Source organism: Cryphonectria parasitica, assembly GCF_011745365.1.
Source record: "Cryphonectria parasitica EP155 unplaced genomic scaffold M406scaffold_8, whole genome shotgun sequence".
In the NCBI taxonomy this organism is placed as follows: Eukaryota; Fungi; Ascomycota; class Sordariomycetes; order Diaporthales; family Cryphonectriaceae; genus Cryphonectria; species Cryphonectria parasitica.
In genome coordinates this window covers 1,488,466-2,558,246 of record NW_024468916.1, presented here as the reverse complement: position 1 = coordinate 2,558,246, position 1,069,781 = coordinate 1,488,466, and the positions used below count along the sequence as shown (strand labels likewise).

At 52.9% G+C, this 1,069,781-nt stretch overlaps 299 protein-coding genes and 2 non-coding genes across 301 annotated transcripts; 146 read left to right on the top strand and 155 right to left on the bottom strand.

Moving 5' to 3' along the window:
* Positions 1-570: 570 nt before the first annotated feature.
* M406DRAFT_265585 (uncharacterized protein) lies at positions 571-1,364 on the top strand (the record flags this gene model as incomplete). The annotated part of the gene is made up of 2 exons (XM_040917746.1): positions 571-634; positions 790-1,364. Coding segments are annotated over 2 exons (639 nt in total), but the record flags the coding sequence as incomplete, so codon positions are not given.
* A 1,113-nt stretch (positions 1,365-2,477) lies between these two features.
* Positions 2,478-3,414, top strand: M406DRAFT_342552 (S-adenosyl-L-methionine-dependent methyltransferase; the record flags this gene model as incomplete). Its single annotated transcript, XM_040921784.1, has 3 exons — positions 2,478-2,546; positions 2,665-3,315; positions 3,382-3,414. 3 exons carry the CDS (start codon positions 2,478-2,480, stop codon positions 3,412-3,414), a joined length of 753 nt encoding a protein of 250 aa, XP_040772833.1.
* Positions 3,415-4,587: 1,173 nt separating this feature from the next.
* On the bottom strand, positions 4,588-4,966 carry M406DRAFT_342551 (uncharacterized protein; the record flags this gene model as incomplete). Its single annotated transcript, XM_040921783.1, has 2 exons — positions 4,588-4,799; positions 4,879-4,966. 2 exons carry the CDS (start codon positions 4,964-4,966, stop codon positions 4,588-4,590), a joined length of 300 nt encoding a protein of 99 aa, XP_040772832.1.
* A 1,828-nt stretch (positions 4,967-6,794) lies between these two features.
* Positions 6,795-8,403, bottom strand: M406DRAFT_342550 (uncharacterized protein; the record flags this gene model as incomplete). Its single annotated transcript, XM_040921782.1, has 7 exons — positions 6,795-6,887; positions 6,995-7,068; positions 7,133-7,355; positions 7,385-7,621; positions 7,680-7,984; positions 8,102-8,177; positions 8,365-8,403. The coding sequence occupies 7 exons, from the start codon at positions 8,401-8,403 to the stop codon at positions 6,795-6,797; spliced, it is 1,047 nt and encodes a 348-aa protein (XP_040772831.1).
* A 2,797-nt stretch (positions 8,404-11,200) lies between these two features.
* M406DRAFT_267068 (nucleotide-sugar transporter) lies at positions 11,201-13,275 on the top strand (the record flags this gene model as incomplete). The annotated part of the gene is made up of 5 exons (XM_040917853.1): positions 11,201-11,260; positions 11,348-11,377; positions 11,455-11,763; positions 11,844-12,566; positions 13,006-13,275. The coding sequence occupies 5 exons, from the start codon at positions 11,201-11,203 to the stop codon at positions 13,273-13,275; spliced, it is 1,392 nt and encodes a 463-aa protein (XP_040772830.1).
* A 987-nt stretch (positions 13,276-14,262) lies between these two features.
* Positions 14,263-15,348, top strand: M406DRAFT_333899 (uncharacterized protein; the record flags this gene model as incomplete). The annotated part of the gene is made up of 3 exons (XM_040920883.1): positions 14,263-14,718; positions 14,776-15,253; positions 15,296-15,348. 3 exons carry the CDS (start codon positions 14,263-14,265, stop codon positions 15,346-15,348), a joined length of 987 nt encoding a protein of 328 aa, XP_040772829.1.
* Positions 15,349-15,530: 182 nt separating this feature from the next.
* Positions 15,531-18,097, top strand: M406DRAFT_235727 (P-loop containing nucleoside triphosphate hydrolase protein; the record flags this gene model as incomplete). The annotated part of the gene is made up of 2 exons (XM_040916025.1): positions 15,531-17,171; positions 17,222-18,097. Coding segments are annotated over 2 exons (2,517 nt in total), but the record flags the coding sequence as incomplete, so codon positions are not given.
* Positions 18,098-19,745: 1,648 nt separating this feature from the next.
* Positions 19,746-23,228, top strand: M406DRAFT_108931 (family 71 glycosyltransferase; the record flags this gene model as incomplete). The annotated part of the gene is made up of 5 exons (XM_040915324.1): positions 19,746-20,672; positions 20,770-21,155; positions 21,387-21,923; positions 22,206-22,214; positions 22,247-23,228. The coding sequence occupies exons 1-5, from the start codon at positions 19,806-19,808 to the stop codon at positions 23,226-23,228; spliced, it is 2,781 nt and encodes a 926-aa protein (XP_040773040.1). The 5' UTR covers positions 19,746-19,805.
* A 426-nt stretch (positions 23,229-23,654) lies between these two features.
* M406DRAFT_342548 (uncharacterized protein) lies at positions 23,655-24,902 on the bottom strand (the record flags this gene model as incomplete). The annotated part of the gene is made up of 2 exons (XM_040921781.1): positions 23,655-24,765; positions 24,805-24,902. The coding sequence occupies 2 exons, from the start codon at positions 24,900-24,902 to the stop codon at positions 23,655-23,657; spliced, it is 1,209 nt and encodes a 402-aa protein (XP_040772827.1).
* Positions 24,903-25,623: 721 nt separating this feature from the next.
* M406DRAFT_353289 (uncharacterized protein) lies at positions 25,624-27,909 on the bottom strand (the record flags this gene model as incomplete). Its single annotated transcript, XM_040922755.1, has 2 exons — positions 25,624-27,526; positions 27,875-27,909. 2 exons carry the CDS (start codon positions 27,907-27,909, stop codon positions 26,095-26,097), a joined length of 1,467 nt encoding a protein of 488 aa, XP_040772826.1. The 3' UTR covers positions 25,624-26,094.
* A 1,714-nt stretch (positions 27,910-29,623) lies between these two features.
* Positions 29,624-32,185, bottom strand: M406DRAFT_265972 (uncharacterized protein; the record flags this gene model as incomplete). Its single annotated transcript, XM_040917774.1, has 1 exon — positions 29,624-32,185. One exon carries the CDS (start codon positions 32,183-32,185, stop codon positions 29,624-29,626), a length of 2,562 nt encoding a protein of 853 aa, XP_040772825.1.
* Positions 32,186-32,607: 422 nt separating this feature from the next.
* On the bottom strand, positions 32,608-34,419 carry M406DRAFT_266126 (MFS general substrate transporter; the record flags this gene model as incomplete). Its single annotated transcript, XM_040917788.1, has 4 exons — positions 32,608-32,821; positions 32,911-33,042; positions 33,172-34,176; positions 34,289-34,419. The coding sequence occupies 4 exons, from the start codon at positions 34,417-34,419 to the stop codon at positions 32,608-32,610; spliced, it is 1,482 nt and encodes a 493-aa protein (XP_040772824.1).
* A 580-nt stretch (positions 34,420-34,999) lies between these two features.
* On the bottom strand, positions 35,000-36,694 carry M406DRAFT_265773 (uncharacterized protein; the record flags this gene model as incomplete). The annotated part of the gene is made up of 1 exon (XM_040917760.1): positions 35,000-36,694. One exon carries the CDS (start codon positions 36,692-36,694, stop codon positions 35,000-35,002), a length of 1,695 nt encoding a protein of 564 aa, XP_040772823.1.
* Positions 36,695-37,166: 472 nt separating this feature from the next.
* M406DRAFT_266439 (inosine monophosphate dehydrogenase) lies at positions 37,167-38,249 on the top strand (the record flags this gene model as incomplete). The annotated part of the gene is made up of 1 exon (XM_040917802.1): positions 37,167-38,249. The coding sequence occupies one exon, from the start codon at positions 37,167-37,169 to the stop codon at positions 38,247-38,249; it is 1,083 nt and encodes a 360-aa protein (XP_040772822.1).
* Positions 38,250-39,557: 1,308 nt separating this feature from the next.
* Positions 39,558-41,063, top strand: M406DRAFT_14988 (uncharacterized protein; the record flags this gene model as incomplete). Its single annotated transcript, XM_040915395.1, has 2 exons — positions 39,558-39,875; positions 39,924-41,063. Coding segments are annotated over 2 exons (1,458 nt in total), but the record flags the coding sequence as incomplete, so codon positions are not given.
* A 118-nt stretch (positions 41,064-41,181) lies between these two features.
* On the bottom strand, positions 41,182-44,212 carry M406DRAFT_358115 (uncharacterized protein). The gene is made up of 5 exons (XM_040923800.1): positions 43,371-44,212; positions 42,734-43,048; positions 42,589-42,668; positions 42,380-42,535; positions 41,182-42,300 (listed from the first exon to the last, which is right to left on the bottom strand). The coding sequence occupies exons 2-5, from the start codon at positions 42,982-42,984 to the stop codon at positions 42,017-42,019; spliced, it is 771 nt and encodes a 256-aa protein (XP_040772820.1). The 5' UTR covers positions 42,985-43,048; positions 43,371-44,212; the 3' UTR covers positions 41,182-42,016.
* A 4,120-nt stretch (positions 44,213-48,332) lies between these two features.
* M406DRAFT_99933 (uncharacterized protein) lies at positions 48,333-50,590 on the bottom strand (the record flags this gene model as incomplete). The annotated part of the gene is made up of 4 exons (XM_040926480.1): positions 48,333-48,608; positions 48,699-50,221; positions 50,336-50,414; positions 50,484-50,590. 4 exons carry the CDS (start codon positions 50,588-50,590, stop codon positions 48,509-48,511), a joined length of 1,809 nt encoding a protein of 602 aa, XP_040772819.1. The 3' UTR covers positions 48,333-48,508.
* Positions 50,591-53,574: 2,984 nt separating this feature from the next.
* Positions 53,575-53,664, top strand: M406DRAFT_t108. Its single transcript has one exon. It is a non-coding gene; the product is annotated as a tRNA-Pro (tRNA).
* Positions 53,665-53,749: 85 nt separating this feature from the next.
* On the bottom strand, positions 53,750-54,770 carry M406DRAFT_342540 (uncharacterized protein; the record flags this gene model as incomplete). The annotated part of the gene is made up of 3 exons (XM_040921780.1): positions 53,750-53,794; positions 54,075-54,284; positions 54,384-54,770. 3 exons carry the CDS (start codon positions 54,768-54,770, stop codon positions 53,750-53,752), a joined length of 642 nt encoding a protein of 213 aa, XP_040772818.1.
* Positions 54,771-55,200: 430 nt separating this feature from the next.
* Positions 55,201-55,996, bottom strand: M406DRAFT_358114 (uncharacterized protein). Its single transcript, XM_040923799.1, has 2 exons — positions 55,741-55,996; positions 55,201-55,671 (listed from the first exon to the last, which is right to left on the bottom strand). Exon 2 carries the CDS (start codon positions 55,598-55,600, stop codon positions 55,319-55,321), a length of 282 nt encoding a protein of 93 aa, XP_040772817.1. The 5' UTR covers positions 55,601-55,671; positions 55,741-55,996; the 3' UTR covers positions 55,201-55,318.
* A 335-nt stretch (positions 55,997-56,331) lies between these two features.
* Positions 56,332-56,997, bottom strand: M406DRAFT_358113 (uncharacterized protein; the record flags this gene model as incomplete). Its single annotated transcript, XM_040923798.1, has 1 exon — positions 56,332-56,997. A coding segment is annotated over one exon (409 nt), but the record flags the coding sequence as incomplete, so codon positions are not given.
* A 1,049-nt stretch (positions 56,998-58,046) lies between these two features.
* M406DRAFT_265907 (uncharacterized protein) lies at positions 58,047-62,312 on the top strand (the record flags this gene model as incomplete). The annotated part of the gene is made up of 8 exons (XM_040917770.1): positions 58,047-58,410; positions 58,498-58,797; positions 58,856-59,573; positions 59,859-60,006; positions 60,096-60,810; positions 60,864-61,105; positions 61,191-61,583; positions 61,671-62,312. 8 exons carry the CDS (start codon positions 58,047-58,049, stop codon positions 62,310-62,312), a joined length of 3,522 nt encoding a protein of 1,173 aa, XP_040772815.1.
* A 2,475-nt stretch (positions 62,313-64,787) lies between these two features.
* gux1 (family 7 glycoside hydrolase) lies at positions 64,788-66,268 on the top strand (the record flags this gene model as incomplete). The annotated part of the gene is made up of 2 exons (XM_040924403.1): positions 64,788-65,957; positions 66,083-66,268. The coding sequence occupies 2 exons, from the start codon at positions 64,788-64,790 to the stop codon at positions 66,266-66,268; spliced, it is 1,356 nt and encodes a 451-aa protein (XP_040772814.1).
* Positions 66,269-73,349: 7,081 nt separating this feature from the next.
* On the top strand, positions 73,350-75,054 carry M406DRAFT_333883 (basic-leucine zipper transcription factor DNA binding nucleus regulation of transcription, DNA-dependent; the record flags this gene model as incomplete). The annotated part of the gene is made up of 4 exons (XM_040920882.1): positions 73,350-73,584; positions 73,660-74,021; positions 74,080-74,538; positions 74,656-75,054. 4 exons carry the CDS (start codon positions 73,350-73,352, stop codon positions 75,052-75,054), a joined length of 1,455 nt encoding a protein of 484 aa, XP_040772813.1.
* Positions 75,055-76,444: 1,390 nt separating this feature from the next.
* M406DRAFT_266495 (general substrate transporter) lies at positions 76,445-78,307 on the top strand (the record flags this gene model as incomplete). Its single annotated transcript, XM_040917808.1, has 4 exons — positions 76,445-76,553; positions 76,625-77,120; positions 77,216-77,637; positions 77,754-78,307. The coding sequence occupies 4 exons, from the start codon at positions 76,445-76,447 to the stop codon at positions 78,305-78,307; spliced, it is 1,581 nt and encodes a 526-aa protein (XP_040772812.1).
* A 3,216-nt stretch (positions 78,308-81,523) lies between these two features.
* M406DRAFT_353282 (uncharacterized protein) lies at positions 81,524-83,725 on the top strand (the record flags this gene model as incomplete). The annotated part of the gene is made up of 3 exons (XM_040922754.1): positions 81,524-81,689; positions 81,746-82,021; positions 82,140-83,725. 3 exons carry the CDS (start codon positions 81,524-81,526, stop codon positions 83,606-83,608), a joined length of 1,911 nt encoding a protein of 636 aa, XP_040772811.1. The 3' UTR covers positions 83,609-83,725.
* Positions 83,726-85,346: 1,621 nt separating this feature from the next.
* On the bottom strand, positions 85,347-85,997 carry M406DRAFT_267088 (uncharacterized protein; the record flags this gene model as incomplete). The annotated part of the gene is made up of 1 exon (XM_040917855.1): positions 85,347-85,997. A coding segment is annotated over one exon (651 nt), but the record flags the coding sequence as incomplete, so codon positions are not given.
* Positions 85,998-90,349: 4,352 nt separating this feature from the next.
* M406DRAFT_358111 (acid protease) lies at positions 90,350-91,539 on the top strand. Its single transcript, XM_040923797.1, has 2 exons — positions 90,350-90,475; positions 90,544-91,539. Exons 1-2 carry the CDS (start codon positions 90,365-90,367, stop codon positions 91,339-91,341), a joined length of 909 nt encoding a protein of 302 aa, XP_040772809.1. The 5' UTR covers positions 90,350-90,364; the 3' UTR covers positions 91,342-91,539.
* Positions 91,540-93,868: 2,329 nt separating this feature from the next.
* M406DRAFT_358110 (uncharacterized protein) lies at positions 93,869-95,030 on the top strand. Its single transcript, XM_040923796.1, has 2 exons — positions 93,869-94,467; positions 94,581-95,030. The coding sequence occupies exons 1-2, from the start codon at positions 94,029-94,031 to the stop codon at positions 94,742-94,744; spliced, it is 603 nt and encodes a 200-aa protein (XP_040772808.1). The 5' UTR covers positions 93,869-94,028; the 3' UTR covers positions 94,745-95,030.
* A 4,986-nt stretch (positions 95,031-100,016) lies between these two features.
* On the top strand, positions 100,017-101,404 carry M406DRAFT_358108 (xanthine phosphoribosyltransferase 1). Its single transcript, XM_040923795.1, has 3 exons — positions 100,017-100,191; positions 100,310-100,729; positions 100,813-101,404. Exons 1-3 carry the CDS (start codon positions 100,159-100,161, stop codon positions 100,990-100,992), a joined length of 633 nt encoding a protein of 210 aa, XP_040772807.1. The 5' UTR covers positions 100,017-100,158; the 3' UTR covers positions 100,993-101,404.
* Positions 101,405-103,217: 1,813 nt separating this feature from the next.
* On the top strand, positions 103,218-104,278 carry M406DRAFT_50419 (uncharacterized protein; the record flags this gene model as incomplete). Its single annotated transcript, XM_040924414.1, has 2 exons — positions 103,218-103,584; positions 103,680-104,278. Coding segments are annotated over 2 exons (966 nt in total), but the record flags the coding sequence as incomplete, so codon positions are not given.
* A 1,051-nt stretch (positions 104,279-105,329) lies between these two features.
* M406DRAFT_265944 (NAD(P)-binding protein) lies at positions 105,330-106,452 on the top strand (the record flags this gene model as incomplete). Its single annotated transcript, XM_040917772.1, has 2 exons — positions 105,330-105,643; positions 105,753-106,452. 2 exons carry the CDS (start codon positions 105,330-105,332, stop codon positions 106,450-106,452), a joined length of 1,014 nt encoding a protein of 337 aa, XP_040772805.1.
* Positions 106,453-106,596: 144 nt separating this feature from the next.
* Positions 106,597-107,210, bottom strand: M406DRAFT_324243 (uncharacterized protein). Its single transcript, XM_040919843.1, has one exon. The coding sequence runs from the start codon at positions 107,150-107,152 to the stop codon at positions 106,736-106,738; it is 417 nt and encodes a 138-aa protein (XP_040772804.1). The 5' UTR covers positions 107,153-107,210; the 3' UTR covers positions 106,597-106,735.
* A 489-nt stretch (positions 107,211-107,699) lies between these two features.
* M406DRAFT_358105 (uncharacterized protein) lies at positions 107,700-108,181 on the bottom strand. The gene has a single exon (XM_040923794.1). The coding sequence runs from the start codon at positions 108,147-108,149 to the stop codon at positions 107,745-107,747; it is 405 nt and encodes a 134-aa protein (XP_040772803.1). The 5' UTR covers positions 108,150-108,181; the 3' UTR covers positions 107,700-107,744.
* Positions 108,182-109,544: 1,363 nt separating this feature from the next.
* M406DRAFT_333871 (uncharacterized protein) lies at positions 109,545-111,895 on the top strand (the record flags this gene model as incomplete). The annotated part of the gene is made up of 2 exons (XM_040920881.1): positions 109,545-111,630; positions 111,762-111,895. 2 exons carry the CDS (start codon positions 109,545-109,547, stop codon positions 111,893-111,895), a joined length of 2,220 nt encoding a protein of 739 aa, XP_040772802.1.
* Positions 111,896-112,180: 285 nt separating this feature from the next.
* M406DRAFT_324241 (dolichol-phosphate mannosyltransferase subunit 3) lies at positions 112,181-113,118 on the bottom strand. The gene is made up of 3 exons (XM_040919842.1): positions 112,906-113,118; positions 112,731-112,799; positions 112,181-112,620 (listed from the first exon to the last, which is right to left on the bottom strand). The coding sequence occupies exons 1-3, from the start codon at positions 112,951-112,953 to the stop codon at positions 112,459-112,461; spliced, it is 279 nt and encodes a 92-aa protein (XP_040772801.1). The 5' UTR covers positions 112,954-113,118; the 3' UTR covers positions 112,181-112,458.
* Positions 113,119-113,428: 310 nt separating this feature from the next.
* M406DRAFT_342526 (putative MFS multidrug transporter) lies at positions 113,429-115,390 on the bottom strand (the record flags this gene model as incomplete). Its single annotated transcript, XM_040921778.1, has 3 exons — positions 113,429-113,463; positions 113,772-114,288; positions 114,356-115,390. 3 exons carry the CDS (start codon positions 115,388-115,390, stop codon positions 113,429-113,431), a joined length of 1,587 nt encoding a protein of 528 aa, XP_040772800.1.
* Positions 115,391-118,431: 3,041 nt separating this feature from the next.
* On the top strand, positions 118,432-119,006 carry M406DRAFT_333869 (uncharacterized protein; the record flags this gene model as incomplete). Its single annotated transcript, XM_040920880.1, has 2 exons — positions 118,432-118,714; positions 118,798-119,006. 2 exons carry the CDS (start codon positions 118,432-118,434, stop codon positions 119,004-119,006), a joined length of 492 nt encoding a protein of 163 aa, XP_040772799.1.
* Positions 119,007-121,572: 2,566 nt separating this feature from the next.
* Positions 121,573-122,876, bottom strand: M406DRAFT_324239 (homoserine acetyltransferase). Its single transcript, XM_040919841.1, has 3 exons — positions 122,083-122,876; positions 121,777-122,008; positions 121,573-121,715 (listed from the first exon to the last, which is right to left on the bottom strand). The coding sequence occupies exons 1-3, from the start codon at positions 122,831-122,833 to the stop codon at positions 121,628-121,630; spliced, it is 1,071 nt and encodes a 356-aa protein (XP_040772798.1). The 5' UTR covers positions 122,834-122,876; the 3' UTR covers positions 121,573-121,627.
* A 1,363-nt stretch (positions 122,877-124,239) lies between these two features.
* Positions 124,240-125,147, top strand: M406DRAFT_265357 (uncharacterized protein; the record flags this gene model as incomplete). The annotated part of the gene is made up of 3 exons (XM_040917725.1): positions 124,240-124,463; positions 124,558-124,765; positions 124,854-125,147. 3 exons carry the CDS (start codon positions 124,240-124,242, stop codon positions 125,145-125,147), a joined length of 726 nt encoding a protein of 241 aa, XP_040772797.1.
* Positions 125,148-131,386: 6,239 nt separating this feature from the next.
* Positions 131,387-135,378, top strand: M406DRAFT_99922 (family 35 glycoside hydrolase; the record flags this gene model as incomplete). Its single annotated transcript, XM_040926479.1, has 10 exons — positions 131,387-131,440; positions 131,564-131,631; positions 131,704-131,758; positions 131,838-131,860; positions 131,938-131,982; positions 132,063-132,206; positions 132,338-132,880; positions 132,975-133,855; positions 133,936-134,232; positions 134,317-135,378. The coding sequence occupies 10 exons, from the start codon at positions 131,387-131,389 to the stop codon at positions 135,306-135,308; spliced, it is 3,102 nt and encodes a 1,033-aa protein (XP_040772796.1). The 3' UTR covers positions 135,309-135,378.
* Positions 135,379-136,448: 1,070 nt separating this feature from the next.
* On the top strand, positions 136,449-137,994 carry M406DRAFT_228295 (uncharacterized protein; the record flags this gene model as incomplete). The annotated part of the gene is made up of 2 exons (XM_040915789.1): positions 136,449-136,778; positions 136,846-137,994. Coding segments are annotated over 2 exons (1,479 nt in total), but the record flags the coding sequence as incomplete, so codon positions are not given.
* Positions 137,995-139,123: 1,129 nt separating this feature from the next.
* M406DRAFT_353273 (alpha/beta-hydrolase) lies at positions 139,124-140,501 on the top strand (the record flags this gene model as incomplete). Its single annotated transcript, XM_040922753.1, has 1 exon — positions 139,124-140,501. The coding sequence occupies one exon, from the start codon at positions 139,124-139,126 to the stop codon at positions 140,357-140,359; it is 1,236 nt and encodes a 411-aa protein (XP_040772794.1). The 3' UTR covers positions 140,360-140,501.
* Positions 140,502-141,356: 855 nt separating this feature from the next.
* On the top strand, positions 141,357-142,107 carry M406DRAFT_74743 (uncharacterized protein; the record flags this gene model as incomplete). Its single annotated transcript, XM_040925766.1, has 2 exons — positions 141,357-141,736; positions 141,834-142,107. 2 exons carry the CDS (start codon positions 141,357-141,359, stop codon positions 142,105-142,107), a joined length of 654 nt encoding a protein of 217 aa, XP_040772793.1.
* A 717-nt stretch (positions 142,108-142,824) lies between these two features.
* On the top strand, positions 142,825-144,195 carry M406DRAFT_295520 (FAD/NAD(P)-binding domain-containing protein; the record flags this gene model as incomplete). Its single annotated transcript, XM_040919199.1, has 1 exon — positions 142,825-144,195. One exon carries the CDS (start codon positions 142,825-142,827, stop codon positions 144,136-144,138), a length of 1,314 nt encoding a protein of 437 aa, XP_040772792.1. The 3' UTR covers positions 144,139-144,195.
* Positions 144,196-144,487: 292 nt separating this feature from the next.
* On the bottom strand, positions 144,488-145,186 carry M406DRAFT_333859 (uncharacterized protein; the record flags this gene model as incomplete). Its single annotated transcript, XM_040920879.1, has 3 exons — positions 144,488-144,617; positions 144,764-144,886; positions 144,975-145,186. 3 exons carry the CDS (start codon positions 145,184-145,186, stop codon positions 144,488-144,490), a joined length of 465 nt encoding a protein of 154 aa, XP_040772791.1.
* A 2,211-nt stretch (positions 145,187-147,397) lies between these two features.
* On the top strand, positions 147,398-148,343 carry M406DRAFT_333858 (uncharacterized protein; the record flags this gene model as incomplete). Its single annotated transcript, XM_040920878.1, has 2 exons — positions 147,398-148,230; positions 148,307-148,343. 2 exons carry the CDS (start codon positions 147,398-147,400, stop codon positions 148,341-148,343), a joined length of 870 nt encoding a protein of 289 aa, XP_040772790.1.
* Positions 148,344-149,535: 1,192 nt separating this feature from the next.
* On the top strand, positions 149,536-150,228 carry M406DRAFT_104323 (uncharacterized protein). Its single transcript, XM_040915095.1, has one exon. It carries the CDS (start codon positions 149,568-149,570, stop codon positions 150,108-150,110), a length of 543 nt encoding a protein of 180 aa, XP_040772789.1. The 5' UTR covers positions 149,536-149,567; the 3' UTR covers positions 150,111-150,228.
* Positions 150,229-151,048: 820 nt separating this feature from the next.
* On the top strand, positions 151,049-152,417 carry M406DRAFT_295517 (mitochondrial carrier; the record flags this gene model as incomplete). Its single annotated transcript, XM_040919198.1, has 2 exons — positions 151,049-151,491; positions 151,566-152,417. Exons 1-2 carry the CDS (start codon positions 151,396-151,398, stop codon positions 152,415-152,417), a joined length of 948 nt encoding a protein of 315 aa, XP_040772788.1. The 5' UTR covers positions 151,049-151,395.
* A 940-nt stretch (positions 152,418-153,357) lies between these two features.
* Positions 153,358-154,633, top strand: M406DRAFT_353270 (uncharacterized protein; the record flags this gene model as incomplete). The annotated part of the gene is made up of 3 exons (XM_040922752.1): positions 153,358-153,583; positions 153,693-153,892; positions 153,982-154,633. 3 exons carry the CDS (start codon positions 153,358-153,360, stop codon positions 154,570-154,572), a joined length of 1,017 nt encoding a protein of 338 aa, XP_040772787.1. The 3' UTR covers positions 154,573-154,633.
* Positions 154,634-155,415: 782 nt separating this feature from the next.
* On the top strand, positions 155,416-156,623 carry M406DRAFT_74737 (family 1 polysaccharide lyase; the record flags this gene model as incomplete). Its single annotated transcript, XM_040925765.1, has 2 exons — positions 155,416-156,181; positions 156,301-156,623. 2 exons carry the CDS (start codon positions 155,416-155,418, stop codon positions 156,621-156,623), a joined length of 1,089 nt encoding a protein of 362 aa, XP_040772786.1.
* Positions 156,624-157,431: 808 nt separating this feature from the next.
* On the bottom strand, positions 157,432-159,073 carry M406DRAFT_281903 (uncharacterized protein). Its single transcript, XM_040918461.1, has 4 exons — positions 158,540-159,073; positions 157,980-158,446; positions 157,689-157,829; positions 157,432-157,615 (listed from the first exon to the last, which is right to left on the bottom strand). Exons 1-4 carry the CDS (start codon positions 159,030-159,032, stop codon positions 157,526-157,528), a joined length of 1,191 nt encoding a protein of 396 aa, XP_040772785.1. The 5' UTR covers positions 159,033-159,073; the 3' UTR covers positions 157,432-157,525.
* Positions 159,074-159,548: 475 nt separating this feature from the next.
* M406DRAFT_74735 (family 92 glycoside hydrolase) lies at positions 159,549-162,204 on the bottom strand (the record flags this gene model as incomplete). The annotated part of the gene is made up of 7 exons (XM_040925764.1): positions 159,549-160,573; positions 160,629-160,781; positions 160,844-160,956; positions 161,050-161,891; positions 161,947-161,957; positions 162,026-162,130; positions 162,195-162,204. 7 exons carry the CDS (start codon positions 162,202-162,204, stop codon positions 159,549-159,551), a joined length of 2,259 nt encoding a protein of 752 aa, XP_040772784.1.
* Positions 162,205-163,427: 1,223 nt separating this feature from the next.
* On the bottom strand, positions 163,428-164,540 carry M406DRAFT_74734 (uncharacterized protein; the record flags this gene model as incomplete). The annotated part of the gene is made up of 1 exon (XM_040925763.1): positions 163,428-164,540. The coding sequence occupies one exon, from the start codon at positions 164,538-164,540 to the stop codon at positions 163,428-163,430; it is 1,113 nt and encodes a 370-aa protein (XP_040772783.1).
* A 605-nt stretch (positions 164,541-165,145) lies between these two features.
* On the bottom strand, positions 165,146-167,797 carry M406DRAFT_348012 (uncharacterized protein; the record flags this gene model as incomplete). Its single annotated transcript, XM_040922354.1, has 4 exons — positions 165,146-165,708; positions 165,789-166,638; positions 166,721-167,546; positions 167,630-167,797. The coding sequence occupies 4 exons, from the start codon at positions 167,795-167,797 to the stop codon at positions 165,537-165,539; spliced, it is 2,016 nt and encodes a 671-aa protein (XP_040772782.1). The 3' UTR covers positions 165,146-165,536.
* Positions 167,798-169,711: 1,914 nt separating this feature from the next.
* M406DRAFT_95072 (uncharacterized protein) lies at positions 169,712-170,711 on the bottom strand (the record flags this gene model as incomplete). The annotated part of the gene is made up of 2 exons (XM_040926291.1): positions 169,712-170,419; positions 170,484-170,711. The coding sequence occupies 2 exons, from the start codon at positions 170,709-170,711 to the stop codon at positions 169,970-169,972; spliced, it is 678 nt and encodes a 225-aa protein (XP_040772781.1). The 3' UTR covers positions 169,712-169,969.
* A 3,347-nt stretch (positions 170,712-174,058) lies between these two features.
* Positions 174,059-174,525, bottom strand: M406DRAFT_235225 (uncharacterized protein; the record flags this gene model as incomplete). Its single annotated transcript, XM_040916014.1, has 2 exons — positions 174,059-174,195; positions 174,468-174,525. Coding segments are annotated over 2 exons (195 nt in total), but the record flags the coding sequence as incomplete, so codon positions are not given.
* A 6,043-nt stretch (positions 174,526-180,568) lies between these two features.
* M406DRAFT_265520 (inosine monophosphate dehydrogenase) lies at positions 180,569-182,083 on the top strand (the record flags this gene model as incomplete). Its single annotated transcript, XM_040917741.1, has 6 exons — positions 180,569-180,611; positions 180,706-180,731; positions 180,923-181,302; positions 181,370-181,514; positions 181,598-181,858; positions 181,943-182,083. The coding sequence occupies 6 exons, from the start codon at positions 180,569-180,571 to the stop codon at positions 182,081-182,083; spliced, it is 996 nt and encodes a 331-aa protein (XP_040772779.1).
* Positions 182,084-182,252: 169 nt separating this feature from the next.
* M406DRAFT_295504 (uncharacterized protein) lies at positions 182,253-184,239 on the bottom strand (the record flags this gene model as incomplete). Its single annotated transcript, XM_040919197.1, is given in 2 exon segments — positions 182,253-183,677; positions 183,694-184,239. The coding sequence occupies 2 exon segments, from the start codon at positions 184,237-184,239 to the stop codon at positions 182,274-182,276; spliced, it is 1,950 nt and encodes a 649-aa protein (XP_040772778.1). The 3' UTR covers positions 182,253-182,273.
* Positions 184,240-184,717: 478 nt separating this feature from the next.
* On the top strand, positions 184,718-186,849 carry M406DRAFT_295501 (cytochrome P450; the record flags this gene model as incomplete). Its single annotated transcript, XM_040919196.1, has 3 exons — positions 184,718-185,055; positions 185,131-186,254; positions 186,310-186,849. 3 exons carry the CDS (start codon positions 184,718-184,720, stop codon positions 186,468-186,470), a joined length of 1,623 nt encoding a protein of 540 aa, XP_040772777.1. The 3' UTR covers positions 186,471-186,849.
* Positions 186,850-188,799: 1,950 nt separating this feature from the next.
* On the top strand, positions 188,800-190,680 carry M406DRAFT_238285 (uncharacterized protein; the record flags this gene model as incomplete). Its single annotated transcript, XM_040916073.1, has 3 exons — positions 188,800-189,159; positions 189,445-189,872; positions 189,966-190,680. Coding segments are annotated over 3 exons (1,503 nt in total), but the record flags the coding sequence as incomplete, so codon positions are not given.
* Positions 190,681-192,251: 1,571 nt separating this feature from the next.
* Positions 192,252-194,606, bottom strand: M406DRAFT_226732 (polyadenylate binding protein; the record flags this gene model as incomplete). Its single annotated transcript, XM_040915746.1, has 3 exons — positions 192,252-192,333; positions 192,392-192,656; positions 192,752-194,606. Coding segments are annotated over 3 exons (2,202 nt in total), but the record flags the coding sequence as incomplete, so codon positions are not given.
* A 1,997-nt stretch (positions 194,607-196,603) lies between these two features.
* Positions 196,604-200,241, top strand: M406DRAFT_295495 (uncharacterized protein; the record flags this gene model as incomplete). Its single annotated transcript, XM_040919195.1, has 3 exons — positions 196,604-197,137; positions 197,732-197,814; positions 197,874-200,241. The coding sequence occupies 3 exons, from the start codon at positions 196,607-196,609 to the stop codon at positions 200,239-200,241; spliced, it is 2,982 nt and encodes a 993-aa protein (XP_040772774.1).
* A 788-nt stretch (positions 200,242-201,029) lies between these two features.
* On the top strand, positions 201,030-201,635 carry M406DRAFT_353263 (uncharacterized protein; the record flags this gene model as incomplete). The annotated part of the gene is made up of 2 exons (XM_040922751.1): positions 201,030-201,213; positions 201,333-201,635. 2 exons carry the CDS (start codon positions 201,030-201,032, stop codon positions 201,485-201,487), a joined length of 339 nt encoding a protein of 112 aa, XP_040772773.1. The 3' UTR covers positions 201,488-201,635.
* Positions 201,636-201,740: 105 nt separating this feature from the next.
* On the bottom strand, positions 201,741-203,796 carry M406DRAFT_49852 (uncharacterized protein; the record flags this gene model as incomplete). Its single annotated transcript, XM_040924401.1, has 5 exons — positions 201,741-202,169; positions 202,260-202,382; positions 202,506-202,838; positions 202,923-203,348; positions 203,464-203,796. The coding sequence occupies 5 exons, from the start codon at positions 203,794-203,796 to the stop codon at positions 201,741-201,743; spliced, it is 1,644 nt and encodes a 547-aa protein (XP_040772772.1).
* A 2,107-nt stretch (positions 203,797-205,903) lies between these two features.
* Positions 205,904-207,228, bottom strand: M406DRAFT_64905 (uncharacterized protein; the record flags this gene model as incomplete). Its single annotated transcript, XM_040924904.1, has 2 exons — positions 205,904-207,149; positions 207,194-207,228. The coding sequence occupies 2 exons, from the start codon at positions 207,226-207,228 to the stop codon at positions 205,904-205,906; spliced, it is 1,281 nt and encodes a 426-aa protein (XP_040772771.1).
* A 710-nt stretch (positions 207,229-207,938) lies between these two features.
* M406DRAFT_64904 (family 28 glycoside hydrolase) lies at positions 207,939-209,191 on the bottom strand (the record flags this gene model as incomplete). The annotated part of the gene is made up of 3 exons (XM_040924903.1): positions 207,939-208,249; positions 208,355-208,556; positions 208,655-209,191. 3 exons carry the CDS (start codon positions 209,189-209,191, stop codon positions 207,939-207,941), a joined length of 1,050 nt encoding a protein of 349 aa, XP_040772770.1.
* Positions 209,192-215,084: 5,893 nt separating this feature from the next.
* Positions 215,085-217,434, bottom strand: M406DRAFT_358100 (uncharacterized protein). The gene is made up of 5 exons (XM_040923793.1): positions 217,301-217,434; positions 217,078-217,181; positions 216,016-216,977; positions 215,767-215,950; positions 215,085-215,378 (listed from the first exon to the last, which is right to left on the bottom strand). The coding sequence occupies exons 1-4, from the start codon at positions 217,335-217,337 to the stop codon at positions 215,887-215,889; spliced, it is 1,167 nt and encodes a 388-aa protein (XP_040772769.1). The 5' UTR covers positions 217,338-217,434; the 3' UTR covers positions 215,085-215,378; positions 215,767-215,886.
* A 913-nt stretch (positions 217,435-218,347) lies between these two features.
* M406DRAFT_358098 (uncharacterized protein) lies at positions 218,348-219,429 on the top strand. The gene is made up of 2 exons (XM_040923792.1): positions 218,348-218,677; positions 218,778-219,429. The coding sequence occupies exons 1-2, from the start codon at positions 218,543-218,545 to the stop codon at positions 218,934-218,936; spliced, it is 294 nt and encodes a 97-aa protein (XP_040772768.1). The 5' UTR covers positions 218,348-218,542; the 3' UTR covers positions 218,937-219,429.
* A 1,491-nt stretch (positions 219,430-220,920) lies between these two features.
* On the bottom strand, positions 220,921-221,257 carry M406DRAFT_244152 (Arf GTPase activating protein; the record flags this gene model as incomplete). Its single annotated transcript, XM_040916249.1, has 2 exons — positions 220,921-221,132; positions 221,194-221,257. Coding segments are annotated over 2 exons (276 nt in total), but the record flags the coding sequence as incomplete, so codon positions are not given.
* A 595-nt stretch (positions 221,258-221,852) lies between these two features.
* M406DRAFT_295482 (SelR-domain-containing protein) lies at positions 221,853-222,693 on the top strand (the record flags this gene model as incomplete). Its single annotated transcript, XM_040919194.1, has 2 exons — positions 221,853-222,227; positions 222,299-222,693. The coding sequence occupies exons 1-2, from the start codon at positions 221,987-221,989 to the stop codon at positions 222,691-222,693; spliced, it is 636 nt and encodes a 211-aa protein (XP_040772766.1). The 5' UTR covers positions 221,853-221,986.
* Positions 222,694-225,442: 2,749 nt separating this feature from the next.
* Positions 225,443-226,399, bottom strand: M406DRAFT_353258 (uncharacterized protein; the record flags this gene model as incomplete). Its single annotated transcript, XM_040922750.1, has 2 exons — positions 225,730-226,399; positions 225,443-225,679 (listed from the first exon to the last, which is right to left on the bottom strand). Exons 1-2 carry the CDS (start codon positions 225,892-225,894, stop codon positions 225,443-225,445), a joined length of 402 nt encoding a protein of 133 aa, XP_040772765.1. The 5' UTR covers positions 225,895-226,399.
* Positions 226,400-226,621: 222 nt separating this feature from the next.
* On the top strand, positions 226,622-230,227 carry M406DRAFT_95050 (uncharacterized protein). The gene is made up of 4 exons (XM_040926290.1): positions 226,622-227,516; positions 227,589-227,820; positions 227,975-229,431; positions 229,525-230,227. Exons 1-4 carry the CDS (start codon positions 226,824-226,826, stop codon positions 229,876-229,878), a joined length of 2,736 nt encoding a protein of 911 aa, XP_040772764.1. The 5' UTR covers positions 226,622-226,823; the 3' UTR covers positions 229,879-230,227.
* A 499-nt stretch (positions 230,228-230,726) lies between these two features.
* Positions 230,727-233,900, bottom strand: M406DRAFT_95048 (family 55 glycoside hydrolase). The gene is made up of 5 exons (XM_040926289.1): positions 233,561-233,900; positions 233,409-233,482; positions 231,808-233,297; positions 231,345-231,724; positions 230,727-231,217 (listed from the first exon to the last, which is right to left on the bottom strand). Exons 1-5 carry the CDS (start codon positions 233,715-233,717, stop codon positions 231,018-231,020), a joined length of 2,301 nt encoding a protein of 766 aa, XP_040772763.1. The 5' UTR covers positions 233,718-233,900; the 3' UTR covers positions 230,727-231,017.
* An 8,516-nt stretch (positions 233,901-242,416) lies between these two features.
* Positions 242,417-246,348, top strand: M406DRAFT_281862 (uncharacterized protein). The gene is made up of 6 exons (XM_040918460.1): positions 242,417-242,651; positions 242,722-242,817; positions 243,132-243,535; positions 243,611-244,346; positions 244,400-245,355; positions 245,453-246,348. The coding sequence occupies exons 1-6, from the start codon at positions 242,533-242,535 to the stop codon at positions 245,872-245,874; spliced, it is 2,733 nt and encodes a 910-aa protein (XP_040772762.1). The 5' UTR covers positions 242,417-242,532; the 3' UTR covers positions 245,875-246,348.
* A 6,071-nt stretch (positions 246,349-252,419) lies between these two features.
* M406DRAFT_50052 (uncharacterized protein) lies at positions 252,420-254,042 on the top strand (the record flags this gene model as incomplete). The annotated part of the gene is made up of 4 exons (XM_040924405.1): positions 252,420-252,506; positions 252,639-253,095; positions 253,155-253,239; positions 253,298-254,042. Coding segments are annotated over 4 exons (1,374 nt in total), but the record flags the coding sequence as incomplete, so codon positions are not given.
* A 205-nt stretch (positions 254,043-254,247) lies between these two features.
* Positions 254,248-254,608, top strand: M406DRAFT_358094 (uncharacterized protein). The gene has a single exon (XM_040923791.1). The coding sequence runs from the start codon at positions 254,283-254,285 to the stop codon at positions 254,586-254,588; it is 306 nt and encodes a 101-aa protein (XP_040772760.1). The 5' UTR covers positions 254,248-254,282; the 3' UTR covers positions 254,589-254,608.
* A 6,607-nt stretch (positions 254,609-261,215) lies between these two features.
* Positions 261,216-262,429, top strand: M406DRAFT_265624 (uncharacterized protein; the record flags this gene model as incomplete). The annotated part of the gene is made up of 2 exons (XM_040917750.1): positions 261,216-261,874; positions 261,955-262,429. 2 exons carry the CDS (start codon positions 261,216-261,218, stop codon positions 262,427-262,429), a joined length of 1,134 nt encoding a protein of 377 aa, XP_040772759.1.
* A 123-nt stretch (positions 262,430-262,552) lies between these two features.
* On the bottom strand, positions 262,553-263,138 carry M406DRAFT_358093 (uncharacterized protein). Its single transcript, XM_040923790.1, has 3 exons — positions 262,976-263,138; positions 262,842-262,900; positions 262,553-262,759 (listed from the first exon to the last, which is right to left on the bottom strand). The coding sequence occupies exons 1-3, from the start codon at positions 263,031-263,033 to the stop codon at positions 262,625-262,627; spliced, it is 252 nt and encodes an 83-aa protein (XP_040772758.1). The 5' UTR covers positions 263,034-263,138; the 3' UTR covers positions 262,553-262,624.
* A 2,024-nt stretch (positions 263,139-265,162) lies between these two features.
* Positions 265,163-265,474, top strand: M406DRAFT_234530 (uncharacterized protein; the record flags this gene model as incomplete). Its single annotated transcript, XM_040915985.1, has 1 exon — positions 265,163-265,474. A coding segment is annotated over one exon (312 nt), but the record flags the coding sequence as incomplete, so codon positions are not given.
* Positions 265,475-266,821: 1,347 nt separating this feature from the next.
* M406DRAFT_243612 (PR-1-like protein) lies at positions 266,822-267,505 on the bottom strand (the record flags this gene model as incomplete). The annotated part of the gene is made up of 2 exons (XM_040916225.1): positions 266,822-267,033; positions 267,223-267,505. Coding segments are annotated over 2 exons (495 nt in total), but the record flags the coding sequence as incomplete, so codon positions are not given.
* Positions 267,506-268,495: 990 nt separating this feature from the next.
* M406DRAFT_265368 (subtilisin-like protein) lies at positions 268,496-271,701 on the bottom strand (the record flags this gene model as incomplete). The annotated part of the gene is made up of 6 exons (XM_040917729.1): positions 268,496-269,567; positions 269,643-269,963; positions 270,012-270,436; positions 270,601-271,034; positions 271,211-271,538; positions 271,603-271,701. 6 exons carry the CDS (start codon positions 271,699-271,701, stop codon positions 268,496-268,498), a joined length of 2,679 nt encoding a protein of 892 aa, XP_040772755.1.
* Positions 271,702-276,721: 5,020 nt separating this feature from the next.
* Positions 276,722-277,124, top strand: M406DRAFT_234136 (uncharacterized protein; the record flags this gene model as incomplete). The annotated part of the gene is made up of 2 exons (XM_040915969.1): positions 276,722-276,757; positions 276,822-277,124. Coding segments are annotated over 2 exons (339 nt in total), but the record flags the coding sequence as incomplete, so codon positions are not given.
* Positions 277,125-277,816: 692 nt separating this feature from the next.
* On the bottom strand, positions 277,817-278,753 carry M406DRAFT_281853 (uncharacterized protein; the record flags this gene model as incomplete). The annotated part of the gene is made up of 3 exons (XM_040918459.1): positions 277,817-278,090; positions 278,248-278,390; positions 278,506-278,753. The coding sequence occupies 3 exons, from the start codon at positions 278,751-278,753 to the stop codon at positions 277,849-277,851; spliced, it is 633 nt and encodes a 210-aa protein (XP_040772753.1). The 3' UTR covers positions 277,817-277,848.
* Positions 278,754-279,489: 736 nt separating this feature from the next.
* M406DRAFT_266440 (GroES-like protein) lies at positions 279,490-281,187 on the bottom strand (the record flags this gene model as incomplete). The annotated part of the gene is made up of 8 exons (XM_040917803.1): positions 279,490-279,778; positions 279,877-280,099; positions 280,209-280,297; positions 280,370-280,461; positions 280,523-280,581; positions 280,668-280,788; positions 280,866-280,950; positions 281,063-281,187. The coding sequence occupies 8 exons, from the start codon at positions 281,185-281,187 to the stop codon at positions 279,490-279,492; spliced, it is 1,083 nt and encodes a 360-aa protein (XP_040772752.1).
* Positions 281,188-281,874: 687 nt separating this feature from the next.
* Positions 281,875-283,435, bottom strand: M406DRAFT_342490 (nucleoside hydrolase; the record flags this gene model as incomplete). The annotated part of the gene is made up of 7 exons (XM_040921777.1): positions 281,875-282,065; positions 282,133-282,202; positions 282,271-282,383; positions 282,452-282,515; positions 282,617-282,958; positions 283,061-283,318; positions 283,376-283,435. 7 exons carry the CDS (start codon positions 283,433-283,435, stop codon positions 281,875-281,877), a joined length of 1,098 nt encoding a protein of 365 aa, XP_040772751.1.
* Positions 283,436-287,674: 4,239 nt separating this feature from the next.
* M406DRAFT_324229 (uncharacterized protein) lies at positions 287,675-288,784 on the bottom strand. The gene has a single exon (XM_040919840.1). The coding sequence runs from the start codon at positions 288,763-288,765 to the stop codon at positions 288,184-288,186; it is 582 nt and encodes a 193-aa protein (XP_040772750.1). The 5' UTR covers positions 288,766-288,784; the 3' UTR covers positions 287,675-288,183.
* Positions 288,785-288,867: 83 nt separating this feature from the next.
* On the bottom strand, positions 288,868-290,710 carry M406DRAFT_281850 (uncharacterized protein; the record flags this gene model as incomplete). The annotated part of the gene is made up of 2 exons (XM_040918458.1): positions 290,252-290,710; positions 288,868-289,839 (listed from the first exon to the last, which is right to left on the bottom strand). A coding segment is annotated over exon 2 (759 nt), but the record flags the coding sequence as incomplete, so codon positions are not given.
* A 10,087-nt stretch (positions 290,711-300,797) lies between these two features.
* Positions 300,798-301,966, bottom strand: M406DRAFT_358091 (uncharacterized protein). The gene is made up of 3 exons (XM_040923789.1): positions 301,875-301,966; positions 301,300-301,800; positions 300,798-301,238 (listed from the first exon to the last, which is right to left on the bottom strand). The coding sequence occupies exons 2-3, from the start codon at positions 301,697-301,699 to the stop codon at positions 300,964-300,966; spliced, it is 675 nt and encodes a 224-aa protein (XP_040772748.1). The 5' UTR covers positions 301,700-301,800; positions 301,875-301,966; the 3' UTR covers positions 300,798-300,963.
* Positions 301,967-303,447: 1,481 nt separating this feature from the next.
* Positions 303,448-304,561, top strand: M406DRAFT_49758 (uncharacterized protein; the record flags this gene model as incomplete). Its single annotated transcript, XM_040924400.1, has 3 exons — positions 303,448-303,484; positions 303,545-304,220; positions 304,318-304,561. 3 exons carry the CDS (start codon positions 303,448-303,450, stop codon positions 304,559-304,561), a joined length of 957 nt encoding a protein of 318 aa, XP_040772747.1.
* A 2,150-nt stretch (positions 304,562-306,711) lies between these two features.
* On the bottom strand, positions 306,712-310,992 carry M406DRAFT_50127 (uncharacterized protein; the record flags this gene model as incomplete). The annotated part of the gene is made up of 6 exons (XM_040924407.1): positions 306,712-306,904; positions 307,034-307,153; positions 307,217-309,147; positions 309,229-309,453; positions 309,550-310,566; positions 310,792-310,992. The coding sequence occupies 6 exons, from the start codon at positions 310,990-310,992 to the stop codon at positions 306,712-306,714; spliced, it is 3,687 nt and encodes a 1,228-aa protein (XP_040772746.1).
* A 2,077-nt stretch (positions 310,993-313,069) lies between these two features.
* Positions 313,070-313,360, bottom strand: M406DRAFT_234271 (uncharacterized protein; the record flags this gene model as incomplete). The annotated part of the gene is made up of 1 exon (XM_040915977.1): positions 313,070-313,360. A coding segment is annotated over one exon (291 nt), but the record flags the coding sequence as incomplete, so codon positions are not given.
* A 2,940-nt stretch (positions 313,361-316,300) lies between these two features.
* Positions 316,301-321,603, bottom strand: M406DRAFT_266412 (uncharacterized protein; the record flags this gene model as incomplete). The annotated part of the gene is made up of 3 exons (XM_040917799.1): positions 316,301-316,497; positions 316,556-316,705; positions 316,770-321,603. The coding sequence occupies 3 exons, from the start codon at positions 321,601-321,603 to the stop codon at positions 316,301-316,303; spliced, it is 5,181 nt and encodes a 1,726-aa protein (XP_040772744.1).
* Positions 321,604-325,029: 3,426 nt separating this feature from the next.
* On the top strand, positions 325,030-326,642 carry E1B (mitochondrial precursor/oxidoreductse activity protein). The gene is made up of 2 exons (XM_040926054.1): positions 325,030-325,734; positions 325,836-326,642. The coding sequence occupies exons 1-2, from the start codon at positions 325,132-325,134 to the stop codon at positions 326,607-326,609; spliced, it is 1,377 nt and encodes a 458-aa protein (XP_040772743.1). The 5' UTR covers positions 325,030-325,131; the 3' UTR covers positions 326,610-326,642.
* Positions 326,643-327,787: 1,145 nt separating this feature from the next.
* Positions 327,788-328,955, top strand: M406DRAFT_295449 (ubiquinone/menaquinone; the record flags this gene model as incomplete). The annotated part of the gene is made up of 2 exons (XM_040919193.1): positions 327,788-328,071; positions 328,192-328,955. 2 exons carry the CDS (start codon positions 327,788-327,790, stop codon positions 328,862-328,864), a joined length of 957 nt encoding a protein of 318 aa, XP_040772742.1. The 3' UTR covers positions 328,865-328,955.
* Positions 328,956-333,483: 4,528 nt separating this feature from the next.
* M406DRAFT_281836 (uncharacterized protein) lies at positions 333,484-336,915 on the bottom strand. The gene is made up of 4 exons (XM_040918457.1): positions 336,804-336,915; positions 335,003-336,535; positions 334,055-334,900; positions 333,484-333,934 (listed from the first exon to the last, which is right to left on the bottom strand). The coding sequence occupies exons 1-4, from the start codon at positions 336,807-336,809 to the stop codon at positions 333,722-333,724; spliced, it is 2,598 nt and encodes an 865-aa protein (XP_040772741.1). The 5' UTR covers positions 336,810-336,915; the 3' UTR covers positions 333,484-333,721.
* Positions 336,916-340,265: 3,350 nt separating this feature from the next.
* Positions 340,266-342,320, top strand: M406DRAFT_265366 (family 78 glycoside hydrolase; the record flags this gene model as incomplete). Its single annotated transcript, XM_040917728.1, has 1 exon — positions 340,266-342,320. One exon carries the CDS (start codon positions 340,266-340,268, stop codon positions 342,318-342,320), a length of 2,055 nt encoding a protein of 684 aa, XP_040772740.1.
* Positions 342,321-342,340: 20 nt separating this feature from the next.
* On the bottom strand, positions 342,341-345,057 carry M406DRAFT_347989 (amidase signature enzyme). Its single transcript, XM_040922352.1, has 4 exons — positions 344,785-345,057; positions 344,376-344,638; positions 343,244-344,258; positions 342,341-343,041 (listed from the first exon to the last, which is right to left on the bottom strand). The coding sequence occupies exons 1-4, from the start codon at positions 344,835-344,837 to the stop codon at positions 342,534-342,536; spliced, it is 1,839 nt and encodes a 612-aa protein (XP_040772739.1). The 5' UTR covers positions 344,838-345,057; the 3' UTR covers positions 342,341-342,533.
* A 1,506-nt stretch (positions 345,058-346,563) lies between these two features.
* On the top strand, positions 346,564-348,489 carry M406DRAFT_266480 (uncharacterized protein; the record flags this gene model as incomplete). Its single annotated transcript, XM_040917807.1, has 2 exons — positions 346,564-346,679; positions 346,791-348,489. 2 exons carry the CDS (start codon positions 346,564-346,566, stop codon positions 348,487-348,489), a joined length of 1,815 nt encoding a protein of 604 aa, XP_040772738.1.
* Positions 348,490-348,636: 147 nt separating this feature from the next.
* M406DRAFT_333810 (NAD(P)-binding protein) lies at positions 348,637-349,631 on the bottom strand (the record flags this gene model as incomplete). Its single annotated transcript, XM_040920876.1, has 2 exons — positions 348,637-349,232; positions 349,307-349,631. The coding sequence occupies 2 exons, from the start codon at positions 349,629-349,631 to the stop codon at positions 348,637-348,639; spliced, it is 921 nt and encodes a 306-aa protein (XP_040772737.1).
* Positions 349,632-351,468: 1,837 nt separating this feature from the next.
* On the top strand, positions 351,469-352,943 carry M406DRAFT_265985 (uncharacterized protein; the record flags this gene model as incomplete). Its single annotated transcript, XM_040917775.1, has 3 exons — positions 351,469-352,046; positions 352,202-352,448; positions 352,521-352,943. Coding segments are annotated over 3 exons (1,248 nt in total), but the record flags the coding sequence as incomplete, so codon positions are not given.
* A 1,383-nt stretch (positions 352,944-354,326) lies between these two features.
* Positions 354,327-358,941, top strand: M406DRAFT_295440 (uncharacterized protein; the record flags this gene model as incomplete). Its single annotated transcript, XM_040919192.1, has 2 exons — positions 354,327-354,593; positions 354,690-358,941. The coding sequence occupies 2 exons, from the start codon at positions 354,327-354,329 to the stop codon at positions 358,257-358,259; spliced, it is 3,837 nt and encodes a 1,278-aa protein (XP_040772735.1). The 3' UTR covers positions 358,260-358,941.
* A 637-nt stretch (positions 358,942-359,578) lies between these two features.
* Positions 359,579-361,317, top strand: M406DRAFT_49715 (uncharacterized protein; the record flags this gene model as incomplete). Its single annotated transcript, XM_040924399.1, has 3 exons — positions 359,579-360,227; positions 360,373-360,457; positions 360,549-361,317. The coding sequence occupies 3 exons, from the start codon at positions 359,579-359,581 to the stop codon at positions 361,315-361,317; spliced, it is 1,503 nt and encodes a 500-aa protein (XP_040772734.1).
* Positions 361,318-363,403: 2,086 nt separating this feature from the next.
* M406DRAFT_50315 (uncharacterized protein) lies at positions 363,404-365,350 on the top strand (the record flags this gene model as incomplete). The annotated part of the gene is made up of 4 exons (XM_040924413.1): positions 363,404-363,715; positions 363,811-364,173; positions 364,270-365,127; positions 365,225-365,350. 4 exons carry the CDS (start codon positions 363,404-363,406, stop codon positions 365,348-365,350), a joined length of 1,659 nt encoding a protein of 552 aa, XP_040772733.1.
* Positions 365,351-365,599: 249 nt separating this feature from the next.
* Positions 365,600-366,878, bottom strand: M406DRAFT_324226 (uncharacterized protein). The gene has a single exon (XM_040919839.1). It carries the CDS (start codon positions 366,831-366,833, stop codon positions 365,955-365,957), a length of 879 nt encoding a protein of 292 aa, XP_040772732.1. The 5' UTR covers positions 366,834-366,878; the 3' UTR covers positions 365,600-365,954.
* A 7,292-nt stretch (positions 366,879-374,170) lies between these two features.
* Positions 374,171-375,403, bottom strand: M406DRAFT_333804 (uncharacterized protein; the record flags this gene model as incomplete). Its single annotated transcript, XM_040920875.1, has 1 exon — positions 374,171-375,403. One exon carries the CDS (start codon positions 375,401-375,403, stop codon positions 374,171-374,173), a length of 1,233 nt encoding a protein of 410 aa, XP_040772731.1.
* A 12,380-nt stretch (positions 375,404-387,783) lies between these two features.
* On the bottom strand, positions 387,784-388,227 carry M406DRAFT_19732 (uncharacterized protein; the record flags this gene model as incomplete). The annotated part of the gene is made up of 1 exon (XM_040915443.1): positions 387,784-388,227. A coding segment is annotated over one exon (444 nt), but the record flags the coding sequence as incomplete, so codon positions are not given.
* A 2,921-nt stretch (positions 388,228-391,148) lies between these two features.
* Positions 391,149-392,285, bottom strand: M406DRAFT_333802 (uncharacterized protein; the record flags this gene model as incomplete). The annotated part of the gene is made up of 1 exon (XM_040920874.1): positions 391,149-392,285. One exon carries the CDS (start codon positions 392,283-392,285, stop codon positions 391,149-391,151), a length of 1,137 nt encoding a protein of 378 aa, XP_040772729.1.
* A 2,593-nt stretch (positions 392,286-394,878) lies between these two features.
* M406DRAFT_324225 (uncharacterized protein) lies at positions 394,879-398,369 on the top strand. The gene is made up of 6 exons (XM_040919838.1): positions 394,879-395,001; positions 395,066-395,151; positions 395,245-395,606; positions 395,747-396,517; positions 396,605-397,106; positions 397,330-398,369. The coding sequence occupies exons 1-5, from the start codon at positions 394,995-394,997 to the stop codon at positions 396,630-396,632; spliced, it is 1,254 nt and encodes a 417-aa protein (XP_040772728.1). The 5' UTR covers positions 394,879-394,994; the 3' UTR covers positions 396,633-397,106; positions 397,330-398,369.
* A 1,378-nt stretch (positions 398,370-399,747) lies between these two features.
* On the bottom strand, positions 399,748-400,684 carry M406DRAFT_281821 (uncharacterized protein; the record flags this gene model as incomplete). The annotated part of the gene is made up of 2 exons (XM_040918456.1): positions 400,202-400,684; positions 399,748-400,142 (listed from the first exon to the last, which is right to left on the bottom strand). Coding segments are annotated over exons 1-2 (630 nt in total), but the record flags the coding sequence as incomplete, so codon positions are not given.
* A 330-nt stretch (positions 400,685-401,014) lies between these two features.
* M406DRAFT_358087 (Methylthioadenosine phosphorylase) lies at positions 401,015-402,515 on the top strand. The gene is made up of 3 exons (XM_040923788.1): positions 401,015-401,125; positions 401,213-401,704; positions 401,827-402,515. The coding sequence occupies exons 1-3, from the start codon at positions 401,095-401,097 to the stop codon at positions 402,240-402,242; spliced, it is 939 nt and encodes a 312-aa protein (XP_040772726.1). The 5' UTR covers positions 401,015-401,094; the 3' UTR covers positions 402,243-402,515.
* Positions 402,516-402,533: 18 nt separating this feature from the next.
* Positions 402,534-407,324, bottom strand: M406DRAFT_281813 (uncharacterized protein; the record flags this gene model as incomplete). Its single annotated transcript, XM_040918455.1, has 2 exons — positions 402,534-407,218; positions 407,286-407,324. The coding sequence occupies 2 exons, from the start codon at positions 407,322-407,324 to the stop codon at positions 402,746-402,748; spliced, it is 4,512 nt and encodes a 1,503-aa protein (XP_040772725.1). The 3' UTR covers positions 402,534-402,745.
* A 797-nt stretch (positions 407,325-408,121) lies between these two features.
* On the top strand, positions 408,122-410,053 carry M406DRAFT_265867 (WD40 repeat-like protein; the record flags this gene model as incomplete). Its single annotated transcript, XM_040917767.1, has 1 exon — positions 408,122-410,053. One exon carries the CDS (start codon positions 408,122-408,124, stop codon positions 410,051-410,053), a length of 1,932 nt encoding a protein of 643 aa, XP_040772724.1.
* Positions 410,054-410,189: 136 nt separating this feature from the next.
* On the bottom strand, positions 410,190-410,612 carry M406DRAFT_243757 (uncharacterized protein; the record flags this gene model as incomplete). Its single annotated transcript, XM_040916229.1, has 2 exons — positions 410,190-410,437; positions 410,516-410,612. Coding segments are annotated over 2 exons (345 nt in total), but the record flags the coding sequence as incomplete, so codon positions are not given.
* Positions 410,613-417,543: 6,931 nt separating this feature from the next.
* M406DRAFT_20589 (uncharacterized protein) lies at positions 417,544-417,902 on the bottom strand (the record flags this gene model as incomplete). The annotated part of the gene is made up of 2 exons (XM_040915464.1): positions 417,544-417,581; positions 417,785-417,902. Coding segments are annotated over 2 exons (156 nt in total), but the record flags the coding sequence as incomplete, so codon positions are not given.
* A 556-nt stretch (positions 417,903-418,458) lies between these two features.
* Positions 418,459-419,574, bottom strand: M406DRAFT_74679 (uncharacterized protein; the record flags this gene model as incomplete). The annotated part of the gene is made up of 2 exons (XM_040925762.1): positions 418,459-418,920; positions 419,152-419,574. The coding sequence occupies 2 exons, from the start codon at positions 419,572-419,574 to the stop codon at positions 418,459-418,461; spliced, it is 885 nt and encodes a 294-aa protein (XP_040772721.1).
* A 1,395-nt stretch (positions 419,575-420,969) lies between these two features.
* On the top strand, positions 420,970-422,691 carry M406DRAFT_358085 (Aldo/keto reductase). The gene is made up of 3 exons (XM_040923787.1): positions 420,970-421,608; positions 421,706-422,117; positions 422,219-422,691. Exons 1-3 carry the CDS (start codon positions 421,183-421,185, stop codon positions 422,413-422,415), a joined length of 1,035 nt encoding a protein of 344 aa, XP_040772720.1. The 5' UTR covers positions 420,970-421,182; the 3' UTR covers positions 422,416-422,691.
* Positions 422,692-424,984: 2,293 nt separating this feature from the next.
* Positions 424,985-426,565, top strand: M406DRAFT_74677 (family 69 glycosyltransferase; the record flags this gene model as incomplete). The annotated part of the gene is made up of 1 exon (XM_040925761.1): positions 424,985-426,565. The coding sequence occupies one exon, from the start codon at positions 424,985-424,987 to the stop codon at positions 426,563-426,565; it is 1,581 nt and encodes a 526-aa protein (XP_040773031.1).
* Positions 426,566-428,800: 2,235 nt separating this feature from the next.
* M406DRAFT_358084 (uncharacterized protein) lies at positions 428,801-430,066 on the top strand. Its single transcript, XM_040923786.1, has 4 exons — positions 428,801-428,932; positions 429,141-429,348; positions 429,580-429,630; positions 429,691-430,066. The coding sequence occupies exons 2-4, from the start codon at positions 429,163-429,165 to the stop codon at positions 429,727-429,729; spliced, it is 276 nt and encodes a 91-aa protein (XP_040772719.1). The 5' UTR covers positions 428,801-428,932; positions 429,141-429,162; the 3' UTR covers positions 429,730-430,066.
* A 531-nt stretch (positions 430,067-430,597) lies between these two features.
* On the top strand, positions 430,598-434,058 carry M406DRAFT_266119 (protein hir-1; the record flags this gene model as incomplete). The annotated part of the gene is made up of 5 exons (XM_040917787.1): positions 430,598-430,634; positions 430,701-430,775; positions 430,849-431,067; positions 431,154-433,859; positions 433,934-434,058. The coding sequence occupies 5 exons, from the start codon at positions 430,598-430,600 to the stop codon at positions 434,056-434,058; spliced, it is 3,162 nt and encodes a 1,053-aa protein (XP_040772718.1).
* A 1,064-nt stretch (positions 434,059-435,122) lies between these two features.
* On the top strand, positions 435,123-436,744 carry M406DRAFT_265422 (FAD-binding domain-containing protein; the record flags this gene model as incomplete). Its single annotated transcript, XM_040917734.1, has 2 exons — positions 435,123-435,918; positions 436,074-436,744. The coding sequence occupies 2 exons, from the start codon at positions 435,123-435,125 to the stop codon at positions 436,742-436,744; spliced, it is 1,467 nt and encodes a 488-aa protein (XP_040772717.1).
* Positions 436,745-437,919: 1,175 nt separating this feature from the next.
* M406DRAFT_358083 (ankyrin) lies at positions 437,920-438,521 on the bottom strand. Its single transcript, XM_040923785.1, has one exon. It carries the CDS (start codon positions 438,507-438,509, stop codon positions 438,081-438,083), a length of 429 nt encoding a protein of 142 aa, XP_040772716.1. The 5' UTR covers positions 438,510-438,521; the 3' UTR covers positions 437,920-438,080.
* A 2,449-nt stretch (positions 438,522-440,970) lies between these two features.
* On the top strand, positions 440,971-441,926 carry M406DRAFT_74673 (uncharacterized protein; the record flags this gene model as incomplete). The annotated part of the gene is made up of 2 exons (XM_040925760.1): positions 440,971-441,075; positions 441,351-441,926. The coding sequence occupies 2 exons, from the start codon at positions 440,971-440,973 to the stop codon at positions 441,924-441,926; spliced, it is 681 nt and encodes a 226-aa protein (XP_040772715.1).
* A 1,789-nt stretch (positions 441,927-443,715) lies between these two features.
* Positions 443,716-445,738, top strand: M406DRAFT_108884 (uncharacterized protein; the record flags this gene model as incomplete). Its single annotated transcript, XM_040915323.1, has 5 exons — positions 443,716-443,784; positions 443,885-443,919; positions 443,972-444,090; positions 444,157-444,438; positions 444,656-445,738. The coding sequence occupies 5 exons, from the start codon at positions 443,716-443,718 to the stop codon at positions 445,330-445,332; spliced, it is 1,182 nt and encodes a 393-aa protein (XP_040772714.1). The 3' UTR covers positions 445,333-445,738.
* A 2,332-nt stretch (positions 445,739-448,070) lies between these two features.
* Positions 448,071-449,379, bottom strand: M406DRAFT_95002 (family 61 glycoside hydrolase; the record flags this gene model as incomplete). Its single annotated transcript, XM_040926288.1, has 2 exons — positions 448,071-449,145; positions 449,216-449,379. 2 exons carry the CDS (start codon positions 449,377-449,379, stop codon positions 448,230-448,232), a joined length of 1,080 nt encoding a protein of 359 aa, XP_040772713.1. The 3' UTR covers positions 448,071-448,229.
* Positions 449,380-452,923: 3,544 nt separating this feature from the next.
* M406DRAFT_342461 (family 43 glycoside hydrolase) lies at positions 452,924-454,166 on the bottom strand (the record flags this gene model as incomplete). The annotated part of the gene is made up of 5 exons (XM_040921776.1): positions 452,924-453,436; positions 453,512-453,543; positions 453,604-453,760; positions 453,830-454,073; positions 454,132-454,166. The coding sequence occupies 5 exons, from the start codon at positions 454,164-454,166 to the stop codon at positions 452,924-452,926; spliced, it is 981 nt and encodes a 326-aa protein (XP_040772712.1).
* Positions 454,167-454,768: 602 nt separating this feature from the next.
* Positions 454,769-457,168, bottom strand: M406DRAFT_49934 (uncharacterized protein; the record flags this gene model as incomplete). Its single annotated transcript, XM_040924402.1, has 8 exons — positions 454,769-454,937; positions 455,103-455,358; positions 455,421-455,779; positions 455,808-456,163; positions 456,224-456,528; positions 456,592-456,697; positions 456,754-456,887; positions 457,123-457,168. The coding sequence occupies 8 exons, from the start codon at positions 457,166-457,168 to the stop codon at positions 454,769-454,771; spliced, it is 1,731 nt and encodes a 576-aa protein (XP_040772711.1).
* Positions 457,169-458,630: 1,462 nt separating this feature from the next.
* M406DRAFT_358082 (S-adenosyl-L-methionine-dependent methyltransferase) lies at positions 458,631-459,675 on the top strand (the record flags this gene model as incomplete). The annotated part of the gene is made up of 4 exons (XM_040923784.1): positions 458,631-458,768; positions 458,838-458,908; positions 459,047-459,069; positions 459,136-459,675. Coding segments are annotated over exons 1-4 (705 nt in total), but the record flags the coding sequence as incomplete, so codon positions are not given.
* Positions 459,676-462,660: 2,985 nt separating this feature from the next.
* M406DRAFT_74669 (uncharacterized protein) lies at positions 462,661-464,507 on the top strand (the record flags this gene model as incomplete). The annotated part of the gene is made up of 3 exons (XM_040925759.1): positions 462,661-463,088; positions 463,164-464,438; positions 464,505-464,507. Coding segments are annotated over 3 exons (1,706 nt in total), but the record flags the coding sequence as incomplete, so codon positions are not given.
* A 2,279-nt stretch (positions 464,508-466,786) lies between these two features.
* On the bottom strand, positions 466,787-467,570 carry M406DRAFT_333782 (uncharacterized protein; the record flags this gene model as incomplete). The annotated part of the gene is made up of 2 exons (XM_040920873.1): positions 466,787-467,393; positions 467,464-467,570. The coding sequence occupies 2 exons, from the start codon at positions 467,568-467,570 to the stop codon at positions 466,787-466,789; spliced, it is 714 nt and encodes a 237-aa protein (XP_040772708.1).
* Positions 467,571-469,508: 1,938 nt separating this feature from the next.
* On the bottom strand, positions 469,509-470,379 carry M406DRAFT_295411 (uncharacterized protein; the record flags this gene model as incomplete). Its single annotated transcript, XM_040919191.1, has 2 exons — positions 469,509-469,935; positions 470,008-470,379. 2 exons carry the CDS (start codon positions 470,377-470,379, stop codon positions 469,579-469,581), a joined length of 729 nt encoding a protein of 242 aa, XP_040772707.1. The 3' UTR covers positions 469,509-469,578.
* A 1,730-nt stretch (positions 470,380-472,109) lies between these two features.
* On the top strand, positions 472,110-472,649 carry M406DRAFT_265997 (uncharacterized protein; the record flags this gene model as incomplete). Its single annotated transcript, XM_040917777.1, has 1 exon — positions 472,110-472,649. A coding segment is annotated over one exon (540 nt), but the record flags the coding sequence as incomplete, so codon positions are not given.
* Positions 472,650-473,115: 466 nt separating this feature from the next.
* Positions 473,116-473,777, top strand: M406DRAFT_295410 (acyl-CoA N-acyltransferase; the record flags this gene model as incomplete). Its single annotated transcript, XM_040919190.1, has 1 exon — positions 473,116-473,777. Exon 1 carries the CDS (start codon positions 473,172-473,174, stop codon positions 473,775-473,777), a length of 606 nt encoding a protein of 201 aa, XP_040772705.1. The 5' UTR covers positions 473,116-473,171.
* Positions 473,778-474,139: 362 nt separating this feature from the next.
* Positions 474,140-475,036, bottom strand: M406DRAFT_266288 (uncharacterized protein; the record flags this gene model as incomplete). The annotated part of the gene is made up of 3 exons (XM_040917792.1): positions 474,140-474,433; positions 474,495-474,637; positions 474,712-475,036. The coding sequence occupies 3 exons, from the start codon at positions 475,034-475,036 to the stop codon at positions 474,140-474,142; spliced, it is 762 nt and encodes a 253-aa protein (XP_040772704.1).
* Positions 475,037-476,597: 1,561 nt separating this feature from the next.
* On the top strand, positions 476,598-477,065 carry M406DRAFT_266067 (uncharacterized protein; the record flags this gene model as incomplete). Its single annotated transcript, XM_040917783.1, has 1 exon — positions 476,598-477,065. A coding segment is annotated over one exon (468 nt), but the record flags the coding sequence as incomplete, so codon positions are not given.
* A 1,105-nt stretch (positions 477,066-478,170) lies between these two features.
* M406DRAFT_342457 (uncharacterized protein) lies at positions 478,171-478,743 on the top strand (the record flags this gene model as incomplete). Its single annotated transcript, XM_040921775.1, has 3 exons — positions 478,171-478,219; positions 478,280-478,353; positions 478,393-478,743. The coding sequence occupies 3 exons, from the start codon at positions 478,171-478,173 to the stop codon at positions 478,741-478,743; spliced, it is 474 nt and encodes a 157-aa protein (XP_040772702.1).
* A 900-nt stretch (positions 478,744-479,643) lies between these two features.
* M406DRAFT_64863 (uncharacterized protein) lies at positions 479,644-480,707 on the bottom strand (the record flags this gene model as incomplete). Its single annotated transcript, XM_040924902.1, has 4 exons — positions 479,644-479,721; positions 479,786-479,997; positions 480,092-480,392; positions 480,459-480,707. The coding sequence occupies 4 exons, from the start codon at positions 480,705-480,707 to the stop codon at positions 479,644-479,646; spliced, it is 840 nt and encodes a 279-aa protein (XP_040772701.1).
* A 2,664-nt stretch (positions 480,708-483,371) lies between these two features.
* M406DRAFT_295403 (uncharacterized protein) lies at positions 483,372-484,258 on the top strand (the record flags this gene model as incomplete). Its single annotated transcript, XM_040919189.1, has 1 exon — positions 483,372-484,258. The coding sequence occupies exon 1, from the start codon at positions 483,503-483,505 to the stop codon at positions 484,256-484,258; it is 756 nt and encodes a 251-aa protein (XP_040772700.1). The 5' UTR covers positions 483,372-483,502.
* A 327-nt stretch (positions 484,259-484,585) lies between these two features.
* On the bottom strand, positions 484,586-487,494 carry M406DRAFT_64862 (glycoside hydrolase family 74 /Carbohydrate-binding module family 1; the record flags this gene model as incomplete). Its single annotated transcript, XM_040924901.1, has 5 exons — positions 484,586-485,643; positions 485,726-486,781; positions 486,930-487,036; positions 487,108-487,191; positions 487,256-487,494. 5 exons carry the CDS (start codon positions 487,492-487,494, stop codon positions 484,586-484,588), a joined length of 2,544 nt encoding a protein of 847 aa, XP_040772699.1.
* Positions 487,495-489,693: 2,199 nt separating this feature from the next.
* M406DRAFT_108881 (family 2 glycoside hydrolase) lies at positions 489,694-493,373 on the top strand (the record flags this gene model as incomplete). The annotated part of the gene is made up of 2 exons (XM_040915322.1): positions 489,694-491,683; positions 491,766-493,373. 2 exons carry the CDS (start codon positions 489,694-489,696, stop codon positions 493,082-493,084), a joined length of 3,309 nt encoding a protein of 1,102 aa, XP_040772698.1. The 3' UTR covers positions 493,085-493,373.
* A 2,267-nt stretch (positions 493,374-495,640) lies between these two features.
* M406DRAFT_342452 (uncharacterized protein) lies at positions 495,641-497,754 on the bottom strand (the record flags this gene model as incomplete). The annotated part of the gene is made up of 4 exons (XM_040921774.1): positions 495,641-495,850; positions 496,025-497,087; positions 497,146-497,320; positions 497,517-497,754. The coding sequence occupies 4 exons, from the start codon at positions 497,752-497,754 to the stop codon at positions 495,641-495,643; spliced, it is 1,686 nt and encodes a 561-aa protein (XP_040772697.1).
* Positions 497,755-498,360: 606 nt separating this feature from the next.
* Positions 498,361-498,684, top strand: M406DRAFT_333770 (uncharacterized protein; the record flags this gene model as incomplete). Its single annotated transcript, XM_040920872.1, has 1 exon — positions 498,361-498,684. One exon carries the CDS (start codon positions 498,361-498,363, stop codon positions 498,682-498,684), a length of 324 nt encoding a protein of 107 aa, XP_040772696.1.
* A 5,530-nt stretch (positions 498,685-504,214) lies between these two features.
* Positions 504,215-505,203, top strand: M406DRAFT_266743 (uncharacterized protein; the record flags this gene model as incomplete). Its single annotated transcript, XM_040917821.1, has 4 exons — positions 504,215-504,427; positions 504,525-504,586; positions 504,671-505,034; positions 505,123-505,203. 4 exons carry the CDS (start codon positions 504,215-504,217, stop codon positions 505,201-505,203), a joined length of 720 nt encoding a protein of 239 aa, XP_040772695.1.
* Positions 505,204-506,048: 845 nt separating this feature from the next.
* Positions 506,049-508,034, bottom strand: M406DRAFT_74656 (uncharacterized protein; the record flags this gene model as incomplete). Its single annotated transcript, XM_040925758.1, has 1 exon — positions 506,049-508,034. One exon carries the CDS (start codon positions 508,032-508,034, stop codon positions 506,049-506,051), a length of 1,986 nt encoding a protein of 661 aa, XP_040772694.1.
* A 623-nt stretch (positions 508,035-508,657) lies between these two features.
* Positions 508,658-509,344, bottom strand: M406DRAFT_358081 (uncharacterized protein). Its single transcript, XM_040923783.1, has one exon. It carries the CDS (start codon positions 508,948-508,950, stop codon positions 508,726-508,728), a length of 225 nt encoding a protein of 74 aa, XP_040772693.1. The 5' UTR covers positions 508,951-509,344; the 3' UTR covers positions 508,658-508,725.
* A 683-nt stretch (positions 509,345-510,027) lies between these two features.
* M406DRAFT_281782 (uncharacterized protein) lies at positions 510,028-511,344 on the bottom strand (the record flags this gene model as incomplete). The annotated part of the gene is made up of 3 exons (XM_040918453.1): positions 510,028-510,704; positions 510,764-511,187; positions 511,285-511,344. Coding segments are annotated over 3 exons (1,161 nt in total), but the record flags the coding sequence as incomplete, so codon positions are not given.
* A 3,576-nt stretch (positions 511,345-514,920) lies between these two features.
* On the bottom strand, positions 514,921-515,718 carry M406DRAFT_64857 (uncharacterized protein; the record flags this gene model as incomplete). The annotated part of the gene is made up of 1 exon (XM_040924900.1): positions 514,921-515,718. The coding sequence occupies one exon, from the start codon at positions 515,716-515,718 to the stop codon at positions 514,921-514,923; it is 798 nt and encodes a 265-aa protein (XP_040772691.1).
* A 3,212-nt stretch (positions 515,719-518,930) lies between these two features.
* Positions 518,931-519,944, top strand: M406DRAFT_74653 (uncharacterized protein; the record flags this gene model as incomplete). Its single annotated transcript, XM_040925757.1, has 2 exons — positions 518,931-519,305; positions 519,393-519,944. The coding sequence occupies 2 exons, from the start codon at positions 518,931-518,933 to the stop codon at positions 519,942-519,944; spliced, it is 927 nt and encodes a 308-aa protein (XP_040772690.1).
* A 94-nt stretch (positions 519,945-520,038) lies between these two features.
* Positions 520,039-521,356, bottom strand: M406DRAFT_333765 (Clavaminate synthase-like protein; the record flags this gene model as incomplete). Its single annotated transcript, XM_040920871.1, has 3 exons — positions 520,039-520,674; positions 520,797-521,108; positions 521,192-521,356. The coding sequence occupies 3 exons, from the start codon at positions 521,354-521,356 to the stop codon at positions 520,039-520,041; spliced, it is 1,113 nt and encodes a 370-aa protein (XP_040772689.1).
* Positions 521,357-524,094: 2,738 nt separating this feature from the next.
* Positions 524,095-525,038, top strand: M406DRAFT_266248 (Nucleotidylyl transferase; the record flags this gene model as incomplete). Its single annotated transcript, XM_040917790.1, has 3 exons — positions 524,095-524,258; positions 524,330-524,843; positions 524,919-525,038. The coding sequence occupies 3 exons, from the start codon at positions 524,095-524,097 to the stop codon at positions 525,036-525,038; spliced, it is 798 nt and encodes a 265-aa protein (XP_040772688.1).
* Positions 525,039-526,217: 1,179 nt separating this feature from the next.
* M406DRAFT_333763 (uncharacterized protein) lies at positions 526,218-529,077 on the bottom strand (the record flags this gene model as incomplete). The annotated part of the gene is made up of 3 exons (XM_040920870.1): positions 526,218-526,313; positions 526,355-527,505; positions 527,919-529,077. 3 exons carry the CDS (start codon positions 529,075-529,077, stop codon positions 526,218-526,220), a joined length of 2,406 nt encoding a protein of 801 aa, XP_040772687.1.
* A 1,806-nt stretch (positions 529,078-530,883) lies between these two features.
* Positions 530,884-531,235, top strand: M406DRAFT_50909 (uncharacterized protein; the record flags this gene model as incomplete). Its single annotated transcript, XM_040924425.1, has 2 exons — positions 530,884-530,944; positions 531,036-531,235. 2 exons carry the CDS (start codon positions 530,884-530,886, stop codon positions 531,233-531,235), a joined length of 261 nt encoding a protein of 86 aa, XP_040772686.1.
* A 3,117-nt stretch (positions 531,236-534,352) lies between these two features.
* On the top strand, positions 534,353-535,880 carry M406DRAFT_238994 (RCC1/BLIP-II; the record flags this gene model as incomplete). The annotated part of the gene is made up of 2 exons (XM_040916081.1): positions 534,353-534,934; positions 535,041-535,880. Coding segments are annotated over 2 exons (1,422 nt in total), but the record flags the coding sequence as incomplete, so codon positions are not given.
* A 454-nt stretch (positions 535,881-536,334) lies between these two features.
* M406DRAFT_333761 (Yip1-domain-containing protein) lies at positions 536,335-537,411 on the bottom strand (the record flags this gene model as incomplete). Its single annotated transcript, XM_040920869.1, has 2 exons — positions 536,335-536,964; positions 537,067-537,411. The coding sequence occupies 2 exons, from the start codon at positions 537,409-537,411 to the stop codon at positions 536,335-536,337; spliced, it is 975 nt and encodes a 324-aa protein (XP_040772684.1).
* A 673-nt stretch (positions 537,412-538,084) lies between these two features.
* On the top strand, positions 538,085-538,666 carry M406DRAFT_74647 (uncharacterized protein; the record flags this gene model as incomplete). The annotated part of the gene is made up of 2 exons (XM_040925756.1): positions 538,085-538,087; positions 538,244-538,666. The coding sequence occupies 2 exons, from the start codon at positions 538,085-538,087 to the stop codon at positions 538,664-538,666; spliced, it is 426 nt and encodes a 141-aa protein (XP_040772683.1).
* Positions 538,667-539,974: 1,308 nt separating this feature from the next.
* On the bottom strand, positions 539,975-541,790 carry M406DRAFT_333759 (uncharacterized protein; the record flags this gene model as incomplete). Its single annotated transcript, XM_040920868.1, has 4 exons — positions 539,975-540,765; positions 540,872-541,055; positions 541,205-541,504; positions 541,767-541,790. The coding sequence occupies 4 exons, from the start codon at positions 541,788-541,790 to the stop codon at positions 539,975-539,977; spliced, it is 1,299 nt and encodes a 432-aa protein (XP_040772682.1).
* Positions 541,791-548,293: 6,503 nt separating this feature from the next.
* Positions 548,294-549,483, top strand: M406DRAFT_221189 (uncharacterized protein; the record flags this gene model as incomplete). The annotated part of the gene is made up of 4 exons (XM_040915586.1): positions 548,294-548,545; positions 548,661-548,988; positions 549,134-549,253; positions 549,356-549,483. Coding segments are annotated over 4 exons (828 nt in total), but the record flags the coding sequence as incomplete, so codon positions are not given.
* A 1,122-nt stretch (positions 549,484-550,605) lies between these two features.
* M406DRAFT_49661 (uncharacterized protein) lies at positions 550,606-552,394 on the bottom strand (the record flags this gene model as incomplete). The annotated part of the gene is made up of 2 exons (XM_040924397.1): positions 550,606-550,880; positions 550,993-552,394. 2 exons carry the CDS (start codon positions 552,392-552,394, stop codon positions 550,606-550,608), a joined length of 1,677 nt encoding a protein of 558 aa, XP_040772680.1.
* A 1,213-nt stretch (positions 552,395-553,607) lies between these two features.
* Positions 553,608-558,772, bottom strand: M406DRAFT_347973 (ABC transporter CDR4; the record flags this gene model as incomplete). The annotated part of the gene is made up of 3 exons (XM_040922351.1): positions 553,608-556,837; positions 556,928-558,493; positions 558,554-558,772. 3 exons carry the CDS (start codon positions 558,770-558,772, stop codon positions 554,042-554,044), a joined length of 4,581 nt encoding a protein of 1,526 aa, XP_040772679.1. The 3' UTR covers positions 553,608-554,041.
* Positions 558,773-564,069: 5,297 nt separating this feature from the next.
* Positions 564,070-565,982, bottom strand: M406DRAFT_74642 (uncharacterized protein; the record flags this gene model as incomplete). The annotated part of the gene is made up of 2 exons (XM_040925755.1): positions 564,070-565,358; positions 565,415-565,982. The coding sequence occupies 2 exons, from the start codon at positions 565,980-565,982 to the stop codon at positions 564,070-564,072; spliced, it is 1,857 nt and encodes a 618-aa protein (XP_040772678.1).
* A 1,128-nt stretch (positions 565,983-567,110) lies between these two features.
* Positions 567,111-568,486, bottom strand: M406DRAFT_74641 (uncharacterized protein; the record flags this gene model as incomplete). The annotated part of the gene is made up of 4 exons (XM_040925754.1): positions 567,111-567,530; positions 567,623-568,034; positions 568,221-568,391; positions 568,470-568,486. 4 exons carry the CDS (start codon positions 568,484-568,486, stop codon positions 567,111-567,113), a joined length of 1,020 nt encoding a protein of 339 aa, XP_040772677.1.
* Positions 568,487-569,660: 1,174 nt separating this feature from the next.
* Positions 569,661-572,308, bottom strand: M406DRAFT_64851 (family 78 glycoside hydrolase; the record flags this gene model as incomplete). Its single annotated transcript, XM_040924899.1, has 6 exons — positions 569,661-569,884; positions 570,044-570,878; positions 570,969-571,216; positions 571,288-571,459; positions 571,543-571,671; positions 571,760-572,308. 6 exons carry the CDS (start codon positions 572,306-572,308, stop codon positions 569,661-569,663), a joined length of 2,157 nt encoding a protein of 718 aa, XP_040772676.1.
* A 3,648-nt stretch (positions 572,309-575,956) lies between these two features.
* On the top strand, positions 575,957-578,051 carry M406DRAFT_74639 (uncharacterized protein; the record flags this gene model as incomplete). The annotated part of the gene is made up of 3 exons (XM_040925753.1): positions 575,957-576,196; positions 576,367-577,876; positions 577,948-578,051. The coding sequence occupies 3 exons, from the start codon at positions 575,957-575,959 to the stop codon at positions 578,049-578,051; spliced, it is 1,854 nt and encodes a 617-aa protein (XP_040772675.1).
* On the bottom strand, positions 578,020-579,335 carry M406DRAFT_281772 (uncharacterized protein; the record flags this gene model as incomplete). Its single annotated transcript, XM_040918452.1, has 3 exons — positions 578,020-578,507; positions 578,574-579,208; positions 579,287-579,335. 3 exons carry the CDS (start codon positions 579,333-579,335, stop codon positions 578,271-578,273), a joined length of 921 nt encoding a protein of 306 aa, XP_040772674.1. The 3' UTR covers positions 578,020-578,270.
* Positions 579,336-579,590: 255 nt separating this feature from the next.
* Positions 579,591-580,754, bottom strand: M406DRAFT_358079 (UBC-like protein). Its single transcript, XM_040923782.1, has 4 exons — positions 580,548-580,754; positions 580,391-580,470; positions 580,044-580,285; positions 579,591-579,959 (listed from the first exon to the last, which is right to left on the bottom strand). The coding sequence occupies exons 1-4, from the start codon at positions 580,624-580,626 to the stop codon at positions 579,899-579,901; spliced, it is 462 nt and encodes a 153-aa protein (XP_040772673.1). The 5' UTR covers positions 580,627-580,754; the 3' UTR covers positions 579,591-579,898.
* Positions 580,755-581,194: 440 nt separating this feature from the next.
* Positions 581,195-587,025, top strand: M406DRAFT_295379 (uncharacterized protein; the record flags this gene model as incomplete). The annotated part of the gene is made up of 5 exons (XM_040919188.1): positions 581,195-581,272; positions 581,335-581,398; positions 581,607-584,542; positions 584,652-586,352; positions 586,464-587,025. 5 exons carry the CDS (start codon positions 581,195-581,197, stop codon positions 586,872-586,874), a joined length of 5,190 nt encoding a protein of 1,729 aa, XP_040772672.1. The 3' UTR covers positions 586,875-587,025.
* M406DRAFT_324214 (uncharacterized protein) lies at positions 587,023-587,686 on the bottom strand. The gene has a single exon (XM_040919837.1). The coding sequence runs from the start codon at positions 587,593-587,595 to the stop codon at positions 587,323-587,325; it is 273 nt and encodes a 90-aa protein (XP_040772671.1). The 5' UTR covers positions 587,596-587,686; the 3' UTR covers positions 587,023-587,322.
* Positions 587,687-588,435: 749 nt separating this feature from the next.
* M406DRAFT_84854 (uncharacterized protein) lies at positions 588,436-589,546 on the top strand (the record flags this gene model as incomplete). The annotated part of the gene is made up of 2 exons (XM_040926053.1): positions 588,436-588,803; positions 588,889-589,546. Coding segments are annotated over exons 1-2 (942 nt in total), but the record flags the coding sequence as incomplete, so codon positions are not given.
* An 835-nt stretch (positions 589,547-590,381) lies between these two features.
* Positions 590,382-592,453, bottom strand: M406DRAFT_342436 (MFS general substrate transporter; the record flags this gene model as incomplete). Its single annotated transcript, XM_040921773.1, has 4 exons — positions 590,382-590,579; positions 590,634-591,771; positions 591,862-592,163; positions 592,268-592,453. The coding sequence occupies 4 exons, from the start codon at positions 592,451-592,453 to the stop codon at positions 590,382-590,384; spliced, it is 1,824 nt and encodes a 607-aa protein (XP_040772669.1).
* Positions 592,454-599,141: 6,688 nt separating this feature from the next.
* Positions 599,142-605,120, top strand: M406DRAFT_333746 (uncharacterized protein; the record flags this gene model as incomplete). Its single annotated transcript, XM_040920867.1, has 3 exons — positions 599,142-599,572; positions 599,652-604,995; positions 605,058-605,120. The coding sequence occupies 3 exons, from the start codon at positions 599,142-599,144 to the stop codon at positions 605,118-605,120; spliced, it is 5,838 nt and encodes a 1,945-aa protein (XP_040772668.1).
* A 967-nt stretch (positions 605,121-606,087) lies between these two features.
* M406DRAFT_74632 (uncharacterized protein) lies at positions 606,088-607,229 on the top strand (the record flags this gene model as incomplete). Its single annotated transcript, XM_040925752.1, has 4 exons — positions 606,088-606,129; positions 606,317-606,363; positions 606,438-606,452; positions 606,596-607,229. The coding sequence occupies 4 exons, from the start codon at positions 606,088-606,090 to the stop codon at positions 607,227-607,229; spliced, it is 738 nt and encodes a 245-aa protein (XP_040772667.1).
* A 2,520-nt stretch (positions 607,230-609,749) lies between these two features.
* M406DRAFT_265809 (FAD dependent oxidoreductase) lies at positions 609,750-611,045 on the top strand (the record flags this gene model as incomplete). Its single annotated transcript, XM_040917765.1, has 1 exon — positions 609,750-611,045. The coding sequence occupies one exon, from the start codon at positions 609,750-609,752 to the stop codon at positions 611,043-611,045; it is 1,296 nt and encodes a 431-aa protein (XP_040772666.1).
* A 2,200-nt stretch (positions 611,046-613,245) lies between these two features.
* Positions 613,246-615,649, top strand: M406DRAFT_347967 (tannase). Its single transcript, XM_040922350.1, has 2 exons — positions 613,246-614,254; positions 614,376-615,649. The coding sequence occupies exons 1-2, from the start codon at positions 613,598-613,600 to the stop codon at positions 615,435-615,437; spliced, it is 1,719 nt and encodes a 572-aa protein (XP_040772665.1). The 5' UTR covers positions 613,246-613,597; the 3' UTR covers positions 615,438-615,649.
* An 8-nt stretch (positions 615,650-615,657) lies between these two features.
* M406DRAFT_74629 (uncharacterized protein) lies at positions 615,658-618,240 on the bottom strand (the record flags this gene model as incomplete). The annotated part of the gene is made up of 2 exons (XM_040925751.1): positions 615,658-618,109; positions 618,179-618,240. The coding sequence occupies 2 exons, from the start codon at positions 618,238-618,240 to the stop codon at positions 615,658-615,660; spliced, it is 2,514 nt and encodes an 837-aa protein (XP_040772664.1).
* Positions 618,241-619,042: 802 nt separating this feature from the next.
* On the bottom strand, positions 619,043-624,035 carry M406DRAFT_266421 (P-loop containing nucleoside triphosphate hydrolase protein; the record flags this gene model as incomplete). Its single annotated transcript, XM_040917800.1, has 7 exons — positions 619,043-619,781; positions 619,888-620,334; positions 620,395-622,084; positions 622,248-622,621; positions 622,732-622,826; positions 622,883-623,737; positions 623,826-624,035. 7 exons carry the CDS (start codon positions 624,033-624,035, stop codon positions 619,043-619,045), a joined length of 4,410 nt encoding a protein of 1,469 aa, XP_040772663.1.
* Positions 624,036-624,901: 866 nt separating this feature from the next.
* Positions 624,902-627,115, bottom strand: M406DRAFT_347965 (general substrate transporter; the record flags this gene model as incomplete). Its single annotated transcript, XM_040922349.1, has 9 exons — positions 624,902-625,219; positions 625,321-625,537; positions 625,614-625,710; positions 625,767-625,908; positions 625,967-625,983; positions 626,046-626,691; positions 626,781-626,883; positions 626,956-626,984; positions 627,049-627,115. 9 exons carry the CDS (start codon positions 627,113-627,115, stop codon positions 624,945-624,947), a joined length of 1,593 nt encoding a protein of 530 aa, XP_040772662.1. The 3' UTR covers positions 624,902-624,944.
* A 2,628-nt stretch (positions 627,116-629,743) lies between these two features.
* Positions 629,744-629,929, bottom strand: M406DRAFT_265518 (uncharacterized protein; the record flags this gene model as incomplete). The annotated part of the gene is made up of 1 exon (XM_040917740.1): positions 629,744-629,929. The coding sequence occupies one exon, from the start codon at positions 629,927-629,929 to the stop codon at positions 629,744-629,746; it is 186 nt and encodes a 61-aa protein (XP_040772661.1).
* Positions 629,930-635,214: 5,285 nt separating this feature from the next.
* Positions 635,215-635,475, bottom strand: M406DRAFT_64842 (uncharacterized protein; the record flags this gene model as incomplete). Its single annotated transcript, XM_040924898.1, has 2 exons — positions 635,215-635,391; positions 635,437-635,475. The coding sequence occupies 2 exons, from the start codon at positions 635,473-635,475 to the stop codon at positions 635,215-635,217; spliced, it is 216 nt and encodes a 71-aa protein (XP_040772660.1).
* Positions 635,476-647,086: 11,611 nt separating this feature from the next.
* On the bottom strand, positions 647,087-648,066 carry M406DRAFT_94970 (uncharacterized protein; the record flags this gene model as incomplete). Its single annotated transcript, XM_040926287.1, has 3 exons — positions 647,087-647,351; positions 647,449-647,663; positions 647,742-648,066. The coding sequence occupies 3 exons, from the start codon at positions 648,064-648,066 to the stop codon at positions 647,178-647,180; spliced, it is 714 nt and encodes a 237-aa protein (XP_040772659.1). The 3' UTR covers positions 647,087-647,177.
* Positions 648,067-650,372: 2,306 nt separating this feature from the next.
* M406DRAFT_224007 (Thioesterase/thiol ester dehydrase-isomerase) lies at positions 650,373-650,879 on the bottom strand (the record flags this gene model as incomplete). The annotated part of the gene is made up of 4 exons (XM_040915668.1): positions 650,373-650,455; positions 650,514-650,579; positions 650,644-650,758; positions 650,814-650,879. Coding segments are annotated over 4 exons (330 nt in total), but the record flags the coding sequence as incomplete, so codon positions are not given.
* A 911-nt stretch (positions 650,880-651,790) lies between these two features.
* Positions 651,791-653,739, top strand: M406DRAFT_295363 (transcription factor Tfb2; the record flags this gene model as incomplete). Its single annotated transcript, XM_040919187.1, has 1 exon — positions 651,791-653,739. One exon carries the CDS (start codon positions 651,791-651,793, stop codon positions 653,300-653,302), a length of 1,512 nt encoding a protein of 503 aa, XP_040772657.1. The 3' UTR covers positions 653,303-653,739.
* Positions 653,740-653,805: 66 nt separating this feature from the next.
* M406DRAFT_74624 (uncharacterized protein) lies at positions 653,806-654,861 on the bottom strand (the record flags this gene model as incomplete). Its single annotated transcript, XM_040925750.1, has 1 exon — positions 653,806-654,861. One exon carries the CDS (start codon positions 654,859-654,861, stop codon positions 653,806-653,808), a length of 1,056 nt encoding a protein of 351 aa, XP_040772656.1.
* Positions 654,862-655,902: 1,041 nt separating this feature from the next.
* M406DRAFT_266796 (uncharacterized protein) lies at positions 655,903-657,033 on the bottom strand (the record flags this gene model as incomplete). The annotated part of the gene is made up of 1 exon (XM_040917826.1): positions 655,903-657,033. One exon carries the CDS (start codon positions 657,031-657,033, stop codon positions 655,903-655,905), a length of 1,131 nt encoding a protein of 376 aa, XP_040772655.1.
* Positions 657,034-658,028: 995 nt separating this feature from the next.
* Positions 658,029-660,305, bottom strand: M406DRAFT_265726 (class II aaRS and biotin synthetase; the record flags this gene model as incomplete). The annotated part of the gene is made up of 3 exons (XM_040917757.1): positions 658,029-659,463; positions 659,550-660,195; positions 660,269-660,305. 3 exons carry the CDS (start codon positions 660,303-660,305, stop codon positions 658,029-658,031), a joined length of 2,118 nt encoding a protein of 705 aa, XP_040772654.1.
* A 152-nt stretch (positions 660,306-660,457) lies between these two features.
* M406DRAFT_265699 (uncharacterized protein) lies at positions 660,458-661,149 on the top strand (the record flags this gene model as incomplete). The annotated part of the gene is made up of 4 exons (XM_040917755.1): positions 660,458-660,540; positions 660,777-660,808; positions 660,905-660,969; positions 661,060-661,149. The coding sequence occupies 4 exons, from the start codon at positions 660,458-660,460 to the stop codon at positions 661,147-661,149; spliced, it is 270 nt and encodes an 89-aa protein (XP_040772653.1).
* Positions 661,150-661,924: 775 nt separating this feature from the next.
* Positions 661,925-662,607, top strand: M406DRAFT_27554 (uncharacterized protein; the record flags this gene model as incomplete). Its single annotated transcript, XM_040918254.1, has 2 exons — positions 661,925-662,223; positions 662,349-662,607. Coding segments are annotated over 2 exons (558 nt in total), but the record flags the coding sequence as incomplete, so codon positions are not given.
* Positions 662,608-662,979: 372 nt separating this feature from the next.
* Positions 662,980-664,454, bottom strand: M406DRAFT_295360 (uncharacterized protein; the record flags this gene model as incomplete). Its single annotated transcript, XM_040919186.1, has 3 exons — positions 662,980-664,026; positions 664,110-664,259; positions 664,426-664,454. The coding sequence occupies 3 exons, from the start codon at positions 664,452-664,454 to the stop codon at positions 663,120-663,122; spliced, it is 1,086 nt and encodes a 361-aa protein (XP_040772651.1). The 3' UTR covers positions 662,980-663,119.
* Positions 664,455-670,778: 6,324 nt separating this feature from the next.
* M406DRAFT_50469 (uncharacterized protein) lies at positions 670,779-672,571 on the top strand (the record flags this gene model as incomplete). The annotated part of the gene is made up of 5 exons (XM_040924415.1): positions 670,779-670,931; positions 671,013-671,071; positions 671,173-671,608; positions 671,683-672,247; positions 672,324-672,571. 5 exons carry the CDS (start codon positions 670,779-670,781, stop codon positions 672,569-672,571), a joined length of 1,461 nt encoding a protein of 486 aa, XP_040772650.1.
* Positions 672,572-673,042: 471 nt separating this feature from the next.
* On the top strand, positions 673,043-674,110 carry M406DRAFT_333731 (uncharacterized protein; the record flags this gene model as incomplete). The annotated part of the gene is made up of 2 exons (XM_040920866.1): positions 673,043-673,370; positions 673,437-674,110. The coding sequence occupies 2 exons, from the start codon at positions 673,043-673,045 to the stop codon at positions 674,108-674,110; spliced, it is 1,002 nt and encodes a 333-aa protein (XP_040772649.1).
* Positions 674,111-676,052: 1,942 nt separating this feature from the next.
* M406DRAFT_267037 (HET-domain-containing protein) lies at positions 676,053-677,563 on the top strand (the record flags this gene model as incomplete). Its single annotated transcript, XM_040917852.1, has 2 exons — positions 676,053-676,433; positions 676,577-677,563. Coding segments are annotated over 2 exons (1,368 nt in total), but the record flags the coding sequence as incomplete, so codon positions are not given.
* Positions 677,564-679,819: 2,256 nt separating this feature from the next.
* On the bottom strand, positions 679,820-680,362 carry M406DRAFT_74618 (uncharacterized protein; the record flags this gene model as incomplete). Its single annotated transcript, XM_040925749.1, has 1 exon — positions 679,820-680,362. One exon carries the CDS (start codon positions 680,360-680,362, stop codon positions 679,820-679,822), a length of 543 nt encoding a protein of 180 aa, XP_040772647.1.
* Positions 680,363-681,918: 1,556 nt separating this feature from the next.
* M406DRAFT_324210 (uncharacterized protein) lies at positions 681,919-682,654 on the bottom strand. Its single transcript, XM_040919836.1, has 2 exons — positions 682,481-682,654; positions 681,919-682,399 (listed from the first exon to the last, which is right to left on the bottom strand). Exon 2 carries the CDS (start codon positions 682,280-682,282, stop codon positions 681,983-681,985), a length of 300 nt encoding a protein of 99 aa, XP_040772646.1. The 5' UTR covers positions 682,283-682,399; positions 682,481-682,654; the 3' UTR covers positions 681,919-681,982.
* Positions 682,655-684,480: 1,826 nt separating this feature from the next.
* M406DRAFT_358073 (uncharacterized protein) lies at positions 684,481-685,719 on the bottom strand. Its single transcript, XM_040923781.1, has 4 exons — positions 685,441-685,719; positions 685,121-685,373; positions 684,802-685,055; positions 684,481-684,744 (listed from the first exon to the last, which is right to left on the bottom strand). Exons 1-4 carry the CDS (start codon positions 685,625-685,627, stop codon positions 684,512-684,514), a joined length of 927 nt encoding a protein of 308 aa, XP_040772645.1. The 5' UTR covers positions 685,628-685,719; the 3' UTR covers positions 684,481-684,511.
* An 810-nt stretch (positions 685,720-686,529) lies between these two features.
* M406DRAFT_50824 (uncharacterized protein) lies at positions 686,530-687,162 on the bottom strand (the record flags this gene model as incomplete). Its single annotated transcript, XM_040924423.1, has 2 exons — positions 686,530-686,800; positions 686,861-687,162. The coding sequence occupies 2 exons, from the start codon at positions 687,160-687,162 to the stop codon at positions 686,530-686,532; spliced, it is 573 nt and encodes a 190-aa protein (XP_040772644.1).
* Positions 687,163-688,160: 998 nt separating this feature from the next.
* On the top strand, positions 688,161-689,524 carry M406DRAFT_358068 (uncharacterized protein). Its single transcript, XM_040923780.1, has 3 exons — positions 688,161-688,699; positions 688,765-689,012; positions 689,071-689,524. The coding sequence occupies exons 1-3, from the start codon at positions 688,320-688,322 to the stop codon at positions 689,286-689,288; spliced, it is 846 nt and encodes a 281-aa protein (XP_040772643.1). The 5' UTR covers positions 688,161-688,319; the 3' UTR covers positions 689,289-689,524.
* Positions 689,525-691,268: 1,744 nt separating this feature from the next.
* Positions 691,269-691,728, top strand: M406DRAFT_266478 (uncharacterized protein; the record flags this gene model as incomplete). The annotated part of the gene is made up of 2 exons (XM_040917806.1): positions 691,269-691,509; positions 691,571-691,728. Coding segments are annotated over 2 exons (399 nt in total), but the record flags the coding sequence as incomplete, so codon positions are not given.
* A 330-nt stretch (positions 691,729-692,058) lies between these two features.
* M406DRAFT_266790 (uncharacterized protein) lies at positions 692,059-693,081 on the bottom strand (the record flags this gene model as incomplete). The annotated part of the gene is made up of 1 exon (XM_040917825.1): positions 692,059-693,081. A coding segment is annotated over one exon (1,023 nt), but the record flags the coding sequence as incomplete, so codon positions are not given.
* Positions 693,082-696,350: 3,269 nt separating this feature from the next.
* On the bottom strand, positions 696,351-697,299 carry M406DRAFT_347958 (ribosomal protein L36e; the record flags this gene model as incomplete). The annotated part of the gene is made up of 4 exons (XM_040922348.1): positions 696,351-696,737; positions 696,804-696,986; positions 697,103-697,120; positions 697,258-697,299. 4 exons carry the CDS (start codon positions 697,297-697,299, stop codon positions 696,660-696,662), a joined length of 321 nt encoding a protein of 106 aa, XP_040772640.1. The 3' UTR covers positions 696,351-696,659.
* A 1,774-nt stretch (positions 697,300-699,073) lies between these two features.
* M406DRAFT_99877 (uncharacterized protein) lies at positions 699,074-700,537 on the top strand (the record flags this gene model as incomplete). Its single annotated transcript, XM_040926478.1, has 4 exons — positions 699,074-699,214; positions 699,266-699,632; positions 699,702-700,007; positions 700,051-700,537. 4 exons carry the CDS (start codon positions 699,074-699,076, stop codon positions 700,065-700,067), a joined length of 831 nt encoding a protein of 276 aa, XP_040772639.1. The 3' UTR covers positions 700,068-700,537.
* A 7,976-nt stretch (positions 700,538-708,513) lies between these two features.
* On the top strand, positions 708,514-712,502 carry M406DRAFT_333721 (uncharacterized protein; the record flags this gene model as incomplete). Its single annotated transcript, XM_040920865.1, has 3 exons — positions 708,514-709,044; positions 709,099-712,373; positions 712,454-712,502. 3 exons carry the CDS (start codon positions 708,514-708,516, stop codon positions 712,500-712,502), a joined length of 3,855 nt encoding a protein of 1,284 aa, XP_040772638.1.
* Positions 712,503-714,263: 1,761 nt separating this feature from the next.
* On the top strand, positions 714,264-716,553 carry M406DRAFT_266755 (Pex24p-domain-containing protein; the record flags this gene model as incomplete). The annotated part of the gene is made up of 4 exons (XM_040917823.1): positions 714,264-714,861; positions 714,904-715,847; positions 715,924-716,351; positions 716,400-716,553. Coding segments are annotated over 4 exons (2,124 nt in total), but the record flags the coding sequence as incomplete, so codon positions are not given.
* A 1,075-nt stretch (positions 716,554-717,628) lies between these two features.
* On the bottom strand, positions 717,629-718,162 carry M406DRAFT_64831 (uncharacterized protein; the record flags this gene model as incomplete). The annotated part of the gene is made up of 1 exon (XM_040924897.1): positions 717,629-718,162. One exon carries the CDS (start codon positions 718,160-718,162, stop codon positions 717,629-717,631), a length of 534 nt encoding a protein of 177 aa, XP_040772636.1.
* Positions 718,163-720,522: 2,360 nt separating this feature from the next.
* On the bottom strand, positions 720,523-721,824 carry M406DRAFT_281738 (uncharacterized protein; the record flags this gene model as incomplete). Its single annotated transcript, XM_040918451.1, has 2 exons — positions 720,931-721,824; positions 720,523-720,840 (listed from the first exon to the last, which is right to left on the bottom strand). Coding segments are annotated over exons 1-2 (1,110 nt in total), but the record flags the coding sequence as incomplete, so codon positions are not given.
* A 469-nt stretch (positions 721,825-722,293) lies between these two features.
* Positions 722,294-723,129, top strand: M406DRAFT_267001 (uncharacterized protein; the record flags this gene model as incomplete). The annotated part of the gene is made up of 3 exons (XM_040917850.1): positions 722,294-722,357; positions 722,462-722,570; positions 722,721-723,129. The coding sequence occupies 3 exons, from the start codon at positions 722,294-722,296 to the stop codon at positions 723,127-723,129; spliced, it is 582 nt and encodes a 193-aa protein (XP_040772634.1).
* A 446-nt stretch (positions 723,130-723,575) lies between these two features.
* On the bottom strand, positions 723,576-724,949 carry M406DRAFT_347954 (3-deoxy-7-phosphoheptulonate synthase; the record flags this gene model as incomplete). The annotated part of the gene is made up of 3 exons (XM_040922347.1): positions 723,576-723,883; positions 723,951-724,730; positions 724,907-724,949. The coding sequence occupies 3 exons, from the start codon at positions 724,947-724,949 to the stop codon at positions 723,576-723,578; spliced, it is 1,131 nt and encodes a 376-aa protein (XP_040772633.1).
* Positions 724,950-728,539: 3,590 nt separating this feature from the next.
* Positions 728,540-730,776, top strand: M406DRAFT_347953 (uncharacterized protein; the record flags this gene model as incomplete). The annotated part of the gene is made up of 2 exons (XM_040922346.1): positions 728,540-728,647; positions 728,728-730,776. The coding sequence occupies 2 exons, from the start codon at positions 728,540-728,542 to the stop codon at positions 729,745-729,747; spliced, it is 1,128 nt and encodes a 375-aa protein (XP_040772632.1). The 3' UTR covers positions 729,748-730,776.
* Positions 730,777-731,500: 724 nt separating this feature from the next.
* Positions 731,501-733,556, bottom strand: M406DRAFT_347951 (carboxypeptidase S; the record flags this gene model as incomplete). The annotated part of the gene is made up of 3 exons (XM_040922345.1): positions 731,501-731,828; positions 731,951-733,406; positions 733,437-733,556. 3 exons carry the CDS (start codon positions 733,554-733,556, stop codon positions 731,644-731,646), a joined length of 1,761 nt encoding a protein of 586 aa, XP_040772631.1. The 3' UTR covers positions 731,501-731,643.
* Positions 733,557-735,581: 2,025 nt separating this feature from the next.
* M406DRAFT_84834 (family 90 glycosyltransferase) lies at positions 735,582-738,309 on the top strand. Its single transcript, XM_040926052.1, has one exon. The coding sequence runs from the start codon at positions 735,939-735,941 to the stop codon at positions 737,901-737,903; it is 1,965 nt and encodes a 654-aa protein (XP_040772630.1). The 5' UTR covers positions 735,582-735,938; the 3' UTR covers positions 737,904-738,309.
* Positions 738,310-738,819: 510 nt separating this feature from the next.
* On the top strand, positions 738,820-739,972 carry M406DRAFT_324199 (ribosomal protein L13e; the record flags this gene model as incomplete). Its single annotated transcript, XM_040919835.1, has 5 exons — positions 738,820-738,855; positions 738,940-738,973; positions 739,094-739,140; positions 739,293-739,451; positions 739,619-739,972. Coding segments are annotated over exons 1-5 (563 nt in total), but the record flags the coding sequence as incomplete, so codon positions are not given.
* A 929-nt stretch (positions 739,973-740,901) lies between these two features.
* M406DRAFT_217123 (ARM repeat-containing protein) lies at positions 740,902-743,668 on the bottom strand (the record flags this gene model as incomplete). Its single annotated transcript, XM_040915496.1, has 7 exons — positions 740,902-741,086; positions 741,204-741,480; positions 741,676-742,664; positions 742,744-742,878; positions 742,954-743,073; positions 743,162-743,293; positions 743,449-743,668. Coding segments are annotated over 7 exons (2,058 nt in total), but the record flags the coding sequence as incomplete, so codon positions are not given.
* A 2,854-nt stretch (positions 743,669-746,522) lies between these two features.
* On the top strand, positions 746,523-747,308 carry M406DRAFT_358059 (uncharacterized protein; the record flags this gene model as incomplete). The annotated part of the gene is made up of 2 exons (XM_040923779.1): positions 746,523-746,974; positions 747,073-747,308. Coding segments are annotated over exons 1-2 (570 nt in total), but the record flags the coding sequence as incomplete, so codon positions are not given.
* Positions 747,309-748,283: 975 nt separating this feature from the next.
* Positions 748,284-749,483, top strand: M406DRAFT_324193 (acyl-CoA N-acyltransferase). Its single transcript, XM_040919834.1, has one exon. It carries the CDS (start codon positions 748,650-748,652, stop codon positions 749,340-749,342), a length of 693 nt encoding a protein of 230 aa, XP_040772626.1. The 5' UTR covers positions 748,284-748,649; the 3' UTR covers positions 749,343-749,483.
* A 1,123-nt stretch (positions 749,484-750,606) lies between these two features.
* M406DRAFT_265274 (allantoate permease) lies at positions 750,607-752,861 on the bottom strand (the record flags this gene model as incomplete). The annotated part of the gene is made up of 8 exons (XM_040917720.1): positions 750,607-750,841; positions 750,947-751,033; positions 751,102-751,235; positions 751,339-751,496; positions 751,561-751,655; positions 751,764-751,999; positions 752,117-752,572; positions 752,646-752,861. 8 exons carry the CDS (start codon positions 752,859-752,861, stop codon positions 750,607-750,609), a joined length of 1,617 nt encoding a protein of 538 aa, XP_040772625.1.
* Positions 752,862-753,858: 997 nt separating this feature from the next.
* Positions 753,859-755,297, top strand: M406DRAFT_333707 (NAD(P)-binding protein; the record flags this gene model as incomplete). The annotated part of the gene is made up of 2 exons (XM_040920864.1): positions 753,859-754,189; positions 754,327-755,297. 2 exons carry the CDS (start codon positions 753,859-753,861, stop codon positions 755,295-755,297), a joined length of 1,302 nt encoding a protein of 433 aa, XP_040772624.1.
* A 1,237-nt stretch (positions 755,298-756,534) lies between these two features.
* On the top strand, positions 756,535-758,576 carry M406DRAFT_265600 (acetyl-CoA synthetase-like protein; the record flags this gene model as incomplete). The annotated part of the gene is made up of 2 exons (XM_040917747.1): positions 756,535-756,718; positions 756,817-758,576. The coding sequence occupies 2 exons, from the start codon at positions 756,535-756,537 to the stop codon at positions 758,574-758,576; spliced, it is 1,944 nt and encodes a 647-aa protein (XP_040772623.1).
* Positions 758,577-759,603: 1,027 nt separating this feature from the next.
* On the bottom strand, positions 759,604-762,335 carry M406DRAFT_342402 (TPR domain protein; the record flags this gene model as incomplete). Its single annotated transcript, XM_040921772.1, has 3 exons — positions 759,604-759,615; positions 760,401-762,088; positions 762,305-762,335. 3 exons carry the CDS (start codon positions 762,333-762,335, stop codon positions 759,604-759,606), a joined length of 1,731 nt encoding a protein of 576 aa, XP_040772622.1.
* A 204-nt stretch (positions 762,336-762,539) lies between these two features.
* M406DRAFT_74593 (uncharacterized protein) lies at positions 762,540-763,445 on the bottom strand (the record flags this gene model as incomplete). Its single annotated transcript, XM_040925748.1, has 2 exons — positions 762,540-763,342; positions 763,409-763,445. 2 exons carry the CDS (start codon positions 763,443-763,445, stop codon positions 762,540-762,542), a joined length of 840 nt encoding a protein of 279 aa, XP_040772621.1.
* A 1,065-nt stretch (positions 763,446-764,510) lies between these two features.
* M406DRAFT_333702 (uncharacterized protein) lies at positions 764,511-767,837 on the top strand (the record flags this gene model as incomplete). The annotated part of the gene is made up of 3 exons (XM_040920863.1): positions 764,511-765,153; positions 765,266-766,491; positions 766,569-767,837. 3 exons carry the CDS (start codon positions 764,511-764,513, stop codon positions 767,835-767,837), a joined length of 3,138 nt encoding a protein of 1,045 aa, XP_040772620.1.
* A 497-nt stretch (positions 767,838-768,334) lies between these two features.
* Positions 768,335-769,774, bottom strand: M406DRAFT_64820 (uncharacterized protein; the record flags this gene model as incomplete). Its single annotated transcript, XM_040924896.1, has 3 exons — positions 768,335-768,907; positions 769,031-769,681; positions 769,730-769,774. The coding sequence occupies 3 exons, from the start codon at positions 769,772-769,774 to the stop codon at positions 768,335-768,337; spliced, it is 1,269 nt and encodes a 422-aa protein (XP_040772619.1).
* A 1,541-nt stretch (positions 769,775-771,315) lies between these two features.
* Positions 771,316-773,792, bottom strand: M406DRAFT_347946 (uncharacterized protein; the record flags this gene model as incomplete). The annotated part of the gene is made up of 3 exons (XM_040922344.1): positions 771,316-773,274; positions 773,333-773,725; positions 773,768-773,792. The coding sequence occupies 3 exons, from the start codon at positions 773,790-773,792 to the stop codon at positions 771,479-771,481; spliced, it is 2,214 nt and encodes a 737-aa protein (XP_040772618.1). The 3' UTR covers positions 771,316-771,478.
* Positions 773,793-774,561: 769 nt separating this feature from the next.
* On the top strand, positions 774,562-775,212 carry M406DRAFT_49654 (uncharacterized protein; the record flags this gene model as incomplete). Its single annotated transcript, XM_040924396.1, has 2 exons — positions 774,562-774,798; positions 774,889-775,212. The coding sequence occupies 2 exons, from the start codon at positions 774,562-774,564 to the stop codon at positions 775,210-775,212; spliced, it is 561 nt and encodes a 186-aa protein (XP_040772617.1).
* Positions 775,213-775,440: 228 nt separating this feature from the next.
* Positions 775,441-776,390, bottom strand: Cryparin. Its single transcript, XM_040915094.1, has 3 exons — positions 776,057-776,390; positions 775,833-775,918; positions 775,443-775,770 (listed from the first exon to the last, which is right to left on the bottom strand). Exons 1-3 carry the CDS (start codon positions 776,283-776,285, stop codon positions 775,729-775,731), a joined length of 357 nt encoding a protein of 118 aa, XP_040773037.1. The 5' UTR covers positions 776,286-776,390; the 3' UTR covers positions 775,443-775,728.
* A 6,959-nt stretch (positions 776,391-783,349) lies between these two features.
* M406DRAFT_281704 (uncharacterized protein) lies at positions 783,350-786,010 on the bottom strand (the record flags this gene model as incomplete). Its single annotated transcript, XM_040918450.1, has 5 exons — positions 783,350-783,808; positions 783,885-784,204; positions 784,298-785,701; positions 785,796-785,815; positions 785,946-786,010. 5 exons carry the CDS (start codon positions 786,005-786,007, stop codon positions 783,458-783,460), a joined length of 2,157 nt encoding a protein of 718 aa, XP_040772616.1. The 3' UTR covers positions 783,350-783,457.
* Positions 786,011-787,452: 1,442 nt separating this feature from the next.
* Positions 787,453-788,443, top strand: M406DRAFT_357810 (uncharacterized protein; the record flags this gene model as incomplete). Its single annotated transcript, XM_040923778.1, has 3 exons — positions 787,453-787,676; positions 787,799-787,935; positions 788,022-788,443. Coding segments are annotated over exons 1-3 (702 nt in total), but the record flags the coding sequence as incomplete, so codon positions are not given.
* Positions 788,444-789,406: 963 nt separating this feature from the next.
* M406DRAFT_323944 (uncharacterized protein) lies at positions 789,407-789,793 on the top strand (the record flags this gene model as incomplete). Its single annotated transcript, XM_040919833.1, has 1 exon — positions 789,407-789,793. A coding segment is annotated over exon 1 (325 nt), but the record flags the coding sequence as incomplete, so codon positions are not given.
* A 444-nt stretch (positions 789,794-790,237) lies between these two features.
* On the top strand, positions 790,238-790,972 carry M406DRAFT_265796 (uncharacterized protein; the record flags this gene model as incomplete). Its single annotated transcript, XM_040917762.1, has 1 exon — positions 790,238-790,972. The coding sequence occupies one exon, from the start codon at positions 790,238-790,240 to the stop codon at positions 790,970-790,972; it is 735 nt and encodes a 244-aa protein (XP_040772613.1).
* Positions 790,973-791,426: 454 nt separating this feature from the next.
* Positions 791,427-792,415, bottom strand: M406DRAFT_357809 (uncharacterized protein). The gene has a single exon (XM_040923777.1). It carries the CDS (start codon positions 792,316-792,318, stop codon positions 791,953-791,955), a length of 366 nt encoding a protein of 121 aa, XP_040772612.1. The 5' UTR covers positions 792,319-792,415; the 3' UTR covers positions 791,427-791,952.
* Positions 792,416-792,690: 275 nt separating this feature from the next.
* On the bottom strand, positions 792,691-793,590 carry M406DRAFT_342393 (uncharacterized protein; the record flags this gene model as incomplete). The annotated part of the gene is made up of 1 exon (XM_040921771.1): positions 792,691-793,590. One exon carries the CDS (start codon positions 793,588-793,590, stop codon positions 792,691-792,693), a length of 900 nt encoding a protein of 299 aa, XP_040772611.1.
* A 523-nt stretch (positions 793,591-794,113) lies between these two features.
* On the bottom strand, positions 794,114-795,101 carry M406DRAFT_333693 (uncharacterized protein; the record flags this gene model as incomplete). The annotated part of the gene is made up of 3 exons (XM_040920862.1): positions 794,114-794,766; positions 794,856-794,874; positions 795,033-795,101. 3 exons carry the CDS (start codon positions 795,099-795,101, stop codon positions 794,114-794,116), a joined length of 741 nt encoding a protein of 246 aa, XP_040772610.1.
* A 1,620-nt stretch (positions 795,102-796,721) lies between these two features.
* On the top strand, positions 796,722-797,906 carry M406DRAFT_353195 (uncharacterized protein; the record flags this gene model as incomplete). The annotated part of the gene is made up of 3 exons (XM_040922749.1): positions 796,722-797,107; positions 797,191-797,726; positions 797,869-797,906. Exons 1-3 carry the CDS (start codon positions 797,031-797,033, stop codon positions 797,904-797,906), a joined length of 651 nt encoding a protein of 216 aa, XP_040772609.1. The 5' UTR covers positions 796,722-797,030.
* A 643-nt stretch (positions 797,907-798,549) lies between these two features.
* On the top strand, positions 798,550-799,855 carry M406DRAFT_266659 (putative alcohol dehydrogenase; the record flags this gene model as incomplete). Its single annotated transcript, XM_040917816.1, has 3 exons — positions 798,550-798,756; positions 798,864-798,905; positions 798,974-799,855. 3 exons carry the CDS (start codon positions 798,550-798,552, stop codon positions 799,853-799,855), a joined length of 1,131 nt encoding a protein of 376 aa, XP_040772608.1.
* A 261-nt stretch (positions 799,856-800,116) lies between these two features.
* Positions 800,117-801,757, bottom strand: M406DRAFT_64813 (uncharacterized protein; the record flags this gene model as incomplete). The annotated part of the gene is made up of 4 exons (XM_040924895.1): positions 800,117-800,166; positions 800,203-800,487; positions 800,587-801,667; positions 801,746-801,757. The coding sequence occupies 4 exons, from the start codon at positions 801,755-801,757 to the stop codon at positions 800,117-800,119; spliced, it is 1,428 nt and encodes a 475-aa protein (XP_040772607.1).
* Positions 801,758-803,646: 1,889 nt separating this feature from the next.
* Positions 803,647-805,047, top strand: M406DRAFT_347941 (uncharacterized protein; the record flags this gene model as incomplete). The annotated part of the gene is made up of 1 exon (XM_040922343.1): positions 803,647-805,047. Exon 1 carries the CDS (start codon positions 803,947-803,949, stop codon positions 805,045-805,047), a length of 1,101 nt encoding a protein of 366 aa, XP_040772606.1. The 5' UTR covers positions 803,647-803,946.
* Positions 805,048-810,630: 5,583 nt separating this feature from the next.
* Positions 810,631-812,643, top strand: M406DRAFT_237553 (uncharacterized protein; the record flags this gene model as incomplete). Its single annotated transcript, XM_040916062.1, has 5 exons — positions 810,631-810,780; positions 810,835-811,055; positions 811,156-811,615; positions 811,702-811,838; positions 811,923-812,643. Coding segments are annotated over 5 exons (1,689 nt in total), but the record flags the coding sequence as incomplete, so codon positions are not given.
* A 2,898-nt stretch (positions 812,644-815,541) lies between these two features.
* Positions 815,542-816,959, top strand: M406DRAFT_353192 (uncharacterized protein; the record flags this gene model as incomplete). Its single annotated transcript, XM_040922748.1, has 3 exons — positions 815,542-815,708; positions 815,837-816,132; positions 816,197-816,959. The coding sequence occupies 3 exons, from the start codon at positions 815,542-815,544 to the stop codon at positions 816,751-816,753; spliced, it is 1,020 nt and encodes a 339-aa protein (XP_040772604.1). The 3' UTR covers positions 816,754-816,959.
* M406DRAFT_353191 (uncharacterized protein) lies at positions 816,910-818,840 on the bottom strand (the record flags this gene model as incomplete). The annotated part of the gene is made up of 4 exons (XM_040922747.1): positions 816,910-818,256; positions 818,323-818,509; positions 818,590-818,709; positions 818,808-818,840. 4 exons carry the CDS (start codon positions 818,838-818,840, stop codon positions 817,010-817,012), a joined length of 1,587 nt encoding a protein of 528 aa, XP_040772603.1. The 3' UTR covers positions 816,910-817,009.
* Positions 818,841-819,301: 461 nt separating this feature from the next.
* Positions 819,302-820,751, top strand: M406DRAFT_357805 (UBC-like protein). The gene is made up of 2 exons (XM_040923776.1): positions 819,302-819,750; positions 819,830-820,751. The coding sequence occupies exons 1-2, from the start codon at positions 819,644-819,646 to the stop codon at positions 820,518-820,520; spliced, it is 798 nt and encodes a 265-aa protein (XP_040772602.1). The 5' UTR covers positions 819,302-819,643; the 3' UTR covers positions 820,521-820,751.
* A 1,596-nt stretch (positions 820,752-822,347) lies between these two features.
* M406DRAFT_50918 (uncharacterized protein) lies at positions 822,348-824,772 on the top strand (the record flags this gene model as incomplete). The annotated part of the gene is made up of 8 exons (XM_040924426.1): positions 822,348-822,509; positions 822,609-822,630; positions 822,714-822,770; positions 822,894-823,375; positions 823,467-823,629; positions 823,776-824,037; positions 824,110-824,172; positions 824,244-824,772. 8 exons carry the CDS (start codon positions 822,348-822,350, stop codon positions 824,770-824,772), a joined length of 1,740 nt encoding a protein of 579 aa, XP_040772601.1.
* A 1,113-nt stretch (positions 824,773-825,885) lies between these two features.
* Positions 825,886-827,241, top strand: M406DRAFT_342384 (serum paraoxonase/arylesterase family protein; the record flags this gene model as incomplete). The annotated part of the gene is made up of 2 exons (XM_040921770.1): positions 825,886-826,158; positions 826,267-827,241. The coding sequence occupies 2 exons, from the start codon at positions 825,886-825,888 to the stop codon at positions 827,239-827,241; spliced, it is 1,248 nt and encodes a 415-aa protein (XP_040772600.1).
* A 416-nt stretch (positions 827,242-827,657) lies between these two features.
* Positions 827,658-828,143, bottom strand: M406DRAFT_223020 (uncharacterized protein; the record flags this gene model as incomplete). Its single annotated transcript, XM_040915637.1, has 1 exon — positions 827,658-828,143. A coding segment is annotated over one exon (486 nt), but the record flags the coding sequence as incomplete, so codon positions are not given.
* A 1,305-nt stretch (positions 828,144-829,448) lies between these two features.
* Positions 829,449-831,267, top strand: M406DRAFT_357804 (S-adenosyl-L-methionine-dependent methyltransferase). The gene is made up of 3 exons (XM_040923775.1): positions 829,449-830,218; positions 830,290-830,386; positions 830,618-831,267. Exons 1-3 carry the CDS (start codon positions 829,826-829,828, stop codon positions 831,070-831,072), a joined length of 945 nt encoding a protein of 314 aa, XP_040772598.1. The 5' UTR covers positions 829,449-829,825; the 3' UTR covers positions 831,073-831,267.
* Positions 831,268-831,285: 18 nt separating this feature from the next.
* On the bottom strand, positions 831,286-832,860 carry M406DRAFT_295293 (uncharacterized protein). The gene is made up of 3 exons (XM_040919185.1): positions 832,751-832,860; positions 832,358-832,667; positions 831,286-832,131 (listed from the first exon to the last, which is right to left on the bottom strand). Exons 1-3 carry the CDS (start codon positions 832,809-832,811, stop codon positions 831,378-831,380), a joined length of 1,125 nt encoding a protein of 374 aa, XP_040772597.1. The 5' UTR covers positions 832,812-832,860; the 3' UTR covers positions 831,286-831,377.
* A 548-nt stretch (positions 832,861-833,408) lies between these two features.
* M406DRAFT_265765 (uncharacterized protein) lies at positions 833,409-834,617 on the bottom strand (the record flags this gene model as incomplete). Its single annotated transcript, XM_040917758.1, has 2 exons — positions 833,409-834,427; positions 834,524-834,617. The coding sequence occupies 2 exons, from the start codon at positions 834,615-834,617 to the stop codon at positions 833,409-833,411; spliced, it is 1,113 nt and encodes a 370-aa protein (XP_040772596.1).
* Positions 834,618-836,268: 1,651 nt separating this feature from the next.
* On the bottom strand, positions 836,269-837,699 carry M406DRAFT_74569 (uncharacterized protein; the record flags this gene model as incomplete). Its single annotated transcript, XM_040925747.1, has 1 exon — positions 836,269-837,699. The coding sequence occupies one exon, from the start codon at positions 837,697-837,699 to the stop codon at positions 836,269-836,271; it is 1,431 nt and encodes a 476-aa protein (XP_040772595.1).
* Positions 837,700-853,347: 15,648 nt separating this feature from the next.
* Positions 853,348-854,776, bottom strand: M406DRAFT_333677 (uncharacterized protein; the record flags this gene model as incomplete). The annotated part of the gene is made up of 5 exons (XM_040920861.1): positions 853,348-853,386; positions 853,477-853,483; positions 853,574-853,597; positions 854,201-854,256; positions 854,342-854,776. The coding sequence occupies 5 exons, from the start codon at positions 854,774-854,776 to the stop codon at positions 853,348-853,350; spliced, it is 561 nt and encodes a 186-aa protein (XP_040772594.1).
* Positions 854,777-858,680: 3,904 nt separating this feature from the next.
* M406DRAFT_342380 (uncharacterized protein) lies at positions 858,681-860,549 on the top strand (the record flags this gene model as incomplete). The annotated part of the gene is made up of 2 exons (XM_040921769.1): positions 858,681-859,477; positions 859,529-860,549. 2 exons carry the CDS (start codon positions 858,681-858,683, stop codon positions 860,547-860,549), a joined length of 1,818 nt encoding a protein of 605 aa, XP_040772593.1.
* Positions 860,550-869,621: 9,072 nt separating this feature from the next.
* On the bottom strand, positions 869,622-872,013 carry M406DRAFT_74566 (uncharacterized protein; the record flags this gene model as incomplete). Its single annotated transcript, XM_040925746.1, has 3 exons — positions 869,622-869,672; positions 869,826-869,866; positions 870,021-872,013. Coding segments are annotated over 3 exons (2,085 nt in total), but the record flags the coding sequence as incomplete, so codon positions are not given.
* A 2,303-nt stretch (positions 872,014-874,316) lies between these two features.
* M406DRAFT_342379 (ankyrin) lies at positions 874,317-877,193 on the bottom strand (the record flags this gene model as incomplete). Its single annotated transcript, XM_040921768.1, has 3 exons — positions 874,317-876,190; positions 876,231-876,324; positions 876,546-877,193. The coding sequence occupies 3 exons, from the start codon at positions 877,191-877,193 to the stop codon at positions 874,317-874,319; spliced, it is 2,616 nt and encodes an 871-aa protein (XP_040772591.1).
* A 7,219-nt stretch (positions 877,194-884,412) lies between these two features.
* M406DRAFT_267020 (NAD(P)-binding protein) lies at positions 884,413-885,147 on the bottom strand (the record flags this gene model as incomplete). The annotated part of the gene is made up of 1 exon (XM_040917851.1): positions 884,413-885,147. The coding sequence occupies one exon, from the start codon at positions 885,145-885,147 to the stop codon at positions 884,413-884,415; it is 735 nt and encodes a 244-aa protein (XP_040772590.1).
* Positions 885,148-885,941: 794 nt separating this feature from the next.
* Positions 885,942-889,259, top strand: M406DRAFT_295286 (uncharacterized protein; the record flags this gene model as incomplete). Its single annotated transcript, XM_040919184.1, has 4 exons — positions 885,942-886,562; positions 886,725-887,099; positions 887,177-887,480; positions 887,657-889,259. The coding sequence occupies 4 exons, from the start codon at positions 885,942-885,944 to the stop codon at positions 888,994-888,996; spliced, it is 2,640 nt and encodes an 879-aa protein (XP_040772589.1). The 3' UTR covers positions 888,997-889,259.
* Positions 889,260-889,490: 231 nt separating this feature from the next.
* On the top strand, positions 889,491-891,719 carry M406DRAFT_50206 (family 43 glycoside hydrolase; the record flags this gene model as incomplete). Its single annotated transcript, XM_040924412.1, has 5 exons — positions 889,491-889,728; positions 889,879-889,939; positions 890,019-890,127; positions 890,200-891,463; positions 891,616-891,719. 5 exons carry the CDS (start codon positions 889,491-889,493, stop codon positions 891,717-891,719), a joined length of 1,776 nt encoding a protein of 591 aa, XP_040773028.1.
* Positions 891,720-892,414: 695 nt separating this feature from the next.
* On the top strand, positions 892,415-893,628 carry M406DRAFT_342375 (uncharacterized protein; the record flags this gene model as incomplete). The annotated part of the gene is made up of 3 exons (XM_040921767.1): positions 892,415-892,540; positions 892,657-893,333; positions 893,604-893,628. The coding sequence occupies 3 exons, from the start codon at positions 892,415-892,417 to the stop codon at positions 893,626-893,628; spliced, it is 828 nt and encodes a 275-aa protein (XP_040772588.1).
* A 380-nt stretch (positions 893,629-894,008) lies between these two features.
* Positions 894,009-894,933, top strand: M406DRAFT_265991 (uncharacterized protein; the record flags this gene model as incomplete). Its single annotated transcript, XM_040917776.1, has 5 exons — positions 894,009-894,190; positions 894,279-894,352; positions 894,422-894,456; positions 894,534-894,657; positions 894,800-894,933. 5 exons carry the CDS (start codon positions 894,009-894,011, stop codon positions 894,931-894,933), a joined length of 549 nt encoding a protein of 182 aa, XP_040772587.1.
* A 1,159-nt stretch (positions 894,934-896,092) lies between these two features.
* On the top strand, positions 896,093-897,961 carry M406DRAFT_49714 (uncharacterized protein; the record flags this gene model as incomplete). The annotated part of the gene is made up of 1 exon (XM_040924398.1): positions 896,093-897,961. The coding sequence occupies one exon, from the start codon at positions 896,093-896,095 to the stop codon at positions 897,959-897,961; it is 1,869 nt and encodes a 622-aa protein (XP_040772586.1).
* Positions 897,962-898,137: 176 nt separating this feature from the next.
* Positions 898,138-899,346, bottom strand: M406DRAFT_295277 (trimeric LpxA-like protein; the record flags this gene model as incomplete). Its single annotated transcript, XM_040919183.1, has 3 exons — positions 898,138-898,778; positions 898,903-899,067; positions 899,095-899,346. The coding sequence occupies 3 exons, from the start codon at positions 899,344-899,346 to the stop codon at positions 898,590-898,592; spliced, it is 606 nt and encodes a 201-aa protein (XP_040772585.1). The 3' UTR covers positions 898,138-898,589.
* Positions 899,347-899,938: 592 nt separating this feature from the next.
* M406DRAFT_357800 (NADH-ubiquinone oxidoreductase) lies at positions 899,939-901,769 on the top strand. The gene is made up of 3 exons (XM_040923774.1): positions 899,939-900,331; positions 900,423-901,410; positions 901,479-901,769. The coding sequence occupies exons 1-3, from the start codon at positions 899,990-899,992 to the stop codon at positions 901,646-901,648; spliced, it is 1,500 nt and encodes a 499-aa protein (XP_040772584.1). The 5' UTR covers positions 899,939-899,989; the 3' UTR covers positions 901,649-901,769.
* Positions 901,770-902,275: 506 nt separating this feature from the next.
* Positions 902,276-903,627, top strand: M406DRAFT_323933 (uncharacterized protein). The gene is made up of 2 exons (XM_040919832.1): positions 902,276-902,297; positions 902,377-903,627. Exon 2 carries the CDS (start codon positions 902,418-902,420, stop codon positions 903,456-903,458), a length of 1,041 nt encoding a protein of 346 aa, XP_040772583.1. The 5' UTR covers positions 902,276-902,297; positions 902,377-902,417; the 3' UTR covers positions 903,459-903,627.
* A 9,601-nt stretch (positions 903,628-913,228) lies between these two features.
* M406DRAFT_t106 lies at positions 913,229-913,346 on the bottom strand. The gene has a single exon. It is a non-coding gene; the product is annotated as a tRNA-His (tRNA).
* A 1,459-nt stretch (positions 913,347-914,805) lies between these two features.
* On the top strand, positions 914,806-915,852 carry M406DRAFT_265303 (carbohydrate esterase family 5 /Carbohydrate-binding module family 1; the record flags this gene model as incomplete). The annotated part of the gene is made up of 3 exons (XM_040917722.1): positions 914,806-915,168; positions 915,252-915,431; positions 915,520-915,852. 3 exons carry the CDS (start codon positions 914,806-914,808, stop codon positions 915,850-915,852), a joined length of 876 nt encoding a protein of 291 aa, XP_040773025.1.
* Positions 915,853-916,000: 148 nt separating this feature from the next.
* On the bottom strand, positions 916,001-916,981 carry M406DRAFT_50624 (uncharacterized protein; the record flags this gene model as incomplete). The annotated part of the gene is made up of 1 exon (XM_040924420.1): positions 916,001-916,981. The coding sequence occupies one exon, from the start codon at positions 916,979-916,981 to the stop codon at positions 916,001-916,003; it is 981 nt and encodes a 326-aa protein (XP_040772582.1).
* Positions 916,982-917,944: 963 nt separating this feature from the next.
* M406DRAFT_342366 (uncharacterized protein) lies at positions 917,945-919,956 on the bottom strand (the record flags this gene model as incomplete). Its single annotated transcript, XM_040921766.1, has 5 exons — positions 917,945-918,114; positions 918,227-918,739; positions 918,817-919,687; positions 919,774-919,843; positions 919,886-919,956. The coding sequence occupies 5 exons, from the start codon at positions 919,954-919,956 to the stop codon at positions 917,945-917,947; spliced, it is 1,695 nt and encodes a 564-aa protein (XP_040772581.1).
* Positions 919,957-922,481: 2,525 nt separating this feature from the next.
* M406DRAFT_74551 (uncharacterized protein) lies at positions 922,482-923,120 on the top strand (the record flags this gene model as incomplete). The annotated part of the gene is made up of 2 exons (XM_040925745.1): positions 922,482-922,698; positions 922,780-923,120. The coding sequence occupies 2 exons, from the start codon at positions 922,482-922,484 to the stop codon at positions 923,118-923,120; spliced, it is 558 nt and encodes a 185-aa protein (XP_040772580.1).
* Positions 923,121-925,311: 2,191 nt separating this feature from the next.
* M406DRAFT_64791 (uncharacterized protein) lies at positions 925,312-927,280 on the top strand (the record flags this gene model as incomplete). Its single annotated transcript, XM_040924894.1, has 5 exons — positions 925,312-925,848; positions 925,994-926,395; positions 926,502-926,810; positions 926,899-927,216; positions 927,251-927,280. 5 exons carry the CDS (start codon positions 925,312-925,314, stop codon positions 927,278-927,280), a joined length of 1,596 nt encoding a protein of 531 aa, XP_040772579.1.
* A 732-nt stretch (positions 927,281-928,012) lies between these two features.
* M406DRAFT_74549 (uncharacterized protein) lies at positions 928,013-928,885 on the top strand (the record flags this gene model as incomplete). Its single annotated transcript, XM_040925744.1, has 1 exon — positions 928,013-928,885. One exon carries the CDS (start codon positions 928,013-928,015, stop codon positions 928,883-928,885), a length of 873 nt encoding a protein of 290 aa, XP_040772578.1.
* Positions 928,886-933,602: 4,717 nt separating this feature from the next.
* M406DRAFT_333657 (uncharacterized protein) lies at positions 933,603-934,399 on the bottom strand (the record flags this gene model as incomplete). Its single annotated transcript, XM_040920860.1, has 3 exons — positions 933,603-933,644; positions 933,817-934,249; positions 934,311-934,399. 3 exons carry the CDS (start codon positions 934,397-934,399, stop codon positions 933,603-933,605), a joined length of 564 nt encoding a protein of 187 aa, XP_040772577.1.
* A 1,830-nt stretch (positions 934,400-936,229) lies between these two features.
* Positions 936,230-937,908, top strand: M406DRAFT_347926 (putative MFS transporter; the record flags this gene model as incomplete). The annotated part of the gene is made up of 3 exons (XM_040922342.1): positions 936,230-936,344; positions 936,381-936,771; positions 936,831-937,908. 3 exons carry the CDS (start codon positions 936,230-936,232, stop codon positions 937,789-937,791), a joined length of 1,467 nt encoding a protein of 488 aa, XP_040772576.1. The 3' UTR covers positions 937,792-937,908.
* A 688-nt stretch (positions 937,909-938,596) lies between these two features.
* On the bottom strand, positions 938,597-940,213 carry M406DRAFT_295266 (Actin/actin-like protein; the record flags this gene model as incomplete). Its single annotated transcript, XM_040919182.1, has 2 exons — positions 938,597-939,683; positions 939,781-940,213. The coding sequence occupies 2 exons, from the start codon at positions 940,211-940,213 to the stop codon at positions 938,779-938,781; spliced, it is 1,338 nt and encodes a 445-aa protein (XP_040772575.1). The 3' UTR covers positions 938,597-938,778.
* A 967-nt stretch (positions 940,214-941,180) lies between these two features.
* On the bottom strand, positions 941,181-941,608 carry M406DRAFT_57649 (uncharacterized protein). The gene is made up of 2 exons (XM_040924591.1): positions 941,417-941,608; positions 941,181-941,332 (listed from the first exon to the last, which is right to left on the bottom strand). Exons 1-2 carry the CDS (start codon positions 941,579-941,581, stop codon positions 941,234-941,236), a joined length of 264 nt encoding a protein of 87 aa, XP_040772574.1. The 5' UTR covers positions 941,582-941,608; the 3' UTR covers positions 941,181-941,233.
* A 101-nt stretch (positions 941,609-941,709) lies between these two features.
* On the bottom strand, positions 941,710-944,288 carry M406DRAFT_99855 (uncharacterized protein; the record flags this gene model as incomplete). The annotated part of the gene is made up of 2 exons (XM_040926477.1): positions 941,764-944,288; positions 941,710-941,729 (listed from the first exon to the last, which is right to left on the bottom strand). The coding sequence occupies exons 1-2, from the start codon at positions 944,060-944,062 to the stop codon at positions 941,710-941,712; spliced, it is 2,319 nt and encodes a 772-aa protein (XP_040772573.1). The 5' UTR covers positions 944,063-944,288.
* A 1,362-nt stretch (positions 944,289-945,650) lies between these two features.
* On the top strand, positions 945,651-947,362 carry M406DRAFT_265221 (uncharacterized protein; the record flags this gene model as incomplete). The annotated part of the gene is made up of 6 exons (XM_040917717.1): positions 945,651-946,000; positions 946,052-946,349; positions 946,461-946,643; positions 946,686-946,990; positions 947,108-947,162; positions 947,222-947,362. The coding sequence occupies 6 exons, from the start codon at positions 945,651-945,653 to the stop codon at positions 947,360-947,362; spliced, it is 1,332 nt and encodes a 443-aa protein (XP_040772572.1).
* Positions 947,363-947,693: 331 nt separating this feature from the next.
* Positions 947,694-952,205, bottom strand: M406DRAFT_295262 (putative ABC multidrug transporter; the record flags this gene model as incomplete). The annotated part of the gene is made up of 2 exons (XM_040919181.1): positions 947,694-951,803; positions 951,903-952,205. 2 exons carry the CDS (start codon positions 952,203-952,205, stop codon positions 947,694-947,696), a joined length of 4,413 nt encoding a protein of 1,470 aa, XP_040772571.1.
* Positions 952,206-953,753: 1,548 nt separating this feature from the next.
* M406DRAFT_342359 (family 94 glycoside hydrolase) lies at positions 953,754-956,183 on the top strand (the record flags this gene model as incomplete). Its single annotated transcript, XM_040921765.1, has 1 exon — positions 953,754-956,183. One exon carries the CDS (start codon positions 953,754-953,756, stop codon positions 956,181-956,183), a length of 2,430 nt encoding a protein of 809 aa, XP_040772570.1.
* Positions 956,184-956,204: 21 nt separating this feature from the next.
* M406DRAFT_94894 (uncharacterized protein) lies at positions 956,205-957,684 on the bottom strand (the record flags this gene model as incomplete). The annotated part of the gene is made up of 4 exons (XM_040926286.1): positions 956,205-956,340; positions 956,408-956,524; positions 956,607-957,458; positions 957,544-957,684. 4 exons carry the CDS (start codon positions 957,682-957,684, stop codon positions 956,311-956,313), a joined length of 1,140 nt encoding a protein of 379 aa, XP_040772569.1. The 3' UTR covers positions 956,205-956,310.
* A 3,362-nt stretch (positions 957,685-961,046) lies between these two features.
* Positions 961,047-962,014, bottom strand: M406DRAFT_50590 (uncharacterized protein; the record flags this gene model as incomplete). Its single annotated transcript, XM_040924418.1, has 3 exons — positions 961,047-961,132; positions 961,190-961,900; positions 961,987-962,014. The coding sequence occupies 3 exons, from the start codon at positions 962,012-962,014 to the stop codon at positions 961,047-961,049; spliced, it is 825 nt and encodes a 274-aa protein (XP_040772568.1).
* Positions 962,015-962,449: 435 nt separating this feature from the next.
* M406DRAFT_281649 (Gpi16 subunit, GPI transamidase component) lies at positions 962,450-964,643 on the top strand. Its single transcript, XM_040918448.1, has 3 exons — positions 962,450-962,879; positions 962,951-963,351; positions 963,417-964,643. The coding sequence occupies exons 1-3, from the start codon at positions 962,521-962,523 to the stop codon at positions 964,448-964,450; spliced, it is 1,794 nt and encodes a 597-aa protein (XP_040772567.1). The 5' UTR covers positions 962,450-962,520; the 3' UTR covers positions 964,451-964,643.
* Positions 964,644-964,844: 201 nt separating this feature from the next.
* On the bottom strand, positions 964,845-966,599 carry M406DRAFT_353173 (uncharacterized protein; the record flags this gene model as incomplete). Its single annotated transcript, XM_040922746.1, has 2 exons — positions 964,961-966,599; positions 964,845-964,866 (listed from the first exon to the last, which is right to left on the bottom strand). Exons 1-2 carry the CDS (start codon positions 966,322-966,324, stop codon positions 964,845-964,847), a joined length of 1,386 nt encoding a protein of 461 aa, XP_040772566.1. The 5' UTR covers positions 966,325-966,599.
* Positions 966,600-967,789: 1,190 nt separating this feature from the next.
* On the top strand, positions 967,790-969,995 carry M406DRAFT_342354 (amine oxidase; the record flags this gene model as incomplete). Its single annotated transcript, XM_040921764.1, has 2 exons — positions 967,790-967,818; positions 968,504-969,995. 2 exons carry the CDS (start codon positions 967,790-967,792, stop codon positions 969,993-969,995), a joined length of 1,521 nt encoding a protein of 506 aa, XP_040772565.1.
* Positions 969,996-971,368: 1,373 nt separating this feature from the next.
* On the top strand, positions 971,369-972,378 carry M406DRAFT_265688 (family 61 glycoside hydrolase; the record flags this gene model as incomplete). The annotated part of the gene is made up of 3 exons (XM_040917754.1): positions 971,369-971,561; positions 971,651-971,820; positions 971,914-972,378. The coding sequence occupies 3 exons, from the start codon at positions 971,369-971,371 to the stop codon at positions 972,376-972,378; spliced, it is 828 nt and encodes a 275-aa protein (XP_040772564.1).
* A 963-nt stretch (positions 972,379-973,341) lies between these two features.
* On the bottom strand, positions 973,342-976,341 carry M406DRAFT_74535 (uncharacterized protein; the record flags this gene model as incomplete). Its single annotated transcript, XM_040925743.1, has 4 exons — positions 973,342-974,378; positions 974,501-974,769; positions 974,849-975,595; positions 975,719-976,341. The coding sequence occupies 4 exons, from the start codon at positions 976,339-976,341 to the stop codon at positions 973,342-973,344; spliced, it is 2,676 nt and encodes an 891-aa protein (XP_040772563.1).
* A 1,471-nt stretch (positions 976,342-977,812) lies between these two features.
* On the bottom strand, positions 977,813-979,159 carry M406DRAFT_266568 (uncharacterized protein; the record flags this gene model as incomplete). The annotated part of the gene is made up of 1 exon (XM_040917811.1): positions 977,813-979,159. One exon carries the CDS (start codon positions 979,157-979,159, stop codon positions 977,813-977,815), a length of 1,347 nt encoding a protein of 448 aa, XP_040772562.1.
* A 2,069-nt stretch (positions 979,160-981,228) lies between these two features.
* Positions 981,229-982,473, bottom strand: M406DRAFT_353172 (uncharacterized protein; the record flags this gene model as incomplete). Its single annotated transcript, XM_040922745.1, has 2 exons — positions 981,229-981,293; positions 981,420-982,473. 2 exons carry the CDS (start codon positions 982,471-982,473, stop codon positions 981,229-981,231), a joined length of 1,119 nt encoding a protein of 372 aa, XP_040772561.1.
* A 1,851-nt stretch (positions 982,474-984,324) lies between these two features.
* Positions 984,325-986,867, top strand: M406DRAFT_50654 (uncharacterized protein; the record flags this gene model as incomplete). The annotated part of the gene is made up of 11 exons (XM_040924421.1): positions 984,325-984,348; positions 984,469-984,541; positions 984,642-984,884; positions 985,018-985,104; positions 985,171-985,197; positions 985,296-985,439; positions 985,551-985,752; positions 985,827-985,881; positions 986,021-986,062; positions 986,126-986,339; positions 986,431-986,867. The coding sequence occupies 11 exons, from the start codon at positions 984,325-984,327 to the stop codon at positions 986,865-986,867; spliced, it is 1,548 nt and encodes a 515-aa protein (XP_040772560.1).
* A 1,127-nt stretch (positions 986,868-987,994) lies between these two features.
* M406DRAFT_295252 (uncharacterized protein) lies at positions 987,995-991,020 on the top strand (the record flags this gene model as incomplete). The annotated part of the gene is made up of 5 exons (XM_040919180.1): positions 987,995-988,080; positions 988,288-988,974; positions 989,041-989,364; positions 989,427-990,135; positions 990,198-991,020. 5 exons carry the CDS (start codon positions 987,995-987,997, stop codon positions 990,483-990,485), a joined length of 2,094 nt encoding a protein of 697 aa, XP_040772559.1. The 3' UTR covers positions 990,486-991,020.
* A 670-nt stretch (positions 991,021-991,690) lies between these two features.
* M406DRAFT_74530 (uncharacterized protein) lies at positions 991,691-992,793 on the bottom strand (the record flags this gene model as incomplete). The annotated part of the gene is made up of 2 exons (XM_040925742.1): positions 991,691-992,377; positions 992,437-992,793. The coding sequence occupies 2 exons, from the start codon at positions 992,791-992,793 to the stop codon at positions 991,691-991,693; spliced, it is 1,044 nt and encodes a 347-aa protein (XP_040772558.1).
* A 372-nt stretch (positions 992,794-993,165) lies between these two features.
* On the bottom strand, positions 993,166-995,058 carry M406DRAFT_108828 (family 72 glycoside hydrolase; the record flags this gene model as incomplete). The annotated part of the gene is made up of 3 exons (XM_040915321.1): positions 993,166-994,591; positions 994,673-994,844; positions 994,922-995,058. The coding sequence occupies 3 exons, from the start codon at positions 995,056-995,058 to the stop codon at positions 993,515-993,517; spliced, it is 1,386 nt and encodes a 461-aa protein (XP_040772557.1). The 3' UTR covers positions 993,166-993,514.
* Positions 995,059-998,596: 3,538 nt separating this feature from the next.
* Positions 998,597-1,000,408, top strand: M406DRAFT_323931 (uncharacterized protein). Its single transcript, XM_040919831.1, has 5 exons — positions 998,597-998,841; positions 998,962-999,057; positions 999,138-999,251; positions 999,393-999,796; positions 999,960-1,000,408. Exons 1-5 carry the CDS (start codon positions 998,737-998,739, stop codon positions 1,000,342-1,000,344), a joined length of 1,104 nt encoding a protein of 367 aa, XP_040772556.1. The 5' UTR covers positions 998,597-998,736; the 3' UTR covers positions 1,000,345-1,000,408.
* Positions 1,000,409-1,006,568: 6,160 nt separating this feature from the next.
* M406DRAFT_225918 (uncharacterized protein) lies at positions 1,006,569-1,010,207 on the top strand (the record flags this gene model as incomplete). Its single annotated transcript, XM_040915734.1, has 2 exons — positions 1,006,569-1,009,905; positions 1,009,972-1,010,207. Coding segments are annotated over 2 exons (3,573 nt in total), but the record flags the coding sequence as incomplete, so codon positions are not given.
* An 875-nt stretch (positions 1,010,208-1,011,082) lies between these two features.
* M406DRAFT_281639 (cytochrome P450) lies at positions 1,011,083-1,013,362 on the bottom strand. The gene is made up of 6 exons (XM_040918447.1): positions 1,013,173-1,013,362; positions 1,012,799-1,013,043; positions 1,012,466-1,012,701; positions 1,012,039-1,012,387; positions 1,011,528-1,011,963; positions 1,011,083-1,011,476 (listed from the first exon to the last, which is right to left on the bottom strand). The coding sequence occupies exons 1-6, from the start codon at positions 1,013,301-1,013,303 to the stop codon at positions 1,011,230-1,011,232; spliced, it is 1,644 nt and encodes a 547-aa protein (XP_040772554.1). The 5' UTR covers positions 1,013,304-1,013,362; the 3' UTR covers positions 1,011,083-1,011,229.
* A 487-nt stretch (positions 1,013,363-1,013,849) lies between these two features.
* M406DRAFT_295243 (uncharacterized protein) lies at positions 1,013,850-1,015,248 on the top strand. Its single transcript, XM_040919179.1, has 3 exons — positions 1,013,850-1,013,959; positions 1,014,070-1,014,332; positions 1,014,435-1,015,248. The coding sequence occupies exons 1-3, from the start codon at positions 1,013,907-1,013,909 to the stop codon at positions 1,015,070-1,015,072; spliced, it is 954 nt and encodes a 317-aa protein (XP_040772553.1). The 5' UTR covers positions 1,013,850-1,013,906; the 3' UTR covers positions 1,015,073-1,015,248.
* Positions 1,015,249-1,015,309: 61 nt separating this feature from the next.
* M406DRAFT_57645 (uncharacterized protein) lies at positions 1,015,310-1,015,686 on the bottom strand. The gene has a single exon (XM_040924590.1). It carries the CDS (start codon positions 1,015,647-1,015,649, stop codon positions 1,015,353-1,015,355), a length of 297 nt encoding a protein of 98 aa, XP_040772552.1. The 5' UTR covers positions 1,015,650-1,015,686; the 3' UTR covers positions 1,015,310-1,015,352.
* A 101-nt stretch (positions 1,015,687-1,015,787) lies between these two features.
* On the bottom strand, positions 1,015,788-1,018,522 carry M406DRAFT_50856 (uncharacterized protein; the record flags this gene model as incomplete). Its single annotated transcript, XM_040924424.1, has 5 exons — positions 1,015,788-1,017,131; positions 1,017,793-1,017,826; positions 1,017,904-1,018,070; positions 1,018,168-1,018,239; positions 1,018,469-1,018,522. 5 exons carry the CDS (start codon positions 1,018,520-1,018,522, stop codon positions 1,015,788-1,015,790), a joined length of 1,671 nt encoding a protein of 556 aa, XP_040772551.1.
* Positions 1,018,523-1,022,092: 3,570 nt separating this feature from the next.
* M406DRAFT_333631 (uncharacterized protein) lies at positions 1,022,093-1,023,668 on the bottom strand (the record flags this gene model as incomplete). The annotated part of the gene is made up of 3 exons (XM_040920859.1): positions 1,022,093-1,022,733; positions 1,022,846-1,023,082; positions 1,023,170-1,023,668. 3 exons carry the CDS (start codon positions 1,023,666-1,023,668, stop codon positions 1,022,093-1,022,095), a joined length of 1,377 nt encoding a protein of 458 aa, XP_040772550.1.
* A 2,508-nt stretch (positions 1,023,669-1,026,176) lies between these two features.
* On the bottom strand, positions 1,026,177-1,029,878 carry M406DRAFT_74522 (uncharacterized protein; the record flags this gene model as incomplete). The annotated part of the gene is made up of 2 exons (XM_040925741.1): positions 1,026,177-1,029,333; positions 1,029,472-1,029,878. 2 exons carry the CDS (start codon positions 1,029,876-1,029,878, stop codon positions 1,026,177-1,026,179), a joined length of 3,564 nt encoding a protein of 1,187 aa, XP_040772549.1.
* A 995-nt stretch (positions 1,029,879-1,030,873) lies between these two features.
* M406DRAFT_99849 (uncharacterized protein) lies at positions 1,030,874-1,035,908 on the bottom strand (the record flags this gene model as incomplete). The annotated part of the gene is made up of 5 exons (XM_040926476.1): positions 1,030,874-1,031,190; positions 1,031,268-1,032,518; positions 1,032,595-1,032,753; positions 1,032,834-1,035,798; positions 1,035,856-1,035,908. The coding sequence occupies 5 exons, from the start codon at positions 1,035,906-1,035,908 to the stop codon at positions 1,031,161-1,031,163; spliced, it is 4,458 nt and encodes a 1,485-aa protein (XP_040772548.1). The 3' UTR covers positions 1,030,874-1,031,160.
* Positions 1,035,909-1,040,445: 4,537 nt separating this feature from the next.
* M406DRAFT_230375 (Clavaminate synthase-like protein) lies at positions 1,040,446-1,041,054 on the bottom strand (the record flags this gene model as incomplete). Its single annotated transcript, XM_040915834.1, has 1 exon — positions 1,040,446-1,041,054. A coding segment is annotated over one exon (609 nt), but the record flags the coding sequence as incomplete, so codon positions are not given.
* An 894-nt stretch (positions 1,041,055-1,041,948) lies between these two features.
* CKB-1 (intrinsic regulator activity, regulation of circadian rhythm) lies at positions 1,041,949-1,043,800 on the top strand. Its single transcript, XM_040926285.1, has 2 exons — positions 1,041,949-1,042,511; positions 1,042,600-1,043,800. Exons 1-2 carry the CDS (start codon positions 1,042,353-1,042,355, stop codon positions 1,043,458-1,043,460), a joined length of 1,020 nt encoding a protein of 339 aa, XP_040772546.1. The 5' UTR covers positions 1,041,949-1,042,352; the 3' UTR covers positions 1,043,461-1,043,800.
* Positions 1,043,801-1,044,397: 597 nt separating this feature from the next.
* M406DRAFT_357790 (uncharacterized protein) lies at positions 1,044,398-1,045,890 on the bottom strand. Its single transcript, XM_040923773.1, has 4 exons — positions 1,045,672-1,045,890; positions 1,045,547-1,045,611; positions 1,045,040-1,045,480; positions 1,044,398-1,044,962 (listed from the first exon to the last, which is right to left on the bottom strand). Exons 1-4 carry the CDS (start codon positions 1,045,749-1,045,751, stop codon positions 1,044,682-1,044,684), a joined length of 867 nt encoding a protein of 288 aa, XP_040772545.1. The 5' UTR covers positions 1,045,752-1,045,890; the 3' UTR covers positions 1,044,398-1,044,681.
* Positions 1,045,891-1,046,442: 552 nt separating this feature from the next.
* On the bottom strand, positions 1,046,443-1,047,100 carry M406DRAFT_323920 (uncharacterized protein). Its single transcript, XM_040919830.1, has 3 exons — positions 1,046,995-1,047,100; positions 1,046,719-1,046,904; positions 1,046,443-1,046,651 (listed from the first exon to the last, which is right to left on the bottom strand). The coding sequence occupies exons 2-3, from the start codon at positions 1,046,851-1,046,853 to the stop codon at positions 1,046,580-1,046,582; spliced, it is 207 nt and encodes a 68-aa protein (XP_040772544.1). The 5' UTR covers positions 1,046,854-1,046,904; positions 1,046,995-1,047,100; the 3' UTR covers positions 1,046,443-1,046,579.
* Positions 1,047,101-1,050,555: 3,455 nt separating this feature from the next.
* Positions 1,050,556-1,051,280, bottom strand: M406DRAFT_323919 (OsmC-like protein; the record flags this gene model as incomplete). Its single annotated transcript, XM_040919829.1, has 2 exons — positions 1,051,170-1,051,280; positions 1,050,556-1,050,962 (listed from the first exon to the last, which is right to left on the bottom strand). A coding segment is annotated over exon 2 (296 nt), but the record flags the coding sequence as incomplete, so codon positions are not given.
* A 2,046-nt stretch (positions 1,051,281-1,053,326) lies between these two features.
* On the bottom strand, positions 1,053,327-1,055,687 carry M406DRAFT_84745 (family 13 glycoside hydrolase). The gene is made up of 3 exons (XM_040926051.1): positions 1,055,174-1,055,687; positions 1,054,235-1,055,062; positions 1,053,327-1,054,123 (listed from the first exon to the last, which is right to left on the bottom strand). Exons 1-3 carry the CDS (start codon positions 1,055,388-1,055,390, stop codon positions 1,053,558-1,053,560), a joined length of 1,611 nt encoding a protein of 536 aa, XP_040772542.1. The 5' UTR covers positions 1,055,391-1,055,687; the 3' UTR covers positions 1,053,327-1,053,557.
* A 3,837-nt stretch (positions 1,055,688-1,059,524) lies between these two features.
* Positions 1,059,525-1,067,566, top strand: M406DRAFT_94862 (family 5 glycosyltransferase). Its single transcript, XM_040926284.1, has 7 exons — positions 1,059,525-1,059,893; positions 1,060,011-1,060,070; positions 1,060,133-1,060,248; positions 1,060,331-1,064,954; positions 1,065,036-1,065,679; positions 1,065,778-1,066,154; positions 1,066,226-1,067,566. Exons 1-7 carry the CDS (start codon positions 1,059,531-1,059,533, stop codon positions 1,067,149-1,067,151), a joined length of 7,110 nt encoding a protein of 2,369 aa, XP_040772541.1. The 5' UTR covers positions 1,059,525-1,059,530; the 3' UTR covers positions 1,067,152-1,067,566.
* The last annotated feature ends 2,215 nt before the right edge of the window (positions 1,067,567-1,069,781 follow it).

Sequence of the window (1,069,781 nt, the reverse complement as noted above, 5' to 3'; positions counted from 1 at the left end):
ACCAGTAGATGCACAGGCCACTTTGTTTGCTTAATGGTAGGCAGCCTTTGGAGTTCAGAAACTTTAGACATGGAGGCACAAAATACCCTAAGCCTGAACTTTTGCTCTAAGAAACCATCCCACATCTACCCCAGTATTGGAACATTTTCTTGTGCAAAACATTCAATCTTTCTCCAACCCCACCATAACCAACACCGCCAACTTCACCATCACAGCCATCACCCTCGTCGTGGCCATCACCATCACTATCGCCATCACTGTCCACCACTGCCATTGTCACCACCACCACTATCATCATCACGACCATTACCATCGTCACCGACACTGCGTCCCCCCTCCCCCTCCCCACTACACGACCATGTCTTCTCCCAACAACAACACAGACGAGACGCGCCAGCAGGCCCAGGGTACCCTCTCAGGTGAGTCATCCAGACTGAATCCACCATCGTATCGAGACTCTTGAACATGCTGTGATTCACAGATGTGTTCTAGGTGCAGCTATTTCCTACTTATATCAACACAGACTGACAACCGTGTTCAGGCAGCGTTCTGGCGGGGGCCCTGCCTGCCTGCCTTTTCTGTGAGACCCAAGCCCCTCCAGATCAGATGGTTGAGCTCCCGTGCGGCCACAGCTGTAAGCATCTTCCAGACCACCCTCCTAGAACATTTCAACAAGCCCCAACCTAGCCACAGTCTTTGCAAGAACAGTCGGCCCCTCCCCACCAAGCCATCCACAAGCAGATACTCCTGGATCACAAACAAACACTGACTCAATAATGGTTCCTGTAGGGTGCCCCAGATGCCTAGAGTACTCGGTTCGAGGGGCCCTGCTCTCTCGAGTCACTTACCCACCAATGTGCTGCGAAGACCTCCCCGGTGGCATCCCCATCTTCCTGGTCCAGGGTCACCTGGACCAGAGCTTACTGGCCCAGTGGGACGAGAAGCACAAGGAGTTCTCGGACCCCGACCCCACATACTGCAGCAACCCGAGATGCACCACGTATATCTCGAGCCTCGAGATCGAGGAGGGCGCCCGGTACGTCAAGTGCCAGAAGTGCGGCGAGCAGACTTGCGTCTGGTGCGGGTCTGTCAAAGATGCCCACGTCAACTCTGGCGAGTGCCCCGAGGGCGGCCTCGGCGAACAGGATCACGAGGTCCTCATCAAGGAGGGCTGGATCCAGTGCCCTCGTCGCAAATGCGGTGTCATTGTGGAGCGTATCGACGGCTGCAACCACATGATATGCGAGTGTGGCGCGGAGTTCTGTTATGCCTGTGGCGGGTTCCTTCAGGGGGATCATACCATCACTGAGAATGGCGCAGTCATGTGCAATTGTTCGGGCGAGGTGAGTACATGGACTCTTTGAGTTTTTTTTTTCTTTCTCTTTGCATTCTGCATCAGTCATTTTGGTGTACTATTTCAATCTAGTATTCAGCCTCAATGCTAAAAGAAACTCTCACAGGGCGACGAGGATGATGAGCTTTCTTTCAGCTCCAGCTCTTCTGAGGCCCAAGATGACGACAATAAAAGAGATGATGACCAGCCTGAGGGCCAGCCTGAGGATCAGTCCCAGGCTATCAAGAACAGAAACACCATCTAAAGCATGCTGCCCTCGAAGATAACTTCAGCCCGAGGGTGTAGAACAGTGATGATTTGTATTCATGCTGCCAGCTGCATCCGTAACGGCCCCTGATTAGGACTCCGGCATACATCTGTCAGTACGTCTTGCCTAGTCTACTATTGCCCATACATCTTCACCTTTATTACTGCTAACCATTGGTATATTCAGGTCCACCTACAACTGATGCTGCTCACAATGGCACCTCGGCAACCATGTTTCTGCCTGCGACAGCCTTGGAATTACCAGGGTGGACAAGAGAAAGGAGGACGAGGAAGAATCAAAGGAGTAGAAAGGGGCTTGAACAAGTAAGGTGTTTCTAGAAATTTTTGTTTTCAATTCGGTTCAGATTTAACAAGTCAACAGGATCAATGCCCTCCAAATTCAATGTGCTTTCCCCCCAGGGAGACCCGAAGAGGCGCTTCCACCCTGGGTCTCTCTTCCGCTTTTTTTTTCTTTCCTTCTTTTTCTTTGTTTCTTCCAAATGAAATCAATGTGCTTCTCTTGCCAAAGTTTGGGTAGGAGGAATGTAGGAATATAATCGACAATACCCATTCTACAGCACATGTTGTGTACACACGATCAACCTCGATGGAAGCCCGGAGGGATGCTTGATAAGCACTAATACTACTTAAATCCGGCCGGACACATTCTTATTCTAATTCGCTAGAAATTAATCCGCCCCGGCATCCGGAGGGACTCAGTGCCTGTCTGGACTGAAATATAAATCATGTCGTGAGTTTCTTCTTGTTTGTTTTCTGTATTCTTCGTGAATTCGTCCAGTGACAAACCTCTGCCTGTGTTCTATTCAAAACATTTTCAACTGCCAGATATTCCCCGACCCACCCAAACAAATCCAAAATGTCTATCGATACGATCAAGTATCCTTCCCTTGGAAAGGTCGATGCTGAGGATGATGATTATGTTGAAGTACGTTGTCTACAATTTCCATCATTGTTTTTATTCCACCCTCGTCGGCCTCGTCGGCCTCGTCGGCCTCGTTGACCCATCCCATTGGCCATCACTGATCATGATCCCGTGTCGATAGTTCGGAGACGGTCGTGAGGCCCGCGTTCTCGAGTTTCTTCAGAACCACCCTTTCGTGTCCGACCTGCGCGGCAACCCGTCCAAGGTCCTCGCCGCCATGGATGAGTTCTCCGCCCAAGAGGACTTCCTCATCAGCGTCGGCTCAGACAAGGAGCGTCTGCTCACCGGCATCCTCGCGGCCGAGGCGCCCAAGGTCCTCGTCGAGCTGGGCGGGTACCTGGGCTACTCGGCCATCCTCTTCGCCGACGCGATGAAGCGCGCCAACCCCCAGGGCTCGCCTCCACCAGTGGTCTGGAGCTTCGAGTTCAGCCAGGAGTTTGCCGACGTCGCCGCCAAGATCATCGAGCTGGCCGGCCTGTCGGAGAGCATCAAGATCGTGGTCGGGCCCGCGGACGAATCCATCCGCCGCCTCAAGGAGGAAGGCAAGCTGGCTACTGCGGGTGTCGACGTCCTCTTCCTGGACCATGTCGAGGACCTGTACGTGCAGGACCTCAAGGTCTGTGAGGAGCTGGGCCTGCTAAAGCCTGGGGCTCTTATCCTCGCCGACAATGTGGTCCGTCCTGGCGCCCCTGAGTACGTCAAGTATGTTCGTGCGCACCAGAACCTCGAGAGCCATGGGGTTAGAGCTTTGATCGTTCCGGGCGAGTTCGAGGTGCGTGTCTCTGGCCCTGCCACTGTAATCTTGCCATGTCGCGCTGACCATGTAACCCTTGAACAGGATGAGATTGAAGTCACCCGCGTCAAGAAATAAGCCTACCGTGTTTTTGCTGTTGTTTGTCAAGGAGACATGAATGACTCAAACGACCTATGTAGATCAATCCTGCAGGATCCATGAAAGAGGCACAAACGTTATGTTCTCGGTCACAACTCTTCCTCCAGGACTGTGCAATGCTGCTTAAACCGGTGTGAGAGAGCCTCAAGGCACCTCGTCCACTGTCATACGTATGGAACACCTAGGCTTCAGCATTACCCTCACAATCAGATACCTTCTCTTCTTTCTCTTCTCTGAGGTGTCTCACTGTGTGTGTCCAGTACAGAATCATTGTGTTGGCCTGTGCACCGGCCCCTGGGACCCCAAGACCTAACATTGTTCCACTTTCCCTTTCCGGCCGCCCAGCCTCGATTTATTGGATAACGATTGTGCCCTGAAAGATGACAGGGTTAGCGCTGTCATGCCAAGCCACCCGTGCACAGCTTTGATTACGCTGCGATCGTTTTTATTTAATTGCCTCTGGAAGTACTCTTTCTTTTTCTGTTTACCATTTTCTTCCTTTCTTGCTTCTTCTTGTTTCTCACTCTTGCCTCTTGCCCTCGTGAATTCCTCGAGACAGTAAATCCTGGAAGTCGTGCGAAGTATTTTTCACCTGGAAAGTGAACGACGCCTCCCAAGGTCTTTGCGGCTTGTACACAGTACAAAGAATTGCTTAGAATGTCTGATCAATACTCAAATCAAGGCCTCCTAACAAGCATTCGGCTCGACAAACTCGTTAAGGAGCGACAACAAATCATTCCGCTGGATATGTGTACCAACTCTGAGAGAGAGGGAAGTCTTTGCGAGCATATTGATTGCCAAGTTATCTGTTTAATTTCCCCCAAAAACCAGAGGCGTTTGGGGGGGGGGGAGGGGGGTTTAACACAACCGCGGCCAAACCTCTCATATTGTGCCCACAGCTAGGGACAAAACGGTATGTTTACGATCGGTCTAATTCTTAAGCATAAGCCTGGATAATCTGGTGCATTCCTCAGATTTTTGAAAGGGACAGGAAAATGGAAGATCTGCCAATTGACAGCGAACTGCGCATCACGAGCTCCATGACAACCTGGCTTTGAATATCATAGCATTTAGGATATGCTGATTAGGTATCAAACTCTCTCAGTAGAATATTTACACATAATCACTCCTCCACAACGGCACAACCAGCCTTTAGTTTGACTTCCACTGTCCCGCATCCCGAGCCGCCTTGCCAACGTCCTGTCCGGTGCCCTCAAGCGACGTGCCTACATTAGCGACGCCGTCGCCGAGCGGCTTGCCCGCCTGACCGGTGACGCCACTGACGGTCTCTCCCAGGCCGCGGGAGGCGCCTCCGACAGCACCGCCGACGGTGTTTGTGACGCCAGAGAGGGTGTCACCTAGAACTGCGGTGCGGAAAATCATTAGCTTCTTCTTTGCATCCTGTGAGTGGTCAATGCAAGGTAGCAAAGGATTTTTGCTTACTGCCTGTGCCGGTCTTGGCGACACCGGTCGCACCGTCAGTGACGGAGTCGGTGTTGTTCTGGTCCTTGTTGTTGAAAAGGTTCGACATTTTGAATGAGGTGAAAGTTTAATTTGTTTGTGTTTCCGGAGAACCTTTGAGTCTGACTTGTAGGAGGAAGAAGGATGATGGTGATGAATGATTCTGATTCTGTAAAGTATCAGAAATGTCGAATTGCTCTGCTGCGTGACGCCGTGATAAATAACCATGTGTTTACCGTGCGTGTATGCACCCAAGCACGACTGTGATGTAATCTTGATGTAAGCCTGCCTTGCTGTGGCTGATGAAGAGGGTGCGCTGTGGCCAAAAGTTGACGTCGTGCGCCGATCAACTGCCTAGATTGTCATGTCGTGACATGCTGCCAAGTTTCGCTGATGTGGCGGTGCAGGGGTCATGATACACCCTCACTATCAGGCCTGCCACACCACAGATTGCAGCATGGAAACGTGTACAATGCTTATGCTTCCCTGTGGCAGTGGTTTCTCTCAGCCGAAGAGTGTCGGACAAATACTGACGTAGCAAAATGGAGTGTGACACTATCGCTCAGCACCCCTGAGCAGATACTCTCCCACGTCTTCATTCTCTAGAGCCATCGAAGCTCGTGATCGGGCGCTCTCTGCTCATTCGACCGATCTTGTAAGAGCGCGAGACCCTGCGTGGATCGACGGATTTCTGTGCAGCACGACCTCTTCATGCATGCAGATGCTGATTACTGTGGGGTGTAGGCAAATCTTGGTGGGTGACAGGCCTGACCAAGTCTTGCCACTGTATGAAGGCATGCTACAAGAATGGCATACAATTTTGAGACTTCTTTAAGTGTGACAGGCACTACGTCGAGATGAATATGAGGTAAAGATTTGTTTATGATTGTATTGACTAGGCCAAAGGAGCCTCAGAGAAGCGTGAATACCTACTGATGCTTCTCCCTATTGATTCAATGTCGTTCCGGTTTTCATGCTATCGCTACCAGCGTCTTGGTTCGGGATTGCCATATTCGCTCGCAGGCTTTCAGGCCTAGCTCACAACGGGTCACTTGATTTCCCCAGCCGACGTACTCTGTGCCTTGCCCTGATATTTCGCCAACTAAGTCACCTAAAGTACGCTGAGCTGGTAATCTGAGCTGGCTTTCACTACTGATTGACCCAACTCATCTGTTTTCTCTTTCTTATCGAATTATTAATCTTTTTTGTCGTCTCGAGGGGCCGGGAAGTGGCTGGTGTTTGAAAATCTGCCATCAAGAGCGTCCATGATCGTTGGGTGGATGAGGACCGACGTTCTAGCGACGAAGATGGTGATGGAAGTTGGGCTCAGTGCACTACCAAGGCAAAGGCTTCAAACTACCCGGCGAAGTTCATCCTCCTAAATGAAGACAAGCAGCCCGTATCAGGTTCAAGTGGAAATGATGATCGCTAAGAGCAGAATACTCTGGACTAAGCTCAGTTCTCCTTCATGCCAAAGTCCGTTACAAGGCATCACGATGGTCTTCCATAACTCTCTACGGTAGGTCAAGAGAATGCTGGCTTTATGCTCGACGAAAAGGTCATCAGAGTACCGCACTGTGCCGGCTGACAAGGCGAAAAAGTATATGCGTCAAAATCTTCAGCTTTGGGCTTCTTGACGAGCTCCGAATTCTAATCATTGCACGGTACGACATTTCGTCTCAAGCTTGAAATGATACAAATCAATGCAATTCAGTCGTCACTTTTTCAGCAGTCTTTTCATCTCAAATCCTTTGACCCCAGGATGCGTGAGAATTCCCTCTCAGACCACGCCCTGACTTGCCCCAGGATTTAATCAGCAGCATACATGAGTGCCTCGCCCCTGGCCATATCAACGTGAAAAGGCTTCTAACGTATCCACAGACCGTTGTCTCTGCTCTCTATGAAAGATCGGACCCAGCCAATTCTACGGCCCTCTTCGCAGCCTCGCCAAACTCAGCTTCAGTATGGAGCCCTAGATGAGCGTCTTCCAACTACAACAAGTAAGTCATCCTGTATACAAGTCGGCAATAATTCAAAACACACACTTACGAGCTTCAAGCCTTGCTCCAAGCTGGTTCCTTGCAGGCGCAAGACCCACGGGCATTCGGAATGACCCGATCTTCTTCGCAGCCCCAATGATTGATTCCGCAATCATATCACAGCGAATGATGCCTGAAAATCGCGAACAAACCAGTCAGTGGTTATCCTGCTGACAGGGATGGATGTAGGTACGCACCTCCGTAGATATTGACCAAGATGCAATTGACTCTGTCATCCTTGCGAATAATCTCGAAGGCTTTCTGCATAGTTTCCGTTGTGGCCTGCCCACCTGCATCTAGGAGATTTGCGCTGGTGCCACCGTGGTGTGCAATCGCGTCGTTGGTGGCCATTGCGAGGCCCGCGCCGTTAACGACATGACCAATTGAGCCATCCATCTGGATATAGACAAGGCCGTGTATCTCGGCTTCTAGCTTTTAGCTGTAGTGACACCGCTCTCGCTGTCTCGATCCCTTATAGCAAAGAGCTCCTGCTGCCGAGGCTTCGCGGCATCACCAAAAGAGAACTTGGCGTCGAGACAAGTAAAACTCTGAGTGTCGGCGTGACGGACTAAGGGATTGATCTTCATCAGTGTGGCATCCTTGGAGATGAAGAGCTTGTGCATCTTGTTGAGCGCCTCTCCAAGGCTGGCCTCGTGTCCAGACGACGTCCACATGGCTTCCGCAATCTGACCCAGAAGTTCGACCGTTATACCTTCGCTAATGTTTGAAGTGGTACTTGTTAACCTCGTCTGGGGTCTGCTTGGCCACGGTCTCGATGTCCATGCCACCACTTTTCGAGATGATGACCGCCGGGCGGAAGTTCTCACGGTCGATAGCAATGGCCAGATACCATTCTTCGTCATACATGAGTACCTCTGCCACGTAGACTTTGTCTACCGACAGGCCGTTGCCGGTGGTCTGCTTGGTCTTGGGGCGATGGCCCAATATCTGCTCGGCTATCTTCTTTCCGGCGCTGGGGCTGTCGACAAGTTGGATGCCTCCTTTCAGACCATTGTCGAACGTCCCCTTACCGCGTCCACTTTCAGGATCTGTGAATTCACTACACACTTCCCTCCTGCAAGGTTGTCAGTCAGGTGAAGGCTCTCCATCCTTACCCCCCCCCCCCCCCAAGGACCCCCTCATCCCTAAGTGATCACGTCACTCACCGAGCTCCTCGACAATGCGAGCAACATCCTCCGGTATTCGTGCGAGCTGGCCTCGTGGGACCGGAACGCCATAATACTGCGGTCGGACTCATGAGTTGAGGTCGCCATAATGTCGAATTATGATCCACTTACATCCTTCAACAAGCTCTGGGACTGGTACTCGTGCAGGCTGAGCCACCTCACTTGCTGTCTTGGATGCTTAATGTCTCAACGTCATGAGCACGTGTTCGTCAAAAGGCCATGTTCGTAATGATGGCCCATACATTTCGGGCAGCTCTCAGGAATATTTGAACCGTAGTCATTGTGAAGGCCGTAGAGGTCAGTTACATTGAAATTAAATCTAAGGAGCCATGAACTACGATCTCTCGAGTCTTCTTATTTCCTTTCTTCTCGCGTCGTCGTAGTTGCTACACGTAATTGCTGCCCGCTGCTAACCTCCCCAGCCTCCTTGAACCTCAAGATTCCTATTCACCGAGGCAAACACTACGTAGGTATTGGGGATCAGCCGCTAGGCCGCGTCCGATCTACGAGCAGCTCTGATTACTCGTGAAGACCGGCTGTGTCATGGAGACCTTGGGCGATGGCCTTTTCGTAGGCCGCGGTGTCTCAGCGGGGTCATGATTACCATTCAGCTTTCGAAAGTCCTGCAGAAAGGATTCGATGTGATAGAATGTATGGGTGGGATGTTGGTTAAGAATCACAGCGTAGTTAACAAGAATACCCCGGTGGTCATGGATATCAACTGCCCATAGTCTGACTTCCAGGCCGGCGGGAGCATGGTGATGAACGTCCCTTAGACTGACGGCGGAGGGCTCCATTATACCGTCAACTCGCTGAACGCGCCGAGCGTCGTGGAGGAACTTCGGCGGATCAGCAAAGGCGGTCGAGGCTTGGATTTTGCTGCGGATCATACGAGGGTTCCTAAGGTTGTTGAGGACATCGTCGAGGCAATGGGGTTTGTAGACACTGCTGTGTTGATGCGCGTGCCGCCTGTGGGCGCGGAGGGTTTTGGCTGCACCGAAGTTTTGTTGTGTTAGCTGTCACTGCTGTGGACACAAAGGAAACTGCGTGGTTGCAGCGTTGCGCAGCAGGACCAGCAAATCCACACGCTCGCTCACGTCTCGACAGTGTGGCGAAAGAGGGCGTGGATAGTGTGTACAAGTCCTTTCCAATCGTCAACAAGACGTTGAAATAAAGTTGTGCGTGTGGCACCTGCGTCCGAACTCGCCCGTCAGTCTATGGTCACCGCGCCGATAGACAACGGCGCACGCTCAGACCCCTCCGCTGCAGCGAACTGATTGTGGATCGCCTCCGCCCGTGGATGGTGAGACGGACCGGGTCATGGATTTCGGACACTGAGAGTTTCACGCCGCGCAAGCCGATAGAGCACATCATGTCCCTCCTCTTTCCTCTCTTGTGTCCCTTGTCTGATTCCAATGGCGTGTTGGAGGCTGCCAAAATTGGGTGGCGCTGTCGCGTCATTGGGCGATCATGGTCTGTTCTGCCGGTACGCGGAGTGTTGGTGGTGCAGCTCTTTGTTTCATCAAAACGGATGACCTGGTTCAGGCTTCGGATGGCCCTGAAAAAGAGGGTGCCATGCTGCAGGTTATGGGAGTGTGCGTTGCTGGTTAGGCAAGATGGCGTGCGTGATCTGGGGGTGTGGTTGCTATAGTGGAGGGTGGGAGCCCGCAGTTGTGGTCAACATTGAACCCAAGGGACTGGCAAGGGTGTGATCCGAGATGCAAGCCACACTCTTTGGACATGTGACAAGGATGGACTGTTCAGTTCTAGTGCTTAGAAAAATGGTCTTGTGGATAGGTCAATAGCTATCATGCTGAGCAGGTGTTTAAAATTGCCATTTGTAAAAATAGGAGGCATTCTGTAGGCACAAACACGAGTTCACAGGTCTGCTTTTGAGGTCAACATTAGAATTAGGATGTAAGACGTCATAGCAATAGTATGCTCTATCTGTGCTCTGGCAAAATCTGCTGCAGTTCTGTTATCAAATACCCCCCCCCCCCGCTGACTGCCTCTTACTCAGCAAATTAATCCCCCATTCACCAGTCCCACTGAATCCTGGGAGTCAGCCAGGAAATAGAAATTCGTTCAGAAATGCAAGACAAGATGTCCGATGGATACAACGGGGGAACTGAACAATTTCCTGGGCACGAGATGGCATACATTTGTAGAAATGACACTAGGACAGCCTGACCCCAGGTTCAAGAGGAGCTAGACACAGCTCTTTGGGTGGGGTACATGCAGAGCATCCGGCTTCATTGGACCTCATCACTGAGGCGAGGTGACCAGCTCTTGGGATCAGGTTGAGTGCAAATACCAGAAACCCCCTCATTCCAGCAATTATCAAGGTTACAAAAGACTGCTTGTTTTTACTGGATTACCATGAGTTTCTCATAGGCCTAGCCTGAATATAAGTACCATATAGCACATGCTCGATGGCTCTTAGCTCATCCACAGGATTAATGACTGAATACTGAACAAAATGCCACGCGTAAAATGTTGAACAAGTCAATTGTCCAGTTACGTAGATTAAAAAACCCCAGGCTGCATCTCTTTCTTCTTCTTTTTGGGGGGGCGGGGGCGGTGGTGGTCGTCCCCGGATCGCGATGGATTTCTTGCTGATGTCCATTCCTGGGTGTGGCGGCTGTGGGTGGCCCCCATAAGCGGATCACTGGCCAGAGGAATCCAGCTGTGAAGCAGGGGTCCAGTCTCGATGCAACCCTGAACCCCTGCTGGACATGCCGCAGTGGAAACATTATGTGAAGGGAACCCCAAACAAGAGACCCTCAAAATTCACTGCTGCACTGCACCTTGATGTCCCTGCACCAGGAACTCGCCTATGACGCAGAACTCCCAGCCCACCTCACTACCAACACAACCCACTACGCTTTCAACGCTGCTGCTGCATCATCAGCTTGCACACACACACGCGCCCAAGGCCATTGGACCTTCCCAACAATCTTGGACAACAAAAACAATACCAGAAATTCTCAAATCACTGCTGGATCCAGAGCGTGTGCCCTCTGGAGAGGAGGAGGAGGCATCATGGCTATGTTTGATGCGCCTGCGTCAAAAGGCGCCATGGGAGGAGGAGGTCCTACACTCTTTGGCCTGCCTATGAAACAGGCGTCGCTCATCACAGTACGCCATTGGATCCCTTTGACTTCTTGTCCTTCCCTTTGTCTTTCGGAGCTCTTGGCTAATAATGTGCCGTGCGCGCGCGAACAGTTGACCTTTCAGAACTCCGCCTTAATACTCGTGCGTTTGAGAACTCGATTCGAGACCCGCGAAGTGCCCCTGCGATTGCTCGGACTGACAATGCTATTGCTGGGTAGATCATGCACTACAGCCGTATTATGCCCCCCACGAGCGACCGAAGATACTTTACAAGCACTGCAGTCCTGCTGAATGAGGTCCTGAAGCTCGCCCTGTCGTCCACGTTTGCGATATACGAGGTTTCGCGGAGTCTCGCGCCCCAGACGCCTGCCACGGTGCTGTTCGAGCAAATATACCGGTCTGTCTTCAGTGGGGATGGGTGGAAGCTGGCGATACCGGCGACGCTGTACACGCTCGAGAACACGCTGCAATACGTCGCGCTGGGCAATCTGGACCCGGTGCACTTTCAAATCCTATACCAGCTCAAGGTTGGTCAACACCTCAGCGCATCCCAGGCCTTTGCGCGCTCCGCTTCGATGAACCTTTTGTCACTGACCCGCAGTCGTAGATTCTCACCACGGCCGTCTTCAGCGTATCCCTCCTCGGTCGGTCCCTGAGCGTCAAGCGCTGGGCTTCTGTAATCCTCCTTACCGTCGGCGTGGCTATTGTCTCTCTACCGTCCGGCTCGGCCAAGGAGTCCGCACTCGTCATCCATGATTTTAGTGATCACTTCTTCCCGCGGTCTATGCATGAGCTCGGCCAGGCTGCCGGTGGGGTGGTGGATGTCGCGCACGAGTTGACGCGCCGGGCCGTCGAGGGCCTCGCCGAAGGGGTTTCGAACGTGGTGAAGCGGTCGGCTACGTATGAGGGAATCGAGGCCGACATGGATCCTGATCCAGAGATGAACTACTCCCTGGGCCTGACAGCGGTGCTCGTCGCGGCAGGCGTGTCCGGGCTGACGGGAGTATACTTCGAGAAGGTTCTCAAGGAGTCTGCGACACCTGTCAGCGTGTGGACGCGCAACATCCAGCTGTCCTTCTACAGCCTGTTCCCGGCTCTGTTCTTTGGCGTAATCATGAAGGACGGCGAGGAAATTGCCCAGTATGGGTTCTTCGAGGGATACAATAGTGTGGTGTGGACGGCTATCGTCTTCCAGGCGATGGGCGGCGTGCTCACTAGTCTCTGCATCAACTATGCGGACAATATCGCCAAAAACTTTGCGACGAGTATCAGCATCATCATCAGCTTCATTTTCAGCCTCTGGTTCTTCGGCTTCGAGGTGTCGACAACAGTACGTTTCTTTCTCCTTTTTCCTTGTGTCTGGATCTCGTCTAGCGGTTGGTGATTTGTCTCCACCCTTGCCCAGCAGCAGGATATACCATGGATGGCCCTGCAGTCCGGCATCAGTACCCAACCCATCTCTTAGGGCTAGTCGCATGTGAGAGCGTGTCCCCTACTGCTAAACATCACTGGCAAGTGCCGGGGGTGGGGGGTTTCTTCTCTCAGTTGGGCATATCGAACAGCGTCTTGTTGCACTGCCAAAGGCTCGGCAATACTGTGTCTATATAGTAGCTCTAGGGCGTACTAGGGCCCTAACTTTGTGATCTCGCCCTTGATGGGTACCGCGACTCAAATACGCGTCGATCGTCACATTATACCTTGGCCTCAAGTCACACCTCGATAGCATCTTGGCAGTACTATCAAGGGGCAGCACTAACGGGATCTTACAGTTCATCATGGGCACCTTGTTGGTGCTGTTCTCTACGTGGCTCTATAGCGGACCCGATCGTAAGCGAGGTCGACCGCCCCCCATCAATATCGTCAATTTTGAGAAGACGGTCATCGCTTCAACGCCTAGGGTACCCTCCCCTGGTGGCTCAGCATTACTCAATCCATTGGATTCTGCAAACTCACTCGGCTTGTCAACATCAAGACCAGCAACCCCGTCGTTTCATCATGCTCGAGTACCGTCTGCTAGAGGGAAGACACGTGATGACTGAGTGACTCAAGACTCAGCGCTAGGAGTATTGACAACGAGAAAACTTGGGAGGGGAGAGCCTAGCCCTATCAGAAGCTCAAATGAGGCTATTTTTAGGGCGAACAGAATATGTATGTGTAATACACCTTTGATAAAAGGTCTGTATTGTACATCAGGACAGCACCATCTGTCTAGAGTGATGAAGGAACAATGAATTATACCCGATAGATGGACAGATTGTGGGACACTGATGTCGAGGATGGGCCCAGGGCAGACGGCTACACCAACACCACAGCATACTGGAAAGACATGCTGGGACACTCGTGATGATTGTTTCACGTGCAGGGTGGGCTCACAGCGTTCAGGTCTACAGCATGTACATGCATACACCTGCATGCATTGATGAGGAGGCAGCACCTGGCATATTGACACACTCGACAGACCAATTCACAAACCGTGTTTCTAGACCTTTTGTCTACAATTAGGATTTCGTTTCTCGAGCTCTTTTTGTCATCGTCCCAAGTGACCACCGGATCCAAAGCAAGCACTGTGCACCTTACTGATTCACTATACGACATAGGTGCAGCAAGCACTAGGATGCTCCAAGGCCGTTCCTTCTGCCAATAGCTCCTGGGACTACCAAAAATTGACAAAAATGCCTTTCTAGGAAAGGACGAAGCTTCTTCGCCCAGTTCTCACATTAAAGATGTGCTCCTGCCCTCTTCCCAAGCACCCAGGTTATAACTTCCTTCTCCCCAACGACCCTCTGAAGCAGAATCTGGTCTACTTGTCTCTATCTTTCCCAGACATCATACAGCCTTCTCTACCCACAGTCTCAAAGAACTGTTTGTTAACGGCTCCTTGGTCATTACTGGCAAAGCCCCCACAGCCTTTTCAACTATCCATATCCACCAGTTCTTTCCTTGGAACTGCCCTTCTTTTCTCCTCCTCATCTTTGTTTCCCCAGGTCGATCATCATCCACCCAATCGTCGCCCTACAGCCTCCAAGATGACCAAGCCAAAAACCTGGAAACAAGATCCTGTATGGGATTCCCTGAGCCACGAGTTGCGCCAGGAGATCCAGAACAGGATCAAAGCAATGGGCTATAAGGGCACCCCAATGCTGTCTTGGACTGAGGATGGCAGTGGTGTCATGCTCTATCTTCCTGAACCTGGGAATGGCATCCACGGCCATGCTCAGCCGGCGGCGAACTGGCCGTGTCTTTTCCTGCCCGAGGCCCACCCCATGCCCCAGGCAACGCCTGTGCCTGACTTTGGTCCTCCACAGGCGTGCCTCCCGAACATGGTTGAGTCTGCCCAAGAGGCTATGTTCGTCCAACCGCACATGCCTATCCAGCCGTATATGCCCATCCAGACGCATATACCTGACCAGGCAGCTAGGTTCGAGGATGTCTTTTGGTCAATTCCAACGCAAGCTCCTGAGCCAGCGGTATTTCCTTTTCATGTAGGTACAATGAGTCCTCAGCAGTGTGCGCTCCACATCTCTGACGCTCCCTCACAGCCTACCTCGCAGCATCTGTCTGCTGGCGGCATGGGAAATGCCAATGATTGGCTGAACGCTCCAATTTTCTCTCCCCCATCGAGCAACGCGTCCGCGTCCGCGTCCGCGTCCGCATCCGCGTCTCCGTACAAAGGCATGTACCCGAACGCCCAGAATCCGGTGGCACAACATCCACGGTTTCAATCAGCAAGGAGACAATTCCCGGCCGCGCAGTTCCCGGCGAGACAACGCCCAATAAGGCAGAACCCGATGGCCCAAGTCCCAAGAGAGCACGGTCCTAGGAAGCGTTCACTGGCTGGCCGAGCCCCTCCCAGCCAGGGCAAACGACTCAAGCCCGCTTCGGCTGTAGAGGTTGCGGGGATCCCCACACCAGAAGATGCCCAGCCGCGCGTCTTGGAACCTGGCTATTTCGATTTCCCATACACGGGTGCTCCGCCTCAGCCTCTAGAGGATCCAGCTGCTTTTGCAGCGGGCCTTCGTGAGTTTCAATGGGATCTGGAGTTTGCCAACCCAGTCTCAGCTGACGTCTTTATGGGAGCTCAGGCGTTGCCTATGCGGATGGCAGAGGACTAGGACCTACTGGATCTCATCACGCCGCTTTCAATGACCCAAATAAAGGAAGAGCCGTCCCCACTCTTCCAGTCCCCCATACCGTACGGGGGTCAAACACAGCAGTAGGAACTGTGACCTCGTCACGGCAGACCTCACCAAGGGCATCAAGATGTGTCGATACCTCTGAGAACCTTGACGCTCCTGGCACCATCCCCACGGCAAATGGGATACCTCTCATCAGTCCGGCACAGGTAATCCCCGACAGGTTTAGAACCGCATTCCCTTATAATATTTTTAATTCTGTACAATCCAAATGTTTTCACGCGATGTATGAAACGGACGACAACGTGGTCGTCTCCGCGCCGACGGGCAGCGGCAAGACGGCGCTCCTCGAGCTGGCCATTTGCAAGCTTGCCAATCAGAGAAGTAATGACCAAGCGAAAATCGTGTATCTTTCGCCTACCAAGGCCCTGTGCAAGGAAAAGGCGGTGCAGTGGCAGCAAAGGTTTGGACCGTTGTCGATGCCGGTGTCAGAACTGACTGGTGACACATCGCGATCAGACATGAGAAGAGTGCGCGAGGCAAGGATCATCGTCACCACGCCAGAGAAATGGGATTCAATCACTCGCAGCTGGACGGACCATCGCAAGCTGCTCGATCTCGTCAAGCTTTTCCTCATCGATGAGGTCCATATTCTCGGAGAATCGCGGGGCGCGACTCTCGAAGCCATTGTATCTCGCATGAAGACGTACGGCGCCAAGATTAGGTTCATCGCACTCAGCGCAACAATACCAAATTCTGAAGATATCGCAACTTGGCTGGGCAGAAACCACGCCCACCCTTCCATGCCGTCTTACCGTGAAGTGTTTGGAGAGGAGTTCCGTCCGGTGAAGTTGGAGAAGAAGGTCCATGGGTTCAACGTGAAAATGTCCGACTACGCCTTCGACAGCTATCTTAATTCCCAGCTTTGGGAGTACATCAAGATGTACTCTCAGAGGAAGCCCATGTTGGTCTTCTGCATGACACGCAAGAGTTGTCACGATGCTGCCAAGCAACTCGCAGAGAAGTGGAGCCAGCAAGCACCAAGTGCACGGCTTTGGCCGGAGCCAAGGAAGGCAATACCTGTCATTGATGCAAGTCTGCAGGAGATGGTTCGGTCCGGAGTTGCGTTTCACCATGCAGGACTAGACGCAGGCGACAAGAAGGCAGTCCACGAGGCGTTCATGGAGGGCAGCATCAGCGTCATCTGTTGCACCTCTACCCTGGCGGTTGGTGTCAACCTCCCATGCCACACAGTCTTACTGAAGGGCACTGTATGCTACCAAGAGGGCCAGCTCCATGAGTACAGTGACCTCGAAATCATGCAGATGTTGGGACGAGCTGGCCGACCTCAGTTCGAAGACACAGCGCTGGCCATCATCCTCACCAGGTCTCGCAACAAGAAGCGGTACGAAAACCTTGGATCGGGGCAACAGATTGTTGAGAGCACCTTCCACAAGAACATGATTGAGCACTTGAACTCGGAGATCAGCCTTGAGACATTCAGGGACATCAATGGGGCCAAGGACTGGCTCAAGGGCACCTTTCTCAGTGTCAGGCTTCTTCGGAACCCTAGTCACTACAGGGACCTGACCGCGGGCTCCCATGCGAGAACAGCCGAGGGTCGACTCCAGCAGATCTGCGAGTCCACAATCTCAAGCCTTTGGGATGCTCAATTGATCACCGGCAGCTCTACGTATTTTTGTCCTACCGAGTACGGCCAGGTCATGTCTAAGTATATGATCAGGTTCAGCACAATGAAGCAGATACTGAACATTCCTCGTGGCGCGAACACACAGACTCTGGTAAGACCTCTCCCTCAAAGCTGTCGACTCTCGCTGATGTCTCACCACAGCTCAACGCACTATGTGATGCCGATGAGTTTCGCGAGATCCGCTGGCAAACAGATGAAAAGAAAACCTTCCGAGAAATCAACAGCGATCCCTTCATCAAGTACCCCGTAGGCAACAATGTGAGCACCCTTGCTCATAAGGTATCTTTGCTCCTGCAAATAGAGGTAGGGCATGTCGAACTCAAAGAGTTCGAGCGACGGCGTCTTCGCGGCGAAGCCAGCCGAGTTCTGGAAGTGATGCACAGGCTGGTACGGGCGGTGGTAGAGTGCAAGCAAGCCGACTCGGACGGCAAGGCTTGTCGGGCTGCCCTCGAGCTGGCCAGGTCGATGACAGCGAAAGCATGGGAAGGCACGGTGCAGCAGCTCTTGCAAGTCCCACAGCTTGGACCAGCCCTGCTGCGCAAGCTTGTATCGAACAACATCAGGACCGTTGCGAGCCTGGCAAACGCAGACACCAGCACCATCGAGAGAATCGCCAGTCGAAACCCGCCCTTCGGGAAAAAGATGGCGGATACTCTGCGCTCCTTTCCAAGGCTAGCGATCAAAGCCAAGATCAAAGACAGCAGCATGGACGCCAAGGGAAGGCCAGTGGTCCATGTTGATGTTATTCTCGCTTTCACGAGTACGAGAGGATACTGGCAGGGAAGAATGCCACTTGTCAATCTTTTGGCCGTGACCTCGGAGGGTATTTTGGCACACTTTTGGCGCGATTCGCTGGGGTCGTTCAGGACGGAGAATGGGAACAGCTGCCAGGTTTGTTTCACCTGGTCACCAACTACTCTTCAGGAGACGCTTTCTTGCCAGTTTGCGTGCGAGGAAATTGTTGGAACCGTCGTCTCCGCAGAAGTCAGTCATGATATACCTGCGGCCAAATTTCCGTTACACCTGAAAACCCCAGTGCATACAGCGGCCGGATTCCGAAGCCTCAAAGCGCAAACTGCAAATCCCGATCAGCTGAGCATCGACGGTGAGATCGACGGTGAGATCGACGATGTTGAGATGCTGAACTGCATCGAGGCATTAACACATGGCAGTGAGATTGGCTGGAACGACAGCGAGTTTGATGCAGACGATGGCCTTTTTATGGTAATTGACCCGGATGGCAACCTTCCGGAGCAGCCATCAGGACTTTTGACGAAGCATCAAGCCGATCGGACAGGTGGAACCGATGTGGTACCACCAAGCGAAAAGCCTGTGAAAGTTCCCAATAAAGGATACGAGTGCCCAAAGACTAGTGAGGCGGGCCGCGGACTCGGGTATCAACTCCCCTCTTGTAAGGACCCCGAGACGTTAGGCCAGCCAACTGGTTTGCAACCTAGGAAACTACCAGATGTGAGTGCCTACACCATCGATGAGGAGGCCATCATCGATCTCACGGAGGCAGATGAGTGGCCTGAGGACCGCGTGCAGGGAGAGGTCAGCCGCTTTTACGAGCGCAAAGTATCAAGATTTGGCGATAAGAAACAGCAAGCGGGGGCGAAAGACATGCACGCTTTTACGATATCTGATGACTTCTCGGATGACGAGTTGATGGGCGTGTATCTCGATCAAGATATTGGCGTCGCAAGAAAGGAAGTGCCGGTCGAAAGAGGAAACAGCCTGGGCACTGAAGACGAGCATGACGATGAAGTTGCAGCCGGAGCGATGGTTCAAGCCCTTCAAGAGAATGGCTGCCGGCGCAAGAATGCTGAAGGTTCCAGAGCTTCGTTTGACATGGAAGGCGACATGAAAGGAGTTGGCTCGTTCACATGGTCGCTACAGCGAGCGGAAGGCCGTGGGACCAACCGGCTTGTCAACCAAGTGCAAGAGAAAGAGGGCGTCGCGAAAGCGCAAGAGGAACTAGCTGGAGAGCCAGATTGGTTGAAGGATTTCGAACCAGGCTTCATCGACGAATTCCGCGACGCTGTTGACTTTGTGTAGTTCACGGGGTTTTTCCATGACTACGCGTCTCTCGCTTGATGAGACCTATGAGAGCCAGGTTCGGGAGGTGGTCTCCGAGTCTTGCATCTTCACGCTCCTTTTTGGGAGGAATCGAAACACGCCGGGCTGATATCATCCCTTGGGGTTGGTGGAAACATGTTTACAGTACGAGTGGCTACAGACCTTTCTTCTCTCTTTTTTTCCTTCTTTCTCTTTCTTCTTCATCTTCTCTTGGGCTCGATTTTACGGCTCTCTACGGGAATCATGTGAGCTACCTCAAAGCACATAATCGTAAATGCAAATCTCTTTCATCTAATCTCCAGGCTCTCAAAACGTGGTCTTTGGTCAGGTGTGGTGTTCTGGAAGGAGAAGGCAGTGGATCACTTGGTCGGACAGTGGTAGAAACGCCAGGGGGAAAGGGTGTCCTAATTTCAGCGCTGCGACATGGTACTCGTAAGGGATTCGTAAGCGAGACCCCCAACCGTCAGAGACACTGGTTCCCCATCCCTTGCAAGGACGGCATGCACATGGGGTCGGCAATTTTGAAAAGATATTTACGTCACTGCGATATGGCACCGCACGCTGACGATCCTGGGGCCTTACCTTTCTTCTTTTCCAGATTCTCTTTCTCGCCCACTTGCCAAAGAGAGTGTGTGTTGTGTCCTAGATGGCCATAACGGACCATCTCAGACTGGGCAGCGCTAGATGGATGACGGGGCCGGCCTTCCTCCGCTCCCGGGCCGGGGCGCGGTGGATCGCCTCGCTTGTGGGCGCCACTACGGTCCTCTCTGTACTCTGGATGCACCAGCACGATGCATACCCGAGCCTCACGGCAGGCTCAGCGACGCTGCACAACCTGCTGCCCCTGGGCGGTCAGCAGCAGCAGCCTGTCGACGTCGTAGCCGCTACGCCCGACATGGCGCCAAGCAAGTCGCCTGCAGCAGCTGGCGGCTTGGCGGCTTCCTCGCTACCGCCGCCTTGGATCGACACCCCACAGCCGTTTGACACGTCCCAGATCGACGAGGAGCTAGTATCTGCGGCGCTGGATCGGCCGGTCGCCCTGGGCCCAGGCCTCGCCGAGGCCATGGAGCGGTTTCTGGACAGGCCCGTGCTGAGCCACGAGCAGGCGGTCGCGCAGAACGAGGCTGCGTGCCCCCGGAAGCAGCTGGACAGGCAGGTGAACGCGGACCAGCTGGGCGGGGAGCAGAAGAAGTGGGCGATGGTCGACGAGGCGCAGATTGTCAGCATGAGGCGGGCTGCGCTCAAGTTCCTGGAGGACAGGGCGGGCGAGGAAAAGGAGGAGGCGCTGATCGGTCCTGGGTTTGGGCCGGACGGCGAGGCGGTCAAGAGGGGCAGCCGGGGCGTGGTCATCGCGGCGGGGAATCACCGCACCGTGGAGAGGGCGATCGTGTGCGTCAAGGAGATCCAGCGGCTGGGGTGGAAGGGCGGCGTGGAGGTCTGGCATTTCGAGGGCGAGCTGGAGGCCCAGAAGGACCGCGAAGCCCTGAGGGCGTTGGGCGTCGAGATCCATATGGTGAGCTACTCCTCGACGACGACGAGCAAAGACGGTAGCTGTATAGCTGTGTACTGACGTGTGTGTGTCTGTGTGTGTGTGTGTGTGTGACGATCAGGTCTCGACCAAGAAGGCACCTGGGAAGTGGAAGAACTTCGAGCTCAAGGCCGAGGCGGTCCTCCGCTCCTCCTTTGACGAGGTGCTCTACCTCGACTCGGACAACTTCCCGCTGTCGGACATCAGCGCGCTCTTTGAGGCGTCTCTGTTCCGGGATCCCAGGGGTGGCCGGGCCGTCTTCTGGCCGGATCTGAACCGCGACCACCCGGACAATGCGATCCACCGGGTGCTGGGCGTCCCGTGCCACGACGCGTGGGAGCTGGACAGCGGCCAGATGCTCATCGCCAAGAGCGGAAACAACGGGCTGAACCTTGCGGCTCTCTATCTGGCGTCGTATATGCAGACGGAGGGCGATTATTGGTTCAGCGGGGGGGACAAGGATACTTTGTGAGTAGACGTCTCTCTCTCTCTCTCTCTCTCTCTCTCTCTCTCTCTCTCTCTCTCTTTCTCTCTCTCTCTCTCTTTCTCTCTCTCTCTCTCTTTCTCTCTCTCTCTCTCTTTCTCTCTCTCTCTCTCTTTCTCTCTCTCTCTCTCTTTCTCTCTCTCTCTCTCTTTCTCTCTCTCACCCACACACATATCTCCATTTCTAACTTCGAGACTAATCATCGTGATTATCAGCCGGTATGCCCATCTGGCCTTGGGTATCCCCTACGTCCCCGCCCCACGCTGGCTCGCCGTACTCGGGAACCGATTCAAGCGGGGCGGCACCACCGACATGTTCTGCGGCGCCGCCATGCTGCAGTACGGGCTCGTCCCGCCGCGGCCTGGGTTCACCGAGGCGTCAGACCCAACCCACCCAGAGCCGCTGTTTGTCCATGCCAACCTCCTCAAGCACCAAAGCGGGGTGCGGCAGGGAAACGTCTTCACCATCATGCGACGGCTGTCTCTTGCGCAGGATGATGTGCGGGTGCAGCTACCGGAGCTGAGCGATGGTTACGACGAGGGAGAGGAAAAGCAAGGGAGCAACGATTTCGAGGGGAGGGAGGGGAGGAAGAACGGAGCTGCGAGGCCACTGGACGGTGTCGCTGGGGGTGCGAAGGATATACCAGGAAGGGGACTGTGTAGTGATATCTGGGCGTTTGGAGAGGCTGCTGATGTTGAGGAGATGGATGCGAAGACGGTGTTTGGGGGCGCGATGGGCTCGTTTGAGGACATGTACTTTCAGGCTGGCGTACGGCCTGGGGCATGGAGATAGATTGGTATTAACAAGAGGAAGCAATGGAATATTAATTTACAGGAAATAAATAATCTGACCAAATCTGGTAGGCGACAGCCTTATTGGTAACTACTGAGGCTCGTCTCTGCTGCGCCGCCTTGGCATAATATAGTGCATTCTGTCTCTCATCACGACAACAAATTCCCAATCGCCAACGGCCCGTACCCATCGCCCTTTCTTCTTCTTTTCTCTCGCTTCCTCTGTTCCTTCTATCCTTTTAGTATACTACTGTATGTACAAGCGTATCCAGGAAAATGCACAGTTCAGACAAGTCCCTCTGCATGCTTCTAGGCGCAGTGATTCTCCCTGCCACCTCAGCATACATCTCCTCCTCCTCCTCCTCCTCCTCCTCCTCCTCCTCCTCCTCCTCCTCCTCCTCCTCTCCCTCCACATTCCCCTACCATTCCTCCTCCACCTCGCCACAAGCGCCATCCTCTACCTCACCGCCCTCACCGCCCTCTCCCGCGCCGCCACAGAGCAAGTGCAGCTGGCGGCCAAGTTCAAACGACACAACAACCCGCCTTTGGCCCGCCGCGACCTTCCCCAGCATCATCGCAACCTTTGTGGCGCGCGCAACGGGCCTCATCGCAGCCACATACACCCTCGCCCTACCTTGCGTCTTCCCCTTCCAGAACCCCGTCGCCAACACCGTGTTTCGCATCCCTACTTTCTTCCTCAGCCTCAAGCTGCTCGACCTCACCCTCGTCGGGGCAGACAGGCCGCCGCAGCTGGTGCGTGCGACTACCGCCGCCACCGCCGCAGGGGGGGGGAAACTCGGCAGTGAAAGTGGGGGTAGCAGCAGTAGCAGTAGTAGCAGTGGCAGTAACAACAACCCCTCCCGCCCCATCTTCACCAAGACCCATCACGCAACATACATACATCTGGCGCCTCCTCACCGAGACAAGATACGCCTCCTTCAGCACAGCAGTCGACGACGAGTCCCGCCGCCGCCGCGCCCTCCTCCTCCCCAGCCCCAGCACCGGCCTGGACACTCGCCCCGCCCCCTGACCCTGCTCCCGCTCGCCTACCTCGTGCCCCTCGCCGAGCTGCACCCCTACTGCCGCACCTGGCTCTTCTGGCAGCCTTTTTGCGTCGCGGGGTCTGCTAGAGTTTTTGGTCCTGTCGCTGGTACCAGGGGGCGCGGCCCTTTTTTGTATCGGCTTGGCTATGTGCCGTCCAGGGCTGTCTTTACGAGGGTTGTTGTTGGTGGTGGTCGTGGTGGAGGGGGAGGAGAAGGTTGGTAGGGCTGCTGGTGTGCTTGGGGCGTTTGGGCTGCGTGGTGTGTGGCATGCGTGGTGCGGCATGAGCCTGATCAGGGAGGAATATGTGTGGGGTGTCACTGTGGGCTTGTGGGGGTTGTTTGTGCTGCAGGGCGTCGGGTGTCTGGTGGAGAAGCACCTGTTGAGGGAGAAGAAGTGGAGGACTGGTTGGAGGCGGAGGATGTTGACTGTGATGCTTTGGCTATGTTCTGTCGAGTCAGCGAGCATGTGGTTGAGATATGCACTTGCCGCGGTCCAAACTATATGGAACACTTGGCTAGAAATTCACAGTCTCGATTTGCCAGTGGAGGAGATCCACTGGCGTGTGTCGGTTTGCTTGATTTCGCTGCTGTGGCCTTCCTCGGACGTTATGGCAGCAACACACACACACACACACAAACACACACTCGCCTACCCAAACCTCGCCTTGGCCAGCTCCTTGAGGCTCTTGAGCTTCTCCGCCTCCCTCTCCCTCCACTCCCGCAGCCTCTCCTCGCGCTCCTCCCTCCGCTCCCTGGCCTCCGCCTCCCTCCTGAGCTCCCTGTCCGTCTTCTTCCTCTGCTGCGCAGCCGCCGCCTTCTTGAAGTCCTCGATGCCGTCCCCGCCGCCCAGCAGGTCCCTGTCCCCAAACTCCTCCATCTCCCCGCCGCCAGCCGCCCCGTCCCGGAATCCCTTCATCTTCTCGTTGAGCAGCGCCTTCTTCTCCAGCCGCCGCTCGCGCGTCCCGGCCTCGGCCCGCGGCAGAATCTCGTCCAGACGCTCCCTCTGCTCCACGCGGTCGGCCTTGCGCGCGAGGCGGAGGTCTGAGAGCCGAGACTGTTGGGCCTCGAGGACCGCCTCGCGCTGTAGGTCGAGGTCCGACACCGAGGGGAGCCCTGGCCCGTGCCGGCGACGACGGTCGGCGGGTGGCGGCGGCGGGCCATAGTCGTCCTCGTCATCCTGCTCCTGGCCACCCTCGTCCTCGAGTTCTTGTTGTTGTTGTTGTTGTTGTTCTTGTCCTGCGGTATCTCGACGGCTATAGTCATCCTCTAGGTCGTTCACTCGTTCCCACGAGGCAGGCTGCTCGCCAGGCGGAGGAGAAGCAGCAAGTTCCTTGGAGATCCGTTGAAACATCTCGGGGTCGTACCACCCTTCAGCCAGCTCCGCACGATTCCACTTGTTCACGAAGCTCTTCCATCGCCCCTTCTGCTCGTGCACGTCCAGTGCGTCGAGGTCCAGGTTCTTCTGGACATCGAGGTAGTATGCGAACAGCGGCCGCAGGACCTCGGTATCGTGCTTGTACGACAGCTGTCTCGCCGCGAAGGGCAGCTCGGCTGGGACTGCCGCCGCCACCGCCGAGGAGGGAGTGGTCTTGTGATGGTGATGATGCCGTCTGTGGTGTCGGGGCCTGTCTTCGTCGTGGTCATCGTCTCGCCTGCGTCGTTTGGGCTCGCGACGGTCGTCCGGCGCCTCGTCTACTTCTCCTGCTCGTCTGCCCCGCTCTGCGCCTCGAGAACGAGAACGGTGTCGGCGTCGATGTTGGCTGTGGTGGTCGGCTTCGTCGTCTTTTCCCTGTGGAGACCTCGATCTCACGTCGTCAAAGTAATCCGACGCAACAGGCCTCCGCCTGCCTGTGTGCCTATTTCCGCCACCATGCTCTTCCTCGTCGTGATGCCGCATCGTGGGCAAAGAACAAGCTCCTCGCCCCTCCGCAGTCGGCTTTTTCCTGACCCTTCTCTCGTCACAGCAGCTACGTCACAGCTCTTCGGATGGAGATGTTGTTGCGTGCGTGTGGGATTTGATTGTGCGCCACGTGGATCTGAACCCCCCAGTCTAGAAGGGGCCTGGGTAGAGAAGAACAAGCGGGGTTCCTGGATCGGACAAATAATTTAGACGTATTTCTCCAGGTGGTGGCGGGAAAGAGGGTTGGTCGCCAAACATCAGTTGTTTGACGAATGTTTTGAAGAATGGCTGGATCCCAGAACTCGGGGCTGCCTGCCCCCTAAGTGGGAGAGGCACTAGAGAAGGGCTGAAGGGGTCAGGGGGGTCAACCACTAACTCTTGGTTGCAGCGGGGGTCCCGGGATTCGGCCAGGGGCGTAGGACGCTAGAAGGGTGCCCACTGTGGCGTTGTCTTCTGCTGCTGCTGGGGAATTGATTTTATCCCTCGTAGGTTCCACTGTAGATCTCCCGCTGAGATAGATCGGATTCTTCCTCTTGCCTTTGCTTTTTTCTTGAGGAAGAAGAAGAAAGAAGAAGGAGAGAAAAAAAAAGTGGAAGATTCATAGAGGATAAAGAAGGAACAGCAGGTTCTCCAGCGTCAGACATATTGTAAAATGATCTAACGGTGTTCCTACAGTACTTGCTCTTCATCGAGGTAAACTTGCGCCTGGTCATGTTTTGCTCCAGAATAATGTATATATATGTACACATGTATATACATAGAAAAATAGACATACATGCTGCAACCCGACAACGCCTCATCCATCCATCCCTTCCTTTCTTCCTGCAGAAAGGACGAAAGAGAAAAAGGAAAGGGAAGGGAAATAACACCAAACAATCTTGTCCTCCCCAGGTTTGTGTCGGTTTTTGTGTCGGTTGTGTTTTGGTGATAAACTTTTGCTTGAAAGCAGGATTTCCGCCCAGGGGTATCATTAACTTTCATGTGTAATCTGTTGCAAGGGAAATAATACAGGTCTCGGAGAAAGACCCCTTTTCTCACTCTCTAAAGAGGAGGTTTCAAGGCATCTACCTTGCCGAGGGGAGGCGAGGCCAAGAGATCACCATGAGGATCCCAGTTCCAAGAACGTCGTGTCTGGCAAACGATCAAGCTCCCAGAAGAGGATGGCGCCGTCGGTTCATCTATCCTCTTGCTATAAGGCCGAATGCCATCCAGGCGATCCGAGTCCTCCAGCACCAGCAACATGTCCGTTCCCGAGCCCAAGCCCAAGCCCCATACCATTCTCGGTGGCGGCATCAACGGTGGTGGGCTTGTGGATCAGACACCCAATACACGCGCAGTCGTCACCACAGGGACAGCCTTCTGGCGCTCCTCCGCAGAACCCGTTGATGTCCATCAGATCGTCAGTGGTCATTGGATCCAGACCCACGCCCATCGTCTGGTCAAACTGCTGCTGTTGGTGTTGGTGTTGGTGGTGGTACTGCTCCCCGTCTTCCATTGGTGGAAATGCAAAGTTGATCATCTCAAAGTCTGCTGGGTTGAGAATGATATCCATATCCGTCGCCTGCTGCGGCGGCGAGTAGGGTTGCGCGTTACTATTGTGGCGGCTCATCATCGCTGACGGGTCGGCAACAAGGCCAGAAGTCATCATGCCGCTGCCGTTGTGGTTGGGCGGCCAGCCTGGAGGGTAAAACTCAGGCCTGCCAAACCCTCCCGCATGATGGCTGACGGCAGGGGTGGTGACGGGCGAGAACGGCGCGCCGCTGGACATCATCTGGCCGAACTCGGTGGCGATGTGGTGCATGGTGGCTGTGTTGTACGGGTGGTCGATACAGAGCACGCAGTTGCAGGTCGGCCCGCACTCGCACACGTGGTCCCCCGCACCCCCAGGTGACAACGGGCTGAACTTCATGACCGGGAAATCCGTCGGGGGCGGTGTCGTTGTCGACGTGTGGAACTGCTGGATCGGTGTGAAGGGCGGTGCTGATACAGACTCGGTTTTGACGTGCCCGTGTGCCCTGTATCCGTTCGTGGTGGCGGTCAATGACGGTGGCGGTGGCGGGGGGTTGGACGCGGCAGTCTCCATCTCTGCTGGTCCAGAACAGCAGGATGACCGTGCTGCTGTTGCCGGTGGGCCCGACACGGGCATCTGGATGGGAGCAGGGAGGGGGGCTTCGGCTGGTCTCGAGGAGCAGCATGATGCCGTCGTGGGCGGCTGTGACGGCGGCAGTCCATACTCGACAGGCTCCGATGTTACCTGCAGCCCGCGCGACACAAGGTCCTGGTAAAAGATGGGCTGTGTCTCATCCTCAGGCGTGGCGGCGCCCGCGCCGTTTCCATTGCTGCAGCAGGGGCACTTCTTGCTGCTGTTGCTGCTGCCACCGCCGTTGCTGCTCGAGCCACCAGAGCCCGAGTGTGCCCCCGACGAGCCGGAACAGGAGCATTTCTGTTTCCTGGGGACGGCCGCCTTCAGCCAGGTCAGCGGGAAGTAGTGGGCGCAGAGGCACAGGTCGCCTGGCCCGTGGATGCAGGCTTTGTTGGGCCGGCCGGCAGGGCGCACTGCCCACAGTGGCCCGCCGATGTGGTTGCATGTCGAGGAGCGATGTCCCTTGATGCACGATCGACTGTGCACGGCGCGTCAGTAAGTCACTCCGTCCGTCCTAAAGATGATGTTAAGTGTGGACGTGAGCATGCCAGGCCCCCCATCCCTTGGCCCGCCATCTTTCCCCCCGTCTGTTCCTGTCCCGCGCGTGCATGGCTGCAGCTAGCCGACCCGTGGTTGTAATCGACGTTCAAAGAGTCTATTGTGCTACAGAAGCGGCTTGGTCGGGTTGCGGCTCCATTGTGCGACAACTTGGTCTCTCTTTCTCTCTCTCTCTCACTCACACACACACACACACACACGCACACTTCCTTCTGGACCAGGAGAGATGGGTAAGATGTGGAAGTGGGTGGGCTTTGGGTTGGCTTACCAGGACATCTTCTGCTTCCCGACCCAGATAGCCATCTTGTCGGTGTGGTAAGCGTCAGGCCGGCTGGGCTCGGCTCAAGCAGAGAGGACAAACAGAATCTCAGAAGAGGGGCTCGTAGATGGTGTGAGCCGAAAGTAAGTGCGTCAAAATGGAAGAGAGAGTGTGTGTTGTGGTCTTCACTCTCGGCTGGTCAACCTGCTGCTTGCTGTTGCTGATGTGGTCTTGGTGAAGAAAGATGTTGGATTCCAGATTTTGGACCCGAGTCTGCATATGAATCGCACGCGCGCGCACACACACATGCGAGTCCGTCGGCCGTGACGTCGAATGAAACGCTGATACGAGCAAAGAGGGAAGATAGAAAGGCGCTGTGGGTTCGTTGTGGGTTCGATGCGGGCGTGCGGTCTGTGCTTTTACTGGCTGGCGCAAAGCAAGGAACTAGTAGTCTTCTCTTTCGCTCTCTTGTCTCTTTCGGCCGGCGCCCTTCTCTTTTTTTTCTTTTTTTTCTTCTGGTTGCCCAAACCTGAAGTGTTTGATGTTTCGCCTTGGGATCCTCTTTTCAGACGTTCAGGGGTTGTCGCCGGGAAACAAGAGACATGGTGTGATGATAACCGAGGAGGTAAAAGGCGCAGGGTAGAGGCCGAATGCCACCAGATTGAAGGAATGAAGGGAGAAGGAAGGGAGGGAGGGGGGAGAGAGTATGTGTCAGCGCGGTGTCGGTGTCTGAGGTGATCGAGGGTCAGAGGTCAAAAGGTTCGATGTGAGAAATCAAGCCCTTGACATTTGTCGCCCAGCATTTGTGTTCGGGCGGTGGTTCAGTGGGGCGTCCCTCAAAACCCCCCCTGATCATAAGCCAAGAAGGCTCTTTGGTACGTACTCTCGGTACTGTAACAAGGGAAAGGGTCCAGAGCCGTCGGCAAAGGCAAGGAGAAGTAAGTGGGGCGGGCCACGGGCGTTCCTTCCGCAAGCATTAGTGCAGCATCTGTACTTCAAGGTACATGCAACGATGTGCCAGCAGCAAATAGTAACTGTAGGAATGGTGCATAGTACAGTACAGTAGTAGGCAGTAGGCCATCGTAGCATGCACACGCACAAACACAAGAACACATGAGCCTTGGTGGCCATGCATCATTTCCCCCACACTTTTACTTTAAAAATGTCTCCGTCTTTTCTTTTTTTTTCTTCTTTTGTCTTGTTTTTGCCCAGGTAGATCCTACTTACAGTGGACTCCAGTCTGGTCTCATTGAGAAAGCCCTACAGCCTGGTGCGACAGGAACACACGAGTTAAGACGAAAGGCAAGAAATTCCCCGAATCAGGATAGCAAAAGGAGACTCCTCCTTCTCTAACTGAACGGGTACCCGGAACACGGCAGCCAATGGGGCTTTTCACATGTTACAGGCTGCAGGCTGCATACTACAGGAGCTGGACCCCTGCCCCCCTCCCTCCTCTTTTCCCTCTGACCATTCTCGTAAGCGGCATCACCACGCAATGGTCAGCTTCCAACCCGCCCGATTCCTCTTTCGAGACCCAATAGCGATCTCGAGTGAAATCAATAGCGCGTCTGCTATTGTGCTGATATTGGGGAAAACAGACTTATGCCACCAAAGGTGAGTAAATGTATGCATTTCTTGACGAGGCACAACTCGTTTCGGTGTGTCTCGGGATGCTCTCGACGCAATGCTTTGGAGCTTTGAGAACTTGAACGCTGTTGCACGCAAACAAGCTTGCATGACACCCCACAATGAAGTTTATTACTTCTCCTCTCCAGAGTCCGAGTCTGCAAACATGTCGGCCGCCGTCATCCTCTTTCGCTTACTTACTGCCGCCGGCTTGGACACGCCGGCTTTGCTATCATCCGCTCCCGTGTCCTTGGGCGCTGCTGGCTCGGCCCCTACGTCTTGGTTACTTGGCCCTCCCATCACAACGTCTCCTTCCCCTTCGATAGCCAGTCCGACAATGTCGATATCCAGAAGAGACTCTCCGTCGATGTGATAGTGCGCGAGTAGCTCATTATCCATGTCCTCGTCGTCCGTGTACTCATCATAGCTCCCATCATCAGACCACCCGGCGCCGTCGTCATCTCCTGCGTCGGGCGAGGCACCAGCCTCGGGCGTAGCAGCAGCTGCAGTTGCGGCAGAAGAAGAAGCAGCAGCCGCCGCCGCCGCCGCCGCCGCCGCCGCCGCCGCCTCCACCGTCTTCCAACGCCCCTTGGCCCTTTCCGCCTCCTCGCCCGAGGCTGTCTTCTCGTCTTTTCGCGCCCCTGGCGGGTTCTCGAAGCTGCGCGCAAACAGCTCCTGCGAGTCGTTCGGGAAAACGCACCACCCGTCCCACAGACTCAACACGAGGCCGATGCTGCGCTTCCACTTTTCTGCCCGCAGCCGGCCCCAGCTCATCCTCTCTGGCAGGAGGCCCAACCCCTCAAACACATGCCGCGCCTTCAGCGCCGCCTCGAGGAGCTGCCTGTACCGCCAGGCGTGCCGCACCCCGCTAGTCGAGGACGAGGACAGAATGTCGCTGATCACATAGAGGCCCACGAGTTTTGCGCCGCTCGTGTCCTGCGTGGCGGCGGCATCACCGTACTGCTGTTGTTGCTGCTGTCTCTTCTTCTCGCCTGGGGCTGGCGAGGCGTCGCGCGAGCCATCGGAGGGATCTGGTGCGTCTCGCTGGTATTCTGGGTTGGCAGAAGAAAATGACAGGGGCTTCTTGATGTTGGAAACGATGAGGTCGACAATCTCATCTGCGCCGCGGTTGGCATGTGTGATGGCAAACGATGTGATCCTGGCGATGTCGCCCTTGCGGATCTTGCTGAGCGTTGTAGGTAGTCGTGCTAGCAGGTGCACCAGCTTGGCCTTCTCGATGGGGTTCAAAAACACCTCTTCTTCAGCCTTGTTGTTGTTTCCGTCCGTAGTGATCTTGGGCTCATCATCGTTCTCGTCATCAAACTCTGAGTCATATTCGGACTCGGACACGAAGCCGTCCACGGCCGTCGTGTACTCGTAGGCCAGCTCCTTCTCTGGGACCTTCCAGGCATGACTCCCCTCGAACAGGGGAAGATACCTGCCCTTGCCCCTCCTCGACTGCGCACCGCCCGTCAGGATCTCCCACAGCCGCCAGCGGTACCAGATGCCACCCTGTGACCGTGCGTCCCAAATCCAGGCCCATCTCTCCTCCCGCTGCACATCCGGCCGCGTCATCAGGAGAGCCTCGAACTCCGGGCCGTGCTCGAGGACCGACTCGACGACCTTGTGTATCATACGCAGCTGCTTGATATCACTCGGCGGCCGGATCGGCACGTGAAGTAGATTCCTGTTGAGCGGCGCACCTGCCGGGCCATACGAGCTCGGCGGTGCGAACCTCCCAGGGCCGCCGTGGTGGTGTCCACCGGGACCTCCACCGCCAGGGCCAGGCGCGGCAACAGGCTTCGCCCCGAAGGGATGTGAACCCATCGTCAACCCAGCCACGCTGGCTTCTGAGGCGGTAGCCATCGCCGCCGAGGACAGATGTCGGTGCAGCGATAGGTAGTGCCCAAAGCCTAGGTAGCGGTTCTGCAGCGCGCTCACGACGGCGTCGATGTCCGAGGCAGCCGTCTCGGGGGAGAGCGTGACGATGGCGGCAATCGACTTGCGGTCTGTGCCCTGCGCTGGCGGTGGCGGGAGGATCTTGACTCCTTCGACCGCCAGGCTGGTAGGCACCAGCGCCTTGATGACCGCGGGGCTGGTCGCAGGCGGCAAGTTGGCCAGCCGCAGCGTGGGCTTCGCAACCGCCTTGTCCTCTGGCCTCGAACCCACGCGGTGCTCGTCGTTGTCATCGTCGTCGTCGTCGCTCGCGTCGAACACCCTTGCGAGGGATTTGCTGCCGCTGCGGTTCCCATCGTCGTAAGACTCGTCGTCGAGCCCAAGCCGCCCTGCACCGCCCGCGGCGGCCGTGAATCCATCGTATGTCCTCTTCTTCCCGAAGCTGGGCGGCGCGGGCCCCAGCGTGCCAGGCCCGCTGCTCTTCATGCCGGCCAGCCCACCTGCCGCCCCTCCAAAGTGTCTTCTGCCACCTCCTCCTGCTGCTCCTCCCCTGCGACCGTCGAGGCCTGGGCCTCCCACTCGTCCACCTCTTCCTCCCCGCTGGCCGTGGCCATGATCGCCGTCACCCGCGTCGAAGCTCTTGACAAAGTCTTCATACACGGCGGCGGTCTCGGCTGCCTCGCGCTGTCGCTTCGCCTCGGCCTCGGCTTTTTGGCGCTCGAAGGCAGACTGCTTGGTCGGCTTCTGGAGCTTGGCCTCGACGTCAGGGAACTCGGCGATCTTCTTGGACGAGGACATGATGGGCGGGTTGTTGGGTTTCTTCCTTTTCTTCTAGTTATTATGTCATGATAGCTTCTGGTGGGAGGAGTGTCGATTGCACCTTGACAGGTGGTCGAGGCGCTGCCATGGAACGGAATGGGTGTCGGATCGTCGATTGTCTGGTTCGTTGATGCTAAGCAATTCAAGGTCAACAGCTATGAGTGATCTACGCTTGGCTCGTTGAAGCTACAGTGGGGGGCCCAAAGCCCAGTACTGCCAGGGTTAGGGCTCTAGGCCCGTTAAATACAGCCTTATTACATGCACCACCCCAGATTCGTCTTTCTCGATACCCTTTTTGATCTATCATTATTTTCTAGATCTCAACTTGAGTTCTATTAAGTCTTGTCTCCAAAGATATCAAGATCTCATTCTTGTTTCTTGTTTCTTGCCTTCAATCCCACCTACATACTCTGCAAAAGACGACTTTTCCCCCGCACCCTCGCTCCATACACTCTGAAAAGATACGGAATAGGAATCATGGCCGCAGCCAGACAACCCAGCAGGGTCCCCGCCCACTGCACGCCCATGCCCTCAAACATCTGCTTCGAGAAGAGCGGGAATGCAGCCGCCACGGTCGAGCGCAGGATGATGTTGGCAGCAACTGTGGAGGCAGCCCTGTATGCCGCGTGAACAGTGCAACAAGTCAGCTCAGGCTTCCTGTCATAAAGAGAGAGACGTATAGAAACATAAAAGAGGCAACTCACAATGGTAGGTACGCATCGATGAGGTAGTTGAAGCACGGGAGGAAAACGCACAGTACCCCGAAGCCGATGAAGACCCCCGCGATGGTCGGCACTGCCCAGTGGATCTTGGCCGTGAACCCAGTCCAGCCAAACCTGGGAGAAAAGCAGACAAGAATGATCAGCCTGGTGAACATAGACGTCGGGAGGGAGGAGAGGGAAAAGAGCATGTAGTTCTTGAGAAGAAGGAGAGGAATATTTGGGCAAAAGGAGATCATCACCTACCAGAAGATGCCGACCGCAAACACGGGCCCTCCAAGGAGAGTTGGCCTGAGCCGCCACTCGGGCACAGGCACGTTCTTATTCTCTGCCAGCTTCCGCCTATACGATCCAAGATGCGACAGGATGTAGCACACGCCCAGAACCACCCCTAGCAAGACGGCGAGAAAAGGCAGTCCGCTGATCCCAGGCTCCATACCATACGTCGACTCAAAGACGACCGGGTACGCCTCCAGAAGACAATACACCAGCCCATAGATAAACGACATGTACAGCGACACAAGCAGCACAATAGGCTCGCTCGCCAGCATCCGCAGCGGCTGCGCCAGGTACGTCTCGGCCAACACCGCCGCGTCCACCTCGACCCTCTCATGCCGCGCATGAATCCCCCAGATGCCCGTCCGCCTGCGCAGCGCCACAGCCTTGCCAGCAAGCAGCACCGGCGCATACGTCTCGCGCAGGAAGAAAACCGACGCCACACCGTCCACCAGGCTCAGGATCCCCGGCACATACAACGTCCACCGCCACAACGCTGCCTGCCCCGAGCCGCCCGCCGCCGCCACAATGAACCCGCCCACCGGCGCCGCGAGGAACGGGCCCCCGAACACGGTCAGCGCGTACAGCTGCACCGCCACGCCGCGGTGCGCGTTGTCGTACAGGTCGGCCAGCACCCCCGGCACCACCGTGAGCTGGCTCGCCCCGCACGCGCCCGCGAAGAAGCGGCACACCAGCAGCGTCTGCATGTTGGTGGCCGAGGCCGCGGCGATGCTGAGGATCCCGCCCAGGACGAGCGCCGCCGCCAGCGGCCACCTGCGGCCGTGGAGCTCGGACCCGGGCGCCCAGAGCAGAGGGCCGGCCGCGAACCCGAGCACGAAGAGGGTTGTGCCCAGCGTGGCTACCTCGGTGGATGTGTCCAGGTCTCTGCTGGCGCTGGGGATGGCGGGCGCGAAGACGGCGCTGCTGAAGGAGACGATGAACGTGCCGGCGCACACGAGGAAAGAGGTAAAGAGCCTGTTTCAAAAAAAAAATAAAAAAAATTTAAAAAAAAATCACACTGTCAGCAGCCAGGTTTTGTTTTTTGGTAGAGAATAAGTCAAGTAAGTTGTTGGTCAGAGAAACATACTTGGTGGAGCGGCTCCAGTTGAAAGGATGGTCGGGGTCATCCTCGCCCTCATATTCGACGGTGTACTCCTCGACATCTGGCAGTGGTGGTGGAAGGGGCTTACCCATTCCCATGGATGTCTTCTCGCACATGGTGTCACGAACAAGAAAAATTATAGCAGATAAAATACGCAGAGGTTCAGGCAGAAAGGCTTGAGTTGAGATGCCCTCCTCGTCAAGCACGTAAATGCACACAAGAAGAACTAACACAACTGCATCTAGAGAGACCTGCAACCTACGACCTTTTTACAATGAGTCACTTCTCATTTTCTCCTGTAGGATCTATTCATCGCATCCCTGATGAAGCTGATCATATCCTTACTAGATTACAAAGTTGACGAATGGACGCGCCCTTCATGTCTTGTCGTAGCCCCAGAGCACATCGGCCAGGCTAAGTTGCTAGTAGTAATAACCCTTGAATATCATTGTTCATATGGAAAGCCGCAATATCCGCAGAAGGCGCATTGGGCGCGGACCCTCGCCAAGGGTTTCGCAGTATTCGCATGAAATACCGTCAAGTTCCAGTAATGCGCAGGAATTTGGCAAGTATAGGTGGGTCCGGATTGAAACTTAAATTGAAGGACGCATTTTTTTTGGGTATATGTGCAAAAGAAAATTCCTGAACCATCCCATAGACCGCTAAAGTGAACCCTTTTGGGTTACTAGAATAGTCTCATACTGACCCACCCATGAAGGCAGGCACATTGCCCATGTCAGCATTCAGGAATTGATCAAAATCAACTCGGGACAGCCCAGGCAAGTCCGAGATCAGCGCCCCCAGCCACGAGAAGTCCTCATCGTTATCATGAGGCTGTGTTGGTGTGGCGAACTGCCGGTCGGGCTGGTGCGTGTTGAGAACCTCGCCCAGGATCGCCAGATCATCCTGTCGCCGCTGCTGGTGCAGGAGAACCAACAGACACGCAGTGCTATATGCGTCTCGCAGTGTCTCCGTGTTGCATGTCGAAGCAATCACGCTCAGGGTCTGCATCGCCTCTGGGAGCATTGCGAGAGACGAGCGCGTGTCGAGCACCAGAAGGACACAGATGATCTGGAAGGGGACATTGGCAACATGGTGCCATGGGGCGCAGTCAACAATCAGGGTCCGCGAGGCTTCGAGGCCCCGCCTCAACAATGCCAGGATCTTCTGTGCCAGGTCAGATGATATGTCAAGATTCTGCGTGTGTATACGCCGAAGGATACAGAGCACAAGGTTGCACTGCGCCAGGACGGACGGTGGCTGGGTATGAGTTCCCTCCAGGACCTTGGAGAGGGTGGACGTGAGATCCGTCTCGTCCTTGATCCTCCCGGGATCCAGGCTCAGCGAGATGGGAATGAGACGTAGAAGCTCAACTGTATAGTCCCCAGGCCGTACCGATGGCAGTGCGGGCAGGTCGCTGTTTTGAAAGGAAACTCGGGAGAGGCCCAGGTCGAAAGAGGTCCACACGTTCATATGATGCGCCATGCCGACGATTCGCCTTGTGAGATCGTCGTCCCACTGCGCGCTCGGGAGGAGGACCGCAGATGGCGACTCTGGGTAGACGCCAGAGGCCTCGACGAGGTGCATCAAGGTACAGCTGGCCATCCAGGTCGCGTGTGGGGAGCTTGTGAGCCGGAGGTAGATGGTCTGGAGCGTCCACCCGGTGATGAGATCTAGGCAGGGCGGGCCAGAGAGCTGATAATTATCAAGACTTGCACGAGCCGAGCGGGCCAGGTGCAGCTCCGTGACGGTGGCATTTCGCTGGGAGAACAGACATCCAAGGGCAGCCACACCGCACAACACACTGTCGTAGATGTCTGGCGGACCTCGTAATGTCCAGCGTGCCGCTAGGCGCTCAAAGAAGTGACGCTGGTCGATGAAACCATAGCACGGATCGACCTTGTCAAAATAGACCTGGGCCAGGACCTTCAGGTGCTCGTACGAGGTGATCTCCACGACAGACAGTGCAGGAGTGCTGTTGAGTGGCTCTGATGACAACTGCCGCGCGCCGACATTCCACCCAAAGAGGTTGAGCTTGGGGGCCTTTGTGGGATCGATCCTGAGGGCGAGCTTTCTGACAAAGGCCGCCCCAGAGTTGGCCTCTAGGCGTCGTACCAGTCCGCCCTGATCAGATCCAGCTGTGCTTGCCTCTGGGAGGTCGGACTGCAGGGGTTTTGGCCTGGGTGCCACTGGACGGTCTGGTGTTGCCCGTGTGGCCGAGGTCGTGCTTGGTCGAGCTCTTCTCGCCTGGACCTCATAGTGACATTCGTACCCCCATTCCGTGCAGGTCGTGCAGGGCTCTCGACCGTCACATTTCCGTTTTCGTTCTCGACAGGGTTGACAGGCCAACCTGGATCGTTTCCTCTTGAGTTGGCTGCTCGTCGCATCCATCTTCATTGGCAGAGACGGCGCGGCGTATGGGGGGTTGTGGACCTTGGGTGATTCCGAGGGTTACTGTGCGGAAGGCATGGAAAGTGCGGATGTCATCGGCTGCTGCGGGATCTCGGCCAAAGTGTCAACTACCAGCACGTGACTTTGACCGCGCAGTATCATCACTCGTTAGTGACCCTTTGCAGCTTTGGCGCAGGCCGCAGCACCCGACGATTGGTAAGGCAGGGGCGGGACAAGACACGACCTCGCAATAGCCTTTCATGAATTTACTAGAGAGTAGAAGGAGAAAGTCTGACGAATACTATAAGTGGTTAAGTAGGGAATCAATGAATACGATACGTACGAGGGCTTCCATCTCTGCCATCACGCAGTAAGCTTTCATCGTCAAGATTCGAGACTTTACTCGGGAGTATCTTGCATCGTCGTCGTCGTCGTCGTCGTCGTCGTCGTCATAGTCATCATCATCTTCATCATGGCTGCGAGGCTATTGTCTCGTTATACATGGGCAAGACGCCCCTTCATCGTCGGCGCCCCGATGAGAGTGATGTCGGGGCCAGCACTGGCCGTGGCTGTGTCTCGCGCAGGCGGTTTGGGATTCATCGGGCCCAGTGTCAAGACACAAGACATGAGGGCAGATCTCGAAGAGGCATCGAAACTGCTAAGGGAAACCTGCTGCTCCTCTTCATCATCCTCCTCCACATCCTCAGCGTTGCCCTCGACAGACTCTCGTCTCCCTATCGGCGTGGGCTTCCAGCTGTGGGCAGATGACATCAATGTAGCTATTGATCACATCGAGAAATTCAGGCCATGTGCTGCCTGGCTGTATGCACCCCAAGAGGGACCAGGAGAGCTGGCAGACTGGTCGCGCAGGATCCGCAGTGCGGCGCCTGGGATCCAGATCTGGGTTCAGATTGGCACGCTGGGAGAGGCAAAGCAGCTGCTGGCCCTTTCGGAGCTGCCAGACGTCGTTGTCGTCCAGGGCGCAGAGGCGGGCGGTCACGGCCGGGCGAGGGATGGGATGGGCCTGGTGACACTGTTCCCTGAAGTGGCGGATGCCATGGCGGGCAGCCACATCCCCCTGCTCGCAGCAGGCGGTATCGCGGATGCGCGCGGTGTTGCGGCGGTGCTGGGCCTGGGAGCAGCTGGCGCGGTGATGGGCACCCGGTTCCTGGCGAGTCACGAGGCGCGCGTCAGCCGGGGGTATCAGGACGAGGTTGTACGAGCCTCTGATGGTGCTCGCTCGACGACACGGACACGGCTCTACAATCACCTGCGGGGTACCTTTGGCTGGCCGCCAGAGTACAGCCCGAGGACCATCATCAACAGGTCATTCGTCGAGCACCAGGATGGCGTCGCATTCGAGGAGCTGAAGAAACGGCATGACGAGGCTCAGAAGATGGGGGACAGCGGCTGGGGGCCGGAAGGAAGGCTTGCTACCTATGCTGGAGCCTCTGTGGGGCTCATCCATGAGGTCAAGGGAGCAGGTGAAATCATCCGAGAGGTGCAACAAGACACCCTGCGGAAGATCCGGCTGCTGAATTCCGAGGGGAAGTAGTCAACCCTTGTTGCTGCTATTCCCTTCTTCGAGAGATCATCGCACAGGTCTGGAAAATGTACTTTATTTCGAGCGCAACTGCCGAGACACAACCAGATGAGATGCTTTACATAGTATACGATGTGCATAGTCCAGAGTATTGCACCAACAGCGGTGGATAGCATCTCACCGTATGTTTAAGGTTCATGGTGGAATGTCGTGTCACCACCGCCTGGGAAAGACAGACGGAACGTTAACATGGCCACCCTGCACAAATAGCGACAACAAAATCTTGTGATCAGAGAACACACATCTTCATAATCCTCGAACCGTCGTTATAGTGCATCACGCCATGTAGAGGTGGGCTGTGGTCTCATCGTGGAACCAAGACGAATCTCGAAAAGGTGATGGGTGATAGTGGGAAGTAGCGAAAATGGAAAAAAGCCGGGGCTGGTGCTCAGTGAGCCAGCCGGGTTTGCGCACTTGCGACGGCTGTGATTTGCTCCGACTCCGGCGATACCTCCACACAAAAGCTCCGGTGCGACTAAAGAAGAGAGTCATTTATTGTATTGTCTCTGACCTTTTTTTTCAGGGAGATATTTTCTTTACATATTACTACAGACAAGTATCTATCATCAGCTGATGCTGTCTCACTTTCTGGTCCTCGCCCTCAACAAAAAAGCATCTCTTTTATAGGTGTGTACTACAGTGCAAGTCTTGGACTGAGACAAGATTAAATTAAGAACTAGACTCTTTATCCACCCCACCCAATATCTTCCTCACACACAATACGCAACGTCACTCACACAGAAAAATCAGAAACTATCGAAACTCGAATGTTTTGAGTGACTCGTCAAGGGTAGAAGAAGCAGAATAAGTCAAAGGAGGCAAAAGACAAGAAGAAGGAGGGGAACAAACCTTGTGATCTCAAGCCGGGAATCGCGAGAGCTCAGATCACAACCAGATCCTGGCTTTGGATGCAAATCAACCCAAACGGCCCATTCTCGTCTCCCTGGCCTGATCCATCTCCAATCCTCTCTTTCCCCTCTATTCCCCATTCCCCAAACCAGGGAGGCAGTGTAGGAGGGTCCAGAAAAGTGAACCCCCCCCCCCCTGACCGCTGCTCTTTCGACAATAAACATGACTCTCCTTACCTCGGACCCCGACCACAATCCTCCTTCCTTTTCTTCGCCCTCGATACCACCACACTCACCCTCCAACGTCAACACCACCACCACCTCCTCCTCCTCCTCCTCCTCCTCCTCCTCTTCCTCTTCCTCCTCTACCTCCAGCTCCGCCTCCTCTTCCCCCACCCATCATCATGAAATCCCATCCTCCCTCCTCATCGTTGGCGCAGGCGTGTTTGGTCTCTCCACTGCCCTCGCCCTGACGAGACGCCCAGAGTTTAAACACACCACCATCACCGTTGTCGATCGCTCGCCCGAGCCAGGCGTCTTTCCCTCACGGGACGCCTCCTCGATCGACACCTCCCGCATCATCCGTGCAGACTACGCCGACCCAGCGTATGCTGCCCTTGCCGCAGAGGCACAGGAGGTATGGCGCCAGCAGGGCCACCCAGACGACCTGGGCGCCCAGGGTCGGTACAGTGAGACGGGTCTGCTGCTCGTTGCCGACGAGTCTCCTTCTGTAGCAGGGGAGACCAAGAACAACAACGACAAGAAGAAGAAGACCAAGAAGGACCACGGCAGTGGCAAGAAGTCTGGCCTGGACTACGTTCTCGACTCGTATGAGAACGTCCTCTCCCTCACCGCCGCTGCAGGCCCTTCTGGCCGCCCTCTGTCTGCCGCCAACAAGATCCAGGAGCTGCCCAACCCCTCCGCCATACGCGACACCTATGGCACGGGCGGCTGCTATGGATCCTACGGCTACATCAACAGGCTCTCCGGCTGGGCCGACGCCGAGGCAAGCATGGACTGGCTCTTCCGCCAAGTCAAGGCCACCGGCCGCGTGACGTTTATCAACGGCACCGTCACCTCCCTGCTGCACTCGCCCACCACAGGTGCCGTCACAGGCGTGGCGCTCAATGTCGACGGCGGGACCACCACCAGCAGCAGCAGCAGCAGCTCCAGCACAAAACTCGAGGCGGACCTGACCGTCCTCGCCACCGGCGCCTGGACCCCGACCCTCGTGAACCTGACAGGCCGCGCCATCGCCACAGGCCAGGCCCTCGCCTACATGGACCTCACAGACGCCGAGCAGGCCCGCCTCGCCCACGTTCCCACCCTGCTGAACCTGTCGACGGGCTACTTCATCATCACCCCCGGCCGCAACATCCTCAAGATCGCTCGGCACGCCTACGGCTATCTCAACCCAACGCCTTGCTCCCCGTCTTCCCCCACCAGCGGCAGCGGCAGCGGCAGCGGCAGCGGTATAGCAGGCACCACCACCATCTCCCTCCCCGTCACCCACCTCACCCAGCCGTCCCTGTCCATCCCCCGCGCCGAGCAGGACGCCATGCGCCGTGCCCTGGCCGAGATGGTTCCCTGGCCCGAGCTGCAGGCCAGGCCGTTCAGGACCACCAGGCTGTGCTGGTACACCGACACCCCCGACGGGGACTTCATCATCGACTACCACCCAGAGCACAAGGGCTTGTTCCTCGCCACCGGCGGCAGCGGGCACGGGTTCAAATTCCTGCCCGTCATTGGTGACAAGATCACGGATTGTATTCTGGACCGGTGCCCAGAGGCCTTCAGGGGAAAGTGGGCACTCAAGAAGGGGTCGTTGGACGGGGCAGCATCTGCTGTTTGGGATGGCGTTTCTACCGAGGACGGGAGCCGGGGCGGTGTGCCAGGTCTGATCTTGAGCGAGGAGATGGGTGACGCGACAACGACGCGCATGTCACGGCTGTGAACGAGGACACACTGTACACGACGGTTTGTACACGAATGTTTGGCATCACCGGCAAGCAAACTCAAACAGATGAGAGAGAAGTGGGTGCAAGTATGCTGGCATGAACTTTGGGACTATCGAAATATGGCTAACAAGATCCCCCAGGGACGCCAGTGTAGGTCAGGTTTACACCCAGAAGAGAGAAAAGAGGAGTGCATCAACATTCGCCGACCAACCCCTAGGGGACCCCAAAGTCCAGAATCAACATGGAGGCACTGAAGCCTTGTTGATATGGATGTCTTCAATCAAGCCATCATCGAATCCTGCATCGCAGCAGTTCAGCCTTTCGCCTCCACGCACCGCAAATCAACACTTTTCCCACCTTCACCCCTACTCTCGCGTTCAAGAGCCAGTCTGTTTGGGTGACCTTTTACCGATGACCAAACATGGAAAGACTGTGGCATGCTCCGTCGACCTCCCTTACCAAACCTCTCAAATCCCGCTCAGCGCAGGGCGACCAATGACGACCTTTTCAGGATCGCCATCCCCGATATTACTTCTTGGTCTGCACGCTCAAATCTTTTGCCCAGGCGCACTCTCCGCATCCAGTCTCGGATACGGTCTATCGTCTTCCGAAGTGTAGTAATAAAAAAGGGTAATTGGGTAGCAGTTTTCTTTTCCCCCCTTCGCAGATAGCCGAGCCGACTTTAACCTCTCCGTGTCGAACGCCGATGCAATGCAGTTGCAGAAAAAGTAGTAAAAAGGAAGAAAGAGAAAAAATACAACAGACAGGCTTGTCGGGGATTGTTGCTGTCGTGGGATAGAGTACGCAGCAACCAGGAGCCGGTCTCGGGTATGCGTCGTGAAATCATGAATGTGCGTAATCTTACAAGTGGCGAGGTTGGTAAGTACGGGCGACGAGGTGGTGTGAGGTCGGTCTACATCTTGCGGAAATCCTGCAAGACGGGGTAGATGAGCTCGAAGGCATGATAAATCTCGTCTCGGACCTTGGCGCCAGTGAGGACTATCTTGCCGCTGACGAAGATCAGGAGAACGATCTTGGGCTTGACCATGCGGTAGATGAGACCGGGGAACAGCTCAGGCTCGTAGGAGCTGAAGTTGTGATGACGCGAGGCCAGACCCTCCAGACGGATGGGGAACTTGATGTCACAAGAGCCCACAATGTTCTGGATCTTGAAGTCGGTGAACTTGGCATTGAAACCTGATAGGGGATTCCCATGTTAGTTATGCCGTCCTTAATATGCACTATCTTTCTTGTCCGTGGAGCAAATGCAACATACCCAGCTTCTGGATGATCCGTGCATACTTGCGGCTGGCAAGCTTGGAGTCATCCTCAGACTTGGCACCAGTCACGACCATCTTGCCAGAGGCGAAGATCAGGGCGGTGGTTTTTGGTTCGCGAATACGCATGATGACGGCAGCGAACCGTTTGGGGTCTGCATCTGTGTGAGCAATCATGTAGAGCAGCCAAGGCTCCAGATATACTCACTGTACTCCGCATTACGCGCATGAAGTGCGATGGTCTTCAGGTCCAGGCGGCAATCCAGGTTCACAGTTGCCACAATGTTCCTTGAATTCTAGCATAAGCACAAGGGTACTTCACAAAGTATCTTCACGGCAAGGGCGAAGCTTACTGGAGAGTTGGAACGAGACCACTGCCGGTCTGCTGTGCGCCAGGGGTAGCAGCCGGGGTCGCAGGGGCGACGCCAGTGCCTGGGGCAGGAGAACCAACAGGAGCACCACCGTTGGGAGTGCCGTTGAGCTTCTGAGCGGCATCGCCAGGAGGGGTCAACTCGTTGTGACCACCGGGGAACGAGAGCGAGCCGGGAGAAATAAAGTTCTTGGCCTGCGTGGCGTTTGACGGGTGCGTTTGGATAGCCTCCATGATTGCGATTTCCTCGAGAGGTCTCGTGACAATCAGGTCTGTGGAAGACGGAAATGGAACAGGTCTGAGGTTTTTTTTGGACGAATGTTAGCACGCTTGTTGACACTGCTTGGCTCATAACAGGTGAGCCGGGTGGAGTCGCGTGTAAGGGCCGGAGGGCGGGGGAGCAGGGATGGCTCGTGATTCACAGGGTCTACGGTGGCAGGTTGGGTGTGCGTGTGTGTGGGGATAAATGGGAGGTTGTAGTGAAATGACTTCAGGTGATGGATGGGCTGGGCATGATGGCGATGCGATGCGACAACTGCTCAGGCTCCCACAGACGTGTAATGCGACGCGACTCGAGCGCGACTCTCCAAGTCATGATGTGGAAGAACGCAGTGACGTACCAATTGTGGGAGATAAACAACTGAATGCCTCCCCTACAGCGACTGTTCACACAAACAACGACACGACAACACAGGATGCACAATGGCAAGCTGGGCTGGTCCGTTGATGTCGAAAGTCGGTATCGATCCTGACTCAAGATAGTCTGTCTGCGAAGACGCAATGCGTTTCTTGCTCGATGGTTCGTCGGCCGAGGAGATGAGGCTCTCTCTTTTCTTCTTGTCAAGTAGACTCGAGGACGGCGACGACGATCGAAGAGATGCGACGCGATGCGAGAGGACGCAGAGAGGTAATGGAGTGTGGTTGATACCGACGCCTCGAACCAAATCGGGTGCCCGCAAATGGAAATGGTCTTCTATTCTTTTTTTGTTCTTCTCGAAATACACGACACTGTGACCCGTGCCAGTGCAGCTTGTTCTTTTTCTCGACTCGGTCTGGGACCTCGGAAGGGTTTTAGAGAGAGGAGAGAGGAGGAATGGAGACGAAGATCTTGTTTTGCTTCCTGGTCGGGTAGGCAGGATGCACAAACAAGGGTCGGACCTGGCCAAGATATCTCGGATCTCCTATGCGATGATGATAAGACACTCCGGCGGGCCAAGGAAGGCACGAGCCGTGACAAAAAAAAATTAGAAAGATGACGAGACGGTAGTCAGGTCAACGAGCGATGCGATGGGGAAGATCGCTGTCGTCAAGAACGATGACGTTGGCCGTCGTCGAGAAGAGCTGGGTAGGTGGATGGGGTGGGTGGTGGATAGGTTAGAAAAGAAAATTGATCCAGGCCAAACTCTCTGTTGCTTATGTAACAGGTGCGTAGGGCCAGTTGGATTTCGGGGACAGACTCCGCGGGAGCGAGCAGGCAGCCAGAGGTTCGAAAATTTTGGGGGTGCGGGCAATTTATAGTCGAGCAGTGTGGCGCCCATGAGTCGGTGCTGACGGGGCTAATTTTCTACCTCGCTAGTGTCCCTCGACAGGGATAAGGCAGGGGGTCAGGCCGTCTGGGACCACCCTTGTCAGTGATGTACCTGTACTTGTGATTCAGTTCCAGGCACTAAACTTGTCTCCTTTGTGACCGAGGAAGGGCTGGCTGCCTTGCAATTTCTTCTCCCCCCAGCTAACAAGTTTCGCTATGGCTAGCATCTCAAAGCGCCCCCGTTCTCCGAACCCCCCTACCACCTCGCCAACCAACTTTGCCTGTAATCCATGCATTTTATCAGCTGCAATTTTCCTGCCTCTCTCGGCGCACACACACCCTATCGCGATTCTGAAACAATGGACACGATTTTTGCCCCCTAATTTTCATGCCTCCTTCAGATGCAGCCCATGCATCCTCCTTCTCCTGATTCACACCAAACCCACATTCTTTCAAACCTGCCTGAGAGAGTCACGATGCACCGACAGACGGGAAGACATGAAGAGGTGGATGGCAGATGCAACACGATAAGGTAAATAACACGTGAGACTGACCAACGGAGCGAGCGAAAGCAACGAGAAGACAGGCCACAGCCAACTGCAGGCCATCACCAAGAGTTCACCGCAATTGTCGGACGGACCAGATGTCTTTGCGTCTCTCACCATTCATTCAAACGTTGCGCCGCGCCTGATCAACGACTCTGCCCAGACCGTCAGACAGCTCTCACTAGAAGCGAACACGGGCCTTGGGTCGCAATAAGAAATTCCCTGTTACCTCTTCCCCGACCGACAGCGTCCTACGACAGACAAACAGACTACGGTTATGATATCCGTCGCAATTGATGATACCAGGCAATACCGATCATGAACTCTGATTATCGAGACATCTCGTGTCGATGCATGACTGCTCTCGGTGCCCTGTGATGGGTAGGGTGGGCAAAGCAGGCTACGTGCAACCAGCAGCAGGCTCTGCCCCTGGACAGTGGCAGCCCAGATTTGCCTCTGGAGGCCCCATCCATTGCCACAAATCGGCCCGTGCCAACTCTGTCGACCGACCGACCGGTGCCGACTCTCCTTACAATAGAAGAAGACAAAATAATCGTGACAAGAGAGAAGCCGGTTGACCACTTTTTACGAACGAGGCTTGCACAACAACACAAAAGGCCGTCTGGTGCTGCTTGGCAGTAAGTAGTACAAGCCCATGGCACGCACACAGTACAATGGGACGACGAAGAACTATGCGACAGGCTGTATAGTAAAGCAGGACCCTAGGCCTGTCAGCAAATACGGCGACATTATCGGCTCTTCCATGGAAATCCTGGTCCACCAGCAACCCTGGAGATAAGCTTCTGCCACCTTTTTGGGCCCACCTCGATCATGATTGGCTGGTCAGAAATGATCACCTCGCCCAGCTTGTGTGGCCGGCCTCCGTTTCTCTCGCGCCCGCGAGGCATCTTCTTTCGTGGTGCCGCGCATCTCAATCTTACTTTGGGACGCCGCCGCTGTTGGGCCGGCTTGGTGGCTTTTGCCCTCATTCAGAGGGATACTGTCGCGCTTCTCACCTTTGCCTATGATCAAACAGCCTCTTCTTCTCGTGTTCAGTTCATGTAAGCTAACACATTGTACGTCTATCTGACGATATGGCATCGCGAATGCTGCGCTGTTAATATAGTCACATGAATCAACACCAGACCACAATGTCGCTCACACTCTCGATCGACGATGACGTCTTTAATAAAGAAGCAATCACGGTGACCGATCCCTCCACGATCTTCGCAACGCGTCGACCACCCCCTTAGAACTCTCCCGACACCGACCTTGATTTTTACCTTTTCTTTTCCTCTTTTCTTTCAGCGCGTTTGTGGGCCGGCGACACCACCTAAAAAAGCAAGGATATGGTGCACAGAGCCCCAAAATCCACAGTATTCCAGCGGCATCCAACGGCCAGACTGAGGTCCTGTGGGGGCAAGGAGCGCAATTGGTGTGGGCGATTGCCCCCCCCCCACCTTGTGGTCTATTGACAGCAGCCAGACGGGCCATGTACCGGTACAAAAGCATCGTCCAGGGTTACGTGGAAATTTTTTGCACTTGTGTGCCGCTGCGACAGTACTGGTTCACTAAAATCCGTAGAGGGTGGACCGTGCCCGCCTCTCATCCCAGCCTCGTCCACCCTCCATTTTCTATGTCCGGCCATGCACCATCGGCTGGCGCAGAGGCGTTCCCTCCCCCCCCCTCCCTGAGTCTAAGAAGAAAAAATATGAGTCATTTCAGGTGGCCTCTCTCTTCCCGCCCGCGACTGTCACGCAATCATTTCACTTTTGTACTGCCGCTGGCCGTTCCCAACCGTTCTGTGCAATGTCTTGGATGCACGCGAAGGGGGGTTTCTTTTTTCTCCATGCGAGCAAACGTGTCCTTTTCTCTCTTTCACCCTCTTCCCACCCGCAACGTGACGTGTTGAGAATCGTATGCGCCCCTCTATCTGACGGCAAAGAGGGCTCCATCGTATTACTGTGGGGTACTAAATCCGGAGACGAAGGCTAGGTCTGGGTGCCCAGGATGACGAGATCGGATTTGAAGGATCGTTATGTGCAGGGAGTCCTTCGGGAGTGTTGCAGCGCAGGACTTTTTCCTTGAGGGGGCCTGGGGGGAGGGGGTGAAAAAGGGCTCCAGTGATGACCGCTTGGGTGTGTGATTTCAAAACTGGCCCAAGGCCGGCGGCGTCTCACCCTCATACCCTGCCCCCTTGCCCTGCAACCCTCCCAACCTCCATACCCTCCCTCTCCTGCAGCCCCCTTAGTCTAACGCAGCTGACTGCAGCTTGCTTTCCTTTCCGTGCTTGCAGCGACCCAATTTTGGGCTTTTCTCCTTTTCCCGTTGCGATGCACACACAATAGGCTTTGTGCTTTCGGTTCGCGACCGTGAAGGGCCAATGACAGTAGAGTCGCAAAAAAGAAACCTGTGACACCCCCGACCCCAGCTGACGGACTGCGCGAGCTGGACTCTGCGCCGCCCAGTCCTGCTCTCCTGATTTTGAGTTTTCCCGATCGTTCGCACACGCTGTTCATCTTCATCGCCTCTTCTCAGAGAAATTGGCCAGCCTGAATACACACACACACACATTGCACACACACAGTCGTCTTTGGGGGTGCAAGGACAGCGTCTCATAGGCAGGAAAGGACGGCAGGGGGCCGCACGCCAACCCCCTATCAGCAACGAGAGCGCAGATGGACCTATCCAATGAGGCACGCTTACGCCAACCTACCTTACAAGGGAGGGCGCGCAAGCGGAACTGAGAAGAAAGGGCGGCAACTAGTGGCGTCATTGACTGCGCACGCACACTGGGAAGTTTTTCCTCCGGCCCAGAACCGTGTCGGTGTCGCGCACCTTTCGTGATTGAACTGACCTCGGCAGGGCCTGCAAATCAACCCCTTTTAGCTACTTTTTTTCTTCTTCTTCTTCCTCTCTCGTCTTGTAGGTCAGGGAACCTCGGGTAGTGGAAATTGACAGCCGACCTAGCAACCAGCATTGCATTGCCGACAGTCCGAATGTTCAGACCAAACCTACCTGCCTGCCTGCCTAATTGTCGAGTCAGTTGATCCGCAACGTCGCAAGAATCCGGGTCCCTTTTTTCTTCTTCTTCCTGCCTCCCTCCTCTGCTTTTTTGGCCTTTACACAAATATCCACACATTGTCGGGCCGGGAGTGGCAGTACAGACCAGACTTGAGAGGATTCACCTTGCAGCTTGCCTTGCCTTGGTTGGTGGTCCCCACGGCCTGTGTGGCTGACACACTACACGTGGAGATCCAACGGGCATCTATGCCTGAAGGGACGACTTCAAACGTCGAAAACGGGACGGTTGAGAGAAGACCGTTGAAACCGTTCACATCTCACGTGTTTTCTTCCCTCTTTAAGCAGGTGATCACGGCGTCATACCGCTATTGAACTTCTTGAAAACAACGGCGCGAGGCGGCGACATGAGGGTCGAGATGAGTCCTTCGCCGCGGCCATCCTGTTTGGACAGTCACTCAGTCACATGCTTGAGAGATTCCTGACATGCAAAGTAATAATATTCTTGATTGATTTCTCCATATACAAAACATGCCCCACGCCACCCCCAGCCAACCATCTCAATACACAATACACCACCAACTACCATGGGACGCCTTCCATTTTATTTGCCCCCCCCCCCCAGTGCATAAGCGCCCCCGATGCCATGGTATTTTTATTCTCTTTATGTCATGTAGTACTTTGGCCCTTCGCCACCTTGGGGAACTTGCCAGTTGATGTCTTGATTAGGTGCTTTGATATCACATGTCTTGCAATGTATACAGCTGTACAGGGCAGTGTTCAGGTCAGCGCCTCGTGTTCCTTTCACATAGGAGAAGGAATGAAGGGGATACCAAAGAAGAAGAACGACTCACTTTTGTGCATTAATCTGGAACCTCACGCCCTCTGGCTTGGATGCATCGTCCACGTACTCATACACACCCGCCGGGCAGAAGCGGTTCTCCAAGCCCTTGAAAGCCGGCCAGGTCTCGGCCGTATGCTTCTCCCAGTCCTTGACCTGGAGGTGCACAGGCTGGTCCTCCTCGTGGTTTGTGCCCGTGCGGCTGACGCTGGTGAGGATGTCAAAGGTCAGCTTGCCGTCGGGCTTGGGGTACTCGATCTTGTTGCTCTGGTCGGCGCGCTTGGTCGCCGCGTGGTCCATCGTCTTGTGCTTGAGCGTCCACGGCACGCGGCCCCGGAGGAAGAAGGCCTCCAGGCCGCTGTACATGATGCCACCGTACAGGCCGAGGGCAGTGTGGAAGGACGGGCGCATATTGCGGACCTCCTTGAGCTCTTTCCAGATCCAAGACTCGCGGAGCGACTTCTCGTAGTCATACAGGAAGACGGACCCGTCGTCCGTGGACGACGATAGCGCGCCCCACGCCGCCTCGGCCGCGAGCATACCGCTCTTCATGGCGTTGTGTGTACCCTTGATCTTGGGCACGTTGACGAACCCAGCCGAGTCGCCGATCAGCGCGCCGCCGGGGAAGGCCACCTTGGGAATGGACTGGAAACCGCCCTCGATGAGCGCCCGTGCCCCGTACGAGATGCACTTGCCGCCCTCGAGCACGTCCGCGTACAGTGGGTGCTTCTTCATCTTCTGGAACTCGCCGTATGGGCTCATCCAGGGGTTCGGGTAGTCCAAGGCGACCACCAACCCCACAGAGACCAGGTTGTCCCCAAAGTGATACATCCAGCCGCCGCCGTATGTATCATAGGGCAGGGGGTACCCCATCGAGTGCGTGATGTCGCCCTTCTTGAACTTCTCGGGCGCCACCTCCCACACCTCTTTGATGCCGAGCCCGTACGTCTGTGGCTGGGCGTCGGACCGCAGGTCAAACTTGCGGATGACCTGTTTGGACAGAGAGCCGTGGCAACCCTCGGCGAAGAGCGTGACACGGGCATGGAACGCCATACCGCGCTCAAAGGTATCCTTGGGCTGCCCGCTGCGCCCTATACCGAGGTCGTTGGTTGCAACGCCCAGCACAGACCCGTCGGACTTGTAGAGAACCTCGCTAGCGCTGAAGCCTGGGTAGACCTCGACGCCGACCTCCTCGGCACGGTCACCCAGCCACTTGGTGAACTGGTTCAGCGAGACGATATAGTTGCCCTTGTTGTGCATCTGCGGCGGCGCGGGGATGGGTACCGCGTATTTCTCGGTCAGGAATCGCATGTGGTCCGACCCGGCAGGGGTGGCGCCGTCGAAGGCGGAGGGGTTGTCGGGGGACAGCCAGTCCGGGAAGAGCTCCTCTACGGCATTCGGCTGTATGACGGCGCCAGAGAGGATGTGGGCACCGATCTCGCCCGGCCTTCTCGAGGAGGAGGACACGGAAGTCGTCGTTGCCAGCTTCTGTGGCGAGCTGCTTGAGGCGAATGGCGGCTGCGAGGCCGGCGGGACCTATAGTAGACGGGCGAGAAGTTCAGAGACGAGTTACACAGACGGGGCGAGGGCGTGTGGAGGAAAACAAAAAGAGACAGAAGATGGAGTTTTGAAGAGCATACCTCCACCAACAATGCAGACGTCGACCTCGTCGCTCTCTCGTTCTATGGTGTTGGGGTCAAACGAGTCATCGGGAGTGGCCATCCGTCTCCTGGCGGTGCAGGCAAAGGACCTTGTCTGCCACGGTATCCTGCCAATTGTTGCTGCTGCTGCACATGACTGTCGTGATATGCTCGTCCTCGGAATGCATGCCGATATTGTTGCGCGCTTGGCAAGCGGTCTTGCCGTCCGGGCAAGGCGCCCAGATAATCTGACAGGCGCAGACATGGCCTCGAGTATTGCGATGGGGTGTTTGGTAAGGTAAGAGGAATGACAGTTATGCGGTAGTTCTCTCTCAGTGCAGTCAGAAAGGCATTGAAAGATCTCAAGAGGGAGGGGTTCAGCCAAAGTCCAGGTGTACGTCAGTGTGCATGAGAAGGCTATGGCATTGTCCTATCAAGTCTGCAGAAGAGGCCGGTTGGGTTGTTTTGTGGTTGAGGACGAGGACGAGGAGAATCCAGCATGACGCATCGAGAATTGCTGCGGACGCGATTACCTAGATAAATCGACAAGCTCAAGAGGTGAACTAACACTGACTGTGCGGCCCAAATCTCGCTGGAGAAAGCTCTCTCGTTAGCCGAGGACCGGCGATGGCCTGGGCGATTCGAATCAGCTGTCTTCTGAGTGGTCAATTCTTCTCCAAGGCGGGAGGAAGTGGGTCAGGCCGGGAAAATAAGAGGGTAGGAGAGAACAAGACCGACGTGACATGTGCTTCCGGGGTTCCGTACCTCCGTCCTCTGATTTTTGCTTGTCATCAGATCGCCCATTTTGAAGGTCATGTCCAACAACCACTCCATAGCGTGCATAGAGGGCTACTGGATGTCGTATCGCAACGTCGAATTCGATCTTTTGGGGGTTTTTTTTGGTGCAAGTTGACATCTTAGCTTACTTGCCCAGCTTGCATCTTTGCTGTAAGACAAATATCTCGACGGACGACCAGGTTGTCTCACTCCCCTGCGCATCATATTTATAACGTAAACATGGCTTGACGGCACGGAAGTAAACACCCATTCTAAGAGTCGCTTTCAACGTGATTATCATTTGATCTTACGATGTCTACCATTTTTTTTTTAACGTGATCAGCATTGTGGATCGAGTCAGGCCATCCAACTTGACTTAGATTCGCTGCTGGTATAGGCCCACCCACGACCTGCACTTAAGTATGGCTGCTGCTTGTGATGTAATGAGCTCAGCCTTTTCCTGAACAGTTGACCAAAGATTATGGAGGTTACCTCAGAGGTTGGAAAGCAGGCAGCCACCAGTGAGATCGCAATGTAACTCTCAAGATCCTGGCAATCATGCAGACAACCGTCGACGTGCATTTTGTCGTGGACTATGCATGGTATCCTTGTAATTCTCAGGAGTCTCAACGGCCAGTGAAATTCCTCGCACTTGCATCCAGTCATGTCAGGTTGAGTGTTCCAGGACTACAGCTTAGATTGCACTATCGTATATAGTGCTCGAGAAGGATCTCAGTGCCTCTCTGAAGACAGTGTAATCCTGAGGAAGTCTCCCATGATCATCCAAACCCGAGACTTTGCCTTCCTTGTGCCCTTGCCCCCTCCCCCCACCCTCTACAGAAGTCAGCAAGGGATCGAAGTCTCAAGGTCTCGGCAGCAACCATTAAGTGAATCTACAGTAGCATTCCAAATATAAAGACTGATGAAATCTGTTAATAAAAAAAAGGGAGGATGAGAAAGACCTCTTATACTATACATGCTTCTTCGTTTGAGCTTTTTCGTCCGCTTCACCAAGTCGGTTGTCTATTTTCTCCAGCCCATCCTCTATAGTGACTTTCGGCTTATAGCCCAACCAGCCTCTTGGTCTTCTCTCCACTCAAAATCCGCTCAAGGACAGTCAGACAAACGGTTTCCTGAGTTATGGTCGGCTGGTCTTCTGCCATGGCGGGGGGAGACGAGTGTCATGACCCTCGAGAGGTTATATGACTTCCTGAATAAGATGTCGTTTGTGTCGTCTTTGCGTGGGGAGGATTGCACCCATGCAGAGCATGGCGTTCTGTCGAAACGAAGGCAAGCAGTTCCTCTGGGAAGCCAGGGGGGAATTCGGATCGGTGCACCAACGCTTACTGCTTGATTACATCTGCGTTGTTTCTCGCTGCTGGATGCGCTTGCTCCCTTGATACAACTTGCAATATACTCTGCTTAACTCAATTGTGCCTCCTACAGGGAAATTCGCAGTGGATGGCGCTGGATCATGTGTCGTCGCCCTGCAGATCAAATACATGCCAACGGCACATTGAAAGCGGAGGGACGGCTCCCAAGGTAATTACTCATTTGGCCTGCTGCTTGACTACGTGATAACCGCCTGACTGTGGTAGCAGTATCTTGCGAAGTCAATCCTGTTCGTCTAAAAGCAGTTCGGAGAAGCCAAGAGTTGTAGTACTGTGCAGTAATCATACTTACACTTCAAGGAGCCAGTTTATGTTAGGGAGGAGAGATTGGAAACTCAGCTGCTGAATATTTACAGAGGGACAAATGTATGAAGACTCAACCAGCGAGCAAGACATTGGTAGCAGTACCCAATGCCGCATGGTGTGTTGATGTGAGAGAGGAAGAGGAAGAAGGCTGAGGCCATTACGAGATTCGCGACTGCCGTTTAAGAAGTCGGACAGCTGCATGCAAGCACGTTCCACGAAGAACCTGCTATCTTAACTGCATGCGATTTCCCTTACAAGCCACAACTACATGCATTTTAAATCGCCAAACTTTTGCTCCCTGGGTAGTCCAGTTAGCATTCTCAAATTTTCCAAGAGGCCATTGCAACCCTTCTTTCCATGTTTTTTATTCTTGATAAAAGCGGAACACTCGAGGAGGCACCTTTTCTTCAATGTCGACCATCCTCCAATGCGAATTCTGCTGAGCCACTAGCATTTTGAGATCCAGAGCTTGCGTAAATCAGTGAATATTAGAATATTGAAAAATATTGAAACTAACTTTTTCATTGAAGAAACGAAATCGTCTGCTCAACTGTTTATCCTTTCCTAAACTAAAGCCTGCCACAAATTTTCCTTTTATCAAGAAAAAAAAAATAGTTATACTATTTGTTGCTTGCTTAAGTGCATTTGAGAGTAAAATTCCAAGTGTTCCTGTCCAGAGATTTATGAGCTTTGTGGGCTGTCGGTTCAAAAATTTTGTGAAATTCTGGGAAATTACTATATGAAATGTTAATATTGTGCTGTTTTCAACTCAGTTGGTCTTGTGGTCTAGTGGTATGATTCTCGCTTAGGGTTCACCCTAACCATCATTTGCGAGAGGCCCCGCGTTCGATCCGCGGCAAGACCCGTTGGAATTCTCTTTCCAGTTCTTTTTGGCTTTTATTCTTTTTTTATTGCAAGATATTTGTCCTACTCGGCCTATCCTCTTTTCCTCACACCATTTCAATATGAAAGCTGTGTGTTGCAAGAACTTGAAGCTGAGAAACAGATTGTTCCAATGTTTTAATCAGAGCCTAGATATAATGATTCAATGTCGTGGTTGGCGTTGTCATAAGTCGATGTACGGATAGGAATGTTTAATAGACCCCCTGGTTGTTATTTCCTTCCAGCATACCGTGGAGACTGAGTGGCAGCCTGCAAGCACAGGATCGTTCAAGCTCAGTCTGTGATAATCTTGGGTGGCTGCCGATTAAATTAACTCCGAGACCACATGAAGGCCACATAGCCAACCACTCCTGCCACCACGACACGGATCACAAAGTCCTCTATCGCCTTGCCGTCGTTGATGTGAGGAAACGGCACGCCCTCCGGCACAGGCAGGCTCAGCGCCCGACACAGCGGGTCCCACCCGTCCTTGACGTCCACAAAGAACAGCTGGCCTGGCGGCACGACCTCCCTCATCCACTCGACGTGCCTGTGGTAGCTCTTCCTCGTCGGCGGCTCCGTCTCGCCGTACAGCGCGAGCCACTGGCACCGCAGCGCGTCAATGTAGCGGACCGTCCACCGCAGCGTCGGCAGCGGCCACAGCACGACGCGCAGGAATCACATGGTCGACGCGCTGCTCACCCCCTCCATCGACTTCTCCCACGCCTCCACGCCGCGCGTGGTGCAGAGCACCCGCGCCTCCGGGTACAGCTCCAACAGCTCCGGCACGAGCCCCGCCGCGGGGCTGTCCGCGACCGCCACGTACCCCTGCCCCACGAGGCTGTCCAGCAGCCGCAGGTTCTCGGCGTGGCGCACCTTGTCGCGAGGGGGCCAGTAGTGCAGGATCTCCAGGGCGGTCTGGATGTCTCGCTCGGGCCCGTTGAAGACCTGCGTGCCGCAGTGGTAGACAGGCCCGTCGAGGAGCACTTCGAGGGCTGCGCTGAGGGAGGCCGTCCCTGTGCGTGGGAGACCGGCGCAGATCACCTGGAGCTTGGCGCCAGGCTTGGGCTGGGAGTATTGCTGGCCCATTTTGGAATTCACTGACGGCAGGTGAGGTTGTTTCGTGAGTACAGGAGTGGTTCCGCAGTAAGACTGAAAGGCAAGAGATGGAGGGGAGAAATACGTGTTAGAGAAAACATATTCCTGGCAGGGTCGTGTTTTGGGGCGTCATAGCGTGCGGCGCAGTATAAGATAATTATGTTGTTGGTTATGTTTCTGGGCGGGAATGTAACATGCTCACAAAGGAAGACCAGTGGACACAAAGCAAAAGTAGTGGGGTGAGACGATAAGTTGGAAGCCAATCCCACTATGTGAACGTACTTTTGATCCAATTCTCGCCGCCCATGAAGCCTCGCAAGACTTTGGATTTGAAATTCCGTGTTGCTGAAAGGCGTGGTGGGTTCAACTCAATCAACATGTCCCTACAGCGATGCCTGTGTGAAGGAGTTCTGTACGGTTTAGGAACCAGTGGAAGATGCTTCATTATGATGACGAGTCTATGGCAAATTGGACATGGCCTGTACAGCCGACTGCACTGCTCGAGATGGGTGGGTTGCCGCCGATGATTCAGCAGGTCGTCAATACCAAGGGTGTTGAGGAAACGTCAAGGTCGCCTGCAGAGGCATCTCACTAATGTTTCGCATGACGTTATCCTCCACCTCGGCCATCTCCTCGCGCACCCTATCCTCGAGGACCTCCTGCATCCCGTCGCAGCGCTCATCCATCTCCTTGCGAAGGGCGTCCAGAATCCGGGATTCGGACCTGTCCAGTAGCTCTACCATTTCCCTCCTGTGAGCACCCAGCCTGTCATCAAAGTGCTGTCTGAGCGCGGAGAAGCTCGCGTCTAGCATATCCTGCATGACCCTGCGGCTGATCGGCTCGTTGGGCCCTGAGCTGCTGCCACTCGTGCGGCGCCGCTTCTTGCTATTACCTGAGGCCATCTCAGCGGGGTTTGCGCAGGAAGGCGAAGACAGTTGAAACCGAACAAGATGTGACTTACCGTATTCATGAGAAGCAGAAGATTGCTCTGGAGGCTCGTTGTATTGAGGCGGCGGCTCGTCTGTCGCGGGTGGACCATCAGCAGCGGAATCAGCGAGGCTGTCTGCCTCGATGATCTGTCCGCCCTGGCCTTGGTACAAGCTTGAGGTACTTGCATGAGCCGCCAGACTGGCCAATCCAGAGTTTGCGACTGCGGCACACAACTCTCGACAACGTGCAGCAGGTAGTCCCCTGTGAGGTATGTCGGCGTAGATGGTAAAGTAGGTCTGCCTTGCAAGAGCTCGGAGACCATCCATCGCGTTCTTGCCCACCTTCTTGCTAGGCTCACACGGCATCTTGGGAAGGACAAGGGCAGGGGGTCTGTCCATTTCGAAACCCAATACTAGTGTGCCCGCACCGAACATCCTCTCTCTTGGGTACCGATTTATTGATAGCTTTCGTATACGCTCTGGATAGATAAAGAGGTAGATGCTTGTTCTACTGTCGCGGCGGCGTTCTCCTCCAGACAGGGGAATTCGAGTGCACAGCTTGAAAAAGGCTTTCTTGGATGTTGGGTGCCAATGGAGGTCGAGGATGAGGTTGGGTAGAGATTGACCATCCCATCTTGCTACGGCAGGGAGTTTGGTCTGGTCAACTGCCTTGGGCCACGAAGGTTCAAGGTCATACCCGCGGTCGCCAGAGGACGTGGAGGAGCTCGGGGACTGCTTGGCTTCTTCAGGGGCAAGCTCAGCCACAGTCTCAGGCTCACCGGGGGTGGCACATCTTGGGGTATTCGGGTTCGTGCTTGAGCCGGTCGATGGACGCGTTGGCGTTCCAGGCAGGGAACCGGCGTCAGACATGGACACGAGTCTATGAGTGGTCAGCAGCGATCAAGGTCACAAGAAAGTCTACGATCAAGACGTTGTCCTCAAATCCCACCCTCCCAGGCTTCTGTTCGAAAATGGGAGCAGCCTTGACTCCAGTCGCCAAAAGACAGGTCGGCCGTGTCGTCGTGTTCCCGCACGCCCAGCCCAGCCACGTCGCTCTAACGATCTCCAGTGTCACTGAACGTCCCAGCACCCAGGGTCTTTCGCCGGCCGTAGACGGCGAGTAGAAGCCTGTAGATTGGAGCTGGTCGTGAAACACCGGTCGTAGAACAACGTAGCCTTGAGCAGGCGATGCGCGGAGACTCGCTTCGGCAAGGAGGCAAGCACCTTTGAACAGACTTCCACAGCAATCTGTCTGTCGACAATTACACGAGGTGATGGTCGTGATAGATTGTATCGTGGTGCAGAAGAAAGAGAGAGAGAGAAATGGCAATGGCCAAGACCCGCGACTATATGTAGTAGCGTGCTGGCTGTGAATGCCGATGCCTGTGAAGGCAGGTAGGTGAAGTGGTTAAGTGATTGTAGGCTTTGCTGGCAGTGAAATTGGGTGGCTGGTCGGCGCAGTAATAAACCCTAACCCTGCATTCTTAGCAAAATCATCTGGCTCTTATCGATACGACCACCCCTAAACACAACCACTGACAGCTAACAACAAAAAACTGATTCTCTTGCATTTCACCTCCCCAACTGAGGTTGCCCAGCACCCGTTTACATCCACGCTCTGAGCTCGCAATATCTTTACGGGCTGACCATGGAGACACAATTTGTTGATCCGCAGAAGGATTTGCTTCGTCATGCCGTGCCAGCGCCACTCGCCCGAGAAGTGCTGTGGCTTGTCCCGCAGGCTGAATCACTGCAAACCTTTGATGCTGGCTGCGCGGTACTATCATGCAAATAAAAATCAACAGGGTGGTGTGCTTCAGCGCGTCTTCGAGTGGAACGGACTGTCGGTCACGAGGGACCGGCGTACCGACATGCAACCCACACGGCACTGCACATGACCCACTCTCTGACCACCACGACCGATGCTGGGGTGTATCTCAGCCGCAACGCTGGAGTCAATGGTCCATGAGAGAGAATGGCAAAGTGGACTTGTATGCCCCTGTTGCAACGGGGCTGAATGGGTCAGCTCGCAGGTCAGCTCGCAGGTCAGCAAGTTGCATTTGACAGACAACCTTGTAACCAAGGGTAAGATTGCAGCTTCGTCGATCCTAGGCATCAACCTCTGGCTGAGTGTATATTTCTCTGTTCTTCTCATTGCTTTGCGTCCATTCCGATGGCTGCCTGTCCTTCTCGTACGAGTGTCGAGTCGACTCTAGACTACGTTCTAATATGATTTTGGGATTTGTATGAGGTTGAACCTTGGAAATGAGCAATTGTTCAAAGGCGTGAGCGAGACCCCAGCGCGCCACCACACTCCAGCGCCGCACCGGGAGACTTGATGGATTCCCTCGACAATTCCCACAGGCTTGCAGACGTTTGTGATAATAGTCTGGAACGCCCTCGGTCTGAGCCTGTCCCGTCTACGCCTGCGCCCGATGAGAAGCCCGGATCTGTCTCCGGCTTGGTCGAAGCCAAGGATCACCAGCTGTCTGCAGCGACAGCTGTCGCAGACAGCAACGATGGCGCGTCAAACCGAACAAGCATATCTCACTGGGCTGCCGAGCCTGGCTTTGCTCATATAGACGGGGAAATAGGAGGCTCGGGCTACAACGAGACGAGAGTCGACATCATCACCGTCCCTTGTCCAGGAGCCGATCCCCTCGTGACATGGACTCGAGACCCTCTTCCAGATGGATACTTCGGTTCCCATTTCGACAATGAGGAGCTGATGTCGCATCCTACCCTCAAAGAGCTCGCCGGTGATGCCATATTGACGCCCGGCATTGGAGGGAACTTTCCCAAAGCGGCTCATCTATGGGTTAAGCAGGGCATCCGTCGGTTTGCCGACACGGCAAGGGTCTTGCTGTACAGACACCGAGAGCTTGTGGAAGGTGTCAGCCTCGACAGTCTCGCACAGGACCTGCTGGAAAATGTTCTCTTAACACGAGACAGCCAGCAGACGTCACGTCCAATATTCTTTATCGCACATAGTGTAGGCGGTCTCGTTGTGAAGAGGGCTCTTCTCATGGCCAGGTTGGACCACAAGTTCCGTACCATTCTGTATAATTGTCACGGCATATCATTCTTTGGTATGTGCCTCAAATTTCTGGTATCTTTCTTTTGGACGGTCAGAACTGACAAGAGCAGCAACTCCGCACCGGGGCTCAAGCTATATGTCGATGCCTCATCTCTCCGAGAGCATCCAGAGTCTTCTTTGCCTTCGCAGGCCTCTGCCCAGGTCCATCGCGCGCGATCTCCGTGTAAACAATAAGGACTTACTGAAGATGCACGAGGGCTTTGCCGACATTGCAAGTGAGATGCGGATCTGGACATTCTACGAGACCATCGACTCTCAGCTTTCCGGTTCCGGCATGGGTATTGCGAACGAGGTTTCCTTCACGGCACCCCTAGTGTCCATCAAGTCTGCCCTAGTTGGCGCGAGGCAGGAGATCATCTACTCTTCCCTTGAGAGCGACCACGCCCACTGCGCTTCCTTCGGCATCTCGAACCCTCGGACGCTGAGGAACTATCTGCTCAACTTGGCTGAAGCAATTGCTAAAGCCGAAACACTATGCCGGACGACGCATACACCGCTCAAGCTGAAGGACGTGGTCAAGGTAGAAGTCGTCGGTTTTTACGAGGATCCGGATGCCGCTACCGAGTCGGATGTCCGACTGTACACCACAAAATATCACCTCTCTGATTTTCTTTCCATAGGCCCAGAAAGATGCCTGGAGGAGCGCCTGCGACGAGTTCGGCGCCCCGGCTCAGGGGGCCACCCCTTCTCATCGGACCATGCTGATACGGATCGACTGGGCCGGGGCGTTGTAAAGAATGTCCAAGAGAAGCGGAGCACGGCATCTCGGTCCTCAGAACATGAACGGCCGCCGTCTCCTGGCATAGTTGTCACTTCAGCATCAGCCAAGCCAGGCATGGATGCCGAAGAATCGTACATGCCACCTGTGAGACAGCCGCACAGCCACACACCGCCAACTTTTTCTCCGCCTGTCTATCAGCGTCCGTCAAGTAGGAGAACAGACGGGACAGCAAGTACAATGTCGGAGCCGACAGGTTCGCAGCACTCGCCCAAACATGGTCCTGCACCTTTGCATCATGTTGCAAATCAAGGACAAATACCTGATATGGATAGGCTGGGGTTGGGCATCGCACCTAGAAGTCGATCTGAAAAGCTCAGCAAGTCATCGATACTACAAGAACTGAGCGCAGGGTTCTCAAGACCGGACCCAAATCGGAGGAAATTCATGTGGATTCATCTGCCGTTTACGAACCCCCTCTGGGTCAAGGCAAGTACCGATTTCTGATCAACCTTGAGGGAAGAGAGAAGTTGGAAGGAAGAAGGAAGAACGTGGCGCTAATTAGCATGTAGGACATCTTCGACAAGCTATCAGAGACACATAAGCAGGATTTCAGCAGACTCTTTGGTAATGAACACTGGGTATCAAGGCATGTTCAAGGCCGACACTCGCAATCACAGCCTTGCTTCATTAAACCCGCTGTCAACTTTATCACCGACGACTCAGCGACCTCACCCCGAGCATCCCATTCGAGTAGCACGCCGCCCAGCACTGGCCCGTCGCCAAAGTATCTCTATGTGTATCTGCCATACCTACATTTCGATACATATAGGCATATGATCAAACGCAGAAGACTGATTGAGAAGAGGCTAGCTCATGGACGTACTAGGCCAGTCCCAGAGGAAATTGCCAACCTTGACTCCCTAGAACTCCGTGTGATATGGGAATTTCTGGGACATGACCCCCCTCTAAACGGCCGCCGGACCCTCGACCAGTTCGGCTACCCTTCACTCAAGGATACACACGCTCGAGACGACGACCAGATGTTGTACAAGCTCACAAAACAGGAAAAGTTTCGTCCTCCGCCTCCAGCCCCACTCGATGATGCTCAATCGATAGGATCTCTGGAGGATAGGTATTCAATCCGAACGAAGCAGCTACATGAGATGATTGAGCGAGACAAGGGCCATGCTATGGATTCCGACTCAGACAGTGAGGCGCTGCTTGGTCTCCGGGATGGCAATCTGCTGATGGTGGATCAACTTTGGCTCTGGGCCATTGATACAAGTGAGTCTGAACAAGTAGGTGTGTCCTTTTGGCATCTGTCTGATAGTGAACAGCCACCCTCACAACATTTTTCCCGAAAAGAGAGTCTCGCCCATCAGAGGGTGCCCTGTTCCAGCAAGCAGACCTCAGGAATAGTATCTACCACGAACTCAACGGCGACCTCACGGGACGTTGCGAGAACTCCCTAGACCTCGCCGCCTTTGTTGTCCTCCACGCGGTAACGGTGCTGCTTGATCGGTCCTCCCACCCCGATCTCGAGGTTTTTCGTATTTTTGAAGAGGCCATAGGCATGCTGGTGAGTCACCCACTCTCTTCGACGTGAACCGAAAATCCATCACCGTCTTGCTGTAGGAAGCTATTGACACAAAAATGGGATCTAGACCGAGCGCATGACGTCCAACCTCAAGAAGTTCCGCATGCAGAGTTTCAAGGAAGCCGACCTCGACTCGGATGAAGAGCCTGAAGACAATACCGCAGCGTCGATCAAAAAGAGGCACAAGCGTGAGATCGAGAGGGCTGAGCGGGAAAACCGAGAGAATACCTCGGCGCTTTTGGAACTGCGTGACATGGAGGACGAACTGAAGACCTTTCATCGGCTGTTCGACACGCAGGTGACCATGATCGAAAAGATGCTTGATATGTATACTGGTGATAGTCTCAAGGATCTGACGCACTACGGTCAAGGATATTTGAGGGAGGCACTTACCAGACTCGCCGAGTACAAGGCTCAGACGACTGAGATGCTGGAGCGGGTCACTGCTACCAGGGGAGACGTAAGTTATATGCAGTCCTCGTGTTGATCAGGTCGTGTTCGAGAGTCCTGCCGCTGCTGACACTTGCGATTTCCCCCCTTCTTTTAGTACGAGAAACTCCTGGAGATGGCCCAGCGCCAAGCGCAGGTCGACGACGTCCGCTGGTCCCGCCTGCAGACCGAGCTGGCCAGCTCACAGAACCTCTCTGTCATGATCTTCACCATCTTCACCGTCATCTTCCTGCCCTTGTCCTTTTTCACGAGCCTCTTCGGCATGAACACCCTCGAGTGGGGTGGTGCCGACGCCCAGTACCCAAGCCTGGGCTACATCGGCGAAATCAGCCTGCCCGTGTCGGTGTTTATGATCCTCGCGACGCTGGTCGCGGCCTTCAGCTCGCACGTCCAGGTGGCCTTCAAGTCCCTGTTTCGCCGGCTGTACAAGGCCTGGGTCTTTGCAACCTACATGCTGAAGGCGCTGGAGCCGGAGGCGAGCCGCAGGGCGCAAGAGATCAGGCGGGCAGAGAGGGAGCGCGAGGAGAGGGAGGAGAAGCAGTGGCGGCGGAAGGAGAGGAGCTATGACTTTTGGGCGACGGTGCGGGCGCAGCGCACCCTTGGTTCGTATGAGATTCCGGATTTGAATCGGAATCTTGTCAGGTCGGGAACGACGGGGTTCAGCAGTTCGGCGAACGGAGTTGGACGGGGCTGGGTGAAGCTGAATCCGTGGGTGAGAAGCACGACAGGAATAGGATGAGTTGTGACGGCGAGAGAGAGAGAGGAAGAGAAGGAGAGACAAGGGGGACTGCAAATGGAGACGCAGTAGAAGGACGACTTGGACTTGTTCAATAGACGGATTGGCCTAGTCATCTACGACATTGCGCGCAGGGAGTCTTGTGCGCGTATTTGCGTTCGGCTGACTACAGACTTGTCTGTTGGCATATCTAATGTACAGAAACCTGGAATCGGATGGTGAACCTGGTTCTATTCTCCATCATACAAGGTACTTCAAGGCAACATGCATCCTACAACCGTAGATTGACCTGGTTGATACTTGTTCGTTTGTCTTTTGCCTCCCTCAACCTACCCCCTTTCGCTGCGTCATACAATGGCGACATCATAATACTATGGTACTCATGCACCTATGTCATGGTTCGAATTCGGAATAATTCAAAAACTTCATGCATCTCCTACGAAGCAAAAAAATACCCAACAGTTTTTCCGTTTCAATTATCCAGTGATTTACCGCCCGCCTAGACGGGCCGCCAGTCTACCAGGTAAATAGAGATTTGCTTATGTTGGTCAACGTACCGAGAACCGACCCCAAGTCCATGATTCATCTATTATCCTTTTTAGTGCTTCAGGGGGACCGCACCCTTTTTTGTCGTTTAGTTTCGGGGGTGGAGCGCATCGTGTGAGACGGACGACACGGCCCCCTGAAATCAGAATGAAAAGGAATAGGGTTCGGATCTTGGCGTGTGTTTGTGACGAAAGGAGAAAAGGCAAAAGGAAAGAAAAACTAGGCGCATAAAAAAACTAACTAAGGATGGATGTTTTATTATCACTTATGCACATCTTGCCTAGCTATGTGCATCTCATCCCACGCAGGCACTCTTTCTGAGACCTCACCACCACCTCCTCCTACTTAGGTGGGTAGGAGTGCATGGAAGCAGCAGCGGAAGAGGCCGAACCTTGTTACTACCTCTGCAGTGGATACAAGTCTACCTGGTTAGGCAACGCCAGGTCTTGTGCATCCCCGCCCTTCCCCCCACGGGGTGGAGTACCGGCGTTTCGAAGGGTGGGTATGACATGCCTGGAGATGAACAGAGGTTCATCCCATGGCGGCAAATGAACAATGAGGGGTTCATGTGTGAAACGCGCTTCCAGAAACATTCTTATTACGTAGCTCAAGCGAAGGGCAATACTCTTTTGGGTTGTACAGGAATCCCAAGGAAGAGTCGTAACTACTCTCACTCCTTGGTGAATGAATCGGGGTCCATCTCTCGAGAAGTAGTTGCTAAAGACTTGTACCATTGGTTCCAACGGAGTAATTAACGTTTAAATCATAGTTACTTAGTACTCAAATAGATGAACCCCAAGAAACCATCTAGCCACAACTAGGTTGCATAGCATACGCTTAAATTGTCGATCAGGTCGGGATCTGGATAGCCGCATCAAGCATCTTGACAAAACAAAACCAAACGAAGATCGACAACTATAATTTTTCTCTATGTGAATCGGCCGGCGGCGCACTCCAAAGGGGGGAAGAAGGGTGTGGTTTGGCTGACCCGTTGATCGTCTGCCTGTCAGCCCCATAGAAACGAAACCACGGACGTTCCGAACAGATAGAATGCAGAACATTCCCACCAATCGCCGACGAGGATTTGTTTGCCAGGAGCAGGGTATATGCCACATGGAGGCGTGCGGCTCAAGAGAGACGTCAAACAACTATGCATATTCCCTTCCTCCTTTCTTCTCCTCCAGCTCCAGCTCCTGCCCCCCCCCCCCTCTCCTTTAGCGACTTATGGCTGGGGAGACAGTCAAGCCATTTCTTCCGGGGGTGGAAACACCGGACAAGGGGATATATTATTTATTATACCCATGCCCAGGGGCAAAACATCGGAATAAACGACTTGGCGACAGAGAGTGAGAGAAGCGAGCCCAGAGCCTCAAAGTACTGTGCCGTCATGTGCCTAAGCGAGCTGGGTCTCTCGGCAGTCCTTGGTATCAAGTTGGGACGACACATGCATGCACATGGCGGCTAGAAACATGTTCCCCCTCGCTAGGTTCGACCCTGGCCCCGACCTGAGCGGACCGGATTGGAGCACTAATCCATCGACAAGCCCCATAATAGCAGATTGCAGTGGGAGCGCAGTCGACGGAAAGAAACAACAGCCGCTCGCGAAAGGAGGGAAACAGGATGTCATTGACCGCTGAAAGGACTCAGGCTGAAGACGAAGAAGATCGCACCTGATGCGGAACAGCCATGGAAGGATCCTTCGGGGTGAAGGGCCGTGAAGACCGTATGAGCGGAAAGGAGAAGGAGGAGATGTCGTGATATAAAAGTATAGTTCTCAGCCCGCTGCTTCATCAAGTGTTGAGAGGCTCATCATCATCATCATCACCATCATCATCATCAGCAACCAGCTAGTCTGTGTTCACCTTCCTTCACATTCCCTTCTTTTCACCCTTCCTTGTTCCAACTACCTACTTTCACTTCTTAACCAACACAATGGCTCAGCGAGCTGCCCTTCTTTCTGCCCTTTTGGCCGCCTCAGTGCGTGCGCAGCAAGCCTGCACTTCCACCACCGAGACCAAGCCGTCTCTCTCTTGGTCGCAGTGCACCTCGTCGGGCTGCACCAACACCAGTGGCTCCGTTGTCATCGATGCCAACTGGCGGTGGACCCACGATGTCTCGGGCTACACCAACTGCTACACCGGCAACACCTGGGACGCCGACCTCTGCCCGGACGACGTGACCTGCGCGGCCAACTGCTGCGTGGACGGCGCCGACTACGAGTCCACGTACGGTGTGACCTCGGCGGACGATGCCCTGACGCTCAACTTTGTCACCCAGAGCACCGACACCAACGTCGGCAGCCGTCTCTTCCTGATGGCGTCGGACACCGAGTACCAGATGTTCGACCTGCTGGGCAAGGAGTTCACCTTTGACGTGGACGTGTCCAACCTGCCGTGCGGCCTCAACGGCGCGCTGTACTTTGTGTCCATGGACGCGGACGGCGGCATGGCGCGCTACTCTGGCAACAAGGCCGGTGCTGCGTACGGCACGGGCTACTGCGACAGCCAGTGCCCGCGTGATATCAAGTTCATCGGCGGCGAGGGCAACGTCGAGGGCTGGACGCCCTCCACCAACGACGCCAACTCGGGCGTCGGCGGCCACGGCTCGTGCTGTGCCGAGATGGACATCTGGGAGGCCAACCTCATCTCGACGGCCGTGACCCCTCACCCTTGCGAGAACAGCACCCAGACCGTGTGCGACGGCGATGACTGCGGTGGCACCTACTCCACCGACCGGTACGCCGGCACCTGCGACCCTGATGGCTGTGACTTCAACCCGTACCGCCAGGGCGTGACCGACTTCTACGGCGCCGGTGCTGCTGGTGTCGACACCTCCAAGGTCTTCACCGTCGTCACCCAGTTCATCGAGGAGAACGGCGCCCTGTCTGAGATCAAGCGCTTCTACGTCCAGGACGGCGTCACCATTGCCAACCCGGACTCCACCATGGCTGGCACCTCGGGCAACTCCATCACTGCCGACTACTGCACTGCCCAGAAGGAGGCCACCAACACCACCGACTACTTCACCCAGCGTGGAGGTCTCGAGGGCATGGGAACTGCGCTGGCCAACGGCATGGTTCTCGTCATGAGCCTGTGGGATGACGTACGTACCAAAAAGAACTTTCTCTGAACTTCACTCCTTTCCCCCAAGTTTTGTAAAAAGAAATCAGTGACCTCATCCATCATCATTATCGTCATCATACTGACTGGAATGTTCCTTGTGATTAGCACTACGCCAACATGCTCTGGCTTGACTCGACCTACCCCGCCGACTCGACCGAGGCTGGTGCCGCACGTGGAACCTGCGCCACCAGCAGCGGTGTCCCCTCCGACATCGAGTCCAACAACGCCACCGCCAGCGTCATCTACAGCAACATCAAGTTTGGTGACATCAACTCTACCTTCACTGCTTAAGTAACATTTTGTGTGTGATTGGTGTTATAGACTTTGAGGGTCTCAAATTCTTGTTTATTTCTGTGGCGTGTGCATTCCAATCGGCGTCCGGTTGAAGGGGCAAAGCAAGGTGGGAAGACGAATAGAGCCGCCCAGGGCAGAAGATGATTGGAGGGGGTTTTTACCTTTTTTTGTGCAAATTTCTTGCTTTGGACATATATATCATATATCTTTCTCATGTATATAGATGAAAGAACAGCTACTTGAGCTGTGGTTGCTTGTAAATGGGAATCAACCTTTTTCGATGAACCAATCTTGGTGGACCAGTCTTGATGGTGATGATGAACTTTGAAGTTGTTTTGCTTGAAAAATCAACAAGACTTGTCTGTTTGTAAACAATAACTTGCCCTTTACTGGCTCTTTCCCACTGCTAAGCCCACTAAGATAGCAACTACACTGCATGCGGCTAGTTAGCCAAGACACCGATGACAAACTGGCAAGGTGAGGACTGCAAGGAGTATAGTCATACACGGCCTAACTTGTTTATTTTTTCAGACTTGGCCTGCATCCGGCACACTTCACCTCCACCACGTTATCCCACCCACTCTCATGCTCCGAACAGGCAGCGGCTTACACATTTATTTCTTCTTCAAGATCGAAAGTCAAGGTCAATTAATTAACATTGAGTATTAAATACCGAGCTGTAAATGCTCTAGTTTAAGATACACAGAGCCCATAACCAAACGCCGTATGCAGCAGCGGAAGGAGAGGGGCCCCGCGTCCAATTAATCGATGCTTCCACAACGCTTTGGCGCCTCGACATCGAACAAAAGTGTGAAGAAAAAGAAAAATGCAACCACTGCCCCCAAGATTAAAAGTCCTTTTTGGAGGAATTACAAGAAATGAAGCTACCTATGGTTGGGTATCCTTCTTGCAAAGCACACAATCACACACATCATGACTGACTGTCTATCGTTTCGCCACACTGCTGGTGGTTGTGAATTTACCCTTCCATCAGGAAATTAGACCAAGAGGAAGGCAAAGACCGACAGGACAATGGCAGAGACCGAGGCAAAGGCCTGGCCAGCACCAGCCGTGACATAGGTCGCCTCAGCAGGGGAGCTTCCTTCGGTTGTAGCTGCTGGGGCGGCGGCGGCGGCGGCGGCAGCACTAGACTCGGCAGGGGCAGCGGCAGTGACGGCAGCAGCAGCCGAGGTCTCAACGGGCGTGTAACCCGCGGGGACAACGGTAGCGACGGGAGTAGGGCTGGTGACGGTGATGGTGGACACGGTGGAGGTAACGGCCGTGGTGAGGATCTGGGTCCAGGTCGACACGGGCGTCGTGTAGGTGACGACGACGCCGTTCTTGGTGCTGACGCTGGTGGTGCACAGCTCAGGTGGGATGGTGACGAGGGTGCTGTAGGTTGAGCACGTGGTCGACTGCTCCAGGTGCGTCTTGCGGACGCCGTTGGTCGGGCAGTACGACACAATCTGGATCAGGTTGAAGATGGTCGCCGTGATGTTGATGTTGGTGGTGATGCCTGGCTTGCCCGGGTGGCGGGAGTGGGAAGAAGTGGGTGTAGGGGTGGGTGTTGGCGAGCTGGTGCTGGTGGACGTGACGGGAGAGCCCAGACAGGTGGCAAAGTTCCGAGAGCCAGGCGTGTAGCCAGGCACATCAATGGTGACCTCAGTAGCCTCGCAGCCCTCGCAGAAGCTGTAGAGGAAGATGGGGGTTGGGTCAGGGACAGCACCAAGGGTGGAGGTCTAGTTTTTTCCCCCCCCCAGGTCAGCCAAGTTGGTCTTCATTCATAAAAGAGGAATAGGAAAGAAGATGACGGTGAGGACGACAGTTGTAGTGTGTCAACTTACAGTCTGCACCAAGAGAGTCTGCTGAGCCGTGGGCTCCCCAACGGCACATGGGTAGCAAGGCGCACCAGGAACCTGCTGGGCGTAGATGGGGCAGATGAAGACGTTCTCAACAAGTGCCTGCCTTGGAGCGACGGGACCGCGCCTGTGTCGTGCCAGGGTGGCGATTTCCACGAGGGAGACAGTTTCGGCGCCAACGATTCCATTCGAAGATGACGAGGTCGGGCTGGGGGAGGACGTGGTCGTCAAGGGGATGCTCGACGACCCTGACGTGATTGGAGGCACTGTATAGGAGCTATTCTGGGCAGCCACGGCATGGCCGAGCGCCAGAAGGGCGAACATGTACTCGAAGTGCATCTCGGATGAGTTGAGGAAGAAGGTCTAGAAAGCCTTTGCGTATAGGAACGAGTGTGTGGTAGAGCGAGAGTTTCAACCCGAGTGGTAAAAAGTCAGAAAGAGGAGAAATGGTGACCTTGCCTGGTGTAGTCTGAACGTGCCAGGGGAGGAAAGTCATGTCGTCTCTTTATAGACAGAGATTGAACAATGTACTTTGCGCAAATAAGCCGCAATCAAGTCCTGGTTGCGGCATCGTCACCCGTTGCCATCTAGTTACTAAGGCCAAGCATTCGGGAGGAATAACAACGAAAGGCCGTCACTGGTATGTGGCATGTAAATGGGATCGCCGGATCAAAGGCTGTCATTGGTTGTATTGTTTTCGTTTTTTGTATGTCTCACCGCGAGGAATGTACAAGCTGCCCTCGAAATCGAGATGATCTGCAACCATCGATGCTCGTATTCTACCAGACGTCACTTTAGCCTTGTCATTTGTTTCCGTTGTTGCTCTGGCGACTTTCACCTCTTACGGTTCTCGAAACATTCAACGCCCAGGCCAAGCACCTGAGCCTCATCTCCAACATTCCCACCGTTTCCGGTGTTTCTAAATTTAAATGTTTTCCGGCTCCGCCGGTGGTGGTTCTCGATCGGGATTCTGCTCTCGTATTGGTTGCATGCGTCTGGGCCCGCTAGAGACTTCTCATGTACGTTTTCATGAATCGCTTGACCATGCTCGCAGCATTGTTTGCATCGAGCTAGACGCCGTCTCCAGAGCAATCCTGGACAAATAGTGCCCCATCACCCGAGTGACATCCCGTCCAGACATTAGTTGAGGGCATTCCTAATGCCAAGCTGAGTGGTAAGTAATTCCCCACATTGTGCTATGGTATGTCATTGATCTACTCTTGCTAATCAATGGCCTTGTATGGTTTGCCACCCGTTTGCGTCTTTTGTCGTGTGCCCAGTCGTTCAAGGCAGGTAAGTAACGCATGATGCCTTGAAATTAAAAGCGAGAAAAGAAGAACAAAGAGACGGGCTGGGTGGACCTGAAGCTAGACATGGCACAGCACTTCTGTACTATAGTATACCATGTAGCTACTGCTGTCCTCCAATGTGAGTGTAGTATCTGTTTTCATTCTGGTTTCCTTTCCCTGCTCGCCTGCCTCCCTCGATTTCTACGAGATATACTGATACCCACATAGAACTCAGATCTATTGAATGTGAACAAGGGAGGATAACCCCCCCCCCCCCCCAACCAAAACTCCTTCTGTTCTTGGCGCCTATCAAGAGCAAAGTCTCGGATATTCTCACAGCACGTGGAAGACACTCTAGGTGGAATATGTCTTCGACGCACATTGATAGACTGTAAATGGTACTTTTTCTTATCAAGCTAGCATGCTACCGACTTCCTGTCGTGAGCCAGTCAAAGTTGGCTAGAAGCCCCTAGTGCCATGGTATTTGGGATCCTCAAGTCCTCTACCATAGGGCACGTCCGCATGCATCATGCCAACGTCTGTGCGCGGTCGGTGAAGAAATTTGTATCATTGATATCACATGATTAAGATAAATCAACAGATATATTTGAATTGCTTCAATTCATATTTAATCAAAAGCTTGAATTAAGCACCAGAGGTAGAACCTCCGAAATCCATTGCCTATAGCGCTGCGTGCGGAGCTCTTGCTGCAGCAGCTCTTTCCACAATTGCCGTCCGGATTAGGAAGGTACGATGCCACAATTTTTTCCTCTTGATCCTCTTCAAGCGCTACCGAGTAGGGGGGGCTACCCTACTGGTACCTCCTCACGTGAGTCTCGACCAATCTCCGTATAGAAAATATTATAGTTTAGTGGAACCTAGTCAAGAACACTCCGTTCCTGCCGTGCCTCCAGCAGAAAGCCGCTTTCTCCCAATTCTTTGGCCATGGACTGTGTTGGTGCCAACAAGCCTGCCTTGGCTGCCCCGTATGGCGCGAGAAACTCGGTCGGACGGATTTGCTCGGTGGATAGGGTAGAATTTACGGAAGAGCAAACCCCGACTTCAAACTATCTAGACACAGCACTCAGTGTTAAAAAAACTGGTCTGTGTGGGGGGCGGGGACAGACGTCTTGAAGCACTAGCACTAGAAACAAGAGCAAGCAGATATACTTTACATTTGTATTGACTAGTACCTGGTTACATTCTGCAAGTCTGCTCGTATTGGTTGAGGAACCCAATATAGAACCCTTTCATGGTCCCAATCAACCAAAACAAGAACCTTGTCAAGCGTGTAGAAACTATCTAGTCAACTTTCCCACAGGACTCTAATGAGTGGATTCACAAACACTTGCCAGCGACAACTTGTCGATGGCTACCTACCTAGTTCATCAAGATTACCCCACTTGCTGGGACTTTTAGGCTCCAGTAGCCGATCTCACCACCTCCGGATCGGGTCTCTCTCTGGGCTTGAAGGAACTTGGATGACTGGATCGATGTTGCAAACTGGTCTAGGAGATTTGAGCCGGGTTCGGATAGCGCCGAATGCCTCCTGATTTTGGATGTGTCGATGACCTGATTGTGCTTCTTTTGATGGTCCTAAGCTAGTGTTTTCAACCGTCTTCCATCTAGCCGGACTACAGATTGCGCGAATTTCGTTCCATGATATATCGCGAGGTCTACTCTTCGCTGCAGAATACCTAAAGGTCATATCTTGCCTCGCTAGAAAGAATATTACAATGTAAAAACTGCCTCAAGGGGAAAGTAAGGTGAAGTATCTCAAATCCATGCAACTGATATGCTCGAGGCTTGACGCTTTTGCCCATGAGCAAAAATTACTGGACATCTTTGATACTAATTAGCTGGTTGCATTCCGATGTAGAATTGTTTGAATAAGAAACAAGAATCTAAAGAGGCAGTTGGGAGAAAGATGCAGCGTCTGCCCTGAATATTCTCTTTCCACAAGATGAGAATAGAGCAGCATGCATTAGATGACTGCTGCATATGGAGACTATCTTATAATCGTTGAGAGCTATAGCAAATATTCAGAGGCTCGAGGATCTCCTTTTCAATATGGAACAGAGTAATGTCCTTTTGTGAAGTATAACGAAGCCGAGCAGATGCACCGTGACGCACTGGAGTATGCGTGAAAATCGCCAACGGACGAAGGAATAGAGGCCTAGCCGCTGGAGTCAACACATTGGACGAGGTGGGAACGATGTTGTGCTGTTTCCCCATAGGTGCTGCACGGTGTTCAAATGCGTCGAGTCTCGAACAGATGACTATGCTAATTACGCTCAATAAAGCTACTTTCAATAGCCGAACCCAAGGCGTCTGTCATATTACTGTCTGAAAAGGCGGATGGAAGCACCGGAACGAGATTTCAACAGAAATGGAAGGAATGGCCACGTTGGCCGTCATCGAAGCCGAAGACAGTCGCCGCCGATAATACGGACGTGAAATAGAAATTACGCTAGGGCAATGTCTTCCTCCACAGCGCCCGATGTCAATGCCTTGCCATACATGATACCATGGACATATGCGTCACCGACAAGTTCGTAAGATGGTGCCTCGCCTGTTGACGAGGGCACCACTTGCAGCAAGATAAATGGCACAGGGTCCCCACGAGGCAAGAACATCTTGTCTCTAACCTTCGTTCTCGAGGACGCAAGACCAAGCAGGCCCTGAGATGTGGTGCAGAAGCGTCTCTCGTATCCTACCGACGATGGGTCCTTTACGCATTCGAAGTACAAAGGCTTTAGCCCCGTTTTTCGACTGTGGAACATTGGTGGTAGATCCACTAGCGACTGATACTGGTCAGCTTGATCCTGCAACTCTGTTCCTTGGTGAAATTGGTGTATCTCGTGGGAAACGACCCATCTTCACCCAAAGGGATAACAAGAATGATACGAATCCTGTACAATCCTGATGATACCGTTCAGATCGATCGCGCGTGGCCTGAATTGTCGCTTCGGACACTTTCACTAATCCGGTTCCTATATTCTTTTCACGGATAAAAGTAAACCCTTCTGCAATGAAGGCAGCACGTAGCCACATCGATCCCTCTTGGAGGGAGCTTGGGTCGATCTGTCATCTGAACGATACTTATTCATGGAAATCATAAATGTGTGCTCTTTGGTTCCTTTCTGCTTCACGGAATAAAGAGGTACCAGCTAAAAGCATATCGATATGTCTCGGCTTGTCGAGGAACATGCTGTGATCTGCGCCCAGGTCTGACGGAAAGGTTCAACAATGGATGTCGTCGCTGATATGACCCGGCGCAACCAGTAAGATATGAATGCATGCTGGCCCCTGAATTGGCTGGTATCGGAAGTCTGGATTGTATGACATCTTCAGGGTTGTAGGAGGAGGTGAGTGGTAGGTTTCGAGATCATGCTGCCTAGATTCCAGCGGGGATGGGCACTGCAGAGCCGCATAGTAGGGAGAGAGAGAGAGAGAGTATGCGACAGCTAAAAGGAGTGACCACTCCCAACTGACTGGAAACGGCTGTGGCCTATATAGCTGCGTAACGGTCGGACTCACACACACACACACACACACACACACACAGAGAGAGAGAGAGAGAGAGAGAGAGAGAGAGAGAGAGAGAGAGAGACGGCACTCGAGTCCAGGTCTTTTACAACTCAATATTTCACTAACCAGCGGCCCGGCGCTTACTGTCGGTGTCTACCTCTCGCTGCAAGCCACCACGCCTGGCTATGATATTGGGTAGACTGATTAGTCAGAACAGGGCTTACATCAGGCTCCTTGATATCTCAGTAACCCCACCTCTCTCTGTGTTGAGTTCTGTTTAGCAGCACTCACTACTAGACATACTTAGATGCTCAAATTTTTCTCAATTATCAACACCTCTCCTGATATTAGCCCTCAAGATAGGATCAGGCTTTATCGTATGATACTTAGACCGATGATATGGCTTCCGACCCTTACCAAGTGCTTCCCGAGGAGCCACCGGCATATGATCCTTATGAATCCCATTCTGATGCTTGGGCTACATCAAGTCACATTGAGATCCCGCCGGCCAGGCAGTACCCAAGCACAAGCTCTGCTTTCAGCGCGTCGGCACATCCGGACGAGGACTGGACCAAAGTGTCAGATCTCGCCGAGCGCCGCCGGATACAGAACAGGATCGCCCAGCGCAACTATCGTAGGTCCATCCCAGATATCTACCCTGCAGGATCTTCCTCGCCTGTTTACTAAGCTGAGATTCTGTGGGTCACAGGAAGAAAGATCAAGGAGCGCATGCAGCTCCTAGAAAGGGAAAGTATCAGAGAGGAAGAAGCAAAAGGCCTCTCACTCGACAAGAAAGAAAACCAAGGTCATAATGCAGAGGATACTACCAAGAACAAGACAGTGGAGAACAGAAGAAATGGTGAAGAGGCGATAGGCCTTTCCCCAGACAAACCGAGGGAATTCGTTGATACTCTGCGGCTAAGAGTGGTTGATTACGCCGGTGTCAACTCTCATATCTTAGACAGATTGCGACTCTCTATTGAAAGCTACATCGGCGACGAGATCGATTGGTGGCCGTTTCCTCCGATCAATCGGCTGAAATCGCCGCAACAGGCGAGACTATGCTGGAAAGTAAGGTTGATGCTACGTAAAGTCTCCGAACTTCCTGGATGTGCCTAACAGCAAATAGTACGGAGGCCAAGACCTGTCGATTGTTGTGGATAAGCATGACGTCCAGGAGTTGGTAATGCGGCTTCAAGACCACAGTCAAGACTCGAGTATTCTTCCGATGGCTCACCCAAGCTCAATTCCTCCAGAAAGCCTAGACAAGGGGTCTCATCAAGCCTCGTATCAGCCATTATGGAAGGTACTACTCAAGAGGATCATGAAAATCTCTCACGTCGATGCCCAGACTACTTCCTCCACGACCAATCCCACTGGTAATCCAAGAATGGAGACGTACTTGTGCGTTGACAAGTGTTGGACTACCGTCAAAAACACGAGAATGAGTACCATCCGTATCATCGAGGACATGAAGAGTGATTACGACTACTTCTGCCACGCACGACAAATCTTGAGTCAAGCCGAAGGGAACTGGCTCCAGCGGAAGCTCTCATGGAGGTCATACACGAGGGTCAACTTACTCGAGGTATATTTCCTCTAGTACTGGACTGGATAGTGGAGCTTACTGTTATAGTTCCACTTTTTATGGGACGACAGTGATGAGATAGCGCTCGAGACTCTGGACTCCTTGACTACTACACAGGACCTGTGCCGGGACTACCAGTTCGTGCGACTCAAACACCTCAGCCTAGACGTACAGATGCGGATATGTGCCGAGATCATACTCAGGGGCATCCACAATCCTGCATGTGGCCACAATACAACGCAGCTACTTGATAGCATACCCAAATTGTTGGCGCCTCCTGGGCTAGAAAGGAAGCAATTCGCGTCTGGTTGGGGCTTCTTCTACGCGGGGCAGAGCCTCTGTATGCAGAAAGTCCTGGGGGCAAGCGGCGTCCTTTTGGCATTTGGCACTGCCTTTGTACCCTACTGGCTTTCGTCGATCGACAAACTCGATCTACAAACTGCTATGGCACCACTTTCATTCCTTACAACACTGATAGGAATTGGTCTGGCCATGTTGGCAATTGCGCATAACTGAGGGCCAGGCTCAGTCGAGGAGCTTGGAAACAGAGCTTCTTTGGATGTGTTCAATAAGAGGGCGAATCAAGTAATTAGTTGTTCCTTTCCTTCAACTCAATGTGTTGTGAGAAGTCACAATCAAGGCATGCTTAAGCTACTGAGTCACTGACCGTTGCCCAGTCCAATCCTGTGAACACTCTGAATCCTTGTAATTATACCGTGTATGGATTTTGTGGGGTGCGTCAATGTTTCTTGACAACCGACCTTAGATGTAACCTGCATACAGAGATGCTCGATACAACCAGCCGCTGCATGCCGCCGTCATAAACAAGAGACTTGCCGCAGCTTTTCAAGTCTGTCAATTATTTACCTGCCCACCATTTGTCTCCAGGATGAGTACTTAAAAGTAGAAGATAGTTTCCCCTTTCTCGTACTTACCATTTGTATACAACTAGCAGATCACTAGCACCTCTCCAGTAAGCGAATATTTATCGTGAGATTCACTGTGCATTTTTCTCTTCTCTAACACCATACGCTTTCGCGCTCCATATTAATATAGGATGGACATCCCACATCGCAACTCTCACTTCACACTTCCTATCCATTCATTAATCCTTAACCCCTCCTCTGTTCATTTCTACCGAAAGAACAAAAACCCCACAAAAAACCACATTCCCAGTATATGGACGGATCAGCAGAGAGCAAGGTCCACTTCTTCCCCAAGATACTGGGGAGCAAGTTGTTTCTCCAACTCAGCACTATGATACAGTCTCACCGGCAGATGATTACCACGATGGGTTGTTCTAGTGGTTGTACTACTGCTCTCCTCCGCGACCTGATGTTTCCGGGTTATCTCCTATGCATCGAGTCTTCCTGTACTCGGGAAGCCGGCTGTCATACTACTGTGTACGCGGTAGGCACTGGCGAGGCTCTTCCGGACAACGTCCCAACAATTACAAGAAGGGAACAAAGACTTTCTAGCAGAACATATGTGAGTAGTGCGTCTGTGTCACCCTTCCTTTCCCCGCAGGTACTCGGTGGGATGGACGACGAAAATGCCCCACAGAAGGTGATCAAGGCGCTCCAACATACAATCTCTCTCATTCCAACTACAGTATGGATCTGACCGTGTGTTCTTGCCTTTTTTTTTTCTCCCCCTCTTTCCTCCTCCGCTTCCTCTGAACGGTCCCACAACGAATGTCGCCTTATACACGTGGGGCATGCGGGCAGGTACTTGAGAAGAGATCCCAACCTCGGGACGAAACCCACCGGAGAGAGATCTCACTGCTCCATCAGCATCATACATCCACTGTATCTGTCAATATTATGAGAGTCATCTCTTTCGTCTGGAATGAGTCGGCGAACATAACGATAATCCACGCTCCGTACAACACCAACTCTTTCTCGCTATGGCTAAGGACCGTTACTTTGGGATGCGGGGCAACCCTCTCGTGATATGGATCACAGTATGCTGCACCTCTGCCATGGCCCTGTTCGGCTACGATCAGGCTGTGTTCAGTATGTATTCAACATTCCTGTTTCCCCTACTTGACATGCCAGTGAACCAGTGGCCTCACATTCTGCCCTAGGTGGTATCATTGTGACCCAGGACTTCCTCGACACCATGGGCAATCCTGATGCCAACCTACAAGGCACCATCACTTCGCTGTACGACGTGGGTTGCTTCTTCGGCGCAGTCTCGGGTTCCGCCTTCGGCACAGTTCTCGGCCGCAAACGATCCGTCATCCTCGGCACCGTGGTCATGATGATAGGCGCCATCCTGCAGATTACGGCATACAGCGTGCCTCACATGATTGTCGGTCGCCTGGTTGCCGGGCTGGGCAATGGCCTCAACACAGCGACGGCACCTGTCTGGCAAAGCGAAACGACCAAGCCCTCGTGGCGAGGAAAGCTTGTCGTCCTGGGCTTGGTGGTCAACGTCGTCGGCTTTTCCCTGGCGAATTGGGTCACCTTTGGCTTCTCGTACCTGAAGGGCAGCATTGCTTGGCGTTTCCCTCTCGCCTTGCAGCTTCTCTTTGGAATTGTCATCCTCTCCACCAGCCCTTGGCTTCCTGAGTCTCCTAGGTGGGTCAGCCTAGGATAAAGGGCTACTTTGTGCCTACGTAGCTCCGTGGCTCTACGTGTCTGACCAGTGAACTAACCTTAAAATACATATACAGATGGCTCATCTCCAGAGACCGCGTCGGGGAGGCCAACACAGTCCTGGCTGACCTCCAAGGAGAGGGGGCGACTGAGTTCACCCCCGTCGTCGTGGCCGAGCGCAACGAGATCTTGCGCGCCTACCGCGCCGAGAAGGAGAACGGCATCACCTGGGGCAAACTCCTCCGCGGGCAGACTGAGGGCAGCGGCGCCGGTATCCTACGACGCTTCATCCTCGGTCTGGGCACCCAGACCATTGTCCAACTTTCCGGCATCAACGCCACCTCGTATTATCTCCCGACCGTGCTGACCCAGTCCGTTGGTCTCAAGGAGAAGCTCGCGCGGCTCCTGACCGCCGTGAACTCGGTGCACTACATCTTCTTCTCGTGGCTCGGCATGATGCTGATTGACAAGTGGGGACGTCGCGGGGCTATGCTTTTCGGTAAGTAAGGCAACATCTTGACATCTCTTTGCCTCCACTACGTCTGTAACGAAGCCTATATGAGAGACGTCGGCAAGGGATCGAATACTCGCAACTGACTGAATCGCCCAATACAGGAACAAGCGGCTGCGCAGTGTGCTATCTCGTACTGATGCTGCTGATCCGGGCTAATCAATATACCGACGACAGCAGCAAGTCATACGACTACGGCGCGGCATCCGTCACGATGATCTTCCTCTTCTATGCCTTCTTCGGCACAGGGTGGCAGGGCACCGCTTGGTTGTACAACACCGAGATCAACTCCCTCGCAATGCGTATGAAGGGCGCGTCGGCCAGTGCGGCGGCGCAGTGGGCCGTGAACTACATGGTCGTCCAGATCACTCCAGTTGGCATCCAGAACCTGGGCTGGAAGTTCTACCTGATCTGGGTCTTCTTTAACACTTTCTCCATTCCCTTCCTCTACCTGTTCTACCCCGAGACGGCCAACAGGCGGCTCGAGGATATCGACATCGTCTTCGAGGAGGGCCTGCGTACCTGGGTGTTCCTCGACAAAGAAGCCACGCAAGTCAGGCGCCCCGACCGTTTCATCGCCCTGGACCAGCAGGAAGTTGCGCATGTTGAGGGGGACATCAAGGCGGGTCAAGATGTCCAGCATGCAGAACTTGCTTAAGCTTGCTATGGGCGGTGGCCTTCAAATTATTTTGATTTATGAGAAATAAAAAGAAAGGAAAAAAGGAAAAATTCAGGCTTGTCACCATGCCTTCATAGTCCACTAAAATAGCAGTGAGGTTTAAGTATGATGTGCTTCTCATGCAAGCATTAGATAGGTTGTGGCAATAGGCATATGCAGTCGTCTAGATCTGTTTGGTTATATGAATGTCTTTTTTCAAACATTTATTGACAGCACAACACAGGAGTTTGCCTACCCAATAGAGCTCTGAACTGGCCTGATGCTATATTTGACTTTTGCACTGTTTTCCCCCTCTCCGACGGCCAAAGGCATAACGTCCAGGGACCGCACTGAAAGTTGTAACGAATTCGTTTACAGTATGGCTCGCTTTGCAATTCCGACTTCTTGACTCGAGTCTGATACTATCCAAGGTGACTTCCATTGCCATTAGCTTTGACGCAGATGTGAAAGCTGCAGCAGACTCACAGCTTTCTCCCAAGGATACGGCCACAACATTATGACCGCTCTATTTATTTCGAAGATGGGTTGCTTCATAGGTTTGAAGAGCATTTGAGGAGACAGGGCTACCGGTTGAAGTATTGATGTGAAATTGCCTAATTACTCCAAAGACGGCTTCTAATTATGTTTCAAGCTTCATTCGCACTCTTCTTGCACCTTCCGGGCCAGACGTTTGTTCCCCTTTTTGTCTTTCTTCCACGTTAAATATAACCCAATAGCAGCGAGAACCAACGCGAAGACGCCGAAAATGGTTCCCAAGATCGTTGCTACGTCCGATGCGTGACTCAATCCGTTAGACATGCCTCCATTTGACGTGGTATTCGACGGGGTACTTGATGGTACTGATACTACGTCGCTCGTTTTCGACGAGATACTTGGTGATGATATCGCCGAGGAGAGAATGAACTGCTCGTATTAAAGTCAGTGAAGTTATTTCTTTTCTTGGACGAGTTTCAATCGCGATATTATAGGAAATGCAGATGTTCACCGAGGAGGTCGATGCTGCAGTAGAGGAAACCAGTATTGACGAGGTGGTTGTAGAAGAAGCCTGGGCACCGTCCACTATGAAGAGAGCATCACTGTTGAACGAATATTCAGAAGTCAAGCTGGAAGAGGCTGATGCGTCGCCCTGCCAGAGACAAAAGTGAAACCCGTTGGTCATGGGCAGGCCATCAAGAGTTTCTGCTGCCCAGACATAACTACCGGGATCAATCACGCCGTCTGCGTAGAAAATGTCAGCCTTTTCAGTGCGCACCAATTCGAAGCCGTCCAAACTTCATACCGAGCAGTATCTGTGACGTCCATCCATCCGCGTCACCATTGGGATCTGCCTGATATGCAGCAAGCGACACTGAGATGGAGCCCCAATCTGTAGTCCATTCAATATTCACTTGACTGCCTGCTGTGACGTTGATTCCGCTTTCAGGCGGGTTCAAGAAGATATTATCGGCTTCTACACCAAGCAGGAAGAGAAAATATATGACGAAATGGGCCATTTCTATAAACATGGTTGATGGCGACGGTACTTGAGGCGTGAAGCATTATGAGGGACCACTGCGTTCAAGAATGCGAAAGAGGAACTGAGGATCAGCTAGCTCGACTGTCTGGACCTCTCGGGTTCCTTTTACATTACTTGTTTCTTTTGTTATTGCATAAAGTCTGCGCGAGGCTGCGCATTTGGGGCGACACTAGCGGAAGGAGGGGTCATTGCTATGAAACGATCTATGGGGGCGAAATCTTGCAAGTCCGCGATGATTGGGTGCTGGTTCGCAATGTCTCCAGGGGCTTAGATGATGGCGGTTGACGTGACACAGCAATTATCTTATCTTCAATTCCTTCAACTGGTTCTTGAAATCATGCTGTGCTGAACCGCAGCGGCGGGACCGGGGCGCAGTCGCACGAGAAAGCTGACATGGGAATTCTAGACAAGGGTCCTGTCGACCCAAAGTGTGCCTGTGTAGAGATGATGATGGGCGAAAAAGGTCAAGAAGGAAGATGAAAGTGAAAACCGTGGTTGAAACCGTGGTTGAGACCGACCTAGAAGCCTCAGATAAGGGATGGAAGCAATGATCTCTGGACAAAATCTGAACTAGTAAACCTGACATCCATCTGGCATTTTGTATAGTACAGTATCGCGAATATATACTGCTTGTGTGGGTAAATGTCAAAATCAATCCCCTAAGGGGTTGTACAGTAACTGTACAACGACGTAGGATTTATCTGCATCTCCTGTGCTGACCTACATTGGCTACCACGACACCAGGATTAATACAAATCCTCATTCTTATAATTATGAAAAACAATTCAATAACACATAGCGGTGCAAACGTTCAATAGCTTCAGGTGTGATAGAAATGCTTTTAGAAGGATTAATTCGCCGATTCCCGAAAAAGTCGCGGGGTTTGAGGTGATAAGGTTGGGAAAGTTGCAGGGAAAAAAGAATGGGGAAAGCCGTTCGAAAACGCCTGAGGAAAACGGCCCCCAACCCCCTAATTTTCCCCCCTCTCCTGCTCTTCTTCCTCGTCTATCGAACTGGCTTGGCATAGCAGCCGGTCAGATGGGCGCTCTCTTCACCCTGCCACCACGCATGGGGAACCAATGCACGAACACACACATCGTGGCGCTGCGGCGGGTCCCACCCCCTCCCCATGGGTCAGCTCGAGGCCCGATGGGGGATAGCAACATGCAGCACGATGCAGCTGCTGCGGCTCCTTGTCCAGAGCCAGGGTTCGCAGCGCGTAGGACGTGCCGATCCTCTTTTTTTCTGATCCTCTCCTCACCGTGACGGCCAGAGCCTCATCTCTTGACTTTTCATACCTCCTCTTTCCGTCCACTGTTCAGGTGTCCTTTATCAAAGGTGTTGCTGCTGTCGCCGCCGCAGCTTCAAGTCTTTACACCATGGCCTAATAATTGACATTGATTTTTCCAAGGCTCGCAGCAAGTCTGATCGACCTACGCAGCAACAACCATGAAGCGTGCATCCGGTTTAAAGCGGCGGGCCACTGGGCTCGGCTCGGGCCTTGGGGTCCAGCAATCGCTCAATGCCTATAACATGGGCGATGTGAACAATCCTACTCCCTTGATTACTTGGAAATCAGGCGATCGTGGTTGGCTCAAGCTTTTCCCGCAAGAGTACTTTCTATTCCCTGAGAGATTCCTTGTGCATGTGTGGAATAGATGAGGAGGCAGGTTGCTGACATGACGTATCGCAGTGGTGACTGGAAGTATTTGACCTATGTCAAGCAGTTGAGCAAGAATTGGCCTCACCTCGAGCTGCTGGCCGATTTCATGATGGTGGGAACGATGCCTATGAGATGGATACCGAATGCGTTGGGCAGCTACCCCGATGATTGGGATGAGAAGCGTAAGTCGGATCATGTCTATCTTATGCACAGTAAGCTCACATAAGTGCCTTCACAGTCGAAGCGAGACAAGATCGTATGGCCCGGACGAATGTCACCATACTGGAGTACGCGGATGATGCACTTGCTCCTGCCCGAGAGGACTGCCGCACGTCCTCTGCCCTTCGCGAGCATATTGCACATCTCGACAAGACAGCAAATACAAACACAAAATTTAGGTTGTTTGTCGTCGAAGACTTGTCCAGCGATGTCATCGAAATACTGGGCGCTCGTTATGATGTGAACCCGCTCTTCTTTAGAGAACATCTGTGTGACAATATCTGGTACAACATCAGTACGTTCATTCCCGCCTATCTGTCCTCGTACAATGACGAAGCTCCCTCGTCGGAGTCCCTCCACGGCTTCGTGCTAAGTTCTGCCGCACGTTAACTTGCTCACATCGAATTCTCAAGGGGACTGGTGGCGTGATCCTCCGAATCTTGATCTCGTTTCCAAAAACCAGAACTGGTTCCAGATGCGGTTCCAGCGAGCGAGATATTTCAAAAGTAAGGAGCACATGAACACGGGAGAACGTCAGGTATCAAATTTCAACGTCCACCGACAGCTGCAGGGCGATCGTAACACCAGTCTGCGCTGGGATACCTACCATGATGACGACGGCACCAAGAGAGCGCCCAAGATCGGACAAATTCGTTCCCGGGCGACGTTCTGGATCAAGAGGCCAGACGCGACGAGAGACTCTTCCAATGACCAAGTCAACGGCAACACCGAACAACAGCAGCAGCAGGGTGAGCAAGGGGACAACCCCAAAAAGCTTGAGCCCACGATCGGAATTCTCCTGCTGGACCCTACCATCAAGGCCGGCCACCCTCTCTGGCGGCAATATCGTAATTGGAACCGGGTGCCCTCCATGGCCGAAGTGCCGCCGCCTGCAGAATCACGCCCGCCACAAGCCCACGAGAGCTCCTTCTTCGAGGACTTCATCTACTGGGCCTCGCGGCCAGATGCCTTCGACCAGGGGCCCTATCATGAACACAGCAGCAGCAACAGCAGCGAGCCCTCGGTAGCCTGCCTACCAACTCAGGCCCTGCTGCATATTATATGCAACGAGTGGCTCACCCTTGTCGACTACATCAAGACGCGGCTGAACCAGATCGACTGGGAGATTGCGGACCCAGATAGCTTCCTGACCAAGGATGAGCAGATCGAGACGGCCCTTCACAAGCTGCACCTCTGGCGTAGGGTGGTGCCCGTGTACCGAGCGATGCTGGCTGAGACTTTTTTACGCGTGTTCAGGGAGGCCAAGCACCCTGACCGCATGCACCCGGGCCGGCATGAAGGCGTGAAGGACTTCCACGCCGATGCCAACCTGCTGAGCACCATCCGCGAGGGAGACGGCCGGCACGCGTCGCTGGACCTGTCCGTGCAGGAGAGGAGGGGCAGCATCATCGTGGGAGGCGGCGGCGGGCAAAGAGCTGACCACCAACGGCCCGGAAGCGCACTCCACGACCTGCTGGGCCGCGAATGCATCAAGGCATACCGGCACGATTACACGCTCGTGCTGAACTACATGGAGGAGTTCCAGGCGCGGATCGACCGGCTGACGGAGGTGGTGACGGCAGTGATTACCATCCAGGACTCGCGGCGGGGCTACAAAGACAACAAGAACCTGCAGTGGCTCACCTGGCTGGCCACATTCTTCATCCCGCTGAGCTTTGTGGCAACCATGCTGTCCATGACGACGGGGCCCCTGACGCAGCTGCACGACGCGGTCGTCATGTGGGCTGAGATTTCGGTCCCGAGCGGGCTGTTGATTATGAGCTTGGTTTTGCTGATGAGCATCGCCAAGGCCAGGCGGGGCATCAGGAAGTTCTTCAAGCAACACCTTCCGTGGTTCGGCAAGCAGAGCAAGGATGATTGAATAATCAGATCAACGGGGAACGTAAATTGTGTGCGTTTCTCCTCTATGGAGGATGGAGAGAGAAGAGAGAAAGTCACGGTCTGGGCAATGAGTTATCTCGCATGTGTGCTTCCGAAGAAAAGGAAGAAAAGAAGGAAGGAAGGAATAGGTCACACAAGCTAGGCCTGGATGAAGCTATCCACACCAGCGGCCTGAGGCAGGCGCCATCCAGGCAGGCATGGGCCAGTGAGTCACTGGTCCCCCGCACACATGACGTTATGACTTTACGACATTCTACGACATGGCATTGCATTGCATTGCAGCAGCATGTTCCTCTCCCCCTCTATACTATACGGGATAGTTTGGATTTATTACGGCAGATTGCATTGCATTGTCTCGTCATACACCATCGAAGCGTTGCGATAATCATTTGCATGTTCTTTTTCTTTTTCAACGGGTCAACGAGATTGTCATCAGAGCTTGGTTCAGTCATCAAGACTCGGCCAGAGATTAGATATGAGAAAGGATGTATTACTTGGTTTGCATCACATCAAGTGAAATCAGGGTTTTTTGGTTGTTTTTTTTGGTTTTTTTATTTATTTAATTTCTTTTGGGAAATGGAGAAAAACAAGAGGGTATCAATTTCCGCCAGTATCTAATCATGGCCATTCCTTATTATTCCTTTACCAGACATCATGCAACGCCGCGCCCCCCCCCCCCCCCGAGTCACACCAGAAAAGATGACATCCGGCCTGCGAATGCTTATCCTATGGAGAGAAAGTATGTACATTTTAAAGAATCAAATGTGGGCCTGGCCTTGGCTAATTAATCACTGCTGGGGAACACAGTACTACCATTATCACCACCGTCACCACCACTACTCTCTGGTCAACACATAATCAACCTTTCCCTTTCGCCTTTAGATGCCCCAGGGCCGTGCACGACGGGCCCTGCGGAGCAGGTTTACACGAATCTCGCGTGCCCAGAGGGTCTCGCTCTCGCCCTGCTCGCAGGTGGTACCGGCGGGAAGGGCCTGCATGGCGGTCCAGGCGCCTGAGGCGCACTGCTGGTAGTCGCTACCAACGCAGTTGAACATGCCCTCGTCGGTGCAGGTGCCAGACTTGGTCGAGGCGCTGCTGCTGCCACCTGAGCTGGTGGAGTTGGAGGAGCCTGAGCCGGTGGCGGTCGCCTTTGCTGAGGAGGACGTGGACGTGGATGTGGTGGAGGTGGCAGAGGTGGCGGAGGTAATGGAGGTTGCGAAAGAAGCAGCAGAGGAAGACGAGGCCGCAGCCGAGGCCGCAGCGGTGGATTCGGTCGTGGTCTCTGTGGAGGAGGCGACGATAGTCGTGGCCACTGCCGAGGCGGAGCTGGTTGTCGATGCCTCCGCTGCTGCTGAGGAACTTGTTGACTTGGAGTGAGCGCCTGGTGTGACGGGGGACACATACACGCTGAGTGTGTCCGAGGAAGAAACAGCAGCACTCGCGCTCGTAGCAGTCACAGAGGCTTCAGTCGTTGTGGCCTGGGACGCCGTGGTAGCGGTGGCGAAGCCACCACCAGAGACACCACCGCTGGTGGCGGTAGCACCGGAGGAGGCAGCACCGGCGCCCGTCTGGCTGGCCGCAGCACCCGTGGTCGTGCCCGACGAGCCGCCCGCCGTGGGAGTGGGCAGGGCGGCGTTGGTCTGTGTCTGGCTCAGGGGCACGCAGTTGGTGCCGGAGGTGACGCTGGCGAAGCTGGGGCTGGCGCCGGTCAGGAGCTTCTCGACGTTGGGGCCTGGGGCAGGGTACACGGGGTCGACATCAGGGCCAATGGTGCATGAGTTGATGGAGTCAAGGTTGGCGACAAAGAGCTCAGGGTAGTCCGTGGCGGCACGACGGCTGACCTCGGAAGATCTCTTCTTGGTGGATGAGCTCGAGGTGACGGTGATTGGGGCGCAGTTCATGTAGTACTCGGGCTGGCCTGCCTCCTTGGAGATCCAGGTCCACGCGAAGCTGTACTTTCCTGCCTCAAGGTCTTCGGGGACGGTCCAGTTGTAGGTAGCCGCGGTGGTGCCGTCAGTGGTGGGACACCCGCTCTCGATGGAAAGGATGACGCGCCAGCTCGTCTGCGCGTCGGGCTGCATGTCGTTGGTCAGGGCCAGCTGGCACGAGCCGCCACCGTGGACGGCCGAGCCCGTGAAGGAGAGAGTCTGCGAGGAACCAGCCGCGTACGTGTTGTCGATCTTGTCCTGCGAGTACCACGTGTCGGGATCGCTGGTGACCTTGCACGGGTAGTTGGACCCAGAGCTGTCCAGAGGGGAGTTGTCGATGCTGGGGTTCGCGTACTTGCCGTACGGAACGGGGTTGGCCATGATCATGTGGCCCTGGACGGCAGTGCCGAAGAGAACGACTGAGAAGAGGATAAGAAACATAGCCGGTATGTTGGAAAGAAAATACATCTTGACTGATGACAACATCTAGTCAAGGAGTTGTGTGTGTGAGAAGAAAAGAAGAAGGAAGGTGAAGGTAGAAGTGCCTGACTTCTCAAGGGTAGGTGGTGTTGCGAAAGGTTGGGAAGAGGAAGAAGAGAAAGAAAGAAAGAGAAAAACGGCGGCCGTGGCAGCTCGTGTCTCTTGTCGTCCTGACAGTCTTCCTTCTCGACCTTTCTGACTGATGTAAGTGAGTGATGATCTGCTGGAGAAGAGATGGAAGCAGATGCAGGGGGCGTAAAAAGGTGGGTTGGAGCGTGGTTAAATATGGGTGGGGGCTCGAGCTCAACAATCAGAGGCCATTGAGAAGCAGCAAAGTGGTTGAACTGGTGACAAAGCAACTGAACCCCATCGAATCCCAAGATCCCGTGTCTGTGTGAGTGATGTGGCGTCATGTCATGAGAACAGAAGCCTTGTCTCCGTTCGCTGCGTGTGTATGTGCTCCGTGAGCTTTCGCATCTGGTGCCCATTGTTCCCACTTGGGCTTGTTGTTTGTAGTCGTGGCTGGCGGTGTAAGTTGATTGGCTGAGACGAGCCGTGGCAGGCGACAGGGATGGCTAGCAGTGGGGGTGGGCTGGGCACTGGCTTGCTGGCAAACTTGCGGTCCTGCCCTGCATCTTCCAGTGGGATGCCCTGGCAGCAGTCCATTGGTCTTTGGCCATTTGATTTCTGTTTCAATCTAGACTAGGGCCCTGGGGTCAGGAACCTTCAAAACACTACGTTCACCACCTCGGAGAACAGAACCCCCGTGCCGTATTTTCCTGTTGGTGACTCGACTCAGCCAAGCCACGCCATAGCCATTTGGGGCCCTGGAATGCACAAGACAAACCCCACCAAGTCCCCCTGGGTAGGGTCAGTCCGTCTGCCCATACACCCACTAACCCGGCAGATTGGGGCCCAAACCCAACCAGCATTTTAGGTTGGGCTTAACAAACGTGTATTAAGGAAACCTTACCAGAGTCTGGACGCTCAGGTTTCTATGGCACTGCATTCTCCCATCAATCAGGAGCATAGCCTGTTCTTTGCTCGTGTCGTACAGATTTCGCTTAGGGCTACGCTCGTAATCCTGGCCGGGTCGGTTCCCCTATCCCATCCGTCCCCTTTCCCCCCGTCGTCTCTCTTCGAAAGGGAAAAGGAGAATGACCGAAAAGGGTGGAGATGTGTTTTTTTTACACAGACAGGAGACGAGAAAATAATTGAAAAGGCGGGAGAGCTTCTCATATTCTGTGCGACATCGCCAACTCCCTGTGTGAAAGATTGTCTGTCGAATCCTCAAGTTGTACCACGCATCTGACGGGTTCAGTGGTCACACAAGCAATCTAACACGCGATATCGTAATGCGGCTCCGAGTCCTAGATTTCAATGCACAATACTGTAGCATGTACTATTGTACGACCAAAAACATTGAGTTCGAATGTTGTGGGTTACATCAAGGTGAAGGGGAAGATATGAGAAAGAAAAGGGGAATGGGTTCCACCTCAATTGACCAACTCCAAGGCTGACTCACAAAGTCCAGTGTCTCAGATGAGCACACTCAAGTCTAGCCCCGCTCACAGCTTACCAGTTCATGAATGAGAATCATCAGTGAGTGAGCCACATATTGAAGTCAAAACCTGATACTTTGCAGACTAAGATCTCTCAGGACTATGATATAGCCAGATTCTCTATGATTGTTATCATGTAGAGCTCCAGGCCTCAGGCGCCAAACTCCACATTGGCTGATGAACATTCAAGTGAGCAGCTACTTCAGTCATCTGCCATACATACAACATGCCATACATTCAACATCAGCATCAACTTACAATGCCGATTGTGAGATAGATGATCCGATCCTCATGACCTTGGATTGTGACATGGTCAATGATGAGATCAGTGCTAGGGAAACAGCCTCGAATCTTTATGCATACTTAAGTAGTATACTTCAGTGGGTCTGCTTGACAAGAGGACCTGTGAAGTGGATTGAATGTGCATGCAATCGAGACATCCTTCACACCATTCTCCTTGATCTCTCTCATTTCTCGTACCATCACATTGATGATGTATCTTTACCGTCCTTCTTTCTCATTTTCGATGATGATCCTCAGCTCTACAGTAAAGTGTGCTCGCTCAGTCTTCGCCATATACATGCCGCGTGAGCCGTATATCAACGAGCTGCCAACGCGCTGTCGACGCGCGCGACTCATGTATGCACACACACTCTCTCTCTTTCTCCTCTCGAAATTCGTTGCCGTGCACCCGCCTCATTACATCATTTCATACGGCTGCCGTAGCCGGCGCAAAGACGTCGGAACACACGGCTCATGCTTTCTCCGTCACAGTAGACTTATGACACAGCTTACACACGTGGACAAATGTCAAGCATCAACGTGGCGAACTGCAACAGGATCATCTAAAAAAACTGCTCAAAATCAATCGGCAGAAATTGACTTGAGCGACGGCAGATTAGTTCTTTGTGTCTACCTTTCACCGTGTCTCTCTCATTTTACTGGCACATCAGCACTCATGGTCAACCAGCCCCGTTGACGCGAGTACTATAATAACAAGCAGAGAGCTGTGAAGGGCAGAGAAAGAAAAAGAGAAAGAAAGCGTCCAGGTCGTCTACCGTGTCGAGAATGAGCTAAATTCATCTTAGGGTGACACGTGGACCCAGAGACACAACCAAACAAGAGACATGTACCGTATCATATGCCTCGAATTTTCTACGCCTGCCAGCGCCTTGACCTCAGGTTTAGTGCCACGTCCTCAGGCGTACCTTATAGAGCCTATAGTAATTTACAGAGCAGGTCTAGGCCAAAGTGCGGCAGTTCGGCAACTAGCGCAAGAGACGAGTGGGTCCGCTTCTTTGTCTCCTTGTTGCCCCTTTGCGTCAGTCTTCTGGCTCCCGAAGGCAAGCCCCAAAAATAGACATGGAACACTCATGCATGTGGGCGCAGTGCCTCTGGGATCATCGGACCTAGCAGCCAAAAACCGCCTGCCGGGTCGGGTTCCCTCCTGCAGCATTGATGCACATGCCCTGGGGAACTCTCTTCCACAAGCCGGCACATCTCCATGAACCAACTCAACCCAGAGAGAAAAGCCTCAGCCATGCCGCGTGATTCCTTAGTTGCTCGAAAGGCGGCGCCTATGCAGGATTTTATCTTCCTGCGCCTCGGTTCTGTCTTTTTCCTCTAAGCCCATGTGGTGGCCAATGCGCTGACGTCGCTGCCGCGCGTCCCATTTGAACGGGAGACACGGAGCACTGCCCATTCATTCTCTCACAGATCCCAGCTCTTACTCAGCCTGCCTCAAACGCGCAGGCAGGCCCTGTTGCGACCTGGGCACCCCCCTTGTTTGCCTTTGACGTCGGGGCCTCAGGGCGCTGTGGGCCTGCTCTGAGGTACATAATTATGAGAGGCGCCACTGAAGAAGTGCAGCATGCGTCTCACGACACTTTCTTGAATTGCCGATTGCCCGTTTTCATTGTGGCCATATACATTTAGGCAGGCGTCTCATCTATACCGCAGCAGCAGGAGGAAGAACATCCATTCTCCTGTATTTTCTGTTCAATTCAAACTTCTCACGTCCATTACCTTCTGTCTTCCTCCGTCTCACGGTAGTAGATATCTTCTTCTAGTTTGAGTTTGGTGTTGTGTGCACTACCGCTCCTGGTATATACGCGACGGGACTATTTTGATTATGAGACTCGAAAAGATTTCGGCGCTCGCAGCCGTGTACGGCCCGACGGCTGTGGCTGCGGCGGGCGGCGTCGTTCCCATGGGCATCAAACACACACGCGGCTCAAATCTCCTCCGCAAGCGAACAGACACATACACAGAGACCATAACAAACAATATCACATATGGTGGTTACTACGCCTCGATATCAGTGGGAACGCCTGCGCAGAGTCAGGATGTGGTTCTCGACACCGGTTCTTCAGACACGTGGTTTCTCAGCTCGGACTCGTCAACGTGCGCCGAGTCGGACAATTCAGGAGGATTTGGTGGTGGGTTCAGACGCAGAGGGAAAAGGCAGAGCTCTTCCACATGTGTGTCAACTTGTGAGTACTTACCATCTCCGTGTCTCTACTCTGCTAGCTGTGGTTCTGGAAGAACAAGAAGAAACACTGCTAACGATGCCACCTTTACGAAACAGTCGACTCTTCAAGCTCAACAACGTTCAAGAACCTGTCAACAGTATTCGAGATCGAGTATGTCGACGGGAGTGCAGTAGAGGGTTATTACTTTACGGATACCATCACAGTGGGCGGTGCCACGATTGACTCGTTAGAAATGGGCCTGGCATACGAATCCAACGATCTCACCTATGGCATCATGGGCGTCGGTTTCGAGGCTGATGAGTCAGCTGCGACTCTGTATCCAAACATTATCGATAAGTTTTACACAGAAGGATTGATAGGGTCGCGGGCGTATAGTTTATATCTGGTAAGTTCTTAGGTACCCAAGGGTCTGTCACATGCAAAAGGCGGCAGCTGACTGATGCATTGTATTAGGACGATCTCGCATCCTCCAGCGGTACTATACTCTTCGGTGGCATTGATACGGACAAGTATACCGGCGATCTCATCGCCGTCCCGATCATCAAGGATGCCGCTGCCGACAACTACACCTCATTCCTCGTCACGCTCTCCTCCGTGACTTCCGTTAAGAGCGACGGCACCGTGTCGTCCAACTTCACAACAGACGCCGAAGCAGTCGTCCTCGACTCGGGCACGACCCTGACCTACCTGCCCGAGGACATGGCCGACTCCATCTTCGACGCCTTCAACGCGACCTACGACGACCAGCAGGGCTACGCCACCATCGACTGCTCCGCCGCCGACGACACCAGCCTCGCCCTCGAGTTCCAGTTCGGCGGCTCCGACGGCCCCTCCATCAAGATCCCCCTCAGCGAACTGGTGCTGTCCGACGGCTCCGGCATGGGCGTCGGCGACGGCGGCTCCGAGGACGCGAGCTCCAGCAGCTGCGCCTTTGGCGTCTCCATGTCCACCGACACCTACCTGCTGGGCGACACGTTCCTGCGCAGCGCCTACGTCGTCTACGACCTCGACGCCAAGCAGGTCGCCCTCGCGCAGTCCAACTTCAACTCCACCTCGACGAGTGTCGTCGCCATGACCAGCGGGAGCAGCATCCCGGAGGTCTCGAGCACCGCCACTGCGGTTATTGCTTCCTCCTCCGACACGAGCGCTGCAGGCGACAAGCACAAGTCGGCCGCCTCAGATATTGCGGTCGCGCCGTTGCTGTCTGTAGGGATCGGAGCCATTGTTGGATCTTTGCTTCTCATATTATAGACTAGAAGAGACAAGGTGGGGGCAGGGGCGTTAAACAAGTTTTCAAAGACATTGGGTGTCTATCATGCAGATTTCAAGATCTAGACATGGCATTATGAAATTCTCCATAGAGAGCAGGTCATCAGTGGCATTGGGCGGATGGGATCATCAAGCATTACCAGCGAATTTTGTTTCTGAATGAATATATCATTACCACACAATGTGAAAACTTTTAGATCTTTTGGTGACAACTCTGTTGTAAATATACTGAATGTAACGGTTGCAGTTATCATTGGCAGTATCTGGCGGACAGACTTACGGAGGTCATCAGGATGCCGAACATCTCACAAGCTCTAGCAGATCATGGACTAATTCATTCTTGAGATGTGACATATCCTGAAGAGTATGTTTCAGAAGCCCAGGACTGGGGGAAAGCACTGTGTGATGCATGGACAGTTACGAGAGGATGAAAAGGTTCTGTCAAGACCTGTACTAATTGTGGCTTCACCAGCACGCTACCAGATGAAGGACTAACCAGCAGGAGACATGGTTTGTAATTGAATAAGAGTGAATATTCTTTTAGAGAAGATATAATCTGTGACTCAACTGATTCTTGTGATCTCGGTAACATAAGTGGTGCTGGAGAACCGAGTCAACCTATGACTTGGAACACTGTACTGTGACTGTCCTACCGCGTTCTGGTGCAAGAAGTCGTGATTCCCTAAACTCTGAATTAGTGATTAATCCAATAAGATATAACATAGATCCAAAAAACCTTCCAAAAGTCAACTATATTTGTCTTAATTCTTGAACTGCACCTCCGCCAGAAGTAAGTAAACCTCCTGGATGATCAACAACAAACCCGTGCCGTGGAATTGGGAACGAACAAAGACAGAAACGACAAAACCCTTTTCACTGAGTCGTACAACACACATCAACGACGGAAGGGAAAATGCCAGGCCATAAATCTCGAAGCCATAAATCTCGCGGTAGCTCCAGCCGCCGCCACCCGGAGGAAGCTGGAGACTCTAGCCGTGGGACCACAGATCGTCCGTCGGAGCCAGTCATACCTTCTCAGCTGCAGCAACCCATGGTCCGAGATCCCATACATGGTAGGTACTCTCGCCTTGTCACGGGCATGGGATTTGGCACGAAGGCGATATACGACTGCCTGGAAAACACCGAGGGCGCGCTCGAGGATGAACCCGACGTGCCCGACATCGTCGACTCTGGTTCCTATCGTGTGATGGACCAGATGATGGCTGCAGCCATCGACGGGCCTCCGATCGACGGTTGGACCGCAGAGCATTGGCGCAACTATATGCTTTCTGGCCAACCACGCATAGATTCTTGGGACAACTTCACCGACACATGGCGACCTCACCACCTCTGCTACTCTTTCTCGCGGGATCGTCGAACCTATGTGGTCAAGAGTGCTAGCGTCCGCAATAATGCAGTACATATCATATACCCTTTCGCCCTGTCGAACCTGATCGGTTTGACGTGCCTCCGCCACAACGTTAGCGGAGAGGGTCTGCGGCATCTCATTTTCCATGATATCTGTAACCAGAACGTATTGAGTGCCATAGATGGAGCATTCAGAGCGGCAGGGATGGACCCTCCCAGGCGCCGCGGCTATTCATCCGGGGGCTCATCGTCGAGTTTGCGGTCGAGCGCGACGCCGAGAGGCGGAAATGAATACCATCATGTACAGCTGATCATCAAGGCGCCGGAGCAGGATCCCACGCACCAGGACGCCTGGAACCAGCTGCATACAGGCAATCTTTTCACCAAGGCAATTAACCATCTTCGCTGCGACGACACCAGGATATGTGAGAGCCTCGGTCCTGTCACGCATTGCTCGATTCTTGTTGTGGCTGCGGCCCATTACACTGAATGTACACTCATCTACCACTTTGGAGAGCCAGGTCGGCCCACCACCACGCATGCTGGGAAGGGAAAGGGGATAGCGCGTGGTTGACGGTCCGTACCGACACGCCATTCCCTCCACTACTAACAGACGGGCTTCAGATGTATTCATTAGCAGGCCTTGAAGGATTTGAAAAGAAATGTGTGGGAACAAGGGCCTAACCCATGGGTAATTGATGAATTAGTCAAAGATAGCTGGACGAAGTGCTTACTTTTGAGTCCACAGCAAATGAACCTCGCCAAGGGGGTACAACAAGTACAACAAGTACAAACTTATACATACATCGTAATTAGTAGTTGTGTTGCGTGTGCGTCTGTTCAAGTAATTACTTAGCCGACCCCATCTGTGTCGTTGTTACTGGCCAGGTAAGAATAGCACCGCCACGGGTTCTGCATGGCCCACCGCCAATTTCCCCTTTGAGCGTGCTTGCGCCATCGCCAGTGGATACGAGGAGATTAGTTCCTTACTATGGGCATGGCGAGTCCGCTATAGGCATGAGTTGAACCCTTTTCCCACTATACCCATGGTATTGTTCAAAAGGAGCGCGCCCGCCGGAGTCAAAAGGGTAGAAACCACTACGATCTTCCTTGCCTCGCTTTTTCCTTTACCGGCGCCCATCACCCACCGAAGTCACTCATTCTGCAACCCAACACCGGGCCTCTCTGCTTTTTATCTGATCTGTCACTCTTTTTTTGGTTGCATATTTTGGTATCTACTAGTTCAAAACTTAATTATCGGTCCCTCTTCCTCTCTCTGTCTCAAAGAAAAATAAGAAACAATGGTCACTATTCGCTCTTCCCTTGTGGCCGCTATGGCCGGTGTCGTGCTTCCCACCCTCGTCCAGGGCATCGCCTTCACCTCGCCAACCTCGTCGGATGTGATCACCAAGGGCACCGAGATCACTGCCACCTGGACCAGCGTGGATACCGACCCCAGCGTGTTCAGCCTGTACATCTGGAACTTTGTGGACTGGCCCCCTTACTACGAGGGACTGGCCTACGGCATCGACACCAGCGCTGGCGAGGTCACCGTCCGGATCCCATGCCACGTCGACAACGGCGAGGGATGGCAGCTGACCGCCATCAACGACACCAATGTCTACGTCCTGTACGCTCAGACTTCCGAGTTCAACATCACTGGTGATTCCTGCACGGACCCAACCACGTCGGCCAGCTGCTACGCTCCGACGTCCACTGTCTATGTCACGCAGACTGCTGGTAAGCCTTACTTTTTTTTTTTTTTTTTTTCGTCACCCCCTTTTCTTTTATTGCTTGATCAAATCATATCTTATAAAGTATGCACGTGAAAGCTAATTTTATTACGTGTCCAGCCGAGGGAGCTGCCGTGACCACTTCGGTCTCCTCCAGCACCGTCACCGCCTCAGTCATCCAGCCTGGTGTTGCGGATGGAACCACGACCAGCTTGCCTGCTGTGACTGAGACCACGGCCAGCGCCACTGCGACCGTCACTGTGAAGGGCGACCTGATCATTTAACTGGTCAGGGAAGAGCAGGGCGAACCTGGGAGTATGCACTATGAATCATATCTTATAGTGCATATTCCGGGGATGTGGACGACCAAGCTCAGCCGCGTACCAGGTTCGCAAAAGTAACCATGGTAGGGGGGAGGGGAGTGCTTAATAATAATTTATTGACCCTTTTCTATGGCAGACCCCTGATACTTCTATGTTGTGCACAAGCGTGAGCCTAATATGGATGTGTAGCAGTAGTAGTAGTAGTAGTAGTAGTAGTCGCAGTAGCAGCAGAGATGGTAGTACTGCCCCCCACGCCCCCATTCGTCTCTAACTTTGGCGCGAGCGTGTACAAGTCTTCCAGCGCCTTGCCTGCTTCCGGGTCACCGCTCTCAGCCCAGCGGGCCAGGTAGTCCCGCAGCGTCCACAGCTTCGTGTCGCCCGTCCGCCCGTACTCGGCGATATCCCTGGCCGCCAGCTCGTGCCTGTGCTTCTTCTCCGCCTCGGCCAGCTCCCTGTCCTTGACCCGCTGCGTCTCTTCGGCCGTCACCCTCCTGGCCGCCGCCGTCAGGTCCAGCCGCTTTCTCCGCACCAGGTAGCCGAGCACCGCACAGTTCTCCATGTCCAGCCTGTGCACCTCGTCCTGCGTGTGGCCCATGACCCTCAGCACGGACTTGTTGGAGCGGTTGTGCAGCACCAGCATCGCGCAGTTCGCGTCGCCGCCGCCACCGCCGCCGCCGCCGCCGGTGCTGCTGCTGCTATTACCGCTCCCCAGGATGTCGTCCAGGACCCTGCGTATGCGCCGGTCGACGTCGACATAGGTCTCGCGCATGACCGTGTCGTCCACCTTGTCCTGCTGCCCGTCGACCTTGAGCCGCACGTCTACGTTCAGCTTCCTCTTGAGGTCCTTGAAGAGCTTGACAATGTTGGGCGTGACGTCCCGCCGGTCCGCCTCGTGGTTGTGGTCAAAGCCCTTCCACTCGCGCAGGCCCTCCTTGACGTGCAGCGTGACGGCCTGGTTGAGGCGGAGCTCGGCGATGGTGTACATGGCCGTCTGCACGCACCGCCTGAGGGGCGATGTGTAGACTGTGACGGGGCGTGGAGCCCCTTCTTGCTGAATGAGGCCACGTAGGAGCTGGCCGGCGTGCTGGGCATCCCTCACACCCTCGGCGGTCAGGCCGGGGTCAAATGTGTTGCGGAGCCGGCCGAGGAAACGCCAGGCGATAGGCTTGGTGTATTCTGACGAGAGGGCATTGTGGTGTGCTTTGCCGTGGCGGATGGTGTAGATAAACTGTTGCGTGCTACCTGCTGTGTAGATGGCGTCGTTGACCCGGGCGAATCCTTGTAGTGGCTTGATATTCTCCTTTGTCCGACGGACCTCGCCGTTGGGGTTCTTGTGGCTCTCCAGGGGAGACGAGATGGTCTTGTTGTATGAATACTCATACTCATAAACCTTGAGAAGAGACATTCTAGACTATTTCTATACGGACGTTTGCTATGGGCCTGAACCTGGAGAGTCTGGGTAGAGTGCGACAGATATAGGATACTCGTCCAGTCTCGACGTGCCCTCACTCGGCCATATAAATACTCTCGAGGACAGCGTCAGAGTCAGGTGGACAGCTCCTGGAACGAGTCAAGACCTTTCTTCTTCCAGTGATGGTTGCTAGTCAAGAGTAAGTAGGTACTTTCGTGAACGGTTCAAAAGATCCACACCGGTCTGGGCTGGTGCGGAGAGTAAATGAAAAAAGAATTCCTATCCCTGCTGATCACAGCAACCAGGTCTTCGCCTGCCTCGCCCAGGGCCCTGTGTGTTGTTCAGATTAATACTCATGGTTGTGTTTGACAAGGGACTTCTCACCCACCTGGGGTAGCTAGGTGGTAAGTTGAGTCTCTTCGGTCCCATAGCCAGGAATTGACCTGCACACAGGACGAAAGAAGGGGGGAGGGGAGGGGGGGGGGGCGGAAACAAAGTTCGGTGAACTGGTGGCGAAGGATGTCATGAGACTGAGAAAGTAGTGCCTCTATTGGCGAGTATGAATGAGTATTATACATACTGGGAGTTCTTTTATGTTCCAATAAAAAACGCAGAAAGGAACAAAAGGAAAAAAGAAGGTGCAAAAATGCAATTGTGATTTTGCGCAGAATCTGGACTCCCGAGAGAATGTTCTCTGCAACTAAACTTTCCACTTTCAATACTTGTGATGCCTTCGAAACAAAAACACTGACTCGTATTGGAGGGGGAGTGGGAATTGAAAGTACCTGCGGGTCCAGTGAGAGTCCAAATAAGTTGAAGGTATATTGGACTTGTTGCTGGGAGATCAACCAAACAACCTTGGAACCACTAGTGTTGCGCCACTGTCCCAGTTTGTATGCAAAACCGGCGCTCAACTCTACGCAAATTCAAAAGTCATAGTCTCGGTAAATACTCGTTATCGCTGCGCAAGCCATCGGTTGTGCAATATATGGCTTTTAATCATTTCACCCACGTTGTTGTTCTACGCACAGCCTTTCTAATGTAGCCGCTTACGCCGGGTCATCCGGTTTATGCAAGTGAGAGCCAATAGTCCAGAAGTGTGGTACTGCAGCACGGTAATCTGGCGATTCCAGCATTGTCAGTAGCCGTAACAAGTTTGGCCTCTATTACACGCATGGTCCCATGATCACCATACTGTCTGTGATTCGACACTGGACCGAGGGACAGCAGCTCCCGTCATCCAGACTGACTACATGTAATGAGCACTTTTGTATTTTTTTTTCTTTCTTCTTCTCCAAAGTCAAGAGAAGCGTCTGAATGGTCCGGTAGATGTGGACTGTTGCAGCCCTATAATCTGTCAGCCAAAGATCAACATGGGTGCCCCGATTGGTGTTGCCCGTTTTCTATCCTACTGATAGTTCTTCCTTTAGTTCGTTTGCTTTACAGACCATAGCATCTGAGTTATGCATGGAGTGGGATGAGATGATGGCTGCACAGTAGCTGCTCGATCTTGATCTGTTACCTTGGGTTCTGCTTCCTGGAAGGAAGTAGTGGCACGAAAGCATCTCTCTTGGGTTCTCAACTCAACATGCAGGGCGCTTCTCCTCGGGCTGTCAAGAGCATTCTGCTGTTTCGCTCCCGTCAGTCATGATTCGTGTGAATTGACGCCTCGAGTTTCTTGTAATCATTCAGGCTTAATAGCGCCAAGTAATCCTCGGTACCTCCGACATGAATACATAGACTTGAGGACCATGTGTGAGGGCAGAAGGACAGATCTTACGTCTGACATTTGTCGTAAATATCCAAGCATCTGCTCCAACTGCGGACTTGCTTCGCATGACTCTTCTCGGGCTCGTTGATGCTTTCACTTGTCCGACCGCCTTGCAATCACGAGGAGTCGTCTAGTCTGGGCGTCGTGACTCGTCCCTCTGCATCACGTTCAGCACCGCACTGCGTCCAATATCTCTCACCGAGTGCCTTACTTGTGGATACCATATCCGTTGTGGCACAGCCATCCTTTCCTTCAGCCATTCTATGAATCATGGTGGCATTCTCCTCTTTCTTGGAGAAGGATCGATCGATCAACAAGCCGCTCCAGCCTCGACTACTCCCAAGAGCAGCAATCCTTCCGCGATTTCAACAGGCTGTTTTGGATAAAGTTAGGAGTTGGGTGGTATGAATCGCAGTACATATCAGAATGTCCCGAATGAAAGCCACACTCTATCATATTTCTCGCTCTCGATTCAGGTCAAATGGTTGGCGCGCCCGGAAATATTCCTCGGATTTGCCCTACCGCCCAAGGCAGTCTATGACGATCATGATGGTTCATTGGCTGCAGTACGAAAATATGGGCTGTGTCTCAGGGCATTTCCGTAATAGGGAATTCCTATGGGGCAGCCTGTCCTGAGGTTGTCCGTACTTTTGGGAGGCGGAAGAACCAACAGCTTGTCGGCATAGCCGACGCGGAGATCTGACGTTCGCATGACCCATGGCCCCGGGTGTACATAGTACTCCTCCGCTTCAAGACGTGCCCTGAGGGTTTTCCGGGCCCTTGCTATCGCTGGATGTTTCCCATCATAGCAGGCGACGTGCTACCTTACCACAGGACGGATACGTCACCCCGCTCCTCTCGGTGTTTCTTGGTGGGCGACCAAACACGAAGGACGAAAGGAGATATGTACAGAGAACGACGAGGAGCAGGGGAGGCCAGCGGCAGCACGAAGCCATACCAAACAAGCCAGGGCCCTTGTATCTGGAGGAGTATTAGCGTGGTTTTGGGTGCATTGCAGCGACCGAGGTCATAAGAGGAGCAGCACATAGAAGGTGAGGTAATGCGTTGCAGAAAGTAACACAACACAGCCCAGGCTAGCAAAACAACCCTGGAACCAACAGGCCTCTGCTCAAGTACACCATTGGATCGTCCGAAGTTCCTCGTTGGCAGCTTGTGCACAATCCGTTGATACAGCTGAAGCGGGTCATGAACAACGTCAAGGGAGAGGAGCCAGGAAAAAATATATAAAAAAAAAAAAATACACAAAACAAAGACGGAGAGTTAACAAGAAGAAAGAGGATATCAAAGGTGGGTGGGCGACACAAAGAGAGAGAGAGAGAGAGAGAGAGAGAGAGACGGAAAGAGAGCTGTTGAGGGACGGGCCGGCTCTTTTGCCCTGATCTACGATCTTCAGTCATGAGACGACGTGTATGAGCGGACAGCAGTGCCGGTCTCGTTCCTGCCATCGATAGGAGGCGGCCGATGGGAATACGGTCCGCGGACGATGGTTGTTGATATACTATAGGGGATGTCGATTTGATGACATGCTAAGATGACAATCCCAAAGTGGATCGCAGCGGCCGTTTCCTAGCCTGGAGGATCTTTGCTCGATGCTATGCTGAAAGTTATGGCGGGACTCTGTGCCCTAACCCAGAGGGGTTTGGGGGGCGACTACAGGGCCTAGCCTGGCCTAGCCCTGGCCTACCAGCTTGGCAAGGTAAGAACCCCTCTCCCTTCCTGCCTGACCTGAGATCTCTTACGGCAGGTTGCATGGGGCGTGCATAATGCATAGCAAGAGTGCACCATAGTAGACTCATGTGGGCAATGCGGGGTGCCGGCTGATAAGATAGGCAGCAGTGGCTCCTAAGTGATCATCAGGCAGGTCCCTCATGGTGGGGTTCGCCGGCATGCGCAGATCTTCCCGCGAATAGCCTCAGAAAAGTTAAAGGAAAAAAAAATTGAGTCACCTAGCCAGATAGATTTTCTCTTTAATTAAGCTCCCCCCCAAATTGACCTAATGCTTTCCCTCAATCTTAGACTAAGCGCTAAAACTTTACAACCCTCAGCAAGTGATTTTGTTTGTTTTTTTGTGCATACTTCCACGCTGCAAGTACCCGAGAAGCATCCCTGACAACGCCAATCTCCTGCAACCACCCACACAGAAGCGAATCGGTACTCTATCAGACTGTCAACATGGCTGAGAAGCTTTACATCACATACAATGATGTACGCAGTCCTTCGTTCAACCTGCCCTTCTCCCTGAGTCCACCCTGCACGAATTGCCTCGAGCCGGCACGGCCCCTTCTTGTTCGCTGACCTTGTTCGTGTTGTGTTTCGTCTTCAGGTCCACAACCTCTGCAAAGAGTCTGCGGAACACATCCTCGCCAACTTCCAGCCTCAGCTGATGATTGCGATTGGCGGCGGCGGCTACGTCCCTGCGCGCATCCTGCGATCCTTCCTCAAGAAAACCGGCAGCCCCAACATCCCCATCCAGGCCATCGGTCTCTCTCTCTACGAGCAGCTGTCCACGGACAATGTGGTCGAGGAGCCTGGCAAGAAGGTCACCCGCACCCAGTGGCTCGACCTCACCAGCCTCGGCGAGATGAAGAACCTGATTGGCAAGAAGATCCTCATCGTTGACGAGGTCGACGACACCCGAACCACCCTCGAGTACGCCGTCAAGGAGCTGGAGAAGGATGTCGAGCTGGCGAGGCAGAAGCTGGGAGTTGATGGCAAGACCGAGTTTAGCATTTTTGTGTTGCACGTGAGTACAAGACCGGAGAAAGGACAGCAGCCATCCGGGCTAAAGAGGTCGGTTTTTGGGTTGCTGACAGGTTGGCGCAACAGAACAAGGAAAAGCAGAAGAAGGGCACGCTCCCTCAGGACATGATGGACAGCGGTCGATATCTGGCTGCGCGTACTGTCGGCGACGAGTGGATCTGCTACCCGTGGGAAGCTGACGACATAGAGGAGCATGATGAGCTCGCGCGACAGGCCAAGACCAAGCAGGCCAACGGCAGGGCATGATCACTGTACAAGGGTCAACTACATCGACATACCTCAGACGGCCATCGACATCACTGCAAAGTGACACCCCAATAAGGGTGTAAATTCCTGGTTTCCCCAGAGCGCGACCGAACCGCGTAGCCAGTCTTGGGTCCCCAACGCCTGTGTTCACTGGCCCGCCTGATCAGTGCTTTTGTTTCGCCAGTGCGGTATGTTTTGATACCACCGAGTAGACTCGAAGACGCAACAAGCCGCCCTAAGGCAGCCATCCTTTGGCAATTGGGTTTCGAAACAAACAAGTAGCGAGGGGAAAAGCGACAATAAAATCTAGAGGCTATCTTCGAAGCCTACCTCTTGGTGAGGTACATATACAGAGGCGGGTGGCAAATTGAAACAAAAGAAGAAATTTATTCCCAGCTTTGTATTCACTTCACTCCAGCACTACGGCTGGTGACGTGCCCAATCTTGTGACTGCTGCATGTGGCCTCGTACCGCTCAGTGGCTGCGAGAATGCGTCGCGCCCCTGCCTTGATTCCATATTGCTATCTAGGGAGAGGTGCACTTTGACCGAACTTTGCTGACCATCCCAATAGCCCGGCTGGCCAGGCTGAAGCAGTGCGTTTCGTCTTCCACAAGCATGATCCAGCCTTCGCAGCTCGAACAACTCGACTGCTTACTCCTCCCTTAAATCATGGTTGGACCTCTACACGAACTTCTTCCTACCATCAATAATCGTCTTCTCACAGCATGGCTGCAAAAGTCGGCGAAAGAGCCGCCACATCCCCTTCTTTCCTTAGGGGAGACGCCTCCCTTCTGATAGCGGAGATAAGGCTGAGACTACATAAGACCGCAGGATGAAAGTCTGATCCACACCAGCACAAGGGGCTTTTCAATCTATGCATAGTTCTGGACTTGGATACTCCGGTTCCGCTCATGGATACCCACGCATGCGGGACAATCAGAAGTCTGGGGTGTTTATCATGACTTGAGCCAGACATAATTGTCGCAGTATGAAAACACCATCATTGAAGACGGCTTTGGTCGTGTACTGGTCAAAGACTGCCTGTACTTGTGAATCCGACCAGATTTCTCAGCTGCCTGTGCAACTCGTACAGGAGAGCCCGTCACTGTGCTCTTGCTTATTTATTCATGAGACATGCTTTCGTTTGCCTTGTTCCACAGGCTGACTGGAATGGTGACAAAATTTTACCTCTGTGCGAGCTCTCTTCAGCATGTTATACATCATCGCTCTCGGCTGTTCACGGCCGCTGAAGCGCGGAAGTGGCTCTCAGTTGCGGCGGGCCGCATTCCGCTCTGGAGCCTCGCCGTTACGGCCCCACAAAGGGATGCCCCTGGCCCACAAGGCATCCACTGAGAATGTCTCTTCTACCGGGCGGCGGGCTCCAGCCTGGAGCACAGCCTGATTTGCAACGATTTAGTGAGCGCACCACGAAGATCTAAAAGGTAGGAAAAGTAACAATGAAAATTTTAAAAACAGCTCACCTAGAGGAAAAAGTCTTTGACCGTTGTTTACCGAAGCTTTCCGCCGGCTTTGGAGATTATAGGGCCCACCAATGACCTCGACTGGGTCCGGAACACCACCGAAGCAGGCTCACAATCGTCGTCCGTATGCGACCGATGTCGAAGATGACATGATTCTGGCTCCTTTTCGGCCGATGGGCGGATCGATATGCAGTGAGAAGTATGCGTAGAATGGTGGACCCTGCGAGGCGCAGGAGAGAAGAAGAGAAGAGAAAAGAATTTATAAATGAAGAAAAGGGTTTGGAGACTATATATGAGCCGTTTTCTTGATTTAGAACACATAAAGGCTTTTTGATAGAAGCTGCAAGCCATTCAATCCACAGAATATATATATCACAGGACAAAATCGAACAATGCTCCTACAAAAGACCGAAATCGATGGGTCAGCAACCCAGGTCAACAGCCACGGCCACCGTCACCGCAAGGGCTCTACCCCACGCGAAGAAGTTGTCCTCTGCTCGGTCTTCCATTTTTCAGAGCCTAAACGAGCCATCCAAAATCTCCAAACCAGATTCCCAAATGTGCGGTTCATATGGCACACGCTTGATGACCGGTCACCCGGTTGCCGTGACAGTGTGATCCCAGAAGGTACTTGTGCACATCCCATCGTACTGCCTCATCACACGAGAATCAGAATCTCTCCTCTCTTGTAATATTGGCTTGTGCTTGATCACAGAAAGCTGATTTGTTCATCATCTGAGTATGCAGCCGAGTACCAGGCCGCAACGATATACCTCACCTTCAACGTGTCCCCGCCGTCCCTCGACCTCCTACCCAACCTTCGCTTCGTCCAGCTGCTCACCTCAGGCCACGACCACCTGCGTGGAACACCAATTCTGTCGGACCCATCGATTCCCGTTGCGACGTGCTCGGGTGTGAGCGCGAGGTCCATCGCGCAGTATGTGGTCTTGCAGGTGTTGTCGTGGGCGCACCAGTACCCGCGGGTGCTGAAGGTTATGGAGGAGAGAAAATGGGCTGGTCCTGAGAGAAACGGGAGAGGATATCCTATGGCGAATGTGCTTGCTGGAAAGAGGGTGGGAATCTGGGGGTACGGCAGCATTGGGAGACAGAGTAAGTCAACCGTCGTATTTGTTTACTTATTCATATCCCTTCGATCACAATTAAAGTGTGTCTTTACTAACTTGAATCTCTTCTCATAAACCCAGCCGCCCGTATACTACACGCCATGGGCATGCATATCATCGCCTGCACATCGAGCGAGAAAAGCACGCCCACATCCAGGCGCCTCAACACACCACCAACCTTGGCCAGAGACCCAGCAATGGGCGACGACGAAGGCAAGCTGCCGATCGAGTGGCACACGGGCGGAACACGAGCAGGCCTACACAGATTCCTAGCCGCAGACCTCGACATCCTCGCCATCTTCACCCCGCTCACCCCGACCACGAGGCACGCTCTCGGCAAGGACGAGTTTGACATCCTCGCCGGCGCGCACTACACACACAGCCACAGCCAAAAGGGGCTTGCGCCGTTCCTGGTGAACGTCTCGCGTGGGCCCATCGCCGTGCAGGAGGACCTCGTGGCTGCGCTCAAGGATGGGCGGCTTGCGGGGGCGGCGCTGGATGTGACGGACCCGGAGCCGCTGCCGGAGGACCATGAGCTTTGGGGCTTGCCGAACGTGAGCATCACGCCGCATATGAGCTGGTGCTTCGAGGAGTACGTGGAAGACTGTATTGAGGGTGTGCTGGCTGAGAACCTGGGGAGGTTGGCGAAGGGGATGAAGCTTGTGAACCAAGTGCAGTGAGACTGAGCTGGAAAGCTGTTATGATGTATGTCAAGGCTTTGGGATGAGAGGGAGCGCTCATAACCTTTGTTTGGGGGTGGGTTGGGTGGTGGGATGACAAGCCTGTAGTAAAGTCATGCACATCACCGCATTCTAATCAGCAATATTGAAGTCGAGTGTCGAACGCATAACTATCCGTTGACATGAATGAGGATATGGCACCATTGAGTAGGGATTAGTTTTTTTTTTTCATATACCATAGACACTAATTCTTCACTCGAGGTGTGTTTGGATTTCGTTCGAGCTGGCGTATAAGTCCACAAGTGAACTGCCCTTGGGCTCGAAGGAGCATGCACACTTGTGACCAGAACGCTAAATGAACAACGAGGGTATCTGGTTTGCAGCAATGTGCCTCCAACACTTGCATTCTTTTCAAGTCTTTGATCTTGAACAATTACGTATGCAATGTGCCGATGTTACCATCTACTTAGTAATTAACTAGTGATCTGAAGACATCACGTTTCTCGCCTTGGAAATACATACATGTCACCACCATGCCCCCAAGAGTTTGAGTAGAAAGAAGACAAAAGGAATGAAGGAACAAGGAGGGGAGATGGGGGCGTGAGAAACCAACCACCACGGCGTCATTTCCAGGCTAATGAGGCATAGTCTGCTTCGTCCTCAGCCCTCGATCCCCACCCAACTTAACCTTTTCTTACCATGTTGCGCACGGCAATAGCGGAACTGGAGCTGGTTGGACGTGATAACGAATGTAGCACGCTGAGGTTTGCCTCCTCCTCGTGATACTATATACGTCAGGACCAAAGGCGGGGTGCCGAAGCGTCCATGAAATGAACCAACCATTGAGAGCACCTGAGGTAGTCTTCGATATGCATGAGGATGAATCCTTTCGCAAATGAGCTGATTTCTCCTCGAGTGTGCAACTCATTTTCTTTGCCAACATTGACTTGATTCTAGACATGCTCAATCTACCCATCACATCTCAGGAACATTCTGCATCAGCTCACGCATAATACATCATCTCACGTCTAATGAAAGATTGAGGGAAAAAATGACAACCACAATTCTCCTCACAGGAGCCAGCGGATTGATCGGGTTCCGGATTCTCCTCCATGCACTCGAGGCCGGCCATAATGTGCGCGTCGCGGTGCGATCTGAAGAGAAAGCCCAGAAAGTTGCGTCCAACCCGGCTATCCTGAAGCTCGGAGCGGCAGCCGGTGAGCGCCTCTCGTCGGTCGTTATCCCAGATTTGACGGTCGATGGGGTCTTTGACTCTGTCCTGCAGGGAGTCACTCATATCATTCACACCGGGTCGCCTGTGGGGCTGCCCGAGTTGGATCCCAGGACTGAGATATACGAACCGACGTAAGCAATGACTGCTTTTCGTTCCCTCCCACTTAGGAACATGTCACAACTTGGCATAACTAGACTGTGATGTTGATTTTTTTTCTTTCTTCTTTGTTTCTTGAGACAGAGTCAAGATGGCGGCGAACCTGCTCAAATCGGCTCTCAAAGCCCCCACCGTGCAGCGCGTCGTCATCACCACCTCAGGACTAGCCAATATCGGCTTCGCAGCAGGCCCTGAGACGGTCTCGGCAGCGACGCGTGTCCCACCCCCGGACCCCATCCCCGAGACCTTCAGCAATGGGGTAGAGGCGTACATCACCGGCAAGCTGGTTGAGGCGCGCGACACGGACACCTTTATCCAAACGCAGAACGCCCACTTCACCGTCTCGCGTATCTTCCCCGGCTTCGTTTTCGGCCGTAACGAGCTGTCGCTGAACACCGCTATGATGCAGACCCAGAACAGCTCCAACAACCTCATGATGATGGGCATGCTGGGAGGAGAGGTGCCGTTCCCTCTCTTCGGCAGATATGCCCATGTCGACGATGTGGCTGAGCTGCATATGCGCGTCGCCTTGGAGGATCGCTGTGCTGGCAAGGATTTCGGGATTGCGTTCGAGGTGGACTACGACACCATCTTCGATCACGTGGAAAAGCGATATCCTGAAGCTGTCAAGGCGGGCGTGTTCAAGAGGGGGACGGTGCCTATACAGCCTGTTGTGTACGACTCGAGTGACGCCGAGGCCCTGCTAGGCAAGGTGAAAAGCTTCGAAGAAGCCGTGCTTGATGTTGCTGGCCAGTATCTGGAACTGCTGAAGGCGGAACAGTAAAGTGCCGAAGTGCACATGGGGCTGTAGCAGAGATGCCCTTTTTAAGCGTATAGACAAGCAACAAAGGACTTTTGTTTGCGTGTTCTCCTACACTCCACCCGAGAAGAACGTCCTGCCAGCACAGAAGTTTTTGTCTATTCCTGACCGATACGATCTCTTGATGGGTTACGGCTGAAATCCCACAAAAAGACGACCACCAGCCTAACCTGCGTCTGCGAACCCTTTCAGCAGGGCCCCAAACCCAACTGCCACAGCGGCCGGACCTGGATCTCCACCCCCTCCCTCAAGTTCGTAGGTCCGCTTTGCTCCAGAGCGCAGTCATGAGCGCAGAGGGCAAGCTGTGGTAATTCACAGCCGCGACAGACAAGGCCGTCGTCACGCCAAACACGGCAGTGCCCACGGCGACACAACGATTTCGATTGCCCTCGTCTGGGCGAACTGCTCTGCTGATGCCCCACGCCGCGACGCCGGCCCCGGCCGAGGAGAGCACGCAGCCCTTGTAGTCATCGGGTATCGCAGCGTATACTTCCATGAGCGCCTTGACGATGTTGATGATCGTGGTGATGTCTGATCCACCGGCGTCGGCAGTGCTGAAGTTCACGTCGTCTCGATGCTGCCATGCTTCCTTTACGCGCAGAGCCAGCCAGAGGGCAGCGGTGGAGAGGAGGACAAAGAGGAGTCTTTGGTAGAGAGGCTTCATAGTGTTTGGAGGATCCAGCCAATGCCGAATTCGGTGTAGAGATTTTTGCGACGAGAGGCTGTGCAATTCGTTGATATTACGGCAAGGAGAACTCAAGAAGTTGTGAGTAATGTGGGTGGGCTTATATGGTGGTGAGTGAGCGGTTCGTAGGCCCACCAGCGGTTTGCTATGCGTTGTCCAACCCTGAGCTTTCCAGGAGGCTTTAGGTGCTGTGGCTGTTGTGGCGCAGTTGTTACTACAGGGCCTTCCCGCATCTCCGCCTTACACGCATGAACCGAGTCTCGACGAGACATGACCAAGCGCCAAACCGCACGGCCGTCTGTCAATGTGCAGCCCACTGAAATATTGCATTTTATAAGTGTTATCACATGTATAATGACAGGTGCGAAGCTGCTCAATGATCATCGTAAAGGCATGGAGAACCTGTTGCGAATCTGACGTCGTCGTCCAAATTCTTTCCTATGTTCTCCATCGCAGACGTGATGTTCACGCGACTTTGATTCATGGAATCTCCGGACAAGGGCGACGCAGAACAAGGGCCTGACCTGCAGCAGAAAGTAAGCCCCAGAGAGGCGGATGGTCATTAAAGATACTAGCCTCCAGTGGTGCCCTCCCGCAAATGTTTCTCCTTCAACTTCTTCTCCTGCTTCATAAATTCCCTAATACCAACTGGAACATTTTTATATAAATCATCGTTCCAGAAGTCCTTGGCAATCCTGCCAGGACCCACTGGAGCCTTTGCGCCCACATCCCAGTTCGTCTCCGATCCGCCGCCGTCATCGTCCATGCTGACCACCGTATGCCCTGCTGTTGTTTCTGCAAGCGATGGCCGCACGCCGACATTCGCCCCCTCTCGCTCCGAGGCCACAGCTGCCGATGCGCCCTCCTCGCTAGAGCTTCCCGCAGCTAATCTGCTCTGTGCCTCGGCGTTGGCGAGCGCCCATTCTTCCATCTCGTCACGGTACCGGTCCCACACGCAGTTGACACACCCGCTCATGCAGCAGTTGTCCGGCTCGTCGGGTTTTGGGGGGACCAGCACACCAGCCACCATGTTGCTCTTGGCCCGGATTTGTGCGAGGCGCTCGGCGCGCTCGGCGGGGCCGGCGAGGCTCGACCCGAAAATTACTTTGGCCTTGTCCTCAGTGCTTGTCGACGTCGGGGGTGGGGTTGGAATGGGTGGAGAAGACGTCGCCGAAGAGGAGGGGTTTGACACCTCGCCGGCCGCGCCTGGTTTTGGGGAGGAAGAGGAGGGTGATGAGGAGGACAGTCTGCTGCTTACCGGAGACTTGGAGGCGGCCTCCTTCGCAGTGGCCTTGGGGCTCGCGGCGGCGGAGGCAGTCGGCGCGGTGGATGCCGTCGCCGTAGAGGCGGGCTCGGGCTCAACCTTTGCCTTGGGCTTGCGGCCGCGCTTTACGGGCTCCTTTTCGGCCTCGGCCTCGGCAGCTTGTTGTTGTTGTTTCTCCTTGACTGAGGAGGCGGGCGCCTCGGGCTTCACCTTGGGGATGGGCTGGCCCGAGTTGAGAATGGCCTCGTAGAAGCGCCCTATAGGCATGGCCTGCTCTTGCGAGGGCTCGATGGGTACTGTCGGGTCTGGGTTCTTGGTCGGGATGGTGGCATAGCTCCGGCGGGCCGCGGCGAGAGAGCGCAGCGGGCGCGGGCTGAGGAGGAGGCTGCGCACCGAGGATGACATGGTCGCTGTACTTGATAAGAAGGGAGAGTGTGTACAGCTAAGAGGAGATTATCGAGGCTATGGCAAACACATTGACTGTGCTCTAGGTTGAAAAGACCGTTGTGAGGCGTCCAAAGAAAGGAAGAGAAAAAAAGGGAAAGAGATCGCTGGCGCAATGGGTTGAGATGGTTGGTTTTGGAGAGGATGATAAGACCCCAAAAAAAAAAAGACGGGGAGAAAAGAGGCGCAAAAAACAGGGATTGACTTCCTCAGTATGTACAAGAACGTCGCTTGCTTGCCTTGTCCCGTGGGTGCGGCACGCTGCGTTCCGGTTTATAGCCGTGGCCATCAGCTACTCGGTCCCTGGACCTACTGGCGTCATTAGCAGTGCTTGGCCCTGATGGTTCAGCAGTAAGTACTTTTGTACTTGCTAGGTTGTTACTTGTAGCTGCTGGAGGGGCAGAAGGGCTTCCCCTAACACTGCTGATGCTGACACCCCTGTTAGTGGAAGGCCCCTCGACACGTCTAGGATCTGGGGTAAACAACCACCATGTCACCCCATCCCATAATCTTTATGTACTAGCAACCAAAGCTTCTCCAAAAACAACATATCCTCGAGGAATCTCAACCAAGTTGGGAACTTCACGCGTCGTAACAGTCCCAACAGCTGATTCCACAGGCACCATGGCTACCATGATATAACACATCCTGTGTAACTCAACAATGGATGCATCAGCGCCAAAGAGGCGCAAAACATCCCCAACAACATCGATACCAGTCGAGTCCACCACCCCTCCAGGTCCTCCACCAGGGCAGCAATCACAACAGCCACAACCCTCTCCTTCGCGCTCTCCTCAGCGTCCCTCGTTCGCCTCGCCTACTAGATCGAGTCTGGCCCGCCACAACCCAGAGATTCTCTCCAGCAGACGAGTAGTCGCGTCGCAAAGACAGGGCGACCTACCCGCGTCGCAGGCAGGCAGCCAGGATGAAGATGCCGACCTGACGACCGCGCTGACCGCGCAGTTCGAACACCACTCCGAAGGCGATGGCGCAGGATCACCCTCACCTGTCGCCGAGGGCTCTGGTTCCCAGAGGCCAGCTGCAGCAAATCAGAGCGCCCCTCCTGGCCCCGGCAACGACGCGCCGCGGTCGCCGTCTAGGCGAGTTGGTGGTATGATCTTTGGCGCGCAACCACCCCGCCGCACACCCACTCGACCACAGCCCCGACCTCTGCCTCCGCCAGGCCCCGAGAATGAGGAAGATATAGCGATTTCCCTCCCACGGCGGAGCTCACGCCGATCCCCCACAAACACGGGCGTCTTACCAGCCGTGGTCCACGAGGAGCCCAAACTGCCGCCAACGCCTGAGCATCCAGATCCCGTGGTAAGCACGCCGCCCTCTGGAATACATCATACGCCCTCCAAGAGGCGTCGAGATGCGAGCGAGAGGGAGGCTGCGCGACAGCAAGGATCGCCCTCGAAACATCCGCTCTCACAAGCGCTCGCTCCAGGACAACAGCCACCACGGAAGGAATCAGAGAGGTTCAAGGCGCGACGGCGCCGGAGCCCAATGAAGACCACTCTCGCCAGTGCGCCGCTGCCCGAGCAGCCTGTGGAGGCTCGAGTTAAACCACAGAGCGAATTTGTCTCTGGGACACATCCGCGCCGAAGTATCCGTCTACGCGGGCCAAACTGGGAGAAAGAGCAAGAGCGGGATGCGCTGCTGCGTGAGGTTGAGCAGCTCAAGGCGGACCTGGCGCTGGCGAGAGAAGAGAATGATAATGCTGCAGAGGGGCTACCTCTGACAGCCGACAAGGACGCTGTAGTTGACCTCTTACGACGCCACGTTCTACCAGCTATCAAAAGGACAGATCCTTATCAGGGCTCAGATTGGCTGGAAGCAGCCATGAACCCCATCACGATGCTCGACTTCAACGGATCGCCGTCCATCTTACTACCGCCAGCAATACTACAGGAGGACGGACGAGGCGAAGACCAGCAGCCACCCGTCAGTCATCACCCGGTACCCATGACCACGTCTGAGGAATTGCCGTACCTACAAGTGTTTACTCCTCTCATGTATTCCTCGACTGTCGCTACCACCACCTCGCCTTCAGCGGAACAGCCTGATCAGCCTACATACCAAAGACACAGCATTACCATTCGCTCCGCCTCACCTACTGGTCTCTTCAGCGCACGCCTCGAGATGACAGTCAACACCCGCACTCTCGCCGTGTCCTCTCTCTCCGTGCCGCGCCTCAATCCCGCAGCTGCCCCCGAGCTCAGACCCTTCATCGACCGCGCCTCATCCTCATCGCCACAGGTGCCATACCACCCTGGTCTCACGCGCAACCCTGGCATCGTATGCTGGGCCATGGCCGAGTGGTACCGCGTCGCCCTGAAGCGCGCCAAGTTCTGGCACGCCCTCGAGAAACAGCTTGGCGACAAGAACGGGATGGCCGAGGCCGTGCTCGCGACGAGAGCGCGGAAGAAGCGAAGGCGGCGGCGCCAGCAGCAGCAGCAGCAGCAGCAGCAGCAGCAGCAGCAGAAGGACGTCATCGATGATGGAGACAGCGGCGTGGGCGACAGCTTTGCGAGCGCCGAGGGCCTGGGTGGGTTGGACTCGATGATGCTGAGCAAGGGTGCGCTTTTGCCGCACATGGGTCGGAGGAGCATGGACTTCGAGGTGCCTTATTTTGCCGGTGGGGATGGAGAGATGTCGGAGCTGAGGGTCAGCTGGGCGATAGAGTTCGACTGGACGGGTGAGGCGAACAGTAAGCTGGATGTGGAGGTTGGTGTCTTGGGTAAATGTAAGCCCGTCTCCCTTACTCACTCGATCCTTTTCTTGTTTTCTCCCCCCCCCCCCCCCCCGTTTCTCTTCCTTTCTTTCTTCGCTTTCTTTCTGTCTGGCAAGGCATTACTGACGCCTATATACGCACAGGGCACGCAATGGACGATCGGAAGAGTATTGTCGGCATACCAAAGTTGTTTGACAAACTTGTGCATGGTGGCGAAGACCCACTGATGGCTGTCAAGACGGTGGTGGCGCTTTTGGCCGGGGAGCCAGAGGCATGAGAAACAGGAAGATGGACGGGCTGACTACTTCTGTGTATCAAGTGTATCAACAAGGCCGTCTAGCTCTCTTAACGCTAGGAGAAAATGTATAAATCCATGATCAAAAAAAAGGGGGAGAGGGGGAAAGGCCGGATCGTAGGAAACAGCCACGCTACGCCAAAGAGTGCTCATGAACTCAGTGTTGGGTTGTATTTGTGATTATTTATTCAGGCGGACATTTCAGCTTTCGCCTCTGCCATCGATCTGCGTATCAAAATCCACCTGTCTTTCTGATGCAAACTTCGTACAGACTTTTTAAGATCCCATGAGCACTGAGAGATGAAAGGCTAGACTGACGAGCGCTTGAAATCCATCTTCTGAAGATGAAGAAAGAGTCCCAACCCAGGCAGATGTGACCGGCTTGACGAAAATGAGGCGCCAAACATTGAGACCAAGGCCCCCATGCTCCAGGACGACCTCGCCCCCCTCCTGGTGGCCGCCCCTTTTTGCTTTATGTTTGTTTTTATAATTGTTTTCAAAATCTTCGAAGCTTTTTCGCTCCGCCTGTGGCCCTTGCATCATAGCTAGTCCACAGTAACGCCCATCTTCCGTAGCTCCACCTTGGCCGTCTCAATCTCTCCCATGAGCTCCTTGTATGCCTCGGGGCAGTCGTTGAAAGTCAGCACGCCCCAGCCGAGGCGGGCGAGAAGGTATGCGCCGAGGGAGACAAGGGCCCAGAACGGGAGCTGTTGGTTTCGTGTCAGCCATACCGGTCGTCAGTATCACCCAGGATGTGTATAGAGGACACGATTGATAGTGAAAGGGGATTACTTGAACAGGGAGAGTGCATGCATACCACAGGGACGATCTCGGTCTGGATCACAGAGGGGAGGGGAATCAGTTGCAGGTAGAGGGAGAGGTAGAGCTGTAGAAATACAATCGTCAGTCAATTAGCAATTCCTCTTGATTCTTCCCCGTGCTTCTGGGGCGCAGAGCTGGGTGGGTGATGGTGGCGTGGACACGAGACGCACCGAGCTCAAGAGGAGCAGGATCGAGACAGTCTGCTGCGCTCGCGTCATGGTTGCGGTAATGTGCTGTGGACGTCTGAAGCTCTGTTCTTTCGATTGGGTACTGAATGGGTAAAAAAGATAGTGATATCTCTGGAGTTAAAAAAGAGATGGAGATAAAGGAGCGACGTGAAGAAGTGGGTGGACCAAAGCGCAGTGGTTGAAGACGAAGAGGAGAAGTAGGGGACGAGTTGCTTCTGAGGACACGCACGATCAGCTGCTTGCTCTGTGCTTAACAGTGGCGTGGAGTCGCACCTGCCAGTAGCTGCACATAGAAGACAGGGGGGTTTCCCTTGTTGTGATGAGGTAAGCAAACAGGGGTAGGCAGGGGTTACATCACCTCAGTCCATGTCCATACCATGAACATACCCTTTTTCGTCAAGCCTTTGGTGATTCACCGATATATTTAAGTATCTTATTTGAGTTCTTATGAGTTTGAGTCCTACTTCCCCTCCAAGACTTGAGATATCTCTATGACACTGTAAATTTACTTGATATTGGAACTTTCCAGAGGCTGTCTTCCTAATTTGACGCAGCTAACAAGTATTGTACTGAATTATGAATTTATGATGTTCTATATGGGTATCTGGTGACTCAAAGTCTCACGTGAGAGTTTTGAGCATCTATATGGGTATCTAGTTGTTCTTTTCCCTTGTCTTCCCTACAAAGGAGAGATGTCCTTTCTGTCATCTTGGACAGACATATCAGACATCAGCAGCTTCAAGGCCCAGCAGGGCCAGCCACCATAGGAGGAGCAGTCACATTCGCTGGCCGACCCTCCTTCTCCAGCTGATTCTCCTCATCGCTGCTTCCAGTTCCGGACCCCGAACCCTCCTCCGCATCGTCCCCAGCATACGCATATCTGCTGCTCGCCCTGATTCTCGCGCCGTACTTCCAGAACAGGAATGGGATGCCGCAGCACGCCAGCGCCATGAAGAACAGGATCATGCTAGCCCACTGGTAGCCACAGGTGGCGTACATCTGCTCGGTGAACAGCACCACGCCCGCGCCCCAAAAGCTGCGGATAAACGTCTTGGCGGCCAGAGCGCTCGCGGCCTGGTGCTGGTAGCTGTCGACTAGGTAGTTGTTGGCGGCGTTGTACAGGAAGATAAAGCCGAAGCCGACGGGGAACCCGCCGATCGCAGGGCCGATCCAGTGCACGTGCGGGTAGGACGTCCAGGAGAAGATGAGCAGGCCGATCGGGATGAACCAGCAGCTGCACATCATGGGGATCAGGCGGTACTCGGCTGGGGGCTTGCCATTGAAGCGGGCCGTGATTTTGAGGTAGTGCTTGTTGACAAAGGGAGCACAGAAGGCGGAGGAGATAACGCCGAGGGCTAGAGGAATCTGAACAAAACATCTCGGTTAGTTATCTGTGCTACATAGAGCAAGAATGGGAAGTGTCAAGACTTACAAACATGAGACCCGTGCTGCCGGCACTCCACCCTTTACCTTCCTGGTAGACAATCGGGAAGGCTACGAAGAACATGTAAAGAAGGCCGTAGAGAACGGACATGTAAAGCGAGATCAAGAAGACGATCAGCTCCTGGAACAGCAGCTGCAGCGGCCTGATCAGGAAGATGGTCAATCTCTCCGTGAACGGGCGGAGGTCAAGGTCCTGCTCGGTCACGTGCTCATCCGACCTGGTCTCCTTTCGAAGCTTCTTAGCCCGCCGCGCGAGGATGGTTGGCGCATACGTCTCCGGCACTGTGAAGGTGATGAGCACCCACACGATGAAGGCAAGGATCAGCTGGATCCAGTACAGCCATCGCCAGCCCGCTGCGTCGCTCAGATATCCGCCGACGAGAGGGCCAATCGCGGGACCAATGAAAGGTGCAGCAGAGAACGCTGCCATGGGAACACCGCGCTCCTCGTTCCGCCACAGGTCGGCCAGGGTGCCGCCCACAAGCGTCATGGGTGCAGAGAAGGCGATTCCGTCGATGGCACGGCAGACAAGCAGGGTGCCGATGTTCTTGGCCAAAGCCTCTGGGATGACGAAAATGACGGCCAGGAGCAAGGTGCTCCCATAGATGACCCTTCGACCGTAGATTTCGGACAGCGGGGCAAATACCACCGGCCCGACGCCGAAGCCCACAACGAATACCGTGATGGTTAAGAGAGCAACCTCCTCGCTGACATTAAAGGTCTCCTCCACGCCCACCAGGTCGGCTGTGATCACGGACGAGGCGAAGGCGACGACAAAACACGTAATGGCGACGACCATCGTGCAGTACCATTTGTAGAGCTTCGACCAGTTCTTGGGGTTTTCGCGGTCGTTGGGCACAAACGTCACGAGCTTGTACTGCTTCTCCTTGCCCTCCGAGTCGGTGACCACAGGGCCCACGATTTCACCTGTTGGATCTTCGGTGGTAAATTCGCTGAAGTTGGCATTTTGAGACAGTGTTCGGTAAGGCAGGGAGTCGGGGTCAAGGTTAGGATCCCGGTGCATTTCTTTCGTTGACTGCCTGGTCAACTGGCGACCGAACGAGCCAGAGCGTGGCCGCTGATAGGCAGAACTGCGTCGGCGATGTGGAGAGACGACAGACTGAAAGACAGGGCTTCGATCTTCGTTGATGTCGACATCACTCTCTGCAATTGCAGACGAGGATGGGCGGGTCTGATCTTCTTGGGTTGGATCCATGACGACTAATTGGAAACTGAAAGTGTGGAAATAGGCATCAATGTGCAATACCGCACTTACATCAAACACGACATATGCAACAGCATATGACGAGGAGCCATCCACATTTATATTCAAATGGCAACAACATTTCCAATTTTTGGTTCTTAGCCACTGCTCGCGCTTTCAACTGAGGCCCCGAACGCGACACGCGAGAGTAGAAACTAAAGCGGTTACTAGTGGGTCTCCGGGATGGATTCGTTTGTCAAAGCCCAAAGGCTCCCCTTTCGCGATCGCGAGTTGATAAGGATGAGGCTGTGGCATACTCAAGACGTTCTGATCGTTGTCGATGAAGAGAATCACTCAAGAGTTACTGCCAGGTGTTTGCTTAGAGGTCGTCAAAAATCAAAGTGAGCCGCGGTGGAAGAACCTTCGACCTGGAAGGTTGACGGGAGGGCTAGTGAGGACCTCGTGAAATGGAATTTTCGGCCGCCCACACTTGCAGGATCGACTTTCTCCTCAAGCCCGGGTTCTCCACCTTCTCGGGACTTGGCGAGGAATACTCTGGCGAGCAGATGCGTATAAGCAGTCGAGGCACGCACGTTGAAGTCGTTATACTATGGTAGTGGTAAAACTTTGAAACAGTGGCGAAAGGTTCGATATGCATAGTATGGATCTTCAGCTCGGGTACCGCTGACAGGGGCATCCCAACTTTGGGTGAACATCTTCCAGCCTTGACATGCGGGTCCAGGCGTCAAAACTTTATTTTTATCGTGAATAGGCCCCTGAAGACGCGGACCGGAGCGGAAACTGCGGGATTTGCGGCCCGAGCGGAGCTGGGACCAGGAGACTAATGATCCAGACTTGATGATGCCAACAAGTCTCGAGATATCTCGATTGGGGGCCAGGAGAGTCTTGTGATGTCAGTGCTTCGATTCTCTGAAGGATTCCACAGACCATTTCATCCAAGTCGTCAACATTGCTGGCACAAGAAATCGGGACGAAAAGCCACAGAGGACAAGATAAAAAAGGAAGAATTAGGGCAGCACCAAGCTCTTTGTCGTCAACCTTGAAGATACATGCTACACCGTCAACGCGGCGTGTATCCGAGTTATGATGGATCCATCCAGGATGATAAGATTGGACCTGGACTTCGACCGAACAAGACCATGTCAACTGTGACACGTAAGCCCAATATTGAAGCCCAAGACGCAGATTTCTTCAAAGGGCAGACTTTCAATGGAGTTCTAATATCCCCGTGTCCACATTGCGACATCGGGCTTTGCAAGTAAACAGGCCTTGAGGAATTGCTCCCCACAGACGTTGGCCATGGCGAGGGTACGGGTCCAGACTGATAGTGTACCAGTTTTGATGGTACGGTTGAAGAGGATCGGCGTGAACAGAATGGATTGCTGCTTAAGCCCCCATTTCCTGTGGACACATGTTCAGCACCTGATGTGACAACAGACGACGTCTCACGTGGCGCTCCCTGTATGCACCCATGCAGGTCCCGGCGCAAGGGGTACTGTACCTATGATTTCTCGTTCATGCCATGGGATGTTGGTCCGACTCGCTGTATGCTTTCTCGCTATATGCTGCCGCGCATTGCGACGTACTGGGCATCTAAGCTTTATTGCCAGCAGTTACACGCCTTTGTGCGGTTGCTGAGGGCAATCAAATCATCACCTGAGAGCAGGCTGTCGCCCCCAAACACCGCGATGAATTAACCGCACTGAGGCTGACTCATCTGAACCAGCCCTTTAGAAAGAACAGTGCCACTGATATGTGTATCACTTGCTGTATAGGATCTAGATTGCTTGCAATGGGAACTTCACAACACTCTGCCTCTGAGGCTGATGTAGTTGACTGACTATTTAAGTACGTTGGGACGATCTCGAAGTAACGCAGTCAGCTGTGCGGCTGGAAAGTCCAGTGTGAATTGTGTGAAGAAATTACGTTTTTAGAGGATCTATGTGACTATGTCTCAGGCACACCGTTTCGTGGTCTCGGATTGTCATCCTGAGCAAGTCGACATCTACCAGGAGGTAATGACCAATGCTCGTTTATGTAAGCAATTAGCGTCAGGGACGGTATGACGTCATGTTCACTCATGTAATCGATTCGGACGCGACCACGCGACTTCATCGTGAAGTTAGTTCTATCTACAGTATAGCAAGTGAGAGTATATACAAGCTTAACTGACATTCTTGCTACACTATATCCTTCTAGGACGTTTCGATTCGTGAGAATCGCTGTGTCGTGTCACTGGAAATGAATCGTTGTCTGCCTCGGGGCGTCAGAGCGTTGCGGCGCAGCTCTTGGCCATAATCCTCCTGAGACCAAAGTGGCTGTCTCGAGAGCCTGCAGCGTGCGCTGCCAAGTTCCGAGCTCAGGTCCAGCAGAGAGTCTTTTTTGCCCATCAGAGTGACAGGTTCGAGGATTCAGGAGGCTCATCCTTAATAAATGCTGACCTGGTGCGAGACGCTGATCAGTAGTGACACCTTGAAGTACGCCTACAGCTGCCATCGTCTCAGGCGTGTGTGCCTTCCGTATTCCTCATCGCCGCGCCACGCCTTCCCTGCGTCTCATAAAAATGGGCCAGCTGAGAGGCGTCTGTCACGGAAGGTTCGACTCGTAGGATGCCTCTGTCTGTCTGCTGTACATGTTGTCACCGCCCCTTTCTTGTCGATGACTGACTTTCTACTCCTTGTGCCTTGACCAGAAAGACGCCATAGGTGAACTGAAACCTCCCAACCAGCTTGTCATACAAACATTACATTATATCTTGCAGACCGGCCCACAGCCAGATTTCAATTAGTTCACCAGATCAAGTATCCAGAGTGACCGAGTCCCTAGTCCCAAAAGTCAAAATGCAGATCTCCAGCATCCTCACAGCCGCAGCCGTCCTCGCTGGCCCAATTGTGGCCCAGTCAGTCAGCATCATAACCACCGCCCCGGCCACTACGACAACCGACCTAACGACCGTTGTGAGCGAGCTTCCGTCCTGTGCTATCGGTTGCCTAGAGGAGTCGGCCAAGATCGTCAACTGCTCCGCTGCGGACCTTACTTGCCTGTGTGGAAAGTCGGTCCAGTTCGCCGCTGCAATCGGGCCTTGCGTCCTGACCAGTGCATGTTCGAGCAGCGACCAGAACAGTAAGTCCCACCACCCTTCCTGATCACCAACTGTGGGTTGTCATTCAGCAAGGCATCTGAAGTGGTCTGACTCACTGCACCAGAGCTCATCTCCATCGCCGAGGGCATATGCAACGACGTTAGCTCGTCCAGCCCGTCCCAAATCGCCGCCGCCTCGAGTTACGTCGCTGGGGTGGCCGCCAGCGAGACCGCAACCACATCCAGCGACAACTTGGCTGCGCCAACAACCCCTCCTGTCGCAGGTCTGGGTCTTATGGGTGCAGCGGTTGCTCTTGCTGCTATGGTTTTGTAAGAATCAACAAACACGATGTGATGAATGTGGATTCTTTACTTGGGGTGTGGCGATGCAAGGCGTCTGGGTAGGCTCATTCTTATTCAGAAACCGGGTACTGTAGTATTGCTCTGGCTTAGCTTGACGGCTTTTGTCCACACCACAATTGCGCTTTGGGGAAATTCAAACGATACGCCTGCAGTATTTCGCTGATGCACATATTTTCTCTGTTGAAGTTCAATGTATTATGACTGTTGCAATCTGCCGGGGTATTGGAAAACACGCGAGGAAAAGACCCTACTGTCAAGCCCAGTGTGCTGCATTCAACACACAGCGAAAGACTCAGTCTCATATTCGCAATTGACATTCTAGAGGCTGTCTCCCTCCGAAAAGGTGCCTGTCGTATCCATGCTCGTTTTCCTTTGGGCTCTGATCACAGCCCAACCCATCCAAGAAGACCAGCTCCCATCGCCATGACGAGCGCAATCTTGCTCCCATCGCCGGCAACCCTACCCATCGCGGCAGCACTGCTCGTTGACGAACTGGAGGCAGAAGATGTGGCCGAGGTCGTAGCTGTCGTCACACCGGACAGGCTGGCCGTCGTACCGCTCGGCTGGATCTCGGTGGTAGTCGAGGCTTCAGAGGACAGGGGCCCGCCCGGGTTGGCGGAGGAGGAAGTCCCGGCGCTCTCCGTGGTTGTGGTCAGGGCCGTGCCAGAAGATGACGCAGCGGTCAGCGTGGTTGTGTCCGAGTTTGTGGAAGAGACGGACACGATGACGGTATCCGTGTCTGATGCTGCGGCCGGCGTCGATGTCTCCGAGCTGGGCTCAGTGAAACCGCTCGAGGTGTCGAGCGACAGGGGCTCCGAGACGACTTTGTCTATGTGGCTGGCCAGAGTGGCGGTGGGCAGGGCCAGGAGGAGACTGAGAGCGAGCTTGTTGTTCATCGTGACGGTCTGTGTGTGTGTGTCTTAGGAGATGATGGAAGAGGAGAGTGTGTATGTTCTTCACAGATGAGAATTGGCAGCTCCTCAATTGGCTCAAGGTGGCCCCAGCTGGGTTTTGTACAACGCTGGTGAGAAGAGGGGAGTATGTGGAAGGAAGTGATATGTCGTTCTCTGATGTTGGAAGGTCTTCTGGTGGGGGGAAGGAAGCGACCCGCCGCCTTTTTAAGAGGAGAAGAGAAAGAGGGTGGTGACAAGCCGTCAGCTCGCCGCCTCGTTACGCAGCTTGGAAGATTTGCCTCGAGCTTCACAGGCCGTGATCCGCTGCAGCGTTACATTGCAGAGAAACGAAACAAAGCCACCTTCCAGAACCTGCCTGGGAGGGTGACAGGGCTGGGAAGGGCCAAAGAAGATCAGATGTGAAGCTGTCCCCGATGTGTACGGAGATCCGCATGGTCAAAAACGTCATATCTACCCCTCTGCTGTTTATGCACTGTGTGCAGACAGAGGTGGAAGGGGGTGGGTGTCAAATGGCATCAGCCGGCAACAGTGCAGGATAGCTGGGTTGCTGCTGTAAAGGCGCTCTTACTGTAAAGTACAGCACAGCGCGAAAGGTGCTGGGAATCTGGGGTAAGGCGCAATGGGAAGTGGGGTGGTGTCACAGCGGGTGGCGGGATGGGCGATCCCCGCTGTGGAGCCCTTTTGCGGCCTTCTACTCTTGGCTCAGCAGGGGGCGCCCGTTTACAAGGTCGCATTCTCCGATGTGCTTATGTGCTATAGTGGCATTTGCCTCGCCAGCAGGCCAGCTATGCTCGCTATCCACAAGAGGGACAGAGGCCCTCCACCGTCGATCCCCGAGACTGTGGAAGCTTACTACTATTGTAGCCTGCTTTGTATGGCATGATTGTCGTTTCAGACTTGCTTAGTTCCAGCCTATCATTGGTGTGCTGCATTTAGCTGGCCCAATGGCGCGATGTGGTCTGCAGCACCCAATGAGATGTAAGTCCATGGACCGCTGAAACTCTCAACTACCTACTAAGTTGGCAACGCTAGGCATCGGCGCCCTCATTCTCTTTCACACCCCCCCCCCCAAGGCCCCCTCCATTAACTTTCAATGTATTTGTCCCATCCCGGATTCCGCAGATAGAATGCATTGCGTAAAACCTGATTTTTCTTTCCGCGAGAGTTGGGACGGACCGAGGCTTCTCCCTTATCAGATTAGGTTCACAGTGCGTGGGTATGTGAGAGTCGGGGATCCCGGTCCTCTTTCTGATGCCATCCGGAGGCGGAGTGAAGGAGGGGCTTGGAGCGGTATATGACGGCAGATCAAGCTTCCCAAATGGAACTGTCAGCTCCTCATTGAATATGTAGGTCGATCAAGACTGAGGCTTGGAGACCCGTCGCCACCGTGTCTGGCGATGCTGGTCAAAGTTTGGCCATGTTTGGAGCATCTCTAGCCCCGTGACGACTCGGACGGCAGATATCAATCCTTGATGTGCTAGGACGTCAAAGGTAGTCGAATCGCTGCCCTGATTAGCTGATATATGTACCACACCCTACAACCACGGAACTGGTCTTGAAGCCTAGTACGTGTAATGCCTTATATGACAGCGACGAGCATAGGACGCCAACTGTTATCACGTTCGTTCCCAATGCTCTGATTGTATTTGGTAGGACCAAACCGTTAAAGCTACCCGTTCTAGGGGAATGTTCCGTCGGCCAAAAATATTCTGAGCTTCTCATCCAGCCAGTCCAGATCCGCCTTGCTCGTTCCAGGTCCTCCAGCCCTAGGCAGGAGAGTGATCAGTACACTTTCCCATTGACGTCGCCCTTGCACAAGAAACTTACCAGTGACCCCATATCGAAGGGAAGGCGATGCATTTGCCAACACCTTCCGACATACACTTGACCTCGGATTCGGAGTCTTCAGGAGGAAAGTACAGGTCTGTCTTGCCTGGCAGGACCAGTGTCTTGGCCTTGATTCCCCTCATCGACGACTCGAAATCTTTGTTGTATGGCTCCTGGTCGGAGCAGTCTCCAGCCTGCCAGGTATGCAGCATCACGAGCATGTTCCTGGGATCTGCAATAAACCTTGTCAGCCATCTCGTCTTCTCACTCACACATGGCATCTGGAAGTGAGATGCAGCACAATACCTTTGGAGCATGCCCAGCCCTCCCAGAATTTGACCATGAAGTCCTCCAGATCTTTATAACCCAAGGTCTCATAGATCTTCTCGCGGTAAAACGCCTGACTAAAACCCCAGCCCGCATACACCCTGCCCAGGGCCTTCAACCCTTTCTCCTCCTCCTCCTCCGTCCAGTCCCTGTACCCGCCGTCGCTCACCTCTCCAGCACAGATCCCACCCGAGGCCGCTCCTTTGCCCGCAAGCAAGGCACTCTTCACCCCCTCCAAGAAGACCTGGTTGTGCAGGCTCGTCCTGGCAGCCCCGCAGAACGGGATGCCCAGGTCCATAAAGGCGGGATACTGCGTCAGCCACTGGTACGTCTGCCCGGCGCCCATGCTCCAGCCCAGCACGGCGCGCGCATGTCCGACACCTAGGGCCTCGGTGACAAGCCTGTGCTGGGCGGCGACGTTGTCCCGGAAGGTGACGTCCGGAAAGGGCCTGTCCGCCGGCAGGTGCGGCATGTTGGTCGGGCTCGAGGACTGCCCGTTGCCGAAGAGGGCGGGGATGATGATGTAGTACTTGTCCGGGCTGAGGGTCTTGTCGGGGCCGATGAGCCACTCGTTGTCGGCGATGAGGCCGGAGTACCATGTCGGGTAAATGATGGCCGGGGAGGAAGGGTCGCCAAAGGTCTTGTAGGCGATGAAGGCCTTGGGCAGGACTTGTCCTGAGACAAGCGGAAAGTCGCCTAGGGCAAAGGTCTTGACTTCTGGGTCACTCATGGCTGCTTATGGTTTGTGTGTTTCGAGTGAGGGTTGTTTTTGGGAATTCTGCCGTGGCAGGGCGTTCTCTTGTCTTCTTGGAGGAGTTGGCGGACAACAAAGTGAGTTTCTTAACTGTAGCGCCGTTTCTTTCCACTTATAACCGGCCCATCGTAGGTGCGGGGGTGATGCGATAAGACACCTGATCTCGTACCAGTCTTGTACTGTCGTGTTCTGGAGATAAGCCCGATATCTGCTGGCCAAATACTCGTTTGATGGTTGCGAGTGTCTTGGCAAACGTTGACGTGGTTGTTTTCTGAAGTGATGATGAGTCGCAAATAGCATGATCTCTCTCGCGGGCCTAGGACAGCGAGAGACCCAAAGCTCTTTCGTCGCTCATTACTTCTGCATGTGTAACTATGGATGAGGTCTTGCTAATGCATTTTATGCTGTTCAGAAGACTTTCGAGTTCTCTATACTTGCTCTCAAGAACTTCGGACAGCAAGATTCGAAAGGCGAGGCCTCGCAATTGGGGCATATGTCGAATGCAACCCCCCCCCCCCTCCCAGTGCACTCAACATGGACCAAACCAATCTCCACACTTCCTTCTTGCCAGAGCTGAAATTCGGCCTCTGGTGGTTTTCTTTCCAAAAGTTTTTGGTTATACTTCCTCTGTCTCTATTTCATCCTTCTCTCTTCCTCTCTTCTGTCCCTCTTTCTCTCTCTCCTTTTGATCCTGTTCAGTCATCGGCATGTGAATGGTGAGAAGTTCTAGGATAGGATTAGTGTGCCTAAGCTTATGCCTGTCATTGACGCTCCAGCTGTGTCTGACGAGCTCATTCATTATCCGAACAGTTTCAGAAGATCCGAGCTTTGTTGCATCTGTGATAGTATGTTCAATTCTCATATTGATTCTGAGAGATGCAGGGAAGCTTTCCAATATTCTCAATCCATAGTCTACTACCCCTTTGCCGCCCAGGGGGATTTTTTTCCCCTTCACAGATCTTTGTGCATGTCGAGAACGTCGTGGACCCGTCATAGCCCACGCACCCAAGTACGCACTGACAATGTAATACTTGTGAGACACTGTAGCCGCCGAAAACCATCAACGCCGTTCCAAGATATTTTTCTGGCGCGGAGTTGCCTAGCCGTTCCGTTTCCGCATTTTTGACCCGGTGGCAGCCTTAAAGGCGTGTATCTAGCTGAGCCGGCCTTTGGGAAATCCGCCAGTCGCGCCGAAATCCGATACTAATCTTACCAGACCAGAACATTAAAAGCCTGGCACACCAACGATCTCGCACAAGGAGAAGCCCTACTCTGATTTTCATCAGTCTTTCGTCACTGCGTCAACAGTCCTCGCCAGTCAACTCTCCAACCCTTCGCAGGTGTCATTCATACCGATATCAGATTGACAAGCTAAACGCAACATGAAGCTGATCGTGGCCGGCGGCACGGGGTTTGTGGCCACAGAGGTCATCAGACAGTCTCTTGAGCTACCAGAGATCACCTCGCTTGTTGTTCTGGCCCGTAAACCCGTACCCGTCCCGGACAGCCCTGGCTCATCCAAAATGAAGACATTAATCATCCGCGACTATGATGACTATCCTGACGATGTCAAAGCCGAGTTCGCAGGGGCAGCTGCCTGTATCTGGTAGGCACCATCTTCACCAGAGGCGCGATCCTCAATCGTACCAAAAATGAGAAGGAAGGATCACAATCTCACGCTGACACAAACAACCTCGCAGGACAGTGGCTATAACGCCAGGCAAGGCCAGGGCCTTCGACCCGGCCGAGGTGAAGCGGGTGTGCCAGACATGCACGCTGGCGGGGATGCAGGCAATGTACGATGCGAAGCCCGCCAAGCCGTTCGTCTTTGTCTATCTCAGTGCGGAGGGATTGCCCGAGGACCCAAAGCAGAAACCTTTGCTCTTTGGTGAACACAGGCTCATGCGCGTGAGTTGTGCCCCCCCCCCCCCTCCTCCTCTTCCTTTCCCGCAACGATGATGGGTGGCTGATTGTTGATGAACAATACATTTCACAGGCCGAGACGGAAAAGATAGTGCGCCAGTTCGCGGCGCAGCGCGACGGGCTCGAGATTCATGTAGCGCGCCTGGGCCTGGTCACGTCCGCGGGGGTGCTCTGGCAGGCGATGCGTGCCACCAACATGATACCGGGAGCCAGGGCCATGGCGCCCAATGTGAGCCGGACAGAGGTGGCGGCGGCGATCCTCGACCAGCTCCTGCGTGGGTTCGAGAGGGAAACGCTGTCGAATGCTGATCTGGCCCGCATCGGACAGGCGGCGATGAAGGCCAAGGGGGATACTGGGCAATACTGAGTTTAGTCAGACAGTCAGTCAGTCGCTCAGTCAGGAGTCATGAAATATGTTGTAAGATACTATGGTAGTAGTCCTGCGGGTACCTGTCATTAATACCACCTAGGTTTTTGAAACACACTACGGCTGCAAAGAGAAATTCGCCGCGAGAGTGACATTGTTGTTGCAATCACCGGCACTAGTTGGTGATAAGAGTTGCCCGGTGAGATATCAGTCCCATGGGTACCATCAACTTTACCTACAGGGAGAGGTTATCTTGCCTAGATGTGGGTAGACTGTGTTTCATGCCTTTGAAACATGTTTGTTTGTGTGGGTGCAAAAAGATGTTTGTTTCATGGAGACTTTTTGAAGAATAGGAAACGCAGGTATTGAATGAAAACTTCCATGACCCCTGCTGAAGCCTCGGGATGCCCCGCAAGCCACCCGGCAAAAAGAAGTGCACTATGATCTTTGGCACATTGCAGCTAAGGGCCTATACGTCCTTACTATGGTACAGGCACCTACTGTACTGCTGGCACATTTCGTACCAGGTAGGACCCTTGGGAGGAAGAACCACTCATTGTGTACAACCTCTGTAATTACGTAGTATTCACTTGGATCAATGTAGTAAGCTCCTACCATGGTATTGTACCTCCTTTGACCTTCTCCTCCTCCTCCTCTCTCCCTCCCACCCCCTTTGTTCATTCCCTGCACCTCCAGCCTCTGCAGCTCAAAAGCCATGCCTATCTGTTTCTGTCTCTTCTGAAATTTGTTTCGGAAATCCTATACCATGGTGGGAGATAGATTGATCGTCTCTGGGCAAGGGGCACACCAGTCCCACAATTCAATTCATCCTTACCTGGTTTCCCACGTGCAGGTGTGCAGTGCAGCAGGCAATCTGCAGGGTCTCCACCCCAACTTTAAATTACAAGGCCCATTTTGGGGGTTGGTGATCTTCACCTGACTTGCATGTCTGGCCCCCCAGCACACCATGGCACAGAAAGCCTGACCCAGCTGTTTACCACCCACATGTTCGTGTCGGAAGCTACAGCCGAGTCCCAGTCCCAGCCCCAGTGCTCTCGAGACCCTCATGCACAGCATATTGGAAGGAGCAGCTAAGAGGCTCTGTGCGTTGGGCAACATTCCCACATGAGGTTTGTTCATCTCCGTGTCACGTCAGCACAAACCCCGACATGCCGGGGCTGTTGCAGGCCCAACACTCTCTAGCAATCTTCCTACTAATAAAACGCGACAAACAGAAGTGCCCAAGGGCCTTTCATGACCTCAACGCGTCAAGCCCTGTACATGCCAATCACCACCCAGCTGCACAACCGAGAGCCCCAGGACCTGTGACAATGGATGAGAACAGGCCACCAGCTGGGAGATCTGGTCTCCCCAGGCCAATGTCACGGCTGCCCACTCCCAGATCCACTGTGATCCGACAAACTCCATCCAAAGACAATCTTGCCAAAGCAGCAACAGCAGCAACAGCAGCAGCAGCAGCAGCAGCAGGAGGAGGAGGAGGAGGAGGAGGAGGAGGAGGAGGAGGAGGAGGAGGAGGAGGAGGAGGAGGAGGAGGAGGAGAGGGAGGAGAAGGAGAGGGAGGAGAAGGAAGCGGAGAGCAAGGCGAGCCCAAGGCCCCACGACTGCTATGCTCAGCTGCGTCAAGAGAACACCTTGCATCAGGATCAGTCTTTGGAAGAGGAGGCAGCATCACAGGCATTGCCCCTCCAACGGCTGAGGCTGCTCCCAAACCTGTCACGACCTCGATTTCAAACTCCACGCGAGCCCTCCCCAGACCCCGACCGGTCTCGAGCCTTCCCACCATACGTTCCCAGCCGAGTCTCCCAAAGTCGTCGTCCACCAACAATACAAACAATGGCCACTCACGGCTGCCACGAGATCCAATGGCAAGCCTGTACGAGGAGGCTCAAGAGCAGCAACCCACTTCAAGGCTTCCCGGCTTGAGGAAGAGGCCGTCCCTGCAATACATGTCCCAAAAATCGCTAACAAGGAACCGGACACCGAGCATGACAAGTATACCGAGTGGTGGTGCGTTTAACGATTCGCAATTTCGAAAGAATCCAGTAGATGAGGAGGGTACACTGGGTGACGAGACGGTGCGGGCCATGGCGTCCAAGTCGCGCCCGTCACTGGCAGAGAGAACAATTGAGACGCTGTCGCACCTGTCTCCCTCTCCAGCACTGAGGAGCAAGGCCTCAGGCTCCAGTTTCTTTGAGCCTGAGCCGTTTGCGTTGACGTCGAGACCGGCTAGCAGACGTGACTCTCGTCCCCCCTCGAGCCGGCGCTCCGAAAGCTCAAATCCTCCCTCACGTCGAATGTCTCCTAGTAGACCTGGATCCAGCTCAGGTCCTGGTCAGGACTTGGGACTGAGCAGCCCGTTGAGATCGCGGCTACCTTCGTTTGACGCTACGCCTTCTCGGGGACGGAACATGGGCACTTTGATGAGGACGCCCTCCAAGGTGGGACTGAATGGGATTGCGCGCAGCCAGATGGCGACGCCCTCAACGGTGCGGATGCCTCGCTCTAGGACGCCGAGCATTGACGCGTTGAACTTGGATCCGACATCACCCACTGGACCCAGGACAGCCGCAGCTCGCCCCCTGCACCCCATGCCATCAGTGAGCAGCCCCTTGAAGAAGCCTGCTGTTCCTGTCGTGAAAAAGATGAACACGCCGGCATTGACCCCCAGGAAGGGCTCGATTACATCCCAGAAGTCTTCAACGACTGCGTCAGGAGAGGAGACCACGTTCTCCGCTGCGTCGACGACATCCAATCAGACAGCTGCTTCCGGTCCAGAGTCGCCGCCACCGCAGTTCAAAAAGTCGTCCGCCGCTCTTCGTGAGCAGATTGCCAGAGCAAAGGCGGCTAAACGTGTGGTTCCAGCAGCAGACGAGGCCCCGCAGCTTGGTGGAACAGCCGAGATGCCAGTGATCCCTACAGATAACACGTTTGACTTTGGGCTGACCGACGACCCTTTTAACCTGAAGCGCGACGCCAGCTCGGCCTCGAAAGTACTCCAAGGCCGTGTAGCCACCGCCAGGACGAGCGGTAGGCTGAACATCGCTGCTCTCGGTCTGAAAGAGATCCCAGTCGAGGTGCTCAACATGTACAGCTTGGAATCCATAGGGAAGAGCGACGGCAGCTGGGCCGAGAGCGTGGATCTTACGAGGTTTGTGGCTGCGGACAATGAGCTCGAGATGATTGATGACAAGCTGTTCCCGGATGTCGACCCGGAAGAGCTTGCCGAGCAGGATGAAGACTTTCAGGGCTGCCTGTTTGGTGGGCTGGAGACGCTGGACCTGCACGGCAACATGCTCATCAGCTTGCCGGCTGGTCTACGGCGCCTCACCTTGCTGACGTCTCTCAACCTCGTATGTTTCCCTTGCACGATGTCTGTATGAGACAATGCTAACATTCGCACAGTCTTCTAATCGGCTCGCCAACAATTGTCTTGAACCCATCTCTCAAGTTACGCCCCTGCGAGATCTGAAACTTGGTGGAAATCTGCTTTGGGGCACATTGGAGTCGTGCTTCGGCCGCCTCAGCAACCTCGAAATCCTTGATCTCCATGGCAACAACCTCCAGGGACTCCCGCCAAGCTTTGCCGAACTTCACCGCCTCCGGATCCTCAACCTGGCCGAAAATAGCTTCGAGTCTCTACCATTTGGGATATTGTCCAAGCTGCCACTGACTGAGCTGATTGTTCGCAAGAACAAGCTCTCAGGCATTCTCATCGAGGATGGCATTGAGAGCCTGCCTACAATGCAGAACCTTGATGTGTCTTCGAACCAGCTCACAGGATTAGTCCGCCCAAATGTCACCTTGGCCATGCCAGCACTCACGCAGCTGTGTGTGTCCATGAACCGTATTCAGGCGTTACCGGACGTCTCATCGTGGTTTGAACTGGCCACGCTTTCTGCGGACGAGAACAGCATCAATGCTTTCCCTGACGGATTCACGAGCCTGGAAAAGCTGAGGAGTGCAGAATTCTCCAGCAATGACATTCGGACCGTTCCAGCAGAGATTGCGCGCATGGACAGCCTGGCCATGCTCCGGCTCAGCGGCAATCCACTCCGAGACAAGAAGTTCGTCTCTGTCTCGACCGAAGAGCTGAAGGAAATGCTGGCGGCGCGCCTGGCACCTCCTTCGGCAATAGTAGAAGGGCTCGGTGGCGAGGATGGACTGATCGCCGAAGCGATTACGAGTGACGAAGTTAGTCATTTGGGAAGTGCGTTTGAGCTGTCGGCAGCGGACCAAGCTCACGGGGAGCACGACGACGACGACGACAGGACCGACACTGATGATTTCGCCACACCACCTACCTCTACGCCAGCCTCGCCTACTACAGCACGTTCTTCAAGCGTCGCACTGTCCTGGGAAGTAAAACCTGGCGGCGTGCTTGATAGGTCTAATTCGCAATCGTCGTCTCTTCATCCTGTGGCCTGTTCCAAGCTTGCAAACAACCACCAGATCCGGCAGGTTCACCTGCAACACAATCTTTTCGCGTCGTTACCAGACTCGTTGAGCTTCTTCGCCGAGACGCTGACGACGCTCTCGCTTGCGCACAATCAGCTTGTTGGCGAGACATACCTGGGCAGCGGCGAAGTGCTGGAGCTGCCTGCGCTCAAGGAGCTCAACCTATCCTCCAACCACATCACGAGCCTTGGGCCACTGATGAGCCATCTCCTCGCTACCAACCTCGAGAAGCTAGATGTCAGCGTCAACCGCATCGCTTCCCTGCCCTCGAGCAGCGACAAGGAGAAAGGCGGGCAACTCCTGCGGGATGCCTACCCTAGACTGACGATCCTCCTTGCCGCAAACAACCATCTCGCCGAGCTAGATCATGAGAGCATTCGTGGCTTCAAGATTGTTGATGTCTCGAATAATGACATTGCGCACTTGAAGCCACACATTGGTCTGCTGGGCGGGCCTGGGGGCCTGGAACGATTCGACGCCACTGGGAACCGATTCAGAGTGCCACGCTTCAACGTGCTAGAGAGGGGCACGGAGGCAACACTCAGGTGGCTTAGAGGGCGGGTCCCGGTAGCAGAGATGGCCGCCTGGAAGGCTGAGAGAGGTGTCGTCGGGGAGGACGATGCTAGTGATGTGGACTAAGGTGTGGGCAGAATCTCGAGCTGCCAGGCATTCACTACATGGCCCGAAAAGAATCGGGAGTCGGTTTCAATCAAAGCGAGCGCGCTCTTGCTAGTGGAAATTATAGTGGTTTGATATTGCTTGCTTTGGTGGGACCAGCATGGCTGGTAATGGGAAAACTCGCTTTTACTCTTCTAATGGTATATAGACGGAGTTTGTGCCAGAACTGTCCCAGGTTTTCTGGCATGGAATTATGATATTTGGTCATGGCTCATGAGGAGGAGAAAGGGGTGCAAGGGTGAAGGACAGGCTGGTGACAAGGCGATCATACTATCAATTAGGATGGGACGGGAAATGGAAGAGGGCATACACTTGGTTGAAGGCTTAGTACAATTGTTGTAAAAACCACCCTTAATAGTGTATACAAATACCTTGTAATCACATACAAACCACCCAGAGTCGTATCACCATCGAACGAAAAGCAGACTTGGGACGAACCCCATCGTGGGAAATCCCGGTGGGTAACAGTTTGTCTCGGCCTCGGCAAGACAAGGGCGAGCGACAGGGCTGTTTCCTCTCTCTTCCTTGCGTCTCTATCCACAAAATCATCCTCGCCCCAGCACAGTAGGCCAAGTCCACCCCAGATTGCCCAGGAACTCGGCACACGTTAGCTGCCTGGGGTCTTCTGCGATGACACCTTACTTATGCTACATCAGGCAAAACCTCCCCCGCAATGACGGCGTGCCTAGCTCACCGCAGGAGTGTTGGCGAAAACGGCGCAATAAAACCTGGGGATCGTTCAAGAAAGAGAAAGCAAAAGAAACCCACCATTGCTGCGGCTAAAAAGAGAGAAAGCAAGCTAAACAGGACAGGGTCGACGGACCATGGAAAAATTCTGGCCGGTGGAAAAATCCCCAAGAGGTCCCCACGCCCCATCTCTTCCCTATGCAGTTTTTTTTTTATGCATGTTCTTTCTTAGCCTTGCTGCTATAGCTTTGCATGCTGTTTTGCTGCAGGCAAGGGACTGGGGGTGGGTTGATGGCATGGATTTGAGAGCGTAATAAGCGGGGATGGGGTTTTTTAGCATGGGGAAAGGGGGAGGATGGAAGAAAGATATATAACATCATGACCACGAGCTCTGTGGGATGAGGGGGGAGGACGTGTTGGATGAGTGCTTTCCTGTCTTGCCTGTCGGAAGAGTGTGTTTTCTCTAGACTCTTGGTTGCCCGTGGCCGACGAACGAGCCCTCGACGACCATGTTACTCTCTAGAACGCTCGGCCTGGCATGGGCTCTGCTCTCGGCGGGGCTCTGCGCGGCGCAGACGACAACGACGACAAATGCGACTGAGTGGCCTCTTCATGATGATGGCCTGACGGATTTAGTTGAATGGTTGGTTGTTTCCTGCGCCGGTGAAAGAAGCTATGGATTCATTTACTAATTGGCTTCTCTGCCTCTGTTTAGGGACCATTACAGTTTCAAGATTAATGGGGAGAGACTGTTTATCTTCTCTGGAGAGGTGCGTGGTTTTTTTTGGTTTTTTTTCGTTTATTTTTGTTGGGTTGAGGACTTGTACACTAATTGTGAATCAATCGCAGTTCCATTACTGGCGTTTCCCAGTGTGAGTTTGAGACGGCGTGGACCTGGCAGGTTGTTTGGGGGGAATGCACTGCTAACGACGACGACATCATATAATAGCCCTGAGCTCTGGCAAGACTTGCTTGAGAAGATCAAAGCGGCAGGGTCAGTATTATGTGCCCTCTTTTCATTTTCATTCTTTCTGGCCCAAGAGCACAAGACTGACGGGGGGTTGTCATCACCAGCTTTAATGCCTTCTCCATCTACTGCCACTGGGGCTATCATGCCGCCTCTGAATCCACCCTCGACTTCACCACCGGCGCGCACAACTTCACTAGCATCCTGACGCTCGCCAAGGATCTTGGCCTGTATGTCCTCGTACGGCCTGGGTAAGTAAAGTCCTCTTTCTTTTAGTGCTTATTATTATTATTATTTGAGGGCTCCCTGGGCAAACAAACCCACCCATCTCGGCCTGTCGTCCGCGTGCTCTGCTCTCAACCCTCCTGACACCCTCTCCCAGACCATATATCAATGCCGAGACCAATGCCGGAGGGTTTCCGCTCTGGGTCACAACAGGCGCCTACGGGACGCTGCGCAACAACGACACACGGTACACGGAAGCCTGGACACCGTACTGGACCGGGATCTCGCAGCTGATTGCACCTCACCTCATCACCAACGGCGGCAATGTGGTCCTGTTCCAGGTGGAGAACGAGCTGGGTGAGCAGTGGACCGACGTGACGACGCGGACGCCCGACGCGCCTGAGGACGACTACATGGACCTGCTCGAGGCCAGCGCCCGCGCCAACGGCATCAACATCCCGCTTACGCACAACGACCCCAACATGAACGCGTACAGCTGGAGCAAGGACTTTAGCAACGTCACGGGCAATGTGGACGTCGTGGGGCTGGACAGCTACCCCAGCTGCTGGTCGTGTGATCTCTCGGTCTGCACTGGTACCAACGGCGAGTATGTGGCGTACAAGGTGGCCGAGTATGATGAGTACTTTGCCAGCTTCTCGCCCACGCAGCCCAACTACATGCCTGAGTTCCAAGGCGGAAGGTAAGTGCACGCTCCTTGATTTTTTTTTTTTAATTTTTTTTTAATATACATATGAATTTCCAAAAGGCCTAGTCTAACGGTGTCCAAAATGAAGCTACCTATCGTTTGGTGGCCCAGAAGGAGGCTGCCCCGGAGACCTGGGCGTTGAGTTCGTAAACATGTTCTACCGGAACCTGATCTACCAGAGAGTCACGGCTGTGTCGCTGTATATGCTCTACGGCGGGACAAACTGGGGCTGGCTGGCAACACCGGTGGTGGGCACCAGCTACGACTATTCGAGCCCCGTGAGCGAGAACCGGGTCATCGGGTCCAAGTACTACGAGACAAAGCTCCTGACCATGTTCACGCGCGTGGCCAAGGAACTGTCCGTGACGGAGCAGGTCTGGAGCGGACCCGGCCTGACAAGCAACCCGGCCATCAACACGTCTGCACTACGCAACGAGGAGACGGGCGCCGGGTTCTACGTCGTCATGCACGGCGACTCGACGTCGAGCTCAGTGGACACATTCACTCTGGCTGTCAACACGTCCCGCGGAGCGCTGACCGTGCCGCAATATGGAGGCAGCATCACCATCAACGGGCACAACGCCAAGGTCCTGCCTACTGACTTCAAGTTTGGCAGCAAGAACCTGCTGTACTCGACCGCCGAGGTCCTGACGTACTCGGTCATCGACGGCAGCGAGGTACTGGCTGTGTGGGTGCCCAGTGGGGAGTCGGGCGAGCTCGTGATTGAGGGCGCCACCTCTGCGCGCCTGGCGGAGTCGTCGTCTTCTGCCTCCAACAGCTCTTCCTCGACGGCCGTCAGCATTGTTCCTGGCAACGCCAGCGTGGCCATCAACTTTTCCAACACCAATGGCATGACGGTTGTGGACCTGGGCGATGGGTCGCGCGTGGTCATCCTCGACCGGGACGCGGCGTACGTGTTCTGGGCGCCGAATCTGAGCAACGACCCGATGTACCCTGAGAACAGCACTGGTGAGTAATGAGAGAACATAAAGAAAGAAAAAGACATACATGGTGAAACAAGAGGCAGCGTTAGCCTGACACAACAGCAGTACTCGTCCAGGGCCCATACCTCGTCCGCTCGGCATCCATCACGTCCAACCAGACGCTGCAGCTCACAGGAGACGTCGACAACTCGACAGAGCCAATCACCATCTTTGCACCGTCCGTGAAAGCAGTGACGTGGAACGGAAAGCCACTCGCCATCGCCAGCAGGGACGGTAACCTGCTGACTGCCACTGTGGACGGCCCTGCGGCCTTCACGCTGCCGGCTCTGACTGGTTGGAAGTGGTATGACAGTCTGCCCGAGATCCAGGCCAACTATACCGTCTCCTCAACCACTTGGATCAGTACGTTCCTCACAACCCACACCCCCTTGTTACTGTTTTTTTTTTCTTCTCTGTTATACTGACCGACTATTCCCTTCGCACCAGCCGCCAACATCACCAACAGCTCCAACCCGGTGCCTCCCGCCTCCAACAACCCAGTCCTCTACGTGGACGAGTACCACATCCACGTAGGCACGCACATCTACCGCGCCACCTTCCCCAGCGCCTCGCAGACAGGCGTCTACCTCAACATCACAGGCGGCACCGCGTTCGGCTTCTCGGCCTGGCTGAACGGCGTGCTAGTCGGCTCGTTCCTCGGCAGCGCAGACCTGGCGACGGGCAACGCGACCTTCTCCTTTGCCAACGCCACGCTCGCGTCTGCAGAGGCAGGCGGGGAGAACGTCCTGGTGGTCGTCATGGACAACTCAGGCCACGACGAGACGACAGGCGCGGTCACGGCGCGGGGCATCTACAACGCGACGCTGCTCGGCGGCGCGGCAGGGCCGTACGCCTTCACGGACTGGAAGATTGCCGGCACGGCGGGCGGAGAGAGCAACCTCGACCCCGTGCGAGGCCCCTACAACGAGGGCGGCCTGTGGGCGGAGCGCGTGGGCACACACCTCCCCGGCTACCCAGAAGACGGCTGGACGGCCAGCAACGCCACGACGCTCGCCGTGCCGGGGGCCGGGGTGCGTGTCTTCCGCACCGTGGCACCTCTTGCCGTGCCCTCTGGCCTGGACGTGTCCATCTCGTTTGTGCTCGCGTCGCCCGGCAACGGGACGACCAGCAGCACCTTTGTGCCGACGAGCCCGGGGGCTACCAACGAGGTGCGCGTGCTGCTCTTTGTCAACGGGTATCAGTATGCGCGCTTCTATCCGTACATTGGCAACCAGATCAACTTCCCTGTGCCCACGGGGGTGCTCAACTATCATGGAGACAATACCATTGCCGTGACGGTGTGGAGCCAGAGCGCCGAGGGGACGGAGGTGGAGGTGGACTGGGCGTTGGAGTATGTGCATACTACGGGCTATGATATGGCGTTTGATGCCGAGTATCTGCGGCCGGGGTGGACGCAAGATCGGCTGGCTTATAATTGAGGAAAGGGGGAAGCAGTAGTATAGGAGAGTAGAGTTAATATTATAAGCTGGGCTTTCAGGCCTGTCTGAGATGATATGTTGACTGTGAGGTGCTGGTACAGAGATTCATTTCGGTCTTTCTTCTCTTCTCCTGATGCAACCTTGCCAATGACAATATAGACAGGCCAGTCGGTCTTTAAAAAAGGGTGAGGATCCTTCTCTCCCAGCTACAGTCAATCACTAGAAGAAGAAAGAAAAAGAAGAAAAAAAGGTACTTATTTTATGTATACTACATACCACTGCTTGTCTCGGATTTCGCCATCGCCCACCAAGTGTACTCTTCATCGTTTCAAAGACCCACGTTGCCCGGGGAGCGGACGCGCGTCTTGTTCGAGGGCTCTTACCACGGTCCATGTGTGTCGAGAACAAGTAATGGTTCAAATGCAAAAAGGAGCAAGATGGCATTCGTAGACATGAAATATAAATGACAGAAGGGAGAGATACATGCTGGGTGATGAAGGAGGAGGAGGAGGAGGAGGAGGAGGAGGAGGATGAAGGGAAGATCATGATTGGAAGGCATAGGTGCCTTCGACCTCGGCGATAAGCTGGGGTTGACTAGCCAAAAATCTACTACTGGTCTAGCCCTTACGGGGTTCACCCTCGACGGTTCGAAGACTCAACCACGATGCTTCTTTCCTTCCTTTACATCGTCGGCTTCTTCTTCCGTTTCCTCTATTCATCTTTCTTAAGGGTCTTGAGACGGGGACGAGGTTTCTCTTATCACCAACGTTGCCCATCTGGAGAGGAACTGTCTTTAATCACCTTCATCTGCTTGCTCTTCTCTATACTTGACTAATATCTCATCAGTCTCAGGGGTCCTTTCAGTCTCCACACTCCTCCTCTCCTGGCGGCTGCATCCAACACTGGGGCCGCCCGCCCAACGAGCGCTCCTTTAGATGTTCTGAAATGTCCTAAGGCAACAGAGATCTACAGTACAGCAGTAGCCTTGCTCGGTTCCACTCGATCTGGGCCCTGGTCCAGGGCAGACGGCTTCAGGTCATGGTGTGCATATGGCCATGCCACCGCCACCAAGTTCTGACGGTCTTCATCCTACTCACGACATGTGCCAATGCCTACAACATTTTACAATCCAAGCATCTCTACGACTGGGGTTTGTACGGGCTGTGGCCGAGGACGTGGTTCACAACCTTTGACCTGGGTGCACCACGCCTCAACTTCCTCAAGTGGAATGACGCCTGTGTCGACGGCTTTTTCCTCTTCGCACTTCGAGGGAGCTATGTGGCCCATTCAGGCCCTGTGATCCTGGACGCGAGGGGCAACCTGATATGGATGACTGCCGAGACGTTTGGAGAGGATGGCCAGGATATTACCGACTTCAAGATCCAGACGTACAAAGAAAACCTGTACATCACCTTTTGGGCTGGTTCTGACGGTGCAGAGCACCAATACGGCATGGGCAGCTACTATATGGTAAATAGCACAACCTCTTTTGCTGGATGGAGAATCCAGAGACAGCTATTGACAACCGTGCCAACAGCTGGACGAGACCTACAAGGTGGTCAAGACTGTCAAGGCCGTCGAGACAAGAGGCCAGGATCTGAAAGGGGATCTCCATGACTTCCTTATCACCAGTCAGGATACCGCACTCCTCACTGTCTACCATCGCCAACCTGCCGACCTTTCTGCCCTAGGGGGCCCTCAGGACGGCTGGATCCTGGACAGCATCTTCCAGGAGGTGGACATGGAGACGGGCGAGCTGCTCTTCGAGTGGCGTGCATCCGAGCACATCCCTGTGGAGGACGGCATGCGGACCTACATGAAATCCTCAGACCATGGTAGAGATCCAGGAGCGGGCTTCGACTATTTCCATATCAATAGCATCGACAAGGACCACCGTGGCAACTACATCATCTCAGGGCGGCATACCCACCAGATCATCTGCATCAACCCGGATGGCGAGACCGTCTGGATCCTGGGCGGCAAGGAGAACATGTTTACTGACCTATCGGGCGGTCGCGCTACGGACTTTTCATGGCAGCATCACGCGAGATGGTACGGGAACGATACACTCACCCTGTTCGACAATGCCAAATCCCCTTACGGCGGGAGGCGATACACTGGCGACCACAGCCGGGGGCTGGTGCTCCAGATCGACGCCGACGCCCTGACCGCCCGGCTGGTGCATGACTATCACGACCCGGCGCACCCCAAGCTGGCCAAGAGCCAGGGTTCGGTGCAGGTCCTCGAGGGCGGCAGCGGCAACGTGCTCGTCGACTACGGCTTCTACCCAACCGTGACCGAGTTCTCAGCAGGTGGCGAGGTTCTCTGCGACGTGCGGCTGGCCCCCTGGCTGATCTGGCACCTCGGCATGGTGACGAGCTACCGGGGCTTCAAGACGACCCAGTGGGTCGGCCGGCCGTGGTACAGCCCCGTCACCTCCCTGTCGCCATCAGAAGGTGTGCTCTATGTCAGCTGGAACGGCGCCACCGAGGTCAGGAGCTGGGTGCTTCAGGGCGCGGACTCCGATGGTGTCCGCGACAATGTCTTTGAGGACCTCGACGTGCAGGCCAAGGACGCCTTCGAGGCCAGCTTCAAGGTCTCGGACAGTCATATACCCCAGTACCTGCGGGTGGCTGCGGTCGACGAGCACGGCACGGTGCTCAAGTACTCGCAGCCCGTCGACCGCTATGTAGGCAACGCCAAGGAGAAGACGTCATCGTCGCCGTCGCTGTCCCTTCTGCGGGGCATTCTTATCACTCTGGGTGTTCTCGTGAGCATCGCAGCCGTCGTGGCTCTGGTTCGCAGCAAGGCTCCGAGCGCACTGCCCACGAGGTTCCCACAAGGTAGTATTAACATGATCAATGTTGTGGCGGAGATACGGAAATCTCTTGCGTGGGCGGGCTTCTCGAGGTTCATAGCGAGGGAACCTGAGTATAGGGAACTGCAATCATTTGAAGATTGATGAGCATTGTCATTTGCATTTGCATCTGGGCGGCGTTTGGGCAGTGTTTAGACTGGCATGGCCTATTTCACCGGTCATCATCACCAAACCATCATCATAGACATGATAAGACGGATCAGTGCACGATATCACCTTCTAGATGGAGACACAGCCCTGGAGAAAACTCTATTCTATGGAACAGTACTTGCTAGGCTGGAAACAGCCATAAGGTTCTTCAGAAAAGATTGGTTCTTTCGGTTAGTAGAGCCAAGACAATCCTGCCCTCTTTCCGTGGCTGCAAAGGTTCAATTAAACGAGGTCATCGGATCACATCCGAACTGCCACCCGCGCGCCCCAAAGTGTTACCAAGGCTCTCTAGAGTTACGGTAACATTGTATGTTGGAACAACAGGGGCGGGGAAGCATGTCACATTGTGCTAGTCCAGTTCAGGAAGATGGACACAAAAGATCAACTGTTACAGAGTGAAAGAGGGCGGTAGAGGCGGATTTCGTGTGGGGTCACACTGCCCTGGTGGCTCACATGAACCGCGAGAGGGGGGAGAGAGACAGTTGAGACAAAGGAGGAGGGGCTGGTATGTGTAATGTCTTCATTTGGATTACTCAGTCCTACTTACTGCTTCCACTCCTATACTCAATGCCCTCTTCGCATTAACGACCTCGTGGTCATACACATCTTGTTCTGTTGTCCATTACAATACACATTTCATTACACAAGTGCCAATCCTCTTCTTTCTATATTCTTTGGCCCTGTGATTATTCCCTTACTTCACTCCAAAACCGCCGTTGGCAGGACAACATTCAAGCCAACCCACCACAGAATCATTATACCCTCATCTTGACACAACAGAAACAACATGGCGCCCGCCCCTTCCATCCTCTCTCACCCTACTCTCGCTTACCAGCCCTTTTCCACAATCTACAAGCTCTACCGCCTCGCCACCATTCTTCTCCGGTTTCCTTTGTGGCTCGTCAAAGCCCTGATCCCCTCGCTCCGGCCCCTCCCAACATGGACCTTCAAACAAACTCTCGCCCGCAACATCGCCTACAACATGGTCCACACAGACGCAACCCTAAGCATCACCAAACCCCTCTCCCTCGCGCCAGGCAAAGAAGGACCCCGCTGGACAACCATCCACCCCCCGTCCGATGAACAGCAGCAGCAGCAGCAGCAGCAGCTCTACACCGGCCCCATGGCCAGCACCACGATCCACCCAGCCGTCATAGGCGGGACCTGGTACAGCACCAAGACGACCGCCGCGGCCCCCACAGGCCCAGACTCGGTCCCAAAAACCTGGACGAAAATCGCCCTCCACTTCCACGGCGGCGCCTTTGTCCTCGGCGACGGCCGCCAGGACGCCACAGGGTTCCTGGGCAACCTCCTCACCCGCCACGCAGGCTTTGACGCCGTGTTCGCGCCGCAGTACCGCCTGGCCGGGTACGGAGGCCGCGATCCGTTCCCTGCGGCGCTGCAGGACTGCCTCACTGCGTATCTGTACCTGGTGCGGACGCTGGGCGTGGCGCCGGCCCGCATCACCGTCTCTGGGGACAGCGCGGGCGGGAACCTGGCTGTGGGCCTGCTGCGGTATCTGGAGAGGTATGGAGAGGGTGGTGGGGCGGGGTCCTTGCTGCCTCTGCCCGGGGCGGTGGTGCTCCTGAGTCCCTGGGTGAACCCTTCTGCTGCGGAGCTCACGGACTATGAGGGCTGGGGGCTCATGCGGACGGATTATCTGCCGCGGGCGTTCCTCGTGTGGGGGTACAGGGCTTACATCCGGCAGGCTGCCTCTGCTGAGGGGATCAGCGAGTGGGTCGACCCTCTGGGCCACCCGTTTGTTACGCAAGTGCCGGTGTTTGTCAGCTGGGCGGGGGGTGAGGTCCTGGGTGTGGACTGCGCGAGGTGGGCGGCCGAGATGAGGGAGAAGAGGGGCGGTGCTGGGGGGGATGGTGGGTGGCGGTTTGAGGTGAATGTGGAGGAAGGGGGCGCGCCGCATGATACGCTGCTGGCGGGGGATGTTCTTGGGTGGGAGAAGAGTGCGGAGGAGGTGGCTCGTAAGATTAGGAGGTTTTGTGGAGGGGAGACGCTCGTAAGATGAAGAGGTGTGTGTGTGGATGAAGGAGGAAGGAGGAAGTAGGAAAGGAGAAGAGGGAATACGCTGTAGATTGATGGTGTCTCATGTCTTTGTAAGTAAGTAATTCTGGGCATGGGCTTTTCAATCTTTCGATAAAAGTTTGTCCTACTCTTTTTTCGGAGCCTTCTTTGTAACATGGTTTTGGACCTTGTGAGTCCCGAGGGCTATAATTCTCCGTCTTGGTGTCATGCCAAATGCCCTTCCTCGGGTTGGTACAGCTGTATTTAGAGGTTCGGGATTTGTTGAGGGATGGATCAACTAGTACTTTCATTAAGTAACTGTCGACCGGCACCATTTTTTTTAAAATATATATGTATAAATATATATATATATATATCAAGCCTTAAGAGACAACCAACCCCCTTTGAGAGCCTTGGAAGATCTGACCAACCACGACAACCTATACCCTGGTGGTTGTATCTATTCAGTTTCAGTACTTGACATCAAGTTTGCCCAGACCGATGTATCTACCTCGCATATGAATTAAACCTAGTTTGTCTGTATCACGATAACTCCCACATGGAACGTCGCAACACATCACAGAAAGACCAGTGCACCCTCAGAAGCCCCAGTACAACCACCGGCTTCGCTGTGCCAGCCCCTCCATAATAAGTGACAGCAGGTCCTCGTATCACATTCATCTGTGACTGCCGTTGGTCTGGTTTCAAGGTCACACTCGCGAGCAAACAGAACTGTATTCAGCCTGCTGTCCTGTCCCAGCTCTTGCATAAGAGCTGCTCTTGTCTCCCACACTTATTCACTTTGTGTGTCTTCTGCCCCCTTCAGATACTTCACGGGTAGGATTTCTCAGCATTAGCCTTTCAAAGAACTGCCATCCCTGATCATCCGTTTCTCATTTACGTAGAAGCTTTTCACCTCCAGGGGAGTTTCGATCCCAATTTTGGTAATCATTACAAGTTCTCATTTCCCCCAACAATCATCTTTACTCCCATCACCGACCATGGACATCTTTATTTCCCTCCTCCTCCTACTCCTCTTGTATTTCAACCTCATCTCCTCTTGCACTGCCACACAAGTCCGCCACGTCAACCAATCCGAGTTTCTCCCCAAGCGCACCTACTCGGAGCACTTCAAGCTCATCGACTCGGTCCGCAACTGCACCGACGCCGTGTGGTCCCTTGAGGCCCTCAACACCACCGCCTCCGTCTCCGTCGGAGACTGCCACAAGGTCCTCCAGAACGTCCGCCACAACCACGGCTACTACGAGGTCTGGGGTTTTGATAATGACGACTTCGCGCCAATCACAGGATTCCAGAGCTGCGTGTTTGCGGTGGCGCAGACGGGGCCGGATGGTTCCGCTGGGCCTCAAGGTTATGCTGTGTATGTGTCTCCGTTTGCAGATGGGAGCCTACAACCACATCACTCTGGGGCTCTCTCTCCTCTCTCTTTACCATATCAACGCTGACTTTTCTTGAAGAGTCGGTAATGATGATGTTGTCTCCGTGGTCGTGGAGGCCATCGGCACTTCCAAAGACAACATCACCGGTGCGGCGGGTTCCTTTACCTGCGGGACCAACCAGGTCGTCTTGTCTGTCATTGTCTATAATGGGCTGAATGGGTATGACGGAACCCCGTCTGCGCCGTCCATTAACCTCTGGGGGGATATCCATTATACCACAAGAGAGACTGCGACGGCCCCGACGGTGACGAGCGTGCCTACTGAGATACCGACATCCACTGCAGGTGGCTAGATTGTGTGGGGGCTACCTACTGGACGTGGGCTCTTGGTGGTGGAGAACAAAGTTGGTCTTCCTGTGAGGGTTGGAGAAGGCTTTGCGTTTTGGAAGGCATGAGTATGGTGTTGTAGCATTGATCATGCTCAAATAGTGATGATGCGTATCATTCAAGAGATGATAGAGTAATGTTTTCTTTCAAACATGGTTATGGTATTCGATTCATTATAATTACCTCACAGTCATGCATCTTATCACCATCTCCTAGTTGACCAAATACTGCTATGTGTACCGCAATCTGCCAAGTATAGAATATAGCCACGAAAGACTTGCCAACTAGGCCGTGTCCTTTCGCTGTCAACTATCTCTTAGGCCCACCGCAACATTAAAGCTCTAGCAGAATACGGCTTCCCTTTTCTGGTGCTATCTGAACCATCTAACCTAATATCTTACTTATGTAGTCTATCATTGTTTGTACAGGCGCTGGCAAGGCTGCCTGACTTTCGGCCCCACCCCCGTCTTACAAGTGCATGTTCACTGGAATTAACACCGTGTCCACCCATTCCTTCATGACCATGTGTTTAAATGAATCAATTGCCACATGTTCAATTCAGTAGGCATAATGAAAAGCTGAGACAATCCAATCACAAAGTATATGCGTGGGTTTCCAATTGGATTCTCTACAACAGTTGCATCTTGAGTACACATCGTTCACCTCCGCCCCAACTATTCACAATGCCACTCAGAATCCTCATCATCGGCGCGGGAGTAGCTGGGCCCGCCCTAGCCACCATGCTCCTCCGCTCTCCCTCCGCCTCCTACAGCATCACGATCATAGAACGCGCTCCCCACCTCCGCACAGGCGGGCAACAGGTTGACCTGCGGGCCCAGGGCATCCCCATCATCAAGCGCATGGGCCTCCTCCCCGCCATCCAGGCCCGGTGCCAGAACGAAAAGGGCCTCGCCTTTGTAGACACACACGGAGTCGTCAAGGCGATGGCGGGCCGCAACGACACCGGCAGCGGGCCGCAGGGGTTCACGAGCGAGTTCGAGATCATGCGCGGGGACCTGGTGCAGGTGCTGGTGGAGGAGAGCCTCGCGGCTGCGAGGAGGCTGCGGGGCGAGGAGGCGGGCGAGGTGCTGCGGTACGAGTTTGGCAAGCATGCGACGCATCTCGTGCACGAGGGGGATGTCGTGCGCGTCACGCTGTCGGACGGCACCGAGGCGGAGTTTGATCTCGTCGTCGGGGCGGACGGGCAGGCATCTCGCACGAGGCGCATGCTGTTCGGCGAGGAGGCTAGCAGGGCCGCGTTTCGTTCGATCGGGGTCTACAGTGCGCTCTTCAATATCCCGCGCGACCCAGCCGAGGAAGATGTCTTTGTGGCCAAAATGTATCTTGCGCCGGGCAAGCGCTGGGTGGCCACACGCACGGGGGCTCTGCGCAGCACACAAGCCTCTCTCTCTACGATGGCGCCCACAGAGAAGCTGGTCAGCGCCATGACGGAGAAGGGCGGCGATGTGGATGCGCAGGCGGCTGCGTGGGAGGAGCACTTTAGGGGTGCGGGCTGGCAGACGGAGAGGGTTCTTGATGGCTTGAAGGCAAGGGGTGACTTTTATGCGTACCATTCTGGGCAGATCAAGCTGGATCGCTGGCACAAGGGACGTGTTGTGTTGGTTGGGGATGCGGGATACTGCCCCAGCCCTAACACGGGCATGGGGACGACGGCGGCGCTGGTCGGGTGCTACGTGCTGGCCGGGGAGCTGGCCAAGCACGACAACAATGTCGATGCTGCACTTCAAGGCTACGAGGACGTTCTGCGGCCGTTTATCAAGGAGGCCCAGACGATAGGGTTTGGGATGCCGGGGCTGTTCTACTGGGAGAGCGCATGGGCTATCTGGCTTGTACATTTGCTGCTGGGGACCTTGGTTGCACTGAGGATTGACAAGCTGTTGTATAGGATCATGCCTGAGGATAATGGAGGCTGGGAGGTGCCGGACTATCCCAAGCTGAATCTTGGGTGTTGTAAAGGAGAAGCACCACTGGGTTGAGCCAAGTCTGAATAACTGAGTAATGTTTGTAGAGTTGAAATTGTACTATCACTACTGAACTCCTCTCTAGAGATAAATCACGCTATCCTCCCAGTGCTCCTCACAAGCAGAGCTGGTATATTATGCAGTACAGGTATATGAATAGGCGCTATGTATGTGGTGTAATAGTCGCACGACGGCCAGAAAGAAAGACCACGCAGACCGCAGTGCGTGACGACGACGCTGGAAGTGCCCATCGGGATTTTTACAAAGGCAATGGATTGGATCCTGCTAATCACAGCGCCGAGCCTATAGCGCACTGCCTCCCTCTATCCACACCTGTGAAAGGAGAGTCACTTCTTCCTCCTCCTCAGCTACAGACGGGCGAAGTGGTAGGAGGGGCAACAGCGTTGTCCGGATTGGTCTGGGAGCAACCATCCACATATCCCAAAAGCAAATCGTCTTCGGCAGCCACGTACGCCGCACCGCAATTCGGGTCGCTAGGAAGAAGATTGTCAGCTAATATGATTCGAGGATCCAGCTGCAGCGGAGACAAGTCTCATCTGGCTCTGGCTGCTGCTCCAAGAACGAAAAGAAAGAAAGAGAAAAAGAAGGAGATACAGAAGAAAAAGAAGGAGAGACTTACGACGCTCCATCCGTAGACAATTCAAAGTAGCTGCAGATATCATGCGTAAAGCAGTCCTGCGTGTATACGTTGCCTATGGCGGTGCCGTCGCAAGCACTGCCGCATCTCCCGTTGCAGGCGTAACTATATCCATCGTCGTCAAGAAGTCAGCCACCATCTTTTTTTCTCTCCCGTTTCTCCCCTCAAGCCCGTGCTGCTCCAAAGAACGTACTCGCCGCCCGAGGCATTCTCGCCGTAGTTGCTGCCAACGACACCTTTAAAGGTACAGGTCTGGCCCTCGGCATTTGTCCAAGTTGCTGTCGCCGTGGCGCCGACGGTGAGGCATGTGACGCTCCGCCTGGAGAGAGGTGAAACTGGGGAATTTGGCATAGCATGGGCGATGCTTCCCAGCGTGAGCAGGCTAATGAGGTATGTCGAAAACATGTTTAAAAGCTGGAGGTAGTAAATTGTCAAATTTCAACCTTGATTTGTAGCTTTGATGGCATCAATCGCTATTATTTCCCAATGCCCATTATAGGGCAGTTACTCCCAAGATCTGCGGGAACCATCCCATCTAAATAGTCTCTCATTATGATGTTCATAAATGTGTATCTCTGTGTCGCGTTTGCTTTCTCCATAATGCCCCATGAGCTGGATACCGGTTTTAGACGGATAGTGGTATCTCTCCAGAAGATGGTGTCGAGAGACTAATCAGTTCTTCTCGGATTATTCCGTGATTGTCAATTTCTCATGTCGTCATCGGAGGCCGGTCTGTTGTGGTAAAGTTGAGCCTTGTTGTGGTTTAGCCTCCGGAGAAATTCACGGAGTTTGGTGGTGGTGAGTGATGCCTTTTTGATTTGAGCATAAATGAGCTGAGATTAAAGGAAGAATGAAAGTTCTGGTGGAGGTCATAGGGCGATGGGTTGCTTTTGGCGCGAATGAACCCTGTGTTGATCGCATGGCTCGGCCACGAATTGCTGCCGACTATCATATTTCCTATCATTGGTTGCGTGGGCATTGATAAATCCTATGTGTATGGGCGCTCGCCCATTCGTGTCCATGCTCGATCTATTGGCCAAGGTTGCATGTTTCCTTGAAAATGTTTCATTATTTTGCCCTGCTACAGAGACTGTAGTCTATGCAAGAGTTCGTCCCGAGATTATTGTTGATGAGAATTGATCAGAACTGGCTAGAGGGACTGATTATTACTCAGCGTTTGAGAATGAACGAATGATGTATATGTATTTCTCTTCTTTTGCACAAAATTGCTTAAGTACTTATCAACTAGGAATTGTTCTGAAAAGCCAACCATTGCTGTTCTACTGTCAACAATGCACGAATAGTAATCGATTGATGTATCTGTACGGTCATGACATTTTCTTATCCTTATCCTTTTTCAATCCTTACACATCGAATAGACTTGACAAATATTCGTGAGGTGATCATCTTTGACGGCTCTCCCACAGGCATCTTTCATCCAGCGCATCTATCTGTCACTGTAGATTCTACTGAAAAAGGAGAAACTGGGGCGATGACTGTGTGAGCGCGCAACAATTTAAAGATGAGATGAGGTCAACGATCCCCATCACGGGACAGTTTGTATGGGCGGGCACACATTTTTCGGCCGATTCACTCAGGTGTTTTCTGCCGCGAATGAACTTGGCACCGGTCAGAGAGGTTCTAGACCAGCTGTAAGGGTATGTGCAGTGGACCACAAGTCGCTAAATGCGGCGGCACAACGGACGATGGCAGAAACACGGGGTAGTTCTTCAGGGATCCTTATAGCACACAATGTTAACATCTCATCACCAGATTGCGGTCTCCCGTTACAAAAGCCCACTGTTTGGCTTTTATGGTTTGATAGTGTGACAACTCATCATTTGAAACCTTGACAGTGCCAGATGGTTCACATGGCCTGATACAACCGCCATAGCTTCAGCATCTGAATCTGTCATGTCCCAAAATACAGTCTCCCCTTATAACAGAGCTCAGACCTCTGGTTCAAGAATTTACAATGCCTACTTTCTCTCCTTCGCTCTCTTTCTTTGCTCTCCATAGTTATCGGGACCAAATAATTGCTGGTACTATTTTCGTCCCAGGTGGCGGCTGCAGGGCCGCTCTGAGAAGCAGAATCTGGATACAATCCTGGCTGCCCAGGGTGATCAGCCTGTAGATCGCCTACCATATCCTGTTTGAATACGAGTAAGCCCACGTCTTTCTTTTCTTCCTTCTCTATTCTCCGCCCTGCACCGTTGCTGGCTTCGGGACTCTAGCGCAAAAATGATGGCAATCACCTATCTCGAGTCTTATGAACGGGGGCCTATAATTATTTATTTGACCCAGATAATTGTTGTCCAACGTCATTGCCACTGACGATGTGTGTGCAGCCGGTTTTCCTTGGTTCTGATCAACCAGAGCCGGCTTCGAGGCTTCGCTCTTATTAAAGCGTGTTCGTTTCTGAGCCTGGCGCTCAGCAGAAGCCGAAGCCCTCAATGCCTCGATAACAGCTTTCTCCAGCTCTTCTCTTCCCCGACCCCCAACCGCTCCTCGAACAGCCGATCGCTTCCATTCTTCGATTCCTTTTCCCTTCATTTTTGTTGACCAAGCCAACACTTCCCCTCTCTCTTCCCGTTCGGCCATGTCCACTCGCTTGTAATGGAAGCACAGAATGGAAAGACGACAGTATGGGTCCCCAAGGAGGCCTTCGAGTCGGTCCGGCGGCTGTGGAAGCCCGAGTTCAACTGGATCCCCGTGCCAGTTGACCGGTCCCTGCCTCCAGACCAGATCGCCTACATCGACACCGCCGGCCCCGTCTCGCCCCTGCCGCCAGCGCCACGCACGCCCAAGACACCTGCGCTGCCCATGCCCAGGACCCCGAGGACGCCTTTGGACCTCCCGCCCCTCGAGACGACTGCACTGAGCTTGCAGCGCCCCACAGCAGCTGGGGCCGTCGGGGGCGGGTATTTCGGGTCCAGTCCTGAGCTCGAAACGGCCATCACGGCCGGGTTCAGCCCTGGGGACAGCAGCAGCGAGAGGCCCGACACACCGTCCACGGCGACAGAGCCAGAGAGCCCTGCGACGCCCAAGGACGACGGCCCTGGTCTACCCAAGCCTGCGATCTGGCGACAGTCTCAGGCCACGGGCAGCGAGTACTCACAAGACAATGAGTACAATGAGAATGAGGCAGCAGCCCTAAACCCAGAGCCCTTTAACGCCCTCCACGGCCTGCCGCCCGACACGCAGTGGAAGATGGTGGACAAGCGTGCTAGGTATGGGCCCAGGGACAACCTGAAGCCGGCCAGCTGGAAGACGTTGGACGGGCCGCGGGATCTGGGCATGCGGGACCACTGGCAGACGTTCCGGCGCGACGAGGCGCACTGGAACGGAAGCGAAAAGGGGTTTGCCGTGAGGCTGGACATGCACCTGAACGTCGAGGTCGAGCTGAAGGGGACTGTGAATGGCGATATTACACTTTCCGCAGAAGCGTTGTATGTGAGTGCCCCGATCTGTTTTTCATTGCGCTGCTTGGAAGAGAGGGAACTAAATCTTGGGCTGCGTACTTAGGCACTATGATTCTGGCGAATGTCCTATCATGATGTAAGATGTACGATGAATGGGGTGATGTGTAATAGTAAGAAGAGAAGCATTCTTGAATGGCGCTGTGGGAGGTTAAACGAAAGGCAAAGCATTTTGACGGTATTACTATTACTGTACAACAGAAAAAAGATTAAATGATACCCCAGTTTATAATAAGGACACAATGTACATTTGCCAAAGACTGGTCTTTAATCAGTGACAAGTTACATTCTGAATTGCATGCCATGATAAGATGGACAAAATGTGCGAGGCCAGGTGAGTCACTGGCCCCACTATCGCCAGCCAACCTCTGTCTATAGCCTCAGATAGCCAGCTGTTTTTTCCTTTCTTTTCCTTCTTTTTCCTTCCCTAAGCACAGTCCAATACAGTTCATTTCCCATACAAAATGCGGCCTGGATTTTGTGATTGTGCAGAGCGATGCCTTGGGCTCTTTGTACAGCAACAGAAGCGGCAACTGTAAACAAATTATTGTCAAGAATTATCTTATCATGATCTCTCGCTTTGTCCAGCCTTGCAGAGATTCCGGTACCACTGTCTTCGGTTCCAGATCCACCCGAGAGGACTTGTTAACTATGCAAAAATCTATGCGCTCAAAATGAAGAGAGTTCCCTGGTTGGTAGACAAGCAAGAGGTTCAAGCTAAGTTCTGGATGACCCATAACAAGAAAAGTTAATGTAAGGGGCCCGCCATTGTCCTCTTTGGAGTTGTAAGTGCTGCGCGTATCCCGCACTACATTGTCCCGGAGTGTCTTGATCTGTAGCTGTTCCCCGAGTTGCTCAACAATTTCACTATCATCTTCGCATGACGATATGCGGCCACCCGGAACAATATGCGCAACAGTGTAGGAGAAAATTTAAAGCTTCTTTGATATAAAATTCGAAGCTGGCTGCCATATCAAGGTAGTACGAGCCTACCAGGATATTCCATACCGACATCAACAAGTGATTCGAAGCCCTTGAATCATGAAAAGTCCTTCCTGGAGTGACCACCTCGCAATGCGATTCTGGGGAGCTCCCATCCGGTCCACGTCCAGCTCGGGAACTCCGCTCGTCGTTTTGGCTTCTGGTCAGCTCCGGTCCTCATAATTCCCCATGACAAGCCAAGGACCAATGCTTCCCTGAGGAACATCCACCCCTCTCCACGGAAGATTGAGATCCCACAGAGGCTCTCTGCCCGGCCCTTTAAAAGGCACGTGGGAGCATTCAAGACACCGCGAAAAGCATCTACGATGTCTCGTTCGAAAGTAAGAGACCTTTGCAAATATTCAATCAATCGATGGTTTAGATCCTGCGGGTACCTGCCCAGTCCACGAAGAGGAAAGACTCTGGACATTTCCACAATCTCGCATCCGGTTATTCTTGAGCGTATGAAGGCTTTTGAGCGGCGCATAGATACTCTCAAGACAGAGCATAGAATTGCATTGAAAGTATACTTGTGTGTCGATCAATACGAGCTTTCGTGTAGAAAGAAGCTCTTCTTGATAAGTCCATACTCGGTTATTCCCTTTCGACCACAAGATTGTATGCTTGACGTACGAAGTAGACACGAGGGCCCTACTTCCGCTTTTCACGTGTGGTTGATCTTTTCGTGGTTTCGTGCCGACTCCAGGCAGTCCGTAGCAAGGATTACCTCCTGCGGGTATAATCGTGACGGCAGACTGCCGGTAGATCGTATCCAGGCTCGGGTTCTGCAACCTCTTTTCGATAGATTTATCCTGGGAAATGCAGTATCGATCGATTCACAAGTACCGATATCCGAGAAGGATGGCTAAAAAAAAAAAAAAAGCATCCTCGATTGTCGCAAGTGAAAACTCGGAGGAGTGTCCCGGGGCGATTGTAGTATCTTCAGTCGGGCTCCCCCAGACATAAGTGAGAGTGACATAGTTCTTTGGATGGACCACATTGTCTCATGAGACGATCCGGCGTGTCGAGCAGTTCATGACCCTGAAGCCCTCGGGAGGTCGTGATTCGTAGTTCCGGCGGAGGGTCCTTGGTTGTTGTTACAATATTCCAACCCACACTTTGAGAAGGGGAATGTCAACTTGAGGATGTATCCAGCAACTGGGGAACGCATGAGTAGCATTGGAGAGCTCTATGAGGATCTCACTGGAGTTCTGGTACTTGAACATGGTATTGTTGTGCGTCCTCCCAAGAATGGTTCACATTGTCGGTGAAACATCAAGTATGTGGATTTTGAGGCCGAGGGACAGTGCCGGGTGCCTAATGAGAGAATGTAGTGAGCCGATTATGTAGTAATTTCAAGCCGCTAGTTCGCTGTACTGAATGGGATATTTATCTGGACTCAACGTCCAGATCAATTTGTCCACCACATGAAGCATTAAGAAACAACTTAAAAACTTATTCGACTCGTCCCATAGAAATGTGCTTCCATCATCGTTGTTCATACGCCGTTATGAACACAATTAATATAATATGTCTCGACTCCTCGCCGGCGAAAGAAAGTGTGGGCCTCGCCTCGCGATGAGGGCCGAACCGCTTGATCCGGACCTTCCGCAGGGAACACGGGCGCAACTGCAGTGCAAGAAGCAGAGAGCCACTGACGTCACTGGAAGCTACGTAGTGCTAGTGGTAGCTGTACATCCTAGTAGCACTGCGTCCTCGTTTCCTACCCAGCAAGAAATCGGGTTGGGCTTGACCTCATCGATTGACAAGCATCTGCGCGAGATATGAGACTTTTCCCTACATAATCACGGCGCTGCTCTACTCTTGGAAATTTCAATTGTCTGGGTGACTGATTCTATTACAATCTGATACAATTTCGCATAGACTTTAATAGACCAAAGTTCTCTCCCCTCCGTCGCGAATTCCGATCATCCCTTTCTTCATAATAATTTTTCCCCCATCTCGCCAGACATAGGACGTTCATAAACGGCCGAGAAAAGAAAGAAGAAAAGTAAACCGAAGGAACCAGGAGCTTACCGATAGATATCCACCTCCTCACTCAGCACCAGCATTTGAGTTTACTCTACATCATCAGCGACAACCCACAATACCCTCCCTACGCTCAGATCCTCGGACCTCTCGACCATTCTTGAAATGTCGAAAGAGAACGGTGACCTGCCCAACTATGGGCCCTCAGACTACATCAAGTTCTTTGGAGCCGGCGCTCTCGCCGCAACACTCACACACGGCGTATGTGTTTTCTCGCTTTCAAGACGTTCCTCATGTTTGCACCACAGAAGGCTGACAAGAGAATCCAACCACAGGCCGCCACACCCATTGACGTCGTCAAGACCAGGATACAGGTCGACGACGCCATGAAGGGCCTCAATATGATCAAAGCAGGCCGCACGATCGTAGCCAAGGAGGGCGCCTCTGCCCTCCTCACGGGATTCGGCCCGACGGCGGTGGGCTACTTGGTGCAGGGCGGCGGCAAGTTCGCTGGCTACGAGTTCTTCAAGAAGCAGTTCATCGGCATGACCGGTTCGGCAGAGGCGGCCACGAATCACCGGACGGCCATCTACCTGGGCGCCAGCGCGACGGCCGAGTTCTTTGCGGACATTGCCCTGTGCCCGCTCGAGGCGACGCGTATCCGCCTCGTATCGCAGCGCGGATACGCGAACGGCCTGGCCACAGGGTTCATGCGTATGGCCCGTGAGGAGGGTTTCCGGGGCTTCTACTCTGGCTTTGTTCCTTTACTTTTCAAGCAGGTGCCCTACGCCGTGGGCCAGTTCTCGGTCCACGAGGCCGCCAACGAGATGATCTACCGCGCCATGGGCCCCGAGAAAAAGGCATCATTGACCAACCTCCAGCAGACCGGCGTCGAGCTCACCTCAGGTCTGGTCGCCGGTGTCGCGGCCGCCGTCTTGTCGCACCCAGCCGACACGCTGCTGTCAGCCATCAACAAGGGCGCAGGGGACAAGAGTCAGAGCACCACAGGGAGGATGTTCTCACTGGCGCGCGAGTTTGGGCCCAAACGGCTGATGTTCACGGGCTTGGGCCCTCGTATCGTCATGACCTGTGGGTTAGTAGCTGGTCAGTTTGTCATCTATGCGCAGTGCAAGACGCTGGTCGGTGCACCGCCTGGTATTGAAATTCACAAGGAGGAGTCGCTTTAATGGAATTGATGTTGTGCTGTCAGAGGCTTTTCTTTCTTTCTTTTCGTCTGCTTCTTTTCCTTCAAAAAGTAACAGGTTCCTCTTTTCGGTGGTGTGGTACCTGGCGTTAATCATAGAGAGATGAAGGGCCAATGCATGACCAGCTTAGAACACTTTATAGATGGAATTCTCACGACTAAGAAGGAGCCTTAATGATTTATGTACTGCGTTTCACATCCAATATTTCAAAACTTCTACCAACAGCCTAATCGGTTATACATGCCGACGCGTAATTTCCGGAGCACCCTGGACGATACAAGATCCTTCTGCCTCCCGCCAAGCGACAGCTGGACCTTCAGCCCTTTAATAAATAGAGTTATCCTTATTATGCCTTGTCCAGGGGAGGTGGGTTCTCTTTTATCCACTATGGGGCCCCGGCTTACGTCTATGATAGGCTGCTGTCAACGTTAAAACAACACAGCCTGACAGGTAATGAGATCCTGTCAGACGGCGGCTGCCTACCCGCGCAGTATCTTTTTCTTGGGGGCTGAAGCACTACGCAGCTTTGCGAGATTGCTGCCTTCTCTCCCTCTCTCTCCTGTCACCTATTTGAGGATTCCGTCGGAAGTATGGCATGGGATGGGGTCCAGGATCAAGAGCCAAGCGGCAAGAGTCCGAGTGAGAGCGCGTGGGAACAACAGTGGCGGATAGTGAGAGAAAAGGACGAGGGACGAGGGACATCTCTCCGATTTTGTAGTACCTCCATCTGAGGAACCAACAACGCTCTTGTCCTCCCTCTTTTTCTCTATGGATGCGCTACTCTTGACCTGTAAACAAGGTTGTCTGTTCAAAGTTCCCTTCTCTCTTTTCGTTGGTGTTCCCCCTCCCATTGTGCGGGGAGCCGCGTAAACCCCCGGTGCAGCAGTTCCACAAGTCGACCTGTCGATCTCGAGACTGAGAAATGATGCCATCCTCCTGGTCCCAATGGCGGGCTCTCATACTAGCAGCAGCATCGCTGTCCCCAAAGCAGAAGAGAACAACGACGTCAGGTCAATACGCAACCTGGATATACCCGGCCGACGACACCGAGACCTTTTACTACAGAGACCAGATCGACGTCACGTACCAATGCAGCTCGTCTGCCTCGTCGTATCTGGTTGTGAACTGCTACCAGGGCATTGGGGATGGTAAGTGAAACGGAATAAATATCTACCGCGATCTGTGTGATGATGGCCTTTTATCCTTCTTCTTTTATTGTTATTGTTCTTCTCAACCTGACACGTATTATGTACGTAGTGCAACAACAGCAAGTCGCACCAGGGGGTGATGCCACGGTGGGCATCACGCTTCAGCTGTCCAACGGAAGCTCGTACTCGGAGAACGAGGACCTGAGCTGCTGGTTTGACCTGCGCAACGTGTCGGGCTACGCGGGTGTGGCGAACGGGTCGAACTCGCCGTCTTGGAATTACATCCACACGGAGCGCAGTGGCGGTCCGGTAAGTGAATGATAGCCGTCTACCTTCTCTCCCTCTTCTGGAACCGAGAGACGCATCACATGCTCATCCATCTCTCGTATAAACAACAGGCCACTCTCGCCCTGCCATCATCCTCCAGCCAATCAGTCGCCGCCACCACGTCCACGACCTCAACAACGAGCCAGACAGCGACAACAGCGACGCCGACGTCGGCGAGGGACCGCACCTCGGCAGCAGCAGCAGACGCAACAAAAGCGACGGCAACAACAACGGCCATCCCGAACAAGAGCTCGGGCAGCCTCTCCGTCGGCGCCGGGGTGGCCATCGGCGTCTCGGTCGGGGTCTTGGCCGTCGCGGTCCCGCTCGTGTCGCTCGTCTTCATTCGCAGGCAGAGGAAACGCAGACAGCAGCTGGACGAGGTGCGCAGGCGGGTGGGCTTTGACGACGGGGCGCCGCCGCGTGAGCAGCACGTGCAGCCGTCGTCTGCTGGGTTCAAGTTTCGAGGGTCGGAACCACCTGGATACTCGTATTTCTCTGGTAAGAACGACCCTTCGAGGGGGGTCAGTGGTGGCTCGTATCCTCTCAGGGAGGTGACGTCTACGCGGGAGGTGTATGAGCTTTATGGGAGCCAGGCTGGGGAGGAGTTGGAGGTGCCTGCGACCAGGAGGGCGGCAGTGCCTCCGGCGGATTTGAGGCCATAGGACGAAGAGGTTGGCTTGGTTATGGCTTCATGTGGTATCACTAACAAAGAATAATTCGCTTCAAGTCAAGAATGATTCCTCCCTGAAAAGGGACCAGTGATTTCTTTAGGTCACTTGCGTCACACTCTCCACAGTTCTGTTAATCCAGTCCTGTACAATCATTTGTACCAGCTGGCTGGTTTGACAACAGGGCTGTCATGGTGCAGACGATGCAGTATAGCGGCACTCATTAGATCACCGCCATGATCTTAGGTTTCACTGTTTATGACCTCCCCCGTTCGGTTCGTCACAAATGACAGAGTTTCGACCCCATGCACAACCCCCCATCACTTCTCTCCGCATGACACAGCAAAATACAACCTATAATCTTGACATACACCCTCCACTAAGTCCGTGCGTGGGGAAATCTGATATTATCCGAACAGGGTGTCTCTAAAAGTCTATCAGCCGGGCTTCGTGGGGCTTGTTGATCGTCAGGGGAGGATTGGAGGAAAAAAAGAGGAACAAATCTAGAGGGCGCGAGGCTTTTAGAGACACTACACTGCAACCCAGGACCCATTTTCGAACAACGGAGACAAGAACGACGACATGCCATTTCGGGCAGCTCCCGCTGTCGACGATGGACACAAAGGGGGGGTTCTTCCATCCACAAACAGAAGAGAATGGATGGGGCTTCCACATGATTACCACATAGATGTAGCAAGCATAAAGTCTAGCAATATGCCATCTCTTGAGTGGGCAACCCTTACTTGATAGCTGTGGTACTCAGTTCATGAGTTCGTTCCAGGCCAGGACTTACACAACAACTACCCGCCCCAGAGCACCCAAGGATTATATACCAAAATGCTGGCCAAAACAGCCCTCACCGCAGCCCTCCTGGCGCTGCTCCCCTCAACAAACGCCCTCGCCTTCCCAGGCGCAGTAGGCTTCGGCTCTTCAGCGACAGGCGGAACAGGCGGCTCGACCTACGTGGTGACGAATCTCGACGACTCCGGCGATGGTTCGTTCCGAGATGCCGTGAGCGAGTCCGGGCGGATCGTGACTTTCGACGTGAGCGGGTACATCGTGCTCGAGTCGGCCGTCTCCCTGGCCAGCGACCTGACCATCAATGGCTCGACAGCGCCGAGCCCCGGCATTGGCATCATGGCCGGCGAGGTCTCGGCCAGCAACGCCGATAATATCATTATCGTCAACATGCGGTTCCGCCAGGGCAGCGATGACCCGGACGACGGGAAGAGCGCCTTTAACATGGGCGATGCCTCTAATATCATTCTTGACCACTGCTCTGTTGCCTATGGCCAGTGGGACTCGGTTGATGCCGTGGGCGCCGTCAACATTACCGTCTCCAACAGCATCATCGCCTTTCCCATCTACCAGCAGTTCGGCGCACACGTCGAGACCGGCCCGGCGACTTTCTTTGGGAACCTCTGGGTCAGCGCTCACAACCGCCAGCCTCTAGCCAAATCTAACACCCAGTATATCAACAATGTAGTGTACAACTATCAGGCCGCCTACACCACTGCCGACACAAGCGGGTCGTTCTATCATGATATCATGTACAACTATTTCATCACGGGTCCCAGCACGACTTCTGCCAGTGATAGATACTGTAAGTAAACGTCTCTTCTTCCTTTATCTCCCTCCTATGTCTTCATGATCAGTGTGCATTGTGAATACGCAGCTCTTTGAAAGAATCTTCAACACGGACTAAAATTCCAACGATCCTAGACCAGATAGAAAGCAACCAATACGCATACGCCATCGGCAACTACGGCGACGCAACCAACGACGGCGTCCTCAACGGCGCCGAGGAGAACCAGATCGGTGATGCCACCGTGCTCAGCTCGCCCTGGGAGTCCACCTCCACATCCATAGTCAAGTGGACTGCCGCCGAAGCCGTGACCAACGTCCTGGCCAGCGCCGGCGCGAGCCCTCGTGACGAGGTCGATGCTTTGGCGGTGTCGCAGGTTGAGTCGTATGGTACGGAGGGAACTATCTATGGGGACCAGTCCGATACGGGGTTGTCTAACGGAGGTTATGGAACGCTGTGATGCGGATATTCGTTCAGTTGGAAGGTGGCAACTCCGAAGCCATGCTCAAAGGTTAGAAAGTTATCCTGGGCGGTTTTTGGCTAGTTGTTTTTGTTGTACATATTTGTTTCTGCTGGCATCTCTTTCCGTCCAAGTTTGTAGAGATGACTCTTGGGCAAATCTAAGTTTGCACATATCGTAAGAAGCATTGTCTGCTGATTCTATGACATATGATCATTACCGTTGAGCCCTTTCTCCATGTAACAGCGGAATGTCAGGTCTAGAGCGTGTTAGGCAGGTTTGTAAACGCTTGGACTAAGAGCAGCAACTCAACGATTCAATATTGTGCACGAACATATTTGGTACTTAAGTACTATACTCAGTCTTGAGACATATCGGCGGGACAGCCAACTATCTGGCTACCATGCGTAGAGAATATGTGTCGACACAAACCTCGTAGAAGATAAGACCGAGGTCACATCATCATGGCATGCAAACAAGCACGAATAAACATTGAATTTATCATGTCTGGACAGGATTCTACCTGACCTGTAATGCTCTCTGGAAGCAAGACTCGCTGGTGAAAGTATCACATACCTCCTGCCTAGTAACTACTTGAGTAATACACAACTCAGCCACATCATGAGAGGTGGGTCATTGCCATATACAAAGAAGGCCAGACGCACAGAACTCTCAGAAGCCATGGCCACGCTGACTCTGAGACCTTCTTATGCTATGGACGATTGGATTTTCTGTGCAGTTGGCTGAGCGTCGTTTCGTGATTCAAACATTGAAATATCCACCATCTGCAATCATACGACTTTGTCATAAGGTCCAATCCACTATGATAAACAACCACTTTAGAAACCGCCAAAATAAAAGGGCTTGTCGCGATGACTGCCTCATTCTTATGAAAGCCATCTTCATTCCTCTCCCTCTTCGTCCTCCTCGTCGGAACTCGAGTCGCTGTCCACATTAGGATCCGGCATCACAATATCATTCAAAAACGTGATCTGTATGATGAGGAATCAGTAATGATGAAAGGAGGATGGGAATAATACACAAAGTCGAAGCTATAATACTCACATATCCAACCATGGCTTGTACTATTGCTGTGATCTGATCCTGAGCGTCCGGCGCTGTAAAAATACTATCAGGAACCTTCTTCCCAATAGTGAAATTGCGCAGCTTTAGTAGCTCGATATCCCGATGACCAGCGTCAAAGCCCTATCGCACGAAACAAGAGTCAGCAACCTTTCTACAAAATGAAATCAAAATCCACCCAAGCGTCCCCAATGTACATCTTCCGCTCTTCAGCAAACTTCTTCCCCCTTCGCCCCCCGGAGGACTTTCTCGACGAAGGACCCAGACACTCACCTTCGGTTTAGTCTTGAGCGCGTTACTCTTATTATACTTGGCAAAAGCCTTCACGCACCCCTCCACATCCCCCTGCCTCGTCCCAGGCAGAAACGTCCGCCTGAACCCCTCCTCCCCCAGCACCCGCCTCCACCGCCGTGGGTGCTCGTCCACGCTCGCCCGCAGCCTGGCGAGGCGTCCCGCATCAGGCATCCAGGTGCCCCCGCCGACAAAACACGCGCCTGGTTCGCAGTGCACGTAGTAACAGGCATAGGGTCCCTTGCGGCCCGTCCGCGAGAACGCGGCGCTGTAGTGTGGCTTGTAGGGCGTCGGGTCCTTGCTGAAGCGGATATCGCGGTAGATGCGGAAGACGACGTCTTTGATGGGCAACTCGGGGATGGTAGGGTCGGCGGTGATGATGCGCTGGGTGAGGGTCTCGACAAAGGTGTTCCAGTCTTTGAGGGACCGGCGGTACTCGTCATCGGTGGCTGTGGTGAAAAGAGAGGCTGGTCAGCTGTGGACAAATCATGGCAGGAGAAATCCACCAGGAAGAGCTTGTATCATGTAGGGAGAGAACCAACACTTGAGCCATGAGCGCTTGTTGTTTGCCTTGAGGTCCTTTAGGAACAGCATCGTGTTCTTGTGCAGCCTGTCGTCCTCGTACGGCACCCCGCCCGTGTCTCTCATTTTCTTGTACGGGATGATGGTGACTCGTGGCTCTGCATCCTCGTCCAGCTCATCCTCATCTTCGTCCTCGTTCTCTAGGCCTTCCTCGGCATATTCATCCCCATCCTCCTCTTCCTCGGACTCGTCCCTCGCCCGTTTGCGGCCGGCTCTCTGCGCAGCTGGCGACTGCTTCTTCGACGGCCTGCCTCTTTTCCTCTTCTGAGACTTATTGCTGGTGATAGTACTATGCTCTTCTACCTCGAAGGCGTCATCAGAGTCCTCGTCCTCTTGCGAGTCGCCCTCAAAGTACTGGCTCTTTTTGCCCGACGAGCTGATACGGCCCGACCGCCTGCGACCGGATGGCTCGGAGAGAGGAGTGTCAGGGGCTTTCCGCTTTGCCGCTGGCATCTTTACGTATTTAAAGGAATAGCAAGTGTATGAGCAGGAACCAGATAAGTTGGGTTGTTGTTCAGGGACAAAGAACACGAGCAAAAAGTCATCGAAATTATGAGGTCATTGCCCCTACAAACATCCAACGCGTCGCGTCTAGGGTGCATTAACTATTTCTCGCGCCATCACGTGCTTACCCCCTGCATGGCTTGGGAAAAGACAAAGACAAAAGGTAGCAACACTCTTATCTAGCTACGTACTTGGCTCAATTATCATGGTCGTAACATGAAAGAATCAAGAAGAAACATGCTTTGATTATAGTCTATGTATCCGTTTATTTTGTAGATACTCGCACTGGTGTCAATGATGAGCAGCGCGATGCTAAGTACCAGTGGGTCTGTTTTCTAATGGTGAAATTGATGCTTTTCTTCATTGCCTAGTAGAGAGAGAAGAAACCCGGGATGACTGAGAATCATCCCAAGGCTTTTCCACAATGCATCCTTCCTCATATTTTCCTCTTTTGTCAGCGCAGCTCTACTCCTTCACGTCCGGCCATGGCCAGCTGGGCGGGTAGTCGTCCTCCTTCGTCCCCCAGCTGCTCTCCCCGACGCCAATCACAAACTCCAACTCACCGCCCTTCATAAAGAAGTCGTGGGTGATCCAGCTCTTAGAGTACGGCCTGCCGTTCAGCTTGGCGCTCTGAATATACTTGGCGTTGTACGTCGGATCAAAGTTCAGCACCCTGATGACGGCCCACTTCCCGTTCCTGGCACGGATCTTGACTTCTCTGAAGAATGGCGGCGTGAGCAGGTAGACATCCTGCCCGGCGACTGGGAAGAAGCCCATCATGGCAAAGCCCGAGAAGGCGCCCATAGCGCAATCGTCGTTGCCGGGAATCCCGCCATAAGTCGTGTTGAACAGAGACGGTATGTAGCGGTGCGCCCAGTACGAGCTCAGCCCGGGACGGCCGGCATAGTGGAACTGGAAGACGGGGAGGAACGACTGCTCATTGCCCATGTAGATGATGCCCGACTCGTGAAAGTACTGCAGCCGCTCGACAAAGGGCTTCTTTCCGCCCATGGCCTGGATGAGCGACGCCATGTCCTGTGGCACGTAGAAGGAGTACAGCCACGGGCTGCCCTCGTATGTGCCCCAGCGTGTATCTAGGTAGCACTTGTGCATCTCGTGCACAGGACTGCAGAGTCGGGTGTCGTGTTGAGTGAATGTCCCGTCGAGCAGGCGAGGCTGCAGGAAGCCCTTGAAGTTGCTCCATTTTACTTCTTGGGTCCCCTGCACATAGCTGTCGCTCTGTTCTGGATTCCAGAGATTCCGCCAGTTCTTGCTACGCTGCATGTACTTTCGGTAATCTGCATCCTTGCCGAGCGCTTTGGCGAGGAGGGCGATCGTGAAGTCCTCGTAGGCGTACTCGACCGTCCGGGAGATGCTGCGCGTGTTGCGTCCTGTGCCGTTGTGGTCTACGTCGTCCCATGGGATGTAGCCGAGCTCGTGGTAGCTGACCAGGTTGCCTCGGCCCTCTACATTCCAGTTTTGGGGCTCAACTACAATACACCGTTAGTTGCTAGATCTTGTTGGCAATGTGGAGTGCCTGCTCACCCTCCGCGTCAGAGATGACTGCTTCGTAAGCGGTCGCCCAGTCGACGCCATCCGTGATGCCCTTTAGATAAGCATCGCCAATCACCACGTCCGCGTTACTTCCGCCTTGTGAGAAGCCTTTGGAGAAACTCATCCGGCAGTCTGGCAGCTTGCCTGCACACACACACCTGAAGTCAGCTCACGTGCCCAAGCCTAACACGAAGTCGTTCACGTACCAAGGTATCGGTAGATATCGATCAATGTGCGCACCATCCTTGTCTGTGCGACCGGGTCGATGATCGACAGCAGAGGATGCTGTGCTCGGAACGAGTCCCAAATGCAGTAGAACCTAAGAAGAATAATTAGATTCAGCAGGACGTTCAATGACGGAAAGAGCCCGCCGGTTGGAGGGGGGGGGGGTGATTAGAGCTCGGCCACATACGAGTCAAAGTACGGCTCCTTCGAGTCCCACAGTTGGTTTTCTCCCGTGTAGTCTTGCGGCGAGAGCATCGTCCTATAGAGTCCCGACCAGAACGTGACCAGGAGCGCCGGATCGATGTCCGTCTCATCGACCTCGATGACCGACAACTTCTTCACCCATGCATCCTCAGCTTTCTTCACCGTCTTCTCGAAGTTGAATTTAGGGATCTCCGCCTCTGCGTTGGCGCACGCCTGCTCTCTGGAGATGAACGACATGCCTACGCGTGCGAGGATTTCACCCTTACGCGGCGCCTCGAATTGGACCCACCCGCCTGCGGCGCCGGTTGGCACGTTAAACTGGCCCGCCGAGTCGCTTTCCAGGTCTTGACGATCAGCGTTGGGCTTGTCTCCCATAAAGGTACCAGACCGGCGGATCTTGGCGCCCTTGAAGTCTGCACAGAAGTAGGCTTCGTAGTTCCCTGTGCCGAAAGAAGGGCGAAAGTCGCCATCGCCCGTAATGCGTCCGGCCTTTGCGTCCACCCGCACGCCTCCGTTGTGGCGACTGTTGTCGAGATCCTGGAGGTCAATGAGGATGAGCGGGCTGTACTCAACCGCGACGCCTTGTCCATTCTCGGAGTCATCCTTGTCGGGAAAGGAGAAGCGGTACAGCGACGCGTGTTCCGAAGCTGTCATCTCTGCTGCGACGGAATTCTTGAGCCGGATGGAGAAGTAGCCCGGCTTAGCCCGCGCCGAATACGGCCAGCGCATCACGGAACGGGTTGTAACGCCATAGCTGCACATGGTGATATCGTCAAGCGGACATCCCGGATGGACGAAGAGAGGAAAGTTTCCCATCGAAGGGCTCTGGATCTATTGTCAGCTGCAATTATCAAGCTGCTTCACGAGCCAAGTAACATACCCCTCCCGTCCCTGTGAACGCAGTTTGTCAGTATATATATTCATATATATTGCGAAATGAGGCATCTAAGAGGCCTTACCTGAATCATGTAGTTGCGAGAATCCCCTGATGAGGCTGGTATCCTGTACAAAGCCAGCGGCATTCTCTCTCCTGTCAACTGAATCGGCAACAGGTTTCGCCATGCCTGAAAACACCATTTAGCTCGAGTACCTCTCCAGCGGTCCATGAATTATTATTTCCAAACTTACCATAGGGCATGGTCGCACCGGGAAAGACATGTCCTGCAGAGAGAGGTCAGCGTCATGACGGAAGCGCACCGACCAAGCGCGACCGTGCTCACCTCCATTCGTCGTGCCTATCAACGGATCAATGTATCTCAACACGCCTGTCGCCGGTGTCGTCCTGGGCTCGGAGAACGGAGAGAACAGCGAGCTAACGACAAGCTCTCGGATGGAACTCACTCCAGGCACTGGTACCAGCAGCACCACGACGACGAAAATGAGCAGATAGAGAACCAGGCGGCTTCTACCTCGGGTCGCCCCGCGCAGGTCCCATTTCCGCCAGAGGGGTTGCTGTCCAGGTCGTCTTGGTCTGAACGAGGCTCTGCTGTCCTTCCTGTACCTCGTCTTCGGCAAGGCGCCGCTGGCCATGATAAGGGGATCTCACCGCGATGATTGAGACACGGGCCTCATCGATGCGGTGGCAGAGGTGGATTGCGGTGGGGGGGGAGGATAGTCTCGTCTGTTCTTCACAGGTGGCCCGTGTGAGTCCAACAGATGTCTAGGTTTAGTATATACGAAGAAAAAATAAATAGGATTGTAAATGAGGTTTTGATTTCGTTGTTGTCAGTGAAACGAACGATTCAGGGTCGCTCAAAAACGGACACGGTGTTGAGGGCTGATGTCGAGCAGCAGGATGCAATGAACAAAGTCTGGGCTCACATCCATGTCCTGTGCCCAAGCCCCTGCCACACCTGCCCACAGCACGTCCATCATCGAGTCTAGGGAATCAGGGTTCTGAACCAAGCCCTGCCCGCAGTGCCAAGCTCAGGCTTGGCAGACGCCTTCTGCAGCCGTCATCCCTGAATGTGAACGCCAAAGTTGAAAACAAGAATCGACATCCTCACCAGTGTCATCACACTTACAAAAGGCTCTTCGGCCCTGTTCAACCGGTCTCTCAGCACCACTACATGTCACATTCAAAAGGCGTGTCTCATGTTGCAAAAAAAAAAAAAAAAAAAAAAAAAAAAAAAAAAAAAAAAAAAAAAAAAAATCTTCATCTTTCATTTACTACGTTCTACTTCACTCTTGAATGTTACCGCCACCTGACAGCATTCTGTACCGGAACTCGGAAGAGACGAGCCAGAAGGGCAAGTTAACAACAATGGGCTCTGTTCTGTAGGCGCGATGTAGAAGTCACTAGATCTGCAACCTCCAACAAGGGGCTGAGGAAGGCCATTTCTATCCATCTCGTGACCATCTTCACAAGCTGAACGCTTTCATACTCAGTGTCTGGGTCTCACTTGACTGCTGCCCAGTGGACAGGGACTTTTGATCAGAGGACATGTCCACCACGCTCGTACTAGAGCCCCCAGGACCAGATGACGAGGCGGTCTCAGAGATGGCATACGGTCCTCCAGAGAAACCAGAGAAGAGGCTCGAGATTGACTCAAGAACAGAATCGCCCTCATCATCAACACCAGAGTCATGATTATTGTCAGAGGTGAGATCCGGTCCTCCAGCGAAGCCAGAGAAGAGCTTGGGGATCGACTCAACTTCAGACTCACTCACATCTGTCTCGTCCGTCTCAACATCAGAGAACGGCCACCGATACTGGGGAGGCTGAGGACACTGCGCAGGCTGTTCAGGGCCCTGGTGCCGTGCAGGACCCCTGTACACAGCAAAGCCGCCAACGCCCTCATAGCTGATCGGCTCGAATCCAGCAGCGCTGATCCTAATTGTAGAATCAGACCGACGGTCCTCAACAGCAAGGCTATCGTCAGGAGGCAGAGGGAGCTCTGGAACTGAGAAGCTGCGCTGCGAACCGACCTTGTGGCTCCAGGACGGAGCAGGAGACCGCGACATGCCCATCGTGAAGTTCTTGTTCACAAGGACCAGCTGCAGGCCCGTTTTCATGCCCGAGGACACGTTTTTGCCGACTAGGTTCTGTGGGGTGAACTTCTTCGTGCTGGGAATGGGCTTAGGGCTCACAGGCTCCAAGTCATCGCCGCACAGGTCGCAAACCGCTGGGGCGAGCTCCTGTTTGGTGGATGGGTCAATAGTAGGATCAGCCATGGCCCTGGTGGTCACATCACGGTCGCGAGAAGCAGGGCCCATGTCGCTCAGCTCGATATCGTCGGCTTTCTGACCATCATCCCTCTTTTTCTCCTTCTCGTTGTTGTTGTTCCTCTTCTTTAACTTGCGCAACCAAGGAGTGCAAGGCCTGACGCACAAGAAGAAAAACAGCGAGCCAATGACGATGCAAAAGAAGATCACAGCGACTATGACTCTGTCGCGGAAAGCCTGCTGCTTCTCGTCAGACTGATCATCACGGCTTTGCACCGTGTGGTAGGTGGTAACATTGACCGGCGCCATGTGCGCAGGGGCCAGCCCTTGCGCAGCGTTACGGGCTTGGTTCGGTTCGCCTGCCCAGGAAGAGAAAAGACAACAAAAAGTGAAACTTGGGTCTCGTGCGTACCGTCTCTTGTCTATGTGTCCCAGGCTAACCTCGACCTGTCGAGGGAGCTCAGTCCAGAATAGATGCAAGAGAAGTTGACGGGGGCTGAGGAGCTGTGTTTGAGATAGGAAAGCAGGAACAGAGAAGGAGATTTTCGAGTGGAATAAATACTCCAGCGAAGATACGTGCAACTTCTTTCCCCGTTTCCTGCTGTGTGATGACAATAGGATTATCGTGTTTGCGGAAGGATTGTGGTCACCAAACGATATTCTTGAATATGTGTACTGGCCTCTAACAGTAGGGAAGGAGAATGGGATGACCACGCTCAGAAGAACAAATGACTATGAGCATTGTTATCGTTTCACAGTAGGAGATGTTGAACCCAAGTGCAATTCCATGTGCTGTTCTGGAACACAGACGTTGTCTGTCTTTGTCCTCAAAACAATGTGTTGTGGCTGCAAATTTGTTGTCACCAAGTCATTTCCAATTGCTCACGACGACATTCAAGGATCATGATGAGAATGGGTTCCAAGATACTAGCCAAAAATTTCTGTCGACGTTAAGTCGCTGGAAACCTATTGCTAGCAGGTCCATACAAAGATGGCCAAAAGCTAAGAATATCATCAAGTCATGGCCGCTGGCAGAGAGAAGAGATGTAGACACCTTCAAAGAAACTCCAAACTATCAAACCCCTGACTGTCTGCCTCCCTCCTCCCACCGAAACCTTCGAATTGCAATGTCTTTCATAACCATTTGTTTTTTCCTTTGCCAAACCTAACCCCCCGCCCCCGGTAAGCCTTTAGCTCTGAGCTTCGCCCCCTTCATAAGGCCCACATCGCTATTCGCATCATTGTATCCCGTCTGAAGACACGCCCGGCAAGACGAAAGGGCCATCAGAAGGGTTAGGTCCGCACCTAGTCGACCTTGGCATTCGCCAGGCTCCTTGCTGTCGGGTTGTTGATGTTGTTGACCTGCGTGAGTGCCATCTTCTTGTACTTGGACTGCTTCCTCAGACGCTTCCTAGCCACCATGACAGGAACAGAGCTCTTGGTCACCAGGTAGTTAGAAAATGAGCCAAGAATGACGCTGCAGTTGTTACGTTCGTTAGCTGAGATGAAATGCTCGCGAGGGAGGCGGGAGGGTAGATGGATGGGGGGTAAACATACCCCTTCAGGGCACTCTGTCCACGGCTGCCCAGGATGACAAGAGTTGGGCTGACGACATCGATAATCTCCAGAATCTGGTGCTTAGGATTCTTGCAATGTAGTACCTCGACAATAACCCGGACTTGAAGCCTAGTCTTCCGGAGGTATTTCTTGACCCTCTCAGTAATATCCTGAACTGCCATGTGGCGCTCAACTTCAGCCTTGGATCGGGCCGGGCTGAGCGAAGACTCCGAGTTGTGGCCAAGCGACGACTTCTGCAGCTCAATGGAGCTACCGCCGGGGGTGACTGGTGCCTTACTGGCCGTGATTGTGTTCAGAGCCGTGCCTTGTTCGCGCATAGCCTTGCGCTCGTCCGGTACCTGGGACCCATCGCGGGGTGCAATTCCGATCTCTTCGTCGACGCAGTAAAGGCAAATCATGGTATCGCCATCTCGCATAACCGTACCGACCGCCCACTCCAGAGCGTGTGTAGACTCGTCGCTGAGATCAGTCGCGACGATATACTTACGAAGGTCGCGACCGTCTGCTTTAGCAGCCTGGCTCACCTGGCCATAGTCTCCCCGGTAGATGATACGAACAGCCCGAGCTGCATTTGGCGTGTTCATGATCGCAGTCTGAGAGAAGGACAGCTTCTGTGCGCGCTTGATATCGACAAGATCCGCCTCATCGTCAGAGTCCATGGGGGTCCTGGCGCCGGAGGGTGGGCCCTCGTCGAAATTTGTGGCGGGATGCACCTTTTTGGACTTTGACTCTTTCGACACCTCACCCGAAGGAGTTGTGACGGTGATCTCAGGGTCGTCAAAAAGCGATCGGTATTGGTACTTGGGAGCCTGCTTGGTGACATTGATGCCTGTGATTGTTATTGTCAGTCAAAAAGGCATTTTCAAAGAATTAACCAAACGAGCCTGAAGATGGGGCAAAGGGCAACTCACGCTCTTCCTCGGCGGCAGCCAGCAAGCTCTTGATCTGCCTCGCCTCGGGGGTCTGGGCAGGCTTGTCGGAGTCTCTAGCTGCCTTGCGCCCGCGCTGGCCCTCCTCCTGAGACGAATAGCCCTGCTCATCGCTGCTATCGTCAAGCATTTCGTCGCCATCAGGACTCAGGAAGTCCTTGACAAGCCTTCCACCGCCAGGTTGGTCGTCCGATCTCTTGCGGCCCACGGAATTGGCGAGGAGCCCACCGGCACGGAGACGGTTAAGATCTGACAGTTTGCGGTACGCATTGTTCATGTCCACCCCCGGGTAGGCCTCCTGGAGCAACGCTCTACCCGCCGGACTCATGGTCCTACCATGGATCAGGGGGTTGCCTGGTGAGGTGGACCGCGCACCAAGACGCGAGTGAGGAGATCTGGATTTGCTTCCTACACGCATCGATGGACCTGCCACGGAGTGACGGCCTCTATCACCGGGAAGTGGAATGGTGGGTACGTCACCTCCGCGTACAATGTGCGACATCGAGGACTGTGATTGGACGTCCTTTTTGTTGCCCTGGTAGACGCGCTTGGGTAACACCTGGCCCTGGCTCGTGACGATATCACCGAACTTGAACTGGGAGGTCGGATCGCGGCTGGCAGTGGATCTAGGGCCGAAGCTGACAGACTGGCCCGAGACATCGGACATGTGTCTGGGATGCGTGGTGTTTGAGGCTTTCGCCAACTGGTTCGACATGAGAACCGGCGACGATGGAGTGCTGAAGACGGCTTTTGTTGCAGAGGCGGAAGGCGGAGGACTGTCCATATCAAGCATGCTCCGGACAGGCGCCTGCGAGAGAGCTCTGGGAGGGCCGCCTGGTGTTGTTCAAATCGGCCCTGTTAGCTACGGAGAATACCCAAGTGTGGAAAGACGGCCTGCTTACCTATATCCAGCATGCTCCTAACTGGAGATCGAGGTGTGTAGGGGGACGAAGACCTAGCGTTGCTGAGGGCACTGTGAGGTCGAGGAGCGGCATTCCGAGCAGCAACTAGCTGCTCTACCTCGAGTCTCTCTTCCTCCAAGGCTGCCTCCATGCTCATGGTCTTCCTAGCCTGATTCTTTGCGCCTAGAGGGGCCCTAGGGCCTCCGTACGGTTGGGCCATAGTGACCTCTGTAGAGAGCGTTCTTCCCTGGGCTATTCACGAGGGCAGAATCGTGTGCGATGGTCGAGGCGGGAGCCGACAAGAGTATTCAAGACGAAATGTGGGCGTGCGACACTGTACTCGAGGATACTCCAGCGCCGTCAAGTAGAGTCCGGTTCAAGAATGTAGACAAGGCCTGTTCCGTTTCTGTCGGTAGGTAGGCGCGTTCGAAAATGTCGGAAATGATATCGGTATCTCTGTTACGAAAGAGCCGTAACTAGCGGGGGATGATTTGTGGTCGAGTAGTGAGTATGTCGTGGTCCAGTCGAGGAGTACAGAGCATCGTGTGTAAACAAGGAGACGAGGCGGTGATCGCAGGGCAGACAACGGTTGATGCTTGCAATACAACCCTCAGGTCATGGTCGCACCTTGCATGATCTGGCAAAAGTGGCCGCCGAGTGATTTGGAGATTGCTCGCAGACAACCACCTTGGTCCTTTCTTGTCGTCTCTTGGTCTGCTCGGGGTCAGGCAGGTAGGTATACGTGGTCGGGGAAAACGAGGTCGTGGCCGCGGTAGGGTGTGCAGGGGCTTGTCTTGGGACCGACTGCTGCTCGGCTCGAGGCAGGCTGAGTGAGGGGGTGAGCGGATGCCCAGCAATGGCCAGGTGAGATATCCTGCCAAGTCTTCGGCACCGCAGGCGACTGATGATGCACTGCAGACTACAGCAGTGTACCGTGGATTGCGTTGGCCAGAGGTGATGAAAAGCGCAGTCGAATCTTAAGAACTTGTTGTTTTTTCTCCTTGATCGAGATAACAGAAAAGATAACGAAGTCGTCTAATTGAGAGCAGTGACTAGGGAGAAAGGAGCAGGGTTGTGTAAGAGTGGTCCAGATTGGATAGTTTGCGTCTGTTATCACGAGCTGAACAAGAAGGATCAAAGTATCATTTGGTTGCCGCTGGGTGATGGATGGTGGTGTTGAGAATTGGGCAGCACCCGACGGACAGGCTCAGCCTCTAGCTGGTCTGTGCTCCGCCAAACGTTATTCCAAGCTGTTCCCTGTTCAGGTTCCCGCCTGCTGGAAAGTGACTCCGCTTGGGCAAGCCGCTTGATCAGATCGCCATGAAATTAAGACTTCAGCCGAGATTGAGGGGGTGTTGAGAAGATGGAAAGGGGGCAAAGAAACTGGGAGAAGTCTTGCCATCTTCTTGGAAAAAAAAGAAGAAAAAAAAAACCCCCTTTTGCCGAGTGTGCCCCTCTCCCGCGGGGTAACAAGCAGATCAATGAGAAAATCCTCGAACGTTGGTGACATCTCATATTCGTCTCACAGTGGCATTCTAGAGTACATACACAGGTGACAACGGCGCTGATCCAACGGAACCCCAGAACCCCACACACGCTGCGAGATGGGGAACGGTGCTACTACCACAACAGGTGCCGCTGCAGGCAATTGCTCAGCTAGCTGATATGGTACGCTGGTAGAACTACCCCGCCATTTCGGAGCGTTCCCGCAATCCACGATCCCTGCCCAGGTCCCAGTAGGGTTTCTATTGGAGGGAGGGTCTAGGCATTTAGGGGGCTTGTGAGCGCCCTGAGAGAGACTATTATGCATTCACCATGTACATAACGGCCCGTCTTAGACGTGCCACGGTCTCCCAAGAGTGCTTCGAGACCTCTCTTGCTGAGACGAAGAAATGCTTGAGGTGGGGTTGCGCTGTATGGAGTACACAGTATGACACAAGGAACTTCTTATCACATACCCCGAGGACCAGTGACTGATTCTCGCAGGGGCGGCTACTCCAGGCGGTATTATGGAACTGGCTAGTGCATCTTCACCGGTGCTGCGCCTCAAAGCCAAGATTGCCTATCAACTATTGCGGACGTGCGCAGATGCACCTGATCATTGTTCTATCGAGGCCTAAATCTCCGCAATCTGCATTAACTGTGTACCGACAACCGTCCGTGGCCGAATATAGGCAAGCAAAATTGTGAGCTAAACCAAGCCCGCGCTACAGGAGATCGTGATGCGCAATCCGCGGCGAGGAGTAGCCCGCACGCGCGGATGTTACTTGCCCGTAACCTTTTCCTTTCCAACATCTCAATGCCGCCCCTCAGCAGCATGGCCACTTCTCTACAGCCTCCTCTTAAGCAAAGCGGGCGAGTTGAGGTTTGCTCTTACGCTCGTGCCAAGCTTGTGCCGCTCATTTCTCTTATCCCAGACACCAGATCGCCCCTCCACCACCGCCACAATCTCCTCTCCGATCTTGTGCGCCAGCATCTTCTTGCCAGACCCCATAGATGGCTTCTTGTTGACCGTGTCCATGATCCACTGCCAGGCCACACGCCTCCGTGCTCTCTTCGTGATGGGCGTGGGAACTTCGAGCGCCTTACCTCCACCAGCCAGACCAGTATACCCGCGAATCCGGATCAGCGGTGCCACAGAGTCGACGGCGAGCATGAGGTAGAGGTTCGGGTTTAGGGGGAGGTGCTCGGGGGGTGGAGAGCCAGGGAGGAGGGGCCGCTGGGGGTTGATCCTCGGAGGGGGCGAGGTTCGGAGGAAGTTGAGGATCATGGCCATGTCCTGCATGCTTTTGTTAGAACTGCACCCCCAGTCACCAGAACACACATTATGTGGCGGAACTAACACTCTGCGCCTTGCTGAGCTTGCCATCGCGCATGAGCAGCCTCGTAATCTGAGAAATACCCTCCTCGTAGCGGTACCGCATGTGATATTCCGCACGAGGGAGCTTGTCCTTGGGCATTGGTGGCTCCTCGAACTTGTAGCCCGTGTATTTCATGCCAAAGGGATCCAGACCATGAGCAGTCATCTGCAGCTGCTCGACGGCGGACTCATTTGCTGTCAGATCGCGCATCTGCACATCCTCCTCCCTGACAGGAGGCCGCTCCCCTGGTCTCATCATCGACGCCGGAATGCCTGGTATTCGTGGGCCATCGGTAGTGGGGTTGTTCGACTGCGAGGGTGGTGTCGATCCCGTGTCGCCGGCGTAATGCCTCGCAAGAGCAGCTATCCTTGTGGGCTGCGTCTGTGCTTGTGGTCTCGTCGTCCTAGAGACAATGGAGCGACATGCGCCCCATATGCTAAGTCTTGGAGGCATTGTGTCGAGGGTTCTGGGGGAACGCGCTGGTAGCAATCACCAGCAACCTCACCAGGTCGCTACGGAGCTTGTTCGAGCGGTTGCGCAGAGACACCATGGGCGGCGCCTGCCAAATTTTTGTGCACGTGATCGAAGGTTTACTTGCAGGGATACGCCTGCTTGGAATCTTTGGGTCTGATCTTCCCTCCCGACCCGAATTGCTTATCCTCTTTTCCGATTCACCTTCACAAAACTCTCGCTGGTTGTAGCTCATTCTCTAAACCTAACCTTAACCATTCAACATGCGCCCAGCTTTTGCCAATTGAGCCAGCCGTCGACGCTGCGTTGAGAAATTGTTTCGTCGGTATCGACAAGCGTCTGCGGGTCCGCCACCGGTGGTCTGCACCATACGATCCCAGACACGGACAGGGGCGTCCGACCTGCAGCAAAGAATTCCCGGTCTCGTTCACCGGTTAACACATCATGGGAAGGCTTTTTGCTACGTCCCTGCGCGGCTCGGGGATTCCACGCACGGAGCCCTATCGACCTCCGCCCCGGGTTGTTGAAGCTTAGAGATTTACGTCACACTTGCTCTCGGACTGGCGGAGTTACTCGGCGGCGAGCAATCCACAGACCGAAAGGTTCTGATCATTTCCCACGGGGATTCTTTCCACAGGATCCCTCACATGGGTGATGCTAGTGTCTGCAAGTGAGCAGGGCTTAAGCAACCGGTGTGACATCACACGAAGTTGAGTTGTCCCCCCTAAGGTCCTAAAGCTCGAATGCATCGCCTTGTGCTCAACAAAACCAGAAAGCGAATTGGCAAGCGCTCCTTGAGTGCTCAAATGCAACATCGAATCATGCTAGACCCGGAATGTATGCCACGCGACCGTCGGCGCGACTCCCAACGGCCCGGAAATTGAATCTTACTCTTCCCCGTCCTTCTTGGATCGCCACCTGCCGCAGTTACAGGATCCCCCCCAGGTCCGGAACATTTCTGAGTTTTTTAACAGTTGGCCAGGTATCTTTCTTTTCATGCCCAACGTGGGTGGATAAGTACACTACAGGGCGAACTCGGGAGACACCTGCCTCACTACGGCCGTTAGCCGAGAGGGAGTGAACAGTTCATGCTTCCGTATGGAGGGTGTTACTGATGCAACGGCACAGTCTGGCGCCTGCCGGCCAACCATGGAACCCATGGGAACCTACAGCCTGAGGCTTTCACTTAGTTTTGAGAGGGCCGTCTGGCCGGTCGTGGTCGAGGCGTGTGCCAGACAGGGGGTCGTCCTGCAAGAGCAAGCTTCTTTGGTGCCCGAATTTTCCGATGCCCCAGCCACTCAGCCCTGACACCAGCATGCTGCAGGTGCATGCTGCATTGACACCTGGCGCGCAGGGCCTACTGTATGGCGGACGTTGCAAGGCATCATGTCGCTAGCCAGGTACGAGCGCAAGCAAGCCTCCCAATTTCCAGGACTCTTGGGCCGCATAGGCGCAAAACATGACGACGAGTGTCAAGCCGCGAGCCCATCTCTAACCCCGGCAGTCCGGGGAAAGGGGGAACAATAGACTGAGGTCAGGCTGAGTGAGATCTCATGTACCTTCGGTGTACTTTTTACCCCATACCCGTGGAGGCGCTGGCTGGTTCCTCGAGCTCAGCTCAACGACGTCGTCATACGACTGATTATTCCCGATCATGAACCGGACACACCACGTACATACATCATCGGGTTCAGGGCAAAGATGACCTGCATGACTCCTTCGAAGAATGACATCAATTGGGTCCCGGATACCAGGCGAGCGAGTGCGAGTGCGCTGGCAAATTCAACTTCCCAGTGTCGCATTCTTTTTCTCTCCCCCCTGTCTGTCGAGGTGGCTATACGCAAATGAGGTCAGGAGATTTTTTGGTCTGCTCAACGTTAGCTCTCTGTGACCAAGGAGAGCGAGAACGAGATGACGGGGCGTCGCACACCCCATCTCAGATCTCACAATGCCTGGTCTTCTTTCAGGCTCGCCTCTTGTTTTGCCCGTGGCCTGGCTCAATTGTCAATTTTTGCTTCCCCTTCTTCCGGGGGCCCCACCGTCGTCGTGAATGTGACAGGTCGTTGGCGCGTTTGCCCTGCTAAGAATGGCCTTGTCAATAACGCTGCGGAAGCCGTGGTCCGGCTACGTCCACATCGACTTGGCCATATCACCGATGGCAGAAAGAAGCAATCAAGCCGCCAGGGGTTTTCATGGTGCCATCCGCCCATCTCCCTTTCAGCCACGCGTCTGACGTTCCTTTTTCCCCGTGGCGAGAGGCATATGCAGCTCACGGGACACGTCACAAACGACCCCGGCACATTGAGGATTGGAGGAAACGATGGTGATTGTTTTTGTGCAGCAGAACGAGAGATTCCCTGCCAAAGAACTAAAATGAGAGAGACAAAGAAATCATGGCAAGCCCAAAAAAATAGTGCGCCGGAACGAAAGATCCTTGATAAAAGATTCCCCCCTGTTATGCCCCCTTCCTTCCATTCCCGTGTGGTGAAGCCCAACCCGTCTGCCCGATGATTTTCTAAAGCCCAACTCCCGCATCTTTTGAGAAAGAAAACCACGAGCAAAAGTCGCACAAACAGTTCAGACAAAAACACAACAGCCGTGTGGCTGGTTGGCTGGGGCACGCCCCTAAGAAATGAAAAGGCGAGATCCAGTAAAACGTATAGACCCCTATCGAGACACAGAGGAAGGAAAAATAAGAAGGGGATAACAAAAAATGGAGAAGAAAGGAAGGAAAAGAGAAAAAGAGAAATGTTGCGAAGCACCACCCTGGCAGCCAAGAAGAAGAAAAGTACTGTGATGGTGGCGCCTCTCAACTTGAACCGTGTGGCTTGTCACATGTTGAGCGTGTGAACACCTAACCCGAATTCCCCCACTCCCCCCCCCCCCTCTAAAGTAGAGACAAGCGAGGCAAGAAAACAAAGCGGTTTGTGCCGAGGCCTAACACCCAACCATACCTCGGCGAGCAGCCAAAATAGGGAAACCCGCTGGGTGATGGAGTACCGGCGACCATGGACCGAACGTATTTACCAGACGTTGCGGCTGCTGGTGGGTGAAGACGAGGACGAGGAAGATGCAGCCGCGTTCGCGGACGCCTGGATGCAATTCAGAGCTACCTCGGCCGCGTCCTCCCTGGCATTGTTCAGGTTCTTGCCGTCATACCAGTAGCGCGCCGAGACTGTCTGGCCGCAGACGGTCACCCGGCTGGACCAGGCTGTACGGCCCCCTGTGTGTAGAGATGTTGCGAGTCAGTCTCTTGTGGCTGCAAGTCTCGAGGAGGTGTAGGGAGAAAGTGAGAAAATTGGGTTTGTAGAAGATAAGGTCTTATTGCCTGCTTTCTCTTGTGGTCTCTGCGCCTCCATCACGGCAACCCCAGGATGAGGGACGCCACAAGTTGTCGTCGGCTGGTGGTGGGTGTAATGTGAAAGTGAGAGAGTGTGTGAGTGCTAAGGGGAAAAGGAATATGGCCTCTTGAACCACTTGATGGTGAGGACTGACCTCGTCTGTCGGAGAAGATGTGGAAGACTGGCACGGCCATGCCGTACTCGCGGCAGGCGCCTAGTGTGGTTCTGTTAGCCTTGAACTTTGTATGCTGGTTGGGATGAAAGTTGTGTGTATATATGTATGGGCAAACCAGGTTGGGGGCCAGGGAAATTCAAAGTCAGTGCTTACCCTCGAGTTTGTTCTGCCAGACACTGCTCTCATGTGTGCCGCTATTGGCTTTGCGAGAGCTGCTGTTGCTGGGGCGAGAGCTGCCGTGTCGTGATGAAGACATGTTGGTGGTGGTGGTGGGTAGTTGGCTTTGTTCTGAGAGGTGATGTATGTAAAAGAGGCGTTGGGTATGAGAACCTGTCTGTATGCACAGCTGGGAGATTGTCTTTGATAAGAGAAGCAGGTCCTGATTAGGTGGCTGCCCCGAACGAGTGCGTGCGTGCGTGCGTGTGTGCGTGCGCGTGTGTGTGTCACAGGATAAAGCTGGAACGAGTGCGAGGTGTGCTTAGACGGAGAAATAAGGAGGATTTTGAATAGGTTCTGTGGTCCCAAAGTCTAGCGAGGGAGAAAGATGATGGGCATTCGACGGCTCGCTCCTCTTTATACTTGAGAGACTGGGCAGCACAACAACACATGAAGAAGAGCCAAATTGGACAGTCAACGGGTGCCTTTGGGTACCGAGAGGATGACAAGCGAGAACAAAACAAAATAATGAAGGAAAAAATGATTGAGGGATGTTTTCTTTTCCCAACCTATAGATTGGAATATCCACCTTTTTGCTTGGGTTTTGTTTGCTCGTTGCAGGCCTCGCGGCAAGGACAGGAGGAGGATTATTGGTAGCCTCGGGAGGGTGCATCCATCGTGGGCTACAGACGGGATGCGGCCTGTATTTGACACGAGAGCCAACCCAACCCCCCAACCTCGCCTACCCACCTCTCCCAGCGGCAAAAGCAATAATGACAGGCTTTCGTTCGCAGGGATGTCTGAGCCATGAGAAGGTTGAAGGGGGGGGGGGGGGGGGAGAGAAATACAGAAGGGGAGGTAGAGGGAAAAGAAACGCTGCTATTGCTTTTGTTTCTCTGACATGTCTCCTACTCCTCATGACTGGCTAAAAGGAGCATGGGGGTGGAGAAAAGGGCAGCAAGTACTAAGCAAGGTACCTCAGCAGCAAACTTGAGCTCCAGGATGCTAGGTTAAAAGGGACTCCCATGCCTTGTATGTGGGACCAGCCGATTCCCCATTAGGAAGAAGATGTAGACGGGAACCGAAGAAGCAGGGAGAGCATCCGGTACAAGCAAGAAAGGGCTTCCAAGGATGGTACCGGGGCTGTACAAGAATTGCAGGTCAGCGTCACCAGGTGCTAGGGCTTAAGAGCGAGGTACCGGGGGGGTAACCAGCTGGAGCAGGCAGGTAGGAAGAAGAAAGTAGAAGAAGAAAAGAGAAGAAAGAGAGAGAGAGGAGGGGGGAAACCCAGTGGCCTCAAGGGCAGAGGTAAGGGATGAGGGAATGTCACATCATCGTTGAGGTAAGGGTTGGGGGGTGTATTGGATGATCGTGGACCCAGCCAGGCTTCGCCCTTCTAGACCCTCCTGGCCTGCGGGAGCGGTGGTGGATGCGCTGCATTCAAAGTTACGTTAGGCTGAGATCTTGTGGTGACACCTCACATGCGTCTGGGCTGGGTACAAAAAAGGACAGCAGCCAAGTAGAAGTCATGGCACACGCTGACCCACGATGTGAGGATGATGTAGGTGGGCGAGCGAAGAAGGGCTGCAAGCGTGGAGGCTTGAGGTGCGGGAGTGGCATATGCAATGCATTCGCCATCCCCCCGGCCGACCTTATTCGCCGTTTGACATGCACGCCCGAGACAGAATCGGGGATCGGGCTGCTGTGAACAGGCTCCACCTCCCTCGTTTGGTCTCGACCCTGGATGCCGATTGCACCTGCTCGTCTCTTTTGCTTCTCCCTCCTCTTCCGGTACATTCCGGTTGGCATGCTACCGGATGGCGTCTCTATGCTTGACCGCTCAGCGAAAACGGTCTGCTGCTGCTGCGTGCGTGGCATGTTTGCTTTTCCCTTGCCGCGACCCTGCAGGCCCAAGTATTGTCCTGTATTATACTTATTTATTTATATGGGTCTTCTCCCGTTCTGACCGGGCAGGGGTCTGCCGCGTCCCAAGTGGAGTGTGCCCCCAGGGTGAGGACCGACCGATCCCACAGCAGACGACGACCAGATCTGAAGGAGCAAAAGACTCCGAGCCGGCTGTCCCAAAGATCTGTATGTGGTCATTAGACTTCTTGATGTTAGGCACAGTCAGCGAATACCACCCATCCCTCTCGAGTACCGTACCCGATCTCTTCCAGTCGCATCTCGACTCTATGGACCTAAGAGCCCCTTTAAGGTCGAGGTGTGCAACTCGCAGCATGTCGAAATCTGAGGCGGTCCAGGGTCGGGAGGACGGCACATTGTGACGGTGTAGCCCCTTCTACCCGTGTAACGGGTGCGGCTGCAGGTGAGGTGGTCAGAACAAAAGCATTGTTCATTGGGCAAAATTAGGGGGGGAAAGCCCATCACTGTGTTGGGCGTGCGTAAGACTTGCTATAATGTCGTGGCACGTCACTGCTGCAGGACACAAGCGGATGCGCTCGCCTGGAAGCCTCGTTTCATCTCGGCCACTGAGGTCCCGGCGCTTCAACGTAAGTGACGTGGAGCCAGACATTTATCGTATTTCACTTTAAGTGCGCTGTGGGTCCCCGTGTAGGAGGCGCTTGTGTGTTTTCTTCGCGCCCAACTTGCTTCTGTCGTCAATTGCTTCTTTCCCGCACCGGTAGGGGGGGGGGGGGCGGGGCGGTGTGGCTCGGGACTGATCCGTCTCGTCCCGCGAGCTCGATCATACGGGAGACAATGGCGCGTGTGAGTACAGCGTCCACCATGCCCGACCTGCCAACCCTTGGTCCCCTGAGGCCGATGTGCAAGCCCAAGTGCTTCATCCGCGATCGAGCCAATCCCAGCGGCGGCACAAATACGTGACAGCTTTGCCAACGCTGATCAATGAACAAATCGCAGGAGATCATTGTCTTGCCCGGACGTCATCTGCTCGCCGGTCCTGCCATAACATTACAGGGATGATTCCACTTCGAAGGGGAGAGGCTGGGGACGCCACCGACAGGAGCTGAGAAGGTCTGTGAAAGAGTTCTCCTTCGCTCACGGTCGCCTCGGGTGGCATCCGGCAGACGAGCCCAACAGCAAGCACCACGTCGCCGTCCTGGACCATCTTTGCACAAGCAGGTCGCGCAGTCGTTGGGAGATGGAACGTTGAGGCTTGCAGCGGCACCGCGTCCGCAGCAAACCGATTGGACACGGCATTTCCTCCCCCTGGTGCCGCGTAATTGTGACAGATTGGGAAAAGAATGGGCTTGTCCGTCGTCCACGGCCTACATGGTGAGACATTCCCTAGCCTTGGAACTTTTGGCTGGAGTTCCCGTTCCTTGGGTCTCACTAGGACAGCTGTGCGTATCATCCCGCGTCGATATATGCCGTGACTGCCTGGGGACGACTTTCCAAGGTTGTAAGTTCTCCTGCTCCATTCGTTCCTATTCATGCATGCTGCCCGCAGTGGCTTGCGATAGTTCAAACAAATCAAGGCGTGAAAGTCGATGAGACGGACTCCCACATTGTATGAAGGCTGTAGCAAGGACTTGGGACAGGAGAAAACGCGACAAGTTTAGCCGTCAGACCCTAGGTGATACGATTCGTGAAAGCAGATCGATCCACGACTGCGACACGACCCCCACCCTACCTCCCTCCTTGGTGGCGTCGACAGACCCAACCACAGTTGGGCCAGAAATGGGCTCCTTGAGATCAGTCAGCTGTAGCTTTGAGTATTGATAAGCGGCAGCAATTCAGGCTCTGCTGAACCTACGGGTAGCGTGGGCATCTGTAAGCAGGCCATTGGATGTGGTGACTTCATCGTTGTCCAAAGACTATACTCTTCGTCCGTAATAGGACACGAGACTTGCCGTCAGACGTCGTTCTTCAGCCAATTCCAATTCACATACTGTTAGTCACCTGCAAAAATGGACTGTCTGATGCTGACAGGAGTTAATATGCAACCTCTCTTGGGGCAGCTGAAGCTATGCTTCGATTTTTGCGGAGCAGGGGAGCAGCAGCAGCGCGGGAATTCTGATCTCACAAAAGCTGCATGCAGTGGGTCCTGAGGGAAATGAAGAAAATGGGGGAAAAGCCCAATTGGTTTGAGTTTCTCTCTTGTCGAGAGATTGCAAATCTTGTTCTGAATAGGAAAAGAGCCAGCAAAGTGGCGTACCTGACACTATGTATGACACTCAGAGCAAAAGTCTACAAGGAAGGATCGAGGGGTTTGTGCCGAGTCATAGCTTAACCCCAATACTGATGGCAGGAGCGGTGAGCATGTGTGAACACCACAAAGTAGGAAGGAGGGACAGAGCGATAATCTCCATCCACAAGCCTCGAGAGAAGGACCCACCCATTGCCTTGAGATGTATGCGTGAATATATACTCAGTGCCACAAGGTTTCAGTTGAGGCACCTTGCCACCAGCTGTACTTGTTGAAGTACTCAAAAATCAGCGGATGGTTGGATTATGGATTTAGTTGACATGACTTCCTTGTCCCTCCTGTTGAGCTTGCAGTCCCAAAGATTCGACTAATTAGGTAGGTGGGTGACAAGAATGATCATTTATGCCGAGTCAAATCTGGCAGATTCCATCAAAACCAAAGAAACTAGTTCTGGGTGTCAAGCAAGTATACTGACTTGGATCATTACCCCAGAAGCCCTCTTCACAACGGCGTGGTGCATATACATATCTATGTACAGACATATGCCTGAAATAAAGTCTCCTCTCACCACCATGCCTCGATTGTTTACATGTTGATCAAGCTGTGTTGAAGAAGACCTGAATCGACATTAGGGAGCTTCTGATGTGATGAGTGTGTACAAGGTGTTCCAAACTCTTCTCCATGAGCAGTGCTAGGAACCTATTCACCAGCGATGAGCTTCATGGTAACATTTGAGTCTTCAGGCTCATCCACCCTCATGAGATTGGCGCTGGGACAGGTGGAACCTCCGGCCTGATCCGAGATCTTACCCACTACACCTGAATACTGCACAGGTGGAGCTGAGAGGTTGGCATCTGATACCAGCCAGATGATGGGATGGTCAGGGGGGCATGGATAGGAACCAGATTGATTTTACAAACACCTTTCAAATCAGAATGATTCAACATCAAGGACTCAACAAAGATAAAGGGGACTCTTAATCATACACAGGAGACGAGACAAACAAAAAAGACGGAGGAAATAACCTAAAAAGAAATCAAAAACATGCAACACCGGGTATTCGCTAATGGTCACCCACTTAACTACTAATCCGGCCCTTAGTGGCTTATTTAGGGGAGAGCAGACGGGATCCCAAGTTTTCCACTAGGTATGGCCGCATGTGCTGAAATGTAAATATTCAGAAATCATGTAGTCATGGGTGAGAAATGAGAAGACTCAATCCTGGGAAACCGACAAGTGAGGGGTTGAGGAACCAGAGTATGGGGAACACAGTACTTCCGCATCTGACTTGCAAGAGTAGTTGACCTGTGACGAAATTATTGTGAGGCTCTCCACGCCCTAGCACTAATGCCAGTTGGGACAGTTTGTGAGTCTTTCTAAAATACTCTGCTAGTTCTGGCTTGAAAGTCAAGAAGGCAAAGACTGTCAGCTGTGAAGGAACCAGTTGATCAGAAAACTGGAGCCCCACTACCCCAGATTCGGGAACAGTGGGAACATACTCCATGTACCCAGACGACCCTCGGGACGTGGCTTGTTCTCCACATTGGACCTCGGCTCATGGACTCGGCTGACTCTGGCCGCCTTTTCTACTGTGGCTCTAACACACACAAGACCTCGAGACCTCATCTGAGATTATCTGTCTTCTGAAATCCAGCATTTGTTCATATTACTCTTGTGTGTTCTGACCTCAAGCATTCTGCATTTTCTTTTCTTTCAGGAGATTCAGGTAGCACAGCAGTATTCAGATCATATCTCAATCCAACTGAGATCCGCGGGCCGCAGATAGCATCACAAGATGGCGTGGAACACCGAGCTCACACGGCGGTTGGGTATCAAAGGTAAGTCAAAGAAAAAACCGAGCATCAGACCAAGCACGATCTTTTCCATGATATCTTTTGAGGATCTGGCTGACTGGCTGACCCATTCTCGCAGTCCCTGTGGTGCAGGGTGGCATGATGGTGCGTTGTCCCCGGGAGAAGAATTTGACTGAGTGGCATGTGACCAGGCGCAAGGGGCACTTGAGCAAGGCTCAATATGCAATTCCCTCCGCATCATGAGATGGCAGAAACCGAATGACAGAAAAGAAAGAAGGAAGAAGGAAAACGAAGAAGACCACCCGGTGGCCGTTAATCGCTGACACAGCAAGTAGTACGTCGGCTACGCCGAGCTCGCCTCCGCCGTCTCCAACGCAGGCGGCCTGGGCATCATCACAGCCCTCATCTTCCCGACCCCGGCCGACCTGCGCAAGGAGATTCAGAAGTGCCGGACCCTCACCAAGAACCCCTTCGCGGTCAACATCACCCTGCTGCCCTCGCTCAACCCGCCTGACTATGGCGCCTACGCGCAGGCCATCATTGACGAGGGCATCCGCATCGTCGAGACCGCAGGGAACAGCCCCGGCCCCGTCATCTCCAAGCTCAAGAAGGCCGGCTGTATTGTCCTGCACAAGTGCACCACCATCCGTCATGCCCAGAGCGCGGTCAAGCTTGGTGTGGACTTTTTGAGCATCGATGGGTTTGAGTGTGCCGGGTGAGTGCGGAGTCTGCTGGGACCTATCAACTGAACGGCGCCCGCTGACTTTCTCTATGACACACAGCCACGTCGGTGAATCAGACATTACAAACTTCATCCTGCTCTCCCGCGCAAGACAGTCCCTCAAGGTACCCTTTATCGCATCAGGCGGATTCGCCGACGGCCAAGGACTGGCTGCTGCACTGTGCCTTGGCGCCTGCGGCATCAACGTACGCCCCCCTCCCCCCATTGTATATTCACTACCGACGGTTCCGTTTATGCATGCATAGCTAACCCTGACCAATCCGCACAGATGGGCACGCGCTTCATGTGCACAGTCGAGGCCCCCATCCACAAAAACATCAAAGAGCAGATCGTCAAGGCCCAGGAGACCGACACTGCCCTCGTCCTCAGGCGGTGGAAGAACACCACCCGCCTGTACAGGAACAAGGTGACGGACCAGGCGCTCAAGGTCGAGCAGGAGAGCAAGACGGGCGAGTTTGCCGAAATTGCGCCGTTTGTCAGCGGGCAGAGGGGGCGGCAGGTTTTCATTAATGGTGACCCAGAGTACGGCGTAAGTCTAGTCTTAAATGACCCTGTTCATCCTCTCTGTAAGCTTTGGGCCGTATATATACTGACCGCCTTTTCACATTTATAGGTTTGGACAGCAGGGCAGGTTATTGGCCTTATCCACGACATTCCGACCTGTAAGGATCTTGTGGAGAGGATCAGCACGGAGGCTGAGGAGGCGCTCAAGGAAAGACTCACGCTTGTCTCACCAACCTCGAGTAAGTTATAGATTAGAGTTGAAGAGAGAGAGAGAGAGAGAGAGAGAGAGAGAAAGGGAGGGAGAATTGGAAGGGGGAAACAGAGACACAACATTGTACATCAATTCGGTCATGTGGGCACCTGTGCATTAATGGTGCCTTTGTTTTCAGATATAGACCTCTTTCTTTTACTAGAGAAAGCGATAAATATCTTTTTTTCTTTCATGGAAATGGTCTGCCGAAAAAGTCAGCTTGTAGTCGATATGCTGGATCGAGCCGGTGAATGCGTAAGAGCCTATCCGGCATCCCATCGCATGCTCTCCGCTCCTCATACCCAGTTCCACCCCGGAGCCGGACCGGTGGAAACCTGATCATGCTCTCATTCCGCTCATCATACAGCCCATCGCCCGTCTCCATCAGCGACGCCTCGACTGCGTGCCTCCTGTACTGCGCGCCCATCACATCGTCAGGCCCGCCGCCAGGGCCGCCGCCCCACGACACAGCTGAGCTGTGCCCGAAGTGCGGGTCGACCTCCAGGCCGGAGGAAAACTTCTCAGAAGAGGCTGCTACGGCGAGGCTCGCCTCCACGATGCCACCCCCAACGCCGATGTAGAAGTTGGGCGAGAGCGGCGAGGCACGCGCCATGCTCCAGATGCTAGAGTATGCAGCCGAGCGAGGCAGAGCCTTGGAGATGAGGAAGTTGGCATTCGGCCGGTAGAACAGGCTCCGCGACAGCTTGTGCCAGCGACACGTACGCCCGGCGACATGGTCACACGCCAAGGCCCATGTGCCTGGATCATCGCGTGGCGGGGCGAGGAACGCTTGGCCGGGTTTGGGTTTCGGCGATTCGGGTCCGCAGGGTAGTGCCGTAGTGTGGTGGTACTGCCGCGGCCAGCGGAAGTCGAAGATCTTGACGGTGGTACCGCTACCGCCGCCATAGCCGGCTACGAAATGAGTTGTGCCAAAGGGGAGCAGTGCGTCGGGCGAGGATAGCGGATCAATGTTGTCGCAAAACACAGAGTCTAGGGGCGACGGGGTGCGGATGTCCTGTAGACGTATCATGCCATCGCGCCAGGCACTGAGAAGTAGGTTCGCGCCTCTTCCTCCAGCGATCGACGACGCATCGACGGGTGTCAGGGACCTGTGGCAGAGCTTGCTGTCATAGCGCTTAATGTTGGACGTGTCTTCAACAAGGGGGGTCTTCACGGCCGTGACATCTGCAAGTCCTGTCGGGGTGAGCCTCGCATACTTCAATGCAGGAGCCGTGCCTGAGAGGCCAAGCGCAAGAACTCCTTCTTCTTCTCCCATCCACTTGGCCTGGTATACAGTCACTTGAGAAGCGTCCCCGTGCTCAGCAGCCAGGTCGAGATAAGACGACGGCGCAACAGTAGCACCGGGGTCTCCGGGCAGCTGGTAGAGAAAGACGCCAGACTTGGAAGTAGAGGCCATGAGATTCCTGCGGCGGAGGATGTCGACAGAGTTGACCGTATCCTGCCTCCACTTAGCAGGCCTCTCCTCAAGGTATCGAGGGTGGAAGTCTGCGATGCTTTCTCCAAAGCTGCCCGCACCGGCACTCAAGAGCGTCAACTGCCCATTGTACCGTCCTGTTACGACACCCCACGTCACCTGGCCTGTCACAGACGTCCTCGATAATGGACATGGTCTTGAAGTCGTCAGGTCCGGCCCTGTGGCCCACATCCCCTCCGACGATCTGGTGCCAGACCGTCCCCTCTGAAGACGCAGAAGGACCACCAGAACTGCCCTGTCTCCTGCGCGCGATGAGGTCCTCGCCTGCGCCCCATATGACCAGCTCCTCCCCTGTGGTAAAATCAAGACGGGCATCCAGCACTGGATGGAAAGGAGCCGGAGTGCGCAGTCTGTGGGTACGCTGACGTGGTATTGGTCTGGGAAACATGGCTTGGAAGGTCAGAGAACGGCGCGCCCAGGCACGGTCCTGCCAGGTCAGGGAGTCGGCGAGATGATGCCATGTGTAAGGCGAAGAGGAGGAGAGCGACGGCAAAGGTATGGATGGGAAGCGAGAGCGGACGAAGATGCGCCAGCCCTCGTCTTTGGCTTGAATGGTATTCCTGAGGCGCCTGCTGGTGAGAGACAGAGCTCGAATGGCATTTGCCGATTCTAGATGAGAGAAGACGATATAAAGGATGTCGTCAGGTAGAGTGTCGAGCATCTTGTTGTCCGCGCGATTGGGCACTGGAGAGGAGGCCCGGTTGTAGAGAAGGGAAGATCCGAAAGGAAGATGTTGTTTCAGCACGGTTTATATCCAAGTACAGTGGCTCACAGCCCACCGCAGAGCGCCTAGAGAACGGGGAGCATACCTAAGGTATTTGTAGGAGCCCAGATTGGTATAGAAAACGAAGACTTCTTTTTCTCTCTCTCACCGTTGATGAGTCTTCTCAAGGCAACCGTTGACCAAGAAAAGTGGGGGCAGCTATTAACCCTCTGACACGCGGGCAAGAGCGGTGTCATAATTTAGGGTCCAGGTCTTGACGCCATCCGCAATGATTCCTTAGTGAAGCAGGAACCTGCGACCGGCCAAAGATGCCGGTCAACTTGATCTTATCTACAATACGTACAGTACAAAACTCATTTTCGCATCTCCTTCCACCAACCTGTTCACTATGGTATTCTCTTTGATGTAGCCCGCGATGGATTTCCTCAGTGACAGGCCCTGGGCACAGTTTTCACTCCTCTTTGGCCCTCTGCTCTTTCTCATCTACCACTTCTTTATCCATCCTGCTCTTATCTCTCCCCTGTCTCGAATCCCAAATGCCCACTGGTCCGCCCCTGTAACGCCCCTCTGGATTCTGTACAAGCGTTTCAAGCGGCAAGAAAATGGCACACTGGAGGAAGCACACAAGAGGCTTGGCCCATTTGTTCGGGTTGCGCCCAACGAAGTGAGCGTGGATGATCTTGATGGTGTAAGGACGATTTACCAGGGAGGTTTCGAGAAGACACAATGGTACTCAGTCTTTGATAACTACGGGTATGTGACTCATGGGGACACCGCCCTCCACACATCAGGATTATGTGGGACTGACCACTGGCCATTGCGGCGCAGGGTGCCTTGCATGTTCTCCTCACGGACCTCGAAGGATCATTCTCTAAGGAAGCGCATGATATCCAATGTCTACTCGAAGTCATACATCCAGGCATCGCCTGCCGCGGCGGCGCAAGCTGAGATCATCATCCACGACAGGCTGCTGCCGACGCTAGAGAAGTCACTGGCAGACCAGGGCGTCGATGTCTACTCGCTCTTCCTCGCAGTGGTCATGGATTTCATCTCGGCCTACATCTGGGGCATCTCTCGGAGCACAAACTTTGTGCAAAACAAAGGCTATCGTGAGCACTGGCTGGAGCTGTACAAGTCGCGCAACGACTACGGCTTCTTCCCTCAAGAGCTGCCACGGCTGACAGCCTTCTGCAAGCGATTTGGGGTCAGTCTGTACCCCGGCTGGGTGGACGCGGCCAACAAGGAGCTGGCAGCGTGGAACACCCTTCTTTGCGAACAGACCTCAGACCACCTAACGGCTGCTTCCAGAGCCTCGAAGGATGAGGCCTCTGCCGACGATGCAGTGGTGATGAGGGCACTCATCAACGGCATCGATAAGGAGGAGGCGGCAAATGGCGAGAAGTCGCTCCTGTACCACACCAGCATCCTTCAGCGTGACCTCTCCATCCAATCTGAGCTCTGGGATCACGTTCTTGCCGGACAGGAGACAGCTGGGCTTACCTTGACCTACCTGACCTGGCGGATGTGTCAGCGCCCGGAGCTGCAGGCCCAGCTGCGCGAGGAGTTACTGACAGTCCAGCCCACTGCGCGTGTCGAACAGGGCCGGGATCGCTCACTCCCTGACCCCAAGAAATTAGACAGCCTGCCGCTTCTTCATGCCATCGTCATGGAGACAATGCGACTCCATGCGCCGATTCCTGGACCACAACCGCGAGAGGTGCCTTATCCATCGGCCAAGCTTGGGCCATACACGATTCCAGGCGGCGTTAGGATCGCCGCGGCGGCACACACTCTGCACCGCGACGAGGGTGTATTTGCTCGACCTGAGGAGTGGGATCCAACGCGCTGGCTCAACGAGACAGACCAAGACAGTAGAAGGGCGATGAATAGGCAGTTCTGGGCGTTCTCCTCTGGGGGCAGAATGTGTATCGGGTCTAACTTTGCTGTACACGGTGAGTGGAGTAGCCTCGTGACCTTTTTGGCAAATGAATGCTCATCGATAGGTAGAGATGAAACTGATCACTGCGATGGTGTACCTAAACTACACTACATTTATTGTGGACGATGCGGGCATCGAACAGGGTGATGGGTACACAGGCAGGCCGGCAAGTGAGCAGCTGTGGCTACGCTTTGAGAGAGTCTCCTCCCCGCCTGCCTGTCCGCTCTGAGATGCTGTCAATCAGGACGATGAGGTCATGATGATCACCCCCCCGCCCCTTTCTCGCTCTCTCCCCCCTCGACGCTCTCAGTGTTTTGGGGTGGATCTGTCACATGTGACCAGGTGGATGATGGGAGTGGGCACGGTGGCTCCCCTCAGCGGTCAGATAGGGCTACAGTGTTTACTACATACTATGTACTACGCACACGTCGTATGTACTATAGTACCGTGATGAAGGAAGCTGGAGTGGGCCGATTGATTTAAAGTGCTTGCATACGGGTGCCACATAGTACTACAGGTACGATATGCACCATAGTGGTACTATGTAGTCAGAAGAGGAGATCTTCTATGTGGCAGTTCACGTCACATGTCATCTTTGCAGCACGCATGCAGAAGTGACCCGAATCCCCAAGTGCCCACCCCCCTCCACCAACCTGACTGGCCTGCCATTTATTACATAGTCAAGAATCCTAGGTTTCCACCCCACCACTTCTAACTTGCAGGGAAGGGAAACGCGTAGCGTCTGTAAACAAACAAATCTATAACGCGGCAGACCCCTTCCAATGCCTACCAAGCATAACACGCTAGAGGCAGAAGACTCATGCACACGCGTGGAGCCCGTGGAGCGCGGAAATTTGTATGATGGTGATTGGATGGTTTTGATGTTTTGTTATTGTCAGTACAGTGCCAATGTTCACTTGCAGTACTATGGAACTACAGTCGGACAAGGTTGCCCCTCTTCTTTTCCTCATCCATGGACGACCAAAGGGAGCATCTCCTAGTCCTCTTTTTCCGCCGCCGTGCCGTGCCAGCCCTCCTATTACTGTAGCGTTTTCTCTGCTTGTCGTACGTAGAAGTCGTTCATGTAAATATACGGATGGGTTTCGTCCATGCGCTCAACTCCACAATTTCTAGAATAAGGCGGGCGTGCGTGAGTCACTTTATCAGTATTGGATTTGCCCGCTTGCTCCAAAGTACCTTTTGCACCTCTCTCTGCACATACCATGTATAGAGCGACTCGTTGCGACGGTGGCGGCGCATACATTAATACGTAGTCCAATTCCAAAACCAAGCCACGATTCTCATCCCGCTTTCGCGAGAAGAACAAACAACACAACCACCATCACTACCATTCGCCAGCCAATCGATTGACCCTATTATCTACTACCTGAAAGCTCCGTTCGTTTCTTCCTAAAGCTCCGAAGAGGGAGTGAGCCACGATCGCCTGTAGATCCAGGGCGTAGAACAGGTCGCTTCGTTGTTGGTATCTTAAGAGCGCTGCTGCTGCTGATGCGCGCGCACTCGTCTTCCTCTTCGTTTGTAACCATTCGCATCATGAATTCGAACCCTAACTTGTTACCACAACTTATTGAAATTGGCAATTGCACATTCACCCTTCCGAGTCTACACTTGAGAAGGAGAAGAAAACCACTGCTTTGTTCTCACTGATTACGTCTTTTCGTCCAACCGACTCCTCTCCTCCATGCAGTCTCTTCTGACTGTCAACAATAACGTGAGCCTGTTGAGTATCTCGATCGCCCCGAGCACCTTCCTCGCAGCATTCACCTTATTCCTCGTCTTCCTTGCCCTGTACCTTCCACCCTTGCGCCCTCTTTTCAGTGGGAGACCAGCACCTGCCGCGACCACTGCCACCATCACCACGACCAGAAGGAGATATCGTCGCCGCGGATACGAATTCCTCGACGACGACGACAGCGACGACAACGAATACGACGACGAACCCCACCACCACCAGGTCAGGAGGGCCAATCGCTTCGCAGCCTACCTGAACGACCTCGCCTCTTGGGATCGCCTTCGACGTCCCGACCCAATCGAGCTGCGCGACCATCCGCCTCTGATCGAAGGCCTTCCCCAGGCAACTCTTGACGACGACCATCGCCGCCTAGATCTGACCTCGGCTCCAAAAAGAAGCCGGCGCATCACACTGCGCGCCACGAGAGGCATCAACAAGAATCAGCCAGATGACAAGGCCAGGAGAGAAAAGGCAGTTCTTCTTCTTCCACCAGGGCGCGCCGACAGAGACAACGACGACGACAACAACAGCAGAAGCAGAAGCAGCCGTCACCAGCGCAGGGAGGGAGCAGCAGATGGCGCTGGACCCACTGGATCACCTCGACGCCTCGCTGCAAGACTTGGTTTTCGAGCTGGACCCGTCGTCGCGCCGGACCAGGTCACCGACACGCGGCCCCTTCGGCTACCCCTCGGCGCACAGCGGGTTCCTGAGGAGGAGCGACCTCGAGACGACGGCCAGCATCAGCGACATGGCAAGCTCAGCAGCAGGCTCCAGCAACGCCGGCAGCGGTGGGGGTGGTGGTGGTGGTGGCTACAGCCCGCCGGCGTGGAGGCGGCTCGGAAACGGGGACCGGTCGAGCGGGTTCTGGCGGATGGGCGATGATCTGCTGGGGTATGGCGGACTTCCGCCCTCGGGCTCGGGCTACAGAGGCCGAGACTTGTTGAGCCCCGGGTATGATCGTGCCGACGACGGGTTCTACGGCTGCGGTGACGAGGTGAAGCTGGACGACGACGACGACGACGACGACGACGACGAAGATACGCTGGCCGCAGCGATCCGTACGCGTCTGCCTACCGGCAGCATGAGCCCTGTTAGGGAGCGCAGCCTCGAACCAGGGTACTACTACAACAGGCTGCGCTCGAGGTCTGCCAGCAGAGGATTTGGTGTCTATAATCATGATGAAGACGATGACGACGACATGGGCATGGATGTGCGAATCAAGAGCGAGGAACCATCCATGGAGGAGATGAAGGCAATGCTCGCTGCCCTGCCGCTGAAAAATGATTCCGAGAACTGTATGTCTCCCTCTGTCTCCCTCTGTCTCTCTCTCTCTCTCTCTCTTCCCCTCCACACACCTTTCTTCATCGTAGCACCAGGCTGACGTGGTGAAACTTTTGGCTTCCAAGCAGATATCCGCTTTGCCTCGCGCGCTGCCTCGCGTGCTGCTGAGGCTCAGCAGCGTGCAACGACCCCTGTCGAGGCAGTCATTATCAATCCCGTGCGCAACATCTACCGAAAAGCCACCAAGAGCTGGACGTCGCTGCTCCTGTCGGTGTTTGTCGCCTTCATGTCGCTCGCCGCGGCGCGCGTGCTGTTTGAACCCCTGGACGAGAAACCCGTGCCAGACCTGATCACCGTCGCCAACCTCGCCGCGGGCTTCGAGCCGCTCATCTACTACTCGGAGAACAACTTTGCTCAGGTCACCGACCTGCGCGACAACGGCATCGCCGTCTGGGATCTGGGCGAGACGGTGCGCTGGAGCAACCTCCCGAGCGCGCCGCTCATCTCCAAGGCGCTGAACGAGCTGAGCGAGAGCTTTACTGCGCTGCCTATCGAGTTGATCAAGTTTTTTGCACAGGTGGATGGAGATATTGATGGGTACTTGACGCTTCTTTCCTCTCTCTCTCTCTTTCTCTTATTCTTCCCTTTGATCTTGTTTTCTTGTCCGAGGCTGACCACACCGTCAACAAGCATCCTCATGGCCATGCACCTGGCCCGCCGCGAGCTGTCTCGCGTCTCCAGCACGCCCCCGGCGCCCCTGGCCTTCGCCTACGACAACCTCCACAGCCGCCTAGCCTCCGCCGGCATCCTCGAGACCCCGACCGGCCACCCGACCCGCCTCGGCGCCATCGTGATCAGCATCTTCGGCATGTCGGGCCCCCAGCGCACCCAGCGGGCCCTGCAGCGCGCCTTTGACCGCCTCATGGACGTGGTCGAGCGCGCCATCGACAACGAGCTGCAGCAGTCCCTGACCCCGTTCTCCCTTTTCGAGGCCGTGGACCAGCAGTTCCTCGTGCTGGCCGAGACCGTGGTCGAGGAGGCCAACGCCCAGGACGAGATGTACGCCGACCAGCTCAGCTCCCTCTGGGTCCGCCTCCTGGGCACAAAGATCAGCGAGCTCATGAAGTACGAGCGCAACCGCCTCATCCTGCAGGACGTCCGCGGCACCACCCTGCGCACCAGGGGCATGCTCGTCGAGCACAACCACAAGCTCCTCGCCCTCAAGGCCAGCCTCGAGACCCTGCGCCAGAGGCTGGTCTCCCCGCTCGCCCGCTCCGTCAACAGCACCACCCTCTCCATGGACGAGCAGATCCGCGGGCTCGAGGATGTCAGGCTGCACCTCGAGGGCATGCGCAGCCGCCAGAAGACTAGGATGATGGAAATGCTGGTCGGGACCGGCAGCGGTTCTGGCCGCAAGGACAGGCAGGGGCTGATTGATAGCCCTTAAAGTCGACAAGACACAGACATTAGGTCAACGCAGAGGGGTGCGAGCGAGGGAGCGAGCGAGGCCGATTGGCAATCGTAAACCCCCCTCTTTTTCCCACGAGGTTGACTTTGCTTCTCCCTTCATGGGCAAGGCTGGCGACAATCCTCTACACCTTTCGGCTCGCTGGCTGGCTCAACCCTTTGTGTTCTTTTGTTCTCCCTTTTTTTTCCCCTGCTCCTTTCTTTCACTCTGGGTCCGCAATAGATCAGGATCAGGCATTCTGGTAAGATTCCAAAGTTCTTATTCTACCAGATTTTCGTTCCATCGACTTTCTTGGGCTGAACAACCACCGGTTTACTTTAGACTCGCACGGCGCACGCTAGGCGCGACGGCGTAGCGCAGTGGGGATCGCTTGGGAGGTTGGGTTTGGGCATTTGAGACGGACGACAGGCACTTACAGAACCTTTCTCTCACCAATGGGCAACGAACGGCATTTGGCGACAGTAAGACTACGAATGAACTTGGACGGTCATGTCTCGTATGTGGTTTCAAGGCGCATGGCATCGTGGCTCCTGAGAGCGTTTTCGGCATAACAATGAGGGCATTGGGAGGGGCAGGCGTATATAGGTGTTTTGCTCTGCAAGCTTGTCAGTTTTTGCATTCGCTCATTTAGTACCTTGCATTCCAGGTCTTTGTCCTGACCCATATATCAGCTATTTCGTTCAAGGCACCAGAGATCACATCCTGTCAAGCGTATTCAGCATCGACCGACCATGTTTTAATGTATCAAGAACTTTTCCGGGTCTATTCAGCAACCTAGCAATGTCATCCTAATAACATCATAATTTGCCGCACCAAAAGGCAAGATCCATTTTCGTGTCATTCTCTTCCTTTCCCTGATGAACGGACGGTGGATCGTCCCAGGCTCCAGCACCATGGGCTGAGCCACAACGACGGGGGTATTTTGAGCTCTGCCACCAAATGTCAAGTCAAACGTGGCCGAGAGCGAGCAGCCTTGATCCGGTAAACCCTATAACGCCTGAACCCTAGCTGAGGACCGCACCAGTTGATCAAAGTCATGTGCGTGGCCCAACTCGCAGGAGTCGTTGGTCCACTCCGCAAAACAGACCTTCCCTCGTGCAAGTGAGAAAGGAAAGAGAGAGAGAGAGAGAGAGAGATAAAGGGAAAGAACAAAACATATGTAAGAGTACATGGTACAAGCATAGGCTGCTAGAACCAGGTGGAACAACAGGCCGCGTAACATTCTGTGAACGCAATAGAGCGGTAGACCGATAAAGGTTCACGAAGAATGATGGAAAAGCGACACCTCCAGGAGGGCGCGAGAGATACCACATTAAAAAATACCGACGTTCCTTCACCAGAACTGCAAAGTAAGATGTCGTAGACCGGAGCAGAGAAGATGGAATAGTTGGGAAGGCCGGGTAATTGATATCGTGCTGAAGGTTTCGCAATCGCAGCTTCTAGACGAAGCGGGCGTCGGCCCCCTAGGCCTTGGCCTCGGCCTTGTCCTCCTTCTTCTCGCCCTCCTCGCCACCCTGGTTCTTAACGTACTCGTCGTAGACGGTCATGGCCTCGTCCACCTTGGCGCGCAGAGCATTGTCGTCGTCGATGCTATGCAGATGTCAGTGCTTGTATCTTGAGACCAGAGCATCAAACAAAGGGAACTTACAGGTTGACGAGCTCTTGGTTGTCCATCTCCAAGAGCATACCAGTGATCTTACCCGCCAGTTCAGGCTGCAACGCTTGAATCTTGGGGAAGATAGCCTCGCCAAGCAGCTGCTTCTGGGCTGGTGGTGGGGCACCGGCCAACTGGTTCTGGAGCAGGGCACTAGCACTCAAGTCTGATGGAGCACCCATCTGAGGAGATGGGCCACCTCGTCCTCCAGGACCTCCAGGGAAACGGTTGCCCATGTTGCCACGACCAGGCATACCGCCTTCAACGATGTTAGCAGGCGGGAAGATAACATAGGCACATTGGGCCCCGGGGGGGGGGGGGGGGCGGTGGTAAGATTCTTTTTTTTAAACTCACCTGACATGTTTCCTCCAGGGATACCTGCCATGCCCTGCACAGGGCCACGGCCAGGTTGGCCACGGCCACCAGCAATGGCTGCAGCTTGGTGCTGGACCTGCTGCAGAGCGGCGATGAACTGAGGGTTGTTGGGCTGGCTATAAGCGTTTGGTGGGAACTGTCCAGGCATGTACATGTTGGGCGGCATCTGAGGTGGCATGCCACCGCGGCCGCCAGCCTGGGCTGGGTAGGCGTTGGGGAACTGACCCTGGCGGCCTGCCTGCCCGCCAGGCATGGGCATGCCGCCACCGAGGTAAGGCATGCCACCGCGACCACCAGCGCCGGGGAATCCAGGCTGCTGGCCATAGAAGACGGGAGGTTGCATGAACTGACCAGGCACGCCGGGCATGCCAGCGGCAGCCTGCTGCATGCGGAGCTGATTCCGGGCCTGGATGCTAGCCTCAAGCTGTGACTTCCGGACATCCTTCCGCTGCGCGAGGGCGACGTAGAGAGGCTTGCCGTTGATCATGCGCTGGTTCATGTCGGCAACAGCCTTGGTGGCATCATCTGGGTTGCTGAAGCAGACGAAGCCGAAGCCCTTGCTCTTGCCGAACTTCTTCTCACCCTTCTTCTCGGTCTTCTGATCACCACTCTCCTCACCAGAGCCCGAAGGCTCCTCGACCTCCTTCGTGTTCTCCTTGTCCTTCTCCTCAGACTCTTCACCCTCGACAAAGGTGTCACGCATCACCTTGGCGGATGTGATGGGGCCGTACTCGGCGAACATGGTGCGCAGCTTCTCGTCGTCGACATCGTCCGACAGGTTCTTCACGTACAGGTTGACGCCCTGGTACTTGTTGGCCTTCTCCTGGCGGGCGGCCTCGTAAGACCTGCGCAGCTCCTCCTCGCGCTCATGCTTCTTCTGAGCACGACCAACGTAGAGATCCTGACCCTTGAAGTCGTTGCCGTTGAGCTCCTCAACAGCCTTGGCAGCAGCCTCGTGAGAGATGAAGTTGACGAAACCAAAGCCACGGTTCTTGCCGCTCTCCTGGTCGCGAGCCAGAGAGGCGGAAGTGATGTCGCCATACTTGACGAACAGCTCACGGAACTCCTCATCAGAAGTATCAGGGTTGATGTTCTTCACGTAGACATTGGTGAAGTTGGCCTTCATCTCCTCGAACTTGCTCTGACGGTCCTTCTTCGGGATGTGGTGGCCGACATAGACCTTCTTCTCGTTCAGAAGCATACCGTTTACGTGCTTGATGGCCTGCGATGCAGCCTCATCGGTCTCGTAGTGGACGAAGCCGTAGCCCTTCGAGTTGCCGTTCTCGTCCTGGGCGACCTTGCAGCTGAGGATGTTGCCGAAGGCGGCGAAGGTGTCGTGAAGAGCCTTGTTGTCGATGGCGACGTCGAGGTTCTTGATGAACACATTGCCAGCACCGGTCTTGCGCAGGGCGGGGTCACGCTGAGACCACATGATACGGCAGGGATGGCCCTTGATGATGGTGTAGTTGAGCTCCTCAAGAGCCTTCTCGCCGTCGCTGGTGGTATTGTAGTTGACGTAGGCATATCCAAGAGAACGACGGGTGACGGCATCACGGCAGACACGGATCGAGGCGACGGGGCCAATCTGGGAGAACAGCTCGAAGAGCATGGCCTCGGTGACGGAGGACTCAAGCTCGCCAACGTAGAGGGAGGCAGACGAGGCATGGTTCGGGGCAGCAGAGCTGGGAGTGGGACCAGACTCGTCACCAGTGAACTCGCTGGGAGCTACAGACGTGTTGATGTTGCCAGGGGCCTTGTCAGAGCCGTTGAGGTTGGTGTTGCCGAGGTCAGCAGCGAGCTGATCAACAGCGCCAGCGGGAACGGGAGCGGCCATTGCGATAAATTCAGATGCGCTTTGCGACACTGCAGGCGACGCGCACGAGACGAGATGGTCAGCAGGATGTTGCCAAGGGCAATCCACGATGTAGTAGAGGGCGAAGGTAAGGCTGCCTGATCGTTGTGGTAAAGGGGGAAGGGGGGGGGGGGAATAGTCGCAACAGCGCAAGGTGTCTGTTTGATGGGCTGAACGATGGTGGATGCCGGGGAAGTCTGTGGGGTTAGGAAGTCGAACGAGAGAACACACCTGAGAAACTGAGTTTCTAGTAGAGTTCGTGCGGTGAGCGACGAACTATGGGTGACTGGAGATGACCTGAGTGGAAGTTTGCTTGTGACTGTCAAGGCAACAAAGCAAACCAGCGGGGTCAAAGGAAACCGTTTGATTCGAGAACCTTTCGGATTCGGATTCGGTGGGTCCTGATTGATGCTGGATGATCAAAGACGGGAAACAAGACAACAGGAACTGTGTGCTCTGGACTTGATGATGATGGAAGGGTGAGGGTGGAGGGTTGGAGTTTGTTGTCGTGATTTTTGTAGGTTAGAATTGGTGATGACTTTCCAAGGACTGAACCTGGTGGGTTTTTTTTTTGCGCTGGATTTTCAAATTTTTTTTGTGTGGTTTTTCTGATGAAAAAAGTTGGCGAGAACAGGACTCATGTACGATTAAAATCGTACGCTGGGAATCTGAAGCTCGCACGAACCTTAAGGGTGGGTGATGTCTTGGGGATAAGTTCGTTGTTGTTGTTGGGAGGGAGGAAAAAGAGGAGGAAGGACGACAGCGGCCCATTTGATCTTTTTTCCTTCCACTGAAGTTTTTTTTCTGCGCTGCAAATTCCTAGCAGCCGCGATTCTGCACTAGCTAGCGGGTACCCAAGTACTTAACCGCGTCAGGGTCACAGGGTGGATCCGTGCCAGTCTGAACACTATGGCATGTCACTAAAGGAGCTAGAATCAAGGAATCTTGGCTGGAGAATATAAAGGGAAATGGTTGTCTCTAGTAAAACTCTTGATCTATATTTTCCTGTCAATAATCCTTGGCAGTGGAAGGAAGATAGAGCGATTGCGTGTCCATATATCTTTCTTGTCAAAGGCCTGCGATTTGCTGTAGCATGCACGTACAAACCCTATCACCGTCTTTCTAATCCCCGGTTGTCCCTTCAATTTTAGATGGATGTTGGCTAAGAACAGGAGCAACGATCATTAGGTGGCAAGAGAGTAGTCTAACTCAGACATCACGGCAAGATCAACTAAGGACTCACAACATAGGTCACGATCAAAAGCCTGACATGACATCGATGGCAATAACTGCTTTTACCTGGTATGGGGCATTGGCAACGACAGCCTTATTGAGGGTGTCATACACACAAGGTTATGTAGCAAAGCAGGCTGATTCAGATAAACGGTAAGAGTTTAATTGATCGTTCCCTCCCGCACACTCAGGATGCGCATGCGTGTCACTTAAGAGCCCCACTAGCGGAGTTCTTATCGTTTATCATAGCCGAGCTCGGTTTGGAGGGGCAGAAGGCGGGGTTACATGGTAGTACGTCGCCTTCCTTCAGAGGGTAAAGCCCCTGGAAGTGAAGGGCCACAGCGGCTTGTGGGTACCTGCCTTCTGTACCACCACGCTGACTAAAACGACCACCGGGAGGCTGAACTTTCCAGAAGGTACAGTACACAGTAAGCACCTGGTATCGATAGTCGCTAAACTTGTCCAGTGGAGGTTGCTGCTAGGTTGGTCGCCTCAGCCGACGTCAAGTAACCACTTGCTCCATCACTTATCACTTGCTCACTTGCCAGCACATCAGCAGGGCAGCTTTATTTTCTCTTTTGTACAGACCCTTTTTTTAACCTTACACAATCCTCTTCCGACTGCAACACCAAGAAATCTCGCTTCTGTTCAGACGCACTCTCCCAAAGCTTCCGACGTTCCTGACATCCCTCGAGCGACCACAACCCTCGATGTGCTGGCCGTGAGGACCAGCCTCCTCCGCCGCCACAATGTCCTTCCCAACCTTCTCCGGAAACTCTCGGCGGCCCCGAAATGTCAATATGAGCGGCCAGAGGAACCTGAACCCCTTCGCTGCCACGACCTGGACACCCTCGTCCTCCTCGAATGCCTCCAAGACAGTCGCCGACGCACAGGCCGAGCGCCGTCAGCGTCAGCAAGAGAGAGCAAAGATCAGGGCTGTCGAATCAATCCAGCGTACATGGCGAGGGCATAGGGTTAGGAGGAACTTGAGAGACGAGCAACGCCAGTGGCTCGACAAGCTCTACGAGGGCAACTCCTTCTCTGATCCTGCTACCAGGTCTTCACAAGCTCTATCTGCGGTTGTGACATCTCTTGATCCCTCACGATCGGAGGACCAGGCAAGGCTGGAGCGATTCGCTACGGATCTGGCGGACTCTGGCTGCTCCGCACTTGCGGCGGCACGACCATCTCAAATAAGACGGCTGACATCACAATTGCTTGCACTCTTGAGAAGGTATCTCTATACCTATGGTTTTGGGCCCCAAATACAAGGTTTAAATGTCGATTCGCATAGCTGACAGAATGATAGGTCAAGCAACGACGAGTTACCGCGCTCATTGCTGATCCCACTGATATCGATCTGGCAGTCAAATCATGAGGCTGTACAAGACAATTTGGATGCTCTCTACAGTGTTGTTGGATCGTATTGCCGTAATGGGAAATCTAGGGACGCAGCAAGTCTTGCGCTGTTGGAAGAAGCGATTCTGATCCCATTGTCAAAGGATTCCAGCTTGCGTGCTTCCACAGCATTTGTACTAAGCTTCTTGACCCAGCCAGATCTTCGGCTGTTTGAGGCAAATGTTGCTGCATTGGCACAGAGCATCGACGTGGAAAAAGTCTCGGCAGCTATTGTCGAGGCCTATATAACAGGGCTGGCATCCTCCCAGACGCCCAACGCCCGGCTGTGGCTTCTTGCACACTTCATCGCACTGGGTAACGGGAAGCGGGATATGTCTTTCGGTTCCTCCTACTTGAACGCGATGTACATCCAGCTCTCCGGTCTGCATCTGGAGTTGAAGCGGCACCACGTCAGCCCGCCATCAGCAACCCCATCCACAACAGCAGCAGCAAATACATCCACGGAATCGAAGAAGCGACTCCCACCTTTCATAGAAAAGGCTATCGGATCCCTGGTCGAGCGAGATGAGATTTCCAACATCCTAGAGAAGTTCACCGCGTAAGTCGAATCATCAGCCAGAATTGTCAACGGCGCATGTTGTTACTAACAATTCCCAGGAACTTTGCAGGCTCATCGCTAGAGGAGCACAACCAGGGTAGTCTTCTAGCAGCCTACATTCTCACTTTGATCAGATGTTTTCCGGCCCTTGGGGATGATATTCGCATGAAGCTTTACATGGCCAGTGTGCCCTTGGAGTCGGGCCATTCAAACTCGGTCAAATTCTTCTGGGAGGCAATGGTAGAGACCAACATCTTCACGCTCATACGGTCCGATGAGCAGGGGGACACCCTAGCATTGCTCAAGCGTCAAAACTCCAAACAGTCGAGCGTGGTCAGAGATGATTCACTGTGGGATCGCGAATGGCGGGCAATACTGCTCTTCCTCGAACTATACGTTTTTGTTCTCAGGCTCACTGATGACGAGGACTTTGCCTATCCTTGGACCTCTGCAGGATTTCACACAGGGTCGACGTCAAGACTGCGGCAATGCATGCTGACCCTCACTGAGCTGAAAGGATTATCACTATTCCTGAGGAACCTCGCTTTCACATTGTATTATAATGAAAACGAGCTTCAAGAACATGGAGAAAGGCTCATGCAGTTTGCTACATCAAACACTACTGTGGACGAACTTTTCAGTCCATCCGCACAGGACACACCGCAGAAACGGAAGACACAGGGCGCGTACAATGTCATTTCTGGCGTTGACTTTGATACATTTAGAAGCACAATCACGACAGCCATGCGCATGGTCTATGAGCGTGACTCCCGCCGGCAATTCCTACCCAGAGAGCATTGGTTGATGACCTCTAGGTTTGACATGCAGAATTTCATGGACAACGTTGTCATGGAAGTTGAGAGACAGCGTCAACTGCGCAAAGAGGGGCTTGATGGGGATGAGGTGGACATGGACGAAGACGAAGACGAAGATGAAGACAACCAGGACAGCTTTGGGCGGCTGCCAACAGGCTACACATCACAAGCCCTCCGTATTGAGAGACTCAGGGAGGCGCACAAGAAGGAGCAGCGTAAAAGGTTGCTTGCTGCTGTTGGGCCAAAACTCGAAATACTCCGCAACATGCCCTTCATCATACCGTTTGATGTCAGGGTCAAAGTCTTCCGCAAGCTTGTTATTGTGGACAAGACAAGGCGGAGAAATGGCATGCTGGAAGCAGATCAATGGCGGATGCAAGTCCTACATGAGTTTCTTGATCCCCACAGAGCCAGAGACAGGCTGGAGAGGCACCATGCCAAGGTCCGCCGAGGCAAGGTCTTTGAAGATGCGTTTGCGCAATTCTACCAGCTACAAGATGGGCTCAAAGAGCCAATCCAGATCACATTCGTTGATCAATTCGACATTCCAGAGGCCGGCATCGACGGTGGCGGCGTGACAAAGGAGTTCCTGACAAGTGTCACCAAGGAGGCCTTTACCGACGACTTCAGCCTCTTCATTGCTAACAGCAAGAGCGCATTGTATCCTAATCCCTGCGCCCTGGATCAGCGCCAGGAGAAACTCAGAGAGGCCGGCATAAAGCCCGATTCAGAAGCTTGGAGGGAGGATGTCTTGGACATACTCGCGCAATACGAGTTTCTTGGGCGGATCATTGGCAAGTGCCTCTACGAGGGTATCCTCATCGACGTTGTTTTTGCTGGTTTCTTCTTGCTCAAGTGGGCGGCGGCCGCATCAGATGCAAGCTACCGAGCCAACATTAACGACCTGAGGGAGTTCGACGAAGAACTCTACAACGGTATGATGAGGCTCAAGAACTATCCAGGAGACGTCTCGGAGCTGGGCCTCGACTTCACTATCGAGGATCAGGTCTCCCTACCGAACGAGCCCATGCGGATTGCTACACGCCAGCTCTTGCCCAACGGTGACCAAATCGCCGTCACAAATGAGAACAAGCTGCTCTATATCAACTACGTTGTTCGTCACCGCCTGGTCGCGCAGCCATTCGCGGTGACCCGCGCGTTTCTGACCGGGCTCGGCACCATCATTGAACCCGCCTGGCTCAGCATGTTCAACCAATCTGAGCTGCAGCGGCTTGTGGGTGGCGACTCGACCGACATCGACATTGAAGACCTTCGGCGCAACACAGTCTACTCGGGCCTGTACGACCCAGGCGATGAGGGTCTGGAGCATCCCACCATTCAGATGTTCTGGGAGGTCATGCAGAGCCTGGAAGACTCGCAGCGCCGTGACGTGCTCAAGTACGTGACGTCGACTCCACGTGCGCCTCTGCTTGGATTCAGCCAGTTGAGCCCACGTTTCAGCATTCGCGACGGCGGTAGGGATACCACGCGGCTCCCGAGCGCCAGCACGTGCGTGAACTTGCTGAAGTTGCCGACGTATGACTCGGCGCAGCTGTTGAGGGAGAAGCTGTTGTATGCAGTCAGCTCTGGGGCTGGCTTCGATCTGAGCTGAAAGTTAGAATGATCCCGTTGCGGCCGGTGTGGGTGGCATAGATGATGATAAGCCGCGGTTTGGACCTGACAGGTTCGGAGGAGCATGGGGGAATGGGCCAGTGACTCTATCTACATCACAAGTTTTTCAACTCCGTGGCCGAGTCTTCCTCCTCAAACCTTGTCAGAGTCATCCGGTTGATGAAATAGAATGAGTTAAATGATACAAATAGTAATCTCTTGGTGAGGGCACCGTTAAATTTATTGCATCTCGCGTGGGCTCGTTGACTGGTAGTGACGCCGGTGTACCTCCCGGACCATGATCTTGGTAGCAAGGTTTCGCATGGTTGCTCAAGATTTGAATGTTCTCGAGCACCCCTTAACACCTCCTTGAAATAGGGGAGGGGGAAACTCTGAACTACGCGAGTATTCAATATGGGAAAGGCCTCTCCTTCATGGTTTGAAGCTACTCGGGAACTGGCGAAGGCCCGAGTTTCATGCCCGATCGACACAGGGGACACCGCCACGCCTCACGATGGATGAGACAGGAAACAAAAAGTTTACACCGGGTGTCTACTTGCCGTACGGAGGCCATCAAAGAGCTTGCTTCATATTGCTTTTCTATATGTACCTCTCTCTGACTTTTGTTGACCCTCTGAAGTCGCTAGGTAATTATTTATTCACGGCTTTGACTCTGAATCCACGAGAAAAACATCATTACTTCGTGGCTTGACTCTCTACGTCAACTCCAATCTACGATATACACCTTTCTTCCTTTTTCTTTCCACTCCTGTCTGGATATTCCCAAAGATGGGATTCTTACTAGCACTCATGCTCTCTTTCGCCGGCCTCACAATAGCCGCGCCGACCCTCGAGCACCGCCAAACATCCAATACAACAACCACAGCAGGCACCACAACGCAGCTGACCTTCCAGGGCGCGGGCGCCTCATTCACAGTGAATGCTCCTCTCGACGGGAGTACATTCCAGATCCGTACGTTTCTAACACATCAAACCCCACTTCGGGGGAAAGGAAGGAGAAAGGAAGAAGAAGAAGAGGGAAGAAAAGGGAAAGCCCCCTGCTGACGTTTTCGCGCTTTGAATACGTATTAGCCAACCCGATCTCAGTCGACGCCATCACGCAGGTCGGCGCGGGCAACTGCGCATTCACGGGCATCAACGGCGTCAAGCTGACGGTTGTCGGCACGAATAATGGGGCGACGATCGCGCCGCCGCAGACTATTGAGAGCGGTAGCTGTTCGGCGTGATAAGAGCGCCCAGATTGGGGTGGTGGTGGGCCAGGAAGGAGAGTACTCCTCAGGGCGCCAGTTAAGAGACAGAAAAGGGAACAGCAGGGCTGTTCTGATCTGGTGAAGAGGATGAATCTGTCGGCTGGTTTCGCGTTTCGTTCTTCTGGTGTTTTTTCCTTCTTCATTTTTTGATACCCTGTTTCCTTGTTCTTTCGAGAACAATTCAATAGAATTCGTGAGAGGCTCCCACGTTTCTACTTTCATGCCGTCTTCATTTCGACTTGTCGCCCTGAAAACTGGTCTTAAGGATGTGTGGCTTCCTCTCCTTCAGGTCAAGAATCATCTGGCCAAAGAGCCCGTTCGCCCACGAGAACCAGCTCCGCGTCCACATCCCTTGGTTGTGCACGTTGACGCTCTCGTGGATCAGACCCAGCCCGGCGGTGGAGGACAGGATCTGGGACAGCATATCCTTGATTTCCTCGTCGTCATCGGTCGTCATGATGCCGACGACCAGGGACATGGGCCATACCATGCCGGGCCCGATGTGTGGGCCGCCTGTGCCGTTGATGACAGGGCCGTGGTCATAGTAAGGGTTGGCGTTGGAGAGGATGAACTTGCGGGTGGCGCGGTAGATTGGGTCGGTGCGGGTGATGTAACCTGTCAAGGGGGAAGAGAGAAGAGATGGGAGGTTGGCGTCGTCCTGGTAGCAGATGAAAATGAATTTACGTTGTTAGCCAAGATAATTCCAAGAAAACATGTTGAGAACTTTGGGTTGGACTGTCTCACATACCATAACGCTGCTCGATGCAAAACCATCAACCTCATAAGCGAGGATCTCGCCAAAATCCGGATGGACAATCTTGCCGTGCTTCTCAATCCCTTTTCGGATTTCTTTTGCAATACGACGCATCCTCTCCGTCACATTCTCGTCGTTGTTCTCGCTGCTGTCATCGCCGTCACCTTCCTCCTCCTCCTCCTCTTCAGCAGTCAGCACACCTTGGTATCCCTGACTCTCTGCCGCCGCAGCAGCAGCAACAGTAGCCAGGCGATCCTCCTCTTTCTCAACCTTGGCCATGATCTCTGCACACTGCTCGAGATACTTGACGAGCATCATGTTGGCCGGGATCAAGAACTGATACGTGGTGGCATCATCGCTAGGCCTGAACCCGCTCCGGATCAGACCCGTCCCGCCCTTGACAGGGCTCCCGTTCCCACGGTTGGCCAATGTCTCAGTCGGTACCGAAGAGGTCCTCTCGAAACGGTACGGGCTGTCCGGCACCTTTCCGTCCTGGCTGTACGTCGGCATGCGCATCTCCTCGACCGTGTCCAGAATCGTAATCACGGCATCCATCCATCCATCCGCTCCACCCTTACTGCTCCTCCTCCTTCCGCCGCCCTTTCTCCTTCCTCCTTTTGTTGTTCTGGTGGTGAACCCGGATTTGCTCGCCTCGACAAAGAACCGCGTGTCTTTGGTCCGGCTGAAGTAGTCCCAGCTCAGCTGCAGGAACGCAGCCAGGCTGTCCAGCTCGTATTTGCACTCAAAGACCACATCGTGCCTGTACGGCGGCCACACGAGGTCATGCTTGTTGCCGTCATTACCAGGGGCCATCCCGGCCTCAGCGGGCGGTTGAAAGGCGTTGCAGTGGGGCGAGGCGAGGATGTAGCGGGCCTGGAGGTTGATGGCGCCGCGGAAGAGGGAGGCGAGCCTTGAGGAGGAAGAGGAAGAGGAGGACGGCCTGTTGTTGGTGGTGGTGGTGGTATCTTTGGAGGAGTGTTGTGGCGGCTGGGGTGGTTTGAGCAGGCTCACGTAGCTTTGGAGCTGGTTGGCCGAGTCCCGAAGCCACATGGCGTGAATATCGCCCGTCGTGATGAAGGTCAACTGCAAAGAGAGAAGAGAGAAGAGAGTCAGTCATACCCAGAAGTCACAGCACATGCATTATCGAGCACAATGTAGGTGCCTCTTTGTCTTTGCTTGTTTTTCTCTCATCACGCACCTCTTCGTTCACATTTGTGTTCGAGACTCCCGTCCAGGTGACAGACGTATCCAGCGTGTTCGGAAAACAGTTCTCAAACAGCCTGAATAGATCCGGATCCTTGATGGTCTTGTTCATCTCGACAATCACCGCCTCGACCTCAGGAATCACCACCTTCCTGCACGCGTCCGCCGGTCTCTGATACGGCAGATCATACCGGCCCCCCGTAAACGGCCCATGGCGCTGGGCGGCATACCGTCCATACTCGGGACAGTTCTCGTGCGTCGAGACAGAAACCACGGTTCCCGAGGCCTCTTCGTACACCACAAAAGGCGGCGGCGTGGCAGCGTCCATCACCTCGGGGAGCATGTCCGCCTCGCGAAGGAGATTCCGGGTCGTGCACAGGATGCCGTAGAGGACCAGAGCCGCCACGAAGGTCGTCAGGGTCTGCTGGCGGGACCTCCACATGGCGCGCCTTGGGGAGTTGGCCAGGCCGCCGGGAATGAGGATGCCATGGGCGGACTGGATCCTGACTCTCTTCATGGCGGGCGGAGGGGGAGGGAAGGAGGATTTGAATGTTGATAATTACGAGACGTCTCTGCTGGTCATCTCGGCGTGCGATGGTTTCCCTCCTCAACCCCAATCAATAAACGAAAGGATGTATCTTCTTGTTCTCCTGAAATCTACTATCGCTGACAAAATGAAGCAAAAACAGAGGAAGATGTCTGAGGGTATTGATAGGCAATCCTTAGTGGCGTGGGCCGCACAGGTGATTGACTAGACACTGCTAGTTAGGTTCAGGGGTGAAACTTTCCGACGTGGAGATGTTCAGATAAAACCTCCGTGAGGCGCTGCAGGTGTGTCTAACTCGTCTCTCTCTCTTGTTGATGATGATGAAACTTGAATACCGAAGAAATTGGAAGAGTCTCTCGACGCAGAATGGTGTGTGTGTCTGTGAGTGTGTGCGTGTACTGTAAATTTATAAAGTTAACGGCAGATGAACAAGAGCGAGAAAGAGAGAATCTGAACTCTTGAGTCGCAGCAGCGGAGGACCCGGATCTTGAACTCTTCCTTCTAAACGCCAAAATAAAAAGGTTCCACCATCGAAGAATGCCAAGCTGAGCAGCTGTAGCAATAGATTGGCCGAGCTCTCCAGAGAAGCAGCCCACCTTCAGGGGGGCCAAGCTGAGATGTGCTGCATGGGCCAGGGGAGAAGCTGTCTTTGGAGAGGAGGCGAGAGGGGCCCAAACCTACAACGGTACAGTAACTGGCCATGTTGGAAGGGCACTTGAAACATATGACCCACAAAATGTACGTGGACACTATACAGCGTCTTGACGCCGTCTCCATCCTGTACTGTTTTGATTTTACAGACAAAAAAGAAGAGTTGCCCAGCTGCCAAAACGTGTTAGGATGAACTACAGTCAACGTTGTGGATAATCCCGAGGCCAAGCTAGTTCTGACGTTGACTGCTGTCAAAAATCAAGAGAGTGGAACGTACTTGAGCAGTTGGAAAGCTAGCAATATGTCGTATAAATCCACGTAACTTGCCGTTTTAGTAGTATCAGCCCTATGGGGACGGACACTTGCATCTACCGTAGGTGCCCACGCCATCTCGGAACCTGTTGCCGTTCCCGCCCTGCCGTCTTGCTGAAACTTGCAGAGAGACTGAATGCCGATCTTTCGTTATAGTTGGGGGGCAAATGTATACACGACAGTACATATGTACACACACACACACACACACACCTACATGTATGCTTTGGACGAGACATTTTCAAGCAGCCTTGAGGATTCTGTTGTGCGTACTGTAAGATCTAACGTCACGGTCCATAATTATATCCAGAACATACACGCTCATCCTCCACCAGCCTTTGCTATGGTACAGATCCAATGACCGGGTTAGAAACCTCAGATCTGCGGGCGATTTGAGCGGCGATCATTCATGCCATTGCGTAATTACCTCTTCCTTATGCTGTCCGCAGATGACCACCACTATTTGCCAGCTTGGCCTATTTACCCCGGTTTTTCTCCTTTGTCTCTCAGAGCACAGAAGAAGAAGGAAAAATATGACCCAAAAAGGCATTGACCGCTGATATCATCGCCTGGAATTTGAAACCCATTTCCCTAGCAGTCACTTCAGCCAAATGACGCAGGATACATTGATTGCATCAAAAGGGTCGCAACACAAGATCAGATTATTGCAACCTTTTTTTCCCCCCTTGTTCCTTTTCCCCTCTGTAGCTACGTAACTCTATATTCTGGCTCGGGTTTTAACAGAGGAAATACAAACAGTACACCGCCTCTGTGCGACATAATACAACAGCAGCAAGTACTGGCTGATCTGCGAGTCTGCGCATCTCGCACATTGCCGGTCAGAAACCCAGGCCCTTATCAAAACAAAAACAATGCTTTCATTATACGTTCCCATCCCAAGAATGGAGGAGAGGGGTGGGGGGAATCAATGAGACGATGTTTCATCCCTCGAGCCAACATGATCGCAGCCACGCACGGCCTTGGAACGTCGGTCAACATCCGGGAACATCCACCAGAGAAGCAACGCCGCCATGAGCATCGCCAGGATAAACACCTGAAAGACCCGAATCCCAAGCCACTGGGCAAGTGACCCCAGCGCAAACGGCAGCACCGCCGCCCCAACTTGTCCCACTGAGCAGACAAACGAGACGGCCGCCACGTGCAGCTCCTTGGGGAGCAGGCGGGCCACCATGACGATTCCTGACGGAAAGATGGGGCCGAGAAAGAAGCCAACGGCGGCGACGGCTGCCACCGAGACGGGAGCCGAGTTCACAACCGCCAGGAGGATCTGAGCGAGGACGGCGAGCAGCAGGTAGCCGGCGGTGGCGCTGCGCACGCCGAGCTGGTCCGTCACGGTGCCCAGGAGGAGGCGGCCGGCTGACATGCCGATCCAGAAGCACGAGGAAGAGAGGCTGGCGAGGAAGGTGGATGCGGCGCGGGCGCGGAGCATGAAGGTCACGATCCATCCTGAGATGGCTCCCTCTGTGCCGACGTAGGCGAGAAAGTAGGCTGCACACGTCCACAGCACGGGGTATCGGAAGATGCCCTTTGGTCGCGCCGGTTCCAGAGGCTGGTCGAGGTCGTTGTGGTATCGCGTGCTGTCCTCGAGGCGGAAAGCCAAACACAGGACGAGGCCCTGGCACACGACGGCCCCGAGAAGGACGTAGTACCAGGACCACCATGGCGTTTTCGCGACAGAGAACATGGTCCCGGCCAGGAAAGGTCCCAGTCCAGCACCGAGAGAGAAACTCCCGTGAAGAAGGCCTTGAACGGTGTTGGTCCTGTGCCCTCCTAGGCCGCCCGCCCAGGCGCACCATGAGCCGTCAAGAAGTCCAGTGCCGACCTGGCCAATCGCCGTCGTCAGCAGGAACAGCTGGAATCCACCCATCTCTGGGCGGTGAAACGTCGCGACCGTCCCTGTGAAGATGATCTGACAAATTGGCGCGATGGTTGCAATGCCTCTCTGGCCCAGACGTCGGTGGATCGGAGCATTGAGCCGTGCTCCGACGAGATATCCAACAGGACCCGCAAGGAAGATCAGGGAAGCTTGGATGTCGTTGAGGTGAAAGTACGCCTCGAGGTGCGGAAGAATGACGCCGGGTGTCGAGATGATTAGCCCCATCACGAAGAAGGAGAGCAAAGTAGCTGAGAATTTGAAGAGGAAGCCATGACTGTTGGTCGACTCCTCTTCTCCAATAGGGAGTTCCCTTTGCACTCCTGTGCTCTGTGCGGCACTGCTCGTAATATCATCCTCGTATGGTATGGGGGAGACCACTCTCAGCAACGGTTCCGTCTCGAATCGCACACGAGGAGCCATCTCCACGCTTTCCTTTTTGGTGCAAAAACTTGTGATGAATAATCCCGAGTTTGCCTGAATGCCAAGAGTGACGTTTGAATAGAGATAAAGTTAGGAAATAGCCCGAGATTTTCCCGATGCTGCAGATTTTGGAGTTGAACGAGGGAACATCCGCCCCCTCGGAGGCCAGGTGAGACACGAAAAAGTATTGACTACTTACTGTTGCTCAAGGCGTGGCGTATGCACAACGCAGCATGACTACTGCCATGGCTATACTCATTTACATTCAAATAGTTGCCTGCGTGAGTCAATGTCCGTGTGGCGCTTATCAGCTCGATCAGTAGTCGCTGATTTGGCTCGTCTATTCGGTCCAGAATGGGTGTTCTGTTACATACTTGAAAGCTCTCATGGGTATTCATGTGGAAGATGCCTAGAAGTTTGTCTTGAGACGTAGTCCAGCGTTCAGGAGGATTTTGACCACATCGTGGACAGGTTCGCGGAAGATCGCAGTAAGGTATGTATTGCCTCTACACTATAGAGGTATAGTAATATATACAATAAGAATCGTAAAATATGTAGACTGCGGGAGGAATTAAGTCTCAGAGTGTTTCAATGACCCCCCTTAGAAACATGTCGCGAGACGGGTTCCATCAAGGAATTCCCTCTAGCAGTAGCTCGAAGCAGCACTGGGCTCATTGGTGCAGTCGGTACCCTTGCCGCCAGTGACATCGACACTCTCCCAAGTCCAGCTGGAGCAAGAGCTGGTAGAGCCACAGTCGATCCAGACAGAGTAGGCATCGTCTTCGACCGTACCAGTAACGCCGTCCAGCTCAAAGCTTGTGATGGGGACACCAGTCGTGGCGTCGTCTCCGTCGTAGGCCTGGGTGACATAGATGCCATACTTGGTGATGTCCTTGAGGGTGATGTCCTTGTAGTAGATGCCCTTGACCGTGCCAGTGTCGCCGGAGATGGTCTGTAGGTGGTGATGAAAACAATGTCAGTTGTCTGTGCGATGCGAGAATGAAAAAAGAAAAAAACAAAAAGAATTCAACAGGAGTTTGAACAATTGGCTTCTCACCTTGATGCGAACACCATTCTGAGAGTTCTCGACAGTTGAAGACTCAAAATAAACATCCTCCACTGTGTTATCGTCACGACCACCAACGCTGCCAATGGACAGACCGTGCCCACCAGAGCAAAGACCTCCCGTGAAGATGATGTTTGTGCCAGAGTTGACAGCAACGCAGTCATCCTGGTTATAGCAAGTTGCGCCTGTGATGGTCTGGTATGTGTTAGCAGCGGCTCCAAGTTCGGCGAGGTGGTGCTGGTCAGAGAGCTTGGTGAAGGTGAGAAACAATGAATAGAAGGGCTCTTGCATACTACACCAGTAGACGAGCCAATATCGAAGCAGTCCGTGTTGGCCGCAAGGTCGTCCGCATCACCATCGGTTCCGTCGATCGTGATATCCGCCAGGGTAAGCGTATCAGCATTATCAATCGAGAACACCTGATGAGGAGGATTCAGGATGTAAATATTCTCGATCGTCGAAGAGGTAAGATCGTGGGCCTGGAAGAACTTGGGCTTCGCAATGCCATCGTCGCCCTCGCCGTCCCACCACAGAGCACCCTGACCGTCCAGGACAGCGCCGCTCTCACCAGCCACCTTGATGTTGGTGCCAGAGACAGCAAACAGAGGGCCGTCCCACTCCTCGAAGTCCCACTTTGTAGTGCCTTCGAAGATGACGACCGTTCCGCTCGTGAGATCAGTCATGTCCAAGGTCTCACCGGCGGGGACGGTGAGGCCGTCCAGGATGATAGTGGAGCAAGAGGCCTTGGACTTGCTCGCAGAGGAGTAGCCGGCAGTACCAGTGAACTTGCAGGTGGCAGCACGCTCCTCGAGGGCGCGCTCGACCTCCATCGGGCTGGGAGCCGGTGTGGGCGCGGGAGCAGGCTCGGCCATGACGGCCAGGGCACCCGCGAGGGCGGCCAGGCAGAGTTGGACGTGCATTACGAAATCAGGTGCAATATAAATGAACGTACAATGAAAGAGTGTGGTCCTGTGAAGAAGAGTATTATAGTATAGCCAAGATTGACTGTAGCGGATGAGGAAGCCGGAACCTGTGAATACGATCCTGAGGAGGGCTTGCAAGCCTTTTAATACTTTTTTCTTCTTTCTCCTTCTCTATAATTTCTCCTCTATTTTCTCTATCACGGCCTACCCCGAAGAAGCGAACCACGAGGCCCTTCCACGACTCCTTGCTTCACCCCACCTCCTCCCTACCTTGCCTTCTATTCCCCTCCCATGATTCGCCGGAAATGACTTCTCGCATGAAGCCGTACAGCCTCAGGTGAGAGAAAAGCCTCGCGGGATCCGCCCCTGAATTTTGTTTAGCGGCAAAGTCGTTGTGGAGCTGCCAGCGCCGATGTATAAGTGCGGATGCCCGATCATTCGAATAAGATTCAATATCTGTTTACTTCGTATTTAGCCTTTCGGGGTATAGCGCATTTGCTGCCACCGTTTGAGCCCTCTTGGACCCAGTGCCCCTATGGTAACTATCGTAACTTACGCTTTCGGCAACCGGGCATATCCTCAACTGAATTCATTAACACCGCCACCTTTCCTGCCCTGAAAGACCCTGGGTTTGAGCGTGTCTTGAAGTTTTCAGACATAGCTTCTTAATCTTCGAAGCTTTTACACTCAAGCATTCTTGGATATCTGGCAGATCCTTTTGATTAACGGTTTGTGCAAAGAAACCGTGTGCAAGGAGGCTGGCAGCGGTCCTTGCCGAATGCGATATAGGTATTTAAACAAGCAAACATCAAGATCTCATTCGAAACGTAGTGTCTCTGGTACAAGCGTAGCGGAGACAGAACCATTGAAAAAGGAGGAAAATATACGTCCAATTCCCACCCCCCCCCCCTCCTCCGTTGTGGCAGGTTTGGACCGGTTCGGTTACATGAAATCCGGTTCTCGAGGCTCTGAGCCTTCAAAAAGTAATGAAATTCAAAGGCAGTTGTAGTGTATGCCTCGTCTGGACATGAGAGAAGAAAGCGTGGCAAACAAGGAACTGCACTCCCTCAGACCTTGATACCGTGCTTGTTTGGTGGAGACGCTGCCGATCCGGAGATGAACCGACCTTCAACAGGGGCAGTTGACCCGCTGGCCTGGATTTGAGCCCCACAATGTCCTCACTGGTTCAGTGAATATCACGGAATGCTGTGTACAGTTTCAGCGACTGGTGCTAAATCTCCGCACAATCTAAAGCTTGGCAGCAGATTGGTGGAATTCTGGAAAAGAGATGCGTGCCTGACTGAGTGGCGAGTACTCTCCAGGAACCACATCATGATGTTATCCACAGTCAGACCTTGTCATTAGTCTCCTAGCAAGGCAATGGCCGCCCGATCAAAGTCTTGATGAGCTTGATTCAGTTGCAAGGTCAAATGTCATAGGCCATCAGGGCCATCTGTCTACCTGCGTCTGAGTAATGGCCAGGAATTATGTTTCAGCATCGTTTTGTAAGCCTGATATGATGATCAATTTGGCTCGGGAGGGCACTGAACGAGGGAAGAAGTCGTCTCCCGATCCAGGGAACTTGTTAAGCGGTGAGCTTCGAATCAAGATAGTGTGTATAGGCGTATAGGGGGCTGATGGATTGACACCAGTGGAGGCAGAATGATGGTGCCGTAACGTCCTGATTTGCCTACCCCAGATCTTCCAAGGTCTGCCAAGGCCCGATGACAACGTAACAGAAAGCTTGACTTGTGGAAACAGCCGCTTCTGTTCCAGTATGCGCCAAGCGATTTGACTTGTACCATCAACCTCATGGCAGAAGCACCCCGGAACCCGAAGGTTTGCAGATGGAATATAGCCACGCCAGGCTCCACCGACAACCTGACTCAATACCTCTTGCTTCAACAGGGAAGCCGATAACGTCTTCCTACTCGATCCGTGCGGAACGGTGAAATCGATATCTCCTTGGCAAGTTCCTCGACATGGATGTGGCTACTGCCAGTGTTCATGATCACGTCAAGTTGAGACAGACATTTTGTCTAAGAACAAAATGGGATGGTTTGGATGAATAAATCTTGTCAAGGTGTCTTCATTATTGCTGTTTAAGTCTACCTCGACTTCACGGAGTATAAGTGATCCAGCGAGCCACCCTTGAGGAGAGTGGTTCATTAATTGCGTATATCCTGGTTTTCCTTTTCTTCTCTCCTAAGGGACTTGATCAGTCCACCTTATCCCTCACAACAGCCTGCTCCAGAAAATGAAGTCTTATAAGACCTCACCAGTGACTCTTCCTGGTGGATATTGCACTGGCACTGAGTTATTGGTGAGCGGGACGTCCGACTTGGCTGGGGCATGTCGATCAGATCGACCACGATTGCGTCGATTATTGGCGAAATCGGGCCGCCTGTCGTCCGAATGCAAAGAAGGGGTTCTGGAGGGGGACATGGACTCGGCTCTTGACATGTCGTGCTCACCACGACTCCTGGCATACTTCCGTACCCTCGAGCGAGGCGGAGCCACTTGGCTCTCCTCGTCCTCGTGCTTCTTGCGGAGCTGCCTCACACCCCATGTCGCAACAATGCCGTAAGCCAGCATGAAAAACGCTGCCGTTCCGACAATTACAGATGATTGCCAAGTGACTGAATTTGGTGCTGGGCATGTGTATTTGGAAATGAGCAGCGGCACGACAACACCGCTCACCACAGCAAGTCCAACTGCACAGATGCCACTGGTGACGAATGCCCACTTGTATTTTGGGATGCGTAGAAATCTGTCCATGCCGCTGTTAGCTTTTCGTTTTGTATTGGAAAGGAGGCTTCGATGACACGAAATAGCTTACCTGCCATGTTGTGCCATGATAATCGACTTAGATGAAAATAGACTTGAGAAATGCACACGCTTATCGGAAATAGACGTAGTTGAGGAAGTCCCCTGCGATCGAAAAAGAAGATTCGCATAAATTGTCTATGAGTAGAAAAGTTGTAAAAGCTGTCAAGACTGTTGTCTCGCTACCAAATGGCATAATTATATAGAAGTCAGCTACCATTCTAATAAAATCATAACGAAAGATGGGTTAGGTATCACAGGCTCTCAAGTTACAAATTCCTGTCGGTGACAAATGCATTGGATGAGCTTTCTTGAAGAAGATGGGAGTACTGACCCGGCCGACACATTTGACTAGGCATAATATGTCTCGAGAATTTCAATCAACGAGGACTGAGTCACCACAGCCATAGTGACTGTCCAGATTTGTAGGATATGTGCTGATCACCATGGTTGTTCAAATAGACTACTTTGAAATGATACGGCTGGATTTATCTGCCTAAATGAATATTTGATCAGTGGGCAGCAGGCCGATGAGAGTGAGCCCGTGATGTTGCGGAGACCCATGCAAGTACTCTTGACGAGGTTTCCTGCTATGAACTGCCAAGGAAGCATTTGGGGAATGAGAGATCTCAGTAAGCTGTCTAGGAAGTCCGATGCACGGAATAAGGTAAGTAAATATTTCGTACTGAATGTGTGTAAGAGAACAGAAGCCCAGAGCTGCCTGGCTTCCAGATTTTTCTCATTAGCCATTTTGTGCCGAGTCACACTTCTTCGTGCAACACTCTCGCTTCCTTCTCCCCAGTCTAGGAACTCTGACTTGGACGTACGTGTCTCCTATGCTACTATTAAATCGCCACCCATACCTTCCGTATCAAGCGGTGTGACAGACGATTTCCTGTGCCTCTGGGGGTGCGATGGCGCTAGGGTCTTGCGGCTGAGATTGCTTCCCGCAGTTCTGGCATTGAAGCTTGCCCTGATTGTCCTCCTTTTCCTCCTGTGACTGGGTCTTGCTGCTTGCGTGTTCCGAACGGCGCCGAGAGCAGTTGGATGCCCACTTGTACCAGAGGAGTCCCGTGGTGATTCCTACAGCGAGGAAGCCTCCAGAGTACGCTGCTATGAGAATGAATGGACCAGCGCGTGACGAGCACGGACTGTCGTTCTGGCCGACAACCCTGCAGACAAGATCTCCAGCAAGGCTGATGGCGCAAACGAGCAAGATGAGAGTGATAGCAAGAGGTCCGACTAGAAGCCCCTGCTCTTTCAGGAATATTTTCACGTACCTGTTGACAATTTAGTCAGCGAGCTGCGTCTTTCGTGTCGATTGAATGCCACATGAGCTTACGCCATGATTCGTGGTGGCTCAGAGGTTCGTTGTCTCGAGAAGTCTTAGAGATGTTTACTGCTTGCGATTTGAATAGTGTATAACTGCGCTGTGAGTTGCAATGTCTTCTTGTTTCGGGTAAAGGGGATTCCCGTGTTTGTAGTGCTGATTTGATATTAGGAACAGTGCTTGAGTGAAAGAAATCGAGCCTTAGGAAAGAGATTTGTGCCCTAAATAATGGCTGCTCTGGGTCTAATATCGCCTCTCGCCAATAATTTGCTGCAACTCCATCATCCACAGTGAAGCAATAGCAGCAAGAAGGCACTATGAATTGGAACTGTCACTCAGTATGAATTATGCAAAGTGTTGTCTCTAGGTAGTGATTAGCTGTGGTAACCTATTTGCTCGTGGTCAAGGAATTGTAGTCTTGTAACTGTGAAGCATGTTTTTGGTCAAGTCACCTTCACTGACCTTAAGTTAGTGATTGCACATCTTAGACTTTTTGCAGTGAGACTGTACTGCGCAGGGTCATTCACCAACCTCTGTCCACTTTCATGATTAGACTCAGACAGCATATAATCTTGCACAAAAGGTGACCTATTAACAGCAACCAAGACTCAGATACAAAATCACAGGCTTTATGACCTCAGTCTTCGCCTCAGTATGAGGCATGTCACCATAGGCCAAGGGTAGAAGAACAGTCAAAGAACACCCTTCATAGTCGCATGCGGGGACAAGAGAAAACACTACCAACTCGCTTGTCCACAATGTTCTGAACCGCCTGTCGCCCCACTAGAGGCCGTGGTTCAAAGAATGTATGGCAAGGCAGAGTGGTCTCGTACAAAGCAGAAACAGGAAAAAGAAAGGGGGAAGTGGGAGATGGGACATGAAGGGCAGAAAGGTATAGTACCTGGGTATAGATAGGATGGGATTTAGATTGGGAAATTGCACCATATTTATATACATACTAGCCCACATGCAAATTCTAAAAACCAGAGACTACATTAGCTAAGTTGCTGCTCTTTGTCTGTCCTGCCTTTTAAAAGACTAATAGGAACAGTAACAGCATCACCACTTAGCTAGCCTTGCATTATATACAGATAGTGTTTTGTAAGCAAGGACTAGACTAGACTGCCCCAAATGAGCTATATGTGCAATACTTTCATAGCGAAAAGAGTCAAGTCAGCTCTGGCTTTCAGCAAACTATAGCTCCTAGTTCAGGATACTTCATTATATAGTACTTAGTAGTTTCATATCATGCTCCGACCCCTGCCTCACTACCCTAAGGTACTGGATTCTAGCAATCAGACGTAGCACTAGTCTCCGCAGACTAGGACATTAACACCTAGCACTCAACCAATGCTGTCTAGTTTAAGATCTACGAATACACCTTCGAAAGTAGGCAGATGTGGGTGTCCTCAGGTAAGGCAGAAGCAGGCTCCCGTTGTCCAAGTCATTAGACATGCTCCAAAACATGCTGATACTCTCCCTCCTCCGGCAGGTGACTCCTCTGTCGACGTGACCATCCCATGTTGTCTCCGAGTCGGGCACTACCTGATGCGTAACGAGCAGATCAGCCTGCATGTAGCCTCTACTGAGGACAGCGCCCAGCTTTACCTGTCGTGCGGACAGCTCGAGATCACGAGCGGCCGCAGCAAGACGCCTTCGAAGTTGGGTGCATTCCCCGGAGCCTATGAGGCTACGGATCCTGGAATCTTGATCAACATCGTCTACCCCACGCTGACGACGTATCTCAACCCTAGACCAACTGTATTCGTCTGCTAGGTAAGAGGAAAGTTGCATCTCTGGCTCATTGATAGGCTGGGGAAGGGCGGTCGACCTGTGGCGTGCAGTTTGTGTGCAAATGCTGGAAATGGGATGCCAGTGGGATGAGCACTGGATGATCAGCTACCATTGATTCGTATACTTTGCGTTGTTGGGACTGGTCTTAGAGGAAGCCTCGAGTCAGAAGTCATGTCAGACTGGTTTTCGATTAACCGCTTAATGTGCCCTGAAATCCAACTATGGAATTGAAAAAGACAATGCCGACCCAAGCAAGAAGCAACGAGAGAGGTAGACGCCATATGCAGGTAACCCTAAAGTACAAAGAAGATAAGGTCCGAACGCCAGACTTGGACATTGTCTCGGGATATCAGAATCGTAGGGAGAAGAACTGAACATGGAAAAAGAAAAAGAAGAAAAAAAAAGTGAGAAACGAAGAGAAAGCTTCGACAGCATCAGTTCCCTTCTTTCCTTTGTGAATCGGCATTAATGACCGGATTTTATGTGACATTACTGACAGGTGGAAGAAAGAGCCCGTAAGCGCCTTACTAACCGTTGCGAGGTTGGCAATATTTTGGTACCTGATCGTCGAAATAGGAACATGTGGCTGCCGGCGTTCATCCGCAACATACCCAGATGAATGGTTGGCTGCCTTACAACTTTCCGCAGCCGTCTACTCCTTCATCTTGACATAGTTGCTCGGGAAAGTGCCATGTTTTGTGCCGATCATGCCGGTCCTGCAAATCAACCAGTCAGTGTTGGGCACAAAAGGGAGGGAGGAAACGTCAGTGCCAATACGTACCACCAGTCATTGTCACTGTCTGTCTTCTTCAGCACCGTGATGATGTCTCCCTTTTTGAAGCCCAGATCGCCTGGCTGCTCCGCTTCGAATGTGAACAGAGCGACGGCCTCATTCTTCTTCACGAGGGCCTGCTTGCTCTGGAAGTTGGGCTTGGGCGCAGCAGGTCTACCTGGGCCGACCTTACGCTCCTCGGGTGTTTGGTACTCCCTGGGCACGGTGACGTCCTGGAGTGTGCTGGACCTCGATCCCGACCCGAATGCTCGAGGGCTATCGTAGACATCATCCTGCCACGTGCTCGCCCTCTTTGGTGCGCCAAACTCTCCCTGCCCACTGTTTCCACCGTAGGTGGCGTTGCGCGAGTGGCCGTGACTACTGGAGCTATCATCGTACGTGTCGCCATACACCGGCACGTCATTGTACATGTTGTCGTCGTAAGTCCCTGAACGCACGCCATTGAACGCCCTCGAGTTGAGAATATTGAGCAGAGGCGCGGCTTGGGGTGGGGGCCGCTCGCTTCCCAAAAGCAGGTCGCGCGCGCTGATGGGCCGACCATAAAGTTTCGTGTTGGCATCCTTGCGCTCTATTATCGCAGATCCCTCCAAACTGACACCTGCGAACAGGCCCTTGGTCTTGCTGTAGCTGAAGATGCCCGCGACACCCCTCAGACTGGCGGCTCCGGCAGCCTCGGCATTGCGACCAACAGGACCTGCGGCAAGTGAGACATTGCCACCGAGCGTGAGAGATCCGGCAGTCGAGAACGTCTTGACGGCGGCGGCATCGTTCAGGATGAAGACGAAGTCGGTAAGCTCGAAGCCGATTTGGCCGCCAAAACCAGCGCCGCCGGTTGCAATGGCGGAGGGCGCGGACCAGGAACCGTCGGGCAGGCGGGCGACGACAAGACCAGAGCCGAAGCGAGCAGACCCAAGGAATCCTGCCTTGATGACAGTGAGGATGGCAAGACCCTACGAGAGCGAAAAAGATGGTCAGTATGGCGGTCACGCCGTGAGACACATTTGTTGCACCGGAGTATCCGGACATGAAGTGTGGGGCGATTGAGCTCACCTTCGCAGAGGCAAGCACCGACGGTGGAATGACCTTGTCAGGACCGAATGCTTGCCGAGGATCGACGAAGGAGGCGAGAATCTTTCCGCACTTTTTGCACTCCGCTGGAATGGGTCAGTCTGTCAGCATGCGCTTTTTCTGCTGAGAAAGCGGCCCCAAGGTGAGGACTGGCAATGGTGACGCGTTAAGATGCGGGGTGGTGATGATGACTGGTGGGACTTACACGACAGTGACGACGGGAGAGGGTTGTTGATGCCCATCTTGACAATTATGAGCGCGGGGCGTCCTCGAGCAGATAAATGGGTACGAGAGGGAGGGCAGGAGGAGAGATGTAGAGGCGGTAGGAGGTGAAGTTGGAGGAGCAGAGGATGTCAGGTAGGTGGTTCAAGGCGAGGATGGGAACGGTTGGAGAATGTGACATTTGTATTGAGCGCGCGGGAGCTTGACGGCGGGGTCAAGGTTCAGCTTGCAAAGGCCCTGCGGGTTAGGCAGATGGCTCGCCCCGTACCAGCCTCCAGGGAATAATTTACAGGGGATGCGCTCCCCAGGGAAGAGGCCGAGTGCCACTGACAGGTGACGATGACAAGGGTTGGGGGCCCTGGCCCTACCTCATTCAGGCTCCAACTAACTGCAGCGGGACCCGCAATGAAACCTCAGAGCCAACTGGTAGGCTGGTTTACCCGTGTTGGTTAAGTATAGAGGGAACTCCAACATGATGGATGCACTCTATTTGCCCCATTTCCAGATCGCCACAGGACATGCAGCACATCCAGGCCAAGAGAGCACAGCCTGCCTGGCCATGACCTCGCCTGTTGTTGTCTGGTCTGGATGAATTTCCTGTTGTGTGTGTACTGTGTCGTACATGCTGGAGACAGCCCAGTTTTTGAGGACTGAAGATACCCAAGCACCGACTGCCTAGCAGTAACTAGCTGCAGTAAACGGCCGCATTGAACCACGAGGCTGCAAGTACCGTAGTACCAACTGGGGGCACCTGACCCTTCTCTAGGCTGTGGCTGTGCACCCCCGGTCCAGTGAAATTTCGAGGTTCCTCTAGCACGCCCAGGTCTTGCACTGCAGCGGTACAGTACGAGAGTACATACAATAGTCTGTCGCCTTCTAACTCTAGCCACTTTCTGGGAGAGGCTCAGCCAACAAGCAAGCGCAGCCGCAAAATCCGGGTCCTTCGGACACTCATCGTCATACCCGTCCCGTCTCGTCTGGCGCCCCTTTCTTTGATCATCGTCGTTTTGACAGCCACTCTTCGTTCGAGCACCACTGCACGGCCCCCGTTGGTAGCGACAACCTTCATTCGCCCGTCCACTCCAGCGGGACCAAAACTCAGAGATCGTTTCCAACGTCAAAGAACATCTCGGAATCAGCTTCTGGATCAATCAATCAACCAACAAGATCTGCGAGAAACCTAAACCAATATACGAAACCACAGCGAAGAACAGAGACAGCCAACATGTCCGAGGCCTACGAGCGCGAGCGCCAGAACAACAACCGGCTCGATGAGCTGTCGGCCAAGGTCTCCGCCCTACGCGGCGTGACCATCGACATCTATGACAACGCGAGAGCGCAGGATGTCATTGACAACACCGTACGTCCCATCACAAACCCACCCAGCCATCCATCATCTCTCTTCCTCAAAACCTGATGCCGAAATTCTGAAATGATCATTAAAACGATGCAATACACAGTCTGAGACCTTCTCCAACATGCGCACCTCCCTCACTGGCTCCGCAGGCCGTCTAGGCCGCATGGCCGCCGCCGGAAACAAGGTCGCCGTCATAAAGCTGGCGGCGATCCTGGTCGGCTGCGTCCTGTTCCTCTACTATGCGTGGAAGCTTTTCTTCTGAAATGAGCGAGCGAACGAGAACACCGATACCCGGCGATCGAAGCATGAGTTCGAAGTCGACCTTGTCACCCTACGCGGCAGAGAGATGAATACTAAGATACACTGTGGACGATGGAAGATATGGCTGGCAAGGCGATCTTCAGGCGAGGCTGCGCCATGCCGTGATGAATGATCTATGTAACACATATGAGCTAATCATGGGAAGAAAATGATATGCGAGGCTCCAAGAGAGATAGGCGAAGGAATCTTCGACGGCCGAGCGAGGTCTACCTTTGCTAGGGCTTGCAACACGCTTTGACGAGTATTCGCCCGCCCGAGCCAACGGGAACCTTCAAATTTTCTTGGACTGGGCGAGGACAGGCATAGCAATGGCGTTCAAATGGTTGTCCGAATTCGAGGGGAATTGTGTGTATGTTACTTGCACGGTCGCAAGAGAGGGTCATGCTGAAGGTGGAAATCGACATTTATTTGCGCGCTTCATCTATACATGCGTTTCAAGGTTTCGAGTTAACCTCTTGGCTTATGACTGACCCCGCCCACGTTCATGAGTTCTACATCCGACAGTGATGCCAGACTCCACAACCATTGTACTGAGAGAGATCCATGCGCCAACATGTGGCTAGGCGCCCGGCGTGCTTTCAGTGTCTATGCCGTGTTCACTGCCACACGTTCGAGAACAGATCCTCGCTTCCAGACACGCCCTTGGATCCGCCGGTGCCGCTGGTCGTTCCCGTGCTGCTAGTCCAGCCCCCAAATTCCTCATCAGCGGCTACCTTGGGTTGCGTCACTAGACCGCCAGATGCCCCTGGCACAATGGATGAACTGGCCAGCGAACCACCACCGCCCATGCTGCCCCAGCCACTAAAGTCGTTTGAGGCCTGCGCCGGCTTGGGGGTTGGTGCCTTTGGAGCTGGGTCTGCCCACGCGTTTCCTCCCCACACATCAGCACCAGACAGTGCGCTGTTACCGCCGACGGCTGCCACGGAGGCGCTTGGCGCAGGGACGGGAGGGGACTTGGGTTGGGACAGGTTGAAAACGGAGTTGGTCGTTGTAGATGCGGCGGGAGCCGGTGCTGGTGCTGCAGAAGGTGAAGAGAAATCGAAGAGATCGTTCATGGCAGAGGATGCTGGCGCCGCAGGCTTCACAGGTGCAGCGGGGGAAGCAAAGCCTCCGAGCCCTGCAAAGCTGCTGCTGGCGGGCGCCGGAGTCGGCTTCGGTGAAGCTGCTGCAACAGGCTTGGAGTCAAAGAAGCTCCCACCGCCAAGGCCTGAGAAGGCGGAAGACGTCTGTGGGGGCGGCGACTTGTTGCTCGAGATACTGCCTAGTCCCGAGAACGCTGAGCTTGGAGGGCTCTTTGGGCTGGATATGTTGGAGAAGCTCAGGCTGCTGAAGGCGTCATTCATGCCTCCCATGGACGATTGGGTAGGCTGCTGGCTCATCTGGGGCGCTACTGAAGCTGTCGGCGAATGCATCGATCCAAAGGAATTGGTGTGCCCATGTGAAACTTGCTGCGGTCGCGGCGCGGTAGCATAGAGGGAGAGAATCGACTGCTTCAGGTCAGGGCGCGACTGAGCAGCGACTCCGCCAGAGCCAGTAGTGCTGGCAGGTCGTGGAGGCGGAGTCGGCTCAGAGCCAAGAAAGTCCAAGCCGAGCAGCGAGCTGTTTGTAGGAGTTGCTTTTGGTGGCGCGGGTTCTGCTTTGGGAGGGACCTTGCTGGCAAGTGGCCCTGCTGTGCTCGCTCGAGGGATTGGATCATCCCCACCGATCAAGTCGACTTGAGGCTGCGGGCTAAATGGAGCAGACGACTGTCCCGACGACTGCTTTCGTAGAGACTCCTTCCTCTCGAGCGTCTGTTTCTCCTTGACTAGGCTTAGAGGGACGTCATCGTCTCCGTCCGCGTCTAATGTAGCAGGGTCTGGCATCGGCCCATCCATAACCCATCTCTTGAGCTCGTACTTGGTGCGGATGAAGTTTTCAATCTTGGCCTCGGAAGGCACGTGGCCGGCAGCCAGCTTGAATTCCCAGTATTTGTTGGCGCGCGCATTGCCCCAGTTCAGAATGCTGTTCATCTGTTCGTCGGTCCAGGAATCGAGGTCGACGGATTTGACTCGACTGATGTGGACGCCCATACTGCGGTGGATGCCGGAACAGCGGATGCAGATGAAGACTCCCAGGTTCCAGCTCGCCCAACGAGGATCTAGGTGTTTGGCAAGTCAGCAGATGGGAGGCGCTGCGAGAACAGTTGGATAAATACGTACGCTTGTTCCTCTTGCAGTCGGCGCAAATCTTGTTGGGCTCCAGCTTGAGCAGTGATTTGATGGTCGCCTGGTTCTTAGCCGCCCTTTCGGCGGCGGGGTTTGGTGGGCGCCTCGACATCTTGTTGGTGTTCGTGGGAAGATTGAAGGTCTTTTGAGAGAGGCGAGAGGCTAAGAAAGCCGAAATGCGGGTGCCCGCTTCAAGGTGCTCGAGCGGTAAGAGATAGGTGTGCGATTGATAAACGGGGCGAACTCGAAGTAAAGACCCTATTGTGCGCCGATCAAAGGTGAGTAAGGTGTCGAGGTGATCGGGCAGGTGGAATTCTGTCGATAAGAAGAGAGGTGAGGGAGGCCGATCAGGGAGATGTGGTCAACCAGCGGGTCTTCACACAACCCAAGACCCGCTACCACGTACTATAATTTAGTCTTTGTATGGGTACGTATAGTGCTCAGGCTTCAACAGAAGACCCACCTTGACTCAGCACCTGCTGAAGCGCCACAACCTTTGGGGTTCTCAGATGTGGCTTGTTAAGTCTGTGACGTCGATCTAACTAGGGGTGGTGGGAGGGGGGCCCAGTGTCGCCGCCTCAGCATTCAATACATCCTCTTCACATAGCCTCAAGTATTTGTAAGTACAGGAGCGGGTCAGATCTCGTCAACAAAATTTCCTCACTTGTACAACATTACTGGAGTGTCATAAGGGATATTTTGTGATTATTTTACGCCTGCAAGAATCGTCCGTCTATATAATCCTACTCCCCCATCTCTAATACATCACCTTTGAAACATCATCTTCATGCGCTTCCAATTCTCCAGTGTGCTGCAAACGCTCTACACCCTCTCAAGTCTCAATCGAGCCCGAGCTTCACAGCAGATCCCCCTTCTGCAGTCATTACCTCAGCGAGCCACCGCTCTTAGGTCTATGCCCTCCATTCCCATCCTAGGCAGTCTCTTCGGCACGAAAGCCACCGACAGCTCCACGATGTCCTTTCCAGACAAGCGAACTGATGATGAGTGGCGCGCCGTGTTGAACAAGGGTATATCTCACCTCATTCTTTCCTCCTGGCCCCCCTGTTCTGTAGCTTACCCTGCTGACATGCCGTTGTAGAGCAGTTCCGCATCCTGCGCGAGAAAGGCACGGAACCCCCGGGTTCTGGCAAGTTTGACAAGCACTATCCTTCCGAAGGCGTGTATACTTGTGCTGGCTGCGAGGCCCCGCTGTACAAGGCCACGCACAAATTCAGCAGCGGGTGCGGCTGGCCAGCCTACTTTGACAGCATCCCGGGCGCCGTCGTGCGCCACGAGGATAACTCCATGTTCATGAAGCGCATCGAGATCATGTGCGCCAACTGTGGAGGCCATCTAGGCCATGTTTTCAAGGGCGAGGGCTTTCCTAATCCTACTGATGAAAGACACTGTGTTAATTCTGTCAGCCTGAACTTCTCGCCTCAGGACAAGATTGTGAAGGACGATGCGGGGGCAGATGGTGAGGCGAAAGAGTAGGCAACTCACGGGGAACTTTTCTGAGGCTCATCAAACTGCGGAACGATATCAATAATCACTTTGCTTCATTCGATTTGAAATTTCATTCTCTCACTCCTTCCTCAATTGTGCTCCGTAGAAGCCCGGTTACGCTCAAGCTGATAGGACATTACCATGTGAACATTGGACTTCATTGAATAGGTGGCAAGGTGGGTGGCTGTGGTCTTTACGGTCTGATTTATTTGATATTTAATGCATAAGAGGAGATCTCATCAATGATGATATGATCGCAATATTTCGGGGTGCTTGTGGCCAGGTAGTGAAAGGCAAAATGCCACACCCTCCCGTAAATCAAGTCATTACATAAATAGTTAAGTCGTGTGATTTTCGAACCGTTTCAACAAGAGGATGGAGCTATTTGTGGTGTTACCACGTACAGTCGCTTCGTATAGACTATACAGCTAGACCCTCATATCAACTGCATCACTCCCATTACGCGATCCGAGGGCTAAGTCTCATCCCTGGGGGAAAGAGCCAGATTGACAATAACCGTTTGATGGACACGTATTCAGACCTTTCCACTGCTCATACACCGCCCCCGCCCCCCCCCCCTTCCCTTCTCCCCTCTCACCAAGGTATCTCTATTCCCACGACGATCCTCCAGGGTCACTAACCTGACCTCGTCTCACCTCCTGCCGCTACTCTCATGTCATCAACCCTCAGTTTTCATCATGATGCACTTGGGTAACGTCTGAATAGATCTAAAAGATCTTGTTCATACTCGATCCCGCACCGTGTCGTGATGAGTAGCCTTTCTTGATCGTCCGACCCGGCATGGGAATTCTTGAAGAGCACGTCAGCCTTCTCTCGATAGGCTCTCTCCAGTCTCAAACCCCTTCCGACTAGATCTTTCCACTGGGTCAAGTCCATTCTCAGTCTCTCAGACCTGTCAGTCTGTACCTCAGCGTCTGAGACTTGGAAACAGGGGTTTGTGCCACTGTTTACCATCTTCACGACCTCAAACGCAGCCTCCAGTCCCTGTGCGTGAACTCCGGACTCTCGTGTGGCAACGAGACACTCGACACTTCCATCATCAGTCCTAGTCTCACTACCATAGCTCTCTTCCGGATAGGTCTCGGTTTCTATAATGTGACGGTCTCTTTGGAGGGCTGCGTCAGGCTGTTCGCCGGGGTACACACACACAGAGACGGCGCTCTTGGCACATGCCTCGCACATAGGCATCGATCGAGTACACATTTGCTTCTTCCGTCGACAACTTGTACAAGAGGACGCAGCAAGTACTTGGCTGGCCTCGTCTGTGCGTGTGGGTCTTGGCTCCGTTGTGCGTCCCGGTCTCAATTGCGCAACCAGGTTTGCGCTTTTGGTTGTCTGCTTTTGAGCTGCCTGCTCCTCTTCTACTGAAGTTGTATTGAACCCTTGGGGGTCCCAACTGAAGCGCTGGGACCCATTGGACTTGCGAAGTTGTGCTGCCTGATCTGTCTTGCGTGCTTTCTTTGCCGTAACCTGCGGTCGAGCCGGGCGTGAAGCTGGTCGCTTCTTCACGGCAGATGTCACTCGGTTCTCTACCTCTGACGTCGAAACGCGTTCTGGTTTCTGACTCGTAGTGGTACCTCTGTTGCCCGAGTCAACACTCTCAGAAGGTGACCGGGCCATGACTTTCCTGGTTTGTTGGTATAATCCATGCCTCGATACAGGTCGCAGTGTGGCATCACGGTACGCCGGATTGCTGGAGGAATTTGGCCATGAAGTAGCATCGTCTGTGATGTCCACTGTATCTCGTGGTGATACGTCCAGATGTGTAGCACCAACAGCAGGGCCCCCACTGTGACGCGCCGAATCCACCATCATATCATCCACGTCATCTATCTTAACATGTCCTGAGCCCTCTGCAGGCGATGCCGGCTCATATCCTCGAAACTGATCAGCTGTACTTGATCGTCGATCGGGGTTTTGGGCATCTTGGGAGAAACCGAACGGATTTGTCTTAACAGGGCTTTGAAGCCTCCAACGGCCTGTTTCCGAGATAGGAGCCGGTGTGCCGTCTGCGCCACCACGATGCTCATCTTTCAACTCGTTTGTATTCAACTTGTATTTATTCAGGGACCCAAACCCTAATTCGCCCTCCAAGTATGGTGTAGAGTGCTCTCTGCCAAGAGCACCTTGGCCCCGATCCAGACGATCAAAGAATGAAGGGGCCATCTCATCATCATTGTAATTGCGTTCAAGGTGTGGCCGGACTGTTGACGATCTTGCTAGGAGATGTCTTGGGACACCGAGGCCCCCATACGGTATAGATTGATATCCAAGGGCAGTTGACCTTCGGCGCAGATTATGAGATGAGGGCTGACCCGCCGAGTAATTTTGAGTTGGTGGCTGAGCCTGGCTCAAAGATTGACTCTGGTGTGGCCGACTCAGCGTGGCATATGAAAGCAGACTTGGGGGTCGCCGGGGAGGTGGCATGAAGGTTTCTTTGCCCGACACCAGGAAGGGAGAACGACTCAGATATCGGACAGGAGGGAGCGCTGAGCCTTGGGACCTAGACCTGTCAGAGATCTTGAGGTCCCGGGCAGGTTGGTGAAAGTCCATGGCAGACTGTGCCCTGGGGTGAGAAGATTTTTTCGAGGAAGTATTCTGCATTTCGACATAAAAAAAGCCAGCGTCTTTTGATAAATACGCTATGGCTGTGTGGAAATCTTGATGTGTCTCGAAGTAAAGCCGAATGATTTTCGGATTAACGCCCTATCAACAGTCAGGGATGTGGAGGCCAAGGACTCTGAATGGCTCTTACTGGGTACATCTGGACGAGGAAGGAGGATGGTCGTCCTTCGTCCTCACCCAACGGCAAGGACAAAGGCAACACCAGCTGTAGCACCTTGTCTTTAACATTGCCCCAAAACTTCCGAGACACTTCACGAGCTTCTTTGGGGAATCGATTCACTAGTAGATCGAGGTCCCATCGTGCCTTGAACGGCAGGAACCGGTAGGTCTACAGTTAGGGAGAGCTCACAGAGAGTTGGATACAGAATGTAGACTTACCATGATCTTGCCATCAATGTGTATTTCCATGATATGGCTGCCACGTGGGGGTGATATGATCATAAGCCTGAGCGTGGCGTCTCGAGCGATAGGCTGGTTTTGAAACTCAACCTCAATGCGCAGCAGCCGCAAGTTGTGGCTGATGTTACCTTTATTGAAATCCATCTTACGAGCGCCAGCAGGTTGATTCCAGGGAGAGTTGTGCGAGGACAATGATAGAGGTAATCCTGAAACAAGACAGGGTAGCAACCAGAGACTATCAAGAATGCTTGACTTGAGCGATGCCACGATGTGTAGCTCCCATAAGGGGATTTGCTGGTACCTGGTCAAAACGCGTGCGCCAGTCGAGTCTACACGGATGGGGCCAAACAGAGACGTCGAACGCACCAGGACGTACGAGGTAGGAAATGGCAGTCCGACCCAGGTTTTGAGAATATGTGTAGTGCTGCCCACACCGTTTTTTGAAAATCAAGAGAATAGTCTGGAAGGAGGGTACGCATTGGCGAAGAGGAATGTGTTGAAGACTGACTGGTGACGGAAAGGGAGAGAGGGAAGGGCAAGGGTAAGCAGATCTAAACAAACCTTGTGAAATGCTTGGCCCTCATAAACTGGCCAGAAGGCAGGAACTAGGAGACCTACTGCATTGACTCTTACCTCAAGCAACATTCACATATACAGTACTGGTCGTGACTGCTCCATCGTACCTTCTACAATTGTTGTGATAGAAGGAGGTAGTTGAGGTGGGTCAGCAGTCGAGCACGGACCACCCAGCCTGCCTCTGTAGTCACCTGGTCCGTGCACTGTCTAGCCCAAAAATTCCCCAGCTGGTCCTTTCTTCGCCCTGGCGCATTTCTAGTTGCGTCTCTCTGCAACTCCAACCCAGGGCCACTACTTCACGTCAAGGTCCATCGACAACGCGTCGCAAGGGAAGGTCTGAAGCTGTGGATGGCGCCAGACTCGACCAACCACCCAAACACCTTCCTTTTCCAAGTTATTTGAGATCTCTGCCTGTCGCGACTTGTCCCTGCTTCTTAATCAGTGATTCGAAGCTGCAAGACCCTTTGCGCCAGTCTGTCGCAGACCAGGCGACAACCATGGCGCCTTCAAAGCCAGTCGCACCGGCCATGGAGCACACCATTGATCGCACTCCCGAGTACGAGGAATTCATCAACAAACTCAGGGATTTCCATACAGACCGAGGCACCAAGTTTGACCCTGAGCCCAAGGTTGGCAATGGCCACATCGATCTCTTGAAGGTTTTCAATCATGTTGTCGAGTGGGGAGGCTATGACAGGATCACGGAGGAAAAGCTGCTGTGGCGCAAGGTGTCTCAAGAGCTCGGCATCTTCTCACACAATGAGGCAGCTGTCGCCTTCAATCTGAAGTCTGCCTACTATAAGAATTTGGCTGCCTACGAGATCAGAACTGTTCACAACAAGACCCCCCCTCCTCCTGAGATCCTCGAGGAAGTTTCGGCCAAGGGCGGTAATCTTCTGACCAGGACCCTCGAAAACTACCGACCCCGCGATCGTTCCACTGCGCAGAACTCCCCACAGCCCTCGGGTGACGATGGCACACCTGCTCGAGACAGCAAACAGGAAGACACACCCAGCTCAGGGAGGGCCGCCCGTGGGCTGAGGCAGGCTCCGCCCCAGAGAGTCATCTTCCAGCCAGACACTGGCCCAACCCGTCCGTCGCGTCACGCTTCAGCGCAGCACGCATCGAATACTTCGGCCGCAAATTCAGCCAGCGCGCAGACTTCTAACCCCAACTCCCACGCCAACGCCGTCTCCCATTCGCAGAGCAATGGTCACCTGCCACACAGCATGAACCGCTCTTCCTCTCACCAGATCAATCAGTCCGCTCCCAGCCAGGCACTGCCGGCGCACATCGCCCGTGGCGGCGCGTCTGCAAGCTTCGTTCCCCAGAATTACGAATTGCATTCCTCGACGATCACGAACTTCCAACCTCCATCCATTCAACCCCTGGCCCTCCGGCCTGTTGAAACGCCAGGCAACGCACCCGCCAAGTTTCTGAGACGATACCCGATGGCCGCTCCCCCTGTGGCGCGCCAAGCTCCAATACCCAGTAGTGAGTTCCTTTTTCCAACGCACAACCTATTTGTTCTAACGATGTGCCTTTGCAGGCGTACCAGTCCAGCCTTCTCCTTTTGATGGTCCGAACATCTACGCTCGATGCCTGTACGCACTGCGCTCGGGTCTACCGGACGAAGAAGCCTTCGCAGTACACCATCTTATGAAGATATCATACGAGCGAGGTGACAGATACAAGTTCGAAGGTTTCCCAGGTCTGGCCGAAGGTCTCGTGGACGTGGCACTAAAGGTGGGGGAGCTCTTCTACGACATCAAATGGGTCGTGTCCTATGATCCAGAGGCGGACGGGGATGACATCACGGAGCTGGATGGCATCAACGGCACTCAGGACATCCTTGAGCGCATCGCGCAACTGGTGCCCAGATCTTCTTCACACGATCAAATTCACCCCGCTGGCTTTGCAGATAAGATAGTCATCGTGACAGAGGCTGCCATGGCCATTCGCAACATGGTCATGCTGCCCGAGAACTCGCGTCACATGGCCGATTTCCCACCCCTGAGGGACCTGCTGTGTATCATCCTCCACCTACCGCCCAGCGAGACAAGTGTGGAGCTGAAGCACATCGCACTCGATATTGCAGAACAATTGACGCCGGAGCTGATCCTCGAGGCTGATGATCCTCTCTATCGGACGTTGCTGGCCGAACTCAAGTCAGCCGACCGTGGCTGCATTTTGACGTCGCTCCGCGCTCTCGCGCGGATTTCCATGAACTCGTCCGAGACGAATAAGCTGAGTTCCATCCCTCTGGACATCCTGGAACTCATCATCGACTGGCTGATGCTCGACGACGACGAGCTTCTCGACGCATGCTTGGACTTCCTCTACCAGTACACAGCTGTTGTATCCAACCTGGAGAATCTTCTCAGTTTTCGGTTCGCCAAGCCTGAGAAGCCCGAAAGCCTTGTCAAGCATCTGGCTCGTCTCCTGTCGCACGGCGCAAAGCAAGTGGTCTACACGCAGACGCTTGAACCCGAGATCAAAATCCCCTGCAGCGAGGACGTCGTACCTCTGCCCCAAGACCTGCAGGAGCGTCTGTTGGCCATGGAGGAGCCCGAGAGATGTTACATGTGGCTGCGATGTCTGTTTGAGGAAGACGCCGAGGCCTCTATCACTCAGATTGCAATCTGGACGGCCTACCAGTCATCCTTTAGCAGCAGGTTGTCTCAGATGGGCAAGTCCATGATCTCTCCAGCAGACTTCATCAGGAATGTGAATCATGTGTGGGCGACAGCTGGGGCACAAATTATTCGCGGGCCGAAGGGGGAGAACCAGAAGTTCATCATCAAGGGGATACGGGCTCGATCCCGCCCTGTCGATCCGGAGAACGAGGGCAGGGAGTATTTCCGCTGCCTGTGGACCCTGCCTGGTCCAAAGTACCAAAAGTGCAACCAATTTTTTGCGAATGCAGAGAGGATGTTTGAGCACATAATGCCTGCTCACCTTGGCGAGACATCCGATGACAATGGTCACTATGCCAATAAGGATGTCGAGAATCGATGTTTCTGGGCGGGATGCAACAAATTTGCTACGCCGACAACAATGTCTCTCAAGACCTTTGCGAAACACGTCAAGACGCATCTGGCTGCGGTACAGCGCAACTTCGAGCCTCCCAAAACACCCCATCCCACAAGCAACGACGATGGTTCTGCTTTGGAAGGGAGTGGACCGAGTCCAGGCGAGAACTCTGCTAAGCGATTGAAGCGCACCCATACTGTGCCGGCAAAGGTCTTCTCCCTCACCTTCGAAGAGACGCTGACCACCCGAGACGAGCGGAATCCTAATGTCATCCAGCCAGCCGGAATTCCTCTCAGCGCCGTGCTGATCCTTCGCAACATCGCCCGCAATGTCGTCAAGACAGAGGCGCAGGATGAAATCCTCAAGGAACAGGAGAAACAGGGCCTGGACGAGAAAGCGAGAGGTTGGAATGAGAGGCTTTTCCGATGCGTGCTACCGCGGCTGCATGAGGTCATGACGACCAATCGCGTGATGGCACCTAACATCTGTAGTCTATTGGAGCTGATTCAGGAGCAGTAAGAGAGCCATTGTGACAATCGCAAGAATTCACAGGAGGCGGAGCTTCTTTGTATGATTCGGACGGGGGACGACTGATTTTGGTGATTGTGATAAAAGAAAAAGTTTCTTTTCTATTTCAGGTCATGGACGGGTTGAGACCGAGCTTTTTTGTCTTCATGGGTGCTATGGTCATGGTAATACCCTCATGAAGGCGGCGTTGATGGATGGGCGCGCAACGGCGTAGGGTTTTCGGAGACGGTGGGACCAGGCATAAGGCCAGTCATGCTGTTGACTACTGGCATTGGTTCAGTAGCTGTTGCCCTAGTACCTTAGATAGATACCTGCTAGGGAAACAAATGTATCATCAACTATTCAAATCCTTGTTACGCCCACTGTGACAAATTCTCAATGTGCTTTTAAAGACGAGCTTCGTTCTCGAGCTTGGACCACACTTCCTGGACATATGCTTTCTTGTGGTCATTGCCATGCTAAACTGTAGTCCAGTGCCCTTCCCATCCGTTCACGCCCCAGCCCCTTTCTTCCTCTAACTCCTTATTATTATTCCTTTTCCTCTGTTTCCTTCGAAAACAATATCATTCACATGTATAAAGACTCAAACGTTAGGAGACAAAACACTGGAGATCACTGAAAGCTGAGTTTAAGAGCCACGAGGGCGGCTAGCGGTAGCAAATCTGAAACGCGCTGCCCCAAAGCAATGGAACAAGTCAGCAGAACAAGGCTTTCCCCAGTGCAATGAAAGCGACAATCGCAGGAGGCAAGGTGGTAGGTGGCAGCCAGCACAATTTTTAGGACGCCGGAACAGGTCTGCTCCCTACATGCAATCCTTCATAGCACATTGAGGAACAGGTCGGGGTCCAATACAAGTTTGAACAAGTTAGCACCGATCAGCGCAGATAATCTTGAGTGCCTACAACTTGATGGCATCGAACAAAAAAAGTATTTACAAGTAATAGAATATAAAACTTCCCGAAACTTGCTCCACCTCTTCCCCCTTTCAATAAGAGATGACTATATACGCCAGAAGAAAGAAAAATGCCCAATGTATGCACATGCAGCAGCGGGTTGTGGAAAACCTGGTCTAAGCTGCTTATTGATGATGGGGAGGGATTCTCTGCCCTCTCTCACACATGCACTCACACTCAACCCGTTCTGAAGGAGATGATGTTGGACTGGTACACGCCCTCATTATCCTCCCAGCTAGCAACCTCGGTGCCGGCGTTGTCAATCATGCTCGTCGAGCCGATCGTGTTGACAGAGTACATGTTGATGTTGGAGAGGGTGCCCTGCAGCCTGATGATGCGGGCTTGGCACTGTTCGCCAGTTGCAAAGGTGGAGCAATCTGTTTTTTTTTTAAATACCAACATTAGCTCACTTGTTTTTGAGATGGAGGAGATAGATAGAAATGCAAATAGTAGGGAAAAGAGACATTGGCCACCCGGGGGGGGGGGGGAGGGAGGAACGCGTACTCTGTGAGTAATTATCGAACCAAGAGTAGTGGTTGGCGCCGTAGATGAAGATATCCGACGAATCCAGAATGCGCAGGCCCCAGGCTTCGTCGCAGTTCCCGCTGACACCGGTACAGTCAAACGTCGGGTCCTGGAGGGTGGCGTTCGCAGTGAAGGGCACCAAGGCGGAGGGCAAGGGTTGGTAGTATGGCGTCTCGGTCTGCAGCTGCGAGGCAAAGATGTTGGTGGTGGAGGCGAACTGGTACTGGTAGAGCACGTGGTGCTCGACGGCAGTGCCGACCAGCCAGAAGGTGCCGGTTGTCGACTCGATGTACATACCACGGCCCGAGTAGACGGTGATCTGGGTATCGGAGCTGTCATCGATGTCGTGGTCGGCGGCCCTGAAATGGAAGAAAAAGAATCGACCGTTAGCCTCCTGTAAAAGCGAAATTGTTTTGTTTGTTTCTTCGCATTTGAAACTTACCAGAGCCACATGTTCTCCATGTACAACCCGCTCGATCCCGTGGTGGCATGCAGACTCAAGTAAGCCGCAATACACGAGTCGTCCACTGCTGCGCTACCAGGCTCCTTGGGACACTGCGAGACCTGCAGGTCACTACCGTCATAGCCACCAATGCGAGCATGGACATCCCACATGCCGCTGGGCGTACCGGCTGGGGCCACCAGGTTGTATTCGATCAGGACAGCGCCGGCGGCAGCGCCTTGCGAGGAGACAATGAAGTCGTTAAACGCAATATAGCCCGACTCGCCCGCGGTGCCAACCTGCAGCAGAACCTGGGGGTTGTTACTGTCCTCGAAGTAAGAGCCCGAGGCCATGAGCACGGGGAAGGTCTCTCCGACGATCTTGGTGCCCGCGGGGATAGAGATGGTGCTGGTGATGCGGTAGAGACCGTAGTCAATGTAGACGACCTGGCCTGCGCTCGCGGCGCTGTTGATGGCCGACTGAATGGCCGCTGTGTCGTCCGTGGTTCCATCTCCAACGGCGCCAGCAGTGCGCACGCTCACAAAGTCCGACGCCGAGAGGGTCTCGTATTGCGGCTTGGACTGGCTGTAGTAACTGGAACCAGATCCGAGCAGGGCAGCAGGGCGGCTGACAGCCGTGATGGTGCCCATGGTGTCAGTGGGCCCCGAGGTCAGCGTGTAGGTGTGTCCTTCTGCCCACGCAGCGATCGTGGTAGTACCACCGGCAAGAACGGTGCCGCTGTCGTTCTCGATCACGACAGGGGTGTTGCTCAGGACGATGTTCTCCAGGATGAGACTGCCATTGGTCGTCGAGGTAGAGGCCGTGTCATAGGCGGTCTTGATACCCACATCGACATTTGTGAAAGTGCTATCGATGATAATCACGGAGCCGACGACCTGGTCGGACGACGAATCCAAAGACATATCGATGCCCAGGGGGGCATTGTTGATGGTGAGGTTCATGAAAGTCCAGTCCCAATCCCACAGCATCTGGATGGCGGCTGTGCCAGGGTTGTTGAACTCCAGATTACGCATGGTGTACTGCTGGTTGCCGAACTGCGCACCGTATTCACCACCGTTGAAGGTTATGTCGGACATGAAGCCACCGCTGCCAGACTCCATGAAGATGCCCACGTGAACAACACCAGCGGTTGTAGGCATATTGAAGACCACATTCTGGATCGAGGTCGCCTGTGAGACGGGCCAGTGGATGCCAGTGCAGGCGGTCGTGGCAGCAACATTGGTCGTGTCAATGATCAAGTTCCGAATTGAGGAGTAGAACACATTGGTAGACACCCAGTTGAGGTCCGAGCTGTAGTACGGGTTGGCATCGATGAGGCCGAAGCCAGACATATCAGCCGCAGCCTTGAGTGTGGGCGGGTCGGTGGCATCACCAATAAGCTGGGTGAAGTAATCGGGGTAAATGGACGTAGAGATGAGGTAGGTTCCCGCAGGGAAGTAAACAATTGCCGGTGTCGCCGTAGTAGAATCCTGTGAGGGTCTTGTCAGCAAACAAAGACTAGACATATGGGGTGTATGACGGGCAGTATCAGGATTATGAGGGCCACCATGAGCCCCTCCTTTGCAGTTGGGCTAACTTACACATCCCTCCCCACATCGACTCCCTGCATCAATGGCAGCATTGATGGCAGCTGTGTCGTCGGTGACTCCATCACCTGGTCATCACAAGATAGTACTTGGTCAGCACACAAAAAGTCCAAACAATGTTACACATCCTGATGGTGTTGACTGACCTGCGGCACCATAATCCATAACGTTTCTAAACACAACATAGCCGGAACCACCATAGGGAGCCAGGCCCTGATGGGTGATGTCTTCCATCCACCATGCCGCATGGGCGTTGAAGGGAAGACTGGCAAAAGCCAGGACAAAATGAAAGAATGAACGCATGGTCAACCAAGGACGCAGCTTGTAGAAGGGAAGGAAACGAAACACGGGCGATTCCAATCAAGGGATACGAACACCTTGGGCTTGAAACGAGGACGATGGGACGAACACCATGCGGCACAACCAGGCAGTATATATTCAAACCATTTTGCCAACAAGCTTAAGGGCAAAAGTACATTGAAGACTGACATAGGGTGGCATATTCGCTGGGCATCTTTGCCATCCCTGAGCAAGGAGTGGAGGCCCACGGGGCCAAAGCGACCAGGTTAGCAAGGGATGGGTACATGCCGCTGCGTACATTTGGCCATGCCTAGGAACGGAGCATCGTGACATCTCGAGGCTAGCCACCTTCGCAGAGGGTGCGCACAACAGGGGCCAGCCACAAATGGGATTTGGCCGAGAGGGCCCAGGGGGAACCTAGATGTGTGAATCCCTGCCTGCATCTGCCTCTCCTCTCGAGGTCTATGTTTTTGTGTGTGTGTGTGGAAGTGAACAACAGAACAGGCGTGGCTTGTAGTCACAGACCCTTTCTAGACATGGCCACTTGACGTTCGCCGACCAGAGATTGCTGATCTCTTGTCTTTCACGAGACCTATGGTCTTGAATGAGCGTGTCATGGCACATGGGCAAATGGGCCACATGCCTGCCCGTCCCCCCTCTCGCAAGGAACCGCGGTCCAAATGGCAGATGGCAAAGCCCCCTACCCAAGGCATCTGACTTGTTCATTTCCTCTTCAAGTTCATAGCAGCAGTCAGGCAAAAAAGAAAAAGAGGGGGGGGGGGTGGGTTGTGGCGCTGAAGAGGAGCTGCATTAGCGATGCGGCTTCTAAAAATGCCAGGGTTGGTTTCCAGATTCGACAAGGCGGCAGTATGTGCCGACGAATGCTGATGCGGGCCGTGGTGATTCGTCGCCGCCAAATTTCAGGGACGAGGCATTCCAAAAGGGTCTCCAACCACGTCGGAGATTTGATGGTGGCAGGACTAGAAGGGGTGTCGCGACCCACTTTTGGACGCCTAATCGAGCTCACCAGCCCGACGGAGAGATGTTGACAAGGCTTCACGATCCGCGGGGACTGAGACGCGCCAACCCCACTGCTCGGTCCTCTTTCCGGATGATCTCTGCAGGTGATTTGGTCGACATCTGGGGAGAGGGTAGGGGTTCCGTTAAGCGGGTAAAACTCGAATGGCTATTCTCAGGGCAGCAAGGCCAAAAGTCGGTCGGGCAGAGCATCTGGATGCTGGCATCTCGATGCTGGCTGGTCGAACAGACAATTCTCCGAAAGTGCCCTGTGCCTTGTTTACGGGACAATGTCGGCCTTTTGGATCTGGCGGCACTGCAATATGCCATGAATAGAGCTGATAGTCGAGTCGGCAGAGCAAGACGATGGGTCGTTGTGCAGCACCTCTTGTCGTGGTGGCCCCTAAGGTGGATTGGGTTGTGTGTGTGTATATGTGTATGTGGGTACTTCGGTGAATGGATCGACCGAGACTCGTTGATCCCAAAGGCGAAAGAAAAGAAGCACTTTCATGTAAGGTCTTGCGAACTGGCTGGTCAGGCAGTGATCAGCCAAGGCAGGCAATGAATTAAGGACATGGTAGAACGAGAGGCAGCAGCAAAGACGATCGCAACGACCCTTGGGCCCCAAGTGAAAATTATCTCAAGCGAAGTGCTCCACAGTCCCATATTGTGTGGGGAGAGACAGACGGTCATGGGTGGAACAGTCCACTCACATGATCCACGATGCGCACTCATCTGGGGTGCAGCTGACTCTGACTTCTCGAAGGGACGGGACTTCGATTCACGATTGCGGAGGGTTTGCGAGGTTGGTGGTGTTGCAGTGGCCGAGGTCCCAGATGACATGACGTAACGTGCCGCAACCTGTCTGCTGCTGCTGCTGGAGGAGTTCTTCGCCAACGCCAACTCCTTCTAGTTCTCTTGCTGTGGCTGCATGGCTCACGAAGTGTACCGTGACGTGCGTGGCTCCCTGCCAAGATCTGAGTCGACAGCTCTCCATCTAAAGAGCTGTATGTCACTGACCTGTCGGTAGTCGTCCCTCTAGGCTGGATTGTGTGCCTGGAAATAGCGTCAGCAGTATGCATTGTTTGTCCCTATCACGATTCTATGCCGCCGGTGTTTCGAATCCTGAATCCTCGAGAGATTGTGGTTGTCCAGTTGGGGACACTTTTGGTAAGATTTGCCACAATATGAAAGCTAGGTCAATCCATCCCACAGGTAGGCGTTCAATTTTGGGTGGGTTTTTTCTTCATGACCTCCACCAAGACGACGACCCCTCCATCCTTGACTGGCTGGAACCTGCCAGGTGTGTTCCCTCTCGTTAGCTGACCAATGCACATATCATCCGCTGGACCCTCCCAGCCGCATAAGATCGTCCCTGCACGGGTTATGTGATGTGTTCACACGGGTATCTTGGGGCAGCACTGGGCAGGTGTCCACCACTGGACTCAACTCGGCGGTTCTCCAAAATGATGTGGTCAGTCATTTGTGCGAAAACTTCCAATGGGTCAGCTCAATGCACGATCGGGCCTTCCAAGATTAGCTGCCAGGGGGCTGCCTACGATAGCCGCACATGGCCGGGAAATGAGAGAGATTGAGGAAAAGGGCCGAGCTGGCTCGACACATCGTTAGTAATGCAACGATGACAAGGGGGCGTTTGAAGGTGATCTGCCTTAATAGAGCCTTGATCGGGTAGCTACGTAAAACAAACATAGCACGTCAGCATGGCAAGCAACCTTGTAAATTTCTGCAGCTAGATTAGGCCCCAGTTAGTCCCCAGACTTCCCCAGATTATTGTCAGCAAGGTCTTGTGAGGCAAGCACAGCCCGTGGAGGCGCTATGATAGGCTGCCTGACCACCTACCTGCCCTGCTGCCTTCCTTTCGTGGACCTGGTCATGCATACTAAATACTTAGTACTTAGGCATAGGCCAACGGTGAGAACTTCGGCCGAATTTCGTTTGCACTGAGCGGCCCACCGACGTTGCTACACACTCGAGTTTGGGCAGTCACAGAGGAATGCTAAAGTCATGATCTTCTTCTTCTTCTTCTCCTTAAGGGCTCGAAGTGGGTTGTCGTCTTGCCTCTGAAGCACCGAAATTGCGGCTGCTTTGGCCCGTCTTCCCGCTTCGTGTCAACGGCCTCACTGACCTGCGAATCGACAGCAAAGAGAAGAAGAAAAAAGAGAAAAGAAAAGGGGAAAAATTCCAATCGTCGTCAAACAGCAATGATCCGCTCTCGCTCCTCGCTCTCTCTAGCCCCCTTCCCTTTCAATCTGGGTCTCCAGACAGCGCTCACTCGTTGTTGCTTCCCGGTTTGTCTGGTTCATATACACTCTTTGGGAAGCCTGTGCAGCAGTTTTAAGTCCAAATATTGGGGATCATCCAATGAGGATGTTTTGGCCATTGAGGATAGAGGGAAAAGTTAGAATCTTTCAAAATCGATGGCTGAGGATCCAAAGTGACTTGCTCTCTCGATATTTCCTGCCTGTACGTGTTCCTATTCCGCTCACGCTTCCTCATTCTCAAGCCGAGGCTGTGTGGCATAAATGACGGTACTTGTGGGTAGTTCAGAGGAAGATCCAACAAGATTAACAGTGGCCTCTGATCTACGGGTGAGCATCTCTCACCAGCTAGCCCTCGTTGCGTATCAAACCCTACTGCGCTGATGACCATTTTTGGTTGGCACCCGCACACCATCGTTGGTTCTTGCCCCTCGATTCGGTGAAACACTTCAGCTCGAGCGTCTTCTTCGATCTGGCCTACATTGAGGATCAAAGTCTGACTTGGTTGTGTGCATACCAAGACCAGACTAGGTTGCGAGGACTGCCCATACCTCTATTGAGGTTGCCAGTGCTGACCGCCTAAGTCGAATCCTCGGTTCTTGACCCTGCATATGGTGACAAGGCAGTGGCCCGCATGTTTGAAACCTTCAACGGAACAGACATACATCACATATGGTGTCTGGCTGTGAGCCTGATCACTTGTTAGTCGATATGATGCATACAGCCATGACCTGGGCGTCCAACCCCCCATCATTGCAGAAGTTCGACCTCTGAATCGTAGAGCTGTGTGTTCTGGAAAGGCCAATTTGGCATCCGATCGACTCACGAGATCATGCCAGTCGATAGCTGACTTTGCTGTCTGCCATGATGCTCTCTATGGTCTCAGCCGAGTTCATGCACAATATATAGCCCAACCTAGGTGTTGAGAGGCCCGGCAAAAATTTATGGGACCATGCGATGGACAGAAGCGCGGAAAGAGGTGGAGGAAGGGGAGTGACCGCGGGGTTCAAGGTCTTTGGTCAAGCTGGCAGTCTTTGTCGATCTCGGTAATTACATGCTTGATTTGTCAAATAGAGAGGGCACGGAGGTGTGCCTATTCGCTATCAATCTGCCATGAAAACTTGTAATATGAGCTTGAGCACTGTCTCGAACCACACTTTAAAAGAGGAACGTACCAAAACTGTCATTTTCCACTTTCTATCTAGCCTGTCAAGAGGATGCTTGTCGAGAGCTTCAACGTTGACGAGGTTCGACACACGGTGGCATGAGCACAACCGGCTAGAATAGAAACGCCTGCCCCTTCCAGAGTGATGAACGTGGTGAAATGCACCATTCTGGAACTCTGGTAACATCGAGCGGTATCTGTTTCAAGAGTGCCAATCATGACCGTTGGCTGGGAGTAGCAGTGTTCTGACAAGTGAGTGCTGAACTGGCCTGGGCGTTCGCTACCTGCCACTAAACGGAGTCAAGAAGAATGCTTCGCGGCTATGCATGCCACTTGTCGAGAAATCAGTCCTGAGTGATGGCAGGTATGTCCAGGGAGACTGGTCGTTGCGCTGGGCCGCTGTAACGTTGGCTCCCAAGAGGTGTGATGCTCTTGGTGAGAGCGGACGAGACGACGGGTCTGATACTTGACGGACCTGCTAGGAGCGTATCATGGATCTATGTCCTCTCAAAAAGTCCCAAGTCAATCCTCATACATAAATCCTTGAGGTTTTCTCCGCATCTGGCCATGGCACCAGGCGGTGAACCCCAAATGTTGGCGGTTGGGCCCACACCACCCACCAGGGGCCGTTCCTTTCCCCGGATTTTCGAAGAATCTGGGGGATCATGGGTTCTCCAACTTGGCTTCCCCGGATTCTTGGGCTTGCTGTTTTCTTTCTCTCTCCATCATCTCCACACCGCGATCCATTTTCAAGTTCGAAGGAGATTTTTGGGATCGTCTTGGGAGAAATCTTGTGTCTTCCAACAAGGCCACGCTGTGACCCAGAACCTTAACAAGAGGATGCAGGCTGTAGCACAGAGCAGACCGTAATAAGTGCCTCATGATTGGCTGGACGATCCACTCTAATTTGGGTTCTACAGCAGCGGGCGGCGGGTGGACTTGCATCAGCGCATCAGGAGCCATTGCGCGGATGCTATTTGCAATGCCGAGGCGAGCGTTGGAAACCCCTCTTTTCGCTAGTTTAGCCTAGCAACATTTCCGCCCGGGGGTGGCTGGAGGCTTGTTCCCTGCTACATTCGACAGCGCCTTTCCCCCCTCCCCCACCCAAAAAGTTGCTTTTCTCCAATGCGGAGACAGACCTTGTGTATGCTAATCATCGTAATTGTTGATCCATGAGGATGAATGGGGAGTTCTATCCATCCCTGGTTGCAGTGGTAGAAGAGACGACAGGGCAGCCAGAAGCCACAGCGTGTGACATGGAAGGAGAGGGGTCAGGTATGAGCCCACCGTGCAAGTGCTGATCGACGCGTCCTAACTGGCCCCTGGCTGGACGGTAAGACCTACCACTTGAGCTACCGCCAAGTTGTGGCTGGCTATTGACGGTACGGAATTCCGGGCAGAGAATGCCTGTGTCTCCTGATGCAATTCTGCTGCTGGATGGATGCCAGAACGGTCCTTGGCCAAGAGTACTTATGCACCATGCGTAGTACCATAACTAGCAGTCCTACCGCCCCCCCCTTTTTTTTTCTTCTTCTTCTTTTAATTTCGAAGAGGCCGTGGGCAACTCTAAGAGGTGACTAATAACAAAGGGCATGACGTTATTTTCCCCGTCCACATGCTCTTTTTGGGACGTTTGTGACCTGCTGCAGGTCTTGAAGTCTAACGTCTTTTTCTCATGTTCGAGCTTGTAGGGACAGGGGAGCGGGGGTCGCTACCCACTAACACTTTGGTACGAGCTACTATGGAAAGTCCCCCTCTCTTCCCCCCGGCTTCTCTGCACCTACCCTGCTACCCAACCTAAGTAGTCTCACAGCAATGCCCCCAAACCACGGTACTGTAGGTCTGTGTTTCCTCATTGCGCTGTCCACCGTGCCACTTTCTCTGCCTTGTCTGCCCACCTCCAAAAAATCCCGTCCCCACCTCCGCAAAGCCTCCGCATTTTCGCCCACATTTTTTCCTCCACTCCCTTCCCAAATCGCAAGCACGATTGCGGAGTACTGTGCCTACCGGTCAACAGGGAAACTGAACAACGCAAGAGAAGGCGAAAGGCTGCATGCACGCTCTCCACTTGCTAATGCGAGCCAACAGCTCGACCCGACTGACTGACCTTCTCCGCGTCCCCAGGCCAGCAGCACCAAGCAAAGGAATCAGGTGACCATGCTGCTGCAATCCATTCAGAGGTCATCAATGCTCGATTGAACGCGATGCACTCTTCAGAGAAAAATCATTGAGGGCCGAGCAAGCAAGCAGCAGCAGCAAGCAGCAGCAGGAGCAATAATACCAGCAACAGTAACAAGCAGCCCCAGTAGCAACAAAAATACTCCCTGTCCTTGTCCTGCAACCTTTTTGGTGGTCACCACATCATCTCTCTTTTCTCCCCCCTTTCCTCCCACCCTTCCCACGTCTACATAACCACCTCTTTATCATCATTTGTCCATATTCTCTTTCTTTTCTCGGGCCTACCAACCCCGCCTTTTCTGCTTTGGGGCGCCCAAGCCTTCTCTAGCCCTCTCTCCCCTCATCAAATCCCCATTTCCCACCTTGTCGATCCATCATCATCAACAGCCTTCTCGAAGGCGCAGGCCTACAACTTCACCATCTCCAATCCACACATAGACCCAGGTGTCGGCCCAAGCCAGTCGGAGTCCGACCCCAAGGACCAAGTACTCGTCAGGCTGCGGAGGACAGATCGTACTTACGTCAAAGCTGATCAGCAAACCCTCAGCCCTGTCATAGCAGCCAGCCTTGACTCTGTCTCTTGGAGAAGGCATACCACGCGAGAGGAGAAGACACCAACCAAGATCTACAGTGCACAGTACGTATGCGTTCGTTTGACAGTTGACAAATTCAATCTCCCACCTGGCTATGCATGCTCTGCAGACCTTACAGTACTCTACACGCGACAAAAATGTGACTCACCTTCTATCGAGATTTTGACATGCTTGCAGTTGACAGTTGACCTTCGAGCTCGAGGCCTATGATCCCCTAAGCTTTCCTCAAACATTCCAAGGTTTCAGAGACATTTTCCGCACAAAACGTGTCTTGGTATGTGAAATTTTGATTTCACTGCACATCAAATCCAGACCTCTACTGTGATTGTTTCTTTGTGGTCTCCAAATTCTGCTCCGTCTTTTCCTCAGTATCTGCAGCACACGCTTTCACAAGCCTTATGAGACTGGGGACTATGTTGACTTTCCCCTCACTGGCCGCGCGCACGCACATACACACATACACACACACAGACCGGGCCCTCGCACTCCGTCACAGTTTGGGGGCCAAGCTGTGTGGCTGATGTCCACTACCGAGACGTTCACCATCCATCATCCAGCTTCCCCGCGTTTACCTCCCCTAGCATACTTCCCCCTTCTCCATTTCTCAAGTACATCCCCCCCACGTCTTCTGTTTCGGAGACTTCCATCATTGTCCCAACCTCGCCTCCCATGCTCCAATAATGCCTAGAATTGGGCACAGGAGTACTCAATCTCTAACCCATCTCCAGCAGCTAACTCATTTTATTACTCATAGAGAACAGCTGCGTTTCCCCACAGTTCTTGGAGACCCCTTCGAGAGTCCATCAGAATTCCCATTGTCCGTCGCCAGCAAGGTCACCACCCTCAAGAATTCGTGTTGGACGCCACACCTCCTCCACCTTGGCATCATTCCCGTGTAGGCACTGTGCCTGTGTAGGTTCTGGTTCTTGAGGGAACCTGCCCTCCTCTCTCCAATAGCCAAGAACGCCCACAACATCGCATTCTATTCGTCACCTGCAAAACAAAACAAAAGGCTCCCAAGACTTGCACACGGGCGATTCCTGACAGTGGTCCCTGGCCCGGCTCGCGTGGTCCCTGTCTCATTTCCCCGCTGCGGGCCACCAACAACGATTGTATCAGGACGGAGTCCATCACTGCCTAATTATCGGGTGGCAGTATCCTGCGTTCACAAGTTCTGTCGTGCGATCGACCTTATCTCACCTTGGCCGTAAGTGCCCTGCCAGACAGTATCACCTCATCTATCGTTAGCACGCATCGACCCCCAAACCCTGGCCTCTGAAGGTTACACTACAATACGCCGGACACCCTAAGCTGGCTCCGAGAGGAGGGGTAGTCTCCCAGAACAAAGAAACATCATTTTCCTCTGCGCCTTGACCTCGTGCTCCGCCCATCAACTCGGCAAACAGGACCTGCTTGTTGGCTGCTGATTCAGTCCAGTGCAAGAACGCCGCCATTCCGGGACGGTGCATTTGAGATATCCCCTCACGCGTGCGTGCGCACGCACACACGCCGCTGCGTAACCTACCAGCTACCCTCCGTTAACCCCAATCTCGAGCATCCCTCTCTGATCCTCGAGACCTCCCAGAATGCTCTCTCTTCAATCCCCGCAGGGGCCTAGTCCCCCAGGCGCTGTCGATGGGCCCGGCGATGTCAAGCAGCCAAAGCCCAAAACTCTGCCTTGCCGTTTCTGCGATAAGTGGTTCAGGTGAGCTTGTCCAGTCTGACCCCCATTGGGGATGATACTCCTGCTTACTTCTACCGTGTCTTCGATTTAGGCGAGTGGAACACGTGCAGAGGCATGAGAGGACACATACCAAGGAGAAGCCGTTCGCCTGCACCTGGGACAGCTGTGGAAAGAGTTTTGGCAGAAGGTGAGCATCATTTCTTCTTGCAGTATCTGAAGTCTTTGGGTACTCTGATGCAGGGCGAAGCAGGGCGGCCTAGAACCCCTCACACACCCGTTCCAGGCCTCCAATATACTTCTTTCCTCGTATTCGAAGCTACCCCAACGTGACCTAAAGCTATCGGTCTATCTATCCACATATCCTTCTCTTGCATCCCTTCTCCTATTTTCGCCTTGTCATTTCTCCTTCTCCTTCTTCTTCACCGCCCAGTCGACCATTTCGCCACCTATTTTCTCTTGCGTACTTGTGTTCTCTCCGAGATATGCTTACATGGACATCAGGGATCTCCTCGTCCGCCACGAGAAACTTGTGCATCTCAATGAGGGGAACAAAGATGGCGCTCCAAGCACCACCACACGGCAGAGAAAGGCGTCGACAGCGACGCAGGCGAGCCCAACCAAGAGCCAGCCCGACACCGATATGCTCGGTATGCAAGCACAGCATTCCCAGCCGCACTTTGCACCAGCTTCCGACACCACGATGTCTGCTGTGGTCTCCTCTCTCCCCCCAGACTCTCGCATCGCACCAAGAGCAGCTGCAGCATGCAATCTCGATCTTTTGTCTGACGCGGCGACCCACCTCGCTACAGCTGGTGATGTGAACAATATGCAGGCCATGATACCCGACATAAGCCAGGCACCGCCTACCCTAGGTCGAGTCGACGGCCTGCCATCATACAATGACCGTGGCCGCGAGCCAGATCCCGCCGTCTATTCCACATCTTTCCCAGTTACTACTGCCCCCTTTACAGTCAGCGCAGCGCCCTTTCCGATCACCACAGCATCATTCCCGGTCACGTCGGCCCCTTTTACCATGAATGCGGGACCCCCGCCGCCCCCATTCGAAAGCTACGACCTCTTCATGGACGACATCGGATCGCAGTCACACTTCTTGCCAGCTGGGGTGGACGCGGATCAGCCCTTCGGTGTTTGGCCTCGCGGCACGAACTCTGTCTTCCCGTCCCGATTCCCTTCGCTCGCACCGGAGGCTTCGACAGACGGTGTCAATCGGCTGCAGGAGGACGGGATGAAAGCTCCGGCATGGAGGATCTCGGCTAATGACCATGGGATCATCAAGAACCGCCTAGACGAATTCTCAAGTGTCCTCCCCAACGACTTCGTCTTCCCGTCGCGACATACCTTGACTCGATATCTCGAGGGTTATATCAGCGGGTTCCAAGAGCACCTGCCGTTCTTGCATATCCCGACACTGTCCCCCACCGAAATGGCGCCTGAGCTACTTCTTGCAATCGCCTCGGTGGGTGCACAATACAGGTTTGAGAGCCACCGCGGCCATGCTCTCTGGTATGCCGCAAAGGCAGTTGCTCTAGAGCAGATTCGAAGGCGTCATAGCCATGAGATCCACACACTGCTGCCCACCCCAGCTGCCTACAGTCCTCATTCGACACGAGCATCGCCCAGTTCCGGGTTTCGACACTCCTTCAATTCCGTGCATTCAGACCGGCCGATGACGCAGGAGACTCACCGTGAGCCATAGTACGTCATGTGTTTACTGCTTTAGATCCTCCTTTCTACTAACTACTTCATAGTTCTCCTAATACTTTTCAGTCGCGTCTAGAGACCATTCAGGCACTCCTGTTGTTGTTCTCCGTCGGTCTCTGGGGCGCCAAAGCCATCCTACAAGATGCCCTGTCCCTGCAGAGTCAGCTTGCCCTTCTCATTCGAGACGAGGGCCTGACCCAGGAGCCTACCCAGGTCAATGATTGGGATGCTTGGGTGAAATACGAAGGGAGCATCCGGACCAAGCTCATTGCCTACTGCTACTTCAACCTGTGCAGCATCGCATACAACAGCCCACCCGTGTTGGTGACCTCAGAGATCAATATGACACTTCCCAGCCCTTCTAGACTGTGGCGAGCAGAGAACACATGGCAATGGCGCGAAGCCAAGCAGTCGATCCCTCATTCCAACATAACCCTCCAAGACGCCCTGACGAGACTTCTCAGTCGACCCAATGGCGGGTCACTCAGTGATCTCTCGACATTGGGAAATTACGTCATGATCCATGCCTTGATCCAGCATATCTACCTGCTGAAGCAGACCACGTTCGCGCTGCCTCAGAGTCCATTCATCGCCGCCGTGGCATTCGACAATAGCGGTCTCAGAGAGCAGGATGTCGACCAGATCAGCGGTGCACTCCGTAGCTGGCAAATAGGCTTCGAAGAGCACCGTCTTCGGATCACGCAATCTGCCCAGCAGATGGGCAGTGAGAATACCCCGGGTGGCCCAGTGGCCTTCGACGCCACGGCACTGTCCCGCCTTGCCCATATCCGTCTACATACCGACCTCATTCCCGCCCGTGCACTCGAGAGCCGTGATCCCTATGTGGCTGCTAGCATTTTCAACAACATGCCACTCCTGCCCCGTGGCCAACGTCTCAATAAGGCCATCTTGCAAGCAGTGCATGCACTTTCGATGCTTGTCAAGGCTGGCATCAACTACATTGCCAGGACAAAGTCTCTAGAGTGGAGTATCCAGCATTCTCGTAAGCAAAACCGTCCTTTTATTTGTGCCTTCTGATAATTATGTGACAAAAGATAAAGATGATGGTGAGAAACTACCGCTAACAAGCACCCCTGCAGTGTGCAATCTGGAGTGCGCTGTGCTCCTTGCCAAGTGGCTGATCACTCTTGCATCGATGAGCCCAACCCAGATCCTGACAACAGAGGAAAAGACCATCCTGTCCTCTATCAAGACCATTGTCGATGAGACTGAATATGCTGTTCCCATTGACCCGTCTTTGGCTGCAGTCTCTGGGTCTGCTGAGCCAATTCAGCTGACAACGCAGCAGCAGCACAGAGGTGAAGTGTCGCTCAGTGACTCGGCCAAGTTGCGCCAGCTCGCCTCAGCTGTGCTGCGTATCTGGGCCAAGACCTTCAAGGGGGACCACATCTTCGAGCTTGTCAAGACTATGGGCCTTGGGTTGGAGGTTTACTCCAACATCCTTGACAAGCCTAGAGACCAAGGCCCCTTGGGGCGAATGTCCAATGCAGGTTTGGAGTAGCACAGCCAATATGTGATCAAACTGCCTGACACCAAGAGGAGCAAGACATGGAGCACCTTTGTCTGCAAGGCAGAGTCGGGTGGAGGGCGACATCACCATAATCAAAGGGGAGAAGGAGGAGATGACTAGAGGGTTCGTAATGAATGACAGGATCCTATGTCCATTGATGACTCGGTTTTGTGGTGTTTTTTCTTCTTCTGGAATTTTCACAGTATCAGTATGGAATGACTTGTGTTTGGGAAAGAAGGGCTGGTGGGTAAAATACCTAATTGGAACATTGGCTAGGGGTAGGAAACTGATGATTCTATTATGCGTGTTTGTTTTTAGGCTCTTTGCTGCCCTCAAAAAGAATGTCGTTACACCGCCTCTGGCCCCTCTCATCTGGGACCACTAACACCTATGGACATCCATGCTATTTATCCCCATCAGGTGAATAGTTAGCAAGATCAAATTTGTCAACGTCATTTATGTGTGTCTATTCCGTCCCAACCACAGGCATCACAAAAAGCTCTACGAGATGTCGCAATCCTACATGAAACCCTCATGGACAGCAGACTTCACTCAGGATACAGTACTATCATGATTGGACCCTATTCCATGATTCACTAGAAAGCTTGGGCGAATTGCCTTGCCCTTCATGGTATTTTTGGGGGGGGGGGGTTAAAGTGTGTGAGTCCGACCGTTACGCAGCTATATAGGCCACAGCCGTTTCCAGTCAGCTGGGAGTGGTCACTCCCTTTAGCTGTCGCATATAAAGTGTATTGCCTTGGAGGGCATTGTTTCCTTCTGACCAACCAACTAACTCCAGCTCCATCATCACATCACCATAATCGCACGATCTATGAGCCGGCAATTGGCTGAGCTCGTTTCTGTTACTGCGGAACTCAAGAGTGCGCTGCAATGTTCCAGTTGATTTAGAGACTCCTGATCAGACTTGTGACAATCCAGCTTGAGTCTCACGCAACACAACCTCTTGGTCTCCAGCACCATACGACCGCAGCACTGGCCCCAAACCTCGTGGATACGTGATTTAGAAAGTCTGCAGATGTCTGGATGCTCAAGGCAGGTCAGGGGGGACTGCGATTCCTAAATGAATATTTCCGAGTTTCTGCTGCTTCAGATCTGGGGCCAGCGTGATGTCGGTCTGCTTCGGTTGGGCGACGGGTGCCTCTATAGCCAGAAGTGGGAGACGAACAAGGACACTCACATCCTTAGGGACCTGACATCCCCCTCTCCCTTTCTTGCTTATTTTCTCATTTCGCCCTCGTATCAACAGTGAACGGTGAAACACTGTGTGCCTTACTGCAGGCTCTGTTTGCTGGCACCACACGCTGCCTTTATCAATGCTCACCACCTTTGGACGGCCCCAAACCCATGCCCATCTGTTCCCGAAAGACCGAGGCTCTTCGGGCTGGTTGGGGGTCGAAGGAATATGTGCCCATCCAGTGTCAGATACCAAGGCCGAAAACACACGGACTTGAATGGCGTGCCCCAACGGACATGAATCTCGACTTGTATGCGTGACCACGCCAGGCCGAGATCCCAGCGTCCACGTCAAAGACCGAAACAATTCGGCAGGAACTGGGTCCTTAAGAGGTACCCAGGCATTTCACTGGTTCTTGTGGGGCGATGCCGTGTAGGACGCATATTTGGTGGTACACTTTTCTTGGGCCCCGCTGGTGAAAGATCTCGCTGCGACGTGATGATGGAGCTCTGGTCACAAGGTACGGCGGAGCTAATACCTGGCAGTTGGTCGTTGTGATATGTCATGCCGAAGACCAAGGATGAGGGTGTCGCATTGATGAAAGGGTCTCAGGTTGGGGCCGAAATTTTGCGGAAGTCATGGAGCGGTACGGCCGAATGATCATGCAAGAGGCATGTCTGGTCACGAACGGTGAGGAGAGCCAGGCTATCAGCGGGCGATCTCCATCCTTGTGGAATCGGTACCATGTCAAGGGCATGAATGTTTGTGTTGATGAACAGGATCGACAAATCGGGTCATGTCTTCGTTTTTGTGATGTCCCAGAGAGGAACTGAGAGCGGTGAGGGCTGGGCCGAATGCTTTCGGGAAAGGATGATGGGGTCGAATTGGCTCACTTGGTGAGGGGGTATAAGAAGTCGAGGTTGGCCAACATCAATATCAGCATCGTACGATTAGCACATGCAGTGTATGGAGGAAGTGTCCTGGCACAAAGACACTTGATCACTTATTCTGCACGTGGGACGGGGCGGGGCGATGTATTTATTCCAAGGCATGGCGCAGGCATCACAACTATCCTGGACCAAACCTCAGCCTCACCTCCAACACACAAGACAGCGCGTTATTGGCCCTCTCCCCTCTTTCTACCCTGCCCTTGCCCGCTTTCCTTATGGGCCTGGTACCCAAAGCGAGGATGGAGAGGTCCAGACCACCCACCCACCAGCGACCTAAGGAACGTTCAACGCACGGCGCATCGGAACGTCCCGTCGACATCAGATCTTGACAAGCAGGACCAGACCCACAAACCACATGACGAAGCGGATCCCAGAAGCTTGGTAAAGCAGGTGGGCCGGCAGCAGATCAGGGATGTGAAGAGGGGAAAGAAGAAGAAGAAAACGTTCGTGGGTTGCTGCGATATGACCACGTCAATGAACTGGCAGCCGCAGTCCTGTGTGCTTGCAATGACGGTGTCCGAGGGCTCTCGGACGCGATAGGCGGCCTGGCACCTCTTTCTCTCCTCTGGTCCTCAGCCTAGCTGTCAGGCGGGCCCACGGGCCGAGGGTGTGGTGGCACCCTCTATCATAGTGCAATCCTTCAGGGGAGCACCAGATCCTGGACATATATATCACCGTCTGGTACCTGAAGCTTGGTCAGCCAAGGTCCCTCAACCGCAGGGCGATCATGGTGATTGTCTTGAGGGCTCTTGGTCTTGGAGGTTCTCGTGATACGTCGAGAGTTACATCTCCTCTATGTCCGCACTGTGATGCGAAAGGCTGTGATGCCCGAAAGGTGTCGGAGAGAAGGGGTCCAGAAGGCTCGAGATGCGGACAGCCAGGGCTGGCAAGACAAGCCAGCCCGGAGAGGGATCTGGCATCGTACGATTTTCTGGACGCATCGTCTGAGGATGGCGGACAATTTTCTCAACTTTTTCTTGTTTCCCTTCCTTTCTTTTGGTACTGGGTCCAGGTTGGGCAATTGTGATCGATCGATGTAGGCTGTGCGGCGCTTTTAGGGGCGATGGTTGGAATTGATAAATCAGTCGAGGCCCGCTCACTGTTCAGGTCGAACAGTTGGGGTTGAACATCGCAGCAGGGACGACATGCGACAGGCTGGAGCGACCGACCCTTCCTGCTCATGCATATATATTTACATATGTATGTACGAGTCGTCCCTGCCGCATCCCAAAAGGGTAAAAAAGGACCAAAAGAGTGCCCAGCCTTCAATCCTGACCTCGACCTGGACCTCGACCTGGACCTCGACTTGGACCTCGACCTAGCCGTTTACTTCCAACCTCAACGTTGATCCCCGAATTTGCCCACAATGTCAATGCATTGTGCAGACGACGGATCTGCGGCTTGTCTCTTGTATGGTTCAGCCTTACATCATGCCCAGGTTTAGCGTCGCACAAAAAGTTCGAGTCCTAACAACCCCGAAAGGCACCGACGACAGGACAGGCTTGGCCTCGGAAGAACCTCGAGTCCATGACACCGCTACATGTCGAAGGAACGACACCAGGAGCTGGGCAAGGCTGAGACTCGCAATCAATGACAAGACGACGGTGGCTGGGAGCAACTACAACTGGGAAGAGAGTCGTAAGATCGAAGACGCAGCTCCTACTGTTGTGGTATCCACCCAACGCCATATGGATCTCTATGATATGAGGTAGGCAGAGGCGGCGGCAGCAGCAGCAGCAGCAGCATCCCGGGCGGCGAGATCATCTCACATGCCAACATCAGACCATTTCAAGCCTCTTCGACGCACGAGTCGCGTCCGCCTGGCATGTTCTATCCAAACAGCATTCGATATGGCCTCGCCTCACGAGCGATGGTGACCCGTGAGGGGCATGACACCTCTCGGGTAGATGGTTTCGGTGGGCATTTCGGGGTGAGCCCTTGGCGAAGACTGGCTGCCACTGTGGCCCACTACACCCCCCTTTCGGATGCAGGCCACTTTCTTCCCCGGCTGAAGCATCGCAGCATTTCGCTGAGACTCTCACCGCAGCACACTAACAGCGCCCTTGAGGAAGTAGTCGGCCCAATACCTGCAACTTTGCGACCAGACCCTGCCACCTCCCCCCCCCCCCCAATGGTGGAATGGGCCCGCCGCCGGCGCATGCTTCATCTATGGCGTTCTCACCAGCCAGGCTGAATCAAACCATCAATCGTGGCTCGAAATGATCAATTTCGCTTTGACGAGAGAGAAAGACTCAGCCGGGCCCCTTTCGCCCTCGGTCACGTCGCGCTTCTTCCAGTGGTCTAGACCCCTACCGGCCAATTCGGGAGCTGAGCGTGCTGAGACACTCGCCACGCCGCAGTGTTCTACATGCTGTCACTCCGGACCCTCCATCTCGACCTGGTTCAAGCGAACCCTGAGGCGATCGAATACCCCGTGCCTAATACCAGGCGTGTGGTGCGCTCTGCCGCCATGTACCATTGTATCTGCTGGGGCCCACTACAATCTCGAGAGCTCCGCTTACGAGGTGGTCACCTGCATCAAGACAGATTCGCGAGTATAGCTCCCCTGTCCCGAGGATTTTTGGATCTTATTTAGCGACGATCTTAGCGAACTCAGCTCAATGTCTTCACTCCCGACGCGACGTCCAGATCGGGGAGGAGGGGTGATACGACGAGCTCCCAGCTCGTGGCCCACCTGCCTGAGGCCCTGTTGTTGGATTTTTCCAACTGCACGAGGATTGCACGAGCCTCCGGTCCACGCTCATCTCCCCTCATTTCCTGAACAACAGAGAAACCCAACCACGACAAGTCAAGGTAAAGAAGGCATCGAAACCTGACAGCCTACTACCAGGCGTGGGTTGCCAGGCACCACAGAAATCGCCAAGAATCGCCACTCGCTGGCTGCACTGGTCTCAAGAGCACCCTGTCCAGCGTCACATCTTGCGTGAGTACACGGGTTGGACAAGCCACAATCCTCCTCCTTCCAGCCTGAAGGTCGCCGGCCCCCCTGTCCATCGGAGGCCAGATGGCTGTATGGGCACCCTCATTGCTACGACACTCGGTCAGTGGAGGGCATCCGATTGGGACGACGAGGCTTGTGTCGGGAATAGTTCCTTGATGCACAGGATCGCGTGCCCTAGGCCGACAGCGACATGGACCAACCGCCATGGCGCAGATTTGTGACCTTGCTTTTGCTCTCCTTTAGTAGCCTGGACCTGAATATGGCACGAGCCAGCAAAATGACTAGGAGGACGAGGAGGAGGAGGAGGAGGACGACGACGACGACGACGACGACGATCACGACAGGCTTACATTCCGGGCACAGGTCCAGGTCAAGGCTCGGCCGTGCCAGAGAATGGATTGGATCTGATTGTATGAATGAATCTCCTCTTCCGGCGGCTGTGAAGGATGCGACAGGTTTGTGGCCCAGGAAATATCCCGACCCTCCGGGCCCACGGCCGGTTGGGGCGCTGAGACCGCGGCAAGGGGTGTGGGCACCCAGACGATTTGTCGCCGGGCTGCATCTGGATTGGCACAGTTTGACCACTTGCCGCTCCCCGTCCTCCTCCCCACGACGCAGTACTACCTACCAGTTAGCTATGTACCTGCAGACTATACCGTGCTACAGTTACTATAGAACACATTAGTACTATAGTAGGGCGCGGTGCCGCCACCACCGCTGCAGAGACCGGGAACCCCTTACCGCCGACATCTCCACACCTCTTCCGCCTCTCTCCCTGGTGGGCCAGCCCGAGCTTAGTCAAGAGTGGGATGCGCATCCCAATGAGCAAGGCTCAAACTTTATTTCATGTCTCTCGTTCACACTCCAATCTTTCGTACGCACACACTCCGTGCCCATCAAAAACCGCACCTCGACACCGAACCGGCGATCCATTCCCTCCGTCTCGTGGCATCCCTAGAATCCTCCAGACACGCTCCCAGTAGATGTGGTCCATCGGACGAACAATGCCCAACTCAAACCAGGTCGAGAAGGCCAAGACTGGCCGTTCAGCAACGTCTTGCCTCGAATGCCAGCGCCGAAAGCAAAAGGTAGGAGGAGGGAAGCTCTGAGTCCATATTCTCGCCTCGGCTTGAGCTAAAGTATATCAACCATCTGCTACCAGTGCTCACGCGATTGGCCCTGTAACCACTGCCAGGCCAGAAAGGTCCCTCACCTCTGTCAATTCGCCCCGAGGAAAGTGCCGTCGCCAGAGAGTGACGCTCCGAATGGTCCCCCCAGGTACGTGACGACAGGTTGTCTGCTTTTCGGATGCAGAAAGCCGTTCGTCCCACTGATCCATCTACTCCCCAGGCTGTCAAAGAAGCGGAAAGAGGACAATTTCGAGTCGGAGGACCTGTCCGATCTCGCCGATGATCCTAATCATAGCCTATCCGACGGGTTGGCCAAACTGGGCTACATGCCTGGCCATGAATTTTTTGCCCTTGCAGCACCCGGCGCCGATATGGTAGGTGATGACGTTGCTCGGGGATCTAAACTTGTAACTGACGCCAACCTCAGTCGTCTGCCAGCCGTGAAGAGGCTTGTCTTGGTCCTCAATCCGAGGAGGTCAGGACCGCGCTGAAGGTTATATTGCCAAAGCCTTACACAGGTATGCAATGCCGACCTCTTACGCCTCAAACCTGCTAACACTGTTCAAGATGTCCTTGTCCAGAATTTTCTAGAAGTGGCCAACTATCAATACTACTGCATCTTCCCAGAGCAGCTTCGCGGACAGAATGCAGCATGGTGGGATGCAAGGGCAGCGGGTCAGAGGCTCAGCCCCGAGCTCACCTGTCTCCTGATCCGTGTCTGCGCCGTGTCCACCCAATATCTGGAGACCTCGCTACGGCAGAGACTCGAGCAGGAGCTGGGTGAGAAGTCCCAGGCCCTGACGGAGCGCTTGCACGCAGCCGCCCAGAAGCTCAGCTCGTCGATCCCGAGGGGCACGGGTGGGGTTGTGCAGGTGCAGCAGCTCTTCCTTGAGGCGTCCTGGTTTAAGTCAGAGGCAGCCGTGGTGGACTCCTGGCATGCCTTGAGCGGTGCTATACGCGAAGCACAAGAGATTGGTATGCTGCGCTTTGGAAAACTGCGTGTTTGAGTTGTACACTAACATCTCGTCGTCTAGGCATGCATAAACCAGCAGAGGGGCTGCCTGACTTTGACCGTGAGCTGCGGAACAGGTTATGGTGTATCCTCTGGACGTGGGACTGGTACGTCTTGAGCTGCACGAGATACCCTCGCCCTTTTTGTTGCTGATCATGTGACTAGGCAAATGTCCACTCTGCTTTCTCGCCCACTTCTCATCGACCAAGACGACCACAAACTAGAGATACCCGATGGTCGATTAGAGAACATCACAAACCCCGAGATACCCCACCCCTTGGGCTCTGTCGCCCTTCAAGCACAACTTGGTCTCTACGTCTCCCATTTATTCCAGAAGATGGACTCCGACCGCTCTGTAAAGCTTATCCTCGACATTGAGGATGCTTTGGAAAAGTGGATGGGCACGTTCCCAGCCGCCCTGCGCGACCACCGGCCTGATACACGCTGGGATCAGAAGTACCACTACATCCCTTTTATGCGCTGCCAAGTCAACATCATCGCCTACTGCTATCTGCTTGCGCCATTGAAAACCTTTCTGTGCGGAACTGCCGACCCGAAGATCATGAATACACAACTCGGTGCCAACCTCAGGCTCAAGGGCGTCGATACGTGTCTGGACCTGATGAAGGCTGGGGAGAAATTCTACGACCTGATCTTCCCGCAAAGCATCAAATATTTCTTTATCATCTTCTTCTTGTTCGACGCCGCTACTACCATGTGCTCTGCTATCGTCCACGATACGGAACACACCCTACCCAAGCGCAGCCAGTGTCTCCGCGCTGTCCGCACAGCGCAGGAGCTGATGGACGGCATGGCGAACCTGTCTGAGTCGGCACGGATCTCGGCCTCACTTTTAAGGAAGTTGACTGCTACGCTGCCGCTCACCTTGGCAGAAAAACAAACTCTCGGGATCGGCCAGACGTCCTCCTCAAAGAAAATAAAGACGTCTGCCTCGCCCGAAGCACCCGGCTCTAATGTTACTGCGGGCGCAGAATACGGCTTCGATCCTCCCGGAGGCCCTCCCGGGTCGTTACCCGTCGTCTCGAATGGCACGGACAACACTTCGTCGGCCATGAGTTCGATATCGTCCGAACTCGATCAACAACCACTACCACCATCGTACGCAGCTGCTACGCAGGGCTATAATCCTATGCCAATGCAATCAACCCCGGCAGCAGATTGGCAGTACAACAACTACGGCGCCGGATTCAGCACCGGAATGCCCATGGCCAATCCTGCCGGACTGAGCACTGGCATGCCCGTCGTCAATTCTGGCGGGTTGGGAGCTGGCATGCCCGTGACCACCTCTGCCGATCCAGGTGACAGGATTGGTGGTGTTATCGGGTTGCAACTTGGAGATCCTCTGACCGGAACGTTTCTGGATCCGCTGTGGGGTTGGGATAGATTGAACATGGACATCGGGTACTCGGGGCCGCCCATGAATTATCGCATGTAATTGGTCCAGTCTTTGCTCATAAAAAAAAAAAAAAAAAAGGGACGTGCCCGAAGGGATCCAATGTATTCTGAGGGCTTATTTCGGGTGTCTGGGTGCAGCCAGCGTACTGCCTCACGAGAGGTGATTTCCGTCCTCTCCTGATCTATTTTCCACCAACGTGTGCTATGGTCAGGTTGTTGGTCGTCATCGCCGCTCGTTTCTGCGTTTCTCTTTCAATCAATGGTGAGACGGAATCGGAGACTGACTCGCCGCGGCCGGGAGTCTACGACGAATCCAAGTCTACTGTATTACTTAGCGCCCGGGGTAACTACCCAGCTAGCCTAATTCTATTCAAAAAGAGCTCTGTCTTATTGAGATTTCCTAATCTACTTAATCTACCCCTCCAGGCCGGGCGTCCCAACGGGCTATTGAATGTTCAGCTTACTGAGGTGATCAACCCTTAGCAGTGATCAATGACCACCTCCATAGCTGATCCTAATAATTCATCCTTGAGCTCAGATCCAGAGTGCTGTTTGAGTGCAATAGTTAGGGTGGCCTGGTCGGAGGCTCGCTCTATCTGTCAGCTCCGTACTAAGGTGTGTCTCCGAGCCATCTCCTGGGAGATGTAAATGTCTCAAGTTTTCATTGTAAATGCACATTGCTTCATAACCAACTAGTAACAGAGATAATAATCCCGAGTTGCCTGACTAGCCCTTCCTTGGTTTATAAAAAAAAAAAAAGTCTTCATTACAATTCTTTGACTGCTCTCGAATAGGTATCAATAATTACACGCCCCAAGCCTGTAGTAATGAACGGTAGCGATTTCTTTTGGGCCCGGGAGGAAGAGATGGGTGGTTTGGAACGGTCCCGTCCTGATTCCTTCCTCTGGGGAATTCTAGACACGAATGTTGTGAATACATCTTCATCTCTTCTTGAGAAGAAATTACTTGTTCTGGGTGTGTTTGACAATGGAAATAAGTTTAGATCTCATACGGACATCAAAATCAACTCTTAGCATCCCGTGTTCGTCCTGGGCTGGGCCAGTAGGTCATGAATATGAATCAGGGTTGACAAGCTATAAGACCAAAGATGATGGCTGGAAGGGCTATTTGCTTACATTGGAAAAAGGCTATATCGAGGGTGTTGCGAAAGAATGAAGGAAATCCTGCCAGGCCTATACGTTACACCCATGTGACGATAGATTAAATATAAGTTAACCACTGCAAATATCTCAAGTACTCTCGAAGCAGTAATTACTTGATTACTGTGACTCCCAAATAGATCATTTTATATTGCATTATTTCTTGGAAAAGACGCACATATGACTAGGATCATTTTATTCATAAGAATGTATAATGAAAGGAAAGTAAGGAAGGAAAGAAGAAAACTACGGCTCAAGCTGCTACTTGTAACGAAGTAGGTTGAGCAGGGCTTCAGTTGGCCTTCGCCCACGACTTCTTTTGGCATCCAAAGGGCCCAAGTATCATAAGAACTAACATCTGCTTCAGACTGGACAGGACTTTGTTGTTTCGTTGGTGGTCTTTATATGTTACTTCGGAATTTGAGATATAGGCTGGGTGGATGAATTATTATTTGTTGCTTCTTGTTTGGTATTGGTTTTTGGCGCACCGTCTACGAGCCATATTCTTCACTCCTACATCTGTGTGGCAATGCCGGCTGAGGGCCAGTCGTCATTCGATGAGCCCATGGTCATTCCAGCCCACCTTGGCCACCAATTACTTGCGGAAAGTTATAGACCGGGGGTCTTGAAAACTTCCCTTGCAACCAGTGGACGAAGGCCCTGGTCATGCTCGAAAATTATGTGGCAGCCAAGGAGAACTGAACTTCACGTGCGGATAGTTAGTTGTACGACAATGTGCAGAAGAGGGCCACAGCGATGAAGTGAGACGGCACCGAACTTTTCAACGTCAAAGGCCCCACGCCCTTCTCTTCGAGGAGTTTTTGGCGTAAAGTGTACGACAGCACCGCACACGTCTTCGAATTCCACCACACGAGGCTAAGGTCACGAGCTGGAAGGCTAAGATGCCTGAAGGCCAGCAGCTGGTCTTCTTGAAATCCCCCAAGATCTGGATCATGAGAATTGCCATCCGAGGAACGCTGCGCTCACTGTCATCATCCGGCGCATAGATGAGGAATATGTGGACCTCGGTATTCGGGACGTAAGCATAGCACTTGGAGTGCCTCAGTCTTGTAAGTGAACTGACACCTGCCCAGATCAAGAACAGATCTGCTTCCATGACTGACGCAAGAAACCAGATCATGGCGCTCACTTTGTAGCCAACTCGGATGGACCGGGGATGGATGAAAGCCATTTTTTGAATTTGATGGAGGTTAGTCAGGGTTGTGAGACGATAATCGACGAGAAGGAATACTTTGATGGAAGTATCCTATTGGCGTTCAGTATGAAGAGAGCTCGGTTCGGATACCTTTGCTCGTTGTTGATAGTCCTCTCTTTGGACATGTCGGACGAGAAATGGGACGAAATGGAGACGATAATAAAGAGAGATCGTGTGTCTGGTGTCGACCACGGATGACAGCTATCCCGGAAAGGAACGTTTCATTTTCCCATTCTACATAGAAGCCGAGGTGACGATCACGGCTTCTAGGAGCATGAACGAGGAGCCAACATTTTGAACAGTATATCCGCGGCTGTCAAGCCTCATTTTTACAGGGGGGTCAGTTTCCGGGGAAGGGAGATCCGACCATCTAGGCCCACTAAACAATTCCATAGGCAGGCTTCATTCTGGCTTCGCGACTCATCTCTTCACATTGATTTATCACTTCGCGGCAACGTCATTGAGTCGACAGCATTGCATCTAACAAACTCAGATTCGGCCATGCCTGCATCTGGAAAATGTACCTGGGAACGGATCATAAGGACCATAGGGACATCATTTGGGTACGCTGCAGGCGGATTGACTTCCCTGCGAGAACGATTAAATGGTATGTCAATGGTATTCATTACGTGCTGTGGTTTGCTTTCCTGTCAAGATTCCGCATCCCATCACTTTCAGCATAACTGTCATGATCTCGTCTCAACCTCCCTCTCAGCCGACCAACTCAAAGGGCCCCGTGTGCTGTCATCTCAACTTTTTTTCTCATTCTTTTGGTCCATCCCTTTTACATTGTGGGTAGTTGAGTATGATTTACCATGAAAAAATGCCGCCCGCAACCTCTGCGTCTGGAACGACAGTGGGGATCTCCACAGACACGCTCTGTTTCAGACCCGGGTCGACACTGGTATCACCCATATGACGGTATCCCTGCGCGGCTCTTTTAAGCTTCTTCCAAACGTTAACAGCCCCATGACGGGGCTTCCACTTCTTGGCCAGCCCACTCCAAGCTTGGTTATGATAATCGCCCTGCTCAAACGCAACCCTAACATTGCTCACGTCAGGCCTGAGAAGAGCTGGCAACAACCTGGGAACGGGCTCGATCGCCATCCTCATCTCTTTTTGCATCGTTCATCCAGTATGCACTGATCCCTGCACGTGGCATAAGCATATAATTGCTGGGATTTTGCCTGACTGCAGGATGCTGCCATACGTCTTGCCAGTATCATGAAAAAATCCAACCTCAACTTGTCGCGCTCGGATGAGTACATCTAGGATCATTATGTATCCTTAATAATTCATAGTTCATACTATCATAGGGGATGCTAGACTTGGCACTAGGTTTCTAAAGCGATCATTATGTTTACCCATAAAAAATCCCCGATGATCGCTGCTGCATACAGGTGCCCTTCTTTATTTTTGTTACGTACAGAGAGAGAGAGGGAGAGCATGGCTGGAAGTGGAGGTTGTTTGATCCGCAGTTTTGTTCCCCATGTTCCCGCAACACGCCGCACCCACATCTCGCTCTCCCAACAACCAATGATTGAACACGGCTCATACTTGGGCTTTGACACATCCGCCCGTAGCCTTACACTTTCTGTATGATTTTCCCCCGAGCCATTGCCAGACCCAAAACGTGGAGGGTCCACAATGTGCCTCTCTGGCGATCTCTGCTGTGGGCAAGCCAGTGCTCGAGCGACAATCCATGTTTTGGTCTTTTTTTGATCATATTCTCTCCAACCTGGTACACCATTCGCGCCTAGCTGATGGCTCGGCAGCAGTGGAAGCAGTAGAGATGCGGCGTGCCAGGTAGGCTGGTCCACGTCTCAACGATCGCCGTGCTTCGCCTAACCTTGTCTCCGCTCTCGTCCGCGTCTCACTCGTGCAGCCTCTTGACGCTCCCAAAGTTGGGACGAGATGGCTGTCAACTTGTGTGTGCTATGAACCTTGCGATCATAAGGGATGAGAAGTCAGGATGTCAGAGCCTGTAGCTGCTATCAAGACGAGATAAAAAGGTTCGTCTCCCCCCTCTCACTTTCTCTTCGTCCTGTTTTGTCTCGATAGCCATCCCATCATCCTTTGGTCTCCCTACCTCGTTCCTGTGGAACCTGTTTCTTCATTTTATTCTAATCTTTACTTTCTTTAGTTGCAGACGGGTTGATCCCACCAACTTTCAACTCACTCCATTCTCTTTTGAGCTGTGCTCTCCTTCCCTCTCTTTAGTATTTTATTTGATATATATACATCATACCCACCCACCATGAAGAACCTGGGAAACATCCTCCTCCTCATCGCGGCTGGTGCCGGCTATGTGGCCTCCATGCCCACCGGTGAAAACCCCCAGAACGAGATCCGTGGTGTCGTCGGTGGCGTTCTTGTTCGCGAGCCAAAGAAGCACCACGCTGCTGCCGGTGAGTTAATAATCTTTCCCCATTCGTGTCTGCAGGCACGTTAGCTAACGCATAAAAACTTCAAGGTGCTGCGGCGAGCAATGCCACTGCTGCCGCCGCCACCGCTGGCCAGGGAGCCAATGCTGCCAACGCTGCCGGTGCTGCCAATGTTAATGCCGCAGCGCAGCAGGGTGCTGGCGCCGATCAGATCTCCCAACTCCTCCAAGGGTTTGTCTCCTACCCTTTCTTAAGAGAACTTGAATTCTTGCCATGTCATAGAGTATGCATTGACTGACTTGTCCTCTCGCAGTCTCGTGGGCGACCTTGGCGGAGCTGGTGCTGCCGGGGCTGGCGCTACCGGCGCCGCCGGCGCGGCTGCGCAGCAGGGTGGCATTGCCTCCCTCCTTTCTGGTGTTTTGAAAGAGCGCGAGCCCGAGGCCGGCATCGAGGAGCGTACCCCCAAAGGGTGAGTCTCTCCTGCCCATCCTTGACCTTCCCCTGGGCCCTTTTCCCGCGATACTGACGTGTTCTCTTGCTCAAAATTTCAGAGGTAACAAGGGAGCCAATAATGGCGCCAACAACGCCAACGCCAATGCCAACAATAACAACAACAACAACAACAACAACGGCGCTACGGCTGCCGGAGGGAACGACGCATCTGGCACCATCAACGCGGCCGCCAGCAACGGGTCCGCTGGTCTCGCGGCAGCCGCCGCTGCTCAGTCTGCAGTCGAGCTCGGTCCTGGTGCGCTGACAGGTACTGCTGCAGCAGCCCAGGCCACTGAGACTGGCGCTGCACAGGCAAACAACAACAACAACAACAATAATAACAACAACAACAACAACAACGCCAACGCCAATGCCAATGCGAATGCTAACGCCAATGCTAACGCTGCCAAAGGCAATGGGCGCAACAAGAATGCTAACAACTGATGGTTTGGTTGACCTGGTTGATGGGATGATACTGTTCTGGCATCAGTACAATAACGGATCTAGTTGGGTGGATGAGAACGTTTTGAATCTTGTTCCCATCTACTCATGGACGGATCGTTGGTTTGCTATAGTTGACAGGTTATGGCGATGGACACGCAGATAGCCCGAGAACAACTCTGCACCAAAAACTTTCTCCAAGTATGAATTAACGCTTATTTTAACAATATTGTTTGTCCCTGGGAAGGAAAAGTGCATCTCTGTCGTTCTAGCAATGAAACAGTAGAGAGTATTACTTCTTCCGCATGTGCCAGAGTCTCCGTCACTTCTGTTTGGAATGTATTTATGACCTAGTCAGTCCTCGATAAGGAAGATGATGTGTATCTTCCAGCATTGTCTTTGCCAAAGCGGTATGGCTTTGAAGCTATACGGACGAAGCCTTGCTGGTATCGTAGGTCGTTACTCACAAGTTCAGAGGAGCAAATCCGATGTAAGAGGGGGAGTAAAGTGTTAGGCTTGAACCATAGTATGTACAGTGCTGCTCGTTGCATGCAGGCTAACGCAGGGCAGGATGCAGCTAGCACCCCCACAGCACTGTGGTGGGACCATTCACCCGCTGTAATGTCATGACTGCACAGTGAATGGCCCTGTCCGTCCCACTTTTAGCCGTTCAACCCCCCCCCCCCGGCTAAAACATGAGACACGACAGTAGCACAGTGGAGCAGGGGCTCAGGGTACGTGAGTGGGTGTGTCGCGTTCCAGAAGCCAGGTCGGTACAGTTGCGGTTGAGGTGGCAGTTCCTGACCCAGTCTGCCACTGTGAGGATTCCCAATCACAGTCCAGAATTGTCATGCCAACTCAACAATCACATTGTTGTTAATTCGCTCCGTCAAAGGAATTTTTGTTGGCAGCATGAGCATGACATCGCCGACAGCCCTTCGACATCCGCCGAGATCATGAGCCATCTGCCCCGGATGGGCCAGCTCCCCTCCAAGCTGGCCCAATCCCTCCTCCCCTCCTCCTCCCTCTGCCTCCTCCTCGTCTTCCTCCTGCTCCTGCTTGGGGACGCAGCCGCCTATAAACCTCTGTCCGACAGCTTCCTGCGCGCCGTCCCAGGGCCCGGCGCCGACTTCGACATTGACAATGGCGCCCTGCTGGCCCCGATCCTCATTCCACGGGTTCCAAACTCGGAGGGCTCCCAGAAGGTGCAGCAGCACTTTGTCGACTTCTTCCAGCGCGAGCTCCCCCGGTGGACCATTGACTGGAACAACTCTACCTCCAAGACGCCTGCGACCGGCTCGCAGGACGTGCCGTTCCGTAACATCATCTTCAAACGGGAGCCGCCGTGGACCAAGGTCGGGCAGGCGAACCTGCTGACGCTGGTGGCGCACTTTGACAGCAAGCTGACGCCCGAGGGCTTCATCGGCGCCACCGATAGTGCTGTGCCGTGCGCGGTGCTGATGCATGTTGCCAGGAGTATAGACAAGTACCTCACCCAGATGCACGACGAGATGGTGGCCCTGGGCGAGCTGGGCGGCACCCCACCGATGGATATGGGGGTCCAGATCGTGCTGCTGGACGGCGAGGAGGCCTTCGTGTCCTGGACAGACACGGACTCGGTCTATGGCGCGAGGTAGGCAGTGGTGATGACTGGCCCCAGGGTGTAACGGGCGGGGACAAAAGACGAAGGTTGCTAACACTTGCCCACAACAGAGCTCTGGCAGAGGCATGGGAGAACGAGCCGACGATGGCCGCCGCCAACTTCCCTAACCGATTGAACCAGATCAGCCTCTTTGTTCTCCTCGATCTCCTCGGTACCTCGGACCCGCACATACCATCCTACTTCCTGCCGACACACTGGGCATACCGCGCGATGGCGAAACTTGAGAAGCGCATGCGGGACCTTGGTCTCCTGGAATCCAACCCACAAGCTCCTTTTCTTCCTGATGCAGATAAGAAGTCCACTGACTTTCGAACGGCACACGTGGGTGACGATCATGTCCCCTTCATGGCCCGTGGTGTCGAGATCCTACACTTGATCCCGTCGCCGTTCCCATGGGTATGGCATACGATGAAGGACGATGGCGCCCATCTGGACATGGCTACAACGAGGGACTGGGCCAAGATCACCACGGCCTTTGCGCTGGAATGGCTCGATATGATGGAGGTATGGCCGCAGGATCAGTGAACGCGTCACGGCCACCGACTGTTGGCAATGATGACAAGAGAGACGGGCAACATAGTCTTTCCTTCAGATGACCATGACAAGTAGCTTGTCACAGACATTGGCATTACATGGGCGGGCGTTTTGGATCTTGGAAAGCGTTTGGGTCTTGTCTAGCTGAGGAATAATTCGAACCTCCTCTTCCTTCAAAATGAGGAATCAACTATCGGTTTCCGACTTCTTCTTGCTGTTACTCTTGGGTTCCGGTTCACCTTTCTTGGGCTCATTCTTCGACCCAGCCTCATTCTCATATCCACCCCCCTGCTTCTCGTATTCCTTGGCGAGCTTCGTGGCCTGGATACTGTCAATTGATTGTCCTAAAAAGCGTCTCGTTCGGGAGAGACACTGGGAATGGATGCCTGGTCCTGGACCTCACCTTCCATGCAGACCACTGGCCCTCGCCTCCACCGGACTTGTTCGGCTGGCTCTTGATATCTGTTGGGAACGATGATGATTGATGATTAGTAGTCTGCTGAAACCGTTGCGATACCGCCCAATGATCTTGCTCACCCTCTTTCAGCTGCTCGCGCAGCTCAGGATCGGTAGGCTTCCCCTTGGATGACGGCATATCTGCTTGAGGCGAGGTAGTTTACTGCGATGCTGTGCTGCGGCTACTCGGTAGTCCTTTTGCTTTCTTCGTATCTCGTTCACTGCAAATTGGTCGAGCAACGTTACTAGAACTCAGTGATCTCCAAACGAGGTCAAAGAAAACGATGGGATCAGGTCATTTCCTAAGCACTGGCCCCCAGGTGCATCATACCCCAAACAGCATGTTGGACGAAAGCAGATCCATGACGAACGAAGGAAAAGCGTTCTCGTCATCACAAAAACATCATTGAGTGGTGGAGGGAAGCTTGGATGTTGTGGACCTCCGGGCGGGACGGGTGAAGATGAGCCGGTGGTGGCCATTTTAGCTTTCCCGCCCTTCGATTGCATCACCACTTTGGTATTGGCCAGACCCCTGGAGATAGATGCCATGCATCCTGAAGCCTCCCCCTGAAGAATATACTTTCTCGAAAACGTTCACATGTCAGCAATTCCACGTATCCAGCTAGAAGCCGCACGCGGCATTAGCAGTCTTACAATTGCACGAGCGTTGTGGGTAGAAATTAGCAATATCACGAAACATGACGAACGCGCGGATAAGACACTAGATTTCTCGCATTAAATCCGGCTACATCGCTGAAGTATGACCTGTGTAACACCAGACTTTTCTGCTTTGCGGTCTCTTCTAATTGTGCAAGTGTTGTGTTCCATCTGTTAGGCCAACCACCCCTCCCTCCCCTCTGAGTGATCACTATTCCATAAGGATACTTTTAGTGAAGATGGGATCACCATCTCCAGCAATGAGAATAAAGGTCGCCCACGTTGACAATGTTGAGAAGGGGAAATTCTCTAGTCAAGCTAAGTGTAGGAAATGCATTTGTAAGTACTGCACCTTATTCCTTGCTCTTTACTTCGAACAATGTCTCTACTAACTGCCTAATCACAGCTCAAGTGCCGGTAGGGCAAGCTTGAATATATCTGAATAGCCTGTCAAACTGACATAATCTTAAGTGCCTGGCTTGGCCACTTACACGCATAAAGACTGCCTGGATCCCAGGCCGCAAGCCTTATCCTGGCTTGATTCGATTGCTAAACCTCCATCATTTCCTCCACCTTGTCCATCTGATCACATATCTCAAACTTTGTGTCATAGCTTCAAAAATAAAAGGCTTGTCAAACACAATATCCACATACATCACAGCACCTAGGAGAGCCTTAAGGGAGAAGAGAGCCGCATCAGACCATCCGCATGCGTTTTGCGACGGGCGGCGCCTTGACGCTCAGGCCCTGGTACAGAATATTCAGCCCTGGGACTAAATTACCCAGCTCAGCTGGACGTGTGAGGGAAATACGAGTTACAATTGCGCTGGACCGGGTTGGGTGGGATATCGAATGATGCTGAAGTGCTAATCTTCGAAAGCTGAATCCACATTTCATGAACAGCAGTGGGCACATCGAAACCTGTTATCTTTCTTGGTCATTCTACCGTGAGATGGCTACCATGGTTTTCTATTGGGTAGAAATTCTGGGCATATCTCCATCTCCATCCTCTAACGAGCATTTGGAGCGGACGAAACTGTGAATACAAGTCTTGAACCTTGTTTTTCAGCTCGTGGCCCCAGAGCCTCTAATCCGTTAAGATGTTACCCTCATGGGCTAGAAAATGACGACGAGGTACGGAATAGTATCACTCAACAGGCCCCTACTTCCTGCGGCCGCATTCGGACAGCCTCCAGCATGACTCCCAACAAATCTCTCAGCTTTGGATCACGATCTCGCCACTTGGAGAGATTCTGGAGCAGAAATTGTGGAAAAAGGACGATAATGGTGATGCGTGTTGATATTGGAGGAGTTGGAGAGGCTTCCAAGAGGCGTTGGTATGTGTTAAGCTGAAGAAAAAGAGAGAAACTGAGAAGGCGGTTGGTGATATAAAAGCGCACATCTCCTCCAAGCCACCTCCAGTCCTTGAAATCTCTTTTCTTCTTCAATCAAAGCATGATCATCATGCAAACTTCTTCTACCAGCATGATTTTCTAAGTTGGCCTAATCACAGAAAAGAAGTTTTCAATAATGCATATCGTCAAATATGCCCTCGCGGGCCTCGTCACAGCCGCGACAGGCGTCTCCGCTGGTGGTAACTATGGCTACCGCGGCCACGCCAAGGTGATCAACAAGTGTCCCTACGACGTCTTCCTCTGGTCCGTCGCCTGGAACACGGACGGCCCCTTCAAGATTGGGTGCGGTGAGGAGTACTGCGAGGAGTTCAGCAAGGGTGGCGGCGTCGCCCTGGAGATTGTCAAGGAGGAGGCAGACTACTACGAAGACTGTGACAAGCTCGTCTTCTACTACAAGCTGGACGACTACGGGAACGTCTTCTATGATCTCTACGACAAGTATGGACATCCGTTCGCGGGTCACAAGCTCGTCCTCAAGAGCGAGGATGCTCAATGCCCCAAGGAGATTCTGGTGGATGGCAAGTCTTTCCCCTTCCTGGCTGTTGGTGGTCATCATCATCAAGACCCAAATGCTAACGTTATATGATGACAGGTTGCGGCACCGATGATTATGACAAGAAGTGCTGCAGTGCCAAGGAAGATCTGTATCTCATCCTCTGCGCGGGAGGTTATGGGCCACCACCGGGACCGCCCCCTAGACCTTATCCACCTTATATACCACCACCAGAGCATTATTATCCTCCTCCTCCTCCTAAATATCCTCCCAGACCTCCTTATGACCCTCCTCCATACCCACCTAGCCCGCCACCCTACCGCCCACCCTACCACCCACCATCTAAGAGACTCAACGGCCGTGATGAGGACGCTACGGGCGGAGACTCGATCGAGTGGCAGGACAAGCAGTGGGATCTTGACAAGCCCGACTGGGATACAGATGCCAAGTGCCAGGAGAGCTGCGGCTTGAGAGAGAAGGGGTACGTTGCGTTTTACGACCTCGAGGACGACAAGGTGGATGCTTCTGAGTGAGCAAAAGGAAAGAAAGCCGAGCCGGAAAAAAAATAGAGGAGGGCCTATCGAAAGTTCTCACTTCTTTTTTTCTCTATTCAATGTCAGCTACGGTAGATTAGATACAAAAAGTCAATCCTTCACTACTAAGGAGCCTTTGAGAGCAACGTGCGTCGGCTCACATGTCATCTGTTGACTATCTTTGATAGTATTCTCCTGCTTCACCATTCTTATTAGAATATTTATTCATCGACTTGTGAAAAATGGACTGAGAAGACTTTTTGAGAACAGAATGCTCGAGTGCATAACTGTATAGAGAAGTTAAATTTGGTCTGGGCCACCCATATATCAGCTCTCAAAAGTTCATGATACATGACTTCACACGCCATCTTTGCTTTAAGGAACGCAGGATCTTCGTTCTCTACGCGCGAAAGTGTCAACCGAAGTTTCAGATAAACAGACTGGCTCTTAATCTGAATAGATTTATTTACATGAATCATCCGCCCACATCATTAAGACCAACGGCTTTCATAGCCTTGGGATGATAAGTAACAATACAATAACAAAAGGGTTGTGCACATTGGATACCAAATGCCAACACTGAAGAATAGGTCCCAAACAGTCCATGAATGTTGCCAAGCCATGGCCTAAACAATGTTCATCACACAAGGGTAAGTCACACCAGCGGCTTCCTTCCTTTTCACAATATAACTCTACGGAAAATCTTGCCCGGCTGCCGATGGTGATATTTCGGTACCCTGGTTCAAAAAGTCAGCCACAGCACAGTCAAGGATATCAGGCAGACCGCGTACCACAGTCGTCCCGACGACGTAGCGTTGATCAGGCTGGACCCGTTGACCTGCCGGCCGACCTCCGAACTGTACTGTCCGGCTACATTCCCACGCGGCCAGTATTCGCAGACGAGGAACCAGCCTCTGGTGCCGCAGAGACGACTTCCACATCCCACCGTCGTGCTGTTCTTCCAGACTAGTTGAGTGAAGTGACCCGTCTGCTCACTGAAGCCTGGCTTGTTGTAATTGTACTCCTTCACCTCATCGGCCCCTGCATAATGTGGTGTTCATTAGCTTTGAGGATTCAATCCTCGAATCCATCCCAGAGGTATAATGAGAGTTTTGTATAAATAAGACAGCAAACTTCTGAAATTATGAGTAATGAGACTGGTACAGGGCCTAGAGCACTCCCAAAGCAATGGGGGCGAACGAAGCTCAGTCAAAGGACACGCATACTCACATAAATCAACACACCCTGTCACATCGTCACAACCGATTGCCAAATTCTCACCATAAGGTCCACCTGAATGAGAGAAATTGCACTCGGAACCACTGCTGGGGGACACTGATCCCATCGACAACAGGTACGACGCTGCGAAGTCTGCGAGCGTCTGGTTCCACGAGACAGAGTTGGCATCGAACTCTTGTCGGATATAATTGGTGCTGTTCAGCACGGCAGATGTAAAGGCGGCATCGTTGGTGAACTGCGGCGCGTCGGATGCGATCACGGGTGTGGCTGTCACGACGTAAGTGATGGTTGTGGTCGGGGGTAAGGTGATGGTGATGCCAGTGGTGAGGCCGACGAGGCCTGCAAGAGCCGAGATCGTGTGCATCAGTCTAGTGTTGGCTGTAGTGCTGGGACGCTGCTCTTAGGGTTCCTTTCTTGGGCTGGTGTTGTTGAATTCTGTCTCTGGTACTTGTCAATCAAGGCTGATGTGCATGCCCGGTGTGGAATCGAAAAAGAGCGAAAACATACTTTTCTTTGTGCATGCGCCCCTTTGAGCAGAGGTAGAGGGGTGATATCCTTCCACTCGCTGCACCTTCTCACCATTCTGTTGATTCGAGAGGAGGTAGTTGCAAGACTTCGATGTCCATAAGCAAGAACGATTGGCATGCAGAGCTTCTTTGGGGTGGCCGGAAGCGCCAAGAGGTGGGCGCCACGAGAGGGCTCGTCATTGGACATGCAGCGCTCCTTCGAAAAGCGGCTGCCTCTTGTTCTGCCTTTGCACGTGAAGTTTCAAGGGATGTCTCCTATCTCTAATCTTTCATCGAAAGGTTAAAAAAAAGAATTTGTGACTCCTGCTCTTCCTGCATGGAACAGCTTGGCTTAGGACCAGTCAATCTGTGGAATGCATGCGAAAGAGAGGCACATTGTGTTTGTGCAACAACAGTAAGCAGCAATTCGTATTGCTATCTTCACTCAATAGAAGGAGTGGGGAAAGAATATGAAATGGAAGGAGGAGAAAACTTGTCTATGGTAATACTGCTTGGGGTATGCTCCATCATGCACAGATGATGAACACCTCTGTAAATGGAGCTTGAATATCATAAATGAGTGTTTGCCAAGAGTCTGCATCTAGGGCTCAAGGCTGGGTTGCGCTGAGCCGTGCACACACATACAGATTGCAGAATCTGTCACCACAAAAACAAATGACACTATCCGGAACCCCAGACCCTCCACTTTGGTAAAAGCTGATCACAATCGCTGGCTCTGATCAATAGGAGTGAGCCTTCTAAGGATTGACCTTTTGGTACCTCAAATCGAAAGGAATCTTGGTCATCCCCTGCCAATCGTTGGCCTCATTTGGATCCCCAAAAATGCTCAACGCCCGCAAGTACAGCGCATATCGCCCCTCGGGAACCACGGTGCCATCTGAAAGCCGGCCGGTGAAGACGACGTACCCGTCATAGCGGCCGCTGACATACTCAAGCGGATAGCCCCACACACTGCCTGCGATGGTGGTTCCGGCGACGACGGTGGTCGGGCCTGTGTAGTTCTTCGACAAGGGCACAACATCCGCCCGGAGCATGCGGGTGCCAAGGTCGAGGCGAGCCGAGGCCCACGGGTAGCGGGCATCGTGAGATGGCTTCTCGGTATTGTCCATTGTCGGGTACGGAATTGTGTAGGTCAGGGCGGGTGCTCCTTTGAATATAAGATCTGGGGAACGCGGCAGGGAGCCGTCCTCACGATCCAGGATTACAGCTTGCTTCATGCTACCAGCTACACCAAGGTAGGGTATCGTGAGATTTCCATTGTTGGAGCCATTGAGGACAAAGTATCCTCCATAGACTGGCAACGATGCATCATAGAGCACAAAGTCTTGAGGTGGTGACAAGGTGACAGTGATCTCAGCACGGCCACCTGCTGGGATGTTCACCAGCTTCTCTGAGAATTCCACCTCTGCACTCGCGGCAAAGATGCGGTTGGGGAAGCTGTCAGGGTATGAGCTCGTCAATGAAAGCGTGTACATGCCAAGCGCTGGGGAGTGGGACATGTGGTACGTCACAGTCTCGCCCCCAATATTTTGGATGGTGAATGTAGCGTTGGGAGGCAGGTTGTCCGTGTCATTGAATGAAATACCAGTCGAGTCTACCAGTGTGGTGGTGAAGGCGGCGTCGTATGCCTGTATAAGTCCGGACCCTTGTTGGGCTGTGGGTGCCAATCCGTTGATGGTGCCGGCCCCATCGTTCCAGAGATTCGCCTTGGAGGTGCTGCTTAAGATTCTTGCAAGTTCTGCAGGGTTCCGCTTTGTTTTTCGAATCTGCATCAGAAGTGCATATACCCCGGCCACGAACGGCGTTGCCCTGGAGATTGATCAGATCTTGCGCTTCCCTAGGCGCTCTGTGACAATAGATCGAATATTGGGAAGATTTACTCACATAGATGTGCCTGAGAAGACTGCATAAGCCCCCTGGTTTAGGGGGAAAGTGGAAAGAATATTCCCGCCTGGAGCTGCAACAGACGGGTAGAAAGCCAGCTCCCAAGTTGGACCCCAGCTGGTGTAGGCACTGGCGAACCCGCCCGTCAGACGGTTGGGTACCTGCTTGAAGACGACCTCGGCGTAAGATGGGTCGATGAAGGTGAGCCGAACTTCTGAGCCGTCATTGAGCAACTGAATGAATTTAGCGCCTTGCGCGGGAGTGATAGTCGCGGTCGACGTGATTGTCATATCTGGATACCAGACGGCGGTAGGCCCGAAGCTTCCCATATTAGCTCAACACATATATTCTCGGGTATGCCGAACTTACTCTTCAAGAATATCTGCATAAAATAGGATAGCATTTGCGTTGAGCAGTTGCGCATTCCTAGCCTTCACCGAAGGTTCGCATCCGCCAAGGCGAATAAGAACCGCGTAGCCAGATAGGTCCCCCGTGTCAGGTGCTAGACTCGAGCAGGCATCGTTCTCTACGGTTGAGTTGCTGCTCAGAGCCTTGAGAGGAAGAGAAATATTCAGAAAACTGGAATAGCCAGGCACCCATGAGAAAGCAGCAGGCTCAGTGGCGTTATCATGCGTGGTTGAAGCGGTATAGGTACCTTTTGGTAGAAGGTACGGAGTGACAATGTTGTCAAAGGAAGCCACTCCCGTAACATCGGTTCCGTCTGCAGCATCACTGGCTGTGAAAAGGCCAGAATAGCCGTCATTTCCGGCAGCCAAAGTGCATGGAACGCCCTCCTGTAGTACCAAAATGTTAGCAGTGCTTGATGAAGACAGAGCCCAGAAGATAAGCATCGTTGAGCTAGCTGGGAGATGCTTCAACATTTGATCCAGAGGGCCCTCTGCACGGTATATTTGGCGGCTGAGGGTCATCCAGAGGCAACATTCCGAGAGAGCCTTACGCTGATGATGCGACTAGCCACTACCCCGAAGGGTGTCTCGCTCCAGCCCCCAGCAGTTCCGAGGGACGCCGTGATGATATCGCTGCCGTCATCAAATGCCATCCCAAAGGCTGAGATAAGTACGTCGTCTGTGGTTCCGAGACCTTCGCAGCTGAAGACCTTGTACATCCCAAGTTTGACTCCTGGGGCAACGCCAGTGAAGTTCATCCTGTTCTTTTGAGCTGCAATGATCCCGCTGACATGGGTTCCATGCCCGATACAGTTGTCATACGGGTCTGGGTCTGGCTTAGGAGCATCATAACCCGTCCAGCTGTCGCCAACCAGGTCATAGCCATATTCAATAAGGCAGTTCTTGCCGAAGCAACCCCCAAGGGCGGGATGTCGGTAGTCAACACCTGTGTCCACGATTCCAATGCGAATACCATGCCCGAAATCTGCGACAACATGACATTAGAGGTAGCCCATAATGATCAAGATTCTATGGAGCATGTGTAAGGAGTCTTTGATGATCTTTAAGAGACTCTTGCAATTCGGGAAAAGGAATGAAGAAGAAAAAGAGGCGAGGGTGGAGCAAGATGAGGGGCAGGGGATGGTTTTCAGAAGAACTCACAGCTTTCAGCATGAAGTTTATCGACTTGGGTCATCACATGGGGTGAGAACTTGTCTACTATATTGTCGAACTCCTCGTCGAGCATAATGTCACCAGACATGGGGTTTGGCATAGTACCGTTCCTCATAAGTTCAGGAAGCGAATACTTTCTGACAGGCCACACCTGCCTGACGGCTCGTAGTGCCGAGATTCTGGCGACCTGATGCTTCTCGCTGGCTAGGTCCGTGACGCTGAACGAGGCTCCGCTAAACACGGTGGAATTGATGTTCATCCGTGGGTTGACAGAGATTCCACTGGCGTCCAGAATATTATAGAAAGAAGTTTGGTCCTTGAGCGAGGTCAGTAGTGCTCAAGATATATGTGAGTATTCGAGGGGGGAGGGGGAGACAGACATGGCCATCCGCAAACTCCACGATGTAAGCTCCAGCGATGAAATTCTCTTCAGTTGCAGCTGTCAAGTTCAGAGGTTGTCCAGCGAGGGCAGTACCCATAAACGCTGCTGTTATAAACGCCGGGCGCATTCTAGAGGTATGATGGTGGGTAAGTTCAGGATGATATTCGACACCTGCTGATTCCTGAGATCAAGCCCTCACCAGCACAGAGAGAAGAGTCCAGAAGCCAAGCTTTATAGAGAGTCTGCTCTCAGGTCTGCCTACTTCCCTTCCCACACATGTCGGCTGGCAGAGCAAACACATCTGCGCGAAGCCGTCCGTAGTCCATCAGTTGCCCAAAGAATCCAGGTTCTCTGACTTAGGACGAATAGCGGTATAGAGCACCATCAATACTCACGACGCCTGGGTGTATTCGGAAGCGGCAACTCCAGCTTTGGGAAGTAGAATAGGCTCTGGGTGGTACAATTACATCTCGTGCACTACATAAACAAAGAAAATTCGCCCGATTCCGGCGCTGGCTATCATGAAAGTTGAAGGGGATTGGCTTGTTGAGCGTACGAGCTCTTGCTGATCCCGTATCCCGTTAGGAGAAGCCATTTCTAGGTTCAAATCTGATGCCAAGGTTGAGAGTTGAGGACGCCGGTGTTGAGGTGGTCCGCAGCGGTGAGCACACCGGTCAAGCAATAGTAGCACCATTATGTATGACGGTGGTAATGCCATTATCACAGCATCGATTTTTCAAGCCCGTAAATGGAATGGAGTTCTTTTTACATTGAGGAAGTGCAGCTAATTGTTGGAAGACCGACCAATGACACGGAAGATGGCAGCAGGGTTTGGTGGTTGGTGGTGAACGTGCTTTTGGTTAGTGTGATTTACGTAAGCCACCCCCCAATTGCTGCCTAGAATACTCTAGTCCCGGCCATCCCTCCAACTTCCAACCTCCAACCTCGACTTCATCCTCCGCCGACGCTTTTCACTGCCTCAAGATCCCGAGAATCCGCAACAGCCTCATCCCTCGAGCAACATCCCGAGTGAGACTTCTTGAGACCTCCTGGTCTCTCGATGAACTCTCCCAACGATTATGCCAACAAGGATCTTCCGAGCCTCATGAACCTCGGACGGGCACGCATGGCATATATTCCGAATGGTCTACAAACACGCGGGTGTGGCCATGACTGCGGGTCACACGGGGCTTGACAGATGTTTGCACAACAATTGCACGTTTTTCTGGCAGGCGACACAACATTTTGACAAGTTTGAGAAGTAATACAAACAGCACATAACGTCAAGCAAACCATGTGTCCGATTTGAACCCGTCGGCATAACCTCCTCCGTCCAACTTCCCGGTGGTCAAGCAACATTACCGAGACTCAATCTCTCATCATTCTCAGTCGACATTCGTTTCCCTTCAAGTCTGCGCATATCTAGTTCTCCTCGTCGTCGTCAGCTCGCTGATGGCGAAGAAGAGAGGCATGGCAGGATGCTCCACGAATATGAGCAAGTGCAGCGTTGACTTGTCATTGGTCAGCATGGCTTAGTCATCTTGACACCTCGACCCTCTTGCCGCACACGGTGACGACGACGACGACGACAATGAGCATGAAAACATCAGCGACGCAGTGGTGATGAACCTACGTTGGGAGTCCATCTTTGCACGACCCTCTCGATAATTTCTCTTATTCGGACAGCAGTCACAGAAGTGACTGGTCTCCTTCATCGGTTCCAGCTCAGGCGTATCGAGCCGGCCAATCAGCGGCGTCGCGGGCGGTGTTGACAACACCACGCTCCGCTCTTCGAGGTCAGCCCAATGCACCTGTTTGGGGCTTCTCTCGTAAGTCGAGTACTGTGATCCGGGCACAGACTTGGCCATGTGCGACATAGGTCGCCTGTCATGGTGCACCTCATAGGACCTGACAGCTGGCGAAAGGGGACCCACCAGCGGTCGACCCGGTGAGTAGGAGTATTCCGCCGACAGCACGACGTCAGTCACGTCTTCAAGAGGCTTCCTCATACCATTGCGGGGTACGACAGGTACTCTTGGAAGACGTGTGCCTGGGAGCCTTCTCCTTGATGACGATGACGATGTTGATGATGATGAGGGCTTAGGCCGATAGTGGTAAGGGTCATACGACATGACAGAGGGGAAAGGTGAAGCAGGTGTGGAGGGGGCTGGGACCGAGTGGTCACGCGAGGAAATCTTGGACGACATGGCAGTGGACAAAGTCAACCGTCAACCGAAAACCCCTTAGGGAAGGGAGGAGTCCTCACTGAGGGCGTGGTGTGGGCTGGGTTGGGATTATAAGTGGTCCAGTGGCCTTATAAGTCCTCGCCTTAATGGCTTGTAGTATCTCTTGAAGTTTCGAGATGATATAAGGGACAATCCTGATGGATTGGAATATTGATGGATGAAAGGGGAGAGATGATGGGAAACGAGGTGAGGAGGAGGGGAGGGGAGGGGGGTGGCTTTTATACGGGCTTCCGACCTACGGCGCATGTAAGTCAACCTGACCAATCAGGGGCCGCACCCTCCTCGACCACCCCTGCCAAACTTGACCTCATCCTATGCACCTCGGATGCACCTATGGGCTTCTCTGAGCACACCCACCATGGGCTTCATGCCTGGAAACCCATGGTCCATCAGTTGGCCAATCTCGTCAACCTGGACGTTGAACATACGGCAAACTTGTAGGCCGGGTCCAGCGATGCTTTTGATGTCCCTGATACAGCCTTGCTCCCTCACTATGCCCCTCACTGCGCAATGGCGATGCAAAAAGGCCACGGACCCCAGGTTGATGGAGGGCCATCCCGTGTTCGATTGGATGAATATACTGGTGATGTCGCCTCCAGTCTCATATGTCTCGTGTCGTACCCAACACCTGCCCAGCTGGGTTGGATACCCTGCTATGCCCCGTGACGAACGATATGCTGGTCCAGTAGCCACAGGCGAAGCCTATTTGTCTTCCCCCACCCCTTCCCCCGAATCCCACTGGCCTCACTGTATCACATCAAGCCGAGCGATTATGCTTAAAAAGAAATCGCACCCCTTGGCATTCCATTCATATCATTCTATATGTTCCCTGCCTTTCTTTACTTCTCACAATGTTTCCTGTCTCGAGAGGACGTCTGTATCTCAAATTCAAGAGATTATGCCTGACTCAGGATTCCTTTTGGCCAGATCTTTCCTTGTCTTCCACTCCTAGCGTGCATATTCTTGGGACCTCCTCCCTCAATCCAGGGTCCATCGCCTGACATGAGAGATCTCTGCTAAGTTCCTGGTTACCGGTTCAACCCGCCCCAGTATGTAATCACTTTTCGGTACCTGCGCACCTTCTTTTCTTTCATTTCATGCCAGATCCCTAATCTTGAAGCCTTCTCTCCTTTATCAACAAAGGAAAGGGAGCAAGCGTGCGTATTTCAGTGATCAAATTGATTGCACACAAGGATGGTTCTGGCAGGCAACCTGGTAAGTACACAGTAAGCAGGATTTCCTCTTGGTCAGGGCACGCCATAAGCGAATTCGATTTCCAACCAGTAGTATGCATGCTTTAAATCTTTGTCTCCTTGATTAAGCCTCATCTCATATTTGAGTGTGCTAGTTGCTGGTAGGCCTACCTGAGGTGTATAATCAGTCTGAGTTACTTACGCCTCCCATATTCAGCAGTCGCCTCTCTCAATTCATCAGTATCCTACAGCGCTAAAGTGGACAATGCATTCTATCGTTTCATGGTACTCTCTATTGTGAACCATCGTATATACACACGTGCCTTCTACATCGAGCATGGAAGATCACAGGACTGCCACGGGCGCGGTCAATGTATGAACTCATGCTGTAGATCACCCTCTAACCAGATAGAGCGTTCTTTATGAGTGACGCCACATCTTGTAACAGTAGCTCAGGGTATGAGCTGAATAGTGTTTTCCGATACTATCTAAAACCAATCTCTACTGTCTGACCCCCCCTCGCCGGACACCCGTACCCGCCGGACACCTAATTTTCGACAGCGCCATACAAATATCAATATCCTCACACACATACACTTCCCTCAATATTGAAGCTATTTAAATAGTATTTTGATAGATAGATAGTCCTCTAGATGACGAATCTATTGATATAATTATATTTGTAGTCAGACGCCTTATGACGCAATTGTAGTGATATCGGAAGCTAAGGTCTGTTCCTTCCTGTCTTGATAACTGTGATCTTTTTCCTTCAACACTCTTCTACCTCAAGCCAGCCACGATGCCTTCTTACGCCTGGAATGAGGAGAATATGGCTGATGCCCTCTTCGATATCATAGATAACCATTTATCTTTGCGGAAATCAGCCAAGAAACACGGAATCCCCCCCCAAACGCTGTCAGATCGGCTGCGTGGAGGGTCTTCAGTCCAAGAGGTAAAACAATCTCAACAACGCCTTTCTACGACCGAGGAAGAGAATATATCGAGATGGATCATCAAGCAGGAAAGCCTAGGATATGCTCCATCAGCTTCTGCTGTTCGTGGCGTTGTAGCAGCCCTCCTCAAGCAGAAGGGAGATCTGAAGGCTCTCGGCCGCAAATGGATAGAGGGCTTCAAGAAGAGAAATCCTCAAATTCGCCATAAAATAGGCACTCGCCAGGAAGCCACCAGATACGATGCCTTCACCCCGAAAGCCGTCAACTAGTATTTCGACATTCGCGAGAAGGAATATGGGTGGATCGAGCCACAGCTTACAGTGAATGTGGATGAGGGTGGCATTATGACTGGATATAGTGAATTTCTATGGAATCCTCATCTCAGAGCCTCTAAACTGATGCTTTTGCTAGGCCTGAACTCGCTGGTCCTTGGTTCTTCTGAAAAAAAGAAGGCATTCCTCAAAAGTAGCCAGGACAGAAGCTGGGTTACCCTCATTGAAAGCTGTACAGCTACAGGCCAGCTTCTGGACCCAGGAATCATCTTCAAGAGCAAAGATCTTCAAAAACAGTGGTTTTCTGAAGATATGAAGCAGTCTGTGCCAACCTGGCGTATGATCACAAGTCAAAACAGCTGGACAAGCAATGAAATCGCGGTGGCGTGGCTTGAGGATGTTTTTCTTCCTCAGATGAACATCCTCCGTGAGAATAATATATCTCGGGCTATTCTCCTCATCCTAGATGGCCATAATAGCCATACTTCAGTAAGTTAAGCCTTGTGAAGCTCAAGGTAGTGAACCTCGAGGATAACGTGCTGATATAAAACAGCCAGAGTTTATAGCTTCTTGCTACTTGAATAACGTTTTCCTTTGCTTTCTCCCTGCACATACCTCCCACAGCCTCCAGCCACTAGATAACGGCATATTTGCTGTATTGAAAGCAGCCTATCGGAAAGAACTTCAAAAGTTGCAAGATCTTACAGACTCAGCCCCTGTTAACAAGATCAACTTTCTACAGTATCTCATTACAGCCAGAGCAGCAATTACTCCTAGAGTAGTAAAAGGAGGATGGAGACATAGTGGCAACTATCCAATTAATCGCCATAAAGCCTTATCTCATGAGGAAATCCAGGAGGACAAGCAGAAACGAGGAGCAGACGAGTTAGAGGAGGATGAGGAGTATGAGCCTATTTCCCATGGGTTTATCACTGCTATAAGCCGAGATCGAAGCTATAACGAACGCAGCAAGCTGAGGAGGGTTGCAAATCACCTTGAAGACCTTCAGGCTGAGGTTATCTTGCTCCGACAGCAAAATGCTTCCCTCAAGGCCCAGAACGAAGCCATCTCGAAGACCCGGAAGCGCAAGAAGATCCCCAATCCCAACAAGCGCTTTATGACTATCTCAGAGGCACTTGCAGCTGGAGAAGAGGCCAATCTAGCCCAGGAAGAGGAGGATTTGCCTGTTGAGGATGTTGTGGAGGTTCAAGACGAGGTTGACGAGGAGGACTCTGAGGACGATAATGCAGACATTCTACGTGAGGATTCACCACCAATTCGCACATCTTCTGAACGGGCTAGCCGTATGCCAAATAGATATTTGGAATGAGGAAGTTTAGATCATTTCGATGATATATTTATTATTATTATACAATTTGAATTGAATTACTTCTGTGTGTTTGAGTATATAGCTTTTGTGTGGGGCATTTCGCATTTTAGTGTCCGGCGGGTACGGGTGTCCGGCGAGGGGGGGTCAGACAGTATGGCTTAAGAAGCGCTCACGACGGAAGAAGGCTGCAAACAGAGATGACAAGACATCTTGGGAGACCATATCAACACAGAGGGTCGATTTGCTAGCGTCACTGTTCTTTGATCATAGCCCACAACAAATGCGGCTTCTCCAAACCCCACTTACTGAAATCCGTCGCCACCTCCTCAAGATCACGGAAGCCATGCTTCAGGTAGACGGGATGACCCATCTCCGAAGAGTCAAGATAGATCGGCAGCCTCTTTGCCTCTGCTTCCTCAATGCACTTCTTCAAGAGCAGACTGGCCGCGCCGCGGCCTTGATGTTTGGCTTCCGTGGCGAGTATGCCAAAGACTGTGTCGCTCGCTGCTTATCAGTAATCCGTTCAGAAAGCATTGAGCCCTCAGTTCTCGCCCGACGCAAATGTCACTGACGAAGAAGAAGAAAAAAAAAGGGGGGGGGGGGAAACAAAGTGTAAAACAAGAGGGAAAACGCGTAAAAGAAAACTTACAGATATGGGGCCTGCCTCCGATGTGCTTCGGCTGCAACTTATCGATCGTTCCAAATAAGAGCTCGCAGGCCTCTGCATTTGACCCTGGCGGGAGGCTTCGCGGCGATTTGGGCTTCACGGGGTGGTTCTGGTCATAGACAGTCCTGATTGCACAATTCATACCTTAATTAGCCTCTTGAGAAGCGAGAGCTCAGGGGTCTCCCATGGGGGGGAGGGGAGTGTGTGAGGTTCTAAAAGGTAAAAATGAATGAAAATCACCATTTCGCGACCGAGATCGTTTGCTCAGACTCATCACCTTCAATATCTGTGTCTACGACCTTGAACCAGAAAACGTTCGGTTCCTCGACTTCTTTCTCAAGGTCTCCGGCACGGTACTTCAGAGAATCTGCTAGTAGGGGACCAGGAAACAAGATATCATTGGTCTTTAGGGGCGCGTAGGCATGGCGCTCGATCACGGCTGCGCGGTACATGTCGGCCTTACCGGCGGGGAGCACCTTGAGAGGCATTATGACGGTGCTGCGGCCCTTTCTGTTCTAAAGAAGAAGAAAGAAAGAAAAAAAAGGAAAAGCAAGAAAGAGGGGATGGGGTGGCCTTCTATCGTAAACTATCTTAGCACCTCCAACCGAGCGGTATTGCTTGAGACTATATACTTGATAAGAGGTGGTGGTGTGTCTGCTTTTCCATCAGCAAGGGACACATGATGGGGTAGCCTGTCCAAACCCTCCGGCCCCGACGTTGCGAGAGAGTCCGAGCTACAGCGCTTACTTTGATTGGAGACAATTTCCGTCGCGGTGAGTCACTGACCGAAATGGTTGTAGGATTATGGATCTAGCTGCATTAGTCTTCCCCGATTGGTAGGCAAGTTTTACCATAGTATAAATCCATCCGCAGCGCTGGGTCTGAAAATATCGTGCGTCCCAGGCCGAGTGTTGTTGCCATCCAAGCCCGGTGAGCTGAATTAGGAAACAAGAAGTCGTTCGTCTCTTGCATTTCATCATATGGATGTCGCATGGATTCATGCATGTGGTTAAGTCACATTTATTCAGGACATGCGTAAGACAAGTTCTGGCTTTGTATTTGTGACGCACGCGGCTCGTATATCCGAACTAAGAAAATCTTTCAAGTAATTGCAAAAGTGAAGTCCAGCAGGAGATCTCAAGACGAGGAGAGACGCACTTGATGCCAGCCATTGCTAAAGCTCAATCACCCCCTTCCGAAACCTTTCTGCTGTACAACGGCTTATCATTGCAGGTCCAGGACCACACGTCCATGGAGCTTCCCATCATGCATATCCTGGAAGATTTGCGTGAGGTTCTCCAGCTTATCAGTGGTGAAGTGCGTCTTGATGATGCCCCTAGCCGCAAGGTCAAGCGTCTCGATCGCCTCCTGACGGTTCCCCACCGCGACACCAACGATCTTCTGGGCCTTTGCGATCAGTAGTCCGGGGAAAGCGTTTGCTATCGGCACCATGTCGCCCTCTGGGATGCCAACGCAGACGAGCGTGCCGCCAAAGCGGAGAAGATCAAGGGACCTGCGACAGCCCGGTCAGTGGAAAGTCCATAGATCTTTGTTTCAAGTTATGTGTATTTTCTTTTCTTCTTTTTTTTTTGGGGGGGAGGGGGGACTCACATGGCATATGCACCGTTCGAGGCCGTCAAAACCACGACAGCATGAGCTCCAAGCCCTCCTGTGATGTCGTGGACCTCCTTGGTTACATCCTTGGTGGCGGTGAAGTCGATGAAGTGCTCTGCCCCGGACTGTAGGACAAAGTCCTTCTTGCTCCCTGCGTCGATGCCGATCACCCTGAGGCCAATACCACGGGATGCAATTTGGGCTGCTAAATGTCCAAGGCCTTTTTGTGGGGGTAAAATTAATGGCTCTGTCAGCGACCTGATATCGGTTCATGCTATATATTCAAAAGGAAACCCAAAACGTGGAAGAAGAAGTGGATAACTGCTCACCACCACCTGCGCCCAATAGAACAACCCACTCCCCGCTCCGCGCATTCGACTTGCGCAGGGCACTATAACATGTCACACCGGCACACAACCTATGAGATGCTCGTGTCAGCCTACGATAAAAACAAAAAGACCATGTCCTCAGTAGACTGGGCGGAGCTCACATTGGCGCAGCGACATCCGATGCTAACGACTCGGGGATCGGCGTAACATAAGTCGCCTGGCTGGTAACATATTGTTGAAAAGTGCCAGGCCACTGTTCAATCGCTAGTCAGATGAAGAATTAGACAGATGGGGCGGGGACGACAACATCTTACGTAGAACCCTGAGATTTTCTGGTTGAAGCAGACGGCATCGTGTCCAGTCAGACAGGCCGCTGGTCTGCAGTGTTAGCTAAATGGCGACAGAGTAAGACGGGGCAGAGAGAGGAAGATTTTGACGGGCAAGAAATTTTATACGTACGACAGCTCCCGCAGATGGCCGCGAGCCACTTGATACCAACCCGATCTCCCACCTTCACCCCAGAGTTCTCTGTTCCCGGTCCCATTTTGACGATGTGTCCGACACCTTCATGACCACCAACCTAGTGTCCACCGTTAGCCAGTCTTGGGCAACACCCTCTCCACACCTTCGGCCCTCATGCGCCGGCCTTTGACATACCTGGCCCTCGGCCGTAGGAGCGGGCGTATGAGCCCATTTGTTCGTCATGAGGCCCAAGTCACTGTGACATACGCCCGAGTGGGTGCTGCCAGGACCTTCTCATCAGTTACGCCGGTCAAGAGGGGAACAAGAGAGGAGACAAAGAGATGAAGAAGGAAGAAAGGGAAACATATTGGGTCAGCAGGGCTCATACATACAGTCGAATCAGTACATCTCCAGCAGCAGGTTCTGGCATGTCCTTCTCGACCACCTTGGTGGAGATCTCTCCGGGCTTGTCGTAGACGGCCGCTTTGAATTTGTCGGGTAAAGGCTCGCCTGCCATATTGAAATTCTGCTGTTTAATTGATTATTCGATGAGAAGGGGGAGGGAGAATATGGTAATGCCAATAAGAAGGTGAGGCAAGTAAGAATGAAGACGATACGCTGTAAAAAGAGAGAGGATTGGTCGTGGATCGTCATAAAGTACGGAAGGCGCCCCCCTTTGGGCAGTTCTCCAACTCGGCTGTCTCGCAGTGGGCGTCCGATGACGATCCTATTTCCCCGCGGGGGAACGCCCCAGAGGAACCACAGCAACGCGGGGTTCACATTGGAAGGGAATGGTCTGAAACTGTTCTCCAAGGTGGATTGATGATCCTCTTCACCACTATTAGTACGAAGCTGGTGCCAAGATTCACCCGTCCCCTCCTGTGCTCGGTTGGATTTCTTGGTTGGGCGGGGGCGGGGTCGGGTTGTATTTGCTACTTCTGCCGACTGGGCGTCGCTGTTGTCTTGGATCTGAACATGGAAATCAGGGAAGGACAGGTTTTATCACGAAAGATGTGGCATTCAAAGCCCCTGGTTTTTCTTCATCAATAATTATATTTTAATTATTATCATGTAGTTTTATCTAAAGCGTTCCAGTGAGGAGGACATGACTGATACCAACCACGTCTTCCGCAACACTAGTCGTACGCATTTTTTGTGGTTGACAAACAACCTCTCGGGCACATAAGAACATTACCCAACAGACCTAAGCCAGATCCGCGCACGTCTTGGGGTACTGCAGGGACTCCTTGATGGTAGACTTGAGCTTGTCGCCGTCGACCTCGTAGATAAAGTTCACCTTCTGCAGGGTCTGGGCACGGGGAAGCAGGGCCTCCTGGTAGCCGATGATGTTGCCGTAGTAAGGGCTGGAGTAGGCGGTGTCGACATCCAAGTAGACTAGATATGATTGTTAGGTTTCTTTTTGTTTTATAAAAAAGACAAACGAAACGAAGGAGAGACTTACAGGTAGTCGAGTTGAGGACATTGTCAGAGTCCAAGACGGAGAACATGGCTGTCTCGTCCCAGAAGGGGAACTAGAGAATTCAACAAATCAGCATCGCCAGTCTGTGACCATCATTGAGGTCTACGTAGAGAGACATACCGAGGTGCCGTAGTAGTCGTAGAACAGAGAAGTGTATCCGTTCTTAACCTCGTAGACTTCGTCCAGGTAGGCTTGATCAGGGAACACCTGGTTGGCAGCGTTGCCCACGATAGCTAGATTACAAACATATTTAGTCAATGGATGTTCTTCCTAAGACACAAGACATGGACTTGGTACTCACTAATCTCGGGGAAAGGTGCCGTAAGAGCCGCCTTTGCACCCTCAGGATCAATCTTCAGGTTGATCTGTATCACCCTCACAGCGTCAGTCAAACAACTTCACGTTTCCTCCTCTCTGTCTCTCTCTTTCTCTTTCTGCTGGTTTTCACACTGTTATCGTTACTCACATCCGAGTTCAGGTCGGCCTGCAGAGTAGAACCAGAGGTCTGCAGAAGGGTGACATCAATGTACCCGCCCATGATGACCAGTCCCTTGGCCAGGGTGGCAAACTCCGGGTCGAGGCGGACGGCCATGGCGATGTTGGTCAGGGCGCCTCCGCTGTAGATCATGACCTCGCCAGGGTACTTGCGGACCTGCTCGACCATCCACTCGGCAGCGTGAATGCCGGCGAGGGTGCTGTTGGGGTAGCCCTCGTAGAAGGCAGCCTTGACGACCCGGTCTGGGTTGCCAGAGGTAGGGTCATAGCCGAGAGCCTCGTAGGTGAGGTTCTCGGGGGCGAATGCACCTTGCTGGATAAGAGGAACAGGTGTTAGTCACGGTGAATCTACGCATCTCTGCCCCTCCCTATCTCAATCTCTTCTCTTGCGCATATAAAAATGAGAGTTACTCACCCATGCCAGGTCGCCGTGCAGGTCCTCCCAGGTCTGGAACAGCTCGGGCGTGTTGATAAGGGGGTAGTCGGAGCCCTTATACACGGGGATACACGACGACAGGTTGCCCACCTCAAGGGTGGCGAGGCCGTGCAGGCTGGTCTGCAGGGCCCACGAGTTGCTGGTGTCGCCCACGAGACCCAGGACGTCCCATCCTGCGTTGAGGGCCATCAGGTAGGGAATGAAGCCGGCGGTGCTCCAGTCATTGTCCAGGATGATCTTGGTGCTGCCACAAGTGGACGAGTCGTTCTGGCGCGCGTTCAGGTGGCGCTTGACGGGACTCGGGGCCGCCAGGGAGGCGGTGGCCAGAGAGAGGATGATAGCTGTGACCTTCATGATGATGATGGTGGTGTTGGCAAAATCTTGCAGCTTTCTTTTCTGGCTTGACACACGAGCAGGTGGGCAGTGGGAGCTGGCAGCAGAAGAGTGAGAGAGAGGAAGGGCACAACTTCTCAGGCTGGTTCACACAAGACACCAAACGACAAAAAAGAAAGAAAAAAGTTATGCACGCTATGAGCCCAGGGGGCTGGTCTATATCTGTATTTGGTGTAGAGTATGTACATTAGCCAGTGAATTGCTATGACTGGATCGATCATATGCATCTACACTGACGCGATTTTGCGATTCGGCTCATGGACCTCGGAGAAGGCCGAAGCCCCACTGATAAGCTGCCGGCTTGGTAAATTGGAAATTGCTCTTCCATGATGATCTTTGAAGACAAAGAAGCTGATAGTCAATTTCATATCTTTCTCTCTCATTTCACTGATTGTGTTTTGAACATTCTATGTGGATGAAGGTTGTGGTTCACACGTGCAGTGAGTAGACAGGTTTAGTGGGGATGAATTGAGAATTGGAGGAGGGGTGACCAGTGAACCAGGATTTGCGAGGGCGGGGGTGGGTCTTTCAAGGACGAATAGCGTACAAATTGACTGCAGTCTACAGACTGATCTTCAACATGTGTGCATGAACCCACCCTTTGTTTACCAATGATCTGCCAGCTACTGGTGACAACTACATGTGTTGATGCAGGGGAAAGCCAGATGATGTGTTCCATAGGAGAATTAGCCCACGTGGGAGACAAACAATACTACTGTTATGATAGCTACATGCTTCATGGCATGCATGGCACCATACATGGTACTTGGCATTAGACTTCATAGACAGTCATTTGCTTATTATTCATTATCAATGGTCAAGCATACTTTGTACTTTCACAAGACAGGTCTAGAACTGCTTGATTGCAAGAGATAGACCATCTGCAGTATCTGCAAGCCGTCATCACTGACTAGCGTAGCCCTACGATAAGTGACAGCTCTACTAATTGCCTCTGTAGTTGTACCATGATAGGTAGTTACTCGGCCTTTGAGAAATACAGATACAGATTAGCATGGTCTGTTTGCCGCTTTCTCGAGATTGGCAGAGTGGGTTAAAGACTGGCTGCTGCGCCACCGTCGACGCTTTATAACTTGCAGCCATTCAAAACGCCACACGCCACACGCCACATGAGGCCGCCTTGCACCCAAGAGTAAAGTATGCAGGGGCTGCACAGCTCATGCTCTGTACATAGTACCTCTTTTCCCGTCTAGCTCCCGCTCGCCACCCACATCCCGTACGCGACGCGCAACGCTCTTTAACTCGTTCCACCGCTCCAGACCTGTCATTTGTGCTTGCCCAATTATGGTAACTAACACCTGGGGAGCACAGCCGGCTCACCTCTTTTGCGGGCTCGCTTTCCGGTTTCTCTCTTTTTCTCGCTCTCTTGATACCTCGGCACAAGCACAGTGGCTCAGGCTTTCTTCGAGATCCAGCTGGCCTGTTCTGTCCCACCGTATGTGGCTATGGCAGGTTTTCGCCGCCCCGTCGCTGTGGGGACACACGATCAACACGATATGGAGTGACAAAAAAAAGGCGAGGGGGGAAAGAGAGTAAGAGGTTGACAGATTTTTTTTTTTTGGGGGGGGGGGGGAGATGCCTTCAATCCGAATACGGAAATTAGGATGTTTCCATCGGCAGTCAGTTCTTCAAATTTTCAAATCAATTTTGTTTTTATATACTCGAAGGATCAATAGCGCCCGCCCCTGCGATCTGACACCCGTGCGCCCCCGGGCGACAAAAGCTCCATCCACCCTCGTACCGCGACCCCAGTCAGCTGAAGAGGAGAGGCAGGGCAGAGAATATGGCATGGCAGATCATGACGATGCTCGCATGCATGGAATCTTGGAAGTGCACATCGACCCCTTCTTGCGAGGAAAAGGAAATGGCTGGAGGGTGGAGGAGCAAGCAAACCGAGCCTCGCACGACAAGCCAATCACACTCGCCATGCACGGTTCTGAACAGTACCTACCCTTCCTTGTAGAGGTAAGAAGACAACATGGAATATGAATTTGCCAAGGGTCGTCGTGTGCATGGGCGCATTTCTCAGGCAGAAGGGCTGGCGATGAAGGAGACCCCAGGCTTCCCAAACCGCTGACAAAAGACTTCTCTCGGCGGGGTTTCGTCTGACGTCAAAGCGATTTCTGCTTGTTAGTTTGTTGTTCACCCCTGCCCCCGCACTCGGCTAATTGCTGGCCCATGATTCCCTTCGCTTCAAGAGGCGGCCGCGTCGCAGGTCAGGATGGCGGGGGCAGTCAGCTTTTTGGTGGTGATGGTCCTCCTTGATGGCCGCGAAAGTGTCACATTTGCCTGTTACAGTCCGGATCAAGCAGTCATACATATGTCCAACCAGAAAATCGGCATCGTATTACGGTAGGTCGGCAGTGCTTTGATGATGACGATGATGACAGTAATGCCTAGTGGGCAAAGGGACCCTGTGGTGGTTACATGTCGACCCTCTCGGTGCGTTCGTTGGCTGGTTGTCCCTAGGTCGGGTTTGCACGAATGACAACACACGGAACGGAACAGCCTCGCAAACCCAAAGACGGAACCAAAAATCCGACCGGAGTCCGATACTGATACCGATGCGCGCTCCGCCTACACGCCGGCACAAGGACTTTTAAGCTCAACCCCCAACGATGATTATGTGCAGGCGGCTAGGCCTATACTGCATGCGTCGCGCACGCCCAGTCCGTAGCGTTGGTATCGACCGTTCCAGAACCGCCTAGTAGACGAAAATGACTACACATGCAGTATACTATCTCGCGAGCGGGTTCCGAGAGGAGACTATACATGCGAGGCATGTCTAGCAACGGCGTTCGTTATAGCTGCTTCGAATGAAAGGATGCCGGTCAGTTGTTGTGGTTTCTCACAACGGGTCTGTGAGGGTGGAGACCTGGCCTTCAACTTCATCCTTAACTTCTTCCATATGAGAAGACAATATATATATATATATATGTTCCAAACACAAGCACCAAAATAATTTTGTATACATAGCTGGTCTATCAAGACTGTAGACATGAAATTGAGTTTGCTCACATGCACAGCCACCATGAACATGACCAGCTCTGTCCCCAAACGAGGGCACATGCTGCATCCCAACATGCCGTTGCTTCATACCGAAAAATTTGGAAGAATCATCATCCATGGATCCGCAATGCCAGAAATCTGCCGAAAGCCATGACCCACGCAGATTTATGCTTGATGCCCAAAGTGACTGCGTGTATACCACGCCCATCTGCCAGACGCCCCCCCGTCCCATCCTCTCCTGACCGACACTTTGCTCTCTAACCACCCCACCAATGTGTTCCATCCACACGAGAGGAAAGAGAAAGAAAAAAAACTCCCACTTTTATTCCCCAGCTGGCCGGGCCCCCTCTTCGACAATGCGAGTCTCGAGCAAAAGAGGGAATCCGAGGCAATCAGTGTGACCCGGTAATTCTTCGGCATCCACCACCTAGACGTGGCCCATCCTCTCTCCCTCTCTCTCATACACACACACTCTTCCTCTCTTGCTCGGCCTTTACTCTTCGCTCAAATGTCCCGATATCCAGAAATCAGGATTCACGCTCTGGGTTGCCTGCTTTTTTTTCTTTTCTTTTCTCTTTTTTCTTTCTTTGTCCCCCCCCCCCCTTCCCTGGCTCCGCTGGGCTTTGGTGGGGGCTTTGCGCGTCCGTGTTGCGAAGAGGGGGAGAAGGGGTGGCAGTGTTTTCTTCTTTCTGCCCTGGCAATACGATCAATGCGTAATCCACCCCCATACTGTGCTTCTCTCCTACATCATGATGTGTTGTACATTCCAGCAGTAGTTATTGAATCCTGGCAGAGAAGCCCCGCCGACCGGACACGTGGGCACTGGCTGACCGGCTAGGTCTTTTCCTGTCCCCTTGCTTTTATTTTTTCTTTTCCTCTCCGCCCCTTCTTCCGCTTTTCCTTTTGACGAATGCCCAATTGGTGTTGGGCATTATGCCCTGCATGCATGTAATGAAATCCATGTGAATGAGATGTAGCTGAATGTCCACGTATGTATACAATTTGTGGAGAATCACACAGCAGTCGGGCGTAGACGAGCTAACTAACTTGAAGTAATTGCTATTTATTTAGTACGAGAGTAATCGAAGCCCCCTGTTAGTGAAGCCAACATTCACTCACTTGATGCGGCACAAAGTCACAAGGGAATCAAAGTGAAGCAGGGACTGTAGTGGTAGTTTGTCACACAGACTCCACCGAATCTCTTGGTCCGGCGGATTCTTGGATTGATTTGGTTTGGGTTATGCTACCTTCTTCTTCTTCTCCTCTTCCCCCATCCGCCTCCCAGAATGCAAATGAGATGGTATCGTTGACGCTCATCCGCTCATGTCCCTCATCATGCCTTTCCCCAAGAAAAAAAACACAACAAGAGTTATTAGGAAATTAGTTAGCCGATCGGTGTGAATGACAACACACGAATAGCTGACAAAATATGCAATCATGATTAAAACGCCTAGCACCTTGAACCAGCCTTTAGAGAGGAAAAGTCAAATAAAACAGGTGAATCTCGTCACTGTTGAGTGTTCCAACCGCCTTGCTCGATCCTATGCGTGTTGTTGAGAGTTGTGTGTGTGTGTGTATAATAATGATGTGTCCTTTCCCCTGTGTAAAAACGCCGCGCTTTTTATTTCCGTGATGATAAAGGGCAAGAGACAACAAAAATGACAAAAAAAAAAAAGGTTTGATCATCGCGCAGCGACGCCAGACCCAGAGCTGAAGATACGCCCAAACATGCCTCTGACACGGCTCCTCTTGGCACCAGTGACGCCTGTCTCCAGCTCGCGCAGCTCGTCGGGGCTGATCTCGTACGGGAGCAGCGACTTCTGCTTGGCCAGCTGCGGCACGCGAGGGAGCTCGGGCAGCTCCTGGTCGTGGTAGTAGGGCACCTTGGTGTTGTTCTGCTTCTGCTGCTGCTGCTGTGCGACGATGATCTCCACGGGCGGGTCGTACGAGCTGTCGGCGTAGTCCATGTTGCTATAGAAGTAAGGGTCCTGGACGCCGGTCTCTGATGGTGGGGTGGTGGCACCCGTGCTGCCGTTGAGGGAGGCCGTGTAGCCGTCGTACGAGGGCGAGCTGCTGATGCTGCGGGCGCTGGAGCTAGAGCTGCTGCTCTCCAGGCCGGGCATCGAGTCGGCAGTGTAACGGGTATCGCGCGAGGAAGAGCGCGAGTGCGAGTACTTGTGGCGAGGGCTCTCGGGCGGTGTGGCATACAGTGCAGCCGAGGACGTCGTCTTGGTGATCTCAGCGTGCGCCCACAGCTCGGCCATGCGGGCCTCTGCCTCCTCCTGCTCCTTCTGCTGCTGCAGCTCCGCCTCCCTCGCTGCTGCCGCTGCTGCCGCCGCCTCCGCCTCCGCCTTGCGCCTCGCCTCCTCGGCACGAAGTGCCTTGGCCTCCATGCGGCGCAACTCTCTCTCGTGCTGTGCGGAGACTCTCTGGCGGATGGGCTCGAGGAAGAGGTCCAGCTCGCGGTACAGGTCCTCCCTGGTGATACGGAGCTCCCACTCGAGGAGCATCAGAAGCTGCTTCTCCATCAGGTTGACCTCGGTGCGAGAGAACTGGAAGTCAGCAGGGCGCTCGCGGCCCTTGTAGTCCCTGCGGGGCCCGTTGGCGTCGTCCCAGATCTCGGTATACCTGGCCCAGTGCTTGTTCTTGGGCGAACTGTCGTTGACGTACTTGGCGGTGAGGATCAGGGCGGCCAGGAAGATCCTGTGAGCGGTGCACCTCAGGCCCTTGGCCTCGGGCTGGAGCCGAGACTTGAGACGGTTCAGGTAGACCAGGGTCGACATGAGGGTGGGGACCTGGACGTTTGAGGACCAGACCAGGTTGTAGATGAATTCCTCGAGCGAGGGGAGGAACTTGTCTCCAGAGGCCACGGGGGGAGGACTCCTGGGAGGGGTGATGGGTAACCTTGAGCTGTTGTTGTAGGGCTGGTAGGATGCAGGTGCAGGTGATGCTGCCGTGGTGGGCGAAGGGGGCATCATGCTCTCGTCACAGCGGATGACATCCCGTGCTGCCTGTGCGAGATAGCTAATCATGTCGTCCGAGACCCTCTCATAGATAAACTCGTCCAGAGCCCTGGCGTTCAGCTCTGCAGGGCTGAGAGCCGTGTAGAATGTTTGTGATGCCATGGTGAGTTAAGTGATGTGTGGTTGGGAGTGAAGGATGAATTTGTGTGTGGCGAGGGCCCAGGTTTCCCTTATGAGTCTTCGCGAGATGGTGAGGCTGCAGCCTTTTTTTTTCTTCCTCTTGGATTTGCCTTTCTACACTTGACCAGCAAGTTGAAGAGAAGGGCAGGGAAAAGAGTGAGCACAGAAACCCTATTGGTGGTTGGGCTGTACCGGCTGATGAGGGAAAAGGTCGAGGTCAGTTTGTCAGTTGTATGCCTCGAGGCTGTGTGGAAGGATGAGTTGAATGAGCCTTGGTGGATGAGGATGATGAATAGAAGAAAGTTGGGTTGGGTCGGTAGTAGTATATGCCTTGCTGCTGAGAGGCTGTGTGTGTGTTGTCTGTGGGGACAAACAACGAATGAAAGAATGACGATGGAGAGCACAGGTAGAATCAAGGGTGCAGCAGCAGATGTAGAGAGGTATATGAAGTCTTGAATGTGTGAGGGAGGCTGGTTTGGGAGGGGAGGGGTTGTCTGGGGTAAAGAATAAATAAAAACTGAAAAGGGCAAACAAGAGAGGAGAGGAAACAACTAGGAGAAAATAAAGTATTTTGATATAATGGGCGAGCCAGAAATTAGTGACTTACGACAAGGTAGCTGTTGTATAGATGGGCCTCCTGAGCCAAGTCCCAAGGGGCTTTGTATGGCTTGGGGCTTGTTCGTAAGAGGGTGACGCGACTTTTGCCTGTTCACGAGGCTGAGCCTGGGGCGGGTTTTGCTGGTGGGGACCCTTGGGTTGCTACTGGGGGGTGCCGGGGTGGCCCTGAGACAAGCTGCAGACAGGGCAGGGATTTTGGTGAGGTGACCAGGTTGGGGCGAGACCGGGGGGAGGCAAGGGCGTTTCTCAATTCTTTCCCTAGGCGCGGCGCCCGAGGTACGTACCCTTTGCCAAAGATGGTGGGGTTTTTGGGTGGTTGGGTCTAGTCAGCGGATAGACCGTTCTGGCTTGGGCTGGACTGCGTTGTGTTGTGTCGGCTGGCTGTGGTTGCAGGAAGGTGAAGAAAAAAACAGGTGGTGCAAGCGGGCGAGACCCGGGTCGATCTCGTCAGGGCCCAGAATGACAAAAGTCGACTTAGGGGACTCTGACTGGCTCAGCGGGCTCGATGGGCTGCAGCAGAAGGGGGGGCCACGAGCAACGGAAGCCTGACTCGGAGGGATCTGCCTGAACTTTTGCAGGTGATGATTGGTACGCAGCTGCGCAGAACCGTCTGGCGACCTGTCTCAGCGTGTTTGTAGTAGTCCCTTCTGCCTGGTTGACGATGTTGACTATGATGATTGATGATGGGGCTTGAGGCGCAAAATTGTGTTGACTGATTGTCTGAAGGTGCGCCAAGGTCGCAAGATGTGGTCTTGTTGTTTTTTTCTTCTCCTTTTCTGGTCACTTCTTTGCGTGAGGAAGGCAAGGGTGAGTAACTGTTGTATTTTGTTGTTCGGTCCTGGCCTTGGCTGGGCGGTGAAAGTGGCTGAGAACGTAGTCGTATTCCGAAAGCGGGTGCGAACTCGAAGGAGGCTGATGAAAACGAAAAAGAAGGGGGGAAAAAAAAAGTCCAAAGAATCTTGCTTCGAATATTGGCTCAGATTCCCAAGGGCACAATGAATGAATCAATGCTCAGCAGCAGCTTAAACTCAAAATCAACGTTGGTGTGATGGAAAGAGTCAAGATTCCGTGACCGTTGTTGAGGCTTGTTCGGATGCAAGTGGAGCCGTCGTCGTAGGTCTGTCAAGTATCTAAGCCCGCCGCGCGCGCTGCACACAGGACCGTCGTCAATGCGGGAGAGGGAAGGTGTCAAGGTGTCAGGGATTCCGAATCCAGCGGATGACAAGAGAAAAACGAAAGATCGAGATTAGAAAAGAGAGAAATGGAAGGGAGGGAAAACACTCTGGTGCAGCCTCAAGCTGTTGTAGAACACAGGTTGAGCCTCGAGAAGGTTTGTTGTTCAGAAGTGCCCGGCGCCGACTTAATATTAAGGCGCAAGCAGAGCAGGTACAGTGCAGCGCAGTGTACTCAAGTTTGCCCAAGCCCAGTCAATCTCTCAGTGTAATCAGTCACTTTATTTCGCACCCTCCCAAATTAAGTCCTCGATGCAGGGTTTCGAAGTGGATCGACTGGACAGGTTTATTCTTGGCTCCGCGGGAGATCTGCTGGCTGGCGTCTAGGAGATTGGTGAAGCGCTGGCGTTCGAGCAGACGCTGGCCACTGGGGCGCTGATGATTCGCTGCCGGCGCCTCGTGGAAGCAACGCGGCTGGACGGCGCAGCTTTCCTGGGGCAAAAGACCCGGTCTCAGTGTTAGGCTTGGCTGGGTTCAACCCCCCGATCCGGCGAGCTGGTTGGATTACAGGGAGCGGGAGTGGTTTCGACCTTTGCCTAGTAGGTGAGCGGGGCCTTTCTGTATGTCTCTTTTTCTCTCGTGTAGACCACGGTGGATCTTTATTTGAATCGTGGGGCGATGGCGATATCGATGTTGATGCGGTGCGATGCGATGAGATGCGCCCAGGGTTAATTATGGAAAGTCAACGTTTCGTCGTAATTGGCACCAGTTCGGCTATACGAAACATCTCCTCCCGTCTCTGTGTGGGGTGACTGGTGTTTGGCAAACAAACAAAAACGTGTGCTCTAGGGCTGAAGGAATGGATCAGTAAGTGAGTGAGTGAATGCATCAATGAGCAAGTGAGAATCAACGAGTGAACATCATCTTGACGGATCAGATCGAGGGCCAAGGAAAGGCTGGGCTGGGCTGGGCTGGGCTGTTTGTACTAGGACAGATATGAAGACAAATTGCCAGAGTACAAGAGATGTTTAACATGAGCCGAACCCAGGGCTGGATTGGAATCGGTCAATTCGATAGCTTCGAGTTGATTACCTGCCCCATCTTGGAACTATCATGCATCGACGAAGGGGGTTGAGGCGATTCGCGGTGACGCTAAACCTCCTAGGACCGCCACCCCAAAAAAGGAAGGGCGGGAGAAGCCCGATTTGGAATTTGGGGCATCTCTGTACTACATACTTATGCACTATATGGCAGGAACGGATCAGGGATGGGAGAAGGAGCAATCAATCAATGCTACTTAGCTACTTCGTTCCTCATTCCAGTCCTTGTCGCCCTCTGATGACGACTGCAAACGCAAGTCCAGGGAGGATGGGATGGGATGGGATGGATGGATGACAGATAGATGGGCACGATTCACCCCTTTCTAATTTGCGTTTACGAATCCTCTTTGGCTGCTGATGCAACACTACCGGTCCTTGTTTCCATTCTCGGCGGCCTTACTTTTTTCTCCGTCTCCTCTCCCATAATGAACGAACACTGGCAGTCTGCAAGAGATTCGTCAGCAGCCCTCTATTGAAATCCCCTACTCCTTGTCATTTTCAGATTTCTCCTGTTCTGCGTTCAATAATCCAGCTCTCTATCGACACACTATAGCCTGTTCTGATGCGACCCTCATGCAACGATGGCGATAGACCTGGTGCAGGCACCCCCACAATGCATGCACACCATATCAACTCTTTTTCTTGGAGAGGGAGGGGATGTGGGGGGAAACGCACCTATGAGCCACCCATCTGTGGCAACAACAACGATAACAAACAACCGCTCCCTCGTCGGAGCATCGCATGATCGCTCATTTGACCTGCGTCGATGGTTGGTGATGACAGCAGCACGCTGTCGACACATGAAACAGTGGAGTCGACGTACAGAACCAACCCCCTGCCGAATGCGTCCCAGGGGGGCGGGTTGCACTGTCAAGGTAAAGTCGACTCCTCTTTTGGGTTAGCTCGAGGATGAATAGAAAAAGAGACTTTTGTGGATGTACTTGCTGCTGTGGGTGTAAGCCTCAGCACTGCTGTTGTTGTTGCTGCTGTTGTCTTGTCTACGGATGGATGCCTTTTCTCAGAACGGGCCGCTGGTCTTCAGACCCAGACAATTAACGACGTCACCAACGAACAACAGCACAGACAGACTTGAACTGCCTAAACTGTGATCCGGGCCCTCAAAAACCGGCCAGGTGGATGGAAAGGAAAAAGGGCAAAAGACATGGATCCTAGGCAAGCAATAACACAACAGGAGCATACAAAGCACAGCCATCATTCATCAGTCAGACGCTTGTCAACTTTCTCGCGTTCGTCTGAACGACCAACGCAACAAGCTGCTTCCGGGGAAGAGGGCCGGAAGGGGTGGGGTGAAGCCAGCCACGTCTCGGCTCCACGGAATACCTGCCTGCGCCAGGAATGTTGTAGCAGCCGCCCTGCCGCCACATCAAGCTTGCAGCAGATCCGGCCACATCTGAGAAGGCTACTACTGCTATAGTACAATACTATACTCACTCAGGGGTACCCACGGCGGACTGGTTGGCGCCCGCCATCTTTTCATACGTATGGTGACGGCAGAACTTTTCAGCCACTGTTTCTTGACATCGTCTCACCAGTCAAGTAAAACCTGGATGCCCTTGGCCGCTTTCCTTTTACCTTCATGAGCAGCGAGAGAGAGAGAGAGAGAGAGAGAGAGAGAGAGAGAGAGAGAGAGAGAGAGAGAGAGAGAGAGAGAGACACCATCCGTCTCAGCTTCCGACGGTTTGAGCATCGTGCAGTAAGCCCAGGCGCGAAGGCCCCAAAGGTTTAGATAGTCCAAGCCAAGAGCCCGCCGAGCCAGCCCCGGAGAAGGTGAGGTGGTTGAGTATGTTCCGCCCTCGGTCCTCGAGCCAGCCCCCGGCCCGGGACTTTTGTGTCTGGTCTAATGCAACTAAGCTCCTGGGCAGAAAGGATTTGAAATTCAGAATCAAAAGTCTACTACTATGGTACTACGTACGAAGAAAGGCACGGTGCGTCTTACAGGCCGGGGCGCTCGTTCCTCCTTCTTCACGCCAGCGCACCACCTCTCCGGGTTCGTCATCCACCCAGCACCCTCGCTTCCCTCCGCCGTAAAACGAAACAAAAATTTCCGTCTCACCTGTACTACTGCACATTGACTGGCTGGCAGTGGATCTGCCAGTACTTTAGGAAAACCAATAAGAAGAAGAAAAAACATGCGCAGGAGCCCACAGGCAATCGATTCTCCGAAGGTCGTCCGAGTAGAGAAGAATTCGTCGACCTTGATACACCGCCCGTCTACCCAGCGTTACTACATGGTGTGTACCATAGTAGAGACTGCGACCACTCTACTACCACTGCTACTAATTACTAGATCAGTCCGGATGCTCCGGGCACCCTGGGCGCCCCGCGTCTTTGCGACAAGTCTGTCTTTTCTTCTTTTTTTATTCTTTTCTTTTCTTGGCGATGGCGTTTGTCGGATTTGAGAATCGTGCCCAGCGTTCTTGAAACGCCCCGCCGCGTGTTCCTGGGCGCCGGATCCAGGGGGGAACGGCGAAAAGCTTGACAACCAATGCCATTTGCGGATGCGCTAGCGACTCTTTATCGGTGGTGGTGGTGGTGTCGGTGAGAACTCGGTACCAGCTGGCTGGTGCGGTTAATTAGTGGGAAGCTGGCACAGAGCCTTCACGGTTCAGCTGTCTGCACCGTACCTGTTGTAGCGGGTTTAGGCGACGCATGTAGCCTTCCAACTTGGTCCTACTACCACGGTATTGTACCGCTGAACAATATTTGCTCCTGAACCAGAAATCGCAAATAGATTTGTCTAAGCAAACATGCTCTCACTTACAGAAGTGTGGTGTGCATGTCACTATACATATCACGATATGATGATCTCGTTTCACGGTCGTGGGCCCATGAGCTGGAGGAGTCCATCTTCCACGCGTCGTCTTCAAGACTCATTCATGCAGCACAACAGAACAACAGAGGGGTCTACTGCCAAGAAAAATTCCTGTTGAGCAGACCGACTGGACTGTCAAAAGGGGGTTGCTTGCATGGCATGGATTGATCATCCCCCATCCCCGAACATACCCATCCATCTATCTATGCCCGAGGCGGGGCTGGTGGTCAGAATTTAATTATTATTTGCCCACCAGCCAAACCTCGTCCTTGCTTCTCTTTTCAAAAGCCCAATGACAGTCGAATACGTCCCGTCCTCCGCTTTTCTAAACATGCATATGTACTGCTGTTGGTAGATGTGCATTTGCCAGCACTGGCCAGACAGCGTGTTCCACTTTTTGTTTCCTGAAAACTACCCTTGTATGTTTGGACAACCACACGTACCGCAAAACTGGGACATATAGCAACAGCATACTATGATAGTGCATACAGTAAGTAAATGGATCTTTTTCCCTCCCCGCCTATGAAACAGACAGTTCGCCCTCGGAGAGCCCTATCCACCAATCGTCGGCATGATGGGGCCGAGGGATGGGAAAGATCGCCCACAGCAGGTGGATCCCCCGCCCTCTTCGGATAAGCTTCTCCAGACCTTCTTTCTGGTGATCGACGAAGGAGGAAGGGTGGGAAAAATATTGAACAGGGAGATGTAGCCAATCATTCATTCGTTCCGCCCTTTGCACACAACGGTTGATGATCTTGTGAGCAAAGCCAGCTGGCAAGCCGACGGCTGGAGTCTAGCCCTACGAAACTTGGAGATGATGCTATCAGCAGCGCCAACGAATGTGTCACGACGAAGACTATTGAAAAGGTAGGGCAGAACGAATAGAGATAGCCGTCTGCATGAGGCAGGGGGATAAGAAAGGAAAATGGAGGGGAAAGATAGAGAAAGAAAGAAGAAAAAATCATCTGCCGGAGGAGAGTGACTGCAACCACATCAGCCCAACAATAAGAGTCTCGATTCCCTCCTACTGCATGGAATATCCACTTTCCCATGAGCACTGTCCCAAACCTCACCCTATTCCACACTTTAGCCTACGACCCGATTTGGCAAAGTGACAATGCCAACAGGACAAGAGCGTGGCACGGTGGGTCGGTTAGTGCCCACCATTTGCTGCAGGTGCTATCAATGTGTGTTGTTTGGTGTCTCCCTATTTGTCCATTCAACTCCCTCTTGGGGGTCAACGCCCGCCTGCACAAGTCTTGTGGCACAGGGACGGCCTCGAACCGATCAGCAAAAATTAGAGGGCCATCTACTATCTTATGCACTAAGAATGTAAGTAAGTAGGGAAAGCCGGGTAGCCTCCGCCGCCCTCGTTCGGAGTGGGCGCCGAGATCTGATGTGCGCGCGCCGTGATTGGCTCCTGGAGGTTCTGTGAAACATGAGAAAGGCAGGACAAGGGAGAAAAAGAAGCCGGCAGGGAGAGAAATATGTGTCACGGCCGGCCGGCTATGATCGCATATGCCAGAGACGAAAGGCAAAAAAACAAAAATACCTACGAGCTGCTAGGGGTCTGGAGGGAGGGAAGGAGACCAGGTGATCAAGAGTGCAGGCGAGCAAGTAAGTGGGCATGGGGCCTCCCTTGCTTCTGTTGGTGTTAAAGATGATGTTGATCAGGCTTCTATAGCAAAGTAGTATCGCCTGAACAGAAATTAAGTGGTAAGCATAAGGGACGAGGGTCAAGGTCTCGATTCCATGTCGCTGGTCTGCGAGTGGATGAACATCCTCCTCCTACTTTGCTGATCTTTTATCAAGATCAGCCAGCCACAGCAAGCCCTTGCCTACGAACGACTCGAGATTTTGCCACGAGGATGACACTGCGGACCGAGACAAAACTCTGTCTCGACAATACTTCCTCAACCTGCTGTAGTATCAACGCCACAACAGATTGCAACCAAAGTTTTGCAGCAGCATCAAACGGTAGCGCCACTGTCATCATCGTCATCAATATCATTATTCTTCACAACCCACCACTAAATTTTCCCAACGCCGACACTCGGTTGGATGTACCGTCTTTCTGGGGTGTGTGACATATGCAGCTGACATGGAAAATTCTCCAAAGACTCCGGGGCACCTGGGAACCAGGCGGCGTATGAGGGAACCCGGCATTTTCCCCTCCCTCCCGGGCTGGACTCCGCCTCGCCCAGCGTACCCAAACCTCATCTGACGAGTGAGTACTAAGGCCTTCGATCCGCGACTAGGGATCCAGATCTACCATGACCCCCTCCCTCTCCCAGAAGAGGTAGCCTGCGAGATAAATCGCGTCCGCCCTGGTACTCACGGACCAAAAACTCCAGCCCGCTGCCCGCAGGCTAAAAAGAAAGGCTCGCGATATGTGTGACAAGGAAAAAGAAATAGCTGAACAAAAAATAGAGACGGCGTCTCCTGGTGGTGGGGGACGGTGGGATGGCCTTCCATAGGAGAGGACGCCCGGGACCCGGGGCGGAGCACGTCAGTGATACAGTAGGTGGTTGTCATTTGGACCTGTCACCTTTTGGAGAGTTTGGACGCCGAGGAAATGTGGCGGATGACACTTGACTGTGCAGCGATGAAACCCGGATGCCACCCACCACCTTTTTTTTTGTGCATGTGGAAGGACGAAGATGCCCAATAGGGACAGCCGAGGCCAGCTCTTATTTTTACTTTGATCTTATTCTCTCTTCTTCTTGTTTTGTGTATGTCTCTGTGAAATGTGTGTCTGTATGTCTCGGAATCAGCCACTCTGGGGTATCATGACGATATCTCAGCCATCATGATGATCATCATCATCATGACCAGACCAGCTCTGGGCCGGGCCACGCGCGCATGCCGAGACCAAGCTTAGACGACTCATGATACACCCGATGTGCACCATCCGAACGCAAATGGTCGGATTGTGCAGCAAGGAACATCGTGTCATCTGTCAAAATAAGAAACCCAAATTGGCGTCAAGCCAAGCAGAGAGGCAGCGCGCCCTACTACACTAAGTACGTCCTATACTATTGTACATGCTTCTACTAGCAGTAGTGCATAGACAGTGGCAGCGTGGCCCATCACTGGAGCCCTGTTTACAACAGGCGAGCATGAACGCAAGGCCGGGATCCCTCTCCATCCCAACGTTGACCGCCAGACAGACCGCCTATGCAGTGCGATCCCTAAGCGCGTTTCGCGGTCGTAACATCGTCGTTTTTTTCTTTCTTTTCTACCCATGACTCACGGCGTGTAAGTAAACACAACAACATAACATAGTACAACGCATCGATCAGCATAACACTACAGTATTATGACACCCCGGACCCATCGAAAGAGACGCGACGCCTCAAAAATACAGCCACCCGGGCCAAGGCAAAACAGCGGCACAGTACCACTCAATCATACCATCATACCGTAGATAGTATTGGTACCTTTTTGCTCGCCTGAGGGTGCGCGACACGGGCCGCGGCCGTGGCTGAGGCGGTTGATCAAACCAACACCTAATCTGTCATGCGCGGACTCTCTCTCTCTCTCTCTCATTCTCTCCCATTTGACTTGTAGGCAAAAGGCTAAGCGCGTAGCGAGAAGGGCAATGTAATTTCGTTTATCTGTTTATTTTGGCGCCCACGCAGCCGGGAAAGGGCTCTGGGCGCCAAAACATGGTCAGCAACGGCACGAAGACGGGAGTGGGGGCCGAGCGCAAGCGCTCTCTCTCTCTCTCTCTCTCTCTCTCTCTCTCTCTTTTTCTCTCAAGGGTGAGAGTGACAGGCAGGCCTTTCATTTCCTGTAAGAGGAGGAGGGGAAATGAAGGAACAAGAGAAGAAATACGAGATTCTGGGCGCTTAATGATTTTTGTTCGTCAACAGCCGCGCGGATTGGTGTGGAGCAGTCGCCCTTCGTTTTTTTCGGGGGAGAAAGGATGTGGGAATACGACAACAAGAAACAACAGGAGAGAAGAAAGAAAAACAGTCTTGCATAATGTCATCGGAGAGACCTGCATCCTGACCCCATAAGCATCTGGAACCTTGTTTTTCTTCCCCACGACGCCGGGGTCAATACATTTCTTACTATCATCGACGCAGCTGAGGCTGGAAGCGACCCCTTCCGGACGCCAGGACAAACCAATGTGATCCAGGTCCTCAAGGATTCGAGACAGGTCAGACCACTTATCTGTCATTTGTGCACAAAGCAACCAGGTTCGCGTTGGCAATCGTCCAAATGCGGCGTCCCTGGTCTCCCTCTCTCGCTCTCTTTCTCTCTCTCTGTCTCTGTCTGGCTGTCTCTCTTGGGGTCGCAGTCTCACCAGCGTATGCTTGAATCCTAACGGAGCCGTGAATTGGCCCGGTTGGGTCCCTCCCTCTTTCTCTCTCTGGCCCTTTCGGTCGCCCTCGCTTGGGGCCGTCGCGCTGACGGCAGGGCGCATAATATGCACGAAAACGATGCTCACGACCAGAACAGGTGCATGAGAGGCTTAGAGAAGGATGACAGTGAAATCCGGGGCGTGCACAAGTGTCGGAGGGGGGGGGGGGCGGAAGAGTGATAGGAATTTGGACGGTAGCTTTTCTTTTTCGCCCGCAGGATTAATATATCGAGAAGACCCCGGGGGTGACGTGCATGAGCGTTCCTTTTTTCTCTCTTGTCATCATTCGGTCTTTTCCGAGTCCATGGCTGATTTGAGTGAATGATGGCTGTACTTCATGCAGGATGAGATGGGTGGGTGGGCGAGAACTTTGTGAGACCCGAGAGGTTACGATGCCTCTGTTGCATGCTTCTCTTGCTCGAGGATCTCCTCTTTGGGGATCGAGAGGGAACCCTTTTTGGCCCTTCGGTAGCAGCTACGCCACAGCTTGACGGCTACAAAGATGATACCTGATCTGGAGCTGTGGTCTGTGCATGTATATGTCTGTCTTTGTGTATGCCCCGGGAGGGTAGGGGCGAGGGAGGGGAGAGGGACGGAGGAAGCCTGGAGGTGAAAACCCCGGGGGGGGGGGGGGGGTGGTCGCTGGGTCTCGGCCCCTTCACAGCTATCCGTCATCAAGTGTCCTGCTCTGTGGCCTCTGGTGATGTCATGCACGGCCTCTATGATGAGTAAGGCATAGAACCCGGAGTGGGAGGAGATGAGGATGATGGATGTCTGAGACGTTTCGCATGCGGCTTGTGTGCTGCCGTATGAATGGGTGGTGGGTATCTTGGGTGACTTGGAAATTGCTTCGAGACATGATGATAGCCACGTGAGTGGGACAGGCTGTTTCTTCGCAATACGAGACGTTCGACATTGAGCCTGAGAAACACGCTCTACGTCGTGGGAAAGGGCGCAAAGGTGACGATGATCGTGGCTCAAAGTTCGCCATGATACTGCGCTTAGGTTCCGAGACGTTGACGTAGGAGGATACGTGAGAGCAGATGGGTCTCGGTAGGCTGAAAAGACTTCGCATGTCGCATTAGACGGCCACAGGGGTTCCATGATTCGGCTGTTCCTATGTATGGTTGACCGCATGTCACTCGTGTCTCTGGGACTTGTTGCGGTTCCTACCTCTCCTTAATCGCAAAGGTCCAGTTCGGAGGTTCGACCGCTTCCAGTGGGCGCTCAACAGTCCCTCATCTGCCTCACGTTCAAGTTGATTCTCTTGTTCTTCATCCAGCCCTGCCACTCCTCATACTTGCCGTCTTCGGCCGGCCAGTCCTCGAGATAGTCGGGACATGTCCCTTTCAGCACCTTAGGTACGCCGTGCCATGCGTAGCGGGCTTCCTGCGTCATGTAGATAGCATCGCCTGATCTGATCCGCAGCAGTAGATGCTCCTTTTCGCCATGGCCAGGACGGTCTTCTTCTGACATCTTGCCGACATCATTAGGTGCAATCACTATGGCCAACGTCTTAGTCTTACGACTTGGAGGGGCAATTTTATGTAGGAATAAACTTACTGAAGAGCGCGTCACATCCCATACTCAGGCTCACCAGTCCCTTGTCCGTCTCCTCGGACACATCCCGGTGCATCATCATAGTGTCTCCCGGCGTGTAGAAGTTCACAATGGCCGCCTGGGCCAACGTCTCGGGAAACAGTGTCTCAAGCAGGCCCGCGACATCACGAGGGAACTCGGGAGGCCTCTCGCCTGGATACACACGATTTGTCCAGTCGTACTGGCCCCCCAGTGTGATCCAGTGCAGCTTCCGCTCCATGACCTGCTTGATGGAGAGGGGCTTGTGCACGCAAGGATCTTTGGGGATAAACTTGGTGTCTGAGTCCGGCGGATAGGTGAAGAATGATACGGGCTCATCTGTCATGTCGTGTTTTGGGTAGGGCAGGTCGTAATGTAGATGCATGTTTGTCTGGTTGTGAGGTTGACTGAGGTCTCTGTGAATGAGACGGGACAGCAAAGTCCTCTGGATCCTTGGTGGTATGAGGTTAGGAACGATGAGAAGCCCTGAAGGCAATGTCAGTTTGACAGTGTACAAGGTACATATCCGTGTGGTCTCATTGTGAAAAGCTTCTACTCACCTGGCAATATAGGATGGTAATAGACAATGGCATCTTCATCCACCTGGGCTGAGGATGGGTCGTCTCCGGCGAGATGAGTTAAGGCTGTTTTTATTTTCTCAGCCGGGATGGTGCCTGCTTTTTTAAATTCGGAGGCCTTCTCTGGCACTGCTAAATCGTCGATTGCATCGCCTTTGAGCAACTCCAACTTGTCTGTCTTTGAGTAGCCTTTCCATATTGCCCTCATGTGATCTGAGGGCTGCTCGTGAGCATCCAGCGTGCTGAGATCGACCGTCATCCTGTCCTGCTCCTCCAAAAAAAAAATAAAAAAAAAAAAAAATTATGCTCACAACCCAGAGCGGCTTGCTGCAGAGGTCTGTAGTCTTCAAAGTAAAATCCGGGCGCAACTGTGGTGTTTCTTGTGGACCTCTGGGAAATCTCTAGACTTTCACTCTTCGCGGCGTTTCACACGTCGATATTGTATTCAAGGTTCTTGTTGGTGGTAATAGGAGTATTCCTGCGTTCCGTCTTAAAACAAGCGAGCAGGTGAATCTGTGTGGACGGTGAGGTTTTGGTGATCTCTGTTCGTCTCAGCCATGTAATACGCATGGCAAGAAGTCACCTTCAAAGGAAAGTACTTGAATCAAAGTTCAAGACTTAGTACGTACTTAGTTTACGGTACATGGGTGATAGGCTAGGGTTATCAAGACGCTCTTATCGATAAAAACAGTGGCTGCTCTAGCCCCACCATCCCCCTGGAGACAACTAAACAGGGACTCTCGCCCTCCCAAAGGCCCCAGGCCGTCCGACGCGTCTAGAAAGTAAACCAGCTTTCGATCGCGTCTTTGTTTGCCCGCCGAATCATCCCTTTTTGCAACAACAACAACAACAACAACAACAACAACACATCAACCTCGACCCGAGTGTCGACACCACCCACTCGACACGGCCACCGATCCCAAACGCTTCGGATCCCAACAACCACAGCGGTGCGGTGCAGGTGACCTCTCGTGCACCAAGTCAAGTTTCGCTCCTTTTTTTTTTCTTTTTTCGAGGCGATCGAGCCTAGACAATCGAGGGGTATCTTGTTGCAAAAGGAGGGGCATCCATACAACACACAACCACGACAGCCAGATTGGAACAAAAATAACAGCAGCAACAGGTCCTGACGGGGCAATAGAAAGGTACAGGGTCCCAAAGCATCCTTTCGCTGCTCTTTCGTCCTCGGCCCATCTCTCCCAGCGAGTGGCCCCTTCAATGCTGCCACGTACCACCAATAGCCGGTAGCAGCTCAAGCAGACTTCACAGTTTACAACAAGACTATCATCGTGGCTTGTCTCCACTGCAACCGCTAATTACTTCAACACATTTTGCCAGACTATTACCTTGTGCGATTCAAGGCACTACGCGACAGCTCACGCCACATACCACCACCACTACAGTCTAGCCGTTAGGCACAGCAGAAGCTTGCTCAACATCTGCTTTCCAGGCAAGCGCTTCCTCACTCATTTCTGCCACACAAGATATTTTGGTTTGGAAAGCACCTGGATATCCTTGACTGACAGATGATCTAAACAGGCCTTCCAACGTCAAGATGGAAAACTACCAAAAGCTGGAGAAGGTTGGAGAGGGTCAGTCACCTTGAACTGGACTACTGGTTGTACATCATCGAGGCTGACGGCACTGCGCAGGCACATATGGCGTGGTCTACAAGGCCCGGGACCTTCTCCACGACAACCGCATCGTTGCCCTCAAGAAGATCAGACTCGAAGCCGAAGATGAAGGCGTTCCTTCCACCGCCATCCGAGAGATCTCCCTGCTCAAGGAGATGAGAGACCCCAACATCGTTCGTCTGCTCAACATCGTCCATGCCGACAGCCACAAGCTCTATCTCGTCTGCGAATTCCTCGATCTCGACCTCAAGAAGTACATGGAGGCCCTGCCCGTGGCGGACGGCGGCAGGGGTCGTGCGCTGCCCGAGGGCACAAGCGACGAGCTCGCGAACCTAGGCCTTGGATCCCAGATCATCAAGAAGTTCATGAGCCAGCTCTGCCACGGCGTCAGGTTCTGCCACTCCCACCGCGTGCTGCACCGCGACCTGAAGCCCCAGAACCTGCTGATCGACAAGGAGGGCAACCTGAAGCTGGCTGATTTCGGTCTTGCGCGTGCCTTTGGTGTTCCCCTGCGCACATACACTCACGAGGTTGTGACCCTGTGGTACCGGGCGCCCGAGATCCTGCTAGGTGGCAGGCAATACTCTACCGGTGTCGACATGTGGTCAGTGGGATGCATTTTCGCCGAGATGTGCACACGCAAGGCCCTGTTCCCTGGTGACTCTGAGATTGATGAGATTTTCAAGATCTTCAGGTGAGTCTTGCTGTTTACATTTCTTCTTTGACATGCTCACTACATTTCGTGTGTGGTATACACTGCGATGCCCTTGGCTAACAACAACGTCTAACAGAGTCCTCGGCACCCCTACGGAGGAGTGTTGGCCTGGCGTCACGAGCTACCCAGACTTCAAATCCTCCTTCCCCAAGTGGTCCCGTGACGAAAAGCCTCTGTGTCAGAACCTTGATCATCATGGTTTAGACCTGCTGGAGGCCATGTTGGTGTACGACCCAGCAGGTCGCCTTTCTGCCAAGATGGCCTGTAACCACCCGTACTTCGAGGACCACAGCCGCAACGGCAACGGCTACCCCTACTGAACACACAATTCTCGGTCCTTGACCAAATCACGACAGCACCTAACGGACGAATCCGGCAATATTTCCTTTGTTCTCACTATTTGTAGGATACACTGACGAGCAATGAAACGGCGAAACAAATTGATGATACCGAAGGCCTCCCGAAATACTACTGCTGCTGCTGCCTCTTCAAGGATTAATCACTTGGACACGCTGCTATTTCTGACGGGCTCTTCACTTTTGTAAGGTATAAACCACACCGAAGGGGGGTGGGGGTGGGGGGCGCCAAGGGAGGGAAATGATATGGGCTGGCCGGATTGTGCATTTGAGGCTTGGAAAGGGGAAATAGATGACCTTGTACAAGTATACATGCATGTTTCTCCCTCATCTATGGGTTTTTATGATCAGAGGGTCTGCTCCTCTCCCCACCTACCCTTGTTGAGCATGCATCGCTCCACGAGTCCAGGAGTTGTAAGGGGTTTCTGGCATGACTTGACTTGAGTAGGGGCGGTGGAAGGTGGCTTTTACTAGAGCAAGCTAAACTGGACCAACTCTTGATTTCTTCTCGCTATCTTTCTCTTGATGCTTGTCCCATGACTCAGTACTGGTGATGCGTCCAGGTATAGAACATGAGTCTTTGGCTGTCGGCTAATCAATCGTTTAGATGTCTAGTATGCGGTGTCTTACAAGGCAGTCAAGACTCGATCCGCTGACTACTCAAATAGCAATAAGCTCCAGAGCTTTCACTAGAATCTGATTCTCACCGAGTGACCTTCTTTGGCACTTCTCCAAAGCCAGGTCCACAAAGCGAAAACCACATTTCTCTGTCGTATGTATGCTACCAATACACAGAACAGACTAATATGTGAGGACAGTCATTTCGGACCGTGTGATTATTTCAAGCGCTTCAACCCGGTGTCAATAATTCAGTCCAGTTTGTCTACCTGCTTTGCCAGACTGACAGGTCGGCATTCACATTATGGCGGTCAGGGAATCAGCTCAAGACCAATATCAGTCTGGTCTACGTTGTAACGCAGAAGAAAGGGGTTGTCTAACTTTTCGTATCTGCGGCATAGTAGTTGGAAGGAGTTATTTGTTTGAAATTCCATGCCGTTCTAGTTACTTTGCCCAACACCACTAGGAAGTAATTGATCACTAACAAGCAAAGGGGCCATCTGTACATTCAGTATTCCTAGCTGCCTTATGGCTTTTCGGCCTTCGCAACAGGACATATTGCTCAAAGCGTCAATCAAACGTCAGACGATGTTCTGGTCTCTGTCAAAGCAACAAATTGAGGATATCAAGGGCAAGGCGTAGTCAAGTACTTTGTCGGTGAGAAGTGGCACGTCCTGTTTTTCTTTCCCTTTCTCGGCCGCCACACCTCTTGTCTTCCTTCACTCCCTCTTTAGAGTCAAGACAGAGAGACAGGATTTTATTCGAAGTGAGTACACCATGGCTGACAGTCTATTTTTCGTTTTTATGTTTCCTTGTGCGTGCGTGTGTGTGTGTGTGTGTGTGTGTGTGTGTGTGTGTGTGTGTGTGTGTGTGTGTGTGTTGCCACAGCATCTACGCCGACATCGCCTTCACCTTTTTGAAGCAACATGCTCACCTTCACCTCTGCTGAGTCGGCTGGAGCAATCGTGCCGGAGAGTGAGTATCTCAACTTTTACGCATAGTATAAGAAGGATCATAGCCAGGCCTGCTGTCCAGACTGCGCTGGCTCTGCAAGCCAAACCCTAACGTCGCTGAGGCTCTCGCTGAGGAGAAAAGAAAGGAGGTCTGCATTATTAATGATAGCATCCATGGATGTATAAATCTTATATCTTTCCATGTGATTCTTTTCACATACGTAAGCAAACATGGTAAATGTGCGAGGACCAAATTACGAGGCTTCAACTGGCTTGGCGGGATGCTCTATCTGCTGCGCGCACGTGATATCGTGGGCGGTGAGCTTACAGATGATACTGAGGGGCTATCCGGTCAGGTTCATTGCACCAGAGGATATAGTTTTATGTTGAAGCGAAGTCCTTGTGCTTCTGCGAAACTAAGCGATGGCTGAGAAAAGTTCAAGTTTTATCATTCCCCCTTCCCAAGACAGAAAGAAAAGAGCTCTCATGAGTCCCTCAACAATAATTAGCCCTCCGCTATGCCCTACTCGGATTTACCAGATATTATATCTCAGTCTCCACACCGGCCTCCTTATCACCATGATGGAACAGCCCACTGACATTATCCTTCAGGTTGCTCAGCTTGCCTCCGAGATGATCAGCCTCCCTCGCCACCCGCCACTGCATGATGCCCCTGTGCTTGCGGTGCAGCTGTTTGTGATGGTCCTTGTAGTCCCGCAGGCTGTTTCCGAGGCCCCTGGATCCGTCGTTCTCGTCGTTGTGGCCCGGTGCCACGACATCCAGCGCCGCGGAGGCGGTGCCCTGGACGGGGTTGTGCAGGATCTTCTTGGGTGCCTTGCCCAGCTTCTTGAGGTTGTGTAGGGACAGGGTGGAGTGGGGCTTGCTTGAATCCTGCTGCTCATCATCCGACCCGAAGCTGGAGTCATCCGAGGAAGAGTCGTCGTTGGTGTGTACCTTCAGCTTCTTCTTGGCCTCCTTATCACCGCTTCCCCGTCTCTTTACATTCTTGTCCCCTCCATCATTGCGATCCCCATCTTCATCAGAAGACGAGTCCTCCTCATCCGTCACGACGCCGTCCTTATCGTCGTCGTCCTTGGTGAGGTTCTCATCTGTGATCGTATCAAGACACTCCATCACATCCCTCATATTGCCCGTCTTGCTGCGGGACGCAAAGTGCTTGTGATACCCAGACAGTCCCCGCCAGAACTTGAGCTCCAGCTCTACCTCCCCCAGCGGCTGCTCGCCCTCGTCGAGCCCGCGGTAGTCATAGTTCTTCTGTGCCCGTCCCAGCCGGTCCTTGCCGCCCTTCCACACCTTCAGCGTCCTCACTTCGCTCTCCTCGTCGACGAGCTCCTGCAGCCAGAGCACCGCAAACGCAGGGCTCTTGTCCGGGCCGAGCACGCTCTCGCGGAACTCCAGGACGAGCGCCGAGGCGTACCGCTTGCGCACCGGGAGGAACGCGCTCTCGCCCTCGCGGTTCTCGCGCTTGCCGAGTGACCAAGTGCTATCACTGTTGCTGTATACCTTGGTCTTGCCCAGGTCGGTGCGGATCTTGATCCTGTTTCCGAGGAGCTTGTCTGGCAGTCCCCCAGACTTGGCACGTATGGCGCCGCGGATCTCGAGCGTGCCGTAGTCCCACCCCAGCAGGTTCCGCGGTAGCTTGAGTTCAACGCTGCGCCAGACCATGCTGATCCTCGCGCGCCCGTAGCCGACCCCGCCCACGAGAGGGTACACGTCGACAACCTGGCTCTTCTCGGCGAAGACCTTCTGCAGCGGCAGGTAGATCATGCCGATCAGAGGGTCGTTCTCGCGCTCTCGGGCATCGCGCACGGCAATGAAGATATCCGTTGTGCGCCAGTCACGGACGAAGCGTTCGGTGCCCGCGTTGAAGAAGGGCTTGGAGTTCTTGGGCTTGGTGCGAGTGCGGTAGATCTTCTTGTGGTTGAGGATGATGTTGCAGTAGCTGTCCGGCATGTCGTCGCCTGTCTCTGTCTCGCCGTCGCCGTCGGTGTCGTCATCGTTGCCCTTGTCTTGCTTCTGGAGGTTTTGGATCTCGAGGCCGGTAATGTTGTGGATCTGTACCGAGAGGATACCAGACACGTGTTCCTGGCTTGGCGGCGCAGAGATGATCATGTTGTCCTCGATTTCTCCGTAGTCCTGGACGCGTTGCTGGTGCAGCTCGTCATCGTCGTCGGAGCGCTTGCCAGCTTCTCGCAGCTTGTTGGCGGCCAGCTCAGAGACATGCTGTCGGAGCTGGTCTCTGGTGCGGATGTTCTCGTCGACGGTCTGCTTCTGGAGCTGCTGCTCTGTGATCCTGACTTTGGCAAAGTACCCTACAGACCACTGGAGGGAGCCAGGGATCTTCTCATCAGGATCCTGGCCGGTGAAGCGGTCCTCGCGATCTACCATCTTATTGTGCGTCTCCGGGTTATGCATCAGCTCCTTCAGGTCGACCTCGACCCGCCCAAGATCGTCATCTGCCGTCCACTTGTCCGAGTCCCAGAGCTGTAGGCGCAATCTCTCACCGGCGTTGAGCTCTTCTGCCGTCACCAGAATTGCGGCATACTCGTGCCACTCGGGATCCTGCGATTCAGGGATAATGCGGGTGGACGCAACAGTCTTGCCAAACTTTCCCCAGCTCACAGTACAATATGCGTCGCTGGACCCTTGTGCGGGGCCAACCCCGCCATCGCCCTGCTTGAACCCGTGGGCGGACTTGATGAAAACCAGGACGACGCCACGGCTGCCCGTGTCCTTCTTGAAGTCTTCGCCCATAAGCATATCTTTGAGGTTGAGAGTCAGGCTCTTGGGGGCCACGTATTCGGCCAGTGCTGCATCGATGGCGGACTGGACAAAGGACGAGATCATGGGGACATCCATCAAGTTCGGGGCATGCTTCGACAGTGGAACGCATGCCATGGAGGCCTTGGGTTGTCCGAGGAATGTCAGGGTGCAGAGGCTGACGAATGGAGGATCGGGCTGGACACACACAAATCGATCAGTTCAGTTCTCAGCCTCATACAGTATAGATCGATGCTTGTATGGGTTGTTCAAACTTACCGTTAGTTGCAGCCTGAGGCGGAGAGTAGCAATGAAGCCTCTGACCTCGACCCAAACCGGCAGAGCAACGCCGCCAACCGAGTAGAACTTGAGGTAAAGATGGGCATTCTTTGACTTTTCTTTGATGTTCTTACCCGATGTGCGGCTGCGATATGCCAGCGCCATCTCGAGGTTGACAAAGTCGCCCTCCTCAGCCTCCATGCCTTCACGGATCGCGATCTCGGCCTGCTCTTCCTGCTTGTCCTGCCCCTGCTTGCCATCTTTTCCCTGATCGCCACCGTTCTCCAGATTCTTTTCCCTATCCTCCTCTGTATCCTGCACCTGGCCGCTCTCAGGGTCCGTCCGGTCACTTTGTCCCTTCTTTTCTGAGCGTTCTAGCTTTCCACCAGGCCCGACACTCTGACTGGCCGCACCCGAGGGCAGCCATCGGACACCTAGAATGCGTAGGCTCTGGTTTCCCTGGCCCATATCATCGATGCTCACCATCTTGACCACCTTGGGCAGAGAGGCCTGCATGATATCCTCAATCTCGTCGATCAATGATGAGAACAGATCCGGGTTGACGAGCGGCCAGATCGAGGCGAGGAGGCTGTTGAACCACTGCACTGACTCTGGTAGCTCTGTGTCCGAGTCGAGGATGGCTTCCTCCTCGCGTCGTGAAGTCTCCCAGGTCTCATCATCGACAATGTCAGCGACCCTCTTGGACAACCATTGGCCCATGCCCCATGCTGTGCCAAGCGTCACGGCGACGAGGAACAAGATGCTGATGATGGTCGAGATTGATGGAATCCAGCGGTCCTGGCCCGACAATGATGCCAAGAGAAACGGTCCCGCGGCAGCAACAGCAATCACGGTGAGCCCAGCGGTCACGGCTTTCTCGTAGGCTCCCGCAAGCTCCTTCTTGAGATTGCCGAATTCGGGCGGTGGGAATAGCCTCTGGATACCGTTGAACCCGCGCTGGGCCATCTCCTGTTCTTCCCTTAGCTGCTCGTCCGGCTTGCTCGCTCCTTGCGGGCCCGTGGCGGTGGTATGATGCTCGCCTGGCTCAGGCTCATTCTCTGGCGCCGAGTTGAGATCCTTGTCCGTCTGATCGTGAATGACTAGCGGTAGGTGTGTGACTGGATCTGTGACTTCGCGCCCGCCTGTATTGCGAGAAGCCTTCTTCATCGCCTTGCGTTTCGCCTTGGGATCGGTCGTGGAGGCGACGTGTTCGGTGGCGGATTTCTCTGCCTGTTGACCATCCTTATCATCTCCTTGCTGCTGCTGCTGCTGAGCGTCTTGTTTCTGCTGGGTGTCCCGTTCGTATTGGGCATTCTGTTGCTGCTCCTCCTCCTTATCCTTACCGCCTTGCTGCTCAGTATCCTGTCTCAATCCGTCCTCCACAGAATTAGGCCCATGATTTTCCTGTCCAGCAGCAGCAGAACCACCACTACCATCATCTGTCTGCCGTCCGCCGCCCACCTGCCCCTCCTGACCGGGGCTCACGACATAGTGCCTGTTCGCAGCCGGGTAGGGCTCATGGCTGTGCTGTGTCTCATCCTCCCCCTTGAAGATCTTTTTGACCGAGTCGTACGCCCGCCGCGGCCTGGACTCATCCTCAGGCCCCTCCTGCGCCTCCTCGGTCTCCTGCAGCTGGTCCTGGAGCTGTCGCCTGTGCTCCCTGTAGCCCTGGATGGTGGGGATGGGGTGTCCTCCCGACCGCGGCTTGGTGTGGGACCTGCTTGCTGCCTCGTCGTCAAAATTCTCTTGGTTGGTACTGGACATTCTCTCTCTCTCTCTCTCTCTCTCTCTCTCTCTCTCTCTCTCTCTCTCTCTCTCTCTCTCTCTCTCTCTCTCTCTCTCTCTCTCTCTCTCTCTCTCTCTCTCTCTCGTCTTGGGAGAGGAAGGGTGTTGGGGAATGGTTTGAAGAGGGCTCTACTTCAAAATCTAGGCACAGCGCGAGGTCGACAAATACAAGGATGGATGCTTATGTCTGCCCTGGGAAAATAAATGACTGAAACTATTTCCTGTGCAGGAAATAAAGAATGAACTAAGACGGTCATGAGGAGGGAAAGAAGAAAACAACAATCCACGTCAGGGGTTGACAAGCTGTCGACTGTGTTCCTTCCCCAGGCTATATTCATTCTGCCCACGTCTGAGCTGTAACGGTCGGGCGGGCTATGACGAACCCGCGTCCAGGGGTGTGGAGCAGCAGGATGAGGTCATACTAACAGTAAGTTGTTTTACACACTACCGCTTAAGTACTATGCACCCTATGGTAGTAGCCGTGCCGTGAGCAGGGCCTGAAGAAAAGCCTGACCAGGGGCCTGTAAGCTCTATGCTTGAAGTTTGGAACCACGTCTTCCTATTGTATACACTCCCAAGCCCCCTGCCCCCTCTCTCCTCGTAAACAAGCCACTATTACCACATAATTGGTGGATCTAACAGGACGATCCTCGCCTCGCGAACCTGTTTTCTATTCTTTTCTTCTCTTCTTCTTCCATGTCTTGCACCTCTCAAATTTGGTTTACGTTTGTCACACTGCCCAAAGATTTGTGCTGATCAATAGCTGACTGGTTCATAAAAATACGTGATGCGTCGTTGTCAAGCCTTGGGTGGAGCCACGGCACTATTAATATGTTCATCGGCATTGAAAGCGCTAGAACTTCGTTAGATGACGCCGGAGGCTTGAAGATCACCAGGGGTAGTAAGTACTACATAGTATCTGCAGCAACCTCAAGGCGTCCTGAACCATGAAAGCTCGTGAGACGTGAGACGAGTCTCCACTGTAGCCATCAGATGTGAATTTTGACTGGTTTGACAGAGAGTATATGCTTTGCTTCGCGAAGGCCTCAACGTGAATTACATAGCATCATCATGCTATGGCTTGTGAGGGATACTCTTCTCTGGAAAATAAATCCCGTATTCCTTTCGAACACCTATGCTACAGCACAAGACTGGCATCTACTCACTCCTCTCCTTCAGAATCCCAGACCACCTCACCCTGGGTAGGTGGCAGTCGAATCCTCGAGTCGTCCATGAGACTATCCTCCTCATCCCCGATGGCCCCGAGTCCAACACCCTGCGACGACCGCAATAACATGCCCAGTCCCAGAGACGACTGGGTATGAAGATCACTCTTCTCCCCAGCAGTCCGCGCCTGGACTGGACTGTCATCCACGAACATGATATCTTCAGGCAAGCTGGGCAGACTGCTTGATCCCTCCATATGTGGCCGTCTTGCGGGGGTGTAATTCTGCGTGCCGGCTTGCTGGGAGAGTATGCGCTGAGACTGGCTTACTGCGCTGGCTGTAGTTGCCTGTGAGGGGCGAACAGTTGATTCGACAACTTGTTGCAATTCGTATTCCACGTGTCTTACCACCGCGGGCGGACTGTCGTCGATCTGATCATCGCTCCCCTGCGAACGGCTCAGAGGTGCTTCGAGCTCAGCGGAGACGACCTGCCTCTGAGAACCAGGCACACGGCGGGGGGGCGTCGAGGTAATATGGCCCCCGCCCGCTGCATCCTGACTGGACTGAACAGTGGCATCCATGTTATGCTCTTTCATGTCCTCGTGAGGCTGCGATCGGTCCTGGGGTGAAGAGGGCAACCCCCTCACCAGCTGTGTTGCTCCCTCGATGTCGCTCCTCAGCTGCTGAGCCAACTCTTGGCTGATCGTCGCTCCGCCCTCGTTGGCATCTCCCTCTGCATCTTCCTCGGCCTCATGCTCACGTTCCTCAAAGAGTGCACACCTCAGGTTTCCCATCAGCTGGCCAAGCACCGCGGGCGGCACGTACTTGAACTTCTGGGGTGCTTGCTCAACCCAGCCGTTCTCCTTCATCCGATTCAATGACACTGGGTTGTTCAGCTGGTACACCTGCAGCAGCTCATACGCGTACTTGCTGCCCTTGCCCTCGTTGAATGCCTTGTTACCAACACCAGGGTCATCCGCTGAAATCTCGCCGGGAAGCTTGTACCCGCTGATGACGGCCATATACTTGAGTTCGCAAACGGGATGAGTGATGTAGATCCAGATCCGCGCGACCTGGTGGAGGCGGAAGTTGCGGAACTCGTGCGTCTTGGCGCCGTCAACAATCTCTTCAACGTGCTCCGGGTGGATTGACATGATCACGTCTGAACGGTCAGTCTGCGGGGCCATCTGGCGGATAATCTCGAAGGGAACACGTTGAGACTCGAAGGCTTGAGACCTGTAGCCGAGTTGAGAGACCGGGGGCATCGCTGGTGAGGTCTTCTGCGGCGAAGACAACGGCGTCTCCTTCTCAACGGCGCTGGAACTACTAGGTCGTCGACGTCGGTGAGTCGGTGTCTCGGGTTCCGTCTCGTCTTCGTCCTCAACAGGAGGCTCGGGAGTAGATGGTCGATGCAAGCCAAGACGTGAAGGCGGCTTTTTAGCTGCACTTTTGCGAACGGGAGATGTGGGCGTTGTCCCGGACGCAACGACTTCAACAACAGGAGGCCGAGATGGACTCTTGCTCGGTAGACTACTTGATATATGCTCCTTCAAGGGTCTGTGTTCAGCACCGACGTCTGCGACCTCTGCAGAGTACTCCTCGGCTGGACTGCTGTGTATTTCCTGAAGCGGCGCTGTCTGTCGTGCGGTGTTCCCCGGTGTTGGCTGATTAACAGTCTCGGCATCCTGCACACCTGCATCGTCGATGACCTGACCAGATGAGCGTGGGGCTCGTGTGGGTGTGCGAATTTCTCCAATAAGCTGGTCAGATAGCCGAACAACTGGCTCAGGCGTGCCTGCTGGCTGGGGCTCGTCTTGTACATCGTGATCACCATCATCAAAAATCTGGAACTCCTCATCCGAGTCCAAAATTACCTCTTCCTCAGGTCTCGACGAGACTTGCGAGGGTGCACCTCCCTCCTGGCCCTCCGTCTCAGCACCGTGCTCACCTAATTCAAGGCTAACGTCCGCAAAGTGAATCTCCTTCAATGGCGTCCGCTTGACTCTCTGAATCTGGCTTGAGTCAGATGCCCTAACAGGACTCGACCCCAATCCACCATTGACTGTGCTCCAAGAGTCCGGCACCTCACTCCTTTCCTTCCGAAGTTGAGGTGGCACACGCCCATTGGCACTCGGCGTCGGCTCCTCAACATTGGTCGACTTCTCCTTCAGCGGTGTGCGCTCTACGCCTTGTCTCTGGAGGTTCAGAGGTGACCAGTACCGACGGCTTATTTCCAGGTTTGGGGTGAAGGGCGAGGGTTGCGAGGAAGGGATTTCGGCGCGGATGAGGCGCTGGGCGCGCGGCGTTGCCGGCGCGGGGGCAGAGGTGGTGCTTTGTTGTGATGGGGAAACAGCTTGCTTCTGTTGGTTTTGCATGAGCTCAGCTTGGATAGGAGGCGGTGAGGGTCGTTTCCTCTTCTTCGACCAAGGGGAAGTGCTGTAGCCATCGGCTCCGTCTCCTATCTCTGCACCGAGACGGGTGCTGATGTTGTCAGGTTCACCGTCTGGATCAGCTTCCACCATCCCCAAGAGATGACCACCATCGCCACCCTCCTCAGACTGCCTCCAAGAGGGCATCTGCGTTAGAGTCTGCGTGTAGAATCTCGAGCTCGACCGAACCTCTTCCTCCTGTTCTTCGTCTTCCTCACGCTCTAGCTCGAGATCACCGGTCGTCTTCCTCCTCTTGCGTCCCTTGTTGGGCTTCTTGGTATGTTTGTCCTTCCCCGGCATCTTGTTCTTTGCAAAGGGCTCAAGAGACGATTCGAAGCCATTCCACTCTTCCTCTTCATCGCCACTTAACCCTGTCAAATCCACCAACAACCTCGCACCCGGTTCGTCATCATTATCATCGTCGTCCAACATGTCGTCCGGGAAGGAACTCGGCACCCACCCAATTTGCGTGAGAGTCGACTGTTTCGGATCGTCGCCCTTCTCCTTCCGTATCCTCCTCTCATTCCTTGCCGTAGATGACGACGTCCTTGTCAACGACGCAGGCAGGCTCTGTCTCGTCGCCTTCTTCTGCCGTATTGTCTTCCGCCTCGCGGGAAACTTCACCTGTTCAGGTTCGGGTGCAGATGGCGCCTTGCGGTAGACCTTATCGTTATTGCTCCTGCCGGTACTCTTTTTATTTGCCCTCATCTCCAACGTCGTCGACGTGGAGGGGATGGTATCTACATCGTCGTTCAGGCCGGAGTCGTTCGCGACAGTGGTTTCTTTCGAGGCGCGTGTGGAACGCGTCGTCGGTGCCATCTTCCACTTATACTTTTGCGGAGCGCGTTGTTGGTCTTTGGCGGTTGCGTGGATGAGTCTTGGGCCAAAAGGGGCCTTCTACCATAATTTGTTCTAGGCAGACATGACAAGGTTATGAATAGGGAGGTTGGTGTGGGGGAAAGGACACCCAGGTCATCACTGCCAGTGCCAGCCGCAATGGTGGACCATGCGCTGGCAGGGGCAACTAACATACGCGACTTGAGACGCGTTCGCCTAGAGGCCCCTAATAAAGACCACTATAGCGGTGGCCAAGCCCCTGCCACCAAAATGACATCAGCTCGCTTATGTAAACATGCAACCGTGACACAGAAAAACTGATTACTAAGTACTGAGAAGTATGGACTCTTAGGTGTCGCTCACATCAGAATACTCCGCAAAATCTATTATAGACGCTGTGTTAACAGTTCAGCCCTAGACATTCAAGAAATAATGTAATAGAACTATCAGAGCGCCGGCCAATATCTTCGCAAATTCAACCTGGATTGACCAACGTAATTGCGATGTACGCCGCTGTCCCCCATCACCATGTAATTTTACTCCCTCGCCAACGGCTCAAGACACAAAGGATAAAGTTTTAAACACAATAAACCTCATTGGCCCTGGGTTTTCATGGAACCGGTTTCTCCTGTGTTCCAGTGCGTGCTGTTGACCCACCCAAAAAAAGAGAAGAAAAAGAAGAAATACGACAGACAAAGACCTCCTCCCATTGCCTTGCAAGTCATCATCAAACCCAACACAGAGGTTAGGGATGGAAGACCACAGGTACAGCCCTCCGCGAAACCGTCTAGTGCCAATGCCATAGCAGGGGGGGAGCAATTTGTGAATGTGATGGTGCTTTATAAACTGATGCACTCATGAGAGGTGGAAGGCACCTTGGCCCTCTCTCATGGCAGTGTAGAGCTGCTTCTTCAGAACGTTGATGTCCGTATAGTCGGGCAGCTTCAGGTAATTGACGCAGGTCATCACACTGGGCAGATAGTCGTCCGAGCTGTAAGGACCCTCGCTGGGCTTGCATACAACCGTAAACATGGGCGTCAGACTCTTGAAACCTATACTATTGTTAGCTCTGTGCACCTGTTGAGTTACAAAAACCACGTAGGTACTCACCTCCAATTGGTAGCTTGGGACTGCCGGTGGTGAATTGGAGGAAGTCTCGTCGTTGTGGTGGGTTGAACTCGCTCATCGTTTGCAGCAAGTTTCGCACGCTCTTGCTGTCCATGTTGAAACCGTGGTCTGCCTTGACAGAATCCATAAGAGCTGCGATCTGTGTCAGTCACGTAGTTTTGAGTGCAATCCCGGGGGGGGGGGGGGCGAGACTTACTGGCAAGTGACCAATCCTCGTCAACGCGGCCGAAAAGAGTGCACAACTCCTCGGGAGTAAAGGCGCTGAGGGCTTGATAGGGGAATACCTGAGAGAAACCAGTGCGGAAAGCATCCACTTGTCGCCGGACACCGCTCCCGAGTGTCATGTCGATCACCCGGTCAAGGTACTGATCGACATTGTCAATGGTCAACATGACTTGTGATCCGTTCGGCACGAGCTCGATGTCGGCATAGCCAGGCAAAGTGAAGTCCAGAGATAAATCCTCAATCCGGACACCATGGTCGATGGTGATCTCCTGGATATCATTGACCTTTTGCGTTGCGTTGCGGTTGGGGTCTTCGGCGATCTCCTTCTTGGCCAACGCAAACTTCTTGACGAGGACCAGTGAACGGGCGAGTACCGGGTCAACAAGCTTCATAGCTCCCAGTGATGGCTTGATGCCTGAGGACTCGTCTCCAATACGGAAGAAGATGGGGTTCAGGTTGATGTCAATGATACGAGAATCGATCATTGATCTCGCCACAAACTTGCCCAGGGTTCTAAAGAGCTGTAGAATACGCTCTCCGCTGGTACTCGAGAACCCATCCTCCCCGTAAGGCCGAGGGAAGAGACCATTGGGCGCAGATACATACTCATCGGGGTCGGCGTGTGAGCCATCGGCGTCCCGCCACATCTTCAGCCTCTTGGTCGCGAACTCCTTGGACACCGTAGAGTAGAATTCCAGGGTGGGGCCGAGACCAGTGCCAACCTCCTCAAAATATTCAACCTCCAGGATGCTCTGAGAGCTACCATACAGATCCATAACCTTCAGGGCCGACTCGAGAATCTTTGAACGCGAGATACGCACCTTCTGCCGCTGGAGGCGCCCCAGGAACGGACGGTCATCGCGGCCCCGACGGGGGTCATCTTGTGGCTGCGCGTTTTGCCAACGATTCATGGACCGGGCATAACCGAATGAGGTCGACTGCAAGAACAGGTGTCTCGTCTCGAAAGGGAAGAGGAAAGGATACAGACGAGCCAGGTCCTCGCTCCAGCTTGGCAAGCAGTTGCTGGCGACGATCAACGGTTCCTCCAGCTGTCGATTGAGTTTGGCTGTAAGCTTGGTATTGACGAACTGCGACAAGGGCTCAATATTCAGTTTCAAGGTAGCCTTATTCTCGACAATCACATCGTCGATGTTGGCATTGAGGTTGTGCAGAATTTTAAGCAGTCGCAGAATGGAGGCGGTCGTTGGGTGTTTGGCAAGGGAAGCAGGTCCGTTTCCGTCACTGGACTCGTGATCATCACTTGAAGTCGAAACAGAGGACAGCGCCTCAGCTGGTGGCGGACCCGAGACGCGACGGATCTTGATCTCGTGCGTCTGTGCCCAGACATTGCGGATGGAGAAATCCCCGGAGCCCATCTTCTGGACAGCACGGTAAATAGTCGTCTCGTTGCCGACAACCTTGCCTTGGTGACTGAACTCCAGGTGCCAGTCTTGGGGAATGGACTGGATCGCAGCAGCATAAGACATGGGCCGAGATGAAGAAGCCGAAGGCGAGTTCATCAGAGCGTTTGCAAGCAGGCTGGAGCGGTGGGCCAAACTGCTGCTACCACTGATCGAGGATGGTGTAGGGACGCGGGTACCATCTTCCTTTCGTGCGGTGATTTTGTTGCCGGTAACTTCGAGATTGACAGCGGAGGGGTCTGGCGTAGGAGCATCATCCATCTCCTCATCAAGAATGGCATCCAGAGCACTGTGATCCCCCGAGTCTTCATCTTCTTCGATGTGTTTCTCGTCCGCACACTCGAGCGCGTCCTCGAGATCATCCTCATCTTCGGGCGGGGGGCGACTTGGCTGTGGTGGGTCGTTCGCTACAGCATTACGTCGACTTGACCGTCGCAACACAACCTTAGCTGCAGATGCAGACGAGGCAGCTTCCGGGGTGCTTGGCGTGTCAGCTGTCGAGTTGGTCCGAGCCTTCGCTTTGCGTGAAGACCGAGAGCTTGATGCCGCAGGTGGCACCAGGGGCGGGGGAGTAGCAGCGCCCATGTGTGGCGGGAGGCGTGAAGGGAGGCGGGCGGATCCACCTGGAGGACCTGCACCGAATGGGAACGCTCCTCCTGCCATTGCTGCCAGTGCCCTGGAAAGACCGTCACGACCCCCTCTCGAGGGTCGAGGACGGTCGGACAAGCTGATCCGAGGTCGTAGGTAGTCTTCTAGAGACTTGAAGGTCGCGATCGCATGAATGGACACCATGATATTCCTGTACACGCGTGGAATGTCGGAGTCGTCATCAGCAGTGAGCTTGAGACGAATCTGCTTGGCCAACATCGATGCGGGGTTGCTGCGGTGATTGTCCCCGTGGGAGTTGCTCGAAACTGTGAAGACCTCAAAGTGCTCAGAGCGGCTGAGGAGGTCCTGGAGCTTGTGTACCATCATGCTGAAGGGGGTAGCAGGGGAATCGGCGGTAGCCGTCTTCGGTTTGGACTTGACAGTGTATCCCATGAACACCTCGATGAAGGCGGCCTGAGCTGCCATTGCCAGGTCTTCGTCAGGGTTGCTGAACACCTGCTCCAGGATGCGGACGATGCCCGAGTCCAGCAGCTCTGCACTTGTTGCGCTCTCGAAGAGATCAGAGTCAAAATAGCTGGCCAACTTCGTGAAGAGCTTCTTGCCAGTCCCGCTCGCAGCGCTAGGAGAGGTAGTCGGACGGAGGTAGAAGGTCTCGATGTCGCCAGCCAATTTAGACAAGTCGCTCAGAATCTTGACAGCCTTCTTCTTCATGGATTTGGCATTCTTCTCCGTCTCATGGTCCTCCAAAAAATCCTTCGCCGACGCGTGAATCCTGGACCGCAGAAGCTGGTTCTCGGTGAATGGTGGTGGCGGGGGCGGGGCGTCAATAGACATCGTCGAGCCGCCAGAACTGCCAGGTGACCCGGATAGAGCCCGAGGTGGCGCTCCGTGCTCACTCTCATCGTCCTCTTCATCGTCATTGTCCTCGTCACGCTCCCCATCCGAGGAGTGGTGAGATGGCTCATCGTCATCTTCATCATCCTCATCGTCATGTTCGTGAGCATCATCTCCATCTAGAGAGTCTCCCGAGGATGAATGGTCCGCGGATCCCGCCGAGGAGCGTCGAGACAAGCGCTGCATTCCGCTCGTAACCGTCTTGGCATCAGACTCTGTCTCGTTAGCCAACCTGGCGATTTCCGTGATGACGCCTTCCCTGTAGAGCTGGTATTGGTAGATACTGCCGAGTCTGCTCATCAAGAGATCGGTAGCGTCCAGGGCTGCTGCGACCAGTGTAAGGTCATCTTTCTGAGACACAATAGACGCCAGGAAGGATGCGTACGGCACTGGCGCCAAGGCTTCCGTGAGGATGTCGACGTCCAGATTGTACAGCATCTTAAGCTGAGCCAACAGGACCTTTTGACGCACAGTAACGTTGACGGTGCTAGAGAAGGCGTCTGTGAGGGTCGGGAAAAGGATCAACGCGAAGCGTCGCACTTCATTCTTGCAACCTTCCAGCAGTTGAACGCGCTTCTCGTCTGAGGACCTCCGGCGTGGCGGTGATGAACCGATGTTCCCTTCGCCGGCAGCGGGATCTGTGAAGCCGCCCTTGGTCGGGTCGGCCGCCCCGGCCGGAAGCTTAGGCAAGAGCTCACACACAACATTGAGAGCCTCGATGATTTGTTCCCTGGGTCGATGAATGAGTGCTTGCATGATGAGCACGCTGTCAAGCTTCGAAGCGACATCATCAGTCCCATCAGGCGGAGAGACGCCTGTCAGCACCTGGTATAGTGTCTCGACCACATTCATCTTCATCAGCTCCACGGACAACCGGGGACTCGCCTTGGCCGTGGATGCTAAGACGCGCAGGAACTGGGTGTGGATGCTGGGTCCGATGAGGTTGGTACTGCCCGGCATGAGGAGCCGCAAGATAGACGAGAGGAGATCTTCGCTGACCAGGGCTTCCAACTTGCTGGGAGTGTGGCGCCAGGTATCGACGATGCGAGAGACACAGATTGAGGCTTGCTCCACGACACGCGGATCATTGTTCTTGAGCACGTCTCGGAGAATTCGCACGGCATCCTTGACGACATTGAAATAGTCGTGTGGCAGGTTACGGCAACAGTTTGCAGCAGTCGTCACGGCCGTGCGCTGAGTACTGATGGGGAAGAAGTCGAGATACTCCAGACAGGCGGCGAGGCCGCCCTCCTTCACAATGGAGGAAGGATACTCGGCGGATACCTTTTCGAGAGTGCTCAGGGCCTGCTCAGCCAGGTCAATGAATTGAATGTCCCTCAATTTCTCACACAAGACGGGCACGGCACCCGCGTAGACAACGTTAGTCACGCTGGAAGGCAGGGCCTCCATCAGATTGGCTAGACAGCGGCAGGCTAGCAGCATAGTCTCAGGGTTAGCTTCTGTGAATTCGTCAGGCTTCATTAGGGAGACGAGCTCTCGGACGAAAGAGTCTGTCGAGAAGTGACCCTGGAGGTTATCCTCATTGGAGATCAGAAGGATCTCAGACAGCTCATTCAACGCCACCAGGTGCAACGTTGGGTCATCCTTCTGACGCAGATTGGACAGGATATCTCGCAGGCGGGCGTTCATGCCCGACATCATGCCTGTCAAGGCTGCGAGCGTGGATGATAGGCCGCCAGGGGGGCCGAACCCGCCAAACACGTCGTCATCGTCGCCATCATCGCCATCGTCCTCATCTGGATAGCGGCGGCGTGACGAATCATCCTCCTGGCCATCACTATCTTCGCCATGGTAGTCCTCGTTGGGTGGCGGAGGAGGGCGAGAAGCAGACGTCTTCTCATTGTCGTCGGTGCCGGTCATGGGTGTGTCTTCGTCTGGGTTGTTGGACCTCCTCCGAGGCCGCCTCGAAGAAGACGTGGAGGCTGCAGCTGTGGAAGAGGGGGCGATATTAGAGAATGTGGCCATGAATTTGCCCTTGGGCTCCTGGAGCTCACCTGAAGCATTTTTCTTGTTGCGGCTGGACTTCCGACTGGACGAGGCAGAAGTTGCACTGTCTGGAGGTGGTATCGATGGACCTGCAGCAGACCTAGCAAGGAAAGTTAGCTCTCCTGCTCGGAATATAAAGGAAGATCCCCCCCTGGGGGGCCCCTTCAGGGAAAATACAACTCCTCCCCCAAAAGAAAAGAGACAAGCCTGGTGGATATCCTTACTCTGGACTTGACATAGTTGTTGCTTGTTTGCCCTTCCTCTTTCTAAGAGAGTACGCCGGCTGCTGAGCCTGAGATGGGACCGCTGGGACTGGAGCTGGCTGGGGCTGCTCGGACGCCTTTGCTCGCTTAGTACGGCGTCCGGAGGGGTTGTGCTCGGTAACGTCCTCCAAACTCGTGTTATCACTGGGCTTTCGTTTCTTCGTCGACGACTCAGCGGGAGCAGAGGTAGCAGGAGGTTCTGGTGGGGTAGCCGAAGATGCACCGGCAGCACGAGAGGACCTGGCTGCCTGACGAGCCGAAGAACGAGTGGTTGGCCTAGTAGAAGACATGAGTAAATGTGCCCACTGGTCTCATCATTCGATGGAAGACTTGTGACTGTCCGTGGAACAGGCAGCCGTGTTAATGGGGGAAAGAGATCAGAGAGAAGGTGTCGTGACGAGATTGGGAAGACAGAAAGAATGGCAACGTAGAAGATGGGCGAATGTAAACGAAGATGGCCAACTGATTGACGTTATCGCTGGAGGGGTTGGGTCTCAAAGCGGAACCACCACAGAGGTGGAGGCTTAGTTGGCAGTGAGTATTGGTGTTGGTGTTGGTGGGTAGGAGCTGATAAAGTCGGTGCTTGTGTTTGTGTGTGTGGTTGTAGTTGCTGTTTGGTGGTGCTGGTTTATGTGGTGGAGGTTGATGGCCCCAAAATTCCCCAAACCCCAGCAGGTCCCTGCTGGATGACGGAAGGTCGAGCCCAGAAGTAGTCACCAGTCTCAGCAAGCACAACCACCAACCACAAGTCGATCTGATCTCGAAAATTGCCTGATAAACTGGGGCTGATCCCTGGCAGAGACAAGAGACTACCCCGAGACTCCTTCTTGGATCTGAAGGGTTGCAATCTGGCAGAGGGGGAACAGGTCTGAAGTGGACTGGATCGAGAATGTGCTTTTTTGTTTTGGGGGGGGGGGGGGGGGCTGAGAAGGCTCTTGACAATTCCACACATGAAGGACAACCAGGGATGAAGGAGATGTAGGCTGCTTGATGGCAAGGATACTACATGGGAGGGGGGTAATAACGGACGCGTGCCTGAGCAGGCTTGTGATGTCTCCCTACCTCGAGGTGACAAGAGGGGTACAAGCGGTGCGGTCGTAAAGGAGGTGCCAGAGAATATATAGGGAAGTAAATTCATATGTACCTTGGTGGTCTATTGGAGTCGATTGCTGCGGTTGTGGCAGCAGCAGCAGCAGCAGAGGACAACGGGAAGGAGGTGAGGGACGAGGAGGAGGAGGAGGGGGAAGAGGAAGGAGCTCGTCGGGTTGAGCCTAGCGGGTTTGTATAATTGATGTTTGGACCAGGCGCGGTTCTTCTACTTCCTATAGCCGCGGCTTGACCTTGATCAGTCGCAGCGCCTGCGTGCGGATGCTGTTGCCCGTACGGGTTGGGAACGGAGGAGTGGGAGGAGATCGCGTTCGAGGAGGAGGTCGTCTGCGTCGAGTCGGGTAGTGACTGGGACTGGGACTTGGACTGTGCTTGTGATAGCGACAAGGACGAGCGGGGCGAGGATGGGGATGTGTAGGACGAGGAAGGCGCTGTGCGTTCAGGGCCAAGTTCAACAGCCTGAGCCTGAGCTGATGTGGACGCGGACGTGGACGTCGACGAGCGCTGGTTCCAGTGGCCGTGTGTGGTACTTCGTTCTGCCATGAGTTATGCCGCCATGAGGGATGGCGACAGCGGATCGTTCTTTATCTGCGGAGAGGGGGGGGGGAGGTGTCACTATCGTGATTCGCCTGGTGGCTGTCGTGGGGAGGCTCGAAGGGTGGAAAAAGGACGGATGGTCGTCCGTTGGGGGAACAGATGCAATCGAGATGAGGTTTGGGACCTGATTACTACAGACTCCGGACTTGTACAGTACCAATGCAGTCCGTCCTACGCAGTGCTGCACCATCTATTGTGTGGTACCAGGTAGGCCCACTGTCTGGCTGGACCAAACTACCCCCCTCGCCAGGTCCTGAACCGCCTGGCAGGCCTGGGGTCTGGGTCTCATGGTTTGCGGTGCAGGCGGCTACGGCCCAGGGTGCCAGGCTGCAGGGAGCCCTGTGCCCTGTGCCCTGGTTTAGGGGCCTTGTCCCAGCAGGTCTGGCGGGGGAAACCGAATGGCACTGCACTTAGCCCCTCCTGATTCTATCTATCATCCCCTGGCGTCACTTCTGCCCATTCAAACGCTATCGCATTCATCCCGGTCTTGTCTTATTGACGCCACCACCAATCCATGTCCGTTCATTCACGACCTGCGACACAGATTCTTGCTGTTTTCATCCCGTACTCCGTAGATGGTTCTCCCTCTCCACTAACAATCCCCCTCAAGCTCCCCCCCACACGTATTTTTTTTTTGTCCTTTGGTCTTGCAGCAACTGGGTGCGTTTCCTCTTGTCATATAACGCCACGTATCGCAAGTTGGGCATGAAGGCATGCACCAAATTCTCAATGTGGACTTTGGTGGACAGTCACGGCGGGGCGGGGCGGACGGTGGTGTCTTCATTGGACCCTGCATGGTACCAGCGGTCAAGAGCCAGAGAGGCTGGAGGTTTGGGTTGGCAGGTGAAACAAGACAGGAAGAAAGAAGGTCGGCCATCATGTGCGCAGCGCCATTTCCTGATCACCACCAGTCTATAAGTTAGCACAAGAGCTGGAACTAGAAGGGTATTTTTCTGTCTGTCGGAGTTTAGCTTTATAAGCCGTTGAGCTTCATGTTATGTTACGTACCTAGGCTTCGGTCCGACATCGGGTATTTTCTGGCTGTTTTCTCTCTCGGCCGGTGATCCTGCGTGGATTCGCACCTTTCTATAATTCAAAATACCATAACTGGTAATTTCGCACAATGGGCAAGGCACTGACCGTCAAATAATCCATGACAATGCCTGATCACCACCCAACAGGGTCAGCGTCCGATCCGCAATGAGAGAGCATGCGCAGCGGTTTCTATCGGCCTTAGATGACGTCGGGTTTCACAGCCTGCGGCTCAATCTGAACAGCGACAATGCCGTAGGACAACAAACATCCTTCTTTCCCCCCTTGGAGAGGGTTTATAGACTCGAGAGCCTTTACAACATGTGTCTATAGCCTTGACCTCGACTTGGACTCCGACGAGCCGTGCTATCTTTTCCGTCCGTTCACTCGAGGCCTCACCACCATGAAGATCCGCCGCTTCCCAGGCCTCGCACCCTCGCTTCGAGGACCAAGCCTCCTCCTACCGTCGAGAGGCACTGCCATCGCTTTCACCCCTCTCGCGACCCACCGCCTCGCAGGCTCGCTTTCACAACGCCCTGACTCGAAATACGTCCAGTTTCCCGGCGCCGTCAAATCTGCCTTCACCAATGCCCTCTCCTTCGAACAGCCCGCCTCGCACGAGGCCATGCCCACCTACCGCGCCGTTGACCAGAACGGGCACGTCGTGGACTCCTCCTTTAAGCCCGACCTTTCCGACGAGGAGGTCATCAAGCTCTACCGGCACATGCTGCTAGTGTCTATTATGGACATCATCATGTTCGATTCCCAGCGCCAGGGCCGCATCAGCTTTTACATGGTATCAGCTGGGGAGGAGGCCGTGACCGTCGGGTCCGCGAGCGCCCTGGCAAAGGAGGACGTTGTCTTCTGCCAGTATCGTGAGCAGGGCGTCTTTGCACAAAGGGGTTTTACACCAAGAGATTTCATGAACCAGCTGTTTGCCAACAAGAAGGACCCGGGTAAGGGCAGGAACATGCCTGTGCATTATGGAAGTAGGGAGTTGAACATTGTACGTACCCGTCCGGCCCTATGACAAAAGGACCTAATCAAGGAAGTGCACAAGATGTCTTACTACGGTACATGTGTAAGCTGAACCTCTTTTACGAACAGCATACCATCTCGTCTCCCCTCGCAACGCAGATCCCACATGCCTCTGGTGCTGCGTACGCGCTCAAGATGCAGCACCTACACAACCCCTCCTCCGTCCCACCCCGCGTAGCCGTTGTCTACTTTGGCGAGGGTGCCGCTTCCGAGGGTGACTTCCACGCAGCCCTGAACATCGCCGCGACCAGGTCCTGCCCCGTCATCTTCATCTGCCGCAACAATGGCTACAGCATCTCCACCCCGGTGCTCGAGCAATACCGCGGCGACGGGATCGCCTCGAGGGGCGTGGGGTACGGTATCGAGACGGTACGTGTGGACGGGAACGACATATGGGCGATTCGTGAGGCCACCAAGCGGGCGAGGGAGATGGCTCTGCAGGATGGTGGCAGGCCCGTGCTGATCGAGGCGTTGACATATCGTGTCGGCCACCATAGCACGAGTGACGATTCCTTTGCGTACCGTGCGAGGGTGGAGGTTGAGGAGTGGAAGAGGCGGGACAACCCGATCTCGCGTCTGCGGAAATGGATGGAGGCCAAGGGGATATGGGATGAGGCCAAGGAGAAGGAGGCCAGGGAGGGAATCAGGAGAGATCTGTTGAAGGCGTTCCAGGAGGCCGAGAAGGAAAAGAAGCCGCCCATCAGGACCATGTTTGAAGATGTATATGAGGAGCTTACGCCAGAGATCAAGGGTCAGATGGCAGAGCTCAGGGACCTCATTGAGAGGTACCCGGATGAATATGATGTGAATGACTTTGATGGTGGTAAAGATAGTTTGAAATAAAGAGTTTATGACATCCTGTGGTTGTCATTCATGTCTCTTACGATATTCTGGCTTCTCACATAGGATCCTTCAATGGACGCAAAGGCCATGGGAAGGTTCGTTTGTCTGGTGATTCCCAGAAAACCACCGAAGTTTACGTCTACGATTCATGGGGGCATGAGCAACTTGCAGTCTTTAGAGATAAGAAAGGGGTCAGTATCAATAGTAGACATATATCAAACATAAAACTGAACAATGATAGCTCTTTTGACACTGTAGCCTACTGGCCTGCACTTGCTATCAAAAGTAAGTGAATCAAACATCCTAGGCATTCAAACTCCAAAGTTTGTCTAAGCTGTGAACTTCAGCTGACAACGAGCGACCATTTTACAGGAGCAGAACTATGTGTCGTCTTGGGACTGAATTTACTTAGCTTGCCCACGGTTTTTTCAGCATTGAAAGTCTGCAAGGCCTGAGGTGTCTGACCTAAAACTTTCTCCCACAGCCAGAGCATAAACATTGGATATCAGATATTCTTCTGCTATCCTTCCACTTACCTCGCACCATCCTACGAGCTGCCCAAGATTGTCCGCCGCGTCCATCTTGCCCCTATCAATAGATTACCTGAACGCATACCTAAGCACGTCTCCGTCTTCTCAACCTCCTACCGGGCAACGAGGACCAGCCAGGCCAACATCTCGGCTCCTCGACTCCTCCTGTACAAAGCTTCCCGTCCTAGTCCGTCCAGCGACCAGCGGCGAATCATGCCCGACGCTAACCTTGCCATCTTTCTCGCAATCACTCTCACCCTCCTCTTCATTGCGTTCGCCGCCTACCAGGCGCGCAAGTGGGTCGGCGAATTCACGCGGGCGATGGTACAGTCCAAGGAGGCGGCGCACCGTGAAGAGGTCTAAGGCGGCAGTTAAGGCAAGAACGGCCGCCGTCTGGCCAAACAACAAGTTCAAACTCACCTAGGCTAGCATCGGCGCCGAGCTCGGCAGCAGGGGTACCCCTGCTGTCTCGTCCGAGGAATTCTATCTCCCTGTCGAAAAGGAACCTCCCCCGGTCTCGACGTTCATCATAACCCATTCTTCCCCATCTTCACCCAAGACTTCTCAGCGGTTGTCGGCAGTCAATCGAACCTTGTCCTGCTCACAATGTCTACACCAAGACATATATTGAGGGCGGGGGCGCGGTGTATGCGGTCTGCACCACAGAGGAGGTCTATAATACCATGCTTGCGAACGTTCTCGACGACAGACGCGGCGCGCGACGGGGCGGCGACGACGACAAGTTCGACGACGAGCGGCGGCGGCAATGGGGGAACAAGCGCGAGCAGGGCAGATCGCGAGACTCACTTTGGCTTCAAGACAGTAACCGAGTCAGAGAAGACACAACGCGTGGCCGAGGTATTCAGCAGCGTCGCCGAGACGTACGACCGTATGAATGACCTGATGTCCTTTGGTTGGCACCGGATATGGAAGTAAGCAGCAGCAGCATTAGCACCAGTCTACCTTCTCTTTCTCTCTCTCTCTCTTTCTCTCCCCATATTTGCCTTTCTCCGATCGTTGTCGCTCACCTCTTTCGTGTCTCCTCCAAACAGAGATCACTACGTCTCAACCCTCAACCCAGGCGCCCACCCGCCCAACACGCCTCCACCCCCCCAGCACATCCTCGACATAGCCGGCGGCACCGGCGACATCGCCTTCCGCCACCTCGCTCACGCCCACAACCTCAACGCCAACCCCGACGTGCACGTGACCATCTCCGACATCAACCCTTCCATGCTGGCCGTAGGCCGGCAGCGCTCCCTCGCCCTCCCAGCCTCCCAACAGGCCGCCCTCTCCTTCCTCGAGGCCAACGCCGAGGACCTCCGCTCCGCTGGCGTCCCCGATGCTTCCGTCGACCTGTACACCGTCGCCTTCGGCATCCGCAACTTCAGCAATATCCCCTTGGCTCTCGCCGAAGCCTACCGCGTCCTGAAGCCAGGCGGCGTTCTCGCCGTGCTTGAGTTCTCAAAGGTCGACAAGTACCCGCTCTTCAACGCCGTCTACAAGCGCTGGAGCTTCGGCGCCATCCCCCTCATCGGCCAGATCGTCGCCGGCGACCGCGACAGCTACCAGTACCTGGTCGAGAGCATCGAGCGCTTTCCCAGCCAGGAGGAATTCCGCGACATGATCCTCGCCGCGGGCTTCGTCGTGGGTGGCGACGGCTGGGAGGACTTGACTGGTGGTGTGGCGGCCATACATCGAGGCATGAAGCCTCTGGATAAGTAAAGAGGATGTGGACCACATCCCCTGGAAATTCAAATAAAGAAAATAGAAAGGTGAAATGAAGATAAAAAAGAATCAATGAGATCACTCCGCCATCCATTTTGCAACCCCTCACCTCCTGTTCGGGACAGTCCTCCTTGCGAAATACCCACCCAAGTACGCAGGTGAGCTCATGTCCTAGCTGTGATGTTGTACATATAACATTGAGCATGGTCTTTGTCTCTACTCTCTCTACTTTCCTCCTCTTTCAAACGCGATGTCCACCCCTTCATCGTCCACTACGGGTGACCGCTACACAGAGCTTGTTTAGTAGACTGCTTCTATTGCACTCAAACTAGGGGTAATAAATAGAAAGACAGCATTCATCAAATGAGCCACCTAATCAATACTCCTCTCCTCTTAAACCTCTATCTATTCATCATCAATATCGTGTCCATGAGAAAACATACAGTAGAAAACAGTATCTGGTACAAGCAACCCTAAATAATAAGAAATAAAAACGCGTCAAGTGATATTCTTTTTTCTTTCTTTTACCCGGAAACCTAACAAGAACACGACCTTTGAAGAGAGAGAGAAAAAAAATACTTTGCTCAAAGCTACTATGTGATTGGAGAAAGGGTGTGAGAGAGAAGAACCTCAAAAAAGAAAGGCAAGAAGTAACGCAACACGCCCCCCGCCTGCCTCTCACGCAAACCAGCGTTCCCCCCGAGCCTGATTCTAAGACAAATAGAAGAAAGCCTGTCCTGATCTAAACTATGAGACGGTGATGGTTCTTTTGTCGGCAAGTCGAAGATGGAGTGTTGTAGTCAGAGATCACGCTTTCCGATGCACATCAGGCCCACCGCCCAAAAAGTGTAATACAGCGGATGGACGAGGGCCGCCAGCATTGCGTGCCAGATACAACCCAACCGCGGGAAATTATGTCCTCCACCCCCCTTTCCATGCCTCCAAGAGTATGCTGCGACGCCACAAAGGGGGTTATTTAGGATTCAGCAGTGGATGCTGCAGCGGGTGGCGCAGGCGAGCCATTGCCACCTTCGCCCTTCAGCCCCCCGCCACCCCGGCCTCGACCCCGCCCGCCGCGTTCACCTCCCCGTCCGCGAGCGCCACGACCGCCACGGCGGCCAGCTCCCTCACTATCAGACGCTGTGCCACCGGCGCCGCTGCTCTGGTAACCACTTCCGCGGCCAGTGCTTGATGCTGCACCCCGGCTGCTACCCCATGTGCCTGCGTTACCAGTTCGGCCGGTGAAGTCCCTGGCGCGAGGTGTGAAGAGCTTGAATAGAGGCTTGGATCGGTCGCCTCCCGTCTTATGCTCCTCCGACAGTCGCTCCAGCGCACCATCTCGGTCGTCCGTGGTCTTGAACTGCACCACCTTGTTGGCTTGGCCCCACTTAATCACCTCCACAACCTTGGGCTGATCCTCCGGTGCGAACAGCTTCCGGAGTTCCTCGTCTGATACAGACGAGGCATTCATAACGAATAATCCAATGATGTCGCTGGCCTTTGGTGGCGCTGGAGATGGTGCGGCGCCCTCAGGGCCGTGAGCGTTCCCATTGGCGCCGGTGGGCTTCTCGTTCTCCTTCGTGTTGGTATCAGGTGCTGGGGTTGTAGGTTTCGCCTGAGCAGGAGCTGGTGATTGTTTGGCCGGCTTTTCGGACGGCTGTCGCTGGGGCGCGGGTGTCGGAACAGGTGCGGACGATGCTGTGGCAGCAACGGGTGGTGCGGCTGTCGCGGACATTGGTTGCTGCTTTGCGCCGCGGTGGGAGAAGTTGAAGCCCTGAGCCTTCATTTCCGTCCCGATCCGGCCGTCCTGTATCTCCAGCACCAGCCAGCCGAAGGCAGCATCCGCCAAGTTGAAGTTCCACATATTCTTGAATGCGCTCTCGTCGACCTGTCCCAAGGCCGGCGTACCGCCATGTGCGCCGCCGAAGGGGTTCCCACTACCAGCCTGGGAAGGCATCTTCTCCACCACACCCAGTGCGTTCTTCAGCAGGCTCTGCTGCGCCTCGTTCTGTTGGATGGCAGGTTCCACCTCTGCCTTGACCGTCTCCCACACGTCGTTGAAGGATGCCTTGCTAGCAGCCAGCTTTCCACGGTAGTGATCAAGTGTGGGGTTGACACTGAACTCGTTGTAGGAGCTGCCATACCGGAAATGCAGGCCAGCGGATATGGAGAAGTCGGCCTTCAGGTTGACAGAGAGCTGGTTCAGAATGCCCTCGCGGGCGGGGGAGGCATGAGTGACAAAGACGCGTGTCTCGGTCGGATCGTACACCCTGTTGGCCGTATCGACCAGCTCACCCATCTGTAGCAATGTAGTCCACATGGTACCCTGGCCACCCGCGATGGTCGTCCGGCCCTCGCCATTGTCGAACAGCTTGTGCATGACAACTGCGCCTCCAAGGCCGAGCAGCCTCAGCTTGACACCGGCCACCTCGAGTAGCATGGACTGCGCCTCGTCGATAATGTGAAGGTTCTTGACTCGGTACTCCCTAGAACGGAACTTCTCCAACACTCGTACATCTTCGCAGGCGCCCCAGACAGTGTAGACGGGAATCTCGAGCTCATAGGCTGGGTTGCCTTGGTTTGGGGTGACAAACATAGGCAGCTCCGAGAGAGGCAGCTGCTCGGGCCTGTATCGCTGCTTGACAGAGCCAGGCCCGCCGTTCGCAATTCCCTTCTTCACCTCTTCAGTTATAAGAGGGGAGTACTGGGCCACATGCTTCAGGGTCCTATCCAACACAATTCTTATCAGCCACATACCCAGATACTATTCTGCATCTCTTTTGGTTCGCTCCCAACTCACTTCTCCGCAATGCGTTCCAAGGAGGATTCGTCGTAGAAACCGAAGTCGCCGGTATGAATGACATAGTTGGCCTGCGCCTTCCTCGCGAGCTCGTTAAAGGACCGCAGGTGACCTATTGAAGGCAAGGGGACGGGTGAGATCAGCAAATCGGTACGGCACCCCACTGAGACTGGATTTGATGAGTAGGCACGTGGACTTACCTCGAACATCGGCGACGCAGAGGATACGAATAGATCCAGTGTCGATGATACGGCCCTGGTTGGGGGAGGAGAGGAACGGCTCCAGGGGCAGGGACGGTCTGGGGGGGAACACCGCCGTTGGGCATGTAGCCACCGGGGTTGTTGTAATGGCGAGGAGGTTGCTGCTCATGGTGAGGATGTGAGCCGTTAGCCCGAGTAGGGAGAGGGGTGCGCCAGGCGCCCATGTGCTTGTTGGCTCCAGACATGTTTGACGAAAATAGGGGGGAGGGGGGGAGGGGGGGAGGAGAGGATGGCCGCGCAGGAGAGGAAAGGGGTTTGTAGCAGAAGACGAAGTTCAAATGGGACAAGAGACGAGATGTACAACGGAAGGGTGGTGGTTTGGATGGGGCACGCCCAACAATAACAAGGGTGGGGGTGTTTCCTATGTCGGAGAGGGAGGGACACGGAGGGGAGAGGGGTGTTTTGATAGACTGGCAAGACTCAAACAATTGATAAATGACAAAGGGCGCTCACGTTGGCCATTCTAGGATTGAAGAGTTCAGAGGGAGAGGACAGCCGGCGTTGGTTGGGAGGGTGGTGGTGGTGATTGGGGAGATGGGGTGGGCGAGTAAGACGTGAGCTTTGTCACTGCCAGAAAGAGACGAGGACGAAGTGTCTACCCTCAATGGCTCAGAAGCTTGGGCCTCGTTCAACGCTCTCTCGCAGGTTGTGTGGGCGTGGTGCGTGTCTGTACGTCTTGGGACACTTCTTTGAAAGGTCGTGGGTCGCAAAGAGCCTCGCTGGGCAAAACTGTGGGGCGAATCGTGTGTCGGACGGCGGCCTGCAGGCAGAGAGAAAATAGTAGTTGTCAATTTCGATTCGATAAAGGGTAGGGTCCTTGAGACAGCCCTAGGTATCGTACGGGCTTGTGAGGTGGTGGAGGACGGTCGTGATCGATGCTGTCGACGTGTCGGAAGGGGGATGCGATTTGGATTTGGCAATGATGAGTTGCGCTTCTTTCCCTCGTTCCTTACTCTTTCGCGCGTTCTGACTTGCAAATCTATACGCTAACAGCTCCATCCTCACGTCGAGCTCCTCGCGACCGAACCTTGCCAGCTAGGCACCAGAACTTACCTTTTAGGGGTTAGCGTGTATCCAACTGCGCTAAAGTTTATTGACCTCCTTTGCGAGCCCGTGCGTCTAGAGCCACATGCAAATAGGGACGCTTCATTTGGGAGGTGACGGATGCCATACGTACGAAGATGTGTGTATATATGGTATTTCCTACGAATTATTACTATTCGACTTCATTCGAATAGGGAAGTCGTAATTAGACTGCTAAATGGCCAAAACCTCTTGAAATCGCATCCCTTTTCTCTCTCTTCTTGTTCCTCGAGGAACATTGCCCTCATCAGCATAGTCGTCTCAACATGCAATACCGCCATTCTCAAGTGTTGTCCTTTTTAAATGCCGAGTTTCTTTACTTTACTACTAAACGCTCCAAGGGGAGGTGGTTAACTAGGTACGTATGTATGTATAGTATAGAAAGTAGGGAGCAGAAAGAATGCTTCGAAATAATTCGGAAGTGACCCGCCTGCTCCTTGTCATCCCAACAGTGCAGCTGAAGCCAGTCACATCCACAAACTCCATGCTTATGCAGATATTACTACGTTAGATCCAGAATACCTCCCTCCCGGTCACCCTTCCTCCTTTCTGCAGGATACGTATCATGACAGCCTCCTTCTATCGCTGGTCCCTCCTGCTTATGCTGATGTATGCACTCCACGCGCCCAGTCAGCTGCCCCCATGTATATATTTTTGTTTTTCGTTTCGATTTCACTCCCCCTCCGGTCTCCCCAGACTTTGTCGCTTCTTTCACCACATTTCATCTTCGTCCTGATGTCGTTGATGGTCATGGCCATCGTAGTAGAGCTGCTGCTGCCCGTATGCGTCGTGCCCATATCTATATCCGCCATCTTGCCCATGATGTCCTTCATACCCACCGTGCGCCTGGCCCTGGTCGTAATCGTACGGCTCGCCATTTTCATCGACGTAATCGCCCTCAGAGTCACCGTATTGGTTGGATGACTAGACAGTTCGTTAGAAAAGACGTTGGATAACCAAAAAGAAATTGCACACGGATTATTTTTATTTTTTTTGTGAAAAGAGATGTTAACTCTGGAGGGCGAAGGAAATTAGGTTACTGACCCGGTGGTACTCAAAGTTGTACTGGTCGATGCTGTTCTGGGCCGACTGCTGCTGCTGCATCTGCTGCTCCATGTAGGCCTGTTGGGCCTCCTGCTCCTTGCGCTGCCTCTCCTCCTCCAGGCGCTTTTGCTGTGGCGAGACAGGTACCTGGAGCTGCGGGTGCATAGCCTGAATCTTGGCCAGATACGAGTACATGAAGTTGCTGAGTAGGACTTGCGAGAGGAGGTTCCGCTTGGGGTTTGCAAGTTTGATGTGGGCCATGCGGTAGATGGCCCGTTCTTCCAGGATCGGGAATCGCGTATACGGGTAGTCGACATCGGGTTTGAGCAGTCTTGGTGGTGGCGCCTCGGGCGAGGGCGGGCGTAGCTGCTTTCTGCTCGAGGAGTCTCTCTCGGACTTTTTCTTGTTTCCAAAAATGGACCCAAAGAACCCATCCTTCTCCTTTCTGCCGTCACTCGACTTGCGGCTGGTGTCTTTCTTCCTCTCCTCCTGGAGCTTACTATCGACGCTGTCTCGGTCCAGGAGAAGGCTTTCTCTCCCTTTCGCAACGACATTTTCGATCGAGTTTTGGAGCACGTCAAGTCGAGCAATCTCGTGCGGCTTCTCGGCAGCCTTTGTTGACTTGGATCTCCTCGCCTGTTCATCCCTCTCCTTTTCTCGTTCCTTTTCCTTCTCCTTCTTTTTCTTGTCCTCGCTCTTGAACCACTTCCAGCCGCTGCTTGACTTGGTTGACTCGCCGTCGCTGTCCCTCTTCTTCCGGTCAGATTCTGCTGTGAAGGTCGGTACCATCGTGAGGTTGTCTGTGCGGATGGGGCCATGCCCAGGAGATGTAATATCATTCATGGTCTTGGTCGCGTTTCCTGGTACGTTATCGAGTGGCGCGGGCGGCATGGCCTGGCGCCCTGACGGTGTGCGTTGATTATCGCGAGAATACGTGCGCTGTTCAACTCTTTCCTGTGGGCGATGCTGCGGGACCGGCGGGGCTTGTGATTCCTGAGAATGCTGCGCCCTCGCTGATTGTGAAGATGATCTTTCTGGAAACTGTCTTGTGGCGTCTAATTGCTCGAACTGGGGGGTCTGCTCAATATAGGGTGCATGCTCGACGGCCTGCACTGTCTCTTCGGGATCTGAAGCACTTCTTCCGTGGCTCTGCTGCTCTTGTTGCTCTGGTGCAGATTCGAAAGCCTGGGTGGCGGAAGGCTCGACAATCTGCGGGGGTGTCTCTCGCGAGAAGCCCTGCTGCCGCTTGATAGACTTTTTCGGTCTCGAGAAGTTTTCCGTTGACACTGGCTCGGTCTGCACGCGAGATATTCCTGGTCCGGGAGGCGCATCCATTGTCGGCATCGGTGGAAGAGGTTCTTCCTGGGTATCAGACAGCTTCTGTGCCATGCGTTTGGAGAAAGCCGATCGGTCGCCGCGCATGCTTCCACCCTTCCGGTACTGCGTTCGGGTTGACCGCCGCAGACCCATGCCCGGTGCCACGGGCAGGATGACATCGCTCGAGGCTCCCTCGGAGGCATCCTTTGTCAATTTTTGTACGGCCTTGGTCGGGTCCTTGACAAGCTCGTCCAGGCTTAGCTCTGGTGTCGCATATCCGTTGAGTGACTTCTGCCGTTCTAATCTCTCCGCACCGTCCACGTAGCCCTCGCCTCCGCGACCACCTGAGTTGTCAATCTGGCGGGACAGTTTAGACTTGGTACGTCGCAGACCAAAAGAGTCATTGCGCTGAACTCCCTCAGCGGAAAGCATCGACTCTCCGGACCTCCTCTTCATCGAGGTGACCCTCCTCTCGAGGAAGCTCTTGAACTGCTCTGGTGCCAGCTCAGGGTGCACGTTGGCAGGCACCCAGAGCAGCCGAGAGGGATCGGACTCGTCGTCATCGCCGGTGGGTGCTATTGAGGGGATCGGGACTATGCCCTGGAAAGGCATCAGGTCAGGATCACTACCCACATCCATCGACATCCGCCGCAGAGCCTGCAGGTTGCTTAGCTCCTGGGCAATGTCTCTTGGATTGTCGATGTTGGTCATGGGCATGGAACTCTCTGCGGCCTGGAAGTCCCGCAGGGAAGGTGTTGGCGACATGGGCCCCGAGGGCGACATGGGCCCATTCTCGGAGGACGGCATCCTCTGTATAGACATTCGCGACGGCATAGTGTTGGACTTTTTTACAGTAGTGTTCGCATCTTGGGGCGACAGATGGGTCGTATCGGTCTGCGAGCGCTGCAAGGCGCGCCGGGGGTCGTCGGGCTCGCCTGTGTCTCTGGTCCGGCTCGGCAGCTGGTCTTCCCCATAAGAGAGGAAGCTTAGAGGTCGGCTCTTGCGGTTCTCGCGAGACTCGGTGTCTGAATCGTTGTCATCGGACCCGTATAGAGTGCCTATTGCCTCTGTGACGTGGTGACTAGGGTCTGATATGGAGAGCGTGTTGGCGTGACCACGTCGGCTTGCAAAGCTGCCGCCAACATCGCGAGGCCTAGATGAGGTCTAATAAAGTTGGCAACATGTGTCAGTCCGACTAGGTCAAATCCATGCGTGTCTGTGTGTGTGTATGAAGACGTAGCTGCTTTCCCACGAGGACCCACGGGTCGGAAGCATTTGAGGGACCACAGCAGCATGTATTGCGTAGCAGCAGCAGTCAGATCCCCGCACCGCACCAGCATCCCTTGAGGGGAGGGGGATTCAACGGTCGCCGGTTCTCCTTAACAGCAGCGCAAGAGGCAAGCAGGCAAAGACACAGGAAGAAGAAACATACCATCATCTGGAGTCGAGGAGAGGCCTCGTCCCAAGGCCTTTCCTAAGCCAGCAGTCCTCCCCCTTGCTGTTCGCCCCTTTATACACAGTGATCGTCTGACGTTAAAAGCTAGAGAAGGTTTTCGGTCGCGTCACGATCACACGGGGCGGGAGGGGTTGGTCGGCTGGGCGAGGCAGGGGCGCCGGCGTACGGAGAGCAGAGAAGAGAGCAGCAAAGTTTGAGGCAAGGACAGAGCGTTTTCCAGAGTGAAGCGATTCGGACGAAATCAAATTCAGGAGATGGGCGATAGAGTGGATCTCGCAGGACTGTGAGTGTGTCTCCGTCGCAATCGGGCTTAAAGACGGTACTATTGAGAGACAATATGGTGGAAGGGTCAGGCTGTTAAGGGGGGGGGGGGGCTCGCTGCTCGAGGCTCAGTCCAGGTGGCACGGGTGGATCAGGCAGCCGGGGTCAAGTTTAACTTCGTTCCCTTTCTTGTCTTGTTGGACAAACGTGCCTAGAGGATTGGGGCCTTGTTGAAATGTAAGCTGCGTTAGGATCGTGGGTGACTTGTGAAAAGGAGATCGTATTGCATTGTACAGTTTAACAAGGTGACCAGATTGGTGAAGAAAAATGCATGGAGGAGACGCTGCAGGCAGAAACGCAGATGCCAAAACACCGGTGGGGGGGCGGGTTGTACAAGAGAGGAGGGTGTGTTGTCCCAGCGTCCCGAGGACGTCGTCGAGTACTGTAGAGCCCAGTTTCCAGAGGTGAGATTTAGGCTTGGCTCCAATAGTTTTCTAGAAGAGAAGTCGAACTAGGGGCGACTGGGGCTGGACTCCACCCCCCATTTTTTGGGATCTGGGACCTAACAGGCCTCTCCCGCTGTCGTCTGGTGAGCCCTGGTGCCCTGATAGGGGCCCTCACTTGCAATATCGTCATTAAGCGCCTAGGTTGCAAGCCACTAACCTGCCCCCCCTCACCCCTAAAGAATAGTGGGAAGGATCCCCCCAGAGAGTTGCATTAGCGCGTAGAAAGCCGTTCCACGGTTTCCCCCTTCTGGAGGCTTTTTGACATTGAGTTCATCTCAAGGCTTTGTTGACCAAAAAAGGTACCACTTAAGACCAGTCCAAGTGTGTTTCTTTCTTCTCCTTCTTCCTCTTCTTCTTCAGGAACCAAGCCATGGGAAAATTGGACTGTATTGGAATTATCGTACGGAAATAGTATGCTGCCGAAGCGACGGGTTGAATGCCCAAGTCTTGACTAGTCAGTCTTTTACGTCCTTGATTGATGTCTGACAAAGATCTCGAGCCTGAACGGTCCACTGTCAGTCCGAAGTGGGCCCTCCTCTCACCTCGCTTTCGGGACCAGCCATGCTTGCCCAAACCAGGGCCCATTGACACAAGAGCCACCAGCATGAAGAAGGACCTTGAATCGTGGCAGGTATCCTATAATTATTCTGGAGCACTGGATCGACCTTGGCCTTTCGGCTCTCCTGACCAAACACAGCGACACGACACAGGAAACAACTTACAGTAAGGCTTGCAAGTGCTGGATCAGAGCTCCACCTCGTTATCAGGAACCAGCAAACAACAACCATCACCAACAGCATGCAAGGACAACCAGCAGCAACAGACAAGATTTGAAAGGCAGATCTGCAAGTGTCGTCATCAGTATCGAACGTTTCGCGGGGCTGGCTGCGTCGCGATGCCTGTTGTCCTTCTGACCCTTTCCGTTTTTCGCACCACTGGGAGCGTCCCGCTGGGCCGAGACTTCTCCCTTCTAGACGACTCGCCAGGCTCAGATGTCATTTGGGGACCTCGAAAAGGAAGCTTGGGACTCATCTTCCTCGTTGTCGGACTACTCTGCCCGTTGCATGCCAAATCTGTCCTTTGCTGATCGTTCAGGCTTTGGTCTTTCTTTTACACATGTTCATCAACCCCATCATGAAGACCCCACGAATCGTCAAGATCTACTGAAGCAACAGCTCAAAATGTTGGATGGCCACATCTTTGAATTCCAACAATTTTGAGCTGGATCTGTGGGAGTCTACCCCATTTCTATCAAATTGGACCAGGGCAGTCCGGCTGCTGCGGAACTCAGTGGGTTTTCCTTCAATCAGGACGCACTCTCGACCTAGAAGAGGAGTTCGGAGTCACTGTGCCGCGTGCATGAGCTCCAGCAAGGTACCCCCGTACGGTACATCGAGTGGTCAGAGAAGTGATCGCAGCCTGGTCGCAGCACCATCACAGCCCAGTGGCACCTTGGAAGGAGGATCTTGTCGATGTGGGTTATTATTCAGAGGGAAGACCTGAGGTTCATCTCTGTGCTGTGCATTGGAAGCACGCACATACGTGTCACTCACGCCGTGGCTGGGTTATGAGAGGACCCTCTTTTGCATATCCATTGCAGAACTCCTTGATGCAAGACGACGCTGTGTCCCGTCAAGATCCCGGGTGCACTGAGAGATTGCCGTCGAGCTCCTACTCAGGTATCCCATATGAAGGCTGATGAAAAGGAAGATTCATGTTCGGCATAACCGTCCTTGTTTCGCAATACAACCTATCGGGTAACGACGCCAAGCAGCGCTACCTTGGAAACCGTGGGATATGAACACAAAATGGGGGGCGGGGGGCGTTCCTATAGCCCTACGAGGCGCCCGCGATCTACGGGACGATGTAGCACCGCATCTTACATCTCAGGAACTTGAGGTCCACCTGGACCCAAAGGTCTGGGCTCCAGTGCGTCGAATCTCGGATAGGTTGATCTATTATCACGAAGAGACTCTCGTGATGATCTCCTCTAGGCTCCTGGGGCTCACAGTAGGCCTGGACAATATTCGACGTCAAGTGTGAGATATAGTCTGCCCCTCTCAGCCCTCCCCCCCTCCTTTTTTCTTTCATATGTGTCATCGCAGGTTGACTTGTGAAGACAGGTCTGTTCAAGTCGTGCTGAAGTAGCAGCGTGTTGAGGTCTTCCTTAGACGGTCTGCTCTGGATACAACCTCAACCAAGTAGGTGGGTTGATGATCTTGGTGGGAACCTGCAGACTTGTTCCACAGAAACAACCTTAACCTTGACTCTACTTTCTCGGCCCAAATCGAGCGAGAATGCGGGACCCCGGATCTTCTGGCGGTTGGGATTGATCCCCGCATGATCTGCAGGGATAATCTCCAGAATCCTGCCTTGCCTTGACTTTTGGCAACTCACTTGACGAGCCCTTTCCTGCAGGTTGCTACCCTTTTCCGCCTCAAAGGAAATCTTTCCACTCCGGATAATTTAGTGTCATCTCGGTCCTGACAATGTACCGAACTATTTGGTCTCCTCGCCGCCTTTTGTTGCCAGTTTTCTTATTGGCTCGAGCAAAGACGGCGCGAGATGCGTAGATGATAAGTTCATCATCATATATCAAGGTGAGAAGTCCCCCTTTCATGATGCTCAGGCTTGCACGAATCAACACCTTTGGGGTGTCAAGCTCTCAAACATGGTGGTATTGAACCTATTCTTTGGCCTGCTGGCTGCTGTGCCTGTCCTGGGCGACTCGTGCTGGCGGAACACCACCTGCAGCGCCATCACAGAGGCCGCCTTTCCGGGCGTATGGGACGACGACATCTTCGCCCCTGACTCTCGCCTCGTCCCTCCGCAGTCCATCCTCTCAGCGAGCAACGGCGAGATCATCTCCTCTTGGAACGGCACTGCGAATCTTGCCGGCAATGGCTCCCAGCTCGTCTTCGACTTCGGCAAGGAGGTGGGTGGCATCGTCCACCTGGAATTCACTGCCTCTGGGAACAGCTCCGGTGCCGTGGGTCTCGCCTTCACCGAGGGGAAGAACTGGATAGGTGAGTGGTCTGATTCGTCGAACGGCGAGTTTGTCGGGCCTGACGGCGCCATCTACGCCAACTTCACCGGGGCGGGCGACGTCAGCTATGTGATGCCCGACGAGCGGCTGCGGGGTGGTTTCCGGTACTTGACGCTGTTCCTCATTGCCGAGTCCGCCTCTGTGGACCTGTCGTCGATCCAGCTCGAGATCGGCTTCCAGCCCACGTGGTCAAACCTGAAGGCGTACCAGGGGTACTTTCACAGCTCGGATGCCCTGCTGAACGCCATCTGGTACTCGGGCGCGTACACTCTGCAGACGAATGCGGTGCCTGTCAACTTTGGAAGATGGGTCCCTTTCTTGCACACGGGCTGGGCGAACAATGGTACGCTGGGTCCTGGTGACACCATCATCGTGGACGGTGCGAAGCGCGACAGGGCGGTCTGGCCTGGTGATATGGGTGTCGCCGTGCCGTCGACTTTTGTCTCCATTGGGGATCTCGACAGTGTCAAGAATGCCCTCCAGACCATGTACAACAACCAGAACGCGGATGGATCGTTTCCCGAAGCAGGGCCCCCTCTTCTTCAACAGGATAGCGACACGTACCACATGTGGACCATGATCGGCACATACAACTACCTCCTCTTCACCAACGATACAGCCTTCCTTGCCGAGAACTACGATGGCTACCTGCGGGCCATGGACTTTATCTACGGCAAGGTCCTGGCCCCAGGCCTCCTCAACGTCACAGGGACGCGGGACTGGGCACGTCTGCAGACAGGCTTCAACATGTCCGAGGCACAGATGATCCTCTATCGCACGCTCAACACTGGATCGTCCCTGGCCGAGTGGATAGGTGACACGGCCAACAGCACACTCTGGCTGTCCCGCGCGTCCTCCCTCCAGAACGCCACGTTGGAGTACTGCTTCGACTTCTCGTACGGCGCCTTCAAGGACAACGCCACCGCTACTACCCTGCACCCACAGGACGCAAACAGCATGTCAGTGCTCTTTGGGCTTGTGGACGCAGACAGCGACACGGCGCAGAGCATTTCGTCCCGCCTTACAGAAAACTGGACGCCCATCGGGCCCAACAGCCCCGAGCTGCCGGGGAACATCTCCCCCTTTATCAGCGGGTTCGAGGTGCAGGCCCATCTCACGGCGGGGCAGACAGAACGCGCGCTCCAGCTGATCCGCGACAGCTGGGGCTGGTACCTGCACAACCCCAACGGCTCGCAGTCGACGGTGATGGAGGGGTACCTGATCAACGGCACCTTTGGCTACCGGTGGGCGCGGGGGTACGACAACGACTTCAGCTACCCGTCGCACTCGCACGGGTGGTCGTCCGGGCCGACGTCTGCCTTGACCGAGTATGTGCTGGGGCTGAGCGTCACGGGGAGGGTGGGCAGCACCTGGAGCTTTGCGCCGCAGTTTGGCAACCTCAGTTTTGCCGAGGGCGGGTTCAGCACGAGCCTGGGCAAGTTCAGCGCCGCGTGGACGACTGGTGGTGGAGGAGCAGGAGGCTATACGGCGCGGGTGAACACGCCGACGGGGACGCTGGGGAATTTGACGCTGCCGGTGGTGGAGCAGGGGGTGCTACCGACTGTGAACGTGGATGGACAGGAGGTTGAGGCGACCTGGCTGAGGAAGAGTGGGGTGGTATTCGATACGGTGCTGGTGAGCGATGTCAAGGGTGGGAATCATAGTATTGTGGTGACCTAAATGTTCATTTGTCTATATTTGGGATAAATATAGTTTAGGAATATGTGTCTGTGAGTCTGTGACTGTCTTTGTCTTTTGGTGTATCTGCTACTGCTGTCTAAGCCTCTCATCGTCTACCGCTCCTTATCGCTTCTATATACAACAACATCCACAGCAACACTAAGGCATGGCAACCTGTCTTGAGCAGGAAGATTCACCGACACACTCACCACTCTACTCCCTCTCCTCTCTCTGTCGCGCCAGCTCAACAACATCCACCCACCGCGCCGGCCTCTCCCTCGTCTCCCTTCCCACCCTTTCCGCCTCCACCCCAAACTCCACCAGGCTCTTCTCATCTGCCCACTCTCCAGTAGCCATCAATCCCACAGGAATCTTGCCCAGCGTTCCCTTCCCAGCGACCTTCAGTCCTCCTTTGTCCCCCTTGCCGTCACCAGGACTCGCATACCCAGCAGGAACACTGATGCTGGGCAGCCCACAAAAGTTGGCCAACCACACATACCGCATGCTCTCGATGGTCTTGTCGCCGTCGGTCAGGCCGTAGCGGAGCTCCCCTTTCTCGTCGTGGATGCGCCAGCCTGCGCAGGCGGTGGTCGGGGTGACGAGGAGCATGCCTGGGTGCTGGGACCAGAGGTGGGAAAGGTGCATCATTAGGCAGCGGCGGAGTTTTTGGGCGAGGAGGTAGTCCGTGGCCGGGGTTGTCCTGCCTAGGGCTAGTAGGATGCTGTAGTAATAAGGGAAGGTGCGGGGTCAGCTGTGTTTTTTGTCTCCTTCTATACTTCCTTGTTCCTTCTCCTTCTTCTTCTTCTTCTTCTTCTTCTTCTTTCTTTCCTCGTCATTAAAAGAGCAATCACTTCCCTCCTTCCTTTTCTTCTTCTTTTTCTTCTTCATCTTTCCTTTGGGCTAGTCAGTTTGGCTGGACTTACCGATTTCCCCATGTCAGGTTATCATACTTGGGCAACAACGTCGACGCATCCGTCAACACCGTCATGGCATGAGCAATCTGGCCCTCCTTCAAGAACGGAATCTCGACCTCCACAACCTTATACCCGCCCTCCGCCACCAGCCTGTCGACCATGTCCCGACACAGCTCCCGCACGGCCGGCGCGCAGTCATCAAACCAAGCCCTGCACACCCCCAGAACCTTGGGCCGATCCGGGGCGTAGTCCACTTCGAGCAGCCTCGCGGCAGACAGCACCCTCGGCACATGGGGAAAGCCAAAAGGCGAGGCCGGGTGTGGCTGGGCGATGACCTCGAAGACGGCAGCCAGGGACGCGACATCACAGGCCATGGGGCCCAGCACGGCGCAGGTGTTGCTATGATTCTCGCTCGGCCAGAACGAGACGCGGTTGTGCGTGGGCTTCAGGCCAAAGATGTTGCAGTAGCTGGAGGGGATCCTGATGCTGCCGCCGCCGTCGGACCCGAGACCGATGGGGATGAGGCCGAGGCCTATGGCACCGCCTGTGCCTGAGGAGGACCCTCCTGTGTAGTAATCCTGGTTGAAGGGGTTTCGAGGCGTTCCCCAGATGGGCTGGTTGCCTGTAGTATCCATGCCAAATTCGTGCATGCTCGTCTTGCCCACGATGACGACGCCTGCCTCTTGGAGTTTCCGGACGCACCACGACGTGATGCTGTCGTTGAGAGCCCGGGGTTCCGCCGTGTAGTCGTTCGCAGAACCGAGACAGCTCTTGTACCCATCCAGGTCGTACTCGTCCTTGATGGCACACGGCACACCGTCCAGTGGACCGATCGAGCGGCTCTCGCGGTACCGCTGGGTTGACGCCTCTGCGGCCTGGAGCACGAGATTGGCCTTGCTCTCGAAGAAGTAGAGGTGGTGGGGTCCCTTGGGCTCGATGTCTCGCCTGATCAGGGGCAGGATGGCCTTAGCTACGTCGGTGGGGGTGAGTTCTCCACTGAGGTAGAGATTGCGGTAGGTCGAGGCTGAATAATAGGTGGTGAGAGACAGAGGTTTGGAAGGTGTAGCTGAGAGTGGCACTTTAGTTGTTGTTTCTCCGTTGCCGTTGCCGTTGCTGTGTAGATGTGATGGTGTCGTTGTACCGTCGTCGCCGTTGTTGTTATTCTGATTGTCACCATTGCCAGAATTGAGAAACTCATGGTCTACAGGGACAACAGTCGGGTCATGGAGCGGCTCATAGTCCTCAAGCTCGGAACGCAGCCTACGCAGGGACGAGAAGCCGGCGTTGGCCCAGATCACCTCGCGGACGGGGCGAATCAGCTCCATCACGTAGACAGCGAGCACCAGCAGCCATCCTCGTATGGCTGGATTGTTCTGGTGCTCTGGTTTGTAAGGGCGATCTGGCCTGGTGAGAAATTGTCAGTATAAATGTGCATACATGCCCCGTAAGTGATTGTTACAAGTGGGTTGCCGAAGGGATAGCCTTTTTCTTCATTCCTCCCCCGTTCTCTTTCTCTTCTTTCTGGTTTTTTTTTTTTTTTTGTCACTTACCCTTTCAAGGGCTGTGGGTAGGCCCAAAATGGGCGGCTGGTATCTAACGACATGAGTTCTGTCCCTGGTTTGTCGCTGTTGTTGTGATGTGCATGAGACAAGAGGTGAGCCTTGGTTACTTTGCTCAGTGCTGTTGCTGACACTGCTGACCTGTCTCCGTCACGCCACCAGTGGTGATGAGCTGAGCCGATGAATGGGAATCCAAAAGAAAGGTTGAGAACTAAAGAATTGTGAAAGTGAATAATCCAACCAGCCTGCAGCCTTTGATGCTTCCTCCACGATCTGCAGAAAATGTATAAGCTGAAAGGAAAGGAAAAACCCGTGACAAGGCGAGGCTCGGGTGGCTAGCGGATCTCGAACAAAGGATTGTGTTGTGGAGATGGGAATAGCGTCAGTCCTCGGCCGTGTGTGAGGTATACAGGCGCGCGTGTGTGCATATGTGTGTGGTCTCCAAAGAAGCAAAAAAAGGAACCTCCCAAGTGTATCTCTCGAATGGCCCAAGCAGTACACATGTATCGACCGAATCTGCCGAAAATGTATAAACAACAAAGCCCTGGCCCCCTTCGTTTACGCAGTTTTAACTAAGCCCGAGATTCACCCAAAAAAAAAAAATTGTCCTTGTCCTAGGGTCTTTCTGGGGAGATCGGCCTCGATGGTTTTATACGTACTTTAAAGTAGGGAATGGGGTGGTGGGTTGGTCGGTTGATTGGTGAGCAACCCGGATCCCTCCCAGGACTCAGTGTACCAATCGATACTGCAAAGGGCGCGGCTGAGCAAGGAAATGGGGCCCCGTTGACTGCAGCTCCCAATACGAACGAGAGAAAGAGAGAGCATGTCCTATCAAGAACGCACAATGTCACCCTGCTTGAATAAGTAAGCATGCATGTGAGTATCTAAGAGTGCCGCGGCTCGAGCCAAAGACTAGAGAAATTGAAAAATGAGCATTGATGCTTCATTATCGGATGAACAAGATCAACGAGATGTAAGCAAGGACAGCACACTAGTCATCCACTTTTTCCCTTTTTCGTTGCCCCGAAAGGCCGTTGATGGGCACGCAGCAAGGGATGTCGTCTGTAGTAGAGGCCTATACAGTATGTATTTGTGTGGGCCCTGTCCTACAATGTGCTGCCGTACTATGCAGTTCGGTAATATGTTGTACATACAGAATATATGGCTCTTCCGATGTAGGCCTGGCAAGATTGCTCCGGAACGCTCGGCAAGTGGCCCACGAGCTTGCTATCGTTGTGGTCAAATACTACTATGTACAGTATGGTCTGATCTGCAGCAGGGCGTCAAGAATCCGCGGGGGTCCGCTCCGTGTGTGTTGGTATGCTGGGGCGGAACCCGCGGATAAGGAGCATTCTTGACAGCAATCGGAGATTAAAGTAAGCATCAGCATTCTGCAGCATGTCGACAGACTGCCTGTGCCATCTATCCTCGGGAGTTCTTATATGAATACCATATTATATTTCGTATGTAGGAATGCTTATTTAAATATAAGGTGCTGCTGGCATGAATGGGGCGGGAAAAGAAAAGAAAACCAAGGAAAACAATGAGGGGCCTCTCCGAAATCATGCTGTTCTAGGTACGCTTAAAAGTCCGAAAGAAGGTTGAGTGGGACTGCTTACACTGCTCATGCAGTCCCAGGGCACCCTTCTTTCAACTTCATTCGGGTCCTTTTGGCTGACAACACGGCCTGAAAACCTTGACCTGAGCAAATTGACCTCCATTTGTGCATTCACTGCAAATGTTGGACCGATATAGAAACAAGCCGAGATGATGGACTACAAGAAACTCGGCCAGTCATCATTATCACGGCCCCGAGAGCCCCAAAAGGGGGCACGCGGCGCTGGCAGGGCTAAATCGAGGGTCAAGTCAGGATGCCGGACGTGTAAGTAGGTGCTCCAGCCTCAACTTTTTCTTTTCCTTACCCCTTCCACCTTTCCACCTACGCATTTCCCCTCCTTTTTATATGTAGTTACTCATTCTTCTTACCTTCGTACAAGAATCAGAAAGGTCAAGTGTGACGAAGGCCGACCATCATGCACTCGCTGTGTCTCGACTGGCCGTGTATGTGACGGTTACGGAGTCTGGGGAGGCGGAGGCAGGGCGCATACAAGCAGCAGCAGCAGCAGCAGCAGCAGCAGCAGCCCTATCAAGCCAAGTCTCGTACCGGCTACGCCCAGGCCCACAACCCAGGACGAGCAGTGCTCTCTGGAGTGGTTCCGCTCCCGCACTGCCGTCAAGATCGGAGGGCCCTTTGTCTCGCCTTTCTGGAGCACCCTGGTCTTACAAACGGGCCTGCAGGAGCCGTGTGTCTTCAACGCCATGCTGGCTCTGAGCTCAGCGCACAGGCGGGTCTGTATCGGGAGCTATGAGGTAGGGTCTGAGGCGGCTCCGGACCCTTTGGAGCAGTTCACACTGCGCCAGTACAGCAAGGCCATCGGGCACCTCCTTGAACGGCATGCCGTTGTTGTTCCCCACGAAAGATCCTCGATTCGCGTCGCGCTGGTGACATGTTTGTTGTTTGTCTGCCTGGAACTGTTGCGCGGTCGATACCAGGCTGGCAATATCCACTTGCAAAACGGGGTCAAGATACTGGCCCTGCTGAACAAGGACATGGAGCAGCAGCAAGAGCATGGAGCAGCCGAGGGTGTGCAACACAACCATACGCTGTCAAACAGGGATCGTGCTGATGACTGGATCACGGATGCTTTTACGCGCATGAGGTTGCCTGCGGTGCACTGTGGTCAAGGGGACTGGCTTCCCCCAGGTAAACAGCGCTCCCTAAGCAGCAAGCTCCCGGCCACCTTTGCGTCGATGGCCCAGGCAAGGCAATCATTGGAAAGCTTCTTTGTCCATGTCTTGCATCTGAAACGACAGGCTGATCGCGGGGTCGCCATTGATAACAACTTTGCGACATCAGCCTCGAAAGTAAAGAGTCTGGCTGATATCCAATGTCGTCTCAAAGCGGGCCTGACAGCATGGCTGACCACGTACGAGGCATCAAGGGGAAAGCTCGAGGCCCAGATGACTGCCGTCTCGAGGATTGGGTACGAACTGCTCTTCCTGTACTATCTCATGGCCTGCATCATGGCCGATACGAGCCTCAGAGCAGACGACGAGATGGCCTTTGATTCTCAAGTTGCACGTTTCGAGAGCCTGGTTGCCCATGCAGACGGGGTCCTCGAGGCGATCCAGGCAGTTCACGCCACAGAAGATCCCATACACGGACTGGGTGCCAGGTACTGTCTTTTCACTGCCGATGTTGGCTGGGCGCCGCCTCTCTACTATACGGCCATACATTGCCGGATCTACCGCGTGAGGGTCCGGGCTATCGAGCTCTTGCGTGCCCTCCCCAGCAGGGAAGGTGTTTGGGACTCGTTATTTGCAGCACGTGTGGCGCAAGAAGTCTTACAGGTGGAAGAAGAAGAAGAAGAAGAAGAAGAAGAAGAAGTGGCAACTGGCCGGGATATCTTCTCAAGAGGTGGCCATGCATTGGAGGCTCGACCTTCTCCTGACCTAAATCTCCCTGACGGGCTGTCATCATCACGAAGAGTCTTTGATGTCCACGTCGTCTTGCCGGAAAGTATGGATACGAAGGTGACTTTGACCTGTAAACGAAGGGAGGACGATGGGAGTTGTCAACACATGACCAGAGAAATTTATCTTGATACTCCACGTGGTAGACAAGGAACTGGCTGAGAAGGGTCGAAACTTGATGTGATGGGTCCTATCAACTAAGTCCCTCTTGATCTGACCCAACCGGGGAAGGGGGAGGGAATATTACACGAAGCCGTGTGCTGGATCAATGTTCTCGTGACACAGAGCTTGTTCGAGTCATTCTGATTCTCAGAGTTGCTGGCCCTCCAGCTCTTTCTCGGTCCAGTTCCAAACATCCTTGGCCAGCTCAGCATCCAGCATGAGCCCTACCGGCTCGTACTTCCCAACCGGCTCATAATGCCGCCCACTGACGAGGCTCGCCACAGGCGCCGTCGCTGCCCACAGCTGGTTCTTGACGCCCTCCTCCACAGGCTTCCACAGCTTAGGCGCCACCTCGGTCTGCACCCACCGCATCTGCTCGTCCGCAGGCTCGCGCTTGAACAGCTGCGTCTCGACCTCGCCCGGGTCGACCGAGACGAAGACAAGCGCTGGGTATTTCTGTGCCAGCCCCTGCGTGTACAGCAGGTTTGCTGTCTTGCTCTGCAGGTAGCGCGGGACGGGCTTGACGCCCTCGAGGGACTTGAGCGTGTCGAATTGGATTTTCTCGGGGCCGACGTGCTTAAAGGCCGCGGAGGCGACGGTGACGACGCGAGTATCTGGGTGGGCGGCGGCTGTCTCTAGGAGTAGGGGGGTAAGGAGGCGGAGGAGGAGGGCGTGGCCTATGTGGTTGGTGCCCATGTGGATTTCGTAGCCCTCGGCCGTCAACGCAGGCGCGGCGCCCATGACTTTGGCCCAGAAAGAAAATTAGTAAGGTGGAACGGTGGACGGGTCCTGAGGGACAAAAAAGAGATTCTCTCACGTCCTGCGTTCAGCATCAAGACATCCAGCCTGGACGACTTGGCGAGTACAGTCTTGACGGCTTTCTTGATAGACTCGAAGGAGGCTAAGTCAAGCTGCACAAACGTGACAGCTGCACCCGGCACCTGGCGCACGACATCATCAGCCGCCTCCTGGCCCTTCTCGGCATTGCGGGCGGTCATCCAGATCATGGCTGGTTTGTGCCTGGCCAGCTCCAGCGCGGCCTGCTTTCCGAGACCGCAGTTGGTGCCGGTGATGAGGATGACCTTGCCTTCCAGAGAAGGAATGTCCGTGGCAGGGTTGAAGGTTATACCTGGGGTGGCCATCTTGTTAGGATTATAAGAAGGGAAAATATGATCTGAGAGAGGACTGATAATGTATTGATTTGCTGTGAAGATCCAGAAGTTGATGATGACACTAACCTTGGAAAGGAGAGGGAATTTCACATCCTATTTATATTTGAACCATGTCCTCAGCACTGCTATAATTCCCGACATCAAGGGACTTACATCCTGAACCTGGACTGAAGATATCCTTTCTTGACGATCCCACGATGTGAGGTGCTGGAAGTGGGCCACGAGTTACCCGACAGGGCTTGACAGCCAATAGTTTCCGAGTGAGCCAATGAGGACTCGCGCTTGTCCCTATGGCGATGGCGGAGGACGCGGAGGAGGAGGAGGAGGAGGAGGAGGAGGAGGAGGAGGAAGGTCGATCAGGTGTGATGAGCTCAAGCCTCTGAGAACTCTATTCTCTCTTTAGCTTTGTGGGTGTTCTTTTGATCCATAAAACTTGCTCAGGTTGAAGGGATTCTCAAGTAGGTGTGGTATGCTGCGTAATCCAGGGGAGGCGCGAGTTGGCTCAACTAGGCACTCCAAGAACAGGTGTGGCCTGCGCTTAAGGCAGCTCGGGAATTACCTCCACGTGAATGATGTGCCTGGAATATCGAGTTTATGTCTTCTCTCCTAAAAGCTTGGATAGCCTACATGGAGATAAGCACGGAGCAGCAGCGGAATGATGTTGTTGCTGTTGCTCTAATTTGTCACCCTCTTGGATTTACCCCTTGTTTCTTTTCTCCCACCAGAGGACAAAGCAGGCAGATGGTCTAGGCGAGGAATTGTGCAAGTTGGAAATACCTCTCACTTTTTCACAGACAAGTTAGTGGTGGCCTGGACTGGGACATAAAGAGTTATGTGCTGTTTTGGCCGCAGGCATGTTCAGCAGCCTATACTATCACGGGGACGCTGTGAAGGCCAAGGATCTGGAACAAATTATTCGCGAGGCACAAGGTCTAGGTGCTGCGAGCTTGTAAGTACCATGAAGTGTACTCTCAGTCTATAGGGATATAGAAGTGTTGAGCAAGGAAATGGCACAGTGTTAGGTGTGTGTTGGCTTGAAGCCCCTTGAGCATTGAATTTCTAGTTTGAGGACCTGGTGAGGGGATAATGATCTTATATACAGAAAGAGTGCGTGCCAGCGCGGGCCCATTCCCTTGTCAACCGGTTCGTTTCTCAACAAGAAGCTTATTCCATCCCTTGAACAGATCCTGCTGAAGAGCAGCCGTATGCAGCATGCATTCATTGTTCTTTCAAGAGTATACCATAGTGTATAGCGGGTGTGGATAGCAGCCTGCACCAGGTGCGGGGCCTAGGCTGCACACTAGACTGTATTTATATTAGTGCTCAGCCGCTGCTGTGAGCACTGTGATTCAGGTAGGTACCAACTGATTCATCACTTTTTGTCCTGGACACCACCCAGAATCAAGTCATGTCGTGCAGATATTTGAAAAAAAAATCGGGTACAGTTGACGAACACATCATAGCTGCCAGACTCGACGTACCTGTGAAGGTCCTCTCGACTGTTTCCCAAGAGTTCCCCTGCTAAAGTCGCTAAGTAGCGAAGCAAGGAGAAAATGGGGGAATCATCACAAGGAACTGATGACGCTGAGGCGCTCACACAAACACTCATCGTGAGTTAACGCGCCGAGCCATTTCCCCGCGAAGAAGCAGCCTGCAAACAACCTGGACACCGTTGCCCTGCCAATATCCTCCCCATCATGAGCCTATCTACCTCCTCCTCCCTCATGTTATAGAAGCAGATCGCCTCCCTATCCCCTCTGTCATTTGGCCTCGGGAAACCCAGCAAGGCTGACACATAAGCCAGGATGAATTTCGGTCCTCACTTGATGACACATTGATCATAGCCATTATCGGCGACTATGACTTGACAACCCATTTTGACGAAGCCCGAGGCATCCTCGAGGACTTGGCCCAGAACGCAACCGCAGAGGAGGGTCTGGGCTTCAACGCCAGCGGAATCGGCAGTGATGACCAGGAGTTGGGTCGCTGCGCCGATGACCTGGCCGGCCTGGAGTGGCCCAGCGATACCACCACCAACTCGGCCTCAGTTTCTGGCTCGAATAGGTCCCCAGCGGACATAGACATCTCGCTCCAGACAGAATGCAGCGACGCCCTATCCGAGAGTTTCGCTGCTCTCGAGCTCCCCCAGGACGTAAATGTGTCTGCCCTGGACGAGGACGGCAAGGTGGCCGAGCTGAAGACAATGTTTGCAGATCTGAGCGATATGGATCTCAGGATGACTTTGAAGAAGTTCAAGGGTGACTTTACTAAGGCCTGCGAGGAGCTGTTGAATATCCAGTACCTGGAGGAGCAAGGCCTTCGGCCAAAAGGCATCGAGGGCGCCTTTCGTCTAGATGGCCTTGTAGGCTATAAAGGTAAGTCTCTGTGGTCCATATCCTGCTGACAACTTACACTGTCGACTCAGGTCGTATTCTGTGTCCTGTGTAATTGCTCTTTCCCCTGGCCAGCACATTGGTTCATCTTTACCTCCCACGAAGCGACAGTGTCCTTTATAGGTTTTGGCCGCACTAGCTGACCAGTCATACAGGTCGCTCCGATGCGCCAAAGGACAAAGGCAAGAACCGTCTGAATGTCAACTACAGCCTCACACCCCCCAACCTGTCTGAGGAAGATGTGACGATTGGAACGTCGACTACGTCTGCCTACAAGTCACAACGACTCCGCGGGTCGTCCCTCCCACGTGTATCCACTATTCCGAATGCTGCGACAAAGGTCACTTACTCTGCGCCCGACTCCCCCGCCTTGTCGCCCACTGACTGGCAGACCGTACAATCCAAACGAAAGACATATAGCGAACGAGCGGCAGAAGCTTCCGCCGCGCATGACACCGCCACACAGTCTTTCCAGGCTGCTCAGCAGGCCTATCGCCGCGGTGCCTCAAACAAGCACTTTCGTCCTGTCGCCGGCGTCCTGGCGGAGCGTGCTAGGGAGCATATCCGGGTTGCCAGGGCCGCTGACTCACAGAAATACCTTGCACTGGTCGATGAAAACTCCTCTGCCCAGCACATCGACCTGCACGGCGTGCCCGTCGCGGATGGCGTGCGCATCGCGCTGGAGAGGACACAGTTGTGGTGGAGCAGCCTGGGCGAGAACCGGGTGAAAGCAGCCCGAGAGGAGGGCTTTACCGTTGTGACGGGCTTGGGCAAACACAGCGCTGGCGGCGTCTCGAGGTTGCGGCAAGAAGTCGGTGCTGCGCTTAAGCGAGAAGGCTGGCGTGTCAGGCTTGAGACCGGCCAGTTTGTGGTGACTGGAAAGACGTGAGAAGTGTGATTGAAACGAATGATCTGAGTGTCCAAGGATAGCCATGGTGGACATTCAGTACGACGGAGCGGCCATCTTCTACGGCCGGTTGATGGTCAGTCAGCTACGACTTACCAGCCCGAATGATCTACGACGAGCAAGGTATTGAGCAATGTCTCATTACAGGAGCTCTCACTTCTAGGCGTTCTAATCGAACGCTGCGGAGGGCCAGGTGAATGGAAAGAGACGACCCACAGCTGGTGATATCCGGAATTGGATGGTGTCAACTCACGGTCGCAAATGACGATTTGCGCTTGGTATAGACGGATCTGGACACGAGTTTTGTCTTGACGGACAGTGAACATCTTGGGAGTTTGTACTGCATATATTCCAAGAGGAATAATGGGTTGATCAAGCGTGGAGTCATGGAGTTATGTAGCATTGGAAAGGCCACACTGGACTTCATATGTATGTCAGACTTGCTTTCAGGCATAGACCTGTGGTGAGATTGATCCGCTGCAGTATGAGTTCCACTAATAAATCAACATGTGAACGCTACTACATTTCCTGCGGATACCAAGACCACAGATATTCAAGTCACTTTATACAAAGTTATGTCCCAACAGGTGATTTGCTTGTATGAGCTGAGTACCCCCCCCCCCCCCCCCCGGCTCCTCGCAAACTGACGAAGTTAACTTGACAGTGGTACAAATCCTCTGGTCAGAGCCTCACAGGACTACTTTGTCTAATAAAACTGAAGTAAACCGCAAGGAAGCAAAAGTAGCGCTCACCTCAATGTTACCTGCTGCTAATTTGCATACAATAATGACTGTCCTTTGTACATTGATGGGAATTAATTCAACATAATTTTTCTGGAATACGGGAATCCATGCAGTAATACACGAGGACCTACAGACCAGGCCTCATGTAGACAAGGGCAGAACAAGGGGCAGCGGTCCGCGAAATGTGAGGCGAGACTCGAGCTAAGGAAAGACTTTGATGGGCACCAGACTTGGGTGCGTAGGAAGGTCTCTGATTAGCCCCTCAGTCATGCATGAATGACGCAAGGTAGTCCGTCAACCGTTCCTGCGTGTCACCAGGCACAAGGGAAGCAAGCTCTCATTGCATGCGCTCTCTCATCTGCTGTGGCCGGATGATCACGCTCACGGGTCACCTCTCAACATTCGCGAAACGATTCTTTGTTTTCATCCATCTGATTCCCCCTTGTCTCCGAGCGTTCCCTCTCTCAACCCTCGACGGCGACGGCCATTTATCACCTGCCTGCCCTGGTTCGCGCCGCCTGCGACATCCCGACATTGCGCTCTGCTACCATCGCCTAGTCTCCGGCATCCATCGAACTACATCATAATCAGCGCCGCAGGGCGGCATCGCACTTTGGTCGAAATGACCAGACTATATGCTCTAGCAGCAGTCGGGACCGTCTTGTTTGCTGGCGTCTCCCGTGCAGCAGAGGAGCTGTACACACCAATACACGAGGCAGGTCGCTGCGCGATTCGCGATCACTGTGGTTCCAAGAGCTTCTTCGGCAAGCAGCTGCCATGTGTCGACAATGGGAAGGCTGAGGAGCCAGACCAGGCGCTGAGGAAACAGCTCGTGGATTTGTGCGGCTCCAAATGGAATGATGGGCCGGTGTGCTGTACAAAAGATCAGGTACGACTGTCTCGTGCTTGAAACCCCCGCTTCGGCATCGTCGGCAGGACGAAAGAGGCTCGGCGGTTGGCTAACATACATCGTCATCATTCACAGGTCGATTCCCTCAAGGACGAGCTCTCAACTGCGAATACCATAATATCATCATGTCCCGCGTGCAAGGAGAACTTCTACAACCTGTTCTGCACCTTCACGTGCTCGCCCGACCAGTCGCTCTTCATCAACGTTACCAAAACGCTGACCAAGAACAATAAGGTCCTCACCACGGAATTAGACCAGTTGATCTCGGAGGGCTATGGTACTGGCTTCTATGACAGCTGCAAGAATGTCAAATTTGGCCCGAGCAATAGTGAGGCCATGAAACTCATCGGCGGTGGCGCAAAGAACTACACACAGTTCCTCAAGTACTTGGGCGATGAGAAGCTTGTCGGATCGCCCTTCCAGATCAACTTTCCAACAAAATACGAGGATGGTAACATGGGCTCTCTACCAATGACTCCGAAGAAGTGCAACGACGATGACCCGAATTACCGGTGCGCGTGCGTCGACTGCCCAGATGTGTGCCCCGAACTTCCTGAGGTCAAGGAGAGGGGGTCTTGCAAGGTCGGCGTGCTTCCATGCTTATCGTTCGCCTCGATTTTCGTCTATAGTGTCTTGTTCTTGACCCTCATCGTCTCGATTGTCGGGCACGTTTGGTACAGGAAGCGCGCTGCGCGTATCCAGGAAGAGAGAACCCTCCTCCAAGGTGGCATCGATGCGAGCGACGACGAGGATGACGAGGGCCAGCTGGCCACCAACGGGGCCATGTTGGACCGGCCGACTCGTGCTTACCGTCTCAACACATGGTGTGATAAAGCGTTCTTCAAACTCGGTCACTTGGCAGCGCGGTTCCCTGCCATCACAATATGCAGCACTCTTACCCTCGTCATCGTGCTCAGCGCCGGTTGGGTGCGTTTTGAAATCGAGAAGGACCCTGCCCGGCTCTGGGTCTCCCCAAGCTCTGCAGCAGCTCAGGAAAAGGAGTTTTTCGATTCTCACTTCGGCCCATTCTACCGCGCGGAAAAGATCTTCCTCGTCAACGATACGTTGCCTTCCGGCCCGGGTCCAGTCCTGAGCTATGACACCCTACAATGGTGGATGGACATTGAGAAGAGCATTACACAGTTGGAGAGCCCTACATATAGAATGAGGCTGGACGACGTTTGCCTGAAGCCTACCGGCTCGGCGTGTGTTGTTCAGTCGGTAGCGGCGTATTTCGAAAACGAGCCGGCCCTTGTCGGCAAGAAGGACTGGCAAGACAAGCTGCGAGCCTGTGCCCAAGCACCCGCTGAGTGCCGCCCAGCCTACGGTCAGCCTCTCGATCCAGAAATGATCCTTGGCGGCTATTCTGGTATTAGCGACATTGCCGATGCAACAGCCATGACCGTCACTTGGGTTGTCAATAACTTTCCCGAGGGCTCGCCAGAGGTCGCACGAGCCATGGACTGGGAGCAGGTCCTAAAAAACCGCCTCCTCGACGTACAGAAGGAGGCCAAGGAGAGAGGCCTGAGATTGTCGTTCTCGACCGAGATCAGCCTGGAAGAGGAGCTCAACAAGTCGACCAACACCGACGCCAAGATCATCGTCATCAGCTACGTGATCATGTTCTTGTACGCTTCTATCGCACTTGGCTCCACCACACTTTCTCTTCGGGATATGATCCGCAATCCAGCCGTCTCGATCGTTGAGTCCAAGTTCTCGCTTGGTGTTGCTGGCATCGTCATCGTCCTCATGTCCATCAGCGCCTCTATCGGTCTCTTCTCTTGGGCAAATTTAAGGGCTACGCTCATCATCGTCGACGTCATTCCGTTCATTGTACTCGCTGTTGGTGTGGACAACATTTTCCTCATCGTGCACGAGTTCGAGCGGGTCAACATCCGGAATCCCGATGATGACGTCGAATTACGAGTCGCGAAGGCCCTCGGTCGCATGGGCCCGTCCATCCTGCTGTCTGCGATCACCGAGACAGTGTCATTCGCGCTGGGAGCCTTTGTCGGCATGCCTGCGGTCCGAAATTTTGCCATTTACGCAGCTGGTGCCGTGTTCATCAACGCTGTCCTCCAGGTCACGCTTTTCATCTCTCTCCTGTCATTCAACCAGAAGCGAGTCGAGGACTCAAGGATGGACTGCGTGCCCTGCATCCAGATCAAGGCAGCCCGAGTCCATCTCAACGGTAGCAACGGAACTCTGGGTGCTCGGCTGTACGAGGTTCCTGAGGAGGGCTTTCTCCAGCGATTTATCATCAAACATTATGCACCAACCCTTCTTGGCAAGAAGGTCAAGGTCGCCGTTGTTGCCGTCTTCCTCGGCCTCTTCGCTGCAGGCGTGGCACTGATCCCCGAGGTGAAGTTGGGACTGGACCAGCGAGTTGCTATCCCGGACGACTCGTACCTCATTCCGTACTTTAACGACCTCTATGACTACTTCGACTCTGGCCCACCAGTCTACTTCGTCACAAAGGATGTGAACGCCACCCAGAGGGAGAACCAGCAGAAGATCTGCGCCAGGTTCACCACCTGCGAATCCTTGTCATTGACGAATATCCTCGAGCAGGAGCGCAAGCGGACCGAGGTGTCCTATATTTCGTCACCGGCCGCCAGCTGGATCGATGACTTCTTCCTCTGGCTGAACCCTCAATTCGAGGAATGCTGTGTCGAGAAGGGTTCTGCCTGCTTTGAAGGCAGGGACCCAGCTTGGAACATCACCATGTCGGGCATGCCAGAAGGAGACGAGTTTGTGCATTATCTTCAGAAGTTTCTGTCGTCTCCGACGACCGATGACTGCCCACTGGGTGGTCAGGCGTCGTACGGGTCGGCTGTTGTGATCGATGAGGTGAAAAAGAACATCCCCGCGAGTCACTTCCGCACGATGCACTCTCCTCTGCGCAGCCAGGATGATTTCATCAACGCCTATACCTCTGCCCGCCGCATCGCGGCCGACGTCAGCTCCAAGACGGGTACCGAGATCTTCCCGTACAGCATCTTCTACATCTTCTTTGATCAGTACGTATCGATTGTCGGCCTGACGGCAGGTCTTCTTTGCGCGGCCATTGCCATCATTTTTCTCATCTCGTCCCTCCTGCTCGGGTCCGTCCTCACTGGTGCTGCGGTTGCCATTACTGTGGTCATGGCGATTGTGGACATCATCGGAGCCATGGCTGTCTTTGACGTCAGTCTCAATGCCGTCTCGCTGGTCAATTTGATCATCTGCGTGGGCATCGCGGTGGAGTTCTGCGCGCACATTGCCCGGGCCTTCATGTTTCCGTCTCGCACGTTCATGGAGCGCGCCAAGAACCGCTTCCGAGGGCGCGACGCCCGGGCGTGGACGGCACTCGTCAATGTGGGCGGCTCCGTGTTCTCCGGCATCACAGTGACCAAGCTGCTGGGGGTCTTTGTCCTGGCCTTCACCCGCAGCAAGATCTTTGAGATCTACTACTTCCGCATCTGGGTTGCGCTTGTGGTCTTCGCGGCGACGCATGCGCTGATCTTCCTGCCGGTGGTTCTCAGCTTTATGGGAGGAGAGGGCTACGTGGACCCGGAATCGGAAGGGGATCTGGAGGAAGATCTGGCCAGCCGCCGGTACAGGGCTCTCCGCGAGCAGGTTGATGATTATTCCGACGAAGATTAGGAAAATTTTTGGCGAGGAAGAGGAGGATAACAATGATGGTGACCGTCGACAAGGCGGATCAACGGCGACGAAAGCCATACGGGATGGTGAGGCCGGTTCTGTCGCGGGCAAGAAAGCCGAGGGGCAAAGATGTCAAAGAGAAAGGATATGCCAGCCAGGCAGAAGGCCATGGGCCGATGTAGACGTGTACCTACATACAAACGCTCTTGCGTCCCTTGCCTCTTGTTGGGACGCTCAAGGGCACTGGATCGAACGTTACTACTGAGGAGATTGAAGACGTGCTTAAGATGCCTGAATCACATGCCAGGGTCGGGGGCACGTTGCACGAAGACACAGCGTCTTGTGTGGGCCATCCTATGCAAAAGCAAGCAGCGGGTTTCACGTCGAGCTGGTGGAATTGGCCACGGCGATGGCACGTTGACCTGGCAAGATAGCGAGATGTGGAGGTTAGGGCATAAATTTGCAGTCCTGCCATACAGAAAGCGTGGATTTTTTTGGAGTAGCAATTCAGACGAAGATTACTTTAATATTATTATATCGTTTGGGTTACTTGATTTTTACGAATGGGGTCTCTTTTTCTTTTTCTCTTTCTTTACCTTTTTCTTTTCTGAACAGCAAACATGTTCTAGCTGAGTGAACTGACAGCTCCCCAAGATGCCATATCAGCTCCAAGTTTTATGTGAGTCTCCAAAACATCCCCTGTGGGAGATGGGCCGACTCGTATTTTACCTCTTTTTCTTTTCTGTTATGGGTAGTAAGTAGTATTGTGGCCTTTTTCGTACAGGATTCCCGAAAACTACCCCTCACTCTTCGTAATTCCGACAAGGGAAGAGGGGTTTCAAAGTTTATATTTGAACAAATTGATCAGATTGTCAGCAGCGACCAGTGACTGCTATAGACAGCATACTGACTTAGGTACTGCCTCTTGGGTGTTGTTTCATTGCATTTTGGTGCAGGGTTTCGGGATGTGGGGGGTGAATTGCAGCTTCACCCCGGGAATCGTCTTGAACGTCACACACCGGGCAGGCGTTTTACTTCTTTAAATAGGGCTCTCTTGATGTCAACAATAGCTGTCAATGTTGTTCATATTTTCTAAATAAAGCAAAAGAACAGGAATTTCGACTTAGAGAGATCACAATTGAAAGTGGAGTGAGTCCAGTCTGACCTTGTCTGAAGGCAAGAAGAGCTCATTACATCAAAGGTCTCATATCCTTTCCTCTTTTGTTTTCGCTGCAAAAGAAGCCAGGGCAACAAAAGTTCAGCACTTCACAACAACAGCATCATCAGAGCTTCATTTCCTCGCTCCCACAACGACAACAATGACTTCTTCTTCTCCTTCCACCACCACGCCTTCCACATCTCCAGAGTTCCCCATCCAGTGGCGCGAGTCGACCCCCCGCGATGAGTTCCTCGCCTCGTGCTGGTCCCACAACCACAACCACCGCCGTGCTACCTCCGCTCGCGTCCCTCGCGCTGTGGTGCACGCCACCTCACCTTCCCACGTCGTCGAGGCCGTCAAGCTCGCGGGTAAACTGGGCTGCCGCGTCAGCGTGCGGTCGGGCGGACACTCCTGGGCCGGGTGGAGCGTGCGGGATGATGCTGTTCTGATCGACCTGGGCGCGCTGCCTGGTGGGAAACATTCTTCCTCTTCGTCTTCCGGGGCGACGACGGCCGGGCTAGACTATGATGACCGCACCAAGATCGTCTCCGCGCCGCCCTCGGCCACAGGCCGCATGGTCAATGGCTTTCTCGAAAAACACGGGCGCATGTTTGCTGGTGGCCACTGCCCGGATGTCGGGCTGGGCGGGTTCTTGCTGCAGGGTGGGATGGGTTGGAACTGTAAGAACTGGGGGTGGGCTTGTGAGAGTATTATTGGGCTGGACGCGGTTACGGCGGAGGGGAAGGAGGTGTACGCTTCCAAGGGGGAGAATGCCGATCTGTTTTGGGCGGCTAGGGGGGCTGGGCCTGGTGAGCTACCCTTTTTCTTGTCTCTGTTCTTCTTCTTCTTCTGCTGCTTGATGAACTTTGGGCTGGATGTGAATGAAGGGTATGGAGAAAGAGAAACAAGGAAAAAAAGCAAGGAAAAGAAGAGGCTAATGACCAAGGAACAAAGGCTTCCCTGCCATCGTCACGAGGTTCTATCTCATGACGAGACCACTGCCAAAGATGAGCCAGAGTATATACTTTTGGCCAAAGTCCGAGTACAAAAAGGTCCTCCAGTGGGTCATCGATGTAAGTCGCGTCTCCTCCCCCCCCCCCCCCCCTTCGTGCTTTTCACTTGAGTAGGCATATCATCTTATCTCATTGTTTCTCACCCCTTTGGAAGATTTGCCCCGACGCGGATCCCGATACAGAGATTGTATGTCTCGGACAATACATCCCCGGGTATGACGAGCCCATAGTCTTTGCCAACTTCCTCTCCTTCAAGCCCACTCAGGCCGAAGCCGAGGCAGCCCTCCGCCCACTCCACGACCACCCTGGCCGCCCGCCCAACGCCCTCAAGGAGAGCTTCTTTGCCCAACCCACCTCCCTCCCAGGACAATACGTCCCGCAGGAGGCTGCCAACCCGCCCGACCACAGATACTGCTCCGAGAACGCCTACATCCGCAACAACGAGGCCGACGTACCCGCCGTTCTCGAGAAAGCCTTCACCACTGTGCCCAACCGCAAGACATTCGCTCTGTACTTTAGCATGAACCCCACGTCACGAAGGGGCCACTATTCCGCGGGCGTCGACGACGTCGGGAGCATGGCCTTTTCAATGCAGAGCGACCACTACTTTGCGCTGTACTCGATCTGGGAGGACGAGAAGGACGACGAGAAGTTTGTTGGGTGGACGCATGACATCATGAAAGACGTTGAGAGGCATGCCGAGGGAAGTTATCTGGGGGATGCGGATTTCCAGCTGCGGCGGACCAAGTTCTGGCGCGACGAGAACGCCGCGAGGCTGATGGAGATTCGGAGGAAGTGGGATCCCGACGCGAGGATCTGTGGGTATCTGGACGAGGGGGATCGGAGTGGCGCGGAGGGTCTGCGGAATGAGTTTGAGTGGAAATGAGAGGGAGGGCATTCATCAGGCAGGGCTGCAAATGGGCAGTTGATGAGAACCTCGTCGCCTTGGGGAGGCATGATCACTCGTTACTTGATGCTCCTGTTCGAACAATATTTTCCGGTCCGTCAAAAGATTTCGAAGCTTCCCATGAGAAGACTTGATCACCTTTTTCTTAATAAAAAGAAAATATTAGAAAAGAGAAGAAAAGAACAGTTGCAAAAAATCTTGCAAATTTTTTTTTTTGGTGCAAACCATGTCAGTCGACGATAGCAAATTGTGTTCTGTAACGCTCATGATATTCTCCTCCTGAAGGACTTTACAGTGACTTCCATTTTATTCAGTTGAAGCTTGATTGATGGGATTGGGAGGCCAACTACTTTCTCTCTCTCTCTCTCTCTAGGAGCATCCTTGTCGCCTTCACAATATCACCTATTGATAAAGTATCTCGATTGCCTCTTTCATCAATAAAGACCAGTTCTCCCAGGATACGAGAATCGGCTACTTGTTAGCAATTAATGATGCCCCAAAGGATCGGGCTAGTTACATTTCTGGAACGACTCATGTAATCATCTCACAAGTAGTTAGCCCTCGCAACAACAAAGACACTTTTGTAATTACGCAGCCTATCTCTCTGGTCACGCCATGAATGACTGTATTCAGTAAAATTTGAAACAGAGTTTCCACTACCACTGATAAAAGAGAATTCTGCAATAGTTGGTGTCGAGTGCCACAATCTGTCTATCTGACACGATTAGCCTTCACAAGCCAACCTGTTAGCGTATCAGTGTCAACCGGGATAAACTCTGGGTAAACTATTCCCCGACGTCGATCAATAGTCCAAGTCTTCTTTTGCTCGCGACGGTGAGCAAAGTAGTACCAAGCTCTCTCGGCCACTCATGGCGTAATCTCACCCCCCCCCCCCCCATTGTTTCCACTGGCTTCCTGAACACAGTTTTGTCTTCCGTGCGACGACGGACCCTGTCTCCTCGGAGTGGCGAGGATCTAGTGGCTCGGCCCAAGGCCACCATGGATATTCACCATTCGGACTTGGTTCACCCCCATGCTGAAGTTGAACAACCGCCTCGCAATCTCCATCGCTCCCAAGTCGTTGAGAGTTACCGCCAGAAGGTATTTTAGGTACAAAGGGAATTTCGGATTAATGTATTATCTCGATTCCTTGGCCACGTCTGGCCATGCTTCTAGGTTCGCAAGGATGACTTGTGCTTTCTCTACCTACAATCCTGATCTGCCAATCTGTTTGCCACTGTTGGGTCTCTCCCTGGACAAATCCTCTCATAGGGTATCTATAATTCCTCTTTCAGACTGTCAGTTCTAGCTGTATGTCTTCTGACTGTGTCTAAAAGGTAGGCTTTTGTCTGGTCCAAGTTAGGCCTCCTCCAATCTACCGGCTCTATTGTCGCCCGTAGTACGTGCCCGCAGCCACTACCCGTAATCCCCACATACCTAAACGGCAGCTGGGCGGTATGGGGCGAACCACCCCCAGGGAAATTCCGCAAGACGGCTTGTCCCTGTTTCCAAGCAGATGACGCCGACCATCTTCATCGTAATAACGTTGTCACGGTGTAGACCCTCCTCTCTGGGCAAGGCTCTTTAATATGCCGACCACTTTTGGTGTGGGCTTATCGTTATAGTGTTGTTGTGTGTGTGTGAGCCTCCACCTGTTGCGGGAAATCGATATTGGACGTCGTAGGTTTCCCCACGGGGGCTGTGCTGGCATCTTCTGTGTATTTTGTTTACTCCGCAGAGGCCTCGTTCATTGCTTGTCTCTGGAGACCGTGTTTTCGTGCCGTTGGTCTAGCCTGCTGGAACTGGGAAGAACTATTTTGGGATCTGTTCATTTTTCTCAAACCTAATCACTGTCCAGATAATCTCGTCAATATGCTTTTGATCTCTCGCCATCTTCATCGACCTACATAATAGCTATTTGTCTTTGCACGAACTGTCTTCTATCTTAATCAACCTCATATCATCATCTTCTTCTTCGTTTTCTTCTCTTTTCTTCTGCTTTCTTTGCTGCCATCGTCCGTACTGAAACTATTCACCAATTTAGCTTCTAAAACAGTGAGCAAAAATGCACGGAATCACAGAAGAAATAATACAAATAGTGTTACAGCACTGGGTAACGGTAGCCATTGTGATATCGTTCTCCTGGCTGCTGAGGAATCGGTTTCGTCGAGGACTGAACAAATATCCTGGTCCTTTCCTTGCCTCCCTGACCGACTGGTGGCGGTTCATCGATGTCTGGGGCCGGAGGCCCGAGGTCACCCACATCAAGCTGCACGAGAAGTATGGAGACGTTGTCCGGCTCGGGCCCAACACGCTCTCGTTTGCAGATCCGGTGGCTCTGAAGGCGATCTACGGTCTGAACAAGGGTTTTGTGAAGGTGAGTAACGATGAATATCTCTTTAAGAGAGAGGAAAGAAATTTTTGTTTTAGGAAAAGATCAACTTGGATTAACTCAATGCGTCTGGCCAATAGTCGGACTTTTATGTCGTCCAACAATCCGTCGTCAAGGGACACTCGCTCCAGAGCCTGTTCAGCACGGTCGACAATGACTTCCACCAGCAGTTCCGCCGCTGCGTGAACTCGGCCTTTGCCATGTCGGCGCTGGTCCAGTACGAGCCCTTCGTGGATAACACGACCAAGCTCTTCCTCGAGAAGACAAAGGAGTTCTTCGTGAACAACCCGCAGGGGTGCGACTTCACCCGCTGGCTGCAGTTCTACGCCTTTGATGTCATCGGCGAGATCACCTACAGCAAGCGTCACGGCTTTGTGGAGAAGAACGAGGACATTGATGGGATCGTGGCCTATCTTAGCAAGCTCTTCAATTACGTCGCTCCTGTAAGCTTCCCTTCTACTTACCACCTGATCACACATATATGCATATGTAATGTTGCTGACAACTTGCCTCCTCCTCTTCCCCTCCCCCACCACCAGGTCGGCCAGATTCCCATCCTAGACAAAATCTTCCTCAAGAACCCCATCTACCTCAAGCTCTCGGACTGGGGCATCGTGGACGCCACATTCCCCGTAGCCAAGTTCGCCAGCGCCCGCATGGCGGAGCGCCTCATACCCGACCTCGAGGGCGGCATCGACAGCAGCGACAAGGCCAAGGCCACGATCCTGCCGACCTCGGCACCCAAAGAGAAGCCACCGACCATGGACCTCCTCTCCAAGTTCCTCGCCGCGCAGGCATCCTCCCGCCAGGGCTTCATGACCGACACCCTCGTGCAGACCATGGCCGTGTCCATGGCCTTTGCCGGCAGCGAGACCACCGCCATCAGCCTGGGCGCCGTCTTCTACTACCTCCTCCGCAGCCCGTCCGCCATGCAGCGCCTGCGCGCCGAGATAGACGACGCCGGCCGCCGCGGCCTGTTCCAGGACCGCCAGACGGGGCTCGTCACCTGGCACGAGAGCCAGCGCCTCGAGTACCTGGATGCCGTCGTCAAGGAGGCCTTTCGGATGCACCCTGCCCCCGGGCTCCCGCTCGAGCGCATCGTCCCGCCCCAGGGCGCCGAGATTGCCGGGCGGTTCATCCCCGGCGGCACGATCGTGGGGTGTTCTGCCTGGGTGATCCACCGGAACAAGGAGATCTTCGGGCAAGACGCTCATGTCTTCCGCCCCGAGAGGTGGCTGGTGGACGAGGCCAAGGACAAGGCGAGCGAGGAGGCGCGGATCAAAGAGATGACGGGCACCATGCTGCAGTTTGGCATGGGGAGTCGGACGTGTATCGGGAAGAATATCAGTCTGATGGAGATTTACAAGCTGGTGCCGAGCCTGCTCAGGAGATTCGAGGTCAGTCCTTTCTTGTTTCTCCCTTTCCTTCTTTTCAAAGGGATTGACCATGCGTCGACACAACATACTGACTCTATTTTTTTATTTTTTTGCACAGATTGACTTTCAGGATTCAAATCGGGATTGGAAGTTGTGCAATTCGTGGTTCGTCAAGCAGACGGACTTTTGGACCAAGTTCTCTCTACGAGAGATACCACAGCCTGCAGCTGAGGCATCGATATGATTTGAGAATAAGGGAGCAGATTGTGAAGAGAGCGTGACGGATTTCTCTAGCAGTAACCTCATGAGGCGTGGATTGTGCTCAGATTGTATTGTCTACTGGTTATGAATGGGACATCGCGTTTATAGAATGTGGTTATGACTCAAATTGTAATGATTATTGAACACCAGACGTTTGATAGGAGAGGAACGATTCTACAAAGTGACATTGTTCACCCGCAAACATGTGAGAAATGAAGACAGCGCCAACAGTGAGGAAACATCGCACGTTACCGCTATCACGTCTTTCTGCTTTACCAAAACGGACATTAAGAAGGTCTATGATTATTATGGGGAAAAAGCCCGCTCCTCGCGGGGTGTTTGAAATATTTACTTTTGAAGAAGCGAAGCCAGTCATAGCCCAATAATCATCTCATGCCTCATGACCACATAGCGAAACATCACTCACCAATGGGTATAATTCTCTTGCGTGAGCAACTCTTATAATGCCCTCGGGAACATCAGGTCGTTGGATAACAGGCGACACCGAAAAAAGAAAGAAAAAAAAAATAAGGGGGGAAAAAGAGGAAAAAGATAAAGAAAAGAAGAAAAAAAGAAGTGCCTGTGTCTCACAGCGACCCGACGCCCCTATCCTCAAGGCTTTCATCCCACCCGCCCGTCTCGAGCAACCACTCGCCGACTCTCTCCTTAACGTGCCCGACCCTCTCCCCCAGGGCGCTCCGCCACTGCTCCTGGACGACACGGACCTTCTCCTTCAGGTCATCCGTCAGCCGCTGGCTCTCTTCCTTCTTGAAGCTTTCTACGTCGTCTTTGCTCCCGCCGCGTTCTTCCTCCATGACCCGGGCGCGTGCCACGAGCACAGCCTCGTTGACCTCGTGGAGGAGGCAAAACAGGTTTGTCTGGGACTCGATAAACTGGTATGTGCTCTTCTCTGCGTGCAGAAGGAGGCTGTAGAAGTACTGCAGCGGGTGATCGATGTAGGAAGGGTTCTCCACGACCTCGGACTGCGGGATCTGGATGCGGAAGTCGGCTAGAGACCGCCTCCTCCCTCTGGCAGTCTGGCTGCTACCGCCACTGCCAGAGCCACCGTCGTCCGAGGACGGGTTGGACCCCACTGGGACGCCATCAAGAAGCCCGCAGAGCGGTGGTGCAATATCCCAGAACGCAGACAGCTGCACCTCGACACCGCGCACGACATTCTCCTCCACTACAGCACAGAACTCGCGTGTCCTCCCAAGGACCTCGTTCGCGAATGCGAGGGCCCGCTTTTCAGCATCCTCGGCGAAGAATGCGGATGCATGTGCCAACTTCTCCTCGTTGCCAGCAAGCCGGTAGGGCGTGATGACCATCTCGCGGTACCGGTCGTTGCGCTCCGAGAGCAGGTCGTACACGGCGCGGTGGAGCACCTCACGCGTCTCGAAGATCCATTTGAGAAGGGTCAGCTTTTCTAGCAGCTCGGGCTGCTCGTCCCCTTCTTCCTGAGGCATATTCGGGTTCGACTCGCGGGTTTCAACAAACAGGCGGGAGCGGAGATCATCAAACAGCTGCGTGGCTTTGCTGATGCGGCTCGTCAGCAGTTCATTTAGGGGCACCACCACTGCGGTCTGGAAACGATCAAAGTCCTTCTTCTCCAGCTCCTTGGAGGCCTGTTTCTCGCTGTCTGTAGAGTCGGCCTCGATGGCGGCTGCTTCGGCGTACGTCATGCGTCCCAGGCTGATTTCCTGCTGCAGGTTCTGGCGAAGGGCCTGGCGACGTTTGTTGGCTGCAGAGGCAGCTTCGTCATGCAGGGCGCGGCTGTCATGGTTGAAGCGGGTCTTGGTCGCGTCCACCTCGGACAAGTCACTCAGCGCGCGTGTGGACGCCCGAATATCGGTGAGCTCTGGGTGGTTGTTGTTGACGGCTGGGTGATGGCGAGGGTACGGGGGCGGCAGTGTTACGAGCCTCGAAACGTCCAGGTAGTTCGGGTTCGGCGTGTTGGGCAGAGACAGAGGCTGTTGCACCCGGCTCAGCGTGGGCTGAGTGCTGTAGGTCTGCTGATAGCTTTGTTCCGCTGGCGACTCATGCCATCCTTGCTTCTCTGGCGGGTACTCGTTTGACGGCTCTCGCCCGGAAGACCCCTCCACTGGGTCGTCCATCCACTGCAGGGCCTCCCGCGCTTCTTTGGGTACGCTCATGTACTTGGATTCCCGTTTGGACCGCTCCCACTTTGTTGACTCCCCGGACGAAATCGACTCCCACCAGCGGCTGGCCGGTCGCCCTCGGGAGTCGTCGTCGTGCCTGTCGCTGACACTCATGCTTAGAATCGGTGACAGAGATGGCTGGAAGATGGCGTTGTAGTTGGCAGTACCAGCAGCCGGACCAGTAGAGGTGGCAGGCGCGGCAGCCTCTGAGGATGGCGTGGGTGCTGAGCTCGGCTCTGCAGAATCTGAGACCTCGCCAGGCTGAATAGACCCCACAGAACCTCGATGCGACCGGTTGGGCTCAGAGGATTGCGGCGTCCACTCGCTTCCCTGTGAGGTTGTTGATTCCCGTCTGCTCGACATGGGGCGGAAGAGATCACGCGTCAGGTCAAAAATCTCAGAGCCCATTGCACTGATGGCGGAGGAGTACCGCTCCCTCCTGATCCTCGACTCACTGACGATGAACTCAGCAAAGAGCCGTACTCTTTCCGAATCATCAGTAGCTGCGGCCTCCTTCTGAGAAAAGATCTGAAACCTCTCGATGGTTTGGTGAGAGAACAGCTCAGGGCTCTGCCGAATGATTGAATCCCGACTCGTCGCAACAGACTTTGAAGAAAGTGGGGTGACAAGCCCGTGGCCCATCTTTGGTGTCGACCTCGAGACAGAGCGGCTACGGGGCGGAGGGGTAGGTAGTGCTTTGGGTGCGATTGACGAGGGTTCCGCGGCGGCCTGAACTTTCGCCAAACGTGGCGAGGCAGGAGGAACAGAGACTTCCATCTTGGGCGTTCTCCTAGCGGAGTCCAAGGCTCTTGGAGTCGATCCGCTGTTTTCCTCATCCTTCTCTTCAGCCGATAGGTCTCCGCTCTGTGGTGTGCCTTGTGGTGTGCCTTGTGCTGATAGGTCGCCACTCCTGGGCGTCCTTCTCCCAAACGTGGTTCTCCTCGACAGTCCGCTAGACGAGGACGGGATGACAATGTCGTCCAGATTTGAGAGGGAAGCATCAATGGACAAGCGGGAGGACCTTGTCCGGCTCTCCGTGCGCCTCTCGCGCAGAGTCTTGTCACCACGGGTGGCATTTGTTCTGTTCAGTCCAGCATTCGGGCTAGTAGTTAACGGAGCCCGCTCTGGGGTGCCAGCGTTTCTATCGGTGCTGGGGGGTGGAACAGCAGGCGAGTCCTGCCGGGGAGACTCGTGCACCTGATTGTGTTGATTGGACTGGTCCTCATCAATCCAGTTCGCAGGAGTAGGCGGTACAGGACCGAGGGCAGTAACACCTGTGGGAGGCGGCCGACGCGTGGGTGGTGAGAGGATAGGATCACTCCCACTCGGGAAGTTCCTACTGGCGCTTTGCGACCGCGATTGCGAAGGCGGAGGACCGGGAGGGGGTGGTGGCAGCGGAATGGCCTGATCCCATCTCGTCTGGGAGGCTGAGCGTGACCTAGCCGAAGTGGGCGTGTCGATGGCACCTGTGGACTGGGCTCGACGGGCGGACGGCGGAGCACTTGGAGACAAAGGATCACCAATCGACCTCTGCGGTGGAGATTGCGGAATCTGAAGGCTTGGTGGGTTCGGACGCGAGGCTGGCGAGCCCCAAGCCGGACGATGATGACTAGAGCCGAGTGCCTGAGGCGATGGGGTAGATTCAGGCTCTCTCCGTCTACCCAAGGACGGGAACCCGAACCTCCTTTCCCTCGACGAGCCTCTGCCGTTGGGCGGCGGCGGGAAGGACTGGGTGTTGGAAGGCTCGGGTGATGGCCGATGTACGGTAGGCAGTGGGGTCCTTGAGAGATGCATATTGGCCGTGGGAGAGGTGTCCAAACCTATGCTGCCCGTTCCCTGCCTCCGAGGAGGAGAATATGGGGGAGGAGGAAGAGGAGAGTCTTGAATATATATACATATCAATATCAGTCGAGACAACTCGGGTCAGTAGTGGGTGCTGCTGACATAATGTGTGAGAGTGGAGAGAGAGAGAGAGAGAGAGAGAGAGAGAGAGAGAGAGAGGACAAAAAAAGAAAGAGAGTCATGTACCATTGGGGTCTGTAGAATTCAACGGCTGCTGCATCTGAGCCTGGGCCCTCTCAGGATTTGGTCCAGGCATAGGCGAGGGGATCCATTGCTGCGGGTTGTAGGGCTGAATAGCACTGGCTGGCGTCGACGCGTTGAATGAATTTGAGCTGTACGACACAGCCGAGACGGGCGTGTTGGCGTGCGAAGAGAAGCCACCCAGCGATGTCAGTAGAGGATTCAGCCTCTGGCGCAGCCGCGAGCCGTCGCGGTTGTCACTCATCGTCACTGATCTGCCAGGCACACACGATCGACCTTGGCCCCTCAATTTGGCAGCGGCATAGAAACAAGCCCAAGAGTTGAGATTGCCGCGCGTGGAACAATAAAGAATGGCCTGAGCCGAGCCCTGGACCGATATGGCCGCGTCTCGTAGCGGCTCGCCGTCGTCCCTGTTAAGACACCAAAATGTCGTGCACTACCCGTCCGGCGTGCTGTGCCGGAGGTCAATGTCCTCTCGAGAGATGCGAAGCACCAGATGAGGAGAGGGGGAGAGGACGCAACCCAACCCGCAGCAGAGACGCTGTGACGGTCGTGACGAAGACGCGAAGGGTAGAGAAACCCAGCCGACGGGGAAGGTCGTAAAAACGAAAGGAAGAAAAAGGTGGTGAGCCTCCGCCCTATGACTGGTGAACCCTGGCTCTGGGAAGGGCCTTGTTGGGTAAGGTGCCAGATGGCCAACGGTAATAACGATTTCCTGGGGTGGCCTTCTGAATGGGTTGCTGTGCTAGGCGGGGGCGTGGGTGGATGGTGTCTTCCGGCTGTAACCTTGTCGTGGAAGATACAGCAGTGTGTGTGTGTGTGTGTGAGAGAGAGAGAGAGAGAGAGTGTGTGTGTGTGTGTGAACTAATGCAATGCATGCAAAAAGAGACCCTCGTATACTCCTACTCCCGATCCCACACAGGCGAGAGAGGAGGGAGGGGGAGGGGCAACGCGATGATAGGCTCGTGGTATCTGCCACTTTAATGATCTCAAGACATGGGCAAGGTATTTTCTTCCTTTCTTCCATTGTCGCTGATCAACGTCTTGAGCCCGGTCGCCATCCAATGCAACACAACCCTCTTACGGTATACTCCCATGGGTGCGACAGAGTGCAGGAAAACCGGTATAGGTCTTGCTCGAGTCGTTGACCTTGTCGTAGTAGCAGCTGGCTCCATCGCTCGAGCCCTTTCGACACAACTCTGCGATAGGATAGTATGCAGCCTGGGACTAGGGAAGTCACCCCCGCCTCGGAGGGAGGGTGGTTGGACTTGTTAGGGTGCCGTGCATATGGGTCGACCTATTCTTAGATGCTGTCGAATAGGGTGTGTGGTCATTCGCTGCCGTAGTGGGGAGGATTGTTGGGCGCTTAAAGGACGACATGTCGTTCGCCAGATGCGATGCTCAGCTTTGTTCGGCGGTGGTACCATAGTACTGGACCATGCACGGATTGAGCAACTTATCACCCAAGTCTAGCCTACCTCAGACTAGCGGCACACCTCGGGAAGCTATCACACCCATGTGGCAGTTTTCAAGTACTTTCTATCATCCCGTCCACTACAGATTCTGTTTGCAATGTTACAGTAGTACAAAGGCCCATCACACTACGGACAGGGAAGCCCAGATCCCTGTTCTTTTTCTGCAAGGGGACCCCATTCCGCCCTATCCCACCGCCATCTGTCTTTTTAAGCGTACCATACTTTTTGTCTCGCCGTCACCACCTGCCCTGAACGTATTGCAAACCATGGCAAAGATCGAAGCATCCCTCATGCAGACAATTGACTGCCAGAGCTTACGGCTTATAACTAATGCTAAGCTGTGGAATGCGACACCACAATGCCGCCAGGCTGCAAGAGCGGCACGTACCGTCTGACTTACCCCGCCCACGATACGGCAGGAATAAAAGAGCATCATGCAAGGCGACTCTGACCGGAAAGCTACACTGCCGAAGAAAAATGTGGGATTGGCCCCATCTGGTATTCATTCATGGGAGACTTTACCTTTTGCTTCTTCAATACTAGGACTTTTTCTTTCCCATGTACAAGCTTTGAGATAATGTTGCATCCAAAAGGAAAAGAAAAAACCGTCATAGCCAGGGTAACCGGTATATAGAACTTAAGCGAGCGCGATCCTCAGTGCCAAAATAGCCACGGCACCTTCTGTCTCCGCTGCAGGATCCCATTCGGCACCAAACATCCTCGTCCAGGCTGAGGACCCTAGTTGAGCAAGATATCTGTACGTTGATATTTTCGTCTTCAAGCAACATCTTGGCGTCTCTCTGCATCTGGGTCATGATGATGCCGTAGTCGAACACAACAGTTTTATTCTTAGGCGCATAACTAACATCATAGTAGAGGCTCCATTGTGAGGTAATTAGATGCAGACCACCACCGATCAAACATTGCTCCAGGATTCAGAAGGTGACTTGGCCTCCACGCCATCAGTCAATCATGGAACATCTCGGCTGCGTTCTACTAGAGTACGCAGTCAAACTTTAATACAACTTTAAAATGCTTTCGTGGCCCACAGCAACGCACTGGCTTCTAAAATAGGAGCACATTGTGGGGCCTTTGTTGAGGTCCCTGGCTCTTGTCTATCGACAACTGTAAATCTATCATAGAAGCATAATGCATAGTTTCATATACGACACATGACAACTAGATCTGCTCGAATGCCTCCCCTTCGACATAAACTCAACCTGCCTGAAGAGAATAAGTTGCCACAGTGTAGTCCTAGCATGTAGATGCCGAGCATCTGATAACGAGAAACCGACGTGATAGACTGCATCAGTCATATATATTTGGACAGTGCAAGTCGATAACATTTGATACTGACGCTGTTGGTCCCCAAGTTCTAGAGCATTGCTTTACCAAGTCGATCGAGTCTTTAGTCTCCGCTATGAAAGGTGAAGGGAGGAGGGGCAATCTAGGCTCCGGCGTCGCAAGACAAGAGTAGAAACCATCCAGCTCAGATTTGTCTTTAAAACGCCTGCGCAGTGTTGTATGAACTCCCAATACACACAGACCTGAAAGCAGGACGAAATCTTGGGTCAGTCAGTTCTTAGGCCGATCGAGGCGAGGTTGTTACCGACCCTGCATTGAATAAACATGAGATATCCATGGACGGGGTGATACCACGTGGTTATCCCGTTACATGGGACGAGCGTATGCATATGGCTGGATCAAGAGGCATAATTATAGATACTGATGCTACCGTAAAGACTTCTAGCTTACATACTTATATTTCACCGACTTACTAAGCAAAAAAACTTCATTCGTTGGTCTGATCCAAGCTGTGGTAATTAGCTATTAAAAAATAAAAAAAAAGTCACATGCGCTATTTCAATGAGATTTCTATTAATGGAATTTTACCCAGATACTGATCGAGTCTTTTTAATTACATTGATCAAATGCTGGCCAGAAAGCCTACACGGCTTTTGTCCGGAAATTGAAACATCAGACAGATTCAGCGTCCTTACTGTCGTCGAAGGGGCTAACTCGTGGATCTAGACATAACATGGGAACGACTGAATCGATGCGCTGCTAGAGGAAAAGAAGGAAAGGAAAACCGGAGGGGAAAACAGCTAGCTAGATGAGGCTCTCCAGGTAGAGGGTGCCTGGCGATAGTGGGTGCCAGTGACTCACCAGCCCTCGCACACATGATCATAAAAAGTAAAGGCCGGTGGTGTGAGCACCATGGGTACATCTTCATCCATGCAGGAAAAGGATTCTCACCCGTGGCACAGTACACCCGATGTATCTGTATTGCCACATCATGACTATTGATTACTTTCCCCACTCATATGATCAGCCGAGCCTCCAAGGCGGCTACTGTGTTTGTTTTCGCACGCATTCCCCATATGCAAGAGAGGCAATGATGCGACGGTAGACCGGAGGAAAGAGACCGGGAACAATGATCCTCTTCTGGATAGTTAGGACAAAAATGAGAAAGGACTGTGTCATGGTGCGATCAGCACGTGGAGTGATGAGCAGCTCTGGCGATTACTGTGCAAATAAATATATTGAAGATTTGGGAGGCCAATATGGAAGAATATTTGTGATGATTGGCTCTCTTATATTATTTGGATAATTGCATTGCTTTCGTCGAAACGGGAAGCAGAGGTACTTGGGAAGGAGAATGTATCATATGGCGAAATACCCTATCTTTGCTCCTACATAATAGAAGCAATCAAGCGCTGCATTATTGGCGCTCACTGTTGAAGGATTCAAGTGCGAGAACGACGTATCTAATTCCTCACAGCCCAAGTCTACAGGTGCCCAGGTGAGCTCTTATACCTAAGCGATGACGGACGTAAGACCTGTATTCAGGTTGAATGTTGGAAGCAGATTTATATTAAAAGAACTTCACCCAGTGCAGAGAAGCTAGAAAGAGGTCACTCGACATGTAATCAGCGCTGTGGTCAGGCTACATCACGACCGCAACACCTCATCACTTCTGTAAGCAAGACTTGTGCTGTTGAGGATCAACAAATCGATAGCTTCTGAACGTCACCCAACTTTTGTTCAAGGGACGCTGCAGGATATCGATATCATGGTATCTTCCTTTCTAAATGTCCAACCTAGCTATTTCCAAATTTTATGTATTCATATAATGATAAACGCCGACGGAGTTTTCTTGCTGATAGAGACAACGAGACCCTCGTCAAGCCATTCGTTATCAATAAGACCACTAACATAGGCCGTGCCTACCATTTTGTAACACGTGGCCTCTCCGCCCTGCTCACCGGCTCTCTGTGTTACCGGACGCAGGAGAATCGCTACGTTCTCCTTGTGCAGGATGGCCACGACATCACCCTTCTCGATCTGCGCGACTCCGAGACCCAAGAGACCACTATCCGTGATAAAGGTCGTCCTGCCCGCCAGGCCTGCAAACTCCCGCTCAAGGCGCAGCGGGGTCCACGGCAGGGTGCAGTGCGGCCGCCCCCCGGCCGCGAACTGGCTGTGGATGCTCTCCACCGTCTGCACTATGTTCGAGTTGACCTGGTCGCGCCCGACAGCCTCCCCGAGCCACTGGCCCATGCGGCTTGACGCCGCAGCCGCCCATCGCTCGGCTAGAGTCGACTCCGCGCCCAGCTGTCCCGCGGCAGAGGCGGCGGCGTACGTCGATCCCGAGAGCAGGGCCTGCAGCTCGGCGAATATTCCCTGCTGCGTCGTGGGGAGCGTGCTGGTCTGCGTGACCGTGCCAGCCGCGAACCCGTTGGTCCGCAGCGTGATGAGGTCGTCCACGACAGGCTGTGGTGCGCCTTCAAAGGCGTTGTGACAGAGGCGTCTGACCACCCGCTCATCTGTTATGTAGCGGTCGGGATTGTGCAAGTCGCTCCCTCGTGAGAAGTCCGGAATCCAGCTGGGGAATTCCTCATTATTGTCACTCAGGTGGTTCGGCCGCAGGCCAAAGCTGAAGTAGAGATTGATGTTGTGCTCGACGTTGATCACGTACGAGGTGAGCTCAAGGACAACCTGGCGGAGTGGTTTGTCGTAGTCGACTGGGGAGACGGACTGTGCGGCTGGCATGATCCCGTACAGAGCATAGAAGCGGTCGTGGGCCATGGTGTAGTTGCGCTCGCTCGTCATGCCCAGGTAGTACGCCAGACTCCGCGACTCGGACCGAAATGCCTTGCGGATCGCAAAGATACTACCTCCGCTCTCTGCTGTTGATTTGTGCATCAGGCTCGTCGTCTGCTTTGCCACGGCTTCAGCAAAGTCCAGGAGTGCCTCGTCCTTGTCTGCCCCCTCCGCGCCTAGCTTGGTGTGGACGCGCTCTTTGATGTCGGCCACTGCATCCACCAGACGGCTCTGCACCTCCTTGACAGAGGCCATGGTGAACTCATTGTTGAAGTTGATGATGGTAAAGACGATGGATTGAAAGATGAGGAGAAGAGGAAACTAAAAGACTAGTAGGCCTGGCAGCCGAAATAACAAACAAACGCGCACGGACCAATGTGCATACTAATGGAAATGCACCTTCTTCATACCCCCCATTTTCAGTAGTAAAATGTAGCTAAAACAATACCTTCAGAATCATCCTCAACTCCATCCTATTCTGAACCATATGCAAAACTCCTGAGTCAATTCTCGCAGAATTGCACTCCAAAATCAACTGATAAGCCCCAGCATCTCAACCAACCTCATCAGCACCAGCCTTGGAAGAGATTTAGTGCAAATATCCGCCAAATTGTTCTCTGATCTGGTATATATAACGTTATAATCTATGCTAATTCTTTTCTGCATGAAATAGTAGTGAATATTGATGTATTTCGTTTGCAAGATGATTTTCTAATCAGTAATAAGGAATAATGCAGATTTATTATTACAATACAGAATAGGAAGCTCTGCAATCCTGAATTTCAGGTCTTTGAGTGCCTAGATGGTTCACTGGAGATGAGATGCAGCGCTGGAACATGCCATATATTCGGCCTTACAGGTGGATTTCGCCACTGTAGATTGTTGTTTTGAGCTTCAAGTAATAATAGCATCATCAATCTTCATGATGTATCCTGCGAATGACTTCGAATTGTTCGGATTCATATTATATGAAGCATTTGAATAGATATAAGCAGTGGGGGAACTATCAGTTGTCTTTCTGAAGATGATCCTATAGTCAAGCATGCTTTGAAGATACCTGAGCACCTATTTAGCACAGTAAGCATATTGTTCTATAGGATTTGCATTGAAAGTTGCAAGCATCCTGCATAGAAACACTAAATCTATGCATATACCAGTTATGAGAAAGTTAAGAGATCCAGTAATGCTCTAATAGATTTTGATATTAGTAAATACATCATCATTCTCAATGCATCGAGGAAAACAATCCGGATTAACTAGAGTCTAACGAGATTTGCAGTTAGCTATGCCAAAACGCCTGAGAATACGCTCAGCATAACCATGCTAAGAGATTGTAATCCTATTACTATTCTGATGAATCTTGAGGCTAAGAAGATAGCAACAGAGGCTCAAATCCTTGCATTTGAAATAGTCCTTCAGAAGAGTTTTGCAGTTATTCACAGCAATAGGGATACCCGCTATAAGAATATTATCCATGTAAACAGCAATAATAAAATTCTTGCTAATGAATATGCATGGATCAAAGTATGTAGAGGTGCTAAACTTGAGAAGGACGTCTTGCAGGATTCCAAACTATTTGCAGCCCAACTGCTTCAGGCTGTAAAGAGCTTTCTTGAGCTTAAGAACTGTATAAGAGAATGCATTGTATCCTGAGGGTGGCTGCATGTAAACATTGTAAGTAAGATTGCTCTGAAGATATGCAGTCTCAATATTCATCTAGTGAACTGTTCATTTCTGCAAAGCAGCTAGCTTGATGATCAACTATAGACTGTTATACTGTGCAACAGAGCTATATGTATCATTATAGTCAATACTGTATATTTGCATGAAGCTATGCGCAATCAGATACGCCTTGTATTGCAGCAAAACTCTCTCAGCATCATATTTCTTTGCAAATATCCAATGAGAGTTAACTATATGGATATTCCGTTATTGTAATGAGCACTGCAGCAATCCGAAGATTCCTAAGTATACAAAGGGGTTTATGCTAACAAGGGCAGTATTAAAATGTTAAGTTCTTGAATACGGAACCGTATAAGTTCTAATAAGCAATGCAAGTGTTCACTGCCTTTGGGGCTACTCAGTATATGAAACTGAATACTTAGATTGACAACTGAAGAGCTATGTATGAGATCTATTTAATGGGAATGAACGTATCCTTATATATCCAGCTCTTCATCGTGGATATATTGGATAGCAACATATCCAAGTTATCCTGCTAGCTCTAGATAGTATATATCCGAAGCTATCCTTTCTGATTGGCTGTATTCATAATTCTAACTCTGGATTATGTAATCAATGCTTTATTAGAATGTTGAGTTCTTAATATCTGGTCTCTGTTACTCGTGATCTGTTCTGTAACCTGCATGTTGGATAGGTTATAACATTATCTCTCTTCTATCAGTTGTTGTTTCCAACGATCTTTTGTAAGTATTCTGGCAAGTCTTCCGTGTATATGATCTTGTCTTCCTAATTGAGATATTGAACAGAATTACCAAATCTCGTTCTTATGCTGAGAAGACTAAATAAAAGGATTCTCTTCTTTCCTTAGTTCTTCAAAATGCTATCACTATGCCTTCTTGTTCCTTCTGCAAGGGTTGTAGTATTCAATCTTGTTAAGTTTCCGTTGAGGATTCCTCTTGCTGCGCTGAATGTATTCGCCTGGATTGTTCTCAGTGCGATGTTCAAGAGTTGAGTGCAGCGGAAATTCGTTGGATAGGCGTTCAATATCAGCGCCTGGAGAACCAACTTGAGAGTGCTGAGGAGCGGCTGCGCAATGCTGCTGCGGAAGTAGAACGTTTGCGGAAGCAGAAGCGTCTGTAGTTTGAGAGGATGATGAAAGCTATTCGTCGGGATCTTTCCAGTATGGAGGAGTTAGAATGTGAGGAGGCTAAGGAGGAGCGGGCTCGTATTGCTGCTGGGGTTCGTTCTGTAGTTGCAGAGGAATCTGCTGTGATTGCTGGAGATCCTTCTTTTGAGGGTTTTGACTGGAATTCCGTGAATATGGGGAATGCAGTGGTGGATTGGTCTGGGTTTTTGGATGAGATGGTGGGCTCTGGGCTTCTCTTCGAGCTGGAGCGATTGTTTTAGATGCTAGCCTTCTTTTTCCAATATTCAGCTATCTTTTCCTAAGCGTTTTCAATGTTCTCCTGTGATTCCTATGAATTTTCACTTGCTAGGTAACCTTTCCACTTGATGAGGTATTTCCTTGTATTGTCTGTATCTCTGTGCTTGAGAATCTTCTCTACCTTATACTCTGGTTCATTGTTTTCCACTTCTGCTGTATTATCTGTTAGTATTTCCTGCGCTGCTAGTTCCAGCAGTGAAATATGAAAAACTGGATATATCCTTATTCTATGAGATAATATTAACTTGTAATTAATTGGGAAGATTTGTTGCAAGATTTTGAATAATTCTAACTTCTTATAATCGAGTTTGTTGCTGGATCTGATTATTTTAATGTTTTTCCGAAGTAGATAAACCTTATCTCCCTTCTATAGGATTAGTCTCTCAATCCTTTTGGAATTTGCATATTGCATTATTCGTTCTTGAACGAATTATAATTCTGATCGAAGTTCCTTCTGAACTTTCTTAATCTTCTTAATCCTTTTATCTGCAGCTTCTGCATCTGCTTCTAGCAGTGCTTCGTAATAAGCTGTTGGATTGTATCTATAGAGTACGAAGAATGGTAACTTCTTTATCATGCTTATATCTGCGCTATTATAAGCGAACTGCACGAAGAGCAACAGATTAATTCAGTTATTCTGTTTCTAGTTGATATAGTATTGAAGATACTATTTAACAATCTGATTCATTCTTTCTATCTATTCATCTATCTGCGGATGAAATGCTGTAAATATTCTATAATATATTCTGAGCTATTTTATGAATGAAGTTCAAAACTTTGAGTTGAACTTTCTATCTCTATCGGAGATTACTTCTTCTAGTATGCTGTAGTTAGCGATGATCGTTCTGAGGAATGCATATGCAAGTTTCTCTGCTGTACTGCTTTCCTTGTAAAAGAGAAAATAAGTATACTTGCTTAGTCTGCAAATCACTACTAGAATACTGTTGTATTGCATCTTAGTTAAGAGTTCTTGTAAGAGAAGTAGCTTAATAATGAAGTTTAGACTGATAGATTGCTAAACAGTTGTAAATACTGATAAGGAATGCAGTAGTTTATAAGGCTTATATCTTTCTGCCTTGTTTTTCTTGCAGCTATTGCATTATTATAGAATGCTCTTAATCCTTTTCCTAAAGCCTGATGAATTCCAGTATCTTTTGATATATTTATAGATTGCTCTAACTCTCTGATATTCGTATGCTAGTGCACTGTATATATTCTTGATATAATTATCTTATTCGTCTGGAATCATTGATTCTGGATCTTTTTCCGAAGATCCAATCCTGAAAGCAGCATTTAGTTCTCTATGCGCATTGATAAGATTTCCCAACTCATCTTGAGCAAAGATGTTCTGTATATCCAAAGAATCTGCATCTCAATAGTCTGATCTTCTGCTAAGAGCATCTGCTTATCTGTTCTCCAAGCTTTTGCAATATACAATCTTGAAGTTGAACTGTAAAAGAAATTCTACCCATCTGACTTATTGCTTATTTAAAACCTTAATCATCATAAACATAGTTAGATTCTTGTAATTCGAGTGAACTATAATCAGGTATTGTATGCTAATGAGATAGTATTGCTATTCCTCGAAGGCTTTTACTATTATCATAAGTTCCTGATTAGGAATCCTGTAGTTAATTTCCGAGCTATTCAACTTCTTTGAGAAGTTGCTCACAATTCTTAGATATCCTTAGTTATCTTGCTAACCAAGTTGTTCTCCGAGTGCATATCCTGATACATCAGTCTCAACTTCAAAGGGTTTGTAGGGGTCTGCTTTATATAGAACTGGCTCTAAGATAACGTGCTTGATAATCTCATCAAAAGCTTCTTATACCTTGGAAATCCATTCGAAAAGCTATTTCTTTTTGATAAGATTTGTAAGAGAATATGTAATCTGGCTGTAGTTCTTAATGAACTGCTTATAGAAGTTAATGTATCCGAGGAAAGATCTAATATCTCTAACATTCTTGGGAATTAGCCAGTTCTTAATAGCTTCTATCTTATTCTTCTGTAGCTTAATATATCCTAGCTTGATTGTGAATCCGAGATAGTTGACTTTTCGTATATGAAAGTAGCTCTTTGCGAGTTCTACAAGGAGTTTTGCATCTTGGAGCGTTTGCAATACTGTTTCCACATATTTCTTATATTCTTCAAGTATTCGAGAGTAGATAAGGATATTGTTGAGATAAGCAATGACGAACTGATCCAGATGCTTGCATAGAATGTAATTAATCATTTTCTGGAATGAAGCTGGGGCGTTCGTTAAATCAAAGAATATAATTAAATATTCGTAGTATTCATAGCGTATTCTGAAAGCAGTTTTCCATTCTTCTCCTTCCTTTACTCTAATCAGATTATAAGCTTCTTTTAGATTCAGAACTATAAACTATTATACTCCTTGCAGCCTATCTTGTAATTTCTTAATAAGTAGCAACGGATATCAGTTCTTAATTATAATATTGTTGAGTTGCCTATAGTTAATATATAGCTTAAGCTTGCTATTTTTCTTAGATACAAACAGGATAGGATATCCTGCTAGTAATTGCAATAGTTATATGTATTCTTTTTTGAGATTCTCATCGAGATACTCCCTAAGTGCCTCTAGCTATGCTTTATCTAGTCCGTAGATGGGGAAGAATTTGAGCTGTTTCTCTTCTTGTAGCAGGATCTCGTAGTTGTATGAGCTGTATTCTAGCAATCCTGTATTCAATTCTTCCTGAAACAGTTTCTTGAACTTGTGATATTCTCGTAGTATATTCGCAAGTGTTGGTTCTAGTTCTTGTGCTGTTTCTGCCACCTGGAGGAACAGTAGGTACCGTTGAGCGTGCTCCTTTTCTGATGGCATTTTCGAGAGCCTTGAGCGTTCGCTCCGGGCCGGAGCGAGTGCTCGAGAGCCTGGTTTCGAGGTTTTTCCTGTATAAGTCCATAATTCATATTCTGAAGCTTTTCCTTGTTGCTCCGGAGCGGATCGACTTGCTGAGGATCTCGCTTCTATTGTTTTGCTAACCTGCTAGCGCTCTGGCACTGTTTAGGTTCGCCTATCACTAGATCCTTCTCCTTGAACTGCCAGCCCTGCTGGTTTGGAGGTATGTGTAAAGTCGTGTAAAGCCTCTTTTCCTGAGTATTCTTCAACCACTAGCTTCGATCCTGCGCTGTTGATTGTAACTATTTCCCTGGATACAGCTTGTTTTCATGAGATCTAGCCAATAGTCCAATTAATTCGAGAATTATACTCCTTAAGCCATGGAAGCTTCATAATCAGCTTATGCTGTATTATATCTGTGATATCAAAAGAAGCTCTAACTATACATTCTTGAATCAAGATAGATAGATGATCAATCTCCTTATCGATTACTTCTTGGTTATATGCAACAGATTGTTCTTCTACAGTGCTGAGAATGTATGGATATTTCTTCCATCTCTATTGTAGTTATACCTGATTAATGATATATAGGGATATAAAATTTCTCTGAGCGCTACTATCCAATAGTGTGCTGTATTTGTATCCTTGAATATATATATCGAACTTGATATAAGTATAATCTGTTCTAGAAGCTTCATATAGAAACTATTCCAGTCTGATCATCTGCAGTCCCTTTACAGACAATCCTGTTCTTTTGAGTTCATTAAGAACTATCTGTTCTTCTAAGCCTGCTTTGCTGCTTCTTGAGCAAGCTTCTTAGCTTGCTTTTGCTTGTATTATCGTTATTTCTAGTCTTTCTTCTGTTAATGCTAGTTGCAAACCTTATTATTAATATGAATTGTATAGAGTATTGTCTTGCACTGCTACCATTTTATTTCCTTGTTTATGCATTGCATAGAGCAGTTATCTAGTAGTTCGATGTATATATTGTAGTGCTATCTATTAAGAACCTCTCTGAAGCGAAGTTTCTTTTCTTCGATAGCCTGAAGAATTTATTCTGATTCTCTAACAGAGAACTATTTGTATTGCATCTTGTCTGAGAAATGCATTCTGCAGCTATAATAGATGCAGGAAATCCATGCTAATTCGTAATGTAGATCATGAAGTAAGCTGATCCGAGAATCCTTATCTTCTCGTATCTCAATATCTTGCAAGGGAATGCAGATGAAGAGTTCTTCCAGCCCTATTCCGTAAATGAGATACTCAATCCATATTGTTTTCTTGTTCTACTCAATGCTGAAAGGAAACCTTTCTGTAGGCTTCTTAGATTTCTTGTTCACGGGAGATTCTAGTGAATCATTAGATCGCTCGTTCTAGCTTGATCTTTCTGTTGTCTGAGAGGCATTTTCGGTATTGTTTAGGTATTCATATCAATAACCAAGAGAATACCATCCCTTATTCATATTCCTGGTCATAGTATCTGGTGCAGGTGATGGGGAATAGCGAAGAGCACTGTCGTTAAGCCCTTCCTTCAGCGTCTGAATGCTTTATTCAGTAATATCGGAGCGATCCGAGTTGTTGCTGCTTATAGTCGTGCTGGGCGTATACTCTCGCTCTGCTGTTGCTATCTGCCTGTAGCGCCTAGGTTTCTGAGGGAACTATTCTGAATCTTCCTTACTCGAGAGATATATTAAGCAGTTATCATTATAGCAGAATGTTCAGCTGAGACTTCCGTAATTAATAAAGTTCAATACTTGCTCCGAGGAGGTGTTTTTGCTTAGTTGATTGGATTTCTATTGTTGAGCAATATTTATCTAGCGTTCTTTCTGGACTGGTTGCCATTTGTTCTTCTGGAGCTGATAGCAGTTGCATGCAATATATCCTTGTTTATTGCAGTTGTAGCAAGTAATACTGTTCTTCTTGCTATACTGCTTATTGGCTGCATCAAGTTTCATAGGATCAGCATGCATAGTGCTGCTCTGGGCTGTACTGCCATATCAACCGCTATTCTTGTTTTGAAGTTTCTTGCCTGTATTAGCTGGAAATCTCCAAGTCTGGCTTCCTTCTTTCTTGGATTTCTCCACCCGTCGTTCGTACAGACAGTTGTTGATGCGGATTGCTTGATTAGAGAATGTTGCAAAGTTCTCTGGCCAATCCTGCTTAGAGATTTCATCTTTAACGTCGTTCTTGAATCCCTTATAATAGTGCTCTATAAGATTCTTATCTTCCTACAGAAGTCTTGCTGAGAGCTGTTTGAATCTAACCATATAGGCAGAAGCTGATTTGGTCTGCTTGAGATTCATAAGCTGCTGAGCTGTAATGCGTTCTTCATTGAAATTATCAAAGGTTTCTTTGAGAGCTTTCTCGAAGCTCTCAAAGAAATCGAATATATCCTTGGTATCCTGAATATGTGCGCTAAGATTATTCTGATGCTCCAAGTAGTTATATAGAGAAGGCTTGTACCAAATGAGAGCATTCTTTTCGAGGCGAGTTTCTACAAGAATAATCTTCTTAGATTCCATGATGAACTGGGTTGCATAATGCAAAAAATACGCTCTGCAGTGGGTAAGGAACTCATGCAGCATCTTCTGGCTGCTGTTGTACATAGCAGGCTTATCCATCTTATATGCCTTTCCAGTACCACTAGTAACTGCAGAGATGGACTGCGCCTGCTGAGCCTGTTGAGCTAGCTAGGCCTGCTGAGCCTGTTGAGCTAGCTGGGCCTGCTGGTTGGCGATGGTAGCGCTCTGGGCCTGCTGTTGTTCGTGCAGATTCTGAATATACTGGGTAAGTTGGTATACCTAGTTGACCAGTTCTTCCTGAGTGGGGGCGTGCAAGAACAAAGAGGTTCCTGGAGGAGCTATCGTATTCCGTATTGCTCAAGGGGATAATACTGAACTGTTCTTGAACAAGAGTTATCAAAATGTAATGAGTACTGCAGCAATCCAAAGATTTCTAAGTATACAAAGAGGTTTATGCTAACAAGGGCAGTATCAAAGTATCAAGTTCTTGAATACAGAACTGTACAAATCCTAATAAGCGATGCAAGTATTCACTGCTTTTGAGGCTACTCAGTGTATGAAACTGAATACTTAGATTAATAACTGAAGAGCTATATACGAGATCTATCTAATGGGAATGAACGTGTTCTTATATATTCAGCTCTTCATTGTGGATATGTTGGATAGCAATATATCCAAGTTATCCTGCTAGCTCTGGATAGCACATATCCGAAGCTATCCTTCCTGATTAGCTGTGTTCATAACTCTAATCCTGGATTATGTAATCAATGCTTTGTCAGAACGTTGAATCCTTGACACCTGGTCCCTGTTACTCGTGATCTGTTCTGTGATCTGCATGTTGGATGAGTCATAACAGTTATAGTGGCACTTCTGTTTATGTGCTGTTAGCGGAGTAAGCAGATAATTTGCTCTCGATTGCAGATGTTTACTAATTGCACTCCGAATTAGCTATTGCTTGATTATAGGTTGTAGAAATATTGTTATTCTCAACAGCAGCTAGCGCTATTGCATGAATATCATTATTGGATTCGTATTTCTTGTTAAATCCGTAAGCAGTAAGTCTCTGTGCTTATTCCGTAGATTTCATCTGCTGCTTAGAACGAATTATTATAGGGAAAGCTCTGGATATTAGTATTTTGGATGGGCTGGATTGTTTAAGCATTATCCGTTTTGATGAGTTAGAAAAGTTCTCAGAGAAAAGTGAAGAAGAGAGAGCTGAAGAGGAGCCCAATGATAATAATCTTGGAGGCTTTACAGGTACTGGAGATTCCATATCCTCAGACTCCATCGCTCACTTGACAGATAGCGATAGATAATAGCCTTATTGGATGTGCGTCTTGGTAGCTGTTGTGACAACTTTGTGCAGAGGAATGTAGAGTTGACAGACTGAATTTTCCTTACCAGCAGGATTGTCAAATCCCACAAACTAAGCTTTTTCAGCTCTATTCAGCAATTTTGTTTCTAGCTTTCTGGCCTTTACAGGAATATGAAGGTAACAGAGCTGAAGGAAAGGCTGGATGTGATCAATGGATGGTTTGTGTTCGTGAAGGCGCTTGAAAGGCATGATTTGATATGGGAGACTTTGGTGTGGCTTTCGGTTGCATAAATAGACTGCATATGCAACAGCTTCCAGCTACAAAAACAAATAATCATTATTACAAAGTATAGCTCTTGCATCTGTGATAATAGTTCGGTTGAAATGCTCAGCTAAGCTGTTGAACTTATGATAATAAGAGGAGGATCGCTAGTAAGCTACGCTTCGTTTGCAGAGAATCTTAATTATCCGCTTATTAACATATTCATCCCCATTATCAGATGCAATAGCTTTTACTTTTGTATGAAAATGTATATCTACTATTGCAAGAAAATCCTTAGTAGTTCTAATAGTCTGCACTTTGGACTTGAGGAAGTATATCCAGCTATAATGGGTATGATTATTGATAAAGATTATGAAGTAGAAAGAACTGCTGAGTAATGGAATTGAGAACTTCCTAAACAAATCAGAATGTATAAGGTTGAATATAGTAGTGGAATTGTATTGTGCTGGGAGAGATTTGAGTTTATAGCGCATTGATTTGGACAATTAGCATGCTTTGCAGTTAAAATCTAATAGCTTGATGAGCACAGAATCGCTGTTAGAGTACAGCTGTTATACCAGATTTAGCAAGATATTGCTATGCTTAAAAGCTTTATAGAAATGTATATATGTAGCAAACAATGCAGACTCATTGCTAGCAGTCTGAATCTTAAAATTCTCATATTGAAATCTCGCTTACAGCACTGTTAGCTGTAATTCGTTTCCGTTTGGAATAAGGAAGATATTATTGCCTTAAGTAATCATTCTAAACTTCTTTTAAATGATTATTCAGCTAAAGAGTTGGATAGATTTAAGTTAGTAATTGTAAAGAATATTAGATAAACAGCACTTATGAATAGAACTATTAGATATCTGCAGGAGAATTTCCACTATACTAATGCTCTTAACGGAAAGCTGCATGCTGCTAGCTACAGTAATAGTGCTAATCCGAAGCTGGAGACTGGAGAAATCCTCGATGCATTCTATCATATGTTTTAATGCGCTAGAATTGAAAATCTACAATAAGAAAGTAATACTTGCATTATCCAATTATAGTAGCAGGTTTATAGCAAAGGCTGTAATCTCGTGGAATGCATGGAAGGCGATGATATCATTATCATTATTCTCATCTTCTGCATAACAAGCAGTATTACAATTCCATTTCTTGCTCTTATTCTTCTTGTAGTCTGCTAGCTTGATACAATCAGTATATAGATGGCTTACAAAGGTGTAGTTGCAGGCATGATACTAAGTATATTCTTTTCCAGCTTTGTTCTTATTCTTGTTCTTATCCTGTATCCTGCGCTTGATATCCTTCTTTTTAGCTGTAGATGTATAGTAAGCAGCCTTATCTTCGAGTTTGTTGCAGCTAGTAATATTGAGCATTTTGGATTCGATCTGGAAGAATTTGATAAGGTTTTGACTACTTAAGTTATCAACGATATAGTTCATATTATTCAGCAGTATAGTAAGGAAAAATGATCCCTTGATATTATTAGATTCGAAGATTCTCATTATAGCCTTGCTTATAGACTGGTTCAATATAGTAATCCTGATATACAGTTTGGTTTATAACTATCTGAAGTTGTTGAGATGGAACTGCAGATCACTGCTATTCTCAAACCTTATATTCATTAACAAGCAGAATAGGTAGATTGTAGAGTTTCCAGTATTGCAGTTAAAATGGTTAGCTAGTATTATTCATGCATCTGCTGCACTATTGCAGTTGGCAATAAAGGTTGTCAGATTGGAGTGGATAGAGCTGAATAGCATTACAAAAGCCTGATCATCCTAATAATCCCAGACAGCTCGTCCGGCCTGATCCACAACATTTGGGCGTACTTTCTCACTGAACAGAACATCTGCCAGGCTTGCAAACCGGAAAGCTCTGATCCAGGCAGCTCTCCAGTCCAGAAAGTTATCGCTCTTAGGATCCAGCTTTGGCAGAAATGAAGGATCCAGCTTGAAATTGAAAGAAGAAGGATTAGAGAGATTAAGAGCTTGGTTATCAGCCATGTTGAGTAGTTTGCATTAGTATACGTGCCAGACTCGTGTTCCGGTGCTTCGACTTTACCTGGGGGCGTCGTTCAGGCGTCGCACGCGCTCTTCCTCGTAATATTGATGGGAAGCAATTTTGCGATTAGTATCAATAGAGATGTTATTGATAATCCAAGTCCAAAATTTTGATGAACCGGGCTCATAACCTGTTGAAGTTGATGATAGTAAAGACGATGGATTGAAAGATGAGGAGAAGAGGAAACTAAAAGACTGGTAGGCCTGGCGGCCGAAATAACAAACAAACGCGCACGGACCAACGTGCGTACTAATGGAAATGCACCTTCTTCACTCATGCGTCCCACACAGGCACAGCGGCTCATCCTTGGGCAGCATGTACTCCTGAAAAGTCCACATCCGATACCAGTAAGGCCGCGCGAGGATATCAAAATACCCGTTGGCGGCCCTGAGCATCAGCAAGTCCTTCTCCCGGCCGGCCTTGTCAGAGAACACCGACTTCGCACCGAGCTTGAGCCATGCCGAGGAGCGAGCCGTGACGAGACTCCGGCCGGAGCCGTGGGTGCTGAGGTAGGCCGCCAAGGCATCGACCTCCTCGTTCGACTCGCCGAACCAGATGACCGTTGTCCTTGCCACCGTATATAGTCGGCCCATCAGAGGCACCTGGTAGGCCTGGTCGCTCTTGTCCTGCTGGTTGATGCAGATTGCGTCTGCCCACACTGTACGGGGCTTTTTGCGCTGACGGAGGCCGCGCAGCGCCGCGTGAAGATTTGGGCCGACCACGAATTTAGTCCCGTCAATGAAGATGTCGTGTGTGGGGTTAGTTGGTCCCCAGACGTACGACAGAGCTTCGAATGGTGGCTCGTCGTCCAGTGATGCATGGTTCAAGGAGCAGTGAATAGGTCCACATGGGTCGCTTGAGGGTATCAGCGTCAAGAGACGTATCTCGGACTTCTTGTGGTCGAGGGGAAGGTACTTAAAGGTAGAGGATGCCATCATCAACGCTGGTTGGAGAGGGAAAAAGAAAAAAAAAAAAGGATTGGCTAAATACGATGGAAACTACGATATGAGGCGACCTACGAGCAGTATTGACCTCGAAAGGTCATTGTCCAACGAGTCTACGTACTGAGAGCGCATTGATGTGCTTGAACTTGCTTTGTAGGATCAAGCAGATGTGGGGTCAGAGGGGATGAGATCGGCCAATAATTGATGTCAGCAATCGCTGAATATGTCCAGCTGAAAGGAGAGTTTTATGCCTGTTATTTCAGTCGTTCAATTGTACGCATGGTCGCAGTGATCCTCTGCACAAATTCTTCAAGGGTCGTGGGGACCGGGAACGAAACCGAATCAGCCCATAATAAGTAAGCTGTGCAAACATGCAGCTTTGGAACCGACACACTATAGCATCTCAAGCATTGGACCAATCTTCTCGAAGAAGAATGAGGTGAACAGAGACGATTTTGGAAATTGACCTGAAAGTTGCGTTGAACTGAACATAGGATTTCATCAAGATGAATCGGCCAAGTCTTCCTGTCCATCTTGTTTAGAGTACACACACATGCTACATCTGGCACCAATACTCAACAATCTACTCAGATCAATTACAGCTGAAAAGGCTTTTAGATCTAGGGCACCAATAGCCCAGGCTCGTCAAGAGTTCCTTTTTCAAGTGGACCAACTTTGCTTTTGCAGAACAATCCACCACATTGTTTCCTCCGTGTTTTCAGCTGTCAATGAGTCGCGTGGTTGTGTACAAGGCTTGCTGCTGTTCCTATGGTCTCAGGTCTCGTCACACCCCTCGCTCACATCCCTCGCGTGTAGTGATGCCTGACCCGCCACACCTTCAATGCCTCTCAGCTTTTCCAAGATCCCCATTTTTTCTTCCTTGAGGATGCCCATATCTCAATACAGAAAATTTCGCGAAGCTTCCTTAGATACCATCTTTGCGAAGAGAAGGCTTACCAGGAGCAATGTAACTTGAACCCAAGCCCGGCCGAAAACGCTGCTGGTGGGGTCATGGAGCCCTCCCAAGTTCAAGGGTCTAATACCATGAAACATGGTGTCGATGCCCTCGTATTCCAGCTTTGCGATATTCCATTGTTGGCTGTTGTGTCCTCTGTAGCGCAGAAAATCAATATCGGTGATCAACAATACTCCTCCCCACCCTCAGAAAATGTCTCCTTCTCTTTCTCTTTCTCTTTTTATCCTTGGAAAGAACAACAAACTCACATAGTGCTCATATACTCCCGGTGAGCCCTCCGCACCTCGCCGGGCAGGGTCATTTCGACCACCGTCCTGGTCTGCGAGATCTGCATCTGCAGCCTACGCAGTTCGTCCTCCTGCTGCCTGAGCCTCTCCTTGTACTGCTTGTGCTGCTCGAGAAGGTTGTGCAGGTTCTGTCTGGCGGAGGCGGTCGTCATGTTCCTCGCACACACGGGGGGAGAGGGGAAGTCCGAGAAAGAGGTTTAGAGAGGCAAGGGAGCAAAATCTTGTGCTGGTCGATGTTGAAGCACTTGTGAGTGGGTTGTTCGAAAGTGGTGTGTTGTTGTCCCCTGAAATTGACCAGCTTAGCTATTAGGAAAATAGCTTTGTGCGTGTATATACAGAGAGGCCCCGGGGAAAGAACCCACGGGTCTTCAGTGCTGTTTTGAAGATACGTGAACGAAGATTCTTGACTGCTTTTGAAGAAGGTATGTGAATAAAGGCAATCACACCCTAAGGGCTGCTGTCACACTCCGGTATGGCGGGCGATGTTCGAAATGCAGCGGTTGAATCGTGACCAGGCCAATGCACGGGTAGTTTAGGTGGGACGATAGGTGAGGGGTGAGATCCAGTCACACAGTAAGAAGAGTGACACCGGTGACAGAGGAGGAAGATGACGAGGAGGGTAAGAGTGATGATGATAACAACAACAGGTCAGCGTGAGTGACGAGAAGACATGCGCAGAAGGGGAGTGTAGCATGAGGGTACAACTTGGTATATGACAGAAGAGAAGGACAAAATGAGAACGATAATCTTTTTCTGAAATCCTTCTATTTCTTTCTCTTTTTCTTGAGGCTGAGGCCAGATACTCTTGCGTCCCTCTCTTGGCGTCTTGGCCACGTTCAACGCTCAATGAGAAGTCTCCTATTCTCGAAAGGCTGGTCACACAGATCGTGGAGTATAATAAACTTGCACGAGAACAAACACTTGCGTTCCACCCTGTCTCACAACAAGGCGCGGGCCTCCCCGAGCTCCTTTGTAAGTGAACGCAAAAGAAAGACGAAAAAAAAAGCGCCGCCCTCCGCCCTCCCTCCTCCCCCCACTCGCAAGCCCGCTTGGGCTGCCACTTCGTCATCACACACACGTGAACAAGTTTTTCTTCCTTTCCAAAAGACCGGAGCGACTGGCGGTCTGACCTGCGCCGGGCTTTATCGTAGGATTTCTTTTTCCTCCCTGGTGAAGTCAGCTGCTCTCGGCTTGACCACCTTCCGTCAGGATGGGGTTTAGGGGGGTTGAATGGATTGGGTGATTAGTCCTTTTCCCCCTTCTCTCTTACCCCAAAGAAGGTCTCTGGCGTTGGCGGTCAGCCCCGAGTTGCTAGCCTGCGGCTTGAGGGCGGAGGTGGAGGGGGGTGAGACTCGACTCGTGGGGAAGATGGTGACGGCTGAGTTCATGGCTTCGTCATGAATGGATGGGCAGACGGGTGAAAGCTGAGAGATGTTGTGTGCGGCTGACTAGCGACCTTTATCCCCCCCCGGTGGCGGTCTTCCTCACCCCGGTTCGGGATCTTGTCTGTCTGTCCCGCCTTGCCTGCCTGCCTACTTGTTTGTTTGGTTGCTAGCCGGCTGGAGGAGGAAAGAAAAGCGAGAAGAGAGAAAAAGGACAAGAAGAAAAAACACAAACAGGTACAAGAAATAGTATTAAACTAATCTCGCTGTTGTTGAACTACTCCTGATAGTCGATCTAGGCCCCTTCATGGAAGAGGCCTGCGACATGGCGGCAGCAATAGTCGCGGCTGAGGACCGATAATATATATGTATGCTGCCGGCGTCCCCCGTCATGCCGCCCTCGCCGCTGTCATAATCGGTCTCGGTGCCGTCCATGTCGCTCACCAGGCCTGATTCGCTGCTCACAGCCCCGCTGTGCGGTGGCCAGGCCGGGCTCAAATACCCGCGCGCGCTGAGGGTATCCGAATCCCTGTCCTGCTGTTGTCGGCCTCCTCGACTACTACCACTGTTGCTGTGGGTGTTGCCATTATAACTTCCTCCTTCGGTACCCGGGACCTTAACCCTCTTCATCTCCTGGATCACAGCCACCAGATCCGTCATGCTCCCTGCCTGCAGCTCAACCGGATGCTCCATGGACCCATACACCTCTGCTGCGCCCCGTGGTTTTGTCCGCGACCTCGATGACTTTTGTGACCGCTGCTTAGCGCGCCCGTCCAGCTCAGGCCTGTTGTGCGGCGTAGGAAGTTCCTGCGGAGGCAGCACAGGCAGCAGATCCGGGCTCTTCAGCGACCGCCGCGCACCACCACCTCCACCACCCACGGTAGTAGCCATGGACCGCTCGCCCATGGACCGCGCATAGTGGCTGTTCCGGGTGGTGCGCCCGTTGGTACTTGCGCCGCCCGCCCCACCGCCCGTCATCTGGCCCCCTTGGATCGTGGTGGCGTGGCTGTACGCCCTGCTCGGTGCCGGGTGGCGGCTCGGCTGCAGCGAGGCGATCTCTGCGCGCCTCCTGCGAGCGACGTGGCGGGAATAACAGAAGAGGGCGAGGGCGAGGATGGCGAGGAGGGCTACGGAACCGACAACAATGCCTGCGATGGCGCCCCCGCTGAGGTGGTGCGAGCTCGAGGAGTTATAACTGTTGGAAGAGGATGCTGCGTCCGTGGGTTCGGAGTTGGTGGAGGTCGAGTAGACGTATATTAATGATAATGTGCTGCTGGTTGTGTCGAGGTCGCCGTTGTTATCGCTTCCCGGAGTCGCTGTTGACGAGGCCGCGGCGGCGGTGATGGTCACGGTGATCTGCCCCGCGTGGCCGGTAGAGGAGGTGGCCATATCGTTGGTGGAGGTGGGGGTTGAATATAAAATTAGAGGTCAAAATTACAATAAAAAATAACAACAAGAAGCAAAGAAGAATGGCAGCAGAAAATAGTTCCAAGAGATCGTAATAGTCGCGGACGCCTTCAGGAGAATTGGTTTTGTTTGTGACCCTTTCCTTGGTACTGTAATTCTGGGGGTTATTTGCGTTGTATGTGTGCGTATGGCGTTATCCCGTAGCAAGGGGAGGAGGAATTAGGAATTAAAGGCCGCTGGGAATTCAAGTAATCGTAGACTGTAGTGATTGCAATTGATGCTCAGCTCTGGGCATGCGGTGTCTCTTCACTCTTCCTCTCTCGCCGCCAGAGATCGTTCGACTCGTCCTCGTCGAGCCTCAATCCATCATCATCGTCGTTGTCGTCGTTGGCGTCGGCGTCGCAGCTCTTTTGCCCGTCGCAGTCAATGGGCGGGTGGAAAAGTAGGGAGAGACAGCGGCGCAACTTTGTGGCTTGAAGGCCGAAAGTTATCGCCTGCTGGTTACCGAAGGGGGGAGGGAGGCGGAGAAGAAGAAGAAGAAGAAGAAGAAAAAAGAGGAGGAAAGGATCAGGGTTTCGAGAGGCACCAGCAAGGCAGAGCTGAGCAGTCCTGGAGATAGAGAAAGACGGCCGGGGCTGGGGCTGGAGGCTCGAGCGTCGCCACCAGTGGACTGAGTATGATCTTGGTGTGGAGGGGGGGAGGGTTGCAGAAAAGATCAAACACCCTAGAGCAAGCGAGCAAGCGCGCACGGTGACAAACCAGAGAGCCGCAATCAGAGTATGAGGAGAACAAAGATGGAAAACTGAATCAAAGAATTGAGAAAGGCAAGAGAGACAAGGCTTCGAACACGCCACTGAGTGGAAAACGAGAGGAACAAGGCCTGATTCCTCCCGCAGGGCCCCGGGTCCGGAGACGATCATCAATCAATCCCTCGCCGGGGTCAATGAGGGTTTTCTCACTCTCTCTCTCTCTCTCTCTCTCTTATTGGGGGGGGGGGGGGCAGATAAACAAGCGGGAAGAAGCCTTGAAGAGAGAGACGAGGGGCCGGTGCAGGCTCGGCAGGGCTAGACTAGGACGAGTCAAGAGAGGGATGGCAACCGTGTGCAAGCGAGATTGGGCCACAGTCGTGGGCTCTCCAAGGGTTTGTCGCGCGACTTGTGCGTTCGATAGGGTGGACCCTTTAGCCGTTGTGGGTGCAAAGCAATCCCTCTCAAACGGATCCCCGAATCCTGCAGGCGCACAGGTAAGGGCACCACATCTGTAGCGCTCCTCAGCTAGGCCGGCGAGTCCCTTGGAGTAGGAGGAGGGATGAGGCGTGGAAAGGGGGCTCCGTTGGTTTGTCAGTGGGGCACAAGGGTTTTTGTTTTTGTGTAATATCATGTGTGCTACTGCTGCATTATTTGCTGTATGGAGTATGTAGGTAGTTTCTCACCTGTTGGGCGATTGATTATCTGTGCCACGTTGCTGAACAGATCATTTGTTGGTGGCGGTGGTGGTAGTAAATGGTGAACGACGACGGAGGGTGGATGAGATGAAGCAGACGACAAGACAAAAACATCAAGTCAAAGTAAGTAAGCAAGCCTGATGCCGAGGATCATAACCATTGCAGCAGGCACCTGCCCTGCCTTGCTTAGATAGCTTCAGGTAGCCTGGGCCTGGCTGGCTCTTTCCTTTTGTACCGCAGCCTCAATAAAGCCTATTCTTTCTATAATCATCATGATCATCCTCCTCCTCATAGGTTTTTTTTTTTTTTTTTTTTTTTCTTTTGAAGGCGCCGCACCGTGACTATGGGGCAGGCAGCCTTATATAGAAGCCATATCTCCGGTCGGGTGGATCTGATGGATCTCGTTCGTTTACCTCACTGAGAGAATTTGCTCCGAGAGTCCGGCTTACAAGTCTTGCTTGGATGACGATTGACAAGAGACGACGTCACTGAACGACATTTGAGATGTCGCCCAATCTGTGTCCAGCTTGGCGAGGCCAGAAGATCAGAGGCTTGTTACAGTATGCACAATGCAAAAGGGATGACTAGTTCTTGTCGCTGTAGCGCAGCATCTGGGGGTTACATGACTTTGCTCCCAGAACTGATAAACAGAGAGAGGGAAGGATTATGTGCAGATGTGAGCTCGAGAAGGTGGACAGGGGGAGGTAAAGAGAAAATAGAAAAGGAAAAAGAAATAAAAAGATAGATTAGAAAAGGACTCAAGACGACGCAGGTGATTAGTGAACGTCAATGTTCTGCTGACTGATTATGCGGTCAAGTCCGTCCTGACAGAGGAGGGCTCATGGAAGGGGACACTGACCATCATCACATGCCAACTGGAGAGAAGCCCATGTGCCAAAACAGAAAGGCAAAAAAAGGAAAGCCAATGGCGTGGCAGGTGCAAGTCAGAGACTACAGTAGTACAGGATGACCTATGACGCTTAACCTTGCCCGTCCTGAAGCTGCCCCGAGCGCATGCCCGGTGCCTCGGTAACTCGAAGGCCCACTTAGGAATCACCGACACATTGTTTGAAGAACATGTCCTCTCGATACTTTTCTATTGAACAGAATAATCCTTTCTCAAGAGTTCCCTATTGTTCTACACGTCAAGCATATTGTTTATCCTGGATTCGATATTGTCCCTCCTCGTCCCTCAGACCAAACCGACACTTTGACAGATCATCAATAACAGCAAAGAAACCGCAAAGATGGGTGGTAAGCTTCCTTGACGAGGTCGACGACGACGATGTGCCGTTCTCCAGACTGATCGCTCTTCCAGCCCTCGACAGACTGTCCTCTATTGGCAGCCAGCTTACCAGCCCCAAGTTTGGCAAGGAGAAGCTCCTCGAGAAGAACCCTGATGATGTAGGCCGTCCTCTTCGTCTTCCTCCTGCCCATCCTCTTTCTTCTTCTGATTCCCAGGCAAGCCACAAGATGCCCTAACTCTTTTACCGACAGATTGTCGTCACAGCATGCCTCCGCACCCCCTTTACAAAGGGCGGTAAGGGAGGTTTCAAGGACACTATGGCCTCCGACCTCGTGGTCGGCGCCCTGAAGGGCCTCATCGACCGCTCCAAGATCGACCCGTCCCTGGTTGAGGACGTCTGCGTCGGCACCGTCCTTGCCCCAGGTGGCGGTGCCACTGAGATGCGTGCCGCCGCCCTGGCCGCCGGCTTCCCCGAGTCTACCGCTGTGCGCACCCTCAACAGGCAGTGCTCCTCTGGCCTGCAGGCGTGTGTGGATGTCGCCAACCAGATCCGCGCCGGCATGATCGAGGTGGGCATCGGCGCGGGCGTCGAGAGCATGTCTACGCAGTACGGGTATGTTTGTTTCTTTCTCTTTCCCGGGAGACAAGACAAGCTCCCTTCCCCCCCCCCCCCCCCGGGCCCTCCAACCCTTTCTCCCCTTCCTCCTCCTCATCCTCAGATGCTGACCAAGTGTTGTTGTCTTTTGTTCACAGGCCCGGCGCCGTAACCGAGTTCTCCGACCTCCTCGAATCCCACCCCGAGGCCGCCAACTGCAAGGTCCCCATGGGCGTTCTGTCCGAGGACATGGCCAAGGCCCGCAACATCAGCCGCGCGAGCCAGGACGCCTTCGCCGCTGCCTCGTACCAAAAGGCTGTCGTGGCTCAAAAGCAGGGCCTTTTCAAGGAGGAGATCCTGCCTCTCAAGGTGAAATTTGAGGACCCCAAGAGCGGCGAGACAAAGGAAATCGTCGTGGACCGCGACGATGGCGTGCGCGACGGCATCACAGCTGAGTCCCTGGGCAAGATCAAGCCCGCGTTTGCCCGTGATGGCTCCATCCACGCCGGTAACGCCAGCCAGATCAGCGACGGCGCCGCGGCCGTCCTGCTCATGCGCCGCAGCACCGCCGAGCGCCTGGGACAGACCATCCTCGGCAAGTACGTCGCCGCCAGCATCGTCGGCGTCGCCCCCCTGCTCATGGGTGTGGGGCCCTGGAAGGCCATCCCCAAGGTCTTTGAGCTCACCGGCATCACCAAGGACGACGTCGACATCTTTGAGATCAACGAGGCCTTTGCCAGCCAGTGCCTGTGGTGCGCCAACGAGCTGGGCCTGCCCGCCGAGAAGATCAACCCCAAGGGCGGCGCCATTGCTTTTGGTCATCCGCTCGGATGCACGGGCGCCAGGCAGGTCTCCACGCTGCTGTACGAGCTTAGGAGGAGGGGTGAGAAGATTGGTGTCACGAGTATGTGTATTGGTACTGGTATGGGGTAAGTCAAGTCTTTCATTATTTTCCCCTCGTTCCCTCCGCCTCTTTCAAGACTGGCGCTGACCTCGTGTGTGTTGCGCTCTTCTAGCATGGCTGCTGTGTGGGTCGCCGAATAGAAGAGAACGAAGATGGACGTTGAAACAAGGGCAATGGATGTTTTGATTAATGCTGTAGAGTATGTATGGGTCTGAAAAAAAAAAAATGCATGATCATGTTGGACTCTAGCAATGCTGTATTGGAGTAGTGATTCCAGTGGCACAAGAATGCAAAACCTTCCAAAAAAATAAAATAATACAATCTGTCTCTATGCACAGGTGGTATTGCTTATCTTGTGAATAAAATGCAGTGTAAACGTAGATGCTGTATCCCTTCCCACAAACGCCATTCCCTGATGTGGAATATCTCCCGTTCACATTTGATCCAAGATTTCCATCTGGATAATTTCTTGCCACCCGAATATATATATATCTCCCTACAATTTCCCCCGTAGATTCCTCAGCTTAGGATCTGTATCAACACCTAGTGCATCCCGTAGATTGATATCAATTCCCTCTTTCTTGAGGCGCTCGGTGAGCTTCATGACGTAAAACCTAGAAGCAACAATGCTATTAGAAAACCTCATGTTCCACCAGAGTTTGGCTGTGTTTTTTTCTCTTTCTTTTCTCTTTCTCGGTTTGAGAAGGGCCTGGTTGATGGTGTAGCGGATAAGACCCAGAGAGATTGGAAACAAGGAGACGTTCTGACAAGGGGCCAAGGAATAAACAGAGTCTCCCGCACGACAAGCAACGAGGTGATTTACTCAGAGTGCCTCACATAAAATTCTCGTCTTCCGTCTCCTCCACGTTCTCGCCCAGAGCTAGCCGCGCTGCCTCGTCGGCTAGGTTGATGATATCGTGTAGAAGCTCGTCGGTTCGGCTGGGCGAGGGCATGTGCGGTTGTGTCCAGTCGATCGACTGGAGATAGCTCCGCATGTTGCTTCGCGCGGTGGTGTTAGCAGTGCTGGCCAATGCCTTGTTATCACTGCTGCCGCTGGCTGTGGTACTAGTACTCGGCGCTGCCGGAGGCAGAGCGTTGACCACGCGTCCCGGGTTAGCGGCACGAGGAGCACTGGTGACACCGGCAGCGCCAGTCTTGTCGTGTCCCGCCGTCACAGGGTCGGTCTGCTTAGGATGCACCGTCACTCTCACCTCGCCCGGGATGCCATCGATGCGGAGGTTTGCAGACTGGCCCGGAGCTACAGTATGGGTGGCAGTTGGTTGAGGCCCATGGGCCACCAAGTTCCGCAGAAACTTATTGGCGTCCTCAGAGCCGTCCATGAGCCACTTGAGACATAATTGAACCCGCTCCCTGGCGTAGCGATTGTGATCGTCATAAGTGCAGCAGTTCAACAGCGCAACGATACCATTGTGCTTCACAATTTGCTTCTGCACAGTTGCATTGCCCGGACTGTGGTGGCCGCGAGGTGGTTGCAGCAGTGTAGCGAGAATCTGCAGGATCTGGCCCTTGACGCCAGCCCATGGGAAGGTGTATGCAGCCGGTGTGTCGCGTATATTGTTGCCCGCATGCGGTGGCTGAGGAGGCTTGGCGTCGTTGGGGTCGTGATGACCATTGTTCACCGGTGGGGATGCTTGGCTAACCCGGTCTTTGGATCGGTTTGGCGGATTTACGAGACTTTTCTTCGCCACGCCCTCCTCGAGCCCTCGTAAAAGTGAGATGAGATCGTACGCCGCCTCCCATTCGATCAACTTGGGCCGCACCTCGGGATCTTCCGATACGCTCGTCAGGAAGTCCAGGAACTGCACCAACCCGTCCTTGGCACGCTCCATGTCCCAGTTGTCCACAGGGAAGTCTGTAGGATCCAGCTTCTTGTGTCGGATGTCCGCCTGCAGCTTCATCAGAGCCACGCACTCCGGGACGATCCTGCTGCGGAAGTTGATGAAGAAGAAGTGAACTAGCCTGACCGCTGCCGTCGGGTCCTGGTACGCCTCAGAGGGGTTATCTTTGAGTCGTGCGCGAAACATGTAGTTGACCAGTCGCAGGAGGATGGTCTGGGCAGGTGACACAATATCCTTCGGGATCCGTAGACTGTTCCAAGCATACGGGATCAGAGCGCTCTTGTGAATGGCCTCCACGATCTGGCTAGTCAACTGAAAGATCAATGACGTCTCATCCTTCTCCCAGACGGCAATGAAGACCAGCATTTCCCGAAGCAGACTCTTGCCACAATCTAATGCCAGGAGCATCCGGCACCGTGTCAGCTGCAGGTTCTCGCCTGTTGCTGATAAGCCGCTGCCCGCCGCATCGAGGATGCATGATTTGATGATCATATGCAGGGCCTCGATCTGCTTGGGGTCCAGGATATTGGGCACCTCAGTGAGGAGGCCGGTCATGGGACCATCTCCATACGACTCGTCATCGTCGACATCGTCGTCATCCGCCATATCGTCCACATACTCCTCGCTGTACTCTTCAGGTGGGCGATCCCCATCCTGGAGCGAATCAGGATGATCATCCCCTCGGTACTGATGGGCGAATCTGTTGATGAGGTTCTCCTTGCAAACCATCATACGCTTCTCGGCGAATTCAATCGAGGGCATCGGCACAACCAGTCGATGGAGGTTTGGGTCCTGGGCCTTGGCCCACCACTCGTCGACCTCACGAGAGACGTGGCCATAACGCCGGTCCTGCTCGAACTTGTCGGTCTCATTCGGGTCCCACTCTGGCATGCTACCGTCATCATTAAGATCCTCCTCGTCCTCATCCAGGTCGTCGTCATCATCATCGTCATCGTCGTCGTCCTTTTCTTCTTCCCCTGACCTGTCAGCTCTGACCTTCACAGACCCCTTAGGCAGCCAGTTCCATGCCAGTGGTGATATCGGGGCAAGGGGCCCAGGCTGTCTTTGTGTCCGGGCTTGTTCCACTGCGTAGGCCCTGAGGAGATCTTGGGCGGTAGTGGTCATGGTTGAGTTGCGCTCCAGCCAGTTTTGGACCTCTGTCCTGGCAACATCTACGCGAAAATGGACTTCTTCATCCGAATCGTCCTGCGAATCGTCCATGTTGGCATCGTCGTCGAACAAGACGTCGTACCAGAATGACATCTTGTTTCTGTCATTCTTGGCGGTCCAGTTGTGCGCCTGCTGTAGGGATGTCACCAGTATTTTCTTGTCTGGAGGACACTGTCAGCGGGCCGCCTGGGGGGCTCAGATATACACAAAATGGGACAGTTCTTACAAAGGTCGGTGATCTCAGCTAGCCTTGCCCGGGAGACTTCGTCCAGCACCTCTCCGTCATAGCCCTTGCTGGTCACGTTCACGCACAGGATAATAGTTTGATAGACCATCTGGTCGAAATGAACTGCCGCACAGATATCCTGCGGCACCTCGGGCTCGGTTGTGACGAGGAGATTCCGGGCGATGTGCATCAGCTTGTTCAAAATCTGCAGGTCCTCCTTCAGGCCCTGGTAGTTCTTGATGATGAGAGCCGTGCTCTCTTGAGGCGTCACGCCCTTGTCGGGGTCGTTGAGGCTGGCCAGTGGTCCGACAGAACGGGTTGTGAGATTCGGTATAGCGGCTGCAAATATTCGAGTCAACCAGACCCAAATTGCCACGTTTTCCGACAAATTCTCGCTGTGGTTCAGGTCAGGAAATCGATCTCCTTTGAGGGGAATCAGACACAGGTTACGTACCGGACATCCTTCCAGGCATGAGATTTATCTAGAGTTTTTGATACCATGGCAGCGACCTTGAGGGTGGTCTGGACACCCATGGGCGGAGAGTCGGTGAAGTGACCCTCAAGGCACATGAGCGCCGCCGTAAAATATCTTTCCTCGATGGTATCATTTGAGACCGGCCTGACCGGAACCTCGAGTGCGCCACCTTCGCCGGCGGCTGTCATGGCCATGACTCCAGTCCTAGTCTCCATCGCCTACTAAAGCAGGCGGCAAGTCGTCTCTCCTTGAGCCTCGAAGCTTGTTTGTTCTTGAGTTTTGTGTGTGGGGCAACTCTGGCAGGTCGGCCTGATTTGGGAAGTTGGTGCGAAGGAGAAGGCCAGTGAGTATTTTTCGTGAAGGTGTTCCTTTGCTTCGATTTTTAGCGGCAATTGGAAGTGTACATGCTTGATGAGAATCTGTTGCCTGAGTGAGGAGGTGTCAAGGCTATTTTCGAGATGATGGAGAGGGTGTATGTGTGAGTGAGTGAGAGAGTGAGAGAAAGAGAGACAGAGGTGAGCTGGATTGCAATGTGAAATTTACGGTGGGTCGCGCGGGTGAGGACGTCGCTGCCGGGTTGTACTAGAACAAGACCGCCAGGGTGGGTATGAGGTAAGGGGCAACAAGCGCCAGAAAATGGGCCAGTACCATGAGTACAAAGTACCACGCAGTACTTATGGTACACGACAGAGGGGCAACCGAGAAATGATTTGCCCCACCAAATCTTCAGCATCATCTTGGCGGGGTAGCATCTGCCTGCTACCCTCATTGCGACTGATTGACTGGGCATCCTTTTGGCTTTCTCTTCCTTTGTTTCTTTCCTCCACTTTGATTCCCTTTTCCTCACCCTTTTGCATATACAATCATTCACGATGGCACACGATCTCCCCGAAAAGTTCGATCGTAAGTCCCATGCAGTCCACACGAGTGCAAAACACGATATCTCTTCCCTTCCGCCAGTGATGTGGTCTAACCATCTTCTTCTTCCAGGGCCTGTCCATATCGCCGTCATAGGCGGCACTGGCCTCTCTCAGATTGAGGGCTACATCCCCGTCGCCTCCGTGAACCCGTTGACGCCATGGGGCCACCCTTCGGCGCCCATCCAGATCCTCGAGCACAGTGGCGTCCCCGTCGCTTTCCTGTCGCGCCACGGCGCCTACCACGAGCACGCTCCCCACGAGGTTCCCTCCCGAGCCAACATCGCGGCTCTCAGGCATATTGGAGTACGGTGTGTGATCGCTTTTAGCGCAGTCGGGTCGCTGCAGGAACACATCAGGCCGATGGACTTTGTCGTGCCGGATCAGATCATAGACCGGACTAAGGGGGTCAGGCCCTTCACTTTCTTCGAGAAGGGTCTGGTGGGCCATGTTGGCTTCGCGGACCCGTTTGACGAGAAGCTGGCCAAGGTTGTCAAGGCTTGTGCCGGAGCCATGCAGGGCGAGGGCTCGACGCTGCATGAGAGCGGCACTATCGTCTGTATGGGTACGTCTTGATGACCATGTCAAATTCCCCCACAGCCCCTCCCTCCCTCCCCTTGAACATATAAAAGGACGATAAGAGATGCTAACGATCTCTTTCTCCCCCTCTTTCTACCCCACCAACAGAAGGACCCCAATTTTCCACCCGCGCCGAGTCCAACATGTACCGCACATGGGGCGGCAGCGTGATCAACATGTCCGCCCTCCCCGAGGCGAAGCTCGCCCGTGAGGCCGAGCTCGCCTACCAGATGATCTGCATGGCGACCGACTACGACTGCTGGCGCTCCGTGCCGGGCGAGGACGTCGATGTGGCCATGGTCATGAAGTACATGAGCGCTAACAGCGTCAACGCCAAGAGGCTGGTGGGCGCGGTTCTGGATGAGCTCGTTGCTGAGGACAAGGAACACGGGGACCTGGTCGTCGCCAAGCACCTCGAGGGCGCGAGTGTCGGTGCTGTCAAGTTCATGACAAAGCCCGCAGGAAGGGATCCCAAAGCTATGGAGAGGGTGGAATATCTGTTCCCTAACTTTTGGAAGGATTAATGTAGGCCCCCTGGTGCAGGCAGGCTGTTAGATGTGGGCACCAATACATGTGATGGCGTTGTCGGCTGGATGTTTTGCTTAACTTTGAGATATCCCCTGCCTGGCATCAACTGCCAGCGCACGTTAGAGAAGAAGAGGACTTTGAACAGGTCACTTATAAATATGGGGAGGAATGTGGCACATACTCGTTGTTTTGCGCCACCTAGAAATTCGGGCACTGAGGGAAGACTTAAGAGGATAGACAGCACAGAAAAAATTGGTTGCATATCTGAACCTTTTAGTATCATCTGTATATTTCGTCCTAATGGTATTCAAACACCCAAATATACTTTAATGCTTAGCGCCAACCATGCCATGCCATGCCATCCTATGCCATACGCCAACAAGCCGATACCATGGCCCACTGCTGAGCGGCGAAGAGCGATGTAATCAAATTCATTCTTAAAGTAGAGCGAAGCCCACCAGTCTATCCGTTTATCGTACAGGTCGCTTGCACAGCTATCTCACATCAGCTGATACAATGCCCTGAGTCCCTTCTCTACCGCAGCCACATGCCACGGTCGGACATCGCCCTCCTTCTCCGTCACAGACCTGGCCCGCGCGATCGTTCCCAGGCCCCGGAAGACAGACAGCATCTCCCGCAGCAGCAACTCGAGAACACGCGGGTTACCCTCGCAGTGGATCACATTGACCTCCATAACTGTAGGTGGGTCGTCTGCACGCAATCCGCCGCGCCTGATCAGGTAGCCACTGATGAGCGCTGGGGTTGGGTCTGTGAGCGAGCAGGACGTATTCAGACGGTGCGAGAGCACCGCACCCCAGGTCGTGTCCGACACATCCACAAGAGTGGCGTCAGTATCGGCCTCGACTGCGTTGTTGTCTGCTACAGGAGTAGAGACGTTGGTAGAGGTCGGGGCGCCTTTGGGTGTCGACGGATTGCCGACTGCTTCTGGAGACATCGTTGCAGGCTGAGGCGTGGAGACTGGTGTTGAGTAAAAGGTAGCCTGTCCTGCCATAGATGTCTTGGGGACGCTGGGTACCAGCTGCAACGACGGGTTCGTGTCGACCGTCAGTAGCACGAGGCTAAACGAGGACTTTGATTCTTTCTGTGCCAGTGTGATCCACTCGTTGATCTCTGCTGGATCCATGACGCCTATTTTGGTGATGACGATGCGCCAGTGAACTTTCCATATGGATGTAAGATCATGGGTTGTTGCCCAGATCTCGTGAGCAATGTCAGCAAAGGATCTTGAGAGTGGTCTGCCTTTCCGCCCCAGGCAGTATGATGCTGTCATCTGCTTGCAGCCGCGGTTGTCCGTCCATGCTGTAGTTATCCACCTATCATCGACACTTTGTGCATACGCGATATGCATGACTGAGTTCTCTTGCAGCACATTGGGGGATGGGGGGTTCCTCAGTTGAAAGCTTATGCCTGAGGTGACCGGCTGCTGCTCAAGAACGATGGCAGGCGAGGGCATCGGCCCTCCAAACAAAGTGCATCGATCATACACCTCAAGACATATCCGTATACAGTCACCTGGTGACAAAACCACCATTGACGTCGGTGTACCAACAAAATTCAAGGGAACCAGCTGCAGCACCAACTCGTTTTGTGCCGGCTTCTTCCGTTCCGTCAAGGCTCGTCTGTACAGTTCAAACATCCGCTGAAAAGCCAGACAGGACTCGACGATCGTGCCAGGGTTCTCGGGCGTGTACACAAAGAACACAACAAAGTTCTTGGACACAGACGTCGTGTTGAATATGGCAACTGCGAGTTTGGCCATATCATCCACAAGTGGCTGACCAGATCGTGAGCCTTGTGAGGTAGTCGGGGCGTTGGTCGTCTTGTCGACCTCAAAGGGCAAAAGCCCATTCGGTACGTTGGGTGATGAGGGCATACGGTCAAAGCTTCCTAGCTTTAACGACTCGTAGACATTGCTGAGGCGATCCAGAAAGATGCCTGCGCTGTCTGCCATACCATCCAAGTTTGGGAAGACGCAGACCGAGTGAACGTCCTTGGAACCTTGAGATGGGCCAAGGCCAAGGCTTTCCCAGAAGTTCACCGCGGAGGGTAAGACGGAGAGCTTGGTCTCGTACCTGCGGAGTTCGAGGTGCGGCGGAGCTATCTGCACCAGGCTTGGACGTTGTTCTGGCCCACCGCCCGGTGGTCGAGGCTGTATGCGACTAGGTGCGGCCAACAATGGCACGTCTTGCGTATCGACAAGCTGACGGAGCTGACATGTTGTTGCACTTTGCAGGCAGGGTGGCAGTATCGTTTGAAGTGCGTGCACTGAGCTGCGTAGACCTCGCATCATCTTACGTTGCGGCCTTGATAGATCAAGACCAGTATGCATCAGCCCATTCAACGCGTAGTTCAGACAACCAGAAACGGCCTGCTCTGTGAGAATCTGGGCAACCATAATGTATTCCTCGTCAGAGAGTGGTACTCGTGGCATGATAGGTTCTGGGTCTGCAAAGTAGCGCGCAACTGTACTTTCCGGGGAATTACTGATCGAGAGCTTGGAGAGATCCGCATTGAACGCAAGCTCATCCATAGCCTCAAAGTCTCTCGTCGAAGCAGCCACGGACTCGTTGTCATCCGCGAATCGTCGGCGCTGAATGCTAGCTTTGGTGGGAGAAGATGGTTCATCCGAGAAGTCACTCATATCGTCTTGATCGGATACGAGACTAATGTCATCGGCGTCAGAAGTCGACTCGTCGGCGTGAGCAGCTTCCGATGCAGTCATACGACTATTCACAGCCGCTGCCATCCCTGCTACTTGAGAACCAAGGTTCGCCGGTAGTTCTTTGAGTGTCGTCCGAGCTTTGCCATGCCGCTGCAAGTAGCCGGTCGTAGGAGGTGATCCCGTTCTGGGAGGCGTGTCGCTTGTCTGTTCTTCCTCTCGAAAATCGAACCGCCCATTATGCTCGTATTTCTTGTTGACCGCAGCAAAAGACCTGTCGAAATCGAGTTTGTCGAAGGCACTTCCTCGACGCGTCGAAGACGTGATAGGGCTTATACTGGGGGCGAGGGATAGTTTCAGCTTTTTGTAAACAGTTGCAGGGTCGAAGGGACTTGGATGTCTCTTGATGCCATTCGAAGGGCCTGCCTTGGCATGATCCCGGTTTCGCTCCAGAATGCTTCTGGCATGCTTCAACTCCGGCTTTGCAAAGACGGGTTGAGCTGACGGGGGCTCTATCTTGATTGGATCTTGTTGTGGAGGAGGTTGCTGGGGCTCAGGTATACTAGGCGGTTGGGAAGAGTCGATGTTTGATGGTCCAGTGTCCATGTCGGGCAGTTCTGAGATGTTGGCATCCATGCCGGTGGGATTTTCGTCGTCGAAGAAATTAAAGTCGGCGTCCGTAATGTCGTTGTCAACAAATACATCGTTATTCAAGTCCCAGTTCTCCTGGTTGAAGGACTGCTCGCGTTTGATCTCGCTTCCCTCCCAAGCGTCACCGAATGCATCCGTCAAACCCCCGGGCACTGTCATAGATGTATCAATGTCAACCATGGCAGTTGAAGGAACCGGATTTCCAGGGCTTGATGTAGTGCCATCAATGGTAGGGGTGATGCCCGTGGCATTTTGCACACCATCAGGAGGGGTAGGATACATCGTACCGCCTGCCGCGCCTGGATTGCTGGTCCGGCGCGGAGCGTTGGGGGACAGCCCGCTATGGAGCAGACGGGAGTCTGTCTCGCCTGATTCCTTCGAAGAGGTTGCTGCTTCTCTCTCCTTCTTCCTGGTGGACAAGAGGTCTTCTCTCTCCGTGTTGTTCAGGAACCAATGCTGAGCGCTCTTCAATGCGTCGAACTCATCTTTGGCGCTGGCATGGCCCAACTCGAAGCTGTTTTGTATGATGACGGGCTTTCTCGTCCGTTTTCTATAGCACAGCGCCGCCGGCCACATGAGTTGTGCGTGCGGGTTAACCATGGGCGTTCGCTTGCCGTCTGTCCTCAACTCGTTTGGCTTCCGTCGAAGGAATTGTATATTGATCCAGGAGGATTTGCTCAATGTTGCTGACGATATGCCTCGCATCTCGAGCAACTTGCAGCAAGTGCTTCGCCAATGGCTGGATCTACCATCCACATCTGCCCTGTATCGCGTGACTTGCGTATCGGGAGATTGCGCAATGCTGCCGTCGACTGAGTATTGGTCGACGTCGCTCGAAGCCGGTAGGGTCCCAAACATCCCTAAAGGTGCAGCTAGCACAGTGCTGCCGCTCATATGTGGAGGTGCACTCAGACCATCACTGCCAGCCCAAATGCCTTCAACAACAGTTAAAGAGATGCCAATGAGGAGCGATCCGGTCGTTGTGAGGTGTACACGGAGAGATGCGAAGATTGAAGGAGCCGGGGTCTGAGAAGACTCGTGATCTGCAAAGCCCCCTTCAGAAGGAAGGATGAACGACTTGGAGTCAAGGGGGATCGCACCAGTTTTGGAACAAAATCTGTGTGACAAGCTCCCAAGAACCGAGGCAACAAAGTATTCGTGGATGTCCTTCGGAGATATAGCGCCATAGCTCTTCAGGTCCACTGTATATCCAAAACTGGACTTCACGTCTGCCTCTGAGGCGAGGCCACCCGAGGTCATAATGCCTCCAGGGGTAGTTGGAGGTCGCAGCCCCATATCCACACCGGATCCGCTTGGTGAAGAGCTGCTCGGCGTGCTCATTGCATTGGGAGTCATGATACGATTCTTGAACAGGCTGACAGGTTCAAGCATGCCTTCTTCGACCATGGCGAGGTTGTGACCGCAGGCGTGGAGGTTCGCTCCAGGCGACAAATCCCCGAGAGGCGACTCATCGCCCCGTCCAAGCCAGAAGCACCATATTGCGCGGCGTAGCGGATCAGCGTAGACCAAATGACCTTCATTCCTTAATGCACTCTCGACATCGGAGGCGGCGAACGTATATGGGGAGGAGCTTGGCGGTGCTGGTTCGTAGATCTTGAAGGCCACGGAGGAGACATTGTTCTGGGACGAGCAAGACTGTCAGGTTCCCATACACTGAACGACTAGGTTGACGATGAAGAAGACTTACAATCAACAAGGTATTAGTCTCATATTCACCAGGGTCCATCTCGGAGGATCAGACGCCGTAAAGGGCAGCCTGCGACCGTGCATGAATATCGGCTGTGAGGTCTACCGCATACTTCGCGCGCAAATAGATCCCATCCGCGGGCCAAGGTTGCTGGTCTTGCACACGCGAGTTCCGAGAATTGAAGAGATCATGAATCGAATATTCTTCCTTCGTAGCCCTCGAAGGGCCGGATCCCCATCGCGACAACGCTCGGAGGCTGGAGATGAACGGCCAGCAGCGAGTGGCGCAAGGCAGCGTACTCGAGGACAGAAGAGCTAACGATTGTCGGACCCTTGTAATTACTTCGAGAAATGCAGATGAATTATAGTGAATTGGCTCGAATTTGTCGAGATAGAATGCATGTGCTATAACAAAAGGCCCTTGTGTTGACAAATCCAAGGCGTCTCGACCAAGTAAGATGTCACGATAGGACGATGGGTAGGACAGGTATTCAAGGTCGGGCGGGCACTCGAATCGCAAGGAGGCTGATCTCAGGCGTACACGCCGTCGTCGTTGGAGCTGCTGGACAGGGTGTTGGCCCCACGGCCCTGCAGTCCAGTACAGACTTGGCCTAGAGAGTACTCGCTGCAAGGGGGTCCGGGTAGCGTCTCCAGCAAGCAAGGCCCTGCCCGCAGCATATAGGATCCGTTGTATACGAGAGCGGAGGCTCCCGATAAGGAACCAAAACTTCCTTATCGCCCAAAAAGTTTCCCACGGCTGATCCTTTGCTTTCCTGCGAAGACGACTAGCATTTATCCCATAACACACAACAACAACCTCAAACTCACACAACGAGCATGAAGGTCACCACCCCCGGCCTTGTGCCGGTGTACACGGTGTCCGGTGCGTCCACCGCCAGACCTCTACCTGACTGGCTCGCCAGGCGAAGAAAGAGGAGTTTGAAGAACGATCCCGAGTATTCGAACCGAGTCGAGCTCTTGCAGGATTTCGAATTCGAAGAAGCGAGCGCCTGTGTCAGAGTCTCTGGGGATGGCCAATGGATCATGAGCACAGGGACATACAAACCGCAGATACACGTCCACGATCTCAACCAGCTCTCGCTCAGCTGGGCGCGACACACCACGAGCCTCAATCAGTCTTTCGTCATCCTGAGCCCGGATGCCTCCAAGTCCCTCCACCTCCAGACCGACCGAAAACTCGAGTTCCATACCCTTGGAGGATGTCATCACGAGATCCGCTTACCACGCTATGGTCGAGACCTGATATACGATCGCAACTCGACTGAGGCTCTTGTTGCAGCGGCCGGGGTGGGGCCAAATCGCACGGGAGAGGTCTTCCGCCTCAACCTCGAACACGGCAGATTCATGAAATCTTACGAGGTGGATGTTGGAGGTGACGATGGTCTAGAGACGGGGTTGCAGGGCAGCATCGAGGCGGGTTGTGTCAACGCGGCCGCTATTGCCGAGAACACACACAATCTCCTCGCATTCGGTACAAGCAAAGGCTCTGTCGAACTCATCGACCCGCGCGTCAGGTCACGAGTCGCCGTTTTGGAGGGTCTGGAAGGAGAAGTGACGTCGCTCGACTTCAACCCCTACACTGGCCTATCTCTAGTTACAGGCACGAGCCAGGGTGTATGCTCAGTGTTTGATCTGCGACGACCAGTGCCGCTGCTGAGAAAGGAACAAGGATTTGGCTTTGGCATCAAAAATATCATTCACCTCAAGACGGCATCACAGGAGAGGAAAATTCTGTCGGCAGACAAGAAAATCATCAAAATTTGGGATGATACAACCGGCGAGGCTTGGACGTCGATTGAACCCATCACGGATCTCAACTTTGTTCAGTGGGTGAAAGACACCGGTACTTTGGTGACGGCAAACGAGGGCAAGCAGCAGCATGTGTTTCACATACCAGCGCTGGGCTCAGCCCCGAAATGGTGCGGCTTCCTCGACAACATGGTCGAAGAAATGACCGAGGAGGTCCGCACCGATACGTACGACAACTACAAGTTTTTGACGAAACCAGAGCTCAAATCGCTCAGTCTGGACCACCTTGTTGGGACCGCTATGCTTCGCCCTTACATGCATGGCTACTTTGTCGACACCAAGCTGTACGAGCAGGCTCGGTTGGTTGCCAATCCTTACGTCTACGAAGATGAGCGCCAGAAGAGAGTCCAAGAGAAGGTCGAGAAAGAGCGCGCAAGCAGGATACGTGGCATGAAGAAGGTCAAGGTCAATCAAAGACTGGCAGACAAGATCCTGGCACGACAAGAGAGGAGGGACAAGGTCGATGTCAACGCCGGCGTGCTCGGCGACAACCGTTTTGCCAAACTCTTCGAAGATGAGGAGTTTGTTGTGGATGAGACGAGCAGAGAGTTCAAGATTATCAACCCCAGCACAAATGTTGAGGCTCCTACGGAGGCTGCTGAGATCACTCCCAACCAGAAGCCTTTCGAAGACGATTCAGAATTGGAACAGGACGATGCGAGCGACGGGGACGAGCCGATCCGAAAATCTTCGACAGGGGTTTCCATGAGGGTCTCGACATCCGGACAAGGTGGGACTGCCAGAGACACAGTACTCGGCTCGCGAGTGCAGAAGTCTGGCCGTACCGGCAAGGCACGACAAGGCGATGTGGTTGGTGAGCGATCAGTTTCATTTATGCCTGAGAAGAAGAAGAAGAACAGGCCGGAACAGCCTGCTGTGGACAACAAACGCTCGGCAGCAAGACGTAGCGCCAGCACGAACACCTTCAGAAAGCTATAGTACAACGGAGGGGCCAACGACATGCTTCCAGTGGACACCTGCCACACACATTACCATGCACCGCCCCGTGGGTTCCCAACGACCAACGCATTTACATGCGTTGCGTCATCTCTGCATCCTACTTCTGGTGAAAAAACCGCTTCACATTCGTCTTTGTGCCAAGGCCCTTCTCGATATCCTCCGGCCGGAGTCGTGGCGTGGGCGGGACATCATCGATCCTGGCATGACCTCTCCGCGACTTGGCTGGGCCGTCTTTCACGGACTTTGGAAATTCGGATCGTCGCGGAGTCAAAGCGGTGACGACTTTCTTTGCAGATCTGCGGATGGTCTCTCTGACCTTCCACTCCCTCTTCTTGGCGAGATAGAAGAGTGTGCCAGTGCCGACTACATGCAATGTCAGCGTCTCTATTATCGACATAATCCTACACGGCCACGGTGAAGAAAGGAGCGGGTACGGCTTACTGCCCATAAGAGAGACAAGTACAACCACGACTATGATGGCTATCATTCCACCTTCGGAGAGCTTGAAGGTGGCATCACTGCTAGATCCGGCACCGGCATCGCTGTCGATGCTGCCGTCCGAATTCGCAGTTCCGGCGCTGTTACCGCAATCAGTGGTGCAAGGGTCCAGCGTGGACAGAGGAAACGCCGAGCTTGTGGTCGACGCCATCGTTGAAGACTGTTGAAGTTCGTGGAGAGTCCTCGAATCCACCTGATGGTTCAGGAACTGGAGAGTTTTACTGTTTGCGTTGGGCGTTGATAAGCGTCGGGAGCGGTCCAGAAGAAGAAATGTGGTAGACGAGAGTCGTTACACCTTGACAGCAAGGATGAGCAGCATACTATTTAGATACCTTGGCCTTCAGAACAAGCAATCCATGATACCAAACATTGTTTTAAGGAACCTTAAAAGAAAAAGCAGACTGCTGATACCAATTTCATCACTGTTTCCAATGCAGATTCCTCGCATCCTGCACTCGGCACTTGAACGCATCCGACTTCCAGATCCGTTCCAAAGGGGTCCCCATTGGCCAACCAAGAATTCGCATCGGTCTTGTCGTGGTTCATCACATTACAATTGGTGTGAGACGTTGCCATACGCGCCGTGCTTGAGGCGTGGTTCACACATGCCCCTGGGGTACGTCGGCCAATGAGAGTCGGGCGTCTAGGATGGGGGTTGCTAGCTAAGCGCCAGGGAACTTTACTGGTTCCTCCATGTCAACCTAATTATGTCTTCTATACCATACCAGGCGGTGCTTGGCCTTGTCTTTCTTTTCTTTCTTCCCCTTTCCTACCCGCCCTTTCTTCTTCTTCTTCTCCTTCTCCTAAATCATTGGGACAGGTCTCTAACCAGTTCAGCTACTGTCCAATTCGATCGGAATAGAATATTAATAGGTGGGACAGCTCAGATGGGGAAATGGGAATGGCAAGATGAGAGGGGTACTGCCACTATCAACGGCCAAAGTGCCAGACCACAGCGTATGCGGGGTCGGATTTGATGCCCAAGTCACACACGTCCCTTGCCTGTTCTGGCGCCCTTGGCATGTTGTTTGGTAGGCGCCATTCGCTGTCATCCAATGTCTTATCCTATACCCATTGCTTATCTTCTATACTCAGCTGTCGGACCTCTCTTTTGAAGTGGCTTGTTCTTATGAATGCTTTACACTTCCCTAGACTCTACAACCTTTGGGAAACACGCTGCGAAGTAAGGTAAGATTACGACTAATGAAGATGGCATTCTGCATGAGAGACTTCGAACAGTCAAGAATATATAGACTCGTCTCAGCCATTCTCAATCCCTCTCGAATCAGCGTCGTACTCGTCAGTACGCAGGTAGGTGTGTAAGCAAGTCATTCGACCCAAGGCAAGGTTCTTTGTTGAGAACGAGGGTCTCGTTGGCCATGCTGCAATAATAAAGAAGAGTAATGAAAAAGAGGACAAGAATAGTAGGGTTTACCATACTTGGGACCATACCAGTGCACAAGTACGAGACTGGCATGCAATACAAGTCCATACTCATTTGTTTTGTACGAAGTATGAATTGCACTTGGCTATAGATCGCGCGTTCGTTTGGAGCGGCAGACTAAGCCGTAACACCTTAAAACGACAGTCGAAGGGACGGACAAGCAATCACCATGGATCTCGACATTTCCCGCGGCTCTCTGTTCACTAGGCCTTGGTCCTGTACTTGGCCTCTGTACGGAAGTCACGATAGTGCTGCTCCCAGTTCCTGCATCAAGCCGTCATTACTGATGCTACCCTCTCTCTAGATCAAGAAAAACGTACCTTCCTTGAATCACTTGGCCTTCAGGCAGCCAATTGCCTTCCCAAGTCTCCCCAGACCCAGCAATTCTCTTCTATCGTCATCCTAAATTTTCAAAGCTCCTGTCATCTGCTTTTGATTGGTTGTTTTTGTCAACTGTCAGAACCGTCTTTGCGATTGCTCGGGGACGCAATCTGTATTTATCATCATCGCTTGCCTTGCTGAAGATGGATCCACGACCCAATGAGAGCTCTGCTTGCCTTGTCAAGTCGGGTGAGGACTCCGGAGAGTTCACGATGACTCAGAATGCTCTCAGTCCACTGTCTGATATCCTTTTATCTGACGGTCTGGGTCTGGCTCATTCGTCCCCTAAGAATTACGACGCTCCCCAGATCCCGCAGCTTGAACTCATTGCCCGACCTCCACTCCTAGATGACCTTGATTTCAACGAGGGCTTTTCTTACGGACTGCCAATCAAATTCACTCCTGGCCAGCTCAGCCGGCCCAAACCTGCCAAGTCATCTCAGATGGTGGAGGAGGTCCAGGGAGGCACTTCGGCAGGCAGTCACATCAAGGCCAACAAGAAGCAGTCGAATGATCTCATAGTCGCTCCTGATACCCAACTTGTCAATGCGCACTTGACATCTCAACCCAGTCTACAAAGAGAACGCGTCCAGGATCGGCAGTCATCTCGAGATCCCGGATACCTGAAGCTCGCATCAGCCCTAGCTCAGCAGAAAGCCCTGGACGCAGACAAGCACCAGATTGAAGGGGTGGTCGATGCCCCTGCAGAGTCTGGCCGAGCACACATTTCCCACAACAGACCCCCATTCGCAGACTACCAACCATTGTGTCGTCAAGCGAATGACGGGCAGTCTCCCCCACTGAGCAAGTCTTCTGCACCTCATGCCCTTTGTAGCAACACGCAGGTTTCTACGGTCAGACCAAAGGCAAAAGCTCATCCTAATCTGTCATCGCAAAGTCAGACCCAAGAGATACCATCCGTCCACTTGCATGCGCTCTCCGGTCAGCACCAGCTCGATCAGCGGCAGGTTCAGCGTCAGTTACCGGAGAAGCATGCTGTTCTGACCTCCGCGCAGAAGCCACGCACTTCCCTCCCGAACGATATCTCAATAACGTTGGCTCATCCGCCTCGTCGTCTCTCTCAGAATGTGTCTCCCCGTCGTCCAGTGGCCAGCCGTCCCTTCCGTGATGGGCGAGGCCAGTCTTTCGACCTTGATACTCCTTCCTCGAGATGCAAGGCTTCATCGATTGTGGTGGGCTCAAACACAAAGAAGAGGCGTGAAACGAAGCCATCCACATCGTCTTCACACTGCTCTCCAAACCACCCAAGGTTGTACGACGGTGATGCAGTGTCGTTGATCCAGAGTCGGAAGCGGACACCACGCAGCCCTTTGAGACACTTTCACTCGAAGTTGGAGACAACCATGGGCGACCTTGCTGGCTGTCTCAACGACAAGTTCGGGGATATCAAGCACGATGTCAATCAGCACTTCGAAAAAATTGCCAAACTCAAACGCACTATCAGGCAGCAGAAAGAAGAGGTGTCTCGGTACAAAAAGGAGACGTCGGATAAAGATGTACTTATCCGAGAGCTTCAAGATGAACAGCAGCGCCTGCGTGAGAAACTGGACTGTGCGGAGCAAGAGCGGCAGGCTCAATCTGATAAAGTTTTACAACTCAAGGAGAAGAGCGCCGGTTTCATGAAGTTCCTAAATAAGGCCCTGGAGGAACAGCAAGGATTGTACAAGGCTACCCAGGAGAGGTGCGATGGAACAATTCTCCAGATGCGCGCTGAAGAAAGCCAGCGGAATATTGAGCGGGAACGGAAGTTTCAGAAAGCTGAAGCCGTTCGTATCCAGTTGAACCAGCTGGTCAAATCGACTGTGGCTGAATGCAGTCGAAAGGAGAAAGAGTGTAAGCAAAGTGCTTGTCCAATTCCAAAGGGCCTCGTGTGCTGATCTATGCAGACAATGATGTCGTTGCGTCTCTTGAGCAGAAAGTCCAGGAGCGAGAGGCGGATCTCTTACGCGAGAGAAAGACGTCTACATCTCTCCTTCAGCAAACAGCGAGCATCTCCACTGTGGAGGATATCCTGCACAGATTTGAGACACAGATTGAGGACGTTATATCCAAAATTAACGACTTCGCCTCCCGTCAACCGCAGGAAGACAGCCAAACAGCAAGTGAGATGCATGATAAGTAAGTTCCTAGTACCTTCGTACAGGTGAAACAAAGGGCTAATTATTTAGACTCGACATGGTCGTGAAACATCTTCGATCTCAAGATGAACGAGCGCGTTCTGAAGCTGACATCCTCGGCCAGTTGCGGGAGCTTCATGAGAAGGCGGTAACCTCGTGAGTAGCGACATGAACTCAGCCTAGTGCATAGCTGACCGAGACAAAAGGATTACCGGCAGCCTCGAGGCCATAGTGGCATCACAACTCGAGACCAAGGAGAACATGTCTTCAATGTGCTCTGGGCTGGACGAGTATGTCGGCGATCTTTGGGAGGCTATCGATGAGCGTCAACACGCAATTGAGCAGTACGCCCTGCAGAGGCAGGATGAAGATGTGCAGCGGCGAATCGAGGCCCTGGAGGTGGAAGTACATGAGAGGGAGAGCGACTGTGCCAACCAGTCGCGGCTGCTTCTTGAATCCGAAGCGAACGCCCGGCAACATGAAGATCTCATTATCCAGCTCCGAAGCGAGATCGACGACTTAGAGCGTGCTCAGGCCACAAGCTTACAGCATTCCGAAAATACGAACCTGCTCCGCGAGAGATGCAACCAACTGAAGGATGAGGCTGCGGTCAAAGCTTGTCTGGTGTCCGAGCTCCAGAAGGAGCATGCCACCAGCCTCGCGAACGGCAAGAAGCATGAGGAGGAGGCCGAGCGACTGCGCAGCCTTCTGGAGCAGCACGTCGCGGAATCCAAAGCCATGCAGAAACAGGTCGTTGAAACTGCGCAGCATGAAGCAATGATCCGGTTGGATCAGCTCAAGGCAGACCTCGAGAAACAGCTTGGTCAGGCTCTGGAGGAGCAAAGGGTGCTGAACATTGAAATCAGTGGCATGCAACAGAAGATCAAGGAATTGACCGAGGGTGCCGCGAAGGACTCCGAAAAGATTGCCGACCTAGAAGCGGAGCTTCAGACTGCACGAAAGGAAGCGACTAGAAACAAGGAGGAGACCAACCACGACGGCAAAGAGAAGAACGTTGTCAGACAGCAGCTACTGAAACTCCAGGCTCAGCTGATCATGGCTGATCAGAGATTCACGAATTTGGCAGACAATGCCAAAGCTTACGACACAGCGGCAAAGGTAGTACTCCGGAACCTGAAGCAGTGGACACAAAAGTGCGCAGCCATCCAGAAAATGGCATCTGAGCTTTCTCAAACCAAGGACCGAGGTTTTGATCACATTGATCCAAGATTCAAGCCACTGATACAATTACAGCTCTTGCAGAAGGCAGTTGTGCAGTATTGCCTGACACCAGGACGATCGAGCCTACCAGTGATGGACGATCAGGGCCGTCGATCAAGATTCTTTCTCGACAACTTGATGGATGTTCGGCGAGTTACTGTTAGGAGCCCATCAAGTGACGCGCCCTCACCTGACCCACCTTCAGTCCAAACGGAACAAGAGCGTCGGCGAGTTGCAGAACCGCGAAGATCCATCATGAAACCTAATGTGCCTCCTAGTCTGCAGTTCACTGTCGAGGACAAGAAATCTCCACTTGAGGCTCTCGGCCACGAAGGCTGTGCTCGAAGCGAGCATCAAGGCCCACATGATGCAACACCAGACAAGACTTTGGATGCAGGCACGACAAGGCGCAACGGTGCCCTCCATCGTGGACCCTACAATAGGCTCGTTGCTGGAAGCAAGCCTGGTCCTCCGCATCCGGTAGGCGCGTCGAGCAGAAGATCGCTCTTGAATGTCAACACCAGTCGCATAGGCGTGGTAGAGCTTGGCGATATGCATTTGACTATGGCCTTGGAGACCAGAAAGCGCAAGGGATCGACCAGCTCAGAACAATCCACCCAGGAAACGGAGACACCGAAGAAAAAGGCGAAACACACCCTGCAGAGTGTCGATCCAGCCTTCTTAACGGTCTATTCGTCTTCCGTGGAGTGCCTTCAAGCATCAGATGCCCATTTAACCAGCCATGTACCTCACCCAGCAAACGAGGATCTGCAAGATCTTTCGACCCAGGCATCGCATGTTTTGCAAGATGTGCGCCAACACCACACAGGCACGGACAATGCTGATGAAATCAAAGGCAGTGCAAGTGCAGGACAGCTTTGAGCAGTCGCAATGTCCATTTTCTGAACGCCGCGCAGCATTGCTCGTCTCTGTTCTACCAGCAGCGACAGTCGTCGCATGGAGCTGAGGCTTTCCAAGACTGAGAAAACGTATTGGGACGCACAGGCCTGGAGCCAGGCACGTATTGTCCGCGTTCAAGGGCTAAAATATCGTTTCTTACCACACAAAGTCTACGCCAAAACCCCCCCCCCCCCCCGGGAGGCACCCACTTTGGTCCGCTTAGATTTCTGGAATGCGGCGAGATTACAAAGAACACTGCCACACGAATACAAATATTTGAAGGGAGAAAAAAAATGAACAGCACTTTCAACTCCAAATTTCCCGATACACGAGGCGGAATCGGCCAAGGAGGGCCGACCTCAACTGCGAGCGTGGGATATGTCTGTGTTTTGCTTTGAGCCTGTCGAATCGAGGTTGCACCAATGTGGCAGTACGTCCGGGAGTATTTGAGATTTGTTTTGGTATGTAGCTCATAATCAACCACCATTTTCGCTCTCATGAAGCTTCTAAATAAGCGAGGTGAGTCCCGATGCGGTGTCTATACCTTGTTGGCCTCATCCCAAACCTGGGGAACCAACAATCGTCGTATACATGACAGTTCCAGTGGTTCATCCTGCCACTAAGTCTGGCGGTCCTGACCAGATCCGTTGTAAGCCCCTCCGACCATCTAGATACGGCAGTAAAGCTCCTGCAGTCACTGTTTCCACCATTCTATTCTTTGGGCCTCGTAGCGGCCTAATTGTAAGTGTGTAGGTTGTTATTTCGAGGGGGTTCCAACGCCTCGGCCCGTCGTGCAACTGCCCCGTACAATTGGCTGCAATGAGATATCGCGCCTGCGAGCCAATTCGATGTGATCGCGTTATTGCATGTCGAGATTATTTGTTACCTCGTCGTTTCGCTTCCAGGAAGAGCACTTTCCTGCGTACTATTTCCCGTTTGAGAGTCAGCAACCATACCCTACACGTCATTGTTTCCCCCTTCTTTCTCAAGATTCAACGTAGCCAACGGACTGCCTTCTTTCGTCCGTCCCAGCATTTTTCCCTCTGTGCCTCCCACACGGACGGTCGCGCAGAGCTGAAGGTACAAGAGAGAGGGAGAGGACGGGGCTTCGATTTGCAATGGACGTACCGACGGGGTCGTATTTGAGCATGCTCATTGGCGGCGAGGTACGCGGACGCCGGAACTGGTAGAAAAAGCCCGTCATGGCCATGGAGATGAGGCGCACCGAGACGATGCGAGATTTTGCTGCGGAGATCTGGAGGTTAGCGTGTGCCTGTTCATGAGAGGGGTTTTGAGATAGAAGGGGAAGGGGTGGAAGCGTACCTTTCTTGGCCATGACTGCTGCTGCTGGAGGGGGGGTTGTCGAAGGGGCGTGGGCAGTGAAGGAGGGTGACGCGCGATCAAGCCCACCGGGAGACCTTGGGGTTAATTTTTGGGGCGCGGTTGCGATAGCGGCGGCTAAGGCGCTGGCTGGATTAGCCGCGCCTTAGCCGCGCCTTACCCTAACCCTGTCGATATTCCAAGTCGTAAAACAATATTCGTGTCTTGGTATCAAAGGAATTAAAATGGGTAATGACACAAAAAAAAGAAGGACCTGATGTGTACCGATCTTGAGAAAACAGAGGCCTTTCATGCCTTGGCATATATATCAGCTTCAAGGGCAAGTAAGGAGGCCACATCCAGAACGCTTGTCTGTTGCTCGACTCAAGGCTTCCTTCCTACTGCGGTGAACGAGCTGGATAAAGCTTCAACGTTTTGAGCTCAAAAGAAATCGACCAGCGTCGCACAAAATCATTACTTCATTATTTCATATCAAACCCTCTCTCCTTCAACGCTTCTCTCCAGATATGTCGTCCACTCAGAGTAGCCGGCCCCTCCATCCTCTTCGCAGATCTTTCCGTCCAAGCCGGGACCCCCTCCCTCTTCTCTCCAGCATTGAACGTGGCCAGGACGTCGTCGTACCTGCTAAACCTTGCCTCCTGCTGCGCCGATCCGTTGCTCCTGTCATCGCCACCAGGGCCGCCCCATCTCTCCCGGTGCAAGACCTCGTCGGCGCCAAGCCTGGGCTTGACCTGCCCCGTGCTCTCGTGTTTGGGCCATCCTATGGCTAGCCCCACGAGGGCGATGACCCGGTGAGGCAGGCCTAGTAGTTCGGCCATCTCGTGCGGGCGGTTACGCACGGCGCCGACGTGGCAGGCGCCTAGACCCAGGGCTTCGGCTGCGACAACTACGTTCTGCGATGCCAGGGCTGCGTCCATGGCCGCCTGGAGATTTGTGAAATGACTTTTGATTAGCTTGTCTGCTCCTGTCTAGTGTAGAATGTGATGCTAAGGGGGAGGTGATATCGGATTGAGCCAGCTTGGAGGTAAGATTCCGAAAGAAAAAAGAAAAAAAAGAAAAAAAGGGTCTTGAGAGCAGTAAACTCGGAGAAAACAGGTATGTCAAGCATACAGATCTGAGAAGGAGGGGGAAAAAAAAGAAGCCGGGCGTCCTACCATTAGGAATGTGTCCGTATACTCGAGGCCGAGACCTGCAGTACCACGGAGACGGCTCACGGCAGTCAGACGTTGCAAGTCAGCGCAGAATACCAGGAACAGCGGCGCTTCCCGTATGAAGTCCTGATCCGCCGCCAGTCGCGCGGCGCGGTCCTTGACGGATGGATCCGTTAGGGCGATGACGGACCACGTTTGCAGGTTGGAGCTAGTTGGGGCCGACTGGCCCGCGGCCACCAGGAGGTCGATTGTGTTCTCTGGGAGGGGTTTGGAAGGTAGGAACTCGCGGACAGAGCGGTGGGCGAGGAGGGTCGCTATGGTGGGGTCCGAGGGCGAGGAAGTGGTAGAGGATGAGGAGGAGGAGGGCGATGGGAGATAGGCTCCATAGCGGGCTTGAAGGAGCGCTGATACTTGTTGCTCTGACATGATGAACTTTCGAGAAGTCTGGCCTTTTTAAGGTTGCTTTTGTCAGGAGAGATGGCCTGGTACCCGTTGAGATGACTCCTCAGGCTGCAATATCCCAATGTCTTTGGAAGCAGCGTGGATGACTGTGACCGGTAATAATGGCATCCCTTTTGCAGCACCACATGCACGCACAATTGCTGCATGAGTCACGCTAATGGTGCGAGAACATTGCATCATTTCCTTATCAAGAGATATGCAATCACGAGCACAGGCTGGTGAAAGCGTCAAAAAGCTCTGAGAGCCGGACGTTGGTAGGTCAACAGAATATATGGCTTTCGGGAACCCCGCTGATCAATCATGTAACCGTCTTTACATATCTTTATAAAAATTGAATACCCAACAATTGAGCCCCGCGGCTCAGGCCTATTCTGATGGAAATAAACCACCCCCGCCCCGCCCCTCCCTCCCCAAAAGAAGAAGAGGAAGAGGAAGAAGACGAAGAAGCCCATAGTTGATATGACGCAGGACCAAAGCTTGGGTTTTTCAAAGGAGAACGACTTCTCGAATCTCCCCCGCTTGGGCCAACGACGCGACAAACCAGGCACATATCGGTGCAGGCTATCGCACCCCGAGAGAATGAATTGAGGAAGAGTATGCTTGAAGTACTTATCTAATCATCAAGCGTCCAAGAGCTATTAGAATGCCGAATTAAAGCGCTTCGTGCCGACATCAGCCACCCATCAGAAACCGCATGAGACATCGAAGACCGATGGCGAACAGCGAGGCCCAGATACATTCTCGGTAACTGGCACACTGATAGAACATCAGATCAGGTATGATGCTTCTAAAAAGCCTTGTTAATTGAAATTGTCGGGTGAAGAGCAGGTGTCAGGCTTGGTAACTTATAGTGGGTCCCAGGGAAAAGCGATGCCTCATCATACTTTGCCATGCTCCCTCACGATCCGCTCATGTATAAGACTTCACATCGACTAAGATATAATGTAACAATCATTGCTCACTTCAATTTCTAAGCTTAGTAGGCCTGAGATCATTTAGACCCTGTCGTAGAGCAAACCATAATTGGCTTCTCAAAATATCCTGCAGAGCCCGGCTCTACTTCCGACCGTAACGTGCGCAGGCCTGCATCGCAAGCAACGTCAATTACGGGGGCAAGCACTCTTAGATCCGAAGTGCTGGTTGGGGTAACAGTTTATGATTGGCTATATCACTGGGCGCGCACATGTGTTGACTGTGATGTGTGTCTCATCCGTGGCATCAACCGCGACTGCCGGTCCAAAGAACGTCTCAACGTCATTATGGGCGGGGATTCAAGAATCGGGCGTCGGACTTAAGATCCTGCATAGTAGTAACTCCATAGCGCCTCCCCTCACTCGGGAGATACAACCTTGAAAGTTTCATGGAGCCAACACAGAGGGGGTCAATGAGTCAATGATTCAGAAACAAGATATAAAAGCTGCGCAACATTTACATCTTTTGGAGGTTCAACTATCCCTCAAGATCGCTTCATATTTATCATCGCCACCAGGATTGGAAAATACTTCTCACTTATCTCCCTCTATAACGGGCTTTTGAGACACTTATCGAGGGCCACCGACTAATCAACCAACCATGGCACCCGACTATCCCAAGCGTAAGCTCGGCGACGACCTAGTCTCGGCTCAAGGTCTGGGCTGTATGGGCATGTCCTTCGCCTACACCTCCTTCGGCGGCCAGGACGACGAGGAGTCACTGCGCGTGCTGACACGGGCGGCCGACATTGGTGTCACGTTCTGGGACACTTCCGACGTGTACGGTCCTTTCAAGAACGAGGAGCTGCTCGGGCGCTGGTTCAAAGAGACAGGCCGCCGCGATGAGATCTTCTTGGCGACTAAGTTTGCAAACAAGTTCGTCGATGGCAAGATGGTCGTCGATGGCTCGCCTGAGTACGTCAAAGAGGCGTGCGCTGCCAGCTTGAAGCGCCTGGGGACGGACCGCATCGATCTGTACTACCAACACCGCATCGACCCCAACACGCCAGTCGAGAAGACCGTGCAGGTAGAGTCTATTCATTTCCTTCCTCGAGCGTGCATCCCATCGTTTGACGGGCGCTTCAAGCACTCCCCATTGCTGACTTCTTTTCCTCCCGCTGCAGGCCATGGCAGAGCTCAAGGCCGAGGGCAAGATCCGCTACCTGGGGCTGTCGGAGTGCTCGTCGCGTACCCTCGAGCGGGCCTACAAGGTGCACCCAATCGCGGCGGTGCAGATGGAGTACTCGCCCTTCGCGCTGGAGATTGAGTCGGAGCAGACCAACCTCCTCAAGACAGCCAGGGCGCACGGCGTCAAGCTGATCGCCTACTCACCGCTCGGCCGTGGGTTCCTGACAGGGTCAATCCGGAGCCCTGCGGACCTTGACGAGAAGGACGGGCGCAGGGCCCACCCTCGGTTCAACCAGGAGAACTTTCCTGGAAATCTGAAGCTGGTCGAAACATTGGCTGCCATTGCCAAAGAGAAAGGGTGCACGCCGGGCCAGCTATCGATTGCCTGGGTGATGGCGCAAGGAGAGGGTAGGTCTTCTTTTCCCCCTTGGTTTCCCCGCAAACGGAACCTGAACAAGCAGACAATGAGACGGTGACTGACTTTTTGGTGGTGCTGTTGCCGATTGAAGATGTCATCCCGATTCCAGGCACAAAGAGGGTCAAGTATCTCGAGGAGAACGCGAACGCCGTCAATGTCCAGCTATCAAAGGAGGACGAGGCCAAGATTCGCAAGGCTATTGAGAGCGTAGGCGGATCTAAGGGAGCACGCTACCCGGAAGCAATGATGGATAGGTGCTTTGGCGATAGCGTGGAGCTAGAGGAGTGAGGAATGGTGACAGTCTGTGTGCAGGACTTGGGCTGACTCATACCGGAAAACAAGGACAAGCAACACCGTTCCACAGGGTTGTTGTAGCCAATACATTAGAAGGTATCGATATTCTGTCAGCCGCCATGCTCAATAATCTCAAGATCGCGAACATATAGCCCTTGGAGCTGTGGTGACGAGGGCCCCGAAAGACGAGGCCTCTCCTTGAAGGGCTAGGCTGGGCCAAAGACTTGTGTTTCCCCCTCCAAGCTCCAAAAATCTCAGAGTGCTGCTCATACAGTCAGTATGCTCGCCATGCTCGTCCATCACTTGCCGATGTGACAGCATCTGAGACAACCACCTCGCACCGTGCAATGTTGGACATCGCAAGATAATTCGGCAGCTGCACTAGAGCACCGTCGATTGAGCCCTTGCTTTTGGAGATTGTATTTAGACTCGACATTTATTTCTTATCTGTTCCAGACATATCATCTGATCAAGCAACCAGTTGTTCAGGCCCCGATGGCAAGTGCCGTGCTAATGGTAATTTTCCTATAGGAAGCACGCCTCTTGTTGGACGATATGCATTTAGCAGGACTGGATCTTGATTTGACGAAGATGCGAGTGGGGTGGCATTGAAAAGAAAAGAAGAAGAAACAAGTACACCGAGTAAAAGCGGACTATTTCTTGCATCCTTGATAGAGAGTAACTGACATCATCGTTATCTGAAAGAGATTTGCTGTGTGCTGAGCTTATAACGGAAAGTGAGTGAGTGAGTGAATGAGTAAATGAATGAGTGTATCAGTGAATGAGTGAATAATTAATTGGAGAGCTTGCCGGATACCGAGACATGACACCCTCAGTCCAAACAGCCACCACCTTTGGCTCCCTCTCGAATCAACTACCTAGAACGGGATGTGAGGTCGGGAGTCGGGGGTTGCCCAAACGTGGCTGCGGCCCAGCCATCCATGCAGTACAACGTCATGATTGTCTTCTCCCGGCTTGGCTACGTGACACACTACCAACCAGCCTGTCTGACACCTTGCAGCGACTAAGCTGCTGCTGTCTAGGGGTGGTTGCTGGTGAACCATTGTCCCCATGCCTTGCCCTCTCCCTGTAGCCTCTTTTTCTCCGTCTTCCAATGTGACGGCGTTCGGTATGTAGAATTGTAGTATAGGTGTAGCTTTGACGATCGTCACGAGAAACAGTAAGCGAGTTATGAGTGTGGCATATGGTAGCTAATCAGGTGTGGCTCAAGGCATTTTCATGGGCAGCACCAAGACGCGTAACCCGCAACATGAATCGAAAAGATGTGATGAGCATTGCCTGTGACAAAAAGTGCCGGGAAGTCAGGTTTCATACAGGCATGTGCATGGTCAATCGCTGCACCGTAATCCTGCTGCCGATGCATTCCTTGGGCACAACCAGGTTTGGTAGCGTCCGTGCCGCTTACCCGGCCGTGTGGGTCTGATGGTGGTTTTTTTTAACTCATTTTTCTCTTCTTCGTTTGTTTCCTTCTGCCGAGAATGATTGAATTGGCATGTGGAAGAAAGTTGTCAGGGAACTGAACAGTGCTGCTACCATAATGTTGAGATTCAAAAACCCTAACGAAAGTCTGCCACGTTAATGTCGGTGAAAATGAAGAGGTGAGTAAAAATGCAACATATCATGACAGGGAAGCTGCGGGACTGTGCCTGCTTGCTGGAGACCTGCTCACGCTGTCCCAATGAAACGGCATATACAATTTCCCAAAAAAGCATAGACCAACGCGCACACTACCCGCACGTGCTGCCAACTGATGGGTACGTACCGTACTAGTACACAACGAGATGCTGCGCTGCAGGACTCGTCATCGCCTTGCCCCTGGCCGTTGGTGGCCCCCCCCTTCCCCCCACGTCCATTACGACGACCCAATAAGTGCTCCACAGGTCGTCTCGGGGGAGATTGAGAGACAAATAATTTTAGATAGGGGCCATGGTCAGTGGACAGGAGAAGGACGATGGGATGATGGGTTGAGAGGGAGGGAGGAGAGAAGGAGACGAACAAGAAGCAGGCAATCCACGGGCCATTGATTTCGGAATTGAGAGGCAGGCCATCCATCCATCATCCATCATCCACCATCCATCATTCGCCTCTCTCGATCAATCCATCCCTTCCCCCTTCTTGCCCGTTTTCAGTCGTCACGCCTGTGCGCATTTGGCCCCCCCCCTGCCCCGACGGGAACCAGCCCATTCTGGGGTAGCCCTCGAGGCTTTCCATCATCTGCCGCGTATGTCAAACCTTCCCCCCCCCCCCCCCAAAACCTCTCTGCCACTGGCAGGTTGCCCCTTCTCGCGAACATAATAGAAAAAGCAGTGTTACCGTTTCAAGACTGCACTGCCTGCTGTTGGTCAGACACATCTCGACTGATTGATCCAATCTCCTTACCCAGACCTTCTTCCCGTCGCCGTGCCACCATCGCACAGACGCTTCGTCGACCCTCCTTCTTGACCACCTCGCCGTCTGTTCCAACCCCGACCGTCATGTTCGATCCGCTTTGCCTTCCCTCCATTCGCCCATCTTCTCTACTGCGCACAACAAGACAGGAACCATGAGCCCCCGCCTCTCAGACGAGGAGCGGGTCGCCTTCCTCGCCCTCGACGGCCGATCTAGCGGCGACGATGACTTCGACGAGTACATCGTCAAGACAAACAACAAGCATGAAAGACTCCCACTGCCAGGGCGGTTACGGTCATGGCTCTGCTCCAGACCCCGCATCCTACGGCGCAATGTCCTTCGAAACCCCTTGGTGACCATCTTGGTCGCCGTCAAATACATCATATTATCTCTGGCCTTCGTGCTCATCGCGACGCCGATTCTTATCCCCTCCTACACGCGATTACCACCCCACTACCGTGAGCGCGAGGCTGCATGCAAGGGACCCGACGCCGCCCCCGGCTGTGCCAACCCGTTCCAAGAGAAAATCTTCATATCCGTGAGCTTGTATGACAAGGGGGGCCACTTGGCCAGCGGGAGATGGGGCGAACAGGTGCTGGAGCTCATACAGATGCTGGGGCCGGAGAACACCTTCCTTTCCATCTATGAGAATGACAGCCCGCTGGGCGAGACGGCGCTGGAGGACTTCAAGCAGCGCGTCCCCTGTAACCACGAGATAGTCTTCGACCGCGATGTCTCCCTCAGCGAGTTCGACAACGTGACCCTACCCGACGGGACTGAGCGCATGAAGCGCCTGTCCTACCTCTCCGAGGTCCGCAACCGCGCCCTGCGGCCTCTCGACCGCTTTCGGACCGACACTGGTGTTGTCAGGTTCGACAAGGTCCTCTTTCTCAACGACGTCCTCTTCCGCACCGTCGACGCCACCCAGCTGCTCTTCAGTACCAACACCGGCGAAGACGGCCGCGCGCACTACCTGAGTGCCTGCGCACTCGACTACGAGAACCCGTTCAAGTTCTACGACCTCTACGCCCAGAGGGACGCCGAGGGGTACTCGAACGGGGTGCCCATCTTTCCCATCTTCTCGACGGCCGGGAACGGGTACTCACGCGAGGACATGATCATGCAGAGGGACGCCGTGAGGGTCTCGGGCTGCTGGAGCGGCATGGTTGCGATGCAGGCCAAGTACGTGCAGAACCTGCGCGCCGACCTGCCCACACCGACCTTCCAGGACATCGGCGCCCACGTCGTCGATCCTGCCCGCCCGACCCCCATCGAGGCGCCCGTGCGGTTCCGATACGAGCCCGAGATCTTCTTCGACGCGTGTGAGTGCTGTCTCTTCCTGGCGGACGTGTCAACCGCCGCGAAGAAAGACAACGCCGCGGAACAGGGCACTTTTGTTAACCCCTACGTGCGCGTTGCGTACGAGGACTCGGTGCTCACGTGGCTGCACCGTGTGAAGCGCTGGGAGCGCCTCTTTATCATCCCCCACCGCGTCGTCTCCTGGCTCGCCGGCCTGCCGCGAAACAACCCCTACCGCGAGGTACAAGAGGGCCAGCCCTTTGTCGAGGAGGTCTGGCAGGAGGACCACTGGGAACTGGTCAACAGAACAGGCAGGAGTGGCATGTTCTGTGCCGTGCGGGAGATGCAACTTATCATCCAGGAGGCGAGGACGGGGGACAAGAACTGGATGAACTGGCCCATGCCGCCTGGCCAGCAGCTCGACTTCCCTACTTAGGACCGCTGGGAGGGTTGGACTGGGTCGGCCAGTATGTGTGTGCGCGAGGAATGCCATATAATGCACGTTTGTTTGTCTATTTTGGAGCTGGACTTCCAGGGCGTTGAAGGGGGGAAATAGAGATGCATGCTCAAGGGTGGTGTTAGAAAGGAAAGGTGATACGACGCGGGAGGGCGAGCAGGTGTTAATAAAGGATCAAGGCGGGGTAACAGGAAGAAATATTGAAGTTGATCATGGGAAATGATTGTTGGCGGGCGGGTCTTTTGGGTTTTGATGCCGTACCTTGCTACACGCTACAGGTCGAAAGAGAAGACCTGGCAATTTAAGGAGGATTAATGGTTCTTTTTGTACGAAAAGAACTAGTTTCAAATTAAAAGAGAAAAACCGACGCGAAATGCGGCATGCATAAGTACATACATAGCCTATTGTGTCTCACTGATTTGTGCTTACTTCGCCGCCAAGCGGTGCAACGCCCACTCACCACTTTCGTCCGAGCTGCGCTGGTGCTGTAGTCCGAGGTCGTCATTGCTTCCGTCATAACGGACCCTTATCTCTTTGTTGGACATGACAGAAGCCTGGGCGCCTGAGGTTCGGGAGAGACAGGCTCACTTACGGTGGTCAGTCTCCTGGCTGTTTCTTCTTCTTCTTCTTCTTCCTCTTCTTTTCATGGGCGACGGCGAAGGAGAAGAATCTTTTGCGGTCGTGGTTTTGAGTTTTTTTCCTTCTTTCTTTCTCTTTCTTTTTGTTCCCCGAGAAGGAAAGATTAGGATGGGGAAGGGCGGTAAAACATGATTTAGTTAATTAAGCAGTCAATTACTTTTCTTGTTGCTCCTGCCCATACAGACTTGGGATCTTCGTTACTGCTCTTATAGGATCAGAGGAAGAATGGGTGATTGGCGTTCAGGGGGTGAAGTGGTGTTTATAATGAATGAAGGAGGGGCAGAGCTGAATGGACGAAGACACAGCAAGGGGGTTTTTGTGGTTGCCTTGATGATAAATGGATCATTGAGTGCTTGGCGAAGATCCATTCCGAGGAGAAAGGAATCTATTCCGCCGTCTCACCTGGATATAAACCTTTATAAGGTTACCTAATAATCTTCTTAACGAGTCTTTGCGGATAAATGGAGAGGAGAGGACCAGGATCCTTCCAGGCTTGGCTGCAAAAGATAGAAGAAGGCTAGCCTCACGTCAGCTGCACAGGGCAAGTTTTTTTTTTGAGTTTTAAGCTGTTCTGGCCATGACCCTCCCATCTCCTGTGGCATAGCGTGGGTAGTCTGAATAGCCTCAGCCGTCAAGCGCTGACAGTATGTGGGGGGAGCTTGTTTGGCGCGGGACCCAGTCGTCAGTGGCAAGCCTAGCTGGCAGCGGTGTCCCAGATCAGCGGGTGCGCCGGTCTCGTTGCTTCTAAATTAGCCCAAGCGCCCACGTGGCGCAGGACCGCCCTGGATCAATCATTTATAATAACTCGGCTGAACAATAAGTCAAATCAAGCTTCACTGCTTGTCCCCTTTCCTCATCTACAATGTATCATGTGCGCTACACGCGATGCCAGAAAAAAAAAAAAAAAAAAAGGAAAAAAAAAAGAGGCCTATCTTCGTAAGACCATTATTGACCTAAGAGAAAGTACTCGGCGGAAAAACAAACATGCCAGCCACGTCATGCAGGACAGCGCGCTACCAAAGAAAAGGCCTCGAGACTTGTGCATGAAGTTCGGCAAGGGCGCCCCCCCTACAAACCAGTCTAGACGCAGACGCAGGCAATAAACTGATCAATCCAGCTCCGCGAGCCTGGTCTGGTGTACTTTAAGCCAACGCAATGCACAGCATATGCTATCTGGTCTAACAAGGGGGGAGAGGAAAAAAGAAAGAAAAAGAATTACATAGGACTGGGGTTCGGAGTGGGAGACGGGGCGAAATGGAGAAGTGCAAAGAGATACACCAACTGGATGAGATATGGGATATGAGGTGTGGGTGGGTGACAGCGATTGCTAGGGCGTCTGCTCTGTAGCAACTGTTGCTCCTCCCCCGGGTCTCTCATGTTGTGACCAATACCCCCGCCCCTTGACTGATCTCGCCCGTTTAGACAGAAGGTGTTGTTGGAATCTGACTGGTTCCGGTACTGCCCTGCCAGTCTGCCACCGCGCTTCCAGATCTGGACTTTGTTTTTCTTGTTTCGCATCGCGACTCCTCCCTCCCACCCTCCGCCTTCCCATACCCCTCCTCTTTTTCCAAACTTCTTATTTCTCCCATCTCCCCTCAATCAAATCGCCAGTATTTTCCATCGCGAAGCTTGTGTTCTCTATCGCGAATCACTCAGTTTTCCGACCGACTCAATTTCTTTTGTGATCTTACCCGAATTCATCTCCAGGTAAGCTCTCCTATAGCACGTCTCAGATATACACGCGACTTGGTGACAATGTTCTCTTCCTCTGGTCGCATTCCCAGTCACGCCATCTGGGAGTTGCGCTTGTGTCAACAACATGACCAGATTGTCGCATGAATGATGGTCTGGAGAATTTTCGCTTTTCTACGCTACTTGAAGGAATGACAGTTGCTGATGAGTGTTGCGTATCAAGTTTCTATACTATACCGAGAACAATGGCGCGGGAGGGTACCCGATCCGCGACCGGCAACTCCAAGCCGCGCGTCTTCCCAACGGTCGACACCGCGCCAACCATTAGCCGCAAGCCCAGAGCTCAGACATCGACCAAGAAGGAGGGCGCGAAGCCCGCTGGCGTCACGAAGAAGAAAGGTCCTGTCAAGAGCAATGGCGTCGCCAACAAGGTACGCTTCTATTCTAGTTCAGCTCCCTGGCGCAGGAGGGCCGGATGGTGTTGGGACAAAATATTTCTTGAGCACCACTGCGCTGCGAACACATACCGTACATACCTCCTTTCCAAGGCAGGATGGATTCCGTATGCGCGCGCGCGCGCGTGTGTGTGTGTGCTGCCTCTGGGCAAATACTTGAAGAGGTTCCTGGGATGCGTGAGCTACAGACTGACATGCGCAACACAGGCCAAGGCTGCGGTCAAGAAGGTCGAGGCTAAGGTGAAGAAGGTCACCGCGGTAAGCACTGCTCGGGACTCTTCCTCAATTTCACGACACTTTGCTAACAAGCCATGACAGAAGAAGCCCAAGGCCAAAAAGGCTGCGCCTGCCGAGTAAGAGAATGGCATCAGACTTGAAAGACCAGAGTGGAAGGGCCCCGCTCCGTGTCTAAATGCCGTTCACCGAACTTGTACTACTATGTGTACAGCGTTCTGCTTTTGGCTTTGCCTTGGAAGGAATGTGTCTTCATTCTGGGTGTTATCTCCTTTTTTCCTTGGGTCTGGAAATCTTAGGGTCTGTCTCGTATTTGGGTTCGTTCACGAAGGGTCTGGGTCATCTGGATAGGTTCTTGCGGGTCGTTTCTTGGGTCTGAACAACATATCGTGAATGGTCTTGTATGGGATTCCTTGATAGTAGGGTTATTATGGTTCAATGGGGTATTTGCATCGTTATCATATGACTAGGGCGATGCGTGATCCATTGCGTTTTACATATGACGGCCGCTGGTCTTCCCTCCAAGCGCAATATCCACCGGCTCACAACAGTCTGCCCTCCTCTAGAGATGGTTTCCGTCATGGGAAATCACATTTATACCCATCAAGATCTCTAGATTGGCCTGATGCCATATATATCGATGTTGGTGTCAGCCAGATGCAGGTTCGGCTGCTCACATGTACGTTCCGGGACCGCGGGTTCACAAGCATACGCTACGGTGATAAGATGACGGGGATAGCTTGTTCTGGGCTGACCAATTGCCCCCCCCCCCCCTTAACAGCTGAAGACGGACCATGTCTACAGTACTAGACAAGGGGCAGGCAGCGTCTCAGTGCCGCCCTGGAACTTTTGTTAAGAGTCGCGATCCAAGCGCGGCGCGGTTGACAAGCCGCGACAACCACTTCCCGAGCTCGACAAAGCAGCTATTCCATCCCACCCCCCCTCCAGCCGTAATCGATGATGGTCCTGCTGCCTCATCGCATACGACATCATGCAACTCATCAAACCTTCCTGGCTGAGCCATAGTGGTAGGATCAAACCTGCGGACTTGTGAGACTTCAGACGACGTGCTGATGTTTGGTGTAATGCGATAGGCGAGCAGAAAGATTTCGAGGTCTACAGCTGCCATGTCTCGCCCGATGGCTCGAGGCTGGCAACTGCTGGCGGTGGTATGCACGCCCCCATCACCTCTTCCCACCCTCTTCTAGAGCTGGAAACACAATCTGACGGGGCACTTTTTAGATGGGCACGTCCGAGTCTGGTCGACTGAATCAATTTACAATTCCAACGACAAGTCCTACACGAAACCGCGCCAGCTCTGTCATATGAGCCACCATCTCGGCACCATCCACTCCGTGCGATTCTCTCCCAACGGCCGATACCTTGCATCCGGCGCAGACGACAAGATCATATGCATATACCATCTGGACAGCAGCCCTCCGTCGCAAACTGCCACGTTCGGTAGGCACGCACACACGCACACACGCACACACCATGGGAGCATGGCTGGATGGCTGCCGCAAGAGCTGACTTTTGGAGGTGAATAGGTACCAACGAGCCCCCGCCTGTCGAGAACTGGAAGACCTACAAGCGGCTCGTGGGACACGACAACGACGTGCAAGACCTCGCCTGGTCAGACGACAACTCGCTGCTGGTCTCCGTGGGCCTGGACTCCAAGGTGGTAGTCTGGTCGGGACACACATTCGAGAAGCTGAAGACGCTCGCGGTGCACCAGAGTCACGTCAAGGGCATCACATTCGACCCGGCCAACAAGTACTTTGCGACGGCGAGCGACGACCGCACCATTAAAATCTTCCGCTTTACATCACCGGGCCCGAACGCCACCCAGCATGACATGGTTAATAACTTTGTTCTGGAGACGACGATCTCGGCACCGTTCAAGAGCTCGCCCTTGACGACGTACTTCAGGCGGTGTTCCTGGTCACCAGACGGCAATCACATTGCGGCTGCGAACGCGGTAAACGGTCCTGTGAGCTCCGTTGCCATCATTGAGCGGACGAGATGGGACAGCGAGATCAACCTGATCGGGCACGAAGCGCCAACGGAAGTTTGCATGTTCTCGCCGCGTCTTTTCTACACAAGGCCGCCCGCCGAGAAGGGCGGCGCGGACGCCCAAGGGGCTGGTAATCTTGTCACGGTCATCGCTTCGGCGGGCCAAGACAGGACATTGAGCATCTGGAACACCAACACCTCGCGACCATTGGTCATCCTGCAGGATATCGCATCAAAGTCGATCTCCGACCTCTCCTGGACTCCCGACGGCCAGACTCTATTTGCTTGCAGCCTGGATGGAAGCATTCTCTGTGCCATATTTCAGAGTAACGATCTGGGATATGTGGCCACAGCGGAAGAGAACGACAAGGCTCTGCAGAAGTACGGAGGCGGTCGCAAGGGTATGGGTGTTGCTGAGGACGTAGATGGGCTTGCCCTGGAAAACCAGAGCAAAGCTGGCGAACTTCGAGGGGCCGAGTCAAGAATGGGTGCGCTGATGGGCGACTTTCAACCTGTTCCAGCCCGGGAGCCGGCAGCCGCTACGAATGGCACAAGTACGAACGGAACTGCGGAAAAGACTGGCGATAATTCGAGGGAAAAGGACAAGGACAAGGAAAAGGAGGAAAATGCCGACAAGACAGCGGAGAGGATCAAGGAGCTCAAGTCCAGAGTCACGATCACTAAAGACGGAAAGAAGCGGGTCGCACCTCTACTGATCTCGTCTTCTGGAACTGGCACCTCGTCATTACCACAGACACAACTCATAGGATCGAAAACAGTCACCACTCGCGATGACACGCCACAAGCGATCCTCGACCTAAACAAACCTTTCGATGGACTGCCCCAGGGAGGCATTGCGTCCATGCTGCTTGGGAACAAACGGAAGGCCGCAGTTATTGATGGCGAAGACGAGGACGAGCCCGCGCCGAAACGACCTGCGTTGGGTCTGCCTACACCAGTCATGACGAATGGCGTGGACGGTCTGGAACCGGCTACCCTTCAGCCACCTGTACATGGGGTAGTGCCAACACCGGAGTTCTTGCGGCCAGCGGTCATGAGCTCGGCTTTGACTGTATCTCAAGTCAGGCTGGCAGTGCCCAAGATCAGATCTCACATCCTGAGACCCCTAGAGCGAGGCGTATTGCAGGGACAGAGCACCGCGGAGGAAGCATCCAAGATACCAGAGAACATCATCTTGGAGGCCAAGAATCCTGCTCAGATCAGGGATCCTTCACACGTTACCTGCTCAAAGAGAGGGACACTGTTATGGGAGGACTTTTTACCACGGGCGGTGATACTGGTCACTGGCAACAAGCATTTCTGGTCGGCAGCCTGCGAGGACGGCAGCCTATACGTGTGGACGCCAGCGGGTCGGAGAATTGTCAATGCGATGATTTTGGAGTCACAGCCAGTCATCCTCGAGTGTCGAAACCATTGGCTGCTATGCATAACAGCCTGCGGCCTTGCCTATGTCTGGAATATTCGGTCCATGACCTCGCCACACCCTCCCGTTTCCCTCGGTCCCATCATCGATCTCGCCATCACCTCTCTCAATCCACACTCCGCGACGCCTGGCCCTGGCGTCACTTCCGCACACCTCAACTCGACAGGCCACATCGTGGTCACGCTCTCCAACGGCGACGGGTATTATTATGCGCGGGAGATGTACACCTGGCAACGGCTGTCCGAGACCTGGTTCGCTGTAGGCAGTCAGTACTGGAACAGCAATGACTCCTCCGTAAGCGCCCTTCAGTCAACGGCCGTGGGCCCCGTCACGAAACCCAAAGACGCCAAGAAGGACGACAGCGTGGATGTTTCGGCGGGTATCATTCCCTACCTGGAGCGCCACACAACAACCGAGTTTCTGCTCAAGGGCCGTGCCTACACCCTGCAACGCCTCATCAAGACGCTGCTGTCCAAAGAGGGGTTCGAGTCCTTTGAGAGTTCCGTGTCGATCGCACATCTAGAGAATCGCATGGCGGGCGCAATGGTACTTGGGGCCAGGGAGGAGTTCAGGCTGTACCTGTTGATGTACGCCAAGCGTATTGGTGCCGAGGGATTGAGGGGCAAGGTTGAGGAGCTGTTGAATGGACTCTTGGGCGGTATACTGCATGATAAGGAGGATGGCGAGAAGAAAGCCGAAGATATTGAAGGGAAGCCATTCGGATGGTTCGCCAAGGGGGATGAGATTTGTGGTTGGGACCGGAGGGAGTTGCTGAAGGGAGTTGTCATGATCCTGGGTAAGTCCAACCTCTTTGTCTTTCAGTTGATGAAGTGCTCACAACGGTTAATGCTGACAACTCCGTATCAACAGGCAAATTCAGGGAGCTGCAACGTCTTACGGTGCAGTACTCCCGCGTCCTGGGCCTCACGGTCGAGGAGGAAGAGGGCGGCGACGGGAATGGGGATGGGGATGCAATGGCTGTTGAGGCTACATGAGAAAAGTTCTGGGCTCTGATTGGGGTGGGGGACTTGTACTCGTATGCGTTGGATTGACATTTATTCTGCTCGGCGTTTTGGCCATCTTGGGGGAGTGGGATGACATTCGACTTGACCTGGGCAGTGTAAAGAGGTCTGGTGTTTGGGAGAAGCTAAGTGGCATGTGGAAATTCATATTTTGCTAGACTCTTGGAGTCATCCTCATTCTATTCTCAATTTTGGACCTTGCATTTGTTCTGTTCCGTGTTTTCAGTCTTGACACTTACTCAGGTAAGGCGTCGAAATGCAGACACATCACGTCAAATGTATCATGTCGTTTGCATCATCTTCTACAGCAAGGGTGGTCTTCCATACAAGACTCTATGACTTACAAGCAACAGCCATGTTTTGAGGCAGAATGTGCTGTATACTAACTTGTGTCTGCATGATATGGCTTTCTGGGAGGGGTCGATGAGACGCTTTGAACACTCCTTACCTATGTCTCTCTGCTGCCTCCAGGCAGGAGAGACAAAGGCCACATGACAGTGGTAGTCGAGCTTGAGACACTTAACACATAGTTGGTCAAATCCAGTCTTCCTCAGTAACTCAACTCCAGGTTGAAAGAACATGTCTGAGTCTAGCTAGTGCATCTTATGTTTTCAGGGATCTGAGGATCAAGACATAATGAATGCATACCAGTGACGAGCCCTGAAGGACTAAGTTTGACAGCCTACTAAGTAAGTCCATACTCAAGTATTTCAGGTGCAGTCACTTCAATGCAAACCTGGCTACATGACTCCCCATGTACTTGGTTGTTGGGAAGCAGAGTGTTGTCTGCCTGGCTGCACGACAGTTGCATGTCATGAAACCCAGACGCGACTGCCACAAACAAGAAGGACCTTATTCTCCTTTATCTTCTTGAATGCAAACTTTCCTGCCATCCCTGATTTCCCCAACAAAAGCCTGCTGATCTGCCAACCCATCGACCCAGAGCTTTTCTATCCAGCTCGACGATATTCAATCTCTGCCATCTGCCGATGTTCAGGCAAACACGCATCCCTCAATTAACTATGTTACTACTCGACATGCACTCCCAGACGTCATTTCATGGCTGCACGGCTGCCAAAGTCAGTACCAAGAAGGAGATTGCAGTTCAGTCCCTGGAGAGTCTCTCGGTGCCATTCCTCGACGCCAATAGCAACCAGTGGACATCCAACGCCACAGCCTACAATCTCCGTGTGCCATCCATACCTATCGTAATCGTTCTTGCAGAAACAGACCAGCATGTTCGCGATGCTGTCGTGAGTGGTGTTGCTGCTGGCATGAAGGTCAATGCCCGTTGCGGCGGTCATAGCTACGCGTCTTTGGGACATGGCGGGGAAGACAATCACCTGGTCGTCGACCTGGCGGCCATCAACAGCGTCACAGTTGACCCCGCCACCCACATCGCGACCGTCGGAGCTGGGGCTCGACTGGGCCACGTTGCCACCGAGCTCTACAAACAAGGCGGCCGGGCCATCTCCCACGGTAGCTGCCCAGGTGTGGGCATTTCCGGTCACATCCTGCATGGTGGATACGGCTGGGCTTCGCACAATAAAGGTCTCGCGTTGGACTGGATGATGGGCGCCAGTGTTGTTCTCGCAAACGGTACCCAGGTCTACTGCTCCGAGACGGAGAATCCTGATCTCTTCTGGGCGCTTCGAGGAGCTGGCTCGAACTTTGGCATCGTTGTCTCTTACACCCTGAATACCTTTCCAGTGCCATCCGTTTCAACACCATTCAAGGTGTCTCTGAAGTGGCATACCAAAGAAGAGAAGATCAATGGCCTCCAGGCACTTGTCAACTTCTCTCGTACGGCTCCGCCTGAGCTGAACATGCGACGTACGTATTTACCAACCCTCTTCCCCCTTTCTAGCTGAGAGACAAGCTTTCTCCGCCACCGCCGACGAAGACTGTGGTTCCAATTGGTCTGCAGCCATAATCTTCACGTCTATATGAAATAATTTGGAACTCCTGGCTGAATAAATCCTCACCAGTGGGTGCATTTGCTTCCGGAGGCCAAAACTTCGAAGGTATTTACTATGGCAGCACCGATGACTTGTCCAAGGTTATGACTCCACTGCTGGAGAATACAGGAGGAGAGCTCACCGCGACCCAAGGTACCTGGCTCGAAGGCCTTGAGTACTACGCCGAAGGCAATTCTCTTGCTATTTCCGAGCCATACAAAGAGCACGGAAACTTCTATGCGACAAGTCTCACTCTGAAGGATCTCTCTGGTGAGTCCTTGAAGGATTTTGTGAATTTTTGGCACACACAAGCCATCGGTTTCAAGTCGGGCAGCTGGTTCATCCTGTTCGACCTACACGGAGGACCCGCGTCTGCCATCTCTGCCATACCCAACTCAGCCTCAGCCTACGCTCACCGCGACAAAGCCTTCCTGGTCCAACTCTACCATTATGTTGACAACGAGAAATGCTACCCTCACGAGGGGATTTCTCTGATGCAGGGTTGGATCAAAGCCGCTACACAAACCCTGAAGGATGGCGATTGGGGCATGTACATTAATTATGTCGACTCAGAACTTGATCGCCACACAGCGGGAAAATTGTACTGGGGGGAGAATCTGAAGCGACTCAAAGAACTCAAGAAGAGATACGATCCGACAGAGGTGTTCTACTACCCACAGTCAATTTCTCCTGCCACCTGAGTTGGTGAAGACGACAAAATCAGATACCTGGAACAGGAAGTCATCCATGGGAAATAACGCTGCTCACCTGCTAATTCATAGTGAGCCATGCCAGTACCTCAAATTATATGTGCCAACGAGAGTGACAGAAGCTAACTTGGGCACAGATTTTGAAGCTCAGATCAAGTGCTGCACAGCTGGGAGGCTGGCTGCCCGATGTGCCCGATGCTTTATTTTCGAGCTGGAGACGGAGTCAATATCAACAAGTATATTCTGGCATGACAGTTGAAGGTCGATAGCATTTATATTGAAGATGCCAGATAATAAGCATCTTTGAACTGTAGGATGCGGTTATATACCGACTTCACACTGTATCCAAGCAGATAGCAACCACCGTGTTTCAGAGTCCTCGGACTGGCGATGACTTCAACCGTCTTTCTGACAAGTGCTATGCTCCAGCTCTTCCCTGCACCAGATACATGGTGAGCTTTTTTTAATCTCTCTCATGGCTCCATGCCTCAGCCATCTATCCATATGTGAAGCCGACGCGCTCAAACACCCACTTGTGTTTTTGAACTTCCATTGGCTGTTTTCTCTCTGATCTCATTTCTTACCTCATCCAACAGCAAAGCCCCTCCACTCCCTACGCCTGCGCCTTGGAACGATGGAAAAGGCTTTGCTCAAAATCGCAGACACCGGAGCCTGCGCAATGGGGGCGCCCTTCTCAGTCACTCTGACCCTCAGGATCAGCTGTTCCTCGAGTCCCGAGAGACTGCCCACGGCAGTTGGGCTCACCTGGACACGGTATCCCGACAAGTCAACGGGTTTGTCTTGGCCACCATGGCCGCCGCCGAAGACCACATCTTGCATCCAGAAATCGATGTGGCCGCTGGGCTGGGCGAGAAATAGTGGGTGACAAAATACTGTCGCCCTACTGGAGGCAGTGAGTGGAGTTGGTTTTTCAGACTCGGAATTGTCGTCGGCATCTTCTCTGTTGGACCACCTTACCCCGGAATCCTCAAACGCTTCTTCATTTTTGAGTCGAGGCAGCATAGCATCTTCTAGGATACTGATAGTAGAGGAAGAGCCTGAAGTTTGGAGACTGGGCTTTCCGGATCACCATGAGAAAGAATTTGGCCACGATTCTTCCATCGTCATTGGTTATGCGATTGGCGGCAAGAGCACCATACTATTTTCGACCTTGGAACCCCAATGGTATTCACGCTGCATCTGTGTAGTTACGGATATAGAGAATTGGAGAGAAACTATTTGCTAGTTCTCAAACGCCTGAATCACTCGTGACCAGTCTGTCTGCTTGTACGATCTACTACTGCAGCAACGAACATGATATCCACTTTCAATTAGATGAATTTCCCACGCCGCATTGGTGCAGAAGCTTGACCATGGACTCCAAGCCTTCGTCTGATGCGGCGCGCAAAGCATTCGGCCTATTACTCGGCTCGATAAGGCCCCGTTCCCAAAGCAGTTGCAACATGGCCTCATGCTCCAACAGCACAGCATGTTTGAGCATAGTGCCCGCCCAGCCCGTCGGCCTTGCGCCGCGGTCAATGAGCTTGCGCATGATGGCCAAACTTCCACCAGCGGCAGCCGAGCACAACGCCGAGCCTCTCTGCTGCCCTTGACAGTCGTTCGGATCGGCACCGCGTTCCATGATGAAGTCGACCACAACCTCGTGACAGTACCGAGCGGCAATAATCAAAGGGTTGCAGTTGTGCTTGTCGCCTCCATGGATATCCACGCCTGCGTCTAGGAACCCACGCACCATGTCCAAACTGCCGAGCTCCGCGTGGTGGGCGAGAAGACGAACACCCTCTCGGGTGACAGGATCGTCTTTGAAAAAGGCCCTGATGTACTGAAACACCTCCCAGGATCGAGTATTCCACAGCGCTTTATAGAGGCATGAGCCTGGTCCAGTGAGGTGGTCGACTTGCCCGAACGGCTGACCACCGTAATCTGTGCTGTCCGGTGTGCCGCAAGAGGCCGGGTATATAGCCATACGGACCATGTCCAAGTCTCCACGGTGAGCGGCACCAATAATGGCACCAGCGGTTTTGCCTCGCCATTGCCCGGTATGGTGGTCAGATTGGTGGTCCTCGGAATCGAGCAGATGCTCCTGGAGGAGGCTCAGCACGTCCGCGTTGCCAGCCCAAGCAGCCAGCTGCATAGCGCAAGGAAACAACCCATTGTCATCCGTGGGAGAGTGACCAGCTTGTATCAACTGTTCAACCAAGCTGGTGTAGCCGAAGTAAGCCGCCGCGCTCAAGAGATTCAGATCCTCATTTAGTGTTTCGTCTTCTCGCCCACCATGGCTTGCCCAACCGCTTCGATAGCCTGGTGCATTGGATCCTCGCTCCAGAGCCAGCCAGCAGAGAGCATCGATGGTTGCGTCGTAATCAGCCCCTGGTACCTGAGCCTCTATGCTCTTCGCAATCTCCCGGATCTCGACGAAGCGACCTACTGCTGCGTCTTTCTCGTTGCGGACCCTGTGGACAAGATAGGACTGCCACAGTTTGTCAGCACCATGGCAATTCCGGATGTACCAATACTCCAGATGCTCCTTTGCCACAAAATTGTCCAGCAGTTGCGATTCAAAAAGAGCCGGCTGAAAAGCCACATAGAACTGTCCTGAAATGTGTTATTCGGGCCAGGGCTTATGAAAGACAACGATCGCCACGTGGAAACTTACTGCATACGAGCTTTAGTCTCAGTGCTCTCGCACAAGAATATGGCGTAGCGCGGGAAAAAATGCCGAATATCAGGATTTGGTGAATGATTTCGGGTGGGAAGTCCAGAATGTGCATCTTGACTACCGATTTTTTCTTCTTCTTCTTCTTCTTCTTCTTCTTCAACCCCTCTTTCGTCTCTTTCTTTCTTCTTTTTCCTTTAGTGGCTGGAAGATGTGAGTTTCGAGGTGATTGATCAGTCAATGGCAGTAAAAGTTCGGGAGGTAATTGTAGGCTTCGCAAAGCTCCAGCAAAAGCAAAGGTTGCGACGATGCTTTATGCTCAACTACATCTCTCCCTCGTAAGCACCGTCAGCAATTGGGGGCCCGTGTCACACACCCATGCATATAATTATCGCAGCGGCTGCAGGAGTCAAAATTTCAAAACTCTGACAGTGAGATAAGTTTAATTTTTTCGAAGCCACTTGATTCGATATGTACCTCCAGTCCTATAGTAGTTCAAATGGGTACCTGATGATGATAAAAATATTATTTATTCAATTCATACTGGCTAAATATATTCATAATTACCTAAAGATGTACGGATGTACTGAGCACTGCCGGGCCATAGGTGCGGTCCGAGAAGTAAAGCGATAGAGCTTTATTAGCCGATACACCGCCATCGGTTCGCTTCAGAGTTCTAGTTTCAGCCTTCGGACCGGGAATTCTAGCCGCTCTAGAGAAAAACCGAGGATACCTATTTCTGGACGATTGTGCCACAAGCAGATCTTTGTACGGGCAATACATTAGTGAATCAGTCCGCTAATTAGTGGCCTGGATAAGGAGGAAACATTGGATAGCCTTACTGTCAGGCTTTGAACTTCATATCTTTCATGCAGGTGAATTTTGTATACACCTCGTACAGCTCACTTATATATCATGATGTCACGGGCTGGAATAATCTAGTTACTAGACACATGTAGAGTATCTTGGGGACTTCTTCATTCTTTTTCTACCAGCATTATGTACTTAAATAGATTTGTAGCATATTTCCTTCTGAAATAATGACCATGACACACGTTTCAAGCCACATGATTACGGTATCGAGCTTCGGGAACTGGTTGCTCATACCTGAAGCATAAGAGCCTTTTGCTCAAGGACACAGTAGTCCAGTTAGTTATTCCTGGTCTACTAGAGTAGTCGTGCAGTTTTTGGAGACCAGGTGTTGATGTTGCTCGGACAGCAGCTTGATTGATGGGGGCGGCTCGGACGGAGACTGAGTAGACACCCAACATGCGACCAACATCGTCAATGTTTCTATTCCGAATGTTCAATCTACCCGGCCACAAGTACTCTCTCTCTCTCTCTATATATATATATATATTGATATATCAATGCTGGGCTCTTCACATGGTGTCTATAAATCCAGCATGTGTCCTCGGTCAGTCAAGCCAAGAATCAGTGTCAATCTACAACCAGCTCATTCCCATTTCACCGTGCATCAGCTTTCAAATCTTTCAAATTCTCTGTATTCAACGCCTGTTACATTTATATTATATTCATGATGCATTCCTCTCTGGCTAGAGTTGCAGGTCTTGTTCTTCTCGGATTTGGCAGCTTCTTGCTAGGCGTCGAAGGCGCACCACCCAGGGTCCTACCAGCTCGTGCTGTAAGTGGACCGCGGACAGCTGCAGTCCTGCCATAGTACTAATAATGTTCCTTAATAGGATACTGGCAATCAGCATCTCTGCGTATCTGACGGTGCATTGGACGGCCCATCATGTGTCTCAGACTCTGTTGAGGCAAGGTTTACTGACTACAAGGCGAGTGGCCATCTTATAGAGGATCATTGATATAATTGCCCAATAAACCTTTTTCTGGGTACGGGAATAATTGATGAGCCAAAAAACAAAGAAGAAAAAAAAAAACTAATTCACCTCTTAGAGAGCCAAAACATACACCCCAGTAGCAGTACCGAATCCCTTCGACAGCACCCATGGGTACAAAAACTCCAAACAATGGATACCGGACAGGAAATATGGCAATGTTTACAAAATTACGACGCCGCATTACACCGGAACTCTGGACCTGATTGCAATCAACCCGAAAGACAAGTCGATCACAGTTAAAGATGCAAACAATGACGACGACAAGACACCCGCAGCTGAAAAACTGTCACTCGCGGCGATTATGATGGGCCTATTTGTTGAAGAGGGCAAGATGAAGCCTAAGGATTTAAGCATCGTCCGCTTTGGTGAAACGGTGGTTGAACCGACTACGATAAAGGCCATCAACGAGGTGTACACGAGCTTGGGGAAGGTCAAAGGAGATGATACAACGATCACTATCACCTCAACAGCAACAGATGCCAAAGAAAAAGAGGCATTCACTGAGCTGCTTGACCACACAAAGTTTGGCTCAAATGTTCAGAAACTCAACGGCCTTTACAGTACAGGCAAGACAGTCGAGTCTTTTACTTTGTCTGGAGAAGGGCCTCAGCTAGAGTTTCATCTGGGTTAAATACCTCTGGGTTAGATACTTGACCTAGGTAAGACGCAGACTACACACATGTGTAGCTTTGGCTAGGTCTGAGATGTGGATCCCTTGCTTATAAGTGGGACATTCTACACGGAGCTCATATCAGTACCGCAGGCACGGTCCTCGATTGATGCTCTCGTGCTCATTCTTTCTTTGCCTTTTATGTTAGCGCGGTTATTAATATAGCCGGATTATACGAAATTTCGAGGTCGAGATAGTCCTCATTGCATCCAGGAGAAAGTGACTTTACGTGTACTTCTGATTTCCACAGACTCTGCCAAAGAGGATGAAAAGATGCGCTGCAAAGAGCATTGCCTCCATTAGCGGTGAGGCTACTCAATACCAATATTAAAACTTAGATCCACGACTGAGTAGTTGTACAGTGATCTATTTACTAGCAAGGAGTGTATGTTTACATATCCAGCTCTCCAGACTGCATTCTCAGAGTCGCCGTGCGAGTGATCGATGAGCAATCCCCATCTATCCATAACCCGAATACTTGGTAAGGTAAGTAAGCAATGTAACATTCTGGATATTGAATTCTGATACGCAGAATTCAGAGTCCTGGATATCGACATGGGCAGTTCAACATGCAACAAGACCATATCGAACTTAGAGATACTGGCCGTAACAATGTAACATGACAAATTGGTGGAAACCCGCCATAACCCCTCTCAAGAGATTAGCAGACAGACACGATAGCCGTCTAAAAATATCCACGGGATTCTGCAACTACTATCTGTGTGCAGCATTCCCAAATCATAATTTCCGGAGCACCGTTCCACCACAGAAAGCACTTGTCACCTGCGGACTAAATCGCCCAACCCCGGCTCGGGACGTCACGCAATCAACGACGAGGGCACCCACCGAAGCGGTGTGGGAACTCTGACGTGGTCGATACGGCCCACTTTTATTTGCCCCCTCGCAGACGTCTCTCTTACTACTATTGACTATGTACTGTCGAAGCCTAATTCTAGAAAGATTGTCCGGCGGTTCAGGCGGTCGGATGTTTTGGGTGTGCCTTGGGCAGAAGGGGGAAAGGAGTGGAGGAACGGGGCGCAACATCCGGCCTCGGGCGCCGAGCTTCCTTGCACGAAGCAAAATCCATCATGGGTCCGTGATTGGTTTCTGGTGGAGATGCTCTTGTACACCGGCCGGCGGGCCGTCAAATGAGGTCTCTTTTTTCCTGTCAGCGTACCTGTCTGGCGCGCGCATTGGGCGCCAGTTCGAAGAAGCAGGGCGACGATAGTCTTCCTGGTGGCTCCCACCCCGCAAGTGGATCCCACTTCTCCTCTCGCCCTGCATCTCTGGGCTGCTCCAGGTTCCCTGTCTGTCTGTCTCTCTCTCTCTCTTTCGCTCTCGTGTCACACAAAGAGGCACATTTCTGGCTCCTCTCATGATTGCTGTGCTAATGTACCCCGGGCGTCGTGGCATTTGAGTGGGTTTTCTTTCTGTTCCCAATCATTCCCATCCCCATTAACCCACGCGCCCAACCTTCTCTTCTTGTCTCCCCCTTTTCTTCCTTTTTCTTCCTTCTTTCTTTTTCCCCATTTTAACAGGGGTTCTTTCTTTTTGGAGACACCCTCAGGAGATGCCTCACAAAGGATGGGAAAAGGCGATTTCTCTCGAACTCTGACGGGAAGCGACTCGGGCTACGGGGACGACGCAAGCGAAAAAGCTTCCTCCTCATCCCAGCTGCACCCTCTAGGTGCGTCGATCGGCGCTCAAGTCATCTTTTCTCTCCTCAGGCCGCGCTTAGCGCCAGCTGACAATGTCGTTGAATCACTCAGCTCGCAAAGGATATGAGATCGGTCCGGCTTCGAAGTTGCAAATAGGAGACGTATGTGTGATCTTTCTTTTCTCTTTTCCCTTCCTTTGAGAGAGACAAAGAGAGATTGTGTGTGTGTGTGTGTGTGTGTGTGTGTGTATGAGAAATTCAGACAAAGAAGGAGAGGAAGGAGGAGAGAAGTGAAAAGTGAGAGAAAAATAGGAATGTTCTCCCAGCTGAGAATCTCAAACTCAAACAGGTATTTGAGTTCCTTTGGGCTGATTGCCCAGAGTTTGAATGGGAATGGAAATGTCTGGGCTACTCGCGGTTCATCGTCCTGCGACATAGTGACAGCTTTCCTCATTACTGCGCGTGTGTGTACGTATTACCCATTCCCAATCTTGTCTCTTTCTTTCCCGTTTTCTACCCTCATATTCGCAAGAGTCCACGTGCTGAACGACCGAACCCGTCCTTCCTCTCCTCACAGGCCGATATCCGTGGGAAACAAACGTGACTTCGCCAAGCCAGGCATTGATAACCTCCAGCAGGGGTACGTCTACGCATCTGGCGAAAAGGACCGCGACCGTGACGGGGCGGGGACAGACCCGCAGACGAACAACCACCAGCAGCAGAGGAACCTGCCCCAGCTCCCTTACTCCTCCGTAGGCCTGAGCCTTCGCAGCGGTCGACACCGGGTCAAGGATGACTCGAGGGCCAATTATGCCGGTAAATAATGATTCCATCTCTTCTACGTGCCCTGCCCTCCCCAATTTTCCATCCATTGCCTATGTCTTGTGTGTGTGTGTGTGTGTGTGTGTGTGTGTGTGTGTGTGTATGTATGTGTGCGCTCGCGCGTCTGTGGTGAGAATAGCCACAATGCAATCATATACATACTTACATATTCTCACATTTTTACTGATCACTCTCTTCATTCGTACTTCAGACATTGTCGAGGTGGACCATGAGGCCCAGGTCATGGTGATTGGCGATGTCGCCCGCTACTTTGACCGCGTTCGGAAGAATGTCAACAAGGCTTTCATGCGACAGATGCTACGAGAGGCTCTAGGCCCATATTGCCAGCGCAAGAAGAGCGAATCTGCCGCAGCAGGTGTCCGAGGGTGGGGGAATAGCGCCGTGGCGCTGGTCAAGGCGCCGTCGACTACAGACGGGGACCATGGGCTCGAGCAGGCCGGCGGGCACCAGGGCGAGGGAGAGGCCGAGGGCAGCATCGTGAAGCACCACCAGCAGCAGCCATTACAACTACACGATGGAGAGGAGCAGATCCCGCTCGAAACGCCCATGGAGAAAGACATGGAAGATTTCTTCAGCGACACGACGCGGGAGGAGGACGACTGGGACGCGGGCAGCGTGCAGTCGACTGCGTACTCGCCGCGGCCGTCGGATGACCGCCGCCCTCACAGGGGTTTCTCTCGCAGTCGAACCCTGGACAACGTCACCGCGGTCAGGCCTGGTATGGATAAGGCCGGGCTGAGCAGTCTGCGCAGCCTGAGGCAGGGTCTGCCTGGTGGTGACGACCATGATGATACGCTATCCTTGCGGTCTTTGGCCATGGTCGGGCGGTCCGATTCGTTCTCGTCATCCAGAAGATCAAGGAAATGACGACGATGACATGTGCAGGATGATTCTTGGCTTCATGTGTTGGCGTTGATAGGCATGCGACTACGAATTTCTTTTTCTTTTCCTCATTTTCTTTTACTCGGAACTCATGAACGACTTCGTCATGGTTTCGTGTCAACAACAGAGATTGACAGCACAGCATATGAGCGACACTTGATGACGGGAGGAACGATCACAGCGTCTTGTCTTGTTTGGAATTTCCCTTCTATTTTCATCATCTTGGTTTTTGTTCTCGTTTCTCTTCCCTTCTGAACCACTAGTCTGGTCTACCCTTTAACTTGTCCGCTTTCCCCCTTTGATGCGTTATGCAAACAACTTCAGAAACAACCTAGAAGTTTATCAAACAACAGATATGTTTTGGCATTTCAATATACAACGACAACGATCAGATCTGTTCACTAAGATAAGGTGTGAAAGTTTCGCTACATGGAAGTATTTGATTATGTTCAGGCACTGACCTCTCGGTACGGTGAACATAAAGCAATAAACTTTCGTTAGCTCATCATCAGGGGTTGGGTCACTATATAGAAGGATGGTGTCAGCATGCATGGCTGCCCAAACGCCCATAACCTCGCAATTCAGTCATCTAATCATGTGCTACTCAGGCCGTTTCAGCTAACTTCTTTTGTACTTAATATTGACCTCTCAGGGTGCCACCTTTCAAAGACATAAGGTTGAGCAGTCATAATACGAGCTTAGGAAGCAAATCACTCAAGAGATGCAACAGCCGGGTGTGTACCCCAAGGATAAGTGATACCCAATCTATTGCTAAATTTGAGTAGGTATACATATTTTTATTTTTATTTTTTTGTTGAAATATCGTGCTGGAATTTGATATCGCCATGAAAAAGACGAGGGCTCAAGATGCACTGCTGGGACATAATGTCGCTGCTCCTTCGGCACCAAACCGGGCGGGACGTATATCCGAATCCAAGATATTTCCCTAGACTACCACTGCACCGGCGAAAATGCCTGCTGGTACGCCAGGGACGGCGCTGCAACAACTACCTACGTCCTAATCACTGAAGCCAACATCAACCGCTGCATAGGGATTTTCACAGAGAAAATAAGTCTACCCTATATCGTGGCCCATGACCGCTTCATGGTTTTTGAACTCTACCGGGTGGCTTTCACAACTTCACAGCCATCAAGAATCTATGGGCAAGAAGCCGATAGTGACAACCAGACCTCTCTTTTCTTATTAATAAAGAAAGTTCTTGATGTCTCGCCAGAAACCCCCTTTCGACTCTTCACGTATGTGCTCATGGACTGGCACATGACAGTCATGAACGGGAAGACGGCGACGATCAAGATGAGGATGAGGACTTCGAAGTTGGGAAGTGTTCTCACCCGCATCTGATCACCATTGGTTCTTGATCTTCTCACGTACGAGTGGATTTTGAGGCGACTGAAATGGTATAGTGGGGGCCCACTGATGAACCGTTGACAGAAGCATTTATGGGGGTATGATGGGAAGATAATATAGTAATGAGATTGATTTGTTTGCCCCGATGGGTCAGCTCGCAATGGCGGAGTGTTGATGGCAATATCTAGCATGCACATGATCCTGATGTGTGATTGCCGCGCATTTATAACGTGCATCATGTCAAGTGGAGTAGGAAGTCTCTACAAAACGCAGCAGTGAGGTGAAGGGCTCCAAGGATGAATGTGATTTGCTTTGATTGATGCAGCGTCTCGTGCATATTCAACTTAAAAGAGTTAAAAATGCAACTAGCAATGTCGTTTGCGGATCAATAGCAAACGGTGAGCTGCTATTAGTCTCCAAAGCCGCCTTGTTCACGATAACGTGATGTCCAATCGCTGCAGTTCGAATCAGCCGTACTATGGAATTGTCAAGCGTGTAGAAGAAGCGTGAGGTCCCTGAAGAGCAAGTCGAACCCGGCTCGTTAGTCCAATGATTTAAATTTCTGCCTGAGATGTTACACTCACATTATTGCCAACCACTCGAAGAGGGACAGGAAGAGAGAAGAGGAAGAAGAGAGGCTGTGAAATCAAATTCTTGTATTAATACACAGCTCGAAAGGACAGACCATTTCCAGTTCTGATAGGGTAGATAATGAGGATGATCATGTCTCTATCACGCACATTCTCGAACTGCCTTTCAAGAAGGCACAAGAAGCTATTGTACCCACGCTGCCCAGTCTCATTAGATAGCCCTGCTCCCCCCCCCCCCCTCTTTCCCCCCTCTCCTTACTATTCCCCCCCCAATCAGAGAAAAGATATTGAAAGAAAGAAAGGTCCCATCTTCAAAGCTCAACCGTATATCACCTCACCTTCACACACAAGCTTTCTCCAAGCACTACAAACCCCGGCAGTATCCGCCCATCTCGGCAGCTTCCGGGGCGTTTAGGTAGATGCTGTGTGGATCCTGGAAGATCCCAACAAGAGCCTTGATCACGGTTAGTACCGTAGTCTTAGCTGTGCGCGACAAGGGGTTTGCGGGAAACTGTCCTGCATTAGGCAAAGCTTAAGTTTCGAGGACTGCAAGTTAGAAACGAGCCAGGGTCTTTCGCTTGCTTCGATAAGCCTCCTGCAATCTCCTTTGGGTGAAGAAACATCTAGACAAACATGGTGTGGGAAACACGATTGGAGGGTTTTCTGGCAGAGGGGAAAGTCGGATGGTCACTCGGGACAAGGATGCACAGTAATAGTCAAAAATATGTGGTCTTGAAAAAAAAGATATCCTTGTCTTTTTGTTTGTGAATTCATATACAGAATGAATCGAATCTTTCGCTCTCAGTATCTAACAGTCACTCGGACTAACAACCTTCCCTTCATAGCCCTGGGTTTCCGCCACGAGAATCAAACAAATGTACAGTGCATTTCGCATACCATCTTGGTTGTCCATCAGGCGTCATTTACAGAGCGAGCTGACGGGCGTGGCGACGCTTCTTGCAGCTCTTGGAAGCAGCAGCAGCAGAAGACGTCGTGGCCGCGGCGGCAACAGAGGAGCTGGTGGCGCTCTCCACAGCGACGGCGCTCGCAGAAGTGGTAGCGACAGCAGCAGCAGAGGAGGTGGCAGCCACAGAAGAGGTAGCGGCAACGGCGGCAGAAGAAGTGGCCGCAGCCGAGGAAACGGCAGCAGCAGTGGTAGTGGCAGCAGAGGAGCCAGAGCCGGAGTCTGAGACGCCAGTGGTGATGGCGGCGGAGCTGCCGGTGATGGAGACCTCAGACTGGACCAGGTTGGTACCGGCGGCGATCTGGGTGGGGCCTGGGATGTCGTAGGTGGTGAGGGTCTCGTAGATGTCGACGAGGATACCAGCGTCGCTCTCGGAGTAGAGGGCCTCACCCAGAGTTCCGGTGGGGGCGAGGGTGCCGGTGCCGGTGACAGCCAGGTTGAAGCACTGGGGGTAGTTCTGGGCGCCGTCAGATTCCTCGGCCGAGTGCAGGGCAATAATCTCGTGTCGCCAGACGTAGTTGCCGGTCGCAAGGTCCTCGGGGATCTTGACGACCCACGAGTTGTTGTTGGCGATCAGGTTGTCGGAGCCCCAGGTGCCGGGGAGGGTGGAGTCGTCCACCAGACCGACGGCGGCGATCTTGAAAAACTCCAGGTCCGTCTTTGTAACTGACGTACAGTCTCCATTGCAATTTGCAAGGTAATCAATTACAGGACCATGGTGAGAGGAAGGCCACGCTGTCCAGTAGACCTCGATCTCGTCACCAGCCTGGACGCTGGCGTATCCACCGGCGGGGGTGGCGTCCACATGGCAGATGATATCGCCAGAGGCATAGGCACTCGGAGCAACGTAGCCATTGTCTGTGTCAGAGGCAGTCCTAAATCACACCTTGTCAGAGTCATGAAAGGAACCATGGTGAGAAAAGGGTGTAATTGGCATCCACATACCATCCGACGACAGTGGGCGGGTCGCTCTCGTATGGGTAGACCGTGGGGTCATATCCATCATACCACACACCAGCAACGTTGATACCGTAGGTGTGGCCGTGGGCAGACACGACAGCAGCACCAGCAGCAGCCGCAGCCGCGATCTTGAAAGCAGTGGAAGACATTTTACTGTACTTTGTGGGGGTTGTAGTTTGCGGAGGTTGAATGGTTCGATAGACCGGCTTCTTTGGAAGGGAGTGGATGGCAGAATGAGCAAAGAGAAAAGAAAGTGGGTTGTCTTCAGTCAATGAAGCAAATGAATGTCAACGAGAATATCTCGAAATGTGAACGAAAGGAAGGTTGATCTCCGGACTGGTAGCCTGAGGAAAGGTTAGCGAGAGAAGAGAAACATCAACAACATGGCCAAGACAGGCCACAAGAGGGGGAGGCTTTATACAAGGCGTGGCCATACCAACAGCCCATATGCTGTGCGGTTGCCATCATCCCCTTTGGGACGGTATGCTCGGCACACCCGGTTGATGAGAGGTGGGACGAGGTTTTGTTCCCGCCTGGACCCCGCCTGGCCCCCTCCAGGGTCCCTGCTCATTTGACGAGGGACATCCAGTCGGAATATTTTCACCTGCGTGTTCTGTTTCAGTGAAATGAATCTTTATGAGCCCAGCCCACTCGCGAACCCAGGGGAAAGGGGGGCCGAAGATGACCAAGGAGTCATCCTTTCCCTCCATGGGACGAATACATGGGCACAATGCCCGTCCGCCTTCACGACTTCAACTTGGACGAGGACAAGACAGGACGCCGAGACCTGTCAGATCTTGGAAGAAGTCTTGGCGATGGTTTAAAAGCATACAGAATAGGCAAATCGAGGGTATGGAGACTATTCTGGCGCCAAGAAGAGCTTGAGGAGCCGTTACTGCCCTGATCTCGGAACGCAGGCCGGAGAACCAGGTCGACTGATCATAACATACAGTAGGCGCCCAAAGTATAATGCAGGTGTCCAGGATGGCGGGGAGCCGCCGCAACGATGCGAGCCAATGACGACGCCGTGGGCCGAGCTGGAGTCGGCCTGAGGCTGAAAGCAAGTAACCTACATACTATGTATTAGGCGGGAGCTCAATCTTGAAGCCTTATGTTCGATGACAGCAAACAGAGAGGGCTTTGTGTATACGAGTCGTCATCTCCCTTTTATGGCACAGATCGATTCTTCATCTCCTTCCTCAAACCGCTTTCCCTCGTCTCCCATCTGCTGTAGGAGACAGGTGGAACCCCCAGTTCAATTAAACCGCCTTGGAAGCCCGAGGGCGGCCCTGTAGTAATGATAATGTGATAGGGGCATGATGGTGTAGATTGTCCAGGATGTGGCGGGGTCTAGTGAAAACAAGCCGTGGACGCTTTGGTGATCGCTTGTAGCAGGGCGCGAAATGAAGGACAGCGGCTGGGCTGCAAGGAGGAGGAGCCAAAGGGGGTCATTTGTACAGTACAGTCCACACCCTGGTACCATCCTTACAGTAGCATGCGCCGAAACTATCCCAGGCCACAGGGGGTGGGGGATGAGCCGCCCTCGACAGGCAACCCTGCTCGAGGAGTGCTTCCAAGCACCCTCCTGGAGGAGGAATGTTAGTTCTTAAGACGTGTGCCCTACAAATATCCTAACATTGTTTCTGGTCTGCGAACGGAGAAGGAGGAGAAGCAGGCCCACCCTGGTTGTTTGGATCTCGCACCACTCCAGGGCGGACGCTGCAGAAATAGCGCTGCAGACAAACAAGAATCATCATCATCCATCAGCCTTTTATCTCGCACCATCACTGTTTAGGAGTGCAGGGCGGGAGTGAGCCGCCAGCCATTCATGCCTGCAGGATCTGTCTGAATTGTTTCTTCCTGCAGCCTGGGACTTGTAACGCCATCCTACCATTTTCCCTGCCGGCGCTTGGACTGGGCCAAGGCCACGGTCGCTGTCGCTGCTGCTGCTACCCAGCGTGGTCATCGATCGAGACAAGCTGTAGGTTACCACACCATGCGGTAATTCGGGCAGCTTCTCGTCTAGCGGATCTTACCTTGCAGTGGCCTGGGGTCTTTGATACCAGCATGCAGCTCGTAGCTGGGAATTCAGCCCCTTGCATGTTGTCCCCAGGAGGCAGAACAAACGCACACTGAGGACAGCTTGAGATTCCTTCGACTCGAAAAGAGCTTTGGCAGACTGGTCTCCTCATTAAGGAGGCGCACTTGCGGCTATCATATAGAGCGCTGTATGCCCACCTCGGCTCTGATGCCCCAATTTGGCGCCATTCCCCAGAAGCCCATTCATGCAGAACTGATCATGTGTTAGACCCTTGTAGTGTAGAGCACACACGCCTTGATCGTCGACAGCATTCACGTCGCTGTGGTTATATTTGGCTACGGACAACTTATAGGGAATTCGTAAAGTCTAAATGGACCCAAGTTATTGGTTAGACGTTTCTGTGCATTGTATCCATGTGAAGATCCGAGCGCGGTGAAATCTGTGCACAGTCTGAGTAAGTTCGAGTTGTACATAGTATGGTCACTTCCTCGAGCCACGCAACAACTTATCGTTCAAGCTTTGCCTTTTCCCACTCCCAGCAAATTATGCATATTATTCCAACTTATCCTTTCTGGCTCATGCACAACCTAAAATAATAGCACAGCCACCTCCTCTGTTCTCGAGGGGGGCTTGTCGTTAAGACAAGAGAGTTGGTTGTCCTGTGCTCCACAATGACTTCATTCCGCCCTATAGACACCTGCGAAACGCCGATCTGACTGACTGATGTCACCTTACAGTAGACAGACGCACGCGCGAACCCCTTACCCATTGTGTCTCTAGATATAGCATTTACATAGTAATCTGACGTCTTGTTGGAGAACCTGATCTCAATGACAGCAAAACCTAGTGAGTGCATAGTAGTGAATCAAGGCAGAAACCCGGCGCGCTTGTTTCGTGTATGACACCTGTGACGGAAGAGGCGAGGATGCATGACGAAGGCTGAATGAATCTGTTGTTTATGTGTGTGTGTGTGTGTGTGTGTGACACAAGCGCAACTACTTTTCAAGCCCACAGCATTGCGAGAGCGAGTACAAATATTGCCAGAGTTCCCTCATCTTTTTCAACTTTCCGAGTAACATCTCAAAATTCAAGTCCGACTCTAAACTTTCAACGCTTGCTCAGCAACACCCATCATTTTCTTATATATAAAAAAATCATCAGTCATGGATTTCGTCAAGGACCAGGTCGAGAACAAGTTGAACAAGGACGCCCAGCCCGGCAACAGCGTCGAGTCCGCCGCCGACAACGGTGTCAACTCAGGTATGTTGGCCACTTCATTATTCTCTTTTGGGGGGTTCTGCTCTTTGGGACCTCTTTCTCATGCTAACCATCTGTCCTCAGAGGTCGATAAGCTGGCCGGCGATGCTGGCGTTCCTCAGCAGGATGATAGCACCATCAACGAATTTGTCGATGACAAGGTCAACAACGACATCCCTGGCGGCAACTAAATCTGAACGGGGGACGAAAAGAAAAGAAAGGACCCTTGCCCGTCCCATGACGGAGGGATGATTTCAGTGTCGCATATATTACTTTTGCATGTTATAGCGCTAGCGTCCTCGAAATAATTCTACCAACCTCACAACACCACCTGCTGTGCAATGCAAGACCAAGTTTCGTGAAGCTGCCTCCCGTACCCCACCCCTCACCCTACCTCATTGCCAAGCAGCGCTCAAGGCCCCCACTATCGTCTCGTTGATAGGCAGCACGCTGCCATGCCTCAGTCCCGTCGGAAAGTCTACCGTGCTACTGTTCGCCCAGCCGCTGTTGCTCATCGGGTCCGAGCTCACCAGCGGGAAATACCCATTCCCCCCGTAGTAATCCACAAGCAGGTGCACTTCTCCGCTGGCTACATTGTCCCAGTACGCGGCGGGGCCTTCGGTCTCTGCACGGATGTACGCACTGCTGCCTCCAGGCCGCGTCCAGGTGCCAAAGAGGCCTGTGGTCGAGTACTCCACAAACACGTCCTTCAGCGTCTCGTCCTTCAGGAAGCGCAGGAACGTGTCGGATGAGTCTGGGTATGGAAGGATCGTCAGGTCGATGATGTCTGTGGGCGAGTAGTCGATGTATGTCTGCGGTGCGGTGAAGGTCTGGAAGTCGCTCGTATAGGAATAGCGGATCATTATGTTTGTCGCATTGCCGGTGTGATTGGTGTCGCTTTCATCATACTGATGCCATGTCAGCCAACTCTGATACATCCTCCCTGCATAAGCCCAGATCTCCAGTAGGCACATTGAACCTACAAACTTGGACGCCCAGTGTGTCAAGTATTGGCCTGTGATGAGAAACGTTAGCTTGATGCTGTTGTTCATGACAATACTCTTGAGACACGCACCTTTGCTTGGGTCCCAGACTGCTTCAGGAGCCCAGACCATCCCGGCTGTCTCGTCCTCTACCGTCACCAGCCGTTCGTTGGTCCAATCCACGAGGTTCGTGCTCTCCCATACGAAAATGCCTCGTGAGCCTGTTCTCTCAGATGCGTCCCAAGTTGTCTACAGCATAATCAGCTTCATAATTCGACCACCAGGAGCATCAGGCGTTGGGATTATCACTATACACACCTTGCTGATGTCGAGATCCGTGCCCACGATATACCATTTGTTCCCAGCCTCATCTCCTCCGCCCGAGACGATAGCAGGATCGCGCACGCCACCCGTCCCCAAGGTTGGGACGAGGATAGGGTTCCCACCATTCAGTGCCGACAGCGAGACAGCATTGTTGTCCTGGCTGAGATAGAAGTAGACATAGGGGTCATCCCCTAGGAAGAAAGCGCCCAGATACCCTGTCAAGCTTGAATCTGCCCTCCTTGACGGCGACGAGCCGAGGTCAGGTAGGCTGGGCAGAGCAACAGTGAGACTTGAACCAGCCAAGAGCAATGCTGCCGTAGCAACCTTCCATTGCGAAGCCATCATGCAGAATGAGCTTTGTCAAATCCCGTCTTTTTCTTTTTAGTTTGAAGCAATGACACCGAACAGAAAGGAGATTCAGGTAGTCGGATGGGAAGAATTGCGGCAACGAGGTTCTAATAAGTGATCGACGACAAACACCCTTTGGGAACCTTATTTGATGCTGTGGTATAGCGAAACTGTGTGACTGCAGATCACAAGTCTAATCTCTGGTATTGGACAAGAGAAAGCCCAGATCGGGTCCCTCATCTGCACCTTTATTTATGTATACGAGATCATCCTTTAGCCAGGGTTGGTACTATGCAGATATTGGCCGCAGCAAGACCCAGAATCAAACTTAGCCGTCGTTAGTCGTCCTCCTCGGCATGAATAACTCCAGAGTGGATTCGGCTCCCCTTCCCCAGAATTTCCTTTTAGCGGCCCTATCAGTGAAGTTCAATCTTGGCCTGGTGCGCGCTTGGCAGAGGGTACCAACTGGATTGACATGTGCCAAGCTTGCGGGGATAGCATAGTGTACTGTAGATATGGATATCCCATGATGAGCGGCACCGTTATGGGCGGTGGGCATGACTGCTAAGCTTTTGGAAGGCTGTTTCACGGTGGGTCACCGAGCTCGGCTTCGGCGTGAATGTGATTGTCCGTTGTCGAGAGCAAACCAGGCCAGTCGCAATCAGCCGAAAGACCAAGCATGGAGTTAAAGGCGACCTGTCGAGTCTCCAACGTCTGAGTGGAGATGGAGCTTTCTTGGGAGTCAAGGAGATGCCTGGAATCCCCGAAACTTTCTTGTAAGCCTGCTTCTTGGCCAGGGTCCTCGCCACACTCTTCAAAGGACCTCTTGGCTGGAGTCGAGCCTCGCTGCTGCGTCTCTGCACCCTGGCTTTCGTCTGAGTGTGTCAGGTCTATGACCTGCGGTTGGCTTTGAGTAAACCCAGGTGCTCGCGTTCTCTGCTCAGTCAGGTCGACTGCGCTCGGATGCGGGGAACTAGTCTCTTGACTGTGATACTTATCCTTGGGCCCTGCATGGCCAGGTACGGTCTCTTGACCCGCCCCAGAATCAGTCGTTGTTTGACTAGAATGCTCTGGCTCTCCTATATCCAATGTCGCGGCCAGTTCGGCCATGTACTCGTCATGATGAAAGACTTCGCCTGTGCAGTAGTCACCGAAGAGTCTTTGGATGGTGATCCCTATCATGACAATTATTTAGCAGGAAACGAGGTCGGTTGGGATCATTAGCACATCAATTTACCTTCTTTGATCCAGCGCACAGAGTTCACAGAACAGGGCCAGACGTCCCTAGGTCTGAAGACCTGGAGCAGATGACAAAGCTCGCGGTAGGAGGAGTGACGCGCATAAGGAAACCTGATCCTGTTGGGAAGAGCGCTGGCTGCTTCTCTTCCCCGGCCTTCATCTGAAGCCTTGGTGAGTGATGCCAGCGCCCTTTGCAGGTCTGTCTCATCACTCTCAACTTCCTCGGTATTTGATCGAGGAAGGCTAAGAGTGACCGGGCGCTGTCCCGATGCCGCACTCAGGAGGAAATTCGGCAGTGACGACTTGAGATCTGGGGATAGGTTTTTGCTCGTATCGACGCTGCTCTTGTTAGCTCGGCTAAATTGACAAATCGCATGATGCATACCTCTGAAGGAGAATACGAGCGTCTTCGGGGCTCAGAACCAACTCTTCGTTTTGCTCAAGATCACCAGCCCCACCGCCGATGCCAATCTCGGCCATATCACTGGTGCTGGTCAGATGGGCAACAATCGGGGTGATGTAGACTATTCTCCCATCAGCCATGGTCGAACAACGCGTGCCCTTCTCGCAGCTGTGCAATCGAACAGCGTCGTCGCTTGTCAAAAGTCCAGGCTGAAATCGATTCCCGCATGTGAATCCAGTTAGCGCCGGAGCTTCAGGACTCAGGTGCATGTATTGGCCATCCTGAAGTGGGACCTGGAGAGACTTATAGACGTTGAGCTTGTAGTCATCAACGTGAATCTATGAGTGAATCCAGTTTAGTAGGAAATTTTGATAGAGCGATGGAAAGAGACAGCGCACCCGAGTATCCAGAGCCTTGGCTAGTGCGATCCAGACCTCTTCATAGCCGTAAGTCCAGGCCGAGAAATAGAATTTGGTTGTCTTGGGATACTGTGCCACCTTTTCGATAAGCTCGCGGAGTCCTTCGGCTTTCGTCTGAAAGACTAGGTCCTCGGTAAAACTCGTGTCTAGATAAACTCTGTCAAGTGACTTGAGGCCGGAGGAATACTCAACCATGCAGGGACTTCGTCCAATGGCGTTTACGTGCCACGGCTCACTCCGGATATCTCCCGTGTAGACCACTGCTTTGCCATTTCCCTCAAAGACTGACAAGTCAATCAATGATTACAGGGACATGGAAGATGAAGGGGGTGGGGGTGTGAGCTTACGGAACATGACAGCACCGGGGCAGTGATTAGCATCGAAGAGGGTAACACATATGATGTTACCAGGTTCTAGCTCGATCTCTGTGGGTGTATCGAGAGGCAACGATTTCTGAATCGTCATTAGCTCGGGCAATCTAGCGGCAGCTTTCCCAGAAGTCTCCATACCAGCCTCCTCTTTTGGTGCTTGTATGTGATCTCCTCCTTCTCAAGCCGTCCTTGATGGAAGTTGATCCGAGATGAGTATCTCTGAAGCTTCAGGAGCATGGCTCGGGTGGCGGCTGAGCAGTAAACGCTGTGTTCTGATGTCATCACCTGGACTTCACTACATTGGGGCATGCGCCGCGCGCGCTGTGGACATACGGTCGGCCCTTATATGTGTCCAGCCCTGCCAGGTGGTCACTATGGATGTGACTGAGGAAACACACCAGAGGGGCATTGCCCGCAATGCCACGAAAGAAGTCCACTGTGCAGGAATTAAGTCCTAGTTAGCGAGGTGAACAGGTCAAACCCACAAGAACTGGACCAAGAGAGTACCTCTGACTCCAGGAAATTCCCTTATGACTCCGTCAAAAGTCGACATTTCCTCAAGGAAGGTGTGTCTGCGATCAGAAATCGAAGAAGTGGAACTTGATATGGTAAAAAGCGGTCTTCAGCGCTCGTAGTAGGTTCCCGGTGGGCTGAATTAACTGCTCACTTCAGATTGGTATGCGCGAGCAGTGACGCGTCGAAAGACTGTAATTCATGTTTTATTGCAAAAAAGCAAAGGGTCACGAGGATGATGACTCTGATGCAAAAGACTGTATGGAGGAAGATAATTTAAAGAATCCAAGTGCTTCGTTCTAGGCATCCGCGCGGGTTGGGGTCAAGTACTTCAAAGTACCTAAGTGCTCAATTAGTCGCGTACGTAATTCACGTAGCAAGTACGTTCTGCATATTGACGAGTGTTAGCGACAAAATCAGGCCTGGCTCTAGCTCATCCAGGACCCCTAAACCCCCTGTACCCGTCCACACCTCCTCAATTCCCAGCCCCAACGAATCGGGTTGGTAGGGCTGATAGACCAACAGCTAAAGGGCTTCCTACAAGGACAGTGATAAGTCATGACGTGGACAGGGCCCTACATTTAAATATCAGATCTCATGTGTACAACGATCAACGATCATACTTTTTCTGGCACTCTTTATTCGACTCATATGGTAATTAACTCTCCCCACCTCTCTTTCTGCCCCCCCCCCCCCCCAATTTTCTTCTTCAAATCTTTTTCTCCTCTTCTTTTCTCTCCATTCTTCACCTTCTCTATGTGAGCCTGTAGGTAAGGTCTCACCCCTTCGTCATGTGAATGGAACATTCCGTAACGATCTTACACAGATTCTTGAACCTTGACAGGCACTTATTATCACTACGTAAGTATGTACTCCAACCCATAGTGAGTATGATTGGTGGCTAGTGGGGCGTTGGATGAATGCTCCGAGAATCTTAGACTGGATGGTGGCCACTGGAATGGAAGATCTCAGTACAGTAAAGCTGCTATGGGAATCTTCCGATCCATATCTCCGGGACAAGACGTGGGGAAATGTTGCGGGGATTGTTGGCCATTAACTTCTTCTAATAGGCAGATGATATCGTACGATGGTTACCAATTCGGACTGGGCCTACCCATTCGGCTAGGCATGTGTAGAGACGGGAAACCAGAGGCTTGTTAGTGAGGTCCGCGGCATAAGCGACTTGCATACCATTCTGGTACATCTAATGGGTAATACGACTTAACGCAAACGTTATTCCCACTAATCTTGCCCATGCCAGCCACTCAGCAGCGGCATCTAGGGCCCAGTATACCCTGAAGGGCAACGCGCCGAACTCAACGGGTGGACCGCGGGGACACCTCATTTGCCGGCATTAGTTTCAAGAAAAGAAAAAAAAAGAAAAAAAGCTGTCAGGCTTGCGTACGCCCAAGTCTCGCTTGTTGGTCGAGGAGGTCCGCCTTCAGGCCCTGGCCACTCGGCCGACGGACTTTCTTCTGTCCTCTACTTATTCACTCAATTCACTCTCACAGGTTTCGAAAGAGTTGGCCAAATCTACTGCGCGCGGCCTCGCACAGTGTGTCACCCAGAATGGCATCGCCATCATCCAGCCGCAAATCAGTTTCTGGGAGCGAGAGCGGGAGCACCGGGAGGCAATCCACGTGAGGAAACCCCTTGACCGTTTTCAATCTGGCAATCCCATGGGGCTCCACACTTAACAACCTGTCCAGGGGAGAAACTATACCTGACGCACTGTCAGTTGAAGAGCATGGAAGACAGTGGAATGCATATCGAGAAGGAAGTAAGTAATTGATCGCTGTGCTTGTCTGTTTTCAAGTCATTTTTTTTATTCTGTTTCCCTCTTCCTTCTCTCAATTTTTGTTTGGGGGCATTGGATCACGACATATCTGCTGTCTCAAATGACTGACTTGCCCTACAGAATACCTCCTACCTAACGACGGGGTACTTACAGATCCCCATTAACCTACAGCATAGCAAACTTGGGCAGCGGGCTGACTATGGCGTCAGGACGAGCAAGACCGTCTGGACATGCAACACAATATGTGGAGGCTGCGGCTGGGTGGAAGACTCTACCTCGCCCCTGTTGGACACCCTTCCCAGGTCCTCGATATAGGAACTGGCACAGGTATATGGGCTCTGCAATTCGCAGCAGAGCATCCCACGTCGAATGTGATTGGAACCGATATCAGCATGATTCAGCCCAGACATAATCTTCCGCCAAACTGCTTATTTATCCGCGAGGACAGCGAGGAAGAGTGGATCTTCGACATCAAATTCGATTTCATCCACTGGAGGCTAATGGTATCCTGTTTCCATGACCACAAAGAGATGCTCCAGAAAGTATACGACAACCTCGTCCCGGGCGGGTGGGCAGAGTTTCAAGAGTGGTCGTGTGAATTCCTCGGCGCGGATGGCCGTGCCGAGGAGAATCTGCAGGCTTCAGTCCTGGGTAGATTCATAGAGACGCTCATAGCTGGTGGAGCCGCGACCGGACGGGATTTCCGGGCCCCTCGCAAGTATAAGCGCTGGATGACCGAGCTAGGTTTCACTGATGTCGTGGAAAGACAAGTCCTGGCGCCCATCAATGCATGGCCGCTTGACCCTCACGATCGGATGATGGGAACTTGGGTCTGCCTGGACCTCATCAAGCTTGTGCGGGCCACGACGAAGCTTCTTCATGCCGGGGGGATGCCGCTGGAGGAGATACCCGGCTTTCAGGATCAGTGTTGTCAGTGTCTGACGCAAAAGACAATGCGCGTCTACTCGCCTTGTAAGTCGACCACAATATATCCCGATGTGCTGGCCTCAGCATCAGCTCTTCAGGTCATCGTTTTCCCTGACACATCGTCACAGCATATATCATTTACGGACGGAAACCTGCGAGCCTCCCGCTGCCAAGTCCTTTCACACCTGCAGGATTTACGAGCACCAGCCCGCACCCGGGTGTATGAACTCTCAGGCTCTAGGACGAATGTGCTTTCGTCTCAAGTCAAGAGTCTTCTTTAAGACCATGACTTGTGGGGGGGGGGGGGGGGGAATCACTAGCGAAACAAGCAACCAGCAGCTCAACTGACCAGTTCGTACCTGGCACGGAACCACATCCATATACCACATGCGCCACTGCTCGAAGCTCTCTTGAGATATTCATCGCCAAGAAGGATATGAGAGATGATACAGATCTTGAGCGAAATGTAGGTTCTACCAAGACTTGAGCACACGCACAACAAATGGATTGGAATACACTTGATGTATCCTTTGAACTCGACGAGTCTTGGTCCACTTCGAAGTGGTGGGCCTGAAATGGCTCCTCTGCCATTCAGAACTCGATCGAGATTGGATACTTCGTACCTAATGATTAGACACGTACAAATAGACAACGCATCAGACACGATAGAGCCAGGCATTTTCCACAATAATATGGTAAAAGGGACAAGGGTTGATTTGAGCACACCCATTCTCTTCGGTGCTAGGTTTGCTAATTAACCATCATCCTTCACAGGATGCCTTCAGTACACTACTTTTGCCAGCCTGTGAGAACAGAGATATCATCTTCCTCATATTCATTGGGACCTCTGAACATCCTCTGCACAAGGATATCGCCTTCATCTTTGTCAGTCACTTGGATGGTTCCATCCTAAGAAGTAGGTAAGTACGACTTCATCCATCATGTTGCAGGCTGCCTTAAGATGGGAATCTCGAGCCTTGACTGCCCCTTCAAGTACCTCCTGGATTTTCTCTCTTATCTCGTTCATGACCGATGCCAACTCCAGGTGGCCGTGCCAAGATTTCCACTCCGGCAAGCGACAATGTTTGTCACGGGACTCCGAATCTGGCACATGGTTCAGACCCATTATGAAGCCCAGAGTGCCTTCCTTCTTTTTGTTCTTTTCAGGCTGCTCAAAAACACGCAAAACATGCTTCAAGTATGTCACACTGAGCGTTCAGCTTGAGACTGACATCCGCTACACATGTCCATGACGTGGATAGCAGGACTGCTTGTTCCTAACTTAGTCATATTTGAAGTCGAGCTTGAAATTAAGCCTAAATTCAGTCTCTCCACGATACCGAACTGCTCAATTGTGTCAACTACTCCCTACCTAGGTACGCCAACAGGAGATATTTCACTGCTTTGGCTTCGAGTTTCTCCACCGCCTAAACATTGTCCGGATTCAAAATAAAATCGTAGTAATGAGAGAAGTCATCCACCGCAAACAAGGTCGAGTCCTCAACGGACAAAACTTGAGCAAGCTTCTCAACGAAGACCTTCAGCGGCTTCTCCGCAGACAGCCTTCCGGCTTCTAGTATCACTTGCCCTGACCTAGACCCTCGCAAATGCGCCGCGCAAATGTAATTACGTCCACTCTTCCCAACGCATGGATCCTCACACCACCAAGGCTCGGAAAAAACGGCTTAAGCTCGAGTTTAGCTCCATCACCACATCATACAGGTCCAACCAGCCGTTTGAACCACACTATTACTATCTGCACGATAACGCCAAGAATCCTGTGACAGACATCGTTCGGGACAAGCTCATGCACTGCCTCCCCCGTCGGCTCTCGTGCTCAGCACAGGAACGCCTGTACCGTAGCAAGGAGTTCGGGGACGGAAAACCACCCGCTGAGGTCTCGCCACTGGTAGACAATCTCGTCCGGCTCCTCATTTTCCTGATCACTGTCGCTGTCCTGGTGCCGCCGATGTGTATCACCCGGTAAACCCCTCGCCAACTAAGAGCCTGATCACTTCGTCTGTATGTATGATTGTGTTTGCTTGTGCGCTGTCCTTTGCGATGAAGACATCTGACGTTGATATTTTGGTGGCGACTGCGACTTATTCTGCAGTTTTGGTTGTGCTTATTGGGACGAGCTCTGTGTCTTTCAGCTCATACTGCCTAGTTTTCGGAGAGAGGACTATTAACTCAGCAAATTTTATAACATACGGTTAGTCTTATCCTTGATGCTATTCGGGTGAGGGCTCTCTCCAAGCAAGAGCTTGCCCATTAAGAAGGTCACAGGAACAAAACAATATTAGAAGCAGGCAGCACCTAGATGAAATCACTAAGGCTATCAGGAGCTAGTTGTCATCTGTTCATGAAAATGAGACAGACTTGGCCAACCCTGAGAGGGCTTGAGGCTAATAGTATAATTATATATTCACTTACATTCGATGACTCAAACGCGCCAAAATTTTGGCTGCATCTGTTGACAGGCTGTGCCACTTCGCGCGCCCACGTCTAAATGAGGGTTGTATGCAGCTCACTTGCAAACACAGCCACGGTAACTGCTACTGTTGGTAGCGCTAATGGCGGCTGACTTGCATACTTAAGTAAGCAGTAGGATTGGATCGTCGTTTTGCCAGTGCTGTCAGATTTATGCCCCTCTTTCCGTCTTCGAATGCCAAATGGCAACTTACCACTCCTGCGCGCTTCTAACTCAAAAATTGAACGGCCACGCTGCTCAACTTGACGGCATAAGCGTGACATAATTACACGGCACCATTTCAACTGCTACTGGATCTGGCATATACGTGCACAGCATGTCAGGCATGGAGCCACTGGTGGCCTTGGGCCTGGTGTGCAACATCCTGCAACTCATTGAAGTCGGTCGCGACACAATCGACCTCGCCAAGACTGTGTATCAAGGTAAATCACCGGACAAGGCACTCGATGGGAAGGCAGCGGCCCTAGAGTCAATATCACAAGAGGTTAAAACGTGCATGCGCCCTGCCAAATGCTCGAAGCTCGAAGAGCAGCTGCTTGGCGCTGTCGACAAGTGCTTCTCCGCCGCACGAGATCTGAGGGAAGAGATTCGTTTCTTGGTCGGCAACGCGAAGCAGGGAACCCTTGCTTCTACTCTGAAGGTCGTGGCCAAGACGAACTGGCGTCGACGACGCTTGGAAAGGTTGCAGACAACCTTGGATGGTACAGAGAAGTTGATGCAGACTGGTCTACTTGCCCAGATATGGTAAGACGTTATGCTTGCACTCGTCATTAGTCTCGTTTCACCTCACTGACTCTAAATACCCTTTATTTTATACAGGTCGAGCACACACGCAGCCGAGCTGAACCTAAGCAACGTCAAGAGAGACCTGCGTTCATTCGTCGAGGAGTACCAGAGAGGAAATCATAATACCGACCAGCTAGTTTCCAGAGAAGCTCTGATTACGAGGGAACACACCTCCACTACATCCAAATTTACGAACACAGCTATTCAAAACGCCCAGCAGACTTTAGACGGACTGGCTCTCAAGGCAGACATTCAGATGAATGACGTCAAGCGCGAGCGTCTGCTCCAAAGTCTGAAATACCCAGGATTTAACGAGCGCCGAAATCAAGTAACGGAAGCATACAAGAACACTTTTGAGTGGGTCTTTGTGGGTGATGGAGATGAGTCCGAATCCGACAGCAGTGAATCTGAAGAAGTTATTTCGGATTCGGATGATGAAAGTTACAGCACAGGTGCTTCATCAGAGGAGATGCAGGCCGATCTCACAAGCTTACCGGCGATCAAGTGGGACAGCTTTTCGAACTGGCTACGTTCTACCGACAACATGTATTGGATCATTGGAAAGCCTGGCTCGGGGAAAACGACATTCATGAAATACATTATGGGACACAAGAAAACGCGAGAATATCTCAGCATCTGGTCCCCAGAGCCATTGATTATCTCACACTACTTCTGGCGTCCAGGCACCGCTATGCAGCAAAACATCAAAGGCTTACTCTGCTCACTGCTATACCAGCTGTTACAGAACAGCGATGCGGCCCTTCAACATGTGTTCTCGCATGTCCCTGGGTCAGAAACCAAGGATGCAGATACAGACTGGTCTCGTTCTGAACTCGGCTCTATTATAATGCGAGTCATCAAGTCTTATCACCGTCCAATGTGTATTTTTCTTGACGGGCTCGATGAACTGGATCCCCAGGATGGGCCTGCACAGTTGATTGACTTGGTTGAGCAAATATCCGAGAGCAGGAACACAAAAACCTGCGTCGCTAGCCGACCGGAGCCCCTGCTAAAAAGACGGCTGGCTGCTCATCCCCAGCTTCGGCTCCAGGATCTCACTCATAACGATCTGACACAGTATGCCAAAGATCATATTCAGTTTCCAGCGGACTTTGTTGATAACAAGCAGGAAGACGACGGGTCCCTAGACGAACCTGAATTGATTGCTTCACTCGTGAGCAAGGCCGAAGGCGTTTTCTTATGGCTAGTCCTTGCCGTCAGGAACATCAACAGGGGCTTCGAGTACGGAGACAACATGGCCACTATCCGGGAAAGAATCGGACATTTACCAGGAGATCTCAAGAAAATGTACGTGGATATGTGGAACAGATCCTGCCAAGACGAACCGCAACGATATCGTCGGACTGCTGCACTCTATCTTCGGCTGCTACAGCTAAATCAAGACGGAAGATACGTATCCGTCCTCCGCCTTCAGGACTTGAGCTTACTCCGTATGATGTTCGCTTCAAATTCTTTGGCGGACCCAATCTTGGGTGCCATCGACAAGCCTCAGAACTTAGTCTCGGAAAACATCCTGCTGCAGAAGTGCAGGGAAGTCGAAAGAACACTTGTTGCTTATTGTTTCGGGCTTGTTGAGATCTCCCCCAAAGACTCTGCTCGCGATGTCCTTTGGAGCTGGTATGGGACTAAATATGACAGACTATTGCCTTTCAGCACCAAATACATACGGTTCATCCATAGAACTGCTCGGGACTTCCTTCTGGATACAGTTGAGGGTAAGGAGATAAGGAGCTACGACTCGAGTTCAGACATGTCTCTCCTTGTTCGACTGTTCCGGGCAGATTTGGCAGAGGGTCAGCTCTATTGTATGAAACACACCGGAAGGTCAATCCTGGATCAAGAAGTGCTGGGACTGCGTGTGTCGCCCGAAATTCGTGGCGGCATCAACGATGTGCTTTCGGCAGAGTGGTTCCGAACCCTCGACTATTGGAAGAAGCGCTGCGACTCAGGTCGGCTCGTCACTGGAAATACCTCTTACGCACGAATCTGTGGTGGATCGAATTTTCTTAAGACCGTTGCCGAATTTTGTGGGAAGGACTACCTTCTTCATCGAGTCGAAGGGCAGAAAGTCAGCAACGATGGGAAATCCGAGATTCTCCTCAATGCTTGTTACTTCGTCGGTAAATATGGAACACCCCTGGCCGAGCAGCTGGAATCGATCAAATTCCTGCTGAAAGAGGGTGCTGACCCCAATTGGCGTGGAAGCCTATTTTCACCAGCAAGGTGGATTCGGCAGTACGCCCAAGTCGAGACACCATTCGCATGTTATTTGGCGAACGTGATGCAAGTGGCATGGAACCTTAATCCAGGACCGCAAAAGCTTGCGAACATGTTGGGCACTGTCTATGTTTTCGTCTTCAGCGGTGCGCGACTCGACGATATGGTCCCCCTCAATTTCAGCACAACCTATGAAGGTCATTCTCGCTCGGCTACGAGAATGTTCGTTAATTCCCGATTTTCCATTCGGAAAGATTTCTCCACTTATGATTCTGCCCTGCTTGCTTGTGTCCCAGCACACACAGTCGTGGACATGCTCCTGTCTATCGTGCATCACAGGTACCCGCGGTTCAGCGAAGAGACGGGATGTGGAGCCATCCCAGAGTCTCTTGCCGGTATACCGGCCAAGGGGTGCAACAACAGGACTATTCGTGTGCTAGGCAAAGTTAACTTCATGAGTTACGAGAGAGAGCCAGAATGGTTTGAAGCCGCAAGAGAGCAACTGGACCACATCGGCAATGATTTGAGGGACGAGTTGGAAGAAATCATTGTATCTTGGACTCAGTACGATCCTTTATGGGATGAAAAAGACCACGCAGAAAGGGAGAAAGACGTAAGACTTTTGCAGCACGTGCCCTGGGTCTCGAAATCGAGGGATCTGATTGGGATCTGCGAGCGGTTGGAGGAGTTGGGGTTTCTCACTAATATGGATAGAATCTGCGAGCTGCATGATGTAGAGACCTGGGCCAAGATCAATCGGCAGTGCTAGGAGAGCCTCGGTAGCATAACCTTGAATTGCCTAGATGGATGTAAATAAGAGTGCAGTCAGAAACAGCAATGTGCGACTTGACTGTGGGGTAGCTATAGCACAATTGTGAATCAGGATTAACACGTTACATCTATTTTGTTTTCCAAGCTCAATACTGTCCAGATATGCAATAACACTCTCCGAGTAGTTATGGCATAATCTATATAGTGAAATTGTTTGTATTGGCCCGGCACCACTACCCTTGGTTGATAAGTGATACTCATACGGTAACTCCCGGACTTGGCTTGAGCGCAACGAACACCAAACTTTGTAATGTAGCATTTAAAGTAATATTGAATGGAAAGGGTCGCCATCTTAAGTTTCAAGCCTGTAATTAGCATGGTCGGCGATCAACAGCACCCGAATGGCAATTTTAGCGGCTCAGTGTCATCCAAGGCATGTTGTGGCATTTTGATAGAGCTGTTTGAGGAGCTGAAATATAAGATAATCAAATGGATCGAGTATACAAGGAATGACTTTCCTAATGGTATTGAATCTGGAGGTCATCGTATTCCCAGTCATCTATACCAATAACGAAATTGACAACTGAATTATAGTATGGTCAGCATGAAAAGGACAGGTTCCGGTCTTAACAGGCCCTCATCACAATTTACTGCTCAGTCTGATCCGCACGCTTCTCCTTGTTGACGCTCGCCCAAACATAAGCCGGGGCCTCCTCCTCACGCTTATCCTTGTTGACACTGGCCCAGACATAGGCCGGTGCCTCCTCCTCGCGCTTCTCCTTGTTGACACTAGCCCAGACGTAGGCAGGCGCCTCCTCCTCACGCTTCTCCTTGTTGACACTGGCCCAGACATAGGCCGGTGCCTCCTCCTCACGCTTCTCCTTATTAACGCTCGCCCAGACATAAGCCGGGGCCTCCTCCTCGCGCTTCTCCTTGTTCACACTGGCCCAGACGTAGGCAGGTGCCTCCTCCTCGCGCTTCTCCTTATTAACGCTGGCCCAGACGTAGGCAGGTGCCTCCTCCTCACGCTTCTCCTTGTTAACACTAGCCCAGACGTAGGCGGGAGCAGCCTCCTCGCGCTTGTCCTTGTTGACACTGGCCCAGACGTAGGCGGGTGCATCCTCCTCACGCTTCTCCTTATTAACGCTAGCCCAGACGTAGGCCGGAGCCTCCTCCTCGCGCTTCTCCTTGTTCACACTAGCCCAGACGTAGGCGGGAGCAGCCTCCTCGCGCTTGTCCTTGTTGACGCTGGCCCTATTGAAGGTAAAGAGTGATTGTCAGAGAGTTGCGTAATTACTGACAAAGTTACGAAATAAGGACATACCAAACATAGGCTGGGGCATCCTCTTCACGCTTCTGGACATCGATAGCAGCACCGGCCACCAGAGCAGGCAGCAGCATACCGCCAATGGTAATGAGAGTGGTCTTCATTTTCACTGATTGGAAAAGTCGTGGTCTAGGTATTTCAAAAGGTCAGCATAGCTCATGGAGTTTGGGTTTGTATCTGGGTTATAACTCACGAGACTAGAAACGTGCAGTTTGGAGCTGAGCAGAGAGGCTTGAGCAAGAGAATTCGATTCGAGATGCTGAGAAGAGTGTTGATGTGGGTTGTTAGCGAGAGAGATGTTTTGGACAGCAATGAACGCGCTCTTTATACCTTTTCTCGGCATGAAGCTGATTTCCTTTGTTGCCATCTGCCCTGAGTCTTCACCTAGGATACAATCCTCCACAGGAGACAGCCGTCATGATCCCTCTCGTATTCTCCATGGACACAATCGCGCACGGTCACCACGACTCAGTGACGCTGCTGTCGTGAGTCTTACACAAATTACCGTGCAGCTATCTTCGAAACATTCTACTTCGCTCTACAAGGAGGAGGCGCCCATCTGCCTGTTTGGGCAAGGACGATATGCTGACCGGTGGTGGGTCCGAAATTACCGTCGTTATCATCCAAGTGGCCCAATCGTTCAAAGCCAGACGACGCGTGGGATCAAATTCCATATCTAACCACCTATTCAAGTCGGACGGATCGTGAAGATCTTGCCTAGATCAAAGCCAGAACGTCAACTGCAATGTGGATCGGGGACCTTCCCTCAATTTACAGCTGACCTGTACTTGAAGCGGTGTGTTGGTTTGACATGGTCCATGATTAGACGGAGCGCATTAGAACTCCAATATTGTTCTCAGCGTGCACGTCAAGACAGTGATTGATTCATGGTTATCCTTGACCTCAGTGACTATTCCTTGGACTTATCGCCGACGTCGCTATTCAGGACTCGCCGTAGCCCACTAATATAAGCTTTGGCTAACAGCCGATCCGGCCATGCAGCGCTCACCGTGGTCAATTGATACAAGCTTTTGCAAAACTGAGTAGCGTAGGATCGATTCGTCAGAAGAACTGAACTCCAGGGCTGTGAAGATCATTCCACATCAGCGTACCAGGCCCAGCCCCAGAGTTGTCCGCAAAGCCGGCACCAAAGCTCGAGCGCATGCTATCAAATCAGCACTAAGTCGCATCGGTATACAGAATGGTTGAGTAGCCAGCTGCGCTACGAAGCTGATTTTCCAATTAATAAAAAAAAGGGGAACCGGGGGGGGGGGCTGAGGATGGGAGTTCATGTGTAGAGGTCGCAAGTTCTGAAAAGTGAGTTCAAGGCAGCAATAATGCATACTTCAGCCGCATGCAAGCACTGTGAGATCAAGTGGAGAGCCCCATACTAAAAAACCTGTGCACACCCATCTACCGGGGCCCAAATCCTATTACGGTACATGCCCTCGCTTGCGTAGCTCTTGAGCCTCTGTAAAAGACGACTAGTGAAGAAATCCCGAGTAATCGGTACCCAGTACGGTGGGGAAGGGCCGGGGGCGTAGGATCTCAAGCTGGGCATCGCTAGGGGTCTTGGTACGATTCATAGGATTCAGGAAATCTTCCTCTGCAGATCGCAGTCGGCATCCGTCACGCCCAGGTGGACCACGTGGCTCCATTCACACCCTTAGAACCCACGGCTTGAGTATCAGCGACCCCCTGCGGGGGGCGCAGCAGCCAAGCGATTACGAGACCGGTGCGGCATTTTGGATATGATAGTCTGGGGAATTGCAAGGACTCCACTTGTCAGAGAAACCGTCAAAGTGGAGCCATTGACAGATAATACTCCTTCAGTGAATCGAAAAGTACTGTCGTATTGCATCGCTCGTCAGCATCTAATCTTTCTACCAAGGTGCCAAGCCTTGTCATCGAGTATACTGGCACAGGGTAATTTGGTAATGTTAAGCTTTATGCTAGATCATGCAAGATCTACGCATGTCATTCAGACAACATTCATGAACCGCGTTTCCTATGGTTGTGTTATTTTTGATAGTAGAAAAAAACAGAGTGAAAAGCAATTTCTCGAAGTTCAAGAGACTCTACGAAACACTATCCCCAGTGACAAGTAAATAACTAATATAGCGGATTCTTCCTCGTGAAGATATTGAGCCCAAGCTTTCTGCCCTCTGTAACAGGCATCCCAGCATGCCAAACTCCAGGATGTCCTGTGCCGTTGGAATAATAATTCTCCCAGAAGACTGCATTGCCAGGAATGGGCTTGAAGCCCACCCCTCCAGCGCCGCTGTTGTCGTGACAATCAATGAGACCACACCAGCCAGACGGGAAACGGCCTTCGTAATGAGGGAATTGAGTGGCTCCGCCCTTGCACTGCCCAATGTTGTCGCGCTCCGTCTCCTCCGGTCTACCAGAGTCACAGGAAAGATAGACGAAGATGGTAGAGTGCCGAGGGTTGTCCATGCCAGCGAACCACTAGTTTCGCATGAAAACGATTAATGCTAAGCTGGGTGAGATCAGGATGAGGATGAGACTGATTTAACTCACATCAAAGTGCGGCCGGAAGTGGTCCCCAACTTCATACTTAACAACCTGAATATCCTCAAGATGCTTGACTGACATGAAGCCTTGAAAGTCGACAGATCGCTTCTCAATACAGCGTACCACAGGGTCGTCCGGGAGGACAGCTGACATGGAAGAGCGGATCTCATAGTCGTAGGCCATCAGTTGATGTCCTTTGGACACAGGCGACTGCTGGTAGTATGGATCTGCCGTGGCAATGAGGTACTCGATTTCTGGCTGAGACAGATAGTCCTCGAGGTACATAATGACAGGGTCCGATGAAAATATCTTGGTCTTGAACCGGTGATCGGGACAAGACTCCGCGTATTGAGCCCGCAGCTGGTCATGCTTGCTCATAGAGCCAGGCTGAAGGAACTGTCCAGACTGAACACTTGGTATAATGGTTGTTGTTGCATTGTTGAAATCATCGGTTCCCGTGCTCAACGGAACGGACAAATGCTTGCTTCCCCATTTCAACAGGACAGGAACCACACAAGAGACAATGAATAGAGGCCCCAAAGATCTGAGGTTGCTAGGAGACTTGGGAGCTTCAGCTTTGGCGGCCATGTTCTCGAAGATCTTGGATGGTTCGTTAGAGAGATTAGGAATGATGAGGTGGTCCCAAGATTGAGCAAAGGCCGCGACAGCTATCAGAAAGGGATATCGGCTTTTTCAAAAACAGGAGGAAGCCTCCCGATCTTCAACACCATATTCCAAGTCCAGTCTTACCAGACAGACTAGGTAATTCATTCCACTTTTTCCTTCTTTGTCTTTCCCGTAAGGTCAGGGTAGGACCAGCCTCATGGGCAGTGCATAGGATCAGCTCCTAAAAGCCCAGCTACTGTGTTACTGCAAAAGATAACACGGTGGTGCACAGACACTAACCTGCAACCATTGCGTTGCTTTGATTGGCTGCACTGTTTCGCTGCAGCTTCTTGCTATTAATTACTCGGTATATAGGGAAAAAGCCTAAGTTGTCCATGATTCAGCAGCAGGATGCGAGGGATCACTGAACTCTGTAGCAAAAGGGGCACGAGCAGGGAAACATGGGTTTCTTGAGGCTCCTCTGTTTGATCCCAGTCAGAACGATGATACCTGGGCACTATGGGTAACCGAGTGCACGTCTGCTCTTGTCTAGGTGGGTCCAATCCTTCACCTTGCAAAAGTGGCAACTAGTCCATTAATGGTAATTACAATAGCACCATTAAGCTTCAGGATGCTCTCAGATGTTTTCTGTTGTAGGGACAGGGATGCAAAGACTACAATATGCCCCCTTCTATCTGTATCCACACCAACATTAGGTCTGCCTGTGTACGTCGCCAGGATTTCTTAAGACATCAGGGTACATGGTCAAGTGACCATGATTACAATCCATCCTAAGCTTGCAAAGTCAAATCCAAAGGGACCGCGGTGTGTGTTCCCGGCGGTGAAGTGCTACTCTAGACTAAATTACCCAGTCGCAAAGTGACGAGTCATGGAACTAGGTTCTGGCAGGCAAAGTCGGAATCATCACGAGGCGTAATCGTGAGTGATGAAGAGTTTGATGAAGAGAACTTGTTGCGCCACGATAAGGAGCAGATCGTAGAACATTTGAATGCGAAGCTCGTCCGTGCGTGCTTGAGTGCATAACTTATCAAGAGCATTTGCACTCGTTGGTCTTCATCATCTCGCTGCTAATCACTGTGCAGTGCTCTTCCACCCCCAACCATTTTTCCTTCTTTTCTATCTCTCGTTACAGGACGCGGTCATGAGTCGAGAAAGTCTTTCTTCCCAAAGCTCTTTGACCATGGATGAGGCCAATCATTATCTTCTCGAGAAAGATGAACCTTCCTCCGCCGTCTCTATGGCGACACTGAGGAAACGGACGTCTTGGATCAGTCGTGGCTGTTTGATGCTGTGCTTCAACATCATACTTCTTATTTCTGCATTGACAGTTTGGGCGCACGCGCATAAGCTGTTAGAGAACTTCAGCTGTGATTCTGGGCCAAGACAGGACCACTTCGAACCAGATTGTAAGTTTCCCATAGACCAAAATTCTTGGTTACGATCCTGTCGAGACAAAAGCTCAAACTGTATCATCAGTGGTATATGACTCGCTAGTCACGTTCCAACCACACAAGTTCTACGGCGGGCCGCCATCGAATGAGACAAACGAGATGTGGACGCGTCTCTCACCTCCTGGCGACGGCATCGTCGAGTTGCCAAACGAGTTCACCGCTCATCTCCCGGCCTCATTGCCCAGCCCACACAACCCATCCACGCACAAAGTGTATGGTGTCTCCATGTTTCACCAACTGCATTGCCTCAACTTCCTACGATTCGCCTATTACCCTGATTCCGTGGAGGGCATGCAGCCATGGGAGGTCGTTGCGCATCGCGACCACTGTCTGGACTTTATTCGACAGGCTATCATGTGCAATGGAGACTCAACGTTTGAGCCGCTGACTGCTGTTGGCATCAACGGAATGGGCGCGATACACCAGTGCCGCAATTTTGAGAGGATTTTCAGCTGGGCATACGACCATCGGTCAGACAAAGTCAATGGCTCTGGGTATAAGGGCGGAGTGGTCACGCATACACCGGGTCACAGAAACTCCTTCGGCGACGGCATGGAGGATGACAAGTGAGCAGACTGGAATTCGTGGACGGGTGAGATAAGAGAACGTCTGGTAATATAAGAATAGAAGCCTCCAGTATTACCAGTGGGAACCTTCGATTTCCTCTGTCCTTTTCCCGTTCTTTTCCTCTTTGCTTGTAATTTTGTGTTTCCAGGAAAAAGGAGGGTGGCTGGTGTTGCCACGTTTCTTAGATATCACGACCTCCAAATCATGTACAAACAGAAAAGAAAGCGAGTGCAACCCTTGGTCCTCCATCGGCTGAAACCAGATCAGATCCACTTCAAATACCTAAGCACAGCACAACCTGGCGTCCTTGCTAAATACATAATGACACCTAATCCTCGATTACACATATGCAATTAAGCAATATCCATAATAACTGGGTCCCATGAGTATTTAGGATCTCAGCAGCAGCTGAAGAACTCGCATTCCTCTACAACTTAGATACGAAATACCTTGTTCCCAAGAAATTGAAGCACAAATACACTTTCGCAACAACGGGAAAGGCTTGCTTTGCTTTACACATTGATTATGTCGGACCCCAACTTTTTCATCGAGTCGGAAAGGCTCTATCTCTCGTACCTCCTCCCCGATAACGACGCTCACTGCGATTTCCTCGTCAAGCTCTGGAATACACCTGAGTTCATCGCATCCATCGGCGGGAAACCAACATCTGTCACGACCCGCGAGGCCGCACGTCAGCAGCTGGCAGGACGTTTTCAAGCAGAGCATGCTCGCAACGGCTACGGCACCTATCTTGTCGGTCTCAAACCCGAGACGGCCGCTGTGGCTCCTCCTGCTGGCGGGACCCCCATCGGCACTGTCTCCTTGATGCGAGGCGAACCGCCAAACTGCTACACGGCGCCTGATATTGGATTCGCTATCCTCCCCGAGTACATGCGACGCGGCCTTGCGACCGAGGCTGCTCAGACACTTATGGATTACGTCGAGCGCGAGAAGGGCGTGAAGGATGTCCTCGGGCTATGCGACCCTAATAATGAGGGTTCCAAGGCAGTATTCCGCAGGCTGGGTTTCGAGGACCGCGGTCAGAAAGTTTTGAAGATTTTTGGCGGTATAACTGGACAAGCATTTGCGAAGCCTGGAATGGACCAGGATCTGGGAGTATACGGCCTGTAGACTCGTTCTATGAAAGCATCGAACAGAAGGTTATTTTTTTTTCAGTCCAAATTCAATTAGAAAATACAAATTTCAACACAATTGGGCCCAAGTATCGTTATTGTAATCGAACATCATCTGGATTGATCGGGCCTGAACAGATCCCAAAATCTCAGAGTGTTGGGAATTCTTTGCATCAAATGTTGATCGAAAATTTGCGTACACGGTATCAACAATGGATTTACTTGAATTGACATGTTTAGTTACGAAAGCTTCTATAATGCCCCGCTAATTATCCCCTAGGTTGCTCAACTTCATGACCTTCGACCAATTTCTCGGTCATTAGGCTTTGGCAAGAGCACACTTGTCAACTGGCAATGACTCTACGCATTTTGCCAAGTCAAGTTATACTTGGCCTCTTGCTCGATTTGAAATTGCCACAGGAGGTCAATATCAATACAATCGTGCTCAACACCCCACCCAGTCACCGAGGTTGCGTGCCCTTTGCCGACGTTAATTGGGCTGTTTCCCTCGATGATGAGATCGCCACCACAAGAGATGCCTTGACGCAGGTATTCGAAGCAGTGTTCAACGTGTACTTTCCACATGAAAGCCTGCGGGTCCGCAGAAGTGTCGACACGGTTCCTTTCCTGGTAGTACTGGAACCTGATCATATTCTACAATTTACTCATTAGCTGCGAGTTCCTTGTGAACGATGCGTCGTGGAGAATCACAGACCAGACAGTGCAACTGATGAAGAAGCGATATGACGTAGAAGTCCTGAGGTTTGGGATCCGGCGTATTGGGGTGGTCATAGGGCGCCACAATACCCTCGCCTAAACCCCACTGAGCAGGATTCTCGAGCCAGACAGCATCGTGACCTAGATTACACAAGTTTGTGTCTTGTTAATGCTCGTTCTTGGCTCAACTGTAGGTGGCGGTATGATCGACTCACCAGCGACGAGCTTGTCCCACATGACCTCGGCCTCTGGTGTTCCGCCAACATATCTTTCGTCCAGCTGGAATACTTTCTTGACTGGTTTGAAGACATCCTTCGGGATGGGGGAGTTTGTGTAAACGTGAAGGGGCCCTTCTGTTGAAGGCGTAGCCCGATACCAGCCCGTTGCAGTTGCCAGCCAGCCCAAAGACAAGATGGCAATGACCACTGTCTTCCAGCTCTCTACAAGGCGCTTTCGAGCCCTTGGAGGCTCTCCGACGGGCTGGTCCCCTTCAAGATCTGCTGAAGAGATTGGCTGATATTTCGTGTCTGCCTGGGCCATTCTGATTCTTGCCTATTGTTGTGTGTAGATTGAAGCACAGTGAGTTGGTTGGATGAATACCGTTACTGACGCACCATTGACGCGTAGTTTGAACAATGGGACAAGTGAAGGTGATTGTGAAGACCATCGACCGTATCAGCCTAATTGAGCTGGGAGGGCTTTGGAAATCCTCGTGCACCACGATGATACCACATGACTTGTAAACTTCGAAGGCCCATTCCGCTCCAGTCCACTCCATTAGGATTCCTGACTATCTATGAATGTCGATCACAACCCGAGGCCATTGAAGTTCCGGTCTGGCGTTCGAACGAACCAGGGTGATGATGGAACCCCACTCGACTGCGACAACCTAAAATTCAAAGCGAGTCAAAAGAAAAGGGTCCCCACTCGACATCAGGCAGACAACTCCTACTAAACTACTTTTCAAGTGGAGGCGCCCAGGTAGTGAATCCAACGGCCGGGCCGCAGAAGGATCTAGTCCTCAGGATCAAATACCGATGATCACAACCATCGTGCATATGCACTTATAGGATAATTCGAAACCCCAGTCTTCAGCCAATCAATAGGATCATATTATAGTTTCGGAGCGGTGAATGACCCTTGAAGACCTTAATTCCTTGGTACTATGATGTCGGTGCGGGCGAGCACCCAGCCGAGCGGAAGTTTATTGAGATCCATGCGATAGCACTGTGTACTTAGCGTACCTGCATGATGGCATCGTGCATGTAAGGCTGTAGACAACCCTGACCGACTATTTCACCAACTCGACCATGGCCTCGCTTGCTGTGCCTTGATGAGTGGGTAACGCCTCGCTAATAAGCTCAAGCTGCATGAGTCGGCTGTCAAGGTATCAAAATCCCACATCAACCGGGAAATAAGGACCCAGGCATAGTGGTAGCCAGGGTTGGTGAACGGTTGAAGGCGGCAAAGGAGCTGGTCCAAGTTCATGAAGACATGAGCACTCAAGCACGTAAGTACGTGAAATGATTTTCTGGTAATTCCAACAGCAAGCCTTCGCTGCTTTTCTGTTTGTGAGTCGTCCAGGACATCTGCTGCACACCTTTTCTCCTTCTCGTCATTCCTTCAAACTCAAGGCTTTCACCATAGCACTTGTGAAGGCAGTAGCATCGTCATGGAGACGGCCAGCGTGAACAAAGCCGAGTATGACCCAGTGCCATTACGAGCCTCAGAAGAAAATGATTCTCCTATGGACGCGCCGCTTCTGTCTAGCGCTGGTCCTAGAAGATCTATGAGAGCTGTCGTCCTCACTGTGGTCTCGGCATTAGGAGTTGGTCTCGTCTTTGGCTATCTTTGCGGCAGATTCACTCTTAAAAATGGGCCGAGCCTGGAAGACTTCGGCATCAAGTCCAACACCCCGCTTCCTATGTCGATATTTACGAACAGAAGAAATGTTCCCTTTATACCGTATCGCGAATACATGGGTCCGTCCAAGGAAACAGCTGCGAGGTGGGCGAGTCTTACGAGAGGTGAGAATATGTAGTGAAGCCCTGTAAAATCGCGGTACTTATAAGAACTAACAAATCAATGCACCAACACAGCTTCAGACTCAATCTACGTACCAAGACCAGTATCGTATGGCCTCCAAGATCCTGGTATTCATGCGCCGTTCTTCATTTTCAACGAACCCCCTGCATCAGCAGCCCAGGATCTCGAAAATCTCAACAACTTTTATGTGCTGAACAACCTGCACGAGTTGCACTGCGTGCACATGATCCGCATGAGATACAACTCTCTGGTCTACGACGCAGAGAACACGCAACCCCTTGCCGATACACCCATCGACAGAGATTGGATCGACCACTTGGAACACTGCTTTGAGTATCTTCGGCTGAGCATTACGTGTGGCGATTTCATGACACTAGAGAGTGACTCGCCACCAGGAAGTCCAAGGGAGTACTGGGAGGATGGGCTGAGTTGGGGCGTGGTGCACAGCTGCATAGATTGGGATGGTTTGATGGAATTTCAGGAGCATCAGGTTGCTCAATACAACCAAACATGGAAGGCTTAAGAGAAGGCACTGGGAATCAGAGTAGGACGCCTTATTTAATTTCGTACCTTTATTGAACTCTCAATCAAATCGACTGACTTCACAATGCTTCAATTCCATAATTTCTTCGAGTGAGCATTTCCTTTATCCAGAATTCTGAAATCGAAAGATGTATTCCCATCTTGAGTCGGCGCCTGGGACCGCCATTTTGGCGCTGACTGCTGTAAATTCTAGTGTCTTATAAGGGCTTTGTGGAATCGTTTACCGCCCTTCACCTATTCCAACCCGACAGAACAAAATCATCATGGCACTATTTAGCGACTCGTGAGACTAGTTGATTCCCTTCGGTCCATCGTATAGCTGAATACATTGAATGCTGATGTGTTGCAAGGCTCTGTGGAAGCAACTTTTCCTTTCTGAGACGGTACACTCACCTTCTCCGACCAATGTTGTTGCGGCTGAATGATGCACTCAGTCTAGATATTGAGTGACGTTCGAGCTGAGCAGCGGAGTATATACCTGTGTAGGATGACTTGTGAGACCAGATGAGCACACCTGCAACATCCCTGAGCGGAGCAAACTTCCCATTTGCGACAGAGTCATCAAGCCACGCATAGCATCTCCCACTTTTCCATGTCGACTAAATGTGGCCTCGCGCATATTAGTATAGAGTGGGCTCGTGAGACCAGCAGAGCGCTACTGTACCTATTCCGCCCTCTTCCAAACGTCGCGCGGCACAAAACACGTCCAATAGGAGTACTTGACCACCACACCTTGCGCTCCCGTCGCCGAGAGGGAGAATGGTCTTGATGTGCCGCCCCCAGACGCCACATGAACGTTGCCCTGCATCGGCAGTGTCAGGATGGAGAAGCAAATGCTATGTGAGATGTTCTCAGGTGTGTTCTTAGTTTCGGTACTATTTCCAATGGGCATGTAGACTCGGCGATCGATGATGTCAGTTCTTACCTGAAAATGTATGCCTCAACTAGTAGTGGTACATGTGCGAGTCGTCGTCCGTCGGAGCAGACTAGTAATCAACTATTAAGTATATTACCTCCCTAACTTCGTCGCAACCGAGTCAATTATGAATGAGACGACCCACAGTATAAAGTGCTCCAACGGGAAAATGGCCTCCTACAACTCATCCGTCGGTCTTGGACAAGCTAAACTCCTGCGTAAGTAAGAAGACCTTCACCGGATTTCGTGGCACAGGTTAACACAGACATGCCGCACAGCTGTCACGGGCGGCTTCGCCCTACCCTTCACCGTCTATCTCCTGTGGCTGTCTGCCCGCTGTGTATGGATCCGGGTCCGCGACAAGCACTGGATCGGCGACGACTCCTCAAAGAACAGCAGCGACGCCTTCAGCGGGGGAGCGAGGGCGGCTAAGAAGACCGAGCAGTCCAATGGGTACAACGATCTCCAAGTCGCGACGCGCGCGCACGCCAATTTTGTCGAGAACGTGCCTCTGGCGCTCGTCCTTGCCGGCACGGCTGAGCTAAACGGGGCAAACCGCACTGCCCTCTCCGTGGTCCTGGGAGGGCTCTTCATATTACGCGTGCTGCATGCCGAGCTCGGGCTGTTCAGGCCCGGGTCGATGTCCGTCGGGAGACCTCTTGGATATTTTGGTACCTGTGCCCTGTTGGGGGGGTTGGCTTGGTATAATGCTTGTTTGGTTGGGGATTATTGGGGGCCCTGATTAATGGTGTGAGGTTGTAGGAGCTCTTAACTTTAAGAGCTTGTTGCATGGTAATTTTCCGGGCTTGTTGTGTCATGACAAGCATGGAGGATCGACCTGATTGTGTGCTTTAAAAGATGGCCGTTACCAGTGCCTGCAGAAGATTGTGGATGCCATATAGCTGAAGGTGTTACTCAAACCTCATCATGTGATTCTGGAGTAATTCAGGTCAAAACAGACTTTGGAGTAATGGCATTAATAAACATACACTCTCAGTCTTGAAAAGGTGAGAGGGAGTATGTCAGTGTGACCATTAGCTGAGGGGAAACAAACCTTACGAACAGTCAATGACGGGTAAGGAAATTTCATTATCATGCCTATCTAAATTTCACGCAGCTCTTGATGCAGACATCATACTATTCATCTGTCCCCTGGTCTGGAGCAAAAATATTACGTCGGACTCAAAGGTCACCGCAGAACTACCGCCCTCCTCGGTATGGGGTTCGTGGAAAGAAACCCCACACCTGAGAGTAATTATCAGTACACCGCCAATAGTTGGAGGCTTGAGAGACGGTTATTGCTCACCATCAGGCAAAACACTCTGGCTTAAGGTGGTATGGCGATCACTAGATTGACAACTAGTGCCAACGTGAAAGTCAACTGACCGAGCGAGGATGTTCTGCTTGAGCAAGAGGTTGCCAAGGGTCGTTCATAACCATTCAGACATGGACAGGCATCAAGCCGTTGCATTCCCCTCATTCTCACCGGGTGTGGCTTGAGAGAACGAAGATGAATGTAAGATGAAATAGATCAAGGAATTCGTCAATTGTTAAATCTTTATTATACTAGGGCAGATTGCTCTGGGCTTTGTATCATTACATTAAAAAAACATTATACATCCTTCTTTCATTCGTACCGGGGTCATTCCTCCATATCAATACGTAACTTTTCTTGGTGGCTTTCCCATTGGCGGTGGCGAGGTGAGATCCTGGAAATATGCTTTATAATAGGCGCCATCACTGCTGCTTCCTCGCGTCACGGTCGGCCGCGTCGATGCTCGCACAAGGCGATAGGTCTCCAGTCCGTCGTCATCCTGGCCGGGGTTCGCAGTTTCATAGCCCATTGCTTTGAGCAGATGGTAGAGACCTGCCGCCAGAATGGCCCCAAGACCTGGTCCGACGAAGAAGATCCAGATGTAACTGACAAAATTCCCGTTGATGACCGCCGGGCCGAGAGTTCTGGCTGGGTTGACGGACGTGCCGGTGTAATTGATACCTGGTGTTTCAAGACGAGTCAGCTCTCTGCTCATATCGCCATTCATTATTGAAGAGAAAGACAAAATGAAAACAGATTTGCAGGCCGCATTTACCGATGAGGTGGGCAATGAATAGAGCCAGGCCAATAGCAAGTGGTGCGATGAAGGATGTCCGGCTCTTTTCGACAGCCAGCATGAGGACGGTCATGACCAGCTGCGCGGTCAGGATGGTCTCCAGAAACAAACCCTGCACAAACGTGGCGCCTGACGCCAGGGCGTTTTCGGCCTGGAGAGGTCCTGGCAATAGCAAGGAGACCAAACCGGCGGCGGCGATGGCTCCGCCGAATTGCATCGGTACCACGCAGATCAGGCGTACCCAATCGAAAGCTCCCGCGATCCAAAGGGCCAGGGAAACCTGCGTCTAGTCAGTCCACGGCTCAAGACACGCACCATTTCCAATCGAGTCCATTGAGCCTCTTACCGCAGGGTTGAACATGCCTCCGCTGACACGATAGAATATCCAGACGTTCACCCCCAGGCTGACGCCAAACACAGCACTGATGTACGAAATTTGTAGGAGACTGAGCCCTGTCTCCTCCAGCACTGGGCGTAGAGTATCAGCCTTTTCGTTTCCGATCTGGGCGGCGGCGTATGAGAAGAATAGGAACATGATAGTTCCTAGGAGTTCAGCTATCATGGCCACCAAGTGTCCTCGGAACGTCGGATGCATCCTCCCAAAAACGCGATTTATCGGTCCATACGGCGCTGGCTCCACGGGCTCCATCATTGCTGCTTGCTTCTGGAGAAGCGAAAACTCATCTTGCTCGGCTGCGAGCCTCTTCCTCTTGTACGTCAAGGGAATTGGCATGGTCGACTCGGTGTCATTTGGCTAAAAAGATGATGACAAGGCAAAAGGAGATATGCGTGCCGTCTAGAACCGGCAGGCTGGGAATATTAAAAGAATGCCAGTCAGCCGAGCCGGGCGACACAAAGGGGACGTTGAAGATCTTCCAGGCACCGGCTGAGTTGGTACCCGCGTTTCCATGACAAAAGTGTAAAAAGAGAGGGATGGCACTGATATTCTCTATCACACTTTGAGCGTAGACCCGAATACGCAAGGCAGAGTCAAAAAGTGGGATGTTACTTTGGTAAGGATAAAAACACGCCGATGCCAACGACCAGATCAACATCATCAGACGAGTATGCTCCGGGCCCTTGTGCCAGCCTAAAACCGGGAAACCTCTGGGCATGTCGAACGCATGGAGCGCGGCATAGTCCGCTTAGCCTCGTGGGGTATAGTAGGATTCGGATCAATATGTGATGCTTCAGATCACGGAGGCATAATTGCATCAGGCTGGGGATCGCTGGGGTTACCTACATTGACTGACCTGGGGCCTATGTGATGTATCTTTATCCTTCAGCCTGAATATTAGCTTTACAGTTATTGCAGACTTTTGTTCGGGCCTGTCGATGCATCATGCAGATACTGGAGTGTTGAACTTTTTTCTTTTTTTCTGTTTTGGCAAGGAAAATATTCAGTGCAGAGAGAGTCAAAAGAATTTCTTCATGATACATCATTGAGACGAGGCCGTGCGGCCGGGTTCTGAGTTTGGGGCAATATTCAGTGCAGTCTCAGTTGGCCAAAACCAGATTAGCGATCCACATTCTCGGTTAGAGGCACTCGCAGATGACGACAAGATGCCGCACAGTCCGGGGTCATTACACCACAGCCTCATGATTTCAAGTTTCTAGTCAGCTGTCTTGTTGCGAATTGCAAATGAATGTAGGACATGATATCTTGCTGTGATTCATCACCTGCTTTCTGAATCAACCGCGGGAGCTCCTTACCAGGCAAGATCCGAGTGCCTCTTACACTGCTGAAAAGTGGACAATACTTGGACATTACTTGGCACAGATGATTCCCTACACTGAACCTGAGGATGCGGTCAGGGACAGTTGTTTCAATGTGTGGGGTATTTGCACACTCTGAAGCAACTCAAGCGAATTGTCGCCTCCTCTCGTACAATTTTCACACAAGTATATACTCATAAGATTTCTTAACAGTCGTTCTTTTACTATCTGCCGGTACTGCCTTTTCGGGCTGATTACATGCTGTCAGCACCAGCAACCACCTCGTTTTCGAGCTGATGATACACTTGAACATACGACTACCTCGGAGAATTTCTCGTAGCGCATGGAATATGTCATACGATGCTTCAAAATGATAACTAGCATGGAAATCCTGTTGGTGCAGTGAATCAGTCTGGTATAGTGTTGATCCGACCTGTTCCTCCCAAGCCCTATGTTGGGCTGGTGCATTAGTATTGCTTGGCTACATCGTGCGATCCCGGAAGCAGATGACATTTTATAGCAGGGAATATCACTCCTTTATCTGGAATTTATGAGCATTGAAGCGGAAGTTTCTTGACTGACGAGACTTACGATTGGCGGTCACATCCGAAGGAGAGGTTGAGCATGTTGAGATCGGACGGTGATAACCGCTTTGTCTCGCAAAAGTCGGCTGAGGTCGGCGTCTTGGCGCAGTTTCACCTCAACATCCACTTTCATCTTTATCGAAACTACACTCTCGGTCTATGAGATGATTGAGCAGTACGTCTTTGCGAGTATCTCTGGTCCTCGGATATCGGCTCTAGTGGGGGGGGGAGGGGTTCAAGCCTCTTCCTAACCCTGTTTCTACTAACCATAAAAATCATCTACGAACTATTAAAGATCCAGCTTGAATCTTTTCATCTTTTCATTTCAGTAACAGTGAGATCCAGCAAGGCAATACCCTATGCTCAACTCAGTGAATTACAAAGTACAGAGAAGTCATTGTTTCTCAGTGATGGAAGGCCAAAACACGTAGAGTATCGACTGAGCCAGAACAAGATTAACATTGCAATCAGCAACTGTGAGGTGCGTACTTAATAGTACCTATCAGTGCTGAGCCTATATGTGCCAGGTTTCGATCGTAATCCCACCTCTCCATTAGTCACAATGTTTACTAATCAAGTGCCTGAATTTAACAACATCCCTTCAGTGTTTAGCATCGCAACATGATTGCAAGTGAGACCACAGAGAGTACTACAACAAGACTGATCAGCTGCACCATCACGAAGCTCAGTGTGACTTGCAGGGGCGGGGTCACTCTACCTTTTGGCCCCCATCCCCCAAGTGTCACCACCCAATGAGACCAGAGGCGATGCCGAAATGAGTAACCGCTAAGTCGACCCTGATAACACGTGGACCACGCGCGGCTGACAGCAAATGCGGGCCTGTGACTTGCATCGTACAGAGGCATCGGTGTTAAAGCATCAATATCGAGACTTGAACGTCTACGAACTCACAGGAAAATTCATTCCCCCGTAGGAAAACTGAACTCGCATCGACTTTCAATTAATACACAAACACCCTAGTCAACTCAAACAATCATCTTATGTTTGTTTTCATCTTTTCCCCTCCTTTTTCTTCGCGCTTCCGCTTTGTTGACCGGCCCACTTAATATTAATCATTGCCACCACGACGATGGAAAACAACTTCTCCACCGACAACCCAATAATCAAAAGAGGTCTTCCAAACGCAGTGGTCTATGACCTGTCCGAGGAAGGCCAGGTCACCATCACACTCCCCGTCGGCTCAACCTGGACCAGCGGGCTCCACTGGCACGAGGACCACGTCGAGTACCTCCGCGTCCTCAAGGGCAGCGTGCGCGTCACCATCGGCGATCAAACCCTCACCATCTCAGCAGAGGGAGAAGGAGACGGCGATGAGGTGGCACAAGTCAAAGTCGACCGCAACGTCTGGCACGAGTGGGGCCGCGCCGACACTTATGCGGACCAAGAGGTCGTGGTGGTCGAGAGGACGGAGCCAGAGGACGGGCTCAAGGCGGTCTTCTTCTGGAACCTGAACGGGGTGATCCTTCGAGGCGCGGGGTTTGTCTGTCCGCCGTACATGTCGGCGTGGGTGCATGGTGTGCTGGTGGACGCGTGGGTGACCCTGGGCCTGTTTGTGGTCTTTCGCGAACTGGATAATTTTCCGGTGTTTCTGGATGTCCCTCGGGCCTTCTCGACGAGGGGGTTTCCTTTTGCTAGGGGCACTTTGGGCTACGGCTTGCTCTGGGGGGTGGACTGGTTTGTCTCGCACTTTGTGCTTTTGATCGCTTATCTGGTGGCGTTTGTATTCGGTATTCCGTCTGTTCGGGCAGAATTCACACCGAGAACGGTGCAGGACAGGTGGAAGATGACATGGCATGGGCGTGGAAAGGAGTCCAAGACAGCATGATGACGACTTGTGGTGGAGAATACCAGTTCTTCTAGTAATCCTATCTAAATAAGTAATTTCAAGAAGTAGTCGGCGATGATTGTGAATACTATTTCTCGGCCGACTCGAATCTATCTGAAGAGAGTCAAAACAATAATTAAAGGTGACACTAGAGAAGAACTTCATTTTAAAATGATTGTATAGAACTAAATCACAGGCCAAAACCCTAGCATGTGTATTGCATATGTACAGAGATGATCTGAAACAGGATCATCTACCAACAGACATATACTACATAATAAAAGCTACCCATAAATGCTCTCAACATTCTATCCTCCCTCCTCAAACTCAGATGCACTGAGAGTAGTAGTCATTCTCATACGTACAAGTCGAGCCACTAGCACAAGTCGTGCATCCCGTAAACCCAGTCCCACCGCACTGGGCATACTGCGCTGCCGTACAAGTACTAGCCGGGGCCGTAGATGTCGACGTGGTGCTCGTCTTCAGCGTGGTGCTACTACTAGTACTGACAGTGCTCGTGGTCTTTACGCTGGAGGTTGTGCTGATGGCAGTGCTAGTTGTAGTGGAGGTCTTCACGCTTGAGGTGGAGGTGGTCGTCGACTTGGCAGACGAGCTCGTGGTGGTCACGCTCGAGCCCGTGAGCGAGCCAGAGGCATAGTAGACACCACGTCCCACGCCGGAGCCGACATAGACCTGGCCAGCCTGGTTACCGCTACCAACAAGCTTGGCGCCCGAGATGGCACCAAAACCCTGACTGCCCTGGATATCAGTCCAGGTGGACCCGTCGTCGGCAGAGGCGTACAGCTTGTTCCCGTCGGGCCCGTCGCCAAAGGCATACAGGTACCAGGTGGACCCCGAGGCGGGAAGGCCAAGGGAAATCTGCTGGGTGGCTGTGATGGTGGTCGACAGCTGGGAAAAGCTGGCGCCATAGTTGGTGGACTTGAAGATGCCCAGATTGGTGGAGACGTAGACGGTGCCGGCCGTGGTCGGGTGCGCGACAATCTGGACAACCGAGGAGGCACTACCAAGAGCGCCACCCTTGGTAAAGGTCGAGCCGGTGTCTGTGGAGACGTAGAAGGCACCAGACACGGCGCCGTAAAAGACAGTACCGTTGCGCTTGTCGCTGGCGATGACGGCGCCCGAGGATAAGGTGCTGACGGTCGCGAAAGTACTTTGATACTGGGAGCGCATGACGCCGGATGTGGCGCTGGACCAGAGGATGGTATCTGCGTTGGCGGAATAGGCGACCTCACCGCCGTAGTCTGTGGTGCTGGAGCCGTAGTCGATGTTCCAGGAGGCGCCTCCGTCGGTGCTGATGGCGATCATCTGAGCACCGGTTGCGTCGCCAACACGGACAATATTGGCGGGATCGTTTCCAGCGTAGTCTGCAAGACGTAATGTTAGTTGAAATGAAGAAAAGTGCATACATATAGAATAAACGACCAATACTACGTAGAATTAACTTACCAACACTGGTCGAGGTGGCCCAGAAGGGCGTCATCCACGTCGTCTGCGGGCTGGTCCCCAAGTCCGATGCGCTCTCAAACGTGAAGCCGCAGTCATCTCCCACAGCCACCAGCAGTTCCGACCCGCCAGGCACAGAGTTAAGCCACTGCGTGGCAAACTCGTTGATACCATCCGCCAGCGACACGATCGAGATGTTGTGGGCAGTGTCCCAGTCCGTCAGGTCATGCCCGCCGTACATTGTCAAACCGGTTCCGTAAGCCCAAAAATCACTATTGAAAGGGTCGATTTCGAGGGACTCGATCATCCAGCCGAGCTGCTCGGCACCAGAGACAGAAATAAAACTATTGTAGATCCAGGGCGCGACGGGTGTCGAGATGCTGTAGTAGCGGTCCATGTCCGGGTAGCTTGTCCACTCCCAGATGGGCGACCAGGTCGCACCCGAGTCTGTGGACCGCCAGAGCTGCGCCTCGGGCCACCAGCTGTTAAGCGCGGCCACCACCAGCGTCCCTGGGCTCTGCATGTCGAGGCCCAGGCCGCCGAACCCGAAGTAGAGGTCAGAGCCTGACACGGGGGTGATATCGGTCCACGTCGCATTACTAATATCGTAGCGCCAAACGGCACCCAGAGTACCATCGTAGGGTCCAGTTCCGTCGGAATACGTAATATACAGGGCGCCCTCGTCTGGCTGGATCTTGCCCTTGTGCGGGAAGTATGTTCCGGGCTGGCCCTCGACCGCTGTCCAGGTCGATCCCGCATCTGTCGAGACCCAGACGGCCTCGACGCTGCCGTTGCTGGCAGACCCGACAAAGATGCGCGAGGTGGCTCCGTTGGTGGTGGAAGAGGTGGGGTCAAAGGTCACCCACGCCAGGCCCTGCAGGTCGCTCTCGTAGCCTGTGGAGTCGCTCGGGTCTGGAGCGTAGTTGCCCACGGCCGTGAAGGACGAAACCTTGCTGAAGCTCTCGCCTCCGTCGGTTGACTTCCAGAGGCCATTTCCGCTGCGGGCGCCAAAGTAGATGATGTCTGAGTTGGCTGGGTCGACCGCCAGCCTCTCGCCCACTTGTGAATTCCACCAGATTACGTTAGCCCATATCATCGAGTCTGTGTGTTTTCATGACAGAAGAGGGAAGTAAAGAAGAAAAATAGGAAAGATATATCAGAGGGGTCGAAAGCTTGTCGCGGGATATCCAAGGAAAATTTTGCTTACTTCCTCGGCCAGGCATGTTTCCACCAACCTTGAACGTCAGGTTGGTGAAGCTCCATGTCTCTCCCTGGTCGGAACTCCTGGCAATAACGCCATCATCTGGATCCCAGCTATATCAAGAGTCATTTACAGGTTTTTAGGTATGGAATTCTTCAACATGAATGCGACACACAGCTCTTACCTGTTGGTGTATTCTCCAAGGGCAAGGTAGATCTTGGTGTCATCTTGAGGATCCACTGCCATGGCATCTACGCCTGCTCTGTCCCTTGAATGAAGAGTCAGCGTGTTGCTTTAGATACTTCTAATGAACCAAAGGGTAAGCCACATACCAATTGGCATCGGTGATGATACTATCTGTCATAGGCGTCCAAGAATAATCCGAATTCATGCGGTAGAGCCCACCAATATCGGTGCGGGCATACACCAACCCCTGGGTGGTCGGGTGAAAGAGGATTCCATCGATGAAGCCGCCTCCTCCGTTGATGTTGACGTTGGTCCATGACGAGAAGGCTGCGCTGGCTGGAGCAACCACTGCGGACAGCAGCGGCAGCGACTGAAGATACTTCATGGTGGGTATGCTGGAGTCTGGATGGTGGCAACCTCGCAAGCCTCAACGAACACCTGGAAGCCCTAGCTTTTCATCTGATCGGGGTTCTGGCGTCCTTCTTTAATAGTATCCTTGAGAGACTCATCATTATTGTACAAGAAAATCGCGACGACATCGGTTCGTTGGCACCGGTAGTCCGAACCTAGTAGTGGGACCTGACTACTATTCCATGTGCCAAGATGGGGTGCTCTCGTTACACGTCCGTGACCAAATATGGATGATCAGTACACGACGGAAGGGAAGTGTAGGAAGAAGAGTAGAAGTCGGAGATTAGATAGCAAGGGAAACACAAAAGGAACGTACGAGTGAGAGAAAGCAACTACGAAGAATTTCCCACAAATGATCTTCATACAAAGCCGCCTCTTTAGGATGCACGTGGCGGGCGGCCTGCCGTGGCCCTTCCCGGTTTTCCGCCATGCATGGAGGGTCGTCTTCCGTTGGCATTTTTTGGGAAGTCCCTGGTCGTTACTTGGCTTTGCTGGTGCGACATGACTTTAATTAGGTTTATTCCGCCCACCCCAACTGTGATTCTTACTTTTCTGATACTTTTTTTCTTTATTTTTTAAATCTTTTCTTTTTCTAGGGGGGATGAAGAAAGGGCAAGTAAAAGCGATGGAAATGGCAAGGACGAAGATGAACGGTAATAAATAGAGACAGGTTTTGTGTTTTCACGTAATTGCTCTTGACCCCCTTTCACCAAACGCATTCAGGTGCCCACGTAGAAAGGCCAAAGCAAGTGCGACTACTTACTGCATGTGAGTTATTATTACCAATATCCTAGCTTCTACATTCGCCCGTTTTGAGATGCAACCCTTCCGCGACACAATAGTTCCGGAGTCAAGTAGCCGGTGGGCCAAGTTCAATATTTGACTTCCGCATCGCAGCACAACCCTCTCCAGGTTCTGCAATGAGAATATGGTGCACGAGGCTGGTCGTCATGGCTCATCTGATCTCTCCTGCCTAAGATAGAGAGGATGCTGGGTCTCCGGCTTATTTGCTTGCAATTCTCGTCAAGTTGTGGCTCCAGCTTTGTGGCTTTTGGGCTACAATGCTACACTGGAAGAGTTCCTGACACGAAAAGTTGATGAATAGAAAAAGAAAAAAGAGATACAGAGAGACAAGAACCACGGGTTGATTGATATACAAGTAATCATACGTTATTCGCCTCAATAGAAAGTTGATAGGTGATAATCCAAGCGTGCTCGCTGGCTTTCAGTGTTGGCTGCTGCAAAGTTTCACTTAAAAACTCAGAAATTGTAGTAAGGCTAATTTTCTTCTCTTGTTCTTCTTCTTCTTTCCTTTTTTTTTTTTCTTCTTTTTTTTTTCTTCAAAAGAATTGGAAAAAGGTTCCTTACATCAGATACTGCGGACCATGCGATGCCTGTCTCTCGGACATATTGCTCATGAACCGTGGTGTAACCTTTTGCCTAATCAAGTTACAAATGATTATACCTCAGAGTAGTTCAATTTGGAGGCGACGGTTAAGAAAGCACGTAACCCTCAGTAATTAAGTACTTGGGTATTTAAATAGGCACAGTGGCCTGCTCAAGTAGAAAGAAAGGATGATTGAGAAAACTGAGGAAAAAAAGAGAAAATAATTGGGATGCTGTGTTATTATTGGTTATGAGTCCGATGTTGCACCGTTCCATTCACGAGTAGCAGATGAAACAACACACTTCCAATTGCTGGACTGTTCTTCTTTTGTTTCCCTTCCGTCCCTCTGATCTATCCTAATGTTTCTCTCCTTTCTAATCACTCTCTCTTTTCTCATGAATCGCCCTCTTTAGTGCTGCCTTGTCCCGCAAATACTAAGATTTGCAATGGGATCTCTTTATGTCTGCTTGGAGGAAGGAGGGGCGCGTCGGGCTTACAGGCAGCAGGCACGCTCAGTAAGACAAGACACATGCCACAACCCCGCAGCTGCCAATGCCGTGCCTAACCCGCTGGTTCCTTCCTCCCACCAACGCAGACTGCCTGATTGCTGTAGCTTCGCATCAATCTTACTGTATTTCGTCTCTGCCTCGCTCGTGTCCAGCTGCAGGCTGCCCAGCAAATCATCATCATTATCATCGCCATTATCACAGGATGAAGACACGCCCTGGCCTCACCAGCCAGCCCCCGGCACCGCCGACTATGGAAACCCCATCTGGGAAAATCGCCATGAGCAGAAGAGATGCTCGATCAAAGTACGACTGGAACAATCTGGAAGTCCTCCATCGCAACACACTCTCCCCTCGCAGTCATTTCTTCCTCTACCCTACCGAGCAAGAAGCCCTTGACGCCGCCCTGACCCACGACACAAGCCACTCCAAATCCCAGCTCCTCTCCGGGACCTGGAAGTTCCACCTCAGCGCCAGTCCACTCAGCGGCCCAAAAAGTTTCTTCGAGGACGACTATGATGTTTCGGACTGGCGTGATATCGAGGTCCCAGGAATGTGGCAGCTACAGGGCTTCGGTCAGGGCCCGCAGTACACCAATGTGCCGTACCCTTTCCCCTGTGATCCGCCGTATGTGCCACTGGATGAGAACGAGTGTGGGCGCTATGTGCGGACTTTTACTATCGGGAGTCAAGAGACTCTAGGGGATGATCAAATCCGGCTCCGTTTTGAAGGGGTGGACTCTGCTTTTAGCGTGTGGGTGAATGGGATTGATGTAGGTTATTCGCAGGGCTCGAGGAACCCGTCCGAGTTTGACATCACGGGTTTGGTGAGGAGAGAAGAGGGCCAGGTGAATACCTTGGCGGTGGAGGTTTACCAGCGATGCGACGGTAGCTACATCGAGGACCAGGACCAGTGGTGGCTGTCGGGCATCTTCCGCGATGTCTACCTCCTCTTCTTCCCCAGAGACCACCTCAAAGACTATAGCATCGAAACCCTTTTAGGCGACCAAAACGGGTCTGCAGAGGTCCGAGTCCGCCTGGAAGGGAGTGACCCTTCCTTACCTGTCGAGGTCACCCTCTACAATCCCGACGGCACCGAGGCTATATACAACAACACCACAGCAGCCTCCACCGCCAACTCACCACTCATCCTGGCCATCGACAAGCCCCAGCTATGGACAGCCGAGACCCCCAAACTCTACTCCCTCACCCTCCACGTCTCGGGAACCACCGCCTATATCTGCCAGCGTATAGGTCTCCGTAACATTCACCTCATCCCCAATGCCGGTCTCCATATCAATGGCCACCCAATCAAGCTCCGCGGTGTAAATCGTCACGAGCACCACCCAGACACCGGCCGAGCCGTGCCCTTGCCCTTCCTGCGCCGCGACCTCTTGCTCATGAAGACACACAACATCAACGCTATCCGCACCTCGCACCAGCCCAATGACCCACGTCTGTACGACCTCGCGGACGAGCTGGGTCTGTATGTACTGGACGAGGCGGACCTCGAGTGCCATGGGTGCCAGATCGCCGTCCAAGGCACCGATCCCGCAGCTCTGCTGTCGGATAACCCGCGGTGGGAGGCGGCGTACCTCGACAGAGCGGTGCAGTTGGTGCAGCGGGATAAGAACCATGCGTGCGTCATCTGTTGGAGCCTGGGCAACGAGTCCTTTTATGGGCAGAATCATGAGGCCATGTATCGTTATATCAAGGGTGTGGACGGGTCACGGCCGGTGCACTATGAGGGGGACCAGAATGCTGAGACGGCGGATTTGTTCTCGAGGATGTATATGCCCGTGGACGCCTTGATCATCGCCGCAAAGGAAGAGAGATGGGAGAAGCCGTACGTGCTCTGCGAGTATGCACATGCAATGGGAAACGGGCCAGGCGCCATTAGGGAGTATATCGAGGCCTTCTACAAGTACCCGAGACTGATAGGTGGATTTGTGTGGGAGTGGGCAAACCATGGGCTAAGGACGCAAACCGGCGGTGGTGTCGGGTTTATGGGATATGGCGGTGACTTTGGAGATGAGCCCAACGACGGCTGTTTTGTCATGGATGGACTGGTGGACTCGAGCCACAACCCGACGCCTGGTCTCGTCGAGTACAAGAAAGCCATCGAGCCCGTCCAGACGCTCAAGGTCGAGGGGAAAGGCGTGAGGGTCGTCAACCGGTATGACTTCCTCACCCTTGATCACCTCTCTTGCCGATACACCATCATATCTGAGGACAGAACCATCGAAGAAGGCAATGCGGTGATTCCCAAAGGTAATGTCATGCATTTGAAACTCTCTGCAGGTGGTAATTGTCTCGGCGAGCGAGCGCTCACATACACAAACACCACGTCCAGGCATTCAACCTCACACAGAGGCCATCGTCTCACTCGATCCAAAGGCCACCCCGCCGCCCAACAAGGAACTCTACCTCACTCTCTTCTTCTCCCTTCGCGAGAGCACACTCTGGGCAGAGGCAGGGCATATCGTCGCCACAGGCCAGCTGCAGCTCGCACCTCCCAGGAGCATCGCCCAGCTCTTGGCCCGCCAGCCGTCGCCCATCAGCAGAGAAGCGCTCACCGTCGCGCAGACCTCGCCTGAGCTACTCCAAATCACAGCCCGCTCGCCCACGCAAATTGTCTGGACCTTTGATCTCGCCCGTGGGCACCTCGCCGCCTGGGAGCGCGGCCGCCAGCGCCGCAGCATCCTCGCCTCCCCGCTGACCTTCGAGCTCTACCGCGCCCTCACGAACAATGACGCCGGTGGGGACGACCCGAACGGCACACCGGGGTCGCAGGGCCGCCAGTGGCGCGACGCCCGTGTTCATCTCGTGCGCGACCACCACATCGCGACACAGGCGACGGCGGGTGCATTCTGGAAGAGAACTCGCACGCCGGAAGGGGCAGATGTGGTCCTCTTGCGAGTCACGTCGCGCATCGCGCCGCCTGTGCTGGGCTGGGGCATCGACGTCACGACCACCTACCGGTTCACTGCCGCAACGGGCGGGGGCTCAGAAGGCGGAGGCGGCCGACGCCGCTCAAGGGCCGCGCTGCACATCCAGATCGACGCCAGGATGTCTGGGCCCTGGACACCGCCATCGCTCCCGCGCTTCGGCCTCGTGGCGGCCCTGCGCGGATGTCTCGGTGCGAGCTGGTTCGGGCGGGGGCCTGGCGAGTCGTACCGCGACAAAAAGGAGTCGCAGCTCTTCGGGACGTACACCTGCGCGACTGCGGACCTCGCCACAGATTACGAGGTCCCGCAGGACAACGGCAACCGCACCGACGTGCGGTGGGTGGAATTCCGAGGCGCCAAGGCCAAGATGGCGGGGCAGCACCCTAACGACAACGAAGAGGTCGACGGTGATGATGGTGATGACGATGACGACAGGGGTTACCGACTGCTGAGAGCGCGGTTCGGGGAATTGGAAGGAGCTAGCTTCTCTGCTTCGAGGTACACCACTCAGGAGCTAGACAGAGCGAGGCACCCTTACGAGCTGCGGGCTCTGGCCAGAGCACGGGAGGAGGGGGAAAAGAAGGAGGAGGAGGAGGGGCAGGTGACGTGGGTACATCTGGACTGGATGCACCACGGGCTGGGCACAGGGAGTTGTGGGCCTCAGACCCTGCCGCAGTACAGACTGGAGCAGAAGGAGTTCAACTTGGAGATTGTCCTGGACTAGGGATGGTCGCAGGGTTGCACGGACGAGTCGCGGGGACGAACGGCTTCCAGGGCCAGACGAGATCGCTTGCTGCAAGGCTGCGGGATCCGCGAAATTGTGGGTGGATTCCGTCCGTTGCGACCCACCTGGTTGTGAAGATCGTTGGCTGTCACCATGTACCATGACATGCATCGTACATGGTTCTGAGTCTACGTGAGCACATATGCACACATACCACCCCTCCTTCTCTCTTGCCCCCCCCCCCTCCCCTTCGCTAAACACCACTCAATGAAGGCAGCAGTTCCGAGGGAGACTTCAGTCCAAATCCCTGCAGTTGGTGCTTCTGCTTGCTTGCAGATATGTAATAGCCAGATGTTCGAACCCAGTCTTGAGTCTTTGGCCATCTGGGATTGCCTCTGCGGTCGGAGGCAAAGTACCCCACTAAGACCTTTAGAAAGGCAATCTATGATTGAAAATTCGACCACGTCTGGGATATTTAGGACCTTTTCTGAGCTCGTACGGCCATGTATGTACGGCGCAGTGCTGACCCTCCCTTACCCGTCGTGCATATGTGTACAATGACTGCAGTATACAGGTACTTAGCACTATGTACTATTCACGTAGGTCAAAATATAATGGCAGCATGGGCGGAGAGTAAGCACAAAAACGTTGACATGGCAAGGGCCATAGCCAGGGCGATCCAATCCCAAGCTGTCAGGCACGGGTAGTCTGTGCTGACTCGAACAGAGTTACGAACGACAAGGGCTTTGAGTTGGGGCCTGTCCCCTTATGATGTGCAAGTATCGACAAGGGATGGGAGAGGGCAGGAGTAGTACTTTATGACAAGCTGCTCAAGCATCCTTGTCGTGACAGGGCCCGGCCGCCCGCCGTACCATAGTACAAGTGAAAAGAAGAAAAGAAGAAAAAACAGAGGCCGTAGATGACGGAGCCTTATGAAAATGTGTGCAACGCCGGCCCTCGCCAACAGCAAGTAGCCATGGGGATCGCACCCGGAGTGGAACTGTGAATTTTAATCTCATTTCGTGTCCCATCTGAAACACAAGCATCCCTCCGGTCGGCCATGTGTCAATCTCGGACACGCACCTGGTGAAAGAAGGCCTTGTCGCCGAGACTGTCTCTTGCTCTCCCTGGGGGGGGGGGGCCAGCCTGTGTGTGTGTGTGTGTGTGTGTGTTCATCAAAACTTCCTTGAGCAACAGTGGGGTTCGCTATCCGACAGGTCGCCCGGGTCAGCGGAGGTGTAAGTGCCGCGGAGCCCTTTGTAATTGCCAACCCCTCTCCCCACCCCTCCTTCTTGGTGGGACGTTCTGCTACGTACTTTTCGCAAGAGAGTATGTCTGACCGATGACGAATGAAGAACACCCAGGTAGCTTCCCACTGGTCGATGGCGCAGACCTGGATGGGCTTGTATGGCACTTTTATGTGGAGACGAACGAGTTGCACTACGTAGACGTTTGCTTCTAGAATTTGCCAGAGAAGGCCTCCCCGGATCGTCGAGGCGCTTTTTGTATGTTTCAGCCGCAGGGGTCTCCATAGGGCGAAATGTCGTGCAGCCTCAGCTCCCCTAGCTCTGAGACATATCGTATATGAGACAGGGGTCTTTATTTTTTTTTATTTTTTTTTGTAATCATTGTCTCTGTGTTTATGTCTCTCTGTTTTTCTCTTTCTCTCGTCGGCAATGATCACTCCCAAAATAGATTCCCCAGGCTCCTTGGTAAAACGTGCTTTCGAGCATCCGTGTCTGCTGGCATGTAAATATCCCCCTTCGAGAAGGCGGGTCGTCGGGATCGCCGACGATTTATTGCTCGTATGCGAAGTGTAGATCTGGTCTTACAAGAGAGAGGCGAGACAGGGCACGCAGGAAAGTAGGACATGGAATGCATTACCGTGAGGAGGAGCAGGAAATGAACCCAAAGAGAGGGATGAGATGTAATAACGACAAGAACATTTTCAGAGGTGTTGCCGAGTGTGAGTGCTGATTGATATTAGCGAGTCCGGCAAAGAGGTAAAAGCAAATAGCATGATATGTCACTTGTTTCGGTGGTGCGAAAGTCGAGGGCATCTTCAAGGGTTGAGGATTATTTGATTTTGAGTATGATTAATTATAGACCTCTATTCTTGATTTTGATGGGTACAGATTCCGTTGTCCGATACATCCCGATGCGCCTTTTCCGATATGTCTACTGGGTTGCTATCGCCTCTTGGTATGTAGCAGTGTGTAACATATTTTGATAAAACTTTTAAACTCCGTCTCACGATTTTCCGAGGGGCCCTCGACCATTGGACTGGTTCTGCGCTGCTGTCGATGGGTTCTCAAGGGGTCTTTTGACACCGCCCTTTCGGTGATGCTTCAGTCGGACTCGACCGAGGCTCTGAGCGGAACCCTGATGGCAAGTTCCGTTAGCTGGCAGGTTGGCTAGGCTGCGGAGGCCCTATGACTCTGACAAGAGCATATCGACAGCGCGCAATATATCCCATTCCAGTTGTGCAGTTGCTTCCCAACCAGGCACTGGTCGACACTTCACTGCACTAGTGGTCGCCAGCGGGACACTGCATAGTCATTGATTATCCCAACCCATATTGTGTCCTCCATGTCCCCCCTGGTTGAGGTGATGGGTCAGGTTCTGCATTTGGTGATCGAAGGCTTGTTGGCTCATGTGGACCTGTTGTTGTTGTTGTTGTTGTTGTTGTTGGGCGGCAAGGACGCCGGGGTCGGCGTAGTTACTGGCTCTCTGGGGGTACGTGTTCGGTCGAAGAGTGGATGGATGCTGTTGGTCTTGCGATCGTGTAGCGGGGCGCATCGAGTGTTGTACCTGAGGAGACCCCTGCTGCTGTGGCATCTGGGGGATGCCGTGCTGAACCTGCATGTTGGCACAAGAGACAAAACCATCCTCCCCCATTTCGATATCGGCATCGGCATCGATGTCCTCATCGGCGTCCGCGTCCGCATCCTCATCCTCATCAGCATCAGCATCAGCGTCCTCATCTGAGTCCATTTGTGACTCCGACGGTGTGCTAGCGGCGGATGGCTTCGTCTCGCTCGTCGATCCCATCATTGGGCCGACAGAACTGACGGACACATTCCGAGCCACAGATGACTGAACGTTCGGCGAGGACTGTGGATACCGGGACTGCCGGGTTTCAAACCCCGGCTGTTGCCGTGTCGCCTTCGGAACATCCGGCGTTACGGGGTAAGTAGCTGACGTGGGGGTCTGCAGAGGTGTCGTGGCGGATGCATCGAAATTTCTCTGCGAGATCATGCTGCTCGTGACCCTTGAGGTCACGACCACGTTCTTCCATCTCTCGATGGCACCTGACACCACTGTACCAAGGTCTGCGTGGCGGTCTTCCATCATAGCCGAGCGCTGGCCACCGACGCCTCCTTCGGTCCATAGATCCACCAGCTTCGGATCTACCCTTAGCGTCATCGGTGGGACAAGTCTGAACTCCTTGGGCTGCTGCTGTTGGTTGAGGCTGTCGATCTGGGCCTTGAGGTTCGTGTTCTCCTGCCTAAGGGAATGCTGCGTCTCTTTCAGGGCCTCGAGCTGTTCCTGTTTCCTCCCAACACTCCTTGCCATCTCCAGACTCCATAGTTCCTGCTGCCTTGGGGCTGGCAATTGCTCCCAGGCATAGAAGACGGTCGACAAATGTTCTGCTACCTGCGCCTCGAGCGACTCTGCTGCCATTTCGGCCTTCTGGACCAGCTCTCTAGCATCCTCCTGTCGTGTTGTGGCCTGGGAGGGCGGGTACGTCAGTTCCTCCGCCATGGCCATCGTGACAGCGGTGCAGGAGGCTTTCCACTGTCGAAATTCCTCCCGGAAATAAGTGGAGAGGGCGGCATGTTGTTTCTGCCCTGGAGGATCAAGAGACCAGGAAGTCAAGGTAGAGTATGGTGTGGAGGAGTGTAGCGTCGGCGGTGGCTTCAAACATTGAAGACAAAGCCCAGGAAAGTCTAAAGAAAGCGGATTGAAGTCAAAAGGCATGGATTCAAAGTCAAACTGGTGCCTGCATTTCTCTGTCAGCAACGGGTACGGACAGTGGCAAGGACGGCAGAGGGTCTCACTTGGCAGCCCTCCACGAGCTGATCATTTCACGCAGTGCCAATTCCGCAGCCTTTGCCGTGTCGAGAGCATCTTGAAATTTCTGTCTGACCTCCAGGGAAGATTTCATCGTCTGTCGGTTGGCAGCCCGTTGCGGATTTCCCTTGTGAAGGGCGGTCGTTCCATCATTGCCCTCTTCTGTGTCGCAAACATCCTTGTCAGTAAAAACCCTGGTTGTCCCTCGCCCCCTCTCTCTATGCATGAAGCGCGGGAGATGCCTGTTTCTTGACTAAAGCCTCGGCGGGCTTCACGGAATCTCTGCGCGTACCTGGGGATCTGGCAGTGCCCGAGTCAAGGTCAGAGACTGTAGAACTGGCTCTGGCGCCGGTCTGACTGCCGGTGGCTGCCGAGGCCGTGGTGTCCCTCCGGCCACCGCCCCTAGGCTGGCGACGTGTGATGCTGCCCCGGAGCTTCCGGATCTCGTCGACGTTATGGATGCCGTCAGGCGCCTTGGGATTTTTCTCTTTGATGTAGAGATCAAGATGTCTGCCAAGAGAGGATGATGTGAAAGCCTGTCGGCAATAGGCGCAGATTTTATCCTTGGGGGCCTTGGTTGTGCTCTCGTTATTCATGGTCTCAGCCGGTCGGTGTGTTGACGAGGCTAGGTTGAATGTCGGGATATTGCAACTACTGGGGATTTGTTGATCTGCCAGTGGAAGCTGAGTACCTAGACGCACACAGGTGACGGCTTGTGGGACGGTCGAAACCGGGCAACCAGTCAGAAAACAAAGTGAAAAGAAACAGTGAAAGAAATAATAAATACAGGGCCTGCAGGCTACTGTTCACGTCTCTGATTCGAGGCACACGGTGAGCAGAGAACACAGAGATTGATTGTGAATAAGCACATACAACAAGCCAAAGAAAAAAATGAATAAATAAATAAAACAAAGTAAAAACGAAGCCAGAACCGGGACAAGGACGGAGACGCGAGGAGCTATGATAGATGTTCGTGTGTATAGACGATGGGAGGGTTGAAGAAGAAAAAGGAAGGAAAAGAAAAGAGATGGTCTGACTGGATACGAAGAACTGATGTCTGTGACGATTTCTAGACAAGGAAAACTGGTAGGAAATGCAATTCATTCAGCCACGGCTGGCTGGGATAGGTGATGATTTAATGAAAGTCGTGATAGAATCAGGCTAGAGAGCTGGTATTCAACGAGAGGCCTGGGCCTTGCAGGATGGGTGCCATGTACCTCCTGTCCCTTATTTCCCGTCCATGGGCCGGGGGCCAGGGCCAGGGCCAGGCGGGGTCGGGGACGGGGGACATGGACGAGGACGGAGACCTGGACGAGGAACGGGGCCAGGAAGAAGACCAGATCCTCGAAGAAGGGAGGGGGGGGGGGACCGCTGGGTACGAGAGGATGATCATGTCCAAGATTCTGTCACGGACACTGTCCAGGTTTCCCGTTCCCAATGGCAAGGGGAAAAGACTGCCTGAGAATGGGTACAGCCTGTGTAGATCTGCACAAGAAAAAGAGCCCAACGGCGTGGAGAAAGCCTGATGTGAGGATAGTGGTGGCGTGTGCACGGGGTCCGACTGCTGTGCGGGATGACAACAGCAGGTATTGAATGTACTGTACTATACGAGGCCAAGGCATGCCATGCACGAGCTACACCCTCCTTCCCCTCCCCCCCCTTCTTCTCTCAATAAATGTGATATAACGATTCATCCCGGATGAGGAAGAGAGGAGCCAAAGGTGATGCCAATGAGCAAGTCGAGAATTCTCCGACCGAGTGTATTTGCTGGTGAAGGCGGCGCATCGCCCTGTGGAGCCATGATGCTGCATGTGTAGGATATCTGGGCCAATAACCTTCACATGGTGACGTGCCCCGTAACGAACAAAATAAAAATATCACTGAAAAGAAAGGTTACGTTGTGGACGAGGAGGGGGGCAGCTGCAGGAGGACGTGGTGGTCTGGGAGGGAGGGAGGGGGAGGGGGGGGAAAAGAAGGACGAAACGACATCAGTGAAGTCAAAACATATGGCAAGGGCAGGGCCGGGCTGGAGAGGAAGGGGGGGGGGGGGTTCCTTGGGAAGCTACCAAAGGCAGTACTTACTGTAGCTACCCAGCAGGTACTTGGCAGTGCTGTAACTTGACACAGAACCCCCCACCCCTGCCAGATTATGGGTACCCTAATCATCAAGGTGGGAAGCCTACCGTGTACAACAGACATTGTCATTTCGCAAGAATGTTTCTATTTATTCCCACGACCGAGAAGAGCAGTGTGATGATCACTTCGTAAAGGCTACAATGACAATAGACTTCACGATACTTCAAATTTGAGATACTATAGTTCAGGCAAATGAGATTTCCAGTGTCAGGGTTTTGGGAGAACGGAAACCGGGGGGCAGCGGAGGAGAAATTCAATCTTACTGCGATGGCACATAGTATGGGTGTGAACCCTGAAGAGGCCCTAGACCGTGGGCCAGTGCCCTGGCAGGTACCTGAGCGTGCCGTACCCTTCCCCCCCATGACGCAGTAGCTTCAGGTATTTGTTTAGGTACCCAAGCAGCACTGGTGGGGGCCGTCCATGCTACAGAGTCACTGGCGGTACCCATTGCAGGGCCAATACGTACCGTCCCTAAAGGTACCACAGTACCGTAGAGCGCGGTACACCACTCTCATTCTTACTTGGGGAGTCTCTGAGCCTTGGAGATGATCAACGCTATACCCCCGTTCATTTCGAGAAAGAGAAGAAGAGAGAAAAGTTCCTGCCACCTCGAAATGACTTGCGCCAGATATTTAGTGCAGTGAAATATGCTACTTAGTTGAACTAAATTTATTTGCGTCTTGGCTAGTGGACGATGTGCAGCAACCGGAGAGTGGGAGTGATCTCTCAGCCCCTTCTCAGACCCCCGTCTTGACCTGTCACATTTTCCACTGCGCCTTCCCTGTTGGCTCAAACTATGGATCAGCACGCGTAGCTTCCTACAACAGCCCTCGTCATTCGTCACCATGAAGGAAAGTGCTCCTCACCCCCAGGTGAGATCTTTGTCCATTCTTTTATTTCTCCTTCCCTTCCTTCTTTGATTTTTATTTTATTTTTTATGGAGGGTTGTTTATTGTCTGTCTTACAAACCGGGGAAAAGAAGCAAGCAATATGTCGAAGACTAATTCTCCCTCCCGACGCTGCTGACGTCTCGTTCGTTCACCCGGACCAGTAGCGGCTGTGCCTAGGTCCAACCTTTCAAGGTCGATTTGTTAGTATCTAGCGCTGCCAAACACGCCCTCGCATTTGACTGAAGATCGCATCTTTTCAACTATTCAAAGCAGGCCAAGACAATTACGGGTCATCACCGCCATTTTCTCAAACCACTCGCCACCGTGGTCGGGCCTTCAATCCGTCGTCAACAGGATCTTCCTGACCAACTCATCCAGGTACGGGAGGCGGGCCGCTGGCGCAATGCCCCCCTCTTCCCTCTCCGCAACGGTGCTGCAAGACACGGAGCCCAGAGGAGGGTGCTAGTGTGAAGGAGGAGGGCAAGGATGGATGCAGTTGCTCCTTTGCAGGCGGGAATGATATCACACACCCACCAGCTGCATGCAGTGAGAGTACTATAATGTGCTGGGGCTGTGGCTGGCTGCAGGTGGTGGGAGCGGCAGGGTCAGCACGAGATGAGATCAATGAGCCTATCTATGAGAGCCCCCTGGAGAGACCTGGAAGCTTCTCTTTCACAGGACAACGCTGTAACTACAGTACTACAATCTACTCGACCATATCAACCGCCAATCTTTCCCGTGTGAGCCGGATCCCGTCGCCCGTCGCCCGGTCTTTTTAAGCAGCATCATGCTCATGGTCATGGTCGCCCACAAGTCGCCCACTGTCCCGCCCAATGGATGGAGACTCGGCCCCTCTCGATCCTATCATGCAGAGCGGTGAAAGGGGTTTTGGACATAATGCGCTTGTCCGCATCTCCACACAGTTTTGTCCCTCCAGACTTCTTGGAGCCTCCTCGAATGGAATCGTTTTGGCTGGCGGGCCCAGGAAGGCTATTATGTATGCATAGTTCCGCCTCCCGGGACCTGACCCCGATCTTGGCCGCCGCCTGGCCTGCTCCCGACCTTTTTCCTCCAGGACCACTCCTGAAGGCTGAGCGATGCCTTCCAGCGAGGAGGCGCGGGCGGGGGGGGGGGGCACAAGCTCCTGCCCTCCTCTTTAAAATGCCCTTCTCAATCACTGTGACTCTCCAGTCGGACGGCGACCCGAAACATCTCCCATGACGGCTGTAGGAGTACAGATCGTTGCCGCGAGAGTGGGCCTCAGACAAGGATCCCCCATGTTCGGGAGCAAGCCTGCTGACAGCTGTCATTACGGCTTAAAATCTTCTCCTGGTCACTACTGGCCAGCGCTGCTCCATCCCACCAACTCATCCTATCGTTCACATATCATATGCATCAGGGAAAAACAATATTGTGCTGTTGGCACAAAAGTTCCTATGCTTTGGTCTAGCTATGGCATGCAAGTGCCTGGTAGCGAAGATTCTTTGAGCAGAAGATCCTCGTATCTCACTTTTTCAAATATTGGGATGGCCCTGCGTTTGACAGGAAGGTCCTGGTCCAAAAATAAGTCGGTTCTGAGCCATGGAGGTGGTCGACGGCAGCACCGCTCGTGTGTAGGCGAGAGTTCCGGGTGAGGCCCTTGGGTTCTTTGTCCGACCGACTCCCCAACAAGATCGACGAAGGCCAGGGCAGCTGAGCTGGCCGTCACACTACCATACATTCATTCTGTATGTCTGGAGGTTCCACCCCCGCCACAGCCTCCTCAATCTCGGCCGCAAAGACCATCTTCTCTCCCTTCTCGGGAGGATGAACCTAGGCGCCATCTTGAGATGACTGGGTGACGACCGTTTGCATTGTGAGTAACCACTTGCAGGAGGAAGCTCCGTCGCATTGGACAGAGAGGGTCGGCGGCAGGAGAGATGGAAGAACACCAGTCGGATCGCGGCAGCTAGCCGCGGGTGAGGAGATCGGGAGATGAGTATCCTCGGGTTCGTCCTCTCTTTGAAAATGGAAATCTGCCGCTGGAAATGAGTGGACCCCGGTAAATAGGCAAACGGTGAGGCTTGGAGATTGGGGAGGCTGGACTGTGTGTCGGTGTCACCCACCCATCTGACTTTACCTTGGAGCACCTCGTGAGTCGTGTCCAAGCGTGAACAGAGAAGATTCCTCCTCGCTGGCTCTCTTGCATGTGATTTCCTGCCTCCGTGCACACAGACGTTCTTGTGGGCAGGCTTCAGAGTTCAGTCGCTCCCCACCCATCCGCTCCAAGGGCAAACTTACTGCTGTATGTACATCCATCCCACTGCTGCCCTCTGGCAACGGCTGGCCCACATGTCATATGATCGAACTGAAGCTGCTCATCCTCCCTCCTCTTACCCACCCACAAGCAGGCACAGACATCTTGGGAATCCGGGCTGCTCTGCTCTGGACCCTCTTGCCCCCTCTCTTCTTCCCTCCCCCTCCCTTTGGTCTCTCTTCTTCACGGTCATTCGTAGATCCGGTACGTACCGGTGAGGCTGAATAACGCGAAAATTCCTATGCGTATTTTTATGCATGATGCTCGCCCTGGGGCATGCTAGACCGCCAAAGGCAAGGAGCTGGACAGTGTGCCCTTCTTCACCTCTAGGTGAGAATCCTGGACCGGCACAACCCCCTGCCAACGAAGGGCTCCCCTTTCATTGATCCTCCCCTCCCCCTCTATTTTTCCACTTTGGCCTCCAGTCCTGGATCCCTTGAGGCCTCGGAGAGATTCTGCCTCGCAGAACATTATTATACATGGTTCCGAGAGGAGGGACTTCCCTCAGGCATGCCGGGATAGGGGCTTAGTTCTGTGGCGCCAATGATCAGGTCACATCGTCTCGCCCTTCGGAGAGGCCGGCTGTGACTTGTCACCCGTCATAATAATTTCCTATTTTTCTTGGGTGATCGATCAAGAACGCGGGACTCCCATGTCGAGGCGGGAAGGAGAGAGAAAAGCACACACCCCACGGGCTTGTGGATAAGCCTCCTGATGCAAGCTACGTGGACCGTGCAGCGCTGTGCAGTGCAGTGCAAGTGTATTGGTCATGTCATAATAATCTACCGTTGAGCGCTTAGGACCGGCCAGGCTGATCATCACCGGTCGGCAAGGCGGCAAAGGTAATGGGCATAGACACTAGGTTAGAGTGCTGACTGATTTAGACGAAAGAAGATCCGACAGATGGACAGAGAATCTTGGACCAAAACAATTGTGAATGATTCTGTTATCCAGAACGCACTCGCAACAATGACAGAGCGTTGCGTCAGATGCGCAGGCTTCCAATGAAGAAGGAGAAAAGAAGACCACCTGGAAATCTGAAGACAAGCACATGACACTTGCCGTCTTCAGAGATTCATCGTCCTCCACCTCTCGATACAGAGCGCCAACTAGAAGGAGATGCTCTGAAGTTTAATGAAGTGTGATTGACTGATTCGTACACTCTGATAGGCCGTGTAATATTTCAAGGACGGTGGATGTTGAAAGTTGATGATGAGCCTAGCCACAAGGTGGCTTGCCCCTCACCACTTGTGGCTGCCGCATTCCCAAGGGTCTACCTCGGAGCTAGGAGCTGGGAGCTGGGAGCTGGGGTCCAAACATCCAACCCCCCCCCCCCCTAGCCTACCCAAGAAAGCTCTCTCTGGATTGAGCCAAAACTAGGGAAGGAAGCATCGTCAGCACTTCCGCACTTGACTTGTATCTCCAAGCTAACATCCTGTCGCAATACCCATTTTCCACCCATAAGCATCAATTGAGGTGCATCCGCAGCCTCATTTCTATCATCTGCAACACCCTCGCCTCCTCAACCCCCAACCCCCCATCCCCTCAGACTCAAATCAACCATGCCTCCAGGTACGTGCCGCTTGAGCCCCTAGACATTGCCGTCGCGTGCTTCGCGTGGTCCGGAAACAACGCGTCGGAGCGTGATGCAGCTTTAAAAAAAAATAAAAAATATGTTAGCCGCGCTACGTAGCTTGTATTGATGGCTTCCCTACAGCAATAAGCGATGACGAGATGTCCGATGGCATCGTTGGCGATGTCGTCCCCAAAAACCCCCGAAAGTCGTACGAGGAACCCGAGGACGAGTCAGGGGACGAGGACGAGTTTGTTGATGCTAAGGATACCAATGGTACCGGCGGGGATAATGAGGACGACGGCGACGATGACGAGCTCGAAGAGGACGAATTTGTGGTCGAAAAGATCTTCTCGCATTACATTGCCGACGACGTGTGTTTCGCCTCGAGGCCATCCCAGCTTCCAAACAAACGGTGTCGAGGACGGAGAGAATGGCTAACGGCTAAGGTAGGGCCTGCCTCGCTTTGAGGTCAAGTGGGAGGGGTGGCCCAAAAAGTCTGACCGTACCTGGGAGGAGGAGGACAATCTCAAGTATGGTTCATCCGCCTTCCTCGCGTGTCTGGGCTTACGCAATCATGTCGCTAACGTTCTCTCGGTCTTGTTGTTTTATGGTAGGGAGAATGCAGCTCAGGTTCTACAGGAGTACTTCGACAGCATCGGCGGCCGCGAGAAGATATTTGAAGCTACAAAGAAGGCGCTCGCGAGCAGAAAGCGCGGCCGCCAGTCCGGATCCACCACACCTGCCGAGTCGGCGAAGCGTACGAAAAAGACAAACGGCCACCCTTTAGACTCGACACCGCCCGCGAGCGCCAAGCTGGTGGAGTGGAAACCGCCGAGCGGCAGCTGGGAGGACCACGTCGAGTCTGTGGACATGTGCCAGGATGAGGAAAACGGGAACTTCATCGTTTACTTGACGTGGAAGAATGGCAAGAAGACGCAGCATCCTAAGGAGGTCGTGTACCGCAGATGTCCGCAGAAGGTGCGTCGGATGAGTACACCCACGAGAGGATACATCAGTGCGCCGTGAAGGCATAGCCGGCACCCATAGGTTGCTGATATAGCCGCAGATGCTCCGGTTCTACGAGCGACACATTCGCATATCGAGAGACGGCGGGGACCCCGTCCCCATCGGAAGCATGACCCAGTAGGGCGGGCGAAGCAGGACCTTGGTGAGGGGCCCTCACCACCGCTCGCACGGTCCTATGACGAGCGACGATTATCCAGAATCACAGTTTTGGGAGCAACGACAATCAGACGCCATGAGTGCCTCGTCGCAGACGTCTCCCCCCCTTTCGGACAGCGACCGCAGAACCCTGGTGGGTTTTATGCTTGACTACGGCATTGCGATTCTTTTGATCTTGGTTGCGCTAGGCCTTTTTTTGCTACGCTTCACACCCGTAGGGCGGGGCTGGTTTGAGTGATATGCGTTTCTTCTTTTTATTTATATATCTGATTGTCGCGCCAAGGCTAGCAATCCTCGGCAATTAGGCAGGCTGGAGCGTCTTTTGGAAGAGCTGATTTGATTCTACCAAGGAGTAGGTATCGAGGCAGCAACTGGTCGTCCTTTCTAGGCGGTATCAAAGGAGTTGTTGATCATGGAGTTCTAGCTTTGACATCATCCAGTGAAATCAAACCTTTGAGGTCTGCCAGCGGGCGCCTGTCCAAGCGAACGAGCGACCATGGGGTCGGCGCTGGCAGCTCTTCGAAGCTGGGGTCAGAGTGAGCCAGCCTGTTTCTCTCGCCCTTGTAGCAAAGTGGTCCTGATCTGGCGGAGCTGAAGACTGCAACGTGGCAGCACGTCTACTGGGCTTGCTGGGCCAGCAAATATATGCATACGAAACTCTGAGAGAGTCGAGATCAGGGCCGGGTGTTGGTTTTGGCGAGGCTGAGTGAGTGGCACCGTGTTGAGAAGGAGTGGACGTCCACGTTCTCCATGAAGCTGATAGAAACTGCTTTCATAGGCCTTGTCTCGAAGAACTTGCTTCGCAGGCGCTTAATACTCAAAACTCTCATACACGACGTCCTCGCCCTCCAACCAGCCCAAGAGCACCTTCATCATCTCAGACCCGGTACAAAGATAATACCTTGTCGTCTTCGTGCCCCCACCACCTCCTTCACGCAAGACCTCCTCGGGATCTATTCTCCCCCTGATCACCTGGCCTCCAAGCGCCTCCATCTTGTTCACAATGGCAGCATCCACACTATCGCCGGTCAGAAACACCTTGGTCCTCCCTGCCAAGCCTTCAATTCTCTCAAACACGTCAACAGCAAACGCAACGTCTTCACCTCTCAGACTCCAGAGAAGAGTAACATCTTCTTCCCCCTTGGCGAGCAACCCCGGTGCCTGCGCCAGTAAAGGTGTGATTCCCACGCCAGCCGCAACAAATACCTTCTTCTTGTTGCGCCCTCCATTCTGATGGGCCCCATCACCTCCTATCAGGAATCCCTCCTGCCCTCCAAATCCCAACACAGGCACCTCAAGAGGCACCTTCATGTTCCACCGCCACAACAACCCCGTCGCAGGGCCATGTCTCCGAACCGTAATCTGCATCTCCGCCCCATCCCTCAGCTCCTCCTCATCACTCTTGTCTCCTCCGCCACCAGGCACGCTGGACACGGTAAATGTCCGCACAAAGTCATCATTCAAACTCCCCGGGTCATCATCACGCATATGACTCCAGCCCACATCCAGCTCTCCTGAGAAATCAAGCGTAATATGCTGCCCAGGCCGCCACCACCGCTGCCGCCGCCGTGGAACCAGCAACCGGAACGTGAAACAGGCCACCGTGGGCGTGATGATCTCCCTGCCCACCAGCACGGCCGTCGCCACCGCCTTGTCCTCTGACCCCGTCTGCCCGTCGTCACCAGTGGCGGCGTCCCCCGCCGTTGCCATCTCAGCCGCGAGTCGTCGCACAGGTGGGTTGTAGGGACTATAGTCGACCACATCCCCGCGGAACGACAAGCCCCGGCGCACAAATCGCGCGGCCGTGACCCGGATGCGGACGGCAAGCTTTGTGCGGGGGAGGAGCCGCGCTGCGTCTGCGCCGGCGAGGATGGCGGTTTCGCCGGTCAAATAAAGCACGTCGCCTGTGACAAAATCGGGAATGCAGAGGCCTGTCAGGGGGCGGGTGTGGAGGTTTCCCAGGGTGTGGTACAGCCTGTTGCCCGAGTACTCTGGGTAGACGAGGCAGACTCCGCCGTCGTCGGTGGTGTCGGTGTTGCTCAGCACGCGCACGAAGCCTGGGGGCCCGCCTCGGTGGTTGGTGTCCATGCTGCGGCCGTCTGTGGAAGAGAGGAAGAACATGTCGGCGCGGGCGAGCAGGTCCAGGGCCTGTGGTGGGAGTGGTAAAGTGTCGGAGACGAGCTGTGGTGCCGGCACCTGGGGGTGGATAGCTTTCCTGTTTAGGTACTTGGGGCAGTTCCCCAGGCTCTCCTCGACGAGCATGGCGACCTGCACGTCAGCCACCCCATCGTCATGTCCAGCTTCGTCTTCGCCTGCCCTGTCCACCCTGCCAGCCACGAGCCGGCCCGCAAGCTTCACCCGGTCTCTAGTCGCGAGGTCGATACTCAGACCCGCCATGAGCCTCCCTCGTCCAGATTCCAGCTCCTCCCGCGTGATCTGATAGCCCTCGTTTCCCTCCTCCTTCTTCCCCTTCCCATCATCATCCATCCTGCCGTCGTCCAGCAGCAGCAGCGCCTCCAGCACCGGATCATGCCTCCCATCCACAAGACTCCTGGCCCCGATGACTCCGCTTCCCAGTGGCCCCGCGAAGCCCTCCTCGCCACCCCAGACGGTCGTCCACGGCCGGCCTTGCTTGTCGAGCGCGCCAAAAGCTACCAGGGGCGACGCGGCAACGCGGTAGGCGAGGGCGGGCGGCAGGCCGGCCCAGGTGGGGTTGTCGCGCGGGGGAATCCGGAGGAGCTTGTGGATGGCCTGCTCGCCGGGGTGGAAGGGCGTTCTCTCCATGTGAACGGCCATTGTATTTGTCTCTGGTTGATGGGGGTGGGCGTGTGTGTGTTATGTAAAACAAAAGTAATCGAGTAGGCAACTGCTCACTTGTGTGGTAGGGGAAACCCCAAAGAAACAATTGAATGTAGATATTTATGAGGCTGATAATTATCGCATACTGCTTGAGAGAAGTTTCGGGGAAATACGAGACATATATGTTGATATGGTTAAAATCTCCGGAGCAATGGACAAGCAGCATTCCTCAGTAACATCACCCTACAGACAGAAATCATTGGTCCATAAACCAGAGTTGTCAATCGGGGTTGATAGATCGTGCTGATTGATTATTATATCTCAAGCTTCGCATGGGCCAGTTGGACATCCCTCCACGTGCGACTTCTCCACTCACGCCTTGCAACATCCTAAACCAGTAGTCAAGATGACAAAAGTGAAGCAAAGCGTGATGGGCTTGTATGCACAGTGACATGGCATGCGTGCTTCACTAATACAAAAGGGCGCAAAAGCAGCAAATGGCTAGACAAAATGATTAGCATAAAGCTGATTGTTGAACACGGGTTGCTGTCACTGCTGTGATCAGTAATCACTGAATCCGGATCGACAAGGCCCGGTGGGCTGCAGAGTCCAGGGTCTTTCTCTCATGCTGAATAAATAGTATCTCATGGTATTTTATCATCCTTCCCCTGGTTTGATATCATCAAAGTTAATGTGAAATAAGAATATAAAAAAACTTGTCTCTAGAAATAAAAGAAGAAGAAAACAAAAGTCGCTTCAAATCGCTGGTATCAAATGCTCTCTTGCGCTCCACAAAATCATAGTACCAAAAAAAAAAAAAAAAAAAAAAAGCCACATAAATACATAGGCCATGACAAAGTTGACCAGCCAAATGTCTACCAATAGATCCTTGGTAGTCAAGATGCAAACTCATAGCTTTGTTTTTTCTTCCCTCGCGCCCAAGATCTAGAGAGTCGCGGTTGAATTGCTTCCCAGGTGCGTGTCTTGTCTTGGTGACCGAGAGCGTGATGCAAGATGGTGGTGTGAGGTATCATAGAAGGTGGATAGGCAAGAAGATCAACAATCACTCGCCCCGTCACCGAGGACCCGGCGTGCCCCTCTGCGACTCCAAATCTGAGTACGTATTGCCGTACGCCTGGTACTGTGGCTGCGCAGGCTGCCGTGGTGGCGCACCCGTGAAGCTCCGCTGGCTCTGGGCAGTGCCAGGACGATCGAAATAGTCATCTAGCGGACTTTGATAGTCAGAGTGTTGTTGTACTGGTGCAGTCATGTTCCGCTGTGGCTGTGGCTGTGGAGGGCCCAGGGGTCCACGGTACGGCACTGGGCCAGTCTGGCTTCGACTGGGATAGCCACCTTGGTTCATAGGCCCGGGCGACGGAGCATAGCCGTTGTTGTAGGCTGGGCGAGATTGCATTGATGGAGCCGGGCTGGCGCGGCCTGTGGACGAGAAGTCGTCGTACGCCGGACGCGAGTTCATTGGCCTCGACGGGGCTGGGCTGGCACGACCCGTGGACGAGTAGTCATCAAAGGTCGGGCGCGAATTCATCGGCCGAGATGGAGCTGGGCTAGCCGACCGACCACCAAAATACTCGTCGTAAGAACCCATGGGAGCCGGTGTTGACCTCGGCGGCATGCCATAAGAACCATTCGATGCAGACGTTGGAGACCGAACGGGCTGCGGCATGGGAGGCAGGGCGTCATCGGGCGAATATGAAGAGGGCGTCTGCGTGTAGGGTTGGTGGAATCCAGAGTTGTTGGTTTGCGTACGGCTGAGCTGAGGTGGCCCACCCATCGTAGCACCGCTGAAGCTGGAGTCGCCGGTCTGGATCCGGCTGAGCTGTGGCGGCGGACCCATGGTCGACCCGCTGAAGCTAGAGTTGTTAGTCTGCGTACGTCTGAGGGCCGACGGGCCGTAAGGGGGCCTTGCCGAGCCCATGGTGCCACTCCGAACCGGTCCATAGCTGGGGGAAGGCATGCCGGGGGATGACATGCCCATTTCCGCACCCGCTGTGAGAAGTGGCGCCCGGCTCGAAGCAGTCGATGTGGTGTCTGTCCTGCCCGGCATAGGCCGCGGCATCTTATTCAACTCGAATTCCTGGCCTGGTGTGCCCGGTCGCGAGGTGTACACCGGCAGTGTGGCTACAGTGTCGTTCCTGAACAGCGGAGGCATGTCTGATTTCTTCTCGCTATTCTCTGGCATGAGGTTCGGGAGCGTCGCCTTGCGTTCCTCTGGCGGCAGGGCACCTGCTTTCTTGGCGGCTTTCAAGTCTGCCTTCTTCCTCTGCCTTTCCTGGTCGGCGAGGGCAGCATCGACCTTGGCCGACACAATCTTCATGAGCCTCTTGTTAATCTTGCGCTCGCAGTATCCAGATAGACCGCCGTCTTCCTTGGGGATCCAACCCCATAGGAAGCAGACGAAAAACAGGATCGCAAGAAGAAAGGACAGTGCCGAGAAGACCCAGATGACCAGGGTGAAGAGCATGCCAGACAAGATGAGGGCCTGTTGGTAGTCCTGCTGGGCGAAAGCCTTGATTTTATCAAAGAGACTCTCGATGCTCGTTTCGAAATCCTCGCCGTCGATCTGGAGCTTTGCAGTGTACACCGAATACAAGGTGACGGCATTGACTACCTGCCGCGGTCCCGAACAGAAAATGACGCGAATCCACGCTGTTATTCCATGTCAGTGACCGAGAGAGCAAATCATCCAGGTTGGTGGTGATACGGACCTTGAAAACTGAAGTAGGTGAAGAGGGCGATGTACTCGGCCCCCTTCTTACTCTTGGTCAACTCGGCAAATACCAGGAACCTTCTCCATCCCTTGCCATTCCAGATTCGAACACTCTGCAGGCGCACGGCCAGATTGTCCAGATACGACTCGGCAACGCTGCCCCTCCGAATAATCATCTGCGCGCGAAGGTGCTCGTACACGAGGTTAATAAAGGATAGGATGATGCACACGGAGAAGATCCATTTCGTGATGCTGAAGGAGATGGCCGGTTGGATCTCGGAGGACCACTTGTTGAAGGCGAGCAGGTTGACAGCAGTAAAGGTATCAACGGCGTAGACAGCAGTCGATATCGTGAGCGAGACGAACAGGTATCCATAGGCAAGGTATGTTAATGGGCCGTCGGCTTTGAAGTCATCAAGTTGCTAACCGCACAGACGATTAGCACATCACCACTCTTCGCCTCCTCGCACGGTCTTCCCTCTCTTTGGAGGGGTGAGGGGAGGGCTTGGCCAAACTCACAATGTAATCCCACTTGGCCTCCTGACGCACCTGACCCCTCTGGTGGCTAAAGAAACCCATCTCAAAATTACCGATTCAGTCCACGCCGAACAAAATGATCCTGCCCTCTTCTTCGAGGGTAAGTGAAGCCGTCGACGCTGTCGAGGCTGGAATGAGAGTCGAGAAGAAGCAGAATGGAGGACACACGAGGGCGTTGGGGAATCCTGCCGCCCGTACCCTGTGGAAGGAAGAAAAAAAAGGACTGCCTAAGGAAGCGTCGTAGTACCCTTCATGAGCCAGTCGTAGTTTCGCCTGCGAACCCTCCGACTAAGATGTCTGTGGATGAAAGGAAGAAAAAGGTAAGAACCCGTGTGTGGTTCCTCGGCGAGAGAAGGACTCGACCGCCAGCACCGAGCAGAGTGGAACCTGTTCGGGAAAATAGGATAGCCGTGTCTCTATAATCTCTGGTAGGGAGAGACACTGTCGAATCCCTAGGGAAGGGGGTGAGACAGGATAAGTGGGCGATGTCTCCAGCTATGGACCGCAGGTCATACTGACACAGCCGAGCCTGCTATTTTGGGGAGGATGGATCGGCAAGGGAATTTGACTTTTATACACAGCCGCGATGTTTCGCTTCCGCTTGTTGTTGCTTTGGCCTTGACCGTGAGAGAGAAGTGGCATGAGCGTTCTGAATGATGAGCACGGAACATCCAGTTCAAGACTTCGATGTCGTCGTGTCGAACAGGTCTTGTAGCCGTGCTGAGGCGCCGGCAGGACAAGAAAACACAGTGCCTGAGAGTCGTTGAAGTCGGTCGAGCGTCACCCGGGATTCTCAGGTTTGATCGTCTTCGCGTCCGTCCGAAGTATTGCCAGGCACGGTGTCAGAGCTCTCCAGCCAGGTGACGTGTGGCGTGGACACTGAATACCCAAGGGCAGTAGAGATGGACAATGCGGTGGGTATTAAGTATAACAACGAGGTATCGGGCTGGTGTGTTGGGTGTTTGATCCTTTCTTGCTGCCGTCTCCTTAGCTTGAAGGGGCCGACGAATGTCGCGCGACGCCGAAGAATTGAATTGAGTGAGCGTGGGGCCTATTATTGTTCTTCAAGAACAACAGAAGAAGGCCAATTTGAGTTTAATGAGTGTCGATCTCACGAGGTCAGTTCGATCTCCGCAGCCGGGCCATTAATGAGGGTGGCCCTTTTGAGTTTCTGTCTCAGCTTTCCTGGGGAAGAAGAAGACAAAGAGCGCGAGAGAGAGACGAAGCAACGTTGGTGTCACGACCAGAGAGGAGAAACGAGGGCCAACGAAAACTTGCAGAGAGCAGTCCCATGCAGACGGAGAGACGCCCTTGCTGTCGGTAAGCTGCGCGCGCTGCATGGGAAGAGAAGTGTCTGAGGGAGCCCTGACCCCCCAGTTTTTAGTGGGCTACTGGGTTTTGGAGTGGATTGAGGGAGGTGACGGGGAAGTAACTGTGGATAGAATCCTTGGTAAATCGGCATGGATTTCTGTTAAAGTCTTCAATATTGTCTGTGCTTCTGGAACTAACAGCCCATGCAAATCATCTTCTACGCCATCTATCCCCCGATACATCTACACGTTGATTAACCGTGGGGTTAAAGTGCCCTTAGCCCCCAGAGAGAGCCCCTGTCTCATGCAGGAACCCTTCGCCAACCACGATAGAGCTAACTCCGTTCGCCGCTAGCGTCAAACTCCATCTCATCCTCCCACAGTCTCTTGATTGGCCCAGGCGTCCCTCCTGCTTCATTCTCTCACCCTTGTGCTCAGGGCATCCCTGCGGAGCCACCCACCCCCCGCCCCTGGATTTGTAGCTCCTGATTCCTGCCTCTTTTCTCAATGGGTTGAGCTCTTGTATTCTGTATGGTATTGGTGGTGTTGGGCAGAGGGAGGCAGCCCTCGCTCCTTTACCTCCACCACCTCCTCCCTCTACAAGGAAGACTTCCTCCTCAGGTTTAGTGTTGCTGTCAAGACGAGACACCTCGCAGATCTCAGATTGACGAACGTCTACAGCCCTACCTTGCTGCTGCGTGGAGAGGGGGAGGGAGGAGGCCAGACGGAGCAAGCAGAACCGCGCACACCTCCACCCACGTCCTCACCATGGCCCTACACAAGCGCCCACTGGGACAGAAGCCTCGAGGTGTCTCGCGCTTCCAACGCCACTCTGTTCTACCGAGAGCTGAAACAAAACAATCCATCCACTTTTTTCTACCCACTCGGCGTCTATGCAAGGTCTTTTTCTCCTTTTTACTAAGCATAATATCATTCTTGCTTTTTCCATTCTCCTTTTCTGCTCGTGAATGGACTGCGTTAAATGGGAAATTGTGGGCGCCACGGCCATGGTGGCCGCCATGGCCGCCACACCCACAGTACCCGCGGGGTGGTGGGCCAGGTCGCGGTGCTCGAGGCCGACAATAAACACCACTCACATGTCCCGTTTCAGAGATTGCGCTCCAGTCCCTTCGCCATTGGATCATCTTCTACGTTTGACGTTCTGTTCTGGCGGGACGGGACGATCTTTGGTGGGTGGAGGGGTCCGAAGAGAGACATAGTGGTGGAGAGGGGGGAAGGGGGAAGGCCAACTTTGGCGGCCCAGCAGCGGTTCGTCGCTTGTCGAGGTCCAGATCTCGCTGTATATCGTCATGTTCTAATGACCTCTCTGTGGTCTCAACTCTCCACTTCACCTGCAGGAGCCTTTCTGTGTCCCTCATCCAAGGGATAGCCAGCAACCCCCCCCAGTCCACTCTCGATCTGTCAAAGTTCGAGTCTACTCGCGCGGCTCCATCCACGGCGTCTGTCCCCACAATTGCAGACGAGGTCATCGGGAGGGGCGCATACTGCAAATTGACGATTGACAGCGAACGAGTACGATACCGACATCATGGGATGATGGCGCCCTACCGTTCTCCGACCTTCCGATGCCTGCGACTGACGAGTGTAACGGTAGTCTTGGTTTCCCGCCATACGAAACGTTGTGGTCGCTAGTCTGCGGAAAAGCCCAAGACACCGCTTCTAAGGGTCCTATTTTTGGGCGACAACGTAGCATGGCAGATGTGAGTGTCCACATTCACCAAGATACGACAGGCCCTGAGGCGTGACACGAATCACTGCTGTGCCTCGAACGTACTGCAAACTCTCCATCACAGAATGTCCATGCCGCGATTCGTACCACGTCAAACCAGCTTCACACGCTCGATGGACTTGGGACGATGCGAAACCCCGGCGAGGCTCAGCTGAAGGGGCTACTCATGTTTCGATTCCAAAATTATATGCCAGTCTCTTTCCTCGTCTCCGAGACCAAAGGTAAGAGAAAGGTGTTAGTAAGCATTGCTACAATGTGCAAACTGTGACTCGGTCTACAGGTGGTGGTCAACAGCCTTGGTTCTGGCCGTCTCTGTGAACAAGTTCGCTCTCCTAGTCTATCTGGTCTCTCTCTCGTATCTCGTGGCCCCATCCAAGATATTGACATCATTTCTAGTCTATGTGTCTTTCATGTATGCTGTATGACCCAATCTAGTGCCTCCACTGTCTATCACATGTCCAAAAGAAAGCAAAACCACCAAACCGGTAAGTCTTTCCATGCAAGTCTTCTCAGCGCGAGAATCATGACACACCATTTCTCCTCTCCATGCACAGAGTACTATGATCTTCCAGGCTCTTGATCGTCGACGCTCTCCCCAAATTGCCGCCGCATCCCCTCCAGGATGACCTCACGGGCCTCCTTCTGCTCCGTCTCGGTCAGCGGCACCGCTGTGCCCTTGCGCCTCGTCCAGCTTTCCTTCGTCTCCCGGATGCTCGCCCTCTCATCCCCGCCGGTCGGCCCCTCCACAAACTCGTAGGACCGCCACTCGGCGTTGGACCAGCCCGTGCCCCGCGACAGGTCCATCCCGTCCCAGTCCTCCGTAAGGAAGTGAAGGAAGGCACCGTGCGAGACCGCGGCGACGTGCACGTCCTGGCCCTCCTTGCCCAGCGTCCGAAACCAGCGCCGCGCCGCCGCCGCGCGTGCCTCAAGGTTGGCGACGGTGGGCGCAAACCGCGACCCCGGCTTCTTGTCGTTCCACCCGTCATGCACCAAGCCGAGGTCTGCCCACGACCCGAACTCGCTCGCCAGCACATCCGGGTCCGAGCCTGTGTCGCAGGGGAGCGCCGACACCTCCTGAATCAAGGGCTGCGCGACGACCGACGCGTGGCTCTTGTGGCCTTGGCTGGTGCTCAGGATGCCGTCTGGCGCAAAGCTCAGGCGGCACGTCAGCAGGGCGCGGCGCATGGGGCTGGCGACGAGGTGGGTGAGTTTGTCATGGTGGGGGAAGGAGGCGCGCAGGGCCTCACACTGCGACTCGCCGAGCGGGGTGAGGAGGGGATCTGAGAGCTTTTCGTTTTCGTGGGAGAGATTGTGGTAGCCTTGAGCGTGGCGGACGAGGTATACGGTGATGGACATGGCTGGGTGATTTCCGTTTCTACTTTTTTTAATTTCTCTCTCTCTCTCTCTCTCTTTCTTTAGAGCGTGCTGATTTGTGGTTCGTTGCTGTTGTTATTCTTGGGATGTAAATTTGGGCTGGCAGTGGTGATGATTGGGAGACTTTGGGTGGCGCAAAGACGACAAGTCCAAAGTGAGTTTTTACCAGTCGTCTTTCTTCGTATTTATAAGGCCAGACAAATTGTAAAGGCTCAGTAGATCATGAATCGCTTGTCTACCATGATTCGCCCGTATCTCCTCCGCGGGCGACATCGTGACCCGACAGAGACGTCATCGCAAAATGAGTCATGACGTTGACCTACAAATTAACAGGCGAACGAGAATGAAACAAATTAAAAAATCATAGAAAAGATCAATTCAACAATAATGTTTTAGAAATCGGCTCTCTCACCAAGATTGACAACCCAGGAACAAAGCGAAGGCCGGGGGGGGAAGAAGGAAAAGGTCGACAGTCGACCTCCAGGTCCTACTTTCTGAAAGCACGAACAAGGCTCGGCGGCTTGCCGGGGCTGGTTCAGACAGCTCAATTGGGGTTTTGCGATGACTCCATTGTCCGCACATCGGAATCAATTCAATTGAAAGCGGCAAGAGAAAGGGCGCGTCTGTGTACATGCTACTATGGCATACCGTACTTACTGCATTGTAAGGCTGTAATGTCCACGTCGGCGGTCGGCATAAGCCAATTGTTACTCTGTCCATCCTTGTTTGCGGTCCCAGTTCGGCCGCTTCGATGTCAGCGCGCACGGGGATTCCTTGACCGCACCCTTGGAACGGTGAGTTCGAGTGACGGTCAGAGAGCAACATGACTTGATGGCCTTGTTCTGGTTTGTAAGTCATCTCCTCGTACCCCACCTCACGCAAAGGATGACTGATAATTCCCACGTTGCATCGCGAGCGTGGGTCAAGGAGCAGGTTTCTAGAAGAGAGGACACAGGCAAGGTGTGAATATCTTGATTTCGCTGGTATTCAACATCCAAGCTACCTCATCTATGGTTTTCCACACACACAACAACACACCGCATTGGTATCCAAAACAAATTATCCATGATGCTCATTACCATCCACATCTCTCCTCATCGAATCGTTGTAATGAGCCAAACCCAAAAAATATCCAGCCTCTTGATGGCGCCGAGATCCCAAAAACAATGCAGCGATATACCAACGACATTCATGGTCGCGGATTTCCATATATCATCATATATCTCTCCTCTCTCCGTCTGTCATATGTTCGTATGTGCAGATGGCCCCCATGTGCCATTTATGCAATATGCCCCCGAGACATGCCATTGGACGAGCCCAAAGCTAGAGCCATGATGTGTAGGCAGGAACGCTTTCGTCGCATCGTTGAACAGTGGCAAGAGATGACCCGCGCCGGGGATGTAGCCCGAAGACAGAGCCAGCTCCCCGGGTTGATCCAGAGACAAAGCTTCCAGATCAGTCGTCGACTATCGAATGCGTGCCGCTGCTACTCGAGCCTGACGACGCGGTCGAATCTCTCCTCGCGATAGAGACTAATCTGTAGATGCCGAACCCGATCAGAGCAAGGACCAGGAACAGCACAATGATGATGATAGCGATGGTATCGTTTGCCTTGACCATTTTGACGGTGTTGGTCTCGCCAGGTTGGAAGAAGTTGATTGGGCTTGAGGGGGATGCTGTCGGGTAGAAGAGCTGCTTGGAATGCAAGCAAGGGCCCTGGAATGCGAACAGCCTTCGAGAGCTACCGCGAGGGAGGTGCCGAGACGAGACAGGAGTCTCAGTCCGTCTTTCAAAGAATGAAGGTTCTGAGCTTCCAGATAGGGATAGAGAGATGGTGTTGGTAGGCACAGGCACAGTCGGCAGAAAAGACTTGATGCAGGTCTCGTCGTAGCTGGAGGCAGACCAAAGACTCGAGGCGTGGCGGGCTCAAAGAGGTGGTGGGAGTGAAGAGCGAAAGAAAACAAAAAACAAGAAAGACCAGGAGAGAGGTTCCCACGCGGTAACAGCAGACCTGGACGAGATGGCCTGTGATGTTTTGTTGCCCCGCCACCGACTTTACCTTGGTGGTAAGCAGGATTGATAGGATAAGTCAATAAATCGCAGGGCTGGGGAAGCAGGTCCCCCGCCTCATGGATCGTCCCGCCGCTCCCCAACCACCAGCTTCATGCGCTAGGCTAGTTTGGGCTGACCTGGCACCATGACCCGTCAAGCCCTTGAGCAGATGCCAGCCTCAGGCTTCAAAGGAGGAAGGCAAGCTTGGCCACTGGTGGTGGGTTCTCCATTGCTGATGCTTGACACACCCAAAACTTGTTCGTTTCTTTATGCTGGAAAACTTGGTTGTTACAGAAGATGAAAAAGAGAGACCTTGAGAACTAGAGTCGACATCACTGACTGGAGCTTTGGACCCCTGCTGGCCCTAACCAACCTCTACGTCACGTCAGGTACAGGCTGATGGATCGCCAGCAGGCCTGGGGGTCCCCTGTTGTTCAGCACCCCACTTCGAGGTTCCAAACCGAGACCACAACCCATCAACAGACACGTTGTGATGGGAGAAGTTGAGTGTGCATGTCATCAGAGATACTTGCCTCACATTACCTTTGAGTCCTCTCTTTTTCTTCGTCTCTACACATACACACACAAATAAATGTGTATACATTCACACACTCTATACATGAGTGTCTGTCAACCACGAGTGGCCTGCGTCCACAGACATGAAAAGCTCCTTCAATCTACACGATCACCACCCCTCTGTCAAATCTTCCCATGACGTCGCTTCTTTGGGTCAGTGGTTACATCTACAGTCATGGTTTGAGGGAACTACCTACGTCTTTTTTGGGATTTGTCCGAGATTCAAAGGGATCCTTGAGTCAAGCCAAAGATCCTCGATGGCCGAACTGGGCCAGTCGTGACTATATGGAAAGAGCCTCTGCAAATCACAGGCTGCAGGTAATAGCTGTTGCGGGTGACTGAAGAAGCTCGTGGTATGTGTCCTCGAACCCTCCCTTGAGTCGGAACTCGTCAATGATGTTCGTGATGACTAGGCAATAGTCACAAACCTCGAGCTGTTGATTGCGCGAGGAGAACAAATGCCCGAGGTCTTCTTATGTCCTTCACTCTCTCGATGGTGTTCAGAGTCCCGGAAACGACAAACTTTCATCTTTTTCCCCTTTCACAGCAACACCACCATTGCTAGCATGAGCCATGACACGCCTCCAAGAGGAATTGATGTCGAGCTACAAAGCCTTGGATCCGGTAGCCGCTTCAGCCAGATCCCCTTGAGCCACCCGAACCCGTTGTCCATCGGAGCTGAAGTCTACCATGCCAAAGAATATCAGCGCAAGAGAACTCGCTGTACTATCATAACAATCGTCACCCTCGCGGTCTTGTTGCTGATCGCTACGACAGCATTCGGTACACTGTACGGTCTGCAAGCGGGTGAGGCTCCAGCGGTCCAGGTCCTGACCACTACAGCGTCGAGAACCCGAGTCCTCACCTCGGTGTTCACGACTGCCGCGACCAGCACAAAGTCGACTACCCACACAGAGAAAGAGACAGAAACCTCCACAACGGTAAGCATAGAGACCATCCATGGTCAGGCTGAGACGACGTCAGTCACAGCTATCATCACGACAACACTGTACCTCACAAGGACCCAGACGACAACCCAGGCCGCTCCCTCGCCAATCACACCGCCGCTGAACGAGACCAGCTACTGTATCCCGAAGGGAATTTACGGAGGTGTGGAGTTGCGCGATATCAATAGCAACTACGCTGTCGAAATCACCGGCGAGATACAGGATGCCGTGAGAACAGGGCTCGACGTCGGCGACCAAAACTACCTGGCCTTAGCTCTGAGGAGCATCTTTGAGTGCGTCACTGAGATCGAGCTAAGGCTCATAGCGGCGTGCCAGTCGGGGTACCTTCGAATGTTCAACGGGATCGCCTGTCTGGGTGTCAATCCAGAGTACAGCACAACCCATCCTGGCGTGGTAATCCCCACGAACACGACGACGGTGATTGTTGTGAAGACCAAGACAAGCACGGCGCTGCCTGTTATGAGTCTCACGGCTACCACAACCGTCGAGGTTCTGAGGACAACAACTCCGGTTGTTTGGACGACCCGAAAAACCACCCTTCCGCCTCTCACAGGATTCGGGGTACCACTTCGTGAGAAGTGGGCAACACAGGAGACTTTTAAGACAGGGTAGGGTTACCGTTTATATGGTTTGTAGCGTATTGAGTAGAACTCGTAAAGTGAATGCATTCCTCAAGATACAATCTGTGCCTCTAAAGCTGTATTCTTCACGTAGCCTCATCCACAATCTCTAGATTCCCAACCTTAAACGTCTTGCCCCTACGATCCTCATAGTCGGTGCTATTATGATAGTCCTTCACCCTCGCCCGCACATACTCCAACCCCTTCACCGGCGCAGCGTCCTCCTGCGCCTCCCCCACCAGCCCCAGCCTCTTCAGCAGCGGCGACGGCGCCGGCTTGATATCCACCTCATCCCCCGGCCGCACAAAGTAAAACAACCCCAGCCTGTCGCCCTCAGCCTGGTCCTCCGGCGGGCGCACCACGCGGTGCGTCGTCGACCGCAGATACGACGCCGACCAGAAATCCAGCGTGTCCCCGACGTTACACACGATCCCGCCGTCAACGGGCGGCACGTATCGCCACTCGCCTGTGGCCGTCCGGATCTGCAGGCCCGCCACGTCCTGGCTCCAGAGCAGCGTCAGCGAGCCGAAGTCGGTGTGGGCGCGGGCCCACGTGTTGTCTACGCGGGCGTCGTCGGCGCGGGCACGGGGGTGGTAGCACATGTAGCGGAGGTGGTCGTCCGAGGGGTCGTCGTAGTTGTGGCGGGAGGCGAAGAAGTCCTCCGGAAGCTCGAGGATGAGGGCGAACAGCTGGAAGATCTTTTGGGCTACGGCTAGGGCTTTCTTTTCGAAGTAGGTGTGTTAATTAGGAGAACTACAAGAAATGTGCAGCTCATTGATAAAGAGTGTCTGGCAGGCCTAGCTGGGAAATGTGAAATGATAAGAAGATGATTTTGAGAGCTCACCCGAGAGAAGGCCTCAATCTCTGGCTTGTAAGGCTCAAAGAACGGATGACGCGGTTCATGTTCATAGTATTTGGTGAACTTGGCGTGGTTGAAGGACTCGACGTTGTCTCTCACTTCCGTCCCCTTGATAGTCCTCTCGCCCAGCTCTCGATACCCGAAATAGTTGCCATTTGCAAAGTCACATTTGTATTGGGGCTGGCTCTTTTCCGCGTGTGGGAGCGCGAAGAAGGCCTGACCGATATCGTACTGCCGCTGGATTTCCTCATCGGGGAGACCTGTTCCAATCACGCTGAAGAAGCCTGTGTTGTGGACCTGGAATCACAAATTAAGGATGATTAGCAAGATGCGTGATTACATGAGTCCACCCTGGAGAAGAAAGAAGAAAGCGTCATTACAGCATCTCGCAACTCTTCGGCAAGTCTCTGTTTACCACCAGGCGAATCAAAGGTCGACAGGTCGAGGACTTTGATCTCGGCCCATGGTAAATCGTGTTTCGTCTTCTGAGGCCGCTGCCACTTAGGCAAGGGCAATACTTCAACTGGGTCTAGTGCGATAGGCATAGTCGGTTTGTGGACAATGCTAGTTGCGTATAACGAGTCTGTATGACAGACACCATGTTCGTGCAAGTCCGACACACCTGCGACTCTGGGAAGGCTGTTTTAAATGCGGGCAAGACGTATTAGCATTGAGAGATATTCCCGGCGGTGCAAAGGCGTACAGCATCCCGTTACATGTGGGCTCGGCAACGCGGGGTGACGTCTGGATGGCACATCAGGGTGCAGTCCGTGTGGCAGTCTTTAATCAGGAGAGCACGTCATAGCGGCTAAGATGATGGATGAGGGAGGGAGCATGCAGCTTTGGAGATCATCTTCATCTTGGGATAGAAATGACAGATACATGTTGCTTGTCGTAAATGAAAATTATGGCTTTATCTCAGCTTCAGTCCAGATGCTGTATCAGAATAATCAACTCTACATTTCATCCCAGATGGACTAATAGAAAGAGGTATTATGTACTCGGTAGGAGCGTTGACGTTCTTGGCTGGGCCAGCCATGCAAAGTTACATGACTACTCACATGCAATGGCATTCAATCAGTGAGTCTTACTTTGAGTTCCTGGGAAGGCAGACAATGTCAAAGCACTTCGTTGTAGAAGACCGAGAAAATGTTAATTGTGTTGTACACTTGTAGGCATTTGTCTGCTGGTCATGAACAACTTGGTGAGCCAGATCAGAAACAAAGCTACTATTTACTAGGAGTAGGATAATGGTATTAAGGAGCAGCTGGGTAAATGGACTCTAAGTGATGAGCCCGATAGTTCGAATAGTTTCCACAAATTGTCCAAAAGTGTTTCTGGATCATTTAGTGTCGTTGGCCTGGAAGACAGTTTGCCCCGAGAAATATCAGAGCTGACCTGATTCAAAGTCACTGTCTTCCATTGCCTCTAAAGGCTTTGATGCTGAGTATGAAGACTAGAAGAAGCACTTCATAGATGAGAGTGTCCCAGACAGCAATGCAGAAGGATGCTGGTATCATGGCTTACAGATAGTTGCTTGGTGTTGTACAATAGTTGGGTTTTGATCATGGTTCCTGGTTCCTTAGGTAGAACCATGACCTTGAGTACTTAGTATGTACCACAACGTCCAGGGTCACAATACAAGAACAGCAGGTTCGATCTAACTCTCGAGTGGTGGGGCTGAGTACGCTGGTTTCACGAGTCTGAGGGGTCGTGCTCGTGGCAGTCGGGCGAGTGGAAAGAGACCTTGCTGTTGTGTTTCGAAGATCCATCCACGAACCCTGGGGTGAGACAGCACTCTGATCTATCTACCATAGTGCGTATTACAATGCACTGTATAGCACTATGTAATAAGGTTCATACTATCCTACGACAATATTACCAAGCAACGCCATGCACGCGATCGGCTGCAGTGCATGTTTATCGGGGCGGTCGGCCCTGATCGTAAAACGCAGGTGAACTTGCAATGGAGTCAACGTGGATGTGAAAAGGTCGGCCACAGTATATTTTTCTCCCGCAAAATGTGGTGCACATATTCTCAAAAAGAAGATGAAGAGAAACAATCACGAAACGGAAATTTCTATCTTCCCAATTGTTTTCTTCTCTTATCCCATTTTCAAAGACACGTTTCCTGGAAGCACACAGGCTGACCCCTGTAACGCAGTACGCCCTCATGGTGGGGTCGTGACCCCCAAGCCTATGTAGAAACAATCCCTCGACAGTGCACGGCCCACTAGAGTAACAGAAGGTGGTCGCCTGTGCGCCCTGTAACCCCCCACCCTCCCCAGGTGAGGGGTGCGCACAAGGTCAAGAGGGGCTGTGGGAGGCCCTCGGTTAAGCAATGTGACCACCCCCCAACCCCACCCCGCCAAACGGCCTTTTACGCATGTTAACGATCCCGTATGCTTTAGGCGTCATTCCTTAACACATAGGCAATTGTCAGGGGGATTTTGAAGGCTTACCCACCAAGCCTCAGAAGAAGCCAAGGTCCAGGATCGTGGTCCCCCCGCCGCTTGCGATGACCAATTCTTTCTTAAATCGTCGTCTGAATCCAGACCCGGCCAGTCCAGTCTTCTTTCAGCACCACCGACAACGGACCTGTTTTTGCTCTCGTCAAAAACAATTCTTGCCCGTTTCAACCGCTCTTTCAGAAAATCCTTTATAGTATAGCTGTACACGATTATATCTCTCGCAGTTCTCCGTTTTCTCTCCGGCCTCGACCAGACCAAATCGGCTGGCTCATCAATCAGGCAGGGCAACAAAAAAAGAGGGGTAACGACCGACAACGCCAGCCTTGTCGTCCTCCGCTGCAGGTGACGACGCAATCCACTTGCAGATTACGGCACTGCACTTCCGGTCCGAGTCTTATAATACCGAGTCACACACACACACAAGCCAAGATCCGACCATCGATTCTTCACTACGCCATAAACACACACACTTTCACACGTCGTCACTCGACTTCACCACCATCGCCTGGTTTCATTTTACTTTCGGTGGCCCGGCCGTGCTCAGCTCGCTGAGTCATCGTCAGTCGAGAGCGAAATATAGGTGGTCGCTCGTCCAGGCCTCTTGCAAGATTCAAGACCTGTGGGTTAACCGTCCCGCTGGTACTACAAAAAAAAGCGAAAAAAGCCCTGATCACGAAAGATCTCGGACAGAGCAGGTCGCACAACCCTCAACCACTATAGAAGCCGCAGACATGACTACCGCACCCACTTCCGCACCTGCCGGCGTACACGCCTCGTCCTCCTCCGCCATGGATTCCCTCGATCACGAGCACATGCAGGCCGCCGCACAAGAAGAAGCGGCCGCCGCTCTGGCAAGCATCGTACCCGAGACACAACTACACACCGAGACGTATCAGTTTCCCGCAGAAAGGCTGCGGCGGAGGCAGATGCACGCGGACAGAATTCCTCTCGTCCTCGTTGCCTGCGGTTCGTTCAGGTCAGTCCTCGTCTTTTCACCCTCTGCCCGTTGAAGACACCCTCTTACTAATCTGTTTATTCCCATTGCAGCCCTCTGACCTTCCTCCACCTGCGCATGTTCGAGATGGCATCCGACTATGCCAAGACCAACACCAAGTTCGAAATCATTGGCGGTTTCCTTTCCCCCGTGTCCTCTGCCTATAAGAAGCTGGGCCTGGCGGCCGCCAAGCACCGAATACACATGTGCACCCTCGCTGCAGAGAAGACGTCTGACTGGGTGACTTGCGACCCCTGGGAGGCTATCCAACCCGAGTACGTCCCCACCGCTCAAGTGCTGGATCACTTCGACCACGAGATAAACACCGTCATCGGCGGATGCGAGGATGTCCACGGCAACAAGCAGCCAGTCCGGATCGCCCTGCTGGCTGGCGCAGACCTCATCCAGACCATGAGCACCCCCGGAGTGTGGTCCGAGAAGGATCTGGACCATATCCTGGGCAATTTTGGAGCCTTCATTATTGAAAGAACTGGCACGGATATCGACGAGGCATTGGCAGGCCTCAAGCAGTATCAGGAGAAGATACATGTTATCCCACAGGTTATTGTGGTAAGTGGCCTTTCGGATCTGGTCATATTGTGGAGTAGCAATTTTCTGTTTTCTTATGACTAACAACACGAGCAGAACGACGTATCTAGCACAAAGGTGCGGCTGATGAGGAAAAGGGACCTGTCTCTCCGGTATATCGTACCAGAACCGGTCATCGAATACATCCAACAAAACAACCTCTATCAAGAATAAAGAAGACCCCCTCTTAGGCGGGCCAGCGACCACAGTTATTTCTAGATGAAGATACCATTGCTTTACAGCGCTTCTGTATTACACATGGGACGAAGAGGGATTAAGCAAGCGGCTGGGGAGAACCATTGGAATATCGCCATCGTCATTGCGCAACTAGTGCGATTCGAGACTTGCGCCACCACCGTCATCTTGCTTACGATCGTGGTGGCCCCTTAACCAACACGGTAACAACAAGTTTTGGCTTCACGGAGGGCTCCGCTTTGCACAGAGTGGTCATACCATTGAACACCTGGGTAGCGACGCGCCCTGGCCAGTGTCGTATACACATACGGTGTCCATTTGTCGGGGGTTCACCTTCCTTTGCGAGCCCAGATAAACTCCGGTTCCGGACGCTTGGAATGCATGCTCAGGTTATGCGTGAGAAACGCGCAATTTATAGAAGATTGGGCCGGCAAGCACTGTTTTCTTTTTCTTCTTCTTTCGGATACCCATTCAGGTGGTATTATATTTTCGGAGGTCCAGATCTCCTCATTTCCTGGCAAGCCTGTTGAGTGGCGTTGCTAGAGGCTCAGGGAGGCCGTTCCTTTTTCTTTTTAGCGAACCAAACAAAACGAACAACAGAAAAGACAGCCCAGCATGACTGCGGCACATTCTCCCTTCCGATCAAAACGAGCCATCTGATTTTTTATTTTTCCGCTTCCTTTATTCCTTCCACCCATTCTTTAATCCTAACAAATGTCCTAAGGCTCAGTCAAAAAGCTTTGGGCGACGATCCTTAGCAGGCAGAGCTCCTGTCAAGTTTCCGTCTTGAGGTTTAGGGGGGAGGGGGGGGGGGGCTTTGAAACAATGGAGGAGGCTCGCTTTTGTTCCTCAAAGCTAAACATTTCTAACACAGCATGATTGCACTATCCCAGAGACGAGATGTGAACGACGGAAGAGACTAACGACAGCAATATGTAGGAGAATAACAGCCAAGGTAACAAAGTCAACAATGATTCGGGATACTGTCTGTGTTACTCGGTATTTAAGTAATCACCAATTTTATATCAAAAACAGACAACAGACAAGAAACAACGCAAATCCCCTAGGGGTTTGAAGGGGAAATAATACACTAACTTCGCTCGTTACAAAGACGAACAGAAGCTTAGAAGCCCTCGCCTCTTAGACCAGACCTCATTCTCACCTGGGTACCTCTATTGCCCTCTGCCCGAACCTTTTCTCCCGGAGCGCCGCGTATACACAGTCCCACTCCGCGTCCTCAATCCCCCAGCAGCCCTGCCGACCTCTTCCTGGGTTGGCAGTGGCGCCCAGCTTACGTTCCTCTTCTCCCTCGCCATCACCTCGGCACCAGAACCCCCAACAAGTGCCGCCTTTGCAGCAACCGTTGGCCGGGAAGACTTGCTGTTGCCACCATACCTCCCTCGTGAGCCGCCTCGGGTGCTCGTTTTGTCCTGCGTGCTCAAGGAGCTCCCCTGACCACCCTTCTTCCTGTCCAGAGCGTTTTCGAGCACAGCCACACGACGGCCACTCGCAGGACCAGCGCCCACAGGCCGGTGGGTGGGCAAGATGTACTCTGGTGCGAACCACTCGAGCCCGTCAGCGTCAGCCTGCTCGTTGGGCCAGCTGCGGTCCGTCCCCTCGGCATCACTACTGTGCACAGACCGGCCGCTTGGGCTTTGAGGTGCCGCCACCGTCAGATTAGCACCAGGACCACCACCAGCAGCAGCGATACCGCCTCGCGACCAGCCTTCGTCCTCCTCTTCCCAGCTATCGCTAAAGCTCTGGATGCCATCGACACCGAGCGAGGGGAGGCCCGTTACATCCCGTGTGAGGGGGCGAGTCGGATCGCCTCCTGGGTGAGTCAATGTGCTGGGAAGAGCTTCACCAGCATGGCGGATTTGCTCTTCAAAGAGGTGGCTGAGGTTGTTGGCGGTGGCGGTATAGAGGGGGGAGCCTGGGCGGGGGATGAGTGGTGCTACTGCTGGAGGCTGAGTCCGAGAGCTAGTTGTGGCGGCGGTGACGTATCCGTCGTTATCGTCATCATCGCTGGTATTTGGATCGTTCATGGAGGTGATATTGGGTGGGATAGGGCTAGCTACTTGGGCAAGGGTGTTGGTGGTGGTTCGTCGGCCGCGCTTGGGTGGTGCACCGAAGATGATGCCGTGCGATGGGTTCCAGGTCTGGTCACCTCGTCTTCCCCCTTTCTCTCCCTTTGTTGGGTGATCACTCTGCTGGGCGACCGGTAGCAGAGGCTGTTGCTGGTCTCGGTGCTGCCGCTGTCTCTGTGACTGCTTGTCTACCATACTGGCTCGGACAGGATTAAACTCCAGGTCGATCCTGGCCTGCGTGCGAGGACGCGGTTCCTGCTCCAAGACAGTACGGCTGTCCCGTCCGACCGGGCTCTGGACGGGAACGCGGCTGTGCTCGCTTGCTGCGCTGGCGCCGACGACGGTGACGGTAGAGTGGCCTGCTGATGGCCGCAAGTGCACTCCTGCAAGGTTGGGCCTGGAGAACACAGGAGACAACTTCTGAGATAGTACGTCTTCCCCTGTTCTCCCCCCTGTGGTGGTGGTGTTCTTGAATGGTCCACCTGCGCCCGTCTCGCCTCCGCTCGAGAGAGGTGGCTGAGACCAAGATGCTGCAGTTGTCAAGCCCTGATCCGTTTTTGTGGTGCTTGGACTAAAGATTCCGCTCGTGGCCACTCCTTTACTCATGCTTTCTGGGCTAAACAGTCCGCGATTAAAGATGGGCCTGGTAGTAACAGCAGCACCTGAAGCTGAAAGACGGCAACGGGAGTCAGCGATATCTTGTTCGTTTGGAAGGCCACATTATTGTATGGGAGGGGGCGAACGAAGGTTCAGAAGCTCAAGGTAGACTCACGCTGCTGTTGTGCACTATCGGCCGCGGAGGTTTTCGTGCCTAGTACAGTACCCATCTGTGCACGTCGAGAGGCCGGCGTCGACGGGCTCGAGGCCGACAATCCATCACCTATGGTCCCGCCACTGGGTGCTGGCTGGGTAATGGTTTTGGCCATGGGTGTGTCGTGATCCTCATTACTTCTTGACGTGCCGAACGGGGACAGCTGGTCCACAGCGGCAGAAAACGACCCAGGTCGTTCTCTCTTGCGGCTCTGAGCTGTCTGAGGAGTCGTCTGCGTTCGTGTACGTGTATTAATCTTGTCCTGGCTAGACAACACTCGGGGCTTCGGTGCACGCTTCAGCTCACTGCGGAGAGGACGAGACAACGTTAGATCCTCATGCTCGTCATCGACAAACAAATCGTCGTCATCCGCCATCACCACATCCTCTGTGGCGACCTCAACATGCCTGCGAACTACCCCGGCCACCTTCTGTGAAGTCCGCCGGTTCTCAACCTGCCAAGGCAAAACTCGATTCCTTCCCGCCCAATACGCCCCCGTACATCTCCTTCCTTTACCCCCCTTGACCGGCCGACGCGCAATGACAGGCGCCCGCCGAAACTCAATATCCAGAGCTCGGCGCTCCACAGCCCGCAGCTCGTCCAGGTCACAGGGCTCGGGAGGGCCCCAGTGACCTGAAATATACGCCGTGTGGCCCGAGGCGGTCCAGCGGCCGAGGCGCATGACCTGCTCGCGCCATCTGCGGTCCGAGGCATCAGCTACAACGCCGAGTCTTACGCCTTCGGCTGTGGTGGCGTCGTCGGGGGGTGGGCTCAGGGGGTTATAGGTTGTTCTTAGACGCTGCCAGTCGAAAGAGTTTTCCTCGGTTGTGCGCAAGCTGATAGGGTGGGGTTGGCGGGAGAAGGGTGGAAGGAACGGCTCAGGGTACGGTTTTTCGTGGTGGGTGCTGGTCGTCGCTGCTGTGTCTTCGTCTTCGTCATCGGAAAAGGTGCCTAGTTTGGGCAGTTCGCTTGCGGGCGGCTGAGCAGGTGAGAACCACGTCTGGGCAGTCTTCTCACTCGCTGCTGCTCTCTGGCGCTGATCAGGGAGTTTGGCGCCGAGTGGTTCAGCAGTCTCAAAGGGAGAGACCTTGTGAATGTTACGCCTCGCGCTGGAGGACATGGCGTGGAATCTGCCCCCTCTTGAAGATGGGGACCGGCGGGTGTGGTAGGCATGCATGGCTTCAGTTGTGACAGATCGATTACCTGTCTGCGGTCAGTCTTGTGCGTGGAACATAATTAATTGAAGCCTCTCCCCTTACTGCTCTATGCTGGTTGATTCCTGGAAATGGCGTTGGTCTTTTCTGAGAAGCTTCAGCTTACTGGGCCAAAATACTGAGAGAGAAGAAGCACCCGGATGTAGAGAATTAGCGAAGCAGCCCACGACCGATGTTGCATAAAAATGAAACAAAAGAGCTAATGTTCTGAAGATTAGACAAGAAGGACAGCTTTTTCAAAAGACATATGATGTTGTCCCATTGTCTTCATACTGGGTGGTTCCCTTCACAGACCGTTTCCGTCCGGCATTTCTTTGTGCAAGGTTCGTGCGGGTTTGTCCGTAACACCCTTTCAAAGATGGGGTCTTTTTTCAGTGAAAGAAATTCCACTTGTCAAAAGAACAATTTGGGTTGTTCTAACCAGACTGGACAGGGCTGGAACAGGAAAGAAAGAAAGAGAAAGAAGTCCGGGCTCAGCTGATTGTTGTCGTGAATCTGAGGTTGTGAAATACCTTGGGGAGGGGTTTTGGGAATTCAGGCACATGGCCGACAAAATTCCTTCCAATATCAGCCGTGATGTAACGAAGAGCATACTGGCAATTGATTACAATAAAGTCTAATACCCTTGTGGTAGGCATGAGCTAAAGAACTTGAAATCTCCCTCTCTCCCTCCCCTCCTTTACCCCTCCTCCTCTTCCTCCTCCCTCCGGCTCCGGGTTTTGCTCTCCGCCTGCTTCCCTCGACTCCCCTTGCAAGCTTGAGGCCAATGACTGTTTTCTCGACAACAGTAGCTTCTCAGAATCAATCTTAAGCCGCATGTAAGATGGCCCAATTCAGGAATAGTATTGATATTTACACCTAGCCTAGCAACCCATGTACAGATGGTTTGGAAATCTTGTGCTCGGCCAAATTTTAATTATTTGACAGACAGGATGATCTCGAGGTATCGTTGCACAAAGAGATTCCTTACGTAGGTCGGATCGACAGACTGCATCTACTCCAGTGAAATTGGCTAAATTCCATCGCAAGGCCGACAACGATAGCATACCAGATAGCATTCATCGACCCCAAGATCTGGACGGATTATTGTGGTATTCCCGTCCTGACAATGCCGTGCTTCGTAGAGGATGACGTACAATTCCGTTTCCACATGGAGACGATAGAGGTCCCAGTGAACCCCTGCCGAACCCTTGACCAACGAATGAGACGAGAGAGAAAAAGGATGAGGCTCTGGGCACAGGTCAAGCCCAGAGCAATGACACATTGAACGGCATGCACACTCGTCGAAATGGAGCGTTGCCGATTCGCCAGAGATTATCTGTAGCGAATCAAAGACGTTTCAATTGCATGCTGACACCCTTTGGCAGGCCCTATCCTTGCTCCCGCTCCTGCCGACGTTACCCAACATATCGGCCCACCCGCAACGCCACTGGCTGTCAAGTTCCTCTAGTGCCTTACTGCCTAGCTCAACACTGACCTGGATTCAGCTGCCACGACCATGCCTCCACCCACCGCCAGCGCAGCTTCGCCCAGCTATAAAAGCGACCGTCTTCCCTCCCCTCTCAATCTTGCACACATCGATTCCAGACAATCATCTCAGATCAACTCTACCTTCTCAACACCAACAAGATCTCCTGCCACCTGCTCTTTACGGCTATCAGTCTCCTGTCTCATCGCCTCCCAAACCTTTCAATACCAGCATCACTACCACAATGGCCACTATTGCGAAGCCCTCCACCTGCTGCGGCAAGGGTGGTGACTCCTGCGTCTGCGGTAAGCTCTTCCGGCTCACGCAATATAACAACTTCCTCCCTCTGCTTCTTGCCGATTGTTCCGTTGCTGATATTTGTACCCCTCTTTCCAGCCCAGAAGGCCACCTGCTCCTGCGGCGCCAAGCCCGCCCTCCAGTGCTCCTGTGACAAGGCCGCCACGGAGAACGTCAAGCCTGCCTCCTCCGCCTCCTGTGCCTGCGGTCTCCGGGCTGCTGGGGCTTGCACATGCGAGAAGAACGGGGCTGTGGGCAGCAGCAACCCCAACGAGATTGACTTCACGACGAAGAAATAAACAAGAATATTCAAGTTTATATGCTTTGTCAACCATACATACCTACGACCCAGAAGTCTTGGATGTTTGGTGAAGCGGAAACGGAGAGAGTGGCAACACGGCAGCGATATCAGCTTTTGCAGAGTCACATCGAGATGGCGTCAACGGCCCACAGCAAGTATCAACGAGCGGCTCACTGGGCAAGAAAGGGCCATATATTACTTTGGTGGATTGAGCGAGCATCTACTTGAGCACTGTCACCGTACGACAGGCCGAATCAGAGCTCAGGCTTTGTCCAAGTGTCCAGACAGGGATCACAACAACCAGGCCAACACGGCAACTATTTGGAGCACATGATGGAATTTGAGGCGCATGGTTGAACGGGAGGAAAATTGAGATACCCAAATTGCAAAACAAAAACAAAGATTTCGCTATGATGCACCCAGTCCTATCCATTTTGACTGCCACTCGCATTCCCAAAGTGATGTTCCCTACCGTCATGCCGCCCAGAATTCCTAGGGTCTCCAAGGTGAATGTAATAGAGGGGCCTGTCTTGGCTCTCTTTGCCCCTGGGATGTGCCCAATGCAGCCTGTTGTTTAGCTGGCTGTTTTTGTCCGTCATACAGAATGCCTTTCAATTTTGCTCTGCCCATGCGGTCTGTGCCCTGCCCAAATTAGAGAAGCTTCGATCATGTGATGGGAGGCATGGTTTGATATCTGGTCGGGATCGCTGTCTTTTAGACCGGCTGTCACAGTTCACTGGGACGTCTTAGATGTCGTATTCACCCCTTCCGCCCTTCAGCCTCTCCTCGGCGCGCGCTATCCTGGAGGGCATGCATTTTCTCACGCACGCCCTCGAGTCGGTACTGCATGTGTCGTGGTTGCCGTAGTCCATCATACACAATTCATAGACGGCGGTGCAACGTATGCGGCACGCCGGATAAGTCATAAGGCCACTGGACGGTCGTGTAATGGCGAGCAGGAGGATCGTCAGGGAGAGAAATATCGTAGGCGCGGTGGAGCGTGTCATGATGGTCCAGGGTTCGGGGTGAGCGTGCGACAGGGGTACGCAGCTGGGGGGACTCAAGATGACGGACTCGAAGCTTGAACAATTATTGAGCGTATCTATGAAGGTAGCAGTAAACGTGCAGTAGACAAGAAATCAGAAACAAAGACGAAGAGAATCGACTTGGGCAGGGTGTAATTTATTTCTTCAATCATAGGGCATGGAGGCAGGTCAATCAGATATGGTCGCATACTCAGCAAGCCTGGCTTAAAACGGTGTAAGCTTACACGGCCGCCAAGTTCTCGTGTCTTGTCCCAAATCGCCGTGAATAGGCCTTAGGTCTCATTTATGGCCCTCTACTACTTGTATTGGGAGTAAAAAGTGATTAAGCGACAGGGCCGAGGTGTCTGGCCGCGCCAGGTGAACGTGTCATGCCAAGCATAGCGACGCCGTCCCGCTGGTAGTATCATATATTTTGAATAAAGCCCCGCGGCAACAGTACTTCGAAAGGAATGTGCTGCAATGGTCGTCTACGAGAGGCTGGTCTGGGGACTTTTCGAGAGGGGCGGTTCCAATTACGATCAGAACATATCTAGGAGGAGAGTTGATATGAAAATCGAGCGAGCGGTCAACCAGATGACTGATTTGGCTGATTATTAGTGGACGTAATCAAGGGCTACGGCCACAAGGACTTGTCCAAACGCAAGGCGGATATCAATAGAATTCCCATACTTGAAATGTGCGCGTTCTAGAATTAGCCAGCTGATTTCCAAATGCGAAAATATCTTTCTGTTTTCCACCGTTCCACTGGCAAGCAAGGGCGAGTATATGCATAGTAGTATTGATCGTCCCCATTGCGGCCTTATCCCCCTGTCTTTACATGACTTAGCCAGCCTTATAGAACTACTTAAGCTTGGCTCGACCAATGAAAATGAGCCATATCCTCTTCAATAGAAACCTCAACCTTCCAATAGGTACTTGAACGCATTGTCCTGCGGCTGATCTTGCCAACCTGCAGACAATAATGAGGCTCCCTCCAAGGTTTGTTTCATCGTGCACGGACTTTTGCTGTATTGATTCTTTGTGCTATTGTACTGCTGCTTGAAAAGCGGGGCCACACCCCTGCAACTTGACTGCATCTGTGATCTTCGACCTCCATCCATTGCTATATAGTCGTGGGGTTTTTGGTTGCACCTTTGGGAAATTTCCTTCTTACCTCGAACGCGCTCTCGAAGTTTGAATCAAACATAACCAATAACAATCAAACTTTGAAGTTCGTTTACCAATTCGATCTCCAGATCATTATCCATTCTCTCCTTCATCACAGAACCTCATCCGCGTTTCGTTTTGACACGCAACAACAGCTCTCATCATCACCGCATTCATCACCACATTCAATTCCCTCTCTTCCCACGCCTGAACGCTACGACCAGCAAGTACGCGTTTCTCACACTTTCATCTTGTTCCCTCATCACTCACTCCGTCATCAATCAACAATGCCTCCCAAGAAGGCTGTGGCTGCGCTTGCGCAGTCCGTCAAGCAGCGCGTCTCTCGAAAGAGCGCGACCAAGACCACTACCACCTCCACTTCTTCCTCTACCGCCCCCTCCAAGACGCGTGCTACCTCAAAGAAGGCCACCAATACCAAGTCAGGCGCCATCACCGCCGACAACAACCCAGCCGCAGGCACCAAGAAGAAGCCCGTTGCCAAGTCTGCTGGCAAGGCTCCCTCTCTGCGCGCCAACATGTCGCGCAAGCGTAAGGCTACTGAGGATGAGGATGATGAGGACGAGAATGAGAGCGAGGCCCCTGCCCCCAAGAAGGCCAAGACGGCTCCCAAGGAGAAGCCCGCTGCCACCAAGACCAAGTCTGTCGCAGCTAAGAAGTCTACCTCTACCACCACTGCCAGCAAGACCAAGGCCGCTGCTGCCAAGAAGCCTGCTGTCAAGAAGTCTGCTATCAAGAAGTCTACTGCTACCAAGAAGCGCAAGTCTGCCGATGTCGATGATGAGGACGAGAGCGAGAACGAGGGCCCTGTCGCCAAGAAGACCAAGACGGCCTCCAAGAAGACCAGCACGGCTCCCAAGAAGCCTGCCCAAAAGCGCAAGTCTGCCGATGACGGTAAGGAGAACGATGCTCCCGTTGCCAAGAAAGCCAAAGTCACCGGCGAGAAGACCGTCAAGGCTGCTCCCAAGAAGAAAGCTACCCCTACCCCCAAGGTCAAGATTGGCGTTCAGATCAACTTTGCCCCCACTCAGGTTCTCGATGTCTACGTCTTCGGCGAGGGCAGTGCTGGTGAGCTTGGCCTCGGTGCCACCAAAGTCGATGGTAAGAAGCCCATCGACGTGAAGCGCCCCCGCAAGAATGTCAACCTGTCTGCCGAGCTTGTCGGTGTCGTCCAAGTCGCCTGCGGTGGCATGCATGCTATCGCCCTCACCAAGGACAACAAGATCCTTACCTGGGGTGTCAACGATCAAGGCACTCTGGGTCGCGACACCCAGTGGGATGGCGGTCTGCGCAATGTCGACGTTGCTGAGGAGGATTCCGATTCCGACTCTGACGATTCCGGTCTCAACCCTCGTGAGAGCACCCCTACCGAGGTGAACACGAAGAACATCGCGCCTGGCACCAAGTTTGTTCAGGTCGCCGCCACCGACAGCGCCTCCTTCGCCCTCACCGAGGATGGTCGCGTCTACTCCTGGGGCACATTCCGCGTAAGTCTTACAACTCACAAACACTTCTTAGAAACTAAGGTCTCATTCTTCGCACCCTAACCTATTTCACCTGCTGACCACACACACACACACACAATACATACAGTGCTCTGATGGCATCCTGGGCTTCAGCAAGGATACAAAGATCCAGTGGTACCCCGCCCTCCTCCCCGAGCCTACCAAGGTGGTCGCCATCGCCACCGGCTCCAACCACGTCATGACCCTTGACAACAAGGGCAAGATCCAGACCTGGGGCGCCGCCGAGCAGAACCAGCTGGGCCGTCGCGTTGTCGAGCGCGACATGAAGGCCTCCGCCCTGCGCCCCGCCGGCCTCAACTTCAAGCGCGGCGTCAAGATCACCAAGATCGCCTGCGGCTCGTACCACTCCTTCGCCATCGACGGCGAGGGCCGCGTCTGGGCCTGGGGGCTCAACAACTTCAGCCAGCTCGGCGTGGAGGCCGACGCCGGCGAGGACGACGCCACCCTCCTCCAGCCCACGCTGGTGGAGGCTCTGGCCGGCCACGTCGTCACCGGCATCGTGGGCGGCGAGCACCACTCGGTGGCCGTCACCGAGGACGGCAAGGCCCTGGCCTTTGGCCGCATCGACGGCAGCCAGGTCGGCGTCCCTCGCGACGCGTTCTCCCAGGAGAACTGCGTCTACGACGGCTGCGGCCAGCCGCGGATCCTCGTGGTCCCGGCTGTGCTGGACATCCCCGGCGCGGTCGTCTGTGCCGACGCCGGCACTGACACCTCCCTGGTGGTCACCAGGGAGGGCAAAGCCTACAGTTGGGGGTTCAACTCCAACTACCAGTGCGGCGTCGGCGAGACGGCCGGCGACGTCCTCGTCCCCACGCTGATTAACAACAGCGCGGTGCGGGACTCGTCGGTCGTCTGGGCCGGCGCCGGTGGCCAGTTCAGCATGCTGGCCAGCGTCCACGAGGACGCCGCCTGAGGGCAAAATTTTTCTCTGTCTCTTCGGCTCTCGTGTTTTTCGGGGCCCAAAGTTTTTTTTCTTCGGCGTTTGGGAGGCCCTGTGTTTCCCCATCAGGGGCAATGTTTTTTTTACTTCCTCCAAAGAGAGGATTTGGGGGCGGGAAACTTTGTGCCGCCCTTGGGAAGGGCAGGCTTTGTTTTATTTCCTGTTCTTGTTCTTTTTATTATGAAAAAAATGCATATTGTTAAAGGGGGGGGGGGCCGTACGGAGTTTATGACCACAATACAAGATGTTTTTATTTCCTCTTTTCTTTTTTCAAGTTTCTTTTTGATTGACTGATGATGCTATTCGCACATGCAAGTGTCTATCTAGTATCCTGCTCGTAAAAATACCCACATCCCGTCTTATGATGAACGGGTCCCTTTTTCCCTCGAGCTACGCCAAACTGCCAGCCACGGCACACGGCCTACGAAGTGCCCGCACTGCCCACGATCTTTGCCATGTTCCCCGATCCTCGCGATGAAAAGATGGTCATTATGCCAAACCCTACGTAGAACAGCGCCAGTGGGTAGGCGACCAAACCTCTCATGCTCCGCAGCCGGCCCACGGCGCAGAACATACCCGAGGCGCTGTAGGTACACCACATGATGGCGGCGGAGGTCATGACGATGCCCATGGGGGTATCCATGGGCATGAAGACGCCGACGACGCTCATGGCTAGGAGCGGGATGATGCAGTAGCCCAGCACGGAGGCGCTCCGACTCCAGGTGAGCGTCGCGGACAGCTCGTTGGCGTGGTGATGGTGGCCGTGCTGCGAGGACGGCGGCTGTGGAGACGACGCGCCGGCGTAAGGGGTTGCACCGGCTGGGGAGGGGTTGCCCGGGTCAGCATCGTCTTGGGGAGTCATGAGGCTGATGATGACGTGTAGGGAGGTCGAGCCCATCAATGATAGGCCGTAGACGTAGCCAAAATGGAGGGTGCCGGAGAGGGCGAGCAGGAAGCCGAAGCAGACGAGAAAGATCAGGGGTCCTATGATGTCGCTGTCGTCCATAAGGTGCTGGTCGATTCGTCGGAAGGGGTTCAGGACTGCTATTGTCTATTAAGCGGGGAAGGGTGATCTCAGTCAGTATTTGTATTGTCCAGTAGCAAGAGAGAGACAGAGAGAGGGAAACAGGCAAGGCAGGAGAAGAGAACCTACCTTTGCCTGGATGTGTCCAAAGTTGATGTCCAGCTCCTCCAGCAGCGAGGGCTCGCCCTCGTAACCCTCTGCCGAGAAAGCTGCGAGCCAGCCGGTCCTCAGTCCGCCCTGCTCGCCCATGCGCCCCGAGACACCAGCCGCGGGTCCAAAGCCAAAGTTTGCTCCTCCACCGCCCATCGTGCCCGAGGGTGCGCCGTAGCCATAGGAAGACTGCGAGGATGCTGCGTGGCCCGAGACATCGTTTGGTGCGCCATACGAAGATGGGTAGAACTGGAGATTCTGGGCGGACTGGGGCGCGTAGGCTGGATTGCCTTGGGGCTGCGCGCCATAGCCGTACTGTGCCATGTTGGCCTTGCTGTCTGTCTTCGTTTCTTGTTTGGGTGGTGGTGGTGAGGGAGGAGGATTGGTTAGGCTGTCAAGGGCGTGTTCGTTGCCTGCTCTGAGGATACGGCAGACGCTGTTGTCTGGTGGCTTTTGCCCTTGCTTCAGTGCAGAGAGGACACGCGTTCAAAGGAGAAATGATTGGTCAAATGAAGAATATGGTGGGTGGTGTGGTGGAAGGCTCGTTATGCAGACCATGCAGAATTTCAGATGTCAAAAGAGGAATTTCTGGACAGCAAGACGCAGTTCGCAGGTTGATGTCAGGATGTTCAGGGGGGCCAGCTTGTCCTGCAGCTTGTCCTTGCAGGAGGGTCTATGCCGGGGTGCCAAGTGCCTGCGGGTGCCTGAGCTCTTGACACCCGGCAGGCAAACCTTTTGGTGCCACAGCAAGCGGCTTTGGCAGGCACAAAGGTCGAGCCGGGGTCTTTTTCTCCTTCGGCAAAATTTCATGTCGCCATCCTCGCCGGCAGCCAGCTTCTGGACTACGATTCCACCTCTCTGGCCTCCTCATCCTCATACTCTCAAGACGTCTCCTCGAGGGCGCAATCGTCCATTTGACACGACTATATTTCAATCTCATAGTTGTGGGCACCGTAATAGATTGTGAGGTGCAGACCAGCGCATCCGGTCGTTCACAATGGTAAGAAGACCCGAGCCCCGAGCTTCGACATTCCTTTGCTTCCTTTCGCCCGATACAGACGGCGCAGAGCATCTCTTCTTTCCTCCCTCTTGCGATGTCTGGCGCGGATGCTCTTACTCGAGGAGGACTCGCAAACTGACTACCGCATCCTTCTAGGCGTACCGCCTCATAACCCAAGTCGTCCTCATTGGCACCCGCGTTGTGGGCCGCGCCTTCGCCGAGGCCTACAAGCAGGCCTCCGCCTCGTCCTCCTACCAGCGTGCACAGCAAAAAGCCGGCGGTGCATCTGCATCTGGGCGCGCAAGCATCACGAGCGGCATGACGCTCGACGAGGCTGTCAAGATCCTGAACGTAAAGCCGCCGCAGGGTGGCAAGGCAGACATGGAGGACGTAATGGAGCGGTTCAAGCGGCTATTCGACGCTAATGATCCGCAGAAGGGGGGAAGCTTTTACCTGCAGAGCAAGATATTGCGGGCAAGAGAGAGGATCGAGGCCGAGGTGCGACCCATGCAGGAGAAGATGGCGCAAGAGAAGGAGGCAAAGGAGGGGTGGAAGCCGAATATCTACAAAGATCGGTGATGAGGGAGGGGGGCTGGATGAGGACTGGCGCCGATGAGGTTTACAGGCTACAAGAGACTCCAGATCAAGAACCCGACGGCAGAACTTCGATCCCGCAACGACGCTACCCCTTCACACCGACGACGATGGGGAGGAACAAAGCAAGGAAGGAAGGGACAGGGACATTTGGGCGGCAAGACCTCGACATCGAAATATTCCCCGCTGCATATGGCGTATTTATATACATCTTCACTCGACATGGCATGGCGTTCTTTGGACACGGACCACGGAGCTTCCAGTACGGAGAGGGCTGGCCGGCTCTTGAGATTCTTCAGGGCCCGGGAGGGGGCGAAATTAAAGGTGGCTCGCGCCGGCTGTGTGTTTTGCCTGTGTGTACAATATCGGGAGTTTGGACAAGGAAAAAAAAAAAAGAAACATTTTGAAGATATGATGAGGTCGCATGGCGTTGTGCTGGCCCGGGTATGCGTGTCATAGCGCATGAAAGTGATATGATAGCACCTTGCCCTCACAGTTGCTATCCATCCACAGCTATGAGCCTGGTCTTCTTCGCGCACATCCAAAGTGCAGTCCGAGCCACTTTTCCTTAGTATGGCTTATCACGTAAAAAAAAAGAAGAAAAAAAAAAAAAAAAAAAGCTCTCCGCCAAGCCACACATCGTACGATGGAGGCCCGTATTGGTCCATAGCATTAGCAGTCTCCTGCATGATACCTTGAGGCCGAAACATAAACAAGCGTTTCACATCACATCTGCGCAGGATTGTTGGTTCCGTCTGCAGAGGATTAAGCGAGCCACGACTTTGCATGAACGGTGAAATCATGCAGACAGGCATCCTGCGCTCCTCGATCACATCAAACGCCTCTACCGGGGAATTTATCTATAGGAGGCAAGACGGATGTTTTCTGAGTGCATCTAAATTAGGAATTAGGTTGGCTTGAGAAGAAGTCCAGCTACGACAAATGTGACAGCAAGAATAAGGGACTGAAGAAGCAGTGACGCACGTAGTAGGTGTTATTATAGTCCTCAACCAACACTGCAATGCATATGGCCACTGCGATCATGCTGCGAATAAGGTGCATCGCACAAACCCTCGTCTGAGCAGGCCCCTTTTACTCACTACAGAAAGTGCAGACAATCAGGCTTCAACCTTCCTGGTTCGCCGCCTCTTATGGTCGTCCACGCCTTTGACCTAGCTGGACTGGGAAACACAGAAATCTGCTCTCAGGTTGTAATATCCTCATCCTCATCACCCTCAGACTGCCATAAACCCTCCAGCAGTCGCTACAGACAGCTCCGTATGGCCCTGGTCGTCACCCCTGGATCTCAAGCCATTCCGGCCAGACGCGACCCCATCGCTTCTTGAAGGTGGGAAGCTTGCTTGCCACTGCTATATTATCAGCTGGTTCCAGAATGCTACTGCTGCTGCTGTTCCACCCTCCATGGTGTCGTGTAGATGGCGTGATGCCGTCGCCGCCGAGCATGCCGGACCGTCCTGCCTCCTCTGGGCTGTGGACGATGCTGCTTTGACGGTCGCTTGTCTTGCAGCCCTGGGTGATGTTGCTATGCCCAGACAAGCGTACACTGTGATGATCCTGGGGCCGGGCCAAGGACAGCGGCGCTGGAAGAGCGGACGGATGGCTTGATCGAGGCGACGCTGTGTCGGTCTCGTGCAGGCTCAGTTCTTCCCATATCTCCTGGAACACCTTGTTGCTCGACGGCATGCTCGGCTTGACAGCTGCGCTGCCATGTTTGATGGCATGCTCGGCATTACATCTCGGGCTTAGAGAAGACAATGGACTGTCGACCAAGCGTACTTCTCCTGACAACCCCTGAGCCGTGCCATGCGGGACTACCCTCGTCGGTGGCGCCAGGTTGGTATCGAAGCCTTCTCTTACAAGCTCAGTAGTAGCGAATTGTACGGCCTCAACAGTGGCCGGGAAGCCAATTTCATCGCCATTTGTATCCACGTGCGTAGGACTGGACCGATTCCTGTGCCTGCGTCTCAGGCACAAGGCAATAAGCGACACGAGCAGTAGAGCGCTGAGAACTGCGCCGACCACGAGGCCTGCTACGACACGTATGCTCGGGGGCGAGGCGTGCGCTGGAGAGGTCAGGGAAGATGTGGATGTTGGGGCGGAAAGACCAACAGTAGGGGATGAGGACCCGGCAGGTCCACTAAAGAAAGGGGTCGTTGTTGTTGTTGGTACCGGGGTTGAAGTAATAGTTGGGATGATTGGTGATGTGATGGTGACTGTCGACAGTGATCGAGCGGTGTCGGTCACTGGGGCTGGTGACGGTGCTGATGTAACCAGAACTCGCGAGATGACTGTGATCATGGATGTAATTGTGCCAGCGTCTGGAATTTGTCTTTGCTTTGGTGTCAACAGCCCTCTTGATTTGTCGTCCGAGTTCGTCACAAACGGCCGGGAAAGAGTGGTGTCACTAGTGAGCAGAAGGGATGAGTAAGTATCCAACCCCTCAACTCGTGAAGGCCTGTTGCGCTTCTGTGGTGAGCTCAGGTCAGACGTAGCGTGTCTGACTTGCTCGGTGAGGACGCTCGTGTTGACACTCAAGGTTGTCACGATCTTGATCGTGTTGACGGTTGCTGTTGAGGTCGTGCCCTCCCCGACGGTTGTCGTTAGGCTGCTGACAACCGTCGTCGTGGAGAACACAGTCGGCTTGCCGTCTTGGTGTCTCGCCTCCTTCCTCGTGACAAGAGCACGATCCTCTAGCCAGTGAGGCGCCTCATCGCCCAAGTCAGGCGTTGTTTCCCTTTGTTTCCGAGCAATCGCGACACTGTTTGGGCTAGGGTGCATGTAGAGCTCATCCAGCTCGCGAGGCTGTATGGAGCGCGTGTCTTGACTTTTTCCTGCGCACATATCAGCAGCCAAGGCGTACAAAGCCTGCGATAGTATGGCTTTGCACTATGTAGCGGGCAAATGATCCCGAGGCGGTTGTCAAGACTCAAGCATCACAACAGGGGAATAATTACTTCGTCTTGGGCAGGAAGAGCCACATATTGAATTCGAAAACGCTAGCAACTACAGTGACCAACATGTTTAGGTTGCTCGACAGCCTGTATCACCTTGCAACGCAGCCTACCTCCAGCTGGTCCTGTGGTGACATGATTTTCAAGACCGTTTGCGGACTCAAAATGTGATTGTAAGTTGGATCACACACCTCCAGACTGACGCACTGAATCGAATGACGGCTGGAGAGGAGAAAGAAGCCTGGGTGTGCCTGACTTTCAAGACCTAGGAGGACAGTAGTCTCGAACCGCACTTCAAGAACTCGCTTTCTCCCTCTTGGAACCTCAAGGCAACCGTCTCGAGCTCTAGAGTGGTCAGCCACAGTATACAAGGCTGGGGAAACTGTCAAATGCCATTGAGGCCGACTCGACCTGTTTGAGCTGCAAAGTCCGTAGACCCGCAATTGTTCGGCAGAATCTAGAGACATTTTGCCGAGACGCCGAGAGGTGACATAGCCTGTTGGTCAAGAAGAGGCTGACCAACTTCCCGCTTCTCATCTTGAACTCCTTTCAGCTGAATGACGAAGTCTTGAGAGGAGCCTCGTCCCATCGATCCAGAAAAAAAAATCTATCGTTTTGATATGGGCCAGCCGAAATCCCCGTGGTTGCTTCGACGGCATCCCTTCCCTTGCAGGTAAACTCGACTGAGTTCATTGTGTTCCAGTCCAGTCCGGTGTGGTGGGCTGTGACAAATCCGGGTGGAGCGGGCGGACGTATGGATCCCCTGATCAAGCACTCAGATCTGATGTGCAGCACAGCTTGCTGCCAGTGCCTGATGATCAAAAGAATAAGAACAGTGGCTCTTGGGGTAATACGGCGAGTGGATCATTTGACATGTTCACTGCAGATCGGCGATATACTGTGTAGCATGGGCATTCTCTTGGAACCACGCTGTCGCACATCTTGCATACGCAGGTAAGAGGGGAGAGGCCGGAAATGGAAGCTCAACTCCACTTGCAGCAGATTTGAATGTGGTTGAGGCGCAGGGGGCAGACCCCATTGGTGATGCGACATTGGCAGACAATTAAGCCCGAAAAGGATGGGATTACCCTCACGATATTGAAACGGCTAGGCATTCTGCTCTTGGGTGCACGTTGCCCCTGGATCCCGTGATCTCCAAGATGCAGTAGTGGAAACGGCAGATTGATAAATGTCTGCATTATGTCGTTTTGAAGGGAGTTCAAGATCATGTGGACGCATGAAGAGATTCGATTCGAGTTGATGGGCATTGGCCAGACTGGATGGGGACCAGCGACTAACTAGTAAGGTCTCAAAGATATCCAATCAGAACTGAAGAGGAAATGAGAACCACTAAGTGCTGCAATACCATTTCATGGGTACAAGATGGCTATAACTTGGTCTGTAGTATGCAATATTTCGTATTCCCTCGAGATGATTGTCATCTGGTATCATCCCCAGCAACAAGATAATGCAGATGACTGGCCCAGGAACTGCCGACTTCGGTACTCGAAGCTGCAGCACGAGCTTTCCAAAAGTCTACCGGCATAATGCAATAGACTTGGCTACTATAGTTGGCCTAGGATACACATTGACGCCCGAGCTGGTTCAATATAACAGGGCCAAGATTCTCGAGAGAAAAAAGTCCTTGATGCGTTCCCCTTATTGTCGTTCATGTGGGACGGACTGGACCAGTGTTTAGATGGCGTAAGCTATCAAACGTTTTTGAGTCCCCACTTACATTGGCGGACCGCGATGGGTTGCCCGCGGACATTTGATAGGTTCAGTGGCTATTTGGCATGGGCATGGGCATTGTCAACTTACTGAGGCCTTGTTACTTTGGTTGAGCAGTGTTAGCGAGGTTGAAATGTTGCCCCTGAGGCCATGGTATTCGCATCAAGTTTTCGCTAAGAGTTCAGCGCACATGTATCAAAGGCTCACCGGGTCCGAGGGTTTGTTGGTGATCGATAGAGGAAGCTGAGAGTGTCGTACTCGTATCAAGATTTTATCTTGTTGACCAAAGTTTGTTCCTGACTGTGATAATCTGATAGCTCTGGCGACCTCAGCGTCAACCACACTGCAGCAGACAATAAGCTCCGCCCTGACCTTGGTGGTGTTTTACATAGTGTTTCTCGAGCACTGCACTGCTACACATAATTAGTTGGTTATAGGTCATATAACATTTTCATATCTGATAAGATTAGACTGAGCCAGACCTAAGTGAACTCTATTCTCCAAAAGTGGTGCCCGAGCCATTTGTAGCCGTTTCCCCCCCTTTTCATGAGACCGGTGCTCCCTCAGTCAGGAGTTTGTTGAAAAGTCGAGATTCGGGAAAGCCACATCATTAAGTGGTATCACATCCATTTGAGGACCCGATTGCCTAAGCCATATGTGAGTTGCAATTATACAGGACGCATTGCTTCCGTGATTGTCAGGAGCAGCCGAGGGACAAAACCTCAGAGGGTCAGCGCATCACGCGTTCGCTTCAGCAAAACCCTGAAAATTTGTCGTTCTTCTTGACCATCTTGCTGACTGTGAGACCTGGTTGGCTCACTAAAGGCGTCACGTTCTCGTGACGAGCTGCTGCGGTGCGGGCTCATCCGTCGCCGAATGCAGAGCTGACCAATGTGGCGTGTAGATCACTGCTTGTATGGTCACCATTCTTGCCGCAGCGGAACGAGCCGAATGTCTTGGTCTCAAACATAGTTAGGTGGCCTCTTTGATCACGTCTGTGTTCAGTTGGTTTAGGGAGAAAATGAAAAATGAAAGCAAGGAAAATATACTTTCAAACAAAAAAATATAAGTTTCACCTCATCCTGATTGACTTTCGCCACGACGTGAAATCCTCGAAAGCTGCGCCCTGAGCTATTCCTAGTAGTGAACTGTACTGATGCAACCCAGCAACAATAAGCTCGCCCACGCATCACATGACTGCCGACGCTTCCGGGAGGGTTGGGTCTGGTGGAGTCTCAGCTCCATCTGAACGCTGCATGGTATGATACGATCTAAGGGATTTTGTTTTTTCCTCCAAAAGACATCATGCCACAGTCACATGTATCATTATTATGTTGGTTGTTGTCTCAAGGATTACCATACCGCCTTCTTCTTCAGACTTACAAAAGTTCATCATTTGTCTCATGTCTCATCCACTTGCTGCTGATCTCTGTTAAGGTTGGAAGCCGCGCTCCAAGAAGGCCACTCAGGGGAATGTTACACTTTTTCTCGACCACACCTTTCTATAGTTTGGTCTAAAGGGGAAGAAGAAAGACAAGAAAAACTCGGGACTTCGGAAATTTGAAAATAGCGACGACTCGGAAGCCATTCAGCTGAGAAGGATAGTACCCGACGAGCTGACCGTACGGAAGACGAACCTGTGCTTCCCCAAACTCCTATTATTTGTCTTATTCATGACGATGCATCGGAAACAAGCCGGAAACACTCCGAACCCACTCCCACCTAATAGACTCGTTACTATGGTTCGTTGAAAAGTGCCTGTGTGAGATTCATTCATGTTGGTTGTCCGGCTAAGCGGATATCATGGGAAGTCAATCGGGTTCTCGCGAGTCAGTTGGGAACGATCACCTGCAGGTCTCCTAATAGCAAGTGCCTTTGGCCGAGTCGCAATAATCACTTGCGTGGCGGGCGTGAGTAGAAGGCCCAGAACTCTGGAACGGGCGCAGCACAAAATTCAAGGGACCCTTGGGCTGGGCAAGGCCGGGTTTGGGGGGGGGGGGGTTGAAGCTCATCATTGTGGCGGTCCTCCCCTCCTTTTATTCCTCTGCTTCTTGAGGTTTTGGCATCTATGCTTTGGATGGGGATACATTCTGTTTTGACAGGCCGTAGTGAACAGATATGCAGTAGAGACTACTGTTCCCTATGTCGACATCAGTAGTTGCTTTCCCTGATTGTGAAATGTTTCCCAGCTACCGATCTCTTTGTCCATACCGGTAGGCTGGTCCTGTGGGTACGCTTTCCAGGGAATGAAATGGACTGTGAGCCCCGGGTATGATTCCGAATGAGCGAACTCCAAGACGAGGGGGAAGGAAATCTCGGCCCTCGTACTCCAAGCAGTAATTTCCTCCCGGCACTACATTGGCCGGGACTAGACGCTTGGCGCTCTCGGGGAGAGAAGAAGACGCACCGTATCCACAGACGTTACATTTGCCAGACTTCCCCACAGGCCCTGAAAAGAGAGAGAGATAGAGAGAGGTCCAGGATGCGGGTTTTCTGAGCGTACCAGACTCCTGGGTGATCTGCATTCTTGGGCATCAAGCTGTTTTGCCTCTTGAGAGTCATGTTGAGCGGGCGGGAAAGACATAGATCGAGACTTGATCGGCAGCTGGGATTGCTTTATATAATTATTCAATGGAGAATTTCAAGCCACTTGATGCCCAAGATGACTTGATAGTAATTCTTCAGCTGGCCCTTCAACGAGCTCGCAGCAGCCATCGGAGGAAGGGGGCCCAGGGGCGCAAGGACCGCGGCATCACGAGAGTGGAGGTTGACCGTGCGACTGGTAACTCTAGCGTCATTATTCCTTACAGATGTTGCATAGGCGAGCGATTTGTCCGATCGTATGCTTTGTGCTACCGTACTCCCCATGCTTGTTTGTGTGGAATCAATGTATACGTACTATGTAGCAGGGAGTAATTTTTTTTTTTTTTTTTTTTTGAAGAATCCTTCGTTCAGGGTCCTCGCTGGCTACCATGGTATGGCAACAAAACCACGAGCCGAGGCCTCTGTCTCTCTTGAAGTGCATGCCCTTTTACTTATGCAGCAGACGTCATGAAACTACCCCCAGCTTGATCTTTTTTTTTTAATTTTTTTTTTTTTACTTTCCTTCTTTTCTTTTCGGTGTGTACTTCTCAATTGGGGATGTGGGTGTGTCAATTGGTCGCTGTGTCTGCTTCGTTCAGAGCCCCAAAGTGCCACAGTGGAACAGACAAGATGGGGGTCCAAAGTGGAATCAGCCACAAGAGTAAAGTACTGTATTGTAGTGGGAATTTACTCTGGTACTTTTAGTCTGGAACTACTAACTACTATGGACAACTGGACTATGGCAATAGTTAGGAGTTGAGTTAAAACGACGCACGTACATAATACCGTACTGTGCAGTAGGGCGAGCCAGAGAAACCTGGGTAGGGCTAGCCAGACTTATACTAGCTAGCAGTGCGGACCAGGGCAATGGGCTACCACTAGGTATTGCGCCCAGGCCAAAACCAGCGGACTCATACTACGCCATACACTATGACCCCTAGTAACGTGCCCTACTTTCTCTCTGCCACAGTGGTGTACCGTGTAATGACTGGGCACTGTAATTCTTCAGCCAATATTCACCACAAGTTACATCAGACCCGTAACCAAGGCCATACTCGTAGTGTGAAGACACTACTACTATAACCATGCCCACAGAAGAGGGGGCAAGCCAGGCTTACCTTGTTTCCATGCGACACTGGGCTCCCGGTGTAAAATTGGGTCTTGAAGAACCGGGGGAGGTCAAGGTGGAGAGGAGAGGGGGGAAAAGTCCAGAGCAACCAGGTTCAGGCTCTACGCGCACAGAACATGTCAGCACAAGCTGTCCCCATAGTTATCTGGCACCGGCCACAGTTTCCCGGTTGGTCGTGTCGTATCCCTTCTGCACGCTCGGACCGTTGTCTCAAAGCACACCCAAGTCCTCGGCGCTACTTGTGAAGAGTTTCCTGTTCCTTATTTTCTTGAATGAGGGGGAGGAGAGGGGCCACATCGCCCTCCTCAAATCCCCGTGCCCACGAGAATAGTCCACAATTCAAGGAAGCGGGGTGGTTCTTTTTTTCTTTTTCTTTTCTTCTGGTTGGAAAATGAATGCCTGTCTGTCTACAGTACCATCTCTGCCTCTCTCATTGTCTCTACCCCTTGTTTCCTTGTCCTCCCCCCTCTTTCCCCCCTTCTTTCCTTCCAGCAGGTGGGTCTCTTGTTGGAAAGGCGCGAACGACGCGAGCTCGTCAGGGCTGAAAAAAAGACCATCTCGAGGGTCCTCGTCACGCCCCGTCAAAGCGTTACAGGGCATTGGGATTTAAACGTGCACAGTTGTGTCGAAGATCTGTCACCGAGTTGCGTTAGACGTAGTGAACCCGGGGCTCGCCGGCTCATACAGTAGTCAGTAGTACGTACTATGGTACATAGCTTCTGTGCACCAACCAGCAAAAGGAGATTTTGGATCGGCCGCTAGTAGAAGGGTGAACCCAAGCTAAACAAGAGCAAATGCTGCTAGCAAATGACATGGCCCTTGATCTTCTCCTCTCTACTCTGTAAACTCTTTTTACTCTTACTTGAGCCCAACCTTTCTTTTTTTGTTTTATTTCATTTCTTTCCTTCCTTTCCCCTCCCCCCCAACCCAACCAACTAACTCTCGACGACATATGTAACGGATCTCTCCGTCGATATCGTGGACCGTGTCCGCGAATTCCATCTCGCTTAATCGACTAACACACTCCAATCCTTTGGCGTGTGTGTGATGGGACAGTGCAACCATGCAGTTGACCTGAATCCCCTCCTCATACGACAAGTACAGCCCCAGACGGACGGGTAGTTGAAAACTGACGACAAAATACGGACGCCGACGATCATGGCCCCCCTCTCAGAATTGGCCAAGGTCGCCCCACGGGCCCTTGACAACCGGGGGCCCGAGGTCGGGGGTGTCGCCATCGGCTTCCTCATCGTGGCCATCATATCCTACGCCCTGCGCATCTATGTCCGGGTGTTTATGATGCGAGGCTTCGGTTGGGATGACTGGTTCATGACCGCAGCTGCCATTACCTTTACCTTTTACATCAGCTGTGTCCTGGGCGGTGTTCATTACGGCACCGGCCAACATTTTGCTGCCCTGACGGAGACTGAGATCCAGCGAGCCATGGAGGTAATTATCTTCACCCCGCCGCAATGAATGAATGCACGGCAGGGCAGAATAATGGAAGAAGTTTGAGAATGATGTCTCTTGTGGCTTAAGACTAACTCTCCTGCTCACCTTTTAGTTCTGGTTCTTCTGTTATATCGGGTACTGCTGGACTATGATCTTATCCAAGATATCGATTGGCCTTTTCCTGGTCCGCATCATCGTCAAGAAGATTACACTGCATGTGATCTACCTGGCCATGTTCCTCAGTGTCGTGACGGGGCTCATATTCTTCTTCGTCGCGGTGCTCCAGTGCACGCCCGTCTCGTACTTTTGGAACAAGACACAGCCCGGCAGCTGCATCTCTGTCGACATCATCATCGATATGACGTTTCTCTATACCGCCCTGAACATCGTATGCGATTTCTCATTTGCACTTATGCCTATCTTTATTATCCGGAATTTGAGTGAGTCTGCCTCTTTCTATTTATATTCAAACGCCTACGAGAAAAGGAGAGAGAAAAGAAAAATGAAGGGAAAAGAAAAACCAGAAAATGAAGGATCTTTGTCCGTCTGCGATGACTTGCATGCTAATAGCCCAACGCTTTATAGATATGCCTAAACGTATGAAGATGGCCACCATCCCATTGCTGAGCATGGGATGTCTCGCGAGCGGTGGTGCAGTAGTGAGGATGGCATACGTCGAACGATTCCGAGATGCCGATTTTTTGTGTAAGCCATCCTCTTTTCTCCCAGCTCATGTATCTTGTCTATATGACTTCTGAACTTTATACTCCCATAAGAACTCCACTAATTTCAACTCTCTCTTCCCAGACGACACGGTCGACATCGCAATCTGGTCTACCGTAGAGGCAGGACTCGCCATCACAGCAGGCAGCCTCGCCTGCGTCCGCCCGCTCTTCAAGCTCCTCCTGCACCAGCTGGGCCTGACAGGCTCCGGCGAGCTCTACCCCGTGGGCTCGTCCAACCCGGACGCCGTGCGGCTCGCAAACCACAGGCAGCAGCGCCTGGAGCCACACCTACAGACGATCGGCGGCCGCCGCTCGCGACATATTGACGTCTTCACCCTCCACACCATCCGGTCGGCGCGGGACATCGACGGCGACGGAGAGTCGTTCCGGAGCCACGGCGAGAGCAACGAGGACGATATCACCAAGATGCGGACGGCTGTCTTGAGCAGCGAGGAGGAGAACAACAAGACGGCAAAGGGTGGGAACCCTGGCCTGTGGGGGACGAAACCTCCTTCCGCGCAGGACGGCAATAACAATAGGTCGAGTGCTAGGTTGAGTATGGGATGGTCTGGTGCGACAGGTTCATGAAAGCCGGAAGAAAAAGGAAAAGAGGGAAACAAAATACAGGAAGAAAAAAAAAAGAACAAAAACACAGGAATGAAAATGAACATGTCTGGAGTTGGTCCCACTGGAAAAGGGAAAGGACGGGCATGCATTGTAAGCGCTACTAGATACCATTTTATCCCTTTTAATACGTCGGCGTACAGTACCTCGGAAGTACTCGTCAGACCTTTTACGCATCATGACACGATAGTTTACAAAAAAGAGACTAGACCAAAAGCTTCTTGGTCGCCTTCACCTCTTGACTTGTCCTTAGATCCCCTCGTCGGTGAGCTTCAATGTTTGTGTGGTGAACAGACAGGCAATACTTCTTGATGTTTGGCTGGCCAATGGGATTGTACATGTGAGAGAGATGACAAGTCTTACTATCAAGCCAAACATTTCACTGACCGCTATGGTCTGAACGTGAACCGTGTTTTCATGACGCGAAACAACACAACGCCGCTTCGTCAAGTTGATGGGGGAAAGAAACATGCATGCAATCGTATATTATTCAAGCTCATATATAAGATTACAAGCGATGTGTCTGCTGTGAATATCATACTGATTAACTTCAATGCCTTCTCTAGTGTGTCCATAGAAATCAATAACAATCAAGCCCTGCAGAGTTAGCATGAAAAAGGCCTTTCGGATGCGGAAACCCCCTCCAGACATACAGAACATGCCTGCACAAACAGAACAAGCCCATCAGCAGCCCCAAAGCCACCCTCATCAATAGACATATCGAAAATTGGGATTCTCCCGATCTGTCATATCCCTGAACGCTGTCTCGTCCAGATTGGGTTGCGTCCTTGGTGCCTCATCTTCCTCGCTGCCCGTGCTCGTCCTCATTTTCCGATCGCGCCGCTTGTTCTCCCAGCTGAGAAGGCACCGGAAGGCGAGTATGACCGCCAGCTCGGTCAGGTGGCAGAATATCATGCTGTCAATCCCAAGGGGGTACGTCGGGGCCTGGTCGGTCTTGTAGAAGAACGGGCCGATGATGTTTCCTGGTTATGGGTAAAACGAAAGAAGAGTCCAGTCAGTTCAGTCGGCAGAAGAAGCATCCCCCACACTCTTTCTTAAAACGGCAAGAAATCATAAATTATAGTATACACTTACCAATACAATATCCCAGGAAGAGAAAAGCGTTGGTCACGACCTTCTTTGTGTGCCCAGCCGTGTTAGCCGTAGCAAGGCTCAGAATCAACACAAAAGAGGCATTATAAGGCCCTGTCAGGTAATAGCACCACAACCTGGCGATATGGCGATCCGTAGGGACAAAACGCAGCCCAAAGGCGCCGGCGACATTGGGCAGCGTGTACAGGACGGCGAACCAGCAGCGGGTGTGGCGGCGCAGCTTGACAGAAAAGTAGTCGTTCAGAAACACACAGCTGAGGATGGAGAGGGCGATGAGACATCCATAGGGAATCTGCATGAGGGCGGTCACGAGGGTGCTGAAGCCGAACCCTTCGATGATGAGGGTGCCAAAGTTGCTGATGCCGCCGTTGGGCGTGTTCTGCAGCACGCCCATGAGGAGGAAGAGGTAGGTCTTGGGGTCGCGCAGGGCCTCGCGCAGCTGATACGGCTTGAACTGCTTGTTCTCGACCCCAGTCTGGTTCTCGCGCAGGCGCTCGACGGCGATGCGGCGCTCGCGGACCGACAGCAGCGGCGCGGTGACGGGCGAGTCGGGAAGCAGGAGGAACAGGGTGATGCCCCAGGCACAGCACAGGCTGCCGATGATGATGAACTCGTACTTCCAGCTCGGCAGGCTGCCGCGGATCTGCCCGATGCCAAAGCCCAAGAGGCCACCCAGCGCGATACCGAAGCCGTTTGCCGTGTACCAGAGGCCGATGCGGACGGGCTGCTGGCGTCGTGTGTACCACATAGAGGTGATGAGCATGAAGCTCGGGTCGGAGCAGGCCTCGGCCGCGCCGGAGAGAGCGCGCAGCACGGCCAGGGTGGCGAAGTTGGTGGCGCCGGCCTGGACGATAAGGAGCACGCCCCAGAGGAAGATGTTGGCGCCCAGGTAGCGTGCGATGGGCAGGCGCTGCATGAGGAAGTTGGTTGGGAATGCCCAGGCCAAGAAGCCAAAGTAAAACATGGACGAGAGCCAGTTGTAGTCGGTGCCGACGAGGTCTAGGTCTTCGCGGATGCCAAAGATGGCCGCGTACGACAGGGTCGTCTTGTCAATGTAGAAGAAGGCATAGCATACGGCGAGGTACGGGATAATCATGAAGTCGATCTTGCGGACCAGCTGCTTCTCTTCGTCGGCCGTGTACGGTTCTAGGGAGGCATCGTCGCCGTCGAAGAGGGCCTGCGCCGTGTCGCCGCCACCTGTCGCGACTGGACCAAAAGGGCGCGGTCGTTTCCTATTGGCGTCCACCGACTCTTCTTGATGGACAGCGGCCGGCTCGTCATCTTTTCCTTCCAGCTGATGAACAGGCGAGGAATGCGAAGACGACGGGTCTTGTGCGTTGGCGTCAGCCTTCCTAGAAGAAGGAATTGCGTTAGAGAAGCCCATGATAACGATGAGGGAGACTTGGTCAACGCATGCGAAGAAGACGAAGAAGAAAAGAGGAAGAGGAAGAGGAAGAAGGAGTCATGCAATATCATCGCAAGCAGCTAGCCCAGACCTACATACCATCACCGAAAATCAATATATAATAATCCTAAAGGTTGCGAGCTCGGCTATTGCTACCCCAGATCTACCCCACGAGGGGGCGATCTTCCCCTCTCGTCGATCTATAGCAATCGGGTTGAGTGTCGAGGCGAGGAAATTGCTGGGCCCCATATTGTGATGTGACAACCAAAGCGTGGGGGGAAGGAGCAGAGGGGTTCGTTGTACTTTGCAAGTACTTGAGTACTTGAGACTTGAGCGGTGCGGGGACTCTGCATCTGATGACGACACCACCTTCAATGTGAGTATTCCTAACTGGCCTGATCAAAGAAGGGGGACAAAACAAAAGAGAGCTAGGTAACTTGACAAATCAAGTACATTTAAAATGAATTGAAGGAATTAGAGACGGGAAGACCAAGAAGAGAACCATCGATGAAAAGGGAAAGAGAGAAAAAGAAGGAGGAAGAAAGAAAGACAAAAACCGCCACTGAGAGAACGAAGCGCAACATATTGATTGCATGGTCGATTGCCGGATCCCATATCCGAGAAGCCGCCCACTGTCCGGAGAAACCCCATCACGATGATACCATAATTCCACCTCGCAACCAAAAATAAGCACCACCCAAAAATAAAAAGGCCATCAAGAACGAGTCAAGTCTTCATCGCAATGGGGCAGGGAATCTACATGGTCCCAAGTTCCGACGTGGCTACGGACCCCGGCCCCCACGGTCTGTGCTGCCATATAAGTAAATTAAATCTTTGGATTTTCTACATGTACCGTGCAAAACGGGGGTGCTTGAATCCATGTAAGTTGATTGGTCCAAGGATACTTCTCGTGGCTGGTTTGGGTTTGACCCTGGCGATTTCACTCCATGGCGGCCGATCAAAAGCATTTGCAGCTTTTTTTTTTCTGAGACATTGATCTAGCCAAACAAACGGTTAACAGCGATTTTGCTTATTACACTAAAGCCACTCGTCGTTTGTTGAGTAACGTTAAAGTCAGTGTTGGACGCTCCACTCCGGCGCCCAGACAAGGACACACGCACCATTGACGAGGGCCAAACAAACAGCTCTCACCGGAACAACTCGCATCACACAAGACAGACGAAACAAGACTCTGAAGTAGTAATGTTGAATGAATTCATCAAGTACAACAATGATGGGCGATTATTGAATTGATATTTTCCTGAACTCCAGTCCAAGCAACCACTTCCCAAGTCTATACCACTTCATCCCATCTATGCTACGTCCATGCTTCCTTGGACCTCATTATGCTACATTGGAAACAAGCAAAAATAAAAAAACTATATAGATATATAAGGGAGATAAGAAGAGCAAGAGAACCCAATCGTTCAGAAGGGCCCTTCAATTCATGATTTGCCTCATTAGATAAAAATGTTTCTCCCTCTCTTTTCTTCATATGGATCATGGATCGTGAAGGACTTTCTCTCTTCACTCGATCTGGGCATGTCATGGCGGAATCTTCACCCCCCGCCCGCCTTTTGAATAAAAAGAAAAAAAACTTCCTTTGACGTTTCTCCCCCTTGGAAATTACTCCTGCTTGACCTTCCTTCCCTTGGGCACTCTGGCCAACCAGTACAGTCCCAAGGCCGCAAAGATATTGAAGATGATGAAGGCCCACATGATGCCAAAGTTGCGCCATCGCTCGCCGTAGCTCGTCGAAATGCCGGTCAGGTACACGTTAGACTCGCTGATCGAGCAGAACTGGCAGTCGCTGGTCGCGTTCGCGTTCGTTAGATATCCGCCCGTTACATTAATGTATGGCTCCATATAATCGCCGCACGTCAGGTTCGACAGCGGCTGGAACGTGAGGTACTCGTTGGCCGCACACACCACGTCCGTGTTGGCCACGGCCGCCGACAGCATGCCCGACACCAGGTACGTGAAAGGCGATACCCGGTACATGAAAATCCAGAAACGCGGGAAGGTCGAGGGCGTAGCGAGCACACCGCAGAAAATCAGGCACAGCGAGAAGATGAGGTTGGCAATGTTGCCGCCGGCCTCGGCCGTCTCGAAGCCCGCGATGATAAAGTCCGTAAACGTCGAGGTGAAGAGCAGGAACGCCCAGAGGAAGAGGAAGATCAGCGCCCCGCGCTCGTGCACCTGGCCGGCCGCCTCCGCATTGCGGTAGAGGCCGACCGGGTAGTACCAGCACACAAACATGAAGACCGCCATGAGCGTGTTCCAGGGGAGCTCGACGATGATCTGGGACAGCATGAACACCTTCCAGCTATAGACCTTGGAAGGCCGCTCGCGAACCTCGTAGAGGTCCCGCTGCACGACGAAGTGGGGCATCTGCTGCTGCGTGAGCTGGCCAAAGACGGTGAGGATGTTGAAGATGGCGAACATCTGGTTCTGGAGACCCTGGATCGAGTTGGGTGCGTTGAGAAAGACAAGACCAATGTACAGGGAGATGGAGATGCAGAGAGCGGCCTTGGAATAGATGTACGAAGGCGTGCGCCAGTATTGCGAAAATACTCGAGTCAGGACCTCGCGCAGCTGCGCGCTGAACGGGGCGGCAAATTCACGGTAGCTGGACTTGTCGTGGACGGGGCTGGACTCGGCCCCGGTCTTGGCACCGGCGTCCTTGAGGCGCTGCAGTTCCTGGTGGACACTGGCACACTCAGGCGACTCCCTCCAGGTCTTGAACCAGTCAATATCCGATTCCGATCCAGGCGCGGCACCGATCGCCTCGAGCATCCACTCTGCGGGGTTGGCCTCTGGCGGGCATGGAGGGGCGCCGTTGCGTTCGAAATAGGCGCTCATGGTCTGGGAGTTCTTGCCGATGTCGCCAAAGTAGACTGTCTTGCCACCCCTCGCGAGGAAGAGCAGACGGTCGAAACGCTGGAAGAGCATGGCCGAAGGCTGATGGATGGTGCAAAGAACAGCCTGGCCGCTCTTGGTGAGCTTTTCGAGCAGGTCCAAGATGGCCCAACTGGTCTGTGAGTCCAGGCCTGAGGTAGGCTCATCCACGAAGAGTAGCAGAGGAGGCTTCGCAGCCAACTCCACACCAATAGTCAGTCGCTTGCGCTGCTCGACATTGAGACCCTCACCCGGCACGCCAACAACGGCGTCCGCGTACTCGTGCATGTCCAGCAGCTTGATGACCTCGTCGACATAGGCAAGCTTCTCCTCGCGGGGAACATGTGGGGGCTGGCGCAGCAGGGCGCTGAAGTTGAGGGCCTCGCGGACGGTGGTGGTCTGCAGATGGAGATCTTGCTGTTGCACGTAGCCCGTCTTGCGCTGGAAAGAGGCGTCGCGCGGGTGCCCGTCGACCAGCATCTGCCCAGTGATGACTCCCATAGACGTCCGGTCGGCCAAGCAGTCGAGCAGTGTCGTTTTGCCGGCACCACTCACTCCCATGAGGGCGGTCAAGGTGCCAGGCTTGACCCAACCGTCCACGTGGTCCAGAATCTGTCTCGTCTCGTTCTTGATCTTGACCTCATAGCAGACATCCTTCCAGTGGAACACGCTCCTTTGCTGCTCGAGGAACCCAGGTTGCTTGTCAGAGTCCGTCCCATCGTCGGCGCGGGCAGCAACCACGGGTCCACCGAGTGTCTTGCCTCCCTCAGCATCACCCTTTTGTTCCTTCAAGAAGGCAGGCTTCTGGCCCAGGCGGAAGACCAGGACCTCACCCTTGGACTTCTTCTCGGAAACGAACTCGGCGGTGATCATGTAGGTGAAGAGGAAGAAAATGATGAACCCAATCAGAATACCAATGTCGCGCCATTTGTGGGAGTGGTAGTAGCTGAAGGCAGTGTTAATGTAGGCGTCGCCGTTGACAAAGTCCAGGCCCGCCACCGAGCCGACGGCCGAGCAGACGTGATTGAGCGGTCCAACGTCATTGTAACCCGGGAACTCGATGCTGGGCACATATGCCGTACAGGTGTAGTTGCGGTTGTGGAACTCGTTCACCATGACGGCCTCGAAAGCATACGCCAAGGGATCGATGTAGTTCATCCAGCGGCACCAGTCAAGCATGTAATCGATAGGTATGACGAAGCCTGTGAAGATGACCAGACCCAGGATGATGATAGCTGCCGGCACCATTGCCTGCGACAACGTTCGTGAAGAGGACGCAATGGTTCGGAACATCATGGACATGGCTATGGTGGCGAGGAAACAGGTGAGCAAGTAGAAGAAGAAAGCCCCCGGTTCGCGGCGCAGATTTGCCATGAAGTACAGTGTCAGGTTGAACACGATTGTGTTTCCTATCTTGTACGGCAAATCACACAACATCGAGGCGACGGCTTCGGCGGACGGATGGTACATTGCGTAGCGGGCATGTTTCTCGACAATCGGTCTTTGCGCGTACAGCGTAAGAATCTGGGATGTTGGGTCAGCTTCTGATGCCTAGGTGGGTTGAGAGGAAGGGTGTGTGGGAGGAAGGATGGGGAGGCAGATCATCCGGCTTACCTCGAGAGCAGAGGCAAAGGCATTCATAAGACAGGCAAAGAAGAGCAGGGCTCCACGCTGGAAGAAACTCGACGTGGTCATCTGGAGGTTAAAAAACACGCTGGAGATGATGAGAGCCATGGTGGTGTTTCCCATGAGGGCGCCGATCGTCAGACTCGGGTCACCCATCAGCCGCTTCCAGCCACGCCACAGACATAGCTTGACCTGCTGCCAGTAGTCCAGAGTATATGGCGACTTGGAGCGGTTGTTCTTGGACTGGTGAGCACGCCTGTGCGCACGGAACGCCTCCGCGTCAGGTCCGTCGATGGGGTGTTCCGTTTTATACGCCTCGATCTCGGCCTGCAGCTGCTTGTACTCTGCACTGTTCTTCCAGCACTCGGCAAATTCGTCAGGTGTTCTCGGCGCCTTGCCCTCGAAATTAGGCCTGACGATACGCTCCTGCGGGCTCGTCATGGACGTCAAAAAGTCGGGCGTGGTCTGGCGGGCAGGGCACTCGAAACCCAGATTGATAAAGTACTGCTTCGCCGCGTCGGCGCGGCCAAAGAAGATCTGCCGGCCCTCGTACAGCACAGCAGCCTTGTCGAACAGGTCGTACGCGGACTGTGGTGCCTGGTAGATGGAGACGCAGGCGGTGCTGCCGAAGAGCTCCGACTGCAGGCGCAGGGTCTTGCAGAACTCGATGGCGTTGGCAGAGTCAAGGCCACGAGTCGAGTTGTCCCAACACTGCAGGGGGGCGCCCGACAGAGCAGCCTCGGAGATGGTTACACGCTTGCGCTCACCGCCCGACACACCGCGCACGTACTCGTTGCCGACACGGGTGTTGATGGTGTGAGAGATACCAAACATGGCCATGACGACGTCGCGCACGTGATTGGTGAAGACGTTCTTGGGCACACCGCCTGGGATCTGGCGGGGGGCGCGTGCCCTGGCAGCGAAGGTAAGGGTGTCGCCAACCGTCAACATGGGGAAATGGACGTCGACCTCTGCGGTGTAGATGCACTCGCCACGGTGGTCCTTGTGCATCTCGGCCGCGGAGACGCCCTGGTAGTTGAGGTAGACCTCGTCCTCCAGGTAAATGCCGTTCATCTCGCCTGAAATGGTCTTGAGGAAGGTACTGCAGCCTGAGCCGGGCGGGCCCAGCACGACCAGCATCTCGCCCGAGTTGACGACGCCGTCGAACTGCCGCAAGATGTCTATCCTCCTCTTCCTGCTCCCGCCAAACATGGAGCGCACGCCGTCTGCCACATCCAGCCATATGTTGGCGACGTCCTTCTGAAAATCGGTGCCGGCGCCGAAACCGAAGACATTCATATTCTGGAAGGCGATGCCGCTGGTTCGGAACGACTTGCCCTCCTTGGACACGAGATCGAGCACGGTCTTGGCCCAGGCGCGGGCGCTGAACTTCTCGCCGTTGGGGTTCAGCGGGCTGTCTGGGTCGTCAGAGGCGATCGCGAAAGGGTTACCGCCCTGGACGACGCCCGAGACGTTGGAGTACTTGCGCGCCAGGGTCTGGACCATAGACTCGCGGCGGGCGACCTCGACTACTTCATCTCCATCGCTGTCCGACTCGGTGGTGTCCCGCTTGGTGTTTGGGAGGGTGTCGTCGTCAGCGGACAAGGTGGTGGCGGTATCATTGCCCCGGGACTGGGCCTTGGAGGTTTCGTCATTCTTTTCCGAGTGCTCGGCATCTGCTGCTGCCATCTTGCCCTCGGCGGAGAGGCTGCGGTCGAGACCCATTTCCGAGTCCTCGTTGACGTCGCGCGACGTGGTCCGGTGGAGGGCTGGTACGCCACCCGTCTGGGCTGAGCGGTCGTAGTTGCCAAAGGCGCTCAGGGCAAAGGACATAGTGGACAGTGCGGCGTGGGACAGGCTCAATCAGTGGTGAGCTCACGTCCGGAACGCCGCTTGCGTCGCTGGTCGCGGGGAAAATGAAAAAAAAAACGATTTGCCGGGGAGGAAAGGATGCCGCTAGTTCATGTGCTCTTAAGACACCACAGGCCGAGGTCAGCAAAAGCATCTACGCAACATTCTTTTTTCCTTTTCTTTCTCTTCATTTCTTGTTGTACAAGAGAGGGCGCAGGGAACAAGAGGGGGGAGGCCGCACATGTGGAATTGAGAGCCGTGGCTCTCTATTGAAGGGGATGACTCGGCAGGAGATTCGACAACGGCACGCAGATCAGTCTAATCTGTGTGGCTGTTTTATGTGTGTTGGGTGGGAATAATGAGAGACACAAGAGAGAAACAAAGAGGGGTTTGGTACGAGCCGTCCTGTTGTCGCTACTGCTTTGGTCGTGTGTCCATCTACTCGTAAAGAGAGAGGTGACGATTTATTTAGGGAACAGCAAAAAGAGAGGAATAGGACGGTTAGGCTGAGGCCGCTACGTGATGGCAGGCGACGACTTTTATCAAATGCGAAGCCGTTTGGCGGCGGCGGCGTATTCGCATTTGCGGACCCAAACATTCAATGTTAAGGACGCAATCTGAATAGGTCATCCCTGTCAATAGAGTGGGGTCTGTACAGGGAGCCCCTGCACGCTGTGCTCTCTCTTCTGGTTGGTTACCGAGGGGGAATTTCAGCTCGCTCTGGGGGTGTCTGTGGAGGGGTACTGGAGGGGTCTTGGGAGGGTGTACCCGTTGAAACCGCCGGCCCTTTCAGTGAGCAAATCTGAAGATGGTGCCCCACTGACACAACTCAGAACAGGGTCTCCCAGGGCTATACAATTCATTTGTGGGGGCTTTGCGGCCTCATTGCGGGAAGCATAGCCCTAAAGCCTTTAGAGGCGGGAGCTATGAACACCCCGAGACGGCCACCTCGGGCTCATCTGCAGGCCCCAATCTCCAGACGTCATGGCAGTAACCCCTCTGAAAGTCGAAGATGCTGACACTAAACCCTTGGACGTTCGCTGACGAGAGCTGCATTGCGCAGTATCGCACATAACGCAGATGCTGGCTGACGTTCCTCGGACGATTCGGTGTGTTTGCGCACTACTGCAATATTACGACGGTGAGAATGTCGCCCTACATGCAATACATACCACTACATGTGACAGGTTGAATAAAAATGATGTAGAACACATCATAGACACGAGGACCTGCGAATACAATCAATGCTTTCTAGTCCACCCCCACGCAGCAGATTTGAAGCCACACACGCTTGACAGTCGTAATCTTGAATTATGTAGTACTACGTATCATGACCATTGGTATTGTTGCGTTGAGCCAAAACCCCAACCCAGAAAGACTGCTGGAGCCGTTTTTGAGTGGCACAGCCTGCTACTACTACTACTGCATGGTACTGTGGCACTAGCCTGTGGTGGTCATCTCCAACCCAGTTAGAGGTGGATAAAAGGGTTGTGCTGTGGCACGGAGGAACACCTATCCGGCCCACCCTTGATCCTCCTAGAGGCCCCAACCCGAGCCACCATAGGCCCAAAATCGAAGTCATCCCGCAAGTTACGGTGTTGTCCTCAACGCTTGAACTATGTATTACTACTTACTACGATCTTGACTCTGAACTACCATTGTCGCACAAACAATCTCAAGGCCCACCTGATGGAATAAGCAGAGAAGAGCGGTCTAAAAAGCTCCCAAGCATGCAAGGTGCCAGTAGTATAATAGAGTAAAAGTATAATGGCAAGGTTCGACTCATTTAATGTTGGCTCATGTGCTACAACATATCGAGGCACAAGTTGAGTCTCGGCGGCCTTGGTTGGTAGCTGTGTTGCAATCTTAAACAAGACCTTAGGTAAGCCACAGGCCAGAAACAGAGACACAAGAGAAGGGAATAAAACTCTTTCCACGTCCGCAAGGCCATCCAATTTGGGCGACCGAGCGGATCTCGTGGAAGCAAAGATAACCCTTCCAAAAAGTTCTCAGGTCCACGAAAGAGACAAATTGGCTACGTGACTACTTGGTACCTAGGCACCCTTTGGCTGACAGGAGCCGTTGCCTGGCGAGAGCCCGGAGACATTTTGCATTTGCAAAACTGGCCCCACCCCTAAATTCGATTGCCCCCTTGCCGCAGGAGACAAAGTCTGGCGGGTTCAGCTCTCCCTGGTGGCCACACGCGAGATACCGGCCCGCATCGGGGAGCTCCATCTCTCCGAGGACCCGACTTTTCCTCCACGGAAAGGATAATCCGTAAGACGTCTTCTTCACCTGCGTGTCGAGAGAACTAAGATAAAGCAGAAAAAAGAAAAACTTTAAGTCTGTGAGGGGTACGGCTGATGATGACGTCGACTTTCAAAGATTGGCCGTCATTCAATCGTAGACGTTCTCACCGATTTTATCATCAAGTCGAGCTTCTTTTTGATGGAACAGACATTAAAATTATCTTGGTGTCACTATACTGGTGAGGAATGCTCCACGCAGTAATGCCCACACGCCACACGTCCTTGATGTTCTAGAACTGTACCCCAGTACAGGCAGCATGGGCACAGAAAGCCCCTTTCTTGGGCGGCGTAGCCGTGAGTGGGTCTTGAATCTGGACGGAATCATAGCCGACCTCACAGGGTATCTCAATTGCTCGATCGCAGCATCTGGCACTTCCTTTTACTTTGAGATTCGTTACTTTCTTAATTTTCCGAGCTATCGTCGTCCGTGCCCACTGAATATGTACATGCCCCGCCCAACGGCTTGTATGTGTCGGTCGCGTGGGCGTCCCAAGGTTGCGGAAGCACTATACCATGTGCCATACTTAATTTGGACAGTATTCTCCCACCTCATCCACCATGTAAGTACTAGGCACTCGGCATGAGGAGTAAATCATGAACTTTCACATAGCATAATGCTATACTCCATGGTACTGAAAAGTATATATTGCATCCTTTGTCTTAATCGCTCACAAGCCTGGCGTACCTGCTGCCAACCCCGTATACGTCCATAACTAAGGGACCCGTGGCCATCAGCGAGTACATCTTCAGCCCTGTATCTCGTACCACATGCATTAACTTTTGTAAGTCCCGATAATTCGGCCGCCAGTGCCTTCCCTGAGAAAGCTACGCCCAGAGTCCAGGCTACCAGTGCAGAACCCAGTTGTCTCTGCTCAGGCCCCTCACCGTTCTTCCTTCACTAGATAGAAACCGTATGCCCCCCCACATGGTTCAGTCGAGATAGTGAAAACCATCCGCGGGCTCATTGACGACTCCGATAGAATTGGAATACCTTTGCGCGGCGGGTAGGATGTACATCCCGAGCGTTGCCACGTCTGCCGTACAGTAATCCATTCAAGTCCGGGGCAATCACGGAGACCGACTTGGCTAGCAGAGTGCGAACTCACCAGTCCGATATCAAGAACGGCAAAAATTCAGTATTAAGTAGCTCCACAACGCTATCCAGACTTTTCCGACATGCGCCTCTTCGCGGGCCGGATCACGTCATAAGTTCGTCTTTGCTCGCCGGGCTCCAGGCAACAAAAAAAGAAAGAAAGAAAAAAGGGGGCAGTAAATAGATATCTTTGAGATTTCAGCTGGCATACGAGGAACACGCAGAAGTGCAAGCAGTGGAGGGGGGAGGGGGAGGGGGAATAGGAAAGAAATCGTTGGTCCAGCTGACAGAAAACAAGCGATAATCCTACTACAGCCAGTCAGTCATATTGAAGAAGGACAACCTGAACGTGCTGCCTGAACGCTGACCAAAGGTAACAACGAACACTTCGAGACCGAGAATAGCAAGTATCGGGAGCTTTGTTAAAAAAGAATCAAGAAATCACTGAGCAGTATTGATTTTTCATCATCTATGTTTCATATCCAATATATACGTCATGATGTTATAACCAAGATCGATCCAGCCTCAGCATCATGATTAGATCGAAGGAGAGGGGGGAAGGGGTGATAATGAATATCGAACAAACCCTTCCCCCTCCCCCCCATGTTTTTTTCTTCTCTCTCTTAGATTTCTTTTTTTGGAAGGCAATGATATCCCAACTCATTTTTATACAAGGAAGTACTGTGAGAATCCCGAGTACGTCTTGATACCGCTATATGCTCCCTTCTCTTCTCATGTCAAATTGGTGTTGAGCTGGGTCAGAGGCCCCGACTTGGTGTTGCTTCAAAGGCATTCGAAATATTCATGGTCTTTTCCCAGATCCATGTTGTCTGATTCTATGTAATAATTTCTATACTGTAGTAGCTCGTCACTAGTAATGGCACAGGGACGCCAGGCCTATCACCCCGACAGGATCCCGAACTCGCGCTGGGAGCGGGGACGGGTCACCGGTCAAAGCCAACCGAATGATATGGGCGGGATAATCTGGCTTGGAAAGCTCTTGTCGGATGACACGGCTCTGCGAACCCTTTCTCTCCCTCCCATCAGCCAAACATGCGCCACTCCGTCGCGGTGAGAACGGCCTTCCAGCCATGACCGAGACTCCGTTGACGTCGGTCTACGATAAGGTCTCGTGATCGTGTTCGGTAACTAATATAAGCTATCACTTCACGGAAAGCCGGAGATTAATCAGATCTTAATCCTATGTGGCAAGTTCAAGGATGCATTGGCGGTCTGGATTGCTCACATGCTTGGCCGGAGAACCTCCGCGTTACTTTGTTATCAAACTTCGCGCAGAGGGTGACGAGGTTGCTTCTCCTTTCGAATGCCGACTGAATAGACATTTCGAAAACCGCATTTCCTCTCGAGACCTCGGCCGTAGAAATATCTGTACAGATTGTGAGAGGGGAAACCCAGCAGCATGATTTCACCAGGACCGCCCTTCATCTGTGTCAGGCATGAGGAAGGGTTGCTTTGCGAGCTTCAGACCCTACGAGACTGCACCAATTTTCCTCTTCTTAATTCTTTCTCTTTTCTCACAGCGACCTTCACTCATCTACACCCATATCAAAAAAGGTGCTGAACAAGGAATCATGGCCATGATAAAGCGGGATCATATTCATTTTCTGGGCTCTCGCAGGCGGCCACTGTATCATTCTCTTGGGTTCCTATAGACCCCATCTTGCATGACAACACATAATTGTTGCTCCATCAAATATTAGAACCCGGTGTCCCAAACTCCATCCCGCGGCAAAGCTTAGCTGTTACAATGTCAGTCCATCAAAACTCATATCCTCTACAGAATTTGTGATCTCGAACTGCTGCCCAACGGTATGTCGTGCGGGCACGTGCGGGTTCAGGCATGCCCAAGAGTTTGACTAGGTCAGAGAGGATTGGTCTTTGGTTGAGGTACTGTCATCGGCAACACCGGAATCCTCCTCCAAGAACATGGACGAAGCCTCGACGGGACCCTCACACTCGTCCCAACTCCACAGCTGCTGTGGGAACTCGTCTTCGTAATCAGCGATGGCGGTATTATAGACAGCCTTATAGTCGTCAAACTCGGACTTTTCATCCTTGTGCAGACCAATGTGCCGGCCAGTCACATACATTGCCACGATCATCTCACCGGAGAGAGGTAGCCAGCCCTCGTATCTGGCGATCTTATCGACGATCTCGGCCTGACCCAACTTGCAAAGACCGTGGCGCTGCTCATGAGGTGCCAGGCCAGGGAAATAAAGGCCTCGAATCTCCATAGAGCGAACTTTTGTGATCAGGTCGCCGACCTTTCCTCGGAAGCTCTTGGGATCGGGAATCGGCCAGAGGTCCTGTTGAACTAAGTTGATGAACAACGAACCGAGAAGCTTCTGGTTACAATCCTTGTGATGACTCATCGACTTGCAAAAGTGCTGCTTGTCGAGGTTGGCCGGGTTGGTCAGGAAGAGATAAGCCTCTAGCAGGCATGCCAGGATGGCAACGAGGTCTGCGTTGCGGACGGCCTGTATGTTATTCGCAAGATCGCCGCAGATGGGCACTGCTTCCTGAATGACTTGGCCATTGCCAAGGCGCATGACGCCGTCGGCATCCACCTCGACCTCGTGAGCGACCTTTCGAATGTACGATTTGAATGATTTGAAGTCACCCAATCTGTGTGCAATATGTAGGCACTCGAGCGGGCTGAGCGTTGTAGTGGGCAGACCCTTGCGGAAGCCAGCAACCCATGTCTTGGCCCAGGCATGGAAGACTTCGTCCTTCACCTGGTACTTGGAGAGAACCTGCATGACGCTGTAGATCTGCTCAGGCTTGGGTTCCTGAGTGAACAAGGGTGCGCATAGCTTGAGATGGAAGATGCTGAATATGAACTTGAGGGCGACTGGGTCGTCGTTGAGCTCGAAAACCCACTCGGGCTGGTTGCCGCGCGTGTGCGTCTTGAACACCATCTCGCTGAGAACTGGAGAACCGGCGGCAATGGCGACGGCGTCGACCTCGAAGATGTAGACTTGTCCGGTCTTTCCCTTGGCCTTGATGTAGAGATCGCTTGTCCTACAAAGCTTCAAGCTGACGCAGCCGCCCTCTTCGACTGGGCTAAGGGCTTGAATTTGACCACCACCGGTGAAGTAGCAGTCGACCACAGAATTGTTGTTCTTCTTGTCAAAAGGGTCGACCCCTATAATGGTTCAGTTAGAGTTGAGACCGAGGTTGTGCCCTTGTATGGTAACTCACATTGGGCATCACCTGACTGATCACGCCCAGAGTCGCAAGCCGCAGCTGTTTGCATGTCATCCTCAATATTCTCAGAGCCGTAGACCACGGTCTTGGTAGACTGAGCCTTGTCCTTGATGATGTCAGCGGAAAGGGCCGATGGGTCAAACTCCGCGTGAAGCTCGTCTTGCTTCTCGTCAGTGGACTCCTCTTGGAGGGGAGTCTCTCCCTTGTCATAGGGGCCTCCCGCAACCTCGTCAATTGTGGCCTGTGTGACTTTAATGGTTGGAACAGCGTGATTACCAGTCGTGTCGATACAGTCAGAGCACGTGAGAGTCGATCCAACAGAAGCAGAGTCAGAAGCACTGTCGGGGACTTTGGTATCCTCGCTGGACAAGCCGACAGGCTTGAGGATCTCAGTAACGCGTCGGACGTGGCCCGACTTCTGCTCAACCTGTTGGTCCGGTGACTCGACAGCTTTCACTTTGGCCTTATCAATGATAGGAGTGGTTGAGGGGCTCTCTGGTAGGGGGAGATCTGCGGCTTTGATCAACGCCATGTCGGGCGAACAGTCGACATTTGACGACATTGTGTTGCTAGCCAATACTGTGCGTCCCTTGGTCAGCACATGCATGGGCACAGGCTCTTTGGCAGTAGCAGTGACAAACCTGGAAGTAACCTGAGGTACAGTTGAGAGAAGAAAGAAGTGGTAAGGAGAATTTGTGAAGGATAGTATGCGAGAATTACTTGGGAACGTGGAAAGGAGATGTAAAGCCTGTACTCGTCCTGATTGTCGTGTTGAATCTTGTGGGCGCGATGATGGTAGGTGTAAAGTACCATGGAAAATGTATGGAGCGGGGACGCGTTTGTGTGCAAGAACTCGTGTCAGTCAATCAACAGATCAATAGAGAGAGCCCAAGATGTGGTGATTTCAGGAACCTCCACAGTGTCGAAGCCTTAGCTACAAGAATGGAAGGCACGCAGCAGGGGGGAGGGGTCTCAAGAAGGAGTGTTGGTGCCTGGGCCTGCTCAGCTTTTACAGTCCAGCAGTAGAATACAAAGGGCAGTCGCCATATATTTAGGCTTCTGTGAGATGGCAGAGGGTTATGAGAATTTAGCAGAGGGTTATAAAGATCAGTTGACAAAACAAATAGAGGGTAGGGGGAACAGCTAACGTCTGGACCTCTTGAGGCCAGGCCGAAAGCTTTCAGTCACAGCATCATAGGTAGTACCATCAGTCTGCGTTTCGAGTACATCATCAAATAAAGTAAGGTTCATCAATTCTGTCTAGTAAGAACAGGTCAACATCTGCCTTGCCTTGAGAGATTGTGAGATGAGATTCCTAGGTCCACTTCGCCAAGTGAAAAGTACCAAGTGGCTCAAAGTAGGTATCAAAGGGTCTCCCCATAACATGCCTTGTCAAGCTTCCCAAGTGATGAATCTTGATATTTCAGCCGTCAATGAGAACTTGAACCCATTCACACAATTATCCTCCGTAGGCAAACATGCTGTGTCTTGTGCTTTGCAATCTGGAACCATCCTTTGTGTGCATCTCCTTAGTACTAGCACCGCTGCCAGTGATACAGTGTGAAGTAGAACGTCAAGGAAACACACTCAGACCCGTTCTCCTCGCAAATAACTTCTCATACGTTCTTTCGTTGTCATCCTGATTGTGGACGTCGTAGACGAGTGAGACCACGTGTCTCTCCCTGTTCAATTACTCCTTCTTTTCATCCTCGACACCAGAGAGACTAACGCCTTCATCGCCCGCCTGGTCAGCCTTCTGCTTACCCTTGCCCTTGAGATCCAGGTTGCGAAAGACAATCATCAGACGGTCAGGGTTGCTTGTGTCAATGACGGCAGTGACTGAAGTTTGCTCAGCGCCACCATCAGCGCCGCCCTCTGCGTTGCGGTGAGGGCCGTAGATAGTCACAGTCTCCTGGTTGGTAGAGCTGGAGGTTTCGGCCACGTTCTGTCCCTCTTTCTCCTGCTCCTCGGTCTCAGTGGAGCTATCAGCCGTGCCAGGGTGCCAGGCAAAGGCCTGGATCGAGGTGGAATTCATGCCAGTGGGAGGCTGGATGGGGCCGTAATCGTCCTCAGTGTCGTTGCAGTACTCGTGGAAGTCTAAAGCAGCGTTCTAGGCACGCCAGTAGTTCTTTTGCCACAAAACAAAAAGTCAGCCGACGAAACGTCTCAGAGTCAAACCAAAACGACGTCAGCATCCCATACCCATGGTTTAGCAAACATGTCAGGATCGATCTCGGCCTTGCGAGAACCCCAGGTCAGCTCGCCGAGTTTGAAACCCCACTCGCCCTCCTTCCTGTTCGTGATGCCACTGCCCTTGGGGTCCCAGCGGGCAGTATAGGTCATGGCGATCTTGTAGACTTGAACGGCGGTGGGTCTGAAGTGGCTCCACCAGACGTTGTGAGGGTGAAGACGCTCGGCGGCCTTCTCCCAGAACTGGGGCTTCAAGGCACACTCCTGCCAGTTGTCGAGCCACTCGTCATCGCAGGCCTCGATCAAGTCGGCCAGACGCGCCGTCAGCATCTGCTGGTTGGCAGCGGGGCGCCACTTGCCAGGCTCGTACTCGCGCTCTACACCGAGCATTCGAAAGATCTCCCTATTCTCGCGAGGGAACACCCTATGAAGGTAGAGTTAGCGCGATGCGTGGACAAGTTGGGGTCGTGGGTAATCGGAAAGGAGCTGGAAATGGTATTGAAGGGATGATTAGAGATTAAAGACCTGAGCAATCAATACTCGCGTCTCGTCCCTCCTGGTCTCTTCCTCTTGGATGGGACGCGTCACGCAAGACGATTGAGGAACCTACCAGTGCAGCTCAGGCTCCCAGTCGAAGCCTGGCAGGCGAAGCAGCGCTTGAATAGTCTCATCGTTGGAGCCAGGCTGGGGAGCGCCACGGCGCTGGCGCAGCAAGCGCGTGCTCGGATCAGTCGTCATCGTAGCGGCTATGCGTTGAGGTTGACGGTGGCTGCCAGCCTTGCTAATATCGCGTCAGCAAAGCTTGTCAGTTTTGCATAATACCAAAGCAGAATTGTATATGCAGAAGAAAGGCACAGACCTGCTGAAGGTAGACATGGTTACCATGGTGTAAGGTGTCGATGAATGGATGGATGTCGATGAAGAAGAAGCTGAATGGTGGTGGAGAAGGCGTCGTTAATCCAGCTTGTTTTATGTTGACAGAAATTTGTAATTTACTGAGAGCGGAATCGACGTGTCTGCAGTGCATTGCTAGTGCTTGAAAAGGATCTCAACTTCAAACTCCCACTGCCAGTGAATTGTTGTGGATTAACAGCTTGTAGTCAACACCACAGCCCCCCCGGCCCCCCGCCCCCCGCCCCAAAACTTCGCACTTGCTTGCTGTGAAGCTACCGATATCGATTCTCCCACCTCCTAGCTTTCTATTGTAGAGGTCTTGTCTAAGATAAAGCTTCTTAATAGTTCCCAGCTCGATACCATTGAGGGACCAAGTCCTCTCAAGTCTCTCCTCCCCCTCCTTTAGCCACCTGGGCAGTCTCAAAAGTCACATTCTCTTCCAGGTGCTGGGGACTGGCAAAATAATCTTTATTCTCATAGTCATGGGGATCAAAATTGGATGTTATTTCCTTCATGTACCGAATCATATTTATTAGAGAGTTCCTGTCATTGGTTCTATGGGAGATCTGGACCAAGTGAAAGTATATATTGTCTTCTTCTCGAAGGTCATTATGCCGATGCATGCGATGGCCTAAATGGCTTGGAGGCCTTTATAACCCTGGGACTTTAGACAGACTCACCATCTTCGGAAAACACAAATTGGGATTCCTCTTCAAGGTCTGGCCACTATCATCTTGAGTTGCATGCCTTGTGAGATGCAAAATTAACAAGATACAATATAGGACAAGGAAGCAAACAATCCTTATCAGAGTTCGACTGTCGACTATGCCTTTGGTAATCAAATTGAGGCATTCATGTCATACCTAAGCATGATTCTCGCAGCGTTGCTTCTCATCGGTACCATTCTCGTACTGTAAAAGGTCAGCTCCAGTGGCTTGAAGTTGTGGCTGATTGCTCTCTTCACCATTACTTTTACTGCCGGCATCTGCTTAATAACCAATGTGTCCATGGCAGAAGTCTTTGGGGCCACAGATGCGTTGGTGATTTCCCCCAAGACCTCAAGCGTCAAGCCAGTGTCAAGGATGATTTCACTGACTTGAGTCTTTAGTAGTTGCGCTGCTCTTTGTCAGCGGGAGTATCAGTGCTTAAAGCCTGGCTACGGGAAAGCGCAGGACCAACCACTGAGGTTGATCCAAGCCGTTATGGGTACTTGGTCTTTAGATTCCATGCATAGAGGATGTAGACATATCAAAAGAAGTGTCATGAGAATGCCCCGCGAAGCTTTCGTCTTTTGACTCCCAGCTGGCCCATACTTATTACTTTCTGAGGTATGATTTAAGGATGGTAGTCTCTGTTTCCTAACTGGAGAGGCCGAATTGCTGATGAGCAGAATATTCATCACGTTCCAAAGGATCACAATGCGAAGAGCAATAATGATCAGCAGATCTCTCAGCATACCCTAGAACATAGAAAATAGAGTTCAGAAACGAAATCAAGTAGTATTGGAAAATGACCAACAGCCCCCAGCCAAATTCCCACCCGTTTCGTTAAAGTCCTGAGAGCTTCCATCTTGATAATAGAGCAGTCCCACTCCATCCTCCAGTTGAAAGACTCCTGAAGTACCCTCGGGTGTACAAAAGGTCGTTTGGTTGACCAATCCTGCTCCGTTGGCGACGATAGATATATTGAAGACTCCCAGGCCCGTGGAGAAGCCGGCTTCGATATCGGTCAAATCGCCTGGCTGGGGAGAAACTAACCATGTAGTACCTTCGGCCGACAAAATATGCAGACCTGCAACGTAAGTGCTAAGCAATGTGGTGGGAGCCGTGCTCCACCCGTGCGCGTGGCTGATGCGAGAGCTTGTTGCATAGGAAGGGTAGTTCAGCATGCCAGAGGTAGAATAGCCTTCGACCAAGGTACTATTCGTCATGATCTCGCTGTTGAGCATATATCCCCACATCAGCCGCATCAGGTCTAGAGCTCTCGTTGCATTCCCTGAGAGCAAGTGTCCCTCAAGCTCTAAGCCGCTGACAAAAGGCGAGATGACATCTGTGCCCTCCGGAGCGGGTGCCCCATACGGGTAGATCCAGCGTGAGGCAAGAGCCGAAGAGATGGCTTGATTCTGCGAGTCGGTCTGAGTAAGATTAGCCTTGATGGCCCAGCTGTTGCCGTCTTGTGGATACAAAGATGTATCACCGCTGTCGTTATCGATATAGAGGCCTTGGGATTCAACCCACAACAAGTCGTTAGCGGCAGTCTTGATATTCTCGGCATACTGCGTCCAATTTGAGGCTGAAACAGAGTCTCCGACAACTCCGGCAGCGGAAATTGCCAAGTTCAGAGTGTAGTAGAGTGCAGCGTTTGCTTCAATATTCTATTTCCCCCTAGGTTGTGAGCGAGATGAGTCCATGGCATCGAAATTTACATCGGCACTTGGCTACACTGGCTGTAGGAAAATACTTACGTGGCCACCCATGTTATTTCTCCCCCAATCAAGGCTGGAAGTGACGTCCATCAAGCCTGAGCTGTCGACGTAGCTGAGAGACCAGGCCAAGCCAGCCTGCACGCGGAACCAGTTATCCTCAAGATAATCAACGTCTCCGGACCAGATGTAATAGTACAGTAAGTCGACAATGGTGTAAAGGTGATAAGTGAAGGAAGCATCAGCGTGCGTCAGCGTTTCGTAAGTAGCCCCATAATATGGGAACATTCCTGTGTGTCGATTGATCAGTCGTGGATCCGACATTCGGTCATTGCTAACTTCATTTCACATCAACACTTACCATCTGGCTGCTGGTATATTATTAATGAATTGATTGAGTTCAGTCCACTGGTGAGGTCGTACGTCGTCAAGGCTGCCGTGGGAATACTGATGATCATGTCACCCGGCCATACAACACGATCCCGTTTCGCACCGTCAACGAGACACGTGCTGCCATTAGTGAGTGTCGCATTCTGTTACCATTGTATGAGCCTCATGAATATTTTGGTACTCTTTCATGAGCAACTGATAGTATTTTAGAGCAAGATGTACGGACCTGCGACCACGTGTATAGGCCACTTGCAGTTAGGCCGCCATCAAACGCATCTCCGTATTGAGGCTGGAGGGTACATAATTGCACAGTATAAGCCCCTGCGTACCATATCCTGTTGAGAAGCTCATCATTCTGTTGCATTACACACATCAGCATATTATTCAATTTCAACCTGCCGGACACGGCGCCGGTCTAAGTCCACATTTGGATGCAGACGTACACTGTGAAAGTACCCAGTGTAGGCCTGCAAATCATTCACAGGGGCCGCGGTGAAGTTCGTCACCACAGCCTCCAGCTCAATATCCGCAGACGAGTTGCTCCCGATTGTCAGGTATCTGAAACCCCCGCGGACGTAATCATCGCTGACTGTATAGGTTCCCACCCCTTCTCCGACTGGCAAGTAGAGGGGTACGGTTGCTGCACCATCATGCATAGCATCGGAACTGTTGGCACTGATGAAATAAGACGACTCAGCATAGGAAAGAGTCACATTGGCTGAAGGATCCGACGTCTCTCCAGCGGTCACGGATACAACACCGCCGACATTTTTCCCGTAGTCAAATGTAATGTATGAGCCTGGGCCCAGAATCGTTGGCCCATTACCAGAGGTGGTGACACCAGCGGCATTGGTCACGTTTCCGCTGGTGCTGTATATGGACGCCGGAGATATAGTCCGATTTGCTGGAGCCAAAATATAGTCGCTGTAGGGGATGGCAGCCGAGACGTGGCTCACAAGGGCGGCCAGCGGCCAGAATACGAGTGACAACATCATGAAAGTAATCCGAACCGTCCATAAACCCGTGGGCGAGGTATTCAAATTTTGAGACTGGTACAAGCACGTTGTTCGTTCTAGCACCAAAAAGAGCGGTATTGGGAAGCGGCCTCTCCTTCATATGAAACAAAACAACATAAATATCTTGGAAGCCGTGCCCCTCACGTGTAATTTTGTGTCCGCCGAGCTCACTAGCAATGCAACGGTAGACGACTACATTGTCATCACGCGGGAAGAATTATCGTTGGGACATGCATGAATATTCGCCAGTTTATCTTGATTCGAGGTAAGTTTTGGGGTAAATCGAGGGGTTCGCGTGGGGTGCATGCACTCCTGTGTATTAAGGCGCCATACAACATTCAATAATCAAAGTATACTCGGTTCATTGGCATGCGAGCTGGGATCTACATTGCCGTGGATGCCGACGAAAGAGATTAGCCAAACCTGAATACATTTGAACCTTTGTAACAAGCAGAACCCACCCCATTTCCCCTCCCGCCTCGTCACAGTCCAACATTGAACACACAGACCTACGAGTCGAGCCCTGTAATTAACAGACTCGGTGTAACTTTTACACTGACAAGGATATTCACCCTGTGTGAGAGGATGTCTTCTGCAAGCACCCTCATTGTCATTTGAACTATAATGCTGGGTCAGGATACGAATCCGGAATGAACAAGGAAAGGAGCAATGTCATTATTGATGATCTCGGGTTTTGACCCATGACGATCTTAAATTGAGTTGATAAAAATCCATAGACGGGCACTGAACACTCATGATATCAGATAGAACCTCGCCTCGGAACCTTGGCAACCTTATTTCCAGATCTTCACATCATATTCAAATAAATCGAGCTCCGAGGATCACATAATAACACAGCAACAACATCCCCCTCCCTTGCCTTCCTGCAGGCCTTCTGCTATGCCCTCTGTCCTGCCCTGTGCCTTGCCTTCTTTAAAGGCATTGCTAATACTCCTCATAACTGTTGAAGCAGTCGCATTAGTTCAATCATATCGAAATCAGACAGAGAGCCAACGCGATTGAGCAAATACACTAACATTGCTCGCATCCTTCACACTTATCGTAGCTTCGAGGTTTGTAGTGTGCATGTTCGCCACCCCGGCAGGTATCTAAAGATGGTCTTCCGCAGTAAGAAACAAATGCTGGACAAACCTGACTGTCATGGAATAGCGATTGAGGGGGGCACTGACGCATTTCACACCATGACGACCTATCTGCGTGTCTGTCGGCGCATGCTTCGCGAGCACACTTGGTCTGCCCGTGGGCAGCCAGCGATGGCGCAACCATAGTATGGTCAGGGCTCGTTTTAACAGAAAGAGCAAGTGTGCCAAGTGGCAGTGAAGATTACGGACGGAGGTCAAGGACGGGAAATATGTGGTCTTCACGTACGATCTTGGAGGTGTAGGAGATTCAACTACGAGCACCACGGACCCGAAAATGGACCCGTATTATATGCAGTATAGTACAATGGTTTTATACATGACGGTGACCTCTTCGACCTCCCTTCACCTTTGGTAACAACCGACGGCAAGATGCCTTCTCGGGTCTCGGAGATCACCGCCAAACATTGATTCAAACTTGTCTAGGTAACGTCATACAACAGCGTGGTGGGCATTCATCGTTCTGTTCTAGCAAACATTCATGAAAGACAATGCTGCCAGGAGTCTGCGAGGCTGAAGATAGGAGGCTCGGTGGAACGACAAACAAGCGTTGATATGAAGCAATATCAGCTCACGGCAGCGGGTAATTATGTAGCTAGAGTGCGTCAGACACGATGCGCGTATGATCCTGTTACGCGGCATTCTCTTGACTGATGAGACTCTCTACCAAAGCGTCCCAGTCCTCCCCCAGCAAATTACCTCTCGACCTATGGTTAAGGCTGTCATTGAATTGTGCGGGAAGTTCGAGTAACCTGAAAGAGTTGAGTGCTCTTCATATACCTGGGGCAATCTATTTTACTAGTCATTCATCTTGGGCTCTAGATTCCAATGCTTTTCCAAGAAAGGCAAGGAGGACCATATAGCTGAAGTCAAGACAGGGTTAGAGAGGGTCCTCAGGGGCTGACTAGCCTATACTGTAATGAACATCGTCAATAGATGGCAGCACGGCTTCTTTGTTCTCCTCTCTCTCTGGCATACGACAGACCCACCAGTATGCACAGCCTCTTGAGGCGCGTCACAGTCGATTTCTTCCATCGCCAGCTAGATTGTGTATAACGGTATCCTGCAGGGTTTGCTATGATACATCATAGCCCATCTCAGACCCATCGGCAATCATTGATATTCTTGTTGCTGTCGGCCCATCGCGTCACTTCTGCAGCATCGTTGAAAGGAACGACCCTGCTGCTCGCCGACTGCACTGAGGTAGCAAAGGCTACTGCTCGCTTGTGCAGAGAATGACACTACTGTGTACACCGCGACGTGTAGAGCTGAGCGGTAAGCCCTGAAAACGACCGAGCATACCTTGATTGGCCAGGGTAGAAGGTGGAGTGTGATGTGGAATCATCAAGGACAACTTCATACCCCTACAGTTCCAGGACTGTCATCCTGATCTGTAAGCGGTGTGTGCCCTTTGCGGCATAGCTTTGCCCATAACAAGCGCCAACGTCACAGCGTACAACGTCCACAGCAGATGAGATGTCTCCTGTTAGTCGGCCCACCTTAAGTCTGACAAAGCAGTCCATGGCAATTGTTCAGTAATCGCGAAAATAACCCCCATGTTCAATTATTCCCAACTTGCACACCATCAAGCAACAAATGCAAGGCGCCGCCAGTCAGCGTCTACTTACGAGGTGCAGCTTACGCTATAGGCTTGAGGTCTCAAATGTGCATTGCTAAACATTATCCCTACCTACTACGAAACTTGAAAGTGTACCACTCTAGGCAAATATTTCATTAATCAGCGGTGCTTGATCCGGAAGGGCGCGGTAGATATCAGAGCGGACAGCCCTGAGTCACCTCTCGACCCGTGCCAGTGTCAACCCATTTCCAAATCCCGGGAACATTCTCGACGGTCAACTTTCGGCATCACATAGTGAGAGAGACCTTTCATCGAGGCCTTCGCCTGGACTATTTCAACCTGAGAATCCGCAGTGATCCACTCTTGAGACCTTGGACAGCCTTGGAATCAAGACACCTATGCTACAGAATAGGCCTAGTCTCGCCTCAACATATCGCCCTTCAGTCTTTTGAACATACCACTGGGGACACCTGCTGGTCCTATCGGTCCCTCTGAGTAGGAGCAATTCAAGTTGGGTGGGTGGAGAACATATACAGGAAGGACACGCCTGCAGACACACACACACACACACACACACACACAAAGAGAGAGATTCCAGTCGTTGTCGTTGCAATAGGCAGGGCGCCACACCCAGCATCCAGCCCAGCATCCAGCCGGCACATCCGCACGCAGCCGCCGCAGTACCGACATCCCTTGTCCACAACGTTGACGAGGGGCAACGGCATTGGCATCTCAACCGTTTTACTGCCGATCTCGCCTGCTCTCCACGTGCTTGATTCCATAACGCAGCATCCACTATTGTGGGACACACTCAGAGGGCACGGTAATCATCTGGGAGAAATAACTTTTCACATGTTGCTGGATATGAAGCTCCGGCACGACACGATGGCTTCGCCTATTGCGATCCTGAACGCCGAGCAGTATAGTGGGATTCACACCATTGGAAAGAGCAGCAAAATGAGGAAAGCACACCAGCCATCAGTGGATGATGGGCCACGCAAGAAGGCAAAGACCTCCTCCATGGGAACCGCTGCCACGGTTGAGGACCAGGACGGTGGAGATGAGAAGGGGAGAAAAGCTAGGGGAAGACCGAGGCTGGATACGAAAGACCAGACTGCTGTCGACGTAGGTACTCCTAATTTCCTAGTGTCTCTCTGGTTCTCTTGGCTACATTATGCCGTGGGAGATCCCATTGTGCTCCATACAATCATCACATTCCAGAACCCACTCTCGCCTTGCCACCTTGTATGAATGAATAGTTTAGGCCCCGATCCAGAGTGACTGATACCTTGTAGCGACGAAGGACTCAAATTCGATTAGCCCAAAGGGCTTATCGGAGCAGGAAGGAGAATGCCATCCAGTCTCTTGAAAAGAATGTTCAAGACTTACAGGAGACCAACGAAGAGATGACTAACGCATTCATGAGACTCCATGACTATGCTGTGAACCATGGAATCGTCCGCATGGCCCCCGAATTTGCTCGTGAGCTCCAGTTGACGACGGAGAAATTCCTCTCGCTCACCAGACGGTCATGCGAGAGGAGCGGGAACGAGAGCCTCGAGCGAGATTCAGAAGACTCAAGCAACTCACCAGAACATCATATAGAGGATACCAGCTCTTCAGAGACCCTTGATGTGTCTCATTTTTCCAGCAACATAAAGAACACAAACAACAACGACGGCAATAACAACACTACCGTCTTGGGTTACGAAGTCATGAATGAAGCTGAGCTGGACCACGCCCTCTCCATGGCCGATCTCTCTATGCCTGATGGCCAAATAGCAACTAGCCAGGCGCCGCCCTTGGGGTTCGATGAAGAAGTCCCCACGATGTCATCGCTTGACAGCACGAACTTTACATTCGATGTGTCCGCCACCTTCCCAGACTTCTTCACCGGTACTAGTACCAACCCTAACCTCGTACCTCAACGCTCCAGTACGCCCACCATATCTCCACCTCCCCTCTCCCCTTTCCTCTACTCCCTCTCCCTGTCCACACCCGATTCTCTCGCCTTCAACGAAATAACCTTTGGCCGCCGCCTACAGCGCCACGCTCTCGAGAGAGGCTACCAGCTCATCACGATGCCTAACCCTCCCAAAGATGCCTTCGCCCGCATCTTTGGCTTCTGCATGCTCTTCGAATCCGTCGACCAGATCCGCGAGCGCATCGCGCGCGGCCTCGCGCGGTCCACGGCCGAGTCTCTCAACTACTGGGCCGCGCCGTTCTGGGCGCTGGGCGGGACGGGACAGAGGTCCTTTGCCGGTTCTACTGCTGCTGGTCCCAACGTCCGCGGTGGGAAGCTGCCGCTGCCGGGGAACAGGGGCACAGAGGATGTCGGAAAGCATGCCTTTGCTACGTCGTTCGGACTGGGCCCGTTTGACGCCAATACGACCGACGCGAGGGATAAGCGTGTCGATGGGAAGATGAGGATCATGTTGCCGGGGTTCCAGGGGGAGTTCTTCGACGCAGATGAGGTCGAGCTGTATCTCAGGAGCAGGGGCGTGGTGATTCAGCCTGGTCAGGACTACGTTACGGTGGAGGTAGATGAGGAGTGGTTTAAGGAGGGCCGACAGGGCTCGTTCGATGTGCAGGCTGCGTATGACCAGTGGGCTTCGCTGTCGCCAAACTCTGGGTCGCCTTCACTGTCAGCGGTGCCGACGGTGACAGCCGATGACAGGCCATGGGATGTGGGTGATGGGTTGAGTGACAGTATATTTGAGGAAGCCGCGAGCTTCATGGGATTTCCTGGCAATGGTCACGCTGCTAGGAAACTTGTGACGCTGGACATCGATAAGTTTGTTCGCGGTAAGTCTCAATCTCCAGCTGCTCTTACTATTCTTTGAGAGGAGACATGTGTGCTGATATGTCGATCGTAGAACTGGTGGACCGTGGCGTGTGCTTAGGACGGGCGCCTGGTTTCCGCCCTAGTGATGTGTACCATGCGTTTTGCATAGCCATAAAGAGTGATGATGTTTTGTAATGCTAGCGGTAGACTCCCTTTCGTCGTGGGAGAGATAGCTGCGGGTTGTCCGGGTCGACAGGGGAATTTGTTCCAGGACACGGCCTTGCACCCCATCTTGTACATAGCATATAAAAGCATAGCCAACTCGACTCCTACTTCGCCACCTGGAAAGCTTGTCCTTTTGCTTGTTCTTGGAGCTCGTGCTTCGGTGTCCTCGTTGTTGCACGGCACTGCAACTCACTCTTGCTGCTGTGCCTGCTCCTTTTCCTGTCTCGTTCTCTCCTCCCAATCCTTCCGTCTCTCCTCCTTCCTCGCCAGCCTTTCCTGCGCCGCAAGTTTCCTTTCCTCATCCACGATGTCCAACATCGCCGTCGACCGTGCAACCATATCCTCCGCCTCGTCATTCAATGCTTTGCGCAGATACTCCACTCCGTACTCCCTGACGGTGCGCTCATAAGGCCCAAGCACGAACGTCTGGCTCCTCTTGTGCGACTGTATGCGAAGGCTTCCGCCCTCGTCCCCAACATCTATAATATCCACCCCTTCCTCGGCGGCGAGCTCCTCCAGCCGGCGCTCCCATGCATCCTCCTCTGCCGCAGAGGGGCGCACGTCCTCCCACATCTCCTGCACGGTCGTGATTCGCGCCTGCCGACGTAGCGCCTTGCGACGCAGGAAGTTGGCGTGCCAGTGCGACTGGGGCTTGCCGATGCGCAGGAAGGCAATGCTGTTCGTCTCGTCCAGCACGGGCACCTTGCGCACACCACCAGAGATCTCGGATAGTGGTAGCGGGCGGACGGTGGACGTGTACACGGGCATCTCGTGCGGACTGCTCGTCCTCGTCAAGAGGGGCGGGGGCCTCTCCCTCTTGGGGGGCTCAGGCTGCGGAGGAGGGGGCTTGGGCGGCGGAAAGGCGGCCTGTCGCTCGCGCAGGAAGGCGACGATTTCGGCATGCTGTGGGCTCGAGGCATCCCGTGCGCGGGTGAGGAGGGTCAGGGATCGGTAGCCGCTTTTGAGCGCGGAGGTGACAAGTCGTGGAGAGGTGTCGTTCTTGTTGCGCTGGAAGCTGGTGCGGAGGAGGTAGCGGATGGGGTGCTGCCAGTCGGGTCGTGAGAAGAGGTCATCTGGAAGGGTGACCTTTGGGACCAGACGGAGGAGGGCTCGGTAGAGCGCGAAGCCTGGCAGGAGGGGGAGCGATCAGTCTGAAGGTCTGCGTTCTCAGTCGTTGGAACAGGACTGGAGGATTTTCAGCGTACATGCTGCTCTATGCCGCGAGTCGCGGGCGGGAACAAAGAATGAAGGCATTCATTTGGGCCTGAGGGCAAGCTGCCTCGAGACCATATATCACTCAATCCATAAGTGCCGCGATGAGCGGTGCGTAGAATGAAGGAGGCGGAAGTTTGGGCGAAGATGGATTTTTTCGCCCGTGTTGGTGCAAGCTGCTGCAACTGACGTACCGGTACTGGTGGGGAAGCTCGGACCACAAAAGGCTTCTCCCAAGGCTGCACGCCGTTGCCAGCCCAAACGAAGACACTCCAACTACAAACTCATCCTCAAAGACTTGCCTTCAGATCGTAATGTATTTCATATGACGAATGATGAGGCCAACTCTACTCCATGTAGTCCGAACCAGCCTTGAACCCCTTGAAAATGCAGCGTCTCGAAAGAAAATCATAGGCTCCCCCATTCGCTTGCCCTTCACGACAAGACGCCCCTGTTGTCAGATGCTTCATTTTCTGTGTCTAGAAATATCTTGTCCTGTCTCGTCTCATCCATTCGATATTGTCTGTATCGTCTTGCAGTCCAGACCAGTCACTCGGAATTCGCCAACTTCCCTCTACGAAGTCGCATGGCCATGGCGCCATACCCTACTCGGCGTACTTAGTGCCCTCGGGAGGTTGAGGGAGCTTCTTGTACTGCTCCATGTGGCTTCAAGAGTGTGCTCGTTAGTATGTTTTCAAAAAGCACCCACCATACGGAGACCAAGCCATGTAATAAGTGTGGTGTACGTACTGTCTTATGGCGCTCAGAGCGGCCTCGATACTGACCCTCTGCTGCGCTCTTGGTCCTGTGTCATTGGCGTTCTTCTCCCAGTCTCGCAACTCGCCACCGATAGTGTTCTTGTCGACGAGACCGGAATGTTGGTCAACACCCGGGAGGTTGATCTGGGTGATGAAGTGAATGACCGGGGGTTGCTTGGGATATTCGGGACCGCAGACGATCTTGAGCTCGTAAATTCGGTTCTCGAAGTGCCCCTATGGCGCATGTATCGTGTGATCAGCTGTCATGTAGTCTCTCGTGTCTATTTCTTGGCCTGTGCTGCCAACAATGAGCTCGTGGAGGTGGGGACGCGCGCATACGTGAGGAGGTCCCATGATCGTGCCTCGCCAGTTGGTCAGCGAGATGTCCTCCTGGTCTTCCAAGCCATACGAGCAAGTGCCTGAAGAGAAAGCCCGATAGTTAGCATTCCACGCCCCTCTCCCTCTTGATATGACTGGCGTTGAAGTCTGGTCGCACCGTTACTCAGGCCCTTCTCTCCCTTCTCGAGCTCCTCGAGAAGCTTGAAATTGCGCGGCACAGTCGCAGCCACAGCCATGGTGTTTGTGCGGATGGGTCAGATCAGGAGAGGATCAAGTTGCAGTAGAAGAGGAGGAGCAGGAAGAGCAGGAGTAGATAGGGCGCAGGACACTGTTGTAGGAGGTGTTGTTTGGAGAATTGTTTGTTGTCGTCACAGGGTCAGAATCCAAGCCCGAGGCGGGGCATTTGGGTACAAGTTGGAGGTGTTGCTCAGTGGAACCATGGCAAGCATGCCCCGCGAAACCCACTCCTTCCCGTTCTTGCTGTGCGTGTTATTTGGCACTTGGGAAGGTATCAGCTATGGTACTCATGACTAAGCTCGAGACCCCTGTCCTGGCTGAACCCGAACCCCTGGGCCCCTGGGGCTGGGTGACGACGATTGATGTGGCATCTTGAGCCTCCTGTCAACTCATCCCAGCATGTCGAATCCTCTTGACGCCAACCAGCCAACGACAACAGGAAAACCACTCCTATTCGTGGAGCCACCACATCATGAGGCCAGATATTTGCAGAAAAGCCTATTAGTACCTGGAAGCCACACGTTGCCATGATCTCCAGGTTCGGAAATAATTCCTCGAAAGGTCACCATGTCCGCCCAGCTCCTTGTGACGGAGCTCAATAACCTCATTACTGAGAGCAAGCGTAAACACCAGGACCTTAGACAGGTAGACTTTTCCCTGGGCCGACTTCCGTCTTGTTTCATTGCGTGACTGATCTCATAGTACAGGCCGCCGAGAAGTCGCTCGAGGAGCTCAAAGGCCTCCGTGTTACAGAGGCCCAGCTTGGCGCAGGTCAGTCATCATTGTCCCCATGGGACAGCCCTGCCTGCCTGTCCTGGTGACCGAAGATACAGGCGATCTCCGTTAGAAGTGGCTGGGGTATCGGCAAGATGCAATGCTGCTCTAACTTTCCTTCAACTTCATCAACAGCTGGACTGGTATTGGTTTGAAATGGCTTGACTGGCATGATAGCAGGTTGACTGACTGAACAATTCGGTAGAACTATCTCAAAGAGTCAATTTCGCCAACCCCTTCATAATTGCATGCGGGACAAAGAATGCAAAATTCACCAGCATAGCAATCGTGTGCCTGCAGCGGCTCATCGTCTCCAAGGCTTTGCCTAGGTCTAAATTGAGCCCTGTCCTCGAAGCCCTCCGTGAGGCGACCTCTGCCGGCCTCGATGTTCAGCTCAAGATCCTTCAGGCCCTCCCATCTCTTCTCCAGAACTATTCTATCGATATTAAAAGTAACTTATTGGTGACAGCGCTGAACATCTGCTTTATCCTGCAATCTAGCAAGAATGCCATCGTCAACAACACGTCCGCTGCCACTCTCCAGCAGTTGATTGTCTCCGTTTTCGAAAAGGTCGTTGCAGAGGATAAGCTGCCTGACGCACCTTTCGCTGGGGAGGCACCCGCACATGATGGAAAAGTGCAGCTGAGAGCAGCCGCTCTCGATGCTTACCGCATCTTCAACGACCTCTGCCTTTTGACACAGGCCCAGCGGCCAGAGTACCTTCGGTTCTCTGGGCTTCAGCAGACATTTGGCCTGGAGCTGATAGAATCAGCACTGACCAACCATGCGGGCATATTTGCGACCCATCCTGAGCAGGTCCACATCCTCCGGACCAAGGTCATGCCTTTCATCATTAAGACCCTCTCCGGAAGACCACACTTCGCCTCCTCAGTTAGGCTGTTTCGCATACTCTACACCTTGCTGCGCAGACACATCGCCCTCTTGCCCAAGGAGAGTGGCGAGGCCCTGGAGATCCTGACACAGATCCTCGACCAAGACACGGCCTTGTGGAAGAGGTCATTGTGCATGGAGGTGTTTCGAGGCATCTTTGCTGAGCCCGCTCTGATCCGGAGGATATTCCGTACTTTCGATGCCAAGGAGGGGGGGAAGACTATCCTCAAGAATCTGACCGCGACATTCGTCCGCGTGAGCACGGAAAAGCCTGTCGTGATCGGTCTCGCACACCAATCAACTATTCCTGTCGCCAATCCATACTCAACATCGGCAGACCAGGCGGTCCTCGACGCTAGTGGAGTCAGTGTCTCCGTCATTGCCGGTTCAGTAGGAGGAAATGCACACGATACTGGAATCAGCACGCAGTGGAGCTCCATGCGTGTCCCTTGTATCGATCAGCTTGACAAGACAGACCCGCCTCCCATCCCCGAGTCTTACGTGTACAGCCTCACATTAGCCTGTATTACCTCCCTCTCTGAGGGACTGGCCAAATTTGTGCTGCCTCTGACGGTTCCTGGCGATCGAGGTCGAAGACGTGGGAGGCCAGGCTCATCGGCTGATGCAAGCGAGGAACGACCCGACACACCGTCTTCTCTGGAGAGATCTGCATCCTTCAAGAAGAATCCAGTTCCTGTCAACCCCCTCACCCTTAAAGAACATCCTCTGTTTCCCGAAATCGAGACATGTGCGGCCATTATCGATGAATGCTGGCCCGCCATTCTTGCTACGTGTTCGACCTTTCTTTACGCTGCTCTTGACTCCGAATATTACCATGGTCTGGTGAGGGCGTTTCAGCGATTTGCTCACGTCGCCGGGTTGCTGCAGCTATCTACTCCCCGCGACGCATTCCTAACGACGCTGGGCAAGGCTGCCGTGCCTGCAAATGTCTTCACGGCTTGTCTAAATGCTGGCCAACCACGACAGTCATCAACTGTACAACCCTCCGAATCGACGGGCAACAGCATCCTCGGCAACGCTAGAGGTCTCTTGAGTGTCGAGAATCTTGTCAGCCAGAGTAATGCAGCAGAAAAGTCAAGGTCGCAGTCATTTGATGCCAGTTCGACGGCCCTCAATACACGCAACCTCCTGTGCCTGCGAGCCCTACTGAACCTGGGCATCGCACTCGGGCCAACACTTTCCGCCTCATGGCAAATTATCCTGGAAACCCTACAGCAAGCAGACTTTGTCTTGTTCACGACGGGGAAGACTGCGGGCAGGACGCCAATCGCGGCTAAAGGACCTGACCCGAATGCCGACAAGGAGGCCAGCGCCCTGCTTGCCAATTTCAGCACCGAGATAAAGTCTGTGGAAACGGCAGCATCCAGGCTCTTTGAGAGCACAATTGACTTCCCTAATGGTGCCTTCTTGGAAGTCGTCAATGCGGTTTGCGGGCTGCTGGAAAAGCGATCCAAACCGGACCAAAATGCCACTGAGAGAGATGGGCGACCAGAGACTATTCCTGAAGAGAGCAGCTCTCAGCCGCAGTCTCCTACCTACAGGAGAATGCCGGCTACTTTATCATCATCTGGTCCCGTTCAGGCGGACCAGTTTGCATTGGCTAAACTGGGTGACCTGGCGAGCATCAATCTTGAGCGACTTCTCGTCAATCCACCCGACGTGTCTGGGTGGGAACCTTTGATCTCAGAGCTAAACCTAGCCCTGAGCTCGGCATACCCATCGGCACCGGTGAGAACGAGAGCTGCAGACATTCTCGTCAGGCTGATACTTGAAGCCGCTAATGCTACTGCATCCTTGGCAGGCGACATCCGTGGGCAGGTTCAGCTGCGACTCTTGGAGGCTTTCCGCGATGCTTTGCTCCCAATGCAGGCAGAGGACCGCGAGAGGTCTGTAGCGAGTCACTCCACCGACATCGAAATACATCGTGTCGTCCTCGAGGGGCTGAAGAGTATACTCGAGAATTGTGGCGAGAGTCTTGTTAGTGGATGGGATCTTACCTTCGAAATTATCGACAGTATCTTCGTCGACAAACTGCCAACCACAGGTGGCGCCGAGTCAAAGAGTACCCTGACGACTCGATCAACTAAACTCATCAAGGCGTCGTTCGGCTCGCTTCAGCTCATATGTTCGGACTTCTTATCCTCACTACCTAACCTGTGTTTCCTTAATCTTGTGGATACCCTCTACAAATTTTGCTCACAAGATGATGATCTCAATGTGGCTCTGACAGTATGTCGTACTCTCTCCTTGAAGGGTGCTTTTCTATTTTCCCTTTGCCCCAACTCTTTTGCTATGCATTTGATACCTACCTATAAGGCTTAAGTCTGACTTTTGATAGACTGTCACGTTTTTCTGGGCAATATCGGATTTCCTCTCTGAGAAGAGCAGTAATTCAATGTCTATCACGGAGGAAATGATTGGTGGTGCTAGAGATGAGGCACTTATCGAACTGGCTTCTCACCCTGACCAAGATGGCTCAAGTGCAGCCCTTTGGATGCTGTTGCTTCTACGCCTTACTGCTGTTACAACAGATCAGCGTTTAGAGCTGAGAAACAGTGCCATTCACACCCTACTGCGCATAATTCATGCGTATGGCAACAACCTCGGACCACAAGCATGGTCAATCTCTGTTAAATACGTCATATTCAAGCTGCTGTCGTCTATCGAAGATAGACTTCGAATAGTTAGGGATGAGGGTGTCGAGGGTGATATCAGAGCAGAGTGGAACGAAACTGCGGTTGTTGTTGTCCAGGGCGTCTCCAGCCTACTCGCGAGCTACCTGGACATTCTGACGGCGTATCCGGCTTTCACAGCGCTGTGGCAAGACCTCATCGGTCACTTTGCGACTATGTTGGATTTTCAGGCCCTGGATATCAACAGCGCAACTTTTTCGAGTCTTGGAGGCATCCTGTCAAAGTGCGAAGAAGGAGGCAAATCGAGCTTTGACAAGAAGACTATCGACCTTGTATGGGACCTCTGGTCTCGGCGCATACCAGTGGCAGGGCCATCCGAGAATGGGAAGCATGAAGACAGCCAGAGGTGTCTGATATCCTGGGTGGAGGCCTTTCTTGAGCTCTACCGCCTCATTCAGGCGGAGCTCTCGATTGACAGGGTCAAGAGGCTGCTCGAATTGCTCCACGAGGCCATGCTCGAAGCCACGCCAGGGTCGTACGCGAGTGATATCGAGTACGCGACACCCTTACAAGGTCGTATCCTAGAGGTTGTCAAACTTGTGCGGACGGACATCTCCGGCGTGCCGTCTGCCATAATATCCCAGGTCTCTGAGTTTGTCCTGCTTGCTTTTGATCAGGAGCGAGGAGCCACTTCGCCAACCTCGAAGCGCACCTACATTGCGATGGCGAAGGAGAGCATGGGCATTCTGCAGTATCATGTGCTGTCTAACGCAACGGACGTCGATATCTACGTGAGCGGCGCTTTTTCGAAAGCGTTGACCGCGATAGCAAAGCCTATCGTTCTCAAATATGACTTCCCGGTCGTTACAAAGTCTGAGCAACTGTGGAAGGTAGCAACGACATCTGTGCTGGCAGTGCTAGAGTCGACCCTTCCACAGGTCAAGGCTGCAAAGATCTCACGAGCCACAGTGCAAGAGATCTGGGATGTGGTGATGAGCATCTCGAATGGCATCATCACTGCCAATTACGAGAACGCCTCGACAGGGACAAATATCGTGAGCGATCAGGAGTTCGATATCGCAGCCTTCCGCTCTCTCAAAGAGCTCATAATTCCTTCCCTGGGCTCTGAGCTGATACCCGACAAGACACGCAAAGGGTTCGCAGAAGGACTCTTCCGGACGTCTATCATCCATACCCCAGCGCCGGCTGAAGCAGACATCATCTACGGTAATGATAGCGAAAGCATTGATGACCTGCACCAAGCTCTCGGCACACTATGCAAGCCTCGGGGCGGCCGGACGATTGACCCCCAACCTACCAAGAGGAAAGAGATGAGCTATGTGTGCTTAGATGAGCTATTTGACCTCGTCACGGCTCATGATGAGAAAGCCGCGGGACCCGACATTGTGCTGCAGCCGCCGACGCCTCGCTTTCCCCCGCCGGGCGCCTCAGCTGCGCCAAATGCTCTTGACCCTCTGAAGTCCCCGGTACCTGACACGACTGGCGGCACACAGCAGAAAGATACAGACCAAACAAACAGCACTGGAGAAACGACCCACGCACTACATGTCCGCCTCGCGCTGACTGCAGCGCCCTACCTCGTCCTGCGATGTGCTCTGACGCTGCGTGCCTACGTCGCAGACCAACCTTTACGCGGCCGTATGCCGCAGCCGCTCTCTCAAAGGCGCGAGCTCGAGCGTGTGTTGAGGTGTCTGATCAACCTACATAGCGAGCCTGAGGCCATCCCTGGCGTACGTGTTCATAATGGCGACAAGCCCAGCGCCAGGCACCTATATGGCCTATACCCGTTGTTGGTGCGCGCGGTGATGGTCAATGTCAACAATGGGGATGAGAGGATTGTTGGCTTGGTCGCGCAGGCCCTCAGCGTTGTGGGCAAAGAGCTGGGACTTGATGCTGGTGTAGTGTAAAAATAGTCAAATCGAGAGTCATGGTTAGCACCAGGCGTCAATGTCACGCAATAGAGTTAACGGTGTATGCAAGGGAACACATAGAACGGATGTATGATACAACAGTAGAGCCATAGAATGGATGGCACAAAAATGAAGAACAATGCTTGAGAGTTAAGAAAGTTCAGTGTAGGAATAAGTATTTTTCGATAATTGACGGCAGTGAGACTTTCTTGGATGATTCCAAGCCTGCACCCAGTCTACAACGTTTCCAGCTTTCTCGAAGGGAAAGAATATCAAGCAACAAAAAGAGTGTCTTCAGAACCTCTGCTGCGTAGTCCTAACATGGCCCCTTGTGATGAATCCCACAGCGCACCCGGACAAAAAGCCAGACCACGACCACTCTTCCCGCAGGGTCGACTGTCTAGCTGCCGAAGGTTGAGATGAGGTCTTGTCGGTGCTGAGCTGCTCATAGTCTCGACTTCCCCTTCGTCTTGTCCTCCTGTCCACGAGCCCCTTCTTCGCTCGGCGCAGGAACATGGTCAGTGGTCTCGGCCTTGAGACTGACGGGGTCGCCCAGCTGACTGGGGTTGGCGTCTGGCCCGTGGAGTTTCTTGGTTGCTTTCTCTCGGAGGGTCTCGCCGGATCGAGGCGGAGACGCAGAGGTGGAGGTGGAGGACGGATCGTCTGTGAGATCTGCTTCTGTGGGGGTGAGGTCGCGGAGGGGGTTCTTGGGGGGCATAGTTGAAGTTACTGGGGGTAATGTGTGCCTGGAAGTACAATCGAGACTGGATGATAGCAGGGAATATTCGATAGCGGGCCTCCTGGTACGAAAGGGCATAGAATACGTTGAGAGAGTTTCAAATGTACTCTGTAGAAACTCGAAAGAAACGTGCAACCCTTGAAGATTGATCTAGAGGAGACGGTCCCCTCCATACTATCATATCCCCATTTACTCTCTCAGTCCTGCAGTCCTTTCAAACTACTGTCATGCTGCGCCGAAATCAATGACCTCACCAAGTGGCAGTAAGAAAGTGCAGCGGCGCAAAATAATTGGTCAAGACGCTAGAACTTTAGCACCTTCAACGCCTGACTGGGCCTGAAGACCCCTGTTTCTGATTGCTAGTTATAACTGACATCGCCTGATTGGACTCTACAATAGCAGCAGGGTGTGGCAAGGTAATTGCGGGATGTTGCCTTAACGTTTAGCCGGCGTCGACGCACTGTATTGCGGTACTCGGCAGGCAGGGATTGCTCAGAACTACCTACCATAGCAATTGACGTACCTTTCTGGAAACCCTGGACTTTCCCCAATTGTCCAAAACACCAAGCTTTCACAACCCACGGCTACCAAGACGACGCAGATGCAGCAACGGTGACAATGGCCATGGTCTCCATGCAAAAGGGCCTTGCGCCTGTCATACGCCAGGGGATTTCCCTCCACAACCCGACAACACACTCAGCTCGCCTTCTGTCAGTAGCAGCAGCAGCAGCAGCAGCAGCATCTGCTCGCAGCGGCAGCCTCGTCCCTCAACGTCACCACAGCAGCACCGCCACCCACAGACGGCTTCCCACCTCTCAGACTACACGAAGCTTCTCCCAGTCCTCCCGCCATGGCGCGCCCAACTCCTCAATACTGGGCATATCAGGCCCGGGAGGTCCTGGCATGGCCACCTCGTACTTCCAGAAGCCATCACTGCCCGCCAACACCATCATCCGCTTCGTGCCCCAGCAGACAGCGTGGATCGTCGAGCGCATGGGCAAGTTCAACAGGATCCTCGAGCCCGGTCTCGCCATCATGATCCCATTCATCGACCGCATCGCATATGTCAAGTCGCTGAAGGAGGTCGCCATCGAGATCCCGAGTCAGAGCGCCATCACGGCTGACAATGTCACCCTCGACCTCGATGGTGTCTTGTACACGAGGGTCTTTGATGCCTACAAGGCCAGGTATGATCTACATTTTCCATTCTCCTCCCTTTTGTTACCATTTCATTGTGCAGCGCTATGTACTAATCATGCACCCTACCGCCAGCTACGGAGTCGAAGACGCCGAATACGCCATCTCCCAGCTTGCCCAGACGACCATGCGCAGCGAGATCGGACAGCTCAGCCTCGACCACGTCCTCAAGGAGCGTGCCGCGCTCAACATCAACATCACTGCTGCCATCAATGAGGCCGCACAAGCCTGGGGCGTTACCTGCCTGCGCTACGAGATCCGTGACATCCACGCGCCCCCTTCCGTCGTTGACGCGATGCATAGACAGGTCACTGCAGAGCGGAGCAAGCGAGCCGAGATCTTGGACTCGGAGGGTCAGCGCCAGAGCGCGATCAACATCGCCGAGGGAAAGAAGCAGAGTGTCATCCTTGCCTCCGAGGCTCTGAAGGCTGAGCAAATCAATCGCGCGAGCGGTGAGAGCGAGGCAATCTTGCTCAAAGCCAAGGCTACAGCCCAAGGTATTGATGCTGTCGCCAGGAGTATTGCTCAGGGCGAGGATGCAGCGCAGGGTGCTGTCAGCCTGTCCGTTGCAGAGAAGTATGTCGATGCGTTCGGCAAGCTGGCCAAGGAGGGAACAGCTGTTGTCGTGCCGGGCAACGTCGGCGATATCGGTGGCATGATCGCCACTGCACTGAGTGTTTACGGCAAGGTGGGGGATGCCCAGGCGAGGACGATGGCGAAGAGAGCTCTCGAGCAAGGCAAAGTCATAGACGGATCCGCTTCGGAGGAGGCTTCTGAGTCTGCGCTTTCACAAAAAGACAGCATCGTTGCGGATTTTGACAAGGTCACGAGGAGATAGGAGATCCGCGCCGCTCAGGTGAAGGCCCGAAGCGCTGTCCAGTAGGAAGACGACGGGGTCCTGGTCGCCCAGGAGCATGTGTAATGATGGTCCTATGCGGTTCAGCGCGCGTTCCTCTCCAGGATACGGATCAAGGCGATATGGGGCTTGAACGCAAAAACAAAAGTGGAACGGCATTTATGGGCGGTTGGGAAAAGCAATGCAGTGTGCTGCAATTATTCTGTACTCTAAAGCGGACAGCATCACGACTCATCAAATAGAAGGGGGCTTCTTAGCCAGAAAGGCCTCAAAATTCCACACCGACGAAAGCCTTGCCTTGAAAAAAATCCTGTCTCGTCGTATAAGGTTTTTGAGTAGTGAGTCTGTGTTACCACGCATTTCGAGGGTCTCCCAAGGCAGTATCTGGCGGTGAACAATGGCATTGACTGGAGTCACACGCACAATAAGAAGAAATCAAGCAATGCGAGAAAGGCACCGGCAACGTAGAGATTCGTGATTAGTTTTTTTTCCTTCTCCTTCTCTCTTTATTCGTGTATTAAGAATGTGTGAAGAACATTGACAAAGACAGCATTGGTATATCCCGCGCTTTTTCCCCCACCAAGTACGCAGCCAGCCACAGCGCCCCTCTCAATTACAATAATTCTCATAAATTAATTCACTCATTTTATCTCATTTCCAACGTCATGCTTCTCATATGTAGATTCATTTCTTTCATAAAGACTGCTCGAACTCAACAGCCGTCGCCAACAGTCGCAGGCCTCTCAGTAGACAAAGACTCCCTCGGGGTCATCGAGTCCGTTTTCAGAAATGCCGGCGGCGGGGTCGCAAGATCGACATGTGTCCGACTCGACGTCCTCGAGTGGGGAGAGGCAATGTCTCTCTCAGGGACCTCCTTGACGGCCAGCAGCACGTCAACCGCCGCGCGCTCCTTGACCGACGACGCGGTGCTGTGCTCCCGCCTATGGCCCCACGGCGAGGCGACGATGCGCGAGATGCGGTTCTCCTGCAGCTTGTGCTCGGTGCGCAGGTCCTTGTTCATGTCGAAGAAGCGGATAAGCAGCGATACGAAAAACGCCACGCCGCTGATGGCAAGGTAGACGCGGAACACGCCGCGGATGCCCGATACGTAGCCGGAGACGATGTCGTCCTTAGCCTGGCCCGCAGGCATCGCGAGCAGCTGCGGCAGGAAGCTCTCGGCTTGCCTCGCTATCTCGACAGGCGCGCCGACATGGCGGAGCTGGGACGCCATGACGTTCTGGAAGGCAGTGCCGCCGATGCCGACCCCCAGGGCGGTGCCGAGGTGGCGCATGAAGGCGTAGGTGGCAGCGGCGTGGGCCTCGTCGCCGGGGCCGCAGATGGCCTGGGCGGCAAAGTTTTGTGCGTTCAAGGTGGCGCCGTGGCCGAAGCCCAGGATGATGAGGGTGATGGCCCACACGGCGGCGTGCGTATCAACGCCCCAGATGGTGGCGAGCCCGCAGCCAACGGTGCAGACGGCCCAGCCGGCCCAGATGGGCCAGCGGTAGTTGTTGAAGCGCGTGATGAGGGCGCCCGTCACGACGGAAGACGGGACGAGCGTCAGCATGACGGGGAGCATGCAGAGACCTGTGTGGAGGGGCGTGTAGGCCAGCACAGACATGAGGTAAAAGGGGATGTAGTAGAGCTGGCCGAAAAGAAGCAGGCCCTGCGCGGCGCTGCAGACATATGTAGCCACGGCAGAGGCACAACGGAACAACTCGTGCCGCATGAAGGGCTCTCGTGCCCCGAAACGCTCCCACACTGCCGTACCGGCGAGGCCAGCAGCGCCTGCAGCCAGGGGCGCGAGGGTGGCAGCGCTGGACCAGGAGAACTGCGTGCCACCCCACGAGATGGCGATGAGGAACGAGGTAGCGCTGGCCATGAAGATGAGCGAGCCAGCCCAGTCGATACGCCGCAGCTTGACACCCATTGTCTCCACACGGGGCTTCATCGTCAACAGGAAGGGGATGGTGACCAGCCCGAATGCGCAGAAGGGAAGCATGATATAGAAGATCCAGCGCCACGTGGTGTGCTCCGCGATGGCACCACCAGCGATTGGGCCGATGCAGGTCCCAAGTGCCCACGCCCCCTGAACAGTACCGTACCTGAAATGTATGAACCCAATTAGTCTCATGTGCTCGTTGCTATAGTAGCTGTGTGGCCCGTTGGAAACAAGGATAAGAAGAAGAGCTCACCATTTGGGCCTGTGCCGGAGGGGGACGATGTCCGTGAAGATCACAAGCGATACAACCACAATGCCACCTCCACCTGTACCCTGTATAGACCTGCCAGCAAGAAGCTGGGCGAAGCCGTGGGAAGTGGCACAGATGATGGTGCCCACTGTGAACATGGACACGGAGAATATGAGTACAATGGGACGACCAAAGATGTCGGAAAGGGAGGAGAGGAAGGGCATGGCCACAGCTGTCGAGAGGAGATAGGCTGTGCCAACCCATATGCCCAGGGTCGTGGAGCCCTGGAGGTCTTCTACTATTGACTGGTTCATTTTCGTATCAGTTAGCAATGTGTGTCTAAATTCAAGTCCATGCTCGGGCAGAGCTGTCGCTCTGGCGTGAAGAGGAGGCAGAGGAGGAAACTCACACTGAGAGATGTGACGATGATAGTGGCGTCAAGAGAGACCATGCATGAGATGACGCTCAACACGATCATGATCATCAGTTCGTGGCCGCTGGGCTTCCACCCCAGCGTCGGCGAAAGAGCCTCATCGTCCGCCAACGCAGGCCGGAGCTCGGGCTGCTGCTGCTCGCTGTTTCGTCTGAAACCCATGATGAGTCGTCCGAGACGAAATGAAGGTACAGCAAGGAGCTATCAGCGGTGGAAAACATAGGGCATTACTCGAAAGGGAACCCAGGGGAAAATAAGAAACTATAAGTGTTGATGAAACACAAGCAGATTGATATTTCGACAAGCTGGAATAGCGATAGTTGAAGAGTAAATGTAGTTAGATAGTCGGTGTCACTTTTATTTGTAGTAGTAGCGGACCAATGTTTGGCAGCAAGTTGAGGCTAGATGAGCATGGAGGAGGAGGCTGTCTCTCGCTGTGAGGGGTGCTGCTGAGGCCCAGGACTTATATCTCCATCCCAGCAGCTGCCAGCCTTGCGGATAAAGTCACAAAACATGCCGCCGCTTGATTCCATGATCTATCTCTTTACTTAGATCCAGTAAGCGAAGCCAACTCACGGAACTTGGGGTGGCTGGTTGGAGGGTGTCTGCGGGCGCGGGCAAGCAAAAGAGCGTCATGTTTCATCAGAAGGAGGCTGAGGCCTTTTCGTAGTGGGACTTGGGGGTCAAAATCGGTAGTTGGACACCATTCCCAAGAACAGAAACAGAAAAAGAAATAGAAGACACCCTTCTGCCCTGCCCACACACACGATAGACGCAAGGCATACCAGGCAGGGATGACAGACACATTGACACCGGCGCACCCTTCGGCGTCTGTCGCTAATAGCGCTTGTATGAAGAAGCTCTTGGGCGTCAAGATCAGCACAAGCGGTACCCGTCTCAGCTGCTCCAAGACTTTTGGATGCCCGCGTCTAAAGCGCGTGGGAGGCTGACGTGCATGATCCTTCCGTTGCTTGCTACCACCGCACTGGTCGAGGTGGACATGATATCATGATTTCTTTGACTGGAAACCGGCAAGTAAGCCTGACCAACATGTCTGATGTACTCTTCCTCCCAAGTCCCATGCCGCATACGACCCTTTCCAAGGTGCTGAGAGATAAAAGAACATGTTGGGTAGCACACCCACCTCACAATCGGGCCGTAGTTGAGGGGCGGTTTGGTTGGGGGGGGGGGGGGCAGAAGACTCTCAAAGCGATTCATCGCCAGGTGGTAATGGCAACGCAGCGACATTGCCACCAGGCTGAAGTGCTTTAGTCATCTAGCACTTGCTTGACCAAACACACAAGATAAGGCTCCCGTCACGGTGAAGCATCGAAGCATCTTCCGATGAGACCCTTAAGCGTAAAACGCCCAAAGACAGACAACTGTGCGGAAGAAGAGCCCTAGCGGAAAGTGTGAAATAGAGGTTCAATCATGAGGAGAGTACAGCAAGGCTTGGAGCTCCAGAGACAAAGAAATGGGGACAACATGCTCCAAGGTTTCAGGGCGAGTCCACATAAACGTAGAGTATCATGAACCAGTGGGTTGGCAGCCGTCTGAGCCGCTCCTTTGACCGGCATATCTGCGATCTGATCGATACCGTCCTGCAAGGGATCGAGCACAATGTGGCGGGATCCTTGATTCTGCATTGGGGTCCAAGAATCTCAAACTCGATTTGCTGCGTTGGTTGCTGGTGGTAGTGGTGTTTGATGGTAAGCCCTAGAATGAGATGGGGATGGATAGAAGGGATAGAAGGAGACAAGGCCTTGTTGGTTGTCAGAGGCAGTAGCCCTTCGAAGCCGTTGGGAACCCCCGCTAAATCCCATCCGTCTTAGGGTAGACCCGCCTGTAGGGTGAGAAGGATCCCCGTGTCGGCGGCTGAGTAACTGGGATATAATTAAGTCTACTGTAGGAACTGTTAGTAACCACAGACCGCCCAGGGTAAGCACTTGTTGCCACTATGGAAATACATTGATCACGCAACAAACACCATGAACAAAACAATCTAGATTAGGGTATTTCTTGGTGAAACGGCATACACGACTTGTCTCACACCCCTATGCTTTTTTACATTATACCCAGCCAATCAACGAGTCAATCGGCGACCAATCTGTACCCAACTGCTGTTCACTTACGGGGACCATGCGGCTGGGGGCATCGGGTGGCGACTTCGGCGGCACAGGTTGTCCAGTTTCCTTTATGGGTAGAGTACAATCCTCACGATGTAAATTCAGGAGGTCACAGATGCTGCAAGATTTTGCACGCATACCACCGTGACGATCAATGAGCAGAGATCTACTATGTTCTATGTATATGGAAAAAGATTCCAAGACCTCCCTGCGGTTGGGTGAGCAGCCATTGATCCTGGCTGCCATGCTTGTACCGTGAGACCCCAGATGCAGTGGCTCCACCGCCAAAGGTACAGTACAGCCAACCATGTACTATGCATAGTAGCTGCCCGGACGCTAAAAATAGGCATTTCATACGCCCTACAGTGACTGAGTGGCCATTAGGGGTCATCAGCGTGGGCGCTCGTCGCCCACGCTCACCATCTCACCAACTAGGTCGTCGCCAACTCGGGACTTTTCTCTCCCTTCTTCTTGACCCTTATCTCCCCCCCTCACACACACACATCACACACACCAGTTACCCTTTGCCAAAGCTCATATGGGCGAGACCAGTCTCTTCCACTTCATCATGGCTGGCTGACTACCAGGTGCCAAAATGCGATTTCTGCCTTGCAACTGCTGCACAGTATCGGCACAACTGGGGGCCAGGCTCGAAATGGTGCGCCGTCTGCGGCACGAGGCTCGGAGGAAGCAGCCCAGATCGCCTCTCACGCTTCAATTATGTTGTGCTGCATGGCCGTCTTATTTCTGCTGTCTCAGAGAAAGGAGCGCTAGGCTGTTGAAAAGGAACTACAGAAAAAAAAGAGGTGAAAAGAAGAGAGAAAGAGCAAAAGGGGGAAGAAGGAAAGCAAAATGACATGTTTCAAGGTGTACCAGTCTCTGTCGATACAATCGTTCCGTGCCAAGATTGTAGGGCTTCGTCGATACGTCAAGACTGTATTGAGCATCGAAGTCGTCGACAGTGAACAACACAGTAGATGACGGGAAATTGTCGGAGTCAAGCCACTGTTCAGATCCTGTGTCTGCTTCGACTTAAGGCACAAAAACAAACCAGTGCCTACGCCTTGCTTGACGCAGCAGTGGCACGATAATATTTCGGAGTCACTGAAAGGGTCACATTGTAAGCATGGCCTTGACCACAGCTCATTTCCGGAACACAACGGGTTGCAGATGCACTCCGGCCCAACCTCTCACAGTCTGCCAGCCAGCCTATCGCCCCGTTGGTTTGTCGATGAACATCCCACTTCTCGACCGTTTCATCTATTAATGGGGAAGCCCGGACCAACAAATTAGACCTCCGGAGATGGTCAGCCCCTGGTGCATAGTACCTCAAGCGATTTCTCGGCCGACATGACGTTGGGCAGGATATCGTGCAGCCCTTGACAGGCCCATGGCATGGCTCCACCGTCACCTTCCACCACGCCACCTCCATCTGAGCAGCCACAGGCCATCGTGCCACCCGTGGTTTTATACTTCACCATATGCTTGGAACCCCGTGATGCTGCGAAAAAGCCCAGGGCGATATTCGCCCATGCACCCGTTGCCATTAGATGAGTGAGACATGGACAACATAGCAGGATTCCATTCTTAGAATGCTGGACGAGACTTTCAGCTATTTAAGCCGTCCCCGCTCGACGTGGTGTGTCTTTACAATGGAAAGCAGGCCATCATCACCCACCTTTTACTCATTGACATCAAATACAACAACAACAGGCACTAGGCACCCACTGTTTAGTGACTCACACATTTTTGTGCATAACCCACACACATACATACTGTACATACACACAAACACATAAATAAGATGACTACCAACTCATTCGGCGGGGCTCTCCCCAGATTCGACTACCCCACGATCCAGCCGGTCGTCGCCAGGGCGTCCCGGCTTCAGAGACTACCCGTCACGACAAGGGTAGTAGCTGTTGCAGCAGCCGCAGGACTCGGTAAGACATCCCAGCTATGGCCCATACAGAGGCTCATCTACATAAGTATGAATCGAAGAGAAAGATGATGGACTGACTGTTTCTATGCGCAGCTTACTACGCCTCGTCTCAAGCCCGCGAGCCACCGATGCAGAGATCGCTCATACCTGACACACCGGCAAGCTCGTATCTGCGGGACAAGCTGCAGCAGCCTGCGCCCAGCAGCAGCAGGGTGTCAGATCATTCGGTACGGCTGCGGGGGAACTGAGGCTGTTGGCGCCACAGGCAAACAAGTACCGGCTGCCAAAATATGGCTGGCCACTATGGAGGAGGCTTCAGAGGCTGGGATGAAGGGAATTGAGCATCTTGTGCTCTTGTACATTTTGGGTCTGGCGTTACGGTGTTCCTGGTCTTTTTTTCCTTCTTGTTTTTTTCTCTCCCTTCTCTCCCCATCGAGATGGAAATTGTGCACATCTTAGGGGCAACATGGAATCAGGTACTCGCATCTTCATCCCAAGGCACGCGATCCGTCGCGCGCCTCATAATGAACATACAATAGCAGATCACTACACTTTTCTCTCATGGTTTGGTCGTTTCAATATCAAAATTGTGTATTGTCTGTCATTTGGAGAGACCTGTTAAGTCTGGTTCTTAACTTTCCACAATGGCATCTCAAGATACATATTTGTTATCGTCAGTATACTGCGTAGCATCGATCATCACTATTGATAGGCATGTATGAATCAATCACAAAACATGTTGTGAGTAGCTCTTTCGGTCCGACTTGGACCGACTTGGACCGACTCAACTCCAATGCCTAGAGCAATAACAAACAACTGAGAGAAAAAAGAAAGATGACGATGGTTTTGGGGCCACAATCTGAATTACGAAGTCGAAATTATAGAGCCACGAATCATCTATTTTGCATGATGGAATATTGTGCAGTGATGGCTGACCTTCTAAGAGAAGCCTTACATGCTCGGTGATCTTTGTGTAGCGCCGGGCAGGAAGTTGAGTGATCAGTGCGAGTAATCATATATTAGGCACTTCAGTGATGACGACGTTGACAGGGGGTGATTGCTTTTTCCACAGCAGGCAAACGTCTTACGCGTAGAACTAACATGGATGCGCTATCTTGGAGAAATTTGAAGTGTCATGGGAATTTGATAGGAGGATCAGATGAGCAGGTGTTCTCCTCTCTTTTCAACGGAGGGCATATGGATGCATACGTCAGGCAGACAGTTGCCTCCTTCGCCGAACACGAATCGGGAAATCTATGGTATCACCTCTGTCGTTCAAGAAGTAAAGCAAGCCAGACTACAGACTTAAAAGAGAGCTGCGCCGTGCCGAGCCGAGTTGCTGGATAATGACCTGCATTCAACCCACCTGTTGAACACGTGGTAGGTTTTGTGGATTCAGTATCTTCCACATTTAATACCTCCAGGGCACGTCTTCCAGTGATTTTTCTTTTGCAACTCTCCAGGTAAGCGATATCATCACCTTGTCAAGTTCCAGCATCTGCTCCCCGCCGAGGCGTCTACCCATCGTCTTGCCTCCTTTCAGCATCCGGAAGTCGCGGCAATGGATGTGGTTGATCAGTGGGACTGGTTGCATTTACTATGTACACCAACAACTACAACACCACATTACCACACCATCACCAAACCTCGAGGGCTTCTGTTGGCTGCCGCGTGCGCCACTGTAACCGTCCCTCGGAAGCTAACGAAAACACGGAATCATTCAGCAACTCCGGCTGCCACCCAGTAGAGGCACGAGTGACCTGTCCAGCATCACCAGCAAATTACCATCACTAACAACACAATTTACCAGATTTGAGGCGGCGCAACACGTACAGACATATGATTTATCATTGTTCTGGTAGACACGAGACTAGCACAGCAGGTCTGCCAGTGCGCTAGTGAACAGGTTCTAGGACTGCCAATCAGAGTTAGTCGTTTACCGGCTACCGTCCGCCCTGAGATCTGGGATTCAGGGTCCCACAAGGCTCGGTGAGCCCCCCCCCCCCCCCCCAACCAAAGGCTCAAAGGCCCAGATCTTAGCAGCGCTGGACCTACCCCACAGAGGCTCCCTGGGCCGCTGCGAGGCCACCTTTAGCACTGCAGGTGGGGCCCCGGTCCTTGGGCCCAGGACCTATTCCGAGTCCCGCGTCCCATTGTAGCTGCAGCTCGCCAACTGACCTCCGCTGTGGGTGACAAGCTTGCAAGGGACCCGTATCCAATGCGGCTGCTTTCGTGACGAAGCTTCCTGGTGCCTTGCCTTGTCTGAGGAGCCGAAGCTTAAGCACGCCCCGTTCCAACTCAACCCAATCACCAAACCAACAACGTCACGCGGCCGTTATCAACTATTTATTGAGAATCGTCTTTGAAAGGCCGCCCGCCCTGCGAAGCTCCCGTGCCCAACAAGTTCAACGAATTGCGGTGCAGCACATACCAGATCATCCATACCCCATAGCTTTTCAGCTTCCGCATCGTCGGCACGTCGTCCAACTTGCGCGTGTCTCGTCTACTCTCGAAGCTGTGCTGACTTGAGTGCGAGGCCACCGATTTTAGCCTCCACCGGCTTCTGTTTCCGTCTTCAGCTCCCTCCATCCCTTCGCCGTCTCGTCACGCCCGCTTGTCCTCGATCTCGTACCACCAGCTGCGGCCTGCCTCCCCCAGGCGTCTTGAGACGCTCCTGTTGTCCCCCCGCCCCCTCCCCGGCGAACTCCTGGTGGGCTCATCGCCCACAGAGACAACCAGGATGGACGACATACCACACTCTCACTCCTCTGCAGCCGTGGCCATGTCGGCAGCGGCTGCCGCACACGCCTCGCATTTTCTCGTCCAGAATCTCTCCTCCGTCGACACGATCTCTCGGTCGACTTCCCCTGGCGTGCCCGTCTTGACCCCAGACGAGGACGACAAGAAGCGGTACCGCCCGAGGACCTTTGCCTACTTCTCGCAGCTGCCTTTTGCGGTCGAGGATGAGCATGAGCGTGATGCCGCCCTGGCTGGCATTCTCAAGAACCTATACATTGCCATCAAGGCTGAGGACTTCTCTCCTGGGGCTCTGCACTGGACCAGAGAGCTGCAGGGATGGCTGAACCTCAAGTTCGAGATGGTTCGTGAGCTGCGCGCCAGCCTTGCCAAGCTCTACTACCACCTCGCGCTGGCACCAGGTCTCGACACCACCGCTGCGGACCGCTTTGCGAGAATGGCCATCACCCTGACCAAGTAAGTTGCAAACGCCCGCCCCGACTCTTTTCCTCTGCTCATGTAACAAGTTGGCTGACCGTGTTCTCTCCCCGTATAGGAAAAAGACCTACGTAAAACCCGGCGACGATCTATATCTGGACTGGCGACCGCTGTGGAAGGAGATCAAGGGCCTGGTTCTACCTCACGAAGTGCCTGCACACCAGGCGAACAGGAGGGGCAGAAGTGGGAGACACTTGCTGAAGCTCGCCATGCATGCGCAGACCTACTTCGATCCCAGCGATCGGAAGGAGATGTTGGAGGAGTTCTTGCCATTCTTCAGCACGTCTGATCTCACATGCGCCTACACGGTGGTTGCGGCCATCAACGTCATGGTTCCTACCGCCCCCTCTCTGCCTCACGAGCCGCTCTCCCAACCTACAGATTATCTTCCCACCTACTTCCACCTCTGGTCGCTCATGTCGCGCTCCAAAGCCTTTGACATCTTCTTCCTCGATATCTTTTCGAGGATTGCCAGAGACTACCTAAGTTGCACACACGTGCCCTTCTCTGAGCACGGCATCTTCAGTCGAGACCAGTCCGATCTGATCTTCACTGCTATACTACGTCTCACGGAGATCCCGGTCGGTCAGGCCAATTCTCCCTATACGACTCTGGATTATTCCATGGGCACTGCCGCCTGGCTCGAGAGGGACAAGAAGAAACACCCTGTGCCTCACATCATCGCCAGATGGATCGTGCACTCGCTTTCTCCCCAGAGTCTCAAGGAGGACAATTCCGTCATGGCCAATCTGGAAGGGTTGATCGAGTCAATTGACACCTTCTTCCATCCGTCAAACCAGGGCTCGTGGACAAACTTCCTAGCCCAGTTCGTCTTCTTCCTTACCCATGGATTCGTGTCCAGGTGGAACCGTGAGCAGACTGGTGAGCTCGACACCCCGGCCGACCGGAGGATTAACGACGAGCTCAAGAAGAGGTTCGTCCTGACTCTGAAGGAGGTTGTTTTCATGGGGCTTTTCGCCAAGAGCATGAAGGTTGTCAGCTACTACACAAGTACGCTCCAGTGGCTAGCGTATCTGGAGCCTGATATCATATTGCCCGGTGCATTGCAAAGGTTCTACCCAAGTCTGCAAGGCTTGGTTGAGGTACACCGCACATCCTCTAGCCTGAGCGGTCTGATGATGTTAGCAAATGTCATATCAAAGCAGAAGGGTTTCCGATGTCATCTCACAGCCCTCCTGGCCCTAGCCCTGCCTGGCATCGACGCCAACGATTTGGGCAAGACGCAATACACCCTGAGCTTCATCCAGAGCGTTGCTTATAGCATTCCCTTTGTGCCACTGAAAAAAGAGGGCTCAGATAATGTCGATACCTCGTTGGCGGTCCAGTGGGTCCAAGGCCAGATGGAACGCATGGAAATTGAGGGCCAAGATGTGCAGTTCAACTACAAGGAAGAGCTCTCCGATGAAGATGAGGCAGAGATTGTGCGATCCTCAACGGCTGGATTTGGTGAATTCGTCATCACCCTGCTAGGCAAGGTGTTCACCCTCCTCGAAAACCTGCCAGACGCATCGCAGGTTCGAGCCAACTCCCCTGAGGACAACGTTATCAACAGCTTGCCAGCGGCGCTAACGCCCTTGTTTGCTTCGTTATCCCCGGACTTGTTCGACATGGCTCTCGAGAAGGTAGCTGCATTTGTCTCATCACATGTTGTGCATCAGGCTCGGGATGCCATGGCCTGGATCTGCAACGCACTCTGCAAGGTCAATCCTGAGAAGACACTGAAGAGATTCATCCCAACTTTAATTGTCAATATTCGCAACGAGATCGACTACAACGGCGCCGCGTCAGATCGAAGCAGCGGCACCGATGTGCTGCCGCGCGACCGTGCCCTTGTATGGCACGTGAGCATGCTCAGCATGACCGTTGTCAATGTAGGCGCGGAGGTGCTCAAGTACAAGTCTGAGCTGTTCAGCATCGCCCAGTACATGCAAGAGAAGTGTCGTGGAATACCGACCATACACATCTCGAACTTCATCCACCACCTCCTCCTGAATCTTACCCATACCTATTCTATCGATACTAGTCTTTACGAACCCGACGTGATAAAGGAAGGGATTAGCGCTGATGTTTGGGGAATGACAACGTCGCCCACGGACCTGACCATCCGGTGGCACCGGCCATCAGCCGAAGAGATACAATTTGCCGTTGAACTTTTCGAATCCCAGGCTGGAGCAGCGTCTAAGAGGCTGGAGCTGCTCATGAGCAGCGAAACCCCGGTCAGCCGTAAGGGCAAGAACAAGGAGTGGGGCGACGAGGTCTCGAGACAGCTCACGCAGTTGAGACTCGTCATCTCTGGAGCCTCTGCTCTGTTCGACCCGAAGAAGGCTGCTGGCGAAGCAAACGGTGGCTCAAAAGACGATGGCCGCATTGAAGCTGATGGTGACACTCTCATGGATGATGATGAGGATCCCTTGGCCGAGGTTGCTGACGACGAGGAGTTGAAGCGGCAGTATCGGTATCCGTCTGGTTACATTCTTGACGCAGAAAGCCCGCTTTATGCTCGCCTTCACGAGACCAGGGACAGTGTGGGACGCCTGCTTTCCAAGACCCACAATTTCCTGAACGCCAACCAGGAGGATGATGTGACGTGCTTCACGGCCCTGTATGCCACATATAGGACTTGGATCACAGATGTCGGCATCGAGCGGTCTGCGCATCCCTTGGAACGGCTGTCGAGACTGTATAAGGCAGATGTCACACCATTCAAAATCCCGGGTCTGCGCAAGGTGTACCCTCGCCCGCTCCTCGTCAAGCGAGCAGATGCGTACCAGCTACAACGCGTCAAGTACAACTCCTCTTACAGGCAGAAGAGCGAGCTTGATAAGAGGCTACTTCTTGATCTTGCTGAGTCGTGCGTCTCTTCGTATGCAGATGTCCGAAGGGTTGCCCAAGGTGCCCAGGACTCATCACTGAAAGTTCTAATCGGAGGTCGACCCCTGGTCATTCCCGTCATCCTAGACAAGTATCGCAAGGCATTGGACGAGAACGACCCCGACCGCATTAAGGGAGCTTTGTACACATTGTTGTACACTACCTTGACAAAGGCCCTCTTGAAGGACTGGCGGTTCGCCCCCGACATGATGCGCTTGTACATCAAGACTGCCAGCGTCGATAAGACATCCATACAACAGCTCCTCACCACATCACTCTATCCACTCCTCGATTTCGGAAAGCCCTTCGAACGCATGGTCATCCTGGATGAGAACATTGTGAGCACGATCAAACCATCCGAGGACTGTTCGAAGGTGATCCGAACCAGGAACGACTTTATTCGCGAGCGCAGGAAAAAGGTGGAGACGAAGAAGCACAGTCTCGGACTGGAGCTCATCGACACGGCCAAGTCAGCGCACTGGAAAGTTGCTCTGAAATGCGCCGTCTTTGCAACAAACATGTGTCTCCGCTTCGATACACTAGCTCCCCCGACATTCATTGACTTAGTCGTCAACGGCACAAACGACGACCATCCTGGCCTGAGGGCCAATTACCAGCTAGCGTTTTCTGGCATATTCTCGAGGATTGATGTGAGAGCCATTTACGGTCACGAGTACCGAAAGTATCTTCTTGAGGAGGACAACGACGGGGTGTACTTGGATATTGAGGTGCCGTCGGATGATCCTCAATGGACAGACAAGTACCTCGACTCGTTTGCGAATCTTGAGGAGGCGGAGTACTTTGTGGACGCTGATCACCCAGGGTGGCTGGTCTGGGGCAAGAAGCTCGGGGCCTCCAAGTCTGATCCAGAGCCCTTCCTGGCGTACGATGAGACGGAGAAGGCGGCCCGGGAGCAGATCGGCAAGCTCCTGACCAAGGAGTGGTTTGCCAAATGTTTTGACTTCCTCAAGCAAGAGCCACGAGATGCCAATGCAGACAAGTTTCGCATGCAGAATGTCGTTCTTCTGATGCACGTCTTTGACCTGGTCACTTATGGAGTGGCCGCGACCACCTTCGACGAGATTACAGACATGATCAAAGATGTCTACGGGGATGGAAGCGACAAGCATCAACATCGGGCCACCGCCGAGATCCTGGGGGCGCTGCTGTCGGGCGGTATTGACGACCCCAAGGAATACAGGGACAAGATCTGGGCGTTTGCAGCGCCTATGATGCTCAACATCTTTGCCGAATCCCTGACACCAGACAACCTGCACTATTGGATAACGTGCCTGCACCTCACAGCAGATGCCAAGGATCCGCGACGCTGTCGCCAGATCGTAGAGAACTTGAGCTCATTCCGGCTGGACATGTCATCAAACGCTGCCTTCAAGGAAGCGTCGAAGGTGCAGCTGCTCGAGCTACTCATCAGTGACGGTGGCTGGCACTTCCGAAAGGAGAAGCCAATTCTCGAAGACTTCCTGGCACATATCGATCATCCTTATAAATCCGTGCGAGAAGCCATGGGTAGGGTGATCGGTACAATCTACCGCACACGCTACCACGAGTCTTACCCCAATGTTGCAGCCCTTCTGAGCAGCAACAAAGCCCAGTCCTCTATAGGCATTCGTCCATATCAGCCATCCGACGAGTTCACTACGACGATCAAGGACGTCTTCTCGCGTCTCGAGAAGTGGAGACACGAGCGCACACCTGGGCAACAAGAGCCTTGCAGCTACACCAACGGGTCAAAGACGGTTCTGACCTGGCTTGACTCGATGTTGAGTTCTCAGGAGTGCACACAGCTCGTGCCCTTCTTCCCTGATCCATTCATAGACCAACTTCTCCACATGATGGATGTCAAGGAAGACCCGGAGCTCATGCGTCTCGCCTATCACGTGTACCGTCACCTGGCAAATATCCCATTCCGGGAAGGTGAGGATGCGGCTTTCATCAAGGCTCTCATCCGCATCGGCAGGTCGGCCGCATCTTGGCATCAGCGTCTCCGCGCCCTGGTCAACATGCAAGTGATCTACTTCAGACGCCTATTCCTTACCACCCCTGCCCACCGAGAGATACTTTTCGGTGCGGTGGGCGACATGCTCGCAGATCCCCAGCTTGAAGTCCGCGACTGTGCATCAGCCACACTGGCAGGCATGATTCGCTGCTCGCCCGCGACAATCCGCAACCCAATCATCCAGAACCTCATCGCGCGCTTCAAGCAACAGCTCCGCAACAACCCAATGCCGAAACGCAAGCACGCAGGCGGTACAGACACACCTGTCGACACACAAAAGCAGATCGTACGCCGGCACGCGGCGGTGTTGGGACTCGGCGCGCTTGTCGAGGCGTTTCCATACGCGACGCCGCCGCCACCATGGATGCCAGATGTCCTCGCGCATCTTGCGAGAAGGCCGGCAACGGATCCTGGTGTGGTTGGCAAGGCAGCAAAGAGCGTGCTGGCCGAGTTCAAGAAAACGAGACAGGACAGCTGGACGGTGGATCAAAAGGTAAGCTCAAGTCTCTGCCGGGATGATATGGGACAGCGGACTGACATGACTTATTTCCGCAGTATTTCACAGCTGAACAGCTCGAGGATCTGGAGGGTGTTCTCTGGAAGAGCTACTTCGCGTGAGACCGGCACGGGAGGAAAGGACATTGTTCACAAATCGAAAGAACAAAAAAGAGCATTGCTTGCCAGTACCATGCCAGAGAGTCGCACGGGTAAGTGGTGCTCATACTTACGAGAAGAGCCGCGGATGAGGTGTGTATTTCATCACCTGGAGTGGCAATTATGGCAGTATGCACGATAGCACGGTCGGCGTATTGTTCGAGAACCGGAGCGAAGTTGAGCATCACTTGACTGAATTGAGCATGTTGATCCACTTAGTTCAACATCTCCTAGCAGTTGTTCGTTCGCATCGGCGGGTAAAACATGTACTTTGGGAAACGATTGTTCATAATTCAGATAGAATCAAGTCGCAAGATTGCTTTCGAGTTCATTCGTTCTCTTGCCCGTGCTCGTAATCCACGGGCCGCTCACTTCTATTGTCCAAGCAATACCATCGAGTCTTATATACTGGGTCAGCACTTCAGCCTATTCCGCACGCAGTCCCGGCAGCCTTTTGTTACGAAGCCAGCCCTACTATGGTCGAGTTTATACTGTGCGTCTAAATCGTGATTTTGGTTCGGGGGGACTGAGGCGAGAACCGGTGAAGTTTGCTTCTGAGCGCAAAAATTAAGTTAGAGAGCACTTTAGGTATTATTCAGCCGATGAGAACGCAGCAGTTTTCGAACGTGCACTCTTACCACCTCTGTCACTCTCTCTCACGTGAAGGGTTACGACGCACCTGGGTTTTATTAGTTCATTTCTTTCCTTTAAAAAAAGGCATTGCTGTGGGGGCAGTGTCAAAGTTCCTATCATCGACACATACTCTCTTTTTCTTCCAGGACGAAATAGGGAGACGAAAGCAAGCAGACCTGTCCCAATGTAGAGAAAGAGACGATTCATCAATTACCACCAAAGTACTTGACCCGATAGCCTCGAATCACTCTTGCTGTGATGACTCTATGAAGAAAGGGAGTTGTTCCGTTGCTATCCTATGACCCTGGACATATTGAGTGTGAAGGCACAAGAGGTAAGAGTAAGTACTTGATTACTTGAGGCCTTTGCCACAAAGTATTGAAGGAAGACAATATATTCATTAGAGGAGTCCATGGACTGACATTTCAGAGACAGCAGTCTTGTTTTTCTCCTAATCTTGATCGTAAGTAAGAGCAGTCTTCACTGCGATAGATCAATTTTTGTGAATATATTGCAACGCTGTGTAGGCTAAGATTACTTCACAGTTGTACTATCAAAACGACATTATTACCAAGTAAGTACTTATTTACTAACCCCATCTACTGTTGCAAATAATTTGCCATGTGTGTATAAACACAATTCCACAAGTCCAACGTATGGCAAGTGAGTCGAGTCTCAGCTGTTTATTCCACTACTACTTGATACGGTCTAATCTTCCAGCAATCACTTCTATCCATCCTCCCATCCCATCTCTTGTTAAGCGGCCTACCGTCAAGACACACACTACAACTTGTTCACAATTTTAGATCCCAACCACTAACCAAAAAAAAAATGGTCTTCCACCCCAACGACATCGACTGCTCGTTCTCGGTACCTAACCCAGAGGAGACCAGCCCCAACGAGATGAGCCAGTCTTCCACCATCAAGATCAATCTCGACGCCCAGCAGTCTCCTCTCAAGCTAAGCCGTCGCGCCCAGAAATCCTACATGTTCACCATGGACAACGCCACGAGCCCACAGTTCCGCAAGGACCCCACCAAGCGCACCGCTCCCAACTCTATCAAAACCAACTGCAAGCGAAGACTCCGCGCCGAGAATAAGAACAAGTACAACCCTAACAACGAAATCCCCGCCCCTGGCCGCCTCGCCCTCCCCAACAAGGAGATCCTCACCCGCTATCGAGCGCGCAAGCTTGCCAGCATGGCCCCTTACAAGAGAGTCTGGGACAAGGCCAGCTCCCGCACCCAATTCCACGCCATGCGCATCAACCATGGCGTCAGGGGCGAGCGGGAGCATGCGGGAAACTGGATCGAGGCTGAGTGGCGGTGGCCGCGACGGGGGGACGAGGCTGTGCCTGACATCATTGTTACCACGCCTAAGGGGGAGACGCGCTACCTTCACGATCCTGAGGAAGGCAGAATGCGCACCTTTGTGGCCTGAGTGGGACAAGGAACGGAACAGGGTGCTATCCTGTACTGGAAACACTCCCTGGACAAGGTGTTCTTCGGAAGGCTTTCGGATCTCTGTACCAGTAACACAATTGTACCCATTAAGGCCGGTAGGAGTCATGAGGGGCGATAGTAAGCAACTAGGATGGAGACAGGAAAGCTCATCTGCAACACTTTTCTTCACTATGGGAGGTCTACATTACATCAGTGGAAACGCCTAGTCTTTGGTAGACTTTACCGCTTTACAATACGATCACTAATAATGTCACTAGCAGGCCTGATGTGTGAGGAAAGAGAAACATAATGCTGACAGTGAACGTGTGAGATTTTCAAAAACCCTACCCTGTTGCAAACTGGCTGATGAGTACATGGTATGCCTGATGCTACTCTAGGAGTCAATAGTAAACGTTTCAATGAAAAAAAAAGGGGTTTCGGCAATGATCAGCCAATGACGTCCTAATTAAGTAAGATGTATGCAAACAAGATGCAGTGATCGAGCACATGACCTCGTAATGATATGACAGCATACAATTCTCCGCGAGCCGTTCAACGTGGGGGGAAGAAGAAAAGGGAGAGTGCGTCACTATGCGCAGTCCATGGGCTCACCGCCGGATATTTCCAGGAAGAGTAGTAATCAAGAAGTCTTGGACTCGAAGCAGCAAAAGATCCCAGTAGTAGTGAGCACCCCTCCCCCCTTCTCCCCATCAGCACGCCATTCATCATGTCACATAGGCTTCTCTGCAAGTGTAAAAGGGCAGTGCCGAAACAGAAACAACTTCTCATGCACAAGCAGTGAATACGAGGCATTGGAAGATTCCGTGTCAAATCCTTTCGGTTGGCAATGGACCGAGCCCTCCGGCAAGAAGGACATTCGGTGCCGGGATTTCACATAATATGGGTAAGCGCTGATGTAGGGCCATGTGGCACAAAAAGGGACGGGGGGTGTGTGTGACACATGGAATAGGCAAGGACAGGTGTTTCCTTGGTGATGCAGTGTATGGCCCCCACGGCTTCTGCATGCGCGTGCAACGCCTCAGCCCTATAGGGCTCCAAACTAGACAAGGTAGATCACACAGATCCCCACCTTATTTACCGACAATGGCCGGATCCTCAACGAATAGAGCATGGGGGCCTGAAAGGGTAGGACAAGGAATAGTGATCATTTTGCTTCTCTTGTGTACAGACTCAGTGCCATCATCTGCCCGGAGCCCCCAGCCTCGTCCCGGCTGAGACAGCCTTATTCGCTCGTTAACAAGTCAAACCCTACGATACCTGCATTAGCCTTCCGGAGGAAGTGCTCAGCCCTACCGGTAGCTCATATTGTTTGTTGGCAGTCGATAATCATCATCATCATCAGCGCCCAGACCGCCCTCCACCACCTCATTCCTTCGGCCGGGCCGGCCATGCAAAGTCAGCGACATGCTCGTTCGATGTTTTGTGACCAGGCCTTCCTGAGATCATGAACATTCGGGCCGCAGAGCCTCCACTACCTTGCTCATTGTGTGACCGACTCCTTTGTTATGTAATCCAGTATCCTAGGGAAACTACATAGTCATCACCATGGAGAATCCGGCATGTCCATTTCGACTCTTCCAGGACAGTCTGGATGTATGAGCTCATCTGAGTAATCTCCTGCATGGAGGCTGTATGTACGGTCTCTTTTTCAAGCAAAAAAACATACGCATGTGCTCCTCATAGCAAGGTGGCGCGGGTTGCGGGGTACCAACAGGCTGAGCTGTCTCAGTGCCTTACTTGTCGGATGCATGGGTGCGCATTAGTACAACGTGGGCCCAAGTGTGACTCTTGAAAGTATTATGAAGCCTCGAGTCCCCTCCAATAAGGTCAGGTCTTCCCTGTAGAGACCATGAGCATCGCAGTGCCCACATGTCATTGCGGCGGAGCGTCCAAGAGTGAGACCTGGGCCGACGATTTGATATCAACATTCGTGGGTCCGTAAATCATGTACCTGCCTCCCTGCCTGCCTACCTCCCTGCCCCCTTACTCTTATACAACTGTGGCAGCGGATGATAGAGGAAGTACGACATAGGAATGAGACATAGTGATGCAAGAAGAATCATTCGGTGAGATTCAAGTCCGAGGGCGAGCTCGGTATCAAGATCCAGTAAAGCGTACTCACGACAATGGTCGTGTACCAACTAACCCCAGGCGCCTTAAGGTAGGCTTAGCAAAAGTTCGCTCGTGGCCAGGCGACCAGAATCGTGCACTTGTATCTGTCATCATGAAAGTAGGTAAGTACCAGGGTAATAATAAAGCGACTAACAGAGCATAGGAGCCTGAACAAGTATAAGAGGCGAGAACGTCCAAGGAGTGAACAGGTTGGTCGCCTCCCCATCAAAACTATCCTCAGAACACCACAACGAGTTTGCATGAATTTGTTCTTCAAGTTGTCTCTCTCGAACTACTTTTCTTGGAATTCTACCACACTCCCTATCGATATATTAATCATCCTCATATAATAATCATGGTGTCCTTCAATGTTCCAACTCTTGCCATGTGGCGAGACCTCACCCCTTATCCTAAGCGCCTCGTCCAGCCTTCAACATCATCTCCCCATGTCCTTGTCATTGGAGCAGGCGTGACTGGTCTTGTCACTGCGTGGGTTCTTCTGGACAAAGGATACAAAGTCACCATTCTGTCTAAGGAGTGGGCAAACTACAGCCCGGACGACCGCCTCACAGCCCAAATTGCCGGTGCCCTCTGGGAATTTCCTCCCGCCGTCTGCGGCGCTCACACAGACCGTATCTCCCTCTCCAACTCCAAACGCTGGTGCATGGTTGCATATCATGCATGGGAGGCTATTGCGTCTGTTCCTGGCCTCCGAGACGTCTCGGGTGTCAAGATGATGCCGTCCGGCTTCTTCTTTCCCAGGCCGGTCGAGAGCGACCCTGCCCAGTTCTCCAAGATGGCTGAGATCATCTCCAGTGGTGTGAAAGGCTTCCGCCATGACCGCAAGCTGATAGAGCAGCGGCGGGTTGATCCCACATACGGCGCCGTCGACGCATACGAGCTACTCGCTCCAATCATCGACACCGACCAGGCCATGATGTGGCTCATGAGCGTCGTCCTGAGCAAAGGTGCTGCAACGGTCACAGAGACCATCACAGGAGACCTCATCGACCAGGAAGAAACACTCCGCGCCCGCTTCGGGGCCGATGCCATCGTGAACGCCACAGGCCTCTCCGGCACCGAGCTCGCGGGCGACAAGTCCTGCTACCCTATCCGCGGAGCTCTGATTCGTGTCGTCAACGACGGCAAGGACTTTCCCAAGGTCGAGTCTGCCCTCACCATCACTGCCGACGCCGTCCACGACTCTAACGAAATTGTGTTCCTCGTGCCGCGCAACGACAACATCCTCCTCATAGGCGGCATCACACAGCCTCACGAGTCAACCCTCGACCTGACCCTCGACACGCCGATTATCAAGCGCATGCGGAAGCGCTGCGAGAGCTTCCTTCCCGGTCTCAAGAACGCTCGCGTCGACGCTGCCTATCCGCTCGCGCAGGGGCTCCGACCCTTCAGACAGAGAAATGTACGCGTCGAGAGGGAACTGCGGACGATCCCTGGGACGCAGCGGCCTAGCAGGATTGTGCATTCTTATGGACAAGGAGGTGCTGGATGGAGCCTCTCTTTCGGCTGTGCTGGGGACGTGGCGATGCTGCTGGAGGATGCTTTGAAAGATCTCATCCCTACTCCAATGGAGTTTGATCCTACCTACTCGGATGATAGTGAGTCTCAGAGCACCTCAAGTTCCTTTGAGTCAGTTTCCAGGAGGAGCATGGACGAGTAACAAGCTGGTTTTTCTCTTTCAAACTTTGGCAAATCTTCTTGGCACGTCGAAAGTGTGAGAGTTTTACGATTGAGCAGAATGACTTTTCAATATTGGAGCTTTTCGCGATGAACACTAACAGTTGGTCATGCTTTGTCTTTATGTATTTATATATGCTATGTATTCATTATGTGAACCTATTACCACAAGAAGAAAACTGCTTGATCTGGGGGATTCGAGATGATGATTTATTTCTATACGCACCTTCGTCGACGAACCTCTCTGTCTTCTCGCCTCTTGACATTGTTGTAGTTCATTCCACGGCTTCATAATGAGGCACTGCGAGGAGGATGTATGCGCAGGTACGGCACGCGTACACCATTGGGAAGCCTCCTCGTCATTGGCCGTAGTCTCAATTGCGGCTTCGAACTCACGTGACACACCCTCCAAGCGACCCCTTGGCGACAAGAATATTGATTTCATGAATAGTGCGCTCGTCCGTTGCACATCGTCATGATATCCACTGCAGCGGTTTGAAACGTTTCCTGGCAGGCTATTGAGACTCGATCAAGCTGCGGACTTTGATTGCTTTCGACTTATTTTACCGAGGAAGTACCGGAATCTGATAGGGGTTGTTTAAAGTACACTGCCATGGATACAATTGGGGTGACGCAGAACAACCAAAGACTACGGATCCAACCTGAAAAACCACTCACTGATGGACCCACTGGCAAGTAACCCAGCAACCTGACCAGGTCAAGTAGCCTGAGAATACCTATTCTTTTATATTTACTCGCTCGATGATGAGGAGTACAAAGGAATTGACGATAGTATTGATCAGGCATGAACGAATTCGGGGGGGGGGGGAGAGCAGATCGATAAGAAAAAAATGGGTAGAACAATGGCAATGCAGCAGCGCAGCAGAGGGAGGATGACTGATCCAGATTTTACCATGGTACGCAGTACTTATACTTAAGGGGCAGTTCTGATGCCATCATGCGGTTCGCTGAGATTACCACTCCACTGGAAACAAAAAGCATATGCAAGGCTGGTCTCCACCGGACTGACCTGTAATTATGATGGATTGCGACGCGCGGCACAAGGTGGATTTTGTTTGAGCTGCCAGATGCGTTAATGAAACGGAGCGTTTCCCTCGAGGGCAAGGTCTAGACTAGAATTCTGTGTTGGTGTTAGTACCGATGGTGGCGTGCAAAATCATATGCCATCTTTAAGTCTTTTAGTTTATTTTTATACACGCGGTACTACTGTGGCCATGACGCAGATGGCAGTTGAGGGATCCACAGATTTGACTGGGCGGGTGGATGGGCGGTCAGTAGTAGAAAGACGTCTTTGATGCATAAAACCTTGGAATGGGAGACCCTAGTCATGATCGCGTTCTGCGCTGTGGTGTGGTCACTTGTCGTCGTCGTCGTCGTCGTCGTATACTTTATGAACTCCACCAAGCCCTTGGATTGTTTTTCCGTGTTGTACGCTTCCTCAGCTCGGCCAAGGCTGTGCCAGCTCTGTCGTCCCATTGTTAATCGACAGGGTGTTAGCCGAAGCCGGTCGAAACATTTGGTTTCCAGAGAAGAGCAGGCTGTCAGGGAACGGAATGTGGGGGGCCGAAGCGGTGTTCGACCATACTTTGGACGCTCCAGGGTACAGCCCCCTTCATCTCTAGGGTTTATTTTCGTCCCTTCGTGAATGCATACAATCAAGTTCATGTTTGTTTCTTTTTTAATCTTTGGGATGTTTGGTTGTCATATTATTGCAGACCGAGCCATGAAACATGTGAAATAGGACTTTCTAAAAAGACCGTTGGCAAAGGGCGACTCTTTCTTTCATGTCCGTGGAGAACTCTTCTCGCATCTGCGAAATTTACAATACCCTGTAGCCAAAGGTAAAGTTTACAGGACAAAGTTTTGTTGGTATTAGCATGTGCCTTAGCAGACGTAATGCGTGTACTTCTCCCATCTGTACAGCAGCCAAGAAACCCAACAACACAGCCGCGAAGTCATACTGACTCTGATGGTAGTAGTGCTAGTCGGAGCTTTCCGCCTTGGGCCACCGCGAGGCCGTATCTTTTACCTGCGGCTCCGTTCCTGCTACGTAGTCGGACGCGTAGTAATGACCCACATGACGCAGGCCTGATGAGGCTCGGGACCCATAATAATATGGAACCGTCCACTATTTCTATGTGCCGACAATATAGCGAACGCATGTTGTTTAGTTTCTGAGCCTTTTCTATACCTATCCCTATCCGTGGCGGGGCGGGGCGGCGTTCGTCCCACACGGGATGAACGGAGACCCAGTCCAGCAAAGTAATTATCAGGTATCGTCGTTGAAGAGTGAAGGGGAGAAGAGAGAGGGAAGAGAGAACATGACCCATGGTTATTGTATAAAGATGGAGTTTCCCAACCCCAACCAGCGAGGTGCCTTGCTATCGAGTTCGTACAAGCATCGACGCAACGGTGTCCCAGTCAGTCTTTCTTTATACTGGTGATCTACTTATGATATTTACACTCTTTTCACCCTTGTTCGGATCTTGATCACTCGCTAGCTTATTACTCACCATGTCTTCCCTCGCCAGTCTCTGCACGGTGTCCAACGTGCAGGCGGCTCTGCCCGCAAACGGGACCATCCTGGGCGTGGACCTGCTCCCGTCGACCGTCACCGCCAACGCCGTCTACAATGCCTCTACCAGTACCAGTGTGGGCTTCAGGAAGCGTGATACCGGCGATTCCTACTGCAATGTCACCGTCTCGTACACCCACACCGGCCGTGGCGACAATGTGGTGCTCTGGTATACCCTGCCGTCCCCTGACGCCTTCGAGAACCGCTTCTACATTGCCGGTGGCGGAGGTTACACCATCAGCACCTCGGACCCCACTGGAGGTCTGACATATGGCGCCGTATCTGGCAGCACCGATGTTGGCTATGGAGGCTTCGACAGCGTCAGCCTGGACGAGGTGGTCCTCTACGGCAACGGAACGCTGAATTGGGATAACATCATCATGTTTTCCTACAAGGCGCTGGGCGAGACCGCGCTGGTCGGCAAGGAGCTCACCAAGGGCTTCTATGGGCTGGAGGACTCGGCCAAGGTGTACACTTACTTTGAGGGATGCTCCGACGGTGGTCGTGAGGCTATGTCTCAGGCCCAGCGCTACGGTGATGTCTACGATGGTATCGTCGCCGGTGCTCCTGCTTTCCACCACGCTCAACAACAAGTTGTATGTATCCTTCTTTTTTTCTTTCTTACTTTTTTATTATTATTCATCATTTCTTTATCAAGCCACTTGTACGATTGTAAGAATGAATGACCTGCTGACCATGATACTTGCTTACTCACAGAACCACCTCACCTCGGTCGTGACGGAGGTGGTCACTGACTACATTGCCCCTCCCTGCGAGATGGAGAAGATTGCCAACGCCACCATCGAGGCCTGCGATCCTCTGGATGGACGTACTGACGGCGTCGTCTCCCGTACCGACCTGTGCCGCCTGAACTTCGATCTCACCACTATCATTGGCGAGTCGTACTACTGTGCCGCCGAGACTGCCTCGACCCTCGGCTATGGCTTCAGCAAGCGCCAGGCCGGAGCGTCCACCTCCAGCTACCAGCCTGCCCAGAACGGAACCGTCTCTGCTGAGGGTGTCGCCCTGGCCCAGAGGCTCTACGATGGCCTGCTGAACTCCAAGGGCGAGCAGGTGTTCTACGGCTGGCAGACCGCTTCTGCCTTTGACGATGCCGCCCCTACCTGGGACAATGACACCGAGACCTGGGAGGTCTCGTCCCCCTCGACTGGTGGTGTGTTTGTCACCAAGTTCGTCGAGGAGGTTGACATTGACAACCTGGCCTCCGTCTCCAACGTGACCTACGACGACCTCTACAACTGGATGTGGATCGGCTACCAGCGCTTTTACGACAATCTCCAGACCGGCTACGCCGACCTGACTCCTCTCCAGTCCAACGGCGGCAAGCTGCTCCACTTCCACGGCGAGTCGGACCCGTCCGTCCCTCCTCCTTCCTCAATCCGCTACCACGAGGCCGTCCGCAGTGCCATGTACCCAGACTCGAGCCCCGACAACGCCACCGACCTGGCCGAGTGGTACCAGTTCTACCTCATCCCCGGCGCGGCCCACTGCGGCACCAACACCCTGCAGCCCGGTCCTTACCCCGAGGACAACATGCAGACCATGATCGACTGGGTTGAGAGCGGCATCCAGCCCAAGACCCTCAACGCCACCGTCGCCTCGGGTGCCTACGAGGGTGAGGTCCAGCAGCTGTGCCAGTGGCCTACCCGCCCCCTGTGGGCTTCCAACGACTCGTCCACCTTCACCTGCTCCTACGACGAGGCCTCATATGAGTCCTGGACCTGGGACCTCAACGCCTGGAAGATTCCTATCTACTAAGCGTCTTCTTTTTCGTTTTGCTCTTCCTCATGAACCGCAGCCAACAAGTACACAGGTGACGGTGCTAAGGAACTTAGGTTGTTGAGATCTAAATGGGTGGAGGAGGCGAACAACCAAGGGCTGGATTGCCCGTTTTCTCCTGTATATGCACATAGCTTCTCGAGTCTATACCGCTCATGTAAAAATGAAACAAAAGGGATGCCTTCTTGCACACTACTTACTATTCTTCCTTCTCCGTACTATGTCTCCTCCTTCTAGTTTGCCCTCTATAGGATCCAATGTACTTGGACCCAGTCGGCTTCATCGCAAACCAGGCCGGGAGCGCACACTTGCCAACCAAACCCCCAAAGTTCCTCCCGCACTCTTCCAAGAACTCGTCATCCGAGTACGTATTCAGCAGCCTGGTCTGCTCGCCCCCAGACTTGGCGTTCACGAGGAGCTGCAGAATCTCCATCAGAGACTGTGGCGTCCTGGGTAGGACCTGCACCGCCTGTCCCGTGCGAGATGACACCAGAAAACCGGACGCGGGCTCTCCAAGGAGGAGGATGTACAGGGCGACCTGGAGGAGGTGCTCTGGCTGGAGGGACTCGCTGTTCTTTATCTCCCAGACGGTCTTGCTGGTGCCTTGAAGGCGGCAGATGTCCATGGCGCCAGCTACGATGACGCCTTTTTTCTTCTCTGGGTTGACGGGTCCGCCGCCATGGGTGATGGTGGGGAACTTGCGGTACCGGATGGCCTCGAACAGGATCCCGCGTCCTGAAATCTTTGCTGGACTGGGGAGGTTGTTGAGCGTGTAGTGGATGTCCCTGCAGTGTGGCTCTGCGAGCCAAGTGTACTCATCCAGCGGGATGGAGAGGAGTTTTGTGATGTCCTTGTCCTTGGCGGCCATCTCGAGGGCCGAGAGATACAGGATGTCGTCTGTCCCCACAGGTCCATCGCCGTCATAGGCATCCTTGATATCTTTGATCTTCTCGTAGAAGTCTTTCGGGAGCTGGCGCAGCGGGTTGGGTCGTCTTGTCTGGCGTTTCGGTGGCTCCAGCAGTTTCAAGGGTCCAGAGAGGATCCCGAGCCTTCTCCTCTGCCGCCACTGAAATATGGCAGGAACTGCAGTGCCTGTGACGTTTGAGACACCCTCAAGGAGGCCGGTCTTGTCTCTGATCTCAGTGGGCGGTGAGGGTGACACTCCGTACGCCGGACCGGCCAGATTACGGACCTCGAGACGCTGCAGACAATCCGTGATGAGTGTCTCCGAGAGGTTTCTGCACAGCCCAGTGACGTTGAAATTTTGGATGGCGCGTCTCGGTCTCGGTTCTTCAATTTGTATAGGGCGCGTGACGACAAAGTCACACGACGCATTCACGGTGTCGAGGTCGACAAATGGGAGAGGTGGACTTCGATACTCATGGATGACGACCAGGTGCTCAAGCGCCCGCGTGGTAGCGACGTACTGTGGGTTGCTCGTGGATGTTGGAGGCGCAACGACCTTGTCGTACCAGTTGTGATAATTCTGATCGAAGCCGAGCACGATCGCGGCCTTGCGTTCGATTCCCTTTGCCTGGTGATAGGTGCAGATGAGCACCTTTCCGTGAGCCACTTCAGGAGCAATGTCCGAGACATCAGAGTCTGATCTGAATACAGGAATCCCCCTCAATGCAAGCGCATTTGCTAGGTAGATGGCTGGTGACGAGCCGCGTACAGATGGTGCTAGCACGATGATGTCCGTGGGCGACAGATCACCCATTCCCAGAAGCCTCGAAACTTCGTCCAAGAGATCTTCGTAGGGATCACAGATGACGTATCGTGGCTTTGGGTACGCACTTCCGTCTATTTTCTGGTTCCTGACGGCCCGCATTGCCTCGCCCAGGGGTTTCTTGAGCATCTGCTGGTTGATGAAGTCGACATTCTGCTGGGTGATGCGGTTCGACGTGGACTGGTCGGCGGACTTCCAGCCGTGTTCGTTAATGTAGCCAAAGACTTCTGGTCGGGAAGCCATTGTGAGGAACCTCGAGTCGGCGTTGTTGAAGCCATACACCTCCTGTCTTCTGTCACCAAGCACAACAACCCTCAACTTGTTTTTGGCAGCGGCTGACCGATTCCTGTTGGTGGCGAAATTCTTGTCGCGTATCACTTTATCTACAAAGCGTTTCAAAATGGGCGTCATGTCCTGCTGTTCATCCATGACCAGGACAGAAAAGTCGGGCAGCTCCGTGTTGTCCATAACGGACATGTCATCTTCCACAACTCGCTTGAGACCCTGGTCTGTACCACACTCGGCGGTATAGAAGCGTGCCCCCAAAGAGTGATAGTTGAGAACAGTGATATTCTGCAGCCCCAGTGCTTGCACTCTCTCTTCAGTCTCCAGCATCAAGCGTCGATTGTAGACGAGAACCAAGAATCTGGTGCCTGGGGCTGACTGCGCGAGATGCAGTATGGTCGTAGTCTTTCCAGAACCTGCACAGGCATCCACGATCAGGTTGTCGTCTGAGTAAAGCAAAGCATCGATCGCGACCTGCTGCTCTCTTGACGGGGGGAAGAGGACCACCTTCGGTTCAGGAGAGGTTTGGGCTGACAAGTCCGATGCATCCGGCACCTCTGCAACCGCCGATGCTTCCACATGGGCAAATCGCTTTGTAGGTGTAGGCGTGTATAGTGCGAGTCCTGGGGGAATAAGCCTGGTACTCCAGGATATACATGGCAGAGGAAACAGCTGTCGGGTTTCTCTGAGCCTGGAATGTACCCACTTTGCTATGTGAGGTGCGCACACATGATGCTCAGAGGCTTTGACAAGGGCTCTCCGAGACATGGTCGATCTTCCTGGTCTTTCCCAATTCGATGGTGCAGTTGAGATCGGTCGTGGAAGACGACTGAAAAGTAAACTCTTGAGTGGAGAGAGATATTTGTGCATGTGTGAACATGTTTAGAAGTTTTGTAGGATTTGTCAGTTCACGGTCATGAACGCCCAAGGGGTTTTCCGAACCACCACTTCTTATGAGGAAGTGTTAGCAACCTTATATCGGCAGTCTCTCCGTTCTCCAGCATGGGCCACTTTTTTAGGCACGAGTTCCAGCATGTTTGACGTTGCTTCCAAACAAATGCCTTGGCCAATCGAGACGTAAAGGGTGTGAGACAGACATGAAAGAGTATCGGGAGGCGGCAGGTTATGTAATTTCGGTGTCGAGTGAGTTTTCTCTCTTTAAGTCGATGATGCCATGGGCCAGACAGCTCAGCCTGACTAGCCCAACCCGAACCCTGATGATGCCAGTAGTATGGGAAGGACACAGATTGAGAAGCAGATTGCGACAGGCTCTCCAGGACACGATTCTGATAATTTGTTTCAAAGCAGCTAGGAGAAGCTCATTTGTTGGATATCTCCATTTCTGTTGTCGACAAAGAGTATGTGGAAGTAGGGTTGGAAGACTACCGGGGAGGGGGGGATACAAAAAAGCAAGGATGAAAAAGAAGAGAGAGAGAGAGAGAGAATGCGTGCGTTTGAAGGAGGAAAAGGGAGCCACGTGTGTATGGACGCAGCTTGATCACGCCCTGCTATGGTCCATGATATAAACTAAGTTGATCTACCTCCATATGTTTTCTTGTGCTCATCATGCTCATATTTCCTTGTCAGTGTGAGACAGCAGCCACAGATCCTTAAACCTGCTCGAGTCCTTCTCCAGCAAAGTCCGCGGTGGACCAGTCTCTACTACAGAGCCTCTTTCCATCACAATGACCTTATCAAAGTCCATAACCATGTCTAACCGATGGCTGACCATGACAATAGTGTAGCCTTCGAACTCTCTGTGGATTATGCGCTGCATTGCGCGGTCCGTATCCAAGTCTACGCTCGAGCTGATCTCATCGAGCAGCAGAATGCCCCGATCACCTCCTTTGACCACGTTTCTCGACCTTAGCCTCCGCCTCAGTATAGCTCGGGCGAGGCTAAAGAGCTGCTTCTGCCCCTGGCTCAGGGTATCCGCACTCATTCCTGCCTCAAGACCACCTCTTTCGCTGATAAAAGACCAAAGATCAACCGTCTCCAGGACCGAGCGGCACTCAAGTTCAGAGGACGAACCGAAGGGATCCACATTCTCCTTGACGCTGCTGCCGTCGGGCAGGAAAACGGTCTCCTGGGGGACGGCAATGATGCGTTGGCGCAGGATTTGTCTGTCGATCTGGTGAAGGGGCACATCGTCGATGTACATATTCTCAGCCGTGAGTGGGACCGGATCCAGGAGCCGCAATAGCAACAAGATGGTCGACGATTTCCCACTTCCGCTGCGCCCACAGATGGCCACCTTCTCGCCGCTACGAATGACAAGGTTGAGGTCGCGGATCGCGAGTTCGCCGTCACTTGGCTTCTCTCCCAGGTGGTCGGTCGTGGATTGACTAGGAACACGTGAAAGAAAATTAGCAAAGGTAAAGGACGGTTTTATAGCACATTTGCATGTGGACCTACTTGTAAGAGGCAGATACACCCTCTATGCGTATCTCTCCGTTCTGCGGCCATGCCTCGTTAGGAGAGACGTTTTCGCCGGGTTGTGACTCAGATTTGACTGTCTCAGAGAAGGTCTTCAGTCGATTAATGGCACCGAGGGAGGTCTCAAGCTGGGTATAGGACCGGATCATTACTGTGACCATGATCCCAAAAGACATCAATGTGACCAGTGACGCGCCAGTGAAGCCTGTCCCTGAGGAAAGCTGTGTCGACATGGTGACGACCAGAGTCGCAAGCACGGCGACGACGCAATTGAGCGTAAATCCTAGCCAGCGCTGCATCATAGCAAGGAGATAGGCCGGTCGCTGTGAGTTGTCGAGCAGGCGATTGCTCATTTCGATGCCGTCTTGAGTCCAGCCGAAGGCACGGAAGGAGGCAATACCTTTCATCGTGTCCATGAAATGAGTGCTGGGACGAATAGTCAGAACCAATCTCACCATACCTCGCACAACGGGTAGAAATGCTTACTAGAGAGGGCTCTTTGCTTCAAGATCCAGAAGTCGAAGCTGCCTGCTCGTTCTGAGATAGAATTTCTGGATGAGCCAGAGAACAGCCACCAAGAACGGGTAGGTGATGGCAAGGTATGGGCTAGAGGATGCTATCACACCAGCCATGCCAACACTCACAGCCGCGGTCACGCTAGTATTGATCAAAGCCAGGGGGAGCTCGCCATCCATCAAAGTCATATCTTGAGAGAAGAGATTCGTCACGACACCGTTGTCTGTCGATGTGAAGAACTTCAGGGGGGCCGTGATAACGGTGCTCAACGCTGCCTTGTGCAACGAGGCACCTGACGCGGTGAGCATTCGCTGCTGACAGATCCAGACGTTCCAGAACAGAAATGCGCATGCAAGGATTTGGAAAAGAGCAAAGAATCCAAGGTAATACCCTGAGCTGTGACTCGGAGGGTTTTTGGTGATTCCGTCACTCCAGAAGTTAATCCAAATACTCTGCCAGTTCCAAAAGAACCCATCGGCCACAGCCATTAGAAGAAACAAAGCAACTGGCCAGAATCCGATGCTTTTGTAATAGTGCTTGTAGACAGCACTGTCTCCATTCATTCTGCTTCTGTCTTCCTGGGTAGTGGAGGGACCTGTCGTAATCGTCGTGTTGACCCGGAGCAGAGGCTCAGGGGCCGTTTCCTCGTTGTACGCCATCGAGATGCCACTCGACTTTGAGGAGCTCTGGTCTGGAGTTCCGGCCTTGACCCCAAGGCTATGTATATAGCTCTTGTTTGCGACGAGATCCTCAAAATGGCCCTGCTCAACAATGCGTCCATTGGCGCCGATGGCTATGATATGATCAGCCGCGGGAAGATGCCGGACCGAATGAGTGCAGAGGACTGCGGTCGCGTTTCTTCGCTTGATGATACCGTCAGGCCCGAATACGCGCAGGAAGACCTGCTCGTCAGTGTCGGCATCAAGACCGCTTAGGACGTCGTCGAAAATAAAAAGGTTGGTCTCGAGGTAGAGGGCTCTTGCTATGGAAACACGCTGCTTCTGACCGCCGCTGAGTGAGATTCCATTGCTTCCGATTCTGGTTTCATCACCCTGAGGAAGAGTGGAAAAGTCAGGCCGGAGCATTGCTGCTTCGATCACCTCGTCGTATCGCGTTTTATCGAAAGACGAGAACCCTATAATGTTTTTCTTGATGGTGGCATTAGTGAGAAAAGGGGTTTGATCGCAGTATCCGACCCGTCTCAGATACCTGCCAAGAGTGACTTGGCCATCAAAAATCGGAACTTCGCCGAGTAACGCTTTGCAGAATGTTGATTTTCCAGATGCGATCGGCCCGACAACAATTGTGAGCTGACCAGCCGGTATGTTCATGTCGATGTCTGAAAGAGTTTTACTAGCTCCGTCAGTCCACCCAAAACTACCTCTGGAGACGCCAATCACAGGCTTCCCATGAAGCTGAGAGGCCGACATGGCTGTCTTCTCCTCTCCAGAACTCTTTCCGGCGGGGGGCTCTGCAGATATGGCACTGCGGAAATCCTCTCTGCTATCTGCTTCGAGGAAAGTTTGTATCCGGTCGAGACACGCAATAGCTGACATGACTTGCGGGACGCATTGGAATATGTCGACGAGGGGAGTGCAAAGAAGACTCAGGTATGAATAGGAAGTGAACATTCGTGTCACAGTGAGTGTCTTTGAAGTCCCTGTATCATTCAAACTTTAGTACTCGCACAAGAAGGGCCACAAAAACACATCTAAATCACGTCGTGATGCAGTGTGTCGAAGGGGAAATACTTTGCTGAGCCTGTAATGGGGTGGGGAAAAAGAATGGCATGGTGTAAGCAATGGATCTGGTCTTCAACTTACAAGCAAAAGTGACCACAGGCGATATGAACGTCGGCACGTAGGACAGGAGAACCATCCAGCACTCAACAATTCTGAAACGCCCTCCGACTCTCAGCTCATCCACTCTCAGATTTTGAATGATGAACTGAATAGGCAGAGCCAAGCCAGAGATCTTGAGATTCTTCATATGGGAGATGACGTTTGCTGTCATCCCAACTCGAGTCTGGATTCTTTCCATCCACTGCTTTTGACGCGCCCCAGTGAAGCTGGCGATCACCGAGCTCAATATGGTGACCACGGCGACGATCACGGCAGGCGCCAGGAAAGCAACACCCAGCGACCGGTAGAGTAGAAAGCTGGCGAGCCCGACTTCGATGCAATCAGCCCAGAACTCACTGTTTGAGCTGGCGTCAGCATTTACACCAAAATCTGGTACCGACTGAGTATACCCAATGGAAGTCTCGGGCCTCATCAGAATGGGTGCATATATGTGGGAACCACTTACTGGATCATCATCATTCCCGACCTTATTTTCTCGACATCGGTACTCATTAAAGTTATCGCTGCAGAGTCGCCTGCAATGCTCACTTTTGCCTCGGTCTATGCAATCTGTCAGCATAACATCATAAACTGATAGATTTCCAAGAGTTGCTCACCGTCTTCCTGTATATCGCTGAAGCTAGAGCACCGCGAGTCATCCACAAAGACCGTTCATGGTAATACCAATACAACGCGGTCGACACAGCCAGACCAAAATATGTGAGCATCGTGGCACCAATGAGGCCGTACCCTACATTAGGATCTCTTGATGCGGTTGGCAGCTCCAAGAACGAGAGGGTCGCATTGATCAGGAAAGGCTGACAGAACGTAAACCCAGTCATGGCAATCCTGGGAGCAACGGGCAACAGGAGATTGGGCGCCAGCATTCTCGCCAAGGCTTTGATTAATCCATATTTTTGCCCTCGGGATTTGGTGTTGTGCAGAATATCGTTTAGCTGCTTCTCCAACACTTCTGCTGCCATTCTGCTGTCCAAAGGGAAAAGATCGTCCATGTGGAGAATCTTTCCATAACCAGCCAAAAATAGCTTGTTGAGCCAGATGAAGGCTCCCAGGCCATACAGACTGGTCAATTCCTCTGGGCTGTGGCTCTTGGTGTCCAGAGTCACCCATCTTGCCTTTGGCTGAGCTTCCAGAAAGACAAGTGCCAACTTGACCCCTAGTGCGGCTGTTGTCACTTTTGTTATGGCGAATTCCTCGTATGTCCTGGAAGCCAGCCAAAGAGTCCGGACTTGGGCAGTGTCGAACAATATGGTAAGAAACAGATACCCGCTGAGCAGTAGGGACGGTCGTGGTGAGCGGCCATGTTCTAGACCTGACAAAAGCAGTATGCATATCGACGAAAGGAAGGTCAGAGTCGCCGTAGAGATGTTCAGAACTCGCATGCCCGCTGGCTGGGCTGCTATCAGACCCAGTAGTGCAAGGTGGAGGGCTGCATAAATTCCGATCGCGAACTGTTCACATGATTTTGTGAGCTAAATATCAGAGCCTGATAGCACTCAACTTAAATCCGAGCCTTGAATCAAAGGTCTCTAGGCTTACATATTTAAAAATTCGTAGTGCTGTCCCTTTGACAATTGAAGGGCGGCCTGATAGGTAGACAAGCCTGGGAAGCGAGATAGCAATGAAAACTGAGGCTGGGATGATGCTGAGGAAGATTTTCTCGAACTTCAGTGTGAAGTCAAAATCAGCCCGGCATCCTCGAACAGCTGGCCCAAAAGCACTGTCGCTCGGACAACTGGAGAAACTCATTTTCGGTGCCTTGTATTCGACGACGGTTCGACTCGCTTCAGATATCCAGATACTCTTTCCTCGAAGACAAGCACCACATAATAATAATCGTGCCACTTATCAATCGCGACGTGACAGCTGATGCGCAAGTTTTATATAAAATCAAAAGTTGGTACGCTATCTCGGGATGCTGGCCCTGGGTCGTTATCGAGACTTTGTATTCCGAACTCCGGCTCCTGCGCTATGCCTGCTTACTGCGGCTGTGCCGCAACTACTGCCATGGTCATGGTGCCACATCAAAGCCATAATCAGGCTCCTTGGGTGCAACTTCGGATAGTGATTCGCTCGGTTGCCACAAACATCTTGCGCGTCCGGTAGCGTATATTACTGTAAGCATTGAATACCCTACTGCGCCTTCACGCGCATGCTTATTCCACAGCACTTGAAAGTAATAGTAAGTTATGAAGAAGTCGCTTTGCCAGAGGGATCAGAGGGAGAGGGGGGGTAAGGGGATTGCCTAGTGTGGAGCTTGACTGCATTGATTGGTGCATTCCGTAAGGCGAGCCGGTTGAATTGTTGCCCGTCTGATGATTTTCTGGCCTGCCCACAACCAACTGACTGGGCTTCCTGAAGTCAGTAAATGCTTACTCCGAGAGCCCATGCCAGTGTGGTTCTGTGGACAATATCCATAGCACAGCGCTTGAAAATCAGTAACATGTCGTTCACTTGTGTTCATAGTGATGGAGTTGTGCAACATTGAATCATTGTCGCCTATTTGAAACTTCGTAGTCAAGCCGGTAGTCAGAAAGAGCCTTTTTCGCCGTCGCTCCTAAGCCTGTATATGGACCAGCTGCGACACCGGTGTGTCATGCATGGATAGAATGCATGGATAGCAATACTGTCTTCAAAATTTGCTATGCGCTAAACTATCTACACCTCCATGATACTCTCCTGGGGAGAACGGATTTTCTCGTCCCCAGCTAGAACAGCGTCTCTAGAATCATTTTCTGCGCGAGCTATTCGTAGTGCCTCAGCGTCAACAAAAAGCTGCGGTCGCCCAGACTGTATCGCAACTCTATTTGCGAAGACGAAGGCCGAGGGGTTGTGTATGAAAATTTGATCCATATCTTCGAGCGTTCTGTTTGCGGTTTCTGGATAGAACATATAAATCATGGGCGAGATTGCGAACGAAAAGACGGCGAACACTGAAAACCATTAGAAAAGGAGCATTGGTTTGAGGGTTCATCCGTGAGTCAAAAAGACGGCCCGGAAAGGGTCGGAAAGGCGCTGTGTGAAGCACACTTACTTAAAAAGAAACGCCATCCCAGATGATCAAGGCCGACCTTCGTGATCTGTACAACCACGAAACCAAATATCCAGTTGACAGAAGTTGCTGCGGCTGCGCCGCGGGTACGCCACCCGAGACTGTTGACCTCGGCGCTATAAACCCAGGGGACGGTCGAGAATCCCAGCCCAAAGAAGACGTGATACAGAAGAATCATGGATGTCGCGAGCCGGCCCATCTTCATTTTGCAAGTTTAAGTTAGTCGTCTTATTTTGTGGGTCTATACAAAATGGCAATGTGCAGGTTGATCTTACCACTTGCTTCTTCGACGGGTCACTCTCTCCAACTTCCAGACCAATAGCCGCAATAAGGAGACAAATTCCAATGAAAATTGGGGAGTACATCATCATCCTGAAACATGTCAGCCAAAGAGACGATTGGGAGGGGCAATGGTGCCATCGACTCACTTGCGACGTCCGACCCGGTCAATGAGCATCAAGCATGCGAAACTACAGGCAACGTAGATGGTACTACTCGCTGCTGAAATCAAGCGGCTCATTTGTTGATCGTAGCCAACAAATTCTTGCAACAATGTTGGAAGATAGAATCCTAGACATATATGAGTTAGTCTGCAGTCGGCGGGCAAAAGACTTTCTAAGCGACCAACCCCAGGCGTTCACGCCACTGCAAACTCTTGTTAGCAATGCTGATAACATGTATTTAAATCAAATGAAGGGGCATCTTACGTGAACTGCTGAAAAAATTGTGTCCCACAACTCAGGATGAGTCGCCTGAAATTCTGAGTCTTGTCCCGATGACAGAGTACGTCCATGATTGGGACCCGATCTTCTCGCTCCATCCGAATTGCGGATTTGATGGAAGCAAACTCCGCCAAGACGGCTGCATCTTCAACGCTTCTGTTATGCCCCATCAGTCTTGACAGAGTAAGGAGAGCTTCCTCGTCACGGTCCTTGAGTAGCAGCCATCGAGGCGAGTCTGGCAGGATGGTCAAGATCGGCGCCACCACGAAAAGAAAAACAAGCTGGAAGCCCAGCGGGAACCGCCATTGGAAGGCGTCTCCCCTGTAATAGAGGCCGTATGCTATCCAGTTTGCAATGCAGAAGCAGCCCACGTTACAACACGTGGCAACCCCCATCAGCATCCCTCGGACATTGGACTTGCAACACTCTGAGAGGTAGACAGGAGACATCGAGGAGACGAGGCCGATGCCGAAGCCGTTAATAAGGCGTCCAATGATCATCTGCGCAAGATGCCATGAGAGGGTCTGCAGCAGGGCGCCGACGGTATTGCACAACAAGCCAAGAGCAATTGTCCGTCGTCTGCCGAGCTTGTCGCCCAATAAAAAGGCGGCCAATGCGCCCGCGCCCGCTCCTGTTTGGTGTTAGAACGATATTGTGGTGTATTCATTGTTTTAAACGGGCGAGGGCAGGGCATCGCATTGAAGAGATAGGATTACGTACCGAGGAAGAAGCAGCTAGAAGTAATGCCGGAAACATTGGCATCTTCAGTCGTTGGAAACCGGGCGAGGAAATCCGGCGAGACAAGCACTCCGGCGAACACTCCCTAACAACAAATACATGAGCGGACATACCAGACACAACATGTTGGGGGAAGCAAAAAACTTCAGAGCCTCACCTGATCATAACCGAACCAGCAAGAGTTTCCTACAGCGATCGATGTTAGTTGCTCAGCCTTTGTTATCGTTCACATAAACTGGTGGAAACTCACCCGCGTCGAGAATAGTGATGAGGGCTATAAGCCATGAGCCCGTAATTTTTTCCTGGAGGCTGAGCATCGTGCTGGACAGGGCTTATCTTGACGAAATTTCAAGAGCGCACCGAGTCGGAAACTATGACACTTGACCCGGATGTTTGCTCTCGAGGGGCATAGTATCGCTTGAAAGTTGTACGCAGCTCCAAGCTGGCGAAGACCATAATGTATTTATGGCCTCCATGGTTGGGTACGAATGCCGCAGACACGGGTGGACCGCAGCGGCTCGCTATCGGCCGTGGTGTGCAGTTTTTGCGGAATATTCCCACGTGTCTCTGTAGGAATGTTCAGATTTGGCAACTCCGGGCACATGTAAGAGTTTTCAGTGCATATGGTTGGCCAAGCCCTCTATCTCTACTGGAGCCTCTGTTCTAGGTAAAGTCTAGTCGGTGAATGAAACTGCGGTCATATATGCGAGCTGCAGAAAGTCGGAAGGCATAGTGGGTGCGATAAAGCATGCAAGTTCTCGTTTCCAGTCCACTTTTCCCAACTAGCGACAGCACACGGCGTGACCGCTACTGTAAATATAGCTCGGTTGGCAGTGACCCTGTGGGCCAGCCTTGAGTTGTTCGTGGACCGCTTGGTGGAGAAAGACGAGGCGAGACGTCTGCTCGCCACTTCGTTCTCCTTGTGCCAGACACAATGTATTCCCAGTTGACCATGAGTCATTATTGCCAAAGAGAACAATGGCGCACTTCTGGCGCTGAGTGACACCAATGTCCAGAAAAGCGGAACATGGTCAATACTATGTAATCACACGATTCAGATCATTGCAGCGGCGTGCCGAAAACACGAGCGCATCTTAACATACGCAATCCAGAGACCTGCACGTAAGTTCCAGATGAATATTATGCATTTCTACATTAAATTCTACATAGAACGCCCTCGTGTGAGAAGAATCATTTGCTGACGTAAATCGCACAGCAAGACAGCATTCCAGGGGTATAAAGATAAGGAGAAACGTATGAGCTGAGCACGTGGAAGTGGCTGAATGAGTGTTGAGATTGAATCTATCTAATACAAAAGGAAGATCTTCTAAGTAACTAAACCAGGCTCTGAGATGGTTTATAAGGAGACCAAAACAGAGGGTTAGGGTTAAATATGCCCCATTTTTCACACACCCCCCATCTGACTGGTCAGATGTGCCAGAAAAGTGGGTCTTTTGTGGGGTCTCCGCAGATGCGTTTAAGCTTATGTGAGCGCGTTTTACAATCGCCTTGCCTTCTTCCAGTCCTCTTTCTTTTTCAACTAGCTCTTTTTCCATCTGTTTTCAAGATTTTTGAAAGCCTCTGCGCGTCAATATGCCTCTTCTAATTACTCCAGATTTCTCGTTAGGCGAGTCTAACGTTTCTATCCCTCTCAGCGAGCTTAGTATAGCTGTTTCCGATGACAGCGATTCTGCTGAGGGCGAGATCCATGTGGCCTCTTCTGGTTCTTCTCCCGATGTGAAGACTGATGAGGATCCCTTGGGTACAAACCCCAGCTTCTCTGCTAGCGTATCTGAGTTGCATGGTAGTTTCTCGATAGCTATAGAGAAGAGCGCAAGCCCTGTTCAGCCTATCTTGATTCCAACTGCTGGTTGGCATCCTCTTCCTGATGTGAGTATAGAAAGAGCTGCCTGGGGATTAGTATGAGCTGAACTGATTGTTCTTGTTTCCAGGAACAGCGGTCTGGCCTGCCTGCTTCAAGTCCTCAAGCTGCTGTTCAGTCTGTCTCGCGCTCTGTCGATGATCATCCTGTTGAGTCTTACCGTGAATGATATCTGAAGCACAAGAAAGCTAAAGCTGATATCGAGGCAGTGCTGGCTACCCTTCATCTCCCATCTAAGGAGTGAGCCCTGTTCAGGCTTAGGTATACTCTAGGCTTTAGTGGATGATTGGGTTTTTTTTTGTAGTTAAGTCCTTTGGTTCGTTGTTTGATGAAGGCTGCGCGCTTGGTTTGCGTGTTTCTGGATGATATCTCTGAGCTATAGGCTCTCGTTTTTGATTTTGACAAATGAAATTCAGTAATTGAAAGCATCCAAAAAAAGCCAATGTGAGATCGAGTTGCCCATCTATATCCCTTTAGATTCCTTCTTGGTTCTCTGATTCAAGGCATAGCTGATATCCTGAAGATTGAGGAGCGCTCTGAAGTATTCGAACTGCGCTCAATTGAGGTTCTTGGTTAGTCCATCAGCTGGCATACTCTGTGTTGGCATATATGAGATCTGGAATTTGCTCTTTTGGAACTCCTGCTTGAGCTACATTTGGTGTATATTCATATAGTGAAGCTTTATATTTATCCTTTTATGCTCTGTAATTATCAGCTGTATAGCTTGTTGATTATTACAGAAGATATTTCAGAGCTTGCTGAGGTTCAAAGTGAAGTTTCAAAAGAAGCGTTGTAAGGCAATCATTTCCTTAGCTGTGGCTGAGAGGGCATACAGTTCAGCCTCTGTGATTGAGATGATTACCAGGCTTTGCTTTGTTGCTTTCCATTGTATAGGATCTCCGAATAGGCTGAAGATATATCCTTGTGAGGATTTTCGATTCTCTGCATCGTCGGCAAAGGAAGCATCTCTGGCGATTAGCAGGGCTTGAGCCTCAAAGTGGCTTCCTCCGTACTGAATTGCTAGAAATCTCATTCCGTACAAGTAATAGATTACTCTGTCTGCTTATTCCAGGTACTTTGGCTCTAGATTTGTTAAAAATCTGGAGAGAAGAGTATATGCAAAAGCTATATCTAGTCTTATCATGATAGCAGTATACAGGATTGATCCAATCTTCTCCTGATACTTCTTGATTTGGTTTTTTAATGCTTCCTCTTTCCATTTGATAAGCTTCCCAAGGTTCAGAGGCATTGAAGGTATTAAAGCTGTATTAGCTGCAAGGCTAAACTTGTTGGCTATTTTCTCGATGTATGCATTGTGAACTAGGCTGATCGTGTAGTTAGCTCTGTTTCTGATGATTCGAACTCCTAAGAATCATTCTGCTGCTCTCTGATTCTTTACCTCATATGCCTCGAAGATCTCTTTCTTCATTCTGCATATCTTTGATGCCTGGTTCTGCAGATAGAACAGTAGGATATCATTCATATAGAACAGGATAATTAGCTTGTTTGCTTTGTTAGTAAACATGCAGAGCTCTTCAGTTGAGGGCGTAAAGCTGAGATTTCGCAGAGTTGAGCAGAAGTGCTTGTACCAGAGTGCTAGCGAGTCTCTCAGGCTGTATAGTGCCTTTTTCAGAAGCATAATTTTCCCTTCCTTCTTGAATCCATCAGGCAGCTTACAGAAAATGCTTTCCTGGCTTTTCCTGCTAGCATTCAGGAATGCTCTGATAACATTCATCTGGTTGATCTCTAGATTGAAATATGCTGCCACAGCTATAAGTATGCGAAAGAAGCGTGCAGCTAGCATTGCTGCATACGTATCTTGAAGATTGCTTGCTTTTTGCAGGTTTCCTTGTATACAGATTCGGGCTTTGAATGAGATTAAGTAACTATTCTCATCAAGTTTATATCTGTATACTCATTTGAGTAGCAGTAGCTTCTCTTTAGCTTTTTCATGCTTGAGAGTTTGCTATACCCTTTTATTAACTAATCCCTGGATTTCTGATTGTATTGCTTTCTACCACTCGGTGTGGAAAGAACTGTTTCGTACTTCTTTCCAGGTTTCAGGTTCGGGTGATAGTTATTTATAATGCTTCTTTTCAGCTATCGCCAGCTCTATGACTTGCTGAGAAGCATTAAAGTGCTTTTGCTGCAAGTGCGAGGCTCCTCTGCATATAGAGTTTGCTTCAAGTACAGCAGCTGCAACCATACTGTATATAGTCTGAAAATGCTTATCTCATATTCTGATTGCTTCCTTTAGCTAATTAGGCAAAAAGGTAGCTATGAGGTTTATCAGAGCTGTTTGGCTTGTTATAAAGGCTGTGGCGAATAATCCTTGGTATTAGCAAGCTTTATCGATTGGTTTCTGTGCTCTATTTGAATGCTATATGGATTGAGATTCATAGATCTCGTTCCTTGTTTAACAACATCTAGTTGAAGCCTAACTAAGCTTATACCCTTGCACTGCAGGCTAGCTCGTATTCTGAGCAGTAGATGCGCTAGTAGCTTGTTATTCAGTACTTGAAGATGCTTATTCAGTTGCTGAAATATCCTTGCTGCTTGCAGCAGCGCTTCTTTCTGGCTAATCCGTTCGTTCTGGTATCTTGGGAGATTTTTCAGAAGTTGGAAGTCCTTGCATCTTATCCTCTAAGCTTCTTCCCTGGGATGGATTGCTTTGCAAGAGCGCTCCATTGCTAGTTTCAGGTGCTCTTACTCCTGAGTTTCAACTCGGAATACCTTTCGAGAGAAACTCTGAGAATAAGCTATTATTCTCGTTGAACAGCGAATAAGATTCTTGGTTTCGATTTATAGTATTAGGCTAGGGAACTGAATCCCATATACCTCCAACAACAATTGTATCCATGATTTCCTCATCGTTTCCAACCTCTGGAATGATTAATGCTAGCTGAGCACGAGATAGTGCTTCTAATGCCTTACTGCTATTTGGATTGTAGAATTGGCTCTCATTGAATAGAATATTGTATATAGTTGCAACTCTTGCTGAACCAGAACTAGGGCGCCGTCGCCCTCGAAAGAAAAAGGGACAAACAGCTGCCGAAGCAATGGGCAAGGGCTCGTGCAACCCAAGCGTGCCTGTGCAGATGAGGACAGCAAACTAAGGCCACACGGGCACAAGAACAGGGTGAAAAACCTGTCTTAGACCTGTCCAAAGGGTTTAAAATTGAAAAGAAGAGAAAGGATGCTTTATTTTTTGTTGCTTATAGCTAAAGAATTTGAAAAGTGGGTGGTATCCTTTATATGTATGAGGACCCTTGACCCACTGTACTCCACGTCCCACGGACTACCACCCTGGCCACCACAACAGTCCTCCCCCAGCAACTTTCTTCCAAAGTTGCGACAAGTCCAATGGTGTGCCAGGTCTGATCAGAGGGAGATGAAGTAAAGAAATAAAGAATTCATCGCAAACTGCCAAAGGAAACACTGCAAACCAAACCATCCCCCCAATTCAACCCTCATGCCTCTCCCTATCGCTTGAGCCATCATTCAAATCAATGCAGAAGTATCAGTATCCATCTTCAGTCCATTCGTAACACGGGCACAACCTGGACAGATCCTAACGCTGACCTCTTCTCTGTCCCCGTCTGCTCTCAAACTCTGCTCGAGCAGCAGCAGCAGCAGCAGTTCTCTCCTGATTCTGCATCCTCACTCAACGGATCCTTTCGCAGTTCGCTTTATACATATCCATCTTGATAGCATGATCGAACCCTGTCCAGTTCGGAGAACCCACTGAGGGCCTGATAGGGTTAAGGCTATGAAGCTCATTCCATAGAGGCATACGAGGCTTCTGAGGTCTATCAGGAAAACTGGGAGGCATGATGTTGCTGCTTCTCAGTCTCTGATGCAATGGGGCTTCAGTAGCACGTCCAGGCCTAGCTGTTTGCTGCATTGACAGGTTGATTGTTGGTCCTGGACCGACAGGCGTTTCTCGAGGTGAAGAGGAGTAAGGATCGGTAGGAGTTCCGGATGGGAGTCGACTTAACTCTGAGCTGATACTACATCCTCTTGATGAACACAAGATCGGGCCAGCTGGAGCTGTGCTCTCTCGGGACTGTTGTCTTGACGGAACTAGGCTGGGTGCCCTACTCGCTCTGAAATCCTCCAGGGCAAAGGCTGATATGTCCCTCCTCATCCTGTTGAGATCGCCTTCAATAGACAGTTCAGGCAAGTCTGCAACTCCTCCCACGAAGAAGGTAACATTCGGCTTGTAGGTTATATTCAGTACCCTACCGGCTTCCACTTGTACAGCCTTGTATTCTTGAAGTGAGGCACTCCTTCTTAATGGCTGATCAGGATATCGCGTATAGTTGCTGTGTCCCAGCTCATAGGAGAAGGCCTGGCAGTGCAGGCTTGTTATAGCCATCTCCGCACCCCATTCTTTCACATTTTGTGCAGTTTCTCTATGGTTAAGATAGAGAGCTTGCCTCCAGTCTGGACAGCCACTAGGTGATTGGTAGAAATCAGTAGATTTCAGGATTCGAAGGCGAAACAGTTCGATTGCATAGAGCAGAGCTGCATTCGAATCGTTATCCAGCGGCGTAGTTGGAACATTCTCGAAATCCCAATCCCGATTGGCTCCAGCACTTCTGAGCTGACTGTTCAGATAGTGCTTGCTTGCATGAGCCAGTAGGATATTGTCGGATTTGTGCACAGCGATGTAAAATCCTTTTTCAGTCTTCATATTGAGCTAAGACAGAGCACAAGCTGAAGTCGCTGTATTGACTGAGAGGAGAACCCATAGGCGCTTCTATCTAGCCTCATGTTTGGGCAGATTCTGTTTATTGAGAATATCAGGAGAGCCAGATGGATGGGCTATCGATGGAATACGAAGGCATCCTATCAAGAATACGTCTTGTTGATTGTACTGAGCGTAATGACGAAAAGCAGCCACAGCATGCTGCGGACCAATATCTTGAGGGATTCCTGCATCTAAGAATCCGACCAGATCATAGATATCGAGAAGGTATCTGGAAGGATTGGCGCTGAAGATCGTGGGCAAGTACGACTTGCGAGGGGGTAACCCTGGGAAGTACTTCTCGACGAGTCCTGCTGCCAGATGATTTTCTTCGTCCCTTAGACTGAAGTAGGGCGGACGACTCTTGATTACTTCAGTTGGGTACGGCGCTCTGGGAAAGACAGTCCGAAAGCAGTAGGCCTTGGTCATCCAGTCCCCTCAGCTATGCTGGACAGGTGGGAACAGAGAGTACTTGAATTCGGCCATTGCTGCTGAGTTGAAAGGAAAGTGAAAAGGGAAGAACAGCTTTGTCGGAAGGTGAGCAATTGCGAGAGGGGTTTGCAAAGGTGTAAAGTTAAGGGACTGAGAGGGTGTTGACTGAGGAAGAAAGATAGAGAAGAATGCAGCTTCAGCCTGAGGATCTGTTGAGGAAGATGATATTATGTAAGCAGAGCAGTTAACAATTTGCTCTGATGTTGGTGTACAGGTCTGGGGCAGCGTTGATGAGGAAGAAAAAGGGTGTGTATATGCTTGAGAAAGGTGGTTGTGAAGAGGTTGAAGGAGGAAGAAGAATAGCTGGCTGCGAGTGTGGATGGAATGGCCAATTTATCTTGTCTAGCAACTACCCAAGTAATTCACTGCTTTCTGTTTGTTACAAGGCAAATAGCTTCACCCTTGGCCAGATAGGAGCTGTTCAGCAACAGACTGGATAGAAGGCGTGGTAACTCAGTTGGGTGTGTTTATCACTCATTGCCATCTCATCAACCTTCAGCAAACTGTTCAACAACCTCTCCCTCAGTTCACCTTGCCTTTCAATTCATTCTTCGCACAACAACTTCTCCTTCTGTCAACCTTCCCTTGCTCAGCTCTGCAACACACTCAAGATATCTCGAATCGTCACTAACGCTGTTTTCTCTTCGCGGATAAACACCGCTCCTCAAGAGGTTGACAAGGTCTGGATCTGGTTTTCTTCTTCGGTTCCTCCTCCTCAGGGCAGCAACTACCACTAGCTCAAGGATATCCATATCGACTTTCTTGATGTTACAGACTTCAATACCATCAAGGGAGATCTTGGCTTGATATACGCTTCTTGGGATATCCAAGGCGATATCATGTTTTGAAACAACTCACTGCCAAGCCCTAGCTTTGCTGCTCATTTCGCAAGGCTGGATAATAAGGATTCTATCAAACTAAATCCTATTGTGGTGTGTAAAGCCAGTTGGAAGCCCTTCGGCGAGTACCTTACCCGCATCTTCTCCCAACCTGAGCGAGTAAATTCCCTTCTCGTTCAGTTCTATGGTCGGCGTAACCTAGTTCCTTGCAATTGCTGCTCTCGTTAGTATGCCACTGCTTGCATGCCTGTTCAGGGGCAGCAGGTTAATGTTAACTGGCCTTTCCTAGAATGCATCTCAATGAAGAGCTTCTTCAATGGGAAGTGCAGCAACTGCATTTATTATGCAGAGTCTGAATATAATTATACCAAAGACTTCCCTTGTGTTAAAAAGCGCAGTATACAAGTAAGATTCCCATTCTGATATCCTTAACCAGGTTTGAGTATATACTAATTATTGTTCTTCTTGCAGCGTTAGCACTCGTTTTACCAACTCAGCCCTCGATGTGTAATCGAGGTAGATTCTCAAGTCAACTCCAATGCTGATGTTGAGCGTATTATCAAAGCTCAATACAAGCTTATGCGGGATAAAGGTATTGCGTATAATCAGATCAAATGGATTCCTCTTGTGCTAAGGAAATGGTACCCACAGGATACTGTAAGTCTTATAACTGACTATGGTTGCGATGCTCAAGAAGATTACTGCTAACTTCATCTGCATAGATCGGCAAGAAGAGTACTGCTCCTTCTGCTCTCAAGAAGGGAGTATCTGGGTTTGGGCAAGCAGCTCCACGATCTGTATTTCGCAGCAAGGATAAAGGCAAGGGCAAGGCTGTAGTAGGATCTTGTGTTGAGAAATAAGCTAAGTTCGTTCAATCTCAAGATTCTTCCTCTGTTTTTGATAACGATTCTTCGGCGGATGATACGGATGACATGAATCTGGACAGAATAAGGAGAGAGCTATCGAATGATATTTATGGATATTCTGGTGATGAGGATGATATATAAAAGTAAGGGGTCTTCATAGATTGCAGTGTTTCTTCGGCGCTCTGCATTTTTCATGCATTGTATTCCAATATACTGCAATTTTTGAATAATGAAAATAGCTTCAGAGCTGGTTAACATGCTTTGTGCTGGATGCTTTGAAATTTTTAGGTGGGTTTATGGTGTTCTGTAGCAAGTGATAGCAGACGATACTTCGTCCCTCCTCCTCCAGCAAAACATATGAGATGGAATAGGAAAGATGAAAAGAAAATGTATTTTGCAAACAAAAAGGAAATATGAACAGAAAGAAATTAATCTCCTCTATGAGCTAGGAATGCTGATTTAGTTAGGATTGGTATAAACATCCTACTTCTATCTGCTTTCTTCTGTTCTCGCCTCTCCTTCTCTGCTGCCTGTATGAAATGTTCACTGTTACTAACTCTATTTCCATTCTTAGCATCATTATCCGCTTCAGTTGCTAGATTGACAATCTTTGGATCAGGACTAGTCTGGCTAGGTGTGGGGTTGTGCTTAATGATGTCTGGAACCCAGAATGTGGCGTTGTTGCTTGAATCTGCTTTCTGAACTTCGAGGATATTGTTGTCTGGTTCCTCTCGCTAGGGAGCTCTTATCGAATCCAGCTTTTCTGCTAATAGTTGGCCAGGTTGAAGCTCGATATCTTCTTCCCAGGGCATGGGCATCTCGGGTTCCCAAATGCCATTCATATTCCGCACGAACTTTTTGAGATTAGTAGCTGAATATGTGCCTTTTAGCAGAACTCCGTCTGTAGTCTTGAGCTCATAAGCATGTTTGTCTAGGATCTGAGCAATCAGGTATGGATCCTTCTACTTATAAGAGATCTTGGTATTGCGCGAGTAGCTCATTTTCCGGATGTGGTTATAGACAAGCACGAGATCTTCAACATTCAGTCGAGATTTTCATACTAAACCCTGCGTTTGATTTTTGGCTGCGATCTTTTGATAGTATGCCTGGATAGCTTCAATTGCCTTCTGCACATCATCTTCCTTAGCTGCAATCATCCTTAACTGCATTTCAAATGCTTCCTGAGGGGATTGGTTTTCGGTTCATGTAAGAACTCTTCACGTCGGGATTTCAGTTTCAATTGGGATAAGCAGCTCCCAACTGAAAATCAAATAGAAGGGGCTGTATCCATGCAACTAGCGGATCATAGTCCTTTCAGCGAAGAGTGCGAGTCTCAAGTACTGCCTCCATCTTCAGAATTGAGCATTAGCTAGCTTAGCAAGAGCACTTGCTAAGGAAAGATGATCAGCTTCTACTTGTCCTTGGGCATGAGGATTGTAACTGAAGATCTGGATAAGCAGGATCCCAAGAGCTCTAATAGTCTTGGCTATCTCAGCCTTGTTTTCTGATTCTCCATCAACAGTAATTTTGAGAGAGCACCCGAATACAAGAATGATCTCTTTCAAAATGAACTTCCTCATTTCCGCAGCTGTAGCTTTCTTGAGGGGTCTTGCAAGCATATAGCTGGTCAGGTCACAGCGAGCCTCTGCAAGGTATCTGTAATCGCCATTCTCAGCCATATGTTGAATGTTGATGCTGATCCTCGTGAAGAGTTGACTTGGAAGGGTTGGGATCACTTCTTTCTTCCACATCTTTGGATCGAACTTTGCATACTTCTTGCAACCCGAGACAGTATTAGCCATATCTGTTCAGAGATCTCTTCAGTAGTAGAGTTGCTTAATACGAGCTACTGTAGAGTCTTGATCTCGATGTTTAAACTTGGCATAACATTCTCTGATAATTCAGCAACGAAGATCAGAATTATCTACTACTCGTTAGCGTGGGAGTTTCGCACTAGCGCGGCGCTACAGAGCCTGGTTAAGTATTTGATACTTTAATGCCTCTATCATGAAGTTCTTGCGATCCCTCTTGGAGAGTTTTGGTGGAATGATCTCGTGGCATAAGAACTCTGCATACCGTTTCGACTGTTCCGTTTACTGAAGAGTTGGATTTAGCAGTAATACTAGATCAGCTCCATCTGAATTCATGCTGTTAAGCTGAGCATTATACCAGTCCTCAACATTGCTATCTTCGTCTTTCTTAGGTAGCGTTGAGTATGGAGATCAAGAAAGGGCATTAGCCACAGGATTCTTTGACTCGGAAATGTGTTTGATAGTGAAGTCAAACATCTTGATTACTGCTATCCATCTGTTCAGAAGAGCACCGGGTATATCGTTCATTCCTCCATTGAGTTGGTTTACCAGAACGCAAGCATCGGTTTCCAGAATGAAATAGCAACCATAGAGATGCTGCTGAAGAGACTGTAGAGCACAGAGGATAGCGCAATACTCCCTCTTGGTAGCATCGTACTTCTGTGCTGCAATTATCCAGGTTCCGCTAACGAAACGTGCTAGCTTTCGTTTATCCTCTACTACCTGCATCAGTGCAGCGCCCCAGCCCAACAGGCTTGCATCCATCATAAGAATGATCTCCTCAGTATCAGTGCTGTAATCAATTGAAATGATAACTGAACGAGATGTGAGTATTCGGACAAGTATGGCAACAGCTTCTTTCTGTTCCTTCTCCCACCTTCACGCAGCACCTTTCTTGAGAAGATCGTAGAGTAATCGGGCAATGATTGCGAAGTTCCAAATCCAAGCTGCATAATAGACAACCAGTCCAATGAAAGAGCGGACGTCTTTGATATCCTTGCATTCTGTTCAGGCCAGAAGCTTTTCCATCTTTCTGTTCTGAGGTTGTTATCCGCTGGAACTAACGATATAACCAACCATATCGACTTTCACTCAGCACCATTCTAACTTGAATGCTGAGATCGTAGCTCCAGCCAGCTCTGCATTTACAAGAACCTTATTGAGGTTTCCGATGTGCTCAGCAATATACCTATGCACTTCGGAAAAGCTCGGAACCTCTTCATTCCCATAGGTTGTTGTAGAACCACGAACAGGAATGTTGTTGAGGAAAGGCTGGCATATATGAGGAATAAGATCATATAGAAGTCTAATCATTATTCTCATAAACTGAGCAACAGAGTTGATAGCACCCTGGGATAGAGTACACATCCTGAACAGGCCTAAGGGCGTTGAGAAGGTTGTCATATTCCTGCTGTTAGGATGCAGTTGCACTTAGTCATACTCGGAAAAGAAGTTGAGCAGTGAAAGAATCTTGTATATGGCGAACTCCTTCGAGAATTCATCTGAGGCAGGCAGCATGAAGGCATCCTTAAGGCTGTGCTTGTTGTACTTTTGAGCGTCATTGATCAGGCGTAAGCCACCATTCTTTTTGATAACAAGAAACCAGTTGTTTCTATATAATGCATAGCTTTCCTTAATGATCTCCTGCTTAATACATTATTTCAGGAGCTCCATCAGCTTTGGCCTGAGAGCATTGAGGATTGGAATATACTTCGCTTGAAAGACCTTGTGGGGTACAGTTCTGATTTCTTGCAAGGGAGCTACTTCCTCAATGATCTTTCCAATCTCAGTAAAGTTCCATGCAAAAGCTTTGATCCTGTTTCTCAATATGTGTTTGAACATTTCCTTCTCAGCTTCAGAAAACCCTTTACAGTTTTTCTCTTGCATGGCAGCCTACTGGTCAGGTCTCAGGCGCTGATCAGGATCCAGATCGCTGAACTTGGGTTCAATCCACTCATCATACTTGGTAGGCTTTGTGGATTGCTGAGCTCGTCTCATCTCCTCAACCTTGGCAAGCTTCCACCTGATCGTTCCTTCTGGTACTGAACCATCAGGCTGGGAATCATTAATTGGCTTGACCTTCTTGTCTTTGGGCTTGTAAAGAGTGTTGACCAGGCTTAAGACATCTTTTCTTTCCTTCCCCACACAACGTGGCTGGCGTGAATGGCACTGGCTGCTGTGCATTTCACACAGGCAAGACCCTTGGGTCGCTCCTTCCTCATTCACCATGGAGCAACCCTCCTTCAACTTCCTCCCCATCAGTTCCACCATTAACTTGTTCACAACAGCCGCAATGTCTCGTTCAGGTATGGACATCACAGCTGTATCTCCCTCCTCCAACAACACCCACTCTGGGACAACTTCTCCGCTGACAGCCCTGCATCCCTCAGGGTGGCTGCTAGCACTCAGTTTTTTGGTATAGTTCTGTGTAAACCCTCCCCTTTAAGGAGTTTCTGACTGCTGATTGTAATAACCAGTTGTACTCCTTCAAAGGCGAAGCTTGCATGGAGAAATCCGGGGATGGAGTGATCAAAGGAAAGCTTGGTTTGCATTACAAACGGCATTCCTAACAGCATAGGATGATTTGGCGATATCAATCTGTTGTCGACGATATAGAATATTACCTGTTCAGAGAAGCTGCTACAGAAAACATCGGTTTCAAGAACTCTAACAAGCGCTATATCTGATCTATTATATGTGTATAAGATAATATTCGATGTTGGCATATAAGATAAGCGCATGCTCGAATACAGAGAGAGAGCTATCAAGCTCATTTCGGCATCTGTATCCAGCATTGCTTGTACAGATTCATTCTCTTTACCTCTCAGCTGCAGAGGGATATATGCCACCGGAGCGATGCTCCTATCTCGGATGCTGCTGAGAGCAGTCATAGAAGCTGTTACAGAAGGAAATGAGGATTTGTTGAAGGCTCGAATCATGTTAACAGTAAGCTTGACATAGCCAGATTCAGCAACAAGAGACAAAGCTTGAACTGTGGGTGATTGAGCTAGTCTCGAAAGGTACTCAGTAATATTCCAAGTGTTGATAATCTGACTATCAATAAGCCCTTCAGATTGGGAAAGCGTCGAGATTCCGGGTTTATGCTGCAATGAATTGGCTGATTTAGCAGTATCTGCCTTGTACAGGTTCGAGCTGGTTTGATTATCGAGATCAACAACTTTTCGGGCTTCAGAGCTGACTCCTTGAAGACTGTGAATTAGATGAGCTTTTCATTCTGGTAACATGACTGTTATTTCCCAGCTTAAGATCTTCAACGGGTGGTCTAGGAATTGATTCAGGAGCTTGTTACTAATAGCCTGAACTGTTGGCTCTCTGTCCAGACTGTTGGATTGCTTGTTGGATTTCTCCGGTCCAATATTCCCGAAATGTATAGGGACCTCAACAGTTCTCATACTTGCATCTCCTCCAACCTCACTATTATCATACTCAGCCTTCCTAATATAGCGCTTCTTTGCTTCACCTGCGTTTACCTGGGCTTGGATAGGCCCAACACCTACAGCATTGATGCTGGGAAGCTTTGGCAGGTATAGTTCGGCTTGGGCTGGAGTGAGATATGACTTCCCCATTTGAATCTCACCAGCATTGCTAAGGATCTCAATGTTGTTGATCCTGTACTGATTGTTGCATCTGGGAACGGGGTTGGTCTCTTCCCATAGTGTCTTATTCTTGGCTATCTCAGGGTCTCCACGCCATTTCTCGTCCTCTTGGATCAGGCTAACATATCGAGAGATCCAAGGATCCTCAACACCCTTCAGCCGCTGATTCTCACAGAGACTGAGAATCAGACGGATCATACTGCCTTTGGGATTATCTCGAGCGGATATAACCTGGCCATATGATACTGGTTTTGATCTAGAGTTTAGAAACTCCGAGTGATTGCCAAGATGCCACTCTGGCTTCGCTAATGCTGGAGCATAGCAAATGCCACAGTTCATAATAGTACGGAGTTCCACGCACTTATGAGCTCCATGGGACTTCGACCCACAGCTGTAGCATCTGCGCAGAGTTCCGTCCTTCTTCAGGATTTCATTGATCTCCGCTCGCCATGCTTCAGAGTACTGCTCACCCTTGTCCTCCGGACTTGTGTAGATAACACCCATCTGCAAGAAATTTGCATTCCCCTGAGGAGGGTTTCTCGCAGAAACAGTTTGGGGATGCCTGATCAGTTGTGAGATCTCCTGTAAAGCTTTGGTTTGGTTATACGAGACATTCCGCGTCTGTCTGAGAGCATCAGTCTGCAGCTTTAAGGATTTTGCCATTGCAATTTGGTTAATGCGGAGTTGCTCCATCATTGAAGCTAACTGGTTGTATCCTTGGTTGCTCTTCTGAGCAGGTTCAGCCTTCAAGATCTGCTTAGTCGGTTCAGGCTGAGCTTGCCAATCACGAGTTGACTATTGAGGCAGTTGATAGTACGATAGCCCTACTGCTTGTCCCAACGGGTTCATCGGTTGACTGGGAGCACTATGCATCGGATGTGGAACAGGAACGGGCTGTGTCTGGTCAAGAACCAGCTGAGGTGGAGGCATAGGAGAACCTTGGAATTGAGCCTGTTGATGAAGTTGAAGGTTGGTAGCACCGGAGGCAAGTTGGTCTTGAGTCTCCTCCTGGAGCGCTTCACGATGAACCTTCAACAGCTTTTCCATAAGGTAAGGCTACTTCTTGTTGCTGATGCTTTCAGCAGTAACACCATGATCAGCTCGGAGGCGCTTGATCCAGGTTGAAGGGAGCTTCATCCATGCTTCTGCTACAGGTTGACTGTTTCTGATCTTAAGATGAGTGAGAGCGTTATCATAGTCTACAATGAACAACTAGAGGCTAGCAGCATCGGTAATGAAACGGTTGTTGATGATATTCAGGCGCTTCTGCTTGGGGGTGTATGCCTGGAGATGGTTCCAAGGGCGATAAGCAATCAACAGTTGCTCCTTCTGTTCATCCCAAGTTTTGGCGCTTATAGTGAATCTCTCCACTTCTCCGGCAACGATTGTATCTGTATAGAAGCCTTTCATGAAGTTGAGTGCTTGAGTATCATCAATCCCTTTGATCTGACGCCACTAGTTGAATCGCTTCAGCCACGAGGAGACTTCCATACGGGCAAACAACGTTAACCCACCACCAGCAAGCTCACTGTGGGAGGGGAATCTGAAGTTCTGACCATAGTGATTGTTGGCCAGATAGTCGGCCGAACTGGGTGTCTGATTGGAAGAGCTCTCAGACGTGGAGGCTATCTTCCCTCTTGGTTGTTGCTTCCTCCGATGTTTCTTTGCCTTCCTAATTCGAGATCCTTGAGTTGAGAACGCCACAGCCGGAATGCCTTCCGTATCCTGCAGAAGACAATACTATGGAGATCGAGGGGGTTCAGGTGCTTGAGGGAGGTTCAGTCTGTAAGTGGAGCGTACATGAGGTCTGTCTTGTGATGAACAACAAGGGATTGAGTTGGCTGTTCTGTGCTGCACTGGGATTTCCTTTATCAATAGTCCTGCCAATCAATGGAGGCATTTCTGACCAGGTATAAGGCATCGATTAAAGTTCGATATCGGATGATGTCGTCGTAATCCTCGACTTCTATTCCTTGTATGCACTAACAGTTCCTCATCTTCACCTCTCTGTATCCTTCGCTTTTGGGATAATGCAATCAGCAAGCTTTTGATCCAAAGGATCAATGTAGCCAGACGTATCCAGATAGAGCGTGCTGATCGGACCATCGCAAGAAGCACAGACCTTGTTAACCATGCCACTTTTCTCCGCAGAGTACCATCCACCAAAAGCATCCCACTCTGTAATTTAACCATGGACCCACATCCGACATGGTTAAACTTTCCGCCGCAGCCTGTACAGGTCTGAGCTGTATCAGCTTCTGTGTAGGATCGTTGATTGATGTGGGAAAAAGGAATTTGTTTCTTCGTAATATTGGCTTGCGGGCTCAACGCATCGTTCACCGGCCCACGACCAGAACTCACACCACTCCTCCTCTGTTCACCCATCTCCCCTCTACGAGAGGTCTCAGGCATGACCCAGAGTCCAGACATGATGCACAGCCTGTCGTGTAAGCGTAATAGATAAAGGAAATAAAAGAGCTCAGCAGGGAAAAAGAGTGCGCCCGTCCATAGGGTAAACTTGCTGCTCTTACTGATCCTCACGAACTGTGACGCAAACAGCCCTGAGCTACCAGCCTGAACAGCTAAGTCCACACTCACCGCACCATTGAACCAGAACTAGGGCGCTGTCGCCCTCGAAAGAAAAAGGGACAAACAGCTGCCGAAGCAATGGGCAAGGGCTCGTGCAACCCAAGCGTGCCTGTGCAGATGAGGACAGCAAACTAAGGCCACACGGGCACAAGAACAGGGTGAAAAACCTGTCTTAGACCTGTCCAAAGGGTTCAAAATTGAAAAGAAGAGAAAGGATGCTTTATTTTTTGTTGCTTATAGCTAAAGAATTTGAAAAGTGGGTGGTATCCTTTATATGTATGAGGACCCTTGACCCACTGTACTCCACGTCCCACGGACTACCACCCTGGCCACCACAACATTGCAAGCACTGAAAGCTATATGCAATACAGATTGCTTGCAATATATCCTACAAGATAGCTCTTATATACTCTTAGTTCTGTTTTCATATCCCATTTATAAGAGCTAAGTTCGCACTCTTCTTGCAGAATATATGCCTAGCATTCATATGCATAAATCCTGGCTCAGTTGGGCTGTAGATCTGAGACTGCTGTTCTGACTATTTCCAGCGCGTACTAACGAAAGTACTGCCTGAATCAGCTATTCAGAAGTGAATTTGGCGTTTCGGAGTGCTTGAGCATGGATGAAGAGATGTTGAACAGCCAGGTAGCTGCTTTCACATACTCTGGCTATAGGTCTTTCAGTAGTTTAGCTAACAATAGAAGGATTAGCGCATGCTTCTGAATTTCATACCCAGCTTGCTTAGCAGCGCTATTTGACTCTTTTATGCGCAGTGGAGTAATCTCCAGATTGATGCTATTGTTAGCGCACTATTGTGTATATATCATTTTGTATAGCTTCCTTATGACTGAGAAGTTTGCATTCTATCTGATTTTGCAGACAAAGAAGCGATATTAGCATTATACCCAGATTTCAAATAATCTGAATATATCAAATACTATGAATTGTGCTTTGTTAGATATTGGAAAAGCAAATAACTTGCTACTATATTCATCTTTGAATATAAGAGCTCATTTTAAGCTATTCTATACTTCATTATAATCGAGAAGATCCCAACTAATGCATTAGAACAGTTGAGAGCTATGATATTCAGATCTTGCGCATTGAATGATCTTTATAATATGCTCTAGAGCATAGTATTCACAATCAATTCGTCTGATTCCGTTGATTCTAATATTACAAACTGAATAAACAAGCTTCTTCAGAGCATTGATACTCAGATATTCCAATCTTAGATGCTAAAGATGCTCTGAATCACTTCTTTCAAGCACCTTATTATATAAAGAACAAGGATACCTATTTCTTTTTAGAATTGAGAACACGAGAATGCCAGCTCAGCTGTATAGCAGCGTAGCTGAAGCTTGAGAGTAGAAAGAGTTTGCAAAAGAAATGTATTCGAAGAAGACTAAGTTGAACTCTCTATATAGATTTGCAATTATCATACTCTATTCAAGCATTCCTAAGCACAATGTGCTATCTTTATCACAGTACCAGATCCCTTTCTCATATAAGAAAGCCTTAGCAATTATATTAATATAGAAGCTATCTATAACTGCTATACAGTTAAGAACTAAGTTCTCAGTGCATTCCCCTTGCTTTCCATTCAGTGCATTTTTGAAGCATTGTTTCCTGAATCCTCATATTAGCAACAATAAGCTCTCTGCTTTCACAACTTCCGCATTCCTTGAGAGAGAAAAGATATTTAGCTTCAGAAGGTTGATGCTGTTAATAAGGTATACAGCTCTGCAGTTATTCAGAACTATGCTTTAGGAAAGAATATGAGATATCTGAAACAGTATTGAGAAAACTGCTGTGCTTGCTTATAGCAATACTGCCTAGTTGAAGAGTTGAGGATTAAAGATAGCGTTTATTTGAAGAAACTGAGAATACCTTGTTTCAAGCTTGAAAAGTATCGAATCTAGCATTTTAATATTATAATTAAGAAGTTCTAGCACTCAATAGTGCCTAGATAGAGATTCCTATTGTTCTCTATTCTTTATAGAATCCCTTCTATTTAGTCTTGAGAAAGCTATCCAGTCCTAATAAGATCTGAACAGAGCTCCTAATAGTTTTTGCTAGCTAGCTTAAAGAGAATCTTCTTTCTTTGCTTATCAGATGAAGCTTTGAAGATTGAATCTAGCCTAACTCCGATACAAGCATATTCCAGCCTTCTGCAGCTCATAGAGCCCCATTTATGCTTCCTTTGATATAACTTGCAGAAGCACTTATAATCTCTCTTTTTGCTCTAGCTGGAAGATTCATCTTATTTCTTCCCAGATTTTGTACCTAAATTGCCGGATTGTAAGTTCTCTCCGCCTATAGTAGCGAATACTATTAAGCCTTTTTTCTGCTCAGACTGAAATCAGTAGATTGAAGCGAGATTTCATTAAAGCTATTCAATAGTCTTGATAAGCAGATCATCATTAGGTGCTGTAGCAAGGAGATATTATTGTATTTTGGCCTACTCTATCTGGAAGCGAACTCCGATAGCAGCAAGGAAGTTATCAGAGCTCTGAAATCCCTCAACTTCATCAATACTGTAAACCCAAGCTAGATTCAGAAGATCCTGATGCTGCTGGCACCAGTTTTGGAAATCAGTGCCTTGCCTGGTAGCCAGCTCAAAGTGATAGCAGTACTAAAGGCGAACAACCTGTTTCATGCTCTCCTCAGACAGACAGAGATCTTTCTTCAGGTTTCTGAGCACCTGTTGAATCAAAGGAGACTTCTTTCCTGGATAGATATGCATGTAAGGAACGAGAACTGACGGAGATACTGTTTTCTGAATCCAGTTCCACATCCTCTATATATTCTAGTGAGCATGCAACTGCTTGTTTTAACAAAGCTGAAAGCATTTCATCTCCTAATCATAGAGAATAGCTTATTTCTGGATAGAGAATAGCTTGTAATTCTCCGTTATAATGTTTTTATGCTCCTTCTCAAGATCCTGAGTAAACTTGGAGAACTCGAGATTGAAGTCTTCAGATTCGAAAGAGAGCGCATCTGGGCCATCCGGATCTAGATACTCCCAAACACCCTTTCCCTTGCTCTGGGACTGCAAAATGCTATACCAGAATGGAAAGGAGTAGATATTGGTATACTTTACTGAAAGCGTAAGATCGTTAGATTCGCGCTCTATTGTAGGCTTTGATAGAGCGTAAGTATAACTATTTAGGACAAAAGATGTATTCTGAAAGAATAAGAAGTGAATAGCTCAGTTTGTTTCGATAGATAAGGGGAAGATTAAATCTGATTCTTGCGAACCGGGCTCATAACTAAGGAGAAACATATAAGCTGAGCACGTGGAAGTAGCTGAATGAGTATTGAGATTGAATCTATCTAATACAAAAGAAAGATCTTCTAAGTAACTAAACCAGGCTCTGAGATGGTTTATGAGGAGACCAAAACAGAGGGTTAGGGTTAAATATGCCCCATTTTTCACAAAAGATTATTAATATACATTCGATAGTGGTACAATGCTCACTCATGATGTATCAACCAACCAGGAAGACAACCGCAAAGTACTGAAAATTCCACTACGTCGACAGTGTCACATTTCCATCATCTCCCATGTTGAGTAGATCATCCAAACTTGACATCATGTTCTGCGTGAGCTTCATCATCTTGAAGTTTGCACATGCGATTCTTGTGAGATTGGCAAAGTGCAAGACGACGCTCAGATTTCCGATAAAAGATTGTCCATGGCTAGTCTGTGAAGTGTTCAAGTCAGCTCTAGCTACTTTGGCTCAAATTTTTGTTTTTTTTGCGCCTACAGGAGCAAGTGTAACAAGGGGGGAAAAAACGTACGGCAGTGAAGTCATCCGTATATGATTCTGTGAACGTGGTGCTCCCGCTTGAGGTTATTATAGCACCATGTTTTCCAGCCAAATCTCCAACCTGACAGGTCTGAGGCAAGTCAGGATCGCACGGAGGGGTTTCGCCGCGCTCAAAAGGATCGAGATGAGCCTCAGTGTCGGTACAATTTCCGTCCGAGGGCACGGGCTCTTGGTGAATGTGATAAACTGCGCAATATTTATCGTCAGCAAACTTCTCTTCGAGGAGAATCGTTGGGCACCTCGTATTCTTTGATGTTGACTCACCAAAAGGGCCGCCTTCGTCCGGGAGATTTTCCATCTTGATATTGTATGATACTCCTGTACCTCCTTTATTCGTTTGGGCAACCACAACGCCTTTCACTGGCCCAGATGGAGTGAGTGTGAATTGATTTTTGGTGGGAAACAACGCGCGGAATGCCACGCCTGCTGGGTTGTCCTTTACTACTGTGGCATTTCCTTTAATCTGTTTTACTGTCAACAACCATACATCATGAGAGATAACAAGATTGAAGAAAGGACAGAGAGGGCAGTCGGGCTTACCCCAGTGGTGATCCCATCTATAGTAGCCTGAGCGATGACTGGGCTGCATGCCGTTATGAGAAGCAGAAGACAACTTATGCTGGCGCGATACATATTGCCGAGTGCTGGACGACTTCCTTCAGACTGGTCGGTACGTTTTGGTGTAAATTGGTGAAATTAGAGTAACTTGGTCACGTTCCAGCTTATATCGCCAGAAAGAAGTTTGTACAAAGCGTTCGATGGCAAAGCAAGAAAAGCAAAAGCGCCACGCAGGATCAAATACAATCATGTGAAGTGTCGACCGCGGTCTTATAACTGATACCACCTGTTCTCGGAGCTCAGGCACAAGTCTGTAGTAATATACTTCGGATAATTCGAGACTGGCCCGAACTTCAGAGCCAGTGCGCTTGCGTCCTGTGAAATCCCAACTTTTTCTTTGCGACAACATCATCCTTCTTAGCTAGATGTTGTCCCGAAAAGTTGTCCCCGTCTGGAAAAACAGGGCAGCTCCTGATGGCTTCGGCCAGGCCATAGCCGGCGGCATGGATGGAGTCTAAGCAGCCCCTAGTTGTAATCTTGTAGCATAGATACAGACTTTCACATGAGATCAGACGATTGACGCCAGCGTGAAGCGTGCCTATTCACTGCGAAGCCGTACATTGCTCAGCCGCACTGGCCACATTGGCCGAAAAGGGCTGTGCAGGGTCCAAGCGCTTAGGCATCTTATCTGGTCAAGGTAAATCAGGAAATCAAGCCCTCGCCAAGCAAAAATGACAGGTCTTGGCATGAGATCTCGGATTCAATGTCGACCGACTCCTTGCTTTCCTTTTCACTCGGACAGCACTCGTGAAATATATAGTTCGAGCACGGCGCAAGAGACCAGTCTCGCGGGCAGGTCCATTCGCTGTTCACGAATGTTTCTCAGAGACGTGTGTGAGATCAAGAAAGGCTGGTACACTCTTCGAGAGCATCAAAACCGGATTGTGTTCTTCATGAGTCAAGGCTGCAGATAAATGTTCGGGTTTGCATCAATATTCATCAGCAACGCGGTGCCGCTAACCGGGCCGAGGCATCACGATCGAGAGGCTCGAGTAGCAAAGTCTGATGGAGGTTTTCACATGATTTCCATCCGAAGCAAATGGTACAGATACGAGCTGTCTGAGGTTGGTTTCGGTGGCGGATGGTGCTGCGGAAACGCGGTGTTTCACAGTAAAGCTTTGGCTCTATCCGCCCCTAGAGCCTGCAAGTGAAACGAAATAAGCTCCCATTCACAGCAGCGACGCAGACTACAACGGGTTAACCGGCACCCTCTTCGCACTAGACCTCGGCCTCTACCTGCCATTCCCGTGTTTCCAACGTTTGGGAAATATCTCCTATTGCTAATGTATACACCTACCTTAAGTAGAATCCATGCAGCTGAAGAAACAGTCTTCGACTAAATTGACCCTTTCCATGTTGGGAGCCCGGTCTTTCCCAGTCCAGGCTGTCGGAGACACGAAGGCCTTGCTGACTTGTTTCAAATGACGAATTCGAAGACTTGTAGTATACAGGGCCATCATCTCGTGCGTACATATATCTCAAGATTAACCAAGGTAGCCAGCGACACTGACATCGTGATTGGTCAGCAATATGATGAATCTTTCTGGTACAGGGCAGCATGAAATCTTGGGGGGGGGGGGCAACACATTATCTCGTTCAAGACAATTTCACTCAGATTTCAACGATGTCCTAGGGCAGAAGTCCTGAAAACTGACGAAGTCACGGTGGCATCAGTATTCAGTGTCCAGGAGTGACCATATACACACTCGTTTCCACGTCCAAGCCGGACTTTTCGACCTTCGAATCCGCTGCTTTAAGCAGCACAGCTAGTGAAATCAGCTATGGCGCTCATCTGCAAGGTTCCTGTGTAACGGCGAGAAGATTGTATAGTCGAATCGAATGATACATTTCGGTGCAAGTGTCAAGGTAGAAACAAGTTGCAAGGTGAGCATTCGGGCAAAAGGCCTTTTCTTGAACATCATTGGGACATGATTTGTCAATGGCAGGCACCGACTTGATTATTGGACGTAATCGATAGCAGGCGGGAAGACCTTAGCTGGGGCGTGATCGTCGCCGATATGGTGCGAGATGTGACTTAGCACGCTTTGCCGAAACTCTCTCACCAAGTTCCTCCGCTGCATCCACCGAGGATACGAGCTGCTCTCATGATGTTGCTGGTGCATTGTTCGGGTCGGAACCGTGAATATCTTCTGGAGATTCCCCCGGTACACGATATGGGGTTACCTGTGCTTTACGGGCGGTCTCGATGAATCTGTGACTCTTGTCAGACTTTGGCTGTCTCTCACTGATCTGAACAGGAAGGGAAGGCATGTGGTCATACTTCGTATGGCTTCCTCGTGCACACAAGTCACCCTTTTCGTTGAAGAAGGACATGCGGGTGAATGCAAGCGTTCTTCCCACTATACCCCATTTTCTTCAGCAAATGCAGCCCGTCATCATCAGGCGGGGACGACGTACTCTTTTCACACTCGGCCAACACCTTGATCTTGTCCCCTGCCTTTCCACCACTGCTCAAGTACGTGACTAGATCAAAATTTCCTGTCAGCGGCCGTGCCGATTCTTTCAAGGCAAGATTGAGATTGTGTACCATTCAGATCAGTCGAGACTCCGGTCGAGTACAGGCCCATGGACGCGACAGCAAGGGAGCCTCCCAAGTCGACCATACTGGCTATTGTGCCCCCATGTAGGATGTTCAATCGGTTCTGGAAAATCTGTCAGTCCGGATCAATGTTTGGATCTTGGCTTTCCCAGTCTCACAGTATGTTGTCGGTGGATCTCCAGCTCGAAATTGACCTGGCCAGGACGGGCATTAAGTATCCTCAGCTAAACCCAGCGACATTAGTATAGCCATGCTTCTTGAGGTAGACCCGTGAAAACTGATTTAACCTCTTACATGTTTGATTCCTAACAATCTGTAAGAAGTCAGTCTTTGAAGATAGCTCTTGCAGTAGGTGCTTGGGTAAACGTACGTGGGCTCGAGACCAGAGGTATTCATGAAGTCTTTCAAAACCTGTTGTCTTGTGAGCCGATTGGTAGCCACCATGGCTGTGCAATAGTGTATCGTACCTTAGTCACAAAAGGTGTTGTCTTGATAGGATTTGCCATGGTGATGATTCGCAGCAACAAAGATGATAGATTATGGGCTCGAATTCCGGGCTGATAGAATGGGTGTTGTGTCTGCGGTTACTTGGTATAAGGATGGCCGAGATTCGGACTGCCCAAGAAGCTGCAGCAGGTGCTAGGTTACCCAGGGTTGGGGGAGGGGCCCAGGGGATTTGTGGCCAGGGGCCTCTCTGGGCACGTCACACACTGCTTATCAGTCACCTACCCCTGCAATCGCCTCTGGGATGAACTGCCATTTTGCCTGCCACAGGCCCAACTTCACATGAATTTTCCAAGTCACACCCAGTACAGCATCCTCCACTCTTTTATTGTCTCTGTTTCTCTCCTTCTCCCCCTTCTGCAGCATCTCTAAAGTAATTTGGTTGCCTCTCAACACCAGAACCCAGCTGCCCTGTGCGTGCTGGCTGAAGGTCAAAGGGGCATCTGAACATCTCGATGATCAGAAACAGTAGCCCATACAAGGTATCGATTCTTATGATGACAACTTCATAGGCATCACTGCCTGACAAAGGACGACGATAGTCGACCTCGACCTCGACCGAAATCCCTCTCCCTCCGCCCACCTTCCTCTCTTCCGTTCTCTCCTGTGTCCTCCTTCAAGGTCGCCCATCATGACTACCCGAACGCCCTCCCTCACCCTGTCCGATTACCTCGAGAAGCTCCCCGGCACCACCTACCGCCGGCTCTACCAACAACCTTCGACCACGTTCGCCATCTTCCGTCGCATGTTGCCAAACCTCGCCAAGACCATGGTTATGGCCTTGCTCTACATGCCCGACCCTCTCCCGCTAGATCACATCGAGACCTGGGTCAAGCCCGAGGCCAAGCGCGCGCGAGACCAAGCTCTCGGTATCCTGCGCCGGCTGCACATCATCGGCATCAGCTCCGCCGGCAAGGAGAAGTCCAGGCAGTTTCTCTCGCTCACGACTAACTTTCGTGCTTCCATGCGTCTTGCCCTCGAGGGCGGCGGCGATCACCAGAGCTTCGGCGTTCCTAGTAGCGAGCCGGTGCCTGCACACCTCGATATTGCCTTCCTCGACCGAGTCGCACGGAAGAAGTGGGAAGATATTCTGCACTATGTGGTCAATAGTGTTGAGCTGGGCGGCGCCGGCTCCATGGGCGGCAAGGGCGCGGGCCCCAACTCGAGTGTCAAGGAGCTTCTCGTCGCGGGACGGCTCGTGGAGCGGACAGAGATGGGCGGCGTGCGCATCACCCAGGCAGGCTTCACATTCCTCCTGCAGGAGGCCAACGCGCAGGTGTGGACCCTGCTACTGCAGTGGCTCGACGCTGCCGACATTGCCACTGAGATGCACGAACGGGGCCAAAAGACAACGCGCGGTCATGGACTGGATAGCGTCGACATGCTGTCCTTTCTGTTCATGCTGGCCAGCCTCGAGCTCGGCCACGCGTACGACACGGCCGCGCTGACCGAGATGCGACGGAACATGCTGCCTGATCTTATGGATTTCGGACTGGTGTTTGTCGACTCAGCCCATGCAGGTCAATACTATCCTACACGCCTAGCGACAACTCTTACGAGCGGGGCCGGGGCGCTGCGTAGCGTTTCGGCGGGCGTCGACGCGGCTATCGCCAGCAACGCGGACGGCGTGGCGGACAGCGGCCAGAAGACGGGATTCATAATCCTCGAGACCAACTACCGCATCTACGCATATACCTCCTCGCCGCTGCAGATCTCCGTCCTGGCTCTCTTCTGCGAGCTGAAGCACCGTTTCGCGGGCATGGTCACAGGCCGGCTGACCCGCCGGTCCATCCGCAGTGCCGTCGCTTACGGCATCACGGCCGACCAGATCATCAGCTACCTCGCGACGCACGCCCACGACCAGATGCACCGCATGGCGGCGCTCAACAACAAGCCCGTCCTCCCGCCCACAGTCGTCGACCAGATCCGCCTGTGGCAGCTCGAGAACGAACGCATGAAGACGTCTAAGGGATTTTTGTTCAAGGAGTTTGACACCCCACAGGAGTATGAGAGCGTGGCGCGCTATGCAGAGGAGATCGGCGTCCTGGTGTGGAAGAGCGACGTCAAACAGAGCTTCTTCGCCAGCAGACACGAGCAGCTGCGGGACTTCCTGAAGCAGCTGAAGAACCGGCGGGATATCTAGGGAGATGCCGCCTTCGAGGACTCGGATGAAGGAAGTTCCGGTCGCTCCCCAGAGACCGAGTTTGCGCGTGCTATGCGATTTGGATGGGGTGACGACGTCTATGTGTCAAGGCCCGAGATGAGGAGGGAGTCTCAGCGGCCCAGGCAAAAATACAAGATCAAAATCAACTATGAAGCCAAGGTCGTCGGTAGCGCGCTGCTTTGAGTCTTCTTTGAGGATTTTGAAGTGGCACTGTGGGTGGACTGTTATGGTGCCAGATGGCATCCAGGCTACGGCGTTCAGGATGTTGACGGATGAAAAAGGACAAACGAGGAAAAAGCCTCAGGGCGATGGGCTCCACATTTGATCGAGGCGTTGGATGTGATGCTTAATTGGGAAAGGAATGTTATTGGTTTGAGGGTACGACAGGCGTTTTAATAAAAGATTATGACATGCCGAGGAGGTTTCATACACAAGGATGCCTCAAGGGGCATTGCTCTCGGAGCACGTTCTTGACTTGTACCCTACATGATGCTTGCGCGCTTCCCCGCCTTCTTGCCACGAATGAGACGCGAGATAAGGGATGTGGTATTCAGCTCTTCTGTGATGCCGTCTCGGGGTTGCAGCTTTTTGCGGCCCGTCTTGCGTGCATAGTCTTGTTGCCAGGTACGCAGGCTCTGACGAGCCTCGTCGGTCGCACAGAACGCCTCGAGGTGCACAAAAACCCGCTTGCACAGCTCGTCATCATCAAGTAGCAAGGCAGCGTCTGCGTTTGCTATGGCGTTGGCCATGTTGCCGCTGGTCTGCTGAAGAATGGCAGCGGATGTGGCAGATGGCGGAAGTCGGGTGTTTAAACGAGTGTAGCGGGCGTTCGAGACCCGGGCCTGTTGGCTGCGCTGGCTGACATCTTGCATTCGCTGTGAGTGCGTTGAGATGAGAGACTGCATGCTCTTTGGGCTGAGCACTTCGGACTGAAACCTGTCGTGGAGGGACATGAAGCGGCCAGCCCAGTAGGCCGAGGATTGAGCCTCGTAGACAATGCAAGGGTCGGGCGAGAAGGGAACCTCAGATTTGTGCGAGCCAAGAGACCGCCGGCTGCCCTTGACCTTGGGGCTAAGAGCAGATGGAAGCCCGATGGGCGTGGGAGGGGCCCAGACGGCCGTGTTAACAGAAAGTGAGGATGCTGACGCTTTGGATGAGCAGTTGGTACGACGACTAGGGATCAGGCTGGACCGCGAAAGGGAATGAGAAATGCTTGAGAAGACATTGAGGGTGCGCGACTTAGGCAGCGGCCAGCGTTGTATCGGTTTCTCAGCCTGCTTGTTATCGGGACTCTGGAGACGGGTCGCTGAGTTTTGCCCACCATGGTCCGCTGTAGCAACGAGATCGACGGTGGTGTCGAGTCTGTCGTGGATTGAACTGGAAGCTTTTGTGCTGGAGGAATATGGGGAGCTGTTCTCTGTAGCTGAGAAGGGGCCAATGTTGTGTTGGGCCTGGCTGATGGGCGCGCTGATGGGTGGGCGGCGACGTAAGGGGAGGTGTGGTGTTGGCAGACGGGAGACGCGTGAAGGCGGGTCCATCACTGTCAATACTTCGCCAAGGAGTCTCGGACTTTGTATCTGATCTCCAAGATGGCCCTAACACAGAGGACAATAAGGACCAAGGCCAAGGCTCGGACGACCGTATACACGAGCTGAAGGAGGATGCAGATGGACTCGATGTAGTTTCTAGGCAGCTCATGCAAGAGAATCCACGTGCACCTAAGGTTGAGAGAAAGGATGTGTATAGTCTGGTGGAGGCAGACCAAAAGTGTTACTCGCAGAAATTTGACGTATTGTAGGAGGAGAGTGGTGGGTTGGTGGTCTCCTCTGTCCTGCTGCTCGGTTGATTCTTGGGATTGATCAGTTGGGAAACGGCCCAAGATCTCGAGGTTGGGATTGAGCGTTTCCTCAACAGACTCGACTGACTTGTGGACAGGACAGGATGGTTCTTGATGAAGCTGGAAAGGCTGGTGCTGGGTGGCCATTGTCGATTTCAATAAAGTTATTTTGCAGTGTGCGGCAGCAATGAAGAGACGACAGATGTGTCGAATCATCAAGCTGTTCAGCATGTGTCCTGATTGACAGTGTGTGTGGAGGAAGATGAAGAAAATCAATGATCAAAAACGATGGAAGTGGCAACCCATACCCTTTTCTCTACGAAGGAGGACTGGCCATGTGCAGGAGAGAGCGTACAGCCTCTACAGTCAAAATGTGCCTTCCCTATACGTGTGTACCTAGGTAGGCATAGAAGGGCAGCTGCAACACAAACATAAAGCCAAGTATACAAGACTCTCCATCATTTCGTCCTTCATTCTCACTCATCATCTATCAATGTACTATAGATGTGGATGTATGCTCACCTAACAACCACCATCATAAGCCGTGCCCCGATCACAGTCAGGACTGAAGGGGGTATCATGATAAAGCCAATGTCTGAATGATCACCAGCCATCCTCGAACTCCAATCCATAACCCAGATCACCTCAGCCATGACCTCATTACTCGTTCGTAAAGTGATTTGATATCCCGTCATGGTCATGCAGGTGTCCATAACATTTGGCACTGACTGCATGACTGTCGTCAAGAAGACGACTCCCACCCATCAATAGCAAAGTGAAAGACTGCATCCCCTTTCCCCTTCTCTATCTCATTTCCGTCTGCGTCAAACAGTGATCTCTCCGTATACGTCACATTACCGTCCCAGTCCACAAGTATGACGGTCTGTCGCTGCGTCCCGTACATGCCCTTGCTGAATCCCTGGGCTGGTTGAGGGTCTGGCCTCTGCAAGCCCTCTACTTTGTCCAGAGCGTCCTTGAGCTCCGCACTGACGTGTACATTCTCCTTGGCCCTCGAGGTCCATGAGACCATGTCATCTCTGTGTTGTTGGTCGCCAATGAGCGGGATGAAGATGGATTCCTGCAGGACCTTCAGGTAGTCCTCAAAGGCTGATTCCGGCGCTCTGGGCAGATCATCCTGATCCAGGACGCCAAAGAGACGTTCTCGCAACTCGCCCTCGCTGGCATCCGCGGCCACGGCCTCCTCGATCGCCTTCTTGAGCAGAGCCTTGCCCTTGGTGACTTTGGGCCACTCCTGAGGGGCGTCATATGCCGCATTGCTCAGCCCAACAATTTCCCCTCTCCTCCCGGCGATCCAAGGTATCTGCTCTGGATGCTCGGCCTTGTTCGACAATATTCCAAGCGGTTCCAGCTCATTCTCGCCTTCTGTCTTTCGTTTCCGCAGCTTGCCACAGAGCAGCGAGAACCCGCCCACCCCCTGGGTCCCCCCTGACGTGATCATGTCCTCCACAAAGTCAGTCACACTCTGCTGGCTGGAGTTCCCAAGCCACGCGGTGACCATACCACCACGGCTCTTGGTCCCACTGATGGACGGTGCGCCGGTGCTCGTGTCCAGCTCCCGGTAGTTGGTCAGCACGGCAAAGTGGCCAGATCTGGTGATACCAAGCCAGGTGCCCTGCTCGGGCCGGAGGAGATCGCGAGAGGAGAGTATGTGCTGCAGCTCCTCCTCTGAGGTGTCGCCATTCTGGGTGGCGTGTTCGTTGCTGGCTGGCGTTGCTGTCCTTGATGAATGCCGCGATGCTTTTGTGGTCCACCAGTGAGGTGGGGATGTTGGCCTGAGGATGAACTCGTCGCGATTATCGAGGATAATGAGCGCATACTTGGGGTGCGCGGTGGTGAGGAGAGCGATACACATGGTGTATGGTAGTTCTGGTTCTTCTGAACCTGAGCGGTTGCCCGGTTGCTATTTTTCTGGAAAATGGAATGTCGATGATCGACCGCGGAACAGACAAGATATTCGTGCCAATCGATGTGCAAGAAAAGGTAGAAAGGAATTGCAATGAATCTGCCTGTGATTTTGTCTTCCAGTCTTGAATTATAGTCCGAGTCTGTTGTTCTTGTACCTGACTCAAGTCACACCACAAGCAGGACTCGAAGCACCTCCAGATACTGCGTGATCGGGCCACGTGATGGAAGAAAAGAGATTCCGAAAAACGGAATCGTAAGAAAGAGGCCGCAAAAGGAGAAAAGGTGGCAGATGATTTAAAATTTATGAGGGTGGCGACCAAAAAGCAGAATCCGATTTGCTTATAGATAATTCATGCCAAAGTCGTGTACGTACAAGGACAATCAAGAGAGTTCCTTACCCTGACGTCTAGACCACAGCCGTGGGGAACGGAGGGGTGTAGGTCTGGAGATATACGCCCGTATATGTGGGCACCCACCCGCCAGCCGCTCGTCCGCTACCGTGGGAGCGGTGAACTCGCACCGCCTGAGACGCCTTATACAGGCAGGGCATGCTGGGGAATGAGCCACTCAGCCGCCTGTGCAGGCAAGCCAGGGGGTATTTAGGGCAGCGGGAGCCCCCGGGATTGGCACACGTCATGCAGCTCCCCGCCACGGGGCGCCGTCGCTCACCTCCGACTCCGGCCAGCCAAGAGAAGAAGAAGGCACGACAACTCTCTGCTGCTGCACCACCAAGGATGACCTGCCTAACTTGGGCACCTGCCAAGAGCAAGACGCAGCGCAGCATACGTGGTAGGTAAGTACTTGGTCGACCAGGCTACTAAGTTGATTGACCCTGCTCTATTTGGTCTGTCTCTTGTGATGGTGATAATTCTCACATAGCCTCGTGCTGCTGGGTCGTAACATCCTCCTAGCCAGGGACAAGTTCTTTTTTCCCTCTCTACCCTACACCTTCCTCTTCACCAACCCCTTCCAGAAATCGAAACTGTTCTCATCACTCTGCAGCGCCCATACCTTCCCAGTGGCCCGCCCATCAATCCCCAGCTCCTGCGCCTTCAACAAGCCCCAATCCCTCGTGATGCCCACAACCTTAGCCGTGACACCACCCTCGGCCTCAAGCGTGACCACCTGTCCCGAGTGCAGCCACGCGTCGTAGTACCGCTCCTCCATATCCCTGGTGAAGCCGTTCCTGACAAAGTCCCTGTACAGCGACTCGAACCGCGTGAGGAGCCGCGCGAGCAGCCTCTCGATCCGAAATGGGGGGAGGTTGTGTCTCTGCGAGAACCTGGTCAACAGCGCGTCGAGCGACGTCGTGGGCTGTCCGTTAGTGGTGTTGATGCCGACGCCCACAACCATCTGGTAGTTGCCGGCGCTGTATGCGCAGTTGGTCAGGATCCCGCCGATTTTGACAAAGTTGGGCACCTTCTTGGCGGTGTCCCGCCATGGGTTGGCAGGGTCTTGGGCGTACACGTCGTTGGGCCACTTGAGCCGGATGGGGATGTCGGCATAGGCGCCGTCGCGGAGTCGGCCATCGTAGGAGCGGACAGCCTCAACAATGGCAATGGCGGCTAGATACTGGATGAAGACGACGGGGCGGTCCTGGCCCAGGTGTGCTGGGTGGTTGACGACAGTCGAGAAAATCATGCACCCTGGTGGGGCGATCCAGACGTTGGTGCCGCGGCCGCGGCCGGCGATCTGGGTGGTGGCTGCCATGGTGAACCCCGTGGGGAGCTGCGCGAGGAGGCTGGTGTTCTTCTCAAGGAGGGTGTTGGTACTGGTAACCACCTCGCCGTACATGAGGGTATCACCCCACTCGTAGGCCTCAGCCTCGCGGCGGCGGAACTCCTGGAGCGAGGCGTAGTAGTCTGCGTGGTTGAAGTAGGGCGTCTCTTTCGGCCCCGGCCAGGAAGTCTCGTGGGGCACAACCGTCTTGAGTACTTTGTTATAGTCGACCAGGCCGTCGACAGCGGCAGCCTGACCAGCATCGTATCTGCTCTTTGCGGCCCCGCTGTCCTTGGTGGAAATATGTGCGGACTCTAGAGCTGAGCTCAGGTCGTCAACAGCTTCCCAGCGTGAGTCTTGGCGTTCGATGAGGAAGGTATCGTTTTCGCCTCGGATGAGCTCTCGGCCTTTGCCGTCTTTGTCTATGATAGTGTCGAAAGATGTGAGGAGGCCGCCTACTACCTCGGGATCGAGGGCGGAGAGATAAAGCTTGGAGAGGGAAGGGATGGATGTGTTGTCATGATTGACTTCCAGACCAAGCTTGGCCAGGCAGGCTTTGAGGAAGTTGGTCCGGTGCTCGTCATCTTCCGCCAGGGCTGATATTACCTCGTCGTAGCCTTCAACATCCGGATGGGGTTCGAGATTAACGGCCGCGAATCTGGCAGTGAGTCGTCAGTCAGCCAGTCTGTCTTGTAGTGTGCCACCAGCACGTGTATGTAACGACGGCGAGAAAGAGCCACATACTCTGGATGAGGACCTGTAAGAATGACACCGCCTGCGCCCACCTTGCAATATACCAGCGCAGCAGTGCCCTCACCACCGTCCACATTGAGCTCCTCCTCGTAGCTAGCCAGTACCTCGACTCCAGCCTCGCCCATCCTGCCCGCGTCGACAAAGACTCCTCCCCCATTATAGTAGGACCTGAAGCTTTCTGGCAGCACGCCAGCGCCAGCAAAGGCCTCCTTGCGCACATCCAGCCTCACAGCCCTTGCCCCAACCTCACTCGCATACCGAAACCCTGCAAAGGCACCGCCCCTGCACGTGCCTAGGAAGAAGCCAAGTTCCCGCGACCCGACGACCTCCATGCCCCTCTCCGGGTGGCCAACCTCGAACTCACAGCGCGCGCAGCCGTAATACCCCCCTGCGCAGAAGCCAAGGTAGGAACCGCCGCGGCGAACAAAGGCGTCGATGATGCGGTTGCCGGTGCCGTTGAGGACGCGGCAGTAGTTAAGATCGGCGCCTCCAGGGACGACGAGGAGGACTGCTGTGGGGGCCCATGGCTCCTTGAGGAGAGCGGACTCAGTCAGGGGAATGACGGCGTAGTTGGGGGAGAGCAGACGGCGGAGGGTGTAAATGCACTGGCGGACCGAGGCGATTGTCGTGCCAGTGCCTGATGAGTTTCAGTATTTGTATACTTTATGTCATAAAACCAAAATTGGACATTCTGCTATGAGACGACAAACCTGTATAGACCAACACGTTGAGTTTTCTCGTCGACATATCGGGTTGTGGTGTATGTGGCGTGTGCTTTGGGTGCGAGAAGTGAAGTGAGGTGAGAGAGTCAAAGAGTCAGAGAGTGGTTGAATAACACACGCAGTCCAAAATTCCAGTGCAAACTTTCCTTCTGACACATCAACCCGAATGATCTCAAGATGGGAGGCAACGCATCCAAAGACACAACCAAAGCTGTAGTAGAGCAGACAATAACTATGGATGACGATGAGCCAGATGATTGGTAAGGCGAACCCTCTCTCTTTGGTTGTTGGGTTGTTTGTTTTTCTCGAGTGGAGGTGGTTACTGCTCCTTTTGTCGAGAAGGCTTCGCTAGTCAGTCAGGCAAGCCTCTTTCGCGGGTGTGCGCTCGGGAAATCTCCCAACGGGGCCCGAGAAGAATACGATCCGCGTCGAATCCCCCGAGCTTCTTCAAGAGACCAGAGACTAGGCTAATATGCATCAACTTTTCTGTTTACAGGGACAAACGCATCTTTAGCACAGGATGTGCAGGTATGTGGTGATAATTCATATCTTGAAAAGAGAGGAAGCCAGCCTCTTCTTCCGATGGATGATGGCTGACCTGTTTTTGCCGTTGGAAAACTCTAGACGAGAACATGAAGATGACAGACTGTTATTACGAGAAGAAGGATTGGAGAAAGTGCAAAGAAGAGGTACGTGTCTCATGACATTCAATTCTGCGTTCTTGTTCATCTCCAAAATGTAAGTATGAGGATTTCTCTGACGTGACTGGTCTGTTCAAGATGGAGATTTTTAGGCGCTGCTGGAAGGCTCATGGGAACGATGAGAGGACCTCGACGAAAGATGCCGAAAACAAGACGACGAAATCATGAAGAGACAGACTACATATCCAGACTTATTCTAATAGAGATGCAAAAGGCAAGGGAAAAGGAGAAGGAGAAACCTGGGAACCAAAATAATGAAACAAATTTCAGCTCATTCGTACTTCCATCTGATTCCCCCAGGGCCCAGACATTTAGCTGAACTTGGTGTAGAATACAGCCTAAGGTGCAGTGCGCACTCAACAAAGAGATGACGCTGACAATCCCTGTAAGTTTGCGGGATCAGGCGCGCCCGCCTGCCGCTGACCGCGTCAAGCTCAAACAGAACATTTGCCTCCCAAATCTCAATCTAGAAGCGACCTCCAATTTTCAACTACTCCTCAATTCCCCATCCGCAAACGCCCGTTTCCATTCCCCTTCTCCCACTCGCACAACCCACAACACAACCACCATGACACGCATATTATCCTCAGCGCTTCGCCCTATGCGGCTGCACGGCACCCAACAAGCCCTCCAAATGCGAGTGACTGCTGCCGCCAAGGTGCAGCAGTCCCAATGCCTGCGACCAGCCAGCAGAGCAGCAACGACATACAATGGCCCCTCCACGACCACATCGTCCAGCCAAAGGAAGCCAGCAGCACAAGTACAGTCCACTTACAAGCGCTCCGCCACAACGACGACGTCCTCGTCTTCCTCACCCTCCTCCTCTTCCTCCTCTACCGCCTCAAAACCAACAACCTCCGCCTACGCCGAGAATCAAGTCAACCCCGTCGCTGCCACCCCATACAGCCCACCTTCAAGCCTAGGATCCATACCCGAGGCCTCTTCCTCCTCTTCCAGCAGCGATAACAGCTTCGCCAACAACGGCATCGACTGGTCCTCGTCCTTCCACGGCTTGTCCACCACGCCCTTCAGCCCGGACGTTGCTGCGGTGCTGATGAGGGCCATCCCGTTTGAGGACGTCGAGATCAAGCCGGACGGCATTATCTACCTGCCCGAGATCAAGTACAGGCGGATTCTGAACCAGGCATTTGGCCCTGGCGGCTGGGGCATGGCCCCGCGGGGTGAATTGGCGGTTGGCGAGAAGGTCGTTACGAGGGAGTATGCGCTGCTGGTGCACGGGCGGTAGGTTCCTTCCCCCCCCCCCTTCCTTCTTCGTTCGTTCACACACTCTCGCCTCAGTGATACAGACTCCGGAAGCAAATGTTGAAACGAAACACGAAGCTAACACCCTTTCTCTCTTTGTCCAGATTCATAGCTCAGGCCCGTGGTGAATGCCAGTTCTTCGGCAACGACGACGGCATCGCCACCGCCGGCGAGGGGTGCAAGAGCAACGCGCTCATGCGCTGCTGCAAGGATCTGGGCATCGCCTCTGAGCTGTGGGATCCGCGCTACATCCGCGATTTCAAGAAGAAGTACACCCAGGAGATCTGGGTCGAGCATGTGGCCACCAAGAAGAAGCGGCTGATCTGGGTGCGCAAGGGGGACGACCCGCAGTATCCTTATAAGAAGAGCTGAGCGGCATGACTGGGGAAGATTGAGTAGATAGGGTTGCTGGATCTTTTACACCTGCTGTAGTAGTTGAGTTGATACCCTTGCGTGTGTGAATGAGAGAGACAGGGAGAGGCGGAACGGATATGATCTGGCAATGGGATAGACTCTGGCTTGGCTCATTTGTACAACGATACGAAGATCTCGACCACAGACAATGAGATACGCTACTCTTTAAATGAAGACCATTTCTCCAATCTTCAGTCACCAGGTCTAACAAACGACACACTTACCGGAATGTGTTCCTAGATGTTCATGGATGGCGTGCCTCTCAACACAAGAAGAGCTCTCTCAGTGAATCAACGGGAACAAACGCCGTAGCATAGGCTAAGAGTAGCAAAGCATTCATTCAAAAGGTATACGCCCTAGGTTTCTTCTCTGCGCGTGCGATGTCCGTCTAAAACAAATATTGATCAAGCCTATATGAACGCCGATTCGGCCGACCGACCAATCACACCGACACAAGTCTGCTACTCAGCCTTGCTCTTGTCTTCCTTGGCAGATGACGATGATGCTCCCCAGCCCCAGGGCATCCACGAACTTCCACTCGCAGCGGGCGTCGGCCTCGCACTCTCGCCCTCCTCGGGCGCATTGTCCTCTGCGCCACTCTCGGCCTCGATCTTCTCAAAGTCCACCTCACTACGGCTCTTGCTAAGCCCACTCCTACCGCTAGCCGACGTGGGCGGCCTGTCAGTACCCGAGTCCAAGCTGACGTCCTGCGCAGCCGTGCTCGAGGACTGCAGCGCCGCAGCCTCGCGGTCCAACGCCCCCAGGACCAGGTTCAGCCGCTCGCGCTGCGCAGCCAGGAAAGACATCTTGTCTACGTTGCCGCGGATGGTGGGTGGGACCAGCGTCCCGCTGGCGGTCATATCACCAGCGGGGAAGGCACCAACGCCCGAGATGTCTGCGGACGAGGATGTGGCTCCGTCGGCAGCCTCCTCCCTGGTCGCGCCGCCGGATCCGGATCCGGAAGCCGCCGCCACCGCGCTCGTGAGAAAGTTGTAAAAGTCCTGACTCGCGCTCCCGGTCGCGCCGGGCCAGCGGGCCTGGGGCAGTTGGAAGCGTTCGAGCAACGACTGTGTGTAGCTGCGCGGGCGCTGTGATGCGGGTATGTCGCTCTCGGAGGCGCTCTGCGACTCGGGGGACGGGGGCATGCCGAGGACCTGGGTGCGCAGGAGCTCGATGGCACGCTTCAGGTAGGCCATGCCCGCGGCCTTCATCTTATCGTGGGTCGTGGCGATGAGGTCTTCGATCTGGGACTCATTGTCCTCGAGGTAGGGGTGGACATAGGTGGTGTAGATGATGCGGGCGCCTTGGGTCTGGGGAAGGACGAGGTAGAGGAGGAAGAGGAGTCTGATGTAAGGGTAGAGCGGTATCCTGCACACAATCCATCTGTCAGTTAAGAACCTCGCCGCATCTTGATGCAGACGGGAGGGAGAGAAGTCCAACAAAGCACTGACCAGACGAGAAACCATTCTGTCCAGCTCTCAACGAGGAGGGCGCAGGCCAGGACGACCCAGTACATCAGCCATGGCGTCAGTTGGGCCGGATCTGAGGTCTTGAGGGCCTTGTAGGAGGCGAAAAGAGGGAAGAGGAAGGATGCGATCGAGCTATAAGGGTAAATCAGTCAGCCATGGGAGGAAGCTCTTTCGCTATATGTGACGATCGTGGTGAAGCGCGCCGGAATGGTGGATTCATGGCACTGGCCCCTGGATCGATCGATGGTGGGGCTCTGCGCCGTTATCGCGGCTGTGATGGAGATGGGGAAGGACGCACGATAAGAGCTTAGCGAATATGTCGAACATGACTTCACGATGTGCTCGGACAAACAGTCTGGATCTGGTTCAAAGAATGCGATATGTAAATGTCGTTGTAAGAGCAAAGACAAGAGGTTTAACTATAGGCCGTTTTCTTTGTGTTGTTCAGGTTTGGGCGAGACAAAGCCTGGACGGCGGAGGCGGGCGTTTTGTCGGTGTTGGAGGCGCACGCACGAGATCAGAGCAGCTGCCCCTTGGACCCTGACACCTCGACAAGGGACTGGCGCAGGAGGAACGCGGGGCTTGGCGGGGCTGGAAGTTGGGGAGCCAAGCCTCTGACAACAGCGAAGCCGGCGGGGGTCGGGTAGCAGAACAGACAGTCTGAGGGGGCCCTACGTCATGCCCCTCAACGCCGTAAGAGGAAGGGTACAGGGGTCCGAAATGATAGTTGCAAGCAGACGTTGGGTGTCAATTTAGGCACTCGTCCATTACATGAGACAGCACAAACAAGCGCAATAGGTATGAGCAGAGGTTCAAATTGGTAAGTGCGAGACATACTAGCCAGGTTCGCCATGATTTATATGCTTGACTGCGTCTTGATGACAGGTTGTTTTCTTTGTTCCTTTTCGTCACAGCCTGGACTGCGTATGTGCTAGTCCAAAGACACATCATCTTAATCGCCAGGCAACAGCCATACGAAAAATGATGACAGACCCTGAGGCTGATACACGTTACGTCTATGTGATCGTTGCTGGTCTGGAGGACAAGTTTCCTTTTGGAAATGCTATCTGGGAGTAGGACTATGAGGGTACGATAACTTGAGGAGTGACTCACTCTCCTCCTATGGGGCCAATCTGTCCTTTCTTTCATCCACTTCCCTTAAATCGACTTATTTATTCTTGGTACTGATGTTCTTATACTAGACGGAATGACTCAATTATCATAACACTTTAGCCATAGCGTTAGAAGTTTTTAAAGGCGCTCAAGCTATTTGAGTAGACGTGCCACGGTCCATCTGTTTAAATAGCGTAATTCAGAGCTGAATAGTCACTCTCTCGTACTCCAGACATTTTGTTCGGGCCTGCCTGCTTAGTCTGCATATTTGATCATGTCCCAGGAGCCTCAAGCCCGGAGGATGTGTACTGTAGAAAATGGGAAGAGCAATTTTTCCCCTATCAACGCGACCGTACTAGTCTTCAATGTCATGTTCAAAAGGATCTATTTGACATATTGATTTACCCCTCCTAGCCTACATTGAACGGCTCAAAATCATCGAAGATTGGCTACGTGCAAATATATAGCCTGAGTATGAGCCGGAGACGGTTTTCTCGTTGACTCCAGCCCTTACAGATTCTATGTATCGAGCCAACCTAGAAGCTGAACGAGAGGCTCGAGCTCTACGCCGCATACACCTCGTAAAACTGTCTGGTCAATGCTCACATTCCAAATACCAACGCGAGACTGACTTGACATGTAACTGAAGTCTTGCGTGTATTTCGAGTTAAAACTCACCCAGCTTGCTCTTGAAGGCTCAGTGACGTGTGCTACAGCAATCGTCGCTCACCACAATTTAATAGATCGCCTGTTCAAGAATTCATAGCTTTTGGACAACCCCCAGCCATCTACCCTGACCGTAAATGCAACCCATTAGACGCCTTGCACGTAGAGAGACCAAGTCTCTTGTAAGCCCCCCTCCCCCCTCTTTCCTCCTTTCCCCGGTACTCTTCCCTCTCTCTATTTCTCAGCAGTCAACACTAGTTGTGACATATGATCTCAAGACACGAATGGGCCAACAATTCCATTGGAAATAGTTAATTGATGCATTTGTCGTCTCTTTGGCACTACTTGGTGCTCATTGTTTCACGTGCGAACGTGAAAGGGCTGGCCATCCCCATTTCTTGTCCTTGGACTGAAACGGTCCAGGTGGCTTTATATAGAACAATCTTCCACAGCTGACCTATCTCTAATATTTGAAGGTACCTGAAGATTGCAACTTAATTTGCATTGTCAGTAAGTACTTATCTACGGGAATCCCTACGAAGACAGTGGCATCTAGCCGTTTGTCCTACCGTGCTTTGCTATCCGCTGCGGCTTGCTGGCTCTCAGAGACTGCTAAGCTTCATCACAAGCCCGTTGTGTACTATTTTGAGGAGCGTAGACTTTGTATCCGTGATCTTCGACTGGCCATTCTGTGGGATAAGTAGGCGTTGTGCGCCACGCGCACTTATACCCGCGCTGAAAGAGACTCTCAGTCCTTGGTATCTCTGAGTAAGTAGTCGAGCCTGTCTCCAGAGGCAAATATATACCCTCGTTGGTGATGGGTATGTCGAACTGTCGTTTTGTGTGGCTCCAGCTTCCGAGAGTCGTGACGATGATCGTACATAGCTACAAACTATGAGACGTGCGTACAATGTCTAACAGCGAGCCAGATTGCAACGCCAATGGTGGCAGCATGAACATCCTCCTCTGGTCCCCCAATGACAAGATATTCGTAGGGCTCTTTCCATAGTTTAATTACTATCCTACCATTGTTACTTTTGTTGTAATTAGGTTGAATTGTAGTCGATCATTATGGCAGCAGTGTCTTCATAGTGTATGCTTAGAACACCCAACTACATTGTATGGTCACTGCCTGTCGAGTTGCTTGTGCAAGTTGTTTGACATCGTACAAGAAATGAGGCTTCATAATTATGACGAATCTTACGGCAAAGGGGGGAAGATTGGACGTAGCATCCACGCTCTTCTGCAAACTTTGGCTATGTGTATGTGGTTTCGTCGCGTCCATTGCGGTTGGAACGGCATGATAACTGGAGGAGAGATTGGTGGTATTCGCACGCATGAGCATTGAATCTGGAGTCCATAGTCCAGTTCGTGGCCGCGAGGACATCAATGCGAACTCGGTAGAACAAGTTACGGGTCGACGAGTCACGCAGGTATTGATGCATTGTTCATTAGAGTCGGACCATATTTCTGTCTCTCGGTTGAAAATATCCTTCACGTCGTTCGTCCGCCAGCCATCACGAGGCTCCGCGGACGAAAGCTAGCAATACTACGAAAGTGGGCTGAGGTCTATCTCTTTTATTGTTTCATCACAACAGGATTTCCGACATGCGCAGTGAGATGACAACAGGATTGTTCTTTGAAAAAAAAAAAAAAAAAAAAAAAAAAGGAAAACCACCCCCCCAAAAAAACCCCCGTGGTAGACTTTTGTCTTTACTGCAATATCGGCGAAATTGCAGCAATGGAAGTCTTGACCGAGCAAGGATTGGGGGTGCTTTGGGCAGCGTTACCATCGGGGGTTGGTCTTGTTCGGGAGACCGGTGACACTGTAGTGAACGACGACGTGGATGCAATTTTATGCAACCGTTGCAATGGCCAGTGAAGAGCATTGAAGGGTTGCATGGCTGGTTATTGCCACTGTGGGCTGTTCTGTCGCTAATCAGTACGCATAACTACTTTACACATGTACGAGGCAGGGGAAACAGACTGACCATGCTTCTGGACAAAACACTTGGAGAATTTGAGAGTTTCGTTCAACACTATAATCATAGAAGACATCAGAAGACATCAAAACAGGTCTCTGCCACCGCCCTACCTGCTAGAGATAACCACTATATAATGTGACGTGGAAGGGCTACGCTGTTGCCAGCGGCTGGCACTCAGCAATAAGCATGTTCTACATACTCTAGATGCCGCATTGTTGTGTTCCAATGTGGCAGCTCACTCGTGCGGCCAGAAGATGGATTATCATGCTGTTATCCACTCATTTTATTGGGAAGCTCGGGTCTGTCCAAGGTCGAGGGCAGAGTCTTCGGGAATGTGAGTATCTCGATCGTCTCCGCCGAAGAACACAGGCTCTTGCATTGACTCGTATCGCTCGGTAATTCGGCACCAGTTAATAACGCACTCGAATTATCTGCGTGAGGAGGAGACGCAAAAGAAGACACATTTTTGTCCGGCCACAAGGCGAAAGGGAGGAAACGGAAATCGACCGAAGGAGAAGAAATGCATGGAAGAAAAAAAAAAGAGACATGTCTACAACCAACTACAGGAACACACATCAGTGAAAATACTCGGACTCCAGATCGAAGCTCCGTTTAGAGAAGCTTGTTGTACCTATGTACCTTGTTATGCATTCGATACTCTAGCCTTTGGGTCTTCACGACAGTCCATGTGTCGCAGTCCTGTGACGAACACTTCCACCGCCCAAGCGCCCCAGCTCAACACGCTCATCGTGCTGGACTGCGAGCTACCCCTCATGGAGGTCCCTGCAGGATGGACATGCATCCAAAGATCGAACTAACACCGCATAGACTTCTGTATTCGCGTTTGGCTTTCACGGGGACCAGAATTGGGAAGAAAACGTGGCTGGCCAGGTAGCGCTTCCTTCTCATCACGCGCATGGTGACAAACATCCACTAAAATAGTAAGCTGAATGAGGCGTGTGGCTATTGCTCACTCTCTGGTGACGGTTTCTTGATTGAATTTTTTGGTGAAGGAAAAGGGGCGCCTGATCGATCCTCGTCCTCACTTCTGAAATAGGCGCCGTGGTTACTATTATTGACGTGGCCCTTTATGCACCCCCCCCCGGGGGGGTAATGTGCAGTTTATTAAACACAATACAAACCCTTGTTCTGTACAGCATGCTCTTCATGAAGATTCATATTTCCTTCGCGATGTACATGATCTCAAAATAAGTCTACATAAGAAGTTGGACGATGAAGAGCCCTTGCGATGGGCTAGCAGCGACATAGTACGTTTTAGTCTCGTGCCTTGTTTCCTGCTTCGTCCTCCTTGAAACGATGTTTGCTCTGTGCGGGTTCCCCCCACCTCGCTACCCAGTAGTGCTATCCAGCTCGAGAAAAGCTCAAGTGGACATTGTTGGGGTAAAGACCGACCATTTTAGCCTATCCCCAGATTGTCGCGAAAGCCGGCCAAGAGCTGGCGAATCAGAATGCATGCTGCTACCCCGTACAGTGGCCCAGCTCTGTACTTAATAATGTATCCTACCATTGAACGGGTCTAAATTACACAGTAGCTAGCACATTCAACAAAAGCCCCTCCTCCCATCCCCGGGGGTGACAAGGCTCCGAGGGTCCCACCCCCCTATGCCACCGCCTCCTCCAGTGCTGTGTCCCTCCCTCTTCCTTCTTTCTGAAAGACAAGAATGCCGGTATCCCGACGCTAGATTGTTTTATCGCCGAGCCCTGCTGAGCTTGGTGTCCTGTCAGCAGTCAGTGTCTGCGCCAAGAAAGCTTGCTACTTACCCAGCTAACGATGCCAAGGTGTGAGGCTCACAAGAAGGCGTTTGGACCTCATATACTGGTATTGTAGGGAATATAACAAGATTCAGACGTCACGTCTTGGGGGTTCTTGCGAAGATTCTGGCAGCGTCACAGCCGGGAGTGGATTCATGGAGCCGTGATGGTAGTACGGTGCAACCTCGGAATGGTTGCAGAGGCCCCCCGATGCAAGAATGCAGATGGGTCCTCATTGCGCTGCAGGTGGGTGGATTAGGGTGTTGGTAATGCAGTCAATTGGCAGTGGTGGTCGCGCTGGGAGGGTAGTGCTGGGGGTTCCCCGAGCGACTTGAGGCAAAACGAGGTTGGACACCCAGCTGCCTCCACCCCCGCAGATCCTCTCTCCACCCCCCCGTGTAAGTTGCGGCCCCATCCCGAGGTCCATAGCAATCCATAGTGACCCGCTTTCCCCAGAAACTCCTCGTGAGAGTGGCCTGATTGCGCGTACCCTTGGTCCAGGTCCCATGTCAGAGGACGCATTGAGGTTGTGTCGCCGGTGGGTATTTCCTGGTTCTGGTTAGTGTCCCGTGTGTCACTTATACTTGTTCGAAAAATCAACAGTAGCTGGAAGTGTAGGAATGGTTATGGGCTCTACCATAGTAGGTAAACGCACTGTTAGTGAGCAGCCCTTCCTTGACGAGGCGTGGCCTTTGGCAATTGTCGGGAGCGGCTGGCGTACTATAGGTGTATGTGTATGCATGTGTTATTTGCCCCTAACGTTATACGCACCAACTCCCTTCCCTTCTCCCAAATAGCATCCCCCTCGGATTCCTCGGCGGAAGCAAGAAATGTGTCCGACAATCCATGCGTTCTGATTTATATTTCTCTGGCCGCACTTCACATCCATCAACTTTAGATCCCCTTCTTTGTTGTTTGTTCCGCCGTCCTACCTCCTTCGACCCTCCTCAACAGCACACAATTTCAACAAAGATGAGCCAGGACGAGAAGCGCTCGCCTTCCCCCTCGAAGGTGGAGGCGGCGCAAGAGCCGCACCACGTCCAGAATGAATACGCCGTGCGTACAATGAATCCAACCCCCGAGAGGACGCAATATGTGTGTCTCTCCAGCTACGATGAAAATCTCTAACTTCGGTCCCCAGCAGGACGGCATCGACCAGCTCTCTGAAGAGCATCGGCAATTCCTTCTTCAGAGACATGGAACATTGGACCTGGAGCCAATTCCCGACATGACAGACGCAGACCCGTACAATTGGTCGCAGAGAAAGGTAAGAAGAAGGCCACAAGAGTCATTGATCGGAAGATGGAACAACTTTTTGCTAACCAAATCTTTTGTCTCGCATCTGCAGAAAGTCGTCAACCTTATTCTCGTTGCGTTCCACGCCATGATGGGAACCTTTACGGCGGCGTGAGTAGCCCTCGCTTTTCAAAACATCTCCACGTTACACTCTTGTCGATCATCTCAAAATGCATGTCACTTCGGGAGATGCTAATATGACCGAAAATTAGTGCGATCATGGCTGCCTTTGTTAACATCGCTGAGGACCTCGACATCGCGGTACAGACGGCCAGTTACCTCACCTCGCTGGTCATCTGTATTCTTGGTATCGCTCCCCTGCTCTGGCGGCCGCTCTCACAACGGTACGGACGACGGCCGATCTTCCTTATCTCTTTGGTCTGCAGTCTGGTCGGAAACATTGGCTGCGCCAATGCTCACTCTTATGGCACCATGGGGCTGTGCCGTGCCATCACGGCTTTCTTCATCTGCCCCGCCGCCGCCATAGGATCTGGTGTCGTCGCCGAGACCTTCTTCCAGAACGAGAGGGCGAGGTACATGGGTATTTGGACCATCATGGTCACCCTTGGTGTCCCAGTCGCCCCTTTCATCTTTGGCTTCGTCGCCCTGAGGGTTGGCTATCGATGGATCTACTACATTCTCGCCATCGTGAGTCGTACTCCATCTATACACACCTATACTGTGCTTGTCTCCTAACAACTTGTTCCTTTTTTCTATTCTAGACCAATGCCGTGCAGTTTGTCCTCTACTTCTTCTTCGGCCCGGAGTCTCGCTACATCCGCGGCGAGGCGGTCCCTGAGACAGAGAAGAACAAGTCCGACTTCAAGAAGCAGTACACTAGCTTCCGGCGCATCGACAAGTCGCCCCTTACCGTCTATGACTTTGTCGAGCCCCTCGCCCACGCCGCGCACCCGTGTGTCGTCATCCCCGCCGTGGCCTATTCGATGGAGTTTCTGTGGACCAGCATCATGGTTACCGTCGAGATTCCTCAGCTTTTCCCTGTGCTCTTCGGCTTCAACACGCAGCAAAACGGTCTGCAGATGATCGCTGTCATCGTTGGCACCATCATCGGTGAACAGGTTGGAGGTCGCATGTCGGATCTGTGGATGTCGATGCGCCGCCGCAAGCTGGGTGGCCGCAACCCCGACCCTGAGTACCGCCTGTGGCTAAGCTACTTCGGCTTTGCACTGTGCATCATCGGCGTCGTGGTCTTCCTGGTGCAGCTGTACTATGCCGGCACTACCTGGAACGTCACCCCCCTCATTGGCGTCGGTATCTGCTCTGCTGGTAGGTCCCTATCTCCCTTGCTCGCATTACCTGCATATATTACGGACTACATCTCTCTAACTTGTCAATTTTGCAGGCAACCAAATCGTAACCACCGTACTGGTTACATACGCCGTAGACTGCTATCGATCCGATGCTGCCAGTGTTGGTGTTTTCATCACCTTCGTCAGGCAGATCTGGGGTTTCATCGGACCATTCTGGTTCCCTGAGCTGCTCGCTACCGTTGGTTATCGCCAGAGCGCTGGCATTGCAGTAGGCATGATGGTGGCTATCTCCATCATCCCTGTGCTGGCTATCCAGTGGAAGGGTCGCTCATGGAGGTGAGGAATTGTCCACACCGATTGAGCCGGAGCGCAGTGGTTGTCTTGTTTGTAATTAATTGTACTGGATCATGTTGTTACGGCTTCGATACCTTTTTCCTTTGACGATGAATCTTTCGAGTTTATAAATATTGAAGCACCCACGTGGTTGCCTCGAGACGCTGTTCATACTTCTTGTCCGTTGAGGTGAAGATCTAAATGACTACTTGGACGCTCTTTCCCACTCAAGTAGCTTTCCCCTACCTACTACAATCAGGAAGGAAGGAAAGGACAGCTCTTGATACTAGGGAGAGCTAAGTTTGACTTCAAAGCTCCCAGTATTCACGTTTAAGAAGAGAGCTTCCCTCTCCAGTCCCATGGTTATTCCCTTTCAGCAAGCCAAACACCGAACCCAATCCGCCATCATATATCACGTTCCTCTCTCCTGAGTTGCGAGACTAAGTTCTTTTCTCAAATAACCACTACTACTTATAAGATGAAGGGCACCCACTTGTCTGCAGGCCTCGTTGCAGGCTCAACAGCGTCCCCTGTGATCACGACTCTAGCGCCAGCGTCCGATACGCCTGTCTACTCAATGAGTCCGTCGGCTGAGTCATTTCTCTTATACCCTCAACTGCCAGCCGAGATTCAAGATGCCATTTTGTCCAATATTCTCGACAACGAGCCATCCATGTTTGTAGATGTTTGTCTCTGCGACAGAGTGCCCCCTATGCCACCGATTGCACTCGTATCAAAGAAGATTCGGAAGCAAGTACAGAGTATCATGGAGCTCAAGAGAAATGGCTACAGCGTTGTGGAAGCAGGTGCGTGTAGCCCACCCTCATGCGACACGCGCGCGGAGTGGATTTCTGATCAGATTTTACGGACAGAGCGTGACATGACGCCTCAGACCTTGATGAGAAGCCACGACATGGTTCTACTTCCACCAACGTCCATGACGAAAAGACTCGAGGGCATCTCGCTGGCATGTTGCGAAGAAGCCGGTCATATCGGAGTCCTGGTCCCATCGCATAGCGACAGATGGTACCCCGAACTCTGGCCATTGTCCACTTCCCAGCTCGAGAAGACCAGCCTCGTCGTTCAAGTACCTCCTCAAGCCGCAGTCAGTGACGCTACTCTCACTTTCAAACCGTACTTCAAGGGCTCTCTGGCGCTTGACAACAAACCCCGCGTCATTGGCAGCTTCTTCCGCGAAGATAAGAACGTCACCAAGATTGTCACAGAGCACTGGTTTGATAGCAAGTTCACCGCAATGCCTGGAATGTTTGCAAGTACCGGTCAGCGGGTGGACGGAAGCCGACGTTGGCAAAATGTAATCCTCGAAGGCCAGGCAGATTTCGCTCCTGTCATATTGTTTGCACACGAGCACGTGATAGACAGCGTGCAGCATCTGCCTTATCTCAGCTCCCCATTCCCAGGCTTCCCAACATTGAAAACAAAGGAGAGGTATGAGGCCGAGCATAATGTGAACATGCTTGTGTTGATGACGACGGTACAGGCTGAGGGTATGAACAAACGCGAGAAGTCAAGCGGGGCGTCTTGAAAGGCCGGGCAGGGAACGAGTAAGCATCATTGGCGATCTTGGGCTCACGGCATTGACGTTGCAAGCCTGCTATGGAGTGCAAAATCGGATTGCACTTGCTTGTTTTCAGCAATTAGCTTGAGAAACTCAATATCAATTATGTTGTCTGTTAAGGTGTGTGGTAAATAAGTTCTGTTGACTTTCAAAGGAGCCATAGTCGCAAAGACCTTTCCATCTACACCAAAAAAAAAAAAAAAAACCAAAAAAAAAAACCAAAAAAACCTCTGGAATATATGCGCCGGGTGACCCGAGAAGACAGTGTTGCATGCCGTGATATACCAACATAAGCAAGCCACAGCCACTCCTTCAGGATGGGAATCATTCCAGGACTGGTTAGCCAGATGATATAGGAGGTCAACTATGACAGCAAGAAGTCTGCAGCAATTATGTTCTCGCTAAGCGCACCAGCTAATTCACACCCCTTGGTCACCATGCATGGCATATTTGGCCGCGATAGCAGCCTCCTGAGCCCCCCGCCGCGGCCGTAATCAGATTGCTCTACTCGACCACAGGCGGTTCGCCCGTACTCAGGGACGGCGTGATCCTCGGCTCGACCCCAGTATGCGGCTTGCGGACAAAGGATGGGCTCTGGAGGTCAGTCAAGCTCGGTGTTCGGACGAGAGAGGGTTCAGCCATGAGTGTGAGGGTTGGGCCTCTTGTGGTAGCTGCTGCTGCGACCTGGCCCAGTATGGGACGATGCGTGGCAGGGAATAGCATTGGACGATGTATTCGTGACAGCTGTGTCATGGAAACTGAGGTTGAGAGGCCGTGATGGTAGCGATGCTCTGTCGGCAAGATGGTCGTGTCAGCTCGACCTGAAGCAGGGTGCTAGTTCAAGGAGAGAAGGCTTACATGGAGGAGACACCGGGTGTGAATCGCCTGGGATTCCAGGTAAAAGCTAGCCAGGCCCTGAATCTGATCTCGCTGGGTGCTGACGACAGTACACTGGGGATGTCCGTCCTGTCGGTTCGCAGTCGTTGAGAAGACTGCTATTAAAGGCTCGCCACTTTGGAGAGACCATATCTAGATCGAAGGGCCCTTCGTCCTGGTCCTCAAGAGGGTTCTTGATAGAAACGCCACCACCGCCAAAGAGCTGGATAGGACGGCTCATATTGATCTTTCCCTGATGGCTAAAAACTTGGCAATTGATAACCGTAGAACTAGAAAACAAGGCGAGGAGGTGTCGCGGTAGCTTATAATCACCGCACTGCGATGTACATTTAGATCTTCGTAACCATTTCGAATGGCGATCGATATTCGAATTGCCTACGAGCCCTCCCTTTATAGTGTGTTGAGAAACGAAACGGTTGACAAGGGAATGGGCCCGCGCTGGCACGCACTCTTTCTGTATATAGGATCACTATCCCCTCACCAGGTCCTCAAACTAGAAATTCAATGCTTAAGGCTTCAAGCCAATACACAACTAACACTGTGCCATTTCCTTGCTCAACATAGTGCATGGAACAAGGAGCCTGTCACCGAAGTACATACACTACCTGCCAACGGCAGGGCCCTGGGGGAAGCTTACCAACTCAGTATTTTGTCTACTTTAAAGGCACAGCTCTCAATAAGCCAACCACCAGACATTGTATCCAGGCCTGCTCACTCACATGACTATCCTCGCCTGTGGACGACATAATTTCTCTCGTGCTAAGCTGAACCTCATCATCAATTTCTGAATGACGTGGCTTAGATTGAGCACCAGTACTTAGGTGCAGGGTGACTGCAGCTACAACAGGCCTCCGGAAGGCTCAGCCACCTGCCACTGCCCGGTACCAGAAATGCCTGGCAAATCCCCCTCCTGTTGAGCAGTATATAATGCTCTCCTTACTTGCTACTATCTTTCACTTTTCTCTATTTCATTTCTTCCAAACCTTGATGATTTGCGTGTGCGTGTGTGGTCATGGATCCATCAGACCCAGCAGCGTCCTTGGAGCGACCCCCCCGCACCAGCGCACTGCCTCAATATTACCGAAAGCTGTGCAGGCCAAAGCAGATCCGCGTGGTCAGCATTTCTCCTGGTCAGTGGAAAGACCCAATACGATGCAGGCTTCTTCACTATGAGCTTAGCGAACTCCATGAGGCCGATTCGTGTTACAAGGCACTCTCATACGTGTGGGGTTCTTCTGTCGTGAAAGACATCATCTATGTTGAGGACATCTCACGTGTTGGGAACATCGTGCGTATTGAAGACCACCCGGTAGAGATCACCTTCAACCTGTTTTGTGCTCTCCGTTACCTGAGACACACCGATCACGACGTTGTTCTATGGGTGGACGCACTAGTAGGTTTCCTTTTCCCAGTTTTCTGTCCATCAGCTCCCTCCCCACTCCAACCACTGGCTGGCTAGTACTCCGTTCTTCATGGTTGCTTTTTGCTTCCTTCTCCCGCTACCACAGTGATTGTGCCTTTTGATGACAAGTTTAGTGTATCAATCAGGAAGACGATAAAGAGCGCAGTCATCAGGTTAGCCTCATGCGGCAAATATATGAACAAGCGAAGGAGGTCATTGTTTTCATGGGCGATGGGCGAAGCCACAGAATCCAGCGCTTAGATCTGACAGAACCACCGATGTGTCCGAAGAGGCAGATCTACGGCGGTTATAAAGACGATGCCTTTTTAGACGAGTTCCTCGAGACTTGTCGCTCCGCTAAGCTCAAGGTCCTCAGGTCACCGGCCAGCGCAGGCCTCTGCGCGATGGGTTTGGTGCGGCTCTTCTCAGCTGAAGACAAGAACGAATATTGTCGAGAGATCATGAGCCTTCGGGAACCAGTCAGGCGGCACTTATTTGAGTGCCTCAAATGCTTTCTGGTGTGTCCATGGTGGAAAAGGATTTGGGTCGTTCAGGAAGTTGCTGTGAGCAAAAAAGTCATCGTGCAATACGGCACCGTCTCTGCATGCTGGGAGATCTTCGTTGGCGCTACCAATTTCATATCCTCACACCACAAAAGGACGACAGCCCTGGCAGAGCTGGAGCCAGAGAACTTGAAGGTCCTTGACCTACTCAACAGCCAGCTATCCAACCTCGAGCGGACGCGACAGAGATGGCATGAAGAGGGGGGCACTCATCTTGTCCATCTCCTCCAGGAATTCTCAAACCGTGAAGCTACCGACGACCGTGATAAAGTGTATGGCCTTCTCAGTCTTGCGAAATGGGAGCACGGGATATCACCAGACTACACTCTCGACGTCTTCCAGGTCTACAGGAACACCTTCCTGGGTCGCAACGCAGCAGGTCCTGATTTAGCCTGCTGGGCCGGTGACCAGAAACGCAAAAATCGTCGCGATCTCCCATCCTGGATCCCAGACTGGAGCCATGGTCTCGATATAGCCGATAGACGTCGCATGACCCTCCTTGATACGTACAAAGCAAAGACTGGATGGACGCTCAAAGTCATCCACGAAGAGCAGGAGTATTGGTGCACCGTGGGAAATGAAATGAAGCGCCTTACAGATGACTTGAAGAAACAATGCAAGCAATTGCCGGGGTCGTTGCTTCCAGTCTTGGACTGGTACATCAGATGCCTTGAAGCGCGGGTGAGGGCCTTAGATACCGGATTTTGTGAGAACTGCCTTCGAGCTATTCTCCATGCCTTGGATCATTGGCAACTCCAAGGCGTTGCCCCACGGTCAGGACGGGGGAGTCGGCTTCAGTTGGGAATCCAACTGCAAGAGGCGTCTCGAGATACGTGCACATACTGGTGCCTGCCCTCCCAAAAGCGGTTGACAGACGCCAAGTTCGTGAGGGATCCTTCCATGTTCACCATGAGTTGGCTCATGAACGAGCTGTTTCGCTCTTCCGCGCCAAGAAATCGAAAGTATCTTGATATAAAGGATCTCGTGCAGGGCTGTTACTACTGGACGGAATCGCTTTTATCCCTCAACTTTCTTGACTCCGACTGGGCGTCAGTCAGCGACATGGGGCCGACACTAGCCCGCCAGAAACAGGGGATCGGACACGCTCTTGGCAGCCTCATTGATCAGTGCAAGGTTCTTGCTACATTCTGCAGTACGTATTTGATTCAGCCCCTACAGACCCTCGAGATATTAGCGTCTGCATTTTCGTCCTTCACCTGTTCTATCACTCTTATATGTCGGCAAGGCCGGGGAACGCGGAGTTCACAGTAGCAGAACTGCTTTTCAGAGACATTCTCCCCTCCGCGGTTGTCATGGTCACACTACTTCACTCATAGCCTTCTAAGTGGACTCTAACAGTCAAACAGATGATCCAAACGATAGAAAAAACCCATGGGAGCTGTTCAGATGCTCCTATACATTCCGGAAGAACGTCTCCTGGATGAGTAATGTTCAGCGTGTGGTCCCGCGACCGGATGGTGAGGACATGTCCTGGTGCGCGGCCCCACCAATGGACCTGAGTCTCGATGACCCAGAAAGGGTCCTCAATTTGCAGACTGTACTTCGCGACCGCGTCAAGCAGGTCGGTCCTAGAATGCTCGGATGGTCAGACAAACAGGCAGCAACGCAAACCTTAATGCACTGGATGTACCTCGTCGGTTCCCGCCCCGAAGGCTCAAACTTGGGAAGACCTGACGAAGTATGGCTGGATTCTCAACAGCTCTTGGGATTTGCACGAACCATTACTGGAGGGATTTCTCTCCCTGATTTTGAGCCATTGATTGACTGGCTTGAGAGGCTATTTCTGCGGACCCAGGTGGCGCACGTCTCATCACGACAGCAAGGGAGACAAGACATTAACATCTTGCGCATTCCGCCAGACTTTGCAGCATCCTTCTCTTCAGGCGTCTCTGAAAGCCTTGCGCCGCCGAGCTCTTTCTTCGAGGCTATCGAGCTGGCAACGGATGGCCGCGCATTCTTCGTGTCTGAGGAGGGTACAACCGGTTTGGGGCCTGTGTCAATGCAGCCAGGAGATACGGTGCACATGTTCCCGAGCGGTCTTTCTCACTTTGTTCTCCGGGACGTTGCCTCACTACACCCAACTTCCAAATTGGAACAGCTGTGGTGTGAGGAGAAGCATCTACCTGCATTTGAACTGATTGGAGACTGCTATCTAAATACTGACGACGGACTAAGTCTTCGTGATACGGATAAGAACCGGACCGTCCTAGAAGGATCTCTTCCCTATGAACTGCTCGGGGCTGCCTATCTGGAGGATTCTCCTTGGAGCGTACAAACTGTCACTCTCTTCTAGCGCCAGTCATGGAAGGGGCCATTTTGTTAGAGACTTATCTACTTCCAGATCCTGGCCGTCTGAGGTGCCTTGAGGCCCGCAGTGCTGAGAAACGAAACAGTTGACAAGGAAATGGACCCCCGCTGGCACGCACTCTATCTATACATAAGGTCACTATCCCCTCAGATCAGTTCCTCAGACTAGAAGAATTCAATGTAATCAAGGCTTCGGCCAAACACATCTAACACTGTGCCATTTCCTTGCTCGACATGCAGTGCCTTGAGGGTTACGTCCGCAAGTCGATTTCGTGTCTACAAGGGCTTTGAAAGCAAGGCACTACTTTCAGCGAGGAACAGCTCACGAATAACAGGTCCAAGGCCGGGATGAATTGATTTCCAAATTATTGATTATACATCAATTAAGTCACAAAATACCTCCAGGCTACCGAGGCCTTTCATACCGCCACTCATTAATTATTAACGTCAAGCCTCTGCCCCTCTTGCTCCCACTCGAAGAAACAATCAAGACGAAACTATTATCCTCAATCTTTGCATGAGGTTATCGATGATCTCCCTATGGCTCTGAATCTGCCTGCTCAGCCTTTCAAACTCAGCTTGTTGCCTCTGATAGTCCTGACGGGCCACCTCGCGGTCGCGGAGCAGCGTCTGCAGCTGGATCTGGAGCTCCCTCCTCTGCGCCCCGCTCGAGAAGTTCGAGTCCCGCACCTGTTTCTGGCGGTCCTGGATCTCGCGCGTCCAGAAGTTTAGCTGTGCTTGGCGCTGCTGCAGCTCCAACCGCCTGTCTCTCAGCAGCGGCTTGAGGTACTCGTAGTCTGAGGTGTGGCTCTGCAGCTCGCCGAGCCACTGGAAGTCTTGGTGGCTCGACCTGACGGATGGAGTTCTTGACGGGACGGTGGGTGGCGGCGTGGTATAGGACATGTGGCGGGCTTGGGTTGGTGGTGTTGGATATGACATGTGTCGGACATGTGTCGCGGGAGTGTGGTGGATTGTTTTCATCTCGGCGTGGGTTTGGTCGTACCACACTCTGGTCTGGTGGTCCAACATGATATGATTTGGAGCGTTCTTGATAACGATTTCGAATAGCGGTCCGACCTAGAGCACCGTCAGAGATTTGCGTTCAACAGAAATATACTTGGTGATTATGTCAAACTTACCGGGCTGTGAGGTGGAAGAATAGTTAGGAATTGCTACTTTTTCAGTCTCGAAAAACGTAGGCACAACCGTAACAATGAATTGTTTGATGTATAGATGATTTTGAATGGCGCACAGGAGAGAGCCAAGATATTTGAATGGCGGCAGAGCAAAGTAATTATTCCATCAATTTTCAATATTCACTCGGCGCAACATCTTCTTCTAAATATCTAGCATTGTCTGGGTTCATGCATTTGTTCTTCCACAATACGGAAAGGTCGTTGCAGGCCTCTCCCCCGGGCCACATGTAGTAATATTACTTAGATGGTCGGGAACCCTTTGCACAGCCTGACCCCGGGTCACTCTGTGGCCTCGTTGCAATGTCCAACTGATCGAGGCCTGAAAAGTAGAGCCTCTGTTTTTGTCCAAAGAGCAATGATTTGAGTAGTAATATGCCTCAATTGAGCGCCTTATCACTCGAAGGCGATAATACCTAAACCTGGAGCCTGGCAACGACCTGTGTCTCAATGATCGAGGTCAAATGGCAGCTCAGTCACTACGCAAGCGTCTGGTGTAAGATTGGACCAAAACTCCACTTCACGAATAGGCGATTAGTTGTGACTGAAGCCTGTCAGTTGCTTTCTCCATTCTATTCTCTCCTTTACTTCTCCTGCTGCACATCTTCATGCTTCGAGGAATTCGGCCTTTTCCTCACCTTTCATCGATTTTACGACCGTCGTGGATCTCTGATTCTGTAAGTTGGCGGGCTCCGCAATCTCACGCTTACCCGTCCGGAGGCCAAATTCGAAACCCCGGTCGAAGAACCGGTTTGCAGGTTTCAGGTCTCCAGAGAGCCGGTGAAAGACTTCAAAGGAAGCTTATGTGAGAAGTATCCGCAATGTGGGTTTCCGCGGACGCTTCTAGGAGAAGGAGGCCCAGTCATCCCAATGATACGCTTGGGGGCCCCCAACGTTGAGCAGATCTAGAGGCGTCTGGGGAGAATTCTGACAGGGCCGTTTCAGCCTTGGTCGTTCATCTGAGATCTACAAAAGCCTCGGCCCTGTGGGCTCTTTGTATGCGGCCAGCGTACTTTGTTCGGATGACTACCAGCCGGGCCGCGCCCGTCGAAGAACAGAATGTCATCAAATGAGTCCCCACTAACTATGAGCCTTTGGCAGTCAGTGGATACCAGCCTTCCTTGATTCCGAGAAGTCCTCCTTACTGCCAATTATTATACGTTCACTGACGCGTCTTTAAGTACGACTGGTAATACCATGCACTCAAATACCACAGATGTACACCTGGGTTGCCACACGAGGTCTTATTAATATTGAAGCTTCATTATGTTGCATCCGCTCCCCAGACTTGCGAGGCCCCTGCAAAGATATAACCTAGCAGTCGTCTCTGACTTATGGTAGCCTCGTCGGAAATAACATCATTTGGAATAGTCAAACACAACTGAAAGAATTAGGCAAAAGCTTTTTCAGAATTATGAACAAATCGCCGAGTTGCAAACTCTTCTGTCTCTATTCCTCAGAACTTTGTAGGAACACCGAAGACGGTGTCAGCTTTCAACTCCATCTTCTCCCTGATGGACTCAAACACCACACGAATGTCAGTGACAATAGTGTCGTCATCAGCCAGTGACCAAAGAAGCCCAACAAGATGACCTTCGCCATCGACGACCAAAGAGCCCGAGTCCCCTGGTTGGCAGAAGGGCTCGAGTCTCCTGGGAGGTACGAATAACTCAGCGACCGTTACATCACCGTTCGGATTGTAGATTGAGCCTTTCCAAGTCTCGACATCGGCGATCTTCATCACCTTCCTAGTCATGTTCACCTCACCTGATCCCACGCCTGTTGTACGTCCCCACTTGAAGACTTCCATACCTGGAACAAGGTGGATGTTAGGGTCGTAACTGATCGAGGTCGGGTACGGATGCTCCCTTATCTGAGTAGGACGTCTCGTCAGTCGGTGTTTGGGACCCACGACTGTCGTAGGAAGCTTATGATACAACAATCAGTAACTCACTTGTGCATCTGTCCGAGCCAATTCAAAGTTAGGTTTGAGCTTTCTATCACTCTCTTGTATGTCTCGTAAAGTAGCAGTGTTGAGGTCGATCAGAGCCCAGTCAAGAAGACAGGGATTGCTTGCTCCTTGCGGGACAAACAGGGTGCGTCCAGAGGCTCCTCGCAACTGGCCCAGTTTATACGATCGAATTTTATCGTCGCCAAGTGCAATCTTGGTCGCCTCTAGATCCTGGTAGTTTGGACAATAAATAGTGTTGTCTTTCTCTACATAAGTCGGATCACCAGCTATTCAGACATAGGAGTCAACGAATAAGTCGGATAACGAAACTCAACGCCTCTTTGAAAACTCACACTGCTGATTTGTAGTCTTGCCGACATTAACAACGTGGTTATTGGTCAATCCATAGACCCTGGGCTTTCCCTCAATCGAGATGGTAATGAGCCCTCCAAGGGTTCCTGGACCGTTGAGTTGCTCCACCCCGATACTTCGGCCGATCGAGTACAGGCCGAATGGATTCTTACCGCCTCTTTCATACGGCTGCTGCGCGCCAGGAGCCACATGACGAGTTTCTGTAAACCATTTGGCCTCTATGACGTTGACGTCTAGTGCTTGCTTTGTCGACTTCAAAAAGACGGCCTTGAGTGAATCGGCTGCCTCCTTCCACTTGGAATTCAAGGGATCAGTCGTGCTGACTTTCAAGGCATATCGGCTGCTGTCTTTGCTTAGACTGAAAGATGCCCAAGATAGGCCTTGGATTGACTGAAGAGCCGCAGTGAGTTCGGGTTGCAGAACTTCGTCGTATTTGTCGACGATTTCGGCATCTGACTGAAGCACTTTGAAGACCATTAGAAATTACGGCCATGGAAATTAGAGTTCAAGGCAAGCTGGCGGGCGATGCTATAATCACGTATCCTCACCACCTTCATAAGACTGGACGCTGATATGGGATAAGCATGCAGAGACACAAGGGAACATACCGTTTGTTGCCATGATATCGGACTGATTTGCTCTTGATGATATTGGCACGAGATGAGGTGGATGGGGAGTACGTTTCCTAGCATCTTCCCAATATTCAAAGTCAGTAACTCCAGCTTTTATCTTTATCGTTTAAGGGTTATCAAACAGGGCGAGGAATTCGAGGCAGTCTGAATTGCAGGGCAACATTCAACCATGACGTCCGACCAATAGCTAACCTGCCTGCAAAGAACGCCCTGCTGAAAACATCACCTTTCTAAAACATAACGTCCTTGCTGGAAGCAACGTTCTACTGAAAGCAACGTCTCATTCAACACATCGCTCTCTTGGAAGAATGACACAACATCATGAATGCAGTAAGATGCTGAAATCATGACCCTCCTTCTTAGGACATGCTTCTGAAAACAGCTTTTTCACGAAAACAGTATCGAGCTCCTGTCTATCTGGCTGAAACAGGGTCTGGACCTTTTTCCTGAACATGTCATATCCCATAACAGGTGAATGGGTAGTTCGTTATGTCAGATTATCTTACGAGCTCTATAAAGGCTGGGCCCTTACAAAGTCCAGCAGGAGAGGTAAAGTCTGGCCCAGGGCCGGAAAGGTTAAACGTGACTATTACTTCGTTACGTAAAAAAGCCCAAGGATGGTCAAGCCCACAAGCCCGCACCCAGGCATCTTCGTCATGCGTGCGGAAGAGAGCCTCTAGGCGCACATCAGTAGATCGCAGGCTCTGATTATGCAAGTGAAGCTTGACTGGTTAATCTCTAGGCGAAAACACATCTCCCGCTGGTAAGCCAAATTCCTGGTGACACGTCAAGTCGCAACTTTTGCACGGCTGAAGTAAATTCTTGATCGACGAAAGCAGTCCACGGAACGCCGCAGAAATCCACCGTTGAGAGGCAATGAGTTTAGGTCTACACTAATTCCTATGCTCAGCCTGGCAGCATAAGATTGACGTTGTGATTGACGGTACGAACTGAGGCAAAATTCTGAACCCCCTCCCCCCCTCGGGGTGGCTTCTTTTTCAGAAATTCCGTCTTTTCCAACGTTATTTATCTATTTATTTATGCTGTCTGGACCAATATCAACAGTCTGTTTCTTGACAAATTCCTGTAATACCGGTTTTTGCTGTTCGTCTATACTATTTTGAGATTTCTTCCATTCTTCGATTTTGAACTCTGCCTCGTATTCCAGATAGCTCATGTCACAATTGACCCATATTTGAGTTGATTTTCCGGATTGAACATCGTAGAAAGACCTCGAGATCTCGAAACAAAGCAGCCGCACAGCTATTAGATGACATAAGCATATTGAACCTCAAGTAACATGAGGATAAGATGACTTACAAGATTTTATGCTCTGAGCTTCGCTCATGTATTCATATTTCTCGGTGACTACCGTCCTGGTATCGTTGTAATTGAATGTTGCCTCGCTGATCGACCCTACGACAGCCTGTAAGACGGTTTCAAGCGGCGCAAGCGCAGCTGGATTATTTGCAAACCACTTCGACATTGTTCCAGCTATGATAGCTGGATGAAGCTCGCCGATGGGGCATTGGATTGCATTGGTAGATCTTTGAGGGCTCATGGTCGTCTTCAACCTGCAGAGCGAGGCGCTGAGTATTACACGTTATATTCAACAAGATCGTGGAGGCAGTTAACTGACCATGGCATCTGAGTCATATCTCTGCATGCTACCATAGCGAACTCACTCGTCTGCTTGATCTTGGTGAGAGGGTCATCAGAGACAGGAATCCGTGTGAAGACCTCCGTCCACCACTTCAGGCTCGACCAACATCTGAAATCAAGCACTACTTGTTGATAATCTCGGAGTGAGTTCTGTACAGAGGCTGACAGCTCCAATGGGAAATTGACAAACCATATGGGCTGGTGATCGCTTGAAATTGCACCTGCAACGGCTAAATACCAAAGAAAGGTGAGCATGATTGCACTGATGAATATATGGGATTTCGCCATCGTTCATACCTTGAGCTCCCAAGAGAGGGAATGCCAGAGCCACCCCATTCAATGATCCCAAGACGTCTGCTGAGAGTGTCTCCGTCTTCATTTCCGATTCGAAGGCGACGGCTTGCCTTGCCCGGAAGATATCGGGGCACCGCATAAGCTCACCGGTGATGACCTCATCTTCCTGTTCATCATCGAATCTCGGCATGTTAAGGATTGAACTGCACGAATAGCCTGGATTTTCCTCAAAAGTCTTTACAGGACAGAGTCAGGTATGTCTGAACATGATTGCCAAGGCAGAGGTGGCATTTGGATCTCTACACTGCCTAGTTACAGACTCTTACCCAATCCTTTGATCTGCAAGAAGTAGAAATCAATGCATCAGAATTTAGCTGCTGTTAACCGTGTCTCAAGTATCTCCCACTTTCTTCCTTTTTGTTTTCTCTCGCATTTACGTTTTCGGTCTCAATGGCTGAGACAATTTTCGTCTCTCAGTAAGGGCAACATGGGAATCTGGTCTGGACAGGTCCATCTGTGCCGCCCAAGCCAGCATAGGGAAAGTCGACAACAACTGGTGTAGACGGGTCGTCACTAATGACATTACATGGTACGAATGAGGTAGAAAATAGCAATTCCCCGATGAAGACGTCAAAGAGCGCAATAGTCTTCCGGCAAAATATCCTCCGCGTCCCGTTGAAGGGGGCTGGACCGTTCAACGTTTGATCATACTTTGGGTCTCTCGGCCTCTGCTATCAGTCAATTTTTTGTGAGACAAGAAAGGAATTTTACACGTAATTTCGTCTCGAAGTTTCAAATCTCTGGGTTCATTTACGATGTGGGTTCTGGGCCTACTTTGATAGCTAATAAAAGTGAGTCAATTTATCCGATTAGACCACAATGTCCATGGTGGCATCCTGAACAAGTCCCTTCCCTAGTGCCAGCTCCTTCTGGTCCAGCTTCTCATCCTGGAATCCACTCAAGTTGAGTTTGGCCGAATAGAAGCTTCTGGTTGTCTCAACATCAACCTTCCCATTCTCCTCCTTTTGCTCAAAATTGAAGATCAAAACCTTCATGGCTGAACCAAATTCTTAGCCCATAAGTATTAAAAGGTTATTCACGAAGATACTTACTGGCCTCATTCGCCTTGGCCCAGGGCAATACAATAGCAAACCTCTGCGTCTTGGCCAGGGATGTACGGCTGAGGACCATAGTCTCTGCTATGAGGTTGCTGATGATGCTGAGGTGGTTCGTGGGAATATCATGTAGCTGACTGTTGACATGTCCATCAATGAGATTCTGGAACATCAACTTATCCTTGCCATAGTCCCCTGTAAGAGATTTATCCACAGGACTCGCAGTGGTATTGCCAGTCATGGCCAACCTAAATCCAGGCCTTCGTCAACAATGGCATGCTCGAAGTTGATTTGTCTAGGGTACTCACCAAGGTGTCTGTTTGGCAAGTGCGTCGACCAGCTTAGCTCGAAATGAAGCGCGATCCCAGCTTGCCTGTAAGTTGTGATCTTTCGGGAGTTTCTCCTGGACCGTACGCTCGATTTTGGGTGCCCATGAATAGATCGTGTCCTGCAAAGCCTCTTTGGCATCATTGACTGCAGCATTGTCCTTTTCAGAAGCGTAGACAGGATTGAGATAGAACACGGTCTGTGGATCTCGCGGGTCTTTTGCGAGGCTCTGGATATCAACTCCCCCGAGCGAGGCGAGGCTGCTCTGAATCAAATTGGCCATCTTCGGAGTATTGATTATCGTAAGACTGTTTATGAAGAAAAAGAAAACCAGAAGATCAGGTCCGACTATGTGTAACGGAGGGTCGATGAGAACAAAATGAGAAAATAGTCACCGAATCAGATAGATAAGGGAACTCGTACTCTCTGGGCTAAGTCAATAGCAAAGACGGCACATATGTTTCACGGGTAGTTAGTTCATATGTTCAAATTGTACACCACGCATACGGCAAGATAGGGCCCAGACGTCCTATTTGGATCTTCTCAGTAAGGTAACATTGCACTAAACATGCTTCCAGACCAGCGATTATTCCATCCCCATCAGTCACTAATACGTCAACGGAAATATCACAGATCTAGACCATAACTACTGCTTTGATGGCATACCCTCAGGTATGCATGCTAACATGCTTTCGTCCAGATGAATATGAAGTTTCCGTACAAGAAGTTATATGTTTCAGATTCAGTTGCCCCGGCGCCTTGAGCCGCCACTAATACGTAAGAGAAACGCGGCCAAATCCAGACCTTAACCTCTCAAGAGGATAGAATAGGTTCAGATGTGATGTTTAGTATACGATTCCGTGCTGTCTAAAACTTGGCTCTCTCGAAAACGAATATTTGGCCCTAAACTATTTCTTTCTAAATGTAGTAGATCTCTCAAAACGATGGATCAAGATCTAGAACACGTAAACCTTTTTTCTCTTTTCTCTCTTTCCTTCTTTTTGGTGAACGAGCACATCGGGAGGAAGCCACCTGCCTTCACCGATTAAGCCTACGGCGACAGCGGTATTTTTCAGAGTTAAGCTTTCCGCTGGGCCTGCAAACGGGCAGAGGCCAACTCCGCCCGAGACGTCACAAGAATGAAAGCAGCAGAGCATCGACTTGCCTCATGGTCTATCAGTCTAGCTCTGAAGCATTCTGGGCAGCATCTGCCTGGTCCTGGACTTTTGAGAGTACAATTCCCTGGCTAGTCAAATGTGAGAGCTTGGAGTACAAAATTATCGAAGGCACATGCTCTGGGCTATAAATCAGGGCACTCGCTCTCTTGTGGATTGAGCAATGTCTTGTCGGACATTCGTCAACGCAAACATCTCATATTCAAAGATTTGTGGTCCGAGACAAATAATTTTCAGCATCTCTTGACACTCCTCAACAATCAACATGCATCTTGGCACTCTGGTCAGCTCATCCATCAGCGGGGGGCCTGCTGCGCCCGAGAACTTCCATGCTGTCACCAGGCTTGGTGACACCGTGAACATCGATGACAAGACTGTCGCCGACAAGGCTGTTGAAGATAGCAAGACAACCCCATCTCTGTGGTTTGTCAACTTTCCCACCAAAGATGCGGCCACGGCTGGTTCAAAGCAGTTGGCTGCTTACATGCAGAACGTTATTGACTACCGCTGCTGGGCCAGCGGCCGGTGGTGGAGAACGGTCTACGCCAACAACAAGGTTCCTCAGGACGGCAGCAAGGCTTCCACTGATGCGCGCAGCGCGTACTGCGCTAAGGTCGCGATTACGGACATGAAAACCACACCCTGGTGAGTCTAACTTGCTTCAGCCTATTTGGCTCTTCTTCTCATTCTCGTGCTGACAGTGAATACAGGCTTGCCATGGACGTAGACCATAATGTCAGCAAGCAAATCCGGGCCTATTCCCGGCAATTTCACACTGAGTTGGTCACCAACGTCTTGAAGGGGTTTATCGACGTTACCCCCAACATCCTAAAGACCCTAGAGGCCATTCTCCAATCCATATCCTCCACTGTCGAGAACAGTGCAGGCACCAAGGATACCAAAACGATTGTCTGTGAGAAATACGAGTACCTCCCGGAGGCCGACGTCATTGCCTCGTGTGAGTATATTCTCCCCCAGAGATCTGGAACTTATCATGCTCGACTAACATTTTGAAGATGTTCGGGTGATCTCATTCAGCGTCAGTCAAGACATGCGCAACGTGGTGAACGCCAAGAAAACGGAACAGGAGGTCACATGTGACATCGAGTACAACGAGTACAGTGCTCGATTTAATCAGAAGGAGTGGGCAGTTGCTGCAGAGGACATCGACGCCTCTCAGAAAAAGGCGACCCAAGATTTCGTCAAGAAGCAGACTGTCGATTGTGACCCCTAGGTGGCCCGTGATGAAGGATTAATCAAGTGCTTGTTGCAGGTCGAGAGTTGGCAACCAAAAGTGTGGACTATTCACCAAGCCACTACATAGGACGAAGGCAAGACAGGCATTAAAATGAAGAAGAGAGAAAGAGAGACAAAAAAGCAGTAGGAAAGAAAGGCATGAGAAAGATAGTGTCGAACAAGTATTTAGTCGCTCGTTAACAAAAGTGTTTTTTGAGAAGAAAGAATGATATGAAAACAAGTGAGACCTGCATCCCAGTGTGTAGGCACCGCAAAAACCGCTGAGATTTGCATCTGGCGACACTTTTGGTGTCCTACCTCAAGACTATCAAAACAGGCCCCAATTAATACCAGCCAGCAATTGTTCTCGGTTCGATAAGCAGATGATGCGGCATTGTGCGCCCGCTTACGCCCATCGAAGACAAAATCGGACGCTGGTAAGAAATGGAGGTGACACAGCGCCCTTCAATCACATGCGTCAGAAGGTGAAAGGGGGGAGGGGAGGTTCTTTTCTATCTGTCGAAACGAAGTCATTTTCCCCCCGTCGAAGGCGATGATAAAAAGGGGATGAAGGAGAGCCCGACAGTTGTTTGTGGAGTGGCTCGGCGGAGTCCACATATGTTCGTTCTAACTTGTAGAGAAGGAATGCTCTGCAAGGCCGATATCCACTTTGATGGAGACTTGCTCTCGAAAATAGTCTACCAAGTCTCGAAGTGAGAATATCAAGCTATAAATACAAATGTAGGCTGATGATGTCAGGAAAGATTAATAAGAGGGGAAGGGGGATGACTGTCAAGTGAGACCTTGCCTGTATGGAGACCTCGAGAAATACTTGGCAGCCAAATTGCAATATTTTACCCGATACATAAGTCCTACGTACCTTCTTTTCAACCTCCATAGTATAATACCAATCGAGATTGATGTCACAGAGGACATTGACATAAAACCTTGCGTATTCTAGGCAATGGTATAGCCGAATGTACGTATCATGTTATGATGATAAACCAAATTTGTGACGTCTTCTCTGACGCTTGCAATACCATAAGGTGAATCCATGTTTTGTGCTGAAGTACCCAAAGGCCAAGGTTGTCCTGTCTTGTCTCTGCACCTGCAGCTGTAGGAATGGATATTCATCGGAATCACCGCGCGAGCATCGTTGAGATGTGCCGTCTGAGAGAATAACGTTTGATGAGGGGTTTTTGCCATGCATAATGTGTTGATTGAATTGGGTGTCAGAGTTGAACATCATTGAACATCTTGATGCTTTTCATTGGGATCTTCCTCGTGAGTTACGCGACCCACCAAAACGTGCACAATCTCTACAGCGATCAGCTCAAGTCATGACCCCTTGGTCACAGCGCTTAGAGACACCCTTTCCTAAGACTTGTTACTGTACACTCATTCGGCATCACCGTGGTCAAAAAAGCGGGAGGATGTGCCAAGTCCCTGCCTATCAGATGCTACGGGAGATTGGTTTAGCAGCATCACAGACCTTTTGGGCCCAAGCCCCCATAGTGACGGAGTTGCCATGCTGGATACACTCAACATTGGCCTCAATGAGGTCATGAAAAGGACTTGCTGCGCATTGGAGTAATTATAAATATGTACCGTCTCGCAGCCGCTGGTTGAGAAGTTTTACCTTTCGACATCACACTCATTCCAACTACTTAATTCACCTTGCATTTCGCAACGATTTCTCGCACTCGTTCAACAATCCCACTTCAGTCACTCATTCGTGCCATCCACTTCGATTCTTAAATTATTCAAAATGAAGGCTTCATTCTTCTCCCTCTTCTCCCTGGCCGCCGGCGCTTTCGCCGCCAGCACCGGTCGCGTTGGTGCCGGTGCCCTGGTCGAGCGCGACACGACGGTTACCATCAGCACTCTGACGGAGACCATCAAGACTTACACTTCCTCTATCAGTATGTCTGAAAGCAGTAATCCCTGAGTTGTTCAGAAAGCAAAATAATACTGACGCAATGCAGACTCCACCGTCGTCTCCATTGCTGAGAACCCCACCGCCGTTGAGCAGACCGCTGCCATCAAGGCGCTGTCTCCCGACCTGGAGGGAATCACCGACACCCTTCACGCCGCCACTAAGGCCGCCGCCACTAGCGCTTTCTGGGACATCGATGGAACTGAGCTCGTGAGCACTGTTCTGGGTCTCGTTTCTGAGATTGTGTACACTGTCAAGTCTGTCGTTGCCAAGGTTGGCCTCGGTAAGACATCCTTTCTACCCAACCACTCACAATGACTGCCGACTAATTGTATCACTCGCAGTGGACGACCTCCAAACCATCCTGCAGCCTCTCCTGGTCGTTCTCGGAAGCCTGATCAAGTCTCTGGACCTCGTTGTCGGTGGACTGCTTGCGGAGGTTGAGGGTCTTGTCAACTCCGTTCTCGGCACTGTCTCCAGCCTTCTGTCTGGGCTTCTCTAAGTGCAACACGACACGGCTATCATTTGAGATAGGGCAGAGGGGATGAATTAGCTCCTGATGCTTATACTCAGGCACCTTGTATCAGTTCCTATGTTGATACGGGTGTGTTCAGCAACAAAAATAAGTGGTTTGGTAATTACTCTGTACATATTAAATATTAAACAACTTCTCTGGGCCCAAAACCGGTCCTTACCGACTTCCCTCTATAGCCCATATTGTATAAGTTTCTCGTGACCCGGTGCAGAACAGCCTTCTACTCTTACAGTGATGGATTTCCAAGCCGTTCCACCCCGTGAGAAAAACCTCTAATCATATTTCACTTCACTCATTTCAAGTCAACCTCGTCCCGGCGGCTTTGTGCTCCGTATTGCAATGACTTGGAATGCACACATATCTCACCAGCCAACTGACTTCCCTGCCTCGGTGGCCATTGCAGTCCTTGCAGCCCTTCCTCGCCATTTCCAACCCGACCAACCCGGAGATGTTCCCTTTCGAATCATTCGCGGTGGCGCCGAGCCCTGTCCAGCTCAGCCTCTTCTTCTCGCCCCTGGTGCTCTGTAAGGCCGAGTCCTTGGCTAAGGCGGCAAACTCACGCTTCTCTGCAAGATCTCGGTCGATATGCATGAAATTATCAAGGATGCTGCGGTTCTGCGTGCCACATGCCTTGACAGAAGGGCTGAGTTGAGACTGGTCGGGGAACAAGCAAGACATGTAGTCGTTCAGCGACATAACCGAGCGAGACGAGATTTTCGCCTTGATAGATGCAGCGGTAAGCCTTCCAGTACGTTTTGGTTTCGTGTCCCCTCTCAGAGCGCCGACCCCGTGATGCGCTGTGCCAGCGCAATCCAACACGAACACAGATCCACAGAAGCGGCCTTGTAGATTCTCTCTGACGCTCCGCAGAACCCCAATCTGCGCAAAAGGGTCTTTAGTAAAGGCAAAATGTTCAATGTGCGGACCGGAATTCATTGCTACAAGCTCTGGCGCGTGGACCTGACCGCCGGTCTTTTTTGTCTCAACAGGACGATCACCCAAGGGCATGGGGAAGTCGGTGGCAGCCGCGCCAAAGGTGTATATCTCTAGCTTTGACAGCTTTTCAGTTGGCACATCGGTGTAAAGTTGCCGAAGGACATGGGATGTTGTCATAGCGCCAATATTGTGAGCCATAATGACAGTTCGTCTATTATGCTTGTCCAACAGCGCGGTCCGGACCTGTGTATATAAGGTACGAGAAGAAGCAAAAGGGATCATGATGTTGAGAGATTGCTGAAGAAGCGCGAGAACCAGATCAAACGGAAGCCCATATCCAGGTGCGTGTACTGCCGTGATTGTCCTGTTGAATAGCCTGGCCAAGGTAGGGAGCGTTTCTTTGGCGAGAGACCTCGAGCTTCACGGTGCGGGATATTACTACAAATATTCTAGTATGTGAGCGGATCAGTCTTACTTACCTTGTGCCCATCCCCGCAACAAAGAACCAACGCTCATCATCGATATCCTGCCCAATCATCCATCCAGCTGCTGCTGGTGACGGTGAGCGGAGGACTTCGCCGCTAGCACCACTGCGATTCAAGTGCCATGTTATTCCCATGATCAAAGCGCTGCAGCATCCGATCCAGACTATGAACAAGGCGCCAGGCAGACACAACAAGAGCGGAATCACAAAGATGAGCATGTAAATCTCGAACAGCGCGAGCGCTACATGCTGGATCGTCTCAAATATGTTAATTCTGATAAAGACAGCCTCTCTTATCAGCGTTGGCAGCAGGTGTACGGTATGAGAAATGTTGCTCTGCAGCTGCTGGGCCACAGAGCGTTGTGTATTAGACGTTGTCCCGCACGCTCCATCGATCAAGGCCGGGATATAGGTTATCGAAGGAGACAGATCGGACTGAGCCGCTGGCGGCGTTAACTTCCCACTGAATTTGGAAGTTGGCTTGCTTCGAGGAGATCCATCTGGTGAGATCTTGGGAGTGGAGAGCCACGGCATGATCGTCAAGATAAACTTCTCAAGCCAACTTGCGTAACGAATGCTCAAGTAGACCCGAGATCAGCTTGTGAATTAGGAGGGTCAGGCGTGCTCTAAAACCAGGGCAATAAGTCCGGCTTGAAGTCTTATGCTCTTCAGATGAATGCCCTGGCCATACACGTGTATGATTCTCGAGTCTTTCTGGTGTTTTTCATTCCGGTTGCCTTTTGAACTTCACCACATTCCACGCAGCGACACGCCCATACACGACCCACGGGCGCGGATTGGTCCTGTTTCAGTTTGTCATGTACCAACGATTTCACGATATTGCTGCTATATCGACTGCTGCCACAAAAAGATACTTTACGGTGCAATTCTAGTCTATTTCCCCCAGGGCTGTTCATTAATTGGTCATCAACGATCTACATAAGAGGTGTACTTTTGCAGCTCCCAAATAACAAGTCTCGTATGACGCGCAGGTATCTCATCAAAGGTCCAGGCATCACGGAACCTGGCCTGGCTCCTTTAATCGCAAAGCTCCCATAGCCGTCGCCTTTGATTCCAGGACGATGCCCATAAGATCCGATCTATGGTAAGAATCAATCACCGTAGAGTCTGTAGAAACACCGCTGACAAGCTACCCATCAACAGCAAGGAGATGATCTCCCACCTTTGAATCTCTATCCTGATCCTGTCCATCCAGCAATGCCGTTGCTCCCACAGAGGCAGTTGATGTCGAGCACCTTGGCACAGAGGCCAGTGCCGTCCCTGACGGTACACCAGCCCATTATATTTGGCTTGACAAAAGCACTAGGACTCGGCCATAAATCTTAGAGGGGATCCGGTGTAGTCTACTTTACGGTGGTGTTTCCGGCAGGCGAACGGGGCTCAGTTGTGAGGTCAAATTTGGCTACGCAAGAGGGCATGTAGATGGGCACTCGCTTGCATGGATACATACTCAAGGAGTCAGCAGGTAAGTCAAAATGGCCCACGAGAAATTTACACTCGCCGATCAGAGACACCAACCGGCCAGGCTCAAGGCTTGTGAGCACTGTTGCGATGCACCAGTCCTCAATGATGGTGGTTGCAACCACAAGCGCTGGCCGGAGCAGAGATGAGTGCAGTGCAGTCTATTTCATGGGTTGAGGCGCGTTAGGCGACGATTGGTACCGGATGGTGTCAGCCTCCCAGCGCCTCGCCGCAGCGATGTAACACACCCGACCAAGTAAGCTCGGCTGGCACACATGTGAAAGGACAGGACAGCTGACCCCAGTGAATCAAGAGTTTCACCGATGAGGAGATCGACATTGAGCACAATGATACTATGTTATATTATTGCAACGTGGTAATTATGCCCTCTATGGCTGTGAGGTGCAGGAGACGAAGAGACGAGGAGCCGAGGTGGTTCTTCTGAAGGGCGTTCATGTGATGGTGCGCGATGATCTACGTCTCATCGAGATGAGTGATGCATCTGGCTGGAACAGAAATGTTTCCCGAAGTCCCCCTTCCCTCCGCCTTCAAGGGGGGCTGTGGTAAATGTCCAGCGAGTCCCAAGCCACCAGCCTTGATGGTGCAAAGTCGACATGATCACATGTAAGATCAGAGGTAGCCTTCATTGTGTCTTGACAGGCTGTTATAGTACGATATTATTGGTTTATCTGCAGCTCCTCATATTCATCCACAACAAATGAGGCGTCAAGAAGCCCAGGAAGCAGGCCAATTCGAGGAGCCACGTCCCATAGTCTCGCGTAATATAAGCCACTTGTTTTGTCCCGATTGTTTTCGTCCTGGCGATAACCTCTGTATCTCTATCCTCCGTAATCGCATGAGGAGGATCAGAGAGTACTTCGAGCATAGAAAGAATGATGATGATGCGGAGACTATTGTGGAAGGCACAAAAAAAGCTTGAAAGTGCTTACTTTAGGCTTGTTGGTGGCTGTGTGGTCTTAACAGAAAAGTCACAGGGCGAGGCGTATCAACGTCTATTTTCCCACATTTCATATCTCGTGAAGGCCGCAGCGAACCTTGATGCTACGAGGTCCGGCTTTCGAGACATGGAGCGTATGTTGTCGGATAGACCCATCAGCACTTTTCTCAAGTGCTGGGCATCATTGTCCCAAATTGGAGTCCATGAGTCTGTCCGTTGCTGAGCCAATCCTAAATGGACAGAAGCGTCCCATTTCCCACGGTAAGAGTAACTGGTAACCGGAAGAGAGTAGCCGAGGATTTCTGTTCGAGAAGAAGGTGGGATGATCTTGCAAAAAATCGAGTAATTAGCCTGATCCGAGTCTGCGTTTTAAAGACAATATATGAAGACCTCTTCTGTGTGCACATTGGTATCGACGCTCAGGTGGGAAGAAGCGGAGGTGTCACAAGTACTGTCGGTACATGTCTGCAGAGATGAGGGGAAGACAAGCAGCGATGGGCAAGCTTTCAAAATGCGATCACATGAACTTGGAGTGATGATTTGCCTGCAGCCACCACATCAAAATATGCCTCAAGGGACGCAGACGCCTGACAGAAGCCGCCCGTATTCAAGACTAGGGGCATGCAAATGCTCGGCAGCAGCGTCTACAGTTAAGGGCCAAAGTCGTCGCCGCCATCACCTGGTCGGTATCCTGACACATTAAACGAGCACGAGATTCAGAATGTGTGAATGGCTTGCATGCATCAAGACAAAGACGGACAACACTTCAGAAGAAAGAATTGTTGTTTGGACATCTACCCGGGCTCATCAAGTCAATTCCTCTCGCCATCCTCGTTTTTTGTGTGTTCGCAACCCTGCGACCCGAGTCTTCTGGTACCGCTCACTCCACACGTAGGAAGGCCTGGATGCGTTCTGCCTGCTTCATCGCCGTCCACATGTAGGTCGTAGCCAGCATCTTGATCCACCCATCGGGTATACTGCGCCAAACGCCTGGGCCATGCGTAATACCCATCAGAGGGCAGCACTCGTCGACACGATTTAGTGAGCACGACGAGACTCGGCGATCATCCGCTGCAGCTCCTCCACCTTGGCCTTGGAACGGCCGAAAGTTCCCAGCTAGAAAAATGGTTAGCCCCTCCTGCAATACACAATCCTGAGACCATTTGTTGTTATAGAACATACTCTCTTCTTAGCGAGCTTTCGGCTGCGCTTGTCCTTTCCGTTGCGGATCAACTCGACGATGCGCTTCTCGTAGGGAGCCAGACCGGCAACCTCCTTGATGAGCGAGCGCACGAAGTCAGTGCGCTTGCTAGAGCGACCCTTCATGCGGCTCACGCGCTTGCTGGCGACGCGGGGGGTGGTTTTCTAAGGCAGGGTCAGCCGGTGTTCGTGTTGACATCGGGGTCGGTATCGATATCGATCGCATGCGCTTGTCGACTTCATCTATCATCGAGCGTGAGAGGAGTTGGAGGAGTTCTTACGTGTCCATGGTTGATGCCCTATATTGAGATTGTCAGCATCGTACTCTTACTCCGCTGGGCAGAGGAAGCGATTTGGTGATGATCCACAACACAAAAAACAGAGTTTTGCTCGATTGCCATTTTACGTCCGCAACAAGGCTCGAGGGGAGACTTACGACAATGAGGCCGGAGCGAGGCGCACCCTTAGTAGCGGCCATTTTGATATGCTGCTTCGAGATGGTTGAGGGAGGTTGTGGATGTCGAAGCGTGCGAGGTGGCAGGTCGAAGTCTGGCAAGTTGACGATGGCGAAGGGCAAAATCCTGCACAATTGAAAGGGTGGGTTTCGAAATTCCTGCGCCCGATTGTGGGGCTACGGCTCAGCCACATGTGGCGCCAACGTCGAGGCACAGTTTTTTTTTGCTCAGTCAGCACAGCGCCATACCTCATACACTCGAAAATGAGTCAGCAAGAATGGTGCGTCGAGCCTTCACTTTTTCTCTCTGAGAGCAACCTGGTTGATCCCAGTATTGATCCACCACGTGACGACAGATTCGACACGCACCTTCACAAACTTAGATCAGCTGTTGCACACTACTTGTACTCCGTCCGGCATTTCTTCCTTCTTGCTCCTTGGAGCCCGGCATCGTCTCTCCCATCAGCCCAGTCTACTCAAACCAGCATTGCCCCTCACTCTTCGCAAAACCCATCAATGTTTTCACTCTGAGGAGTGCGCCCTTTTTCCCCTTCTCTTTCTTCTTTTTGGCTTCCATTTCAATGGTTTCTGGATCTTTTCCTGACCGCTCCCGCCCGGTTTTAGCGCCCGGTGGATCGTGGCGTGGGGCGGATCTTGGGACCCGCGGGAGGGGCTCCGGATACTCTGCCCTTTCTCGGTTACTGTAGTCTTCATCAAAGAGCGTCTTTCGTGTGATTCGAACGTCTCTTGTTGACCGCTGAACGCCCAAAGCTGTCGGGATGGATCCTTTCCAGTCTATTGCCTGGACACCTGATCATTCTCAGAGTTGCGGAACTGCCGTTTACGAATCTCGAAGCCGAAGTCCAATCCTGCGTGTTACTGTCGGCTGCGACTCTGTGCACAAGTAATGTGTTTGCCTTCGGCTATGCTGGACCTGAACATGTCTCGTTCAGCCATGGAAGAACAGCGGTCACGGAGACTCTTGGTCAGGGGGGGCGGCAGCGGCAGGTGTGCTCATACCTAAACCACCCACCCCTCCACACCAGAAATCCCGGCCTGCATTCAGCCCCCCCCAGTACGCATGCAACTTGGCGTGCGCCTACTGCAGGTTCCAGTAGCACATGCGCAGCAGGTTCAAGACTCAAGCGCCAATAGAAGCGCTGCTGTCCTCCGTCTTCGCCTCCCCCTCGGCCAATCTCGTGAGCCCTTGAACACCCGAGGGATAAACACGCGACCGATGGCCTGGGCAGATAAATATTACTTAGAGACGCTGCAGTCGCAGAGTGGTCTTGGCATCTCGACGCGAGATACGACAACTCAAGACTCTCTTCCCCCCTCCCCCGGTGAAGACCGGACGACCCGCACAGTCGAGAGGGGGACAATGACAAAATCACTTTCACGATCTCTTCAATCCTTTTTTGCAGCCCCTGAGTTCTCACTCCTGCTCAACACAAAGTGATTGACCGCAACTCCCCCACAACGTGAAGAAACCTTCCTATTTCCCCGGGGCAAGAGTTCAGCAGCTTCAGCATTCAGGGGTAGAGGTTGACGATTGCAGCAAGCGAGGCGGCTGGCGAGCTCCACAGAGACCTGTGTGGCCGCATGAGGCCAGAGCCATAATAGAGCGACGAAATCTTCCTCCCTGTCTGCCCTCCCACGGGGATACCGAATTTCTTTTGTCGAGAGTTGCGAGTTGTTCAGCAGGATATGTGAGGGAGCCTCTATCGAAATCAAGCAGGAACATCAAGCCAACCACTTCCCATGTCACGGCGCTCACCTGCGCTCTCCACCAACAACAATGGCCGCATCACCAGAACCTCGGTCTCACTCGAGAGCAAGCTTTTACTCGACGACAACATACCACTCCTTCCAGGACATTGAGTTGTACGATCCAAATCACCCGCCGGAAACCAAAGCTTCCTCAACCGCAAAAAGCCCAGTAATGCCCTGCTCAATGGAGCTTCTCTTCAGAAGGACAAGGCCGTCCCAGCGAGAGGGTCCCGACAGTCGCCCTGCGTCGTTCCAGATGGTCCGCCAGGACTCTGGTTATGAGTCTAGTACCCCTCCTCCACCACACAGCTCACATTCGGCCAAAAGACGACGGCGCAGCGCCAAGCAGACCTCACCCTCACCGCCGAGAATGGACCGGAGCCAAAGACGGCCGGCCCTCAAACGCTCCGGCGCAGGCGGCCCGCTCTCATACGTGCCGGGCCGGTCCAGCCTGACCTTGTCTCGCCCGACATCGCTCAGCCAGCAGCAACAACAGAATCTCAATCGCAAGCATTCATATTTCCAATTCCCATCGCCAGAACACCTAGACAGCCAGGAGCCGTCATCATCATCATCAGCCCGCCCAAGTATAGACCTCGCCCCCGTTATTCTGAAAGTCAACACCGCCAATGCCAACTGCAACGACGAGCGCCCAGAGTCGTCATCGGAGCATGACCCCTACCACCATGCCGACCCGCCTACCTCCCCCCTATCCCTTCACGTCCCTCCGCAGACGACCCATTACTGGACATCAGACCGCACCCGCCGTCTCGAGTATGCCGCCATCGACGCTGCCAGCAGAGGTGTGCGCGGGTGGGTCATGCGCAACATGGTTCCGGAGTGTTTCGTGCCCAAAGCTAATCGCCGAGTCGGCTTCGATGACGACGGCGGCAGCGTACGACGGTACCGCCTGGACCTCGAGATCGAATGCCCGGAGGACTCGGTGCCACCCAGCCCCGTGGGTGAGCAGCTGAAGGGGTTTCGGGCCCGCGGTGCGAAGCACAGCTGGTGGGCGAAACTGAAGGGTGGCAAGTGAAAAGGGTAAACGACTTTTCAGCATTTCCAAGGAGCATCATTTTGCATATCACTAAAGCCTTTTGTTTTCTTTTCCTTTTCCTTTTGAGCATTTCTCATTTATAATCATGACAAGAGAAAGAGACGGACGGACAGACAGACTGCATACAGCCATCAGCATATTCGCATTTTCAGAACGGCGTTATATACCCAACATGTTCTTTCAGCATAGGAATGGACAGCCTTGGAGAGAAAGTACCACACAGCACACAGACTTGGGGTCTTTGGGGGAGGCAGACCAGTACGAGCATTCACATTCTGGAAGCAGAAGCTGGAAGCAGAAGCCTAGAGTCTTTCCAAGACACACATGCAGGTTCCATAGATTGGCCTAGCTTGTCAGAGATACCATTGCAAATTGGGAGACTTTGTGATTGTGAACACAGCTAAGACTATGAATCGTTTCACTTTCGCCACAGGCAGGAAATGACACAACATGGACTTTGCTTCCAAAACTGCCTATTTCAAGTGCCTATGGAACATAAAAGAAAAGAGAAGATACTTGGCTGATAAATAACAAGGCTAGCCCAAAGACATGTTGTGCGAGGGCCAGTGAGTCACTGGCCCAGGGCCGTGCACGGCCCCTCCAGCCAGCCAACAGCCAGACCTGTTGATAGCCTCGGATAGCTGGCCTCGTGGCGTTTTTCTCTTCTTTTCTCTTTCTTCTTCAGCGCTCAGAAATGCAATCTTTTTGCCCTCACACACATGTCAATTCTCAAACATAACAGCTGGCCCGATCTCTGAAAAGCAGATAGTCTACTTGAAAGTCCAAGTTAGTCAGTCCCGTCACCAACCTGCCCACGCGCAAGTAGCCAAGAACTCCCCTTCGGAGCTCTAGCGACACATTGCTTGTGATGAGCGTACCAAGTAAGCATCTTTAATTCAAATCGTCGGTAGCGTAACCCTGAAAGCTCTTACATATGCCTTAGGTAGTGGCCATACCATAATCTAGCATTCGAAGAAAGTATATTTCACCGTGGGAGTTCGGTCTGGGATATCATGAGCTGGTACAGAAAGTGCATGTCTTCTCCTCAACTAATAGAGCTTGGTCTACAGCCCTCAAGTTGATCATTTGCTCAGCAGCTCGTGCGGCTAGCTCAATATCAAGCGATCCCCGGTACTCAAACATAATGACGAGTGCCATTTTATACTTGATAGCGTAAATCAGTGCCAGACACTTTACATCTCATGCCACAGGGCGCAGCTTAAAAAGAAAGAACGACTATATCGAACAACGCCATGGGATGGTCCGCTGGCGCTGCCACACCTTTTTTATTTTTTTTTTTGCTCAGATCGTAACCGGTAATCAATCCATGGCAAGCTTTGTCGGGGAGAGTAGCCGAGCTGTCTCTGAGTGCTGACTTTATCGAGTCTTCCACGACGTATAACTCGATGAAGACTAGACGAGCACAGCTCCGAACAAGACGCTCATGAATCATCGATGAGACAGGCTTGTTGTTGGTAAACACAGGACATAGCTAGCTGGAATATCTGGCATGACCGAGGTACGGTGCTGAGCATATTTTCTTTTCTTTTCTTTGTTTCTCTTTTTTCCCCGAGACACTTTAGGTACTGTGCTGGACTCTGACTGCTTCATAAAGGTGAGTGATAATTTGGTGCTGATTGAGGCAAAGTTGGAGCATCCTAAAACAAAGGAAAAGGTGATTCGCAATACTTTCCATACTTTCTAAATCTTACATGTTTTGGTTGTCCAGCTCTGCTCACTTACATAGCGGTCGAGTTTATCCATCCCTAGTCCACAGCAACGAGGCTTTTGTCTGCTTTCGTGAGGCAGAATTCGGGTGGGAAATCATAAACACATGTTGTTCAAATGCTAGAAATGTGATTCGGTCATCATAGAATTCAATCAAGAGACCTATGCATGAGTTCTTTTCTCACCAGGTTGAAGTCCACATGTGAGAGGCCGGGTCCTTCAAAACCTATTTACGGGCACTGAGCCACTCGCTATCGTCCCATAGGCGGACTTGCTTTGCGTATTAATGTGAAAATGGAATAAGTATATACGGCACAAAGGAGGGGGAAATATGGTTTCTCTGATTGAAGAACTGGCCATACAAAACTGGCCTTTTTGTTCCTTATTGGTGAAATGCATTCTAACGCCCGAGATCTCGCAGAGGTCCCGAGCATATCCAAATAATTATGCTGCAAATTTTTGAGCATAGTTAGCAGGACATATAGGGGTAGTTAGTTGGTCGCACGCCAGGGGCGAATTCTTAGTCCTCCTTCAGGATAGTTGAAGCTCGAACGGAAGCGCGTATTGTTTCGTATCGAGTACCCCTGGCAGCCTCGTCACAGATCCAAGTATGCATCAGGGATTCTCTCCGTTCTTGCATGTCTTGAACTTAGCCCCCATCAAGGACAAAGATTGACTCGGCCCCCACATGTGTCGAGCTGAGAGCTAGGACTGCAGAGTTTGGGTTACAATGATAGCCTGGAATCCCAGACATGTTTTTATTCAGCTATAACACTATAGCCTATCAGCTCTAGCTGCTAGAATTGTCGCCTTTGTGCCATTCTCCGCGGGCGCTCACACTGGCCAACATACACAGAAGAGTTACATAGCTAATCTTGGAGCCGATCGCTTTACAGCCAAGGTTTCATTATTTGGGGTCCAGATAAGGCACACGGATTGTGAACTAGCTACCGTAATTCTAGGCAATTGAACATGTACATACTACGGGACTGCAAGTTGCGGAATTTCGGAACAGGCCTCTCAATAGAACAAGACGAGGACCCTCCGAGATCCTGTGAGACACAGCTGCGAAAAGGCTCGGGTGTCAAGCAACCTTCCAATATGATTCTCATCATGATGATGGACAACCTGTGCCGATTATATGGTACCGTCTTCAGGTGTTGTAGGCCAAAACGATCGGACCTCAAAAGGTTTGGCGATCACAATCTGCGGATGAACCGATCTCGGTAGCCTCGTATTCTAGTCCCGATGTCAGACGCAGGTCATTTTCCTGGAATCATCGTTACGAGATACCGACGCGGCCCCGCTTCTTGACAGTTGCCATCTCAGCTTCCTAGAATATTAGACAACCTCACTAGTAATCAAGGTGAAGACTAAAGAAGGGAGGAGTTGGGGGCTGCTTCCTCGGGATGAGAAGCGAGGGAGGAACCAGCCACAGTACTGCGGATGGAACACAGCGATAAGCCTGGCTGACATACAAACATCTTCAACATCAAGAGGCGGAGATACTCTACATCATGAATATTTACAATGCCAGGTTTCTTTTCTAAATAGTACTGGAACACTGCAGAGAATGAATCTCTGGCCAAGCACACATTTTGCTACGAGAGGCACACTATGTCGAACGCAACGTCTGTCGACCCAGCCCAGCATCTTGTCTCACACTTCGCAAGAGGGCATCAAATGACGACTCTAACCTCGGTCTCGAGTTGGGCAAGATTATGCGGAATAGCAGCACGTGTGATGTGTGGCTTACGTCGGCCGGGCTGAAGGAAGCCAAAAGGGACAATTTTTAGCTGTAATACAGCATGCGAGAGTGAGGGTGAGACAGTCTACGTTATTAATTAGGAAGGCGAGTCAGCGCCGGCATGTGTAACCAATGCGTAGTAGATGGCTGATCTCGCTTGGTCGGACTGGACGCTCATATGGTAGGGTCGCCGTTGGTATGACGGTAAAGTACTGACTTACTTTAGTACGCATGCGCCTTGGCAGACTATGAAGTATTATGTACTTTAAGCTCCAGCGCACAGCTTTTGACGCATATGGGGAACCTGGTTGCAGTATTGTCCCCTCCCCACCTCTTAAGATTTTTGTGTGCACGGCATTCTTCGTGACGACTAATTTGGGTATTATCTGCGATGTTACATGCTACATGATGGCTGAAAACCATGATAGATCACTGTGAGACAGCGAAGGCTAGGAACGGGTTCGATTACACGCCATCCATGTATATTAATCGGACATGGCCCCATTTTGGGAGAAGCACGCGACGTCGCAGGCGTTAGCGGATGCTTTCCGCCTACCCTGTCCGTGAAGAATGAAAAAGTATCTGAGCAAAAGTACCAGATGGAAAGGTGGGTCGTGAAAAGTGTCTTTTTTAAATTAAAAACAAAACCGAAAAAGAAAAAAAAAAAAAGAAAAAACCTTGTATGGGGCAAGGTGTACTGGAAGTAAATAATATGCCAACACTCGCAACGTACTTAGTAACAGTGTAAGGACTAAAGTACCGACGTACAAAAGAACCCCGTATCTCATGCGGCTGGTCTGCCATGCTGGCACTCAGGTGAGGTAAGCCTTTTTCCCTTTCTCAGCAAAGGATTCGAGAACGACCCACCGCTAAGTTACGTTACTAGGGTGGGTGGAAAATCCATATGGTCCTTCCAGGCAACGACATAAATCATTGTTATCTTGCTTACTGAGAGTTTGTTGTTGGTGCTAAATGAATGGTGTGTGTCAGCTTTCCCGATTATCCATCAGGAACTAATTAAAATTCGCCGAGGACACTGTGTATGATAGGACCGGCACATGACATAGTACATTTTAGTGACCATGGTTTTCCTAATCATGAGCCTTCAAATTTCGTACTATTAGCGTGTAGATTATTATAGTGTGACCCCAAAAGATTGTTTGGTCTATTTGCCTATTAGCCAGATGGTTTTTACCCCCCGGCCCCCCAAAAAAACCAATGTCTATTAGATTGGTGTGTGGCGTTATTCATGCAGCTTGTCGTGTTCGGAACAGATTGGCTGTGAATTAACCTCAGGCCGCCGTTCTCGCAAGCTCAGAGGAGAAAAGACCGGGGAAATTTGTCACTTGGAACCAAGACCCCTGCAGCAAAAAGACAAAATCAAAAAAAAAAAACCCCAGAATCCCCGAGTTACACACATACGTGTATCATCTGCGATGGGTTGGGGTGGAGTGCTGACATGCTAAGAACCTTACATGATGCCCTCAACACCCCAATCAGGTAAATGCAAGACCAGTGAGAGCACGGCCAATTTTCGTGACCTGTCATTAAATTAAATCCAGCCAGCCACAGTCGGATGCACCGGGTGTTGGCTGCACTGGAACCCACCGGCGCATAATTACGACGTCCAAGCCCCTCTTCCCCCCTGTTATGTTAACACATCGCTACCTGCGCTGACGAGCGAATTTGAAATCCGCATTAGGACACCATTGTGTGTCAGTGGGGTCCGTGAGGATTTTAATATTTCCTTGGTGATTGATCTCTGCTAGTGGATTTGTGCATATGCCGCTCCCACTTTAGTGTCACCTGTCGCGTGTAGCGTTGGTCGCGATAGGCATACTGGTCTTGTTGGCCTTTGATAGGGGGAAAGATCGATGATCGATGGATGGGGCCACCTCCCCCCCAAGATGCTGTGGAGATGGTTCTGTGCCGGTAGAAGACAAACTGCCGATCGACATTCTACAGCATGTACGGGCTTCGTTTTACGAAGTTTTAGACTTTCTGTCAGCGTCATGAATAGAAAAGGTAGGAGCAGAGCGCTGAGTCGTGGTTAAAATGGGCTCAGACCCAGAGGCTTAATCGAGCATGTTGGCATGTTCAATATGGCGAAATGGGTCGTTGTTTCAGATAGCGGTCAGGGGAGGAAAGGGGGATGCTACAGGAGGAGGAGGAGGAGTCTTAATTGGGTAGCTTATTTGGGATGCGCAAGTAGAGAGAGAAAGCTGGAGAGAGAGAGAGAGAGAGACGGATTGTAGAACGTACTGTGTTGCCATAGTATAAGCCTTGCTGTTATACAGATGACATTAGCAACCGATAGCTGCTTACTATGACTTGCCGGGTCAGGATCCTCGTTTCGTGGATCAATCTCGTATCTGGTAGTGCCTGAGCGGTGTAGTATGACTATGGTACAGCACAACCTTTGCATCAGCTGCCCGTTCGTAGCTTGGAACCAGCGTGCGGGACGACGGGGTACACAGTACGTCTTGAGAAAAGCCAAGACCCAAGGATTGCCGTTAGTAAGAGATCTTGTTGTTAGCACATAACCTTTTAGGTCTAGGGTGGAGTTTTCTTTGGGGAACACAGCACATACCGTGTGCGCGCCTTTATGCAAAAAGGACGTTGTCCCGACTTTGTATCGTCTAGTTGCGCCCCATTTATGCCTGACACAATGACAGATTAGTTGGACCGATTACGCGATAGTGTCGGAGAAAACCGACCTGTGGGAACCATTTTCTATTGCTGATACTCGGGTTTCCAGAAGCACCCCTCGGTTTCGCCAAATCCGTCCGTCACCTCCCATATAGGTCCAGGCAGGGAGGGGCGGAGGCGGGGTCACATCATCTGCATGAAAAAATGCAATGCAGCATCAATATGCAGCAACACATTAGGGTATTATCAAGGGTGTGACCAGGAAGGAACGTATTTCAGCTTGGCCCCAAATCGCCGCCGCAAGAGAGCATCGCATAATTAAACTGCAGCCTGGAGGTTCGTGGGAACAATATAGTACAGAGCCCCGAGCGATGGAGCTGGAGGCACAGGGGGGTGGTTGTTTTCTTATGATCCGATAGCTAGGTAAGGTTACTTTTGGTACAGAAAAATCTTTTTTTAGGCGAGCTGTACCACCCGCCCATAATCTTACTTGCCGTGTATTAGACTGCTTCCTAGCTGATCTGATCATATAAAACCCAGAGCGATACGCATCTGGCTTTGGCATACGCAATCTTAATATGGTTCTTGATTCTCGATGCTCGATTCCCGATCCTAACCGATACAACAAGAAAGTAAAAATCAAAGCATGTGACATGCCGGATGCCACTTACACTAGTTGCAACACGCAAGGAAATCTCCGAGCAAGGATTGTAAGGTCGTCAGAGATTATCATTCAGAGACTAGGGAGTAAGTCGACCTTTATGTTCCCCTCCCCCCACCTTATCCATATGGAACATCTCCGTCCGAGCACATCAAGTTGAGTGCGATGCATGTCTCACTTTTGGATTTCTGCGGGCGGGTCATCTACTTGAGAGCCACATACCGTCTGGTTTTCGTTCAGACTATTGCTCTCCATGAGATGCTGGCCACAATATCTGGTATAGTGCAATATTGCCGAGTATTGATGATCCAATTTGGGGACAGGAGCACAGCGGGTCGGAATCTGTGACTGCGTTGGATCGGCTTGCTGACGGGCTCATGTCTAGCGACATAGGTTCTCAATTCGATTCCATACTCAACTCTGTGGTACATACGATGTGCTGCTGCAGTTGATCGCCTCCCAAGGTTGGTTCGACAATCGTGACAAGTTATATTTACGAGAGAGAAAAGAATTGGGGATACTCTAGGGTAAAGGCTTTGTTCAAGGTCCAAAAAGAAAAGGTACGAGCAATGTTGGTCCCCATTACCATGTCAAGCGGTCGCACCGTATAGATTGGCAGTCCTAGTCCAAGTGGGCTTTAGGTGCATACTTTATACTGTACGGCACATATGGTACGATATAGGTACCCATGTACCTTTTTTTTTATGTACTATGATATTACCTTGAGGAAAGATGTTAAAAAGTGGGTCACACCTCGCTCTTGCTTTCCGGTCCAAGTGGGCTCGAGAAGAAAGAGCGGCATGACAAGGGCATGCATGGACTCATGGACATGCTCACCTGCAGCATCGACAAATAGATGATGCAGCAGCCACCCACCTAGTCTTTCTTTTTTCTCAAAACGAAATTCCACCATCTCATTCATCTACCTTATGTTCGTTCCCTCACCACCAAAAGACTACTTACCTAACATCTCATAACCACCCTCTTCTCTACTTTTCCCTACAGTGCAGTCATTGTCCCTAATCTTCACTCTATCATTAATCTCCTGTCATTTGTTTGGGAGGGAAACCAAATAAACAACCTGTTGAGGGCGTGGGATACAAGAGATCGGCTCGACTGCACTACATAATACCTCCGTATATCTCTTGATCATCTAAACACCCAGAGCCACTGGCCATACTGTCCACTGTCCAAGAAGGTAGGGTCTCTTTAGGGTCCTCATGCCAGAAGTCTTTTCTGTCTCCCTGTATATGTCACCCTTTGGCAGCTGAATTTTGCTACATGTCCCACCAGGTGGCTCTGAAGTTTGTCTGCCCAAAGTCATCAGAGAGTCCACACCTGCAACCATGTATCTGGACCCTTGCCTCTCTATCACTCACCTAAGCCCTTTTTCTTGACTCGCTTGGGTCAAAGAACACTTTGTATATGCTCTTGAGTGTTTTTGTGTCCATGTGATACTGCCATCAAGACTCATCTCTGCAGAGCAGGGCATGGTGTACATGTGCATACCCCTTATCTTTACCGTTTCTTCATGCTTCCTGGCCTTATCACGCAATAGTTCTTCAAGCTGACTTTCAATCTTCTAGTTTCTCAAACTTCCGGGCGGAGGCCGAGTCACCAGCACCCATGTCCATGGTGGGAAACTACCCAGTCAAACCATCACCTAACCTTCAGGAGATGATGGCAAACATGAGCTCTCACCCGGTAAACGAGTTCCTTCCCACATCGGCCGGTCCTCGACCCCATGGTCGCGACTCCGAAGAGGATGAGTTCGATCTGGCCAGATTCAGTGCTATGAGAAAGGAGCAAAAGGACGAGCTAGAGCGATTGGACCGGCATCATCATCAACAGCAAGCCGTGATCGAAGGCCAGATACGTGACCAGCTGGACCGCTTATTTCAACATTTCCAGCAGGGGATGCAAAGTCTCTACGCTGGCCTGACGCAGACAGCCCATGCTACCGTTGAGGCCCAGGTAAAACTTCGCATGCAACAGGAGCGACTGCGCGAGGAGCATACCACGAACAAGAAGGATGTCGAGAGGCGATTCCACAACGAGGCATCGCGTTTGGTAATGTCTACCTCGACTACGACACGCCATCCACAACCTGTTCCCAGCGTGTCCACAGGTCCACCACGGGTACCTCCCAGCGTTCCCGTAAGCCCAACTTCCCAACGGCACGCGTGACAGTAGAGCTCACAATCATGGCAGTCCAACAGTGGTGATCACCTGATTTCTCCGGCAACCACGTCTGCGATGGTGACCCCACCATTTCGTCACCAAGCAATGCCGAAACCGATTCCGAGCGACGCTATCAGGGAGTTCATTATTCAGGATCCCCCAGGTCGAGACTATGTTGCTCCATACCCTACGCCGTTGGAACCAACTCCCAAACAGCGCAAGCCAATACCTTCCGAGCCTCGTCCCCTAGAGCCGCGCCAGATCGAGCCCCGCCAGGTTGAACATGGTCCCATAGAGCCCCGCTCTGTGCAACCCGTAGTGGCGCGGCAAAGATACGACGAGCGCAAACCCACCGAATTGCAGCAGCGTCCTGATGTGACCTCAAGCCGACCGGCAAACCATGGCCCTATTATCGCAGATATGGCACCTGCGCGCCTGGAGACGAAGAGAAAGGCGGTCGAGTCGCCGGCAACGGAGGAAGCTTATGGACCATATTCAAAGCGCCCGCGGACCAGGGACAGGCCGGTCGAGGAGATACATGGTACACTGCTGCCCCCATTGAAGCGGAGTCCACAAAGCGGCGTAACCTCGCCAGTCACCTTGGATACCCGGGCCGAGCGTACGGTCTCCTTTGACGAGATCTTTCAGAACGGTAGGGCTCAGTATAAGCACAAGATCTTTGAATGGAAGATAGGGTCAGGGAACTGGTACATTGTGAGGTGTGACGAGCATCAGGTGCATTTCGGATTCGGCAATCCGGTCCACGGCGCCGCCAAGCACGTGCACAGTCCTCAACACGGAAACATGGAGAAGAGGCATGACCTCGCCATGGAGGTGTGCGGTCACCGCGTTTTGGGCTGCAACGCCCAACTGGCCGAGCTGAACAACCGCGAGTTCGAGCGCGCGCTGAGAGAGGACAAATATCATGTCTTCAACATGAATTTACTCACCAAGGAGGGGCGTCGACGACTCACGGACGGGCCTGAGATTCTCTCTAGCGGTGACAGCCCTACCAAGAAGAAATCGAAGTCGGCATCGCCTATGAAAGCGGCAGGAGAGGTAACCTTACCCCAGGAGGGCAAGTTTTACCAGGGACTCTGGGCGCCTACTAAGAAGTGGTACATGTTGGTCGTGCTGCCTATCAGACCAGACGGCAGCCTCAGGGAGGTGGGCCTGAGGGAGAAGCTCCAGGAGACACAATTGATGAGCAAAGTTCCAAAGTGTTACCGGGTCGATCGCATTAGTCTGCTCATCAAAGGGTGGCAGCCCGCTTACGAGGACGGCGGCCCAAAGGTGGACAAGCGCGAGTATCCAGTCATGTTCTTCGATGGCCACCAGAGGCATTCCCTGGGTTGGCTCACTGCGCAGAAGCTTCGTGAGGTTGACCTGGATCACCCTCCAGAGAGCGTGGACAAGAGAGGCCTGTCAACCGCTCGCGAATGGTACTCACAGCACATGATGCACCGCAAGAATTGGGAAGACTTCAAGAGACTAGGGCCCGGCGAGCCCACCTCAGCAAGGTCCTCAGAAGATGTCGCAGCTCAGTGGCCATCTCTACGCTCCGCCAATACCGACAACCAGAGCCCGATCCAGGATAAGCCTGGCCTCTTCGGTTTCGGCAGTGGCAGCGAGAGTGACGACGAGGACCCTATGACCATGGATATCGGCCCTGTCCCTGAACCTGACGACTCTAACTATGTCGGAGAGTCGGGGTCCGATAATTCTGATGAGGAAGCAGAGGTTGCTGGTCAGGAGGACGACAGTGATAAGGAGCATGTCGTCCGCCCTGGCCGTAGGAGGTCTGGCCTTCTCGAGACCAAGTCCAAATCCTCATCCCGACCAAGCAGCAGACGTGGTCCTGTCAGCGAGATGAGCGTGGACGAGGTCGCAGCTGATAAGGACACGCCTGCGACAGAAAAGTCCGATATTGAGTCAGAACTCGTCCTCTCCCAACAAGCCGGTGTTACCAGGAAGCGATCTGGCGAGTCCGAACCCATGCCTGTCGGTATGGAGGCAGGAGACCAGCGCGATCTCTTGTCAGTATTGTCTGAGCAAGAGCATCTGCGGAAGAGCGTCCAGGCCAAGGCAGCGGCAGCTGTCAGGGAGGCGGCCACTCGCAGCAGGGCATCGTCGGAGGTGCCGGAGAGCGCTACGAAGGCCCCTGCGCTGGCATCGCGCCAGAGCAGCTTTGAGCAACCTGCACGACGGCCATACTCGCCACGCCCGCCGCATGCAGAACACCATCGCTCGAGATCTGATGAGATCCCCCGTAGCGACACGGAAGCCCCTCGCAAGCCATCGGACCTGCAAAATATCCTGAACGCGGATCAGAGCTCAAGAGAAGCGGCGGCCAGTGACAGCTTAATGGACCCGTACAAGCAGTACGAGGCCATCAAGGCGCAGATGGCGCGAGACGGTCCCGAGAAGCGGTCCACCTCGGCGCCGGTGCATGGAGGTCATACTTTGACGTCGTCGTTCCGATCACCCTCGGTGCAGTCCACCCCACACGTTCCGAGTCATGCCGCCCAGGGCTCGCCGTCCCTCTCGCACATTCTGTCGCCCCCGAGCCAGTCCACGACGGTGGTGCCTAGGAGCTCATCCACGACGCCGGTACAGCGCCTGGACTCAGAGCGTACCTCGCCCAAGATCGTGATACCCGGTGCCAGCATCTCGAATAAATGGGAGGCGAGCCGCAATGCGTCCGTTGCGCCGCCGCAGCAGTCACAAACCCCTCGTGCGTCATCCGTCGGCTTGTCTTCGCTGGACCCCGGTCAGACTATTCATGACGACGACGACGACGACGACGACGACGCCGCCGCCGCCGCAGCAGCAGCAGCAGCAGCAGTGCCCAAGGAGACGACGACACCTGTGCGGTCCGAGAGAGCCAGAGAGGTGTCGACACCCACGCCTCAGCTGGGGACCCCGATCCCGGAGAAGGTGGAGAGATTCCACCTAGCTCACTTGCGTGATCCCGCCCGTGGTGTGCTGTGGTCTCGTGATGGCTCGACGGGTCCCTGTCTACGGCTGAACGCAGATCTCATGCGCGGGTGGGCAGAGACGCCGGCCGGCTCACCTGTGGCAGCTACGGTAGAGCCAGCGAAGGTGTGGCGGATCGAGTTGGCCGCCCAAAGTGACGACCAGGGGACTCAGCAGGTGCGGCTGATACTCAAGGGCGGCAACGAGCAGACGCTCGTGTTTGCAGCCAACCCCAAAGACGGACGCTCCCGAACAGCGGCACTGGAGGGGCGACGATTTGTATCGTGGGTAAAGCAGGTCAATAGAGGGGTAGAATGTCTCGATGATGGGTATGTCCTGCACCACCAGACGTCCCTCCTGTGATCATAACAAAGAGGATGGTTGATTTGCTGATACGTGGTATGAATAGTTACTCTCCGACCTCAGTTGATGGGCGTCGGCTGGCTACGGCTGCGTAGTTTTCTCGTTTCTCTCGCTGTCGCTGACAGGGAGAGGGGATAGGACAGCCCTACGGTGAGGTCCCATTTTGACCTTACCTTCCGGAATTGCCAACATATCTTGGAAGTCTGGGTCTCGCGTGATTGGTAGGTGTAAATAGGGAAGACGAAGAGGTGGAGGCTGTCGTGATGGAAGGGAAATTTAGGCCAGGTACATAGCAGGACCGGAAAGACAATGGTACATGACATGGCGGGTCTAGGGCATTTGCTGCACAAGGGAGGGAAAGGTCTGCATCTTCTTTGGAGTTCCATGACCTGAGGGTATACAAGACGTGTCTCGACAGAGCCACGCAAAATGAATCTTATTTCTTCGTCTTCTTCTATGTAATCTCACGATTGTGTAGTTTGTAGTTGAGAAGAGCGTGTTGTGGGTCAAGGACGGTAGACGGTGAGGCTATACGTGTCGTGCGTGTACTATGGTACATACTAACCTTCCAACCTTCTGTAGTGGATACTTCAGACCATACCACGTGCGTCCTTGTGCCATATCAGCATTTGGCATGTGATTATGTGCAGGGATGAGAAAAGAAGGTCAGCGCCGCGGCCCCGGCGCTTTTGCTTCGCTTCATCTCCCCAGCCTGGCATCTCACGTGGCCAAAGTCCCTTGATCCTCCTTGCCAAATTCGACTTTTTGTTTTACCCCTTCTTACTCTCAACCGAACTTGACAAGAAAACCAAACTATATGGGAGACAGAGGTTGTGTCTGATGCGTCGTGCTGCTGCTCCTGTTCAGACGAGCGACACAGTTTCTATTCCGTTCATACCGAGCCAAAGTCTTTTATTTTTCTTCCAGAAGCAGACAGCCGATGACTTCGTAGCACGAACAGCTTTGAGCTTTAGAGGTTGTGTTGTGGATCTGCAGTGCTACGGCCGCCTAGAAATCGAGCGTCCAAGCTGCAGCAGAAGAGTGAGAGAGAACCAAAGTGCCAGCGTTGGCTGGACTGACTAAACTGATTGCTCGATTGATTGATTGGGGAAGGGGGCAAGGCATCAGGGTCGATGAAGAGAAGGACGATACATACAAACAACAGTTATTTTTTAGATGGCTGCATTAGTAAGTTATCATCCTCTCTGTTACGTTTCTTTCCCCTCCTTTCTATTTCTTATTCGAACGGTATTTCATCATTCCTGTCTTGTCAGTCGAGCGTTGGGAGGAAGGTCCGCGCTGGTAGTGCTGGTGTTTGGTGGTGGCGATCAGTGGGCAGCAATAGTGCAGTGGCAGCTGAGAGGCCGACGTCAGCGGTCCATACCCGCTACTCCAAATTATGGCATCCTCCTCCCCTTGCAGCCTTAAACCCTTCAAACGACATCAGACATCAGCCCAAACCACCACTACCTCCTCCTCCTCCTCCTCCTCCTCCTCCTTCTCCTCCTCCTTCTCCTCCTCCTTCTCCTCCTCCTTCTCCTCCTCCTTTGCGCCTGACTGCCTTGTGTCACCACAACAGCAGCCCTGTCGCTGCCACGTTCGCGGCTGCTACTACCACTACTACTCTAGGATCTCGAGAAAATCAGTCGCCATTATGTTACCTTGTCTTGTGCCCCGTCAGGGCTTTTGAGCTCTGTGTCTTCCTTCCATTATTGTCCCCTCCCGTTTTATGGTCTTTATTTGAACTGCCTTGCCTCTCCTCCAGACGACGAGACAGACGAGGAAACGACACAAGCCATCAGCAGTCACGAGCAGGCCCGGCTAACACAACTTGTCAACCCCTCTTCTAGGACACCCCTTGGCTCACCCACATGTCCACTCCTCATCGCTCCCGAGGCGACACCCTCGACAGCGCCGCCTCCTCCAGCACGCCCAGCCATGACCCAACAAGCGTCTCCTCCTACCTGACGCCCGCCCAACCCCCCGTCTACGCCTCCTTCTCCCCTCTGACCCTCGCCACCTCCACCACCTCTCAGCCTATCTCGGCAGCAAAGCGCCTCTCGACCATCCTCGTCCACCAGAAATCCCCTCTCCTCCTCGCCACTCCGCCGCAGGTCACCCGCGCCCTTGCCTACAGTCACCCGTTCCTGCTGCCGCTGAATAAGCTGGCCGGATTGCTGACCTGGACGACGGGAGACCCATGGGAGAGCTTCCTGCTGGTCGGCCTGTTCTGGGCTGTCGTGCTCTACGGAGATGTCATCATACGTTTTGCCGGCCCTGTGCTGTTGGTTTTCCTCCTCATCGGGGGTATGTACGGACGCCGCTTCAGCCCACTGAGTAGTTCAGGCTGGAGCGAGGACGGTGGGGCCGGCGGAGCGGCGCCTTCCAAGACGAAGACAAAGGCAAAAGGCAAAGGCAAGGGTAGCTCAGGCACAGACAACAGCAGCAGCAGCGGTGGCACCACGGGGAGCGAAGAGCCCCCTGCGGCGGTGGGAGGCTCGGGGCCTGCAGCAGCTACAGGAGCGGCAGCGGCAGCGTCAGCAGCAGCAGGAGGAGGTGGGACTGGGGGTCATAGTCGAGGTCCCTCCGAAGTGACCAACACCAAGCACCAGAAGACGCTGGACGAGATCGTCGAGACGCTCAAGGAGCTCACTGCACGGTGCAATATCCTACTGGAACCGCTGCTGGAGCTGACGGATTCCCTCAGCACCCAGCGCACCGCGACGAGCGCCACTACGCGGCCCGCCCTGACGAGGTTGTTGGTTAGGATACTGATGTGCACGCCGTTCTGGGTGGCGCTCACGCTGCCCCCGTTCCGGATCGTCACAACAAGGAGGGTTGTGTTGTGCTTCGGGACCATAGTCCTCACATGGCATGCACGGGTGGTCAAGGCAGGGCGGACGATACTCTGGCGCAGCGCGACCGTACGGCGGCTGGCGGCCCTGCTGACGGGGCTGGACATCAGTATCCCTGAGAAGCCTACCCCACCGGGCAAGAAGTCCAAGGCCCAGGAGGCCCTGGAGAAGTCGATGAGCGCCAGCAACAAAAAGTCCACCGGACGCGCGTCATCCAGCAAAGAGTCGGAGCTGACCAAGGCGATCCGGCGAGCCCGTGGTGCGAATGACGCCGGCGTCAGGTTCACGTTTATCATATATGAGAACCAGCGGCGATGGGTCGGACTCGGGTGGACAAATAGCTTGTTTGCTTACGAGAGGGCGGCGTGGACGGACGAGCACAACAATCCAGTGCCCTCCAAGGACAAGTTTGAGCTGCCCGAGGTCGAGGACGACAGCACCATGCGCTGGAGGTGGGTCGATGGCGGCCGCTGGAGGGTGGATGGAGTACCGGATGAGGCTGTCTCGGACGGCGATGGGGAGCGTGCGCCCTGGGATTATGATGGAGAGGCCGGGAGGAATGGATGGGTCTACTACGATAACAAGGTATGTCTACAGCTCTGCTGAGACTTCCAACCCCTGGAGAGCTCCTTGTACAGCATACTGACGTCCTTCCTTACAGTGGCAATCTGGCCGCCGCGGTCAAGATGGCTGGGGCAGATGGACACGACGACGTAAATGGTACCGCGATGCTGAGCTGGTTGAGGTCGGCAGTGATGATGAAGAAGAGGAAGAAAATACACCAACCACCCGACAAGGTGCGGACGAGGAGGCCAAAGAACTACCAGCATCTAATACCCCAACACTTGGCGCTGAACGGCCGCCATCTCTCCCGCCACGCCCAACATTACCAACGCTGGCGCCCCCGTTCACGACCACCTCCGACTCAATGAGCTCGACAGACCTCTTGGGCGACCGGAAGACTGACGGGCTGCAAGAGATCAAGGAAGAAGGAGGCGAGGCCGACGACGTTGCCTCCGTGCTGTCGTCGTCGTCCCGGTCGATGAGATTCAGGATGCCCTCACTGCGGAGGAGAGTGACAGACAGCAAGTCGCAGCAGAACCTCAACCAGACTTACAAGGATAGCATCACGAGCAGCCCACGGCAGCGGCGGTCCAGACGGACGAGCGAGGCACAGAGCGAGGATGAGGCGGCGAGCCTAGAGCGCTTAGGTGTTGGGCTTGGCTCGCCGAGCAGCAGGGGCGGCGACAGCTGGGGAGTAGGCGATGAGGTTGTCATGGGGCTCGAATAAGATGTGAGCTTACCAGGGCACTGCCCTCCACTGGAGAGTGGCATGAAACTATGGATGAATGTTGGATCTTTCGAGGGTCGAGCGATGGAGAAACACACGATCTTCAACTCGACGAGGCTGCATAGCTATATACTGTGAACTCGAACTCTGCCATTTTCACACATGACTTGATCCACTTCCTGCTGCCTTGGTCGATACTCCCAGCTCTGGATTGACTGCCCTGTCACCGGACGGGAATCACAGGCCATATGATAATTATGCCCTCTAGTTTAGGCCCTGCTCCCTAGCATGGTTCCGGTGCTAATTGTTCTGGAAGACTTCTTTGCAAAGAAAAAAGAAGAAGAGTAGAAAAAGACATCCAGACTGTTGAGCAGCATTGAAACATTCAGATGAGAGCTGGAGGGGCCCATCACGACTGAGGAATGCTATTCAGTCAAAAGATTACTACTCTATAATAACCCTGTTACGTCTTAATACAATGCTTGAGACGATTTGACAAGTATCATGCTTATCCACCAATTATTGGCTTTGGATTGCTTCCCTGCAGAGCCTGATCAGTTGAAATGTGTTGATTTTCTCAATACCAGTAAAGCCAACTGCGTGGGAAAGGGAATGATCTGTGGATTGTTCAGGGTGATGTTGAACGATCACGAACAGGATTCTCCAGAGAGAACGAGCCTAGTAATCTGATGTTGTCTACATGACACAGTCAAGTTATTATAAATCGTTTATTATTCCAAATTTAGCAGACTCGGGTCCCCCAACGTGATTGATGCCACTGTAAACTCCATGGTCATTACAATTGATTATCATGGAGAAAATAGAGCTTGATCTCTTGATGAGGCTCAGAGTGCAAACACACATGCACTGAAATATTGGTGAATCTACAAAATCTTTGAGATTTAGATATCATGCTCACCATCGAGCTTCCTGCCCAATTTGATCACTTTTCCTTTCTTTTCCTTTCATTCTAGTGATATACTGTTCAACCATCTCCTGATTTTGCGAGCCTGGAGCCCTTTTGTAGTTAGTCTGCCCTGGTATGTCGAGCACTCAGATTGCTTCTAAGAAAGCTTCATTTCAGGCTCTTGTAGAAGAACGTCGTGCTGCCTAACCGACCATCGGCAAAGGCAGCATACTCAGGACATGTCCCCCAAACTGTCCAGCCAGTGCGTTCGTAGAAGGCCCGAGCTGGGGTTTCCGTCTTGGTGTCCAAGGTGAGGAGCTGGATGTCAGACCCTCGTGCAACGTCCTCCACGTGGTCCATCATCTTCCTGCCGAGCCCTCGCCGCTGGGCAGAGGGCCGAACCAACAGCTTTGCGATCTCGGCTCTGTGGGCATGTGTGGCCTTGGGCATGAGTTGCAGCTGCACGGTTCCCATGATGTCGAGAGCGTCGGAGCCCCAGACTACAAACAAATAGCATGTTTGAGGCACCGTATCTAGCTTTGCAGCGACGGACCTCCAATATTCGTCTGCATCTGCGTCTGAGAGTGGGGCTAGGAAGCCAATGGAGGATGCCGCCGGGTCGTCGTTTACAAGTGATTGAAGCAGGGTACGGAGTGACGGTAGACGGCTTTCAACGTCGGCAGCTGTCAAGAGGCGGTGCATCTTTTGAATGTTGTCAGTGGCTGGGTCCAATTGTTCTGATTGAAGCGCCGGCTGTCCCTCCGGATCAGTGGCATATTCGTCTCCGGGCATCTTCCCGGCAGGTGATGAGACAATTGGCTGTGTAAGACCACGATTGCTGATAAAGACCTCGGCGATCTCTGTATGCCCGTTTGCTCGACGCGCTGGTGGATGTTGTCTGAAACTCTACTACCGATCAATAGGTTTACTTATGTGAACATGATATTTATGTATGCCGCCTGACTTGAGACTATTGACGGCAAGACTGGCACGATGGCGGGTCGTATTGTCACTTGACTCATCGCGACGTTTGTGAGTCAAGATAAGGCGATATCAATCTTGAACAGTACAGGAGATTAATACGACCGAGATAAATCCACGCCGAATAGGTTGTATATGAGTAGGAAATCCGATAAGATAGCACGTCCGATGGAACCATGAATATCTGGCTAGCAGAAGACACGATCGCCTGGGGGAGAAGGTAGCAGACTGGATCATGATGTCTGTTGCGGTCCTCTTGTTACTCGCCCGAAACACCTGAGTGTGGCGTCCACATCAACCGGCAACTAGAAGTCCTGAAACAGCCTTGCACGTAAGCAGATAAAACAAGGTGGCAGAACATAGCAAGTTTAGTATCAGAATCAAGGATCATGAGGGTCGGAGATGCTCCAGTAGTCTCCTGCTCCTAGCCATGCAACCAACGATCCATACGGACAACGATCGACCACCACAAACAAGCGTGGACAATCCATCTTTGCACGTGATGGTCAGCGGGTCAGCAAGAGGTCAGCATGATGACCTGATCTGGGCGGCGTCGCCCCACGATTGTGAGTCGCTGGGAGGTGATTACCGTGGTTGGAGAAGAGCATTTTGGTATGCATATCATTGCGCCCGGATAGGAACAACGGACTATCTCACCAATCATCTTCCTCACCTCATCTCGAAACACAATCTCGATGAACATGGAGGGAAGCAGGGTCAGACTGACGTAGACTGCTGTTCCATCAGATAGGATGTAGGCCGGATGTCGGCATAGGCCAAGAACCACGCACAAATGTCGCATGCGGGTTCAAGCTTCTGGCCAACATGGTGGGTTTCCATCTGAAGTTCTGGATGGTCGTGGCGATCATGTGCATTGACACTGCGGAGGGGGCTACCATATAGCGGTAGCTATAGCTCCCCAACAACAGGTTCCCATTTCCCCAAACGACCCCACTAACCTGCCCCCCATCGCTACCACACGGGCCCCTAGAGCATGAACGTCTGGACCCTAAACACCCCACCTCTTAGTACCCTCTCTGCAGTGTATCGATGATTTTAGTGGCCAAATAGCCAGCAGGTTCAGAGGGGCCGCAGCGTCATATCAACAGGGTTCCCCTCCCCGTGAGACTAAAGTGGCATGCGCAAACGGCACAATTCGCGCAGCAAGAAAGGGACTTTTGGAAGGAGGGCCTTCTGAATATATAAACCCACGCCGCTGCTTCTTTCAAAGCTCAATCACAGGAAGCAGAACCTTCACTCTCGACACCAACCAAGCACTCCAAACAAACAGAACAAAATCAAACATCAAACCACCCCTTTTTCTCAAACCCAACAACCCGCACATAATCAACATGGCTGGATGCGACTGTGGCACCAACTGCACCTGCGCTTCTTCCGGAGGCTGTAAGTCGTCCCCGCCTTACCATTCAACCCCACTACCTCTCGAAAGCTCTACGTGCAGATTTCTAACAAATTCGTATAGGCAAGTGCGGTGACAAGAAATAAACACCCAACCTGGAGCTAGCCTCACCTCAACAAAACGCTTGTCAACCTGACCACCACATCACCATTGTGTCACAACATAGGTGATGGCTGGAAAAGATCGCATGGCCAACAACAAATTGGACGGTGACAGGCAGAGGTCGAATGGTTCTGGAACGGCGTGATAGAGAGAATGCTTTGGAGATATTTAGCCCAGTAAAACGGACTGCTTTTGAACCTTCAATACAAACATATCCTCTCACTCCCGATGTCAGCTGGCTGAACCTTGTCTACGCTTTGATCTTGATAGTGTGATATGGCCTTCGTAGGGTGGTCGAATATGTGTCCCACTGCCGCAATCCAAGTCAAAAGTCGAACACGTCTGCGTTGGTAATTTGAAGTACATGACATATCTTGACCGACTGCCGTAGGCCTATGTGCGAAAAGAGTACTTGCTGGATGCTGTGTAATTTACAAACCCACAAGATTGGAGTTCTGGGCTATCAGCTGTGCTATCAACATGTTCCACATTGATGTGAATTTGACGGCACATCCCTCGCTCAGCGTCTCTTCTTCCTGTCCTTCACATCTGGCTTCGGGCCCCGAAGCCACTCGCGCTCCCTGTATTTGTCAACATGGTCGCTGCCCAGGACAGGCAGGCCTCTCTTCTCCAGCTCTTGCTGAATGACCTTCCATCGTCCGACCCTCTGGGCCTCGTGCACGGGAGTCTGCCGCTTCGCGAAAACCTCCACGTTGGGAAGCTGCGCCAGCTCGCCCCGTTGCTCGATGGCCTGCATGACCGTCCTGGCGGGCGGCGGCTTGACGAGAAAGGAGAGCAGCGACCCGACGGTGTTGACGTAGAGCAGCTTGGCGTCTGGTATGGTTTGGCCGGTCAGTTGGAAGATGCGCTTGGTGATCTGCACAAAAGATTGGGTGTCAGTATACTCTTGATCAAGGAGAGAAACTTAAGAGACGCCAGCACCCTCTTTTGTGAGGGGGTTTCATACCGCAAACTTGACCCTCACATCCTCCAACGAGATCTTCTTCCAGCTCCCATCCCATGACTTGATAATCTCCTTGGCCTCCTCCGCAGAGATCTCCATCTGCTCTTCTGGAGCAGCATTCGTCGCCTGCCGGGCGGACAGAGCCTGCACAATTCCCTTCACGTCTCCCTTGACCAGCGCTTGGCCCTCGGAATCAACCTCCAACGTCAGGCCCAGCACCCTCAGCATGCCATCCCGTCCCCCGTCACGGGCCCATGCCTCCTTCAGCAGGCCTCCTTTCTTCTTGGTCCCCTTCAATGACTCCACAATCGCAAATGCCTCCAAGACCGCCCTCCGCGCACACAGGATCAACAATTCTGAATTGTCAATCCTCTGCGCCGCGCCGAAGCCCACAAATGCCTTCGAGGCCCCCCAGTTGTCGTTCTTCTCCGAGAACCAGTCCCCAAGCCCTCCGACAACCTCGAGGTCTGCTGCGCTGCTCGCGGGCTCGTACTGATCCGCAGCGGTGTCCAGGTCGTCGGGGCGCGGAGCGACGATGGTGTCGGCCGGCGGCAGGACGAGGTCGGTCTGCAACGGTACCGGTGCGGCGTGGGAGGACTCGGCTTGGATCGCGGTGAAGGGGTCCTGCTCTTCCGAGAGGGAAGCGTCCTCTTGTGCTTCCGCCTGCACCTCTCTTGGATATGATACCTTGGCCTCATCGGCAGATGGTCCGCTGTTACTCGTCTTGTCCGCCCATGGCCTTGAGCTGTGGAACGCTGGGTGTGGTGTTGTCGAGAAGGCACGCGGCGTCGCCATGCAGCCAGTCGTAGCTGCGCGGCAGGACGCCGTGATTTGTGTTGCTGGGGTAGACGACTGCAGACATTGCGTCAGGACGGCAGAAGGCTGCCGTAATCTTGGTATTCTTCTCATCGTGTCGATTGGTTTGAGGAATTGAACCTAGACTTGTCGCCATTGGGAGGGTTCGCGGTTGGGAAGCTCGTCAAGTAACGAAATTTCGCGGTAGCGCAAAACGACAGGGGTGCTCGCGGCCGGCAGTACCTTGCCGCTGCCGGCTCTTACCGCAGTACTTACTGTGTCGTATGCTATTGTAACAGCACTAAGAGTACTGTACTCAGTGATCCCTGGCCATGGCAACTGAAGGTCAATCGCCTCCTGAAAATCCAACAGAACTACCATAGATACCCCTTCGCTGTTCAGTGCTCGTCTGCAGTCAACGTCTTTTTCTTGTGTAGAGGCAATACGTACGAATCCTTACTTTCAAAGCTCAGATTTTTCGCACTCATCTCGCAACCCCACCCTTTCAGGTCAACGCGCACGTCGCCAAAGGAGACCGGATGCCAGTTGTGTGCTCTCCAGGTCGCCCAAGATGAATCGTCTCGGCCTCCTTCTCCTGCTCCTCGGGGCATTTACTTCCATAGCCGCTGCAGCATGTAAGTTCCTTGCTAGCGAACTGATACAGCTTGTCCCCCCCAAATCCTGTACTACGTAGTTTTAAAGCATAGATGTACTGAACCCTGCCTCGTCTATCTCACAGCGGCACCGACATTCTGCAAGTGCACCTGCTTCACCAACAGCACCATAATAGAAATCAAGTCCAAGTCAAGCTCCCTGGGCAACTCCCATCTCAAAGAACCCGACGATCCGTCCTCCGATGAGGACGCCGACGCCGACGCCGACCCGACAGATGGCGAGGCATCCCCCTCCTCCTCTTCCTCTTCCCTCGTCGATAGTCTCTTCGCCGACACCGAGGCCGGCTCCGCTGCTGCCCTCCTCGCCCCACGCGCCAGCAAGAGCCACACTAGCCGCGCCTCTCTCTCCCCCTCTTGCAGCCAATGCAACCGCGCCTTCTGCCTTTCGCAGTCGCTGCCCATCTGCAAGGGCGCGGCGGAGAAGGACGTCGTCACCATGTGCTTCCAGCGGGATTCGCGCAAGGACATGATCATCGTGTGGGCGTTTATCCTCGGCACGGCGGGTTTGCTCGGCTGGGCGGCGTTGCGGAAGGTCATGGACATGCATGACCGGACTGGTGGGATAGCCGCGAGTATCGCGGGGGGGTTGACGAGGGGGAGTGGAGGAGGAGGAGGAGGGACGGGGTTGGGAATTGGGGGCAACATTTTAGGTAGTACGGGGAGTGATGGCGGGCGGGGCAGGTATGTTGGTCTTTCAGAGAATAGTAGGGAAGGGAGTGCGGTGTTTGGTTGAAATAGTGGTGACAGCTGTGAATCATGCATACTCCACCCCTGAACAGAGCGCAGATAGATGGTGAGCACAGGGTTTCGATTGCCTGGTGACGTGCACTCCATCACAGTGCCTGCATGCTGATGAATCCAATGCTTCTAACTACCGTCCTATCGCCTTGTACGTATCGCAGAGTGAAGAACAAGAAAAGAAGAAAAGAAAAGGGAGACACGCGCTCCAATAATTAACATTTGTGGCTCTTGAATTCAGTAAGTCCTAGCAACGTCCAACAAGTTTTGATTTTTCCTCGATGCTGTGATTTCATGCGCATCCCCTTGCTACCAGGGGCCAACTGCAAAGAAATAGAGAAGCAGATTGTACACCAAGCCAACAACGCCCGTTGCAAACCGAGTCACTTGGCTCACGACCTAAACGTCCCGATCACAATAACACTATTCGCCCTTAACGGCTTAGTCTTCTTCAAGAAGGGTGGTCTTAGATGGGGTATTCGCCTCGCCCTTGTTCTTCTCTCTCCGCTCTCTGACAGCAGCAGCCAAGTCCTCAAGAACAGACACGGTCGAGTCCCAATCAATGCACGCATCTGTGATGCTGACACCCTTCTTCAGTCCCGAAGGGCCCTCAGCTGGGACCTTCTGGTTACCCTCATTAATGTTGGACTCGATCATCACACCGGTGATAGCCTTCTCGCCCTCGCGGAGCTGATCGCCAACAACCTTGGCAACCTTGGGCTGGTTCCGGTGGTCCTTGTTGGAGTTTCCTAGACTACGATTAACATACACCCAGCCTTGGAGAGTCCCCTGTTATCAGCGTGTAGAAAAACCTACCGTGTGAACAATCCACCATGATTGCGAGCTTCTGGCCCTTCTTTACCAATGTGTCCTTGGCCTCCTGGATGAACTTCTTCTCGTAGTTGGGGCCCTTGCTACCACCGCGAAGGATCACGAAACCGTGCTCATTGCCCTTGGTCCGGGTGATGGCGGCCAGACCCTGCTTCGTCACACCCATGAAGTGATGCTTTGCCGCAGCTGCGCCAATGGCATCAATCGCGACGCCGAGATTCCCATCCGTGCCGTTCTTGAAGCCAACAGGGAAGGACAGACCAGACGCGAGCTCCCGGTGCAGCTGAGACTCTGTCGTCCGGGCGCCAATGGCACCGACGGAGATGAAGTCGGCAAGGAATTGTGGGGAGATGGTGTCCAGCATTTCGCTGGCAATGGGCATACCCTTGGCCGTCAGATCGGAGAAGACCTGACGGGAAATTCGCAGACCCTTGTTGATCTTGAAGGTCTGATCGATGTCCGGGTCGTTGATCAGACCCTTCCAGCCGACTGTTGTCCGAGGCTTCTCGAGGTAGGCGCGCATGATGATGCAGAGGTCGTCAGAGAGCTTGTCGGACAGGGCCTTTAGGCGATCGGCGTATTCGAGGGCAGTGGCAGGGTCGTGGAGCGAGCAGGGGCCGACGACGACAAGAAGCCGGTCATTCTGGCCCATGACAATCTCTGCGGCCTCACGGCGGCCCTTGACAACAGTCTCTAGGGATGCATCGCTGACGGGGATTTCTTCGATGAGGAGGGCGGGCTGGATCAAAGGGTCCTGTCCCTCCACTGCGGAGGAGGAAGAGCGAGTTGTCAGCCGGAGCTGGCGCACAGAGGGGGGGAGGGAAGGGAGGGGGGAACAGGGTGTTGTGATGCAGTTAGATCTGCACTGGAGACTCATGATGATGGTGATCCAGTTGCAAAAAGCATCATGAAGAAAACCTCGCATTAATAGCTACACATACCTCTGGTGTCATCAGCGACAAGAGCTTGCATGAGTCCAGGCATCCTGAGTCTGAATGGAGGAACTCTCGGGGAGTTGTAAGATGTTTGTGTGACAAAAAAGCACCGAGGGCCTTTATAGTCACTGAGCTGCGTTTGACAAGCACGAGTGCGGGTGCAACAGGACCAGAGGTTCTTGGAGAATTCAAGAGGACGTGCTCTTGGTGGTGCCAGAATGTGCTATGTGTGGAATGAAAGGTGGTCAGGCAAGGTTGGCAGTCAAGATGGGGGGGCACTTCAAAGATGTTCCAGGAAAAAAAGTTTTGTGGAGCAGTTGTAAATCGCCCGATGTATGTTAGTCACAATGACTACAGACTTGTGTACCCTCTTGGTGATGGAAACAAATTCTTTATAGGACGATGGAAGGATGGGAATTCAATAGCAGTCAAAAGAGGAGAATCAATTGCTTTCCTGATGTGGATGGTGAGTCAGAGGAAGGGCAAATTAAGTTCATCAGGGCCTCGCTTGATGTAATAATTCCGGTGACAATGCAAGCTTGCAGGGGACAAAGGACACAGGATAATATCAAGTGGTCAAGCAAGATTTCAAACGCTGAGGAGCAGACTGATAACCAGTAGGAAATCTAGTACTAAGGCCATCTTCAGATTCAACACAGGGAGAGAGAGTATAAAACATTGCCAGCAGGACAAGTACACTCAGATCCCATCTTCATCAACAGAGATGGATACTCTTTGTTGGACGAATCATCACGACTGCAATTGGCGACGGCGGGGCAGTCTCCAGCTCCCAGAGCAGAAAGTGGGGGGAGGGGCAAGGCTCTTTGTTAGCATGGCCCTGTTCCACATCTCTGCCGATCTCGGCCCGCTCTGATTACCATGACTGTGAGTCTGGACTGGAGCCTACACCCAAGACTTTGATGATGAATCTGGCAAACATATGATTTTCTCTGTTCAATCCTCCCTTGCTATTAGATGCACTGTCTGGCAGCAATTTTTCTGTGGCGGTGACCATGTCTCATAGCAATGAAGCTGTTAACTTGATATCCAGAGGCCTTGGACATCAAATACATCACGGTGCACCCCTGAGCCGCCTTCATGGAGGAAAGGAACGTGAGTCCAGAGCTGACTGATGCTGATGATGCGAAGGACCTATTATGGTATACTGATAGTGCCCAGCATTTTTCTTCCCTGTTGGATTGAAATCCCCCTATACAGTTTGGTCAGGTATGTATGTAGCAATGAGTGACAAACATACTGTTTAGTTTTGTAATTATGGTAGATTTCGTGTCAGCGGATCGGAAGCACAAACGGGCTTTGCATGCGCTTGCGAGGTGTCAATGGACATATTGGTGAGGTCATCTGCCATGACTGATGTCGGCCCGTTGCTCAAGACATATAACCGCACGTCAACAGACACTGGGTTACTGCTGCCGGTTGTGTGTGTCCACAGTTTTTTCTACACGAGAAATCCGCATATCTGGAAGCCCATCTCAGCGCTTAAACAATGAATTATGGAACAAAAATTTGCCTATCGAAGTTGCACTACACACTCGGGCATTCAAGATCGGCCCAGAGGCTCTACATCACGCACGCCATGAGGATGGAAAATTAAAATTCCACGCGCGCACATCTGTTGTGGACAACATACACTCAAGTCCTCCCATGTTGCTTGCCAAGACTAGACAGCACATTCATGAATAGTTGCTCAGTGCAAAGTTGTGAGGTATGTATGCTTCTGGACAGGAGCCCGCCCCTCCCGGCCGAGTCTGAGGCAATGCTGAAACCGAGGGGGTCTAACCCGCGAGAAGGCTGGACAGAAACAACGAGTCGAGAAGTGACCTGCGACGGGATCCCTGATAGCGAAAGCCCTTGGCGGTAGATGCCGCAAAGTCATACGTAAGTGTCTTATTTGTTTTCTTCTTTTCTTTTCTCCCTTGCGTTTTGTGCACGCACTTTCTATCAGCGTCTTGAAGCCCTCACTACCTAACCACTAACATGACGTAGTTCCATATACTGCTGATTGGAGGTCGAAGGCCTGTCTATCCTCTTGAATTATGAGAAGAAAAGCGAAATATTGGATAAGAGTGGTCTGGACCTATGATGCACCTACACATTTGGTAGTATCTGAAAGTGTACTATGTAATAGTGATTGTGAATGAGGGTATCCCCAGCCGCCCCCTTCCCCCCGGCCCCCCACTGTGGCCGGGGTCTCATGGTTCCCCATCCCATCTCTCAGGCCTAGGCTCCAACCATTGGACCCTTGACTAGCAGGACAGGGCGAGCGCTAGTTCTTGTAGCATAGGCTTAGCAGAGAGGCTTGGACAGGCTCATCGGGCACCATAATGTGTGCATAGTACTGTGGTACATACTACAGGAGTGGAGGAAAAAGAGGACGAATCCCCTGCAAGACAACATCATCCCGTCCCTTCTACTCTGGTCAGGATACGACCTCGGCACCCTGTTCTCAAGCGAGGCGAAGTGGATTTATCTTGTTTCGTGGTTTTCTCTTTTCTTGTTGCTCTTGTTAAGGGATGAATTTATTTCTTCTATCTTCTTTGCTGCTTACTTGAATACTTTTGATGCTGCATCATCCTGTCCATTTCGCCGCCAGAAGCAAAGTCCACCCAGCAGATGTCAATAGGCTGAAGGAGATCGTTGACGTACATAGTACTTTCGTTCCTCCGCACCGCCGCAGCCGTCCTCGAGCTGCGTGCGGCTACCACAACAGCAACAGCAACATCCGGCTTCCTCCACGGCAGAACGCTCTTGGCTGAAAAGGGAGTGCTGACACTGGGACTGCGCACTGCACACTGCACGCTGCAGCTGCGGAGATACCCCAACTCTTCCCTGCATCATAATTACAAACGACTTTGGACAGCCCCTCGCGTGACTGGTTCGCCCTGAGGACCAGAGCAGGCAACGAGCAGGTCTCTCTGGTCGGCTATTTTCTCTCGCCCGATTGGGAATCCCCTCTTTCCCTACTTTCTCTTTCCCTCCTCCCGTCTCCTTCCCCAGTCACCCGTTGAACTCTTCGGTGCCTTGTCCGCCCTTTCTGTTCCTCTCCGTCTAGACAGAGCCCGGACTCAGCTCGCATCAATTCGCGGTTACGAAACACCGGAGGGCTCGTGTCCATCTGCACGCTTGCGGGGGTGTCCATCTCCTCTGCCTTCACAACAAATGCGCATTCGTTCTACACGGCCATAGCGACCGATCTTGAACCTAATAGTGGACTTGATCCGGCTTCACCTGGCTTCGGCTGTACACCGCGGCTCCCTTGTCCTGATTACAGGAATCAGGCAGGCCACTCGAAGTTCAAGGCCTAGCTCGGCCGGCACTGCCTCGTCAGCGCGACCTCGAGGTCCTCGCCCCTGCCTCTTCGCTGGCTGCAGACTGTCTGGCGTAAACACCGCTCTTTGGGAGCAGGCTGGAAGAAGCTCGACCGCCCCTCTCCTTGGTCGTCGATACGACGCAATATTCAATCAACCACATTCGTCGACATTCGCTTCTAGACTCTACTTTCCGGTACTTCACTAATATACGGTCACGACCTGTGAGGCGTCCCGCTGCCTATTGCTTTTCTGCACCATCCACCATACGAGTCTTTTAAAGATCTAATTACTGGGAGGATTACCCACCATGTTCACCCAGACCTGGGGCATGGCGTCTAAGAAACGCAACCGAGACGAGGATGGGGATGGCGATGTCGCCATAGGAGGCACCGAGGGCTTCACAGAACACCGCAACGTACGCTTCCCGATCGACCTTGTCAATGACGTTAATAATGCGCCCCGTCCTGCTTCCGTACTGACAATGTCACCTCACAGAAACGCCTGCAGTCTCTGCCCTTCCGCACATCCCCACCGTCCAAGCGACTTTCGTTTCCATCAAGCTTCAACAGTGGCGCCTTGTCCAACAGCAACTTGTTCGGTGCGCCGCAGCGGTCCCCCCATACCATCACTCCGGGTGACTCGGACTCTGAGGATGTGAACACTGTACATCTACACCAAAAGACAGCATTCACAGGTCAGGCTTTTGCATCCCCCAGTTTGGCTGTCGTACGACCTGTGGATGCTGCTCCCTTCGATCATGCCCCGGAGATGGTGGATGGGTACAGGACTGCCGACGTCGACATGGACATGGACATGGATGGGCCCCAGAACGAAATGCAGACACAAAGCCCCGTCTATTTGGGACCTGGACCATCACAGCCAGACCCTATGCAGCCCGGGAGTATCACTAGCAGGATGCCTACTCCAATTCATTGCTCGTTTGCAGCACAGGTCCGGGGGAACAACTGGAGCGGCGCAGCAGGGAACATGATGCAAGCCAGTCCCTTTAGTCAACCGCCTCCTGACCGCTCTATTCCCCGATCTCTGGATCGCAATGCCATGGTCGACTGGGACCTGGTACAGAATCGACGACTGCCTTCTCCGATTAGCGAGAGCGGAGGGGAGGAGCTCGTTTCACCCAGGATGGTGCTGGACAGTCAGGCCCACCCGGGCATGCCTCCAAGAGCAGCGTCTGCCATGGATTTCTCGGCGCCGGCACGGACACCAAGCGCCCTCAGCACCGTCAGCGACGTCACGGGTAGCTCCAGTTCTGGTTCGAGCCACTCGGGCAATACCACCAGCATAGATTGCGACGTCAGCGCACATGCCATGGACATTGAGCCGGCTGTAGCCCCGTCCCCTAAGAAGGGACACACGCGCAGCCGGCACACGCTCAATGGCTGGACACAGGATGTACCGGGCATGAAGAAGACGTTCAGTATAGGATACCGTGCGGATTGCGAAAAGTGCCGACAGAAAGTGCCTGGTCATTTCAACCACATCATCGTCTCTTAGAAGGGCGTTTCGTACCCGATCGGTCATCCATACTGGGACAAAACCTTTGGGCCCGCCATTCTAGATGGCAAGCTCTCGTGGAGGGCAAAGCAGAAGCGTCTGGCTCGGGAGACCTCGTATCTGCAGTCACTGGAACAATCTGAAGATGATTGTAGCGATGATGACAAGATGGATATTGATAAAACCGCAACTCCGGTTATCACCATCGAACCTTTTTCTGATGCTTGGTTTGCTGATCTGGACGCATCGATCGACAATATCACTAGAGCATTTGAGGAACTACAGTCAGGGGTTTACGTCGAGCCAGAAGACCACGGCTATGTCGACAATGCAGAGCGCGATCTAGCCACCGTTGAGAACGAACTCATGGGGTGCCTCGCAACCCTGCAAGGCACGAAGTGGAAGCGCCGCCTGCACACGACCAGTAACCTTGATCGCGAGGAAAGACGTTTTGCTACTGATGATTACGACGTACCGTGTGCGCCTACACCCTTCTTTGCGAAGACACCAGAGAGACTTAGGGAGCATTCCGCCTCAAATGCCCCAAGCAAGGCCACCGTGGTCTCGGAGGTCAGCAGGACCCGGGGGGACAGCGTCATGAAGCAGCTGTTTAAATGGTGGGGACTACCATGTGATCCAGGCCGCGCTCGGAATCCTAATCGACCTAAGGAGACGCGGACCACAGAGGCTGATGGGCAGCTCATACATTGATGCATGCAGCCGTTATTGCCATGAAAACGAGGACTTGAGCTTGCGCGCGCCTTTGTTATTGGGTTTTCCTCTCTTCTTTTTCTTTTTCTTCCATATCACAAGGAAATCAGCGTGGGTGATTGGCGTTCGCGGCCGGTGAAACAGGTTCTGAGTTTTGATTAAAGGAAAGGGAGTTGACATGTGCTTTATAGGGGAAGGATTCCCCTACCCTCATTTGGATTGTGTCTTTTTCTTAATTAGCATGCACTCCAGCGCAGCAACTTTGACATTCATTTAGCAAGGATAGTGGCAATGATACCAGTATGAGTTCATACACAGACAGTTTTGGTTGCTCCAGAATCAGTACTCACCAGCCACAGCGGCTCTAGGATTGTGACAGCAAAGCAACAACTGCAATAGTGGCCGCCTCACTCTCGTCCACCAAGCTGAGCAGAGTCGATCTGGGCTTATGAAGCTCAAGTGATTTTACATAAAATGCAGAAATCTGAGGCCTTCAAGAGGAAAAGATGGGAACATCTTTGTTTCCCAGAATGGCCAGATGAAGTATCCATGAGCCCTCCGTATCTTGGTTATCAATTTTGAATTCCTACGATCTAAATGAATGATACACGCAAAAACATGGACAATCATCAATTGTTAGCCAATGGCTCACGATGGGCCACTAGAGCAACAATGCTGGGCAGGTATAGTCATGATGCGACACATTTGAGTAGGAACAACATTGCATGCGCTTAGTTTGCTGCAGTTGCTGTACAGGAACGAAGCATCTCAGCATACTTGGTTTGTCTAACTATTCGCCCGTTCCATCTTCTGGACATTCAGATAGTCAACAGGAAAAGAAGGAAAATTAGAAGCAATCTCTGGCAAGAAAGAAAGAAAGAAGAAAAGCAGCCCAATAGGTATAATTTGACAAGGCTGATAAAATTCGCACAAATTGGATCTCGCGCTCTGCCTTTGGTTGTCATCACTTTATAAGCGTTCTGAAGACCCTCGATAACAGTCGAGGACGAAGAAAGAGCGAATGGCAGGAACTATGATATATCCAGGAGAGCTTGACCTTATATTTAATTTTTAATCCAAATTTTGCCTGCGGCCTGTCCTTAATGATTACCGAACAGATTCATCTCTCTCACATGTTCATTATCTCATGATAAGATGTAGCCTCTGATGCACAGGTATCACCCTTCACAGTTCGAGCTCACTGTTGTCGATCTTGGCCACATTTGCCGCATCAAAGTTGCGGACGAAGTCGTAGTAGAACCGTACTAGCTCCATGTGGACGGTCATGTTGACCCTCTCGTCGATTGTATGTATGTTATCACTGCCGCCCTGGCGCGTTGGAGACCAGCGGTAGACATGGCGGGTGAAATCTGAATACAAGATAATTAGCCACTGCACAATTTCGGAGCATGAACCCCCTCCACAGGTAGCCAGCGTGTATGGAACATAGCCAGGGGGGGATGCAGAAAAGGAAAAAAAGAAAAAGACTTACCAAGGTAATGCCTTGTGTCGGTGTTACCCGTCATCAACTCCCCAACGGGCACAACCTTGCCGCCGTCAAACGCAAAGGAATGCTGAATCGTGCCGGAGAAGACATCCCACACGTCATCATCATTCGACGGGCTCACGGGTGCGGCCTGGGTCTTTTGGCTCGCGGACAGGACCAGCGTAGCGTTGTAGTCGACGTCGTACAGCACGTCGACCTCACCCGCACCCGCACCACCCTTCATCGCCCACAGGTCGTGCTCAGCGCCAGCCTCCTGCACATACGCAGCGTACTCGTCGTCCTTCTCAAAGGGCTTGAGCGTGACGCCGTACTTGTTGGCCACGGGCGTGATGTACTTGACCACATTGTGCATGATCTTGCCGATGTGATCCTGCGGCGCGACGCGGTAATTGACACCGAGCGTGACCACCTCGGGCATGGCGTTGATCTTCTGGCCGCCGCCGATGTAGTCGACGGCCTGGCTCGTCTGCAGCCTGTAGTGCGTGCTGCGGTCCTGGGACGCCAGCTCCTCGGCCAGGGTCTCCAGGTCGCCGTCGTGCAGCAGCTTGGTGACCTCGGGCTCGGCGTCCGGGCTGTACCTGGCCTGGCAGACATAGTGGTTGTAGATGGGCGAGTTCCTGATGAGCTCGGGCCGGTAGGGGTTGCTCTCGAGGGCGACGACCATCTCGCTCACGATGCCGATCCCGGTGTGCGGGAAGGGGGTCGAGGAGTGGCCGCCTTGGAGGTGCAGGCTGAACCAGATGTCGACGTGGCCCTTCTCCATGACGGCGGGGAGGGCGTAGAGCACGTCGCCAATCTGCTGGAGGCCCATGCCGCCCTCGTCGAGGACGATGGCGAGGGAGTCCTCGCCCAGGGTGTCGCGCAGGTGCGTGGCGATGTGGCCAGCACCCTTGGCGCCGCTGCACTCCTCGTCGAAGCCGAAGGCGAGCAGCACAGTGCGGCGGGGCTGAAAGCCGGGCTGGGCGAGCAGGGTCTCGACGGCGGAGAGGAGGGCCGTCAGGCTGTTCTTGTCGTCGGAGGCGCCACGGCCCCAGAGCCAGGTGCCGTCGAAGTAGGCGTCAAAGGGCGGATGGGTCCAGGTCGAGGCGTCGGCGACAGGGACAACGTCCTGGTGAGCGGCGAGCATGAGCGGCTTCAGGGACGGGTCGGAGCCTGGCAAGGTGTAGAGGAGGCCGAAGGTGTTGATCTTCTGGCGGGTGAAGCGCTGATGCACCAGGGGGAAGGTCTTGGCCAGGACATCGTGAAACTCGTGGTACGGCGCCCACCTCGGGTCGGTATCGAAGGGGCCCAGGTCGTCGTAACAGATCGTGGGGACCCGGACAAGGGCTGAGTGCCGCTCGATCTGCCTCGCGAGGGCCTCCTTGGAGGTGAAGAGGGAAGTGGCTGAAGGGAGGCCGTCGTCTGAGGGATCCAGGGCAGAGGGTAGATCGCATGTGAAATCCTTGGCCGAAGAGGAGGAAGAAGAGAAGACATCATGGCCTCGTCCTCCTCCAAAGAGGAAGCGTTGGCCATCGCTGCCACCATTGTTGTGGTGATGGATGGTAGCGGCCAGCGCAAGAGGCGCACTGGCGACAAGTCTAGAAAAATGCATCGTGTTTATAATATAAAGTTTAAACACACCGAGAGGGAGGGGTGTGAACCCTAACTTTACCCAGAGAGAAACAGGCTGCCTAAGTTCCCTCGCCCGAGAGAGAGAGAAGACGACGATAAATCCACCCACCTAAGTGAAGACGCTTTACGATACTTTTTTGTGCTTCAAAGCCATGTCTAAAATTCGGTCTGTAGATCTAAGCATCGAACGTTGTAGTATGACGCCCTCCGAAAGAGGACCGCCTGCAGCGATAGGCACAGCGGGGTAACCACTGATAACCCACAGCTCCTCATTGCCTCGAAAAGTTATTGTGAGCACGATGTTGGAGAATGCCAGCAATGGCGATGATCAACATCAAATTGACATCCTCAACAGGCAGATGAGCTCATTCATCGACCCAGAAATCAAGGTTGCATCTCCACATTTGCCGCTCGGCATTTCTGTATTGCAGCCGGTCCTCGGCAAAAGGTGGTTGATTGATTGTCAGAATTCAATATCGCCGGCCCGGCTGAGTGCAGCTTGAGGTGGTAAAGCCTGGGTAATAGTATAAGCATGACTGTACTGAATGTGGCAGATATTTCCAAGGTCATGGAAAGAGCGAGGTGGTCAGAACTATATAATTTGATATCAGCCAACCCAGTACTTGGCTGCCAAGGTATGAAAAGTCCCAGATGAATGGCCTTCTTTTTGTCTCGTTGATGTTGCATGCCACTATGCCAAGGTCAGGTTTGATCCCTTAGTTCCTTTAGCATATTTCTCGTCTTGGCTCCCCCTTGAGAATGCGTTCTTCTCTGGGTTTTCCTCCTACTTGAACGTTGAAACCTGTTGGCTTGCCACTTTTCTTGTTGCTGCCCTTTCTATTCTGTATCGCCCGCTTACCCAGCAGATACAACAGCAAGCTTATCTCATTAGCAGCCATAAGTTGTGCGAGGCCAGGTGGGTCACTGGCCCCACTATCGCCAGCCAACCTAGCTATAGCTCCAGTTAGCCAGCTTTTTTCTTCCCTTCCTTTCTTTTCCTCCCTTTTTTCCTTCCCTAAGCGCAGTTCAATACAGTTCATTTCCCAAATAAGTCCTATTGAACTCGGTACTCTGTTATAGGGCTGGGTTGCTCTGGGCTGGGCTTATGTGGACCCAGTAGAGTGGTACAGACAGGGGTCTCCCAACAAGACATATGGTATAGTACATAATACTGTTATTATGTATGCTTATTTGGCCTGTCAACCAACAGTCTTGGACCTCTTGAACTCAACTCTTCGTCTGTACTGTCATCGTAAATTTTGATAAGACCAGAGTTGAGATCAGAAATCAACCAAGGATCAAATGTCCCACCACCTACTTTTAGCCTCTGTCATGACACCCCCCCCCCCCCCACCTTCCCCATCTAACCTGTTGGATTCTTGATTTTCCTTCCAGTCAATCTTTCTCCACGGCGCTTCCTTGAGGCGCTATCCATGCAGCTAAAATCATGGCTTTCCCCTCGGCGGGCGTCACCTCCAAGTCCAGAAAGGGCTACCGGGGCTGGACTAGGGAAATGGTAGGAGCCTTTCCCGTATCGCTCAACGCCGCCCCCACGAACGCCACCGATGACTGGGAAGGTTAACCATCCATTAACAAGTTCTAGCACCTCATTTCCTGGCGCCTGCTGTGGGACGGGAAGGAGGGGCGGGGGATGGCTTAATGATCGCTGAGGGTGGCTGCCAAGTTCCTTAATGAGCCGCCAAGAGCAGCAGGAGCAAGGGCGCGGGCTTGGGCGTCATAGCCTGGGCCCCGTCCTGTCTTGGTTCCCATCTTCCCTTTGACGGGATGGATGGTTCTCGTTAGGCTGGTCTGATATTTCTTGAGTAACAGTGAACGGGTGGGAGCTTCAAAAGGTCTTTTTGGCCCCTTCTTACTACCTCCTCATCCTCTGCTGACTTGTTTACTGTCGCCTAAAGAAGATCAAGAAAAGTTAACAAAAATGCCCTCTTGTAATTTCCCTCGTTCTTGACAAGTCTGTCTTTGTTGGGACGATGTCGACCCTATCGATACCGATGACCATCGAGTGACAATCATCATCACAGTGGCTCCGTGAGATAAGATCTCTGAAAATTCACGCCCCCCCCCCCCCCAATTCCCTTCATCACCCACCGTGCAAGAGCGTGCATCGGACACTGCGACCGTCACGATTACCGTTAGGTCGGCCATCTCACAACATTGCGAGTCACAAGTGACAACCCCTTACGGTCGTCCGTGTCCCATCTCAATTACGACGGGGTTCTCAGCCTTGCCAGCTTGGACGCCTGCTGTCTTTGGACCAGGACGTGGTTGACCCGCCCTTTGGTTGGAGTGGCTTACCTTCCGTCCATCCTAAACTGGAGCAACTTGCCGTGCGGTGGTCGGCATGTCTAAGATGTATTCAACGCTCCAGTCGCCTTTGACCCTCACGACTCCCGTCTGGCCCAATTTCCCCCGCCCTCGACGTCGACTCACATCAGTCCCCGCCCTCACACGTTTCTGCGCCGTCGCCGGTGTCCTGACACTCCTCTTCACGGCCTTCCTCTTATCTCAATCTTCCAAGAGCGCAAAGGCCCTAATTCCGCCAGCCCTCTCTTCTGCCTTTCGCAAACCTACCTCCGAGGCCCAGCTTCTCGAAATCTTTGCAAACGCTACCAGCGAGTACGGCCCCCACCCTATCAACGACCTGATTGCCGATGCGCTCCGCAAGCAGGATGCCTTACTCAAGATGAGGTCTACCGACCTGCGCAGCGCGGCAGCACGGTATCGCGTGAGACGGGGACGGCATCCTCCGCCTGGTTTCGACAAATGGTTCGAGTATGCCTCTAAGCACGACGCTGTCATCGTCGAGTCCTTCTTCGACAGGATATACAAGGATCTGCTACCGTTTTGGGCCCTGGACTCGTGGCAGACGGCCAAGAGGGCTGCCGACTGGGAGCATGTTGTGCGCGTCAGGAGCAACAAGGCCATACCAGTGGGCGACGTCACGGGCAAGGTGCCTTGGCTGCAGCTGTGGACGGACTTGGTCGCTGAATTCGCCGAGTTTTTGCCTGACGTGGATATGCCCATCAATTACATGGACGAGTCGCGGATCCTGGTGCCATGGGAGGACATTGGCCAGATGGTAGAGAACGCGAGGATGTGGCGCAAGATCACGCCTGTGGATGATGTCGTCAGTGATTGGCACGGCCTCAGGTCCTTACATGGCGACTCCACCGCTGACGCTCAGCGCCCGTATGAGCCAGTATGGCTCACAGACACCGAACAAATCTGGGACTACACGGCGGCCACTTGCCCACCTGATTCACCAGGTCGCAACGCGTCGGCCCTTGAGGACTTCTCCCTGCCACCTGTGTTCCCCGAGAACTGGGATCCTGACTTCAGCGAGGGAGGCTACGTCAAGAACCACACGGCCGCGATGGATCCGTGCTACCAACCACACCTCAGGGGCCTGCACTCCACCTTCGTCGAGCCCATCAGCATGAGGACGACGCAGGAGCTGATTCCCCTCTTCGGAGGCTCCAAGCTGTCCAGGAACAATGAGATACTGATTCCTGGTGCCATGTACTTGACGGCAGATTCGTTTTACAGCGGGGGGAACTGGCACGGGCCGTCGTGGGACCAGAAGACCACCTCAGTGACGTGGCGTGGTGTGGCGTCCGGAGGTAGGCACAAGGACACCAACTGGAGGCATTTTCAGCGGCTGCGTCTGATCGAAATGCTGAACGGCACAACCGTCCAGAACCTGGAAGAAAACGCTGTGCCAGCCATGACCTTCCAGATGCCCCCGGCTGACCGGTATGATTTTCTCCGCCGCTTCGAAGGCGAGGTTGGTGGATGGCTCTCGGAGACCACCGATGCCGGCTTCACGGAGCTCCTTTGTTTTCCCCGCGAAGGCAACTGCTCGTACCTCTCAGAGTTCTTCCACGAGGTCGCTCCCAAGCCGATGGATAAACAATTCCAACACAAGTTCATTCCTGATGTGGATGGCAACTCCTTCAGCGCACGGTACCGCGGGCTCCTGCTCAGTACCTCGCTGCCAATCAAGGCCACGATTTATGCCGAGTGGCACGACGATCGGCTGCAGCCGTGGCTGCACTTCGCTCCGATGGACAATACCCTCCAGGATCTCTATGGGATCCTCGACTACTTTATGCGCGATGACAAGGGCGATGCTGCGGCCAGGTTGATCGCGGAGACCGGCAAGAGATGGGGCGAAATGGTGCTCAGGCGCGAGGACACTGTTCTGTACGTGTGGCGGTTGTTGCTCGAGTTTGCCCGCGTCTGTGACGAGAATCGGGACAGGTTGGGCTGGGTGGACGATCTGACCACAATGGACGAGCATCAATGACCAGTGCTGTAGCACCACACCATTTACGGCGTTTCTGTCTAAGTTCGGCGGCATGTATCGGCTTTTGTGGGCGTGCATCATCTTTTTGACGGAGTTTGGAGTCAAACTTTCTAATCACGCATCTCGGGGAAATTCTGGTGGAAGGCGCATGCTTGATTGGTGCATGCATTGGTTGCATGAAGGGAAGATTTACAAGTGTCGAGAGACGTCTCACCAGGACAATCATTTTTGAGCCAGTTGGGGGGCGGATATCAGATACCCAAGGGCTGAGGAGTTGGGAGGGCAAACTGGAGTAAGAAATGACGTGGCCATGATCCCGGTTCCGAGCATATTTCCTTGACCGGCACCGGACATACCACTTCACCTAATTAGCATACATTCAATTGCATTTGATTTTACGGCTATCACATCACTCATTAACCATGTATGTGGTGGACGAGTACCCTGCCACCAGACGCTGGTCGTGGTCGAACTGGGCGATAGTATGAAGAAATCTGCTACGACGGTGCACCTGCGTCGCCAGGCCAATCGTCGAAGTGTGGAGTTCTGTTTAGGATCGTAATAGACATGCTGTGCTTAGATGTGTGTCGGGAACGAAGTATTCCTCGGTGAATCAATTGGCGTGGCCTGAAGGCTGGCGCCGGCCTTTGGTCTGCGCCCGGCAGAGTGATAGAATGATGTTGGGGTGGAGGGCAGCTGGCGGCCAGCTGGTTCCATCAGAAATGTGGGCTGGCGAAATTTCAGAAGCGCAGAGACCCGCGGCTGCTGATTTTGAGCCAGGAAAAGCGGGTCTATAACCAATCAACAGGGGCTCCAAAGTCTAGCGCACACCAGCACCACTTTCAAAATTCTCAACACCAACCTGCAACAACCATCTGGTAGGTTCGCTTTTGACGATACAACAACTTGCCATCACTCCCGACCAGTCGTTGATCGCACCACAGACAAAATGGTAAGAAATTACTGCACTCTCAAAGAAAGCAGACTCTTATAGTCGTCGAGATGACATTGCTGACCCTACTTTTTCCATCTATAGGCGATCAAGCACAACCAGACCATCGTCAAGAACCGTTAGTTCTAAACCGCCTTCCCTCTCCCCTCGCGACATCGATTGCAGTTTCCCACCGACGATAGACGACTGGACGGGCAAAGCATCTAGCGACAGAGACACTGACTGTATTGGATACCAGACTTCCGCAAGGATTGGCAGCGTCGGGTTCGATGCCACTTCGACCAGGTGCGCAAACGATTGATGAAACCCCACATCGGTGACGATGATCTGGATGCGCACAAAAGAAAGAGGAGGACGTCTTCAGCAGCATTCGGACTTGGCCCCCGTGTGGATTTGATAATAGAGTTGAACCTGACCTTGGTTTCTTTGCAATATAGCCCGGCAAGAAGGCTTCGAGACGCAGCGCCCGCAAGGCTAAGGCTGCTGCCGTTGCCCCTCGTCCCATCGACAAGCTCCGACCTGTTGTGCGATGCCCTACCGTCAAGTACAACCGCCGTGTTCGTGCCGGCCGTGGTTTCACCCTGGCTGAGCTGAAGGTACATTGATTCCCCACGATTCCAAGAAGCGAGCGCGCGTCAATCTGCGAGGATACTTTTTTACCCTCCAGGCCCCCCGCCTTACGACAACAGCAATACAGGAAATTTTCGTGGTCGCTCGCATGAAAGACAAGAGTAAAAAGACAGTGTCTAACGAAACTATTTAGGCCGCCGGTATCCCTCGCCTGTACGCCCCCACCATCGGCATCTCCGTCGACGCCCGCCGCCAGAACCTGTCCGAGGAGTCCCTTGCCGCCAACGTGGAGCGCCTCAAGGCCTACACCGCCCGCCTGATCCTGTTCCCCAAGAAGAGCAACAAGCCCAAGAAGGGTGACTCCTCCAAGGAGGATCTCAAGGCCGTCGAGAGCGCTGTTGCCTCCACCGGCGCCGCTTTCCCCATCGTCCACGCCGACAAGACCATCAAGACGATCAAGACCTCCGAGCTGCCCAAGCCTATCGAGGGCGGTGCTTACCGCAAGCTGCGTGACGAGCGCTCCAACAAGCGCAACGAGGGTGCGCGCGAGAAGAGGGCTAGGGAGCGGGCCGAGGAGGAGAAGGCCAAGCAAAAATAAGCTGCTCGCACGAGATGATTGTGAGGGGAGTTTGTTTTGCTTGTGGGAAAAGAGGTTTCCGGTTCAGGCTGATAGGGCTGCGCAGCACTTTTTTACGCAACTGGTACTTCATCTCTGGGTCGTTCTGGTTGGTCTGGCTTCTCTGCGTTAAAGGTTGCTAGGGATGAGGGACAAAAAAATACACACAAAGTCATGATCAAACCTATCTTTCCCCGCTGTCTCCCCCCAACCCGGGCGTAAGGAAAGGTCAGTGAGATGAGTGTGCATTATGGGAAGGTGCAGTAATGCTAAAAAGAGTGCCAAATCGTGAGCAACTTTGGCGGTACATGCATACATTCTGCTCGAGTGTGTTTCGTACTTGACTTTTTGAGAACTGAAAAACTCCCCAGGATACAAGGCGTCACGTCAAGAACCAACCAAAGATTCCAACTTGATTCCAACTTGTCCGTGATATATGAATACTGACAATCACCTGAAAGTCACATGGGAGGATATAGACAGTCAACGCGCAAGAAGTATGGACAACTTCCCAGGGATAGATTGTGGGAACCAGTCACTACTTGTCTTTTTTTTTCTTTACTCTTTTGCCCTTGCCTTTCACATGCAACTAAACACCTGTAAATCTATGCAACTGGCGACCTGTTTTATTGGGTGTTCCAATCCTGTCTATAGACACCACCGCCTCCGCCGCCCATTCCCCCGTCGTATCCCATGCCCATGTTTGCGAAACCTGCACCGGCCGGCAACTGCTGCTGCATCAGCTGGCTGGGCGATAACATTGCTCCTGCTCCTGAAGCAGCAGCAGCAGCAGCAGCAGAAGAAGTCCGTTCCACACCGCCCATACTTATGTCTCCGCCGCCGTCCTCCCGCGCGTGCAGGACCAGCTCCCCGCCTGTCAGGAGCAGTTGCTCGTAGATGTTCTTGCGCAGGGGAAGCAGGTCATGTGAGTGGTTCTTGAGCAGCTCGGCGACCATGCAGAGGCCATTCTCGCGGTCGATGCGCGCCATGTTGGCCTGTGTGGCCGCGTCGACCTGCTGTGGCTCCAGGGAGCCGAGACCGAGACCTTCGATGCCCATGGCGCTGCTGCTGCTGCTGCCGACGCCCATGCCCATGCCCATGCCCGAAGAGCCCGGGCCTGAGCCGGCACCGTCGCCGATGCTGACGCGCGCGTTGCCGGGACCGTCCTCCTGCCCCTCGGCTGGTGGCGAGGAGCTGGCTGCGAGCAGCAGGTCGTGCCCGTCGGCCATGTCGCGCCCCGTGACGCTCTCGACGAGGGCGCGGCAGGCCTCGAAGCTCTGCAGGGCAGTCTGGACGACACGGGCGCCGTCGGGGGCGCGACACATGAGGGCGAGCACGAACCACGCCTCGGACCGCAGTGCGGGAAAACGCGTCTGCTTGATGAGAAAGGACAGCGGTAGGGCGAGGTCGTGGGCGTTGTAGAAGCGCGCGCGGCGGGTCTGGCTGGAGGCCGTGGATGCAGCACCCGTGGACGCCCCAGATGAGGATGAGTGGGAGGCGGGTGAGTGCGGGTTCGAGGAGGCCGAGGGGGAGAGCGGCGCCGGGGCCAAGGAGGAGGTCGGGGAGAAAGACGACGACGAAGACGTCGTGTGTGGGTCTGTTCCCCTGACGACAATGGTGTTTCCTCCGTCAACAGAGGCGCTCTCGCGCTTCACGCGCTTGGTACTGTGGGTGGCCGCCGTACTGGGCACGTCGTCGGGCAGCACAGGGGACACGGGCGTCGAGTGAAGGATGCGGCAGACGGTGGCGACCGCCCTCGCGACCTCCATCTTGGTCGGCTCGGCGTCGCTGCGCTCGAATAGCGCGGTGAGCACGTGAAGGTTGCTCCTGTCGTGGGCCGGAGAGTCTGGGTCGGGGCTGAGCGGGGCACAAAGGCGCCGGACGTTGGGCGGGCAGCCGACGAGCAGCAGCCGGGCGAGAGACACGGCTGCGAACTGGGTCTGCGGCTGGCTATCGCCCGACGTTGACCAGAGCTTGGGCAGCATATTGGGCTCTAGGAGCCGGCCCAGCTGTGGCTTGTTAACCGCGGGGATGGCGAGGTTCTTGAGGAACGAGAGCACCGCGTGCGTGAGCTGCGCGTTGGGTGGCGCCTCTCCGCCTATGCAACGAGCGAGCAGGCCGAGAAGCGGCTGGTGTATCTGCGCATCGCGGACCAAGGTCACGCACGTGGCGTCACTCCTCGCTAGATTCCCCAGCGCCAGGCAAGACGCGGTCTGTAGGTTTGCGTGCGCCGGTGGGCCGTGGAGCCAACTCTGAAGTGTCTGAAAGACGGGGTGCGACAGTATGCCCGCGCCGCCCTGGGCTGAACCAGGTATGAAGTCTGGCAGGGCCGAGATGTCGGCTAACACGGGAACAAAAGCGTTACGGACCTGACGGAGCTGGGCGGCGTCGTCTGGATCTGGGGCCTGGCCGGGGTCGAAGTGCGTGTAAGACATGGAGAAGGCGGTAAGGAGCAGCGGGAGACCAGCGAGGATGTATGTTTGGAAGGATTCGTGAGTGAGGTAGGCTAGGGCCACCGAGGCAAGGCCGCTGAAGTCTTCTAGGTCGACCGGGTGCTGGCGGTTCGTGGCGACAGACAGGAGGATGAGGGGTGTTGCAGGGGGCCCGTTACGGATTTCGGGTTCTGGGTCACGGGTCAGCGACGACAGACGAGAGAGGGAGGAGGGACAGAGCTGTTGTGGCCGAAGCGAGAATATACAGACCTTGTGTTATCAAGAGGGCCAGAATCTTGCAAATGAGGTTGACGTAGAGACGACATGCTTCCAGCCGGGGGCCGCCAAGGATCTCCATGAGCCTCTGGCTGAGCCCAGCCTCGCATGCCTGTAATTGGACTGGCTCTGCAAGAGAAGAGATCAGCTTCTCCTCCTCCGATTTTCCCATAAAACAAGCTAGGTGAGGTTGAGCAGCCTTACCATAGTCGACCAAGACATTATATAAGACGGGTATCACGAAAGGGAGAAGAGAATCATCGTAAAGCAGTTCTATGATGGCATGGATCCGGCCGCTGTCCACCACGCGGGCTCTATTCTCATCTGCCCCAGTCGCCTGTATCAGCACATGAGACTTCCTGTGACAACAGCTCGTGCAAAAGGAATGCTGTGTTGTAGATAGTTATCTTACCTGTGTCCGCGCACGAGTTTCCGATTAGACGAAGAGCATGCGACCTGAGAAGAGGTCTTAGGCCAGGGGTAGGGAGGATGCCTAGAAAGAAATTCAAGATGCCCGATGCACCTATTGGTGACCGCCAGAGGGCTATGCGTGTAACACAATATTAGCCGAGTGCACAATTAAATCCAAATGGATTGGCAGACAAGGCCAAGGACAAGGAGAAAGAGAGGGGGAGGCCACAGAGGTTACGCGCACAGGCTCCTCCCTTTCCCCCTCAGTTCTTCACGAGACGGACTCACGGTGTCGACTCCCATCGCCCAGCTTTTCTGCGATGCGGTCGAGATCCTCGGACCCGCTGACCCAAGCATTATGCGCCTCAAGTAGGACGGCCCTCAGGTGGGCGATGCGGTACTGCCTTTCCTCTTCGGTGAGGGTCGGCTCCTCCTCGCCGTCGGCAGTGCCGGCCAGGACGATGCCATCTGTGCGCCTGAAAAGGTCTTCAATATCGTCGGGGGTCATGTTGGTCGCAATCTCTGTGCAGGATGCATCCACACACACTAAACACACACTCTCTGTTCATCCACAGCCTGACCTTTTCGTCTCCTACCACAAGTAGGCCCCCCGGAGGTGTTGTTTAGGAAGGCCCCCTTCCCAAGCTTGCAGCGACGTCCTCCAGCTTCCGGGTGGAATCATGCAACCTTAATGACGAAAATAGAAGGCAAAAAAATAAATATAAAAATAAAAATAAAAATAAAAGATTTTGGTCTCTAAAGTCCAGGGGTATTTTGTGGTGTGGACGTCTGGGGCCGTCTGGGTCGCCTGCGAGGTAATCTGGCTGCAAGAGTAAGGTTGTTTTTTTTAATGAAAAGAGTGGGCTTTTTCTAGACTCTTCACTTTTCCCGAAGAGGCCGGATAGGCCTTGTGTGGACGGATGAGGCGGTGCGTGCTTATGGGCCCTACTGGCTTGTTGATGGATGGATGGATGATAAAATACGAGGAGTAATGAATGAACGAACGAATGTCCTCCGTCGAAGAGAGAGAGTTACGACTCATACTTTTGCTGCCCCTCTCTCTCGTGCTCCCTCCCTCGGGTGTGCACCCACAGTAGCTCCCAGCCGATGAGGTGATGGGGGTGACTGGGTTGTGTGGGCTGCTTCTCCTCGGTGAGAAGGATGATGATGGCACAGGCACTGGCGCGTTTCGGTTGGCATCGGTATCAGCATTCTTTTCAAAGAAAGTGCGGAATGAAGAACCTAGAACAATTGGGATGAGTACAAGCCGTACATACAGAATCCACCTCCGCGTCCTGGTCCTCCCTCAGCAGCTGCAATTCAAGGACTCTGGCCTCTCTCTGGTCGAAATCCACAAGCAGCTCCTTCGACAACAGATGGGCCTGCCAGTAAGTGCTGTGCACACACACACACATACACACACCACAAAGCTACTGAACTGACATGCAAGGGGGCTGATGACCTTTGGGAACCAACGAAGGCTGGCTGAATTCAACGTTTGATGCACAGTGATGGTGGTGGGTGGGTTTGGTGTGCTGGTGTGCTGTGGGTTGGTTGGTTGGGTTATAGTGAGTGGAGTACAGTGAGAGGTGCTATGGCAATAGTGACCTTGATTAGGGTTGGAGTACTTGCTCGTCACTGCAGGTCAGGCAGCCTTGGCAGTTAAAACCCTCTTGGCGGAACTAGGCCGCCTGACTAACCCGGGCGTGTTGGTACTTTGGTACTACTGCAGACGTCCTACCCACTCACTACCTTCCTACTTGGAGGCATATAGTATATAGTAGGTCAGACATCCCGTCTATGACCATGGTTTGCCAATTAGAACGTGTTGCATGTATCAGGCACTCTTTTATTCCTCGAGCGTCTCTGGGCACAACCAGAGAGTGAGGGGCCTCTACCGCTCCCGGGGCCCCCAACTGCGGTAGAGCCCACTCATGACAACCTTTGACGGTTTTGGCAGGCCATCATCCACTACTTACTTGAAAGGCTTGGACACTGGTCTTTCCTTATCTCTCTCTCTCTCTCTCTCTCTCTCTCTCTCTCTCTCTTTTAGGACATCAGGAGACGGCATCATCTTGAAATATGAAAAGGCAGGAGCTTCTCATCATATAGGCTTGTTGAAACCACGAGGCACACGGTGACAACCCATCTCAGGACATGGCGTAGAATCTGTCTCTGGCGGTCCGTGTAGTTACGGATCAGATTAGCTCAGTTCTCATTGGAGACGTTCGATCTCCTCCAGTCTGTACTGTCTTTCTCTTTTCTCTCCCTCTCTCTCTCCCTCTCTCTCTCTCTCTCTCTTTCTTTCTTCACGTTTGCGATGTTGGCCGAAAAGCCCTCATGACAAGAGGCACGATGCCGCGATAGGCAGGCGGCAGCCGGACCAATTTTGAGTCTTCCAGGCCACACAACCTACACTATAGGGAGGACTCATGCGGCTACTACTATAGCATTAGGGATTCTGAGCAGCTTCCACACCCACCCGAGTATGAGGTGCTCTTCTGTGCAGCATGCGTCAGCTTCTATGCAGCTTCCAAACCCGTATGAGCCGCGCTGCCGAGCTGCATGTCGACGCGGGGGACCGGGCGGCTTGGCAGCCTCATCAATTGGAGTGTGATGGTCGAGAACTTGGTCGGCGGCTCGTGTTTCGTGACTAGTGACGGACAATTGGCGAATATTGGGCGCAAAGAGCACATGTGCCGTTCAAACATGTACAATTCCATTCTTCCTTATGACACCGCATCAAGCGATGAACACAATGAAGGGAGCGGGGAAATGAAATGAAAGGAGAAGGAAAATAGGACAGAGACAATCACATGACTGCTCCATAGGGGGGAAGGGCGTTTATATACTCCAGTTGGCCTCTAAAGTTGATGCTCAAGGACAATACCAGGCCAGTCACTTTCCACAGTGTGCAATGCAGGCTTCCCAACCTACATCCCCTGCTTCTTGATCAAGATGAGGGTCAAGCCATACTAGAAGAAAATCGATACCTAGCCCTCCCTGGGTTGTCATGATATCTGCGGGGTAGCTTAGAAGATAACATGCATATACCAGCAGCGGAGGAGGAGAGGGGAGCCCGAGAACCCCGTATGAAGATTTTCAGTAACAATGAGGTGTGGGCTTCTCTTATACTTGGCCCTGCAGAAACATGCACGGACCAGCTGCTGCCACTGCTGGCCGCCTTCTGTCTCAAGCAATAAAACTCGGCAGAAAAGGCAAGGATGAGCCCACCCTGGGTGTTCTAGCGGGCCAATTGCAGGGGGGGGGGGGACAGATTTGGGGAGCTCCCCAGGCCTGGTAAAATCTTCTGATGATGCATTCAGTTTTTTCGAGCCTATTTGCCCATTGCTTCCTGTGACCAAACGACGTGACGCTCTCGCTTCCCTTCCTTTTTCAGAGCAACTTGGAGCCTCTTTCAACTCCCGCCATCTATAGCCATCATCGAGATAAGCCTACAGGAGAAAACCATCCCCCAAGATGGCAGGCAAAGACGGCGAGCGCAGTGCCTCGTCTGCGACCCGATTTACGGCAACCACACCACATGCATCCTCCAAAATGGGGTCGGCAGCAGGGACAATTAGTCCAAGATTCAACCCTGCAGCAGGACCAGGAGGCCCAAGAAAACCTATATCGGCAGCAGCACCATCGGTAGGCACCGAGACCCCAGAGCAGCGCGTCGCTCGGTTAAGAGCCGCACACGAGGCCGCGAAAAACGCAAAGGTGTCGCGGTTCGACCGGATCCTCGCCACGGCGAGACCTTTCTTCGACTCTGCGCATAGAATCACGGTGATAAGTCTCGTTGGTCTGACTGGTATGCTTGTTCCTCCTGCCTTAGCTTGCTCACTGCGGATAAGAGAAAGAAAGAGAAAAGAAATCGGAAAGGAAACTGACCATGATGTGGTTGGACAGCCATCGCCGGTGCCATGACCGCCTACACAGCCTACGACATGCTCCGTCACAACCGCCAGCGCAAGATCGACTTCCTGGAGGTCCAGAAGAACATGGCCGCCGACAGTCTCGAGGCTGCTCGTCTGGCGTACATGCGCGGCGAGGCGACGGACGAGCAGATTGCCCTGGTGGACGAAGCGAACTCGAGATCGGACGGTTTCCAGATGCCCAGTATCCTGAGCGCGCCAAAGCCGCTTGCAAAGACAACAGGCGAGGAGAATGGCACAGTGACGACACCCACAGTACCGGATGCGCAGCCGCAGACCACCTCGTCAAAACTATGGGGTTTCTTGTCCGGGTCTAAGAAGGAAGAGGGGCAGGCCTCGGCAGAGGCTGATGCTACCAGTGCGCACCAGCAACGGTCGCTTGAGGAGAAGAGGGCCATGTTGGAGTCCGCGCGGGCGGCTTTCGAGAAGGAGAAGGAGAACCAGCGGGAAGGGGGGCCGTTGGACCGATTGGGCACCGGAGACGCATCCGCAGACCCTATACAACCAAAGGATGCACAACCCAAGAAGAAGGGCTGGCTGTGGTAGGGATGTGAACGAGAAAAAGCCCCTCGCTCCTGAGCCACTGCGCTCGTACAGGACAGGACGTCAACAGAGTCTCGACAAGTCTTGCGCGAGGCTGGTTGAAGGTTGTACCATAGCTCATGTCGACATCGTCATCCATGCATACATCGGCGTCTGGCTTTGCGCATCTAAGAAGGGCGGCAGCACATGTCATATTCCAGGGATGTACGTGCGGACATTTTCTCAAATCAAGCATCTCATCCCTCTCAAGCCGCCGGCCGAAGAAAGGAGGGAAAACAATCTAAAAATGCTTATCTTGACCAGTTCCCACAATCTCTCACACAGGACTTTACCCAACGTAGCAGCAACACTGCGCCGGCTTGCGCGTCCCACGCAGGCGGATCGCACGAAGACCCCGAGCCAGACCATCATGTTGGATAGGTTCAGGGTCGATCTCCTGCGTGGCTCGTAGCCACCAGCAGCAAAACCTCGGTTCCGCGTCTCGAAGTCTGGGCGCTTCATGCTGGGGCCGTGACGCTTTGCTACGGTTGCAGCGGACGGAAAGCTATCCGAGATGTCAGAGTTGCAATTGATACGGACTTGCATGCGGCACTTTTCATTTCGACAGAAAGAAGAAAGAAGCAAGTTCGAGAAGGGGGCGGAGTGATATGGAAACTTTTGTCCCACCTGCCCAAACCAGCCAGCGCCGCGAGAGCCGGACCGAGGAAGTGTTTTGGCCCACGTCACAAATCTGCAGAATCGTTGCAGATAATGAAATGGTAGTGTTTTTGGGGGGGTGGGAAAGATGCTCGGTGAGCATTTGAGTCCTGATTTGCGCCCACTGCTTGAAGAATTCTTGAAAGTCATGAGAGCCCGCCGTCATCCTTGGGACTATCCGCGCGACAAGTGGAGGGCAGCAGCAGACCTGGCGCAGTAAGAGACTCGGAGCAATCATCTTGGCCTCGCAGCAGAAAAACGAAGAAGAAAAAGAGGAGAAGAAGGGGAAAAAAAACCCACCGCGGCACCACAATGGCACGAGACCACCCGGAACGGACGAATGTGTTCGAGCGCCTCTTTCGGACGAAAAGGCTCGTCTTCCGGGCGCTCGAGAACAGCCCCGAGCACACAGCCTTCCTCCGCGACATGGTGATGGACGAGCCCGAGACCTACGCGCAGAGCACCGACCGGCTCCTCGCCCCCGTCACCATCGAAGAGGTCGAGAACGACGTGGCCGGGCTCGTCAAGTCCCTGCTGGCCGTCATCATCTGCCTGCGGCCCGACCAGGACGACGAAGACGAAGAAGAGGAGGACTCGGACCGCGAATCCCACCGCTCTTCGCCATCCGACCCACACCAAACCACCGGCCTCACCGCCATCGGCTGGCTCTCGCTCTCGTGCCACGCCCTGACGCTGCACCACCGCTCCTGCACGCTGGGCATCATGATCGCCGCCGCGCACCAGGGCGAGGGGTACGGGACCGAGGCCATCAACTGGGCGCTGGACTGGTCGTTCCGCGTGGCCGGCATGCACGCCGTGCGCCTGTCGTGCTTTAGCTTCAACGAGCGCGCCGCCAAGCTGTACACGCGGCTGGGGTTTGTGCGGGAGGGCGCCACGAGGGAGGCCTATTACTTTGACTGCAAGTGGTACAACCGCATCTTGTTTTCGATCTTGGACAGGGAATGGGCTGCCAAACGGGGTCTCGAGAAGACCAAGAACAATTGAAGACAGAGGGTCGTTGAAGATGTTGCAGACGGAGACAGCGAGGGTGGGTGCCTATAAGGGTATGTCTTTTAGCTTGGTGAGGTAGAGTGCTTTTTTTTCGTGTAGATGAAAAGGGTGGAAATGTCAAGTTCAATTTTGCATATTCATCTGGTTAGTCAATCAGTGAGCCTCAGGAGCCACTGATTTTTGGTATGTTTTTGCCTAATATTTCCCCCCTCAAGTCATCAATGCTCAGCCAGCTTGTCGGATCAAATAAGGACTCTTGTTCCAACCATGTCAAACAAACAGGTTCGTCTCCGTCCACACCCCTTCCCAAGGCCCAGAGAATGAGATGAGAAGCAGTATGGCACTCAGAAGACACGCAAAATGTGATTACTTTCATATTTAATTCTTCTGTTCTTCTCTTACTGGTTTGGCCATTCCTGTATTCACGCCGCCATCTTGTGCTCCTTCCATGCTCACTCATCTACAGATCTTTGAGGGCAATTTCAGGATCCGTGCATCATTAAGTACCTAAGTAGGCATGCTTTATTTCTGTTCGTCAGGATGACCACAGTTCTATAGACATTTTGGTTTCCTGGCCTGGTGATTACTGTCTCATTGTCTACCGGGCCATGGCTAGTCTCGATATTTCTGCCTAGAGGGGGTAGGAAGGAGAATGTTACTGATGAACTGATGAAACAGACATCTGTCACCTGAGAATGTTGCTGTTGGTTGTGGCGATAGTTGCCGGTAAGTACTTCGAGTGTTTTGGGATTTTTGAGCAAGCTATATGTCTCTGTCAGGCTTATAAACAGGTTCATAGGTAAAGAAAGTAACACCAGCAGGCTTTCATTTTGATAATCTTCTCCCCAGGTTATTGCTGACGTTGTGGAACTTTCTTGTATCACAGTGTCCATGATCTACTTGTCCAGAAGAATTGACAAATGCTGAATCACATTATCTTCTTGATCAACACCTAATCCAACTGAGAGGGGTAACTGCATGAAATCAGTCCTTTTGACCCCAGTTGGGACAACGGTCAAGCCAGAATTGGCCAGAGACTTCCCTAATTCCCAGATGCCCGCGACATGTTCAAACCAGTTTTCAATGCCGGAACCTGCAGATCAGCACAGGCGAAAAGCCAGTTACTCCCTCGCTTTAATCTGGTACTTGAATTGCTACTTCTCAATTCCGCTGCTACGTCAGGCTACTTATCGATCCACGCATGTATGCAAAAAACACACACATCTATATGTGTGTGTATACACCGTACCAAACCACTTCAATATACATAGATGAAGTCCTCGTTATTGAGATCCGTCACATCATGCAAGGCATTATCCTCCTCCAGGGACCGCAACTGCGGTGCCTGCGCATCCTCCAGCTCGACCGCCTTGCTCTCCTCGATCTTCTCCTTCTTGACCATGGACTCGTCCACGATGGCAGCGCTCTTTCCGAGCTCCTCGCGCCTCTTTGCATGACGCTTATTCAGATACATGAGATACAGTGGGATAAGCCTGCGAGAAGAAAGAGGTCAGCATTTTGCTGTACATATACATAATATTGGGGAATAATGAGGACAAATATGGGGATTCTTTTTTTCCCCCTTCTTCCCAACTTACCCGGAAACGATGCCAACAACGACAAACATGCAGAGGTCAGCGATGAGACCCTTGCGGTACAGAGGAGCTTCGTCCGTGGAGTAAAGCCTATCAGATTGTCAGAGGAAACCTGCCCGTGAAGCAAATTTGAAAACGGAGATGGATGATGCACTTACAGTGGACCGATCACGTTGCCAGTGCACATCCCGATGAACACCACCGCAGAGGTACACTTCTTCTTGGTGTCACCTGCAGTGTTTGACGACTGCCAGTTGTAGATCAACGGGGTGATGGAAGCAAGACAGGAAACCTGATGGGGATTTTTTTGGTGTTAGTTCGCCGACTGGCATACACATGACACAAGATCTCTCTTTTTGTTTTCCTTGTATGGTTATTTGGCGATGGCGACTCACAAGATAGTATCCGAACAACAGCACACCCTTCTGATCTCTTGGAACAGTGAGCATCAAGATGGCCCCGATGGTAGGCGGGATGCTGTTCGCGGCAATGACGAGGCCCTTGCACTGGAACCTCTGAGCAAGCCAGGCAGTTCCGAGAATCGAGATGATTTCTATGATACAGTTGTTAGCTGGGGTTACACAATAACTTCGTCCTGGGTAAGCGGTACGACATACGGATTGCCCCGAATGGGATGTTGAACAGAATCGTGGTGAAGCTGTCGTAGCCGAAAGACTTGACGATGAGAGAGCCGAAGGTTGTGATGCCACCGCTGGCGATACTGAGATGGTTTCCGATGATTAGGTTTTGATGCTCCATTGCAGAAGGGGAACAAAAGAGAGACACCAGGACTTTGCTTTGGATTAATCCGTCCACTTACGAGATAGATGTGACGGCCACAAACCACAGATATGTCTTGAGGTCTGTCGCTGTCTCCCAGACGTGGTCCCAACGCCATTTCCTGGAGGCGATGCCCATCTGGTTGGCCCTCAACCTCTCGGTGGCGATGACCTTCTCGCGGTCCGACAGGAACTTGGCTTCCATGGGCGAGTCCGGGATCAGCCAGAAGACGATGCCCGAGTAGGCAACAGTGAGAAGACCACAGAAGAGGAAGATCTAGTCTAGTGTTAGCTAAGTAGTCATGATGAATGCCAGTAAGTCCAGAGAATCACCGCCACAAGGGGCGAGTGGAGTCGAGAAGGAGAGTCACAACAGGAGAGAGCAATTACGCACAATTTGATATTTGAACAAGGTAGGGCTGTCAATGTGACCCAGACCATAAGTGAACAGACTCCCGATCATAAGAGTGACGCCGTTCATAGAACTCCAGTAGCTGGTCCGCATGGTCTGCTCGGAGCGGCGCCACCAGGTCTGGGTGAAGGCGACACAGCACGGCGCGATCATGGCCTCGAAGCAGCCGAGGACGAAGCGCATGCCCAGGAGGGAGTGGAAGTTGGTGCAGGCGGACATGATGGCGAGGGAGGCACCCCACAGCAGGATGGCGGACGAGATGACCTTGCCGTTGGGGAACTTGACGAGCAGGAAGGCCGTGGCGGGCTGCATGACCAGCTGGGCGAGGTAAAGGACGGAGCCGAGCCATGAGTATTGGTCGCCTACGAGGTGGGCGCCGGAGACGATATCGAAGACGGAGGTGTAACTATTGTGAGGTAAATTGAATTTCATGGTCAGCTATGGTTCTCTTTCGTTTCTCTTTCTTCCATTTATTCAATTCCTCACAAGGAAAAAGTGCAGGCGGAACAACGTGCCTCAGAGTGGACTTGTCGAGCTGTTGGAAGAAGTAGGCCCCGAGAAGCAGTGGTAGGAGTCGCATATCAACGCGGCGGAGGACTGCCTTCTCCTCTTCGTAGGTGAAGGAAGTATCTTCATGACTGGCGAGGAACTCGGCGGCCTTCTCACGGCGAGCCTGCTCCTGGTTAAGGGCAGGAACCGGGGCAATCTCGTCGCTTGTGTTTGCCATTGTGAATAAATTCGACTTGGTTCCGAATTGGCACCTTAATAAGTATGCAGAGTCGTACTACAAGTCTCTTGACAAGACCTCGTCGTTCTCAAGGAGAGAAGAACACGACGACAACGACAACGACAAAAACAAGGGCTACAAGGCTATACAATCAAGAAGGAGAGAGTCAGGCTTCGTCAAGGCTTCTCTCTGAGTTTACTTATGTACATGCATGCACCTTACGACCACTCGAGGTTCGGCCAAGCCCTCGGCCGAGGCATACGTCTTACCCCCGCGTTACTGACCCCAGACCTTGTTTATTTTTTATTTTTTTGTTTTACAAGAGAGAGAAACGAATCACCAACAAGATTCATGGCACCATGGGTTGGGGGATGGGGAAGGACCCCTATGCTGTGGGACTGGGCGCGGGCAGAAGTGATTGGCCAGGCATACGTTCGTCTTATCCAACTCCTCGTGGTCTTATCCACCCGCAAAATGAGACGACCGGGTTATCAAGAGGCCCAAACAGGATGGCTAATCCGTTGGTCAACGGTCACATGAGTAGTAGTTCATACTAACACGTTCAGGGGGATAAATATCATGCAACCTCTCCTTGCCACGCTCACCTCTCCTCAGCTCATGTGATGGTGGTGGGCCCTTTGTTGTTGCTAGTCGTATTCCTTAGCCGTGCCTCTTCCCCGGATTTCCCCCACACTCTTTACCCCAGACGCTCTGCTTTTGCTGACTCGTGTGGAGTTGTTTGGTGTGGTGCCCGGGTATTTATTCTATTCTCCTTGAGAATCTCGAGGGTCCGCTCGGGTAAACGCCCGCCGATATCGTGTGTGTGGGTTCCGGCTAAAACGGGCGTCTCTTCGGGCAGAGACATATTTATTTCCATGAGAGATGCCGAGCAGTAGATAGATGAGGAGAAGAGCTATGAAAGTTTTCATTCAACCCTGAGAAGAATCATCGGCCTCAAGAAAGAAATACAAGAAGGACTTACACTGTATTTCCAAACATGAGTGCGCAAGCAAAGAAGCGCTACGCCCTCGTGGGCACCGGCGGCCGGTCCGGGTTCTACTACACGGCCATCGCCAAGGACTATAGCAGCACCTCTGAGATCGTTGCGCTCTGTGACACCAACCAGACGCGAATGAACCATGCCAATAGCAAACTCGAGTCCCTGGGCCACGGTAGTGTGCCGACGTACCTGGCGGCCGACTTCGCCAAAATGATTGCAGACCACAAGCCGGACGAGGTGATCATCACCACCGGGCCGGACAGGACGCATAATCTCTATATTGTCCGCGCCATGGAGCTCGGCTGCAATGTGATTACCGAGAAGCCAAGTTAGTGTCTCTACGAACTTGCGAGACCCAAGAATTGTTTCATTCTTTTCCTTCTTTTCTCCCTTCGATTTTCTCTCTCCCTCTCCTGTGGACTGACTGACAATGTGTGTGTGTGTGTGTGTGTGTGCACGTGCCAGTGACCATTGACGCACCGCGCTGCAAGGAGATCCTGCGAGCAGTAGACCGCACAGGACAGAACGTGCGGGTGACCTTTAACTACCGCTATGCGCCGCACAACACCAAAATCTTCGAAGTCATTCAATCGGGGGCCATCGGCAAGGTGACGAGCGTGCACTTCGAGTGGATGCTCAACACGTCGCACGGGGCTGACTACTTCCGGCGTTGGCACCGCGACAAGCGCAACAGTGGCGGCCTGCTGGTGCACAAAAGCACGCACCACTTTGACCTGGTGAATTTCTGGCTGCAGACGAGGCCACAGACGGTGTATGCCCAGGGCGATCTCAAGTTTTACGGCAGAGAGAACGCCGAGCAGCGCGGGGTGACGGACTTCTACACGCGCGCCCACGGCAGCAAGGCGGCCGAGACAGACCCGTTCGCACTGCATATGGAGGGCAATGCGAACCTGAAGGCCATGTATCTGGACGCGGAGCACGAGGACTCGTACTATCGCGACCAGAGCGTCTTCAGCGACGGCATCAGCATCGAGGACACCATGAACCTGTTGGTGCGGTACAAGAACGGGGCCGTCATGACGTACTCGCTGACGGCGTATGCGCCCTGGGAAGGGTTCCGGGTCAGCTTCAATGGCACCGGCGGTCGTCTCGAGGCAGAGGTCGTGGAGAACAGCTATGTCAACTCGGGCGGTGACCAGTCGCTCGAGGGGTCGATGGAGACGAGGAGCATCCTGCTTCGGCCCCTGTTTGAGAAACCGAGGGAGATCGAGATCGAGGAGAGCCAGGGCGCACACGGGGGCGGCGACGCTATCCTCCTGCAGGACCTGTTTGGCGAGCCTGTGTCGGATGAGTATCGCAGGGCGGCAAGCCACATCGACGGTGCTGCCTCCATCCTGACTGGCATTGCAGCCAACCGCTCCATCTCGACGGGCCAGGTGGTCAATGTCGATGATATATTGACGCTGCCTGAGTGATGGTGGTGACACTGATGGTCAAGAAGATGGTGAAGGTGATGATGCAGATGATAGAGGGATATACGAACGATAGATACATACAGGTCATGGACAGGCTCAAGTGCTCATCTTGAGACTAAAGAAATAGAACTACATGCACGAGTACACGCAGTCTCTTGATCTTTCTTCAAACAACGAGCAAGATAGCAAAGAGAGACAAAAAGAAGAAGAAAACATGCTCACGTTGAGCACGGCTGAACTCGGCTGCAGTAATTACAACCAATACGGCTTTGGAGTCGGTATTACCGCCCCAAGCAACAGAATGGTATAGTTGTTGTTGATATTGGTGATAATGACGATGCTGGCTGGTCCTGAGAAATTACCGTCGTAAGCACTGTTGACCCTGTTTATCGCTCCTTCCGGTACCATCCACATACAGTCTATCCACTCAAGATCCAGATAATATGCACAGCAAGGGCAAGCCAGAACCAGCCCTAGGAGGATTGTCTAATCTGATCAGAGTTTACTGGGTACTGGGGTCTTGGGATCTTGGGGAGCAGATCGGTTGATGAGGCCGTCGATCCGATTATGCAGTGAAGATTACACACATGGACCGCTGCTGGGGGTGCTGCTAGGGTACCGCTGGAATACCAATTACAGGGGATAGCACTATGGATGGTACAGCGTGTATGTCATAGCGGTAATAGGCACTACCATAGTGCGCCCCCCCCCCCCCTGGTAGCTTTTCGCTGCAGGGTAATAAGGTGGAAACCGACCGTGCACCTTAAAAGCGCCGCATTCATCCAAAGCTCTGGGACAAACTACGGCTGAAGGTTAAACCTACCGCCCCCTTTCCATGCACTGCACGCACCTATACAACACACCCACCATGGGTAACAAGCCGAGTCGTGCCGTCGGGCCAAGGTAATCGGCCAAGAATTGGCCAAACACGGTCGCATAAGCCCCGACAATCATAGTTGAGCGTCATTTGTCGCCGTCGTCATTGTGCTTGCTGGTTTGCCTGCTCTTAAGGCTTACTTCAGTGCTCACCATCGAATTGCTTCAAATTGCCCTTCGCTCCCTTCCCTTTTTTTTTTTCCCTTCTTTTTTTTCTTTCTCTTTCTTCGACGAGTTGTCACATTGACATGGCTTGACTTGACTTGAACCTGAACCTCACCCATGGTGACTGACTGCACGCCTGCTATTGTGTTGTATGCATTTCGAGCTGACACAATTTCATCAATCTGGGAAACGCATCATGTCTAGAGAAAAGGACGTCGGCCTGGCTTACACTGGCCATCGCCCTAGTCAATGTCCCCAAACCAGCATCTTCGACTTTATGTTTGGAAATCCCTTTTCCCAGAAAAACGGTCATGTGCCTCCTTCTCAAGTGTTACCAAGAGTAGATGATGCACATCCCATCTTTGTTGACAATAAGACCAGTTAAGAAGCCTCTCCCTCTACTGCCTTTTGAACAATATACTGTGCAAAAAAGAAGCAAGGAAAAAAGAACAAAAACAAGTCTAACTCTGTCTCCTAGATCGACCCGTCAACTTTGGCAGGGCCAGGAGGGACGCGCTCACCGTTGCTGCGAACCTCCGCCTGCTGGGCCTGAATCCCAACGATGTGCAGACACTGCCGCCAACGCCTACCTGTGGGCGCCCTGAGCTGGCACCTGTAGTGCTAGTCCAGCTGCCCAACTGCCTGCCATTCGTCCCTGTCGTCTTTGGCGTTTTCGCCTCTGGGCTCGCGGCCTCGCTGGTCTCGCCGGCACTGACAGCCAGCGAGATCGGCTGGGTCCTACAGAATGCAAGGCCGCGAGCCATCGTCACGGCCAAGGCCTGTCTCGGTGCCATGCGGGAGGCGCTCCAGTCCCAGCAGGATAGCGAGTACTTTTCTCAGATTCCCGTCTTCACTGTGGATGTTGCCGCCGAGCGCTACCCCTTTTCAGCGAGCGCAAGCACCAGCCCGGGCCCAGTCGCCCAAGAGAGGGACTGGACCTGCCTGCTCGCCGCGCCCGCCTTCGCTGTCGAGCCGTACCGCATGTCAGCCTCGGACAGCCACAACCGGACCGCCTTGATATTATGGTCGTCTGGCACATCTGGCCGCTCCAAGGGCGTCTTGCACTCCCATTACGCGCTGGTCTTTGCCACCGTCTCGCTCTGGTACGACGCCGACATCCACAGGCCGGGCCTGCAGCAGCGCTGGCTCGGCTACGTGCCCTTCTACCACGTCTTTGGGCTGTGCAACATCTTTCTCCTGGCGCCCTGTGTGGGCGCGACGTGCTACGTCATGCAGTCCTTCAACCTCGAGGAGGTCTGTGCCGCGATCCCCGCGCGCCAGGTCACATATCTGCACATGGCACCCCCCGTCGCCGTCATGCTGGCCAAGGCGGCTGTTGTGGACAAGTACGCCAGGAATGGCGGGTTCAAGAGCATCATCGCCGCGGTGACAGGCGGGGCGCCACTGGGCCACGAGGTGGTCGAGGAGGTCCACAGGCGCCTGGGCTTCCGGGTGCGCATGGGCTACGGGCTGAGTGAGACTTGCAACACGTCCCTGCAGAGAGGCCTGACCGAGGCAGACATGCACGCCGACGCCGGCGACAGCGGCTCTCCGCACTGGGGGGTCGAGCTGATGATCGCGGCCGCCGAGCAGGACTTGAAGCCCGGAACCACGACCAGAGCGGAAAACCCCAACGTGCCTGGTGAAATCCTGATCAGGTCCCCGGCTCTACTGACTGCTTACTTGCCCATCGGCGGTCTTAGCAGCAACAGCAGCAGCAAGGGAGCCACGCCGCCGGATATGACCATCACGACAGAGGCGCTGACGCCAGACGGCTGGTTCCGGACTGGCGACGTGGGGTATCTTGACGAGAAGGGCCACATCCGCATTACCGACCGCCTCAAAGAGCTCATCAAAGTCCGGGCTTACCAGGTCGCCCCAGCCGAGCTGGAGGCTGTCCTATGCAGCAGCCAGCTGGTGGCAGACGCTGGTGTAATTGGTATCCATGATAACGATGAGGCGACCGAGTGGCCGCGGGCCTTTGTGGTTCCGCAGCGCGCCGAGCTGGTCCAGCAGCGGGATCGAAGGGCGCTGGAGGAGCTGGCCGCCGTGATCAAGACGCTGGTGGAGGAGAGGACGGCTCGGTACAAGTGGCTGCGGGGTGGGATTGTCTTTGTGGAGGCGATTCCGAAGTCGCCGAGTGGTAAGATCTTGAGGCGGGTGATGAAGGATGGGGGCGTCAAGGGGGGCATTGAGGTCGCTGTGTATGAGAGGAAGAGGAGGGAGTCGAAGTTGTGATGGCCTTGTTGCTTTTCATGTGTAAGAGATATCTTGTGTTCGCATCGATAACAGGTTTAATCCTAAAATATCTTCTCCTTCTTTTTTGGATCTATGTAAACTAAACCAGCGACATACCACGAGGGTTCATGAATAAGCCGCGCATTTGTGTTGTGGAACGTATCATCAGCCTATCTAGCAACACAACAATATGTCATACCATTATTCGATGAGCCCCAATGCAATCAGATAGGCTTCCGTCATATCCCCTCTTGTTGAGAATCCAGGATGACATACAGAGTAAGCACTGTAGTACAGTCCAAGTAAACAGAGGGAGCCCAGGTCCTCCACGAAAGGGCCAACCACACACACCCACATACAAACCCCAGCAAGACCCCAACCCAGGCATCACCGAACAGCCACATAATTCCATCCCCCGCCAATCCAAAATGAAATCCTCAATAGAACAAAACCCTTTCCCCATTCGCCATTCCCCCTTCCACTGGGGAAAAAAAAAAAAAGACGATGCAGCCTGGGCCAGGCAAGGAGACCGCGAGGCCACAAGTCCGGCCCGGTGGCGACCCTCCCGGGCGAAGGAGAAGGAAGCAAGCGGTCACCAAACCAGGCCACTACGTGGCTAGCGAGGCCCGAAAAGACGGAAGCCCTCGTAAGGTAGACCTGGTTGTTTTTCTTTTCTTTCTCGTAGTGCTTGCTCGCCTCCCCCTTTTTCATTCGCGCGTCATTCGGGAGGGAATCATCGTTGACGTGGGCGCGCGGACACGTCCGGTAGGATCCGGAAGTTCGTGGTGGCTTGGACGATTGCAGTGCCGAGGAAGGGGCAAAGAAATGTCGTTGAAGCCTGAATAGTATACGATTGTTTGTAATTGAGGGATGTTTAGAAGGTCTATTTTAAGAGCGTGAATCCCCTCATTTGTGCTTGGTGTTGTGATTTTCATACTCATCGTTGGTTGAATACCATCGGCTACCACCCACTACTACTATCATCACCACCACCACAACCAAACATCTACCAGACCTCATTTGGGCATCAATCAATACACTCATAAGAAGAAAGAAGAAGAAAAACCTTCAAAAAACACTCGACCAATACCCCCCACCCCCCCCCCTAGATAAACAAAAAAAGACTCAAGAGCCACACACACACACACACACACACACACACACACACATATTCAAAATGCTCTTCGCCTCCCTATTCGGCACCTCCCACCCCGTCCCAACCAAAGTAACCCGCACCACCATCGGCCCAGACGGAACCAGATACGAAGTCACCCTCATCCGCTGGTCCGAGTTTGTCAAGGCACCCCGGTTCGACGTCGATGCGGAGGTGTACCTCGACTTTGACGACTGCGAGACCTGCGAGGACGGGGAGGCAGGAGAGGACTGGGACGCGCAGGACTGGGACGAGGACGCGGCGGACTGGGTGGAGCCGCTTGTTTCGACGGGTAGGACGGCCGCTGGCACGAGGGCGGTGGAGGAGAGGTTGGTGAGGGTGGAGGAAGACCTCTGGAGGCCGGAGGAGCGGAGGGGGAGCGTGGATGTGTGGAGGACGAGGTTGGGATAGGACTAAGGGGCAAGGCAAAAGGGATTGGTAGAATGGAGACTGCTCATGATGAGGCAACACACACCAAAGGGGCATATAGCACTGTTGTTCTTTTTTTCTTTCTTCCTTTCTCTCTCACTCTCTTCTCTTCTCCGGGATTGGAAGGGTTCTATCTTCCTTTGCTCGGCTTTTGGGATATAAATTATTTTTCTTCAGAACAAAATAACTCAAACTATAAGCTCCTCCCCGCTTTCCGGCGTAGGTGATCGATGATCGTAAGCCGTCAGCCGGCAGAAGCATGAAGACCTGATGGGCACATCGGCCAATGCCAGCGCCTTCTCCAACTTCACAGAGAGATATCTTGCTTCCTCTGTCCGGCCCGTCCGCACCAGGCACTCGTGATATCCCTCCAGAGCCCACACGTTGTTCGGGTGCCAACGCGACCTCGGGACCGCCAGATCGAGCCCCAGGTCAGCCTTATACTCGGCCATCGCCTGCTCAGCCAAGCCCTGCTCCAGCAGCAGCGCCCCGAGCGCGTGTCGCACGGGCTGCATGAAACCCCACGGCTCATCATAGGGCAAGGAGTCGTAATGATCTATGCTGAGCCACAAAAACTTGTATGCCTCGGCGGTGTTACCACGGCGGTACTGGATTTCCCCCCCTAGCATGAAACTGGCAACTTTGAGTATGTCCCTGCACGTGTTATTGAAGATGGTGCGCGATCTGGGTACCCGCTTCTCGGCATCGTGGAACTTGTATTGCTCCTCTCTGGCTTCGTCGACCCGGCCAAGGGCGGCATACGCCAAGCCCCTGGCATAGTGTAGAGTTGCTGTCGTGTTGCAAAAAAGCTTTTTATCCTCGGGAAAAGGGAGCTCGAGGATGGTCTCCCAACAGCCGAATCGAACATAGGCGTGGGCGCTTGTCGACAGGAAGCCCTCAAGCCAGTCGGCCATGGGAGGCGACTCGACGCGGAGCAGGTCGGTAGATATGGTAGACTCGAGCTCTCGGGCGGTGTTGATGGCGACCTGGGACTGCCCACAGAGCATGGCGGCATAGATGCGGAAGTGATAGTTGTGGCAGCGGTACAACGTGTAAAAGTTCAGGGTGCCCACCTCCGCCACATATTTCTCATCAGCAAGTATGGCGGCCGAGTTGGCATCGATGGCCTGCTGGTAGCGCCCGCACAACACATCGATGTGGGAGGGCATGTGGGCCAAATGACCGGCGTCGGGGACGAGTGTGCGCAGGTGGTTGGCCGCATCGAGGGCCTCCTCGGGATTGGAGCTCAATTCCATGAGGTGTATCCAGAGGTGCAGCAGGCCCGGGTGCTGGGTGCCTCTTGGCATCGCCAGGGCATTCTCAAGAGTTGATTTTGCCTCCAGTGCGCTGCTTCCCTGCTCAGGGTTCCTCCCCTTATTGTCCCACAGCTGCCACGGCGTCAGGTTCATCAGGGCGTCGACGAAGAGGGCGACCACGTCCAAATCGTCGCGCCACTCCTTATACACGATACGCATCTGGCGGGCATACTCGTGGTTCCAGGCATCCCAGGGTTGTGGCGATGAGTTGCTGGAGGTTGGTGGCAACCCGTCGAGAGGATATCGGTGCCGGAGGGCCTCGATGAGGGCTGTCTCCATCGGCGTTGCTGCCGCTGTCTTCGCGTACTGGGCAGCCTTGCTTGCGGCCTGGTAACCCCGCGCGATGATCGGACCCAGCTCGTCCTCGTCAAAGGAGCCCCAGGGCTTGTTGTAGTTGGGCCCCAGAGCATATGCGATGCCCCAGTGGGCCATAGGAAATGTCGGGTCCAGGGCGATGGCCTGCTCGAAACATGCCACGGCCTCTTGGTGGTTGAAAGCATAGCTCCAAATCAGCCCGCGGTTGAACCACGTCAGCGCCTCGCTGTTCTTGGTGGTTACTGTGCGAGAGTATGTGCCCAGGTTGAAATACGACGACGCGTCAGCGTCTGCCAGAGCTGGCCGTCGCTGTGGTAGCCAGAATTCCTCCGCAGCGGATGATGAAGCCATATTGAAGAATTGAGTCTTTGGAGTAGAGTAAGTGGGTTAAAGTGAGTAAGCTGAGCCGGGGTCGGTTCCATGAACGATAAAAAGTGACCTGCATCAAGGGGAGGTTTCTCGTCTCTTGAGATGCCCTATCGTAAACTAAAACTAAGTGCAGTAGCCACCCTCACCCTCTGCTCCAGGGGCTCTGTTACAGCGCATGAACACGGCAGGGGGCGCCCCACCTGGCCCCTTCCGCTGCAGCAGCAGCACAGCTCACGATAGTGACCTACTATAATTATAGCGCCTAGGTGCTGATTATTGCCCCGTAATGCCAAAGTACTATTATTACTGCCATTGGAATCTGGTTTTGATGCTGTCAGCACTCCCCCCAGACCCCTTGGCCTGCTTTATGTTACATATATACTACGCCATCCTGCTGATGTGCTCGAATTGCTTGGGAAACCTCTCGACCAGTCGCTTCCTGTACACAACGTCGTGACTCGGGCATGAATACAGCGGCCCTTCTCTGGCATCGCCCCAGATCTTCGCATCACCGCTCTCAAAACAGACGCCCAGTTCGGACCACGTGCTCAGAAACTGCAGGACCCAGGAATGGCCGTCCATAATCTCCCAGTTCTCGTCCAGGATCGACATGAAGTATTGCATCCAGTCGTAAAGATTCTCTATGCTCGTGGCCCCGTCGATATCTGCGATGCTCGTCCAGTGGGCCAGCACCATGACCTCGCGCACGCTACCCATCGACTCGACCATCTCTAGAAGCTCCCGCCGCCGCTGCTTCTTGTCTGCGTCGCTGTCGTCGGCCCGCTCGACGTCCTTGAACAGCACGCGTTGCACCCGGCCCAGAGCTGCCGTGTCGAATTGCGACAGGTCGCGGTGCAGCCACAGTACATCGTGGGCCGGGTGGAAGTAGAAGACGCAATGGGGCTCCTGGCGGTGCTGCAGGCGCGCGTACGCCTGGAGCGTGTGGTTTCGAGCTTCCCGGCATACATCGAGGGCGACTGGATGGGTGTACGGCCGGCACACAACGTCCTCGAGCCGTCGCAATGTCGAGTTCCACACCGTAATCTTCTCATCACCAACCTGCCGACTCGGTGTGATCCGTCGAGGCATCTTGCCGCCGCCGCCAGGGGGCAGATGCACCTCGATGAGACGCGTGGCGGGCCATGTCGCCTCCCAGATCCTGAGCCGCAGCTCGGGCGGGAGACCTGCACGTGGTGGGTCAGTTGTCAGTGAGACCAAGATGAATATTGAACGGGGGAAATGGTACTTACGCCCTAGGCCCCAGTCATGAGATGCTGGTTGGGCCATGCCCTGCTTATGGACCAAATTCCTTTTTCAAAAGAGAACCCCAATTCACAATCTCGTCATTCTCAATATTCTGGGTATATGGAATGATGATAATGAGAAAAAAGGAGACACAAATGACCTGACGGCATGTGTTTCCCCGCAATGTGAGCACGTCAGAATACAGAAAGCAGACAGATCAGGACGGGTCTCGGGCTTGACATGCCGCTCGGAACTGGGGTTGGATGCCGTCCTTGTCCACAGCTTCAGCCCTCTGGGCCCGCGATGCAGTGGACTGCGGGACCAGGGTTAGGCGTTAATGTTTAACGGCAAGCGCTTGGAGTACTCGGGTAGGGCACAGTTGGGAAAGAGCAAACCACCAGGGTTAGCAGTGCTGACCAGTATCTTCCTCTTCTTCAGGGTCAGCTTGCCCTAGACATGACTCTGTGTCTTCAACATCATCAGTGCTGAAACAGTCTGTTCTTCTCTTCTTCCCCTCCTGGACCATTTGTGGGTTCAACCCTTTAATTGCTATTCAGTTTACTTGCTCATTTGAAGTCTGTCTCACTGAAGACCTCTACTCTCAAAAAGAGGAGCATTTTGCGTTGACCACTCACCAACAACGTTCTGTAGACTAACAATTAAAAGGCGAGATCAATTATGTGGTTACTATGGAGAGGCCCCAATGATGTGATCAACCAGTGATTATCGGAAATTACTCTCTTACTGACCTCGACACAAAGTAATCATCGCATTGAGGATACAACTATTCCTACATACGCTGATGAGGTCCACTTCGGCGCACGGAATGATGCCATTCCTCCTATGATTACATGTCCACCCCGCATACACTTTACCCACTACAGTCACAATAACCACGCAGATCAACACAGATACGAGTTGACACCATGCAAAAGGCGGCAGCAGGGGCAGTATCTTATCTTAACGATGAGCATCTGAGGCGGCCCTCGGAAGATGATCAAATAGGAGCTTGACCGCCGTCTCCGCCCTGGTGGTCCAGGTTTCCAGCTCCCACCTTGCTTGGATGTGCAAGACGTCGGCTTCAGCATGGCAGCCGTCACACCCAGGATGGCTCTCACTGGATTCACTTCGGCCACGGCGGCTCTCATGCAAGTGCTTGTGTTGGCGAGCATAGCAACAGCAGCCTCACCCAAGCCTCAGGGCTTCGGCCAGCGACCGGCCCCATGGATCCAATACGACGTACCAAGCGAGTTTGTGAATCCAACCGGCCTCGCCCGGCCAACGTTCCGATATTGGGTACCGGATGCCGATGTCGACGATGACGTTCTCTACGCGGACCTCAAGACCATCCACGATTCGGGATGGGGTAGTGTAGAGGTGATCTGCCTAGAGAACTACGGCATCGAGCTGGCGGTAGTCGACCCGGCCGAATATGGCTACGGAGGACTCAACTGGACCAGACGCTTCGAGACCATGCTCCGGGCAGCCGAGGACCTCAACATGACTGTCGATTTCGCCCTGGGACCGACACAGGGCGCGTCCATCCCCATCTTGGACCCCGACTCGGAAGGCATGAACACGGAGCTGGCCTACGGCAACGTGAGCATCTCTTCTGGCTCGACATTCAGCGGCGCCCTGCCTCCCCCTGGACATACCTTTGCGGGATATGCGAATGCCCCAGATTTCTACCCGCCCTTTCAGAATTATACAAACAAGTTTGTCGCCGCTGTCGTCGCCAGGAAAAGTACAGGTGGGTGATGAGCTACACTAATCGTTGGGCGGACTGTACAGCCTGTTCTCGCTTGCGTTGGGCCAATTGAATGACACGAGGTGATCAACTAATCGATATGTACCTGAAACAGTGCCCTCCCAAGATCCTAGAGTTACGGGACTGGATTTCGATAGCATCCAGGACGTGACCTCACTGGTACAAAATGGAAGCATAACGTGGACTGCGCCCACTGATGGCGGTGATGAATACGTCCTCTTCACATTCTATCAGAGGCGAACAGGATATCTTGCTGCCCAAGGCGCCTTCAACAACGCCACGAATCCCGACAACCCAGCTTCTTGGTTCGCCTACGTAGTCGACCACTTCAGCCAAGCTGGGACGGACCTCTGGACTGGCTTTACGGAGGAGTATGTCATGAACGGCGCGAATGGTGACCTGATCCAACAGTTGGGCTTGTACGCATGGGAGGACTCAGCCGAGTTCACAGCCACCCTGTTCTGGACAGACGGCTTCCTCAACTTCTTCAATCAATCTCGAGGTTATGACCTCGTCCCATTCCTGCCTATCCTGTTTGGTACAACGGACTTACCTCCCAGCACGCTGGCGGACGCGTACTTCTACTTCTCCTTCGATAGCGGGCGCGTGAACGGCACGGCTATTGACTGGAAGGTTCGGAATGACTTCTATCAGGCCCTCCAGGAGCTGTACGAGACATACCACCTGGAAGGTCTGTCCATCTGGTCCTCAAAATGGGGCCTACAGGGCAGCCTCCAGCCATACGCAACAGCACCCATCCTCGCACCGCCGTGGGACATGGTCAGCGCCGCTGCACACATCGACGCTCCCGAGACCGAGTCCAACTACTTCGATGGCGTGATCGACGCCTTCAGGGCCATGGGCGGAGGTGCGATGATGGGCCAGAAGCAGATCTTCAGCTCTGAGCTGGGGGCCCACCGGTACTTCGCGTACGCGGCAACGTGGCCGCTGATTCTCAACGACTGCGCCATCAATTATGCTGGCGGGGTCAACAGGATCGTTACGCACGGATTCCCGTACTCTGGGTACCGGCCTGAGGTCGAGTGGCCCGGCCTCACTACATTTGAGTGGACGTACAGCGAGATGTGGGGGCCGAGACAGCCCAGCTGGGCGTATGTGCGGGAGATGGCGGACTGGATCGCGAGGACACAGTTGATTTTGCAGACTGGAGTGCCCCGGGTCGATGTTGGGATATACAGGCACAAGTACCTCTCCGTCGACATCAAGCATTACGGAATGGGTGAAAATATCTTTGGCGATCGATCACTACAGGATGCCGGATATTCATATGTATCCGTCAGCCCTTCGTTGCTCACGAGAGTAAGTGTGGCCGTCGCTATGATATCATCCAAGTATCGAGAGTAACGGAATCACTAATCATCAGAAAAATTGGCCAGGACAACGCTATTATCACAAACGGAACATTGGCAGAGGATGGTCCAGCATTTTCGGCATTTATCGTCGACAACTCCACGAATATCACCACCGGTGCTGTGACACGACTTCTCGAATACGCCGAGCAGGGCTTTGCGATCCTTTTCGTGGGCGGTGTGCCAGAGACCAGCCCCTACTACTCGGCTGCAGCCGATCTGCAAATCAAGCAAGATGTGCAGAAGTTACTTACATACTCAACCGTGAAGAACCTCAGCTCGGAGGCCGACGTCGTCGGGGCCCTCAAAGAACTTGATATCTCGCCTGCCGCGGAGAATTTGTCTCCATGTCCCATTCTATACACGCACAGGTGGGATGCTGAAAATGTAGTTGATTACTACTGGGTCTATAACTCCGATCTCAACGCCAGCCATGCCACCGAAGCCTCCCTCAGAGGAAGCGGAATCCCATATGCCCTCGACGCGTGGAAGGGCACCATCAGCCCGATCCTAAATTACACCACGACGGGTGGACGCTTCAACCTGTGGTTTGATCTCAAGTCCAATCAAAGCACCATCGTCGCTTTTGCGCCTGAGGGTTTCTTCGCAGACGTCACGGTTCCAGCTGTCCACGTCATCCAATCGGATGTCGAGTTTTTTAACTCCTCTTCCGATGGAGACTATCTCATTGCCAAATCGAGCCGCAACTCCTCGCAGTCCATCAATCTCAGCGACGGCCGGAATCTGACATTCAGCAGTACCGCCTCCTCCTCTTCCTCCTCTTTGTCTCCGCCTTTCGACATTGGCCCCTGGAACCTCACCGTGCAGGATTGGCAACCAGGGCCTGAGCCCTGGACGAATTACTCGTCTGTGTTCACGTTTCACCACCTTACCCTGGAGGAGCTCATCCCCTGGTACAACATCACTGGTCTGCAGAACACATCGGGCATCGGCACATATACGGCGCAATTTGCGTGGACTCCGACCAACGTCACTGCTGGGGCCTTTCTCAACCTTGGACCGGTACTGAATGCTGTCAGAGTGTTTGTGAATGACCAGTGGACGGGACCTGTGGATGTCACGAACGCTTTTGTCGATATTGGCTCGTACTTGGTCCGAGGGACTAATTCTATCAGAATCGAGGCGCCCTCGACGCTGAGGAACAGGCTTCTCCAGGTAAATGTTACGCAGTCTTGGGAAGAGGCTGAGTATTCTACCAAGTATGGAGGGCAGCCGTATGGTCTGATTGCTCCAGTGACCGTCATACCTTATAAGGAGTTGAGAATACAGGCTTAGATTAGTTACACTCTTTGGAAGAAGAGATCTATAAAATACACTTTGTATGTTGTGGTGCCTGGTAGCTATATCTAAATGTGGCCGATTTCTAGTGGTTGATCTTACAAAGAACTATTCCATGTATCCATGTCTTAATAATGAGATCGACTGCTCAAGAAACTCCACCACAGCTAAAGCGCTGACAGCAAAGAAATGATCTTGATCGTTGTCACAGACTTTCTGACGGTTCTATACTCATGAACACTTTTGATGTTTTGTAGTCTCTATTTATTGATGGAATTGCCATAACGTTTCCCTTTTTTATATGCCATGAAATGCTCAAGTGAGGTTATGCTATGATGCTAAATGCGCTTCTTTTGTGCATTCAAATATGTCCAGAGAAGATGTAAGAACAAGAAAACTTTTTTTTTTTTTTTTTTGTGGTGTGTGCCTGCCCTTCTCACACCCCCCCTCCAACGTTCACTGCCATTTTCACAGAGACAAGTCTTCCCGGCGGTCTATTCGAATAACAACCTCGAACCCCGAGCCCTGCGCGTGTCACTATCAAAAGACCGGGACGTCTGGACAGTGACGTTCTCAATAGTGCACCCGGTGGTGCTATACGTCTCGGCGTACGTGCCCGTGAGCACAGCATCCAGCCAGGCGGTAGCAGCGGGGTCGCCGTAGAGCGCCTCGCTGCCGTGGGTGCCGACGGTGTTGCGCTCGTACAGGATGTTGGCGCCGGCGGCACAGTACTGTGCGATCAGGGCGTCGGTGTCGGCGATGGGGCTGATCTGGTCCTGGATGGCCTTGTACGCGAAGACGGGCATCTGCGGCACGCCGTGGAGGCCCATGACGCCGTCCTGGTCGACGACGGCCGAGACCTCGGCGCCGGTCAGGACCTCCTCGCCGTTCTGGAAGTAGAGGAAGATGTCCTGGAGCTCGTAGGACGACTCGTCGTCCGAGAGGGTGTAGTTCTCGGCCGCCATGAAGTTGGCCTCGGTGTAGATGCCCTTGGTGTTGGTGGTGAACTGGGAGAAGACATAGTCCTGGGTTGCGGGCCACTGGCTCAGGAGACCAAGGATGGCGGGCTGAGGGGAGTTTGTCAGAGTCAGCAGGCAACTTTGAGATATGCCATGGGAGAAAGAGAAGGGAAAAAAAGAAAGAGAAGAGAAGAGGAAAGGCTTCTTCTGCCGTTATCTTCTTCTTCTTACCGGAGCAAGGCCAGCAGAGATTTTCGCGTTGATTTGGAGGAGCACGCTGGTCACATTAGGAGTGAGCCCGCCCAGCGCGGCACCGGCAAAGTCCAGCTCAGGAGCATAGTCCAGCTGCAGCTCCGCAGCCCACTCGGAGGCCAGGGCGCCGCCCGAGTAGCCCCAGACCGCATAGTAAGGGTCGTCAGGCAGATCGTACAGGTCGGCAGCGTTCAGGGCCGCACGAACGTTGTCCAGCGTGGCGTACCCAGACATGTGGCCAGCGGTGAAGCTCGCGAGGGGTCCCTCGTAGTCTGGCACGATGACAAAGTAGCCCTTGCCCAGGGCGATCTTGATGTCCGAGGGGACGCTCTCGTACAGGGCGTAGCTGGGACTGGCGTCGATCCAGGCCGAGTCGTAGGGGATCTGGTAGGAGAGGACGGCGTTGGTCGCCACATCGCTCTGGGGCACCAGCACGGTGGTCACGGCGAAGGTGACATTGCCCTGGCTTGCCGTCGTGCGGTAGAGGAGGTTGTATGCCGCGGAGCAGTTGGATCCAACAACGGACACCAGATTTCCTGGGGCAGTCCGGTTGCGGAGGATCTCTCCAGGTGCGGCGTCCTCATAGCCGTCGGGCGCAGTGTACCAGGGATCCTCGCTGGGTGGAAGCGGCTGGGTGGTGGCTCGCTGGGTCACGGCAGCCAGGGCAGCATTGGCGACGAGGCTGACGAGCGCCAGCGTCCTAGCGAGGTTCAACAAGGCCATGATGCTTTTTCTTTTCTCCGTTCCTCTGCCCTTGGAAGACTTGGCAAGAAGGGCTGTTGTCTGGTCGAGGAGACGGATTATCAAGGGCCGGAGAGGGAGGGAATGCAACAAGGGCGGCGGGTGGAAAGGTCGGGTTGAGAGGTGGAAAATCCGTCAGGGTAAATGTGAAATACATAGGAGGGATCCTGCGGGGATTTTATACAGTACCAGGGGACTCTTTTGTCTTCTTTTTTTCCCTTCTTCTTCTTCTTCTCTTTTTCTTTTCTTTTAGCCCACTCTGCAAGATGAATCGTCGGCGCCATGACTGACAAACATTTGCCTATTTGGGACAACTTGTGCATGCAACATGTGGAGTGGATGGTGGTTGAACCGAATCGGAACCCGATGCACCCTCGAAAGCCACGCGCGCTGCGAAAGCGGGCCTAGGATGCACGATGCCCTGCAATACACCCCTAGGTTTCCTGTATTCGGAAGGTGTCTCAAGGCTCCCCAGAAAAAACGAGGCTCGTCATTGACATATAGTCTGTCACAAATTATGTCTTGGAAGTCTCTGCTTGCCCTTCAGCTGTTGACAACAGCTCCCTCAAGCGGCGCGCTGATCCACCCTGCATGCCACGTGTGCTTGCCCACACGCACCCTACACGGAAGCTCAAGGTGGCACATGGCAGGAAACGCAGGCAATGATCTGAGGTTCCGGAGATTTCGTACCAGTGTCCGTTTGCACCCAAGAATATGCGTACGTGTTTATTGCCTTCGCTTACCTTGGTAACCTTCCATGTAGGGCTGAGGTGGTCCGGATTCATCCAAGAATGAAAACAATTTGTTGCCGAGGCTGTTGGCAAGTGCATGGCGAGGACCTCGGTCAAGTTCTTCTTCTGGTCAAGGGATTGCATGACACTTGTTGCTCGATGCAACGGTCTGTCGTCCAACTTTTTGGAGCAACGCAGATCGAGGGCCTGACCTGAGACACACGCTCTCATGGAGGGTGGGAGGAGCTCTGGTCACAATCAATGTAAAGGGTAACACCAGGGTGCTCCGGTCTTGCGGGCCAGGTCTTGCGCAAGGACTGAGGTCGCATTTCGGAAATCCGGCTAGCTGGTATTCTGAGATCTGTCGTCGGCTGTAATCCGTACGGAGTAGGTGTGGGCCCGTACCGGGTCGGGCAAAGATCTCCTATCCAAGTATGTACATCGTGGGCACTCGGAGCGGTGCCGAGCAACCATGCCCGAAGTCTTCTAGAAGGTCGACTAAATGGAGCGACGGATAGTGGACGAAGGGACGTGGGTCCGAGCCGAACCATACGAGGGAGTCCCTGGTACTATCGCATTCGCATCGCACGAGGGTGGACGGCATGAGCTGCTTGAGTTGAGAGGCTTTTCCCAATGTGGTCTCTGTGAATCTGTTATACTGGCGCCGTACCTCACTCATGCAGCGGCAAACAACGTGACATTAAAGCGGCAAAACTCGGGAAGTCCGAGAACAGAAGAGGTCCAGTCTTGATTCCAAGGTTGTTGTTTGACTCCTTCTCAATCCGATGCTTCGAGAGTGAAAGGGTACTGATTATGACCTGCCTATGTTTTGTCCTCCCCTTGAACCCTATGCTATCATCTGGCCTTCATTATGCAGTGAGGCCCACAAAAAAGAAATCCACCCCCAACAGCCACAGCACAGGTATACGGGCTCCCTAAACAAACGTGTTCGTGATCACAGATGACTCGTTACGACATCAAAAATGTCATTTCTCCACCCGACGTCCTCTCCTTCCCGAATCCTCTGCATCGCCTGGATGGCTTCCTCATTCCAGACCTTGACAATGCTTCCGGGAGCGTAGACTCCTTTGAACACCCCGCTGCCGGGCGCGGTGATGCCCACTCGTGTGTAGAGGTCTGGATCCTCTTCTGGTACCAGGCGAGCCGACACAGCCTTGATAAAGGTCCAGAGGTCATCCGGATCGGCGATACGCGTGGCCCGCAGCCTCTCCCGTGCGTACAGCAGCTCCCTATTCGCAAAGTGGACCAGATCAGCTATGGCGGTGGACATTTGTGATTCGATAGCTGATCGAACCATAGGTATGATCATGGGTTTGAATAAAGTGGCGGCGAGTGCGAATTTGGACTTGCGCAAGGTGTAGTCGAGCTTGTGAATGTGAACGCGGACGGCCTTGAGAGAAATAATGCTCTCCATCCGTTCTTTTGCGACCTCGATGTCTATCTCGACGTCGATGCCCCTCTCGTCTAGCTCGAATGAAGCAATGCCTTCATCAGCAAGCTGAAGCAACCCCGAGTGTGCGCGTATCCAGTAGCCTATCTCTTGGGCACGGATGGACATGCCATCGACCTTGACAGTAACGAGGGACTCAAGGCTGGAGGTCGTCCTCGTTCGCGCTTTGCGGATTTCGAGATCGTTGCGGGTTTCAACTCGGAGACGGTACGGGAGGAAAGACGTGCTGTTGATGGTGACGCCAGGCTCCAGAATGATGTTTTCGAGAAGAAGGTCGACCTCGGGGGTGGAGACCTCGACCCTTGGTATTGGCACGTACTGGATCGACTCGATCAGTTTCGGGATGAAATGGTGCATGGCGTCGGTCACCAGCTCGGTGTTTGTATACTGATGTGCCGGAGATAGGATCTTGGCTATGTAGGTCGATGTTTGCATCAGCTTAGAAATATCAACGTCGCGGAGGACAGACTTGATCGTAGACTGCAGTTTAGCGAGCAGGCCGTCAATGTCGTCGCGGAGTGACGAGTCGGAAGCAAGCTGGCTTGACTGTGCCCTTAGGTCCTGGAACCTCTGTTCCGCGTGTTCGAAAAACCCAGGATCGGTCAACATCTCTTGTAAGGCATTTCCGGCTTGCTGAACCAGCTTGTCAAACTGAGGGTCAATCTTGCCATGATCGAGCACCTGGTTGAATCTGCGCTCCAGCTCCTGCCACTCGGCAGAATCCCCAAAGGACTTGACGAACGCCCAAAAGTTCTTGACTGCCTTATCCATCTCCGAATTCGTGTCGATGTCACGCTCTGCTACAGATGCCGTCTCTTGAACGACATGTGAATACACAAGAGCATAGCGCTGCAATAGTTTCGCTATCGTCGACACAGATTCAGAGTAATCTTGTCGCTTCCTGAGCTTTGTCACTGCCTCCTTGAGACGGTAGAGGAGGGTCGTCTTCTCGTCTCCTGTGATTTTTTCGACGAAGCTGTGCTCGGCCTCCTGGGCCACTTCAGCAGCACCCTCGACCACGACTTTGGCGACATCTGTCACGTCTCCTCCGAGCTCACCCGCGCTCGGGACAGTCTCTCCATCAGTACCTGGCTCTCTCAGGGCCTGTTGCTGCTGCTTGGAAGGCTCCAGGCGGTGGGCAGCCTGCTGAGATACTTCAGAGAGAGTGAAAGCCGTGTCCCGGAAGACTTCCCTCCCAATAGTACTGAGATCGGCCAGAAAGAGGCGGAAATCCGAGTTTGTCAATAAGAGGGAGCCGACTGTCTGAAGGCTCTGATAGGCTATGGAATGTGTCAGTATCCAGATTGCAAGATGCACGAGATGTATCTCAACACTGACCAGCAGCTGTCTGCGCCTTCGAAGTCGCCTTGGAAGTTCTATGTACAATATCCTCCATGTCGACAGACACGCGTGCCTTGGTCAAATACCAAATGAAGTCTTGGATCTGGTCATTCCCGTTCTTGTGTTGTAACAGATCCATAAACTGCTTGAGCCACAGCTTGGTGTAGTGTATGAGGGCTCTGCCCGAGTCACTGAGCTCGGCGTTGTCCACGTTGAGAACATCTGAGGCTAGCAGAGTCCTCAGATTGATGATGGCCTGCTCATTTGATGGCATGGAGCCCTGTGTGAGCGCACGCAGCATCTGATAGGTATGGAGTTTCTGGTGAAGCTCCCTCTGCAGCACCGTGTCATCGAGGTACTGTGGGAGCAACGGCTCGCGGTCCTCATCCTCTGCGAGTGGGCCGAAGCAGGGAAGGCACCAGCAGAATACACCTAGGCACTCCATGATGCTGGCCATGATGTAAGAATTGGGACGTAGTCCCAGTTTCACACAGCGGCCGTGACGAGGGCGGTATAGAGGAGTAGAGTAAGTGTCAACAAGTTTATGTTTGTTGGCGGCGGCCAGTCTAGGGGAGGAGTGAGCGTCCTATATGGACGAGCACCAGGAAACGCCTATGACGTCGGGATTATTGCAGGGGGCAAACCCTACCATCCCATCGTGCCTACCACAACAGGGATACAGGGGTCAGAATGCTGACATAATCATTTTTTTTAGAGAAAACTACTATGGTGCAGTTGCGACCACGGCAGGTTCTCGACCGACTAGGAAGTACCATAGTAGTTAGTCAAAGAGGAAGGTCAAGTGTAACGATTGTCTCAGAAAGCGCCTTCTTTTGCCCCTTTATATCAGCCTTACCAGAGACTTGAGGCTCATATTCGACTCATCTGTTTCGCAAGTCTACAAACACGATACTTAATTTCGTGGAATTCCACATTCAAACGACAGTCTTTACAATGCATTGACCCAGACCCTAACCCTGCTCCTCCGCAACTCACCTCGGTCATGCCGAGTTTCTGAAATGAGGTGAGGCAGATCGAATTGCCAGCAACGTGTCCCCAAAACCAGCCAAATTACAACGACGTCTTCCCATCCAGGCTTCAACACCTCTCCAACAGGCATCTTGCGTGCAACATCACTGCGACAATAGATGCTCTGACCTGGGCTATCTTGACATAGCAATTGATTATCCCGCTGTCGTTATAGCGGCGCCAGGTTAGGCCAGATCATGGGCCCACTCCTTTCGACCGCAGTCAGGGCTTTCTTCCTCAAAGGTGCTGCAAATATCACCGCGCAGCTTGTTGCAAGATGGCATTCACAGGATCCGACCCCACCGCCATTCGATCGACAGCGTATTGTCGAGTTCGCTCTCTACGGTTTCTTTCAGGCCCAGCTGGGTTTCTTCTGGCACATCTTGCTAGAGCGCCTGTTTCCTAGCCGCCGGCCCGTCGACAGCGTCTTGAATGTCTCAGCCAAGGAGAAGGCTCATGACGACGAAGAAAGCCGACTAAGCACGGAGGGAGCCTCATTCAACCTTCTGGAGTCGCTGAATCAGTCGAGGCAGGGAGTCATTTGGCGGAACATCGTTGCCAAGCTCGTGCTGGACCAGACAGTGGGCATGTTCTGCTTCCTGTCCATCTTCCTGACCTGGACCAATTTTTTCCGTGTGCAGCACCTCGCGGAGATTGCGGTAATCTGGAGATCGAAAATATTCACCCTGATTTACGCCAGTTGGGCTATCTGGCCGTGGGTTATGGTCCTCAATTTCGTCCTCGTGCCGGTGGAGAAGCGGCAGTTGGTCTCGGTGTGCGTCGGGTTCTGCTGGAACATTATTCTGAGTCTTCTCACGCATCCTGAGCCACCGCCAAAGCATGATTGAGCTGTAGTCAGGTTCTACATGTCCATTGCCTTCGCCGAGACGCCCCATCTTTACCGTGCCCACCGCCATGACATCAACCTAAATCAAAGCCTACGGCATGGCAAGGACCATGGTAGGACGATGGTACCCCAATCGCTGGATGCAACGCCAAACCGAAGACATACAAAGTCAACACGGAAAAGTGCTGATCATTTGAGCATCACCGGGTCGGGAGAGCATGTCACTAGATTTGCAACGTCAAGCCACGCATGCATTGAGCTCAATGGATTGCTAATAACGGCGCCAGCTAACTATGAATAAAAGAGCAAGAAAGGATGGGCCAAATTATTACACTTTGATGTGAAGACAAAAAGACATTAAAAAAGGAGTGGCAGTTCGCATCAAAGGGCCCAATCCCTTCACCTTTGCTACGTGTGTCTAATCAACTCCGAAGCATCTCAACCTCAACTTTTGCAAGTGCCACCTGCGAGCCTGGGCTTGGGCACGGTCGATCTGCTATCAGACTTCGGAATCCCCTTACAGACCAACTGGGTCCTGGCAGAGGAGAGCCTGGCCGAGCTGCATCGGGCGTCAGCACCTTTTATCGCCATTGCCATCACTTCAGGACAAGGGGAACTTACGAGAGGAATCGTGCAGCACTTGGCATCTCTGCCGGACGTGGCGCAGATAGACTCGAAGCTTGATGCGCTGGTGGGGGTCTCGGGAACTATTAAAACAGATGGCCGTCAGCTTCTGTGGCTCGAGGACATATTCGAAAGAAAGCACACATTGGGTCTCTCCTGAACGGATGGAATGGTGCAGGAGAGAGGAGGAGGATGAGGAGTAGGAGGGGATGAGTACTTACCAGTCTCGCAGTCCAGGTCAGCAACGCCGAGGACGTCGGTGGCACAGCACTGAGCCTCGCTGTACAGAGTGGAGCTGCAAGCGGTGTAGGTCGTGGAGCCGCCTCCGGAGCCAGAGCCAGAGCCAGAGCCAGAGCCAGAGCCAGAGCCGCCACCACCACCGCCGCGCTTGGCAGGCGAGGCCATAGCGAGGGAGGCAAGGAAGGAGATGGCAATGATGGAGAACTGCATTTTGATTGAAGTTTGGAGGGAAATGACCCGAAGACTTTGCAAGTTACGGAATTGAGAAGATGGACTGTAGCAAAGGTAGCTGCGAAGATTCTTGTTGTCGATGATGAAGAAGGAGGAGTAAAACCTTCATTACGGGAGAAGAGACCGCTCTTTATACTTTTTGGCCGCTTCTCTGGTCCTGTCTCGAGGCCTGGAATGGACCACACCAAGGTCGTCTGCCATCACTGTCGACCTCACCAGCTGGATGCCTCCGCCCGTACGAATCCTGATCGATTCTGGACGCTCGTCAACCACTAGGAGGCTCCACGCAGGCTGAATCTCCCCCAGCTCCATGTTTACCAAGCCCCAATGTCGCATCGGACTCTGGAGGGACTGGAAAGATAGGGAAGGATCGTCATCATGCTGGAAGGCAAGGTTCAGACTGCAGATTAGTCTGCAGCTGACCACACTTTGCCTTCCGACATCATCAAAAGCTGCAGGCTATGTTCCCAAGGAGGGAAGTGGATCGACACAGCCATACCATGAGCCTGGTCCAGACGCCTCCCCGGTCCTCGTGTTTGTTGAATACACTCGAATCTGGTTTTTCTTGTGTTACAGGATCTTAGTGATGTGCATTGTCAACCAGTCTATGTCCCTTCAGCCTCGAGCACTCCCCTCTTACTTGTATGACGAAGCGGCGCTTGAGGCTTATCAGGCTTCCCGTTGCTTGAGTTTCTCCACGAAAACCTCACTCGTCTAGACGTGTTCTTCGTCAAGAGAGAAAATCTCAAGAGAAAATCAACCGCCTCTCGCGGTATGTTGGGCGCCGAGGTGGCCTTGTTGCTCCAGCATAGTATCTCAAGGGAGCGGTGTGAGGTTGCATTTCTGCACGAACAACTGTCTCTGGCAGGCAGAGAGCTGGGAGATCCTTCTCGCTAGAGGCTCGCCTGCACGAGATTTTCCGAAATTTGAAGTCATGACGTCGGTGGCCTCTTCATACAACAGTATATTTTAGCCAAGTTGATAGTAAATACCTTTAGGGCTGTAGGACTCGATCCACGCGGTGGTGTCCGGGCGCTTACTTGCATTGTCCAGCTCATCCACACTCATCGCAGCACCAGGAGGACGAGGCGTTGCTCGGGGCAAGTACAAGCGGAGGCGATGATATTGCCACGAAAATGAGAGGAGGAAAAGCAATCAAATCGGTTGATGCTCCCCTGGTAATTCTAGACCCAGCTGCTGAAGCCACAAATTGCAGCTACCCGCCTGTAGCTCGTCTTGTCTGTCCTCTCTGTTGATTGTGACAGGTTACTCGGACGTTGGGGATGTGGGCATCCTCCTCCCGTTCCGTCGACTGCGGGTGCGTGGTGGGGTGGTAGTATTGTCCAGTACAACGCCAGTGGCGGGCACCGACTCTATGGAGACATTTACGCTTGTGCCTGTCAATCTAGTGTCATATGCAGTCGACCCGTCGCTAAGCTGGTTGCATTGGACGTTTTGAAAGGCGGCGTTGGCCGATCCGAGTTCGCCGCTTGGCGGCGCATTCCCCCTTCGAGAGACCCTTGCTTACAAGTATACTAGTCTGAGCTGAAGGCCAAGTGAGAAGTGGTGTGGGAGGGTGAATGTGACGTTATTTCATTTTCACAAGCAACAAAAGACTTTTGTTGCACTACCTTTTCTGGCCTTCTGTTTTTTTCTCTCTTTCCGAATTCATATGTTTAATGATTGAATGTGTCAGGGATTTTGAAGGTATGGGGAGAAATATCCTGATTGTCTTGGTGAAAATAAGCTCTCGGAAGAAGTAAGTATACCCTGGTTCCCAAAAAGCCGGCTCGCTTTGTTACGTGCATGGCCCTCATGGTGTCCTATTAATATGGCCCTCCGAGAGCCTTGTACCACTTGTGCGGCTGCACCGCATCCTTATTGACTCAAAAGTGGGCTAATATACTTGCTTTTCTTTTAAACTTCGGCCCAGCCATCTGTGGGCCATCCTCCCTCGCCATCCTTGCCTCAGGACCCAACTAGCTGTCAGCTTGCCGCCTTCCGACCGAAAACAGCCCGTGATAGGATTCCTCAGCAAGATACGACGTCGCATCTCGGCCTGTAGACATAGATAGGATAGTGGAACTGGTGGAGAAGAAGGCGGCCCGCTGCCGGGGTTCCTACTCCAGACGACAGCTCCTCTTCCACTTCTCCTTCGAGCCAGCTCATGCACAATGATGCTCTAGTGAACTCTGCTGTTCGACGAGTCCCCTCCCTCAACAACAACTGAATCAGGATATCGCGACCGGTAGAATTACCCTCTGACGCGGTGGCTTATCATTGGGCACGAGATTTGTGGAAAGTTGCTTTAGGCTCCAGGCGTGGTGGAGCGGATATCGAAGTTTGGGTAGCATCTGATGGGCTGGGGCATTGTTGAGAACTACATTGGATGGCATGTCTGATGATCAATCTCATGATGACCAGGCCGATGTATTGCAGATTCTCGTGTTCTTGGCATCGATTTTCTCGGAGTCAATCTGGTCAAACACCGGGCTGAATAATTTTTCATGTCACCAGACATGGGCAGACCATCAGTTGTTGCCCTAGTCATAGTCCCAACAGCCATCACAATGAATAGAACGACAACGGTCCTTTAGGAGGACGGCTGACCAAATCAAGAACGAGACACACTCATAGGATAGATCCCTTCAGCTCCCAACATTTGGATGACAGGCGTTTCCGGGTCTCCTCTATTTTTGTTAAAAGTACCTCTGCGTTGTTTTGAGGCCCAATGTGAGGTTGCAAGTTCTCGGAAGCCATCACACTTTGGGGCCACTCTTGTGCAGAAGGAAGACAGAAAAGTGGTTCTCGTAGAAACACGTGTAGCCACTCTTGAGCTACAAAAAAAAAAAAAACCTCAAAAAGTGGTGCTTGAAGAAAAATGTGCTGTTATTGCCATCGTCACCATCATCTTGCCCCCTTCGGTCTTACGGACCGTATCCTATTGTGCGATTGGCAGTCAGTTCAGCCACATACCAGTTGGTTACCCGAGCCTACCCGAATCTTGTCCTGAAATTTTGATGGTGGCCGCTAGAGTAATACGAAAGGTGCGAAAGATGATCCGAGATATCAGACATTGGCCTCATGGAGCAGAAGTCTCATGCGGGTTGAAAATCGTCATCTTGCGGCGCGCCTGCGCGCGTGTGTGTGTGTGGATGGATGGATGGGATGTGACACGGCAGCGAAGTCGTTCATACGAACAACCTTGAAACCAGGAAAGCCAGATAAGGGAACTGCATGTAACATGCAATACGGAATGGAGCCCTGCCTCGTGTCTGCCTTCAATTGTTGCACAGAGACCAACGTAGCGAGATTTCTGGTTGAGGGTAATGTTACTTTTCGACAAGATCAATTCCTGATACGGAGCCCCTTTCAATCTAAAATTACTTACGTCTGTGCTTCAAGTCACCGTTCCAGTGCCTTCCGTCCCAATGTTTGCCAGTCGCTAAGCATTCTATAGTAATAGTGAGAACGGTTGCATTTTGTCCTAGAGCCTTGGCTGACATCGATGGCAAGACAGAAACATTCTCAGCTGTCCTTTAGGACAACAATCGAGATGGCATTTTATCCGCCACTAAGGAACACTGATGATTCCTAGGTTTAGTCTCGATGGAGTTTCGGTACCCGATTTATCCAAAAAGCACCTCAGCTGTTGCAGACCGTGATTGTGCCTGGAGAGAAAATATGAACGTTTGTGCTGTCACAAAAGATCCATCGTCACAGGTTGTGAAAATTTGTCTATGGAAAGCTTGGCAACGCAAGTGGCCTTTAGTTTGCAACCTGCAGACCGGTCAAACACCTTAAATATGTTGCCTCATGAGTGTGTGTCTGTGAACAAGCTTATTATCGGCCTTGGATCTGAGATCGATAGCTGAAAATGTCAAAAGTGCATTTGCAACTGTTGCTAACCTTATCCATCACCTGAGCATCATCGAAACAACTTGCTCAACCCTTGTTCGGAGTTGACTCTGGAACTTTCCGGCGCTGAAAAGGTTCCTGAATTGTAAAGAAGCCCCCAGACGTATCATGTAGCCTTTACTGACTATTATCAACGCTATTAAGCGAGCCATTTATTTGCTCGGAACTCTCCCGGCTTCCAGGACTTCCGAGCTGCGCCCCCCGCCTAATAGTGTTTGAAATCTCCCGTCCCGTCAGGACCGCAACTGCTAGACGTAGTCAATCCGCTTTAAGCAGCAGGGCTAATTGTAAAAGGAGAACTGGTCTCGTTGTCTGGGGGGCGAATGGGTGGGGGGGGGGGGGGAAGGCGGGAGCTGAAGACTTTCGTTTCGTTGAGAGTTGGGGGCGGATGCATATGCACGTAGTGCGGAAACCGGGACCACTATGCCGCTGCAAGATGCTGTTCACCTCGACGAACCAAAGATGAGAAGTGAGTGCAGATCATCCGGATGGGCGGGAAGCCGTAATCCTCTATAGGACGCCTCACATACTAAGGAATATAAGCTTTGGTCAAGATCTTCTCGTGAAAGCCTCATAGAAAATCTGATGTGCAGCTAGTTTTACCGCTATTCAGTAGAATGTGGCAAGCACTCAGACCGGTCCGTTAGAATTTTGTAACATGCAATACTTCCCATCATCCAGATGCTCACTGATTTAGGCAATGTTGGGTTGTGTTCCTCCGCGGAGGGCAATTTATTTTCCCTAGTGGAGACAAAGCCTTGGGTAATTACGCGTTAGGGTAGTAGTGCATATGGTTGACGAATGTGCTGCAGCCTGCGGGACGTCGGACTGGGGAGTGAGAACTCATTCCTCGAGTCGTGTCGGGAGATCATTACTGCCCATGTCTGCCCCGTTTGCTCATGCAGTGGATTGCTAAACGAGTCCTGCGAATGTGACGAAGTCGTCTCGTCTGTTGCTCGATCTCAGCTTGGATCGAAGAAATGTCTTGTGATAATAACACATCTCATACTGCTATCCAGGCTCCTGGAATTTGAGACTCCACCAGTACTCGGTCCGACAAAGATCGGCTCAGATTGCCTGCCGTTTCCGAAGTACTCGTAAGAAATATGAGTAGTAATAGTGATAAACGTCTCCCAGCAAAATAGTCAAGGTAATAAATCACGGCATATCATGGACGAGACAGGTTAGTGTCCGCAGCTGAGGAGGCTGGCCGCAGGGGTATCATCCTTGAAACTGAACAACCAGCTGAGCAGGTCAGGTCCAGCCAATTGGTTCCCACCAGCCTCATTGCGGCTGTGTTGCCATCCTGCTCATGGCGTAGCTACCCGCGCTTCTTTGAATTTGAAGGTATGATAGGATACGAGACTTGAGAATGTAATAGATAATGTATGTATGTAGATGGAGACATGAGTTGTTTTCTCTCTTAGGGCTACGCATAGGTTGACGTTTTTCCTCCAATCATCTGTCCATATCCATGGATGTACGCTGCTCTGAGCCATAATCAAAAAGTCAATTCGAAGAGCATCTTTTAGGCAGCGTCCTGACAAACAGTATTGAGATTAAAGCATTCTGCTCGCGCAGTATCTGACTACAGTTCTGTGTATGAAGACTTGTGGTTCTCCGGATCTCAAGACAGAACTTTTCTCAACTTCCACGAGCCAATTTGATCTGCGACTCAGTGTAAATTCCGCTTTAAGACATATCAGAAGCACTGACGTTTGGAGTCTACAATTCTGGGACGGCACTCATATATACAATAGCTTCGTTTCTGCTCGCATATCGTCTAATAGAATTGAACATCTTAGGGATGTGTCGAGGGCGTTCTGCCCTTAAACGGTCCGTGAAGACCTTAAGGTTGCACGGCCTATAGTGTTCTTCGAGATACAATTTGAACAGAACTTTGTTGAAGAACACGAATGAATAAACCATGACAGACACGCAATACTGAGCATCAAAGCAATCGCGCCGTTTATTGCAGTAAATCCTGAGTCAACTGCGCCAATTTCTCAATTATTCCTTTTACCCTTTCAAGCCTATCATAAGCTCTAGAAATGAACGAGTAACTAACATTCTCAGCAGTGGAAGCAGCCAAGATTAAGAAGCCAAGAAACGAGGACAAAACCTAGCATCTTGTTCCCAGCTGCATACAATCACTGCATATCCTTGTCTTGTTATCAAAGTAGGCATGGAAAACATGAGTATACTGGTGCTCATTGTGCTTAGGAGTCAATTATATGTTTGGGGGATGTATCCTGACTTCATGAGTGCCCATTCCCACAATGACTGCTGATCCTTCGATCCAAGGAAAGGTCGTTAAGAACCAACAAACTGACCACACCCAAAACTTGAATCTGGAGATACTCACCGGTTGCTTATTGCTGTTAGACAAGCCTGGGATTTCTTACCTTGGCATCGTTATATTCCTACTCTTAGATCCGACGAGGCTCGGCAGAGTCAGTTGCTTCTGTTGATTTGACAGTCTCTAAATATTGTGTAATGCAATCAATGCAATCAGTCCACTAATTGGCTGCAATAAATTCGTCAATATTCACATTTCATCTGCCTCCACTACTCAACGCCAGAAATACTACACAGGATAAATGAAGGTCTTTCTGCATAGCATCGCCTTGGTATTCTTATTTTGCAGTTCCCGTTTCAAGAGGAAGACATGGCAGTCCTACAACCCGAATGGCATGAGAACGGGATGTGCTGCGATTTTCTCCTGAGCCAGAGTGGAAGTTACGTGATTACTGTAGCCAAAAACACTATCACCACGTCGTAGGAGGAAGGTTATGGAGGGTACCGTCCTGGTCACGGACCAGTTCACGATGGATCAAGATAGGTCAGGGTGGTTCTGAGCGAGGCCAATCTACTGCTGAAGTGCCAAGACCAAATTACTCTGGATTGCAGGTGCCTCATTAAAACTTACTTCCAGTTTGACAATTCGGAACTCGTTCTAGCGAAAAAGCCCAGAGTCATTGACAGTTCAATTTGTCGCCAAAACCTACCTAAATCAGTGTCGACAAATGTCATGGCAAATCCATCTACTCAAGTGTCAGATGAACCCTGCTTTGGAAGCATCCACACTCTATCATCACAAGAGGGTCTGTAGGATCGAAATGAGACGGAGAGGAAATCGTCTATACTTTATCATTCATCTCTATGCTGCGCTGGAGTAATGATGAATAACATCGCTCGCTTGGAAAACCCACAGAATATTCAACCACAAAGCCTTAGCCCAAGCTGTAAGGCCGCGTGTCACTCCTATAAATGTACACCTCCCCAACCAGAACCGCACAGCCGATAGTCATGGCGATAGCAATGATAGGCAAGTTGACATTAGCAAATTCGAGGCGCCGCACGTGGATATGTTTCCGGCCCAAGATGTCGCGCCATAAAAGGCCCGCGAGAGAGGCACTGAAGGCGGTGCTGAAGGCACCATAGTTGACGCCCAGGGCCATGGCATAGACGGAGGCCCAGAAGTTGCGGTCGGAGATAGGAATGCCGTTTCTCTTGTGGATCTCCTCCCAGGCCTGGATTACTCGAGAGAGCAAGATTGTGGTGCCGATGTTTGTACCGGCAAACTTTGCACAGATAAATCAGTATCAAAAGAAGGCAGAAGTGGTCTCAAACAACTTTCGTCGAGCGAGTAAGACTCACATTACACAGGATCACGGAAAGAAAGCCCATCCCTCCGATGGCGCCGACGGTGCCCGTCTTGTCGACCCAATGGTCCCAACCATAGGCAAAGACAGGCACCCAGCCCTTGGTGACGAGTGCCTCCACCAGTACAAACATGGAGAGCGCAAAGGGAATCAGGGCAAATGGTAGGTGTGCAAGCACTGCTGTGACCGTCGGAAATGTCTCTTGACACCATTGATACCAATCTTCAAGGAGAGATACAAGTGTTTGCGGTTCTTTTGACCGGGTAGGCTTTACGGCGTCAGGTTTGCTTTCGACCGCAGGTTCGACGTCTGCGTCTGGCCCTAGAGTGTCTCCTTTGTCACCAAGACCATTGACTCGCTGTTCTTTTTGTTGTATCGGCGGGAACACTTTGTCGCCTCCGGTCTGACTCGGCTTCTCCGAGATCTGGCTCTCTTTGGATGGCCGAATTTCCGCGAGCTCTATGATCTTGGTGTCGTGGCTATTGCTCTCTGCACTCCTCGATCTAGATGAATCATCATCTCTCGACCGGTCGTCTCGGATGACTACCGGCACATTGTGCATCGATTCGCCGGCATAGGCTTCCTCTCCTTGCTGCCCTGAGCCAGAGCAGCCGGTTGCGTCAGCACGCTCAGCCTCCTGCGCCCGCATCAGTCGCTCGGCACGGGCAGTCTCGATTTCAGCGCGGCCCTTTCGAGATATCTCGCGCGTCTCATGTCGGTGCAGCCACCCGAAGCCCACATCCCAGCAAAACATGACAAAGGCTGCGGGGAGGGTCACCCAGAAAACAGGGTGCTCGCCTGTACTCTGGCTTGCGGCGTTGAGCGCCAGGACCGTCACTAACGTGACCGTCATGATGACGGCTCCAAAGGATGCTCCTCCCTTGTCCAAAAACGGGTTCATGATTTCCTCGAGGGAGAGCAGCTGTTCTTGCTCGCTGTTTGGATTGCCGTCCTCCCAGTCCTCGGCCTGGCCCCTGGCGTGAGGGATATTTGGATTGACAGGACGCCTGGCCCTGATGTCCTCTGGCAGCTCGTGCATCGTGATCTTCATGGGAATGAGCCTCTCATGAGCAAATATGATGTAGAGCAGACAGGGAAAGAGCACAATGGCGGTGATGACAACGGGCACGATCATGTTTGCTGTGTAGTCGATGAATTTGATGTTGAACGCACCGGCCAGAACGAGATTAGTCGGGTTCGAGGAGACGAGGATGGCTGAAGCAATGTTGGCCACAGCGAATTGAGTGTGGATCCATGCTCGAGGGTGCTCAATATTACTCGACACGCGGGTCATGTAAGCCAGGAAGGCCGTACCCGACAGGATAATCGGGTCATTCCCGATGAAGGACCCCAGGGCGAAGAAGAACGCGTAGAGGTAGAAGAACAGCCTGTGTCCGACCTCACCACCCCAACTCAAAACCCTGAATGCCAGGTATCTGATGAGGCCAGAAGCGTCAATGGAGATGGCGATGTAAGCAAGTGTCAGGAAGAACACCATGATGTCGATGGGCAGGATGTTGTTGGAGCCCACGGTTCCGTCGTAGACCTCCTCCCGGCCTATGGCTAAGATAGCCAATAAGAATAAGTCTGCTATCAGCGGGGCCGTAACAAAGTTCAAAGGGAAGCGCATTCGTGTGAAGAAGCCTGAGCCTCCAGGGCCGGCTCCTCGCGCTCCATCATCATTACAGCTGTCAGGTCCGCTCTTTTGCTTGGGCGGAATTACTCGCAGGCGGCGCAAGGTGTTCGAAGTGCCGTGCACAAGCGCCGTGGGAACAAAGATGGGAATGTGAAATGGAAAGAGCACTACGAGATCTAAGTAGCAATAAAATGCGAAGGTCAGTAATGGGGTCGCAGCAGTGAACAGGTGGGTACAGCAGCGGGGTGGCGGTGGTTGTCGACGACTTACTCGTCAAAACGAAAACAATACTGGAGAATTCCTGGTTAGCAATGTTCATTTTCTCTTCCTTTTTCTTTGTTCTTTTTCGGCAGTCCACGTCTCTCCTTCTCTCGAACAAGATAACAGAGAGTCTGAGAAGCTGAACGAGCATACACTTACAGTGTGATGATGCTTCGCCATGACCGAATGTCATCGACGTTGAGACTGATTGTATCTGACATGTCGAGGTTGTCCCATCGTGTAGACAGACGGACGCCCTTATTGTCGGTTGAGTGTCATGAACGTCTTGTGCTGTTGTCTTGAGAGAAATGCGCCGTCGCCCGGCGGGGTGGCGGTGTGGTAAGCACGTGAGAGATCAGAAGGAGTGAGATTCGGAGACGACGACCCCTCAAGCAAGACAAGACAGCTAAGATGGGCTGTGGCCGAGTGAGACTTGCACGTGGAAGTTGTTGTGCATATGATTCAATCTTGGCAGTCCTGGCGGTTTTTCGATGGAGGCTGGTCGTTGTGTGGCTGAGCCTTTGCCAAGATGAAGAAGGCGGAGGAGGGCTGGCTGGTTGGAGGAAGAACAAAAACGCTGCAGAGTATGCTTTTCGATGGGCTGTGTACTTGGGCTTTTCAGTCACTGAGATTTTAGGGGTCGTCAGGCTCTAGCGCAGAAATGGCCTTGCTGCCCAGTTATAGTCTAGCAGATTTCAGGCACTCCTGCCCTGTAAATGTCTGTTCTCTTCGAGCTCTACTGTGACGGGAAAGAAATTGATTTCTTGGTTTGGGCCGATTTTGTTTCTACAGTTATTTTTAACCCGTCTTTCTCTTGTCTCTCTGTTTATCGGCGTAAACAATCTACAGGCTGCTTTTTTTTCCATATGCCTGGATGGTATCATTGGGTGTCAATTGACTGACATACAGTCCAAATCTGGGACCTCATCATTTATGCATTCACACCAACATCCTGACACACGAGGTTCTCATCAGCTGCAACCACGCCTTCACGTTCATGATTGTGATTCGCATTCGCATCCGTAGTCGACTCTCGACATGATCAATTGGACTTGCCTTTCAGTTCTTCCGCATCTTGGCTCCCGCTCCACCGCCCCCAAATTTGCAGAAAATATTACCATGTATGGAACATGTCTGGCAGAACCGACCGAGGCATTTCCAGCTAGTCACTTCTGGCCACGAGATCTCCTAATGAGGGGCCCGGTGGCTTACATGATGCAGCTCTTTTGTTCCCCGTCAGATAAGACAAATGAGATGCCCGGGCTGACGCTGAATCCCCAAGCGCCACGCCAGCCAAGTTTTGCCAGCTCATGCAGATGGGCATGGGTGGCCTGGTGCCTACAGTTTCCACCTCGGGCCTACTGCTTACTGAACTCGTATAGTAGAGCTGATGGAGGCATTTTAGTGTGCGAATGCGAAAGGCATTCCTTTTGCTGGCACCCGAGTTGACAGACTACATCAATGTCCCTGCCTACCATGACCAAGAGGGATCACGTTTCTCTTTACCCGAGGGGCTTTGCTCATTCCCTGCATTTGACTGGCTGGGGATCGTTCTTTTAAGCCGCATCAAAGCCTCATCCTGCATACATGGTGCTATAACTATCTGGGGAATGTCTCTCTCGCCCCATCTCTCACTCCACCTCTAGATATCCTTCTATCTGCACCTGTTGTTTCCCAACCCCGAATGTAGTCGGCTTCTCTCCTCAGGCGGACAAATAAAGTGGTCGCCACCAGAAAATGCGCCCGAATGCCGGCTCTGCCTTTACACCTTGTCTCCAATTCCTCACTGCCACTGAACAGCACAACAATCAACGGCACTGCTGCTGAGACCTTACAAGTAGTTTGTGCCTGGCCCGTTTCCGGGCAGTATGGCCCCGGTACGAGATACCTGTACGTTCCCATTATTCATGCGGAACAATACACCGCAATTTCGCCCCTCCTCTCCGTCGGTCTTACTCCTGGCAACCCTGCAAATAACTGACATTGCCTACGTCGCCTTGCTTCTCTTATAGATACTATGTCTTGGTAGCTGCGTGCGTTCTAGGAAGAGGCTCCGAGTGGCTGAGAGATGCGTGCCTCGCAGCTGCTCTGCTGCTCCCGGCAGTGGCAGCGCTGCACGGAATCGTCCTCGCTACGGTTCACGTCGACGGTAAGTTTTAAGTTGATCATACCAAGATTATTATTGCTTTCTGGTGGCCTTCTTGCAATGCTCACACATAGATGATCACAATCCAGGTGCCGTTGATATGGACGTCTACGGTGCATTCCAGCTCTGCGCGATAGGCGTCCTGGCCGGTCCCGTCACTGTCAGGATCTCCAAGACGTATTTCAACACGCCAGGCCGTAACCTCATCTTCCTCTGGACGGGAATGATCCTGTCTGGGCTCCTGAGCCTGACAGTCGAGTTCTTCAGGGCTGATCCCGTATCCTGCCGCACCGACGACTTCAAGTATGGCGAGAATGGTACCTGCGGCCTTACCTGCTCGACCGACAAGGGCCCTTATTCACCCTTGCGAGGCGGGTCTCAGAACAACATCTACGTGATCCAGGCTCCAGACATCCTAGGCTTCGGGACAGCCACACTCCTCGCCGCAGCCTGCTGCATCCCAGCCATCCTGTCGCTAGTGAGCATGTGGAACAAGATTCTGAAGCTGAACTGGAAGAAACAATTTGGCGATCCAGATGAGAGCGACGACAGGGACAACAACAAGGACGCGCAGGACCCCAATGAGAACGCTGCCTCCAAGGCCAAGATGATCAACGTCAACGACAGGATCCGATTTTTCCTCAGCATGGTGGAAATACCCGTCTTCAGTGCCGCCATCCTGGCCATCCTCATTGTTGGCGAGAGAAACTTCTTCAGTTACCAGGTTTTCTATATGAGCGAACCAATTGCCAGCGTGGGTGAGTCGCCTAAAAAAGCAACAATTCCCAAAATTATACCTACCCCCAATGTTGCTTTTTTATTTGCTCTTTCTTCGTTCTCTTAAGTCCTCCTTCTGACGCATTGTAACCTGAATCTAGGCCAGTGGGCACCCATAGTCGGTACTGGGCTGGCCGCACTCGGCTCACTTTATGCTCTCCTGGCGGCAGATGCTGGCAAGGAGAGTGACTCGAGCTCCGTCGCAGATGCTGTTCTCCACCATTGCACTTGCGCATACCACCATGACTACCCGAACCATTTCAACGCACATTCCGGCAAAACCGAACCGAACGGCGAGAACGGAAACGGAGCCGAGGTGCACCATATAGAAGCCCAGGACGGCCCAGAAATAGGACGGCGACAGACATACGAATCCGTTATTGCTGCTTCTCATACATCGAGACGGCTGACACACACCACCACCAGGGGCACTACGTCCAATCACCACAACGACCATGATTTGCAGCGTCACAGCACGACAGGGACCACCAGGACAGCAGGCGACGCCGGGAACAGGCGCAAGGTCGAGGCAGCTTTCGAGTGGCTCGGCGATAGGCTGGGGACGCCGGCCCCAGATGCCTATGACGACTCGGCGTTCCGGCTCGGGGCAGCCGCGGATTTCCCAACCGTGCCCGGCGAGGAAAACAGGAACACCGCCCTGCCGCAGATCATGGCGTCGTACAACTTACCTCGCGACTCCGACGGGCTCATCACACCTACCAACATGCTCCAACGCTCGCGGTCTCGCTCGCGCGCCGAGAGCTTCACCAGCGCGGCGTCGGGTCTGGGGATCAAGGGCGTGGGCTTGGGCGTCACGGAGAGGGCGTCGCAGGACTCGGATACGGTGGCTGGGCCTAGCAGGGCTTCGGGAGAGAGGCCCAAAGGGAGACGAGATACATTGGAGGTACCGCAACCGTCGTATCATAGCCCTGTGCCTCGGAGGGAGTCTTCATATGATTGGGGTTCCGATCCTCATGTAGCAGTCAAGGATGCAGACCAGAGCCCTAGTTCGCCGACCATTAGAGTCTCGAGCGAGCCAGAGTCTGTAGGATAAAGATCGAGAATATATTCAACATACCTGTTCACACACTTGTATGGTGAGATTCAATATACACACTGTAGTACAAAGTATTGAGTTGTATTAGTTCACAACTTAACACTTCTGCGCCGGGCTGCGGCTCGTCCTGTTTCGATGACGAGTTAGCTTTAACGGCTTTAGCGGTCTTAACAGCCTAGAGAGCCTACGCCATTGACTTTAGAGTCTCTATTGTCACGCTCCTCCGGCGCCAGGTCAACTAGACTGACATCACCACTTTTCGTCCTGTTGATGGTATACTTAAAGGAACACTAAGTAATAACCCCAAGAATCCGAAGGTAGATAAAGCCTCCCGCGTTGTATTCACATCGTAACACGTAAAGACTTCTTCTGCGCCAACAAAAGAAAATTATCCATAAGTTCCAGTATTATTCTCAGGGCTTCCCTTTTTGTGATTAGTTTATCAACGTGACAACCGGACAAAAACCAAAGATGGGTGTCTCTCTGTCCACAGCGCGCTACATTGCGCCTCTCAGCTTCATCGTCGACTTCGCAGCCCAGCAGTACGGCATGCTCAGCAGCCCCAACATGAAGGACATCCACGACGCGAACCTCTCCTTCTTCTCCCCGCAGCCCTACTTCATCGCCGGCTTCTTCTTCCCGCAGCAGCTGTTCCAGCTCGCCTGGCTGTGGCGCCTCTGGCGCTCCACCCCGCAGTCCGCCCTCGAGGACGGCGCAACCAGCACGGTGGTCGACTTCAGCCCCTTCTACGTCGTGGGGAACCTCTGCATCGCCACCTGGATGATCTTCTGGAACGCGTCCGAGCTGCGCCTGAGCAACGTCTTCGTCGTCATCAACTCCCTGGCCCAGCTGTACTACGTCTTCGCGCGGCTCCCGCCCATGGACCTCAGCTCGACCAACTCGGTCCTGACGCACGTCGTGAGCAAGACCTTTGCGGGCATCGGCGTGCTGGACCTGCTCCACAACGGCTCGGTGGCGTACTTTGTCAACCAGCAGCCCTCGAACACGGTCAAGCTGCTTACTGCCGTTGGCTTTGGCGGCCTGGCTGTGTGCAGCGACTGGATCTTTGGAGGCTGTCTGGTGTACGATCTGGTGGCGCTGGCCGTAGGACAGCGGGCCTATGGAAACCATGGCTGGAGTAACTTGCTGGGGCTGTATGCAGTGGGAGCTGCTGGGATTGTCGTCGCTAGGAACATTGCGAGGTAAATATGCTCATCCCAGGTCTTGCTGCAGGTTCCTGACTGCTGACACAAACATTATCAGGCCACCGTACCAACGAGGAGCAAAGTCCGAGTATCAGGCACTCAGGAAATAATTAGTAGGTGCTTTGCAAATTATCGTATGTGAATGACATACTCATATTGAACCTTGTCTTTGTTTGTATGGCCGGGACTGGAAATGAATTTTTCTTTCTTTCAAATGGTCGAGTGTCAGCCCTCCCCTCACTATCCTTTGCTTGGGTTGTGTTACCGTTGTCGAGAAGGAGGTGCTGCTTGAGCTGTGACTATCTAGACGCCCGAGTAGTAGCCAACGTGTGGTTCGAGCAGATAGAAACGAATACAGAATTGTAACTTTCAATAGGGAAGACTTCGAAAGGAACAGGTCCATGATTACAGACTTATCCCAGGGAGGGGGGAGGGGGGGGTTCTTAGGGTTTAAGCATGAATTTAATCAACCTCGCATACTCAGTACTGCAGCTATACTATTGAAAATAAGAAGTCAATGGTCAGTTGTCTAAGATTAAAACCAAAAGTTGTCAATATCATCGAATGCTGACATGAAGAAAAAAAGGAGAAGAAAAGGCACAATACTCATCCATCATCTCCTTCATCTGGTTCTCCTCCATGCTCTAGCACCCTTCAACGAAGCCCTTCCCAAAAGTCCAGGCAGCGTGCGCCCTCCTCCCCCCCCCCCCTCTCACAACAGAAAATTTGAGAAAAAAAAAAAAAAAAAAACAACCAAGGCAGAGAAGAGATGACTGATGTTTGGACCCGCCGCAGCCACACCTCTAGAGGGGCAAGTATCAATGTCCTCTTGCCGCTTGGAAGTAATTTCCATCACAAGTTATGACAACGAAGGGGCACATATGCCCAACTACCCTTTTCCACTTTGGCATGCACGAAGCCCCGCTCTCTCCTTGGGGCATTCTGGTTTTCTTCAGCTCCTCTGGCTATTCAGAGACGAGCCTACTGGTTGCCCGCATTGTTTTGTTGTTGTTGGTGTTGTTGAGAAGTCGAAGCTGTATTGCCCGCCTCGTCCACCTCAGTCACGTCCTCGATGCTGATAATCCTCCTGGTCATGCCGTGCGGGTTACCGGCGCGCCGGCCATCGCTTCCATCACCGCTGGTGAGGAGCGGTCGTCCTTGTGCGTCATACATCCTCGTCTGCATGACCGGTGCTTCGCCCAGGTTCTGTTGCGTCGTGCGCACGCCTGAGCCCGCGTTGTTGGAGTAGGCTTCCCGGCGGTAGGCCCAGCCTCTAGGATCGCCGCCGTTCCCGGAGGTAGTGGATACGAACGTCACAGAGCTGGAGAAGGAGAAGTTGAACGGCATGGCTGCGCCCTCTGTTGGCAGAATCAATCACCTGGAATTGCTTGATTGTTTTGAGCCAAATGCGAGCAGTGTTGTGGGAGATCTGTTTAGAAATGGTTGATTGAAGTTTGTGTTCTGAAAGCTGCGGCTTGGAAAGGTTGGGCACTAAGGACAGCTGCACGACCTTTCAATGTTTCCATGGCCTGCCCTTGTCTCGGATTATAGAACGATTCTGACGTCACCCGCGCCAACGTATATCCGAACCGACACCTTTCCTCGTGACTGCCTTCGGAGTGACACAAGCCAGTAAGCACTTCTGTTGTGCTCCGCGAGAATGGCCAGATTGTCTCCTCTTGTAGGGCTAATATAGTTCCTGGTCGTATACTGCTTCAATCATGCCTGAAACTCGTGTCGCCTGATCCCGGGAACGTCCACCTCTATGCGGTATACATGACCAGTTGACCCCTCTGACGCGATCGAGGTGACAAACAACGTCTTCATGTCCTTGCCTCCAAATGCAGGACAAGATGTCATCTTCGCACCAGGCACGGCGCACACAGCCACAACCTCTCCCTCAGGATTGAGTCTCACGAGCTTGCCCTGCGAGTTCGCCGCCACCCAGACGTGACCCTCGACGTCTACCGCCATCCCATCCGGCATACCGCCTTCTTGCAGCTCCGCGAACAGGCTTTTGTTCGACGCTGTCCCATGCTCCAGGTCGTAGTCGTACCGGAAGATCCTCCCGCCCGGCGTCTCGCACACGTACATAGTCCGATTATCGGGAGACCACACCGGCCCGTTGGGCACAGGCGTGTCCACGAGACTGTCTAGCTCGAGCACCGAGGCGTCCTCCGTCTCTTTGACACTCTTGTGCATGCACCAGAGACGGCCGATGGCCGTCTCCTCGTCAAGAGCCATGGTCCCAGCCCACCACCTCCCTCGAGCATCGATACCTCCGTCGTTCATCCGCACCTTATCGTTGAGACTTGCATCCTTGTGCTTGATATCCGCCAGAGGCTTGAGCGCCCCTGAGTCCAGCGAGAGCAGTGCCAAACCTCGCTTGGTTTGCACTGCCAAAACGTCCTCCCGCCCCGCGACGACGTGCAGCCTGGTCATACACTCTTCGAACTGGTAGGTTCTTTTGGACTCCCAGCCTTTCTGTGCAGGGATGGCGTGGATGAGTTGGGCTTTGATGTCGACCCAAAAGAATGTGTCATCGCTGGCGCGGTACAAGGGGCTCTCTCCCAACCCCGAACCTGATGGAAGCCATTCTTCGGCAGTATACTCCTTCATGGTGCAAAGTGATGGTATTGGGAATGATTCTCAAATCTTGCAGATGCCAATGGGTTTGTTTTGAATGCTGATAGGTCAACGACGTCACGTCTACGTCACTTCAGGACGCCTACCCCTCGACATCTCTGAAATTTGTAGAAGCGAATGAGAGTTAGTAGCGACGTTGAGATAAGTGGTATTACGACTAACAAGACCGATGTGATCACAGACGAGAACAATAGACGACACCTTGTCCTGGCCCTATGGGCATCTCGAAATGAAGAGCCATCAATGCCTCTGAACTCAATAAAATTGTTCACACTGACTAGAGGAAAAACCACCTCCGACCAAGCTTTTCAATCGCTTCATTCATTTTTTTTTAAAGAAGATTATTTTTCGCTACTTATCATCAGGGATCATCGATTATAGTGCCTGACCTGCGCTTCGCCATCTCGAAGACGGCCGTCCAGAACTTGTCATGTGGCGCATCTCTATAGACCTATGCTTGCTTTCCTTTGACCATTTGGGTCTTTTTTCGTGCCTCCTACGCATCGATGATCCTCTGGATCTGCTGGAGCCGCAGGTAATATATTCTCATCGATGCTCTGTCTGCAATGGTCCAAATCTCTTTGCCAGCCAAGCCTTCCATGTCCACCTGCGGCTCTCCCTTCCATTTGACTTGGATTTCTTGAAAGTGTAAGAATTTGTTGAAGCGATGTACGGCCCTGTAATGATAAGATAGGTCATGGTATGCGGCAGTCGCGCCGCTCCCTTCCTCCACTGATCCAGGACGCCGTGGAGTATTCATGGCTTGTGAAAGGCTGTTGACATAACTGCGCTTGATTTCACTCCGGGTGCTGCCAATCTCGTAGCTGAGATTTTTGGGGGCGATGCATACCATCGCACGCGTTGGCATGACCACGTTGAAGTTCTCGGGCCGCAGGAATTTCTTGGGCACAACGACACCGATATGACCCAGAAGATTGTTCCATTCCACGCGGCATCTCCTCCGATCCATGTCATTTCTCGTCTTCGCAATCTGTTTCCGGAGGGTTTGCAGGAAATCTTCGCTCTCGACATCGCTTGCAATGGGCAGATGACACCAGAGGTTGATGATCAAGGACCGTGGATTTCGGGGAGTGTTTCGGCTGCATCGCTCATCGTTCGGAGTCGCTTGGCCGAGAAACAGGTATGTACCTGGGGGCACGTTGAATTCATCGATTTTCTGAATACTTGGAGGTGTTTCGAAGCGCACGAATACTCGCGTCTCTGCCATCATAGCTGACCTCTAACGGACTCGTAACGCTGGTTGAGGATTAATTACAAGTGAAGTAGATGAGTGTTTTGATTGCTCAGAGAGAGCTGCAGTTGATCTTTGGAATGAGTAAGACGTCGTATTTCTGGAAACAGGATAATAGATTGCAATGTTCAAGAAGGGTAAATGTACGGGGACAACAACTTACCATCGCTGCGGCCACTGAGAGACCAGCGAGTTTCAGCAATGACTGCTCGACGATCGACACTTCCGGCATGTTCTGAAATTGATTGTTTCGTCACAAAGCCATGTCTTTCGTTCCTTCCAGCTTCGTCCTACTGAATAGATTGGTCGCCGCCCTCTATGTCCACTTCACCTCCCATAGATTATGCCAGCCGACTTGCCCATCTTACTTGCAGTGCAGCTTCGTCTTGTCCAGCGACCTGACGAGGCTCTAGCATGCTATACTTAGGTCTATTCTGAGGTGGGGGGGTTTTTTTTTTGGTTTTTTTTTTTTTTTTTTGGTTTTTCGTCCATCCATTTTTCTGAGTGAACATTGCACAAGTATCAAAATTCCGAAGCGGATAAGTTGACCGAGTCCTCATATTCAAACGATGACCTCTGGCAGTTGGGATGATATGAGTAAGGCATAGCCAGTCAGATTTTGTTGGTTCTAGGGCCGCCTTCGCTTTTGTTTCGTCCCTTCTGCCACAGATGACAAGAGGTCTGTCTGGGCGCATCAGCGCGAACCATTCTTAGGCCCAGATCTGACATGCCAAGAACAACGTCCGCTGGCCTCGGATTCTATTTTGCGACGTATCTGAATTGACATGCACATCATGTTCAGACAATTGCTTCTACTCAGCCTGCCTTGGCATGCAGGTTGGCGAGAGCAGACCAAAGGTCTTTACCTTGGCGGCAGTTCCACTCAAGTGCATCAGAGCCTCTTCGACTGACAATGTGAGACTTTTCCAAGTCTCTTCCACTATCCAGTCAATTCATTCAAGCAGGAGTCTCGCAAGGACAAGTAGTGGCCGCAAGGCCGTCTGACGAATATTTTCGCCCCCTAAATCAAGAAATGTCAGGAAGGGACAGCTTGGCATGTTAATCTACTCAGCGTGAAACTTTATTGTAGCAGCCTATCTTGGACTGCAGCCTTCTCTGTCGTTGTTCAATGAAGCAGAATGATCTTACTTCTCTCACCGCCAAGAATCTGCGGCTCCTTGGCGATCTTGATATCCCACAAGAATTACCTGGTCGCCCAAAAGTACAATCGGAACCAGGGTTCTTTCCTTTGCACGCGCTTGTCAACATTAGGAACAGGATTGAACCCTCTGTTGCAGCATCTCCTCTACATTTTACCTTTTGAAGCATGCACGCTGACTCTGCACATTCCTGATCTTTCTATTGACTTACAGACAGCGGTACGCTCCATCACATCGACGAACTATGCAGGCGGATACTGCAGGCGGATGAAAATTGTTTGAAGATGCGTTGCAATTAAATGGAAGAGAAGGCCGGTGTTGTCCCATTCGTTTTGAGGTCATTCTTTGGGGACCAAAGTTCGAACATTATGAAGGTTCCGTTTCTGAGGCCGTATTAGAATGTTGAGCTTGCCGACTTCCGCGACCTGGCAATTACCCTTCACGACTTGGCATTCTCAAAGTAGGAATGCGGTCGTTGCACCATTGCTTATTTCCTGTCATCTTTGTACAAGTGTGTGCGGCCACGTCCTGACCTTTGGCCCAAGGTCGAATCGTGGCCGGCCATGTTCCGCAATTCGAGGAGATGGACTAGCTCAATTTCCTGAACCCGTTCTTAGCCAATCGAATAATATAAATGTGTATATGAATGCTCCTGAGAGCCTCTCTCTACTTTCTTTCATTCACATACCACTGCATCTATTCGATAATTACTGCTTTGTGTTTTTTGTCCTTCTTTTCGGCTTCAGTAGACTGGTTCTGCTGCTGGGATTGCCTCTAATCGCCATTCATTTTGTCACTCGCTTTGGGTCAAGACTGGATCTTACCTCACCTTCGTTACGCGTGCTCATTGATCAGTGTTTGTCTAATTCGCGATTGAGCCGGATCTCTATCCCTTCCCACTTTCGTTCCTGCAGCAATAATAGTTCAGGTTTTACCTTGGTAATTGAACTTGTTGACCACGCGCCCACCACCACGACACACCTCAAAGTTACTTGGACACCATGCGCTTCACTCAGATCTTTGCCGTGCTTGTCAGCATTGCTGGCGTCTCGAGTGCCTTGCAGCAAGTCGCTCCTCGGTATGCTGTGGAAAATTCATCGTTCGTCACTACATCTTGTTCAATCCAGTCACTGATGAATTCTGTCTTCTTCTTTACCTTAGCGATGGATCTTCCAACGTCGGTCTCGCTGAGCGCGACGAAGCCCTGGCAGAAATCCTCGCAAGGGCTGCGGACCTCCTGAGCGGAAGCCACCAGCTTGATGCACGCAAGGGCAAGAAAGCTCCTGCGAAGTCGCCTGACAAGGCTCCTGCCAAGGCGACCACATCGGCGGCGGCGGCGCCTGTCCGGCCGACGACTTCTGTCGCCGCCCCGCCACCCCCGACGACGTCTGTCGCTGCCCCGCCGCCCCCGACAACTTCTGTCGCCGCCCCGCCACCCCCGCCGACGTCTGCAGCGCCGACCACGTCTGTGTCCTCGAGCGCGGTCACATCCATTCCTACTACGTCGATCCCCACGACCCTGGCTACCGTCACTACTAGTGCCTTGCCTTCTTCGGAGGTAGTCAGCGAGCCGGCTGCAGAGTCGACATGTACGCCAAATGCTAAGAAAGGGCGGGGGCTCTTCGGATTGGGAAAGCCGAGCGACGGCTGTTCCGATGGTCCTGGAATCTCGTTGCCTATGTTCCCTATTGGAGGAGGTGAGAATTATTCCTTTGATAAGAGGACTCCCATGCAATTGCAAGAAAGCAGGCAGAGAATGATCCAAGAAGGAAAATTCTGGAATTGTGGTTTGAACAACCATCAGCTTCTTAACCTATCGCTAACAGATCTCTTCTACAGGTGATAACAGCACTGGAACTGTTTTCAAGAGGAACTAGGAAGAGAAGTGAGAATTTTGGAAAGAAGTATTGGTTCTAGCAGCAGATCCATGCAATGCTCTTGTTCATCGTGGAGCCTGATAATGGCATACTCTCTCATGATTCTTGCCTGCAACAAGAAAAGGCAGCGGAGGCAAATAGGTGCTGAACGATGCTCTCAGGGAACAGTTAATAGGCGCGCTGGGTATAAGTACTTTATGCTCCAAGAGCCTCAGATCACGCTCATTAAACTCCTTGCCTCACTCAATACATTCATTTTCATTTATGGTTCTTTAAATTATTATCTAGTGCGAAAAGGAGGGGATTTCTCGACGCAAGACAGTAAGAAGTTTCATAAATGATTGTTTGTTGTTAAAACTTGTACGAGCCGACTAAAATGGCCCTGTGATTTAATAGCTGGCTGTGCCCCGAACGAACCCTAGCCCAGCAGATCACTTGTCATGTCTTCCCGTTCCAACTTCCGGCTCCCCCCGCACTCAACTGAAGACGCCAGAGTCAAATCTTCTGGGAGAACTCACAATTCCTACGACAGGCCGGGGCCCGAAATTCGACAAAGACCCAAATTCCGATTCAGTTATCATCTCAAAGGAGTCCCGGCTCGTCTCTACCACGACTTCCCCGAGCACATCTTGTCCGCCACATGATGGAGTCGAAAGCCCTTGTCTCACGTGGGCCCTTTAGCCAGGGCAAATGGGCGATAGAGAAGGTCCAGCTCCGCGAACTCAAGGACGACGAGGTCGTGGTAGAGATCGTTGCATCAGGTATCTGCCATACAGATCTGCATTGCGGCGATACGCCTGACGATGAAGGCGTCCCTGCTGTGTATTATCCAAGGGTATTAGGCCATGAGGTAACTACTTTGATAAACATATTCTTCCGCCACGGGCTGCCAGTCCAAGCAAAGACGCTGTCTACTCGCGGCATCTTTGTTCTTCTTGTTTCTAACCTATTGGTCAGGGTTCTGGATATGTGACGGAAATCGGCAAGACTGTAACCAAGGTGAGCCGTGAAAACTCTGCCTAGTCTCAGGGATCGGTGTCAGTTGACAAGCCCATCTATACGTGCAGGTCAAACCAGGAGATCCAGTGCTTCTGTCATTCTCGTACTGCGGCGAGTGCCATGTCTGTAAAACAGGACCTCCTTCGCACTGCACGGCGTTCTTCGACATCAATTTCATGGGTGAGCCCGCATTCTCAGACCAACAAGGGGGATCCATCGGCGGCCGGTTCTTCGGACAATCGAGCTTCGCAAAGTATACAATCGTCAGCGACAAATCGGTGGTCAATGTGGGCGGTCTGGGCCTGGCGCGCGAGGACCTGAAGCTCCTTGCTCCTCTGGGCTGCGGACTACAGACCGGAAGCGGCACCGTCATCAACGTGGCCAAGGCCGGTCCCGAGGACGCTATCGCCATCGTGGGGATGGGAGGGGTCGGCCTGGCAGCGGTCATGGCAGCCAGGAATCAGAAATGTAAGACCATCATCGGCATCGACAAGGTCGAGGCGCGTCTGGAGCTGGCAAAGTCGCTTGGCGCGACGCATGTGTTCAACACCAGCACCATGTCGGTGGAGCAGCTCGTGGCGGCCGTGAAGGATGCTGCAGATGGGCTGGGGGCGACCATCTCCATCGATACGAGTGCCTACCCGCCGCTTGTCGCTGCGCAGGTCGAGTACACCAGATATATGGCCAAGATCATCCAAGTCGGGACGGGCATGCCCAATGCCAATCTGACGCTGCACATGCAGAGCTTCATGGTCAGCGGCAAGCAGTATTTTGGCGCGGTGCAGGGCCATAGCAGGACGAGCGAGTACGTGCCCAAGATGATCCAGTGGTGGAAGGAGGGGATTTTCCCTGTCGAGAAACTGGTTCAGTTCTTTGATTTTGAGGATTTTGAGAACGCGGTGAAGGTAATGGGACGGGGGGATATTGTCAAGCCTATTATGGTCTGGTAGCCTTGTAGTTTGGACATGGCATAATAGCAGGTGATAATTACACAAGATGAAGGAAAGCTGAAGGGAGAAGATTCCATTCACATCATGACATGCGAGCATTACTTGTTGATCCATACAAGATGATGCAATGGTGGGCCATTTCCCAGACTTTTTGTGAGTGTCATATAGAGGAAACCATTGTTGTGTCCGTTTGATTATCACATCTGAATACTTTTTTTATCCTGATTGAAGAGCTATCCAGCTTTGCTACTTTACAACGATTTATGCCGTCTTCACACCCGCACCATGGCCTCCCGTCGTCTCCTCTGTAACTCTCTCCGTCGACGAGCTGCTGTTACCCATCACACCCTGGCCCAGGATCGTCGTGTTCCGGCGCTTCTCGGATTCTTCGAGATAGCTCCAGTCGCCAATCTGCTCGTCAAAAAACTGGTCCAGATCCATTCCCAGCTCTTCAGCCTCGTCCGATACGCGCAGGTGCAGGCCCGGAATGTACTTCATGATGAACAGCAGGGCGAACGAGACCACGAAGGAGTAGGACGAGATGGCACAGATCTCGGCGAACTGCTTTCCGATTTGGATGCCGTTGCCGTCAATACCACCAGAAGCAACGGTGACGCCGTCAAGAGCGGAGACTATGAATCATTCATGAGGGGTTAGCATTGTTATACTAAGCCAAGATGTTGTTGGCATCAGGACATAGTAATCAAAAAGTTGTCGCCGAACGAACTCACCTGAAGCCGTGGCAAAGATGCCAGTGAAGAATGAGCCACAGATGCCCCCGATGCCATGAAGCTTGAAGACCTCCAGGCCGTCATCCGTGTGCAGCCAGTCATTGACCTTGTCCATGAGGGCGCAGACAACCGCTGTGAGGAACCCAATGACGGCAGCCAGCCACACGCTCACGTAGCCAGCCGCAGGCGTGATCCCGACGAGACCAGCAATGGCACCCTCGCAGGCGCCAACGACGCTGAATCGCCCCTTGTGCCGGATATAGTCGACCATGACCCAGCCGATGGCACCCGTCGAGGCGGCCGTGTTGGTGTTGAAGGCGGCGTACATGGCGCGGACGCTCGCGTTCAGGGCCGAGCCGCCGTTGAAGCCGAACCAGCCGAACCAGATCAGCACGGTGCCGAGGAAGACAAGGGTCGTGTTGTGGGCCTTGCCGTGGGTTCGGTCCTCGGGGTTCTTCCTCCTCTTGCCGAGGACGAGGGCGTAGGCCAGCGCCGCCCAGCCGCTGGCGATGTGCACGGGGCCGCCGCCTGCAAAGTCGAGCGAGGGGAGGTTGTACAGCCAGCCGCTCGGGTTCCAGGTCCAGCAGGCGATGGGGCAGTAGACGATGGTCGCCCAGAAGAAACCAAAGACGAGGGACGGGACGATGCGCCCGCGCTCAAAGGCACCGCCCACCACGATCTGCACCGTGCAGGCGCAGAACAGGAGCTGGTAGAGACAGAAGACGATGTCGGGGATGGTCGAGTTTCCGATGCTGGGGGCGGCGATGACATTCTTCATGCCAAAGTTGGCCAGGTCGCCGATAAAGGGCCCGGCGGTGCGGCTGTACGCCAGGGAGTAGCCCCAGAACATCCACTGGAAGGTTGTGACGGCACCGACCATGAGAGATTGGAACAAGAGTGTGAGGGCCGATTTCCGCCTGGCCATGCCTCCGTAGAGGAGGCCGATGCCTGGTATGATGAGCCATACAATAAAGCCGCAGAAGACGAGATACGTGTAGTTGTACTCGAATCCCACGTACTGGGCGTTGACATCAGTGGTCAATGGATCGCCGCCATTGGGCATGGACTCATTGTAGCTTGGCTTTTGAATGAATTGGTAGTGTTAGCATTGCATTTTACTACTATTATCATTAACAGATCCAAGTGGGGGGCTTCTTACTGCTGCACTCATCGTGCTGACCAGGTGACGAGGCTCTTTGGTTCGAAACTGATTCCAATCTTCCTTTTCGAGGTCAGGACAACGAGAAGATAGAAAACAACTGTTTTCTAATGAAAAAAGAACGTAACACGGTCCACTTCCTTTTATGTATGTACAGTCTCTTCTATAGCAGGGCGTAAAGTTCCGGCTACTAACAGGATGACTTGCATTGCACATCTCCGGCTTCGTATCTCTTATCACCAAAACTCATTACGCCAAGGCCCGCCGGCCCAACTATCCATCGACATTGCCAGCCTTACCACCAACATGCAAGGTTCCGCTGTCCCGCTGGCTTTCGGTGCTGCTCATTCACTATATGCTTTTGCTCTTCTTATCTCTTGGCGCTTTTGCTGATTGTCCTATTCTATAGGGATTTGCTAGATTTTGGCCAAGAGTCTGCCAAAACAGCGGCGTGTTCTTGAAAACCTACGCGGCACCGCATGACCCCTGCGCGTATAGATAAGCCAAAGTCCGAACCTTCTCCGAAGGGACATCACCCCTTTGTTTGAAAAGAGAGCAATTCGAAGAAGAAAAGGCTGAAAACAAACTAATGCAAGATCTCTAGCTTACCATTCTGCTGGAGCCGATCTATGAAGCATGTCACATTTGCATGAAGAGAATAAAGCCTATCCCCTCTGTAACAGCTCCGATACGACACTTGCACGTGGTCAAGATTGAATTGACACACAGTAGGACCATAATATGCCCAAAGACGTCATCAAGTACATGGTATGGTATACATAGTGTATAGCATTCCCAGGTGCTCCACCCCCAGATGCTGTGCATTTGAAACAAGACGAGGGAGTGGGAGGAGGGCTGACCCACATACTTGGGTGCACAAAAGTCTAAGATCTTGAGTCAATAGCCAAGGAGGCACATCCTTCCACTTGGAGTGGGAGGGGGGGGGGGTTTAAGAATCTCATGAGAGGAGAATTGTTCCCCATGGGGTTTTGTAAGCCAGTCGAAGTCATCTGGGGATCATTGTCGGCTTGTCTTTTTTTTTTGGCAGTTCAATGATCCGCATGTTTCGTTCATGTCTTTGTAAATACTTAATTATTACCGATTGATTAGCCTGTTGCAGCCAACACCATACCTCAAGTGAAGTATTTTCATCCATCTAGGCTGTGCATCTGCTGGACCTATTGATACAGCCCGTAGTTAAGCACACTCATACGGTACCCTTTCCACCTTCATTTCGCATGATCATTTCATAATAGGGTTGAAAGACCCCCCTCCCCCTCACACTGGATCAAATCATACACAGACAGTATTCCGTTGTGATGAACGCACTGGTATCCTGCCGGGTATAAGCAAGTGTGGGCAATATACTAAATGTAGAGACCAAATCGCCATAAGAATATCGCTACAAGGACAGCAATTGACAATTACCATGGCTGAAGCATGCCAGGCAAACATGGCGGGAGTCGAGCTTGTCACCTGAGTTTAGCCAATGCATATGTATAGCGGCCCAGTCTGATCAATGACATGCCTCAAGCGTGTGTTACCGGCCAACGAACATTCAGGGGCATATTTGTGGACGACAAGATTGTAAGGTCAGCTGTAGCCTCGGAAATCATTGCTTTGGTGCGTCCCTTCCCCATCATCGGTGATAGTACGTGCACTCCCCCTCCCCCCTCTTCTTCTCTTTAATCTTTTCATATCATTTTCCAGGCCATTTGTACATTGCGTAGGGAACGGAGGCCATAATGTCAGTCACAAACGGGCTTGACTGCAGCATTTTGAACACGCCATCGGATCTACTGGCCCATATGGCCAGGGCTCAGATGACTTAAACCAGTGGGACCTTCTGTCAGAGTTGCAGCACAACACGCACTTGGGAAGGCGTAGCTGGCCGGTTGAACGAAGTTTCCTTGGGGGGGAAACCCAAAAGGTTTTATTTATTGATGAGAGGGTCTATGTACTAGCCTACGACTAGGGACCCTTGTCCACGCAGGCCTAGTCTCGATCGGGCAATGAGCTTGTGACGTGCATCCGACGTCAAATGTACGAGGGCAAGGGTGACGAGGGAGGGGCCGGCATCTCGTCTTGGTGAAACAAGAGCACCGCACTCAGAACACGGGACACCGCAGCAGCACGCTCCCACTGTTTGAACCACTTGAAAGGCCCAAAAGAGTTGCAGGATATACACAGAGGCCCTCAGCATGAAAGAACAGCAGCCCTCGCCACACGGCAACGTGGTTGTTAGCCTCAAGGATCGGGCCGCCTGGACCGCCGCCTTGGAGTCATCGCATCCCGTTCTAGCACACCTCAATGCCGATACCAGCTGGTTGCTCCAGCTGCCGAGACCAGACCCCGCCGTCACTTCGAGCTCCAGGCACAGCGCGAAACCCGAGCCTTCGAGGCGGAAGAGGTATAACATCCTGATTGATCCATGGCTCCAGGGTCCACAGAGCGATGTTGCCTCGTGGTTCTCGACGCAGTGGCATGTTGTCGCGCCGACGGTGCAGACCATAAAAGAGCTCGACGAGATCCTGGCTGAGGTGGACGGTGGTTTTAGCGAGGAGGGCTCGTCATGTATCGACTGTGTGGCAATCTCGCATGAGTTCACGGATCACTGCCACGAAGCCACGCTGCGAGAGCTGTCCAAGACTGTACCTGTCGTGGCGACAGAGAAGGCGGCCGATCTGATCCGCTCGTGGAAGCACTTTGATACAGTCATCACCACTCCAGCATTCTCAACCGATACGCCAGACTGGCATGAGGTACTGGTCGACCAGACGGCAACGATACCCCCGTGGTTGGGCATCGGTAGGGTAGTCACGCAGAACAACGCGCTTTATTACCACTCAGCTGTGATGATTGTATTCGATCTCGGATACCGTCCGAATCAGCGGTCGACGCGGTCGAGGGACAAAATGGGCTCGAGGGACCCCGAGGCTGTCATCTACTCGCCTCATGGGATCAAGAGCTCGGATCTGCAGTGTGTGGAGACGGCGGGCATCAAGACACTCGCGCTGCTTCACGGCCTGCATGACGTGCGGATTTGGATGACGGCGCAGTTGAATTTGGGCGCCCTGAACGGCATTCAAGCTGTAAGGGCGAGCGGAGCAAGGTATTGGATCGCGACGCATGACGAGGCGAAGAAGGGAGGTGGGTTCATCTCGTGGTTGCTCCAGAGAACCACGTACACTCTTCGTGATGCGGTGGTCGCCGAGGAGGCAAAGCTAGCAAGAGACGAAGAGGTGCTAGCGTATGACTTTGTCGAGCTCGGCTCTGGAGACGGGCTTGTCTTGTCGGCGTGATAAACATGATCTGCTCATCGATAACTGGTAATAGGGTGAGATAGCACACAACCAAAGAATTTTGCCACGGAGTATTCCCCTGGTACATCGTACGAGGGTGGACCTGAAAACAGATCAGCAGTACCGCCCACTGTACTGGACTTTCCTGACTTTTGTATCTGAAACTAAATACCCAGAGTCGCCACACATTTGTACAAACTTTGGGGGGACCGTTTTTGCATGTAAATAGCAAAAGGTGCACATGATGAGTGTAAAGCACGGGGATAGATAAATTAAAATCTGTGTTAAGAAATACAGAAAGAAAAAAAAAAGAGTTTCGTTTTTGGGCGGAGCCTGCTGGGTCCCGTTGGACCCCCTGGCCCGCCTCTATAGCCATGCTTGGTCATCGGGAATTACAGCTTGAGGCGCTAGTGGGTGGGGGTAAGAGGAGCACTGACCAAGTTTTCAGTGCACTGTTTGCTGGCAGCTGCGGGGATGCAACCTCCCCAAATTCTGCCCGCAGCAGCAGTGAGGTAACCTTGCAAGTGAGAGAAAAAAAAAAAGTAGGGGAGAGGGAGAGGGAAAAAAAAAATCCATCACGGCGCAGCTTCCCAGTCAACAACTAACGGTCAGACTTCTACCTGTTTCCTCACTGCTCTGCTGCTCCTCTCCCCGCCAGACTTGCCAGTTCGAGGGGCAGCCAGATCTCACAACAAAATATCTTCCAGCATCTGGGCTTCGAAGTTGTTGTGGTGAGCAGTTGGACTCTGGTTTGTCAATTTTTGCGCGCCGTCCAGCGTCGCCGAAAACGAAAGAAAAAAAGTTGGTCTGGCACTGTACTGCGTTTGTGACAACGCCATCTCGAACAGCGCCCTCCCCGATTCAGACGTCACACAACATCAACGATACGCCCCGGCCCCTCTCCCTGACGAGGGTCAGCCCATACAGGGTTACCCTATTGCCCTCTACGTTTGGTTTCTTCTTGTTTGCCTCCTCTTCCTTCCTCGCCCAGATGGTTAGGAGGCTTGCACAGCATCATCGATCCATGCACCATTCTCAGAGAACTGCACCGTCGCTCCTTTCCCACCCCACGATCCTTCCCGCCGTCATAGTCACGGCAGCTGGTGTCGCTCTCTGGCCGGCTTGGAGTTCGCACCCTGGGCACTGTGGCCTGTCCATCCATACATCTACCTTCCTCTAGTCTCGTCTTCCCCCTCGAGGAGTTCATCATGGCGCCGTCAACCGCTCCAGCCACAATGGCCACTCCCTCTGGCTCCGGTCCCGCCAGTCCAGCTGCACGGAGGCCTTCTGCTGCGAAGCCCACCGGCCGCAGACGCATCGAGCCCGTCATTCCTTTGACCTTCCTGCAGCGCCGACAGAACGCCCCGGCTGCTAGCACACAGCTGCCTCCCTCTCCTCTTCGAACAAGCCAGAACACACCGCCGACGCCAAAGCAGAACAGCCAGGACCGACATCAGCCAACCCCTCAGCCCACTCCTCAACCCGAGTCGGAGCCCGAGTGTGAACCTGAGCCCGAGCCTCAGCAGACACAGGTTGTTGCAGACGGCACCTTGCTGGAGGACAATGCCTCAGATTCACCCCAGAAGCCTGAGCAGGAGGAGGTCGGTGTCACAACAGTCGAGACTGCTTTGCCTCCTCATGAGAAGCCGCAGCCAGACACCGCTAGCCCCCAGACACAGGGCATTGCTAGCCCGTCGCAGACATCTGGGAAGATAACGCCTCCAGGTATGAGTTCCAGGGAGACAGAATACACAAGGTTTTGCATTCCTCTAACAAATGCCTCTTCTCTAGATACTGCTCCAAGCGCCCCCTCTCCGGCCTCCTTTCCACCTCCCGTTTCGTCGCCGTCTCCGCCCAACAGTACGGAGCCCTCCTTCTACCCCTCCAACAACCACCCGGCCCACCCGCAGGGGCCCATTCCTGGGCCCATGAATCTACCGACACACCCTCTTGACCACCCATCCCGCATGCACCAGCCCCATCCCAGCAATGATAGTCTTGTATTTGGTGGTCTCGAGGGATCCAACACAACTTCGCCCCTGCCTCACCCAGGCGGTGCCTTTCTTCCTCCTCCTCCGATCTCCATGGCGCCTGAGCACATCCCTGTCAATGGTGTGGGTGCACATGGACGGCCTGTCTTGGCCCCGGCGCCCATCGACGTTCATGCACCGATGATGATGATGAACCACGGCCCCCTCACTCCTCATAGTCTCCATGGGTCGCACTCGTCGCGAACCGAGGACTTCGGTCCCAAGGTGTTACCGGTTAATGGGGCCAACGGAACCGGCGTAGGACGCCCTGTGCTACCTCCAGCCCCCGGCCGGCATTCCTACCATCCCAGCAACCAGGCCGCCTTCAGTCCCGGTGGCTTTGACGGTGCGGCTGGCGACGTGATGGCGTTCTCCGATTTCATCAGCTCCATGTTTGCGAGACCCGAATTCGCCGACTGCGAGGTGGTCCTCGCCCTTCCCGACCGCCTCACCCCTATAAACTCGCGCTTTCCGGGTGCGCACAGTGGCCCCCTGCGGCTCCCTGGTCACCGGCTTGTTTTATCTCAGCACCATCTCCTGCGCAGCATAATTCAAGAGCAGGCCCGACTTGGCGATGGACCGTGCGAGGTACGCATCGAGTCGGATGATCCCTTTCTACGAGCTGACGCCATGTGGCGAGCCATCAAACACCTGTATGGCTGTCGCTACGTGCCGCTTCCCCACCACTTGGAGGCGCAGTCAGATGCTGAGAAGTTCCACTTCGCGCTGGGCTACGCTGCGGCCGGTGCCCACCTTCAAGTGCCTGCCGTCTCCATCAGTGCAGTGCAAGAGGCATCCAAGCTACTAAGCTGGGACACGGTCGAGAAAGGACTGGAATTTTCCCTGACGGGGCTACAGGCCCAACGGGCAATGCATGTCCCGCACAACTTCCCTACTTTCGGGTTCAAGCATGGTGTCTACGTTGGTGAATTCGTGGAGAAGATCGTGCTGTTCCTCATCACTTGCTTCCCAGCCAATTTCGCGCTGGACACCACCGTGGGCGATCCCAACTATTCGCGTCTGCCATCGGTGTCCGCCACACCTCGAGATCCATCTCAGGCAGCGCCAGGTTCCAGCGTCACAAATGGTAGCCACAGCGCGTCGCGGATGTCCAACATCAACATTAAGTTTGGCGACATGGACCTGACGGAGGCCAATGGACACAACAAACCCCAGCCCTCTCAGCCCCAGTCCGACCAGATTCAGTCAGCCCTCTCTCGCATACTGCTCAACCTCCCCTTTGAGGTGCTTAGACTGGTTCTGGAGACGAACAGTGTTGGTGAGAGAAATCTGGGCTGGCAGACGGCACAGGAGCGGCGTCTCATCATGCCCGAGGTGATTGCCGAGAGGGAATCCCGCCGCCTCCGCTTTGCTGGGGAGCTCATGGCTGGCAGTTTCCAGGGACCCGTGCCCATGGACCGATTACGCAGTAAAATTGCCCAGCCAATGGAACTATCGTGGGGAAATGTCTGCTGGAAGGAGGAGTGTGTGCCTTACGCCCCCGACGTCTTCTCCATGGACCGGCGGTGGGTGCCTATCGACACCGCTTTCTGAACAAAAGTCGACTCGGGTTCCGGACGATGGGATGACGAGTGACGTTCTCTTTTTCTCTCTGTCTTTTTTATGAGGCTCTACGGTTCGTTTTTGCGGGGGTTCATAACAAATTGGCAGGCGTCTGAGAAGTGGAAATTTGCACGATGGACCCTGGCTACGGCCCTCGTCCTTGCTTTGGGTTGACGAAAAAACAAAAGAAACAAACGGGAACGGAAATAAAGGCACAACAAGCATTGCGAGGGGTTTCTGCGTATGTTATACTGGACTGGATTTTCAAAAAGGGGACATTTGTTTAGCTGTCATGACGAGGAAGGTTTCTATCTTCCAAGGATGGGGACATGGAAAGGGGAAATAGGTGGACGACGGGTGGCTTTCCGTCATTTGATAACCACAGGACGGGGTTATGTCTTCGATTTGGTTGATCCTATTCTCCGTCCATCACGGCCGAAAAGGGGAGGCGGTATCACATACACCAAAGCAGGGCACACGAGTGCTCAAGCCTGCTAAGCATAATTCTTTGGAACGGGGTCTCTTTGATAATGAGACTACAAGATAATGACCACGGAGGAACTTGCATTTTGGGAGGCTTGGGGCCAAACGGTTTAGGGAACCGATTCAGTACAAAAACCAATACGTAATCAAGTGCTTGTCCAGTTCTTGCCTTGACCCTCGATTCCCACAATGACACCATTGTAAGGGTCTGATTATGGATGGTTAAAGGAGAAGAAAAAGGAAAAGATAGATTCAAGGGCAGTTCGTACCACAGGTTGGTCCCACTGGTAACCCACCTGAGCCTGGGTGTCTCTCTTCTTACCGCACAAGGGCTCTGTTCCCTTCATAGCCAGCCTGAATATAGACAGTAAATGAAGTAGAGCCTGAGGGACTCTGTGAGTGCTCAGAAAACGTTAATTCACTCTGCAAGAGCCAAAGGGGGTATTTTGCTGCCGGTCAGGCTGAATACGAGGCCAAGAAGAGGCCGAAAGAAAGAAGAAAAAAAAGGAGTGGAACAGTGAAATGACGTTGGAAATATCCGTCCAGGGACATTTCATGCGTGGCTTGACACAGCTGCCAAATCCGGGGTAAGGGCCCCTGAAGCAACACCTAGGCCAACTGCGCTACGTGGAATAGTACTGGGATGTGGGGTTGAGGAACAGGGGGCGGGCATGAACAGGTTCAAAGTGCAGCAGCCGAGGCACGTGGAAAAGAGAGCGGAGGACAAGCTCATGCCCGAACTTGAGACCCTCACACCTTATTAACCTTGTCTCCTTTCCCTTCACCGAGCCGGCTTGACGGCCATACCATGCTACTTCTGCTTGCCTGGGCTAGTCACAGATCATCTCCATGTATTCTCCATTCCGGAAATCACTCTCGAATTCGTCGTCGGATCTCCACCAGCTCGTGATTGAGGTGTTGTAGGAGGAGAACGGGACTGTTAAAAAGAAAAGTACGACGTGTGGCGCGTTCACATGTCTGCCGTCGCTGCCGCTACACCCTAAACTATTCTGTGTAAGCCTCAAGTTACATACCTTTCCTGATTCCTGAATTCCTGATCTTGTCATCGTTCTCTCGTTCTGCCACCGTCTTCGAATACCTCAATTTGTACGAGGACCACAATCCTCTAACCTCATCCACCATTCAGCAATACGATTATCCAGCCCTTGAGCTCCCGTCCAGCCCCAGCGCCTCCTCGACCTCGTCTGGTGGCAGTCCCAAGCTCACCGTCTCCCCGAGCTTCAAGACCTTTCGCCACTCCATCTACGCGTCGAGAACCTGTCAACACAGGCCAAAACTCACACGCGCCCTCTCTGACACATCTGAGTCGCCTACGACGCCAACAAGAACAGCAGGAGCAGAAGAAGAAGAAGAAGAAGAAGAAGACATGGCTTCCTCCTCCAGCGGCGGCGGCGGCGGCAGCGGTGCAGTAAATCCCATCACCTCTGCCCCCAAACCACCCTCTGGTCCCCGCCGTGCCTCTGGCGTCTCTGCCAAGGCCACTTCCGACCCAATTCTGCGCAACACCCTGCGGTATACCATCTCGGCGCGCGAGTACGCGCTGCTGCATCGGTACATACTCTCGCGCTCGCGTGAGGTCAAGAAGCGCGTACCGAGCGTCGAGACCGTGAATAAGATCATGAACGGCGATCCTGGCGTGAGCAACCCCAACAGCCGCAAGCATAAACGCAACAGCAGCAAAGGGAAGGAGAAAGAAGCAGCAGGTGGAGGCGGCGGGGGGCTTAGGTCGTTGGACATCCAGGACGTGGGGAGCACGAGCGCTGGTGCGGGAGCGGGCGCTGGGGCCATGGTCGGTGCTGACGACTATAACGCGCGCGCCGTCAGGCACTCACTTCGCGTGTTTGGCGCGACCGCTGCGGCGCTGAAGGTGTATGGGCTAGTTACAGAGAAGTTTATGGGCGCCAAGAGGGTGTGAGTGTTTTTGGTTTCCTACGCGCACCCGACTTCTCATCATTGTTTCCCCCCCCCCCCCGCCCCCTCAGAGGAGCACACACTGACATCGTTGCCTCAGTCCGAACGCGAACAAGCAACCTCTGTATAAGTCGCCAGTGTTCCGACTGTCATTATCCTTGAGCTCGATTCTGCTGCTCTATCGGTTCCTGTATCGCTTCTTCTGGCGGTTCCGACAGGCGATCCTCGATCCCAACGCCGAGCCCTTCCGGATGCGCAACCCGCTCGTGACGCGGGCCTTGACGTCCATCTATACGCCTGCGATTGGCGCCTCGATGGCAGGTCTGGCCCTCGGTGTGTATCCGGCAGAGCAGTTGCGCGTGACGATTGCCATATACGCTGCGTTCCGTGCGTTGGAGTTCGGGTGGAACCATGTTGAGGATACCGGCATGGTCTGGGGCCGGGAGAAGAATGGCCGGCTGAGGAAGAGACCATGGTGGTTCGGCAGCTGGATGGTGCAGCCTTTTGCGTTTGGCCAGCTGTTGCATGCTTTTGTCTTTGACTACGACTGCTTCCCTACGGTAAGAGAGGATCTTCTTGCGATGAATGACTTTGTGTCTTGTGTGGTCGAGTGCTGACATGTTGTTCTTTTTATTTTCCCTTGCAGGCTTACGGCGACTTTATCCTGAAAAACTCGTCGTCCTATATACACAAGCGACCAAAGGACTATCCTGCTGCTCTGAGATGGCCGAGCACACGACAGGTCGTAGACAGTCTGGCTCAAATGGCTAAATTGAATTGGCCGTAAGTTGTTGTCTTGGCTCTGCTATGCACGTAGCATAAAAGAACAAAAGAAGTACAGGACTGACAAAGTTTCGCACGCCTCAGACCACACGTCTCACCAATCCTCTTCCCCGACAAGGAAGAGACCCTCCCGCCAACCCTGAGGCACATCGCACCCCTTACCGACCCAGCACACCCGCTCATCACCTCTCTGAGCTGTGCCCTTCTTCACCCCGACGACCCGTCCTGCACCAAGACCTTTATTACCTTCTGGGCGCGCTCGTTCCCGCTGCTGGCCCGCTTCTTCCTGGTCATTTACTCGGCCTTCATGATCCCACGGTACAAGGCCCTGTACCATGCCCCTGTCACCACCATGTACAAGCTCCTCAAGCGCGTCCTCAGCATGTCGACGTTCGTGACAGGCTCCATCTCCACCGCCTGGGCCTCCATCTGCTTCTTCCAGAACTGGCTCCCCCGCTCGTTCCTCGCCACCCAGCGCTTCTTCCTGGGCGGGTTCCTCGCGGGGTTCTGGGCCTGGGTCGAGCGCAGGAACGGCAGGGGTGCGTTCCTCTATTCCGCGCGCGTCAGCGTGGACTCCCTGTGGAAGGTCGGTGTCAAGAGGCGGTGGTGGAAGGCGATGCGCGCCGGCGACGTGTGGGTGTTTGTGCTTGCGGTCATGCTCACGGGCATGGTCTATGAGAAGGATAAAGAGGCCGTGCGGGAGGAGAGCTGGCGGAAGGGCCTCAGCTGGATCAGGGGCCAGGGGTTCAGGGACTGGGCGATGGAGGCGATCGAGGATGCCGAGGAGGAGGAGGAGGAGCAGCAGCAGCAGCAGGTCAAGGAGATGGGGGCCGGTAGGGCGGAGGAGGAGGGGACTACAGCACGGACGGGCTAGGCCTGCCACTCCTGGGGTGGTCCGACTTCTCCTGTTCTCAGGTCCCCGAACTCATTGCACCTGTGTCCCGGAAACGGAAGGGGAGGAAGATGATGGGCGAGTGCTTTAAGAGACGAGACAGGTGTTAGGGAAAGGATGTCCCGATCTGATGTGAATATTGACGTTATGCTGTATGGACACTGATGGTATGATTTGGATTTCCCCCCTTTACTATCAAATGATAATTGAATCACGTGCGCGAAGCAGACAAGAGTGCTAGCAACCATGAAGCCTTGGACGCTGTGTTGAACAACCAGCCTGCCCTACTAATGAACGGTACGGGTAATTCCCAAAAATTCTTTTATCCAACAACAACATGCCATTTGCTTCCCTTTCCTTCCCGCTGTCCCTGTCTTCTTCTCTGCTTGACTGATCTGCCACCTGACTGGCTAGGGCCTCGACAATGCCCCCCCCATGCTGTCCCATTGTTGGCCTACAAGGGAGGAAGCTTGTTTTCTGTGGAACCCCCTGGAGCACATAGGTCAATGCGCCACCTAGTTTGCAACGTCTCGAAAGCCATTAGGCACTCGAAGACCAATCGATTAACACTGATAGATTGACGTTGCACGTGCTTCTGTCTGTCAACTGCTTTTCCAACGACATGCGTTCAAGTCGATTCTATACGACTGCCAGTCGACGATATGAAGGGGAGGTTTGTTTTGAGATTTTACTTCAAATGTTGAGATCCGAGTGGAGCTACGGTATATTAGACTATATCATGTGGTTTGGGTCATCCGTCATTTATTTGTTCGACCTTCGAGGAGGTTAAATGAGATATGTTGTTGGTGATCTATGAGGTAGGAGACATCACGGCTGGGGCCGGTTTTCACCGGCACAACATCGATGAACTGTGTGATATGGTCCATACTGGATTGGTCGACAATGTATCGTCGAGAGCCTGGTGGTCTATGAAATGAAATGAAATAAAAGAAAAGAAAAGAAAAGAAAGAAGAACGATTTCACATACATAATACTATTCCTAATTTCGACTCTCTCCTTGGGTTGCCATTCGTGGAACTCTGCTCGAAGTTACTCGATATACTTGCAACCTGAATCAACACTAAATTCCTTTTTCTTTGCTTTTGGCCCTTGGCCCAATACGATAGCTGGCATTATTTTCATGGCCACCTGACGTACTCTGCGATCTTGCAAAGAATCCAATTGGCCCTTGGTTGCGGCTGAATGTGCAAAAAAAAAAAATCGGGTGGGGACGATGATACAATACTCCCCAGCTTCCGCCATTACTGGAATCGCAGACAGGTTCCGGCTGCTGGAACTCGGGCGTTCGTAGAGTAATCCTCTCACCGAGCGTGAACAACCGTGCGATCTCAAAATGCTTGTATCTGGCCGAGGAGACACATCAGTGGCTCTTGGGACTGGCGAGGTGGACCGCTATCATTGCTTTTTCCTCACTGTCTCCAAAAGCGTTGGTGCATGGGACGGGCCTTTTAGGGAAACTCATCACACCCTGCAGGGGGACGAAAGTACTGCAAATGCATCTGTATGTAGTTCTGGAAAGGTGCTGTATCTGACTTGTCTGCCCCACGGAGGAAGGGGGGGATGGAGATTCCTCTTGCTGCAGAAGCAATATCTCGTCACACACCCTTTTTCCGAGGAAGCAATACAGTTCCAGGATTTTCAACTCCCCCTTGCTCTTGTAAAAAAAAAAATAAAAAAAAAATAAAAAAAAAAGTTCTTCTGCTCCCTCGCTTGCCCCTTGAATGAAGACATCGTCGTCCTCACACTTTCTTCTTTGCATACCCCCCAATCAATTCCTCCCTCTTCCCTCCATCCATCCCGCATATCGACTGAGGTCTGGGTCAGGCGCCACCTACATAATCAGCCACAACGTCGGTCGACCATGCAGCAACAGACGCCATCCCGCTTAAGCTCTAAGGAGGGGTGGGCCAGGTTGTAATCATGACTTGGCTCTCAGCTGCTAATGCTGAATAGGCCACCCCGCCCTCCTCTTGTCGTGTGTCACTACCTCATTTGGCTGCGATCCGGGTGCGATCCTGACCTGCGACTTGGGCTGCAGCACCGAGGGCGGTCAAAGCATGGTTGGGTTTCAAGAATAAGACGGCGAGCGCACCCGCTGCCGGCGAGGCTTAGACTTTCCCAGTCCCAAGATTCCCCTTGAAATGCTGAACGAGCTCGAGCTGTCCTCCCGACCAAGGCTGCCGCCAGCCTCTTCCACTCCCTCATTTTTTTTCCGCCCGATCGTCGAGGACAGCGGCCTGCAGCAAACCGCTCACCAGGTCCGTTGTAGTGAATGTTGCAAAAACGCAAAGTATGTATCAGTTGTTCTCATCGCCAATCGTCGACCAGCTAGCTTCTCTTCCCTTTTGTCTTGCTCCCTCCTTGTCCATACCAGAGGCTGCCAATAATGCCAACCCGCACTGCAAACAACGTCTCTAGTTGCAAAATAGCTAACTCGTTGTGCACCTTGTAGTGAAAAAAAATCAGCCCTCTCCTATTCGAGGTCGTATCGAGGTCGTCACCTACCAAATCAAGAGATATCGAGACACTTCCCCAGCCAGCGATCCTTTTGGTCCCGTCGGAGAGTTGCCTCGGACAGATCGCAGAAAAAGGATAGGCGGTTATCTCGAGCAGTTTGAGAGGGTGTACGGTCGCTCGAACTCACAAGATAGATGATCAGAGCTCTCAAAGCACACCTCGGCCGACCGTCTCTTTCCACAGCGCCCCGGCCCAACCGATTTCAACACCGCGTTGGTCTGACCTGATCACCAGTTTTCTCTGCGTAATCCCCCCCCCCCCTTGCATAACATGATGGCATCGATTGGGGCCGATAGCACGGCGCATATGTTTGATCAGGACGCGATCAAGAACGGCAATGGGTTGGCGTGCCCGTATTTCAAGATGTACCCCGAGAGATATCAGCAGCACATCCACTGCCATTCGGAGAAGGCCAAACCGTGGACGGTCAACCAAATCACGTAGGTGCTGCCCCTTGATCGCTCTCAGCTTTGAGACCTCGAAATACTCTGGCATCGTCCTTGGGGGTGTTTGTGTGTGTATATGTGTTTGTGAATATTCCACTTACTGACTTGGCTCCATCCCACAGTCAACACCTATGGCGCTGCCATTCTCTGTTGAGCCGCTGCCCTTACTGTGATAAGCGCTGGCCGGGGACTGCCCGCAAGAATCTCGATGAAGAGCGAGCGAGTCATATCGAGAACTGTTTGGAAAAGAAGCAGCTCAACGGCCAAATGCGGCAGAGGGGCGAAGACGAAATCGACCTCATGACCGAGGAGCAACAGAAAGCTCTAGCAGCTGTAAAGAGATTCCGCGGTCCCAATGCAATAAGACTCAAGAAGATATACTCCGCTATAGGGTTTAGCACTCTTCCCAACACATTCCGTAAGTTATGAGGAGCAAGCTTACAGACTTCTGTCCTGGAGCTAGGCGCTGATAATGAATGCAGATGTATGGGCTCTTGAGGACAGCAGCAGCGCCAGCAGCAACAGCAGCGACAGCAAGGGCTTTCTGGAGGGCTTCGGGCCACCCATATCAGGCTTACCAGGCGAGTCCATGCCAGCGGCCAAGCAGCTCTCGAAAAGGACTATGCGCGAGCATACCAACAATCGTATCGCGTCTGAGCACGTTGTCCCGCGCCCTGAAGACCCAAGTATACCTGATTCTGGTTATGGCTCTATAGAAGTGCCCGAGCCCCTGTCGAATTGCACGGAATTTTTGGACACGTACAATACGGACCCGGTCGCGCCGCCCATGGTAGGAATGGGACACAATGGGATGTTTAGCATGGTAGGAGTGGGACACAATCCAGTGGTCAGCAATAGACCTTATCGCATTGGTCCAGAGCTATCGCCCCACGACTTCGTCTGCGTGGACCCGAACCTGCACGGCTCGACCACGGAGTTCAATGACAGCAGCTTCATGGACGAGGACTTCGGCAATGGGTCTTTCAGCAGCGGGAACTTCGAGGACTTTAGAAGCGCAGAGCCGGATCATGGTTGGTAACTTGAGAAGGCAACATGAGTCGCTTGCGTCTTCATTGTGACGAGGTTTACTTTGTTGACGTGCGGTAGTTTCACGTGGCAAAGTCGGGGAAGGATTGGTGAGCCGAGACGGACGCGTTCTTTTGTACATCCACGTGCTGCTGCTGCTGCTGCTGGCTGAAATTTTTTCCCTCCTTCCCTTAGCTAATTTCATCTTGTGCCTTCTCGCCTTTTCACATGACTGCCTCGTTGCCTGAGGCTGCCATCGCATCGTTCGTTCACATAAAGTCGATGCCGACGCCAACCGAAAGACCCTTGCGGCCTTGCTCTCCTCGTCTCAGCACAAGGGGAAGACTGAAGTTCAGCTCGAATCTGGCGACCTGTGCGGCGTAGACCAGTCCAAACCCTGCGGACAAGCTGGGCAGGCCGTTGGCCAACTCGCCAAGCGCCCTTATCATGCCGCTCCTCACTGCGCTGGGAGCCATGGCGAGACCCTTGCTCTCTTTTTCTCTGGCCGTTGTTCTGTTCTCGAGTGCAACCAGACGGCCTCCGTTTGCAAATACCTGTAGTCGTAACGGCGAGTCCACTCCTGTCCGTGGGAGGGGGAGGAGCATATTCACGCTGCCTGCTGCATAGACATCGCCGCCAACGGAATCGTTCCCGTCTCGGGGGCCCAGACCACCAATCTTGAATCCGCGCACATCGGTCGGACCGCCGAGCTGGAAGCGGTCGTTAATCAGACTCGGTATAATCTCGCCCTTGGGAGACCAGCCTAGAGGGAGGGGCCAGAGAGCACCGAAGCGCAGGCCGCCCCCGATCGAGATGCCCGTCTGGCTGCTGCTGCTCACTCCAGGCAGCGGCACTGGCATAGCTCCTGCAATCTCGAACTCTGACTTTGAGAACGCGACATCGCCCCGCAGGGGTCCAACGCCCGCCAGCTCCGTAATCGCCTTCACCAGATAGCCGCTCTGGGGCAGCATCGGGTTGTCTCGGCGGTCGCGGGTGAATGTGTACGTAATGGAGCTTTTCATGCTGTCGCCAGCATCCGCCCTGACGGTGGGCGAGGCTGCAGCGCTGAGACCAGTAATCTGCCGCCATGTGCTGGAGTAGGCCAGGTTGTGCAGATCGCGTGTTTGGGAGAGCCATGCAGTTCGCACTGTGGCGCCCTTGGAGACCTCCTCATGGCTTGCCCAGGTTTTTTGCGTGTCGGACGACAGACCTTCCACCGAGAGGCGAACATCGGGATTGCCCTTGACAGGGGCAGAGAGAGAGGCGCTGTAGGCCGATCGTGTTCGTGTTCCAGCACTCGTGTTGACGGACAGCTGTTCAGCCCCACCAAACATATTCCTCCATAACAGGTTGATGTAACCGGAGCCCTCAGTGTTGCCAAGCTCGGTGCCGGTCTTCAGGAGAAATCGGGACTTCTCGGCAACACGTATTGAGACATCGATGTCGGTACCTGCGGCATGCGGACTGGATTCTCGAGCATCAGACAGGAAAACTGCTGGTTCGGCCTGGAAGATCTCTGTGAGGTGCTGTCAGTAGACCGTCCCCCTTGACCTCCCCAAGATCTTTCTCGTCCTTGGCATACCAAATCGCCCCAGCTTGTCCGTAACCTCTTGTATGCCGGCCAGGACCTCGCCCAGCGTCGTTGCAGCATTGCGCTGACTGTCGACAAGCGGCACAAAAAGAGGATCCAGGAAGCCTTTCCGAGTGTTCTTTGCGCCGTGCACTTCGATAGAATGTATAGTGGCAGGTCTTTGAAGGTGGTCGCTCAACTGTACGGTCACATGTCAGTCAACCCAGGCTGCGCTCGCCTGTAGCTAGGACAGCACTAGGACCAGGGAACATGACTGACCAGCGAAAGTCTCCTCTGCAGGGCCTGCTGATTCCGTAGGAGTTCTGCCTGGTCCATGTTGTGAGCCTCCCTGCGCAAGACCTCGGCGTCGGTCTCGAGCTTCCGCAGGCTGTCTATGGCCTGAGATGGGGCGGCGAAAAAAAAAACCATGAGTACTGCGGTCAGCCATTGACTGTCAAGCACCGGGAAAATCAGATGCAATAGCGGATATGACTTACAGAGAGGCCATCGGAGCTCTGATTGGAAGCCATGAGCAGTTCTCGCCGAGCGTGGGTGTGGCTCTGTTCCAGGACGTACAAAGAAGTGAAAAGGTGTACGAGAAATTGCGAGAAAAGTCGGTCCACTGCCGCTATCGATCGCGACGCGAGAAAATCAATCAGACAGTTAGCTGCAGGAGCTACAGTGGAGGCACCTGTCACACCAGCAGTTCCAGGCGATGATGCATCTGTAGCTCAGCGCTATAGGCGTGGCTTGGCACTGCAGGCTCGCGTGGCTAGCGGGCTATGTACAATTGGCTCAGCGCTAATTATAGGTTCTACATAGTACTGCAGTATTCAAAGAAAATGAAAAAATAAAGGGGGGGGGGGGGGGGAACAGTTGGTTGGGCCCGTGCACATCACAAGCCAACCAACACGACACCCTTTTGCGCTGGTATTGCCACTGCATTATCTCACCACATCCACTCTCGACTTCATTCCGTCACTCCCGTCCTCTACCCTCTCCATCCTCCATCTCTCGTCCTCGCCTACCCCTCCCACCGTTCCCACCACACCTTCTTCTCTTCTTTGCCTGCACAACTGTCACTTCGGATTCAAATAAATCATTGTTTGTTTCATTCTTTCACTATTCAGGTGCCGTCGCAGGCTGACTACGGCGCTCGTGAAACCTGCAAACGCCTCCCTTCCTCGACGCATACAGACAGAGCGGCCTTCTTCTTTCTCGCGAAAACTTGAGTTTTCTGGGAAGCGCTCGAGCTCTTTCGCCATTCCTCTCCTTTCATTTCCCCCATCTTCTCTTCCCCTTCCTACGACATCCAGCTCCGCAAACAGCAGCTATGGCCACCAAGGCTGCGCACAAGCGCCTCACGCGCGAGTATCAAGCCATCCAGAAAGAGCCCACTCCATACATTGTCGCCCACCCATGCGACTCAAATATTCTAGAGTAAGTAGCCTTGCATGCACCCAGTTTATCTGACGCTTCTAGTAGATACTCCGCATCTCTTGCTAACATACTTGGGCAGGTGGCACTACATCCTGACCGGACCACCCGACACCCCCTACCACAACGGCCAGTACTGGGGCACGCTGATGTTCCCACCCGACTACCCCTTCAAGCCTCCTGCGATCCGTATGCACACGCCCTCGGGCCGCTTCCAGCCCTCATCGCGACTGTGTCTTACCATCTCCGATTTCCACCCGCGCTCCTTCAACCCAGCATGGAGCGTCTCGACCATTCTCACCGGCCTGCTCTCCTTTATGACTTCGAATGAGATCACCACCGGGTCCATATCTGCCAGCACCGAGGAGCGAAAGATGCTGGCAGCACGGTCACGCTGGTGGAACTCGACCGGCGGCGGATCGCACGACAGCGCGCGCGTGGCGCAAAAGGGCAACATCAAGGCTGGCGACGGCGGCAAGAAGTTTCGCGCGGAGTGGCCGGAGGAGGACGCCGAGAATTGGAAATGGATACGCGAGGAGAACGTAGACGTTGCCACCGGCCAGAGGCCCGTCGCTGCGGGCTCCTCGTGTGGGCCCCAGCTGGTCGGAGGAGCCATCGCAGGCAGTGGGAACCAGACACAGGCAGTCGTGGATGCCGTGGTACAGCAACGAGAAGCTGGCAGGGGCTGGGTGTCCAACCACAAGCTTTTGATTTTTGGCAGTGTCGTCTTCATCTACGTTTTGATCGCCCGCCTGCTGGGCGAGAGCGTATGATGCGGTGGCGCACACGCACACACATGTATGAAACCTGGGTGCTATGTTTTTCTGCTTTGCAGGAGTAGGAGGGGCACTCTTTGCTCAGAGACATTTCCATAACTGGCGTTTGGTTTGCATGGACACGGTTGAGGGAGCACTTGTGTGTGTACAAGCAGATCGCCCCTGCTGGGCCAATACTTTGTCAACATAGCAAAGAGTAAGAATAAATCTCATCATCCGTTATGTCTGAGAGTTTGACACATCCATCGTGCTTGGCAATGCCGTACACTTCAGAAATGCATAAGAATGCATCGAAGGGTGTATCCCTGAGAGCCCGAAGGTCAAGCAACTGAAGCGTTGTTAAGGACGTATAGAAATCTTTCTGGAAGCGCAGACGGTGAGATAGAGATGAAGGTAATGCAATCCTGTTTATAAATCAAGGTTATCAATCAAACACTCAGGACAGATCTGTGCTGTCGTCCTCGTGGCTCATACCAAGACAGTGTACATATATACGTCTGTGTATACTATGTAATTGTGTATTCATAAACTATGATACTTACTACAAGAGTTAGACTCAAGCAGCATGTGGGGTGACACCGGTGGCGGCTCCATTTCCGGGGGAGGGCTCCCCTGCCGTGCATCACACAGGCGCCTGTCTCAAGCAAGCCCGCCAAGCCAGAAAGGGTTGTTATGCATACTTGTAGCCCCTCGTATTCTTGGAACATGTTCTTTGAATAATCTCGAGGATGATGGTCTCACCGTTATCAAGTCCATCCTGGTGGCCGGTTTCCCCTTCCCTCTTCCTTGGACAAACACACCTCTTTATTCCTAATGTCCGACGGACGATCATGCGTTTTGTTGCATCTACAATGATTCAGTCTCAGGCTGCTCATCGTCATCACTCATGCCGTCCCCTCTGCCGATCTTTTGTCTTTTTCTTTCTGTTTTTTCTTGTTTCCCCCCGGTGTCCCTGGCCATCACAGAGCAGTGAAACCCTCTCCTCCCCCACGATCATCTTAGCCGGAGAATTTATAATGTTCCTTCCGAGGAGCAGCAGGGTTGAAATTCATTGGGAGGGGAGAAGGTTTTGGGCTTAGCTTCGACGATGTGTGCTGGCGCAGTCTTTGGTTCGTCCTCCCCCGCGACGTCTGGACGAGGCAGCGAGCACGAATGCTGGCAGATAAGCATTCTACTTATAGCATAAAGTAGACTACAACTATAATCCTCTAAATTTTTTATCTGGTCTGATCTGTACTGCTGCGGGCCCCCCTTGTGCCTCACTGCTATGAATAGTGAAATCGTTAACCTTAATAACTAGCCACCCCCTCCTCCCCTGGCTAGACCAAACCCCCAAGCAGAACCTTGCATTATTCTGCAGCCAGAGCTGAAATCTCAAACGAATACCGACAGGCATGACGGCAGTTTCCCTTCCCATATAGAGAGGCCAGCACCCCATCAAGCTTGCAGCCCTTTTCGAAACACCAGTGATCGCCTTCTGACGTACCATGATATAACATACTCCAAGACATGGTGGATAGCAGGTGGAGGCATGTCATCTGATATTCAATGCTGCACTGCGCTGGTTGGGGGAGATGGTTGAAATACTTGCTGATGTCGAGCCAACTCTAATTTATCAGATCCTTTTTCTTCTTTCTTGTTTTCTCTTGGGGGGCAATTCTCATTTCTTTTTTTTATTTTATTTTTTATTATGGCCTGGTGCCTAATACTGAATAAAATCTATTAATTCTTTGTTTTTTCTGTCTCTTTCTTTTAAGCTTCTACTCGGGAAGAATGGCCGCCGTCCGCCCCAGCTGGCCTCTGGGGAGGGCCGAGACGGAGGCCATGTACGAGGCCTCAAGGTCCTTTGGCGGCAACGAAAAGGCGGAGCAAGTTGATGTCGAGGTGAATGAGGTGTCAGCGGGGGTTCGGAGCGGGAACGATTCGACGCAGGTCGTGGGCAGCGCAGATATCTTTGACGAGAATGGGGAGATCAGGTTGATTCCGGTGAGTTACACAGTACGAAGCAGAGAGGAAGACATGTGTGGTACTGGAGAAGCATGGTCGTTGTGTGTGTGATTACTGACTTGATTTTGCTGGTCTCAGATGCCGTCGTCGAATCCAAAGGGTAAGTGAGCACTCGAAGTGGACTTGTGGTTGGTCATTCTCATGGTTCCACCCCCAAAACTGAGTGAGGATATTGCTTGATAGATCCATTGAACATGACGGATCTGAGAAAATGGACAGCCATTGGTGTCCTCTGCTTCTGTAAGCACAACCTCTTTTACTTTTCTCAAAAATCACCAATTCCCAAAACACTCGTCGCCATTGTATGAGGATCATCTATGAGGATCATCCGCCTTCTGACTCTCCGGGATGCACACACAACAGTCGGCTCCCTTGCCCTCTCCGCCGAGATCATCATAGGCTCCCTCATCCCCATCTTCCTCCTTGAATACGCCGGCCTCGACCCGCGCACCATCCAAGACATCAACTTCGTCGCCGCCTCAGGAGGCCAGGGCGCCCAGCTCAACCCGCTCGCCGTCATCCCCGCGGGCGTGACGCCTCCGTCCCTGACCAAGGTCTCCATGCTGGCCACCATCCCGCTCATCACCAACGGCATCGCCTCGTACTTTCTGGTGCCCTTGTCTATTGCCATCGGGCGCAGGCCTGTGCTGCTGCTGACTGCCGTCCTGGCGTGGGCCGGGGGTTTGTGGGCGGGCCTGTCATCGTCGCTGGATGATCACCTTGCTGCGCGCGCGGTTATGGGACTTGGCGCTGGCGCTGTGGAAGCGCTGATCCCGCTGATTGTTCAGGATATGGTGTTTATACACCAGAGAAACAAGGCGCAGTCTGCGATTGTGGCTAGTCAGGTGAGTGAGATTTTTATGCCGGCGAGGGAACGGCAGGGATGAAGAGAGTGACAAGGCCACAAGAGTATGGATGTTAACAAGTCGCTCCCAGGGTGTGGTCCTCATCGCTCTCGGTATTGCCGCGCCGTACGTCTCGGCCAACTATAATTGGCGATATCTTTATTATGCCACCTCAGGCGCGGGCATCGTGGCCTGGTTTTTACTCATCGCCCTCCTACCAGAGACCCGGTGGACCAGGTCCAAGGAGATGCTCGGTAAGCACATCATCAGAAACTGCTTTTTTTTTTCCTTCTTCTTTTCCTTCCTTTTCTTTTACCCTCTCCTGTTATGTACAATAAAAATGCAGAGAGGCTACGGGCTATGTTGATTGACTGACTTTCTCGGCTCGCCCTCATCACAGCTGGTCGGCCCGAGGAGGAGCTCGTGCCCGGCGAGAAACGTCCCAGGCTCGACTTCACCAAGTACGGCCCTCGAGACCTGTGGACAAACATTGGCCTCTTTAACGCCGGCTTTGAGTGGAAGAATGCAGCCGTGTCGATGCTGAACACGTTGCGGACGACGCTGTTCCCTGCTGTGGTGTGGTCCGTCCTGGCCAACGCCATCTTCTTGATCGCCAACCAGGCTGCGCAGCAGCTGGGCTCGTTTGTGCTGCTCGCTCAGGGGTAAGTTCGCTCAGATGCGGGAGGAGATCTCAATTTCTTGTTGAGAAGGTGGTATGCTAACATGTCTTGCAGATGGGAATTCCAATGGACTGGTCTGTCCGTCATTCCATTCGTGCTCGCCACGGTTGTAGTCTTGTAAGTCAATCTCTGCCTCCATATACCAGACCATGCACCATCAATCAATTAACAGTTTGCCCACAACTTAGCTTCCTCTCCGGCCCCGTCGCCGACAAAGTCACCACCACCATCGCCAAACGTCGCAACGGCGTCCGCGAGGCCGAGTTCGGCCTGGCCAACATGCTCATCCCCTTCATCGCCGGAATCTCGGGCTGCTTCATCTTTGGCTACGCAGGCCAGTCGACCGGCGTGCCCTGGATCGTCCTGCTGCTCGGCATGTTCCTCATCGTCTTCGGCTTCCTGTGCATCATGATCACCATCAACGTCTTTGTTGTCGAGTCGTACCCGCAGTGGGCCGGGCCTGTGCTCGTCAACGTGTCTAGCCTGCGCATCGTCATTGCTTTCTTCCTGGCGAGCCTGGCGACGACGTGGGTTGCGGAGGAGGGCCTGCTGCCGACGTTTGTCATCTATGCCGAGGTCATGATTGTTCTTGTGCTGCTTCTGCCTGTCCTTTGGGTGTTCGGGAAGAGGATCCGGGTGTGGACGGCTGGCCGGGTCCGAACAGCTGGACTGGAGGAGAAGATGGCGTATGACACTGAGTCCAGGTGGTCTGAGTGAAGTTATGAGGATCTACTTAAGTGCGTTGCGAGGTGCGGTACGGCTCCCCTTTCTCGGAAGGTGTGGAAACGCTGTGTTGTTTCAGGCCTACAACTAGCTATTGCTTAACATCTAATGAATGATGACTAGAAGGTGGGCGGTCTGCTTGCTTATTATATATGTTACTATGCTTCCTCTCTCCTCTTTTTTTCTTTCGAATAAAACAGGAAATAACAATTCTCAGGGTTACAAACTCTCAAGAAGTCGATTTGATTTGGCCTTGACTGTGTTTTGTCGCCAAATCCTAGGTCGAATTTGACATTAGCTTCACTGCTGACGGTGTGTGATTACTTATGAATCAAATACTTCCTTGCGTGTCTGTTGTTGCACAACACTCAAGACCTAATCTATTTCAGGTCTATACCTCACCTCTGATCAAAGAGCCCAAGGTCTCTAGATTAACTTGACGAGACTGAAAAGAGACATGATCTTAATTGGATAGTGGGGCAAGTGACATGTCAAATACTAAGCACTAGTTGGGTAAGTACTTTAGTAGACATGTTATTATTGGCCATGGAGTTGGCAGCAGATAGGCAATGCCCATCATCATAAAGCCACAATGATCTATGGTGTATTATTCAAACCTGACACCGCAAGAGGTTGATTAACTATTTACTTACCTAAGCTCCGGCAGGATTTGGCCATGATGCCTGTAGGGTTTTATTACATTCGCCCTCCCTACTTACTGAAGTAGACGTCATGTGGGGAGCAGGTCGCTGCGTAGTACCCCGCATAAGTATGTGATGTTAACCTTGGCAGCCACAGCCAGACTGCTTGGAGAACAAGGTTGCCGAGGGTTTTCCATTCTTGTGTGAAAATATCCAACATTTGTGCTCTTGATCCCTCTCCCTTTCCATAGCTTCTTACGTCTCTCCATACACTTTCATTTATCATCAAGACGGTGCTCATTAGATTACAGCTGTCCGCAACAAAACCTGTGAAGCAAAGAGGAAGGGAGAGAGAAGAAGAAAAGAACCACCGAGATCGTCCCTTGCTAATAATCAAATTCATCAACGTACAAAAATGGCGAGTGTCGGAGTCGTACTGGCCACCCTGACCGGCCTGACGGCGTACATGTACGGATCAGCCACACAGGGCGTCCTCACCAAGCTCGGCGTCTTCAGGCCGCTAGCCTCGACCCCGCTCACACACTCCGAAGACCTCGTCCGGATCGGGGACACGACCCATTGCGAGGACTTACACTACTACGCACCGGCCAACATACTCTTCACCGCTTGTGAGGACGTGAGTGCCACGCGGTTCAAATGGTTCCCGCCACTGGCCTTCTTTGACGATGCCAGCGTCGCTTGGAACGCGAGGGGTTCGATACACATCATCGATCCGGAGGTGAGTCCTCAACGGCAGTGCATGCATCTCTTTGCAATATGAATATAAGAGAAAAGAGAATTAATTACTTGAAATTATCGAATCTTCTGCTAACCATAGAAATGTCAGACCAAAGAATCCAAACGGCTTGCTTTTGAAAACTTCGACGGGCCCTTCATCAGCCACGGCATCGATGTGATCCCTGATGATGACACCACCAGCTCATCCAAGAACCCATCCGTCTACATCTTCGCCGTCAACCACATCCCCAACGAAGCCGTCTTCCACAGAGACGGGAGCAGCCCCCAAGCAGGCCCCTCAGGCGACACTGCTCCCAAGGCGGCCTCCCGAGTTGAGGTCTTCCACCACGTGCTGGGCTCCGACACCGTCCGACACGTGCACACCATCGCCCACCCGCTGATCAGGACGCCCAACGACATCTACGGCGTGACCAAGGACGAGATCTTTGTCACCAACGACCACCACTACCGCGAGGGCCGCCTGCGCATGGTCGAGGACGTGTGGCCCGGTGCGGCCTGGTCTGAAGTCGTGCATGCGTCTGTCAGCGGTGATGGATCTGCCGTCGATGCCAACGTGGTGATGGACAAACTGCACAACCCAAACGGCCTCGGCCACGGCAGGACGAGCGACGAGATCCTCGTTGTGAGTGCTGTGGGCGGAAACCTGTGGCTTGGGTCGCTGGGCGAGAAGCCTGAGACCATCGTCGTGAAGGGGACCGTGGATCTCGACTCGACCATCGATAATCCGAGCTGGTTCGTAGATTCATACGCCGATGATGCGACTGGGGACGCCAGCGGGTTTGTGCTGGCGGGGCTGTCCAAGGCTATCAACATAGTGACCACGGCCCAGGACCCGTCTGGTCGGGAGGGTGTTGTCGTCTGGTACGTGAAGCCTAGCCAGGACGAGCCGGAGAAGTGGGAGAAGAAGTTGTTGTGGCAGGATGATGGGAGTATTATCAGGAACGCAGCCACGGGAGTGCTGGTGGGCATCGACCCCAAAAAGGAGGATGGGAAGAAGAAGGCGTGGTTGTTTGTGACGGGGTTCTCGTCTGAGAATGTCGTGGCTGTCAAGGTTGATCTTTGAGGATGAGAGAGCTGACCAAGTCTCCCACGCACATTATTGCCGGAGCTTTTCCTACCTCGGCCAATTTTTGCTGTGTCCGATACAATGATTTGTTTTGATAGGCAGACGTGCTTTGAAATATGTTACAACCCAATTCTACCCCAGATAGTAACACCGGTTCCCATGTTTCCTACGCCATCCCTATACATTATCATACATACTAATTTTATACAATCAAGGACGCCCTCGGATCCTCAGGCGACAAATGTCAACTCGTCAGACTTCACATGGACATCATCTTCGCCACGCGAGACTCAAACCCGGAAGGTGAACCCCCTCGCCTGATGATACACAGGCTCAGGCTCGGTGACCTGGCTGTGCACCGACATCTGCTCCTCCTCCTTGCCCAGCTCTCGCTGCTGGCCAACGCCACCATAGAGGAGCCTGTTCTGCGCCTGATCCTTGAGCGCATCCCTCCTGCGCCCAGCCCAGGTCTTGACGGCGCCATAGACGCCCGAGACAAGCCAGAACAGCGCGTTGACGAGGTCCAGCCAGGCAGCGGACTTCTCGACCCCGGTGCTGCTGCCCTTGTAGGAGTCATCACTGCTGCGATTGTGGAAGATGCCCATAAAGACACCAAAGACGATGATCCACAGCAAAAAGATCGACAAGTCCCAGCCGAACATGTGGTGCGTCTTGCACCGCTTCGAGACCATGCCGAAGGGGGCCGTGAAGGCCAGGATCAGGGCAGAGATGCAGGCCAGCACGGCGACGATCATGCCGAACCACCACGCCGAGGAGGCATCGGCGGCGTTCTTTTGCCCGTCGCCGACGCGCACGCCGTAGATGCCCACGATGATGAGGCCGAATAGAAACTGCAGGCCGCGCACGACGAGGCGGGGGATGTTCTCCCAGGCGCGCAGCGGGGCGGTCACGGCCTTGGTGCCGACGTCGTAGCCCAGGTCGGTGGCGTCCTTGGCGTGGGCCCTGTAGTCGGTGCCGTTCTTCTCGTAAGCCGAGTGGATCTCCTTGCGGTGCTTGAAGAGGAGCTTGGCGACGTTGGCGAAGCTGGACATGATGGCGGCTTGTGGTGAACTTGTTGTGACTGTTGTTGTTGCGTTGTGTTGCTGAAGAAGGGAGGATGATTTTAATTGATGCTGTACCTGCCAGCTGGATCTTGAAGTGAAATTGCAACCGGGAAGATCGGTATGTAAGGGTAATAAAAAGCTCGAGGGCTAGCGAGCGATGACGGTATGAGGAAGATTAAAGAAGGAAAACAGAAAAAAGACAATGACAGCCAGATAGATGAATCTGTAACTTGACAGAATGTTGTGAAGAGAGAAGAAAGAAGAAAAGAAAAAGAAACTCAGGTCTTGATGGAGGAATGAATACACACACACACAACAAACCTTTGACACCAGACTCGACAGCCGATGCCTTCTTATCAACGTCTCGACCCTCGTCCCTCCCAGAATAACAATGCCCATGGAAGAGGCAGACGTCGCCTAGTGAAACACACAAAGCAAGCCCGTCCTAAATTGGGTACATGAAGACGGTTGGCCATCGTCGTCGTTGAGGACAAAGGATGTTTCTGAGGTTCGGCGCTTGAGAGCCACAAGGTCAGGCGAGAGACCAGGGCAGGGTCGACATGATTGGCTGCCGGCGGGCGAGAGTGTTTCGTAGCCGGGGGTCTCAGAGCGCTGCGGCCAAGATTGACTGGACCACGACTAGACCTCAGCCAGACGCAGGGCTCAGCCGGGGGGGGGGGGGGCTCCATCCGGGGCGGCCAACAAGCGCCCAGGAAACAGATACGAACGGCAACGCGTGGGCAGTGCCGTGCAGGGCAGACTTGGTGGACCCCAAAGTATGTTTTGGTGCGTGCAAAAGGACCCTGAAATGAGGGAGAAAGTAGTCAGGGTCAGTTAAGAAAGCAGTTTAATGAAATCAACTTTGCCTGCCCAGCTTGCAACAACATATTCCTTCAAAGCGGGATTGCGGCAAAGGGAAACTTGGACTCCGCACCCGAACCCCAATGCAAATAAGCGCAAATCGCTTAATTATGGACTGCGAGGGCATGCTGCTGCGCCTAGAAGAGTTTGGCCTACTTCTGAGGCCTGACACGAAATAGCTTCAGTTGTTCCACTGCTCCGGACTCCGGATTTTATTCTAGGCATCTCCAACGGACTTTGACAACGTAAACAAGACACCAATAACGTACAGAGGAATGGGAGGATTTCGAGATGTTGTTTTGGAAATTGCACATGTCATATTCTTCTCTTTTATAATCTGACTCTCTGCCTATTTAACTTCTGGCTGCTTCCCACACGTGAAGACTGCCAACAGACTTGTGAACTCATCCACATACCGAGAACCGGTGCTGACTACATCTATGCAAGAGTCCCTAGTCCCGAATAGCGCCAGGCAACCTCCATCTAGATAGCCTCACCCAGCTTGCCTATTCTCCCCTCCGTTTTCCGTTCCTTATCTTTCTTTCTGGAGCGCCTCAATACAGTGATTACCCATAAAATCACTTTTTTTTCCTGAACGGCATCTATCGAACATCGTTTCTGCAGTATACATCCATCCAGCCATCCACCCACTCGCCATGTCGAAGCCAGCCGCAGCAGGAGACCACACATTCCGGTCCTACTCGTCCCAGGATGCAAAGAACTACGCTCAAATCCGTCTTCACTACAGCGAGGCCCTATACAAGAGCATAACCGACTACCACACCTCGACGGGCGGCCAGCTCGGCACGGTGGTCGACCTCGGCTGCGGGCCGGGCATCGCGACCTTCAAGCTCGCCGACTACTTCGCCAGCGTGACGGGGCTCGACCACAGCAAGGCCATGATTGAGACGGCGCGCGACCGCCTGGCCACTGAGGACGAGAAGGTGAAGTCGGCCGTCAGGTTCGAGGTGTCTACCGCCGAGGATATTGATCCTGCCTTGGTCCCGGATGGGAGTGTCGATGTTATCACGGCAGCGACCTGTGCGCATGTAAGTTGCTCTCAAATATTTTATTTTCTTCTTATATTTCTCGAACCAAAGAGCTAATCTCCTGCTTCCAGTGGTTCGATATGCCCCGATTCTGGCCCACCGCGGCACGCATCTTGAAGCCAGGAGGCACAGTGGCCATCTGGTGCAGTCAAGCTGCAAATGCACACCGTATGTAACTTCTCCAAGAAAGAATAGTGAGCCCGTGCTCCAGAAGGGGTCATATAGAAAGCCTCGCAGGCCCATCATTAGAAACCACCCCCAGCGCATATAGGAAAGAGGGCGAGAGATCGATCTGTAAACCTCCAGATATGTTTCAGATCTCTTTCAACAATAGCCCTCTCGCCTAGGCCACACAACTTCCCAGCTGAAGCAAACTAACAACCAAAAAAAACCTTCTAGACTCTGTGCCCAACGCAGCCAAGATCAACGCCACGCTCGAGAAGATGGTAGATACCGAACTAGACCCCTACTTCGAGCCCGGCAACCGGCTGGCGCGCAACATGTACGCCGACCTGCGTCTGCCATGGACGGTCGACCCCCCTGAGCCGGCCTTTGACCAGGCCTCGTTCCAGAAGAAGTTCTTTGGTTTCCAAGAGGGCGATGATCCCTTCTTCGAGGGCAGCGTCGACCGTGAGTTTGACCTGGACATGGTGGAGAAGTTGCTGTCCACCTCGAGCCCTGTCACCCGGTGGCGGGAGGCCCATCCGGAGCTGGTTGGGACCGAGGACGATATTGTCCGCAGGATGAGGCGAGTCATTGAGGAGAACCTGCGCGAGGCTGGCGTGGCTCCCGAGGACTTCAAGGTCAAGGGGGGTCGGCATGGGCTCTTGTTGACGTTGAAGAAACGGGCTTGAGAACAAAGTTTGATGCGAGGCCTTGTTGCCACTTGTTCTTTTCTTTCTGAGATGTCCTTCGCATTCTACTTGTTGACACGCACCTTATGTGTGTAAATCACATTAATTTCATGTGAAAAACAACAACCAGTAATTACCCATCCTAGTACTAAATAGTTTATTGATTTGATTTCATTGGGCAGAAGTATTCCCCATACACAAAAAGCAAGAGGTAATAATAAAGTAGGGTTTTTATACATACTATCCATCAAGTTTCACGTACAGAAACCCAAGGTACGAGGTTCCTACCATAGTTTGCATAATGCTCACTCCACAGCACCTTTCAAATCCTTCAAAAAGGCCCAGCGACCTCTCTGCACCCAGTCCTTGGACGCAAAATCACTGGCATACTTTGGGAAGAAGTCAATAATAGACAACAGGTCCTTGTCGTGCGCCGTCACCACAAACACCTTGTCATGCGCATCCGCCTCCTGCAACTTCTCAATCGTCCTCTCGGTCTCCTCCGGGTCCAGGTTATTGGTGCCAGTCCCCTTCGGGATCGTAAAGAACGGCTTCGTCCGGTCTCCATCCCGGAGCAGTTTCTCAAAGATCTCGCCCGGGCACGGCGTTGCAGCGCCACCAGGACTACTACTACTACTACTACTACTATGATGATGATGGTCCAGCAGCGGATGAGGCGAGATGGACTCTGGCAGCGGCAGCCACTTGGACGGGCGGAACTCGCCGCCATGGTGAGCAGCGTCACCGGCCATGAAGATGAAGCTGCTGCTGCCGTCGTCTGCGCCGGTGGTGACGCGGGCGAGGGCGCAGAGGTGGCCGATGGCGTGGCCGGGGGTGTCGAGCAGGTAGAAGGAGCCGTCGCCAAAGTAGTCGAAAGCGTTGAAGCGGCCGATCTTCTTGCCCTGGTCGAACTTGATCTCGCGCAGCTCGCGGCCCTCGTAGTCGGACTCGAGGATGGGTGCATCGGGGTTGGCGGGATAGCCTGGGAGCATGGCCTCTTTAAAGCCGGGACCCACGATTAGAGTCGTGTGTGGGTCGAACGTGGATGGGTCTCCGACGCTGGAGGGGCAGAATTAGGTTAATTTTTTGACCTTTTATTTTCTTTTGTATTTATTTCGACTTTTTTTCTTCTTCTCTTTCATTCTTTGTTGGGAAAAAGAAATGAAAACAAGAACAATAAGCATGCACTAGTAATTAACTACAACAAATTGAAACTTCCATAGTCTCTCTTCCAACAAATAATGTTTGTCTCTGTTGGATACTTGAGTAGACGAAAAAGACTTACTGGTCCATGTGCCAGTGGCTCCACACGACAGCCTCGATGCTCGAACCCGGAACACCATGCTCCTCGAGGATCTCACGGACACCGTGCTTGATATCGATCTTAGCGGCAGCGGCTTCAAAAAGCTTGTGCCAGTAGGGGCTCATGTTGTGCCAGTCCTTGCGCACGCCCAGGTCGAAGAGGAGCTTGCGGCCCGAGGGGTGCTCGACCAGGAAGGAGAAGGAGGGGGCGTCGAGCTTGTCGAAGCCCTTGACCTGCTGCTCGATGAATGTCTGGATAGGGAGGTTGGAGATCCATACCGTTGTGTCGATGACTGTGTTGTGCGTATGTGTAAGCGAAGAAGAGATAGTAGAGACCTTGGAATAATGGTGGATGGGATGAAAGATCTGTACACACCCCGGACATCGACAGTGGTCTTGGAGGGCTCAATGTTGAGATCTGGAGCACTTGGCGCCATTTTTCTACCGCACTTTTCCCTTTGAATTACTTGAATAGATTGTTTTGATCCAAGCTAACGGAGGAATGCTTGGTGCTTCCAATATAAGGGTAGAAAATAAAAACAAGAGCTGAGCTTCTCTTCTTATAGAATCGTATTAATAATAACTACATCGCAGAAATGGGACATTGAAACCATCCGCACGATCATTGCGGCATAATATTCAATTTGTAATGTAAGCAAGCATACTGCACGGCTTATCTACGGTTCAGATCTATATGTACTCCTGTGATTCGAAGCAGCCCACATTTAGGATCTGCTCTCCACAATAAGATCCTCTGCCCTGATCGTGACCCTTCTCTCTCTGTTTTTTTTTCTTCTTTCCCGCCCTCTATCAGCACGGACGTAGAGCCAAACAGCACACCGTGAGAGTCATCCGGTCTGGCACGGTAAGATAACGAGTCCACTAACAAGAGGACCAATCATTTCATAGTATCCATTTATACAACACCATATTATGCAAGCATCTACCTGCAGGTTCCAACCACCCAACCCAACCCAACCACCATCCTCTTTTCTTTCCTCGGAGCCCGGTTCCAACAGTCTATCCGACGGGCACTAGCGGAAAGCCTTGCGCAGTGCAACCCACGCATCCTGCACAAAGGCCCTGGCGGCGGGTACCTCGGCAGTCCAGTGCCCAAACGGGTGGCCGACGCCGTCATACACCGTCAGGTCGCTGCGGGTGCCGGCCTCTACCAGTCGCTGGTGATATAGCCTGCCCTCGTCCAACAGCGGGTCCAGCGCCGCGCAGTGGATGCTGGCGGGCGCGAGGCCTGCGTGCGACGAGGCCGTCATGGGCGAGGCGCGGAAGTCGGCCGCGTTGGAGGCGCGGAGGGCACCCTTGCCCAGCCAGAGGTTGTAGAACCAGACGAGGCGGTGCATGGGCAGACAGGGCGCGTCGTGCAGTGCTGTGTAGGATGCGTACGGCGTCGTGGCCGGGTCGCAGCGGCCGTCCTCCTCCTCCGGCACGAACCGGCAGTCCAGGACGGGCACGACGAGTAGCTGCAGGCGCAGCGGTGGGATCTTGATCTTCGCATGGTTGCCATCGCCACCGCCCTCTTCGTCCCGCACCAGCAGTGCCAGCGCCGCGGCAAGACACCCTCCCGCCGAGAACCCGCCCACCGCCAGCCGGTCTGCATCGATGCCCAGCTCGCCCGCCCGGAAGACCACCCAGCGCAGCGCGTCCAGACAGTCCAGCACCTGGGTGGGGTGTGGATACTCGGGCGCCAGCCGGTAGTCGACGTTGACCACGATGCAGCCGACGTGGTGGGCCACGCCGCGGCAAAAGGTGGCGTCCGTGGCCAGCGAGCCGATGACGAAGCCGCCGCCGTGGAAGTCGATGTATGCTGGGAGGAGGCCGTCCGAGGTCGCCAGCCCGCCGCTGGCGATGGCGTTGGCGGTCGGGCGGATCACCTGGATGGCGATCTCGCCTTTGGGGTGTGTCACGGGGACCTTGTGGAGGGTGATGCCCTCGACGTCTGCGATGGGGCCCTCGATCTCGTGCGTCGGGACGGTGTATTTCGGGCGGTCTTGGTTGTATATCTCGTAGGGCACCTGGTCGGCTCGCAGTTTGGGCGCTGTGGAAAGAGAGAGAGGCGTGTGTTAATGTAAACCAACTGGCTATTGGTGGTGTCCTGGATTTGTCTGATCATTATGTTGGGGTGAATGATTACCTTGGTATTTATTGTAAACTCTCGCAAAGTCAGGGTCGACCCGGTCTATCACAGAACTGTGGAGAGGGTTAATCATGCCCTCTGGTGAAGCCATCATGAAAGAAGACAAGAGGAGGATTGTTTCTGCCGGCTTGGTTTCCTCTAATCTCATGTATGTATAGTATGTTCATGTATGTTTTATAAGGCTCACAAATGTGAATGATCTCAGATAAAAGCACTGCTCATTCGCAATGTGTTAAATAACCAAAGCAGGACCTCTCGTGCTTATGGAACATTTGTATCTCTTCCTAAACCGGCTATCTCATCGGTAATTCCTATATCAACCGTCCCGGCAAGGCTTACCCAACGCCCGTTCCGATGCCGCCTCTTTTATCCAAGAGTTCAGGGCGGTGATTGGCGGCCCACAGCGTCTAGACAATAAACTCGTTCCTATGATTGGAGATCTGACTCATGAGGGAGTCTTTCTAGGTCTGGTCGGGTGTTCTTGGGACTGAGGGATAGATTTAATATTCTTGCAATGTCATTAGCGAAAGTGTTCATCTTGTCTGCTCTGACCAATCACTACCAAATATTGGTACTTCCCTCCCTGCCATAGAATATCAATTCCCAAAACGTGCCTATGCCTATGCTCTGTACCTGTGCTTTTTGCAAAAGCTTCCAGTCTTTCCCTTTGCTGTTCCTAGCACCTTATTATCCACCAGAAAGACCAAAGAGTGCTCACGGCGAAAGCCTATTCTAAAAATTTCAGGCCTTGAAAAGAAAGAAGAAAAGAAAGGAAGAACGAGAGAACAAATAAACAAAAAAGCCAAGAAAAGAAAGAAAGAAAAAAAGCCCCCCAAAAGCTGACTTTGATAACAAAAATACAATACAAGCCAGCAATATACTTTTTGACGAACATGAGAACGGGCAGTCCGTTGGAGATTGGCTCAAAGTGATAGATGTCCCTGCCAACGAAGACATCAAAACAAGGAAACCCAAGCCAAACCTCATGTTCAAAGAAACAGGTGAAGAAGAATATGGTGGTGATAGTGGTCGTATAGAGAAAGGGCAGAAAGAAGAAGGCCAGTTTCCTCTCCATCCTCCTCTTCCATCCAGGACACAAAACAAGATCCATCTGGTGCCCTGCCTTTCCATCTCATACACCGACCGACTGGAAGAAATGGAATATACCTGCACACAATAGGCATAAAAAACATCCCGAGTATAGCCCACAGAAAAAGGTCCTGTGAAGGGTAGAAGTCAAAAGCTTAGATTGGGGGGGTGGGGGGTATCTTGAAAGAGGTTCCCTGCAGTGCTTCATCAAGTAACATTGCGTCCGTGATCTTGTCAAAAACGATGTTTTTCTTTTTCCTTTTGTGAAGTAATGACATGCGGCATTTGGGGCCATGACCTTGTAGATAAACAACATATAGAACCGGAGAAGCGAGAGGTTGTAGAATCGTCATCCAAACTGGGAACATGGAAATTTGAGAAGGCATTGTTTGGTTTTATAGTCAAGTTCCCTAGGTTGGTAAGGGCACAAAAATAAATAGATAGGGAGAACCAACAGAAAAAACAAAAAAAGATAAAAAGAACGCAAGAAGAAGGTTGGGGGGGGGGGGGGCAAGAAAGGTCGGAGAGCGAGAGTTGTGGGCAATTAGTTCTTTTTGTTGTTGCCAGCTTTTGTCTCTGGGCAGACCAGCTTTCATCTCAAACGCACACGAGAGCTGGGGCAAAAATGAAACTCCCCTCTCCCTCCTTCTTTTTCAGTGACCATCCCGCGACCCATAGTTATAATTATCAAACATGTTGCTTTCGCCATAGCCGCCCTGGCCATGGGGAAGGCCCGGCTGGGCAATCTTCAGGTGTAAGCCTCCAGGCCCAACGATGCTGTTGCCTGGCCGTTGCGCGTGCATGCCAGGGAGGGTCCTCGAGCTGCTACTGTTGGTGGGCATGTAGCCCCCATTGTAGTTGGCAGCGGTCGTGTAGTTCAGATCGGGCGACGAGCTGCCGTGTGACGCGCCTATCTTGTCGACGGGCGGGAGCACAGGGCCGTGGGCGGCGGCGTGGCTGCTGCTGAACTGTCCGAGCGGGCTTGCCCCCGTCAAGAGGCCCTGGGACGATGTTGCGCTGCCGTGGAGCGGGTATGCTGTCGATGGGGATTGCCGCCCGGGCGACTGGTAGCTGGAGCCAGCCGAGGGGGGGCTGTGGTAGTGGCCGACAGAGGTGTCTAGCCCGAGCTGCAGGTTCGAGCCGTAGTGGCCAGACATGGAGCCTATGGGCGCCATGCTCTGGCTCGGCGAGGAGGTGACGGTGTGGAAGGCGCCTGGATAGTGGGTCATGGTGGTCGAGGGCGTCGAGTGGCCCGTGTATGAGTGTGTTGTCGAAAAGCTGCCGTGTTTTGGGTACAGAGACATGGTGTTGTCCTTGTCGCCTGGTTCGGACCGTACGCGCTTGACTGGCCGGTCCTCCTCCTCCTCGCCGCCGCCGCCCTGGTTCCGCCCACCCATCATCTGCGCGAATGCGTTGTTCTTCTTCTTGGTGCTCATCGCCTTGGACTCTTTCCTGAGGCGCAGTCGGACCCCGGCATCGACAAGTAATCTAGTCATGGAGGTCGACTCTGACATTCCTGGGAAATGTCTTCCGCTGTAGGTCGTAAATGGCTGTGAGCAGATGGACGTAAGGGCTTCGGCGTCTCCGCTGGTTGTGTTGAGCTTGAACAGGCAGAACTTGAGGCGGTACGTCCCCTCTTTCTTGACGGATATGTCGTTCAGACAAAACATCATGTTGTGCGCTCCCCTGTCGTCCTTGACAACGTGCCCGCTCGTGCAGGTGTTTCCCGTCAGCGAATTTAGCTCTGGTTCCGGGTCGGAGGAGGAGGCCCCTATCAGAAACGTCTGCACAAAGAGGTACGGAGACGTTATGTACACCTGGAGCGGGTCTAAGCTGGGGTCGACGTCAAGCTGTACGATCGGTGGCGGGTCTACTGGCTTTCTGTCCTTGTCTTTTGCGTTGGCTGCTTTGGCCCTTTCCGGTTGTTGCTTCACCGTTAGGCGATACGGTGAGCTGTGGTCCCAAGTTGATTGCACTGGAGGAGGCGCTGGCGCAACTTGTGGAAGCATATTCTGCGATGCTCCCCCCATCGAGTATAATGGTTGGCCCCATTGCTGGGCTCCTCCGAAGTCGTACGAGGCCATTGCTTTACCGTCAAACAAAGAAGACAACCCCCTGCAAAACTGGACGTTGTAGTGTATCGATCCGGCACTGATTATTGTGGTCGGAAGACAGCGATGATTTTTCACCGGTCTTCAGCACACAGCAACTTCAACTGCCTGGTCCTAAGAGGGCGTCCAGCGTCAGGACCCAAGTCGCACTTCTTGCTCTTCGCCTAGGATGCACAATGTCAGTAACTTTTGCGTTCCATCCACCATTCAACAAGAAGCCTGCCCCGAAATTGCACACAAAGTATTTGGTGGTCAAGCACGTCGATCAGCAAGCCAAACGATAACAAAGAGTCTCGCCTCTTTGTTTTTCGAAGCAAGCAGACAAACCGCTCTTTCCATCAGCAATCTGACGACGAGGGTCGCAGATTCTTTTTCGACGCGCTTGCTCTCAACCCAACAACGCAACTTGGGCAAGACAATTCAAAAATTGTCCAAGCTTGATACTACAAAACTTCTTTTCCGTGGGCAAATAGCAAGGGGGACAAATGCTTGTGTACTAACCTGGAGCCCAACAAAGTAGTGGCAAAGGCTGTAGTCGTTTGATTGTTTATCACACACGTCTCGTATTCGGCCGGCCTCTGCCGCGAGGAATGCTACCAAAGAAGCTAAAGTCGTGCTCCAGCTCAGATGGCAACAGACCCTTTAGGGGACGAGGGATCAGGGCGATCAGCGGTGGCTTAGCTGAGGACCAAGCTTTCGAACAGACAATGGTTTGCTCCGGGTCGGAAATGGCGTTGTAGGTCTTGAGGCTCGATTTGGGTCTTGGCGTTGAAGCGAAGTGGTTTTCTAGGTGGTCTGATTTTTCGTCGACTTCCTAGAAAGAAATTCTGATACAATGAAGTGCTCTTGAGATGATAGAAAAACCGCAAGCCGAGGCTGAGAACCGAGTGGTGGCTGTATAAGACTCGCAGAAGATCTTTCGAAAATTGGGTTGGGGTTGTAGCGCGAGGAAAGGCTTCGAGGTGAAGGGTAGCCCAAGATGATGGCTCTGGAGAATCCGGTGCCCAAAAGACCAACAGCTCTTGTTCTAGAATACCCCCATGTGTCAGCGCACACAGTCGTCGAGGCTAGTTGTTATCGATGTCCGAATGTGAGCAGCCACCGACGAAGCGGCTTGTAAGAAGGAGAGGAAGAAGAAAAGAAAAAAGGAACAAGGAAGAAGAAGTGAAAAAATGATGAACGTCAATGATCGACGAGGGCCATAGGTAATTGTAGAGAAAACTCAGGTCATTCGTGTATGAGGAAGACCTCATCATCATCAAGGACGACCGTCTTATGGGGGAGGGATGGCGCGGGCAGGGTGTAGCTGTTATGTGTGTGTGTGTGTGCGTGCGTGCGTGTGTGTGTGATTACCACCACAAGCAACAGGCTAGCCGACAGACAACCCCAGTGGCCCAAGGGGCCTCTTCTCACTGGAGCAAAAGCAGGGCCCTGGCAGGGGGATGGCTAGGCGCGGTATTCCAAAAAGCGTGGTCCAGAAACAAGATTGAGTTTGCGTCTGCTTGGGTTGGATCGCGGGAGTTGACTTGCCTCTCAGTGGACGGGAGCAGGGGTGGTGGAGGACGTTGGTCACGATCGGTACGGCAGATCGGCTGGCACAAGGACTCTAGCAGATGCCAGCAAGAAGGGAAGCCGTGCCCGAGAACGAGAAGCCAAGAAGGGCCCCAAATGGGAACGGCGAGGAGGATGGCTAACGTTTGGAAGGGGGGGGGGAGGGTAGTGTAAGGTACAGGCCCAGATTGGACAGCGCCACCTGCCCAGAGAGCCAATGCGGAAGTCAAATAGTGTTACGCCCCAGTGAGGAAAATATCTTGTTCCCCCTGGCTCTTCTCCTCAGATTTCTAATCCAGTGGCGTCTCTGTCTGTACCGGACGGGATCCAGCGGTTTCCCCCTTAGAGCCGTCTCGGATCTTGCTTTTGCTCGTCGCAGCCTGAGAAGGGATAGAACGCCGGGAAGGAAATGTATGTTCGGGCAGGGACAACTTTCCCAAGAGAGGAAAAAAGAAAGCAAAGAATAAATAAATAAAAAAAAGAGAGAAGAAAAAGAAAAAAAAGACGAGGCAGTCGAACAGTGGTAGCAGCCAATCCAGATCAGGAAACGATGGGACGTTTCGGTGTGACAAGAAGACAGGCCAAGTCTAATGCGATGGATGCAGCAGAAACAACGTCGAGAGTCTGCCGTGATCGACCACACTTTTGGCCCAGGGCGAAAGGGTAGGATCGAGAAAGCCACCTCACGAGAAGGGAAAAGCTTCTTAAGCCACTGCACTGACTCTGTCGAGAGAGCGGGCACAAGCAGAAAATCTTCGGGCTTGCCTGCCCAGACGAGGTGATATTCCTTTTTTATTTCCTGCGGCGGCGTCGTGGCCAGCAAGATGTATTGTCCAGTCGCGCTGTGGATCTCTAGGCGTTTCGTACGTCGACTTGGATAAAAGTACTATTCGCAGGTGCTTCGAGGGTCGAGGGGGGAGGCGTGTCCTGTTGCTCCCTTTGTGGTCCAGAGACGATGGTGGTCAAGTTTGGTCAGACTCATTACACCATCAGACAGCGCAGTAGCAGTTTATGAGAGCCGAGGGGGGTAGACGGCTAAAAGACGCAAGAGTGGTGACGAATATAGACGGCATTATAGGCCGGTCAGCATGGTCGTGGACCCGTGATGATTTGAGTTGCCATCAATCTCCCAGGTTCGCAAATTGTCTCTCGATTGCTCACCTCCCCGAGCAATGGGCGACCGTGTGTCGGTCTGATTTCTGCTGTACACAACGACTCGAGATGACAAGTAGAGGAGGGATCCTGCTAGTCAGTGAGGCAGAAAGAAAGACCTCGACAAGCTGTGGTTGAGACGTTCTGAGAGACTTCAGAAGCCCATCGTCCCATTTGGGGCCCAGTCCTGATTTTCACCAAGATGTTATCCGCATTACGAGGTACGTACTTACTGGCCTGCCAATCTGGATGGAGACAAGAGACGACGGGGGACCAGGGAGCCTCCCATATAGGCAGGGGGGAGGGTGGCTTGGTGGGTAGGTACTTGGAATAAAGCATTTGAACACTGTGGGTTTGGGGAGAGAGGGAGGGAAAAGGGGGGGGGGGCTGGATTTACAAGGCTTTCTGTGTAAGTCATCCACCCGGATGATTATCCCGGACCCTTGCAAACGCCCTGCGACGGCCCAGTTTGAAGTACTGTATCCAGGATTCCAGGTTTGCAATCTACCAATTCATTCCTTTTTGCTGTCTCTCGACTGGTATAGGCAAAATAAGGTTGAAACGCTTGGGCTGGGCATCGCCTGAGAAAATGCGGGTCTCTGATCTAGCGACAACGGCCACCAGCCTGAGAATCCGGTTTAGTCCAACCAATTAACAGGGCAAGTCAGTTCTCTTTGATTATGGTCGCAAGGGGTAAAGAGTTGGATAGCTTGGAAACTCCTGATCCTCACCCTGGTGGCTCCCCCCCTCCCCTCTCCATCCCCATGCATGTTGGGAAGAAACATGTCAAGACTGTGCCCCAGAACTGCGTAAAGAGGTCTTTTGGTCGTTGCCAGCTGGCTCGTTTTCTCTTTCTCTCTCTTCCTCCAGAGGTGGAGCTGCAGATGAGATGCTGCATCTCGTTACCGAACCCGGAGATTTATTCAAGGCTTGTGCTGGCGTGATATGCCCCACGCGTTGCTTGAACCATATAGTAAGGGACATAAAATATGGGTCGGCGAGGTCCGTTTGCAACGGTTGAAGAGTCTGGGCCGGGCAGTTCGCCCCGACCCTAGCGGGAAACGCATCGGCCAGGCGCTGGTGCCTGTGTGCATTGTCAGCACCTTGGGTCTATCCGTTTGTGAGTGTGAGTGAGTGAGTGTGTGTGTGTGTGTGTGTGTGTGTGCACTTTGCTCTGGAACGATGGGATCGCCCAAGTTCCGAGGTTCCGAGACGGACCGAAAGAAGAGGACCAGCAAAGATAGGGCATCGTGAGCGTGGGAGTTGGCAGCCATGCTGTGTCATGCACATGCAGCCTTTCAAGTGTAATAGAACCTCAGAGCTATGGCCGAACAGGGGTCTGAGTCCAGAGTCCAAGCCAAGTTCTTGACAAGTCGTTGACATAAGGAGGACCCAGTGGGCCGGCTCCGGGTAAGGCCTGGGATCTTAAGGTGGATACCGAGAGCGAGGGGGCCACAGGGTTGTCCTTTCCATGTCAATGCTTGCAGTGTTTGGCAGAATCCGATTCGTATCTGAACCTGGTCGGCCCCAGTTGGGACGCGTGATCGCTTGTCTTGGAGAGGTGCTCCTACAATTCGCAAGGCGTTAGCACAATACCCCTTCGTTGGCGTTGTAACTGTTCGCCCTATGAAGTATTGCACAGTAAATTGCTGTGCACATTGTACTTGTTGCTTTTCCCCAGGACGGGAAAACGGAGGGTCAGGTCTGGCCAAGGTGATTTAGCCCCCAGTGGGAAGCCTCCTGTTTTCATTAGTGAGGAAAATACCACCACATCAGATCGAAACGGCAGAGTGTGTAGCCCAGTGCATACTTTGTGTCTTGAACGCTGATGAGCATAATTCCCAAAGCATGAATGTGGTGGGGAGAGGGGGGTAGGAGGGGGGTTTCGGCCTATGAGGAGCGGGCTGGCTTGTACGGCCTGGAACCAAGTCGTGTGGGCTCGCGAGACAGTACTCTTTTTTTTCTTTTCTTTCTCTTCTTCTTTCTTAAGTGATCAGGTGTACCTGGAAATGTGTGATCATCACAGATGCAGTAATGTGTCCGTCAGGCTAGTTCTTTGGTCCCTTACTAGACCAGACTTCCCTTGGGCTGGTGCATCTCTCGCGAATTCCAGTCAGTGAGTGTGGTCTGCAGTCGGTGGGGCACAAGAAGAAAGGTAGCCCAGTCCTCCGTTATCTCCACCCAGAACAGCCGCTGGCAACCCAAAAGGGGCCCGCCTCGCAGATGGCTGCAGGCAGGTGATGTAACAGTAAACCCAACGCAAGGGCCTGTGCTTCTCGGCAGTCGAGTCCAGTCCCAGGAAGACACATGCATTCTGGCGTGGCGGGATTGGTATTCCGGCGACTCTCTACCTCTTTTCATCCTGGCGGCTTCGGTCCGGCAATCCTTGCTGCAGGTTTAATGTTGGCACTATGCTACCTGATCCCACAAAGATCACTCGATGCTCAAATCCACAGAACAACTGGCACGATCGGTTTCCAGTGCCGCGGCACCATGTGCATAAAGCAGACTTCCTCGCCCCGGATTCAGGAGCTAAACAGGGTCTGTCCAACAGCAATGCGAGGAGATGGTGGTAGTTTGTCACATCATTCAAGGGAGAAGAAATAAAAGTATAAAGAAAAGAAGTACTAAAAAAAAAAAAAAAAATCAGTAGCAAGAGAAGAGGCGGGGAAGGGGTGGTGGACGAACTTGGACAGTTCGTCTTCTGTTGATGGCAACCTTTCAATGACAGCAACCCAAAGTGTGGGGAGGCAGTTCTAAGACCGAAGCTAGAGACAGCAGGGCCAGGATAGCCCTCGACACAACGAACGGCTTGTTTGGTGAGTAAGTTCTTGATAAGGCACAGAACCCTGCACCGCGAGTCCTCTCCCTGTCGTTGCGTCTGTTGGTGGCACCTTGGGGTTTTGGGTTTGTCCTTACTGTGCAACGTGCCGCTCTGACCACCGGCTGCCAATCAACGGGCTCGCGGATACATCTGGGCCCCAAGGCCTGTCATGCTGTGTTTTCACACCGCTGTCAGATCCTGATCTTGTCCCCTGAGCCCTAGCAGCCGCACATCGTTTTTGGTAGACAGGTGAGGATGAGCATATTGTAGACTGGTAGAGCAGGAGAGTCGTGGCGGCACCCCAACAGGGTCCGAACGGACACTGCCGCTGACCGGTCCTGTGAGCCCTCATTGAAGGCTTAAGCGCAGGAACAAAACAGTGTCGTCGGCGTATTGGCTCCAAGCAACCTGGAGAATGGGGGAGATGCGGGTGAATTACTTGTCCTCGTCGCATTAAGCAGCACGCACCTGGAACAGGTTCTCCGTACATGGTACATAGTACATCCGGAACTCGGCTCTACAGGCACCCGGTAGCTGTAGTCAGCCGAAAGACAACTGATCTGGAACTGCTCTGTTGCTTGGCCGGTTGCCGCGGCCCCCCCCCCCCTTTTTTTTTTTGGTTGTCCCCGGCTCCTTTGCCTAAGCTGAGGCCATCGCCAGCCCTGTTGGGTGTATACTTAGTGGCTGCTTTCTCATTACCTGGGAAGCTATTGCGGTAGCTCCAGCATGTACTCGGCCAAATTTGCTTGGCTATGCAAGCATTCCATATCGGCTGCACCTAGCTAGCCCCGCGGAGTGACGAGGGAAGGCCCTGCTGCTAAGTGTCGCTTGAAGACACGAGCGCACATCACAATTCGGGCGAACGTTGACGACAGGCAGGGATTTTCTTTGCACGGTTTGCCCCTGGGGCTAAGTAGCAGAGAGAGAGAGCAAGAGAGGGTGGAGTGACACGCTGCTGTCAAAGAAAACACAGTCGATCAGACCGCGCTGGGGCTGGTAGTCGTCAATGCTGACGTCGGCGTTGCTAGAGATGTCTCTCGAGGTTCTCACGGCGCCGTCAAAGTCTTGTCTCGTACCAGGCACGCGTCGGAATGTTTCAGATGGCTTCAGAGTGCTGAGACAATGGCAGCTAGTCGACAGATCTTGTTGGCCTTCCCCCCCTGCCGGTGATCACGGGCACTTCCGGTTCTCGCTGCGAAGCTGCCCATCAGCCACTGCAGCGTACAATGTTCTGTCACTGCCCACTATGAGAGACGGTGGTTGCCCCCCCTCATCATGATCTTCTTCGGTCCAACTTCGTCCTCCGTCCTGCCGGATGGATGAGATGGATGGGATGGATGGACCCATGGGTCGATGGCGGGAAGGCAATCAGGGATTGGCTTTTGGCGGATGGAGCCGGAACCCACCCTGCAAGGGGTTCTGTCTGGGACGTCAAAATCGCAGTCAACGACAGAGGGTCTGGGGTCAGTTTCCAGGATTCGAAAAAGTGTGCTCAGAATAAATGAACAGCGGCTGGTTTGGCAGTTTTGGTTGATAAAAGACGGGTCAGGGCCTCCTCTGCTGCCCCGGCTTGCATTGCTCAAGCCCTGTCATCATGCATGTCAAATCTGTCAAACCAAGCAAAGCGGCCCCTGCCCTGGTGGAGAAATGTCGCTCTTCTGAGGCTCTCAGCCTCCTGAAAGGGGGCGCAAGACGGGGATGCCGCTTCGACTATGGCCCTGTGCTTTCCCATTATTGTCCTGTCGTGTCCTGTCGTGGCGAGGGCAGGAGTGATGACCAGAAACACCAGGCCAAAATGCCATCCAACGACGGTGTAACAGTTCTCATTGCCGTATGGTACCTCTGTGGCAGGTGGCGTTCGCCCGGCAGGGGTCGCGTATCTGGATACGCGAAGGAGAATTTATCGAACGTTACCCGCCAATCCATCCACCTGCACGTGCACCAGTTGACGAGATATGGCAGACCAAGGTTTCGCGGCGGTGGACCCGCAGATCGCCGCGAGGGTGACAGGTGAAAGAGAAGGAGAAAAGAAAAAAAGAAAGAAAAACTTGGCCACGGAATGTAGATGTGCATGAGCCAAGAGCAGTCCCATCACAAGCCCCGGCTCTCTGCCAGCGACGGGTGGACCGATACGAAGAGAGGGTGCCTTTAGACTTTGCGAGCATGTGTATGACTTGTCACATTCGTTGCCCTCCCCCCAAGACTCGCAGTCTCGAGAGGCCAGAGAGGGCCTAATCGGATATTGACCTCGGCCGAAGGAGAAGAAGGTCGCGAGCCAGCCGCACAAGTCATACGAGGGGTCTCTCTCGTGAAGACCCGAGTCCAGACCGGCTGTGACGACTGCTGCTTGCTTGTGCATTGTACTGTGGTAGTGGTATCGACAGGGTCGTGGTCATAGGCGGCTGGGCGCCGCACTTGGTGATAGAACCGGGACCAGACACCCACCCACCACCACCCCCAGATTGTCTGACGAGGCCCCATTATCCGTCAGCGCGCTGATTGCTCATTGCTCGAGTGGGTCGCTGGCAAGCCGGATGGAAAAGGTCCACCTATATGGGCATCCAGAATCTACTATAGTATATCGAAGACGCTAGGTCGTGGGGCTGAGTTGCGTGACGGCGATCATGTTGGTCTGCTGTACGGTGAGCCGTGATTGTGGAGGAATGCGAGGGGATTGAGATGGACGGGCTGCCGGGCGCGAAGGTCATAGCAAAGCTATAAGATCAGTACTATTGTCCTCAAAGCGGCCATATCATCCGTCGATAGTCGATTCCGAAGCGCTTTTCTTCTTTTTTTTTCTTCTCTTTTTTTCCTTCCCATTGTGGTGACAGTGGCTATGTTAGGTACGTGAGACTGGGCGCTGAATGTGGCCCTGATGGGCGGGTTTGGGGCGTGGAAATAGAGGTTTGAGACCTCTGCCAGGCTATTCCGTCGTGATTGTGACGAGCGCAGGAGAAAGCGCGCGAGGAGAGGAGGGGTTAGTTTCGCAAGGAGGCGGGGAGGTCTGGCGCGGGCACAGGCAAAAGCAAGTCGTGGGTGGGTGATGAAAGTGAGGTGCAGTGCAGAGTGCATTGCAGAATCAAGACTAGCAGTCACAAAGTCTAACCCGTTCCGGAGCTCAACAGAGAAGCTCCTCGTCCGTTATAGGTCAGGGAAGTCGCGCCGAACTTCTTCCTTAGGCCTGGTCCCTGAATCTGTGCGCTCTTATCCCTGATCCCTGAGCTCCCTTGCACCTGCCCCTGTCTCTACCCCTGACGTGCCACTAGACGCTACTGCGTAATAGGGTACGTACTGCATGGTGCATAGTGCAACTACCATAGTACTACTACTACTACCACCACCATAATCTTATGAAGTATGTAGTACATAGTATAGCACTGTGCTAAATGACAATACCTTTGATGGGAGTGCCTGCCAAGAAAACAAAAGGAAAAAGAAAGAAAAGGGAAAAAAACACGGCAGCAGTATTGACGGCATGTCCTGGTACCATGGTAGATCACAAATGAGAAGGTTTTTTGCACCACTGGATTTATTACTAGATATGGTTTAATGCCACCAAATGCCTTCTTAATTCTCGGAACTTATCAAGAAAGCTTCTCGATTGGGGGAGTTCAGCGCACAGCCGAGATTGCTTTGGGTGCTCGTGTTCCATGAGTTGATGAGGGTTGACGAGGCTTCAGTCGTCAGCGGAACAGAAGACAGTCTAAGGCAGGAGCCCTCGTTCTCCTGCTCCTCCTTGTTCTCCTCTTTTCTCCCCTCACTCAGGCTGTGGTGGCTGATCATCCAGTTGAGTCCTGGCCCTGACCTCATACTTCGAGAAACATTGTCGAGGCCCGTTGGTCCACAAGGGGTTCAAGGCCAGGCGGGGGGAAGGTGGTCGGAAAATAAAATAGCGATCGGTCCTTTCCGTCCTCATACACACGGGAGCGGAACACAGCCGAAAAAGGTACTCATCACTTTTATGCATACAGACCCCAACACCCCAGCACTACTTCGATCTGTGCACAGCCCCCCCCTTCACAACCCATCCTTTCCTGCTCTTTCCTTCAGGCAAAATCTGGCCAAGATTTCTGCGTCTTTCCTCAGCCGATACATCGTCATGTCAATGCATTATCAGCTCCCGAGTCTAGATGCCGAGGGACAGGTGACTGCATATCCTGTTATTCATGCGAATCCTCCCGCAGGGCTGTCCAATTGCCGGAACACTCCCCAGTGCGCGATGTTGATGGTGCGACAGTTCCGGGAGCCGAGCTCAGTTCTTCTGACGTCGGTGCGCTATCCACGGTGAGGAAAGCTCCAGCGCCTGTTCAATGTGTGTCATCACTGATCAGACTTCAACATTCATGCGTTTGTTTGCAGCCCAACACGGTGTGCCAGACGGAACGCCCTGCCTCCACCTCCAGCAGACGGTAAGATGTATCACTCCCTCGCCTTTCTCCGACTGCCATAGGATGTTGGGAGGCATCCCCTGTCGGCCCACCGTTGCCCTCTTGTCTTCAATCACATATCGTTGCAGTCTCTGCCCTGTTGGTCCCTGGGGAGTGGGATCTAGACCAGCCACAGGGCAGGCTAGCTGCTTGAAATCTTCCGATTGGAGTCGCAGTATTGCCATGATGAAGGCGGTATCCGCTATGCAATCATCTTCGCAAACAGTCAGTCTTGTCGTTGCTTATCAGGACCTTGTCACGCATGAACAGGCCGCCGACAACACAAGGCCAGCACAGCATCTAATGCCGGGCTAGCCTCGGTGCTCCGCTTCCGAGACCTTCGCGCGACGGGTAAAGAGACCAAAGTCTCGTGTGTCCGGTCAAGAGTTCCGAACGTCAAAGTTCGTCCTATGTCCTCATCTGACGATACTGATCATCCCATTGCCATCATCGCAGTCTGAGGTTTTGCAGGGTTCGGGAAATCAGCATATTGTCATGTCATGGCAGGCAGCATTTCCAAAGAGGCCCTTCTCTCTCGTGTCTCCTTTTGCTTGAGCCCCTGTCTTGTCGTCTAGGTCGCATGAAAGCTTTGACGATCTGCTGTACATCACGGCGAATCGACCTCTGCATAATCACGCTCATCGGCTGGAACCGAGCCAACCACGAGATCCACAATGATGGTTCAGACGATGTTGAACCAAGATCCATGATATGTGCCCTCATCTGACGACAGTTCGTCTTGAATTCGTTCTTCGGAAACCGTGGGTCGATGTCTGCGCATGATTTCCTCACTGCGCCAATTGCTGGGTCTTCCCTCGTGACATTCAGCACTGCTCGATTCAGACCCTGCCACCTTCACCTTCAAGTTTGGCGCCTCATTTGTGGCATGTGCATTGCGCCACGTAGGTCTTTCAAGCCACAGCTCTGCATTGTCATTGTTCTTGTACATAAGGGTCTGGAACATCTGCCATATTGACAGAGGTTAGTTCCGGAGCCAGTATGACCCGCAAAGATGATCACCGCACCCACAGTGTAACCGACTTTGTCTTGGTAGAAAGGCTTTCAGATCTACTGATGAAAGCTGCGTCATTGTCGGTTTCATCATCCTCTATCAAGTCACGAGCCTGTAGCTTGGCATGACGAGCCCTTCTACCGAGTGACTCTAACTTGCTGATACACACAATGCTTGAACAGCACTTGAAAACACGATACCGATACATGCTTGCATGACAAGAAGGGGGGCATGAGAAACAAGAGCCGAACCAGTATATACCAGGTTACCTTCTGTCAACTCCTTGAGACTTCTCAACACACTTTGCTGTTTCTCAACTCTCGTTCAGGGCTGAGCTCGCCCTATGATGGTTCATCAGTAATAGTGATTGCATGCATGACTTTGGACAACAAATGTACAGCAACATGAACCGAAGAAGCAACATGTTTTGAGGTTCAACAGACTGGCAAGCGTTGTCTCCTTGGGAGACCAGCATTCCTGGTTTAACCTTTTCATTACCAACCTTGATACCGGGCCCCGGACTCAATTACCCGGATATTTAGGTTTTCGGTCACAGCCAAGTTTCCTTGGCGCCTAGGAGATCCGACCTAATAACTTTCTGCATTCCGCCAGGAAGTTCACAGGGCTGAACGACAAGCGAAATTGAAGTACGATTTCTCCAAGATGTGCCTCAAGAGGCTCCAGGGTATCTACCTTGTCTGGCTTCATATCTTAATCATCCGTCAAGATTCAAGGCGGGTCTTCCTGTGCCTTGAAGGTCTGCAAGCGCGCACCCATGGTTTGATCTCCATGAGCGTCCGCAACGGGGTCGCAACGATCATTATACAAGATGCGACGAATTGTCCTTTTTTTTTTTTTTTTGTCTTCGTTTTTTGTCTTTCCAGTCTTTTCTGAGTCGTAGCAAAGCCGGCTTGACAAGTTTGAAGGCAAGGTATGTAATCTCACTTTTCTAGGCCTGCCAGCAGAAACAAGAACGTTGGCCAGTGATGATGATGATTAGAAGCCGGTCTTCTTTGTAAGGATCAATTTCTTTTCGGCACTTGAGGCAACCCTTTGTGGCTGCTTAACGTCGAGAAGAAAAAGAAGGGGAGACCATCGCTTTCGGCACGCGCCGGACCAGAGTTGTCGCGACCTTGGTTACGAATCGAGCCTTGTTCGTCCTTCGCTGGAATGACTCTAGCGGGCCGGATTTTGCAATAATAAAGCAGGCGTAGGCGCAACGGTGATCTGCGGACATCAACGTAGCACCAGGACGAAGTGGGCCGTTTATCGTGTGGAATGGACCGGCAGCATCTTCCGGGGCGCATAACTACTTGCTATGTGGACAAATAGCGAATATAGAGGAGCGCGTTGACGAAGCCGCGCAGCCTGGCCGATACAACACCGCACCGCAAGGGGAGCGCCGTACCACACTCGTTGCTCTTTCATTCTGCGAGTGATCTCGATGCAGCCCGACATATGCGTAGCCATGTCCGCCATTCAGACGATAGAGACGGGGACGGGGACCCACGTGATAGGATAGCAGCAGTTCGAACTTCGGGATCCGATTTCCCAAGAGTTTTGGCTCATTGGAGAGATCTCCGCTCTTTCTCACCTGACTTTTCCTCCTCCCCTTTGAGCACATTCCATCACACCTCGACTGCACAAATGCTCCACAAAGAGGGGGTCTGTGAGCAAAATGCCAATTCGGGTGCGGTACCACCACTGACGGAAATGATGATCAGGCCCAGGCAGGGGGTCATTTCCCGAAAGGTGTGACAATGAACGTCACCTGGCCTGAAATGGACTGGACCTTGCTGCAGCGTTGCTGCTTTGAACCTCATCGCCGGCAGAGGTGGACTTCACTGTGCAGATGGGCGGTGTGCCACGGGTATGTGAATCTTTTCTACCGAGTATTCGCGTGTGGACACAATGACAGGGTGTCAGACCACGTCTCTCTCTCTCTCCCTTGGAGTGCATGCATATAGATAGAAAGTAAGAGAAAGAACAAGAAGAAAAGAGTAAGTGGTAGCGGTCGAGTAATGTCTTGTGCAGCACAGGGCCCAGAACTTGATCGCCGGGGCTGGGCGGGAGTGGGAGGAATGTTCTAGGTAGGGCCCGGTAGCTTTGGGTATGAATTTTCTGGTGAGCGCAGATCAATGCAGTGTTACAATTTGATAGCTAGACTCGGGAAATTATTATGCTTTTTGAGTTATAACGAGTCCGACTGGGGAGTCCGAATCCTCCGGGTAAATTCAGAATCGAGACCCTGGCGTGGACTGCGATGAAAAAGCAAGCAAGCCCAAGCCGTGTGCACACATACACACACACACACACACACACACAGGCACACACAGGCACACACACATACATGCATACATACATACATAACATACATACATACAGACATTATACATGCTCAATCATAGGCCGCGGCAGGGCCTCGAGTCAGTACTTTCATAGTACAGTATAAAAGTCCCCCTATATCATAAACTACCCCGGTCTGTTATACATGAGGGTTCAGAAAAGAGTGTCTCCACTTCCGAGACGTATCGCAATAACAAGCGGCTACGGTGGCCTGTAAAGCAAGGTGAGCCGCGAACCCCAAGCCGGAGCGAATCTGGAAAGCCATGGCCCCCCGCCCCCCACCCTCTTCAGGGGATTGAAAGAAACGCATGCATGCGATGATCTTCTGGCCGCCTAATTGGCCGCTTGCGTGTGGCCCCGGCATGAACACGATGTCACAGCGGCTTACGGGGAAATAATGCGCAACGCAAGGTCGGTGTGGGAAAAAAAAAAGGCCCCTACGGGGCGGCGGCGGCAGCAAACGCCCTCTTTTCTACTATGATATTTTCCTATGTACTAGCTAGCCCCTGCAGTGGGCTTGAACGTGAATGAACAACAGCCGGTACAGATTAGCGCATCATGCATCGTTGTGTCAGGTGGGGTTGGCTCGATGGTGATTGCACGTTGCAACTTGCAGAAAAGAAAAAGAAAAAAAATGGCCCCCCTTTGATGCAGGTGGGATTCGCATCGAGGGTGCAGCAACAGGAATCGAACAATGCTCGTGCCCTGTGCGGGCCACGCGATTTCCCCCCAGGAGGGGAGGAAGGGGGAAGGAAGGCCTGCAAGAGGTGGGTGTTGGCGGCCTCACTGTCATGCATTCCCCCCCCCCCCCTCTCCCCATATCTCTTGCCCATCTCCTCCAGGATAGAGAATCTTGGTTACGAAGATCATGGCACGTCTCTGTTTGATGACCAACCCATTACGAAATGAAGCCATCTTAAAAAACAACCATTACGTACCGGTGAGACGGGCCTATCAAGGGCTGGGGCCGGAGTCAACCGATATACCTCAGCACAAGGTTTGGGTCGCGTAGATATATGCCTGCTGCGATCGAACAAGCAGAGTGAACGTAGCATGTACTGTCAATATGCAGGCCTGCAGTTAGAAACACAGGAGACCAAAGAAAAAAAAAAAAAGAAAGAAAAAAGCCCCGAGGCCGCAGTGTCTCTCATTGGGCAGGTATGGATAAGCATGTTCCTCCTGCTACTGCTGCTGCCCAGTGCTGTTGGAATCCCGATGTCAGGCTCCAGTGCCCCCCCTCCTCCTTCTCCTCTCCCCCTCCTCCTTCGAGAGCTTGTTGGCTATGCAGCAGGACTACCTGCATGACCGCCAACGCATCACACCACTTGTCTCCGCAACTCTAAGCCTGGGCAGCAGGTCATGAGTCTCGAGGAGGGTTGTGCTTTGTCGAGGGACGCCACTGTGAACTCCCGGAGGCATTTCAAGGGAGCGCTAGCAAACGTTGTAAGAAAGGATATCAGCCCACTGTCCGTGTGTATGTGTTGTAGGTATGACTCGCCGCGGGACAAGGACAAGTTTGGTTTGTTACAATAGACACCTCGAAGACAGACGAAATCCAGATCACAGCACAAAACGAAAAGAGAAAAAGAAAGAAGGAAAAATTGAAGGGGGATAAAAGAAAAGAAGAAATTCTCCTGCGCTCGGAAAGCGATCTTTTGGGCAGGAGCTACAGAAGCGAGCGTGGAGATAACCCTCCGGAAATTGATGCCCAAGTGCAATCTGAGCGGCTGCTGGTGACTCGTGATGGGCAGGGCAAGGGATCCCGATCGACGCAGTGAGATGCTGAACCGGCACCTGTCCGGCGTCTTTCATCTCCGAATACCCACATATAAGCGGCTCGGGACCGGGCATCATAGTGTTCTTGACCGCACCCGTACACACGCCGCTGTGCCCAATACGGAGCGTTCGAGATTAAACAGATACACATTGCTACGTGATTTGAGGAAATATTCTTTTTCTGTTTTCGAAATCATTTTCATGGTACGGTCAATCAAGTGCCGGGGCTTTAGGCATGATCTTGAGGTTCTCTTCCAGAGCCTCGTATGTGGATTGTTGAGGCTTGAGCCTCCTCACACCCCATCCTGATTGTTCTCGGGTACAAGACAGGATTCCTTGCGTGTACGAGGTAGTAGCTTTTGTAGAGATAGGGGGAAAGCGGTGATGAATACTGAAAGTGAAAGACACTGCAAGCTTTCTTAAATAGACTTGCTTGCGTGTGATAAAGGGAAAATGACAACCTGTGCATTACATGATTTTCTTGATCCACGTGTACTAGGCTGAACATCCCTATCTTATTAACTTTTCCCCCCCTAGAACTTTGTGTCGCTTTTGGTTCTCTGTCCGTGGTGCTGTCATATTGTAGTAGTTGCTTAGCCATGAAGCTCAATAGGGCTCTAAAAGTCTTGGAGATGACTGTTACACCAGGACTAACGCCTTACCTTTGTACTTTGAGAAGTTATTTGATCAACTCAAGATAATCCATCATCATCTAATAGAGACCAATAGCTCCGCTATACTTAACTTGTTAACACCTACAAGTAATTCGCCCTAGTCAGGAGGCTGTGCAGTTCTATACAAAGCACTTTATGTGCGAGGCCAAGTGAGCAGCCAGCCAACAGGTAGATCGGCCTTGTGGCTTTTCCTCTTTTCTCTTGCCTCTTGCCTCTTCAGCGCACAGCAACATGAGCTTATTTTGCCCGAGCATACTTTATGTCTGCAAGACATATACATGATGTTATCAAAAGAGCCACTTGAGGACTACTGAATATATCTCAAGATAACGGAAAACAAATGTTCGAAACATGGTTGAATATGGGCATCATACTGCCAGCCTTCTTGCAGATTACCAGTTTCAGCCGTTGTTGACAATATTTAGGAGAAAGGAACTCCTTGTACTCGGGCCATAAGACAACCTGACCTTAGCATGAAAGCGAAAACGCAAAAGCAAGAGAAAGGGCACCTCTTCTATATGTGTGAAGCTAGGGTGCAAATGTGTTGAACAGAATTGACACGCACGCCGATGAGCAGCATGGAGATCATAAGTAGCGGTCAGTGATAGAATCCACACATAGTATCCAAATCGACATTATAATCATGGACAGTACCAGTTGGGGAGCAAAAGAGACAATACTGCTGAGAATGAACTCGAGATGATCAACATACAGCATTTTGAATGTTGACAAGGAGCCAGCAACAACTTTCTGCGAAGCTGTGGGAGGCTGAAGACAGGTAGGAACAGGTAGTTGACTTGCACCACTCCTTCAGCTATGACAATGGTAGAGGCCAACCCATCAGATGACTCACCACAGGGAGCAGCCAGGTAAGTTGTATGGCCTTGGAAAGCACTGCTTGGACAGATTTGCTTTTGGGACCGAGGTGGTACGTGTATCTCCTGGCTTTGGAAGCAAGAGCAACCTCGACAAAACTCCATATAGCAAGGCTGCTGGCTCCAGGGCTTTGGAGGATGATCCTCCTACAGCAGTGACCCGCCTGCTTGCAGGCCAGAAGGATGTTTCTTGCAAGTCTATCGCCCACAGTACAGTGTCCATGTTTCATCAAATTGTTGTGCAGCCTGAGATGACCGCCACTATCCTCGAGCCTCCGGGAGAAAGACATCACCTCGAAAGTCGTCTCCTTTTCCACAGCCCAAGAAGCTGTTACTCGATGGGGGCGAGCCATCAGGTTGGGTCTTTGCTCCAGAGTGCGGATCGCGCGCGGGCTACTTCGAGGCTGGGGCATGTCGTCAGGGGCGACCGGCCAGGACTCAGTGTCATCGATCGGGGAACAATGCTGCGAATGTCACAGGGCCGCCACCTTGAAGTAGCTGGACGCGCCAAAGTCAAGCAAGACTCTGGAGGCAGGTGTTGTCCGTCGATGTGGGATCGTCACAATGGCGAAGTGATTCTGGCAGGCTCGAATGTACACGACAGGACTTGGGAGGCGTTTTCCGCTCGTTCTGCGTACAAAACCCGAGGGCCCAGATTTTATAGTCTCAAGCAACATCCTTGAAGGAAACACCAAATTGTCAGTGATTTGTAGGCTGGCCAAGTTCAATGGGAGAGGGAGGGGCGGAGGGGGAGCTTCTGAACGGGTGAACAACGCCGAGCTCATGTTGTTCGTTGTCTGCACTGGCCTTGACAGGCACTCCGAAAAGGACAACATTGTCAAGAATGTTTGCACGCGATGACTGAACGAGTTGGTTGTACTCAGTTGTGCTGATACGCTGGAAGGAGCGTTTTCCTTCCCTTCCCGCCTCCCGCCTTCCTCCCCTGATGGAGGACTCGAGAGCGGCAGCTGCATTCTACGCAGGAACCGCTAGAAATTAGAATAAACCAGCCCAATCCAAACGACTTTATTTGGTTGGAACCCGTCGTCTGGTACCATGGTACGGCCACGGGCTAGCTAATTACCAGGCCAACATCATTCCTTGATAAGCACCTCTGAGCCGACGACAACGCGAAGTTCAAAGATTGCCAAAGACCGAACTACGTAGCCCAACAGCGCGCACATCGATCAGCCATTAGCTCTTGGAAGTCAGGAGGCAAGGACGGCGGGTTGCTCGCATCAAGAGGGCCCTTCTTCTGGCCTACCTCTTGTGAGCAAAACCCCTGATTAGTCCCTCCCCTATCTCAGCCTCATGATCCATCCGAACTGCCGTTGCCACACTGCTCAGCTCACTGGAGTGACGTCGCTACTGTGGTAGGCACAATCTTGAGTGTGGAGCCCAGTCTACTCGGCTGTCTTGAGTATGCAAAGTTCAGGCAATCGTGATGGCAGAGTCCGCGCCGTGTCGCTGACCTTGTCGTCAGGAATCTCGATCTCTCGAATGGTATCAGCCGCATCCTTCTCTCATCCTTGCTGCAAACCCAAAACCCGAGACCTCTCGGCGCAGTCAAGGTTGTCTCGACTCGACAATTAGGCAATCAAGACGTGCAGACTGCCATGCCAGTAGTATGTGTTCCGGTCGAGGAGGACGGAATCCCGCCCCGAGCCTAGTCAGTCGATAGTTTCAAGCTTCCTGGGCGCGCAATGATTGGCGCAATGACGTTTGAGCACTGCTGAAGACATACTATAATTTATAGTACCAGCTGGTACACACTCATTGTTGCCAGACGCCGCACACCGCCTGCTGCGAGTCCATCTCGAACACGAAGGGGATGATCTTTCTCCGGATACGAGGTCTGTATAGCAGATGGTGATTCAGTGGTGGCAGCTTCACCTTGGCAAATCTATCGTCTGGCCGCGCGGCCGCTGAACTCTTAAACAGCATGTACTATGGTACTCTGTACGGTAAAAGTATAAAAACCGGCTCAAATCATCCGGTCGCAACCCTTGTCACGAAATCTGCTCCCGAGAAAATGTCCGATGCCTTGAATCAATCAGGAGTGGACCGTCGACGAGAGCTCTCCAGAGGGCAGGCTGGGAGGCTTTCATCACTCACACTAAGGGCCACACCGCCCAGCAGCTTATGGTCTGCCCACGAACTGGTCGCGGCGGCAGAGGGGCTTGCGCCAAGATCTGGTTGACGTCGCAAGGCCCAGGGGCTGCATCGGGAATAGCTGAGTGCGCCCCAGGGCAGCCCGGAAGTGCCTGCGCCTGAGTCGCTGCTGGTTTAGGACCTTCCCCGCAAAGAGGATTTTAGGGCCTTTTTCGTTGTGGCGGGCCCAGGAGGGACAACTGGTACCCTCCACCCCTCTCCCGCAGATCTTTGCGACGCCATCGCCCCCCCTAGGAGCCCGACTCTGCGGGCCCGGCGTAATCGTCAGCGTACGTCAGGGGTTATGCTTGCTGCATGCGGTGGCGATCAAGGAGCCAGAGGGGATCAGGTGCCAACGAGGCCTGGCCCAAAAACCCAGGCAGCCTGATGCAGCTTCCAGCTGGCCCGCGTGAGTGGGCATGACAAACTTCTTAGCGCATGGAGAGAGACAGAGACAGAGGGAAGGAGGGGCAAAGGGAGAGGGGGGGGGGGGCGAGAGGATGGAGAGTGTACATTATATGTTATCTGTGCTCTCAGATACATCCACCTGTACGTACACACGTCTGAGGCTGGAGAAGGAGAGGACCTTGGAACCTGAAACTTTAATTGCGCCGCCGATGTCCAAGCAGCACCCAGACGAAACAAACCCTACAGGCTGGTAATTACTGGCGCTACAGTACATACCTCTCTGCTGCCGCTCCTTGCTGATCCTCCGACAAGCATAAACTCCGCCCGACACAACCCACCATTCAAACCCCCCAGCAGCAGCAGCAGCAGCAGCAGCAGCAATGAATTACCTGGGTATTCCCACTACCAAACAGAGACCATGAGCCGGCGACAGAACAGCAGTTGTGATCAGTGCAGGAAGGGAAAGAGAGCATGCGATGCAGTCTGGCTTCGCGACAGGCAGATTCAGCGCGCGACGGCCGAGGCGGGCGGTTTAAGGCCGAGTCATGGAGGTATGTATTGATTCTTGCGGCTCTCTTGTTGGTTTTTTCCCCGCCTCCCCTCCATTATCTTACCCCGTCTTGCCCTGGCGGCGATGAGGCGGATCCGCGGTTGAGCATACGTGGTGGATGCGACGGCGGAGACGTTGCGGCAAGCACAACTGTCGGCCGCGGTTCACTCACACACGCAGACAAATACTTTGTGTGTGTGTGTGTGTGTGTGTGTGTGTGTGTGAGTGTGTGCATGTGTGTGTGTTATATGTGTGTGTATGTCTCTCTCCCTCGCACTGTCACACACACAACACGCACACGCACGCACGCACATACAGGGCCACCTAAACATACAAAAATGAAGCCCGAGGTGCTACACGTAGTGGCTTGCTAACACGGCGGTGTCCCCGCTCCTGCAGGTCTAGACGATGATTTCGACTTCGTCGGCCCATGTACAAATTGCGCCCGCACCAATAAGCAATGTACCTTCGAGTGGGTGCAGAGCCAGCAGCAGCAGCGCAAGCAGAGACAGGCGCTTGCATCTCATGATGCAGCTGTGCCGCCCACCAGGAGGAGGGCTGCGAGCCAGGCCGGGAGCCAGGCTGCCGAGACACAGTCTGCTGGATCGCAGTCACCCTCCTCGTCCACAGACATCCCCATTCGGCCTCTAGGAGGGCCTACGATACCCACAGCAGCGGAGGCGGCGGAGGCGGAGGCGGTAGCAGCAATAGCAGCGGCGATGCCCTCGTCGTCGTCATCGTTCGATACACACCAGGCATACCATTTCCAAGGGCGACAGGCTGCTACAGAGCAGCAGATCCTGCTTGAAGGCTGTGCCTTCCCACCGTCAGGGCCAGAGCACTTCAGCCTGCCGCCGAACCCAGCGTCCGATGTCGCTTTTGTCGATGGCTCGTTGACGACCAGCGCGCCATCGATGAGTGCCGCCAGAGTTGCTTGTCTAAACAACCACCAACACCACCCACCTTTTATGGATGTCTCTGGCGTCCTTCCAGGGTACGGCCAGCATGTTGTCGACGACTACAACAGCCTCGATCCCTTCAGCAGTCCGTCCTATGCCGGTACAGTCGGCCTCCACCATCATGACGGCATCTCGGGAGGCGTGTGGCCGAGCCCCACGGTGTCGTCCGCTACAATGTCTGACGACGTGCCTGCGCAACAGACGCGCAAGCGCCGGCGCACGCAGAGCCCGGCCCGGACCACGGTCACGATGCCGTGGGCCCTCACCAGCGACGCCCGGCTGGCGAGGGCTGCCAATGGCAACATGATTGGCGAGACCATGATGAAGATCTATCACGACGTGTGGGAGGGGGCGCTGTCGTGCTGGCTGACGGAGCAGTCGTGTCCGTACAACACCATCGCCATCTCATCCGCCCTGCACATTCCCGATCCGCTGCGCCGCCAGCAGCAGCAGCTGTGGGCCACCCTCGAGGACATGCAGCGCGAGTGGGGACCCAACTGGTCCAATCGTGTCTATCGCCGTGTGACCAAGCTTGACCAGAAGGCCCACCTCCTCGGGCTCCGGCGTCTTCGCCCTGCAGACGAGCGCAGGGTCGCCACCGCGCTGAACGCCGTCGTGATGGCCTTCACGGCGCAATGGGCGCAAGCAAGCCGGAGGAGTAGCGCGCGGTGGGCTCCAGGGACAGCGCCTGACGGGTCGGACCAGCCGCCGGACCTCGACCTGGGCGACGAGTTCGACCGCACCCTGCAGAAATCGTTCTGGAACCAGGCCCGCCGGGCGTTGGATGACTGTGGCGAGATCGACTCGTTTCGTGTCGTGTTTGCCGAAATTATCTTCGGCCTGACCCAGAAGTACGCGGCGGAGAACGCAGGCCAGCATGCCGACGACATCCTCGAGGAGAACGACGGCAACACCGCTCGTGCCGTTGAGGACATCCTGGGTCAGGACACCCAGCAGATCTGGATCGAACGCGCCATCCGCCGCCTGCAGGTGCTGCGGCGTCGTGTCGACCTGCACGACCTTCAGGTCCAGCGCCATCACAACAAGCGTGAGGACGATCGTCATCACCATGGCGGTGGCGGTGGCGGCGGCAGCAGCGGCTACTACGACGCCGAGTGCAGGAAAACGATCGACCTTCTCTTCTGGCTGGCCGTCATGTGTGACACAATCTCGGCGGCGATGACGGAGCGGCCGCTGATGGTGGCGGACGAAGACAGCAGGAACTTGAGTCTAGCGCACCCGTCACACCACGACGCCTCCGCCGTCGCCTCGGCACCCGGCGCCCTCGACACGGCCAAACGCTGGAATGTCATACTGGCCAAAGATTTACAGACCAAGAGGGTCTCGCTGCGCTGGCCCTGCTCGGACCACGACATTGCGCAGGAGCTCACCGACGCAGCGCCCGTCAAGGTCCTGCTGTACAGGAAGGTGACGCGGCTGCAGGCGCTGGTCGCGCGGGACCGGGACCCGACAGCCATCGAGGAGGCGATTCAGGACTCGTTGATGGTGTACACGCACTGGCAGGCCATCTACTCGGGCCTCTTCTCTGACTGCGTCGCCAATCACCTGCTGTTGTCGGCGCGGACGCAGAGCTGGTACGTGTGCCTGTTTGGCCACTGGCTGCTCGCCACCCTGCTCCTCGTCGACCTCGTCGAGATCGTCGACCAGCGCGGCATGGGCGGCACCAGGCAAATGCGCCAGAGGGCCGACAAGGCCACCGTCTCGAACATCAGGAGGTCCAGCGTTATGCTCGTGTCTGACCTGGCGAGGGCCTCGACCCCCAGGCATGACGACTACGGCGAGCTTGAGACCTTCCACCACGCTGTCAACGAGGGCGCGTTGCTGACCGAGCCGTGGACCATGATCCTGCTCCGTACCTTCTCCAGGACCGCCATCATCCTGCTCGAGGGCACTGTGAGGCTAGCTCCCCCCCCACAGACCGCTGACAGTGCCGAAGCCCCGGTGGTAGCCACCGAGGTGGAGAGGGGCAATTTGGAGAGATGCGAAAATTGTGTCAGAGCCTTGTGGTATCTGGGCAGGAAGTCAGATATGGCCAGAGAGGTAGCTGGTGTTCTGGGCGTTGCGCTCCAGCGCGAGAGATTAAAGGCTATTCAGTAGCATTGAACATGGTGTGATCTTGATTTTTCTTTTTTTTTTTCCTTCTTTCTTTCTTCCTTCCACACCTTGCGCTGGATTGGGAAGAAAAGGAAGACCGTCACGAGTTCAGACGAGCAATGAAATTCTAGGCAAATCGGCAGATATGGCAAGCACGTATGTCTGTATATTATATATTATTTGCACGTATGTATAGGTATTTTTCACGCTGAAGTTCAAGAGCTCAAGATCCTCTCTCCACTGGAGATATCAAATACTTATTACCAGGCCTTTTGTGGTGGTTTCCGCCATTTCTCCTTTGCGTATCGCATCAAGATTTTGAGGCAGCAAAGACGAAGAGGAAAACCCACATAGACAATATGAAAGTAAAGCGAAACATTTCGAGTATTGATCGTTGAGGTGTAGAATGCACCCAGAGAAAAGAGGAAGAAAAAAAACAGAAGAAAGGGACAAACCCCTCCTCCCCGTGACACCACCCCCCTCCCTACAAACCCACCAATCGCATCAAGCTAGAACGTATTTCGAAAATAGTCAGCCACACACGGCCCGTGCGACACTCACTCACTCGTTTCACTGCTGTGGCCGAACGCCCACGGCAAGCCCGAGAAGGGGGGGAGATGTAAAATGCACTTCACGCCTTGCTTGGCACCTTCATTCACTGCATGAAGATCACGGGCTGACCGGCAGGATACATCTGTAGTTTTAGCTTATGATGGGCGGGAAAAAGGAAATTGTTTGCATGTTACTTTTCCCCCTCCTTCCTTCCTCCTCTCTCTCTTTTATTGGAATGAGTGGTATAAAAATGATAATAAATTGTGGCGTGCCGATGGGGTTGCGTCCACGCCCATCTCCCAGAATAGAAACAGGATTTTAAATTGCCTGTTGCAATATTGCATTTGAGGCGAGGGACGGGTCATGCACGACTCGTCAGGATGGGACGTTTATCTTGTGCTCTTTTTTTCTTTCCTTTTTTATTTTTATTTTTTTTATTTTTCTTTTTTACAGAGGAAACGCACTTAACTTTGGCTTGTTGGATAGGTGCTGTAGCGTCGTTGAGGTCAACGCTGGGTGCGTCGCGTATGAGAATGTCAGCCCAGAGCACCCACTCTCCTTTCTCCTCTCCCTTCTGACAATTATACTGTGTGGAATCTGGTCTAACTGTTCCAATTGAAAGAATCGAAGAAGGAAAAAATGATGACAATCGACGCTGCATTCATCATGACGGGTCGCCATCTTAAGCGCTGTTAACACTTGCTTGTAACGTCTGTCAGGAAATGAGAAAGATAGGGGAGGTTGGCTGGTTGCATTGAGAGGGGGGACCGGGCCGCGTGTGTCGCGGATCATGAAGGACGCCGTTTCCGATCTGGTCGTCCTGCGCCGCGTGTTGCTCACCTCACCCACCCCCGAACATGTTTGGCTGTTTTTTCCGCTCGGCAATCTGCGTCTTGGCTCAAACGACCGGGTATCCTCCCGCCCTCTTTCGTGCTGTGGTGGTGGTAGGTAACACGGCATAGGGTTGCCTGTTTTTCGACTCCCGACCTGGTTGGTTGTGGGCCTGGGCGTCGTGATTATGTCGGCAGTCAAGGCTTGTCACATACCTGGGCATCCTTGGTGCGCCACTCAGAGGCAAGACAAGTTTCTCGAGTTCTTGGGTTTTCCTGCTCTTCTTTTTTGCGCGTGTTCTTTTGGGCAAACACCAGTGCAGACAGGTCTGATGACCTAGCAATGCTTGTTCGGAGCGGCACGCATCCGATCTGCGCCTGGTGCATGCCGCTGTACTGTTCCCTGGCAATGCGTCGTCCATCGGCGCCGGTCGTAAGAAGTCGTCCTTTCTCCTCCCAGCCAAAACAGGGTCACGAGAAGCGGAGAACGGAATGAGGCTGCACGCGCGGGACACAAAACGCCCCCTCGTCCTTCACCCCCCCCCCCCCCCAACCTCCTCCTAAGCTGAGCACGATCAGCAGGCCGGCAGGGCCACAGACGAGATGACTACGATAGAACCAGAATCTTGCGGCCCCCAAGGGATGAGTCTCTGAGCTCGGCAGCCCGCGCCAATGTTTGATATCGGCGTGCACAGGAGCCAATTGCCAGGCGCGGACTGATCCGGCGCCACACAAACAATTCTTGATGAGAAGGTGCGCGCGCGGCCCTTGACGGGTCGAACTCCCTTGGACCCTGCAATGGGCCCCAGGTCGAGACATGCGTGCCCCCGGAACGTCACGCAACTAGACACTGTGCTGCCTGTAGCCCGTGCTCGTTGGTGGGTTCCGGGTGCTGGCTGGCTGGCTCACCACGTGCGTGACCAGGAGGGTTGCTCGCCCTCTTGAAAGTCAGGAGTCGTGTTGTGATGGTCATAAATGCTCGAGAGTGCACAGAAGATCCAAATTCGCTCTTCGTGTCTCTGTCTCCTTCTCTCTTATCTTCGTTCAAGGGCACTGCTGGTGACGATCTCCCGTTTGAGCACGAGTACGAGGGCCACAGCTGTGTCCGCCCGTCCCGCCCGCCCTAATTTCTGCACGAGACCCCGCCATTGTCAAACAAGCGATGAAGCGATATGCTGATTGCAGGTGAGCTTGCGGGGAGAAAAGGGGGGGGTTTTGAAGGGGTTTAGCACTGCTAGAGAGCCGTGGTTGCATTGTACGACGTGACCAGTGCGAAAGCTTCGGTCTCTCTGCCTTTTAAAGAGTCGATGCTGGTACATAGTAGATTCTGGCGTCCTTCTGGATAATACTGGGCGGTGCTTACCTTGTCACGGGTTATATTAGAGGATATAACTCGGACTGGCGTGCAGAACGGTCGAGATTTGACGGCCCACTTAGAAGGCATATACAAAAGAAGAGGGGATGAGAGAAAGAACAAGAAAAAGAAGGAGAAAAAAAAGAAGGGTCATCTCTCCCCAAGTAAGAACGGGTTCTATGGTATGACTTGACATGAAATTTGAATAGTGAATCTTGGTGCGTCTTGACTAGTTCTGGCAATCTGCTGCCACAGGCATACTTGAGGTCATGCCAATGCGTCGAGTTACCATGGCGTGCGTGCGTGGTGGTGCTATGGTATTTTGCCTGTCCTCGGTCCTCACTGCCCAGTAGTATTGCTGGGGAGGGGGCTTCCTACCCCCAGCGGCCAAGGTCGATGCCGCCTTGCAGATGGAAATGTCGCTAATTCAACGCCAGGCATGGGGTGTCCCTGTCAATAGCAGCGCCATCCTGGTCTATGCGCGTCAGGGGTAAGCTTCAAGCCAAGGATGCACCACCTTCCCCATCCGCAACCTTCTTTCCTGCGTTTCCAATTCCAGTTTGGACGGCAGGTCAGACCCAGGTCAACCCCTAGTAGTTCGCGCGGGGGAAGGTGAGGACGGTGAGTAGGAGCAGAAAATAAAGGGAAAAGTGAGGGTGCCAATTAAGAAGAGAGAAGAAAGGCAACAAGGAAAGAAGTGCAGGTGCTCTAGAGGAAAGAGAGAGTGAGGAACGACGATGAGGACCCCTGACCCGCCGCCACCATGAACCCCATTCCATCCTCCTCCTCCTTCTCCTCCTCCCTCTGCCCCCCCCCCCCCACCACCTCTCTTTATTTTCACTTAGTATGATACTCCTCCTGTCATGGTACATACTATCGCACTACTACCATGATCCTACTACACAGTACCATCAAGTACTACAGCCATAGGGGCAGCAGTAGCAGCATCGCAGACGACTTGGGCCTTCATCTCTAGCTCTAGTTCCGATTCCCCGACTTCCCTTCCTCGGCCTCCTCCTCGAGTCAATCAACAACCAAGGCTCATTCTTTCGCCCAACCCACCAACCTCACGGACTCGTGTGCTCACAGACTCTAGTCGTAGTCTCTGGTGATCATGTCAATCTGGTCCTGGTCCGGGTCCGTCTTCCAGACCAGGTTCAGCTCGTCAATCTCATCAGGCTCATCAGACCCCTCGGCAGGGCGCAGAAAAGTCATCTTATCCTGTCCCACCTTTTGCTCTTAGCACGTCACTTCAAGCACCCAACAGTATCGACACGGCCGAAGACTTCCCCTTTCTGATGTTATTTTAATTTTGCATGCCTCTTTTCTGTATCTTAATTTTTCATGCTCATTCCCCCTTCCCATTCTTGCTTCTCTTCATTCCAGAACTAGACAAATCGCAATTTGTATCCGTCAATATCCCCAGTCCCTTGGCCATAACTGTCACGCTTTGTCTGGTTCGTGAGATTGCCAGAGGCCACCAGAGTGGATCTCACTCCCCGATCCAGACAAGGATTTTGGTTGTTCTTGTCTTGCTGTTCTGGACCTCTGTGCTCTGCTGCTTTTCACGGCGTTACTCTCTGCTGGGATCATTGCCACCTGGTCGGGGATTATTTTTCTCGGACGAGTTGCGTGTTGCGCTCTCTTCTCGTGTCCATCGACTAATTGACTGGTCACTTGTCAACAACATCCCAACTTACCCTCCTGTTCCCTTTTCTCGCATTATCGCCATCAGCTGGGCTCTTTTGGGAAGGGGAGTGAACACCTTTCGGTTCCTGTCCCTGTCTCATACTTTCACTCTATACTCTCTTATTTTCTCCATATACTCTCTTCTGGCGTCTCTATCCTGCTCTGTCGGCACAACCCCTCCTACATCAGTCATCACGGACAGCCAACAGGCCTCCCAAGGAACAGGGGAGGACACCAAGACGACCAGGTTGATGTGATCTCTCACCCGACTCTCGTTGCCCCGACCCGATCCTTTACACACAAGAGGATTCAGGGCACTGCAACAGGCCAGCCAGCAACGCAGTTCTTCCCCCAGCACACGGATCAGTCTCACCAGGCGTCTCTAGGCGGAAAAAAAAAAAAAAAGGGTGGGTTTCAGCCCGGCCGTAGCCTACAGCAAGCAGCCTGGTAGTACAAGACGACTCTCTATCCCTCTCAGTCTTTCTCTCTTCGTCGGCCAATCGAACCCCTTCCAGAGACCTCATATCCGGGGTAGGGGAAGAGGACAAAAGGAGAAAGAACAAGAGAAGAAGAAAGAAGCAAAAAATACGACCATCCGGCACGGGACCCTTCCCTTCGGACATATATCCACACCCTTTTTCTGTCCATGCACGACCCGGTAGACCAGGCTCTATTGTCGGCTCCACCTCCATGCATGTTTTAAATGAGTCCGCAATCTTCGCCCTTGATATAGCTATCGATCGCCCCGGGGTCTTCTTCGCCTCGTGCCCTGTGGGTTTCTTCAAGTTTCGGGGGGGTCACATCTAAGAGACCTCACCTCCTCCTCGGATGGACTTGGGGCGGGAAAAGTCGTCTCCGCAACCAAACTCATATACTGGCGATACACAAGGTCTGCCAGGTCTCTCGAGGGTCACCGGGCACGGAGGAAACGGGAGGATAGCACCGGGCTCGTGTGTGTGAGAAAAAGGAAGGACGACACTCGATTTCCCAAGTTGCGAGGGGGTGGACTAATTGGAAGATGGGCGGCGCCACCAAGTTAAGATTCCCTCTGCCGCACAGGCGGCAGAAGCAGCAGCAGCAGCAGCAGCACCACCAACAGCACCATGAGGTCCAGTCCATCTCGGCGCCCATGACCAACAAGGCGCAGAAGCTCCTTGGCACGGCGGAGATCAACATCGACGCGACCTCTTCTCCTACTTCGCCCCATGAGCAGCTGTCGAGGCCATGGGAGACACGCTCCACAGTCTCTGGCATTAGCGGCATCAGCGTCACAGTCTCGGAGTCTACAACCACGGGTACTGCTGTGTCTAATGCTGAAGAGAGCGGCATCACTATTGGGCCCAAGACGGGTGCCAAGGCGGTATGGGATCAAGAGTCGGACATACTACCAAGGGCGCTGGGGTTGAATGCCAGCAGTGGCGGACGCAGCCACAACCTGGACACCACGACCGACGCCTCGAGCCTGCGGAGGCGCCGCTCGAGCTCGACCATCGTGTCTTATTACGACAAGACCAAGCTGCCGCTGTCCATCTCCCAGCAGACGTCAAACTCAGCCATGGCCAAGGGGCCGCCGAACAAGATCCTAGACGGCCTGAGCATGGAATCGCCACGCCCTGCGCCGTCACCGCCGGCATCCGCAAGAAAGAAGCCCAGCAGGTTGGATCTAGCTCACCTGTTCCCAAACGCAGCCTCGTCCAGGCTGGCTCGGTTCGCCCAGAGAGGAAACATGGTTCTCGGGTCTGACTTGTTGACACGTTCACCATCGGTCATGTCGACATCATCGTCACCAGTCTCCTCACCCTTGGGCTACGATCAGAAGGGTGACAAGAAGCTGCGGAGGAAGCTGACCAAGGAGAGCCTCAAGAGCCTCCAGAGCCCGCGGCCTGAGCGATTTGGCTCCTTCAGCAGCGCAGAGCCTAGCACCCACGAAACCTTACGAAACCGCGCAAGCGACACAGGCAATCTGCATCATCTCTATCAGCACTATGAACAAACGTCGTTTCGAGACACGATGCAGCAGGATGAACAACCATCTTCTCCATCCTCGAGGCGGCCGAGCGGGCACGAGGACTACGAGGCAGAATTCAAGGGTTCTGCTACTGCTTCGAGTAGGAGGAACACACGGCAAAGCGTGCCAACGTCATCGCCATTAGCGACCAAGATCCGACACCACGTCTCGCCGTCTTCTGGCTCCACCGGCTGGCGGCCGTTCCCTGCCTTCTCCCCAGATGAGGACTGTGGCACCATTCCGGAGAATCCTCGCGTATCTGTGACGTCTTCCACCCTAGCCTCGCCCTCGGGAGATTACGCCACCAGCGTGTCGAGCAGACATACGCGCACGTCCAAGGCGTCCAAAAGGACGGAGAGCTTTGCAGACTTTGACCCCAACGCAACCAGCGTCCTGTCTCTCTCCTCGGATTCCGAGGACGACTACCCTGATCCGCCCAGGACGGGAACGTCGATCCCCAGCGTGGGCTCTCGCGACAGCAGCTTCTGTCCAAGTGAGCACCGAAGGCCGTCCAACTCTTCTCTCTCGCAGGAGTCGGTGCGCACGCAGCCCAAGAGCAGATTCCGTACCAGCCTGAGCCCGCAGGCCCCCTTTCTCGCGATCCCCGAGCATGCCCGAAGCACCACACCAACACCGCCAAAAATCAACCAGCGCACCAGCTCTCTGGTCCCCTCGGCGACGACAAACGACAGCCCGCGACCGTCTGTTGTGTCTGTCACGTCGTCGTCTGTCCGCTCACCATCCAGGCTCTCCCAGACATCATCCATCTCGACTGTCGACTCGGCCCCAACTCATTTCTCCCGCCCACGCAAGCCGTCAAATGCATCCGGGCCTGGGCAGGCTCCTGAGATCCGTCATGTTGCCATGCTACAAGCCCGGACTGGAACTCCGACACAAAAACAACCAAATCATCATCACCACCATCATCAACAGCAGCAGCAGCAGCAGCAGCAACAGCAGCAACAACAACAGGAGTCGCAGCCCGAACCTGTGTACGAGCTGTATGGCAGCCAGCCGGCCCAGACACCGGCCCCGAAGAAGCCGCAGGCAACACCACTGCCGCCAATAAGCCAGTCCAGCATGGAGTTTGTTGTTCAAGACCAGCGAGACGCGAATCATGAGCGGGACGGACCTATTCTTACACTCAGTGGTGCTGATTCCGCGGGTGGTGAGGAACGATTTATAGCCGTCACCAAACAGGAGGAGATGCTACTCGCAGCGATGAGAGCCAAGCGGGCGCTGATGCGAGAAAGCACGCAGGGAGCAGAGATGAGCGAGTTGGATGCCGGGATTGATGCAGTACAGAGGTCGGCTTCGAAGAAAGAATCCATCTCCAGCATCAAGACGGTGAGGGCAGACACGCTGCAGCCGCCTCCACTGCAGGTTCGGCCTGCCCACGGCCGCGGCGGCAGCAAGAAGGCGCCACAGATGCTGCACTTTCCCCAGCCTCCCTCATCGAGGCCAGCCGTGGTCGTGTCGCAACGCAGTTCAAACAAGGACACCGAGGAGCAGGAGCAAGTCTTGATGTATCTCGACCGCACCATCAGCACCATGAATCCATATGATATGGCCGAACCAAGCCCTGATCTCAGCGACTTCGTGATTGACTTTGACGCGGAGCCAATACGCCCGCTACCTCCCGCGCCAGCAGACGCAGCATCGCACAGCCGGAACTCATCTACAGCCTCAGCCGCCGGACGCCTGACGCACCCAAAAGCCAAGCAACATCGCCGGCAGTCTAGTCTCGGTCGTCCGCGGCCCGATTCCGAGTTCATGCCTCTTTACAAGCCATCGTCGCCCGAACCCCTGCCGCCCATGCCCTCCTACACAGTTCCTGAGGAGGACATGCTGTCTCAGCGCGATCGACAGGGACTTGGTGCTGCTACTACTGCTGCTAGGAACCGAAAGATGAGGGATGTTATAGCGGATGCATTCAGGCCCGTTTCTCAAAGCACCATCCGCGAAGAGAGCGAAAACGAGAAGGAGGTCTTGGAACAGCAGGCGGCGGCCCCTGCATCGAGAAAGAAGGCTGTGCGGATCAGTGCTGTTGGTTTACAGCTGCCGGAGATTGGACAATGGGGCGACGATGGCTGAGACTTTACGGTTTCCTGACCGTATTGAACAAATCGCACCAACGACTCCACTTAATCACATCTGCCTCAGACAGCCCGTGTGGTCAAAAGGAGACTCCGGGCCACACGAGGCCTTTACCCCCTCCCCCCAAATATCACTTTCCATGCCATCAGGATTTTTTTTTTCTCTCTTTTTATCACATTCACGCATAGCCATCGGAGGCCAGGAGAGGAGTTCATAGTGGAATATGTGTCAATTGCAACGATGTCGATCATCGTCACGCGGGTTCTGAGGTCTATTGTTACGCGAGGCATATGATGATTTGTCTCAAGATTATGGGGGTTTTTTTTTTTTTTTTTTTTTTTTTAATTTTCCTTTTCTTTATGCACTCTCATCTGTCCCCATATCACATTATTTTTCTCTTTATTTTCTTTGTCAGTGAGCGGATAGGATTAGAACCTGGTCAAATGCATGTTCTGGAGTGGTTTCTGTGGTTCAACATTCATCACATCTTACCTCTCATCTCGCATCAACAAATTACGCATATATGTATATATGTAGGTATATATCTACACAACCAGGCAAGCGAGGTATTTGAGGTAGTCGGCAGGGTGGCAAAGCTAGAGTGGGTGCATATATGTATGCATGGTATGGCAGGAAAAATCCAAGGGAAGGGCAATGATACCACAATACAATAAGTTTTAATACTACTCCGCAGGTGACATTCTGCGTGTCGAAGATCAACCGTGACTTGTCGAAACAAAAATACATACAACGTGTGCTCGTATTGTCGATGGGAGAAGGAGGAAGATGGCTCGAAAAAAGAGAAGAAACTTCAGATCCAGTGATAACAGTCTTGCCTTGATTATGATCTTGTTATACAGACTGGGGGTTCTCGAACGCAGAACAGCTCGAAACATGACCTGCTGCTACAGGGCTGAGCCCGGCCGCCAATGAGTGCGACGAACCTGACGAGAAGGGACATTGTGCTTCTTGTTCTTCTTCTTCCCCTTCCTCCCAAGACGACACCAACGCTCTTCTCCCCTCCAGCTGACGCTCATGTGCCTTCTCGAGGAAATCCAGAGCCATCTCTCTCGCGGCACCACGGGCGCCGCGATCCAGCAGCTCCTGACAGAGACCCGCGGTGATGGGGTTCTGGTAGCAATCGCGCTGCTCCTCGCCATCGACGACGACCAGCATCTCGGCCTTGGACTGCAGGACGTGGAGGGTCCTCTCGTCGGCCGCGCTGTACAGGGCGTTGCACCGGGCCAGGGTGTCATTGACAATCTCGTGCATGATGTCGAGCATGTTGCCCTTGTCGCCGCGGACCAGCCAGTGGCGGATGCTCTCGGGGGGCAGGGCGGCGTCGCACACTTCGTGGAGCTTGATGAGGGCGCCCCAGGCCTGGGCGGTGACGGCCCACGCGCGGAAGGCCACCTCGCCCAGCTCGTTGTCTGGGACCATCGTCAGGCTGCGTAGGATCCGCTGCAAGGGGTGTTGGGTGGTCAGGCCTAGGGACTGGGCTACGGTGGCGCCGTAGTTGAGGAGGGCCTTCATGACGGCCCAGAACTGCTTTCGGTTCGTGAGGATACTTGCTTCTTGTTCTTTTTCTTGTTCTTGTTCATCTTTTTCTTGGTCGCCGTCGATGTCGACAATCCCATCTTCAGTATGGATCCTCCTCCTCTTCTTCCTCCTTCCCCTGCTGCTGCTGCTGCCGCCAGGTGGCACGAAGCAGCAGCCCGCCTGCAGGATGAACATGTACAGGGAGCACAGGATGGTCGAGGGTTGGCACTGGATCAGGGCGTCGACCTCGGCGGGGGCCCTGCGCATGTGCACGAGGGCACTGGCCATGTCGCCGCGCTCCAGGCTGTTCTTGACGTCGGCGGTGAAGAGGCCCCAGCGCATGGCGTGGCCCTTGTCGCGGGTCAGGAGCCTTGCCGCCTCGGGCAAGCTCCTCAGCTCATGCTCGTGGCGGCCAAAGGTGTAGGTGCGGCTGTGGACAAAGACGACCTCGTAGACGCGGAGGGCCTCGGGGCTCTTGACGCCCCAGGGGACCAGGCGGCGTTCGTGATCTTGTTGCTGCTGTTTCCGTTGATGTTGTTGAAGTAGTAATTGTTGTCTGCGTAATCTCTGGTGCTCCTGAGTGTTTCGTGCCATGATCATGTGTTGTTGCCTCTGCCTACTACTCTGAAAGGGGTTGTTGTTTGTGGTGGCGGCGGCGGTGGTGGTAGAAGTGAATGTAGCAGGCATAGAAGTAGTAGTAGTAGTAGTAGTAGTAGTAGTAGTAGTAGTAGCAGCAGCAGCAGCAGCAGCAGCAGTAGCAGTAATGCTGGTGGGAGAGTCTTTGCTGCTGCTGCTGCTGCTGCTGCTGCTGCTGCCATTGCTGCTCCTCTTACTCTCATAATGACCTCCACCAATACCAACATCTTCATTCGACACCCGCGCCCGCTTCCGCCTGACATGCTCCGCCAGCCTGTCGACATCCACCACCTGCCCATTCGCAAGCCGCACCTGGATCTTCTCCGAGGTTTCCACGGCATCGACATAGCGGTTCTTGAAGGCCTCGTGGACGGCGCGGTCGTCTGCGCCGGGCCGGATCTGGATGTTCTTGCGCCAGCCCCAGTCAGCGATGCGGCGCTTGAAGGAGCGCTCGGTCGCGACAAAGTTGTGCTCGGCGCGCATGATCTCCATGACCTCCTTGAGGGTGCGCTTCTCGTCCATGTAGAGGCGCTGGATCGTGGGCTTGTACTCGGCCCACTTGGTCCGGCTTGGGCGGGACTTGGAGGAGGCAGGAACGGGCTTCTTGCGGAGGACGAGGTCTGTCGTCGGGGGTATAGAAAGAGAGGAGGAAGAGGGGAACCAGGAAGGGGGTGATGACGATGATGATGTGGTGCTTGTGGTGGCCATCATCATGGTGATAGCCTCATCACTTCCGGCTCCTCCTCGTAGTGGTCCTCCTTCCTGCAAACCACCTTCTCTGCAGCCTACATATTCCGCCTCGAGTAGTTGTTGTGCAGATGAGAATACCGACATCATCTCTGATTCAAAATGCCCTCCTTCTTCTGCTCTTTTTTTTTTTCTTTTTTCTTCTTCTTCATATACAGTCCCTACCCTTTTTCCCCCCCCCCCCCCACGTTGTGAATGGATGACTGGAACAACAACCCTTTTTTGGCGTGAGGGTGGGAGAGTGAGAGAAAATGAGATGGAATTATACGTAGGCTGGGTATGTTTTCGGATAGTATGCAAGTGAGTGGGGCAGAAGACCAGACGGTGTGGAAGAGTCTGCTGCAGGCAGTCGGGAAAGGGTGTGAGCTGCGCTGGGGGGTTTTGGGGAGGTCCGGAGAATTACAATAATACAGTCTCTCGGCCTCTCTTTTACTTCCACACTCTTTCTGTCCCTCTCGTCTCTCACAAACGCTCAACGATAAGCACAGGAATGGTGATGTCGGACCTCGTCTGTCAGTCTCGTCTCAGAAGAGCGACAGGATGAATGAGCACCTCTCGCTCAGCCTCTCTCCCTTTGATGGTGGGATCCCTTCTGGGAGCAGCGGGGAAAGAACGAGGCCCTTGCGGCGACGATGATGATGGTCGAATGCGATGATTATGCTGACGATGGCAGTGACATGTATGACCTGACAATTCGGCAGATTTAGGTGTGGCGCTCTATCTGCATTTCGAAGCCAACAGGCAAGAGAAGGGGAGGGAAATGAAAATGCATGAAAAGGGAAAGCAACTTTCCACGTGCCATCGTACGAGGAAGGAGGGCAGCATGATACGCTGATTGGAGACATCCCCTGGGAAGGATGCTCAACCCTGCCCCTTGCCGGTGCCGTAGTCTTCTACCGATGAGGGACGCGTCGGAGAAGGTACGGTTTGATCTGTCTTTTCTTAATCGACGGTTTTGGCCCCCAAAAAGTGAATAAGGAGAGTGTGGGACAGCTTGGAGGGGCCGGATCGGATTTGATGTCCCGCGAGGGCTTTTTTACTTCTTGGGGTTTTTTTTTGGTTCAGTGTTTTAGCGAGTGTTCCGTCTGACAGGGAGAGGAAGATGATATCAGCCACTGTATGGGAAGGACTGTTAGTTCTGTAATACCCACCGGCACAAAACCTGGGATTGATAATCGCTAAATCGAGGTTGACCGACTGTGTAAGTATTGTATGATTTGGCTAGATGTTAAATAGAGATACTCCGTTTCTTGGTGAACACAGAATAAATCAAACTCAAATTCTTTTCTGTTCGTTGACTGACTGACACGACGTAACCCGTATGATATAGGTAGGATGATAGGAAAGGAAAGAACAATTGTGACAAGGTGAGAGGGGACAAAAAGGAAGAGAAAGGGAAAGAAATAAAAAATAAAAAATAAAGAAACAGTATACATTGAAACCCCCCCCCCCCCCACACACACATATATATATATACACCAACCACACATAAAATGCGTCAGGAAGGGTGCCTCCTGAATAATGAGATAAGGAAGAGGAAGAAGGAAAAGAAAACTCAACAACAACGACGACAAAGGGAAATATAAGACACAGAGTGGGTCGTTCCAGGTTTGTTTGGCTGGATACTTGCAAAGTAGTTTTTGTTTGGCGCTACACATAACACAAGGTCCCCCTCCAATCATATCAACAGAGGAACAAAGGAAAAGAAAAGGATAGCCAGTTTTCGTCGTCGTTTACACGTTCTTTTCACTCTCACTCCCCGATCGTATCCATCGATGACCTCGTTGATAGATCTGCCCCCGGCCCTCCGTTCTCCCCTAATATGACGCCCCAGGACAAAGAAGAAATTACACTCATCCTATATCGAAGCAGAAAGAAAAAAGAAATTAAGTTAGCACACTCTAAATAATCTGTACACAGAGGATTTATATGTAATTTGGATTCTGGGAGGTGAAGCGGAGGGGCGGGGGGGGGGGGGGGGTAGAGGAAGAAGGGTGGTGAAGGGTGGTTGTGTACTGTATAAATGAGTTCACCAAAACGCAAGGTAACGGAACCAGCGAAGAAACTCACAGATGCACACCAGAGAGGGAAAGAGAGACAAGAGACGAGAAGAGGGAGAGAGTCGTGTATGGTGGTGGTGGTGGTGGTGGTGGTGGTTTGGTGGTGGTTTGGTTGCTGGTCCAGAGAGAGAGAGAGAGAGAGAGAGAGAGAGAGAGAGAGATAGAGGAAGAGAAGAGAGAAGGAGGGAGGTTTGATCCCTTTTCTCTCTCTCTCTCTCGCGCGCCCTTCTAGAAGAGGCCATACAGACAGATAGGAACCTACCGCCGGCCGCTCTTGTTGATGATCTGTACTGCCTCGTCCCATCCATGCCCATTGACCACATCCAGGACCGTCTGCCCGTTCTCGTCCGTCTTCTCCAGGTCGACGCCGTTGCCCTTCTCGACCAGCAGGCGCAGCACGTTGGCGTCGCCGTTCTCGACGGCCTGCAGGACGGCGTTCCAGCCGCGGTACATCAGGTTGATGTCGGCACCCCGCTCGAGAAGCAGCTCCAGGAGCTCTGTGTCGTTGTTGCGCATGCGCCGGATGGCCTTGATGATGGGGAGGTGCTCGCCGGGGGCGTTGACGTCGGCGCCGGCCTCGTCGATCAGGTAACGCGTGATCTCCTTGTTGCCCTCGCGAATGGCACTCGTCAAGGGGGAGAAGACGCCTCCGTTCTTGTCCTCGACGTTGAAACCGGCCGAGAGGAGCAGGCGGATGCTCTCGAGCTGGTCGGCACACACGGCCATCTCGACGACGCCCTTGAAGTTCTTGGGGTTGGCGATGGACGGGAGCAGCTTCTTGAGGATGTTGGGCCTCTTGACGGCCAGGTTGATGGGCCAGTCCTGGCCGCGGATGGCAGGGTCGGCACCGCGCGCGAGGAGGAGGTCGACCATCTCGGGACGGTTGTCGCGGATGGCAGTGGTCAGGGGTGTCCAGCCCTCCCTGGACTTGACGTTGACGCCCACACCGTGATCCAGCAGGAAGATCAAGGCGTCCAGGTTGTTGTGCTGGACGGCCTTCTCGACGATGCCCTTGGGCTCCGTGGGGTCGGCGCCCGCCTCGATCAGCTGCGGGAGGAAGTGGGCGCGGTGATGAGACACACACTTGAAGCAAGGGTACTCGGAGGCGGGCGTGTTGGGATCGGCACCGTTGGCCAGGAGGAGGGTGACAATGTCGGCGCGGTTGTCGCGGATGGCGGAGCACAGGGGCGTGTAGACACCGTCTTTCTTGGCGTTGGGGTCCACGCCTGCGTTGAGGAGGATGCGGACCGACTCGATGTTGTTGACCGAGGTAGCCAGCTCCATGATGCCTGGGGCGTTCTTGTGGTCGGCGCCCCGGGACAGAAGGAGACGGAGGAAGGGAGGATAGTAGGTCGAGGGCCACAGGAGGTGCTTGGGGCCGGGCAGGTTGGGGTCTGCACCACGGTCGAGGAGCAGATGGGCAATGTCGAGACGCTGGACGTTGACGCACTGGAACAAGGGCGAAGTACCCTCGCCGTTCTTGATGTTTGGGTCGCCGCCGTAGTTGAGGATCAGCTCGATGACCCGCTTGGGCGTGTTGCGGTCGATGGACCGGATCAGCGTCGTGTTCCCGTTGGCCATGATCTGGTTCGAGTTTCCTCCGTACATGAGGAACAGCTGGACCAGATCGAACTTGTTCTCGAGCACGGCCAGGGCGAGCGGGGTGTCGGCGTTGGGGCCAGCAGACATGTTCGGGTCGGCACCGTACTTGATGAGCAGCTTGGCGGCGTCCAGGAAGCCGAGCTCGGTGGCCGAGAACAGGGGAGAGCAGCCAACCTTGTCGATGGCGTTGGCATCGGCCCCAAACAGGAGGAGGAGGCGCACCGTCTCGAGATCCCGGAGCAGGACGGCCTCGCGCAGCAGGTTGATCTCTGCCACCGAGTCTGGCTGCACGCCTCGGTCCAGGAGCTGCTCTATCGCGGTGTGGCTCTTCTTCTGCACGGCCTGCACCAGGGCTGCCTTGTACTGCGGGTTGCCGTTGCCCGTCGTGAACCGTGGTGTCCACCTGGGAACGGTGCTGGGGTCTGCCTTGAGCCGCGTCACGTGGCCCACGTCGCCCAGGATGTCGTCATGTTGCTGCTGCTGGTGGTCATTGAGGTCCGTCTCGCTGAGCAGGTCCTCGAGCAGGGTGTCTGTGGCGGTCGTGTGCGTCGAGGCGCTGTCCCTCTGCACCGTGCTGTGGCTTGCGCTGAGGGGGCTGGACATCTCGGACGCTGTCACCTCCATGGCCATAGACTGGCTGGGCCCCTTGGACGAGCGTGCGCTCCTGATGGTCGAGGCTGCACGTCCTGGCTGCGAAGCTCCTGCTCCCTGTTGTTGCTGGAGCGACAGAGGGATGTTGAAGTCGTCCACCATACTGCCAGTACTCGTCGCACCGGTGAAGCGGTTGGTGCCCAAAAAGTCCATACTCTGCACGGGAGAGCGCTCGAGGTGGGACAGAGGCGGCAGGGACGGTGGCAGGGGAAAGTCTGTGTGGTGGTCCATGACGCCAGAGGGGCGAGGGAGCTCAGGAAGGGGCGCCTGAGGGGTCGTCTGGCGGGGGGGTTGCTGCTCATCGTCGGCAGCGCCCCGCGAGGAAGGAGCAACCGTCCTAGGCTTGTTGCCGATGCCGTTCATGCGGTCCAGGGCAGCAGCGAGGCCTGTGTAGCCGATGCCGATGGTGGCGTCCACATCCTCCTCGCCAATGGACCACTTGAAGACCAGCGAGCTCATGCGCAGGCTCTCGCGGCTCCTCTCGAGGCTGGCGCGCACCTTGTTGACGTCCGAGTCGGCGAACATCATCTTGAACCCCTTGGAGAAGCGTGCGAACCCAGACTTCTTGTCATTCTCCAGGAACCGCGTCACCAGCTGGTTCAGCACGATAAACTCGTCATTCGTCTGCCGGAACCGCTTCTCCAGCTCTGTGGTCAAGTCGGCCGGGAGCATGTGCTTGTTGTCCGCCTTGGACGCCTTCATCCCCGACTCGATCACCCAGAGAATCCGACCAACATCGAGAAATACCATCGCCAGCTCTCGGATCCCCTGTACCTGGTGCTTTACCGTGCTGAGGTACTCGAGCATCCGGATGGCAATGCTGTTGCCCAGCACCACAGCCTTGTCGCACAAGTCGACGGCTGTTTCCTTCTTTCGTGCCATGGTTGCAGCTGTGGTTGTGATAAAGAAGATAAAAAGAGAAGAATGAAAAAGGGGGCGGTAGGGAAAGAAATATTTGGCGAAGTGATTGTATTATAATCTGCAGCAAACCAGGCCTGCTGCGTGTTGTTATGTTGTTGTCTTTTTTTTTTTTCTTTCCTTTTCTTTCTTATGTGTAAGTCGTATGTCCCAGCTTGGTTTGTAAAGGACCGAGGCTGAGCTAAGACCTTCACCGGCCAGGCGGGTTGCGCCTATGTGTTCTCCTTTGTTGGAAGACTGGGAGAGGGTGACGGAGACCTCCGTTGGATCCAGATGCGGCAATGAGTGAGATTGCTGCTACAATAATACTTTGTTCCCCTGCGTCAAATGAGGACACCGCCAGTATCGTTTCAGATAGGTTGATGCGCGGGTGTGGTTGCCCTTCGCCCTACTCTTCTTCTCAAGAGCTTGTTGTTACTTTAAGCTTTTGAGTTGCCAACCCCCAAGGTGGATTAAATAGGTCGTACGAGTAGAAGTAGTAGTAGTAGGGGAAAGAAGAGAAGAAGCAAGTAGTTGAAGAGATATTTGTGACTGAGATTATGCAAGGAGGATGAATAGCACCAGACCAGGCCAGGCCAGTACTGCGAGACAACCCAGAAAAAAGTACAGACCACTGCCGGTTTTTTTTTTGGGGGGGGGGGTAAGAAAGTATCTTTTTCTTCTGTCTGGTCCGTGAGACAAAAGAAAAAGAAAGAGAGAAGGGGAGCGAGAGAAGGAGGGAGCAGGGAGGAGGAAGCAAATCACGAGTCAAAAGAGAGGGGGGTGAAATGGGTACAAGAAAAAAGAAGTGGTCCAGGGACCGGCGCATCACTATATACTGTGGTGCATCTGAGGTGTGTGTGGTGCTAGCTCTGTGCGCAACAGAAGTCGAGTAATGGTTGACCATCTCCCGTGTTTACGAGGAGACGTAGGAGCAGGCCTAGAAGGTAAGGCCATGCATGTACTGTGGTACCCTTTTCTACTTGTTCTTCGCGCTGGCTAACAACAACATCAGATGGCATCTGACAATTAGGTCCGGGTCCAGTTCCAGGTCCCAGGTTCCAGGTTCAGCACGGTACTCCAGACTCCAGACTCCTCTCTCCTCTCTCCTCGCCTCTCACTCTCTCACACACAATCTCTCTCTCTCTCTCTCTTCTCTCTCTCTGGCTCTCCGCGGCGCGGCAAAAAAGAGCAGAGAAAAAACTGGGATTTGAACAGGATGGCCCCTGGATGTTGCAAGTGCTGATAACAATGAAATAAATGGCCGCTCCTTGGCCACATGGATACTGTGGAGACGCCGCTTGTTGGTGAACTGAACCTCTAAACAGCACTAAGTAAGACGGCGGCATGTTCCCACCGGAGCAAACTGTGGGCCAGCTTAACTTTTAGGCTCTTTTACTTTTCCTCTCCCTTCTGTGTCCACTCTGCTCGTTCTCCTCTGTCTGACTTGCGTGCTATAGTAGAGAGAAAGAGAACGAGAGAAATGGAATAGAACACAGCTTCTCTCAATTTTCCTCGAGGGCCTAGAACTGTTGAGATTGGGCTAATTTTAACGATTAGGCCATGGTAACAGTAATTGGTACTGCCAGTGTCAGCTCGTACGTATGTCTATATACTTTTACTCAGCCGCTTTTCCTCTCCCTCTCCTTCTGTATCATTCAGGCACTCACACGACAGCAGACGAAGGGGTCTCCCCGTCAGCTTTGATTAAGATGTTATAGTACCGCTATTCCTTGCCGAGTAGCATGAATCACAAGCAGGATACGCGGATGAATGGGTGCGTCTGTGCGGGAAACAAGACGGATTGGATTGGGCTGATTGATTGATTGAATGGATGGAATGAAATGGATGCTGGAGTGGATGGGGTGTGGACACAAAACTCGCATCCAGGAACACACCTCGGGGCCTGTTGCCTCTGTTTGGTCTAGTCTCTGAAGCTGGTATACTAATGTCGTGTACGATGACTGACAAAATTTCCGCGATCGATTGTCCAAGGCCAAGGGGAAGAGGCCCAAGCTAAACAGACGAGACTGAGATGACGGACAGGTAGGCAGGACATGCCCTGTTCCTCCATGATGGATTGTGTTTTCAGCTCATCGCTGAACCATCGGCCTGGCCACGTTTTGGGTAGCATTTGGCACGCCAAAATCCCTCGTATGAGCAGCCCAGCGACGGACACGGCACGTAGCGGGCGCTGGCGTGGGAAGTATTCCCGGCCGAAATCCTTCTGAACTTTGGATGCCATTGGGGGCGGGGCCAAGGCGGCTGCTGCTGCTGCTGCTGCTGCACCAAGCATTAATAATATTCCTGCCTCCTCATGTTTCGAGATGCCCTGAGAACATTGGCTGCCTGGCCAGGACCATGGAAGATGTGTGTATGTGTGTGTGTGTGTGCATCACGTACATATGCACGCAATTTGCCCTTCCCTTGGGATTCTGTCTTTTCGGGAGGGGGGCGGCTTTTGGGCATCAACAAGATGGCGATCTGGTCTGGCAAATGGAGGATTCCCATTGCTCCTGATGCGAGACTGAGTCGCAGGGAAGATCTCTGATTCAACAAGGTTTCGCATGGTTGTTTATTGTTTTGAAGATGCGCAATCTGAAGTTGATGAGGAATCACAATGCATGTGCGCACTGTCAGAGCAGGTTTTTTGGGTTGGTTGGTCCACCCAGAATACCTCAACCCCAGATTCGATCAGTTTGGGCCACCAATTGATCGAGGATTACTTGTCTCTTTTTCTATTTTATCTCTCTCTCTCTCTCTCTCTTCTCCCCCACCCCTCCCCCTCCCCTCTTTCCTCCTTCCTGTCTGTCCTTCTCCGTTTCTCCTGCTACGTATACATGCTTGCATATATACAATACCACCTACGTAACAAACATGACAACCCACAGGGAGGAAAACAAGCTAGGCCTGTTCCTCGATCGTCGACCAACCCCTCTTTCTCTTCCCCCGATCTTCCTTCCCACCCCCTGGCCCAGGAAGGTAGGAATGCAAGCATCATGTTGGTGATACTGGCCTGTCCCGCTACAGCGGCTCTACTCTCTTTCCCTCCTCTCTCCCCACCCTCGAGTTGTGTGTGCCCGTGTGGGTTACATCGTCTGGGCCCGGCCCCCCGGTTCCCATCTCCCTCAGCTGGAACCGATTTTGCCTCGACAATGACAGCCAGGGGCCCTTTTTTCTTTCCCCTCCAAGACCCTGCAGACGCAGATGAGCACGAAACCTAAAGCAGTGATAGCGGTGGGTGCACGGGCTATCATCTGCATTTGCATGAACCCACTCAAATCGGCGGGTTCCTTTTGATAGCTCCTCTTCTGCCCTACCCTGTTCTCTTCCTTTCTCTGGCTGTGTGTCTCTCTCTCTCTGTGTGTGTGTGTCCCCTCAAAACTCGGACCTCATAAGTTGACTCCTGAGATTTTGTTTCTTATAATTCTTTTGCCGAGTACGAAGCGACGGATGGCCGCGTGTCATGTTCTGCAGATGTGGCGTCCTTGATACCAGTCCTGAAATGTCGAGGCCCCGGCACTCTTTTTATTTTTTGAATTGTTACTCTCTTTCATTCCCTTGTCTCCATCTCTTTCCGTCTCTGTTTTCCAACCCGGTTTTTCTTTGACTTAGTGCGAACACAAACACACACACACACACACACGCAGCTGTTCCGGCTGGCCGGTGTAGAACGGCCTAGCCTCAGCCAGGACCCGCGGCGCCGTCTGCTTTCTTCTACAGGGGCCAGCCGTGCTCCCAGACCCTCTGAAACTAATGTGAGCTATCGAATCGGATCTTGATCCATGGAGGTTGAGGCCTGTGGGAACAAGGATGGACCAAGGCTGAGCGTGCTGCAGTATAGCATGCAGCAAGCAGCAGCAAAACAGCAGCAGTGCGGAGGTACGCGAGGCCGATTAGTTTCTCTCGACCTGTAAGGGCATGAACTTGGGGGTCAAATTCACCTCGGAAGTCGGCGGGCCCTTGGTTCCGCCATAGGCTAGCCCACTCGAATGTGTCGTCCCAAGAACCTGGTAATTGAGATGTAAGGATCCGCTGTGATGTTTCTTCTCTCTATGTCTCTACTCTTCTAATTATCGCAGCACACAGTGAAGGACTGTATAGAGCGACCAAGAGAGACAATCGCCAGGTGGGGGGGGGGGGCTCGAGGTCTGGCCAGAGGTCTTAAAAAACAAAAGTAGATTCCCCACGGGTTCCTCGTCTAAAACCAACAGCTCCTCTTTGATGCCTCGCTTGCCAGTACAGTGGGTAGATAAAACAGGGTCTCGAGTGCACGGCCGAAGTTGTCTCCTCTCACCTCTCACCTCTCACCCTCTCTATCTGTCATATGACAATCTCGAGGCGAAGGAGGAGAGGGGGAAAAAGAGGGGGAAAATAAGCGAACCCCCGGGCCACCTCTCTCCCCTTCCATTTACTCTGGTCCGTCAGCATAATGACGGAAAGGATGGACGCTGCCGGAAATGATGCTTTTGTTCTATGAAACTTTACCATAGTACTTACTACTTGTGTATGACGTTGCGAAGGGGGAGGGGAGCAAAAGAGAATCGCCTAGGAGTATTTTGTTTTGGTTTCTCTGGAGGGGGGGGGGTGATCAGTCCTCCACCCGAGGAGTAAATGGTCCCGCTCCACCCGCGATTGACTTCCGTCACAAGCGATGCAACCCTTCAGAAATGTCACCGAAGGAAAAACGGAGTGCGTCTGAGCGCTGCATCATAGTAACAGTAAAATCGAGCCTCCACTGGCCCTTTGCACCACATCATTGGACGACAAAGCTTCTTGGCTTGACGTTGATCTGGTGGATTCGCGCGGTAGGTGCTCTACTAGACTTGGCTTTACAGTACATGCACGACTCTTTTCTTTGAGCCTCAAACACAAATACACACACACACACACACACACACACACACAAAAAAAAAAAGGAAAAGAAGGAAAGAAGGAAAGGAAAAATCCAAAAATGAAAGCCCCCACCAAAACCCTGTTTCTGAACGAGGCTGCAGTACATCGCCGTAGCTATGTGGACTTTTAGCTCCAACGCACAGGACGCTGTCACCTGTCATAGCGGAACTTGTCAGACTTGCAAGTCTCGCATGGCGGGTGGAGAGCAAGCGGCCAAAGGACCAAGTTTGGCCCTCCTGCCACGTGGAAACACCTGTCCCTTTTTCCCTCGGATGCAGGTTCCTTGCGTGTATTGTGCTTTTGGGGGATGATGGAATATGGGTTGGGGACTCCACACGACATGGCCTGGGCCCTATGGAGTTCCCCTCTGGGGGAGGGGGTGGGGGGGCTTGTCCTGTTTCTCGTCGATATTTCCACCTGGACCGTTTGACCTTCTGTCTGTCTCTCGACCAAAAAAAAGAAAACAAAAACCTAAAATAAACAAAATAGGGCGTGAAAGAAGGAGAGGAGAGTTAGTCCAAGGTTTAGCCGGCAGATATGGTCCCAAGTACCTGATCAAACTCAGGGGGCGACCGGATATGTGGGAATTAAGTTTCTACGGGACCAGGGCTATCCAGGGCCATCTGGTGATCATCTTACGATTTTCCAAGTCCAGGCAAGCCCCAAATGACGGGGGAGGCTGACAGGAAGTAGGCACAGGGCTCCATGACCTGCGATAATATCTCCCAGTTGCTTAAAGATCTTGATGGGACAAAGGGACAATGCAGATTCTCTCGGGGCGAGACAACTGGGGTGTGGCGGGCTTCAGTCAAACATGGGGAGACTCCCTCCCCCACCTCCCGTCGTCCAAAGAGACGTTGGCCTGGATCAAGAGGGCAAGAAGTCCTCGAATCGCCGCGCGTCTTTTATAAGTATTCTTCGGCTTTGCTTTTTGGGAGAGGTAGACTTGAATTGGTTTCTTTAGCGACCTGGCATATCAGGTGAGACATGGAGATGCCGGCTAATGGTGCAGATAGATACTCCACGTTCTCAAGGGCGCTCGCGGTTCTGCTATGCTACAGACACATATATGGCATTATGGCTGCTGGTACTTACTGTGGCTATGTATGGTACGCATTGAGTCAACCCCAGGAACCCACAGTAACCGGCACGCACTGGCACTGGTTACTATCTGACTCGCTAGGCATGGAAGTCAAAACAGAGAGAGCAAAAAAGGGGGGAAACAAGAAACCAAAAAAGACGCCCACATTTCCACGTGGTTCGACTTTTGGAGCTAACCAAAATGTGGCTTGCACATACCATACTATGAGATAGATTGGAATGTCGTCAGACTTTTTCGAAAATTTGTGGCTTCGGTGCCGTATCATAATGTGTTCTTCACACACTATGCAGTATCAAGTTTTGGTGAATTTTTCAACAACCAAGATACTGTACAGTTAAGTTGAGAGGACCTTGACCTAATTGATCCTTTCCCACCTTTGATAGAAGCCCCGACCCACATGGTTTCGGGAAGAAAAGAAAAAGAGAAAAGGAGTTGAGCCATCAGACCCCTCACAGAGGTGCTGATCTTGTTTCTCTCTCTCTTTTCTGGAGACCCTGGGAACGGAAGTGGTCCCTGAGCGGGTCTGATGTTCGCCTTTGTGAAGCTTTCTGACAGTATGATCCTTGGCTGAAGATCCTCAAGGCAAGGGAACAACATGCCTCGCAAATGAGCTGTACCGTACAAGAGGTCGGGTATACTATGCTACGCACGTACGTGCGCAGGTCCTCAGTGTCGTGTCAATACTGTGTATATCCTTACTTTCCGAGGCTCGTCAAGAGCAGCTTCAAGGGTAGCGAGATCAATGGTTCCGCTTTGTCTGACTCGAACACACCACACGGCACATCAGACAAGAATAGCCTTGCAAATTTCCCAGCCATCCTCGCCTCGGCACAGGGAGCGGGTTTTGGAGTGTGGTCCAGTTCGCTAAGGGAAGGACGATCGTTTTACTGATAAAAAGTACAATCATGTTGTGAGGTTTTAAGTATATCATATAATATTTCCATTAGATTTATCCAACCCCCCCCCCCTTCCCCTCGTTCCACCTCATATTCTATGGCTTCCAGCGAGTGTATCATGAGATTGCAGAGAGGCAAGAGCAGTAAATATCAAACAGGAGAGACAAAAAGACAAATAACATAAAGTGAAGGAGAAAAGAGAAGAAGGGAATAAGAAGATCCGTGCACCGTCTATCTCATATGCGCCAGGTATTTCATATCAACATGCAATCAGACCAAGTCCTTATATCCAACAAACCCCAACCCCTCCCTACCACGTGATCTTTGCAATCTTGTTGACATATTTCGGGTTCTTGCTGTTCAAGAGGTTCTCTGCAAACCACCTGCCAGCATCCTCGCGCGAGATGGCATAACCAATGGCAGTGGACTCCCGCCCTCGCACTGGATCCTCGATGCCGACGCGGATGGTCTTGTTGGACTCGCCATTCATGAGGAAGCTGGGCTGGACGACGGTGAACTCCTCGCCGCTGGCAAACAGCCTCTCCTCCATGATCTTCTTGTCGGCGTGCGGCACCTTGAGCATCAAGTGGTACAGCGGGACCATGGCGAGGGGGATGTCGCGCCCGAACTTGGACATGCCTGTGGTGCTGCAGACGATGATGTGCGGCCTGCCGGTGGCGCCCTGCCTGCGCAGCTGGTCCAGGGCCTCGAGCAGCGTGCTCATGCCCTTCTGGCACACCTCTGGGTCGTCGAGAAACTTGGTCGACATGGCGGGCTTGCCGCCGATGGTGGAGACGACCTTGTCGACGATGTTGCCGTCGCTCTCCTTGCGGAGGAGCTGGGCCACGGCGCCTACGTCGTGGGCGTTGCCCTGCAGGACCTTGAGGTTGGGGTAGGAGGAAGGCGGGAGGATGTCTGTGAGCTTGGGGGGAGTGCGGCAGAGAGCGATGCACTGGTGGCCGGCGGCGAGGGTGTGCTTGAGGGCTGCCAGACCTATGCCGGTGCTGGCTCCGAGGAATGCGACGGTCATGGGTGAAGTAGACATTTTTTTTTTTTTTTTTTTTTTTTTTTTGGGAAAGGGAAGTGTGGTTTTGATGAGTAGTGATGATGGTGGAGCGAGGAATGAAATCAAGTATAGGAAACAAGAAGTGATTTCAAGTGATATCAAGCAAAGTTCTTTTGTGAGGTTTGTGGATTTGGTTGTTGAGCCTTTTTCTTTCTTTTTGGAATGCTGTTCTTGCTTGTTTGTTTACTGTGATGTTGATGATGACCTATTTCGATACTACATTCTCCAAGAGCTGGAACCACCATTTACTTATACTAAATGTTTGGCATGTCCCATCTCAGCCTTGCCAGGCGAGATTACACCCGCAACCAGCTCGAAGCCTTAGCGAATGCGGTGGGCTTGGTGATGTGCCGAAAGAAGAGCGAGTGAGTGACGGCGGGAGGTAGACAGCGCTAGAGGGGTTTTGACGTGTGGTCTCCAGGAATAGACTCGGAGTCCAGCCCTCGGAGTGCAATTGGTCCGGCCGTCAACGCAAAACGTGGTAGCCTGCCTGCTTACGCATTACACTTCTTAGGAACGAAGGGGACCCGTTCTTTTCTATCTGTAGAAGCCTAGTCTGGATGATGTACGATGCTAATTGATTGGGCGGTTCGGGAGAACCCAGATCCTATTCGCACTTTGCGGCTTGCTGTGGTTGTAAACTCTCATAGTAACCAACAGGATTCCGGACTGTTGTACTTGCTATGCTATTGGGAGATGTACAAGACACCACCCCAATGAGCACAATCACATATGACAACGACCCAGGTGCAGGGAATTCAGGGCCAACACCGATGTCCAGTAGTACCGATGGGGTCGCGGGCGTCTCGGCCTCGGCAGCCTCCCCCTCCGAAAAAGACGCGAGGCTAACCACCACATCTGCAGCCCATGCATCCGGGTCCACGCCGAAGCTGCGGAGCTGTGTCGTATGCCGCCGCCGCAAGGTGCGCTGCGACAAGGCCAACCCGTGTTCCAACTGTCGGAGGGGAAATATCGCCTGTGTCTTTCCTTCCAACGACCGCCCGCCGAGGTGGGCCCGACGGCTTGAGCGCCTCACCAACGATGCCGCCGCCAACCCGTCCCCCTCGTTGTCTTCTGGGACAGCAGCAACCGCAGCACCTCAGGCCCATCCTGTTCAGCCGCAACAACATGTCATGGAGAGGCTGCGGACCCTTGAGGGCCTCGTAAGAGAGCTGAGCAGCCAGCTGGAGCAGGCCAGTGCCGTCGCGTCTGCGCCTGCGTCTTCAGGGAACTCGCCAGGCAGTACTACTGGTAGCCACGGCCAGGATGCTGGCGGTGGTGAGTTGCCGTCTATTGCGGGTACTGCTGGACTTCAGAAGCAGTTTGGGAGGATGGTTCTCAAGGATGCCAACAGAAGCCGGTACATCAGTTCCGGCTTCTGGTCTCGAGTCGATGTATGTTCATGTCACTCTCTGGATCAGTTTGAACGCCCCCAACACAAGCAATTCGTTACTGACGTCTGGGCATTGTAGGACGAGGTATGTGTGTGCGCGCGTGCAGGTATACGACGAGCTGGGGCAGGGCTGTTTGTTGACCACTCATCCATCTCCCTCTAGCTTCATGGCCTCAAGATGGACCTCGCAGGCAACGACTCGGACTCGTCAGACGACGACCAGCCTCAAGGGCTCACGCCGTCCACTCAAGAGCTCGACAGGACGCCCTCGGAGCGACATGGGTTCCTCTTTGGGCACAACCTGGGCCCGTCCAGGGTAGACTCGCGCGAGTTCCACCCGCTGCCGTCGCAGATCCCTTTTCTCCTCAACACCTACTCGGAGAACGTCAACCTCTTCACGCAGGCTGTGCACATGCCCACCCTGACCAAGGTGGTGCGTGACCTGCGCGGGACGGATGCGTCCAACCTTGCGCCTGCCGACGAGGCTCTGTTGTTTGCGGTCTACTACGCCGCCGTGACCTCAATGGAGGAAGACGACGTACGTGTGGAGTGGTCCATGGATGCGCTGACCTGAAACTTTCCGAGAAGCCTTCTCACACTCGCCCCCATGTCTAGGTAATCAACAATTTCGGCACCACAAAGGGGGAACTCAACCTCAAGTTCCGCCTGGGTCTCGAACATGCCCTCGCCCGAGCTGACTTTCTCAACGTCCCCGACCTGATTGTGCTTCAGGCCTTTACCGTCTTTCTTGCCCTCGCCCGCCGTCATGATAGTCCTCGGTTTGTGTGGATGATGGTCGGGCTCGCCATCCGAATCGCGCAGGCTCTTGGCTTGCATCGAGACGGCTCCCACTTCAAGCATCTGAGTCCGTATGAAGTTGAAATGCGAAGGAGGGTCTGGTGGACTATTTGTATGGTATGTAGTTCCCAAGAGGATCCTTGTGATCATGTCTTTCTTCCCCATTTTCGTTCCTTCTTCTCTTTTGCTAACGCCCGAACAGCTTGGTATGTCTTGCCGACAATGTCGTCTCCCTGTCTTTCTCCCCAAAGATTTTGGATTTTGGATGTCTTTCATTCTTCTAACAAGTCCATCAAGATGTACGAGCCTCCGAGGATCAAGGCACAGACTACACCATCGCAGCAGAAAGCTTCGATACCAAATTCCCTCTCAACATCAACGACGCCGACATCAGCCCCGAGACCAAAGAAACGCCCACACCCCGCGAGGGCATGACCGACATGACATTCCCCATCGACATCTTCAAGGTCTGCGACGTCACCAGGCGCATGATGGCCCTGGGCGGCAGACAGGGCGCCCCAAGCCTCGACGACCAGCGGCGCCTGCTGGACGAGCTCGCGGCCACGGTCGAGTCGAACTACTTCGAGTACGCAGCCGCCAAGGCACAGATTTCCTTGTGGGTGGGCACCACCTGCATCCACCTCGTCGTGTCCAAGATGTCCCTCATGATCTACTTCCCGACGCTGTTCGCCTCCCCCAGCGAGCAGAGCTCGACCGAGATCCGCAACAAGCTGCTCGTGGACGCCCTTCAGATCGCAGAGTGGAACCACGCCCTCAACGCGGCGCCCAGCGCCCGCCAGTGGCGCTGGATGTACCAGACCTACACCCACTGGCACGCCGTTGTCTTCCTCCTGATCGAGGTCGCCCACCGCCCGCTGTCACCCCTTGTCGAGCGCGCCTGGCTTGCCCTGCACAGCGTCTGGCTGATCCCTGCGAGGCCCGATGTCGACTTCAAAAAGCTGCAGATCTGGGTGCCCCTCCGCAAGCTCATGGCCAAGGCGCGCAGACACAGGGCGGAGGAGATTGAGAGGTTGAAGGGAGACGCGCGGGCGGCGGAGATGCTGGAGGTCGAGGATGGCAAGATGCCCTCTCCGGCGAGCTCTTGTCCGTTTTATTCAGAGGAGGGGCTGCGCGAGCACTGGCGTGGTCTCCTCAGAGGCGAGGCTTCAGCTGGGAACACGACGAGCGCCCAGACAAGGACGACAACGACGACGCAGTCATCTTCTTCTGGCGCAAGCCTCAAGACGGGAACAACCCTTGATGATCGGGCACTCGAAGAGACTGCTGCCCAGCAGCACTACCTCGGCGCCAATAACAATTCCATGTATGGGCCGCCTCAGTCGCTTTCGCAGTTCAACGTCGAGGCAGTTTATCAGAACTCAAACCCTTCGCCCGGCATCGATGGCATGCACCAAAATACCGGTCCGGCGTCTGGGGAGGCGCTGCCGCCGTCGGTTTTTCAGAACTCAGCTCAAGCCTGGGCTGGGTCACCTTTTCTCTGGGCTGACGCAGATCCGGTGGCCGATGTCTTTGGTGATGTCGACGTGCAGATGGATATTGACAGCCTGGGGGAAAGTTATTGGTTCAACTGGGCCAGGAATATGGAGAGCACTGGTAATCAGGGTGGGTTTCAGTAGACGGCGTGCGCACCGTAACGTTATGTTGAAGCAGTAATGCGGCCAATTTTTTTCAAGGAGTTGAGATAACGATGTTGAACGTTCCGTCGTTGGCCATTGTGCATTGATGGTGGTAATTTAAAGCTTTTTTTTTTTTTTTTCTATATCCCTTTTTCCTTCTCTCTTGACGATGTTACTACGAGAGTTCCAGGGGATCCTTGTGCCGATATAATATTCCGCCGAGGTAAGAGGCAGTTCGGTGATATAAACCGCCCCTTGTCGAGATCGATTTTATCCGGATGACACCTACGTGATGCATGCATGCAATGAGGTGGGATCAGATCCACATGCTCTCAACCTTGCTTTGGGAGCGGTAATGGGAATATAAAAAGAACAGTAATTCCATCTAGAGAATATTTACATTGTTCACCTGATATTCGTGAATCGTGATGTAATAATTACAACTCTGCCTCCAACGTCCGTTAGGCATTCATCAAGGTAGAGTCGGTCGAGAGATGGCTCCGCTTATAACGACAGTGTTACGGTCTCTGGTGGTCGCCATTCTTCCATACGTAGTACATGGAACAAATTCGACCTTCTACAACCCTATCCTCCCAGGTTTCCACCCAGATCCCAGCTGTACCTTTGTCCCTGAGTGGAACGAGACTTTCTTTTGTGCCTCGTCAAGCTTCAACGCCTTCCCAGGCATTCCGGTCCATGCAAGCAAAGACCTGCAGAACTGGAAGTTGATAGGTGGGTGATTGGCGTTTCCCCAATAATCTACACTGAATTTATTGCAATGAAGAAAAGAGATTACAAAAGGCAAAGGAGAAAAGGAGAAAAACAAGGGGAGAAATAGAAAGAGAGAGAAAAATACATGGACTACGCTAATTGGTCTGGCAGGAAATGTCCTCAATAGAGAAGAGCAGCTGCCGACACTGGCTTATACAAACAGTTCAACCAGGTACTGAATCAAAACCACCACTCGTTCAATACTTGAAGAGATAATCCGGCAAGACGACTGACTCAAGATCAAAATCAAGCGGTATATGGGCCCCAACGATCAGGTACAACAATGGCACCTTCTGGCTGGTGACAACCCTTGTTTTTGACGACACACGGCCAGCCAACGATTCTTCAAGATGGGATAATGTAAGAGTCCTTGGTCCACAAATGTAACACGAATAGGACTAGGCCGATAAATGTTGAACTTCTTGGTCCCAGATCATATTCAAATCCACCAATCCCTACGACCCATCATCCTGGAGCAACGCTGTCCACTTCCCTTTCTTCGGCTACGATACCTCGCCCTTCTGGGACGAAGACGGGGCGTCCTACATCGTGGGCTCTCACTATTGGAAGATCTACGAGGCTCTCGAACTCGCGACCGTGAACCTCGACACAGGCGAGGTCGGCGACTGGCAGATCCTCTGGAACGGCACGGGCAGCTCGGCGCCCGAGGGCCCGCACCTGTACGCCAAGGACGGGCGGTATTACCTTCTCGACGCCGAAGGAGGGACAGGGCTGGGCCACATGGTGAATATGGCCCGCTCCAGGAACCTGACGGGGCCGTATGAGGGAGCCCCAGCCAATCCGTTACTGACGGCGGCCAATACGACGAGTTACTTCCAGACGGTGGGGCATGCCGACTTGTTCCAAGACGCCCAGGGGAATTGGAGGGGTGTCGCGCTGTCGACGAGGTCTGGGCCTTCCTTTGTTAATTATCCCATGGGCCGGGAGACGGTGATGACGGCCGTGACGTGGGAGGAGGACGAGTTCCCCGTGTGGACAAACATCAGCGGCAAGATGAGCGTGTGGGAGTTGCCCCCCGTAGACAAGGACATTCCAGGCCCGGGCCCGTTCATCAGCGAGGGCGACGACTACCAATTCCCTCCTGGCTCGAGCATTCCGGCGCACTTCACCTACTGGCGGTATCCCAACACATCCTCCTTCACCATCTCTCCGCCGGAGGACCACCCGAATACACTCAAACTCCTGCCGTCCACTCTGAACCTCACCGCCCTGAATGGAAACTACGCAGCAGGCGGCCAGACATTCATCGGCCGCCGCCAGCAAGAGACCCTCTTCACCTACCGCGTCACCCTCGACTACCAACCCACTGCCCTTGACGAAGAAGCAGGCGTCACTGCCTTTCTCACGCAGAACCACCACCTCGACCTCAGCCTTGCCCTGCTGCCCGCCAACCAGAGCACACAGGCGTTCCCAGGCACCAACACCACAAACACCACCACCAACACCACGACGGCGCTGATCCCACAGATCCGCTACCGGGGCATCTCGACCAAGACTGTGCCTGACCCGATTGTCGCGCCTCTTCCGAGCGAGTGGGTGGGAAGACCGTTGACGTTCGAGATCAAGGCGGCCAACATGACGCACTTTTCGTTCTCGGTTGGGCCGGCGGGGGCCGAGTCGGAGATGCAGACGGTTTTGTATGCTGCGAATAGTGCGCTGAGTTATGGATTTACGGGTAAGTTACCGATTTTCATCTCTCCTGGTGTTTCTCCGTTTCTCCTGAAGAGAAGGTTTCATGTGTATAAGAAGTGTCCAAGTTCTTCTTCATTGTCTCCTTCTCTTTCTTTTTTTCTTCTTCCTTGGCTAACGACGAGGGCGTTATGATAGGTACGTTTGTCGGTGTATATGCCACCAACAATGGCGGCAGTGGGACGACGCCGGCTTATTTCTCGGACTGGAAGTATATACCCCAGGGTCAGTATATCAACTGACAGAGTCCTGTGTACATGCATAAAGTACATAATTATCAGCAATTGACGCACTTCTGAACTCTGTCTTTGTGGACATGGAACATTGCGATGAAATGATTGCTCCTATGATATGAGGTCGGGACTTTTGGATTCCTTTTAGTTTTCTTGCTCTTCTTCCTCATCCCTTGCCCCTTCCATAATTTTTAATTTTTTGAAAAGAGAAAGCATAGAAAACTTTAGAAACAGACTTGGCTTGAGACGGTTCTCAATACAAGGCTCCTTTTCTCTCTCTTTTTCCCCCTCTTCTTTTCGTTGTCTCTTCCTTTCTCCCAGCTACAATTATTTTTTTTGAACTACTATATTTATTACGGATACTGCCATATCCGTCTTTTTTCTGAGAGGAAAAATACTTATGAGAAGTAGCAATGATCGTAGCTTTCAATTTCCACTCTCAACACCACAATGTGAATGTTGGTTACGGCCTACATATTATTTTCCTTAGTCGGTCGCCAAGTGCCGGCTGAAGTACAGTGTGACTCCAGGGAGAGCAGGTGTCAAGCCATAGATAGGTGTGCGTCACTAGCGCAAAGTCACCCAACTTGCTCTGAACAACGCGTGAGATTGCCCTCGTCACAACAGCTTCCTCTCTCCTCGGAAGATCTCACAGCACTCCATCATATTCCAGAAGGCCAATCAGTAATTACAGTCCATCCAACATGGCCCTCTCCTCCTCGTCGAGATACAGGGCCGAGCTCCCAGCAGATATCGGCCCCTTCAAACAGTTCCTACAAGAATATAGCCACATACCTGTAGAGGAAACCGACTCTCACATCTGCAAGATCGTACGTTCTCCAGACACTGTCGGCCTTCACAGAGTCCAAGTAGAAGGGGCAAGAGGAAGTAGAAGGAGAAAAGACGAAGAACAATCAAGATCAAGAAAAAGCTGACGTCAGCGCAGAGAGATCAAGCCTACGCAATCGCGCCCTACCCAGGCTTCGGCCTCTGGGGCTTCACTAGAATCCGCCTCCTCGAGGCCGACCCAAACTACCATCTCGCCGTGTCCCGACTGGTGGCGCCAGGCTCGCACGACGTCCTCCTTGACCTGGGCTGTGGCCTGGGCCAGAACATCCGCCAGCTCGCATCCGCTGGTGTTCCTCCCGCGAGGCTCTGCGCATCCGACCTGCGGCCCGAGCTGATGGAGCTGGGGTTCGAGCTGTTCCGAGATCGGGACGTGCTGGGCGGAGAGGACGAGGCGGCGGCGGTGACGTTTGTGGCGGGGGATGTGCTGGACCCGGATGAGGCGGTACTGTCTCGGCTGGATGGGAGGGTCTCGATTGTTCATGCGGCGAATCTCTTTCACCTGTTCGGCTGGGACGCACAGGCCAGGATCGGGATCAGAGTGGCGAGGATGCTGCGCGGCGGTGGGGCGGAGGAAGAGGAGAAAAAGAAGGCATTCGTCTTTGGGAGACAGATTGGGTCGCTACAGCCCGGGGCGCGAGAGGTGCACGAGTCTGCTGCTGAGGAGAAATACCTGCACGACCAGAATAGTTTTCAGAAGTTGTGGGATAAGGTCGGAAAGGAGACGGGGACGAGATGGCGGGTCGAGGTTGAGATGCTGGGGAAGATGCCGCCGGGGTATAGCTATCTGCCAGCTGACACGACCAGGTACAGCAGATTTGTTGCATGGCGCACTTAGATGCCAGCAGATATATTGCATCATTCAGTTGTTGGTAGGAGTGATCTTGTGCGAGTCTGGCTATCAGAAACGATACACAGTACAGTAATTAAGCCTTGGTCATTATTAGCCAGCTGGGAGTGATTTCTCCTCTGAGCTGTCCAACAGATTTTTTGAAAATGCTGCTCGAGAAAACAGTAACAGTAGGTATGCATGCTATTGTAAGGTAGAAATCAGTGCGAACAAGAAGATTAGAGTGATACTGCAATACAGCCCCAAAACTGCGTTCACGAGTATTATAAAGTTGAAGGGTGTGTTTAAATTTGGCAATATACATTTCCAAGCATTTGAAACCCTGAGAGGCTGCTTATTGGGACGCTGACAAACAGCCCCTCTCTGGACCGCCTCAGTACTACAGTGCCCAGAAAGTCAATGTTCCGAAAGTGCCGAGCGAGCAAACTGTGGGGAAACAAGACGACATCTCACGTCTCGGGTAGGCGGTCTGCAGATCATATTTCAAAAAGACCTGACGAATATAAAGTCTAACAGTCATTCACCATTTTCACATCTGTCACCAGTTTATATTCCAACAATCGATTATAGACACGAAGTCTCTTAAAAAAAAAAAGACCAAGATGACGACGCACTTTGCAACATACACATTCCCCTCGCCGGCAGCCGGATACGAAAACGCACCTCCGCTGCCCGAGGAGAAGGCCGAGGATGGCAAGAGCCTGAAGAACCCAGAGACGGGCGTCCTAAGCAAGGCCTATGAAACCTTTATCGATCCTCTGAGCAAAGGACGTAGGGGCGGCTTGTGAGTAGAACCTGCATGGGTGAGGGTTGGGCTGTGTCTCTTACACACCGAGTTACAAGTGCTGATCGAGGAGAATGAAACTGCGCAGCGACATCCACGTTTACTACACAACATCGCAGATGGACTATGCACGGCAGCTCTATGACAGGATTCGAAGGGAGTGTAAGTCATGACTCTTCCTGTAGACTTCTCACCTGCCTGGACCTGGTCTAAAATCAAAGTCCTATGCAGTTCCCGAGTTACGCATCTATAAGTTTTGGGACAAGGTATGTCCTTTTTCTTCTTTTTTGTTCTTCTTTTCTTCCTCTGGAAGCCGATCAATACTTACGCAGACGACAAATAGCCTGTTGGTCCACATCCATATGCGATGTTTGAGGTGAACCTGTTCACGCCCGCCCAGTTTGGCGCCTTCGTCCCCTGGCTGAGCGTTTGGCGTGGGCCTTTGTCGGTGCTCGTCCATCCGAACAGTAAGTGAAAGGAATCATACATCGTATTTTCATTCTTTGAAGGGGGTTGTTTATATTAAAAATATTTTCTTTTTACTCAACGCGAGCGTAGAAAACGAGAGTGGATGCTGACTGTAAATGCTGGTGCTAGCGGACGAGGAAGGGTTGGAATGGGAGAGTGCGATTCGAGACCATACGCAGAGAGCAACTTGGATGGGTGAGAAGGTGCCGCTGGATCTGAGCATGATGTATGTTTTGAGGCAGAAGGAATTGGAGGAGAGGGAGAAGAAGAGCTAGTCCTATTATTGAATTATGCTTTGTCGTTGTTGTTGGCAACAGCTGCCTTGTGCCTATGTTCTGTCCCACAACAGGCCGAGATATTACTTTTATGTGAAACCAATAAAAGGTGCATTCGACCAAGAGATGTTGAACACGTCAGTCGAGTCCAACGTAAGATGACATAAATGCGACGGTGCCACGGATACCTCTTCGAGGCATAATAGAAGAAAAATGAAGAAAGCCAGGGGCAGAGTCAACGGGCCTCTATTGATTCTGATTTATAGGGGCTCATTCATTAGGAGTAAGAGCTCTTGATATGGTTTCCCTTGATGATGAGCACACAAAAGTTGAAGTGTCGTCAAAAGCCAGCCCTCAGCGGTCCCTCGGGGCTGTGTGGCGGGCGAGGGAGCTGCCGCTAAATCTGGCAGTCGAGCGCGCTAAAGAGGTGGCAGATGTGGGCTCTCCCGTGTAATGTGGCACCCTCCTGAAAGCGGTCAAATAGCCCCAAGGCGATTGGGCAGGGGCCATTTTAATGCCAGGTTGACGGGCATGTGAGGCCTAGGTCCCCTTGTCACGGCCCAACTTTTACATGAAGGAAAAGTCGGGTTTCAACATCGTGCCATTGTCTTTGTCGAATTACCTGGACGTCCACTCTTCTCTCCTATCCCTCACCGACCCTTCTCACTCTCGCATCCTGAAAGAGTATCAGGCGAAACGAACAAAACCCCCTACCTTATTAGAGACTCCTGACACGAAGACGCTTCGGAGAACAGTTGCTCTTTCGAGGGAGAATCGTTGGACCTCAGCCGCCCCTCTAAGACCTTTCAACGTCATCGCGAGTTTGGTCCACCATCAGCCGTCTCGATTCTTCGCCCCCCCTCGGCGCAGAGTTCCGATTGCCTTGAGTCGCTGATCAAATATCAATTGAATTAACTCCCAGCCCTTATTTGTCCTACAGTACAGCGCCGGAAGCGACCGACGACACGTTGGACAACGGGCTATCCCCTCGACCCTGTTCAGCTCCCCCACTCAAATCCTGACACGCGCCTCCAGGTCTGATGTCAGTCATTGTCGGTCGAGGAATTTTACGGGTTTGAAGGGGAGACCCTCTCTATCGACTTTTCCCTGCAGGACCAATATCTACCCTCTGGACCTGACAGTATTTATTCCATCCCAAATGGCCTCCACATCAGCAGCAGAAGGCTCGGCCTCGGCGGACGAGCCACCACCCTTCTCTGTTACGAAGAAATTCCAACCGCCCAACTTTTCCAGACTTGGCTCCGGCGTGTCCATCAACGAGATGCAGCGACCCCGAAAACTCAGACTGATCGTGGCCGCCAATGGGTCTAGAGACGTTGCCTGGGCCCAGACCATAGCAGTCCGCCTCTCCAAAGACCCCCAGATTACTGTAAAGGCTATCGTCGACGACATGACGCACCGGCTCGCCCAAGAGATTGTCTGTTATCAGAACAAGACCTTCAACACAGGGGACGCGGGTGCGTTCTCCAAGGAGACCGAGGCGCTGCATTCCAAGGCGTACGAGCTGGTGGAGTGGGCGGATCTGTTGGTGCTGGCACCTATCACCGCCGACAATCTAGCCAAGATGATTCATGGCATCGCGGATACCTTCTTGCTCGAGGTCTTGAGGAGCTGGGACACGTCCAAGAGGATCCTCTTGGTCCCGGGCATGTCGATACACGAGTGGGAGAACCCCGTCACCAAGAAACAGATGAGCAAGCTCTACAGGAAATATACATGGGTCAGGGTCCTGCCGGCCATACAATGGCATTATGATATGACGGAGTCGCCGACCAAGGCACAACCGAAGAAGATTGTCCAATGGAACGGCCTGAACGAAGTGCTGTCTGTCATCAAGAACCAATCCGATCTCCTGTCACTTGGTCACGATGTCGACACCACGACACAGAATCAATTCGACACCACGGTTGGGGAGCACGGCACACGCAGCGGCTTCAGGAGGCTGGCCAAGTTACCCTCGGAGCTGTGGAGCATCATCTTTGAGTATGCTGGGGACTGGGAGCTCGCCCAGGCGTGCGGCGTCTATACCCAGCTCCCCATGCCCACACAACAGGGCTGGCGCCCGGAGCCGCGCAACCCGAACGATCCAGTCTCAGTCTTCCAGCACGAGCTTGAGTGGACACTCCTCTCGGCGAACACGCAGGCCATCTGCAAGAAGCTCTCCGAGGCGCCCGAGTGTTTCCGTGAGCTGTCCGCCCTGGCCACCAAGCTCATCTTCAAGTTTACCTTGATTGATGCCCTGCGCTACATCGAGAAGAACTGCCCACACATGTTCAAGTGCTTCGACGGCAAGACGATCCCCACCAAAGCCTCGGCGTATTTCCCCCGAACCGAGATCCTCGACTGGTGGCTCACGTCGCCTTCCTTCCTCGAGAAGCAGTACGATGCCGAAGCCGTCGATGTCGCCTCCAAGCACGGCTATGTGCATATTCTTCGGTGGTGGGCTCGTTCTGGACTGCCGATCAAGTACACGCACACCTCGCTCGAGCAGGCCTCGGCTCGTGGCCACATCGATGTGCTGGACTGGTGGCGCACCACGTACCGTGAGAGCAAGGACGAGATGGAGCTCAAGCCCGGCAAGTCCATCCTCGCCGCCGCACAATACGGCAGCCTCGACGTCATCCGCTGGTGGGTCGGCAGCGGTCTGCGGTTTGCCCACGAGGAGCAGGTGTGCAAGCAGGCGAGCCGGTACGGGCAGGTTGGCGTGCTGGAGCTGTGGCGCGAGCTAAAGGGTGACGACAAGATCACGTTCGATATACAGATCCTGACGGAGCCGACGCTGTACTCGCATATTGGGGTGCTGGACTGGTGGGTCAAGTACTCGCATGGCGAACTGCCGGGCATGGACGGCCGGCGGGCCAAGAAGGTGGAATACCGCATGATGGACATAGAGGAGGCGCTGGAGGATGCCTTTGGGGACCAGACGAATATCCGGCGGTGGTGGGCCGAGCACGGTCTGAATTTAGGGATTGGCACCACAGCCTGGATGACCCCGAGGGAGCTGTGAGCTCCTCTGGACTTTGATCTGTTTGGCGCATGGCATGGACAGGGAATACATTGCATTGGGAAGACTGCGGTCATTATATATGTATTGATAAAGTGATTCTGGGACTTGTACATACACTTTCACATTAAGGGCTGGACAATGGCATCGGCACGGGGGAAAAAAGGATGCGACGGCGTCAGGTAGACTCCAGATTGAATGAATACCTATCAATTTCTTGGCAATTCTATATAGTGCCATTTCATCTTTGTCAAACGGCATTGCACTTCCCGATAGCCTGGACATGTCAGAGCTCTGCTTGAGAATTGACCCGATGTAGAAAATCTGCTAGGAGCCTTGTGCAGAGTGTCCTCTTGTATCCCATTGCCGCGAAGGAGGATGCTTGGGTACCGCCGAAAGCCTCTGTACCCTTCTGTGCGAAGCACTTGCTGCCACTATGCAGTGCGTTATCCAGGTTGGCCGTGGGTAGAGTAGGACTGAGGCAGGCTCTCCTGTCTCGAACGGATCGGTGTGCCTGACTGGAACCTCGTCACAATGAGAAGCCCTCCGGCCCACGGCAGCCCTGATGGCAAAACCTTTCTGTTGTAGGAATGCTGAATTTTTGGATTCGATCTGTATAAAAGACAGACTTTCATCCAAACTTTGCCGGATTGCTGGGTATCAACTTCTGCAGCACCTCCAGCTGCCTGATCTGCTGCCTCTTCCTGATGTCCTTCACATCTCGCCTGTCGCGCCGCTGTTGGCCGTTGCTAAAGACAACGGTGAAGTCGTCAATCTGCGTGCCTGGGGGGACAATCGTTCGTGGGGAGATAGTACACCACTAGCATAGGTAAATTTTCATGTCAGCGTCGGGGAACGCTTCCCACCATTACCAGACCAGCAGCACATGGCGCACAGGAGCTTCATCTATATTGGGGGGAGAACTTCTTTTGGAGCCAACTCACATTCCCAATCCTGGCGCCCCTCCCAACCCTCGCGCCAACACCCACCAAGGTCCCCTCACCCACCACCGTCCCACCGGCCTCGACGACCGCGCCGGCTTGTACGGTGCAGTAATCATATATGGTCACGCCCTGCGCCTCGTCGGCCGCGACGCCGACGCTACCAGCCTCGGGGGCGGTAGCAGCAGCAGCAACAGCGCCGACGTGTGTTCGCTCCTGCACGATACATCGCTTCCCGACGTCGATGGGACCGATCTGGGACTCGATCTTGGCCCGCGGGTGGACGAGGCTCTCGGTGCGGAGGGTGATGGTGTGGGTGCCCGTCAGGATGGCGGAGTCGGCGATGACGAGGGAGGAGGAGAAGCGGACGGGGGCTTTGGGGCCGGAGTCTCGGAGGGGTGGGAGGATAGAGTGGCGTTTGGTGGCGGAGGCGGTGGAGGAAGACATCGTGGTGGTCGTTACACGGCCGAAGGAGGAAGAGGAGGGGAAAAGGACGCCTTGGTGGCTAAGCCTTGAAGCTTCGCGTATCGTTAGCCTGATGGGTTGTTTAGAATCGGGTCATGATCGCGTGGCTGGCTCTTTGTTGACGGCCATATGAAGGGCCTACCCGAGATGAGTAGTTCTGTTCGGTCGTGTTGACTGCTTCCAAGCGAATGTCAAAACTCAAACCTCCACAACGCATAGGTTGTGCTGCATCGCGCAGTCTCGGAGGTTCGTCGCGAGACCCTGGCATTGGCTTCGCAGAGCGCGCTCAGCCAGTCCAAGGGGTCTGGTACTGCGGTACGTACTGTACGTACCGATGCCGAAAATCTATGACATAGAGCGACGAACGGAGCTTGCCACCCTGGTTCTCACTGTACTAGCATTTACCCACTACACACACGCTCAAGTCTGCTAAGCAGATACACAAGGTCTCTGCATCAAGCTCTCTTGTCCAATCACACCCGAGCAGTTACCAAAAGAGACCCGCTACACCTCGACACTTCGTTGACTTTCCCAATTGCCGCTCTCATTGCCCTTCACGACGACACAACTTGCCGCCAATTGGCAAACCGACACCGCTCGCCCGGGCAAGCATCATCTCTTCACGATGTTATCAAGGACAGCAGCACCGACCACAAAGGTCTCCGCCCAGACCCTCTCGAGGGTTGTGGCGCCCGCAGCGACCGGCACGCAGCAGCAAGCCCGAGGCTTCGCGACCGTCCAAGATGGCCCACCAAAGAGGCACTACGGCGGGCTCAAGGACCAGGACCGCATCTTCCAGAACCTGTACGGCCGCTACCCGCCCGACCTGAAGCACGCGAAGAAGATGGGAGACTGGCACAAGACGAAGGAGATCCTGCTCAAGGGCCACGACTGGATCATTGGCGAGATCAAGGCGTCGGGTCTGCGGGGAAGAGGAGGCGCTGGTTTCCCTTCGGGGCTGAAATGGGTACGTCGAAAGTCTTATCGATACTGAATGATCAAGAAGCATACTTTGAAAAGCCATCCCCACATACTGACGGCTGCTGTCTCTATCATAGTCTTTCATGAACCCTAAGGGATGGGAGAACGATAAGAAACCCCGCTACCTAGTCGTCAACGCAGACGAGGGTGAGCCCGGCACCTGCAAGGACCGTGAGATCATGCGCAAGGACCCCCACAAGCTGGTCGAAGGCTGTCTCGTCGCCGGCCGCGCCATGAACGCTACTGCTGCCTATATCTACATCCGCGGCGAGTTCTACCACGAGGCCGCAATCCTGCAGGAGGCTATCAACGAGGCCTATGCGGACGGACTGATCGGCAAGAACGCGTGCGGCTCAGGCTACGACTTTGACGTGTACCTGCACCGCGGTGCCGGAGCTTACGTCTGCGGCGAGGAGACCAGCTTGATCGAGTCGCTCGAGGGCAAGCCCGGAAAGCCCAGACTCAAGCCTCCTTTCCCTGCGGCCATCGGTCTGTTCGGCTGTGCGTCGACTGTGGCCAACGTCGAGACCGTCTCAGTGGCGCCTACGATCTGCCGAAGAGGCGGCAGCTGGTTTGCTGGTTTCGGCCGAGAGCGGAATCAGGGCACCAAGCTGTTCTGCATTAGCGGCCACGTCAACAACCCCTGCACTGTCGAGGAGGAGATGAGCATCTCCATGCGGGAGCTGCTGGAGAAGCACTGCGGCGGTGTCCGTGGAGGCTGGGACAACTTGCTGGCCGTCATTCCTGGCGGGTCGTCTACACCTATCCTGCCCAAGCACATCTGCGATGACCAGATCATGGACTTTGACGGCCTGAAGGACAGTCAGTCCGGTCTTGGCACCGCTGCTGTCATCGTCATGGACAAGAGCACCGATGTTGTTCGTGCCATTGCCCGGTTATCTCACTTCTACCGCCACGAATCCTGCGGCCAGTGCACGCCTTGTCGTGAGGGCAGCAAGTGGACGGAGCAGATCATGAGCCGATTCCAGCATGGCATGGGTCGTGAGAGGGAGATCGATATGTTGCAGGAGCTGACGAAGCAGGTTGAGGGTCACACTATTTGTGGTAAGTAGTCTTGCATAATCTGGTGCCTTCTTTCATCTTTTGACTAGGATACTAATGTTCTTGTATAGCTCTCGGCGAGGCTTTCGCGTGGCCCATCCAGGGTCTTATTCGACACTTCCGACCAGAGCTCGAGAAGCGCATGCAGGATTACGCCCAGAAGACTGGTGGCTCGGCCCTGGCTGGTGGCTGGACACACGACACGAGGGCACAGGGACACTTGGTTGCTCCGGGCCAGTAAGGGCTGCGTGGTTTGGGAGGAGGGGGAAGGGAGAGGGGATGATAGTTAGACTGGTTTCGCAGGCACTGGCGTTGCATGCGTGGTTTTTCGAAAAAGAATAAATGATCGAACTGTATATTGGATCCTTGCCCATCTTCTTCCATTGGGAATGTATTGTATTTTTCTTCAACAAGTGATGCACCGGTCTGGTCTTTGGACCATTTAATTGAAAATTTTCGCCCGACATGATGAAAACCGGAGATATGCCGTAACACATTGTCTGCCACCCATTACAGTAGGCATGAAGGGGAATATGAGTGACCGTGACCACGAAATTACGAAGTGAGATAGTACTATGCTGCTGACTAGTGAGTGCTTTTCACTGTGGACCGAAGCCGCTGCATCCTGGCTGCGCCGTTCCGACCAGGGCAGCATTCTGACAGCTGCGTACTTTCCGTCTCACTCCTGACAAATATACCTAAATGCATCTTCCGCCGCGACCGGCATTCTTCCTTTTCGGAAATTACTATTCTTCTCTTGCTCAGATCAGACCTGCCAATATTCAAGCTGCACTTTCAAGTGAGCGCTTTGAACGGCGAAATGGCTGAGCAAACGGTGGCAGTCGCTCCATCGACCTTGGAGCAGTTCATCCGCTTCGGTACTGATGCTGGTGAGTCCTGTTTCCATATATCACAGGTGACCTCAGACAGTCTAAAACGACCCTAACGCACATATCTACTTCATCAAAGCCGGCATCGAGAGGATACTGCGAATGGTCCAAGCTATCGTGATGGTTGTCTTGTCACAGCCTCTCCTGACGAGCAGTTTCGCCAAACTCGTCGCCCTGGGCAACCGCCACGTCTGGATCGAGCCCCGGAGCGCTGACCTCGCCGCGCTGACCTCGCTTCGGGGTAAAGTGGCCCTCGCGAGGCGCTTCTTCCGGATGTTTCGGTTCTTGGAGGCCTTCCATGCGGCTCATTTGATTTACACGTCGTTCTACGCCTCGAAGCCGGCGCTGACGCCCACGCCTGTTGCACCTTTGGACCCGGCTATTACTAATAGTCCTGAGGTCACTGGTGGTGGTGAGAAAAGCAATGGCATTGATGAGAGCCAGGTAGAACAAGATCAGACTGTGGCTCCAGGTGTGAGCCCTGACGCTGCCGCCGATACAGACCAAGGTGTAGAAGCAGAATCAACGCCACCAGCCCAGCAGCCCAAGCGTACGTGTAATTGCAAGCACCACCACCACCATCATCACCACCACGGCAAACCCCAAGACCCCAACAAGATCCCCGTAGAGGCCTGGTTGGACATCTTCTCCCGCACGTTCAACGGAATGTATTTACTTCTGGAGACCCTCACGCTCGTGGACGCGCTCGAGCTTCCCGGCCTCCGGCTCTGGGGTTTGCACTGGACCACAGTCCTGCACGTCGAGGGCCAGCGGTTCTGGTTCTTCTCGTTGCTGTGCGGACTCACAGCAGGCCTGGTGAAGGTGGTGAAGCTCGTGGCGTACGGGCCGGTGCCGCAGACTGGCGAGGAGTACTGGGCGTGGGAGAGGAAACCCGAGGCGGAGATGGAGGAGTGGGAGAAGATGCGTGAGAAAATGCGGCGGTTTGTGCACCGGCGGAGGGAGGGTAGGAAGGCGTGGAAGAGGGAGATCAGGACGAGAGGGTTCAGGATTGCTAGAAGGTGTGTGGCGGACCTGCTGGACCTGGCCTTGCCTGGGAGTGTGGTCGGGTGGGTGAGGGTTCAGCCTGGGACGATGGGGTTGGCGATGGTTGTCTCTACGTGGCTTACGGGGTTGGAGATATGGGAGAGGTGTGGAGGGTAAAGGAGTAGGGCATAGATGTCGTCATATGTATTATATGCTGCTATATATATATATCATAGATGGAGGGTTAGATAATTGCTATCTGGTGGAAGGCATGCATGTATGAGATTCATTCAACAGGGTATGCCCTCCTGAGATCCCACAATAATCAATGACACATAGAAAAGGGATAAATGTCCTATCGAGAAACACTACTCTGTTACATTGTTCCCATAAGACCCAGACTACAAAATCTCAGCGTGTCCTTGTGGACAACGACATGATGCAGTAGAACTCTGAATATTGGGCTAAACATCTACAATTCATTTTATAACTAATATGCCACTGCATGGGAATTCATCTGTACATGCTCAAATGTAGTAAACTGCTTCTGTTGTGAACGGAGACAGACAGAAGAGGAAGTACCTGGATTGTTATCAATATATGGGAGGCTGATCAACAACAATGGACTGGACACAGCATTGCCATAGTACCATTGCAGTAACATGCAAGGTACCTCAGGCAGCCCTAGGTTAGTGGGCCGGGCAGACTGCCACGGCAACGGCTCCTGGTAAACAGTGACCCCAGCCCCAGCCCCAGCTGGCGCCAGGGAAGCGAACCATCCCCACCCTGGGCCACAGCAGCAGTGTATTGTTGCAGGGGTGTGCTGCTAGCTCCGACGCCTGTGCTCCCATGTTCTTTCAATGTTCGTTTTGTCTTTCCTGGTGCAAGCGGTCGGCAAGCCTAAACATCAAAGAAAGTCCTCCACGATCCTTTTTCTTTCGAGTTGCCCTTTTGAAAGGCAGGCAGACACACCAGCGGCCCTTCCCCCCCCCTTCCATTCAGCAGCTCAGAGACTCATTCATTTTGCCTTGTTGACACCACTGCCCAATGGTCTGCAAAATTAATTGACCTCACTGCGAAGATGGCCGCTGCCGAAGTGGCTGTGGACTTTGCCTACCTGTCCACACATCTCGGTGTGCCAGACACCACCCTCTCGACCGTCGCAAGCCAACCTACCCCCGATCTCGTCACTGCTGTGCTGCAGGCCGTCATCGCCAAGGCGCACGAGTTCGACGCGCTCTACGCCGAGAAGCTCCAGGTCGACATCGAGCTCGAGAACGCCGTCCGTAGCTCCGAGGCCCGATGCCAGACATTCAAGGCCACGGCCGACAAGGCCCTGAAGGACGTGGAGGAGGTGCGCAGGAAGCTTCAGACCGAAGGTAAGCCCTCCATGTTACGCGTTCTGTCTGCTGCCTGACGTGTTGGCCACTCTATTTTGGGTTTGTACTGACGCGTGGCTCTTGTCCCTGCTTAGAATCTGCACGCCAGGCCATCGAGACCGAGCTTCAGCAGGTTAAGTCCTCGAGCGGCAACAGCCTGTCCGAGATCGAGTCCCTGCGCGCGCGCATCACGTCCCTCGAGACCTCGAACCGCGACACCCTCGCCATTATCGAGACCAAGAACAAGACGAACACCGAGCTGCTGGAGGAGCTACAGAAGCTACAGACGAAGAACACCGACCTCAGCAAGAAAATCTCGGAGCTCGAACAGTCCGTGCAGGCCGAGAGGGCTGCTGCGACCAGCGCCAAGTGGCGTGAGCAGAACCTGCAGCAGGAGCTTCACCTGACCCGGCAAAACAACGAGTGGTTCGAGAAGGAGCTGCAGACGAAGCGGGAGGAGGCGCTCAAGTACCGCAAGGAGAAGGGCGCCCGCATATCCGAGCTCGAGCGGCTCAATGACGAGCAGCGCTCAACAATCGACTCGCTGACACGAGGCGAACAGCAGCTGCGCTCCCGCCTGCAGGAGGCACAGGACAAGGTGGAGGCAAGCCTGAAGAAGATCCAGCAGCTCCAGGAGCAGGCCGCCCGTGCCGAGAACAACTTCCGCCAGGAGATCGAGGCGTCCAAGCGCTTGGCTGAACTCCAACATCAACAGGCCGAGACCAGCAAACAGAGACTTCGGGATGTCGAGAACCGGCTCGAGACAGTGCAGGACGATTTCGCCGAACAAAAGACACAGGTCGAGAAGAAGTTGGAGGATGAAAAGTCACAGCACCAGAAGACCTTTGAGCGGGTACAGCAGCTTGAGCAGGAGATCAGTCAGTTCCAAGCAGGAGGTCCGGCCCAGGCAGGCTTTGGCTCGAGACCCCAGACTCCTGTCGCCAATGGATCTCACCTCAGGGCCGGCTCGCCTTTCGCAACGCCTGGCTCAGTGCGAAGCAAGGGTATGACAGCGACGCAGGCCCTCGATGAACTGTGGAAGGCGAAGACAGAGTTGATCACCGTGAAGAGGCGGAATCAGCAATTGGTTCAGGAGTTGGATGAGACCATGTCGATCCTCGAGGCGAAGGCCCCTGAATTCAACGGACTGGAGTCGGAGATCGAACGCTTGCGGGCCGAGAACACCCAGATGACCCAGCTGGCCGATGAGAGCTATCAGGAGCGTGATATCGCGAAGAAGGCCGCTCGTAAGGCAGAGTCCGCGCTGAGCACAGCCCAGTCAGAAGTCAGCATCTTACGCGCCCAGCTTCGTGATCTGGGCATTCAGATTCAGTTCCTGGTGTTCAATCTCCAGGCGCAGGAGAAGGGCTGGGACTCGCTCTCCCAGGAGGAGGCAATGCGGTTCGAGCAGCTTCAGAAGGGCGAGATCGCCGAAGGTTCTCTTGACGACATGTCGGACACCCACCGGTTCATCACGGAGAAGTTTGTCGCATTCAAGGACATCACTGAGCTGCAGTCCAAGAACCAAGAGCTACTCAGGATCACCCGGGAGCTTGCCGACAAGATGGAGAGCGAGGAGGCGCTCGCAGCAAAGCAGCAAGCCGTCAACAATGAGCGAGAGCTCGTGTCCCTGCGTGAGTTGTGCGCCCGGCTGCAGGACGAGATCAGGTCCATCACGGTGCGCATGCAGTCCCATATCAAGGAGCGGGATATGTTCCGGCGCATGGCAGAGGCCCACAGATCGGGTGCTGGCGAGGTTGATTCCCCAGGCGGAAGTCAGCGAGAAGTTCTCGCAAGCATCGAACACAACGCGATGGAGGAACCGGAGGTCACAACTATGCTTCGGGAACTACAGAGTAACTTTGACTCGTACCGACAAGAGGCCAGCACCGACCGCAAGGCTATGCACGAACAGGTTGATAAGATATCTTCGGAGAAGAATTCACTGTCGGCAGAGGTGTCTCGGCTGCGAAGCCAATATGAATTGGCGCAGGAACGCCTGACAATGCTGCAGTCCAACTATGAGGCCCTGCAGAACGAGAAGTCAGAGCTTCAGAGGAGGAACCAAGGTCTTTCAGAGGCTGCGGCCAAGCAAGACCTGCGGAGTCAGCAGCTGGCGGCGGATCTCGTCGAGACGAAGGCGCTGTTGGACAGCATCCAGAGCAAGAATGCAAATCTGACGGCGGAGAAGGAGCTCAGCACTAGCATCCGCGACCGGCTTACCCAGGACAACGACAGCCTCACACAAGAGAAGGCTCGTCTGAGTGCTGCGCTCGGCCAGCAGCAGAGCCTGCTGAATGAGCGTGAGATCTCAGAGTCGGAGAACAGGCGCAGACTGAACGAGCAGATCGAATCGCTGAAGACAGAGCTGAACACGACCAAGCGGAAACTCTCAGAAGAGGTCGACGAGAGCAGGAAGCTCCAACAGCGGAAGGAATACGATGCCCAACAGCACCAGCAGCGCGTCGATGAGCTTATGACAACGATCAACTCGGTCAAGGAGGAACTGGTTGCTGCTAAGACCAGCAAGGATCACCTGCAGGCTCGTGTCGATGAGCTCACGATCGAGCTTCGCAGCGCCCATGAGAAGGCTGAGCGCTTGCAGCCGCGACCCACGCCTAGACCCGGCACTGCCGTCGACTCTAGGGCCGCCGACGCAGAGACCGAGGCCCAAATCGAAGAACTCATCAATGAAATCTCAGACCTCAAGCGCGATCTGGAACTGGCGAACTCGCACTTGGCATCCGCCCAATCGCAGGTAGAGTCGTACAAGGAGATTGCGAACGGTGCTGAGGAGTCTCTGAATGAGATCAACGCGACACAGGATCAGTTCCGCGAGCAGATCGAAGCTGATCTTGGTGCGAAGGATGCGCAGATCAAGGAATTGCAGCAGCGGATCGAAGATGTCTCTACGGAACTGAGGAACTCTAACGCCGAGCTCACATCCTTACGGGACTCCCAGGCGGATGTCACACGGAAGTACGAAGAAGAGAAGCGCATACTCGGAGAGGAGATCTCCAGCATGAAGGACGACGCGGAGCGACTCAAAGAGCGGGCAAAGTACCATCAGCAGGATCTCCGCGCTCAAGCAGAGATTGCCAAGAAAGCACAGCAAGATTATGAGACCGAATTGGTCAGGCATGCGGACGCCGCAAAGGCCCTGCAGGGTCTCCGAGCGCAACACAATCAGCTGAAGACCCAATCCGCCTCATGGAGGGCCGAGGCCGAGTCCGCGAAGCACACGCTCGAGGACAACAAGAGATCATTTTCCGAGCGCGAGCAGCAACTACGACAAGAAATCCTGGAACTCAAGGAGAGGCGCCGCGATGTCGACCAGCAGAACAAGCTGCTGCAGGAGCAGCTCAATAGCTTCACGTCCCAGCTTGCTTCCATCAAGGAGAACCGCACGGCTTTCATGGATGCCGAGGGCGACTCCACCACATCTGTTCCTGGTTCCGACATCGAGCGGCTCACCGAACTCAACAAGTACCTGCACCGGGAGAAAGAAATCCTTGAGGTTCAATACAACATCAAGGTGCGCGAGGCTGAGCGCATACAACAGCAGCTCGATTCCAAGCAGTCACAGCTGGAAGAGGCACAGCTCCGGCTCGAGCAAGAGCGCGTGTCGAGGACTGATGATAGCCTGGCCAAGAGCCATGAGGAGCTCATGGCCAAGCTGAACGAGCTCAACCTGATCAGGGAGAGCAACACCACCCTTCGCAGCGAGAACAAGCGACTAGAGCGTCAACTCGGGGAAAAGAATGCTGAGATTACCAAGCTACGAGCCGATATTGAGCCGCTGAAGAACGAACAGAGCCAGCTTGAGGATCGGAAGGCATATCTTGAGCAAGAGCTTGCGCAGATGACCGAGGATCGCAATCGCTGGTCGAAGCGTGTGGAGAGCATTGTGAACCAACAGGGTCGCGTCGATCCGGCTGAGATGGACTCGATGAAGACGAAGCTTTCTGAAATCGAGACAGAACGCGACACGCTCAAGCAATCCGAGGAGTCATTAAAGGCCAGAATCACAGAACTCGAAACGGCCGCCGAGAACGACAGGGCCAACTGGACAGCAGCTCGGGCCAAAATCATCGAACAAGCCAAAAATAGGGATAGGGAAAAGGCGCAGAGAAACACCGAACTGATGGCTGAGCGGGATAGAGTGCAAGCTCAACTCAATGAGTGTACGGGACGACTGACCTCGGTCCAGACTGAGCTTGACCAAGCTGTCCAAGAGAAGTCTGCCCTGGAGGCACGTGTCAATGAGCTGCAACAACAACTCGAGTCGGCTGCCACTGTCGCACAAGAGACTCCTGCCGCAGACGTACCACCTACTGTGCCGGCTGATCAGCTCGTCCAGCTGCAACAACAGCTGGAAAGCGCCCAGCAAGGATTGACAGCAACAAACGAAGCCAAGGCAGCGGCCGATCAGGAGGCTGCTAAGCTTCGCTCACGACTTGCCGAGGTCACACAAGAACGCGATGAGGCTCGCGCTCGGGCTCAGTCTCAAGCTCAGGTTCAAGCTCAGGCTGAACCTGCAGTACAGCCTCAGCCCACGACCGGAGCAGCTCCACAGGTCGAAGAGCAGGCTCCTCCTCAGGATGGCGCCCCTGCCGAGGCTCAACAGCCTGCGGCAGCCGCTCTGCCTGATGCTGAGCGCGCCGAGCTCCAGCAGAAGCTGGCTCAAGCCGAGGCCCGGATCACGGAACTAGAGACTGAGGTTACTGAGTTGAAGGCCAAGATCACGGAGACCGAGTCCAACATGAAGGAGATTGTGGACAAGCGATCTCAGAAGATGAAGGAAGCTCTCAACAAGAGATTGGCTGATGACAAGGCCAGGAACCAGGCCGAGCTCGCACAAGAGAAGGAGAAGCTCCAGGGCGAATACACCCTGCGACTTCAGCAAGAGCGGGCCATCTGGGAGGCCGAAAACAAAGGCGCAGCGGCAGCTCCCAGTGCCGTGCCAGCCACGCCAGCCAAGCAAGAGCAGCAACAGCCCGCCCCGCAGACACCGACGGGCGGTCTACCTGCTATGCTTGTTGCCGATTTTGCACAACTGAATGACGCTGACACGCGTCAACTCTTGAGTCAAAACACGACCCTGAAATCGGTCGTCAGCAACAACATCAAGAACAAGCTGCTCGCGGAGACCAAGAAGATCAAGGATGAGACGGAGCAAGCAATCAAGACCGAGTACGAGGCCAGGATCGTGAGTGCTAGGGAACAGGCCACGATGATGGAATCGAAGAAATCTGCGCTGCGCATCAACATGACGGAGAACAAGCACAGACTGGCAAGTGCGAAGCTGTTCGTCGTCGAGACGGCTGCCAAGGCGACGCCACAGCGCCCCGTCGGTGAGGTTTGGGAGGAGGCCAAGACCGCGAAGCCTGCACCACCAGCAGCTGCAGCTGCAGCCTCCAGCGGCCCCGCAGCTGCACAAGAGAAGGCAGCCCTCGCTGCAACGACTGGTATGTTGCGAACACTATAACCGTGATTGTTCGGAAGGAAATCATACTGACCATGTTTTTCAAGGCACCACTGTTCCGTCCGCGAACGGCACTCCTGCGCAGGCCACACAGCCTGCAGCAACAGTACCAGCATCAGCACCAGCACCAGCAGTGGCACCGGCTCCTGTCGACACACTACCAGCAAACCCGTTTGCGACAGCCTCGCCAACCCATCCGCCTGCAGCGGCTACCAACCCCTTTGCCTCAGCCCAGCAGGCTGCCCAGCCTGCAGCACAGCAACCCGCTGCACAGGGCCAACAGCAGCAAGCGAACCAACCATTACGGACGGGCATTCCAGTCCCAACGAGGGGCGGTGCGCCCGGGCGTGGCCGCGGTGGTGTCTACCAGCGAGGGAGGGGAGGGGCGCAGGGACAGAACCGGAAAGAGAGCGGCAATTTCAACCCGAACGCCGAGAGCTTCCAGCCCGGGAACAAACGACCAAGTGAATCGGATGCGGGTGGTCAGAAAGCCAAGCGCGCACGCGGGGGCGGCGGTGGTCCCAACTCTCGTGGTGGCTAGAAACTTATTTGCCGTGGGTGGTGATTAGCAAGTTGCGGGATGGGATGGTGGGGAGAATACTATACGGGGCCATCGGGGGGACGATGGTCTGGTTGCTTTCTTGATTTGCATTGCATGGCACAGGTATAGGCAGGGCACAAATGTAGAATAATGGGGAAAATACAAATTTTCTTTTGTGGGTTATGTTATGTCTGCTTGGTCTGTCTGTTTGTGTTTGTGTCTCTCTCTGTGCGTGTACATACCTGCTGTCATTTGGGCCCTATTCTGAGTCTGTCAGTTATATTGGAGTTTCTAATATTATAATCCAATGATTTTCCCTTGGGTATAATTTGACTTTAGGTATCAATAGCTGGTATGGCCTCCCCCCCCCCCCCCAACACATCTGAGAGGGTGAGGGGTTGAACTACTTTGATTTCAAGACAGCCTTCCGTCTCCATGTCTTCTTTTCTTTGGGAGAGAGGGCATAAGAAGCAGCCAACAAACTACCGAACAACTCACTGCGACTATATTTTGTTTCCCCTGGCATGAAAGGCAATTGGTAAGTCCGAAAGGTGCACCTGCATATGACGTATTAATTACTTCCAACTCCCCATCTGATCCTCTTCCACACCTGATAAACTCATCGCTACCTTGACTCTTCATCAGGGGTTACTTTCCAGGCTTCCAGCTCTCAAGTGGTTCGTGCGATCTTCCACCCAGATTGCGGGTCGAACCTCCTGTGACGCATATTCCAATCATGTCCGACAATACGGTTTTTTTTTTTTTGGGGGGGGGGGGGTTTGGGGTATATACGTTCCTAGTCACTTTGAAAAATGAAATTAAGATGGCTAATAGCTGTATGTAGCATGGCAAGAAACTCAGCCAAGACGCTGCTTTCTTTGAACCGAGAAAGGCTATCGACTGGATCAAGCCTGCAGATCATGAAAGGAAGTTCTATTTTCTCGACTGCGAGCAAGTCGTATTTCAAAAAGATGGCAAGATCCTGCTGATTGTAACAGGCAGTGAAGAAGGCAATCTTCCGAAGGATATCGGTGTTGTGGTAATTTATGGCCAAGCAATAGCAGTATAATAAGAATGGGGTAGAGTTGCTTGGTGTGTTTCTGTTAAAGTTAAAGAGTATATAAGTGAGGTGAGAGAATGTGAGGTGCTCTTGAACACAGCTGTCTGTTTAATTGCAAAAGAAATACTTGCCTAGTTGATCTCCTCTTTTCTTTTCCTCCGTGTCAATAGCGATGCGATTTTGTATGCTTTTAAGATGTGTAATTACTGAGCAGAAGCAGGCCAGCTTCCGGATGTGAAAGATATGACTTGTCCATTTTGCAGGTCGTAGAACAAGTCACAAGCAACAAGAACTGTGCAAGAGCCAGTAAGTCACTGGCTGAGGGCTGTGCACGGGCTGTGCACGGCCTGCCAGACAACCAACAGCCAGACTTGTAGATAGCCTCAGAGAGTTCGCCTTGTGGCTTTCTTATGTTTCGAAATCGTTCAAGTCGACAATAAACAAGGATGTTGACAAAATAGATAGCTGTAATTTGAGACGCAGCAAAAGCAGGATAGTTTGTGTAGAAATGGGCGTGGAGTTGGGTTAGAATGTTGCTTTTAGTGCTGCATCATATGCTGGGAGAGTCTGCCCTGTAGCCTGTCTGAAAGTCTGGTAGGTTTTGGGGAACCCCTAACCATGGCCACTTACACGTACAAAAGACACTCTTTTGAGCGTCTTCTTTTCCTCATCTTTTAAGATAGCAGTCCAATCCATTCTTTCAATGCTCACAGAGGTTTTTATTTCTCCCGCAAGAAGAAGAAGAAGAAGAAGAAAGAAGAAAAAGATCAGATGAAAACCAAAATAAGAGAAAAATTCGAGACTGGCCCTGAGCCCGAGGTTTGGCTGGATTGTTAATGCTCGTGTTTCTACGCTCAAACACCATGTCACTAATACAAGTGTGCAACGACGGACACGAAAGAAAAAGATGGTCGCATGAGTACAATCTACTTTGAAGATCACCTAGAGGAGAAGAACAAAAAAAGAAAAGAAATGCGGAGCCCCAGCTGGTATAGTCTCTGTACCATGGATCGAATTCGGGGGGCCTTTTCAGCCCTGGCCAGCGGGGAGGACCGAGGTTGAAATAACCCCAACCCCCAGAGTCCGCGTACCGAGATACAACCCTACCAAACTATGCCAACCACCCACAGTACCGATTACATCAGAGGTTAGTTGACCGGGATTTTCGAATCAGTCTGGCCCCCTCGTCCGCCCTTTCTCTTCCTCGAGGATGGCAAAATAATGCTTCAAAAAATGGTCCCATTAATTTCTTGACTTCTGTAATGAGGCCTTTTCCTCTGTCTTTCATAGAAACTAAAAACATGCAGCTCCAGTGAAGAATTCGGAAAGTGATCACCGACGTCCGGAACCACACAGCTTCAATGAGAGGGAAAGAAAGAAAGAAAGAAAGGAAAGGAAAATAAAAAGGAACAAGTATGGCAGCTACAAAGCATAGCAAAAATACATACACACCCTATACAAAGCCCTCAAGGACAAAAAACGTGTCTGCCCCATGAATCGAACATGGATCTTTTCGGAGCTGGTTTTGAGGAAGCAAGATAGTACGTGATGCTATTCTCAAGGCCACAACGAAATATACTGACCGTTATACTAGGCAGACTCTTCCACAGAAATTGTGATGGTGGGGTTCTTGCACAATGTATTCATAAAGTCACGGAATATGGGTCCCCAAGTACCCGCTACAGGACTCTCGCCACGAGGCGACTATCGGGTCTGTTAAAACTCCACCATCACAATTCCTATGGAAAAGTCTTCCCAGTATAATGGTTCATGCTGACCGTTATACTAGGCAGATGAGAACAAGGGGGTGTGGAAAAGCTTGATTCATAATGCTTGTGAAAATCCTGCACCCTGCTTGTCTCACAGCGCTCAGGGATCGAGTTCCACACTTGGCCATGATAGCAGCTAAAGAATGCCACACTAAATCATATGAGTCTTAGCGCTGCTATGTCTGGGCCTTGTACCAACCATGAAATATACATAGTACTAGGCACACAGGGCATAATACTTAGCAGCAGCTTCATATGGCCGTCTGATTGTCCCAATTGCTAACTACTTATGTATGGTAACTACCGTAGAAGCTCGGATGGCTGCATCATTTTGTATTTCCCAATGGGCATGCATGTGATGCGTGCATCCAATTTCCATCCTCCACGCCAGACAATCGTCATAGGAAACACACGGGCGCCGATGTCGTATTCTTGTCCACTGCGTGTGACTACCTGACCGGAAAACGATTCCCAGCTGGCCGGTAGAAGAAAGGGAACTTACTCGAAAGTTTGGTACGGAGGTAATAGTAAACAGTTGAATAACCTGGTTTTGGGCAATTCGGAATAGGGTCTGCGAGCAAAAGACGTGGCGGCTAAATTCCACGTTGGGCCCACGGCTGAATGCATGGACATGTGTTTGTGAGCGTATAGGTCTACTATAGTACAGGGTTTCTCGCCTTTCGAAGTATATCCATCCTCCTTCCAGAATAAGTAACAGCCACAGCGGGGCTCAGCTGGGGAAAGTATGTTACATTCTGCGGCCCGAGCAGCTGTGACAAAACCGGGGACTTAGCTCAGCCTTGGTCCGCGGAAATTGTCGACGGCCATGGCCTGCCAGTCCTTGGGCAGCTAGACTGACTGCTTAAGTACTTGTCACATGGAATGGAAAGCATCTGTGCGTGCCCGCGGCCTCATGTTGCTTGGATACCCTCGGCCGAAAGGATGAAATAGGTAATACTTTACGAGTAGGAGGATATAGGCTCGTGTCAAGCTATAGCAGGCTCTCCTCTTTCAAGCCATATTTTGTAGTAGCGGAACGATACTCCCGACCATTGGAGATATGTGAAGCCTTAACCAAGAGCCCAGGGAAGAGGATTTTCGGAGAAAAGGCGACTTGGACAGCATTTATATGGTACCAGTGCGAACCTAGGTGGATATATCTTGGCAGATGGTTTCAACCCTTCATCACACAAGATTCTTGACGATTATTGGGGCTCAGACTTTATCCTCTCAACACGATCAACCAATCTTTTGGAATCTCTAAACTCAACCTTGTTTTTTCTGCACACCATGACGCCAAAACAGACAGCTCTCCTGCTTCTCTCCACCTACTACAGCCTGCTCAGCAATGCCTCTCCCATAGATCCCGAGAAGCGCGTGACTTGTTCCAGCATCCACATCTTTGGTGCCCGTGAGACGACCGCCAGTGCTGGGTACGGCTCCTCGATCACTGTAGTGGACGAGATCCTCAATGCTTATCCCGGGTCCACTGCTGAGGCCATCGTCTACCCGGCCTGTGGTGGACAGGCGTCCTGCGGCGATGTCAGTTACTCTGAGTCGCTCATCGAGGGCACCGCCGCGGCTGCGGCTGCTGTCAATGCCTACAACGAGGCATGCCCCAGTGCAGAGCTCGTTCTCGTAGGGTACTCACAGGTGCGCAACTTATGAAGAAAATGAAATGCAGAGAGTGATGTATGATTGTTGTATTGACAAAGCCCGTGGGCTGTTAAATATAGGGTGCTGAGATCTTCGACAATGCCTTCTGTGGTGGCGGCGATCCTAACCAAGGGCTGACGTCCACCGCCATCCCCATCTCTACCGCCGCTCTTGCCCAGATCAAGGCTGTCATCCTCCAGGGGGATCCTGAATACGTCTACGGGCTCTCTTATGATGTGGGAAGCTGTACAGCCGGTGGCGTGCGTTCCCTCCTTCCCTCCTCCTTCTTTTCTCTTTCTCATTTGTCTTTGATGCCGTATAAGTGATTATACTAACCCTGGTTCCCAGTTTGATGCTCGCTCCTCAAGCTTCGTGTGCGCAGGAGCTGCCAAGATCCAGAGCTACTGCGACGCAACTGACCCCTACTGCTGCAATGGAGACGATCTTTCCACCCATGAAGGCTACGGCGCTGAGTACGGCGCCGCGGCCCTCGCCTTCGTGGAGAGCAAGCTCGGGTCAGGTACCGTGACTACCACTGCCCCTGCCACTGCCTCGACAACGCCAGTTACTGGCTGTTCTGCGCTGTATGGTCAGTGCGGTGGCATAGGCTGGACGGGCGCGACCTGCTGTTCTTCTGGGGCCTGCGAGGTCTCGAACTCTTATTATTCTCAATGCTTGTAATAACTCAGGCCGGACTGTTAAGCTGCTTGTCCAAGGCTGTGTGAAAGGAGCAGATTGCATTTCATGTATATACAAAATCACTTAGGCAGACTGTACACACAAAACTTTCAATTATTTTTTTTTTCCCCCTTCACGTTTTAGTCCCCAGTCACTTGCCCATGGAGGCCACGTATTCTCTCACAAGGCTCTCGGCGCTCTCATCACGCTGCAGACCCAGATTCATAGCCGTCGTGTCGTCGACCCTAAGCGGCCAGCTCCTGAGGATCCTCTCCATGACCGGATCCGTCTCCTCGCGCACAAACTGCAGCTTGTCCTCCCCGCCCACCCTGGCCAGCGCGTCCAGCAGCTCCTGCACCGTGACCGAGATGCCAGGGAAATTGATCCACCGCACATGCTGCGGCAGCGCCTCGCTCGGGAGCTTCAGGACCGCCAGCAGGTTCGCGACCAGCGTGCCGGGCCCGGACAGGACCGCGCGGTAACGCCTGTCCTGGATCGGCACGACGCACTCCTGGCCGTTCATGGGCTCTCGGACGATGCCGGACAGGAACGAGCTGGCGGCCTGCGTTGGTTTCCCCGCCCGGACCGACACCGTGGGGAAGCGCATCGAGAAGGCGTCGATCTGCCCGCGGCGGTGCAGGTCGTTGATGAGGAGCTCGGTCATGAGCTTGTGCGTCCCGTACACGCCCGCCGGCGTGGGCGTCACCGCGTCTGTGATGACGTCTGGGAAGGGGGCGCCGTACACGGCCTGGCTCGAGGCGTAGAGCACGCGCACGCCCTTGTTGGTCTCGACCAGCTTCAGGAGCAGGGCGCGCGTCGCGTCCAGGTTGACGCGCAGGCTGAGGTCCGGGTCGGCCTCGGAGCCGGAGGACATGATGCCGTGGAACACGAAGACGGCCGCCAGCGGCTGGGCCTGGGCGAGGAGGCCCGCTAGGGAGGCTGGGTCGCTGAGGTCGGCTTGGATGGTGACGATGTTGTCTGTGTGTGCCAGGCCTGCGGGGACGGAGGGGGTTATGACATCGGTGATGACGAGACGGTACTCTGGGTGCTTCTGTACAAGGGCGGCCGTCAGCCGTTGACCGAGGAAGCCGGCGGCGCCTGTGATGAGGATTGTCTGTTTTTGTGAAGCCATGATTTGGAAGAAAGGTTATATGCTTTTCTTCCAATGAACGTTCACTTTTGGTAATAAGCACGTATACATAAACTGGACGTTGGGAAGATCCAGCAGTCAAGTGAATAAGCACAATAGCTCCAGGACTCGCTAGAAAGCATCCCGAAGTGGAAAAATAACGTGCTGTTATGTATAAGCGTACATGCGGGGTTTGATACTGTCAGTTGTGGGCCCGGTTATTCATTCAGGTCCGCGACATGATGCTTTTGAAGACCGATGAACGTTTTACAGTGATCAATATCTTCTGTAGAAAAGAGAAATATCAAATGTTGCACATGCCAACATTTGAACGGGCTGCATCTCAAGACTTGGTATGCTCAAAAGCGAGAAATTATCCTCCTCTTTCTTAAGTAGATTGGTGTAAGGTCAAGTTCCATTTTCAAGTATAGGGTGTGCCGTAATTAAGTGCAAGTGCAGATGAGCGTGAGATTAGCGAGTGAATGCCCAATAAATGTATCATAAGATCTGCTGCAGTGATTTCTCAATATTGTTAGGAATTGTGAGACTCATGGTTTGTATGAAACCTTGATCAAGCACCTGGCCTAGCATAATTGTTGCTAGTGGTAACTAGGCAAACTCAGAGGTATGAGACAAGTAGTAACATTGTATTTAACTTTTCTATTGAGGAAACAAATATTACAGTGATCAAGTGAGGCCAAATTCCCCACAGCTGCCCTGGTCCTCAATGAACCACCTCGAGACCGTGCACTTTTCGTCCCGTTCTCTTTCCCCTTTCTTTTTGTTGGAAATTGTTTCGAAACTTTTACCTTCACTTATGGGGCTTTTACTGCAATACATGTAGCTGACAAAACACTCAACAAGTTTATATTATTATCCTAGTATAAAACAAAAGAAGAAGAAAATGTTCGTGTCATAAAGCCTCTTGCCAATAAGCTAGGCTCTCATACTCATCATGCTATACCACTAGATTCCATCATCATCGTCATCCTCCAATTCGCCTGATACCTTGTCCCAGGCATCCCAAGCGGCGCAGGCTTCGCGAACATCGGTCTCATCATACAGAGCCTTGATCTCGTCCCTCCGCTCGATCCACTGCAGGGCAAAGCCTTGGTCTGTGTGCCACGCAATGTGACCTAGTAGTGGACGGTCAGTTTTTCTTCTTCTTCTTTTGAATCGAAGCTCATACAGAGAACATGAGTGAAGGTAGGGTAGAGGATTGCAAAAAAAAAATAAAAAAAACCGTACAGTGTGTGAGCCAGATACCTGGGTTGTCGGCGGGAAACGCAATGGCGAGCCAGCCGTCGGCAGGAAGCATGGCGACATCACGACGAGGAGGATTGGAGTGGTTCATGGTGACGTTGTCGGTGTAGGCACTGTCACCGGAGCCGAGGATATAAAAGTCATGGCCGTGAAGGTGGAGAGGGTGCGTCACGGCGTTGGTGTTTTCGACGAGCAGGTAGGTCCACTGGTCTGGGGTCGGGATGTCGATGGCCACGGAGGTGTTGGAGAAGTCCGTCACGTTGTCAAAGATCTGCAGGATCGTGGGATCGTCCCAGTAGACCTGGAATGAGTCAGCCCCGATCGCCCACCTGATCCAGCCGGCTGTGGTGGTTGTGACGGAAGTGTTGAGTTGCTCGGAGACTTCGTAGCTCGTCGCGGCGTCGAGGGAGAGGTAGGGCACGAGGCTCTCCAGTGGCTCGTCCTCGCAGTCGTTGGAATCGATCGCGTAACCCGTCGTCGTGGGTGTGCTGGCACTGCCTGTTTGGTCGTCAGTTGACAATGGGTCCCACTTGTGAATATGGAATCAGTAGAAGTGAAGGTTTGTCAGGACATACTGCCGTAGTGGATTATACCCTTGATGTTGTCAGGGTTCGCGTTGTCACTGCAGAATGCATCTGGGTACGCCCGCAGCCAAAAATCACTCGCGACGTCGGCTTGGTCGGCCTTAACAATCACATCGTAGCGTTGAGCCATGCCGATGGCCAAGCTTGTAGTCGTGTAGGGGACAATGGGGACAAAGTCTATGGCAATCACCTCGAGAGTGTGGTTGTCGATGGAGAAGTCAAACATGGTGTCAACCGCAACATTGACAAGGCGAAGGAGGTATGAGGAGCCCGCTTCAAAAGTCGTCTCCCAGCGGGATCCGACCGTGGTGTTGTCACTCGTGTAGGTATTGGTGCCGTTGATGAGACCGTTGTCCATGGTCGGCGGGCCTACGGTATTACCATAGTTGGCAAGCTGGTCAATCGTCTGGTGCGACCAGTCGAGCATGAACAGGTTGCCGAGGTCGTAGTCGTAGTTGGCAGTGGCCGGGCCATGGATGAGAATGCCGCCAAAGACGCCTTCGTAGGCCTGAAGGGCAAAGTGCGAGTGGTACCAGCTGCTGCCATATTGTGTCGCCCGCCACTTGTACGTGACGGTGTCGCCTGGAGCAGTGGGGCACTGGGTAATGGAGGAGACGCCATCAGAAGGGTTGGTGTAGTTCTGTCGAATGCCGTGGAAGTGGATGGTCGTCCCGTTCGTACTGAGGCTGTTGGTGACGTGAACGATCACCTCATCGCCCCAGTCAGCCTCGATCGTCGGGCCAGGGAGAGAGCCATTCACTGTCAGAATATCGCGGGCGACGCCGTCTGGGGATGCGGTGATATTCTGTAGCTCGAACCAGTATTCGCGAGTCACACCAGTGTCCGGCACGACATCGTAGTACTAGAAAGCAAGGTCGATGTCAATAAGCAGGTAATTATTAAACAGCAATTTGTAAAGCTTTTGTGACAGAAAATTATCCTTCTTACGTTTGTGTCAATGCTATAGTCACACCAAACAGAGCGGTCGTCTGCAGTATTTCCAGCACAAGGAGATGCGCTGGATGCCCTTGGGGAGGGAGCCAAGTTCTGGCGAGGGAACGAGATAGGTTGGGGGCTCGCAGTAACCATGGAAGCGCAAACCGCCACGGCTGTCAAGAGTCTGAAAGCCATGCTCCCGTTTATGCGTGAGGCGGAATAAGGAGCGACAAGTGGAGTATAAAAGGAAAGAACACAATCAGTAAGTAATGAGTGAAGATGTTACAAATGAACGACTACGAAAGACCCAAAGGGGAAATGAGCGTCTGAGATGTGATAATGATGATGATGTCGAGTCAAGACATTGTGTTGGATGAGAACTCTTCTTTATAGACATTGTAGACATTGAACACTCCCTTGGGGGCGCAGGATGATGACCAATAGACTCAAACAGCACAGGCTCGTATTCAACTCCTGTCGTCGTCAACATCGTCGTCAATATTGTTTCTGCCCCCTTTGGATCCATCTGACCGGTTGGTGTATAGCCACGCAACTACGCGCACACAGGCACCCACACACTGAAGACTCAGTGACGATGCTGTGTTGGTTGAGAAAGACCATTCTGTGAGCTTACGCAATGGGGAGGATAGACGACCGTGCGTCGTATCTCCAGCCGCATCGATGGAATCCACAAGCAGATCAGGCACTACACTCCCACAAAAGAAGATCGCTGGGATCTAAGCGTGCAAAGAGGGGCCCCCTGAAGGATCAATAGTGTCAGGACACGATCAATAGAATATTTTCCTTGACAGAGGGCAAAGGCCATGCATATATTGTGGGCACACATTACTAAACCAGGACCTCTGTTGAGACCCCGGAATATTAGTAAGTGGAATCGCTCAGACTAGTGAAAACGCGCATCCGGGGTTCGCCTCGGAGTAAGACAGTTTCGTACGAATCAAGTCCCCTTTCAACATCATTGGAACTCTTGCATGTGCACGGAGGGTTTCGAATCCCCGCATTATTGTACAGTTCAGGGGAAGCCATATTGGAGGCTTATGATCCGGGGCGCTTTCCTCTTTTGGACAACTTATCGTACGTTTTGGCAGACTTTGCACAATCCCTCAACTTCGGCATATCTATTCGGATCTTGAAGCTGTATCTTGAGTCATGGCAGTGCTCTCTGTCTCTCTCTCTCTCTCTCTCTCTCTCTCTCTCTCTCTCTCTCTCTCTCTCTCTCTCTCTCTCTCTCTCTCTCTCTCTCTCTCTCTCTCTCTCTCTCTCTCTCTCTCTCTCTCTCTCTCTCTCTCTCTCTCTCTTCCCTGTATGCCTACGCTCTGTATACTGATTATTTTGTGTGTTAACTGAGCCATCAACAAACTTTAGCGCTCCATCAATACGGAGAGGAGGGAAAAAGTAACAAAAGTGGAACGATCCAGGTTTATTTGTGGGAACTGAGAGGATCGAGATGGCTGAGTTCACCGGTAGCTTAACAAAAACTGGTAAACCACCCCCCTCGAATCAAATCTCTGCAGAAGCGTGCCCACAAAAGAGTTCTTTTATAGATACATATTAGTAATTTTCAGAATAAGCATGATTCGCTACTGGTTTCCTTGTTTGTTTGCTTATGCTGTGACGTAGTGCTACTGCTCAAGAGATAGGGCATGACCCCCCCCCCCCTTTCAAAGTGAACTGGTTGCCTCCTGTTGAGCTGGATCGTTAACAATCACATAGCTCATGAAAGATGAACTCGATAATGAGTTCTAGTATAAGCATTGCGGTAAGCATGTCCTTTCTAAGTTGCATATTAGGGACGTATTATTGACGGAGGAGTTATAGCCTAAAGCAGAGTCCAGTGTACGCCAAGGTCCTTGTCTCCCCGGACCTTGGCCTGTTGAGGTATGCCGTGAGGCTGAGTGGCCGTTGCCCATTCGGAGAATTAAATCAGAGAAGCCCTGGCATGAACGGCCCGTGTGTGGGGCCGCTTGTTCGCTACTGTTCTTGGAGCGTCCGTGAGTCGGATATCGGCCCACAACGCGTAGCAATCCGGGCATCACAATTTCAAATGTTTCGTGTGTCGTCGACTTACGCGTCAAGTTGACCGGCCGGTAAGCGGCACCGAAGGCAACCGTTTACCTGCAGCATTGAGTGCCTTGGACCTCGCTTACGGCCCTGGTCAAGTCACGTTTTGTCCCTGTCCAGTTGCCGAGTCTGCCGTCCCCAATACCGATTTCTGCTAAGGGCTTACCGTGCACACAAAGCGATGGATGGTGGTGGGTCGCGACACGAGGCTGAGTGTACGAATTGTTCTTTTCCTTGATCCATGACAACATCACAGTGACTATTGATAGTTTGCTTGCATCACGTTCAGCGGTCTGTGATTCTATAGTTCAATACTCCTTAGGTTGAATAAGCATGCAAATTTTCCGAATGCCGAACTATTGGACAATTCCCCTGAGTAGTACGCAAGCTTCTTCAAGGATTAGGTCTCCTACGTCGTGTATAGGCCATTTTACGCAGCCTGTTTATTGAGCTGGAACGGCAGATGCGTGGAACTGGAAGAGTCATATGCACATATGGTCAGCATCTCTCCCGTGTTTTCTTCTGAACCTCAGCATCGATTCTCAAGTCGCCCAAGCCAAACAAACACCTTTCCCAGCTCTCCTTTTACTTTCTTTGTCTTCCATTCCACTCCTTTGCAGACTGTCATTTCAACAATCATGATCTCCTTCAAGTATCTGACGATGCTGGTGCTCGGCGCCGCACTCACCACTGCGAGCCCCGCCATCAATACTGCCCGCGCCTCATCCGATGCGGCTGCGCCCTACTTCGCGTACGGCACCGGCGTCAATGGCCTACCCTTGTGGTATGGCGATGGCGTGGCATATCTCGGCAAATTTCATCCGTCCAATGTCACCAACTCTGCCAATGTGACCCGTGAGTCTATCCCATGTAGTCTTGTCGCTTGCCTTCTGCGGCTACAAATCCATATCACTGACTCTCTCAATCCTCTCATAGTCACTTTATCGGACAAGAGCATCAAGACGGTCGTAAACAAGACCAACAGTGCCGATCCCGATGTCGGCTCGTCGTTGCTTTACATCAACACCGTCAGCGGCGCCTTCTCCGAGGTTGGCTTTACCAACGACAGCAGCACTGACGAGCACACCACGACCGGCTTCGGTCTCTTGGGCACCATGCTCGTCTGGGAGAACTCTAAGGGTGATCTGGACTCCAGCTGGTATGCCGAGCCGGTCACTGAAGACCAGACTGTTTATAAGCTTCTGTGGAACACGGACCTCGTCAGCTCTGATACTGCTGTTGCTGTTGTGCTGAAGAAGACGCCACCACCTTCTTAAGAGGGGCATTATCTGAATTTGAGATGTTGAATTTGGAAAGAGTGATTCGTTGGTTTTGTCTTGGTGTCATCTTTACTTTCTGTCGTCAGCTGAAGCACTTTGGAATGTGATCTTCAGCTTCTTTGTGACTAGTATTTTGTTTTTGTCAGATTGAATAATTGAAAACTCAGTTACAAACTCCTTCCCGGGGCGGAATGTCTTTCTTGTCTTATTTCTTGTTCTTCTTTGCTGCTAATAGAAGAGAGGAAGAGCAGAAAATATAGCAACTGGGCAATGTGAGGCTGCGTCGTTAGCGGAATAACCTGCGGTTCGTTTGTTTTTGCCACGGACTGGGTACGCAGGCGTCTCTCAAGAGGGGCCAAGACACCAGTTTGGAATAACCAACATCTAGTCTCCCATACCCTCCTCCTCTGTTCCTTCTGCTGTTCTTGGCGTTTGTGCTGGATTTATGTGATGTGATCTCCTAGACACTCTCGCTGTTGACTATCGAGCACTATCCAAAGGTGCATGATCTCATAGGGCTATCTGCTGTTCGGCATATCCAACCTGGTTATCACTGCCACGTTTTGCTACAGCATCAAATCACAGAAAAACGTGGCGAGACTTGGAAGTGTACTTTCACAAACGGCTCTTCCGGGTATCGACATCGCACTGGCAGCTCTGGACAATGCAACAACAGCAAATACTTCTTAAAGATCTCAGGACATGCAAAAGGTAACACGTTAAGAGTACTACATTGAATATAGCTACAATCTTCAAAATTCACATGCCTCTTAGGCTTTTCGTTCATATGCTTGACGGTCTGCATTTAAATGCTGCCGTCATCTCGACGCCCTTGCTGACAAGTTGTTCTCGTTTCCTAGGGCTGCGAGGCTATCAACTGTGCTAGTGTAAGTCTATAGGTCACATAGTGAATGTGTTGCACAGATGCATGATGCAAATGTGACCACGATCAATGGGAGTCAATGTGCACATTGTCTGTCAGCCTTGCGAATAGCCCTGTCTAAGTTGACGACAGCCAAGCATTGACATCCCGTTCCCGAGGTTTCTCCCTCGGCATTTCCCTCGCGGCATACTTGCCCTCGCACACGACGCTGTATTAATACAAAGACGGCACTTGCTGATCAAGAAGCTCTCTGTTACCCCGTTTTGCTGCAAGGCATGATGGTCGGCCATATTATAAACTCCACACTGAGCTCTGGCTAAGCGTTCATCCGGGAGGCGATGACGGAGTTCCTGCGCACTAAAACTACGTCAGCCCAACCAACGCTGTTCCACCACAGGCAAGGGCGTATGCTCGACGGTGGATAAAGAAATCTCGGATCAGCAAGCGAAGACAGGGTGCCTGCCTACCTTGATGTTGTTGTTCTCGGGCTCTTTCATAGCCTCCGTCATTTCCACCCAGGCCAACATTAGTAAGTACTTAGGTAGTAATGCAGTGCAGTTTGCGCAGCGGCACTGACTGCAACACTGACTGCCACGGGTATCGGCTAGTTATCTTTAAAAGTATACATATATATATATAAATATACACTTATTCACCTACTTACCGGATAAACACATGGTAATGGGGCCCCTCGACCCTTTCAACAGAACCTGTGACATGACCGCATGATGATGCACTCTGTGATGGCTCCAGCATGAATTGTGGGCATTTTGCCGGCCGTTGCGGAGGCCGAAACTGAAAAGATGAGCATCGTCTTCGCAAGTAATGATTTGAAAAAGGCAGCGCGTGACAAATATACCGCCATCCATTCGCTGGTCCCGGCTGAACGCTCCTCCGGGGAAAACACTACCCCGGAGAGAATTTCCGCCCCGTGAGATCGACATCAACAACTCCATTTCATCAGTTCTCGTGTCTCGCAGAGTTGCAACCTCATCTGTGATCCCCGGATTGGCCCCGGATCCAGAATATGGGGTTTTGCGGCGAGGGCGACGTGGGATCGTGGGGAGGACCCAACAAGCAGGAATTGACGCAAGTCAAGACCCACCAGGGAGCAAGATATGACTATGGGGAATCCGTCCTTGGGGGGTTTAAAACCACTTCTCCTTATTGTCTATCACTGTCGACAGCTGTGTCTTTTTGAACCTCGACAAATTTCACCGAACAAAAAAAGAAAAGGAGAGAAGGGAAAAAACCCTCGCGATCAGAACCACACCCATTCTCCTCTGGCTGTCCTGAACCACAGCAATGGGTCTCCTTACCCTCGTCGAGGACCGGCCAACGCCCCCTTCGGTCTATAACTGGCGGGTATATGTCCTCGCCATCATCGCATCATGCGGCTCCAACATGATCGGTTACACGAGCGCCTTCATCGGGACGACCCTCACGCTCACCTCTTTCATGGACGAGTTTGGTCTTGACACCATGAGCGAGTCGAACAAGGATTTAATCGCCGAGAACGTCGTCTCCCTCTTCATTGCAGGAGCCTTCTTCGGCGCCATTCTCACGTACGGCCTCAGCCACTGGTTCGGACGCAAGGTCTGTCTATCGATTGCATCGGCCACCTTTGCACTGGGAGCTGGTCTTCAGTGTGGTGCCAACCACGACCGCGGGCTGGGCATCCTCTACGCCGGCCGTGTCCTGTCTGGGCTGGGCACTGGCGTCGCCTCGAACATTATCCCTATCTATCTCTCTGAGTTGGCGCCGCCAGCAATTCGAGGCCGTCTTGTAGGCCTGTACGAGTTGGGATGGCAGATTGGTGGTGTGTTGGGCTTCTGGATTAATGTGAGTCATGTTGAACGATTTTAGCGAGGCGATTTTTTTTATATTTTTTTTTGCAACCAAAAGACCGTGCCCTGTGTGCGGATTTTGTGGGACCTCAGGAGAGGGTTCGTAACCATCATCAGTCGCTGATATGATTCTTCCCCAGTATGGCGTCGAAGCACACATGAAGCCAAGCCATGAGCAATGGGTGATCCCATTCGCAATCCAACTTATCCCCTCGGGCCTGCTCTTCGCCGGCTCGCTGTGGATTCGGGAATCGCCACGCTGGCTCTTCTTCAAGGACCAGCGCAGGAAGGCCATGGAGAGTCTCTGCTGGATCCGACAGCTTGAGGCTTCGGACATATACATCACAGAAGAGGTTGCTGCCATCGACAATGCTCTCGAGTCTCAAAAGGCAAGCGTTGGTATGGGCTTCTGGCAGCCCTTCAAGGCGCTGGCCGCGCGACCGACTATGCAATGGCGTCTGTTCTTGGGCTGCATGCTGTTCTTCTGGCAGAATGGGTCTGGAATTAATGCTATCAATTACTACTCACCCACAATCTTCTCTGTGAGTCCATAATCAGTCTTGCTTCATTCCCCTTGGCACTGTCGGGTTCGACAAGATCACGTCATGATCAGCAATGCAATGTCTAACGAAAAGTAATGAATTATAGAGTCTCGGCGTCCAAGACAACACGGTCAGCTTGTTGACTGGTATTTTTGGTGTGGTCAAGGCCATCATGACCATCTTGTGGCTGCTCTTCCTCGTCGATCAGCTTGGAAGACGGAAGCTGCTGCTCATCGGTGCCATCACAGGCTCCATCTGCATGTGGATTATCGGTGCATACATTTGCGTTGTCGAGCCAGCAGAGCACCCAAGTGACCACTTGAACGGAGGCGGCATTGCTGCCATCTTTTTCTTCTATCTTTGGACGGCTATCTACACACCCACGTGGAACGGCACCCCTTGGGTCCTCAACTCTGTGAGTCCTCAAAGCTTTTCTCATCTCCCCCTCCGGTGGCTCCCACAACAACATTAGACTTTGTGGCTAATCACACCACAACAACTAGGAATTTTTCGATCCCAATTTCCGCTCCCTGGCCCAGGCGGCTACCACAGCCAGCAACTGGCTCTTCAACTTTCTCGTGTCTCGATTTACCGAACAAATGTTTGCAGCAATGGGCTACGGTGTTTACATGTTCTTCGCGGCGTTATCCTTCTTCGCCTTCTTCTATGCCTTCTTCCTTATCCCTGAGACCAGTGGCATCCCACTGGAGAAGATGGACCGCTTGTTCAGCATCAAGCCGATTTGGAGGGCCAACGAGACGCTCAAGGCCGAGCTGAAAGATGAAGAAGTGCAGTTCAGAACGGACATCAAAGGCAGGGCTGTCCACAAGGAAGTTGGAGGGGACTCTGGTGGAGAGTCAGAGGGCGGAATTTTTTAAGAGATGAAATTTTCGCAAGCATAGACATAGAGCTTAGACATAGAACTAGAGATGCATTGAATTTCTGTGCGAGGCCAGGTGAGTCACTGGCCCCACTATCGCCAGCCTACCTCTATAGCCTCAGATAGCCAGCTGTTTTTCCTTTCTTTTCCTTCCTTTTCCTTCCCTAAGCGCAGTCCAATACAGTTCATTTCCCATAGGTTATGACCCCTCACACTCTTCTTTCATCAATTTGACGATATTCCTCGTCAATTGACCCTGAATTACGAGCTCACCTTTGATTTCTGACCTCGTACGCGCTCGCGACGGTCAAAATCACCAAAAACCACGAGAAAGAGGCCTGAAAACCTCCACTCGACCACACTGCGAGGACGTCGAGAACGGCGAAGAACCCTTGCAACAACAACAAACAGCTGCAACAGAGGCGCCAGAAGCTCCTCAACTGCAGCAATAACAACAACAAAACCTCCTCCTTCAGCAAGACAGTTCGTTGAAGATGGAGGAATCTACGAGTCGGCCATAGCAGCCGATCACCCACGCCATCCCTGTCCTCCTCAGCGAGAAGAACCTCGAGGATTGGTCAGTGATGGTAGCATCGACCCTTAGGCAGATGTGCCTAAGCAAATACATCAAATCCTCTGTCCCTGAACCTGACGAAGAGAAGGACCCTAAGGGATGGAACAAGTAGAACCAAGAGCAGGGAACAGTGGTTACCCTCCTTCAAAGCACACTGCACAAGATGAGGAGCACGCTAACGAACGCTGGCCTCTCTGTGGGAGAGGAGAACCCGTATGTGATATACAACGCCGTCCTCAAGACGATCCCTAAGCACTCAGAAGACTACATCGACCAGATAGCCATACGACTGGCAAACTGCAAGGTGGCAGACTACTCAACTCTCCAAGCCTTCAGAGACGACCTACAGTATATGAAGAGACGCCTGAAGGAGCTCAAACTGGAGCCCCCAGAGGGCTTCCTCCTTGCTATCATCCTGAAAAAGATTGAGGATGTGCTACCAGAAATGCACGCGTTTGCCAGAAGGGACTACAAGCTCGGTACGCTTACCTGGGACAACCTTATGGCAGAGATCAATTCGGCTATCGTCACAGGTACAGGTAACAAGGCCTTTTCATTCTTCAAGAAGACAGCTCAAACGTCGACCTCGTCGAATGCTTCAGGAGGAGCTCAAGGGGGTGCGAGGCAGTGGCCTCGCGAGGACTCCCTGCCCTCCACAGGCATCGTCAACAGCGTCAAGCTGCCTAAGTCGATCATCGAGAAGATTTCCTACTGTTGCCAATGCAAGAGATATCTTCTTACTGGCTGGAAATACTGTAAGGAATGTGGCAAGTGCCATGGCACGTCTGTACGAGGCTGCAGGAACAACACTCAAGGCCAAGCAACCCAGCTAATATCGACGAACTCGTCGACCACGGCGGGACCAACAGTTTTTGGTGGATCGAGCGTGGCCGGCAAACCAGCTACGGTCGCCATCTCTGCCCTCGTCGAGAACGGAAAACTCTCGAGGGATAGCATTATTGCTGATACAGGCGCTTCAGAGACGCTCTTCAACGACCCCAAGTGGTTCCTGGATCTGGTCCAACTATGCGAATAGGAAGCTATGGAGTTAGCAGCAGGACCCTTCAAGATAGAAATAGCTGGAACGGTACAGTTCGACGTGGTACGCGACGATGGATCGGTCGCTACTATCACGCTCGAGGATGCCAGATTCTCCCCAAGCACGCCTTGCAACCTCATCAGCGTGAGTAAGCTGATGGCGCATGGATATGGCTTTGATGGCCGTATGAACCACATCGTTAACACCACGAACAAAAAGGAGGTATGCCAGGTCAACTGGAAAGAGGGGGTGCCAGTCCTGAAGGCTGTCGACCGCTCTGAACCCTCAGGGGGTGGATTTCTAGCCAAACCGGCGATGCTTACGTCGGTTACGTACAAACGCCTTCACGATCGCTTTATGCACGCTGGCCCAGCGGCCATACGAGGTGCAGCGAAGAGGGCTGGCATCACGATCGTCAAGGACAAGGATTTCCACTGTGAACCGTGCCTTGAAAACCGCCTGACGGACATGTATGGAAAACACCAGAAGTCCAAGTACAATGCCCCTGGCCAGCTTATCCGCTTTGATCTTGTCGAGTTCAAGGAGGGATACAATGGCTGTTGCTATTGCCTTCACTTCGTCGATATGGATACGAACTTCCACTGGGTTTACTTTGCGAACAGGAAGCACGAGGCATTCGACCAGATCAAGGAGTTTGTTGCTTTCTTCGAGCGTCAATCGGGCAGGAAGATCCAGGCTCTTGGATGTGACAATGGACCAGAGTTTGGCCTTGCTACAGCCCTATTCAAGGACTCAAAGCTCATCAGATGGGCAAATGAGAACGGCATCGCTATCCTCCGCACTATTCCTCATTCACCGTAGATGAACAGCAAGGCAGAAAAGGCTGGCCGAGACATAGTCGAGAAGGCACGAACAGCCCACAACGCAGCTAATCTTCCTTTACAGCTGTAGCTGTTCACGATGGAAGCGGCCTGCTGTGTAATCAACCTTCTCCCGTGCACAGCAAACGAGGACAACAAAGCACCCATTCAGTTGTTGGGAGAACGCCTAAATCTTGATAAGGAGGCGATTCCTGATGCTGGCTTCCTCAGAGTCATTGGCAGCGAAGTCTGGATCCACGTGAAGAAGGCATATCGCCAGTCGAGCGACAAATACGCCAAAACGGGCATCAAGACTAAGCTCCTCTCCTGGGATACACCTTCAGGGAAGATCGTATGGGTATACGATGCTAAAGCTGACAAGGTCTATCGAGCAGTAGCTATCAAGATACGAGAATGCGAAGACCCCCCTCTGAACAACCCAGAGATGGAGGAGATCGAGCATGTGGCTGAATTTGGCGATACCTCTATCGAAGACGAGTTCACGACGATCACAACGATCCTCGAGGAAGCCAACACCCTACCTATCCTCCAAGAGCCTATTATCCGACTAGACACGCCTATCGAGAACCGAGAGACCTCAGACCCTCAAGATCAAGCTCCTGACGCACGTTTGAACGAGACTCCAACCGAGGTTCCAGAGCCTTTCCAATTGCCAAGCCCAGGTTGCACCCCTGAGCCAGAAATACATACAAAGGTGCAGAGCAGGGAAGGGTCTGGGGAAAGCCAGAAGAACAACCCTCGGTGCAGCCCTACAAACAAGACAAAGGGCCAGAGAGGGGTTCTTGGAAACACAACAGTAGAGGAACGAGATACAATAAACCAAGAGGAGGAATCGGTGGGAGGACCATCTAGGGTCCTGCCATCCGTTGAAGATCTTCCTCATGATGATATTCCCCAGGGCGTACGAGATGAAGATGTCCTGGTCGAGGAGGAACCCATCCCGAGGTCCCGTCGACCTCGTTCAAGCACTCCTCAGGTCCCCACGAGGGAACAGCCAAAACGAGCGGCCAAAGGCAAGAACCGCGTGGGCCTTCCAGACTCCTTGAAGGGCCTGGGTGTCCTCGCCATCAACGCTACCGTTCCTCACGATAGTCATGAACCAATCCTCGAGTCTATCTGCCTGTTGGCACTCAAGGTTCAGCATCTTATCGATACCAAGACCTCTGATATACCCAAGAACTACAAACAGGCGATACAATCGCCTGACTTTGATAAAGCTTGGAAGCCTGCGTGCGACGAGGGCATTGCCAAACTTGAGGAAAACCACACCTACGACTGGTCGGACCCTGATCCAGGTGCAAACATCCTCCCTGCTAAGTGGGTGTTCGACCTCAAGGACGATCCTGAGGACCCCTTGGGAGACAAGAAGGTTCCTCGTGCAAGGCCTGTTATATGTGGCAATTACGAGACGGAGAGCTGGGCTATGGAGGATATCTACTCAGCTGTCGCATCCTCAACAAGCATCAAGCTCTTCATGGCTTTTGTTGCTATCAAAGGCCTGGCCTGGAAGAAGTTCGACTTCGTCGTTGCCTTCCTGAACTCCCCTATCCCTGAGGGCAATAGGATCTTTGTTAGACCTCCTCCTGGCTACGGACGCCGTGATGGCAAGGTCTGGCTGATGGTCAAGGGGATGTACGGCATGCGACGATCCCCCCTGTGGTGGTTTGAGACTATCACACCCTTCCTCAAGGACCTTGGCTTCGAGCCTTTCGACAACGAGCTGTGTATCTTCAGGAACGAGAAGACTGGAGTCCTTTTGATCCTCTACGTCGATGACATGCTGATAGCTGGCCCCGTATCCTCGGACATCGACGAGGTCGCTGCCGCCATCAGCAAGCGATTTAACCTCAAGCATTTGGGAGACCCAGAGAAGTTCCTGGGCTTCAATATCAAGAGGGACGAGGAGAATGCGACCATCTTCCTCTCGCAGGAGGAATACACCAAAAAGATCGTAAAGCTGTACGGCTTCGAGTCCACCAAACTGGCAAAGACCCCTTGGCCTGCTGGCCTCGAACTTCCCAAGGACTGGGAGCCTATGGATGAGGAAACGAAGATGTATCAGAAGAGGACTGGTGCCCTCAACTGGCTGTCAACAGGCACGAGGCCTGACATCACATACACGGTCAACAAGGTGGCGAAGAGCAATGTAGGCCTCTCGGCCATGCATCTACGCCTCCAGAAGCACCTCTTCAGGTACCTTGAACGCTTCCCAGACCTGGGCATCGTTATCAACGGCAAGATGCCATTGAACAATATCATCAAGGCGTACGCGGACGCTTCCTTTGGTGACGACCTCTCAACGCGTCGATCAACAGCGGGATACGTTGTCTTCGTAGCTGGGGCGCCCGTGCTGTGGAAATCGAAGGTACAGAACCTCGTCACCCTATCCACCACAGAGGCCGAGTTCGTGAACCTCACCCCGGCCGGCCAGGCCTTGCTTTGGGTCTGGTCGTTCCTCAAGGAGTTTGGTATACACCCTGAGAAGCCACTGTTGTTGTTTACGGATAGCCTGAACGCCAAATACAACGTCTTAAACAGGAACAACGCCGCCAGGACTCGTCACATCGATATCCGGTACAAATGGATTGTTGAGAAGACAAAGGAGGGCAACTTCAGCATTCAGCACATCGGCACAGAGGAAATGGCCGCTGACGGCCTGACGAAGCCGTTGGAGGCCATCAAACACAGCCAGTTCGTCCAGGCCTTAGGCCTCAAACGGTGCTCTATCTATTAGGGTACAACGAATGGATTTGAAATGGGATCTGGCACACGAGATAGAGTGAGGAGGACCTAGAGGATGGAAAACACCATGAGGAGGATCGCCAACGAGGCTCGCGAGGTTGGCTGAGGGGGTGTGTGCGAGGCCAGGTGAGTCACTGGCCCCACTATCGCCAGCCTACCTCTATAGCCTCAGATAGCCAGCTGTTTTTCCTTTCTTTTCCTTCCTTTTCCTTCCCTAAGCGCAGTCCAATACAGTTCATTTCCCATAATTTCTCCAGATTAATTGTGCCCTTTATCTCGTACACAGCATCCTATCTCTAGCGACGAGGCATTAAACGTACATCTTCCAACAACGCCAACGCTTATCACCCTCAGCCCTATTGCCCTCGTTTGTGAGACCTGAATTGATCTCTGTCCTTTACATGCAGCGGAGATAACATCTTCTTCTCCCGATGCTTGACAAGCGGTACTTGCCCGAAGCCCCGAGCCCGAAGAGACCATGTGCGAGCGTTACCAAAAGCGCGGACCAGAGCCTCCTCGCGGAGCGAAATATGCGTGAACTGTGCCGTATACGGTTGCCGACGTGGCAGTGGAGTATTGCTCTAGCACATCGGAAGGGGGTCTTTGTGGTCATCAAAGGCATAATGGAGAAACAATCATCCAGGTGAATGCGCACTAGAAGTCCCTTTACACCATCTCCAGTGGCCCACCAGTTCCGGGTACCGGAATAGCTACTTTTCAATAGTAAAGCATTTGAATAATAATGTCCGGATCTCGGCTTCTTCGGAATGAAGATGCTTCGGCTGGACTCATAGTTGCGCTCATATATAATGTACGGTAAATCACTTTACAAATTGTCTCTGAGACGTGGTCATCTCCAAGTGTGCCGTGGACTAGATCCTCAACGACCCCTCAATTCCACTGTCCTTGAAGGTCAGCCATTCTCAGTACTGGTTCGAAATCTAGATTTCGTAGAAATCTAGGTCAAGACTCATTGTGACGGGGTGTTGCGGAAGCGGATGATTATCGGCCACTTATGATCCACACACATTCCCTCAGGGTGACTTGCCGACGCTCTTGGTGTTGTAAGCAAGAATTTGTCTTTTCACACTTCAAAGGCCAACATCTCCATCAGCTGAGATTGTAGCCAACTACTGGGAGTCTGAGGAGAAGATGAGCTGGGGACTGCTTGACTGTATGACTGCAAGTCACCCAATGGGAGGTATTCCAGGCATATCGAGATGGACGATTCGCTTTCATACCACCCATAAGACTTGAAGAAAACGCCTCGAGTACTATCGTAGCTCTGGTTATTACCGGCTTCTAGGCACTGCGCAGAGCAAAATTGCAACAAACGCCTCCTACCTTTCTCTGGGAGAATTTGGCAAACGTATTCAATTCGTGGCCACACTGGGCAATCGCCCTTGGGCTGGGGGCGCCCGAGGGCAGCTGTAGCACCTTGACAGCCCTTTGTGTGTCAGTCTTATTCTCCTGGCCCTCGATACAGGATTCGAGCCAGACAGTGAGAAAGCCCCCAGCGCCAATCCGCTTTCTCCTCTTCCATTTCTCTGTGCGCGTCACTGTGGGGGTGTCGGCGAAGAAGTAGCTGCAGCTAAATGGTGAAGATGATACCGTAGCAGTCGCGAGGTCTTTCAATCGCACACGCGCTATGTAATTGGACACAAGGTCATTATCCGGGGAAGGGCCAAGGGAGGAGGTTTCCCGAATAATCGTTGTTTTGCTGATGCTGCTGTTGATGGTATCAAAGAAGGTGCAAAGGTAGCCCTGGAAAATTCCCCTCCAAGGACAGTAAGCACCTGCTGTCACTTCGATCCCGTGGACTGCTCCTACCTGCTCACTTTATCACCACGACCCCCGGAATAATTTCCATTCTTAGACTGTGTTGCTGCAACCACGGCACAATGTCTGTTGAGTTGGCTCTCGCCATCATCGGCGCTGTCGACTTGGGTTTCAAGTAAGACTGAACATCCACACAAAATCCAGCTCTACACCCTCGCTGAGGCAAAGTCTGACATGATCATCAAACTCAAGATGGGGCGAACAGATCCGTGACTTATGTTCTGCGATGCCTCCGTCGCCGTGCGCAAAGAAGAGCTGCTCATCCTCGACCGCATCGAGTGTACCGAGCCGGTGGCGCGTACTATCACCAGGGATGTGCGCCGTCTGGCGCTGAGTTTGCGCGATACCGCCCAGGGGGGCAGATCTGTTTGGGTTGGCTGAAATGCAAGGGCGTCGTGAGGGAGGTGGACATGCCCAAGGAGGCACCGCCTACTATAACATTGATAATGGTATTCAAGGCGCCGAGCGGCTGTACGGCGCCCAGGAGCCTGCGCGCTCCGCTGCTTCTGAGAGAGGAGTATCTTGCCTCGCTGTCGGGCAGGGTGAGGCTGGCCAAGGATCTTGCTCATGCTGTGAGCTATGTGCACATCTTGGGTTTGTGCATAAGAACATCCGCCCCGAGACCGTTCTACTCCCGCGCAACAACAATGCAACCTATCCGTCTTCTGCGGTGCCAACCACACCAGTCCCTGTTCCTGGTTGGCTTTGAGAAGCTCCGCAGCGAGGACGGCATCACGTACCGTGCCGGCGATAAGGAATGGGCAAGGAGTTTATATCGTCATCCGACGGCAAGGGCCAAGCCCCTTGGATGTTTACGTGATGCAGCACGATATCTATAGTCTTGGAGCATGGCTTCTGGAAACTTGATTGTGGGAGTCGCTTGTCCAGTACGATGAGATGGAGAAGCAAGTCGCTGATGGTACTGCCCTCCTGAACGGCACTGATGCCGACGGCTTTGCTCTCTAGTCAGATGCACACGTGCCCCTTCTGGCCCTAGCAGAGAACAAACTCTCTAGACGCATGGGGTCCAAGTACACCGAGGTTGTCAAGACTTGTCTGACGTGTCTGGACGAAGACAACAAGGACTTCAGCAATGGAGCGGCTTTGCGGATGAGGATGCGATTGTCGTCGGCGTGAGATATGTGGAAAAGGTACGTGAAGTTGCTCCATAAAGAACCCACAGCACCGGGACAACCTTATCGCATTGGTTCCCTGTTCGTGTGCTAACTTGTGTCTGCAGGTCGTTATGCAGTTACACACCATCTCGATATGATACAACGGCCCTCATAGTGTCCGAACCTATTCGCGGATCACTCGATGCCAAATATATGTAATGCTATAATTTATGACACCTTTTTCTATGTTATCCTTGTCTGGGTTGATATAATTTCTTCGTCACCAAGAGTTTGACTAAATCTTATCCAGAAGAAACTTCATCCTTATGTGTTCGTGTCTAGCAGCATCCTCAGCCTCGATACGGAACAACGCCACTAATCATCTCGCACTATTGACCTACCACATACAATTACAAAGCGCCTTGCTCCGAACACATGCATTTCAGCGCTGCATGGCTCGGAACCCCGCCCAAACGGCCCGGAGCGCGGAGGTTCAAGTACGCAGACCGAAGAAGACCCCGGCACCTATGCCCCATACGGAATGCGACCCCGTTAAGAATGGCGACATCAGTCGCCTAAATTTTCGTTCTGACCAAGCATTTCATTACCATCTCGGCCTTTCCATAGCGGCCGCTTACAAAAGTTTACTTTATGCTGAATCATCACGGTGAATTCGCTGGACAACAGTGTTATATGTCTTGGATATCAGAACCTGCACATCTTGTGTTTTTGTCTTGATACATTGCTCAGCTGTTGTATGCAAATTTGATACAGACTCAGGGCCCACACAGCAGCAGTCTATCATGGAGGTCAAAAGAGATGATGAAGCCCTCTCAGTGGCTGTTGCGAGACAGGTCGGCCAAAGTCACCGCCAGGGCTTTGGAACACCATCAACCTACTCTAGCGGCGACAACGCTGGTCTAGATGACAACGTCTTTGTTAGCAACGCGAAAGCAACGCTGGACAGTCGCATCGTCCGCAAAATTGATTTGCGCCTCTGTACTATCGCGGGGTTACTTTGCGCCCTTGATCTGATCGACTCTGGTATCATGTCCTCGGCATCGGCGACGTCTATGCCGGCAGACCTTGGTCTGACCGGGGATCGCTACTCGACGGCTATCTGGATTGTGATCTTGGCCCAGGTGCTTTTCAAGTTGCCGGCTACTATCATTATGCGATTCGTCGGCCCTCCCATCTTCTTCACGGTTACTACCGTTTTGTTCGGACTCATAACATTGTGTATGGGATATGTGACGGACTGGAGACAGATGATCGCTCTGAGATTCCTCATGGGCTTGGCCATGTCTGGTATCTACCCTGGCCTGGCATACCTCATATCAGCCTGGTACGTTTATCTTCCAAACCGTTGATAGTAACGAAGTTGCCCACTAATAAAATTCTCAGGTATACCCGCAAGGAACAACAGCTACGATTCGCCTATCTACAGTCAGGACAGGTCATCGTAGTCGCAACCGGCAGCATTGTTAACTATGGCCTGGATCTGCTGGACATGTCGCACGGCCTGCGAGGATGGCAATGGATGTTCATCGTCCAAGGGGCCATCACCATGTTCCTCGGGCTGTTGACCTTCCTATGGATACCTGGCTTTCCGGAGAAGGCCACCGAGACTCTCTGGTTTCTGACAAAAGACGAAGCAGACCAGGTGCTCACTGCCATCGACGAAGACCGCCAAGACGCCGGACCACCTGAGCCATTCAACTGGGCGGCTATACTGAGGCCTTTTCAGGACATCAAGCTCTATGCATTCAGTGTCCTCTTCTTCCTCCAGAACGTCGTCTCTACCGCCCTCTCGTACTTCATCCCCACCATCCTCAAGGGAATGGGCTTCACCTCCGCCGACTCGATCTTGCTCTACGCCCCGCCCTACTACTACTCTGTCGTCCCCGTGATCATCACCTCCGTGATTGCAGACCGCTTTGCGATCCGCGGGCCGATGATCGTCTTCAACGCCCTGTGCCTCATCGCAGGCATGTCGATGCTCGGGTTTCCCAGCAACGTGGCGGTGCGCTATGTCGGCGTGATGTTGGCGACAGGCGCTTATGTTTCCAACTGGGCTGCGATGAACGCCTGGCAGATGAACAACGTGACGGGCCAGTGGAAGCGGGCCACTGTCGCTGCGGCCGTGAGCGGGTGCAATGCGCTGGGCGGGATCGCGGGGTCGTATATTTTCAAGTCTTCTGAAGCGCCCTGGTATCCGACGGCGATATGGATCAGTATTGGAAGCCATATACTGATCATCGCTGTCGTGGCGGCGTGTGGGTGGTTGTTCTGGAAGGCGAATAGACGGGCGCGGAATGGAAAGGAAGTCATTGAGGGTGTCGAAGGCTTCAATTACATATATTGAGATCTCAGCGTTTCATTCTTCGGTTGGTTAGTAGAATTTAGACATCTAGAATTTCCCTAAGATACCTTTTCGATAGATCTTTAGAGCGAGCTTCAAAAATCAGTATTTGATACTTTGCACGAAACCAGAATTGGATCTTCCTGTTGCAATTTGTCTACGTAGAAGCGCCGGCTCTTCCTGAGTCACAATGATGGGACCCTGGTGCTCATCACAGCACTCCGATAGGACAAGTTATTGTTGAGCACGTCCATCAAGTACTTGATAACAATAGTGAACCAAAAGACATGCTATGATAATGTTCAATTTCTTGTTCCAAAAAAGAAGGAAAAAGCAAATAAAATACAAGTTCAAACCTTTTATTTCACGGAGTACATTGGGAAAATTGACCGATGATAGGTATAATCAGCTAACAGTCCGAAGAAGAAAAGAAAAGACTATTTGGCATAGTATCTTCTTCATGCATGCCGAAGTCGGATCAAGATATTTTTTACATCTTCGTGACGAATGAGGACAATTGGAAGACTTCAAGTTCAATAGAGATAAAATAACACCCAGTGCAAGTCCTTCACATTTTATCATCGAGCTGCTGGGCTGCCATTTTGGGGCAGGTGTCTGTAGGAGAGCAGCTCGCTGGACAGCGGCTTTCCTTTTCCTCGGGGGGCGTACCAGTCCAGCCGCTCCAGGTGGATGTTGATGGTCTTGGCATCCCTAGACATCCATGTCCAGATCACCAAAGCTCACAGTCGAAACCTGTCGTGAATTTGCGCACGACAAAGCTGCTTCTCATGAAGCTGCTGCCAGAGTTGGGAAGACTGTATGACGTATACTTGGAAGTTCTTGAACAGATAATACGTGGAATCCTTTAGACTTTATAGGGGTATCTCAAAATCACACGGCCATTCTTATCAAAGTAAACGTTCAGGTCGTGATATCGTCCGTGACCTGCCACCTCATCGTTCCTGGGGAGGGGGCCTTCAACATGCCTCCTCAGTCTGGGCCCAAGCCCGCAGCAAACTTCTTCGCCACCCACGCGGCGCCATTTTCCTCATACTCCTGTTTCGTGACCGCAAGCCTCTCCACATGCTCGTGCCTTGCAAAATTGGCCGCACCACGCCACGTGGCACAGATGGAGTTGGCGGGTCTGGCGACTCTGACGGTGCACTCGTCTGGCACGCGGGCGACAATCTCCCGCTGAAGGCGCTGGATGAAGCCGTCGAACTGGGTATTCCCGCCGACCACGAGGATGTTGGCCAGGAGGCCCGGCCAGAGCCCCACCGGCAGGGCCTGCAGGACCTGGTAAACCAGGTCGGCGAGGCCAGGGGTTGGCATGCCGATGTCGGTGGGGTTGAAAAGGATCTCGGGAATGGCGAAGCGCTCGTTGCGGAGGGTCAGGATATCCTCGTTGGAGGCGGCTGCGGCGAGCTTGCGCTGCTTGGCGGTGGATGTGGCGTCGAAGTCGCGAACGATGCCGGAGGAGCGGGCGTGAAAGTCTGGAAGGACGTAGTCTTTTGCTATGCCCGCTCCTGTCAGGTATGGCTCCCTCCTCTCGCCGCGCGTGCCCTTCCAGGTCTTATCCAGGTCGCCCTTGAAGTCGAGCGACACGTAGCATGTCTTCTCCTTGATCTCGTTGACTATGTATGTGTCGTTCCGCATGTCGTAGTGTCGCAGGGAGAGAAGTCGCGTGAGGTAGTTGGTGAGCAGCTTGCCGCCGACCTCGAGCCTGCGGATGGCCGACTGCAGCGGTCGGCCCTGGAAAATGGGTGTGATGGTGGTGAAGGAGTAACCCGAGTCGATCAGGAGCATCAACTCGACAGGCAGCTGGGCAGAGGAGGTATCATGCCCAGGGGTGCGAAATGTGGTCTGAATATCCTCGTACGCGTTGAATGTGGGTGCTAAGCAGGCAGTCAGCAACATAGTCTCAAGGCCATGTCCTCCCTTCGTTTTGGGGTGTCAAAGGTGGTCCAGAAAGGCTCGTCCCTCACTACTTACCTATCCCCCTGTAGTAGCTCGCGAAGCCAAACTCCTCAAACACTATCTGGTCACAGTTCGCCTGCAGTGCCGGCAGGGCATTGGGCTGCTCTGTCAGAACCAGCCTCGAGTCGGCGGGGTCACAAGCCTGCGGCGCATCCTTGGCAAAGAACTCATGGTCCCAAATTTCCTTCTGCGCCTCCCAATTGACGATGTAGCCCTTCTCAACGGGCCGCCTGAAGGAGATCTCGCCAAAATCCTTGCACTTGTCTAGCCCTGAGGCGACGTAGGTCTTCCTAGCACGGTCTCGCGCGATGCAGTTGGGTATCACGCGGGGTTCGTCGACGGTGTCGTCTGTCACGAAGCCAGCCTTGATGGTATGTGCGCCGTTGTCGAGGACAAGGGTGCGGGAGGGCCGTGGCGGGGGCACGGGCTTGGAGCGCCTGGGTGCCATGTTGTGGGTGGGTAGGAGAGAGCTTTGCGTGGGTGGCCAGAGGATGCGATTGATGTGAAGGCTCAGGGCGCAGTCGAGATCGTCGCCAAGGTCGTCGCCATGGTGTTGGAGCAGTTGTTGGTCGCGGGAGAATTTTCAAAGGTGCTAGTCCTTCCCCACGGTACGTCACTACGGCACGATGGCACCCACTACTCAAAGCATGCTCCAGGGACTAGGGTGTCTTCTAGTAGCCTATAGCCCCTGTCGTTCAGGGTCGTTACCGCTACAGATCCTGGTTGGTAGTTACAGAGGATACCCCGCAATGACCTGTGCATCCCCAAAACACATTCCCATCTCATCTCCCCATTTTCGACCGCATTCAGCATCTTCATAGTACTGACCTAGCTATACTACCACAGTCTTTGGATGATATTCATCGAGATTGCTTTTGAATTTTCAACCTTTGGCTCCATAAAGGCTCTTCTCGAACGCGTTGGCCCCAAGAGGCAGCCACTGGGCCAAGGAAAACCTCCCGCCCAAATCCTAAAAGCACTGCAAGCATCACTCAATTGCTTCGCCTCCTATGTAACCTAGATCTAGGAAACAAGGCGCGCCGGCCCCCCTCGTCTCTAAAGTAGCCCATAAATTCAGAGATAGCAGCCAAGATCACCTAATTAACGCTGGATGACGCTGGTGAAGGCAAATCAAGCGGTCCCAGCGCAATCTCACATGGGATCTATCCCGGTGTCTCGATGAGCCCATCCATTCAGCTACGTTTGTTAGAACCTTTAGGACGGGGTTTCACGCATCGTCCGTTATGTATACATCGTCGTGCCATGACGCTTAGATCCCGCCAAATAGGGTCAGAATCTCTGAGCCGTTTCCGGAACGTTTCATAGTAGGATGAATGGCGGCACCCGACATAGATAGCAGCCTCTGCTTCGTCCCATTCTCCTCTCGAATGGCTTTTCTAGGTTTGCTCTGCTAAACATACAAGACCATACACTGGAAACGAAAAATAAACTATCACCACAAGACGCCTTACGACCGATACAGAAAGAAAGGACCAGTATGCCTCCAGCCGGCTGTGGATGTACAAACTGCACTTGCCAGAATTGCGGCACGAATTGCTCCTGCTGCGTACGTTTAAACTAGGCCTTGCCATGTCGTTCCTCTTTCCTATTTCTAGACCCGAGGAAAGCTAACTGATGATGTGGCCAACAGAAGGACAAGCACTAAAGCAAGGCTGAAGTACAAGCGATATCTCTGTACAGAATGACGATGTTGACGAGGGAGGATGCGTGTGTGTAAATGAGTGGGTGGGGTTGTGGTCTTTGCGGACTTTTCGTGAAATGAAAGTGCAAAATACTTTCGAGCTGAGGTAGTCATTCCTTCGCTCGAATGCAGATGAAAGCCATGATGGTTACAATATAGATTGTCATCAATCCCAAATTCTCTGACTACTACTTCTTGAGTTTCGTCTTTGTCTATATCTCTATCAACTACGGCCCTGGGTATCACCTTGATCTATTTCCAACTTCGATGCTAGTAGATTCCTTACATTAGCATACCCTTTATAGGGGCCCAGTTCTTCAACCATTCCCGCGCCTTGTCGAGATTCGGCCCTTCAGACTCAGCAGCAGCAACGCACCACTCTAGCTCCCAGAGGCCCTCAGAGGCGAGCACGTCCGCCACCATCCGCCGCTTCTGCCCTCCCTCGTCCACGCAAAAGAACATGGGTTTACTCTTATCGTCCACCTCCGCCACAAGTGGTTTCACCTCGGCCATCAGCCCTGCCGTGCCGCCCGTCACGGCCCTGGCCCCGAGACCGACATTCTTCCGTCCCGTCTTGCACCACTCGTTGGCACACCAGCTCTTCCCACATCCTGACATCAGCTGCGTGAGGTAGCGCCGCTCGATCCTCCGCCGCATAGCCATGCCCTCGGGGTCGTGCATGGAAGCGTACAGAGGCGAGAAGCAGATGGAGCAGAGACCGAGGTCGTTCCCGGGGCCCTGACCCATGCGCAGTCCTGCGCCTATCTGGCCTCGCGGCCCAACACCATACAGGGTTCGTCCGCAGAGCTTGTCGCGGCAGATCTGTGGTGCCTCGCGGTATTTCTTGTCGAGCTCGTGATTCGCCATGTGCGCTGGCATGTCCCGGAGCCTGATGATCTTGCCGCAGAGGTGGCAGTCTGTTGTACGGGTACCGTCCACCCGCTCGTGGGGCGTAAGACCTGTGATAGCTGTCTCGGCCTCCGACGCAGGGTCGGCAGGGTCGCCTTCCTGCGGCACTTCCAGGTGACAGAACTGGCAGAGGATGAGTTTTGATGGGCACACGGTTGTGCGATGCCGTGCCAGGAGAGGGAGAGAGGGAAATGTCTGCTCTGGCCCGCAGCTAGGACAAGCGTGTGGTGTGTGGAATATCGCGTCATGCTTGGCTTTGCTCACAGCACTGCTACCGAATCCATCACCAAAGTCGCAGTGCCAGTGATTCTGCCATTCCAAAGAGCGTTTCTGGAACACGTTCTTGCAGTGTGGGCATACCACATTATTGCGCAAACAAAAGTTCTCGTGCAGCATCATGGTGCGCTTTGGTATCCACTGGAGGCAGTTCTTGCACCGCTCTTCATCTGCTGGATGTTCCACCGCATCGTCTGGACTACCTGCTACATCATGATCCGAAGCAGCTCTCGCGCGTAATATAAAAGGCCGTGGTCGTGCCGTAGGCGGAGTACCCTCCGCTGGGGAGTACCCGTGGACCGATATCCACAGACCATCTGCACCGTCCAACTCCGCATTCCGCGCAGAGAGCACAATCTCCTTGCTCCCCTGCAACGGGGTGGACAGCTCGCCAAAGACATGTTCGGAGTCCCGGGGTGGAACACGAGAACGGGCAGAATGAGGACTGACAAAGAGATCGATCTCGTCACCGTCCTGGATACCGCTCAGTTCGATCACTAGGTCCCGGCTCTTGTCCCACGAGTCGAGCTCGTAGTCAACGTATTCTCCATCCAGCACCTGACCCTGCAATGGCTTCCATATATCGATTGGGCCACCGGCCGAGCTTCCATCGGCAGTTCCTGGCGCCCTCTGCGCCTTGGCCATGATCTGCCGCACTGTCTCGCGTGCCTGCTCCTCATTCAGGGCTTCGATGTCGACCTGTAAGTCTGTGTCCACGACACAGATACCATCGCCCTCGGGTTCGAACTTGTCTACCAGGAACTGGAAGGTCTCGCCCTTGACACCGCGAACCGACAGCACCGCATCCTTGGTCAAAGTGGTAAATGCGCCGCGCATGTGCCGTTCCAAGAGCGCCTTCCAGTCGTCTGGGTTGTACCCAGCCTCCAGCGGCCGTAGTCTGACATATGTTCCTTTCGGTAATGTCTTTGCCTCTACTCGTATTTGTGGCTGATCTGCAGACCCGTTGAATCCAGTCGACTCCAGGGTCTGCTGCTGCTCAGTATGGCCATCACCTGAGCGGACGACGCCCTCTTTGATGTCCAGAGCCTCGATGAGATACGGACTCAGTGCAACATCCCCCTCCTCGGCAGAAAATTCACGTATGCCTGCGTAGACCATGTTCCCATTGATAGGATTGACTAGTCGGAACATGAGAGGATTCGGCAGCTGGCCGACAAATCCGGCCAAGGAATCGGAGTATTCAGGTCTAGCAGAGCGTATATATGGGTTCGAAGGATCGTAGGCAGAACCAAGGTTGGTCGTCTGCTTGGCAGACTCCGAAAGGAGGTTCTCGAGGGCTGTCTGTGGCAGGCGGATCTTGTCGCCCTCGAGACCTCTGGCAGCCCGGTCGGAAGAAGGAACAACGCTGTAAGAGGCCGACCACCTCAGAGATATTGGTTGATCCGCCATGATATATGTTATGCGGAGGAATGAGGCGGGGCAAATGCCCAACTGTTGTTAATCGGTTGCGGTGGGCGTGTGGGTGGGCGATGAGGAGGTCGAGGAGGCAGCAGGTCTGCGCTGTACCCTGTAATATCAAAGCAGTGTCATGATAAATTCAACATGTTCAGAAACCTCTGGAGTGCTCATCCATTCATGAGTGGTGACCAGTTGTTTACAATCTCAGGTGTTGGTGGCAAGGCTTGAATTGCTCAGTCAGCTTTCGTCGATGGGATGGAAACTACCCTAATTCTGTGAAGTTCCATGTGAAGCAGTGGAACAGCGCAGCAGCGCAGGCGGCCAAGAGCAGTCGTCATCGCTCTTTTCTTGGCTCTTGCAGGCGCTGTGTCAGTGGCCGGCAGGCATTACGCGGGGAGATGGAACGCTACTCCCGCAGGCCCGTGGTCGGCTTGTAAGGCTTGGCGAGAGCCCTAAGTTTCAGCAGCCGTTGAAACCCTTCAGGCCTATCTATCCTCGCGTTTGTAAAACCGGGCCACCCGCCAATCCACTTGGCACTTCAGAAATCAGAAGAAAAAAACAAGCACATGCCTCACGCCGTGTTGCACTGCATCAACCCTTTTGTCATTTTAACCACTCACTTGCTGCATTACTATCGCTGATGGGCGATGATACGGTGTACGGCCCGCCAATCCCACATTTCTTCTGCCTTTTGCCGTGCTTCTTACTATTCTTGGCGAGAACACTTCACTCTGCATGGAGTCAAATTTGATCAATAATCCAAGCGCGGTCCAATAACATCGACAGCATTCACGTTCACCTGTTGGTCATGCGAGCTGTGGCTGGCCTCACACAAGGATTACTCCGCAGTATTAATCAATCCGAGAGGCCCGGGCCACCCCACGCCATGTCTATTGCAGAAGCAGTCTTCTCAGCAGATGCAACGCCAGAGGAGGCACAACATTATCAAAAAGGTGTCCGAGATCTGCGGTTGATGAGGCGGTCAAAAAACATCTCATGGTGCACTCTTTTGACAGAAGGAAACAGAGCCCTCACTGCTCAGAAGGTGATGGACAAGACTGACAAAAATAAATGGCACCAAGTCAAAGTGATACGACCAACAAGAGGCAAACTGTTGATCTAGGCGCGCAAGGCTACTGCTACTGTAAACTGTGTATGGAGTTTCGTGGGTCTCACCGAGGTGACATCCCGCCTGTGTCAATACCCTAGCGTCCGTGTCCTCAACTTTATCGAGCCTTTCTAGTGGAGGGGTTCGGAACGCGAGGGTCCTCCTAGAGCTCTGAATATGGCAACAAAACGACTACTATGATAGATACGACACAGCATATCCACCCCTGTCCATAACAGCGGCAGCCTACTTGATCACTGGTGGTCACACTGCACCTTCCCGTCCTTGGCTTTCCACTATAAAGTTCCAATGGCCCTCAGCCTCTTTCTTTCTTCCATGAGATATCCTTCAGGCTCCTCACCACTTCTCTGTTTTTCCCTTGCTTGAGCCAAAACTTACTAATCTGACGGAAACTTCTTGAACCCTGTTGAAAAAAACCCTCCGAAGCTGGGGCTTCCGAGGCTGGCGATCATGATCCTGAGCCTTGAGCAACATGGTGGCGACGGACATGTTCTGCCAGGCGAGGTGAGGATCGAGACAGCTGCTGTTCTCTCTATACTCTCAAACGCCCTCGTACTGTCCCACGTTGTTGACTACTTGCCCATCGCCGACACGCTGAATCTCGCGGCGACTTCCAAGACCCTCCAAGGCCTGGTGTGCCAGACACCACACGTGGTGCGCCGTCTCGACCTCGGCCCGATCAAGTCCCTCCACGTCGAGTCTCAAGAGCGTCAGCACGTCGACGTGAGAGAGATATCAGAGAGAAATGTTGACTTACAAGTTTACGAGGCCGTTCCGAAGCCCGAGTATGTCATGCGCAGGTCTGCCCTTTTCCTCTTCTCCAGCGATGCATGCTGATCCTACTTATATAGAAACAGCCCCTGTGCGCCGTTGAGGGATGCTTTCAATGCACTGCGCGGCCGTGACTTATTGCGCCATGTCTCCACGCTTGTTCTTGACGGCCTGCCCGTGACGGTGGGCCTGGTACACGACATCGTGTTTAACTCTTCTATTCCTATGCGCATCTTATCCTTGCGCCGGGTCAAAAATCTTGATGAGAAAAAGCTCTGCACGATGCTCCGGGCGCTGATTAGTTCTAGCAGACCTGCAAATACGCTACAGCTGCAGGGACTGTACATCTTGGGTGGGAAGAAAACAAAGCTATTGCCAGTCAACATGAGAACACATGAGAACACCGAGAGTGATGTCCTGTCCACTTGGCGACAGCCAGACCAGGAAGTCCCTGCGGCTCTGCGCCGCGGCACTGAAGTTGATACTGAGATTGATGATACTCACGCGTGGTACGCCAGGGAAGGAGTCACCACTCTATCACGCCCAATCGAAGGTGAATGGGCTTCGACCATGCTGGCCTGTGCAGGAGTCATCTCTTTTGACGCGGTCCTATGTCGAGGCCCAGCGCACCCCAACTCGCCTGCGTACGGGACGATCAACATGGCCGCCAACGTTCCCGCTTGGCCAACGCTCACACCTGAGCAGTCGCGGGAGCCTACCGTCGCAGTGCATTCTATGAGTGGCTGTGCAAACTGTGGCTCTGCACCCGAAGGCTGGACCGTCTGGGGCGACTTCGCTGGCGCTGGCGCTGATGACGAGACATGTCGTTTCCCCTTGCTCGCGCCGCTGCCAGTACATTCCTCCAGCATCAGAGCGGCTAAGTGTCCAGATGGTGCGCAGACAGCATCCTCACAGGAGGGCTTTGGGGGTGACACGCAGCCAAAACGCTTTATCGCCCGGTGCGCCCGGTGCGCCCAAAATCGATGCTGCCAGACCTGCGGCAGGTGGTGGTGCGAGAAGTGCTACACTCTGGCGCCTAAGAGTCCTGCCACAACTAAGAACCTCAATAAAAACGAGGTACGAGACGGTCCCTGTATCGTGTGCAACTCTGTTACACGGAAACCTGCTGACACAAGCCTTTTCCTTTCTCAGGTCCACCTAAATCGCGATTGTTGGGAATGTGGCATTCAGGTACGACCTCACTGTTAACAACTTCTTGCTCACGTTGGAGTCTGACGCTTCCCTGACAGTGCCATTCCTGCATCAGAGCGAGAGAGCGGACCTGCGCGGTCTGTAATCTTGGCTATTGTGGTCTTCACATTGCTGGAGATGTGCAGGGTAGGTGTGACTGTAAGTGGTCCGATGCCCTCCGTCCTCATCCCGTCCGCTAATTGTCTCCAGGGTGCTCTTCAAATAGTCGTCGGCGGACTAGCTTCGTGATGTATGGCTGGCGCCATGGATGACTGAACGACAAGCGGAATGACCCTAATGATTCGGAGTATGGTACCTACGAAGTGACGAATGGCGCTGGAAAATTTGATCGCAGATACGCACAACGCCCGTACCTTGCTCAAGGGTGAGAGATCAATCGGGCGGTAATCAACGTGAATCTTTGCTCTCTTATCTCACCTTGTCCCTTGGACAACACTGGGATTTACGGTCTTGAATGTCCCCTGAATGCAGCTCCTCATTTGTGCACGCTCATCACTGACTATATGTTCCTCATGGCTCTTCAGCCGACAGCTCGGGGGGGCCATCCTTGATCACCCGCCCATCAGCCATCACAAGAACTCGATCAAAACCCGCCACAGACTCAAGGCTATGCGTCACGGCCACCAGTGTGTAGCCCTTGAAGATGGTCTCGATCACCCTCATGATAGCCTTCTCCGTCTTCTTGTCTACGTTGGCTGTGATCTCATCGAGCAGTACTACGCCACCGAGGCTACCATTCTTGTTGCGGAGTCGTGCACGCAGGACAGCAACAGCCAGACTGAACAGCTGCCTCTGGCCCTGACTCAGCATCTCCCTGCCAATCTTTGCGTGAATTCCTCCAGCAGCCTCAACGGTTTCGAGCAGGCCGACATCTGCCAAAGCTGCCAGGCAGTCCTCCTCTGTACCTTGTGAGTACGGGTCCAGAGCATGTTTGAATGTCTCACCGGCCGCTAACGTCGAAACCATGTCCTGCGGTACGGCTATGATTCTCTGGCGGAGGGTGTCTCTGTGGATACGGCGGAGTGGCAGGCCGTCGATACTGATGTTGTTCTCTGTCTCAGGAGTCGGGTCGAGCAGGCGCAGCAGCAAGAGGATCAGCGAGGACTTTCCGCTGCCTGTCCTCCCCACAATTGCGACCTTCTCGCCAGCAGAGAACCTTAGCGACACCTCCCTCAGCGCCAGACTAACATCCTCCGCATCATCTCTGTAGCCTTTCGCCGCATACGAGGCATCCACTCGCTCAATCACGATCTGGCCTCTGGCCGGCCACGCTTGGTCGGGTCTCAGGTCCTCCCCAGCACGCTCCTCTTCCTCCTTCCCTGCCTTCTCGCCAAAGTCCTTCAACCGCTTCACGGCGCCCAGGCTCATTTCCAGCTGCACCCAGCACTGCACGACAGTGTTGAGCCAGTCGCCAAACGACATGAGCGCCACCAGCCCCGCGCCCACGAGCCCCCCGCTGCGCCCTTGTGTTGCCGCCAGCACTGTAAAGGCCACCGCGACAGCCGCGACCACCAGCTTCATCACAAGGCCGAGCCATATGCCCATAGCCTGCCGGAGGTACAACGGCCTCAGCGCGTCGTCTAGGCGCTGGCGGTTCTGCGCCGCACACGCCGCGACCCAGCCCATCGCGCGGATCGAAACAATACCACGCACAGCGTCCGCGAACTGGGCGTACAGGGGTGACTTGTTCTCGAGCTCCAGAAGGCGCAGTTGGCGCGAGGTGTGCAGGTAGAACCTGGTGACAGCACCAAGTGCAACGGCAGCGAAAGGATAGGCGAGCAGGATCGGCGGCGTACCGATGGTGATGACGACGGCCTGGCCGAGGAGCAGGCATGCGACTACGAAGGTGTTCATAACCAGGGTCGGAAGGGCGGTGTCTACGAGGTTCATGTCCTGTGAGAAGTAGTTCACAATCACTCCGGCGTCGGTGTTTGTGAGGTAACGTAGCGGGGCGTGCATCAGCGCGGTGACGGCGCGGCGGTGGAGCACAGAGCCTGAGGTCCTAACCATGCCGACGAGAGTGATGGCGACATATGCACATAGGCTTGTCAATGCCAGGCTGTTGATGGCGGCGTAGATGCCGAGATAGAAGGCGTTGATGCGGCTGAGCGGGCTGGGGATGGCGAAGGTGTTCTCGGCCCATGTCTTGAGCCATACTGCGCCTGCGTTTGCAAAGAAGCCGAACAACAGACCTGTGATGATGGCGGCGATGATCAGGGGCGTTCCGAAGGCCGAGAAGTAGTGGATGTAGATGTCTGCTCCGTTCAGCGCTCGAGAGGAGTCCTTGCCGCGATCGTCCTTGACCTCGTGGCTCTCAGCGGCGGGGGCCTTGTCCTCGTCCTCCTGTTTTTCTTCGTCCTCTCCTAATTTCATCGTCACCTGTCGGTCATGGAGCACCTCCTCGGGGCCACCTTGATGGAGTACCTTGCCATCTGTGCTCAGGGCGATCACACGCTGGGCCAGGGACAGATACCGGATGGAGTGCGTGGCCCAGACGATGGTAGCTCGTCTGCGTGTGAGGAAGCCGCCCGGCCGCAACAGGCGTCTCACGATCTCATCCGCAGTCTGCCTGTCTAGACCTACGGTGAAATCATCCAAGATATAGCTGTCCGTGTTCAAATAAAGAGCGCGCGCGAGGGCTACCCTTTGCTTCTGACCGCCGCTCAGAGTGGCGCCTCCGCTGCCGATCTCAGTCGCGTCTCCCTTTGGTAAGTTTCGAAAGTCAGCCTTGAGAAGGACAGCGTCTACTACTTGGTCGTATAGGAGGCCATCAAAGGCGTCGAACCCAATGATATTGGACCTGATGGTTCCGTTTACGAGGAAGGCTGTCTGGTCACAGTATCCAACCCGCCGGCGCTGCTGGTGGAACATGACGGTGCCTTGTGTAAACGTCGCTTCGCCTAGGAGCGTTTTGCACAAGGTCGACTTTCCAGACGCCACTGGCCCCGTGATGATGGTGATTTGGGATTTAGGAATGGTCAGGTTCAAGTCACGAAGCTGCCACTTATCCTGCATCCAGCCCACCCTCAGCTTGTCGAGCGTGATCGCAGCACCATCTGACCCGCCGTCAAGAACCGACGACGGCGACGACGTTCCCTCAAACAACCGGTAGTCTGTGCGCTGCTCTCTGTCCAGGAACTCCTGAATACGGTTCAGGCTTGTGAACGCAGTCATCATAAACGGTACCCTCTGGAACAGCTGGCTCAGGGGCGCAGTGATCAGCCGCAGATACGACAAGCTCGCAAAAATCTGCGCCATGTCCAGGCGCCGCCCAGCAGCCAGCACAAACGTAGCCACAGGGACCAGAAACTCCGGCGAAAAGGCGTTGACGATGGAAAATACCGTGATCATGCGGTAGGAGGTGCCAGCATCAATCTCCTGCTCCCTCGCGCCCTGCAGTGAAGTCGCCGCGGCCTCGGTCAAACCTGCGATCTTGAGGGGCTTCATGCTCGACACCACCGCGCTCGTCAGCGTCACCCTGCCCTCGGTGTGCGATGTCCACGTGGCGATCCTCCGCCCGGCGAGACTGCTGATCCAGGTCATCAGGAGCGCACAGATCACGACACCGCCGATGGGGGCCAGGAAGGCAGGGCCGAGCTGCTGCTGGAGCAGCCAAGCTGCAATGGTCACCTCGATCGTGTTGGCCCAGATCTCGTGGAACGACCGCAGGCCCTCGTCGATGCGCTCTATGTCTGTGCTCATGAGGGTCAAGACTGCCGCGTCCAGGTGGGCGGACTGGAGGCTGGTGGACTTTTGGAAGACGGCGGTTGCGAGCGCGCTGCGGATCTTGGTGAAGGCGCGGTTGTTGAGGTAGTTGAAGGATGTGACCGACAGAGCGATGCCGCCGTATATGCAGATGCTAGCCAGGATCAGGACGGGCTTGGTGGTGGTGTTGTCGTCGTCGGCGCCGGCGCCAAGGGCGACTGAAGAGGGACCGTTCTGCAGGTAGCGGACAAGTCTCTGGATGAAGAAGGGTTGACAAATGGAGAAGACGAGCAAAGCAGCACGGCTCGGCACAGGAACGAGGAGAGAATACCAGAAGGACCTGACTAGTTTGGTCAGCAGCCATCGCCGCGATGCAGAGCCCTTGTCGCCCTGCCATCTTTTGCTGAAGTTTCTAGACACATCAGCCGCCGAGAGCTGGGTGTGGAGAGGATACAGGTCCTCCGTATCGAGGATCTTTCGGTTGCCTAGGCGGATCAGAGGATTGAGCCACGATACCAGCGCCAGTGAGTAGAGGCCGCTTGTCTCTTCGGGGCTGATCTCTTGCGGCTCTTCCGTGTGCGAGTATTTCTTTGGCACAACCTCCAAACTCGCAATAACTATTGTGAAGACGAGGCTGATGGTGAATAAGAGGGTGTAAGCATCGCTACCAAACACCAGCCAGGCTGTTCGCGCCCGAATGATTCCTAGGCATAGCGACAGGGCGAGGTATGCGTTGAGCAAGAGTGACGTTCTCGGCTGCCTTGTGTGCTCATAATATGACAGAATACTCATGGGGCCAATAGTCAGGATGGACAGTGCGGCAGATGCGACCTTCCAGTGGTAGAAAGGACCGTGGAGCCTCAGACTTGTGAAAAGAATAACCACATGGACAATGCCCAGTGCAAAGATTATAGCCTGCGTTCTAATTAGATACAGGCTCGTCACTTTACTGCAGAGAAGGCAAAAAGAAAGGAAAGAAAGAAAAGAAGAAGGAAGAAGGAAAGGTTATCTTACTTGCTTGCTGGCGTTGAGGGCGGATCTCTTGACGGTATCCTCCGATTGCTTCTTTCTCATGGACATTATTCGAAAGAACGCAAAGACAACAGATAGAGACGACGGAACAATAGCTAGAATGCTCTCTTCAAATAACAATGTAAAGTCGAGTCCCCTTGAGCAATCATGAACCCATGGGCCGAAGCTCCAATCGTCGAAGCATGTCGCTGCGTCGGATTCGTTGTGCAGCGTGATGCCCAGAGCGGCAAGAGGGTGCTGGGATGACTTGACCAAGTTACCGTCTGGCAATGCCCAGTTATCCATGGTGAATTGATGCTGTAATTATCTTGTTGTGATTTTAGGCAATTGGCATCTGGGAAGAGCGTCCAAGTGGAAGGGGGGTATGATATCGTCCAGCCCATGATATACTAATTTACGGAGGAGACGCGTGTGTTTGTGGTGCCTATCATTGTTGTATCTAGTCAATTGCGTGAAGGATTGGTAAGATTGGCCTCTGATCTAGAGTAGATTGCACGATGATGTGAGCGTCAGAGTGAATTGCTATGCGCAACGTGGTGATTACCAGGCACCACGATGGCGCGTCTTGCCGGCGAGCTGGATTGGGCAGTCCAAAAGCGGTTCGTCGGCATAACTACTTACTACTCCTTACTGCCCGGGTTCAAGGTTCCGGTGGATTTCAGGGGGAGCTGCTTTGAATCAGTACGCCAGCAGAAAATACAGCTTGGCAATTATTAAACTTTACTATAAGCCTCGCTCGTCTCATGAAAGGTGTTGCCTTTGAGGAACATGCGGCTCCGCCAAGGCCAAATCCTTCGGGGGGAATACCGTAATTATTCTAAGCAGCTAAACAGCAGGCACTTACATTAGGACTGGTTGGCTAGTTTTGCTCTTTTTCTTGCCTCATCCCAGCTTTTCCTCTGAGATATTTCTCTCCTTGACTTGCCGATCCGATCAATCAATTTGAATTTACACTTGTAAAAGTTTGAGTACACTGGCCATAAGCTCAGTAAAAGCAATAGGTGGTTAACGAACTCATATGTTATTTGATGCATGGTTTTTTTCTTCTTTCATCCCTCCTTTTCTCCCTACTTCTTGTTGCAGCCTTGCCAAATCAAGGGATGTCGCAATAGACCAAAATGACAATGTAATAAGTAGTGGCCTTCCTTGAAAGTATCTTCAACTCATCCTCAATATGGAAACACAGTAGTTTATGAGAAGCCCATTTTCACCACACGAGCATCTGTAACTTCAGATTGACAGCCTCCTTGCATAGGACCTTCGTGGCCAGGCACCTGATTACCAGTGACTTCGTAACAAAGACCATCATGTCTCCAGCACCATTGTGGTCTCCTCATATTGAAGGTAAAGTTCGGTGTTATAAAAGCCATCAGCCGGGTCTACAATTTTCACACTAAATTGTGTCATAATTGTACATAGTGGGGACAAGTTCTTCTCGATCGAGAATCATGTTATCTGAGTACTTAGTTTACATTGAAAGATTCCGAAGTTTTGCCTGGCCCCCGTCTCCTCCTGCACTGTTTGAATTAAGGCTAAATCCTCCGACAGGGACTGCTCTTCCAGAAAGTCCTATAATCGGCCTTTACACCACCGAAAAATAAAGTCTCGTCTGGCTTACACGGGAAGATCTGCCGTTAGTCCCTGCGCATGTGCAACAGACCTATAGGTATTACTGCTTTGTAAATTTATATATTCCAGACTGGAAAGTGTCGACTGCTTCCAGAATTCTTCATACTCCTTTCCTTTTCTATCATGGATCTTCAAGACCAAACACTCATTCACGTCACGCAAAACCCCTGTTCATGATCACACACCACCGGTTCCGCCAGGATAATGCCCTCACCAGACGAACCTGCCACCCATCGTCTCCTTGGTCCGACCGAGAATGGAGACCGCTATGAGCTCACCAGCCCAACCGCCCTCCCCAAGGCCGGCGGCTTTCTTTGGAATAAGACGATGATGATCCACCTCACCTGCCGCGGCCACGCCACCGCGCAGTTCATGCAGCCCGAGCCGGCCAAGTACTCGCACGCGCCCAACATCGAGGCCAGGACATTCATGCAGCCGGAGCAGAACTATTATGCCCATCACCCAGGCCGCTTCGTGTACGTCAAGGACGAGGAGACGGGGTTGGTGTTTTCTGCGCCCCATGAGCCTGTGCGGGCCACGTCGGAGCGGTTTGTGTTTTCTGTGGGGAAGAGCGATGTCTCCTGGACGGTCGAGGGGCTGGAGGGGGTGAGGGTGGAGATGGTCTTGACACTGCCGACGCATGATGTGGTTGAATTGTGGACTGTGAGGGTTACAAATACTTCGTCGGCGTCATCGTCGTCGCCCTCTCGTAAGAGGAAGATCAGTGTCTACCCTTACTTCACGGTCGGGTATATGTCGTGGATGAACCAGGGCGCAGAGTATAGAGAGGACTTGGTTGGGATCGTTGCGAGCAGCGTGACGCCGTATCAAAAGGCAGAGGACTACCCCAAAAACAAGACCCTCAAGGACAAGACCTATTTTCTCTGCAGCGTCCCACCGACCTCGTGGGAAGCCCGGCAGGAGGCTTTCGAAGGAGAAGGCGGCCTCCATGCGCCATCGGCAATCACCGAAGCCTCAGAGTTGCAGAGAAGCGACGCACGGTACGAGACACCTGCAGCGGCTGTCCAGTACCGTCTCGACCTTGCGCCCGGTCAGATCCAGACATACCATTTCCTATTCGGCCCCGCCCTAGACGACGCCGAGATCCAGGCCGTGAGGAACAAGTACCTTTCCGAGGAGGGCTTCTCGGCAGCCTCCAGTGCGTTCCAGGCCTACATCCGCGAGGGCGCAGGCTGTCTCAGCATCCACACGCCGGACCCCCACCTCGACGACTTTGTCAACAACTGGCTCCCTCGACAGGTGTTTTACCACGGCGACGTGAACCGCCTGACGACGGACCCGCAGACGCGCAACTATCTCCAGGACAATATGGGCATGGCGTACATCAACCCGCCCGTAGCCCGCAGGGCCATCGTGACAGCCCTATCGCAGCAGGAGAAAACAGGCGCCATGCCGGACGGCATCCTGCTCCTCCCTGGCGCGGAGCTCAAATACATCAACCAGGTCCCGCATACGGACCACTGTGTCTGGCTGCCGGTCGCCCTCGAGGTGTACCTAAATGAGACGGCCGACTTCGACCTGCTTGGAGAGAGCATCACAGATGTACATGGCAACACCCTGACCGTGCTGGAGCGCATGTGCCGCGCCATGGACTGGCTGCTCTCGGACAATGCTCGAGACCACCGCGGCCTAAGTTACATTGCCCAGGGTGACTGGTGCGACCCGATGAACATGGTCGGGCTCAAGGGGAAAGGCGTGTCTGGCTGGCTGACTGTGGCAACGGGGTACGCTGTAAAGCTCTGGGCGGATCTCTGCTCACAAGTTGGCAGATCAGACCTGGCTGAGAGATACAGAGAAGGGGTCAAAGAGGTGAATCAGGCTGCCAACAAGTACCTCTGGGACGGAGAGTGGTTCGCACGTGGCATCACGGACGACGGCGTGTCATTTGGTGTCAAGGACGACGCAGAAGGGAGGATCTGGCTGAACCCACAGGCCTGGTCAATCCTGGGAGGTGCTGCTGCTGCGCATGAAACGCAGATCGACAAGATGCTGTCGCGCGTGGACGAGATGCTGGGAACGCCATACGGCGTGCTGATGTTCTGGCCTCCGTTCAGCGGGATGCGGGACGACATTGGACGGGTGACACAGAAGTTCCCCGGCCAGGGCGAGAATGGCGCCGTGTATAATCATGCTACGGCGTTTTATATCCACGCTCTGTACAGCATCGGCCAAGCGGATCGCGCGTATCAGCTGCTTAGGCAGATGCTGCCTGGGCCGGGCCAGGAGGACTATATGCGTAGGGGACAGCTCCCTGTGTATATTCCGAATTACTATCGAGGTGGTTGGAAAGAGATTCCAGACAGGGCTGGACGTTCCAGTCAGCTGTTCAATACCGGGACCGTGTCGTGGGTGTATAGGAGCTTCATCGAGGGTCTCTGCGGCCTTCGTGGTGATGCCAAAGGGTTACGTGTGGAGCCACAGCTGCCGACAGGTTGGGAAAGTATGAGGGCGGTACGGACGTTCCGTGAGGCTTACTTCCACGTGAACATCCGCCGCGGTAATGTGAAGACTGTCGAGGTTGTGTTGGATGGTGAAAGGTTGCCCGAAGCCTATATTAGCAACGTCCAAGCTGGAAAGGAGTACCAGGTGTTGGTCACAGTACCACACAAGTAGAGCGCCTGCTGTGGACAAGATGACGGGATCATGCCAGAAGCATTGACAATTTTATTTCTTCCTTTCTACCTCTTCTCTGTACCAAGATGCAAACAAAAGATTTAAGGTTCGGAAACATAGATGGGGCTTAGTCCCACTTGAGAATCGGTTTGATTACCTGGGCAATTTCGTCAGTCATGCTTCCGAGACAGATGGTATTGGTTGAGAGTTGTTTGTTTTTGTACCTTTCCCTCGTGCATATCCTGCAAGGCCTCTTTAAAATCTTTGATCGAGTAGACTTTGCAGATCTTATCTATTGGAAACCTGCCGTTCTGATGAAGCTTGATAAGTTCTGGAAGAAACTGTAATCAGAAGGAAGGATGTCAGCATGCAAAAGTAGCCGGGCTTTGTAAGAAATTGGTCTGTGTAGAAGGGATCTCAAACCTCAGTTGGCGTCGACTGCCCTTCTATGACGGACCGAAACGTCTTGTTATCCATAAAGAATGGGAGGGCATCAATAGTGAGTTTGCAACCAGGTGGAGGCACGCCCACAGAGACAGCCGTCCCACCGTAGCCAATGCAGTCCAGAACAGCCTGGAGAGCACGAGGGTTCCCGCTGCAGTCGATAGCCACATCTGGGCCACCGCCCGTAATCTCCTTGAGCCGCGAGACAAGACCGTCCCCCTCCTTGGCGGCGTTGACGGTATGGGTAGCGCCGAACTCGGTCGCCAGTGCCAGCTTGCTGTCGACGACATCCACAGCGACCAGCTGCCTCACTTCCAGGTGCGCAGCAGCCATCAGGGCTGCGAGGCCCACGCTCCCCAGGCCGAAGATGACCACGCACGCGCTCTTGCTTGGCTTCACGGCACTCAGGATGGTGCCAGCGCCAGTCTGGAAGGCACATCCTAGTGGTGCATAACAAGGCAACATGTCTGGCACGGGACACTTGACGACGCTGAAGCCTTCGACGACCGACAGGCGCGCAAAGGAGGAGTGGCCAAAGAATTGACCGCGGACCGCCGTACCGTCATCTCGGAGCCTAGCAGGCGTGCTCCCGTCTTGAAGCCTCACGGCCTTGAAGTTAAGGCTGGCGTGCAGTATGCAGAACGTGGGGCGTCCCTCAAGGCATGCCGTGCACTTCTGGCAGGTGGTCCAAGACAGGAGGACCTGGTCGCCCACCTGGAGGGACTTATCCTTGAAATCCGCCCCGATGGCCCTGACGATGCCCGCTCCTTCGTGGCCAAGGACAACAGGATACTCTGGGATGGGCAGCTGGCCACTCTGTACAACAAGATCCTAGTTTTCACTACAATCAGTTTTCTTCTCAGTGTGAGAGCAAGAGAGAGAGGGGGGTTGGTATACTGATACGCCAACTACTCACTGTGTGGCAAATCCCTGAATACTTCATCTCGACCAATACCTCATTTCCCCTGACCTCGTCCAGGATGATGGGCACAAGCTTGAAGTCATCTCCAGGAGCAGCCACAACCAAGGCCTCAGTCTCAATATTTGTAGGGGACATCTTTGTGTGATGTATGCAGTCTCTTTGGTGGTAATCTGCTGAGACGGAAAGAAGGTAACATTAAATACTCGAGTCTTGTTCTCTTGGCAATCTCCCAGACACCTTGGGCTTGGGGAAAGATGAGGAGGGGGAGGAAGGTAAGGCCTAGGCCGGGCCAGTGTGAAGTTCAAAGTGCCAAATATGTATGTTGGGATGGATATTGGCACATGACCTCGTAAGGATCCCTCCCCGCATATTGACTTGCGTACTTTACCCATTAAGGGTCCATATGCGGGGTCATAGATGAACTGTGATAGCCATCTTGGAATCTCAAAAGTTTGTTCCTGAGCCAAGGACTGGGAGCAGCACCAACAGGTCACGAGGACACACTGATATACCAGTACTTTTAGGTTCACTTAGTCGCTCGGTAAGGCATTCGGCTTTCCCCATCCACTGTCTTTTGACAAGGTAGTTTCGTGGGGTTGACTTGGGGCCGAAAATGGACCCTCTAGTGTGTGTCGAATGTTGTTCATAATGCTAGCCATCATAGGATGAAAAGAAGACAGAAAGCCTTGTTGTCAGGCTTGGGGATGAATAGGCTGTGGTGGTAGGAAAAGCTTAGGGAGAATGGATGAATCATCAGGGTTGCATAGTGTGTTCTCAGTACTGAATACAATCATGGCAGCCAACGGATCATGCTGACTAAATGCCTCGGAGTGTCACTGCTTCCCTTTACTGTGTAACCCCATTTTTTTCTCGACAAACCCGGAGCCAACACGGTTCTCACCCCTCCTTCCTAACAAATTAGCTTGGACTTTTTGTCTTTTCTTGCGACAAAGTGCAGCTTGAGTATTGACACATTTTCTCTTCCCTTCCACACATATGAATACCCCTACACATATATATCAGATTTAAACCTCTCCACGCGATTTTCTTATCTTGATCAAGAAACACACTTTGCAGTCCATCCATTCCATTATTCATTCAGTCTCTGACCCCTCTTCACAAGCAAAAGCAACGGCAACAGCAACCATGGATGACCAGTTCGGTGGACGCACTGATGATGACCTCTTCGCTGATGAGTTCGAGCCGGTCGAGGATCAATATGGAGGAGCACCACCACCAGCTGAACCAGCATCTGCTCCTGCTCCAGTTCCGGCAGCAGCAGCACCAGCTGCAGTCCCAGCTCCATCCACCACCACCACCACCACCTCCTCCTCCTCCCCTCAACCTCCTGCGCCCGAGATGCAACAGCCCCCAAACATCCAAACTGCCAATGCTCCTCCTCCTACCAGCTCAGTGACCTCTCCAAAGGGTGCCCCCAAGGGTCTCCTACAGTCCCGACATGCCACCCAGGCGCCACCTCCCTCCACACCTCGTGCTCCTCGGAACCACAAGCCCAATCACACACACAACAACAATGCCAACAACAATAACAGCAGCAGCAACAACAACAGTAACGATGTGGATTCGACCAGCACCCCCAAGCCATCGAGCCCCGCGTCTCATCCCGCCAAAGCAGACCACAATCCCAATAACAACACTGAGCGCCGCCGCCACGGATCCAAGCCAGGCTCCGACGCGCGCATGTCCTCGGGCTCCAACCCCAGGACCAAACCCACCGAAGACGAGCTTGCCGAGAAGATGAGGAAGATGACGGTCCTGAATGCCGAGCGTGCCGCCAAGTTCAAGCAGCAGGAGCAGGACAGGCAGTCTCACGAGATCGCCGTCGAGAAGGCTACCGAGGACGCCAAGAAGCGCCGCGCCGAGGAGGCCGAGCGCAGGAAGCGTGAAGCTGTGGATCGCAGGCAGATGGACGACGAGCGCGAGCGGAATCGGGAGCGCAAGCTCAAGGCCATGGAGGCCAAGGCTGGTGGCTCGTGGGACGAGGGCAAGGAGGAGCGAGCCGTCGAGGAGGAGAAGAGGAGGGGCGGATACAACTTCCGCGGCGCAAACGGAGGCGTCCGCAGCTCAGCGCCAAATCGGGGCGGTGGTCTGTCTGGCAGTAGATTTGCTGCGACTGATGATACAGACTTCATGACCAGCGGTCGGGGAGGACGTGGCAGGGAGAGGGGCGGAAGGGGGCGTGGTGGTCGTGGAGGAGGAGGAGGAGGGCGTGGAGGCTTCAGCGCCAGAGAGGACGACTTCGACGCGTCGCCACAGCAAGCTGGACCTCCTCCGGCCGGACGATCAAAGGAACCCGTCTTGAAGACTGAGGACTTCCCAGCACTGCCCGGCTCGTCGGCCCCGAAGGAAAAGAAGACTGAGAACACTATCAAGGCAGATCTCGCATCTCCGCTCTCCCCTCTGGGCAAGTGGGACGAGGAGATGGAATCTCAGGACGAAAAGAACGCCGCGGCTCAGTCCTAGATTGACCACAGGCAACGCGATTTCTCATGATAGCGGCGCTTAACATCATTTCAAAGGAACCAGCATGGTCATGCGAGGCTTGAAAAAGCGAGCAAAGAAGAAAGAGAGAGCGAAAGAAAGATAAGGATGAAGAAAGAAAGAAGGGGGGGGGAAATTAAGGGCGGAGGGCAATAATCACTTGGCAAAGTTAGGCGGTATGGTTGTTAGGCATCTGTGGGCTTGGATTCTTTTGTCTACTTTCACGATTGGATGAACCAGGATACCAGAGATACACACACATATATACGGCGTCATCATCGCATATCAGTAATTGTTGGTAGCGGTCTAGTAAGATTTGCGTATCTACCAACAGACACACTATATACCAAGAGTGAAACGTGGACAACGTTAATTGACTCAAATGGTGAGGATGTAAAATTCCATAGGCTGTGCCACTTACTCTACTTTCCAATCGTGACGCTAAGAAACCTAGCATTGTGTCACACAAGTAACTTCATGATTTATAGCAGCCTTTCGACGCGCCTTTCTGTGGTATCAATAAAAGATAGATGGGACGGTCGTGTCTACGCTTCCCCCAAAATCAGAACGCCTAGTACGCCTCAAATGCCCCATTGCCGACCCAATTTTCAACCGTCCTTGCGATATACCATCGCCTTTTGTTTTTGCAATCTCCTCTTGTCCTTGCGTCAAAGCTTGCTCAGGGCAGACAGGGCAGACGGCTGGCTATTTTCAGGTCATTCCAGCCTCTCGGCAAACTGCCATATCCCGCGTCTGACCGTCGGTGGACTCTTGTCTGTATCATGGTCCATGGTCGGGCAGGGTGGCAAATTAGGCGTCAGCCAGACTGCGACTTATTTTGACGCCATCGTGAGGTTTGAGGTGGGTGACGAGGTTTGCAGGTGTCGGGAAGAAGTGTTCAGTATGTGTGCAACCTCCAGAGCTCAAAAGGAGACCGATAGCAAGTGGTCGTACACCCCGAGCTCAACCAGAAACCACAGTCAAGTGACTGAGATCTACCAGCCGCCACGGAACCGGCCACGACCTCCTCTGTACCCTCCACCGCCACGGGGGCCCCTTGGTCCACGACCCCAATCACCGCCTCCAGGACCGGTAGGTACACCACCCATTTCCACATCGTCACCACCAGAACCACCACCACCCATAGGACCACCGCCGCCCATCATCGATCCTCTTGATCGGCCCCTCATTTCCTTGGGGAAGGACTCATAGGTCTTGCGCATCTGTGCATAGCCGAGGTGCATCTTCCCGTAGAAGTGATCCGCCAGCCTTCTGTCGTTATCAAGCCGCGACAGGTACGCGCCGCACACGTCGCAGACCTGCAGCTTCTGGTGGCCGCTGGGCCCGCTGGTGTCGCTCAGCGCCTTGAGCTCCTTCTCCCGCTCGACCTTCTGCTGCATGGCCTGGCGCACGCGGAAGAACTCGTCGTAGGCGCGGCCGACCTCGCCCAGCTCGCCCAGGACCTCGACCTCGAGCAGGCCGTTGCTGATGCTGGCCGCCAGGTCGCCGATGGCCTTGAGCAGCACGTTGGTCTGGCGGATCTCGTCGGGCGTCTTCTCCAGCCGGCGCTGGGCGACGTCGATGCGTCGGTTGCACTCCTCAATATACTTTTGCAGGTCGCGCATGTAGTCGTACTCGAAGCCGTGGCGCCGCCGCTCCGCCTCGGGGAGGGCCTCGTACTCGGCCTTGAGCGCCTCGGAGTGGATCTTGGCGCAGGGGCCCAGGTCCTGCTTGGTGTTGGTGAAGAGGTCGTGCGGGCACGTGCCTGCGATGTAGGACCGGCAGGCTTTTGGGTCGGTGAGGGAGATCTGAGAGGACCGCGCTGCTATACCACCGCCCATGAGCTGCTCTGGAGAAGGAGATCAATGTCAGTGTCCTGCTGCGCATGTAACTCTCAGAGGTTATTTTTTTGGGTGGGAAGGGGGGGGGGGCTACCAAGCAGTTTTCTTTGCTCTGCCGCCATCTTTTCAAGAGTCGCGCGCGCGCTCTTCCGACAGTCGCAACAAGCAAATGCCTTTTCTGAGATATACAACGAGACGAATGTCAAGGAGTCGTCTTGATAGAAAAGGACGAAAGCGTTATTTGAAGTGGCCTACAACGGGTTGGCAGTGGGTGGCGACCAGTAAGAGAACTTGTCGCGGTTGGTTCAGTGTTGCGACTCAATGTTAAACCTCGAGGCTTTCCTCTAGTGCATGCTCCTTACTTCAGCAGCCTTAACACCTACCGTACCGCCTAACCCACACAAGGTTGAGGCTCAAACTTAGCGCACCCACACCCCTGTCCCCCTGTGCTGTTCACTAAACATAGTTCCCCTGTAACCCCTGCTCCTGCGTCCCTTGTCTTCCCCAGGTTTGTGGTGGTGGTGGTTTAAGCTCCACGTTACACTCCAGAGATCCAAGCAATATCTAACAATCATCATCCTCACAGCGACGCGGCTCCCAAGCGCAGATGGACGGTCCATAGCCCACGATGCGGCATCAATTGACCCTCCTGCTTTCTGTGCTCTGTTCCCTTGTGATACCCATATCCTCCGCGTCCGACTACCATGAACAGCTGGTCCTGAAGCCGCTGCCCCTGTCCGCCCTGCTCGCCAGCTTCAACTTCCGGTCCAACACCACTGTTTCCGAGTTCGAGGCGCATAACTTTCGGTTCTTCCCGCGGTCTCTTGGACAGATCTTGGAATATTCAGGCACGAAGGAACTGCATCTGCGGTTCAGTCTCGGAAGATGGGACGCTGAGAGCTGGGGCGTGCGGCCATGGGGCGGTACGAGGGAAGGGGGCACTGGGGTCGAGCTGTGGGCGTGGCTGGAAGCAGATACTGAAGAGGAGTATGTCCCAGCTCGCCTTCTCATGAGATAGGTGAAGACGTATTGGGCTGACATTTCACTGTTCAAAACAGGGCCGATCGCAAGTGGCTGACACTCACGAACGCGCTGTCTGGCCTCTTCTGCGCCTCCTTGAATTTTATAGACGGAACGCGAACGACACGGCCAGTCATGTCCTTCCAGCCTGAGGGCGACCACGCAGATGTGACAACCCCGAACCTACATCTACTACATGGAACACTGCCGAGAGAGGTGGTCTGCACCGAGAACCTGACTCCTTTCCTCAAGCTGTTGCCGTGCAAGGGAAAGGCCGGCATCGCAAGTCTGCTTGACGGACATAAGCTGTTTGACTCATCATGGCAGAGCATGGCTATCGATGTCAAGCCAGTGTGCCCCGAGGAAGGCGATTGTGTGCTAGAGATTGAGCAGTCCATTGATATGGTGCTTGACATTGAACGTTCGAGACGGCCAAGGGGTATGTGCAGTAACCTAGTGTTTGTTGGACACTTGAAAAGTCCAGTTTGCTGACACTCAACATAGACAACCCGATCCCCCGCCCGCCTCCAGGTCATGAACTGAAATGCAACACGTCCAAATCATATCACTCCGACGACACGTGCTTTCCCGTAGAGTATAGCGTAGGTCAAGAGTGGTCTATATCCAACATCTTTGGGAAGAGTATTCAGGGGAGCTGTCCCCTGGCTGATGCAGAGGTGCCGCCGGTCTGTCTTGAGCTCCCAGACAGCCGCCCTGTGTGGGTGTCGGAAGGTGTTCAAGAGATCAGAGTTGGCGATGGTCGGTCACGGTGCTACAAGGGCAGTCCTGAGACCATGATCGAGCTATATCTCCCACAGGTGGAGGGGGAAGGAGAGGCAGCCCGCACTGGCGCAGATCAGTTCCTGCAGCCTGATGTTCCGCCGCTGTATGCCGAGCGTAGCTTGACAGGCCACGGCCAAGAGCGCGGCGGTGTCCAGACCATCCTCACGAACCCTAGCGACACAGAGAGCGTCGAGTTCGTCTACATGGAGTCGCTGCCCTGGTTCATGCGCATTTACCTGCACACTCTCGAGGCCCGTGTGACCGACACACCCAGTGGCAAGCACGAGAACGTCATTCAGGATATCTACTACCGCCCCGCCCTAGACCGGACGCGAGGCACGCAGCTTGAGGTCAAGCTCCGCATCCCGCCCAAGTCCACCGTCTTCCTCACCTACGACTTCGAGAAGTCCATCCTGCGGTACACCGAGTATCCGCCAGATGCCAATAGGGGCTTCGACGTCCCTGGCGCAGTCATCACGATCCTCAGCGGCGCGTCGACGACGTCCAACCTTCGCACTACGGCGCTGCTCCTCAACCTGCCCACTCCGGACTTCAGCATGCCGTACAACGTCATCATATTTACGTCCACGGCCATTGCGCTGGCGTTTGGTGGCATGTTCAACTTGCTAGTCAGGCGCTTCGTGGCTGCTGATGAGGGCCCAGAGATGACCCTTACCAGGCTAAGAAATAGACTCAAGGAGAGGTTTGCAAAAGGCAAAGGGAAACAAGTAATTAGGAAGGGTGGTTCTCTTTAATTATGGAGACACAGGGCGGGTGCAATGGAGTTATTTCTCATCTGGACCTTGATATTCAAATTCGCGTGGTCTCATCCCATCCAGCCATATGTTCATCTCTCCAATGCTCAAGATCGACTTTGCTATAAACTCTATTCGATGTTTGCGGTCTCAGTATGCATTCCTGCAACAATCAAAAGCCGCTTCTCACCTGCGCAACCGTCTTCTCGCACCTCAAGTAGTGCCTATATCATGGCACTGCTCATTTGAAATACTCCTTACAAGGTTGAATCACTTTGGTGAAAATGCTCGCTGCACATCATTCTAAAAGACCAACACAGCTTTTGCGGCACCAAAATTGAATGTGACTGTTGAGACTATATATCCAGACTATATCAGGTACCATCTACTCCATCTATTGCGTGTCGATATAATTCCTGCGCCATCTTTATAGAGGGTATTTCTACTATCCTCCAAACCAGATCCGCTATGCAGATCACAAGCGCCGTCACCGTGGTAGATGCCACGAACAGAGCCGGGACTGCAGCGGTCGAGGTGGTCTGCTCGCCATTCAAGAGCCAGCCGGTAAGATACCATCCCCACGACTGCAGCACAGGCTCATGGATCAGATACAGAGCCAGCGAGATGTGGCCCAGATACTGGACAGGGTCAGCGCGGAGCAGGCTCCTGACCAGCCTCAGTCTTCCCAAGGACCAGACCAGCAGTACCGCGCCGATGCTGTGCCACAATTCTTTGGAGATGCCCGTCGCAGCGAGGAGCTGGAACCCGGGTATGTCTTGTGCCTCATCATAGGAGGGAAAGGAGAGGAGCCAAAGACTCCCCAGCCACGCCACATACACCGGCAAAGAGCGCGGCCGGTCAACATCACAGGCTGCCGCGTGCGCCAGCAACCCATCCACACCCTCGCCCCTCTTCCCATCCCCATCATCCTCAAAGTCATGCAGCCTCCCGGCCTCCTGATGAAGCGCAAGCATGTGCCCGGCCAGGAACAGCACAATGTCTCCCCTCTCCCACACGGCGCAGTACACAATGACGCCGACGACCAGCGCGGCGCGCTTGAGGGCCGACTCCATGCGCAGGGTGACAGCCATGATAGCCGCCAGCACCAGCGAGCACCGGAACTCGTACGCGACCACCCACAGGTGCTGCCCGTACAGGCTCACGGGCTTCATCCACATGGGCCGCCAGTCGAAGGGGCTGAGGACCTCGCGCGAGACGAAGCCGACCCAGTGGCGGAGGGCAGTCCACAGGCCGCCTGGGTGGTCGGGCGGGAGGAGGGGCTGCGCAAAGGCAGGGAACACGGCGCTGGGGTCGAGGGCGCGGTCTGGGCCGTACCAGTGCAGACAGACGAGGGCGAGGGTGGCGAGGGAGGTGAGGACGGTGGGGAGGAGGAGGTGGAGGGTGCGCTTGACTAAGGTGGCGGTGAAGTAGCGGAGGAGGTCGTCGTGGGCCCGCCTGCGCGCGAGGCGGACGGCCGGCGCGGTGAGGAGGTAGCCGGAGGTGACGAAGAGGATGGAGATCATGGCTGGTCCGCTGTGGAAGAGACGGAGGAGGGGGAGGGAGAGGGGTGGGTAGGAAAGGACTTGGTTCCTGGCCACGGCTTCGCTGCCCTCACCGTCATCGTCGCTGTCGATGGGCCTGATGATGGAGGCGGAGGGTGCGAAGGGGTGCAGAGGAAGGCAGAAGGCGGATGTATAGATCAGAAAGATAGCCAGTCCTCGCAGGCCATGCAGATAGGCTAAAGGGTCCCGAGAGTCATCGTGATGTTGCGCGGCAGCTGCTACAGCAGCAGTGCCTGGCGACGAGCGGGCTCGGTAGAAACTGGGCGTGAGTACGTGGATGAGGTTGAAGATGAGCGAGTGTGCAGTGCGCATGGTAAAGGATGTGGTGAATCAGCGTCGCATTACTATCGTTCACCGAGGGCTTGAAGTCCCTCATAATGTTGCAAATGGCATCTCAAAAAAAGTTAATGAAAAGAGAAAATGGAACAATTAATATGAGGATGATGGTGATGGTGATGATGATGATGATAATAATAATACTCTAGGAAATAAGCTTATTCTGTCATCCGAATCCATCAAAAAGGACACAAGGTTCCTTGACGGCTGATGCAACAGCAGCAATCCAAGTAAATGGTAAGTACTCTAAGTACATCTCCATAAAGAGGGTGACGGGAGAGGGGGTAGAAGAGAAGTGATAGCCAGTGTCCTTTCTTACCTTCTTATCTTGGTTTGCTCCTCGCTTGCGGATAATTTAAGTAGGTAAGCCTTACCTGCTTATGGATAAGTTGCCCATGAGTGAGTGGCCTCTTCCGAAGGATACAGATAGTGCTGACTTGCAACAAGCGAGACGTGCTAATTTTACTGTGCAAAGGCGGGAATGTGGCGCGCTAGACAAGCAACTTGGGTAGCATCGTCGTCGCTTGTCTGCTCCCATCCGAGCCACTTGGCCGAGAGGCTAGAGTGCATCTGTAAGGCGGATGGGGGGGGGGAGGAGAATGGGAAACCCCTGCCGACCCTTTGCAGCACGGCAAGTCTAGATCCAAGCCGGGCAGTATAGTACATTGATCAGTTGCTCGATTTGGGGGCCTCTTGTCTGCGTCTCGGGTCATGTTTCTTGGTTGGATAATTATCGTCGAATTCATCATAGTCTCAACCTTGTGTAAGCAGAATACTCCAGTTGGACAGTTAAGACACAAGTATGCCGGCCAATGGTGGGCGTGGATTTAACGCATTGTTTCTACAGGAATTTTTGGTTTGACAATATCTATGCCTACGGATTGGTTAGAATTTGATGCTTCTCTTCCGTCAATTATACGAGCACTAAGAGGATGGCCACTCCCAGTGCAAGCTGCAAATGATGTAGTCTATATAGACAGATAGACAGGACTCGCACAACAATTCACCGTATTGGAATGTTTATAAGTACAAAAGTAGTATCTATTATTCATTGTAAGTTTTCGCTTCGAAAGAATAATAGCCATGAATAAAGTAAAGACAAAGACCTGATAAGTACCCCGGCCGGTGGGTCTTAATTGACTTAATTACAAGAGTCGGTCGTGTTGTAGGATTGAGCAAAGGACAATTCGTCTCAAGATCCCTTTCAAAAACAAAAAAAAATAAAATATTTCTCTCCTATGGTAGTGCATACCTTAACTAGAAATTATCTTAATTTCCACCTGATAGACTCTCAGGTGTGATCTCGAATCCCTGTCATAGAGCGCAATGCATAAGATAGTTAAACAACGAGGAGTATTCACGTTGGCTCCTTTCCCTTACCTCCAAGGATATAGAATCATATGAGCCCGTCGAGGTCCAGACAGTCTTAAAAGCCCAAACAATGCAAGTGGTCATTTACAATAAGAGAGCGTGAGTCTGATTGGATAGGAACAAACAATTCGCTTCGCTTGTGGAGTCAATGCGTTGAACCAAACGACGGCCTGAGCGCGTAGCTAATTACTTAATTCTTACTACAAGACTTAACTAAGTTATTTCTGAGGGCACGTCCTTCAAGTCTATAGTGACTTTGTAAGAGGGACATATGCACCGTGGACCGAACTACCACGAGTCCCTCCCCCCCCCCCCCCCGAAAACAAAGTCAAATCAAAATCTGATTACCAAACCATTCACCAGGATACAATCAACGGATATTCGGCTCTGCAGAGTTCCCAGTCGATAGATTAAAATCGATACATAGCATGAAACTTTGGGAATTGATAACAAAACATGTGGAGAATTTTCAATTGATCAACAACTCCTATTTGCTGGCGTACCTCCGAATGCTACCATCAAATTTCGCTTATCCATGGAAAGAAAAACAGCCCAATGTGTGTAAATATATATGTCGAACTTGCTATTTCAATTGCTCTTTACAATGAAGTAGACTCTTGATACTTATACGGTCCTCAATTGTAAGTGCCTGTGAACCCAGCCCGCGTGTATCTCTCGTCATGCACACACTCTCTTGCACTTATGTTTTGGTGGCGTTGGGGGCCAGTAGACTTGTCTATGCTGCGCCACCCAACCTGCAGAAGCGCAATGCTCACGAGACAAGGTCAGCGTGTCGTACGACCGAGGTAATCGTGCTCGGCGCTGGTGTTGCTGGTATCACAGCAGCCCAGGCTCTGTCCAATGCCTCCATCTCGGACTTCATCATCGTGGATCGGAACGACTACATCGGCGGACGAATGTACCACACGACCTTTGGTGACAAGGGAGACGGCACACCCTATGTCGTCGAGCTCGGGGCCAACTGGATCCAGGGCCTGGGCGCTGAGGACCCCGGCGCCCCCGAGAATCCGGTCTGGACCTTCTCCAAGAAGTGGAACGTGACCAATACTTACTCGGACTACGACTCGATCCTGACGTACGACGAAACGGGCGCAAACGATTATACGCATGTCCTGGACGAGTACGACGACGCTTCAGATGTCGCCGTAGCGGACGCCGGTTACCTGTTGACGGAGAACCTGCAGGACCCCTCTGCTCGCACTGGCTTCAGCCTGGTGGGATGGAAGCCGAAGCAGGATATGAAGAAGGTGGCCGTGGAGTGGTGGAACTGGGACTGGGACGCCGGCTACTCGCTCGACCAGAGCAGCTTTGTGTTTGGCGTCACAGGCGACAACCTGACTTTTAACCAATTCGGCGACAACGACAACTTTGTGTACGACCAGCAGGGGTTCAACAAGTGGCTCGTGGGCGAGGCCTCGACCTTCTTGAACCTCCAGGCCAACGACTCCCGCCTGCTCCTGCACACGAATGTGTCCAGCATCGAGTACTCCGACGAGGGCGTGACGGCCTACTTCTCCAGCGGCGAGTGTGTCTCGGCCTCGTATGCAGTCTGCACATTCTCCCTTGGCGTCTTGCAGAACGATGTCGTCGAGTTTGAGCCGCAGCTGCCACGGTGGAAGCAAGAGGCCATCGAGCAGTTCCAGATGGGCACGTACACCAAGGTCTTTTACCAGTTCAACGAGACGTTCTGGCCCGAGGACACGCAGTATTTCCTGTACGCCGACCCGACACGAAGAGGGTACTACCCCATGTGGCAGTCTCTGTCGACACCTGGCTTCCTGCCCGGGAGCAATATCATCTTCGGGACCGTTGTCGACGAGGAGTCCCACAGGATCGAGAAGCAGAGCGACGAGCAGACCAAGGCGGAAGGGCTCGAGGTCCTGCGCGCCATGTTCCCCGACGCTGACATTCCGGAGCCCATCGCCTTCATGTATCCGCGCTGGACGACCGAGTCGTGGACGCACGGGAGCTACAGCAACTGGCCCATCGGCATGACGCTCGAGAAGCACCAGAACCTGAGGGCGAATGTCGGGGCCTTGTGGTTTGCTGGCGAGCACACGTCAGCTGAGTACTACGGGTTTCTGCACGGGTCTTGGTTCGAGGGCCGAGAAGCTGGTGAGCGCATCGCGGCGCTGGTCAAGGGCAACGGCACGTCGATGGCGTCGTATGAAGTCTTGCATGGAACGACGCCGCTGTCTGAATACGATGCTGTGAATGGGTGGCCTGTGAGTAGTTTTGTGGATTATGATGAGTAGAGCAAGGGGGGATGACTTACCTTATGTCTTCATTCGTTGAAATGAAGACTGCTAAGATTATAAAGCGCGATGGGACTCGATGTATATAGGTATAGATATAGTAAAGGGGTTCTGGGGCAACGGCTCTTCCCCTCCAACTAGACACCCACCGAGGAAAATCGAAAGACCTTCCTAATAAGTAATGATTATAATCAAGTTGGAACGATAACCAGATCTTGAGATTTCATTTCTCTCTTCCCCTCTCTACCCGTCGTTCTGTTCCTCCCACACCTTTGTATATACCTAAAGTAACCACCATTCTTACGAATCGCATTCAACGATAAATGAAGGGTGACGTAGAAATGTCTCGCATTCGCATCCATTTCGAGGCATCATCGGCTATTTTATATATTAAACAGGGGAACTTGGCCCCTTATGTGTGGGTGGGTGGCTTTATACAATGGAGGAATGGATAATGTACAAATGAATAAGTACCTTCGCTCCCTTCATACAATAAGGGCTGGCGACAACTCTTTAAGATGTGTACGGGGTGATCCATTGACGGAAAAACTCATGTGGATCTTTGCTACGCGCGAAGTGGCGGTCGCTACGTCTGGGATACTGCAGTTTTGTTTATGCAAGGCGCCGGTGCCATCCGAGGTTTCTATGTGCAAGCGAGAAAACAACCGCCCGTTTTAATAAAACATGAAACTTTTAAGGAATCGGCCGTCCATCAGGCGTGGTAATGAGGCTCTTGATGCCTGCAGGATGTTTTGCTCTAGACTCAATCGGGTTTTTGAAGGTCCCTTGGCTTGGACTATCCAATCTAGACGCTGAAGCCCGAGAAAATGTGGATCGCTGCCCCTCCTCGAAGGGGGCCAACCCCGAGATGTTTTTGTTCCTGGGTGAGGCTATCGTCACTAACCAACATGCACACCCTTGAACATGTTCGTTTCAAATCCACCTTCGCTCCACCTCTTGGCCCTGCAGTGCCATCCGAAATTTGAATGTTCGGCACGCGCGCCGAGGATGGATGGCCATCGAAGATTGTTCTCAGGGGACGACTGTCCCTACAAAAGTCATCGCCAAGCTCGTCAAAAAGATCAGGAGAGGACTCTCTTCTTCTTCTTCTCTTCTTCTTTAACCTTCACAGGCACTTTCGTTCTCTACCATTGCTTTCTAGGCATTTGTGTCGCTTGCGCCACGTCCTTCTCTTCGCATCAACTGTGTTGATACGTCGTTCATTCTTTTTTGCCCTGGTGGACCGACACTTTTGTCACTCTTTTACACACAGATCTTCTCATCCTTGAACAGTAACATCTGAACAACTTTAACTCAGATTTACCTCCTCTTTCTCTCTCTACCAAGGAAACAGTCTTGTCATCATCAACATCATGCATTCTTCTACCAGCTTCCTGGCCGCCGCGGCCTTCCTCCCTGCGGCCTTTGCCCACTACAACTTCGAGGCCCTGATCGTCAATGGTAACATTACGAGCCCGTACGAGTATGTTCGTCAGACGAACAACTCAAACAGCCCCATCACCGATATCACTTCCACCAACATGATTTGCAACTCTGGTGGTCTGTGTAAGTAACAAGTCTCGGCTGTTCTGTGATTGGGTGGGCCAGGCATGACTAGCTTGAACTTTCTCGTTACTAACAAGGTAAATAAAAAGTGGCTTCGACGATGGCTCAGACCTCGACTTACACGGTGGCCCCTGGTGACAACGTTGGCTTCACTGTCGATGTGTCCATCTCTCACCCTGGCCCTCTGTCCGTGTGGATGAGCAAGGCTCCTTCTGGCACCACTGCCGACCAGTACGACGGCTCTGGCGACTGGTTCAAGGTGAGTTCTCCCTACTCTTGCCCGGTTCTCTCCCTAGGGCTACAATGAATCGCAATACAGTATCTCTAACATTGGCATGTGCGCGTGCTCCAGATCTATGAGCTCACGACCTATGAGATCACCTCTGCCGGTCTCCAGTGGGCCACCTACATCCCCGGCACCAGCGGTATCCAGAACTTCACTGTTGACCTGCCCACGGAGCTCGCGGCTGGCGACTACCTCCTCCGCGCCGAGCACATTGCCCTGCACGCCGCCGAGGAGTTTGAGGGTGCCCAGTACTACATTGGCTGCGCGCAGCTGACCGTCACCGGCTCTGGTTCCGGCACCCCCAGCCCTCTGACCACGATCCCGGGTCAGTACACTGGCTACGAGCCTGGTATCGAGATTGACATCTACTACCCCATCCCCACCAACTACACCGCCCCTGGTATCTCGACCTGGCCCGAGGCTTGCGTTTCCCACTGGCCCAACCTGGTTGACCAGACCTACTATGGAATGTGCTTTAACAGTGAGTTTTTTTCTTTACCTTCTCTCTCTCTCCCTCTCTCTTTCATTTGAAGACCTGTCTCGTTACACAAACACTGCCCCAATAACCACCCCATGCTAACATATTGTTCTTTTCTTTTTCAAGGCACTTCCGCTGAGAACGTGACCGTCTCGTCTGATGGCTCTGGATCTGTGGCTTCTTCCTCGTCCGACACCACCACTACTGCTGCTGCCGCTTCCAGCGCTGCTGCTACCACTGCCGCCGCCGCCGCCGCCGCTTCTTCTTCTTCGTCCAGCGCTGCTGCTGTTGTTGCCTCCTCGTCCTCCGCCGCTGCTGCCGTCACCAGCTCTTCTTCGGCTGCTGTGGCCACCAGCTCCAGCGCCGCTGCTACCTCGACTGCCGCCGCCGTGGCTGCCGAGAGCTCTGCCACCTCTGCTGCTGCCCCGGCCGCGACGTCCTCTTCGGCCAAGACCTGCTCCAAGAGGAAGAAGAGAAGCAGCCAGAACAAGGCTTAGATTGCTTGATTGCTCCAGCAAAGAGGGGCCTTGGGTTGGGAATTGGGTTGATGTGGTAGTTGTTTGGATGTTGCTACTTTGTTGAATGTCTGTGGAGAGAAAGGTTTGGTTACTTTAGACTTTTGATGTACATAGTTGGAAGTTGTTGTTGTCAAAATGATCATGATCTGTCAAGAGAGGTTTCCTGTGTAGCATTTGCCGTGCCTGCCTATTGATTCTTTGTAAAGTAAGTGAGAAAAGAGATGTGCTGCTCAAGAAGTTAAAGCAGTCTATGCTGCGACTATGGACAACGAGATTGTCTCGACTTATCGTAAGTACCATTTCAATTCGCCTGCCAACGCAACCTCATCACAACACTCATTTCACAAGATCTCAGGTTTGGCTCTTCACTCAATCATACACTGTCTTCTACCAACATGAATCTCCATCATGTTACATCTGGCACCCAACAACCATAACCCCATCGCAGCCATAATTCATTTGATTCCATACATTATATACACACTCATTCCCCTCCTCTCAAAAGAACGCCGGCTGTGCTGTCGCAACCATAGGCGACTGTCCATCCACCTTCTTCTGCCCCAACTCATAATGATGGTTACCCACCAACACCTCCTTCGCGTCCACCGGCCGTCGCGCCGTCAACACGCCCCCAGCAGACAACGCCTCATCCACATACTGCGTAGCCCAGTCCATATCCCCCTCATCACTGTCCCCATGCCCATACGGTGAGAGCGCCACGGGAGCCACGGCCCCAGGCACCGGCGTCAGGAACGCCGAGAGCTTCTCCGCATAGGTCGGGCACTGGCAGGGCTCAGCGCCGCAGTCGTCACACTGCAGGGCGAGCCCAGAGTCGCGCTGGCCTGCTGGCGTGGCGGAGGAGGAGGAGGAGGAGGAGGAGGAGGAGGAGCAGGGGGAGACGGAGTTGGGGTTGAGCTTGACGCCCTGGACCCAGTCGCGGAAGGGGAGGCGGGGGCTCTCGACGCTGAGGGAGCTGGAGCGGGTGACGGAGCGGGTGCGGAGGTGCTGGTTGTGCTGCTGCTGCTGCTGCTGCTGCTGCTGCTGCTGCTGCTGCGAGGAGGACGAGGAAGAGAAGGAGGAGGAGCGGGAGTAGACGGAAGAAGAAGTAGGGCTGATGCTGGTGGTCCTCCTTGACAAGGTTGGGCGGTGCTGTGACCCACGAGGCCTCGTTGTGGATTGGTGAGAAGAAGGGTGGTAGGGGTACGATGACCGCTGGCTGGTGGTGTTGTTGGTGGCCATGTTGGGTTGGTTTCCTATGCTGACCGAGAAGCGAGACAGTCTGAACTTGCTCCTGTCCTGGGGAGGTCGTCTGTCTCCTCCCACAGCGACACTGTTGCGGCATCTCCGATTGACCTTGGCCCTGTGCTGCTCAAAGACGAGCTGGATCTGGCCGGCGAGGACACTGTAGACAAGGGAATCTCCGGCCTGGTCGGGGAGGACTCGCCTCAGGCACTCGCACAGATCATCTTTGAGCTCAGCTGCACTGTCGTCGAATTCCTCCTCTGCCTCGAAGATCTCCACGACGGGTAGGATTTCTGGTACATGATTGCGGTTAGCTTATCATTACTGCACGAACTGAAAGCCAGAAAGGCATGGAAAAAAAAAAGGGGGGGGGGGGGGAAGAACGAGAGAAATGAATCAAAGAAGAATAACGAACCTGGATCAAGAACAGCAGCATCCTGTGGGAAAAGAAGACGCCACATCTCTACCCAGGTGTGAATTCTGCTGCCCGAAAGAGCCCTGTCCATATCGTCGGTGATCCCAACCTCGGCGAAGTTGTCTGGTCCCATCGGCCGTGGTTCACACATGTCCTCGAGAGGCACCATGAGGTGGTCGCTCAGCCCATTCTGGCTAGGAAAGGCCTGCTGGCAGCGTGGACACCGATATGTTGCCCTCTGGTTACGGTGTTCAGTTCTCAGGTGGCGCCTAGGTTTTCATGTTAGTCCCTATCAAATACACCACTTATTTGTATACCATCTTCATGGTTGGAAGCGAGAGCACATACCTGAGTTCCGCGATATCGGGAAACGAGCGTCGAGCACAGCTCTCGTGATCACGAACATTAAAGACAACAGGATTCCTCCTCCTGAATGGACATGGGTAGCCTTGTGCGGTGTTGAAATTGCCACCACCACCACCACCACCACCAACTTTGGTCTTCCTCTCAGAACGGTTCTCGACTGGTCCTCGGCTCCTGCTCCTGCGCTCATCGACTTCATCCTGCCTGTCGTACAGGAAAGGGTCGTCCTCATCCTCCATCGTCGTCGGGCCGCCGCTGCTCTCCGGGATACTGGGAATGATCGACCGAAACCTCGGTCCAGAGCTTCTAGACGAGGCTCTTGAAGATGACGACGACGACGAGGTCGTTGTTGCCTTGGACGTTGACCTCGAGTGATTAATCCACGATCGCGGGTTGCTGGGCAGACCCCAGCGTGGTGGTGGTGGCTGTTGCTGGTCGCCCATGGTTGTGTTATTAGTATTATTATCATTATCATTATCATTATTATTCGACGACAACATGTCCTGGATACGTCGTGGAGGAGCAGCAGCAGCAGCAGCAGCAGAAGAAGTATCTGAAATTCTTTCAGCTGCCGTCTCGTCTGTCCGCCTGTTCCCGTACCGCTCGTGCAGGACCGAGGAGGCAATCTGCTTGGTCAAGGCCGCACTGGGATTGGCGTCGACGCTTTTGCTGGATACATGCTCTATCAAGGCCTTTTGGCTTCTCTTCCTGCCTGGCGGTGGAGACATGAGGCTAATCATGGCGTCAGTGAATGTAAATAATAAATTAAAAATAGAGAAAGAGAAAGTAATCAAGAACGATAGAGAAAGTGATGCAAAGGATAAGGGATAAGGACAGGGGTTTCATGTGGCTTACTCGACAGTTTTGTTTCGAATATGACCCAAGTTGAAAGGGGCAATGGAAGGTTTGCTGTTGGACTCCTGACCAGGCAATTGGTGGTCTCTGAGAGGCAGATCAAAGCTCTGGCGCCGCGGGCTCGGCGAATACACAAACCTAGACCGGTTCGACCTTGCGTTGCCGACAATGATCCCAGAATCATCCAGGTCTTTTGGTGGTGGTGCAGGTGGTGGTGGCCCCTGGGAATTTTTGGTGGGGACCTGGGGACGACGGCGGCTATGCGGTAGTATATGAACAGAGTCCGAACTTGGGTCGTAGAGGGCTGTGTCGAAACCGGCAGAGCGTGATGAGGAGATGTTTGTTGTTGTTGTTGTTGTTGTTTCTGTGTCTGGGACGCCGAGTGGATAGGAAGACAGAGTCGCGGCGGATAAAGACATGAGCTCTGAATTATTCAGCGGGACGACGACGGACATTTGCTGCTTGAGCTTGTTTGGTCTCCTCCTGCCGCTGGGCTGCGACCCACCGCCTGGGCGCGTCGCTGCCATCGGTGTTGCACCATCACCTGTGCCTGGCGCTGGTGGTGGTGGTCTTGCATAGGGTGATGGGTGATGATTGTATGGCTGGCTGGGTGGGGGATCCATCATTTCCCAGCGGTTCGTAGCCGCCCAATACAACGACGGGAACGTGCAGTAGTAGTGGTGGTAATAAGAATAATAATAGTCGCAAAATGATAAGGCTAATTAGGGTTTCTGGGGTACAGAAGTAGTATGCAGTGAAATGAATGCAGTAGATGATGGTTGGTTTTACACTGTAAGTATAACTCTGCCTGCTTAGAGCCTATGCAAGAAGACAAAAAGAGAAGACAAGAACTAAAAAAAGAAGGGAAGCAAAAGAGACCACCAGTTCAGAAAAGAAAAGAGATGGGAGTGGGAGTAGACAAGGGTAGTGAAAACAAACTCAAGAAACATTCTCTTAATGATCGTCATCATAGAAAACCAAACATCTTCCACAGCCTTTCAAAAACAGAATATAAGCCTCCTCTGGTGGCCAAGAAACAAAACAATTGCCCCTCCCCTGGGCCCTGACCTTGTCATCATCATCAATCACTGGGGGGGAAGGGGGGCGCGGTACAGCTGGCGTTTAAAAAAAAAAAAAAAAAAAAAAGCACAAAAGTAAAACCAGCCGTCCAATAGGACTGCGCCGAGACGCCCTCCCAGATCGGCCCAGGTCGACCGAGGGCGGGTCCCACGGGGTCTCACGAGATTGGGCCCTGCGTCTGGCCGTGTCATTGGCCTCCCGGGCAGGTTGCCTCTAAGCAAATCAGAGTCCTGCAGCTTGCCTTTCAGCTGCCAGGTCAATGCCCACACTGGGACCGACTTTCAAGGCTTGAGGCGAGTTTCTTTGATTTCAGTGGCTGGCAGACGTCATGGTCCTGATATTATCGTATTGCCCCGTGACAGTGGAAATTTTATTCTACGAGGTTCGTGCAGGCTACTGCATATGGCGTGAGAGGGGAGATCCGGTTTGTGGCTAAAGTTTAAAGGAGAAGATGGATGGATTGTAATTACCCTCGGTCAGCAGAAGGTCTCGTGGACGTGCACGATCTTGAGACTGGGCACAACCTGTCTTTCTACGATAAAAGAAGGAAGAAAGAAGAAGATGAATGAATGAAAGAAAAGAAGAGAGAAAAAGGGTGCTGGTGGTTTTGCTGCTGGCTGGGTCGTATAAGCATACCAAAAGGTTGCGACATACTGTAAGCAATAATTGAGTTGGTGCTGAGACGGGCCGCGGTCTCCTGGCCTGGCCCATCCCACCACGCTGAAACTTGAAATAGCCTGGTGTACTGTATTCAAAAGAGCAAGATGATGGGTTTTCTCGAGTCTTAAGGGTCCTATGGAATTCATGGATATAATCCTGAGCAACGCCACGGCCTCAACCTTTGTACAGCCAGCCTTCCTTTCCCTTTCCTCCTTTCCCGCCCTCTTTCCAGGACTACGGTCATAATCATCACCTTCTACACCACGAATTTAAGAGGGAAAACACTACATTTCAATGATTTGTCTTCTCTTTCTTTTTCTTCAAATTAGACATAGGTAATAAAATCCAAGTTCTTCATTCCGCAGAATCGTCTCCCAACCACTTGTCCTCTCCCCAAGGCCCAACACCTGGCCCCTTGTAAATCTTGCCCCCCTTCCATACCCACTTGATTTTGGCCTTGTCCTGCAGGATCCTCACATCTTCGACCGGGTTCGCCGTGAGCCCCAGCACATCAGCCTCGTAGCCAGCCTTGAGCTGACCAGTCCTGGGCGCCTGCTCACCGACCGTCAGCGCGCCGTTGACCGTCGCGGCCTTGATGGCCTCGAGATTGCTCAGCCCGGCCTTGACGGCATATTCGAGCTCGATGGCGACGTTGAACCCAGGCGGCGTGTCTGTGCCCATGGCGATGGTGCACCCGGTCTTGACGGCCAGCTGGTACGCCTCCAGGTGGTGCGACGCCGACAGCTTGGCCTTTTCCCAGCTCGCAGGGTCCAGGCCCTCGCCGCCCGTCGAGAGCAGGTACTCGATGATGTAGCGAGTCGGCACACAGATGGCGCCCTTGGCCTTGATCAGATCAAAGCACTCCTGGTCCGCAAACGAGAGGTGCTCCACGGTGCGCACCCCGGCCTCGACCGCAGCCACGATGCCGGCCTTGGCGTGCGCATGCGCCGCCACAGACCTGCCCTGCCTCGCCGCCTCCTCCACAATCACCGCCAGCTCCTCCTTGCTGAACTGCGCCCGCTGCACGTCGTCGTCGCGCGACATGACCCCTCCCGAGGCGCAGACCTTGATGCACCGCGCCCCCCTCCGCAGCTGCAGCCGCACCGCCCTGCGACACTCGTCCACCCCGTCCACGATGCAGCAGACGCCCGTGCCGAACCGGTGCCCGCCCGTGCCGGCCTGGGCGCTGACTCCTAGGTTCTGGTACACCACGCTGGCCGGCATGTTGAACATGTCGCCGTGCCCTGCCGTCTGCGAGAGAACCGCTCCGCTGGAGTAGATGTTGGGCCCCACAATCTCGCCCTCGCGGATCGCCTTGGCCACCTCGCAGCCCATGCCTCCCACGTCGCGCAGGCTCGTGTACCCGCGCTGGATGGCCTCCCAGCACCCGCGGGCCAGGCGGGCGCCGGCTGCGGTGGGGTGGTTGGTGATGAAGCCCGTGTAATTGAATCCGTCCTCGCCCGTCATGCTGTCGCCTGAGCAGTGAACGTGGACGTCCCAGAGGCCTGGCATGAGGTAGGGAACCTGGTAGGCGCGGTGGGGGGTGGAGCTGTACTTGGCTGGGAGGTCGGGCTGCGGACCTGTCCAGGCGATGAGATTGTTCTCTATGACGAGGGCCGCGTTGCTGAGGGGCTCGCCGTCGCCCGGGATGAGGAGGTCTGTCTTGATGATGATGTAGGTCTTTTTCTTGGTGGCCTTCATCCCGTCGGCGCCGTTGGGTCTCCTGATGGTCATGCCGTAGGCCGTCGAATAGAGCTGTCTGGGAAATCTCTCGGTCTGTGATCGGACGGGCAGATCCATCGAGGGCGGCGACCTGTTGTCACCTTGGGCAGTCTCGCCCTCCAATCCAGCCTCAAGCTGTGCGGCAGTCCGTCTTGTCATCTTGGAGTTGTCTAATCATCCGCAGCTGGAATGGATTGATGATGATTGATGATGATTGATGTCTTCTCTAGATGGCACGATAGTACTTTGGCTTGCCAACTCAATGTGTTGCACATGAATGAAGAAGACAATGTTACGGGTTTGAGGCCACGATAAGAAAAGGTGCGTATGGATCAATTAGCCGGAGGATCTCAACCCCATGTCAACGCACCCTTGCACACGGCAATAGACTCGATAAGTCATGACTGTGTTGATACTAGCACCACTCTTCTGATTTCCTATCACATACAATAGGCGACGTGGTCTAAAGCACAGCCGGAGAAGATCTACCATCAAGGTAGGCAAGTGTAGTTCTGAGTGCCTGTCTATTCTAGGAAGGTGAGCAAGTCCTAGACTGCCAATTGTGGTCAGGGAGTTACATTCATTGATCACATGCTTTCGCATAATAACAATCACTTTGGTAATTGATCAATATGCCTATGAGAGTTGCTGGCCGCAAGTTCATGCTCCATGCCCACAACAGAAACCTCGCAGCGTCCGTGTCTCAGTCCTTCGTGTTCAAAGCCCCAGAGAGACGCTGGTTTGTGGCTCTGACTGAGGACTTTTCCATCGCTCATCCGGCAATAGATGCTCTCCACTCAGACTGGCTGCTGCAAGTCGAATCATGTTGAGACCAGTGACCAGTATTACTACTCTTGTTCATGTTGCGACTTTTCAGTTGAGCCTAGGGAAGAGAACCAATCAGTAAGCCAGTGATTACGGTAGCATGACAACGTGACTGTCCACAAGTGGCCTCAGAAGACCATCACACCTTGTCACATGCTGGCAAACATCCAAGCAAACAAAACTTATGCAGGTGTGGAGTGCTTATGGGTGACTCCGACATGGTGACGAAAAAGCACAGAGAGAAGTAATATAAATACAAATACCATAATCGATACCATGCAGCACAATGCGCCCGTTGTTGCATAGCAAGAGCAAAATTACTGAATGGATCTGTGGCAAATAAGAAACAAGCACACCTTCTCTACCACCTGAGCAACAGGAAAGAACGCAAAACGAAGGCAGAATTGATCGACCTGACCTGACGTTCAGGGGCGAAAAATACATAATTATCGTCAAAGACCCCATGATTATCAGTGATAATACCTCCCATCCACCATGCTCTCCGCCATCGTGTTCTGCCCCTGCCTCAACGACCCGCGCTGGACCAGCCACGAGGTGAGTTGCACGGCAGCCAGTCACAACTGTATCACGTGTAACTACTGCAGGGCCGACATCAACTACTGGGGACGACTGAATAGGGTGCTGGAGACAACAGAGTCTCAGACAACAGGTTCCCAGACAACAGGTTCCCAGGCAACGAGTTCTCTGGTAACAGCGTTTCGGATACCAGAGTCTCGGGCATCATGGTCTGAGACAGCAGAGTCTCAGGCAACAGAATCTCGGGTGGCAGAGACTCAGGCGGCAGAGTCCCAGGTGGCAGCGTCTCAGGTAGCTGGTTCTCAGGCAGTAGAGTCTGAAGCAACAAAGTCTCAGGCAACGACAACCGAACCGCAAGAACAGGCACGGGACAAGAGCAGCCAGAATTCTCCTGAGGAAGAAGACGGAGCACAAAAGGGAGGAACATCCCCAAAGGAGGGTGAGGATAGCCGAGAAGAAGAAGAAGAAGAAGAAGAAGAAGAAGAAGCAGGTCCAGCCCAGGGTGCCTGATACATGTGCAAGGGGTTCACGGTGGTTGGTAATGAGTGAATATCCGGTCCGCAGTTTGGTCACGCATAATTTGCTCCTGGGCTGTGAGTTAAGCGGAAGAGTAAAAAATGGAATGACTTTGCCTTCCCGCATTGTTCCTAGGCTCTATCCAGATTGACGTTCTGTGTAGTCCGAGATCACAACTTTCGCGATACGGTTTCCAACCATTCCTCCACGTCAAATGGAACACTCTTGCTCTTTTCTGAACGATGGTTTCCCCAAGGCAACTTTGCATCGACCGCCCTCTCTGCATGTCTGGAACGCTGCCGGTCCGGCCCAGAACCGTGACGACTTGCTTGTTCCTCTTGACGATCCTCCTTTTCCATACCTCTTCCCGAATCCTCTGCCCCGTCTGAAGTCGGAAGTGTAGTGAGCCACGGAGCCTGTGTCCAAACAGTATCTTCAGGACCGCCGGGCAAAGCTTGGGATCCGCTGGACAGGCTGACGCGCCGCGTGACCACGCGGTACGCGTCGCTTAGGTACTCCTTCCTCGACTCAGTGTCAAATTGCTCCAGGCCAGCGCCGGTAGACTGGTCCGAGACGCGGTGACGGAGGTGCAAGCTCGTCACCAGGGGCGCGCCAGGGCGGCCGCCCGGGACCACGATGTTGCCGGACTTTGCCGCGCGGTGCGTCGCGATGGCGGCGACGTGGTTGAAGAACTCGACGTACATGACGCCGGGCAGCGCGGCCCTCACGTCCAGCACGCGGCTGTGCGGGATGTGATGCTTCCCGTCGGCCGCTCTGGCGATCATGCCGAGCACGGCTCCCTTGGTAATGTCCTTGGGTAGGGAGTGGAAGCAGACGATGCGGGGCCGGGTGTCTTGTGCGGGCCCGCCTTCTGATCCCTTGGCTGTGACATACTTTTTGATCAAAGGCTTGGTCTCCTCCTGTGGTGGGGTTTTGATCGCCTCCGACTTGACTGTTCGGAACAGCTTCTTCTTGGTTCCCGTATGTTTGATAAAGCCGTCCATCCTGACCTTATGCAATGGATTATGGTCTAGCTGCGTGGCTGCTGGCAGGCTCTGCACTGGATCATCAAACTGTTCCTTTCTATCCACCTTGTCGATGGCATCTAGATCACCATCATCATCCACGAGGGGCTCTCGGTCTTGTGACGCCGTTGCCTGTAATTGCGTACAATGCGGCAGGAGCCATTTCTGGGCAGCCTTGGAGGAGCTGAGCTTGGCTGTGCCGCTGTCCGCTTCCTGTTGTTGACGGACCTGCGACTCGAGCGCTTGGTCGATGAATTGGTCTGCTGACCAGGAGCTTGTGCTTGATTTCCGGGTTGCCAGAGCCGCCGGCCTCAGTTCTGAGAAGGTCGTCGATGGCCACCAGCGCATGACAACGGCCGCGCCTCGTGCCGCCCGCGCCACGGAACTCATGGCCTCTTGGTGTGACTCAGCAACATGTGCAGCGCAAGTGAGGACCTGGGAATCGGTGTTGGGAATGAAGGAAGCGCTATTTTGTGGTGACAAGGAAGCGTGCGCGCGTGAGTGCATGCGAGGTTTGTTGATGAGTGACGATCCTGCCACGGCAAAACTCAACCCTCAACCAGCCCACTAGCCTGTCTCGGGTCGTCCCGAGACCCTAACCCGCACTGTGCTCTTCTGAGGGATGTGGGCAGGGAAGGAGCGACTCACACGCTATGCATGAATCTCATCTACAAGTCCCTGAGATAGTCACCAACATATACCCTCTTTCATTTACCAATTCTTCCTCAACACCGCTAATGGCACGAGAACGCTCAAAAAGGCTGTTCGTTCCAGCTCACAAAATTACGTCTTGAGATGCAATGGCTCATAGTGACGCGTAAGTGTCTGCTCCAAGGCGAGGCGCAAAAGCGCATCGACGCTTCCGGTTTGCTTAAGTGACAAGTGAACATCGAGGGTAAGGGCTGGCAGCGTCGTCCAACAGCACAAAGACGAGCACGGCGAACCCCGGTCTCAGCATTCCAGCGTCAAACTGATCAGTCCCAGAGCACGACAGTACTAAATCTATGTACTATGGTATGTATCATACGATGCTTTCAAGTGGAGGCACCGAACTGCGTGGTCCAGTGGCTGGTTTTCAAAGCAGCTCCATTCATAAGGGCACTCCTCGCGCTCGCCACTCCCATATAGTAAGCACGTACTGGAGCACATATCCAGCTTTGATTGTGTACTGTACTGCGTACTGCGGTATGCACCATGTCAGTCAAAGAGGTGCAGGCGGGCCAAACGGCTCAGTTGTAAGCGCTCCAATGAGACGAGCTCGTCAGGCCTGGAATGACGTCTAGGGTGGACCTACAGAGCCCAACTGGTTCTGTCTTATGTCTCCACCCACGGCATTGTTGGGTGTGGAGACCCCAGAAGAGTCCTCCGAGAGGAGGATGATCCCCAGGATGAAATAAAGAGCGCACTCTGTATATTCTGGAGGAAGTGCCGATCCTAGGCTCCATCCAGTCAAGTGGTCATGATGGAATTTAATGTCCGAGGCCGAAAGAAATAGAGGGAGAAACAGAGGGAAAGAGTGAGGGGGGGAGAGAAATAAGGAATATGTGATATACAGACAAGGAGACGGGCCACAACCAGAGTCAACTTCAAGAAAGGCGGACGTTGAAAGAGTTGACTTATCTGCTGGTACTGTACCATGCATATATTTTACCACCATCTTTCTACCCCCTCTCTCTGTGTGTGTTTTCTTCTTTTCTCTTTTCTCTTTTTGTGACCTATCATTTGGGACGTCGTGGAGTCAGTGGGCTGCTTCTGCAAATATCGCCCCATCAACTCCATCCCCGGCCTCCAGATCACCCCCTCCGCTTCCCCTTGGGGTAGCGGGCCCCCCTGGTCCTCTGCGACGGATGCGCACAGCTCCACGCCAAGAGTCGTCATCCTAGTACATACCATATATGCAGCGTTCTTCAGGCGGCTCAAAGGAGAAGAAACCTTGGGAGCACTACTCCTGTACTAAACTTCAGGACCCACCAAGGGGGTCAGCCTTGGTGCGGACCGTCGATGCAACGCCCGGCCGGCGCGTGAGAAAGGATGCCTGGTAATGAGTAACGAGGGGGGTGAGAGATACTTCGCGACATGCCAAGGGTGCCGAGACCCGAGGTGAGGGTGGACGATGATGATATATAGCCCTTGACCCGTGGGTCATCATAAAAATAGTTGCCTCTCTCTGCCTCGACTGTTCTCACCCAGCAAGGAGTGGTCCTTTATCGGTGCTCTACCTCATCTTGAAGCATCACAGCCATGTATAGAATCTGGAACATTTATGTGCGTTCCTTCTCCTGTTCCCTCATTCTCATCCTGCCCAAAACATGCCGTTGTCAGAGCTGGGCAGTATATCACAACGAGTGATCCGCTTCCAGTAGCTAACATGCTTTCTTCGTCCAGGTACTCGCCGCCTTCGGCACCATAGGAGGAGCACTCTTCGGCTTCGATGTCTCCTCCATGTCGGCCTGGGTCGGTAAGTGACTATCTACGCTCCTCCCCTCTCCCACTCTCTCCCTCGTGACGGCCCCGGGACGCGCAGTTTCACTCACATTTCTTTCTCTTCTGCCATGCAGGTAGCGACCAGTACCTCGATTACTTCAACAACCCAGGCTCTCTCCAGCAGGGCGGCATCACGGCATCCATGTCCGCGGGCAGCTTCGTCGGTTCCATCTGCGCCGGCTGGCTCTGCGATCGCCTCGGTCGTCGGGGCATCCTCAAGCTTGCCTCAGTCATCTGGGTGATCGGGGCCGTCCTCCAGTGCAGCTCTCAGAATATCGCCCATCTGTGCGTCGGAAGAGCCGTCAGCGGTCTTGCAAGTAAGGAACAACAGCAAAACCATACCGGACATCCGTCCACCCCCCCCCCCCCCAAAAAAAAACCTTCTTTTTTCTCCCCCTCTGGTCTGTTGTTGTTGCAGTTGTTGCTGACACCTGCTCCTTCCTCCAACAGTCGGTATTACATCTTCCCAGGTCCTTGTCTACCTCGCCGAGCTGGCACCCGCAAAAACCCGTGGCCAGATCGTCGGCATCCAGCAGTGTGAGTAGTCTCTGAATCGCATAGGCACTCGGCGCAAGGAATATTCATGCTGAAAGGATCTCATAGGGTCAATTGAATGGGGGATCTTGATTAGTAAGCTAACTCTCGCCCTTTCCTCTCTATTTTGGCTTTCAAAGTAGAATCTTGCCCGTGAGTTTTGGTGGTTGACATTTTGCCTCTTTTCTGTGCAGTGTACCTCATCAGCTACGGCTGCTCCGTCTCCGTCTCCGGACCAGCAGCATTCCGTATTGCCTGGGGTGTCCAAGGCGTCCCGGGCGTTGTGCTTGGAATCGCCATGTTCTTTTTCCCCGAGTCTCCTCGTTGGCTCGCTAGCCGTATGTAAAAACCTTCCTTCACCCATCTTTGGGGAAGACAGAAAAGAAAACTTTCTGTGCTTTTGTGTAGCCTGGATGATGATCTGACACGCGGCATGATACTGAGTTTAGATGATCGCTGGGACGAGTGCCTCGACGTTCTCGCAAACCTTCACGCTGGTGGAGACCGCGAGGCTCCCGTCGTCCTGGTCGAGCTCGAAGAAGTCAGGGAGGCCGTCCGGATCGCGGCAGAGTCGGCAGATCTCGGGTATCTTGGGCTTTTCACGGGGAAGACGTGGTATCGAACCATGTGCGGAGTCAGCGTTCAGGTTTGGTGAGTGTGCTTCCCGTGGGATTATTTTATGTTGGCCCTTGGAGAGAGGAAAGAGGACTGACCTTTATCTATAGGCAGCAGCTTCTGGGCGGGAACGTAATGCTGTACTATATTGTGTACATCTTCGAGGTACGTTGTCCTTGAAAACATTCTGGTCTGTGATGGAAACATTTGCTAACTATAAACTTTTCTGGACAGATGGCGGGAGAGGCAAGTGACCTACTTGCTCGATGCAGTGATGAATTGTTCATGGCTAACTCATACACAGGGTGGGAATGCCGGACTCACGAGCGCCATCATCCAATATGTTGTAAGTAATTGTAACCAGTGCGCATCACCCAGCATGACCTGACCTGATCTGACCATACTCTAGATCTTCCTTGTTACCACAGGCGGGATCCTGCCATTCATCGATAGGATGGGACGAAGGCCACTCCTGATCTATGGTGCCATCGTCTGCTGCATTCTGCACTTTATCAGCGGAGCACTCATGGCCTCGTATGGCCACCACGTAACTTCGGTCGACGGCAACTCGATCCTCAAGTGGGAGCTCACCAACCCGCAAGCAGCCAAGGCCATCATCGCCAGTAAGTTCACTCCCATCTCTGATTCTGTCCAAGAAAAGAGGAGCATCCTCAGTCCCCGTGCCAAGGCTGACTACAGAAACCCAACCTCCAGTGTGCTACATCTTCGTCGGCGTCTACGGCCTTACCTGGGCGCCCGTTGCCTGGATCTACGCCTCCGAAGTGTTCCCCCTCCGGTACCGTGCCAAGGGCGTAGGTATTTCGGCCTCAGGCAACTGGATCTTCAACCTGGCCCTCGCCCTCTTTGTGCCAAGCGCCTTCACCAACATCCAGTGGAAGACGTACATGATCTTTGGCACCTTTTGCGCCTTCATGGCCGTCTTCGCCTTCCTCCTGTACCCTGAGACATCTGGAAAATCGCTTGAGGAGATCGACTATGTCTTCGAGGCCAAGGTGCCTGCGTGGAAGAGCGCTGAAATGGGCGGCACGTTTGAGGATCGGGTGCGGGGAGTGGAGAGCAAGCGGGAGCAGCAGCCGGGACAGGGGGAGGTGGCGCATGAGGAGGCTGTACCGGTTGAAAAGCAGGTCTAGTGTGGGAGAGAAGCTGATGGCATTTGTTGTCTGATAGGGAATGAGAGAGGGGAAACCTTGTCATTTTCTTTTTTTAACAAAAGAAGAAGAAAAAAAAAGAAGATAGCTAGGGGAGGGGGAGCAAGAGAGATGTCAATATCTAGCGAGTTTATCGAGAATATTCTTTAAGGTTTTCATAGTTATTTAATTGATGAGAATGATACTATGATTAGTTTTCACTTATAACAGCTAATCTGACTCCCTTTTTAAATATTTTTTTAAGATGTTTTTTCAAATGTTTTTTTCTTTCAATGTTTTAATTTTTTTTCTGTTAAATCTTTTTCTCAAACTCTGTAGAAAAACATTTGTAGTTGTAGAGAGCGTTCGGAGGAATGTGAGGGTCGGGCTAAAAAAATCACATGTCGTTCCGTGCCACGTCTTGATTTTGTCCGGTCTTCATGCTTATGTGCTTCTTTCGTTTCTACGGCAGACAAGTGTGACTTTGGTGAGACCGATTCCCTATTGAAGCGCTTGCCATGTCGACCTTCTACCTGCCCTCATTTTACGTAGTAAAGAATCCATGAATCTGCATACAAGGATGGGGAACGCGCGCAGGAGGTCGGTATTGGTTAGGGCTAATTATTCGGACAACTGGGAAGCAAAAGAGCAAGAATCTGCAGCTTGGTATCTGTCATTTACCATTCATCTCAATTTCTGTGATGTTAGAACACGACCAACACATGCTCTGGTACTTCAGATGGGCACCAGTATGGCTGGTGGGTGAGTCGGTCCTGGATGTGGTGCGTCCTCAAGGGTGTAGCTAGGGTTGGGTGAATCATGAAGCACCAGAGCACCTTCACTGACTGTAGCGCTAGCATTTGCAGGATTACATAATACACAGGACTCGGGCAAAACTGTGGCGCGTTCGATGCTGTCCTCGGTTAGTCAGCCCGATTTTTATCGACCAACCCTGCAAGCTCAAAAACGCAATACAGCGCAACTTTCCATTTCGATCTACTTTGACCTTCTGTTGTTCTGCCACGTTCCACACCCATCGCGCCACAACTCCATTGCGAGCGTCGTCTTCGAGCTGAATTTTCAGCTGTTGCACAACCATACAGGCCTCGACTCTTCTCGAAGAAAAGAAAATGTCGCATTACCCTCCTCCGCCAGGCACAAGGCCAGGCGGGGCGCATTATGGCCTCCCGCCGCCGCCGCCGCCACCTGCCCAAGCGTCCAACACCTACCGACCACCTCCCCCTCCATCCTCTTCCCTTCCCCCGCGCCCGCCCTCGAATCATCACGATGCCTATTCTAGCGACAGATACGGTGATCGTAGCCGTGATCGCGGCCGTGAGGACCGCTTCAGTCGCCAGGATCGCGATGACCGCTACCAATCCTCGCGCCGTGATGACGGCTACAATTCACACTCGTCAGCGAGATTCCAAGGCTCCAATGGAGATCGAGATTCCCGCGGTGGTGATGCATTCCGCCCTCCCCAGAGCGATTTCACCTTTCGCAGTGACAAACCTTCAGGCGTTGGTGATTCCTACCGCCCTGCAGGCCCAGATGGTCCTCGTGGGGCTCCTCGCGGTCCTGCTCGAGGTCCCTACAACAACGATCGTCGACCAGGAGCTAGAAGCTTCAGGGGCCGTGGCGGTGGCTACCAAGAGCCACGACGTCCCTGGAAGCCTTTCAGGCCTGCTGAGCGCGCAATCTTGCAAGACAATAACAATGCCCAGCCCGCTGAGGACTTTGCTGATGCAGAGAACGGTGTCCAATACAGGTCCATCGACCAGCTCTCGGACAGTGATGAGACTGATATGGACATCTCGGACTCTGATAATGAGACTGGTGGCCCGAGTGCCAAACGGACCCGCACCACCATAGGTCGGTCGGGTGATGGCGACGACGTTCCAAAGTGGAGCAACCCTGATCCATATACTGCACTGCCTCCTGTCGACGAGTCAGAAAAGAAGCGAAAGGATATGGTGCAGTTGATCCGCAAGGCTCGTGTCGACGCAACTGCGAATGCTCGGACCTCGCTTCCTGCTCCTGCTGACGATGAGGACTTCATACGGTGCGAGTCCGACAGTGGCGACGAGGACAAGAATGAGGCGGACGATGTGTTTATTGATCCCCTGACCTACAATCGTGGCAGTGCCAGCGCCCAAGGGGCTACCGTCGCGCCCAGCTCCAAGTCTTCTCTGCCTCCCCGGCCCGAGTTTGCTGCCGCGTCCCACGCAAGCCAAGTGGCACCCCAGGCAACCCAGCCTCCGCTTAATGCCAATGGCAGGCAACGGGCGGTCAATGCTGGGGATCTACAAAGCTCGTCGGGCTTGGCCTCGCGCAAGCGCTTTCATGACGACGTTCTCAAGCTTCCGGATCATGCTAGGCTGAAGCCTGCGCCGAGACAACCTAGTGGCGGTACCATGGTCAAGGAATGGCGACCGAAGTCGGGCGAGCATTCTTGTCCTTGGGTACAACCCCCAAGCTCCAAGGTCCCTGTCAATGTCAGGTAGGCAGCGCCTCTACTTGATACGTTACACACCACGTCGGGCAGCACTGACGTGTCTTTAGATTCCACATGGAGGTTCGAGATTTCTATGAGCATGTCAAGCCATGCAGTTTCGAGGAGCGCCTTCGCAGTAGGCTTGTGGATGACCTGAACCGATATCTGAGTGCCTTCAACGAGTGGAAAGGCTGGCAGATGTATCCTTTCGGGTCCTTCATGTCTGGCCTCTATCTACCCACTGGAGATATGGACCTTGCCTTCTGCTCGCGTGTTTTCGTCAATGGAGGTCCTCCAAGGGTGCCAACCGAGACCCAATTGAGAGCCTTGACCAGGGTTTTCCGGAAGAGTCCCTTGGCGGTCAACAAGCATATCGAACCGGTTCTCAAGGCGAGGGTTCCTCTGATCAAATACGTCGACAACACGACCGGTCTCAAGATCGACATCTCTTTTGAGAACAACAGTGGTCTCATCGCCATCGACACGTTCAAAGCGTGGAGAGAGCAGTGGCCGGCTATGCCGATCCTTGTCACGGTGATCAAGCAATACCTCCTCATGCGTGGCCTCAATGAGCCAGTGAATGGTGGTGTCGGTGGCTTCTCGGTCATATGCATGGTTGTCAGCATGCTTCAAATGATGCCTGTGGTACAGAGTGGCGACATGATACCGCAGCACGATCTGGGCGCTCTGCTCATGCATTTCTTTGATCTGTACGGCCATAGATTCAACTACGAAACCACAGCGCTGCGCTTGAACCCACCAGGTTACGTCAACAAGGTACGCTTTTACTATTCCTCGTGTCGCCGTAGAGGACTAACATGTCACGCTCTTTCGCGTAGAATCGAGTCCAAGAACTCACATACAGGAATCCCAAGCGCCTTTCAATCATCGATCCCAACAACCCAGCGAACGACATCGCAGGCGGTTCAGCCAACTATGCGCAGATTGTACAGTGCTTCCGCGAGGCTCACCGACTTCTACAAGAGCGAATGGTGCGCGTTGCGGCAGGCGAACACCACGATAGCATTCTGAGCGTCATTCTGGGAGGCAACTATTCCACATTCCGAGAGCAGAGACAGCACCTGCGCAAACTTCATATGAAGGTCTTTGGCTTCGCCGACGAGTGATAACTTTTTTCCAACACAGCGCATAGCTCCAACCAATTGTTTTCACGGTCATGAAGGTTCTTTCGAGGGGGTGGTCGGGGGCGTTATGAGCATGGGGCTGGCCCAAATATCCCTTGGGACAGCCTCATATGGAACAATCTTAACCATATGGGCGATTCGATCTCGGCGTTCAATATCTCGGCGGTGGTCTCCTGCTTCGAGATACCCGGCAACAGCTCATCTGTTCTGCCAAGTTTATGCGTTTTTGTTTGGTCCCCTGCAATGTTTTACCCCAAAAGCATTTTCTGCGAATTTGAGCTTAACTCTGGCAGATTACTGTACGATAGCAGTCATGGCTGATCATGCCGACGACGTACCTCGTTACGTCAGGGCTTGGTTCCATGCCTTTCCCGTGGCTCTTGACCGGGTTTCTACAAAATCCCACGGGCTGTGTTTAGGGCAACACCACTTGTGTTTTTCCTTTCACTCTCTTCAATCCCAGTGGGCGTCATCGCGCCTCAATGCAGACAGACATCGCATCCAACGTTTCACAGCGCTTTTCCCCGCAAACGCACGAGTTCACGCGCAGGATGACAACTACTTTGGAACCCAGTACTACTGATTCTTCACAGATGGATGATATTTGTCTCGGTGCGACCGACCTTGCAGAGACGCTCAAAAGATGTGTGCGCCTTGCACCTGGGGGACGATGTTGTCGCCACAGCGAGATCGAACCGCAAAGGATGTTCTACAACTTTTCACCACCTCAATCGGGACAGAAAATTAGCCAACAAACCACACACTGACTTCAACCTTTAGGCGGCGAACCACTCCTCGTACGTGGTCCGCCGCCACCTTTTCTCACTGCAGACGGGGCTTTATGTCTGGCTGTGGAGAGGAAACCGCACTCGTGAGAGCTTTGGATCTTTATTATGTGGTCTTACATTGGGACCGTATTCGAGCCTCCGTAGGCTGGCTGGGTTATGACTACTGAATAACACCCATCATCCAATTTCTAGGATACACATATCATTGTTCCAGGCGTTTCTCAACACCAAGCTGGTCCTTTAAAGGTTGACCACTTTTCTACACAAGCACACACTGGGATAGTTACAACTGTGAAGTAATCTAATATATTTGGTTGGCTGTCGCGCCCATCCCCTGTCCCCCCAGATTTCTACCTAGACTGAATCATTATCCAAGACATCTCCCATCCTCCGTCTGTCTCAGAGCACTCTATGGTCAGGTCTAGAAGCCGCGCAAGTCTGACAGGGCAACGTCCGCCCGTAAGCACATTGGTTACAGTTTTCACAGTGCCACTGCCGCTGGTCCCTGCACTCGCCACAGGCACGACAGTGCCAGGTGAAGTCCCGGCTCGCCCAGCGCACGCGCGTGCAGAACGAGTAGAACAGGCTGGTGCCCGGCGTGCGCTGGGCGGCGAACGCCAGACGGTTCAGCTCCTGCTGCAGCGCCACGCCGCAGGGCGCATCCTGCTCGTCCTCGGGGAGCGCGTCCCATCTCGCCCTCCATGCCAGGTAGGGCTCGGCGTCCCAGTCGTCGTGGAACTCTTCTATGGAGCCCGCGTCCTGGAGGGCCAGGTCGAACAGGGACCTTCTCGTCGTGGTGGTGGCGAGCTGCTCTGCGGGCGACCGCTCTTGCTTGAGCGCCCAGGACATGAAGCACGCGTGCGGGAGGACCAGGGGCTCCGGGCCGAAGATGGCGGCCGTGTCGATCTTGTTGAAGGGGTTGTGGCATGTTGTTGAGGTGCCGTGGCAGCCGCAGGTGGCGGGCTGGCATATATGGTCCTGTTTGCTGCAGGTGCAATTTGTGCAGTCTTTCCTTTCTGGGTGGGTAGGTCCGCATCTGCAGTGGGTGGTGGTTGGTAGGGATGGAGGCTGAGTGTCGCGGTTTATCTGCTGAGAGTCAGCACATAGAGAGGCGGATCCTTGCTTGAGTCTTTGAAAAAAGTTACCCTGAAGGCTTGTTCGTTCCTGTGACGCCTTGCTTCATGGGTGATGTGCTCCCAGGGGTCAACATCGTCGTCGTCGTCATCTTCACTACTATCGAAGGGCGTGGACAGTCTGCGTGGCTGTATTGCGAATCTCTCAATACATAGGTCCTCGTCTTCACAGTCCAGACTCATATCAGATGACGAGTCCAGATCATTGTAGTCCCATTCCTCCTCTTCCTCTTCCTGTGAGGACCCAGCATCATCTTCGTCGTCGTAGTAGTCGTATTGAAGCCGTGACCGTTTCGCTGTGGCGGCAGCTTTCGATGGCGAAGCAATTGGCGTCTCGGCTAGACGCTTTGAGCCAGCAAGACTTGGCATGATCCCATCCGTGAGGTCAGTGGGTGGACGTGTTGGTGGTGTTGGTGGATGGTGGCATTTAGCAAGACGCGTAAATAAGTCATGGAGTTTTAGTGAGACGCGTTGTACCAGCACGTATGGTACCAGGGTACTTGGCCCCCTCTGTACAGGAGGGTTAGGGCTTTCCCGCACCAGCTGTGTCCAACCTTTCAGTGTGTCCTTCCTGTCGTCAGCCTCAACAGACTTCCAAGCTGTTTCTTCCTTCTTCAACCACTTCATCAAACACGACCACGTGAAGTCTTTTCCAACATTAATTGCATCAACTCTGTCTCTTGACTGGGTCACATGGGGATTTAGTCTTCACATCACTATATTTGCGATCCAGACTTGTATCAAAAAGCGAAATCTCTCTTCATTAACGGACACGGTCCATTCTATGCTATCTCCATATAAAAAGAAAAAAAAGTGTTCCCAGAAAGGTATATATATGTTCAGAACAAGACTCCGATCCCTACAAATTCATGCCAAGACATATTTGCATGTCTGAAAGGTAATTGAAACCCACCACCTTTAAAGCTGAGCCAGTTCAGTCCCAAAAACGCCTCGAGATCCATGAAACCATTAAATATGATCATGCATCAATGACAATAATCCCCAAGGCAGGACTCAATCCCATCTTGCTGGAACCCCCTTCTTCTGTCTACTAAACTTGTCATTCTCATCCCGATCCGCAAGGCTTTCCTTACAGAGCGGCGACACCACCGATGAAGGCAGCCACGATGGAGCCGACGACGGCCATGGCGCGGTAGTCGACGGAGACAGCGTTGGCGGCGCTCTTGGAGGAGCTGCTGCTGTTGGAGGAGGCGGTGCCGGCAGAGTCGGCGTTGAGGGCAAGACCGGTGACAGTGGCGCCGGTGTAGTTGTAGACGGTGGCGGGCATGGAGGTGGCGGTCACGCTGGTGATGGCACCGGTGGAGGCGCTGGTGATTCCGCTGGTGACGAGAGAGTCACCGCCCGAGGGGCGAGTGGGCAGGTCCCAGTCAGCCAGGAAGGTGGACTCGGTGATGAGGGAGGAGGCGCAAGTGGTGACGGCGGCGTCCTCGGCGGTCTTGTTGGCGGCGGTGATGAGGCTGGTGTCGATCTTGGCGAACTCCTCCTTGAGGAAGTTGTAGTCCTCCAGCAGGGTCACCTCGGTGGACGAGTTGATGGCGACCAGGCCGTAGTCGTCGCTCTCCTGGGAGTACTCGTAGACCAGGCCGCCCGAGAGCTCAGTCATGTCGGAGCCGTACAGGACGGGCACGTTGGTGAAGGTGCGGGGGGTGACCAGGTTGCAGCCGTACTCGCTGAAGAAGACGGGGATGTCGGTGCCCGAGAAGTCGGTGACGAGGGTGTCGTAGCCGGACTCGGTGTAGGAGCTGTCGCCGCACCACTCGTAGTCGTTGAGGCCGAAGAAGTCCATCTTGCTGTAGGTCGAGTTCTCCAGGGTGCAGCCCAGGTACGACCAGGTGTCCTGCAGCATCGTCGACACATCAGCGGCAGAGTAGCCGACGCCGATGGTGCGGGGCGCGTGCAGGTCGATGTACTCCTTCATGTCGCGCACCACGGCGCGGATGTACGCAGGCGCGTCCGAGGAGCTGTCCTGGTTCAGGATCTCGTTGCCCGCGAAGAAGCCCAGCAGGTTGGGGTAGCTCCAAAACGCCTCGACCATGGCGAAGATGTGCTTCATGTAGTCCAGCGTGTAGGTGCTGCCAGGGTCGGACCGGTCAATGTACTGACCGGTCAGGCCCGAGTTGACATCGATGATCATGTAGATGCCCGCCTGAAAAGAAGAGACAACCAGTCAGCTCTCACCCTAACCTTGCTTAATCACACCAGACTTGTCGGATGACGTAGAACATACCGCGTTGAAGATAGAAGCACACTGGTCGTGGTTCAGGTCAGGCGAAAGGTTGTAGACACGGATCGTGTTGGCACCAAGCTGCTGCAGGAGGATGGCATCTCGGAGACAGGCTGTGGCATCGCTGAGGGGATCAGACGTGCCATCGAATCCTGCTGAGCCACCAGGCTGATATCTATATTGCTATCCCGTCAGTCTCGTGAAAAGAAAAGGGGGGGAAGGAAGCGTGCTGCGTATGGGATGGGTACGTACGTGACTCCAATGATATCGAACCGGTCGCCTGTGGAGTTGTTGATGAAGTTTGAGCCGGCGATGCTAAGGTAGTCGAGGGCCGAAGCAAAGGATGTGAACAGCGCGGCAGCTGTGGCCAAGGAAGTCTGTGTCTTCATTTTGATACGAGTTTCTTGGGAGGTGGGAAGAAAACTGGAGAGAGTGTGTGAAAAAGTACCAAGGTTCAAAAAGATGTCAAGAGTTGAAGTTGAATATGTCAAATGAGCGACGTGAAAAAGGCTTTAGCAAGAATGCAGACGAACTGTTGTCGTTCTAGCAAGGCGAGATGCTTTTTCTTTTGGAAAAATGAAGATGATGAAGAACAAGAATTCAAAAAGAACGGGTGCCAGATAGCAGTGGGATCCAAACAAATTTGTTTGTCCGTGACAAGGAGAGAGTGCCCATGCCACCCAACCCTCCCATGATTAAGGGGGTGGGTCCATGGCAGATTACGAGTCCCGCAACCCCTTTGCCTTGTTTGAGGATTTAGTCTCACGAATGGTCGATTGGTCGGCGTTGTTACCTGATCCACTCTTCGCGGCTTTCACGGCTCCGCAAGGCCAGCAACAATGCCCACAACTATAAATAAGGATGCAGCACAGGCGATGATCAGCCGCTGGATTGACATCATTGTAGTGTCCACAGGGGACGGGGGGGAATCAAGCCTTCCAAGGTTTTCTTGGAGGTAGCCCAGACCCTTCTGTTTGCCTCTCTTTTACGATGCTTGTCCATTGGCCATTGGCCCACACGGCTTAAACGGCCAACAATTAAGTGCATCACCAAAGCCCCAAGTGTGTTTGTGCCACTACCAATCACTTGTCTAGGTGAACTGACCCATGAGCCCTCACCATCGGTTTAATCGGCACGCAAAACACGTCTTGTCTGGAGAGAGGTTGGTGGCGGTATTCCAGAATCCGCTCGTCTGAGATTTTGGAGGGTTTGCGTGGCTGAGGCCAAATTCAGACCACGGAAAATCCATTTCTCTTTAGGCCTAATTATATACGGGCGCCCGCCGGCCCCGTAAGAACTCTACTCTAGTAGTACAAATCCCACACCTAGCCAATACGCGCACAAAGGTTCTTTTGCAGAATCCTCACCAACTCTTGGTCAGAGAGAGCAGCACATGAGACTTGAGGGATCCCAATGCAGGAACAGGAAGACCTATAAAAACAGTTCCCACAATTCAGGCCTTGCGGCAGGCCTACAGGAATTCCTAGCTCCAAGGCTGTGTCATGTGTTACACACGCGTCAAATGTTTATTATCCTTCTCATCAATCTGAGCTCGCAATGGTCCCGGAAGGTTTCGCACAGAACAAGTAAATTACATCCGCTCGTTCTGACCAGCACTCTTGATTCTGATCAGCCATACTTTATGCTTGAACCTTAATCATTCTCATCACGAATACACCCAGTGCCTGCTGCGCACGTTCTTCAACCACTGTGCATGGTGGTATAATTACGAAGAGATCGACATGGAGAAGCGGTCCACAGTCTTGATTTGCAATACAACAAGTCTCCCTGAGGCTGAAAAACAGACTGGTCCTATCTCCCCTTTTTCTTCTTGGAATTTGGGCCACAGGAGTCCGACATTTGATCCCTTGTCGACAGATGGTTAGCCAGGTTCCAAAACTTTGCACTTTGTCCCATCGCGTCGTTGGTCATCCACGGATTCATTTCTGCCCCCTGGACCGATGTTCTGTCTGCATGCAGTTATAACAGACTGCTCGTTGCCTTCAAGTTCCCTGACTGTTCTCATCTATCAGCTCCAAGAGATACTAACTGTGATACCTGTGTCTATTCATGGATATGATGTAATTATGTGTCCCGGACAAGTTGCCTTCTATGATAAATATATAAGATGCGCCAGTGCAGACCAGCATCATGCCCGAAGCCTAAGAGACAGTATTGTAATCATTGTAATCTGAAACTTTCACTAATCTTTGTTCCAAGGCCAAGGCACAAATCAAATAATTACTCGGTACACCAAGCACAAAAGTGACCACTCATTTCTATGCTCCAGGCGTCATACAAGACTTGCGATATCATGATCACCATCTTCCTCCACAGAAGCTCCGACTGTGATTGACTCAAAAGCTAATTACACCTCAAGACAGCGGAATCTCATAAGAATTCCTGTCGCATAGGGTGTGTATAAGAAGTGAGCCCATAATTTGACCACACGCTGCTGTCGATGAATCCAACCTCAAGTTGTAATCAAGTAATTACTCCATGCTTCAACAGGAAAGGGCATCATCAACGAATCCAGTCCTTGAAGGCATTACCCATACCAGCTTCGAAAGGGAGGGACAGAACAGTCAGTATGCTCGGTGGCCAGATTTCGCAGCAATCTAAGGTTGTGCATTGTGCCACCTGAGGAGGCTTCGACCAAGATCCGTGACCGCTGCTTCAATCAGCCCTATCGACTGGCTTCACCCGCAGAGAAGCCGTCATCAAGAGTATTAAGAGTATTAATTACCGTCTCGTATCAGGCGCCGTTTCGAACAGCCAGCAGGCCCAATTACTTCGCTCATGGCAAATCTGTTGGAAGTGAGGCCATTCCGACCTTGCGCCAAGACCAGCAATATTGACATCAACCCCCTCTCCGGTTTCACGGTCCGTGGTGTCCCGAGAACCTTTATGCCCAACGGCATCCAGAATAAAACAATCTTGAGTCGGCGAAGGTCGGTCGAGTCAAGTTACATGACGCGGAAAACCAGGCTCGATCTCCCCCGTTCGACGGGTCCGGCGTTGGGGGGGATGAACGGACCAACCTTGGCAGCCAAGGTCCGCCAAGATAGCATCGACACTATCAAAGCGCGGAAGGCCGTTGCGGAAGTAGGGGATGGATGGGGAAATAAGCAATATATTGGCAAGAGATCTAGAATTAAGCTTTTCCATGCCCATCGCTTCCCGATCTCTTAACACAATGCTTCTTTTCTTTTTCCCTTTGCGTTCTGGCACGTGCGGTGAACTTTGTTTTCGTAGATTGTCACATGGCCCGTTTCTTCCCAAACCCCCCCCCCCCCCACAACCGAGCCTAAGTAATATGGCGATCGGGAAAGTGAAGGGGAAAACAGTACTTAGGCAATCAGATGTGCTCCCGAGTGGGCATGAGTCTTATCTCACAAAATGGTAGAGTCAGTTTTCCCCGTTGAAAAGAGGATGCTGAATCCTGGTCATTTACGTTCCTGGTGATAACTTTGCGTGATAAGTACTTTAGTTTACCGCGGGCCAGTATAGTAGTCTGAAGAAAAGAAGAAGAAAAGAACACCAATGATGTTATCATTTGCTTCACGATCGCTGACTCGTCCCGCACTATCACCAAATGCGGCCATGTGCCAGTGCCCACTGACGAAGATGGCGCGCAGACTAGGCTGCATGCATATGAGACGGACGGGACAGACGGAGATCCGTAGCCTAGAGTGGAGGGCCTTTTCCTTCCAAACCGGCTGGGTCTACACTCACTCGCCCATCAAGAACTGTGTGTAGAGAGGGGGAGGGGGGGGGGGAGAGAGAGAGATGTCATCGTCGCCATGGGATGAATTTGGGTGATTTAAGTATACGTCCCGCACATATCCCACGCCAAGACCACCGTTTTTGTTTCAAAGGAAGTGATCTTTTTTTCTTTTGAAAAATTGAAATAAGAAAAAGAGAGAAGTGGGGAGAAACTAGACATCCTCTCTGAAAGTCGTGAGAATATCCCTCTTTTCCAACTTTTCTACACGAGAATTATCCATGTGGCCCTCGTATAGTACTCCAATGCTATACGTGGGAAATAGCACGACAGGATACGAACTATGTCGGCATTGTACGATCTGGTCGGTTTGGCCGAGAATCTCCATGAACCGGAGCCCCCCCTAAACCATAGGCCTGTTGCATTCGGCCTGATCATTTCGTTGATGGTGAGTCCTGCTTCCCCTCTTGCCCGTTCCTGTCGTCGTCCCCAATCCCCCTTTCGTTCCCTGTTTTTGCTTGTTGCTTTGCAGGTGACTCTGACTGACCGGGGGAAACTGTACATACAGGTCGTTTCTGTCTTATGTGCTTGTGCGAGGTTATACGTTCGGTTCAAGATCACAAGGTGTCCGGGTTGGGATGATGTGTTTGTCATCTTGTCTGTGGTGAGTATGCACAAGTTCGCCTCAGAACCCCAACGCAGGACGAGAGGACTTGCATAGCTGAGTTGAATGTGTGCGTATAGATCACAGGGACGAGCTTGGCCATCTCCGTGCTGGTCGGCTTCGATTATCACATGGGAGAACACTTGGTTAGCTTCCTAACCCCAGATCCCACGTCAATCGAGGACTTTATCAAGGTAAGCCAGCAGCCCTCGTTGAAGGAATGACAGAGACATTGTTTTTCCTTCCTTTTTTTGGAGAGGGAGGGGGGGGGGGGGGAAACTTGGAGATGGAGCAAATATTGACGCCACGTCTTCGTCTTCGTCTTCTTCTCACAGACCATCTACGTCTCGAGCGCCCTCTACACCACCTCTACAACCCTCATCAAGATCGCCATCCTTCTACAGTACCTGCGGGTCTTCGCCGAGAAGTCCAGATATCGCATGGCTGCCAAGATCCTGCTGATAATCGTTGCGCTGTGGGGATCAGCCTTCTCCTTCGTCTCGTGGTTTCCTGCTTTCCCCATCTCGGCCATATGGGACTTCGCCAATACGTCGGCAATCAGATTTGGATTTTCCAGCCTGAATCCCAACGAGACCCTCGGCGCATACCTCGCTCTCAGTGCGACGAATATGTTGCTTGATCTTGCGATGCTGGCCATTATCTTGCCATACCTCGTGACAGGAGTTGTGGCTTCCAACTCTAGGCTGTATATGACGTGCCTGGTTCTTGTTGGGGTTATGTACGTGAAAAAAAGAAAAAGAAAACACCATCCCGAGCATGTCGTGCGTTTTTGGGGGGAGGGGCGGGAGGCGAGGAGACCATTCTCGCTTCTCGGGTACCTCGCAAACCAGCAGACCGTCTGCTTCAATAGATGACGAGCTGACACTACTACCCTCGGACAGTATCAATTTGGTCTCGCTCATCCGTCTCGTCCAGATCATCCAGTCGAGGGGTGGCACCTACCCGAACCTCGACCCGACCTGGTATCTCTGTAGCCCCATCGTCCTGTCCTCCCTCGAGGTCAGCCTCGCCATTGTCGCCGCCTCGCTGCCCGTGTTCTGGCCCGTCCTAAAGCACAACTGCGGTCACATTTTCGTGACGACCGAGATCACGGTCACGCAGGAGGATAGCCAGGCCAGGGATCACAAGACGGCTTGGGAGGAAATGCACCCGTGGAGCGCTGGTCCGGATCCTGAGAGCCAGACTGGCACGGGATCGATATCACCGCAGAGAAAGAGGAGCACGGAGACGGATCGAGAGACGCTTATCGGGTCCAGAGGGTCGTGAGGGTCAGGGAAGTTGATGTTTCATTAGCCTTATCATGAGTATGGAATGTATTTGCAATGATGGTAACAAGCCTTTGGATACTGGCCATGTGGCCAAGGGTTTGTTGCGCAGGTCGATACACCCCGAAGATGACGGTCTCAAGAAGCCCTTTCGATCTCTGCGCTGTGCTCCTTCAAGGACAATCAAGTCTTTACATGCGCTCACTCGACCGACTGCAACACTTGGTGTACAAACATGCCAACAACAAGGAATAAATGACTCTGAGTCCTCAGAGCAACTCCAAGAACTTTCAGACGTTGGAGGAAATGCCTGGACTGTGCGACTGATTCTCAGGCAAAAGCAGGACACCGACACAAACGCGGCCACTCGACGCGCACCGACGCGAATGTCTCAAGTACCCCTTCCCGTCAACGAGATTCCATCTACGCGAGATGGGCCGACTCCACGTGGGGCTCCTTTGAGAACCGGCACGCGAGATTGAGGAATCACAATGGGGTCAGGAATAATTTCTGTACGTCAGCCGCGCGAGACATGCACATGCCTGTGCAGTCTGAGTCGGTGTCACAAAAGAGTTGTGCGGGATTGACAGAAAACAGATCTGTGCGACTCAAGGGAACCACAGCATAATCTTTGCCTGACGGGTTGGGGGTTGTACAAAGTGGTAAGTTTGAAAAAGGGCACGGCGTAGGTTACCAATAGGAGGAGGAGGGAAAGGATTGTGGTACTGGATACCAGTCAAAGCACTGCAACCCAAAGCGACCGGCAATCTCATGCATCCCACCTGCCGGATACTGATGGGTGCCCGTTGCGCGCTTCCACGAGAGCGCTTTGCCTACTCTGGGTTATCATTCAGTCGCGCGCTCTAAACGCGTCCTATAGTGTGTGTGTATCAGTTTAACGGGAGTGGCGTCGACCGCCGCATTTGCATGTCTGACAGCGTCGTAAAAAAAAAAAAAAAAAAACCGGCTTGCAGACTTGACGTGGTTGCGCGCGCGGTCATAACCCAAGCGCGCAAAATATACTCTGTCGACCAGTCGCATTCGAGGAAACAGGGGACGATTGGTGTTGTCGCAACAGCCGATGTACGTCTTATCTGCCCGCCGTTGTGGACACTATGGCTAGCCTCGAGGCTCGGTACCTGAGTTGTAGGCATCGCTTTGCCTTCTGACAAAAACGCCCTCGGCAAAGGCAAATTGCTTCATGAGCACGTCGCCCACACGCCGTTCCTTGCAAGCTGAAAAGCAGCCGAGGAAATGTGGCATGAAGATCGAAACCACGTCGCAGCCCAAGAAGACAGGACAGAAAGCGTCATCGTGTGTAGATGGAGGTAGATTGATTTTTTGCTCGTCTCCAAAAGCCGAGGCGGAAATTACTCAATTTGGCCGTGGGGCGGAATTTCATTGGGATTTTTTTTTCCATCTGGAATGATTTCGATCCGGCCTCGTTCTTGGGAGACGTTGTGGTTCTCCCGCCTTACACAGCGGGTCTCCGATGCCTGCGGGGCGAACAGGTTCCACTCCAGACTCGATCTGCCCCAGAGAACATCATTCCGGAGCTTGGTGGGAATCAACATGACACGGAGTATTGTAATAGTCGTGTGCTTGTGCGTCTGGCTTGGGTGGTTCTTGGACAGGCCTCCCTGTGGTGGTTGACGCCGAAGACGACGACAGATTGATGTCTGGCTGGCCAGGCTTGTAACTGTCCTCCCGCCAGATTTTGTCCTGAAGGTAAACTGTATTGCGAGAGAAATCTGATCAGCGTCTTTGGCTTTCTTTTCTTTTATTCCCTTCTTCTTTCTTGCGTAGACGGACGGGCGTGGGCCTGGGGCGAGGGTGGCGGACATTTCCGAATCCTGTTCCGGAAAGAAATTCACGTGTGCTAAGGCCACAAGAAAGACTCCACCGGCCCGCCAGTGTGGGTGCGCATGACAATCACACAGAGATTCATCAAACCCATGCAGTGGCTGACCAGGTGAGCGATCCTGGCACCTCCCCGTCACCAGCTGATGGAAATCACCCCACAGGGCCTCCTCTCTTTTGTCGAACAAGCTAGACTGTTGAAACGACCGAAAGTCACCACCGGCAAGTACTTGATTCTCGTTCGTCTGATCGTCAGCACCTGAAATACACATGCACTTTGTGCAGGCTTCCCGGTTCGGACGTGTGTGCGGCTGCTAGGTGCCAAGAAGACTGAGTGCTGGGGTCTACACGTGCGGGCGAGTGAAGCAAGATGGTTGGACGGCATTGGATGATGACTGATGATGGATCATCTGGTTTTTGGTGACACAAACAATCCTGCTGCACGCCGGTCGCCGTCCGCCGTCCGCCGTCCTCCAGCATGTATGACATAGATATAGCATTGGCTGGCTCCTGAATTTCCGGAGCTCATTACGGCTGATGGGGGGTTTTTTTTTTCGAGCCCAGAAGGTGGGACCCTGGATGGCCATGCTTCGAGCGCATGAACACTTGTCAACTAGATTTTAACACTGTTGTTAAGGTTTGCAGGCATGAGATGATAAAGACATGCCAGTCAAAACCAGACTGGCCCACCCCATGACACGGTTCGCACTAGGGGCCGAATGCAGCAGGATACAAGAGTTATCGTGAGATGGCTTAAGTGAGTGAAGATGTGATCGATGGGTGACAGGTCGATGGGCTGCTGCAACGCGACCATTCCTGGTTTGCTGGTCCCTGGTTAAGTGCGTGCGCACTCGATACCATTGCACAAGCGAGAAAGGGGGATCTACGCCCATCAGCAAATTCGCAACCAAAAATCTGGACATACTATGGTACAACCCAACGCGCCGGTGGTACCCAAGGAGGGGGTAGTGGTAGTAGTGGGGTCACAACGGCCCTGCTGCAGCATCCAGAGGTCCTTGTTCCGTACCTGACGCTTGCGCAGGCACAGCATCCCAATTGGCTGCGCGGAACCATGCGTCTGCAAGCCGGCTAGCTGGCCATCTAACGCTGCACAAACACGACGCAGGTTCCAGGGGCGCGGCACACTCTGAGAATTTAGGAGGGGCGGGCGGCAGCCAAGCCAGAAGGGGGCGGCGTTAAAGGGTTAAAGATGGGTTCTGCCTTGTGTCACCCCCGGCTGGGTCAAACGAATGAATGCGCAGACGAACATCTTGTGCCTCACGCACACAAGAAAGAAGAAGAAGAAAACTCGCAGCTAGCATACATGTCGGATCCAGTAGATCCTCCACATGGAGTGCCAAGTGCGAGCTGTTCCGTCATGGCTGTCGCAAGAAAGGCAAGCTCCCCCCTTTGAGACAAGGCAATTTATCCTCAAGCAAGGGACGACTTGTGTAGATGGGACACGGGTCCCAAGTTGACTCAGACTAGGATTCAAGACGGGTGAGATGTCGTACAGGATCGGATAGGCTGGAACAGGATGGCTGGCGACGAGTCGGAATCCTCAGGCTGGATGCTCAATGAGAGAACGGGGGGCTCGACTGTTCAGCCTCGGATCCAGCTGAGCCCTGTTGTCCCCTGCCATGAGGATATACGATCATGACCCAAAATCCAATGGGAGTCTCTCGACGAGTCCGTATTGTAGCCACCATCTGTCGCGCCACCGACGGGCTGCATGATCTTGCCTTGCTGTGGCGGTTTTGGCGGCGCCATCTTGGTTCAAGGTGTTGTATTGGCCCAAGGCCTACAGGCTGTTCTTGCAGGGCAAAGGCAAGTCAAAAAAAAAAAAAAAAAAAAAGAGCGCGCCTGTTGGCGCCTTTCAAGAAATTATCCTGCGCATCTGCCCTGTCGGACGTCGTGCCCCCTTCTTCAGCCTAAGGCGTGTTCGCAAAACAGAGTGGGATAAGGTGAGATGGTCGGAGCGTTTACCGATCCAACGTCATCAGATCCCGATCCCGCATCTGCAATCCGCAGTTTCAGGCGGTAGTATTCCTGACGGCTTGTGGGGGGGGGGGGCAAAAAGACGAAACTCACGCCGGGTAACCGTATCGGTATGGTCAGTGACCATATTGCAAAAGCACCGCAATCGCTGTAGCGAAGAAATGGGGTATCGCTAGGTTGGAAGAGGATATTAACACACCCTTCTGTTCAAACGGAGGGGGCGAGGCTGAGCCTTTGAGAGGTGGACGGCGAAGTGTTTGAGAAAAAGGGGAAGAAGGATTACGATCGTACATGAGGGCGTTTTCATGTTGAGTTACTCGAAATTAGTAGATGGTGCTCGAATGGTTGGGTACTTCCTGCAGTGCTACATCAAGTACGCACGTACAAGTACATTGAACCATCAACATTTACTGCTCTGTGAATCATAGCTGCCATAGCACTTGGTATAGGAAATACCGTAGCAGTGAAGCGGGAGAGTGGCAGCGGCCAGGAGGACGGGGACCCGGGATACACGGGTGGTGGCCAGTCCTGGTCCCTGCCACGCTACTGAACCCAATCCCTGTCCCCCCTCGTGGGGCGCTCAGGTTCTTTGCTTGGTCTCTTGATTTTCTGGTTCTGTTCCGGCCCCAGGACAGCGGAATCCCCCTTTGACCCCTACCCTGCATCCGTCCGTCTTCTAGGCCCCCCTGTCCCCTCTTTTCCTTCCTCTTCGGGGGAGTGTGTGTGCCCTACAGAGCACTGCTGTGGAAAGATCCTCCCACGCTGCCTGTTGGAACGTGGCGGGCACAACCCTCTGTAGAGTAGCGCTACCGCAGGACTATAGGGCGTACCTGGCGCTAAATTGACACTGACAGGGTCCCGCACTTCCTACCCCTGTTTAGCCCCATCTCCACCGGCAGGGTGCCTGTATGTCCAATGATTGTGCACTTTTACCGTGCGCAATGTCCGGAGGAGTTCTTCTGTCCAACAGTCAAAGTCCTTTTCACGAGGCGATCTGAGCTCACTTTCGACCCTGCCTTGGGGGTCTCCAGCTCCTTCTCCTTCACCACCTCGTCGCGTCCACCCCATCTGCAACAACATTCCTCCCCCTCCTCTCCTCCACCACCACGTCCACGTGAGATCATCAGGCGCCACCCCCCCCCCATCATTCTTTTTTTTCTTTCTCATCCCACTCGTTTCTGCTTGACGTTCCTGGTCGGTTATCGGGTTTCTTGTCTTTCTTTTCTCGCCTTCGTTTGACGCTGAAGTGCCCTTCGGCTTCGGGTCTCGCTTCGCCCGTTTATTTTTCGACTCTCACCGCAGTATTCTTACTTAGACGCTGTCCGGGCTCGTCTATTCGACCTGGAAGCAGATACACTTCACCAGGCCTTGAGTCATCTGATCTTGGTATTTACTCGAAACCAAGACGAAAAGTCAATCCACTCGCTCCACTCGATCCGATCCAACTCGAATCGTTCAATCACCATCCAACATAGCCACTCAATCACGCACCGACCAGCAGAGACCCCAGACAGCGAGACACAGACACCCTCGGTTCAGCTCTGGCATGTGAGGATCTGACCATCAGTCCTTCGTTCTATTATCTTCCATTCCTCAACAGTCGCGGCCCATTGAACGCACCAGAGTCCTGTTGTCGGGGATTGCTCCTCAAACTGCAGCGGACTGCTCTACCTTTGCGCAACTCAACCCACCGACTCGTCGCACCATACCACAGCAGACCAGCACCGTACCTGACCCTCGTCTGGCCCGCTCTCTTGAGTTGTACCACCCCTCCCCTGCGGCTGTCCGCCAGTCGACATCTCTTGAGCAGCGTGGGCGACATTCCCAGAGAACACACAGGGTTGAGATCCCTTCGAAAGTTCAGCTTCGCCAACATACCTGGTTCCGTCCTGATTCTCTGAAACGCTTCCGACACCTGCAACGATCAAGAGGTGAGCAAACATCTTCTAGCCGCAACATCCCTACGCCTTCAACAACGGTGGAGCCACCATCCCGGCGAACGCATCAATGTTTCTTTCCCATGCGGTGTTCTTGAGTACCGTCACCCTTCACCAAGCAGATTCCACTCTATTCCTCCCCAAGAAGTCATCGTCATATTTCAGGCACCAAACCCCACGAGGGTGCGGCACTCCAGCAGCTGCGTTTGGTTCCTGCCGCTAACGCAAATGTGCCACAGATTTCCCCAGCTCCTCTGATCTCGAGAAGTCGAAACACACACGTTTGTCCGTTGGCTGGCTCACTGTGAAGCCACGGGTGCTCTGATGGACGCAAACTCGTAAAGAAAATTCTCCTCTTACAGTCGGCTACGTGGCTCGTATCGTCTGAAGGCACCGTCGCCATTTAATCTAATCAGCAACTACTACGACCATGAATCGCTTTAAGAACAAGAAGAAGGGTGCGAAGGACCTGGACTCGGCCGACCCACGCCCTTCCCTCGAGTCCGAGTCCTCCTTCTCCCTCTTTCGCCGCGGAAAGAAGAATCTTGAGCAGGAAGCGAAACAAGAAATTGACCTGTCCCTGGCGCTGCCTTCTAATGATGACTTCCGTACAAGTCTCCTGATGAACGGCCTCTCGGCGCGCTTCTCGATGCTCCGTGAGCAAGACGACCCGAACAGCAAGATTGGCAAAGCTAGTGACGACAGCGTCTTGTTTCCGAAGCGTCAGTCACGACTCGCAGACTTCGGTTTCAGCGGTGGGAATGCCCTCGGCGATATAGCCGAGGTCGAGTCGATCAGGGCCCCTCCATTCATGCGGACAGACTCCATAGCCTCCAATGAGTCCGGCGGGGTGATGACGAGGTCAAGACCCTTGGAGAGCAACGTCCTGTTTGGCGGCAGACAGAAGATCTACAAGATTGCAGCTGGCACTGCCTCGACGAAGAATGTTGCTGACGGTATGAGTGGGCGCGCCCTATACGACGACGACGTCTCCTTGTCCGCATTTCAGAAATGGAGACAGGCGGAGAAGGATAAGGAGGCAGGGATGATGATGTGCGGCGATGATGAAGAAGATGGCGAGAAGACGATAAGCAACGAGGCTAGAGGGACGGAGGATGCATCCTTCATCACGAGATCCGAGTCTCCATTGCCCCCTGGCTACAACAAGAAGAGGGAGACTTCTTCAACGACCTCATCCACCCCATCTGGCGGCCGAAACTCGACCGCTGCCACTTCGATTGTCTCACAGTCAAACACAGCTTCCAAGGACATCCACTCACAGCAGACAGCAACATCCTCGGCGGCTTCAACACCCTCACTGGACCGACATGTCACCCGGACTCGCAGATTGTATGAGCAGGGCTTGACCCAGGACCTCCAAGAACAGCAGCACTCGGTCCTCTCACGGGTGGACACGCTGGCGCGCCGCCCTGGAGGCGCTCGCACGCCCGAGCTGGGGCCCAATTCTCCTTCTCCGACCATGCAGACTTTTACGGATCGGTGGGCGGCCTATGGAGGTGAGCGTCGGACCGTCGTCACCAAGGGTAGCGCCCCGAATCTGCGGTCCATCAGCCCACCAGCCACTGGTCCTCTCAACGGATCCATGACATTGAATACGCGTGTCTCGAATGTTACAGATGGAAAGCCTGGAGTCTTCACACCCCCGCCCCTGAGTCCTCCGATCAGCGATGCCGGCACGGGTGAGCAAGTCCCACTCAATATTCAACCACAGGACCTCGGTAAAGCTACCGCCATGAACATGTTTCAGAAGCCGAACGCAACCTACGACGATTCCAAGTACGCCGAGAGGCAACGTCAGCTTCAGATTGGCCGAGAAACGCCCACGCGGAGATTCCATGACGACCCTGATCTCTCATTCTCTGAGTCTCGTTCTCAGTCAGATGCTTCCAACCGGAGGCAGGAGGTGGACACCAGACCAGCCATCGTATCAGTACCATCAGACCAGGACAAGGCGGCGTCTGCACAACAGGATGCTGAAGTTCCTTCATCTGGCGAGACTATCGAGTCGCCCATCCTGAATGAGCATGTCTTCTCAAACCAGACTTCCCCCGAAGTTAGATTGGAGCGACCGTCCGATCAAGATCATCCCGCCTTTCGGAATCCAGCACCAGCCTCGACGCCAATGTTTCCCTCCAAAGCGAAGGAGCAGCAGTGGCCTGCGAAGGCCGGCCTGCTTTCTGTTGGGCTCCAGGCGCCGACTCTGGCGGATTCCCCAACGCTGGGACCTAATGTGGGCCTGAGTGGCATGGTACGGCAACACTTGCGCTCAGAAAGCGATGTCTCGTCAATCTATGCCCCACACAACGATGCACAGTCTCCGCCCAGTAGACGCGACGATCCTCTCAAGCCCAAGAAGCCCTGGGAGGAGTCAGCATGGACTGCATCTCCGGAAGCTGCTGTTGAGCAGAGCCCTCCCGACGCAAGAAAGCCCGCGTTGTCCAAAAGAGAGGAGTCGACAATGGCGCAACCCGAACCAAGAACGTTCCTCGACTCGCCACGTTCCCCAGATGAGGAGGATGAATTTGCCAGTCAACTAGCCAATGCACGCCGACGTGTAAGAGAGAAGCTCACCTCGTTTGTGGAGACCGACGCCCAGTCATTCTCGCCGCCAACAGTGGCAGCGCCCACAAGTGACCTGCCGACCCCGCCGCCACGGTCAAATCCTCTGGGTATTTTGAAAGTCAAGAGTAGCCGCGGGTCCCTGATCGACCGAGGCCGGGAGGCTGTACCGCATTCTATCAAGGAGCACGATGAGACCAATGATACCGAGGCGCGGTTGAACGAAGAGGAGGATGCGCACCCCAGCCTGAGAGCCTTCCGACAGGCAAGGCGGGAAGTTCAGAGGCGCAAGGATCTCGAGGCGGGGGCCAGATCTTTGCCGCAAATGGGACAACCAATGATGCCTGCACCGCTGGAACAAATGTCTGGGGCTCCTGGGCCACGACGAGGAACATCACGCACTCCCAGCAGCGAGCGTCAGACCGTCAATCCCCGCCAATATCGACAGATGAGAGAGAACTCTCCGCAAGATGCACCTCTACCGCCTCGATCGCGATCCAAAGTCGCTCGAGACCGTAGCGAGTCTGAGAACAGCGAAGGTTCAGGTCGGTCACGAAGCGGGCCTCCGCCACCCAGATCGAGGGATCGTCCGGAGTACAGAGACGGCCAGCCTATGCCTGCGGAGATGCTCAGTGCTCCGGGCCAGCACAGCCCCATGATTCGGTCTCCAGGATTGCCTGGTACCGATATTCGACGTTCACCTCATATGCCGCCCGTTGCTGCCTTTCCAAATGGTCCCCGCGGCAATACTCCAGCGGCGTACCATGATAGCAATGGCCCTTCACCAACTATGAGAAGCCATCCAGGAAGGTCAATGACCGGGCCCATGCCTTCTGGGCAATTCCCTCTCTCTCCTCAAGGCGGAAAATTCGACCAACCCCGCGGCCCCTACCAACCTAATCACGCGTCTGGATCAGCCCCTGCGACACCTACTGGCCCGCTCCCGAGACGCCCCTCTGTCGCCACCAACTCCCATGCGACTGCAACCGGCTCGACGCTTACGGACTCGATGAAGAGGGTCGTGAATAAGAAGGACATCTCAGAGCCAACATTTGTGATGTCGACGTCCCGAGTTCCGACGACAAACTTACCGTCTTCTGCTGCAGGGGGCAACAGGTCGAGAAGTGGAAGCGTCGCTGACCCCGGCTCACCACCACCTCTGCCACCAGTCAACCCGAGGCGGAGGCGTGATAGCTCTCGAACAAGGACGATCATGGGCGGCCTGATGGGCAGCCGCAGGGGCGAAGAGGCAGACAACGCTGCTTTTAGTGCGAGCTCGCCACAACTGCCTCTCGTGCCCCCTCCGGCAGCTCCTTTCGCCCAGACCGCTGAAGGAGACTGGAACAGCGCCTTTTCGGCAAACGACGAAAGTCGACGCAGGCTGCGAAAGGCCAGTTCTGAGATGAAAATGGACGCGCGAGCCACTATAGGTCCTGGCAAGCGGATCAGCCCCCCACAGGTTGCTGTCGGTCCGCCGGCCGGCAGAGCCGTGGTGATGGGCTTGCGCGGAGGGCCTGCGCCCAATCTGCCTGGTGGCATGTTTTAGCCGACTGGCTCTGCAATAACGACAACTATAACAACAACATACTTAACAACTTATTCGATTCAGATACCGATCCGACCTACGAAGTCGCTTCAGGTGGCTGCTTTCAGTCAGCATTTCCCCTGCAAATGTCATCAAAATTGGCATGGTCGGCGTAATTTTGGTTCCTATATGAGATGGTGTGTGTGTGAAGGGGCAACCAAAGGGAAAAAAGAGAGGGAGCGAGATACCTTTTTGTATAATACATGTGTTCATGTTGAGGGTCTTCGGTCTTTGCTTCCATCCTTGCGTTGTTCTTAATTTTCTTTATTTTTTATTTTTTTATTTTTTATTTACCACTGGACGTTCCGTGGTGAGAAGTCTTGAGGCGAACTCAACGACATCAGGAGTTTCATTGTTTATGAATTTTCCAAGGGGGAGGAGACCACATACGGTGCCAGATGGAAGGCAGGGAGGGGGGTCGCGAAGGCGAAGAGAAGGGTCCCAGGAGCAGGCGACCAGATCCCGCATCTTCACAACGATCCCTCATGCTGGACACAGAAAATACGAAGGAGGCGTGCCGACTCTAGGCCTGCAGAAAGAGAGGGGGTGCTTCGCGAGACAGACCAAAGTGGGATACGGTAGCGAAAGTAATCTCTAGTCGGTAGTGCTCGCCAACGTGCGTATCAATTAAAGTGATAAATCAATTTCAAGAACCATCATCGTCTTCTAGCTTTTTATTGTCTTGATATTGTCGGGGGCAAAGCGCGTCTACGAATCATATTCACTAGACAGAAGAGGCCCATTGGTCGGACATAAAGAGAGAGAGAGAGAGAGAGAGAGAGAGAGGAAGATATCAGTCATGAGGAAGAAGTATAGATGCATACATACATATATATATATGTCAACCCCCCGCCCCCAAAAAATAAGAAACCAAAGAAGAAAAAAACCTGGGCCTCTTGGGTAATGGCTTTCCTATAGCCGCTCGCCTACCCCAAACTCCGCCCTTCCGTCAAGCCGCCACCCCGACTCCTCACCTTGACAAACACAGGCAGGCCACCGTCCATCGGCAGCGTCAGGCTGCTCTTGCTCCTCCTCTCAGTCCCCTCGTAGGCGGGCACAAAGTCAAACGACCACACCACGGCGGCGATGACCTGCACGGCGACCAGCTCGGCCATGCGCTTGCCCAGGCACGTCCTGGGCCCACCGTTGAAGACAGGGAACTCGGGAGCGGGTCTGGTTGTTGTTGTTGTTGTTGTTGTTGTTGTTGTTGTCGTCAGTGGGAACCCGCCACCGGCGGCGGCTGAGTGGTTCTGCTGTTGAAGCCAGCGCTCGGGTCGGAAGGCGGTGGCGTCGTCGCCCCATGTGAGGCGGGAGCGGTTCATGGCCCAGGGACACCAGACGACGACGGAGCCGGCAGGGAGAAAGGTGCCGTCTGGGAGGGTGGTGGCGGACTGGGCTTGTTTGATCTCGAAGGGGATTGGGGGCCGGAGGCGGAGGGACTCGAGGAGAACGGCGTGGGTGTAGGGGAGGGCGGATGGGGTGAAGAGGTTTGGGTTGAAGGGGAGGCCGGCGTCGCTATGAGGAGGGGAGGGGGAGGAAGAGGAAGAGGAGTCGTCGTCCAGGAGGGACTGGACTTCACTACGAATCTTGGCGTAGGCGTAGCGGTGGTGCATGAGGAGATGAAAAGTCCATGTCAGAGCCTGTGCGGTGGTGTCGCGGCCTGGTTTCGGGTGTTGTTAGTGCAAGGCCATCATTATCGGTGCAACTCACATTCTCAGGTAGATGGCAGTCTCACCGGCGGAAAGATAATTCAGCGCTGCGTCTGCGACCATACGCTGGTCTCCAATCGAGTCCAGCAACGACTGGATCAGGCTCCCGGAGATCTCATCAAGCTTTTCATTCCCAGATGCTGCTGCTCCCGGCGCTTCTGCTGGAACCCCACCCACCAGTCCTCTCTTTCGGTCCTCGATGGCACTGTCGACAATTCTTTTGCCAAATGCCCCAACGATGGCGACAGACTTCTTCATCCTCGAGCCAAAGAAGACCTCAGTGACCTGCCACAGTGGGTTCTGCACCCGCTCGGCACAGACTCCAGAGGCGTAGTCGAAAGCGACGCTGAATTCGTCATCGGCGTGCATTTCCATCTGCAGGGTGGGGAAAATATGAGTTTTACATGAATATACAGGGGGCAGTAAGGACAGCAGCAGAGGGGGAGGGCGTACGTTGTATGCCATCTTGCCCATCAGCTGGCTCGTGATCTCATGGAACACGGCTTGCAGGTCTGCCTCGCGACGGCCGCCGCCGCTACAACTGGCCTTGAGATGGCTGATACTCTGGGCCAGGTATCGCGGCAGGGCAACGTCTGTGAGGACCTGGAGGTTCTTGTTGTTTAGAAAGCTCAGGCCGGCTTTGCGCTGGACCCGCCACAGCTCGCCGTCCGAGTTGATGATACCATGTCCTACAAGACACCAGCCATTGATTATCAGCCTGAGGAAGACCTTTGCCGCACGATAATCATCATATCACATCTGGGTGACAGTCCTCGCAGAACTCACCAAACAAGTCCCACAGGGGCTTCTTCATGAATTCTCCCTTGGCAAAGACGCCCTCGTTCTTAAATACAAACTCTAGGTTCTTGGGGTCGTTGATGACAACGCCAGGCGGCAGGCTGGGCACGTAGAGCTCAAAGGTCTCGCGGCCAAAGAGACGCTCACACCTGACGAACCAGCCAAAGAGCTTCTCTCGGGCCTGGAGGAAGAGCAGGCCGTTGCCCACCAGGGGCAGCGTGTTGGGTGGTTTTCTTTTTTTTGTGAGCAAGGTCTTGGTCAGTTACAAGTGTGGCTCTGAGTGACTCTGCGTAGTATGATGCGATGTGATGTGGACCGCGGTTGCGGCAGCAGGGAGAAAAAGAGAGAGAAGCCAAACTCACTTGAGATACTGTCCATCTCTTTGGATGCCGCTTTTTCTCAAAATGGAGGAGAGAACGAGGCCGACGAGGAGGATAAGAACTGCTGATGCTGAGGGGAGCCAGCCTGTAGAGATAGTACTGAGGCTGGCCATGGCTTGAGGTGATGATTGTGGCTCTCAACGGCTGGAATACCATCAATACCCAGGTAGTGTTGTATAGCTGCTTACAGCGCATGGGGGATGGTGGGTTTCAGGCCCCCCCCCCCCAGGCTAAAGTATCTATACTCTAGCGCAGTGTACAGCGCTATGCAGCAGTGATCTGAGAGCTAGCCCTTGCTCCCTCAGCCCCTGAACCCGAGCTCCCGAAACACAGCACGGTGACCCGTCATCGTCATGGATGGGTAAACCTTGTCTCAACCGTCGTCTCGACGTCTCAAGAGCTCATGATAAACCATCGGAGTTGCACACGCAGGAAAGGTTCAATTGCTCTTCTCTTCTTTAAGAATGCTCTTTTGCTTCCTGTCCTCCATTTCGTCCTCATCGCAAGCTCAAAAGCCATTCCCCAATCCCACTTAACTTGTGGACTATTCCTGTCAGCCTTACTGACCTTCTCTTATACGGCGGCGTTTACCCATCAACCCAGCCAGCTTGATTGAGAGACATACTTCATCTCTCTCTCTCTCACACACACAGAGAGACCTTCACTAAATACCCCCTCTCTAAGGGATCCCCAAGATAGACTACTACAATTCCAAGATGGCGCCCTGGCTCCCACGCATGCACGTCTTTGAGATCCACGACCAGCCCTGGTAAGCTCTCACCCATTTCATATTCAAACCATCTTCCTTTCCAACACAGCAAGCCCCTCTCTCACAAGCAACAAGAACAAGCCGGCTAACACAATCATCACCTCCCCCAGGTTCCATCCTTGGTTCCGAGCCAAGGTTCAGGCTGCTCTCACGGAGACCTGGCTCATGAGCCTCCGCCCCCTCCAGCCCGAATCCCCCGCCTCCATCGTCGCCAGGGTCCTCGCAGACGACCTGGGTGACAAGGTGGGGGAGTTCGTCTTCGTGGACTACTGCGCAGGCGGAGGGGGCCCGACGCCCTGGATTGAGAAGTACATCAACAACGAGCGGGCGACGACGAAACCCCTCCTCGCCGGCGCGGCTGCTGCTGGTTCTGGTGGTGATGATGCGAACGATAGTACGACCAAGGCCACCAACGGCGTTGTGAAGACTGAAGACGACAACGGCCAACAAAACAAACAAGCAAAACAACAACCAGTCCAGTTCGTCCTCACAGACCTCCACCCCCACATCCACAACTGGGCCCTCTCCGCCGCCGCCTCGCCCAACATCCACTACGCCCCCAACCCAGTCGACGCCTCCGCCTCGCCCCCAAACCTCCTCACCACCATCGAGCCCCCGCTCCCCTCCCCCTCGTCCCCGCTGCAGCCGAGACAAAAGACCAAGTCCTTCCGCACCTTCCACCTGGCCTTCCACCACTTCCCCGACCCCCTGGCCCGCGCCATCCTGCGCGACACCCTCCAGACCTCCTCGGGCCTCGCCATCTTCGAGCTCCAGGACCGCACCCTCCGCTCCTTCTTGTCCGTCCTCCTCCTGGGCCTCGGCGTCCTGGCCTTTGCCCCCGTCTTCGCCTGGCGCTGGCGGAGCCCCGGCACCCTGTTCTGGAGCTGGGTCGTGCCTGTGCTCCCGTTCGTCCTGGTCTGGGACGGCTGGATGTCGTCGGTGCGGACGCGCACCCTGGAGGAGGTGGAGGAGCTGATGCGGTCCTGTGGGGCAGACGGGGATGGGGAGCTGGGCGCCTGGCGTGTGAGGAGCGGGAGGATCACGCATTTGCCGCCGTGGGCGGATCTGAACTGGATCATTGCCACCAAGGAGGGGGAGGGGGAGGTAGTGTAAAAGGTTTGATCATGGGTCAAAACACTTGCATCAGGCGAGATCGTTTCTTGGTCTCTTCTACAAAAATAAAAAAAAAAGGATCCCGGGGGGGGGGGGGGGGGTTGGTACAAGTGAATAGATAGATGAATACCAGGCACGTAATGGAGGAGATGGCACGCATACGTGTCTGATTGTTGAAAGCTTTCTCATTCTCAGTCTGCTTTGCACGGTTCTGGATACATAAAGTGATCCCGTCCGATATTCCATTGCTATCCTCCTATCCCCCTCCTACTGAACACAATCAGGTTCCATCCCATGGCGCATCTTTTTTGAGAAACAATTGATGGCGGTTCATTTGCCTCGGAGCGCGGAGCGCGTGTGCTCGTTGCCAGGCTCGCGAGTGTGGTGGTAAGTACAACACACACTCTCCAATTTTGAAATCCCCCGGCGGCGGGGTTTGTGGTATCATCATATGACCTATCGCGCGGAGCGCGTATGCTCGTTGCGGGCCTGTTGATAGGATTGTCCTTTTGCCTTCTAGCCAGAAGCCAGCCAAATGCCCAATGTGGTTTGTTGTTGTGATGCTCATGCTCGTCATGTCATTTCCTTGCTTAACAAAAAGAAAGAAAGGCAGAAAACCAAAAAAAAAAAAAAAAAAAAAGTCCAAAAAGTATTAAAATAGACAGGTTGTTGAGAAGGATGCAACAAGTTTCGCTCTTAAAAGAGGAGGACTTGTCTAGACTACGGGGCCAGCCTTGATGACCTCCTCAGTCGCCTCGGCCTCGAACTTCTTGAAGTTCTCGACAAACAGCTTGCCCAGCTTGGTAACCTCCTCCTTGAAGCTGTCGGCGCCGGCTGTCCAGGCCTTGGCCGGGTTGAGCAGCTCAGAGGGAACGCCAGGGCAGCTCTTGGGGACCTGCAGGTTGAAGACGTCGTAGTTCTCGTACTCGACCTTGGCGAGCTCGCCCGAGTGCACAGCGTCCAGGATGGCACGCGTGTACTTGAGCGGGCAGCGCTTACCGCCCTGGGAGGCACCGGCACCAACCCAGCCGGTGTTGAGCAGCCAGGCATTGGTCTGGTGGTGCTCGATCTTGTCCGCCAGCATCTTGGCGTAGCGCATGGGGTGCAGGGCCAGGAAGGGCTGGGCGAAGCAGGACGAGAAGGTAGCCTGGGGCTCAAGGACTCCGTCCTCAGTGCCAGCCATTTTGGAGGTGTAGCCAGAGATGAAGTGGAACATGATCTGGGCGCGGCTCAGCTTGGAGATGGGCGGCAGGACACCGCGAGCGTCGCAGGTGAGCAGGATGATGTTGCTCGGGTGGCTGGGCGACAAGCACGGGATCTTGGCGTTCTCAATGTACTCGATGGGGTAGGCGCATCGCGTGTTCTCGGTCAGGGTCGCGTCGTCGTAGTCGACAACACGAGTGTCAGGGTCGAAGACGACGTTCTCCAGGACGGAGCCGTACTTGATGGCGTTGTAGATATCTGGCTCCTTCTCGCCCGACAGGCCAATGCACTTGGCGTAGCAACCTCCCTCAATGTTGAAGACACCATCGTCGCTCCAGCAGTGCTCATCGTCGCCGATCAGCTTCCGGCGGGGGTCGGCAGACAGGGTGGTCTTGCCAGTGCCCGACAGGCCGAAGAAGAGGGTGACGTCGCCCTTCTCGCCCTCGTTGGCGGAGGAGTGCAGGGTGAGCACGTTGTGCTTGACAGGCATCTCGTAGAAGAGGACGGTGAATACGCCCTTCTTCATCTCACCAGCGTACTCAGTGCCGAGGATGACCATCTCCTTGTCGGCAAAGTTGACAGCAACGGACGTGCCAGAAGTCATACCCTCGGTGAATTTGTTGGCGGGGAAAGAACCAGCATTGTAGATGGTGTAGTCGGGCTGGAAGCCCTCCAGCTCCTCGCGAGGAGGGCGGATGAGCATGTTGCGCATAAAGAGAGCATGGTAGGCGCGGGCGCAGACGACACGCACACGAATGCGATACTTCTCGTCCCAGCCGGCATAACCGTCAATAACGTAGATGCGGCTCCTCGTGTTGAGGTAGTCGACAGCACGCTCGCGGTTGATCTTCCAGACCTGTACAATGAAGAAGCATCACATGTCAGCCAACCACCAATCCCGGATTGTCGGTTCAAGTTGCGGTTTCAGACAGACCCCTCCAACCGGGTGGGAACGGAAAATGCAGGATAAGACGTGCAGCGGCAGTGGGGCAGATTCAAGGCTGTGGAAGCGGAATTGGCAACCACAGCGGGGTGCATAGGCTGGGGCTAGGGAGGGGCTAAGGGCGGGCCTGGGCTTGGTGGGGTACAATATGACCTCAGCGACAGGGGGGACGGTGCTTCCAGATGCATCTTGCACTAAGGTGCACCCGTAGCAGCAAACCAGCCAGACCAGCAGACCAGTCGAAGACTGACTCTTGACAAACCGCGAGACGCATTTGGTGCGATGACTCGGGCGCAGAGTGATGAACGTTCTCCAATGCTATGACGTCGAAAGTGGGCTTGACGATGTGTTTTGGGGGAAATCAATCAAATCTGATCGGCAATTGGAGGCGGGAACACGCGCGCACACTCGCCAAGCATGCTGCGGCTGATGACGACTGGGCAGAGAGGGGTTACACCAGAGGCACTACCACGGGCAGCATGTACCTTGTAGGATCGCAGGAATGACAAGAAATGAGAGGGTAACTTCTCAAAAGCGAAAGCAGGTCGACCTGCGAGGGGAAATTATTGCTCACCTCAGGGCTCATGGGCTTGTTGACGGGTCCCCACCTGTATGATGTTAGTTGTTGGAAAAAAGGGTCATCCTGCTGGCAGGAGGTCAAGTTTGGGCCACGCTACAAACGTACCAAATATCCTCTTCTGACGAAGGCTCCTTGACAATCCGCTTATCCTGTGGCGAACGACCGGTCTTCTTGCCAGAGTAGGCGCTCAGGGCACCACTGGAGGTGATGGCGGAACCTTGTTCGTAGACGAGGGCATCTTCGTAGAGAGTGGCCACTGATGGGTTGGGAATCTGTGTTGATCGTGGTTACACTGTTAGCGTTTCCTGCCATTTTTATTTCCCTCCTCCTTCTCCTCGTTGCTCTCGCTACACCTGATTGTATACGTACAATGGCCACGCGGTTGTAGTCGATATGAGCCTCGGTGTACAGGAGCTCCTCTGTTCCACGGTTGTCAGTGGTCTATGTCCAAATGATTTTCTCTCACTGCGCACACGGGCAACAATGACAGAGGGAGCCTCGTGTATGTGGCGTACCGAGTTCAGTGTGTTCCGGAGGGTGAGGACTGTGTTCCAAAAAAAAAAATCAAAGTCAGCTTCTCTGCTTCTTGTCTGGTATCCAGCAGGAATCGTCATTTGACGGGGAGGTGACAATGACGAGCAAAAGGGAAGAAGGAGCATAGAGATGGTACATACATGACACCTCCCGGGTGAAGAGCGGTCTTGTTGACGGTATTTTGCTGCATCATGATCTTTCTCAGGTCTTGTACTTTGCCGGAAGCGAGTCTCTGGGCTTGAGGGCCTTGGACCTTGGGATCGTTGTAGGGAGTAGATGGGCGATGCATCGTGGGGCAGGAGAGACTTGAATGGGAAAGAAGGGGGCAGCGTGTGTTATTCTTGTAGTAGATCGAGGGGCCGCGAAGAATCGGATCAGAGACGACCGGAAAGGTAAGACTAAGAGCCGTAGTTGTGCACAGGGGAGAATGAGAACAAGGCTTGATGCTTGATGCTTGTGAAAGCGAGGTAAAGAGAACCCACTTTGTGGATGCCTATAGCTTTAAGGGTTGGATTGGGACGGGAGGGGGGCACACACATATAAAATAGCGTCTGAACCGAGGGTATAAATGAACGGGCTGGGTGGGGCGTTGACGGCTGAAGAGGGACGGAGGAGGGCAGCTCACTGGTCGAGAGGCGTCAAAGAAGGAGAGAGGCACGAAAACCAGCCGGGACGGTCACGATGTTGACCCCTGCAAGTTTCGGGAAGAGGGCTGATGACGGCGTACATCGTCATGTCACATAGGTTTGATCCGCGCTGTAAATTATGTCCTATGGTGTGTGTGTGGTAGGTACTCTTGACTAGCTAGTTGGTTGGGCAGGAGATGGGGGGTGGAGGGGAGGGCGGGGTCGAGAATGGGGAAAAGATGTCGGCAAGGGTGAACATCAAGTGACAGACAGTATACGGAGGGGAATACAGAAATAATGGTACCAGCGTGTGTGTATATGTTGCAGACGAAGTTGTGCTATTGTTAAAAAAGAGATGACGAAGACTAGGAATAGCTGCAAAAATTGTACGCTTGTCTATAGATGGTTTGTTCTGACAGCCACACTCGAGGTGTCTTCTTCTCATGAAGGCTGTCGCAATGATCGTCACACCACACAAGCAAGAGACTTCTTGGTGAGGGAGGCTGCAGCGGACGTGCCTGCGGGGGGCGCTGCAAGGCTGAGCACAGTACATGGTGAATAAGTCGGGCCCAGTCGGAGCGTAGAAGAACTTGCTGACCATTCATATCCCCTGCATGTGCTAACAACGCCCAACTGAAACTATGCTGTTGGTATTCAACTTCCCGACCCCTTGATCTGAGATCAAAACCCCTCTTCCGGTTGTGGCCGGCAGCCGCTCAGCCGTTCTTTCCCCAGAGTTCGTGTTATCCAATAGTAAGTTTTTTTGTACCATAGTACTTTCCCTTTCGCTCGCCCCTCGTCCGGCTAAGCTTTTCTCCTCCTGGGTCCTTTCTTCTCCCCGCTGTTGCCCACTCAGTTCACCAGCAAATAGCTCTGTTGGGTTTTCAGATCCGGGTTCCAAATCCAGATGGCAGACCCCAGATTTCGACGGGATCTTGTTAACAGCCCCTCTCCTCCTTCCTCCCCCCCTTCTCCTCTCCGCACCCTCCTCCTCTTCTCTGTACCTGCTCCCTCGACCGCACTTCCACCACTTTTCGTCATTCCTTTTTGCTTCTTCTTCGACAGGTCACACAATCATGTTGCAGTACATCGTATCCCAATTTTAGCTAACACTTACGTACCCCCTCGGAAGAACCAGAGCACCCGGCACGATAATGAACCGGAAGGAGGATATGTGCCGCCCTCCTCTCAACCACGGATGCCCCGCCCCTCATCAGGCCCCCTGTCGTCACTAACCATAGTACGCCACACAGCAGGTCTGCCCCTCCAACCAACCCCGCAATGACTGGGGGTTCATGACAATCGGGCCCCACCACCGTTTCTCCCCACAACCGGTTTCCACAAGTAACCCTACCCTTGAACGTGTTCCGATAAATTCTCGTTCAGCCCTCTGATTCCTCTTTTTCGCATACTCATTTTGTGGATGTGTAGGTATCTGTTCCTCTCATCGGTGCAATACGAAACGAGAGAGTACAAGGAAAGTTTGCCTAGTTCATCTGCCTGGCGTCGCAGCCCTGACACAAAGGACGAGGCGAGTGAGAATTACCCGCTGTGGCAGGGCCAAAGTGAGACAAGGAAGAACAGAGAGCACGCGACCAATTCCTCCTTCTGCTGAGCGCGTTGTGACTGGGCAGGTCCTGTGTATCTCCTCTTCACGTGCTTCTTCGCCAAGCATTGAACCAGAGAATCGGGACGCATGCGCCAAGGGTACACTGCAGACGACAAACTGAGAATTGAGGGGCCGGGCCTCCTTGACAGACGCCATAAATCATGGCACAGGAGAGACCAGACGACAAGACGTCAACAGTCCCAAGCCCAAGATTGTTTGTCTCACAGATACAACGTTGTGCAAAAGACTATGCACACGTACATGTACTAATTGTATAGCCAACCCGGAACTTCCCCTATCTCTCAACATCAACCTCAGCGATCCCCCACACCGGCTCCATTGCCGTGTGTTATGCAGGGGAGGGTGGGAGGGGTTTAGGATTGTACTATAGTACACATACTTCCACTAGACCACGATATTCTTTCCTCCCCTGGACATGGCCAATACGCTTCCAGCCAAATACGAAATTAGAACCCAGGCTCCGGTTCTCGACCTGCATCCTACGGGCCCCGTCGACTCTCCCCTCCCTCTCCCCCCCCGCCCGGCCACGGCGACTTGTACACCGGCGGTGGCCCCCCCCCCCCCCATCTGAAACAAACCTCGACTACTGTATGTTGCCACTTTGCTTCGCCTCTGCGTCCCGTATGTCACCGATGGACAACAAGGTTTCCTCAGGGATCGGCATAAATAGGAATCCAGACAGGTTATAGGGGAAAAGGAACGAAAACAGGTTCTGTTGCCCATGGGAAGCCACACTGAGCCGAGCGGACCTAAACTCGCTGGCTCGGTGCGTCGGTGCGTCGTGAGGATTGTCCACCGAAGCAAAGAGAACATACAGTAGCAGCAGCAGCAGCAGCAGCAGCAGCATCCATCCTATTCTGAACATTGGCACAACTCGTCACAGCAGGAAAATTAAACCATCCCGTTTCATCCATTATACATTGGAGAGAATCTTGACTTGAAGTTCTGGACCAGACTAATGCATACAATCAAATAGTCAGACACCAAATTGCTTGAAGACGATGTAGATACAAGACACTTACACTTGGAGAAAGACAAAGCCTTGGTGTTCCGCCGGCAATTCTCATCCGGAGGGCCGAGACTACGCACTTCCTGCTCCGTTCCCCCATTCACCGCCGCCCGGGTCCGCGCCTCCGGCCTCAAGACGGGACCAGATGCCCTACCTAAATATGCATAGAATAGAATTCAACCATTAGCGTTGCTCCCAGCGAGAATTTCCTTTTGGGGCTGAATAGGATAGTGCCGATAATGATGATCAGGGGCAAAGGAAGTAGGATGAAGAACAGTCTTTTTTTCCTTTTTCCTTTTTCCTCCACCGCTACCTAATGGTGATTGTTCTGTTATAACCTTTATCACCATCTATTGTATTTATATTGTCACAGTACGTCGTCTCTCATATACTCAATAAACCCATTCGCACACACACCTACTTACTCACAAGACGAAGCAGAAACCTTTCCAGGTCTCGAAAGGGAAGGGGGAAAACATCAATCACCCTTCTCTTCTACCACGAGAGGCACTGGTCCAGCACAGGGACGGAGACGTTAAACTGGTACTCATCATCCCACTTGCCCGTGACATACGCATCCAGCCCAAAGTCAAACACACTCACGACCTCGACGCCATCCGTGCAGGCCGCATCGCCCTTGTCCGTGACAGTGGGCACCCCCGAAGATCCGATGCTCTCCTCGGCATCGAGCGAGATCTCGGTCGGGAAGCTGGACCTGGGCGCGATGCCGCCGCTGACCTGGCGCGTGCCGTTGAGCAGCGAGAAGGCCAGGTCAAAGTTGGACTCGACAAAGGGCGTGGCGCTGACGCCCGCCGCCTCGGAGACGCTCACGCCCACGCTGAACGTCGGCTCCCACGAGCCGGAGTAGCTCAGGTTGCCCGTGTAGTCGAGCGTGAAGGTGCCGTTCTCGATCTCGGAGCCCAGCGTCAGGGTCACGTCCACGGCGGCGTCGGCCTCCACCACGGCCCCGATCTCGAAGCCGATGGTGGGGCCGAACGAGAGCAGACCGGGGATCTCCACCGTGCTCGAGCCTGCGTTGAACGAGTAGGCGAACGTCTGGTTGTAGGGGATGGCAAAGTCCAGGCCCAGCACGAGCTCCGAGGTGGTGTTGGTCTCGAGGTACGCCTCCAGGGACTCTGTTGTTGAGGAGGAAATATCCAATCTCATCAGCTCACTGTGAACAACGGGGGACAAAGAGGGGGGGAAAAAAAGAGAAGTAATGTTCAGAAAAGGAGGGATTGTACGTACCCAGCTCAGACTTGAGAACGTTGTACACGAGCGTGCCGCCCACGGTGATGGAGAGGTTCAGGCTCCCAGAGACGTCAGCGGTGAAGAAGTCGTCCGAGTACAGGGTTGTATCGTTCACCACCAGGCTTGTGTTGAAGTTCAACGGTGCTGGGCTGAAAGTGACGCTGCCGAGCGACCTCTTGGTCTCGCTGGTGTCGAGCAGGAACGGCAGGCCGTTGAAGTCGGTCCTGATATAAGCTATTATCTCCCCAACACTTTCGTCAGTATTCCCCATTCTGTTGTTTCCTCTTGATGAGTTTGTGAGGAGGAGGATCAATTTCTCACAGGCAACAGAGCTGACGTCAGTCTTTTGCGCGCCCGCCACGAGCGTCAGGGCCGAGGCGTCCGTCGTGAAGCTGTCGGCGACGAAGAAGCCGCGCTCGAGCTCGGAGTCGCAGTCGCCCATGTGGTTGGTGGTGAACAGCAGGTAAGGGAACGGGGACCAAGCGCTGTACGCCGCGTCGAGGTTGTCGGCGCTGTCGAACACGATGCTCACCGCGTCCGCCGCGCACGTCACCGACACCACGCTCGTCAGCCCCTCCAGCAGCACGTTGCCGTGCGTCGTCGTCAGGCCCACACTGACAAAGGACTCGTCCGTCCCGTAGGGCAGCGACGTGTTGTACTGCGGGGCGAAGCTGTCGGCGTCGTCCGAGGTCACCGTCACCGGCGCCAGGGTCACGTTGCCCGTGGTCGCGGGGTCAGAGTCCTGCCGGGCCACCAGCCGAGGGCTTGGGGCGGCGAGGGCTGAGCCCGTCAGGGCCAGCATAGCGAGAGCAGCAGCCATTATAGGAGGAGGACGAAAGAACAGAGACAGGGAGAGAATGTGTGTATGAGAGAGAGAGAGAGAGCGAAACACGCCAAAAGGAGGGAATATATCAATAAAAGGACTGAGAAAAGACGACGCGGGCTGCTAAACGAGGAGGACAACAACAACAACGAAGACGACGACGACGACAACAATCAGATCTAAGCTGGCGACATGGGGTTATGGCATGAGCATTATTATATTGTTGTGGCTCACCCACACACAGAAGCATACCACGGCTTCAACATCGTGAACGAGGCCGCGGATAGCGCAAGATAGGGTCATGATCACCGGAGTATGGGATTGACAGCTCCTGCACCTTCGAGACCCGCCCCGGTGCCGCGAGTCTATTAGGAAGGTAAACCATACGTGCTCAGCGTCGATGGCTCCATGATGTGGATGCGAGGATGGTCCAAGTCGCCGCCACTCCATGGGCCTATGTTTCCCAGCTTCCCCAATCAGTGTTGCCCTCTGGATGGGCTCATATGCACTACCCTCTCACTTGCCCCTCCGGATTCCGAGGAAGACCTGGGCAGGTTTGGTTTCCTTCCCCCTCACGATCGAGAGTGATCCGTTCGTATCCCCGTCACGCGTTCTGCGGAGGATCTAGATTCTCCTCCATCTCACACACGCATCTTCATATCCTGACATTTTAGGGAGACAGGGGGGCCTTCGTATTAACTGCTTGGTTGGGTGACACTGCTACCTACCATATATGAACCCTTTAATCAGGCACAAGCCGGAATTGCTTTTCCCACATTCCGTAAGCCTTCTTTTTCATCATGAACTAGCTATCAATCAATCCGTGATGATCCTCATCATCAACGACGACAACAACAACGACAACGACAACAGTCCAGACCCTCTTGCGCCTGTATACCCCCGCGTTCCTATAAAAAACTCTGAAGTCCAAGAGAAGCTTGGCCCGGGAAATGACGAGGCAGGATTCGGACCCCGAGCGACATGTCACGCGTGCCTTGCATTCAATAATTCAAAGAATCTAACAACAAAACGGAAAATGAAGAATGCATGCATTTACTAAAAGAGAAATCAGAGTGAACTACGAAAGTCGAGAGTTGGTGGGAAAGGAGAGAGAAGAGGTCCCACATTCTGCACAGCCCGAAGACCTGGCCAGATGCGTCCAGAGCTTTTAGTGAAAACAGAATTGATAATCTCTCTGTTGGACTGGACGGGCTCGGTTACAGCCGGGCGGGGAATGGATAGTTGCTGCAGAGTTGTGGAAACTGGGTGTTTGCTCGTCATTCATGATCGTATTCGCGTGGTTCCCGGATTGTTGGGTCTGCAATGTTTTAATCGTTAAGCGAGCATGCAGATTTATTTATGTCTGGGCCATTGCAAACCTCGCAGGTTCATATTCACAATAAGTGACAATTGATTATTCTGCACAGAGATAGGTCTATTATGCTGGCCTTCTTATCCCACATCTAAATGCATCACTTTGTCTTTTCATCACAAGTAGCAGTAAAGTCAAGTGAGCACCACTAATATCCACAACAGCACTCACACATACACACAACTCACCCATACAAACTCACTATTAACAACAGCGTCAGACTATCCGCAGTTATTACCATCCCAAACTTATGGACTTGGCCCCTTGCCTACTCATTATAATTCCACTCGATAGGCTAATCGTCTTCTCTGTTCCCGTCCTCTTCCTTCTTCTTCTTCTTCTCCTCCACCACCCACCCACGTTCAAGTCTCACCACAAAATCCACTCCCCCTTCCTCCTCTTTTCCTCCCAAGACCATAATACCGAGCACCAAAACCCTCCTCGGCCCTCCACCACCGAGCCCCACAGCGCTCCTGGTCCAGCTCGAACAGCCCACAAGGCCACTCGTGGTCGCCGTGGTGGATGAGCCCGCAGTGAGGACAGATCTGGACCGTCCCATCGGGCTTCATTTTGAGACCAAATAATATAACACACACAGGATCTCCCTAGTTGGGAGTAAAGAAGAAGAAAACAGTTGCTGTGAAAACGTGTTTTGGTGATTTATTGGTTTTAATCTGTTCGTCATTTAATATTGTGCCATTCTCGCCCTCCAGGAGATATCCCTTTTTTTTTTTTTTTTTTTCCTCCTTTTCCTTTTTCTTTTCCTATTATTTCTCATGCGTCTCCTCCTTTATCATAAAAGTCCGATTTAGCCGACAGTGACTCACAGTGTTGCTGATTGCAATTTGTCACCGTGACTCGACGAAACCGACTGCTCGGTGCGCCCGGTCAGACTAGGCATATCAAGCATCCTATATCGACCAGCTCGGTGTTGCATCATTCGAGTCAAGTGATCTACCTAGTCACTGGCCATAAATCACACTGATCATTCAAGACCACCACACAGCGTAAGGACGCGTTGCCGACAACCCCACCGGTATCGACTCCCAAAGCTCATCAAGACGCAAGTGTGCTCAGTTGAGACGAGACTCATCTCAGACATCCATCTGAGGCTCCTTCAGAGTCACCACATCTCAGTATAACCGAAAGTACAGTTCTGCCCCTTCGCCAATCACCGTCCCATCACTCGCCACCACTCGCGTGCACTCATACCCAACAAACTGGTCCTCCAGCAGCTCATTCTTGTAGATATCGCTCCACTCGTGCAGCACCGTCCGCGAGAGGTCGTTGGGGATGAGTTCGTACACCTCCTGGGCCAGGAAGGGTTCGTCAATGTATGTGACAAGCAGTTGCTTCAGTGTTGTGTAGTGGGTCTCGTCGTTCCTGAGCACGATGCCAGAGGGATGGACGGGATTCGCGAGCTCGGCCTGCTTCGGGGTCATGTTATGTTCGCCCTTGGTGTACTTCTCTGGGATGGGCCAGCGGTCCCAGGAGGGTTTCTGAGGGTCTTTCTCGACAGTAGATGTGGAGCTGGAGGCTTCGCTCGACTTGCCCTTGGGCATTTTCAAGCGGAGGGTAGGCATCATCGTCGGCGCAGGAGAAATCTCGCGTTTCTTCTTGAGGAGAAGAACAAAGCTCAGTGGGACCATGTCCACATTCTCAGGCTGTGAGAGCGCATAAACTAGAATCTCAGCCAGACGAACCATCCTCTCCCGGTACAAGGGAGGGTGCAAAAAAGGTTGGGGGAATCCGTCGCCCGGAAGCATCAGTTTGAAGACCATATAGCTGATCCATACCATGAGCACACTGGCCTGCCTGGAGACCTGAGACGAGAGCCCCTTGTGCGGGCTGGACCGCAAGGTGACGGAGCCCAGTATGTCAGCTCTTTCGTTCATCAGCCCGAGCAGGTCTGCCTCGAGTCCATTGTGCCCACCCGTTCCGAAGAAGGCGGACAGCAGCATGTTGAGCTCTTTGCTCTTGGCACCACCGATGGCATCCTTGAACTTTTCTCGGTCCTCGAGACATGCAAAGACATATGGAACCTGTCCCTGGTACATTGCCAGATGGAGGAATGACGGTGGAGTGTTGGCGTCCCCGGGTAACAATTGCTGCGAGTGGATATTCGCAAACCAACTTCGAATGTAGCCAGAGCCAGACTCCTCGGAGCGCGTCGTCTCGAGGTCTTTTCGCAGCCCTTCCATAAATGAATCCGGCAGCAAGAGCACATATGGAGATCCGTCGATCTTTCTGCCTTCGACCTGCATCACGCCTTGGACCATAGACGCGTACTGCCTGTGCCGGTGGGCATCAGCTTTTGGATCCTCCTGGGTCTTGGCAGCCAGGACCATCTCTGCCATCCTCAGGCGCGAGAGCATATGAAGTGTGGTAAACTTCCTCACCCCAATATCGGGGGCCTCCGTCGTGCCGCCACTCTCGAGCAAGAAATCGCTTCCCCGTGGCGAGTTGAGAAACTTCAGCACAGTGCTGTGGAAGAAATGGATCCTGCGGCCAAAGAACTGGTCGCTTTTTCGAGGCTCCCGGTGGTCCCAGTGCAACTTCAGCAGGCCCATCGTCATGAACATCACTGCTTCTTCGACATACTCCTGCTTCTCGCGAATCTCGTCCGCTGTAAAGGGCGCGACCGGTGTTTCGGGGAAGTCCAGATCTCGCAGGAGTGGCTGGAGCCATGAGAACCACAGGGCATTGGGCCGCTGGAGAAAAGGATTGTGGACGGCGAGAGAGAACATGACAGAGGCGACGAATTGCCAAGTACTGTTGAGACGCTTGAGGAGATGCTCGTACAGGCCATATAAGTCTGAAGGACAGGCATGGACAATCTTGATCAGTTGTCCTGAGGCCAGGGCATCTCGTATCATGGTGGAAGTCATACTGCGTATCTTTCCCTCGGCGGTGAACTCCGGAGCCACGAAGCTCTGCAGGACTACGCGCACCCAGAGGAAGTTGATCCGTGACTTGCGCACAAGCAGCGAGATGAGCTTATCCCCATTGGGACAGAGTTTCTCTGCCTCCGTCATGGAGAGAATCTCGGCGGTCGCCCACCACTTGATGTCCTCCCTGAGCAGCGCAGTCAGGTGAATGCTGGAGTAAGGCAGGGGGTTTCCGAGGAGCTCATCAAGAGTCCTCGTCGCACTTATGCAAATCTTGATACACTCGCTCGTGTTGGCCATGATCTGGAGCGCATTGGCGAGGTCTGACATCCGGGCGCCGGCCGACTCGACATACTCGTCCAGGCCGTCGACAAAGATGCACACACGAAATCCGTGCAGTTCCCCTCTGGTCAGATGATTCCACGCCACGGCCAGATGTTCATCGCTCACGGGCCAGGGCTCTCCAGTCGACGTCGTGCAGCGCTCCATGTTTTTGCCCTCCTTGGTTTTGGACGCCTCAGCCGATGGTGGGAAGTACACGTGCGTCAAAGTTGGACACTGCCTTAACAATTCGGCGAACACAGTACGACAGAAACCAATCTGGGTCTTCTGGTGGATATTACCAGTGTTGGAAAAGTAGTAAGGGACAATGATGAGCTGCTCGGCTCCAGCCCACTTCTGCAGCTCGGCCACCGTCTTTGGGTGGTGGGCAAGCAACTTGACGAGCGTCGTTTTACCCGTGCCTGGCGCGCCAGAAATACCAAGCAGACCGCCTTTCTCTTCAGAGAGCCAAGCCTGCAGATTCCTTCGAGCCCTGAACCGGGCAGATCCCTGGTCTGTGATGAGGCCGTCTGCGTCGACGGGTGCTTCAAAGAGCCACTGGTACGTGTTTTCGGCGGCGTCGTCAAGCCAGTCCTCGGGGTCGTCCTGGAGGGGGTGCGTCACGGCAAGCAGAATCTCGAGCTCCCAGGGCGCTTCCCGCATCAAAGTCTCCAGTATGTCCAGGAATTCGAGTATATCCTGCGACTTGAGAAAGGAGTCCGACCTGAGAGGGTTCTTGACGGCGGAGTTGGTCGAGGAAGAAGAGCCCGCGGCAGGCTTGGAACCTCGGCCTTGACGTTTCTGCCGTTTCTTTTTGTTGCTATTAGGCCGCCCTTTCTGGTGACCCTTCTGCTGGGTCGAGACGCCTGCAGAAGCAGATTGTGCGTGGTCGGTAGTGGCGGACGAGAACGAGACGGCGGTGGAGGATACGATGTGCTCTGTCAACTTGTCGTATGGCAAGCCTAGGCGTATGCAAATGCCGTTGATTGCCAGGCAGATATCGTCGGCTATGCGTGAACGTGCATCCTCGGCGTCGTCTCTGATTTGGTTGATTGTCTTGATAGTCGGCCAGTCATCGGACCTGCGACAAGAAAAGGAAGACCTGGCGTCAGCAAGAGAGAGAAAGAGAGAAAGAAATGAGAACGAAAAGGAAGTGACAATGCTTGCTAGGGAATACGTGATTCGTATTTCTGCCACACAAGGAAGGCGCTACACTTACTGCCAAGCTGTGGTCAACCAGGAGTTGAAGTCATCAGCAAACTTGATGACATCCTCTGCAAGGGATTGACTCTCCGCCTTTTCTAGAAGGGCAGCTCTGTCCCAACCTGGCATTCCAGGCTTCACCTCGTCGAACGGTCGCTTCAGGGCAGAGGCCAGCTCCACCGCCCTCGTCTCCATCTCGCCCAGCCTCTTGCTCACGTCGTGCGCAGGCCTCGGCCGCGCGCCCTTGCTCTTGACATCCTCGAGGAAATGGCCCAACTCATTGCTGGCCTCCTGTCGGGTGTAGCGCAGGTCCTTGGGTACCTCGCCGCCGACGAGCTTCTGGGAAAGAGCAGCTGCGAGCTCGAGGAACTCGATGATGTCCATGGCCGTCAACAAGTCGGCGCGGCCGTCCTCGGTGGCCATCTTGAACGATGATGATATAGGATGAAACTACAAGAGGGTGGTGGTGTTGTTGGAGGGAAGGGATATTAAGAAGGTTTACAAATGGGAAAGAATAGGAAAAACTGTTTTGAAGAAGGAGATAGAGAAAACTTGCTTGGGAAGGAAAGAACAGGTTGTTTATTTGTATGTTTGTTTCCAGAAATGGAGGAGAGATACAAAGGGGCCAGGTTGAGAGGGTATGGAATCAATAGCAAGAATTTGGCCTGCGGGTGGGAGAAGCAAGCTGTTCGTGCTGGGCCCCGCTACCATCTTCCATTGTCACGATAGAAACCTCAACAGGAGGGTCACATCTCGAGGGTGCATGTCACGGGCCAGGGGACTCTCACCATCACCATCTTGCTTTGTCACGACGGATCTTTTTCATGGGGCTCTGCACCTAGGCTTCGTGCTGTTCTCCGCGAAGGATCTATGTACCCAAGACTGAAGGCGATTCAAAAGCATGTCTAGGCTTGTCATTATGAATGAGGATTACTATAGTAATACTATGTATGCAGTAGTAATAAGTACTTAGTGTACATCAGCAAGGAGCAAGCATATGTCCAAATGTGTACAGAAGAAGATGAAAATACTTGTTGATGCCAATGACAACAAAGTAGAACCAACACAGACAGGAATTGAGTCTGAGGACCTGGAAATTAATTCTGATGTCTAATGTTCTGGGCGGCAAGCGAGCTATAGCTTGGTTCAGATACATGCCATGTTTGTATTGGTTGTGATCTGAATGATATTAGTCGTGCTCTTTATCTACCATGCTCTTAGACAAAGTCATGATATAGCCCACACTCTTTTGAGCACTGAATCATTGTTTGCGTACGTAGATATTAAAGTAAGCTAGGCTGTTTGTTTATGGGGGGAAAAGAGGACCCAACAGATAATTAGAGAGCACTTCAACAGAGGTTCAGAAGATGATCAATCTATCAATGAAATTCATGCTGTGGTCAAACTCCTCCATCTTTGGCTATGCTGCTAGTCTATACAAGGTACACAGTCTATGAGGGTATTATTTACCAGCTATCAAGTTTCAAATTCACCATGCAATCGTATGCTCTACTTGAGAGCTCCCCTTCCCTCCCCTCTTTCTTCTTCATCCCTAATATGAATGACATTAAATACCATTTACAAGAATACGAGAGAGAATCTCGATGGTTCAGCATCACATGGTCAAGGCGGCTTGGTCTCCAACTGAAAAATAGGATCACCAAAGAAGCGTTGACGACTCGTTGACCCCTCGAGGAACGACCGTTTACCGCTTGTTGTAGTTGAGGAAACGGCTCTGCATCACATCAAAAGTCAGCAAGAAAGACAAGAAGAAAACCCATCTGACTGGATAGAGAACAACAAGCGACTTACCGCCACAATCAGAATACACAGATTACTCGCCACGAAAGCAATAAAGATGCCCAGATCCCGCCACCTGGTCTCGAAGCTCATCCCCAGCGCCTCGTAATACTGGTCCCCGTCTTTGTACGCACAGTACCCACAGTTACTGGTCGAGTTGTCCACGATATACCCGGTGCCGCCAGCTTGGAAATAAGGCTGCATGTACTCGCCACACGTCTGCCCCGCCGGGCTCGTAAAGGTGTTGAGCTCGCTCTCCTTGCAGCGCACAGGCAGGCCGTGGAGGGCGGTGGTGACCATGCCGCTGATGAGACGGGTAAAAGGATCGAGTTGGTACATCCAGGCGTGCCAGAAGCGGGGCATCTGGGGGGCGGGGATGGTGACGCCGCAGAAGATGCTGAAGACGATGGTGAGGAACGGGTCGAACTGGGACGAGACGAACAAGGAAGGGGTCAGCGCCGCGAGGCACTGGCCCAGGGTGACAGAGAACAGCTCAGTGATGAGGATGATGAAGAACTGGTAGCCCGCGCGGCTTGACTCGGTCTGGAACCCGGGCATGTAGTACAAGGGCAAGAAGAAGCAGACGGCGCACAAGATACTGTACGGCATCTCGGCCACCACCATGGAGCTGACAAAGGTGAAGGGCGAGTACATCTTGGACGACTGCTCGCGGAAGAAGATGGAGCGCCTGAAGTGGTACATGACCTCCACTTGCGAAAGGATGAGGGCCGGGAGCACGGTGACCTGGAACGTCACGAAGATCTTGTACTGTAGCGATGCGCGGCTGTCGTCGAGGTTGAGAAAGGTTAGACCCGTGATGAGGGCGATCACCAGGTGATTGAACAGACGTGTGAACAGGTAGTTGGGCGAGCGCCAGTAGGACAGATTGGTCCGCTTGATGACGACCTTGAGCTGGTGCTTGAGGGGAGAGGCGTACTCGCGCTCCAGCGAGCTGTCGGCCTTGCTACCGTCCGACTTGTGCGCCTCCTTGAGCTGTGAAATGGTGTCCTTGACGTTGGCCAGCTCCGCGCTGTCCTCCCAGATGTCGGCCCAGTCACGGTTGCCGATGCGAGGGCTGGAGCCTGCACCGATCGCCTCGAGCATGAACTCGGCAACGTTGTCGGTCTCGCCAGCCACAGCGCCGTGGCGTGCCAGGTAGTCTCGAAGAACACAGGCATCCTTGCCAATATCGCCAAAGTAGACGCAGCGGCCACCGGATTTCAGGAGCAGGAGACGGTCGAAGTTTTCGAAAAGTGCGGCGTTCTGCGTGGGACGTATGTTAGCATTACTTTGCACATCTTGCCCTATAGGGAAGAGGGAAGAGAAGGACAGAACGCACCGGCTGGTGAATCGTGCACAGAATAGCCTGTCCAGCCCTGGCAAGCTTCTGCAAGAATCGAACAATGTTGTACGCGCTCTGGCTGTCCAGACCACTCGTGGGCTCGTCCAGGAATAGCAACAGCTGTGGCTTTGCAGCAAGCTCCACGCCAATGGTGACCTGTGGAGGTTACAATATTAGTATAGAATAGGAGAGGAAGGATAGAGGAACGAAAAAGAATAGACAAGTAATTGACATACTCTCTTGCGCTGCTCGACAGTGAGGCCAGCCTCAGGCGATCCAATAATGGCGTCCGCAATGCTCTCCATCTCAAGCAGTGCAATGACCTCCTCCACATAGGCATACTTCTCTGCCTGAGGCGTCTCAATAGGCTGGCGCAGGTCTGCAGAAAACCTAAGGGCCTCTCGGACGGTCTGCGACGGGTCGTGCATGTCAAGCTGCTCCGCATACGACGTGGACCGCTGAAACTCCTTACCGGGCTTGACACCGTCGACCAGAATATCGCCATGAATCACGCCAATATTCTTGCGGCCGGCGAGCACATCGAGCAGTGTCGTTTTTCCGGCACCACTGGAACCCATGAGAGCTGTCAATTCGCCAGGCTTGACGTATCCATAGACGCTGTTCAGGAGACGTCGCGTACCACCGGGCACGGGCACGTCGTATCGTAGGTCTTCCCAGGTGAGCACGGATTTCGATTCGATCTTCATCTCGTCGCCATCAACGTCACCTGCAGTTTTGCTCTTGTGGCGCTCGTCGCGCTTCTTGATGAGGGCCTCGTTGAGGGCCTTGCGCTCTGAGTCGGGTTTTGAGTAGATGCGGGCCGAGTTGCCGTCCATGCCAAACTTGACGAGCTCGCCCAGGGCGACGTTGAGGCAGAGGAACGCCACGATAAGGGCCATGATGATACCCCAGTTTCTCCACAGGTCCTTTGGGTTGTAGGAAAAGCCATCCACAAGGTAGTCTGCGCCCGAGATCTGGTTCGTGCCCGTCTTGGAGCCGGAGAGTGTGCACACCTGGTTTTCAATGTTGTCGTAGCCTGCACCAGATGGGACGAGTTGGCTGTCCGTGCAGGTCATTTCGACGCGACCGAACTCGTTCTCCATCATGGCGCTGAACGCGAGGGCCAGAGCGTTGATCCAGTAGATCCAGCGCAACCACACCTTCTCGGATTGGTACTGGATGAGATAACCTGACGTGGTCACGAAGAACGTGATGATGACGACGGCAAACTTGATGGCGTAATCGAAATCGGGACTGATACATCCGAGGATACGGAAGAATAGTGTCATGGCGATGTTGCCGGACAGGATCATGAGGTAAAAGGTGAAGAAGGCCCCAGCGCTCCTGTAGAGATTTGCCATAAAGTACACGATAATCGAGAAAATCATGATCTGGGACGCTGCAAAGGCCTGGTCGACGATGATCTGAGCGATCCATAATGCCGATGGACGGTGAAAGGCGTATGCCTTGTGCTTGTTCACGACTGCTCGACCTGTCATGACGCCTGCGAGTTCCGAGAAGGCTTGAAAAGCATTAAACAGGAGGGCGATAAACATGACACCGCCCTTGCTGAAGGCACTCGCGGAGGTGTCGCCGAGGTTGAGATATAGTGTGCCGAGGATAATAGCAATGACGATGCTCCGAATCCACCCAATGATGAGGGCCAGCCTGTCTTGCATCTTGAGCACAAACTGCCGTTTCATCAGGGCCCAGACTTGCTGGTGGAATCCAACAGCGTAAACAGAGCGCTTGGCGCCCGTCCGCTTGCTCTCCTTGACGGCCAGACGAAAGTTCTCGTACTGCTCCGTCTCCTCCTTGAGGTGCGTCTTGTAGGACTTCATCTCTTCGTCGAGATCCTTCGCGATGGCAGAAGCCTCGAAGGCGGCGGCCAGAGTCTCCGGGTCGTGGGGCGCATTCTCAGGGGAGTAGCCCTGGGCATATTCACGCTCGAACTCATCCGTACATCCCGTGACATAATCAGGTGTGGTCTGGCGCGGGCGAGGTGCAAAGCCGAGCCCCTCAAAGTAGGCCCTTGCCTTGTCTGTGGGCCCAAAGTAGACCTGCCTTCCGCCATCGATGACCATGACCTTGTTGAACTCGCGATAGATGTTTTCGGAGGCCTGGTAGAGAGAGACAAAGGTGGTCGTCCGGTACAGATCAGTCTGGATGCGGAGCGACTTGACAAAGTCCAGCGCGGTGGACGCATCTAGGCCACGGGTGGAGTTATCCCAGGACAGGATGCAGGCGTTGGTGGTCAGCATCTCGGCTATAGAAACTCGCTTGCGCTCTCCGCCCGAGACACCTCGAACAAAGTGTCCACCGACCACGGTGTTGCGGGTGTGCTCGATGTTGAACATCTTGAGCAGCATTGTAATGACCTGCTTCTTGAATTCGGACTTGGTCAGGCCTGCAGGCAGCTTCTTGGGCGTCTTGGTATCCAGCGCGAACTCCAGGGTCTGCTCGACAGTGAGTGTCGCATGATGGAGATCGTCTTCGGCGTTGTAGACCGCCTCGCCTCGGTACTGATCAAACTCCTTGGCCGTATATGGGCCGTACAGCACGTCGCCCGTGACACTGGTGTAGCCGTAGCGCTGGTTTGCAATTGTCTTGAGGAACGTCGTGCAGCCAGAACCAGGACGACCCAGGACCAGGACCATCTCGCCTGGCTGGCACACGCCGCGAAAGCCATTCAGCAGCGTGGCCTCGGTGCCCTTCTTGCCCATGCCCAGCATCTTCATCATGGGCGTGATGACGTCGAAAAAGTCGATGAAGGCGTTGGGGAATGTCTTGACGTAGTTCTCGAATCCGCCAGTGCCCTTGACAGTCAGGTCCTCCCAGATGACTCCAATATGCTTGGGGCGGATCCCAGCCTGCTGCTCGGCGTCCAGTCCCGTCCGCAACGCACCCTCGAGGTCGAACTGGTCCTCCTGCTCTCCCTCATTCGAGAGGCTTGTGCCAGACTCTGCGAGGGCCACATCTTCCTTCTGGTGGATATCCTTGTGGCTCCCCCTGCGCTGGGCATCGTGACTCGTTCTCGAGGCCTTGGAGACGCTCGAGAATTTCCTGCTCAGCTGTTGGAAGTCATCTCGAGCTTGCTCCACCGAAACGCCTGACTTGGTGCGCGTCAGGCCCAGGGGATTATTCCGCCGGGTCTCTTCCAGTTCCTCCTCGGGATTGCGCGCAGTGCTGTCGCCGCTGGAGCTGGAGGTGGTCGTCACTGGGCGCAGCTGCTCAATCTCCCTGTCGTCGTGGCCAAACTGGTGCTCCTGGCCTTGGTTTTCCAGCGCGGCCTTTTCAAGATCCTTATCCATTGCTGCTTCCTTTCTCGTAGAATTCCCTACGTTAGAGACTCAGTGGGTTGGTGTCGTCGTCGTGGATCGGGACTTGAGTGTGTGAAACGGTGCCGAGAATTCAATGTGGGTGCGGCAGGGTGCGAATCGGCCCGAGTCAGTCTGATGAATACGAGAAACACCAAAGATACTCGTGGAAAAAGAAGGTAAAAACCTGCTGCTCGATTCCTATGAGTGGATAGATATGTAGGGGCCAGTATGACAACAGAAGATAAAGAATGAATTACGATGTGTGTAGAAAGAAGAAAAGAGAAGGGATAAAGGGCGATGCACGGGCTGGTAGAGCAGAGGCTGAAGGGTGATGCAACCACCAAGAAGGACGATGAGGTAGGCCACGATCACGCACCCAAGGTCAAAGGGTGGTGAGATGGTCTTGAGGCTCCACTAAAGGCAGATCCAAAGCCTTGATCAGGAGCCAAACAAATAAATGAGGGTAGGTTATCTGACTTTATATGTTGAGGCAAGAAGAGGTGGACCAATTCCTCTTATAAGGTATGTCTTGAAGAGGGGAAAGGAGGAGGAGGAGGAGGAGGAGGAGGAGGAGGAGGAAAGCTGACAAAATTGATAAAAGAGTGAGAGAAAAAGGCGAACAAGGGAAGTATAGCCAAACATGCAATGCAAGGATGTATAGTTCATGAAGTGTAGGTAGAAACTGGTGGACCAAAAAGCCCAACCAACGGTGAACGTGCCGAATATCAACCGCCGGGTACAGTCTAGCATCCGCTGCGGACCGGGACCCGGCATTACTTACAAATCGCCTTTCTTCCCCTTCTCCTCTCGTCCGCACAACAAGCCGCAGCCGTTTTTCCTTCCTTTTCTTTTTTTTTTCTTTTCTTTTTTCCCCGCCTTTCCTACTATAGTCCAATGTACAAGTTACAAAGAAACGGAGCCATAGAACTCTTTACTGCTTTACCACAAACATTGAATCCCAAGCATCAAACCGACACAACTATTCACTACAACAACCCCCCCCCCCCCCGAGGCGGACTCCACAACATGTCTTTTCGCGATTTGATGTGGGTCTGACCAGAGAGTGGGGTCCACATGAAAAATAAGAAAGAAAAAAGGAATGAGATGGAAAGAAAGACCCCCCCCCCCCTGAATCAACCCCCTGCGCCTGGTATGGGAAACTCCTCAACTTACACTATCAGTAAGAGCCTGAGCCGTGCTGCACTGGTAGAGACCCACTGCTAAGGGAAAACCGTAATCTGCGGCTTTCTGCTGTGGAACACACACAGATAGGTCAATTCCGAAAGGCACACGAGGCCTTTCAGCGCCAGCGTTGTAGGCTGGACGGACAGGCCGACCAAAAGAGCAACACGTTCTACACACGGTGAGGTAGGGGGCGTGGGGGGTTGCAAAGCCTATGCTGTGGGCATGATGACTCTTCCGGCGTGTCTTCTTCTGGTCAATGCAGCAAGACATCCTCACCTGGTATCCAACGAGATCAGAGTTGTGTGCGAATGGTGACTCTTCCGACGTGCATTCTTCTGGTCAACGCAGCAGCAAGACACCATCACCTGGTTTCCAACGAGATCAAAGTTGTGCGCGAATGATGGGCTGCTTGACCAGGTTAGATCAGAGTGATTCTCTGCAGTCTGGCTGTCTGCCAATCAACAATGCTTGCTTCATGCTGTTGCATATCACCCACCCTCTCTCTCTCTCTCTTTGCTTCTCGGCACGGACTACAACAGACTACAACACCCCGTCGGTCTATAGTAAGTATGCGATCCAACTCTTTTGTGTGCAGGTGGGATCGCAGCGTGTTTAATCAGCACGGGGAGAATGTTTCCTTCTAGAACCCGAGATTTGCTCCACCAGGTCTTTTGAGCCCGTATTGTTGTGATATCACAGGACTGCACTTTGTACTGTGATACAATAGTTTTAGATCCGTTGGTGCGTGTTCGGATGCTTTGCAGGGGCGCGTTCCATCCCCCTACCGTTCCCGTTTTAGTCTACACTACATTGGTGGTGGTGGCGGTCGGGAGGGTAGCAAGATCGGCAGTCAACTTTCGGTGAGGACTCATCAGTCTCCGTGGCAGGCATGTTGACCCGAGATGTTTATTCGTCTACTTATCGTTTCTGTTTTCCCTTTTAGATCAAGGATAGAAACCCGTTCATGGGATCACGACTTTCTAGCCAATGCTACTAGCCCATGCTACTATGCAACCTTTTAACACATGTCAACACGCGATAAGACATTCCTCGCGAAATATCCTACCCTCCTGCTGTGATCGAAGCGAGCCAGCATGTACGGGACACATAGCGACCACGTAGAGGAGGAGGTTCGTGCCCCCTTCTCCACGGTGATGCAAGGGAAACTTTGAATCTCGGGGTCCCATAACAACGGAGATAGGCATCTACCGAGTACCCTATCTCCTGTGCCCTGCATCTGACAGAACTTCCGGAAATAAAAGGCAACTTTGAAAAGAAAGAAAGAAGGTTCGCACTGCCCCCAAAGAGGGGGGGGCGGGTGGAGGAACTGATAACCAGCACTGACGACGGGGGCGCGAACATTCATTCTGTGGCAGCCAAGCAAAAACCCGAAGTTTCCCCAGCGTTGCACCACGCCTGCTTTGATGCAATGTTGTAGTACGCTGTTACTATATCCTCCTTGGCGTTATGGCGAGGAATTATCTATGACGGGAACCACTCACAGCTGCAGCCAGCCATTCCTACATGGCAATTATTGATCTACTGCAGCTGCAAGGCAAGTGAAAAATTGTATTGTCTTGTTCTCGTATACAAAGGAATCTACATGTTCACCCACTTCCCGCTCGGATGTCTCAACAACGCCGTGGCCGCCCCGGCCCCACCTTGTGTGTGTCTCTCTCTACACATCAGGTCGGGATGTGACTCGTCCTGTCTGTCTGTCCCCCCTAATACCAACTATGTACAATGTCCCACAGAGATACTACATAGTGACAATGTGGCCTCCCACCATAGTACAGATTACCAGGGCTTCCAAGGGCATGGAAAAAGACCATTAAACCGGCATGCATCGGATCCGGGAGCTAGACTAGAAATAGGCAGGCAGTGGTCTCCCGGATGGACGAGCAATGCATGGCTAAAGAACTAGGCCGTGACATCTGGCAACGTCCAGGGCTCAGTCTCTCTCCTTCGAAGCCGGGGCCGGAGCGGACGTGCTCGGCTCCGGAAGTACCCCATCAGGAAGAGTCCACGACAGCGCTGGCAATAACCATAACACGATTGTAGACGTTGACCTTTTGAAGAATCATGTATAGAGGAAAAGGCTGCCAATTCGTTATGAACTTGCATCCGTAAAGTTAGGGCCGAGAAGGCATCTTCAGGTGTCGAGGCGGTCTTGCAGAAAGTCCCGGGAGGCCATCTGCATGAGGAGGTCATTCTCCCAGAACCATATCAATCATAGGGCAAATTGAGACTGTACCATAGCCACCGTGCTCTGTATATCAACATGTACGAGCGCCAAGTTTGTGATACCATCTGTATACTCTCCACTTTGCGAGCAAGTGAACCAATTCCCTCGTCCACAGCATCAGGATAAATACTCCAAGAAACGAGGCACAGCCAGTACGAACACGCAGAACAGCGTCGCTACCCGTGCCGTGCTCAACAGGTCCAACTCCGTAGCTTCTCTTCACCGCAGAGCAGCACCAACAAATAATGCAAGACGGCATGGACTGCCATTAGGTCGATGTCGTGCTCATCGGACGGATGCAGCGCTCAGAGTAGCGATCTGGGCGGTGGCTGTGCATGGCGAAGAACATGACGCGGGAGGCGAGGCCCACACACGGTCAGGTGCAGCGACGGTGCAAGAGCGTGGACAATAAATGTTTTACAGTATGACAAGACTGCAAGAAGAAACGTGGTCGTGTCTGGGAACGAGTTTCATTCCCATAGCTATGAGGTGTGAATGACATGACAGGTATGGAGGGCACTTTAGGCGGGGCAGGTTTAGATGTGGCTACCAAATGTACTGTAGACCACGACCATATAATACAGATCATAATCTACCGAGATGAGCTTGGATATCCCAAGTTCTTGGTATCATGTCTGACGATGTGGCTCAAAACTTCCAACGGATTGATGAAGCACAAAACGCCTGATTTGTATACGCAGGCACAAGGCTCTTTGGCATCCTGATTTGAACAAGACGACAGGGCCGTAGCCAAGGACCACATGCCCCACCCGAGAAGAGTACGGCAGTAGGCCTTCCCTAGACCTGAAAACATCTCTGGAGCTATAGTTTCCAGACTTCTAGAGTCCAGGATACTGAGCTTCTCACGATTCGAGAATGTTCTTAAATTTCGACCCAACGATTTTTACCGAGGGAGATGGCTCTCAGATAAGCGGCCACAGACGATGGTGCGCACCAAATAATCTTTCTGAGGAGGGATCATGGGCATATGTCCTTAGTGAACTTCTGTGGTCGCTTTGTGATTCGAAGAGGCCAGCCGTGCATACGCTTGATGATATCATGGATACGGACACTACACGCTTCACAATCAAGCGACACTCACCGGAACCACCAGTTCACGGAGCCGTTCAACCGTCCATCCGTCAGCGTGCTCTTGACGCTATGCCACCAGCCTTGAGGGATGAACAGAGCATCGCCGGGTGCCAGGTCTGCCTGCAACATCACCCTCTTCTGGATCTCGCCGGCCCTTCTCACCTCCCATACGTCATCATATAGCAGGGCTCTCTCCTCGCCGGCCATCATCTCCACGCCACGTATTCTGGAGTTCCCGCTACTTCGACCCAGCCGAGCTTGCACGGTAGCGTAAACCTGCTCACCATCATCCGGCGGGAGAAGTCTCACGATCTTGCTTCCACACAGCTGGACGAATAGGTTCGGGTTCGGGTCCCGGTGGAGAGGTGTGTAGGTCGGCTCCAGGCCCAACCAGATGCTCGAGCCGTAGAGATCACCTCTGCCAACCTCCTGCACGAGGCGTGGCGTAGGGACGTCTTCTTGTAAAGCCTTGGGAAGAGAATCTAGAGGTGCTTGTGCAATGTACAGCTTTCGAAGCGGATGCCTGTCCACGCCGGACTGGCCTGGAACGGAAGCTGGTAGATCCAAGTTGTACCGCACAGCAGTATCGAGTAAAGCCAGCGGTGAGTGAAATTGAAGAACTTGCTCCGGATGCGACAGACTGCCTCGATCATCTCCAGGCGTTGTCGGAAGATGACTCTCAAGGATCTTAGCAAGAACTGTCTCTAGCGTTGGTCTGCTGGAGTCACCGGTGGACTTTAGGCTGGTGATGAAATCGTGGACCGCTTCCCCGCGCGTCTTGTGGCACTGAGGATAACTCAGCTCATAAGGAAATGGTACCGCAAGAAATGATCTCAGGTATTCTGTCATGGTCTTTCTTGGCGTTGATGTCGTGTCGCCAGGCGCAACCTCGAACCATCTGGTGGCAGCCGCCATCAGGACAGACGCAGGGCCTGCTCTCATCACCAGAGGTTTCTCTCGATCGAAGCCCCATTCTCGGAACCCATTTTTGCCACGGGCCATAACATCTTCGTAATCAGCAGGAACGGATGCACACTCCTTCACGGCAGTGCCATGACCAACATTCCTCTGCCTTTGTTGTCGATTTGCAGGTTTCTTCCATGATGGTCGACACCCCAGCCTCGGTGTCCTGCCTTTGCACCCTCTGCTAAGGGAGTTCATTGCGACATCTCTTATGATAAACTTGGTCTTAGTGGACGATGGTCATTTTGAAGAGTGATGCGTCATGGGTTCCGGCACAGAAAAATAAAATTCAAAAAAGACACTCATATAGGGAAGTAGTTATTCGATAACGTCTGAATCCTGTGATCACTCCATTTCCGTACGCAACAAATACATATGAGAAGGTACAGAGCGCGCGAGTTGAGTTATGTAAGCACGTGTCCAGCCCACCACGCTAACTGCCTAGCCAACCTGACTAGGCAAGGCGTCAAAGGTGAGCAAGTCTGCCCCTCGACATCCCAACGCCTCCCGCTCGACTTGTCCACGCATCCACGGTCCAGGCATCTGGCGAACTGCGCTGATAGGCAACCTCACTGTCATTCTCTAGTCCGTACCCGTCGTGCGCTTTGGCGTTGATTTAAGTCACTTCTCAAGGCATCTGCCTGCTTATTTGCGCGCGCTTCCCAGACCAATCAACAACCATGCGAACCATCTCCTGGGCTCTTCTGTAGACTTTTTGGCGCCAGGAAGAGTCCAACCACACACCATCTCTCTCTCTCTCTCTCTGACTCTGCACAGCACAGCGACAAGACCGAGACCGTGTGATACCTCCAGTCTCACGCGCTCTGTCCTTGCGACGGATCGACGCCCCCATTCACGACTGCCCCCTCCCATCGCCACGCAGCCTGCCCGTCTGCCTCTTTATCTCCCAGCTGGCAACGGCGTCTCCCAGCCATCCCGCTAACGCAAAAATGTCGACCTCTTCAGGTCCGCCCGAGTCCTGGGTTGCCTCGTTCTGCTCATTACTGGGCCATGAGTACTTTGCAGAGGTCTCCGAGGAGTTCATCGAGGATGACTTCAATCTGACTGGGCTGCAGTCACAGGTTCCTATGTACAAGGAAGCCCTCGAGGTACGAGACACATGACCCCGTCATTCTAGACGGGGGCCTCGGCCTTGGCAGCATAGGGCTCATCTGAAACTGACATGATCTCGCGTAGATGATCCTGGATGTCGAGCCAGAGGACGACGAAGACGAAGAAGAAGACGAGGACGAGGACGATGAGGACATAAGTGGCGATGCCCTGGACCGCAGGCTCCCCGGCGAGCGGCGGCAACACAACCGGATGAACAGCGACCTCTCGGTGATCGAGTCGTCGGCCGAGATGCTCTACGGGCTCATACACCAGCGGTACATCTGCTCCCGCGCAGGCATACAGCAGATGAGCGAGAAGTACGAGATGGGCCACTTCGGCTGTTGTCCGCGGACCAACTGCAACCAGGCCCGCACCCTCCCTGTAGGGCTGTCCGATATACCCGGCGAGGACACGGTCAAGCTGTTCTGCCCGTCGTGCCTCGACGTCTATGTGCCCCCCAATAGCCGCTTCCAGACCGTCGACGGGGCCTTCTTTGGCCGCACCTTTGGCGCCTTGTTCCTGCTCACCTTCCCGGACTACGACTACTCCAAACACGGCGCCGACCTGCTGTCGTCGAATGCGCTGCACATCTCGCGCCGCTCTGGCGAGGTGGATGTCATGATCAATGGCATGCACGCGCGGAACATCGCACCAGGCCTCGGCCCCACCAAGATCTACGAGCCTAGGATCTACGGCTTCAGGGTCTCGGAGCTGGCCAGGTCGGGCCCGCGCATGCAATGGCTACGCGACAAGCCTGCCGACATCAACGAGCTGGACGAGGTGCGCAGGTATGCACTAGAGAATCCCGATTCAGACGACGACGAGAGCATGAACGGCACGAGCAGTAGACCACCACGTCGGCGTGTTCGGCGCCGGCCGCAGCGGCAAGACGAGAATGGCAGCCCAACAGCGGTCGAGGCTAATGGCGCCGAGTCTGAGCTATAGCGAGGCAAGAGAAAAGCGCAGGACTCACCTTCCGACTCCAAACGAGGAGTCACGAAATTCCTTGCTTTACGCCAGACATCTCACGGGCCCGTTGGTCGTCTTCGCAGCAGCCCGTCCAAACCTTTCATCCTTCTCGACGTCTCCCTCACAAGAGACACGAGGGCATGAAGGTGCGAAGTCAGGCTATTGCAGACTTTCTTCCCAAGCCATCACATCGGTGTTTGGCTGTCATGCCATGGCCCCTCTCTACTCACAGTTCTCCTGACCTCCTGCCCCAAATCTCAACATCCAAACACTATTGAGGATAGGCGCTTGTGGGCACCCAAGAGTGGGTTTCTGGAGTACGATTGCCGAAACCTAGGTGGCTGGCGTCTGGAGCCGTATCAAGTCAGCCCCCGGGGACATTCTAGTTACACAGAAGTAGGGAGACATATTGGAAAGGAGATGCATAGGACACGAAGCATCAGAGATGCAGGCACACGCAGAAAGAGAAGAGGGGGGGGGGGGGGCAGAGAGCGATGCTGGAGGTGGGAGAGCGAGGTGTTCAGAGGGCAAAGAAAGACTGAAGTAAATCCAAACTCATCATCACCGTTCCATCCTTGTTTTCTTTTCTTTTCTTTTTGCATTGTGACTGGCGTTTCCCGTGCTCATCCCCCCTCCCCCCCCCCTTTACTACTTTCCTTGGTTCTTCGTATACGTTCCACCGGGCTTGGTGGGTGGGCGATAATAAGGTATCGTTGGATGGTTGCTTGTACCGTAGATTTTGGAGGTGGATTGGGTAATTGGCATCGGGTTTAAGCCCATCTGACTTCATTAATGACCATCACAGCACCGCGCGTGTTCTTGCCTCTACTCATGTCGCGAAACATCATACATACACAGTACAAGCAAGAACTCTTCATACCATCTCTCAAAAGTCACGAATCGAGCCATGGATAGATTATCACTGCGAAAGCATTCACGCGTTACACTTCAATTTGTTTCGCACTAAGCTACTCATAAATCAAGAATGGGACACACTTTCAAGATCACCGACAAGTAAAGACGATAGGGTCGCGGGGTATTCATTGTTTTTCAACGCTCGCACGATGGAAATGTCCAAATCAAGACACAGTCATAACAGCATGCCCATGCGTTCCTTCATGTAAGGGCTCCTCCAAACTAACCACCCAATCATTGAGCCTTGTGTAATGGTGTTGTCCTCCAGCGGTAGACCCTCCTCTAGCCAGACTTCTCGGTCTGGATGGGAGTGGACTCCTGGAGGCTGACGCCACCCTCGGCAGGCTTCACGGGCTGCGAAGTCTCGGTGGTGGTGCTGGCGCCCGGTGCGGCAGGGGCGCCAGGGCCCGAGGATGGCGCCTCGCTTGTGGACTTCTCAGCGCCGAAGACGCGCTCGAGACCGGAGGCCTTATAGGCGGAGCCGCCATGTTCTTCCTTCTTGAGCTCTGCAAGGCGGCGGGCCTCATTGTGAACATCTTGGAGCTGCTTCTGGCCCTGGTTGTCTGGTGTGAGGGAGGTCAAGGTTAGCATGCACAGTTCGACACGAGAGGTAGGTATTGGTATGTTCCCCGCGACTTACAGAAATCTACCAGCTTCTTGCCGGTGGGAGTGTTAGTCGCCTTCTCAAAGTACGATCCCAGCCCTGTCATGATGGTATTGGCGCGAGCAGTGATACCGTAGCTCTGGTCGGCAGTCTTGGCCCGGTCGGTGGCATGGTACTTGGTGTCCAGCTCGGTCAGCTTGCTCATAAAGCGGGTCGACACGCCGTGCTGGTGGTCAAGAGCGATGGCGCGCTGGATGGCGGCGTCGCCAACCACGTAGCCGTGCGCGAGGTACTCGGCGATGATGCGAGAGCGTGGCTTCTCCTCTTGTGTGATCTCGTCGGAGTCGCGCTCCTTGTTCGTAGTGGCGGGGCTCTCGTCATCCGGGGAGATGCCCGACGCTGAGGTGACGGAGATGTGCGAGGTACCAAGCTGGGTGCTGTTGAGGAGGAGGGCAGTCTTGGCAGCGGTGTCCTTCTCTGTGGGAGGATTAGTATGTTCGTCTTTACAAGCAGGTTGGGTATGGCGTGGCAACGGAAGCTTACCAAAGGTTACGCTGGCCGACTTGGTCTCTCCCTCAGTCTGAACGTCAAGGCTGGTAATCTTGCCGCTGGAGGGGAAGGAAGGTTAGCATAGCTCGAGATGCTTGATACAACAGAGCAATGTTTACCAGAAGCTGAAGAAATCACGAATCTCCTTGTCATCGGTCTGAGCCGAGATGTTCTTGACGTGAACGGTAGTAGCAGACATCTTGATGTTGGGCAAGGGAAATCTGTTGTTGTTGATGTTGTAATCGAGTGATGGATGTTCTTGGAGTGAAAGTTACTTGAGGTTGAGAGAAGAGAAGAATGAATCACAGGGACAAAATTGTAGGCGATGGTTGCTTTATGAAGATCTTGCAGGGAGGGAGGCTGAGCACATGTGAAGGTTTGAGGTCTCCAGGTATGTTGGGAAACCGTCCAAGTGGCTGGTTCCGGGTCTTCCTCTCTCCTGACAAGCTTGCTTTGGCCGTATGGGGTACCACTGTCCCAAAGTGAGGGGCAATGGGGCGACGTCATCTAATTGCTAGAAGCTACAGTGGGGTGTACCCATGTCCCATGTCATATGTTGACAGCTTCCCTGTGGCTGAGCCCGCTATGAGGTACTTTGGGTCAGACCAGAGCTATGCCTGGACATCAAGTACCTCTGCATCAATCAGGGCTGCCTCCAGTCGTGTCGCCCCAAAGCTCTGGCACTCCAAACCGCCACCCTCAAGAATGTGATCCTGACTACTAGGACATTCTAAAGGAAGGATACTCCGATTGTTAGTGGCCATGTGAAAACGATCAGGGGGCCAGCCCCTCTTGACGTTATGTAACAGGCCTTTGCAGTCATTTGGATTACAGGCTGTAGTCTATTGAGGTAACAGTCTCACGATACGCCCCAAGACAACTGCAAGGTGAGGTATAAAGGAGATTCGTGTCTTGTTCATTATGCTAAGTCTGCATAAAGCCTCTGTAACCTCTACGCTCATGATGATAGAGGGTCTATCTGCTCAGGAGTCTCCATGCCATCATTCCAACTCCACCCTAAGCTTCATTATTTCTCTGATTTCCCAAACTTCTCCTTTACTGCATCATCAAGGGGTCCCTTAGGGTTTGATGTCAGTTTCTGGGAACACATTTGTTAGCTATCATTATCATTGAGGCAAATCAACCTGGAGGTTGTACACTCTTACATCTAGGTCAGACTGATTGTTCTCTGCCTTGTTATCAGTGTTGGTAACACCCTGGCCGTCGGCAGGTGCGTCGTGGAGCTGAGCCCCGGTCTGGGTCTCGGGATCAGGGGACTCGCGACCTTCACCGGAAGACATCTTGACTTTTTATGTTTATTGTGAAGGGGTATGAGAAGTAGGGTTGGTCTTCTTGACAAGCTTGAGGTTAGTAATTACATTGACCTGTAGCTGCTGTGCTCCAGTAGGCTGAGGCAGCCTGGTGGACTAAGGTGTACTTACTTGAGGTGACCTGGTGGCTGAGAGTTATGATGCGTTTCTTGGTCGTTGAGGAATGTTGTTTGAGAAAGTTGGAATTTTGCCTGTCAATCAGAGCAGTTGAGATTTTAAGTAAACTGGCAGTCTGTGTTCAGGAGCGAGCGTTCCGGGGCGTGTGCCTTCTCTTCTTTGCGCTATGTCATACATGGGACCGCCTCCACAGGTGCTGCCATTTCGTCATTCGGACAAGATGACGTTCCCTCTGCACATCGCCCTCCGCTCAAGGGCCACTATCTTTAACAGCGAGCTATTGAGCACAACATAACGCGCCATCTCGTTCTTCTAGAAGCTTGCCTTACTAGGCTTGTCTTTGTAGATCATACTGGAATGAGTTCGCCCGCCCACAACGTACGAGCGATCATGAGCGGACCTCCCCAAAAACACCTAGACGTTTGCGGCCCCCCCCCCCCGTCTTCTTCCCCCAGACCCCAATTTTCGAGGGTATACGACTCATAAGAAAGTAGAAGGAGAAAAAGAAGAGAGAAAAAGGGATCGCTGTGTTTGATATCTGTTATTGGGTCTGCTCACAGCAGCAACTGTGTCGAAGGATGAGCTCCGCAACGTCTGATTGGAAGTCATCCTGCATACCAGGGCTATCCAGATCAGCGGTTGCATATGGGAGACCACCATTCGAGAAAAACAGAATCATCTAACCAAGTCCACTTCTATGCCAAAATTGTTCGTGCTACGGCTCAAGTGAATTCCGAGTGCGTACTAAAATGCGTCACCGTCTCACAGAGGCTACCGAGCCCATTCCAAGGGGAGGAAAAGTCTCGGGATACCTATCATTCAGTCATTTCCCGGGCATGCCAAATTGGGTTGGAACTTGAGAAGATTTTCTGTCGACAGAATTGCTGCTGGGATGAATCCAGACAAGATCGAATCACGCCTCTTCCACATTTGCGACAGCTTTTACGCGAAGACACAGTCACAGCAAAGGTTATGAATATGGTGACAGCAGAGATAGTCAGGCTCAGGAGGGAAAGACGTCCTGTATACGACCAGAAAATCCTGAGCAGATCTCAAGACGGACGAAATGGTCCTTGTAGTACCCAACACTTTCGTGCTGACTCCGTACTTGCTTAGTTGCGAAGAGCTCTGCCCGTCAGTAGCGAATCCTACCTCTGTGGAAGTCTGCTGATCAGCTGCTGCAAGGGGCGAGAGGAGGTACTTTTGATAGCCTCTCTTCATCCCCCCACAGTGATCACTTGCATATTGTTTCTGTTTGCCCTTGCCGATGTTTGTCTTGGATCCTACAAAGGTATTGGCAATATAGACTGTGTGCGTTGTTAAGGCCATGCACTCTGCTTCAAGTATGGGAAAGCCAAGGCCTGAGGGGCCTACTCCTAATGTTAGTCGTGTATTCCCAGGTGCCAGGGTCCCCAGGCGGATCGCGGTGAGACGGTCGAGCCCCGCTACCCCCCGCTACCAATGCCGTGCCGAACCTATTCTGGTACTATATGATGGGAACTTACGGTTAAGGGTGGTCAGTATATTGTCTAGGCTTCCAACCACTTCCTACCCATCTTGAGACTTCCAAACCGTAGTCTCTCGCCCAGGGGTTGCGCATAACACTTCATTCAGCCCACCAGTGCTTCCTTATCACCTCCTTAATTTTCAAGCGAGTGGAATTCAATACCCCCTCCTCTGCCACAATTTCCATGATCTGACAGCGACTTGCGGGGTTGACGTTTCGTCACGCCGTGCAGCACAAGAGTGAAGTCCCCCGGCCCCCGCAGACCACTCCTACGAACACAAACACACCACATCGCGATCGCCAGCTGATCCACAAACAGCACACATCCTCACCAAATCTCTCTCAGTGTCAGCTTGCAGAATTGGAACTGTTTTCTGTCATCATGCCCGACCTCAACTCAGTTCCTGAGTCTCCTCGCGTCCTCGCCCTCTCCCGACGAACCTCCTCGGCCCAGATGCCTCCCCCGCCACCAGGTCCCGTCTCGAGCTCGGCGCCTTCAGAAAACACCCTCAATATCCTCCCTTCGAACCTAAATGCTGTGGCGACAGGTGCCCCGATCGCGCCGTCTCTTCCCTCTCCCCACCTGGCTGCGGCTACCGCATCAGCGCAGCCATCTGCAGATGCGTCTTCTGTGACTTCGGGTCCCGGACCTCTACGGCACCCACGACCACTGACAGCTGCCGAACTCCACCAAGAGCTCGAGAAAGAGCAAGAGGCCGTGGTATGTTGCACGTGGATTAGCAGCCCCCACTCCCACCCCCCCTTGTTTTTTCCCCCTACATGACAAAGGCTGATGCTTTTGCTCCCAGGTCAACCGTCTCACCCGAGAGCTCGACATCCTCCGTCAGGCCCAGAACGCCTCCGTCGTGTCCAACGGTTCTTCAACCTCTGCGAGCGCCTCTGCTTCGGGTGCGGAGATTCCTGCCATCCCTGACGGCAGACAGCATCTTCTTTCTGGCTCCGGCTTCTCCATCCCCTCCTCCAGCGGCCGACGGCATACCAGAAGCGGCTCGAGCGCCAGCGCGCGCAGCATCGCGGCGACCGCGGGCTCAGTTTCGGCCGTGGGCGGTCCTGCCGCAAGCACATCCGTTGTCAATATCACCGCTCCTGCACCCATCAGGCCAGGTGCTACGGCTCTCAGCCGCCAGAACAGCACGCAGTCGCACTCGCGCCAGAGTCTCAGCAGCTCTCCCGCTCATGCCTCGTCATGGGCTTCACATATGGCCGACGCCGCACATGCAGGCTACTTTCCCCTCCGGTCCCCACACACCTCCACCACAGCAGGGCCTACGTCCATTCCCTCGGCCACGCCCACCCCCGGGCCCGATCATATATCGCCCTTTATGATGCCGGCGACAACGCGATACGAGGAGACGGCTTTCTACAGACAGGAGCTGGACAGTGTGAAGCGCGAGAACGAGTCCCTGAAGCGGCGCATCCGCGATCTGGAACGCATGGTGCGTGAGAGGAGGGCGAGTGATGCTAGCACGCGACCACGGAGCGAGAGTGTGAGCACGACAGCCAGTGTAACGGTTGCGTCTACCGGGGGCGCCAACATCACACGCCCGAGGAACGAGAGGGTCACCAGTATGCTGAGCACTACCGGCAGCGTGACGAGTGTGGCTATCGGTGTTCCTGAGGATGAGGTCAAGGTTGGCGAGAGCGCAGCGAGTGCGGGACTGCGTGGTGCGCCCACGTCTGCGCCTGCGCCTGCGACTGGCGGGCAAGCTGGCTAGGAGGGCGCACACGGTGGGCAGGCATCTTGATTCGTCTTTCTCATCGACCGGTGCTGTTGTTTGGGTCCACTAGACGAAGTGGGATCAAAAGGGGAGACAGGGGAATGTCATGAACACGACGACAACTCTGCTCTCTGAACTGCTTGGATGGTTGCGTTCTACCAAAGAAAATCAAAATTTGGAGATGGCCTGGCGTTCCGGAAGATACTGTTTTGCAATGAGCACTTGAGGTATTTGGCCAGGAGGTGACCAGATCGGACTGGATAGGAGGGCGAGGGGAACATGGCATGTGGGCAAGCAAGTGAGCCCCTCAGAACCAGATTCTCAAATTCCAATGTCTTTCAGCTACATCGTGTGCAATCCCCCCTCACAGCTCATCAACAATCTCAATTTTGGTCTCCACATTACCCCTCGTCGCCCTGCTGTACGGACACACCTCCTCCGCCTTGGCCACAACCTTCTCGACCTCGGCCCTGTCCAAGCCCTTCACGCGAACCTTCATGTCGACCCGGATCCCCATATCCAGCGTCTTCATGTCCCCCACGAGGTGCACCGTCGCGTCCACCACGCTGTCCTCCTTCTTCCCGGGCATCTTGATCCCCATGCTCGCCGCGCTGGCGTTCATGGCGCTCTGGAAACACGCCCCGTACCCGGCCGCGAACAGCTCCTCCGGGTTCGTCTTGCCCTTGTCGCCCGTGCCGCCGAGCGTCTTGGCCATGGTGAGGTCTACGTTCAGGTCGTCGCCCTCGATGTGGCCCGTGCGTGCGCCGACGACGCGGGCGTGGGCTGAGTAGAGAATCGGGGCGGTGGCGGTGTTGAGGGCGCGGCAGTGGGCTGGAGGGGTTGTCCTCCTCAGCATTGGTGTCGTTGCCTGGATGGGTGTGAATGACTTGAGGAGGGACGATGGGCGGGCGACGTGATGCCGGGTGAGGGATGTGCGAAGGGAGGCCATATTTGATCTTGGATGAATGTTGTGACTTTTTAGAAATTAGTGATTGAAGAAATATAAGATCAGTTTATGAATAGTTTGGAACGTTGGTAGTCAGAGGAAATTAATAATATTGAAAGAGGTTTCTCTGAACTTTTTGTAGCTCGTTCTGGTGCTGAGCTGTAGCTCTGAGCTATGAGTGACGTCTTATACATTGGACGTAGCGCCTCTTGGCCCGCTGCGACGGCCAGCCAGCCCTAACCACTAGCAGCAGCTGACGTCCTCGACAATGAAGAGGCTTGTTGTACAGATGCAGATACTTTACGTATTAGCTCAAACTATAGAAACCTTGAATTGTCAAGCAGGAAGACTTGTTGCAATGCCCAAAATTACGGTGTGAAGTCTCCCGAGTCATGATCATGTTCTGATGAGCAGGAAACAAACCCCCCCCCCCCCCAACTTTCTTTGCTTTCCTTCCTCTCCCATCTCAAAACCTATATTCGAAAAGGAAACCAGGGATGTTTATGTCAAATAAATGAATGACTGCTCCAAGTTTGGATCGATGTTGCTTTGTGTACAAAATGAGCGGCACAATTACACAACAGAATCGAACTGGTGCTTAATTAATACGAGGTCATTGAACTTTGCTCTATGTCAGCATGGCCATCTTCAAGAGAAAAAGGCTTTACTCGTCGTAATTGATTGACATGTACATACTGTGTTCATTTGGAAGAAACATGGTAATTCTAATGAAGAAAGAGGTTTATAGAGATGCAGAGAGATCTGCAGAAAGACTCGAAAAAGTGTTTCCATGTTTACCATAGTACTTACATGAATACAACCCCAGCTGTAAAGTCGACCATCAAGTTGGGTATCCAAGCTTTCAATATGAACGTCTAGACTGTATTCTAAGCTGAACATCTTGTTCAAGACATCAAGATTGACGCATTCATTGCAAGCCAGCAGATAATGCGACTGGCTCGCTCACTCAGGCCGTGGTCAAACTCACTCCTTCATAAACTGCACAATTCCCCAAAAAAACAACAGTTATGCAGTTTTCATTTCCGATTAGTCCTGCATTCTCGCGATACTGACCTCGGTACCTGAACCTCTCGGTCAAGTATTAGGTAGGTACCTGGATACTCACAGCCATGTCCAGTCAGACCTCCATAAGTGATCATATGCATTCGGAAGAGACACAAATCTGAACCAGGCCACGCTGGCTCGGGACAAGATCTCGTTCCTCTATACATCTCTGGCTAACAATTACCTTGCCCCAAATGAAGTGGAACGCAAAACCTATCATTAAAGTGTGGTGTGTGCGTCAAAGGAAAATGGAACCGTGGGGGGAGTTGACCGGTGCGGGTCGATCTCAACATTGAACCCAAGCACATTTTCCCCAACCCTGCCCTTGCGCGCCATCTACATCGAAAGGGACGACCCCCCCCCCCCGAAGAAAATAAGATGCAAACAAAACTTAGAATAATCATGGGGTCCCAGCCACCCGTTTACCAGCAAGAAAATAACCTCAAGGTTTGAGAACGTTCATACTGATGTTACTTCAAAACGTGCACGTGGTTGTTGCGGTGGCACCCTTCCCCCCCGTGACGATCCATGTCGTTGATCAGGTAATACTGTATGTGCTTACTGTGCCGCAGGGTGCCAAGCGGAGGGAGGGAGTGCGGCAAAAACCACAGAAAATCACAAAACCCCCTCCCTGTAAACCCCCCCCCCCCAGCAGCAAGCGGCTCAGTGGTTCGATTACTTGCATAAGGCTGAATTGAGTAAGAAACAAGAAACAAGAGACAGCTGACAGGATTTTTCTCTTGTGTACATGACTAATGCGCCCTAACCCTTTTGACCTCATGTCTTTGAGTTATAGGGATTGATGTGAGGCCATTGCTTGGATTCTGTTGGCCCATTGAATAGCCGATGGTTGATGAACCCGTCTGGTTAAAGAAGGGTGTTGTGTTTGGTGAGGATTTGGAGTTGGGAACTGCTGAGCCAAGGGTTACCAAAGTAGGATACACTATCAGCGGCCAGCGTTTACCTGGATTCGGAAGGATACTGAAAGTCTTCTTTCCTCAACAAGAGAATACAAGAATCACACAATGTCCTGGGGCTTTTGAGACGCCATATGGAGAAACCTGTGTGTGGAGATTATAACGGTTTTTTCTTTTAAAATTTCAAATCCTCAATAAAGACATACATATATACAAACGGATTGTCATTACTGTACTTGTAGCAGAAGAATCTTGCGAACACTCTGTTCTCATGCCCTGAATTCGTGGGTCATGAACACATACCATCCTCCCACCTCCACCCCATTCACCTCCTCACCTTTTCTCTACTACCCCCCCTTTCGAAAGTCCACCCTCTCACAACTCTACAGGGCCATCAGCATCGCGCCAATCACAACACCAGCCAGCATCGACAGGCTACCCTGCACACCAGCCGCAGCACTATCCTTGGCCGCGGTAGCCGCGTCCTCGGTGGTGTTGCACAGACCGGTAGCATTCAGGTGGCTCTGCAGGACGTAGGCCTTGGGCTGGCCCTTGTCCATGTACATGGTGACGTTACCGTGGTCGTCGGCGGTGCTGGTGGTGCAGCTGAGCAGCTCGACGACGTCGTCACCGGCCTGGAAGCCGCCGATGGACAGGGTGTAGCTGGTGCCCGAGCTGCTCAGGTTGATGATGCACGAGACAATCTGGTACCCGCTGGGGCCCTTGGTCTGGCAGAGGTGGTTGGTGTCGACGTGAAGCGACTGCGCCTGCGAGCTGACGTACGTGGAATCGGCCGACGCGGTCTGGTTGATCAAGTAGTTGCGCATAGTGTTGAGCGTCTTGGCAGTCTGGTACAGCTCCGCCGACGTGTTGTACCCTGACAGCCACACGGCCTCGCGGTTAGCGGGGGTATCGCCGCCGTTGTAGTGCTGCTCCTGGCCTTGGTAGACTGTACAGTGGCGAGTGAAAAAAACAAACAAATTGTTAGCAATCTTGCGTGCAATAAGAGGGAAAAAAAAAAAGGATTACTTCTTTTCTTTTGGGAGACAAGGTTGCGTACCTAGAGGGATACCGTCGTTGAGAATGACATAAGCCATGGCGTTCTTGGCGAGGGCCATGTCGTCGTTGTAGTAGGCGAAACGAGGCATGTCGTGGTTCTCAGCAAACGAGCCCAGGGCGGCGGTGTCATTGCAGGCATCACGCGCCTGGTCGCGGATCGAGTCGATCAGGGTCATCTCGCCGCCGTTGAAGGCAGAGATGATCTGGTAGTACTCGAGGTAGTTGGGCATGCCAGGGAGCAGCCCGTCGGTCTGGTAGGGGCAGAAATCCGTGACCTCGCCAGTCAGTACCTCACCGAGAGCGAAGACGCCGGCATTGGAGACAAAAGTCGGCAGGAAATCGTCGTCGACGTGCTTGGCCGCGTCGATACGGATGCCATCGATGGAGTAGTTGGCGACAAGCTCCTGGATCCAGGTGCCAAACGTGTCCACGACAGTGTCGGACTCGGTGTCGAGATCAGCCAGCGCGACGCCCAGCGGGTACAGCCAGCAGTCCTGGTAGTTGGTCTGGTTGGTCCACTCGGTCACGTTGCAGTACGGGTGGTAGTACTCCTCCTTGTTGAAGGGCTCGATGAGGGCGTAGTCCAGAGGCGGGGGGTACGTGTTGTTGAAGGCCTGGGCCATGTTGTTGACTACAACGTCGACTAGGAAGTACATGCCGCGGCTGTGAAGCTCATCCGAGAGCTTCTGGAGCTCATCAGCCGTGCCGAAGTGCTGGTTGAGGGCGTACAGGTCATCTTGCCAGTAGCCGTGGTACGCATCACCGACAATGGTGTCGTTCTCAATGTTGTGCACAACTGGGCTGATCTGGAGAGCGGTGAAGCCCATGTCTGAACGTGGGGAAGAGAAGTCTCATTAGCAAAAAAACAACCCCCATTGCTCATACAATGTCTCCTTCCACACCATAATAGAAGGCCAGGAGTTTCTTTTCTCTCTCTTACCCTGAATGTAGTCCAGGTGGTTGATCAAACCGGTCCAGGTTCCGTTACAGAAAAGGTACAGCTCGTCGCACTCGGCTGTAGTCGATCCATCTGTCTTTGCGAAGCGGTCGACGACGACCTGGTAGATAGATCTCGACTTCCATTCCTCCGTGTTGGCAGCGTTGGAAACACCCAACAGGGCCGTGGCCGCTGCGAGAGCGAGTGATGCAGAGTACATGGTGCCTTCTTTGAAGAAAAGAGAGAGCGTTGGGTTTTAACAAAAGATAACGAGAAACTATGTTGAGTCAATGCTTAAAGCGTAATGAGGGCATACGCAGCACCTCCACTTCTCCACGGAAAGTAGTATTCGGAAAGAGAGTCTGAAAAGAGCGTGTAGAAACGAAGGAAGATGAGAAACAAGTCCCTGATTCTCTTACTTTCTTCTTCTGCTTCTTCTTTCCCCAGGTGGTAGGACCAAAAGGGCAAATGAACGAGTGACGTGAGGTAGGAGAAGTGTCAATTGAAGACGAGCAAATCCATACAACCTTGTGGAAGGAAAAGGCGAAGCGGATTGTCAGGTGGTTCATCCCACGGGGGAAATTGGCTCTTCTTTTCCCTCGGAACCCCCAGACTGCCAGGGGTCCGCCCATTTGTGTTGGCCGTCGTATCCGAACGGAGTCCATTTCAAATTCAGCAGATCGACACCCTTGGCGGACGGTAGCGACCGCTTTTTTTTTTCTTCTTTGCTCTCTTCTCTTTCTTCTCTTTGCGACTCTCGACGCCGCCATCACCGTCGTTGGTGGTCTTGGCTAAGTCTAAGGAACACGGCCCTTTCAGCCAGCCCCAATTTTAGATTCTCCGTATAGCATTCAGTGTGTCCATCGTGGGGATCCATATGGGTGGGTGGATCTGGACAAGACTTTGGTTGATTGAGGCTTGTTTCGTGGGCTTTCCGACCAAGCCGTCAGGTCGAAGAGATTTCGAGAGGCTTATCTCGGATGGGCAAGGGCAAGAAGCACCAGACTGGACCGCCTGGACTAGTACATAGTAGTAATACTGTAGTAGATTGAGGTACATGGAGCATCCAGGCAGACTCGTGCCCATGTTGAAGGGTACCTCTGTACAATAGTAGCGACGGTCGTATTGAGAAATTACAACAACCAGTACGTCCATATTCAGCCAGTCATGGTGTGAGATGGGTCAGGACGGGAAATTTAGTTTTGGATTGGGGGCATGAAAGCCAAGTCGTGCCCCTGTTACCAACATGTCAATGACCCAATTTTTTTTCTTTTCTTTTTAGGTTTCTTTGAACTGGGGTGGGGGAAAGGGGGGGGGGTTGGCTCTCTTGTTGGTTGGTCTTCTTCACCCTTTTCTCGTGCAGAAGCGTGTGCGCGTTTAGCAGGCCACCTCTTATCGGCCTGGTATTATGGTCCGATATCCTAGCAACCACAACATATTCACACACTCTTACTTAGACATATACATCCCCAACCCCCCTTCTTCAGGGCGAGATAAGGGCGTGTGATTAAGATCGACACACACACACACCGCGGCAGACTGATACCAGATAAACCTCTGGCGCCATCGTCGGTGGTTGGTTGGCCGTTACAATGCCCATTGTCGACGGGCGGACGGGTCAAGACACGGGGAGAGCTGAGGTCTCTTTCCCCGGCCTTCATTCATCCGACTCGCGAGTCCTAGCTCAGGGGGAAGAAGTGCCGACTTTACTATGGTAGACGATAGTCCTGAGCTATTACTAAAATGAGTACTATTCTCTCTCTTTTCAATTGCATTGTGTTACTACAAAGGATGAAGCAGGACGGGAGCACCGTTTTCCTGACTCGTTGTCACGCTGGCCAAGGGTGGAGGACGCGAGGGGCGAGGAGGCAAAGAGGAGAAGAGAGTTTGCGACTCGTGGGAAAAGATGGAGTCGGATATCAAAAACTAGTACTCTTAGCACTTGGCAGTACCATACAATAGTAAAAGTAGGCCCGGGGGGGGGGGAGCTTACGGCGTGCCGCAAGAACGAACGTGGGGCTGAGGCTTGGGCGTGGGCGTGTGCGGTGGGCAGTCAAAGTCTCTTGCGGCCTCGGTTTTCCCTTTCCCGTTCCCTTTTCTTTCTTTTCATTATGTTCTTATGGGCCACGTACCACAGTACAAAATCAGATCTTGTTTGTACATGGTAGTATCCTGAGTGGAAATGAGTGGGTGTTCGGGCAGGGGAGTTGATAACCTTATTGCGCCACCACGGCGATAGGCGCATCCCTTTTTGGTAGCTGTGATGATGCTCCAGCAAGCTCAGTGGTCAGCGGCCCCTGCAGCGGCTCCTCTCTATCTGCTGGGATGTACCTGGCTCTCCCGGTACCTCGTATCCTCTGGCGTGCTGTTTTCTGCAAGGAGATGCCCGTTTTCCAGATGCTTCTGGCCCTGACGCTTTGCCCAAAGAGGACTGAGGGTCCATGCTCTCCCACGTTGCAGAAGGCATGATCATCATTTCCTGCCGATTCGACTTGCGCGCCCACACAAAATCTTTTTGGTCTTATTTTTCTCGTTAGGCTCGCTTCGACCGCCCATCTATTTTCAGGATCACGGGCCCTAGAGCCGTCCTCGCTCGGCCTTGGATCTTGTGTATTGCTGTTGTGTGCCTGTCTGTGCCTGATTCTGGCCTTTTTTTTTTTTCGTTTTTTTTTCTTTCTCTTTCGATCCTTTCAGTTATGGCGGTCTCCCAAGCTGTTCCCTCCCCTGCACAGACCAATCCGCGTTGGCAGCGTCAGCCCTGTGGGTACGTCTTGCGCGTCCAGCCACGACGACCTTGACAAAGCATTCATGGCTGGAGGAGGGGGAAGGGTATAGGGGGTTTAAGGAGGGATACAGTCGGTGACGAGGGGGGAGAGGCTTCGCCTTTACACAGTCTCTCCCCCGAGCTAAAGCCGGGCCATGGAAAATGACTACCACCACAACACACCACTTTGCAGTACGGGTGGTGTGTGCTCATCACCCTGCGAGGCCCAATGGTGACCGCATAAAGGGCCCCGGACGCAGCTTGGACCTAGTACTACTATGGTGCTGTGCCCCCAGGCGGCACCCGGGTTTGTGGGGCATATCACTGGCCAGACGCCAAGGTTTTCTTCCTGTTTCTCTCTCTTCCCCTACACGCCCACTGTGTTGGTTCTGAAAAGAGTATCTCTAATGAGTGTCCACTCATGGTCCAGCGCAACGGACTGGTTCTTTAGACCGGTGGAGATTTGGGTCCTGCAAGGATCGATATTACAGGCCTCCGTTGCAGCTAACACCGGACAGAAGCTGAAGCAGGAGGGGCGGAAGGGGAAAAGATGTAGAAGAAGAAGAAGAAGAAGAAGAAGAAGGCAAAATAACAGACCCAACCTTGGTCAAAGAGGAGCCAGCCTGGTCGAAAGAAGAGAGAGAGAGAGAGAGACAGAAGATGAGGGATCACGGTGGGCAAGGTGCCTGTTGGGATGGATGCATCGTTGTTTTGGCCCTCCTGAACCCGAACGGGTATGGACGAGCCACAGGTTCATGGTAAGTAAGCAGGTACTGTCCTTCACTTTCAATTCTCCATGGCCAGGGGCTCGTCTCTTGACACCACCTCCACCGTCCGCCTCGAAAGCTACTCATGATGGGGTATGCGCGCGCCTCTCTTACACCAAACCCAGTACCTGCCTCCCACCCCCACCAGCTTTGTCGCGGACAGAATCCGCAGCAACCCCCGTCCCCCCCTTTTCCATACCACCCCCTCCCACCCAAGAAATAATGTCCTTGGTGTGGCTGAGAGCAAATCTGTCATCCCATGTCGTGGACGCCGGGACAGGAGTCTAAGCTAAGTTTAGCTCAGCTCGATGTGGACAGTGAAGATACTGTACAACCTTGGGAGTGTGCGCGAAGGATGCCAAAATATCCTCCCTCTCTCTACACTCTCTCCACCATGGCGAAAACCCCCTGTTAAGCATCGTAGCATCGAGAACGGCCCCTCTTAGCGAGGGGTGGTGGGAAAAGACTCCCGGTCGTAGGGCTAGCCGTGAACTTGGACACTTCTGTGTCTATCCGGCGCCATCTAGACATCTTGCCGTCCTTCCCTTTCTATTGTCTTGTCACTCACTTATCGATCCTGTGGCTGCTCATCGTCACACACACACACACACACACACACACACTCTCTCTCTCTCTCTCTCTCTCTCTCTCTCTCTCAGTCTCTCTCTTGGTAGTAGTAGTCGCTTGTCTATCGTTATTGGAAGACAGCAATCGGGTTATGTCTCTATAGAGCATCCGGTCATTCTTTTTTTTTTTTTCTTTTTTTGCTGCTGTTTTCACTCTACACCATTTTCTCACCATTGGGTGAGTTGCGGTGGTGGTGGTGACGATGTTTTCCCTTCCGTGGCTACCGGCCATCACTCTTTTATGCTCGACTACTACACTCGTTCACGGACTCAAGTACGACGCCTCCGAGGCAGAATATAATCTTAATGCGAACACGACGGCAACGAATCCCCTCGACTACTGGATAGAACCACGAACCGACCATGACTACCACAAATCCCCCGACAATTGGAGGTTTCCCTTCTATACCGTGTTTATGGATCGTTTTGTCAACGGCGATCCAACCAACGACAATGCCAACGACACGCTTTTCGAGACGGATATGATGGCCACGCAGATTCGCAATGGTGGTGACCTGCAGGGCTTGGTGGACTCGCTGGACTATATCGCCGGCATGGGCATCAAGGTGCGCACCACACACATACCATCTCGTCCTCTGACAAGCTGTCTTGGATCCCTGCTGTCTATGATACCTCGCAACCAGTTCTTTGCTGACCAGAAGCTCAAAACTCAAAATCAATAGGGAATCTATCTTGCTGGATCTCCTTTCATCAACCAGCCATGGGGCGCAGACGCATATTCGGTAGGTCTACATGAGGATACCGTCCCATTCACGTGCCTCTCATACTGACAAGACTGCGCCAGCCGCTCGATCTGACTATGCTCGATAAACACTTTGGCAATGTGACAATGTGGCAGAATACTGTGGACGAGATCCATGATCGGGGCATGTATGTCATTCTCGACAACACGATGGCCACGTAAGTAGAATTCCCCCACCTCCTTTCCTCCTCCCATCGTTTCCCGTCTTCACAGCTTCTCACAAGTCATGTGATTCTTTAGCCTCGGCGACTTGATTGGCTTCGAGGGTTACCTGAATACCAGTGCGCCCTTCTCTGTCAAGGAACACAAGGTCGAGTGGAAGACGTCCAGACAGTACCTCGATTTCGATTTCGGCAACACGTACAACGAGTCGTGCGATTATCCTACATTCTGGTATGAGACTGGCGAGCTGGTTGACTTCAACAGCTCGGACGAGCTCGTGGGTTGCTACAACAGCGACTTCGACCAGTATGGCGACATTGAGGCCTTTGGTGTGTACCCCGACTGGGAGCGCCAGCTCTCCAAGTTCGCCTCCGTCCAGGACCGTCTGCGTGAGTGGTATGCGCCCGTACGCGAGCGCCTCGAGCGCTTCTCCTGCATGACGATCGCTGCGCTCGATATCGATGGTTTCCGGGTCGACAAGGCTATGCAGGTGACAGTCGATGCGCAGGCCGCCTTCACCTCCTCGGTTCGCGATTGTGCGATCAAGTATAACAAGACCAACTTCATGGTGGTGGGCGAGATCACATCTGGCAACACCCTCGGATCCATCTGGGTCGGCCGCGGCCGCTCCCTCGATATGTGGGTGGACGATGTGACCTCGGCCCAGACTCTGGACTGGAACGAGACGGACAGCGACAACTTCCTCCGTGATCCGGGCAACAGCGCCCTGGATGCTGGAGCGTTCCACTACTCTGTGTATCGTTTCTTGACGCGCTTTCTCGGCCTGAGCGGAAACCTCGAGGCTGCCTACGATCTGCCCACCGACTGGGTCGAGATGTGGAACCAGATGATGCTGTCCAATGATTTTTACAACGCCAACACGGGCGAGTTTGATCCTCGTCACCTGTACGGCGTGGCAAACCAGGATGTCTTCCGCTGGCCTGGTATTGAGCAAGGAACAAGGCGCATGATGCTGGGCTACATGGTCACCACCTTACTGATGCCCGGCATTCCTCTCGTCTACTACGGAGAGGAGCAGGACCTGTACGTTGTCGACAGCACAGCTGACAACTACGTCTACGGCCGACAAGCCTTCTCGCCCTCCCAGGCCTGGATGAGGCACGGTTGTTACACGCTGGGAAGCACCATCTTTGTCGATTGGCCAGCCGACAAGGCAATGACAGGCTGTACAGACGCTTCGCAGGCGCTGGACCACCGGGATCCTTCAGCCGCCATCCGAAACACCATGAAGTACATGTTCTCCCTGCGAGACTCGTTTCCTGTTCTCGAGGGTGGCTGGCTCCTGGCCAAGCTATCCAACCAGACCAGCTACACCCTGCTCAGCGGCAGCACAACAGCCACCGAGTTCGGCATCTGGAGCGTTGTCCGCGCATACAACACGCAGACCCAGACAGTATCGTCCAACAGCACGACGCCCGTCTGGCTGGTCTTCCACAATAACAACGTGACGACCGACTACACATTTGACTGCAGCACAGAGGAGAAGGCCTTCCTCTCGCCCTTTGATGCGGGCAAGTCTGTCAGGAACCTCATGAACTCGAGCGAGTCCGTCTACACGCTTGAGGACTCTTCTGTCTCCAACACCAACTGGACAGGCACGGACGCCAACATGGGCTGTTTCTCCAGCATCACCATGCAGCCGTACGAGTTCAAGGTATTTGTTGTCAGCGACGATTATGTCGCCCCTGCGCCCATGATCACCAAGTTCTCGCCAGGCCACGACTTCCAGATCGATTCGTCCGTGAACTCGACAGGCGAGTTGGAGATTGTGCTGGGCTTCTCGGTTGAGATGGACTGCACCGCAGTCAGCTCTGCTATCTATGTCGAGTCGTACCTGGATGGCTATGGGGCCCAGAACCTGACCAGCTTGAGTTCAGCTACGTGTGGCGCCGTGAACGAGACAGAGGTCGGAGACTTTGTCGGCTACATTCCTACGGCCTGGACCTGGACTGCGACCCTTTCTGGACTGCAGGACGGTGTGCACAGGCTCACTGTCGCCAACGCGTCTACGGCGGACGGTGTCGTAACCGACAGCATCGACCACTTCCTCATCCGACAGGGTCTGCCTACCAACCCCGTAGTCTGGCCGCAGAAGGGCAACTACTCGTCTGCGCTCTTGACCGTGAACGATGACGAGATTATGACCGTCCACCACAGGGCTCCCGGCGCCCAGAAGTGGCGGTACAGCACCAACTGGGGCTCGAGCTGGAGCAGCTGGAACAACTACACGGGCGACACCCAGACCGTCACGACTCTCACCTGGTCCGGAACCTCGAAACAGGCTTGGGACGGCTACCACCTCATGGTTCAGTACTGGAGCCGGCCCCTCGGGTCCTCGGCCTTCATCCAGCATGGCGACTACGGCGTCACCCACCAGCGCCACCAGCCCCATATCTTTATGCATGGCGACTTCAACGACTGGGGTTTCGACTCGGGCGTGCCCAACTCCATGGCGCTCACGGACAACAACACATGGGAAATGCATTTCATGTACGAATGGCCGGCCCAGGTGCAGGCCAACATTTGGGGCATGAACCCCGATGGCCAGTCGGACCAGACCTTCCTGTATGGCGATATCGACGGCGATGGCATCCTCGACAGGCTGGCGCCGAGCAGTCTGTCAACCAACGTGTTCAACATGACAACGGCCCCGGCATGGCCATTCCTCTCGTACAAGATCGTCATCGACGATGCGACCTGGTCCATCAAGGCTGTGCCGACGGGCAGCGCGCCCCTGCAGGTCTGGCTCTTCTGGTTCCTGGCCATCATCCCCATCATCACCGCCGGCCTGGCAGGATGGGTGTACATCCGCGGCTTCTACCAGGTCAAGGTCAACAAGAAGGGCTTCAAGAGAAAGTCCAAGCTGTTCATCTCGCTCGACGGCCTCCTGAAGCCCTCGGACGCAGACGAGAAGCGGGGGAAGCACAGCATCGCCCTCCGAGCCCTCTCGCCGTCTTCGGCGTCCACGTCGCTGCCTGTGGTCAAGTCTGCAGGCGAGAGGAAGACCGTCCTGATCGCCACCATGGAATACAATATCGATGATTGGAACATCAGCATCAAGATCGGTGGTCTGGGTGTCATGGCCAAGCTGATGAGCACGGCCCTGGAACACGTCAACCTCATCTGGGTGGTCCCCTGCGTGGGCGGCATTGAGTACCCGATGGACGAGCCCGCCGAGTCTATGTTTGTCGAGATCATGGGCGAGTCCTACGAGGTCAACGTGCAGTACCACAAGGTCAAGAACATCACCTACGTCCTCCTCGATGCGCCCATCTTCCGCCAGCAGACCAAGGCCGAGCCCTACATTGCCAGGATGGACGACATTGAGAGTGGTATCCTGTATGCCGCCTGGAACAGCTGTATCGCCGAGGCTATGCGCCGGTTCCCCGTCGACATCTACCACATTAACGATTACCACGGTGCCATTGCCCCTCTGTACCTTTTGCCACAGGTCATTCCCGTCTGTCTCTCACTCCATAACGCCGAATTCCAGGGTCTTTGGCCGATGCGCACGCCTGAGGAGAGCAAGGAGGTCTGCGAGGTCTTCAACCTGCCGAACGAGGTCGTCAAGAAGTATGTCCAGTACGGCTCCGTCTTCAACCTGCTCCATGCCGGCGCCAGCTATCTGCGCTATCACCAGAGGGGCTTCGGCGCTGTAGGCGTGTCCAAGAAGTACGGTGACCGCTCGCTGGCCCGCTACCCCATCTTCTGGAGTCTGAAGAACATCGGCCAGCTTCCCAACCCCGACCCTTCGGACACAGCCGCATGGGAGCCCGAGAAAGATGCCACGAGCAGCAGCAAGGACGGCATTGAAATTGACGAGGCATTTGAGGCCAGTCGTGCCGATCTCCGTGTCAAGGCCCAGGAGTGGGCTGGTCTTGAGGTCGACCCGACGGCTGAGCTGTTTGTCTTTGTCGGCCGTTGGTCTCTCCAAAAGGGTGTCGACCTGATTGCCGATATCTTCCCCAGCATCCTGGAGAAATACCCAAAGACACAACTTATCTGCGTCGGTCCCGTCATCGATTTATACGGCAAGTTTGCTGCCCTTAAGCTCGCTAAGCTGATGGAAAAGTACCCCAGGAGGGTGTTCTCGAAGCCCGAGTTCACACAGCTTCCGCCCTATATCTTCAGCGGCGCCGAGTTCGCTCTGATCCCGTCCCGTGATGAGCCTTTTGGTCTCGTCGCCGTCGAGTTCGGAAGGAAAGGTGCGCTGGGTGTCGGCGCCAGGGTGGGCGGCCTTGGACAGATGCCAGGCTGGTGGTATACCGTAGAGTCGATGACGCCTGCTCACTTGCTGGACCAGTTCAGGCATTCGCTGAAGGAGGCGCTCGAGTCCAAGAAACAGGTGCGGGCGCTCATGCGCGCGTGGTCCGCCAAGCAGCGGTTCCCCGTGAAGCAGTGGGTGCACCAGATCGACAACCTCTACGACGAGTCGATCCGCATCTCGCACAAGGAGGCGACCAAGAAGAAGAATCTGTTTGTGAGCAGGTCCATGCTCTCGCTCAACACATATGCAAACGACTCCGGCACTGGGCCCGACACACCCGGTACTTCCAGGCCGTCCACACCCGGCTTCAAGGTCGAGATCTCGTCACCGACCATGGTGAGCAGCTCCCTGATGCATCATTCCTCGCCCTCGCCGGACCTCCAGGCCACCTCCCCCAACGGGCTGCCCTCGCCTGTGTTCGGAACAAGCCACAGCCGCCTCTCGTCGGCCAGCAACCTGAGCAACCTCGGCTCGCCTGGCCTGATGACGCCCAAGTTTCCCTGGTCGAGCCTGGAGCCCGGATCACACGCGAGCGTGGCGTCCTTTGACAGCTTTGCCATGCGCGCGCAGCAGGACGGCCACACCTCGATGCGGCCCGGCTCTGTAGCCCCCGACTTCACCGACCCGATGACAGGCCTGCCGCTGCCCAAGCCCAGCTTCTACCAGCAGGGCAACCGCGGCAGCCAGCTGTCGCTCAGCGACGTGGTGGGCGAGCGGCACGACATGAAGCTGCAGAAGGTGGACCTGTCCTTCACAGACGCAAACGGCGAATTCTTTGCCGAGTACCAGGAGATGCTCGACGGCATCACGGCCAAGAACTCGCACACCGACCTGTGCATCGAGGAGTTCCTCAAGAAGAGCGAGAAGGAGTGGTTCAAGCGGTACCGCAACGCCAAGCTGGGCATCGACAGCCGTGACGCGAGCCGCACGCGCAGCCCCATGGGCAGGCGGCCCGAGAGCAGGGACGGCAAGCACAGGAACTCGTCCATCGTCAGCAGGGGCCGGCCAAGGCATCGCAGTATTACTCCCCACAGTATCAATACGTATATGAGCACGGAAGCCGACTCACCGCGCGAATTAGACGTTGACGATGAATTCTTGTTGGGTTCCGGTTACAAGGCGCCGACCGGGTTGAGGAAGTGAGTTATCATTCCAGTCCTCCTGTTGTTTTCTTCCTTTTGATGATTGATGAAGCCATTCTTTTTTACTGACAAATCTATCTTTGCGTCTCAACCAGGTTCCTATCGATCCGCATCGGAGATTGGCCCATCTACGCCTTCCTGATGGCGCTCGGCCAGATCCTGTCTGTCAACTCCTACCAAATCACTCTGCTGACCGGCGAGGCCTCGCAGACCACCAACAAGCTGTACATTATCGGCTCCGTCTATCTGGTCACCTCCATCATGTGGTGGCTTATGGTCCGCAACTTCAAGTCTCTGTACAGCATCGCCTTGCCCTGGGCCTTCTTCGGCCTGGCCTTTGCCTGCATGGGAATCACGGGTTTCATCAGCGACTCTACCACACAGGAGACCGTGGAGCTGATCGCTACTGTTCTGTATGCGGCTGGTGCTAGTAGCGGCGGTGTCATGTTTGCTCTGAACTTTGGTGACGAGGGTGAGTTTCTTCCTTTCTTTTGTTTCTTGCTTCCTCTCTCCAGAGAGTGATACTGATGACCCAAAATTTAGGTGGCTCTCCGACCAAGTCATGGGTCCTCCGGGCCATCTCCGTCGCCGGCATCTCCCAGGTCTACACACTCATGCTCTGGTACTGGGGATCTCTCGTCGCATTGTCTGAGGCTACTATTACTGGCACCATTGGCAACTCTGACGTGCCACTGGGCCTCGTGGTCTGCGTGCCCCTTGCTGTTGTCTTCTGGGTCATCGGCGTTGTTCTCTTCCTCGGCCTTCCCGACTACTACCGCCAGTCGCCCGAGTCCATCCCCGGCCTGTACATCTCCCTGCTCCACAGAAAGCTCGTCCCTTGGTTCTTCGTCGCCATCATCATCCAGAACTACTGGCTGTCCGCCCCCTACGGCCGCAACTGGGAGTTCCTCTTTGACAGCCAGTACCTCCCTGCCTGGGCCGCCGCCGTGTTGGCCCTGGGCTTCTTCGTCGGCCTGTGGAGCATCGTCCTCTACGTCTTCAGCCTCTTCTCGGACGAGCACACCTGGCTCCTCCCCATCTTCGCCATCGGCCTCGGCGCCCCCCGCTGGGCCCAGATGCTCTGGGGCTGCTCCGGCATTGGCTGGTACGTCCCATGGGTTGGCTCGGGTCTGGCCTCGGCCATCCTCTCGCGCTGCCTGTGGCTGTGGCTCGGCCTGCTCGACGCCATCCAGGGCGTGGGCTTGGGCATGATGCTGCTCGCCACGCTGACAAGACAGCACGTGCTTGCCGTGCTCATCGGCACCCAGGCTGTTGGTGCCGCAGTGACTATGCTGGCCAGGGCGACAAGCCCTAACCGCCTCGACGCCAACACCACCTTCCCCGACTTTAGCCAGGGCGCCCTCCCCGGCGCCGCCCAGAAGTGGTTCTGGATCTGCCTTGCCTTCCAGCTTGTCATTCCCTTTGGCTACTTCAAGTTCTTCCGCAAGGAGCAGGTCGCCAAGCCCTAAGGGCAGACTTGAGAACTTTCTACTACTCACTCCTGTTCTTTTACTCTCTTTCTTTTTCTCTTTGGGTTTTATATATTGCTCACAGAAGAAATATTTTTTTTTGTGTTACCCACCTTATAGGCATCAGCGAAAGGTCACCTGGGCGTTCTCTTTCCTTTCAAACCTGGCATGAATGCGTCTTATCTCTTGCGTCTTTGTTTATTGTCTCTTTATTGGATTCTTGGATATGGATTATAGATAAAAAAGATCTTTCTATTCATGTCATTTTGGCATACATCCAGTGGTAACTTACAAAGGCGGATCAATTAGGGGAGGAAGAGGCGCTTCGTGCTCTCCGGATTACTTTGGGAGGCTATACGAATTATTATCTTATATACTGCACACGAGATACCAAATATACCGCGCTTTACGCAACACTCGAGCTTTTCCTCTCTTTTTCTTTCTTTGCAGTTGTTCAAATATAGGTAAGGATCTGTTGATTTATCATGCCGATTTATATTCTGATTGGCTGATTCCATCTCTTTTGGCTCAGGACAGTCAGTGGCTGAAAGCCCGAATGCACCGGTCTATTTTCACATGCCGGTTCAAACTTGTAATGACCACTCAAGTTTAGACTACTGGATCGGTAGCCCAGACATTGCAACAGGAAGAGAAATCAGATTCGAGTGTTTCTAACTCTAGACTTCTATGACTACTTTACTTACATAGTAATACTATAAGAACCTTTTTGGTTGGTAGTCCAGGATGGGTACACGCTACATACCGGCAGGAGTGCTGACCAAATCAGGTTAGGGAGGGGAAAGAGAGAATCACGACGAAATGGGAATAGAGAAATAGAAGGGTCCGATGGTACGCCGAAGAGGCCCATGCGCTGCCTGCCCTGCCATGTCTTCCCTGCTATGGGTGCCAAGGTGCTACGTTTGACTTTGGAAAAGTGACTTGACGGAGCTGTACTATGGTACTTGGTACGTACTTGATGTACGTACCTGGTATTTATCTGCTTTCATCTGCCTTGTCGCTTGATAGGGAAATTGCTATCCTGCGCGGCATGACGAAAGCGCAGAAACCGTCAACGGCCGAAAAGAGGATCGACCTCCCGTAGCAGCTTGCCATTGTCACTGTCCGTCTTCGCGAGCCGACTACACCTACAGACGAGGCCAGTTGGACCTTTCCCCCCTTCTCTTCCCTTTTTCTTCTTTGACGTGGCACATCGCCGTCCATTCAACTCATTGTGTGCATGCAGCCAAAGTCAGCCCTCCAACTCAGTCCGAAGTGCTGTCCAGACCAATCCCAGTCGAGACCCAATCTTAATCAATCCCTCTATCTGCTCCATTCAATCCTCCTTCCCAGCACGGAGAATCTTCTCCCTCTCTTGGTCTCTCCGCCCCTAGCAAAGCTGGACGAGTTGAGTCAGAGGTTCACTCAGGTCGTACAAGGCCCAAGTCAAACAGGCTCAGCTCGATCGCAAGCAAAACGATAGCCGAACCGAGAGACAGGCTTTCCGATTCTAAAATAGAGAAAGACAAGATTCCGACTCGGACCCCTGGCCCAACCCTCAGGCCGCATTGATATCCAATCCGTGGCTTGCCCACTGCATCTTTTCTTCTTCCACCCGACTCTGTCTCACAACCCCAAAACCCCCGACCCGGACCAAAGCTTGAGACCCCATCCCAGGACCAGGTCTGACCAGACCCCCACGCTACGAGCTCGGTGGAAGGGAGGAAAAGAGGGAACAAACGTCGACAAGGTAGTACGCCGTTTGTCACTGTGTGAGGCGGACTATCCCCTGAAGGGCGAGGGGGCGGGTAATAAAAAGTAAAAAAAAGGCAGAACGGAAGGGAAAAAGCAGTCATGGCGAGGGATAGGGAACAAGCAGACAACATGTCACCTTCCAGGGGCCAATCAAAACGGACTCTCTCCGGCCGCGACACCGACTCCTCGACCAGCGACCAGGCGCAGCGTCCTCATAATCAGCAGCAAACACAGCAGCAGCAGCACAGGAAACACCAGCAGAGACATCATGTGGGGGGCGGTACAGGTGGTCGAATGCATGCAAGAGTTCCCTCCTCCAAAGGCCTGTCCAAGCAGAACGCCACCACCTCCTCGACCAAGCTCCACCGCCGTCTCACGTCGCCCTCTCCCGAACGTGGTACCACCACCGCCGCCACAAACACAAACGCTGCCGCCGCCGCCGCTGCTGCCGCCCCCGGGTTGACTTTCTCCTCTTCCTCCGCCTCGAACATCCACCACCACCACCAGCGCAAGCATTCGGCTCACTCCTCCGACCTGAGGCTGTCGCGCAACCCCTCCGCCACGAATCTCAAGAAGAACGCTTCCCAGACCACGCTCAAACGCAACAAATCCCACGTCGAGGTCGGCAGGCGAAGCAAGTCCTCCGCCCAGCTCAAGCGATCCTCCTCCGAGAAGACAGTCAGCAAGCTCAAGCCGTCCAAGTCAGCCGTCCACTTCGACATCGGCACCGACGGCCAATTCGACCAGGACGACGACGAAGACGACGTGGAAGAGTGGGTAGACGCTAGCAGCTCCGCCTCCCCGTACTTGTCGCGCCGTGGCTCCGTCATCACCAGCGGCCAGTCCTCCGCACACGCCCAGGGCAGCCCCGTACCGCA

Coding starts and splice junctions, on each gene's coding strand:
- M406DRAFT_358114 (XM_040923799.1), bottom strand. CDS start 55,600: ATGCAGGATATGCTAGACGCGAGCTTCTCCGCGCTCAGACAGCACTTT.
- M406DRAFT_57645 (XM_040924590.1), bottom strand. CDS start 1,015,649: ATGACGAGCATGAGCATCACAACAACAAACCACATTGGGCATTTGGCT.
- M406DRAFT_324241 (XM_040919842.1), bottom strand. CDS start 112,953: ATGACGCGAGCGCAGCAGACTGTCTCGATCCTGCTCCTCTTGAGCTCG. Junction 112,800..112,905: donor TCCTGCTCCTCTTGAGCTCG/GTGCGTCTCGTG, acceptor GTATTTCTACAG/CTCTACCTCTCCCTCTACCT. Junction 112,621..112,730: donor AGACCGAGATCGTCCCTGTG/GTATGCATGCAC, acceptor CGAAACCAACAG/CTCCCGTTCTGGGCCCTTGT.
- M406DRAFT_358100 (XM_040923793.1), bottom strand. CDS start 217,337: ATGGGCATCAACAACCCTCTCCCGTCGTCACTGTCGT. Junction 216,978..217,077: donor CGGTGCTTGCCTCTGCGAAG/GTGAGCTCAATC, acceptor TCGCTCTCGTAG/GGTCTTGCCATCCTCACTGT. Junction 215,951..216,015: donor GACAGTGACAATGACTGGTG/GTACGTATTGGC, acceptor GTTGATTTGCAG/GACCGGCATGATCGGCACAA.
- M406DRAFT_358079 (XM_040923782.1), bottom strand. CDS start 580,626: ATGGCTGTGGCTGCGACTGTGCCGCGCAATTTCAAGCTTCTCGAGGAG. Junction 580,471..580,547: donor AGAGAAGGGCCTGAGTAACG/GTGCGACCAGAC, acceptor CTTTCTCTTCAG/GCACTTGCTCGTATGGCTTG. Junction 579,960..580,043: donor GCTCTGAGCGCCATAAGACA/GTACGTACACCA, acceptor ACACTCTTGAAG/CCACATGGAGCAGTACAAGA.
- M406DRAFT_84745 (XM_040926051.1), bottom strand. CDS start 1,055,390: ATGTACTCTGCATCACTCGCTCTCGCAGCGGCCACGGCCCTGTTGGGT. Junction 1,055,063..1,055,173: donor CCACCTGGACTACATTCAGG/GTAAGAGAGAGA, acceptor CCCCACGTTCAG/ACATGGGCTTCACCGCTCTC. Junction 1,054,124..1,054,234: donor CAACGACGGTATCCCTCTAG/GTACGCAACCTT, acceptor GCCACTGTACAG/TCTACCAAGGCCAGGAGCAG.
- CKB-1 (XM_040926285.1), top strand. CDS start 1,042,353: ATGTCGACCTCTTCAGGTCCGCCCGAGTCCTGGGTTGCCTCGTTCTGC. Junction 1,042,512..1,042,599: donor TGTACAAGGAAGCCCTCGAG/GTACGAGACACA, acceptor GATCTCGCGTAG/ATGATCCTGGATGTCGAGCC.
- M406DRAFT_324210 (XM_040919836.1), bottom strand. CDS start 682,282: ATGACTAGGAAGGTGATGAAGATCGCCGATGTCGAGACTTGGAAAGGC.
- M406DRAFT_358073 (XM_040923781.1), bottom strand. CDS start 685,627: ATGCCGAGATTCGATGATGAACAGGAAGATGAGGTCATCACCGGTGAG. Junction 685,374..685,440: donor CCCTCTCTTGGGAGCTCAAG/GTATGAACGATG, acceptor TTTGGTATTTAG/CCGTTGCAGGTGCAATTTCA. Junction 685,056..685,120: donor GATATGACTCAGATGCCATG/GTCAGTTAACTG, acceptor CTCGCTCTGCAG/GTTGAAGACGACCATGAGCC.
- M406DRAFT_95050 (XM_040926290.1), top strand. CDS start 226,824: ATGGCGCCTTCAAAGCCAGTCGCACCGGCCATGGAGCACACCATTGAT. Junction 227,517..227,588: donor CCAACTCCCACGCCAACGCC/GTCTCCCATTCG, acceptor CAGATCAATCAG/TCCGCTCCCAGCCAGGCACT. Junction 229,432..229,524: donor TCAAGACGCATCTGGCTGCG/GTACAGCGCAAC, acceptor AGTCCAGGCGAG/AACTCTGCTAAGCGATTGAA.
- M406DRAFT_323931 (XM_040919831.1), top strand. CDS start 998,737: ATGTCGGCATTGTACGATCTGGTCGGTTTGGCCGAGAATCTCCATGAA. Junction 998,842..998,961: donor GCCTGATCATTTCGTTGATG/GTGAGTCCTGCT, acceptor CTGTACATACAG/GTCGTTTCTGTCTTATGTGC. Junction 999,252..999,392: donor CAATCGAGGACTTTATCAAG/GTAAGCCAGCAG, acceptor TTCTTCTCACAG/ACCATCTACGTCTCGAGCGC.
- M406DRAFT_357800 (XM_040923774.1), top strand. CDS start 899,990: ATGTTATCAAGGACAGCAGCACCGACCACAAAGGTCTCCGCCCAGACC. Junction 900,332..900,422: donor TCCCTTCGGGGCTGAAATGG/GTACGTCGAAAG, acceptor TCTCTATCATAG/TCTTTCATGAACCCTAAGGG. Junction 901,411..901,478: donor TGAGGGTCACACTATTTGTG/GTAAGTAGTCTT, acceptor GTTCTTGTATAG/CTCTCGGCGAGGCTTTCGCG.
- M406DRAFT_358081 (XM_040923783.1), bottom strand. CDS start 508,950: ATGAGTTTGCATCTTGACTACCAAGGATCTATTGGTAGACATTTGGCT.
- M406DRAFT_357809 (XM_040923777.1), bottom strand. CDS start 792,318: ATGCCGTTCAACTTCTCCTTCTCCAGCTCTGTGACGTTCGTATCCACT.
- M406DRAFT_281862 (XM_040918460.1), top strand. CDS start 242,533: ATGCTCTCTCTTCAATCCCCGCAGGGGCCTAGTCCCCCAGGCGCTGTC. Junction 244,347..244,399: donor GAGACTCACCGTGAGCCATA/GTACGTCATGTG, acceptor ACTACTTCATAG/TTCTCCTAATACTTTTCAGT. Junction 245,356..245,452: donor GTGGAGTATCCAGCATTCTC/GTAAGCAAAACC, acceptor GCACCCCTGCAG/TGTGCAATCTGGAGTGCGCT.
- M406DRAFT_358111 (XM_040923797.1), top strand. CDS start 90,365: ATGGGCGTCGGTTTCGAGGCTGATGAGTCAGCTGCGACTCTGTATCCA. Junction 90,476..90,543: donor GGGCGTATAGTTTATATCTG/GTAAGTTCTTAG, acceptor GCATTGTATTAG/GACGATCTCGCATCCTCCAG.
- Cryparin (XM_040915094.1), bottom strand. CDS start 776,285: ATGCAGTTCTCCATCATTGCCATCTCCTTCCTTGCCTCCCTCGCTATG. Junction 775,919..776,056: donor TGACCTGGACTGCGAGACTG/GTAAGTACTCAT, acceptor CTGTTTTAATAG/TTCCCGAGACCCCCACCAGC. Junction 775,771..775,832: donor AGTGCTGCACGATTCCTCTC/GTAAGTTCCCCT, acceptor CGCCCGATGCAG/CTCGGCCAGGCTCTCCTCTG.
- M406DRAFT_295293 (XM_040919185.1), bottom strand. CDS start 832,811: ATGGCGCCAAGTGCTCCAGATCTCAACATTGAGCCCTCCAAGACCACT. Junction 832,668..832,750: donor GACCACTGTCGATGTCCGGG/GTGTGTACAGAT, acceptor CGCACAACACAG/TCATCGACACAACGGTATGG. Junction 832,132..832,357: donor AGCCACTGGCACATGGACCA/GTAAGTCTTTTT, acceptor CTGCCCCTCCAG/CGTCGGAGACCCATCCACGT.
- M406DRAFT_324225 (XM_040919838.1), top strand. Junction 395,152..395,244: donor TCGAGAAGAACCCTGATGAT/GTAGGCCGTCCT, acceptor TTTTACCGACAG/ATTGTCGTCACAGCATGCCT. Junction 396,518..396,604: donor TGTATTGGTACTGGTATGGG/GTAAGTCAAGTC, acceptor GCGCTCTTCTAG/CATGGCTGCTGTGTGGGTCG.
- M406DRAFT_358085 (XM_040923787.1), top strand. CDS start 421,183: ATGGCACCCGACTATCCCAAGCGTAAGCTCGGCGACGACCTAGTCTCG. Junction 421,609..421,705: donor CAGTCGAGAAGACCGTGCAG/GTAGAGTCTATT, acceptor CTCCCGCTGCAG/GCCATGGCAGAGCTCAAGGC. Junction 422,118..422,218: donor GGTGATGGCGCAAGGAGAGG/GTAGGTCTTCTT, acceptor TGCCGATTGAAG/ATGTCATCCCGATTCCAGGC.
- M406DRAFT_358110 (XM_040923796.1), top strand. CDS start 94,029: ATGGTCACTATTCGCTCTTCCCTTGTGGCCGCTATGGCCGGTGTCGTG. Junction 94,468..94,580: donor CTATGTCACGCAGACTGCTG/GTAAGCCTTACT, acceptor TTACGTGTCCAG/CCGAGGGAGCTGCCGTGACC.
- M406DRAFT_323920 (XM_040919830.1), bottom strand. CDS start 1,046,853: ATGTCTTCCGGTGAAGGTCGCGAGTCCCCTGATCCCGAGACCCAGACC. Junction 1,046,652..1,046,718: donor ACAATCAGTCTGACCTAGAT/GTAAGAGTGTAC, acceptor ATGTGTTCCCAG/AAACTGACATCAAACCCTAA.
- M406DRAFT_94862 (XM_040926284.1), top strand. CDS start 1,059,531: ATGTTTTCCCTTCCGTGGCTACCGGCCATCACTCTTTTATGCTCGACT. Junction 1,059,894..1,060,010: donor TCGCCGGCATGGGCATCAAG/GTGCGCACCACA, acceptor CAAAATCAATAG/GGAATCTATCTTGCTGGATC. Junction 1,065,680..1,065,777: donor GCGCCGACCGGGTTGAGGAA/GTGAGTTATCAT, acceptor CGTCTCAACCAG/GTTCCTATCGATCCGCATCG.
- M406DRAFT_281649 (XM_040918448.1), top strand. CDS start 962,521: ATGCGGCATCAATTGACCCTCCTGCTTTCTGTGCTCTGTTCCCTTGTG. Junction 962,880..962,950: donor GAAGCAGATACTGAAGAGGA/GTATGTCCCAGC, acceptor TGTTCAAAACAG/GGCCGATCGCAAGTGGCTGA. Junction 963,352..963,416: donor ACGTTCGAGACGGCCAAGGG/GTATGTGCAGTA, acceptor CACTCAACATAG/ACAACCCGATCCCCCGCCCG.
- M406DRAFT_324193 (XM_040919834.1), top strand. CDS start 748,650: ATGGCACGAGACCACCCGGAACGGACGAATGTGTTCGAGCGCCTCTTT.
- M406DRAFT_358093 (XM_040923790.1), bottom strand. CDS start 263,033: ATGCCGTCATCCAAGGGGAAGCCTACCGATCCTGAGCTGCGCGAGCAG. Junction 262,901..262,975: donor GCGCGAGCAGCTGAAAGAGG/GTGAGCAAGATC, acceptor CGTTCCCAACAG/ATATCAAGAGCCAGCCGAAC. Junction 262,760..262,841: donor GCCAGTGGTCTGCATGGAAG/GTGAGGTCCAGG, acceptor GACAGTATCCAG/GCCACGAAGCTCGCCAAGGA.
- M406DRAFT_324243 (XM_040919843.1), bottom strand. CDS start 107,152: ATGAAGCCTCTCTACCAAAGACTCCTCTTTGTCCTCCTCTCCACCGCT.
- M406DRAFT_324214 (XM_040919837.1), bottom strand. CDS start 587,595: ATGCCCCCCAAGAACCCCCTCCGCGACCTCACCCCCACAGAAGCAGAT.
- M406DRAFT_358087 (XM_040923788.1), top strand. CDS start 401,095: ATGGCACACGATCTCCCCGAAAAGTTCGATC. Junction 401,126..401,212: donor TCTCCCCGAAAAGTTCGATC/GTAAGTCCCATG, acceptor TTCTTCTTCCAG/GGCCTGTCCATATCGCCGTC. Junction 401,705..401,826: donor CGGCACTATCGTCTGTATGG/GTACGTCTTGAT, acceptor CCCCACCAACAG/AAGGACCCCAATTTTCCACC.
- M406DRAFT_295243 (XM_040919179.1), top strand. CDS start 1,013,907: ATGGCGCCCTGGCTCCCACGCATGCACGTCTTTGAGATCCACGACCAG. Junction 1,013,960..1,014,069: donor GAGATCCACGACCAGCCCTG/GTAAGCTCTCAC, acceptor CACCTCCCCCAG/GTTCCATCCTTGGTTCCGAG. Junction 1,014,333..1,014,434: donor CGCGGCTGCTGCTGGTTCTG/GTGGTGATGATG, acceptor AACAACAACCAG/TCCAGTTCGTCCTCACAGAC.
- E1B (XM_040926054.1), top strand. CDS start 325,132: ATGAAGATCCGCCGCTTCCCAGGCCTCGCACCCTCGCTTCGAGGACCA. Junction 325,735..325,835: donor GAAGTAGGGAGTTGAACATT/GTACGTACCCGT, acceptor TTTTACGAACAG/CATACCATCTCGTCTCCCCT.
- M406DRAFT_357790 (XM_040923773.1), bottom strand. CDS start 1,045,751: ATGTCTGCTACTACCGTTCACGTCAAGAACATCTCGGCTCAGACCGAT. Junction 1,045,481..1,045,546: donor GTCGGCCAGCGTAACCTTTG/GTAAGCTTCCGT, acceptor ATCCTCCCACAG/AGAAGGACACCGCTGCCAAG. Junction 1,044,963..1,045,039: donor CAAGAAGCTGGTAGATTTCT/GTAAGTCGCGGG, acceptor CCCTCACACCAG/ACAACCAGGGCCAGAAGCAG.
- M406DRAFT_281639 (XM_040918447.1), bottom strand. CDS start 1,013,303: ATGGCCAGCCTCAGTACTATCTCTACAGGCTGGCTCCCCTCAGCATCA. Junction 1,013,044..1,013,172: donor AGAGATGGACAGTATCTCAA/GTGAGTTTGGCT, acceptor CACAAAAAAAAG/AAAACCACCCAACACGCTGC. Junction 1,011,477..1,011,527: donor TCAGCCGCCGCCGGTGGCGG/GTTCCCACTGAC, acceptor AACAACAACCAG/ACCCGCTCCCGAGTTCCCTG.
- M406DRAFT_358091 (XM_040923789.1), bottom strand. CDS start 301,699: ATGCATCTACATTACGACCTGCCCTACCCAAAACACGACATGACAGAT. Junction 301,239..301,299: donor GGGATGTGACGCGCTCTTCA/GTAAGTTTATTC, acceptor CGTTGGCCATAG/TGATTGCACCTAATGATGTC.
- M406DRAFT_358108 (XM_040923795.1), top strand. CDS start 100,159: ATGGCTGAGAAGCTTTACATCACATACAATGAT. Junction 100,192..100,309: donor TTTACATCACATACAATGAT/GTACGCAGTCCT, acceptor TTTCGTCTTCAG/GTCCACAACCTCTGCAAAGA. Junction 100,730..100,812: donor TTAGCATTTTTGTGTTGCAC/GTGAGTACAAGA, acceptor TTGGCGCAACAG/AACAAGGAAAAGCAGAAGAA.
- M406DRAFT_324239 (XM_040919841.1), bottom strand. CDS start 122,833: ATGAGTGACCCAGAAGTCAAGACCTTTGCCCTAGGCGACTTTCCGCTT. Junction 122,009..122,082: donor GGGCTGGGCATGCTCCAAAG/GTATTGTGCTGC, acceptor GGTTTATTGCAG/ATCCCAGGAACATGCTCGTG. Junction 121,716..121,776: donor CCTTCGATATGGGGTCACTG/GTAAGTTTCTTG, acceptor TCTCCTGCCTAG/GGCTGGAGGACCTGGAACGA.
- M406DRAFT_358094 (XM_040923791.1), top strand. CDS start 254,283: ATGCCAATGCAATCAACCCCGGCAGCAGATTGGCAGTACAACAACTAC.
- M406DRAFT_324226 (XM_040919839.1), bottom strand. CDS start 366,833: ATGCCTCAGGAAGAAGGGGACGAGCAGCCCGAGCTGCTAGAAAAGCTG.
- M406DRAFT_95048 (XM_040926289.1), bottom strand. CDS start 233,717: ATGCGTTCATTCTTTCATTTTGTCCTGGCTTTTGCCAGTCTTCCCTTC. Junction 233,483..233,560: donor TATGGATTATGGTGCCGCAG/GTCAGTCAACAC, acceptor TGTGATGACCAG/GTGATGGAGTCACCGACGAC. Junction 233,298..233,408: donor GTCGATGTGGGGAGGGATGT/GTAAGTTAGCCC, acceptor AGACCCTCACAG/GATTCTACTACGGCGACACC.
- M406DRAFT_57649 (XM_040924591.1), bottom strand. CDS start 941,581: ATGACTACCTCAGCTCGAAAGTATTTTGCACTTTCATTTCACGAAAAG. Junction 941,333..941,416: donor TTGCTTTAGTGCTTGTCCTT/CTGTTGGCCACA, acceptor GTTTAAACGTAC/GCAGCAGGAGCAATTCGTGC.
- M406DRAFT_358068 (XM_040923780.1), top strand. CDS start 688,320: ATGCATCTTGGCACTCTGGTCAGCTCATCCATCAGCGGGGGGCCTGCT. Junction 688,700..688,764: donor GACATGAAAACCACACCCTG/GTGAGTCTAACT, acceptor CAGTGAATACAG/GCTTGCCATGGACGTAGACC. Junction 689,013..689,070: donor GGCCGACGTCATTGCCTCGT/GTGAGTATATTC, acceptor AACATTTTGAAG/ATGTTCGGGTGATCTCATTC.
- M406DRAFT_347989 (XM_040922352.1), bottom strand. CDS start 344,837: ATGTCGTTAGATACCAGCCGCCCATTTTGGGCCTACCCACAGCCCTTG. Junction 344,639..344,784: donor TACCCACAGCCCTTGAAAGG/GTAAGTGACAAA, acceptor ATTTCTCACCAG/GCCAGATCGCCCTTACAAAC. Junction 343,042..343,243: donor AACCTGACATGGGGAAATCG/GTAAGTCCAGCC, acceptor TTATTACTACAG/CATCCTACTAGCCCTAGGCA.
- M406DRAFT_281903 (XM_040918461.1), bottom strand. CDS start 159,032: ATGCCAGCGGCAAAGCGGAAAGCCCCTGACACTCCTCTCTCCGAGCCA. Junction 157,830..157,979: donor CGCTCAAGACTAAACCGAAG/GTGAGTGTCTGG, acceptor TTCGTGCGATAG/GGCTTTGACGCTGGTCATCG. Junction 157,616..157,688: donor TACAAGCCATGGTTGGATAT/GTGAGTATTATA, acceptor CTCATCATACAG/ATCACGTTTTTGAATGATAT.
- M406DRAFT_281836 (XM_040918457.1), bottom strand. Junction 334,901..335,002: donor AGCATCGCCCACAGGAAAGA/GTTGAACAGCGC, acceptor AACGCGACCAAG/ACCATGAATGATATTACATC. Junction 333,935..334,054: donor ACAACTTTGAGTACCACCGG/GTCAGTAACCTA, acceptor CGAACTGTCTAG/TCATCCAACCAATACGGTGA.
- M406DRAFT_323933 (XM_040919832.1), top strand. CDS start 902,418: ATGGTTGTCTTGTCACAGCCTCTCCTGACGAGCAGTTTCGCCAAACTC.
- M406DRAFT_357805 (XM_040923776.1), top strand. CDS start 819,644: ATGGCCACCAAGGCTGCGCACAAGCGCCTCACGCGCGAGTATCAAGCC. Junction 819,751..819,829: donor TGCGACTCAAATATTCTAGA/GTAAGTAGCCTT, acceptor ATACTTGGGCAG/GTGGCACTACATCCTGACCG.
- M406DRAFT_357804 (XM_040923775.1), top strand. CDS start 829,826: ATGTCGAAGCCAGCCGCAGCAGGAGACCACACATTCCGGTCCTACTCG. Junction 830,219..830,289: donor CGGCAGCGACCTGTGCGCAT/GTAAGTTGCTCT, acceptor TCCTGCTTCCAG/TGGTTCGATATGCCCCGATT. Junction 830,387..830,617: donor TCAAGCTGCAAATGCACACC/GTATGTAACTTC, acceptor AAAACCTTCTAG/ACTCTGTGCCCAACGCAGCC.
- M406DRAFT_358098 (XM_040923792.1), top strand. CDS start 218,543: ATGTCCGAGGCCTACGAGCGCGAGCGCCAGAACAACAACCGGCTCGAT. Junction 218,678..218,777: donor AGGATGTCATTGACAACACC/GTACGTCCCATC, acceptor TGCAATACACAG/TCTGAGACCTTCTCCAACAT.
- M406DRAFT_358105 (XM_040923794.1), bottom strand. CDS start 108,149: ATGAGCGGGTGTGTCAACTGCGTGTGGGACCGGTACCGTGACGAGATG.
- M406DRAFT_324229 (XM_040919840.1), bottom strand. CDS start 288,765: ATGGCCGAGCTGTGGGCGCACGCTGAGATCACCAAGACGACGTCCTCG.
- M406DRAFT_84834 (XM_040926052.1), top strand. CDS start 735,939: ATGTCTAAGATGTATTCAACGCTCCAGTCGCCTTTGACCCTCACGACT.
- M406DRAFT_104323 (XM_040915095.1), top strand. CDS start 149,568: ATGTCTCGTTCGAAAGTAAGAGACCTTTGCAAATATTCAATCAATCGA.
- M406DRAFT_347967 (XM_040922350.1), top strand. CDS start 613,598: ATGTCTTCCCTCGCCAGTCTCTGCACGGTGTCCAACGTGCAGGCGGCT. Junction 614,255..614,375: donor ACCACGCTCAACAACAAGTT/GTATGTATCCTT, acceptor GCTTACTCACAG/AACCACCTCACCTCGGTCGT.
- M406DRAFT_358084 (XM_040923786.1), top strand. CDS start 429,163: ATGGCGCGGGAGGGTACCCGATCCGCGACCGGCAACTCCAAGCCGCGC. Junction 429,349..429,579: donor GCAATGGCGTCGCCAACAAG/GTACGCTTCTAT, acceptor TGCGCAACACAG/GCCAAGGCTGCGGTCAAGAA. Junction 429,631..429,690: donor AGGTGAAGAAGGTCACCGCG/GTAAGCACTGCT, acceptor AAGCCATGACAG/AAGAAGCCCAAGGCCAAAAA.
- M406DRAFT_358115 (XM_040923800.1), bottom strand. CDS start 42,984: ATGGAGGCTATCCAAACGCACCCGTCAAACGCCACGCAGGCCAAGAAC. Junction 42,536..42,588: donor TGCGCGTAATGCGGAGTACA/GTGAGTATATCT, acceptor ACACAGATGCAG/ACCCCAAACGGTTCGCTGCC. Junction 42,301..42,379: donor ACGGATCATCCAGAAGCTGG/GTATGTTGCATT, acceptor ATCCCCTATCAG/GTTTCAATGCCAAGTTCACC.
- M406DRAFT_358083 (XM_040923785.1), bottom strand. CDS start 438,509: ATGGTGCGTGGGTTCCTAGACGCAGGCGTGGATATCCATGGAGGCGAC.